At 34.2% G+C, this 1,153,433-nt stretch overlaps 4 protein-coding genes and 1 non-coding gene across 12 annotated transcripts; 1 reads left to right on the top strand and 4 right to left on the bottom strand.

Moving 5' to 3' along the window:
• Nucleotides 1–63,304: 63,304 nt before the first annotated feature.
• SSTR1 (somatostatin receptor 1) lies at nt 63,305–65,764 on the bottom strand. Its single transcript, XM_003759052.3, has one exon. It carries the CDS (start codon nt 65,392–65,394, stop codon nt 64,234–64,236), a length of 1,161 nt encoding a protein of 386 aa, XP_003759100.1. The 5' UTR covers nt 65,395–65,764; the 3' UTR covers nt 63,305–64,233.
• A 4,676-nt stretch (nt 65,765–70,440) lies between these two features.
• TTC6 (tetratricopeptide repeat domain 6) lies at nt 70,441–380,114 on the bottom strand. Of its 4 annotated transcripts, none has more exons than XM_031952943.1 (32): nt 380,041–380,114; nt 325,071–326,111; nt 303,406–303,504; nt 301,715–301,921; nt 294,949–295,073; nt 289,992–290,186; nt 282,867–282,987; nt 279,583–279,687; nt 276,691–276,783; nt 272,938–273,006; nt 242,247–242,632; nt 238,985–239,465; nt 237,865–237,994; nt 232,115–232,287; nt 215,600–215,736; nt 209,410–209,579; nt 197,080–197,200; nt 194,733–194,883; nt 170,236–170,318; nt 149,797–149,873; nt 141,024–141,184; nt 138,812–138,946; nt 136,244–136,393; nt 132,073–132,213; nt 107,735–107,848; nt 102,585–102,704; nt 94,742–94,815; nt 81,290–81,500; nt 79,759–79,911; nt 77,822–77,992; nt 73,510–73,735; nt 70,441–70,989 (listed from the first exon to the last, which is right to left on the bottom strand). In XM_031952943.1, exons 2-32 carry the CDS (start codon nt 326,106–326,108, stop codon nt 70,856–70,858), a joined length of 5,751 nt encoding a protein of 1,916 aa, XP_031808803.1. In that variant the 5' UTR covers nt 326,109–326,111; nt 380,041–380,114; the 3' UTR covers nt 70,441–70,855. The 4 variants fall into 4 exon arrangements, with proteins under 4 accessions (XP_031808803.1, XP_031808806.1, XP_031808805.1 ...); XM_031952945.1 differs by lacking the exon at nt 380,041–380,114 and adding an exon at nt 328,931–329,190 and having other exon boundaries at nt 70,707–70,989; XM_031952946.1 differs by lacking the exon at nt 73,510–73,735.
• Nucleotides 344,128–344,233, bottom strand: LOC111718851. Its single transcript, XR_002769264.1, has one exon. It is a non-coding gene; the product is annotated as a U6 spliceosomal RNA (small nuclear RNA).
• FOXA1 (forkhead box A1) lies at nt 380,115–396,920 on the top strand. 3 transcript variants are annotated; one of them, XM_003756412.4, is made up of 4 exons: nt 380,115–380,420; nt 385,461–385,580; nt 391,370–391,808; nt 394,306–396,920. In XM_003756412.4, exons 3-4 carry the CDS (start codon nt 391,734–391,736, stop codon nt 395,629–395,631), a joined length of 1,401 nt encoding a protein of 466 aa, XP_003756460.3. In that variant the 5' UTR covers nt 380,115–380,420; nt 385,461–385,580; nt 391,370–391,733; the 3' UTR covers nt 395,632–396,920. The 3 variants fall into 3 exon arrangements, with proteins under 3 accessions (XP_003756460.3, XP_031808809.1, XP_031808808.1); XM_031952949.1 differs by lacking the exon at nt 391,370–391,808; XM_031952948.1 differs by lacking the exons at nt 385,461–385,580; nt 391,370–391,808.
• A 114,489-nt stretch (nt 396,921–511,409) lies between these two features.
• Nucleotides 511,410–979,803, bottom strand: MIPOL1 (mirror-image polydactyly 1). Of its 3 annotated transcripts, XM_031952941.1 has the most exons (12): nt 979,667–979,803; nt 975,797–975,923; nt 957,445–957,676; nt 954,364–954,499; nt 952,313–952,418; nt 917,433–917,562; nt 851,546–851,579; nt 851,116–851,286; nt 781,690–781,797; nt 651,774–651,868; nt 564,424–564,654; nt 511,410–511,667 (listed from the first exon to the last, which is right to left on the bottom strand). In XM_031952941.1, exons 2-12 carry the CDS (start codon nt 975,843–975,845, stop codon nt 511,601–511,603), a joined length of 1,359 nt encoding a protein of 452 aa, XP_031808801.1. In that variant the 5' UTR covers nt 975,846–975,923; nt 979,667–979,803; the 3' UTR covers nt 511,410–511,600. The 3 variants fall into 3 exon arrangements, with proteins under 3 accessions (XP_031808801.1, XP_031808800.1, XP_031808802.1); XM_031952940.1 differs by lacking the exon at nt 975,797–975,923 and having other exon boundaries at nt 979,667–979,801; XM_031952942.1 differs by lacking the exons at nt 564,424–564,654; nt 975,797–975,923 and having other exon boundaries at nt 979,667–979,794.
• Between the last annotated feature and the right edge of the window lie 173,630 nt (nt 979,804–1,153,433).

Below are 1,153,433 nucleotides of genomic sequence, written 5' to 3'. Positions count from 1 at the left end.
AACAAACAATGCATTTAGTGTCTCAGTTTTCCCACAACCCCTCCAACATTTATCATCTTTTCCAGTCATTTTAGCTAATCTGAGAGGTGGTACCTCAGAGTTGTTTTAATTTGCATTTCTCTAATCAATAGTGATTTAGAGTGTTTTTTTATATAATTATAAATGTCTTTAATTTCATAAGATAAAAATTGTCTGTTCATATCCTTTCACCATTTATCAATTGGGGAATGATTTGTATTCTTATAAATTTGATACAGTTCTTTATATATTTTAAAAGTGAATCCTTTATCAGAAATACTGGCTGTTGTAAACATTTTTTCTCAGCTTTGTACTTCCCTTTTAATCTTGTTTCTGTTGGTTTTGTTTGTGCAAAACTTTTAAAATTTAATATAATCAAAGTTATCCATTTTGCCTTTCATAATGTTCTCTAGTTCTTCTTTGGTTATAAATTCCTCCCTTCTTCAAAGATCTGATAGGTAAATTATCCCTTGTTCTCCTAATTTGTTTATGGTTTTATTCTTTATATCCAAATCATGTGTCCATTTTGACCTTATTTTGGTATGGGGTATGAGATGTAGGTTTTTGCTGAGTTTCTGACATTATTTTTTCATTTTCCCAAGCAATTTGTGTCAAATAGTGAGTTCTTATTGCAGAAGCTGAAGTTTGGGGGGCTTATCAATTCTAGATACCTGGATTATTGTGTTGTGTGTATCTAATTTATTCCACTGATCGACCATTCTTTCTTAGTACTAGTTTGGTAATGCAGAGCCATTATCCTTTGTATTTTTTTTTCATTAATTCCCTTAATATTCTTTACCTTTTGTTCTTCAGATGAATTTTGTTGTTATTTTTTCTCATTCAACAAAATGATATTTTGGCAGTTTGGTATGGCACTGAACAAGTAGATTAATTTAGGCAAAATTGTCATTTTTATTGTATTAGCTCAACCTAGCCATGAACAATTCCTATTTTTCCAATTATTTAGATCTGATTTTATTTGTGTGAGAAGTATTTTGTAATTGTGTTCATATAATTCTTGGATTTTTCTTGGCAGATGTGACCCCCAAGTATATTTTTTGGTCTACAGTAATTTTAAATGGAATTTCTCCTTTTATCTCTTGCTGATGGGCTTTGTCAGTAATTGATAGAAATGCTCATGATTTGTGTGGGTAAATTTATTTTATATCCTGTAACTTTGCTAAAGCTATGAATTGTTTCCAGTTGATTTTTGGATGGATTTTCTAGGATTCTCTAAGTATATCATTAGATCATCTGCAAAGAGTGATAGTTTTATTTCCTAATTGCCTATTCTAATTTTTAAAATTTCTTTTTCTTTTTTAATTGCTAAAGCCAACATTTCTAGTACAATGTTGAATAATAATGGTGATAATGGGCATCCTTGTTTTACCCTAGGTCTACTATTAATCAAAAGTCTACTACTAATTAATACAAATTAATCAAAATTAATCTGCTACTAATCTAGCAGCGGTATAATAGTTAAAGACAGGCTAGAACCATACAAAGTCAAAGCAGACCTCCCAAAAGTAGCCTACCCTTAACACAAAAGTCCCAACTCAAGAAATAAGACTTGAAGAATGAGTAAACAATAACAACAAAAGAACTATTATGATGACTTGGGTGCCTCCAAAAGGAGAATATTTCCCAAACACAACGCTTCAAAAAAAATAACCCCAATATGAATTAGAATTACTTGAAATTATTATTCAAGAGATTAAAAAATTAATGATATAAATGAAATGGGTGCTAGAGAAAAGAATTGGAAAATAAATGAGAACTATGTGAAAGAGACTTGACAAGAGAATTAATAGCTTAGCACAAAGGGTACACAACTTTATCCAAGTAATAGACTCCCTGAAAATTACATGATTCCATGGGAGAATAAGATATACTGAAACAACTGTTTAGAGGAGTAGGTAGAGTAAGTCAGAAAATTTCAGGTTTTCTAGATTTCTTCCACAAACAGCAACAAAAAAAATTGCTTTTCAGGATGAACATAGAGGTTGAAAACAAAAGTTGGGGTGGAACACTAGTCCTCCTGAGGCAATTGGAGAAGATCTGAAGAAAGATACTAAGGTAGAGTTTTGGCTCCTTTGAAGTTTAAACATCTCCAGGCTAGTTCTGCTGAAACTGCTAGTGGTAGAGGCCTGGGGTTAGCTGGTTGGGAGGTAGCTTCTTGAGTTTTTGGTTTGGGGTTCCAGGCTAGAGGGAAGACTTGAAAGAGCACCTAAGGCCAGAGGCACCATTCCCTATACCTCAGAATTTAGAGATGATTACACAAAATAATCTGCCAAAAGACAAAGGAGAGAGGAGAATAAACTTTAGTCTAAGGGGGGAAATAGTTGAGAGAAGTACCTTTTGAGAATCCTAATGTCAGGGATCCTGAAATGAGTCAAATAAAGGGGAAAAGAGGGCACTATATACACTATGGAAATAAAGAGGGAGAAGGAACTTGTATCTCACATAATAGGAGTATGCAAGCAGAAGTCTATTCAAATGTGAAAGGAATTGGTAGAATGAGATTCTTTTGAAAATAATTTTCATCTGAATTAATCAGAAGAGAATGGTTCTTACACATGTGAAGTGTTTGGTGTTGAAAATGCATTTAACTCAATGGGAAATGGGAACGGGAAGAAGAGAAAGGAGAAAATAAGAGGGCAAATTCAGGGAGGGAGTGGTCATGAATAAAACAACTCCTAAGGTCAAAAGAGGGTTAGAAAGAAAGGTTTAAAAAAAAGAAAGAAAGGTTTAAAAGAGGGTTAGAGTTTGTGATACAAGGGGCACAAAGCAAAGAGGAAAAAGAGGAAGATAGGATGGAAGGAAATCAATGATCATAAAGGAATATGAATTCAGCCATAAAATAGAAAAGGATAAAAATGGATTCAAAAACAGGCTATATCAGTATATTATTTGTAGGAAACATTGCAAACATAGAGGTGCACAGTTAAAAGTTTGAAGCAAAATTCAATTTTTGTATTTGAATTCAGCCTTAATTGGAACAGATTATTGCTCAAATAAGGCAACAGCAAAATAGACTTAATTGCACTGAATTGCAAATTGAATATGATAAATCTTTGATGATTTATGTGAGAGTAGAAAAGTATATATACTATATATACATATTTTATGCATAAATAGAGATACACAATTTCAATTGTGCTTGGTGACTTTATAAGCTTTAGAAAAATCTATCGTGAATTAAAGGCATAAAAACCTTACAAAAGCAAAAAAGTAGTATTGTAAAACACAGTTCTTTATCAAACATTCGACAAAAATTAGTTAATAAAGGGCTCTTGAAATAAATCAACTGATGACATAATTTGAAAATATTGATGACTCAGAGAAATGTTAATTTCATGAAAGATAATGAATGATGAGCAGATAGATGTCTAAATTTTTGAGATGCAGTTAAAGCAGTCATTAGAAATTTGTATCTCTAAATATATTCATTAACTATAACAAAAAAAGAACAAATGAACAAATTGGGCATGCAATTAGCAGAAACCTAAAAAACAAAAGATTTTACAAAATAAAAGTACCAAAAATCAAATAAGAGAATAATAAAATGAAACAAAACTCCCATTTTTCATTATTTTTTATTTAAAATTTTTTCCCATAATTAATGAATAAAAAGTAGAAGCTACTTATTTTTTTTGGGTGGGTGGTAAAACTGTTAACATTTTATTTAAAGGAAAAAAAAGAGGAAACCTGTTATGGGCCAGAACTCTGAACTTGAAATAAAGGATTCTTACAAGGTACTAAGTCAGTGGAATTGATAGAGACAATAATTATCTAATTTAGCCTGGTTCAGTCTGATTGATTTAATCCAACAAGGAGATGTTATGGGCCAGAACTTGAAACAAGGTACTAAGTAGAATTGAGGAGACAATGGTTAAATCTAGTTTAGCATTGGTTTAATCCTACAACAAATAATGGTTTCCTAGTCATGTAATGATTGGTGTGTACTCAGTGTGGGGCATATAAGCAAGAAGCTTTCAGGACCAGACAGACAAGCGCACTAGAAGCTCTTGGAGCCTCAGCCAGGATTCAGTCAGGGAGATTGAGAAGCCAGAGAAGGCAGGCTGGAGCTCAAGCTCTTGGAACGAAGACCAGATGGGAAGGCCTCCAGAAAAACTAGCCAAGCCCCAAGTGAAGGAGACAAGACTTTGAAAGAGACAATAAAGGATTTGAACTTTAACCTCTGGCTGTACTCATGTGGTGATTACTGAACTGAAAGGAAGGCTGCTCTCAGAGATCCCCAAAGAAAAAGAAAGAGAAAACATTACATTTTAGAGAGAGTATTACAGAAAACTAAATTGCCCATATCAAAAATGAAAAAGGAAATTCAAAAAAAAGAAGGGGATATTTGTGGAAACTTTTGCCCAACCACATGCCAATAAAACTGGCACTTGAAATGAAATGAATGAATATTTGCAAAAATTTAGCATCTATAGGAAAACAGAAGAAAAAATATAGGATTTAAACAACCTGATCTCAGGGGGGGAAATGAATAAACCATAAATGAATTCCCAAAGAAAAAACCTCAGGACCAGATAAGTGAATTTTAATCAAAGATTTTAAGAACCATTTACTCCCAACACTGCAAAAAATATAAAAGAAAGAATGCTATCAAATTCCTTCTATGATACAAATTTGATCTTTAAACCTAAACCAAGAAGAGTTTAAATAAAGATATCTATAAACCAATATTGCTAATTAGAATTTCTGAAAATATTTTAAATAAAATGAAAGAGGCTATAGTAACATATTACAAAGATTATACCTTATGATCAGGCTGGACTTACACTAAAGATGCCTATAAATATAATGATAATCTCATGATTATGTTATTAAGTGCAAAAGCATTTGCAATATACACTAGCCATTTCTGTTAAACACACATACATATACATACACAACAATAAATGGACTTGGGGGTGGAGCCAAGATGGCAGAGAGGACACATGCATCTTCCTAAACTCTCCTTTTCCCTCAATCTGTTTTAACGATATTCAGCCACAGAATTGGTGCTTGATTGTCAAAACTTATGAATGTTGGGAGTATTATTACATTATTACTAACAAAAGATAATTTCAAAATTCTCCAGAAAAGGTCTCTTTTTGCTCACGAGCAGGGATAGAACAGGGCTAGGCCAGGCACAGACCTCAGGAAGGCAGTGAGAGCTTGGGAAACAGTTCACGCTGAGCAGACCCAAGGGGGGACAGGGTGTGGTCTCCGCTGGTGGAAAATCTGTGGGGAGAACGTTACCACAGTGTGAGCTACTTTGCCCTGACAGCAAGCCAGTAGATCATAAGAGAAGCTATAAACACAGGGGGTAAAGACTATAACCCCCAAAGCTAGAATCTCTTAGGACCTAGTCACTCCTACCCAGCACCCAGAGTGACTTAGTGTGATCAGGTGCAGCCGCAATAATTGTTCCCAGGGCAGCCCTAGTAGCTGCCTTTCTGCTGCCACTGATTTCAGGACCTGATTTCAGATCCCACTGCAGCCATGAGTGCTGTCCCACTGCCACTTCCTGTTGTCTATAGAGGCAGCTTGGAAATAACCCACTGCCCCTGATAAGTCATAGGCTTTTGTTGGTTTTTTATTTCAAAATGAGCAAAAAAGCAAAGTGTGCTCTAACTATTGATAGCTTCTATATGGTAAGAGAGCAGACTTCAAACCCTGAGAAGACTAAAAACAGTTTGTCTCTAGATCCAAAGATGGATATGATCCGGTCCCCATCACACAAGGTTCTCATTTAAGAAATTAAAAATTTTAAGATCCTTTAAAAGAGAGCTAGATGAAAAATGGAGAAAGGAAAGGAAAGCTTTGCAAGAGGGTCAGGATAATCATTAAAAGATAGAGTGGATAAAGAAAACTCCCTGAAAAACAGAATTTGCAAATTGGAAAAGATAACTCCCAGGAAAACAGAATTTGTGAATTGGAAAAGGTAAACGATTCCAAGGAAAACAATTTGTGTATTGGAAAAAGAAAATAATTCTTTAAAAAAAATTGGTGAAATGGAAAAAAATCCCATGGAACAAAATAACTCATTTAAAAACTCAATTGGACAAATACAAAAAGAAAATTTAAAAAGTAAATTAAGAAAATCATTAAAAATCATACTTGAACAAATGGAAATGAATGACTCAAGGAGACACCAAGAATCAGTCAAGCAAAACCAAAAAAAATGAAAAAAATAGGGAAAAAATGTTAAATACCTATTTGGGAAAACAATAGACCTGGAAAATAGATCTTGGAGAGATAATTTAAGGATTATTGGATTTTGAAAATCATGATGAAAAAAAAAGCCTAGACACTATTTTTCAGAAAATTTAAAGAGAACTGCCCAGATGTTATAGAAACAGACAGTACAATTGACATTGAAAGAATTCATCGATCACCTACTGAAAGAGATCCCAAAATCAAAATTCCAAGAAATATTGTGGTTAAATTCCAGAACTATCAGACCAAGGAAAAATTACTACAAGCAGCCAGAAAAAAACAACTCAAAATACCGAGGAGCTACAATAAGGATTATGCAGGATCTAGTAGCATCCACATTAAAGGATCAAAGGGCCTGGAATTTGATATTCTGAAAGGCAAAAGAACTTGGTATGCAGCCAAGAATAACTTACCCAGCCAAACTGAGCATTTTTTTTCCAGGGAAGAAGATGAACATTCAATGAAATAGGTGAATTCCCTTTATTCCTGATGAAAAAACCAGAGCTAAGCAAAAAGTTTAACCTTCAAATATAGAACTCAAGAGAAGCATAAAAAGTTAAAAAGAACTCTTGAGAATTGTATTTCTGTTATGGGTATACATAAAGAGTACATATATAATTTGATTTTACTGTTTTAAAAAAGGTGGAAAGGAAATTGAAGCAGAAAAAGGAAAAAGTGGAGGTAAAAAGAGGGAAAGTACATGTCACAAAGAGGCAAAGGAAACTTATTATATCTGAGGAAATGAAGGGAGGGGGATGAACATAGTGTGAATCTTAATTCTCATTAGATTTGGCTCAAAGAGAAAATATTAGACATATTTGGTTTATACAGAAACTTTTCCCACATTGAAAAGTAGGAGGCAAAAAGTGAAAAGGGAAGGATTAGGGCAAATAAAAGGGAATACAGAAATAGTAAGGAAAAAGTTTAAGAAAAAGGGAAGGACTTCAAGAGTGAGGGAGGGATTTTAAAGAGGGAGGGTTGTGTGAGGCAAGTGGAGCTCATAAGTCTAATACTGGGGAAGAAGGGAAAGGGGAAAGGAAAGAGAAAAGCATAATTTGGGGATAATAAAATGGCAAAAAATACAAAATTAGTAGTTTTAACCATAAATGTGAATGGAGTAAACTCCCCCATAAAGCGGAAGTGGAGAGCAGACTGGATTAAAAGCCAGAATCCTACAATATGTTGTTTATAGAAAACACTCGAAGCAGGGTACAGAATAAAGGTAAAAGGCTGGAGCAGAATCTGTTATGCTTCAGGTGAAGCTAAAAAAGCAAGGCTAACTATCCTGATCTCAGATCAAGCAAAAGCAAAAACTGATCTAATTAAAGTGATAAGGAAGGGCACTATATCTTGTTAAAGGGCAGCATAGATAATGAAGCAATATCAATATTAAACATATGCACCAAATGGTATAGCATCTAAATTCCTAAAGGAGAAGTTAAGAGAGCTTCAAGAAGAAATAGACAGCAAATCTATAATAGTAGGAAATCTCAACCTTGCCCTCTCAGGACTAGATGAATCAAACTACAAAATAAATAAGTTAAAGAGATAAATAGAACACTAGAAAAGTTAGATATGATAAATCTTTGGAGAAAACTGAATGGAGTCAGAAAGTATACTTTCTTCTTGACAGTTCATGGAACTTATACAAAAATTGACTATATATTAGGACATAAAGACCTCAAATTCGAATGAAGAAAGGCAGAAATTGTAAATGCATCCTTCTCAACATCACGATGCAATAAAAATTACATTCAATAAGAAGCCAGGAGAAAATAGACCAAAAAGTGATGGGAAGCTAAATAATCTCATCCTAAAGAATGATTGGATCAAACAGCAAATCATAGACACAATAATTTCACCCAGGAGAATGACAATAATGAGATGTCATGCCGAAATGTGTAGGATGCAGCTAAGGCAATAATAAGAGGAAATTTTATATCTCTAGAGACTTATTTGCATAAAACAGAGAAAATCAATTAATTAGGCTTACAACTAAAAAAGCTAGAAAAAGCAAATTAAAACCCCCAATCAAATACTAAACTTGAAATTCTAAAAATAAAAGGAGAGGTCAATAAAATTGAAAGTAAAAAACTATTGAATTAATAAATAAAACTAAGTTGTTTTATAAAAATAGATAAACCCTTGGTAAATTTAATTAGAAAACAGAAAGAGGAAAATCAAATTCTTAGTCTTAAAAATGAAAAGGAAGAAATTTCTACTAATGAAGAGGAAGTGAGAGCAATTATTAGGAATTACTTTGCCCAACTTTATGCCAATAAATTTGATAACTTAAATGAAATGGATGAATACCTTCAAAAACATAGGTTGCCAGACATGGTAGGACAAAAACAGAGAAAGAAAATTATAGACCAATCTCCCTAATGAACATTGATGCAAAAATCTTAAATAAAATCTTAGCAAAAAGATTACAGAAAATCATCTCCAAGATAATACACCATGAGCAAGTAGATTTATACCAGAAATGCAGGGTTGGTTCAATATTAGGAAAACTATCAGCATAATTGACTACATCAATCACCAAATTAACAAAAATCATATGATCATTTCAATAGATGCAGAAAAAGCATTTGATAAAATCCAACACCCATTTAGAGTAAATTTGTGCTCCACCATTTCTTCATTAATGTGCTTCTTTCACAACAGCTGCTCCAACATTTGTCATTTTCTTTTTCTATCAACTTTTCCAAATTGATTAGTGTGTGATGTAAAACCCCAAAGTTGTTTTAATTTTCTTTTTTCTTTCTTTCTTTCTTTCTTAACTAATGACTTGAAGCATTTTCATATGAAAATAGATTAAATTTAGACTTCCTCAGTTGGGAGCTGCTTGTCCAAATCCTTTGATGTTTTATCAATTGGGGTATGGATTTTCTCTTTATAAATATGAATAAATAAGAGAAAATATTGGAAAGGTGTTTCCTTTAGTTGTTTTTACAGACAGGTTCTGTAATATTGTAATAAATTGTTCTTTAGAATTTATTTGTAAATTCATCTGGTCTTGGACTGAATTTTTTTGGTGAGGAGTTCCTTTCTAGCTGGTTTAGTTTCCTTTTTTGATATTTACATATTTATTCCTTTTGTTAATCAAGGTATTTCACATTTCTGTAAGTATTCATATAGTTTTCTATAAATGATTAGTTTTATTAGCATATAAATTATTTTTCTGATTTATTTTCTAATTTTATTTTCAAATATTTTGAATTCTCCCTATTTATTTTTGATATGAATTATTTTATTTTCCTCTTTATAAAAAAGTCAGATTAGTAAAATCAATAAAATCAGTTTTTATTGGTTTCTTTTTTTTTCATTTATACTGCAAGAAATTTTATTTACGTGACATTTTTTTATCAATGTGCTTAGGCCAACCAAACTCATTTCTTTCCTGACTCAGCTCCTGACTCCAAAATTTTCTGTCTTAGCTGAAGGCTCTGCTTTATTAGTTGACTGGAGATGCCTCTGCAGCTACACATTCTTCAGTCCCTAGATTGGTGAGTTCCTCCATGGAACCTTTATTTGAGGATGGGTCCCCAGCCAGCTATGATGAATTATTTAGGCAGCTAGGTCATCATACAAGGTCTGAAGTCAGCAAGACTTTGGCCTTGGACAGTCCTCAACTGTTAACTTGGGAAACATAATAGAAGCTATCTCATAGGACTGTGGTGAAGATCAAGTGAATTTATATTTATAATGCCCTTAATACAATGCATGGCATATAGCAGGTATTTAATAAATGATTGTTCCCTTCTTGCCCCATATACTTCTCTTCTGATTCCATTTCTAACTCTTCAGACTTTCCTACCTTGCCTCTGGTGTTTCTGCTCTCCCTTCTATCCAGCCCCCTCTCTTTTCTTTACCCTTATCTCCTTCTACTTCTTTATAGGGTAAGACAAATTTATATACCCAAATGAGTGATGATATTATTCCCTTTTTAAACCAAAACTGATGAGATTAAGCTTCAGACAGTGCTCACCCCCCTCCCTTCTTTCCCTCTATTGCAATAGGTCTTTTGTACCTCTTCATGTGATCTAATTTGTAAGTTGGCTATTTTTCCAATGAGGTATTTTATAGTTCTTCCATTTTTCATTCTTTTTAGTTTATTTGACTGATTCTTGATGTCTCATAGACAAGCTTTCATTTGTCCCACTATAGTTTTTAATGTGTGATTTTCTTCTGTTAGCTTTTTAATTTGATCTTTCAAGATTTTTTTTTTTAGTGGATTTTTAATTTTTAAATTTTTTTTTTTTTTTGCATTTGGCCTATTGTGGTTTTAAAGAATTGATTTTTTTCAGTGTTTTTGTTTTGTTTTTATATTTGGTCAATTGTATTTTTTTAAGGGATTATTTTCTTCATTTTTTTCCTTCTTTTTCTAAACTGTTAACTCTCTTTTGCATAACTCTTGTTTGTTTTCTTAATTTTTTTTTTATTTTTTATTCTACCTCTCTTATTTCCCTTTTAAAATCTTTTATGAGCATTTCCAAAAAGCCCCTTTGGGCTTGAGACCAATTCATATTACTTTTTGAGATTTCTTTTGTGGACATTTTGTCCTTGTCTAAGTTGGTGTTTTAGTTTTTCCTGTCATCATAGTAGCTTTCTTTGGTTAATGTTCTTTTCTGTTTTTTTCTCACTTTCTTTCCTTCTCTGTTTTTTTTTTTTATTTCCTCTTTTGTGCCTTTTTTTGGTCAAGTTCTGCTTCTGGGGTAAAAGGGATGCTTTCCCAAGCTTCCTGTGAAGCTCTGGACCTTGGCTTTGAGCACAAGGGCCCTTTGTGTTTGTTGTCTTGCTCACAAGGAATAGCCATACTTGCTCTTTCCAGGAAACATCCTGGTTTCTCAGGCTAGCAATTTGCTTTCTGAGCTGGGACTGGAGACTTCCCTACTAGGAACCATCTGCATAAAAATGATCATTGAAATTATGGGAGCTGATGAGATCACCAAGTAAGATAATATAAAAGAAGAGAAGAAAGCCCAGGACAGTCTTGGGAAATATTCTTGGTTCATAGTCATGATTTGAATGAAGACCCAGTAAAGGAGACTGAGAAGTAAAGATTAGACAGGAAAGAGAAGAACCAGAACAGAGAGATATCACAAAAACCTAGAGAAGGAAGTATTATCCATTATTCTATCTCATTCTTCATCAATGGCTAACTCTGAACATAGCCTATTTTTAAATTTAGACATGACAGGGAGCTTGAACAACTGTAGACTAGTATGTGTTCGGTCTTCAGAATGTCCACAGGCTTTGGGATGTTATGCCACAGTTCTCTTTTATTGTCCTGACTCAGTTTCCCTAATTATCCTGCCTCAGTTCTGCCTCAGTTTCTCTGCTTCTCAGTTCTGCAAAACCTCCCCTCCCTCTTTATCAGAATACTTGATAAGGATAAAAGATCTTATGTTTTAGAATATCAGAATGCCTCTTCCCATCCCAAGCTATTGGAACGTCAGATACCGTCTTATCAAGATGCCCCATGTCTGGGTGTCTCCCCCTGATTATGTCATCTCCCTCTGAGGTTCACCCCACCCTGTCAGAATCCCATTCCCCCTCTCAGTATCCTGATTCCACCCCTCCGTCAGTCTATCCCCTGCATCTGAGCCACGTGTGTATATATGTCATTAAGAACTCTGATTGCTGGATTCTTGGAGATGAGAGTCTCATTCAGCCCTGGGACCAAACCATGGAACTATTGGTTCCAGTATATCTCTCCATTTAATAAACTATTAAATACTCTCTAATCTCTATCTTGCTCAGTTTCTCTGGCATTAAAGGGATATCAAATTGTGCCGTCCTAAATTGCCTGATAGAGCTCATTGGTGTTTTCCTTTGGTTTTGTTCACAGGAACTATATGAATATATAAAATGTTCTTTACACAAATAAAAACAAATCTAAATAATTGGGAAAATATCAATTACTCATGAATAGGCCAAAATAGCATAAAAATGATAATACCTAAATAAATTTATTTATTCAGTGCCAAACTAATTAAACTATCAAAGAATTACTTTATAATGCAAGGAAATCATAATAATAAAATTAATCTGGAGGAACAAAAGATCAAGAACATCAATAAAAATAAAATGGAAGGGGAAAAATAAAATGGAATAAAATGGAATGGGTTGCTTAGCAGTACGTGATCTCAAACTGTTCTACAGAGCAGCAATTGTCAAAACTATTTGGTGGTAGTAAGAAATAGAGAGGTTAATCAGTGGGATAGATTAGGTACACAATATACAGGGGAGAGGGATGAGAATAAGCATTTTTATAAACAACACCTATTATATTCCAGTACTATGCTAAGAACTAAATAACTTGCCTGGGGTCACATAGCTAGTAAGTGTCTGAGTCTGGATTTGAACTCTCCTGATTCCATTTCAGTTTTCTATACATTGCATTACCTAGTTGTCTACAACATCATCATCATAGTAACCTAGTATTTGATAAAGATCCCAGATAATGGGATAAGAACTCACTTTTCAAGAAAAACTGTTGGGAAAAATTTAAAAAAGAAATCATGTCCAAATAAAAGTTGGAGAAATTCACAGGAGACAAAAATGGAAATTTTTGATTACACAAAATTAAAAAGTTTTTAAACAAAAACTGCAGCTAAAAATGTAAGAATAGAGCTAATTGTTATTGGCTGAGGGCAGAAATAAAAGCAGTCTTTAATGAATCGTTTTTAATTTTACATTTCCAAATTGGCTTCCAAAGGTATATTCAAGAATCTAATTTCCCCATCTCCTTGAAGAGATTGAAGCTCTGTGTAGATGACAGTGAACTCAGCAATGCAAGATATGACATGACCATTAAATCAATGAAGCAGAACCTGATGATGAACTTAGAGCAATGCTCCTTTCTCTACTCAGACCATAATTTTATCTTATTTCATTCCTTTGACTTCTGCATTAGTCACTCATTTTACTAGTAAGTAGAAAATATTTCCAGAGTGGATTTAACCTTTGGCAGAACATTTTCTGTTTTTGTCTGTCTAATAATGTAATGTCTTTGTGCTTATCCTGAGAAGAAATAGGAGAAAAAAATATCTTTGCACTATTCAGAAAGTGCCTGTGTATGTTTGACATTTTATGTTTACAAAGCACTTTGTAACCATTATCTCTGTAGCTGGAGTTTGGACTGCCCCTTCCCTGAGAATGGTTGCCATGGTGACTTGATGGGCTGGTGGTAGCAGACACATATGCAGACTTCCTCATATACCCATGTGGTTTTTGACCTTGAAAGAACTTCTTTCTGGGGAGAAGTCAAGTGGAGAGATGGAGAAGGAGGATATGTGAATATATTTCGTTCTGTGCTTTTCTTGCCAAGCTTAGCAGCAAATTTGGGATGGGTTCACTCTGTTGCTGCAGGCAAAGAATCCAGACAGGTGATTAATCTGGGAGCAGAAAGTAAACTGCTAAGCAGACCAAGGTGAGAGCTGAGAACAAATGCTTTGTGGCTGAGTGGGATCAGTGGGACACAGAAGCAGACAGCAATTAGGACCAGAACAACAGATCTGTGGTTGAGGAGGCCAACAAGTATTTAAGTGTCTACAAATGTTCCAATCATTGTGCTAAGCATTGGAGATACAAAGAAAGGCTCCCCTTTCCCCCCAAAATAATAAAAAAACAAAAAATAAAATTCCCAAAACAAATAGTCCTTGCTCTAAAGGAGTTCCCAGTCCAAAGGGAAGAGATATTATGCAAATAATTATTTGCAATAGAATAATATACAGGATAAATTGGAAATAATCAGTAAAGGAAGACACTAACAATAAAGGAGACAGGGAAAGGCTTCTTGTAGAAGATGGGATTTTATTTAGAATAGTCACTCCAATCAATCCCCTTTTCTTCTTTGGAGCACTATCCTGGGAAACTCCCTTTTTCTTACCTGTCAGACCATAGGTTTTTATTATTATTATTATTATTTCTCCTGACCATTGAGGAAAGAAGAAAGGTCAGTATTAAAAAAGTATACATGCAAACCTTGTTTACAAACCATATTGTAGTGTGCCATACCTTGTTTTATTAACTTTCTTAAAAGTTTTTTAAACTTATGAATTTACTAAATATCAGTAAGCATGAACATTTCTGTATACAAAGGAAAACAAAAAAAGGTATTGCATAGGAAATAGAGTGCTTCTGTTTGTGTTATTTTTTGTTTATTCTATTCAGCTTGGTATTTTTTTTGTTGTTGTTGTTACCTCCTAGAGAGGTTCTTTCCTATACTTTGATTTGATTTGATTTTTTTATTTTTATTTTTTTATAGCTTTTTATTTACAAGTTATATACATGGGTAATTTTACAGCATTGACAACTGCCAAACCTTTTGTTCCACTTTTCCCATCGTTCCCCCTATTCCCTCCTCCCATGGCAGGTTGACCAATACATGTTAAATATGTTAAAGTATAAATTAAATACAATATAAGTATACATGTCTTAACAGTTATTTTGCTGTACAGCAAAGAATCAGACTTTGAAATAGTGTACTATTAGTCTGTGAAGGAAATAAAAAATGCAGGTGGACAAAAATATAGGGATTGGGAATTCTATGTAATGGTTCATAGTCATCTCCTTCTTTCGCTGGGTGTAGCTGGTTCAGTTAATTACTGCTCTATTGCAACTGATTTGGTTCATCTCATTGTTGAAGATGGCTAGGTCCATCAGAATTGATCATCATATAGTATTGTTGAAGTATATATAAGTATATATATATATGTATATATATATATATATATAGTATATATAGTGGTATATATATAGTTATATATAGTATATATAATGGTCTCCTGGTCCTGCTCATTTTACTCAGCATCAGTTCATATAAGTCTATCCAGGCCTTTCTGAAATCATCCTGTTGATCATTTCTTACGGAACAATAATATTCCATAATATTTATATTTGGTATGTCATTTTGCTTGCCCCCTTATATAAAGAGGATTAAATGTTGCCCTTAACTTGAGAAAGTAATAAAACTTTTTGAAAGATGGCCTCCACTTGTAATATAAATATTGGTGATGGGTGTGAGTCCAGAAGGAGGCCCATAAAATATCCTTACTCACCCATAAGTTGAGTGAAGTTGGGGAAAAGGGAAACACCAGCAAAGAATTCAAAAAAGAAGTATTTTCTTCCTTCCCTTCTCTCAAGTTTGCTCACCTATGCCTAGCTAGGGGATTTAAAATTTTACTTTAACTTATTAATTCTCTCTTTACAATCCCTCCAGTAAATCAACTTTGAGTTCACTATTGAATATGATAGCAGAGTGACCATAAAGTTTTGTGATCTTCCTGGGAGAAATGATTACCCTATCAATTCCCTATCTGCCTTTGCCTAGTTATTGTCTGCTTTTCCCAGACCAGTTTTCCCAACTTCTGCCCATGCACTAACATTGCTTAAGAAACAAGAATCATTGCCAACTTTTCTTATATAAAGACAACATGATAGGAGAGAGTATAAAAAAGTGAGTGGCAGTAGCTAGTGGCAAGCATTTAGGACAGCAGAAACAAGAAGTGGATTTTTTCCCCCTTAGATTCTTTCTTTTATCACGAGGAGAATGGAGAGACAAACCAAACTTTGGCAAAAAGAACTGTTCTGGCATCTTTCCCTGACTCAGGCAGGGAGAAGGTGCTGGGGTTTGCTTATTAATCTTTGTTCCCATCTGTGCAGCAAAATACTCATGAGCTTTAGGAGTACATCAGCTTGGTGCCTGTAATCTCTGAAAAGAGAGTTGAGGAGGCAGAACTCCTTGGTGTCTAGGTGCTGGGGGAAAGCAGGTTTGATAGGTAAGAACTGGACACTAGACTGGATCAAGCAGCATCATGGGACTGATTGGTCTAAGAGCATCCTCCAGGATTGATATTTTATAGGGAAAGATAGGGCTAGAATGGAGATGAGGGTAGTCTTTTTGGATTCTTTGCTGGTGCTTCCCTTTTTTCCCCTTCCCTCAGTTTATGGGTGGGTAAGGATATTCATGGGCCTCCTTCTAGACTCACACCCATCACCGATATTTACATTACAAGTGGAGGCCATCTTCCAAAAAGTTTTATTACTTTCTCATATTAATCTTTTTGCTGCTTGGTTAAATGTTCTTCAGGGAGATATTTATTTTTTAAATTTAAAAAACAAAACAAAGGGTAGAATCATGTAGTGGGACCCATGCTTCCCGGCATCCTATCTGTTAGGACCCAAGTTCCTTGAATCTGGATATGTGGTTAACTGTTGGAATCTTTACAAAGTGTTAAGCCATTGGAGTTGATAGAGACAATAATTATCTAATTTGGCATGGTTCAATATGATTGATTTGATCTTAGAAGGAGATATTTTGGGCCAGAACTTGAAACAAGGTACTAAGTACAACCGATAGAAACGATGTTTGTGTTCACACCTTTAGAGAGCTCATAAGTATCTAAGTACTCAATGGAGTTCACACGTTTGGGAGATTTCAGGGCTTAGTATGACTTAGTATGAGATATCCGAATTCACACCTCCCTTAGGGCCAGAGAGCACTCTGGGAGATAACCCAGAATCCCTCTCTCTCCAGAAGGAGGAGTTAACCTTTGGGAGAGCATATATATACAGGAAGCTCTTAGAGCTCGAGACAGTTACTTGGGAACATTCCCAGGAGTCGGAGAGGAACACTCTGGAAGAAAGCCCACAAGCCCTATCTTTGAGGCAAGAAAGATTCATCATATCTTCTACCTTGGTGCTGGCTGGAGTCGGAAGGACAAACCTTTAGATTTGGAGACATTCGGGCGGATCTCTTGGAACCAAGCAAAGAGATAGGCCTGAGCTAACTGGGCTATATTGAAGGACACAATAAAAGATCTGAACTCTTTTATCACCTGCCTGTGTTTTGGAAAAAGAACACCAACAGTTAACCATGTCCTGTTTATCACAACCTAAGCTCCCTGCACCTGTCCTAGTGGGCAACTACAATTTGTTTTTCTTCCCCTGCCCTTCACTACAAACAGAGGCCCTGCTGAGGCCCATTCCATACATGGAATCAAGGTGGAGGGAACATTATGCAAATTTCAAATCTACTTACTTTCTGGTATCTTTCATATTTTTTTCTTATTAAACTTCCCAGCCGTCTCATTCAAATATCACTGACTAATAGATATGTTGTATATCTATATAACTGATTAGCATGTCAGACAGGTTATATTTATAAAGTTACAATACTGCCTTGCTTATCTTCACTTTATGCTCTTCATTTTGCTCTCTTCAGTTTATTTATTTTAATTGATTTAATTTACACACATTTATTATCTCTCCCTCCTATTGCCCACCATTGAATAACATAAATAAATAAACACTTTTGAACAACTATGCATAGCTTACTTAGCAACACAAATTCCTATACTGACTATGTAAAAATGAATTTCAAGTTCTGATTCAGAATTTAAGTCCATCATCTGTCTGGCAGGAGATGAGTAGCATGTTTCATCTTTACTCCTCCAACACTGTTATTTATCATTGCATTGATAAAGTAATAAAGCTTTTAAAAATTGGTTTTCTTGATAATAATCTTGTTATTATAGAAATTTTTTCTTAGTTCTGCTCATTTCATTCATTATTAGACATCTTTTCAGCTTCCCTTGAAACTGTACAGTTCATTATTTCTTTTGGCACAAAAATATGTATTGCAAAATATATATTACATTCTTTTTTTCAAAATGATTATTAATTTTCATTTCTCTTTTCTCCCTTTTTTACCTTATTCTTTCTCTCCTTTCCCTTTTCCCCCCAAAAAGAAAAAGCCTAACTTTGTATAATATAAATAAGCAAAATAAAATTTTCTACAGAAGCACTAGCTTCTTTGTGGCACCAGTGCTATGTAGAAACTAGTCTAAGTCCTTTCTCCTTGGCTTCTGAGGTGGAATACGTATGTGTCCCTGAGGTGCTTGGTGTGGGAGGGACAAGGTGGATGTTTAATTTTTATTCTTACATATTTCTTCTGTTTTGTTTTATATTCAATTAGTGTTTTATGAAGGGATGTTTATTTCAAATTCATATCCAATACAAAAGTCTTAGAAGAGAAAACAGATGCAGCCCAGAATCCAAATCCCTGAACTAATTAAAAAAATAATTTTTATTTATTTTTCTAAGTATTTCCCAATTACAAGTAATATTTAAAAAGCAATTGTTTTAGAATTTTGAGTTCCAAATTTTCTCTGTCCCTCCTTCTCTTCCCCTCTCCTTGCAAGACAAGCAATTTGATATCAGTTATACCTGTGAAGTCATACAAAACACATTTTCATATTAGCCATGTTGCAAAAAGACAGCAAAAACAAAATAAAAATAAAGTTAAAAAAGTTTTCTTTAATTTCCATTGAGAGTTCATCAGTTACTTCTCTGGAGATGGGTAATATTTTTTATCATAGGCCTTTTGCAATTGTCTTATGTTGGAATCTTTATGAATTGTTAAGCCATTAGAGTTTTGTTTTTTTTTTTTTTTAATAAATATTAAATCGAATTTATTTATTTATTTATTTTTATTATAGTAACTTTTTATTGACAGAATCCATGCCTGGGTAATTTTTTTTTTTTTTTTTTTTACATTATCCCTTGCACTCACTTCTGTTCTGGCCATTAGAGTTGATAGAGACAATAATTATCTAATTTAGCATGGTTCAATATGATTGATTTGATCTTAGAAGGAGATATTTTGGACCAGAACTTGAAACAAGGTACTAAGTACAACTGATGGAAACAATGCTTGTGTTCACACCTTTAGAGAGCTCATAGAAGCAAGAAATATTTAAGTACTCTTTGGAGTTTACATGTTTGGGAGATTTCAGGGTTTAGAAAGAGATATCTGAATTCACACCTCCCTTAATCCCTGCCTTCAGAAGGCGGAATCAGCCTTATACACTCAGCATAAATACAGCTCCAGTGAGCCACTCGAGAGAGTAACTTGAGAACATTCCCAGGGGTCGGAGAGAAGTACTCTGGGAGAAAGCCTACAAGCCCTCTCTCGAAGGCAAGAGAGATTCATTGCATCTTCCACCTTGGTGCTGGCTGGAGTCTGAAGAAAGCAGAGGCAGAAGCCAAGGACAAAGCTGCAAGAGCTCTTGGAACCAAGCAGAGAGATATGACACAATAAAAGATCTGAACTTTTATCAGCTGGCTGCGATTTTGGGTGATTATTTACTTGTAACTGAAACTAAGCTGCCTCCAGAAAACCTCCCCAAGAAACCCTCTCTCCCAGAGAGAACGATCTTATACTTTAGAAGAAAAAACACCACAGTCTTAGATCATTGTATTGATCAAAATAGCTGTTTTTCATTGTTGATTATCCTAACAATATTGCTGTGACTGTGTACAGTATCCTTCTGGTTCTGCTCACTTCACTTTGTATCAGTTCATACAAATCTTCCTAAGTTTTTCTGAAACCATTTAACTCATCATTTCTTATGGCACAATAGTATTTCATCATAATCATATACCACAACTTATTCAGCCATTTCCCAGGTCGCCTTCAGTTTCCAATTCTTTGCCACCACAAGCAGAGCTGCTATGATTATATTTGCATAAATAAATCTTTTTTTTCTTTTCTTTGATCTTTTTTGGATACAGGCCTAATAGTAGTATTGCTGGGTCAAAGACTATGCAGAGTTTGCTGATTGGTTAGACCCTCTCCAGGAAGATGTTTATTTTTTAAATTTTGAGAAAAACAAAGAGTAGAAACCCAAACTTCTTGGCATCCTGTCTACTAGGACCCAGGTTCCTTGCACCTGGGTATGTGGTCAATTATGTCTTGTTTACCACACCAAGCTCTCTGCACCTGTCTTGGTAGACAACAACAACTTGTTTTTCTTCCTTTGCCCTTACTTATAAACAGAGGCCCTGCTGGGACCCATTCCACATATGGAATCAGAGTGGAGGGAATCTTACACTAATTTCAAATCTACTTTCTTTCTGATAGTTTTAAATTGTTCTCCACAGTGGTTGGAGTAGTTCACAACTTCACCAATAAGGCATATTTCTCAATTTTTCCACATCTCTTCCAGCATTTGTCATTTTCCTTTTCTATCATGTCAGTTCAATCTCGTAGTGTGAGGTAGTATCTCAGAGTTGTTTTAAACTACACACACACACACATATATATATGCATACATATTTTGTATACATATATGTGTATATATACACACATATTTCAAATATGTGTATATGTGCATATATATTTGTATTTATATATGAATTTGAAAAATGAAGCCTTTATCAAAGAAATTTGCTCCCAGTTTTCTGCTTGCTTTTTAATTTTGACTACATTAGTTTTATTTGTGCAAAAGCTTTTTAATGTCATGTAATCAAAATTATCTCTATTTTATTTCCTATAATTCTCTCTATGTCTTGCTGATCATAACCTTTTACCTTGTCCATAGATCTCATAGGTTCATTTTTCCATGTTTCCCTAAATTATTTAGAATAATCAATTTTTATGTCTAAATTATTTATCCATTTTGACCTTTTCTTGGTATACAGTGTGAGATATTGGCATATGCCCAGTTTTTGGCAACTGCTTTTCAGTTTTTTCAGAAGTTTTTTTTTTTTTTATCAGTTATTGAGTTCTTACTCCCAAAAGATTAGATCTTTGGGTTTATCAAATACTAGATTGCTATGTTTGATACAGATTATTATGATCTATACAAGATTTATCACTATACCAAATTCCACTGATCCACCACTCTATTTTTTAATTGGTACCAAATTGTTTTGATGATTATCACTTTGTAATATAGTTTAAAATCTGTAACTACATAGCTGTCTTCCTTTGCATTTTTTCCCATTGGTTCCCTTGATGAATTTTCAAATTTTCAAAATTCCAGATGAATTTTGTTATTATTTTTTCTAGCTCTGTAAAATAATTTTTCATGGTTTGGGAGTTCTTTTATGACACTCAGAAAGTAAATTAACAGTCAAAATTGTTATTTTTATTATATTGGCTCAGCCTACCCATAAGCAATTAATATTTTTCCAGTTGTCTAGATTTATTTGTGCAAAAAGGGTTTTGTGATCATGCTCATGTAATTCATGGGTTTCTCTAGGCAGGTAAATGCGCAAGTATTTTATATTGTTTGCTGTTATTTTAAATAAAATTTCTCTTTATCTTCCTGCTGGGTTTTCTTGGTAGTTATATAGAAGTGCTGATAATTTATGTGGGTTTATTTTATATCCTGAAATTCTATTGAAATTGGTGATTGTTTCAACCAATTATTTTAGTTGATTCTCTAAGTTTCTACAAATAAACTTATTATTTCATCAGCAAAGAATGCTAGTTTTGCTTCTTTATTGTCTTTTTATTTTGTTTTTTTTTAATCTTATTGCTATAGTTAGCATTTCTTGTGCAATATTGAATAATAATGGTGATATTGGACATTCTTGTTTCACTTCTGGTCTTAGTGGGAAAGCTTCAAATTTATTCTCACTAACAAATAATGCTTGCTCTTGGTTTTATGTATTATCATTTTAAGAAAAGCTTTATTTGTTCCTATGCTTTCTAGTATTTTAAATAGGAATGAGTGCTGTATTTTGATACTGTTTTTGCATCTATTGATATGATTGTTGTTTTTGTTATTGATATGGTCAATTGTGCTGACAGTTTTCCTACTGTTGCATTCCTGTATTCCTGGTATAAATCCCACCTGATTATAGTGTATAATTTTTGTGATGTGTTGTTATGTTTCCTTGTTAGTATTTTATTTAAAATTTTTGCATTTCATTCTCTATTTTTGTTCTTTTGTTGATTCTACTGGGAGGGGAATGTTGGAAGAGCTCATCTTAATACTTTCTCAATTTTGCCATGTTGGCTCTGCCAAGTAAACAAAATGAATAAACACAAATATAGATGAAGTAGTTAAATATCTCAAGTGGTATGTTTTTCTAATTTCTGTTTTACTATCAAATTAGATAAATGGATTTCTTGGCTATTTCCTATGTGTGATCATTGTAGAATTGATATTAGATAGGTAGGGAGCCAAGATTTGGATGGTAATAACTGATTTTGTCAATATGGCAATTGGCAAATTGGCAAAATCATACTATTAAGAGGTAGAATGATTTGACTCTGGACTTTTGATCTTAATTCTATCCACACACATTTCCTTATCAGTTAACAAGTATTTATTGGGTACTTAATATGTCAGGGATTAGCAGCCCTTTATGAAACAGTTCCTGCAGAGGAGCAGTTTACCAGCTATTCAAGCAAATAATGGACTAAGCTGAGATTAGAAATATAAGCAAAAAGAAAGACAGTCCTTTCTCTCAAGAAGTTTAAATTCTTTTTAAAATAACTTTTTATTTTTTCCAAATGCAAGCAAATATATAGTTTTCAACATTCACTTTTGCAAAACCTTATATTCCAAATTTTTCTCCCTCCCTCCTCCCCATCCTCTCCCATAGACAGCAAGCAATCCAATATAAGTCAAATGAGCAATATTTTAAACATATTTCCATATTTGTCATGCTGTGCAAGAAAAATAAGATGAAAAGGGAAAAAAATAAGAAAGAAAAAAAACACAAGCAAACAAACAAACAATAACAACAAAGGTGAAAATACTATATTTTTTCTCTCTGGATGTGGATGGTTGTTTCCATCACAAAACTATTAGAATTGTCTTGAATCACCTTATTTTTGAAAAGAGCCAAGTCCATTGCAGTTGATCATCACATAATCTTGTTACTGCTGTAAACAGTGAAGTTTATATTCTAATGGGTGAAGACCAAACCTAAAAAGTTTCCCTAATGGGAAAGTGGAGAAAAGAAGGCATCTATATGGGGACATAATAGAAAAAGAAGTTTGGAAACTTGGGCATATAGAGAGTCTAGAAAGGAATGAAATGATGATGGTTGACCTGGGTACTTTCCTCAAAATGTAGATTTTGGAAGGAATTGACCAATAAGAAGAAGTGCAGAGTAGAATGCTCTTCCAGGGTGAGAAGGCTGCTGAGTTATGATGGAGAAAGGAATCTGGAAAATCATTGTGAAGAACTGGGAGCAGAGTCTAGTCTTGGATGTTGAAGGGATAAATTCAGAAACCAGACAGGTGATAAAGATTCTCCAACATTTAGCAGCAATACTCTCCACCTGGATGATTATGAAATAAGTGTTATTTTTGCACTGCTAAGAAGTGAAAGCACAGTTCAACACATAACTTATGTATTCAAAAAAGAGTTTATGGGCAGAACCACGATGGCAGAGAGAAACCCAGAAGTTGCCTGAATGTTCCCCCTTTTCTCTCATATATAACATCAAATAAAACATCTAAACGAATTCTGGAGCCACAGAAACCATTAAAAGACAAAATAAAACAATTTTCCAACTTAAGATAATTTAGGACTTAAGTAAACATCTTGCTAACTTGGGTAAAAGGGGAGTGGAGTCCAGCACTGACTGTGTCTGGGCAAGTCAGTGGGAGGCTCCTAGTCACAACACTGAAAAGCAGTTCTGCCTCTGTGCCAGTGGCAAAGTGAGTCAGCTCAGCCCCAGTGCAGAAGGTGAATTTCCAGTTCAGGAATCCTGGCATAAGAGCCATAACCAGGCCAGATCACTCCAGCTCAGTGGGCATGTCACTAGCATGTATGATATGGAAAGCCAGTTATCAAGCCCCTAGTCCCTAGTATGAGAAGTTTGGGAAAGTACCCCTTGTGCCACAGGAACAGAACTTAACTTAAACGTCATGAAATAGGCTAAAAAAGTAAGAAAAAAAGATCTGGAAAGCATAATATGGGGAATAGCCCAAATTAGAAGAGAAAAGAATGGAAAAATGCAAAAATTCAAAGAATATGAATTGGTCTCAAATCTAAAAAGTTTTTTTTTGTAAGAGCTCAAAAAAGATTTTAAAAAACAAAAGAGATAGAAGAAAAATTGGGAAAAGAAATGAGAGCTATATAGGAGAATTATGAAAAAAGATCAAAAGCTTGGAAAAGGGAGAACAAAAACTGACTGAAGAAAACAGAATTTTTTTATTTAATTTTTATTTTTTTATTATTATAGTAACTTTTTATTGACAGAATCCATGACAGGGTAATTTTTTTTTTTAAATTATCGACTACTTCTATTCCATTTTCCTCCCACCTCCACCCCTCCCCTAGATGGCAAGCATCCCATATATTTGAATTTCCTAGGTTTATTTAGATAAATTTGTGCAGATCCAAACAGTTTTCTTGTTGCGGGGAGAATTGGATTCAGAAGGTAAAAAACCCGGGAAGAAAAACAAAATGCAAAAGTTTAATTCATTTCCCAGTTTTTTCTTTGGGTGTAGTGTTTCTTCATCATTGATAATTGAAATAATTATTTTTGTCAAAGAAACCACTTCCATCAGATTATATTTCATACAGTATCGTTTTTGACATAAAAATTTTTGGTTCTTATTTCTTAGCATCACAAATTTCTCCAAGCCTTCTTATTCATCCTTGGGCATTTCTTAAGAAAAATAATAAATTCTATCCACAATTTATAACATTCTCCAATTGTGGGCATCCACTCGTTTCCAGCTTTAATAAAACAAGGTGCCCAAACATTTTTACCTTCCCTTTTTCCTTCTTTATATCCCTTGGGGGGTTATGAAAACTGTGGATAAAGGGTTGCAATTTAAACTTTTTGGGCAAATTTCCAGATTTTCAGAATGGTTGGATTCGTTCACTCCCCAACAATGTATCATGTCCCAGTTTTCAATCCCCTAACAATCATTATTTTTCCTGTCATCTTAGCCAATTGACGGTGGTAGGGTATCTCAGGTTGTCGTAATTTGCATTTTTGATTAATAATGATTTGGGAACACTTTTCCTTATGGGGTAAATTTCAATTTCACATCTGAAAATTGTCTGTTCTATCCTTTGACCATTTATCAACTGGAGAATGGCTTGGTTTCATAAATTAGAGCGCTCTATATATTTTGTAAATGGGCCTTTATGAACCTTTAAGGAAGATGTTTTTCCCAGTTTTTCTTCCCTTTTAATCTTGTTTGCATTAGTTTTGTTTGTCAGAAGCTTTTTAATTTGATATAATCAAAATTTTCAGGATCAATAATGGTCTCTAGTTTGTCTTTAGTCCAAATTTCTTCTTCTTCCACGGTCTGAGATAAACTTCCATGTTCCTCCAATTTTTTATAATCTGTTCTTTATTTAAATCCCTGGTATTTTGATCTTACTTTGGTATTGGTGTTAAGTGGGGTCCATGCTAATTCCCATACTAATTTCCATTTCCCACGTTTTGTCCAAATAATGAATTCTTATCCCCAAAAAGTTAGGATCTTTGGGTTTGTCAAAACTAAATTGTATAAACTATTACAAGACTATTCTGTCTTGTAAACCTAATTTCCACTGATCAACTTCATTTTTGCCAATACCAAATGGTTTAGTGACTGCTTTTATAATATAGTTTTAAATCAGGTACACTAGGCCATTCATTTTGATTTTTTTTTTTCATTAATTCTTTTAGATTTTGACCTTTTATTATTCCATAGAATTTTGTTTTTTCAGATCTAAAATATTTTCTTGAAGTCATTGGTATAGACTAAATAAATAGATTAGTTTGGGGGATTGTCCCTTTTATATTTTCTCGACCTATCAGGAATGATATTTTTCCAATTGTTTAAGTCTGACTTTATTTGTGTGGAAAGTTTTTTGTAATTTATCATATAATTCCTGCTTTCCTTTGGGTAGATGGATTCCCAAATTTTTATTGTCGAAGTTATTCTGAATGGAATTTCTCTTTTATCTCTTGCTGTTGGTTTTGTTGGTGATTATAAAATGCTGGGGGTTTATGGGGTTTATTTTATAACCTCAACTTTGCAAAAGTTATGGATTATTTCTAATAGCTTTTTCGTGAATCTCTAGGGTTCTCTAAATACCATCATATCATCTGCAAAAGAGTGATAGTTTTGTTTCCTATTGCCTATTCGTTCCTTTAACTTTTCTCGACTCTTATTGCTGGGTAGTGTTTCTAATACAATATTGAATAATAATGGTGAGTGGAAATTTTCCTCCAACCTTATTGGAAAGATTCCAGTTTTTCCCATTGCATATGATGCTTACTGATAGTTTTAAATATATCCCTGACTATTTTAAAGAAAAAGTCCATTTATTCCTATACTCTGTGTTTTTATTAGGGAATGATGTTGGATTTTATAAAAATGCTTTTTCTGCATCTATTGAGATGATCATATGGTTTTGTTAGTTTGTTATTGATAAGTCCTATGCTATGTGTTCTAATATTGAACCACCCTGATTCCTGGATAAATCCTACGTCATAGTGTATTATCCTGGGGATGATTTTCTGTAATCTTTTGCTTATTTTATTCAAGATTTTTAGCATCGATATTCATTAGAGATTGGTCTTAAATTTTCTTTCTCTGTTTCAGCCTACCTGGTTTAATTCAGTCCATGCCTGTGTGTAAAAGGGTTTGGTAGGACTCCTTCATTCCCCATTTTTCAAATATTTTATATAGCATTGGGGTTAATTGTTTTTAAATGTTTGGTAGAATTCCATGTAAATCCATCTGGTCTGGGGTTTTTCTTGGGAGGTTGGTTAATAGCTTGTTTTTTTCTTTTCTAAGATGGGACTGTTTGGATTTACTTTTCCTCTGTTAATCTGGGCAATATATTTTTGAGGTATTTTCCTTTCATTTAAGTTGTCAATTTTTATAAAGTTGGGCAAAGTAATTCCCTAATTATTTCTAATTTTCTTCATTAGTGGCGAGTTCTCCTTTTTCATTTTTAAGACAACATTTGATTTTCCTCTTTCTTTTTTTAATCAGATTTTAAGGTTTGTTCATTTTGTTGGTTTTTCTAGAACCAATTCTTAGTTTTATTAATTAATTCAATGTTTTTTTCCAATTTTATCAATCTCTCTTTATTTTTAAATTTCAAGTTTATGTTTGACTGGGGGTTTTTTAATTTGCTCCTTTTTAGCATTTTATTCAGCCCAATTCTTGACCTTTCTTTCTCTACTTTATGCAAGTGTCTAGAGTATAAATTTCCCCTTATTACCCTTTTGTTTACATCCCCACATTTTGATATTTGTCTCATTATTGTCATTTTCTTGGGTGGTTTTAATTATGTCTATGATTTGCTGTTTCCCAATCATTCTTTAAATTAGTTATTTAGTTTCCAATTATTTTTTTTCTACTTTCCTGGCTTTTGTTGAGTGTAATTTTATTGCATCTTCTGAAAAGGATGCATTCCTATTTCTGCCTTACTGCATTTGAGATTGGGGTTTTATATCCTAAATATGGTCTATTTTGTTAGGTTCCATGAACTGGAAAAAAATTTCCCTTTCTGTTCCATTTCGTTTTCTCAGGGTCTATCATATCTAACTTTTCAGTATTTTTTTATCTTTTGACTTCTTTTTCTTATTTATTTTTGTGATTTGATTTATCTAATTCTGAGGTAAGTGAGATCTCCCTTTTATAGTTTTGCTATTTCTTCTTGCAGCTCTCAATTTCTCTTTTAAGAATTTAGATCTTAACCATTGGTATATATGTTTTAATGATATTGTTTTATTTATCTCCTTAAAGATTGTGCCTTCTTATCTCTTTTAATTAGATCAATTTTTTGTTTTTGTTGATCAGATCGGATGGTACCCTCCTTTTTGGCTTACCCAACATAGCTCCACCTTTTACCTTTATTCTGATGTATCTCCCTCTTAGGTGTGTTTCCTTAAAAAATATTTGGATTCTGGCTTTTAATCCATTCTTCTAATGCTTCCTCTTTTGGGTTACCCGTTCATTTTGGTTAAATTACCAATTCTGTATTATTCCATCTTGTTAACCCCTATTTTCTTTTCTCTTCTTTCCCCCCCTTCCCAGTATTAAACTTGTGGCCCTTCTTCTAAGCCCTCCCTTTTTTAGTATCCCCTCCCCCCTTGGTTCCTCCCTATCTTACTCCTTTCCCTCACAGTTTCATTCCCTTTCTTGCTTTTCCTTCCTTTTCTTTTCCTCCTTTTCAATGAGATGGGAAAGTTTCCCATATTGAAATGTCTAAAATTTTTCTCTTAAAAGTCAATTCTTATGGATAAATACCCACTTATTCATCCCCCCTTCTTTTCTCCAGATATAATAGGTTTCCTTTGCCTCTTTTGGGTATAGGCCCCCACTTTACCTTTTTCTGATAAATGTCCTTTCCACCTCTAATTTCTAGAAAATATATTGTATTTTTTATACATTTTAAAAGAAATATAGTTCTCAAGATTTTTTTTACCTTTTTAGGTTTTCTTGGGTTCTATATTTGCAGATCAAACTTCTTGTTAAGTTCTGTTTTTTCACCAAAAATAGGTGAAATTCCTTTTTGTTGAATGACCATCTTCTTCCTGGAAAAAGATCTCATTCTGTGGGGTTATTTTTGGTTATACTGAGGTCCTTGCCTTTCAATTCATATTCTAAGCTCTTGATCTTTTAATTGGATGCGTAGATCTTGGTGATCTTTATTGTGGCTCTCTTTTTAATTGGGTTTTTCTAGTCGCGGAATATTTTTTTCCTTTGTTTGGAGTTCTGGCATTTGGCCACTATATTTTTGGTGTTTTGATTTGGATCCCTTTCATGGGTGATCAATGAATTTTCAATGTCTATTTTGCCCTGTTTCTATGACCTGGGCAGTTCTCTTTGATAATTTCATGGAAAATAGTGTCCAGGCTCTTTTTTCATCTATTTTTCTGGGGTCCAATGATTTGATTTTCTCCTAGACCTGTTTTAGGTCGTTGTTTTCCCCAGAAGGTTTTTCCATTTTTCTCCATTGTTTGGTTTTTGGTTTTTGCTTGACTGATTTTTCTTGTTCCTCAGGTCTTTAATTCCATTTGTTCTATTTGATTTTCAATAAAGTGTTTCTTCCTACTTTTTTTTATTTTTTCTAATTGTCCAATTTGTTCTATGGAATGTTTTTCCATTTTAATTTTATTCTTTAGAACTATTTTCTGTTTCCATTTCATAATCCTATTTTTTCAAGGTTTGTTTTTTTTATCCCTTGTCTTTAAATGGTGGAATGACTTCTCCCAGTCTTCTTCCAAGCCTCCCTTCCTTTTCCCATTTTCTTTTGGCTCTCTTGTGAGGCCTTTTAATTCTTCTTGGAATTGGCTGAGGAAAAGATTCTCCTTGGGGGGATTCACCGAAAGAAATCTTTTTAGTTTCCCTCAGGGTTTGGAGTCTGTTTCTGTCTGTATAAAAGCTGTCAATTTAAAGTCCTTTTAACTTTTGCTCATTTTGTCAGAGAAAATGAGCAAACTACAAAAAAAAAGGAAAAACCCAAATGGAATCTGCTTTTTTGGGGAGGGCTGGGTGGCGTTACAGACTTCTTCTACAGACGGGGGGCAGGCGAGGGATAGCAGGACTGTGTTGGGCCTGTGCTCTGGCTCTGAGGCATGCTGAGACGCTGGGGGAGGGGTGGCCGGTCCCCGGGGTACTGTTTGGGGTGTATTCTTCCCCCCGGTGTTTTAGCTTCTCTCTGGGCTCTGACTTGCTGCCAGGGCAAAGTATTCCTGTAGTGAAAGCTCTCCCCACAAGATGGTGAGATCCACCCCAACCCCTCTGGTCTGTTTGGCTGTGGCTGCCTGTGACTCTTTGCGCCGCCTGCCCTCAGCCTGTGCCCATCTCCATCCGCCCTCAAGCAAAAACAATTTTCCGAATCTAAGGATGTTTTCTTCAACTATTTGTGGGTTTTTTTTTTTCATAGGCATTAATTCAGAGGCTTGTAATGAGATGGATTCTGGGAAAATGGGACTTAACAGCTTGTGCCTCCCACCGCCATCTTGGGCCCGGGGTCCAGAAAAATATAGAATTAGCCAAATGGAAAAAAATACACTGAAGAAAACCATTCTTCTAAAAGTAGAATTGGCTAAATAAAAAAGGAGGTACAAAAACTCACTGAAGAAAATATTTCCTTAAAAATTAGAATTGGTCAAGGAGAAACTAATAACTATATGAGACATCAATCAAGCAAAATCAAAAGAATAAAAAAAAACAGGAGAAAGGGTAAAATATCTCATTGGAAAAACAGCTTACCTGGAAAATAGATGCAGGAAAGATAATTTAAAAATGATTGGACTACCTGAAGGCCAAAAAAGAACCTGTCTCACCTTTTAAGAAATCATCAAAGAAAAGTGTTCTGATATCCTACAATAGGAGAGTAAAATAATCATTGAAAGAATTCACCCATCACCTGAAAGAGATTCCAAAATGAAAACTTCAAGGAATATTGTACCCAAATTCCAGAATTATCAGGTCAAGGAGAAAATACTGCAAGCAGCCAAAAAAGAGAGAATTCAAATATCAAGGACCCACAGTCAGGATTCACAGTCAGGATTACACAGGACTCAGCATCTGATGTAGATCAGAAGGCTTGGAATATGCAATACAAAGGAGCTTGGATTAACAACCAAGAATGAAATACCCAGGAAAATCAGCATAATCTTTCTAGGGGTAGCTATTCAAGCAAATAGGAGACTTTCAAATTTTCCTGATGAAAAGACCAGAACTGAACAAAAGAAAAAATGGACTCAAAAGAAGCATAAAAAGGTAACAGGAAAAAATGGTATTCAATAATATTAAACTATTTACATCTCTGCATGGGAAGATGATCCTTTTAACTCTAGAGAAATGTATCTTTTTTAGGGCAATTAGAAGGAGTACACATAGACAGAAGGTGTGGGGATAAAATGACTTTGTTGTAATAATATTTAAAAAATGGGATGAAAAAAGGATTTTGCTGGGAGAGGAGGAAAAAGTGAGGCAGAATAGGCTAAATTACATCATATAAAGAGGTACAAAATATCTATTATAATGGAAGGAGTATTGTTTGAACCTTACTCTCATTTGATTTGGCTTAAAGAGGAAATAACATATGCATTCAGTTGGATATAAAAATTTATCCTACCCTACAGGAAAGTAAGAGGGGAAAGGGAAAACAAAAAAAGAAAAAAGGGATGTTAGTAGGAAGGGTAGATTGAGGGAGGTGGTAGTTAAAAATAAAACATTGGTGAGAAAGGATAGGGTGAAAGGTAAAAGAAAAGTATAAATAGGGAGAAAAATAGGATGGAAGGAAATATACAGTTAGCAATCATAACTAAGAGTGTGAATAGATCGAACTTTTCCATAAAATAAAAACAGATAGCAGAAGAGATTAAAAACAGAATTCTATAATATGTTGTTCACAAGAAACACATTTGAAGTAGAGAGATATGCACAGAGTAAAGGTAAAAGCATTTTCCTAACATAAAATAATAAATAAGATGTTTGCACATGAAACTGTAAATTTACTATGTATAATCAGCTATTCCTTTAAAAATATATCAAATATAGTTAACATGTAAATTTTTTTCTTTTTTTCCCCTCCCCATCCCGCCCTAGAGATGATTACTATCAGGTACAAATAGGCATGCGTGCGTGTACACACACACACACACATTCTATACATATTTTTATTTATCAGTTTTCTCTGGATATCAATAATGCCTTTCTTTATATGTTCTTTATAAATAATTTGGGTATTTATAATAATCAAAATAGCATTCATTCAAAATCTTTTTAAAAACAATATTGCTATTATAATGTTTTCTTGGATTTTGCTCATTTCACCCTTCATTATTTCATGAAAGCCTTTCCAAATTTTTCTGAGATCATTGAGCTTCTCAGTTCTTATGGCATAGTAGTGTTCCATCATAATCATGTGCTACAACTTGATTAACCATTTCCCATTTGATGGGCTTCTCTGCAATTTCCAGTTCTTTAGTACCACAAATAAAGTTGATACAAATATCTTAGAACATAAAATTTCCTTTCCTTTTCCCCTAATTATCTTTGGAAACAGACCTAGTATTGGTATTTCTGGGTCAAATGGTATAGGTGGTTTAATAACTCTTTCCAGATTGTTCTTCAAAATGGTTGGATCACTTCACAATTCTACCAACAATGAATTAGTGTTCCAGTTATGTCCCTCCAACATTTGTCACATTCCCCTTCCCAGGGGAAATGTAAAATTTTAAAATGTAAAAAAAAATGTTATTTTTTATTATAGCTTTTTATATACAAAAGCACAGGTAATTTTTCAACATTGACCCTTTCAAAAACGTCTGTTCCAACTTTTCCCAGCCTTCCCCCCACCCCCTCCCCTAGATGGCAGGCAGTCCCATACATGTTAAATATGTTAAAGTATATGTTAAATACAATATATGCATACATATTTATACAGTTATTGCACAGGAAAGATTGGATTTAGAATGAAGGTAAAAATAACCTGAGAAGAAAAAAACAAAAATGCAAGCAAACAGTAACAGAAAGAGTAGAAATGTTATGTTGTGATCCATACTCATTTCCCAGTGTGCTTTCTCTGGGTGTAGTTGGTTTTGTTCATTACAGATCAATTGGAACTGATTTGGATCCTCTCATTGTTGAAAAGAGCCATGTCCATCAGAATTAATCATCATGTAGTATTGTTGTTGAAGTGTATAATGATCTCCTGGTTCTGCTCATTTCACTTAGCATCAGTTCATGTAAGTCTCTCCAAGCCTCTCTGTATTCATCCTGCTGGTTATTTCTATATATATATTTTTCTTATATATTCCATATATATATGGAATATTATTATATTCCATAACATTCATATACCACAATTTATTCAGTCATTCTCCAATTGATGGGCATTCCTTCAATTTCCAGTTTCTGGACACTAGAGAGAGGGCTGTCACAAACATTTTTGGACATTCAGGTCCCTTTTCCTTCTTTAATATCTCTTTGGGATATAAGCCTAGTGCTGGATCAAAGGGGGTATGCACACTTTGATAACTTTTTGAGTATAGTTCCAAATTTCTCTTCAGAATGGTTGGATCCGTTCACAACTCCACCAATAATGCATCAGTGTCTGAGTTTTCCCACATCCCCTCCAACATTTGTCATTATCTTTTCCTGTCATTTTAGCCAATCTGACAGGTGTGTACTGATATCTCAGAGTTGTCTTAATTTACATTTCTCTGATCAACAATGATTTGGAACACTTTTTCATAAGACTAGAAATAGTTTCAATTTCATCATCTGAAAACTGTCTATTCATATCCTTTGACCATTCATCAACTGGAGAATGGCTTGATTTCTTATAAATTAGAGTCAATTCGCTATATATTTTGGAGATGACACCTTTATCATAACCTTTAGCTGTAAAAATGTTTTCCCAGTTTATTGCTTCCTTTCTAATCCTGTCTGCATTAGTTTTATTCATACAAAAGCTTTTTAACTTAATATAATAGAAATTTTCTATTTTGTGATCAATAATGACCTCTAGTTCTTCTTTAGTCACAAATTCCTTCCTCCTCTACGGGTCTGAGAGGTAAACAATCCTATGTTCTTCTAATTTATTTATAACCTCATTCTTTATCTACATGATCTACAGATCATGAATCCATTTTGATCTTATCTTGGTGTATAGTGTTAAATATGGATCAATGCCTAGTTTCTGCCATATTAATTTCCAATTTTCCCAGCAATGTTTATCAAATAATGAATTCTTATCCCAAAAGTTGGGGTCTTTGGGTTTGTCAAACACTAGATTGCTATAGTTATTGACTTTTTTGTCCTGTGAACTTAACCTATTCCACTGATCAACTAGTCTATTTCTTAGCCAATACCAAATGATTTTGGTGACTGCTGCTTTATAATATAGTTTTAGATCAGGTACAGCTAGGCCACCTTCATTTGATTTTTTTTCCCTTAGTTCCCTTGAAATTCTTGACCTTTTTTTCTTCAAGATGAATTTTGTTATTTTTTTTAGGTCATTAAAATAGTTTCTTGGGGGTCTGATTGGTATAGTACTAAATAAATTGATTAGTTTAGGTAGTGTTGTCATCTTTATGATATTTGCTCGACCTATCCCAGGAACACTTAATATTTTTCCAGTTGTTTAGATCTGACTTTATTTGTGTGGAAAGTGTTTTGTAGTTTTGCTCCTGACTTTCCCTTGGCAAATAGATTCCCAAATATTTTATACTATCACAGTAGTTACTTTAAATGGAATTTCTTTGTATCTCTTGCAGTTGGATTTTGTTAGTGATATAGAAAAATGCTGATGATTTATGTGGATTTATTTTGTATCCTGCAACTTTTCTAATGTTGTGGATTATTTCTAATAGCTTTTTAGTAGAATCTCTGGGGTTTTCTAAGTATACCATCATATCATCTACAAAGAGTGATAATTTGGTTTCCTCATTACCTACTCTAATTCCTTTAATCTCTTTTTCATCTCTTATTGCTGAAGCTAGCATTTCTAATACAATATTGAATAATAATGGTGAAAGTTGGTAACCTTGTTTCACTTCTGATTTTACTGGGGATGGTTCCAGTTTATCACCATTATGTATGATGCTTACTGATGTTTTTAAATAGATGCTACTGACTATTTTAAGGAAAAGTCCATTTATTCCTATACTCTCTAGTGTTTTATTTTTTTATTAAATAACTTTTTATTGACAGAACCCATGCCAGGGTAATTTTTTACAACATTATCCCTTGCACTCACTTCTGTTCTGATTTTTCCCCTCCCTCCCTCCCCTCTCCCCAGAAATGGCAAGCAGTCCTATACATGTCAAATAGATTACAATAGATCTTGGATACAATATTGTGTTAAGAACCGAACAGTTTTCTTGTTGCTCAGGGGTTGGATTTAGAATATAAATAACCTGGGAAGAAGAACAAAATGCAAAACAATTTACATTCATTTCCTAGTGTTCTTTCTTTGGGTTGTCTTCTGTCCATCTGATCAATTGAAACTAAGTTGATCTTTCTTTTTGAAGAAATCCACTTCCATCGAATACATCCCTCATACAGTATCGCTGTTGATATAATAATTTCCTGGTTCCTCATTTGCTCACATCAGTTCTAAAGTTCCGCCAATCCTCTTGTATTCTCCTGCTGGTCATTTTACAGCAATAATATTCCAAAACATTCTATCCACAATTTACTCAACCATTCTTTTGATTTTTTTTGGGATGGGTGACAAAATTTCATTTTTCCCTTTTTTCCAAAGCCCTTCTTGGGGGGGCCCCACTAAAACAAGGTTTTGAAAACAATTTGCAATAGTTTCCCTTTTCCCTTTTTATAAATTCCTTTGGTTGGCATATTTTAAGATGTTTTTCTGTAATCGCCAAGTTTTTTTAAGATTTTTTTCAATTGTTTTGGGGTTTCTATAATTTTCTTTCTGTTTCTCCTACCTGGTTTGGTACAGTCCATGTCTTGTATAAAAGGATTTGGTATCTTATTTATTTTTTTTTTTCTAGTTTTAATACATTGGGTTATTGTTCTTTAAAGGGTGGGTCATTAAATTTTCTGTTTAGGGACTTTTTTTTTGATTAATTAAATTTTCTGTTCTTTTTTAAAAGGGATATTTAACAATTTATTTTTCCCGTTAATTTTTCCTTTCTTTAAATATGATAACCTATTTTTTGAAGGTATTATCCATTTCAGTTAAGTTATCAAATTTATTGGCAAAAAGTTGGAAAGCTCCTAATTTTGCTCTGATTTCCTCTTCATTAGTGGAAATTTCTCCCTTTTCTTTTAAGATAATGTTTTGATTTTCCTCTTTCCTTTTTCTAATCAAATTTATCAAAGGTTTATTATTTTGTTGGTTTTTCATAAAACCAACTCTTAGTTTTTATTAATTCAATGTTTTTTTCTTTCCATTTCATTGATTCTCCTTTTATTTTAAATTTCAGTTTAATTTTGATTGGGTTTTTAATTTCTCTTTTCTAGCTTTTTTTGTAATCCTTTATTGTTTTTTCTTTCTCTATTTTATCAAACAACCCTCTAGGATATAAAATTTCCCTTATTACCTTGGCTGCATCCCACACATTTGGTATGATGTCTCATTATTGTCATTTTGTTGGTGGGGTTATTAATTGTCTATGATTTGCTTTTCACCCAATCATTCTTTAGAATGAGATTATTTAGTTTCAATTACTTTTGGTCCTTTCCCCCCCTTTTTATTGAATGTAATTTTTTGCATCATGATCTGGAAGGATCATTTCTTTTCCCTTTCTGCTTGAATTTGGGGTCTTTTGTCCTAATACATGGTCAGTTTTGTATAGGTTCCAAACTTCGGAAGAAAGTATTCCCTTTCTCTCCATTCAGTTTTCTCCAAAATCTATCTCCCTCTTTTCTTATTCTATTTATCTCTTTATCTTTTTTATTTATTCTGTGGTTTGTTTATCTAATTCTAGGTGCAAGGTTGAATCTCCTACTAAATAGTTTTGCTGTCTGTTTCTTTTGCAGTTCTCTTAACTTCTCTTTGGAATTTAGTGCTATACCACTTGGTGCATACATTTGCTTTTTATCTTTGCCCCTTGAGATATAGTCCCTCCCTTTTCTCTTTTAATTAGTCAGTTTTTGCCTTGTTTGATCTGAATCAGGATGGCACCCTGCTTTTTTCTTCACCTGGCCAAAGATTCTGCTCCAGCCTTTTATGTTTATTCTGTATGTATCACCTTGCTTCAAGTGTGTTTCCTGTGAACAACATATTGTAGGATTTTGGTTTTTAATCTAGTATGCTCTCTGCCTCTGCTTTATGGGGGAGTTTACCCCATTCACATTTATAGTTAAAACTACTAATTCTGTATTTTCTGCCATCTTATTATCCCCAAATTATGCTTTTCTCTTTCCTTTTCCACTTACTCCCTCCCCAGTATTAGATGTATGAGCACTACTTGCCTCATGCAGCCCTCCCTCTTTCGAATCCCTCCCTCCCCCTTGAAGTCCCTCCCCTTTTTTACACCTTTTCCTTACTATTTCTGTATTCCATTCTATTTATTCTAACCCTTTCCTTTTTGCTTTTCCCCTCCCACTTTTCAATGAGCTGGGAGAAGTTTCTGTGTAAACCAAATATGTCTAATATTTTCTCTTTGAGCCAAATTTAATGAGAGTAAGATTCACACTATGTTCCTCCCCCTCCCTTCATTCCCTCAGATAAAATAGGCTTCCTTTGCCTCTTAGTGAGATGTAGTTTCCCTCTTTTTACCTCCACTTTTCCCTTTTTTTGGTACAATTTCTTTCCACCACTAGTTTCTTTTAACAGTAAAACCAAATTATACATGTAGTCATTATGTATACCCATAACAGAAATACAGTTCTCAAGAGTTCTTTTTACCTTTTTATGCTTCTCTTGAGTCCTATATTTGCAGGTCAAACTTTTTGTTTAGCTCTGGCTTTTTCATCAGGAATAAATGGAATTCACCTATTTCATTGAATGTCCATCTTCTTCCTTGGAAGAAAATGCTCAGTTTGGCTGGGTAAGTTATTTTTGGCTGCATAACAAGTACTTTTGCCTTTCAGAATATCAGATTCCAGGCCCTTTGATCCTCTAATGTGGATGCTGTTAGATCCTGAGTAATCCTTATTGTGGCTCCTTGGAATTTGAATTTTTTTTCTGGCTACTTGTAGTGTTTGTAGTGTCTGATAGTTCTGGAATTTAGCCACAATATTTCTTATTGTTTTGATTTTGGCATCTCTTTTGGCATCTCTTTCAATAGGTGATTGATGAATTCTTTCAATGTTTATTTTGCCTTCTGTTTCTATAACATCTGGGCGGTTCTCTTTGATGATTTCCTGAAAAATAGTGTCTAGGCTTTATTTTTTTTTTGTCATGATTTTCAGGGAGTCCAATAATCCTTAGATTATCTCTCCTATATCTACTTTCCAGGTTTGTTGTTTTCCCAAGTATGTATTTAACATTTTTTTCTATCTTTTTTTTTTTTTTTTTTTTTTTTGATTTTGCTTGACTGATTCTTGGTGCTTCCTCAAGTTCATTTCCATTTGTTCAAGTCTGATTTTAATGAATTATTTTCTTCATTTACTTTTTAAATTTCTTTTGTATTTGTCCAATTGAGTTTTTAAATGAGTTGTTTTGTTCTATGGAATTTTTCTCAATTTACCAATTTTTTAAAGAGTCATTTTCTTTTTCCAATTCAGAAATTCTGTTTTCCTTGGAATTGTTTACCTTTTCCAATTTACAAATTCTGTTTTCCTGGGAGTTGTTTATCTTTTCCAGTTTGCAAATTATGTTTTTCAGGGAGTTGATTTCTTTATCCACTCTATCTTTTAATCACTTATCCTGACCCTCTTGCAAAAGATCCTGTTTAATTTCTCTTATGAGAGCCTTGTGTTATGGGGACCAGATCATATCCACCTTTGGATCCAGAGACAAACTGTTTTAGAAACTTTAGGATTTGAAGTCTGCTCTCTTTCTGTACAGAAGCTATCAATAGTTAGGGCCTGCTTTGGTTTTTTGCTCATTTTGAAAAACAAAAAACAAACAAACAAAAATACTAAGGTCTGCTTATGGGGGACAGTGGAGTATTTCCAAGCTGCCTCTACAGGCAACAGAAAGTGGCAGTGAAGGGGCAGTGGGACCACACCCACTGGCTGTGCTGGGATTAGCAGTTGTGCTGAAATCAGCAGCAGCAGAAAGGTTGCTAGTAGGCCTGCTCTGGGACCAACAAATACCACTGTGCTTGGATCATGCTGAGTCATTCCAGATGTTGAGTGGGTGTGGCCAGTTCTTGAGACAATCTAGAGTTTTGGGGTTATAGTCTTTATAGCTTATATATTTCATATATATATATATTGTTGCTATTGTTGTTGTTTATGGCTTCTCTGCTGATCTACTGGCTTGCTGCCAGGGCAAAGTAGCTCACACTGTGCTAAAGTTCTCTCAGCAGATTTTCTGCCAGCAGAGACCACACCCCTCAGCATGAGCTGTTTCCAGTGCTCTCACTGCCAATTTGCCTGATGCTGTGCCTGGCCTAGCTGTCCCCGCCCACAAGCAAAAACAGAGCTTCTCTGGTGAATTTCGAGATTATCTTTGGTTGGTAATATGTCGTACTCCAAGTATTTGTGCTTTCTGACAGTCAAGCACTAATTCCAAGGCTGAATTTCATTAAAATAGATTGAGGGAAAAGGAGAATTTAGGAAGATGCGTGTGTCATCTCCACCATCTTGGCTCCGCCCCAGCCAATGCTTTTATTTACCTCCCAATTGGGTCTCCCTTTTGTATTATCATGTATGTTCCTCATGACCAGTATGTGACTCTATACATGGACATCACCAGATGTTCAATATAGAAATCAGACTGTTTCTATACTTTTCAGCCAAAGGTGGAAAAGTTCTAATTATAGTTACTTAAAACAAAAGCTAGAGCTGATCATGAACTTCTTATTCCAAAATTCGGACTGAAATTGAAGAAAGTAGGGGAAACCATTATACTATATAGGTGTGTAATAAATAACATTTTTTATGAATATGAAGCAGAAATGAAGAATAGATTGAAAGGATTAAATCTGGTAGAGTGCCTGTAGAACTATGGACAGAGGTTTGCAATATTGTGCAAGAGGCAGAAATGACATCAACAACAAAACCAAAACAAAAAAAGGATCCAAAGAAAAAGAAAATCAAGAAAGCAATATAGCTGTCTGAGGAAAGAAGGAAAGCAAAAGATAAAAGAGAAAGGGAAAGATATACTCAGAATTTCAGAGAATACCAAGGAGAGTTATGGTTTTCTTAAATGAGCAGTGCAAAGAAATATAAGAAATTAATAGAATAGTAAAGTCAAGAGATCTCTTCAAGAAAATCAGAGATTTTCTCTCAGGAAAATGCAAGGAATTTGTTGTATGCAAACAAAGGAATGTTGTATGCAAAAATGGGGATGATAAAAAAGCAATACAAAACAAAATGAAAACAAAAAAGAACATTGTCATGTGCCCAGCAGAACATGAGGGAGGATTCAAAATATATAACAATAAATACTAATTTAAGAAAGTATATATAATTAGTAGAAGACTGTCCATCATGAGTGTCCATCTTTTCTTTACTTCCTTATAAATTGTTCTTTTGTTCTCTGCTGTATATCTTTTTTACTTTATTCTTTTTTTCCCCTTTTATCCCCCCCTCCCAAGTAGGCTATAGTTAAGAAAGGATATATTTATATATACATATGTAGATATATACATACACATATATACACACATACCTCCCTTTCATCCTCCTCACCCCAAACAAGCTACAGTTAAGAAAAGATATATTTATGTATACATATGTAGATATAAGCTTACACACATACTCCACATACACACGTCTTTCCTATCCCTGCTGATTCTTCCATTAAATTTTGCTCCATAACTTGGCTCACTTTACTTAACTTCTCCTCACCCCGAGATCCCTCCCTTATCTTCTTAACTCTTTGCTTCCCTATCCATCTATCCCTTCCCCCTTATTTCTTTATAGATTTTGGAGGATGCTATACCCTTCATGATATGTATGTAGTGTTGCCTATTGAACCCATTCCTGTTGTGACTAGATTTTCAGAACTACAAGCCCTCCTACTCGCCCCTAATGTCTCTGTGCTTATTCTTCCTCTGCACCTAGTTTGTATTACATGATTACTATTTTTACCTTTACTCTGCCAATCTTTCTTTTGAGCTTATCCTATTGTTGACGTAAATTTTAAAGTATACATTTCCATGTAAAAAAAGCATAAACAATTTGTCCCCCCACCCCGATTTTGCTACTTTTAATAAGATGAGAGATATTATTTCTGATCCAAAGATTATGAATCTAAAGACATAAGAGGAGGGGTTGACACTGATCTCTTTTGGATTTTGCATATACAAGAGAATCAGTCATTATAATCATGCCCCTAAGTAAACATGAGTTTCCCATAAACGTCAGTGTACATAGACACCATAATTTGTCTTTAGGCTGAGAATTTTTAATATTTTGATTTCCTTTTATTCCTCCTACAACTTTTGGTTAAATGAAACCTGAATTCACTTCAAATCAACCTCACCTGCCTAAAACCTGTCTTGTGGGATGTGAAATCTTATTTAAAGCCATAGACATTCTTTAGGTAAGTCAGAGGAAGAATCTCAACTGCCCCTGACTCCTTGGCTCCCTCCTTTATTCTTAAATATTCATCCTCTATTAACCTATTTGTGAACTCTTTAAATGTAGTTTAATTTGTAACTTGACTTAGTTTACCTAAAGAGTTTGGAGAGATTTATTTCCTCAGGGATATATGATTATGACTCTAACTATGTTTCTTCAACTTTTATAGCATTGAAGGAAGTGTGGTATTATAGGCCGATCGTTTCTTTAACTTATGATTTAAGAAGAATATACAATATTGAAATGTATAAAAGAACTATTTCTCTATTGCTCTGATCTTCCTTCCTTCCTTTCTGCCTTCCTTTCTATTCTTCCCTTCTTCCTTCATTTATTCCTTCCTTTCCTCCATCCTTTTTTCCGTTTCTTTCCCTCTCTCCCTCCTTTTTTCCTCCTTCCTTCCCTTTTTTCTTTTTTCTTCCATCCATCTTTCCCTTCCTTCCTTCTCTCCTTCCCTTCTTCCCTTTTTCTTCCCTCCTTCTTTTCCTTCTTCCTTCTCTCATTTTCTACTTCCTTCCTTTCCTCTTTCCTTCCTTCCTATTTTCCTTCCCTCCATCCCCTCCTTCCTTTCTTAGCTGCTTCTTTTTTTCTCTCCTCCCTCCTTTCCTTCTTCCCTCCTTCCTTCCTTCCTCTCTTACTTCCTTCACTCCCTTCTTCCCTCCTTACTTCCCTCTGTCCTTCCTGAACTCTTTCTTTCACTCTTTCTTTCCTTTTTCCATTTGTCTGTCCTTCTCTCCCTTATATCTTCCCTTCTTCCTTCCCTTCCTTTTTTCCCTCCTTCCTTCCTTCTTTTCCTCTCTCCCTTTTTCCTTCCTTCCAAACCTCTTTCCTTCCTTTACTTCCTCCTTCCTTCTTTCCTTCCTTCATTCTCTCTTTCCTTTCTTCCTTCCTTTTCTCCCTCCTTTTCCCCTCTTTCCTTCCTTCCCTCCCTTCCCTCCCTCTTTTCTTCTTTCCTTCTTTCCTTCCATACTTCTCTCCTTCCTTTCTTCTGTTTTTCCTTCCTTCCTTCCCTCTTTCCTTTGCTTATTTTTTCCTTTTCTCCCTCCTTTCCCCTCTTTCCTTTCTCCTTCCCTCCCCCCTTTCCTTCCTTTTTTTCCCTTCCTTCTCTCCTTCCTTCCTTTTTTCCTGCTCTCCCTCGCTATTTCCTTTCCTCCCCTGTAGTGTTCTCTTCTTTAAAATATAATGATTCTCTCTGTGAGCAAGTTTCTCGGGGAGGTTTTCTGGAGACAGCCTTAGTTTCAGTTCAAAGTAATAATGATATATTTGGCACAATCTTATAGACAGGACAGAAAACTAAGCTCATAAAAACAGCACTTCAAGTGCAAGAGAACATTCAAAAGGTCCTTTGGAAGGACAAGGAAGGACACTGGCAAGGTCCATCCTTAGTGCTTTGGAGAGGGTCAGGATATTTATGTCTTGCAGATCCTGTTGAGGAAGGCCACTGGATTCCAGAAAGAAGAACAAAGAAAGTTTTCCCTATTAAAACAGGGGCTGAAAAAGAAGAGAAGGAGATGACCCAAGAAACACCCGTAATGATACCATAGCAGAGATATGATTATCTTTGCTGGACCGGCTTAGTATTTGGATCCAATATAATTCCTTTCCCTTCCCCTTCTATTGTATCCCATGGGCTCTATGTAGCTACTTTTGAATTGTTGCTTCCTTTGCTTTTGCCTACTTTGCTAGCATGCTTTATACATATTCTTAAAAAATTCTATAGAGGTGCTTAAGGAAGAGCTTTTTATTCATCAACTTGAGAATACTCGGTCTTTTTAATAAAAGAGGGGAGATGTAAGGGTTAAAAAGCCTCTAGAAGCAAGAAATGCAGTTCAAGCCATGTGGGAGGAACTGAGGGATGAGAAGTACTGAGGTATAGGCAAGTTCTATGTGGAGCATAGCTCCAAGAGGCAGTGTCTGACCCCAGATACCTGGTTAACCTCCTTAGTTCTCTCACAGACTAGCATGCCTCCCTTCCTCTTCTTGGGCCAATCCTATTATGACAGGTTCCTACAGGACCTCCCCTTCCCCAAGATCCTCAGGAGGGTATAAATATGTGCTATTTAAAAATAAAGTTCTCTTCTGCTTCACCCCTACCTCCTGGTGTTCTGTCTCTGTGGGATCTGGGTTGGTGCCCAAAGACGGGTAAGTGTGGTCTAGCTGTGCCATCGATGGATGGGCATTAAGAATAACTCTAGAGGGAGCTACAAAGTTAGGGTAGTGTTAAGAGACGCTACAACTGAGGTCCTACAGTTCCAGAGACAAAAAAATATATTAAGACAGGGTTTCCAGCTGTGTGAGATTGAGCTAGTTTTTGTTGTTGTTGTTGTTGTTTTTTATTTATTTGTTTGTTTGTTTTTATTAAAGGACTTTCCTTAAGTTTTGCTTGTTTAAAGGGATTGGCAGTTGAGTCAATGGGACTTCTGGTCACCTAAGTACAAAAGGAGCTGGAGGTGTAAGACGCTTTAGCTTTTCCTTTAAGCTTTTGGCTGTGGACTATTCCTTCAACACAGAAGCAGGGAAATTGTACTGAACAAAATCCAAGTTGTGTCCTTGTTGAGTATTCTTTTCATGCTTTGAAAGTTCTTCTCTATGGCTAAATCAAATTCCTTTTGTTAATTATTAAAAAGGTATGAATATTTCATTTTATACCAATCTCAAACTTCCTGAAACTCTTCATATTGGCTTATCCAGTCAAGATACCATATTCTAGGAGAAAGAAGCCTTACTGAGAAGTTAATTCCTTAGAAATACTGCAAAGATCCAGTCCTCAGAAAAACCAACCTAGCTGAATAGCAGAATGACTTGTGGAGAGCTTTGCAAGAATTCTCGAGAGAGAGAAAGGGCATTAAGACTGCAGTACTGGAACGGTGACTCCCTTGGCTACATGTGTTACTCGCTTATAATTGCATTTTTTGAAATGAACTCTAGTGGGATAATTTGTAACTAGTCTTCTTGCTGGGCCATTCAATTAAATGCCCTTATTATAAGAGATATTTGAATCCATTGTCTGAATTTTAATGGAAAGCAAATGGATGGGGGCTTTGATCTATAATTAATGAAAGTAGGAACCTATAAAGTTTAGATCTAGAGCCCAAGGTTGCATAGCCTCTTTGGGGATCCAATCCTAGGATGAAAGCACCAGAGGTGGTGCTACACTGTTCTACCCCACCCTCCATACAAAGTATTTCTTATATCTTTGAAATAACTTCTGAGAACTTAGATTTGTGTGAGCCCTGATAAATTAAATCAATTGCTGTTTTGTCATGGCTATTGTGCTATGTGCCAGTTACCATTTTTCATATTGACTTTAATTCAAAACATTAGGATTGTTTCTTCCAAAGTGTGAGCACTTTGCAATTGCAAATTTTAATGACCATTGTTGGAGCACCATATACATTTCTAAATAGCTGTCAAGTACTGATGCACATTTCTCCTTTCAAACTGTTGATAATATGAACTTAATCAAATTGAAGCAATGAATAGTAAATGTACTGTTCCCAGAAGGAAACTTTCTAGTGGATGAAGCAGGACATGGAAATCCTTGTTTTTCCTTTATAGACTACAAATAAAGCTTGTATGTAATAATACTATTATATTGATTTGGGGATCATGGTCTATAATGAAGATACAATTCCAAAGCAAGAAAACAATGATCTACATAGCCACCACACACATTTACAGCATATTTGTTTTTGTTTTTGTTATAAAGAAATTAATACATTCATAGTGTAATGACCCAGCAGGCTGATACGCTTCAAGATTCTTTGAGATGACTATCACAATATTTTTTGAACCAGCATTCTTTATACACTAAGAAGCTCCTATAATTCTTCAATCAAGAGTAAAGCAAGTGGACCCTAAAATATATAATGAAAAAACTAAATATACAAGCATAGCACTGAATTTCCCTCGAGTAACTCAATTTATAATATTTATTCCCAAATTCTTGGCTAAATTAAACTTAACAGTTTCATAATCATATTTTAAAGGCTAGACTAAATTTGCCATTTTAATAGGTATATTTAAAAAATATAACCAAAATATTATTTTCTATCTTTATAATGATATCCCTATAGTATTCTTGGCCTGATAATATCTTAATTCTAACCCTATATGGTCTGCAAAGCAAATAGTCACAGCGGCTCTAAGCCCCAGGGGGTGAGACTTAATTCCAAACCTTCCTTAATTATAGTCATTTCTGGTTCCTCTCATACTGGTGAGTTCAATGTTCCAGCTGAAATTCTGCCATCTCTAACACATACTCTCCATCATACCCTTGGATTTATAATAAAGTAATATTCTCTTCTCCTAATATTCTTGCTAAGGCTTAACCACTGTGACAAATTGATGCTTTATTTATGTTATAAGCATTTATAAATTAGCCATGGACTTTTCCCCTTGCATGATTTCCTCTCCTCACTTCATTCCTATATCTTCATTTAGTCTTATCCCATTCAGATGTCTTTCATGTCAGTATTATAAAGGTCTAGGTTCAGAAGCTCTTCACCATTGTCATTATTAAGTTTATATTATAATGCTTTTCTGCTTTCAAATGTTAGTGACAAGATTCTAATTGAATAATTTTTGTCACAGAAGCAGAAAGATAAGGGCAAAATTTCATGTTTTGATCACTTAGAACATGACAAATCACAAAGTTAGAAAGATCTCAAGATGTCAGCTGGTTTGGCTACCAGTCAATCACTTCAAGATCTATAGGGAGAAACTATATCACTGTTTTATTAAAGAATGAGTTCTTACTTATATTGAACTATAATCTCTTTCATGCTTTAAATTAAATCCATTTTCTCTAATTAAATTTTCCACAGACTTAGAGAACAGATGGTTGGCAATTCCATCATTAAAAAACCTTCATATACCAGAAGACTGTAGTCAACTCATCATTGGATGATTTTGATTTTGATCTGATTTTCTCTAGGCTCACCAGTCTCAATCATATAATTCTTCCCCATAGGAAATATTTTCCACCCTTTTATTCATCTTTGATATATTTTATTATATTATATATATTAATTCCCCATCATCAAATGCCATTTTTGGAGTGAATTATATAACATAGAAAAAAGCAAACTTCTCTGCTGGTTTTATAAGATAGAAGACTATAAGCAAATTTTTTGTCTATATCTAGACACAATGCTAAGTGCTTTACAAATAATCATCAATCCTAAGAGCCTTGCCTCACTCCCTACCCCAAATCAGCATAGTTTTGATTTGCTTTCATCTTGTGGTTAACTATAATGGCAAAAAATTTTTTACATATGTACCTATATCCAACCAATGATCATCCATCCTGGATTTGGATTATTAAATTGCTGTGACTAACTGTTCTACTTTATATGTGTCTCTACATCATTTTTTTCTGTTGTAGGACGTTTTCTAAATGGAGAAGGTAATTTTAAATTTAATTTCCCTTTTCCAAGGTATAGAATCTCTACCTAATTTATTATTTGCAGTATGTCAAGTGAAGTTATTTTGAGAAATAGAAGTTATTTTTATTTACAAATAAACATTTGTCTTTATTGAGCTAGTAGTTTACTTGACAATTCATATGATTGCTATTCTCACTCTCTCCTTTTGTCTTTCCCTCTCTCTTCCTCTATTCCCCTTTCCTCTCTCCCTTCATCTCTTTCTCTTTTCTATGCCTCTGTTTCTGCCTCTCTCTTCCATACCATTTCTTTCCCTCCTAGCTTCATCTTTCTCTCTCTCTTCTCCTTCTTCCCTCCCTCTCTGTCTACTTACCCTTTCCCTCCACTCAAAATATTTGGTCTATTTTAATTGAGCTAGAACCCATCCAAAGCAATCTATGGTCACAGGAGAGAAAATAAAAAGGGAGAATCAGTCTATGACCAAAGCAACATTCTTAAAAACCGAATTTGTAAGCATATCCTTAGAATATGCACCAAGTATTCCAGGCCAGAGGAATAGGGATAGTTCTTTCATATACCAAGAAAGTAATTAAAGACATCAATCAGTGTCATGGTACAGAAGGGAAAGATAATTAGAATCAGAGGATCTAGGTTCGAATCTTAACTCTGCTACATTTATCACCTTCATGACCTGAGGCAAGGCTCTCCTCCTTTGAGGTCCTCAGTATTATCCTTATCTGTAAAACAAGAGGGTTAGTTTAGATGAGCTGAATTTTCCTTTCCATCCTCAGGTCCTAACATCCTAGATTTATACTTTTTTGTTTCTCTTTCTTGAATAACCTAGGCTGCACATGAATACTATTCAATCTAATCTCAAATGTTATTGTAATATCATAACTGTGTCCTAAGCTCATGTTAGTTATCTCAGATCCTCAATTTGTTTATATGCATTTAAGGAAGACATGGTGTTGTGAGCAGGCCTAATGCAGGCTCGTGCCCTTTAGGCTAAAAATTAGATTGAAATGTGGCACCTGTAATTTGTCTAACAGTTAATAAAAGGAAGTTGACTTAGCTATAGCAGGAAAAAGGCATCCATAAAGGGGAGGGAAGTTCATCAGGATTCATTCTTGATTTGGCTGAGCACAGATCTCTTGTGTTCTTATTGATCATTCTCCTTAAACTTCTCTCAGAGGCTTGAGAGCAGATCTCCACTTCCCCTACTTTCCCATCTTCCTGGCAATCTTTGTACTCAAGTGAACAGTAAATTACATCAGTTTCTTAGACCTTAGTCCCCTGAGCCAGTTACATCTTTCTTTCTTTCTTTCTTTCTTTTTTTTTTTTTTTTGATTAAAGCTTTTTATTTTTCAAAACATGCATGGATAATTCTGCAACATTAGCCCTTGAAAACCTTGTGTTCCAGTTTCCCCCCACTTCTTCCACTTAATATATGTTAAAATATGTTAAAAATAAATATGCATACATATTTATACAATTATCTTGCTGTACAAGAAAAATCAAATCAAACAAGAAAAAAATGATGAAGAAAATAAAATGCAAGCAAACAACAAAAAGAGTGACGATGCTATGTTGTGAACCACATTCAGTTCTCACAGTCCTCTGGGTGTTCATGGCGCTTTTGATCACAAGACCATTGGAACTGGTCTGAATCATCTCATTGTTGAAAAGAGCCATGTCCATCAGAATTGATCATCATATAATATTGTTGCTGTGTACAATAATCTCCTACTTCTGCTCATTTTACATAGCATCAGTTCATGCAGGTCTCTCCAGGCTTCTCTGAAATCATCCTGCTTATCGTTTCCTCTAGAACAATAATATTCCATAATATTCATATACTATAACAGATTCAGCCATTCTCTAATTGATAGGCATCCACTCAGTTTCCAGTTTCTTGCCACTACAAAAAGGACTGCCACAAACATTTTTGCATATGTGCGTCCCTTTCCCTCCTTTAAGATTTCTTTGGGATATAAGTCCAGTAAAAACATTGCTGGATCAACGGGTATGGACAATTTGATAACTCTGGGCATAGTTACAAATTGCTCTCCAGAATGATTGGATCCATTCACAATTCCAGAGTCAATTACATCTTAAGAACAGTTTTACTGTCTTTTAAGGAAAAGCTAATCTAAATTGGGGGTAAATGGTAGGAAGAATGGTTCATAAAGTAGATGAGTGAAAAATTCTAGCCATACCAGGCTCTCTACCTCCACTTCCACCTCCCATACTGCAAGAAATATGTAGAAAAATAAGTTTATTCAAAGTAATCCCCTCATTCAAACAACAATGACAATAACAATTAGAATGCTGTGATATCTGATCCATAATTTACCCATCTAACATCCCCCACCTAAGTCTTTTGCTGGAGAAGGTCCCTGTTCTATAGCCCTAGTCTAGTCAATGATATAAGATGAAATATTACAACAGAGCCAAAAGAAAGAAAATTTAGAACATGTGAGACTTCTCTCAAAATAATTGACTTGGAAAACAGGAAGTGAAGAGATAATGTACTCATAAATTTAGAGCTGGATGGGACTTTTGAGACTGTGGTAGGAGCAATATTTACTTTAGTAGGCAAGACTACTTCCTTAAAAAGGTAATGAGGGGCAGCTAGTTGGATAGAGCACTAGTCTTGGAGACAGGATGACCCGAGTTCAAATCAGGGATCAGAGGCCTAATACTTCCTAGCTCTTTGACCCTGAGCAAGTCATTTAATCCTGATTGTCCACAAAAGAAAAAAAAAAAAAGAACAAATGAGAGTAGAAAGTTTTCAAAAAGGCAATGAAAATTAATTGATCCATATGACTAAGGCTCAAACCATTGACTTAGCTTCCTGGCAGAATAAGGCTTAAAAAACAGCACAGGAAGAGAAGGGGCTCCTCAGTCTTGAAAAGGAAGAGTTCCACCACAATGTGAGTTCACACTGTCCCCTGAGAATTGGTCTGAATGATAAATAAATTTCTTGTGTTATATACTATTTAGTCCATATATGTTTCATTTCATCCCATTCCTAAACCTGAACCACCAGACTAATCTGAATCATACCTCAATCATCTCAAATGAAGTATTTCTCTCTTTAATTGTGCATCTAAAATGATAAAATGGCTTTCCTAAGAATGTATTGTTAGGTATCTAATTCAGTTCCCTTAGTGAGACTTCTGAATAAATACTCCCTATTTGGTTTTTATCTGCATTATCCAAGAAATTCAAAACCATGGAGAGTTGTGAAGGTACCAGTCTCTAGGACTCCCTCTTGGCACAGCTTTAGTCAATCAGCTTAAAGGTAATTCTCTACAAATATCTTCTTATATTTCTCCAAAATGCAAAATGTATGCTATTAAAGAAATCTTTCTCCAGAAGACTGGTGCCTAATTCTCAAATTCAGCAGCTTCATTTCCCAGTGTTCTTTCTTTGGGTGTAGCTGCCTCTGTCCATCATTGATCAATTGAAATTGAGTTAGATCTCTTTGTTGAAGAAATCCACTTCCATCAGAATACATCCTCACACAGTATATTGTTGTTGAAGTATATAATGATCTCCTGGTTCTGGTCATTTCACTTAGCATCAGTTCATGTAAATCTCTCCAAGCCTTTCTGTATTCATCCTGTTGGTCATTTCTTACAGAACAATAATATTCCATAATATTCATATAACACAATTTACCCAACCATTCTCCAATTGATGGGCATCCATTTTCCAGTTTCCAGCCATTACAAACGGGGGTGCCACAAACATTTTGGCACATACAGGTCTCTTTCCCTTCTTTAGTATCGCTTTGGGGTATAAGCCCAGTAGAAACAATGCTGGATCAAAGAATATGCACAGTTTGATAACTTTTTGAGCATAGTTCCAAATTGCTTTCCCGAATGGCTGGATGTATTCACAATTCCATCAACAATATATCAGTGTCCCTGTTTTCCCACATCCCCTCCAATATTCCGCATTATTTTTCCCTGTCATTTTAGCCAGTCTAACAGGTGTGTAGTGGTATCTCAGAGTTAAATGTCTTAATTTGCATTTCTCTGATTAATAATGACTTGGAGCATCTTTTCATATGGCTAGAAATAGTTTCAATTTCTTCATCTGAGAACTGTCTGTTAATATCCTTTGGCCATTTATCAATTGGAAAATGGCTTGATTTCTTATAAATTAGAGTTAATTCTCTATATATTTTGGAAATGAGGCCTTTATCAGAACCTTTAACAGTAAAAATGTTTTTCCAGTTTATTGCTTCCCTTCTAATCTTGTCTGTATTAGTTTTGTTTGTACAAAAACTTTTCAGTTTGATATAATCAAAATTTTCTATTTTGTAATCAATAATGATCTCTAGTTCTTCTTTGGTCATAAATTCCTTCCTCTTCCACAGGGGTGAGAGGTAAACTATCCTATGCTCTTCTAATTTATTTATAATCTCATTATTTATGCCTAGGTCATGAACCCATTCTGACCTTATCTTGGTGTATGGTGTTAAGTATGGGTCAATGCCTAGTTTCTGTCATACTAATTTCTAATTTTCCCAGCAATTTTGTCAAGTAGTGAGTTCTTATCCCAAAAACTGGGGTCTTTGGTTTGTTAAACACTAGTTATTAAAATTTTGGCTGTTTTATCCTTTGACCTAACCTTTCCATTGGTCCTAGTCTTTTCTTAGCCAATCAAATGGCTTTTACTACTTTATAATATAATTTTAGATCTGGTACAGTTAAGCCACTTTAATTTATTTTTCATTAATTCCCTTAAATTTTGACCTTTTTTTTCCATATAACTTTGTTGTTATTTTTTTTTCAGGTTATTACAATTGTTTTTAAGTCTGATTGGTATAGCACTAAATAAATGATTAGTTTAGGTAGTATTTCATCTTTATTTTTCTTGCCTATCCAAGAGCATTTAATATTTTTCAATTGGTTAGATCAGACCAATTTTCAATAATTTTTTAAAGGTTTTGGTTTTCTCATAAAGTTTCTGATTTTCCTTTGGGGTAGATTCCTAAATATTTTTCTATCAGTATTCTTTAAATGGAATTTCTCTTTCGAACTCTGGCTTTGGATTTTTTAGTATATATAAAATATGACTACTTATGTGGGTTTATTTTGTATCCTGCAACTTTCTAAAGGTGTGGATTATTTATAATTTTTTAGTAGAATCTGGAGGTTCTCTAAGTATTTATATCATCAAAAAGGTGACAATTTGGTTTCTTCATTGCCTATTAATTCCTTTAATCTCTTTCTCAACTTTAGGAAAATAGCATTTTTATTACAATTTAATATAATGGTGATAGTGGGCCACCTTGTTTCCTCTGATCTTTTGGGAATGGTTGCAGTTTGTCCCCATTACATATGATGCTTAGTGGTTTAAATTGATGCTACATTATTTTAAGGAAAAGTCCATTTATTCCTATATTAAGCGTTTTTAATAGGAATGGATGTTGGTTTTATAGTGCTTTTCAGCATCTATTGAGATGATCATATGGTTTTTTAATTTGGTTAAAATATGGCCAATTATATGATAATTTTCTAATATTAACCATTTCCCTGAGTATAAATCCTACTTGGTCATGGTTATTATTCTGGGGATGATTTTCTGTAGTCTTTTTGCTAATATTTTATATAAGATTTTAGCATCAATATTCATTAGGGAGATTGGTCTATAATTTTCTTTCTCTATTTTCCACCTACCTGGTTTATCAGTACCATATCTGTGTCATAAAAGGAGTTTGGTAGAACTTCATTCCCTATTTTTTCAAATAGTTTATATAGCATTGGAGCTAATTGTTCTTTGAATTTGGTAGAATTCACATGTAAATCCATCTGGTCCTGGGGATTTTTTTTAGGGAGTTGATTAATAACTTGTTCTATTTCTTTTTTTCTGAAATGGGACTAAACAATTCTTCCTCTTTTTAAAATCTGAACCTATATTTTTGGAGTATCCATTTCTAGGTTATCAAATTTTTGGCATAAAGTTGGAAAATAAATATTATTTTTAATTTCCTCTTCATTGGTGGAAAGTTCCCCTTTTCATTTTAAGATTATAATTTGTTTTCCTCTCCTTTTCTAATCGTTTCAAAGGTTTATCAATTTTATTGTTTTTTTAAAACCAACTCAGTTTTATTTATTATTCAATAGTTTTTTTTTTTACTTTCAATATTATTAATTTCTCCTTTTTTTTTTAGAATTCAAGTTTAAATTGATTAGGTTTTTTTTAATTTGGTCTTTTCTGGCTTTTTTTTCAAATTATCGTTTTCCTTAAAAAAATTGGAAAAATTTTTCCTTTCCTTTCCTTTTTTAAATTTTTTTAAACATTTTTTTGGCCCTGTTTTTAAATTTCCCACAAATTTTGGTAGGATTCTCATTTGTCATTATCTTGGTAAAATTTTGTCTATAATTTGCTGTTTCACTCAATCATTCTTTAAGATGAGATTATTGAGTTTCAATTACCTTTTTCTAACCCCTAACTTTTTTTAATTATCTTTTATTGCATCATGTCTGAAAAGGTAGCATTTACTATTTTGTTTCTTCTTTAATTTGAGATCTTATTCTAATATTGGTCAATTTTTGTATAGGTTCCATGAACTGCTGGGGAAGAAAGTACCTCCTTTCTTCACCATTCATTTTTCAAAGATCTATTAAACCTAATTTTTCAATATTCTTTTCCTCTTTAATTTTTTCTTTTTGTTTTATGGTTTGTTTTATCTAATTCTGAGGTCAATTTGGATTTCCCATTATTATGGTTTTGCTGTCTTTTCTTCTTGTAATTTCTTTTTCTCCTTTAGGAAGTTAGATGCTATACCACTTGTTTAATATGTTTAAATTGATATTACTTCATTTCTATAGTACCATTTGAAGTTGTTTCCTTCCTTATCTCTTTTAATTATAGATAATTTTGCTTTTTGTTGATCTGAGATAGGATAGCTACCCCTGTTTTTTGACTTCTAAAACATAATAGATTCTGCTCCAGCCTTTTACCTTTACTCTGTATGATCTCCTTGTTTTAAATTGTTTTCCTGTAAACAACATATTGTAGGGTTCTGACTTTTATCAGTCTGTTATCCACCTCTGCTTTATGGGAGAGTTCATCCCATTCACATTTATGGTTAAAATTACTAATTCTGTATTTCCTGCCATCCTAATATCCCCAGATTATGCTTGTCTTTTTCTTGCTCCCCCTTACCCCTTTCCCTAGTATTAAACTTATGAGTCCCACTTGTGTCATGCAGCTCTCCCTTTTTAGTATCCTTCCTTCCTCCCTTTTTAATCCCTTCCTCTTTTTTGTGCCCTTCCCTTATTACTCTTTTTCCTTTTCCCTTTTCCTTTTCCACTTATTAATGAGGTGAGAGAAGATTCTCTGTAAAACAAATATGTCAATTATTTCCTCTTTGAGCCAACTCTGATGAGTGTAAGATTCACACAATGTTCCTCCCCCTCTCTAAGTTCCCTCAGATATGATAGGTTTCCTTTGCCTCATCGTCGCATGTAGTTTCCCTCTTTTTATCTTCCCTTTTCCTTTTTCTGACACTATCCCCTTTCCATTTCTACTTGCCTTTTTTATGTTATATCAGTAAAATCAAATTATACATGTGGTTTTTATGTATACCCACATCAGAAATACATTTCTCAAGAGTTCCTTTTACCTTTTTCTACTTCTCTTGAGTCCTATGGTTGGAAATCAAATTTTTTGTTTAAATCTGTTTTTTTCCTTAGAAACAAATGGAATTAATTCCTGTTTCATTAAATGCCATCTTCTTCCATGGGAAAAAATGCTCAGCTTACCTGAGTAGTTTATTCTTGGCTGCATTCCAAGTTCTTTTGTCTTTCGGAATATCAGATTCCAGGCTCTTTGATCCTTTAATGTTGAGGCAGCAAGATCTTGAGTGACCCTTATTGTAGCACCTCAGTATTTGAATTGTTTTTTCCTGGATGCTTGTAATATTTTTTCTTTAGTCTGAAAATTCTGAAATTTGGTCACAATATTCCTTGGAGTTTTTATTTTAGGGTCTTTTTCAGAAGGTGTTCAATGAATTCTTTCAATGCCTATTTTACCTTCTGGTTCTATTACTTCTGGGCAGTTTTCTTTGATGATTTCCTGTAAAATAGTATCTAGGCTCTTTTTTTCATCATAATTTTTGGGTAGTCCAATGCTTCTCAGGTTATCTCTCCTAGATCTATTTTCCAGGTCTGTTGTTTTTCCAAGTAAATATTTGACATTTTTTACCAATGTTTTATTTTTTTGGTTTTGCTTGACTGATTCTTGATGTCTCAATGAATCAGTAATTTCTAGTTGTTCAGTTCTGATTTTTAGTGAGTTATTTTTTTCATTAGCTTTTTTTACTTCTTTTTGTATATGTCCAATTGAGTTTTTAAGTGAGTTGTTTTGCTCTATGGGTTTTTTTCCATTTCACTAATTTTTTTTTTATACTGAGTTATTTTTACTTCTTAGGAGTTTTTTTACCTTTTCCAATTCACATTTCAGGAAGTTGTTGCTCTCTTGCATAGGTTCTCTTTCCTTTCCCCATTTTTCTTCTAGTTTTCTTTTAAGGTTTTTAATAGTCTCTTCTAGGAGAGTCTTTTGTGTTGGGGACCAACAATTGTCTGGAGACTGTCTTCTATTAGTCTCCTTGGGGTTGAAAAGCTGCTCTCTTTCTGTATAGAAGCTATTGATTATCCTTTTGATTCTTTTACTCATGTTTTAAAGCCTGTGGGGTCTGCCTTCAGGGCCAGGAGGTTACCAACTTCCTCTGCAGAGCAGTGATAGGTGTATGGACGGGTACCTGTCCTGCCAACCGGCTACAAAGAGCAATGAGGTACTGGAAAGAGCCCTGCTGTGCAGGTTAACGACTGCCCTATGCCTAGATGCTGAGCAGTGAAAGTTTCACTACCCCAAGCCAAATCCCACACTGGGGTTGTGGGTATTAGCGGTTGAGCAGTGAATAGCCCTGTAGGAATCAGAAGTGTTTCTGCCCTTCCAAGCACAGTCTGCTGAGGAAGTTCTATTGCCCCAGACTGAGCCCCACACTGTGCAGATTCCAGCCTGTCCTGGGCTGTCCCCCCCTGCTGTGCAGATTTGTACCTGCCCCCCGCAAAAGCCCTGCACTGCAGGATGTGGCTGCGGGTCTGCCTGAGTCACTTCTGGGTTTGGGTGGTTAAAGCCAGATCTTGTTAGGCTCTGGCATTTTTTAGAGTACCCTCTGTTTTAGGCTTTAATTTCTCTGCCAGTTTACTGCTTTGTAATCAAGGCAGAGCAGTTAGCCTATAGCAGAGTCATCCCTATAAATTCCCTAGCCACAGAGATCACCCCCACCCCTGGTCTGCTCAGGACACTAGTCTCTCCCTGCCTGTGCTGGTCTGTTCCTGGCCCCTCAGGACAAACCTTTCCTGGCGATCTTCCAGATTATCTTTGGCTGATAAATTGTGTGCTTCTAATATTCATGAATTTTAGCAGTCAAGCGCTATTTTTGAGACTGAATTTAATAGTTGGTTGTGAGGGGATGAGAGGAGCTTAGAAAGTTGCATGTGCCTTTTTGTAGTGGCTAGAAACTGGAAACTGAATGGATGTCCATCAGTTGGAGAATGGCTGAATAAATTGTGGTATATGAATATTATGGAATATTACTGTTCTGTAAGAAATGACCAACAGGATGATTTCAGAAAGGCCTGGAGAGACTTACACGAACTGATGCTGAGTGAAATGAGCAGGACCAGGAGATCATTATATACTTCAACAACAATAGTATATGATGACCAGTTCTGATGGACCTGGCCATCCTCAGCAACGAGATCAACCAAATCATTTCCAGTGGAGCAGTAATGAACTGAACCAGCTACGCCCAGAGAAAGAACTCTGGGAGATGACTAAAACCATTACATTGAATTCCCAATCCCTATATTTATGCCCACCTGCATTTTTGATTTCCTTCACAAGCTAATTGTACAATATTTCAGAGTCTGATTCTTTTTGTACAACAAAATAACGTTTTGGTCATGTATACTTATTGTGTATCTAGTTTATATTTTAATGTATTTAACATCTACTGGTCATCCTGCCATCTAGGGGAGGGGGGGGGTAAGAGGTGAAAAATTGGAACAAGAGGTTTGGCAATTGTTAATGCGGTAAAGTTACCCATGCATATAACCTGTAAATAAAAGGCTATTAAATAAATACATAAATAAATAAATAAAAGAAAAAAAAAAAAGAAAGTTGCATGTGACTTCTCCGCCATCTTGGCTACCACTTTCTGTCAAGATAGCTTGAGTGACTGCTCTTTGCTAGAAACCTTTCTGTTTCTCCTCTTTCCCCCTTCTCAAGCAATCATGTATGTACTTATCTCATTTCATGTTGTATCCTCCCACTAAAATGCAAGTACTTTGAAGGATTTTTATCCTCAGCACCCAATGCAGTACTTTGCATATTGTAAATTTTTAGTAAAGAACTTGGTATTTTGGATTGTAAACTCTCAGATCTATTTGTAAGATTGAGCTCCTTGTACTCCCTATTTTGTACTAGTGTCCTGGGATCTCTCTCAACTCTAACTCCTTGCCAACTAAGGTTATCTTTCCTGACCTTTGGTCCAAGTGCAAAAAAATTTCCTAGTTGTAATTTTGATATTTATTTAGCTTCAACCTCACACATAATTAGAGCCCTCTGCTAATATAGCCACTGTGCCAGCACAGTAGATAGAGTGCTGGACCTGCAGTCAGGAGGACTTATCTTCTTGAGTTCATATTTGGCCTAAGATATTATTAGCTGTGGGACCCTGAGCAATTCACTTAATACTGTTTTTCTCAGTTTCCTTATTTGTAAAATGAGCTGGAGGAGGAATTGGCAAACCACTGCAATATCTTTGCCTCCAAATGAGGTCATGAAAAGTCAAACCAAGTAACAACATGCAGAAATAGTAGATATTAATCTTGCTTTTATTATAGAAATTAAAATATATAAGGAAAATTTACACATACAGCTTCATATTTTTGACTGACATTTTAAAGTGTAAAGTATTTGAGACTTATTGAACAGTCATCCCTATAACATTTTTCAATTGATAATGAGAATTAATGATTGCTCTATTCTAGATAGCAAGACCAAACTACTTTTCTAGATCAGTTTAACTAACTTCTTGTTTAAGATGTTTTTTATTAGGTTACTATGTGTTACTTTGTCTAGGGCTTTCTCTCTTTGATTATAAAGTATAAACTCAATGCAATTGACAAACAATACTCTGTTAACTGATACCAACTTAGTTTTCTCTTTCACATGCTGAATTGATATTGTATGGTTCTGTGACAAACGTTCTTGTGGATGCTGTCAGTATTTATTACTAGAGAGTAATTTTGGGACAAAGACAAAACATGGGAAAGATTGGGAGACAGGGTGAGATCTTGAGGAAAGGTGAAGGGAACATGATTTTTCTTCCTTTTGGTTGTTCATGAGTCTGACTTAAAGAGAGACTGCTATTCACCATTGTATTTATTCAATGAAGTGGAGAAGAGAGAAGGGAGAAGAGAGTTCTGGTTGGCACAGTAAATCAATTGTATCTTGCAGCAGCAGAGGAATTGAATGGAGAAAGTAAAGATGGGACAGATACCTAAGGATGTCCAAATCAGAAAACTTGGGCTGAAGATAGAAACAAAGTATTATGGGGATGAGATAAACCAGCAACTAGAAGTAGAGATGGAACAGAACCAGAATGATCTTTGTTCACTGACTCACCACTAGTGAGGTTAGACTATGAGACCCAGTGACCCTTTTCCTTTCCCATATGCTGCCAGAAGGAAAGAGATTTGGTTGGAGATGATCAGACTTGACAGTTCCTTTATCATTTTTAACCTGATTGTGTTTTAATAACCTGTGTGAACACTAAGAACACTATGAGTCATATGAATGAAGTTAATCAACAGACAAAAATTTCTTAGATAATTATGGTGGTAGGATGAGGCAGATGGAAATTTCCATAATTACTATACTTAAGTTTCCTTTTTTTTTTTAACATTTAATCTTGTGGTGATAGAAAGTCAAGAAGCTTGAAGATGAGCATCTTTTGGGGAGCAAAAAGCTTACTAAAACTTTGGGGAAGTCAGCACATGCACAATAGATAAACTCTGAAACAACTGCTTGGTAAGTGCAACTGCCTGGTAGTCAAATTATATAATACACTTTGTGTAGTTAATTTACTAACTCAATGGTTAATTCATTAATTAATTGACTGATTTATTAAAGTGAGTGTGTTTTTTTTTGTAGACTTCGAGAAGGTAGGATACAAATTAGTAGTAGGTTGCTATTGTTAATGTATCACCTCAAGTTTCATCTCGAACAGCCACCTAGTCCATAATTAGCATACATGGGGTTTGTCATTTGAAATATTTGGATGTTTTTTCCTCTTTCTTGTAGCTGTTTTTAATAGTATTTGTCTTAGTGACATGAGTCATGATTGAAAAAGTTCACCCTGGGATTTCTTTATGATTCTGAATTTTGAGCACAATTTCATTATATACATGTTTTACAGTAAGGGTTAAAAAGCCTCTAGGAGCAAGGAATGCAGTTCAAGGCATATGGGAAGACCTGAGGGATGAGAGATATTGAGGCACAGGCAAGTTCTACATGGAGGTGGGGCATAGCCCCAAGAGGCGGTGTCTGACCCTAGGTACCATGTCTCCCTCCTTAGCGCTCTCAAAACCTAGAACATCTTTCTCCCTCTTCTCAGGCCAATCCCATTATGCCAGGTTCCTAGAGGACCTCCCCTTCCCCCGGATCCTCAGGGGGATATAAATATGTGGTATCTAAGAATAAAGTTCTCTTATCGCATAACCCCTACCTCCTGGTTGTCTGTCTCTGTGGGATCTGGGTTGGTGCCCAAAGACAGGTATACCTAAAAGCCATTATCTAGCTGCTTCCTAGGGAAAACTTGTTGGATCAAAGGGTGCCATTGTTGGAAGATGGCTTACTTTATGTCTAGAAGAAGGAATTTCTGTGATTATGCTAGAAGCAATATCCTAAGGTACTACACTGGGTTTGACAGTTTTTCCTTAAAGGTATAGAAATCATTCTCAAGATATAATTGGCTTAGGGAACTAAGGCTCCAGCTATTGATGTATCTTCCTAGTGGGCTAGGCACAGAAAAAGCCAAGATGGTAGAAGTCAGCAGCTCCTCACTCAGGCTTTAAACCAGAAGACAAAAGCAAGGAATTATGCCCAAGTGAATCAATGCTATGTTGTTGTTGACTATCCTTTTTCCCTCTGAACACCCTTTTCCTTCTATGGCTAAATAAACCTTTTGATGACTATTAGATGGATTATGACTGTCTCATCCTGTTTCAGTATGAAATGTGAATTTCCAAATTGGTTTGAGTCAGAGTTGGTCCATTACAAAAACCATACATCTTGGGATGACTATAAGAAAAAAAAATTGGTTCTTTGTTGGGGGGGCTTGGTTGATTTTTGACAAAACTCTAAATCAGAGGAGTTAGTCATGGATCCCTGTGGGCTGTTGTATTGACTTGAAATACCACAAATTAACATTCTCTTGTATTGTATTATATTTTTTGTTTATTTTGATAAATATTTTTCAATTACATTTTTTTTAGTTATTACTTGATCTAGATGTCTGCTTAGATTCTTTTCAAATTTTAATTTATGCAATTTGCATGATTTTTGAGGGATTACATCTGAATGTGTGCTCTATATAGCTTACTTCAAAGCCAGATAGACTAGAATTTGAGGTAGCTAGTGGTGCTATGGAAAGTATGCTGAGCTTGTATTCAGAAAGACCTAAGTTTAAATCCTGCCTTATACACTTACTAGCTATATGTGATATAACCTCTTTCAAACTCAGTAGGGGTGTAATGAAGATCAAATGACATAATATGTGTAAAATCCTTTAGACACCTTAAAGTACTATGTAAATGCTAATTATTAATACAGAACAAGATACTCATATAAATAAGAATAAAAGTTGTCTCTAACTACAAAAGTGTCCAGTTTAGTGGGAGTCCAAATAATAATCTATAATACTATAGGCATATGTATATTTTAAAGACCCATGATCAAACTGAAATCCATAGCAGCTTTGTTCTAATTCAAATCAGATTCCTTAGATTTTTTTTTTTTTTGGGGGGGGGGAGAAGTTATTCATCAAGATTCTAGGCAATGAGTTTCATGATTTATCAGCTTCATCAACTTCACCATCCTGTAAAAAAGGTATTATATGAAAGATTGAACAAAATAAAATTAACATTGCTAATATTCATTATTTAAAAAGCATTTGGCGTTTCCTCCAATATCTTCAGCAATAGACTAGGAGAATCTGGTCTTTCTTAGATTATAACTATCCAATAAGCAAGTTATGATATTCTCATCTCAGAATGGGTAGGATGATGAGATGAGACCATAGAAATCTTTCAGCTAAATAGGGGAATTCAAGGATAAGACTAGGAAATATTTTGATCCTCAAGGGTACTTTTAAAAGGAAATTTTAGAAATGAGGAAAAATAGGGCTACTTATACTCCACTTATCCTGAAATAATTTTCTAAAGCAGTAGTTGGTCACTTTTCTCTCACAACTTTTCTCTCTCCCTTTTACGTGTATATGTGAATCAGCTATTATTTGTTTTTCACAGTAAGTTTTAGCACCAGAAGCTTTATCTCTTATATAATTTGTAAGGCAAATCCAAGGGCTGAGGGCTAGGTCCCTAATTAGTTTGATAACAACATTAGAGATTATGAATAACATCAATAAAAAATAAATATTTCATATGAATAAACAGTCAATAATTTTGGAAAACCTTAAAAAATTCTTTTTCTAATGGTAAAATAATGGAGTATACTTCTGGTGGTAATCCAAACTCATATGATTTAAAATCTAAACTAATTTCCAAAGCCTATGAGGTACATGCTTCCAAATTAATTTCAACAATAAACTTTATATTGTAAAATTACACATATCCAATCTAATCTATCAAACATTTATTAAATATCTACTATATACAAGGCATTATGCTAGGCATTAGGGATGTAAAAACTAAAATAGTTCTTGCCCTCGAGAAGCTTACATTTATTAGGGGTATACATCTAAACAGATTAGTATACAATAATATGCCTTTTATTAAGCTAATATCACATCATCTATTGACTAAAATGACAGAATAAGAAGACCAAATTGGTACCTACAGTCATGATCAGAATTTTTTTTAATATGTAAACTTCACTATTCTTAGCAATTCAATTCTATTTAACAAATAAAAAAATTTGGGACAAAACTTTATTTTGATTACAACCAAAACCAACAGTTTTTTTTTTTAAAGGAATCTTTTTTTTTTCCCCCCAAGTTAGTTAGCTACTGTCTTAAAGGCAAAACTTTTGCTAAGGAAAGCTAACTATTCTTGAAGCACTATTATTATTTCTTACATAGTGGCTGGAATTTCTGTTTTACTTCATTAATTGTCAATTGAAGAACATGAGGGTTTGTTTTCTGTATTTCTTCATTTTTTTCTTTATACTTGCCTACTTTCAAAAATGATGTAGTACTTATTGTTGTATATGTTTCTGAGCTTTTAGCTTGAATTTTTTTGAGTGGTATACTCCAGAAAGTGATTCATTAACTAGTTTTCTTGTTAGCTGTATATGGCATTGTTTCATTGACACAGAAACACATACACAATATACATATACATACATGTGTTGCATGTACATATATATATTATATGTATACATATACATATGTATTTAAATCTGTTCAAATGTGGCACAGTATCATGCTTGAAGTAAGAAGAACAAGGACCTATTGTACATTGCAGGGTACTGATTTTTGTTCATATAACTTATATTACAAATGGGAGACTATAATAAGAAATATATAATATAAAAAAAATCTAAAAAGTTTACTAGGCACATACCAAAAATTGAAAAGAGAAAAAAAAAAAAAAAAAGAAAAGTGAGAAGAAAGAAGAAAAAAGAAGATCCCCAAAAGGTGAAGGATATAAAAAGAAACCTTCTAAATTAGATCATCTTCTTTTTACCAAATACTTTTGAATGCAATTCAGAGAACTTGTATTTAGACTGAGGAGGATAGGGAAGATGATTTTCAAATACAGCCACTGAGTGAATGAATGAATGAATGAATGTACACACATGCACATGCAGCTAAGATAAGAGGATTCATTAGGAATACAATTATAAAAACAACAACCCTTAAAAATTAAATTGCAGGGATCCTGATGGGTGGGATAAGACAGGCATGGAAGAGGATAAGTAGGCAACCCTAGCCATTAGAGTTTTATGAAAATCTTTTATTTAGTAGCAATTTAGTAACCCACAGATGGACTGGCCTTAATTAACTCATTGCACCTCATGGTTGGATGTTAGAAGTAAAGACTGGGAGGTAAAGTGGAAGAGTTGATGGAGATTATCAAGGGGCTAACACCTATAAAATCAGATCTGATTTTACCCTGGGAATTGCCTAAATTTTCCTAAATTTTATCTACCTATGGTATTAGCTGAATGGAATGATAGCAAAAAGGAATTTTAGAAATGAGTACTGGGCAGCTAGGTGGCGCAGTGGATGGAGCACCAACCTTGAATTCAGAAGGACCTGATTTCAAATATGATCTCAGACACTTAACACTTCCTAGCTGTATGATCCTGGGCAAGACACTTAATTCCAATTGTCTTAACAAAGAAAGAGAGAGAGAGAGAGAGAGAGAGAGAGAGAGAGAGAGAGAGAGAGAGAGAGAGAGGGAGGGAGAGAGGGAGAGAGAGAAAAGAAACGAGTCCTATGGATGTGATAAGTAGAAAAAAAAGGAGGGAATTACCACAACCATGGGATTTTAGGTTCCAGATGACTAAAGTAATGTTAGTACTGTATGTCCTAAGTAGATTCCCATTATTCTAAGCACCTAGCTCTCTTTGGGTGAGGAAGAAGATAAATGCAAAACTGAGAGTGGGACAATTTCTCCCAATATTCTCCCAGGAAAGTTTTCTTCTTTTGTTTAGGATTTTTATTTATAATTTTGGTAAGATCCCCTACTATTCCAGTATCTTTCTATGGAGTTCCTATATAAAATAAAAGGAGGAATAGAAGAGTGTCTCTTCTCCAATTTAAGAAACTAGTGTTTGGGATCTGGCAGCAGAGGATGAGAGTCCCAGGCCCAGCTACCTGTTCCTGTCCAGGTGAGTCTGGAATTTGGAGGAGGGCAGGATCATGAGATGAAGGAAAAATACAAAGAGAAACTGATGATATTAAAATGGAATTTGCCAGCTCCTCTTCTTTGAACAAAAAAAAGTGGAGTAACTGAAAGGAGAGATCACAAATCCACTCTGAGGTTGAATAAGGTAACAACAACAAATCACCAGCTAGAAGCTGACAGAACCAGCTGGACAGAAATTTTGAGAGGAGATAAAAAGGTGGGGAGAAGGATGGTAGGGATAGGGACACTCTTGAAAGGAAAAAGATTGAGGAAAGCAAAGCATGCAATCCTGATCATCAATTTGGTTTCATTGCCCCTGCTCTTTTCTGCTCCATATTTTGCTTCCCTTGAATAGCTTTCTGGTATATCCCACCTCCCCTCCAATTCAACCTGCATTCCACAATATCATTCATTAAATTACCCTAGTTTTGTGGTATCCCCTTCTGACCATTTGAACAGCACTTCCCTCACCCCTGCACTCAATTCCCCTCGCTCCCCCAACAGTCCTTCAAAGGGTGCTAATCCTGGAGGTGCAAGTTCCGTTGCCATAAACGCCTCTGGACTCCACATTATCTAGTTGGTAGTCCTCCAAGCTGTAACCCCGACTTTTGAGATCGGTGGCATAGTAGTCAAGTGGTTCTTCTGTGTTTTCCATCCAGCTAAGGCAGAGAATGCGCTGGAAGGAGCGTTTGAAGTTGTCTGAGAGGAAGCCGTAGAGGATAGGGTTGGCACAGCTGTTAGCATAGCCCAGGATGACTGAGAGCTGGCTCACAGTGGCATCGTCCTGTTCAGCAAAGACATTAACAAGTTGCACCACATAGAAGGGCATCCAGCAGATGACAAAGACCATCACCACCATCATCACCATTAAGGTTATTTTGCGCTCTGAGCGCTTGCGTTGTTGCCAGCCGGCTTTTAGTGCTACCATGCGTATCTTAGCTATGATGAGCACATAACACAGACAGATGGCGCCAACTGGGAGGAGAAAGCCCATGAGAAAAGTATACAGGACGAAACCTACAAGCCAGCTCTGAGCTGGCTCTGGCATAAGCACATTGCAGGCCACCGTCCCGTCGTTATTGGCAGCAGTTCGCGAGAAAACAATGATAGGTAGGATGATCACTAACGAGAGGACCCACACTCCCAGGTTCACCACCTTGGCCACGGTGGGACGACGGTAGCGAGCCGCCTTGATGGGGTGCACCACCGCCACATAGCGATCCACACTGAGCACAGTTAAACAGTAAATACTAGTGAACATGTTGACTGCGTCCACACTGAGCACCAGTCGGCAGAGCAGCGCTCCAAAGGGCCAATGGTGCAGCAGCGTGGATGTGACTAGGAAGGGGACGCTCAACATAAGCATCTCGTCTGCGATGGCCAGGTTAAGGATGTAGATGTTGGTGGCCGTCTTCATTTTGGCATAGCGCAGGATCACGTAAATAACCATAGAGTTGCCGCAGAGCCCTACGAGACAAACCACGGAATAGATAAAGGATATGAGGATGGCGCTCCCTTGCCCCTGGCTCAAGGTTCCATTCTGATTAACGTTGCGCCCTGGCTCCTCTGTGCCCTCAGGAACTATGGACCCTGGGCCGGGGACGCGGCTAATGCTGGGGCTGCTGCTAGAGGAAGAGGAAGGAAACGAGGCAGTATCATTGGGAAACATTTCGGCTTGGGCAGCAGGGGCGGCCTGAGAAGCTCTCTTCCTAATCCCTAATGGTCCTCCCCTAATGCCCCAGCAGTCGGTCCCGTTGCTTTTGGGAGCTTCCACTTTCCAGATTGTTTCTTCACCTCCTTCAGGTTACCGTTGTAACTCAAGGTGAGAGAGACTGGAGCTCGAAATGCAGTTTAGCCTCGGGCTGGCGGCGGGGCTCATTGCCGAGGTCTTGTTCGCGCGTTGCAGTCTGATTTTCTGGGATTCTAGGCAGCAGAATAGGTTGAGGAGAGGAAAGAAGGCTGCCTGAAGAACCAAACTACAGAAGATTAATTGGAGAGGCTCTGGTGCTGGTGAATGATTAATAGACTCTAGCACGTCAGCAACTACTAAAAGGAAAGGGATAAAAAAGGGGGTGGCGGTCGATATAGTTATATTCCGTTTCTACTCCAGTTTCTCTGCTTTTTGCCCTTTTATTTTTTTCTTCCTAGCTCCAGAAACAGATCTATATGAAGTGAGACCTTGTTTCTATCACTGTCCCACAGAGGTAGGCGCCTTGCTAAACCAAACCCAACTCTATCTTCACTTCACTTTTCTCAATCTCTAATCGAAACTGGGAAGTTGCCTCACATAATTGGAGGGCTACCGATGGCTCAGTAAAGAAGCACTGCAGATCTTATACCTAGCTCTTCTGTCATGGATGCTTGTGACAGCCAAAGTTTACAGAGACAGATCTCTAAAGCCCCACCCAATCTATCCTATCTTTTCCCTCAGATTTTGCCTTGTAAACTCAGATGGGACCTCGGATATATTCACTGCCCTGTGTTTAGTGATAGTTCTTAGTCTGCCCCTTCTCACTGCCTGCTCTCTACGGCTTATTTTTCTCTCTGAACCTCACCTGAAATAGCATACTGAGAGCAACAACTCAATATTCCTTACCTCTTTAAGCCGCTGCTGGGATACAAACATCAGGTGATCAATTCAAAAGACACGTGCTGCCTTATAAGCTTTTTTCAGATTCACAATGCTATAGAACCTAAAACGATCCTTTTTTCCTCACCTCCTCCTCTCTCCCTTCAGTACTTATGCAGTTTGGCAGGCTGGTACTGCTGCAAATATAGACACACAGATATACAGACACACAAACACACCCTCAACCACAAAATTTGTATAAGATCCAGCGTTATGTAAAGCCAAAATAATTTATTTTTTAAAAGAAGAAAATGTTTCAATAATAGGAATCAGGCCACATGTTTAGGAATAGGAAGAAATCATGGCAAATAAAATAAAACAAACCAAAAACCTGTTTTCAAAGTCTTGAAGACACACAATTAGGTTGAAATGGGACGTCGGGCTCCCTCTGGAGTGTTCTGGGTGCTACTGGAAATCCATCCTGATTTTCAGTGAAAATTTAGAGGGTCATATGGCTGTGCTCTGACTATACTTTGTAGCACAATAAAGACTTCGGACTTCAGTTCAGGAAATATTAATTTCATACTCTGGATTTGATTTTGTGCATGTATACTGTAAACCAAAACAATTTCTGTTCTGAAGAACATTCTACTAGAGAGATACAAAATGTGCACAAGCATAAGACAAGGCAATTTGAAGGTCTGGAGAGCTTCTATGGAGTTGCACTCTATGCTTCTATGGAGTTACTATGGAGAGCACATAGGAAGTGGTTCCTGAATTGAATGTGAGTGGGGTGATGAGTATAAAGACATATAAGGAAAAAAAATTTCCTATAGAGCAGAGAGAAGATGACAAGATGGATAGTTGGGAAAAGAATAGTTTTTCATGCAACATTTTATGAATCTATTTTATGAATACATTTCAAGAATGCATATCATGAAACTCTCTGGAATCTGTGCCTTCCATGTTTTGGGGGAAGGAAGAGTTAGCTCCTTTTTAATGCTCTACTACTACTGCTAATAATGATAGTGACATTCTGATCATATGCTTTGCATACATTGTTACATAAAATATCACATTTGATGAAGACACAGGATGTTTCACTGAAGTTTCTGGATTTGTATTCAGGTGGCTCTTTGTGCAAATAAAGATTATATAGCTGAAGCAGTATGGTGTATTAAAAAGTATAAAGACCTTTGGAGTGCTGAACTTGGATTCAAGTGAGATACGAATTCAAATTCCAACTCAAACATTTAATGCCTATGTGATCTTGGGCAAGTCACTTAATTAACATTTATGATCCTTAGGTTCTTCATTGGTAAAATGAGGGGTCTGGGCTATGTTACTAATAAGTTTTCTTTCTGACTCTATAGTGTCTCAAAAGTTTTGAGACACCCTTCACATGGTGCTGCAATTCTATGAGCAAACTAAATGAATAAAAAGTGACTCCTGTATGTTTCTAACTTCATTTGTCTCAAATTTACCTAGTTTTCTTCCAAAGGGAAGTGGGAAAAGAAGGTCCAAACTCTTCCAGCTCTTTTGTTTCTTATAAATTTTAACTTTGACAATATATCAAGGTCTTTACCACAAAGACTTTCCATACAGACAGACTCTGCTAAGTCTTTTTCCTTGATTTTTCCTTCTCTCCTTTTGGCAGCCATTGAAACTTACCTCTCTCAGACTCTTTTTTTTTTTTTTTTCAGTTTCTTGTGTAAATCCTATATATTTTATTTTATGGTTCTTAAAACATTATTATAAGAAAGGGACAATAGGCTACACTGATGGGCCAGAGGAATCCACAACACACACAAAAATGTTAAGAACCTTTGGTCTAAAAGTATGAAAATGATGATACAAGGACTGCTTGCCATCTGGGAAAGGGTGGAGGGAGGGAAGGGAAAAGTCAGAACAGAAGTGAGTGCAAGGGATAATGTTGTAAAAAATTACCCAGGCATGTGTTCTGTCAATAAAAAGTTATAATTATTTTTAAAAAAAATAAATAAAAAGAAAATGATCATACATACACATATATGTTCTATTTATGAGAAACTTGCATTTCCTTCAGGGAGATGTTCACAGTAATCTCTCTCAATTTTGGAAAATACAAACATGATGTAGAGTCAACCTTGTTTTGTGTCTCTCTTTAGTTGATAGAGACAAAATGTCTTTTTCTTCAAAGAAGTCACAACCCCATTCCCAATTCTCTATTTGTACTATCATTAATTGCATGATCAATAAATCAATATATTAATTAAGTTTCTATATTAATCTAAGCATTTTATTAGGCTCTCCAGATACAAGTACAAAGAATGAAACCCATTCTTATTGTCAAAGAGGTTATATTTTTAACAGAAATAGAAGCCAAAAAAAAAAAAAAAAAGAAGAAGAAGAAATAGGAGTCCATTGGAATTTTTAGAAAAAATCAGATATGGACAGATAATATTGAGAAGATTCCTTCAGGAGGCCAACAATGTGAATAAACACTACATCTTAGCAATAGGATGCTCAAGCCTCTGTCTCTCCTGTCTCATTTTCCTTAAGTGGGCACAGAACAAGTGTCCCATTTTCCAAAATTCTACTAGAGTTGTGAAGGAAGGAAGGCAGGGCCAGTATCTAGAGGTCAAAATTAACTCTGTTCATATCATCTTCTACCTACTGGCATGCAAGATGTCAGATTTCTTCTGGCTTCCCATTCCCTACAATTTCAAAGCCAAGTTTCAATACATTAATACACTGATGAACTCTAGGACGACTGTTTCTGGAGATTGATATCTTTTGTGATAACAACACTTTAGATTGATTTTATGGAAAACTTAAATCAGCGTCCAGTTATGAAAAACTAGTCCAAGTTTAATATGGCCCATTTCTGAGTATTATGAGTATACCAGCTACCTACTGTATATTATATATATATATATATATATAGAACCAATGAGAAGCTGAATACTTGACATTACAAGAGAGATTCAGAATCAAAGTCTCATGGATGCACTTCACTTCTGCCAAGAATCCAAAAAACCCAGACACACTTAGCTAGCATCTCAATAAATAGATGACAAATTTGAAACCACTTAGGGAGTTATTAAAGTAAATGTTAAAGGTCACAGGGAATGGATATGATCTGCTGGCTATACCTGTGACATTAGATATCTTTTTCCTAACGAAGCCATGATTTGATACTTTCTTATAGCTTTAATACTCTTATAACAAAAATTGAATCATAATCATTATCTTTTAGCAGTTAAAGCAAAAGTTATATAATTTTTAAATAACAATTGCTTGTCTTTATGTAATGCCTTGCCAACTCTTGGAAATTAGTAGTTATGTAATGGAATTGATTCACTCCTACTTGCAAGAAATTGAAAACCTGTTTTGAATAGATACATTATTGGTTTGATAAGAATACTAAGAAAAGAAATTTAAACAAGTATCTCCACAAAGAAAAAAAATAAAAATTTATTTTCTCATGCTGCCACTATGATGTTGTGATTGACTAACTAGCATGGGAGGTGGATGAACATAATTTACTTTAAGAATGTTGATCAGGCACTTAAAGTAGGGAGAATATAAGCCCATAGAAATAAAAATAGGAAGTAGAAAAGGAATTTTAACATTTGTCTCATCTACTCATTCCTTGAGAGTTAAAGTAAACTCACTACAATAGTAGCAAATTTGTCATCACCAATAAGATAAAAGGAAGTTCCTAGAAGACTTTGGGAAACCTCTTAGGCATTCATTTCAGAAAAGAAATTCTAAGTAAAAGAAACAGATAACTCTTAGGAAGTGCTTGTTTTGATGCAAATATATATGTATATATACACACACAATATGGGTGTATGGATGAATATTTAAGGCAGGAAGATAGAGTACTGATGTTGACTACATTTATATGATGTATCTTATGGCACTAGGTTGTCTGAAAGAAATAAGGTATGTGAACCCTTAAGAAACATAAGTTCATCAGAAGAATGTTTCCATAAATTAATATGTTCAAGGAAAATTTTGTTTACAACAGTACATTTGGAGAATACATATGCCATTGAAAAGATGTATGTAATGTACATTATTATGGACAATAAGGAAAAAAAAAAGTAATTTCCCCAAACTCAAAGTTCTTTTTTTTTTAAGTCAAGAAGTTCATTTTTATTTAAAGAGAAATTAAACTCTTGTGAAAATATTACTATTTGGCTCCTTTAAGATATGATACTTTTTTTTCTTACAGACATATGACTGGTTAAGTATAATAGGTTAAATTTCTGCTTTAAAAATAAATTCCTAATTCTTCAATAATTTAGTGTTCTTAAGACAGAGCAGTAATTAAATGCCATCAAGAATTCAGTTATTTGGGCTTGACAAACATATGTAACTGATAATCTAGTAATTTAAAAATCAAAGGATGGAATAAATATTAAGCTGCAAATTATTTTGATAATTATATGAAAATTTAAAAATCACTCAATAGTGATACAAATTCATATTTTTCAAAAACAGATTTTAGATTAGAGAAGAAAGGCTGGTGTTTCTCTGTGGTATTTTGCATCGCCAAATCAAACTGCCTAATCTAAACTTTAGCAAATTCTTGAAGGTCGAGTGATTGGTTGTAATCCTTCAAAGCTTCTTCCATCATACCCATTTTTCCATGAACGTCTGCTCTAAGTTTATATGCCAGATGATCATTAGGTTGTAATGATAAAGCTGCAAAAGACAATAATATGTTTCAAAATTTATTTTATTCCATTAATTTAAAAATTGTCATTTTTTGGACTTTATAAATTACTTTAAAATTTAAATATCACTACTACTGAAATAACATTTCAACAAATTTTCTATGGGTGTTGAATTTATTTTGCTATGGTATATATCTGCATTTTATTCTAACATTTAATTGGCAAAATTAGAGTTTACAATCTTTTAAAACCTAACATTTTATTTAGAATGCAGATACTTGATTCTTGAGCAAATATATAAACTTTAAGAAGATGTTTTTTGAGGGATCAAAAATATGGAGAGGTTTTTAAAAAAAAGTTTAAGGATAAAGCAATCTTATCTCTGAATTCAAGTCTTATATTTATGTAAATAAAAGATATATTTTCAAAAAAAATTAAACTTATATAAAACCTAAGCACTCTGTATTAGTGTTATTTCTTAGTGAATACCTATATATTTAGTGTTTTTTCTCAATGAATATCTACACATCATTTTACTTTCAAAAAGATATTATTTTTTAGGGAAATGGCCTAATACTAGGTTTAAAATGGACCCATGCTATGAAATCTGCTAATGATCTAAAAATCATTTATATATGCTTTTAATTTTGATCTACTTAATTTGAATAATAGTATGTCTAATATTTTAGAAATTTGCAATAATTCAAAATAAATAATAAAAACTATTGTGAGGGTCCCTCCCCATGTATGGTTTCTGTGACTGTTAAGTTAGTATAAAAAGCTACCTCGGGGGAACACCAGACTTTTTTTTTTTTTTAATTCCACAATTCTCTTCATCATAACTTTCTTCAAAATTTCTTTTTTTAAAAATCCATAAAAAGTATCAACCTAAATAGAATCATTCTTTGAGTCTGCTGAGTTAGGTCTTCCTATAGATAATTATTAATTATGACTTAAAATGTCTAAGGCCTAGAAAAACTGTATGTGGAAATAAGTGGCAGTCATAATGTCAACAGAAAGTGTTAAATAGGCCAAAGGCATTGACATCAATATATTCTTAGGGAAAAAAAAGAAATTCTTCATATCATTCATATCTTCATATCTCTATCTCCTCATTCTCTGCAACATAAATGCTGATGCATAAGCTACCATTATGTTGGTGTATAACTGTCACTTCCATGACAATATTCTTACAAACTGTTTATAATGAACAATATAAGACTGTGAATTATATAAAATAAGGTTTCTTGATGTTTTGTAATATAGTTAAATCAATTCCTTTATTTGCTTGTTAGAAAGAATCTCTGATACCTCTTTCTATTTAACTACTATTTTGTTTATTTTCTGGTTTCACTCAATAGTGTAATCTCAAAATTTTTAAGTTGCTATATTTGGTCTTTGGTTAATGGACAAAAATCTAATATTTATTTAGTTCTTACTGATAGTTTTAAGAAAGAGATTATCACAATTTGTCCTTCTTTCTGCCACTTTGACATAACTAATGCAGAAAGAAAAGAGGAACACAAAAAGTCTGAGTGCACTTTTTTATTTTCACTAGATTGTCATTACCATAAAATTCCATATTAGAGATGAATGTTTGCACATTTAGTGATGCTAGTCTTTGGGAAACATATTTAGGGCTGTATTAAAATTTTTTTATTATGTGGCAGGACCAACCAGAGTTTGGGCTTTGTTGGCACACTTTGAGAACCCAGAGTTTACCTCAACACCATGATGAAATATCAAAACAAGAATTTATAGAGGCTTGATTATTAAAAGTACTATAAATGTTTCATCATGCTGATTCTCTGAATTAGGATGTTAACATGGAAAAAATATATTTGATGGGGGTGTGAAACTGTGTTCCCTTTTGATCTGTAAAATTAACACTGAAATTATGTCCCCTTTGATTCCTGACTTCCCCATCCCCAGACTCCAGAGAGTCTATGAGAGTATATGCTCCTGGCTGGGCCTTTTCTAAGGCAAATCATCCTATTGATGCAGAAATTCCAGAAGCCTTCAAAAAGTGATTTCCATTCAACTGGAGATCTAGGTCTGGCGACTTTGGCTTTCTTTTCAACCTGAAACCTGAGCCTCACATTTTCTTATTAAAGGATATTTCTAAACTTCTAATCCTTGCAGAAGTCTGGAGTAGGGCATAGCTGCCTGCCAGCACTCCTGTTCACTGAGAAGACATTCTCTTCTCGGTGCCAGCCTCCATTTCCCTAATAGGATTTTGTCAATGAAGAAGTCAGTTTTTCTAGCAAAGCTGACTTCTCCTCCAACAATAAACTTCCATTTTTGCCACTTAAAACTCTTTGGTTTCTTGAATTCTTTCATGAAGGACCTGCACTGACCAAAGGGGGATTTCCACAACTCTCTTGACTGCCACTAGACCTCATCCTATTGATGCAATTATGGAACTAATACTATTTATAATTTATTTTATTTTCACGTCTTTAGGTAATTAATTCTTCTTGTTTTTAATATAATTTCAATCATATCAATCATCTCAATTTTACTAGGAAATAAAAAAATCTACATATACCTTTACTAAGATCCTCTTCAGCTGTCTCATATTGTTGTAAACAGTAGTATAAGTGTGCCTTATTATAATACACTGCAGCCCAAAAAGGACAGAGATGTATTGCCTTTATAAAATCTTGTTTTGCTTCTTCAAATTTCTGTAGTATTATATTTGTGATAGCTCGGTTCAAAACTGCAGAATCATTTAGTGGGTCAAATTGCAATGCCTTGGAGTAGAAATCACTGGCCTACAAAATATACAAATAATAAAGGCTATGTAGCATTTTAGCATTTCCTCTAAAGGAGGGAAAATCTCTAAAAAGTAAGGGGGGAAAATTCTTTTGCATATGAATACAATTCCTAAGTAAGAGAAAGAAAATTCCAAATCAGGTTCTAAACCACATGACTAGATATGACTTAGCTGTGCTTTACAATGACAAATGCATGTAAAAAAAAAGAATAAAAAATGCTGAGGAATTTCACATCTCTATAACATTTAGAATCATAGAACTTTAGAATTGCAAAGAATCTTGGAAAGTTTTTCCATATAAATATAATAGGGAGATAATTAGGGGACCCTGGATCAATTGAGTTCCCTCAAGCATTTTTTTATAGGATGAAAAGGGAACAAGAAACAGAAACAATTAACTGTTAAATTTTTTGTCCATTTCAGGTGTTAAGTGGTTGCATTCACAGCTTACTGTGCGAAACTGATGTTATTGCATTGCATTGAATTTACTAGAATTGCAAAGTCATAAAGAGAATAAGCATTTTTATTAAGTGCTTTGCAAATATTATCAAATGAGATATCTTTGAATCTTTGAATATAAGTGCTATTCTGATCCCCATTTTATAACTGAGAATGATGAAGGGGATTGAAATGTTTTGCCCAAAGATATGCAGCTAATAAATGTCTCAGACTGGATTTGAACTCAGATCATTCTAACTTCAGATACAGAATTTATTCCACTGGACCACTTATCTGGAGGAATCCAATGCTTCTTAATAAATTGAAATTTTTCTTCAGTGAACAAAAAAATCTTTTTTTTCTTTATCCCATCTCCTCCCCGCTTTGGAAAAAGAAAAAAGAAAAACCCATGTTAACAAATACATAACTTTATTGCCTATGCTTATTCCTTCAATTTCTTTTCTTTTTTTGTTTTTGTTTTTGTTTTATTGCTCTAGCCAGAATTTCTAACATGATACTGAACATTAATGGTGATAAAGGACTCTTAATTTTATTGATAAGCCCTATGCTTTGAATCCATTATAGATAATGCTAGCAGTTGATTTTAGATAAATAGTATTATCATTTTAAGGCAAAATTTATTTTCAGCTTGCTATTTTTTAAATTGGAATATTCGTTGTGTTTTGTCAAATACTGTTTTGTGCATCTATTGAAATGTGATTTTTGTTTTTGTTTTCAATTTGATTTGATTAATACCCTTATAGTTTTTCTTATATTGAATCAAATCTGCAGTCTTGGCATGAACCAATCTGTTAATAGCATATGATCTTTATTATATATTGCTGTAATCTCTTTGCTAGTATTTATTAATTATTCTTTAAATGTTTGATAAGAGTTGATTTGTAACTCCAGGTAGTCCTGTTATCCCTAACCCCCTCTGGGAGTTAATTTATTTTTTCTATTTATTTTTCACAGATAGAGTTAAGTATAATATTTTCTCTTCCAGATTAAATATTCATTGTTTTCATATATGTTGTCAGTTTTATTGGTATGTAGTTAAGTAAAATTGCCCCTAATAATTTCTTCTTCATTCATTTCTATTATAGTATTTAATTGTTGTTAATTATTGTGGTGTTATTTGTTGACTTTCTAGTCTTTTTTTAATTACACACCCAATTCAATGATATGTTCTTTTTCTCTTTTATTGATGTATGTATTTAGAGATACATATTTCTCTCTCAATGCTTCTAGGTTAGTATCCCAGAAATTTTGGTATGTTATCTCATTGATGTCCCCATCTTTAATGAAATGATTAACTTATTTCTATGATTTGTACTTTGACCAACCCATTCTTTAGGATAAGCTTGTTTAGTTTACAAATTTTTTTGTATACCCTTTTATTTTTAAATGTGTTATGGTCAGAAAAAAGATGCACTTATTATTTTTGCTTTCCTGTTTTTGTGCAGTTTTTATATTTTAATACATGGTCAATTTTTGTAAAGGTGCTGAGAAATAATATACTTCTTTATTTTTCATCAATATTCTCCATTTATCTGTCTGTCTATCTATCTATCTATCAGGTCAACCATGTCTAACTTTTCTAAAATTCTGTTCATCTTCTTAACATCTTTCTTGTTTATTTTGTATACATGCACAACCTATATAAAATTATTTGCCTTCTTGATGAGGTGGAAGAAGAGAAAGAGAAAGAATTTGAACTTCAACATTTAAAAAATGTTAAAAAATTAATTTTACTTGTAATTTTTTTCAAAAAGAAAATAGTTGTCAATAAAAAGTTATAATTATATATATAAAAAGAAAGAAAATAGTTCAGAAGCACTGAAGACAGAGGAAAAACTAGAGAATGAGATTGGTAAAATTCTCAGCTGACTTCCAGAAACACTAGCACACTCTAATACCAAAATATATTGTTATGCCATAGTACTCTTTTATTGTCCTGACTCATTTTCCCTAATTATCCTGACTCAGTTCTGCCTCGGTTTCCCTCCTCAGTTCTACAAAACCTCCCCTCCCTCTTTATCAGAATACTTGATAAGAATAAAAAATCTTATGTTTTAGAATATCAGAATGCCTTTTCCCATCCCAAGCTGTCAGATGCCTCTCCCTATTTCCAGTGCATCCCCCTGATTATGTCATCTCATCTCCAGTGACTCACTCCACCCTGTCAGAGTCCACACCCTGACTCTGCCCCCACCTCAGTCTACCCCCTGTGTCTGAGCCATATGTATATATGTCTTTGAGAACTCCCATTGTTTGCTGGATTCTTGGAGATGATAGTCTCATTGAGCCCTGGGCCCAAATCATGATCCATTGGTCCCAGTATATCTCTCCATTTAATAAACTATTAAATACTCTCTAATCTCTATCTTGCTTAGTTTCTCCAGCATTACAATATCTAAATAAACTCCAGATAAAAAACATCCATATTGCTAAGATCCAGAATAAAATTGAAATTTAACCAATTGGAAAAGTGTTTCTTTGTTAGTGTTGGACTATGTCAATATAAAAAACAATGATGGTAGTACCCAAATAAATTTACAGTAGATTCCATGTTTTTCTGTATGTATGACATTGTTTGAACACCTCAGAAATGGTTTTCTAGGAAAGATGAAATGATTTTAGACTGAACAATCAGCTCTGGAGCTATTTGCTTTCCCTTAGAGGGAATATGTCTAGCTTTAGGATAGAGGTCAGTATTAACAAAATGCAGTGAAAATAGATATATAATGCATATAATTAATAGGACATATTTATCACAGGATAATATCCAGGAAACCTAATTTATGCTTCATTTTTGTTTCTACCTAGCTTCTTCTTGCCCTTGTTCCTTGCAAATTATCTTTTTGTAATTGCAAGATTATGTCAATAATATTTCCTTCTCTCTTTTTATGAAGCTCTCTGAAGAACTTCATCCTAATTAATTTCAGGTCCTAGACCAAGGTTACATCTCTTCCTCTGATAAGAAGAAGACCAGATGAAGAAGATCTAAGCCAAGACAAAAAACAAAGTGTTTCCCAGGAAATTCTTTCTTATGGGTTTACAGGATGCTTTCTTCTGGCTTGCCACTTGGTTGGACTTCCTGTTTCCAGCTAACTTGATGCTTTCACACTGGACTCAGAGAACATGATAATCCCTCAGAGTTCCTCTCTGGCATCATTTCATTTCATTCATTGACTTGCAAAGACTTTGCATATGTGCATTGCATATGTTTATGAGATTGAACATTTTATCACATATTTTAAATGAGGTGGGTTGAGTAAATCAATCAACCTTCCTAACATTTGAATATTTAAGATAATATAGATAATACAGGCCAGAGAGGAAACAATGACTAGGCTAACAAAATGATTAATATAGAATTGTTATCATTAACAAATATAGAAGTCAGTATTTGGACAAAATAGAAAATCTATTCTGATCAAATAGATTCTCATCTTTGTCTGCTTATAACAATTTCCTGGTTTTATTTCAGGGAAAAAAAGTTGAAAAAAATTAAGTTATAGCCAGATTGTGAAAGTGACATATATGGCTAAGGAATGAATACATCTTTGATAAGGAAATAGTTGTTGGGGTGTTTTTTTGGGGGGGGTGGGAAGAGGGTTTGGTAGATTAATGACTATCTTACCTGGGAAAATTGCCTGTGGTGCAAATAGATATTTCCTGCATTAAAATAAGCCAGAGAATATTCAGGGCTTATAGAAAGTGCAGCCTGATAGTCCTTCATAGCAATATGCCGTTCACCCATAAATTCATGAATCACACCACGATTTGTTAAAAATTCTGCAGAAATAGTGATCTGAAAGACAACAACAGGAATATTTCACATTTAAAGATAACATTTTCCTCCTTTCCCTCTTTCCTTTCATAAGAAATCCTGGAAGAGATTTTTTAAAAATGACAAGGCATTGTCATTTTTAGAACAAGTATTTCAATTCAAAGTTCTAAGAACTCTAGTGAGAGGGAAAGTGATGACCACTTAAGCTAGTTAATTCCCCTTTTGATGAGCTCTGTTAACTTTTTTTCTTACATTAAGCTTAAATTTGCCTTCACAATTTCCACTCATTTCTCTTGGTCTACTTTTGGGGCAAGTCAAATGTTTCTTTTACATATCTTTGAAGACAACTATTATTCCCTTCCCCCCCCAAATCTTTCTTTTCTGGGCCAACAATACCTTCATATTGTTCTAGTTCATCTTGAAAATGAAGATTAGAACAGAATCTTCAGATCTGATCTAACTAGGGCAGAACACAATGGGATTATTATTTCCTATTTCTGAAAGCTGTCTCTTTTATTGAAATATAACTTTATATCCAATCTGATAAATATTTATTAAATACCTACTATGTGCCAGGCATTGTGCTAATAACAATTAATAAACTGATACAATTAATAAAAAAGGAAATCTGTCTTCAATGAGCTTACAATCTTAAAAGGGGAGACAACACAGAAAAAGAGGCAAGGTAGGGTGGGGAGGGTTATGAGCTACCAATGGGTAATCAACACAGGGGTGTCTTGTTCCATTGACAGGACAGCAGATATAGAGTGGACTGAAAATTCAGTTTCTGCCCTCTGTAAAGGAAGGTATTGGGAGGAGTTATTATTTTGTCCTCCAGCCCTCTAATCAGACAGAAGAGGAGGCTGAGGAAAGTGGTGTCTATCTAGGCTTGAGTTAGTGGCATACTGGTGAAGTTAGGAGGGGTAACCTTATCCTGGAGGAGCATCTTGTTTTCTGGAGTTGAAACAAGGCAACATTGATGTGAGCTCAAGGGACTGGGAAGATAGTGTTATCTTTATGATATATGCCAGTTATCAGCAAGTACCAAGAGAATAATCCAAACACCTTGTGAAGGTCCTTATGCTTTTTAAACTTGATATTTTCATGTGAAATGCTAAACCAGATTCTGTAGGGGTGAGTGAATAAATTTCCAACCCACAACGTCTACTAATGAGGAGTTATTTTTACATACATATGTATATGTATATATGTACATATATATATATATATATATATATATATATATATGCGTGTGTGTGTGTATGTGTGTGTGTGTGTGTGAGTGTATGTATGTATTTGTTGGTCTTGGCACAAAATTATGAATAGTTTATACACAGATATGGGGTGGGTAAAGAAATGTGATATGGAAATAGCAAACAGGTTAGTTTGACTGGAATATAGCATGAATGAAATGAAATAAGTCTGAAAATAGCTTGATTGTGAAGGATTTTAGGTACTCAATTGAAGTAACTATCTTTTAGAGGCACTAGATATCTAGATCCTATTCTTGAGCATAGAAATGACATGGTAATATAGGTCTGCTTTAGGAAGATTATTTTCAGCTTTGAGGAGGATGGATTGCAGAGGGGAAGAGACTGGAAATGAGAATAATTAGAAAACTATTATAGTAATCCAGATGAAAAGGTGAAGGACCTGAATTAAGGTGGTGACTGTGAGAATAGAAATGTGAAGATTCTTCGGCTTAACTGACCCTCCTCTCCACTGTTTCTGTCACCCACCCTTGTCCCTCCAATTTTATACTAAGGCATTTTATGTTCTTATTTTACCTTTAGAGCAGAATTTATATCTTGAATAGCAGCAAAATTATCGCCCATCTGAAGACAGACTATTCCTCTTCCTTCATATGCCAGGCAGTTTCCTGGATCAATATCCATACAAATGGTAAAGTGATTCCAAGCTTTTTGAAATTTTCCTTGAGCCTGGAATATGTCATATACATATGCTGAGAAATAGTTCTTAATAAGAATATAAACCAAATATTTTAGTATAATTGCTTAGAAGTCTATCTCAAAAAAATTTTAATAAAAAGATACACAAAAAGATTTGGCATTTTACTCAACTTTTTAAATAAGAAACTCAACAATTTGAAGAATAAACGAATTAAACTGACTTGCATCTGACAATATATTGAAATTTAAATCAATTAAAAGAAATTTTGCATGAATTTCCATTTACACATGTCTTTGGATAATATTTTAAAATCCCAGACATTAAGCGGGGGGAAAACCTCCAATATTATTACTGGGACAATAATATACTGTTTCAAATGTACACTTTGAAAGAAAAAAAATTCAAATAAAAGAATAAATACATTGATAAAATCATGCATCTATATTTAGCTTTCCTTCCCCAAACTATCGATTAATTTTATATGTATTCTGCTTATAATTTCATGTATGTTATCCATTATACTGTAAGCTTCTTGAGGGCAGAAATGGTTTCATTTTTGTAACTGTAATTGTCAGCTCTTAACAAAGTACCTTTCATATAATAAGAACTTACTAAACGCTTTTTGATTGCTTGAATAATTTTTTTGGTTGCCATGTCAGAATGTTAATAAGGAAACTCCATATGAGCTCTGAGAGATTTTTTAGGTAATTTCTCCAGCCTTGACTCTTCTATTGAGAGAGCTGATTTTTTTCTCCAATGAAACAATCCCTATTAATTTTATTTTTACTAAATAGTCCTAGACTTTCAAGTTGTTTTTTTTTATTCTGATTTTATGATGTAAAATGTTAAATATATATCCAAGCTTTTTAAAAATTGAAAATTTAATAAGTATGCCAATCATCTCTTTATCCTATCATTGATGTTTAAAATTAAAAACAAACAAACAATTCTAAGCTAAAAACAAATTCCTGGATCATCCTATTAGAGACCTTTCCAGTTGATATTAAACTATTAAAATTCTAAACTGTAGATGCAAAGACTTGGAAAATGAAAATTAACAAGCTTCTTTTATATTACATGAATATGCTTTGTAGGGATGGAAGGACTGACAAAAAAAACTAAAAGAAAAACCCCACAATAACAACAGTTACAACAACAACAACAACAACAACAGAAAAAGCTGAGTAAAGAAAATTCAGATTCATGAAAACCAAATTAGAATTTAGGGCAACTGGTTCTTAACTGCCATAAAAATACTAAGCCACTGATTTGAGATCCTATACTATATATAAAGAAGTTAAGGAAATGGAAATTTTTCCTAAGCAAAGAAAGAACATTTCTTATACCTCATTTATAGTCATATCCAATGAAAAAGTTTAATAATGAAGTGTCTCTTTGTGCAATTACCTGTAAATTATATCCAAGGCTAATTCTGGTTTTTGAATATGCTGGATTGAAATGTAAGGCTTTTATAAAGTCCTTTTGTGCTTGTTTATCAGCTACTTCATGACCATATTCCATGTAAGAATTTCCCCGACCAACATATGCGTCCACAAAAAAAGGATTGAGTTCAATGACACGAGTGAATGAACATACAGCTTCTTCAAACTCTCCCATTCTGAAAATAAATTTTTAGCATGGATATTTTATTTTTCAATTTTCCTCCCTCTCTTCCTCTCTTCCTTCAGATAACATTTTGATACTGATTTTTGTTGGCCTTTTAAAATACTCATTAAAAAACTTGATATAAATCTTAGGATTAATATAATAGGAACAATATTAGGAGTAATATTAATATTATCATATTAATATTAATATAATTACTATTCCATACCAATTTTTTTTTGACAGACAAGGTCTCACAATTCCCTTTCAATTTCCTAGGTAGTTTGATAAATTTCAGTGTAACTAATCCTGAAATTACCATTATCTCTGCCACATTCCTCAAATTATTATCTTATAAAGTCTGTGGCAGAGGAGCAGTGGATGTTGGTACTTCACATTATGGCATTTTCGTTTCATCTACTGACACAATGTATATTTATGCATGAAGTACAGATTCTTATGACTATCACCACATTCCCCATTTCCCCCCATTGATCATGTTGGATGAAAGACAATTTTGAGAGATGTCTAAATGATAAATATGGCAGTCCTTGATATGAAAACTCTTGGCCAATTCCAATTAGAGGGTTAAATGTATTGCAAAAAAAGTTGGTCACATAGGAAGTCAATTGTAAGTCACAGTTAATATATGTCCCTTGAGTTTTTAGATTAGTAGCATATAACATACATATCAGACAGTGGACAACTTTTAAATTTTGGTTGTGGGCAACAAAGAACACATATGACCAGTGTTCTCAAGGAGTTTAAAATCCTGCTTACCTTCCTTACATTTGGCATTATTTGAGAAACAATAGTCTTATACATCTTATAATTTTATTTTTTTATTATTGCAGAAAAAAATCTCAATTTGATTCAATTTGAAGAATTTTAATAAAACATACTTGCTATGTTTCCCATTTGGAAATGAGCTTATGTGCAATTTTTACTTTTTATTTACTGTTATTAGTTCTATCAATAACTAAAAGAATTGCTAACTATGATCTTGTTTTCTGTATGACAGAGAAAAATGGAAATTTGAAGCACTGTTACTATTAAACTATTTTCTAGATGTGCTAGTATTTATTAAGCATCTATTACCTGAAGAATAAATTGAATAAATCTTCACTTAAAGAAATTTAGTACTAGACAAAATCTTGAGAGCATTTATCATGATATCTTTATTTTGTAGATGAAATAAATTGAATCTAGAGAAGACAACTATGCTAATTAGTGGCATAATCAGAACTAAAAGATTTCATGGTCACTAGTCAAGTATTCCTTCTTTTGTAGCACAATATTTTTTAATAATAAAAATTAGAAGTAAACGGAGTGTGTGTAAAAAGGGACAGGGATACAAATCCTGATACTAGCAATTTTCAAATATTTCTTCTTGTAAAATGTTCTTGTCTTAAAATACATAAAACTAGCAAAAATGGACTTTCAGCTGAATTTCAGTCCATCATTCAATTAGCATTTACAAAACATCCATTATGCACACTCTACTAAATTTAGGAACTTGGAATACCTTATTTTTAATGATAGAGAATCTAGACTAATATTACAAAGCAACTACAATTCAGTAAGAAGAGAATCTGATCAGATCCACAAAAATTTCCAGATCAAAACAGCTGCTAAATATGAAAATGAGTTAGTAAAAGAGGAATCATAAGGTCTTTTCCCTTTGAGAACTGTGAATCACTTTAGTCACTCTAGCCTTCTTCAGTAGATAGAACCCATACCGAATTCTGTGTTCATTATTGCAGCTGTATTTAACAATGCTCAATTTTGAGCTTTTAGAATGTTAAAGATTATACAAAGATGATTAAAAAGCAATATATCTGGGGAACAGCTATAGAAGGGAGGTAGAATGAACTCATTTCACATGGGACAGAAGAACCCAGCAGTGACAATCACTGATCATCAAGTTGAATTCATCCCTCAATCCCAAATTATTTCTGGATGGATTAACATGCAAACCAGTGATGGTGTGACCTTGGGCAAATGAAACTTCTCTGGGCCTCAGTCTTCTTTATCAGGGAATTAGATGAGATATCTTTTAAATTCCCTTCCAGTTCTAAATCTACTATCCCTATGACTTTTGAAGCATTTATTTTGACATATTTAAATGTGTGCTTTCCCCCAATATTTCATGCTCAAATGTTATAAAGCCACTTATTTACATAAAACAACACAACTTAAATGTTATATATTAGCATATGACCAAAATGAGTAAGGAACTATATAAAAAATGTTATGCTTCTGTTTTTTAAAGGCCATTGGTCTGCTTCCTGGAATCAGGAAAACCTAAGTAAAAATTCTACCACAGACACTTACTTACTAGCTATGGGACCTTTGGGCAAGTCATTTAACTTCTGTCTATTTTAGTATCCTCCATATAACAATTGTGCCTTCCTCACAAAATTGTGATAAGAACCAAATGTTTATAAAACACTTAGCATAGTGCCCAGCACATAATATGAATAAAGTAAATTCTCATTTCTTTTTTTCATAGTTAAAGGAATTAAATGTTTTCTGAGGTGCCTTTCAGAAATACATGTTTGCAGATTCTAATAATATGTATAATCAAGATAGAAGACTGTTATGGGCCAGAACTCTGAACTTGAAACAAGGTTTTTAACAAGGTATTAAGTCAGCGGAATTGATAAAGTCAATGTTATCTAGTTTAGCATAGTGCTTATAGAGTTCTCTAGTTCGGTACATGTATTTAGTACTTAATATAGTTCTACAAGATTCACACTTATGATAATGTAATTATAAGAAACCATATAAGCTCAAACAAACTCAGCCATAATTAGAACTAGAGAAGAAAAGCAGACTGGAGGTGGTAGCTCAAACCCTTGGACTCAAGAGAGATTCATTTCCATCTTCATCAACCCCGTGGTGGCTGGCCTGTCCTCCTACTCCCCATTCTGAGACCAAGGCCTGTCAGAGCCAGAGACTGACTCAGAAGGGCTCGGAGAGAGACTCAAAAGAGCCAGACACAGACTTAGAAGGGACCTTGAGATACATTCATTCCATCTTCAATCAGGCTTTTGATGGCTCTCCTGGGGGACTGAGAAGCTAGGAGACAGAGCCAGAGAAGCAAGTGAACTGGAGGCAGGAGCTCAAGTTCTCAGAGCCAAGGGTAGACAAGATTCATTCACTTCATTTCACACTACCATGGGAGCTTATGGTATTATTTTCTTTTGTAAAATGTAATGGTTCTCTCTGGGAGCAGGTTTCTCAGGGGAAGTTGTCTGGAGGCAGCCTTAGTTTCAGTTCCAAGTAATAATCACTTCAAATGCAGCCAGGAGTTCAAATCCAGTCCCTTATTGTGTCCTTCAAAGTCTTGAGCTTCAGCCCCTAGCTCCCTCCGAATGTCTCCAGCCAGCACAAAGGTGGAATATGGAATGAATCTGTATCTGCCTCTGAGAGTAGGCTTCTGTCTCTGGCCCTGATAGCTTCTTGCTTATATGCTGTACACTGAATACACACCAATCATTATATCAGTGGGAAACCATTATTTGTTGTAGGATTAAATCAATTCTAAACTAGATTTAAACATTGTCTCCTCAATTCCACTTAGCACTTTGTTTCAAGTTCTGTCCCATAATGTCTCCTTGTAGGATCAGATCAATCATACTGAACCATGCTAAATTAGATAGTTATTGTCTCTATCAATTCTAATGACTTAACACTTTGTAAAGATTCCACCATCTCCTGCTTTCTTTTGATTTAGAACATAAGGTGGTCATGATCTCCTTGACTTTTCAAGGAAGTGAGAACCCCAAAAAGAAGGTGATCATGCCTTCCCTGACTGCTCAAAAAAGAAGTGAAAACACCATAAAAAGAAGATGGTCACACCCTCCCTGACATCTCAGGAAGGGAGATGAAAACACCAAAGGAAATGGGAAATAAAATCAGATTAGCTGGTTTCTAAAGGGACTAACTTAAAACAGGTATACATAAATCCATCAATATGGGAGGCATTACACATAATTACATAAGCACATAGCAATATAACACAGACTAGTAGTAATGTAACAAATAACATGAATCAACATGAGAATTTACACATGTTCATAAGTCCTAGAAATAGTCCAAAAGGAAATCATTGTCCATTAGTTCATGTGCCAGGAATCCAATAATTCCTGCAAGCTTTGAAGTACTGCAATAGTCTCATCAACAATTTTTCATCTCAAGGAATGCAATGATTCCTGCTGGTTTTCAAGTCCTTGAAATAGTCTCATTTGTGTTAGGGAATCCAATGATTCCTGAAAAATTTAAACTTCTTTTAACAGTCTCATTGTCAGCCATGCTCTTTCAGTGTCAGATGTTTCTTAAATCTTCTTTGTTTTGAGGTTTTTCTCTTTTTCTGTTTCTCTCTGATGGACAAGGTGGAATACGGCTCGTTGGCACCCATCTGATTCCTTCTCCATCTGTAGAAATACAAGCAAACCCTTTTCCCCAAGCAGTTAACCTATCTGGTCCCTTCCATTGATCACTTTCTGGCTCTCTCCACATCACCTGGTGATTATCTAGAGATAGTGGAGCTGCTCGCACTGGACACTGCTCTTCTGGTGAGTTATAAAACCTGTCTGCTGGAACCAGTGCATCTTTATCAAAAATTTAAAAATTAATGGTATAGAGAACTAAATTTAGAAATTCTCTAGGGTTACCCATGGCTCCCCCTTTCTTTTGTTTTTGGAGAAGTGTCTTAATGTCTTTGTTTCTTCTTTCTATGATTGCCTGACCTTGAGGATTAATTCTAGCCACAAGCACTGGGTAAGAAGTAAGGCTTTGTTCTGGTTGTGCCGGGAGGTTCACCCACTCTGTCTCTTTGACGAAGGACTGCTGTGAGTGTCTCTTGTGTAGCAAAAACCGATATTAAGATTTCATAACACAAATTATCTAGTAACATCTTCACATAAGATGATGTAGCCCCATAAAGAGTGCATCCCTTTTTCAAATCCTTAATTTTTTCCAAATTAAAAGGAGTGTATCTTTTCCCTTTTTGACCTGAAGAGTCAAGCTCTTTGATCACAGGGTATGCATTTATAAAATCACATATATCTTCTCCTTCATTTTTTGCCTTAATCAATGCCTTTTCTAATCCTGTCATATTCCGCTTCACAGGAGATGCTGATTGTGTTTCTACCTCTCCCCCTCCTCCTTCTTCCTCCATCCATGAAGGGTTAATTGAGGGGAGAGGGTCATGAGATGTGGAATGATCTAATTTCTCCTGCTGTGAAGTATCACACTCAAAATTGTATTTAACTCCATTCTTATCTGATTCTTCCTCCTTTTCCTTTTAGTTTAGTTGACACCTCCCTTTCCTCTCTTTCTTCTTTTTCCTCATTCTAACACTTATATAATTTCCCAAAGCCAGTTGTATTAAATTATACATGTATATAATTTAATACAATATGTATTAAGTGTGTCTTTGGAAATTGAGTCAGGTCCATTTTTATTGTAGAATTGACAAAGATCTTGTCCTACTAATTTCCACTCATTTAGATCCAATTCTTTTTCTATAGAGAACGAAGGAAATGTGTACTTTTTAGTTTCTAAAAGTTCAGTGATCTGCTCCAAAATTATACTCAAATCTTGTTTTTCCATAACCTTAATAATGCTCTCTAAACATTTTCCTTTAATTGGAAAAGCAGGCTGTTTTCTAAACATCTGTACCATTTTAATTGAAATACTATTTTAGCTCTTAAACAAAATTTCTTTTGTACTCGCCCTAATTTCTGGGTCAAGAAGATTTTTCCACTGGATCAGGATCAGAGGCTTTTCCACTGGAATCAGGATCCTGTCCCCCGTTTGGACTCCAAAATGTGGTGTTCTCTTCGTTTGTAAAATATAACGGTTCTCTCTGGGAGCAGGTTTCTCAGGGGAGGTTCTCTGGAGGCAGCCTTAGTTTCAGTTCCAAGTAATAATCACTTCAAATGCAGCCAGGAATTCAAATCCAGTCCTTTATTATGTCCTTCAAAGTCTTGAGCTTCAGCCCCTAACTCCCTCCGAATGTCTCCAGCCAGCACAAAGATGGAATACGGAATGAATCTGTCTCTGCCTCTGAGAGTAAGCTTCTGTCTCTGGCCCTGAGAGCTTCTTGCTTATATTCTGTACACTGAGTACACACCAATTATTTTATCAGTGGGAAACCATTATTTGTTGTAGGATTAAATCAATTCTAAACTAGATTTAAACATTGTCTCCTCAATTCCACTTAGCACTTTGTTTCAAGTTCTGTCCCATAATGTCTCCTTGTAGGATCAGATCAATCATACTGAACCATGCTAAATTAGATAGTTATTGTCTCTATCAATTCTAATGACTTAATACTTTGTAAGGATTCCAACAGGGGCTGGCCTTCTGCACTTCCCCCACTGAAACCAAGGCCTGTCTGAAAGGCTGTCCAGAAAGCTGGCCCAGGCCCTAGGCAAGGAAACTAGATTGGCAAGGAGACAAAGAATATGGGCTTTGGACTTTAACACCTGGCTACTCTTGTGATTAATCAGAAATAGAAATGTATTCCCAGCCTTAGCTGGGATGCCCTAGAAATGTCCTCTTTTTCATCTCATTGTGTCTAGATTTGTGTTTTTGTGCTCTCCTATCCCCGCCTTCCCCAGAAAATACTATGTATGAGACTCATTTAACTGTGCAATTTAACTTTTAATTGAATTTTCTGTGGAAACAATCCTAGTTTGTCTCTTATACACTTCGCTTGTGTGTCATGGCATCCCCTCCCTCATGTCATGGTTGTCTTCAAGAATGAATAACAAATAATAACAACAGAAAAATTTTAAAACTTTGTAATCATTAGTCTAACTGAAATTTGGAAATATAAACTTGACATATGTCCATTCTTTAAATAAAACAAAAATTCTTTAAATAAAACAAGAACTCTAAATTTTGTAAAATAAACATTTGTTTTACTTTTGAAATTTAAAAAAATATTAAGACACCACAAATTTGAAAAGATGGTGAAATTAGAAAGCTTTCAGCTCTTTAAATTTCTTCTTTGCCCCACCTCCAACAACAACAAAAAGAACAGAAATAAATACAGGTTAAAACAGTTTTTCTCCTAAGATAATTTGAGAAGACCCCAAGAAAGACCTGATCTCTGAACACAGATTCTGCCCGAGTGAACTGCAAGCACTTTTAGGGAGTCTCTGCAGAATCAACAAACAACTAGCCTTAGGAGCAATTGAGGTGAGAGGCTGCCTCAGCCATAGAAACTTTCATTTTTAATTGTCTAACTGAAAAAAGCTGAGAAAAAGAATGAAGGACCTTCCAGTGCCAAGGGATGCCAAGCACAGTTGTGCTGACCAGACGTGTCCCAGGCTGTGACTGCGGGGAGAAAGAGCTGGCACATACAAAGTGAATGCAGTAGCTTGCAGGGACTCTATTAGCTGTAGACATTTGCAGGAGAACAGCTGGTTTCACTTCCAGGGTAGGGAAGACAGCTGTCATTTACGATCACCTAATGGACCACAGGGAACAAGATCATTTGCCCGCCAGAGTGGATAGGGTCCCTATTCATGGTCTAGGAGTGGAGAAGTAAGCCCAAGATGGGGTCCTGAGACAGATTTCAGAAAACAACATTAAGAAGGACCTGAAACTTAGAGCATCATTCTCCGTAATTCAGAATTACAACTTATACTAATATTAGCTAAAAACAAAAGAGAAAATAAATAAAAATGAGTAAGCAAAAGAGAAGAAACTCAACCAAATAGTTATTATGGGGATAGAAAAGATCTGGATTCATATTCAGAGAAAGAAAAATTTAAGTATCATGGAGGTATAATAAGGATTATACAAGACCTAGCAACTACTACATTAAAGGATTGTAGGTCTTAGAATATTATATACTGTAAAACATAAGAGCTGGGGTTATAACCAAGGGTTCACTCAGCAAAATTAAGCATAATCCTGAAAGAAAAAAAAAATGGCTATGTAATGAATTGAAAGATTTTCAAGTTTTTCTGCTAAAAATCACAGAACTTAAGGGAAAATTAGAAATCTAACATCCAGGTTAAATCATTTAAAATACCTAGATAGTATAAAATATCTGAATGCATACCTGCCACAACAGACACAGGAACTAAATGAACATAAACATAAGCAACTTTATATATAAACTCAGATTTAAATAAATGAAGTAATATTTATTGCTCATGGATCAGTAAAACCAATATAATTTTAAAATAGCAATTTTACCTAAGTACTATTTATTCAATGTCACCCTAATTAAGTTTCTAAAAATTACTGGGTTAGAAAAAGTAATAAAGTTTATTTGGAGGAGCAAAAGATCTGGAATGTCAAAGAAACCAGGATAGAAATAAAGGAAGTAGGTTAAGCATTATCAGAATTTAAACCATATTATAGGGGAGGTTGTTAAAATATAAAAAAATTTTTTTTGATTATTATAAATTAAAATCATTTGTATAAATAAAACCTTTGTAGCCAAGAATAGAAGGAATACAGAAAACTGAGTAAAACCTTTTCTAGACAAATTTTCAGATAGGATATGATTGGGTTGGAATACTTTATGGTGTAGGTGAATAAGAAATACCTTCTTATTAGTAAGTTCATTTCTAACCATTTCAAGAACATGACTCTCTCCATGGGAACTTAGCCTTTTTTTAACCCTATGAGACCGGGAACATGCCACATGTGTTTGGCTTCACCTCTACAATGCCTATGTGGAAGGAACATGAATGGAAGATAAGAGATAAGGAAGTCTGGGGCAAGAAATTGTGGTTACAAATATGGGATTGGTGTCAGAATACTAATGTGTCTGTGTTTCATGTAGATGCTCATGTAAAGACGGATTCTGTGGAAAGTGAGTATAATGCACAAGCAGATGAACTATCCAAAATACAAGGAAAGGCACTGTAAGTGATTCCCACAAAGGATGATGACCTAATGTTAGGAAAATGGATCCACACTGCTACAGCACATCTTGGTGTACTTACTTCTTACATGTGGGCATTAGATAAGGGAATCAATATTCCTCTTGACTTATTTAAATATCTCAAGAGTGTTCCCAGTGTCAGCTCTTTAGTCAGTGCCCTTTACCCAGGAGGGTGACTGGGGAACTGGCTTGGGGTATACTGCCTGCTCAAATATGGCAAATTGATTATATAGGCCCATTGCCTATGAATCAAGGGTGTCAATATGCCTATACTTGTATGGATACCTACTCTGGGATACTTATTGCTTGTCCATATAAGAAAACTACACAAAAGAACACTTGTAAAACTTTAGACATTGTTTCATTATATTATGGCACCCCCATGCAAATCCAGAGTGATAATGGCACTCATTTTAAAGGAAAAGAAATTGAACTATATTGTAATTATAATAATATTGAATGGATTTATCATATTCCTTATTATCCTCAAGCAGCAGGACTTATAGAAAGAATGAATGGATTATTGAAGGAAAAATTAAAGAAATTAAGTGATAATAATGATTTGAGAAAATGGAAAGAAAATTTATTTGGAGCTCTAAAACAACTGAATAATAGACCTCTAGCTCATGGAGAAAGTACTCCTCTCTCTAGGATGATGACTCCTAATTTACAAATAAGAAAGGTATCATCTCTTCCCACTATTCAATGGTGGACTCTAAATAAGAAAGCTAGGCAATCTTGGCGAGCTTCATTAGGATCAGCAGGATATGATTTATATGTAAATATTTCTTCTCAAGGCCAACAATTGTGTCATATTGGTATTGGTATTAAATTACCCTCTGGATATTATGGACAATTATTTTCTAGATCTAGCCTAGTTTTATTAAAGCATCAAGTACATGTTTTAGGTGGTGTTATTGATAATGATTACAGGGGAGAAATTAAGGTATGTTTATATAATTCACATATCAGTGAAACTTATTCTTGTAAAACAGGAGAAAAAATATGTCAGTTAGTAATATTGCCTTATTTGAAAAGTCAATGGACTCAAATGAATCAATCCCCTGATGTTACAGACAGAGGGGAGCAAGGATTTGGCAGTTCCAATGACATTTATTGGATCCCTGAAAAAATAATACCAGGAACTAAAGTGTGGGTGAAAAAATACCCAAGTGATAAACCTAGACAAGCTGAATTAATTGACCAAGGGAATACAAATACTGCTATTGTTGTTTATCCAGGAGATGACAATTAACCCAGATGTTCCTTCGAAATTAAGTATCTCTTAGTGATATCCTGTTGTTACTCTGTGGGACAAACCTGGACTTCAGGATCCTCCACTCGCGAAGTGTTATCTACGGATGGCGCTGCCTATGGGGAACTCATCATTTGGTTAACTAATGCCACCATGCCAAGAGAACAGAAAACTTCTCGAGGACTGTTCTACTGTCCTGCTAACCAGTGTTGTCCTTATATGACCTGGAACTATAGCAGTGATATGTCGTATGGACTGCACCTGTGCCTGTTCTTCATGTATTGAAGTTGAAAGACTCTTACACTAATATAACCATGATCCCATACATTAATGTTACTTTAAATTGTGGGATAAAGCCCATTAATTACTCTACTCCTTCTACCTATAGAGAAGCTCGGAAAGTACTAATTGGACTGAAGTCATTAACAAAACTATTTTCTTCCTCAATATGTCAAGACATGATGGTTTATTTTTGATCTGCTTTAATTCTACTCCTATAACTGATGATTTCTATGTCTTGTGGTACCACCTGTTGAAGTGGAATAAAAAACCCACAAGGCATCCCCCATCCATTGTAAGAGTTCCTAAAACTTGTCCCAATACTTCTATTTCACAACACAAAATAGTATTACACTATAATGTTACTTTTCCTCCCTTGTCCTTATGCAACAGAAGGAAAAGAGCTTAGTATGATACCTTACTTGGTGCGGCAGGAACTGGTTTGGGTATAGTTAATTTCATAGATCTTGAGACTCTGACCAGCAGACTGCACAGTGCTGGACAGGATGTATCTCAAGCCTTAATTGTTAATGCACAATGGCTACCCACGACAATCCTACCACACCAAAAATACTTTAAATTACCAAGGCCAATTTCTACATGTATTCGATGATAGTACTATAGGCAATTTACGCTTTGATAACAATGTTACCAAATTGTTCAGTTGGACTAAATGTTGTCTCCAAAATATGTATACCTTGATCCAAAAGGAGAATGCTCAGCGTCTCCTACGAGGAGACACACATATATGGGATCGAATATTCCCTCACCATGCTGACATGTGGAGAAAGCTTAAACTTGAAAATGCACAGTGCACCCCTTATTGGTGCACTGGAATATATGTTTGTACTGTTATATGTCAATTTCATGTTATTCCTTTTGTACTACACGGATATTTTGCACTGCCTCACATACAAAGTAATTATATAGATCATAATAATGTAACTCACACCTTAGCTGACTGTGTACTAACTAATAAGGGTAGAATATGTGGGATGATGACCCGGCAGATGGAGCCCTGCTTTCTCCCACATTCTTCTAATCTTTGTGATCTAACTCTATATTCTTTAAATAACTTTTCTATGCTACATGAAGTTTTTGCCCAACACATGTTTTGTGTCTAATAATGATACTGATCTAGCCTCTGTTTCTCAGATTCCTCCTTATTTTGGCTGTTTAACTAATGTTTCCTTCTTACACTAGCAGGGTGATGATTTCTATTTTCCCCCTGACATTGATGTGATAGAGAATTTGAATTGGGTACCCAAATAGTTGCCTCTTCCCCATACCTCTTTGTCTTTACAACCTTTAATTAATATTCTGAATCAATCTCATGTCCTGACGCAATTATTACAGTCTAATCAGCGTACCTTGAATGAACATTGAATTCAGACTCATATAGTGGCAGGACAGCTACTCGAGGCCTCACATTTAGTTACTTCTGATACTAATCATCATTGGTATGATTTTTTATTTAAATCTAAAAGTGCTACCTCATATTTTAATAGTTTAGCTATTCCCATATTATTATTATTTATATTTTTATTATCTTTATGCTTATGTAACTGTTACATGTATTCTAAAATGAAAAGTATTTATTCTAATTTCACCCCCCTACTCACGTCCTCTTATGCTTCTCATGAACTTAAGGCCAAATGAATAAGAAATACCTTCTTATTAGTAAGTTCATTTCTAAACATTTCAAGAACTTGACTCTCTCCATGGGAACTTAGCCTTTCTTTAACCCTATGAGACCGGGAACATGCCACATGTGTTTGGCTTCACCTCTACAATCCCAGGAACTAGCCACTCCTTGGGATACAATGGATGCCAGGGAGGGTTGGCCCCATCCCTGACATCTACATTTATCAAGTCATATCTTGGAAGCCCATCTGGCATTTCCTTCTCCTATACCTAACTTTCTATATGTAAGCAAGTTAGCTCTGTGCCTTCTTTGTTTTCAAGCCCTATAAATTCAGTCCCGTTTTAATCCTCATTGGGCTTCACCCACGGAGATACTATTCTGCCTGGGATAACACTTTTCCCGATCAAGTCTGAACTGCAACGGGGCCCCAAACTACTTTCCAGTAGATCGGTGATGTATTTTGCCTCTCTCTCTCTCTTATTTTAATCGTAGTTTTCCTTATTCTTTGTCTTTTATGTATTGGTTGTTACTGTAGGCAATACAATGTATTGTGTAATTAAATTTTACTTTCACTTTAATTGAGTTAAAAAGTGTCATTTATAGGAGCGAATTCGAACCTATCCTTAATTAACAGAACAGTAGGAAATGATGACCTCATTGACTTAGAAAAACATGGGAGGACTTGGATCCATAAAGGAAGATACCATTCACTTCAGAAAAATAGAGAAATAAGCATAGTATGATCTTACATATATGTGTATTAGTGATATGTGTATATGTGTGTGTATTTATAGGTATTTATGTATATGTATGTGTGTGTACTAGCCCAAGTACATTAACTATTATTTTCAATCAGTTAAAGCATCTCCACTATTAACTCAATAACAGGCAATAATTACATGTTAGTCACTAAGATAGATAAAGCAAGAGAATCCAGAATTTGCTTCATTAAGGCTTTGAACCACAGGCAGTAGAGATATTTTTTTTCTTGGAATTTTTGGACATTGCTTTGTAACTTTTTCTTTTGTATTCTGCCACTTTCAATCCATTTTATCCTTTTTTATATTTCCCAACTTATATACAAATAGAACTGCAATATCATTAGGTATATTAGCTAACTTCACTTTCTGTTTCAACACAAATCACTTTGATTACCTGTGATGGCAAATTCCAGCAGCTTGAAACAGGTTAGCATCATCTTTATTTATCTGCACTGCTTCCTTAAAATCCTGGAAAGATTTTACATGTTTTCATTATTTTTGCAACATTACTTTGATTAACTTCATATACAATTCATATATACTTTTTTTATGGAATCACAATTTTTAAATTCCTGATTCACACTCTAAAATATTTAATATATTTGAATTTAAGTTTTAAAAAAATTGAATAAATTTAAAAATTTTAGCATTTCTAAATTTTCTTTATTGAAACCTATCCATGTCTTATCATTCTGTTCAATTATTGTCCATGTTCTACAGAAGATCTCTCGTGCTAATGATTTTCTTTTCAATCTTTTGACCTTTTGTGCGTACCAAGGAAGTCCTTGTGCTGATTACATCTATTGAGTCATATTAATTAGTGCATCTTCTTTTCTGATCATGCATTTCTTTGATGTTGTCCTTTATACCACTTTTAAGCATAGATCATCATTGGAAATTTGTGAGTTAGTTTTCCATTGTCTATAGGTGAACTTAGAGCAGAACTTCTTAGCCTTTATTGTGTTGGGGACTCCTTTGGCATTTTGATAGAGCCAGTGACTCCTGAGAATGTTTTTTTTTTTTTTAATCAGTAATTGAAATAAATGGTAGATTTTGTTAGAGGCTGGTTGGTTAGTTAGTTGTACTTTTTCCCATCCAAGTTTTACAACCATATAGCTTTGACATGGGGACTATGGGGGGGGCGGTCTTTTAACTGGAGGATAGATTGGAATCACTAAAAACATTGAAAAACTTCTTTAATACAATGAAGCCTACTCTATTCCTCTTCTACAATTCTGGAACTAACTCACTGTCCATATGCAGAGCCTCTCCCAACTATACATATCATTTTACCTGTTCATTGGACTGGCCATTCAAATCTCATAGTTGAGGTATTAGGAATTTTTCATTTATATTATTTTGCATGCATGGATTTTTAGGCCAATATATTTTGAATAGTTATGGTCCTCTCATTGAGGAGATCTTGTCATTTTCTGGAGGTTGATAGAATACTATACAAACAGGAACATATGGAGGGTCTCACTATCTCTAGAGAATCTCTAGAGATGTGATCAAACATCTTTTTTATGCAACACAATATTATAAAGAGAGTCATTAAGTAGTAATTTCTGGGGTTGTATTTATTAGAAGTCTTATATCAGTAATATATGCATAGGATTCCTTAAAAGAAGAACATGAGGGTATACTTTGTTCTATTGAATCAAATATGTAATTGACAGACATAAATATAAGAGATCTTGCTTTTTTGCACCTACCAGGTTAAAGATAAAACTTTCTAGAGAATATTTTAGCGTAAATTTTTATTGCTGACTTGCTATTACATTACTTACATTTTGGGGGGGTTGTATCCCTATCCTATCCCCCTTAGAGAGCCATAACTTAAAAAATAAGAGGGGGAAAACAGATCCCACAAAACCCATAATTAAAAAGTCTGACACTATTTGCAATTTTCTATTTCCATATTACTCCAATTATGCAAAGAAGATATGTTTTTCATATTTCTTTTGGGTCAGCTTAATTATTTGAGGTCTAAAAATGCTATATAGTTTGAAGTCTGAAAATGCTATTTTATCTTCATTCCTCCTTTTTTCATTATTTCTCTTGATATTCTATATTTTTCATTTCTTCAGATAAATTTTTCTGTCCCTTTTCCTGAGATAATTTTTGCTTTATCTCTAATAAATTCTTCCCTTTCTGCATATTCTGGAATTTATTTTCTCATTTGTAATTTTTTAAAACAAATTTATTCCTTTAAACTTTTTATTCTTCATGAAATTAAACTTTCTGAAGTATCTGGTTTGAGCACCCTCTTCTAACCAATTTCTATGTTATTTCCTTTATATGTCTTCTTTCCTATTGTCCTCCCCTTTCCCTCTTTGAAATAATTAATTATAAATGAAGAAAAAATATGAATAGAAGCAGTGAGCCATGGCAGAAATTAGCTTATATTCCATATCATGTGGGCCATTTCTATTATCTATTGTCCCATGACTGTTCTCTTTTCCATTAGCTTTGTCATCTGATCCCTGGATCCATACTTCTTCCTCTATTTTCTGGGTCACAACTTTCTCTACAATTTCACATTTCTTTTTTTCTAAGGGAATGCTATTGAATATGAAGGCACAATATTATCTCAGATGATGGTCTTTCAACTCTCAGGTTAAATCCATTAATGTCCCTCTCACTGGAGTTACCTCTTCTTCTGTGGTTCCCATCCAATTTGATGTCCAAAATTTCAAACCCTTTCTTCTGTCACTTCTGATATTCTCTTGTCCTTCCTCTTGTTAGAAGACTATAAATAGAATTGCCTACTCTTTATTTCTTCATTCAAGGACTTGATAAAGTTACCTCACCTCTATTAATGTATATGTGCTTCCAATATGCTCTTTTGCTTTCACTTATAGTTCTTTATGTTCTACTTCTTTATCTCCCCACTTATCTCTTGATATTTGCATTTTTCTCATTAAGTAGGTAGGTCTTTTTCTTTAAAGAGGATTTAGGGAAATCCTCTAAACAGGACTATAATGATATAATTTCTTATTCTTTACTTGATAATTATGCTTATTTTACCTTTTCTCTATTTTTGTTATGTGGTCTTTTTTGTAGATATAATATTTTGTTTTTTTTCTTGTCTTTTTTTTCTTTCAAAAATTCCTTAAATGCCTTTTATTGAACATCCATCTTTTTTCATTGATTATTAGATTCTTCTTTTCAGGTTATGTCATTTAGGTTTCTTTGTTTTTCAGGATATTCTATCCCATTTCTTTCTTTGATTTCTAATGAGTCTAACTATTCAAATGACCTTTTCTTTATATTTGAAAGTACTAGCTGCTTGTAAAATCTGTTCTCAGCAGAATTATGATTTGATCACTATATATCTTGACATTTGAAGCTCAGTTTTTTTTTTTTCTTTTTCTTTTTCTCCCTGATGATCTCAGGATTCTCTTATTTTATGGTCCTTTGTTTCCTATATTTAGATCAATTTTCTTTTGTTATTTCTTGCTTTATGATGTACAATTGTTCTTGCTTTTGTTTTTAATTTTATTTCTCATGCTCTTTCTGGGAAACCTTTGATTTTTAAACTGTCTTTTAGCATCCTATCTTCAAGATAGTAGCTTTGCCTTATATAAAAATCATATATCTTTTAACATTAACTTGGTTCTTTTCTGCCAAAATTTCCTTGAGAACTTTTTTTCAGATAAGCTATTCTCTGCTTTTTACCTTCAAAGCTTTCCATCATGGATATAATTTTTAAAAATCTAATTCAATTTTAAAAAACACAAATCTATTTTGATAATGGTAAATTATGGCATTTTTTTTCTTTTCTTGTCTTCTGTTGGTCCTGTTGGGGGACATATATGGAATGAAGTGACCAGTGGTCTTCATATCAGGAAGCAATCTCAAGCATAATAAATCCATGGGTAAGATTGAGATATTTCCTATATCTCTACTAAAGGAATACAAAGAAATACCCCAATAAGAGTATAAAATCAGTGCTTTGTGGATTTTTGTTCTCTGGTGTTAATTTATGAAGATTTTATTTTGTCAGGAATTTTTCTCTTTTTATTTTGTTGATGTAGATTTTTGAGACAATGAAATGTTATTTTGCCACCCAATCACATGACTTGGACATCTAGAATATTGTCCACACATTCCTGTTTGTTTCCTGCTTGATTTTCATCAGGGATATCAGAATACATTTGGACAATTTTTATACAGGTTCTATAAAGATGAGAATGAATGGCTTATGGATCTATAACTGCTGATATTTCTTGAATATTTTGTGTGTCAAAATTATTTTCAGGTTTTCTCTTTTTTTGGTTTCTTTCCTTGCAATATCTTGTAAAAGCAACCCCTAAATGTTTCCAAATTTCCAATAATTTCTAGTAAATATTTCCTCAGTATATAATATATAAGCAGTATATATCTATCTGGTTCATACAATCTTCTGAACTCCATCTTCTTGAGGGCATTTTAACTTTTTCATTTTTCTATTACCAATGATGAATATGGAGTATTACAGAAACACTGAAGAATGTTCCATTTTGTACTTTTTTGTTGTCCTGCTATCTAAAAATCTATTAATTCTTTTGGGATGATGTAGCTCATGTGGGTGGATCTTTCTGTACAGTTGTTTTTGCTCTACTGTTTTCACTTTTTAAGAGGTGAGGATATTTTGAATATTCTATTATCTTGCCCTGTAGTGTTTTACAAATAAGTTTATTTTCTAAACTAGAATTCTCTGTATAAAGATGGGACAACTAAGAGCAGTGGGATAAATCATATAAAAAATGCTTTATTATTTGCCAAGGAATTGGATGTATGGTATAGTTTATATAACTTATAAGTTGTCTTGGTAAGATGATAGTTTGGAAATAAATATATTTCAAGCAAATTAGACAAAGCATTTTTCTTTATTTAAAAATCATGCTTCAACCCTTTACAAATAAATAATTATTCAGGAGTGGAATAAAGAATGTTACATGAGAATTTTATAAAGAGATAAAAATTGCTGGGAAAATTGGAAACTAATATGGCAGAAACTAGGCATTGATCCACACTTAACACCGTACACCAAGATAAGGTCAAAATGGGTTCATGACCTAGGCATAAAGAATGAAACTATTAATAAATTAGAGGAACATAGGATAGTTTACCTCTCAGACCTGTGGAAGGGGAAGGTCTTTATGACCAAAGCAGAACTAGAGATCATTACTGATCACAAAATAGAAAATTTCGATTATACCAAACTGAAAAGTTTTGTACAAACAAAACTAATGCAGACAAGATTAGAAGGAAGCAATAAACTGGGAAAATATTTTTACAGTCAAAGGTTCTGATAAAGGCCTCATTTCCAAAATATATAGAGAATTAACTCTAATTTATAAAAAATCAAGCCATTCTCAATTGAAAAATGGTCAAAGGATATGAACAGACAATTCTCAGATGAAGAAATTGAAACTATTTCTAGTCATATGAAAAGATGCTCCAAGTCATTATTAATCAGAGAAATGCAAATTAAGACAACTCTAAGATACCACTACACACCTGTCAGATTGGCTAAGATGACAGGAAAAATAATGATGATTGTTGGAGGGATGTGGGAAAACTGGGACATTGATTCATTGTTGGTGGAGTTGTGAACAATCCAACCATTTTGGAGAGTAGTTTGGATCTATGCTCAAAAAGTTATCAAACTGTGCATACCCTTTGATCCAGCAGTGTTACTACTGGGATTATATCCCAAAGAGATTATAAAGAAGGAAAGGGACCTGTATGTGCACGAATGTTTGTGGCAGCCCTTTTGTAGTGGCTAGAAACTGGAAACTGAATGGATGTCCATCAGTTGGAGAATGGCTGAATAAATTGTGGTATATGAAAATTATGGAATATTACTGTTCTGTAAGAAATGACCAACAGGATGATTTCAGAAAGGCCTGGAGAGACTTACACGAACTGATGCTGAGTGAAATGAGCAGGACCAGGAGATCATTATATACTTCTACAACAATACTAGATGATGACCAGTTCTGATGGATCAGGCCATCCTCAGCAACGAGATCAACCAAATCATTTCTAATGGAGCAGTAATGAACTGAACTAGCTATACCCAGAAAAAGAACTCTGGGAGATGACTAAAAACCATTACATTGAATTCCCAATCCCTATATTTATGCACACCTGCATTTTTGATTTCCTTCATAAGCTAATTGTATAATAATTCAGAGTATGATTCTTTTTGTACAGCAAAATAATGTTTTGGTCATGTATACTTATTGTGTATCTAAGTTATATTTTAATATATTTAACATCTACTGGTCATCCTGCCATTTAGGGAGGGTGGGGGTAAGAGGTGAAAAATTGGAACAAGAGGTTTGGCAATTGTTAATGCTGTAAAGTTACCCATGTATATATCCTGTAAATAAAAGGCTATTAAATAAAAAAAAAAAAAATTTAAAAAAAAAAAAAAAAAAAGAAAAATGGTCAAAGGATATGAACAGACAATTCTCAGATGAAAAAATTGAAACTATTTCTAGTCATATGAAAAGATGCTCCAAGTCATTATTAATCAGAGAAATGCAAATTAAGACAACTCTAAGATACCACTACACACCTGTCAGATTGGCTAAGATGACAGGAAAAAATAATGATGATTGTTGGAGGGGATGCGGGAAAACTGGGACATTGATGCATTGTTGGTGGAGTTGTGAACAAATCCAACCATTCTGGAGAGTAGTTTGGAACTATGCTCAAAAAGTTATCAAACTGTGCATACTCTTTGATATGATATGATGTGATAATACAGCAGTGTTACTACTGGGATTATATCCCAAAGAGATTATAAAGAAGGGAAAGGGACCTGTATGTGCACGAATGTTTGTGGCAGCCCTTTTTGTAGTGGCTAGAAACTGGAAACTGAATGGATGTCCATCAGTTGGAGAATGGCTGAATAAATTGTGGTATATGAATATTATGGAATATTACTGTTCTGTAAGAAATGACCAACAGGATGATTTCAGAAAGGCCTGGAGAGACTTACACGAACTGATGCTGAGTGAAATGAGCAGGACCAGGAGATCATTATATACTTCAACAACAATACTATATGATGACCAATTCTGATGGACCTGGCCATCCTCAGTAACGAGATCAACCAAATCATTTCCAATGGAGCCGTAATGAACTGAACCAGCTATACCCAGAGAAAGAACTCTGGGAGATGACTAAAAACCATTACATTGAATTCCCAATCCCTATATTTATGCCCACCTGCATTTTGATTTCCTTCACAAGCTAATTGTACAATATTTCAGAGTCTGATTCTTTTGTACAGCAAAATAACGTTTTGGTCATGTATACTTATTGTGTATCTAATTTATATTTTAATGTACTTAACATCTACTGGTCATCCTGCCATCTGGGGGAGGGGGTGGGGGGGTAAGAGATGAAAAATTGGAACAAGAGGTTTGGCAATTGTTAATGCTGTAAAGTTACCCATGCATATATCCTGTAAATAAACGGCTATTAAATTAAAAAAAAATAGAGAATTTTATAAAGAGAAAAAGCAGATGAATGATGAAAACAAAAACCAATAGATAGTATGCATGCTCCATTGATATCTATCAGATATTAAGTAGGTTCTTAACACATAGAGCAGATCTCCTGTGGTGAATTTATGAGAGTACAAAGATATGTGTCACATAAGATGGGCAGACAAGGATGAGTTGAGATGTCTATCACTGAAAGAACATTCATCGATGAACTCAAAAATCCATTGATGTATTGGAATATTAAATATCTAGAGCATATTTTTATTAAATAAAACAATAGAGAATTAATTTGGTGTCTTTGTTATTAGTTTCACAATCTAAAAGACGTCACATATTTGGGTATTATCTGCCTGTCTTAAAATACACTTCATTTGAAAATAGATATTTTAGCAAATAGATAGAACAAAAAGCTCTTACTTTAAATGTAGTGTGAAATTGAGATCTTGAAGATGGTCTAATGTCATTTAATTTGTACCTTAACATTGCTCCCCAATATATCCAAATTAATTCTAAGAGAAAAGATCCTTTCAAACTAAGCGGTATATACCAATCAATTTTGAAATTTCAATGGATATTTTTCTTAAATGAATAGAAACATTTTAATTTTTATTGTAGTCATTAGAATATCAAATATTATATTACAATCTTTTTAATTTAAAATTGTGCATTGGTCTTCAGAAGTAAATATACTTTATCAAATAGACAAATTTCACAAGATCCATTTACCTCTAATGCATTAGCAATCATTTTCAGTTCTGTGTAGATTAAGCCACGATTAATTAAAGTTTTTGCCTTTATGTCATCTCCCACGTTGAGAAGAAGAACAATTCCATAATCCTTTAAAGCCTGTAAAATGTAAACAATCATTTTAAATCCCAGTTTAATTTTACAAGAACTTAAAATTTAGTTGCATGCTATTAAATGTGTTGTTCAAGATTATATCTAAATCAGATTCATTTATTGTGTTTAGAATTTATTGTTCAAATTAATCATTTGTTTATTTCAAATTTATTTGGTCTTGGGAAATCTTGGGAAATTTATTTTCAATTATTGCTACTTATCCATAAAGGTTAGGATAATTGAATTTCAAGTGTTTGTGAATTATATACTTCATATTCTTTAGTTCCTGAAACTTTTGATCATCTTTCATGAGTCAATAAATCACTTTTGTATGTATAGAAAACTAAATGCCTGTTTGAAACACTAATGGGAAAAAAAAATAGTCTGGTATTCAATGCCCTCAACTGACCTCAATTTTATTTCCTATTATTTTCCTTTATTGATCCTCTCTTTTAGATAGTAGTCTACTTAATTTCCTGGGAAATCACTTTGCCATCTCTTCACTGCTCCCATTAACCCATGTACTTCCCTGAACTTACTCAAACTGTTTACTATTAGTCAGATCTCAACTTTTCTGTGAAGGCTTACCAGACCATCAACCATCCCACACTATAATGATCACTTCCCTTTTTGAACTTCCTTAGTAAACTAATTCTTTACCAATTGACTTGTGTGATATTTATCATATACTATTTTGTGTCAGTCAACTTTTTGTGTATTTACCTTACCAGAATGTAAGTTTTCTGAAGGTAACAATCATGTCAAATATTATAGCTGTTCCTTACAACATTGGCAAAGTAAGTTTCTAGCCCTAGTCAATCTCAAACCTGATTCATTCCCTTGGAAAAAATAATCTATTTTCTTCAAACAGCTTCCATTTTAGCAACAGCCACACCAAAGCACTCTCTGGGTCTTCCACTTACTTGTTGTGTGACCTTTTGCTTTAGTTTCCTCATCTATAAAATGAGATAGGTCAGACTAGTTGATCCCTTTGGGCCTTTTTAACTCTAAATCTTATGCTCTTTTGTATGAGTCTTTCTTAACAAGAGCCTGACTTATTTATTAAGGTGAGTTAGGTAATTAATTTAAGTAATGACAGCTGTTCTAAAATGGTATTATTTAAGTTTTAAATAAAAGCCTTTCAAGAAAGAACTTAAAAACAGGATCTTAATAAATGCTAACACTTGTTTCCTGTATAAAGACATTAACCAAAGTTGTTTTAGACAGAATGAATAAAATGCTGAATCAATGGCAAAAAAAGTTTGCAGATTTAGTTTGGTGTCAAGAAAATCTTCCTAATAAATTAGAACTGTAATGACATCCCAAGAGGTTATGAGTTCCCCCTCCTTGAAAGTATTAAATAGTGTTAGGATTACCACTTGTCAGATATGTTAAGAGAGTTCTTTGATGACTAGATAGATGGCCATTAAGGTCTTCTCTGACTCAAAGACTAAGTTTTGACTCAAAGACTAAGTTTTGACTCAAAGTCAGGTGTGTGACCTAGCAGAATTCTCCATTTTCTTATCCTATATTTCACACTACCATAACACAGATTGGATCCATGTGTTTAGTTAAGATGAAGTAATCTCTCTTCCCCATGGGGTTCTGCAAAGAAAAGAATATAGCTCCAAATGCTTTTATAATGTTAAAATACAAAAATGATATAGAAGCTGTGATAACATTGTTTGAGAACAAGATATTATAATCTTTAAAAGCTATTTACAAAAAACATGCAAAGAAAATTCTTGCAGCTATAGCTAGGATGCCAGTGAAAATTATCAGGGTATACAAAAATTGGAAGAGCCGATTAAAATCAGGTAATAAACATTAAAAAAATCAAGTGGTAGGGCTGGAAACACATTTAGCTTTATCTTTCATAGTGAAGAAGGGATCCTGAAACTCTAAAACTCCTTGAAAGAGAGATTCTCCTTGAATCCTGTGTCTGTGGGGACCCCGCCTGAGGACAAACAGCTTCATTCTGTAACTCAGGTGGGGCTGGTTGAGTCCTGAGCTAAGGAATTCCATCCCTATTGAATTAAAGAGACTCATTCAATTCTATTCAAATTCCAGCTCAAGCTGGAATCCAGCTTGTAGATAAAAAATCTTGGAACTCCACCCACTAGCCCAGTCCCCATGGAGCAAGCTTGGCTTGTAGCCAAAGACTTCTATTATAAAAAGAGCCAACTTGGGGGGCTCAATCCTTGCAGAGGACCTAAGATGCCAAGGAATCTCTCTTTCTGACATAGCAAGCCTCTGTCCACTGGAATAATATTCTCTTCCAGCACTACCCTCTCTTTATCCTCACCTATTTCCTTAATGAGACTTTTTACCTCTGTCAGGATTTCTCTATAACTCTCTGTCAGGATTTCTTTACTAGAAACTTTAATTCCCCTTACTGTGGTTTTTAATATATTTCTTTCTTGGTGGTAAAAGTCCACATATATTTTGGGTAAGAAATAAGTTTTGATATCCTAATAGTATGGGACAGATATAGGATGAGAATAGAGACACAATTTCACAAGAAAACATCAAGCAATCTAATTTTTTGAGGTAAAATGTTTTTAAAGGAATTACCCAGGCTATATTAATTTGGGGGATGGGGATAGGGCAAGGGAACAACCCAAACCCCCACTATAAGTACAGTAAGTTGAACTAAGTGGTCTTTAAAGTTTTATCAATTCTACAAGTCTATCTAGTCGTACTAGAAGGGAATCTCATTTTAACTATTTTCCCACTGAAGGTCATTTGCTCACACAAATAAGGCAATTATCTTAAATATCATATCACTAATAATAATGATAATATTCATATTTATATCACAATTCAATGTTCTGAAAAACATGTTAGCTACATTCTTTGATTCTAACAACTATCCTGTGATGAAAAATGGAGATAACCCCATTTTACATTTGAGGACTGAGCTTTGGAGGCTTGCCCATTGTCACACAGATAGAAAGTTTTAGAAATGGTATTCAAACCCAAATATTTTTGACTAAAAGTTCAGAGCTCTATGAAGCTCTCCTTTCAGTGCTCTTGTTTACAATTTCTAATCAGCCTAGAAAAGCAAAGCTGTCTTTAAAAAACAAAAAATCTGTTGAACAGTTACAAACATCAAATATTCTAATCAATATTTAGATGCTAAAAGAAAGGAATTTCAATTTTTCATTAGGTCAATAATATTTATTAACAAGAGAAGACTATCATGAATCCCAATTAAAATTTGATTAATATTTTTTAACACTGATGAAAAAGATTAAGAAAGTTATCCTTTTAAACAAATAAGTTTAATGTAATAAGTGTAAAGGACAGGTCATGGAAAAAGACAGAAAATAAAACCATAGGAGGGGAGGAGAGAGGCAGAGTTGTGGAGAAGAAAGTAAGGGCAAAAATAACTTTTTTTTTGTGGAGGGAATCCAGAAACTGAAGACTGTTTTACATCTCTGACAAGGAATTCTGATTCTGAAAGGTCTGTTTTAAAAGGGGAAATTCAAAGTTTAGCAGGGAATCAAAACATTTGGGTAAAAACAACCCAAAGAAACAGGAAGTCACAGGGACAGCTTAAGTGGCACAGTGGTTAGCGTGTTAGACTTGGAGTCAGGAAGTTCAAATCTAGTCTCAAACTCTTAGTAGCCATGTGACCCTGGGAAAATAAGACTTTTTAACTCCAATGGCCTCAAAAACAAAAAAGTCACTTATTTCATTGGGTGTTTCAGGCCTTGTTATCATCAGGGAGCCTCTAACATGAGAAAACAGGTAAAAAAAGGCATCATAGCTTTAGAGCTGGAAGGGTTCTTAGAGATCTATTCAATTAACTCTCATTATACAGATGAACTACTGCTACTACTACTATGACAACGACGATGACTACTACTGCTACTACTATTACTACTACTACTACTATTACTTGATACTTAGAGAGTGCTTTAAAAGTTCTAAAATGTTTTATACATAATATCTCCCTCCAATTTCACAACATGCCTAAGAGACAGGTACCACAAGTATTATTGATCCCATTTTATAGATGAGATGCCAGAAGCACTGAAAGTCTCTAGTCATATCAATAAAATTAATAAGAATAGTAGTTATCATTTATTCATATTAAGATTTACGAGGTGCTTTACAAATATCTCATTTGACCCTCACAACTCATCTGGGAGGTAGCTGTTATAATTATCCCCATTTTAAAGAAGAGGAAATAGAGACACAGATTGAGTAAATTGCCTAGGGTCACCCACCTAAAAAATGGCCAAGGATGGATTTAAATTAGGTCCTCGTGAAGCTATCCATGTTTATTGCTCCACTTGGTTGATTTTTAAATATCAGATGCAGGATTTGAACGAAAGTCCAGGGTTCTACCCAACATTGCTTCACCAGACCCAGAGAGGGTAGGTGATGGCTCCAATTTGCATTGCTAGAACTGGATCTTGAACTCAGGGCTTCTGTTCATAAAATCCAAAGTTCATTTTATTTTATTATAGGGGATTGCAGGGAGTTCAGTCTCCACAAAATAGAAATAAGAACAAAAAACTTAAGAGAAATGAGTTTTAATAACATTTAGGTGTTTGTACTGAACTGGTCTGTCCCATCCCATTAAATGAGAAAGAGACATGGAATACAAAAAGATTTCCAGGATTTCAGGTAGAGTTCTAGCTCTGATTCTTTGACTTAAGAACTCTTGCCCCTTTCTCTCTCTGTGGTGCTTACTTTTCCCAGTCTGTCTCAATAAATATCTTTATAGACTTCTTTTGAGCCCATGGTTTTATTAAATTCTTGAAGTAATGGCAGAACCAATTTGTTTGTTTAAATATTCGAGTCTCACAGATTCAATAAAAACTCCTAATGAAACTGGAAATTGCATACTGAATTTTAATTTATGTATGCTTTTAAATGAGAATGTAAAGATCATGGCATTGACTTTCCTTTTAAACTCTTATAGGAGTAGTGTTCAAAGTAAAGGTGAGCTTGAGCTTCAGTAGTTCAATAAGAAGGGGTTCATTAATATTTTATTATCTATAAGTTGTTTTTTTTTGTCTTACCAAATGAAATTCCTTTATTTTGTTGTAGCATATTGCTCTGTTATAAAATGCCAGAAAACAGGCTTTGTTCATGGCGATAGCTATATTTAAATCTTTAATTGCAAGCTTGTAAGTCTGCAAAGAAGAAACAATAGTGGCAAGTATTAAAAACTAGTCATTAAGTCTTGGATTTCTGAAAGATGTTGGACAACAACAATAACAGCATTTACATAGTACTTCAAGATTGTGAAGCACTTCATAATAATCAGGCGCTATTATAATTTCCATTTTACAGATGAGTAAACTGAGGCAGACAGAGGGTAAGTGATTTTTCTGAAGGACACACATCTAGTAAGCATTTGAATTCTGGTCTTTCTGCAAACTCCATTCGCTGTGCCATTTAGTTGACTATTGTGTATTTCAATTTTATCATGTATAAAATGAAGACTATCACAATACTGATATAGTTGTTGAAAGGAATTCCCAGTAGAAATTATTGTAACTTTTTATTCTATTGCAAGTATCTATGAAACAGTAAAAAGAGAGCTAGTTTCAGAGACAAAGACTTAGGTTCAATTTGCCTCTTATAAAAAAATGATTCTTTGACTTTAGACAAATTATAAAACCTCTCAATTTCCCCAAGCAACTCTCTTACTGGGAAGCAGTTACTATTTTCTTTGGCAAAGGGAATTTCCTCACTGGAAATTCCTATCTCCTAGGAAATCACAAGTCCAACAAAAAGCAAAAACAAACAAATAAAAAACTCAGAAACTGTCTGGATTAGCAGGAAATTTTACAACCCAAATTCTGAAGAAATAATCAAAAAGAACCCAGGCTCAACTTCACAACAAAAAAATAATAAATGAATAGTAAGTTATTATAATAGTTAACATTTATATTATGTTTTAAGGTTAACAAAATGCTTCACATATATTATCTCATTTGGTACAAATTGTGGGGTTGTTTTAGGAACTATGGACATCATTCACTCTTTTTTTAAGAGAAAGAAAAAATTCAGAGAGTTCAATGGTGATTGTGGAACCTTACCTAATTCCAAGTTTAACATGTTTTCCATTATATTGAGGTAATGAAGTTGGATTTTAATGAAGGATTATTTAAATTACATATAGTTTCAAGCAAAATTAAAATACAAGAGAGTGATCGCATTTTTCAAAAATACTTCACAATAATGGGAAATTAGAAGAATGAATTCTACTTTTCATTGAATAAAAGAGGACTTCAAAGAAGTTTTAGCAAGACAGCTGAAATTAAAATTTGTCCATGAACTCAGTTGCTTTTCATAGCCTCAACAAATCAATTTCTTTCATCCCCAAATTAGAAAACTGTAAGAAATCTATATAAGCAGACAAGCACCTAAAACACTCATAGAAATCCTAAAAGAATTGAAGAAGCAGAGAAATATCACTAATACATTTTCAGACATGGCAATGTATAGACTTGATTTGGTTGGATTATTAAGAGTTAAAGAGAGGACAATTAAGATTTGATGTAATCAATCCCATTTTGTGCTAATGTGCTGTTTTTAATATGTGATCTCAGCATTAATTTTACAACAGCTATTTTCCTTCAGTGTCATCTTTCTATTTTTAATTGCTGCCAGACACTTTCTGCTCTTCTTCACATAAGAAATATGAGGAAATACCTCATGTAAAGTTTTAACAAGTATACATTCTTTTACGTCCCTCCTCTATAAGCATATCTTTCTTTTTTTTTTTTAATATAACCTGCTGCTTTGTACATAAGTTTGTAACATACCTACACACACACACACACACACACACACACACACACACACACACACATACACACACACACACACACATATGCCTAGCTAAATTGTAATTGACATACTTTTCCATCCATTCAAAAAACATGTAACACAATACTTATTTGTAACAAGGGAAAGTTTTTTTGGAGACAGTAGAGGATCAAAATTGAGAGAAGAGTGGATAGGTAGTGATAATGACTTAATTCAAAAAACAGAATAAGAAAAAAAGAAAAACAAAAGGAATACAAAACAAAATAAAGCAAAACAAAAGAAAACATTGTCATGTGTCCAGCAGAAAATCAGGGAGGATTCAAATATAAAGCAATGAATTATCAGATCAAGAAAGTATACCTAGTGACATATATTAGTAGAAAAATTATATTCATAAATGTTCATTTTTCTTTACTTCTTTGTAAATTGTTCTTTTGTTCTCTGCATGCACATTATTTTATTTTCTCCCCTTTCACCCATCCACTGCTCCCAAGCAAGCAGATATATTTAAGATATATTTATGTATACATTTGTAGATACATACATATACAAATACACACAAAGACACACCTCCATACACACACACATCTTTCCTATCCTTGCTAACTCTTTGCTTTAATTCTGCTCCTTAACTTGCCTTGCTATTATTTAACCTCCCTCCACCCAAGGTCCTTCCTTTGTCTTCTTTCCTCACCCTTTGCTTTCCCATCCGACCATTCTTCCTCTCTTATTTCTTTATAGATTTTGAAGAGTGCTATACCCTTTGTGGTATATATGCAGTGTTGCCTTTTAATCCATTCCTGATGTGAGTAGATTTTTAGAACTATGAGCTTTCCTCCCCCCTCTAATGCCTCTATACCTATTCTTCCTCTGCAATTATTTTTACCTTAACTCTGTCCATCTTTCTTTTGAACTACCCTGTTGTTGATATGAATCTTAAACATATAATATATTTATATACTATATAAAACATGGTATATCATTATGTTATTTAGTATATTATAAACATATATTATATTTCCCATGTAAAAAAACCAATTTGTCCACATTTAGTTCTTTGATATTGCTCTTTGATATTGGTTCTTATATGTTAAATTTTCTGTTAAGTCCAGGTTTCTTGACAGAAAGTCCTGAAAATTTTCAAGTTCATTGAATATCCATCTTTTTTCTCATTCAGTTTAGATAATTTTGCTGGATATAGTATTTTTGCCGCAAGTCTAGTTCTTTTGATTGTTGGTAGATAAGATTCCAGGATATGTAGTCTTTTATTGTAGCTGCTGCTAAGTTGTGTACAATTCTAATTATATCTTCAGCATATCTGAACTGCTTTTTTCTTGTTTCTTGCAAAATTTATTCTTTGATCTAGGGGTTTGGAAATTTGGCAATAATATTCCTATGTGTTTTCCACACAGGATCTCTTTTGAGATGGTGATCAGTGGATTTTTTTCTATTTCTACTTTCCCCTCATGTTCTGTCACTCTAGGTCAATTTTCTAGGATTATTTCCTGCCTTATGATGTCAAGATTCTTTTTTTTGGTCACAACTTTTAGACAGTTTAACTATTCTTATATTTTCTCTTGATCTGTTCTCCAGATTTGTAACTTTTTTATGTTTCACACTATTCTATTTTCTTATTCTTTATAATTTGTTTTGTTATCACTGGCTTCTGCTTGCTAGATTCTAATTTTCAAAGAATTATTTTCATCTTTGAGACTATCTCCTTTTCTAGTTAATTTTTTTTTCGTAATAGTTTTTGGATGGTTTTTATTTCTTAATTTTTCTTCAATGTCTCTCATTTGATTTTTAAATTCTTTTTTAAGGAGTTCTATAAATTCTCTCTGGGCAGGGAGTCATTTCACATTACTCTTTGGGTAGCAGCTTTTTTTTTTAAGTCAGTTCATCCTTTGAAGATGAACCCCCAGTCTTCCCTGTTTCCATAATAAGTTTCTGTTGTGGGGTTCTTTCTTTGCTGGTTCTTTTTTTTTTTTTTTTTTTTTAATAAGAGGCATCTGTGTAAGCACCTTTAATTGTGAGATGGAGGAATGGTGCCTCAAGCTTCCCTTCAGCTCTCCCCTCTGACCAGGAACCCCAAACCAAGTGCTCCATCCTCTTGCAAGTACCCACAGTAAGCAGCATCCCTGCCTCTCTGCTTCTGCATTTACCGGGTGCTGGCTGCTTCTTGCCCAGGGTCATGTCTCAGCAGCACAACTGGGCCTGGTGTTCCTAAGCAGCCAAGGTTCACTCATACTTCCCAGATTCAAACTCTTCTCCACTAACAATCTGGGAAATGAAAGTTTCTGTAGTTCTTGTGGAGAATCTAGACACATCTAGCTAGCTCAAGGGATCCCTACTTGGTGTTTCTGTGAAGCTAACCTGGAGGTGTTTGCACTTCACAAGGATTAATTCTAGCCTGGGGTCTTTCTTCAGATCTTATTGGTTTGTACCAGGAGGGAAGCCCTTGGTTCTGCTCCAAATCTTGATTTTCCATCAGTTTATGTTCACTATTAGAAGTGATTTTGTTTTACTTTGGGGGGGAATCTGGAGAGCTTGAAACTTACCAACTTACTTGGCCAATCTTTCCAGAATCTTCCCCAATAATGACTTTATTTTTAAAAAAAACCTAAAAAAATAGAATGTCAAAGAAAATTTTAAAACAGGAGGGCAGAATTTATGAAAGGATATAAATAATTAGGGCAATTTTAAAAATGTTTATATTTGATGTAACACATACTTTAAATATAAATTGTTTTATATACATTTCTCTTGCATTTTGCATTTTTTGTTCATTATAAATTGAAATTTTCATGTTTGTTGATATTTAACATATATGAAAAACTAATTTTCAAAGGTACAGCAAAAGAAAGTTACTAAAAATAAGAAATTGAAGAATAGATAGGAATGAAGATTCTAAAATACTTACTTCACTGGAAGAGGAAAGGGAAGGGCCAATAGACTGGAAGAACTAAATAACTAAATAAATGGGATGGCGGGGAAAGGCATTAATAATGCCTCCCTAAAAGGCTAAACCACTCATAGTTTGCTATAACTCATAGGTTAGGTCCCCAGAGAGGACTGATACTCTCAACTTCTAAGATCTATACTCCTTAAACTCATATCCCTCTGTTGACATGCTTCCTGTTAAGTCACCTTATAGACAAAATTATCTCAAAGCAAAAGCATTCATTAAGATATTACAGTAAAAAGAGTAGCTACAAAACACTGCCTTCCTCCCCATAAATCTGTAGTACACTCTGCTAAAATATGGCCATTAGAGCAGAATGGGCAATAAACCTAGAATATAAAGTATACATGCAGCCAAAGTGACTCATTGCTTCCATTACCACTGGGTCTTGAAATTCTTTTTCATCTGTATAATACTCATGAAGTCTTCCTGCCCCCTCCCCAATGCTGGCATTATATTTCCTCTGAGTAGGTTAATCTGTTGGATTTCTAGGATCTGCTTTTCACATGATCTAACAACTTTCATGAGTCCATAGCTGACTCTTTTCTTTGTTGCCAGATGTCATGATTATTGAAGCTGCTTTCTTCATTGAGTTACTGTCTCCCTCTCTTTTCCTATGTGTCCCTTTCTCCATTCAAACAACCACCCATTCTAGTTCAGACACTAATCATTTCTTGTCTAGACTATTTTTTTGGGGGGGTGGGGTGGGCAAAACAATTGTGGTTAAGTGACTTGTCCAGGGTCAGACAGCTTATATTAAGTGTCTGAGGGCAAATTTGAACTCAGGTTCTCTTGACTCCAGATCTAGTGCTCTTCTATCAAGCCACCTCCCAACTGATCTCCTTGCGTCTAATCTTTCCCCTTTCCAAACCAGCATTTCTACGTATCATTATCATCATCAAGACATTTTAATGGCTTCCTATAACTTTGAGATAAAAATAGAAACATTTCTTTTGGGGCATTTAAAGTCCTTCACAATTTTATATTAATTTATCTTTCTGGGCTTATTGCATGTTAATCACCTTCATTTTTAGGTTTCTGACAAATCAGCCTACTTGCTATTTCTTTCTAGATATAGCTCTAGACCTCTAGAGGTATAAGGCAGTCCCTATGCTCACCATATACTGATTCACTTCCTCTACCTCTTAGAACTCCCTTGTTTCCATCAAAGCCTCAGCTCAAATCCTATCACTCACATGGCACCTTTCCTGATTTCCCGTTTGCTATTGTTTTTTCCTACCTGCTCCAGTAAATTGCTCTGTATTTAATTTTGTATATGTAAGTATGTATATAGAAAGAGAAAAAGTTTATTTTTCTGTGTACATTTATTGTTCCTTCCCAAAATAACAGAAATGGGCTGTTTTCCCCTCCTTGTAACTCTAGCACCCCACAAAAGATAGTAGATAGTGAAGAGATTTATATTGAATAAATGAAGATATTAAGAAAGTTCAATTTAAAAACAATGAATTACATATTTAGGAATATACCAAAACACACATAGAAGCCTGATAGAAATAAATTGCAAAACAATTTCTATGTTAATAAATAGTATGTTAATAATTGGAGGGATATTATTCAATACTCATGGATGAACTGACCAATATTTATGATACACCAATATACAATCAACTTTTGCCCCTTTTAGACTTCATTCAATGATTTTATTAACTTTATTTTCACTTTCACATTGGCAAATGCAAACTTTCACTACTATGTACCACAGAGTTAAAAATGAGGAGTGTAATGCTAACAAGTTTATGTACTGGCATCCTATTTTGTCCTTCACTGATCTTGTTTCACCCTATCATTAAAGTTTCCTGTGCATTTGTTTGTCTTTAAAAACTCTTTTTAAAGTTTTTTTTTTTTTAATTGCATTTAAGTACACTGTTTAGAGTACTTAAGAGTCCTTTGGACTATAGACCCAAGTATGCAAAGTCAGTGATGCAGCTTGGTAAAAAAATAAAGGTGCTTGAAAAATTTTGTGACAGAATGTCTGAAGCCACTATTGGACATAAGTTTGGTGTGACAATTCATTAAATCTGCAAAAAGGATTAAAGTATTTATAAGAGTGTTTATGAATCTGCTCCAGAAAATGCTAAAGTAATCCTCAAGTATGCAATGAGGGAATTGAAAAAATAGAGAAGCAGCTAAGTTTGTGATATATAAGATGATAGAATGAAAAAGTATGGTTGATAGAGCAACTAGTCTCTTGATGGCTAACAAATTTCTAAGCATGTAATGAAGGCTAAGAAAATCTGAAGTCTTTTATAGCTAGCAAAAAGTGTTTTATGGGATTAAAAAAAATGTTGAATCCAGCCATTCTGAAGAGCAATTTGGAACTATGCCCAAAAAGTTATCAAACTATGCATACCCTTTGATCCAGCAGTGTCTCTACTGGGCTTATACCCCAAAGAGATACTAAAAAAGGGAAAGGGACCTGTATGTGCCAAAATGTTTGTGGCAGCCCTGTTTGTAGTGGCCAGAAGCTGGAAAATGAATGGATGCCCATCAACTGGAGAATGGTTGAGTAAGTTGTGGTATGTGAATGTTATGGAATATTATTGTTCTGTAAGAAATGACCAACAGGACAAATACAGAGAGGATTGGTGAGACCTACATGAACTGATGCTGAGCGAAATGAGCAGAACCAGGAAATCATTATATACCTCAACAACGATACTGTATGAGGATGTATTCTGATGATAGTGAATTTCTTTGACAAAGAGATCTAACTCAGTTTCAATTGATCAAGGATGGACAGAAGCAGCTACACCCAAAGAAAGAACACTAGGAAATGAATGTAAACTGCTTGCATTTTTGTTCTTCCTCCCAAGTTATTTATACCTTCTAAATCCAATTCTCCCTGAGCAATAAGAAAACTGTTCGGTTCTGCACACATATATTGTATCCAAGATCTACTGTAATCTATTCAACATGTATAGGACTGCTTGCCATCTTGGGGAGAGGGTGGAGGGAGGGAGGGGAAAAATCGGAACAGAAGTGAGTGCAAGGGATAATGTTGCAAAAAATTACCCTGGCATGGGTTCTGTCAATAAAAAGTTATTTAATAAAAAAAAAAAAAAAAAACCAATAAAAAAATGTTGAACTTCCTGGTAAACCTGGTTCTGCTGCTGCTGTTGAAGTTGCCACAAAATTTCAGAATTTATTGAACATGCTGACAAAAAGTTACAAACCAGAATAAGTGTCTATGCTGAGGAGATTGGTGTGTTTGTGAAACATATAGAAAAGAACATATACATAATAAAAGTCATCACCAAAGCCCCTGGATTCAATGCCTTTCAGGATTGTTTGACCTTATAATTGTGTGCCAATGCCAGTGGAAACTTCAAGGATAAGCCTTTGATAATCTACCATTCCCCAAATTAAGGTTTTTAAAAGGAAAAAAGGCCAGAATGCCAGTGCATTGGTGCTAGAATAGAAAGGCATGGATGGATTGCTTAGATCAGGGACTGGATCAACAACTTTTTCATTCCAGAAGCCATTTTAATTTCTTTCTTTTTCTTTTTTAAGTTAATACTTGACAATGTTCAGGTTGATGTTCAAGAGCAGATGGAAAATGCTCATCAAAATGTAGAAGTAGTTTTTATGTCACCCAGTAGCACATCATTGACTTAGCCTATGAATCAGGGAATCGTAAAAGCCTACAAGTCCTATTTTACCAGGGAAATCTATTGCCACGCCTGTGACTACTTGGAAGTGAACCTGGAAACCACCATGGTGGATTTCTGGAGATCTGTCACTATACTTCAAGTCATAGCCTGGAGAAATGATTCACAGGCTATCTTGAACAACTGTAGGTTAAAAAATGTGGTCTGCTTGTATCTGGGGTTTTGAAGGCTTTAATGTCAAACCATTGAAGGCTGAATGTTGAAGCAATCACTGGAAGTAAAAGATTAAAGGATATGGGAGGAATTCTCTTCAACATTCTGCAAAAGCAACTCCAGGAGATGGTGAATAAAAAATGATATGAGATGGCTCAGGAGGATCTGAAGATCCTATACTGAAAGTATAGTGAAAATATATATGATGAACAAGCTCCCAAGATTATGCCACCCACAGTTTCCAAGCTTGAAAGGCGACATGTATAAAATTAAATGTATTTGTAAAAACAAAATCAATGTAGCTAAAATTAGAAGAAAACATACTGATTGAGAAAATCTTTAAATAATTGAAAATAGTCTGAATCCTATAGTCTGGTTTTTAGAAAATTGACACAAATATAAGATTAAAAGTCAATTTCTGATAGTCAAAAGATATGAATAATTTTTATGAAAAATATGAACTATCTATAAAGTGAAAAACATTAAATAGCAAAATAAACTCCTTTTTACCTACTAAGCTAGCAAAGATGATAATAGATGGTAAAAGTCCCTTTTGTAGGGACTGTGAGCTATAAATTGGTTTAAACATTCAGGAAAACAATTCCTAACTGTGCAAGAAGATTTATTAATTTGTTGACACCTTTTAATCCAAATCTTCTAATACTGATATTTTTCAAGGAAGTCATTGACAGGAAGAAAAAAAAATTTGTATATTAGAAGCATTATTTGAGTTGAGAAAAAAGCTATTGAACTATATGCATGAAAATTGAGAAATGGATGTATAAATTATAATCATAAAGTTGATATAGAAAAGAAAACACTTTATCTAGTCAGTTACACTGTTCAATCCTAGTACAATATTTTCAAAATTGAAGGACACTTTCCTTCTTTCTATTAACAATGAACTGTTTTCTTCTTCAATCTTTGCAGCTAGCAACTCAATCAGATCTTCATTCTATGGTGGTTCTCCATGAGACTCAATCAACTCTTCCAAAAAAGATCTCATCCTCTTCTAGCTCCAATTCTTGTGTTCATTTAAAAATCTTGTTACTCACTTCTTTGACTATTTCATTTTTGCCAAATCCATGAAAACTAGAAACTATAGGCACAATTTTTTTGTCCCAAACTTTCTTCATACATTTTCCTGTTATATCTTACTATGCCTTAGCAATATTCCAGATTGAATGTTAAATATTAGAGGACTTTCAGAAACCTCTCAATGTCAGGACCATATTTGCCTTCAAATCTGCAATTGCTTAAGCAAATGTAATGTTTAATAGCAGGTTTTAATTTGGAAGTCCCAGATGCATTCCGTTTAAGCAGAGAGTAACTTTTAAAAAACTTCATGCCCTACCATAGTTTTTTCCTCCACTGTGTTATATGTTAAAGATGGCATTCTTTGTATTTTTTACAAAGATTTGCTTCATTAAACATGTGTTTTACCAAGTAGGGCCCTTCATCTATTACTTTTTAAAATGAATTCTGGAAATTTTTTTAATGTTTCAAAGTTTGTGTACATTATGAAATACTGCACAGTTTTTAAAATTATGCAAACCAAACCCTATTTGCTGTAAACATTTATGTTATCTTCAGGATATTTTACCTTTAAATTTTCAATAAGGCTTTGGATCTTGGCTTGAATTGTCATTAAGCTTAAAGGAGATTTTTCTGAGTCTGGTCTTCTATCCACATAATTAACAGGTTCTCTGTCTCTAGAATAAACCTTCTTTCCCTCCTTCTCTCCTCCTCTCTCTCCCTGCCTCCCTCTCTTTCTTTCTCTTTCTCTCCTCCCCACTTTGGACAGAAAATCCACTACCTTTTACATGCTCCTTTGTAAGGGCAGCATCCTTTAGTATAGTGTTCATAGTAGATATACCAGAAGACTAAGTATATGTGCTGTTGACAGTTTTTGTTCTCCATGTTTTCTAATTATTTTCATTTTCATTTCCAAGTCTATGGCTTACATTTATGAGATGATTTACTTTTCCCCTTCAAAGCATATTTGTTGTTAGCCATGGTGAAAATATAATGACTACTAATGAATACAGAGAGAGGCACAGTGCCATTCATTGCTTGAAAACACATTGGAACTAATTTAGAAATGCTTTTCAGCTATCCCACTGTTTATGCTGCCCAAATTGTATACAATCTTATCATATAGTGTCTGCTTTATGTAAGGAATTTTCAAAATTTTTGGAATGCAGATTCCTTTCAAAATTCTTTATGTAAAATTGAATTTCCATAATGTGAATTTACATAAAGGGAGAACTGATTGTACCCCAAATATTTATGCCAGCATTTTTTTTAAGTAGCAAAGAATGGGAAACAAAGTGGATTCCCATTCATTGGCAAATAACTAAATAAATTGTGGAACATGAACATAATATTCATGAACAAAATATTACTATAAGAAACAATGAATATGATGAATACAAAAAATCACAGGAAGACATATGAACTGATGTAAAGTGAAGTAAGGAGAACCAAAAAAAAATATACACACAACTGAAATAATATAAATAAAAGAAGCAAGAGAACAAGACAAGCAAAACCAAATACTGCAAATAATGACCAAGACAGGTGGAATATTGCATATAATGCCAGACATTCTGATATGCTGGAAAAAATTCCTTTTTTTCATCCTTCTTATTCTTTGTCATACAAAATGCCTCTTTGGGAGAGTAATAGGAAATGAAAGTAATATAAAACCAAAAGAAACAGGTTGGTGAGGTAAAACAATATAGTAAGCTATATTAATATGAAGAAGAGAGCATCTGAAGGAAGCACAATAAAGGAGTTTGATTGATTGGACAGGACTCTATTCAAAGTGTCCAGTGGTGAATATGAGTTAGACCAAGAATATTGAGAGTGGGAACAGCAATCTGTTCTGACAGCATAGTGGGAGACATTGGACATTCTGATAGGAGCCAAGAAATCTGAACTCCCCCTTATCTTGAGTCTCACATTAACAATTTATAATCTTAGAGCAAGTAGCCCTCATTCTTAATGAACCAGAGGGGGGTTTTGCAACTAAGGGGATTGAGGCAGAACAGTTAAGGAAACTGAGGCAGAACAATTTAGGGAAACTGAGGCAGAACCAATTAGGGAAACTGAGTCAGGACAATTAAAGAGGACTGTGGCACAACATTCCACACTCTCTCTCTTCTGAATCCTACGTGAAGCAAATAAACCAAAATAAAACTAGAAAAGAAAAAAATGCAAGGACAAGTCTCTCTCTGATAACCCCAGAGTTAACAGCAGTACAAAGGCTCCCTGTTGCAAGCATGTCAGGTCCTCTGCAGTTGGGGCATCATCTCAGCCAGAGAATACAGTTTGAGATAGATAGTTCACTGTGAGTTAGCTGGTCTGCAGTCATTGGGCACTTAACTCAGTTTCTACTTACAAAGCAGCAGGGCTCAAAGGCTCAAGGCCCTTTCAGAGGGGCAACCCTCTCCATGGGAGAAGGGTGAGGCTTGGAGTAGCTTCACCTGTCCCTGCCCAGAGGAACAGACAGGGCTGCAGAAAGGATCAGATTGCAGAGCACATTATGCAAAGTTAGACCATCATCAAGGCAGGTAAACCCCAAACTGTTAGATGCCTGATATCAAACTACAAGGAACTTTGAGATTGCTGAAATACTAATTAATGAACTGGGGTTACAGGACTGGAAAAACAGATCAGAGAGATTGCCAGTCCCAAGACAGGTGTCTGATTTCTGGTTGTTTAAAAAAATAATAATCCCAAGAACTGACTCCACCAGGGCAATTCTGACAGAATAAGGGGTTCCTATTCGTTCAGGCATTTTTAGAAAAATATGCCAGTTTCCCCAATGTTCTATCTCTCTCTCTCTCTCTTTTTTCTCATGGAAAGAAATTATCAAATGACCATTCCATATGTAAATCCCAAGAGTGCATCAAAATCCCTATACATAACAGACTAGTACAGTAGCATTTCCTAAAAATTCCTCAAACATAACAATAATAGTTACACAGTTTTAACAAATCCCATCCCAAATCTTAAACACATAGTAACAGAAGGCCCAGGCTAGGTTTAACAGTCATTCATCAACCATTCCCAAAGTCCTCCATATCAGTCCAAAGTTCACTAGAAGCAAGGTCCATGGTTTCATGTAAATACTGCTGTAGGCTGAGAAATGGTCAGAGGCTCTTATTCCATGCAGAGTGTGTGCTGTGCTGACAATCAAAACTGGTCAAAGTCTCAGAAGCAAGTCAATATTCATGATTTGACACAAATCCAATAAATAAAGTTAGAACAGTCTGAGCTAAAAAGACTGGTCCACAAGACTGCTGCAAAATGTGAAGAGCCAGTAGCTTTCTATGTGAAGAGATGACTGCTTTACAGGACATGCACCAGCTATAGTCTCAAGTTTTAACAGCAGTTAGGTCTCACAGACCACTGTTAATTGTCCTCTTATCATTTAGAAACTTTAAAGAACACACACACAAATACCCAATAATAGACAGATGACCAGGCTAAATACTTATTTGCCTAAGCATGTAGGATACAATGATTACATATAATCAGACTGAAAACAGCAAGGTATGACATAACTGAATTGCATTAGCAATTCTATTGACCATTACTCTGACCATAGAAATCAGTTATGGGAGGAAAAATTGCAAGAACTTAACTATAGCATAACATAAGCAGTCAAAACTCAACCTTCAGCACATACAGGATAACATAGCTTTAACCCAGTTTTATTCCAATAAATTGTCCCACTAACTGTCAGAGAGTGGAGCTTTAAAACTCCCATAAAGCATTAATTAATTAACTATAAACCCAAGAAATTTTATCTCCAATCACAGGTTCCATTAATCAAATTTAAGAAATATTTACCATAACCTTATAGTGATAACAGTAAGAAATTTTTCCCAATAAGTTCACAACTTAAACAATTATCCAAGTAGATGTTTCATAAGTGAATACATACAAATTAGTTTGCTTTTAAAATACCCAATACATAGAAAAAATCCCAAATTGCATATTGTCCATAACAGAAACATTTTCAAAAGGACAAAGAAAAACTCTTATTTTCAGAGACCCTTTAAATAACCTCAGGATGACCCACTACAATCAATTTAAAACTTAAACAGAATGTCCAAATACCACATAAGAGAATCTGAAAGATTCTTTAAACTTTTAGAAATAATCCTACCAGTATGGATCACATTTATGACCATATTCCTCAAACAAGAAAACCATTATGTATCAAGAAACAAATATTCAGTCAATTAACCTAAAAGTAAGCCTGTCCCTTTAAATCAGTTTGCTGCACTGGCAGTAATTTGATTAAAAAAAAAATGGCTGGAACATACTTAATGGGGTGAGGGAAGGAGAGCATTCCATGTGGACACTCTTCCCCCACTCCTGCACTCCTGGACAAAAATTTCCTCAGGTTCCCTACTCAATTTCTTACATGGAAATCCTTCTCACGATGTAGCCCATCAGTTTCTTCCCAAGTCTACCAGATTCCCAACTTTCTCCTTCTTTCATGCTACATAGTTAAACAATCTCCAACAACTTTCCTAACTAGACTCTCCACTGCTAAAATAGCAGGAAGCTGTGTGTGTGTGTGTGTGTGTGTGTGTGTGTGTGTGTGTGTGGTGGGGGGAGGGGGTGAGTTGAATCTTTATCTTTGAAGACAAAGGACTCTCTTCCTGTTTCTCTCTCCCCCACTTCTTCTTCCTGTTGCCAAAAACCTTTCTCTTCCTAAAATCATGCAAACTTTTAATTGTTCCTCCAAACCAATCTTTCATAAATCACCTGCATTCTTCTTTCCAGTTCTCTTCAAAACTTTTAAGATTCACAATATAGTGAATAGCTAGATAACTCCATAAAATATAACTTACAATGTTAACATTTAAACTGAGTCAAATCAAACTTTTTACAGGTTTTTGTTTTTTTTTTCTTTCTTCCTGAGTGTTTGTCTGACCACAATTAGCATCTCTCTTACCTGTCCAGGGAGAGCTTGAATTGTATTGCTCTTTAACTAAATCAGGCTGCTTTTTTTTTTCTTTTTTCTTTAGTAATAAAGATATCAATATTTAAACAAATTCCAAGATCTTATCCTCCAAATAAACAGATCTAGCATGCAAAGGCAATAGCAAAATTATTTCTCACAATTTTCAGAATCATCCCAAGTTCCTAATCAATTTTTTTCTTCCTGAGTTTCAATCAGATAAAGTTTTATTGTCCTCTACTCTAGCAGGCTCTGAAAACTGCTTTAAGGGAAAAACTTTCCTGTCAGTTTAAAATGGCCAATTTCCATTTACTTACAAATTAGTACAATAGGTTAAAAAGTTTAAAATCACAAGCAAATTTTCAAATAACCAATTCCCAAATTTTTTAATCATTGTTCTCAAAACTTAACAGAGCTCTTAAATTAACAAAACAGACAGACAAATCACACAGAACACATACAACTAGAAGAGTGCCCCCAAAAGGCGCTCAGAATCAGATCAGACCAGATGTTTCCAGATTTAGACACCCAGGACCATCACATGGTGTCCTGTGGAGGTTGGCAAGGGGGCTTTAGCGCTGCGTCCCTCTTACCCCACTTGCTACAGATATAGGAGTACTCACCAGACTATATAGGTGGCTGCAGGATAGTTAGACAGCTGCAGGTCCCCCTCAATATCTTATCAACCAGAACTGGCTTTTAGGATGCTCTGTGCCAATTTTGCACCAAATTCAAAAATTTGGGTCTCACTCTCCTGGTCCGCAGAAAGAGATTTCTGGAAATTGGGGCTGAGGAACATCTCTCAGTGGCCACCCCCTAGGATACATAACCTCTTTCCCCCTCCAAAGGAATGGGACTGGCCATCAGACTGAACCAAAGGCTTATCTCGGTGGGAATGAAATAATAGCCCAGGCAATAAAATTCAAGACAGCCAAGGTGTTTGTAATTTAGAAATTATTTATTACGGGCCAGGACAGACTCTCAGTAGAGATCCAACTTGAACCCAATAGAGATAAGCTTATAAGCAATTCTTGTTCTGAGGTTACAACAGTGACTGGACTTCTCACTCAAGAAGGGGGATGCTGGGGAGCTTATAGGATGTCTGACATTGTTAGGCAAGCATTCTGTCTGAACATAACACTTCCCTTAATTTAGTTTAAGCAACATTTTCCTATAAGCCTGAGGCTCCTTGACCCAGGGATAAGGGGGCCAGTCTTTTATCCATTTCACTGAGGAATTGGAGATATCTTCCTAATACTGTCGAGTTAGCCTCAGTCCTGTTGTTTTCTTCCCAATATCAGTAGTTGTCATAAATTAGTCAGACAGATTAATTGGCATTTAGAAAGGGGTAATTTACTATAGTGGCATAAATTGGTATCAATGTTACAAAATAATTCTTCTCAAAGTTTGTGACACGCTCTCTAATCAGACTATACATAGAATATAATTTTCAATTTTGGGTACCATATTTGAAGAAAGACAAGAGGACCAGAATAGAGAGGGAATAGAAACCATAACAAAAAAGGATGACTTAAAGAAACTGGGGTTTAGTCTGGGTGTGTTGGAGTGTGTGTGTTCATATATTGCATGGCTTGCAAGCTCATGTTTAGCTCAATCCTGTGATATGGCTTCCAAAAAATGTGATCTTGGGGTATATGGGTATAGATTTCAGAAATGAGGAGATAACAGTCCCACTGTACTCTACTCTGAGTAGACACATCTGGAATTCTGGGCAACATATTTTGATAAAGACATTGATGAGCTATAGAATGATTGGAGTTGGGCAACTAGGTAAGACTAAAGAGAGTTCATGCCATATGAAGTTCAATTGAAGGAATTGGGGATGTTTAATCTGGAGAACAGAAGAACATAAAGACTTCAAATATATGAAGGCCTACCTTAAAGAAAAGAGATTAGGCTTTTTTTGCTTGGTCACAGTGCAAAAATAGGAACAATGAGTGGAGGTTACAAGAAGCAAATTCAGGTTTCACAGAATCATTGAGTTTTGGAATTGGAATGAACCATTGACATTTAATGCAAGCCATTTCCTCCCTTAAAAATCCAAACTACAATATACCCCACAAGTGATGCCAATGATCAAATTTTTCTCTCAGAGTTAAAATCTTCAATTCCCTTTGCTTGTTATCTAAGCATTTGTCATTTAACAAACATTTAATAAGTGCCAGGCACTATGTAAAGAGCTGAGAGTACAAAAAAGAAATTTCGCTAGTCCATGAGCTCAAGAATCTTACAATTTAATGGAGGAACACAACACACAAAAGTAGTGGTGGAGAGAATAGGTATAGAGTTGAGGGAAGAAAGGTAACTAGTATAGGCTCATGGTGGAGGAGTCAAAGGAGTTCAGCTGTGTGGGAAATGGAGAGATAACTGGCCTCTTTAATTGGAGTTTTTAATGTATATGGAGGACATTTGTGATTATAGAGTTTTAAAATATATTACAAAATAACACTTTTTTGGATGCTTTTTTGTGTTTCTTTGAGTATCTGACTATCCCAATAGCAATTTTTTCTACATTGAAATTCCTTCTAGAGTCTGTAATTTGGTGGAAATAATCTTAGGCAGTTTTCTTCCTTCTTCATCTTAAGTTTTAAAAAAAATAGATTTGTAAGATAATAGGGAAATAACAAACCTCATTCCATTCTATTCCTGTCCAGAAGCCTGCCATTTCTATATTTTAAGCTGTGGTCTAGGATCTCATCTCATTTTTAGACAGCAGTTTTAAAATTCACCTCTCTCATTAAATTTATGTGCACTTGTACTTTGACTTCAATTATCATTGAGGAAAACACCACTCATATATTTATGGACTTTCTACCATGTATGAATCAGCACTAAAGGGTTTATGGTTTGAAATGTCAAGATCTTCTATTTATTGGCCACTGAGTGGGAGGAATGATTATTAAAAAGGAGAAACTACCTTCTTCCCTTCTGACTTCAGATCCTGTTTAGATGGTTTTGTGTTGCTTTTTTTTGAGGGGCCTCTACCCCATCCACGAGTCATTCATGTGCTCTTAATATCTAATGCACTTGATCTGGACAAGTAAACCTGAGCATGGATTTTGGGCTTTCTTATATGAATGAACATTTCTAGATATGTCTGGGGAGGGAGTCTGAGAAGAATTGAGTTCAGCATGTGAAACTTATTTTCAGCAAGAGATGTTCATTGGAAAAAATGACCACTTGCAGAAAAAACTGATCAGGAATTGCTTGCACAGTGTAGAGTAATGGTGAAATGTGGAATGTCTGTTTAATAGTTCTACATATTGCTTTATATTCTGATGAGATTTAAGTATTAGCTTTTGGAAAGATGGTAATAATAGTTATGTTATTTGTCAGTGGTACTTATGGTTTTGTGTTGAGCATTTCTTTTATATATAGTAAACAAAAATCTCTCCCATGTTTAATTAACATTGTACAATAAGTACTTTTTTATCTTTCTTCCCCCATCCCACTTTGGAGGGTTTTAAGATATGAGCCTTAAAACTTTTTTTTTTTCCCCCAGATTACCACAATTTAGGCCCAACAAACTAAAAATCACGTTCCCTCACTCCTTCTCATTAGAGGCCAGTTATTCCAGAGAATGAACCCATTATGGTCTATGTTTCTGAGTCCTCAGAAGAGGGTTGCCTTATATGTCCCAGAAGTTCAGCAGTCATTTCTTAATGTTAAAATTGAAAACCTGAAATTCTGAGAGTCTTTTCACCTTCTTTTCTAAGAGGAAGATGAGCTTGCGTTTTGTGCAAATGTCCTAGGAGGACATAGGAGAAACATAAACATTAAATATTCAATTAAAATTTTCCCATTCCTTATAGTCATTTATGTTCTTTTGTTATGCCAAAATTTCCTTGAACTGTTCTATCTCAATTTCCCTGCATTAGTTACCCTGAATTATATCTCCATTGTGCTGAATTAGTATGCAACTCCCACTTTTTCCTGTTCATTAGGACTGTACTCTAACCCCTTTAAACATTCCAAAAGATAAGACTATCTCAGATACCTAATTGACATCTTCTGTTTGTTCAGACATCCTGACTCTGGCTTCCTAGTAAGAATTTATAGTTTTTGCCCCATCCTGATAGAACCAAATTTATGGTCCTGAAACTTACCACTCTTTGCTTCTTGCCTCTGTTTCTCTTCTTATTAGAGTCCTATAAAAAAAACAAAACCTGGGATTCTCACATACCACTGGATACTTTGAGATGAGAGTCCTGTCTAGTCAATCAATTAAGCTCTCCAAAACTCTCTAATCTCTATCTTGCCTCAGTTTCTCTGACATTACACTTTATCTAATTTTTTTGTTACTTTGTTCGATTCCTGTATAGGTCTATTTTCTTTTATTCTCTTTCTAGGTTTACTTTCATTTATTCCTTTTTACTCTATTTACTTTTTTATTTACTCTATTCCCTTTAATGACAACTGGTTAGCCACAGCCAACATCTTTTCCTTCTCTTATTAGATTCTGACTCTCAACCTTAAACACTATCCTAACCCTTACTTAATCTTATCTTATTCATAATGAAGTGGGAGGTCCCTTTAAGAAACTATTTCTTATTGATTTGTGATTCCTTTCTGATTCCCAGCCCCTCCTGGCTGGCATTATCAATCCAGGATGCCAGGAGCTTTCATTCACAAGCCCTGGTCAAAAGCATCCCTTTGAATTCCAATAGGAGATCTGGGCTTGTCCCAGCCCCCTTCGGATCTGAGCCAACTTGAGCTTTCCCAGCCCCCACTGGTTCTGATCTCCTTGAGTTTCCCAACCCCCACCAAGACAAGCAATATAATGAGTTTCCATCAACTAAGGTCTTTGCAGATGGACCTTGGCAGTTTCCTTTACTACCAGGTCTTTCTGCCCACTGAGAACTGCATTCTCAATGCAAAACTCCACTTTCCATAGATCTGCCCACTGGAATAATATTCTTTTCCAGTGCCATCTTCTCTTTATCCTCACCTATTTCCCTAACCAGATTTTATTCTTCCAATCCCCATAATAAATCTCTTTTATCAAGCTAGGTTTACGAGTCTGTAAATTCCTTTACAGGGAACTTCTGTGCTGCCAGAAGGAGTCTACCCTTGCGCCAAATCCTAAGGAGTTGCAGGGGAGCTCCATTTGATTCCCTGAACCCCGAACCTGCCATTAGACCTCATTTACTTCCCTGACCACCAGAAACCCTAATTTCATTTGGGCTCCCTAAAACTAAACCTCATCAATTTGTTTTATTTTCTTTCCCTTATCAAAAACCTCTTTCTCCTCAAGTTCTTTATCATTGGGTTTTTTTTCCCTTAAGTCTTTTCATCTTTAAGTTGAGTTTTCTCCTCCAACTTGTGTAAATCTCTCCATTTTCCCTCAATTTTTTTCTTTGAATTAAGAAAGTATTTTCTAGTAGTTGGAGCTATTCAGTGATGGATAAGTAGCATTCAAGAAGTATCTAGCCAGCTACTTGTTAAATTTGCATAAAAATTAAGTTAATATGCTAATATTATGATTTAGAGGTACAATTGAGGAATGATAGAGGTGGGGTAGTTCCCATCATTGAGTTCTACAGCTTAGGGACCAACAGAATCAGACTGAATTACTCCTATTGGCCAGCATTATTTTGTGCCACTCCTAAGGTCGGCTAGTCTTAAGGTTTCTCAAGCCTTACCACTTTCTCACATCTTATCATATACTATATGTATGAGGGCAGAGAAGTTAAAGAAGCCTATAACTACATGGTTTTTAGTATAAATATTGCTTTACTATCTGTAATAAACAATATAATAAAGATATGAAAGATAATAAAGATTAAGAAAATAAATAATAATGTTGCAAACATTCATATTTTTTAAAAAAAAATTAAACATGACTTTGATGGGGGTGAACCCTGAAACTGTCCAAACTCTCCTCTGGAAGAGGCCTAAGAGGGGATGACATAAAATGAGATCTTTTGGGGAGACTCTCAAATCCTAGAAAACCATACCTTTCCCAGACAAGCAATTCCTTCCAGAACAGGACCTTATGTTGTTATGCCACAGTTCTCTTATTATTTTGACTCAGTTTCCCTAATTATCCTGACTCAGTTTCCCTAATTGTTCTGCCTCAGTTTATAATTGTTCTGCTCAATCCTGCAAAACCACCCCTCCCTCTTAATCAGAATATTTGATAAGGATAAAAGATCTTATATTTTAGAATATCAGAATGCCTCTCCCTATCCTAAGCTATCAGCTATTCAGATACCGTCTTATCAAGATGCCTCTCCCCATCTCTGGGGTGCCTCCCCCCATTATGTTATCCCTCTCTCTGGTGGCTTACCCCACTCTGTCAGAGTCCCGTTCCTGCTCTCAACACCCTGACTCTGCCCCTGCCTCAGTCTACCCCCTGTGTCTGAGCCACATGTATATATGTCATTGAGAACTCACATTGTTTGCTGGATTCTTGGAGAGATAATCTCATTCAGCCCTGGGATCAAACCATGGATCCATTTGGTCTCAGTAAATCTCTCCCTTTCAAATAAAATATTAAATACTCTCTAATATCTATCTTGCCTCAGTTTCTCTGGCATTACAATGTCTGCCAAAATCTCTTTAACTCTATCTCCCTCACCTGAACTAGATCCTGAGATTCCCAGCTTTTTTTCTCCTCCTTAGGATACTGATTTTAACCTCTGCCCTCTGAGAGAAGCAGCAGACTCTCTTCTACATTAGGGAAAAACCTGGCCATTATTCTGAAGACCCTACTCAACCTTTTGAGGGGTCTAAGGCCAATGCCCTCCTTGATCTTTCCTGGGGAGATGTTAATATTAAATAATCTGCCCCAGATATATGGAGGAAGCTGCAGAAGCCAATTCTGGGCCCTCAAGTTTCTCCTACCCTGATGTTAAAAACAGCTGTTGGGAATCTTTAATGATAGAGATCAAACTGCAGCTGAGGATAGAGGCTGCAGAATAAAAGCAAGATTAGGAGAAAAATCTCTATCTTGGCTGCTGACATTTCTGGGAAGCACAGATGTTTGTGCTTTAGGTATCATAGAAACTCTCCAGTCCTTGTCCTGAGTTGGAGCAGGAGGAGCACTGGAGGATGCCTATAGGGGATGAACTGTCCCCTCCCATCCCCTGCCCTCTGGCAGGAGTTTGGGGCTTGGTCAAATTAACCCTCACTCTACCACAACATCAATATCCGAACCCTGGCTATCCCCAGATGTAGCGGTAGGACCATTGAATTTCTTTTTACTATAGGGAGACTTCTCCTTTATTCTCACTCTGGCACTCTGGTTTCACCTGCCCTTCCTCCCATAGAATGGAGATTGCAGGGAAACTTAAAAACTGTTTTGAGACTTTTCCTCTGCCTTTCCAGCTTGATGATTTGTCATTTAAACACTTGTTTGTTATTATTCCCTCCTACCCTACCCCTTTATTGGGGTGTGATTTAATGGTGAAATTGGGGACCCAAATTTCTCTTCTCAGACCTCCAGATGATCTTTTTGTACTGCTCCCAAAGCTCTCCCATATTTCCTTTGAAATCTGGGAGAAGATAGATTTCTCTGCTCCAGCTAAAGCCAGGATTGAGAAATTTCTTAAGCACAAACTTTTAATTAAAGAGTTAAGAGATTTGGAGCCGTTTAATTGCAGTTTTATCTTGATCTACAGTCCCGAAAGGCATGGCCATGCCCTGGGCCATCCCAGACTGGTTGCTTACTTCTCACAGAGCAAATGCCCCTTTGCAGGAGGTTTCAAACTGCTTTTAGGTTTGTTAACACCTTTACTAATTGGGTAGAAGTTTTCCCCCACAGGACTGAGAAGGCTTAGAAGGTATCAAGGCACTTGCTAAGCCTGCCTGTCTCCTTGCAGAGAGACAAATAATCCAGTTTTTACTTCTCAGGTATTTCAAAGAACTCCTGTAAGCACTCTGGAGAAAGAAGGGTTAATTTGTCTGGTTCTTCTTTCTCTCACTCTCTTCCACCTAACTTTTTCTCACTCCAAGAATGAGAACTTTTGCTCCTAGCATTTTCTCTCCTACTTTTCTTGATTGTCATTCTATGACCCCTGCCAGCAATTAACTCCTTAGCATTTTATGGCCCTGGCCAGTAGTTAACTCCTTCTCAGCCTTTCAGCTAGGGACTCCATTGGCAGTGGGGATGGTCAGGATTGTTGGGTGGGCCATCAGCATCCTTAAGGCAGCCCAAAGATGGGACCTGATGCATTTTTTGCAAAAAGCCCTATTCCCAAATGTCACCATCTCCACGCTGGATGACACCCCACTTTTAAACTGCTCATGAGATTTGTTTCCTCTAGGTTTCAAGCTACGAATTTTCAATTGCTCCTTCAGCTTGGAGATCATGGAGTGACTGACTGGGACATTCAACACCCCTTAGATACCGCTGCTATAATCTTCAGTTCTCACATTTCCCCTCCTGGTAGGGCACCCTAAATCCCCAGTGAATTTAGGGACATCTCTACCTCCCCTTGTCAGCTTGAAGCAGCTACTGATGAAACCTTTGCCCCTTTACCCCGAATGAATTTGGGGATTGGACTTGGTAGTGAAGCTTGGACTGCTTCACTATCACTAACCCCATCAGCTTTAAATATAAAAATATTAAGAACCCATGAAAACAGTTTTAAAATGCAAATAAATAATGTAATGAAAAAAAATTTTTTGTTATTAAAATGGTAATTGTAATTATTAGAGACCTTCTTGAAGCCCTGATTTATCCACCAGCTATTAATCTAATGCATATTATATTTTATATCTCAATAAATCTGTGACAATGTTAATATGTTCCTTCCACTGTCACATATCAAAATCAATACATGTCTGTTTTGTCCTACTCCAAAGCCTTAGTATGGCATGAAGGAGATTCTGAGTTTTTGAATGATATGCCAGTAGAATGCTGAAAAGAATTCTTAGCAGCAGATTGTAGCTGTTTTTTTGAGGATCATGGAAGGGTTTATCACTCATATATCAGCTACACGTTGATGATTCTTTGGTCATGGAAATTTAGTAAAATTCATAGCATATAAAAATAGCATTTCAATTGCCACAAATTGACAGAATTTCAAAATGTCTCAAATATTCTTCAATTTATTAATAATATAAATATCTTTTAGAATTTTAATTTACCAAATACATTTTCTGAACTTGCCCCAGTGATTGGCAGGACCATATGATAAATCCAGTACATGTGACAAAAATATTTTAAGATTCATTCCTGTTCATATAGTCTTATATGCCAAATAAAAAATTAATTACTTCTTATGTTATTAAAAAATCTAACATGTTATTTCTTTATGGTGATAAGAAATAGGTGAAGTAATTATATGTATATATATATATATATATATATATATATATATATATATATATATACATTAATCAACACTAAGTGCTCTTAAATGCTTCACTTAATTGCTCAGTGAGTGAAACTAATAATGGAAAGATAAAATGATTTGGAATCTCCTATTTTATCTTTATCAATTTATAAAAGTTACCTACATTTCTTCATGCCATTTCGGGGGCCATTTCTAGAATTATATCAAATTTTTATAGAGTATTACCAATGAAAGGCTTTGGAGTTGTTGTTGTTATTTTTGTTTTCATTTAAATATTATTAAATTATTTATCCTATACCCAAGAAGGTACTCCAAAGACTAAAAGTAAAGGATTCTCCTCTGTTATACCACTCATTATTTCCTTGAGATAGATTTATACTTAATTTAAAGAGAAAACAAAATAAAATAATTCAGCATCTCAAGTATCCTTCTGCTTATTTTATCTCTCTTAGTCAAAAGACAATCTCACCTTGTTGTAGAATTTCAAAACTCCTCTATATAGAAAGGCTCTCACGCTGTTAGGAAAAATTCTGATTGCTTCATTACAGTTCAAAATTGCTTTGGAATATCTCCCTTTCAGTCCATAGAAAGCTGCACGACTTATATATGCCTTTTCAGAAAAGGAAAGATACATGCTATAATAACACTGATTCTTTTTTTTTTTTTTAACTGAGGCAATTGTGGTTAAGTGACTTGCCCAGGGTTACTGAGTTGGTGCTCTATCCACTGGACAACCTAGCTGCCCTAACACTGATTCTTTAAAAAAAAAAAAAATCGTGATTCTGTATTTTAGATCCGAGAGATGTCAAATTTATTATCTGCAGGCAGCAAACTCCCACAAAATTCCCTAGTGTGGCCCAAAACAGATTAAAAAGTAATTGAGAAATGTTTACAAAATAAATAAAAATACAATACCACCAGTTTTACTTTCTCATGCAACTCACAGTGATCTACTTTTGAGTTTGAATCCATTGCTAGATTAAGATCTAAGAGTCAAAATATGCTAGTTTGAAAATACATAGCACTTTTAAAAAGTAGGCATCACTATAATAATAATTAAAACAACAACAAAATGAGTTTGGAACTCCTAGAGCTAAGCTTTAGATATGAAGCACCATCTAAAGAAAAGAGAAATAACTGGACAGTGTGATGTTAAATAATCTTAGAAAAAAGAATATGAGGCATAAGACTTCCAAAAATTGATTTAATTTGCAAAGATAGTATTTGCATATGAAACCAGGTTATCTGATTCCTTAGAGACAAAGGAGTGATTTACAAAGCTCATTTTTATAATAGAAAAGGGGAATTTAAAATTATAGCAGTTTTAGGAAACTTGTTTTGAACATAATTCAGTTGGACAATGCAGATTGCACCTCCCAAATTCATACTGTTGCTAACATTTAGTGTATTGACATGTCAGAGGGCACAATGGGGAATTTCTAGGGTGGGACAACCAGTAAATTTGATATTCTATTGGATTAGAGCCTATGTCCAATAGTGATTTCCTTTTTAGCTGAATTCCTTGAGAAAGGTACTTACAATCAATGACTCTGCTTCTCCTCTTCCCTTTCTTTTCTAAAACCTTCTCAATCTGACTTTACCCCTCAAAATTTGATTGAAACTGCCCTCTGCAGAATTAGCATTGAAACCTAATGTCCTTTTCTCAGTCCTCATTCTTTTGACTTTTTTGCAATCTCTGACATAATCAAAGTCTCTAAATACTATCTCCTCTTTAGATTTTCATGATTCAGGTTCTTTTTTTTTTTTTTTTTTTTTTTTTTTTTTTTTTAACCATGTGCAGACCTCTCCTAATATCCTTTGCTGGAAGCCCTTGCTTATACCTACTAACCATAATTTTTCTCCCAGGTTGTCTAGGACCCTCTTCTTCTTTTTTTCTTCTATACTATCTTACATGTTGATTTCATCATAAATTCAATGAAATTTCTGTGTAGACGATTCCTAGACCTGTATATCCAGCCCCAACCTCCTCCTGAGTCCTCTCACCAGTTGAACTGGATGTCTCCATAGGCATTTCAGCTTCAACATTTCCAAGAAAGAATCCATCACCTTTCTCCCCCAAATTCATCTCCTTTTCTTATCTTCTTTAGAGGCCACCACCATCTTTGCAGTCATTCAGGCTTGCAACTTTGACATCATCTTCAACTCCTCAGACTCATGTTAGCCATACATTCAAATCTGTTCTACCTTTCTTTGCTTTTTTACATCTCTCATGTAAGCCTCCTCCTCTGCACTCATATAGCCATCATTCTGGTATAGGTCCCTATCATCTCTCATTTGACAATTTCTGGTTGATCTCTTTGTCTTACAACTCTCTCCATTCCAGTCCATGCTCTACTCAGTTGCCAAAAAAATTTTTATAAATTTAGCATAGTCTATGTCATCACCCCTCTCCTTCATTCAGTAAGTAAACTCTAGTGGTTTCCTTAAGGATCAAATATAAAAGCCTTTGGCATTTATTATTGTTCACAATCTGGTCCCTTCTTACTTTTCCAATTTTTTTCCGAGTCTTTTCCAAAACTTTACTCATGTATACAATGCTTTGGTTTTTCTTTGAACCCCTAGTTCTTAGCATAGTGACTAAAATAAGTGCTTAATTCTCAATGGATTTTATTATTCATGGTAGCTATTGCCCCATATGTCTCCTACTTTTCTTAGAATGAGTATCATTTTTTCCTCTCTTCTCATTCTCTTCTAAATCTGATACAAATTGTGTCTCCTCTAATCTGTAGGAGAAGGGTGATTTAGGGTCTCAAACCCTCCTGATCTCAAGAAGGGGCACACCCTCCTGTCCATAAGGGAAACTCCCAAGATAAGTAATCTCATTTAATTTTGAATTGAATTGAATTGAAAATCAGTCTCTCAGATTTTTCCCAAGATTGGCCCCGGTTTGGGGCCAAAGATCAAAGAAACCCCAATATATCTAGTGTTGTATGCCCAGACATTTCGCAAAAAAAATCCTAACAGGATTTTACTGTTGAAAGTAACTTTCTCATTTCCTCAGTCACTTAAACTTCCAATTTCTGCTTACTCTTAATCAGTTCACATATCCAATCCAATGTCAAATCTTGTCATTTCTCTCTCTACTTATACATCAATCCCTATGATTCAGTCCCTAATTGTTTCTTTAACCTCATATAATAATCATTCATTTGTCTCCTTACTTTCTTTTTCCACTTTCCATCCTCTGTGAGTTGCCAAAGTGATTTTCCTAAAGTGCAGGGAGAGCTGATCATATCAATTTGTATATCTTTAGGACTGAACATAAAACCCTATGATTGATATTTAAAGATCTGTTTTTCTTTCCTCCAAATACTCTACAATTCAGCTACTCTGACCCTTCTTTTCCCCTTCTATATGTTGACCCTTCTATATATATGACCCTTCATCTCCCATTCTATATGTTTGAACTCTCCATCTTCTCTCTCCATATCTCTTACTTCTTCCCTTTAGTTTCTCTGGCTTCAAGTCACAGCTTAAATTTCACTCTTTTCAAGAGATCTTTCCCAGGATGTTGTCCTTGCCTTGTCCCAGCTGTTATTGACTTATCTTTTGAAATTACACCCAATCTACTTTGTATATATCTTTGATGTATCTAGATATCTTCCTATTTGAAATTCTTGAGAGCCAGTACTATGTTTTTGTCCTTTTTGGGGAGAGAGTGGGGTAATCCTCAATGCTTTAACACAGTGTGGGCCTTAATAAGTATTTCATAAATGCTTTCTAAAAATTGACAGACTGACTTCAGGGAACCACATTTGAGGAAGGATGATGGCAATTTGGAACATGTCCAAAGGAAGGTCATCAGCATTATATAGAAGGCCTTATCTTCATGCACATGACAATTAATTTGGTGGCCAAATGAGAATCAATTGAAGGATGGTTAGCCTAGAGAAGAGGTGATGTTGGTGTGACATGATAAGCACATTTAAATAACTGAAGGGTTTTCAACTAAAAAGGGAATTAAATTTTTCCCACTTAGATTTATAAGAACAACATTGGAATTATGGGTAGAAGGAAACTACAAAGAACTAGGTTTAGCCTTGATGTAAAAAGGGGAAAAAAACCTTTCATAAAATTTGTACTGTCTAAAAACTAGTATATGCAATTTTAGGAGCTAGTGGTTTTTTTCTCACATCAAGTAAAGCTGGATGAATAACCATTTGCAGTCCAAGATAAAGAGATTATTATTCAGGTGTGAGATGGTTTAGAAACCTATGGACCAACTCTCAGAATATATTTTTAAGTGCATAAAATAAAATATATAGTATTACAAAGGATATATTTTGAAATTTAATTATCCAAATTTTAAAAAATTTACAGAATCCAAGTTAAGAACCCCTGAACCAGATGGTTTTTGAGGCTACCACCTTGAGTATTTTGATTTAGTGAGCAAAAAATAATCTATAAGCAACAATAAAGTGGGAAAGGCCAAATCTGTCTCCTTTTAAAAAACAACTTAATAAGGAAGTATGTAAATTGTGGTTGTTGATCATATTGGCAAATATGGCAAATAAAGGATCAAAGGACTTAGAGCTAGAAAGTCTTAAGATTTCAATGACCTTTTATCTATTTAGCAATATTATATACATTTAAATCACAAGCAGTGAAAATTCAAATACCTGATAATGCTTTGGATCAATGGTAATTGCTCGATTGAAATCCAGCACACTTTTATCCTTCTGAAGTTTTACTTTACAAAGGCCTCGTTGATAAAAGGCCTCAGCATATTCAGGATATGCTTTCACTGCTTTGTTAAAAGAGTCAAAGGCCTAGAAAGGTCACATAATAAAAAAGAAGCAACTTGAATCAATAAACCATATACCATCAATTTTGAAAGACCAGTGAAATAGTATGTGAATTTTAAAAGAATAACTTTTGTCCTATGGATATTTTTATTGCTCTTTTAAAAAGCATTATGTAAAGCAATACAAATAAAAATTAAAAACAAGTAACATTTTATAATTATTGACATCTATTTACTAAGTTTCTTTGCAAACGTTTGCAATCGAATTAATTAATGCTAAACAATGATTACCATGTTAAGAAAAATAATTGCTCCTCGTAGTAAATTGTGTAGATGATAATAAATGATGCTGGATTATTATTAATTTCTATTTACAGTTACAAAAATATTTCCTACAATTATTATTTTATATCATACTTTAAATAATCCAGTGAAGGAAACAGAACAGATATTAGTAACTATTTTTTACAGATTTTGAAAGCCAATCAACTAAATTATATGGCTTGCTCATATTGACATAATTTACTAATTGGCAAAGCTGTAACTTGTATCCACAACTTTACCAGCTTTTTATCATATCATAGTTTATTGTATATCATATATTTAAATTTTTGCCCACAGTAAAAAAAGAATGCTTATCAATTAAGAGTCAGGAATGAAATTTCAATTATTATGCTTCAAAAGTATTTATCATCCCAACATATGTAAGGTTTTTCAAGGAGAGCAAGAGTTATATTTCATCTTTGTATCCCCAGTGCCTCACACAGTGCCTAATAGGCAATGAGTATTTAAGAAATTTGTCTGTATGTCTGTATATAAATTAAAATTGAACTCTGACCATATAGAAGAAAGAAAGAAAGAAACAAACAAAAGGTAGGACAGCAAGGAATAAACCTTAAATTCTCTGAATTTCTTGCTGACACAACTAACACATGGCCTTTAGGCCAAATATACAAAAGTCTGAGCAAGAGTATGGCAAAATGTGACACATAACATAAAGAACACCCACAGATCCTTTTATTAAACTTAGAGTACTGATCAACTTCGTAGACAGTGGGTCATGATATTCTGAATGTGCCTAAGTATCTATTTAGGGATGAAGGAGTCATCCATTGCATTAACCATATACTATTGCACAGTATTTTTATTTTATTTTATTTTTTGATTTTTTTTTGCTAAGGCAATTGGGGTTGTGACTTGCCTAGGGTCACAGAGCTAGGAAGTGTTAAGTGTCTGAGACCAGATTTGAACTCAGGTCTTTCTAACTTAGGGCTGGTTCTCTAACCACTGAGCAGTATTTTTGTTTTTAATATATAAAATAATGGTCACAATATTGAAGTGTAAATTTTAATGTGTAAAGCTCAAGGTTGTCTATATAGTGTTCCAGAAATCTTGTTATTGTTTTAAGCTATTAATACTTTTTATTATTAATAAAAGAACATCAAGTATTAGCTGTAAAATCACATGATTGTTTTCAAACTGTTGATATTAATGACTTTGTTCTGCACAATTTGATCAGCCCCTATTATTGCCATTACAGACCAGCTAATTGGTTACTTTCTTAGTCTGATGTTTTTCACTACACTGAGATTTGTGCTTCAGAAAAAAATTGCTTCACAAAATATAGTTGGATTATTTTATGAAATATTTTCTAGAATTAGACTTACTGAATATATTTTAAATATTTTATTCAAGATACCAGTCATGAAATAAATATTAAAAATCATGATAATAAATCATTTCAATGAATATGTTGTGCCACGGTTCCCTTTTGATGTCCTCACCTAGTTTCCCTAATTGCCCTATTTGGTTACTCTGCCTCAGATTATAACCTTTCCCTCTTAATGTTTGATGAGATAAAGGTCTACCTGAGTTGCTCTGCCCCAAAACCCCAGGCTATAATCATTCCCTCTTAAATGGTTGATGAGATAAAGGTTTTATATCTTTAGATTATAATCATTCCTTCTTAATGTTTGACAGGATAAAGGTTTATCCATTTTAGATGTCATTAGAATATCAGTAACCTCTCTATACCTCCCTCCATTGTGTCATTGTTCTTGTTATCCTATAAAAAAGCTTGCTCTCTGATACTTAGGGCTGGTCCCAGTATATCTCTACATTTAATAAACTATCAAATTGGTCTCTAACCTCTGTCTTGCTAAGTTTCTATGGCATTACAAATAACATCAAGACTCATTACTGACAAAAAAAAAAAAAGACTCATTACTGAATAATAGATATGGTAAAAAAGTTGTGTGACTTATTATAGTAGTTGTAACAATGTTGATATTATATATTGGCAGATCACAGAAGTAGTCTTAGTCCCTTGGGGGAGATATAACCTTCATAAATGGGGTTCTTAGTGGACAATCAAAAGATGCCATGTTCCTTAACAGTTTCTAAAAATAACAAATACATATATTTCAAAAATCTCAGTAAATACCATTTGGAAAAAATCTTCTTCCATGTAACAAAGACCTAAGTGATAGTGACATTCTGCTTGTAGAAATGATCCCTTTGGTGTCTTATCTGTAGGAGATATTGCATCCAAAGCTCTTTTAAAAGTTATCACAGCATTCTAGAATAACAAAAAAAGTGAAAAATTTCCATTACTTGTTTAGAATCTGTGATTTTAAATTCTGTAATTTTAGAATTGAAAGGAATTTTAAAGGTTATCCAGCCTAACTTTCTTATTTTAAAAAAAGATTCAGAGAAGTTAAATAACATGTATATGCCAGACCAAGAATGAAAAACTAAGTTTCTGACCCTCCATCTAATATTCTTTCCATAACAACATCCATAACTATTGCATGTAGTATGCTTATAGTAAACATATTGAGTCAATTTTCTTAGAAAATTAAAATGTAGAAGTATTAGCTTAAAGAGTTCCTGAAGATATTAAAGAATTATTTCCTTAAAGTTCAAGTAAGATATTCATTCTATTTCAAAATACATTCCCTAATAATTTGGGGAAGCAAAATATTATACTTAATATTTTAATATCTACTTAATAGCAAAGAAGTGCTCACAAAAAATCTGATATAATTTTAATCAATTTTTATTTTGCTTTTAAATTTTTTTAAAGTAGATTACTGTTTGAAATTAAGCTACTAACAAATTATGCTTTTTAGCTATTAAATACATTACCAGCTTGAACAGTGATGAAAAAGTCCATTTCTTAAATTCCTAAAACCAATTCCATAATAAATGAAAATGAATTTTATGTGAATATGAATATATTTAAATTTATCGGGATCTTTTTTAAAAGAGTTCTTAACTTTGCCTATATTTTTACTGTTTTAGAAGCCAGAACAGTTGAAGGAAAGTTTAGTTTTTGTGAAGTACAACTTTGAAAACTGGTTTACTTTGGACTACAAATATAATTAGTCCAGAATTCTTTCTGTTTACTACTTCCACTCCAGCAGGACATTTTCGATTTGCTATATTCCTTCTACTCAGCCATCAATATATACCCAAACAAATACCCAGTGCTATGTTTTTTCATTAAGCTTCAATTATACTTACTGTTCAAATTAGTCCAGATAAACTGAATATCTGGTTGGTCTATATCCATTGTATTTGATTTTGAACATACAAATATAACCAAGTAGAAATTATCTTCTCCCCCAAACCCACCTCACCACCACTGTCATTCTTGATTCTTCTTTACCCCCACCCCCAGTCTTCAGTTCAATCAGTGGCAAAATCTTGTTAAGTCCACTAACACAACATCTTTTGTATCCATCTCCTATAGGAGCCTCCAAATTAACCTTCATACTTCTAGTCTGTCTTCTCTCCAAACTGTGGAATCCTTGAAACTGCTATCAACTAGTGCCAGGAAATCATGACCCAAGGGCTAAATCCATCCCACTGCCTGTTTTTATAGAATGTGCAAGTTAAGAATTACTGTAAAAATCATTATCCAGCAGACCAGCTTTGCCTTGTGGGGCATAGTTTGCTTATTCTTGAACTAGACTAGTTATCATTACCTCTCATTGTAATAAACCAAGTAAACAAGAACTATTAAAATTATTCATGCTTCAAGACTTCAAGAATTGCTTATTTGGGGCAGCATTTCTTTCACAAGATCAGATCAGATTCTTTCCACATCTTAAGGTAAATAATCATTACAATTTCTGGGAAGAGAAATAAATTCTCCTAAAACCATTGTACTAATGAAGAATCTGTGATTTAGTTGGAGTAGTCTTCAGATGGTTCATTGTTCTGTCCTTGGGCTTGTATTCAGAGCCCTTTTGATTTGGTAAGAGCTAAAACATCTTGTACTCTACCTCCAATAGTTCAAAGTCACCTCATGCCATCATGAATCATTCCTAGTAAAATTTCCTATGACCATTTTCCAAGTTCCACAAAATAAAGCATTATAGGAAAAGAATAAACATGACTATAATTTGTTTTTGTTTTTGTTTTTGCTAAGGCAATTGGGGTTAAGTGACTTGCCCAGGGTAACACAGCTAGGATATGTTAAAGTGCTTGAGGCCATATTTGAATTCAGGTGCTCCTGACTTCAGGGCTGATGCTCTATCCACTGTGCCATCTAGCTGCCCCTCTACTATAAATTTAAACAGCAATGTTATATACAGCATATTAATTCCATCAACACATTTAGTAAAAATTACTAAATTAAATTTTCTCACCTGTATTTTTTTAGCCTTCATTTGGGCTTTTCCTAATAGCATATAAATGGCAGGCTCTGGCCTACACAATGTGACTGAAAATAAGATTTTTAGAGCTTCTTTGTGTTGATTACAAAAGGAAAAAACCAATGATTGTTGAATAGGAGACAACTCAAAGGAACCTAAAAGTGAAGGAAATTTTTTTGTGTTTAATGTCACCTTCATCTAATTCACATAATATCAAAATGGTTAAGTACTTAGTGTTTAGAAATTGTTTTGAGAAAATCTTGTAATTCAAGAAATGTATATTACAATCATATCAAGTAATCCAGAAATATTATATTGACATCTTTAAGCAACTAGTAAACACTGTCAGCTATACTAACAAAAAAAGGAATTTCTATTCTCTATACTTGATGCAGATTGGGGCTACTTATAAGCACCAGCCATCAATTTTGCTGATTTCTAATTCCATGTACTGAGAGATTTGAGCATCCTCTTTTCACTCAAGAACAGTACTGATTGATCAACCCTTAGAGGGAGAATGGATCTCATATTGAGTACCAGCATAAGAACAGTTCTGTGGGTATAAATCCATTCTAAATTAGAGAGCCCCTCACCAATACTTTTACTATTTAGACAAAGAAGAAAATCAACCAACTAAACCCTCAATCAAAAAAAAAAATTGGTTTAATGACCTAGAAAAAATAACAACAAAATTCATATGGAAGAACAGAAGGTCAAGAATTTCAAGGGAATTAATGGAAAAAAAATCAAATGAAGGTGGCCTAGCTGTACCTGATCTAAAACTATATTATAAAGCAGCAGTCACCAAAACCATTTGGTATTGGCTAAGAAATAGATTAGCTGTTCAGTGCAATAGGTTAGGTTCAAAGGACAAAATAGTCAATAATTATAGCAATCTAGTGTTTGAGAAACCCAAAGATCCCAACTTTTGGAATAAGAATTCATTATTTGACAAAAACTGCTGGGAAAACTGGAAATTAGTATGGCAGAAATTAGGCATGGACCCACACTTAACACCATATACCAAGATAAGATCAAAATGGGTCCATGATTTAGGCATAAAGAACAAGATCATAAATAAATTAGAGGAATATAAAATAGTTTACCTTTTAGACTTGTGAAAGAGGATCAGAAAATAGAAACTTTTGATTACATCAAATTAAAAAGCCTTTGTACAAACAAAACTAATGCAAACAAGAATGGGAAGAAGGGAAGCAACAAACTGGGAAAACATTTTTACAGTTAAAGGTTCTGATAAAGGCCTCGTTACTAAAAATATATAGAGAATTGGCTCTAATTTATAAGAAATCAAGCCATTCTCCAATTGATCTAGTAATTACCCATGCATATGTACTGTCAACAAAAAGTTATAATTAAAAAAAAAATATTGGATTTGGAGTCAATAAGAATTGAACTTTAATCTTGCCTCAGATAGTTACTCACTACATGACACAATCTCACTCAGTCTCAGTTTCTTCATCATAAAATATGGGTAGTAATAATACTTTGTTGTAAGGATTGGGGTGAGGATCAAAGAGAAACCATAACTACTCTGTAAATCTTAAAGCACTATATAGATGCTAGTAATGAGTTATTTACTACATATGAGAGACCAGTGATACAAAGACAGAAAAAAATCCCCAAGTAGTCCTTGTCCTCAGGAAGCTTGTATACAAATTTTTGGGGAAACAGTAAGTAGAAAGATGAGTAAATATAAAATATAGTAATTTGGGGGGACATTATTAATAGGACATCAGGAAAAGTCTCATATAGGAGATGGCACTTCTACAAAGCTTTGAAAGAAGTCAGAAGTTCTGATCAAAGGTCTGGAGCAAGTACATTGCAACCATGAGCTATAGCTTATGGAAAATCATACTGATGGGCAATAGAATATCAATATATAAGTAACAATAAACAGGTCAATTTGACTAGAACATAAAAGTGCATGAAAGCAAGAAATACACAATAAGATAGTGGCCAGGAGCCAAAGTGTAAAAACTTTAAATCTCCAACTAATGAGTTCAGATTTTTATTCAAGAGACAACCAGGGGTCCTGGGATTTGCTGAACAGGAGAATGATGTCATCTGAACTATGTTTTCAGAATATCACCTTTGCAGTGGTGGAGGGCATAGTTTGGAAAGGGAAGCAATTTGTAGTCAGGAATTTAATTAGTATACTCTTGAGATGGGCCAGGCAAGAAATAATAAAAGTTGAATCATGTTGTTTATGGTGGTATTATGGAAAGAAAGGGATGATGTGGAGATAAGACCAAGAATCTTGTCAAATGATTAGAGAAAGAGGAGTGACAGTGAAGCATAAAGGATAATATTTAATTTGCATAGCTGGGAGAAGAGTGGCAGAAGAGTGATAATCTCAATAGAAATAGAAGAGAGAGAGGTAAGCTTGGGGAGAGAAGATATGAGTTTTCTCTCATGATGCTTAATTTAAGATGCATTTAGTTTTTGAACTTTTGTTTTGGCAAAAGAATAGTAAAAATTTACCATGAACATTTCCTCCATCGAAATGACTCTTACTGTCTTGCAAATATACCCATTATCAATGGGAATAATAGAATTCCTTAGCAGGAAGGGCAGGACACACATTTGGAAGTCACACATAACATTTTATTGGTGAAAACACCACATAGACAAATAAGAAAGTAGAAATTTTATAAAAAATAAATACAAAGTGTTTGGGAGATACTCAGTTTGGGGGAAAAATTAGGAAATATCTCATGTAGGAGGTGGCAACTGTTGCCTCTTTGTGACCAATACTTAATTGTTAAAGATCACAGATAAAGGTCATATGCATGACCAGGATATATGCATGCAACAGCAGTTCATACTTCTCATACTGCAAAAAGCCTAATGCTGTTTCTTTTGGACCTGCACCCTGTTACTCTCCTACAGATAGTTAAGGTCAGTAATTTGATCTTGTGGCTGTATTTTATCACTTATCTCATAATTTTTCTCTGCTGAGTTTCTCTTTGTAGATAGAGTTTTGAATTTGACTTCTTCAGGGTACCTGCTGGCCACTTTGGTCCCCAACTACTAGGCTACTGGGATTTCCTTGTTAAGGACAATGATACCTTTTTAGTGATAATGGAGCTGTGAACCTCCACAACTAGATGCAAATCAATACATTACCTAGTATTGGAGAACCTGGAGTCATATCTTAGCCCTAGACTATCAGAACAGAAATAGTGTTGTGCCACAGTTCCCTTTTGATGTCCTGACCAAGTTTCCCCATTGTCCTATTTAGTTACTTTGCCTCAGGTTATAACATTTCCTTCTTAAATGGTTGATGAGATAAAAGTTTTATGTCTTTAGATTATAGTCATTCCTTCTTAATGTTTGACAGGATAAAGGTTTATCCATTTTAGATGTCATTAGAATATCAATAACTTCCCTCCATTGTGTCATCTTAGGTGCCTCCCCCCATTAGGTTATCCTTATCCAGGTACCTCCCCCATTATGTCATTATTCTTGTTATCCTATAAAAAAACCTGCCCTCTGATACTTAGTGCTGGATTCTTTGAGATTATAGTATTGTCCAGTCCTGGGACCAAGATCCATTTGGTCCCAGTATATCTCTCCAATTAATAAACTATTAAATTGGTCTCTAATCTCTGTCTTGCTCAGTTTCTACGGCATTACAGAGGTTACTTGGGTCACATAGGCTACTCGGAGAATCATTTCCTGGTACTTGTAGTTATAGCAGGAGATCTATGTCTGGGTATCTGTGCCAGGGGGCTGTCTAGAAGGTCTGAGAACACCATAAACTGTAACATCCCTGTCAGAACCATAACAGGAATGGAATAATTAAAAAAAAAAAAAAAAGAAAGAAACGGTAGATTTGGGATAAAACTAAATCTGACAAAAATTACTGGGAAAATTTGAAAATAGTATGGGAGAAACTAGGCAATGACCAATGTCTAACACCATATACCAAAATAAGATCAAAAATCGGTTCATGATTTAGATATAAAGGATGCTATTATAAGAAAATTAGGAGAGTAGGGGATAGTCTTTTTTTTTTAGATCTGTGTAGAAGGTAGGAATTTATAGCCAAAGAAGAACTAGAGAACATTCTGAAATGCAAAATGGACAATTTTTATTACATTAAATTAAAAAGGTTTTGCACAAACAAAAACAATGCAGTCAAGATTTGAAGGAAGCTGAAAGCTGAAAAAAAAATTAAAGTTAGTGCTTCTGATAAACCCAAATTGGTTTAAATGTATAAGAATACAAATCATTCCCCACTTGATAAATAGTCAAAGGATATGAGCAGACAATTTTCAAATGAAGAAATTAAAATCATTTCTAGTCATATGAAAAAATGCTCTAAATCACTACTGATTAAAGAAACGCAAATTAAGCCAACTGTGAGGTATTACTTCACATCTCTCAGATTGACTAAAATGACAAGAAAAGATAATGGTAAATATTGAAGGGCATGTGGGAAAGCTGGGACACTAATGCATTGTTGGTGTGATTGTGAAATGATCCAACCATTTTGGAGAGAAATTTGGAACTATGTTTGAAGGGCTATACAATTGTGAATATATTTTAATCTAGCAATGTCTCTCCTGAGTCTATATCCCAAGGAAATAATAAAAGAAAGGAAAGGACCCACATGTGCAAAAATGTTTGTAGCAGTTTTTTTTGTAGTGGCAAGAAACTGGACATTTAGTGAATACCCATCAGTTGGGGAATGGTTGAATAAGTTATGGTATATGAATGTAACGGAATATTACTGTTCTATAAAAAATGATGAGCAGGCTAATTTTAGAAATGCCTGAAAAGACATAAATTGATTCTAAGTGAAGTGATTAGAACCAAGAAAACATTGTACACAGTAACAAGATTATGTCATAATCAATTATAATGAATTTGACCCTTTTCAACAATAGGTGACTCAAGACCATTCCAATGGATTTGTGAAGATGTGCCATCTGCATTCAGAGAGAGAACTAAGAAGACTGAATGTGGATCAAAGCATACTATTTTTCACCTTTTTGTTGTAAATGGTTTTATCTTCTCTCATGTTTTTTCCCTTTTGATTTGATTTTTCTTGTTCAGCATTATGAATATGATATTATGTTTAGAATTATTCATGTTTAATCTATATTGGATTGCTTGCTGTCTTGTGGAGGGGGAAGGGAGGGAAAGAGGGAGAAAAATTTGGAATATAATGTTTTACAAAGGTGAATGCTGAAAACTATCTTTGCCTGTACAAAAAATACTATTAAAAAAGAAGAAAAAGAAAGCAAAGACCCTTCAGAATCAGAGCCCACAGTGGCTTATAACAAGGCAGAGACAGAAAGCAAGGATTGAGGAAAAGGATGGGGCTTAATACCAGTCACTCCATGTAGAAAGCAACAATAGTCATGTTGAAAATACGGAGGGGGTAGAGCTAAACAAATCCTATCTAATCATTCCAGAATATTGAGAAAAGTGACCCAATATAAAATCCTCATCCAAGAAGTGAGGCTGAAAATATGAGTAAACAGTTGTTGTTCAATCATTTTAGTTACACCTGAGTCTTCATGACCCTATTATAGAATTTTTTTTGGCAAAGATACTGAAAAGGTTTGCCATTTCCTTCTCTAGTTCATTTTATAGATGAGGAAATGCAGGCAAATAGAGTTAAATGCCTTGCCAAAGGTCACACAGCTAGCAAATTCCTGAGGCCAGATTTGAACTCAGGAAGATAAGTCTCCCTTACTTCAGGCCTAACACTCTTATCCACTGTGCCACTCAAGTTTCTTCATGATCCCATGAACTAGTCCAAGCAAGTATTTGTTGGCAAAGATACCGAAGTGCTTTGCCATTTCCTTCTCTAGTGTATTCCCATTTTACAGATAAAGAATTGAAGCAAATGAAAATTAAGTGATTTTTCCAGGGTCATACAGGTAGTAAGAAGTGGTAGAAAACATTAAGTATGATTAAGAAGTAGTTTGGTTTAAGAGTATCAAGGAAAGCCTGCGACAAAGTATGTCAAGATACTTATTGGTATTTAGTTATCAAAGCAAATCAATTAATATCTATGTAATACCAATCTTAATATATATCTTTAGATCTATAAAATGGACCAACAAATTATTCCAACAAATACCTGTACAATGTTAATGAAACACAGGGACTATAACTTTCCAGGCAGCTATAGAAACCTTAACATTTCTTTGCTAAAACAGAGGAAGAGGACTGACAGACATTCTTAGGGAATATAATCAATAGATCAAAAACTTAAGAACTTTGGGGAGAACTTTCTTCAGAGAGGAATAGTAATGTCAATATCAATTCAATTAGCAATAGTTAGGGTCAATAAAAATTCACATCATTAGATTTGTAGAATATTAAATGAGAATTGTCTGCTTCTGGATGGAGTTTATGAAATTGCTAAGATTCAAGAATAGAATTAAACAGCCCTTTATGGGGCATATCCATATAAACTTGACTAACAATATGATTACCAGAAGAATAGAACCAATGCCTGAGTCACTTGGACTTATATTTGTGGAAATGGGTTTATGATGATGATTCAGGACATTATTGTCATTAGAAATTGTAGAAAGGTTGCCCATAAAAAGCCTAGACTTCAGTGATTGATGTAGATTATTCAAAGAAATGATAGAAACAATGCAGTACATCATTTGTAGAATAGTGAATACTTATCAATTTATTATTGAATGGCTAAACTTAAACATCAGAAGCTCATAGTCTTTCATGAACTAACAGACAACAAATTTCCATATTACAAATTTAGACCTCAAAATATCTTGGAGAATTCAATCAATAACTAGCACTGGAACTAGACTACTAGCCAAACTACTGCCTCAAATTACTTGAATGTTATATTAAAGAGTGTTTTTAATAGGTGTTGCTATTCCAAATGCTCTTAATTGACAAATTATATGTAATGAAAAGTTTTCAAATATATAGAGACAGCAGAGGAGATAAAAATCTTGTGGAAACAAGATGACGTGTATCTCATATTTTCTTATCTAGTTATGATTTGTGCTGATGATGCTTTTAAAGGATTAAATGAAATAATATTTTTATTCAACATAAGAAGTTGTTTTATCTATTTGTGCAATAATTTTTAGAACATCACTAGCAGGTTAGTGACTTATTACAGGATTATTTCTAGTTGTGTACATCACTGACAAAGAAAAGAATAAAATGATGAAATTGTATCACAATGAAAGTGCAAATGGATCAAATACCAAATAGAAAGCTCATGTTTTACTAATACAAACAATAGAATGATTAACTTGAAGGGTATGACTGAAATCACTTTTTTTTTCTTCCAAAACTGGAACATGGTCAGGTCAGAGAAGATTAATTAATTATTGGATAAAACAATTCTTGGTGGTATATTAATTACCTTAAATCCATTATCAATCAGTCTTAAATAGAACTGAATATGACTTTTAAGTGAGAGTCATACCAAAGCATCATACTAATTTGTTGATGAATGGATAGCATTAAATTAGAAGACTTTATTGGAAAAAGAACTTAAATTATTATTTTATGACAAGGAAATTTTTCCCAGTGACATCAAAATGTCATATGGACTAGATAATTTTATAATTGTTAAATTGTTCCAAATAAAAAGAGATCAAAATTTGTGAGCTTGAATCTAGAGATCAAAACAAACCAATAGGTAAAACCAGTATTTATAAATCTTTCAATGAGAGGGCACAGGAAGGAGGAGGAGAAAGAATCTAGAATGCAAAAAATTTTTAAATGAATGTTAAAAGTTGATTTTACAAATAACTGAAGAAAAATAAAATACTAAATTTTTTTTCAAATAATTAAAAATTTTCCTGTTTATTTCTAAAAAATACAAGTTGAACATAAAGTTATCAAAAAAAAAGTAGAGAATGTACATGTTTAAGAGTCTGACAGATATCCTGAAGCTTAATGGGAAGAATACATTTAGATAAGTTAACAGCTATTGACAATGCTGTTGTTAATGGTATACTTTTGGTATGATAAAATGAACAGTAGATTTGGATGTCCAAAAAAATCCTACAAAAACCCTCCTTGTTATATTAATGAATCACATAGCATATAGTGCCTACAAAAGACCAACATTTTCTGGTCAAAAAAGAAGGGACAAGATTGCTAGATGTTTTCAGAACACACCAAGCAGGTTAAAAAATTTACAGAAATATTCTTGGAACAAACAGATTTTACTTCACTAAACAATAATAAAGAGTGATAACAGTTATATGTCACTAAATTTTTAAAATGTCAACAAAAGATCTACCTCTAGAAAAAGTCTCTGAAATGACTAAAGTCCAAAAGCAGAATCAAAAGGGGTTTTAAGCGTGACATCCATATAAATTCATGCAAAATAATATGTTGACAAAGAAACATCAAAGAGATTGAATCAAATGGATTTGTTTACAGAAATAGAGGAGTTTATGATAATAATCTAAGGTCAGGTTATTGACACTAGAAATTATAGAAAGGTTAACCTTAGGAAATACAAAATTATTGGCTGAATAATATTATACATCAAAATGGTATAGAAATCAAGCAGCATTGTAGGATGTAAATTTTTAGCATATGTCAGCTATCTAGAAAACCATAATCCTATAGCTAGAATGATTCTCAAAAAATTTGCTGTTCTTTATATACTAACAGCTGCAAATTTCCATTCTTTTCAAAGATATACTTTAAAATATTTCCTCATGCATTAGTTGTTTAAAAAACACATTGTAGTTACATAGCTATAGTTATAAGTAAAATCTACCTTTGTTCATTCGTGCTACTTGGAAAATAGTGGACTTTGCAAGATCATACCGCTTCATCTCAAGTAGATAGCGTCCTCTGTAAGGAACAAAAGTAGTTTTTCAGACTAAATGAGAAAAAAGTCAACTTTAAGGAATAACTTAAGGGATAACCATTGTAATGAGTAAATGCATAAATATGTTATATATGTTCATAAGAGGACTATGTATTTGTACATGATTTGATTAGTCAGTGCAATTTACCAAGGTGAAATATTTATGAAGAGTACTTTTGAAGAGAGGATGTCAAAGTTTTAAATCCAAGTAAATATTAAACATAATTTTCCACATTCTGTTTCATTTATAACCAAAAAAAAAAGCAAAAAATTCAATTTTCCTACTCATAAAGAAGGGCGAATCATAAGAGAGAAGCAGCTTTGATATGTTGATAGAATTGCTTCAGTTATAACATACTGGTAAAGAGATTTTCCCCACATAGAAAATAACACACTTTGTTAAATGTTCTACAAAGTAATGAGAACTGAATAAAATAGAACTATTTAAGAAAAACAACTAATTCTACTTTTGTATCCACTCCCTTTTGTCCATTCTCAAGGCCACTTTCCTAGTTTAGGCCCTGATAGTCTTTCTTCAGGTCCATTATAAATTGGCCTCTCTGTCTCATCTTTTTGCACTTCAATCAATATTCTGTACACATGCAAAAAAGATATAATTCCATCACTTCCCTGGCTCAGAAGCTCCAGGGTCTTTTTGTTGACTCTACAACAAAATACTCTTCTGTTTTGTTATTCAATGCCCTTTCAAATCTGGCTACAATGTAGTTTCTGGCCTTATTATCCATTTTTTCTCTTCACAGTCAATGGTTTAGCCAAACCAACCAAACATTTCCTTTCACAGGAACTCTACTTTGGTAGAGGGAAGTGTGCTTCAGATTCAGAAGAAAGGAAATTTTGAGGGGGCGGAGCCAAGATGGCAGAGAGGACACACATGTCTTTCTGTGCCCTCCTCTGCCCTCAAACTATTTTACAAAACTCAACCTTTGAATTAGTGCATGACTGTTAGAACCTACAAATATTGGGAGTACAACACATGACCAACAGAATATAATCTCAAAATTCACCAGAAAAGATCTGTTTTTGCTCACGCGGGGACAGAACGGGGCTAGGCCAGGTGCAGACTCAGGCAGATAGGCAGTGAGAGCATGGAGAACAGCATGCTGAGCAGACCAGAGGGAGGCAGGGCATAGTCTCTGCTGATGGAAAATCTGTGGGGAGAACTCCACCACCATGTTGGCTACTCTGCCCTGGCAGCAAGCCAGTAGATCAGCAAAGAAGCTATGAACATAGAAGGGAATGACTATAACCCCAAAACACTAGAGTCTCTTGGGACCTGGTCACACCTACCCAGCACTGGGAGAGGGACTCAGCACAGCTGTGCAACTGCCAATCCCAGCACAACCACTGCTGCTTTACTGCCACTTCCTGTTGTCTGTTGAGGGAGCTTAAAAATACCCCACTACCACAGCCTTTTGGGGGGGGAAAGGGGAAATAAATAAGTAAAAAGGCTACTGAGCTCTAACTATAGATAGCTTCTATACTGAAAGAGAACAGATTTCAAACCCTGAGGAGATTGGGTGTTTGTCTCTAGATGAAAACCCAAAGTTGGATATGATCTGGTCCCCACCACATAAGGCTTCTCATAGAAGAAATATAAAATGATCTTAAAAGAAAGATAGAAGAAAAATGGGGAAAGGAAAGGAAAGCTTTACAAGAGGGTCTGGATAAGGCTTATATAACTCAATAAAAGATTGTGTGGAAAAAGAAAACAGAATTTGTGAAGTGAAAAAAAAATAACTCCTAAAAAAATAAAATTGGCAAAAAGAAAAAAAAGAACATGGAAGAAAACAACTCATTTAAAAACTCAATTTCACAAATACAAAAAGAAATTTAAAAAGTAAATGAAGAAAATTATTTATTAAAAATCAGAATTGAACAAATGGAAATGAATGACTGGAAGAGATACCAAGAATCAGTCAAGCAAAACTAAAAAAAAAAAAAAAAAAAAAAAAAAAAAAAAAAAAAAAAAAAAATAGAAAAAAAAGTTAAATACATACTTGGGAAAACAACAGACCTGGAAAATAGATCTAGGAGAGATAATCTAAAGATTATTGTACTCCCTGAAAATCATGATGAAAAAAAGGAGCCTAGACACTATTGTTCAGGAAATCATCAAAGAGACCTGCCCAGATGTCAATAGAATCAGAAGATAAAATAGCCATTGAAAGATTCGTTGATCACCTACTGAAAGAGATCCCAAAATTAAAACAAGAAATATTGTGGCTAAATTCCAGAACTATTTATCAGACCAAGTGAAAAAAATACTACAAGCATACAGAAAAAAAACAATTCAAACACCGAGAAACCACAATAAGGATTACTCAGGATCTAGCAGCATCCCACATTAAAAGATCAAAGGGCAGGGAATCTGATATTCCAAAAGGCAAAGGAACTTGGAATGCAGACAAAAATAAATTACCCAGCTAAACTGAGCATTTTCTTCCAGGGAAGAAGATGGATATTCAATGAAATAGGTGAATTCCACTTATTTTTGATGAAAAAGCCAGAGCTAAACAAAATAGTTGACCTCCAAATATAGGACTCAAGAGAAGCATAAAAAGGTTAAAAAGAACTCTTGAGAACTGTATTTCTGTTATGGGCATACATAGAGAGTGCATGTATAGTTTGATGTTATAATATTAAATTGATGATGTTATTGATGATGTTATAATATTAAAAAAGGAATTAGAAATGGAAAGAGGATTGTACCAGAAAAAGGGAAAAGTGGAGGTAAAAAGAGGGAAATTACATCTCACAAAGAGGCAAAGGAAACCTATTGTATTTGAGGGAAAGAAGGGAGGGGGATCAACATAGTGTGACCCTTACTCTCATCAGAACTGGCTCAAAGAGAAAATATTAAACATATTTGGTTTACAAAGAAATTTCTCCCACCTCATTGAAAAGTGGGAGGGGAAAAGTGAAAAGGAAAGGGGTAGGCTAAATAGAAGGGAATATATCAATAATAAGGGAAAGGTTTAAGAAAGGGGGAGGGACTAAGAAGGAGGGAGGAATTTTAAAGAGGGAGGACTGTGTAAGGCAAGTGGTGCTCATAAGTTTAATACTGGGGATGGGGGGTAAGGGAGAAAGGAAAGAGGAAAGCATAATCTGGGGGTAACAAGATGGCAGGAAATACAGAATTAGTAGTTTTAACTGTAAAAATGTGAATGGGGTAAACTTCCCATAAAGCAGAGGCAGATAGCAAACTGGATCAAAAGCCAGAATCTTACAATATGTTGTTTACAGGAAACACACTTAAAGCAGAGTGATACATACAGAGTAAATTTAAAAGGCTGGAACAGAATCTACTATGCTTCAGGTGAAGTAAAAAAAAGCAGGGTTAGCAATCCTGATCTCAGATCAAGCAAAAGCAAAAATTGATCTAATTAAAAGAGATAAGGAAGGAAACTATATCTTGCTAAAGGGTAGCATAAATAATGAAGCATTATCAATATTAACATATATGTACCAAGTTTATACCATCTAAATTACTAAAGAAGTTAAGAGAACTGCAAGAAGAAATAGACAGCAAAACAATAGTGGAAGATCTCAACCTTGCACTCTCAGAATTAGATAAATCAAACACAAAATAAGAAAGAATTTAAAAAGGTAAATAGAACACTAGAAAAGTTAGATATGATACATGCTTGGAGAAAACTAAATGGAGACAGAAAGGAATATACTTTCTTTTTGGTAGTTCATGAAACCTATACAAAAATTGACCATATATTAGGACATAAAGACCTCAGGATCAAATGCAGAAAGGCAGAAATAGTAATTGCATACTTTTCAGATCATGGTGCAATAAAAATTACATTCAATAAAAGCCAGGGGAAAACAGACCAAAAAGTAATTGGAAACTAAAGAATGAATGGGTGAAACAGCAAATCATAGACCCAATTAATAATTTCACCCAAGAGAATGACAATAATGAGACAACATACTAAAATGTGTGGGATACAGCCAAAATGCCAATAAGGGGAAATTTTATATTTCTAGAGGCTTACTTGCATAAAATAGAGAAAGAGAAAATCAATGAATTAGGTTTACAACTAAAAAAGCTAGAAAAAGAGCAAATTAACCCCCCCCCCCCACACACACACTAAACTTGAAATTCTAAAAATAAAAAGAGATTAATAAAATTGAAAGTAACAAAAACTATTGAATTGGTTCTATGAAAAAACCAACAAAATAGATAAACTCTTGGTAAATTTGATTCGAAAAAGGAAAGAGAAAAATCAAATTGTTAGTTTTAAAAATGAAAAGGGGGAACTTTGCACTAATGAAGAGGAAATTAGAGCAATAATTAGGAGTTACTTTGTCCAATTTTATGCCAATAAATTTGATAACTTAAATGAAATGGAAGAATACCTTCAAAAATATAGCTTGCCCAGATTAACAGAGGAAGAAGTAAATTGGTTAAACAGTCCCATCTTAGAAAAATAAATATAACAAGCTATTAATCAACTCCCTAAGAAAAAATCACGAGGACCAGATGGATTTACATGTGAATTTTGCCAAACATTTAAAGAACAATTAACTCCAATATTATATAAACATTTGAAAAAATAGGGATTGAAGGAGTCCTAACAAATTCCTTTTATGGCACAGACATGGGTACTGATTCCTAGACCAGGTAGACTGAAAACAGAGAAAATAAATTATAGACCAATTTCCCTAATGAACATTGATGCAGAAATCTTCACTAAAATATTAGCAAAAAGATTACAGAAAATAACCCCCAGAATAATACACTATGACCAAGTAGGATTTATACCAAGAATACAGAGCTGATTGAATATTAGGAAAACTACTAGTATAATTGACTATATCAATAACCAAATTAACAAAAACCTTATGATCATCTCAATAGATGCAGAAAAAGATAAAATCTAATACCCATTTCTATTAAAAATACTAGAGAGTATAGGAATAAATGGACTTTTCCTTAAAATAGTCAGTAGCATGTATGTAAAACCATCAGTAAGCATCACATGTAATGGTAATAAACTGAGTGAAACAGGGTTGTCTACTATCACCATTCTTATTCAATATTGTAATAGAAATGCTAGCTTCAGCAATAAGAAATTAAAAGAATTAGAGTAAGTAATGAGGAAACCAAATTATCACTCTTTGCAGATGATATGATGGTATACTTAGAGAACCCCAGAGATTCTACTAAAAAGCTATTAGAAATAATCCACAACTTTAGCAAAGTTGCAGGATACAAAATAAATCCACATAAATCATTAGCATTTTTATACATCACTAACAAAATCCAACATCAAGAAATACAAAGAGAAATCCCATTTAAAATAATTGTCGATAGTATAAAACATTTGGGAATCTATCTGCCAAGGGAAAGTCAGGAACTATATAAGCAAAAGTACAAAACACTTTCTATACAAATAAAGTCAGATCTAAGCAACTAGAAAAATATTAAGTGCTCTTGGATAGGTCAAGCAAATGTAATAAAGATGACAATACTACCTAAACTAATCTATTTATTTATACTATACCAATCAGACTCCCAAGAAACTATTTTAATGACCTAGAAAAAATAAAAACAAAATTCATCTGGAAGAACAAAAGGTCAAGAATTTCAAGGGAACTAATGGGAAAAAAAATCAAATGAAGGTGGCCTAGCTGTACCTGATCTAAAATTATATTAAAAAGCAGGGGTCACCAAAACCATTTGGTATTGGCTAAGAAATAGACTAGTTTATCAGTGGAATAGGTTAGGTTCACAGGACAAAATATTCAATAACTATAGCAATCTAGTGTTTGACAAACCCAAAGACCCCAACTTTTGGGATAAGAATTCACTATTTGACAAAAACTGCTGGGAAAAGTTGAAATTAGTATGGCAGAAACTAGGCATTGACCCACATTTAACACCATATACCAAGATAAGATCAAAATGGGTTCATGATCTAGGCATAAAGAATGAGATTATAAATAAATTAGAAGAATATAGAATAGTTTACCTCTCAGACCTGAGGAGGAGGAAGGAATTTGTGACCAAAGAAGGAGTAGAGATCATTTTTGATTATATCAAGTTAAAAAGCTTTTGTACAAATAAAACTAATACAGACAAGATTAGAAGGGAAACATTAAACTGGGACAACATTTTTACAGTTAAAGGTTCTGATAAAGGCTTAATTTCCAAAATATATAGGGAATTGACTCTAATTTATTAGAAATCAAGCCATTCTCTGGTTGGTAAGTGGTCAAAAGATGTGAATAGACAATTTTCAGATGAAGAAACTGAAACTATTTCTAGTCATATGAAAAGGTGTTTCAAATCATTATTGATCAGAGAAATGCAAATTAAGATAACTCTGAGATATCACTACACTTCCAGAGAAGTGTACACTTCCAGTAAGATGACAGGAAACAATAATGAAGAATATTGGAGGGGATATGGGAAAAATGAATTACTGATTCATTGTTGGCGTAGTTCTGATTGGATCCAAACATTCTGAAGAGCAATTTGGAACTATACTCAAAAAGTTATCAAACTGTGTATATCCTTTGATTCAGCAGTGTTACTACTGGTCTTATATCCCAAAGAGATCTTAAAGGAGGAAAATGTCCCCCATATGTGCAAAAATGTTTGTGGTAGCCCTTTTTGTAATGGCAAGAAACTGGAAATTGAGTGTGTGTGTGAATAAGTTATGGTATATAAATGTTATGGAATATTATTGTTGTGTAAGAAATGACAGCAGGATGAATACAGAGAGGCTTGGAGAGACTTACATGAACTGATGCTAAGTGAAATGAGCAGAACCAGGAGATCATTATACACTTCAACAACAATACTATATGAGAATCAATTCTGATAGACATGGCCATCTCCAGCTACACCCAGCAAAAGAACACTGGGAAATAACTATAGATCACAACATAGCATTTCCACTCTTTCTGTAATCGCTTGCTTGCATTTTTGTTTTTCTTCTTAGGTTATTTTTAGCTTCTTTCTAAATCAGATTTTCTTGTGCAGCAAGATAACTGTATAAATATGTATATATATATATATATATATATATATATTGTATTTAACATATACTTTATCATATTTAACATATATGGGATTACCTGTCATCTAAGGGAGAGATGGAGGGATGGAGGGGAAAAGTTGCAACAGAAGTTTTTGCAAGGGTTAATATTGAAAAATTACCCATGCATATGTTTTGTCAATAAAAAATTCTATATTCATAATAAAAAAAGAAAGGAAATTTTTTTGTGTTTTGATTATTGCTATATGTTGTTGGGAACTATCCTTTTACATATAACCTAATTGATACTAATAGTTACAAGCACTCTAATCATTTAAAATCTCAATTATATCAGTGACACTCCCTGTAACTGGTAATTGATATTGAAAGGAAGCCAACAGAATAGAGGCATTAGAAGAAACACAAATTCTCAAATATCCATAGAAAGGATAGCTTGAGGGGAAAATGTAGCTATTAATTGTGGATCCAATTTGCCAGTGCAAATAAGAGTTCAGATAAAGCACTCCAGAGCTTACAAAAAGTTACATAGGCTTATGCCATTTGTCAAAATAATTAAATTACTATCAGTATAGTATCAGAAAGGACATTTGTACTTGCAAGAAGATATTCTTATCCCAGTTCTTCCATTAATTTGCCATTTAATTTCTCTGAGTTTCAGTTTCTTTACCAATAAAATGAGAAAAAACTTGGTTGTTGTCCTTTATATTTGAAAAGGACCAAAAAAAAAAAAAAATCACTATATTGTGGGCAGTGTTCACTGTGTCTCCTTGTGGCTGATCAAACAAATAGAAGTTTGGAGTTTTCTACTTTCAGTGGGTAAGGCATGAAGATGTCTTTATGAACACCCGGAATGGAGATTTTTAAAAATTTATGGATCTCACGTTTCTTTTGAGCTACTGCAATTCTGCTTTGCTTCACAGAGCAAATAACAAAATCACTTTTTTGATTGTGGGCATGTCATGCTAGAAAATCCTTTGCCAATGTTGTCCATGTTTCAGAATTCTTCCAGAGTTCTTCAGAAAGGTCTTGAGACTGTTCTTGTATTGCTATTTCTGACCTTTGTGTGAGTGCTTGACTTGTGTGAGATCTCTGTATTTAAGCAAATAAAAATTTGCACTTGAATAATATGGCCCTCCTATTGAAGTTGTGTTCTCTGGAATAGAATTTGAATGCTTCACAGTTCAGCTCAAGAAAGTACCTTAGCAACTGATACCTTATTTTGTAAGGTGATCTTCAGAATCTTTCTAAGACAATTCAAATACAAGCAATTCAGTTTCCTGGTATTGTATACTATCCAGATTTCACAGGCATACAACAATGAGGACAGCATAACAGCTCTATAGAGTTTAAGTTTAGTAGGTAGCTTAATACCTCTTCTCTCTCATACTTTCCTTTGGAGCTTCTCAAACATTGAACTAATCCTGGTAATGTGTGCAGTAACCTTATTATCAGTACGTATATCCCTGGAAAGTATACTACCAAGGTCAAAGCAAACTTAATCACAGCATTTAGGATTTTCCCATGTATTGTAACTGATGTTTCCACTTATATCAATAAGTGTAATACTGACTAATGGAGAACTTCTTTTCTTGGTTGTGACCATTGGTGTGTGAAAATTAATGACAAGAGTTTCAATCTCTATCTTTTTGCATTGCAGACTCAGGGGCAACACTGACTAAATAATCATCTGAGTAAGAAAAGTCATATACCAACTCTCCCTCCATTTTAATCTTGGCTTATAGCCTCTTCAAGTTTAATAATTTATTGTCAGTGCAATCAGTAACTCTCATGCCATTTTTGTCCTTGTTGAAGACATTGGTCTTGGACAACATCACTAAAAACATCATGCTAAAAAGTATGGCAGCAAGTATATAGCCTTACTTCATTCCTCTGATAATTTAAAAAGTATAAGAGTCTTGTCCAAAAGTGATTTTGTTATTTGCTTTGTGAAGCAAAGCAGAATTGCAGTAGCTCAAAAGAAACATGAGATCCATAAATTTTAAAAAAATCTCCATTCCAGGTGTTCATAAAGACATCTTTATGCCTTATCCACTGGAAGTAGAAAACTCCAAACTTCTCTTTGTTTGATCAGCCACAATGGAAGACTATGCAAGTCTTCCATTTGGAACTAACATACGATGCAATACAATACAGATTTTGTCATGATCTTCCACAAATACTCTTGACTGACAGTATGATCAGATTGATGGATGTTTTGTAAAGATTTCTGTTTTGTTCCTGGCATTTTTCTCAGACTTGTCAGGCAGTTATGTAAGCCATTCTTTGGCCCTTTCTGAAGCCATATTAGCTCTTGAGTAGATGACATCTTTACAGGTGAAAGATCAACTTATTTTAGAGAACTTTGGCAAGAATCTTGCCAGTGAAGGAGGATTCTGGGGAGATGGCCAAGTAGGTTGGTAAATTTCAGCCTCTCCTGATTTCCCCCACTAATAGAACAAATTTTGCACATCAGGGCAAACATATATTGGTGAAAAACCAAGACGACTTGGAGCAGACCAGGGGTGGTCCTTCTCAGACAACCTAACAAGATCTAAAGAAATTCCCCAGGAGCAGGTTGGGATTAACCTGTTTGAAGTGCACAAAAAAACTTCTAGGCTATCTCCCTAGAAACATAAAGTGGGGATTAAGTGGTTGTGTTTGGAACCTCAGCAGGAATCACAGAAACTTTCACCTCCCAGACTGTTTGTCCAGTGGGGATTTGAGTCCTGGAAATTAGAGTGAACCTCAATGCATTGGAAACACCAGGACCAGCTGTGCTGTTGAGATGGAGCATTGGTAAACAGCAGGATAGGGGTACTTCTGATTGTGGACACTTGTAGGAGGGTGGAGCTCTTAGTTTAGGGTTCCTAGTCAAAGTGGAGAGCTGAAGGGAAGCTTGAGGCACCATCCCCCCACCCCATGATTAGAGATGCTTACCAAAATGCTTCTTATAAAAAAAAAAAAAAAAAACAGCAAAGAAAAAAGAACCCCACCATTGAAACATATTATGAAGACCAGGATTCATCTTCAGAGGACACTTTAGCTTTTATCCCAAAGAGTAATATGAAATGACTCCCTGCCCAGAGAGAATTTGCAGAAGAACTCAAAAAAAGAATTCACAAATCAAATGAGACATTGAGGAAAAACTAAAGAAAAAATTAAAACCACCCAAGAAAAACAAGATGAGTATGAAAAAAAAAAGTTAATGAATTAGAAAAGAGAGTCTCAATGATGAAAATAATTCTTTGAAAATTAGAAATCGGGCATGGGGAAACCAGTGAAGCTATGAGAGACTAAGAAATAACAAAACAGATTATTAAGAAGGAGAAAATAGAACAAGATGTGAAATCTCTCATAAGAAAGACAAAAGATCTGGAGAACAGATCAAGAAGAGAAAATATAATAATTGGACTACCAGAAAGTTGTGATAAAAAAGAGAACCTTGACACAGTAATGCAGGAAATAATCCTAGAAAATTGTCCTGGAGTGAAAGAACATGAAAGGAAAGTAGAAACAGAAAAAAATTTACCAATCACCACCTCAAAGAGACCCTTTGGGGAAAACACATAGGAATATTATTTCCAAATTTCAAAACCCCTGGAACAAAGAGAAAATTTTGTAAGAAACAAGAAAAAAAATTCAAATACACTGGATCTACAATTAGAATTGTACAAGACTTAACAGTAGCTACAATAAAAGACCACAGGTCTTGGAATCATATCTACAAATGAGCAGAAGAACTAGGCCTGCAGCCCAAAAAATCATATCTAGCAAAATTATCTATAATTTTGAATGAGATAACAATGGACATTCAATGAACTTAGAGATTTTCATGACTTTCTATCAAGCAAACCCGAACTTAATAAAAGGAACATAAACTGTTTAAACATGGACAATTTGTTAATGTTTTTTTTTTTTTAACATTGGAAATGTACTCTTTATGTTTAAGATTTACATCAACAATAGGATAAGCTCAAGAGAAAGATTGGCAGAGTAAAGGTAAAAATAGTAATCATGTTATAAAAATGAAATGCAGAATTGACACAGAGACATTAGAAGGGAGAAGAAGGCTTATAGTTCTGAAAACCTACTCACATTGGGAATGGGTTCAATAGGTAATACTAAATATGTATCATGAAGGGTATAACATCCTCCAAAATCTATAAAGAAATAAGGAGGGAGGAATAGGTGGATGGAGAAACAAAGGGTAAAGAAAGAAGACAAGGGAGGGATTCCTTGGGTGGGAGAAGGCTAAGTAATAGTAAGCCAAGCAGAATTTAATGAGTCAGCAGAGATAGGAAAGATGTATGAATGTGGTATATGTGTGTGTCAGTGTGTGTATGTATGTATATATTTACATATGTATACATAAATATATCTTTTTTTAACTGTAACTTGCTTGGGAGTAGTAAAGGGATGAAAGGGGAAAAAATAAAGTGAAAAAGATGTGCAGTAGTGCTAGGGTATGAGATTTTGCTGAGAGGGAGTACAGAGGCCATTTCAACCTTTGGTGCACAATAAGTTTTCTGCCATGGTGCAGAAACACCTGTAGAGGGCTGAAACTCTTGAGTTCATGCACTGAGGTCTGGACAACTGAGCACTTAAGGCTAATTACTGATTGAACAATATTCTATAAGCATATGCTTGGAAAATGGCCCTTCCCACTATCCTGTGCTCACTCGATAATTAGTATATACAGAAAATTGTAGGAGGGACCAGGGGGTGGAATAAGACTAGCCAGGGTCACTTTGGAGGTAGACGAGGAAGAAGGAGGCCGTGGAGATTCTGCATCCATCCAATTCAATCCTACCTCTAAAGACTAATAATAAAGACCAAGGACTTTTGCTTATCCTGACTCCGGCTGATATCCAGGCTAAGGTATCCAGGGTGCTAATGCGGTCATCATAAACACCCTTGTTGAGTGAGGAACAGTGATACACAGCATGAGAACAGGTTCAGCCTGAGAGTTACAGTGTAGTTGCTTGTAAGTAGGGATTCCTTGACAGGGCCTCTTGCCTGTGAGCAGGTTGCTAACTTGCTAGATTGGCTCTCCTCCCATTGGCAAATACCATGCATACACAAAGCCCATGAGCTGCTTCTCTGAATGGTGATTGGGGATTGCCTACTGTTCATGCACTGATCATGCTTGTAAAAATGTATATCAACAAGGCTGTACGGCGTAATAAACTGGAGCTCTTTTCATATTCTATGAGCCTTCCCCCTCATTTATCTCGCCTCTGAGATCAAAGGACTCACAGGCTTTGAGCTCTTAAAATGGAGGCAACACAGTAGAGAATAAAAGAATAATTTATAAGGAAGTAAGGAAAAGACAAACACTTATGAATATAATTTCTTCTAATATATATTACTTTCTTAAATTGGTAGTTGTTTGTATATGTTTTGAATTCTACCTGATGTTCTGTTGGGCACATGATAATGTTTTCTTTTGTTTCATTTTGTTTATATTACTTTTCTGTTTTTCTTATTCTGTTTCTTCAAATTAAATAAATTTTGGGGAAAAAAGAATCTTGCCAGCAATGAGAGAAAGATTACCCCTATGATTGTTGCAAGTGAACCTTTTCCCCTTCCTTTATAGAAATGGACAATGGAAGCATCTTTAAACTCCTGGGGAGTAATCTCTGCTTGCCATATGACCTGGAAAATTTGTCAGCTTTTATATAAGCAGTGGACTCCCTGCCTTATAAATCTCAACTGGAATAGAATCAGCACTGGATACTGCCACATAAGAGAACTTAATGTCATTCAAAACCTATTCTTCACTTCAAAGTTTGGCTAGAGGGTAATTGATTTCAACCAGAGGCTTGCTGAATCCTACTGCTTCAGTCCAGTGAAAAGATGACTCTATGGCCTGGGCTACCTGTGTATACAGGCTTGTGACTACACTCCCAGTGTATCTGTACCTACTGCTTGTCCATTGCCACAGGACTTCAAGGTATGGTAAGTGTGATGTCTTTTGACTTGTATATAAATTGGATTTAAGTGAGGCAGAGTTTTGTGAAATTGTTGATCTCTTCTCTCCCAGAGTTCAAACGGCAAGACAAAAATCAAGATGACTGGTAATGGCTTGGGATATAGTAATTAATCTTGGTATCTTCAATGTCAAATAAAGCTCAAAGCACTCCACAATGCCTGCTTTACCTGCCTCCATGGCCATTGAAATAAATTGTTCTCATTCACCCATTTCTCCAGAGGAAATCTTTTGTTTGGGTAGACATTCTGCTAACTCACTGATGGGATTGAGGCTCATCAGTTACCCTTAACCTGCTTTAGCTTGTCTCTCAAAATGGTTTACCAGAGTGTGGTTGCTCTGCATTCCACAGCTTCTTAGAGGCACAGTTGAGAACTGAATGATTAGTTGGATATCAAAGATAGAAAATAGCCTTCAAAGAGCTTTTCAGCCCTTATGGTTGAGGTATGAGTTTTCTCTGAATACACTGAGAAAAACCTAGAACAAAGGAATGCTACCTGAGAAGATAAATGTTTTGTTGGACCACTGAAGGAAAGAGTCAAAATATAAATGATTGAAGTAATAGTTTTTACTTATAGGGAAAGTAGATATTTTCCTTGTGGTAGTATAAATGATTTGTTTTATAGGTGTCTCAAACTTTATCTTTACCCCAAAATTCATCTCTTTTATAAACTTTCCTATTTCTGCTAAAGCACCACCATTCTTCTGGCAATCCAAATTTGCATTATCATTCTTCCTCACTGTACACATCATACCAGTTGCAAATTTTGTCCATTTTTACCTTCATGATGTCACTCATATCTATTCCTTTCTCTCACACAGTTACCACCTTAGTTCATGCCCTTATCACATCACTTCTGGACTATTCTAATCTCCTCTAAATTGGTCTCCTTATTTCAAGTATCTTTTCTTTTTCAATCTATCTTCCATCGTGTTGCTAAAGTGATTTCCCTAATGTACCACTCAGTGAACTCTAATGGCTCCCTGTTACCTCTATGATTAAATAGAAACTTCTCTATTTGGCATTTAAAACTTTCAGGACCTGGCCCCAACTTATGTTCCAACTTATTTATGCCCCAACCTATGTTCCAATTTACTTATACATTTGATCTAGCTGGACTGACCTTGCTGTTCCTCACATCTGACACTCCATTTTCTGTTTCCATGTCTGTCTTATATTCACTCTTGTCATTATCTCCCCCAGTTGGAAACCCTTGTTTCCTTCAAAACTCAGATCTACTGCTACTTCCTATGTGAAACCTTTCCTGATCCCAACTTCCCTGCCAAAATAACTTTTATTGATTTTGTGCACACACATATACACATACACAGAAATGTACTGTCTCCCTGCTAGAACATAATCTCAAAGGTTTTAAACTGTCTTTGAATTTATCCAGTTACTAGACCAATGCCTAGTATATAGAAGGAGCTTAATAAATACTTGTTGGATGATTCATTATTTAATAAAGAGAAAAAGAGGGTGGAATATTTGAAATGAATAATTTTTGCAGGAATGTTTCACAGAAAGCTTAGTAATGACCTCACAAGGTCATTATGAGGATTCAGAGATATGAAAATATTTTGAAAACTACTAAGTCTTATTACAAAGGTAATGAGTGATTGTTGTTATTATTGTTAATATAACTCATTGCTTCAGGTAATCTGTGATCTCATTGATATGTAGAATTTTCTCCAATGGTAAAAATCCAAATTGTCACATATTCTTGTGCTATTTCATTGTCATCCATTTCCTCCATATGTTCTTCCTAGCAGATTTGTCTCTTAACTTTTAAACATTGTTACCTATCTAATCATACATTTCCTTTGTATAATACATTTCCTTTTAAGTCACTTTTTGTTGTCTAGATCATTGTTGGTAAGATGCTGCAGCCTACTTATGCTTATCATCCATTCAATCCAAAAAAATCTAGTCCAAGGGGCAGCTAGGTAGCACAGAGCACCAGCCCTGAAGTCAGGAGGACCTGATTTCAAGTCTGGTCTAAGACACTTAACACTTCCTAACTGTGTGACTGTGGGCAAGTCACTTCGCCCCAATTGCCTCAGCAAAAAAAAATATCTAGTCCAATACATTAAGCACCTATGATAACTGGGAATGTTATTAGTAAAAAGACAGTCTCTTCTCTTAATGAGCTTACAATCTAAGGAGGGAGACAATATACAAAAGGAGCTAAGAAAGTGGGGTGGAGGGATGGGACACAAAGTGTAGGAGTATCATGTTCCAGAGAATTGAACCCAGTCAGGACAGCAGATGCAGAGTAGAATGATGAGAATACAATTTCTGCCCTCTCTAAAGGAAAGTGTTGGGAGGAGTTTGTTACTCTCCCTCTAGCCCTTCAATCAGAAAATAGAGAAGGCTGAGGGAGCTGGTATTAAGGCTTGAATTAGAAGCATGATGATTTAGAAGTGAGGAGTTTCCAGTATATTCTGGAAGGGGCATCTTGTTTAGATGAATTCTTACTGCTGCTAGGCAATTCTTTTAAAACTTCCCTAATTAACTCACTATTTCACTTACTACAGAGGCTCTTTCAAACATTCCTTTTTAAACCTCTCAAGGCTTTCCCCCTCACCATAACTAAGATACCTGCGCCCTAAAACCAAGAAGAGCAGCAGATACAAAGTGGCATGCCATTTTCATATCTTTCTCCATTGTCCTTTGGGCCATCAACAATTCTGATTTTTTTAGAGATAGTAATCTTCCATAGTTCAGGTAATGCATTATCAGAAAATTATTCAGGTTAAAAAGGTAGGAGTGATGTGAAATAAAGTAGTATTTTGGAAATCACTGAAAATACTTTGTAATTCTCCAAATGCAATAAAATCCACTCTCTTTATCCTACTCAATTCTGAGTCAAGATAATTGTTCTTCTGTATCCACAAATCTAAAATATGTACATGTTGATGCAGCCCATATGGCAAATGAAATCCAGAAAAAAGGATTTTCTTCATCAATTTGATTTTTCCTCTATATGCTGTTAGTTGGCTCACTTTCTTTTGAGTGATTGTGATTTCATTGAAGAGGTATTCTGGGACTGATACAATACATATTATGTTATCCATAAATAGGGACATCTTGGAGGACTTCACTGTCTGCAAAGCCTTACTCTTTTTTTTGGAATGTGCAAAGGATATCTTCCATGACAGTAAGAAATACTGTGAGTTAGTAAATACATCTCCATTTTAAACTGTGTGATTCTAAATACCTTCTTGTTTTCTTTTCTATGACTCTGCCACTGTAGAAACAGAAGAGAGCTTCTTAGGACTGAAGGCCAATTTGAGTTTTTGTGTCATTATTAACAACAATAAAACAATATTCATCCACATGGTAATTAAGTAATTACTGCACTGAAATTGCTTTTGTCTTCTGTCCTAAGACAACTTCCCAGTCAATTTTTCTAGTGTTGGTTGCATTTTCACTCATTTCCTGTGACAAATTGAGGAAAGGGAATTGGAATATTCTTTGCTCCTCATTTCCACTTCTAGTTTTTCCTCTACCACCATCATTCCTCCTTTGAGGTTCACACACTGCATATCTACCTCTTAATCAAAATTCTAGTAACTATTGTTTACAGACTTCAAAGATATTCCCATTCCTTTTTCAATGAATTCAGTATCCAGCTTACAATCTTTTTCTCCTTCTCAACCTCTGCCCTCATACTAGTCATATGACTATTCTAGTCATAGCTCAAATACCCTCTCAATCCATCAATTTACTCATTTCCTATAATATTCTTCTACTTTATCTTAGCCACACAAAACTATGGCCATAGCCTTCATCCGAGTATCACATGCTAATGCTTTACTTCCATGTTCATGAACACTGAAATTCCCTTATTGAGTTATTGACTTTTCCCCCTTTTCCTTTCCCCTTTATCATATTGCTTATTATGTTCTGCCAATGCTCAGCCTAGCATGGATCATTTCCATCATTTATTGCTTCCATTTTTATACATGTGCTACTGAATGAAGGTGGAGAAACCATTCTAAAAAGGACCACCACAAATTTAGGGTACATAAATGCAACTGAATTCTTACTGCTGCTAGGCAATTCTTTTAAACTTCCCTAATTAACTCACTATTTCACTTACTACAGAGGCTCTTTCAAACATTCCTTTTTAAACCTCTCAAGGCTCTCCCCCTCGCCATAACTAAGACAACCTGCATCATATTTTACTAAAAAAATTGAGGTCATTCACCAAGAGCTTCCTGTCTCTCCTCTTACTCATCTCATATTATTCACTTGTCTTCTATCACTATCTCCTCTTTCACCCATTTCACAAGAAGAAATGGTTTTTCTCTTTGCCAAAGCAAACTCTTCTACCTGCACAAGTGATATTATTTCATTTCATATTTAGCAGATTGCCTCTATCAAACTCATTGTTTCTCATTTATCTTCAATCTCTCCCTTTTTACTGGTTGCTTACCTATTGCCTACAAATATGTTCACAAATTCCTCAAAAAAGCCCTCACTTTGATCCATTCACCCCCATAGTTATTGATCCACATTTCATCTGCTTTTTATGGCTAAATACCTTGAGAAGGCCATCTGTTGATTGTTGGAGGGGATGCGGGAAAACTGGGACATTGATGCATTGTTGGTGGAGTTGTGAACGAATCCAACCATTCTGGAGAGTAGTTTGGAACTATGCTCAAAAAGTTATCACTGTGCATATCCTTTGATCCAGCAGTGTTACTACGGGGCTTATATCCCAAAGAGATTATAAAGAAGGGAAAGGGACCTGTATGTGCACGAATGTTTGTGGCAGCCCTCTTTGTAGTGGCTAGAAACTGGAAACTGAATGGATGCCCATAAGTTGGAGAATGGCTGAATAAATTGTGGTATATGAATATTATGGAATATTATTGTTCTGTAAGAAATGACCAACAGGATGATTTCAGAAAGGCCTGGGGAGACTTACACGAACTGAGGCTGAGTGAAATGAGCAGGACCAGGAGATCCTTATATACTTCAACAACAATATTATATGATGACCAGTTCTGAAGGACCTGGCCATCCTCAGCAATGAGATCAACCAAATCATTTCCAATGGAGCAGTAATGAACTGAACCAGCTATGCCCAGAGAAAGAACTCTGGGTGATGACTAAAAACCATTACACTGAACTCCCAATCCCTATATTTATGCCCACCTGCATTTTTGATTTCCTTCACAAGCTAATTGTACAATATTTCAGAGTCTGATTCTTTTTGTACAGCAAAATAACAGTTTGGTCATGTATAGTTATTGTGTATCTAATTTATATTTTAATGTACTTAACATCTACTGGTCATCCTGCCATCTGGGGGAGGGGGTCTGGGGTAAGAGGTGAAAAATTGGAACAAGAGATTTGGCAATTGTTAATGCTGTAAAGTTACCCATGCATATAACCTGTAAATAAAAGGCTATTAAATAAATTTAAAAAAAGAGAGAGAAGGCCATCTGTAAGAAGTACCTCTATTTCCTTTCCTCTCACTTTCTTTTTAATTCTTTGTAGTCTGCTTTCTGGCTTCATCATACAACTGAAACTATTTTTCCAGAGATACTAAAAATTTCTTAGTTCCCAAATTCAATAGTCTTTTCTCAATCATCCTCTATCTTAGCCTCTCTGTGGCTTTTGACATTGTTGATAACCCTCTTTTTAATCTCTTCTCTTCAGGTTTTTGAGACTCTCTTCTAGTTTTCCTCCTATTTATATGATCACTCCTCATTCTCCTTTTCTGAATCTTCATCCAGATCAGGCCCACTAATTGTGGTTATCTCACAGTGTTTTTCTCTTCCTCCTGTATACTGTTTCACTTGAAGATTTCATTAACTCCCATGGATTTAATGATCTCTATTCTGATGCTTCTTAAATCTACTTGTCCAGCCCCAATCTTTCTGTTGATTTTTGGTCTCATATTTCCAATATCTTGGGCTAGATTTAAATGTCAGTCTCATAGCTAGAGCCACAAGCATCCAGTAAAACTCCCAAATACACCCAGAACTAGATTAAAACATAATTGGGTAATAATTAACAAAACAAATAAGAATAGAATACAACATAGATAACATTAATTTGTAGTTTTCCACATCAATATGTGGCCTGTTGGGATAAGTTTCTATATGAGTTTGACACTACTGCTAAGCCATCTTAAGACATCTTAAACTCAACATATCCAAAATAATCACTATCCTAAACCCTTGCACCTTCAAAACTTCTCTATTGCTATTAAGGTGCCACTAACCTCACAATCTAAGTATAATTTTAATTCATTACAATCTCTTACCTTTTCCCACACCCATATTCAATTTATCACGAGGGCCTGTCAATTTTATCTTTGTAGCTTCTCTCATGTATGTCCCCTTCTTTCCTGTGACACTGACACCAATCTCATACAGGCCCTCAGCTTTTCATTCCTCTATTACACTAGCTTGCTGATGAGTCTGCCTGCTATAAGTCATTACAGTTTAGTCTCCACTCAGCTGCAAAGTGATTTTTCTAAAGCACAGGTCCAATTGAGTCATCTCCCTACTCAGTAAACTCCACTGGCTTCCTCCAGTTTCAAATACAAAATGCACTACCCTCTGGAGTTTTCTTACACCCTTATGCATCCCATGTACTCTTAGGTCCAGTGGCATTGGCCTTGTTTCTAAAACAAGTTGCTACATCCTTCAGTTCTAGTCAATTTCTCTAGTTGACCCCCATGCCTCAAATACTTTCATTGTTCATCTCCACCTCTAAATTCTGTGGTTTCTTTTAGGTCTCAACTAAAATTCTATTCTCTACAGGAAGCTTTTCCAAATCCTTTTTAATTCTAGTGCTTTCTCTCTGGTGATTATTTCTTATTTATCCCATATAGACCTTATTTTTATATAGTCGTTTGTGTGTTTCCCCCATTAGATTTTGTGAGCTCCTTCAAAGCAGGAACTGCCCCTCTTTGTATCTTTTACATTTAGGAGAGTACTTGGCACATATGACTTCTTAATAAATGATTACTGATTGATGGAAGTAATGGCCAAGATGAATCTAAAAATCTTACCATCATGTTAGGTAATGTAATTTGTAATTTTCCGAAAATAAATAATATAAAATGCTTATCTTTGTGTGTATATACATTGTATATAATATATATAGTAATACATATATGTACATGCTATATATTAGTACATATGTAAACATATGTGGTATATATATATGACTATGCCTATTATGTAATCATCATATATGCATGCCAATCATATATGCATGTCAATGTATATGTGCCACTTTGGTCCTTATCTTGATGCAATGAGAGTAGGACAAAGTTATTTTTCTGTACTTACCTCATTATATACAACTGGATTCCATCTGGTTGGAGGTGGATAGCTCGAGACATATCTCTCACTGCTTGTGGTAATTTATGTATCTGTTGAATTATGAATGAGAGCTTAGTGTTCAATATTAATAACTTCCTTTATATAATTTATGCAGTTCTTAAAAATAAATATTTTGGGACTATCTTAGGAAATTTTGCTTCTTGGGTTCTATAAGATATTAAGATATAGAAACATAAGAAAATAGATAAATTTAAAAAATTTAAATTTTTCTTTTCTCTTCAGTCAAAAGATTGAAACGCAGATGGATCTCAGAGATATTATCATTAATATCTTGAAACAATATTCAACTCTTCCAAGTCCATCTATTCCCTGAAGTAATTCAGTCAATCTCTCCAAGACTGTAATCCTATTATTTGACTGGAGATCCAGTCTGCTCCAGGACACATGGAACTGTGTTTCCTTTTGAAAATGTCAAGGACCTTCATGATTTTTCTGTTTCAACTTGATTATACCTTGTTGGTGAGAGAAAAGTGAAATTATATATGTATAAAAACAGTAATTTTAAAGGGGTGATTGTGTGGAACACAAGCTTCCTACCAGTCAAGTGAGCAAGGAAGACATATCATTTGTAGATCAAATGTAGTTCTTTGTGTTACCATGCAGAAGGAACCATGGAAGACATACAAAATTCATTAGTCAAATGGAGAAAAAAGAGGACATTAGACTTTTAGGTACCATGAAGAATGGAGAAATTCATTGAAGAGATAATAAATAATCAATTAGGGGAGTAAAAAAGGATAAGAGGATAGAGTTTATTTCTATGGAAAAATGACAAATAGTCGAAATGTTTGTGTTCTTACTGACCACAAATTAACTGGCTTGATTAGGAAAAAAATAATCTCAAACACAAATGAATATAATTAACATTATTATCACATAAATGTCTCACTAGTACAAAAGATGATCCTTCTGTTTTATCTAACATTTTATTCATTGTCCCACAAAAATTGTTTGCACATTCTTTTCCCTATATGTGCTTAAACAGTTTCTTCACAGATCTCTAGAATGCCCTTTCTTTTACCCTCAACTTCTCCACATCTCACATCTTTTCCATCTGAAATCTTACCTCTTCCTCAAATATTGATGGTCAAACTTGATAGGTGATTTCTAAAAGTTTTTCCTCTATTAATTTTGTTTAGTTACTGCAGTATCTTTTCTTCTCTCAAGCTAAATATGTCCCTCTCTAGCCCACCTCTTGCTTCCATAATTTCAATTATCTAGAAATACACCCTATTATTCTTCTCTCCAGACCCTGCTTATCCTTCTACTAGTCATTTCCATTACATAAGTTCTCAGCTTCATAGATTCTTGATAGTTTTCCTCTTGAATTTTCTTCATAAATTCTATTTATTTGAAATCTGTTTTTTCTCTTGATGACACACATCTGGTAAATCTAATTATGGACATTATCAGCATTACCTAGGGATACCTGTTTTCCTAAAATCACAATAGAAAAAGGAGTTATATTAAGTACTTCTTATATTGCTTGTTCTGGACCATCACTTATCATCTTCCCATCCTTGTTACTGTCATTTATGGATCTCCAAATTACTGTCATATCAACTTCCTCAACAACTTTGGCACTTGAATTACATTATCCCTTCCTACTTCTACATTTTCTTAAATTCAGTATCCAGATTGATGACTAAGACCTTGATCTAATTCTCACCTTCACCAAGGCAGAAATATTTTAGTTCTTATCAATATTTAAAATTTCTTTACTTGCAAACCTTAAAATAACCTCTTATGATCATAATTTCTCCCTTTTCAATTATATCATATTCTCATGTCTATTAATTCTGTTCTATACATCATGATGCCTTTGGTTTCTCAATCTTTATTCTCCCATTCTATCATACTTAGTTCTGCCATCATTCTCAATTTTCATACAATAGTTCTCAATTTTCAAGAAACATTTGCTTTCATCTTTGAATATCTTTTCCTCTTAACATTTTGATCACAATATCCTATTAACTTGTAGCCTTAGATAACCTCTACCACTTACCTTTTTAACAAAAGAAAGTCACAAAGTGGTATTGACTTGATAGAAACTGATACTGTCTGACATCTTACTGTGGCTTAGCAATCTTTCTATTTATGTCTAACTAATCCACTATGACACTCCATACACAATCTGTTCCAAAGTTTTCCTATTCTGCTCACTTTTAGCTTATTATCTGAACAAGTAAGTAGTTAATAAATGTTTATCTTTTGAGATTGAGATCATCCAGCGTCAGTCCTCTTCTCTTCTCTTCTTCTATCTATTAAAATCACTCTAGACTAGAGAAAGAAATCAAGTCAAAGATAGTTCTTTGCTTCTTTTTGTCTTCTGATTTAGGTGAAGAAGTAGAACCTTGGGGGCGAAGCCAAGATGGCAGAGAAGACACATGCTTCTTTCTGAGGTCTCCTACTACTGTCACTACTAATTACAAAATTCAGCCTCTGAAATAGTGCTTGACTGGTAGAATCCATGAATATTGGGAGTACAGTAAATTAACAGCAGAAGATAATTTCAAAGATTGCCAGAAAAGATCTATCTTGATCGGGTATGGGAGGAAGCCAGCACAGGGAGGGAGGCAGAGCGCAGAGGCCAGCACACAGAGCAGACAGGGGAGGGGTGTGGTCTCCACAGGCAGAGAATCTGCCGGGAGGGACTCTAACATGGTGTTGGCTACTCTGCTCTGGTTGCAAGCCAGTAGATCAGCAGAGAAGTTATAAAACTTTCAACACAAATGCAAAGGGTTAAGAGTTAAGACCCCAAAGTGCCAGAGTCTCACGGGGCCTGGCCAACCCACCCAGCACCAGGAGTGACTCAGAACAATCTCAGTGCAGCTGCTGTCCCTAGTGCAACCACTGTCCCCAGCTTAGGTTCTGTCCCTTCCTGATCCAGAGGAAGCTTGGAACCTCCTTGCCCTAAAGGCAGATCCCAACATTTAAAAAAAAATTAAGTGAAAAAGCAAAACGGGCTCTAATTATAGACAGCTTCTATAATGAAAGAAAACAGATTTCCAACCCTGAGGAGACTAATAGCAAATTGTCTCCAAATGAAGCCCCAAAGGGTGATATATCCTGATCCCCACCACCCAAGGCTCTCCTAGAAGAAATTAAAAAGGATCTTAAAAGAGAGGTTCAAGAAGAATGGGGAAAGAAAAGGAAAACTCTGCAAGAGAATTTGGAAAAATTGAAGGTTACTTTATTGAGGAAGGTGACGGGCGGTGTGTATGCACCCTATTGCCTATTTCAACTAAGCTCTCTATTCTTAATTTACTACTAAATCCTCCTTCATGTCTTTATTTCAGTAGATAATCCGTTGTGTTCTAATATAGAAAATGTAGCCCATTGCTTCCCCCTTCGTATGCTACATCTTGACCTAACGTTTTTATGGTTTCATGATTTTGCTCATTTTGGGACACTATTGGGGTGAGCTGACAATGGCGGTATATAGACTGATAAGTGAGAAGGGGTGAGGTGTATCGGAGTTTATCAATTATAGAACAGGCTCCTCTAGGAGGGTCTAGGGCACCTCCAAGTCCTTTGAGTTTTAAGCAGTGGCTAGTAGTTCTCTGGTGAGTAATTTTGTTATTTAATTACCTTGGTTTACGGCTAAGCATAGTGGGGTCTCTAATCCCAGTTTGTGCCTTAGCTTTAGTGTCTTCAGCTTTGGTAAAGTCATGTAAGTTGCATATTTTAATATCAACTAGGGTGTATTACAGCGCAGTCTAATTAAAAGAAAGATTTGATAAAGTGGAAAAACAGTTTCTTGAAATGTTAAATGGAAAAGGTAAAGAACTCTCAGGGAAACAGAATTTGTGAATTGGAAAAGGTAAAGAACTCCCAGGAAAATAGAATTTGTGAATTCTCCTTAAATAACTACTTAAAAAATTGTGAAATGGAAGAAAATTCCATAGAACAAAACAACTCATTTAAAATTCAATTGGACATATTCAAAAAGAAGTAAAAAAAAGTAAACGAAGAAAATAACTCATTAAAAATCAGAACTGAACAAATGGAAATGAATGACTCAATAAGACATCAAGAATCCATCGAGCAAAACCAAAAAAATGAAAAAATGGAAAAAATTGTTAAATATCAACTTGGGAAAATAACAGTCCTGGAAAATAGATCTAGGAGAAATAATCTAAGGATTATTGGACTCCCTGAAAATCATGATAAAAAAAGAACTTAGACACCATTTTTCAGGAAATCATCAAAGAGACCTGCCCAGATGTCATAGAATCAGAAAGTAAAAATAGATATTGAAAGAATACATTAAACACCTCCTGAAAGAGACCCCAAAATTAAAACTCCAAGAAATATTGTGGCTAAATTTCAGAACTATTGGACTAAGGAAAAAAATATTACAAGCAGACAGTTAAAAAAAAATTCAGATACTGAGGAGCCATAATAAGGATCACTCAGGATCTAGCAGCGTCCACCTTAATGGATTGAAGAGCCTGGAATCTGATATTCCAAAAGGCAAAGGAACTTGGAATGCAGCCAAAAATAAACTACCCCAACTAAACTGAGCATTTTCTTCGAGGGAAGAAGATGGGCATTCAATGAAACAGGTAAATCCACTTATTTCTGATGAAAAAACCAGAGCTAAACAAAATATTTGACCTCCAAATATAGAACTCAAGAGAAGCATAAAAAGGTAAAAAGAACTCTTGAGAACTGTATTTCTGTTATGGGCATACATATAGTCTGATTTTACTGTTATAATATTAAAAAAGGAATTAGAAATGGAAAGAGGATTGTACCAGAAAAAGAGAAAAATGGAGGTAAAAAGAGGGAAATTAATCTCACAAAGGGGCAAAGGAAACCTATTGTATTTGAGGGAAAGAAGGGAGGGGGAATGAACATTGTACGAATCTTACTCTCATCAGATTGGGCTCAAATAAAAATATATTAGACATATTTGGTTTACAGAGAAACTTCTCTTACCTCATTGAAAAATGGGAGGGAAAAAGCGAAAAGGGAAGGGGTAGGCTAAATAGAAAGGAATACAGAAACGGTAGGGGAAAGATATAAGAAAGGGGAAAGGATTCTAATGGGGAGGGATTCCAAGGGGGAGGGCTGCTTGAGGCAAGTGGTGCCCCTAAGTTAAATACTGGGGAGGGAAGTAAAGGGGAAGGGAAAGAGAAAAGTATAATCAATGGCTAATAAGATGGCAGAAAATACAGAATTAGTAGTTTTAACTGTAAATGTGAATGGGATGAACTCTCCCATAAAGCAGAGGCGGATAGCAGACTGGATTCAAAGTCAGAATCCTACAATATCTTGTTTATAGGAAACACATTTAAAGCAGGGTGATACAAACAGAGTAAAAGTAAAAGGCTGGAACAAAATTTACTATGCTTCAGGTGAAATCAAAAAAGCAGGGATAGCCATCCAGTTTCAGATCAAGCAAAAACAAAAATTGATTTAATTAAAAGATATAAGAAAGAAAACTTTATCTTGCTAAAAGGTACCATAGATAATATTAAACATTATATGCACCAATTGGTATAGCATCTAAATTCCTAAAGGAGAAGTTAAGAGAGCTGCAAGGAGAAACAGAGAGCAAAATTTTAATAGTGGGAGATCTCAACCTTGTACTCTCAGAATTAGATATATCAAATCACAAAATAAATAAAAAAGAAGTTAAAGAGGTGAATAGAATACTAGAAAAGATAGATATGATTTTTGGAGAAAACTGAATGGAGATAGAAAGGAGTACTTTCTTCTCAGCAGTTCATGGAACCTATACAAAAAATGACCATATATTAGGACACAAGGATCTCAAAATCAAATGCAGAAAGGCAGAAATAGTAAATGCATTCTTTTCAGATCATGATGCAATAAAAACTACATGCAATAAGAAGCCAGGGCAAAATAGACTAAAAAGTAATTGGAAACTAAATAATCTTATCTGAAAGAATGAATGGGTCAAAGGTTCTAATAAAGGCCTCATTTCCAAAATATATAGAAAATTGACTCTAATTTATAAGAAATCAAGCCATTCTCCAATTGATAAATGGTCAAAAGATATGAACAGACAATTCTCAGATGAAGAAATTGAAACTATTTCTAGTCATATGAAAAGATGCTCCAAATCATTATTAATCAGAGAAATGCAAATTAAGACAACTCTGAGATACCACTACACACCTGTCATATTGGTTAGAATGACAGGGAAAGATAATGCGGAATGTTGGAGGGGATGTGAGAAAACAGGGACACTAATACATTGTTAGTGGAATTGTGAATATATCCAGCCATTCTGGAGAGCAATTTAGAACTATGCTCAAAAAGTTATCAAGCTGTGCATACCCTTTGATCCAGCAGTGTTATTACTGGGCTTATATCCCAAAGAGATTTTAAAGAAGGGAAAGGGATCTGTATGTGCAAGAATGTTTGTGGCAGCCCTCTTTGTAGTGGCCAGAAACTGGAAACTGAGTGGATGCCTATCAATTGGAGAATGATTGAATAAATTATGTTATATGAATATTATGGAATATTATTGTTCTGTAAGAAATAACAAACAGGATGATTTCAGAAAGGCCTGGAGAGACTTACATGAACTGATGCCGAGTGAAATGAGCAGGACCGATCATTATATACTTCAACAACAATACTATATGATGATCAATTCTGATGGACGTGGCCATCTCCAGCAATGAGATGAACCAAATCAGTTCCAATAGAGCAGTAATGAATTGAACCAACTCTACCCAATGAAAGAACTCTGGGAGTTGACTATGAACCATTGCATAGAATTCCCAATCCCTATATTTTTGTCTGCCTACATTTTTGATTTCCTTCACAGGCTAATAGTACACTATTTCAAAGTCCGATTGTTTTTGTACAGCAAAATAACTGTTTGGACATGAATACTTACATTGTTTTTAATTTATACTTTCAATATTTATTTATACTATAAATTTATACTATAAATATAAACATATTTAACATGTATTGGTCAACCTGCCATCTGGGGGAGGGGAGGGAGGAAAGAAGGGGAAAAATTGGAAGAAAAGGTTTGGCAATTGTCAATGCTATAAAATTACCCATGCATATAACTTGTAAATAAAAAGCTATAATTAAAAAACAAAAATGAATGGGTGAAACAGCAAATCATAGACACAATTAATAATTTCATCCAACAGAATGAGACAGCATACCAAAAATTCTGGGATGCAGCCAAAGTGGTAATAAGGGAAATTTTATATCTCTAGAGGCTTACTTGCAAAAAATAGAGAAAGAGAAGATCAATGAATTGGGCTTGCAACTTAAAAAGCTAGAAAAAGAGCAATTTAAAACCCTCAATCAAATACTAAACTTGAAATTCTAAAAATAAAAGGAGAGATTAATAAAATTGAATATAAAAACTATTGAATTAATAAATAAAACTAAGAATTGGTTCTATGAAAAAAACCAACAAAATAGATAAATCTTTGGTAAATCTGATTAGAAAAAGGAAAGAGGAAAATCAAATTGTTAGTCTTAAAAGTGAAAAGGGAGAATTTTCCACTAATAAAGAGGAAATTAGAGGAATAATTCAGAGTTACTCTGCCCAACTTTAAAGTAGATCTTTTCCTTGTCAAAAGCATCCCATTTACCTATTTCCTTTGCCTTGCTTCATAAATTTTTTTCTTTCTTCCTGCAGTATCATTAATCTCTCCTTTATGAATCCTCTTCTCTAAGAATTTCCTCTACTTTGTTATCACCCTTTCATTCTCATTTTCTTTGTCATAATTTTAGGGTAGTTTACATTCATTCAATCTATTGCCTCATTATTTACTCATTCTTTGCTCTTGCACTCTGGTTGCTAATGAAATTATTCTTGGAAAATTGTTTTCTTCATCAATAATTGTGGGATTCTTTTTCCAAAACACAGCCAGGTGATAAAAGTTCAGATCTTTTATTGTGTCCTTCAATATAGCCCGGTTAGCTCAGAGACCTATCTTTCCTCTTGGTTCTAAGAGCTCCACCCAAATGTCTCCAAATCCAAAGGTTTGTCCTTCCAACTCCAGTCAGCACCAAGGTAGAAGATACAATGAATCTTTCTTGCCTCGAAGATAGGGCTTGTAGGTTTCCTCCCAGAGTGCTCCTCTCCAACCCCAGTCAATGTTCCCTAGTAACTCTCTGGAGTGGCTCACTGGAGCTGTATTTATGCTACTTCTCTGAGAGTGGGATTGTGGGATATCTCCCAGCATGCTCTCTGGCCCTAAGAGCTTCAATGGGGGTATGAATTCAGATATCTCTTTCTAAGCCCTGAAATCTCCCAAACATGTGAACTCCAATGAGTACTTAAATATTTCTTGCTTCTATGAGCTCTCTAAAGGTGTGAACACAAGCATTGTTTCCATTAGTTGTACTTAGTACCTTGTTTCAAGTTCTGGCCCAAAATATCTCCTTCTAAGATCAAATCAATCATATTGAACCATGCTAAATTAGATAATTATTGTCTCTATCAACTCTAATGGCTTAACACTTTGTAAAGATTCCAACATCTCCCCTTTTCTTTTGATTTAGAACATAGGTGATCATAACCTCCTTGACTTCTTAAGGAGGTGAGAACTCCAAAAAGGTGATCACGCCTTCTCTGACATCTCAGGAAGGGAGATGAGAATACCAAAGGAAATAGAAAATTAAATCAGATTGGGGGTTTCTAAAAGGGCTCACTTGAAACAGGTATGAAACTGTATACTTATTGTGTATCTAATTTATATTTTAATATATTTAACATCTACTGGTCATCCTGCCATCTGGGGGAGGGGGTGGGGGGTAAGAGGTGAAAAATTGGAACAAGAGGTTTGGCAATTGTTAATGCTGTAAAGTTAACCATGCATATAACCTTAAATAAAAGGCTATTAAATAAAAAAAAAAAGAAAGAAAGAAACAGGTATGAAACAAGGTGTACATAAATCCATCAATATGGGAGGCATTACACATAGTTACAGAAGCACATAGCAATATAACACAGACTAGTAGTAATGTTAACAAATAACATGAATCAACATGAAGAATTTACACATATCCATAAGTCTTAGAAATAGTCCAAAAGGAACCCATTGCCCATTAATTCATATGCCAGGAATTCAATAATTCCTGTAAACTTTGAAGTAAACAGCTTTTCATAACATGAATCAACATACAGAATTGTGGAAAAGAAGGCAAGCTGTACAGCTTTTTACTATATCCCTAGCTTCCTCTTTTGTTATCTCAAATTGTAAATGTAAAGCTCAAGCAGCCTGATGGTGTTTAGAATGGGATTCCTGGGCCTCCTGAAACAAAGGAGTACTACCTAAACCTTCCTTAGAGAAGGTTTTAAGTGTCCTTGGTTAAGTTGCTCTTGCACTATATCTACTAAGGCCTGAATTTTATCTCTTGTTAAGGGCCACTGTTCTACCCACACTGGTCTATCAGTTTTCCACTGAATAGGGACAGGTGAGAGTGCTGGCAGGCCTTCAACAGCAGCCCTGCCTAAAAAGCCAAAGTACTTAATTGTAATCCTATCTGCTGTAAAATGTCTCTTCCCCACAGATTGATGGGAATTTTTTCAACCACAAAAGGAGTAAAAACTCCTGTTTCATTTTCAAATGTCTATCTCATAGGGGCAGCAATAACTTCAGCTGCTATTGATCCTCCTACACCAGACATGTAGGTGTCTGACTTAATCTTTGGCCAGTGACTGGGCCAGCTGGCACCTCTAATGACAGTACGATCTGCACCCATGTCTACTAATCCTTTTAACGGTATTCCATTCACATAAATAGTGAGCATAGGTCAGTCATCTGTCTCAGCTGCAGTCCAAAATATTCCTAGACTCTGCTGCTTGAAGTCAGAATGTGGGCAACTATCATCAGATTGTCTAGTAGGGGTATGTAACAGTAAGCCTGATGCTACTACTTCCCCTGGTTGATAAATCACAGGTTGTCTACCTGTGTTAGTGACTGGGATATTAGCTACAGATTCCCCAGTTTCGCACATCAGTGTGTGGATGGCCACTGTTTTGTAAGCACTCTCCAGAGGTGAAATGGTCAAGCTGGACAGGAACAGATTTCACTTCTCCAGGGGATATCTCAGTAGTCTCTATTGCACACAGCTCTGTTTTTCCTAATTGCAATCCCCTTTTACCCTCCGATTGCCTTTTTGCCGATTGATTGTGTAATCTCCTTCTTCCATCCAATTGCCTTTTGGCTAATTGATCATATCTCACTATCGAATTTCTAAAGACTCTCTGGGTGTAACCTCGGCTGCCATCTTGCCCCACCTGGGGCCCTGAAGCTGGGCCTCGTCTCTCATTTCCCTGAGTCAATCTACATTCAGAAGCCCAGTGAAAGCCTCGGTTACATTTTGGGCATGGGGTTTTGGGTTTTATTCTCTCACTCTGTCTTTTCATTCTATCTCCATATCTGCATTGGGCCCTCAACTGTCCAACTTTTCTATACTGAAAACATCTACGAGTTTCTCTAGAAGTTCCTTGCCAAGAGGGACTCTGTCTTTCCATGTTCATCATAGTTTGGATATAATAAGCATTTGTGCCCACTGTGGCATAGCGTCTTATGATCTCCTCTAAAGGAGCATCTTTGTTTAGTCCCCATATAATTTTTTTTTTTTTTGCAAACTTCATTGGCATTTTCCTTAGCCAGATGCCTGGTCATTATTTCTGTTGCAGGATTATCTTCAATGGTTCTTATTACAGCTGTTTGCAAATGTCCCACAAAATCTGCAAAAGGTTCATTGGGACCTTGCTCTATTTTTGTAAAAGCTTTACTTCCATCTTTCTGTCCAGGAAGAGAATTCCAAGCTTTTATTGCAGCCTTAGAAATTTGCTCATAGACTGTTATAGGATAATAAATCTGTTCTGAATTCTCTGCATACTGACCTTCACCAGCTAGTTGATCAAAAGTGATTTGTCCAATAGTTCCTGTTTGTCTATTGCATTGGGCTTGAATCCTACATAATTGATGAAACTCCAAAAGCCACAACAAATTTTGTCCCAGTTCTAAGCATGTTCTCGCTATGGATTTTCAATCACTGGGGGTTAAGATTTCATAAGACAAATTATCTAGTAACATCTTCACATAAGAGGATGAAGCCCCATAAAGAGTGCAACCCTTTCTCAAATCTTTAATTTTTTCCAAATTAAAAGGAGTGTATTTTCTCTCTTTTTGACCTGAAGGATCAAGCTTTTCAATCACAGGATATACATTTATAAAATCAGATATATCTTCTCCTTCATTTTTTGCCTTAATTAATGCCTCTTTTAATCTTGTCATATTCTGCTTCACAGGAGAAGCTGACTATGTTTCTGCCTCTCTCCCTCCCCCTTCTTGCTCCACCCATGAAGGGGGAAGGTTATGAGATAAGGAATGATCTGATTCCTCCTGCTGTGGAGTATCACACTCAAAATTGTACTTAACTCCATTCTTATCTGAAATTTCTTACTTATCACCTAGTTTAGTTGGCACTTCTCCCTGCTGCACTTTCTTTTTCTTCATTCCAACACTTAAATAACTTCTTATAGCCAGTTGTATTAAATTATATGCATTAAGTATGTCTTTGAAAATTGCATTTTTATTGCAAAATTGACAACGATTCTCTTCTTTTAATTTCCACTCCACTGAATTTTGAATTTGAATTCACCCAGTTTTTCTCCTATTAATTTCCACTCGTCTAAATCCAATTCTTTTTCCAGAGAGAAACAAGGATATATGTTCTTAACAGTTTCTAAAAGTTCAGTAATCTGCTCCAAAATTATAATCAAACCTTGGCTTTCCATAACTTTAACAATGCTCTCTAAGCATTTTCCTTGAACAGAAACAGAAGGCTGTTTTCCAAACATCTGTCCCATCTTAGCTAAAATCCTACTTTAACTCTTTTAACAAAATTTCTTTGATGTACTCACCCTAATTTTTGGGTTGAGGAGACTTGTCCACTGGATCAGGGTCATAGGCTTTTCCACTGAAATCAGGATCAGAGGCTTTTCCACTGAAATCAGGATTTTGCCCCACATTGGGCACCAAAATGTGGTGTTCTTTTTCCAAAACACAGCCAGGTGATAAAAGTTCAGATCTTTTATTGTGTCCTTCAATATAGCCCGGTTAGCTCAGAGACCTATCTCTCCTCTTGGCTCTAAGAGCTCCACCCAAATGTCTCCAAATACAAAGGTTTGTCCTTCTGACTCCAGCCAGCACCAAGGTAGAAGATACAATGAATCTTTCTTGCCTTGAAGATAGGGCTTGTGGGTTTCTTCCCAGAGTGCTCCTCTCTGACCCCAGTCAATGTTCCCAAGTAACTCTCTGGAGTGGCTCACTGGAGCTGTATTTATGCTACTTCTCTGAGAGTGGGATTGTGGGATAACTCCCAGCATGCTCTCTGGCCCTAAGAGCTTCAATGGGAGGTGTGAATTCAGATATCTCTTTCTAATCCCTGAAATCTCCCAAACATGTGAACTCCAATGAGTACTTAAATATTTCTTGCTTCTATGAGCTCTCTAAAGGTGTGAACACAAGCATTGTTTCCATCAGTTGTACTTAGTACCTTGTTTCAAGTTCTGGCCCAAAATATCTCCTTCTAAGATCAAATCAATCATATTGAACCATGCTAAATTACATAATTATTGTCCCTATCAACTCTAATGGCTTAACACTTTGTAAAGATTCCAACAAATAATCTTTTGATCACCAAAAACGCAAGAGTTTTCATAATTCTCCTCCTCAATTACTTCTGTGAAACATTTGATACTTTTAACCACTCCTTTTCCTTGCCATTTTTCCACTCCTGCTTCTGTGTATTTTCTGTGTAGTCTTCCTCTTAACTCATTCTACTTTCCCTGTTCTCTTCCTTTAAATGTCATATTCCCCAAAGCTTTGTCTTTGGACTCTTAGACTACACAAACTTAGTTGCCTATGTTATCTATTCCTGTGGCTTCAATTTATTACTTACTGGAGATGATCCCCCAAACTATATCTCTAGCCCAGAAATTGTCTTCCTATAGCTTAACACCTTGCATTTCTAGCTACCTGCTAAATACCTCCACTTGAATACTAAACTGGCCTATCATCTGTCCACAATGTATTAAATTTAACATATTTCTCCCATAGTGCATTCATTCTGCTAACTTCTACATTATATTTAATGGAAATGCCTCTCAAGCCTAGGAATCCTAAAGCAGAAACCTATCACACCTCAAAAGCTCCAACGACTTCCTATTATATCTAATATGAACTTCTGCCTTTAGTATTTAAAGTTCTTCACAGTTGATCTTCAGCCACCCTTTTTAAGCTTTATTACATATTATTTCTCTTCATACACTGTATGATTCAGATTGTTTTACACACACACACACACACCATTACATGTCTTTGTCCTTGTACCATATTATTCCGTAGGCTGGAATGTACTCCCTCCTCCCTGCTGCCTTTTAGATTCCCAGGTTTCCTTCCTTCAAATTCAGCTCAGATTTCCCCTCCTATATCAAGACATTCTCTGCTCCCTTATCTGCTACATACCACCTCAAAAATTACCTTGTATTTACTTTTACTTTGATTTACTTATATATGAACCCATTATTTTTCTCCATAGAATGTAAACTTCTTCAGGGCCATGATTTTCATTTTTGCTTTTGTAATTCTTCAGGCCCTTAGAAAGTGCTTAACATATATAATGGGCACTTTAATTAATGCCTAATGATGATTATCAAGCTTCAAAATCATAGAGACATTTTTGATTCTTCTTTTCCCTTTAACCCTCACATGCAATGACCAAGTTCCCATTTCTTCTATTACACTATTATTAACATCTTTATGATCCTTCTAGCCTGACATATACAGCATGGACCCTTCTATTGATTTCTGTGTAATATTCATTTTTAATAGCAAGGCTAGCAGGTTAATGGTTTTGAAAAATATGAATCTTTGTTTCCAAAAGAAACTTGGGATTATTAAAAGAACTCTGTAGCTTCCTGAAGGGAATCCAGCCTATTCTTCTTATCTAGTTTAATTCTGTGTCAACTTGCTGTTCATTTGTATTGTCTTTCCCAACTATATGTACTGTTGGACAAGATTAATGCCATGTCAAAATCTAGGTAACAAATGTTATTTATTTACTTGGCTTTTCCTATGCAAATGTTTATGCCAAAATCTTTTGAATAGTCATGGATCTTGTCCAGGACACTCCCATAATCCAGGGCTTCATACAACTAAGTATATTGTTATTTGAAAACAAAAATATTTTGGAGTATACCATCCAAAGGGAATCCAATTTCAACTGATTCTGATCAAAGATATCCTCTAGTAATGTAGCAGCACTTCTGTTGTACCTTTATCTTGCTGTTTTATGCTTTATCTAATGTTTCTGAATAAAGGATACTTGAATATGATTTTTTTTTGTTGGTACAGAGGATAGAGGAGTGGTTCTGGAGTCAGGAAGATGTAAGGTCAAGTCTGGCTTCAGATACTAGCAGTGTGATCTTGGGTAAGTGCCATAGCCTATGCCTTGACTCAGTTCTCTTATCTGTAAAATAGAGATGATAATAGTATCTACCTCACAGAGTTGTTGTGAAGAGAAAAAGATATTTTAAATAATTTTTTAATAATTATTTTTTGCCTTACAGACCTTTAAATGCTATATAAATGTTACCTTTCTGAATTAATCTTGAATGATTTTGATGAATAGCTTTTATTTTTTAACAAAGCCACTTGAAGAAAGGCATTTTGCTTTATTGATTCAATGATTTTTCATATTCAATTTATTATAAGTACAGAAGAATTGTGTATTATTTATATTTTTCAGTAAATTAAAAGATGAAGATGAAACACATAAAATATTGTTTATGAAAACCTGACTGTTCCCCACAAATATTCTCACTAAATATTTCCTCAATGTATATGTTGATGAGTTTCTGGAGTTGGGGGAAGAGGGAGGGGAAAAAAAATTCATTAGCTGACATATGGAGAGAGACATATATTTTATTTATCTAGTTAATTGAATAACTTAATCTCTTTGTTGCCTCCATCCCATAATGACTGGTATTTGGAAAGAGAACAAGTCAGTATCACTTTAGAATCCTGTAAGGTAGAAGCCCTAGTCAACTTATACTATCCAGTCTTGTGGTCAGTGTTAATTAAGTACATTAATTAACAGACATTGATTAAGTACATATTGAAGTACAATGCTGAACTCTATGGCTAAAAAGAACAAAGGACAAGTAACAACAGTCCCCCACCCTCAAGGAGTTCACATTCTAATTGAGGAAATGGCATATAAATAACTTGGTACCTCCCCCTTCCCTTATTCATTCAAAGACAGACATCTCTTATAGTACCTACTTCATTCTATTTTCCACTTTCTGTCCTAATCTTATTTTCTTGTAGACTATAATTTCTGATATATGATATCTTAGGAAGGAAAGAAGGAAGGAAGAGGAGGAGGGAAAGAAAGGAGGAAGAGAAAGAAGGAGATAGGGAGGGAAAAATGGAGGAAAGGAGGAAGAAAGAAAGGAAAGGAAGGAAGGAAAGAAGAGGAGGAAAGAAAGGAGGGAGGGGAAAAGGAAGGAAGGGAGGGGAAAGAGAAGGATGAGGGAAGGAAAGAAGAAGTCTTCCAACTGACCAATTCCAGGCCAGCTTGACTCATAGAGGTTGTTTGTCCTTCATTCTCAAAGAGGACCATGACATCAAGGAGGTGATGCCATGATTCCTTCCTTCCCTCCCTCCTTTCTTCCCTTCTTTCTTCCTTCTATCCACAGAGGGTATCACACCCTTACCTGCAGATGCTTATAAAAGCATTTTTCCCCCTCTTTTGTACCTCTGAACTGTTGTGCCACAGTTCCCTTTTATTGTCCTGACCAGTTTCCCTAATTGTCCTGCCTTGGTTTCCCTAAATTTTTTTTCCCTCAGTTCCTAATTGTAATGCTTAATCCTGCACCATCACCCTTCCCTCTTAATCATCAGAATGTTTGGATAAAGATCTTAGATCTTAGACATCATTAGAATAACAGGTGTCTCTCCCCATCTCCAGTACCTCCTTCCATTATGTCATCCCCATCCCAGGTGCCTCTCCCCCATTATATCATTCTTGTTATCCTATAAAAGAATCTTTGTATCTGACATTCGTTGCTGGATTCTTGGAGATGATAGTTACATTCAGCCCTGGGACCAAACCATGGATCCATTTGGTCTCAGTAAAGCTCTCCCTTTCAAATAAAACATTAAAAACTTTCTAATCTCTATCTTGCCTTAATTTCTCCGGCATTACAGAATTTTCCCAAGATATCTTGGTGTTTGCTGGCTAGACTTCTTTCTCAAGGACCAGGCCTTAAACCAAAACCAATCTGATTCTAATTGGACACCAACAGGTCTTAGGAAAAACCTCATTTGATCATTGTTTGGGTCTAGATTGACTCAGATTGATTGTAAATAGCAATCATTTCTGCTTTGGCCAGAAATATTGAAGGTCTTTCCCTCCCGGATTTATTTATTTATTTTGGACTAGGTAAAAAAGGAGATTCTTTGCCTCAATTGCTATATAGCTTTAATCACTGAATGGGTGTGGTCTCAGTCAAACGGAGAACTGTTGACAACTTTGGTTAAAAGGGCCAAGGTCTCTCATCCAGGACCATCTCCAATCATCCTGATCTATATCTGAAGGGAAAAGTGAGGCAGGTGACCTTGCACAGCTCTCCCTCACTTAAATCCAATTCACCTGCATGTCATAGCAAAGAAGGATATGAAATACTCTCAAGTTCAAAAAACTCTAAAAAACAATTTTAAAAATCAAGTAAAAAATATAGAAGAACAATGTATTAGAAATGCGAGCTTTGGCGATAAGAGAAGAAAAAGAGATTAAAGGAATTAGAGTAAATAATGAGGAAACCAAATTATCACTCTTTGCAGATTATATGATGGTATGCTAAATCAACTATTAGAAATAACCCATAACTTTAGCAAAGATGTAGGATACAAAATAAATCCACATAAATCATCAGCATTTTTATATAACACTAACAAAATTCAAAAGCAAGACATACAAAGAGAAAATCCATTTAAAATAATTGTCGATAGTATAAAATATTTGAGAATCTATCTGCCAAGGGGAAGTCAGGAACTATATGAGCAAAACTACAAAACTACTTTCCACATAAATAAAGTCAGACCTAAACAATTGGAAAAATATCAAGTGCTCTGGGATAGGTTGAGCAAATACAATGAAGATGACAATACTATAAAAACTAATTTATTTATTTAGTGCCATACTGTAGAGGGTCACAGTCAGTGGGGAAATGCTGGGTAAGGTATAAGACCCTTCAGCCTAGAGGGAACCTGCTAACAATGTCTGGTTCAGCTCCTCATCTCCCCTAAGGGCTCTCGGCCTTTCTGAGAAGTCAGGGGGCAGTGACAACCTGTGTTGAGATTGAAGCAGAGTGATACCAGATGGAAGAGTGATACTATATTTTCCCACTATTCTCAGGAGTGCCTCATCACTTCTCCACTAGGAAGGTATATTTTAATCACCCCAGTGTGGGAGCTCTTAGAAAGCAATGGTATGTTTTATCACCCCAACTTGGGGCTCTATAAAGACGATATTTTAATCACATCCATGTGGACTCTCTAGAAAGCCAAGGTATGTTTTGTCACCCCACCTTGGGAGCTCTAAAAAGCAGGACACAACACTATATCAATCAAGCTCCCAAGAAACTATTTTGCTGCCTAGAAAAAATAACAAATTCATCTGGAAGAACAAAAGGTCAAGAATTTCAAGGGAATTAATGAAAAAAAAAAAAAAAAAAGCAAATGAAGGTGACCTAGCTGAACCAGATTTAAAACTAATAAATAAAAATAAATAAAAAAGCAGTGGTCATCAAAACCATTTGGTACTGGCTAAGAAATAGAGCAGTTGATCAGTGAAATAGTTAGGTTCACAGAACAAAATAATCAATGACTATAGCAATCTAGTGTTTGACAAACCCAAAGACTTTTTTGGGATAAGAATTCACTATTTGATAAAAACTACTGGGAAAACTAGAAACTAGTGTGGCAGAAACTAGGCTTGACCCACAATTAGCTCCATATACCAAGATAAGGTCAAAATGGGTTCATGATCTAGACATAAAGAATGATATTATAAACAAAATAGAAGAACATAGGATAGTTTACCTCTCAGATCTGTGGAGGAGGAAGGAATTTGTGACCAAAGAAAAACTACAAATCATTATTGATCACAAAATAGATAATTTTGATTATATTAAGTCAAAAAAGTTTTTGTACAAACAAAACGAATGCAGACAAGATTAGAAGGGAAGCAATAAACTGGGAAAATATTTTTACATTCAAAGGTTCGGATAAAAAAAAAGCCTCAGTTCTAAAATATATAAAGAATTGACTCAAATTTTTAAGAATTCAAGACATTCTCCAATTGATAAATGGTCAAAGGATATAAACAGATATTTTTTAGATGAAGAAATTGAAACTATTTGTAGCCACAATGCAAATCACAATACAAAGTCACAAATATGAAGTGCTCCAAGTCATTAATCAGAGAAATGCAAATTAAGACAACTGTGAGATACCACCACACCTATCAGATTGGCTAAGATAACAGGAAAAGATAATGACAAATGTTAGCGGGGATGTGAGGAAATTGAGAGACTAATGCATTGTTAGCGGAACTGTGATTGGATCCAACCATTCTGGAGAGCAATTTGGACTATGCTCAAAAAGTTATCAAACTGTGTATACCCAGAAGTGTTTCTACTGGGCCTATATCCCAAAGAGATCTTAAAGGAGGGAAAGGGACCCACATGTGCAAAAATGTTTGTGGCAGTGCTCTTTGTAGTAGCAAGAAACTGGAAACTGAATGGATGCCTATCAGTTGGAGAATGGCTGAATAAATTGTGGCATAAGAATATTATGGAATATTATTGTTCTATAAGAAACGACCAGTAGGATGATTTCAGAGAGGTCTGGAGAGACTTATCTGAACTGATACTAAGTGAAATTAGTAGAACCAGGAGATCATTATACACAGTAACAATAAGACTATCCGATGATCAATTCTGATGGATATGCTCTCTTCAACAATGAGATGATTCAAACCAATTCCAGTTGTTCAATGATGAAGAGAGCCATCTACACCCAGAAAGAGGGCTGTGGGAACTGAGTGTGGGCCATAACATAGCATTCTTACTCTTTCTATTGTTGTTTGCTTGCATTTTGTTTTCTTTCTCAGTTTTTTTCCCTTCTTGATCAGATTTTTCTTGTGTAGCAAGATAACTGTATAAATATGTATACATATAATGGATTTAACATATATTTTAACATGTATTGGACTACCTCCCAGGCAGGGGAGAGGGTGGGGGAAAGAAGGGGAAAATTTGGAACAGAAGACTTTGCAAAGGGTCAATGTTAAAAAAATTATTCATGGAAAGAACTGTTTTGTTTTGTTTTGTTTTTCCTTTTATCTTGGTACCTAGTAGTTATGGGCACATTTTAGACACTTAATAAACACTTATTATTTGATTAATCAGTTTCTCTGTTATGCTCCTTCCTTTCTCAGAGAGTTCTTACTTCTATCCTCAGGGATTTCCTTATCTATTTCAATGCAGAATTGTATTTGAGTGGGGTTGGAGGAGATGGTGGTGTTACTTCTTCTCTGCAAAGGTTAGATTGCAACTCCTATGCCTTGAGCATTATGGACTTCTAGTCCATGCTGTTACTATAGAGGCTGCAAAGTAAGGCACTCATGACAGAAGGCAATGGAGTAGATTCCTGGACTCATAAAATAAAGTGGGGTTGAGATGGGGACAGAGAATAAGAGATCCTCTTCCCATGTTTGGCATCTTCAGCTATATTGCCTTGTGTATAAGATGATGTTATAGCCACCATCTCCACTGGACTTTTCTTTGCTCTCTTACCATCACCACCGTCATCTGAAAATCATTTTTGCCTTAGAATTTCTGGATAGACTTCCCCATTGTTGCTCACTTTTTGAGATGCCATTTGATGTTTTTTTGGCAAAGATAGTGGAATGATTTGCCCTTTCCTTCTCCAGCTCCTGGCAAAGATTATAAAATCTTTAGCTCATTTACTGTTATGATTCTTATAAGGTGCTAAGTCACTGGAATTGATAGGAAGCTCCAGGAGATTCAGAGCCAGGATTCAATGTCAGTGGCTTGTTTATAGAGAGAAGGGTATGGATGTGAGAGATGTGAAGGGAAAATTGGCAAGAATTGACAATCAATTGGATATGTATAATAAGGGAGAGGAAAGGATTAAGGATGACTGAGAAACTAAAAGGTTAGTATTGCCCTCAACAGACTTTGGGCAGTTTAAAGTAAGCATGGATTTCAAGAGAAAGTCACTACTTTTTTGTACATGTTGAGCTTGAAATAACAATGGTGGATCCATGTTGAAATGTTCAAAAGACAGTTTGAGATATTAAGAAAAAAGAAGGAAACAAGTTCCTACTATGTACCAGGTACTGTGCTAAGTGCTTAGATATGTGATTTGGAAAGAGATGATAACCAAATCTGTTGGAATCTTTACAAACTGTTAAGCCATTGGAGTTGATAGAGACAATAATTATCTAATTTGGCATGGTTCAATATGATTGATTTGATCTTAGAAAGAGATATTTTGGGCCAGAACTTGAAACAAGGTACTAAGTACAACTGATGGAAACAATGCTTGTGTTCACACCTTTAGAGAGCTCATAAGTATCTAAGTACTCAATGGAGTTCACACGTTTGAGAGATTTCAGGGCTTAGTATGGCTTAGTATGAGATATCCGAATTCATACCTCCCTTAGGGCCAGAGAGCACTCTGGGAGATAACCCAGAATCCCTCTCTCTCCAGAAGGAGGAGTTAACCTTTGGGAGATGGTATATATACAGGAAGCTCTTAGAGCTTGAGAGAGTTATTTGGGAACATTCCCAGGGGTTGGAGAGGAGCACTTGGGAGGAAGCCCTATCTTCGAGGCAAGAGAGATTGCATTGCAGCTTCTACCTTGGTGCTGGCTGGAGTCGGAAGGTTTGTCCTTTAGATTTGGAGACATTCAGGCAGATCTCTTGGAACCAAGCAGAGAGATAGGCCTGAGCTAACCAGGTTATATTGAAAGACACAATAAAAGTTCAGATACTTTTATCACCTGGCTGTGTTTTGGAAAAAGAACACCACACAAATCCAATAGGATCTCACACTGAATCAAGGGCTAATATTCCTCACTTTAAACAATTAGGGTGTTAGATGTTCTTTAAAGTCTCCTCTAGTTTTAAAACTGTAATCCTTTGATATCCAAAAATGGATTCCTAAAGCCTCTATGATCCTCCTGACTACAGGGTCAGTGCTCTATCCATTGTACTACCTAGCTGCTCCTTGTGTTATTTTTGTAAATACCACTTTTAAAAAACTAAGTCTTTTTGTCTAAATGATTCTCAGAAAATAGTCATGGTAGGGAAATACATCAGTTAAGATTGATGAGCTATATATCACTAAAGAGATAACCTCTCAGAGCTATTCCTAAAGTCTTGAGAGAATGTAGCTCTCTGTTCTCTGAAAGTCTGATTTATCAGTGAGTGTTAGGATTGGGAGTGTAACCACACAATATATTTTAATTCCTACTATTAAAGCTTTGGGCTTTAGTGGTGAAGGGGATAGAGTGCCAGGCCTAAAGTCAGAAAGACTCAGCTTCTTGAGTTCAAATTTGGCTTCAGACACTAACTAGATGCATGAGCCTAAGCAAATCACTTAACTCCATTTTCCTGAGGTTCCTTATCTGTAAAAAAAAAGCTGGAGAAGGAAATGGCAAATTGCTCCAGTATCTTTGCCAAAACCTCAAATAGTGTCACAAAGAGTTGGATATGATTGAAATGACTGAACAACAATACATCCACCATTCTGGAGAGCAATTTGGGACTATGCTCAAAAAGTTATCAAACTGCATACCCTTTGATCCAGCAGTGTTTCTACGAGGCTTATATCTCAAAGAGATACTAAAGAAGGGAATGGGACCTGTATGTGCCAAAATGTTTGTGGCAGACTATTTTGTAGTGGCCAGAAACTGGAAACTGAGTGGATGCCCATCAATTGGAGAATGGCTGAATAAATTGTGGATATTACTGTTCTGTAAGAAATGACCAACAGGATGATTTTAGAAAGGCCTAGAGAGACTTACATGAAGTGATGCTGAGTGAAATGAGCAGGACCAGAAGATCATTATATACTTCAACAACAGTAGTATATGACCACCAATTCTGATGGACGTGGCCCTCTTCAACAATGAGATGAACCAAATCAGTTCCAATAGAGCAGTAATGAACTGAACCAGCTACACCCAGCAAAAGAACTCTGGGAGATGACTATGAACCATTACATAGAATTCCCAATCCCTCTATTTTTGTCCGCCTGTATTTTTGATTTCCTTCACAGGCTAATAGCACAGTATTTCAAACTCAGATTCTTTTTGTATAGCAAAATAACTGTTAGGACATGTATGCTTATATTGTATTGAATTTATACTTTAACATTTTTAACATGTATTGGTCAGCCTGCCATCAGGGCCAGGGGATGGGGGGAAGGAGGGGAAAAATTGGAACAAATTGTCAATGCTGTAAAGTTACCCATACATATAACTTGTAAATAAAAGGCTATAATAAAAAAAAAATAAATTAAAAAAAAGAAATGACTGAACAACAATATTAAAGGCATTATATTCTAACCAATCCTTTCCAAATTGTGCTCTCTTTAGCCTCAAATTGCCTTTTATTTATTTATCTGTGTACAAGTTGTATACCCAATGTAAATTCCTTTAGGGTAGGGATTATTTCTTTTTTTTGTCATTATATTCCCCAATACCTAGCAAAGTACTTTCCATATAGCATGGCATTTCATAATTTCTTTATAGGATTAGGTTTCTATTTATCACTTCACCTACCATCTGGCAAAATGATTTCTTAATAGCTTTCCAATAGCCCTCAAGATGGTAAAAGTAGGTGTTTAGTATTGCTATCCCTGATATTATGACATGACTTTTCTTGGAATGAAAACAATCTCCTAAAAAGCAACAGAGTTCACTGATACTATTAATAATTAGGTCACATAATCAAGTAGATCATTTAACTTTTCTAAGTTTCAATATCCCCCTCTGTACAATGGGCCATTTTATAAGATGATTTCTAACATATTCTAGCTCTAAGTCTATGATTTTCTGTTACAGTTCAGGAAAAAAAATGTTCTGGGAATCTTTGTGGTAAATAGTATATGGTATACTACCATTTGAATCTAAGGTTTAGATTCAAAACATTGTTATAACACTTATTACTTGTGTGATCTTGGGCAAGTCATTCTTTCTTGTCCTTATTTTCTCATCTTCACAATGAAGAGATTAGGTTAGATATCCTCCGAGGACTTTTTCTAAGTTGAAAGCAATAATTCTGAAAAATGTAGGAGAGTCTGTATCTGTTTTAGATGAACTTTGCTCATATTTGAAAGCAACAAAAAATGAGCATTAAAAAGATTCATGTGCATACAGAAGTTGAAATACATAACTAATTCAATGGGGAAATAATTGAGGAAGGGTAGAACAATTTAAGAATTAGGTTAACCCAAAGAAGGAATAATTGAAGAAAACAACCAAAACATCAATAACAAGAAAACCCAACTAAGTCCTGATATAAAAAAAGAAGATTATGAATAGTGGGTACCTGGAGGAAAATATTAAAATCTAAGAACAGTCATCAACTGGAGAGCCACTGAACTAAGAGGGAAATTAATTTAATATGATATTCTTGTGCCAAATTTCTGAGGAAATAAATGATTTCAAAAATCCTGGAGGATATTCAATACCATCAAATAAAATTAGAGTGACCAGGAGAAATTAATACCAGTGCAAAGAAAGATAAAGTATAAGGCCTAATTCTAATTAATTCTAATCCAGTGAATCTATGATGAAACATATTAAGCAATACCTGAAATAGGGCTAAAAGACTCAAGGTGCAGAAAGGGAGAGAGACCAAGGAGAAATAATTTGGTATCTAGGAAAGCCTAGAGAAAACAATGTCACATTAGACAGAGAAGATAGTATTCAGAAGGAATAGTTAGTAATATCATGTGTTGCAGAAAGATCTAGAAAGATTAGAAAGAGAAAAAGTCAACGGATTTAGCAATAAAAGATCACAGATGACATGGGAAAGAATAATCAGTCTGTGGAGTAAAAAGTGACATTTCAAAAAGGTGAGGTTTGAGGAGCAAGTGATTTAGGAAGGGATTAAGATATAACTTCATAAAGAGAAATTATAGTCTAAAAAGTTTTTAACATTTGTAATGATTAGTTAAAGGAAATGTGATCAATATATCATGTTGTTTTTTAATAACATCAGGGGAAAAAGTTTGATATATTAAAAATAAATTCATAGTAGTTCAACAAAATTTTAACTGTTTTAAGTACCAAACTCTTAATACCTTATGATAAGTTTCTGCCCGACAAAGATAGCTTTGAATACATAAAGGATCAACTTGAATAGCCTCTGTAAACTTCTGAATTGCTTCAAAGTACTTGTCCATATGCAACAGGTATATGATGCCAATATTTATATAAGCAAAAATTATGCTTCTAAAAAAAAGGAATACAAAAATTTATCAATTTGATTATTAATGGTATGTTATGCCAACTTGTCTACATAATCCTATATGCAATTTTTTTCATATTTAATAACAAAATATTGTTTTAAATGTTTTAAAGTTTTGAAAAGTACATTAACATGATAAAATTCTATTTCAGTCAAAGGAATGAAAGAGCCCTTTCTAATATCACTAAGACTCTATTTTAATAATTGCTATTTTTAATGTGAAGGTTAAGAAACTGCCACAAAAGAACAGTTCATGTACCCTAGTAGGAGCTCAAAATCCTCCTTTCCTTAAATTACTGTCATGTGAGAAAACCAATGGGAAATCAGAAACAGAAACAAGAAGAAATGTGTCAAGATTTATACATAAAGGAAAAATTTAGGACCATAAAAAATATAAGGAAAATTATAAAATGTAAAATAGATAATTTTGATTACATAAAAATAAAGATTCCACACAAACAAAACCAATGCAACTAACATTATAAAGAAAACAGAAAACTAGGAGGAAATTTTTGTAACAAGCATTCCTGATAAAGGTGTCTCATTTTTCAAAAAAAAAAAATACATACATATATATATATATATATATATATATATATATATATAGAGAGAGAGAGAGAGAGAGAGAGAGAGAAACTAATGATGAAGCATACTATCCAGAGAAAGAACTGATATTGTTTGAATACAGACTAAATCATGCTATTTCTTTCTTTTTTTTTTAATTTGAGTCTTGTACAAAATGACTAATATGGAAATGTTTTGTATAATTGCATATGTATTTTTTTAATTGTCTGAGTGAGGGAGAGGAAAAAAAGGAGGAATAGAATTTTGAACTAAAAACTTTAAATTGAAATATTTAAAAATTGGTGGTGGGGGATGGGGAAAGAAATGTATCAAAATAGTGACAAATTGGAAGTATTCCAAATTCTCATAGTCAGCTCTGAACTTTTATTGTTATTGATTTCCAATCAGTGTTATTACTAGGAAATCTTTGCTTCTGTAGAGATATCTTATTCTTACAATGAACTTCCAAAGCTTTCTTGGAAATCAATATGTATTTTCTTTTAACTGTAACTAATATAAAATAGTAAAAATTAAATACCGTATAAGAACATGGATATATAACATATACTACGAGTTAAAAAAAAAAGACTGCTTCAATTATTATCCATCACTACTTAATTTAGTCTTGTGTTGCAAACATAATGCCTTTCCTTTCATATGGCAAGAGAAAAACTTATGGGATTGGAGACTGTGCATTAAAAATAACTTTTAAAATAGACTTTAACTTGCTTTTTTACCCTTATCAATATGAGTTATTACTTTCATTTCAGGTATTAGATATTACCTAGTTCAAAAATTTTATTTTAAAAATAAAGGGCTCTTTAACTCTGTTAGTAAACCCTAGAATCCCAAAACTATTATTGTAGCTTTTTTTTTCTTTTGTCCTCTATAGAATCTCTCAACAAAAATCATGATGGCACTTGACAATGAACCATGAGATTCTACTCCTCAGAATCAAAATTTATCTTAATTATCCTTCACAATCACTCTTCTGATACCATTACTAGCACAACCTATAACACACTCTAAAATCCTTCTTTCTAATGAATATTTTATAAGAATTGAAATGATTTATTTTACTAAATTAGGCATTTCTGCAATCTGATTCCTTACTATTTCATTTTAACTCAACTTTAAAACTTCCAATGTGCATATCCCTGAATTTTTATAGAGACTGTCCTCCTCTTTCCCCCTTTTCTTTTCTGAACCTTTTTTCACTGTAACAGAAGAGATACTTTAAAACACAATGACAAAGTAGTTTCATCACATAATTGGGGTTCATCCAACCTAGTATTTTTTTCTTTGACACTAACACCAAGGGGTATTTTGTGATAAAACATGGTAATTATTTTTCAACTGTAGTCAAACTCAAAAATATTATAATCTGAAAATCTTTCTTAATAACATTTACAACCCATGCAACCTTCAAAATATATTAAATTTAAAATGTGAAAGTTAAGGGTATCTTATTTTTACAGATATGATCATAATCTAGTAATTTTATAACTGCCTCTTTTCTTTTCCTAGTGTTTAATTATCTTTGGTAAATATAAAACAAAACAGTCATACTTATTTATTCCATTTTCACTTAATTTTACATAAAAAGGGGAAAAGACCTGTCTAGATCAAGTACACTTTCAAAATCAGCAACTGCCAGTCCCCAACGACTCATTTCTGCATATAAGATGCCACGATGTAGAAAAGCAGGAAGATTGTCAATAGTATCATTGATGAGTACTGAAAAAGAAAAACATGTATTTTGCTTATTTAAATTCTAAGTAATCAGGTCAACTAGATGGTGCAGTTAATAGCCCTGAAGTCAAAAGGACCTGATTTCATTAGTACTAGCTATGACACCCTGGGCAAGTCATTTTACCCCTATTACCTCTCAAAAAAAAAAAGCAAAAAAAAAATTCTAAATAATCTTATTTGAATGACATTTTGCTTTAAGCATTTTTATAATCTTTTAACACATCCCAATTTATACTATCCAAAATAACTTTAAAGAATTTATTTAGCAAGAAAGAAAATAAAGATAACTGTTGTACCACAGTTCCCTTTTAATATCCTGACCCAGTTTCCCTAATTGTCCTACCTCAGTTACTCTGCCTCAGGCTATAATTCTTCCTCTTAACCATTAGAATGTTTGATAGGATAAAGGTCTTATATCTTAGATATCACTAGAATATCGGGAGCCTCTCCCCATCTCCAGTACCTCTCTTCATTATGTCCTCCCCATCCTAGGTGCCTTCCCCCATTAGGTCATCCCCATCCTAAGTGCCTCCTCCATTATGTCATCACTCTTGTTACCCTATAAAAGAATCTTTGAATCCAACATTTGTGTCTGGATTCTTGGAGACGATAGTCTTGTTCAGCCCTGGGACCAAAACATGGATCCATTTGGTCCCAATAAGTCTCTCCCTTTCAAGTAAAATATTATAACTCTCTAATCTCTATCTTGCCTCTGGCAATTACAGTAACAACTAGAAATATCGAGAAAGGGCTGAGCCTGTAATTTCACAATTATAAGGAATTCCCAGCACTGAAATACCTTCTACTAATGCAAATTAGCAACAGTGCTAGAAATAATGTGTCAAGGGCAAGATTTGAGCTCAGGGTATCTTGATTCTAAGGCTGGCCCTCTAGGACAAGTATATAGCTATCAATGAATTATTTCTAGCTTTTATATAATCATTGAGTTAAATGCCCTTTTTTACGGATGAAAAAATATTGTTGTTCACGGCTGAACATGTCCCAACATTTTAAAGTCAGGGTAATACCCAGCATCTCCTCATCCATGGGCCATGAGAAATTTATTTGAAGTTTTCTGTGAATTGGGTAACTCTAAGTAATTTTTCATAAGCTCTCCCCAGTATATTTACTTTGACCAGCCAGAGACATACTGAGTTCAAAGTAAAGGCATTTTATAAAACAGAATAGTAATAAAAATCACAACAAAATATTCTCTGCATTAATCCTAAGCTTGTTATTTCCTAAATACATACATCATCAATAGGAATATGCATGTGGGAAACAATATAACAAAGGTAGCCATGTAGAAAATATTTGTACCCAAGGTACACATATGAGGAGAGCCTGAAACTGAAGAGGGGGCCCCTGGAATTCTTTGAAACTCCTTCAAGTAGAAAGTCTTCTTGAATTCTTGCCTCTGTAAAAAAGATCCTGCCCTAGGGAAAAGATAAGCAGCTTCCTTCTGTTATCATTCTGTTATCCTGAGAGACTGTCACCATCTCCATTGATAGCACTCATTATTGATTATTTCCCATTAAATTGAAAAATTTTCTATGTCAAATCTAAGATTCTGCCAGATTTCAATTGTCCCTAGCTCTAGGATCTGTACCATCTAATAAACCTCTTCACAAAACTTCCTGATTGAATTAGGGGCTTTTGTCCACTAAGAGAATCCTTTCCTTAATGAAATAAGGAATAAACTTTCCTATTCTTTGCCACAGATAACTTGGGTTCATGAATTTTTGTCAGGTGGATTCAACCCTCTTTTTTGGTCTCTTGGTCTCTCTTTCTTTTCCTCTTTGTCGAAGCTCAGATTTACACCTCATCAAAGGTATCTCATGACTCTAACGCTGCAAACTGTGGTGAGAACTTTTCTTTTTAATACTCATTGGATCTATTTGTATAAACTTAAGCAAGAATGGAATAAATATTAAGATGACTTCATAATATGTCTAAATTAAATATAGTTAGTGTTGCAAGAAGGTTATGTCTTCAGAGTTTTGTGCCTGTATGGACAATATCTTGCCTCAGAAGAAAAGAAATTAGAACTCCTCATATCTCCTTTTTTCTGTTAAAAATTTTTTTTGGTAATTTTGCAACATTTATTTCAATTGACTTGTAGTGGTTGATCCTTGATACTTGACTGCTTGTTTCTAGATGGTTTGTAACATTTTTTCTTTAATGTGGGATTTCAGGATTTTAGCTAGGACATTCCTAGATCTCTTCCTTTTGCTTTTCTTTTCAGGAAGTAATTTGTGGATTCTTTCCTTACTTTGCCCTCTGATTCTAATAAATCTGAACGAGATGAGGTTAGATCTTTCAAGACAGTTGAGAAAATCGAGTCAAGTTCAATTTCTTGGGTAGTTCCTGTGTTTAGAATGTAAGATCCTCAGCCAATGAGAATGATAGTCAGTGATGGGAAAGGTATTTGCGTTCGGGACTATTAAAAGCATCTAACCTGTCCTAAAAAGGTGCCTCCTTTCCTCCTCCTGTCCTAAAAAGGTGTCTGCTCCATGGGAGGGATGCCTGATTCTCAAGAGAACATACAATAAACTTTTGCTTTGCTCCTAGAAATTTCTCCAAGCTTTTTATTAAATGGTGACCAGTCACCCTCCTGAGCCACACAGATCTGAGCAATTTTCATTTGTAATATGTTGACATATAATGTTCAGGCATAAAAAATATTTTCATGGAATCTAATAAACACAAAGATTATATTTTCAATGGAAAGAACAACGAGCACAAGTCAATTGAAATGAATGCTGCAAATATATATATATATATATATAAACAACCCAGCTTTATCAGAAAGATATAGAAGACAATTCCCTCCATTTCTTTGCCAAAAAGGGGATATCCAAAAGTGAGAAGCATTGCATATATTGTCAGATTTTTTTCAAGGTATAAATTTTGCTAATTTTCTGTTACTTTTTTCTTAAGGGTTTTTTCTTTGTGATTATAAAGTATGTCTCTCTAAAGAGACCATGGGGTCAAATACACAGAGACATTTAGAAAACATAAAATCAAAAGATATCAGTAAAAATCTATTTTAAAAAATCATATGGGGGCAGCTAGGTGGCACAGTGGATAGAACACCAGCCCTGAACTCAAGAGTACCTGACTTCAAATTTGGCCTCAGACATTTAACACCTCTTAGTTGTGTGACCCTGGGCAAGTCACTTAACCCCAATTGCCTCAGCAGCAAAAATTAAAAATTAAAAAAAATCATATGAACTCTACTTGAAGACATGATGCACAAATTTTAAATTAAAACAAACCCTGAATGATATAATGCAGAAAATGATACAAAACAGTCCAGAATTCTGAAACAGAAACAATAAAGCATTGACTTAAATCTCCCTTGTTAATAGATTGCTTTTAAAAACAAGTGGGATCAATGTTGAAAAATTATCTGTGTATATGTTTTGAAAATAAAAAGCTTTTTAAAAAACCACAAATAAGTGAGAAAGCTTGTTCTATATACTAAAAGAAAGTACATGGGGAACATCAAATGACTAAAAGAATCCAAGAGTTAAAAAAATTAAGGAAAGCAGAAAGAATTAAAAGAATTCAAAGTGCATAGAATACTTGAAATACTCTATGAAGTAAATTTCCCTCCTATCCTCCCCCTTGAAGTAAATCCTATCTTTTGGGGGAAGTAGTAAAGGAGTGGTAAGTTTCACAAATTGGACAAAGAAAAGAAGGTAATACACTTCTGCCAAATCCACATACAAACCATAAAGAGACAATAATTCCTTTAACTTCTGAACATAATGGGATGATACAAAGAACAGGATAGTTGTTAGAATCCTAGTGTTAACTTAACTTGAAATAAGGTGATAAACTCAAGGGAGATATTAGAATCCTAGTGTTAACTCAATGGAATTGATATAATGCTTATTGGTTCACACCTTAGAGTGAATCCTAACAAAGTGATAAGTCAGTTGCCTAATTTTAGCATGGTACTCAGCAAATCCTCTAGCTCACTAATGTATTTAAGTATTCATTGGAGTTCACACTTTTGGGAGATTCACCAGTCAGAAACCCATAATCCCACTCTCTCGGAGGAGGAGTCAACCTTTTACACCCAGAATAAATAGAGCTTCAGTGAGACAGTCAAGGCAGTTCAGGAGAAGCCTCTCTCAGAGACTCAACCAGATTCACTTCATCTCACACCACTGTGGTGGCTGGGCTCCTGCACTTCCCCCACTGAGACCAAGGCTGGTCTGAAAGGCTCTCCAGAAAGCTGCCCAGTCCCAAGCAAGGAGATAAGAGATTCATTCCGTTTTCCATCTTTATGCTGGTTGGAGGCTGAAAGACAAACCTTTGGAATTGGAGACATTCGGAGCTCTTGGAACCAAGCAGAGAGAATCATTTATGTTATTAAAAAGAAGAAAAACACCACAGATAGTAGTAATGGAAAAGAAGAATAAGCCGTATGGGAAGGGTAACGATTCCTGTTAAACCTCAGATTGTAAAAAGGAAAATGAAACCTAGGGCTCATAATAGAGCTGGGGATCATTTAATATTTCCTCCGTGTAGTGTAGCCAGTCAACTAAACACTTTAACACCTGTAGGGATTGCAATAATTATTGTAGCCGATGTGAAATATGCTCGTGTATCAACACATCTAGTCCAACAGTAAGTATGTGGTGCGCTCATACAATGAAGCCTAGGAAACCAATGGACATCATTACTCACAGTATTCCCATGTAGCCGATAGGTTCTTTTTTACTTGTGTAGTATGTAACAATATGAGAAATTAATTCCAAAACCTGGTAGAATTAAAATATATACTTTAGGGTGACCAAAGAATCAGAATAAGTGTTGGTACAGAATTGGATTGCCTCCACCAGCAGGGTCAAAAAATGTTGTATTGAGGTTATGGTCTGTTAAGAGTATTGTGATGCCGGCTGCTAATATGGGTAGTGACAGAAGAAGTAGCACTGCTGTGATTATTATGGATCAGACAAACAATGGTGTTTGATATTGGGATATTGCAGGGGGTTTTATGTTGATAATTGTTGTGATAAAGTTTATAGTCCCCAAGATAGATGAGATCCCTGCCAGGTGAAGTGAGAAAATAGCTAGATGTACAGATGCTCCTGCGTGGGGGAGATTACCTGCTAAAGGAAGGTAAACTGTTCATCCCGTCCCAGCACCTGCCTCAACTGTTGAAGATGCCAAAAGGAGAAGGAATGATGACGGTAGCAGTCAGAAACTCATATTATTTATTTGGGGGAATGCTATATCAGGGGCTCCAATTATTAATGGGACTAATCAGTTACTGAAGCTCCCAATCATAATAGGTATTACTATAAAGAAAATTATTATGAAGGCATGGGCTGTGACGATAATATTATAAATTTGATCATCACAGATCAGAGTGCCAGGTTGGCCAAGTTCTGCTCCGATAAGGAGACTTAGAGCTGTACCAATTATGCCTGCTCAGGCACCGAATAGTAGATAAAGAGTTCTGATGTCTTTATGATTTGTAGAGAAAAGTCATAGAGTAATGAACATAGGTAAAATGGCTGAGGATAAGCATTGAATTGTAAATTCAAAGACAGAGACTAGATATCTCTTTTTACCAGCGTTGTAAACTGAAGCCAAATGTTGAGGCGCTTAGCTCTTAATTAAGAATTAGGGGGATAAATACCCTCCAATTTAGAGGTAAAGGCAGTTTATTGAGACTGCCGAGGGACGGGGAGTCTCTGGATGTCTACAAAGGCTAGGTGATTTAACACCTGCTTAAGGCTTTGAAGGCCTTTGGTCTAGTTTGAACCTAAGCCTTTAAATGGGCTCTGAAGTATATATTAAGTTGAATTGCACATTCCAAGAAGTAGCTTAAGTGCTGCTGGGGCTTGTTTGGAGAACTTAGCTTAATTAAAGTGTTAGATTTGCATTCGAGTGATGCAAGGTAAAGTCTTGTAGTTCTTAATTATGAGAGTGTGATGAATAGGGGGGTTAGGGGAAGTAGCAGGGCTGAGATAACTGTAGCTGTTGGAATTAGTGTGGTAGTTTGTATTGAGTTACTATATCATTGTATTTTGGAGTTGTTGGTAGATGGGAATATTGTAAGGCTGGATGCATAAATGATTTGTATGTAGAAAAATAGGTTTAGTAGAGCTGAAAGAGCTATTGTTGTGGCTATTATGATATTGCCATTGGCAATTAGTTCTTGTAAGATCAGTCATTTGGGTATAAAGCCGGTGAGAAGTGTTAGGCTTCCTAGGGATAGGAGTGTGAGGAGGATGATAATGGTTGTTGGGGCTGACTTATTTCATAGGGAATTTGATTTTGGTGGTATTTGATAGGTTGAGAGTTAGAAATGTGGTTAGAGTGGCTATGACATAAATAGTAAGGTTTAGGATAGTTAGAGTGGGGCAAATTTGTACGATAATTGCCATTCAGCCTATGTTGGTAATGGATGAGTAGGCTAGAATCTTTTGTAGGTGGGTTTGGTTGAGACCTCCTCAGCCACCTACGAGGGCAGACAAGATTGTGAGAGTAATCAGAACTTTTATATTTAGGCAGGGGGCAATTTGGAAAAGGATAGCTGTGGGGGCAATTTTTTGTCATGTTAGAAGAATTATTCCGGTTAGGAGTGGGATTCTTTGTGTTACTTCTGGCACTCAGAAGTGGAAGGGAGCAAGGCCTAATTTGATAGCCAGAGCTAAAGTTATTGAAAGGGAGGCTCAATGGTCGGCGAGTTGAAACAGGGCTCATTGGTTCGTTGATCATGCGTTGTAGATGATGGCAAATATTATTATTATGGAGGTGGTAGCCTGTGTAAGGAAATACTTTCTGGCTGCTTCGGTGGCTCGTGGGTTATTTGGGGCAGTTATTATAGGATAATAGCTAGTGTATTGATTTCTAGTCCTATTCAGGCTATGAATCAGTGGTTACTAAAAAGGGTTAGGCAGGTTCCGATAAAGAGACTTAGTGTTAAAATAATGAGTACATAGGTGTTGGAATCTTTACAGAGTGTTAAGCCATTGGAGTTGATTTGATTTTAGATAGAGAATTTCTCCGGAACATCGACGGGGTCAGAGGCAGAGACTGGAAGAAAGCCTACCAGCCCCATCTTCAAGGCAAGAGAGATTCATTGCATCTTCCAACTTGGTGCTGACTGGAAGCTGAAGAAAGCAGAGGCAGAAGCCAAAGACAAAGCTGCAAGATCTCTTGGAGCCAGGCAGAGAGATAGGCCTCAACTAACTGGGCTAATTTGGAAGGAGAAATAAACGTTTGCATTTTTACCAGCTGGCTGCACTTTGGAGTAATTATTTATTTCAACTGAGACTAAGGCTGCCTCCAGAAAACTTCACATGTAGGGGGACATTAGTATGGGAAGGGTACTCAGGAAGTATAAAGGAAAAGGAGACCAAAAAAATTCTTATAGGAGAGGAGGTATATATCTACATTATGAGACAGCAACATTATATAATGGGTTTTATAGGAGAAGAAGTGAAGGATTTGAATATTAGGAGACCACTTTTATTGTAGCTCTATAAACAATATATCATTTCAGAAAAGAGTACGTATGAATTCCTAAGGACTTCCAGCACCTATCTTGACAGGGGGACATAGAACAGGAGAGAATAGCATGACTTTAGGAATAGATATAAACATAGCCAAAGAAGGTGATAGGAACAGACTTCACAACATGAGACATAGATTGACCCCTATTAATACAACATAATTTATGCTTGAAGCAATCATAAGAATGAGCCCAATAAAGTTATTTCGTATACACACGAAATAGTATAACACTCCAATTAACAAAGGAAAATTTAAGTGAATTGCAAAAAAGACATAGATAATAATGCAATAATTTTTAGAAATATGTTCTGAATGGGAACCTTAAAGAATGTGTGTGTATGTATGTGTGTGTGTGGGGGAAATGGACCATTTGGAGACAAATTTTGAAAAAGGAGAAATGCTAAATACATAATTTGCAAATGTTAACTTAATAAAAATAATTACCACAAATACAAGCAAAAAATATATATCTAAATAATGGCATCTTGAATAATGTTTTGGTCAAAGAGAAAATCATGGAAACAATAACTATGTGGAAGCGAATGAGAAAACATAACAAAATTTCGGTGATACAGAATAATTCTTAAGAGGAAAAAGCATGTCTCTAAAGCCAGATAAAAATAGGAAAAATGAGGATTACTTAACAATATAAAAGGTCTAAAAATCAGAAAATCAATAAACCCAAAATAAGTATAAAAAAGAATAACTTGAAATTAGAGAACTGGATATGACAATAAGCAAAAGACTAAATTAATAAAGAAAACAAAACCCTCCAAAGTTGGTTCTATAAACTAGTAAAATAAAATCGACATTTAGCTTTATATGATCAAAGTACAGAGAAGAAAATAAACTCACTCAAATAAGAAATGAAGAGAGCAAAAATCACAATAGTAATGTAATAACAACAAAAGAATTATTGCTACACAATAATATGACAAAAAGCCCTAGCCCAGGCCTTCAATATCTTTTTCTTCCCTGGAAAAAATTGTGACTGCTTGTTAGGTATATGTTGACTGGAGCACACATACTGGGGACTGTGTTCAGACTCCAGCAGCCAAAGTTTGTATTCTTTCTGGACTTATCAAGGGATGAGGATGGATAGAACAGAAACAGTGCCTGTGGCAGTGTATAGGCTTCAAGAGATAGGATATTATACTCAGGCTCTACCTAGACAAATCAGCAAACATCTTTTAAGGAATCCCTCCACTCCAAACAGCCAATGCTCTCAAGAAAGGCACAGTCTTATGGGAGAGATACAAACAACCAACTACACACAGAAGGCATCAGTAGGCCCTGGCAAAGTGGGCAGCCCAAATGGCACAAGAATGAATGGATTTTGGGTTATGCCCCAGTAGTAGCTCACAGCAGAAAGTATTTCAGTATAACCCTCAGTGGCAGAAAAGTGGGCAGCATAAAAAGTCCACTACAGCAGAATAAGGAATGTATACTTTCCAAATCTTGAAGTGCTACATAAATGTGGATTATTAGTGGTGTTATTCCCCAGACTTAGCAATCACTTCGGTTGAATTTTTCCTCATTTGTGAAATGAGCTTTATATGCTATATTTATTTATCCTTGGACATCTCTTCATTAGATTTATGCCATCACAAGAATTATGTCTCATCTTTCTATCCCCAGACCCAGCATAGTAACTCGTACATGGTAAATACTTAAGACAACTAAATAACATAGTGGATTGAATACTGTGTCTGGAATCAGAAAATCCTGAGTTCAAATCTGGCCTTAGACATTTACTAACAGGTTACTTAATCCTGTTTGCCCCAGTTGACTCATCTATGAAGTAAGTTAGAGAAGAAAATGGCAAACTACTCCAGTACCTTTGCCAAGAAGACCCTAAGTGGGGTCACAAAGAGTCAGATGCTACTGGAAAATGACTAAACAACTACTAAGATAGTTAATAAATTACTGAATTTGCTGAATTAAATTATTATTGTTGTCAAATATAGTTCTTTGACTATAATAGGTGCTTAAAGTTACTTAAGACAAAAACAAAAACCTTTAAAACTACACTAAAATTTTGGGATTCCCCGTTTTTCAAATACACTTTTTTTTTGGGGGGGGGATGTCCTACTTAGAGTCAAAGTCCCTAGATTCAAATTCTAGATTTTATTTGCTTGCTGTGACTTAGTCAGTCCCTTCAACTTCAAGTTTCAATATCCTTATCTGTAAAAAGTGAGGGAGTTAGCTAGATAATCTTTTAAGTCTTTTCTAGATCTAAATGTATTTCTAAAATGATCCTATGGATGAAATCTGAGATTTTTTTCCAATCAAAAATTTCTTCCATTATGAAATTTGAATTGAATTTCTAGTTTTTCTTTACCAAAAATGAGCCTTTGGTTCTATAATAGTTTCAAATTTAATTTTGAGTTATTTACTTTTCTATTTCCTCCCCCTAAATATTGTTGATCTAGGGAATATGATAAAGTTTCATCTAATTTCTGATCACTTTGTCATTTTGGGAAAAGGGGAGAAGCTCTATATCCAAGACTTGACTCCTTTCCCACCTAATACCAGTTCCACAATTAACACACAAAGAATAGTAAAGAAAATAATTTATCAAAATTGTAGTAAACAGAAGTCAGAGAAAATACACACATAATATATGACAAGTAATGCAGAATAAAGCAGCTCTCCCATTGGAACTTAGGTAACTCAGTTCATGCAAGAGAGAAGGTCCTAGATCTCACTTGAGGGGAAAATTTCCCAAAGACTAGATTTAAAGTAGCAAGGTGGATATAGAGACATGATGGGAGAATGCTGATTCCTCTCATGTATTCCCAGAGTCTTTTTCTTCACTAATGGACATGAGATTGGTGTCTTCCATTTTTTTCTCTGAAAGCCAGAAGCCAAGAGCATCTGAATGATGAGTCTTTCAAAAGAGGATTGGATGAGAACTAAAGCTCTTCATCTTTGTCTACCCTTTTCTTCCCCTTAGGTAGGCAAGAAATGTCTCTTCATTAATACCTTCAGAAAGTCCCATGTCACTGGGCTTTAGAACAAAGGTTGCATTGAAGTAAATTTGCATTAAGGAAGACCCATTTCATAATCATTCTTTGGTTTACATGGGATAGAAGGTATTGTTTTTTAACTTACTAATATAATATGTATTTGCACTTAGTCTGGGCAGGGCCATGAAGGACAATCCTGATTTGTGTAAGGCAGCTGGCTGTAAAAGGCCTATTAAATCATTTGCATAATCAACTGCAGATGGTGATGAATTTTAACTCTAGCTTTATACAAGTTCCTACCTGCTTGAGTTCTATAAATTGATAATCTTGTTTGGCCCCCAAATGGCCCCTAGCAGAAAAAAGGTTCCCCACCTTGGTGTAAGGGGATTAACCTTCTGATTGGTTGAGAGCACATTCATTCGGGACACTGTATACCTGCATAAAGGAGAATGGAATACATTTTAAGATGGCTAATGGGAGCTCCTAGGACAGCAAATATGTGGGAAACCAGACCTAATACTTTCCTTGAATTTCAGTGCTTATAATTTTAAAGACTACTCAAGAACAGATGAAATTTCACTCAATGAGACTATTTTCTCTTTCAGTTTGAGCTGAGGTCTTATATATTCTTATGTATTTTAATCTGTATAACTTCCCCAGTATTTATTTATTTGTTGTTTAAATTGTTACTTTGATAAAGATTGTAGAGGGCCAGAACTCTGGAAAAGTATACTTGAAACAAGGATACTTTACAAGAGGGTGTTAACTCAGTGTGAGTAGTGAGATATGGGGTTCTCTAGTTCTCATATATTTAATATTTAGTATGGTGATGTAATGGTTCTCTAGTTCACACATACTTAGTGTGCTGTAATGCTGTAATCATACTGAGGTATTTAAGGACTGATAGGACTGGAAATAGAGACATCGCATCATTGACCATGCTCCTGGTGGCTCTCCTGCCTCCTGCTCTCCTCCACTAAGATCAAGGCTGGTCCTGAGATCCTCCAGAGAGCTAGCCCCAACATTACAAAAAATGTGAACTAGCTATTAATGAGATGGTTGTCCCTTAGCTGAAGGGAACTAAGCTGCTCTTTGAGAGTGATCATGGAAAGTGATATTAATATCCTGACCTAAAATATTATACTCCTAAACTCTAATATTTGAAGTGTGGAGGAGAGATCATTTTAGCCTAATATCTCTCACCTACTTTCAGGTAGAAGCAAGGGCTTATCCACAAGAATCCTCTTTCTTCCAATAAAAGTAGAAATCACAATCCCCTTGGAAAGGGGTGGACTAGATCCCAAATTAAATAAATCATTTCTGATACACTTGAGCTGAGCTCTCTTTATTGTTTGTTATAGTTGCTGTAGATAGCAACTGCAAATATCTAGGCTGTGCAATACAGAAAATTATTTTGTGAATAACCATCTAACTGACTTACTGAAGACAGAAAATTGCAAAATAATTCACAATACCACATAGTTTAAAGTTTGTGCCTTCAACTTTTAGAACAATAGGAATTTTTTAAAAATGGAATTATGCTGAAATGAATTGTCTGGACCATTTTAAGTTAGTGTGTCCCTAAATGAAAATAAAGAGTTAAACAACAACAAGAAAAATTTATTTTATTTTTCTCAAATAAATTTCATATTTACTATGCAAGTAAAAGTGATGAAATAGTACCTGACACGCTGAAATCCTGAAGAGATCGATTTTGGTTACTCTTTCTCAATATGCAGGCTCTATAATAGAATGCTAACCAATTATTAGGATCTAAATGAATTGCAGCCGAAAGATCTTCAGTTGCTTCTCTATACTGGCCTTTTTTAAAAAAAGCTCTGCCACGAAATGTCCTAGAATTGTGGAATAAAAGTTTTATTTTAATAAACATACGTATTTATGTACATAATCTCCTTTTCACAAGATTATGATTACTTTTGCATGTAGAATTTTGTTGTTGTTCCTGAATTTTTCTCGTGATCTTTTAAAAATTTTGTTATCTTTTGTTTTCACATTGCAATTATTTCTGGATTTACTATTCCCCAAACTCATCCTCCCAGCCATAAAACCAGTTAAGCAAAACCAACACAGTGATTATTTGTGATTAGGTATACAATATTCTGCACTGATAATCCACACCTGCTCACTTTCTCCTATACAAAGACAGACACATATACACATCTGTCTCTATTTATGAAAGGAGGGGAATGGAGGATTGAAATGGAAGGGTAAGAGAAAGGTCTTTTCCTAGAATGGAAAATCAGTCAATAAACATTGATTAAACACTTTTTATAGGTCAGGCACTGTGCCTAAATTATGGGGATTAAAAAAAAAGAGTCAAAAGATAGTTGTTGCCCTTCAAGAGCTCACAATTTAAAGGGGAAAAAAACAAACACACACATATGTATAGACAAGCTGTTTACAGGATAAGTAGGAAGTAAATAAGAGGGAACGGCATTAGAATTAATAAGAGTTGAGGGAAACTTCTTGTAAAATATTGAATTTTAATTAAAATTTAAAGGAAACCATGTAAATTAGTAGATAGAGAAATATCCCAGGGATGGAAGATAACTGGAGAAAATACTAGAACCAAAAAAATGGAATGTTTTGTTTGGTCAGTGGCAAATTATTTATATTGTATGTTATATTTATTTCTTTTGTTAAACACTTTTTAAATCTGGTTTTGGCTGCATTAAGGACCTAGAGTACTAAAAGCTTAAAGTTAAGATAGCCAATATGTTTCAGAGGTGAAATATGAATCCAGGTTTTCATGAATTTGAGGCTAGCTCTCTGTCTCTACTATATCATGCTGTACAGTTGGTATAAAATATGTGCTCCAAAATCCTGGGATATATCCTCCCCAAATGCATCATAGGAAGAGTGGGCTCAAACTTAAAAGTACAATGTAATGAGGTACATATGTAGGTAACATTGTGGCAAAGGGATAATTCACTCTGCTTGGTATTAGAAATTCCTTCTTTTATAATCATTCTGCCCTCTTCTGAATGAACCACTCAATGGTGCTCTTTGAAATAGCTTCCTTCTTTGGGCAATCATCTATCCACATCCATTTGTCCCCTATTTATATCTCCTTTCTAATGACTAGATATATTGTTGATGATTGGATGTAGTCTCTTCAATGACATGATCAGAGGCAGTGGAGGAGTGTAACCCCCTCAAATTCACTCTTCCCTTCTTCCATTCCTTTCCTTTATTCCTCTTTCTCTCTCCATTGCTACCTTCTGGTATAGGCAAAAGAATCTGGTTTCACAATTCAAGAAATGAGCTCAACTCCCTAATTGATGGGGATTTTTATATATAGGTTCAGGGACATGTCTGATTTTATTAAGACAACCAAATGTTATTTTATTTATAGTGTGAACTTTTGCTATCTTTTTACTTTCTATTATAGCCAACTCCTCAGCACCCTATTTGGATTTTCTTGGCAAAGATCCTGGAATGGTTTGCTATTTCTTTCTCCAGGTCATTTTATAGTTGAGGAAACTGATGTAAACAGAGTGAAGTGATTTGCCCCAGGTCAAATAGCTAGTATATAAGGCCAGATTTGAACTAAGGACAATGAATCTTCCCTAATGCCAGGCCTACCACTCTATCCACTGTCCCACTTGACATCCTATAGTATTATCTATCTATCCTCAAATGTCCATAGCCCTATAATCCTCTAGACTAATTAAAGGCTTATTTATAAATTATAAAGTTGAGAAAATTTTTTTAAAAAATGTATTACTTAGTAATTAGAATTCTCATTGGGTAAAGGAATCAGGGCATAAAGAAATTGTATTTATGTGTTAAAATCTAATTATGCCAATTGATCCATTCATTCACTTTGTGATGACATTTTTTGAGCTGTTTGGATCTTTTGTGCTTACATTAATTAATATGAAGAGTAGAACTAATGCCTGACCTTAAAATATATATGAAACTGAATATTCTGTTATTTGCTTTATATATTTTTTCACTATGTACAGGGTTTTTTTTTTATATTTCAGATTATAGTGTTTTCAACAGTACTCTGCTTGTCTATGTCCTTTTCTAAATTTCTTTCTGCTCTCATGCATATTTTCATGATTCATTAGTGCCTTTTTCTTCTTTTCCCCATCTTTTTAAAGTATCACTAATACCTCCATTACCTCTGACTCTGTCCTTCAAAAAGGAAAAGAAAAAAATCCTTGTCACAAATAAGGATAATCATGTGAAATAAATTGGAAGAGACATCAACTACAGCTGAAAATGAATCCCATTATGCACATCTAGACTATAATAAAATTAAGAAACCATGATTCAATATCAATCTTCTGGAATCATAATTGGTCATTATGTTGGTCATAATTCTTAAGCCTTTCAAAGTTGTTTTTCTTTACATTGTAAGTGTTATTGTTTCACTGTGTATGTTTACTTTACCTTGTATCCATTCATGCAAATCTTTTCATGTTTTTCTGTATTTATCCCTTTCAATATTTCTTATTGAACAAACATTTCATTACCTTTATATACTATAACTTGTACAGTCATTACTCAGTGAATGAATGCCTACTTTGTTTTCAGCTCTTTGATACAACAAAAAGTCCTGCTACAAATGTCTTTATAAATATGCTTTTTTCTCCTCTTTCTCTGATAATTTTGGGAGAAAGACTAATAGAAGCATTGCTGAGTACTTTTTGAATGTAGTTCCAAATTATTGTCCTAACTGGTTGGACAAATTTCCAGGACTACCAACAGTATATTAGCATGCTTATCTTCTGACAGCTTCTCCAGCAATTTGCATTTTTCTTTTTTAGTATCTTTGCCAGTCTCACAAACTTAAGAAAGTACTTTTAATTTAGTTTGGTGTGAATTATTTTTATTTTTGATATTTAGAATCTGACAAACCTTTCTATCAATTAGCTAGCAGTTTATTTATTTGATGACTTTTTTCAGTTCAATTTTTTTCTCTATTATTTTCAATTTTGATTACATTTTCTTTGATTTCTAAAATTGGCAATTTTTTTTATTTTATTGGGTATAAGACTTTGTAGCATTTCTATGATTTAGTTGCTTGCCTAATTGATTTGTGCTCTTTTAGTAATGTGTTTAGAGATATTACTTTTCTCTAAGAATTGCTTACACTCCAACAGAAGGCTTTATGTTATTCATTGCCATTTTTAAAAATGAAATTATCATGTCTATGATTTCCTCTCTGATCCACCAATTCTTTAGAATTAAATTGCTTATCTATTCAACTAAGAAATTGATTTTTAATCCTTTCTATTTTTTTCTCTTCTTCTATTCTATATACTTTTCTCTTCTTATTCATTATTCACTAGAGAGCTATCACTTCAAACCTTCCTAAAATTCTATTCAGATTTCTAAATTTTTATATGTGTGTGTGTGTGTGTGTGTACATTCTTTCCATTTATATTGTTATATATATATATATATTATAGTTATATAACTTTATACATAACATATATGTAATTATATCATTTTCTTGGATCTTCTTATGTTATTCTCCATCAGTTCAAGTACATCTTTCCATATTTTTCTGCATTTACCACATATATTTTTACAGCACACTAATATTCCATAATATCCATAAATAATTTCTTTAGCCATTTACCAATCATGGAAATCTGTTTTGTTTCCAATTCTTTATTATTGCAAAAAATGCTTCTGTAAACATTTTGGAGACAGTTTTCACATAATGCGTTAGTATTTCTTTACTTCATTTGTACTCAAGAAGTCAATGAAAAACTATAGTTAATCTCAACAGAGACAGATCCTATTTTAAAATAATTTCTTAATAATTTAAATCCAAATTCCATATTATTTTTTTTCTTATTCTGCATTGAAAACTTTTATTGAAAGTTCATATTTTCTTCTTTCAATTTGATATTTCCTTTGAATAATCTTCACATTGCTCTTGTTTTTCTGATACATTATCTCTGCAGAATCCACACAATTTTTCTTTTTTTGATCAGGTAGTTTGATCAGGTAGTTTCTCTATTCAAATGTAAAATGTAAAGTTTTCATAATGCTTTGGCTTCTCTTCATATTTTAACTCCTCTATGAATTTCTGTTGTTTTATTTCTTTAACACTTTTTAATCAAGGGTGTGTATGCTTCTAGCATAGAAGGTAGCTAGGTGATTCAGTGGATACAGTGATACAGTGCTGGGTCTGAAATCAGAATGACCTGAGTTAAAATATGGCCTTAGATACTAATTAGCTGTGTGACCCTGGGCAAATCACTTAACCTACAAAAGCCTTAATCCACTGGAAAAGAAACTGGCAAAACATTCCAATATCTTTTCTGAGAAAACCTAATGGACATTACTAGCATGCTTCTAGTGTGTGGGTTGATTAGTAGAGCTAGTTAGATTGGTCTTTATCCTTATGTGGGTGGCCTCGTTTCCACTTCTTGTTTCCACAACTTCTCCTATCATGCTTGACTTTTTAGTTATTGTTCTCACCACCCTTTTCTGCACCCATTCCTTGCCAAGGACTTCCTTTATAAGAAAGGGCTAAAAGAACAATGAAGTGCTGAAGAAACTGATCTCAGAAAAGTTAACTTCAATCCCTTACTTCACAGCATACAGGCTCAGCTGTGTCTGTGTTTTCTTCAATCCTTATTCACTTGATTTTTTTTTTTTTTTTTTTACTTTCGTGAAATTCTAAATATACGAATCAGTAAAATCTCCTTTTTGTCTGACTCTGAGTCACTGTCTTGGGAATGTTCCCATAGTTCTAAATCTCCTGAACGCTCTTTGTCCTATTCTTGTCATTTCTATCTCAGTCTCTTTTCTGTTTGTCTCTTTGTCTGTCTGTTTCCTTCTGACACTAGAAGGGTTTATAAGTCTTCTTTCCTATGAGAAGTTCTTTCTTTTCTAGCCTGTGATTATGGGCTACACTCTTCACTGCTTTGATTTTCTATCCTTATTTCTAATTCTTCTCCCTTTTCTTTCTGTGTCTGGGTAAAATCATTATCTTCTGTATCTTATGGGACAGGGTGATAGTCAGATTGAGTCCCTACCTTGGTAGGTGAGGAGTCCAATAATCAAAACTTGAAATACAAACTGTAGATATTGCTTAAACCTACTCCACTCAAGTGTTTTTTGAATAGATAGGGGGGTTGGGATGTTGAGTGGGAACTGCCATGTATTTAAATTGTTTCAAGAGATTTTTATATTGTGTGATATTTCTGTTTTATCTTATAGATTATTCAGATTTAGATATTCTATATACATAATCTTTTTTTAAAGAAAAGGTTGGGGGTCAAGAGAGATTTGAAAAAAAACTTCTATTTTGCCAGTTATGAACCCATATGAACTCCTGTAATAAGTTACAAGCAAGTTTGTACTGATTCATAAATAATGTCCTTTGGACAGGAAAGATGTTATTACTAGGATAAGAATTTTTTATCTTATCTTTTGTTGTTTTGTTTTTTTAGTAATGGTGACAGAATTTTACTGCTCTCTCTGTTTGCTTTTCATTTGACTTAATTCTCATTGTCACTCAACAAATTTTCAAGAGCGCTAGATTTAGTATTAGTAAAATATTCTAAGGTTAACTGAGTGAGACAACTAATCTACCTAAGGACAACTGACTGTGTAATCTTGATTTCATTAGCTGTATGATTTAACCATCTGAGCAATTTGGTCACAATCAACTTTTTATTTTTATGCTTTTTCTTTATTCATCAAAATTTTCACTGTAATTCTTCAAAGAGGAAGAAATGTCATATTTATATGTTATGTCCCTTGTTTTAAAACTACTCATTTTGGTGGTGTTATATGGCAATCACTAAAAAAACTACTGTATAATTATGACTGTTATGTTTAGTTTCTTAGTCTAGAAAACTATTACATTAGCTTTTACCTTGCATGAACATTTTTGTAGTCAAATTTCAACAAAGTGGAAAAATCTTGAATAGCTGCAGCCCAATTGGAACTTTCAAAATTATATAGGCCACGTTTTAATAAAGCATCTGTTCTTTCAGGATTAAAATAAATACACTATGTGGAAAAGGAAGAAGAAAGGACATAAAACACACATGAATGACCCCCCTTTAAAAATAAAAGATATTTTAAAATAATTCTCTTTTTGAGAATTTTTTGAGAAAATTTTTTAAAGCAAAAATCATTTAAAAATATTTTCCCTCAGACTTATTTATTAAGTTATATCTAAATAAATAAATATTTTGGCAGCATTTAAAGCATATGGGCTATGAAATCTCAAACATCCTGTTCAAATTTCAATATCGAATCTGTAAAAACACTATTCTTTGGGGGGAATTCTAGAAAAGAAAGGATTTTTAGATGGGGAAAATTAATTTGTAATTATAATAGCAGAGCCCTTCACCTCTTATTGTAGCTGTAAAACAGAAGCCATTAATTTTTGGCTTTCATATCCTCTTAGCTCATTGCCTAATTCTCTCTTCCTTTGTTCCAGTCTCTGAAAAGGCATTGTCTTTGGCTATTCTCACAATGGGTGCCCTTAATCTCAACTCATCCGATCTTCTCCAGTAGTTTGCCCCTATTTCAAGGGGCAAATTATCCCCTTCTCTAATCTTTAATGTTTCTTTATCTACATCCTTTTCTGCTGCCTCAAAACTTGCCCAGGTCTTCCTAATCTCTTCACTTGACCATACCATCAGACTATTATCTCATTTCTCTCCTCCCTTTCACTCTACTGAAACTGATCTCTCTAGAATAACTCTTACCTGCTGACCTAAAAGACATGACATGAAGGAGGATTTAGTAGTAAATTAAGAATAGAGAGCTTAATTGAAATAGGCAATAGGGTGCATAAACACTGCCTGTCACCCTCCTCAATAAAGTAACTTCAAATACCTAATAAGAATTTGCCAAAAAGAGGAGAAAAGTCGTAACATGGTAAGTGTACTGGAAAGTACACTTGGACAATCAAAATGTAGCTTAAATAAAGCATTTAGCTTAAACAACCTTAAGTATTTAATGACATATCAATCACATAGCATCATGATCTTTAATTTCTCAACTAGGTGGTGCAATGGATAGAGCTAGGCCTGAAGTCAGGAAGATCTAAGGTTAATAGCTATTTGGCCTCATATATTTACTCACTAGCTATGTGAGTGACTGTAGGCAAATCAGTTGATCCTGTTTGGCTCAGTTCCTCATCAGTAAAATGAGCCAGAGAAGGAAATGGCAAACTATTCCAGTATTTTTGCCAAGAAACTTCAAGGAGTCAAACACTATTAGAATGACTGAACAACAGGAAAGAATAATGGGTTCAAGTCTAAAGTAGTGGGTACAAAATATTTCCTCCAACTCCTCGTGCTCCTTTCATACTGATTCAAGAATTGTTCAGTCCTAGTTTACACTTCTAACTGATTGATTCACTGAGAAGTCTCAGGGTGGGGTGAGGGGAATTATACCCATGTTTATACTAATTACTCTGATCTATGGACTCTTTTACTAATTTCCTAGTTAAATTAGTTGGTAGGGTGAGGCTGATCAAGGTTGAACTTTTTGAGCTTTCTATTGTTCACAAAGAACGTGGATATATATATATTGGCAATTGTTGAACTCCCAAAAGACATCTCCTGGTAGGTTCTAAGTTAATGGGGTTGAGCCTAGGATAAATTAGTTGGCTTGGAACAAATGAATCATAGGTAAATTATCCCCTTTTATTTGGCCCATAGAATTAAGTCAGAAGACTACTTTTGGCCCTTTGTGTAGAGGGCCAGAACTGTGGAGTGTTATACTTATACTTGAAACTTATACTTACAACAAGGTGTTAATTCAGTGGAATTGATGAGAAGGTGGCTCTCTAGTTCACACTAAGTACTGAGGTACTTAGTATGGTGATGTAATGGTTCTCTAGTTCACACATATTCAGTATGCTGTAATGATGTAATTGTACTGAAGGTATATAAGGGCTGAGAGGACTGGAAATGAGACATTCTAGCTTTGACCATCCTGCTGGTGGCTATCTTGCCTCCATACTCCTCTACCAAGATCAAGAGTGAGTCAGTCAGAATCAGACAGATTGTGGAGGAGAGACTGAGTGAAGCAAAGTGTGAGAGTGAGTGTGCTTTAGCTTGATCTCCAGACTCAAGATTCAAGAATAAAGACTTTAAACTTTATTCCTGACTATCCTCATGGTGACTATCCTGCTAAGACCTTCAGACAGGAGAACATTACACCCTTTGCCTTTTTATTCTTTTATCCAGAGGGATTCTGAGAATGCAGCAGGGATGGTGGTAAGAAGAAAGATTGCAAATGCCTGTCTTGTAGCAGAAATAGGCATTTGGTCTAACTGGAGAGTTTTTAGACAATGTGGTTTCAAGATAATATCATTAATCCAAGATTAATGTCTTTTAATGACAGGTGGAATGATTCCCCAAACACTAGTGATTTCTCTGGAAACCTTCAGCTTCAGGAATTACTTCATGTTAAGTCCCTAGAATTATGGGATGTGACTTTATATTAAGCGAAAGAGAATTTCCTAATGCAGAATGACTCTTGGCACAGAAAGAGCTCATATACTTGGTCCCTCATGCTGAAAAGATCTACAGTGAGGAGCTAATGTCAAGTTATGGAAGAACAAATGAAGAAATGAATGAAAAAACATTTAATCAGCATTCACTATCATTACGCACTATGAAAAGTGTTGGGAATTAAAAAAATACAAAGCTTACATTCTAGTGAAGGATAACAACATATAAAGAGTAATTTATCAGATAGTAGAGGATAGGGATCAAGGGTATTCATGGTTGGAAATTTTGTAAATGGCCATGAAGTAAGCTAAAGGCCTGTTTTGGGATAAGATGAGTTTAAAAAACACCACCACCTCATCTTTCAGAGTTCAGGGTCAGAAGCCAGGTCCTGATTTTAGGAAGATGAAAAAGATGGCCAGGATTCATGGAGTATGGTTTAGAGATAGTTTAAAAGTGATAAAAAGATTGAGGTTTTATATGCCACTTGTACAAGAGTGGCACAGGTCAACAGGAATGAGCCACAGGTATATTTTGCTTTGGGGGAATCCAAGGTCTTAAGAGGAATAGCATAAAGTACAAAGTCTGTATCAATGAATCTCTGTGCTGGTTGAGAGAGACTCACTAGTTGTCTATATCAATCCTGAATTCAGTTTCCTTCTAAGAAGAATCTAAATCTAATCCATGGAATGGCATTGCTTCCAAATATCCTGTGGAGAAATGGATCAATAGAAGAGAGGGAAGAGGATCTATGGGCATTAAGCTCTCTAAATATTTAAATTTATTTTATACTAATTTAATTTTGTGAATTTTGGACAATACATTCATAATTTTAATTTTGGTAAAACAAAGCATCCTTTATCATGCATTTTGTGTGGGACGGTTTCTAAATGACACTTGCAGACTGGTGGATCAGAAGAGGTCCTTTTGCTCTTTCACTTCAGTTATTCTATCTTCATCAAATTTTTTTTCTTGTGGGGGCATATTAAAGCTGTCATGTATGCATCAAAACTTCATTCTTTGGATAATCATAAGAGTAGTATTACAAATTTCAGTCACTCAGCAGCAGCTGATGAAATACAAAGATTAAAAACTGACTAGAGTGACATATAGCATGAAAAGGGGATTATGTTGATATTTAGTTAAAGCATATAAATATTTTAAAAGTTTAAATAATTAACCTTTCCAATATTTTTGGAAATTTGTATCATTTATATTTCTGAAATTATTGAAGCTTAGAATTTATTAAAACTTTTCTGTAGAATTCAGACTGAAAAGAAATTTGGAATCTGAGCAACCATCAAAAGTGTAAAAGACTGACTAGACAGCATGATTTCCTAAAGAAAAAGGGGATGAAGAATTAGAATCCCCTTGTTACTTATAGATGTGTTGGAACACAGAATAAGGCAATAAGACCTAAGTCAGCATTCCAGCATGATTACTTCAATTTGCCTAATATTTCAGACAATGGTTGACAATGATAAATGAAAGAACTTCATTTCAATGAATAATTCTTTCTAGCCCAGAATTTCAATAACCTCATTTCCTTAAACAGGTGGAATAATAATACAGAAATTCTGTGGTCCCCACCTACCCATAATAACCAGTAATATGCAGGTTCCATTCAAGCACCAGTTCTTGTTTATAGCACAATAGGTCCTGCCTATTTGGATGGAGTAGCAGAAGCAAATTATGATTGATATTTGTATGGACAGATTTTAAATACTTGTAAAAATAAATTTAAAAAGAAATTAAGCCATAGAAACCTTTAATATATGAATTATTGCTAATGCCTTTACTGTGCCTATATGTCACTTATAATAAGGAAAATAATATGAGGGAAAAGGGGATTTTACAACATAGAAGGATTTGTCAATCCTTTGATTTTTGAGCTCACTACAGCATTTGACCATCTTCTTCTCTTGGATACCCTCTCCTTATATGATTTTTTATAGCATTGTTCCCTTTTAGTCTTTCTCATGCTCTTTAATCAGACTACTTTTTCTCAATCTTCTCTCTAAATTGTCATACATATCCCACCACCCACATAACTCTGTGGGTATATTTCAAAACAGTCTATACTTTCTCTTATTTCTCTAGGCCTCTTGGAGACCTCATTAAATCCCAAGCATTTAATTATTTATTATTACTATGCAAATGACTACCAAATCTATCTACAGCTCTACCCTATTTCCCAAACATTAACTACCTGTTTCTAATGACTATTTCAAATTAGATGTCACATAGCCATCTCAAAATCAATAGGTTCAAAACTGAATTCACTTTTTTCCTCCCAAATTCATCCCACTTCTGAAATTCCCTTTTTCTGTGAAAGGCAGCACCATTCTTTCAGTCATCTAGGTTTGCAATCAATAGTATATATTCAAGTCCTCATTTTTTTTCATCTCAAACAGTTGCCAAATCTTGTTCATTTTATATCTACAATATCTTTAGCATCTTTCTCTTTCTCACATAGTGACAGCTTAAGCCAGCATTATCTCTTTCCTAAACTATTGTAAAAGTTTTAACTGGTCTTCCTTAAGCATCCCCCTGTTCCAATCTATCTTCCATAATTCTGGCAAATAATTTTCCTAATGTGCAGGTTTAAAAATTTCTGTCCCCTTTTTAGTAAATTAAATCCCAATGGCTCCTTCCTACTTTAGGATCAAATATAAACTCCTCTATTTGGCATTTACAATCCTTTTACAGGTCTTTAAAACTTGACCCAAACCATCTTTCCCACATTATTCTCCATCCCATATTTTGTGTCCTAGTTATACAGATCTTTTTTCTGTTCTCACATAAAAAATTCTCTCTCTCATAACAATGACATTGTATAGTTGATCTTCCACAAATAGCATGCATTTTCTCCTCCTCACCCCCATTTCTTAGAATCCTATGATTCCTTAAAAACTCAAATCAATGCCACTTTTTGCATGAAACCTTTTCTGATTTTCCCCCTGCTGTGAATGCCCTACCTTTTAATTAACTGTGTTCATATTTTATTCATATTTTTGGTATACTGAGATCTACAAGTTCTGTCAAAAATTTTTTTCATAGATTTATTCAAACAACTTCCTCCCCTCAAGAAAATTCAAATTCCTTAAGATTAGGGACTAATTCACTTTTGTATTAATATCCATACTGCCTAGCACATACTTAACATTTAGTAAGTATGTTTGAATAACTCCTTATATTAAAATAGATGTACTGGTCCCCTGGTGAGAATGAAAAACAACAGATAGACAATAGTATAAGGATCCACTACTATTCTCATAGTTTCAGAAAAAAAAATGAAGAAGACCCCCAGCATCTCAAAGGAATCTTGTGAAAAACTTATGAGAGAATATTAACGAGTCACATTAGATGAACAAGTTGATTGGGTTTCACTCTCTAAAAAAGCAGAATAACTTCTTGATTTGCCTTCATGATAATTTTAATCCTTATTCAGTAAGAAGTCAAGAGAATGGAAAGCTCTAAAGAATGAAATTTTTAAGTCAGAAAGAGAAACAATTACGAATGAAACAAAAATCAAGAGCTGTCTAAAGATATTAATGTGAGTGCAGATGGAATAAATTCAAGCAATTTAAATTTTCAAAAGATATATAAAGATTAGTCATTTGTATGAAAAATATCAAAAGTTTATGAATCTACATTGTGATATAACAGTTAATCAAAGTTAATATGCTCTTAGACTGCATTAAAAACATACATAAATTGATCAACTCTGATGATGGCTCTTTTCAACAATGAGGTAATTCAGGTCAATTCCAATAGACTTAATGGAGAGAGCCATCTACATCCATAGTATATTTACCTTTTTTGTTGTTTGCTTTTTTTCTCATTTTTTCCTTTTTAATTTGATTTTTTTTTTGTGCAGCATGATAAATGTGGAAGTAGGTATAGTAGAACTGCACATATCTAACATATTAATAAGGAGGTTCATAGTCTGGCTTAGTCAGATCACATTGCTCAGTGGTGCAGTAGTGCTGAGGATTAGTTTAGCAATAACTTGGATAAGTTAGAGAGCATCCAGAGGAAGGTAAGCAAGGATCATGAAGAATCTTGAATTCCTGTCATAAAAGCATCATCATCATCATCATCAAATATTTATTTGTTCAGTTGTTTCATACATGTCCAACTCTTTGTGACCCCATTTGGATTTTTTTTTGGCAAAGAAACTAGAGTGGTTTGATAGTTCCTTTTTCTGCTCATATTACAGATGAAGAAACTGAGACAGACAGGGTGAAGTGACATGCTTAGGTTCATACAATGAGTAAGTGTCTGAGGCCAGATTTGAATTCAGGGATATAAGTCTTTCTGACTTCAGCCTTGATACTCTATACAGCTTCCCAGCATTTATATAACAATATATGCCAAGCATTGTCCTAAGCACTTTAAAGTTAATATCTCATTTAAGCCTAATAACAACCCTGGAAAGTAGATACTATTATTAAGCCCATTTTACAGATAAGGCGTTGGGCGCCAAATGTGAAGATCGTGTATTTTAAGATCAGCACGAGACAGGAATTCAGGTTAGGGGAAAATCGTCGATGCACTGAGGTCCCAAGTACATGAGGCTAGATAGTAATTGGGCTATACTCTATTAATATACATGATTGGATAAAGAATGGTCCCTGCCCACTCTCCTTGCAAGTCCTGATGTGTTGTATAGGAAATGACGATTCTGGTGGGTGGAGAGCAGAGAGAGAGGGAGGAAAGACAAGCTGGGAGAGATTGGGCTGGGTTTGAGACTCGAGCTGCTGGTTGTGTGGCTGCTGGTCAGGCTAGCTTCTTGACTCAGCTGCACACATTGCTATCGTCGATTCTCTTCCACTCCGATCCTTCTTCACTGAAATAAAGACGCAATTTTCCCTAACCTAATTCCTGTCTCGTCTGATCTTAAAATACACGATCTTACATTTGGCAGGTGGAACCAAGGACTGAAGAAGTCTCGGTGACCAGGAACTTGGGTGAGTATTGTTAATAGACAAATAAGGAACTTATTTTCTTAAAAACTAAACCAGTAATCTTTTTTTTTTTTTTTTTTGGCTAAAATGGGACAAATACTAGCTAAAGACTCTTCATCCCCCCAACCCCACCCAAGAGTGGTGCTATGGAAAGCATGATTAAGCTGACAGAAATACATGGGTTACTTATAACTTGGGAACAGATAGCGAGATTTGTGGGTATATTAAACTGCATCTCCTTGGATCGTAGAGGAGGAGCAGATCTCTTGAGATAACTGGGCCCGGGTTGGACAAAGAGATTTCATACATTTCAGAGAATATGGTCCTCATTCAATTTCCATGGAGCATTTTATTTATACAATGTATTTCAGTTAGCACTAAGAATCCCTAGAAGAAAGAAAAACTCTTGGCTCTTCCACTCCTCCTCAAATTAGCCATGATATTGGGAGGAAGACAATGAAGAGATTAATGACCATATCCCCACAGGGCTGGAGACTTAAGTGAGCAAGGGTGTGGTGACCTTTCCCTCAGGAGGGCTTCAGCCCACCCCAGGAGCAAGTGATTGACTCTCCTCCACCAACTCCACCCCTCGGGGATGGAGGGAGGAAGGGCAGTGGGGGGCAGTGGGGGACCAACCTTGGCAGGCTTCAAGAGGGCTTAATGAAGGCCAAAGAAAGGGTGGACATCCGGGAGCTTCAACCACTTATGTTTCCTGTAATTTCCCAGTCTAATGCCTCAGGTCAACAAAGTCGAAGATACGCCCTTTAACGTAGAAATCATTAAAGATCTTAAAAAGCTGCACTAATTATGGGCTACATCAGCTTATGTTAAGATCTATTACAGAATTTGGCTTTCAAGTCTTGACTCCTGATGACTGAAATCTATAGCAAGGTATGCCTAGAACCTGGACAAAATTACATGTGGCTTTCTGAATATAGTGAGCTCTGTAGGATACAAAGCCCAACAAAATAGTCAAAATACTGTTCATGCTGCGATCACCTATGACCTACTACAAGGTATAGGTCCATATGCGAACTCACAGCACAGGAATTATTCAGTAGCACATATGAGCAAATTGTCTAATGCTATCAAAAGTGGCTTCGATTCACAATAAAAAATGATAAGGTAGGGGCCTTCACAAAATAATGCAAAGGCCAGATGAGCCCTTTGTTGACTTTGGACGTTGCAGAACTACTATCACAAGAACTAATGGAAAATCCAACAACAGATGTTTTAATAAGGCAACTTGCTAAGGAAAATGCTAATGAAGTGTGCAGAAGGATTATACTAGGACTGCCCAAGGATGCTCCTTTAAGAGGAGTTCATAAGACGCTGTGCCACAGTGGCACAAATCCTTTTATAGCCAGACTATGATGCAGACTTCCCAAAGATCCCAACATGGTAACAGGGTCCCTTCTGGCCAGGGACTTCTAGAGAGCACGTCAATGCTTTCTAGTGTGGTAAAGTAGGGCATCTGAAAGCTCAATGTTGTATAGAGGCAGAGTGAAAAGCAGGTGGGAGAACAAGACCCAGTATCCCATGTCCAAAAATGCAAAAGGCTCCATTGGGCCCTCAGAATTGACAGTTCAGGGAAACGGGATGAGGGCCCAACCCAGGGCCCCAGGCAAAAACACTTGGGGCATGATGGCAGCCAATGGTGCACCCAGAGAGTGCCTAGACGGCCAATACCCCAATATGACCAATCAGCCAGGAAGCCATATGATGGCAGAAAGGGATTACACAATCAATCAGCCAATCAGCCAGGAAGCAACCTGATGGAAGAAAGGATTACAATTAGGGAGAATAGAGGTTGTATGCAGCTGAGACAACTGAGATACCCCCTGGAGAGGTGAAATCTGTTCCTCTCCAGCCTACGATCCCTTGCCTCCAGGCACAGTAGGCTTGACCATTTTACCTCCTGAGAGTACGTACAAACAGTGTCCATCCACATATTGATGTGGAAACTGGGAATGTGTAGATAATATCCAGTCACCAATACAGGCAGACAATTGTGACTTATCACCCAGGAGAAATGTAGCATCAGGTTTACTCATACAGAATCTAATAAGCAGCCTGGTGATAGTCACCCAGATTCTGATTCCAGATCACAAATCAGCAGTTTACTGGACAGCAGCTGTAACAACTGACCGACTTATTCACAATCTATATAAATGGCCTTCCATTGGAAGGATTGGTAGAACTGGTGCAGATCGGACGGTCATTAGAGTGCCACTGGCAGTCACTGGCCAAAAAGATTAAAGCAGACACTTACATGTCTGGCGTGGGAGGATCAATAGCAGCTGAAGTTAGTGCTGCCCCTATGAGATGGACTTTTGAAGGCAAAACAGGAGTTTTACTCCTTTTATAGTTGAAAAAATCCCCATCAATCTGTGGGGAAGAGGACGTTTTACAGCAATTAGGGTTAAAAATAGTACTTCGGTTTTTAAGCAGGGCTGCTGTTGAAGGCCTGCCAACACTTTCACCTGTTCCTATCCAATGGAAAACTGATACACCAGTGTGGATAGAGCAGTGGCCCTTAATAAAGATAAAATTCAGGCCTTATTAGATATAGTACAGGAACAGCTTGACCAAGGACACTTAAAACCTTCTCCAAGTCCTTGGAATTCCCAGTGTTTGTTGTGAAAAGAAATCTGGAAAATGGAGGATGTTAACGGATTTAAGAAAAGTGAATGAACAGATGGAAACTATGGGAACTCTTCAGCCTGGACTTCATCTCCTACTCAGTTGCCTAGAGAATGGCCTCTTTGGGTCATAGATATTAAGGATTGTTTCTATTCTATCCCTCTGGATAAGGAGGAGTAGAAAAGATTTGCCTTTTCAGTGCCCAGCAATTAGAAGCTGAGCCTTATAAAGATATGAATGGACAGTTTTGCCACAGGGAATGAAAAACAGCCCCTATGTGTCAAATGTATGTTGCTGCTGCTCTTTGCTCCAATAAGAAAAGCATTCCCAAAAGTTATGCTATTCATTACATGGATGACATTTTGGGATGTCACCTGAGGAACAAATGTTAGAGGCATGTCTACAAAAGACCATAGAAACACTAAGGAATTACAAATTATACATAGCACCAGAAAAATTCAAAGACATGCTCCTTTTCAATATTTAGGATATGAAGTATACCCTAAGGTCTTACAGTTCAAAAACTCTCCTTAAGAACAGAAAAGCTAAACACATTGAATGATTTTCCAGAAATTGATAGGAGATATCCAATGGATGCGACCAGTGTTAGGTTTGACTACCATCATTACAACCGTTATATGACATTTTAAGGGAGACAGTGCTTTAAATTCACCACGCCAGCTTACAAAAGAAGCTCAAGAGGCTTTGAGAGATTGAACTGGCTTTATCAATGTTGGTTGAAAGAGTCACTCAAAAACCCTTGGAGATATCAGTTTTGCCACACAAGAGGCACCCACAGCAGTCCTTCATCAAAGGACACGTGTGATAGAGTGGGTGAACCTCCGCACAACCAGATCAAAGCCTTATACCCTACCAGTGCTTGTGGCTGAATTTTATTAAAGGCCACTAAATGAGCAGTACAATTATCTGGACAAGACCTGATAAGATATACACCTTTTATACCAATACACAAATTAATGTGTGTTGTGGAACCATCCCAGAATGGCAAATTTTATTATCCATGGCTCCAAATTTTTACATGGGTCTCCATTAAAGATAACTAGACTATTACATAATTGGCGATGGACTCTTGAAGAAAAAAGTTTCTAAAGTTCCTCTTCAAGGATCAACAATCTTCACGGATGCATCCAAACATAATATTTGTGCTGTGTACTCTCATGATCTAACTATAAAGAGGTAGTCAGAACTCCTTTCAGTCCACTCCAGCAGAATGAATGCGATCATTCTAGCTCTTACTTATTATCCAGGAGACATAAATATAATATCTGATTCGGCCTATTCAGTAGGTGTGGTACAAAAGAATTGCCACAGCCAAATAAAATTTGCAGCCTCTAATATATATCAGCTCTTTAAAAACTTCAAGAGCAAGTGAGAAAGCATCCAGGTAAGATCTATATATTACATGTCCATTCTCATAGTGGACTTCCAGGTCCATTTTGATGCAATTCAAAGGCAGATAGCCTTCTAACTATGTTGGTCAATACTCCTTTGTTCCAAGAAGCTCAGGCATCTCATTCTAAATATCATCAGGCTGCTGGAGCTTTACGTTTACAATTTGGAATAACAAAAGAGGAAGCTAGGAGCATAGTAAAGCCTGTCGCTTGCCTTCCTTTCCACGCTCCTACACCTCCAGGGAAGAACCCTCGTGGTTTGAGACCCAATGAAATCTGGCAAATGGATGTGACCCATTATAAATCTTTTGGTCGTCTGTCTTTCATCCATGTCGTGGTGACACCTTTCAGGATTCCTTTTTGCAATGCCAGCAGCAAAAGAGACAGCCAGTGGTCTAATTCCTCATACAAGCATTTCATTATGGTTGCCACAAGCAATAAAAACAGAAATGGTCCTGCTTATACTTCAAAACATTTTGCACACTTTTGTGCACAGTATAAGAATTTTTACAACCAGGCATGCACCTTTAATCCTCAAGGACAGGCAATAGTGGAAGGAGAAACAGAGGATATTAAGACACTACTCCAAAAACAAAAGAAAGGGGAGCCACAGGTAACCCTAGAGAACTTCTAAATCTAGCTCTTTATACTATTAACTTTGATTTTTGACAAAGATAACTGGCTCCGCTGACAGGTTTTTATAACCCACCGGAAGGTCAGTGTCCAATGCGAGCAACTCCACTATCTTTAGATAATCGCCAGGTGATTGGAGAGACCCAGAAAGTGGTGAATGGAAAGGACCAGATAGGCTAACTGCTTTGGGAGAGGGTTTGCTTGTATCTCTACAGGTGGAGAAGGAATCCAGATGGGTGCCAACGACCATATTCGCCTTGTCCATCGGGAAGATGAGCAGACCTTTGAAACAAAGGAAGAAGACCAAGAAATATCAGGTGGTCTGTTGCTGATTGTCTCACCATTGAAAAGAGCGTGGCAGTTATGGCGTTTGACTCATGGACATCAAAAGATTGTTGGACTTAAAACCCTCAGGAATCATTGGATTCTCTGGAGACATAGGACTTGAAAACTCTCAGGAATCATTGGATTCTCTGAGAAATGATAAGCCGTTACAACACTTCAAAATCTGCTGGAATCATTGGATTCCCTAACACATAAAAAAGACTTTTCAGGACTTCAAAACTCAGGGGATCATTGGATTCCCTGACATGATGAAACAATGGACAATAGATTGGTTTTGGACTATCTCTTGGCTGCTGAAGAAGGTGTATTGTGACTGTTGTTTACATACCCACCTTCTAAGGACTTCTGGTGATCTTTAACACCATGTTGATTTATATTGTTTGCTATTCCGCTACTTGTGTGTACAATTCATGTTTGTTACACCACATCGAGCCTGCACTGACTGAGGGGAGGGTCATCCCTAATAACCTCTGGTTATTGCTATGTGCTTGTATAATACCTCCCATGCTGATGGGTTTGTGCATAATAAGACCCTTCAGCCCAGAAACCCCTTCAACCCCATTTCCCTTTGGTGCTTTCATCTCCTTCCTGAGGATGTCAGGTAGGGCGTGATCATCTCCTTTTTAGTGCTTTCACCGCCTTTTCTGAGAAGTCAGGAGGCTGTGATCACCTCCTTTTCGGTGCTTTCACCTCCTTCCCTGAGAAGTTAGGGAGGCTGGATCACCTCCTTGGGGACTCTGACCTCCTGAGAGTCAGGGATGGCATGACCACCGGTGTTCTAAAATAAAAAAAGCGAAATGTAATGGGTTTGAGCTGATGCACTGAGGTCCCAAGTACATGAGGCTAGATAGTAATTGGGCTATACTCTATTAATATACATGATTGGATAAAGAATGGTCCCTGCCCACTCTCCTTGCAAGTCCTGATGTGTTGTAGAGGAAATGACGATTCTGGTGGGTGGAGGCAGAGAGAGAGGGAGGAAGACAAGCTGGGAGAGATTGGGCTGGGTTCGAGACTCCGAGCTGCTGGTTGTGTGGCTGCTGGTCGAGCTAGCTTCTTGACTCAGCTGACACATTGCTATCGTCGATTCTCTTCCACCTCCGATCCTTCTTCACTGAGAATAAAGACTGACGATTTTCCCCTAACCTGAATTCCTGTCTCGTGCTGATCTTAAAATACACGATCTTCACAATAAGGAAACTGAGGCAAATGAAGATTAAAAAGATTTGCTCTAGATCCTACAGTTAATGTGTCTGATGTCAGATTTGAACTTAGATCTTCCTGCCTTTAGGGATAGCATGTAAAAGTTCAGAAGAAAGAATATTTAATTAAGAGTTGTCATGTGAAAAAGGATTCAAGATTTGTTAAAGAGGATTTCTTCATTTTAGGCCTAGAGGGTAAAACCTAAAGCAGAGGATAATCTGATTTAACTCTGATGACAAGAAAATCTTCCTAAAAAACTATTCAAGCTATTCAAATATAATATTGATTGACTAGGAATGTAGCAAGTTTCATCACTGGAGTTTTTCAACTAGAAGTCAATTTATCTATGTCTCTGTAATACATTTAATGTATTAATAATAATATATGTAAAATACTCTCATACATAACACACTCACAGACTCTTTGTCTCTCTCTGTCTCTCTCTGTCATACACACACACACACACACACACACACACACACACACTCACACTCACTCATGCAAGCATGCATATGAATTTATAAAGTATAGTAGCATAATAAGTAGAAAGCTGGCCTCTGAGTCAAGAAGACTGGGATTCAAGTCCCAATTTGGGTACATACAGTCTGAATGATCATGGGCAAATTGGTTAACCTCTGAGTGTTCTCAGGCATCTCTTTACGATGAATTGATTAACCTCTGAGTGTTCTCAAGCATCTTCTTTACAACTCTAAATTGCACAAGCAAGGACATCACAACAGTAGAGATAGTTTTCTTATTGAGTTTCCTATAGCAATAGAATCATGAATCTGATTCAAAATATATGATTTGCTCCCAAGTCTTGCAAGAGGTCTCTCATCCTAATGGATAACTACCTGAATGCTATTAAGCAAGCTTCCCTCTCTGTGCTATATATGAGAAGTTTATGAAGGCACCCCTAAGCTGAAGCACCCTTTCCATTAATTATAATGCACTAAGAACCAAAGGTATATATAGATGTTAGAGCAAGATGAGGAAGATAATTCATTAGAGGAAGAACTTCCTTTATGCCCAAAGAATTATGAAATTGTGCATACCCTTTGATACAGCAGTGTCACTACTGGATTTGCATCCCAAAGAGATAATTAAAGATAGGAAATGTCCCACATGTGCAAAAATGTTTGCAGCAGCTCTTTTTTGTAGTGGGAAGGAATTGGAAATTGAGTGGATGCCCATCAGTTGAGGAATGGCTAAATAAGTTATGATATATGAATGAAATGTAATATTATTGTTCTGTAAGAAATGATGAGCAGATTGATTTCAGAAAAGCTTGGAAAGATTTACATAAACTGATGATGAGTAAACTGAATAGAACTCTTGTGCATAGTAACAGAAATATTATGTGATGATCTGTTATGATAGACTTAGCACTTAGCAATGCTGTGATCCAAGACAATTCCAGTAGACTTGGGATGGGCAATGTCATCTGCATCCAGAGGGAAAATTTTAGAGACTGATGCAAATTGAAGTATACTAGTTTCACCTTTTGTTTGCTTTTTCTTTTTCATGTTTTTTTTTTCCTTTTTGGTCTGATTTTTTCTTGAATAATATGATAAATATGAAAATATGTTTAGAAGGATTGTACATGTTTAAACTATATTGGATTACTTGCTGTTTTGGGGGGAGAGGCTGAAAGGATGAAAAAAATAGAACACAAAATTTTACAAAAATTAACTTGAAAACTGTTACATACGTTTAGAATAAAATATTATTGTGGGAAAAAAAGAAAACAGACTTCAATAACTGTGATATACAAAATATAGATTTTAAAAGGTAAAAAAACCAATATTTTTAAAAAAACTACACCTTCTAAGATATAAAAACACAATAGTGAAGCCATTTTGTGTACCATTTTTACCTATAGGTGTTTATGCTTTGTAATACCATGGAGTTTCATAACCCTGGAGAATGTATGTCCTGTTAAAAAAACTCAGAGGAAAGCCTTATTCTAAATGAGAATCTAATCACTTTGGGAGTGTACACTGATGTGCTGTTGAACTAAAGTGAACTTAAAATACTTAAATCTTTGTGAATAGCATTATTTATATGCTAGAGAAGAACCAAGCATTTTTCACTGAAGCTTAGAATTCAGAATTGGAAAGAGATTGATGACGACGTTCTCCTCTCCCACCTCTTTATCTGTCAAAGACTAAGAATAATGCCTGCTAGTTTGTGAGTGGAATTTTTTTTCATCATCCCAATAGTGGCAGAAAGCAGAAAGGATGCGGGCTTAGAGAGGGTGGACAGAAGCAGGGAGATGAAGATGATTTACTGTAGTTACAATACATGTATGGACCTCAACTAGATCTCACAAGTATATGAAACTACCGACTACATGGGAGAGAATGAGGATTAGAGTATGACAATTAAGATTCTTTTACAATTGTCCTATAATTCTAAGGGAAATGAGAAAAGGAGCTAAAATTCTTTAAAACAGTGTTTAGTTATTCAGGCACCAATCTCTACACAATAATTCACCATCAATATGCTGAAAGGATAAATCATAAAAAAATGATTATCAAGTCATTAAATGGGTTTAATGATAAAAAGCCCCAAATCCCAGACTTTCCAACCTACAAAACATCTATTCATACAAAGACTTTCAGGAAGCTCTTATCATGACAATACTATATCTATATAAAGATATAAAATAAAAAAAATACTAACATGATATGAAGGTAAACTTACTCACTTTGGAATAATCACCCATGGCCAGTAATTTGTTTTCTATACCAAGCATCTCAGCTCTCTTGAAATAGATGTCATCATCTGTAGGCCTACACTTAATTGCTTGGGTATAATTTAGCAGTGTCAATGTAAAATTACCTTTTTTCCTGAAAATTTCAGCCTTTGATAAATAGACATCTAAAGACAATAAAGATTATAATTTAGTGTTTCAATATTTTATTCATCAAGAAAAGAGATTTATTTAAAGCATTGAAAAATGCCCAATTTTCCCCGTGTTTAATAAACTACTAACACAATTTAAAAGTTTGTTTAATTTGTTTGTTATATATTTCAAAGAACTATCCGATTTTGAAGTCATGAATTTAGCCTTATGATGACATATAATTATCATGTTGGTTAGACATGATGTTGATAAACTAACCCCAATATCATGAGTTTGATTCCTAAGATGGGGTGTTCTAGAACTGTCTTCAAACCTCTCTAAGCTATAGTTTCTTAATCACAAGATGGGATGGTCCATTAATTTCAAATTGTGACATCATCATTATACTCAGGAAAACATTTATACTAAGAGTTGGGAAGAGGAAAGGAATAGTTATTTTTATGTGAAGGACAGAGTATAATTCAAAATAAAACTAATATATAAGCAAAAGCTCAGATTGTCTCAGAGTCCTATAGAAAAAATTATTTATATTGGTTGAAAAAAATTATTATACTGTTTAAACCTAACCTTATGGGATAAAAAGTTATTTGCAAACAGATTGTGTCCTGAACCCAGTAACTCTCTGGGAATGCTGAAGATGGCAACAAAGTATTTTGGGTTCCCTCAGGTCCTAGTTTCACCCAAAGCAATCTTTGGGTTTTCATACCCAGGACTTGTTTGAGGTCTCCCCAAGCTTGTGTTTTGAGCTCCCTTCACATAGATGATTATGATCAATAAATTTATCTCATGATTCAAGTGTGACTCCTCTGCAGAAATTTTTTCTCTAAATCCTATATAATGTGAACCTTTCAAGTGCCTGGATAGAGGGAAATACACCTCCTTTCTGTTTCATTCTCCTTTACCTAGTGACCTAATAAACTTCTTTCTAAAACTATTTTCAGGACTTAAAATGGTGAAATCCAGTGGAACCCAGTTGAACTCTTCTAGGATTCTATTCCAAATAATTTTAATTTTAAGATAATGCCTCAAATCAACTTTTAGAGCTACAGAGCCAACAAAATCTCAGAGGGAGACATATTTCCATCCAAAGACAACTTAGGGAGTATACAGGAGAGGGGCAGCTAGGTGGCATAGTGGATAGAGTACCTCAGTTCAAATTTGGCCTCAGACCACTTAACACTTCCTGGCTGTGTGAACCCAGGCAAGTCACTTAACCCCAATTGCCTCAGCAAAAAAAAAAAAAAAGAAAAAAAAAAAAAAGAAAATTAGAAAAAGAGAAAGTATATAAGGAGATATCTGAGGTATATGCAGGCCTAGAGTGTAGCAGGAATACTGGGTCTTGAAGGTGGCAGGAACAGCAGGAACAGCAGCAGCTTCTGGAGCTCTCAGCCGAGAAATAGTAAGATGATTGGATAACTGGTCAGAAAGAAAATACAGTGGACCCTTTGCTGGCACTGGGTACAGCTAGTAGTAATCCACAAATTAATTGAGGAAGAATGCTTGTGATTGGTCACATTGCTTCCAGGGCCAAGAGGACAGATAGAACTTGTGGCTTTAGTACCTAGTTCACAGTTCCAAGGCTAAGAGGAGTTCTAGCATTTGCAGTTGCAGAGGAACAGAAGCCCTTTCTGGGTAAAGACCCATAGAACAGGAGAATAATGACCATGTCATCTTCAGGATAACACCATCTTGGAAGCAGACCCCCAGTCTAGTCCTGAAAACAGTAGCACAAAAATTCATAAAGCTTGGAAGCAGACTCCCAGTATAGCCCTGAAAATAGTAGCACAAAAATGCATAAATCTTAGGGCAATGCCTCCCCATCCTCTAGTAAGCAGAGCCCAAATTTAACATTAAATTTCAGAGTAAAAAAATAAGCTAAAAAACGAACATATCACAACCAAAAGAGAACTTGACCATAAAAGGCTACTATGATAGTAGGAAAGACTAAGACAATCTTAGATTGTCTTGACAATATTTTTCAATTATAAGCAAAGTTTCACAGTAAAATGTTAGTTGAATGAATCCAAGGCAAGCAAGAATTCCTGGAAGAATTAAAGAAAGACTGAACAAGTTGTGATATATTAATGTGATGCAATACTATCATTCTATAAAAAATGATGAGCAGGAAAATTTCAGAAAAACCTGGAAATACTTACATGACCTGATGTTGAGTAAAGTGAACAGAACCAGGAGAACATTATACACAGTAACAGAAATATTATGTAATGATCAAGTATGATAGACAATGCAGTGATCCAAGACAATTCTAATAGAATTGTGATAGGAAATGCCATCCATATCCAGAAAAAGAACTATCAAGACTGAATGTGGATTGAAGCATAGCATTTTGACTTTTTCTTTTTTGTTGTTTTTCCTTTGTGTTATGATTTTTCTCTCATAATATGACTAATATGGAAATATTCTAACATGATTGTACATGTACATCAGATTGCTTGATGTCTTGTAGAAGGGTTAAAGGAAGACAGGGAGAAAAATTTGGAACTCAAAATCTTACAAAAATGAACGTTGAAAATTACATTTACATGTAAGTGGAAAAAATACAATACTATTAAATAAAAGAAATTAAATTAAAAATGAATTATTGAGAAAAAATTGGGGAAAGAAATGAGAGTGATACAAGGAAATTTTGAAAAGAAAATTAACAGCTTGGTAAAAGAGGAGAATAGAATTGTCCTAATAGTAAAAGAGAAACAAAAACTCACTAAAAAAAAAAAAACTTTTTAAAAAGCAGAAGAAACCAAATGGAAAAAGAAAATTCATTAAATAAAAGAACTCATACTGGGAATTGTGGGAAAATAGCAGAGTAAGGCAGAAAATTACCTGGTTCTTCCAAATTCCCTTCCAAGTAACTTAATGCCTCAAAATAAAATTTAAAGTAGCAGAAATAATTAAAAGTTGGGATAAAATAGCTGTTCAGCCTAAGGAAGCTTGGGAGTATATTAGGAAAAATCTGACCAACGTCTAGCCAGAGTAAAGGTTGGATACTAGAACATTAACAAACAGTAAGCTCTGGGGACAGCTATGTTGAGACAGCAGCTTTGGCTTCAGAAATTTTTGTTCTGCTGATAGTGTTGGGATCAGGTAGCTGTTTAGGGTAAGACAGTGAGACTTTCTACTAGCACTAGACAAGCACATAGTTCCAGACTGTGGCTTTAGGGTGAGTAAGTTGTGGAGGGGTGGGGACCCTGATAGTTGTGGTCACTCACAGAAGAGCAGGGTCTCTGGTTTTGGATCCATGGCAAAGGGGCAAACTGATACTTATGACTGAGAAGGCCTGTGATGTACTTTGGATTGCAAGGAGTGAGAGTATTTGTACTGACAGTGGTGGAGAGGAGCCGCTCAGAGGTGGAGAGAAGTACTTGATGTCACTCAGATACCAAAATGTGAGCCAGAGGAGCAGTGATGACAACTGGGCCTTGTAAAAAACAAAACAAAACAAAAAAACCTTGAAAAACCAAGAAGTCAAACCTCCCCCACTACCCTCAAAAGAGCTCTGAAAACAATACAAAAAAACCCTGAAACCAAGACAATGACAAACTCTGGGAAAAGAGCTTGACCTTAAAATAAATTTAAGAGCCAAGAAATAAGCAGTTTTATTATTTTTTTAAATGAGTAAACAACAAAAAGAATTTAACCATAGATAATCACTACAGTGATAGAAAAGATCAGGGTTCAAGGTTAGAAAAAGACAATTAAGTCAAAACAGCCATTTGTAAAACTTCAAAGAAAAATATAAAATGGTCACAAGCCCAAAGAGAGTTATTGGAAGAACTTTAAAAGAAGTTCAAAAATCAAACAAGAGATGCAGATTAAAAATTGGGAAAATAAGAACAATGCAAGAATATTAAGAAAATTATGAAAAGAAAGTCAACCAATTGGAAAAAGCAATTCAAAAACTTACTGAAGAAAATAACTCTAAAAATGAGAAGTAGACAAAAGGAAGTTGATGACTTTATAAGACATCCAAGAAATAATATCAAAAAATCAAAAAAGAGAAAATATGAAACATCTCATTAGATAAACAAATTACTGATAAAATAGATTGAGAGAGATAATTTAAGCATTGTTGAATATCTATAAGCTATGACTTATAAAAAAGTATAGTTAATGAAATTATTAAGGAATGTTATCCTTAAGTTTTAGAATTAGAGGGTAAAATAGACATTGAAAAAAAATTTACTAATCACTACCTGAAAGAGATCCCAAAATGAAAACTCACAGGAACATTATAGGTAAATTTCAAAGCTAAGTCAAAGAGAAAAATATTACTAACAATTAGAAAGAAACAATTCAAATGATAAGGGGCTATAGTCAGGATAACACAAGATTTAGCAGCTTCTACATTAAAAGACCAAAGAGTATGGAATATGATATTCTAAAGAGCAAAGGAGTTGGGATTACAACAAAATATAACCATAAGAAAGCAAGCATGAGGAGCAGCTAGGTGGTGCAGGGCATAGAGCACCAGGCCTGAAGTCAGGATCAAATCTGTCCTCAGACACTTAACACTTTCTAGCTGTGTGACCTTAGGCAAGTCACTTTACCCCAATTGCCTTAGGAAAAAAAGAAAGAAGGTAAGCATTAAAGACTAAAAATAAGGGATTTAACAAGGTTAAATTGTTTATATCTTATATGGGAAAATGATATGTGTAACTTTTAAGAATGTTATCATTATGAGGGACCAAAAATATTATACAAAAAAGACTTGGAGCTGAGTTGATTATGATGGGATTATCCCCCCAAAATTAAAATTGGGTAGAAAAAAGTAAAATGAAGGAAATTTCCTCATACAAAGGAGATGTGAATGGAAAAACATGCAGAGGTAAAGTGGATAGGGTAGGGGACCAATAACACAGGAATTTTATTCTCATCAGAACTAGATTAAAGAGGGAATGACATAAATACATTTAGTTGGATATAAAAGTCTCTCTCAAAAAGGATAATATAAAAATATTTTGTATGATTTCATATGTATAATTGATATATTGTTTGTATCTCAGTGGATTGGGGAGAGAGTTGTTGGGAAAGAGAAAATAAGGAATTCAAAATTAAAAAGAAAAAAAAAGAAAAATGGCTAGCAAATAAATAAATAAATTTAAAGAGAAAAATCTTTCAGATTTTGAGGTCTGTACTGGCAGACAACAACCTTGATATTGGAAATGTAGCTAGATAGAAAAATATATAACCCATAGCCATTTACCTTAACATTTAAAAATAGTAGTAAAAATAATAATAATAAATAGCACTTAAATAGCACCCACTATGTGTGAGGGCCCACACTAAGCACTTTACAAATATCTTATTTGATCCTCACAATTACACTAGAAGGTAGCTGCTATCCTCATGTGATAGTTGAGGAAACTGAAGCAGACACAAGTTAAGTGACTTGCCCAATGTTAAACAGGCAGTATGGGAAGCAGAATCTAAATCCATGTCTTTCTGATTTCAGGCTTAGCACTTGTGTGCCCACCTAACTTACTCCCAAAACATGATTTTTACAGTGACTATAAGAGGAAAAGGCAGAATTTAAGGTAAAAAACACACATTTACTATCTTTATAGAAAACCTACCTGCGTTATTTTTATTATATTTAGTTATATAATTTAAGTCATCTAAAGCATCAGCAGTTCTGTCTAGGAAAAGGTATATGAAATGTCGGTGCCAGTAAGCATTAAGTAACAGAGGTTCTAAGAATATAGCCTAAGAGAAAAAAAAAATATTAAATTCAATTTTACTTGGTAAGTGTTCAAATAAAACTTCCAAAGTACTGTCTTATGAAATAACTTCTAATTGTAATATTAATAAACTTTGAGGATAAATTATAGGATCCAGAACTAGAAGGGGAATCAAGTACATATAGTGAAAAGGAACATATCTGACCAAGAATTCCCTTTACAAAGCACTGACAAGTAATCATCCAGTTTCCATTCAAAATGCTCCAGTGAGGGGAAAGCTACTTCCCCAGACCTTGAGGGTGAAAACATTATGCCCCAATGGAATACAATATTCTAGATGTGATCTGCCCATACTAGAATAAAATAATCACTTCCCAAATTATGGGAAGAATCCTGCTGTAAACAACACTTTTACACTAGTAAAAAATTGAGGGTTTTTTTTTTAAATGAATAAAGTTAGGCTCAAGTTCAGAATTATAGCAGATTTGAAGCTACCATCTTTGACTAAAAATCTGATATACTTTCTATAGTAAACTATCTCTCAAGTATAGTCTTAAATATTGGTCTTCATTTAAAAAGATGAAAAATTATATTTCCCTTCATTCATTTCAGTAGAATGTCAATTCAGTTATTGGACAAGAATCATATAGTTGTAGCACTAATAGTGTTTTGGGCATTTATGTTCCTCCCCTCCCTTTGTTTTTTAGTCTGTCCATCACTGTTTAGCAGTAGATGTGGAACGGTCTAAAGGTCATGTCCTAAATTTTTTAGGCTATTACAGCCACAGAACTCATTACTGAATTCATAACCAGTCTACTCATATTTAAATAGGTTGGTCCTTGGACAAGTTAGACCTTGCAGCCAAGGTCTGCAAGACCTACGTTCAAATATATCTTCATTTTAAATATTAAAATATACATTCTATGTTACAAATATATTCATTTCCCAAAGTGACAAACTGCCAAAATGATAAAAATCAAGCATATATGATGTGTTTCATTTGGATGAAATTTACCTCTTGTAGATCATTCAAGGCCTTCTTTAATTTGCCTAACTTCCTATAAATAGCTCCACGTCGGCAATATAGCAAAGCAGCCATTTTCTTTTTCTCTTTTATTTCTTCAGTCAGGTTCTCTATTTCACACTCTAAATGCTTTTTATCCTCCTCAGAGAGTCCTGGATTTGAGAAATCATCTAATTCTATTTTTAGAATTTTTTTTTCTTCTGGAGGTTTGACTGGCTCAATGGGAATTTGAATGATTTCCTTCTCAACATGTTCTGATTCTTTAGTTGGAAGTGTGTCTTGTAATTCTTGAACCCAGAAGTCCAAAACCCATTGCTGAGGGTCTTTGTTTTTTGGAATTCCACCATGCTTCTGGACAAATTCATTAAAATTTAACACAGCAGGCAGACTAGGGCAGCGACTTCGACGAAAATATATAGGCACATGGAGAAAAAATTTCTTCTGTTCCCGAAGAATGACAAGAGATTTTGATCTAAATTTTTTAAAAATAATAATTTTACTCAAAAAATTCATTTTTCTATAGGTAGTAAATTAATTTAATTAAACTGTATGTCAATTTTTCTTAGTTATTATTTATCAAAGCCAAATTATATGACTATCATTTATGTAACTCATAACAATTCATCATTTCCATTAAGTAAAAGGAAATTTTTATATATATGTAAACATGTGAAACAGATTCTATGAATATAGATATGCTGTGAACATATTATATATATATATTAAGAATATTAAATACTGAAGTAGTGAAATCAGTATTTCTTTCAAGTCTGATTTCCAGTATTCCCAAAAGACATTTCATTTTGGCAAAGTTAAAATTAGAAATGAGAAGATTACTAACTGTAGGCCACAGAATTATGAAAAAGTGCATGCCTTCTGAAGAGTTGGAAGAAAAAATAATAAAAAATAATAATAAGTAAAATAAAAGTAATAATAAGCAAAAGGATGAGAACGAGAATTTGAGGTTCTATTCACAGAGAGGAGAAGAGCAACTTTCATATCTTACATCAAATTAGATTGCCAGTAAGATTCATTTAGATTTTAGATCTTACTATTTTTCTCCAATCTTCATCCTTCTCCATACAACAAAACATTTCCTGGGAAGAGTGGGAAGAATTTTTGGTTGCTTTCTAAGCAAAGTCTATTTCTTCACCCCAAAGAAGACCCTATGTTAGAAACATTTTTCAATGAAATATTATATATAGGTAAGTGTATTTTTCTTAATATTTTGGTAAGGTTATATTTGCAATTGGAAAGGGTTTATAAAAGGTTTTTTTTTTTTTTTTTTTTTTTTTAAAGAAAGTAATATGTATCATACTATACTTTTTTGTAGGCCCTCTATGTTACCATTATCAAATGAGTGATTCTATCTTAGAACTGTGGAAACGCCATTCCATGCAAAGTAAGAAGACATGTTTATCTTTGTATCAATTCTCTTAATCTCTTCCCATTTCTGAGCTTGCTTCTAAGTAATAATAATATCGGTTAATAATCCTACTTTTGGCTGCAATGCAAAATAGTCCATCTACAAAGCTAATACTATTTGGAAGGAGGCTGCTTTCTCAAATGTGTTTGTAACTTGAAAAATTAAGTTTCTACTGGTTTGCTTCAGCTGTGGTCTTTTTACTCCACAATAATTTATTGCGAATCAAGGTCACTAAAAATCAAATGAAAAATTTTCATATGAAAAATGACAAAGAGAACTTGCAGGGGGACTCAAACACTTTAGAACATAAAGACACTTGAAAATATAATTTGTATATTTTCCCCTATATTTAATAATTTTAGCAAATTACTGGGCATATCCACTAATATTGTTCTTCCTATGTTATACCTACTGCTCTCTATGGTCTTAATGTTATCTTCTTTGTGAGAGCTTTGTTGACAGGGTCCCTCCCTCTAAGATTTGTTAAGAGATGATGGTAAAAAGGTTGTACCATTCAGGGTACATGAGTATAGACAACTGATTCCTGACAATGATTCTTATAACCAATAACTTAAGTAAAATGTATAATGGAATAGGTATGTTAATGGATATAGAAAGAAGTCCAAAGTTGTTGTACATACCTCAACCTTTGATTTGAACATATACCAAACATTTGTTCATAATAATTGCAAGATTTGTCATGAGGTAAATATATAGTTCTATGGATCTGGGGTAGAAGAAGAGGACTATGAGTGGAAACTCAAAGTATCTTGGAGAAACTTGGACACAAAATATGATAGAGACATCCATTTAATATGGTGACACAAAAGGCATAAGGACACTCATCTCTTCCACACAAACTCCTAAAAAACAATCTGGAAAGAATATTATAAATACAAATGATAAAGGAGAAAAAAACTTTCTTCATCTAATTCAGAAGTGCAGAACCATTCTGGAAATCAATCTGGAGTTAAAAATACTTCAAAAAGTCACTAACTTGAGCATACTCATCAAGCCACAGATATTACTACTAAGATCATACCCTAACTAAATCAAAGAAAGAGAAAAAAGATTCATATAGAAGCACTATTTGCTATAGCAAAAAATTAGAAACAAAGTAGTTGTCTATCATCGCAGGGGTCCTCAAAACTTTTTAAATAGGGGGCCAGTTCACTGTCCCTCAGACTGTTGGAGGGCCAGACTATAGTAAAAAAAAAACAACAAACTTTGTTTTGTGTGCCTTTAAATAAAGAAACTTCATAGCCCTGGGTGAGAGGCATAATTGTCCTCAGCTGCTGCATCTGGCCCACTGGCGGTAGTTTGAGGACCCTTAAAAAGAATGGCTGAATAAATTATATATGTGAATCTAATGAAATATTATTGTACCTTAAGAAATAATGAGACAGATTCAGAGAAACCTAAAAAAAAATTATGAATGGATGCAAAGTGAAGCAAGTAGAACTAGAAGAACAGTGTATATAATAATGTTGTAAAGGAATATTATTATGAAAGATTTAAGAACTATGAATCATGGAATCACATCTCTGGAAGATTGATAATCAATCATGTTTCCCATCTCTTGGAAAGGAAATAATGAACTAGAGGTTCATAGAACAAAATATATATTTTCAGACAAGGTTAATGTGTATATTACTTGTTGGAAAGGATGCTTGCAAAGTGTTTCATATACCATTTTATGATCATGTATACATACACACATAAATAAGTATATAGCACTGACATTTTAAAAATGTGGAATTCAAAGATTTAAAGACAAGTTTAAGTGCATTCTTTAAAAAAAATAATGATCATTAAAAACAAACAAACCTTTCAAGAGTCTTTGGAGGCTTTGATAATTCTTTAAGCACTGAATTTATTTTTTCAATATTCAGCTTTTTCCTTAATTTCCTCCTTTTTCTCTTAGGAAAAAGAATGTAACTAGTTCTTGTTTTTCGAGCTGGTTCTAGTTGAATAGTTTCCTTTTGTTCACTGGGCTGGATTAACTCATTTTGTAAATGTGAAGGTTCAGTCACATTCAAATTTTCATCAGCAGTAATGTCTTTGTTTGTTTCATAAGCCATAGTGTTTAAAACGTGCTCTTGCAGAATCCTTATTTCATTCATGTTACTTTGCAGATCATCTGGTATCATTGGTAATATTGAATCTCTTTGCATAGTAAAATTAAATGCAGATGTTGATCTCTTAGGACTTTTCTAAAATGATAAAAAAAGAAACCTGATTTAATTTTTCATGTCCAGTACAGGGAACTATGAGTTTTATTAGTTTCTAGAAATTCATTTAATTTAATTTAAAATATGCAAAGTATATTATAAGGATATTATTTTTTTAAATGGTGAGCAGTATTAACTACCCAGCAATTAAATTACTAAAATTAGTTGATGAAAGAATATGTTTTAGGCAATTGTGACCTAGTATTATTATTAGAGAAGACTAATATTGGAAAAAATGTGCTACAGTCATCACCACAAAAGCATAAAAATACTTAAGAGAAAACAAAACCCATTTTTTAAAATCCCAATATTTCAAGGAAGAATCATCTATTATTGTAGTTATGGAAACCCCCCAGTAGCTTAAGTCACTTCTCCAAAAATAAAGATCAGATGAGCAAAGAAGTTGTCACTTAGCCAGAAGGTAAGCAAATAAAGAAAGAATAGAAAACTGGAAAAGAAGAAGGCTGCTTTCAACCAAGATTTACTTGCTTAGTATTGCGGAATGCAAAGCCAAAAGAATGAATTGTCTGTTCCTCCTAGGATCCAGGGCCAGAGAGAGCAAAAGAGAGTAGAAGTCTGCTGTAACTTTTTCCTCTGGGACCAATTAAAATAACTATGTAGCAAGTGGCTAATCTTACTTCAGATACTAGTTATGTGATCCTGGGCAAATCAATTTACCCTCTTCAGCCTCAATTATAACCCTAACATACTTCACAGGATTGTTGTAAGAACGAATTCAGATAACATGTGTATAACTTGTAACCAGCCTTAAAATGCTAGATTAAAATTAGCTACTAGCCAATAGTTACAGAAGAATTACTAGGGAGAGGGAAAAATTCTGAGAAGATGGCAGAGTAGGTCAGAAAATTCCAATCTCAGATTTCCTTCACAAACAAAACTTGCTCCTCTGGATGAACATAGACTGATTAAAAAAAAAAAAGAGGCAAAAACAAACAATTAAAACTTTGAGCACATCAGGGGTCCTTCTGGGACAATCCAAGAAAACTGAAAGATTAACCCCAGGACTGAAGTTTGGTCAGTGAGTATTGTTAACACCTCTAGGCTCCAGAGAAATAGCCAATGGGGAGCCTTGAGGATTTTGGATTTGAAGTAACTTCAGTCCAAACCACACGAACTTTTCCAGATATTTGGGGGAAGTGGATGGTCTGAGTCTGGGAAGATTGAGGGAACCTTGGCTGATAAGGGATGCAAGTCCAGTTGTGCTGCAGAGACTCTGTCCTGGATGAGAAGGAACCAAAATCCCTAGTAAGTACAGAAGCAATGAAGCAGGCATGCTGCTGGCTGTGAGAATTTGTAGGAGGGTGGAACTTTTGGATTGGGGTTCCAGGTCAGAAGAGAGAGCTGAATTGAAGCTAGAGGTACCATCTCCCAAACCCAGGATTAGAGGTCCTTACACTAATAGTTCTCATTAAAAAATAATGGACTGGGAAAGAAAGAATCCAATTATGAAAACTTATGATGGGAATAGAAAGACTGAGGTTCATCTTCAGAGTAGGACAGTAAAATAAAATAAAATGCTTCTTCTACTCCAAAAAGTAACATTAAAATGGTTACCTGTGTTGTGCCACAGTTCTCTTTTATTGTCCTGCACCAGTTTCCCTAATTGCCTCAGTTTCCCTAGATGTTCTGCTTCAGTTTCCCTAATTGTTCTGCCTCAGTTTCCTCAAATTGTTCTCCCTCAATCCCCTTGGTTTGACACCCCCTTTTTCTGCTCATTAGAACTGAGATAATTAGGGCTGTGGAGAGCTGACATTCCAGAAGATGAAACTCCAGATGTTCTACCTCAGATACCTAATTGGTATCTCTAAGTTTCAGACTTCCTGTCTCTAGCTGGACATCTCCTTAATTCCCAGTTTTTAAGAATTTATGGTCCTACCCCCTAACCTATCAGAACTGGATTGATGGTCCCTGCCTAGAGATTTCCGCTCACCAGAGTTTGAACTCCATCCCCTTTTCCTCCTCCTCCTCCTCATCTTCCTTTAGCTACCCTAGCTACTCTGCAATATAGAGCTATACATACATTTTATATATATATATGTCATTGAGAACTCATATTCACTGCTGGATGCTTTTGAGAAATCAGTCCTGGGGACAACATGCCCTCAGCACAATTTCTCCCTCTTAGAAATACAAATAAAAGGAAAAACTAAAAGAAAAAATAAGAAACATCCAAGAAAAAAAAAGATTATGAAAAAAAGTTAACCAACTAAGAAAGGAGGTACAGATTCTTGAAGAAGAAAATAATTCTTTGAAAATTGGAATTGCTAAAGGAAAGCCAATGAAGATATGAGAGACTAAGAAATAACAAAATAATCTAAAAAATGAAAAAAAAAAAAGAACAGAACGTGAAACATAAGAAAAACAACAGATCTGGTAAACAAATCAAGAAGAGAAAATATAAGAATAATTAAATTACCTGAAAGTTGTAACCAGAAAAAGAATTTTAACACAATAATATAAGAAATTATCAAAGAAAACTGTCTTGGAATGATAAAACACAAGCATAAAATAGAAAAAAATCTACCACCCCAAAGACATCCTTTGTGGAAAACACATAGGAATATTATAGCCAAAGTTTGAAACCCTCAAATCAAAGAGAAAATTTTGCAAGAAACAAGAAAAAACAATTCAAATATGCTGGAGCTACAATTAGAATTGTATAGAATTGTATACCAGTAGCCATAATAAAAGACCACAGGTCCTGGAATAATATAATATAGGCCTATGGTCAAAAACATATCCAGCAAAATTATTCATAATATTAAACAAACAAAAACTTGCAGATTTTTAAGACTTTTCCCCAACCAAACCTTAAACTAATAGAAAATTTAATATATTAGAGACAATATCAAAGATTAATTTCAAGGAGCTCAACATGGAAAGATCATTTATGTTTTTTATGTGGAAATATATACCATATGTTTAACATAAACATAAGATAACATATGTAATTAGGTAGCTCAGAAGACTGGGACAGAGTTGACTATGACCTGATTCTAAAAAGCAAAACTGTCTAAGAAAAGGCAAAAATAATAATTATGTTAAACAAATAAGGTGCAGAGGAAGAACTGACACAGAAGCATTACACTGGGAGGAGAGCTCATCATTCTGAAAACTTGCTCACATCGGGAATGGGTTAAATAGAGAACACTAATGAAAGAATATAGTATCCTTCAAAATCTATAAAGAAATAAGGGAGAAGGAAACAGGATTAAGGTGAGATATAAAACGATGTGTATAGATTTATGATAGTGGGACATTAATGGGGGCAAGAGATAAGGGATAAAAATAGTACGATGTGAAGAGTTAAGGTAGTGGGATGAGATGTATAGATTAATGGAAAAGGGATAAATAAGAGAAGAAAGGGTGGCATAGGATAAGGTAGGGTACAAAAGAATATTTAGATTAAGGAGTGGGATAATGGGAATAGGATAAAGAGAGAAGGAAAGAGTGAGAGGAGAACATAAGGAAGGAATCTACAGATGGGGAGAGGCTAAGTAACAGCAAGGCAAATTAAGTAGAAGAATTAGCAGGGATAGGAAATAAACACAAACACAATAAGGATTGGGAGTAGAATTAGAAAAAGAAAAGCAGGGCTAGTAATCACTGATCTTAGACCAAGTCAAACTTAAAGATTCACTCGAGAGAAATCTATATTATATGTCAGGCATATTAATACTGTTTTAGATGCATGCTGACAAATAAATAAATGCATATGTATATTTATGTGTATGCATGTAGAGATATGTGTGTATATAGAGATATGTGGGTGTGTATAAGTATATAAATATATATGTATATATGTATACACACATATACATATACCAAATGGATCCATTTGGTCCCAGTAAATCTCTCCTTTTAAATAAATTATTAAATTGTTCTCTAATTTCTATCTTGCTCAGTTTCTCTGGCATTACAGGACAAAAAAAGGTATGATTTGATCTGCATTCAGACTCCATCAATTCTTTCTATGAAAATGTATATAGCATTTTTTATCATGAATCCTCACAGGTGATCATTTTCCAATATTGCTGTTACCATGCACAATGTTCTCCTGGTTCTATTCATTTCACTTTGTATCAGTTCATATCCTTATATGATAATATAAAAAACGATCAAAGAAAATTGTCCTGAAGAGGAAAAGTAAAATAGAAAAAATCCAATGATCACCACAACAAAGAGATCCTACAAATAAAACAAATAGGAACATCAATGTTAAATTTTATGCTGGTGTTACAATTAGAATTGTATAGGATTTATCAGCAGCTATAATAAAAGGCTGCAGGTCCTGAAAATATTATATCCAGCAAAATTCAATATCATATTGAACAACAACAACAAAAAAGGACATTCAGTGAACTCTCAGATTTTCACTGTCTATGGTACCTTTAAACAAAAAAGTGTCCTTGCTTATCTTTTTAAATTAAGTACATTTTTGCTTTTGCTTTTTCTGAGATCATGGCTGCTACCCATGTTGCTATTTATCTATTTTTTATTTATTTATATGTCAGTTTCTAACATCATACATTGTGTTCTAACTTCGTATTTTTACTTTGTATATCTCTGTTTCAAGTGTTTCTAATAAATAGCATAATTGTTGGAATTTGGTTTCTCTGCTATCTGCAAAGAAATATCTGAAGAAACAACTTAGTTGTTGAAATAGAAAAAGATAACAACTCCTTAAAAATAAAATAGGTGAAATGGGAAAAAAATCCACTGAAAAAAACTCCTTTAAAAGTACATTTGGCTAAATGCAAAAGGAGGTAAAAAAGCTAACTGAAGAAAATAATTCACTAAAAATTAGAATTGGACAAATGGGAGTGAATGTCTCAATGAGATATCAAGACTCAGTCAAATAAAACAAAAAGAAATTAAAAAAAGAAGAAAATGTAAAATACCTTGAAATTAAAAAAAGAAGAAAATGTAAAATACCTTATTGGAAAAGTAACTGACCTGGAAAATATAGAGCCTAGATATCTTTCAAGAAATTATTAAACAAAACTACTCTGATATCTTAGAACCACAGGGTAAAATAGTCATTGAAAAAAATCTATTGATCAGATTCTCCTGAAAGAGACCCAGAAATATAAAGTCCAAGGAATATTGTAACTAAATTCCAGAATTATCAGATCAAGGAGAAAATACTGCAAGTAGCCAGAAAAAAAAAAAAAAAAAACCCACAATCGGGATTAGGCAGGACCTAGCAGCTTCTATATTAAAAGATTAGAGGGCATGGAATATGATATTCTGGAAAGAAAAGAAGCTTGGACTACAATCAAGAATCAACTATCCAGCAAAATTAAGCATTATCTTTCAGAGAAAAAGATGGATATTCAATGAAATAGAGGACTTTTGATCATTTCTGGTGAAAAGACCAGAGCTAAAAAAAAAAGTGTTCTGCAAATACAAAACTCAAAAGAAGCATAAAAAAGGTAAATGGAAAAAAATGTTTTTAAAGGTTAAAATGTTTATACCCCTATATGGAAAGATGATAGATGTAACTCTTGAGAATTGTATCTTTATCAAGGAAGTCAGAAGGGATATACTTAGAGGATATAGGTATAAGTTGACTTTAATGTAGTGATATAAAAAAGAAATTAAGAGTGGAAAAAGTATTGTTCTGGGGGAAGAAAAAAGGGGAGGCAAAATAGAGTAAATTACATCACAAGCACAAAACCTATTTCAATTGAGGGGGGAAAAGATATGGAGATGAGCATTGTTTGAACCTTAATCTCATTGAATTTGGCTCAAAGAGGGAATAATATACATGGTTTGGTTTATAAATTTGTCTCAGCCTATAGTGAAGTAGGAAGGGAAAGAAGAAAGTGGAAGGCTAATACATGGGAGGACAGAAGTAGGAAAAGGGATGAGAAAGAAGGACTGGAAAAAAGGAGGACAGATTGAGGGAGGTGGTGGTCAGAAGCAAAAAGTTGATAAGGAGGGGGAAATGAGAGAGAAAAGTGTAACCTAGGGAAAATAGAATGGCAGGAAATACAGTCAGTAATTTTAACTGTGAGTGTAAATGGGATGAAATCTCCCATAAAATGGAAGCAGATGGCAGAGTGGATTAAAAGCCAGAATTCTATAATATGTTGTTTACAAGACACACTGTTGAAGCAGAAAGATAAGATAAAAAGCTGGGGTAGAACTTTAGCTGAAGTTAAAAAAAAAAAAAAAGCAAGAGTAATGATCCTGATTTCATTCCAAAAAAAAAGTGTTATTTAAAAGAGATAACAAAGGGGGTAGCTAGGTGGGGCAGTGGTTAGAGCAGCAGCCCTGAAGTCAGGAGGATCTGAGTTCAAATCTGCCTTCAGATACTTAACACTTCCTATAGCTGTGTGACCCTGGGCAAGTCACTTAAACCCAATTGCCTCAAAAAAAAAAAAGAGAGAGATAAGAATGGAAACCACATCTATTAATTCCCACATCTTAATCAATTTCCACATCTAATAATTTAGTTTATTAATTAACCACATCTATTAATGAAGTAATATCAATATTAAACATATATATCCACCAAATGGTATAGCATTCAAATTCTTAAGAGGAGAAATTAAGTGAGTTGCAAAAAGGAATAAACAGAAAAACTATACTACTAAGGGATCCTCCATCAAAGCTAGAAAAATGAAACCACAAATTAAACTAGAAAGAAGTTAAGGAGGTGGATACAATTTTAGAAAAGTTAGGTATAATAGACGCTTGGAGAAAACTGAATGTAGATAAAAAAGGAATACACTTTTTTCTGGATGGTACATGATACCTACACAAAAATTGACAATGTATTAGGGCATAAACTTCACAGTCAAATGCAGAAAAACAGAAATAGTAAATGCATTCTTTTCAGATTATGATGCAATAAAAATTACATGTAATAAATGGCCATGGAAGAAATAGACCAAAAATTCATAGGAAACTAACTAATCTAATCCTAAACAAAGAGCAGGTGAAACAACAAACCATAGAAACAATCAATAGTCTCATCCAAGAGAATGACGGTATTATAAAACAATATACCAAAGTTTATGGGATTGCAACCAAAGCAGTTCTTAGGGGAAATTTTATATCTCTAGATACTTACTTGAATAAAATAAAGAGAATATCAATGAATTGGGATGCAACTAAAAAAATCTAGAAAAAACAACAAATTAACTCTCCTCCCCAATTAAATACTAAATTAGAAATCCTAAAAATCAAAGCAGAGATTATTAAAATTGAAAGTAAGAAAACTATTGAACTAATTAAAAAAAAAAACTAAGAGTTGATTTTGTGGGGAAAAAAAAACGGCAAAATTGAAAAACTTGTTGTTAATTTGATTAGAAAGAGGAAAAAAGAAAAATGACCAGAATCAAAAATGAAAAGGATGAGTTTACCACCAAAGAAGAGGAAATTGAAGCAATAATTAGGAGCCATTTTGCTTAACTGTAATCCAATAAATCTGATAAACTAAGTGAAATGGATGAATACTTACAAAAATAAACATTGCCCAGACTAACAGATGAGTAAATTTTTAGAAAAAGAAATTGAACAAGCCATTAATTGTGGTGTTTTTCTTCTTTTTCTATAATATAATGGTTCTTTCTGGGAGCAGGTTTCTTGGGAGAGGTTTTCTGGAGGCATCCTTAGTTTCAGTTCAGAGTAATAATCACTCCAAATACACCCAGCTGATAAAATCCAAATGTCTATTTTCTCCTGTTTCTGAATCTTCTTCCTGGGCCCCAGTTAGCTTTCTTAGAGGCCTATCTCTCCTTGGTTCCAAGAGAACCACATCTCTCCTTGCCCCTAATCTTTTGCCTCTGCCAGCTTCGGCTTCTCTTCTTCCAAATGTCTCCAGCCAGCACCAAGGTCAAAGTTGGACTTTCATAAATTGGTCATAAGTTGGAAAGATGACTCCACCTCCGAGAGTGGGCTTGTGGGCTTCCTCCCAGAGTGCTCTGTGTCTGTCCCAGAGTGCTCTCTGGCCCTAAGAGTTTTTTGCTCATATGAGCTCTCTAAAGGTGTAAACACAAGCATTGTTTCCATCAGTTCCACTTAGTACCTTGTTTCAAGTTCTGGCCCATAACATCTCCTTGTAAGATCAGATCAATCATACTGAACCATGCTAAATTAGATAATTATTTTCTTTATCAATTCTAATGACTTAAAACAGTTTGTAAGGATTCTAACATCTCCCGCTTTCTTTTGTTTTGGAACATAAGGTGGTCATGACCTCCCTGACTTCTCAAGGAGGCGAGAACCCCAAAAAGGTGATCACAGCTTCCCTGACTGCTCAAAAAAGAAGTGAAAACATCATAAAAAGAAGGTGGTCACGCCCTCCCTGACATCTCAGGAAGGGAAATGAAAACACCAAAAGAAATAGGAAATCAAATCAGATTAGCGGGTTTCTAAAGGGGCTCACTTGAAACAGTGAGAGGCATCTATCAATATGGGAGGCATTACACATAATTACATAAGATACATAAACTCATAGCAATATAACACAGACTGTAACAAATAACATGAATCAACATGAGAATTTATACATGTCCATAAGTCCTAGAAACAGTCCTAAAGGAATCCATTGTCCATTAGTTCATGTACCAGGAATCCAATAATTCCTGTAAGCTCTGAAGTACTGCAGTAGTCTCATCAACAATTTTTCATCAAGAAATCCAATGATTCCTGCTAGTTTTCAAGAACTGAAAGCTGAAGATTTTAAAGTTCTTTTAACAGTCTTATTGTCAGCCATGCTCTTTCAGTGTCAGATGTTTCTTAAATCTTCTCCTTTGTTTTGAAGTTTTTCTGCTTTTCTGTTTCTCTGATGGACAAGGCGACTACGGCTTGTTGGCACCCATCTAATTCCTTCTCCATCTGTAGAGATACAAGCAAACCCTCTTCCCCAAGCAGTTAACCTAATTCCCTTCTATTGCACTTTTGGGATTTCTCATCATCATCTGGTAATTACATTGGAACTGTTTGCACTGGACACTGCCTTGTTGGGTTATTAAAAGGCCTGTATTCTCCCCAACTGTAATCTCTTCCTGCCATGTGATTATTTTTAGGCTGATTGATCACATCAGAGTCCTGACCTTCTAAAGACTCTCTGGGTGTAACCTCAGCTGCTATCATGCTCCACCTGTCTTTTGATTGATATCTTGGAACTGGGCTCCACCTCTCCTTTCTCTGGGTCAGTCTACATGCAGAGGCTCAGTGAAAGCTTCGGGTTGAATTTTGGACACGGGGTTTTGGGTTTTCTCTCACCCTGTCTTCTCACTCTATCTCTATATCTGCACTGAGCTCTCAGATGTCCTATCTTTCCAACTTCCATGGCCTAGTTTCCAAGAGAAACTAGAGATGAGTTTCTCTAGAAGTCCCTTACCAAGAGGGACCCCGTCTTTCCATATTCATCACAGTTTGGGCATAATAAGCATTTGTGCCCACTGTAGCACAGTACCTTATGATTTCCTCTAAAGGAGCATCTTTGTCTAGTCCCCATATAATTCTTTTGCAAACCTCATTGGCATTTTTCTTAGCCAGATGTCTGGTCATTATTTCTGTAACTGCATTATCTCCAATGGTTCTTATTACAGCTGTTTGCAAATGTCCCACAAAATCTGCAAAAGGTTCATTGGGACCTTGCTCTATTTTTGTGAAGGCTTCCCCTTGATCTTTTTGTCCTGGGAGGGAACCCCAAGCTTTTATTGCAGCCTTAGAAATTTTCTCATACACTGGTATGGGATAATAAATCTGTTCTGAATTCTCTGCATACTGACCTTCATTAGCTAGTTGGTCAAAAGCTATTTGTACATTGGTTCCCGTTTGCCTACTGCATTGGGCTTGAATCCTACATAATTCATGAAACTCCGAAAGCCACAACAAATTTTGTCCAGGTTTTAAACATCTTTGCTATGAATTTCCAATTATTTAGGGTTAAGATTTCATAAGACAAATTATCTAGTAACATCTTAACAGAAGAGGATGTAGCCCCATAAAGAGTGCAACCCTTTTTCAAATCTTTAATTTTTTCCAAATTAAAAGGAATGTATTTTCTCTCTTTTTGACCTGAAGAGTCAAGCTTTTCAATCACAGGATATGCATTTATAAAATCAGATATATCTTCTCCTTCATTTTTTGCATTAATGACTTCTAATCTTGTCATATTCTATTTCACAGGAGATGCTGATTGTGTTTTTGCCTCTCTCCCTCCCCCTTCTTCCTCCACCCATGAAGGGTTAATTGAGGGGGGAGGGTCATGAGATGTGGAATGATCTAATTTCTACTGCTGTGAAGTATCACACTCAGAATTGTACTTAATTCCATTCTTATCTGATTCTTCCTGCTTTTCATCTAGTTTAGTTGGCACTTCCCCTTCTTGCTCTTTCTTCTTTTTCCTTATTTTAACACTTATAAAATTTCCTAAAGCCAGTTGTATTAAATTATATGTATATGTATATAAATTATATATTATATATACATATGTATATGTATGCCTTTGGAAATTGAGTCAGGTCCATTTTTATTACAGAATTGGCAAAGATCCTCTCCTACTAATTTCCATTCCTCTAGATCCAACTTTTTTTCCATAGAGAAACAAGGACATATGTGCTTTACTGTTTCTAAAAGTTCAGTGATCTGCTGCAAAATTATAATCAAACCTTGGCTTAACTTTGACAATGCTCTCTAAACATTTTCCTTGAACAGAAACAGAAGGCTGTTTTCTAAACATCTGTCTCATCTTAGCTGAAATTCTACTTTAACTCTTTTAACAAAATTTCTTTGTTGTACTTACCCTAATTTCTGGGTTGAGGAGACTTTTCCACTGGATCAGGATCAGAGGCTTTTCCACTGAAATCAGTCCCATGTTCAGGGCTCCAAAATGTGGTGTTTTTCTAATTTTTCTATAATATAATGGTTCTCTCTGGGAGCAGGTTTCTTGGGGAGGTTTTATGGAGGCAGCTTTAGTTTCAGTTCAGAGTAATAATCACTCCAAATACACCCAGCTGATAAAATCCAAACGTTTATTTTCTCCTGTTTCTGAATCTTCTTCCTGGGGCCCGGTGAGCTTTCTTAGAGGCCTATCTCTCCTTGGTTCCAAGAGCTCTTGCCCCTAATCTTTTGCCTCTGCCAGTTTCGGCTTCTCTTCTTCCAAATGTCTCCAGCCAGCACCAAGGTGAAAGTTGGAATGACTCTGACTCTACCTCTGAGAATGGGCTTGTGGATTTTCTCCTAGAGTGCTCTATGTCTGTCCCAGAGTGCCTCTGTGTCTGTTCCAGAGTGCTCTCTGGCCCTACGAGCTTCTTGCTTATATGAACTCTCTAAAGGTGGGAACACAAGCATTGTTTCTAATAGTTCCACTTAGTACCTTGTTTCAGGTTCTGGTCCATAACATCTCCTTGTAAGGTCAGACCAATCATACTGAACCATGCTAAATTAGATAATTATTGTCTCTATCTATTCTAATGACTTGACAGCTTGTAAGGATTCTAACAATTAATGATCTCCCTAAGAAAAAATTTCCAGGGCCAAATGGATTTACAAGTGAATTCTATCAAACATTTAAGGAACAGTTAATTTCAATGCTATTAAAACTATTTGGAAAAATAAGGGAAACAGTCCTACCACATTCTTTTTATGATATAATAAATCTATATGACTATAAATAAGGTGCTGATACTTAAACCTGTAATGGACAAAAAAGAGAAAAAAAATTATAGTCCAATTTCTCTAATGGATATTGGCAAAAATCTTAAATAAAATATTAGCTAAGAAATTGCAGGAACTGATCATCAGAACATGCACTGATCAAGTGACATTTATTCCAGGAATGCAGGGCTCATTCAGTATCAGGAAAACTTATCAGCATAATTGACCATGTCAATAGTCAAGCTAGCAGAAATTATATGATTATCTCAGTAGATGCATAAAAAGTATGACAAAATACAGCACCCATTCCTATTAAAAATATGAGATAACATTGACCAAACTAACGGAAATTATATGATTGGGCACATTCAGTTATCAGGAAAACTATCAGCATAATTGACCATGTCAATAGTCAAGCTAGCAGAAATTATATGATTATCTCAGTAGATGCATAAAAAGTATGACAAAATACAGCACCCATTCCTATTAAAAATATGAGATAACATAGGAATAAATGGAATTTTCTTTAAAATTATAAGTAGCATCTATCTAAACCCACAAGCAAGCATTACATTTAATGGAGATAAACCAAAAGCATTCAAAATAAGATCAGGTTGAAATAAGGTTGCCCATTATTGCCATTATTATTCAAAACTGTATTAGAGATTTTAGCTGTAGAAATAAATGAAACTGAAGGAATTAGAGTAGATGATGAGGAAACAAAACTAACACTCTTTGCAGAGAATGCTAGAGAATCAACTAAAAAACTATAAGAAACAATGAACACATGTTACCAATAAAGCTCAATGAAAGAGACAGAAAGATTAATCCCATTTACTATATAGATAATATAAATTATCTGGAAGTCTGCCTACTAGGAGAAAGCCAGGAATTATACAAATGATTACAACACAGTTTTTACATAAATAAAATTAGATCTGAACAATGAATATCAAGTGCTCATGGTTGGTCAAGCTAATATAAAAAAAATGACAATTCTATCTACATTAATCTTCTTAATTCGGTGCCATACCAATCAGATTACCAAAAATTATAAAGCTAGCAAAAATAACAAAATTCATCTGGAAGAACAAAAGGTCAAGAATTTTATGGGAATTAATTAAAAAAAAAATGTAAAGGAAGGTGGATTAGCAGTACTAGACCTAAAACTATTTTATAAAATGGTGGTCAACAAAACCATTTGGTACTAACTAAAAAATAAGAGTAGTGGATCAGTGGAATAGGTTGGGTTCACAAATGACTATATTCATCTAATGTTTGATAAACCCAAAGATTCTAGCTTTTGGGATAAGAATTCACTATTTGACAAATATTTCTGGGAAAATTGGAAAACACCATGACAGAAACTATGCATTATCCAATATCTTACACCCTATATCAAGATGAGGTCAAAAATTAATTAAAATGACATGATTTAGATGTAAAAGGTGATATTTTATAAGCAAATAGGAAAGCAAAGGAGAGGTTATCTCTCAGACCTGTGGAGAAGGGAGGAATTTATGATGAAAGAAGCATGGAAAATATTATAAAATACAAAATGGAAAATTTTCATATATTAAATTTAAAAGGTTTGCACAAACAAAATTAATATGGTCATGATAAAGGTCTCATTTCTAAAATATATAGAGAATTGATTCAAATTTACAAGAAAACAAGTTGTTCCCCAATTGATAAATGGTCAAAAGAACAATTTTCAGATGAAGAAATTAAAGTCATTTGTAGTCATGAAAAAATGCTCTAGTTTGGCAATTGTTAATGCTGTAAACCATGCATATAACCTGTAAATAAAAGGCTATTAAATAAAAAAAAAAGAAAAAGAAAAAAAATGCTCTAAATCACTTGATTAGAGAAAGTCAAATTAGAAAACTCGAGTTATCACTTCCTCTCAGATTGGTTAAAATGACAGGAAAAGATCATGATAAATGTTGGGTGGGGATGTGAGAAAATTGGGACACTAATGCATTACTGTTGGTGGAGTTATGAAATGATCCAACCAGAGAGAGAGCTATTTAGAACTATGTCCAAAGGACTATCAAATTGTTCATATCCTTTTTATTCTCTCCCCCTTCCCTACACCCCAACCTCTTATTTCTTTCTGAATTTAGTATGTGTATATATATATATATATATATATATATATAATAAATATATATTTATTTTTCACCCATTCTGAATGAGCAGGGTTTTAAAATTACCAGACCTCCTGCAGTAAGGTTCTGGTTAGCTTTCTGGAGGTTTTGGGACCAGCCTTCCTTTCAGCAGAGTAATCACCATGAGAATAGCCAGGGATAAAGTCCAAAAGTCTTTATTGTCTCCTTCACAGTCTGTCTCCTTCACCTGGGGCTTGGCTAGCTTTCTGGAGGTCCTCCGGAATGGGTCTTGGTTTCAGTGGAGGAAGCAGGAGAGCCACCATGACAATCTCTGTCTTGAAGTCTATCTCTGGCTAAGTTTGTCCCCAGCTTATATACTCTATATTACATCATTACAGTATACTGAGTATAAACCAATCATTATATCACTAGGGAACCATTATTTGTTGTAAGATTAAATCAATCATACTGAACTAGAGTACTCATATGATAAACTAGATATCAATTCCACTGAGTTAACACCTTATTGTAGGATTAAATTAATCATACTAAACCTTAAGTATTTTTCTCCAAAGTTTCTGCCCTTTACATCCTCCCTCATCAAATTCCTCTGTCAGTTCTTCCTCTTGCACTTCCTTTGTATAATTTTTATATTTTCCTATACAGTTTTGCTTTTTAGAATCAAATCATACTCATTTCTATCCCCAATCTTTCTTCTGAACTACTCAATTATTTTTTTTTTAATTTAATAGCCTTTTATTTACAGGATATATACATGGGTAACTTTACAGCATTAACAATTGCCAAACCTCTTGTTCCAATTTTTCACCTCTTACCCCCCCACCCCCTCCCCTAGATGGCAGGATGACCAGTAGATGTTAAATATATTAAAATATAAATTAGATACACAATAAGTATACATGACCAAAACGTTATTTTGCTGTACAAAAAGAATCAGACTCTGAAATATTGTACAATTAGCTTGTGAAGGAAATCAAAAATGCAGATGTGCATAAATATAGGGATTGGGAATTCAATGTAATGGTTTTTAGTCATCTCCCAGAGTTCTTTTTCTGGGCATAGCTATGAACTACTCAATTATTAAGGACAATTTTAGATATACAGTATACATTTCCATGTACAAAAAGTAAACAGTTTGTCTTGAATCCTTTATAATTGGCATTTTATATTTATCTTATAAATATAAAATAAATATAAAAGACCTTTCAGGTCTTTTTGCAACAAAACCCTGAAAACTCTGGCAATTCATTGAATATGCTTTTTATTATTATTGTTCGGCTTAACTTTGCTCAGTATAATATTTTTGGCCACAACCTCAAGTTATTTTGCTTTTTGATATATAGTGTTCTACAATATGCAGTCTTTTAGGTAGGTCTTGTGTGGTTCTAATTGTGGCTCTGCTATATTTTGAATTAATTTTTTCTTATTGTTCATAAGATTTTCTACTTGAAATTTGGTTTTGGAATTTGGAGGTTTTCCTTGTAGGATCTCTTTCCGATGGCAATTGGTAGGTTTTTACTATTTGTATTTTGCCCTTTTGTTTTAACATCTCAAGACAATTTAATTCTGATACTAAGGTTCATTTCCTTCCTCTCCCCAACTTCTCTTCCAATATAAAAGCTTTTTCTTACCTTTTTTTTCCCCTTTGGCTGAGGCAATTGGGGTAAAGTGAGTTGCCCAAGATTACACAGCTAGGAAGCGTTAAGTGTCTAAGACCAGATTTGAACTCGGGTGCTCCTGACTTCAGGACTGGTGCTCTATTCATTGTGCTACCTAGTTGCCCCTCTTGCCTCTTTTATGGCAGATAATTTATATCCCTTTCCCTTTCTTCCAGAACATTCTTTTAAGTATTAATCATTTATATTCAACTCACAGCTATGCCTTCTTTCTATATATACTCCTTGTGCTATAATAATGAGAAAGTTATAATGAATTGCCATCCTCCCATGTAGGAATGTAAACAGATAAACCTTATTAAGTCCCTTATGATATCAAGATAATATCCAGATTACCTCCTTATCCTTCTCTTGAGTTCTGTTTTTGAAAATCAAATTTTCTATTCATCTTTGGCCTTTTCATCATTAATGCTTGAAAATCCTTTATTTCTGCTGATGATATGATGATATACTTAAGAACCCCAGAGATTCTACTAAAAAGTTATTAGAAATAATCCACAATTTTAGCAAAGGTACTGGTTATAAAATAAACCCACTTAAGTCATCAGCATTCTTATATATCACTAACAAAATCCAACAGTCAGTGTTACAAAGAGAAATTCCATTTAAAGTAACTACTGATACTATAAAATATTTAGGAATCTATCTGCCAAGGGAAAATCAGAAACTTTATGAGAAAAACGACAAAACACTTTCCACACAAATTAAGTCTGATCTAACCAACTGGAAAAATATTAAATGCTCTTGGATTGGGCAAGCAAATATAATAAAGATGACAATACTATCTAAACTAATCTATTTAGTGCTATCCCAATCAGACTCCCCAAAAACTATTTTGATGACCTAGAAAAAATAACAAAGTTCACATGGAAAAACAAAAGGTCAAGAATTTCAAGGGAATTAATGAAAAAAAAAAATCAAATGAAGGTGGCCTAGCTGTACCAGATCTAAAATATATTATAAAGCAGCGGTTACTAAAACCATCTGGTATTAGCGAAGAAATAGACTAGTTGATCCATGGAATAGGTTAGGTTCAAAGGACAAAACAGCCAATAACTTTAATTATCTAGTGTCTGACAAACCCAAAGACCTCAGTTTTTGGGATAAGAATGCATTATTTGACAAAAATTGCTGGGAAAATTGGAAATTAGTATGGCAGAAACTAGGCATTGACCCAAACTTAATACCATACACCAAGATAAGGTCAAAATGGGTTCATGATCTAGGCATAAAGAATGAGATTATAAATAAATTGGAAGAGCATAGGATAGTTTACTCTCAGACCTGTGGAAGAGGAAGGAATTTATGACCAAAGAAGAACTAGAGATCACTATTGACTACAAAATAGAACATTTTGATTATCAAATTGAAAAGTTTTTGTACAAACAAAACTAATGCAGGCAAGATTAGAAGGGAAACAATAAACTGGGAAAACATTTTCATAGTCAAAGGTTGGGCCTCATTTCCAAAATATATAGAGAACTGACTAATTTATAAGAAATCAAGCCATTCTCCAACTGATAAATGGTCAAAGGATATAAACAGACAATTTTCAGATAATGAAATTGAAACTATTACCACTCATATGAAAGAGTGTTCCAAACCACTATTGATCAGAGAAATGCAAATTAAGACAATTCTGAGATACCACTACAGACCTGTCGAATGACAGGGAAAGATAACGCGGAATGTTGGAGGGATGTGGGAAAACAGGGACACTGATATATTGTTGGTGGAATTGTGAACACATCCAGCCATTCTGGAGAGCAATTTGGAACTATGCTCAAAAAGTTATCAAACTGTGCATACCCTTTGATTCAGCAGTGTTTCTACTGGGCTTATATCCCAAAGAGATACTAAAGAAGGGAAAGGGACCTATATGTGCCAAAATATTTGTGGCAGCCCAGTTTGGCTAGAAACTGGAAAATGAATGGATGCCCATCAATTGGAGAATGGTTGTTAAATTGTGGTATATGAATGTTATGGAATATTATTGTTCCATAAGAAATGACCAGCAGGATGAATACAGAGAGGATTGGTGAGACTTACATGAACTGATGCTGAGTGAAATGAGCAGAACCAGGAGATCATTATATACCTCAACAACAATACTGTATGAGGATGTATTCTGATGGAAGTGGATTTCTTCAACAAAGAGAAGATCTAACTCAGTTTCAATTGATCAAGGATGGACAGAAGCAGCTACATCCAAAGAAAGAACACTGGGAAATGAATATAAACTGCTTGCATTATTGTTCTTCTTCCAGGGTTATTTATACCTTCTAAATCCAATTCTCCCTGAGCAACAAGAGAACTGTTTGGTTCTGCACACATTTATTGTATCTAAGATCTACTGTAACCTATTTAACATGTATAGAACTGCTTGCCATCTGGGGGAGGGGGTAGAGGAAGAGAGGGGGAAAATCAGAAGAGAAGTGAGTGCAAGGGATAATGTTGTAAAAAATTACCCTGGCATGGGTTCTGTCAATAAAAAGTTATTTAAAATAAATAAATAAATAAAATTAAAAAAAAAAAAAAAGAAAATCCTTTATTTCACTTAGTTTTCACCTTTCCCCTGAAGAATTATACCCATTTTTGTGAAGTAAGGGTTCTTGGTTGCAATCCTAGCTATATTGCTTGGTGGAACATCATATTTAAAACTCTCCAGTCCTTTAATGTAGAAGTTGCTCAATTTTTTTTCCCATTCTGAATGTGGCTCCACTACACTTGAATTGTTTCTTTCTGGATGCTTGCAATATTTTCTCCTTGACCTAGGAGTTCCAGATTTGGGGAGTTTTTATGTGGGATTTCTTCCAGGAGGTGATTAGTGGATTCTTTCAATTTCTATTTTACCCTCTGGTTGTAGAATATCAGGACAGTTTACCTTGATAATTTCTTGAAAGAAGATGTCCAGGCTCTTTTCTTGATCATGACTTTCAGGTAGCTCAATAATTTTAAAATAATCTCTCCTGGATCTACTTTCCACCTATTTTTCCTATGAGATATTTCACATTGTTTTCTATTTTTTCATTCTTTTGGTTCTGCTTTATTGTATTTTGATTTCTCATAAACTCATTAGCTTCCATTTGCTCAATTCTAATTTTTAAGGAATTATTTTTCTCAAGTGAGCTTTTGTACCTTCTTTCCCATTTGGCCAATTTTGCTTTTTAAGGAATTTTTCTCTTCATTATAATTTTTATGTCCTTTTGAATCATTTCCAATTTTCCTCCTAATTTTTCCTTTATCTCTCTTACTTGATTTTCAAAATCTCTTTTGAGCTCTTCCATAGCCTGAGGTCAATTCTTATTTTTCTTGGAGGCTTTGATTTTGTCATTTTTTTGGTAAGTGTGCATTTTGATCTTTCTTGTCACCATAGTAACTTTCTATGGTAAGAAACTTTTTCTCATTCGCTCATTTTCCTAGCTTATTATTCGGCTTCCAACTCTTTACTAAAATAGGGCTCTTGTTTCCAGGGTGGAGGATGCACTGTCTCAAGCATCAGGGATTTTGTGCAGCTATTTTCAGAGATCCTTCTAGGGACCTGACCACGTGTTAGGTGGGTGCCCTCTTTCCTGTAATTATAAGATCTAGTGTGCTAAAAGCAACAGAATCCTTCCCCACTGATAATAAAGAGACCTCCTGGGAGCTGAGACCTTTGGAAGCTGCCACATCCACAACTACCCACATTCAGCTTTAATTCTTAAAGAGTTCCCTCATCATCTCTCTCATGAGAGACACAAAATGTATAGGATTTTGCTGGCATTCATCTTGGGACACTCACTCTTATAGAGTGACACACTCCCATGACACATACTCACCTTGTAGCCCCAAGTAAGTAACCACATAGGAAAGCAGAGGACTGAAAATGTGGATAGTTGAGTAAAACTTAGTCCTCATTTATAGACCACCCACAGCTTCACAGATTGTCAGAAAACACCTTCTCTCTCCTCTACCCTATCTCCTACCACTTTTCAGAAACAGGCAGGCATTGATTTAACTACCCACAAGGAGGAAAGTGGGAGTGGCAAAGGACGAAGTGGGGTAAAGGGTTAGCATATATGGCCCATGATGACTTAAAGAAAGGATAAATGAAACCCAGATGGGGCCAATTCTTCCCTCTCGCAACTTAGAATTGTAGGTTAGAGAATAACCCAATCTGGAGAGGCTGAGACAGCTTTGCAATTCAGTGTCCAAGTTGCACAAACCAGAAAAGATGGGAATACTTAAAACATAATAGGGAAACATAAAAAGTCTGAAGATTTCTAAGAGGCTAAGCCTTCAGTAAAAATCTAGAGCACAAGCATTAATTTGTTGTTTATTCCTTTGCCAATCATCTATGATTCTTTATGACTTTTATTTGGGGTTTTCTTGGCAAAGATAGTTAAGTTTAGTTTATCATTTCCTTCTTCAGTAAATTTTACAGATGAGGAAACTGAGGCAAATAGAGTTAAGTAACTTTCTCAAGGTCACATAACTAGTAAGTATCTGAGGCCAGATAAGAACTTTAGAAGATGAGTCTTTATGACTCTAGGCCTGGCACTCTGTACCATCTAACTGCCCAGTAATTCAATAACTGCCCATGTAAAACAAAAATATCAGTAAAAAAGATAAGTACTAAATCTTCAAAAAGATCATAAAACTAATAAATATTACAAATGCAAATGAAACGATGTCTGATGGAATGCAGATTCTGATGAATTCCCAAGAGATCATGGAACAAAGAAAAAGAATCCAAAAAAAAAAAGAGAAACAAGAATGACTTATTTACAAAATATTTACTATGTGCCAGGAAATATGTTTTTTTTGATCCTCACAACAAATTTGAGAGGTAAGTGTTCATATTATACCCATTTCATAAATGAGGAACCTGAGGTAGATAAAGGTTAAGAAATTTGTATAGAGTCACACAGCTAGTTTGCATATGAGGTCACATTTGAACTCAGGTCTTCATGATTCCAGGCCAAGCCTCTCTCCCCTGTGTCACATAGCTAGTCAACACTTGACTGCTAAGTAATTTGAAAACTCAACATACAAAAAACTGATGCAGAATGAAGTTATAAGAATAATTTGTACAATAATAACATTGTGAAGACAAACAATTTTGAAAGAGTTAGGTATGATAAAGCATGTGCCCACCTTCCACTTAAGATGCAGAATAACATACTTATTTTCAGAAATTGGTAATTCAGGGATTTGTTTTGCTTAGTTGCATATTTTTGTTACAATTCATTTTTCTTATTTTTTTCTTCAAAAAATTTAGGGAGAGAAAGGTGTGAGAGAAATTGAAATTAGGGATAGAGTTGTCATAGGAAGAAAATGGAAAAGAATAGAGTCAATAAAGCATTTTTAAACAAGAATTGTAGTAATTATAGACAAATAGAAGCACATATGCCCCAGAAGTACATGACATAAAAAATATGAAAAATAAAACAGGAAATTTAAAAAAATAGATTAGAATGTCACAATGTAGAAAACATAGCATCAATTGACAGAATTTATAAGTTGTCTTCATGAAAAACCAAAACCCAAACCTGCTCTTCAAACTCTTAAGATGCTTAGTGGTCAAATTTTACATTTTAAATAGTAACAAACTCTGAAAATGTTTAGGAAAAAGACATTTAAATAACTATAAAAGAAAAAAAAAAAACAAATACAAAATAAAATAGTTCCACAGCAAGAAGAAATCACAAGGAGTGAAATAGTAAAGTCTGACATACCAAATGTCATAGTGTCAAGTGACATAGTATGTAATTTGGAATAAGTTGAATGTAAAGACCGTGTATTTTTAAATCAGCAGGAGTCAGAAATTCGGGTTAAGGGAAAATCGTCAGTCTTTACTCTCAGTGAAGAAGGATCGGAGGTGGAAGAGAATCGGCAATAGCAATGTGTGCAGCTGAGTCAAGAAGCTAGCTAGATCACCAGCCACACGACCAGCAGCCAGGAGAGAGGAACCAGGCCCCATCTCTCCCAGCTTCTCTTCCTGTTCCTCTCTCTGCCTCCACCCACCAAAATCGTCATTTCCTCTACAACACATCAGGACTTGCAAGGAGAGTGGGCAGGGACCATTCTTTATCCAATCATGTATATTAATAGAGTATAGCCCAATTACTATTTAGCCTCACATACTTGAGACCTCAGTGCATCAACTCAAACTTCAGCCCATTACATCTCCCGCTTTCTTTTATTTTAGAACACAAGTGGTCATGCCATCCCTGACTCCTCAGGGAGGTCAGAGCCCCCAAGGGGAGGTGATCACAGCCTCCCTAACTTCTCAGGGAAGGAGGTGAAAGCACCGAAAAGGAGGTGATCACAGCCTCCCTGACTTCTCAGGAAAGGCAGTGAAAGCACTAAAAAGGAGATGATCACGCCCTCCCTGACAGTTGAACACCTGAAATAGCAAAGGTGTTCAACTTATTCCAAATTACATCCTATACAAATTTGAGCTTAATAATGAAAAAGAAAAAGGACATTTAACAAGAAACATTTGAGACACTCCTGCAACAATGACATTCTTGTTTTTCCTCCCATGTGATTTTTCATCTCCAGTCAATTGCATCATTGCACTATTTGTATCCCATGCCTGGAATGCTCTCCCTCTTCATTTCTACTCTTTGGCTTCCCTGGTTTTCTTCAAGATTCAGCTCACATCTTTATGTCTTTACAAGTTTTTTCCCTACGATCCCCATCACCACACACACACACCTAATTCTTTTCCTGTGAAACTCTTAGATTATCTTCCAATTTATCCTGCATATATTTTGTTTGTACATAGTTTGCATTAGAACATAATCTGAAAGGCAACATATATCTCTAGCATTTAGCATAGTATCTGGCACATAATAAATAATAAATGCTTGTTGATTTATTGATTTACAGGAACAAATTAGATTTATAAAATGTCATCAACAATAGGAGGCAGTAGCTTAATAAGGAAATTAGAAATGTATTTTCAGTTTCAGCTTCTCAAAGGATGAACAGAAAAAAAGAAAAGGAAAATGCTGATTGCTTTCCCAGATTTGCAGGGAGCGATCATTCAGTTCATTCAGGACCAATATCTCTTTCGATTCATTTGTTCTGTTTTCTTGTCTGTTCACTAGGCACTGGGAATGTGAAATATTTCTGAATTGCTTCTTTCTATCCACCTCATAATGCTGCTGTTGCTACTAGTGAGGGAAAGCATGACAGTTGCCCCTTCTCTTTTTCTCTCTCAAGCCCACCTTTCTCAGACTTTGTGTGCCATCTTGAATAATACAAAAATATGCAATATTTCCTTAGCCAGGAAGATAAGCCCAAACTTTAAACCCTGTAATTCTAATGGAGAAAATAGAATTTATCCTTGAAAGAACTGATTGCAACAGAATCAAAGACTCCTATTATTCTGTGAAATAATGATCAGAGAATAACATTTCAAAATACACTGTGAAAAAAAAAGAAACTATCAAAGCAAAGGATAACTTTTAAGAAAGAGATGTGGTATTGATCCACACTTAACACCGTACACCAAGATAAGGTCAAAATGGGTTCATGACCTAGGCATAAAGAATGAGATTATAAATAAATTAGAGGAACACAGCATAGTTTACCTCTCAGACCTATGGAGAAGGAAGGAATTTATGACCAAAGAAGAACTAGAGATCATTACAGATCACAAAATAGAAAATTTCAACTATACCAAATTGAAAAGTTTTTGACAAACAAAACTAATGCAGACAAGATTAGAAGGGAAGCAATAAACTGGGAAAATATTTTTACAGTCAAAGGTTCTGATAAAGGCCCCATTTCCAAAATATATAGAGAATTGACTAATTTATAAAAAATCAAGCCTTCTCCAATTGATAAATGGTCAAAGGATATGAACAGCAATTCTCAGATGAAGAAATTGAAACTATTTCTAGCCATATGAAAAGATGGTCCAAGTCCTTATTAATCAGAGAAAATGCAAATTAAGACAACTCTGAGATACCACTATACACCTGTCAGACTGGCTAGAATGACAGGGAAAGGTAATGCGGAATATTGGAAGGGATGTAGGAAAACAGGGACACTAATACATTGTTGATGGAACTGTGAATACATCCAACCATCCTGGAGAGCAATTTGGAACTATGCTCAAAAAGTTATCAAACTGTGCATACCCTTTGATCCAGTAGTGTTACTACTGGGCTTATATCTCAAAGAGATCATAAAGAAGGGAAAGGGACCTGTATGTGCACGAATGTTTGTGGCAGCCCTCTTTGTAGTGGCTAGAAACTGAAATTGAGTGGATGCCACCAATTGGAGAATGGCTGAATAAATTGTGGTATATGAATATTATGGAATATTATTGTTCTGTAAGAAATGACCAGCAGGATAATTTCAGAAAGGCCTGGAGAGACTTACACGAACTGATGCTGAGTAAAACGAGCAGGGCCAAGAGATCATTATGTACTTCAACAATAATACTATATGATGACCAATCCTGATGGACTTGGCCATCCTCAGCAATGAGATCAACCAAATCATTTCCAATGGAACAGTAATGAACTGAACCAGCTACGCCCAGCGAAAGAACTCTGGGAGATGACTAAAACCATTACATTGAATTCTCAATCCCTATATTTTTGCCCACCTGCATTTTGGATTTCCTTCACAGGCTAATTGTGCAATATTTCAGAGTCTGATTCTTTTTGTACAGCAAAATAATGGTTTGGTCATGTATACTTATTGTGTATCTAATTTATATTTTAATATATTTAACATCTACTGGTCTTCCTGCCATCTGGGGGAGAGGGTGGGGGGAAAGAGGGGAAAAATTGGAACAAGAGGTTTGGCAATTTTCAATGCTGTAAAGTTACCCATACATATAACCTGTAAATAAAAGGCTATTAAATAAAAAAAAATAAATAAATAAATAAAAGAAGGAGATGTGGTAAAAAAAAAAAAAAAAAAAAGATAAATGAAAGAAATTTCAAGGACAGAAATGAGAGAAAATTTAGGAAGAATAATTGAGAAGTGGCAGGAAAGGAAGGAAGGAAAGGAGGGAAAGAGTAAGGACAATTAGTAATTTTAAGTATATCTCAAAACTAGAGCAAGAGTCAACAAATAGGAACTAAGGTAGGTGGAAAGAAAGAGAGCCTGTAGAGATGAGTTACATTAAAAAAGTGTAAGTAAAACTTCTTATTATTTATTCTTTGTTCTTGAAGGAGGCCAAAGCATTGACTTAAGAGGAAGAGAATTTTTTAGATTGGAAAAAATACCAAGGAAATAAATGGAAGAAAATAAAAGCTTAACTATCATTTCTTTAACTGTGAATGGACTTGTTGATCTTGGGATACAATTACTAGACCTACACCTAAAGAGATCAAGAAAGAAAAAAGAATCAATTTATATATATATATATATATATATATATATATATATATATATATAAAACTTCCCTTAATTTAGTTTAAGCAACATTTTTCTATAAGCCTGAGGGCCCTTGACCCAGGGATGAGGGGGCCACTCTTTTGTCCATTCCACCCTGTCCTTCCTCCCTCCCTCCCTTTAATGTTCATAGTTGTGACTCACCTGAGGCCAAGGGGAAATAAGTCATATGCAGGAAGCTATGAGGAGGAGGAGAAGGAACAAGAGGACTGGACCTGCAATTAGAGTGACTGATACCAGGACATTGAAGTGTTACAACTGGCCTCTCGGTCATTCCACCACTTACGCAAGGAGGTGAGCAATTCCCTAATGATTCCCAACTGCCTTGATAACCTCCACTAGGAAGTCCACCGATTTTGTAAATCGGTGATGAGACTAGAGTCTGCATCAACCTGAGAACTAAGAAGGCAAATGTAGAGATCAGAGAGCTCCAAACATCCTATTAATTGGAGAGTTTGATTGATTGGACAGGACTCTATTCAAAGTGTCCAGTGGTGAATATGAGTTAGACCAAGAATATTGAGAGTGGGAATAGCAATCTGTTCTGACAGCGTAGTGGGAGACATTGGAGATTCTGATAGGAGCCAGGAAGTCTGAACTCCCCCTTATCTTGAGTCTCACATTAACAATTTATAATCTTAGAGCAAGTAGCCCTCATTCTTAATGAGCCAGAGGGGGGGTTTGCAACTAAGGGGATTGAGGCAGAACAGTTAAGGAAACTGAGGCAGAACAATTTAGGGAAACTGAGGCAGAACCAATTAGGGAAACTGAGTCAGGACAATTAAAGAGGACTGTGGCACAACATTCCACACTCTCTCTCTTCTGAATCCTATGTGAAGCAAATAAACCAAAATAAAACTAGAAAAGAAAAAAATGCAAGGACAAGTCTCTCTCTGATAACCCCAGAGTTAACAGCAGTACAAAGGCTCCTGTTGCAAACATGTCAGGTCCTCTGCAGTTGGGGCACCATCTCAGCCAGAGAATACAGTTTGAGATGGATAGTTCACTGTGAGTTAGGTGGTCTGCAGTCATTGGGCACTTAACTCAGTCTCTACTTACAAAGCAGCAGGGCTCAAAGGCTCAAGGCCCTTTCAGAGGGGCAACCCTCTCCATGGGAGAAGGGTGAGGCTTGGAGTAGCTTCACCTGTCCCTGCCCAGAGGAACAGACAGGGCTGCAGAAAGGATCAGATTGCAGAGCACATTATGCAAAGTTAGACCATCATCAAGGCAGGTAAACCCCAAACTGTTAGATGCCTGATATCAAACTACAAGGAACTTTGAGATTGCTGAAATACTAATTAATGAACTGGGGTTACAGGACTGGAAAAACAGATCAGAGAGATTGCCAGTCCCAAGACAGGTGTCTGATTTCTGGTTGTTTAAAAAAATAATAATTCCAAGAACTGAGTCCACAAGGGCAATTCCGACAGAATAAGGGGTTCCTATTCGTTCAGGCATTTTTAGAAAAATATGCCAGTTTCCCCAATGTTCTATCCCTTTCTCTCTTTTTTTTTCTCATGGAAAGAAATTATCAAATGACCATTCCATATGGAAATCCCAAAAGTGAATCAAAATCCCTATACATAACAGACTAGTACAGTAGCATTTCCTAAAAATTAATCAAACATAACATTAATAGTTACACAGTTTTAACAAATCCCATCCCAAATCTTAAACACATAGTAACAGATAGCCCAGGCTAGGTTTAACAGTCATTCATCAACCATTCCCAAAGTCCTCTATATCAGTCCAAAGTTCACTAGAAGCAAGGTCCATGGTTTCATGTAAAAACTGCTGCAGGCTGAGAAATGGTCAGAGGCTCTTATTCCATGCAGAGTGTGTGCTGTGCTGACAATCAAAGCTGGTCAAAGTCTCAGAAGCAAGTCAATATTCATGATTTGGCACAAATCCAATAAATAAAGTTAGAACAGTCTGAGCTAAAGAGACTAGTCCACAAGACTGCTGCAAAATGTGAAGAGCTAGCAGCTTTCTATGTGAAGAGATGACTGCTTTACAGGACATGCACCAGCTATAGTCTCAAGTTTTAACAGCAGTTAGTCTCACAGACCACTGTTAATTGTCCTCTTATCATTTAGAAACTTTAAAGAACAGACAGATGACCAAGCTAAATACTTATTTGCCTAAGCATGTAGGATACAATGATTACATATAATCAGACTGAAAACAGCAAGGTATGACATAACTGAATTGCATTAGCAATTCTATTGACCATTGCTCTGACCATAGAAATCAGTTATGGGAGGAAAAATTGCAAGAACTTAACTATAGCATAACATAAGCAGTCAAAACTCAACCTTCAGCACATACAGGATAACATAGCTTTAACCCATATTTATTCCAATAAATTGTCCCATTAACTGTCAGAGAGTGGAGCTTTAAAACTCCCATAAAGCATTAATTAATTAATTATAAACCCAAGAAATTTTATCTCCAATCACAGGTTCCATTAATCAAATTTCTGGTAAATCCTAAAGAAATATTTACCATAACCTTATAGTGATAACAGTAAGAAATTTTTCCCAATAAGTTCACAACTTAAACAATTATCCAAGTAGATATTTCATAAGTGAACATTATACATACAAATTAGTTTGCTTTTAAAATACCCAATACATAGAAAAATATCCCAAATTGCATATTGTCCATAACAGAAACATTTTCAAAAGGACAAAGAAAAACTCTTATTTTCAGAGACCCTTTAAATAACCTCAGGATGACCCACTACAATCAATTTAAAACTTAAACAGAATGTCCAAATACCACATAAGAGAATCTGAAAGATTCTTTAAACTTTTAGAAATAATCCTACCAAAGTATGGATCACATTTATGACCATATTCCTCAAACAAGAAAACCATTATGTATCAAGAAACAAATATTCAGTCAATTAACCTAAAAGTAAGCCTGTCCCTTTAAATCAGTTTGCTGCACTGGCAGTAATTTGATTAAAAAAAAATGGCTGGAACATACTTAGTGGGGTGAGGGGAGGAGAGCATTCTATGTGGCAATCCTTCCCCCACTCCTGCACTCCTGGACAAAAATTTCCTCAGGTTCCCTGCTCAATTTCTTACATGGAAATCCTTCTCACGATGTAGCCCATCAGTTTCTTCCCAAGTCTACCAGATTCCCAACTTTCTCCTTTCATGCTACATACTTAAACAATCTCCAACAACTTTCCTAACTAGACTCTCCACTGCTAAAATAGCAGGAAGCTGTGTGTGTGTGGGAGTGGGGTGGGTGAGTTGAATCTTTATCTTTGAAGAAAAAAGATCTTCTTCCCATTTCTCTCTCCCCCACCTCTTCTTCATGCTGCCAAAAACCTTTCTCTAACTTCCTAAAATCATGCAAACCTTTATTTGTTCCTACAAACCAATCCTTCATAAATCACCTGCATTCTTCTTTCCAGTTCTCTTTCAAAACTTTTAAGATTCACAATATATTGAATAGCTAGATAACTCCATAAACCATAATTTACAATGTTAATATTTAAACTGAGTCAAATCAAACTTTTTCCAGGTTTTTTTTTTCCTGCCTGAGTGTTTGTCTGACTACAATTAGCATCTCTCTTATCTGTTCAGACAGAGCTTGAATTGTATTGCTCTTTAGCTAAATCAGGCTGCTTTTTTTTTCTTTTTTAGTAATAAAAGTATCAATATTTAAACAAATTCCAAGATCTTATCCTCAGAATAAACAGATCTAGCATGCAAAGGCAATAGCAAAATTATTTCTCACAATTTTCAGAATCATCCCAAAGTTCCTAATCAATTTTTTTTCTTCCTGAGTTTCAATCAGATAAAGTTTTATTGTCCTCTACTCTAGCAGGCTCTGAAAAGTGCTTTAAGGGAAAAACTTTCCTGTCAGTTTAAAATGGCCAAGTTCTATTTACTTACAAATTAGTACAACAGGTTAAAAAGTTTAAAATCACAAGCAAATTTTCAAATAACCAATTCCCAAATTTTTTAATCATTGTTCTCAAAACTTAACAGAGCTCTTAAATTAACAAAAACAGACAGACAAATAACACACAGAACACATACAACTAGAAGAGTTCCTCAAAAAGGCACTCAGAATCAGATCAGACCAGATGTTTCCAGATTTAGACACCCAGAACCATCACATGGAGTCCTGTGGAGGTTGGCAAAGGGGCTTTAGCGCTGCGTCCCTCTTACCCCACTTGCTACAGATATAGGAGTACTCACCAGACTAGATAGGTGGCTGCAGGATAGTTAGGGAGCTGCAGGGCCCCCTCAATATCTTATCAATCAGAACTGGCTTTTAGGATGCTCTGTGCCAATTTTGCACCAAATTCAAAAATTTGCGTCTCACTCTCCTGGTCCGCAGAAAGAGATTTCTGGAAACTGGGGCTGAGGAATATCTCTCAGTGGCCACTCCCTAGGATACATAACCTCTTTCCCCCTCCAAAGGAGTGGGACTGGCCATCAGACTGAGCCAAAGGCTTATCTTGGTGGGAATCTCCAAATGAAATAATAGCCCAGGCAATAAAATTCAAGATAGCCAAGGTGTTTGTAATTTAGAAATCATTTATTACGGGCCAGGACAGACTCTCAGTAGAGATCCAACTTGAACCCAAATAGAGATAAGCTTATAAGCAATTCTTGTTCTGAGGTTACAACAGTGACTCGATTTCTCACTCAAGAAGGGGATGCTGGGGAGCTTATAGCATGTCTGACATTGTTAGGCAAGCATTCTGTTTGAACATAACACTTCCCTTAATTTAGTTTAAGCAACATTTTCCTATAAGCCTGAGGCCCCTTGACCCAGGGATGAGGGGGCCAGTCTTTTGTCCATTTCACTATATACATACTTATAAAGCTGTTTCTGAGATGGTTAAGAATTAGAAACTTAAAGTTTTGATTAAATTGAAGGTTTGCTTAAAAAATTACAGTATATAATTGTGTTAAAATATTATTGTACTTTAAGAAATGATGAAAGGGAAGATTTGAGAAAAACCTATAAGGATTTAAATAAACTGCTGAAGCGTATAATAAATGAGCGTAATTAGGAGAAGAATTTATACAGAAACATCATTGTAAAGACAAACAACTTGGAAAAACTTAATTCTTATCAACAGAAGGACCAAATACAATTTCAGAAGAAAGATGATAAAGAATCTCTCTTGAGAGATGTGGCTAATTCAAGGTAAAGACTGAAGCATATAATTTTTGGATATGGTCAGGGCAAGAATGTGTTTTACTTTAGTCTTGACAAAAGTTACAAGGATTTTTCTTTTCCTTCTCCTTTTCTTTCATTCTTTCTTTTACTGGAGATGAGAGTATTGGAAGGGAGAAGAAGAGAAATGAGACAAAATCAGTTTTTGTCGATTGTAAAAAAAAATTAAACTTAAAAACACATGGAAATATTATGAAATCTTTAATAAAAAGTACAGTACCTCAGCTTCTCCTTCAGTAATCTTCTGGAAATTTGAGAAAGATTTACTTTTTCTGACTCTCATCTTTGGCTATCAAAATATAAAATGAAAAATATAACTGACTCATAAATGTGAAATCTCATATATAATGATACTTAACAAGAACTGGACCTGTGATTTCATTGATATGAGGAAAATCCTGGTGAGGAAATTCCCTTAACATCTTCTCTGTAACTTAAAGTCTTGGAAAGTTGACTAGAATACTGAGAGATTTAATGACTTGCCTAGGATGGTCACATAGCCAAAATATGTTTGAGACAAACTTGAATCCAGTTTTTCTTGAATCCAAGGCCAGGTCTGTATTTTTTTATACCATAGATGGCTCTTATCTACTTAATATATAAATTCTAAATACAAATGGAATATTTAATAATAATAATAATTAACATTTATATAGGACCTACTATGTTCCAGGCACTATGTTATGCAAATATCTCATGTAATATTTTCCACAATATACTTCTTGTGGATGATCTCAAATGGCATTATAAAAATATTTAAACTTTAAAAATTGTTTTAGTCTATTCAAAAAAAAAAACTTGTTAAAAGGAACAACATGTTTCACTTACGGAATAATTTAATTAATTTAATCAGTTGATTTCTAGGTTCTATAGAGGAAAAAATGCTTCATAGTATAAAAGTAATAGACCAACAAGAGCAACATATTACCAATACAACCTCCCAAATTTCTTTGAAGAATTCAACAAACTGTGGCAGAAATAAAAATCATCATAAGAGAAACTGTTTCTTGCAACTCTCTTAATATAATATCACAAAAGAATTAATTTTTGTTTTGCTTTGTTTTTATATGTTGTAAGTTTGTTGTTGTTTTGGTCAAACTTGTGATTTTAATAGAGAATTGCTTCAAGCACTGAGCGATCCAGTGGTCCCACAGATTGTGTGTGTGTATGTTTGGGGGGTAGGACTTGAAACAAACCTATTTTTTCTGAACTGATAATAAATTCTGAACTGATAATATCTTATCTGAACTGATGATAAATTTCCATACTAACGTATACCCATTTAATTTCCTTGAGAATTTAACGAATTGTAGCACAAGTAGAGCATCATTATAGAAGGAATTGTTTCAAGTAGATGCTAGTATTACCCCAGTTTTACAAATGAGAAAAATGAGATTGAAAAATTAAGTAATTTGCCCAAGCTAGTAATTATCTGAGGCAGGACTGGAGTTCAGGCAGAATTGGAATTCAGGCCTTCTTAATTCCATATTCAGTATGCTATCCATAAGCCACAAAGTTCTTAAGTTCATGAGAGTTATTTTTCTTTACAGTTTTGTAGTCAATGTATATAAATCCTCCTGATTCTGCCTAACTCCATATAATATGTAAATTGGGTTTCAAGCCATTCTATGAGAATTTTGTAGGCTACATGTGCATTAGTCCAGATTGGTGGACAGAATGTTAAGTGATAGATATTATGTGTATGTGGTTGAGTTGGTATTAGAACTTTAGAAAGAATATTCTTCATTCTTTTTTTGAGAAACAGATTTGTGATTCCTGCCTCTCTCAGAAATTACATCCAGTCATGTAGAGGGGAAAGACACAGACTGCAATGACAGACATATAAGGGAAGTGAGCTCTTTAACATGCTTTTTATTTCTCTCTTCCTAGAGACTCAAGGAATTTATTTGGTAAGATCAAGGCCTTTCTTGGTTGAGCTTATATTTCATGTCTTTCTGAGTTAAAGAGATAATTCTCACTCTTTTTATATATATTCTAATTTTTAAAACCTCTTATTTTTGTTATTTGCTTGGATAAATGAATTTACTCACTATTCATGATTTATTATGGTTCTTTGTATAATTACATTTGGTGGAAAGGAACATAGAAGTACAAGTATAAGATTGCGGTCATCCATTCCCTTTAGATTGATCAGACTTTTGGCTATGAACCAGTAATACTCTGGTCCACAAGTATCTAGTAGGAGCAAATAGATATAATTCCAGTTTGGTGGTACTCTCAAGAGACTGGAGAACAGAGTGGCCCACATAAAGGTTTTTTCCCACCTCTCCCATTCCCCTCAACTAAGAAATCATACTATTTAGAGACAATGTTTTCCATGAGATGCATTTAAATGTGACCATATGTGGATATATATGAATAACCTGAAGAGTCAGCACAGACTTTACAAGTGTATTATTAGTATGCTTATCCTCCCTTCATTTTTTGGTCATTTTTGCCAATTCTATAAGTGTGTTATGGAATCTAATCTTTGCTGGCTTCTGGTCACTTTATCCATGGTCAGAAATATCTTGTAGCTTGCAAAACTCCCCAAACTTCCCAGTGTGGTCTGGACCAGATTAAAATACAACTGGGAAATATTTAATAAAATAATGAAAATAATATAACATAGATCATGTTAATTTGTTGTTTTGTTAATGTGGGCCTGTTTGAATTTGACACTCCTGCCCTAGATCATGCTGGCTTTCCTAACATTTACCCAAATTATTTTATTTACCCAAATTCTCACTAGTTTCACTAATGTATTCTGCCTCTAGTGCCTTCCATCTTCTTTTATAATTCTGGAAGGAACAGAAGAATTTGCTTCTGTTTCTTTTCTTTTTCTTTTTTTTTAAAATCAAGTGTCTTTTACAGATATTTCATGGAGTTTCTATGAGGAATCTGCACTGTTTTATATATATATATATATATATATATATGTATATATATATATATATATATATACATATATATAACATTATCATATCAACTGGAAGACAAAGAACAATGCTTTTGATAAATGTTGCCACAATAAAAAACTACAAGGAATAAAAAGCTTTCAAAATATAGAAAATTACTAGAAGCAATTAAAACTATGTTGAAACAGAATGAGGTAATCACTGTGATCTTCTCTGTTGTTAAAGATGTCCTGAAAATGACTTGAGTAAATTTACTGAAGATAAACCTACGTGCTTGTAATCATCCAATTCTTTAATACATTTACATAATAATCCATAAAGTATTAAATGTAAAAGACTAATAACAGGATAGTAACTCACCTTTCTTTCTGAACTCCATCAAAAAGGGTGCAAAGAATGAGAAAATGCTAATAATAGCTGTTATGGGCCAGAACTTGAAACAAGGTGTTAAGTCACTAGAGTTGACAGAAATAATGCTTATGTACTTGGTTCACACCTTTGGAGTTCATACTTTTGGGAGAGTTTACACATTGGTTCACACATTAGAGTTCACACCTTTAAGAGATCACATATAAGGAACTCCCACAAGCCAACTAGAAACTTCAGGAGATTCACAAGTCAGGATTCAGTGGAGGAGATTCACAAGTCACAGCTCCCACAAGCCCACTCTCTTGGAGGAAGAGTCAGATCCATTTGACATTCCACCATTGTGCTGGGTTGAGACATTGGGAGTGAGAGCCGGAAGCTGGCAGAGGCAGAGGCAAAGGACTAGCGGCAAGAGCTCTTGGAACCAAGGAGAGAAATAGGCCTCTAAGAAAGCCCCCCAAGAAACCTGCTCTCAGAGAACGATTATATTTTTAGAGAAGAGAACATTACAAATAGCAATATTAATAATAGCAATAATAATAATAATTAACAACACAAACAACTAAAGAATTAACATGACCAAGTAGTAGTTTCTAGAAAATGTAGACTATTTTGAATAACCAATTAAATTTTATGTGAAATATTTCTACAAATTATTTTCATAATTTTCTCCCATAAATTATACATACCAGTTCAATCTTTTTATGTCTTTTCTTTGACAAAAAACTCTCTTGACTCTCAGAAAACTGCTTTTCCACCACATATTTAAATGTACAACTACTCTGTGAAAAAGAGAAAAAGTTCGATGAGCTTATTTTATGGTTTACTATACTTTTCTAATAGGGATCACTTTATTAACCGAGTTGATTATTTCTTCATTTTTATAACACAAAATTGTCAGGAAAAATGTGGCTTCTAGTTTAGTGAGATGAAATCATGATCAAAAATCAAGGAACAGGAAGAATATAAATGAATGAGCTGAAATGGTAAATTTTTATGAGCTTGCGAGGAAGAAATGGAATAGGGTAAAAAATAATGTGTTTTTTTGTGTAAATAATTAACCAAATGACATTTTCTAAATGGAAAAACTATCTTAGAATAAATTTTTTCATAGAAAGGGAAAAATTCTCTATGAAAGAAGTTTTATTTACAGTATAGGAACACCTATTGAGTGGAGAGAAGTCTTGAATTTGCCTACTATTCTATTTGCCCTATTCTTCCATGATATATAATTTCCTGCCTATAACTTCCCATTTAAAATAATTTTGAATTCAGTTGTCTTTCAAATTCTAAACTTTTTAAAATGGTTCTTTATAACTATATTTAAGCTTTAATATTAATATTCCCTTTGACTTTTCATCATAGGCTTCAATTTCCTGTTTTCAAAGTTTAAATTTCTACATGCTTCCCTTCTCCTGTTAGAAAGAAGACAAGCTATATAAGCATGAAAGAAAAATAATTAAGAGGAGATAAAAGCTATAAGTCCAATCTTTAGATTTTCTCCCCTTTTTATATTTCTGTACTTTCTTAATAGCTTAGCTGTGGGAACCAAATAAAACTCCAAATCTGAGTCTTCCCCAGTCTCTCCCTGTCATAGCCTATAAGCCAGAAGATGTGGCCTATATTTCTCTTTAATCCCCAGTAATATTTTGTGAATAAATGTTTGCTGAATTAATGAATCTGTGAGGTATGAATATCTTTTTTATGACTTTCTAAAATACAATATCAAATACCTTTTTAAGGCAAGTTAATAAAGACCTGATATGTATAACCAATCTAAACATTTTAATTTAAAATTTTTATTTTATAATCTTTCTTACAAGTTGTTTTTTTTAATAATTTTATCTATTAGATAACCATAATATACTTACTACAAAGTAATTTCCTAAGCAGAAATAATTGTGAAGATTATAATTATTCAGCCAAGGATACTTTTAATAGCATCTTTTTCAATTCACTACTTAAAAATTTTCAGATATATTTTCTGATTATATACTTAATTTTTAATAAAGTACTTGCTTAATGGATTTGAAGCCATTAGTTAAAACATTGTTGGATATAACATAAGAAATCTAAATTTAAAACTGATTTTAAAAATCCAGTGTGGGTATTAGAATCTAGGCCTAATTTATTTTCCTTTTTTCTTTTAGACAATTTGACATTAATTCAAAGACAGGCTAGCTATCACTAACCTAACGAAATTATAGGGAAATATGTTTCCATGGAAAAGTATGTCATCTCTATGTAGATCAATGAAAAAACCTTCTCAATTCTCAGTACTTTCCCCCCAAATGTTCTAATTACAACTCATACTTTACCCAACTATAGTTTACACTTTTATATTTTCCCAGCATTTATATTTCCCAGCATTTGAACTATTCTCCATTTATCTTTCAATTCCGTACCACCTTCAAAACTTATCCTTTGTCTTCTCAATCCAGCATACTTTAATAAGCCATCATAAGAGAAAATACTCAGCCTTGGAGATAACTTGTTTTACAAATTTATGACTCTTTTCTTCCAGTGTCCAAGTAATAAAAAGGTCAGAAGTGCATAGTATTAAATTAATTATTCAAAAATGACTATTATAATTTCTGCTACATATAAATGTCAGTTGAATTCATATTGAAAATTACTTATCATTTGAATGCTGTGATCATATTGCAGTAATCTATCAATTAAGTTTTAAGTATGAATGGGCTGGCCAGATGATATCTACTCATTTATATGCAATATAATAATGTGAAATAGCCCAAAATAAATTATCTTAGGTCACAAAGAAATTGCACATCAGTTATAAATTAGATATTATGTCAGTTTCATTGGTATCCCTTGTTTTCCTATATTGACATGTTTTAGGATCAAAATATTACTACATAAGAAGAATGAGTATGTAGTTTTCTCATGAGGCCTCTCTAAATCTTTTAAACTTTTAACCTTGAAAACATAGATTATCAGAAATTGAAATCATCTTTAAATAGCATTTAAAGGCAAAATAAATCTTCTCATAATTGATTAGGGACTTCAATTTGGATAGCTAGAACAAAATTTTACTTTCTTTTCTATAGTAGTCATTTTAAATTTATTACAATACCAAATGGTAGCTAAAAGGTAACTTTTAATAAGTTCTCTTTTGAATGCAATTCATAGGTTGTCTCCTCAGTACATACAAATATAAAAATAAAGTTTATGTATTTTATGAGGACCATCTTAGGATAGCTTAGGAAAGCCACCCCAAATGGTTGAATATTTTTGAACTACCTGCCCCCAAAAAGTATTCTGTTCATAAAACCCTAACATTTTGATCCTGTTCTTTAGATAAGGAGAAAATAGATAAAATATCAACACTCAAGAGATACATTTAAAAAAATTAATTTTCACAGAGTTCTGTAGCTTATACTTCTTGTGATAAGATTGTTGTTTCTTATTTGTTGATTTACAATAAAACCACCCAGAAACAATATAAAGTATTCAATTTTGGTGTTTTAACATATATGGAGAGAAAATGCTTTTCATTATATTCATTCACATGGGATATGGTTTCCAAAGCAGTAAGAGAATTTATTTAGTATATTAATTACCTCATACTGTGGGTATAAGGTTTGCCTTATAAGAGAGACTGGAGCAGAAAACTTTGGGGGAGCTGGAACCCAAAACATTTTCACAGATCCTGGATACATGGATACCTTTGAAATAAAACAAAATATATTACAATCAAATTTTTTGTCACTATTTCTCCAAGTCACAAAACAGAGGGAAAACTAGATTCATTATGATTCCATGACCTGTGAAAGGCCTTTATAAGAACTCAAATTCATGATCTCTGTGAGAACAAGTATCAGTTCGTTTATTTCTGATAGGCTGCAAAGGCCTTAAATTTAACAATTCTAAGGACCCAGGTATGAAGATGTAGGTGGTTTTATATCATAGGCAGGCTCCCTGTCTGATGTAAAGCCAGAGTATTCTCCAGTTTGCTTCCACAAGTAAACAAGCCAAATGGCCATGTGTTTCAAATGCCATGGGAAAAAAATCCCAAGAAGCTAAAATTCACTCACAAGAACCAAGAAGAATAGAATCTCAAGACCATTTATAGTTACAAGAATTTCCATCAAGCTGTCCCAAAAGCACTGAGTTCAGCTAGAATAATTCTTCTGACTTTCCTAGAACTAAGCATGATAAAATAATATTCATTAATCATTTTTGTCAAGGAAGACATTGTTATAAATAATATTAGACATTTCTGATATTAAACAAATCTAGCCCATCTCCCTGAAATGTTTTCTCTGCTAAAAATTAATTTAGCAATTTTTCAGAGCAGAGCATCATTTTAGTTCTACATATATTATTCTTATGTTAACAAATGACTACTAATAGTGGCATTGCCTGGTGTGCTACTTATACAGAATTCCAGGTAAAAGCAAAAAATATACAAATTATAAATTGGGACATAATCTAAAAAACTTTATTCAGACTATCTCTGTGTTTCTGAGTAAAAGTTTATCTAAATTATCCTATACAGATACTATCTATCTCATCCCTCCCAATTTTCCCATAGATCATGTTAAGATATTAGGAAACTTCCTTATGTTCTGCTGGGCACATGACAATGTTCTCTTTTGTTTTGCTTTATTTTGTTTTGTCTTCTTTTTCTGTTTTTCTTTTTTCTTTACTTTGTTTTTTTCAAAAAAATAAATTTTTAAAAAATGGAAAAAAAAGATATTAGGGGACACTCTGTTTTTCAGAGCTAAGGTCCTGCAAGCAAGCTGCACCTGAGGCTGACATAACAACAAACCTTTGAATGATCTCAACTACAGCAAAATCCCAGAATTGTTTTGGTCATGAAGTTCAATTTGTTACACTGATCAAATTTATTAACATTGTTGCTTTGTCAGGGCTCTCTGCTAGCCATTAGTATAAATATTAAGACTTCTCATATTAAAGAGTATTCCCCTTACTAGAAGTGGGGCTCTGGAAAATGTGTCCTTGCTTGCAAGCTATTTTCCTCACTTTGAATTTAAACTTCTGTTTGATTCTTAACTCTCCTATCTCGAGCCTGTTTTCTTTGGCTCTGGCCATCCACAGGTTAGAGGCCAGTTCCCTCTGTTTGATAATCACACTACCTTAATAACTTAATAACTACCTTAATAAGATCAAGAAATAGGCACAGGTTTTACACTGCTTGATTAGCAACTTTGATTAAATTCGTTAGATAAGTACCAAATTTCTTTTCTACTTTGTGTCATACAATCTAGTCAATGAATTATTTTTTGGAAGAAATGTTCTAAATCAATTTATAGTTTTTCCATAGATGAAAATCTTCAAGACTGTGATGATTTAAGATTATATGACATATAAATTAGACAGAAAGTCTATTGTTGTTGTTTATCCTTTGGTCTTAAAGAGGACCATAACAACAGGGAGGTGATACCATGATTTGCAAAATGGATTGGATTTAAGTGAGGGGGAATAGTAAAAAGTCACCAGCCTCACTTTCTTCTTCACAGCCATTTGGGCCCAGTGAAGATGATTCTGGATGCAATGGGAGAACTTGATCTTATTTTTAAGCTTAAGTCTTTCCCAACTTTTTATTTGATTCAAGCAATGCCCATTCTGTGATTAGAAAGTCTAAAAGCTATCTGGGAGAGATGTGGGAGTTTTAGAGAATTTACAATCAGAACACTGTGTCATTTGGCAACATAGAAATATAATGCACTCTTAGGCTATAAAAAGAGGTGTAGCTCCCCAGAACAAGAATACTGCTGTATGTCTTCTGCCTTATATAGTACATTTACTTCTGGCAATCACCTTTCCAGAAGGATATCAGTTAACTAGGATCCATAGAAAAGAGGGTAAGCAGAGTGATTGCAGGCTTCTTATTCTTTGGGTGCTGACTGAAGGAAATGAGGTACAATGATAGATTATTCCTATATACTATTAAAATTGGAAAATTTGAAGGAAATATTTTATCTGTCTGTTGGTATTTAAAGAGATGTCCCATTGAAAAGGGCTTAGATTTACTCTATTTGACTCCAGAATACAAATGTATTTTAGTGGGTGGAAGAGCAAGTTGAAAAAGTTTTTTAATTAGAATTATCCAAATGTGGAATCAGCTTCAGAAAGTAAAGAGTTCCCTTTCTTTGGCAGTGTTTCATATAAAGTATTTTATACTTGTTAAATATGATGCAGAAAAATTCATTTTTCAGGTATTGTTGGACTAGATGGATAATTAAGGTCTTTTCCAGCTTTGAAATAGTGAATCTATAATTCTGAAGCCTAATTAACCATACAAGAAAAAACAAATGAATGGAAAACATGTAATATCCAAACTACAACATATGATTAAAGGGTCAGTCCATTGAATTGCTACATAAGTCCATATATTTAGGATAAGATTCTAGCTGAGCTCAGAACTTGCATTTAAGAAAATGCAGAGAAATTTTAAAGATACTAAAATGCTTCCAAAAATAAAATCCCATCTTTTAAAATATCTATGTTCTTCTAATTTTTCTGTATAGCTCCAAATCATATACAATCACATTAGGTAAAGGATCTAATTTGCATGTGGCCCAATGGGAAATGGTAACACACAATGGATGTAAGTAGGCTGACATGTAATTCTGATGATGGCCTATTAAACAGGAAATGTATAACTAGAAAAGGAGGTGAGCTGGCTGTAGTAGTAGTAATAATAACTAATATTTGTACAGATCTTTAATCCCAGTAATGGGATCCACACAATTAAAAACAAATCAACCTCCAGCATAGTAATAGAAGAAGTATGAGCGAAGGCACAAATTACATAGACTAAGAAGGCATGGATAGATTAAATACAGCATTACATAAAGTTAACAAAAGCAGTTCTTACTTCTTCTCCAGAGAGATGAAGAGATGGTTTTTCATCAGTTTTTTTCCATTTAACTAAATTTGTTGATGTTTCTGGACAAATATTATCCTCAGGTTCTGTAGTAGAAATTCCATAGAGTATTCTGTAATGAATTTTCAAAAATTAAGCTAGTTTAAAAAATAATAGTTAATATAACAATATGAACAAATTCATTACTATTTGAAATTTATACAAAATTAGATGCAATCAAACTTTTAAATGCAGTGAAGAGATTATTTTAATAGTTATATCTGAGTATCTCTAAGAATATCTCAAACTAAAGAACCTAGAGGTTCTATCAAATACCTCAAGCAAAATAATAAGGCCAGCCAAATCAATTAAGCAAAATAAGCAATAAAATACTATTCACTCAAGGAAAGAATTACATGAAAAATGTATATTTCCCAGATTATTATGATAGTAGGTAATCAACTGAGTTAGTCCACACTTTAAAGAAACAGATAAAACAAAGAACCAAGCTCATAATTAAATAAAAATAATTAGAATGTATTTGGGAGAGTTAAAGTGTTTTTGGTGATTCCAAAGTGTTAATAGACACAAAAAGCCCATCTTAACATGAGATATTTTCCCAGTTATGGCAGTGATTCATAAAATGAATGAAAAAAAAATTAAGTACTTATCAAAACACTATCTTATGACTGCAAGTATATAATTAACATCAAACTGCTTATCTTCTCAATGGGGGGGGGAGGGCATAGAGGGAGAAAATTTAGAACTCAAAAGTTTTAAAAATGAATATTAATTTTTTTATATGTAATTGGAAAAAATAAATTATTTTTTGGGAAAAAAATCACTATGATAAACACTGGCAGATATATAAAAAAAAGAAAACAGTATCTTTCTTTGAGGAACCCATATTCTAATGAGGAGTTGCTGCTTATCCATGGAACACTTATGATCTCAAAAGAATCACCCCAGCTTTTAGTACATTTGCCCTCTTGAAATTATTTCATTTTGCATTTGTGTTTTATCACTTTGCCTGTGTGCCTAATAGTTCCTTGAAGTCAGGGGATTGTTTAATTTTTTTTTCATTTTCTTTGCATTCTTTGTGCCTAAAACAATGCCTGGTACATAGTAAGCACTTAATAAATACTTATTGACTGATTATGTAAATATCAGAATGTCTTTTTTTATTGTGTGTGTGTATGTGTGTAGTAGTAGTAGTAGAAGTAGTAGTAGTAGTAGTAGTCGTCGTCGTCATCATCATCAGGATCCAAAGATAATGACTGGGAAGCAAATAAAAAGATAAAGAAGACTTACTCTTTTTTCATCCCAACTAGTAGATAGTTCTTTTTGCAAATCCCAGTGGTTGCAAGGGAATGCCTTTCTGTGTTAATCAAAGATAATTTGTGGGAAAGAAAATGAAAAGCATTAAAAAAAAAAAAAAGGCAACATAGAATAAACAAACAGGTACCAGTAATTCCCAGCTGAAGTAGGACAAAGACCTGATGAATAAAGACCATCAATTCCTTCCACATTCCCCAGAACATGGATGCTTTTACCAGAACTCCATCCACAAGGGTAAGTAGCCAAGATAAGTTTTATACTTTACTACTTGCCCTCCTTAGGCTTCCATTTGAAGAGACTGCTTCTCATGCACTATCTTTGATCCTATCCCTTTCTCACTCTTTCTATGTATATTCTATTTTTGTTACCCCAGCTTCTGAGGAAGGGAACCACCTACCTATGTTTCCCTCTCAGGTATCTTACTGTTTTCCATGGGCTCCTTTAGGCTCCATCTCTATCATCAAAACTATGATTTTCTTTCACTTAGGAGAGAAGCAAAAACTCAAAAGTTCAGAAAACTATATGGGTACAGGTCATTCTCCCCTTCTGTGATTAGAATTTCCACTCCAAATTTTCAAAAAGGTTGTTACCATTGAATGATTGAACCAAAACTGTGTGTGATCTTAGCCAAAAGGTGTATTGTGGTTCAAAGTAGGTTAAAGCACATTGCCCAAAATAGCATGTACAAAAAGTGTCATAAAAACATCAGCAATGACACAAATGACCAGAAAAGCCAATATGGTGATTGTGAACTAATAGTAAAAGAAAACAGTTGAACACATCAAAAATTGAGTGTTGTTTTTGCTATTATTGTTGTTTTGGTTGAACCTTCAACTTTTTTAGATTAAGTACTCCTGATGTGGGAATTCCCCTTTCTGATGTGGAAATTCCCCTTTCTGATGTAGATCAGCAGCTCATCAAATAACAAACATTTATTTAGGGTACTGTCTTCTATGTGTCAGGTCCTTTGAATTAGGGATAGGAAAGGGAAGAATGGCGACTTTGGTGCATAGGACATTGCTGAGAAAGAAAAGCTTTAATTAGTTAGAAGACAGCAAAAGAATATTAGATGCCTGAACAGGGAAGGGTTATCGGGGGTTTAAGGACATCACATATAAAATCATCTACAATGTCATTTTTCCAGAACCACTCTATTGCTTCTTCCAGAGACTTAAAAAAGAAAGAAAGCCATTGTCAAATGAACCTGATGGAATTTCTCAACCACCAATGTAGGTAGATTTTAATTTTGACAAAAAGAAACCCACTCACCTATCCCACCTAAAGACCCAATTAGTTGTGGGAGAAGAGTAATCAAGTTCTTTATTCCCAACATACAAGCCTTTAGCCTTCTGCATGCAAAGGCATCTCTTCTCCATGGGACTGGACTGAGATCTTACCCCCAAAAAACTTCTGTGTGACAACTGATGAAAATATCTTTTCCATTATTCTCTAGTCAATCTGTCTACTTGTCTGTCCTTATCTATTCAAACATATTTTAGGCAGTGTGTTTAACTTAAAAGGAATACAGCATGAGATTATAGTGTCAGAAATTATTTTAAAAGGTTATATTACCTCAAAGTAGAGACTTGACTAATTATGTAGTAGAGCTATTCAATGAGAGTGTAAAAATGAGCGGATTTTTTTTTTTTTTTTTTTTTTTATAATTTTAAACAAAATTGATGATAAGGACTTAAAAAGAACAGAATATTAACACCATTACCAAATGCTCACAGTGACATCTGGTGGCCCTATATTGTCTTACTTTTAAAAAATTCTTGCAGAGCTCAAATATTTGTTTTTCCTTTAACGCACATTCGATTTTAATTGTATTTTAATTTAGTTTCCTTTAAAAATAAGAGATGATAGTGAACCAAAATGGGTACAAAATATAAGACAAAGATAATGAAAATTGTGATTAAATAAAATTTATTACATTAGAAAAGAGAATAGTATAGACAGGGGATATAAGGAAAAATAAGGCATGCCTCTGCCTGAGGTTCACATTCTACTCAATGCATGGCATCTCCACATAACCCAATATGTGGATGCTGAAGCAGTCAGTTTTTGTCAACTGTCTATACATCATGGATGTCAGATCTTTCTCAGAAATATCTAATATAAAGAATTTTCCCCAGTTGAATATTTCCCTTCTTATTCTAGTTGGTTTGTTAATGCCAACATGTTTCAATTTTATAACATTGGAATTTTCTATTTTATCTTTTGTAATCACCTCTATTCCTTTTTGGTTAAGAATTCACCTCTTCCTTATCAGTAGCTACAAAAAGGATATAATCACTCCTCTTTGAATTTCTTTGAATGTTGTGACCTTAATATTCAAGCTCCATGTCAATTTTGAATTTATTGTGGAATATAAGGTGTTGGTTTAAATTTAATATCTGTCAGACTGTTTTCCTTTTTACACAGTAATTTTTTGTCAGCTAAGGAGTTCTTTCCTAGATAATTGATTTTTGTGGTGTATTTATTGGACATTGGGTTTTTATGTTCAATTATATCTGATTTTCACTTAATCTGTTCCAGAGATGTACTTTTTAAATTTTTACACCAATATAAAGTAAATGGATGATTATTGCTTTATGATATAATTTGTTTTCTGGGAGTGCTATACCTCTTTCATTTGTTACCCATAAGTACTTTCTCAGATAATCTATCATTTCAAATGATTTGTGTTATTATGAAGAGCCCTATAAAATAGGCCTTTGGTAGTTTTAGCACCAAATCTGTAAATTAACTTAAGAAGTATTTTAATTTTTCTTATATTAGCATGATTCATCTATAAATTGGGTTAAGCAGAGCATTTGTGCTAAGAAGCATTTTAATAATTGTGCCTATTATAGTTATGTTAGGTATATAACTATATATTAGATATAATATATAATAACTATAGCTATCTATTGAGAATGATTTGATAAATTGACTTCCATTTTGTGCATTTGGAGGTCAAGATAGAATAGACTTCCTTTTTTCTTATTTCCTCCTGGATTTTGTTATTGCTATATAGAAATGTCATTTGGGTTTTTTTTTTTTATGAATTTATTTTTTAGTCAAAATCTTTACTCAAGCTATTATCTTAGTTTCTTTTTTGATGCCTAGGAATTTTAAAATAAAAAATCATTATTATCATGAATTAATGGATCAAGTGCTGAGATGGACATCAGGAAGACCTGAGTTCTAATCTATTCTCAAACATTTATTATCTTTGTTACTCAAGTCAAATCTTTTAATTTCTGTTTGTCTCAGTTTTTTCAATTGTGAAATTGGGAAATAAGTGTCTCCCCTCATAGGGTTGTTGTGAGGATTAAATGAAATTATATTTATAAAAATACTTTGCACAATGCCTGTCAACGTAGCAATTGCTATATAAATGCTTGTTCATTTTCTTTCCTTTCCACCCACACCCTTTAGCAAATACTGATAGTTTTATCTCCTCTTTGTCTTCAGGTAACACTAGATGCAGCGTTTACTTGAATTGTAGTGCTGGTAAGGACAATTAACTACAGTTAATTAACTACAGTGGTAATGATACTAACAATAAATAATCATTGCTGTGCTTTCTTCTCTGGGTCCTTTGTTTCTGGACATTTAATCAGCCATACTCCCTCACAACATCAGCTCAAATTCTAGCCTAAGGACAATATAACGGTCCCTACTCTGGTTCATAATTCTTTACTCTATTGCTTTAGGGAGTTTTTATTAAATGGACTCAGAATAATTTCTAACACTTAGGCAGAAATTTGATTCTCTGCCTTAATTTAAATTTATTTTTATGTCTACCTATACCCAGGCTCTTTATGATTGCAGTAAAATTAAAGTTAACAGAAATTTTTAAGGAAAGTGCTACTCTTTCTTTCTTCTTTTTCCTATTATCTCTGTATTAGCTCAGTTGCTTAAATCCTAGGTGGGTCTTGGAGGAGAAAGGAGAAAATCTTAAAATATGAAAGGAGAAATAAATTGGAAATCCTAGAAACTATACAATTGATAAAAAAAAAAGTTAGTCTTCTGAAAAGACTAAGTAAATTGATTAAATGTGTAGCCAATAAATTGGGAAGAAAATTTTAAAAAGTGGATCGTTGCAATGTTAGTTTGTTTTAATTTTTTTAAGTTATTGGCTGATTTTTCCTCTGAGGACTACTACTTTAGTAACATCTTGGAAATTTTGATCTGTTGTTTCATCTTTATTGTGTTCTTTCATATTGTTATTAATTGAATAGAATATTATTATGCTAAAAGAAAAGTATGATTAAGAGAAATTTTGAGATTTGTATAAATTAATAAAAATGGAAATAATCAGAATAGAGAGAATAATATACATATCGATCATAGTAATGTAAAGGAAAACAACTCTAAAACCATTAGAATTTGGATCAATTTAATGGACAATCATGATTCCAGAGGTCTGATGATGAAGTATGCTTCTCTCCCCTTGGAAGAGAGGTGGTAGCCTACACATAGAAAATAAGATATATGCTGTCAGATGTAAACAATGTGGCAGTTTATTCCCTTAATAGTACTTTTGCGACAATGATGGGTTTTCCTGAGAAAGCAGAATTGGTAAATGGCAGCAATATTTTTTAAAATATCAATGAAATATTTGAAATAAAAATAAATATGAAAATGTTTATTGAATTAAAAACAAAGGGGCACTAGAATGTTTGGAAATAATTTTCCATAATTAATTAAGCTGAGAAATAATAACAATCAGAATTGTTTTGGGAGTATTTAGTCTAAATGGTCAGAAATGAAATATGCAAAGTCAAAGAACTTGTATAGCTACAAAGTCATTTATACAACAATTTATACAATATTATACTAAAACACTGCATCAATTTTAACATGAAGGAAAGTTGTTGGATATTTTGGATGATACAGCAATTCTGAAATATTCAAAGTCCTTCCCATAAGAATGTTTTCAATATTTAGCTAAGACAAATTCCTTTAAATAATGATTTGCTAATAACCATTACAAATATTTCCCCCAAAAACGTTCATCAATGATGTGAATTCTGAATTTTAAAACAATTGTGAATCAGGAAACTGAAATTTCCATTAGATGTAGATTATCTCCTTTTAAAAATCCATTGAGCTACTTTTTCTCTTTTTGGTTGTTTTCAAAGCTGTAATTTACCATTATTTCTGCTCCCATAGATATATCCCCCCAAATACCAGCTGATCCTTAGGAAGCTAGGTGCCACAATGGACAGAAGGCAAGCCTCGAGGCAGGAAATCCTGAGCTCATTTCCAACTTGGGACACTTATTAGCTGTGTGATCATGGCCAAATCACTTAATCTCTGCAATGTCCTCAAATGCAAAATAAGAATGACTACAATACTTGTTCTCTGGGTTGTAGTGTGGATCAAATGAGAGTAAAATGTGCTTAGTATAGTGCGTGGCACACAGTAGTTACTTAACAAATATTTCCTCCTATGCTCTTTTTTCCATGGTCCATCGAACCTTTAAACGAACTTCAGGGTACCAAAAGAATGCTGGGCAAAAAAATCAATTGATACTGATTTTTCTATGGTATCATAGATTTTGATGATATGCTTTACACCAGCCCATAGTTTCTCCCCCAGATTTCTACACAATTATCTATAGTGGTGGGGAATAGGCAAAGCAATCATCATGAATCTTATAGGTAAGACAAAATATGGAGCACAAAAATGAGTCTCTCTGAGAAGCTAGTACCAAACCAGTCCCATTCAATCCAACTTTCAAAGAAGACTTGATTCATATTAACAATATTTTTAAACATAGTGCATTACAATATGAGAAATACATACCTGTTTTTTTCTTTTTCATTCCTAATAGAATCATCTGCAGAGTCTCTTTTATCCCTTCTAAGAAAAGTATCGTGGCCTGCTTTGTCTTTAGTGTGATATATCTTAGAAGCCAGTTGTAAATCAGTAGGTAACACAAATTCTGGGGCAGCAATACATAGTTTATGAAGAGTATGAATAGACTGCTTATGTGGAATCCTAAAAATGAAAAAAATGTGTCAGTCTATTTTGGCATCTTATGATCTACAAAAACAAAACACTAATTTATATTAATAATATAGTCTGATAAAGACATCAGATTTTAAATATTTTTTTTATCAAAGAAAATTATAAGATCAAATACCATGCCCTCTGGGATATGGCCAAAGCAGTTCTTGAGGGGAAATTCTTATCATTAAACACCTTCACCAACAAATGTGAACTGGATATGCAATTTTTAAAAGTTAGAAATGCAACAAGTCAAAATACACAACAACAGAAATTCTGAAAATCAAAGAAGAGATCAAGTAAAAAAAGTTATTTTATTTATTGATCAATTAAACTAGGAGCTATTAAAAAAAACAAATATCTAATAAAATAGAAAAACTACTAGTTAACCTGAGTTTTTAAAATAATTTTTTTTAAAAAGAAGAACATTAAATTGCCAGTATCAAAAAGGAAAAAGGAAAATTCATTTGGTTATGAATTCTAGAACCTAGATTTAGCAGGTAATTGTCATTATCATCACCACTTTTATTTGACTGCTGATGAATAATGTTTACAGTGTCTGGCACAGCAATTGATGTAGGCAAACTGGTGTATGCAGAATCACTGTTGGGTGATGTGAGTTTTCTGTGTTTATTGGTTAACCAGAGGAAAAAGCTCACATTATTGTCTTTTGGGCCTTGTCTTTGGTGTAATGGTATGGCTAGTCACTCATTGTGGAATAAATATGGCCAGCGAGCAAGAATCACACTGTTCATGAGTTCCAAGTCATGAACATTCTTCTCATCATTAAATGAGATTACATCATTACTTCATTAAGAATAATGGCACCACCTTCACTTTCATATTTTATTCACAAGGTGTTCATCACATTCTTATTCTATTCCCTAGAGAGCTCATGGCTGTTCAGGTAAGAAAGGATGAAACTGAAAATGAGTTCTACAGAATCTTATTGTAAGAACTACAATATGATTACAGCTATGGTTGAAAATTTGCACAAAGTTGCTCAAGAATTCTTTGCAGGTAATATTATGGCTGTTGTCATGGTTACCCATTCTGTGGTAGAGTAGCTGTGACACTTTTATATCCATGCCATGATTCAGAAATCTATCTCTACTAGAAGTAAAGAGAAGCATACACTCTGGAGCAACTCTTCCAATCCTCATTCATACTGACAGGCTGGATCCCCAGAGCATGTTTGTTATAGATCCCCACAGAATCTAGCAGTCTAGGAATAGTTCTAAGGAGTTGGGGGTGTCTTTCTAATAATATATCCCATTAAGTTCCAACTTATTCACACCATGAATATCAGTTGATATTAATAAGTCAGATTTAATTAGCTTTCAGAAAAGAGTATTTACTTAATGTGGTATAATAAGAGCAATTGATATAAAACATCTCAAAATTATGTGACACATTTATCCATGAGGACATACAAAGTCCAGGGGAAAGTGGACTCATGCTTAAAGATCATAGGTGGTGAAGATGTAACTCACACCTCCTGGTTTCTAGAAAATCTTTTGTTTCTCCTTTATGGAATACTTATGAAATTTTTCTTGGGTGTGTTTTAGCTTTTCTGATGAGCTCCTTGGGGAGTTTGAAAGTTGTCTTTCCTTGATACATTTAGTTTGTCTTTGGCTTCAAAGCCAAAGACATTGTTAAGGTAATAATTTAAAAATAGATATCTGGTCTTTCTAAAGTTTATTAGGTCTTTTTTTCTGACAAGGGGTGGAGAAAGTAGGATAATGCACTCTTCCAACATGCAAGAAATTCTCTCTCTTGAGATTTGGCTAGACTTCTACCACTAGGCTGCCAGATTCTCAAAAGCCAAACTAGCTTCCTGGGTTTATATACAAGCCCCACTGGGCCCAACTAAGGCCCTCAACCAAATAAAATGGACTTCCTATCTCACCTAGTTGAAACACATGTAATTGATGATTCAACAGTAGTGCCTACACTATTAGACTTCTGATTGATTCAGTGAAGATAATGTTCTTGCCTGAAAAAATATCAGGAATAAATGAGGTAAAGTGAATGATTAACTCACTTTTCACCTTACAAAAGGAAGATACCTACTGTTTTAAACCATCATTCTAGTAATTCCATATCCTTCAAAGAAAGTTCTATGAGCTTTTAAAATAGTGAGTTTTCCCTGAGCCAATAGGAACTGTATGTACTTTTGCTACTATAACACTATATGAACATTTTCTACAAATCTTCTTCTTGAAAGACATGTAGAAAATAAACATAAATATTCACTAATAAGTTAAAAAATTTAAAGATATACGGAATGTTTGTGTTTAAATTGATATAAAGATTCAAATTCCCATAGACAGAGAAGACCTATACTCTCTGGGTAAGCTCTCATTTTAGTCTACTGGCTTTCTCAGGTTCTGTGAAGCCCTAGTAAAAATCCCACCTTCTACAAAAAGTTTTTCCCAATCCCCCTAAATGATAGTTCCTTCCTTCTTTCAGTCATCTCAAATTTACACACTCACACACACACACACACACACACACACACATACACACATTCATACATTATATACAGTTGTTTGCATGTTACCTCTTCCATTTTCTTGCCTTTCTTCATATTCCCAATACCTAACATTGTACCTGGAGCATAGTAGGAGTAAAATAAATGCTTAATGATTTGACACTGAGGATATACGTTGAAGTGTGAGTTCTGGGCAGAAGCTTCCAAATAAAAGTTCTCCAGGGGTGGAAAGTACTTGCAATATGTAAATTCAAGAGTTGGAGTGATGCTCCAGAATAAAGAGTTGGGTCAAGATAGAAAACAAAATGAAGATAAAGACAAAAAGATAACCACTTTCATCTGTTCAGCTTGATCTTAATCTAAGAGATCACAGAGGCATCTATCACTTTCTAGAAATTGAGGGGAAAAGTAGTTGTAGTTGTGAATATTTTGATATAATTTCAAAAAAAAAAAAAAGGAAGCAGAAAGATGTTTCAACTCAACATTATAAAGATGTTGAATTGGCTAAGGGAAAGTGGTCTAAAACTCTCCAAAGTCTGGACCTGATTATAGGCATAAATCTCCTGCTATATTTTCTGTATATTATTCTATGATAAAACCTCCTTTCTTTTCTGATCATACTGATAATTTTTATGGCAGCAAAGTATTCTTCCTCCATCAATAATTTTATTATTAGTGTTAATTATAGACAACAATTTTGTGTGTCAGAATAAAGTCACTGATAAGAGAGGTTGAACATAAATTTGGTAAAAGAAAAAATGAAAATAGTTGTTTGGAATACAATAAAACAAGAAAGAAATTAAGTCTTTATTTTTACAAATCTTATTCTTGTTCCTGCATAGATAAAATTTGATTCATTTGAAAAATGAAAAAAGAGCTGCACATCAATAAGCTCTACAAATATTTTTGGCATGCTCCAAGAAATGCTATATGTTTTTACAGCATAGTCTCTTTAAATAGACTATTTATCATTCCTGAAAAACTAAGACAAACGAGCACACATACACACACACACACACACACACACACACACACAAACAGTTCTGTGTGTGGTCACACTACTTAATTCACTAAGTGCAGGTGTGTGGTTTTATTTTTTTATCAAGTTTCTGCACCATTGATAATCTGACAGTATATTTATTGAAGGCAAAATACTCTTTGTCTAGTGTCACTATTTGTTTTAATATATAATCTTGTTAACTGAATGCAGATAAACATTGGTATGTACAGAGTCACTTAGATGCCAATTTGTTTCATAAACTTTGGAATTCTTTTACCATGAGTGCACTCTTAGCTTGTTAATTGTGAGCAATATCCGTTTACAAACTTTAGGGTCTACCATAAAAAGGCTCTCTCCCAGGTTCAGTACACCTTTCAGGGCCCTCAGGAACAACAAAAGCTAATAATTAAAGCTTTTTTAGAATCCTCATAAAGAATGAAATGAAGAATCCAAAATAAACACTGTCATAAAAAGCACACTGACAAAACCAAATAAATCAGAGCTTCTACAAAATGACTGGCAGAAGAAAAAGCCTATATTTGTAAATATATACTTCTCACATTATTATTAATTGTCTTTAGTTTACAGTACACTGAGATGACATTTTGAGACACTAAGGTCTCAACAATACAAATTTACTAAACAGTGCAATATGGCCAACTTCTTTTTTCTACCATAACAACAACCAAGTTTCTAAAAACAAGCAAACAAAAAACCCAAACCAAAAAACCTAAAACAAAATCACTTCACAAAGACTGATGACATAGAATTAAACACTGTTCTATGACTATTTCTTTAGTCCCTAAGATAATTTTGTGGACTTTTATATTGCAAAACAAAACTGGTGGATAAAACAGCAATGGGTCTGTGAGATAAGAACTCAAAGATTGGAGAGAAGAACTACTTGTCACCAAAGCCACCAATAGCCATTTTCTATAAGAATTTTTTTTTTTTTTGGCTGAGGCAGTTGAGGCTAAGTGACTTGCCCTGGGTCACACAGCTAGGAAGTGTTAAGCAAATGAGATAACATTTGAGCTCAGGTCCTCCTGAATTCAGGGTTGATGCTCTATCCACTGCGCCACCTAGCTGTCCCATAAGAAATCTTTGAAATGAGCTTTGCATCATTGCCAATTTATGTGTACATAGTTTCTAAATCACTTGCTTTATTTTTCTATAAGATAGCTCCCTATGTTTCATTTCCTATTGATTAAAAAAACTTTTCTTGAGACTTTTTAAAATAAGTTTAAAATTTAAGTTACTTTGAAGTTGCTTTGGAAATCTGTGAGACCTCTGCAGGGAATCTTCTTATTTGACTTTTTGGTTTGGCTCTTGGGGATGCCATAGCTGTCTTTCCTGTTATTTTCAAAGATTCTAAATGAGAAACCTAAAAAAAAAGGTTCTTTTATGAAAATTAATTTTTTAAAAGGCAAAAACAGTGCACAATCTTTAATTTTATTTTCATTTCCTTTAAGGGGACTAAATTTTTTTTATTAGAGAATATTTAGCTTCAAATCCACTTAATTAGCCTTTCTTTTGTTTTTTTGGGGGGGCTTTTCTATTGTAGGGGGATTATATATTCAGAAAACAATAATTTTTCTCTCTGGATATAGATAGCATTTTTCATCTTAAGTCCTTCAGAGTAGTCTTGGATTACTCTATTGCTGAGAATAGCAAAAATCATCCATAGCTGATCATCCTACAATATTACTGTTGCTTTGTAATTTCACTTTACATGAGCTCATGGAGGGCTTTCTTGGTTTTTCTGAGCGCATCTTGCCCACCATTTCCCACAGAACAATATTATTCCATCACACTAATATTCAGCCATTCCTCAATTAATGAGAATCCCCTCAATTTCCAATTCTTTATCCTGAGAAAAGTACATATAGGTCCTTTTTCTTTTTAAAAAAATTTCTTTTGGAATACAGCCTAGTAGTGGTATTGTTAGGTCAAAGGGCATGCATGATTTTATTACTCCTAGACTTTTAAATATTATGAAATCATGAATTGAGAATATAACAATGGTCATACAGAGTCACACTATTGGTATACAGAGCATATGATGTTAGAGCCAATGCCAGAATTAAGGACTCCTATCTTTAAATCTAGGCTTTTTTCTCATGAAATATAGCAGACTATCATAACTACAGCTTTTACAAAATAAAAGCATTAATACCATATTTACTTACTTTTACCCTGGAAAGGACTGGCCTTTACATCCGGAGACCCAGTGTTAAAATCTTGTCCCTTTCATGATCCAAGGTCCTGAATAAGACAATGCCCCTAGCAACTCTCAAAAACTATAAGTTGCAAAGTAGTTGCTAATTTGCATAGAGAAAATTCCTCACCTAAATCCTCAAAATCATAGGTATAATAAAAATATTTTGAGGAGGAAAAATGTAATTTAAAAAAATAGGTAAGTTGCTTTAAATTTTCAAATTTCAAATTGTTTTGAATCTCTGAAAACTGATAAAATTATTGATTTAATTTCAGAGCACAATTTTTAGCACCTTAATGTAAAGTCAAGTAACATTTACAAATTTATATGACCTATGGAATTATCACTTACCAGGAGATAAAGTACTCTGCCTGACAAGACTTTCATTAGTAAAATGACATTTTTTTTTCACAGTCATAGGTTTATGTTATGGATTAATGCAAATGAAGTTTATTTTGGAGATATTTTTCTGTTTCTCATCATTTTGGTGACCAGAGCATAGCAAAAGGATAAGTGAATGGTATCCTTGAAGTAGCAAAAATAATTAATAACTCACACTTATATAGTACCTTTTAGATTTACAAAGTACTTTCCCTTTACAATAACTGTGTGAGAAAGATAATTAATCAACAAGCATTTATTAAGCAGTTAGTTTGTGCGAAGTATTGTGCTAAGATAGGCATAAAACCTGGTCCTCATCCTCAAGAAGTTTACATCCTAATAGGGGGAGATAACATTAAAATCACCACGTGTATATGGATATATAAAGCAAGCAGAGAGAGGAAAGGCCTCTTACAGAAGCTAAGATTTTAGCTGAGTCTTGAGGGAAATCAGAAAAATTATTAGTTAGGATTGAAGAAAGAGAACATTCCTAGCATGAAGACAGTTGTACAAAGTTGTACACATACTAGGGGCTTAATAAATTTTCCCTGGATAACTACCTGAAGTTGTGAGATCGAGTGTCTTGTTGATGAACTGCAAGTAAGCCAATACAGTGGGACTCAAAAGAGTATGTGAAGGGAAGATTAAAACATAAAACTACAAAGATAAGAAGGGCAAGATTATGAAGACTTTCAAAGGCCTGAGAGGAGCTCCGTGAGTCAGAGATCTGATATGGTCAGACCTGAGCACTAGACAAATCACTGGCAGATGAGCTGCAGGTTAAATTGGAGTAAAGAGAGATTTGAGGTGGGAGAACAAGTAGAAGACTATTGCTATGGGTCAGAGGTGACAAGAGGTTGGAGGAGTGTGTTGGCTGAATAAGTATGTTGTAAAGGGAATATGACTAGATTTGATCATAGATTGTCTATGTAGGGCAAGTGAGTGAGGAATCAAGGATGATGTAGAGGTTGTGAATCTGAGAGAGAGAGAAAACAGGTGTACTCTCTGTATTAACAGAAATAGTGGGAAGAGAGAAAAACTGGGGAGGAAAAAGGATGTTCTACTTTGGACATGTTGAATTTGAGATGCTACTGGAGCATCCAATTTAAGATGGCCAAAAGGTATATAAGACTGAACATAGATCTGAGAACAGAAAATGTAACTGAATCCATGGGACCTGATGAGATTTCCAAGTGAGATAACTGTGAGGGAGAAGAGGACAGAGTCTTGGGGAATATATCCAGTTAACAAGTATGATCTGGATGAAAATTCAGCATTGAAGACTGAGGAACAATAGTCTGACAGGGAAAGGGAGAAAAAGGAAAGGATGATATTATGAAAACCTAGAGGGACAAAAGTATCCAGGAAATCAATGGTGCTAAGGGCTGCAGAGTAGTCACAAGGAAGAGTATTGAGAAATGGCCATCAGATTTAACAATTAAGAGATTACAATGTGGAATAATGGAATATAGTTAGTAGATTTGGGTTCTAATTCCGGTTCCATTAATGATTCAATTCAGCAAGTATTTGAGAGTCCAGGGTTATTAAAAAAAAAAAAAAACAAAAAAAAAAACAACTGAAAACCATTCTTGCCAAGTGTTTATATTGAGTCAATCATCTAGTCAAATCAGCTGACATTTATTAAGTGTCTATTATGTACCAACCACTCTGCTAAGCACTGGGGATACAAGGAAAGGCAAAAGTCAGTTCCTGTTCTGAAAAAGCTCATAGGCTTAGAGGGAATAAAGGTGGGAAGACATTGTACAACAGAATATGTACAGAGCAAAATGGCAATCATCTCAGGGAAGGCACTAAAATTCAGAAGGATTGGTGAATAAAAGGAAGGGAAATTCAACATGTCCCAGGTAAAGGTAAATATGAGATAATTTGATAAGGATTAGCAACTAAAAAGATCCAGAAAGACTAGAAAGTGAAAATAAAGTGCTAAAAGTGAAACTTCAGCTGAATTTTGGGGAAAACCAAGGATTCTAAGAAATGAAGGTGAAGACAGAGGAAGTGTATTTCATCATGGAAGATATAGCCTATGCAATATAGGCATGAAGGAGGAAGATGCAAAGCCAAGTTCTAGGAATGTCAAATAAGCCAATTTGGAAAAAACACATGGAAAGTAGTAATATGAAACAAGGAAGGAAAAAGTAGGTTAATGCAAAATTGTGAAAGACTTTATATGCCCAACTGAAGTGGCAGCAATAACCTGCCTTAGAAACAGTAAGTTATGTAGTAGAATGCTTTAGGAAGAATGTTTTGACAACTGTATAGAGGACATTTTGGAGAGGGGAGAAGTCTAGAAGCAGAAATAATAGAGAAGAGGCTGTTGCAACCAGAGGGGTGACATTATAAAAGCCTGAATTAAGGTAGTGATTGTATGAGTGGACAGATTTGAGAGGGGTAATGGATGTAAAAGTGACAAGAGGACAACTAATTAGATTTGGCAGGAGGAGAGAATGAGGAAGGGGAAAAGATAATTACTCCAAGGTTACAGATCTGAGTGATTAAATTTAGGGAGTTTTATTTTATATATGTTGAATTTGAGATGCAGAACATTTATAAGGACAAATTTAGTAGGCAGATAGGTAATTAATTTTTCCCACCTTTCTTTGTATTCCCTGTGCTGTTTATTAGGTGCTTAATAAATATTTGTTGATATAAGAAAAATATGAAGGAGCAAAATATAAAGGAATAAAGCTCATGAATATGATATTACAGAAAATCTAACAATAAAACAATCCAGAAATATTAAAAATTAAGGGCAAAGTTCAGAGAAAAGCTACAGAATGCCATGAAAGAGGAGCAGAAAATTTCCAGATTATTAAAAGTTAAAGTTTCGGTACCAGAATCAAATCACCTATCAAAAAAAGAAAAACAAAAAACTCATAATAATTCAAATCACAATGTGAAGTCATAGAAGAAGATTGTAGCATAATGAAATCAACTGATTCACAAACATTTATTAAGGGCCTGGCACTGGAACAACAAATGAAACAATTGCTACAGAAATAAGAAAATCAGCTCTAACTGTTAAATCACCTCTCCTACAAAACTGAGTACAGTTTTTTTTTTCATGGGGGGGGGGGGGAAGGGGACGATTTCCGTTCCTTTCTAGAGAAAAAAAAAAAAAAAACTAAGAAAAAACTAGGGGCTTAATAAATGTTCCCTGGCTAACTACCTGAAGTTGTGAGATCAAGTGTCTTGTTTGAAGAACTGCAAGTAAGCCAGTATAGTGGGACCTAAAAGAGAATGTGAAGGGGAGAATAAAACATAAAACTGCAAAGGTAGGAAGGGCCAGATTATGAAGACTTTCAAATGAGGAGCTCCGTGAGTCAGAGATCTGATATGGTCAGACCTGAGCACTGGACAAGTGTTCATAAAACACTTTGACAAGATGAGTCTTCCTGACTTCAGGCCTAGTGCTTTCGATCCCCTGGGCCACCTAGCTGCCTCCCCAAGAGAACCTTGACTTTGTGCCATATGAGGATTAATATAAGGAATTGAGGATGGATTAGTTTAGTAAAGAGGGCTATGGGAAGGGTTATTTATTTCAAGAGATGTCACAGTGAACAAACAACATAGGAAAAGTGATATTTCAGAACTGTTTTAGTGTTCATTTCTCTGATCCTTAGTGATTTTGAATTATTTTCAAATGGATTTAATAGATTGTTTCTTCTGATTTTTCATATCATTTAACCATTAATCTATTTAGGAATGGTCCTTTACCTGGCAGATTTGTGTCAATTCCTCCCCAACCCTATTTTTTTTATTGCATCTGTGATATCATTTGTAATTAACTGCTTGTCTTTTTTTTTCCCTCTAATATCTTATTGATTTTAATCTTTGCTCTAACAAACTGATGACTTGATCATGTTCACATAGCTGATTTTGAAAAGATGTCTATTCTATCACTTCTTTTTTATTAAAATACAGGGAATTTCATTTTTATAAATTGGGTGATTACATCCAGACTCCCTTCTTGGAAAAAGTATTCATGATATTTCCTCTCTCAGGTTTAGGTTATCAAAGACTAGTTCAGTGTTTAGCAAATTCTGTAGTAGGGTTAACTTATTTGTGTCTGTCTTTGAAGGACCAATCTTACTAAGTATAGATAGGTTCATTACCAGTAGTAATACATTCTTCCTCTCTAGTAATCTAAAAAAAAAAAAAAAAAAAAGAAAAATACAAAACAACCTTCCTTCTTGTGTTTCCACAGAAATGGTTGCAGAATAACTAATAAAACAATAACAACAAAAGTTGCATCTGCTACAGCCATTTCTTTATGCTGTTTTACCTAAATATTTTCAGAGATTATTCAAGGCCTATCCTTGATTTGTATTTTTGTTTTAAGTTTATCAAAATAAAAATAATCAATTTTTTAAAAGGGGGAAAAGAGTAATCTAAGAGGCTTTTTGAAGGCAGAATCATCAGATGACTAATAGTATATGTTGGGGGGAGAAAATTTTGACTTTCTTTGATAAGAAAAAAAAGCAGAAGTCTTAAGTTGATAGAACTTCATCAGTGGAAGAATTCTCAGAAGCTTCTTCTAGTCCAACTTGGAGCTAATCAAGAATTCTCACTATAAAATGACCAAAAAATGACTTCTAGCCTAGACAGGAAGAACCCCAGGGAGGGAGACCACAAAATTTCTAAAGTGGAAAAAAGATTGTGGTGCATTAAGCCATTGTCGGGCAAGAAAGGGGAAGTGACAAGTTTGAGTTTTATATATGGTAAATATGAGATTATAATGGCATACACAGAGAAGTTAGGATTAGAAAAAGAGAAAAATAAGCAGTTGGACATTAGGGACTGGATCTTGGTCCAGTTATGACTGGACTTAAAAATTCTGCTAACAGAAATGAAGATTATTTTAATAGTACCATTTAGTTTGCAATAGAAGAACAAAACTCATAGTTTAATAAAATTATGATGTAGTGATTTAGACACAGTAAACAAAATTCTATGTCCTGTAGACTGGAATGCACAGATGAGGCACTATATACCCAATATAATTACTGGAAAGTAAGAGGGGATGAAACTAAAACTTCAGATTATCTACCTTTCAGATGTTCCCTGAGGAAGAAAATGTCAGAAATATGTGAATATGGGTTAAAAAGTTCCAGTTTTTTTTAAAAAAGAGAAGTTTGATGGTAATTGTAGGAAACTAAGTTTGAATAAATAGACTATACTTTTTAAATGTATGTGTATCATGCATTTTTGTCTCAAAGGAGGAAAAATGTTTAATATCCTGGGTTGTTTTTTTTTGTCATTAAGGATGTTGGGAATAAATGGAGAATTTATTATTTCAGCTTCTTTCTCAAGGTAAATTTCACCCCCAGAAGAAAATAATTTAGCTGTTTGACATTTATCTGCAGCTTACATCTTTTGTTTCAGTAAGAAAATACTGATTTTTTTACCTGGAAAGGACCAGGTATCCATTTTGGTAATTTATTCTGTGTAGTATCCAATAGTGTAGGTAGTTCACTCAGAATCTTGGTATCTAAAACAGTCTGAAGAAGTTCCACATGTTCTCGCTCAGCTTTTGGCTCTTCTACATCAAGTTCGTAGTCAGTTTGTAGAGAACTTAGCTCATCTTCAGCCATTCTTTCAATTTTCTCTGGCGGCTAGAGGGGAAAATATATACATAAAACACAGACATAGACACAGACACAGACACAGACACATACACACACACACACACACACACACACACAAACACACACACACACACACACACACACACACACACACACACACACGCTTGGCTTCTTTGCCTATCCAGCATTGTAAATCATGCAACTTCTTAATTCTTCATAACAAAATCACCACTGAATTATAATGTCTTGAAACTGAACTAAGAAAGTTAAACTTCGTAAAAAGTTAGGAAGAGTCAAAAGTGGCTTAAGAAAAATAAGGGCATGCAAATGAACTTTGCAATCTTAATTGTAGCATTTGTTCTTGCTCAAGTTATTACATCTAGAGTCTAATGAATTCAGCTTAATACTGACCTCCCCCGCATAACAAGCATTCGACAACCTTTGGGTGTTGTAAAAGTGTTATATCTCAAAAAGAGTGCTGGATTTGGATTCAAATCCTGACCCTATTACTTGCTATCTATGTGATACTAGGCAAATCACAATGTTGCTCTCTCTGCCATAGTTTCTTTATTTCTTTTTATTTTTTTTCCTGAGGCATTTTGGGGTTAAGTGACTTGCCCAGGGTTACACAGCTAGGAAGTGTTAAGTGTCTAAGGCCAAATCTGAACTCAGGTCCTCCTGACTTAAGGGCTGGTGATCTATCCACTGAGCTACCTACCTATCCCTTAGCCATAGTTTCTTCATCTGTAGAACAAGGAGATTGAGCTACTTCACTTTTGGGCTACATAATCACTATTGTCAACATACACATTAATTGATTTGATTCCTAATTTATTACCTGAACAATTAGTTCCCAACTAAAGATAGCTCTGAGGCAGAGAAGATAGAGTAGAAGCTGGTCTTTGGAGATTAATAGGGGTAAGAGCATTATGGTAGTTTATATGGCACTTTCAATGTCTTCTACAACATTAGAGGAAGATAATACCAGACAGGACAATTAAACATTGCTCCTATTATTCATTGTTCTCCTTTTTCTCTATTCTCAGATTCAGCCAAACCACTCTCTCTTCCTCACATAGGCTACTCTACTCAACATCCTTATACCTGAAATGCCCAACCTCTTCATTTCTGCTTCATAAGATCCCTCACTTCCTTCAAGATGACCATGGTAGATCCTCCAGCTTTTAGTGGCCTTCTTTCCTATCTTATTTTTTATAAGTATAAATTGTTTCCCATGATGAATAAAATTTTCTTGAGTTGAGGAATTATTTGATTTTTTGGATCCCTACAGGTTAACACATTGTAGGAACTCAATGTTTGTTGATTGATCATTTTTTACATCCCTTTCACATCATGAATTTTGCACATGATTTGTAATTGTGTTGTTCAGTGCTACTGCCTAAAGTACAAAAATATTTAAATCTGATTTCACAAATATGAAATGTTACAATTGCTTGAATCTAGTACAAGAATGCTTCTAGAAAAGGAAAAAAAAAGATCACAAATTTTACCACTAGAACTTCTGCAGTACTTTCTTTGTCTTCTGACTCTTCTGTTGCTGCTGCTGCTTCTTTATCCTTTTCTTGATACTTCGTAATTAAAGATACCTCCTTCAAGGAACAAAATGAAAGATATTTAAAACATTAAGGGGAATTCTGTGGAACAAAGAATCAATCAATTTGTACTATAATGGAAAATACAGCACATACAAGTAAAATATTATTTATAGATTTCAAATTTATAGTATTTAAGATTGTTTATGAATTATAAGGATAAACTGATTACCTAAAAGAAATTTCATCACCATATAGAAAAACTCTGGTTTGGACACTCTACACCTTCTCAACTCACCCTTAGCTGCCTCTCCTCTCTGGAGGGCTGAAGGGGAGAGCACTAAACTCCTACCAAAACCTTTTTTTATAGGGAGTTCACAAATTTCTTGCTAGCTCTTCACCTTCTTTTGGGGTATCATCTTTCCTCATTGGATTGTAAACTCTGTAAGAGCAGAAATTCTTACTTGTATCCCCAGCACTTAGCACAGTGCTTGGCACATATTAAGTGCTTAATAAATTGAATTAAATTATTGAATTAAAATACTGAAAATTGTATGTTAAAATATGCAAATATTAATTCATAACATTTATAAAATGATTGCATGAAGAAGACTAAATAGAAACCAGGATGAATTTAGGCTATATACAAGTAAGAATTTTAATAAACTTGAAGCAATGACTCATTAACAGGCACTATAGCTTTTCAGGTTACTAATAATGCCCAGTGTCACTATATGTACTCTTATTTAATTCATTAATAAGAAAACTTTATTATCTATAATAATAATGGATATAAAGACAATTTATTGGAACATGCATGGGGTAACCTCTGACTCCTTGCTTGTGTGTGTGTGTGTGTGTGTGCGTGTGTGTGTGTGTATGTCCACTAGATTCTAGTTGTTTTCTTGGTAGCTATGGTAGGAAAAGGCAAGGGTCTTCTAAAGAAGAGACTTAACTAGGAAGATTTGCCCATTAAGACTATAAAAGGAAGTACAGAATCTTCATCTCTATCTCTCCCCCTCCTCTTCTTCTTGTCCCTCCTTCCTCTATCTCTGCCTTTGTTTTCTTCCCTCTTTCCCTCTCTTCCTATCTTCTTTCTGTCCTATTCTGTCCCATTCTTCATTCATTCATTCACAACATAGCTATGTTATTCATAGACTGGTTTTTTTCTTCACTGAATAAAAATTTCAAAAATTGAAAAGGAATCTTAAGAGGCCATATAGACTCATACCTAAATAAGGATCCCCACCACATCATGTGTATCTCTCTCACACACACATCTTTATCTCTGTCTTATAGATAAGACTCTGTATGTTTCCCTATCTCTGACACTGTCTCTGTTGATCTATCTTTTCCTCCTTTTTCAGTGTGTCAGTGGGGACTATGCCAATTCTTTCTTCTATTTCTTGATAAGGAGAGGAGATTCTCTCCATTCTCTCTCCCTTCTTCAGATATGGTGGCTACAAGCACATGACAATAAGAATATGTCCTTGCCGAGGCTGCTTCTTATGTTTTGTTTTTTCTGCTAAGCATAGGTTGATAGAATAAGTTTTTGATGTTTTTAGCAAAGCTGTGAAAGGATAACCTGAATTTTATTTTCTGAGACCTTGTATCACTAACAGTATGCATAATGCAAACTTCAGAAGGTGATAGTATAGGATTTCAATGGCATAATAACCTTAAATCCAAAACAATCTAAGACATTTCAATTATCAGTACTAATATTATGGATGATTAAGAATTTTCTCAAATATTTAAAAAATTATTGAAATCCTAAGGCACCTTTCAGTTTTAAATCCTTTGATCCTTTATTTGCCATTCTAATCATAATTCATGTACTTTTTTGCCAATTATGTTTTAATAAGTTCAACATATTTTCCCATTCTTCATTAGCTATATTTTTCATAGATTGTTTTTTTCTTCAATGAATAAAAATCTCACAATGAAAAAGAATCTTAGATGCCATATAGACTAACTCATATCTAAATAAGAATCCTTACCACATCATGTCTAACAAATGGACGTTCATTCAGTTTGACTTGAAGCTAGTTAGTGGAAAATCAATTGCTTCTAAGACACTCCAGTCTATTTCTGACTGGGATGAGGAGCAAAGAGAGGGTAGGGGCTAGAATGGTAAAGGTTTTTTCATACATCAAACCAAAATATTTTTCTTTATAGTTTAAATCCATTGTTATAGATCATTCTCATGAGGTGAAAGAAACGATTATTGAATAATTATTTGTCAATATCAGGGAGATTCAGAATTTATCCCTCTCTGAAGCCTTATTGTCTACTAGGCCTAGACAACATCTTGCTGATGATGAATTCACTTTCTTCTCAATCTTGTTCAGAAGCCATCTTGATTGAAAAGTTCATTGTATTCCACTCAGATTTGAATGGGGAAAAATTCTTTGTTTTGATTGCCCAAGACTGGGGGTTATTTAGAAGTCAATGACTAGATCAAAGTCAAGAGGTCCCATAGGACCTCATTAGAATACTTTCATTTCTCATTATAATAATAATTATTTAATAACAACAAATATAATAATATTCATTTTCTTTCTCATTACCTGTTAACCAACCAAGAGTGGATTTCTACCACTCGGATACTTACTCTTCCAAAGGCATATAAGCCTTGAGTGGGTTACATGATGGGTCTTTGTCATATAAGAATGTCACTGATTTTTTCTTTTTACTACTTATATGCTAGCATGATTAATAAAATGATTAATAACTCACAAACTCTGTCTTCTGAACTTTTTATACATCACAGGAGCTAGATAAGACACATATAATTTCCCTCTCTCTGCTTTTAAATAAAAATCTCTCAGAAGAGGGGACAAATCAGCTGGGAAAAAAATAATATATGCATATTATATGTTAAAAGTTTTTTTTAAAGTTGTAAAAAGTAGTAAGATTGTCAATATATTTGATTATTTTTTCCCACTGTTTCTCTTTTAAAGTCATATACAACTTGACTCCAACCTATCTTTTCAGGTTCATGGGGCTTTGATTTTCCTGCTTCCACTTGGTAATTTAACTAAACTGACCTTGTCTTTCTTCTTCTTATACATCCTGTTTTCTGGCTCCACCTTTTTTGCCTTGGCCATCTTTCTTTCCTAAAATAAATTTCCTTTTCACCTCTAGTAAGGAATAGAGTAATTCTCTAGACTCTCTAAATGAAAACTCTTTAATGAAAATATGAAAAGACAAAAGAAAAGGGAAGGGAAAAGAAGGGGAGAGCCACTGAAGAGGGGACCTCCAAAACTCTAAAAATCCTTGAAGGAGAAAATCTCCTTCAACCCTGCCTCAGTGAGAGACCACCCCAGGGAATCATTTATCTATGTGGGGCTGTTTTTTTTTTCTTTTTCTTTTTTAACCTTCATCCAAAAAGCAGCACACAATAGTAGCATCTAGCACAGCATTTATTTAGGAAAAAAAACTCACCTAGGCCAACCCCCTCATTTTCAGGTGAAGAAACTAAGGCCCGGGTAGAAGTGACTTGGCTATGGTGATATGGGTAATAAGTAGCACAATTGATAATAGCTGGGACTCAAACCTAGGTCCTCTGATTCCATATTTCCATGACATCAAATCATATCATAGTTAGTACCAGAAAGAAAATTAGAGGTCAATTAGGTTAACCTCTTCATTTTTTCAAGTGAGATAATTAAGGACAAGAATTTGAGTGGTCAATTGTACTGAATATTAGTCCCTGCTTTCAAACTTAAAGTTTTTTAAAAGTCTTATTTTAAGAATAGCATTGCTGTTTTTTTGGTAAAAAACTTTTGTTAATATTTTGTTAACTAGGGAGGATCCTCTAGTTTTAAGGGAGTATTAGTTACCACATATGGTCATAGTTGCAAAACGTAGCACTTCAGACATTTAGTCTTTCTTTATATCAATAATATTTGTGTCAGTATATACTACCCCTTAACGTCTAATTGATAATGAAGTTAATATTTGAATAAGAAGGCAAAGATGAGTTATTTTATAGGTTCTAAACAAGTAATTGTTTTTACAAATGATTTTCTTGAGAAACCCCATGATTTGCATCGTTCCGGCAGGTAAACCCTAAAGGCAATCACCTGTAGAAGTCAGTTTGCAAAAAAAATGCATATATCTATTTTACATACTTTCTTGCTATACTTGTATAGCACCTGTATTGCTATATGCTGTTATGGATGTGAATTCCATTTGGGTGTGGAAAGGGTTAGAAGTTAAGGAGAGACCCTTTTCCCTAGCTGAGAAGAGATAAAACATGCCTGTTATCTTTCAGAGCTGCCAGAAACAGCCTTCCTCCAAACTCTTGACTCTAAGAAAGTCCTTCATCCTTCAAGTAGATGCTGTCCTGTGGGGTAAGAAGCTGTTTGTACCAGGAAAGTTATGCTCACTAGAACCAAGTGTATTTTTTTAGCATTTGCCAAAGTAATAGCAAAACTACCATTGAAAAGTTCAAAGTATATATAAAAGCAAAATTCCAGGTGTAGACCAACAACAATCACAAACATATTTTGAATAATGCTAAGTTAAACATTATATTCCAGAGATAGGGAGCAGCACTAGCCAACTGTGAACAAAATCAGAGTATATTATAAAATAGGAAAGATCAATGAATATTTGTCCCAAAGGCTTCTAGACAACAAAGCTGTAATAATACTGTTATGCCACAGTTCTCAGTTTCCATAATTATCCTGACCCAGTCTGACTCAGTTCCCCTGCTTCCCAAAAGCTCAGTCCTGCAAAACCTCCCTTCCCTCTTTATTAGAATATTTGATAAGGATAAAAGATCTTATGTTTTAGAATATCAGAATGCCTCTTCTCATTCCAAGCTACCTTAATGTCAGATACCATCTTATCAAGATGCTTCTCCCTATCTCCGGGATTCCTCCCCCATACCTCCCCTCATCCTGTCAGAACCAGATTGTCAGAGCCCTGTTCTGGCTCTCAGCACCTTGACTCTGCCCCTACCTCAGTCTACCCCGAGTCTGAGCCATGGGTATATATGGCATTGAGAACTTTCATTGTTTGCTGGATTCTTGGAGACCGTAGTCTCATTCAGCCCTGGGACCATGAATCCATTTGGTCCCAGTAAATCTCTCCCATTTAATAAATTATTAAATATTCTCTAATCTCTATCTTGCTTAGTTTCTCCGGCATTACAATACCAAAGAAGATATGAAAGCTATTATGTAATGCTCAGATAGCTGAATTGTAATCAAATGGAAATATAGCCAAGTGCTAAGGAAGCATTATAATAGTGTATATGAATGTTGTTTCATTTGAATCAATATTCTTTCACTTATCTATAGATTACTGACAGAGCAGATGACAGATGAATGACAGAAGCAAAAAAAAAATAATTATATGACAAGTTCTGGTATCTTGAAGGGACTTTGTTGAGACAATGACAAAGGTTGGAGCTATGCAATGTATATAAGACAAATGACTAATATGCTTCTCTCTTCCTGGCAGCAATTTAAGTCTCTCTTAGAGAAGGATTGCAGGAAAAAAGGCTTGAGATGTCTATTCTGTCTCCCTTTAAGGTACACAATAGTACTGTCACACATATATATATTCACTATATCATCATTGACTCCTCATTCTCATTCATCTGTCATATCTAATTTGTTGTAAAATTTGTCATTTCTACTTTTCTATCTCTCATAAATGTCATATTCTCTTCACTCACAGAGATACAACCTTTTTTTGAACCATCACCTCTCTCTATACTTGGAACACTTTGCTGCCTAAACAACCTACACAGAAACCAGTTAAATCCTACAAGCAAGAACTGACAGTTGTTGGTCCTCAGTCTCAGGCATGTCCTTATGCCTGAGAGACTGAGGCTAGTGCAGGTCTTTTAAACTTACAATTGGCTATGCTAATTTGATGCCTACACTAAATAATTTAGCATCAGTGTGGTAAGCCCCCAGGAAGTACAGGTTTTCACTGGGTGACCTAGGTTAGAAACAGTAGGTGAAAGCTTCTATGACCACCAGTAATGGAATCTGGACTGCAATTCCACTGTACCTCTAATCTAGATCAGATGGAGAGACCCAGTCTTTAAAAATAAAAATAACAGCAGCAACAAGTCTTTTATTCTTGATTAGAATTAAATGCTTTTAATGCCTTTCCTGGGATACAAAATGGGATAAAAGTCGCTTCTGAAATAAAATAAGTTGAATGGAAATATATTTTGAATGACTGGCATGTCAATTCAAACTGCAAACAAGTTACTGTGACTTTGCATATCCAAACGTGAATGGCATCTTGACAATATATATTCCAAGTGCTGTACAAATAAAAAATGTCCTGCTGCTCAGTCCTTTTTCAGGAAACAATTTCACTATGAATAAGCTATTTATATAATAATTGTTCTTCTGTCAATACTTCCATTTTGTAATCATTAGAAGGCACCTCCTGGAGAGCTCACAAAACTATGTTGTGCTTTTAGATAAAACTAATGAAGCGTTAGTAAAGGGTTTGTTCAAACCAAGTCATCTACAATGCTAAAAGTAAATACCATTATCATAACATTAAGTCTAATCACACACAGGTGATATAATAATACCATGATCAATTCAGAATATTAAGCATTTTATGGACATTAAGCATTTTTACTAAAGAAGATATAATACAAACCCAAATCTTTTTTCAGTAACATATACATTTCAGATGTTTCATACATATTATAAGTTACTGTGCCGAATATAATATTCTTTATTAATCTAAAAGTTTGGTTCATTCTTTAGACTATTTTCTTATAGTGTTCTTGAAGCGGGAAAGATTCCAATCTTTGATTCCCAACCCCTCCAGTTAATGTAAATTACCCTTTGACTCACAAATCCTGGTCCCTTTGAATTCCAATAGAAAATCTGGACCTGTCCCAGCCCCACCCGGATCTGAGCCAACTTTGGGGCTACACCCCAAAGCCCCTCGAGCTAAGTCTCCGACTTAAAAGGGCCACGCTGGGAACCCCTCTTTGCAGAGATTCCAAACATGCCAGCCATGTGAGGACCTTCTGTCCACTGGACCCTCTGTCTAGTGCCCTCCTTATCTCTACCTTCACCTATCTCCTACTTCTAAACTCAGTAATAAACCTCTTTTATCAGTCTAGCTCTCCGGGCCAATAAATGCTTTTATTGGGAATTCCGCGCTGCTACTAGACCTCATATACCGCCGTATCCTTGTGCTGAATCCAAGGGGCTTGCAGGGGAACTCTGTTTGACTTCCTGTACCCCAAACCTGCCACTAGACCTTAACTAAACCCTAATTTCATTTAGGTACCCCAAATCTAGACCTCAACATTCTTTTAGGAGAAGCTAAGACAAGATTCTGCTCCCAAGATTGTTCAAGTCTAGTTATAGAAAACAAGATTAACAACCAAATAATTAGCAAACAATACAAAGTATTATTGTAAGGAAGTAATAAGTAATATGGTGTAGATTATAAATACAGTAAGAGATTCGTCCAGAAAGACTAAGGACAGAAGACAGGCATTTAGAAATACAACACTCCAAATTTGCCAAAGAAAACTATTATTTAAGGGTACATAAAAGGCTTAGGTAAAGATAGTTTTTCTTAATCTATATCTGGAAATGACACATCTGAAGACAAATGTATGAACATTTAATCTGAAAACTCCTCAGATTATATAGCCAAAACTGAATTCTCTTACTATCCTGGTCTTAACTTACTTTTTTTTCAATATCAAAACTAAAAAAACATATATTTCAGAATTTTTACCATCTCTCAAACAGACCAGAACCAAATTCTAGCTATTGTAATGACAAAAATAAACTGAGGAAAAGAAGCATAGGGAAAGAAGAAAAGAGGTCATTTTGATGAAATCTTAATTGCTGCCCCAGGAGTATTTTTATTACTACAAGCAGCAGTATTATTGCTATAATAAATCAGAGTTATGGAAACTGTCCCCCTGATCTCTGGGGAGAAGGGTCGAAAAGGCCCTGATGTAAACTGTTTCCCCTTTAATCTTTGGGAGATGGATAGTCCTGAGTCTCAAAACCCTCCCGGCCTCTAGGAGGGGTCCCACCCTCCTATTCATAGGGAAAATTCCCAGATAGTACTCTCCTATTCAATTGGAGATCATGTCAGGGGCATGGTCACCTCTTCATTGAAAGGTTCCCCAGTTCCCGGCCAAAATAAACCCAATATAACCAAAGACCTATCAACCCATTTCTGCTAATTCCTAATTAGGAATGCCTGTTGTGAATTTGCCTTTCAGTGTAAACCCACTTTTGCAAAAGTTCTAACAGGAACTGCCTGCTAAGAAAATTGTTTTCTTAGTGTAATAAAGACATTCTTGCCACAAACCTTGCGCCTTTATTCACTGGGATTTGTGAATTTTTTCACAAAGTCTGCGGACTGGCCAGGGGATCCCATGGCTGTTAGGGGATCACTCAACCCTCATTTCTCACACCTCAACAAGAGGCATCTTAATTAGGTGTCATCAGTGACTTTTACTTATTAAATCACACAGAATCTTAGAGTTTTAAGGAATCTCAAAGTTCATTCAAATTCAATCCATACTTGAATAAGCATCTTCCAGCTATCCTACAAATAACCTACAAATAGAAAAGAGCTACTTACTGCCTCTCAAAGCATTCTGTGGTGTTATGAGCCAGAACTTGAAACCAGGTGATAACTCAAGGGAGGTGTTAGAATCCTAGTGTTAACTCAATGGAATTGATACAATGCTTATTGGTTCACACCTTAGAGCTAATCCTTACAAAGTGATGTCAGTTGCCTAATTTAGCATGGTACTTAGCAAATTCTCTAACTCCCTAATGTATTTAAGTACTCATTGGAGTTCACAAGTATGGGAGTTAACTTTGTGAATTCACACCTCCCTTAATCCCTCCCTTAGAGGAGGAGTCAACCTTTGGGAGATCATATATAAAGAAGCTCTTAGAGCTTCAGATTAGTTAGTTCAGTTGAAAAGATTGAGAGGGGAGCACTCTGGGAGGAAGTCCACAAGCCCACTTTCGGAGGTGGAGTTAGATTCATTCCAACTTTCACCTTGGAGATATCTGGAAGAAGAGAAGTCGAAGTTGGCAGAGGCAAAAGATTAGCAGCAAGAGCTCTTGGAACCAAAGAGGGAGAGAGGCCTCAAAGAAAACTAACCAGGCTATATTGAAGGACACAATTAAAGATTTGAACTTTTGGCACCAGGCTGCATTTGAGGTGATTATTGATCTGAAGTGATACTAAGGCTGCCTCCAGAAAACCTCCCCAAGAAAACTGCTCACAGAAAACCATTATATTTTAAAGAAGAGAACACCACACTGTGGTACTTTTAGATTGTTTTCATTGTTGAGAAATTTATCCTAACACCAATTTAAATTGACCTTTTTTTAGTAACTGCTACCCATTATTTCTAGTTCTGTTCTCTGGGTCCAAATAAATTAAGTATAATCCTTCCCTTAAAATACTTGAAAACAACTATTATGCTTCTCTACCTCTCCCATCCTTTTAAGGCTGAACATTGTTATGACACAGTTTCCTTTAATTGTTCTGTTTCAGTTTCCCTAAATTATTCTACTTCAGGTTACCTGAATTGTTCTACCTCAACCTCCCTGGTTGCAAACCCCCAGACCTTACTGATTGTTAGGACTGATATAACTTAGGGCTGGCTACTCTAAGATCATAAACTGTAAATATTTAATTTCAGATAAGGGGGAGATCATCTATTTCAGATATCCTAGCTCTTAGGTCATCCTAAGTTATCAAGAATTTATGGTCCTCACTATGCTCAAAAAGTTATCAAACTGTGCATACCCTTTGATCCAGCAGTGTTACTACTGGGATTATATCCCAAAGAGATTATAAAGAAGGGAAAGGGACCTGTATGTGCACGAATGTTTGTGGCAGCCCTTTTGTAGTGGCTAGAAACTGGAAACTGAATGGATGTCCATCAGTTGGAGAATAGGCTGAATAAATTGTGGTATATGAAAATTATGGAATATTACTGTTCTGTAAGAAATGACCAACAGGATGATTTCAGAAAGGCCTGGAGAGACTTACACGAACTGATGCTGAGTGAAATGAGCAGGACCAGGAGATCATTATATACTTCAACAACAATACTAGATGATGACCAGTTCTGATGGATCAGGCCATCCTCAGCAACAAGATCAACCAAATCATTTCTAATGGAGCAGTAATGAACTGAACTAGCTATACCCAGAAAAAGAACTCTGGGAGATGACTAAAAACCATTACATTGAATTCCCAATCCCTATATTTATGCACACCTGCATTTTTGATTTCCTTCACAAGCTAATTGTACAATAATTCAGAGTCTGATTCTTTTTGTACAGCAAAATAATGTTTTGGTCATGTATACTTATTGTGTATCTAAGTTATATTTTAATATATTTAACATCTACTGGTCATCCTGCCATTTAGGGAGGGGTGGGGGTAAGAGGTGAAAAATTGGAACAAGAGGTTTGGCAATTGTTAATGCTGTAAAGTTACCCATGTATATATCCTGTAAATAAAAGGCTATTAAAAAAAAAAAATGAATGTGAAAGAAATCAAAGGAAAAAAAAAAAAAAACACAGCAAGCAAAAAAAAAAAAAAAAAAAAAAGAATTTATGGTCCTCCACCCCTAATCTGTCAGAACCAAATTTATGGTCTGCTCTGCCTTTCTCTTTCCTGATCGCTGGAGCCCTATAAAGAATCCCTGGAATTCTTCACTCGTTACCAAATGCTTTTTGACTCGAGTCGAATTCAGTCTGTTAGGATCAACATGGATCCTGTTTTGGCACACTCCTTTGTCTGGGTGCAAATGGTTCTTTTCATCACAAGATCATTGGAACTGGCCTGAATCATCTCATTGTTGAAGAGAGCTATGTCCATCAGAATTAATCATTGTATAATGCTGCTGCTGCCATGTAAAATGATCTGGTTCTGCTCATTTCACTTAACATCAGTTCATATAAGTCTCTCCAGGCATCTGTGAAATCATCCTGTTGGTTATATCTTACAGAACAATAACATTCATATACCATAATTTATTCAGTCATTCTCCAACTGATATGCATCCACTCAGTTTCCAATTTCTTTCCACTACAAAAAAAAGGCTGTCTCAAACATTTTTTGCACATGTAGGTTCCTTTATTATCTTTTTGAGATACAAGCCCAGTAGAAACTTACTGCTGGATCAAAGGATATGCACAGTTTGAGAGCTCTTTGGGCATAGTTCCAAAATACTCTTTAGGATGGTTGCATCAGTTCATAACTCCACCAACAATCGTTATCTTTTCCTGTCAGATTGGTACCTCAGAGTTGTCTTAATTTGCATTTCTCTGATCAATAATGCATCTTTTCATGTGACTAGAAATGATTTTAATTTCTTCATCTGAAAATTGTCTTCATATTCTTTGACCATATATCAATTAAGAGAATGGTTTGAATTCTTGTAAATTTGAGTCAATTCTCTATATATTTTAGAAATGAGGCCTTTACCAGAATCCTTGAATGTAAAATTTTTTTCCCCAGTTTATTACTTCCCTTCTAATCTTGTCTGCATTGCTTTCATTTGTAGAAGAAAATTTTAACTTCTATAAGCAAAATTATCCATTTTGTATTCAATAATGTACTCCATTTCTTTGGCCACGAAGTTCTTCCTTTTCCACAGATCTGACAGGTAAATTATCCTTTGTTGTTCTAATTTGTTTATAATAACACTATGTCTCATTTTGACCTTATTTTGGTATGGGTTGCTAGGTGTTGGTAAATGCCAAGTTTCTGCATACTAATTTTGAATTTTCCCAGCAGTTTTTGTCAAAATGAGTTTTTAATCCCCAAACCTGGAATTTTGGGGTTTGTCAAACACTAGATTACTGTAGTCAAAATATTTTGTCCTGAACAACTACCTATTCCACTGATTGACTATTCTATTTCTTAACCATTACCAAATGGTTTTGATGATCACTACTTTATAATATAGTTTTAGATCTGGTACCACTAAGTCACCTTCATTTGCATTTTTAAAAAATTCTCTTTAAAATCTTGACCTTTTGTTCTTCTAGATGAACTTTGTTATTATCTTTTCTAGCTCTGTAAAGTAATTTCTTGGGAGTTTGATTGACATTGTACTGAATAAGTAGATTAATTTAGGTAGTACTGTCCTTTTTATTATATTAGCTTGGCCTACCCATGAGCACTTGATATTTTCCCAATTGATTAGATTTGTGTGGAAAGTGTTTTGTAATTGTGTTCATATAGTCCCTGACTTTGCCTTGACAGGTAAATTTCCAAATATTTTATATCATATACAGTTATTTTAGGTGGAATTTCTCTTTGTATCTGGACTAGCTGTTGGACTTTGTGGGATAATATATAAAAATGCTGATGATTTCTGTGGATTTATTTTGTTTCCTGCAACTTTGCTAAAGTTGTGGATTGTTTCTAATAGTTTTTTAGTTGATTAAGTATATCATAATATCATATGCAAAGAGTGATAATTTGGTTTCCTCATTACTTACTCTAATTTCTTTAATCTCTTTTTCTTCTCTTATTACTAAAGCTAATATTTATAATACAATATTGAACAGTAAGGTGATAATGGGCAACCTTGTTTCACCCTTGATCTTACTGGGAATGATTCATCCCCATTCCATATGATGCTTGCTGATGGTTTTAAATAGATGCTCCTGATCATTTTAAGGAAAACCCCATTTGGTTCTAAACTCTCTAGTGTTTTTTAATAGGAATGAGTGCTGGATTTTGTCAAACGCATCTATTGAGATGATTATATGATTTTTGTTAGTATAGTTATTGATATAGTCAATTATGCTAATAGTTTTCCTAATATTGAACCAGTCCTGAATTCTTAGTATAAATCATACTTGGTCATGGTGTATTATCCTGAGGATAATTTGCTGTAATATTTTTGCTAATATTTTATTTAAGATTATTGCATCAATATTCATTAGAGAAATTGGTCTATAATTTTCTTTCTGTTTTGACCCTAACTGGATCAGCACCATATCTGTGTTATAAAAGGAATTTGATAAGACTCCTTTCCCTATTTTCCCAAATATTTTGCATAGTATTGGAATTAATTCTTTAAATGTTTAGTAGAATTCACATGTAAATGCATCTGGCTCTGGAGATTTTTTTTAGGGCGTTGATTAATAGCTTGTTCTATTTCTTTTTCTAAAATGGGGCTATTTCAGTCATTTATTTCCTCTTCTGTTAATCTGGAAATCTATATGTTTTTTGTAAATATTCCTCCATTTCACTTAGATTATCAGATTTATTGACATATATTTGGACAAAATAACTTCTAATTATTGCTCTAATTTCCTTTTCATTGGTAGAAAGTTCTCACTTTTTATTTTTGAGAATAGCAATTTGATAAAAGTTTCTCTGTGAAGCTAAAAATGTCTGATATTCTCTCTGAGCCAAATCTGATGAGATTAAGAGTCACACAGTGCTCATCCCTTTCCCCCTTCCTTCTTTCCCTTAATTTAATAGGTCTTTTTCACCTCTCCATGAGATGTAATTACCCCACTTTCCTTTTCTTCCAGTAGAATTCCCTTTCCTCTTCTAGTTTTTTTAAAATATCATCACAATAAAATCAAATTATACCTGCACCCTCTAAGTATTCCCATAACAGAGATACAGAACTCTAAGCATATCGTCTTTCTCTATAGGGGTATAAGCTTTTTAACTTTTAGAATAAAGTTATTTTTTCTTTCCTTTTTACCTTCTTTATACTTCTCTTGAGTCCTGTATTTGAAGATCAAATTTTCTGTTCATCTCTAGTTTTTTCATCAGAAATGAATGAAATTCACCTGTTTCATTGAATGTCTATCTTTCCCCCTGAAAGATAACACTTAATTTTGCTGGATAGTTGATTCTTGGTTGCAATCCAAATTCCTTTGCCTTTTAGAGCATCAGATTATTCCAGATCTTTCAATACTTTAAAATGGAAGCTGCTAGGTCCTGGATAATACTGATTGTGGTTCCTCAATATTTGAATTGTTTCTTTGTGACTGCTTGCAATATTTTCTCCTTGATCTGATAATTTTGAAATGTAGCTTTGATGTTCCTTGGAGTTTTCATTTGGTCTCTTTTAGGAGGTGATTGATGAATTCTTTCAATGGCTACTTTATCCTCTGATTCTTGATCTTCAGTGTAGAGGGCCAGGATTGAATGGGTCCATGAGGGCAAAGCGATTCAAATTTTTGGCTCACCATCTTTCTAATACTTGTACAGACATATATGGTAAAAATCAAGATAATTTTGATGGAGAATACATGCAATAGAAACAAGGTTTTTTAAGTATACAATTTACTTTTCAACAATGAATTAAATACATACTTAAGGTAAATGCATTAGTATGATAATTTCTGCTATTTACTACTCTGTTTCAACAAGTAGCTTGGTATTGATAAAACATTGCAGCTATTTACAATTCTATTGATGTTGATGGGCCTTAAAAGTAGGCTATTTACAATTCTGTGTTGATAAGTAGCTTGATATTGATGGTTGGGGTGGATACTGAAATCTCAAAGTATGAAATGTGCATTAAACCTAGAGGGATAATGATGTTAACTGAAGGTAACTAATGTTGCAATGGTTATATTTAAGATGGGCATTTCAGATTAATAAATGAAGACTACAAAAACACAATTTCCACCTGGCCTCACCTATCCACACTTTTGCTTTTCATTGGAGCTGAACTCCAACACATCAACTTAATTTTCCTTGATAAATTTCCTGAAAGATGATGTCTAGGCTCTTTTTTACAGCATGGTTTTCAGGAAGTACAATAATTCTTAGATTGTCTTCCTAGATCTATTTTCTAGATCAATTGTTTTTCCAATGAAATAGTTTATATTTTCTTTTTTCTTTTTTTTTTTTTTTTCATCTTTTTGGTTTTGTATGACTGATTCTTGAAGTCTCATTGAGTCATTCACTTCCATTTGTTTTATTCTAATTTTGGATGAATAATTTTCTTCAGTTAGCTTTTTTAATCTCCTTTTGCATTTGGCCAATTGAACTTTTAAATGGAGTGTTTTGTTCATTGGATTTTTTTTTCCATTTCACAAATTCTATTTTTCAATAAATTGTTTTCTTTTTCAAATCTATTTTATAAGGAATTTTATGCTTTTTTCATTTCATCAAATCTATTTTAAGGAGTTATATGATTTTTCCATTTCACTAAATCTATTTTTAAGGTGTTTTCTTCAGATAATTTCTGTGTTTTCTTTTCCAAACTCTCTTGCAAAGTTTTCATTTCCTTTCCCTATTTTTCTTCTCTCTTTTAAGATCCTTATTGAATTCTTCCAAGAAAGCCTTGTGAGAGGGGGACCAACTTATATCACCCTTTGGGGCTTCATCTGGAGATGAATTGCCTTTAGGATTGTCATGTTTTGAGATTCAAAAATAAAAAAGCTATCTATAGTCAGAGTACTTTTTGCTTTTTTGCTCATTTTTTAAATAGGTTGAATCTCAACCTTAGGGCAAAGGGGAGATTGTCCTAAGTTTCCTCTAAAGGCAACAATGGCTTTAGGCTGCTTTGGGCCAGTGCTGCTGATTTCCTGTGCTAGGTGAATGTGGCCAAATTCCGGATTATTTTGGAGTTCAGAGGCTCAATATTTGCATTGGATGTTTTACAGCTAATCTGCCAATTGTAACTGGCATGTAACCAGGAAAGAGTAACTAATGCTGCTGTATTTTGGCTAAGAGCCTCCTGGTAGATTCCCTGGTGCTTGGATACATGACTCTGGGTCTCGGTGCTGTGCCTGTGCTCAGCTGCCTCCCAGGGCCTGATTGAAACAGACATTTTCTGAAGTTCTTCCAAAATTTCTGTTGGAAATTTGTTACACTCCAAATATTTATAGGTTCTGTCACTCCAAAAGCAATTCAGAGGCATGATCTGAGGGACACCAGAAGGTGCTCAGATAAAGATATCTCTGCTCTTTGACATCTTGGCTCTGTCCTTCTCCCCCCCCCCCCCCCAAAAAAAAAAAAAAAGATTTTTTTTAAAGGCCCCAAAGTAAAACTTTATATTTACCTCTATTCTCACTCAGTTTCATCTTATTAGATTTGGTCAAGTAGACTTGAAAAGGACCCATACATAGACCATGGAAGTTCAAAGTTATGGTAACATATACAGAAGCAGGGCAGATAATTTGTGACACTTAAGAGAACCCAGGCTTCTATTACATAAAAATGCAGTTAAGAATCTAGGACTTATACTGGAGAATATACCACTAATGACTATGGACTTTATTAAATTGAATGAATTCTCTTTAGCTGTCTTTAGGTGACTAGTTATAGGAATAACATAAAAGGTATACAAAATAATAAAACTCAAAGATTTTAACTCTCAAAGAACTTCATTCCCAAGATAGTATTCTGTTATTAGAAAATAAATTATAGAAATTGGAATCATACAAAACAGTGTTGTGCCAGACTCTTAACAGTGCATGATACATATGCATGATACAAAGAAACATTTGGTTCTGACCCAAACATATAATTTCTGAACATATAGTTTTCCTGAAGGCATAACATGAAGACTTGAATTACTTGAAAGCAGAGAAAATGTTAGAATGGACACAAAACAGATTTAGTGCCCCAAAATTTATTCAAAGATCAATATTACCAATTGAGATTACATTCTCAGAAAGTATAAGCAGTAAGTCTTTCAAACTTCTGTTGGTCCTAAATGATATGAAAAATAAATCTCTATCGTAGTCTTATGAACTACTGTTCAAATAGTTATGATTGTGTAAAACATGGGCATTGGTTCCAGCCCAGTGAAAATATGTAGTTGGAATTTGAATAAAATGACGACAGGATTTAATATTTTCACTAATCTGGACACAGCTGTGTAAAAATTTTTTTTTTAAATCTGGACAGATGGGAAGAATATGAACAATATTCCAGTGATGTCAGCCCACTTCATACAGTATGCCCATATATACCCACACCAGAAGCCATAGAGCTTCTATGATTGACAAAGTACTCTGTAATAATTATTCATCTATATATAGTTTTCCCACTAAGATCCCTCTTTCCAGGGTAGAAATTTTGAGAACAAATTACTTAAAGAAATACAACCTTGGTCAGAATCCAGAAGTCTAGGATTTTATATATTGCCACCATCAGGATAACTTGAGAGCATTAACTCAATACTGCTGGATATGTTCAGTTTTGGTAAGGTAGAGTCATATATATATGTATAGTCTTTTAGTCTACTAAACAGCCATAAATTTCTAAGTAAACTAGTCAAAAGTGGTGACATATGCTTGTAGCCCCAATGCTATGGAGATTATGGCTAATCAACAACTTATGCTTTGGAATTCTGAATTATACTGGACAGCACAGGACATCAGAGGGTCTGCTTTCAACCCCAAATAAAGGTACCTTAGTCCAATCTGCACACTTCTCATAGCCTGAGTTTTGGCCTCCAGGGTGATAGGAAAAAGAGAAAAGGAATACTTTTCTCTTTAAAACTTACAAGCCCTCTTCTGATCATTGATTATAATAGAAAAATAAATCCCATTACTTCCAGAAGAATTTTATCCCAGCCAGAAATTTTTCCATGTCAGAAAACTATCAAAGGTTATATTTGGAACATCTATTGGGTAAATGACCATTTTAACAATCTTGAATTCATTCATAAGATAATTATTTCTTCAAATATTATAGGAAAAACCCAAAGTTTACTTAGGCTCATGAGATAAAAGACATCACAAGTTTTATTGAAGCCATATATAACTGATTCATTCTTATCATTATCATCACTACAAAGAATTCAGGGTCACCCTAACTAAAAACAAAAAGAGCAAGTATAACAATTCATGTTAAATATTCACTAATCTGGGAAAAGCAAGGACATTGCAAATCATCTAAATCTAAGATATGAATGAAGATAAAAAGAAATTTCACTTTGTACTGGGATAAGAAAATTTGGTCAAGTATAAAGAAATATTCAAAAATCAAAGTCATATACCTTACTCAACTAAATATTATACATTACATTTCATGCATACATTATTTTTATTTGGTAGGAAACTTAATAGACAGAATTTTAATTTTCTGGTTTTCAAAATCTGGCTTTACCACTAAAGGAGTTATCCCCCAATCCTTGTTGTTGTTGAGTCATGGCAGAGTTGACTCCATTGTGGCCCCATTTGGGGTTCTCTCGGCAAAAACATTGGAGTGCTTTGCCATGTCCTCCAAGTTATTTTACAGATGAGGAACTGAGGAAAGTAATGTTATGTGGCTTACCAAGAGTTACATCGTTATTAAGTTTTGAGGCTGGATTTGAATTCAGCAAGATGAATCTGCTTGACTCCAGGCCTCTGTCCACTGTTCCATCTAGCTGTCCTTGCCAATCCTTAGAATCATATTTATTGTTAACATCCAAGACTAATCATTATCCGGCTTTAGGCTGTTTATGGCCATGTGCCACACATACAAACAAAACCAAAATAAAAAAAAATACCTTTTCACAATTAAAATGAATTCTACATCTGTTTATGACAAACCAATATTTAATCTGGTTATCATGTTTGACTAATGAATTGAATGTCACAAGAAGGAAATAATCATACTCCTCACTACTCAAATTCAAGTTACATAATATTTATTTTAAAATTCATAAATGAATCCTTACTTCTGAGATCATACAAAGAAAATAAATACTTGATGATGTAACCAAGATTACCTATAATATGAGACTACACTAATTGGCAATAATTTGGTCAATTTATGCTAAGTAGATCATTACTTCTATTTAATAATGACTAAAAGTGAGAAGCGATGTAAGCTTAGTGGAAAAAGGGCTAACCATGGAGTCATTATGTTATGAATTATAAGTTCAAAGTTATGAGTAAAAAAAAAAGTCACCAAATGACTTCCATGAAGAACTGGAGTTATATGGTCTTTTTGAATGCTTCAGCCTCCTCTTTAGTTAGTATATGGTTAGACAATTGAAACCATGTCCATCCATGCTTCATAGTCTCTTCTAAAGCATTTTCATTCCACATTATCACAACTCTCCTGGAGGCAAGCTCCTTATCTATGTGAAGACACAAAATTTCTCCAACACAATTTAGAGAGAACTTTGTTAAAATTAAAGTTTTCTTTAATAATTGCTCAGAATACAGTGAAAAACTGTTTATTCTTCTGAGGAGATGAAACTCATGTTAAAAGTACAAAGAGCAAGTATATAAGATTTATCAGTAAATAACAATAGCTCATCAGCGAAATGTCAAGGAGGAAATAGGGGATAACTTCATTAGTCAAAGTTAGAAAAGCAAGAAATTCTGCCCTGCCTTTCTCTCCTTAGAAGCCAACTTCTCATGTTTATATTTAGTACAGGATAGCAGAGTCTTTCACTTACAATTGGTTGACTGCTGCTGGTGGAATGCATGCACATCTCCATCCTAGTGCTTCCTTCCTTTCTACTGAGGTCCTAAATTTCCAGGAATTTAGGCTCCCTGCCTCCATACTCCTAACTAGCTTCTGATTCTCATCATTCTTTAGTCTTTTCCAATAAGGAGTTATACTAAAGGAAGCACAGTTTTGATTCTACAGGATCATCTATATACTACTACTGATAATAGCTAGCATTTATATACAGCTATTAAGTAACTTTTTAAAATAATTTTTTTGCAAGGCAGAAGACTTGCCCAGGATCACACAATTAGTAAAATAAGTGTTAAGTGTCTGAATTCAAATTTGAACTCAGGTCCTCCTGACTTCAGGGCTGCTATTCTTATTCAATGCTCCATCCAACTACTCCCTATCTATAAAGTATTTAAGGCTAGAATTAAACTCAGGTTTTCCTCATTCCAGACCCAGTGTTCTATCCACTTTGTGGCCTGTAAATTATATCTTCTTGAATATGACTGTATTTACTTTTTGCAAAACACATTGTAGTGGAATTTCATGGTTGTGAATATGAGCCCTTATTCTTCTCTGACATCAGGGCCCCAGTAAACTCGATTAAAAACTATAAAGTACCTATCTATCTCTACTGATGAAGTGAATTCTTTACTGGGTAAAGGGAGGGCCCAGTGAGAAACTCTCCCCCACAAACTGAGATAGATAAATATGATTTTAGATAGTACATACATACATAATACACACAGAGAACTTTATTCCAATATGAAAGGAAAAAACCTTTCATTAAAAAAAATCCACTTAGTTTTATCATAATTATTTCTTATGGAAGAAATAAAGTAAACTTTTAATCAGATTTAATACTTCATCTAAATTACTAAACTGACGCTTGCTATGCTCTAAGACTTAGATTCTAACAACCACCATAATATCAATAACAATTAACTAAATTTATTACGGTCTTTTGTAGTTGACAAAGCCCTCCATTCACAACAATCCTGTGCGGGAGTTAAGTATTTTCTCCATTTTACAAATGAAAAAATTCAATGTCAAAGATATTAAATACCTTGCCCAAAGTCATATAGCTTGTAAGGTAGCCCTTACAAGCCCAACAGGGATTCCAATTCACATGTCCTTCCCTCCTAACCATTACAATTTCCACTCTACTTTCCCCACCCCCCTATTTCAAAGTAAATCCAATGAACAATGGTTAACAAGGGCATAGGACAATGAAATCAGTTCCTAAATTGCTTAAATGATGGCAACTGCCCTTTGTACTTTTTAGGTGGCTAGGGAGTTGTGAATTTCTGTTGCAGCTAGTTTCTAATGGAGATATGCAATGAAGAGGGTAAAATTCCTATAAGAGGACAGTTTGGTAGCCTCTATCTGTGCCTTGCCTCCAAATCCTGTCCAGCTGGTGTCCTATCCATCAGTCCCAACTCATTGTGCACTACAGAACTCATAGATTTAACATATCAAAACAATGTTAATCAGCTAATTTGTGAGCTAGGCAGTATAGTGGATAGGTGTGTTCAAGCTTGGAGTCAAGAAGACTCATTTTCCTAAATTCAAATCTGACCTCAGACACTTCCCAGCCATGTGACATTAGGTAACTCAGTTAATGCTCTTTGCCTCAGTTTCCTCATCTGTAAAATGAGCTGGAAAAGGAAATGGCAACCATTCCAGTATCTTTGTCAAGAAAATCCCAAATGAGATAACAGAGGACATGACTGAAATGATTGAGCAACAATAAAATTAGGTAATGTCCTCTTAATTTCAAAATACTTTCTCAAAGATTTTGTAAGATTGCCACTGTGTATATGTGTATGGTATTCCCTTTAATCACTAAGATTAAAACTAAATTTTAGCTACATTCTAGGGATTTGCAAGAGGCACAGGAGGAAAATAAGTGACAAATTCAAACTGCCTTACCTTAAACTGCAGAATTCCCAATAAAACCATACACCCTTTCAAAAAGTGAAGGGGTTGGTGAGAAGGCTATAAATGGCATTATATTATTTGGGTTCAGATACCAAACTTCTAAAAATTATTTCGCTTTGGAAAAACTATGAATGCACCCTGAGACTTAAGAGTTATGTGTGACTCTTTGGTATCTAGCCCAACTTCAGTATTATTACACTGTTGGCTCTGAAAAGAAAAATGCAGTTTGCCCTGTGGTAATATTTATCCAATAGAAACTATAACTCTTCTGATTCACTTACTTCCATTTTAATGTTGTAGTTTTGGCCAAGGACACTCTCTATGAGATCTTTGATCATCTTGTCCACTGCCGACTGGCGTTCAGATTGAAGGGAGTCAATTATTTCCTCAATAGACCTTGGGATGTCTTTCATTGACAAAGGCTTTGAGGGTATTTTTTTTTCGGGCTCCTCTTCTTGGGGTTCCTCCTTTTCTATTGTTGGAACTTCTGTCTCTGGCAACTCCTGCATTTGGACGTCTACTACAGCGCTAGAGATGAGACTTTTTTTCCTTTTCTTCTCAGTCAGAAAACTGTAAGAAATACCTTCTTTACGAGGTCCCACCCATCTTCTTTTTCTCAGAGATATCTTTTCAGCCTCTTGCTCACTTGTCATAGGTTCCTTACTTATGATTTCTTCAGTACGATATGATTCTGGAAGAGAAGGTGGTTCACTTTTTCTGACGCTTTTTCTCGAAGCACAAGGGAACTCAAAGATTGGCGACTTTCTCCGAAAAATAACTCGTCGGTATCTAGACTTGCGAGGAGGGGCTGGCTGCTTAAATAAAATTGCTTGTTTAGAAGTGCCGGCTAATGAGGCAATCACTGGTTTTTCCTTTGAACGCTGATAAATGTTAACAGTATTTTTCAAATAAAATTCTTTGAGGCATAACGGCTGGTGTCCAGGTCTATCAGCAAGTGATGTCATCTTTCTGCTTTTTTTGAAGGGTAGTTTACTTCCTTGAATCTTCCTTCTGAGATCATGACTTTGTTTTTCTTTGTCTTGAGGTACAGAAGAGTACAGTTCAGGTGGAACAAACTTATCTTTAGCGATTGTTTGGTATGAACTATCTGAACTCTGGGAAGAGTAATTATTAAAACCTCTTGGTAGAGCTGAAAAGGGTAGCAGACTCCGCTTTGATTTCGATTTCTGCACCAGCTTGAATTTAAGGAAATCTTCCCTAGTTTGTTTTCGAACCTTCTCAAGTTCCTTCAGCATCTTCAATTCTTCATCATAGCTTAGTCCAAAATGCCTCGGCACCCTAGACATTTTGTTATACATGGCCTGTAAAATAAGCAAAACCAAAAAAAAAAAAAAAACCAAAAAACAAAACATTTTTATGTATGTAAAACATATTAAGGTAGAATTTCTAATTTTCTTTGAAGCACATATTTGTATTCTGTTAAATGTATAGTGTTTTCATCATATAATTATGTAAGAACCTCAATATTAAACCTTTCACAAGGACTTTGGCAGACTCTGGAAGCAGTATTAATTCAGTGGGTGTTCCTTGCCCAATGATAAAAATCATTCCTTATGTTTCTTTTGATATACACTAAAATTCAAGGACCCCAAAATTTCATTTTGCAGTTGAATCATAAATGACTTCCCAACAGAGAACATCTCCCTCACCTCTTCTTTATTTGTCCAAGATTATTAGAATAAATAAATCTATAATAAGGAATAAATGAATTAATTTTCAGGAAGGGTAATGCTGAAGCACTTCTGCAAGATTTCTTAAAATCTCTCTCCACTAAACTAATAAGATTCAATTTAAGAATGAAAAGAAAAAAATTTATCTTCTAAACATGTTCATATTACTTTTCACTTTTAAATATTTCCTTTTCTTCTTCAAAAACATATTAATATAGCATATATTTATGGCAGGCATTCTCCTAAACATTTTACATCTTCACAACAATCTTGGGATATAGGTGTTTTTATTATTGTTTTACAGATGTGGATACTGAGGCAGATTAAATGACTTGACCAAAGTCACATAAGCTAGGCAAGAATCTAAGGCTGGATTTAAATTCAGATCTTACTGACTCCAGGCCTAGTGCTCTATCCACTGTGGTACCTCAGTGTAAGTAGCATAGGAAGACTTAGAATGAGTGAATTCACATGTAACATATAATGAGGCTAGAAAAATAGTTTGGAGCGAAGTTATAAATTGTTTTAAAAGCCAAGCAGAGTAGTTTATATTTGATCATAGAAACAATTGGGAGGCAATAAGCAATAGAGTAACATGATCAGATCATCTTCACTGAAAAAAAAAATACGTGGGTCAGCTCTAGGGAGGATGATATAAATGACTTGCCAACTATGGGGTGAGGGAGCATAACAAGGTGGGGACAATGCCAAATATATGAACCTGGGAGATTAGAAGAATAATGTTACCTTTAGACATAAATAAGGAAATTTGAGGAAAGAATGGCTTGGTAGTAAGAATGGCTTGGTAGTAAAGAAAATATTTAGGACATTTTGAGATTAAAATGTTTCTGGGACTCCCAGTTTGAAATATTCATTAGGTACTTAGTGATGTGACTGAAATTCAGGATAGATATTGCACCTGATTCTGTAGATATATAACTTGTTTGCACAGATATATGAATAAGAACTACTAACATTTTCCTGACACTAGAGCTGACTGAATTGCTTTCTCCTCCTGTGGAGCAAATAGTCATCCTAAATGTAACCTTCAGGCAATGCTGGAAGATGTTATCCTATGCTTTTAAAAGTGGGACAATTTTTAAAACCTTAAGGGGGTTTTATACAATATTTTCCAAACTGCCTTATGCCTCTAAGGTTACAAACAAAAAAAATTTTAAACTATGCCATTCCTTTATTATTCCCCAGCAAAACATTTAGTATTTTGTGGGAAAATAAATTTTTATTTTGAAAATAAAACATGATAGTTTAAGATAAAAACAGACAGGCTAGCTGCCAACATTTGATAAAGTGTGGTTCAGCAGAACAACCTTGGATTTTGAATCAGAGGAAATGAATTCAAATCTCAACTCTGCCACTTAATACCCATGAATTTTGGGAAAATAACTTGACTCTCTACATCTGCAATTTAAAGAGTTCTTCATCTGTTTCTTCATTGCAAATTAAAGGGTTGACCTAAATGATTAACTACAACCAAGGTCTCTTGTTTGTTCCAAAGAGGAGTTATGAAGCATGTCAAAAATATTAATTATTATTATTAATTATTCCTTAATTCATCATTCAAATCTAAAGATGCAATAAAAGCAGCAACCAGAGACCTCATCTTCCCTGTCCTCTCCATCGCTCTCCATTTTTCTTTGTCTCAACCCCAACTTACATTTATTTTTTAACTGAAAAGAGATGCATGATTTAAAAGCCAAAGAAAGCCACAGAGAAAGGAAGATTTGGGTGCAAGTCTTTTCTCTGACACATACCAGTTATTTGACCATGGGTCAGGCAAGTTACTTGTATTATTATGCATCTAAGACAAGTTCTCCATCATTTTAGATGGGTAAAGGTTCCATAATGGGAAATCTTTAGACCAATGAAATCATAGTTCTGCCTGTTTTCATCACATTTAACAGACATATTGATATGTTCCCTATTTTTAATTTCAGATGAGTTGCACATTACATATTTCTTTCCTGGAGAAAAAAAAAACTCAGTTGAATTGCTTTCTGTGTCTGTTATCTATTTTCCCTTTTAGGCCAAAATGGGGACTCAAAAAAAAAAAAAAAGAAAAAAAAAGGATATTCATCCCATCCCCACTTTCTACAATCACTGGTTGGCTATCAAGTCCTAAATTGGGTGCTTTATACTGGGCTGCTAGAGTAGGTTTTAGTGTTTGTACAAATCCATATATTTGTGGATTAATGTAGAGGGAAAAGAAATTTAAAATCTCACAGTGCGTTCTTCCACGACTTTTGGCCCGGTCCCACAATACCGTTTTCCTCAATTCTTCCACTAAAATTCTGACTCTTTCCCAGTTCACTCCACCCCGCCCCTACCTTGGTTCCCTTCCTTTTCCCAGATGCATTTCTGTTCCCCTCTGCCTGAATGGGAGAGACAGCCTGATATCTCTGTTCCCCTCCCGGAATCTTTTCATCCCTCACCCCTCTTGGATGCCTTCTTTCTTCTTGGGGTCTTGTACTAACAACTCGATTAGGGCTTCCCGGCCTCTTTCGCCTTTCAAATTGAAAAATGAGTTTGTTTTGAAGAGCTCGAGCTCCGTCACCTAGCAACCAGGTACCATCACCGGGCGTCCAGATATGTTGCTAGCCTTCGTCTTCTCTCAGTTAGAAGACTACGTTTCCCCTTTCCTCTTTTTCTGACTCGTCGATTGTAAACAACTTGGGTCGCTTCTGCAGTTAAACTCGTGTGCTCCAGAGGCAAAGTAGGCACACTCAAAGAAAGCACTCCCAGCAGTGGCGAAGTAGGAAGAGAAGAGAAGTTCTTTGATTTAATCTTTGCTGTATAGAATAAGAGCTGGTTATATTCTGAATTGAAGACAAGGTAAAAACTAAAGCTATCTGAAGTCAGGAGGACCTGAGTTCAAATGTGGTCTCAGACACTGAAGACTTCTTAGCTGTGTGACCCTGGACAAGTCACTTAACCCCAATTGCTTCAGAGGGGGGAAAACCCAAAAACAAACCTAAAGATATCAATAAAAGATTTTTCTTATTGAAATGTGGGGAGAATAAAAACTTTTGAGATATTTTTAGATAATATTACACTCTTCTATATATTATTACCTCATTTGATCCTCATGAAACCCTGAGAATTAGGAATTCCCTTTTGTCGGCAGAAATTGGCTCACAGAAATTAAGTCACTACATCCTTATCAAAGGAGTTATTCTAACCCAATCTGAGTACAGAGAAAAAAACAGTAAGAATCAAGAAAGTTGGAGACTGATTGTTGTCTATTGTTTACTTCTGTTTTTTTTTTTTTTTTCTTTTAATATGAGTCAGGAGATTTTGGTTCAAATCCTACTTTTGGTGCCTTTTAACTATGTAACTTTGGGTATAGTTATTTAACTTTCTGTGAGCTTCACTTTCCTCATTATTAAAGGAGGGTGTCTACATCTAAAATCTATGGTCTTATGATCTTCTTTTTCCTCATCTCTTTTGTTTTAAAAAACCAACCTAAAGTATAGTTCCAATTAAATTTTTGTCAATTTGTAGAAAGTATCAATGTAATGCTTAATTGATCTGTCTTTGTACTATTTCATATTTTTATTAGATGGAAGGCATGGAAAGCATGTTTATTAAATGAGAACTAAAACATCCTGATAAAATCAGGATAAAAAATCTTAAAAGACTAGAAAATTGAGCAGAATCTTGCAAAATGAAATTTAATGTAATGTATATTTGAATAGGGGAGGGGAAATGTATTCCTCCTACACATAGCATTGAGCTATGGCCACTGGTAATGAAGTGTTGATGCGCTAACAAAGTATTTAAACCCAAGGATCCATTTACAAAATAGGAATTTTTCTCTCAGCCAAAAGGCTCTAGCAATTCTTGGGTTGAATGAGCCTACTCCCAGCAGTTCCAGAACTCAAAAGTACAGATCAGTTGAGTCAGGAGTCAGGAGACATTGGAAGAACCCAATTGTTCACCTCTTGATGGGGAAAGTGATCTCTCCTCCCCACCCCCCATGACCTTAATGGCCATAGTCTATTGCAACTAGAAGGAAATACTTCAATATTCAATAAACATCATCTGTTATTATTTTCAACTCAATTGAGTTTTTCTTGGCAAAGCTGTGGAATAGTTTTCCATTTCCTTCTCCAGCTCATTTTACCGAGGAGGAAACTGAGGTAAACAAGATCAAGTAACTTGCCCAGGATCATACAGCAAGGAGCAAGGAAGTATCTGAGATCAGATTTGGATTTAAGAAGATGAACGTGCCTAATTCCAGGTCCAGTTCTCTATCCAACGCAACATCTACCTGCCCTCCTATGGAAAATGCTGGAGCTGTCAGTTCCAGAGAACTCTGACCTAATTGAAACATAGAGACTCACTCTGATACAGAGAAGAAAAAATGTACCAAAGGCCTTAAGGAGCTGCAAGAACATCTGACAGTAAAGAAAAGTCAGCTATGAACTCAAGGGGTTTTAGCCATGAAGAATTGGACTTTAAAGAGAAACAGACTCTGGAAGTTCAACTTAACAATCTACCCAGCAGAATTGCAGTGTCCAGGGGCTAGTTTGCATGGATTTCACTGGGATAGAAAAGATATTGAGTTGGAGTGCCACCTGGTGATCAAAAAATAAACTACATCCACTTTTCCTCCTCTCTCCCCCCAGTAAATGACAAATCATATTAGTCTTTTCCATTTCTTTCACTTTACTGGAACAGTTCATGAGAATGAGCCAGGAAGTGTTACAATATGTGTTTATTGTATCTTTCTGAGTCTAGCACGACTGTCACAATATCAACCAAGAAACTAGAAATGATTAGGTTCAAGAAATCTCAGGGGGTATATATTATCTGACTTCTGGTATTTGAAAAGGGGATTATATTGTCTTGTGAAAGGGGGATTATCAGAATTGTTCTGTTTTACCAAGGCATGTAGAATTGGGAACAATGAATCAGTTCCAAAGAAGCAGATTTCAATTTCATGTAAAAAAAAAATCATCAGAACTGTCCAAAAGTGAAATAAATCAAGCAAGCATTTACTAAGGTGCTTCCAGGCACTGTGCTAAACACTGGAGATACAGAGACAAAAGAGAAGCAACCCCTGCCCACAAGAAACTTAACATTTTATTTGAGAAGACAAGTCTATAGAGAGGAAAGGGAAAGATCAATCAGGATACCAGTAGCTAGGAGGTGGCAATAGAACAGATTCTTAAAAAAAAAAAAAAAAAAAAAAGTATTGCTTTATTTTTTTCTAGTTATACATATATATTAACTTTTTAATGTACATTTCTCTATGAATTATTTTGGGAGAGAAAAATAAGAAAAGAAGGGAAAAACAATGAAGAGAGAGAAAAAAAACAGAAAAAAGAAGTAAACATAGTATGTTTTTGTAGAGGACCCACTACATGTGTTGATTTACATTCAATCTCCATAGTTCTCTTTCTGGATACAGATGGCATTTTCTATCCAGAGTGTATTAGGATTGCCTTGGATCACTAAACCACGAGAAGAAAGGTCTTTCATAGTTGATCATTACACAATCTTACTGTTACTGTGTACAATGTATTCTTGTTTCTGATTGTTTTGCTCAGAATCAGTTCATGTAAATCTTTCCAGGCCTTTCTAAAATCAACTTGTTGTTCATTTTTTATAGAATAATAATATTCCATTACCTTCATATAAAAACAACTTATTCAGCCATTGATGGGCAGCTACTTATTTTAATGGAGTTGATTCTTTTTTTTTTTTTTTTTTTTTTTTTTTGAGTTGATTCTTTAAAGAAACCAGAGATTTCAGGAGGTTGAGGTGAGGGTGTATGAGGAGTATGGAAGGAAGGGAATCCAATGCAAAGGCACAGAAATAGAACATCTATATAAGAAATAGTTGTTGTTGTTGTTGTTGTTTTAAGCCAGAATGGCTGGAGCATCGAAGGTATGAAATATGTATTATATGACTAAGTTGGGGCCATGACAGGACTGAGAGACTAATGAGAAAGCTATTGAAATAATAAAATAGGATGGGTATCTGAACTAGGGTGGTGACCATTTGAGTAAAGAGAATGGGAAGAATGTGAAAATTGCTTTGTAGGTAGAAATAACAAGCTTTGGTGACTGATTCTATATATGGGGTGAGTATGAGTAAAGAATTGAACTTGATAGCAAATTTGAGATCTAGTTAGTTGGAAAGATGTAATAAAGACATTTGGAAATTTAGGTAATATAGGATTATGTAGACAAAATATCCAAAAAACAGTTGATGATGTGGGACTGAAACTCAGAAAAAAGATCGGGGATAGATACATAGATCTTGGAGAGTTACTCTATATAGAGATGATAATTAAACTCTTGGGAGCTGATAAGTGTAAAAGAAGGATAAAGCATTTATTAAACACTTATTGTGTTGTGTTTTATAAATATTATTTTATTTGATTTTCACAAAAACCTTAAAAGATAGGTACTATTATTTCCATTTTATAATTAAGGAAACTGAGGTAGGCAGAGGTTAAGTTGCTAATTTAGAGTCACACAGCTAGTAAATATATTAGGCCAGATTTAAACTAAGGTTTCTTTACTCTAGACCCCAGACACTAATTAATGAACCATGTATCTGCATCTAAGATGAAGACATAGATTAGAACGAGGAAAATTCACAGATAAACATGTGACATGGATGATGATCTCATAAAGAAGAATGAGAATGAATAGTCAGAAGCGAGAGAAAGTATGTCATGAAAACCCAGAGAAGAAAGATTAAGAGTATAGTAGCTCAACAATATTAAAATATTAAATGGAATAATATGTTCCAAAGAACAATGAAGCTCAGGATCCAGCTGAGGCATTTGAAAAAATTTTCCCACATTCTCTCCAACATTTGTCATTTTCCTTTTCTGTTCTATTACACAATCTAATTTGTATGATAGAACCTCAGGATTATTTTAATTTGCATTTTTCCAATCAATAGTGAATTAAGAGTATTTTAAAATTATGGCTATAATTTGCTTGGTTATTTCATCTGAAAACCGTTCATATCTTTTGATCATTTATCAATTGGGAAATGGCTCTTATGTATTTATTTTATAAATTTGATTCAGTTCCCTATATATTTGAGAAATGAGACTGTTACCAGAGAATCCTTTTCACAATCACTATTGCTAACTTCTTCCCTACCACTACCACCACTTATTCTATTCTCTCTCTCCTTTCATACTGTCTCTCCTCAAAAGTATTTTGCTTCTGGCTACCCCCTTCCTCAATGTGCCCTTCAAATTATCATCCTTTTCCCTTCTTGGAACTTCTTTCCTTCTTACTTTCTTCGGGGTAAGATAGATTTCCAAACCCATACTGAGTGTATATATTATTTCTTCTTTGAATCAGTTTTGATGAGAATAAAGTTCACTGACTTCCCGTTTCCCTTTTACTGTAAAATGTTTTTCTTGCCTCTTTTATGACAGATAATTTATACCATTACCTCTCTCCCTTTCCCTTTTTTCTATAGTACATTTCTCTCTCACTACTTAATTTAATTTTTAAAAATATTATCCCTTCATATTCAACTCACACCTTTGTCCTTTGTCTATATATACTCCTGGTCTAATGTGGGGAGCTGGCACTAATCTACAGGCGATAAGGCCATACAAATGATAAGGCCACATTCCTAAGACTGCCTTAACCTTGAATAGACAGATATCTAGGCATCTCCTAATCACATCCTGGAGCTTCCTACGTGACCAAAGACATCCTTGGGCAAGAGACCAATCCTTTGTCTAGGACCCCCACCCTGTACTAAGTTTGTGCAACCCTGCTTCCTTTCCTATTGCTATATATACCTGTACTATTGCCCTCATTAAAACGAGGCTTGATGAGATTATTTTGTCTTGCCTCCCTTCTGCCTGTCCCCTTTCTCTTGCTCTTTGTCCCTTTTCTTCCAGGGTCCACACACTCTGCCTCACAGGCTGAGGCAGTCTAAGTGCCCTAATAATGAGAAAGTTCTTGTGAGTTACAAGTATCATCTTCCTATGTAGGAATGTAAACAGATTAACCTTATTAAGCCCCTTAGATTTCCCTTTCCTGATTGTCTCCTTATGCTCATTTGAAATATTCTTAGAGGGGTAGTTAGATCTGCAGTGGATGAAGTCGGGAGGATCTGAGTTCAAATCCGGACTCAGACACTTAACACTTACTAGTCTGTGTGACCCTAGGCAAATCATTTAACCCCACTTAACTTTGCAACCCCCCAAATTCCTCCCCCAAAAGTAACAATATTATAAAGAAAAATGATAACTGAAGAGATTATTTGCTTCTTGAATACTCAAGATACAAATATAGTAGTCAAGGACAACAGCAATAGAGTGAAAGCAGTAATAAACTTAAAGAGACAGGTGTAAAGATGGAAGTTAAGTAGTGGTAACAGTGAAGAGGTGAGCCTGAAGTATTATGACAGAACCTGTTGAAACCTTGCCTACAGGTGAATCAATGTTTTATTGTGGAACTACATTGTCAAATGGAAGGGTGAATGAAAGGGGAAGAAAGAAACAAGGGAACAGAGGGGAATCTGTGATGTGCATGGCCAAATGAAGGGTTACCAATGAGGGGTTGATGACCCTGTGGTTTCAAGAAAAGAACTTTCAGGTGAGTGGAAAAAAAAGGTGAGAGAGAAGGACTAAAAATAGGGGGGGAAAGAAAAGCCTTGCTTTGGTGATTAGAAAGGAATATGTCACAGATGAAAGTTCCTATGGCTGAAGAGAAATGTTTTGAGAGGGAGATAGGGATCTTAAGTTAGGTAACTAGACTTGGTAACTAGAACAAGTATCCAATATCTCAGGAAGAAGAGAGTTGGATTTCTTGACATCTGGGAGAGCAAGAGGCATGGATCCAGGAAGATTTTGAGAAAAATAGAGAAAAAGATTACCAAGGAGAGGGTACAGATCAATGGTGGGGGCTACAAAATCAGGGATGGAATGGGATATCCTACCATAGGCCAATGTCTTCTGTCACCTGAAGGAAGGAATGTTCTGAGACTGAGGCATAAAGGAAAAGGGGAAATCCATGAGGACAAACTGCAGTGGCAGAAATAGTCAAGGGGGGAGCACAGAAGGAGGGAGTATGTTAGACGTTTAATTCCATTAAGAATACAAAGAGACTACATAATTATAGGGGTTAGAAACCAGAGAATGAGAATGAGAATGGAGAGAGTGAGAAAACCTACTCTGGAAATAGATGCAAAAATTAAAATTAAAAAAATTAATGAACAATAATAGTTGAAGGGGATGTGAAGAAAGGGATTTACACTATTTGGCTGAAAGAGAAAGAAGAAAAGATGAATTAAATAACCAGAAAAAAAGCAGAAAAGCAAGAACTAATAATCATAACCCCAAAGGAAAAGTGATATCTAACAGGAGAAGGGGTTCAAAGAGAAAGGGAAGAGCACCAATGACAATAGGGTCACCTTAAATAAAAAGAATAGCTAAAGAAACTTTAAGAATGTGATAATGTGTTTACATCAAAATAATATTTGAGACAAATGGAGAAAAATATATACATAACTCATAATTCTAGTTGTAAGTGAATTCAAATTTAGCCTCAAACACTTAACACTTCCTAGCTGTGTGACCACATTGCCTCAGCAAAAAAAAAAAGTATATATATATATATATATATATATATATATAAACACACACACACACACATACATATTTTTGTGCTACATGAAACTTTTTTTTTTTTAATTGCCATATACTAGGCAATAGAAATGTTTCAAAGAAACAGCCTTTGGCTTAAAGATCATAAACAAAAAACAGAATCAAGTGAAGATTCGATAATGAAATCCTAAATAATGAGTGAGTCAAAGAACAAATCATAGAAATAATATGAAAAATGAAAATTATAATATATAAAATTTTTTAGATGCAGCTAAAGTAGTCTTCAAATGAAAAATCACATCTTTACAAACATACAGGGAAAATAGAAAACAGGATTAGTGAACAGAATATGCATTTTAAAAAATTCAAAAAGCCAACAGATAAATCTTTAAAAAGCACAAAAGAGAAAATGTTAAAAATTAGAGGAGAAATATAGGTTAGAAACAAAAACATAGAAATGCTAAGTGAAACTAAAAGCTGGTTCTCTGAAAAAGGCTAATAAAATTGATAAACTTATCTAATTTGATTAAAAAGAAGAGGGCAGAAAAATCAATGAAATAGCAAATAAAGTCAAATCACAACAAAACCAGAAGTAAAAATAATTTGAACACATTAGGTATAGTTATATATTAACAACACTGAAAACACGAAAGAAATATAAGAAAATTTTCAAAAATATAAAATACCAAAACTATCAAAAGGCCAAATAAAGATCTTAAATAACTCAATTTTAGAAAAGGAGTTAGAACTGGTTATAAAGGAATTAGTAATAGAAATTGTTATCCTTTGTATTCAAAGAGGACTAAAATGACACTATAATGTCAGGGTCAAAGTATAGTGTGCCCATCTGTAACTGACCAGACCAATGGAAGCTGGAAAGCTCTATCACAAGTTGGGTACTATGATGACACGTATTTTAAAATCAGCTGGAGTCAGGAATTCAGGTGAGGGGAAAATCTTCAATCTTTATTCTCAATAGAGATGAAGAAAGTTCGGAGGTAGAAGGGAATCGGCAATAGCAATGTGTGCAGCTGAGTCAAGAAGCTAGCCAGACCAGAAGCCGTGAGACTAGTAGCCACCAAAACAGAACCCAACCAGCCTTCTCTTCCTCTCTCTTCCTGCCCCTCTGCCTCCACCCACCAAAATCGTCATTTCCTATACAACACATCAGGACTTTCACAGAGAGTGGGCGGGGGCCATTCTTTCTCCAAGCATATATATTAATAGAGTATAGTCCAATTACTATTTAGCCTCACGTGCTTGAGACCTCAGTGCATCAACTCAAGCCTCAGCCCATTACAGGGTACAATTTGTCTGTCTGAATACTTAAGGAGAGGTCTTTAAATTTGTTCATCTCATGTTTATTTTGATCTACTGTAATTCTGCTGTGCTTATAGAGCACAAAACCTCCTTTGATGTGGATACACTATGCTAAATGGTCCTGTGCCACTATCTCCCATGTCTCACAACTGATAACAAAATTCTTCAAAGTGAACTTGTATTGATTTCTTCTTCTAAGCTCCATATGAACACGGACCTTGTGTGAGTTCTCCATAAAATAGTATTTTAGGCAAACATATTTTTGGCATCAAAAAATTGTGTTTCTGTTTTCTACAGCACAATTTGAATTCTTGGCAGTTCAGTTCAAGGGAGGACGTCAGTGTCTAGTACCTCATCTTTTCAGATGATCTTCAGAATCTTTCTAAGAAAATTCAAATGGAAATAGTTCAGTTTTTTGGCGTAGGGTTGATAGATTATCTAAGTTACACAGGTATTAAAAAAAATGAAGTTAGCAAAATAGTTTTGTAGGCCTTTAATTTGGCAGGCATCCTCTTCTCCCCCACACTTTTAAAACCTCCCAAAGGTAGAGCTAGCTCTGGCAATGCATGCATGAACTTCATCATCTATGTGTACATCACTAAAAAGAAAAATGCCAAGATAAAAGTTAACTTATCCATAACATTTAAAATTTTTCCATTTGCTTTTACATTGGGATGGTGTGGTACTGGCTGGTGAAGAACCATTCATTTTCTTGGTGTTTCTTTTTGTTAGGCCTAAACACAAATGGCAGAGGTTCGGTCCTTACTCTGTTAAATCTCAGCTTTAGAGGCTGCACTGAGTGCACAATTACATGTGAACAAAAAGTTAAGCACCAATTCTGTCCACTTAAGCTTTTGCTTGTACTCTTTTCAAATTTAACACTTTAACATCAGTATGATAGTTGACCTTGATGCTCTTTTCATCCTTGTTGAAGGTGTCAGATCACACCGTGGAAGACACAATGCCAAAAAACATCAGAGCAAGCACAGTCAGACACAACTGAATCACTTAATAAAACAACATGGTTATAAAACCTAAAGCAGGGAAAAATAAAGCACAGAAGGAAAACTATAGGCCAATACTATTAATTATTATCCCCAAAATTAAAAAAAAACAGACTATATCAATTTATCTAAGAAGTAATTCATTATTACCAAGTATAAGTGATGCAAGGACAGTGCAACATCAGGAAATCAACATGATTAATCATATTAAAAATAAAAATATACAAAACTACTTGATTATCTTGGTAGATGCAAAAAAAAATCCTTTGACAAAGTGAAATATTCTTTTATGCTTAAAAACCTTACAGAAAGACCTTTTTAAAAAATATCATAAAAAGGATTTTTCTAAAATCCACCAATCACTTCCTGAAAGAGATCCTAAAATGAAAATTTCCAAGAATAATAAAACCAAATTCTGTAATTCCCAGATCAAGGAGAAAATTTTGCATGTATACAATAGAGCCATAGTCAGAATAATGCAAGATTTAGCAGCTTTTACATTAAAGGACCTGAGAGCTTGAAATATGATATTGTGGAGATTAATGAAGCTAACATTACAACCAAGAATCACTTACCCAGCAAAACTGAGTATAAATTCTTCAGAGGGAAAAGTGGATATTCAATGAAATAGAAGACTTTCAAGCATTCATGATGAAAAGATCAGAGCCGAATAGAAAATCTGATTTTCAAATACAGGTTTCAGGAGAAGCAAAAGGAGGTACTCAAAAAAAGAAAATCATAAAGGAATGAATAAGGTTTATCTATTTACATTCCTATATGGGTAAATCATAAGAACTTTCTCCTTATTATGGCAGTTAGAAAGAATATATATAGACAGAGAACACAGGTGTGACTTGAATATGAAGGGATAATATCTAAAAAAATAAAAGAGAGGAATATACTGGGTGAAAGGGAAAGGGAAAGGCAGAATGGTGTAAATTATCTTTCATAAAAGATGAAAAAAAACTTTTATAGTGGAGGAAAAAGGGGGTTGAGGGAAGGGGAGTGAGTAAATGGCTCAAAGATGAAATAACATACATACTCAATATAGGTATAGAATTTTATCTTATCCTGCAGAAAAGTAGGAGGGGAAGGGGATTTGAGAAGAGAGGAGGAAAAATGGAGTATCCTCAAGAAGAGAGGGCACATTGGGAGGGGGATAATCAGAAGCAAATCACTTTTAAGGAGGGACACAGTGAAAGGAAAGAAATAATAGGAATAAACAAGGAGAAATACAATTAGTAATAGTAATTATAATAAGAGTTTTGAAGCAAGTTTCTCTGATGAAGGCCTCATTTCTCAAATTCTTAAAGGGAACTGAATCAAATATACATATATATATATGAAGATCCATTCCTCAATTGATAAATGATCAAAAGACATGAACTATATCCAAAGGCCTATAAAGTCATGCATACAAAAAGAATGGTATATATTCAATTACAAAGTGCCTTTTAAAGAAATAAAGAACAACTTAATCACCTGGAGCAATATTTAATGTTCTTGGCTGGGTCATGCCAACATACTAAGAATAACAATGTACTCCCAAAATTGTTTTGTGCTTTTAATGCTATGACAGCCAAATTACTAAGGAGATACTTTGTAGAATTTGACAAAATTATTAGTAATTAATTTAACAAATGCTAATGGACAGCAGAGATACAAGTTTTATTGGTTTAGAAAGTGATTTTTTATGAGTATAAGTTGGATTCTTGGGAACCTATTTTTATTCCTTCATGGCCTTAATAACATTGATTAGGTATTTTGAAAATAAAATCATCATCAACAAACATTGTTGGCCAGCTGTGCTCAGTATAGTGCTTCAATTGTATCTAACAACCAGAAAATAATGAATAGGAGAATCATAGTCATTAAATGCTTATTATTATCAGAGAATGGTTAGCATCCTTTGCACTGAACTAAACACCTAAAATATTGATTTCTAAGTATTTAATTTTCTTTTCTTTTTTCTTAGTTTTTAAAAACATCTCAGTTGGTTAACTAAGAGCCATAAGATTGATTCACTGTTTCTAAGGCAGGTGATGGTGAAATGGTTGGAAGAGTAAATAAATACTTCTTAATTAGCAACTAGATGGAATACTGAAATATCTCTTTAAATAAAAGTAAAAAACCATGACTTGAATCAGTAAGTTAATAAGCGTTTAATTAATATTAATATTAATATTAGGGAATTAATATTCCCTAAGTGCCAATGATTGTGCTAAGCACTGGGGATACAGAGAAACAAAAAACAATTTCTGTCCTTGAGAAAACAAATTACGTACAAGATAAATAAGAAATATCAGAGAGAAGACACTGGAATTAAGAGGGGCTGGAAAAGGCTTCCTGTAGAAGATAGGATTTTAAAAGAAACTTGAAGAAAACTAGGGAACCCTAGACTAGCCAGACATCAGTTATGGGGAGAACATTCTAAGCATGGGGGATAACCAAAGAAATGCCTAGAGTTGAGAGATGGAGTGTCATGTTTGAGAAATAGCCAAGAGGCCAATGCCACTGGAACTTTACTTCTATCCCTTTTGAATCATCCAATATATGGCTTAACCCTGAACATAGTGATTATTTTAAAGTTATAGCAGCAGCTGTGAAACTACAGCTTTATAGTATACACATACATGTCTAGGAGATGTTAAGTTCAAGGCACAGCTCTAGGAGGTTAGTTGCCAGAAGAAAACAACAGAAAAAATGTATAATTCAAGATCTAAAAGAATTAGAAAATCCTTCTCTCCTAGAGTGAGAGAGCTGTGTTACTCATCTGCAATAATTCATTTCAAATAGTTAGCTCTATGAAGAATATATTAATAACTAGCATTTTTATAACTCTAGAGTCTCACAGGATCTCTGACTTTACTGACTCCAGAACGAGCATCATTCTCTATTATTCCATCCTTCCTTCCTTCCTTCTTTACTCCCTCCCTTTCCTTCCTTCCTTCCTTCTTTTCTTTTCTTTTTTTTTCTTTCTTCCTTTTATTTTTCTTTCTTCCTTCCTTCCTTCTTCCTTCTTTCCTTTCTTCCTTCCTTTCTTTCTTCCTTTCCTCCTTCCTTTCCTCCTTCTTTCCTTCCTTTCCTCCTTCCTTCCTTTCCTCTTCTCTCCTTCCCTTCCTTCCTTCCTTTCTTTCTTCCTTCCTTTCCTTCTTTCTTTCTTTCCTTCTTCCCTCCTTCCTTTCCTCCTTCCTTCCTTCCTTTCCTCCTTCCTTTCTTCCTTTCCTCCTTCCTTCATTTTTCTTTCTTTCTTTCTTTCTCTTTCTTTTCTTCTTCCTTTCTCTTTCTTTCCTTCCAATTGAATCCATCAAGATAAAAAAACAACTTAAATACTAGTTACATTAGGTTTTCCCACAATGGCTTCCAGGAAAAATAAGCAATTAAAAAAAATCTACCTTCATAAAAGTCTAAGGAGGCTAAAATGTAGTGAAATGAAATAATAATATGCTGAAGGCTTCCCCCTTGACCCAGACTTACTGGAGTCAAATGTATGAGGAGGGACCAAAAGAATAGCAATCCAGAACTCAGATTGTAGTAAAAAGAGAATTTTCTTGTCTAATACTTTCCCATGTTAGTATAACATATGCTTCTTTGAGAAGGGGATGCAAAAAATTTTAGATGTTGAGTTTAATTTGGACACATTTCATTCAGTTTACAACTTTAAAATTACAATATGCAATAACTGGCCCAAATCTTCCCCTTTAAGCTTTAAAAAGGATTCTAACCCATATTTTAGAATTCTCTGATTACCCAGGCTCAGTGTGGAATGTTTTGAGTAATCATATTTATGCAAATGCAGCTCAAGGCCCCATTCAGTACACCAGTCTGCCAATAGACCAGGCAGGAACTTCTGTTGCTCCTGAGGCATATGGTGATGGTAGTAAACTGGCTAGAGGAAGAGTAAATAAATGCTTCTTAATTAGAAACTGGATGACAACAAGGTGTGGAGCTCTGAACCTGGAGTCAGGAAAACTTAAGTTCAAATCCCATTTCAAAATTTTACTAGCTATGTGACTCTGGGAAAGTCATTTTACCTTTATCTATTTATCTGAGAATAATAGGAATAGCACCAACTAGGGTTATTGTAACAATAAAATGAGGTAGTATTTATAAACTGCATTACAAACCACAAAGCACTATAAAACTGCTAATTGCCATTATTTTATTATTTGAAATTCACTCTATTAAAATTTTTCTTTAGCCAGACAGACACCTATAGATTGAGATCACAGGGACTGGTGACTTTCACCATTTTTCATGGTCTTCCCTAAGTTCATTACTTTGGGATTGTCTCTTTCCTTAATAACAGAGCTAGGCTCTAAAATCAAAAGGCCAGAAGTCTCTTCATGCCTGAAATGTATTCCCTTCTTACCTTTACTTCAAAATTCCCTTACTTCCTTCAACCATTGCTTATCTCTTAACTAGTTACCTGGTATGAATTTTGTATTTATTCTGTATATGTCTATTTAATAGGGGGATTGGCTTAAATGCAGAGTAATACTGATATAATTCCCCTTAGCAGAAGACACTTTAGAGGCAGCTTCTGGGGAAATTGACATGATGTATAATGAAAGTTCTTTGGAGAGACATTGGAATATGTAAAAATATTCTGTAACTGGCTCTGGTCAACTAACCACCTGGTATACAACAATCTTTTTGATTAGCTTAGAGCTGAGAAGTAGGATGGCTTGACCTTTATTTTAGTTAAATCTATAATCTTGGTTTGACCTCTCTTTGATTAGGTTCTTCCTGCTAGATGGCATCAATTAAGAGTAATGTAAAAGAGGAGATCTGTTTTTCTCATTTGAGGTCAACAAGTGGCCCCATGAAAATAGTCCTTTGATCTTTGTCTGCTTCTATATTTGTGTGCCAAGATTGGTGTGTCAAGAAGTGAGAACTGACCTGAGATTAGGGACATGGGTAAATGAGGTAGGTAAGTACTCATTTGGCAGACATTCTGTATTTCAATGTGAAATTTGTGAACTCAATACTAAGTCTGAACCCACTCTTTCCAAGAAACTGAGGTGTAATAAAGAGCCTTTATGGTATTAGAGGAGTGCCTTTATGGTATTAGAGGAGAAATCTTTATGCTTTAGTTTTTGCTATATCTTTGACATAAATATCACTTTGTAAAAATGCTAATAATTGCTAAATGACTAAATGAAAGTTTCTGACTAACACTAGGAGGAACACATCTGAAATATGCCCTTGAGTGTATTAGAGAATTAGAGAGTATTAGAGAAGTACTTTAACCCTACTGGAATGTCCTTAAAATCCTTGTAGTGACCTAAAGGTAGACTTGCTTTAGGAAAGTGAGACCAGAAAAACTGATAAAATGTGTCTTGAGGGAAGGGATCATTTTATTTTTTTCTATTTGTCTGTTCAGCATGTAGCACAACTCCTGGTGCATTAATAAGCATTTAATATATTTTTGTTGATTTATTGAACCATAACTCAAATAACAACACACTTATAATTAGGACAGAATAGGGAAGTAAATAATAAGAGAAAATTAAATATAGTACAATCATTCTCAGCCCCATGTACAAAGAGGTAACTCTCCCATTAGATTCCCACACTAGTGGGGAAGGTAGCACTATCAGAAAAATGCATGTTTTTAAGTAAAGAAGGATTGCATTGGTTCTAGAACAACTCTTGGGTGTTCTAGAACCTCCTGTGTGTCTCTGGTTCTTTAAAAAAAAAATTAAACAATATCGAACTCTTCACAAATTTGTTTGTCATCCTTGTACAAGAGTCATGCTAATCTTCTCTATATCCTTCCAATTTTAATATGTGTGCTGCCAAATCAGTACTCTCATTGCGACTTCATTCCAACACAGTTCTCTCCATCCCTTAAAACTCTTCTTGACATTTCTATTCCATTTTGCCTGTACAGGGAAAATTCCACTTAGTTTCCACCATATGTCATTACTGTGTTTCCATGGCTGCCATTCATTGCTACTCTGCTAAGCTGTGATAGCCATCTGGTGTGTTATCATATACTCTAGTAGCTTCTTCTTCTCTTGAGATTGAGGGAAGGTTTTGTATATACCTTATAATAATTTCCTGATATATACTTTCCCAATGTTACCTCTGATAATAAAGAAAAAGTTTTGTTTAATGGTTAACTGACAAAATGATAATGCTTGACAGTGTATACAACTTTCTGTCCTTTTTGTAGCTTACTTCTCTATTCATAGGAAATAACTGACTTCAGTCACTTATCGTTATTCCTTTCGTTTACATTATCATGATCATTGTGAACCCTGTTGTGATTTTGCTTCAAAGCATTTTATATCCCATGTTTCTCTGAATTTTCCAAGTTTATTATTTCTGATGTGACAATAATATTGTATTACATTCATGAACTTTCCCAAATACCTACTATCACAGATATCTACTTTGTTACCTATATTTTGGCACCACAAAACTAATAATACATACTTTGACAAAAATACTTACCTTCTTTGTTGTCATTATTTAGTTCTAGTAGTGGGATCACTAGGTCAAAGATATTTATGGTTGAATGAGTTTTCTCTCATATGTCCAAATTGTTTTCAAGAATGATTAGATCATTTCACAACTTAAAGAATTGTGTTTGTTTTCATTTGTTTTTAACTTTATCATCTTTGGCAATTCAATATATAAATAAAACCTCAGTTATTTTAATTTGCATTTTTCTTAATATTAGGGATTATGTTTACTGAGAATTTATAATTCTTCTTTTGAAATGATTATTTAGAACTTTTGATCATGTATCATGTATTTAGAAAATAGCTCTCATATATATTCCCATGGATTTCTATATATCTTGGGTAGCAAATATTTATCAGATATATTTTATGCAAAGAATTTTTTCCTAACGTACATCACTTTCTATTCTATCAAAACTAATTTCGTTTCTGTAAGAGCTATTCAATTTTATGTAAATGAAATTCTTGATGACAGTCTATGTTCTATATTTGTAAAAAGCATTCCCTCCTAGCTATAAATCTGAAAGTTACTTCCTTCCATTCTTTTCTATTTTATTTTATGATATGTAATATGGAGATTTGTGGTAGTATAGCTCAATTGGAATATAGCGAGATAGTTATCTGCTCTGAAATTTGGCTCACTCTCCTTTGCAGAGAAACTAATTTTGTGTAATGGAGAGAAGGAAGAGGAAGAAGGCAGGCAAGATCTAGGACAATTTCTTCCTTATTCTCCAAGATTGATATTTGGGCTAGAATTATATTTATTTACCACACATCAAATGTTGATAGTTCAGGGAATGAGTAGGATGCTCTCTTTAAATGATTCAAAATAATAAGTTCTTTATTCAACATCTGAGTTTTTTGGGTTTTATCAAAGCTACTGTGCTAATTTGTTTCTACATATTGTTCATCTAATCTATTCCATTATCCAACCACTCTTTTTCTTATCTAATAGCAAATTGTTTTGATGATTATCACTTAGTAATATATTTTGAGATCTGATACTTGGCTATCTTCCTTCACATTTTTTCATTGATTCCTTTGCCAGTCTTGACTTTTTATTCTTCTAAATGAATTTTGTTATTATTTTATCTAGCTTTATAAAATAATCCTTTGGCAGTTTGATTAATATAACACTGGATAAATAAATTAATGTAGGCAATATTACTATTTTTATTATAGTGATTCTGTCTTTCCATGAACAATTAATATTTATCCAATTATTTAGATGTCTTTATTTGTTTGGAGTTTTAAAATTATTCATGTAATTCCTTTATGTGACTTGAAAAATGGAATCTCAAGTATTTTACATCATCTGCAATGATTTTTCATTAAATTTTTATCTTTCCTGCTAGATTTTGTTGGTATTATATAGAAATATTGATGATTTGTGTGAGTTTATTTTATATCCTACCTCTTTGCTAAAGTTGTTAATTATTTCAACTTGTTTTTTAAATTTACTCTCTAAGGTTCTTATATTATTAAAGTGATACTTTTGTCCCATTTTCTATCATTATTCCTTCAATTTCATTTTCTTCTTTTATTGCTATAGTCAGCATTTCCAGAACAATATGGACATATTAGCAATAACGATATTTTTGCTTCATCTCTGATTATTGAAAAGGCTTGTAGTATATTCACATTACAAATAATGCTTGCTCTCTCTGTTTTACATAGATTTTACTTATTTTAAGAAAAACTTCTTTTATTCCTTAGTAATGGGTATTATATTTTGTCAAAAGTTTTTTCTTAATCTATTGAAATAATCATAAGGCTTTTATGTTAATATAGGTCAATTTTGCTTATAGACTTACAAGTATTGAACTTGTCTTGTGTTTCTGATATAATCCATCCTGATTATAGTTTATGATTTTTTGGTGACACATTACTATAATCTCCTTGTTAGTATTTTATTTAAAATTTTTTTTTGCATCAACATTTAGTAAGGAAATTGGTCTATAGTTTTTTTTCCTGTTTTTTTCCTTCCCTGGTTTATGTTTTAAAAATCATATTTGTCATAGAAGAAATTCAGTAAGACTCCCAAATTAATTCTTCTTTAAATATTTGATAAGATTCATTTATAAATCCACCTTATCCTGATTTGTTTTGTTTTGTTTTTTTGTGTGTGTTGTTGTTGTTTTTTAATTAGAGAGTTCATTTATGGTTTATTTAGTTTATTTATTTTTGTATGAGATAATTACTCCTTTTTATCTCCCCCACAGTTCTGCTTTTTTTTTTTTAATAATCACTCCATCATACTCAGCTCATTCTAGCCCTTCTTTCAATTACCCAGATAATGATGAGTTTTCCTAATATTTTCTCATACAAGTAGTAAACAATTTTATCTTACTGAAACCCTCATAATTGATCTTTAACATTTACCTTATATTTCTCTTAGATGTTATATATCAACTTTTCCCTTAATTTTTTAGGGGTTTATCACAAAAATCTGAAAGTCTTTCAGTATTCTATTTTCTAATTTTGTTAATCTGGGCTATTTTTATTTTTGTAAGTATTCATCCATTTAATTTAAATTGGCATTATATTTGGGCAAAATAGTACCAAATAATTGCTTTAATTTCTCTCTTTTTAAAAAAAAATCCCAAAAAATTAAAAAATTGAGTTTATCTGTTTTACTTTTTTTTTTTTTCACAAAGCCAGATTCTAGTTTTATTTATTAGTTCAATGGGTTAAAACCTATTGTAATAAATATTATGTTAATTTAGATATGACTTTATTTATAAAAAGTGTTTTATATTCACATTCATATAGTTTCTATGTTCTTTGGCAGGTACACACCCAAGTATTTTATACTGTGTTAAGTATTTTAAAAGACTAAACCAATACTGAATGATATTGCTGAAACATAGTATACTTTTTCTATTTTTCTCTTTTGATTAAATCTATTTTAATTTTAACTTTGTCTGAGATTGTGATTACCATATTTTTTTACAAAATAAATTCTACTCCTGCCCTTTATATTATCTTTTTGTGTATCTCTCATTTTGATAGTGTTTCCTGAAAGCAACATATTTTTTTAATTCAGTTTTTAAATCTGCCATCCATTTCTATTTTATGGGCAAATCCATGCATTCATATTCTAAGTTACAATTGTTGTTGTGTATTTTCCTCTTATTTTTCTCACTATCCTTCTCACCCTATTTATCCTATCTCTCCTCACTCTCTGCTTTTTTTTACTCGGTACCTCTCCCTCCTATCCCTTAACTTAGCCATCCCACCAATAGTCTCTTCCCTATCCTCTTCTCCTTACCCTAATCCCCTGGCCTCTTTTTTCTTTCTGAATTGAAAAGATTTTTATTCTCTTCTAGATATTTGTTGTTCCCTCTTTAATCCATTCAGGATAAGAGTAAGATTTCAGCACTACCTGCCCTCCCTCCTACTAGCTTCTTTTGTATCACTTTTTCCTTTTATGACTTATTTTGTATGATAATTACTCCTTTTTATCTCCCTTACAATTCTGTTTTTTTTTCTTAAATAATCACTCCATCATACCTAGCTCATCCCACCCAGATAATGATGAGAATTATAAGAGTTCTCCTATTTTCACATATAAGTAGTAAACAATTTGATCTTACTGAATCCCTTATAATTGGTCTTTAACATTTACCTTATATTTCTCCTAGATGTTATATGTCAACTTTGCCCTTAATTTTTGAGGGGCTTATCACAAAAATCTGAAAGTCTTTCAGTTCATTAAATATCTTTTTTTTTTTTCATTCAAGATTATACTTAACTTTGCTGGGTAAGTTACTTTGGGTCATAACCTCAGTTCTTTTGCTCTACAGAATATAGTTTTCTAAGATCTACAACCTTCAATATAGTAGTTGTTAGGTGTTTTGTAATCCTTATTGCAACAAATTCATAATTTTTAATTTTTTTTTGTTGTTGCTTTCACTATTTTCTCCTTAACCTGGGAGCCTTGAAACTTGACTATAATATTCCTCTAAATTTTCCTTCCGTGATATCTCTTTTTGGTGATGATAAGTAGCTTTTTTTTTTTTTTCTATTTCTGCTTTGCCTTCTTTTTCTAGAATTAAAGAGCAATTTTCTTTAATTTCTTGGAAAGGGCAGAGCCAAGATGTAGGAGAGGACACACATTTCTTTCTGACCTTCTCCTACAACACTCACACTAATTATGAAATTCAGCCTCTGAATTAACTCTGGACTGAAAGAATCCATGAATACTGGGAGTGTAACAAATTAACAGCAAAAGACAATTTCAAAGATCACCAGAAAAGGTCTGTTTCAATTGGGCGCAGAGGGAGGTGGGCCAAGTGCAAGCAAGTTGAGCACAGACACCAAGCATAGCGCAGAGTCTCAGGGTGGTGAGAGTTCTTTGCAGGAAGAATCTATGGGAGGATACAGCAGTATTGGCTACTCTGCCCTGGCTGCTAGCCAGTAGATCAGCAGAGAAGTTATAAAACACCCAACACAAACACAAAAGGAAAAAATGAACCCAGAAAGTCATGAACCTGGCCATGCCTACCCAACACCAGGAGTAAGTCTGCATGGACTCAATGTAGCCACTGCCGCTTGTAGAGGAAGCTTGGACAACCTCCATTGCCCTAAAAACACATCTCAACTTAAAAAAAATGAATTAAAAAGCAAAAAGAATTCTGACCATAGACAGTTTTTATGGTGAAAGAACAGATTTCAAACATTGAGGAGACTAAAAGCAGATCATTTTCAGATAAAGCCCCAAAGGGTGATATAAATTAGTCCTCATCATACAAGGCTCTCCTAGAAGAAATTATAAAACATCTTAAAAGAGAGCTAGAAGAAAAATGAGGAAAGGAAATGAGAACTTTACAAGAGAGTTTGGAAAAGGCAGCACAGAAATTATCTGAAGAAAATTCACTACAAAATAGTGAAATGGAATTCCTTTAAAAAATAGATATGATAAAATGGAAAAAGAAAACAACTCCTTGAAAAACAGAATTTGTGAAATGTAAAAAGAAAACAACCCCCTGAAAAACAGAATCTGTGAAATGGAAAAAGAAAACAACCCCCTGAAAAACAGAATCTGTGAAATGGAAAAAGAAAATAACTCCTTAAAAAACTGAATTTGTGAAATGGAAAAATAATTCATAGAACAAAACAACAAAAGAATCAGTTAAACCATGGCTCTCTTCAACATTGGGATGATTTGGACTGATTCCAGTTGAACAATGATGAAAAGAATCATCTCTCTCTCTGTTATTATTTGCTTGCATTTTGTTTCTTTTTCTCAGTTTTTCTTTTTCTTCCTTCTTGATCTGATTTTTCTTGTGCAACCAGATGGCTGTGTGAATATGTATATACATATTTGATCTGGCATGTATTTCAGGATGTTTGGCATGTATTGGACTGCCTGTTGGGTGAGGGAGGGGATGGGGGAAGAAGGGGGAAATTTGCAGCAGGGGATTATGCAGGGGTCAATGTTGGAAAAATTACCCATGCATATGTTTTGTGAATAAAAAACTTTAATTTAAAAAAAAAGAAAAGGTCAAAAAATGCAAGGACAAGAAAAAAAAAAATCAGTCAAGCAAAACCAAAAAAAAAAGAAAAAATAGGAAAACAAAGTAAAATATTTACTTGGGAAAACACTGACCTGGAAAATAGATTTAGGAGAGACAATCTAAGGATTATTGGATTTCTGGAAAACTATCATGAAAAAAAGAGCCTAGACACTATTTTCCAGGAAATCATCAAAGAGAACTACCTGGATGACATAGAATTAAAGGGTAAAATAGCCATTGAAAGAATTCACCAAACACCTACTGAAAGAAACCCCAAAATTAAAACTCCAAGGAGTATTGTGGCTAAATTTCAGAACTATTGGACCAAGGAAAAATATTTCAATCAGTCAGAAAAAAACAATTCAAATACCAAGGAACCACAAAGGATTATCCAGGACCTAGAAGCTTCCACTGTAAAGGACCGAAGGGCCTGAAATCTGATATTCCAAAAGGTAGAGGAACTTGGAATGCAGCCAAGTATAAACTACCCCGCTAAACTGAGCATTTTCTTTCAGGGAAGGAGATGGACATTCAATGAAACAGGAGAATTCTATTCATTTCTGATGAAAATACCAGAGTTAAACAAAAAATTTGACCTCCAAATATAGAAGTCAAGAGAAGCATATCAAAAGATTAAAAAGAAAAGAACTCTTGAAAACTGTATCTCTGTTATGAGTGTGGGAGCCATTTGCCAGTGGCTGCTGGAAGTCTAACTCAGAACTATAGAATGGATCTCTTCATGTGAGAGGATGATGATGATGCAAGGAGACTGAGAGGCAGTTGCTGTTCCCTGACCTCTCTTCTGAGAGACAGTTGCATTGTTAGACCTCTCTCCACTTCCCTCTTGCCTCCAATTTATTTCATTCCCAATCCACAAGGAACATCTGTGTTAATAAAGGCTATTTTGCAACTCCTTCAACTGTTATGATTCATAGCTGTGGAGGCTTTTGAAGAATTGACCTGCCCTTTCACTTAGGCATGGTTCTTAACATAGAGGGTGCTTGTATAATTTGGTTTTACTGTTATAATATTTTTTTAAAAAACTAGAGGTGGAAAGGGGATTGCACTGGAAAAAGAGGAAAGTGGAGGTAAAATGAGGGAAATTACATCTCATGAAGAGGGAAAAAAAACATTATAATTGAGGGAAAGAAGGGAAGATAAAGAATATTGTGTAAATCTTACTCTCATCAGATTTGGCTCAAAGAGAAAATATTAGAGATATTTGTTTCATATAGAAACTTCTCTCACATCTTATAGAAAAGTGAGAGGGGAAAGGAGAAAAGGGAAGGGGTAAGTTAAATAGAAGAGAAAACAGAAATAATAGGGGAAAGATATAAGAAAGGGGGAGGGATTCTAAAGGGGGAAGGCTGTTTGAGGCAAGTGGAGATCATAAGTAAAATATTGAGAGGAGGGAAAGGGGAAAAGAGAAAAATATAATTTGGGGTTCACAAGATGGCAGGAAATACAGAAATAGTAGTTTTAACCATAAATGTGAATGGGGTAAACTCTCCCATAAAGTGGAAGAGGATAGCAGAATAGATTAAAAGCCAGAATCCTACAATATGTTGTTTATAAGAAACACATTTAAAGCATAGTGATACATAGAGAGTAAAGGTAAAAGGCTGGAGCAGAATCTATTAAGCTTTAAATGGAGTAAAAAAGCAGGATTAGGCATCCTGATTTAAGATCAAGCAAAAGGAAATAAAAAAATTAATTAAAAAAGATAAGGAAGGAAATTATATGTTGCTAAAGGGCACCATAGATAATGAAGCAATATCAGTACTAAACATATATGCATCAAATGCTGTAGCATCTAAATTCCTAAATAAGATAAGAGAACTGCAAGAAGAAATAGACGGCAAAACTATAATAGTGGGAGATTTCAACCCTGTTCTCTCAGAACTAGATAAATCAAACCCCAAAATAAATAAGAAAAAAGTTAAAGAGGTAAATAGATGACTAGAAAAGTTAGGTATGATCTTTGGAGAAAATTGAATGGAGACAGAAAGGAGTATACTTTTGTCTTGGCAGTTCATGGAACGTGTACAAAAATTAAGCATATATTAGGACATAAATACCTCAAAATCAAATGCAGAAAGGCAGAAATAGTAAACGCATTTTTTCAGAACATGATACAGTAAAAATTACATTCATTAAAAGGCCAGGGGGAAATAGACCAAAAAGTAATTGGAAACTAAATAATCTCATCCTAAAGAATGAATGGGTAAAAACAGCAAATCATATAAGAAATGACGAGCAGGATGAATACAAAGAGGCTTGGAAAGACTGAACTGATGATGCTGAGTGAAATGAGCACAACCAGGAGATCATTATACACTTCAACAACAATACTGTATGAAGATGTATTCTGATTGAAATGGATATCTTTGACAAAGAGAAGATCTAATTCAGTTCCAATTAATTAATGATGGACAGAATCAGCTACACCCAGAAAAGGAACACTGGGAAATGAGTGTGAACTGTTTGCATTTTTGTTTTTCTTCCCAGATTATTCTTACCGTCTGAATCCAATTCTTCTTATGCAACAAGAGAACTGTATGGTTCTACACACATATATTGTATCTAGGATATACTATAACACAGTTAACATATATAAGACTTCCTGCCATCTAGAGGAGGGGGAGGAAGGAGAGAAGGGAAAAGTCGGAACAGAAGTGATTGCAAGGGATAATGTTGTAAAAAATTACCCATGAATATGTTCTGTCAATTAAAAGTTATAATAATATAAAAAACAGCAAATCATAGATACAATTAATAATTTCAACCAGGAGAATGACAATAATGAGACAACATAACAAAATTTGTGGGATGCAGCAAAAGTGGAAATAAGGGGAAATTTTATATCTTTAGCTGCTTAGTTGCATAAAATAGAGAAAGAGAAGATCAATGAATTGGGCTTGCAACTAAAAAGCAAGAAAAGGAGCAAATTAAAAACAAATACCAAATTTGAAATCTTAAAAGTAAAAGGAAAATAATAAAATTGAAAGTAAAAAAACTACTGAATTAATAAAACTAAAAATTAGTTTTATGAAAAAACCAGCAAAATAGATAAACCTTTAATTAATTTGATTAGAAAAAGGAAATAAGAAAATCAAATTGTCAGTCTCAAAAATGAAAAGGAAGAACCTTTCACCAATGAAGAGGAAATTAGAGCAATAATTAGGAGTTACTTTGCCCAACTTTATGCCAATAAATTTGATGATCTAAGTGAAATGCAGGAATACCTACAAAAATATAGATTGCTCAGATTAACAGAAGAGGAAATAAATTACTTAAATAGTCCCATTTTAGAAAAAGAAGTAGAATAAGCTATTAATCAACTCCCGAATTAAAAAATCTTCAGGGCAGATGGATTTATGTGTGAATTCTACCAAACATTTAAAGAACAATTAATTCCCAGGGAAACAGAATTTGTGAATTGGAAAAAGAAAATAACTCACTAAAAAAAAAATTAGTGAAATGGAAAAAAATTCCATAGAGCAAAACAACTCATTTAAAAACTCAATTGGACATATACAAAAAGAAGTAAAAAAAGCTAATGAAGAAAATAACTCACTAAGAATCAGAACTGAACAAATAGAAATGACTGATTCATTGAGACAGGAAGAACCACTCAAGCAAAACCAAAAAAAATGAAAGACTGGAAAAAATGTCAAATATTTACTTGGAAAAACAATAGACCTGGAAAATAGATCTAGGAGAGATCATTGGACTACCCGAAAATTATGATGAAAAAAAGCCTAGATACTATTTTACAGGAAATCATCAAAGAGAACTGCCCAGAAGTAATAGAACTGGAAGGTAAAATAGGCATTGAAAGAATCCATCAAAAACCTTCTGAAAAAGACCCTAAAATAAAGACTCTGAGGAATATTGTGGCCAAACTTCAGAATTTTCACACTAAAAAAAATTTTTACAAGCAACCAGGAAAAAAACAGTTCAAATACCAAGGTGCCACAATAAGGGTCACACAAGATCTGGCTGCCTCAACATTAAAGGATCGAATGGCCTGGAATTTGATATTCTGAAAGGCAAAAGAACTTGGAATGCAGCCAAGAATAAAGTACCCAGATAAGCTGAGCATTTTTTCCCATGGAAGAAGATGGACATTTAATGAAACAGAGGAATTACTTCTGTTTCTAAGGAAAAAACTAGACTTAAATAAAAAATTTGATCTCCAACAATAGGACTCAAGAGAAGTAGAAAAAGGTAAAAGGAACTCTTGAGAACTATATTTCTGTTGTGGATATACATAAAAACCACATGTATAATTTGATTTTACTGATATAACATAAAAAAGTGAAGTAGAAATGAAAAAGGGATAGTGTCAGAAAAAGGGAAAAGGGAGATAAAAAGAGAGAAACTACATGCGATGATGAGGCAAAGGAAATCTATCATATCTGAGGGAACTTAGAGAGGGGGAGGAACATTATGTGAATCTTACTCTCATCAGAGTTGGCTCAAAGAGGAAATAATTGACATATTTGTTTTACAGAGAATCTTCTCTCACCTCATTAAAAAGTTCGAGAGGAAAAGGGAAAAGGAAAAAGAGTAATAAGGGAAGAGTACAAGAAAGGGGAAGGGATTCAAAGGGAGGAGGAAGGGATACTAAAGAGGGAGAGCTGGGTGACACAAGTGGGACCAATAAGTTTAATACTAGGGAAGGGGGGAAGGAGGACAAGAAAAAGAAAAGCATAATCTGGCAGGAAATGGATGGCAGGAAATACAGAATTAGTAATTTTATCTGTAAATGTGAATGGGATGAACTCTCCCATAAAGAGGAGGCGGATAGCAGACTGGATCAAAAGTCTACAATATGTTGTTTACAGGAAACATATTTAAAACAGGGAGATAAATACAGAGTAAAGGTAAAAGGCTGGAGCAGAATCTATTATGCTTCAGGTGAAGTAAAAAAAAACAGGGAAATAAAGAACAATTAATTCCAATACTATATGAACTATTTGAAAAACTAGGGAACAAAGGACTCCTACCAAATTCCTTTTATGACGCAGGCATGGTACTGATAGCTAAACCAGGTAGAATCAAAACAGAGATAGAAAATTACAGACCAATCTCCCTAATGAATATTGATGCAAAAATCTTAAATAAGGGGCACCTAAGTGGCACAGTGGATAGAGCACCAGTCCTGAAGTCAGGAGAACCTGAATTCAAATTTGGCCTCAGACACTTAACACTTCCTAGCTTGTGACCCTGGGCAAGTCACTTAATCCCAATTGCCTCAGGGGCAAAAAAAACTTAAATAAAATATTAGCAAAGAGATTACAGAAAGTTATCCCCAGGATAACACACAATGACCAAGTAAGATTTATACCAAAAATTCAGGGCTAGTTCAATATTAGGAAAACTATTAGCATATATCAATAACAAAAACTAACAAAAATCTTATGGTTATCTCAATAGATGCAGAAAAAGCATTTGATAAAATCCAACATTCATTCCTATTAAAAACACTAGTGAGTATAAGAATAAATGGACTTTTCCTTAAAATAGACAGTAGCATCCATTTAAAACCATCAGTAAGCATCATATGTAATGGTGATAAACTGGAACCATTCCCAATAAGATCAGGGGTGAAACAAAGTTGCCCACTATCATATTGTATTCAATATTGTATTCAATATTATATTAGAAATGCTAGAGTTGGCAATTAAGAGTTGAGAAAGAGATTAAAAGAATTAGAGTAAGTAATGAGGAAATCAAATTATCACTCTTTGCAGATGATATGATGGTATACTTAGAGAACCCCAGAGATTCTACTAAAAAGCTATTAGAAATAATCCACAACTTTAGCAAAGTTGCAGGATACAAAATAAACCCACATAAATCCTCAGCATTTTTATACATCACCAACAAAATCCAACAGCAAGAGATACAAAGAGAAATTCCATTTAAAATAACTATCGATAGCATAAAATATTTGGGAATCTATCTGCCAAAGGAAAGTCAGGAACTACATGAGTAAAACTACAAAACACTTTGCACACAAATGAAGTCAGATCTAACCAAATGGAAAAACATTAAGTGCTCTTGGATAGGTAAAGCAAATATAATAAAGATGACAATACCATGTAAACTAATCTATTTATTTAGTGCTATACCAATCAGACTCCCAAAAAAATATTTTAATGACCTAGAAAAAATAACAACAAAATTCATCTGGAAAAACAAAAGCTCAAATCTTTCAAGGGAACTAATGAAAAAAAAATCAAATGAAGGTGGCCTAGCTGTACCTGATCTAAACCTATAAAAAGCAGCAGTCACCAAAACCATTTAGTATTGGCTAAGAAATAGATTGATTGATCAGTGGAATAGGTTAGGTTCACAGGACAAAATAGCCAATAACTTTAATAATCTAGTGTTTCAAAAACCCAAAGACCCCAGCTGTTGCGATAAGAATTCACTGGAGTTTTTCTTGTTGTTATTTTTTGTTTTTTGTTTTTTTTGTTTTTAGTTTGAAGGATTTTTTATTTGAGTTTTTCATTTTTCTTTCTTTTTTTCATAGCTTTTTATTTACAAGTTATATGCATGGGTAATTTTACAGCATTGACAATTGCCAAACCTTTTGTTCCAATTTTTCCCCTCCTTTCCCCAAACCCTCCCCCAGATGGCAGGTTGACCAATACATGTTAAATATGCTAAAGTATAAATTAAATACAATATAAGTATACCTGTCCAAAGAGTTATTTTGCTGTACAAAAAGAATTGGACTTTGAAATAGTGTACTATTAGCCTGTGAAGGAAATCAAAAATGCAGGCAGACAAAAATAGAGGGATTGGGAATTCTATGTAGTAGTTCATAGTCATCTCCCAGAGTTCTTTCACTGGGTGTAGCTGGTTTAATTCATTACTTCTCTATTGGAACTGATTTGGTTCATCTCATTGTTGAAGATGGCCACATCCATCAGAATTGATCATCATATAGTATTGTTGTTGAAGTATATAATGATCTCCTGGTCCTGCTCATTTCACTTAGCATCAGTTCATGTAAGTCTCTCCAGGCCTTTCTGAAATCATCCTGTTGGTCATTTCTGTAATGGGCTGAGGCTTGAGTTGATACACTGAGGTCCCAAGTACATGAGGCTAAATAGTAATTGGACTATACTCTATTAATATACATGATTGGATAAAGAATGGTCCCTACCCACTCTCTGTGCAAGTCCTGATGTGTTGTACAGGAAATGATGATTTTGGTGGGTGGAGGCAGAGAGAGGAACAGGAAGACATTTCTTACTGAACAATAATTTTCCATAATATTCATATACGACAATTTATTCAGCCATTCTCCAGTTGATGGGCATCCACTCAGTTTCCAGTTTCTGGTCACTACAAAGAGGGCTGCCACAAATATTCTTGCACATACAGGTCTCTTGCCCTTCTTCTTTAAAATCTTTTTGGGATATAAGCCCAGTAGTAACACTGCTGGATCAAGGGGTATGCACAGTTTGATAACTTTTTGAGCATAGTTCCAAATCGCTCTCCAGAATAGGTGGGCATATTCACAATTCCATCAACAATGTATCCGTGTCCCTGTTTTCCCACATCCCCTCCAACAAAGAATTCACTGTTTGACAAAAACTGCTGGGAAAATTGGAAATTAGTATGGCAGAAACTAGGCATTGACCCACACTTAACACTGTGCACCAAGATAAAATCAAAACAGGCTCATGACCTAGGCATAAAGAATGAGATTATAAATAAATTAGAAGAACATAGGATAGTTTACCTCTTAGACCTGTAGAGGAGGAAAGAATTTGTGACCAAAGAAGAACTAGAGATCATTATTGATCACAAAATAGATAACTTTGCTTATATTAAGTTAAAAAGATTTTGTAGAAATAAAATTAATGCAGACAAGATTAGAAGGGAAGCAATAAACTGAGAAAATATTTTTAAAGTCAAAGCTTCTGATAAAGGCTTCATTTCCAAAATATGTAGAGAATTGACTCTATAAGAATTCAAGCCATTCTCCAATTGATAAACGGTCAAAAGATATGAACAGACAATTCTCAGATGAAGAAATTGAAATTATTTCTAGGCATATGAAAAGATGCTCCAAGTCATTATTAATCAGAGAAATGCAAATTAAGACAACTCTGAGATACCACTACATACTTGTCAGATTGGCTAAGATGACAGGAAAAGATAATGATTAATGTTGAAGGGAATCTGGGAAAACTGGGGCACTGATGCATTGTTGGTGGAGTTGTGAACGGATCAAACCATTCTGTAGTGCAATTTGGAACTATACTCAAAAAGGTATCAAACTGTGCATACTCTTTGATTCAGCAGTGTTACTACTGGGCTTATATCCCAAAGAGATATTAAAGAAGGGAAAGGGACCCATATGTGCAAAAATGTTTGTGGCAGCCCTTTTTGTAGTGACTAGAAACTAGAAGTTGAATGGATCCCCATTAATGTTGGAATCTTTACAAAGTGTCAAGCCATTGGAGTTAATAGAGTCAATAATTATCTAATTTGGCATGGTTCAATATGATTCATTTGATCTTGGAAGGAGATGTTTTGGGCTGGAACTTGAAACAAGGTACTAAGTCCAACTGATAGATAATAATGCTTGTGTTCACACCTTCCTTGAAGTTCTTAGGGCCATAGAGCACTTTGGGAGATAACCCAGAATCCCATTCTCTCCAGAAGGAGGAGTTAACCTTTGGGAGATCATATATATGGAGGAATCTCTTAGAGTGAAGAAGAATTTCTCTGGAACATTGACTGGGGTCGGAGAGAAGCACTCTGGGAGGAAGCCCACAAGCCCTATCTTCGAGGCAAAAGATTCGTTGCATCTTCCAACTTGGTGCTGGCTGGAGGCTGAAGAAAGCAGAGGCAGAAGCCAAGGACAAAGCTGCAAGAGCTCTTGGAACCAAGCAGAGAGATAGGCCTGAGCTAATTGGGCTATATTGAAGGACACAATAAAAGATCTGAACTTTTATCAGCTGGCTGCGATTTTGGAGTAATTATTTACTTGTAACTGAAATTAAGGCTGCCTCCAGAAAACCTCCTCGAGAAACTCTCTCCCCCAGAGAGAACTATTATTATTATTTTAAAAAAGAAAAAACACCAATTTGAGAATGGCTGAATAAATTATGGTATATAAATATTATGGAATATTATTGTTCTGAAAGAAATGACTAACAGGATGATTTCAGAAAGGTCTGGAGTGACTTACATTCTATATCCCATAATATCTGTCAATGGTTGAGTTCTTTTTCCTTTGCTTGCTCATTTTAATTCATTCATTTTGTTTTTAGCAGATATTAGAGTAACCAGGTTCTAGTCCAGAAGTATGGAGACTCCCCAAGACTCAAATTCTTTTTACTGTTGTTTTCTGTTTATGTGTACTCAGATGAGAAGTTCATGTTTTCCATATTCCTCATCCTCATTTTCCTCTCCATTGTAAAAATAGTTCCTTTTACACCTCTTTTTTTGTGAGAATATTTTACACAATCTTCCCCTCTCTTCTCCTTTCTACTAGTGCACAACTCTTTCTCAACTTTTCTGTTTTTCTTTTGAGACTGCACAAAAATATGTTTAACCTAAGTTCACACCCATGCCTCTAAGTGGACTCTAATGGTGATAAAGTTCTAAACTTAAAAATAAAATTGAAATTTAAAAAAAGATAAAATTCTAAATAATGCATCTTTCCACAAAGGGATGTAAACAATTTAATCTTATTAAGCTTCTGATGGCTTTTCTTTCTTTCCTAGTATCTTTTTCTTTCTTCTCTTTCTCTTTCTTTTCTTCTTTCCTTCTTTCTTTCCTTCTATCCTTCGTTCCTTCCTCCCTTTTTTCCTTCTACCTTTCCTTCCTTCCTTCCTTCCTTCCTTCCTTCCTTCCTTCCTTCCTTCCTTCCTTCCTTCCTTCCTCCCTCCTTCCCTTCCTTCCTTCCTTCCTTCCTTCCTTCCTTCCTTCCTTCCTTCCTTCCTTCCTTCCTTTCCTTCCTTCCTTCCTTGTGAGAAAAGTGCTAAATACCCTTTTCCAAATTAACTAATCAGAGACATCTTCAAGTACAAAGAGAAAGCATTTATTTAATCCCTGCAGGGAGAGACCCAGACACACGTAGCAGCCATCCTAACTCCCGCCATGTGATCCTGAACCTGACCAGCAGGAAGTAGAACACCTGGTTAAATAGGAAAAGACCCAAACCTTTTCATTGGATAGACTAAAAGGATGTAACCATCCTTGACCAATGGTCACCAATGTTGTCTGCCTCTACAGGTTATGTCATTTCCTGTAACTTTCTATCACCTCTTGCAACCCAGGGGTTCAAGGTCTGGGAATAGGGATCATGTGACCCAGGCCCAGTGTCAATCTTGAGAAATTCTTTATCCAATCAGTCCCATTCATTTCCTTCCTCCCTTCCTCTTTTCTTCCCTTCCTTCTTTCCCCTTCCTTCATTCCTTCCTTCTTTTTTAAGCTTCTCTGTAATCCTGTATTTGTCACATTTTCTACTTAGCTTTGGGTTTTTTTCATCAGCAATATTTGAAAGTCTTCTACTTCATTTTTTTTTTCCTCCAAAGAATTATACTAAGTTTTACTACATAGGCTATTCTTTATTGTAATCCTAGTTCCTTTCACTTCTAGAATATTGTATTCCATGTCCTTCACTCTTTTCCAGTAGTAGCTACTAAATCTGTTGTGATGTTGACTATGACTTCATGATATCTGAATTGTTTCTATTGTAATATTTTCTTCTTGAAGTGGGAGTGTTAAAATTTGGTTATAATATTCCTTGGAGGTTTCATTCTAGAATCTCTTTTAGGAATTGAATAGAGGCACTCTAATTCTAAGATAGCTAAACAACTTTCTTATAGCTTCTTGAAATATGATATCTAGGCTCTTTTTTTGATCATAGCTTTCAGATTATCCAATAATTCTTAAGTTATCTCTCCTTATTTATTTAACATGACAATTGTTTTCCTATGAGAAGTTTATAGTTGTTAGCTATCTCTTTCTAGTCCTTTACAACATTTTTCTTTTGGCTTAAGGGCTCTAGATCTTGACAGTAACATTTCTGGGTATTTTAAACCTAGGGTTCTTTTGTTTGTTTGTTTGTTTTTACTTCTGAATTATATGAATTTGCACTTTGGATTCTGGTTCTAATTTTTTAGCCAATTTTATTTTGTGGGGTTTTTTATTATGGCTTTTTATTTACAAGATATATGCATGGGTAATTTTTCAGCACTGACCCTTGCAAAACCTTCTGTTCCAATTTTTCCCCTCCTTTCACCCACCCCTTCCCGTAGATGGCAGGTAGACCAATACATGTTAAATATGTTAAAGTATATGTTAAATACAATATATGTATACATATACATAGTTATTTTGCTGCACAAGAAGAGTCAGACTTGGAAATAATGTAAAATTAACCTGAAAAGCAAATAAAGCAAGTGGACAAAAACAGAGGAATTGGAAATGCTATGTAGTGGCTCACACTCATTTCCCAGAGTTCTTTTGTTGGGTGTAGCCAGTTCTATTCATTATTGAACAAATGGAACTGATTTGGTTCATCTCATTGTTAAAGAGAGCCATGTCCATCAAAATTGATTATCATATAGCATTGTTGTTGAAGTATATAATGATCTCCTGGTTTTGCTCATTTCACTCAGTATCAGTTCATGTAAGTCTCTCCAGGCCTTTCTAAAATTCTCCTGCTGGTCATTTCTTTCTTTTTTTTTTTAAGTGACTGAGAATTTATTAATTAAATAAAGATAAATGGATCTAGATTTCCATCTTTACAAAACCTTTATGAAAATAATGTGCACATACATAATTGTTGAATGTATGAAAAGAGAACAGGTAGATTTTGAGAATGATATTTTTGTAATAACTTAAAGTAACAGTTAATTGAAAAACCTAAGGAATATGAGATCCCTCCATGACTATTGTGCATTAATAATAATGATGATAATTTAAAAAATATTGGCCTTGTTAGAACAGAGTACTTTAAAATCTCTCCATCAATGAGGATTCTACAAAGCACTGTCCTCTATTTCCATTCAAGTGCATTTGTAAATCTAAACCTATTTCTTTATTGCCCTTATTTCTCTTTGCTTATTTGTTTTGAAGTTGTATAATAACTTTAGTGTGCCACCTAGGTCATCTATAAGGCAAAATGATCTTATGGGAGAGTTACTCTACATTATTAGTCCTACTCTTACCATTATAATAAACACTTAACTTCCTTTGAGTCTATACCTCATTTATAATGCTTATGTTGGCTATTTCTAGGAGACATAAAGGAGTCAACAATTTATATTTTAATGGTATTAAATCCTGGGAAGTACAAACTTTATTCAAAAATGACATTCTCTGAACTACCTATCTTCTCCATATAAGAGAAATCTATTATGAGATTCTTCTCTTCCTAATTCCCTTAGAAAATTGGCTTCAATGGAACTTTGCAATCATTAGTCTAGAGTGAAAGTTCCCTATCATTTATTTTTACCTTGGTTCTTCTCTATTTTCATACATTACCCCTATGCTTGTCCCCAAAATAAAAAAAAAATATCATTCCTTCTCTGATCATATATGGACCAGGTGGGAGTTTATTTCCATATCCCTTTTGTTCTTCATCTCTTCTTTTCTACTAAAATGCTTTCTTTTTTTAAAAAATAATTATAACTTTTTTTATTGACAGTACATATGCACTCACTTCTGTTCCGATTTTTCCCTTCCCTTCCTCCATCCCCTCCCCTAGATGGCAAGCAGTCTTATAAATGTTAAATATGTTATAGTATATCCTAGATACAATATATGTATGCAGAACTGAACAGTTCTCTTGTTGCACAGAAAGAAAAACAAAAATGCAAACAGTTTACACTCATTTCCCAGTGTTCCTTCTCTGAGTTGTAGCTAATTCTGTCCGTCATTGATCAATTGGAACTGAATTAGATCTTCTCTTTGTCAAAGATATCCATTTCCATCAGAATACATCCTCATACGGTATTATTGTTGAAGTGTATAATGATCTCCTGGTTCTGCTCATTTCATTCAGCGTCAGTTCATGTAAGTCTTTCCAAGCCTCTCTGTATTCATTCTGCTGGTCATTTCTTACAGAACAATAATATTCCATAACATTCATATACCACAGTTTACCCATTCTCCAATTGATGGGCCATCTATTCATTTTCCAGTTTCTAGCCACTACAAAAAGGGCTGCCACATTTTGACACATACAGGTCCCTTTCTCTTCTTTAGTATTTCTTTGGGATATAAGCTCAGTAGTAGCACTGATGGATCAAATGGTATAATCCCAGATCTGCTGGTCATTTCTTACAGAATGATAATATTCCATAACATTCATATATCACAATTTATTCAGCCATTCTCCAATTGATGGACATCCATCCAATTTTCAGTTTCTAGCCACTACAAAGAGAGCTGCCATAAACATTTTTGTACATGCAGGTCCCTTTCCCTTCTTTAAGATCACTTTGGATTATAAACTCAGTAGTAACACTGCTGGATCAAAGGGTATGCACAGTGTGAAAACTTTTTGAGCATAGTTCCAAATTGCTCTCCAGAATGGCTGGATTATTCATAATTTCACCAACAATGTATTAGTGTCCCAGTTTTCCCACATCCCCTCCAACATTCAGCATTATCTTTTCCTGTCATCATTTTCCTGTCATCAATCTGAGAGGTGTGTAGTGGTATCTCAGAGTTGTCTTAATTTGCATTTCTCTGATTAATAATGACTTGGAGCATCTTTTCATATGGAAAGAAATAGTTTCAATTTCTTCATCTGAAAATTGTCTGTTCATATCCTTTGACCATTTATTAGTTGGAGAATGGCTTGATTTCTTATAAATTAGTCAATTCTCTATATATTTTGGAAATGAGGCCTTTATCAGAACCTTTGACTGCAAAAATGTTTTCCCAATTTATTGTTTCCCTTCTAATCTTGTTGGCATTAGTTTTGTTTGTACAAAAGCTTTTCAAAGTTCTTCTAATTTATTTAAAATCTCATTCTTTATGACTAGATCATGAACCCATTTTTTTTAATTATAGCTTTTTATTTACAAGTTATATGCATGCGTAATTTTATAGCATTGACAATTGCCAAACCTTTTGTTCCAATTTTTTCCCCTTCTTCCCCCCATCCCCTCCCCCAGATAGCAGGTTGACCAATACATGTTAAATATGTTAAAGTATAAATTAAATACAATATAAATATACATGTCCAAACTGTTATTTTTGCTGTACAAAAAGAATCAGACTTTGAAATGGTGTACTATTAGCCTGTGAAGGAAATCAAAAATGCAGGCAGACAAAAATATAGGGATTGGGAATTCTATGTAATGGTTCATAGTCATCTCCTAGAGTTCTTTTGCTGGGTGTAGCTGGTTCAATTCATTATTGCTCTATTGGAACTGATTTGGTTCATCTCACTACTGGAGATGGTCACATCCATCAGAATTGATCATCATATAATATTGTTGTTGAAGTATATAATGATCTCCTGGTCCTGCTCATTTCACTTAGCATCAGTTCATGTAAGTCTCTCTAGGCCTTTCTAAAATCATCCTGTTGGTCATTTCTTACCAAACAATAATATTCCATAATATTCATATACGACAATTTATTCAGTCATTCTCCAATTGATGGGCATCCATTCAGTTTCTAGTTTTTGCCCACTACAAAGAGGGCTGCTACAAACATTCTTGCACATACAGGTCCCTTTCCCTTCTTTTTAAAATCTCCTTGGGATATAAGCCCAATAGTAACACTGCTGGATCAAAAGTTATGCATAGTTTGATAACTTTTTGATCATAGTTCTAAATTGCTCTCCAGAATGGCTGGATGTATTCACAATTCCACCAACAATGTATTAGTGTCCCTGTTTTTCCATATCCTCTCCAACATTGCGCATTATCTTTATCTGTCATTCTAGCCAATCTGACAGGTGTGTAGTGGTATTTCAGAGTTGTCTTAAATTGCATTTCTCTGATTAATAATAACTTGGAGTATCTTTTCATATGGCTAGAAATAATTTCAATGTCTTCATCTGAGAATTGTCTCTTCATATCCTTTGACTATCAGTTGGAGAATGGCTTGATTTCTTATAAATTAGAGTCAACTCTCTATATATTTTGGAAATGAGGCTTTTATCAGAACCTTTGGCTATAAAAATGTTTTCCCAGTTTATTGCTTCCCTTTCTAATCTTGTCTGCATTAGTTTTGTTTGTACAAAATCTTTTCAATTTGATATAATCAAATTTTTCTATTTTGTGATCAATAATGATCTTCTTTGGTCATAAATTCCTTCCTCTTCCACAGGTCTGAGAGGTAAACTATACTATGCTCTTCCAATTTATTTATAATCTCATTCTTTATGCCTAGGTCATGAACCCATTTTGACCTTATCTTGGTGTATGGTGTTAAGTGTGGGGCAATACCTAGTTTCTGCCATACTAATTTCCAATTTTCCCAGCAATTTGTCAAATAGTGAGTTCTTATCCCCAAAATTGGGCTCTTTGGGTTTGTCAAACACTAGATTTTTAAAGTTATTGGCTGTTTTGTCCTTTGAATCTAAACTATTCCACTGATCAACTAGTCTATTTCTTAGCCAATACCAAATGGTTTTGTTAACCACTGCTTTATAATATAATTTTAGATATGGTACAACTAGGCCACCTTCATTTGATTTTTTTTCATTAATTCCCTTGAAATTTTTGACCTTTTGTTTCTCCATATGAACTTTTTTGTTAATTTTTCTAGGTCATTAAAATAGTTTTTTGGGAGTCTAATTGGTATAGCACTAAATAAATAGATTAGTTTAGGTAATATTGTCATCTTTATTATATTTGCTCTCCCTATCAAAGAGCATTTAATATTTTTTTAGTTGATTAGATCAGATTTAATTTGTGTGGAAAGTGTTTTTAGTTTTGCTCATAAAGTTTCTGATTTTCCATTGGCAGATATATTCCTAAATATTTTATACTATCTGTGGTTACTTTAAATGGAATTTCTCTTTGCAATTCTAACTTGGATTTTGTTAGTGATATATAAGAATGCTGATGACTTATGTGGGTTTATTTTGTATCCTGCAACTTTGCTAAAAATGTGGATTATTTCTAATAACTTTTTATTAGAATCTCTGGGGTTCTCTAAGTATACCATCATATCATCAGCAAAGAGTGATAATTTGGTTTCCTTATTGCCTATTCTAATTCCTTTAATCTCTTTCTCAACTCTTATTGCCAAAGCTAGCATTTTATTGAATAGTAACAGTGATAGTGCGCAACCTTGTTTTACCTCTGACTTACTGGGAATGGTTGCAGTTTGTCCCCATTACATATGATGTCTACTGATGGTTTGAAATAGATGCTACTAATAATTTTAAGGAAAAGTCCATTTATTCCTATACTCTCAAGTGTTTTTAATAGGAATGGATGTTGGATTTTATCAGATGCTTTTTCAGCATCTGTTGAGATGATCATATGGTTTTTGTTAGTTTGGTTATTAATATGGGCAATTATACTGATAATTTTCCTAATATTGAACCAGCCCTGCATTCCTGGTATAAATCCTACTTGATCATGGTGTATTATGCTGGGGATGATTTTCTGTAGTCTTTTTGCTAATATCTTATGTAAGATTTAGCATCAATATTCATTAGGGAGATTAGTCTATAATTTTCTTTCTCTCTTGTCAACTTACCTGGTTTAGGTATCAGTACCATGTCTGTGTCATAAAAGGAATTTGGTAGGACTCCTTCATTCCCTATTTTTTCAAATAGGGCTAATTGTTCTTTAAATGTTTAGTAGAATTCACATATAAATCAATCCTTCTCCTGGGGATTTTTCCTTAGGAAGTTAATTAATAGCTTGTTCTGTTTCTTTTTCTGAAATAGGACTATTTAAACAATTTACTTCCTCCTCTGTTAATCTGGGAAGCCTATATTTTTGAAGGTAGTCATCTATTTCACTTAGGTTATCAAATTTATTGGCATAAAGTTGGGCAAAGTAGTCCCTAATTGTTGCTCTAATTTCCTCTTCATTGGTGGAAAGTTCTCCCTTTTCATTTGTAAGACTAACAATTTGATTTTCCTCTTTTCTTTTTCTAATCATATTTGCCAAAGGTTTTTTATTTTATTTTATTGTTGTTTTCATAAAACCAACTCTTAGTTTTATTAATTCAATAAGTGTTTTTTACTTTCAATTTTATTAATTTCTCTTTTTATTTTTAGAATTTCAAGTTTAGTATTTGATTGGGGGTTTTTAATTTGGTCTTTTTCTAGCTTTTTGAATTGTAAGCCCAATTCATTGATCTTCTTTCTCTTTCTCTATTTTATTCAAGTAAACCTCTAAAGATATAAAATTTCCCCTTATTACCACTTTGGCTGCATCTCACAAATTTTGGTATGTTGTCTCATTGTTGTTATTATCTTGAGTGAAATTATTAATTGTGTCTATAATTTGCTGTTTCATCCAATCATTCTTTAAGATTAGATTATTTAGTTTCCAATTGCTTTTTGGTCTATTTATCCCTAACTTTTTGATGAATGTAGCTTTTATTGCATCATGATCTGAAAAGAAGGCATTTACTATTTCTGCCTTCCTGCATTTAATTTTGAGGTCTTTATTCCTAATATACGGTCAGTTTTTGTATAGATTCCATGAACTGCTGAGAAGAAAGTATACTTCTTTCTGTCACCATTCAGTTTTCTCCAAAGATCTATCATACCTAATTTTTCTAATATTCTATTTATCTCTTTAATTTCTTTCTTTCTTTCTTTTTTTTTTTTTTTGTGGTTTGATTTATCTAATTCTGAGAGTGCAAGGGTGAGATCTCCCTCTATTATAGTTTTGCTGTCTATTTCTTGTTGCAACTCTCAACTTCTTCTTTAGGAAGTTAGATGCTATACCACTTGGTGCATATATGTTTTAGAATTGATATTGCTCCATTGTCTTTGCTACCCTTTAGCAAGATATAGTTTCCTTCCTTATCTCTTTTAATTAGGTCAATTTTTGCTTTTGCTTGATCTGAGATAAGGAAGGCTACCCCTGCCTGTTTTGACTTCACCTGAAGCATAATAGATTCTGCTCCAGTCTTTTACCTTTACTCTGTAAATATCTCCCTGCTTTAAATGTGTTTCCTGTAAACAACATATTGTAGGGTTCTGACTTTTGATCCAGTCTGCTAGTCTGCTATCTGCCTCTGCTTATTGGGAGTGTTCATCCCATTCACATTTATGGTTACAATTCCTAATTCTGTATTTCCTGCCATCTCACTATCCCCAGATTATACTTTTCTTTTTCTTGTCCCCGCCCCCCCCCCAACCCTCTTTCCCACTATTAAACTTATGGATTCCACTTGTGTCATGCTGCTCGCCCTCTTTGGGATTCCTCCTTCTCCCCTTTGAATTGCTTCCCCTTTCTTGTACCCTTCTCTTACTACTCTTAACTTTTTCTCTTTTCCTTTCCCCCTTTTTAATGAGGTGAGAGAAAATTCTCTGTAAAACAAATATGTCAATTATTTTCTCTTTGAGCCAACTCTGATGAAAGTAAGATTCATACAATGTTCCTCCCCCTCTCTAAATTCCCTCAGATATGATAGATTTCCTTTGCCTCATTGTCACATGTAGTTTCCTTTTTTTATCTCTCCTTTCCCCTTTTTCTGACACTATCCCCTTCCCATTTCTACTTCCCTTTTTTATGTTATATCAGTGACATCAAATTATACACATAGTCTTTATGTATATAAAATCCACAACAGAAAAACAGTTCTCCAGAGTTCCTTTTACCTTTTTTCTACTTCTCTTGTGTTCTATGGTTGGAGATCAGATTTTTTGTTTAGATCTGGTTTTTTTCTTAGAAACAATTAGAATTCATTTGTTTCATTAAATGTCCATCTTCTTCTGTGGGAAAAAATGTTCAGCTTAGCTGGGTAGTTTAATTCTTGGCTGCATTACAAATTCTTTTGCCTTTTGGAATATCAGATTCCAGGGCCTTTTATCCTTTAATGTGGAGGCAGCCAGATCTTGAATGATGCTTATTGTGGCACCTCAGTATTTGAATTGTTTCTTTTTCTGGCTACCTGTAATATTTTTTTCCTTAATCTGATAGTTCTGAAATTTGGCCACAATATTCCTTGGAGTTTTTATTTTAGGGTCTTTTTCAGAACGTGTTCAATGAATTCTTTCAATGCCTATTTTACCTTCTGATTCTATTACATCTGGGCAGTTCTCTTTGATGATTTCCTGTAAAATAGTGTCTAGGCTCTTTTTTTCATCATAATTTTCAGGAAATCCAATAATCCTCAAATTATCTCTCCTAGTTCTATTTTCCAAGTCGGTTGTTTTTCCAAGTAGATATTTAACATTTTTTTCTTTTTGTTTTGTTTGACTGATTCTTGATGTCTCAATGAATCATTGGTTTCTATTTGTTCAGTTCTGATTTTTAATGAGTTATTTTCTTCATTAGCTTTTTTTAACTTCTTTTTGTAAATGTACAATTGAGTTTTTAAGTGATTTGTCTTGCTCTATGGAATTTTTTCCCATTTTACTATTTTTTTTTACTGAGTTATTTTCTTTTTCCAATTCATAAATCCTATTTTCCTGGGATTTCTTTATCTTTTCCAATTCACAGTTTCTGTTTCCTTGAGATTCTTTACCTTTTCCAATTCACATTTCAGGAAGTTGTTTCTTTTTCTACTTTATGAAATATATCCCTTTTCTGTACTATCTTGTAGAGCTTCTCTTTCCTTTCCCAATTTTTCTTCTAGCTCTCTTTTAAGATCTTTTATAATTTATTCTAGGAGAGCCTTGTGTGATGCGGACCATCCCCCTTTGGGGTTTTATCTGGAGACTGTCTGCTATTAGTCTTTTCGGAGTTGAAAACCTGCTCTTTTTCTGTATAGAAGCTATCAATAGTTAAGAGTTTGTTTGGCTTTTTAACTCATTTTTTAAAAAGCCCTTAGGGTCTGCCTTCAGGGCAACGAGGTTACCAGCTTCCTCTACAGAACAGGGATAGATATATGGACAGTAGCTGTCCTGCAAACAGACTGCAAAGGGTGGCCAAGCTGTGGAAGTGACCTGGGAAGACCCCTGCAGCAGAAGTGTCTTTGCCCTGACAAGTGTTGCTGCACTGCGGAAGTTCTGCTCCAGGCAGAGCCCCCCATGTGTGCAGAAGTATGGCTGCCCTGGGCAAAAGCCCCATGTTGCAGAATGCAGCTGCACAGCTGTGTTGTGGTCCATGACGAGTCACTTCCAGTGCTGGGTGGCTATAGCCAGGCCCTGTTAACTTCTGGCGTTTTTTTCGAGTATGCTCTACCTTTGGCATTTGTGTAACTTCTCTGCTGATCTATTGCTTTGCAACCAAAGCAGAGCACCCAACCTGTGGTAGAGTCCTCCCTGCAAATTCTCCACCCTCGGAGATTTCCTCCCCACCCCACTCCCCCATCCTCTCAGTGTGCTATCCTCTTTGTTTTGCCTCCCTGCCTGGCTGGCCTGCTCCCACCAATCAGGACAAACCTTTTCTCTGAGATCTTACAGATTATCTTCAGTTGGTAATTTGTTGTACTCCCACTATTCGTGGATTTTACCAATCAAGCACTATTTCTGAGGCTGAATTTGGTAATTAGTAGTGAGGGTAGAAAGGGAGCTTAGATTGACGCTTGTGTCTTCTCCGCCCTCCTGAATTTTTTTTTTTTGAAATGTGGTATTCAGGATTTTAACTATCTTCTTTTGAAAGACTGAGCATTCTTAATTTTTCTCTAAACAGTTCTTGCATTCTGTTTTTTTTTTTAACAAAAGAAATCTCTTGCTTTTCCAATTTTATTTGCCTTTTGATTTTGCTCTAAAATTTCTTGCTATATTACTGAATTTTTGCTCTGTTTTCTATATTCTTTGCAATTCTAGTTGTAGTTATCACAGAATTATTCTTTTCTGGAATTTTGTTTTGGAATGCAGCTCTAAATTTGATATACTCTGATTATTTTAATTGTTATTTCTTCATTGTAATGAGTTTTTCTTCATTTGATCCTTTCTTCAGTTTCTATGTTCTTCCATTCTTAAATCCTAAATTTCTCCTTGATAAGAAATAGAGAACTCTTATTTTATCCCTTTTAAAGGTCAAGTCCCAATTGCCTCATACACACAAATCCATTAGGAATAGTTGGTGATAACTATGCCCAGAGAAAGAACTTTGGGAGATAACTAAAAACCATTACATTGAATTCCCAATCCCTATATTTATTCCCACATGCATTTTTGATTTCCTTCACAAGCTAATTGTATAATATTTCAGAGTCTGATTCTTTTTATACAGCAAAATAATGTTTTGGTCATGTATACTTATTATGTATCTAATTTATATTTTAATGTATTTAACATCTACTGGTCATCCTGCCATCTAGGGGAGGGGGTTGGGGGTAAGAGGTGAAAAATTGGAACAAGAGGTTTGGCAATTGTTAACGCTGTAAAGTTATCCATGCATATAACCTGTAAATAAAAGGCTATTTAAAAAAAAAAAAAAAAGGAATAGTTGGTGATGGGGCAGCTAGGTAGTACAGTAGATAGAGTACCACCCCTGAATTCAGGAGGACCTGAGTTCAAATCTGATCTCAGATACTTAACACTTCCTAGCTATGTGAGTTTGGGAAAGTCACTTAAACCCAATTGCCTCAGTCAAAAGAAAAAAAATGGAAATAAGAAAGGAGTAGCTGGTGAAAACCTTTGTTGATTGACTCACCTACAGTTAAATTCAAATTTTGACTCAGAAGAATTAAATTAGAGTACTACTACTCTAAGGATTCCTTTTCAGGAAGAAAGCAAAATGTGGAGCTGACACATTTCAATATATATATTTTTTCTTTCAGATTATCTTTTATAGTTTTTTATTCTTCTTTTGATTGTTATTACTTCCATTTTTAATGGAATTCAAGTAAGTATCAAGAGCTGAATTCATCCAGAATTTTTACTGCAAGATCTCACTGAAAATTTTTTTGTTTTATTAGTCTATCTTGGGTCAATAAGTGTTGGCTGCTAATCAAAACATTATCTCTTGTTTTAAAGGCTCATACCACATCTCTATAAATAGCTCACATTTTTATGACACTTGAAGCTTATAACATTTTACATTTTACAGATAAGGAAATTGAGTCTAAGGGAAATTAAATGACTTTCCTATGATCAATCAACCAACAGAAATTTATGATCTATATACTATACTCTAGTACCTACTGAGATAACATATGTAAAGTGATTTGCAAACCTTAAAGCACAGTATAGGCACTCACTATATAAATAATATTACTGTTGCTGCTGCTTTCACCACAACTGCTGCTACTACATGCCAGGTATTGGGGATCCAAGTAGATATTGCTTTTCATGAATTTACATTCTATCAGTGAGATAATATGTATATAAATAAGTATATGCACAGGGGGCATAGGAAGGTATCTTATTTATAGCTTACTCTTCAATATGCCATTTGATCCATTCCTTATCATTCCTCAAATCTTAGAATGTTCTAGGGACATATTTATATATTTCCTCTTCAATTAACAAAATTTCACTGTAAATCTCATTTAGTTACTGTTAAAAGAATTTTACTTCCTTGATCTCTAAACTATGAATAGCTGGAGCCACACAGGTTTTAGAGATCAAGTAGCAGTTTAATTATTCACTTCCAGGGTAAGGAATACAGTTTGTAAACTGAAAGTTCTCCTGGGTAGGAGACTTACCTTCTGTTTCAAAAAAAAGATGGGAATTTTATACACAAATGGGAAGGGAGAGGGGAAAGTGTTTTATAGTACAATCATTTTCAGGGCTTTAGTGGTTTCCCATGACAAGTCCACAAATGTAGGACACTTGTTCAGGTGCCAAAATGTGGTGTTCTCTTCTTTTTTATGATATATGATCATTCTCTGTGGGAGCAGGTTTCTTGGGGAGGTTTTCTGGAGGCAGCCTTAGTTTCAGTTCAGAGTAATAATCACTCCAAATACAGCCAGCTGATAAAATCCAAACGTTTATTTTTTATCTTTCCTTGGCCCTGGTTAGCTTTCTTACAGGCCTATCTCTCTGCTTAGTTCCAAGAGCACCTTGCTGCTTGTCCTTTGCCTCTGCTTTCTTCAGCCTCCAGCCAGCACAAAGGGGGAAGATGGAATGAATCTGACTTCGCCTCTGAGAGTGGGCTTGTGGGCTTCTGTATCTCCCAGAGTGCTCTGTGTCTAGCCCCGAGAGCTTCTTGCTTATATGCTGTTCACTGAGTACACACTAATCATTATATCACTGGGAAACCATTATTTGTTGTATGATTAAATCAATGCTAAACTAGATGTAAACATTGTCTCCTCAATTCCACTTAGTACCTTGTTTCAAGTTCTGGCCCATAACATCTCCTGGTAGGATCAGATCAATCATACTGAACCATGCTAAATTAGATAATTATTGTCTATCAATTCTAATGACTTAACAGTTAGTAAGGATTTCAACTGACAATAAAGGTGTTCTCCAGTCTTGTGGGAACAGGTGATTGTTTCAAATTATGGGCCTTGTTACTTGGGAGACATTATGAGAGACAAGCCTAGAATTCTGTGATAGGAACAGTTCTATAATAGTCTTTGATTCATTTCACTTAACATACACAGAGAGCATTGTCAAGAATTGCTTGATCATTTCAAGCTCTTCTTTCCTTGGCTATGTTTAGACTGAGGAGAATAAACTGCTATGGTCCTACAGGTAAGAGAAGACCTGAGACCCCCCCCCCCCTCCCAGAGTCCCAAAATAGCCAGTTTATACATGGCCTCCCAGGCAAGCCTGTGTCAAGGCCAGAGCAAATGCTCTATAACAATTACTTTTAAGTTTGATCCCACTTTATCCAGGGAACAAGGTAGCAAAGGACGAAGTTTACCCTTGATATTAGGGGAAATATTTTCTGCTAGGGGAAATATACTGTTCTTACTATATCTTCCTAGTAAATATCTCTTTGTAAAAGCTAATACCAATAAAAATCATATCGAGGCATTAATTATTGGGTTAATCAGTAATATAGGCAAGATACTAATTGTAAGTTAGTGTTTGATATTAACACCCAGGAATGAGTCTCAAACTGATAGCATTAGGAAACATCCAAACTGGGACTTTATCCTTCAGTATCCATGGGAATTGGGATGAAGGTTCCCAGAGCCTACATTTACAACATCTTAGTTTTAAGAGCACTACTAGCCAGAGTCACCTTGTGGTAGAAGCATTATCCTTCTCCTTTCTCCCCTCCCATGAGGCTAATTTTTTCTTAAAGAAATTCTTTGATTCTTAAGGTCACTTATTGATGAAGGCTTTCTGAAGGCTAATACATTATGATGATGCTCAGCTGAATAAACTCAAGAGTGTTCTTAATGTCACATCTTTCTTTTTCTTAATTTTTGAAGGACTTCATTTTGTTCCAACATTGAGCCTAAATTACCAGGGAATTGGCCTGAGTAAGACACAGCCCAAAACACACCTCTTAGCATCTCTGTAATTACAAGTGACTTCTCCTTACTTCTTAAAGCAAAGATCACTCAGTTCACTCAAGATATTAAACCCAGTCTCTTCTAAATATTTCTCTACTCTTTTCCAAATAGAGATTATGAAAGATTCAAAAAGACAGACAATATCTTGAAATTCATTCTCTCTTCTCTCGCAGTCTTTATCTAGGCATGACAGATTTGACAAATAATCAGATTTTCTCAAGTCCTTATTATAACCTCTCCAGATTTAGCTCTCATGGTATTTCTTTTTCACAAAATTTCCATAGATTCTCAAAGAATAAAATTGAATTTACAGTCTCCCTAAGTTCTTAGAGAAAAGCACTTCAACAAAGTGAAAATTGTAACTTTTAGCACTTGTTTTTAAAGAGACAGTAACAGTTCCTATAACTTTGGTTAAAAAAAAAACAACGAGGCTTTTCAAACAAATATTGCACATACAAGATGAGTACAAGGCAAATTTTATTTTGGGGATAGAAAACAGTAACAACTGGGAAAAACCAAGAAAGATGGTTAAACTTGAGCAATTTTTTGAAGGAAACAAAGAATTCTAATATGAGAAGGATTACACAGGTCTTCCTAACTCCAAGTCCAACATTAATTATAAACTGGGTACAGTTGACAGAGAGGGACTGGAGTATTTATGGAATTGCTCCGTGGGGCAAGCAGAGAAGGGCACTTTAGGGGATCAGTTTAGCTTCTTAGTCCTACCCTCTATTTAGGTTGTGGACAGCCCTGCCTTGCTATGTCTTATCAGAAATCCAAATTATGTCACCTAATTTATAGAGGTTATATTTCCTCTATAAGTCTGTCCATGGCTCACTCCAACTTTGCTGAAACCCTTTTGGATCAGTCTGCCATGGCATTCTGTGTCTCATAGTGTTTTTCTCCTTCCCCCTTCCCCATGTCGTGTGGTGTCTCTCCTCTCATCCCCGCCATGCTTCTATTCTTTTCTCCTTTTCATAGCTAACTCTTTTAGAGTGCTAAATTCTTTAAAACCTTTTTCCTTGCTAACTATATTCTCTCCCAGCTCTATTTTATACTTGTCATTCCTGGTGTCTATTGTATCTCTTCTTTTTATCTATAAATAATATCTTAAATAATAAATAATATATATATATATAATTATAATATATAAATAATATCTTAAATAAAAGGTAAGTTTATTAAATAAATAAAATGTATACATAATATAATATTTATTATATTAAATATATATATAATAAAATAGTATTAAGTAAGTAAAATAAATGAATGAATGAATAAATAAATAAATGAAATTTACCTTTTGCCAAAGAGAATGGCCATTGTGGATTCTTCACATGACTACATCCCAACATTTGATACCTATATGTCAATCTTAACATTTGGCATTGAACTCCAAACACATCATTTGGAACCAGGAATTGTTCTCCTAAATCAAATCAATGTCATTCCTGTATTTCATCTGTATTATATATAAAATAACTGCCGAGGAAACTATAAATATTTTCTTCCTCACTAAAAAAACAACAACAACAACAAAAAAGTCCTTACTTCTGATTGGGTCACAATAAGTATATTACATTTACTTTTTCCTTATACCAAACCCTAAGCTATGTGGCCCTGCCCCTCCTCCAATCCAGTTCAAAATGTTTAAAATTCTGTCCTGCTTTTTATTTATCCTTTCTGTCATACCTAGGCATCTAGCTTCCAAGCCAGGCAAATTGTCTTTAAGTTTTCGTATTGTAAAGAGGCATTTAGTAATGCTGGAGGCGGGGTGGGGGGAAGCCAGCCAATCTTTTCCAAGTTCAGGAAAAAAGTCTCTAAAATTGAGACAACTCTGAGGCACTACTACATACTTCTCAGATTGTTTCAGATGACAGGAAAAGATAATGAGTAATGTTGGAGAGGACGTGGGAAAACTGGGATATCAATACATTATTGGTGAAGTTGTGAACTAATCGAACCATTCTGAAGATCAATTTCAAAGGAAAATCAAACTGTGTGTACCTTTTGATCCAGCAGTGTCTCTACTGGTCCTGTATCCCAAGAGATGGTAAAGGAGGAAAAGGGACCCATATATGTTAAATGTTTGTGACAACTCTTTTTGTAGTGGCCAGAAACTGGAAACTGAGTGAATGCCCATCAGTTGGAGAATGGTTGAATAAGTTATGGTATATGAATGTTATTGAACATTATTGTTCTATAAGAAACAATCAGCAGGATGCTTTCAGAGAGGCCTGGAGAGAATTACATGAACTGATGCAAAGTGAAATGAGCAGAATCAGGAAATCATTGTACATAGCAACAACAAAATTATACCATGATCAATTCTGATGGACATGGCTTTTTCCACAATAAGATGATTCAGGCCAGTTCCAATGGTCTTTATGATGAAGAGAGTCATCTGCAATCACAGAGAAGACTGTGGGGACTGAGTGTGGATCAAAACATAGTATTTTCACTCTTTGTTCTTGTTTGTTTATATTTTGTTTTCTTTCTCATTTTTTTCCTTTTTGATCTGCTTTTTCTTGTGCAATATGATAATTGTAGAAATATGTATAGAAGAATTGCACATGTTTACCATATTACTTGCTGTCTTTGGGAGGAGATGGGGTGAAGGGAGGGAAAAAATTTGGAACACAAGGTTTTGCAAGGGTGAATGTTGAAAATTATTTCTACATATATTTTGAAAGCAAAAAGCTTTAAAAAAAGAAAGAAAGAAAGAAAGAAAGAAAGAAAGAAAGAAAGAAAGAAAGAAAGAAAGAAAGAAAGATCTCTGGATCCATTCATAAGACTTACAGAAAGGAATGAGAAAAGGATAAAGGAAGCAAAATCCCTCCACCCCCAAGAAAAGTAAGGAAACGAACTAAATCAGTCATAAGGCCTAGAATTAAAATTTTGCCTGGAGTTAGTAACTAGTATTTAGCATTCCAATCACACTTAGCAATTGAAAAGGATTTTATTTAAGTTTTTTTTTTTTTTAAACTATGGGTAAAGCATTGAAGGTTTTAGTTATTCCAAGGACAGAACAATTTCTTTTCTAAAGATAATTATGTATGAAAGTTGCCTGGACTTTGTAGCCCAAACATTGGGCTTAGAGTACCAAGGCCCTGTTTACTCTTAGCCAAACTAAAGGTTATCCCTAAGTATACTGTAAAATCTGAGCTTGCATTAAGTGATGATAACTGCCTGCATATATAGACTTCTTAGATCTGACCCCACTAATATAAATCCCTACACATGCAAGAAAAATTAATAAGCTCCCCAAACTCCTTCCGTCCTAGGAAATAAAAATAATTATATTCTAGCTATTTAAAAGTTGATTATTATTTAAAGCAGAATTTCCAAAATTAGCACATCATTTTGGAGCTTTCGTTAATCAGAATTTTTTTTTTTAACAAGCTACTTAGTTGCATTGCCTTCTAATGTCAGCATGTTTATTTGAGTAAACAAATTTTAATCAGTTGATACAGTGATCTTCAGCAGATGCATCTATATCTAACAAAAAGCCTTACATGATTTAATCACTTACTACTCTTTATTATTATTTTAGGTTTCAAGATCAGCAGAGTTTTCTTGTATACCTATGGTAACATCCAACTTTTTTTTTTTTTTTTAATATTCTGAAATGTAAAAAAACCTCCCAAGAATTAAAGCAATGTCCTAATGGTGTTTAAGTCCAACTAGAGTTGGGTTCCCAAAAAGAAATATTCTTAGGAAATTTAATATTTCCATTTCAAAAGGTAACAGCTCACTTTTTTCTTTGATTTTAATTAAAAAAAAATTTTTTTTTTAAATTTTTGAGTGGCTGCTCATAGTTCTCCCAGAAAGAGTTAGGGGACAAAGGAACTCATTTTTACTTTTAGCTTTTTGAATAAACGGGGAAGGGAATGGATTGTTTATTGAGCTAAAGAGGACTTTGAAAATCATCTGATGATCCCTTTCATTTTACAGAAGAGACCTTGTCTCACTAGAGAAGACAGTAGCTAGAGTTGTGATTAAAACTCGGAACTCGACATCACCACCAATTTAATATTTTCCTCTACACCATATTGCCTTCCACTAAGGTGAAACAGAGATCCTGAGTAAGTTATAAATTATCGCTTCTAAATTTTTTCTCAGTATTCCTTTGGTTTGCACATCTTCATATTCCTATTTCCCCTTCCTCGTTTTTTTCAGGTATTCCTTAGACTGGATAATGGCATCTAGGATCCGACAGGATAGCATATGATTCTGTTTAGTTCTTGCATTGAATCATTTTTGGTGTTTTAAAGGAAAGACGGTGGAGGGACCTGCAAGTACTGGTACGGCGCAGGCATTTTCGTTTCTTGCCTTCTGACTATTTCCTCTCTCCCTTCTTCCACAGCTTTCGAGCAGAGAACTGATTGTGAGCCACTGGGGTAAGCTATGATGGAGCAGTGCTAAACATTGTTCTCCTAAGTAAGCCAAAGCTCAAAACGGCAGAGATATTTAAAAAACGGGAATGAAGTGGATTCCATCTCTACCTTGTACCCTTCAGAAGAACACTTCAAAAGTCGCAATCAATGACTCAGCCACTAGGGGCCAGCGCAGAGCAGTTCAAACAGTGGTTGCGTTGTGGGATGCAGTTTAGAGGGCTGGCTATCCAGCGTGCAGGCAAGATCAGGGAATTCTGAACCTAGGGTCTGCGAATACTTTGAAATTTATTACGGTCCCTTTATAATATTAAATATTTTATTTATTTAAAATTCCTATTTTGCAAACGAAGTCCGGAAACTTCAATATACAGTCAGAGGGGATCTATGACACACAGAAAGGTTAACACCCATTTAGAAACTCATGGTTCAAAATCCCACGAGATGCTAAATAAAAGCTGTTGCTAAAGTTACAATCGAATTGACAAATACTGCAACGTGAGAGAAAGAGAGCTCTAACAGGAAATGAACTTCCCTTTTTGTCCCTCTTCAGCTTTTATAGGTCAAAATAGCTCGAATTTGTTGAATATGTGGGTACATCGGAGCCCTTTAAATACCTTTCATAGATACCTTTAAAGGTATTCCTTTCCCCTATCAAGAAAAAAATGTGTTAGATAAAACTCGAGTATTCTATAATTGGCGAACAAGATCAGCTTACTTTTTAAGACAGTGTAGTTTAGAGGAAAGTGTTGTAGACTCATTGTCAAAGCTGGGTTTCCATGTTTGCTCTTGCTGTCACTATGAGCAAAGATATTTAAACTCTTTTGACCTATCTCTGGTTTCCTCATGGGAAAAATGAAGATAATAATGCTTTCACTATCACCTCACAAAGTTGTGAGGAAAGCATTTTAAAGACTTTAAAGCAACATCTAAACATTTATTTACAATGGTTGTAGCAAGTTTTTCTTTTTAAAAATAATAAAATGTGCTTACACTAAAAGTAGATAAATGTTTTACCTCTGACAAAAATGGAGCCTTGTCAGAAAATGAGGTCAAAGAATTCCATAAAAGATGATGTCACGACTGACACAATTTAAGGTAAAAGGACTAAGGGGGCTGGGGAAGGAAGGGTCTTTGGTGAGTAAATGCCCTTACTAAAAGCAATACAACAGAGCTGGGGAAATCAGTGCTGCTCAATATCATCGGGGATGTGGAAAGAGCTACTGTCACATGGTAGATTATGTGACTAAGAAAGTATATTAACTTCTAAGTACTGTGGGCAAAACTCTGAGACTTTAAGTTGCAGAGAATGTACTGACTTTCATTATCAAGGAGTTTTTAAAAGTTCAAGAAAACAAGATTCAGTTTTTTTTTCCTAGAAAAGTATTAATATTTTGGTCTTGCTTCCTTTTCCCAGTTGAAGTACAGAACGGAGAAATATTTGAAAAGATGTTATGATTCTCTTGGTACAGATTTTGACATATAGCTGAAGGTGGTGGTGTAAGGAAGATTTTGATTTCAATACTACTTCTCATTACTGTCTGTGCATTCATTGGCATCATTTAAGTTCTTTGAATTTCAATTTTCTTATCTGTAAAATGGGAATTCTACCTATATCACTAACTAGAGTACTGTGAAAGCTCTAAACTTATCTAAAATGTTTTAAATCCTTAAATCTCCATATAAATACCATACTAAAAGTAGTTTAGAAGAAGAAAACTAATGATTCAATTAAAACTAAAAATCCATTCCTATGATTTATTCTACAGATGTTTTCTGGAAAGGCTTTCTCACTGAAGAAGTGTGTTATTTCTATTTCACTCTTATTCTCACATCCCTCCTTGTTAAAAATGGATATTCTAATAATTCTTCCTACTTCATTTCCCCTCTCTGGTGAATCTCTCTCTCTTTTTTGGTGACCAAAATCACCTTGGTACTTTGAATTAGTTGTAAGGATTCTGCCAGTGTTACTCTATAGGTCCAAAAGGTCTTTTGTAAAAAAAAAAAAAAAACAAAAAAAACAAAAAAAAACTTTTTAAAAATATTAATCTACATCCATGATATTTATATGACCAAGAATATGCCTTCCATTCCTGCTCCCTTTGGTTCTGACACCAGGGTCTGGAATGTTTTAGGAATATGAAATATTTTTCCAGTTTCACAGTAAGCACCTGCTTAAGGGCATTCTGGATATAGCATTTTGACCTAAAAGCTGGAAGATTACAATGATGATGATTCTAGGTCCAAATCTCCTCTTGAATTGTTAGTTAGAAAACCTTAGCTATTAACCCTATTTGCTCCAATCTTGATAGCAAGAACTATGCAGGGAGATACAAGGTCTTAATTGAAGGATTCTGGTTTAGTCACTCAAACTCTTGGTACTTTAGGCAACTCTCTTAAGACTCTATGTTACAGAGAAAAAGTGATGACTGGCATTGATAGAGGGAGTTTATCTCACCAAGATAGTCTGCTAACTCAATTAAATCAAGGTTCTAGTCCCTATTCCTGTCCCTAATTGATATATTTTAGTTTTTACAGCTTTTCTGTCTGTGATACTTTTTCCACAGATGGTTTTAGTCTATGATATTTAGAATGCAAGCAACCACAGCTAGAAATGACAGATTTGCTTTTGTCTTCTAGTGAAAGTTTTTTTTTCCTTCATATTTTTCTTTAAATTTTTTTTAATTTGTAAAGCTTTTTATTTTCAAAACATATGCATAGATACTTTTCAATATTTATCCTTGCAAATTTACTGAATTTTCTAAAACTATTTTCATGACAAATAAACTCTTCAGGAAGAAAGGTTGACACTTTGGGCTCCGATTAATACCTCACAACAACACAGTAGATTCTGGCAGGGACTTGATAGTGCCCTGAAATGATTAAATTACACAGAGACAGGCTGTAAAATCAGTGTTGGAATCCTAAAAGTCTGAGTAATATTTAATTTAAATGATCTAATTTAAGGAACCCAGCTAGTTATTCTCATAGAGCTCAACTGCTCAGCAAACTGTCAATGTCAGTAACCAGGGCATCATATCTGTGACCCTTAGCAAATATACACACATTGGCCTCCCCTAAGCTCCATGTGTATGAACTCTGCATGGCTGTTTGCAGGATGTCTGTGCTTGCCAATCTTATACCAACAGAAATAATTTTGTAGTTACAAGTCTTTTCCTTCTAAATTTATAAGCTCTGCTTTATTTGTTTGCCAATTTAAACACAAGGATTTCCTTTACTACAAATGTTTAGCACTTAGGTTGATGGAAAGTTAGTTGATGGGTTTATTTAGCTTTTAATGAATATTTATTGAAAAGCCAAGGGATCATCTTTTTATTTGTGGAATAAAGTGAACAAATGGGCAATGTGAAGAATGTGATTACCCCCAAGAAGTTAAGGAAAAGAAAATCTCACTTCTTTTGGAATTTTATGTCACAGCAACAGTAGTTGTATCTGATGTGATAAAGTTATATAACTCACTTTCTGGAGCTAAAATTCATACAAAAAATCATCAAAGCAATAAGTATTAAAAAGGATAATTTAGTGATGTAAGTAGAATGTTGTATCTCTCTGTGTGTATATAGTTTTATAGGTACAACTATTTTGGTCTTCCCTTTTGTTTTCTTTTTGAACTTCATCTCCCAAATTAGACTACATGAAATTGAATGCCCTTGATTCCCTGTTTTATGACTGGACAACAAGAAGTAAATAGAGTTTACAATCTGAATTAAGTTAGCAGCCTTTCTACTTACTAGCTATGTGGATGACCTGAGCAAATCACTTAACCTCCAAGTTTCTAAAGCAACTATAATTCATTGATTGGTTGAGATTGCAGTGAATTCCTCATGAACCACAGATGTTCCCAGTGTATTTAAGTAGCCAACATGCTGGAATTTGTTGTAATCACAATCATTATTCATAAAAGTCACTGTGTGGCCAAATAGGCTGCTTAATATCATTGTTTCAGATGTAAATTTAGTTGCAGTCTAAGACTATGTCCATGTTTTTATATATATATATATATATATATATATATATATATATATATATACTGTACTAAATATGTAACAAACCACTTGCACTTTTATTTGTAAAACTTGCCCTTCCCTCCCAAATTGCCTTCAAAATTGCTGCACAAATTTAGCAAAAAAGAAAAAGTGATTAAAAAGAACTTTGTTATTGAAAAAGGAATGCCTCAACTTTTTAGTGACCTATTAATGGGTTAATGGTTCTTATATGGAAAAAATTAACATAAGGATAGAAACTCATTTTCATTAGTTTAGAGAGCTCCAGCTTTAGGAAAGTTCCTCTGCAAAGGCAGGTTAATACTTTCTTTGCAATTTAGACACTGAGAAATTATGTGACTTGTCGAAGGTCACATATCCAGTATTTATGAAAGGTCTTCCTGATTCCAAGGTTGCTCTCTACCTATTATGCTGCTTTTAAAAATTATAATTACTGACATAAAGTTAATGAATTGTTTCTGGTTGTGCTGTAACTTTAAAAGTTTCTAAATTAAATATTTTTCAAGAATAGTACATAATTCGTAGCTGTCAAAATATCCAACTTTCTATAAATGTTCTATTATCTAATATTCTATTTTTATCCCAATAATCTAAAAGATAGTAGGATTAATGAGGATAATAGGGTTATTAAATTTTTGAGTTCCTTTCTTATGGTCTGGATCAGTTTAAGGAAACAATAAACACATACTCTTATCTTTCTGGAACATTTAAGATCCCTTCTGACTTGAAAAAGGATTGAATGACTTCTGGTAGACTTTTCCTGAATTTTATTCAAGTATTTTTATAAAAGCTCTCTCCAATTATAAGTGGGTATCAAAGAAGTGGACATCTTACAGAACTTGATAGGAAAATAGTGTATGGAAAGAGACATGAATATGTTCTCAAAGAACCTGGGTTAAAATTCTCTCTCTGATCCTTACTATTTGTGTAGGATAAGTTGAATAGTTATATTTTCTTCACTTGTAAATTGGGGTGGGAGGGTGATCTAGATGTTAAGGTTACTTTCAGCCAGAGATCTCTCATCAAAACTTACCTGTTCAAGACTAAGTTAATACTTTCAGGAAAGGGGATATAATTTCCAGGTTTAGATCTTGGAATTTAACTAGTTTAATTTATATCAAAAGAAGAAATAAGAACCTGGAAAACTTGTGATTTATCCATAATAAGGGCAGAACTGAAGACGTGAACCCAAGACTTTAACTTTTATACTAATAATCTTTCCATGCACCACAATACCTCCCACTTAAAAGTTTACAAACTGCTTTCCCCAAACAAGCAATATTGCCTTCAAGAACATAAGCATTTTACATATGAAGAAGCCCAAATACAAAACAATTTAGTTACTTTCCCCAGAGCTTGAGGCAAGACAACTCTGGCCTCTCTGAAAAATCATGAGTTCTAACTAACCACAAAATTGAAGAATTTAATATTTTTATTCAATTCCAAAAATAGCCATAGAATCCCCACTTTTTCCTATTTTGTGGACAATGGGAAGAATCACAAAGAAAAATAAGGTGTGTGTGCAAGGGGAGAGGGGAAATTGTCATAATAGTGAGGGTCAGTCTTGACCCTTCACAAGGATTTAAATTGTCAGAAAGGAAATTTGGTTCAGAATGAGGAGAGTTTGATTTTTTTTTTTTTTGTTTGAAGGAGGGTATGTGTTTTCCTATATTTTCTATATATTTGATAACTGCTTCCTCTCTAACAGAGCTGATAATTACAGGTAAAGCTGCAGAGAAATGAACACCCGTAAACTTAAGGGAATTTAACTCCTGAACTATTTTAAGTTCCAGCACGTGCTCACAGCTCAAGCAGTTCACCAGAATTCGACTTTTGGTGGCAATGATTTCCACTCTGATCCAGACTCTCTTAAAGAAGTTTCTTATAATATTTGTTTGGCAGTTACCAAGATAGAAAGTCACCGTTTAAAAACTAGTTTGTTTGAAGAGGTCAAAATATGGGCTGACTAACGAACCTCGGCAGTTACCTGCAAAAAGGGTTTTGTAGCTTACGGCTAAAGGGAGGAGGGGGAGCAGGTCCGGGTTTGACTTCCTGCTCCTTGTACTGAATAAATTCCCTGGGTATAAAATGCTTATGATTTTTTTTTTTAAAGATTTGGAGGAAGGTTGGCAAGATTGATGAGTGAGGGGCTGAAGGTGGTGCAAGAATGTAGAGGGGAAGGGCCAGTGAGAAAGGAAAGAAGGAGAAAGGCGGGGTGGAAGAAACTTGCCAGGTGAGTGAAAGGGAGAAGGATAGAGAGGAAGGGAGGAGGGACAGGAAGAACTTCGAAGTGGGGGAGGGAATCGGGTCTAGATGCGGGGGTGGGAAATAAAGGGGGAAGGGAGCAGAGGGAGGAGATCTCCAGCAGGTTCTACCTGTATTTTTTATCATCAACTTTGTACAAATGGGTACAGCTGAGATAATGCTTTTCAAGCAAAGTAGGTGAAATAGGAGAAGAAAGGAAAGCCCCAGAAATACTACAGAAAAATAAATGCTTTTTCTATCCCCTAAAGGCATCTTACAAGGAGTGCTTAGTGCCCAGTCCCAGAACTTTTCTCCTATGATACAACTGCCTTTGTGAATATATTTGTTAGCCAAGTCTTTTCAGCAACTGGCTGATAGGGAACTCTATTGACCTAAAAAGGGCCAGATGTAGTTGTCCCACATCCCACAAGCCAATCAAATCTAGCCTTTGACTAGCCTGAAGAGGTAGAAGAAACCACTGTGTACTTAAAAGTTTCTGGCCTTCACTTTCAGTAACATGTTGGCGATATGAGAATAGTGAAGACCAAGCACCATACGCTAGATTTAAAAAATGCAGTTTTTTGTAGATCCTAACAACACTGAGGACACTAGGAAGAAGGCATTTTACCACATCAAGAGGTAAACCTCAGATTTCATTAAGACAACTGAGTTCTTACCTTGCTACTAGGGAGACTTAAGCTTCTTATCTAAGGAATGGAGATAGGCACCAGACCATACAACTTGGGTTTCCAAAGAAAAAAACTAACTGGCAAATCCCTCTGGGGATCCACCGAGTAAACATTGTATTTAGTTGGCTGGAAAATCCTGTCTGATAAACAAGTAAATCTAATGAACAGAACATATCAGCAAATAACTGGGGGAAGAGGGAGGAAACAACTCCCTGGAGCAGTCAGGTTCCATCTCATTGGAGTCAATCTAGAGGCTCCCTTACCTTCTGTGGTGAACAGTCCCAGTTTGACATTCCAAATTTCTAGGTTTCTGTACTGGCAATGTTTACTAATCTCTGGTAAGTAGAAGCAAGGATAATCAAAGGAGCACGACAAAAATCCTCATCTAAAAAGGCAGGATGTTAGATAGCAGAAGGACCATGTGTATATGTTAAACCTGCAGTTGACATTTATTAGATGGCCATGGGCGAATTATTTAACCTCTCTGAGTCTCAGTTTCCTGATTTGTAAAGCAGAGCTGGGTGTTAATGATACTTGTAACTGCCTACCCTTAGTAAACCATAAATTATTCTTTTCTATCTCTTGCTTTTCCTTGACTGTGAAAGTTCTCAGAGTAGTTCTGAATGGAATAACATTAAGAAAGGAAAATAGATATTGAAGGAAGTTTATAGTACTTGAATTGCTTAAAGTAAAGTAGCCTACAGAATGAAAGAATGTTGGCGCTGAAGGAAAGATGCAGCAATTTCATTTTAGGAAGCTCTCTAAAATAGGGGGAGGTGTTTATCTAATCTCTTCTGCCCTAAATTTTTGACATACACCAAGATTAGTTTTTTCTCTTTACACCTTTGGTATTGAGTAGTTAATTAAGACCTTTCTTCTTTGGTCTTTCACTTATTGGTTTATTAGATTTCAAAAAGATGGAATCATAGAGAATTTCACAGTTGGAAGAGACCTCAATTACCATCTAGTCTAATCTACACATGAAAGGAAAACACACCATAATTGTGATCACCCAGACTCTACTTGAAGACTTCCAAGAAGGAATAACTCACCATCTAAGGAAGAAATCTATTTCATTTTTGGACAGTTCTGTTAGGAAGGTTTTCCAGATAACCAGCTTAAATTTGCCTATTTGCAACTAATTTAATCTTTCTTCTCTTTACAACACCCCTTCAAATACTTGCAGATTGAGTAAATTCCTCTAGTCTTTTCCAAGCTATGTCCAATTCCTTCAACTGAAGCTCATGTCAAAGACTCAAGACCATTTACTTCTTCCCTTCCTCTGGACCCCTTGAAGCTTATCAATGTCCTTGTTAAACTTTGGTGCCTAGAGCTGAAAATACTCTAGTTGAGGTCTGACAATGGTGGATCCTAGTGAAACCATCACCTCTTTATTCCTGGAGACTATGCCTTCTTTAATATATCCCAAGATAAGTTTTTTTTTTTTAAGCTGCTATTTCGCTGATGACTCCTGTTGAGCTTTAAATTCACTAAAACCCCTATTTCCTTTTCAGAATAATTACTGTTCAATCCTACCACACTGCTTATTCCCAGAAAAGTAGCATACACTCTCATACTGTTCTTGACTTCATACTTATTCCCAATTAAACCATTGTGTTGACTATTTTAACTCAGCTAGCCTAGGTCTAAGTTTTTTTTCAGATCCCAGGTCCTGATCTTACATTTAAGAAACAACATTTTGAGACTTAAATATATGTGTCCAGAATCACATAATTTTAGCTTAAGTATTAGGACTAAGAAATAATTTTTCTTTTCAGTAAAATTTTTAGAAATTCTAATTCATTAAAAAATAAAAAATAGGAAGAAAAAGATTTGAAAGGGGACATTGAAGGTATTCAAAAGGGTTGATTTGACAGGAGGATTTAGTAAACTTTTCCAGAACACGTTCTGGGTATACAGAAGCAAACTGAAGATTATTAATACAGAGGAGGTGCATTCCATAATATAGGAAACTAACTTTCTTAGTATTACTGTGCTTAGCATAGTAATGCTTGCTGACTACCAATATTTAGGGGGAAAATTTTAAGTCCCAAAAACAATAAAGGAATATAAATTGTGATAACTCATTTGCACGACCCTGGAAATTTTATTTGATTGATAATTAGGATAGAATATACCTTAGGCTATATTATGCTCAATGATCCTGAAAACCATTTTTTAAGAATAACTTGATATGAAGCTAATTGTACTTCTAGTGATTTCATATTTATGAGATCAATTTGGGGCCTTAGGTATCTATATTTAGAAACTTCAGTTAATGAGAAAGTCCTTCCAAACAGGAAATATGTTACTGTTTAAATGCAAGATTCCTATACCACCACTGTATAACTGGCACACTGATGAGAATCTATATTGCACAATAGAGAAACAACAGGAGACACTATGACTTTATTGTAATCTGAAGTTTTGAAAACAAAAGACAGGGTATATAATTTAGCAGTCAAAATAATTTGTTTTAGTTCCTAAAGATACTTTAAGGAAATTTCTTTGAATTGCTGTTTGTGTTTTGAAGGAAATTAAGGACTGCTTCTCCCTTTCTATTTTCCTCATTCTCTCCCTCCCACCCTCCCTTCCTTCCCTCCTTCCTTCCTTCCTTTCTTCCTTCCTTCTCCCCTTCCCTCCTTCCTTCCCTCCTTCCCTCCTTCCTTTCCTTCTTCCCTCCTTCCCTCCTTTTAAACAATTAGTACTCCAGGAAGTAGTGAGTTCTCTCTCACTGGAGGTCTTTAAGCTAATTAATCACATGTTGGGTGTTTTGCAGGATATTTATTTTTCACTTATGAGTCTGACTAGATAATTCTACAATTCTCTCAAAAGAATTTTGTTGGACAATTCAAGTCTAGAGTTTTAAAAAGTAAACTGGGAATCCCCCTCCAAAAAAAATCTGCTGTTTGGCATTTTATCTTGAAATTGGTTTTCTTTACAAACATCCTATCTCAAATCTTCCACTTTCAATAGAATATCTTTGAAAAATACTCAAATCATTAAAAATAAATTTGATAGTCAAAAAGAGTAACAAAGTCACTTACAGTACTTGAAAAGAATAAGGAAAATGATCTTTAATAACAGTATCCCAATACTTTTCAAGTTTAATTAAAATCATAATGCTGACAGAAAATCACACAAGAATATTGATTTAATAAATTTGCTTGTTTCAAACATTAATGTAGGAATTTTGCCATACTTTAAAGAAAAAAGAATTTAAAAAATAAAGAGCAGGAATAATCATTATTTGCTATTCATAATACTTGTTTAGAATTTTTTAAATTTCTTAATATTAACAAGATAAAAACCTATAAAAATTCAAGATTATTTTATTAAGAATTATTTTTGCCTGAAACTCAAACATAGAATACTAGAACAACAAAGAAAAACTTCAGAGACCTAAAAGATCACCTTGTCCAATCTTCTTATTTTATAGGTGATGAAACTTGAGGAATAAAGATGTTACTTTGCCTGAGATCACATTAGCCAGGAAGTAGCAAAGCTACCATTTGAACTCAGGTTTTTTGATTACAGGACCAGTGCTTTCCACTATGAGAGAAGAGCTACATTCCATGTCAAAAAACCTTGGATTCTAATCACTTTTTAGACGCTTTTAGAACACATGCATACACATAACACATACATCCTCTTCTATTATCATATATGGAGTTGGTTCTACCTTAATCCCAAGCAAAAAGAAAGAAAGAAAAAAAAAAACTTTCCCTTATTACATAAGTCCCATCAGGACCATTATTTTATGAAGGCCACGAGATTTTTTTAATATAAGTTTTCTCACTTCTAATCTATAGCAATTATAGTAGATAGTAAGACAGGAGGCTTTGATTGAGTCTTATCACTTATAGTTCAAATAAGTCATAGATGAAAATGAGGCTAGGGTGGGGAGAGCAGTTAAGGGAACAGTACTTTTTTCAATTCAGAAATTCTCTTTTTTTCAAATGATTTAGAAACTTCAGTCGACTCCCCTTGCCCTCCTCCCCCCAAATTCCTAACTCTGACTTTTTTCTCTTAGGGAAAACTATATGTATGCCTCATTCCCCTTTTCAAGGGGGATAGGAGAAGGAAGGGAAGAAGAAGGTGAGGAAGCAAAAAATAGATGCTTCCTACTGCCTGCCTTCACATATAGATATCTGCCCTCACTTTCTTTTTTCCTTTTATAATCATTGCTTCAAATGACAAGGGAAGTGAACAATGTAACCAAGAAAAAAAGTCATAAAGATATAAAATTATTACAATGACTCACCTGCTGTAGCCGCAGGTACGGGTTACATTTCAGTGCATCCCGGTCTGCTGTAAGTCTTGGTGTTCTGGGGTTGGCTTTAACGTCACTTTGGGGTGACTCAGATGACTGGATTTCCAGTGACAAAGCAAAAACTATTATTTTTGTAATGAGGCGGAAGCTGGGGCGGGAAAAAAAAAAGAAAGCCTTGGATTTGGAGCACGTCAGCATCCTAGACCCTCCTGACTATAGAATATCTCAGGGTTGAACTTTGAGAAGTTGAACAAGGAAAAGGAAGGAAAAGAGATTTGAGAGAAGACGATGTAGAATTGGGACGGGGGGAGGGAGTGAGAATAATGGGCATAAAAGACTCTAAGCTGACATTACTAGGCTCAGTGATGGCAGCCGTTCCCAAGCAGCCATCTGGAAAACAGTAGGGTGCCCAAATAAGGGGAACCTCGATTACAGTTTAGTGAACATAGTCTTCTAATCTCCAGGCTTTGACGCCGGCTGTCCTTTAACTTTCAACTCAAACAGAGTCTTCCCCGCCACTAGCGCCTCAGCCACAGCATTCATTTTCAGTGATCTGAGATCCCGAGGCCGACAACACTTTTTTTTTCTTTCCAAAGGAGAGTATTTCCCTTTTTGTTTTCTTCCCACTTGTCTCTTTCCTCTTTCTCCAATCTTAAACCAATTACATTGCTCTGCAAATAAAGTGACGCCTTAGTTTGGGGGAGGGGGCGGTACGAGTAGGAAAGAAGGAGTTGGGGTGACCGAGAGGGAGACGGGTGGGAGGTATTGCGAGTGGCTGGTGCCCGTTTGTTAGCAGGTGCATCTTTGGCTTTGTAGGTGCAAGCGTCTTTGTGCAGCGGACAAATGGGGAGAAGAGAAGGAGGTGGGCACTTGGGCGACGTAAGATCCACATCAGCTCAACTCCACTCGCATCCCAGCCGGCACTTCCTCACTTTCTCAAGTGTCTCTCACCCACGCCGCTCTACGCCCTCCTTTCCCTTTCCCCAACCCTCCTCCCACCAGCTGCAATAAAGAGTACACCGGGAATTGGCTTCCTCCTACGTGGGGTGCTAGTTTGGTTGGTGACTGGGTTTTTTTGTAGTGTTGTTATTGTTGCTGGTTGTTTCCCCCCTTTCTCCCTTCTTTGCTGCCCGCGGTTTTTTGCAAAGGGCTGGATGATTATACCGGGCACGTTGGCTCCATGATGTTAGGTACGGTGAAAATGGAAGGGCACGAAACTAGCGACTGGAACAGCTACTACGCGGAATCTCAGGAGGTAAGAGAAGTTGGGAAATCCTCTTGAAGAGAAGGAAAATAGAACGGGGGTACAAAGAATCAGAGGAGGACAAACTAATTCGTGGGACTGGAGAGATTTTAGATTTTACAGTTGCCAACCATACCTAGTCCTAAACGAACGAAAACAAACCATAATCTAAGGACTGAGATTTGGGGTCAGATGAATCTTACAGGGAGAACTTAGACGTTTGAAGAAGCAGATTTTGTAGGTTTTCTCCTTTGGTGAAGCACTTGAAGCGGAAAACTGGAGCACAAACTCTGCCATAATGTAGGCAGAAAGGGACATGGGCAAGTTGAAATGAAGCCCTTGGAGGGAAAAAAAAAGCTTCGTTGCAAGATTGATGCTTCCCTTCTCCGCCCCCCTTCCCACATTTTTCTCATTTCTAAATATCCCTCTGACCAGAGTAGCTGAGTAACTTAATGGAGCCAAAGGAATCAGTCGTTCATTCAAAAACAAAACAAAAACAAATTTTTAGAAAAATCTTTGAGGAAAAGGAGAACGCTCCTAGATAGAACCACTGGGTGGCGATGGTGAGAGATGCATCGGCCCATTGCAAAGGGAGAGAACCTGTTTTCTTCATTGTAGTTTCCCTATCCCCCTCCCCCTCATTCCCTGTGAGTGTTTGGGTGTCTTTTATTTTACAGTAAGTACAAAAGAATATTGAGAAAGAGTAGATAGACCTACCACCTACTAAAACCCATTTTCTCATGTGATTACTCAGAAGATTTATTACACATTGGCACTTCCTGATCACATTTTTTCAATCCGCGTTTGCTGAGAATTGTGTGTCCCAGTGTAAAAAGTAGTATCTAAATTCCATAGACAGTATAGCAACAATAATTATTTTCACAGATAACATAGTTGCATTCACTTAACAAACATTTTTATTTGTATACAATATTCACATGTGCATAGTAAATATTTAAACATGAGTAAACTAGTTCGTTTTACCTTTTAATGTTTTACCTTTTTTACCTTTTACCTTTTAATGTTCTTTAATTTTCTAATGTAGAAAAAAGACAAAACATAACTTTGTGACAATTGTTTATAAGAATCAAATATTTTCCTAAGTAAAAATCATCAATTCCTTGCTTAATCTTTTGAAAAATTTTATGATTTTCATTCAGGACACATTTTCAAAATTCTGCTGTGAAGTGCTTTAATTTTTAGGATAATTTTTTAAAAGAATGTAAATTTTTTCAGCTGTTTGTTTACTGAAATATTTATTTCTGGTCACAAAGCTCCTACTGTAGGTTTAGGCTGTGAATATAAATCAATAAAATAATGCCTATATTAAGTGGAACTTTTAATGACTAGAATTATATTTAAGAAATTTAAAATGGCTGAAATTGTTCATTTTCCAGCTTCTTTGACATAGAAGGTTGTAGCTAACTGATAAAGTTCTCTGCTTTGAGGTCATGCTTTACAAAGATCAAAGTGTTCATTTCAGTATATCAATAAATGCTACAATTTAGACGTACTATATTACCATAGTCTGGAATTATTGAGGATATTAGAGAATGAAGAGAAATTATTATAAGTATCTGGGAACATTTTCAAAAATGCGCTATGTACTTACAGTAAACTTAAATGTATACATTGGGATCTCCTTTATGCCCCTCCAAATTTATTTTAAATGTTAACTTGCACAACCTTAATTTAAATTTTATGGTGATCTTACAAAGCTACGTGGAAATTGAAAAAAAACACAAAAAAGTACTATTTGCTTAAGATTTCTAAAAGTCAATTATACTCTGCATTAGGAGAATGGCTCTTTCCTTCATGATTTTAGATACTTTCTGGTAAGGAGTAGTATACAAATAATACACTGAAAGAGAACGTGTTGGTTAAAAGTCTGTTGCAACCCAGCTTCAGGTCTTACAAATTCCATTTAAGTAACAAAAGGAATGTGTTCTCTTATGTCTGTTTTTCTTTGAGATCTTTCTGAAAGTTGTGAAAGTATATTTAGTGAATATAATATAAAGAAATATGGTTTTTTTTTTTTTTTTTTTTTTTTTTTGGTAGGCAACAAGGGATAAGAAAGGCCTTTGGTTTCCAAAGGTGGGTTTTTTTTTTTTTTGTTTTTTTTTTTTTTTGAGGGGAGGTTGTGTACATTTATTTAAAGAAAGCAGAATTTAGGGTTACAAAATTAAGGAAGATACAAGAATAGATAGAAAGTGGGCTTTCATTAACTTCTGGTATTATCTCTCTTCTGGGCTATGTTTATGTAAGTATTTTTTCTATGTTGTTGGAAATTTGAATGTTTTTCCTTTTTTTCCCCTCCTTGTTTCTCTTGGCCCCATTCTTTGCTGAGTATGAGAGCAATCTATAGATTATTTGTACGGTATTGAGCGGTTCTTTGGATTAAAGGGGAATGCAGGTGACTTTAGGTCAACCCATTACCCACACCCATCTCTCATCTCCCTCTGCATTAATCCACCCCTCTTTATCTTCTTTTACTCTCTCCTTAATGCAGGCCTACTCCTCAGCACCGGTTAGCAACATGAATTCGGGTCTAGGCTCAATGAACACCATGAATACCTACATGACTATGAACACCATGACCACTAGTGGCAACATGACGCCAGCTTCTTTCAACATGTCCTATGCCAACCCAGGCCTAGGGGCCGGACTAAGTCCCGGGACTGTGGCTGGAATGCCAGGAGGTTCATCCAGTGCCATGAATAGCATGACCGCAGCAGGGGTGACTGCCATGGGAGCGGCCCTGAGTCCTGGGGGCATGAATACCATGGGAGCTCAACAGGCTGCCTCCATGAATGGCTTGGGTCCTTACACTGGGTCAATGAACCCTTGCATGAGCCCTATGGCATATGCCCCTTCCAACCTGAGCCGCAGCAGAGGGGACGCCAAAACCTTCAAGCGGAGCTATCCTCATGCCAAACCCCCCTACTCCTATATCTCTCTCATTACCATGGCCATCCAACAAGCTCCCAGCAAGATGCTGACCCTGAGCGAAATCTACCAATGGATTATGGATTTATTTCCCTACTACAGGCAGAATCAACAACGCTGGCAGAATTCCATTCGCCATTCATTGTCGTTCAATGACTGCTTTGTCAAAGTGGCTCGCTCTCCCGACAAACCTGGCAAGGGCTCTTACTGGACCCTGCACCCAGACTCTGGCAACATGTTTGAGAACGGCTGCTACCTGCGTCGTCAGAAGCGCTTCAAATGCGAGAAGCAAGCTGGAGCGGGAGGCGGCGGCGGCGGTAGCGGTGTAGGCAAAGGAGGTCCAGACAACAGGAAGGAGACCCCGGGAGGCTCCAGCACAAGCTCCAACTCCCCCTTACATCGCGGGATGCACGGCAAATCCTCCCAATTAGAAGGCGCCCAGGCGTCGGGTTCTGCGGCCAGCCCCCAGCCTCTGGACCACAATGGAGCTGGGGCGACAGGGGGCGCCCAGGAGCTAAAGACTCCGGCCTCTTCTTCTGCCCCACCAATCACCACCGGGCCCGTGGCATTAGCCTCGGTGCCCCCCTCCCACCCAGCACACGTCTTGACACCCCACGAGTCCCAGTTGCACCTGAAAGGGGACCCCCACTACTCCTTCAATCACCCCTTCTCTATCAACAATCTTATGTCCTCCTCCGAGCAGCAACACAAGTTGGACTTCAAGGCCTATGAGCAGGCTCTGCAGTACTCACCCTATGGTGCAGGGCTGCCAGGGAGCCTGCCCCTGAGCAGTGCCTCCATGGCCGGAAGGAGCACAATTGAGCCTTCAGCTCTGGAGCCTTCTTACTATCAAGGTGTGTATTCCAGACCCGTCCTAAATACTTCTTAGCTCCTGTGACTGGTTCTTTTTCTGGGATGACTATTCTGGTAACAGAAGAAATTAAAAAAACAAACAAACATTCATGAAACCCTAATAAACTTTTTATTTTACGGTTTTGCACAATCATTTCCCCCTCCAGTGCAAAGGATTGTTACTATATTATTATGTTCAAAAGGCATTGTGTATGTTATTATAAAGCATTTCAAATAACCGAACTAAAATCCTTCCTGCAAAGTTTAGTGATCCAAAATTGTATATATAAAGATATTTCTTCTTGTGCTTCCTTTCCTCCTTCTAGTCCTCTCTCTTTTCCTGTGTATTTAAAAAGAAAGAGGTGGTCAAACTTGTAAAATAATTGTATTTTTTCCACTCTCTTTACTGTCCAACTTGCCAAAAGTTTACAGGTATGTGGCAATGTTCTTAATGTTAAGAACCCAGAAAAATAAATGAGTAGATTTGGGGTCCCTTTAAAAACTATTGAAGGATCTTAATGCAGCAAAACACAAGCAAAATACAAGAATCAGAAGTACTGTTTTTTTAGATCATCTTTCAGATAACTTGATTTAGAAGGATATATGTATATTATGTATAATTTTTCAACACATGTACACATATATGTATATTCTCTCTTCTTGCCTAGGTATATGTAATTTTACATATACCTAGGTAATAAACATATTACATCTTCAAAAGTTGCCTGGGAAAGTGATGTTACATGGACTACTGCTCATTTGATATTCCAAACTCTTTCTTTCTTACTACTTGTATAGATTTGATAAAAATTGATTTAAAAATTTTTTGCCCACATGTAGCTCTCTACTGTTTGATTTACTGACTATTAGTCATTCAAGGAGCATTAACTATGTGTTGGAACAATTCAATAAAAAGACAAAAATAAAAGAAATATGGTCATCTAACTATAGGGACACTTAAAACATATAAACAAACCTGTGTATTATGCCATTATACAAGGGTTATTTTTCCAGAAAAAAAAAAGAGTTCTTAAAACATTAGGAGATTAAAGCAAGATGTAAGTTGCTTAATTTTGAAATCTGGTCCAAGGTCCCAAAATTATTTTTACTCTGCCACTTATTACCATTGTTCACTTATTTCATCCAATGTTAATGCACCTTCCACAGTCTAATGTGGTGTTAGCATAGCCAGATGGATTTTTATTATTATTCCTGTTTGCTTTCTCAGTGTTCTTAATTTATTGCATGGCTTATATTTCTTTCTTTTACAGATGATATTGCTTTATGTGATGGTTAAAATAACAAATTAAAAAGTTAATTTTTATAAGTGTGATTGTAATGGGAAATGTTTTCATTTAATTTTAGCAAAGAAGATAATTGAAATTTAAAACTGTGGAGTATGTTTTGATCACTTGCAGTTAAGGACTTTAAATAAAAGGAATGTTAAATAAGGATTTTTGCTTTCTTATTATTTCATGCTTATAAAATATAAGACAAATATTTTCAAAACAAGGAGTTAAATATAAAAGGAAAAGAAGAAAACTTATCAGCAATGAAAACTGGTGTATTTATTCAATAAGAATTTCTCTAACATAAGTAAACTTGATTTTCTCAAAGAAAAATGACTGCAGGCAGAATTGGCATATGAAAGCCAATAAGAAATTTAGTAGAGGAATTCTAGGAAACAAGATTGTAAAGATTATTTTATTCTGAGAAGTGTTGATATCCATTTTAAGAAAGAGAGTTATACCATGAGGTATATTTTATACAGCAAAAGCTAATACTGTATATTTAAATCATGCCCTCTTCTGGCCCCCAACTCCGATTTTTCCTCTTTATTTGACATGTATCATAATCAAATTCAATTGGACTTAGTTGAAATTAAAATTAGAATGACAAAATTAACAGATATTGTTAATACTGGTATTTAAAAACAAACAAACCTGAAACAGACAATAGTTCTAGCTACAGTGGACTCCAAGTGGAGGAAACAAATTAGAGCGTTAAATGTCTTGGTTGTCTAGGGTATTTTGTGATTCTGCATGTAGTGTAGTATAATTATAGTGATTTAATGACATTGTTTCTAAAATAATAATAGTAGCCAGGACTCCAAACTGGTGATTTCTATTGAATTCTAAGAAGCTTAAAAGCAATTTCACAGCAATAATTACCAGTGATCAAAAAATCATTCCTCTCCTTTGATAGCAGGCTCACTTTCCACTTCACCTATTTCTTTGTCAGTCTTGTGCAGATTGACATCAACAATAACAACATCAGTCCAAGAAAAAGCTGATCTCCGGAGAGGGGCCTGTGTTTGTGAACTCAGTCATTTTAGAAGGTTTGAACTTGAACAACTCTAACTTTAATTATTCTCATTCCACAAAGGAAAACAAGACAAGAAAAACTGTATAATTCTCTTAATTATAATATAATTGATTTTCTAGGTGAAAGAACAGAAAGTTACTTTCCTATTTAAATATCTAGCGCTCCCAATTATCCTTCTTCAAATTATTGTCCTTCAGATGGGACGAAAAAGACTGTTACATGAATAACTAAACAACGTATATAATGATAATTGAGGTGTAGAAGGAATGCTTGAAGATCTATTTAAGGAAATGGGGAGAAATTTGTAAATCACAACAATTCTCCACATTTGTAGCAGTGAAATCCTAATTCCAAGTACTATACAATCGCGCTGCAAGGAAGTCAGCAGGCTCTTACAAGGCAAGACATTTCACTTTGCAGCAAGTCTCTGGTTTTTTGTTTGTTTGTTTATTTATTTTTTATTTATTTTTTTTTTTTTTTGCTTTGCTGTCTGTCTCCTCTCAACATATCATTAAATTAATTTAATTATTTTCCATTTCTGATCTGCAGCAACTGAACCTGGCTTCCATAAGTTTTGTCATTCTATTTTGTTAAGCGCTTTAATTTGAAGATGGGGAGACCTCCCTTCGTGGTGTGCTATGTGGAGGCAGAGGATTTTAGAGTGTTGTGTTAACTTCTCTAGGAATCGGGGTTTGGAAATGGAAAGTTGGTCTGTGATAAGTTGAATGAAGAGCCTTGTCTTCCTGTATTCTCTACTAAAAGGTTATAAAGAGGCAAAAAAACAAAGTGGAACCTGCGAAACATTCACGCAGAGCAGGGCACTAGAGGCCTAACATTTCAGCATTTTACATTTTTTCGTACTCTAGGAGCTACTATACAGTGGGGGAGGAGGGTCTTTAGGACAGCTGGGCAGTTCAGTGGTTGTAAGGCGAAATTGTTTGTACCTCTAAGGAAGAAGTGCAGTTATTCATTGTTCGCCGCCCCACCCCCAGCGAATAAAGCTTTTGTTTGACCCAAGACCTAAAAGTCAACAACAACAGAGAGAGAGAGAGAGAGAGAGAGAGAGAGAGAGAGAGAGAGAGAGAGAGAGAGAGAGAGAGAGTCGCCTATTTACTGCTCCTGTACGCGCAACTATGCCTATTTGCTGCGGAGACTTTAGCCATTAATCCTCTCCTTGGAAGCCTGCAACAACAGGAAAAACAAAACAAAACAAAACAAAACATAAAAACCCCAAAACGCAAACCTGGTCTTCTGCCTTAGGGAACTTGGTACAAAGCACCAAGCTCTAGCTGAAGCAGTTGTGTTCAGAGAAGCAGGGAGAATATTTGTGGATTTGATGAGTTAGTTTCAAAGAATACCGCTTTCCTGACACCCTATTTTCTGATGCGAAAACATCTACTTTCTGTCACCCAAGACTTAATGGAACTTGAAGTTGCGCGATTAGATTCAGGTTTCTTTTAATCGTGATCGTGAAGGTTCAGTTTCGTTCCTGTACACAGTTTTCTGGATTTTTAACATTTTCTTTCTGGAAATTCTGCCTCCCTTTTTTTTTCTGGGGAAGGGAAGGAACGCACACTTCCCATGTAATAATAACGTAAAAAAAAAAAAAAATAACCTAACCATAAGACTGCTAGGAGTCTAGGAGACAGGGAATTCGAATCATTAGGGAAATTTCCCAAATTTTCATCTTGCATCAGTAATGATGTGGTGGAGACATGGGCACTTGAAACCTTTTAGCTCCCTTAGTTAGGTAAGGGATTTCCTTTTCACCTGTGTATCTCTAGTGCCTAGCACATAAGAGCGCTTAAAAAACGTTTGTTGAATTTAACTGAAAGAAAACTGGACAACTTGGAATGGAGGGGGAGGAGGAAGGGGAAACAAGAAGAGTTAACACTTGGAGCTAACTCAGGAGCGCTCTTAGGCAGAAGCGAGCTCACTTGCAACATAATATTTAGTATAAGATTATAAACCAAATAGAAACCTTAATTCATTCCTCGAGATTCTTTGTTTTACTCTATAGGAGAACGAACCTGTAATAATCATCGAAAGAAACAGAGATATAAAACAACCCACTCCCCCATTCCAAAACTTAATTTCCAGTATCAATTTTTTTCTGATTGATTCGTAATCAAGACAAATTTATTTGAAAAGAAAATTAGAAATTACAAGATTAAAATATTATATGCCTTCTTATATTATTTTCTATTAGAACCAAGTACAAGAACAGAGATTATATATTTAGAAAATCATGTTGAAAAATTACTCATGCATATGTTTTGTAAATAAGCTACAATAATAAAAAAGAAAATAAAATAAAAAAAGAAAATCATACTTTAACATTCTGTACATCGGCCCCCATATCTGTGTAATTAAAATAACTTAAGTGAGCAAAACTTTAGATGCAGCCTGAAGCAAGTGAACTATGCTCAAATTTAACTAACGTTTTCTAAAAAAAAAAAAAAAAAAAAAAAAATCACTTTTCTTTTGATTTAACCATAATATAGACTAATACCATATTGCAATGGTATGTACATACAGCTACATAGCATTTTCATCAGTGATATCGTTTGTGATAGTGAATTAGTGATTCACTAGTGATTCACAGAATGTGAAACCAAGAAAAAGATATAAAGTTGCTTAGAAATTGTGTAATTAGCATTTAATAAAATTGTATTTTTATTTGCTCTCATAAATTTAATTGAAAACCATTTAAATATTAATTCATGCTGAATAATACATATTTTTGACTAAAACAGTGAAGGAACAAAGGCATCGTAATACACTGAATTACAAAAATATTGGTTCGTGCACATCTCTATGTGGTTAGGGCTTGCCTAGAAATTAGCATTTATATTATGGAAAAAAGACAATATTATCTAACTCAATACTGGAAATTATGGAATAATTTAAACTTTAGTTTTCCCTTAATGAGAAGAATTCAGGATACATAATCATGCAAATAAATATAAGAAAAATGATACGGAATTGAAAGTTGCTATTAAAAATCAAGTTTAAAAATGTGAGATTAAAAATGGTTCACTGAGTGTTTTTATGTTTTATTTCCAATCGATTGAAGAAAGCATTTAACATTATACCAACATTTAACAATAGATTAGTGGAGATCGTCCTCCGTTTTGTTCCAAATAAATGCCCTTCGAGACTAAAGGAGTTGTTTGTATTTCTCTTCTTAGTCTCCGACTGAGACTCGCTGGGATTTTAGATCTCTGAACTTTGGACAGCTCAACTGCGTCCCTCACCTTTGTTTTCAGCTACCACCCGAGCAAACAGTTTTGGACCCTCCAAAAAGTCCGTGTGGCCTCATTTTAAGACGTCAAATGTATTTATTTCTTCTACTAAAAGATCGTTCTTTTAAACTGGGCAAGAAAGGGGTGGATTAGGGTCTCTTAAAACTCTTGTTGCCTCAATTTCAAGTTTTAAGGTATTGGCTTTTTTCCTATGAGGAAAGAAGCTCTGAGTTTATCAGAAAGTAACTTTTCATAAATGAGAAAATACAAACCCATGCCAGACCCTTCAATCAAGCGAATATCTCCTCTGCCCATTCCATCTATTTCTCCAAAATAGTTTTGAGGCTCTTTGTGTACGTTTCTTAGCTATGACTAGACATGTATTTTCTGCTGTGTAATCTGGAAAATGGATGGTTTTGGAGTGGAAGAGGCATTCCAAACCTGGAAAATACAGATGGAATATCAATTATGTCACCAAGATAAACTCAGAAGTCAAACTACTGAATTCGAATACTAGAGTTTTAACCATATATAACCACTATTATGCATGTTACATTGACTTAAGATTACTCGCGTTGTTGCCTAATTCATTTTTTCCCGTTCAGTTTCAGTCCTTTCTATTTAAAAATATTTGTGGAAAGTTTCGAATTTCTGAAATTAGGAAGTATTAAATGGAAAACCTTTTAGAATACCTTGCTTGGAAACGGATTGCACATTCAAGTATAAATCTCACCAATGTTGGTTGGCTTCCTCCCCTTGGGTTTTTAGCTACATATCTGCTTGCAAGATCATGTTCTGGATCAGCTATTTCACAGCAAAGAGACAATGTATAATTAGTTATTTTAAAATACAAACTTTAATAAGAAAAGTGTACAGGACTTTCTTTTTGTTGCTGTTTTAAACCATCGTACATATTACATGTCGCCCAAATAGGAGTCTATCTGTTTAAGTCTATTGACACTGGAGATTTGCTGCTCTTGAAGGTGATTCAGGTTGCTGGGAATGGTTTTAGAAAGTTCCCACTGCTCTTTCTTGCTTTTGAGTCTGCGTAATTCATTACTTCAGCCTAAGCCGAGGGAAAAAAAAAATTGGTACAGCCCAGTAACAACAGAGCAACCCAAGCGGCTCAGACTCGACCCCGGAACACCAGTTCTCTACGCTTCCCCCTGCTGGTATATTCCCCTTGGAGGCCTCCGATTTATTAGCAAAAATTGAAATGAATTGTGCTGAATTTCAAATACTTCTTCCTGATTTCTTCTTTTCTCCCGGAAATAAAAGTGTCTTCATCTTATCATGACTTAGAAAAATCTGTTAATAGGATCTTTAAACGTATGTGAAAGGGAAAGTGGGTTAGTAGGGTAAGGGACCTTCAGAGGAAACCTTAACCTCAAAAGTAGCGAAGCCTTTTGGTAAAAGAACATAGAAATTAAGGGCTGGGAAATGGAAGAAGATAGACTAATTTCATGTTGGGAGAGCAGAAGGTAAATTTGAACATATTTAACAATTTTCCAGATAATAGGACTTGATGTTAAGGAGAAATTCCCAATTTAGTTCTGTGGCATACATTTTAAGAAGTTCTCAATAAATTGATATTGATGAAGATAATGACCTCATTTTAAAGTATCTAACTTTTTTTTTTTTTTTTTTTTAAAGCAGGCTCCAGCCTGGTGCATAATCTTTGACCTGTCTTTATTGCATCCTTGAATTCAAATGAATAATTATGATTTTTTATTTTATATTCCAGGAAAATCCAAAAGCAATAGTAATTTTCATATTAGACACCTTAAAGTACTGCTATATGATGTTATGACTAAAGTCTGAACGCATAGTTCTCAGTTTCTGCAACAATTTTGTTGTTTCTGAAATAAACAATTTTGAAGATTTGAATAAATGTATGTTTGCTTTTATGTTTGAATGATCACCCTCTTCTTTGCATAAACTGTTATGGGTACCTTATGCATCCATAACTAGGCTAGTCATTTAAGATATATGGAGCACATTAATGGTGAAATTATTAAAAAATGAATTTTTCATTCCTAATCGAGTTCCAATAAATTACCTTAAATCCATCCGAAAAACAAAAACAAAAACAAAAAACCCCCACAAAACTGTATCTGAGGTCCCAACAGGTTCTAAACACCAATCAGAAACCGGAAACCCCAGTACACACCTTGAGATAAATGTTCCGGTAAGCATAGTGGAAGCAGTCTTTGTGATTTCAGGTAACCCTTTCGGGGATCCCCAGGCTCATCTTTAAAGCTAAGATCAGCTCCTATTGGACACTTCGGAACCCTTTAAGGCTTTTTCATCACGGGCCAGTATCCTCTCTCTCCTCTACATTACTTTTTGCTGGCTATCATCATGCCTTCGGCTTCCATACCTAGTCCCTACCTTCTCCTTTCCCGTCCAATTGTTCTCCCACCCTCCCAATTAATGCGGGACATATGTTATCCACAGGCATCAGGGCAGTTGGAGAGGCTCAGCCAGCTCGACTTGTTGCTCAATTGCATCGCCTCATCAAAAGCTGCCGTGTTTTTTTCAGTCTTATGGGCCGCGATGTGAACAACAATGCCCTATCCCTCTCACTTCAAAAGAGGCGATCAGGGGATAGGCTACCCCCGAGAATTTTTTTCTCCTTAGCTTTTCATTCTCGATTTACACTCCCTCCCCCCCTCTTCTTGTCCTGGGCCGGGGGGAGGAGGGGGGAGGGAGAGGAGAGAAGGAAAAAGAAAAAAAAAAAAGTAGCCACTACAGAGCTCGGGCAAGCCTAATGCCCTTTGATGGGGATTGAATTCATTATCTCCAACAACACAATTGTGCTTGGCCAACGAAAAGAGCAAAGTAATGCTCCCTAGTCCGGGCCTGAGAGCGAGAGGAAGAGACCAGGAGGCCTGAATACAGGGGTGATGATGGGGATTTCTTAAGGAAGGCTGGGGGAGGATGAAGCACACACCTCCCGCTTGTTTGAGCAGGGACCTGGAAGCTCTATCCAGAGTCTTAGCACAGCATCAGAAACAGGGGTGTGTCTCTGGTCAATACGAAAAGGTGGCCCTTCTTATTCTCTTCCCCAGAGTTGTCGAGCTGGTTGGGCTTTTACCATTAGCCAGACAGAAGAGAAGACTAAGGAAGAAAGGTTTAATTAATGCATTATTTTAATTTTATATTTTGTCTCCACTCCCACCCCCATTTCCTCTCCTTTTTGCAAACTGTGTAACCAAACAAGGCAACGAGGGTGTTTACTCTATCTCCTTGTCTCCAACTACTGAATAGTTCCCACGTCTCTTGGTACCAGCCTCCAAGAGGGCTCTGATGACAAATCCTGTCCTCTGCAGAAGCTTGCAACTGTATGTTGGGGCCCTATCCCCTGTGCTACAGCTGAATTATCTTCTTCGCCACTTGACCTGGCATTATTAACACCTATTAATATGTCCTCCAACTATTCTAGCCCTCTTCTCTCTCCCCTCACTCAAAACCTCCCCCAACTTCAGTTAACCATCACTCTCTCCCTCCCAGGTAAAAATAGAGGAATTGTCTCCTACTGATCTAATTATATCAAACACCTAAGAGCTCGCTCTTGGGTAAGGTGAATGAAGAGTTGACTAAGTCGAATTTGATGCCAAATATTATCTCAGAAACTCTGCTTCGTTTTCAATCTCTTCCCCTTACCCCGAACCCAGCACCTTTGGACTCCCGAATAGAAATGAAAAAATTAGAGCATTAATCTGGATATACTTAGGTCTTGTATCCTCCCTCTTTCAGTTATGATCAAAGAAGGGTCCTTCACTATGCTTCTCCATGGCATTTTATTACTCATTTTATGTTTCACTCCTATAACTCTATTTTCTACTTATCCAATACTTGTGTCAAAAAGCAAAAAAAAAAAGTCTTTTATCTAAAAGCTTCAAACATCCTTCAGTTTCATAGAAAATTATCAGAGAAGCAAAGTTAGGAGAAATAAAGTTAGAAACAAAAAGGATGATTACTTATATGAGTTATAATACTTATGAAATGCTATATGATATATAACCTATCGAACTACCCATTTCTATAGATTGATAATAGTCTTTCTAATCTTAAGTAGACATACTATTCGTTTTCTTTATAGAAAGGTTTAAAGAAATTTAATAGCTTACCAAAAATGTGAAGGGGTATGTTGAATAGATTTCACCAAAGCAAAAACAAGCAAACAAATAAATAACTGATCTGATATTGCTTAAGCCAAGAGGAGCTTTTCAAATCTAGGAGTTTTTAACTACGTTCATCAGGCCATGTGGAGGTGCTTAATTCTCTTCAATATTAAAGGGAATTATTTTTGCAGATTCTGTCCATGGAAATGTAACGATATCCTTCAATTTTTAGGCTTAAGCATTTGTGAAAAGAAAAAAAAAAATCACAATAGTAGGTAAGAGCAAAGAAAATGAGCAAACCTTTTCTTTTTATATAGGGTGAATGTAATTTATCACTTGAAATTCCTTATCAAAATGTATTGAATGATCCTTATTTTTAACATTTTCCTTTGAAATATATTTTAAGAAATATTTTACTAGAAATACCCTGAGTCTTTTATTAACATTTTGGTAGGGTGGAAAAAGTTCTTTAGACTCGTCACAAACCCATTTGGAGAACATATTACTTTCCTCCTCCCCTTTTTTTCCCTTCCTTTTCTTCCTCACTCTTCCATTTTCTTTTTTCTTGTTAAATAGTAGAAGTAGATAGATCCTGATGTTCCAAATCAAGTCCCTTTTGTAGACAGTTCTGCTTTAATTAAATCAATTGATAGCACCAAATGGATTTTAAATTCCTGACCAAATTATGGTACTAGTTCACAAGTTTTCTACCTTTGGTAACTTGCTGTACACCCATTGCATGTTATTTCATACAGAAATACTTGGGAAGGATAACAATAATATTCAATGGCATAAAACAAAAGTTCTCTATATGATTTACCTGGGTAGATTATCTACACAAGTGTAATTAAATTTCAGCATCACAACTATGATGAAATACATTTATCTAATGACTTAGTCTTTTGCGTGATGTTAATTCTCTAATAAACACAATTCTTTTTTTTGTCATGTCATGGATACTTAGGGGAGAAAAAACCCACTACCATAAGTTTTAGTTTCAATATGTAAGTTTTTAAATTGCATTAAATTGACATTTATCCACTAGACAAATAGGCTATTTTGGCAATATGCTCTTTTATCACATAAAATAATTTGCATTGTGTGATAGTAAAAATATAAAAATTTGACTTCAGATCAGGATTTTACACAGGATGGATAAATTCCCAATCAATAAGGATTATGTTTTCCTATAGGAGTCTTTGTATGTAAAATGGCCAAAAATATTTTTAAAAAAGAGAAAATATTAAACCTGAGCTAAATTGAGGATCAGTGTCTTTTAAAATTGCTACCCCAAAGTAAAGCAAATTTAAATAGCATTAAAGTCCCCTGAATAATAGAACCATAGAAAACAGAAATGGAAAAGACCTATTATGTTTTCTAGTCCATCCACCTGCAGGATTAGTGCAGGATTATTCTCTACAGAATATTTTTTAGCCTTGTCCAGTCTAGATTTAAATGTCTATCTCTTCAGAGAGACTAATGGACCTATGTTATATAACCCTATCTATTTCTCTATCATCTATCTATATGCTAAGGACAATTTATAATTACAATAAAGTAGAATTTGTCAAATGAATATTTTCCTAAATATTAAGCCTAACATTTTCTTTCATTTTGTGATACTCTGAAACCATTTACCACTTGTGTTTACCTATTTTGAACATCTAAATTCATGTTTCTTTTACTTTACATCTATGGTCATCAAAATACATTTTCATTTAAATGATTAATTTTGATTAATGTTTGGTATGACAAAATGAACAACTTCAGAAATTTTAGGCACAGATATACAGTTAATTGAATACTAACATGGGAGCAGAGGAAGGAAAAAAGAAAAGGGGAAACAGAGTATAGGGCAAAAGTGAGGTGGTTTTAAAGTTGAGTAAAGTTTGTTATTTTTCTTTAACATTAACAATAGATTTTCTCTAAGGTCATAATTATCAGAGACAAGATTTATCCCAGGACTGTGCAGTCTGTTTGATACTTAAACTGATTTTTAAGAACTCTTATGTAATCATAAGAATTTATCTTTATAACTCCTTATCATTATTATCATTATTATCATTATCCTTAACATAGAAGAAAGAAGATACATTGACTTTCTATTTGGTATATTTCAGTGTATTTATTACACATATAATAGATGATGAGGATGCTAGGTTTTCATAGACTATTGTACAAATATATTTAAGGAGTTATCCATACTGTATTTTAGTTATATACTTGCATTATAATTATTTCAGCAAATCTTTATTTAAGTCCCTCAAATGTCCTTATTTATTATAAAGTTGATGCAAGAAAATTACACTAAGGTTTAAAATCAAGGTTGGAACTAAAATTGAGTCCTCAGACTTACAGGTCTTCATCTTAACTGCTAAATCATGATGCATGAATTTTAGTGAATTGTAGATCTACAGGATTGTGCCACTTTATAAGTTAAGCTAATCAGACAATTGATATCTATTAACTTATATCTCTATCTGGAAGCAGACAAATGGGAAACAAACACTTATTTAATCTACTCAACAATCCATACTTTGGCTATGGATATAACAGATCAACAGATTTGATCTGTCAGGGTACCAAATTATATCTCATGAAGATGAGAAATAGCAGGAACAGATGATATACAATTATGGGGGGGGTTCTATTATTTAAAGTATCTCTATCTTATGAAATAGGAAGAAAATTTAAAAAACTGAAGGATGATAAAACTGAAATTATTATCAAAACGAGTTTTTCAAAGGTATAGTTTCTTTGAAATAGTAGCACAAGTAATAAAATTAATGAATTTTTTTATGTGATTATATGCAATATAATTTCATATAATGTCATTTTATGGGCACTTGTTTTTCATATGTGCCATATCTGAGTCTCTTTTAAATGAAAAGATCAATCGAGTCTGTATCTAATTCAGATGACCTGTGAGGTGACAGTAGATTCTATTTGTGTACGTGTATTAGGAAAATGGGATTTAAAATTTAGGAACTTTTGAAGTCATTTAGTCTATTCCCATGTTATACAGAAGAAAAATCAGTATGGCACTGGCCAAGTGACTTGGTCACATAAGTTTTGAATGACAGAACTGACTTTTAAACCAAGGTCATCTGATACTAAACCGGTGATATTTCTATCTACAAACACACAAAAAACAAAACAAAACAAAAAAATTTTGTAAATGTAGTATCTCAAAATTTCCCTAACCAAAAAAAGATATTTATTCCTCAACTAGCCTTAACTAGATATATTTTAATTAAGCTTACTTCATTTAAACTTCTTACTGCAAAATTATTTCTGCTCATGAAAAGAACTGAAATTTTGAGGGAACATATTAAATATAAGGATTCTTTATTCCTGATAGCAATTTGAAGCTTCTTTAAGTGAAGTGTTATTCCTTTCTTTATCTGCATTTGCTTTAGCAGACACGAATTAAAAAGAAGGGCAGAATGCTCAGTTTGGAAACCTAAAAAGGAGAATACAGGGAACTGTTTTAGGACTATAGGAAAGATCTATGGGATAAAAATGTTTTAGGATTAAGGGAAGGACAAGACAAAATGGAAGCCATATTAAGACAAAATGACAACATTCCCCCTCCCCCCCCCAGAATTCAGAAGAACAAACCTGTTCAGAAGAAGAAAGGCTTTATCAGGGAGAAACTGGGGAAAATAACTTAAAATCATTAAATAGGAGAATGAAGAAAGAAATGGAAAGAGGGAAAAGTACAACAGCAGTAGCAGCAGCAGGTGTTGGATAATGTGTAGACACATGGACAGAGGGATTGAAGGATTGAGAGATGGGGCACAGTCAAATTAATGGCTGGAGAGATCTAGTCAGAATGTACGGAAGAAAGACAAGGAGTGAAAAGATTTGGTGTCGTCATAGCAACGGACTCAGCCTTGCTCCCCCTGAAGCTCATTCATCTTTGAGCTGCCGGAACACGTTTTTAATTAAAGCGTATAAAAAGTTGTTTTGTAAGGACTTCTCATCCGATTGGTTTCAAAATGGTTAATCAGGCTTCATCTTCTTTTGATGCTCAGAAGAGCATGGGATGCAGCATGTACAGAAACTGCTGCTATGGCTGTGGGAGTTATCTCTCAATCATACCTTATACCAGGAGAGGGAATGCATCTAGTTAGTTAGTATACATAAACACTAGAGTTAGAACTAAGATGGGGGGTTGGAAAGTAGATTTTCTGGCTTTGGCAGAACTCATGCCTGAACTCATCCTGTTAGAAGCATCTCTTATAACTGGCTCACAAAATTAACTTTTAAATTTGACTTCAGAAACATCAGGAATTTTCCTTGGAAGATATTATACCTAACTTAAGAACTAAGGCCCCAGTTATTTTGATCAAATACTATTCAACCTAAGTATGCCTATTGTAAGAAAAGATTTGCTGTGCTGTATACTTAACATATAACATAATTTTTCTTGGGAAGATGAAAGAATTCTCCCTCCAAATCCTCCACAATTTTGTCATATGTATATTAATTTTTCTACGCACACACACACACACACGCGCACATGCGCGCACACGCGCACACACACACACACACACACACACATATATACACACACACCTATCACCAGAATTTTGTCTCAAGTGAAATGAATGGAGGAAAAGGAAGGGAAAAGATCATCTTTTATTAATTCCATACATATTTCTGAGAAGAAACATATTGAATTTTTTTTTCCATGGTCTCTGAATCTTCCCTCTTGAGTTTGGAAAAACAAATTTAATCTCTGTTCTACCTGGAGAATTCAGACCATTATTTGTCAGTTACTTGAGTATATCTCTATGTCTACTGCAATCTGCTTTTCCTTTTAGAACTTTTAAGAATCCAGGGAGAGAGTGGGAGGAAGGAGACTTCAGAAAGAACCCATTGATGGGTGGAACATTCCTGAGGGAGGGAGTAGGGGAGGGTAAGGAATAAGGAATAGGCCAGGTTAAGAAAGAACTCATTTGGGGTTTGGGAAGACCTTGAAGGAAGGGAATCCAGAGGAAAAAGAACAAAGAATAAGAATTTACTAACAATCCTGAGATAGGTACTATTATGATTACCACTTCAGATGAGCAACATAGAGAGCCAGAATCTTAGAGGCAGAAGCAATAAAAGGTATGTTATATCTGAGGACACAGAGACTGGGAATGAGTGCTTGTTTTACCCACAGTGTGTCTTCTGAATGTGCTTTATCCCTTCATCTCAAGTTTTTTCTTGGAGTAAGACTATGAATCTATGAATTTAACCCCTAGGGATCCAGTCACCACCCTTATCATCTGACTTGGTATTTGAATTCTTAGTTCATAGGGTTTTAAGTGGAAAATAACTTGTAAGTCAACTAGTCGAATCCCATCATTTTATAAAGAAGAAAAATGAGGCTAAAAGTGACATTGTTAACTATTTAGACTTCTTCACTTGGATCAGCATTTCAAATTCAACCTTTTTAAAATTGAATTTATAAAATGAAGAAGAATTGACTTATGAGTTCATTGATAAAGGATAAAGAAATCTTTAACTTATTGTCTTAGAACTAGAATCAAAATTCTTCCCCCCCCCCCCCCCCCACTGAGGTTAAGTGACTTGCTCAGGGTCACATAGCTACTAAATACCTGAGGCTGGATTTGAATTCAGGTCCTCCTGATTCTAGAATCAACAATATTCTTAACCAGATGTTCATGGATAAATTTCAAGGGTTCACCGAATTTGAATGGGAGACTAAATTACATCTTATTTTCACTAACTTCTAATGGAATATAGCATTTCTTTCAATTATTAATATAGTCCACAAACTATATTTTGAGATCTTGAGTTTACACAAGATTGCCAAACAAAAGTTAAAGATCTATGTGAGAGATCACTTGAACAATTAACCTAAAAGATTAATTGATTCCTAGAGTTAAACAGATGATATTTGTCAGAATGGGGCCAAGATATTCCTGGTTGTGAGATCAGTTATTTCGCACCATGCCATATTGCCTTTCAATTAATTAATTTTATTTCACCCCAAACTCCTCTTTCAAACGTTTATAATTCTTTAGAAAGCACCACCATACTTCTTGTCACTGTGCTTCACAGCCTCAGAGGAGTTCTCAACTCTTCAGTTTCCTTGACCTATTCATATCCAACCACATCACCATATTTTTCAAATCCATGTACTTTTTTTCATTCGTATTTTCTCAATCCTAATTCAAGTGCTTATTACCTTCCACCTTAATTGAAATTTAATAAAAATCTTCCTAACTAGCCATCAAAAGTCTAATTTCTCCCTTTTGCAATTCACCTTCTCCATGTTGCCAAGTTAATATTCCTATAATACAAGTTTGACTAATGTCATACTCAGGGGATCCCCATTGCCTTGAAGACAAAATATTGCCTCAGACTAGGATTTTAGGTCACTCACTTTCTGTTTTCCATCTATCTTTCCAGATTTGTTTTCTATTATTTTTTTTCATGTGTTCTAAGTTTCAATCCAATTAGCCTGGAAGCTGTACTTTGCCGTTTCCTTCTTTGTGCTTTTGTGAAATTTCCCCAATGCTTGGAATTCACTGTTTTTTCACCTCTTGTTTTAGAATCTATATTTTCTTTCAAGATTTGGCTCAGGAGTAACAATTTACAGGCAGCCTTTCCTGTTCACCAGTTATTATTACTCTATCCCTGCTAAAATTATTTTCCATCCAATTATCATCAAGTAGAATATAAGCTCTTCAGGGAAAGAACTGTTTCATTTTTCTCTTTCTCTTCTCAGCACCTATCACAATCCCTTGCATACAGCTGTTATTTATGAATTAATTGATTTATTTCCATTATTTTCAATCTTTATCAACAATCTTTCCTTGTCTCTTTGTAATATAGTCTTTCTACTGCAGTCAAAAAGGAACTTTTCATCACTTGGAACTTTTCATCACTTCATAGAATCACAGATTTTGAGAGTGATCAGAAACCTTGGTGGCCATCTAGTTTAACCTATAAATGAAAGAAATTCTTATTATAATATGACAGACAAATGGTCCTCTAACCTGCCTTTGAAAGACTTCCAAGAGGGAAAACCACTACTTCCTAAGCAATCTTTTCTGCATTGTTTGTGGAATTGTTGGGAAGGTTTTCTGATGATTCTAGTTTGGTAAGCAATTATGGGTCTCAGTTCCACTATGGAAGGGAACACTTGCAATTGGTCACAAAGGAATAGAGACCCTAATCATGCTTTCAAGTTAAAGAAGAGCACTGGCAATTGTGGCTGTAGGAGAGCACAATTCAAAGGCCAAGAGAAGTGTTAGCACTTGTGACTGTATACAAGGGAAAAGGGGCTCTTCATGGGTAAAGATCAAAGTATAGAACAACAGAACAGTGACCACACCTCTTCCTGGATCCACCATCTTGAAAATGCCCAAAACTTGAAAAACTCTAAAACTAGCTCTGAAAACAGCAACATGAAAAATCTAAAACTTAAAACAGTGCCTCCCCACTTCTACATGAGTAGTGCCCAACTTTAATATAAAGTTGAAACTAAAAAAAAAAATCAGTTGGAAAAAGAGCAAACAACAAGAAAATAACCTTACTATTAAAAACTTCTAAGACAGACATAAACTCAGAAGAAAATAATTTGAAAACAGCTACAAGCAAAGCCACCCAGAAAAATATCAATAAAATACATATAAATAAGCCCAATAAGAATTCTTGGAAGAGTTGAAGAAAAAGATAAGAGTGGTGGAAGAAAATTTGAGGAAAAAAATGAGTGATATAAGAAAATGATGAAAAAAGAACTCAAAGCTTGATAAAAGAAGAAAAAAAATACTGAAAAGAAAACCTTAAAAACCAGAAATCACCTAACAGTAAAAGAAGCACCAAAAAAGAAAAGAATTCTTTAAGAATCAGAATAGATCAAAAGGTAAAGGATGTAGAAAAATTCACTGAAGAAAATAATTCCTTAGACTTGCACAAGAGAAACCAATGACTCCAAAAAACATTAAGAAAAAATAAAATGACATCAAAAGAATGAAAAAATAGAGGAAAATGTGAAATATCTCACAAGAAAATAAATCAAGGAGAAATAATTTAATAACTATTGAACTATCTGAAAGCCATAAGCAAAAATAAAAGCCTAAATATCATACTGCAAGAAATTATGAAGGACAACTGCCCTAATCTCCTAAAAACAAAAGGTAAAGTAAAATTGAAAGAATCCACCAATTATCTTCTGAACGAGATACCAAAATAAAAACTCTCAGGAACATTATAATTAAATTGCAGAGCTCCCAGGTCACAGAGAAAATACTTCAAGCAGTCAGAAAGAAATAATTCAAATATCATGGAACCACAGTCAGGATTACACAAGATTTAGCTATTTCTACATATTAAAGTGATGGAGGACTTGTAATATGATATTCCAAAGGGCAAAAGAGCTAAGAGTACAATTAAGAATAACTTACCCAGAAAAAAAAATCAATCCTTCAGAGGCAGGAAATGGAAATTCAATGAAATAAAGGAATTTCAGACATTCTTGATAAAAAGACCAGAGCTGAAAAAACCTTGACATTGAAACACAAGACTCAAGTGAAGCATAAAAAAAATAAATGTGAAAAAATAATCATAAGAGATTCAATAATGCCAAACTGTTTACTTTCCTACATAGGAAGATGATACATGTAACTCCTAAGACATTATCATTATTAGGGCAGTTAGAAGGAATCTACATAGAGGGTATGACTGTGAGTAGGTTGGGATGATCTCTTCCCTCCAAAAGAAGAAAAGAAAAGAAAGGGTGAGAAAAATGCATTTGGAGAAGGAGAAAGGGGAAGGTACAATAGAGAAATTTTTCTCTCATAAAAGAGGAAAACCTTTTATAGAGGAGAGGAAAATGGTGGGGGTGGGGAGGTGGGCATTGCTTGAACTTCACTCTTATTGAATTGTTTCAAAGGGGAAAGAATATGTGTGTGTGTGTGTACATGCATGAGTGTGTGCATATGCATGCATGTGCACACGCATATATGAACATATATAATGGGCTGAAACTGAGTTGATGCACTGAGGTCCAAGCACTTACGGCTAATTACCAATTGGACAATACTCTATTAGCATTTGCTTGTAAAATAGCCCGCCCCACCACTCTGTACTGGCTTGATCTGTTGGTGTATAGAGAGATTTTTGGAGGAGGGATTAGAGGGTGGAGTTAGGCAGGCCAGTGTGACTCCTGGCGGGATTTCTGTGTCCATTCCTCTGACTTCGACAAAGAATAAAGACCAAGGGCTTTTGCTTATCTTGACTCCAACTGATTTTAAAGTATCCAGGGTGCTGATTCTAAAGTATCCAGGGTGCTAACTCAGTCTTCCCAAACATACACACATACACATACATATATGAAAATACATACATAGAATCCATATTACCTGATAGGGAAAATAGGAGAAGAGTGGAATGTGGAAGGAGAAGAGAAGAATGTGGAAACAATATATATACACAACTATGTATAAACAAAATATATACAGAATAGATTGGTGATAGTCTCAGAGAGAAAGCACCAATATTAAGGAGGCTTGGAAATGGTTTCTTTCAAACAGTGTGACTTTAGATGAAACTTGAAGAAAGCCAGGAAAGTCAGATGATAGAGATGAAGGAAAGCATTTCAGGCATGGGAGACATCCAGTGAAAATTCTGGGAGTTAAGACATGGATTGTCATGTACAAGGAACAAGAAGGAATTCAGTGCTACTGGATTATAAGAGTAAGAAAACTGGAAAGGCAAAATAATCTTTAAATGGCCATATGACTTAGACATAAAGGGAAATATCACAAATAAATTATGATAGCAAGGAAGAATCTTGGAGATTGGCGCCATTAGAATTTATTGAAAAGGGCAGATGATATGGTCAGATATGTACTTTGGGAATATCAGTTTGCTAGAATACAAATGGTATGCCTATGCACTCTCAGTTTCATACCAGTTCTGAGTAAGGAGGGGCCCTTAAGGATCTTTCTCCACAGGGAGGTGCTCAGAGGCTTTTCCTATCAGTATTAGATATAGAAAGCCTGCATATGCTCCAAATTAGGAGATGGGGAACTTTAATCATATATCATATTTTCTTTTCAGAAGTAAGTCTCTTCCACCTGGGGCTTTCCCCCTGGTATACTGCTTTTTAGTTTGGGATCTGCTACTAACTTCCTTTCTTTCATGTTTTCATTATTTCCCTTGAGATTCTTGCCCTTTTGTTCCTTCAGATGAATTTAAAATTATTTTTCTAGCTTCATAATTCAATCTATTGGTAGTTTTGTTATTATGGAACTGAATAAATTATATTTTCGTAGCTCAAATGTGAGCAATTAATATTGTTCCAATTAATTAAGCATTTTTATTTTTAAATGTTTTAAAATGATGTTCTTATACTTCTTGTATGTATCTTGGAAAGTAGACATAAATATATATGTATATATATAAATGAACAGAAAGAGGAAATGTATTCCAAATAACTATTTCATATATATATATATATTCTTTCTGGGTTTTATGGATAATATAGAAAAAGAATTCAGGGATATGCTGCTAAATGTTTAAACAACTGGCTTACTAAAGGAAAAAATATATACTCCACAAATTTTTAAGTTTAATTTACATTAATATATTTTCTCAGTTATTTTCTTAATTCTAGACAATAAACAAAGCAATAAACAAAGCCCTGCTTTGTAGTATGTGCTGACTTCTGAGGTATGTATATTAACACTGAAAATTTAATCCAAGGGCTCTCTGGTTTGAGCTAACTCTTGTATACTCCTGAAAAGGCTGATAATTTTTATATCCTGAAACTATTCCCATAGATTATGCCATATATATATTTATCTTCTGAAACCGGGTCAATTTTCTATACTTTACTTTTAAAAATCTAACTTGGTTGGTGAGTTCTCTGTGCAACTACAGTGACCACCACTCAAATTTTATTTTTCCTCCTCAATGGAATTCTGTTTGTGTCCTCAAAATTTCATGCTTGAGCATCTCTCTTCTCTCATGGAGTTGATTTTTCTTCTAAAATTTTATTCCATGGGATAGTACCTATCTTTCCTTTAAACCATTTAAACCATCTCCAAAAGCAGAAACCATTTCTGCTTTCATAAAATTTTCTGAATTTCCTCTCCTTCCCTAAGACAAACTTTACAAAAAAATATTCTCTTCTTATATTATTCCTTCTATCATTATTACATGATAGAATGATGAATTTTCATAATTTTTATCTGGAAAAGCAGTCCCTTTTTGTTAGTGAGAGTCAGATCAAGAGTAAATTTTTTCCTTGTTGGTTCTTCTACTTTTTGAAGGATGTTATTAAGTCAAGAAATTATTAATTAACCTGTTTTTGGCCAAAAGATAGTTCCAGGTGCCATATTCACTATTGTAGTGAGGAATGTCTATCTGTGCATCATTACTATATTGGCTTACTCCCAGTTCAGATGATAAAATTATAGAAAATAAAGGAAAGAGACAACAGAGTATTAAACTCTCACCCAAAGCTTAATGACACTCACCGGGCAAAACTGATAGAATTAGAGAGTAAGCTAGTCATTGTCTGGCCAATGATGAGTCAGGCCCCCAGTGGCCCTTTAAAAAGCAAGACTCACTCAGTCTACTTGTCAGTAGAGGCAGAATATGGCTCTGAGAAGTGCCACATCTGGCAATAGAGAAAAGTACCCATTACAAAAGAACACAGCTCTTGAGAATAAGTTCTTCCTTGTCTCTTTGGAAAAGGGAACAATAAATACAGAACAGTAGTTTTGGACTCTTTCCGAGTTGCGTCTTACCACAATTCTTTCTTTGCTCATCACCAGTAAAAAAGAGACCTTTATTTGACTAGTTAATGCCTTTTGCATACACTTCAGTTCCATGTTAGAAGCTAATCAAAAGGCTTTTCTTTACCATGAAGTAAGTAGACACGAAAGTGAGATGCAGGGTCTTCCATTTTATGTCATGCCACCTTTCTAGAAGGAACTCACTGCACAACCCTTTATCAACCTCCCATTGCCAGTTGCCAGCAGGCAGAGTCTATTGTACATGTTGCTCAGGCTGGGTCATAATTTGCAAAGATGAGTACTTATGGATGAGGAACAATACAGATAAGGTCAGATTGTTTTGAGAAAACCTCTGAAAATAATAGTTGCTTTTAATGTGGATTGTAATAGGCTTTTAAGAGATCATGGAATTTCCTTATATGCACCTCTTTTGTGCTATTTCTATTGTGTTCATCAAAATGCTTTTTATTGTTGTTGTTTTGTTGCCCAGGACTAGACTCAGGACTGATAGGATGACACTGGGTCAGATCTCATTTTAGGAAACTGCAACAATGCTTTTAATGTTCCTGAATTTGTTCACTGATAAAAGAGCTCCTTCCCACTTTGTAACATTATTCTACTACTAGTCTTGCTTCAAAGGATATAAAAGCATAATCTTGCAAGAATCAAAATTGTAGGTGGTCCAAGAGATGGGGAAAAGAGTTGCAGAATTTGAAAATGAACTCACAGAAAAATATTCCAACTAGTCATCTTACTTAAAGACCTCTAAGAAAGTGGTCTCTATTACATCTTGATGCCATATATTCCATTTTTGGACAAGTCCAGTTGTTAGAGAGTTTTTTCCTGACATCAAGCCTAAAATTGCTTAACTTCTCTCCTTTGTTCCTGAGTCTGCCTCTGGGCCCAGATGGATTCTAATCCATTCTTTATAGGACAATCCTTTTAATACTTAAAAGATATTTACTATGTTCTCCATGGTCTTTTCTTCTTCAAGCTTTTAAACATCCTCAGTTACTTTAACTGATCCTCATATGTCAGAGTTTAAAATTCTTCACCATTTCAATTGTCCCCTTCTGGGTCTTCTGTAAATCACCTTTATAAAGTATGATCCTCAGAACTGAACACAATAGTCTAAGAATTATCTGATGATATAGAGTTTAGTGTAATTATCATAATCTTATTTTTGGGAGGTATCCTTCTCTACACAATCAAAGATTGAATCACCTTTTTTTGGGAGGGTGGAGAGCTGCTACATAATGCTAAAAATTTTAGATCTCACAGGAGTAAAAAAGGAGGACATGGATACTCTACTGGAGGCCTCTTATCATGTTGATATTGAACTACTTTTATGCCTGGCCATCCAATTCTTCTGAAATCATTTGACTGTACCATTATCTAATCCATATACTGCTATGAGATATTTTATGAAAAACTTTACAAAGATGATAGCAAGTTGTTATCTATAATATATCCCTTAATTACCAGATTAATTGTTTTCTTTTTAAAAAGGATAAGCTATTTACTGACAAGAATAACTCATTAGTCATTAAGTGAGTATATAGAATGTCATCAAAATAATGCTTAACTGCAATTTTGTTATGTTTTTCTTTCTTCTTTTTGATGAAGAAGAAAATAAAGAGGAGGGAAGGAGAAAAATAAATTTTTGTTACTCAAAAAAAATAAATTTCAAAAGAATAGCTTTCAAAAAAATTTTAATTTCTTTATATTTATTTTGCATATATTGCATATACACACAAGTGTATATGTTGTCTCTTGTGATAAAAATATAAACTACTTGAGGGCAGGGATTGTTTTAGGCTACCACTGATGAAGGGAATATTTATGTTGATGATATTAATCCATTAAAATATTGAGGGGTTCTTGGTTTAACTATTTCCCAGGAGAAATGAGAACATTAAATTGGTTATAATATAGGCATGATTTACTAAACTAATTTCAATGCCTTAAATTCCACATTTAAAACAAGTGTAAGATAATAAAATAATAGAATAGTATAATCAAAGGATGTCATGAACTCTTCTGTGGAAGTTTTTAACTAATGTGTGGAGTTTAAATGTAATACAGTCCAGTATCAGAGTAAGTGATACTGTTAGATCAGTACAGAACTCATGCTTTGTACTTATTTCAATATACTGTGGCTCAAATTTTGTTTTTCCTTAATGTGACAAAAGCATTAAAAAACCTAATTTGGGTAATTAGTATTTTGATTTTGTATAACTGTATGACATTCCTAGTTATTTTCATTTTAAATAAAACAATTTGCTCATCTTTTTCTTTTTTAAACATGTTACATGGATTTTTTTTTTGCTTTAATTTTCTTTTCATTTTTTTTTTTTAACAGCCCCTGGATTGTTATCATGAGTGGCTCTTGAAGAGAGCTAAGCTATAAGGAATGGAAGTTTTGTATTGTCTTTTAAACAGATCATTGAAACATTTGAATTCTTTAAACAAATAAAAAGACTTATGAACATCTTTCAAATAGAGCTAAGAAAAAAGAGGCTAGGATTTGATTCTATTTATAGTGCATACCCCCACTACTACTTAGGTTGAATTTTTATGACTTCTAATTTTATTTTCAAGAATCTCTAAAAGAATAAGTAGGAATAAAAATTTGCAGATATATCATTGTACTTGAAGCAGTGTTATCTTTTGGTAGATCATCACAGAATTAAATGTCCCAAAGAAGATATCCTTATCATGTTTATAAGTAAAATAACAAGCATCAATAAAAGTATTGAATCTGCCATGGGTTTGTATCTTTAAAGAAGCAGTACTATTGTCCTATCAAGAAAATCATTTATTCTCCTAATGCATAGCACAACAATTAGAAATGACTTTATTATATTTCTTAAATGAAAATTTCAAGCACTGGAGGCAATAGGAACTTGGAATTGCAAGAGTTACAAAGTTAGAAGCAGTGGTGACTTCATTTAGATAAGGGGTGGAGCAAAGGAACAATACAGCAAAGAGTGTTCTTTCATAGGCTTGGTTCAAATTAAGGTTACATTCCAAAGGAGGATGTGTGTTTCCCCATATAGAAACTTAAAGAACCTCGCCTTTGTTTCCATTTTCCCAGAGAAGATATATGTTAATACAAACAAGACACCTCATAATAAATTTAACATTTATAGGATGACTAATACCTTCTATAGAGATAAGGCAGATTCTTAGTTACCTGAGTTGAATCCGGGTTTCAGGAATTATGCCAAGAGAAGGATAAAATTTTGTTCCTATACAGAAGGTGGCAGTAAATTGGTTGGGAGTAGAAAAAAATCTTGGCTTTTAAGGTCTCATTGGAAGGAGTCTTCATTGTATCATTGTGAACATGTTTTGACATTTGTGTACTTTGGAAGGACAAAGAGGTCAGGTAAGCCTGCCAAAATTTGAACCTGTGCTTCTGGACACCTGTCAATAGGGCAACTGATATTTATATAGGAGGTGAAACTGCAAAAGTTTTGTGAGCAACAAGAGCTTGGGAACTAGCCTACAAATAAATCAGTTAAATACTGGAGAAAATCACCAGTTAAATACTGGTGAAGACTTGAAGTCAAGTCATTCTAATGTACATCTGTTAAAAAGACTGCCCAAGTAATCTTCATATTAGGCATGGAGTATAAAATCAATGAGCCCCTCTTTCTTGGGGAAGCTTGGCTTATGCTTAAAAGCAAAAATGAGCCTTTTGGAAATATTCCCTGGGGGATTTATTTAAACTTATTTGTTTAAATTTTGTTTTTTGTTTATTTGTTAAAATTTGTTTAAACATCTGTGCTGAGAAAAATTGAATCCATTCATTAGAACTTCTTGTGAACAAGGCCTGGATACCTTCATGAATCATAGATACTTCAATTAGGTGTGATAGGAAGTCTGCTCTGATTGGGTGAGGGATTGATAGCATCCTATGGAGCCCATATAAAAGCAGAGAGCTAGTTCAGAACCCCAGAGATTCAAATGTCCCACTCATATCCAATTCATAGGCAAGTCAAAATATCCTTGTGATGTCATTGGTCCTGTTTGAGAAGGACAAATAGGTGCTTAGCAGGAAAGAGATAATTCCAGTAAATCCCTAAGAAGAAAATGACAGAACACACAGCAGAGTCCCCAGCCTTGGCCTTTTATCTCAGTCTCCTTACTTCCCTAGCCATAGACAGAGGAGGACATTGTGAACTTTGAACAGTTCAGAAGATGTGGACTGAATCCTAACCAGTATCCTTTTAATGGTTGAGGGTAGAGTCTACAAAAGTGGCCAAGGACAGAATGCACTCAATGAGGACAGTACACTCAGGGCTTTTATGCAGACTCTAGCAAAAGGACTTTTAGGAGCTGTAACCCTTTTGCCAATTCTTTCTAAGCTTGAATCCAATCTTGTATTTGCTAGTAAGAAAGTGTGTCACAGAAATTTTTGTACCAATTGTACCAATTATACTATCCAATTAAATACATTTGTTAAAGTTAATTAAATCTGGCTGACTGATATTTACTGATAACAAGCACACTTGACAAGATTTGTGAACTAGGTGTAGAACACTTTCCTTCACCTTTAAATATACTCATGAATAGGAACAGGAATTAGAAAATAAGACAATTGAACAAAACACCCATTATCTAATTAAATCTGCACTCTTCATTTTTCCATCTTTGAAAAAAAAAGAAACTTCACAATATAAGATACACAAGTTGATGGAGGGCTTGTAACCATTTATATATTCCAGTCCCAATCTCATACTTTTCCTGTTCATTTCATTCTGTTTACTCTGACTGGCAGGAAAGGCCTCTATGTGAACACATGTGAACACTTGGTATCCACAATGTTCCGAACATGTCAGGTACTTCCTCTCGTGCCAAAGGTCCTCCTTTGGGTTGCCCATACTCACATGACCTAGTAACTATTCATATCCTTCACATTCTATGAATCTTCCCCCTTCTACTATTGAAATGCAGTAATTCACTGCAGAATGATGAGATGCCCATTTGCTGCCTGCCCCATATGCTACTAAGAAATCATCTATTCCACCTTTTTATGAAAATGCTTTTATTTGTCTAGTGCAGTGGAGTGTGAATGGAGCTCTCAACTCTTCAAGGTTACTCCTAGAGACCTAAGGGGCCATGGCAGCCTTGCTCTGCGACTTGGGAATGAGTATGGAGACAGCAAGGCCTTATAGACTGCTTGATGGAGACCTGGCTTGAGATAAATATCAGGGTTTACAAATTTTCAGGCATTCACTGAATAAATTTTTTATCTAAGACTCTTGTTATTAGGTAGCTTAGTTTCCAAAACATTTCTTCTCTACATTTTGTTTTAGACTACAATTGCACAGCATTCAAATTTCTGGTATGGTTCCTTAAAAGTAAAACAGTTCTTTTTGAGATAATACAGTTATCAGATAGCAGATAGCAAATGATTAATTTCTAAATATCTGCTTTATATTGATATTGAGCATAATATGAACAACTGACAGAAGCTCTAGTTTTTTTCTTGTCTTATTTAAGGACTAAATATCAGCATAATGAAATTTGCTTTCTACAGTGGAGGAAGACTCATTTTTCCTGAATTCATATCTGGCCTCAGATACTGTGTCACTGTAGGCAAGCCACTTAACCCTGTTTGCCTCCCATTTCCTCATCTATAAAATGAGCTGGAAAAAGAAATGGCAACCCACTTAAGTATCTTTGCCAAGAAAACCCCAAATGGGGTCACAAAGAGTTGGATGCAACTGAAAATGACTAAACAACAACAATCCACTCTACACAGCCCAAGTAATTATTTACTTTTCCTGGGTATTTCATGTTTTTGGGAGGCTTAATCTTATTCATTAGTTTTCAACAGAGCCTCACTGGGTGAATTTGAAGAATATTAGGATTGCACTTTCAGTGACAAGAATTCATTGAATTTCAGGTGTTCTTTAGAAGAGGGATTAATAACAAATTTCATGCTGCACCTACAAGTATCATAGTTCAGAGACACTTAGATATTTCTTTTGGGGGGAGTATCCTGTATATATAAAAACATATAAAACTTCTCTCCCCATCAGGATGATTTGTGCAATAAGAGAATCATAGAAGAATTTTTATATGGGACAGTTAGTTTTTTTTTTAGTTAAGGGAGAGGGAATGAATTCCATTTTCCCAATTTAGGACCCATGTATTATATCCTTACATTAAATGATTCACATTATGAGGAAATCGCAGTAGAGACAGGTTTTCATCTGAAATAGGAAGCTGGTTTTTTCTTTTCTTTTCTTTCCTTTTTTCCCCTTTTCCTTATTGATGTTAAGATAGGAAAGGCTGTTTCAAGAGTGAAGGTAAAGTCACAGGGTCAGAGCCTAGTCCATTCTATCTATCTATCTATCTATCTATCTAACAATCCAAATTCTTCTTTACCTTAGGCTGGAAAGAATGAAACAGGAATAGAAACAACAGCAAAACATTTGGTATAGAACTATATAGTAAGAATAGGTCACCAACACTTTTCACATTTGCCTCTTTAGACAAACAAGCCAAGAAGAAAGGAAAACAAGATAAGTAAGCAGTAATCTTTGATAAAATTTGTAAAATGTTCTTTGTTGAATTACATAACTCTATATTTGGGGACAATTATGATTTTTACCTGTATATTTAGAACAGTAATATTTACTGTTTGAGCCTCTTTTCTGTATGAATTTGGTGGAGAAAGTGACAAATGCTGATGCCTCTTGGCAGAGAATTATTATGAACTGACTGACTACATGAACAATATATTCAATCCACCTCAACCCATTTGAAAGAATAGTAAAATTTTAAACTAAGCATAGAGTGGTACAATGCAATTGGAAATTAACTAAGCGAAGTCCAGCTCTTATGAGCATGTAAAATATACTTGACCTGATTTGATTACTCATGTTGACTTCAGAGCACCTTAAGGTATTCTGTGGAATGGACTTTGGAATATGCACTGATGAATGTTTCTTGTCTGCTTAGCAGGTACTGAGGAAAGGCTTTTTGATTGACTCCTGAATCAGAACTGAAAATTTGTAGAAACCTCCCTTCACCAATAACTTGACCTTATTTGCCTTCCTGCTAGGCTTTGAGTGAGGAGGTAGATGGGGAGAGTGCTAGTGGCCTGTGATCTCCCTGTAGTTCAATGTGAAGCCATGAGCAAATGTCTTTGTTGTTGCTTTATTGTGTTCATTCTTTTCTGCCTTAGGTGAAGGAAGGTTGTGATTATTAGATTTTAGAGACAGGCTTTAAAAAGTTTGGGCAACTCCACAAGTTTTCAAACTATTCTGTATGCCAGAACAGCCATGCCTGGTAAGTAATGAAATCCTAAGAAGTACACTTGACTTAGGTCAGTAGTATATGAACTGCTGAATTCTACAAAGAAGGAAATTATTCATTCATTAACTATGAAGCAGAAGTGAAGTTGGTGGGGATAATGCTTTGTACCAGCTACTTTAAATCTGAGCTCACTCTTCCCCGGACTGAAATTTTTCTTTTTTTTTTTTTTTTTTTTTTTTTTTTATTTAATAGCCTTTAATTTACAGGATATATATACATGGGTAACTGAAATTTTTCTTAAAGGACAGTGTACTTCCACCTGGGGAGAGGGTGCATTTGTACTTTGATAATTTCTATGACTTTTTAGTAAATATCACTCAGTGAAAGCTAATTGATTCTAACTGGTTAAATAATATTCTAGTAATTGAGACTGATACTAAAGACTGTAGATTCAAACATTACAAAAACAACTAAGGGATACCAATCAAATCCTGAAGGGGATATATAGACAGCTTTACATTGGTGGGGGCTACTTAGCATGAATGAGAATAAGCACTCCATAAACTTTATGGGTTATAGAAATGCATATGAAATAAAGTCAAAGTAGTTTAGGGAAATAGAGTGCCAGCAGTAAAAAGTAGTTCTTTAGTTAAGTCTTGAGAGAAGGAAGGAGATCTGGTAGGTGAACATAAGAAGAAAAATATTCTAGATGTGTGGGTCAGCCATTTCAAAGGCATAGAGCATTGTGTATGCTTAACAGCAAGAAAAATAGTTAACTATGAATGAAACTTGCCTCATTGTTACTGCTATCCCTCTTTGCCCCAACCACCCATCATAGTGCTCAGTTCTTTGTTTATAGTCATAACTATACATATCAAGGCTTAGTCTCACTGCCTTGAGGAGACCCCAACACACCTGTATAATTTCCCTCTTCAAACAGAATGAGGAAGGCTTTTTGTTTATAACCTATGTGAATTCTTTGATATTTTGAGAGTTAACAGTTTTGCATAATCTCTGTGGCTCTTTGGTAATTTATTTTCTGGGTTTGACAGTGTCATTGGGGGCATCCAGTTTGAAATGGTTAATAGGTAGTTGGTGATTCAGGAGTAGAGTTCAAAAGAGACTTTGGATATTTAGATTTGGGAATCATCTTATAAAAGATAATAATTGAGTCCATGGGAGTCATTGAGGTTGACAAGTGAGCTAATGTAGATAGACAAGAGAAGAGAATTTAGGTCAAAGCCTTGGCGACACCCACAAAGTGAAGACATGATTTTGTTGAAGAAGTAATTTAAGACCCTTTATTTTCTTTGATTAAGTCAAGGAATTTATCTTACTTGTATATATAAGAAAGGAAAAATTAGATCATGGGTGTGTAAGTAGATTTTTCAGCCATATTCTCCCTTATATTGATTTAAAACTGATTTGAGGAAAAAAAGAATAAATTGGGTGTAATATAGAGTTAAAAAATGAATGAGTGGGGACATTACAATGTTGAGAGAGACAAGCACAGTATGAGAGTGATAACAGCTGAGATCCAATTTTCTCAGAAACAGTATTACAAATTAATCAGAGGCCTAGATGTTAAGGACCATATCTAAATGTGAAGGGGCAAGTGAGTTCTCTGAAAACCCTCACAGTTGTGAATCATGACACACTTGAAGGAATTGCAACTCAGTCTTTACTGATGCAGATGTTGCTTGTGGATTGGGAATGAAATAAATTGGAGGCAAGAGAGAAGAAGATAGAGAGGTCAGAGAATGCCACTGCCTCTCAGTTTCCTTGTGTTGTTCTCTTCTTTTCACTCGCAAGGGATCTATTCTGCTGGCCAGAATTAGATTCTCAGCAGCCATTAGCAGGTGGCTCCTGTAATATCCAGTAGCCACTAGCAATTTGTTCTCCTAACACCTAGGGATATCATTCTTAGCCATGGTAATGCATTTGTCCCTAGATTCTTCATATTAGCAATATTTTGTCTAACTATCTATAATGATGTTAATCTCTATAAAATCACAACTGTTTATACCATGACTGATTAATAGAAGAATGTATGGAATAACTATGTTTAGTATATATTCTTATTTGTTTCTAATTGTAGCCATTTCTTGAGTATGAGGGGAGGGGAAGAAAAAAGAGAAAAGAAAGGAAATTTACATGATAATTTTGTATATTTGAAAGTTATAGCAAATTGGGCATAATAAATTTGTAATTTTGTGTGCAATTATCTTTTTATTGTATTATGTTATGAAACACTATTTCATAAATTAAAAATAAAATAAATTTTAAAAAAGAATCACAACTAATTAGATTGGTCTAAGATCCTGATTTCACACTCTCCACTTTTGTGTCTTTAAAAAACCTTGGAAATCATTTTGGATATGATGATTCTTCAGAATCTATAAAAACAAGGTATTTCACATCCTCAGTTGACAGGTGATCCTTACAGTCATCAAGAACATAAGAAGAACTTACAAATGACATGGAGGAAATAACAGAATTGCTTGGTAGGAAGTAGAAGGAAGTTGTAACAACCAAAAACAAAGATGGACAGAGATAGTGATTTGGGTAAGAAATGTAGGGATATCTTCCAAGGCCCACTATCCAAATTTACCAAGATTTATTCAGTTATCCAACAGACTGGATAGATTGTTTCTTTGTTTTAGGTCATTAAGCATCCTATTAACTATGTTTGTATGCAATTAATATCTAATAACGTGTTAGAGGAGTCAGGTATGTGAGTATAATAATTTTGTTCCATCATGGCACAGACTTTCTTTGATAACAAGGACATAATCTGCCTAATCTTCAGGGTCCTTAGAGTGTATGAAATAAAGTAACACTGGTATTCCTCTCCCAATTCCCAATTCTTATACAAGGTCCCATGTTTACAGAATCAGGTCAGGATTAGGTCTTGGATAATTTAGTAAGAGATAAAGGTGTTTTCAATCCAAAGTCCTCAAGTTCACTTGTATCTTGGAGATGCCTTTCTGAATCTCATTCCCCTGGAGTGACAGCTTTTCTTTACTACTGGTCATTCTGTAAGTGATGGACTTGTCTTTTGTTTCTATTTACTTAAGTTTTCAAAAGGCTTGGAAGTATTGATATTAAGTATCTCATAAGGGGGACAATGGGGAATATCTCATATTCATATGGGAAGTCCTTGTTATTTCATGAAAATGCTAATATTGAGAAGAATCTGGTATTGACAGGATTCTATAGAAGTCTTATACTGAGATATAATAATTTTATACTCATTCTTTTTCACTCCCTATATTTAGGGGATGTCTGTCAAATCTTGCCTCTTCTACCACTACAGTATCTCTGGTATCTATCCTCTTCTCAATATTCACCAAGCCATCACATTAGATCAAGTTTTCTTCATTTCTTTCCTAAACTATAGCACTGACCTCTTAATCATTTGAACCCAATCACCAAGCTAGATGGGACATCAGAGCTTCCCTGGTTCTTTGAGCAAAGGAGCTCCTACCTATACCTGCAAGGCATTAATGAAATGAATACCTTATTACTCATTTAATTTATCAACCAATGGGTAGGTCAGAAAATTGTCTGCCCATTAAAATTTTATTTCAAAGAAATAGTTTCTATGCCCAAAGGGCTGTATATCCTTTGTGCATATCCTTTGATCTAGCAATGTCTCTACTGGGTCTGTATCCCAAAGAGATCATAAAAAAGGGAAAAGGATCCACATGTGCAAAAATATTTGTAGCAGCCCTTTTTGTAGTGGCAAGGAACTGGAAATTGAGGGAATGCCCTTCAGTTGGGGAATGGTTGAATAAGTTATGGTATATAAATGCAATGGAACATTATTGTTTTGTAAAAAATGATGAGCAGGCTAGTTTCAGAAAGTCCTGTCTTGTTTGCTGAGATAAAAGGACAATATTAAGTGAAATTTGCTGTACAATTAATTGAAATCATTTTTTGGAAAGACTATCATGCCTTACCATATGTTCTACCATTTTGTTTTCTCAAATGAGTGTGATCTCCATATTTTAAACAAACCATTGTCAATTTCTTATTCTTAAACTCTTTTCCTTTAAATATATATTTCATGTTTCTGAATTTTGTGGTTGATTTTCTTTTTCCTATCGTTGCTTTCTGTTTTCTACATAGCATCATCTCAACATGAGGGATTAACTAGTTCTTTCATTTTTTCCTCTAAGTGCTATGTACAACCAGATCTAGGCAAAATTCCTTCGGTTAGACAAACAATTTAATTAAACCAAATTATTATTATTATTTTTATTATAGCTTTTATTTACAAGTTATATGCATGGGTAATTTTACAGCATTGGCAATTGCCAAACCTTTTATTCCATTTTTTCCCCTCTTTCCCCCCATCCCCTCCCCCTGATGGCAGGTTGACCAATACATTAAACCAAATTATTTATTCAAATTGGTTTCTGTGGGCAAATGAAATTTCTCCCAAGGGAAATCATTCAGTAATAGTAGCTACTAGGAGAGAAGGTTTAAATCAGAGTTCTTTTAGTAATGAATGAAGTCACTACAAAGGATCTTCTATATTCAGTATGTCTCCCTAAGAGAGAGATTAAAGAAATGAAGTTGGTTGTGAATATTTAAATTTCTCCAGTTCAAATTTAATGATCTGTAATAAATTCATAGTGAAATATTTCACTATGAAATTTGGTTTGAACTCAGTTTTGTTCAAATTATAATTTGCATGATCTCTCCCCATTCCCTGATTGGCTAGATCAGGGGAAAAGAAAGTTACTTCTCAAACTTGGAAAATTCTGATTTTCTTTCTAAATTAACACCATTTAAAAAATTCCCTTCTCCCTTAAGGGCTAATCATATTATGTTTGAAAGAGAGAAAAAATCCCCCAACTCCTGTCAGCATTATATAACAGATATTCAGCCTTTTCTGGTATCCATTCCAATTATAGTTTCAACAGACTTAACTTTTTTCTTTGCTCTAGAGAATTAACTTTTCTTTTTAAATTTTCTTCCCATTTCCTAATAGGGATAAACCTTTCTGAGTAATTTTCTAGTTTTATAACTGATTTAAGGAAACTCCTTAACACTACCTAGAGGAAAGAGTTAACATGGTATTCATTCAATTGCTAGGAACACTTTCTAGTTACAAATCACTTTAAATACACTTTCTACTGTAAGAATATACAAGCTAAGAAAACAGTCCTTTCACATATAAGTCCTTCTTCACAGACAAGAAGCAAAGTTGGGATAGGTGCCTATGACAAAGACAATCTATATATAACAACAAAAAATACTTTTGAAATTACTGAGAATCAAAGGAAAAGTAAAACAGAAGTAGATATGACAACAGTAACCAGACACATAGAAAAATCTAACTACCAAGATCAGAAAGGAAAAAAAAAGAAAGCTCTTAGAAGAAATTATCAGAAACCTCCCCCCTATCACTTAGGGCTTCTTACTGAGAAAGTTCTCCAATAAATATCAGAACTTTCCTTACAGTCATGGAATTATTAAAAAAAAACCCACCTAATACCTGCCTTCTACTCTCCAACCAATAGCTGGAAGATTATTAAAAAGAAGAGTAGCTACCAAGAAGATTAGATTGAGTAGTTTGGTATAGATAAGGAAAAAACTCACTTACTGTAATCTCTTTCAAAAGAATATGCTGGAAAAAACATCCCTTTGCTTCCTCCCTTCATTATCCAATAAAGATACTCTAAGAAAGAAGCCAATCTTCACCAAGTCTATATTTAGAGATTTCAATAGGTCATTATACTTAAGGGATGCCAGGAGTCTGAAGGCAGACTTCCTTGTCAGATATACTGAAGTCAGTAAGTAGTATCTTTTCAGGGGCATAGTACCAGAATTGCCCAGAGTAGTTTGCATTTTCCTGACTGAGCCAAGGAATTTTTTCTTACTGTGTACATAAAGAGAGACTCAAATCATGGACACAGAAACTGGTCCAACAGCTACATTCTCCCCTTCAGACTTGCTAATTAAATAATCATTAGTAATTTTAGACAGAGCAATTTCAGTTGAGTGATGAAGGCAGAAACCAGATTACAAAAGGCTGAGAAATAAATGAGAGAAGAGGAAGTAGAGGTAATAAACATTGATAACTTTTTCAAAGAACTTGGCTAAGAAAGGTAGGAGAAAATACAGGGTGATCGCTTGAGGGGATGGCAAAATCTAGTCAAAGTTTTTTTAAGGATAGTGAAAAGAAAAGGAAAAAAAGAAGCTTTTATTTTCTCAGAATTAGGAATTGTACTGTCCCAACTAAAAATATTGGCAGAAAAAGGGGACTAGGGTATGAGTTTTGGGGAGAGAAAAAAATATTGACATCAGTCACTGTGGGAATCAACCTGGGAGGAGTAAAAAGATTTCCTTGTGAACTGAAGGTCCAGAACAGATTAGAAAGCAAAAAAAAAAAAAAAAAAAAAAAAAAAAAAAAAAAAAAAAAAAAAAAAAAAAAAAAAAAAAATTGCATCCAGTCAGCTCAGATAGGAGACTTATTTCAGTTCTATTCAGCAGTCTGTGCAGGGGCAGAGGAGATCAAATGGTGGGTGGGGGTGATGTAGGATTGGGATTCATCAAAACTTGAAAAGGAACTCAACAAACTTCTTGATCACTCCACCAATGGGAGAAAAGAACTTCCAGTAATACCTAGGTGATACTCCTTTGCCATGTGGGCATTCTAAGTTTGAATCCACTTTCCATTGGACTCTTTGGGTATTTGTGTAAAAATATGTTGCAGAGTTTGGGAGGGCAATGTTTTGTTTCATTAAAGTATGGAATGATGGCAAGCAAGGGCAATGCCTCATTTTATAGGATAACTCCATAGTTAAATGTCCAAATTATATGCAGAACAGAGTATATATATATTTATAAGTAGAAAACAAAATAAAGCAAGCTAGCTATAATAATATCAATAGGTCTAGGAAGAACAAATAAAACCAACTGCTAGCATATATATGTATATATGCATATAGTATGACTAAAAGAATAGACTTTACAATACTAAAACACAACATATATACAAGCAAGGAAACATAATGGAATTGAAGCACAATTCAAAATGTAGTAATTTAATGTGCAGCAATAAATCCAATTACATGTGTAAACAAGTAGGCTCTGGACTCATTCTACCATGGTCTGTCTGATTACAGCTGTCCCTCAGTGTGCTGGCGTAACCAGAGGGAAAAAGAGTTTCTATTTTCAAATACCATTGAATTGAGCCCACATTGGCTTTGTTTTCCTACATTCCACATAATTCCAGCTTGTGTACAATGGTTGGGGGTCAGCATTTGTCTAGTAGAACTCCAACCAGATGCAAACCTGCTCAGAAATTGCTTTGAAAATACTAATCTAGTGTTGCTAGTTTTGGGAGCCTTCAAAGTTCAGGTTAGGAGGGCAATGATCAGATTACTTAGGGCATGCTGAAAGTTTGCAGTTCCTTGGTGGAGTCACTCTTGAGATCCTTAAATAAACCAGTATTTAATACTTAGAGAAAGTAGTGACAGGGCAACATATAATACATATCAGAATTGAACAATGCTTCTACATTCCTCACAGAAGTTCATAAAATTCGTTTCAAAATATAAATTATATGTCTAAGTTCCAATTCATGGAGGAATATTAGAAGAATGAAGGAAGGAAAGGAAATTTATGATACGAGTTATTAGGAAGCCATACCTGCCCAAGACAAAAAACTGAAAAGAGAATAACATCAAAAGCAAAGCTTTTTTTCTTTTTTTTACATTTGTATAAATTTTATTCATTCTTTTTACATATTTTTATATATTCTGTATATGTTTATATACATATATATGTTCTGTTTTTTTCTTTTTTATTATAGCTTTTTTTTATAAGATATATGCATAGGTAATTCCAACTTTTCCTCTCCTTCTCCCTACCTCCTCCCCCAGATGGCAGGCTGACCAATACATGTTAAATATGTTAAAATATAAGTTAAATACAATATATGTATACATGTCCATACAGTTATTTTGCTATACAAAAAGAATCGGACTTTGAAATATTGTACAATTAGCCTGTAAAGGAAATAAAAAATGCAAGTGGACAAAAATAGAGGGATTGGGAAGTCTATGTAGTGGTACATAGTCAAGAGCAAAGTCTTAAAGGAAAACAGTTTCATAAGGAAATAAAGAAAACAAAAATTTTATTATTATATTATATATATTATTATAGTATTATCAATGAGATAACGTAAAAGAAAGAAAACTAGAACAGAGAAGAGAACTCTAGAGGAAAAAATCTTGTAATAAGCTGTTAAACTTAGTACAAGAAGTGTAAAACCATATCTAATTAAGAGACTCCTTGAAAATTAGGATGGCTCAAAAATAAGTTAATGATCATATGAGCAAGATATATTAAATACAAAGACAGAAGATTGAACAATGGAAGAAAATATATCTCCTATCAGAAATATCTGGCTTGGAAAACAGGACAAAGAGAAAAAAAAACCAAACAAATCTAAGAATCATTGGATTGTCTGAAAGTGGTGATGAAAAAAAAAAAGGAGCCTGTATACTACATTTAATGAAATCATGAAATGAAAACTATTCTGACCTATCCTAACTAAAGGTCAAAGTAAAAATAAAAGTGGTCAGTCAATTACCTACTGAAAGAATCTCTCAAATGAAAACTCCCTGGGATTCCATAGCCAAAAGCCAGAGCTATAGTCAATGAAAAAAATAATGCAAACATTTAAAAATAAAGAGTTCAAGTACTGAAGAGCCAGCCAAAATCAAATGAGATTTGGTGCCAACCCTAATAAAGAAAAAGAGAGGATGGAATAAGATATTTCCAAAGTCAAGATATAGGCTTATTATCAAGAATAATTTACCATAAGAAAGCAGTGAATAGATTTTTTAATGAAATAGAATACTTCTAAGCATTCATGATGAAAAGACCAAGGCTGAGTAGAAACTTTGAAATGTAAATGAAGGAATCAAAAGAGAGATAAAAAGGTAAATATGTTTGAGTCTTTGGAAGGAACAATCCAAGGATTAAATATTTACTTTCTAAGAACAAGAGAAGAAACTAGTGGTCCTTCAGAACTTTAATGTCATCAAAGGTCATAGAGGAAGTTAAATAAGACAGAAAAGTTGGATTTTTTTATTATACTTTGATAACCTTAAAAGAGTGAAGAAAGGGGAGGAGGAAAATAATATACCAGAGGTAAAAGAACAAAAAAAAGGGGAAGAATTTATTATTTCACATAATTGGAAGTAGAAGACTGTTGTAAACAAAGAGAAAGACTGGGAGAAAGGAAATATCAAGTTGAACTTCATTTTCATCTGGACCAGCAAACAAGTGGTAGAACATACACATACACAAACATATACATCCTTCCTCCCCTCCTCTCCCACACCTATGCATATACATCAAGAACTGTATAACAATGAATTTAACACAGCTGAAAAACAGGATGATATTGGGGTAAGATAAATAAAATCCTTTCACAGACTATAGCAATTAGTCCAAGAAATAAATGTATTCACATCAGATTTATACTATGCATGCAGAAATCGTTCAATATTAGAAAAACAATAAAAAAATTTTAGCCCAATTTAAAATAAAACATCTAAAACTCAATGGTTATCTCAATGGTTACAGGAAAAACTTCAGAAAAAGAAAACATTACTTTGTTAAAAAAAAAAAAGACACAAGATAATTTAATAAGTGTGTCAGAGAAGGATTTTTAGGATCATAAAAATATCTCTCTAAAACCAAGCAAACATAATATGCAATGGTAATATCCTAGAAACCTTCTTGGTGAATATGAATAATGTGAAGATACCTACTCTTCTTTATGTTATTTGCTATTTTTCTAGAAATGCTATCAATAGCAATAATACAAGTGAAAGAAATTAAATATTTAAAGATAAGAAAAAGGAATCTTTAGTCACTGTTGACAGGAAGATCTAGTTAGAAAATCCTAAAAAATCAGGAAAAATAGTAATTGGGATGATTAATACCTTCATCAAAAGTTGAAGACTATAAAAGAAAGGCACAAAACCAATAGCATTTCTATATTATAATAATAATGAGATCCAACAGGTAATAATAGAAAGGGAAATCACAGTAAAAATAACTACAGAATGAATAGAATATTTGGGAATCAACCAATAGTAGCAAAGTGCTCCTTAAAGAAATAAAGAATATTTTAAAGAGTTAGAAGGATTTTCATTGCTTATGCCTTGGTTGTGCCAATACAATAACAATATTATCAAAGTTAACTTGGAATCTTATTGTCATACCTTGGATCATGTAGGTGTAAAATATTCTAAGGCATAAACAATTAAAAAGCATTTATTAAATATTTACTATGTGTCAGACACTGTGCTAAGTTATAAGGATATTAAGATAGGCAAAAACAATAACAACAATATCAAAAAAAGCAATCTAAATTGCAGTTTTTGAGAATGGAACACAAAAAATCCCTATTTGGAGACAAAATTTAAAAAAAAAAGAAAAAAGATTTATGAAAAATAAGATTGATATCCCAATAGCCAATAGAGTAAGCGAGTAATAAAGAAAAGAAAAACACACTTTCAAAACTCAATTCCAGGAGGCAGAGCCAAGATGGTGAAAGAAAAGCAGGAACTTGCCTAACCTCTCCCCCAAACCACTCTAAATTTCTTTAAATAATCACTGTAAACAAATTTTAAAGCATCAGAATACCCCAAAAGATGGAGTAGAATATTTTTCAACTGAAGGCAACTTAGAAGCTCAGCAGAAAAGGTCTGTGACATCAGGGTGGGAGTCCAACATGCAATCCTGGTGCAGGCTGTGCCAATGAAGCCCTGATTCTGACCTGAACCCAACTCTGGCCCTAGCCCCAACAGTACTAGTGGCTTTTAGACCTCTCATCCCAGAGACACCAAAGAGGACTTGGAAGGTCAGCAGAAAAAGTCTGTGGAACCAGGGTAGGAGCTCAGCAAATATTGGCCAGTTCTGGCCCTGGCCCTGGCCCTTCCACCCCAGCCCCAGTCACACCCCAGCATGAGCTAGCTGAGACCTCTAAATCAGCAACAGTGCTGGAGACTTCTGGACTTCTGGCTGGAGACATCAGGAAGGACTCTAGAAGTCAATGAAGAGGATCTGTGGTAATGGGTAGGAGTATAGTGTGCAGTCCCAGGGCAGGCTATGCGAGTATAGCCCCAGCCCCAACCTTGGAGGTGTTTTAGAACACTAGATCTTATAGTTACATTGGGGTGGAGACACTCATAATACCTCCAAGACAGAAAAGAAAGAATGCTTATGGTCAGGTCCTTAGAAGGATCTCTGAAAACAGCTGCAAAAACCTCTGAAGTTTGGGACAATGCACCCTACATCCTGGAAACAGAGCCCTACTTGAACAAAGAGTTAAAAGCTGAGTAATAGATGAGCAAAATGAACAGAAAATAACAAAAGTTTCTGACCATTGAAAGTTATGATGACAAGGAAGATCAAAACACACACTTATAAGATGATAAAGTCAAAGCTCCTACATCCAAAGCCTCCCAGAAAAATAAAAATTGGTCTCAGGTCATGGAAGAGCTCAAAATGTGCTCTAAAAACAAGTAAGAGAAATAGAGAAAAAAATTAGGGAAAGAATTGAAAAAAAGAAATACAAAAAGCTAATGAGGAGAAGAATGTCTTAAAAAGCAAAAATAGCCGATTGGGAAAGAAAGTACAAAAAGTCACTGAGGAAAATCCTTAAAAAACAGAATTGAGCAAATGACTTTATAAGAAATTAAGACAAATAAAACAAAGCCCCCCAAAATAAAAAAAACATTAGGGAAAATGTGAGCTATCTCCCTGGAAAAACAAATGATCTGGAAAATAGATCCAGGAGATAAATTTAAAAATTATTGGTCTACCTGAAAGTCATAAAAAAAGAGCCTGTAGAATCAGAGGGTAAAATAGAAATTGAAAGAACATCCAATCCACCCAAGAATCCACCCAAAGAGATTCAAAAATGAAGACTCCCAGGAATATTATAGCCAAATTCCAGAATTCCCAGGTAAAGGAGAAAATAAAAAGATTGCAAGCATCCAGAAAGAAACAATTTAAGTGTAGTGGACCCATAGTCAGGATGGCACAAGATTGAGCAACTTCTACATTAAGGGATCAAAAGGCTTGGAATATGATATTCTGGAGAGCTAGAATTGCAACCAAGAACCACCTACCCAGCAAATCCTTCAGGGGAAAAGTTGATATTCAGTGAAATAGCAGACTTTCACCCATTCATGATGCAAAGGCGAGAGATGAATAGAAAATTTGATTTTCAAAAACAGGACTCAAGGGAAGCATAAAGAGGTAATCAGGAAGTATATCATAAAAGACTTAAGATTTATCTGTTTACATTCCAACATGGGAGGATGGTATTAGTAAGTCATTAGAATTTTCTTATTATGGAAGTTAGAAAGAGTACATATAGACAGAGGGGACAGATGTGAATTGAATAGGAAAGGATAGTATCTTTTTATAAAATGATTAAGGAGTGAGAGAGAAATGTACTAGGAGAAAGGGAAAGGGAGAAGTGGAATGGTGCAAATTATCTGCCTTAATAAAAAGAAGCAAGAAAAAGCTTTTTACAATGGAGGGGAACAAGATGAGGAGAAGATGAGTGAATCTTACTTTCATCACAATTGGCTCAAATAGGAAATAAAATATACAAATTTATTTTTCTCTGCAGGAAAATAGGAGGGGAATGCGATTTCTCAAAAAAAAAAAAAAAATCAATTCCTAAAGATAGAACTTCAAAAGTGTTTGTGATTTTCATTGTTTAAGAAGAAACAAGAAGGTAGAAGAAAAAAAATGTGGCAATAAGTTTGTATCAGGATAGATCAGATAAAACTACTTGCAGAGACAAAGTACTGGTTTAAAAGAAAAAGTAGAACAAAAATATCCTAATATAATAAAAGCAAAGTGTGATTTTAATGATTCCCATTTTTAATGGGATTTTAATGGGAATCACTATCCTATCTTTTTTTTTTTACTATCCTATCTTTTAATGGGAACCAATATTCTACCTCCTTATTGCTCATACTTGGCAGGATTTTATTTTGCTTCATATTACTAACATTAATAAGAGTGAATGGATTCTACTTTATTTTACTGGAACAGTGATAGGGATTACTATTGTTATTTCAGTCATTCAATCATGTTTAACTCTTTGTGACCAAGTCTTTCTCTCCTCTACAATCTTTTAGAGTCTGTCCAAATTCATGCTTATTGTTTCCATGATACTATTCATTCATCTCATCCTCTGCCATTTCTTTTATCTTTAATCTTTCTCAACCTTAAAGTTTTTTCAATGAATCCTATCTGCTTATTATGTGGTCAGAATAATTAAATTTCAGTTCTAGTATCTGACCTTCCGGTGAAGAATCTGAATTAATTTGAATATTAGTTGATTTGATCTCATTTGTCCAAGGAACTCTCAAAAGTTTTCTCAAGCACCATAATTTGAAAGTGCTTGTAGTCCATCTCTCACAGTTATATTATTACTGGGAAAAAAACAATATAGCTTTGACATTATGGATCTATGTCAGCAAGGTGATGTCTCTGCTATCTAGATTTGCACAGCTTTCATTCCAAGGAGCAAGCATCTTTTAATTTCATGACTACAGTCACTGTCTGCATTCCTCATCAAGCCCAAGAATATACAATCTGAGACTGCTTCCATTTCTTTTCCCTCAATTTGCCAGGAAGTGATGAGTGAGTTACAAAGAGGTTGGGCCTATGATTTTGTTGGAATAGTCGACTCCCAAATGAATAAACTTCCTCCACGAAAATAGGTTGACTCCTTCCCTTCATCTTACAATGTTCAAGTTGTTTAGAACATTTAGAAATTAAGTGATTTTCCTAGAGACAGAAGTGGGATTTGAACTCAGGTTTTCTTGGATCTAAGGTAAACTTTTCAACCACTACATCGTATAGTCTTTTCTTTATAGAAAGAAGAAATAATGATAACTATGAACCGACAGAGCAAAAAGATTCAATTTATGAATGTATAGCACCAACAAAAGCACTACTGGATGTAAGAGACACCAAATTGTTCTGTTTTACACTCATTCTTCTTATAGAGAAGTGGACAAGGTAGGAATGTTGGAGAAGTAAGGGGAGACAATTAATAGAAGATACTCCTGTAGGAGTAGGGTTAAGATAGTGGAGTATCAGGAAGTTAAAAAAAAACAAACAAACCTTAATTTTCCCCTAAATTCCCACCAAACAAATCCAGAAAAAATATATTAGACCAAATCCTGATGGGGAAACAAGGAAAAAGTCACAAGAAGTCATTTGTCCAGTTCAAGATGTTATTGGAAAACAGATAGAAAGTACATGAACAACAAGGATGAGATCTGGTCAGGAGCATGTCACACCCAGAGCACTCCAGCCCTAGAAGAAAGGTTGCACAATGGGAGCAAGAAGAGGTTTTAGAGTTGTATTGGAACATTCTCTTCTACACATTTTATGATTCAGTCATTCTGAACTACCTTCTGTTTTTCACATACATACTCTTATATCTCTTCTGTCTCTTGGAGTTGCTGATTTCCTTTAAAATTCAGTTTATAAGTCACCTTCTACTCTTCATAGTTTATTATAGCATAGTAATATTAACACTTAGCACAGTTCTAGCATACTTAATAAATGTTGTTTGAAGAAAAGAAAAAAGATACCAAAAGAGAAGAAAAGAAGAAAAAATAGTAGTAGTAGTAGTAGGAAGAGGAGGAGGAAGAAGAGGAGGAGGAGGGGAAAGAGCAGGAGAAGGAGGAGGAAGAGGAGGAAAAAAAGAGGAAGAAGAGGGAGAAGAAGAAGAAGAAGAAGAAGAAGAAGAAGGAAAAGAAGGAGGAAGAGGAGGAGGAGGAGAAAAAAAGAAGAACAATCATTCTAATTTATGGTAATTATTGATCATTAATCACCAAATAGCTCTGGAAATAAAGATTTTTCAAATTCTATAGTTTTTAGGTAGGTTTCTACAAATGTTTATATTGGGGAAAAGGTAATGGGACAATCTATGCTCTAAGGATAAGTTCATTGTTACAACTGTCCTTTTCATATTCTAATGAAATATTCAAAACGTCACTTACTTTCCAATGAGTGTTGCTGTTGCTTAGTCCTTTTGTCAGGTGCTTGGAAGTTACAACGCTCTGACTCTCTGCTCCAGTTTCTTGCCCCGGTCTCCCTATGCTCTGGTCTGGGTTCAGCAGACTGTCCCCCTGCCCGATTGAAACAGACCTGTTCTGAAATTCTTCCATGGTATCTTCTTCTAAAAATGTGTTGTACTTAAAATATTTGTGGATTCTTTGACTTCAAAACAAGTTTAGAGGCTTAATCTGCTGTTGGTTTGAGAGGTTAGAGGAGGTTACAGAGACTTGTGCCTGCTCTCTGCCATCTTGGTTCTGCCCCAACCCTGCCTTTTTTGAAAAGTAAAATTGAAGCAAATGTTCTCAAACTTGCATATTTATTGAATTTTTTTTTTTGAAAAATTCAATACTCAAAGTAATTCAGTGCAAGGATCTCAAATGTACATTGGTTCAAAAAGACAAAATAATTATATTTGTGAAGAAATAAGAGCTATGGATAATAAATATACATTTATGTATATGTATATCTGTTATATATGTATTATAAAGAATAAATTTATCAAATTTTTTTCTATTTCTCAATTTATAACAAATATCTACCCTGAAAAGCACATAGCCCCCCAAAATCTTATTAATCATTTGAATGGTTTACAAAACATTTTAAGTTTTGTTTTAAATATCTAAACATTTCAAAACATGAATAAGTAATCCATTTGCTTTGGAAAAAAATTGGTACATTTCTTCTTATCTGCATGAGAATGAGAATGAGAATGGTCAATGACACTTGTATTTTGAAATAAGCTTACACCTGAAAATCTTTTAAATTTTTGGATATTCCCTCCATTCTGGAAAGCAATTTGAAACAATGTCTAAAAGGTTTTAAAAATGTATACCCGAAGATGGCAGAGAAGGCACATGTGACTTTCTAAGTTCCTCTCATAACCTCACCACCAATTATTAAATTCAGCTTCAAAAATAGCACTTGACTGGTAAAACCCATGAGGATTAAAAGTACAACAACTCACCAGCCAAAGATAATCTGGAAGATTGCCAAGAAAGGTTTGTCCTGAGGGGAGGGAACAGACCAGTACAGGCAGGGAAGTAGGAAAGGCTAGTAAACAGAGCTAACAGGGGATAGCCTCTGGTTAGAAAATTCCAGAGGCGATTCTGGCATAGGCTGATTGCTTTGCATGGTTGCAAAACAGCAGTTCAGCAGAGAAATTAAAGCCAAAGGCAGAAAGTACCCTAAAAAATGCCAGAACCTAACAGGATCTGGTTACACCCATCCAAAACTGGAAATGAGGGACTCAGCGCAGATCACATTCCGCTCAGCAGCCACATTCCGAAATATGGGGCTTGCTCAGGGCAGTTACAAATCTGCACAGCAGGTGGGCACAGCCTGGGGCAGTCTGTAACCTGCACAGTGCGGGGGCTCGGCCTGGGGTAATAGAACTTCTGCAGTGGATTGTGCTTCCCTGGTCAGAGACACTTCTGGGCTCTGCTGGACTACTCGCTGGTCAGCTGCTAATAACCACAGTTCCCCAGTGGGCTTTGCCCTGGGGTACTGACATTTTAACTGATCAGCATCTAGCCTCAGGGCAGTTGCTAATCCGCACAGCAGGGGTTCTTCATTGGGTACCTACAGCTTGGGCCAGTGCTAACCAGGTCTGAATCACTTGGGGGGGGGGTGACCTTTTTCCCAGAGCACTCCCATACCTTGCTGCTCTTTGCAACCCCTTTATATCCCTGCTTTGCAGAAGAAGCTGTAACCTCCTTGCCCTGAAGGCAGAACTTAATGGCTTTAAAAAACGAGTAAAAAAATCTAAAGGATGATCCATAGCTTCTATATAGAAAGAGAGCAGGTTTGCAACCCTGAGGATACTAATAGCAAACAGTCTCCAGACAATACCCCAAAGGGGAATGTTACCTGGCCCCCATCACATAACTCTCTCCTAGAAGAGACTATTAAAAGTCTTAAAAGAGAGTTAGAAGAAAAATGGGGAAAGGAAAGAGAAGCTATTTAAGAAAGTAACAACTTCCTGAAATGTGAATTGGAAAAGGTAAAGAATTCCCAGGAAGTGCAGGAAAACAGAATTTGTGAATTGGAAAAGGTTAAAAAAAAGCCCAGGAAAGTAGGATTTGTGAATTGGAAAAGATAAAAAATTCCCAACAAAATAGGATTTGTGAATTGGAAAAAGAAAATAACTCACTAAAAAAAAAATTAGTGAAATGGAAAAAAATCCCATAGAACAAAACAACTCATTTAAAAATTCAATTGGACATATACAAAAAGAAGTAAAAAAAAGCTAATGAAGAAAATAACTCATTAAAAATCAGAACTGAACAAATAGAAACCAATGATTCATTGAGACAGCAAGAATCAGTCAAGCAAAACCAAAAAAATGATAAATTAGAAAAAAGCATCAAATATCTACTTGGAAAAATGACAGACCTGGAAAATAGATCTAGGAGAGATAATCTGAAGATTACTGGACTTCCCGAAAATTATGATGAAAAAAAGAGCCTAGATACTATTTTACAAGAAATCATCAAAGAGAACTGTCCAGATGTAATAGGATCAGAAGGTAAAATAGGCATTGAAAGAATTCATCGAACACCTTCTGAAAAAGATCCTAAAATAAAAACTCCAAGGAATATTGTGGCCAAATTCAGAACTATCAGATTAAGGAAAAAATATTACAAGCAGCCAGGAAAAAACAATTCAAATACCGAGTTGTCACAATAAGGATCACCCGAGATCTGTCTGCTTCCACATTAAAAGATCAAAGGGCCTGGCATCTGATATTTCAAAAGGCAAAAGAACTTGGAATTCAGTAAAGAAGAAACTACCCAGCCAAGTTGAGGATTTTCTTCCATGGAAGAAGATGGACATTTAATGAAACAGATGAATTCCAATTGTTTCTAAGGAAAAAAGCAGATCTAAGCAAAAAATATGATCTCCAACCATAGGACTCAAGAGAAGCAGAAAAAGTTAAAGGAACTCTTGACAACTGTATTTCTGTTGTGGATATACATAAAGACTACTTGTATAATTTGATTTTACTGATATAACATAAAAAAGGGAACTAGAAATGCAAAGGGGATAGTGTCAGAAAAAGGGGAAAGGGGGGATAAAAAGAGGGAAACTACATCCCACGAAAAGGCAAAGAAAACATCATATCTGAGGGAATTTAGAGGGGGGGGGGAACATTGTGTGAATCTTACTCTCATCAGAGTTGGCTCAAAGAGAAAATAATTGACATTTGTTTTACAGAGAATCTTCTCTCACCTCATTAAAAAGGGGGAGAGATAAAAGGAAAAGGAAAAGAGTAATAAGGGAAGGGTAAAGAAAGGGGAAGAGATCCAAAGGGGGGAAAGAGGGATCCTAAAGAGGGTGACTGGCATAAGACAAGTGGGGCCCATAAGCTTAAAACTGGAAAAGAGGGTTGAGGGGGGCAAGAAAAAGAAAAGGATAATCTGGGGATAATAAGATGGCAGAAAATACAGAATTAGTAATTTTAACCGTAAATTTGAACCTCTCCCATTAAGCAGAGGTGGATAGCAGACTGGATCAAAAGTCAGAATCCTACAATATGTTATTTACAAGAAACACATTTAAAGCAGGGAGATACATACAGAGTAAAGGTAAAAGGCTGGATGAGAAATATAATAATATTTCAGGTGAAGGCAAAAAAACCATCTTTATCTCAGATCAAGCAAAAGCAAAAATTGATCTAGTTAAAAGAGATAAGGAACGAAACTATATCTTTCTAAAGGGTACTATAGACAATGAAGCAGTATCAATATTAAACATATATGCACTAAGTGGTATAGGATCAATTTCCTAAAGGAGAGGTTAAGAGAGTTGCGAGAAGAAATAGACAACAAAACTATAATTGTGGGAGATCTCAACCTTGAATTCTCAGAATTAGATAAATCAAACCACAAAACAAACAAGAAAGAAATTAAAGAGGTAAATAGAATATTAGAAAAATTAGGTATGATAGATCTTTGGAGAAAACTGAATGGAGACAGAAAGGAATGTACTTTCTTCTCAGCAGTTCATGGAACCTATACAAAAATTGACCATATATTAGGACATAAAGACCTCAAAATTAAATGCAGGAAGGCAGAAATAGTAAATGCTTTCTTTTCAGATCATGAGTTTTCAGAACTACCTTCAACAAAAACTTAGGGGTAAATAGACCAAAAAGTAATTGGAAACTAAATAATCTAATCTTAAAGAATGATTGGATGAAACAGCAAATTATAGACACAACTAATAATTTTACTCAAGATAATGACAACAACGAGACATTATAATAAAATTCGTGGGGTGCAGCCAAAGTGGTAATAAGGGGAACTTTCATATCCTTAAAGGCTTACTTGAATAAAATAGAGAAAGAGAAGATCAATGAATTGGGCTTGCAACTTAAAAAGCTAGAAAAAGACCAAATTAAAAACCCTCAATCAATTACTAAACTTGAAATTCTAAAATTAAAAGGAGAAATTAATAATTGAAAGTAAAAAAATACTATTGAACTAATAAATAAAACTAAGAGTTGGTTTTATAAAAAAAAATAAAGTTGATAAACCTTTGGTAAATCTGATTAGAAAAAGGAGAGAGGAAAATCAAATTAGTAGTCTTGAAAATGAAAAGGGAGAACTTTCTACCAATGAAGAAGAAATTAAAGAAATAATGAATTACTTTGCCCAATTTTATGGCAATAAATTTGATAATCTAAGTGAAATGGATGATTACCTCCAAAAATATAGGCTTCCCAGATTAACAGAGGAGGAAGTAAATTGCTTAAATAATCCCATTTCAGAAAAAGAAATAGAACAATTTATTAATCAACTCCCTAAGAAAAAATCCCCAGGACCAGATGATTTACATGTGAATTCTACCAAACATTCAAAGAAAAATGAGCCCAATGCTTTATAAACTATTTGAAAAAATAGGGAATGAAGGAGTCCTACCAAATTCCTTTTATGATACAGACATGGTACTGATACCTAAACCAGGTAGGTTGAAAACAGAGAAAGAAAATTATAGACCAATCTCCCTAATGAATATTGATGCTAAAATCTTACATAAGATATTAAGAAAAAGACTACAGAAAATCATCCCCAGGATAATACACCATGATCAAGTAGGATTTATACCAGGAATGCAGGGTTGGTTCAATATAGGAAAACTATCAGTATAATTGGCCATATTAATAACCCAATTAACAAAAACCCATATGATAATCTCAATAGAAGTAGAAAAAGCATTTGATAAAATCCAACATCCATTCCTATTAAAAACACTTGAGAGTATAGGAATAAATGGACTTTTCCTTAAAATAATCAGCAGCATCTATTTAAAACCATCAGTAAGCATCATATGTAATGGGGACAAATTGCAACCATTCCCAGTAAGATCAGGAGTGAAATAAAGTGGCTCACTATCACCATTACTATTCAATATTGTATTAGAAATGCTAGCTTTGGCAATAAGAGTCGAGAAAGAGATTAAAGGAATTAGAGTAGGCAATGAGGAAACCAAATTATCACTCTTAGCTGATGATATAATGGTATACTTAGAGAACTCCAGAGATTCTACTAAAAAGTTATGAGAAATAATCTACACCTTTAGCAAAGTTGCAGGATAAAAAATAAACTCACGTAAGTCATCACCAGAAAACCTAACAGTAAACATTACATTTTGGCGCCTAAATGTGAGACTAAGAACCTACATCTGTGACCCAGAAATTAGGGACAAGAAGGAAACTTTGTTAAGGACTAAAATAGTATTCCACCTAAAATGGGACAAATGTTTAGAAAGGAACCTTCTTTTCAACTTCAAGGAAAATGTGTAGAGAGCATGGTTTAAATTCATTAAAAGCCAAGGTTTGATTGTAACTTGGGAGCAGATCATTGAACTTTTAGAAACATTACAATACACATCTCCTTGGTTGTCAAAGGAAAAAAATTAGATCCAAATGAGTGGAAATTAGTAGGGGAGCAACTGTGAATACTACAATGATAATGGTACTGATTCGATTTCTAAAGAAACATTTTATACATATAACTTTATACAACTGGCTTTACGAAATTATATAAATATTAGAATAAGGAAAAAGAAGAAAGTGCAGGAGGGGGAGGAAATTGACAAACTAGGTAAAAAGGATGAAAAATTAAACAAGAATGGCATTAAGTACACTTCTGATAAAATTAAGGAGTGTGGTGCTTCACAGCAGGAGTCATTAGGACATTCCCCAACCCCTGACCTACACCCCTCAATTAACCCTTCATGGGTGGAGGGAGAGGGAGGAGGGCAGGGATAGTGACACAATCAACACCATTTATGAAGCAGCCTATGACACAATTCATTACAAAAGGCACTAGTTAAAGCTCAAAAAGAAGAACAGTGTATATCTGATTGGATAAATGCATACCCTATTATTGAAGAGTTTGACTCTTCAGATCAAAGAAGGAGAAAATACACTCCTTTCGATCTGGAAAACATCAAGGAATTGAAAAAGGGTTGCACTCTTTATGGGGCTTATGTTAAGATATTACTAGAGAATGTGGCTTATGAAATTTTAACCCCTAGTGATTGGAAATAGCTAGGACATGTTTAGAACCTGGACAAAACTTGTTGTGGCTTTTGGAGTATAGTGAACTATATAGGATACAGGCCCAGTGAAATATAATGGGGCATGATGGCAGCCAAGGTTACACCCAGAGAGTCTTTAGAAATTCAATATTAATACATGATCAATAAGCCAAATAGGTGGAAGAAAGGGATTATATGACCTATCAACCAAGAAGTAATCAGATGGGAAAAGGGATTGCAATTGGGAAAATAGAGTTGTATTCAACAGAGACTACTGAGATATCCCCTGGAGAGGTGAAATGTGTTCCTGTCCAGCTTATGGATCCCTTAACTCAAGGCACAGTAGGCTTGGCCATTCCCCCTCCTCACTTCCCTCCCCCCCGCCCCCCGGGGGAACAAAACAGTGTTCATCCATACACTGATGTGGGAAATTGGAGAGTGTGTAGCTAATACCCCAGTCACTAATACAGGTAGATAATATGTGACTTATCAACCAGGAGAAGCAGTAGCATCAGGTTTACTGTTACATACTCTTGATAGGCAATCTGATGATAGTTGCCCAGATTCTGACTCTAAGCAGCAGAATCCAGGAATATTCTAGACTGCAGCAGTTACAGCTGACTAACCTATGCTCACTATTTATGTAAATGGCATACCATTAGTAGACATGGGTGCAGATCGTACAGTTATTAGAGGTTCTAGTTGGCCCAGTCATTGACCAAAGATTAAGGCAGACACCCATATGTCTGGCGTAGGAGGATTAGTAGCAGTTTAAGTTAGTGCTGCCCCTCTGAGATGGACATTTGAAAATGAAACAGGAGTTTTTACTCCTTCTGTAGTTGAAAAAAATCCCCATTAATCTGTGGGGAAGAAACATTTTACAGCAGTGAATATTACAAATGCATACTTTGGCTTTTTAGGTAGGGCTGCTATTGAAGGCCTGCTAACACTCTCAGCTGTTCCTATTCAATGGAAAACTGATACACCAGTGTAGGTAGAACCTTTAGGCCCTTAACAAGTGATAAAAGTCAGGCCTTAGTAGATATAGTGCAAGAGCAACTTGACCAAGGACACTTACAACCTTCTCTAAGTCCTTGGAATTCCCCTGTATTTGTTGTAAAAAAGAAGTCTGGAAAATGGAGTATATTGACTGATTTACAAAAAGTAAATGAACAGATGGAAACTATGGGAGCTCTTCAGCCTGTACTTCCATCTCCTACTCAATTGCCTAGAGAATGGCTCCTTTGGGTTATAAATATTAAGGATTGTTTCTATTATGTTCTTCTAGATAAGGAGAATATGAAAAGATTTGCCTTTTCAGTGCCCAGAGTTAACTGAGCTGAACCTTAGAAAATATATGAATGGACAGTTTTGCCACAGGGAATGAAAAACAGCTCTACTTTGTGTCAAATGTATGTTGTTGCTGCTCTTATTCCGGTAAGAAAAACATTTCCAAAAATAATGTTATTACATTACATGGATGATATATTGGTATGTGCACCTGAGGAGCAAATGTTAGAAGCATGTCTACAAAAGACCATAGAAACACTAAGGAACTATAAATTGCATATAGCTCCAGAAAAAATTCAAACACATGCTCCTTTTCAATACTTAGGATATGAAGTATACCCTAAGGTGATTACAGTACAAAAACTTTCCTTAAGAACAGAGAAGCTGAACACCTTAAATGACTTTCAAATATTAATAGGAGATATCCAATGGATGCATCCAGTGTTAGATTTAACTACCAATCAGTTGCAACCTTTATATGACATATTAAGGGGAGACACTCACCATGCCAGCTTACAAAAGAAGTTCACCCAAAAACCCTTGGAAATATCAGTCTTTGCTATATCAATCTTTGCTACAAAAGAGGCACCCACAGCAGTCCTTCATCAAGGAGATAGTATGATAGAGTGGGTGAACCTCTCAGCACAACTAGAACAAAACCTTCCTCCTTACCCATTGCTTGTGGTTAGAATTTTATTAAAGGCCATTAAGTGAGCAATACAATTATCTGGGATAAGACCTGACAAAATATACACATTTTATATCAATGCACAAATTAATGTGTGCTGTGAAACCATCCCAGAGTGGCAAATTTTGTTGGCCACAGCTCCAAATTTTACACATGGATCTCCATTAAAGATAACCTGACTATTACATAATTGGCAATGGATTTTTGAAGACAAGGTTTCTAAGGTTCCTCTTAAAGGACCAACTATCTTTACAGATGCATCCAAAGATAACATTTGTGTTGTATACTCTCATGACTTAACTATAAAGAGAGTAGTCAGAACTCCTTTTCAGTTCACTCAGCAGAATGAATTGTATGCACTCATGCTACCTCTTACTTATTATCCAGGAGATTTAAATATAATATCTGATTTGGCCTATTAGGTGTGGTACAAAAAACTGTCACAGCCCAAATAAAATTTGTAGCTTCTAATATAAATCAGCTCTTTAAGGAACTTCAAGAGCAAGTGAGAAAGCATTCAGGTAAGAATTATATCTTGCATGTCTACTCTCATAGTGGACTTCCAGCTCCTATTTTTGATGGCAATTCAAAGGCAGATAGCCTTCTAACTATGTTGATCAATACTCCTTTATTCCAAGAAGCCCAGGCATTTCATTCTAAATATCATCAGGCTGCTCAAGCTTTACATTTACAATTTGTGATAACAAAAGAGGAAGCTAGGAGCATACTAAAAAGCTGTACAGTTTGCCTTCCTTCCCATGCTCCTACGCTCCTTCCAGGGAAGAATCCTTGTGGTTTGATACCCAGTGAAAGTTGGCAAATGGATGTGACCCATTATAAATCTTTTGGCCATCTGTCTTTTATGCATGTTGTAGTAGACACCTTTTTAGGATTTACTTTTGCAATACCAGCAGCAAAAGAGACTGCCTGGGTGGTCACTGAATTCCTTATACAAGTTTTTGCAATTATGGGTGTATCACAAGCAATAAAAACAGATAATGGACCTGCATATACTTCGTTTTACACACTTTTGTGCATGCTGATAATAAGACTGTTACAGAACTTCAAAACCCATAGGAACCATTGGATTCCCTGAGATGAAAAAATTTTGATAACATTGTTGTAGAACTTCAAAATCAGCAGGAATCACTGGATTCCCTGATACATGATGAGACTATTGCAGGACTTCAAAACTTGAAGGAATTATTGAATTCTCTGACACATGAAATAATGGACAATAGATTGGTTTTGGACTACTTCTAGGATTTATGGACATGTATAATTCCTCATGTTAATTCATGTTGTTTTGTCTGTAATACTTCCCATATTGATGGATTTATGTATACCTGTTTCATGTGAGACCCTTCAGAAACCCTTTAATCTGGTTTGATTCCCTATTTTCATTTGATTTTCATCTCCCTTCCTGAGATGTCAAGGAGGGCATGATCATCTCCTTTCTTAGTGTTTTTGCCCCTTTTTTGAGGAGTCAGGGAAGGTATGATCACCTCCTTTTTGGGGTCTCACATACTTGAGAAGTCAGGGAGAGTGTGACTACTTATGTTCTAAAACAAAAGAAAGCAGGAAATGTTATGGGCCAGAACTCTGAACTTGAAACAAGGATTTTTACAAAGTACTAATTCAGGGGAATTGATGAGACAATGGTTATCTAGTTTAGCATGGTGATTAATAGTTCTCCAAGTTCAGTATGATTGATTTAATCTTACAACAAATAATGCTTTCCTAGTGATATAATGATTGGTTTATACTCAGTGTAGAGCATATAAGCTGGGAGCTCAAACTCTTGGAAGAAGGAGAGAGAGATTCATTTCCATCTTCATCAGTCTTGTGGTGGCTGGCCTGGCCTCTTTAACTTCTATATTTAAACCAAGACTTCTGAAGGATCTCAAGAAAGTGAGCTGGGCCCTAGGCAAGGAGACAAGATTTTGAAGGAGACAATAAAGGATTTGGACTTTAACACCTGGCTATTTTCATGGTGATTACTGAACTAAAATGAAGGCTGCTTCCAAGACCTCCAGAAAACTTAAGAGAGAACATTACAACAAACCTATTGATTACATCAATATTATTATGGTTATTTCAGAAATTATAAATATAAAAATTATTAAAGATTTTATCAATTATTAGCTATATGCCATATTTTTATTATTTGCTTAAAATTTGATGTTGTTATAATATATAATAAATCTGAATTTTATTTGAATAAAATACAACCTAAACTTTTTTTGTAGGTTGTTTTATCAAAAGTACTTGGGGTATATGTTGTTGTTTGTTTGTTGTTACAACAAGAAAAAGTTGTTATTGCCTAAGAGGTTGAAATAGCTTAACAGAGGAAGAAAAAAAAAAGAAACTAAAAAAATTAGCTTAATAGGTCTTTCTGTCATTATCTTTTCCCAACTCCAATATGTGCTGAATATATCTATCAAAATAATCTTATGGTAATATGATAATATGGTAACATGAACTATATGTAGTCCATGTTAATCCTCAGGTCCAAAATCTTCAGTGGCTTCCTGAACGTTTTACAATCTGATGTCATTTTACTTTTCCAGCCTTACCTCTTATTACTCTCCTCAATGTGCTTTTCAAAACTGTGTTCTAGTTCCACCGGATTCTTTTCTGTCTCCAAATAGATAAGATACTTTTATATCTCTGTACCTTTTCTCCCTGTATTTGGTATGTCCTTCTTTCACTCTCTCTGATGAATTCCTATCCATCCCTCAAAGCTTACTTAAAATGTTGCTTTTGCCAAGGAGCCTTTCATAATCTCCCAAGCTAGTAATAACTCTTTTTCCTTCTTATATTATATAAGAATTTCTCTTCCAAGGATTTCTAAAAGTAAAAAGAGGTAAGGGGTGGGGCCCAGTAGCTACTCAGGCCATGTAATCTCTGTGGACACCACCAGGTGGTGCTCTGAACTCAATCAAGCAGGCTGCCATCCTTTGTGTAAACAAGTTCCCTATGTAGGACCCTGCCTGAGTCCAATAACTCTTGCAGATGTGTAGACACACTTGCCTGGGTTCCACAACAGTTAGTTTCACACTCTGGATTTTTAACACACCTAATTTGGGGTGGATATCAAGAACAATTTATAAATTAATCAAAATGGCTCATGCCATTTTTCCAGGAATGTGTCATTTTATTCTCAACTTTGCAAGAACTACATACTGGCATTATATTGTACTTTTACTGAACAGAATCAAAAGTAAAAAAATTCAATATTAAAACTCCTGAGTGATTAAGTTTCTAAAAAGATTTCATTTTTCAACTTCTCCCAGTCTTCAAAAAGAAAAGGCCACCTTAAATAGTTTCAAGAAGAAAGGCCAGAGCTCTTCTCACTTATATCCAATGTCCTTAGCCCACATGACAGTTGGTGGAAGTCCATTGCTCCTAATGACTTAGTAGGGTGGTCACCAGAGTTTTTGTTTTTGGATCTTCAAGATGCTTGTGTTGCTTTCCCATTAATTCACACTTCTGGCTCAACATTCATATTGTTGTTCTCCAGCTTGTTTAAAGTAAAAAACTTCCATGTGTACTCATCTGGCATGGTTTTTTCCCCCTCCATATTTTCAAATGTCCTCCTATGTTGTGACATTGAAAGATTTTTTTCTTTTTTGATGTCACCATTTAGATTAACTTCAGGAGACTACTCAGATCTCATCCTGGTGCCTTTACAGATGGGAACAATGTAAAGAAATGCTAAAAGAAAGAGAAGTACCTAGCCAAGCAGGCGTTATGCCCATAAAGCACTTTGAAACTCTCAAATGCACTTATCTGATATGTTGTATATATTTATCAATCATTTTGCTGATATTTTCCTAAAAACTATCAACTCCCTGAGGACAGCTTGTTTGTTTTGTAGTCTCTTCACATACAAGTTCCCTCTCCTCACATCCTCATCATTGTGCTCTGTACACAATAGGAACTTAATTTTGTAATTAACTCTGGTAACTTATAGAGAAAGACAGTGAATTGTACAAATAGCATTCCAGTTTCATAGTTATATGGCTAGTTCTCTTCAAGTTTTTACAAAATGTAAAATAGTCATCTCTGATACTTAGTGAGAGTGAATGTTTACTGGAATAGAATTATAGATTAGAGTTAGAAACTGAGCTGTAATCAGAGCAAGGCAATCCAAGCTTTGCCCCAGGGTGCCAAATTTAGTGGATTATGTGGCTGCCATTATGCAGAAGTCTCCAATAGAGAGACAGATAAAAGTCAATGAACTTTTTCATTCCTTAACTATAATCTGGACATTCACTGCTAGCAGTAGTAGTAACTAAGATAAATTCAAGAAAGGATTTTCCATTTGGGAAAGATATCAGAAAGTATGGGATGAAAGTATGATTGAAAAGCATTCTGAAGGACTGTAGGAACAAGCCATTTCCTATTCATTTTTTAAAAAATCACTTCCTGAGATCTTCCATGTTTATTTCACAAGTCAAGCAAAGAAAAGGTGCCTTATTTTTGTTGAAAAGAGTACACTAAGGATATTTTTTATTATAAATATGACCAGCTATGTTTTTTACAATACATCTTTCCTAGAAGTTACTATGTGTTGTCCTCAGTGATTTTCTTTTCTTTTTTTTTTTTTTTTTTTTGATTTTTTTTTTAGTATAGCTTTTTATTTATAAAACATATGCAAGGGTAATTTTTCAACATTGACCCTTGCAAAACCTTCTATTCCAACTTTTACTCTCCTTCCCCCACCACCTCCCCTAGATGGCAGGTAACCCAATACATGTTAAATATGTTAAAGTATATGTTAAATACAATATATGTATACATATTTATACAGTTATCTTGCTGCACAAGAAAAATCAGATCTAGAAAGAAAGTAAAAAAAAAACCTGAGAGGGAAAACAAAAATGCAAACAAACAACAGAAAGAGTAGAAATGCTATGTTGTGGTCCACACTCATTTCCCAGAGTTCTCTCTTCATTACTGAACAGTTGGAGCTGGTTTGAATCATCTCATTGTTGATGAAAGCTTTGTCCATCAGAATTGATCAGCATATATTATTGTTGTTGAAATGTATAATGATCTCCTGGTTCTGCTCATTTCACTTAACATCAGTTCATGTAAGTCTCTCCAGGCCTCTTTGAAATCATCCTGCTGGTCATTTCTTACAAAACAATAATATTCTATAACATTCATGTATCACAATTTGTTCAGCCATTATCCAATTGATGGGCATCCATTCAACTTCCAGTTTCTAGCCTCAAAAAAGACGGCTACAAACATTTTTGCACATGAGGGTCCCTTTCCCTTGTTTGAGATCTCTTTGGAATATAAGCCCAGTAATAACACTGCTGGGTCAAAGGGTATGTACAGTTTGATAACTTTTTGAGCATAGTTCCAAATTGCTCTCCAGAACGGTTGAATCTATTCATAACTTTGCCAACAATGTATCAGTGTCCCAGTTTTCCCACATCCTCTCCAACATTCATCATTATCTTTTCCTGTCACCTTAGCCAATCTGAGAGATGTAATTTGCATTTCTCTGCTCAATAATGATTTGGAGCACCTTTTCATATGACTAGAAATAGTTTCAATTTCTTCGTCTAAAAATTGTCTGTTCATATCCTTTGACCGTTTATCAATTAGAGAATGGCTTGATTTTTTATAAATTTGAGTCAATTATCTATAATTTTGGAAATGAGGCCTTTATCAGAACCTTTGACTGTAAAAATGTTTTCCCAGTTTATTGCTTCCCTTCTAATTTTGTCTTCATTAGTTTTGTTTGTACAAAAACTTTTTAACTTAATATAATCAAAGTTTTCTATTTTCTGATCAATAATGATCTCTAGTTCTTCTTTGGTCACAAATTCCTTCTGCCTCCACAGATCTGAGAGGTAAACTATCCTATGTTCTTCTAATTTATTTATGATCTCATTCTTTATGTCTAGATCATGAACCCATTTTGACCTTGTCTTGGTGTATGGTATTAAGTGTGGGTCAATGCCTAGTTTTTGCCATATTAGTTTCCAATTTTCCCAGCAATTTTTGTCAAATAGAGAATTCTTATCCCAAAAGCTGGGGTCTTTGGGTTTGTCAAACACTAGATTACTATAATTATTGACTATTTAGTCCTGTGAATCTAACCTATTCCACTGATCAATTAGTCTTATTTCTTAGCCAATACCAAATGATTTTGATGACTGCTGCTTTACAATATAGTTTTAGATCTGGAACATCTAGACCACCTACATTTGATTTTTTCCCCCTTAGTTCCCTTGAAATTCTTGACCTTTTGTTCTTCTAGACTCAGTGATTTTCTATAGTAATATAAAGGTCTAAAATAGGGTTGCAGTCCTATGTTCACAATTGGTTTATTTTAGTTATATATTCTTTTAGCCAGAAACAGTAAAATCTGCTATCTGCTATAAAGCTAAATTTTGGCTCAAAACAAATTTGTAACATTAAATAGAAACATTATAGAAACTGACACAACATTTATCACAATGATAATGACATTAGAAATTTTTAGCACCCTTTGTTCTCTTCTGGTATCCCTGGTCAATCAAAGAACTTGAACTACACATTTGCAGAGGTGGAAAAGATTTATTTTTCCTTTGTATTTTACTTTACATTTGAGATACACATTGGCAAATCAAATAACCTGAGATACACATTTTCTTACAGAGAATAAATCTCTTCCACTTCTGTAAATATGTTATAATTTTAAAAATTACTTCTTTGTTTCATTTTATCCAATAGTGGATCAAGAGTCAAGAAGACATTTCCTCAAGACCTATCTCTGGTATATATTGGCTGTATGACTGTAGGTCAGTTACTTAACCTCTCAATGCCTTTGGCAAATTTCTAAGACTATGATTTTCTAATTTCTCACCAAATGTTCCCTACACCAATGAATCAGAAGCAAGGTTAAAGAAATGAAATTCCTATAGACAGTTGGATGCTGTTTTAAATTATTGACTTTACAGTGATTTGAGATCCTAGATTGAAGGTGCAAAAAGTATTAGACAGTGTTTAAGAGAATAGCTAAGAATCTGAGGCATTTTCTTGTCTTTTGGTATGTATTTTTAGAAGAATTATGTCTAACACAGGTAGGTTCTTAATCTTTGTGTTACTTCTCAAGAATGATGAATCATTTGGCCATGGACCAACATTACTTAATTAAAAAGAACTTTACTTTTTAAAATATAATATGCAGTGCTAGCAGTTTTTATTGCTATTCCTTTTATTATCTAAGCACATGTATTCCCTGGAAAACCACAAACAAAATACTATTAATGAAAGTGAAGGACTCTGGTAGTACTAAATTATAGCCAAACCAGCTTAACAATAAATGTGAACAACATATTAGAAACAATTTCAAAGAAGAATATGTTGCACTGAAAAGCGTAATTTGATTAGTCACAGCTGGGATAGATTTATGAGAAGGAAGTCTTATTTAAGTAACTTGGAGCTTTTAAAAGATATAACTCTCATGGTCACACAAGGAATATGCAGAGGATATTAAAATTCCTGAAAGCTTCAAAAAGCTTTTGATACAGATGACCTGTTTAATCAAAGAACAAGATAATTAGTATACTTTGGAGACTTACCTAATTTTTAAGATTGGATTCTGTCATCAGGTATAAAATTCAACAGTCAAATGAAGTTTGGAGATGCACAAATCAAAGCAGAATATAAGCAAAACTTTGGTGATCAAGCCAATGTATATATAATCCAATATGGACTTGAGAAACGTATTTACTGCTATACCAATAAGGAGCAACAAATGTTGACACAGAAGAAAATGACCACAGTGAATAAAACATACTATTTTTCTTTTCTTTTTAAATCTTTACTTACCACAAGTTTTGTAAACTTTCAGTTCTTCTATAATCTTATTCAACATTCTTAAAGTTTTTAATGACATGGTTTTATATGTTGTTGTTCAGTCATATCAGTCTTAAGTGACATCTTATGATCCCATTTGCTTTTTTTTAATCTTTAAACATTTTTATTTAAAGTTGTGAATTCCAAATTCTATCTCTCTCAATTTTCTCTCCTTGAGGTGGTAAGCTATTCAGATATAGTTTATACATATATGTTTAGGAAACATTTCTAGTCATTATTACAAGAAGACTTGATAGAAGAAAAAACAGAAAAAAGAAAGTGAAAAAATATGCTTCAGCTTGTTTTCAGCCAATATCAGTTATTTCTCTGGAGGTTAATAATATGCTTCATCAGCAGTCCAATAGGTTTGTCTTGAATCATTGTATTGTTGAGAATAGCTAAGTTATTTGCAGTTTTTCATTGAACAATATTGCTACTACTGTGTGCGATGTTCTCCTGGTTTTGTTTACTTCATTACACATCAGGCTCATGTATGTCTTTCCAGGTTTTTCTGAAATCATCCTGCTTATGATTTCTCAGAATAGTATTTCATTACAATCATATGCCACAATTTGTTTAGTTATTCCCTAATTGATGGACATCATTTTTATTTTCAGTTCTTAACCAACACAAAAAGAATTACTACAAATATTTTTTGTACAAATAAATCCTTTTGGATGTCTTTGGGATATAGAACTATCAATAATATTGCTGGATCAAAGATATACACAATTTTATAGCCTTTTGGGCATAGTTTCAAATTTTGTTTTCCAGAAGGTTTGGATCAATTCACAACTCCAGCAACAATGCATTAGTGGCCATTTGAATTTTCTTGGCAAAAATACTGGCATGGCTTGTCATTTCCTTCTTCAGCTTATTTTTTCAGATGAAGAAACCAAGGCAAACAGGGTTAAGTGACTTGCCTAGGGTCACACAGTCATTAGGGATTTGTTAGTAAGAGTTTGAACTCAAATCTTCCTGATTCCAAGCTCTGTCCTCTATCTATTACACCATCTAGCTACCCTTTATTTTATTTAATAGGAACTAAATAAACTGGGATGTCTGCAGTCCAGGTTAAGATGTTATTAAGCATCCTTAGATTGATTTTTGACTTGTCTAACATTATATATTCTGCTTTTGTTGTAGATATAGGCAAGAGAATCTCACATGTATGAAGAAAAGCAAACCATTTGATTTTAATTACAAAGTTGCAGGTTTTGCCTCCCACATCTTTCTTAACATAAGATGAGTTAAAAGTTTGTTAACTAGAGCTTAACCACATAATGACTGAGAGGTGGGAATTCCTGCTTAAGTGTTTAAATTCCATGCCAGAGTCCCTACCTACAATCTAGCAGAAAGTTCAAACAACAAAAACAGTTACTAGGTCTGGACTTGTATGTCACAGATACCACTGACTTCCTTATCATGAAGCAATTTTCATTTAGTACAGAAAGGCCTTCCTAAGGAGCATGGCCAGTTGAATGATTCTTAAGCTTTTGGTTGCAAATAAAGTAAATCTGACATGTGTTATAATTCATATTCATTCTAGATTACTGTAAGTCTTCTTATCTGTGCTATTTTGTTAAGTACAATAATTTCACCAAATGCTATCAGTTTTACAGAGAAATTTATCATTTACCACTTATTTTAAAGATATAATTCTTAATTGTGTTATATTAATATCTTTTGTGGTTTTAAAATGATTAGAAGATGCAATTTCCTTTTATCATTTTAGTAAAATTAGGAGAAAATTCTACAAATCTCTCATCTTTCTTGGTAGACTGACTAAGCTAGCAAGTTCAATGGATAATTTTTTTTTGCACTTTATACTGGCAGGTTATAAGAACTGAGACACTAATTTTAATAATTCCCAATGCTAGTTCAAATTCTACTTGGGATACTCTTACTACCTTATTTTCAAGATTTTCTTTTAAAAATTAAAATTATATTGATTCTTTTTTGTTTTTATACTTAGTCATTTATCGATATATATCAATTTCTTCCCAAGCCACTTTACTATAACAAAGAAAAAGTTAAGCAAAGTTAACGAATAAAAAGCATGTAATATTCCACATCCATCATCTTCTACCTCTCTATTGAGAATAGGGATGGTCAGTGTTTAAAATGTTCCCTCATGCATATAAATACATATTACATTTCATTGATTAGTGTCTGGGAAGATAAGTTAAGTCAGTCTCAATTAAGGTGTCTTTTGGTATTGTGTGTGTGTGTGTGAGAGAGAGAGAGAGAGAGGGAGAGAAAAAAAAAGAAAGAGAGAGAGTCAGACAGACAAACAGAGAGAGAGACAGCTAGAGAGACAGATAGAGAGAGAAAGAGGGAAGGAGAGGGAGGGAGAAAAGGAGAGAGGGATGGAAATGGAGGGGGACAGGGATAGAGAGAGAGGGAGGAAGGGAGAGAGAATTTGCACTTTGTTCTTCTGGTTCTGCTTGTGTTATTCTGCTTTAGTTAGTAGTATTAATTCATGTTTCTTTGAATTCATCATTTTATCCTTTCTTTGGCAAAATAGGCTACCATTATCTTTTCAGAGTCTGCTTTTAACCTGCTCAGCCATTCTAGAGTGTTAGAATCCTTACAAAGTGATAAGCCAGTTGCCTAATTTAGCAGGGTACCTAGCAAATTCTCTAGCTCACTAATGTATTTAAGTACTCATTGGAGTTCACACTTTTGGGAGATTCACAAATCAGTATTCAGTATGAGATTCACATGTCAGAAACCCACAATCCCACTCTCTCAGAGGAGGAGTCAACCTTTGAGTTCACACCTCTAAAAGAGCATAAAAGGAGTTTAGTTAGTGAAGTGAGTCAGTTCAGAAGAAGCCCATTCTTGGAGGCGGAGCCAAATTCATTCATCCCATCTCACACCACCTTGGTGGCAGGCTCTCCTCCTTCACTTCTCCACTGAAAGATAGTCCTCTAAGAAAGCTACCCAGGCCCAAGGAAAGAGACAAGACTTGGAAGGAGAAAATAAATGTTTGGATTTTATTAGCTGGCTGTATTTGAAGTGATTATTACTCTGAACTGAAACTAAGGCTGCCTCCAGAGAACCTCCCCTGGAAACCTGCCCAGAGAGAACCATTATATTATAGAAAAGAAGAAGAACACCACACTAGAGGACCCCTTTTACTTAAACTTGGGACACACTAAATTTGATACTGAGGCAAATTTAGTCAAAAGCTCCACTCTATTGATTTTCTTACCTCTTTTCTTTCTTCCTTTGTTAGGAAAGTTCACATGACTTTATGATTGGTCAGGTTGATCCCACCAAACAAAAATAAGATGGAGTGATATGATCTCAAAATTGCAAAGGAGCTCAGAGTCCTAGATCAGCCCCTCAGAAATCCCTCTGAAAAATCCCTGACACATTGACACATTCTATCATCCAAAAGAAAACTGTCAGTGCTAAGGAACCCACCACCAAGTGGAATGGTTCAATGAGTTTTGAATTCATTGAGCTTTTGTATAACTCTAATTTTCATTTTTTTGTTGAGGACAATAGACGATGGAACTCCCTGATATTCAGTGTGATAGGACCTACATGATTAAGATCCAAGTTATTTATCACTTGGTCCAACTTTCTGGTGCCTTCTGACCAGAGTGGTTGGTTTCTATGCCTAATGGCATAAAAAGGCCCATATTGGAGAGTCAAAGCCCTTCATACTTGTTTGAAGTGTCTCAGAAGTCAGTCAGTCTGGGCAGAGCCATCACAAAATTGTATCAAGTGATGAATGACCTGGATGTTAATGACATAGTTAATTACATGAAATTCTAGGAACAACTTTGTTATTTATAAGGGAGAAAACTAGTCTAACCCATATGACAGAAGAAACCTTGGTAGATAGAATCATATCACATTGGATGTCTGAGACTGCACTCTTCTATCTACCAATATTTCCTTTATTTATAGTAATGAAGGTAGAAAACCTTTCCACAAAACTTTAAATAATGTCTCAGAAAAAAATTGGAGAAGTGGAACACAAAAAAGAACAAAGTAAGAAAATTTTCTAGCCTACAATTTTATAGGGTCAGCAGGAAAGGTCTGTTGCATTGGAGTGAAATTGGAGCTCAATCCAATGCAGGCCAGGCCAGCACAGACTGAGTCTCAGCAAACCAGGGGCAGCTTTTGGGAGCAAATGAATTAACAGAGCAGTGACTATTTCTTGGGTTCTCAGTCCATAGAGGGTCAGGGGGTTGATCAGAAGGGGGTTACAATAGTCTCTTTGCTGACACTAGGGACAGGACTCTTGCTTTGTCCATACTTGGGACAGTGTATCAGTGTAGCAATCCTGAATAAGGAACACCACTAGCACACCAGAATTTGCTGCCACAATTCCAGTTTAGAAAAGAAACTTTTTGGGAAGAGAAATGAAAGTAATGCAAGAAAATCATGGGAGAAAGAGTCAACAGCTTAATAAAGGAGGGACACACACAAAAAGAAAAAAATAACATTAAAACAGAATTGGACAAATCTAGTGAGGAGAAGAATGTCTTGAAATGCAGAATTGGTCAAATGAGAAAAGATATACAAATGATCTCTGAAGAGAAAAACTCTTAAAAAAAAGCAGAATTGGCTAAATGGAAAAGAAGCACAAAAATTCACTGAAAAAAAGAAGTTGCTAAAAAATAGAATTGACCAAATGGAAAAGGAGGTACAAAAACTCACTGAAAAAATAATTCCTTAAAAATTAAAATTCAATTATTGTTCTGTAAGAAATGACCAGCAAAATGAATACACAGAGGCTTGGAAAGACTTACATGAACTGATGCTGAGTGAAATAAGCAGAATCAGGAGATCATTATATACTTCAACAACAATACTGTATGAGGATGTATTCTGATGGAAGTGGATAGCTTCGACAAAGAGAAGAATTCAGTTCCAATTGATCAATGATGGACAGAATCAGCTACACCCAGAGAAGGAACACTGGGAAATAAATGTAAACCATTTGCATTTTGTGTTTTTCTTCCCAGGTTATTTTTACCTTCTGAATCCAATTCTTCTTGTGCAACAAGAGAACTGTACGGTTCTGCACACATACATTGCATCTAGGATACACTATAATATATTTAACATGTATAAAACTGCCTGCCATCTAGGAGAGGAGGTGGAGGGAGGGAAGGGAAAAGTCGGAACAGAAGTGAGTACAAAAGATAATGTAAAAAATTACCCATGCATATGTTCTGTCAATAAAAAGTTATAATAATAAAAAATAAATGTTTATTTAAAAAATTAGAATTCAACAGTGGAAGTTAATGATTCCATGAGACATCAAGAAACATTCAAACAAAACTAAAACAATAAAAACAGAAGACAATGTGAAATATCTTGGGGAAAAAATAACTGACCTGGAAAATAGATCCAGGAGAGATAATTGAAAAATTATTGGACTACTTGAAAGTCATAGTCAAAAACACAGTGTAGACATCATTTTTCAAGAAATTATCAAAGAAAATTATCAAGAAATTATCAAGGAAAAGTTCCTGATATTCTGGAACCAGAGGGTAAAACAGTAATTGAAAGAGTCCACTAATATCCTTACAAAAGAGATCCTAGAATGAAAACTTCCAGGAATATTATAGCCAAATTCCAGAGCACTCAGGTCAAGAAAAAAATAAGGCAAGCAGCCAGAAAGAAACATTCAAATATGGGGCCACAGTCAGGATAGCACAAGATCAAAGCATTTGGATATGACATTCTGGAGGGCAAAAGAGCTGGGTAGATGATTCATTATAACTATGAATCATTTACCCAGAAAAACTAAGTTCCTTCAGGGGGAAAATGGATATTCAATGCAATAGAGGATTTTAAACATTCCTCATGAAGAGACCAGAGCTGAATAGAAAATTTGATTTGGTATTTGTTAAGTTTAGAATTATATGTATTTTAATGAATTTATTTTAAAACAAATGCAAGATAAGAAAAAAAATAGAAAAGAAAGGGAAAAAAAAGAAAAAAATTGTTATGTGCCCAGCAGAACACAAAGGATAATTCAAAATATGTAATAATAGATTTTCATTTCAAGAAAGCATATATAAATAATAGACATTGTATTCATAATTATCCATCTTTTCTTTGCTTCCTTGTAGGTTTTCTTTTGTTTGCTGCAGTATACTTTTTTACCTTATTCTTTTTTCTCCTCTTTCCTCCCCCCATATCCTTCAAGTTGACTACAGTTAAGTACAAATCTCTTTCTGTCTCTGTCTCTGTCTGTCTCTCTCTCCCCCATTAACTTACCTTCCTATTACTTAACCTCCCTGCTGCTGCTCACCTCTCCATGATTCCTCCCTTATCTTTCTCCTTTCCCTCCCTCTCTTTCCCTTTCCCATTAATTTACATACTTATCCCACTTTAGGTGATCTATATATCTTTCTATACTTTGCCTTATCCTATTTCCTCCCACTTTATTTCTTTACAGAGTAAGGAGGATTTATTTTATATTTTGCAGCTTTGCTCATGTTGTTAATTATTTCAAGTAATTTTTAAATCGCTTCTCTAGGATTCTCTAACTATACCATTTTATTACCTCAAAAGAGTGATAGTTTTTTTTTTTTTAATTTGTTGCCTATTCTAATTCCTTTTATTTCTTTTTCTTCTCTTATTGTCATGGCTAACATTTTTAAAGAATGGATACTATATTTTGTCAAAAACTTGTTAGCATATAAAATTTCAGTATTTATTGATCATGTGATTTCTGCTGGTTTTTTTACTGATATGGTTAATTATGTTGATAGCTTTCCTAATATTGAACCAATCCTTCATTCCTAATATAAATCTTACCTGGTTATAGTGTATAATTCATGTGATATATTGATGTAATCACCTTGCTACTATTTTGTCCAAAATTTTTGCATTAATATTCATTGGGCACCTTGATTTGTAATTTTATTTCTCTGTTTTAGCTCTTCCTGGTTTAGGTATCATCCTCATATTTCTGTCATTTTCTTCCTTATCTTTTAAAATCTTTTAAAATGAGAGTCAATTTCTTTTTCTGAGATGGGGTAATTTAGAGTTTATATTTCCTGATCTGTTAATCTAGGTAACTTACATTTTCATAAATATTCATCAGTTTCACTCAAACTGAAAGATTTATTGGCCCATAATTGTGCAAAATATTTCCTAATGTATTGCTTTAATTTCTTCAATGGTAGTGATCTCATCCTTTTTATTTTTGATACTGAATATTTGGTTTTCTTCCTTATAAATTAAGCAATGGCTTGTTTCCCTTATTGGTTTTTTCACTCATTAGTTTTTTCCCTCTTCTTTTGTTTTTTTAATTTCAATATTGCTAATCTCATCACAAATTTTTAGGATTTTCAATTTGGTACACAATTGAGGATTGCTAAATTATTTCTTTTTTAAGTTTTGTTTTACTTGCATGCCCAATTCATTGATCTGTTCTTTTTCCATTTTGTTGATGTAAAAATTTAGAGAAATAAAATTTCCCCTAAGGACTGTTTTGGCTATATCCCATAAATTTTGATCTACTGTTTCATTGTTTTCATTATCTTTAATAAAATCATTGATTGCTTTTATGATTTTTTCTTTGACCCAATTATTATTTAGGATTAGATTATTTAGTTTCCAATTAATTTTTAATCTCTCTTTCTATTGACCCTTGCTGAATGTAACTTTTATTACCTTATGATCTGAAAAGAATACATTTAATATTTCTGTCTATTAAATTTTGATTGTTACATAGTCAATTTTTGTGTAGGTGTCATGTGCTACTGAGAAAAAATATGTTCTTTTCTGTTCTTACTCACTTACTCACTTACTCACAGTCTGTCATAGCCAACTTATAAAACATTCTCCTTAGTTTCTTTTTTGTTTAGTTTTTGGTTAGATTCATCAAATTCTGAAACAGTTGAGGCTCCCACTAGTGTTGTTTTGCTGCCTATTTATTCCTGTAACTCACTTAACTTCTTTAAGAATTTGGATGCCATACCATTTGATGCATATAGATTAAATGTTGATATTGCTTCATTGTTTAAAGTATCTTTTAGCAAGGTGTAGTGTTCTTCCTTATCTTTTAAAATTAAGATCTATTTTTGCTTTTACTTTTTCTCAGATCAGTATTGCTATCCTTGATTTTTTTTTTTTTTACTTCAACTGAGGCATAATAGATTCTGTTCCAGTCCCTTACCTTTCTTTGTGTGTGCCTCTCTCTTTCAACTGTGTTTCTTGTAAACAACATATTACAGGATTCTATTTTTTATTTCACCCTATGATTCACTTCCTTTTTATGAGTGAGTTCATCCCATTCCCATTCAGTTATAATTATTACCTCCATCCTATTTCTCCTGTTTCATCTTTCACCCTTTCCTTCCTCATCAGGCTTTTGCTTCTGCCTATCACTTCATTTGATTTGTCTTCCCTTTTGTCACTTCACCCACTCCCTCCTCATTCCTAATTTCCTCTGCTGTTTCCCTATGGGGTAATGCAGATTTCTATTTTCAGCTATTGTGTATGTTATTCCCTCTTTGAGCTAATATGGATGAGAATAAGGTTCAAAAGATGCTCATTGCCCACCTTTCAATCTTTTCCAATTGTAATAATAGATAGCCTCTTTAACTGTACTGTAACAGATAGCCTCTTTAATACCTCTTCATTTGAAATAATTTATACTATTCTATCTCTTCTTTCTTTCTAGACCTAGTGTACTCTTTCTTATTCTTAATTTTTTATGTCATTCACTAAAATTTACTTTACACCTATATGTCTATGTCTATTCCTTCTAGCTATACTACTAGTGATATGATTTTTAAGAATTACATGTGTCATCTAGCAGGTATGTAAATAGTTTACCTCTATTAAATCCCTTATGTTTTCTTTCCCATATTAGAGGTCAAATTTTTGTTCAGTTTTGGTCTTAGGAAAGCTTAAAAACCTTCTATTTCCTTGAATGACCATTTTTTCCCCCTCATGATGTATTTTGCTTAATTTTGTTAGGTAGGTGATTCTTGGTTGTAGTCCTAGATCCTTTGCCTTTCAGAATATTATGTTCCTTGACCTCAGATCCTTCAATGTTGCAGCTGCCAAGTCAAGTGTAATCTTGATTGTGATTCCTAATATTTGAATTGTTTCTGGCCACTCACAGCGTTTTTTTCTTGACCTGATAGTTCTGAAATTAATGTTTCTTGGAATTTTTATTTTGGTATATCTTTCCTGAGGTGATCAGTGGATTCTTTCAATGCCTATTTTGCTCTCTGGTTCCAGGACATCAAGGCAGTTTTCCTTAATAATTTCTTGAAAGATTCTGTATAGATTCTTTTATTATCACTGCAGTGAAGTGCTATTGATTTCATAGATCTATTTTTGTGGCCTGTAACTTTATTAAAGCTATTAGTTTCCCTGAGGATTTCCTATGATTTTCTAATTAAGCCATTAAATTGTCAGTAAGTAGGGATAATATAGCTCTTATTATTTATCTTTAGCCTTTAATTTATTTCTTTTATCTTACTGTTATTGGTAACCTTTCTAGAACTTTATCCAACAATAATAGAGAAAGAGAGTAACTTGCTTTACTTCTGCACATACTACAAAAATTTCTACTGTTTTACATTATATATGATTCTTGCTTTTGACTTTATAATATTAAATAAAGATTCCTGATGCCTATACTTTATAGGATATTTTTTTTGGTAGCATTAATTAATCTTTTACTTGGTCAAATACTTTTCCTTTATTTGTTGTGACAATTATATGATTTGGGACATTTTTGTTTTTAATCTGAGTAATTAAGATTACTACTTTCCTTATTGTATTCCATCCTAAAACCTGATATAAATCTAACTTGGTTAAAATGAATGATTTAAAAATGGCTAAAGTATTCCCTCTTACCACAGTATTTTATTTAAAATTTAAAAAATTATATTTACTAATGATATTGGTCTCTAGTTTCTTTCTTTGTTTCATCCTTTCCTGATTTAGGTATAAGGGATATATTTGTTTCATAAAAAGAAGTTTGGTAGATTCTTAACTTTTGAGAATTATTTATATAAAATAGATATTGCTTGTTCCATATAATTTTGATAGGCCACAGAGACTTTTTGTTTCTTTGTTGGTAGTTTCTTTACAGCTAAGTATTATTTTCTATTCCAAGATTAGATTATATAAGATCTGCATTTGGAGAGTTTGGTTACTTTATATTTTTATTCTTTCAGTTTTGTCAGAATATAACTATGCATAGTTAGTTCTGACAATTTTTTCTCCTAGATTTTGTTGTTGTTGTTGAAATTTCACTGTGTTCATCTTTATAAATCGCAGTCATTCTCTGGTCTCTACCATCTGAAAACAAAATGTGATGCACTTTGACTTTCTCCCCCAGCTTCTCTTGTATCCTGAGGGAGTTGGAGGGTTTCTTGCTTCAGTCACTATTATTTCTTATAGTTCCACCCAATTGTGTTTTTATCACTTTGGGGGGGGGTCTAAGCATCACAGTTTCATTTAACTACTTATATTAGAGTAGCTTTCATAAAGGAATATTTGCTTCAACGGTAGGATGAGAGTAAACATACTAACATTCTCCCCTTATACACACATACTTCAGGTATATCATCTTCTCTTACATACTACCTCAGTCTTTGGCAAGAGGAAAGAGATCAGGCTCACAATTTAATAAGTTCCAACATTACATTAATCCAGAAAGTTCTAGGCCCAATGTCCCTATGAATCAAGTGCATAGATTTGGGACTCTATTTCTAGTACCTATAAATGACAATGAAACAGAAAAAAAAAATTCCAAGCTATTTTCTCAAGACCATATAGATGAAAAAGTAGGGCAAGATAGTCCTTTCTTACCCACTTTACTAGATGATCATCTCTGGATGAAGAAAAAGAATGATTATGTCTGTCAGCTATATTTTTTTATTCTGGCTATGCAATAAATGGAAAGATACTGCTTCTGTTCCTACCAATACTATAGGCCTACCTACATAAAATGTTTTCTTAGAGCAGGTTTCTGATGTTCTCCACATATTATTAACGCTAAGGTTTGCACAGTGCTTTACATCTATTATCCCATTTTAGCCCCACAATACATTTTTTGATTTAAAAGGAATATGAAAGATTTCTCGAAGGTGGGATTTTAGCCAAGAAATGAAGATGAGAAGTGAGAGAATTCCAGACACAGAGGACAATTAATGAAAAATGTAGATTTAGTTGATAGAATGAGGAGCAGTAAAGAGGTCAATACCACTGGATCATGGGATATAAAGTATATGGTACAAGAAGACTGAAAAAATAAAAAGGTTATGAAGGGTTTTTTTTCAAAGCCAAATAGATTTTTCTTTGTTTGACATTAAAGATTAAATAAATTTTCCAACATTTCCAATCTTCTTATATTTTATCACTCTATATGTATTCTGTGATCCAGTGGCACTGGATTCCTTGCGTTCCTTGCACATGACTTTTCTCCTGATTTTTCATTTTTATTGACTATCCTTCAGCCATGTCTAGAATTCTTTTCTTCCTTATAACCTATTCCTTAATTTCCTGTTTCCTTTAAGTTTCAGAATGTCCAACTTTCTGCAAGAAATCTTTCTTAGTTCTTAATCTTAGTGCCTTCTCTCTGAGACTATCTGAAATGTATTGTGTGTTACTTGCATGTTGTCTTCTTCGTTAGACTAACTTTCTTAAGAGCAAATTTTGAGTTTTGTCTTTCTTAGTATACTAAGTACTTGGAATAGTGTCTAACAAATAGTAAATGCTTAGTAAATGCTAATTAACTGACTGATGTCTTCCATTCTTATCTCTGACCCCCAACTTGACTAGATAGATTCAAGGTCTGCTTCTTGTTATAAAAATGGGGAGGGCATGTAGAGGATAGAACACACTACCAGAGTATTTATAGCAGGAGGTGATTCCCTCTGTGAATTACAAAGCAAAAGCTAGTGAGTTGTTTTATGCAAAAGACTGAAGAATGGAGGCTACTAGGATACTATGTGAACACATCAATAATTGTTATTTTTCAGTATTAATTAATAAGACTTTATCTTGTTGGGCTTCTTGCTTTCTTAACCTATAGATTTAGGTAAAATTATTTTGATACTATGTATAATCCTTCTTTTGGAAGGTTTTAAGAATTTGTGGGGACTAGAGAAAATTTCTGTTCATCTTACTGATTACATCTTTTAACTTGAAAGAAGAAAAAGATTTTGATATAAGGTATATTCGAGCAACTAATGCATTCTAGTCATAGAGGAATATATGGGGGTAGGAGATGAACTGGTGAATTCAGAATGATAGGATAAGTAGACTTTGAACAGGCAGAAGTGAGGATAGAAGGTATTTTAGGCAAGAGGTAAGGGAATATGATAGTTTTAGCACAAATATAATAAAGCTGTGACTTCTTATAAGGTCAATTAGTCCAACCCCCTTATTTCATAGAAGAAACAGGTTCAACAGATTTCAGTCAGGTTGTCTTCTAACTGTATGTCATTGTCTGATCTCTTGCAGGCAGATTACTTCATTCTGTGCAGCAATGGGCTGCCATGGCTCATAGACTTTTCCAGGAAGAATGACTCCTCTAATGAAAAGTAGTTCAAAAGCACTCTGACTCAAAGGCTCAGACCTTACAATATATCTTCCTTCACTAGGCAGGGAATGCTATCTCCACAGACTGCAACTATCAGAATTCCCAGTTAGGGTTTCAATATTCTTATCCTGTCTGTAAGGAAAGCAGTACAAATGCTCTGTTATGTTAATCAGTATATATTTGATTTTGCAGGTTTAAAATATTTACGTTCATATTTTCATTTTTTTTCTTTTTAAATTCTTATTTTTTCCTGGTAAGAATCTTATTTTTTACAATTACTGAACTTAACAAATATTATGAAACACCAACATTTCCATGTACATAGAAAAATAGAAAAAAAAAGAATTTCACATGAATCTACAAACATTACTAGGTTTGATGTATTTGAGATACAACACCAAATAATGAGATTTAGGAGAGTAATTGACATCAAAGGTTTGGATTTAGCACTAAATATTGGTGTTTAGTCATGTGATTAATTTACAATGGCCATTTTCTTTGGCAAAAGATAGATTTATTTATGAGAAGAGGTTACAGACAAAATGAAGAGATAGAATAGACACCAGGAATGGTAAATATGAAATAAAAATGGGATAGCATATAGTTAGATACCATGAGATATGGGAGGGAGGGAATAGGGTAAGGAGAAAGACACCATGAAGCATAGGGGATGGATGAAGAGAAAGACACCTTGAGGCAAAACACCATGGTGGAGTAACCCAAAAGAAATTCAGGAAAGATGTGGGCCATGGACAGATTTATAGGGGACATTTAACTTTGGGGTTTGGCATAACTTAGATTTCTGACTGGACACAGCATGGTGGGGCTGTCAAAGACGTCCACAGAGAGTAGGGCATTAAGATTGAACAGATTCTCATTAGTACCCTTCCCTGGTTGCCAAATCCATCTAGTTACTCAGGATCTCATCAGGTTTGGTTTGTATTTTTAAAGTGTCAAAATTGTTCTCTTTGTCGATGTCTCTTTCTGCATCTCATGTTCTCTTTGATACATTAACAATGAAAACAAAAGCTATAGTGATTCTTTTTGTCCCCTCTTCCTCCCTTCTTCCATCCTTTCTGAATTTCTTTCATCCCTCCCTCCCTCCCTTCCCTTATGTTCTACTCCCTCCCACCCTGTCTTCCTCCTTTCGATTCTCCCTTCCTCCCCCCATTTCCTTTCCTACTTTCCCCCTCCCTCTCTTCTTCCCACCTTTTTCCCTTTTTTCTCCCTCCCTCCTTCCTTTCCTTCCTTCTTTCATTCTTTCCTCCCTTCCTCCCTTCCTTCCTCCCTCCCTCCCTCCCTTTCTACCTACCTTCTTTCCTTTCTTCCTCCTTCTTTCCCTTCATTCCACCCTCCCTCCCTTGCTTCCTCCCTCCCTCCTTCCCTTCCTTCCTCCCTCTTTCCCTCCATCCCACCCTTCTTCCTTTGCTTCCTACCTCCCTTCTTTCCTTCCTTCCTCCCTCTTTCTTTCCATTCCACCCTCCCTCCCTCCTTTCTTTCCTTCTTCACTTCCTTCCTTCATTCTTCCCTTTCTTTCCCCTTCCTTCCTTCCTCCCTTTCTAATATCCTTCCTCCTTTCTCACTTCTTTCTTTTCTTTTCTCCCTTCCTCCTTTCTTTCATATTTCCTTTTCCCCTTCCTTTCTCCCTCTTCCTTTCTCCCTTCTTTCCTTCCTTCCTTTTTTCCTTCTCTCCTACTCACCTCTTCTTCCAATTCTCCCTCCCTTCTTTCTTTCCTTCCTTCCTCCGTCTTTCCCTGCCTGCCTTCTTCCTATTCTCCCTCCCTCATTTCTTTCCTTCTTTTCTCCCTCCCTCCCTGCCTTCCTTCCTTCCTTCCTTCCTTCCTTCCCTCCTTCCTTCTTTTTTCCCCTCACTCACTGCCTTCCTCATTTGCATTCTTTCCCTCACTTCCTTCCTTTCTCCCTTCTCCATCACTTCCTTCCTTCCTTCCTTCCTTCCTTCCTTCCTTCCTTCCTTCCTTCCTTCCTCCCTCCCTTCCCTCCTTCTTTCCTTCCTCCCTCCCTCCCTCCCTTCCTTCATATCTTCCTTTTATTTCCTTTTTTCCATTTCCCTTCCTCTTTCCCTTCTTTCCTTTCTTCTTTTCTTCTTTCCTTCCTTCCTACTCACCTCCCTCCCTCCTTGCCTCCTTTCTTCTGATTCTCTATCCCTTTTCTTTCTTTTTTCCTCTCTCCCTCCCTTCTTTCTTTCCTTATTTCCTTTATTCTTTTCTAGTCTAATCTCTCTTCCCTCGTTCCCTACCTCCATCCTTCCAGTTTTCATACCCTCCTTCCTTACTCCTGACCTCACAACTTCCTTCTTTCCCTCCCTCCCTCTTTTCTTCCCTTCCTTTTTCTTTCATTTTTTCTTCCTTTCTTGTTTCCTTCCTTCCTCTCTTTTCTTCCTTCCTTCTTTCTTTCTTTCTTTCTTTCTTTCTTTCTTTCTTTCTTTCTTTCTTTCTTTCTTTCTTTCTTTCTTTCTTCCTTCCTTCCTTCCTTTTTACTTCTTTCCTCCCTTTCTTCATTTGTTTCATTTCTCCTATCACTTCTTTTTTCCTCCCTTCCTTCCTATCTTTTTTTACTTCCTTCTATCCATTTTTCTTCCTTCCTTCCTTCCTTCTTTCCTTTTTACTTCTTTCCTCTCTTTCTTCATTTCTTTAATTTCCTCTATCACTTCTTTTTTCCTCCCTTCCTTCCTATCTTTTTTTCTTCCTTCTATCCATTTCTTCCTTCCTTCCTTCCTTCCTTCCTTCCTTCCTTCCTTTCTTTTCCCTATCACTTCTTTTCACCTCCCTTCCTTCCTATTTCCTTTTTTGACTTCCTTCTTTGATTTTCCTTTCCTCCCTTCCTTCTTTGCTTCCTTCCTTCCTTTCTTCTTTCCTTCCATCCTACTCATCTCCCTCCTTTCTTATCTCCCTCCTTCTGATTCTACCTCCCTCATTTCCTTCCTTCCTCCTTCCTTACCTCCCTCCTTCCTTCCTTTTTGTCTCATTCCCTTCCTTCATTTCTTCCTTCCTTTCTTCCTTCCTCACTCACTTCCTTCCTTGCTCCTTTGCTTCCTCTTTCCCTAACTTCCTTCCTTCCTTCCTTCACATCTTCCTTTTTTATTTCCTTTTTTCCATTTTCCCTTCCTCTTTCCCTTCTTTCCTTTCTTCTTTTCTTCTTCCCTTCCTTCCTACTCACCTCCCTCTCTCCCTGCCTCCTTTCTTCTGATTTTCTCTCCCTTTTCTTTCCTTTATTCCTCCCTCCCCTCTTTTTTCCCCTTCATTCATTCTTTCCTACCCTCATACTTTTCTCCCTTCATTTCTGCCTTCCTCCTTCTGATGCTCTCTCCTTCCCTTCTTCTGATACTTCCTCACTCCCTCCCTTCTTTCTCTCCCTCCCTCCTTCCTTCCTTCCTTCTTTCCTTCCTTCCTTCCTTCCTTCCCCCTTCCTTCCTCCCTCCCTCCTTTATTCTTTCACTTCTTTCATTCCATCCTCCCTCCTTCTCTCCATACTTTTATTCCTTTATTACTCCTTTCCTTCATTCCTTTTTTCCTTTTTCCTTTTTTCCTCCCTCCCTTTCTTCATTCTTTTCTTCCTTTCTCTCTCCCTCCCTTCTTTCCTTTATCCTTTTCTACTCTCATACTCTCCTCCCTCGCTCCCTATCTCCATATTTCCAGGTCTCATACTCTCGTTCCTTACTCCTAGCCTCACACCTTTCCTCTTTCCCTCCCTCTTTTTTCTTCCTTCCTCTTTCCTTTTCTTCCTTCCTTCCTTCCTTCCTTCCTTCCTTCCTTCCTTCCTTCCTTCCTTCCTTCCTTCCTTCTTCTTTCCTCTCTTCCTCTCTTCCTTCCTTTCTTGTCTCCTTCCTTCCTTCCTCTCTTCCTTCCTTCCTTCCTTCCTTCCTTCCTTCCTTCCTTCCTTCCTCTCTTCCTTCCTCCCTTCCTCCCTCTCTTCTTCTCTTCCTCCCTCCCTTCCTCCCTCCTTTCCTCCCTCCCTTTTCTCTCCCTTCCTTCCTCCCTTCCTTCTTTCCTCTCTTCCTTCCTTTCTTGTTTCCTTCCTTCCTTTCTTGTTTCCTTCCTTCCTTCCTCTCTTCCTTCCTCCCTTCCTCCTCTTTCTCTCTTCCTCTCTTCCTCCCTTCCTCCCTCCCTTCCTCCCTTCCTCCCTTCCTCCCTTCCTCCCTTTCTTCCTTCCTTGGTGTTTTTTTCTCTTCTTTAAAATAATAATAATAGTTCTCTCTGGGAGAAAGCAGGTTTCTCGGGAGGTTTTCTGGAGGCAGCCTTAGTTTCAGTTACAAGTAAATAATTACTCCAAAATCGCAGCCAGCTGATAAAAGTTCAGATCTTTTATTGTGTCTTTCAATATAGCCCAGTTAGCTCAGAGGCCTATCTCTCTGCTTGGTTCCAAGAGCTCCCTCTGAATGTCTCCAAATCCAAAATTTGTCCTTTAGACTCCAGCCAGCACCATGGTGGAAGATGCAATGAATCTCTCTTGCCTCAAAGATAGGACTTGTGGGCTTCCTCCCAGAGTGCTCTTCTCCACCCCAGTCAATGTTCCCAAGTAACTCCTTCAAGCTCTAAGAGGTTCCTCTGTATATATGATCTCCCAAAGGTTAACTCCTCCTTCTGGAGAGAATGGGATTCTGGGTTATCTTCCAGAGCGCTCTCTGTTCCTAGAACTTCAAGGGAGGTGTGAATTCCATTATCTCTTTCTAAATCCTGAAATCTCCCAAACATGTGAACTCCAATGAGTACTTAAATATTTCTTGCTTCTATGAGCTCTCTAAAGGTGTGAACACAAGCATCATTTCTATCAGTATTAGCAACCCATCACCCTGCAAGGATTTGCTCTAAGGTGTGAACCAACAAGCACTGTATCAATCCTATTGAGTTAACACCAGTACCCTGACATCACCCTTGAGTTTTCATCTTGTTTCAAGTTGAGTTGACACTAGGATTCCAACATCTCTCTCTCTCTCTTTCTTTCTTTCTTTCTTTCTTTCATCTTCCTTCCTTCTTTCCTTCCTCCTTTCCTTCCTTTTACTTCTTTCCTCCCTTTCTTCCTTTCTTTCTTTTCTCTTATCACTTCTTTTTTCCTTGTTCCTATCTTCCTTTTTTACTTCTTTCTTTCCATTTTCCCTTCCTCCCTTCTTTCTTTCCGTCTTTCCTTCCTTTTTACCTCTTTTCTCCCTTTCTTCCTTTCTTTCTTTTCCCTTATTACTTCTTTTTTCTTTCCTATCTTCCTTTTTTACTTCCTTCTTTCCAATTTCCCTTCCTCCTTCCCTCCCTCCCTCCCTTCCTTCCTTCCTTCTTTCCTTCCCTCCTACTCACCTCCCTCCCTATCTCCCTCCTTCTGATTCTACCTCCCTCATTTCCTTCCTTCCTCTCTCCCTCCCTTGTTCCCTTCCTTCCTCCCTCCCTCCCTCATTCCTTCTTCCCTCTCTCCCTTCCTCCTTCCTTCTTTCCTTCTTCCTTCCATTCCTTTCTTTCTTGATTCCTTTATTCCTTCCTTCCTTCTTATCTTCCTTTTTTCTTTCCTTTATCTTTATCTCTCTCCCTCCCTTCTTTTGTTCCTTCATTGCTTTCTTCTTTTTTACTCTCATACTCTCCTTCCTCCCTGCCTTGCCTTTTTTTTCTGATTCTCCCTCCTTTTCTTCCTCCCTTCTCTGTCTCATTCTCCCTTCCTTCATTCCTTGTTTCCTTCCCCCTCCTTTTTTCCTTCCATCCCTTCCTTCTTCCTTCTTCCTCCTTCCATTCCTTCCCTTCCTTCCCTTCCTTCCTTCCTTCCTTCCTTCCTTCCTTCCTTCCTTCCTTCCTTCCTCACTCACTTTCTTACTCGCTCCTTTGCTTCCTCTTTCCTTAACTTCGTTTCTTCCTTCCTTTTTTCCTCCCTCCATCCCCTTTTCCTTCCTTCCTCCCTCCTTTCCTTCCTCCTTTCCTTTTTTCCTTCCTCTCTTTTCTCTTACTTTCTCATTTTGTCTTTTCCTTCTTCTCTTTCTTTCCTTTTCCCCTCCTTCCTTCCTTCTTTCCTCTCTCATTTCCTTCTTCCTTTGCATTCTCTTTTCCTCACTTTCTTCCATTCTCCCATTCTCTCTCTTTCTTTCTTTCTTTCTTCTATTCTCCTCCCTCCCTTCCTCCTTTCCTTCCTTCCTCCCTCCCTTCCTTCCTTTCTTCCTTTCTTTCTTTCTTTCTTTCTTTCTTTCTTTCTTTCTTTCTTTCTTTCTTTCTTTCTTTCTTTCCTTCTTTCTTTCTTTTCCTTCTTTCCTTCTTATCTTCCTTTCTCCCTATCTCCCTCCATCTTTTCTTTTGTTTCTTCCTTCCTTTCTCCTTTTTTACTCTCATACGCTCCTCCCTCCCTCCCTGCCTTTTTTTCTGATTCTCCCTCATTTCCTTCCTCCCTGCAATTCTCCCTTCCTTCATTCATTGCTTTCTCCCTCCTTTCTTTCTTACTTCCATCCCTTCCTTCCTTCTTCCTTTTTTCCTTCTTCACTCCTTCCATTTCTTCTTTCCTTCCTCACTCCCTTCCTTCCTTGCTCCTTTGCTTCCTCTTTCCCTAACTTGCTTTCTTCCTTTCTTCCTTCCTTCTTTCCTCCTTCTCTCCCTCCCTCCCTTTTTTCTTTCCTCCCTCCCTCCTTTCCTTCCTTTCTTCCACCTTTCCTTTTTTCCTTCCTCCCTTTTCTCTTACTTTCTTGTTTTATCTTCCTTCATTTCTTTCTTTCTTTCTTTCTTTCTTTCTTTCTTTCTTTCTTTCTTTCTTTCTTTCTTTCTTTCTTTCTTTCCTTCCTTCATTCTTTTCTACCCTCATACTCTCCTCTTTCTTTCCAGTCTGCCTCCTTCTGATTCTCCATCCTTTTCTCCCTCCCTCCCTTCTTCTGATTCTCTTTTCTTTCCTCCATCTCTTCCTCTCTCCCTCTCGTTCTTCCTCCCTCTCTTTTTTCTTATTTCCTCTTTTTCTCCCTCCCTCCCTCCCTTTCTTATTTGCTCTCTTTCTCCCTCCCTCCTCTCTCCCTGCCTCCCTCCTTTCCTTCCTTTCTTCTTTCCTTACTTCCATCCTCCCTCCCTACCTTTCCTCCTTCCTTCCTTTTTTCTTCCTTCCTTTTCCCCTTCCTTCTTTTTTCCTTCTTTCCTCCATCCCTCCTTTCCTTATTTTCTTCTTTTCCTTCCTTCCTTTCTACCTTCATTCCCTGCTTCCTTCCTCTCTGCTTCCCTATTTTTTCTTCTGTTCTTTTCCTCTGTTCCTTCCTTCTATTCTGCCCTCATACTATCTCTCTCCCTGCTTTCATCTTTTCAGTTCTCACACCCTTTTTTACTTCCACCCACCCTCCCTTCATTCCTTCCTTCCTTTCTTCCTTCCTCCCTTTATTCCTCCCTTCCTCTCTTCCTCCCTTCCTCTCCCTTCCCTTCTTTCCTTCCTTCCTTCTTTCCTTCTCTCATACTCTCTGGCCTGGCTCCTTCCTCTCTCCTTCTGATTCTCTTTCCCTTCCTTCTTTCCTCCCTCCCTCCTTCCCTTATTTCCTTCCTTCCTTTCTTCCTTCCCCTTTTCCTTCCTTCCCCATTTCCTTCCTCTCTTCCTTTACTTTCCTTCTTCCCTTCCCTTCCTCTCTTCCTTCCTTCTTTTCTACCCTCATACTCTTTCTCTCCCTCCTTCCATCGGATATTCTCTTCCTTCTTTCCTTCCTTCCTTTCTCTTTCTCTCCCTTTTTGCCTCCCTCCCTCTCTTCCTTCCTTCTTTTTTCTTTCATTCCTTCCTCCCTCTCTCTTTTCCTTCCTCCCTCCCTTTCTCTCTTTCTCCTTTTTTCCCTTTCTTCTTAATTTTTTTATACCATTGCTAGAAGTAGCATTTCTTAAATTATATCAAATAGTAGTCCTATTAGAAAGGCCTGTAGCATTTTTTTCTCCATTATTGATAAAGCTGCATTTTTCTTTGAAATAAAAAACTATGTCGAAGCAAATCAATTTATTCCTATGGTTTTTCAAACGTTTTTAAAAATAGGAATAGGTACTATATTTTGTTAAACATGTTTTGATTTACTTATGTGATCATTATTTTTATTTTATTATTAATATGGGTTTTTAGAATTTTCTCCATGTTGAACCAGTCTCTAAATTTCTATAAATCTAATTTGCTTATAGAGTATATTATTTTTCAATAGTCTTTATGCTCTTTGTTGACATTTTATTTAATATTTTTGAATCAATATTCATTAGGGATATTAGTCCACAATTTTCATTCTCTTCTCTGTCCTTGAATTATATATCAGAAATGATTATGTATAAATGCAAGCATATGTATATAAATATATATTCACACACATTCACATATACATGTATGTGAGAAAGGGAGCTCAGGACTTCTCAAGATGGTAACCTGAGGTAGTTCAGATCTTAGGCCTAAGTTTCTGTTAAATTATCTGACTTTAGGAAAAAGAGCAAATCTTGCTCAACTTGCAGAAATATTTGAGACAACCCAGATTCTCCTGCTTAATGGTCTAGAAATATTTGAAATACTTTTAACCCAGTTCTCCTTACTAATTGCTTGAATATCTGAAACAAATCAAATTCCCCTGTTTAATTGCTTAATAGCTTAGAAATATTTGAAATACTTTTAATCCAACCCCTTTTGCTTAATTGTTTAGCCACAGACATATTTGACACAGCCCAGATCCTCTTGTTTGATGGCTTACCCGGCAGAAATATTTGAAACATTTATTGCTTAACCAAGACCCCCATTTCCATATAGAGACCCACCTGCATCCTGGTTGCTCAACAGATTAGAGACAAATAAGGGAATAAGAACAGAGATAGCCAATAATTTTAAAGGTTAACAGAAGGTGGGTGGGTTGGGGGGGGTGTGTGTGTTGTGGTTTTAGGCTATATAAGTCTGCTTCTGCTTCTGTCCATTGGCATCCCTTACTCCAGATCTTTTGGTGAAGGGACCAGGTCTCTTCTCAGTAGAATCGAAATAAAGAAACTTTTTGTTTGCACCTAGAGATGCCTCTGAGTAGTTAATTCGAGTTTTGGTCTTTGTGTCCCATACAGTTTCTGGGAGCTCCTCTGGGTTTATTCCTTTGTGAGGAGATAGCTGGCACACTGACTGAGAGGCAGGCGCCTGTTGAGAGGTTTACTCTAATAGCTCTGAAGATCATGTGCAAGGCCTCCTTCTCCAAAAAGAAAATAACAGGAAGTGGAGGAACTTGGTGAAACAGAAAGAAAAAAGGTTCTGAAATTTGGAAAATAATGGAAGTCTGGCCTTTGGCATCAGGAGAAGATTGTGATTTATAGTCAGGCAACTTGTGTATAACCTAGAAGTAAGCACTGGAAGGACTGGGGGTCAGTTTCGGGAGTCTTAGACTCTGGGAGACCAGCAATAGCTCCCATCTAAATTAGGAGGAAGTACAGACCCCAAAGGAAAGGACTCTCTGAGACTGCTACCGTGTGACTGCTACTAGGTGGGCAACCCCAGTAGGGTTTAGGGTTAGGGTATTAGGGGTCAAGGGAGAAAATTTCCCTGTTCCTCTAACTAAAGTATTAGAACTAGAATAGCAGGGAGTAAGAGTCCTAGGACAGCTACTCCTGGTGCCTGAAGTAGGGGTAAATTTGTTGGGGAGATCTAGCAAGAGGCTGGAAAAATTCGTTGAGTTTTATACTCGGAGGTACTTGGTGATAGCCCTCGTGAAAATGGGGAAAGAGCAGTTCATACCCAAAATACACAGAAGGAACCCAAATATACCAGTAGATAGTGCTCTAGGTAACCGGTTACAGAATTGGGAATTGCCAAAATACAAGGGAAAGGGTAAGAAGATGATTAAGTACTGTTGTGTAAGGGTTGGGTCTCATTCAGTGCAACAGGAAGTAAACAAGCAATTAATGCTTGAGACCTCCCTGGAAGTGATTTGTTGAGGTCTAGATTTGGGGTACTAAATGAAATTAGGGTTTAGTTGAGGTCTAGTGGTAAGTTTGGGGTATAGGAAGTCAAGCAAAACTCCCCGCAACCCCCTTGGATTTGGCGCAAGGATATGGCGGTAAATGAGGTCTAGTAGCTGCGCAAGTTCCCAATAAAAGCATTTATTAGCCAGAAAGCTAGATTGATAAAAGAGGTTTATTATTGAGTTTGAAAGTAAGGAGATAGATGAAGATAGAGATAAGGAGGGCACCGGACAGAGGGTCCAGTGGACAGAGGGTCCTCACATGGCTAGCATGTTTGGAATCTCTGCAAAGAGGGGGTCCCAGCGTGGCCCTTTTATAATAGGAGACTTAGCTCGAGGGGCTTTTGGGTGTAGCCCCAAAGTTGGCTCAGATCCGGATGCGGCTGGGACAGGCCGGATCTTCTATTGGAATTCAAAGGGACCAAGATTTGAGAGTCAAAGGGTAATTACATTCACTAGAGGGGTTTGGGAATCAAAGATAGGAATCTTTCCCACATCAATTGCTGTGAACAAACAGGGACCACCTTGTGAGTGGGAACTCTGGCCACATTGAGATTGCATCATTAAGGAGAAGTGTCTCCTTCTTTGACTGGCCATGCGTGGACCTCATAGACCCTACTGAAGCAATGGGACAAGGAAGTAGGCCCTCTTTGGCCTGGTGTTCATTTTGAAGTCAGCAGGAGGTCAGGGGCAGGATGTGAACACGGGAATAAAAGACCTTGAGCTTGCACATGGCTGTTCTCTAGTGTGCTACCATGCATTGTTCTTATGAAGCAATGGCCAGAAATCTTTAAGTACCTCAGAGAGAGGTAAACTTGGTAAAATTGGTTTAAACACTGCAAAAGATAGTGACCAGAAATTTCTCTGAGGGCCTGGAAATTGCGAGAGACTGGCAATAGTAAATGCAGAGTGGTACAAGGATATTTGCAAATGTAGTGAAATGTAGATGCCAACCTTTATACTGTTGTTTTTTATGGGGTGACAAAAACATTTGTTTTTGTGAGAAGAGATGATGAGAAGCAGAAACAGAAGGGTAAAATATTTGTTCAGGCAGTTCTGAAAGCTATGGAGTCCACTAAAAAACAGATTGGGGGTCCACAGGGAAGAGATCAAGGGCAGACTCCTGGGAACCTAAGATACAGAGATCAAGGAATAGATCAGATTACTCACTGGAGAAATGGAAAAGCTGAGCACAGAGGGCTCCTCATTTGCTGGACTTGCAGGGGAAAGGGGGGCACTTGTCAAGAAACTGCCCTCAACGTAGAGAGGAACAAAGGGTTTGTTCCTTCATGGAACTTGAGGATTAGGGCTATCAGGGTTTCTCAGAGAAATCCCACCAGAGCCCTTGGTAAATTTAAGGGTGGGACCCTAAGGGGAGAAAATGGTATTTTTAGTTGACTCAGGAGCAGCCTGACTTTCAGTAACTCAATTGCTTCAGGGAATTGATTTGTCATCAAGAACTTTGATCAGGGATCAAGGGAGAAAATTTCCCTGTCCCTCTAACTAAAGTATTAGAACTAGAATAGCAGGGAGTAAGAGTCCTAGAACAGCTACTCCTGGTCCCTGAAGCAGGGGTAAATTTGTTGGGGAGGGACCTCATAACCAAATTATCCATCAGTCTGGTACCTCGAGGCACCTTAATAATACCAATCTGGACTTATGTAATGAAAGAAATTGAAAAGGAACAGATTGCTCCTCAAGTCTGGGCTGGTCCAAATAACCCAGGCAGACTAAAAATTTCCCCAATAAGGATCAAAATAAGGGATCCAAGGATAACAGTCAGGATTAGGCAATATCCAGTCCCATTGGAAAGAAGAAAGGGCTTAAAGCCAGTAATGGAGGGATTATTGACAACAGGGCCCATAGAGGCCTGCCTCTCACTTTTCAACACCCCCATCCTTCTGGTTAGGAAGAAGAACAGGACATAAAAGATGGTTCAGGATTTGAGAGAAATAAATAATATAGTACTGCCCTCTCACCCGATGGTTCCTGACCCATACATCATACTAGGATGGATACTAGAGGATAGTGCATGGTTTAGTGTAGTGGACTTGAAGGATACATTCTGGAGTTGTCCCTTGGATGAGACAAGTAGGGACATTTTTGCATTCAAATGGGAAGATCTGGACACAGGGAGGAAACAACAGTATAGATGATGTGTGCTGCCACAGGGATATACAGAGTCCCTCAGTTTATTTGGACAAGTTTTAGAAGGAATACTGGAGGATTTTGATCCACCCAGGGGGACCAAATGCCTTCAATATGCAGATGACCTACTCATCATAGGTCAAAAGCAAGAGATAGTCCGCCAAGTGACTCCTGAATTACTTGGGAACAAGGGGCTGAGAGTTTCACAGAGTACATTGCAATTCATAGAAAGAGAAGTGAAATACATGGGATATCTGATAAATGAGGGGAAAAAGAGATTGGATCCATAACAAGTAGAGAGGATAACTCAAATGGCCAGGCCTGAGAAGAAGAGGGAACTCTGGAAATTCTTAGGTCTGGTAGGTTACTGTAGAAATTGGATTGATGCATACGCTGTCCTGATCAAACCATTATATAATCAATTACTAGAGGACAAGCCAGAATGAGTTCAATGGAACTCAGAGAGTGAACAGAATTTTGAACAGTTAAAAAGGGTTCTGATTTCAGCCCCTGTGCTCATGTTGCCCTCATTGGAAAAATTGTTCTGATACAAATGAGGCAGAACACCCAGTGGCCTTCCAATCAAAAATCTTGGATCCCGTGGCCAAGGGGTGGCCTACTTTTATACAGGCTGTGGCAACCACAGCCCTCCTCGTAGAGGAAAGCAGAAAAATCACTTTTGGGAGCTGCTTAATTGTGCGTGTTCCCCATCAGGTCTGGACAATCTTGAACCAGAAAGCAGGGAGATAGCTAATTGACTCAAGGATCTTAAAATATGAGGCCATAATGTTGGAGAAGGATAATTTGCTCTTATCTCAAGACCATAATCTTAACCTAGCCAATTTCTTGTCTACTTCCCTGGAGGAGACTTTGAATCTAGAGTATTGCTATGTAGGTATATCTATATTATCAGACCAAGATAAGGGAGGATTTGCAGGAATCCCCATTATCAGAAGGAGTAAATTGGTTTATAATAGTTCCTTCATAGTAGTGGAAGGAAAGAAGCTAAATAGGTATGCTATAATAAATGGGGACAACAATTCTCTGGTTCAAGCTAGTTCTACCCAGGAGATAATTCACTCAAACCTGTAAACTATATGCTCTTAACCAGGCATTAAAGCTACTAGCCGGTAAAGGATCCATATACACAGACTCAAAATATGCTTGGGGGTTGGCACATATATTTGGAAAAAGATGGGAAGAAAGGAAGGGGGATGGTAAATAGTAAAGGAAAAGGGCTGGCTCACACCACCCTGACAACTGAAGTATTGGCTAATCTGTTGTTACCAAAAACAATTGCAATTGTGCATGTAAAAGGTCACCAAATGGAGAACATTTTTGAGGGCAGGGGCAATCACCTTGCTGCTGAGGAAGCAAAGAAAGCAGGAGAAGGAGAATTTGAGCAGTCAGAGAAAATGCTAGTTTTAATTCCTGGCCTACCTCCTACTCTAGCCCCACCATCTTTTACTCCAGAAGAAAAGTTGAAAGTTTAGAACCTCAGTGTTAAGAGTATGACTGATAGGCATTGGCTTCTCCCAGATTGTCAAGAGGTACTGACCAAAGCAAGTATGAAACATATCTTTCAACATCTACGTCAGGGTAGTCATCGGGATGTCCAAAATCTGTGTGATGTGGTGCTGACTAAATTCATCTCACCAGGATTATATATTCTGGTGCAGCAGTTGGTGGAGTGTTGCCTCATTTGTCGAAGGACAAATAAGACTGCCCAATTCCAAGCTCCGCAAGGAGGAAGGATAAGGCCATTCCAAAGCATCCAGGTAGACTTCACCAAGTTACTGCTGGTGTGTCATCTCAAATACTTATTGGTTGTAGTGGACCACTTAACCTCATGGGTAGATGTTGGAATACACAGGAAAGCTATTGGAATACTTGGGAGTCACCTGACAGTGGCTGCTGGAGATCCACACAGAATGGATCTCCTCTTGTGAGAGGATGATACAAGGAGACTGAGAGGCAGTTGCTGTTGTCTGACCTCTCTGACTGAGAGGCTATTGTGTTGTCTGACCTCTCTCCTCTTCCCTCTGCCTCTAATTTATCTCATTCCCAGTCTGCAACATCTGTGTCAGCAAAGGCTACCTTGCAACTCCTTCAGATGCTATGGTCCACAGCTTTGGAGGCTCTCAGAGAATTGACCTGCCCCTTAACAAGTCCCTGTTTTTTGTTTTTGCTGTTATTTTCCCCCATAGCATGGTCTGCACACTGAGGAATGCAAGCAGCACTATCACTTCTGGATGGTTGTAGCAGGTATTGATTGAGGCAAACTTTCAAATGGAGAAGAGGAGTGTTGTCAGAACAGGCATTTAAGTCTCATATCACTCTCCTGAATTGGCTCTTTGATGTGTTGGCCCATTTAATTACCCCAACTGAAAAAGTCTTATCGAGGCTCTTCTTCCTTAACTCTGGAAGGACCCTTCTCACAAACAGCTCTGGTTCTTGTAATTCTTACCCCACGTTCAGGCGCCATATTTTGGAATACATGGGAGCTGTTGGAATACATGGGAGCCACCTGACAGTGGCTGCTGGAGATCCAACCCAGAATGGATCTCCTTTTGTGAGAGGATGATACAAGGAGACTGAGAAGTAGTTGCTGTTCTCTGACTTCTCTGACTCTCATTCCCAGTCTGCAACACCTGTGTCAGGAAAGACTGCCTTCAGATGTTATGATCCACAGCTATGGAGGCTTTCAGAGAATTGACAGGGTAGAGGCTTTCCCTTTGTCACAAGCTACTGCATCACTGGTTAGCAAAATGCTCCTGGAGCACATAATTCCAAGATATGGGATGGTGCAGTGCATAGACTTGGATCAGGGTACACACTTCACTGCTAGGATTCTCCAGTCTCTAGCCAAAGACTTAGAAATCTCCTGGGAGTTCCATACTCCCTAGCATCTGCCCTCTTCAGGCAAGGTTGAAAGAATGAATAAGGAGATTAAGAGACAGCTCACTAAATTAACTTCAGAGACTCAGTTACCCTGGACAAAGTGTCTTCCCCTGGACCTTTTAAGAATTAGAACAAAGCCTTGTAGAGAGATTGGTCAGTCCCCGTATGAATTGTTATATGGGCATCCATATCCAGGAAACTATAAAGGGGAGTTACTGGATACAATAATGGAAACTAAAGATCTGTTCATAAGGTGTTATGTATCCATTTTACTGAAAAACTTAACACGAATTGCAACTTAAAGGACTTATTGCTCAGATCATTCCCCTAAGATTTCAAGGACTATATATTTAATAAAAAATTCCATTTTGCTTAAAAACATTGTGTATGTATGTAAAACAATGTATGTATGCATGTAGACGCAAATATATTCATGCTTAATTATAGTCTGTTTGGTAAAGGAGGAGGAAGAAAGGAGGAAAAAAGAATAAAATAAAAAGCAAAACCTACAAGAAAATAAAAGAATAGATGGACAGTTTTGCATACATGTTTTATTATTACACATGCTTTCTTGAAATGGAAATTTATTGTTATCTATTTTGAGTCCTTTTCTTTTTTCTTTAAGTTTTAAATTAAAAAAATAACAATTAGCAATGAGTGAATAAATTCCCCCCTTCCTCCATTTATCAGTATACTGCCACATATATATTAACAGTGTGGCACAATAGATAGAATGCTGGCTTTGGAGTAGGAATGACCTGGGTTCTATGCTTACTTCTGACATATACTGCTTAAATAATCTTGGGCTTTGAACCCGAGGCAGCTTTCTAAAATAAAAGGAAATGTTGCTGATCTACATTGTGGAGGAAGTTTCAGTACTTGGAGTTCTCTTTACCATTGAAATTTCAGGTCCAGAAAAAAATTAAAATGTTCATATCATATGGTATTTAGTTGCTTGTAGAATTTTGAATAGGGAGCCAGTCTCAGAGTTGGGAGGAACTGAGTTCAAGAAGTACCTTTCATATAAATGGATTCCATGACAATGAACAAATTAATTCATCTCTCAGTACTTCAATTACCTTGACAAGTAGGTTTGAAGCAAAAATATTAAAATCTGCCAATTTGTCAACAATTTGTTTTACCAACAGCCAACCAGATAATTTAAATTATATAATAATGTATAATTAAATTCTATAATTTAAAATTTTAAAAAAGAGTAGATTCCTGATTACTCATATCTCAAACTTGGAAGTCATGGAATTAAAAATAAAGTAGAAATTTATTTGGAGGAATTTTAGCAATGTTTTGTCTTATTATTAAAGAAGAAAACCAAACTTAGTAACATTGATTATCCAAATGAAATTCATAAAGCCTTATGTTTAAAGTAATAATTTAAAAAGTAATAACTTTTAAAGTAACAATCTTTCCTCAACTTCTATCACATCATAAAAACAAAATAAACCTTGTAAAAACTATTTTAATGAACATTATAAAAATGAGAAATAAAGGCTAATAAATTGAGACATGATTCTGAAATGTATGCTATTAGTTCAAATGTACAAGCTTGAACTTAACAAATGTTTAAAATATTTGAGTTTTTTAGACAGTGCCAAAACAAACCACATCTTTTACAAAGATGACATATTTAGCTAGACGTTGGCAATGTAAATCTTTCAACCATTCCAAGTATTTATTTAAAGATTTCAGAGAACATGTGCACTCCTAACAAAACAAGAATGAAAAGTTTACACCACTGCAGTCTAACAGTTGAACTATAATCAAGTTTAAACAAGACAAAAACATTTTTGGGGGGAGAGTTACAGATACATTTTAGTTACCATAGTTGGGCAAAAACCTGTATTTTACACAAATCATCTCTTATCTAATGAAATCATGAATAAGGATTTCTTTATCACACTATAACCACATGAGCAATGTTAGCCAGATAATTATGTATACATGGAACGTTTAAATAATTAATTTTGGTTCTTTAAAAAATAGTGTATAAACAAGACTAAACTTTTATTTAGAAGGCTACTGCTTATTCTGAATTAAATCATTTGTGAGCAAATGATTTTATAAAATTTTAAAGGATATTCTGAAGTTAAGTAAATTCAAGAAATTTGAAATGAAAGGAAATGTGATCAAAATCTATCATTTGGGAAAGAAACAAGTAAAAGGCTCCCTGTCACAATATTAAATGACATGATTAAATGTTTTGATGATATGTTTATAAAACAGAACTAAAATGCTTTATACATTAAAGATTAACTTGAAATTTGCTATTAGTCAAATTCATTTAAGTATCTTTTAAATAGATTTATCTGGAGCTATTTTGTCTATGAAAAGATCTGACTAGGCTATGAACTTTTCAACTTTTTATGATGTTTTATAAAACTATATTGTGAGTTATTAGCTTAAGCTGAATTAGCAACAATGCAAAAATGAGTAAAGGTATCTACTTCTTTTCTATTAAAAGAAATCCTATTACTTATTAGTGAAAGCACAAAGTAAGTTCACCAGGAATATAATTATGATGCTAAAGAGCATGAACAATATTTTAATCTAGAAACGTTAAGCTATTTACATATTTTACTGTGGTGTGCAGTTGACAGGGTTGCAACCCACTGAGAGATCTCAAAAGAAAATTCATGGGATCTCTTGGTGAATCTGTAATTTACACATGCAATTACTGGGTTTTAAAGAAATAGTTAAATAACTTTAAAACACAGTAAGTACACTGATTAAAAAATGTTCCTTTTTTTCCTTTGAAATTATGGTTTTCTAGGGAGCAGAAGATCTGGCTTCATCTTTGTTTTACAACTACACTAAATACTTTTTTTGGGCTCTATTTCCTTAGAGATAACAAAGGGAGTAAAGGGAAAAACACTGATTTTTCTTTCACTGTTTTGAATTAGAGAAAATTAAAAAAGAAACCTTATAGAAAACATTCCTACTGCTATTATTTATGTCTTTATAAATAATTCTTTTATCTTATAAGATTGATCTGGAGCAATCTGAAGCAATCACATAATGAAATTTATGAACAATGAAATGTAGATGAACTTGAATAATAATCAAATCTATAATGAACTCAGCTTTGATGAGAGAGGGATATTCATTTGCTGATTGAATATGATGACTATTATAAATATAGTTTCATGGTCAATGCATGGAGTTCATTTATCAAATCCACATGTTTACATGTATGTTCATCTATATGCATATGTCTGAGGTTTGTGTATGTATACAGACATATACATACATCTTGGACAGATACTACAAATGGATAGTGAACTGGGTGCAGGATGAATTGGAGGAAAGAGAGCTAGATTGGGATACTATATAGTTCTTTTAATGATCTGAAGTTTCTTTGCAAAACAAATTCTTTAAACTACTAGTGTTCTTTCAGTGTCATTGTATGGCATTGAATCATGTAATACTGAAGAGTCTAAAGGATTCAAGAGGATTACTCATAAGAACATAGAGAGGTGTGTGGTGTAGAGAGGCAGAACTCTGGAGAAATAATATTTGAAAGAAGTATACGTGAAATAAGGTGTTAACTCAGAGGAATTGATGACACAATGGTTATCTAGTTTACATATATACTTAGTGATGTACTAGTTCTCTAGTTCACACATATTCAGTATGCTGTAATGATGTAATTGTAATAAGAACTGGAGAGTCAGACAGAAGTCAGACTGGCAGGCTGATGAGGGAGATTGGGTCAGACTATGACAGACACAGACTGTGAAGGGGACAATAAAGACTTTGGACTCTATTCTTGTCTATTCTTGTAGTGCCTATCCTGCTGAGACCAGAGCCCTTCCAGAGGACCTGTAGAAAGCTAGCCCGGACATTACAGTGTGGTAGAAATACATAGGTGCAACACATTATAAATATTTATAAGTTAAAGCAGAATACAGGATTTTATCAGAGAAATATATTAATAGGGAAAAAAAAGGCCAGTCACAAAGGAAATGTGAAGGCTAACTAATGGATATTCCATATGCTCCATTGATCTATATAATATAATAATAATGGGAGGTGTATTTACAGGAGATCATGAACAAGACACATATGCATGTGTTCCTTCCATAAACACTCAATTTTCTACAATAATTTTACCTTGTCTGGAGAAGATATCTAAGTGTTCTATAATAAGCATTTAGGAAGGTATTGGTTCTTTCTGTTTAAAAATAATACCTTTTTGTAAGGCCAGATAGAACAAAGAACATTAATGAAAACATCTATGCATCTTGGGTGTGTATATATGTATAAATACTGAAGCATAGAGGCTTTTTTTTTTTTTTATAAGAATAAGAGATTTTCTTTCTTGCTGCTTTTTCCTTGTACCTGAGGCTTAGAGGCTTAGAAAATGTCTTGCTTTTGCAAGATGGATCTGTTGGAATTTTGGGAAAGATTGTTCATTGGTAGTAATACCTAGAGAAGAGATATCTACTGGAGTACAGAAACAATTTCATTTATATTCCAATGGATTCTGACATGCTATAGCATTTTAAAAGTGAAGGAAATTTTTTATTAAACACTTTAAAATTGTATTATAATTACATTGTAAGGCATTTTGTCACTTTAAGGCTCTTTTCATATGAAATAATTTAGTGATAAAACTATAGGAAAACATTTTTGTGTAAATGAAAATACTTTTTGTTAAAGTACATAACACATTTCAATTGTTAAAGAATGACAATAACTAGCATTTATATAGTACATATTATGTGTCAGAAATTATGCTAAATGCTTTACATATATCTCATCCAAGATAATGGAATGTTTGATACATAAAAAAACTAAAAAACCCTGTTTTAAGAAAAACTGCTGATATACGTATGTATGTAAAGAAATGTAGTTTAAAGATTAGATGGATAAGATGAGATGTTAATCTAAACACAGCTCTACTTATGCACAATGTAGAATGATCGCCTTTCATTATTCAGAGGGTAAAACTAAAAAAAAAAAAAAAAAAAAAAAAAAAACAGAACTCCAAAATTTGGAGACTCATATGATTTTTAAAAGGATTATAAGTTTAATAGGGAAAATGTAGAAAAGTTATAATAAACTTTAAGTGAAAAACAAGAAACTGAGAATTAGAAAAGTTCTCACTTAAAATATTGAGATAGATCAAAGCTCAGTATAGGAACCTGAGATGAACTGAAGATATAGTGGAGACATGACTGAAAGCTGCTCATCTGGAATTGTGACAGAAGCAGTCAGCTAACAGAAAGCTTCAGCTAAGTGATTCTTAATTGGTGGGAGAAAGAATTGACTTCCATGGCTAAGAACTTCATTAACAAGCTACTCTCTAATGCTATCCAGAGTTGGACAGAAGCAAAGCTTTTCTCAAGGGCCTGTTGAGAAAGAAAAGCACAGGGGGTTTTGTCATAACTTCAGTATTCTAGTGAGCTTGCTAAGTTTGTTTTCTGTCTGAGGCATGATTTTCTGAAACACCTTGAGTCCTGTTGCTGTGAGCTTCATTCATATTGGGCAAAACTATCCGTGTGAGTGAATGCCTAGCTGATCTGATTTGTAGAGCCTAGGGATGATTTGCTGTGCTCTGCATTTTTCTAGCTTAAATCAATTGCTACTTATATTAAGAGGTAACACTTTCTCAACATCCTTTAGAGTATAATTGTAAATCCAAACTCTTGTTATTTTTGAATAGAGAATAGAAGATTTGCCCAGACAAAGAAGGCTAAGGATCAACAGTCAAGCAGTGAAGGAAACAGTAGTTTTGTGTGGTGGAGACATACCTGATTGAATCAATGACATTAAAGCCAATGCAGAATTGTGAATGGATTTTCTTCCTTCATGTGTTTTCCTGATGGGTTCTTATAAGGGTGTGCCCAATCGTCCCCAGAAAAAATTGAGCATATTTGTGAGATAGTATGATACTTGTTAATATGTGCATTTGCAGAGGGGTGGAGTGGTAGGGTGGTGGGGCTGTTCAGTAGATAGAGCATCAGCTCTGATGTCAGGAGGACATGAGTTCAAATCTGACTTCAGACTTTTGACACTTACTGTTGTGTAACCTTGGGCAAGTCACTTAACTCTGATTGCCTCACCAAAAAAAAAAAAAAAAGTGTATTATGAGGTTTTTTTTCAAATTTATTCTTTCTTTATTTTAATTATTCTTTTTAAATTTTGAATTTTAGATTTTCTTTTTCTCTCCTATCCTTTCCTCTATCCACTGAGAATGCATTCTTTGTCATAAGTTCTTTGGTTGGAATTGTCCTAGATCATTGCATTCATCAGAATAGCCAAATCTTTCACAATTGATCATTTCAACATTGCTATTTCTATTCAAATAACCTCCCAATTCTTTTCATTTCACTTTATATCAGTTAATATAGGTCATACCATAGTCTGAAACATAGGTAATATCATGTTCTGAAAATACCCTCTCATCATTTTGCTAGATAGATTATTCTTGGTTGAAATCCTAGCGCCTTTGCCTTTCAGAACATCATATTTCAAGTCCTCTGCTCCTTTAATATAGAAATTGCTAAATCTTGTGTGATCTTGACTATGGCTGTATATTTGAATTGTTTCTTTGTGACTGCTTGAAATATTTTCTCTCTGACCTGGGAACTCTGGGATTTGGTTATAATGTTCATGGGACTTTGCATTTTGGAATCTTTTTTAGGAGGTGATTTGTGGATTCTTTCCATCTCTATCTTATTCTTTATTTGTAAGATATCAGGGAAGTTTTTCTTGATAACTTCTTGAAATGTGATGTCTAGACTTTTTGTTTGATCATGGCTTTCAGGTAATACAATCAGGTTGTTTTTCTAATGAGATATTTCACATTTTCTTCTACTTTTTAATTTTTGAATTTTGTTTTATCATTTCTTGATGTTTCTTGGAATCATTTTTCTTTTGCTTGTTCAATTCTAATTTTCTTCAGTGAGATTTTGTATGTCTTTTTCTGTTTGGCCAATTCTAACTTTTAAGAGTTCTTTTCTTCAGTGAATTTTAAAAATCTCTTTTTAAAATCAATTTATTATTTCTAGTTCCATAATTTTCTTGCATCACTCTCATTTCCTTTTGCAATTCCCTCCCCCTCCCCCCACCATTTCAATCCCTTTAACTCTTCCAGAAATTCTTGTTGGGATTGGGTCTAATTATTGTCTTTTTTTAAGTTTTGTTTTTTTAAAATAACTTTTCACATCGGTGTTTTCTAAGTTTATGTCTTAGTCTTTCCTGCAACCATTGTATCTTTATATGGAAAAATTCTGTTTTGTTGTTGTTGCTTATTCATTTTTCTAGGCTATTTCTTGACATTGAATTTTATGTTTAAAGTTGGATTCTGATCATCTGTCCCAAGTTTTAGTCATTTTTGTGCTGCTGTTTCCAAAATGCTAGGGATTTTCAGGATTTTGATATTTCCAAGGTAGTATAATGAAAGGAGACATCTGGTCACTTGCTTTTCTGGTATTCAACTGCTCTTTTTCCTGGCTATACATATATATTAACTTTTTAAAATACATATTTCTTTATGAATCATGTTGAGAGAGAAAAATCAGAACAAAAGGGAAAAACCATGAGGAAGGGAAAAAAAAAACACAGAAAAAAGAAGTGAACATAACATGCTCTGATTCACACTCAGTCTCCATAGTTATTTTTCTGAGTGCAAATGGTGTTTCCTGTACAAAGTTTATTGGAATTCTATTGGATCACTGAACCACTAAGAAGAACCAAGTCTTTCATAGTTGATCATCACATAAACTTATTGTTACTGTGTACAATGTATCCCTGATTCTGCTTATTTCTCTCAGCATCAGTTCATGTAAATCTTTGCAGGCCATTTTGTAATCAGCTTAATCATCTTTTTTCTTATAGAGTAATAATATTCCATTATTTTCATATACCACAATTTATTCAGCCATTTCCCAGTTGATAAGTATCTACTAATTTTCCAGTTCTTTAATACCACAAAAAGAGTTGCTACAAATATTTTTGCACATGTGGATCCTTTCCTCTCCTTTATGATTTCCTTGAGATCACAGTTTGATAGCCCCGTGGGCATTGTTCCAGATTGCTTTCCAGAATACTTGAATCACTTTACAACTCCACCAACAATGCATTTGTTGGTGGATGGTCTAGTTTTCCCACATCCTGCCCAACATTTATCATTATCTTTTCCTGTCATCTTAGACAATTTGAGAGGGGTGAGGTGGTATATCAAAGTTGTTTTAATTTGCATTTCTCTAATCAATAGTGATTTAGAATATTTTTTCATATGACTATAGATGACTTTAATTTCTTCTGAAAATTATCTGTTCATATCCTTTAATCATTTATCAACTGGGGAATGACTTGTATTCTTATAAATTTGACACAGTTCTTTATAGATTTTAGAAATGAGACCTTTATCAGAAACACTGGCTTTAAAGATTTTTTCCCTACCTTTCTACTCCCCCTTTAATCTTGTTCTGTTGGTTTTGTTTGTGTAAAGACTTTCTAATTTAATGCAATCAAAGTTGTCCATTTTGCCTTTCATGATGTTCTCTAGTTCTTCTTTGGTCATAAATTCCTCCCTTCCTTAAAGATCTAATAAATTAAATTATCCCTTGTTCTTCTAATATCCTTATGGTATTCCACTTTACACCCAAATCATGAACCCACTGTGATTTTATTTTGGTGAGGGGTGTGAAATGTATAGGTTTATACCAAGTTTCTAATCTATTATTTTTTCTAGGCGTTTTTGTGAAGTAGTGAGTTCTTATTCCAGAAGCTGGAATTTGGGGGTTTATCAAATGTCACATTATTCTAGTCATTGATTATTATGCTGTGTGTATCTTACCTATTTCACTGATCCACCACTCTATTTCTTATCTATTTGGCAATGGTTTTGATTACTGTTGCTTTATAATAGAGTTTTAGGTTTGGTACTAATAGGCCAGAATACTTTATAATTTTTTTCATTAATTCCCTTGCTATTCTTGACCTTTTGTTCTTCCAGATGAATTTGGTTTTTATTTTTTCTAGCTCTATAAAGTAATTTTTAGCAGTTTGATTGTTATGGCACTGAACTAGTAGACCAATCGAGGCGGAATTATCATTTTTATGATATTAGCAATTGATATTTTCCCAATTGTTTAAATTTGATTTTAATTGTGTGAGAAGAATTTTGTAATTGTGTTCATATAGTTCCTGGGTTTGTCTTGGTAGCTTGACACACAAATGTTTTATTTTATCTACAGTAATTTTAAATGGAATTTCTTTTTCTATCTCTTGCTGTTGGACTTTATCAGTAATATATAGAAACACTGATGATTTGTGTGGGTTTATTTTATATCCTGAAACTTTGCTAAAACTGTGAATTGCTTGCAGTAGGTTTTTCCATGATTTTCTAAGATTCTCTAAATATGCCATCGAATCATTTGCAAAGGGTGGTAGTTGTATCTTCTTATTGCCTATTCTAATTCCTTTTTTTTTTTTTTCTATTTTCTTATTTCTAAAGTCAGCATTTCTAGTAAAATATATAATAAGATTGACGATAAGGAGCATCTTTGTTTCATCTTTGATCTTATTTGGAATACTTGCTGTTGGTTTCAGATAGATACTGCTTATTATTTCAAGGAAAACTCCCTTTCCCCCTATGCTCATTAATGTTTTTAAAAGGAATGGATCCTGTATTTTGATAAAAGCTATTTCTATATCTATTGAGATTATCATATGATTTCTGTTGGTTTTGTTATGGATATGATCAGTTATGGTAATAATTTTCCTGATATTGAACCATGAAATTACAAAAACTTCTCATTACATTGTAATATATTACAGCCAAGTGGGAGTTATACCAGGAATTGCAGGACTGGTTCAATATCAGGAAAATTATTACCTTTACTCTTTATGTGTCAGTCTGTGTCAAATGTGTTTCTTGTAAACATATTATAGGATTCTGTTTTTTAATCCACTCTGCTATTCGTCTTTGTTTTATGAGAAAGTTCATCCCATTCACATTCACAATAATGATTAACAGCTCTGTATTTTCCCCAACCTATTTTCTCCTTTGTGTATACTTTTTCCACCCTGTCCTTAGTAGTGTTTTTTTTAACCCACTCCCACCCACTCCCTTATCTTTTATCACCCCTTCCCTTCCTTCTCTTACCTTTCCCCTGGTGTTTCTTACACTCCCTTCTATTGCTTCTCCTTTTTCTTTCCTCTTTCTTTTCTTACTTCTTTATACTGTTAGATAGATTTCTATACTCAGCTTAATGATTAAATTCTTCCCTCCTAGAATAAAAACTGATGATATCAAGCTTCAGACAATGCTTATTACCCTCTTTTTCTTCCCTAGATTGTAATAGATCTTTTGTGCTTCTTCATGTAATCCAATTTGTCCCATTTTACCTGACTTTTCCTCTTTTTCCACCCCTTAATGTCTTTTTCTTTGATATCATCACATCAGAATCCATTCACAACCACACCCTTCTTCCATGTAATGCCTCTCTCTGTCCCTTGAGAGTTGGTCAGTTCTCAAGAGTTACAGATAATTGTTTTCCCATCTAGGGATGTAAACAGTTGAACTTTTAAATAATATGCATATTTTCTCCTGTTTACTTTTCTATACTTCTCTTGAGTACTGTATTTGTAGATTAAATTTTCTGTTTACTTTTATTTTCTCAATGGGAATGATTGAAAGTCTCTTACTTCCTTGAAGATCTATCACCTGCCCTGAAAGATGATGCTGAGTCTCATTGTATAGTTAATTCTTGCTTGTAACCCATAATATGGTACTTCAGGCCCAATGATCCTTTATTATAGAAGCTGCCAGATCCTGGATAATCTTGACTGTTGCTCCTTGATACTTGAATTGTTTTTGTCTGCAATATTTTTTCTTGAGATTGTAGTTCTGGAGTTCTGCAACTACGTTCCCTGTTTTTTTTTTTTTTTTTTTTTTTTTTTTTTTTTTTTTTTTTTTTTTTTTTTTTTTTTTTTGTCGGATCTCTTTCTGAAAATAATCGATGTATTCTTTCAATGAGTATTCCCCCCTTTCTTTCTAGAATATTGGGGGGGGTTTCCTTAGTGATCTCTTGAAGAATGTTATTAAGACTCTTTTTTGGTCATGGCCTTCAGGTAGACCAATAATTTTTAAATTGTCTTTCCTGAATCTATTTTCCAAGTTGCTATTTTTCCAATGAAGTATTTCACATTTTCTTCCATGTTTTCATTCTTTTTAACTATTTTTGACTGATTCTTATTATCTCATAGAGTTATTAACTTCCATTTGTCCTGTTCTAGTTTTTAAATGCATGATTTTCTAAAGTTAGCTTTAGTATTTCTTTTTCCATTTGATTAATTCTACTTTTGAAAGTGTTATTTTCTTAAGTACATTTTTTTTTTTTTTTGCATTTGGTCAATTATATTTTTTAAGGAATTGCCTTCCTTTCCCAGGCTATTGATTCTCTCTTGTATACCTCTTTTTTCTTTTCTCATTTTTCTTCTATCTTTTTTATTTGTTTTTTATAGTCTTTTATGAGCAGTTCCAAGAAACCACTTTGGGCTTGAGACCAAGTCATATCACTCTTTGAGATTTTCTCTCTAGACATTCTGTCCTTGTCTGAGTTGCTATTTTGGTCTGCTCTGTCATCATAGTAGCTTTCTATGGTTAAGGTTCTTTTCTAGTTCTTGCTGATTTTCTTTCCTTTTCTTTTTATATTTCCTTGTTTTTTTAGTTGCTAATATGCTATGTTTAAAATCTCTCACTAGTTTTCCCAGACTCCGTCTGAGCTGGGCTAAACACCCCTTTCAACCTAATGAGACTTACATTTCTTAAAGTCTTTCCAATCTGTCTTGAACAGGAGAGTGGCTTCATTCCATCAGAATGTGTTCAGAGGTTGGTTTTTATGTGGTTTTTGAGGGAAACGGAGAGAGTTCAAGCAGCTTCCTGGCTTCACTCTGCCATCTTGGAGCTGGAATCTGGTCTTTATAAAGAAAGGGCTCCTTGTCTCCTGCACCTCATGATTGTCACTCCTTTCTATTTTGGTACTGTGACTAGGGACCTGCTTCTTTATATCTGACCAACAGCACTTTTCTCTGTCCAGGAACTATGACTCAGAACTGAATATGGGTACAGAACTGTGAATCAGTGCCAGATGTACTGAGTGCCAGCAAAGGGTTCCTTAAAATTTCTTTCTAAGCATTTATTTCTCTGTTCTCACCATCTCTGGGTCTAGCGTTCCTGAAGCTATTTCTGCTATGGTTGCTATTGTTAGTCATGTGTGTTGGCTCCAGATAGACCTCTATCATAATGTTATAGACTTCTGCTGTCTTTTTAAGTTTTCCTAGGTTGGAAAAAAATCTTATTCTGATTTTTATTGTTGTTACTGCTCTAAAATTTGATTTTAGGTATTATTTTCAAGTTATTTGGATGGGGACATTAAGACATTAAGTGGCTGCTTTTCATCTTCTTTCCTGGCTCTATCCTTATGATTGCATTGATTTTAACATATGATGGCAAGTAGGTGATGCAGTTGACAGAGTACTTGGCTTGAAATCAGGAAAACCTGAATTCAGATCCTCTCTCAGAAAATTACTATATGTGTAATCTGTTTGCCTCATTTTCCTTAGCTACAAAATGTGGAAAATAATATAGTTTACTCAACAGGATTGTCCTGAGGATCAAATGATGTATTTGTAAAGTATTTAACACAAGGCTTAGACATAGTAGGTTCTATTTAAAAATGTTTATTTCCTGTTTTCTTTTGTCTTTTTGTTAAGAAAATGGTTGTATATAAAATCTTGAAGAGAAAGTATTATTATTGACTGGTTACATAAATCTCATACATTGCATGACTATATTACATTCTTATTAGATGTTAATGTGGGTAGAAAAAAATATTTAATGAGAACTAAAGGGCTAGAATACCAAACAGAGAAAGTGTATTTCCTCTCAATAGGGTTGTCTCTAATATCCTCAGAAAGTTTCAGTATAACTGTTTAATGAGAGTTTATCTCTGGGAATTTATACCTGTTAGAGTGAAGGCAGGTTGTAGTGACTGAGTTAAATAAAAAATGGAGGAAGTAAACATACTCCATGAAAGAGATTATATAATGTCAGAGTTGTGGGTAGCTATTTTTCATTGTAGTAAGTTTATTTGCTTTTAAAACACATTGCTTTATGAATCATATTAGCAGAGAAAAATCAGAGCAAAGGGTAAAAATCATGGGAGAGAGAAAAAAACAGAAAAAAAGAAGTGACATAGCATGAGTTGATTTATATTCAGCGTCCATAATTATTTTTCTGGATGCAAATGGCATTTCCTGTTCAAAGTCTATTGGGATTGCTTTGGATCACTGAGTTATTAAGAAGCAACAAGTCTTTCACAGATAATTATCACATATTTTTGCTTTATTGTGTACATTGTATTTCTGGTTGTGCGTGTTTTGCTTAGCATCAGTTCATGTAAATCTTTGCAGGCTTTTCTATAATCATCTTGTTCATCATTTTTTATAGAATAATAATATTCCATTACCTTCATATACCAGAACTTGTTCAGCCATTCCCCAATTGATGGGCATCCACTCCTTTTCCAATTCTTTACTACCACAAAAAGAGTTGCTACAAAGATTTTTACACAGGTGGGTCCTTTTCTCTCCTTTATGATTTTCTTGTGATACAGACCCAATAATGGCACTGCAGGGTCAAAGTTTTATAGCCCTTTTGGCATAGTTCCAGATTATTTGTTCTCCAGAATGGTTAGATTATTTCACAACTTCACCAACAATGCATTAGTGTCCCAGTTTCCCCTTCAACAATTATCATTAACTTTTCCTGTCATCTTAGGCAATTTGAGAGGTGTGAGGTGGTACTTCAGAATTGTTTTAATTTGCATTTCTCTAATCAATAGTGATTTAGAGCATTTTTTCGAATAACTATTAATGGTTTTAATTTCGTCATCTGAAATTGTCTATTCATATCCTTTAACCATTTATCAATTGGGCAATGACTTGAATTCTTTTTTTTCTTTGTTTATTTTATTTATTATTATGATCTTTTTAAAAAAATTTTAATAGCCTTTTATTTACAGGTTATATGTATGGTAACTTTACAGCATTGACAATTGCAAAACCTCTTGTTCCAATTTTTCCCTTCCTTCCCCCCACCCCCTTCCCCAGATGGCAGGATGACCAGTAGATGTTAAATATATTAAAATATAAATTAGATACACAATAAGTATACATGACCAAACCATTATTTTGCTGTACAAAAAGAATCGGACTCTGAAATATTGTACAATTGGCCTGTGAAGGAAATCAAAAATGCAGGTGGGCAAAAATATAGGGATTGGGAATTCAATGTAATGGTTTTTAGTCATCTCCCAGAGTTCTTTTGCTGGGTGTAGCTGGTTCAGTTCATTACTGTTCCATTGGAACTGATTTGGTTGATCTCATTGCTGAGGATGGCCAGGTCCATCAGAATTGGTCATCATATAGTATTGTTGTTAAAGTATATAATGATCTCCTGGCCCTGCTCGGTTCACTCAGCATCAGTTCATGCAAGTCTCTCCAGGCCTTTCTGAAATCATCCTGTCAGTCATTTCTTATAGAACAATAATATTCCATAATATTCATATGCCACAATTTATTCAGCCATTCTCCAATTGATGGTCAGCCACTCAGTTTCCAGTTTCTGGCCACTACAAAGAGGGCTGCCACAAACATTTGTGCACATACAGGTTCCTTTCCCTTCTTTATGATCTCTTTGGGATATAAGCCCAGTAGTAACACTGCTGGATCAAAGAGTATGCCCAGTTTGATAACTTTTTGAGCATAGTTTTAAATTGCTCTCTAGAATGGTTGGATGTATTCACAATTCCACCAACAATGTATTAATGTTCCTGTTTTCCCACATCCCCTCCAACATTCCACATTATCTTTCCCTGTCATTATAGCCAGTCTGACAGGTGTGTAGTGGTATCTCAGAGTTGTCTTAATTTGCATTTCTCTGATTAATAATGACTTGGAACATCTTTTCATATGGCTAGAAATAGTTTCAATTTCTTCGTCTGAGAATTGTCTGTTCATATCCTTTGACCATTTATCAATTGGAGAATGGCTTGATTTCTTATAAATTAGAGTCAATTCTCTATATATTTTGGAAATGAGAATGACTTGCATTCTTAAAAAAATTGACACAGTTCTTTATAGATTTTAAAAATGAGACATTTAGCAGAAACACTATCTGTAAAGATGTTTTCCCAGCTTTTAAATCTTGTTTATGTTGGTTTTGTTAGTGCAAAAAGTTTTAATTTAATGTGATCAAAATTATCCATTTTTGCCTTTTGTAATGTTCTTTAGTTCTTTGGTCATAAATTCCTTCCTTCTCCAAAGATCTGATAGGTAAATTATCCCTTGTTCTCCTAATTTGATTATGGTATGAGCCTTTATGCCCAAATCATGTATCCATTTTGACCTTATTTTGGTATGGGATGTGAGATGTAGGTCTATGCTGAGTTTCTGACATATTAATTAATATTAATATTCCAGTTTTCCCAGCAATTTTTGTCAAATAGTGAGTTCTTATTCTAGAAGCTGGAGTTTGGTAGCTTATCAAATACTAGATTGCTTTAGGCCTTGATTATTGTGTCATGTGTATATAATCGATTCTACTGATCCACTACTCTATTACTTAGCCAGTACTAAATGGGATTGATTATTGCTGCTTTATAATACAGTTTTAGGTTTGGTACTGCTAAGTTTCCATCCTTCGTATTTTTTCATTAATGACTGATATTCTTGACCTTTTGTTCTTCCGTATGAATTTTGTTGCTATTTTTCCTAATTCTTCAAAATAATAATGTTTTGTCAGCTTGATTGATATGGCACTGAACAAGTAGACCAATTTTGTCATTTTTATTATATTAGCTAAGTCTAGCCATGAGCAATTGATATTTTTTTCAGTTGTTTAGATCAGATTTTATTTTTGTGAAAAGTTTTTTTGTAACTGTGCTCATATAGTTCTTGGATTTGTCTTGGCAGGTAGACCCCTAAGTATTTTATTTTGTCTACAGTAATTTTAAATGGAATTTCTCTATCTTTTTCTGGTGGGTTTTGTCAGTAATATATAGAAATGCTGATGATTTCTATGAATTAATTTCATGTCCTGAAGTTTTGCTAAAGTTGTGAATTGTTTTGAGAGGGTTTTTGGATAATTTTCTAGATTTTCTAGCTATATCATCATGTCATCTGCATAGAGTGATAGTTTTATTTTTTTCATTGCCTGTTCTAAGTTCTTTAATTTCTTTTTCTTTTCTTGTTTCTGCCATACTAGTTTCCAATTTTCCCAGCAGTTTTTGTCAAATAGTGAGTTCTTATCCCCAAAATTGGGGTCTTTGGGTTTGTCAAACACTGGATTACTATAGTCCTTGACTATTGTGTCTTATGAATCTAACCTATTCTACTGATCAACTAATCTATTTCTTAGCCAATACCAAATGGTTTTGATGACTGCTGCTTTATAATATAGTTTTAGATCTGGTACAGCAAGGCTACCTTCCTTTGAAATTTTTTCTGAGAGAGCAAGGTTGAGATCCACTATTATAGTTTTGCTTTCTATTTTTTTCTTGCAGCTCTCTTAACTTCTTTAGGAATTTGGTGCATATATGCTTAGTATTGATATTACTTCAATATCTATTGTACCATTTAGCAAGATATTATTTCCTTCCTTATCTCTTTTAATTAGATCTGTTTTTGCTTTTGCTTGATCTGAGATCAGGATCACTAGTCCTGCTTTTTAAAAAAATTTTACCTGAAGCCTAATAGATCCTGCTCCAGTCAAAAGACTGTATGTATTTTACTCTATATGTATCACTCTGCTTTAAATGAATTTCTTGTAAATAACATATTAAAGGATTTTGCCTTTTAATCCAGTCTGCTATCCATTTCTATTTTATGGAAGATTTCACCCCATTCACATTCGCATTTAAAATGACTAATTCTGTATTTCCTGCCATCTTATTTAACTCAAATTATGATTTTCTCTTTTCCCCCTTTCCCACCTGCTCAGTGTTTTGCTTCTGACCACCTCTTCCCTCAAGTAGCTCTCCCCCTTCATAAACCTTCCCCCTTTCTTATACCTTTCCCCTACTATTTCTGTTTTCTCTTCTACTTCTTCTCCTTTCTTTTCCCCTTTTCCTTCCACTTCCCTATAAAGTGAGAAAAGTTTCTCTGTGAAACCAAATATATGTAATATTCTCTTTGAGACAAATCTTATCAGAATAAGATTCACACAATGAATCTTATTTCTTTCCCTTAATTATAATAGGTTTTCTTTGACTTTTCATGAGATGTAATTTCCCTCATTTTATCTCAATTTCCCTCCTTTTCTAGTACAATCCTCTTCCCACCTCTAGTTTCTTTTTTATATTGTGACAGTAAAATCAAAGTATACCTACACTCTCTATGTATAGAAATATATTTCTCTATACTTAACAGAGATATATTTCTCCAGAGTTCTTTCCTTTTTATCTTTTTATTCTACTCGAGTTCTATATTTGGAAGTCGAACTTTTTGTTCATCTCTGGCCTTGTTATCAAAAATAAATGGAGTTTTTCTTTATCACTGAAAGTCCATCTTCTTCCCTGAAAGAAAATGCTCAATTTAGCTAGAAATAAGCTTATTTCTGGTTGCATTCCAAGTTCCTTTACCTTTCAGAACATCAAATTCCAGGCCTTTTGATCTTTTATGGTGGAAGCTGCTAGATCCTGGATAATCCTGAGTGTGGCTCCTTGGTATTTGAATAGTTTCTTTCTGGCTGTTTGTTATATTTTTTTCCTTGGGCTGATAGTTCTGAAATTTAGCAACCATATTTCTTGGAATTTTCATTGGGGGTCTTTTTCAGGTGTTTTGTGAATTCTTTCAAACTATTTTAACTTCTGATTCTAGGACATCAGGAAAGTTTTCTTTGATGATTTCCTGAAAGATAATGTCTAGGCTTTTTTTTTTTTTTTTTTGATCATGGTTTTCAGGAAGTCCAATAATCCTTAGATTGTCCCTTCTAATTCTATTTTCCAGGTCAGTTGTTTTTCCAAGTAGGCATTTTATACTTGCTTTTCTTTTTTCTTTTTTTTCTTTTTTCCTTTTTTTTTTTTTTTTTTTTGCTTTTGTTTGACTAATTTTTGATGTCTCATTGAGTCATTTCCATTTGTTGAGTTCTAATGTTTTGTGAATTATTTTATTCAGTTACATTTTTTAGTCCTTTTTGTATTTGGCTAATTGAATTTTTAAATGAGTTGTTTTGTTCTATGGATTTTTTCCCCCTGTTTCACAAATTCTATTTTTCAGGGAGTTTTTTCTTTTTCTATTTTGTCAAGTCTATTTTGTAAGGAATTATATGATTTTCCCATTTCACTAAATCTATTTTGTAAGAAGTTTTCTTTAGATAATTTCTGGGTTTCCTTTTCCAAATCATCTCGAAAAGTTCTCATTTCCTTTCTTCATGTTCCTTCTAGCTCTCTTTTAAGACCCTTTTTAATTTATTCCAAGAAAGCTTTGTGAGTTGGGCTCCAGTTTATATCAACCTTTAGAGCTTCATCTGGAGATGATCTGCTTTTAATGACCTCGGGCTTTGAAATTTGTTCTTCTCTTTCACCATAAAAACTATCTATGGTCAAAGTTCTTTTTACTCTTTTGCTCATTTTTTAAAAAATGAGGTCTGCTTTTAGGGCAAGGGGGAGATTGTCCTAGTTTCCTCTACAAGTGGCAGTGGCTGCACTAGGTCAGTGCTGATTGACTTTGGCTGCTGGGCAAGGCATGGCCAGGTCCTGTGAAATTCTGGCACTTTGATGTTTACTATTTGCCTTTTGTATTTGTGTTGGACATCATAATTAGTCTGCTGATTTACTGGCTTGCAATCAGGGCAGAGTAGTCAACACTGCTGTAGATTCCTCCCAGTAGATTCTCTAGGGCATGGAACCCATACGACCCCAGGACTGTTCTCTGCTTGCACTCGAAGTCTGTGTTCAGTCTGCTTGCACTTGCCCCACCTCCCTCCATGTCTGAATGAAACAGACCTCTTCTGGAGATCTTTGAAATTATCTTTTGCTGTCAATTTGTTACACTCTCAATATTTGTGGATTTTGTCTCTCCAAAACCAATTGAGAGCCTGGATTTGATGTTAGTATGAGGTTTATGAGGAGAGCTCAGAAAAAGATGTGTCTCCTCTTTGCCATCTTGGCTCCACCCTGTGTGCTGTATTTTATCAAAAGTTTTTTTCTGCATCTATTGAGATTATCATATGATTTCTATTGGTTTTGTTATTGATACAGTCAATTATGGTAATAGATTTCCTAATATGGAACCAGCCCTGCATTCCTGCTATAAATCTCACATGATCATAGTGTATTATCCTGTTGATAAATTGCTGTAATCTATTTGCTAATGTTTTATTTAAAATTTTTGCATCAATATTCTTTAAGGAAATTGGTTTATAATTTTCTTTCTGTTTGGGCCCTTCCCAGTTTAGGTATCAGTGCCATATTTGTGTCAGAAAGAATTTGGCAGTACTCCTTTAATATTTTTCCAAATAGTTAACAGATTATTGGAATTAATTTTTCTTTAAATGTTTTATAGATTTCACTTGTGAATTCATCTGGCCCTGGAAAATTTTTCTTAAGGAGTTCATTAATCACTTGGTTTTTTTTTTTTATTTTTCTAAAATGAGACAATTTAAGTAATTTATTTCCTCTTCTGTTAATCTGGGCAATCTATATTTTTGTAAATATTCATCCATTTCAGTTAGATTGTCAGATTTGCTGCCACAGAGTTGGTCAAAATAGCTCAAAATTATTGCTTTAATTTTTTTTCATTGGTTCACCCCTTTCCTTTTTGATGCTGGTGATTTGGTTTTTTCTTTCTTTTTTTGATCAAATTAACCAAAACTTTATCTATTTTGTTTTTTTCATAAAACCAACATTTAGTTTTATTAGTTCAATAATTTTTTAAAATTATATTTTAATTACTCTTTCCTATGGATTTCAAAAATTTTAATTGGGGGTTTTAAATTTGTTCTTTTTCTAGTTTTTTTAGGTACATGCCTAATTCATGATCTCTTCTTTCTCTATTTTACTTATGTAGCTATTTAGAGATATAAAATTTCCCTAAGAACTGTTTTGGCTGCATCCCCTAGGTTTTGGTATATTGTCTCATTATTGTTATTTTCTTGGATGAAATTACAGATTATTTCTGTGATTTGTTTGACCCACTCATTCTTTAGAATTAGATTATTCAATTTCAAATTGGCTTTTAGTCTCTCTTTCCATTGCCCTCTATTGAATATAGTTGTCATTGCATTGTGGGCTAAAATGGAAACATTTACTATTTCTGCTTTCTGCATTTGATTGTGAGGTTTTTATGCCCTAATAATACATGGTCAATTTTTGTGTGTTATGTATTCCCAAGAAAAAAAGGATATTCCTTTTTGTCCCTATTCAGTTTTTTAGAGGTCTATCATATCCAGATTTTCTAGGATCCTATTAACCTTCCTAGTTTCTTTATCATTATTTTGTGGTTAGATTTGTCTGATTCTAAGAGGGGAAAGTTGAGGCCCCCACTAGAATAGTTTTGCTGTTTGTTTCTTTCTGTAACTGGTTTAAAATCTTCTCTAGGAATTTGCCTGCTCTATCACTTGGTGAATGAATACACATTTAGTATGCCTATTGCTAAATTATTTACTGTACCTTTTATTGTAATGTTCTGTCCTCTAAAATATAATAGTTCTGTGGGAGTAGGTTTCTTGGGAGGCTTCTGGAGGCAGCCTCCCTTTCAGTTCCATATAATAATCACCCCAAATGCAGCCAGGAGTTAAAGTCCAGTCCTTTATTGTCTCTTCCAAAATAGCCCAGTTTCTTAGAGGTTTATCTCTCTCCTTGGTTCCAAGAGCTCCTGTTGCTAGTCCTTTGCCTCTTCCAGCTTCAGCCTCTCTTCTTCCGAATCCTGGCTTCTCAATCTCCCAAAAATCTCCAGTTGGCTTGTGGAAGCTCCTTATATATGATCTCTTAAAGGTGTACTCAAAGGTTGATTCCTCCTCTGAAAGTGGGGTTGTGGGAGCTGTGACTTTTGAATCTCCTCCACTGAACTTGTGAATCTCCTGGACTTGTGAATCTCCCAACTGAATCCTGACTTGTGAATCTTCCAGAGTGCCTATCAATTCCAGTGACTTAGCATCTTGTAAGAATCCTAACATTTTATCAAAATGTACTTTCCCTCCTTATCTCTTTTAATAAAATCTATTTTTACTTTTGCAGTATCTGAGATCAGGATTACTTCCCCTGATTTTTTTTAAACTTCAGCTGAAACAGTATAAATTATATTCTAGCCTTTAACCTTTACTCTATATCAAATGTGTTTCTTGTAAACAACATATTGCAGGATACTGTTTTTTTAATCCATTGTGCTATTTGTTTCCATTTTATGGGAGGATTCATTCCATTCAATTAACAGTTATGATTACCAGCTCTGTATTTCTCTCCATCCTATTTTCTCCTCTGTATATATTTTTGGTCTTTTTCCCCACCCTATTCTTAATCATGTGCTTTTTTTACCCACTCTACCCTCTACCTTGTCTCCTATTACTCCTCCCCCCATTCTTGTTTTTTTTTTTTAACTCACTCCATCCATTACTTTAATCTTCTATCAACCCTTCCCCCTTTCTCTTAATTTCCCTCTAGTGTTTTTGCCCTCCTTTCTATCTTGTCCCTCTCTTTTCCTGTTTCTCCTCCTACTTCTTTATAGGGTTAGATAAATTTCTATGCCAGACTAAATGACTAAATTATTCCCTCTTAAAGACAAAAGTGATGACATCAAGCCTCAGACAATGCTCATCCCCTTTCCTTCTTTCCCTTGATTATGATAGATCTTTTCAATTTCTTCATGTGAACTAATTTTTTCATTATACCCCCCTTTCCTTTTTTCAGCACAGATTTTTTCCCCACCCTTTAATGGTTTTTTTTTTTTTTTTTTTTTGATGTCTTCACATCAGGGACTATTCACAACTACATTCTCAGTCTATGTGATACAATTCCTAAGAGCCACAGATACCCATTAATTCTTAGTTGTAACCCCTTTGCCTTCTGGAATATGGTATTCCAGGTCCTCTGATCCTTTATAGTAGAAACTGCTAAATCCTAGGTAATCCTTACTGTTGTTCCTTGATATTTGAATTGTTTTTGTCTGGCAGCTTGCAGTATTTTTTCCTTGAGATTATTGTTTTGGAGTTTTACAACAATGTTTCTTGGGGTTTTCCTTGTGGTATCTCTTTTTGAAGATGATCCATGGATTTTTTGAATGATATTTCCCCCTCTGTTTCCAGTATATTGGGGCAATTTTCCTCAATGATCTCTTGTAGAATATTATCCAGGCTTTTTTTTTTTTTTTTTTTTTTGGACTATGGCCTTTAGGTAGGAAAATACTTTTTTTTTTTTTTATTAAATAACTTTTTATTGACAGAACCTATGCCAGGGTAATTTTTTACAACATTATCCCTTGCACTCACTTCTGTTCCGATTTTTCCCCTCCCTCCCTCCGCCTTCTCCCCAAAGATGGCAAGCAGTCCTATACATGATAAATAGATTACAGTATATCTTGGATACAATATATGTGTGCAGAACCGAAAAGTTTTCTTGTTGCTCAGGGAAAATTGGATTTAGAAGGTATAAGTAACCTGGGAAGAACAAAAATGCAAGCAGTTTACATTCATTTCCTAGTGTTCTTTCTTTGGGTGTAGCTGCTTCTAGGAAAATACTTTTTAAACGGTCTCTTCTGGATCTATTTTCTATGTCAACTATTTTGCCAATGAGGTATTTCACATTTTCTTACGTTTTTTTTCATTTTTTAGTTTGTTTGACTGATTCTTGCTGTCTCACAAAGTCATTAGTTTCCACTTGCCATATTTTTAGTTTTTAATGTGTGATTTTCTTGTTATCTTTTGTCTCTATCTATACCAAATATACCATTTGGTATATTCTACTGTTTAAGGAGTCGTTTTCTTTAGACAATTTTTTTCTTCCTTTTCCAAGCTGTTGACTCTCTCATGCATACCTCTCATTTCTTTTCTCATTTTTTCCTACTTATCTTACCTTTTGAAGTCTTTTATGAGCATTTCCAAGAAGGCTCTCTGAGTTTTAGATCAATTTAACTCACTCTTTGAGAGTTCATCTGTGGACTTTGTCTTCATCTGAGTTTGTGTTTTGGTCTGTTCTGTTACCATAGTAGTTTTCTTTGTTCAAGATACCTTTCTGTTTCTTGCTCATTTTCTTTCCTTTTCTTTTGGTATTTCCTTTTCTTTCTTTTTTTTTTTTTAAACTTTTATGGTGGAGCGCTACTCTTGAGGCAATAGTGGTACTATCCCAAACTTCCTGTGCAACTCTGAGCCTTGGCTTTGAACACAGAGGCCCCTTGTGTTTGTAGGAGATAGCTTAGTCTGCTGTTCACGAAACAGCCTGGTTTCCTAGAGTTTGCCTTCTGAACTGGGACTGAAAGCTGTCCCATTGACTTGCTCCTATACTGAACTCAGACCTAGAGTTTAATTGATGATTTCTTGTGATTACAACCCTCTCACCAGCTTTCCTAGGGCCTATCTTACTTGGACTGAACACCTTTTTCACCCAATGAGAGTGAACTTTGTTGAAGTTTTTTCAGTCTATCTTGAGCTGGAGAGTTGTTTCATTTTGTTAGACTCTGTTCAGATACTTTGATTCATGTAGTTTTTGAGGGAAACTTGGAGAACTCGAGTAGTTTCCTTATTCTCTTCCACCATCTTGGCTGTAACCCCCAAACCTTGAGTAGCCATTTCATGTCATGTCACCATATCATAACGTTGTTACATTTAGGTATATGTATGTATGGATTGTTTATATCTACTCCCCTCATTGATATCTATATGCCTGTATTACAGTACTTACCATTTTATATATCATTCTTTCTACCTCAAAAATCTGCCACTTTAATCTAACTTGGATGTTTATGTGTGAAGAAATTTGCAGGGATTGACAAAAAACTATAAACTATAAAACTAAAAACTATAAAGAGTTTTTTTCTTACATAAATATTCTTAAAATACTTTGCCTAGATATTTTCATTGTTCTTATATCTTACCTAGTATCATGCTTATTTGTGATGTTATTCACCCTAATTAGATTGTAGGTTCTTTGAGGAGACTGGTTTTTCATCTTGTCTCCACAGAGTATCAGGAGACACTTAGGTGGCTCAATATAGAGATCTGAATTCAATTCTGGTCTTAGATACTTTCTAGTTGTGTGATCCAGACAAATCACTTAATCTCTGTTTGCCTTAATCGATTACAGATGGAGGAGCTCCTCCATTCCAGTTCTTTGCCAAGAAAACCCCATCACCAGTCCACTCATGGAGTTGAACACAACTGAATAACTGAAGAACAAATGTACTTAATATATGCTTATTGAACTGAATTTGACTTAAAAGGAAAAAAAAAATTATGGCACTACAAATTCATTTGCTGAAAGCCATAACAAAAGAAGAGAATTATAGTCTTCATTATGAAATTAGTATTAAAAATCTGGCCTACACTGATTGTATTTAATAATAATAAATGTTAACAAAAGATATGTTGGTATCTGTTTTTAGGGAGTTATTTCTCATATCATTGAAAGAATCCACGGATCATCTTCAAAAAGAATAATGAAATGAAATGAAAATGACCTATCATTGAAATGTTTTCCATGCTTTTCTGCAGTTTCTAAAACTCAGAGTAAATGTATCTGAGAAAAAATTTTATGTCCTTTCAGGATAATGATGATGGTGATTTGTGTGAGAATGGGATGGGGGGATTCTTGGGGATTCTACTTTCCTCTGATAAAAAATTGATTTTGTAGAAATCACAAATCCAGGTCATTTTCATTTCATTTCATTACTGTGTTATGAGTGGAAATAAATTATTTGACTCTAAGCAAAACTAGTGTCATGTAGGGATTTATAAAATTTTGTCTGTTTGTAATGTTCTTTTTGGTTTTCTGGAGGTCTTTGGGGTAGCCTTCTTTTCAGCAGATTAATCACCACAAGAATAGCCAGGTGTTAAAGCCTTTATTGTCTCCTTCGTCTGGTACTTAACTACCTTTCTAGTGGCTTTCAGAGGGGGACTTGGTTTCAGTGGAGAAAATGCAGGAGGACAGGACAGCCACCACAAAGCTGATGGAAATTAATCTCTCTCCTTGGCTATGAGAGCTTGAGCTCCCATCTCCAGTATGCTTGTCTTCTCTGGCTCTATCTCCGAGCCTCTCAGTCACCCAGGTGAGCCACCAGGAGCCTGACTGAAGGTAGAGTCAAATTTCTCTCCTTGACTCCAAGATCTTGAGCTCCTGTCTCCAGTCCTTTGTCTTCTTTGGCTCTGAATGTGGCTGAGGCTCCAATCTTATATGCTTTGCACTGAGTATAAACCAATCATTATATCACTAGGAAACCATTATTTGTTGTAAGATTAAATCAATCATACAGAACTTAGAGAACTATTAATCACCATGCTAAACTAGATAACCATTGTCTTTATCAATTCCACTGACTTAACAACTTGTAAGAATCCTTGTTTCAGAGTTCTGGCCCATAACATCTGTTCAGTTTATATTCTTTTTAAAAATAACTTGGAACAAAGTGCTATTGTTCTTCTGTAAAATCAATCTGAATGAATTTGAAACTTAAATCGCTATCGATATTTCTACTTGATACAATGGAGAGAGAAGAATGTTGTTGGGCTAGGAGAAGCTCTATTTCTTTATGACTGAAGATCGGATCTGGTTAGGATTGGCTTTAATAGGTACACTATTAAAGAATCAGGAAACAGTAGTAACTTATTGGTTTACAGTTCCAGGATATGCCCCTAATTACCATTAAAAAAAGAATAAAGATGGAGAAGTAGAGAATTAATTATATATTTTCTCTATTTTTGTATCTTATAGAAACTTTTCTTTTCAGAGAAGTTTAAATGATTTTTCTTCTGTAAGAATAATATGCAAGTCATATTATCTTTAGATATTTTTCCTTTAACAGTTTTTATTTAAATTTTTGAGTTCCAAATTCTATCCTCCCATTCTTTACCACCTCCCTGAAATAGTAATCAATCAAATATAGGTTATATGTGAGCAATTCTGTAAAACATTTCTATAATTGTCATTTTGTAAAAAAAATACTGGAATAAAAGAAAAAACTGAAAAAGAAAGTTAAAAACAATAGCTTGATTCAATATGTATTTCAAATAATATCATTTCTTTCTCAGGAGGTGGATCATATGTTTCATACTTTTGAATTTTCTTGGATCGTTGTGTTGCTGAGAATACCTAAGCGATTCACAGTTCTTCACTGAACAATATTGTTTTTACTATGTACAGTGTTCTTAGTTCTTTTCTGAAAGCATTTTGCTTGTCATTTCTTGTAGCACAAAAATAGTCCATTATAGCCACATATCACAGTTTATTTACTGATTTCTTAACTGACGAGCATCCCTTTGATTTCCAATTCTTAATCATTACAAAAAGAGGTGTTGGTGGAGTTGTGAACCCATCCAAACGTTCTGGAGAACAATCTGGAATTACTGCCCAAAGGGCTATAGAAACTGTGCATACCCTTTGATCCAGCAACATCACTGCTAGGTCTATATGCCAAAGACATCCAAAAAAAGGGAAGGAGGAAGGACCTATTTGTACAAAAAGTATGTATATCAGCTCTTTTTGTGTTGGCAAAGAATTGGAAATCTTTTTTTAAAAATGTAGTTGGCTTAGAAAATTTCTTACATACTCTACTAATTTATGCAAATTGTCTTATTTCTGGCTAGCTATACTCATTCTCATCCCACATGATAAGTATCTATCTAGGCAAAGATAATGCCAACATGTTCATTTGAAATTACATGAAGCTAGTACTGTTCTCTGACAACCATTATCAGTTTTAATAACTGAAAGAGATGATATATGCAAATCAATTTGTATAACATCCAGTACTATATAAATATAAGCTATTATTATTGTTTTGTTCTTCTGTAAGAGAAATAATAGATAATCCTAACTTTGCTAATTCAAATTTCATTTTTAAAAGAGCCTTTTATTTTAAATTATTTTACTAAATATTTCTTATTCTTCCTGACAAATGCAAAAAAAAAACTACTTAAAATTAATAAAAGATTTTCCATTAGATTCCAAGGCTTAGTGTATTTTAGACTCAAGCCAAGCAAATGCATACTAATATACATGAGACAGACCACAAATACAGTAGACAGATTTTTTTCCATATGTATATATGTGTTTATAAGTGTACACATTTACTTTTTTAAAACCAAATTTAGCTCATTATTATCCATTGCAATTCTTTTTTTTTTTTTTTTGGTGAGACAATTGGGGTTAAGTAATTTGCCCAGGGTCACACAGTTAGGAAGCATTAAGTGTCTGAGACCAAATTTGAACTTAGTTCCTCCTGGCTTCAGGACTGGTGTTCTATCCACTGAGCCACCTAGCTGCCCCCATTGCAATTCTTAAAAACAGTAGTGACAATTACAGCCTTATGAAGGCACATTAAAAATAAGACTATCCTCAAACATCTTCTTATGACTCCATACTACACTTATTAGTGTGAGTAAAACACGATTCCTTCATCAATATGACCTTAGTATAGAACTTTTTATAAAGCATCTTTTGTACAACTACTTCTTGATGCATGTAATTCTCTTTAGTGCTATCAAAGGTTATGTGTAAACATTGAGAAAAGAGTATTCTTATGTTTACACAGTAATTATAGCTTCTTTTTAAAAATCATTTTTAAATTTATTCAGAAAGATATTCAATATTAAAATATGCAGGTATTTGAAATCTTGACCTAACACAACGGATTTAGATTTGTACAATATTTACCCTGTTTTGATTCTGAAGCAGGCAATATGAGAAGACATGTCCAGTTCAGCTATACCATGTTTCTATGTAACTTTAAAATAAATTGGGACAAAAGAAATAGCTTCAAAGCATGCTCTAAACTTTAGCCACCTATTGGTAAAGGTCTGTAGTTAATACATTTGGATAAATAATCCAAACTCAGCAACAAAATGGTTAAACATTTGTGATTTGATTTTATCTCAGCTTGGTATGTCGTTGAAGTGTTCCACTTCTAACAACTGTTTGTTAAGTGAAGGCTTTAGTGTTTGCATAGTATTGAATGAAGCAGCCTGGTCACCAGATGTGATTGCTTCCCCAGACTAAAGCTTTCAGTCAGATCACCGTCCTAATGGTCCCTGTTTCAACCTTCTTCCTCAGAACGTCCACCAACCTTTCCAACCTAGAATGGGGGAAAGGGAATGAGGAGAGAAAAAGGGGATTAGTGTTAAGAATGTACTGAATGAAAAGGCTAATGTTTGCACTGGTTCAAACTGGTGGTCATGTCAAGAAACAAAGTATTATTGTAGGAGAAACACAGGGGTACAGAATGCCAACAACTTAAGAAAAACTTTAACTGATTGCTTAGATAAGGAAGAAATAGTTCAATTCTGACTTTATCTCAAGAAATATCAAAGATTTCCTTGATAGCTTGGGGATACATTGTCTATGCATAATTTTTTTTTTTTTTGTTCAGTAATCTCATTTTTTTATTATAGCTTTTTATTTACAAGATATATGCATGGGTAATTTTTCAGCATTAACAGTTGCAAAACCTTTGCTTTCAATTTTTCCCCTTCTTCCCCTTGCCCCCTCCCCCATATGGCAGGAGAACCAATACATGTTAAATACGTTAAAGTATATGTTAAATACAATATATGTATACATGTCCATATAGTTATTTTGCTTCACAAGAAGAATCGAACTTTGAAATAGTGTACCATTAACATGTGAAGGAAATAAAAAATTCAGGCGGACAAAAATAGAGGGATTAAGAATTCTATGTAGTGGTTCACACTCACTTCCCTGAGTTCTTTCGATGGGGGTAGCTGGTTCAATTCATTACTGTTCAATTGGAACTGATTTGTTTCATCTCATTGTTGAAGAGGTATGCATAAATATAATTTACATTCTTTAACAACAATATATTAAACGTTGACAGCTCTATCACTACAGTTTCAAAACTATATAGTCAATTGTAAATACAGTCAACTGTATTACAATACAGCACCTTTTGAGACAAGTATACATTTTATTACTGAGGAAAACTTGCACCTGTTACTTAGTAGTTTATATGATCCTTCATATTTAGCACATTACATAGCATTTTAATTGGTAAAATATACTTAACTTTTCTTTATTTAAAAATAGACATTGATGGCAATGGATCATTTAGTAATCAGAATGAGTTTTCTGGTGTGACAAAGGCAAAGAACCCATTTCTAAAACCTTTAAGTCCTGTCAGCTTGCTTGTATAAAATGATTTGTGAGCAATACAGTTATAATTCCCAAAATCAATAAAACATTTTTATTCCAAAGTACTGTCAAAAAGCTAGAAATCATACACATGCTCTTATACTTCATAGTCAACAACAACAAAACTACTCAGATTATGATACCATTCTTTAGATGTTATTTAGGCAACTCACTGATAAGGTAATCTTGTTTTTCTGTACTCAATGGGAATTTTGCAAGATGACAGAATTAAGCTATTAGTTAGATTTCTTCTTTGGGAGAGGGAGGTTCTTTGCTTAACACAAAAAATTGAAATTCCCATTGATGTTACATAGAGAAATCTTTCTTTAAAAATGCAAAATTTGCCCAGAAGTTTTCATTATACTCATTCAATGAGTGTAATCATTTTCTTTATTTAAAAACATTTTTATATAACTTTTTATTGACAGAACCCATGCCAGGGTAATTTTTAAAAACATTATCCCTTGCACTCACTTCTGTTCCCATTTTTCCCCTCCCTTCCTCCACCCCCTCCCCCAGATGGCAAGCAGTCCTATACATGTTAAATAGGTTATAGTAGATCTTGGATACAATATATGTATGCAGTTCTCTTGTTGCTCAGGGAGAATTGGATTTAGAAGGTATAAATAAGCCGGGAAGAAGAACAAAAATACAAGCAGTTTACATTCATTTCTTAATGTTCTTTCTTTAGGTGTAGCTGCTTCTGTCCATCTTTGATCAATTGAAACTAAGTTAGATCTTCTCTTTGTCGAAGAAATCCACTTCCATCAGAATACATCCTCATACAGTATCATTGTTGAAGTATATAATTATCTCCTGGTTCTGCTCATTTCACTTAGCATCAGTTCATGTAAGTTTCACCAATCCTCTCTGTATTCATCCTGCTGGTCGTTTCTTTCAGAACAATAATATTCCCTAACATTCATATACCACAATTTACTCAACCGTTCCCCAATTGATGGGCATCCATTCATTTTCTAGCTTCTAGCCACCACAAATAGGGCTGCCACAAACATTTTGGCACATATAGGTCCCTTTCCCTTCTTTAGAATCTCTATGGGGTATAAGCCCAGTAGAAACACTGCTGGTTCAAAGGGTATGCACAGTTTGATAAGTTTTTGAGCATAGTTCCAAATTGCTCTCCAGAATGGTTGAATGTATTCACAATTCCACCAACAATGTATTGATGTCCTTGTTTTCCCACATCCCCTCCAACATTCCACATTATCTTTCCCTGTCATTCTAGCCAATCTGAAAGGTGTGTAGTGGTATCTCAGAGTTGTCTTAATTTGCATTTCTCTGATCAATAGTGATTTGGAACACTCTTTCATATGAGTGGTAATAGTTTTAATTTCATCATCTGAAAATTTTCTGTTCATATCCTTTGACCATTTATCAATTGGAGAATGGCTTGATTTCTTATAAATTAGAGTCAATTCTCTCTATATTTTGGAAATGAGTCCTTTATCAGAACCTTTGACTGTAAAAATGTTTTCCCAGTTTATTGTTTCCCTTCTCATCTTGCCTGCATTAGTTCTGTTTGTACAAAAATTTTTCAATTTGATACAATCAAAATGTTCTATTTTGTAGTAATAATGATCTCTAGTTCTTCTTTGGTCATAAATTCCTTCCTCTTCCACAGATCTGAGAGGTAAACTATCCTATGCTCTTCCAATTTATTTATAATCTTATTCTTTATGCCTAGATCATGAACCCATTTTGATCTTATCTTGGTGTACGGTGTTAAGTGTGGGTCAATGCCTAGTTTCTGCCATACTAATTTCCAATTTTCCCAGGAATTTTTGTCAAATAATGCATTCTTATCCCAAAAATTGGGGTCTTTGGGTTTGTCAAACACTAGATAATTAAAGTTATTGGCTATTTTGTCCTTTGAACCTAACCTATTTCATTGATCAATTAGTCTATTTATTAGCCAATACCATATGGTTTTAGTAACTGCTGCTTTATAATATAATTTTAGATCTGGTACAGCTAGGCCACCTTCATTTGATTTTTTTTTTCATTAATTCCCTTGAAATTTTTGACCTTTTGTTTTTCCATATGAACTTTGTTGTTATTTTTTCTAGGTCATTAAAATAGTTTTTGGGAAGTCTGATTGGTATAGCGCTAAATAAATAGATTAGTTTAGGTAGTATTGTCATCTTTATTATATTTGCTTGCCCAATCCAAGAGCATTTAATATTTTTCCAGTTGGTTAGATCAGACTTAATTTGTGTGGAAAGTGTTTTGTCGTTTTGCTCTTAAAGTTTCTGATTTTCCTTTGGCAGATAGATTCCTAAATATTTTATACTATCAGTAGTTACTTTAAATGGAATTTCTCTTTGTAACTCTGACTGTTGGATTTTGTTAGTGAAATATAAGAATGTTGATGACTTATGTGGATTTACTTTATAACCAGCAACTTTGCTAAAGTTGTGGATTATTTCTAATAACTTTTTAGTAGAATCTCTGGGGTTCTCTAAGTATACCATCATATCATCAGCAAAGAGTGATAATTTGGTTTCCTCATTCCTTATTCTTATTCCTTTAATCTCTTTCTCAGCTCTTATTGCCAAAGCTAGCATTTCTAATACATATTAAATAGTAACGGTGATAGTGGGCAATCTTGTTTCACTCCTGATCTTACTGGGAGTGGTTGCAGTTTGTCCCCATTACATATGATGCTTAGTGATGGTTTTAAATAGATGCTGCTGATTATTTTAAGGAAAAGTCCATTTATTCCTATACTCTCAAGTGTTTTTAATAGGAATGGATGTTGGATTTTATCAAATGCTTTTTCTGCATCTATTGAGATGATCATATGGTTTTTGTTAATTTGGTTATTAACATGGCCAATTATATTGATAGTTTTCCTAATATTGAACCAGCCCTGCATTCCTGGTATAAATCCTACTTGATCATAGTGTATTATCTTGGAGATGATTTTCTGTAGTCTTTTTGCTAATATCTTATTTAAGATTTTAGCATCAATATTCATTAGGGAGATTGGTCTATAATTTTCTTTCTCTATTTTCAACCTACCTGGTTTAGGTATCAGTACCATGTCTGTGTCATAAAAGGAATTTGGTAGGACTTCTTCAATCCCTATTTTTTCAAATAGTTTATAAAGCATTGGGACTAATTGTTCTTTGAATGTTTGGTAGAATTCACATGTAAATCCATCTGGTCCTAGGGATTTTTTTTTTTAGGGAGTTAATTAATAGCTTGTTCTATTTCTTTTTCTGAAATGGGAGTATTTAAGCAATTTACTTTCTCCTCTGATAATCTGGGAAGCCTATATTTTTGGAGGTAGTCATCCATTTTGCTTAGGTTATCAAATTTATTGGCATAAAGTTGGGCAAAGTAACCCCTTATTATTTCTTTAATTTCCTCTTCATTGGTGGAAAGTTCTCCCTTTCATTTTTAAGACTACTAATTTGATTTTCCTCTCTCCTTTTTCTAATCAGATTTAACAAAGGTTTATCAATTTTATTGTTTTTTTCATAAAACCAACTCTTAGTTTTATTTATTAGTTCAAGTTTTTTTTTTTTACTTTCAATATTATTAATTTCTCCTTTTAATTTTAGAATTTCAAGTTTAGTAATTGATTGGGGGTTTTTAATTTGGTCTTTTTCTAGCTTTTTCAGTTGCAAGCCCAATTCATTGATCTTCTCTTTCTCTATTTTGTTCAAGTAAGCCTCTAAGGATATAAAGTTTCCCCTTATTACCGCTTTGGCTGCATCCCACACATTTTGGTATGATGTCTCACCATTGTCATTATCTTGAGTGAAGTTATTAACTATATCTATAATTTGCTGTTTCACCTAATCATTCTTTAAGATGAGATTATTTAGTTTCCAATTACTTTTTGATTTATTTACACCTAACTTTTTGTTGAATGTAGTTTTTATTGCATTGTGATCTGAAAAGAAAGCATTTACTATTTCTGCCTTCCTGCATTTAATGTTGAGGTCTTTATGTCCTAATATATGATCAATTTTTGTGTAGGTTCCATGAACTGCTGAGAAGAAAGTATACTCCTTTCTGTCTCCATTTAGTTTTCTCCAGAGATCTATCATAACCTAATTTTTCTAATATTCTATTTACCTCTTTAATTTCTTTCTTATTTGTTTTATGATTTGATTTATCTAAATCTGAGAGTGCAAGACTGAGATCTCCTGCTATTATAGTTTTGCTGTCTATTTCTTCTCATAACTCTCTTAACTTCTCCTTTAGGAGGTTAGATGCTATACCACTTGGTGCATATATGTTTAATACTGATATTGCTGCATTGTCTATAGTACCCTTTAGCAAGATACAGTTTCCTTCCTTATCTCTTTTAATTAGATCAATTTTTGCTTTTGCTTGATCTGAGATAAGGATGGCTATCCCTGCTTTTTTGACTTTACCTGAAGCATAATAGATTCTGCTCCAGCCTTTTACCTTTACTCTGTATATATCTCCCTGTTTTAAATATGTTTCCTGTAAATAACATATTATAGGGTTCTGACTTTTGATCCAGTCTGCTATGTGCCTCCTCTTCATGGGAGAGTTCATCCCATTCATATTTACAGATAAAATTACTAATTCTGTATTTCCTGCCATTCTAATATCACCAGATTATGCTTTTCTTTTTCTTGCCCTCTTTCCCCCCTTCCTTAGTATTAAACTTATTGGTCCCACTTGCGTCACCCAGCTCTCCCTCTTTAGTATCCCGCCCTCCTCCTTTTGAATCCCTTCCCCTTTCTTGTACCCTTCCCTTATTATTCTTTTTCCTTTTCCCTTTTCCTCTCCCACTTTTTAATGAGGTGAGAGAAGATTCTCTGTAAAACAAATGTGTCAATTATTTCCTCTTTTAGCCAACTCTGATGAGAGTACAATTCGCATAATGTTCCTCCCCCTCTCTAAGTTCCCTCAGATATGATAGGTTTCCTTTGCCTTGTCGTTGCATGTAGTTTCTCTCTTTTTATCTCCCCTTTTCCCTTTTTCTGACACTATCCCCTTTCCATTTCTACTTTCCTTTTTTATGCTATATCAGTAAAATCAAATTATACATGTAGTTTTTATGTATATCCACAACAGAAATACAGTTCTCAAGAGTTCCTTTTACCTTTTTCTACTTGTCTTGAGTCCTGTTGTTGGAGATCAAATTTTTTGTTTAAGTCTGATTTTTTTCTTTAGAAACAGATGGAATTCCACTGTTTCATTAAATGTCCATCTTCTTCCCTGGGAAAAAATGCTCAGCTTAGCTGGGTAGTTTATTCTTGGCTGCATTCCAAGTTCTTTTGCCTTTTGGAATATCAAATTCCACACCCTTAGATCCTTTAATGTTGAGGCAGCCAGATCTTGCCTGATCCTTATTGTGGCACCTTGATATTTAAACTGTTTTTTCCTGGCTGCTTGTAAAATTTTTTCTTTCATCTGAAAATTCTGAAGTTTGGCCACAATATTCCTCAGAGTCTTTATTTTAGGGTCTTTTTCAGAAGGTGTTTGGTGGATTCTTTCAATGCCTATTTTACCTTCCAGTTCTATTACTTCTGGGCAGTTCTCTGATGATTTCCTGTATCTAGGGTCCTTTTTCACCATAATTTTTGGGTAACCGATGATCCTCAGGTTATCTCTCCTAGATCTATTTTCCAGGTCTGTTGTTTTTCCAAGTAAATAGTTGACATTTTTTTCCAATCTTTCATTTTTTTGGTTTTGCTTGACTGATTCTTGATGTCTCAATGAACCAGTCATTTCTATTTGTTCAATTCTGATTTTTAGTGAGTTATTTTCTTCATTAGCTTTTTTTTACTTCTTTTTGTATATGTCCAATTGAATTTTTAAATGAATTGTTTTCCTCTTTGGAATTTTTTTCCATTTCACTAATTTTTTTTTTTTTAAGTGAGTTATTTTCTTTTTCCAATTCACAAATTCTGTTTCCCTGCACTTCTTGGAAGTTTTTTTACCTTTTCCAATTCACATTTCAGGAAGTTGTTTTCTTTTTCCACTTTATCAAATTTTTCTTTTAGTGAGTTATATGTCTTTTATGTACTCTCTTGCATAGCTTCTCTTTCCTTTCCTCATTTTTCTTCTAGTTGTCTTTTAAGGTTTTTAATAGTCTCTTCTAGGAGAGCCTTTTGTATTGTGGACCAACAATTGTCTGGAGACTGTCTGCTATTAGTTTCTTCAGGGTTGAAAAGTTCTCTTTCTGAATAGAAACTATCAATTGTCCTTTTGATTTTGTTACTCATTTTGTTAAAACCTGTAGGGTCTGTCTTCAAGGCCAGGAGGTTACCAACTTCCTCTGCAGAGCAGTGAAATGTGTATGGACGGGTAGCTATCCTGCTAGCCAGCTACAAAAAGCAGTGAGGTACTGGAGTGCTCTGGGAAAGAATTCCCCACCTTGAAGCAACTCAAGCCTGCTGGGTAGAGCTGGGAAAATGCCCTGCAAAGAACTCCTGCTGTGTGAGATAATGACTACCCTGGGGTTAGAAGCTGAGCAGTAAGAGTTTCAGTAACCCAAGCCAAATCCAGCCCTGGGGCTGTGGGTATTAGCAGTTGAGCAGTGAATGGATTTGCAGGGACCGGAAGTGTCTTTGCCCTGGAAGCACAGTCCTGTTGGGGAAGTTCTATTGCCCCAGGCCAAGCCCCTCACTGTGCTGATTAGAGGCTGCCCAGGCTGTGCCCCCCCTGCCATGCGGGTTTGTAACTGCCCCCGAAAAAGCTCTAAATTGTAGGATGTGGCTGCAGGGCTGCGTTTCAGTCTGCCTGAGTCACTTCCGGGTTTGAGTAGTTACAGCCAGATCTTGTTAGGTTCTGGAGTTTTTTAGAGTACCCTCTGTTTTAGGCCAGTTTACTGCTTTGTAATCAAGGCAGAGCAGTTAGCCTATAGCAGAGTGGTCTCTATAACTTCTGTTGCCACAGAGATCACCCATGACCCCGGTCTGCTCAGGACGCTAGTCTCTCACTGTCTGTGGTAGTCTGTTCCTGGCCCCTCAGGACAAATCTTTCCTGGTGATCTTCCAGATTGACTTCAGCTGGTAAATTGTATGATCTTTATGAATTTAAGCAGCAAAAAGCTGGACTAAATAGTTGGTTATGAGGGGAATGAGAGGAGTTTAGAAAGTCGCCTGTGCCTTCTCCACCATCTTGGCTCCACCCCCGAGTGTAATCATTTTCACCCTGCAAAATTTTCCTTGCAACACATTCCAGTTTGCTCCCTGGTTTGTCTCCTTTTTATGGGATCCATGCATAGAGATTCTTTCACAAATAAATACATAGCACAAAACTAGACACTGAAGGAAAGAAGGTATTCTATGTGCCATATAGTTGGATTAGATTATGTGGATGTTTTTTGGGGAGTCAATCTAGTAAATTGCTTATCATCCTAAAAATTAACTCAAAGTTAATAAAATATTTATTTTAAAGCTTTTGTTATGCTAAATAAAATGACTAAATTCTAAGCAGCAAAAGTTTTTGGAGAATATAATGATACTAAAGAAAAGCACAATGCCATTTTTTGGTATGCATGATGAGTATCACACAAGTAATCTTAAAACAATCAAAACAGTCTTTAACAAATGGCAAACATAGCAGCAGCAGCCAGGAGAGTCACTAGAAAATTCATTATATTCACAGATTAGGAAGCATTAGTTAGATTTTCTACAGCGATAATTTCAGTGCTTTGCTTCTATATATACTCTGGATATCAGCACCCATATTACTATAAATATCTTACAATAGATAGGTAAGTTTCACTAATTAGGGCTGGTTGAAAAATAAGGTAGAAAGCAATATGAATGAAGTCTGAATATTTAATATTCCTGTTGTGTTATTTTTACTAATTTTCAAACAAATTGCTAATAAAATATTTTCAAATAGAAATCCTACTGGTTGTGCTTATGGCACAAAATAGCATCTTCATATAACATATTAAAATATTTAAAATAGCTTGTTCTTCTAAATAGGTTAAATATATTCCATCATGATATTATGTATATGATTAATTTGTTTCAATGAATCCTTCTATCATAAAGCAAAAGTATTCATTAATTATTACAAAGTCAGAATCAGAAGTTTTAATTAACGAAGTTTGATTAGATTGTGCCTCTTTTGTTACATCTTTCAGACTGGCCCACATTGTCTTGGCTCCTTCTTAATAATTACACTATTTTTCTCTTTAAAATAATCTTGCTGAGATAAGGGATTAGTAAAAAAGCACTTGTGTATCATGTTTTGCAGTGTCTGGTATTTCAACAACTACTAGAACAACAACATTCTCAATTTATCTTGGTTAAATTTTAGTGCCCAAACACTACTTCTACTTTCAGCAGCTTTATAGGCTCCCAACTCCAATTTAAGATCAGGGTAATACAGATGAAGGATGGCATTTAGTCAAAGCTCTAGTAGATACCTGCTAACTGAAATGGAACTATAGGTTTATCTCTGATTTGAACTATGAATAGCTTTTTCTGGTGGGATACCCTCTAGTATCTGCAAGCTTCTAACTGTCTGCCTGTTCTGACTAGGCCTTGAAAAAGGTATCCACTACAGTTTCTCTGTGTATTTCTTGAATGATATTTGGTCCTTTATTCTGACTAAAACTCTTTGTCCTATTGAATCCTGGTCCCTGGTCTCAAGAGATGCAGTGAACAGAAGTCTGAAGTATAATATTTTTTGTGGTTTTATCCATTGCCCCAGTCATAAATTTAAGTAGTATGCCCTTGTTATGGATATTTGTTTAAATAGACGAACTTCTGTAAGAAATGACCAACAGGATGATTTCAGAAAGGCCTGGAGAGACTTACACGAACTGATGCTGAGTGAAATGAGCAGGACCAGGAGATCATTATATACTTCAACAACAATACTATATGATGACCAGTTCTGATGGAACAGGCCATCCTCAGCAATGAGATCAACCAAATCATTTCCAGTGGAGCAGTAATGAACTGAACCAGCTATGCCCAGAAAAAGAACTCTGGGAGATGACTAAAAACCATTACATTGAATTCCCAATCCCTATATTTAGGCACACCTGCATTTTTGATTTCCTTCACAAGCTAATTGTACAATATTTCAGAGTCTGATTCTTTTTGTACAGCAAAATAACGTTTTGGTCATGTATACTTATTGTGTATCTAATTTATATTTTAATATATTTAACATCTAACTGGTCATCCTGCCATCTAGGGGGGGGTGGGGGGGTAAGAGGTGAAAAATTGGAACAAGAGGTTTGGCAATTGTTAATGCTGTAAAGTTACCCATGCATATATCCTGTAAATAAAAGGCTATTAAATAAAAAAAATAAAAAAAATTAAATAGACGAACTTTTTTCTATGAGCAACAAAGCTTTATATTTCTAATAAGAAATTTGACAAGTAATACAAATTTTTGTATGGTCACCTGAGATTTACAAAGCATTCTTATAACTGCTGTTGTAAAAGAATTGGAAGTCTATTGCTGATAAGTCTTTTCATATTTGGCTAGGCTGGTACCTGAAGAACAGATAAATCTATTGCTAGAATTTTCTCGAATGTCTTTCCAATCTGATAAAAGTTGCCAAAACTCAAGAACTTAGGAATACTAAATCTCAGGAACTCAGTAACATCTCAGAACTCAGTAATACCTTGAGGAAGAGATATAACAGTAGAAATTTAAAAACTCATTTTCTAGCTATGGAATAAAATAGTTTTTGAAGAATTATGTTTATAGGTTACCCAAGTGTAAAAGATTTATGTGGCAATATGAACAAAGTCATAATGATGATGGGAAGGCATAGATTGATTACAATCTTTTCCCTTATATTGATGAAATTAGTAACATCAAAAGTATGAAGCAAACCATTTACATAGATTTTATTTTATTTTATTTTATTTAATAGCCTTTTATTTACAGGATATATGCATAGGTAACTTTACAGCATTAACAATTGTCAAACCTCTTGTTCCAATTTTTTACCTCTTCACATAGATTTTATATAAAAATCATCTGAGATAACATTGCCAAAAAAGTAAAATAACAGTTTCAAACTAAAGGCCTTAAACCACAAATGCTGAAGAAGAAAAAAGTTTCAGAATTTGGGATTTCATTAAGTTTACACAAAAGTGACTATTTCAAATACACATATTTCCTGTGCTGGAAAGACCTAGAACAACAGATGAACAGCAAAAAAAGCAGTTCTAACCAAATTCCTTTTATATTTGAATTCCGATTTCTATGATACTGACAATGTAATTTCTTATATTTAATATCCAAGTACTCCACAGCTAATACTTTTCAAGCACTACAGCAGAACTGAAATTAAATTATATATATCTTTCTTTTATGTATTACAGATTTTATATTAAGGATTAATGGGTCCTGTTCTCCCCAGTGGCTAAATCCCTTCATGTTAGTAAGTTAGATGCTTAGGGAAGCTCATTAACTCTTTCAGGGTACTAGAGTATGACAGTGAACAATAGGAGGTAATTCTTCCACTCAAAGAAACCAGTTCATCATTTCCTAAGACCATAGAACATGGCACTGGCTCAACAATATTTGTAGATGTCTGTATTCTAGAGGATCTATAAAAGTTAGCAGCAATGGTAATAAGAATAATATTTTGATTTTAGGTCATGTGATCAACAAGATGACAGACTAGATCTTTTTTCCTGAGTCACTACTAACTCTGACTGAGGCCCCTATAATCTCTCAAAGAGGAGTTATAAGCCTGATACAGGATTAAAGCTGAATACATAGGACAAAAAAATAATAAGCCTTGACTATATAAAAGCCTGCCTGCAACACTGAAAAATATTAATCATTAAGTTGTTCAGTATCTTTTCCCATTAGTTTTCATGACACACCAATCAATAGAAACTGGCCTGTTCCTGGGACTTCAGCTGCAGATTTTGATGGTCTAACATATTTCCCGTCTACTACCAACCCACAAGACATATACATTTCCTAATTCAATTCAATCACATGGTAGGGAATGCATGGTGCCTTATTAATGGTTGGTTAATCCTTAGGCCCTACTTTGTTGCATAGTTTTCATTCTGGAGCACCTTATGTTCCCCTGCCCAGTCCTTAAAAAAAACAATAGATATTGATTGAACCCACCAGAAAAGGAAAGAATAAAGAATAAGGGAAGAACTGGAGCACAGGGTCATTGTTAGTGGCTATGCCATATGTAGAGAAAAAGGATTGAAACCCAGAAACCCAGGGTTAGTTCCATCTCCTGAGAAGATGGTTCTAGTAGGGATTGAGTGTGGCAAAACATGAATCCTCCAAATAGGAGGAGGCTGAGGAAGCTTTGAAGTCCAGCACTGTGTTTATATTCAAGAACAAAAAGGAAGAAGAAAGTGAGTGATAGGGGAACGTAAGAAAAAATATTGTAACAAAAGATTTTGAGAGGAAAAAAATAATGAAAATCTAGATTGTCATGAGCACACATGGGCACACACACATACACACACACACTCACATACATACCCTCTACCAGAAAGGAACTTACAACCAGAAGGTTGTTACAACTCTGAAAGGGATTATAAAGATCTCTTCCAAAATATTATAAAATGAGGGAAAGTGAACCAAATTTCTGATAAAACAGGAATATGGTGACATAGGAGATAGAGTGCTGGAGATGGAATCAAGAAGACCTGAGTTAAAATCTAGTTTCAGACATTTACAAGCTACATGACCCTGGACAAGTCACAACTCTTTTTGCCTCAGTTTTCTCAACTATAAACAGGGGATAATGATAGTAACTACCTTGAAGGATTGTTGTGTACTCAACAAATTCCTGGCACATAGTGTTATTACTGTAGTGTTATTAGTTATTATTTAGTGTTTTTAAGTGTTATTACATAGTGTTATTACTGTTCTATACTGTCATTTCCAATCATGTCTGACTTTTTGTAAGTGTTTTTGGACAAAGATGCTCGAATGGTTTGTCATTCATTTGACAGATGAGGAAAATGAAACAGTGTTAAGTGACTTGCCCAGGGTTATACAGTTAGTAAGTGTCTGAGGTCAGAATTGAACTCAAAAAGATAAACCTTCTGGAAAAGGACCTGTATGTGCAAGAATGTTTGTGGCAGATCTCTTTGTAATGGCCAGAAACTGGAAACTGAGTTCTCCATCAATTCTCCATCAATTGGAGAATGGCTGAATAAATTGTGGTATATGAATATTATGGAATATTATTGTTCTTTAAGAAATGACCAGCAGAATGATTTCAGAAAGGCCTGGAGAGGGGCAGGTAGGTGGTGCAGTGGATAGAGCACCAGCTCTGAAGTCAGGAGGACCTGAGTTCAAATCTGACCTCAGCCACTTTAACACTTCCTAGCTGTGTGACCATGGACAAGTCACTTAACCCCAATTGTCTGAGCAAAAAAAAAAGAAAGGCCTGGAGAGACTTACATGAACTGATGCTGAGTGAAATGAGCAGGAACAGGAGATCATTATATACTTCACCAACAATACTATATGATGAGCAATTCTGATGGACGTGGCCATCTCCAGCAATGAGATAAACCAAATCAGTTCCAATAGAGCAGTAATGAATTGAACCAGCTACACTCAGTGAAAGAACTCTGCGAGATGACTATGAACCATTACACAGAATTCCCAATGACTATATTTTTGTCCACCTGCATTTTTGATTTCTTTCACAGGCGAATAGTACATCATTTCAAAGTCCGATTCTTTTTGTATGGCAAAAATAACAGTTTGGACATGTATATTTATATTGTATTTAATTTATACTTTAACATACTTAACATGTATTGGTCAACCTGCCATCTGGAGGAGAGGGTGGGGGGGGGAGGAGGGGAAAAATTGGAACAAAAGATTTGGCAATGGTCAGTACTGTAAAATTACCCATGCATATAACTTATAAATAAAAAGCTATATATAAAAAAAGATAAACCTTCCTAACTCCACATCTGGCACTCTATCCATTATACTACCTAGCTGTCCCTGGCACATATAAATATTTATTCTCTTCCTTTCACTGTTTCCTCTGTCCTTTTTGTGGAATCTCAAGAAATAATGAAACAAGAACAAAGAATTCCAGAATATTTCAGAAGAGAAATACGATTTATAAAAAAAATGAATAAATGTAAAAATTTATATTTGTCAAAATTTGTATTTATCAAAGCAAAAAAAATGACTTGGCACATTAGAAAAAACATTGAATCCACTGTATCAAGCTTCTTCAAAGAAGCAAAAAAAAAAAAAAAGAATAACGGATTTGGCAAACAAAAATTGACAAATATAAAGGAAGAGACTGTGAAAGTTGAGAGTTGAGTTCTCAAATGTTAAGAGAATACATTCTCTATGCAAGCCAAAATCAATGACCTTAAAGAAAGGTTACACAGAGATAATTTAAGGATAATTGAGTTCCCAGAACTTGACAAATTAAAAAACAAACCTTGAACACTGTAACTTACAAAATAACCTTAGAAAACTGCCCTAAACTGCTGAATAGAAAACAAAACACCAATAAAATAATCCACAGAGATCCCTTACCCCATCTCTTGTCATTATAAAACTAAGAGTAAAATTTCAAGACAAAGGGTGGTTAAATTGAACAATTCCAATAGCAAATAAGATATTTTGCAAGCTGAAGAAAGAATGAACATAAAGAAAAGCAAATTCAAGTAAAAGATTGTTTTGTACCTACTAGAATCTACATAAATATATCCTAAAAAGTAAAGGAACTGAAGATGCAACTCTGAAAACATGAGCATAATCATTAAAATATGGACATTTATTAAAAGAGAAGTATGATGCATTCCTGCAAAAAAAAAAAAGATGTATGAAAAACAATTTTCTTTTTTTTTGACTTTTATTGTTTGTTTGTTCATTTATTCATTCATTTATTTATTATAAAAACTTTTAATTTACAAAGCATATGCATGGGTAATTTTTCCAATATTGACCACTACATAACCTTTTGTTCCATATTTTCCCCTCTTTCCCCCTACTCCCTCTTCTGGCCGGCAGATAGTCTAATACATGTTAAATATGTTGAAATACATGTTAGATCCAATAGATCCAATATGTATACATATATACATATTTATACAGTTATCATGTTGCATAAGAAAAATCAGATTAAGAAAGAAGAAAAAGAAAAACTGAGAAAGAAAGCAAAATGCAAGTAAATAATAGAATGAGTGAGAATGCTATGTTGTGTTCCACACTTTGCTCCCATGGTTCTCTCTGTGGGTGTAGATGGCTCTTTTCATCATTGCACAAGTGGAACTGGTTTGAATCATCTCAATGATGAAGAGAGCAATGTCCATCAGATTTCATCATAGTATAGTCTTATTGATCTCCTGGTTCTGCTCATTTCACTTAGCATCAATTCATGTAGCATCAAGTCATTTAGCAATTCATTTAGCATCAAATCTCTCTGAAATCATCCTGCTGGTCGTTTCTTACAGAACAATAGTATTCTATAGCATTCATATACCATAATTTATTCAGCCATTCTCCAATTAATGGGCATCCACTCAGTTTCCAGTTTCTTGTCACTACAAAGAGGGCTGCCACAAACATTTTTGCACATGTGGGTCCCTTTCCCTCCTTTAAGATCTCTTTGAGATATAAGCCCAGTAGAAACACTGCTGGAACAAAGGGTATGATAACTTGATAACTTTTTGATAACTTTTTGAGCATAGCTCCAAACTGCTGCCCAGAATGGTTGGATCCGTTCACAGTTCCACCAACAAGGTATCTGTCCCATCTCTTCCACATCCCTTCCAACATTCATTATTATCTTTTCCTGTCATCTTAGCCAATCTGAGAGGTGTGTAGTGGTATCTCAGAGTTGTCTTAATTTGCATTTCTCTGATCAATAGTGATTTAGAGCACCTTCTCATATGATTAGAAATGGTTTTAATTTCTTCATCTGAAAATTGTCTGTTTGTACCCTCTGACCATTTATCAATTAGAGAATGACTTAAACTATTATAAATTTGAGTCAATTCTCTATATGTTTTAGAAATTAGGCCTTTATCAGATCCTTTGGATGTAAAAATCAAAACAATCAATTTTCAAACATCCAAAATAGTAAAAGACAAGAAAAATATATTTACCAGTTAATTATATAAGTATATAAATAATATATTATTTAAAAGTATAATTTCCAAGGAAAACTAATAAAATAAATTATCCTGTCTGTATTCAGTGTTTAAAGAAAGAGAAATAAAGAGAATCATTGATCTATAGAGTAAAAAACAAAACAAAGATAGATCATCACTTAAAACACAATGAAAGGAAAAATAAGCATAATTTAAAGAAAAACTAAAAAAAAAAGAATGAAAGAAAAACAAAATACTATGGATTGTCCCATTACCCACTGACAGGTGAATAAATGTTATTCTGTGAGGCAAATTTGCATAATAGAAGAGTGCATAAATGGGGAGAATGGAGATAGAGGATAGTGATGAATAGGAATGTATGCTTATCTAAGTACCATTCAGTAAATGCTCCAGCCTCTCTCTATAAGGTATAAAACTATCAGCTATAGAGCCTGTGGTAGAAATAGTGCTACCAAACATTGATGATGATGATTATTATACTTTGAAATAATAGCTATTGTTTACTCTTTTTTTTTTTGTTTGTTTGTTTCAGGCCATTTGATTTTCTTTAAAACATGGGAGCTACATAGAATGCACTTAATTCAATGGCAAATACTTAGAGCTGCTTCATCCCAAGGTCTGGGTAGAGGTGAAAAAGGATAGGATTAAGGGTGGACTGAAGACCCTCTGTCTCCATATATATAGGTCCAGATTAAGATTGAACTAAGAATAATCAATTTAAAAAAAAAAATAAAACCACTGAGTCATGGTGAGTGGAGAGAAGAATATAGGAAGAGCTATAGCTTGAGACCTGGCTTTCCATAAAGAACTAAGTGAAATCCTCTCCCCCTCTGACTGAAGAGCCTCTCTACAGTAGTGAAGTATATCCACAAATATTATGGGATCATAAAAATGCTAAGACTAAGTGTGTGAATGTATAAATTATTTTCCTTTTGAATAGCCCTTTGATCAATCCTTGGGTTTCTCTTTTTTTGAGGTTCTGATATCTATTAGATTTTAAAATACTAGTTCAGTCACTGATGATGTTTTCCTTAACTCTAGTTTCTTCTTTCTTCAGTTCTACTATCACCTTTACTGGCCTCTGCCTCAGTCTTGATGGGGGAGATACTTGCACTTTGTAACACTTCTCTTTCCTCAGGGAATGTTAACTTTCACATTGTCTCTGTTATGCCACAGTCTCTTTGAACTGTTCTACTGCAGTAGAACTGTTTTTTCCTGCATTAGTTTCACTGAATTATATCTCCACTGTCCTGAGTGCTAGTATGCAACCCCCACCATTTTCCTGTCCATTAGGGTTTGCACTACCTTCTCTAAACATTCCAAAAGATAAGACTATCTCAGATACCTAATTGATATTTTTATTCTGTTTATTCAGACATCCTGATTCTGGCTTCCTAGTAAGAATTTATAGTTTTCCCCTATCCTGCTAGAACAAAATTTATGGTCCTGAGACTTCCCACTCTTTGCTTCCTGCCTTTGTTTTTCTTCTTACTAGAGTTCCATAAAGAAACCTGGGACTCTCACATTCACCACTGGATACTTTGAGATGAGAGTCCTGTCCAGCCAATCAACTAAGCTCTCCAATAAATAAAATATTAAAACTCTCTAATCTCTATCTTGCCTCAGTTTCTCCGGCATTATAGTCTCAGCAAAAAGGGGACACATTTAAATGAAAGAAATGGTAGAAAGAAGAAATTGACATTGGGGAATTCAAAATTAGAGTTCTCAGCTAGTTTTATTCAGAAAAGTCTAAAGAATTAAGAAAAAATTCAGATAATTAATTACTTCAGTGAAGTTTCAGGCTAAAAAACATCCATGAAATCCAGCAGTGCAATAAAATTCAGGAGAAAAAACAAAATAAAACAAAACAGGAATAAAATATCTAGAGCATTAAAAATGAAATAAAATCCTGGAGTAAATAATAGAAAGGGAATTCTCATTTAAAAGAGCTACCAAATGCATAAAATATCCAAATTTCAATTTACTAATAAATACCTGCATTGATAGGCATAGTCTTAAAGTAGAAAAAATGGCAGATCTGATGTCAAGAAGACTCATTTCTCTCAGTTCAAATCTGAGAGTCTTAGACACTATTAGCTGTGTGACCTTAGGTAAGTCACTTAACTCTATGTCTTAGTTTCTCATCTATAAAATAACCTACATTTCTATGTTTAGATGTCCATTAAAGAAATTTATTAGTTTTCTCATTTAGTGCCATAGCATTCAAACTACAAAGAGTATCCTTTACAAAATTAAGACTAAAGTATTACAAAATATTAATCTCAGGATGTTTTAGAGACTTGAAACAACCAATTTTCTACAATTCTTAACTTTTTTTACATGGTTGTTTTAAGTACTTATATCTAGATTCAAAAATATCTATGAACTAAAGGTAGTTCCAATTTTATACAATTTAAATGATTGTCTCAAAAAAAAAAAAAAAAACCAACCATGCTTGCTACTCAGTTGATAGTTCTTTGGAATTGCCTCTCAGTCTCCTTGTATCATCCTCTCACAAGATGAGATCAATTCTGGGTTGAATCTCCAGCAGGCCCTGTTAGGTGGCTCCCATTATTCCAACAGCTCTTCTGTGTATTCCAACACTATACATAAGGAATTTATATTTTGGGCTCATCAAACACCATATTAGTGCTTTCAGTTACTTGTAAATTTTATGTATTATCTTTTCCATTAATTATATTTTTACCAGTACCAAATAGTTTTGATTATGCTGTAGCATAAGTATAGTTTGAGATTTAGTACTGTTAGAATCCTTTCCTTTTCACTTTTTTCATTATTTCCATGGGATTCTTGACCTTTAGCTACTCCAGCTGAATTTTGTTAAAATTTTATCAAGTTCTATAAAGTAATTCTTTGGTGGCTTGATTGGCATGGGACTGAATCTGTAAATTAATTTAGAGAGTTTTTTTAAATTTATTTATTCATTTTTATTATATTAGCTTACTGAAAAAAATTGATGTCTTTCTACCTCTTTTCTCTTCCTCCTCATCTTACATTATCAAACTCTTCAACTTCCACCATTAATTAGATTTTTCTGTTTTCCCCAACAGATTGTCTCCTTTATAATAAAACACTATCTAATCTTCTTGTCTATTGAATCTTTCTTTGTTGCCTGCAATTTACATCTTAGGTCTCTTCCAATCTTAACCTTCCCCCCCCCCCCAAATAACTCGTATTCAATCCTACCACCCATGTTAACTATGGTTATGTTAACTACTCATATATTTTCCCCCCATCTTGGCTAAACTTAAGAAATTATATTCTTTCCTTTCCTTTCCTGTTGATCAGAAGCAGTTATTAAGTACTTACTTTCTGCCAGGCATTGTGTTAAGCACTGCAGAAACAAAGAAATGCAAAAATACTGGTCTCAAGTTGCTAACATTCTACTGAGAGAAATAATACATATACAACTATATACATATATACATATATATATGTATATATAATATACATATGAGATAATCTCAGAAGACAAAAGAACTGGTGCTGATAGAGTGGTGTGGAGGGAAGCAGAAGAACAAAAGGGAAAGATTCTTGAAGACTATGCCTGAATGACAACTTATCTTAATCAATTATTTAATCATTTCGGTGAAAAAAAATTAAAACTTCAAAAGCAAATTAAACATCATCTTGTTCAGTATCCATAAATAAGAAAAACGATTATTTAGGTTCCAAGGTAAAGCATAAAGTCTAAACATTTTTATGAAGGTTATAGTTCAGTATCGAATACCAGTCTAAATAATTATGCCATAAGTAGATATTAAAGGTTTCAGAGCTCATATCTAACTTTTTGCCATTATGCTTCTGACCACACCATTCCAAGGAAATAGCTCTCTTCAAAGCTGCCAATGATCTCTTAATTGCCCAATCTACTGACTTTTTCTTAATCCTCATTCTTTTTGACATGTGCTGCACTTGGCATCATTACCCTCTTCTCTAAGAGTCTTCATCCTTAGGAAAACTTAAACTGCATTCTCTTATTTTCCTCCTACCCTTTTGACAATTTCTCAGTCTTCTTTGCTGGTTTTTCATTAATACATGCCCATTCACTGTGGATTTTCCCAAGGTTCTGTCTATCCATTGGAAATGGATATAAAGTGAAAGGATCTGAACCCTATATGTCTTGAGTTTCATTTAGCCATATATTTACATAAAATAAATGTAATATTGGCTTTCTTTCTTATTGATCAGATTTTTTTTTTAGTAAAAAATCCAGAGCCATTATTGTATCTATTTGACCAATAAAGAAACCATGTTAAAGAAACTCACGTAGAAATGACTGTGGTCTATACCCTACCAAAATTTTTTTTCAAAACATATTCAACAAGATGAAAGAACTATAACTCTCTTAAATAAGACAATATGTCAAAATATAGATTCCTGGACTAAGAATTTAAAGTGTTTAGAAACTTCATTTTATATGAAAGTGGCTATGCTCCTAGTTTACTTGGCAATCATTCATTTCAGGTGCTTTCCTTTACTCTCCCATGCCCAATGAGTCCAAATAATGCTAAACCAAACTCTACATGGTCCAAAACCCTTCACATTATTTTGATTCTGTTTGTTCTCTCTTTGTAGTATATTTGCTTTGGAAAAAGATTAATGATAAAGGAGTTAGGACTAAATATTTTATTTCCTTGTCTAAACCAAGATGAACCAATATCTTATTTAGAAGATGACTGTAATATTAAAAAATAACATAAATAACCATTATGGCAGACTTAAATAGATTTATACCCAAATTCTATCAAAGAATGATTACTAATTATTTCATGACCTCTTTGTCAAAGTAAAGAAGGCAGAAGACATTCCGTCAAACTCTTTTTATGAGATAAATATGATGCTGATGCTTAAACCAAAGAGAGATAAAGAAGACTTATTCTATAAAGAATACTGACAAAATATTGAATAAAATTTTAATAAAGAGGCAAAGTTGGATTATTACCAAGAACTCATAGTTGATATATTATTGGAAAGTTATAAATAAAATAGACTACATTAACAACAAAACAATAAAATCATATTCTATATCAGTAATAATGGCTAACAGCTTAAATTGATTTACATATTTTTTGTTTATATAATAAAAATTGAATCAGAAAAAGCATTTTAATAGAATACAATATCATTAATTGTGAATACATCCAGCCATTCTGGAGAGCAATTTGGAACTATGTCCAAAAAGTTATCAAACTGTGCATACCCTTTGATCCAGCAGTGTCTCTACTGGGCTTATATCCCAAAGAGATACTAAAAAAGGGAAAGGGACCTGTATGTGCCAAAATGTTTGTGGCAGCCCTGTTTGTAGTGGCCAGAAGCTGGAAAATGAATGGATGCCCATCAATTGGAGAATGGTTGAGTAAATTGTGGTATATGAATGTTATGGAATATTATTGTTCTGTAAGAAATGACCAGCAGGACGAATACAGAGAGGATTGGCGAGACTTACATGAACTGATGCTGAGCGAAATGAGCAGAACCAGGAAATCATTATATACCTCAACAACGATACCGTATGAGGATATATTCTGATGGAAGTGGATTTCTTCGACAAAGACAAGATCTAACTTAGTTTCAATTGATCAAGGATGGACAGAAGCAGCTACACCCAAAGAAAGAACACTAGGAAATGAATGTAAACTGCTTGCATTTTTGTTCTTCTTCCCAGGTTATTTATACCTTCTAAATCCAATTCTCCCTGAGCAACAAGAAAACTGTTCGGTTCTGCACACATTTATTGTATCCAAGATCTACTGTAATCTATTTAACATGTATAGAACTGCTTGCCATCTTGGGGAGAGGGTGGAAGGAGGGAGGGGAAAAATCAGAACAGAAGTGAGTGCAAGGGATAATGTTGTAAAAAATTACCCTGGCATGGGTTCTGTCAATAAAAAGTTATTTAATAAAAAAAAAAAAGAATACAATATCATTAAACATTAAAAAGTGTAGCAACATATAGACTGTCCTTTAATATAAATAGCATCAAAAACAAAGAGCTATTATTATTTTAATGGAGAAAATCTGAGAGAATTTTAATAAGACTGAAATTAAAGGATATTCATTGCCAACATTACTATTTTATATATTTCTAGAAATGCTATTATAATCTTGCCTCTTTTATAAGTGTGACTTCATCCTTTTTATGCAACTTCGTTTTCTCATCTGTAAAATGAGGGGGTTAAATTAGTTTATCTTTTAGGTTCCTTACAGTTGTAAATCTATAGTTTGATAAAATAAAGAAATTAAGCCAGCATAATGCATGCCAGTCATTATAGCTACTGAAAGGCTGAGGTAGATCAAACCTTAAAGTGTAGCAGAGCTTATCTGCAAAAGGGCTAAAGTTAACTGGATTTCCTGGCTAAATATAGTATCAGCATGGTGAGCTTTATGTAAAAATTATTTGGCAATAAAAGCTACAAGAGTACTTGAAAGAAATGAGGTAAGATAAAAAATAGAATTATAAATAAAATATGAGTTCTGGAGGAAAAAATTTGAAAGAAAATAGAATTGAATGTGGAAATCATTAAAGAAATGATGGGCTCTGAAAATGAGAATAAACCAAATGGAATTCAATGATTCTATGAGTAAGATGAAAATCTCCAATTATGATAAATTCTTTTTATAAATTCATCCTAATCATTCAAGGTAGTAAATTATAAAGTGGTATAAATAAAACAACAAAACCCCTCACCTTTCATGACTTGTTCTAGGTTTTGAAATATTAATCTTTAATCAAAAAAATCATTCTAATTCCTGATAGGAAAAGGCCATTGATGAATGTCATGATTTTATATTATTATCATCACATACAGTCAATTTCTTATTTGTGATTTGGAGAAAAAAATGTCTTTCAGGGATTATGAAATCTAGTGACGTATGCTGAAAAATCATCATTTTATATCTGTAAAGAAAGAGGCTGGGGGAAAATAATAAGGATAAGATGTTAGGAAATATACAACTGTCATAACTGGGAATGTGAATAGGATGTTCTGACAGAAAAAAGGGAAAATAGTAGAATTGGCTTTAAAGTAAAATTTAATAATATGTTGTTTACAAGAAACACATGAAATCTAAAGATCCACACAGAGTTAAAAAAAAAAAAACTCAAACTATTCTGTTTTAGATGAACTAAAGAAAAAAAAATCAGGACTAGCAATCATGACTTTAGACAAAGAAGAGTGCAAATACAAATGGCTTTAAAAATGGCTAACAATAGCTAAAAAATGTTAAAATATAAAATGTCTAAATTTTGGTAATAGTCACCAAAGACAATAAAATAGTGTCCATATTTAAACTATGTGCCCCAAATAGCATAACATTTAAATACTTTAGGGAAAAATGCATTCTTTTCAGACATAGGAAAATCCAACATAATGTTTAACAAGAAAACAATTTAGGACTTGAATAGAATTTTAGAAAAGTTAGATATTTTAGAATTCAGGCAATTAATGAATGGGAATAGAAAGGAGTATACACACACACACACACACACGTATATATGTAAGCTGCACTTACACAATTTGACCCCAAGCTAGAGCACAACCATCTCATAAAGAAATACAGAAAACCAGATATATTAAATAGATTATTTACTGACTTCCATGAATAAAAATTATATTCGATAAAGGGGCTTTGAATAAAGGATTAAAATTTAACTAAAGACTAAATAATTAAATCTTGAATAATTGGTGAGTCAAAGGACAAGTTATAGAAATAATATATAATCTCATCAAAGAAGGTAATAATAATGATATAACATCTAAAAATTTTGGGATATAGCTAAAGCAATCTCATAAAGAAAAATTTGTATCTCAGGATTTCATCAGCAAAATAGAAAAATAATATATTAATAAATTTGATATGCAGTGAAAAAATCCAGGAAAAGAACTAAATTTTAAAACAACTAAATGCCAAAAAAAGGAATGATGAAAATCAAAGCAGATTCACAAAATAAAAAATAATACTAGTACTTAAAATAGTTAAACCATTAGCCGGTGTTATACAAAACTAAAAAAGTGAAGTCACACAAACACAAAAAAAAATGGATCTTATTGGAGAATATTTTGCCCACATATATCAACAAACTGAACAATTTAAATGAAATAGATAAATATTTGCATCTTTTTTGCAATGTTCCATAATTAGTCTTTTTTTTTTTTTTTTTTTTTTAAGAAATGAAAAACATTTATTAAGCTTTTATTGTACAACATTGCTGTCACTAAGTGCTGAAGATACAAAATGAAACAACTAGCTATTCCCTTCTTTCGGGGATTCCATACTCTAATTGGGGGAGAAAACCCCTAAAACAAAGTTCAGTTAGATAGCAAATAAAAGAGATCACAGTCACATAATTACAAAATCCCCATACTGACAGACCACAGAATGGAGAATTAAAAAAAACCCTAATCTCAGAAAAATGCATGATAAAAATCATGAATGAGTATTCAAAGAAAAAAACAAACAAGAGCAACAACACATTTTGGGATAGATGGATTTTCAAATGAATTCAATCAAATATTTAAAGAATAATTAATTCCACTATTATAAAAACTGTTGGCAAAACTAGGAATGAAAGAGATCTTACCAAATTTCTTCCATGCTAAAAATATAGTTCTGATATGTAAATCAGGGAGAAATAAAGCAAAGAAAGAAAATTATAGACCAGTATTATTAAGGAATATTGACACAATAATGTTAAATAACATGTTAGCAAAGAAGCTTGAGCAACATATTAAAATGATAAAACACTTGATTATATTTATATTAAGAATACAGATTGGCTCAAAATTAGGAAAATTATCATATAAAATCATATTAATATCATAAAAGACCTAATTATAGCATCAGATGCAGAAAAATGCTTTAAACATGCTATGACAAATACTTCTGTTAAAAATAATGCAAATTATAGAAACAAAATTACTATTTATTAATGTAGTAAGGAAATTCTCATTTAAAAATAAGAGCCAGCATTATATGTAATGAGGATCAACTATAAGCCTCTTTAGTAAGGTTAGCATGTCCACTTTAATGACAAGAAGTATCAGGACATAAAAAAAACTAAAAAAGGAATTGTTAACTCTAAAATATTACCCTAAAATATTACACAGCAGGAAGAGATCAAAGGAGAAATTCTGTTGAAAAATTATGGAATATAAAAAATATTTGAATATCCACTGAGGAACACATAGGAAATATATGAATACAACTATAAAATACTCTCTACAGAAATAAAGACCAGCCTTTTATTGGAGGTGGACAATGGCAATATATGAAATATGCCAAGATAATAAATATAATAAAATGACAATATTAACTAAATTAATTTAGTTATCAAGTGCCAAAACTAGAAAAAAATTATTAAAAACTAAAAAATCTTAAGGGATACAATGAAAAAAATTGGAAAGGTAGCAAGCCTAAAAGTACTAGATCTTAAATTACAGTCTAAGCAGTAATCAACAAAAGCTCCCCATGGATGCATAATCTATATATGAAAAGTCACATAAAAAAAGAAATTAGATAAGCAAGGAAAGAGATGCTTTTTGCAATTGTAGTTAAGGGAAGAGTTTATTATCAAGAAATGGCTAGAATGGATCACAGGAGATAAAATGGGTATTTTTGATCACATGACACTAAAAATCAATAGTTAAATAGTTAAAAATAAAAGAGAAAGTTAATTGGGAAAAAATTTTTGCAGTAAGTTATTATTATAAAGGCTTGATATACAAGATACATAACAAACGGATTCACATATATAAAAATGATAGTTTATAGTCAAAGGATATGACCAAGACATTCCCAAAGGAAAAAAAAATCAAGCTCTCAACAGCCATGGGAAATTTAAATCTTCATTAAATAGAATGATTCATATTAAAACAACTTTGAGATTCTATTATATTATATCAGCAAAGATTAATAATGAATAAAGGGAAATTTGTAGTTTTTGGAGGGGTTGTGGGAAGGCAGGCATGCTAATCTATTGTTGGCAGGGTTATGAATTTCCAGACATTCTGGAAAGGAATTAGGAACTATACTCAAAAAATTAGGAAATAGTACCTTTGACCCAATAATAAGATAATAAGAATTAGGAGAAACTTTTGAAAACTTATATGAAGTGACAAAGCAAATTAAGCAGAACCAAAAGAAAAATTATTTAATGTCCCCAATAATGCAATAGGAAACAATACTGAAAGGTTCTGATCAACTGTGATTTCAGATTTTGAAGCAAGTCTCCCATGTGTTGGCAGAGAGATGGACTGCAAATCTATAACATGCAATTTGTTTTTCCTTTTAAATATATAATAAGGTTATCATGTAACATTTTTTTCCTCCCTCTCACCTCCTACCATCTTGCTCTAGTGTCAGTTACTATTAGGCACAAATATACACATACACATACACATACACATATACCTATTTATCTTTATGTATATATGTATGTATGTGAATAAAACTATATTATATATAATTCTATTTATCAATTCTTTCTCTAAATGCAGATAGCTTCTTCCTTCATAGGTTCTTTGTAGTTAATTTGTTGCTCAAAGTTGTTCTTAAAACAATATTGCTGTTACCATTTGATTTTCATTATTTTGTGCAAGTCTTTCTACGTTTTTCTAAAATATGAAGCTCATCATTTTGTATTATCCCCTCAAGGTCACATACCATAACTTCTTTTACTGTTCTCCAATTGTTGTGCATCTCCACAATTTCCAGTTCTTTGCCACCACTAAGACAGCTACTATAAATATTTCAGAACATATAGGTTATTTTCCTAATTATCTTGGGAAACAGACCTAATAGTAGTGTTGCTGGGTCAAATGGACATAGTTTAAAAACTCTTTGGCAGTTTTAAAACTCTTTGGGCATAATTCCAAATTGCTCTCCAAAATGGTTGGATTAGTTCACAGTTCCACCAACAATGAATGTGTCTCAATTTTTCTTTTTGCTTAAATTTTGCAAGGGAAGATTGTGTGTGTGTGTATGATCAATGGGAAATGATAGTGATATTATAAAAAGAACAATAAAATGTTCATCATTTTTATTTTTTAATGAGGAGAAAGGAGAAAGTAAGCATTACCAACTAAGGGGGTTAAGAATGTTGTTCCAGAGAATTTGCATGCTGTTGTTTGCTTGAATGCAAAAAAGAGGTAGGGGTGAGGAAGGAATCCTAGAGGAAGTCTGTGCAAAGGCAGAGAGGCAAAAAATGGAGGACCAGGTTTGGGAACAATCATTAGTCTGTTTGCTTGGAATGTAGGGTGGATGAATGAGAATGTGTAGACTTACAAAGCATTTTAATTGCCAGAAAATATAATGACCGTGCTAGCATCCAGAACATCCCAGAATCATCAGGAGTCAGGATAAGCAAAAGTCCTTAATCTTTATTCTTGGTCTTAGACATAGGATTGAACAGTATGGAAGCAGATTCTCTGTGACCGCCTTCTCCCTCATCTACTGCCGAGAGTGTGTCCCTTGCTAGCTTTACTCCACCTCCTAGTCCCTTCTACAATCCTCTGTATACCAATCATAGAGCCAGTATGGATAGTAGAAAGGACCATTTTCCAAGCATATGCCCATAGAGTATTATCCAATCAGAAGTTAGCCTCAAGTGCTCAGCAGTCCCGAGCTCAGTGCATCAACCCAATAGTTTCAGCCCTCTAAAAGAAAATGCTTAGAGACACTGACATTTCTGAGTAACAGAGTGATGGAGCTGGATTTACACTTGAATATAATTATTTTGGCAGCAGTGTGAAGGATAGATTTGAGAAAGAAAAGACTAGAAGCCAGGAATCCAATTAGAAGTCTTTTGAAACCATCCAAGTAAAAGAAAAAAATGGCTAGAATTCCCAATTTTAATGTTGCAAGCCAGAAGAGAAAACCAAAACATTCAGATGGATTAATAATTCATTACTAAAACATCATTATTTTGGAAAATCTTTTGGTTAGCTCCTACAAAAGAACAGAGAAAAATTTGACAAAATGACATAAGTCATTGTATTAGGATGACTAAAGTAAAAAAGTTTGTTAATGGAGCAGCCTTAGACACCATGGAACTTCTGAATTCTCCATCCCACCCCACATCCAAAGAAATGATTTATTTATATATTTGCCTAATTAACATGCTTCCATTTGTTCTTTCATTAAGGTCTAACTTCAGTATTAGCTGAAATTACAAATTATGTTTTAAAATTTTTGGTCTTCACCATCATTATCACTATTATTCTAATCATTATTATAGTTAAAGATTGTTATGTGCTAGGATGCTAACATGAGGGCAGCATGAAGTTATCACTTCTCCCATGATGAACCACTGAGCGAAGAAGCTGTGAAACAAACAGACTTAGGCAGTTTAAGTTAACTTGGCCTTCAGGTTGATTGACCTGAAACCAAGTTATGTATTCACAGTGAAAAAAGTAAGGCTGAATTTCAATAGATTTGTGATGGAGAGAGCCATCTGCATGCAGAGAGACGATTGTGGGGACAGAATGTGGATCACAGCATAGTATTTTCACCTTTTTTGTTGTTGTTTGATTGCATTTTGTTTTCTTTCTCATTTTTCCCCTTTTTGATCCAATTGTTTTTGTGTGGCATGATAAATGTGGAAATATGTATAGAAGAATTGCAAATGTTTAACATATTGGATTACTTGCTGTCTAGGAGAGGGAGTGGGGAAAGGAAGGGAAAAAAAAATTCAGAATCCAGGGTTTTGCAAGGGTGGATGCTGAGAACTAGATGCATATATTTTGAAAATAAAAAGCTATTATTACATTTGAGGATCTTTTATAGCTCTTAAAGAGCAATGAGATATTTATGTGATGAAAAAAAACACTACCAATTTTATCAGAATATAGTGATATATATATGGATGATAATGTCTTCCTATAGGATCAAAGAGTTCAAGAGATACTTAGAAGTCATTATTTATTCCAGTATAATGAGGAGAGACTTTCTAAAATACTTTGCTGTCATGGGATCATGGAATCATGGGAATTACATTAAGCTCTTGTCTGGTCTTCTCATTCAGCCCAGTAATGGGAGTTATCTATCAAAAGTTACATTAAGAAAACCATATATACACTGGGGACATTTTAGGATAATTATATATTTCTAATTATACCTCAAGATATTTTAAAAAAGAGTTATTATTATATTTTATTCTCTTTTATGTAATCTGAAGAATCCTTTGTTATATGCAGAGGGATATCTTGGCAGTCTGATTTATAAAATTTACTAAATTATACCTTGGGACTCTTACTATAAAAATTATAGAGTAATTGAGTGAAGTTTCCCTCTTCTCTTCTTTCCTTTCTCCATTTGCTTTTTAATAAAACAAATCTAGTATGAAAGAAGAATAAAAATCTAAAAATGATATATTTTTATTCAGCAACCCACTGTAACTCTGGCAAATTCCTCTCAACCCAGCTGAAATGATTTATGCTTAGAAAAAATTAACTGAGTTTAGATATGGTATAGGGGAAATTGAGGTAGCCAATTTTGAGTTCTGGAGTTTTGAACTGCAGTGGGCTATGTTGTAATATCTGTTCAGATATTACTTATGATATAGCTCATTGCAACTCCTTTAAAACATATTCTTAAGATTCACATAATGCCTTTTATAATTATTTTAATATTTTCTAGCTTTATAATTCAAGAAAGTTAATTTATACTATAACTGACTTGCACTACATAGGGAAGAAAAAAATGAAGAAAGGAAGAATGGATAGAAAGAAGAGAAAGGAAAGCAAGAGGAATGACAAGAAACAGAAAAAAAGAAAAAGTAATCTAGGAACCACAAAAACATTTTCTAGGAGTTAAATAGTACTCTTATAAAAACAGTCTATCAGAAAGAAATGTCAATATTAAGTATATTAATGGAGGTGTACTATCATTAGACAGTATTTAGGCAAGCAATGCAGTTAGTTTTCTCAAATCTGGACTACATTGACGAAGTTTGTTTACTGTATAGCTGTTTTAAATTAGGACAGATGCCATAATTCTAAAATAATATTTGGATTAGTGTACTATTTGTATTACTTAGCACACTTATCCAATTCAAAGTATACTCTATAATAACGAGACTACTAAAATAATGTAGATATATTATTTTGCGAAGTTTGTGTTTCAATGTTGGTATCCATCATAAAATAAATTGCAATTTATGGAAGCAAAACATGTAAAATGAGTACATTTAATTGGGAGCTATGCCTTTTGAAACTGAACTATAGTAGGAAAAATGAGATTCATTTTTTTCTACTTAGATATTTCTTATGATATAGCTCATTATAATTCCCTTAAAATGCATTTCTAGGATTCAAATATGCTTTTAATAATTATTTTAACATTCACTAGTATCACAATTCAAGTGAGTGTGGTTAATACTACAACCAACTTGCACTGCAAAATAAAAGATGTATTCTATGAAAGTCAAATGTTTTCAGAGTCAACATACTCACAACATTCTATTTTTTGACCCATGTGTTCATTTACAGTTTGTTTATAACTGCTTCACAGACATGGAAGTTTGTACATTACAACATAGTTTTATTGATTTATCCGTAACAAAATATATTAAACATACTCAGTAAACTAGAAAAGCTAGCTCTGAAGCTAGGATTGTAAGACAGCAGCTTGTTGTAGGAATACTTCAGAATAAAATCAGCATGTTGGCATAGGAAAGATAAATGGTGTAAATCAGACTACCAAAGGCTAATATTTATTAAGTCCAACAACACAAATAAATTAGGTTTTAGAGTTGTACACTTCATCCACAACTAAGAAACATATTTACATAGTATTTTTTTTTAATTTTTTTTCATAGCTTTTTATTTACAAGTTATATGTATGGGTAATTTTACAGTATTGACAATTACCAAACCTTTTGTTCCAATTTTTCCCTTCCTTCCTCCCACCCCCTCCCCTAGATGGCAGGATGACCAGTAGATGTTAAATATATTAAATTTACATAGTATTTTAAAGCACTAAATCAACTATTCTATAACAAACTATCAAATTACCATTTTTGAAAATGTTTTGTTGTTTGCAAAAATGTAAGGAAAACACTAAAATGTATTTTATAAATTGTAAGACATATTTCTCCTTGCAAATGATCCCTGCTTTGGCAAATTACACCTAAATGTAAAAATATATAAATAATTTATAATTTTAATACATGCTTATTTAATTAGTTCATAAGCAAAAGGGGCAATATTAAGAAACATGACAGTATAAAATATTACATAATGTAAATATGTTTCTAAATATTCAAAAGAATGGAAAGAATAAATGCAAACCACACAATGAAATGTTCTTAAACATTGCTGAACTTTTAAAACAACTTACAATTGGAAATGTATAAATAATTAATGAGAGAACTAAGTTTCTGATTTGCTTTATAGAGTTCAAATGAAATATACAGCCAGCAGAGAAAAACTAAGGCATTTTTTCTTAAGATGCTTTATTAAGATAATTCAGCATTTTCAGAGGATTTCAATTGAATACTAAATACTAATACTAAAATGCAGATTTCTCATCTTCCTTCATTAAATGCCTATATATTTTACAGTTAACATTGTCAATAGCAATATTCTAAATGTAACACTTCCTATTATATCTACTTGAAATGCCTTTGATTGATTTATTGATTCAATGAAAATAGATAAAATATCTATCCTCACATCTCTGATTGAGTCATTCTCATCTGATAAAAATTTCAGATACAAGTATCTTGTTAAATAGCAGTAGTACTGAGTCTATTAATAAGTCAAAGGAACAATCATTTTTTCCAGGTAGTTTATCAGGGTTCAAAAGGGCCATAATAGGTGCTGAAAGAGTTATAAAAATAAGTAAGATATTAAGATTACCTAGAAAGCCCTGAGGTGCATTTTGGACACCAATATTGTAATTATAAACCATTGCACTGGACTCTACTTTTATAAATGATTATGGAAGTATGTTAGTCAACAAACATTTATTAAGTACCTACTATATGTCAGGTGCTGGGCTGAGCATTAGGGTAGAGAGAAAGGCTAAGAGACAGAAAGCTCATAGTTTAATGGGGGAGGTAATATAAAAATTAAATACAAAAAAGGCATGAATTTGAAATAATCAACAGAGATAAGGCATTAGAATTAATACAGATCAAGAAAGGCTTCTTTTAAAAAGTGAAACTTTAGCTGGGAAATGAAGGAAGCCAAGGGAGCCAGAAAGCAGAGATGAAGAAGGAGAGCCTTCTAAACTTGGGGGTAAAGTCAGTAAAAATGCCCAGAGTAAAGAAATGGAATGTCTTGAATGAGGAACAAGAAGCATGATGTCACTGGATTGCAGAGTACATGGTGGTGAGTAAAGTGTAAGAAGACTGGAAAGGTAACATGATCAAGTTGTTGGTTGTGAATGTCAAAGAGGTGATTTTATATTTGATTTTGAAGGTGCTAGGGAGTCACTTCAAGTTGGTGATTAAGGGAGATGGGGTGAAATAATGAGAATTGTACTTCAGGAAGATTAATTTGACAGCTGAGTGGAAGATGAACTTGAGGCTAGGAGGCCAATCAAAAGGTTACTACAATGCAGTGTAAAGTGTTGAGGGCCTGCATAAGAATTATGAGACAAGGTTCCTATCAGAGGAGAGAAAGGAAGCTATATGAAAGTTCTTATGAAGGTAGGATCGACAGAACTTGGTAACATTTTGGATATGGAAGGTGAGAGAGAATGAGGAGTCAAAAATGACATTTAAGTTTAGTTGAGTGGGTGACTGGTAGGATGTTGGCACTCTATTGTAATAGGGTAGAAGTTAGGAAGAAGGGATGGTTTGGGGGGGGAAGATAGAGAATTTCGTTGATGTCTATATTACTTAATTTGAGATATTCGATAGACAAATGGAGACGAGAATTTAAGACTAGGAAAAAGGCTAAGGCAGGATAAGTGGACCTTAGAATCTTCAACATCAAGATGACAATTAAATACATGGAAATTGGCAACATTGGGGATCTCTTTTGATTGAATGATAAGATCAGAATCAAAATTATAGAGTTAAAAAGAAAGTGAGAGGGGAAAAAGTGGAAGCATTGATTATTGTCAAGTTCAAAGAAACTAGGAGACTGTATACACATTGGACACATGAGACATTATAACATCATGAAGAAATATATCCTCACACAAAGGAGCACAGTAACCTGAGAGGAACCAAAGACAGACTAACCTGAAATATTCACAATCCTTTATTTTCTAATCTAATTAAGTAGTGGGTGGCTTTCTTTGTACAGAGATGCTTCATGGCTCATTAGGTAAGAATAACCACAAACAGACCTTCAAAAAACGTCAACAATTAATAAACACCATTTCCACTTGTACAACAACTAATATTATAAGGATAGTATTTAAATGAATATAAGTCATCATTCTATATAAATTAAATTATAGATAATAGCCTAATGCTCTTCAACATGAGTATATGTCTCTTCTTTCACAAGATATGTCATCTATATTTGATATTAATATTTTATAACAACACTACACTGTCATTTTCATAACCACAGAAAATTTGAGTTTGGTGAATTTCTAGAAAAAAAATTTAACAATACATTATCAAGAAGACTGTCATTCTGAAGCATTGCAGTATTCAAGTCTACTCTTGTCTATAAGCCTCAAATTCTTAGGAATGCTAAGAAGGTTTTCCAGAGTATCTAGGTAGTTAAGGTAATTCCATAGCCAAAATTGCTTCTTCTAATCCCATCTAAATGGAAATGGGCTTCAGCCATTAAATTACTGATTGAAGAAGAAATGGTTAGCATAGCATGAATAGAAAAAATTGATATATGATAACAAATCATTGTATTTTCTTTATGTGGCTTTTTAAACTTTTTAACTTTAAAAAAGAATATAAGGCAGCATTGTATTTCTTGATTTACACATATTATTCACTTTGTGGCCAAGAAAAGTAGCTTGCTTAGTATTGGTGGGTTAGGCTTCAATTATCTCTACTGTTGTGACTATGTTGGTTCAATGATTAGCTAAGTCATTATCCCCTAAAGGTCCATCCTTAAATGAGGCAGATAGATTGGGAGCACATTTGGAATTTACTGAAACAAAAGAACCATTGGTTTGGGCAAGTATTTGCTGTTCTGAAATGTGGATGCATTGTGACAAGTTAAAAATTAAAAAACATTATATCATTTATTTATTATTATTAACATGATGGTTCAATACTTTTTGTAAATAAGCAGACTGAAAAAAATCTTATTAATCTTACCAGAAATTCTGAATTCTATGAGATTACAAATAAATTAGAGGAACATAGATAGTTTACCTCTCAGACCTGTGGAAGAGGAAGGAATTTATGACCAAAGAAAAACTAGAGATCATTACTGATCACAAAATAGAAAATTTTGATTATATCAAATTGAAAAGTTTTTGTACAAACAAAACTAATGCAGACAAGAGTAGAGGGGAAGCAATAAAGTGGGAAAACATTTTTACAGTGAAAGGTTCTGATAAAGGCATCATTTCCAAAATATATAGAGAAATGACTCTAGTTTATAAGAAATCAAGCCATTCTCCAATTGATAAATGGTCAAAGGATATGAACAGACAATTCTCAGATGAAGAAATTGAAACTATTTCTAGCCCTATGAAAAGATGCTCCAAGTCATTATTAATCAGAGAAATGCAAATTAAGACAACTCTGAGATACCACTACACACCTGTCAGATTGGCTAGAATGACAGGGGAAGATAATGTGGAATGTTGGAGGGGATGTGGAAAAACAGGGACACCAATACATTGTTAGTGGAATTGTGAATACATCTAGCCATTCCGGAAAACAATTTGGAACTATATTCAAAAAGTTATCAAACTGGGCATACCCTTTGATCCAGCAGTGATACTACTGGGCTTATATCCTAAAGAGATATTAAAGAAGGGAAAGGGTCCTGTATGTGCAAGAATGTTTGTAGCAGCTCTCTTTGTAGTGGCCAGAAACTGGAAACTGAGTGGATGCTCATCAATTGGAGAATGGCTGAATAAATTGTGGTATATGAATATTATAGAATATTATTGTTGGGTAAGAAATGACCAACAGGATGATTTCAGAAAGGCCTGGAGAGACTTACTTGAACTGATGAAATGAGCAGGACCAGGAGATCATTATATACTTCAGCAACAATACTATATGATGATCAATTCTGATGGACCTGGCCATCTTCAGCAATGAGATAAACTAAATCAGTTCCAATGGAACAGGAATGAATTGAACCAGCTACACTCAGCAAAAAAACTCTGGGAGATGACTAAGAACCATTACATAGAATTCCCAATCCTATTTTTGTCTGCCTGCATTTTTGATTTCCTTCACAGGCTAATTGTATTATTTCAGAGTCCAGTGCTTTTTGTATAGCAAAATAACTGTTTGGACATGTATACTTATTTTGTATTTAATTTATACTTTGACATATTTAACATGTATTGGTCAACCTGCCATCTGGGGGAGGGAGTGGGGGGAAGGAGAGGAAAAATTGGAACAAAAGGTTTGGCAATTGTCACTGCTATAAAATTACCCATGCATATAACTTCTAAATAAAAAGTTATAATAATAATAATAATAAAGAAATTCTGAATTCTATAAAAAAGGGGAAAAGCACTCTTGATTTAACATTGTTTTGAAATAATGACCATTACAATTTTAAAAACACACATATATGTATACATAACAATTCCTAACAGAGAGCAAAAAAGAAAAATTGAAAGGCGAGAATATGAATATTTGAACCTGTGTGAAGTTCCAAATAGACTTTTCTCCAAAAGGGCAATGAATAGTAAATAGAATGATTGACTTGATGTTGGGAAGATTTGTAATCAAAATTTGTCTCCAATATTTACAAATTGTGCACTTAATTATGGGCACTTAAGTTGTGTGACTTAACTCCTATCAACTGTAGGAGTTTCTTCAACTGTAAAATGGGACCAAAAATAACTATAGTATTTAACAAACCAGCATTGTTGTGAGGGTCAAATGAAAAAAATCTATCTAAAGTGCTTTGTGAGGTTTGAAACAGAGCTAAATTATTATTTTTAAAGAAAGAATGAAGAACAAGGCATGAAAAAACACAATTTCTAGATGTTTCATTGAGTAAATTATCAAGAGTCTTCCATTTATCCATCTATTTATATTTACTTCATTATAAGAGGACTGTGATACATTTTTTTTCAGGGAAATATACGCAAAAAAGCATAGTCTTTGATTTCAAGGAATTTATTTCCATTTATCTTTTATTTTTTGCATCTTCCAGTACAGTTCTACTGTAACTTCCTGTTGTTGTACAGAGATGTTGTTAGACCTTCAAATGATGGACAGAAAACTGAAATCTCTGGAAGATTCTGCCAAAATGAAAATGATTTTGAGTATAGACTTGTCAACTGACAATTTTTAAAAGGGTTTATTAGGGAATCTGTTTTTCAGCTACAGTAGACCCTGCCTCCTAAAGTATAGAGGGAGGGACTTGTGACTACCAGAGTAATAATTAAAATGATGATATCATGGACTGTGATGTTTTTCTTCTTTAAAATATAATGGTTCTCTCTGGGAGCAGGTTTCTTGGGGAGGTTTTCTGGAGGCAGCCTTAGTTTCAGTTAAGAATAATAATCACCCAAGTGCAGCCAGGTGCTAAAAGTTCAGATCTTTTATTGTGTCCTTTAATATAGCCTGGTTAGCTTTCTTAGAGTCCTCTTTCTCTCCTTGGTTCTAAGAGTTCTTGCAACTTGTCCTTTGCTTCTGCTTTCTTCTGCCTCCAGCCAGCACAAAGGTGGAAGATGGAATGGATCTCTTGTCTCCTTCACTTGGGGATTGGCTAGTTTTCTGGAGAGCCTTTCAGACCACCTTGGTCTCAGTGGGGGAAGTGCAAGAGCCCAGCCACCACAGTGGTGTGAGATGAAGTGAATCTGGTTGTGCCTCCAAGAGAGGGCTTTTCCTGAACTGACTTGATGCTCCCCTCTCAATCTTTTCAGCTGAACTCCCGACTGAGTCCGCTTCTTATGTATCATCTCCCAAAGGTTTACTCTTCCCCTCCGAGGGAGGGATTAAGGGAGGTGTGAATTTGAATATCTCATACTAAGCCCTGAAATCTCCTAAACGTGTGAATTCCAATGAGTACTTAAATACTTGTGGCTTTTTTGAGCTCTCTAAAGGTGTGAACACAAGCATTGTATCAATTCCATTGAGTTAACACTAGGATTCTAATATCTCCCTTGAGTTATTACCTTGTTTCAAGTTGAGTTAACACTAGGATTCCAAAAATGGACTGCTCAAATATTATAGTATTATATATTAGGGTTGATGTATATAGTCAAAATACAGTTAATAATAACTATACAATGGGTCAATTTTTTTCTTTCAAAAACTGCATTACTGTCAGGTTTCTGAGACAAAAGGATTTTTGCCTGGTACCAAAGATGTCATTATATAAACATAAGATACAAAAGATAGCCTAAGAGGCTAATATGACTAAAAACAAACTCCATCAAGGCAGAGATCAAGCTTTTTTTCCCTGAAAACCTAGCACAGTCCTTAATGTTTGCTGTATGAATGGATGGATGGATAAAAAGAGGGACTTTGTATTGTCATGTTAACTTCCCTCTTTACCTAATGACACACCTAGAAACTGTACTGAGTCACAAAACTTTTTCATCCTTCAAAAGAATTACTAATTTCCACTTTGAAATCTGCATTATAGAAAATTAGAATTGGAAGAGACATTGGAGTCCATCTAGTATAAAAAAATATTCAAATAAAAGTCTGTTTCATCATATCTTACAAATGGTCATCTAGCCTTTGCTTAAAGACCTTCATTCAGAGGAAGCCCTCCCTAAAGAATTCATTCTACCTCTTTGCAACTGTTCTTGGTTCTGTCTTCTAGAGTCAAAAAGAATAAATCTAATCTCAAATTCAAATGACAGCCTCCAAACATTTGAAAACAATTACTTCCTCTTCTCCCCTATCTTGAACACACTCAATTCCTTAAGAGTTCTTAGATTCTCATGTCTAAAGAATGTGAGATTCTCTATCATTCTGGTTGTATTCTTCTAGATGCTTTCCAGTTTATCAATGTCCTTTCTAATTTGTGATACAAAGAAATTAATACCATACTTCATATGTGACCTAATGAGGTCAGCACAAAGTGATTCTATCAATTTGTTTCTGGGAGCTATGCCTTCAAATTTTACATTAACCTTTTTTTAGGTTGCCATATTATAGTATTAATTCATATTGAGTAAACAGTCCCCTCAACACACCATATCTTTTTTAAATATATGGAATTTTAGCCACTCTATCCTTTTGAAATATTTTTTAACCCAAGAGTAAGACTTTATATTTGTATCTCTTTAAATTAATCTTATAGATTCAGGTCAATTTCTAGATTTCTCAAGATTTTTATGAAACCATACTTTGTAATACACTGTGTTAACTTTCCTTCCCAGCTTTGTGTGATCTGAAAATTTGATAAGTACACTATGTACAGTTTTATCTAAGTCATTAATAAAAATGTTAAGCATAATAGGGTCAAATATAGATCTCTGGTTCATACTACCTTCCAAAATGACTTCAAATAATTAATTCAAATAAATAAATAAGTAGTTACAAATCCATCTAGTTGCTGTATTTTTCTACAAGAATGGCAGAAAAATTTATTGAAAGCTTTGTCAAATTTAGGTAAACTATATTTATTGTATTCCTCTCATCAACTACCTTAGTAACTGTAGAAAAGGAAATGACCTTGATGAAGCCATGCTGGCTCTTTTAAATTTATATTCTTAATAGCATTATTTGAGAAAACAGTTTATAAAAATGCTTTGAATTTACATAGAATTTTATTCTTTTAATTCCCTCAGCTGTCAGTGCCCTCTTTCCCAAAATATCCTGGGAGATAGTTTAACTACCTTTTAGCTATTTTTTAAAATAGAATAACTATGTTTATATTTAGTTATTTTAAAAGGCCAGTAGATTTGCATTTATTCACTTTTTATTTATGCCATGCACTTATTATGTGTATATGTGTATAATTTAATAATTGTTATTTTATTAATAATTCTAGCTAACATTTATATCGTGCTTAACATATGTCAGACACTGTTGATATTTATCACATTTGATTGTCACAACAACCTGAGATATTTTACAGATGAGGAAACAGGCAGAGGTTAAATGACTTACCCAGGGTCATACCTAATATTTCTTCCTGACCTCAGGCCTAGTGCTCCATCTACTTCACCACCTAGCTGCCTATAAGTATTGGTCTCCTCTGTTATGTATAATTTTAGTTATTAGGAATTATTTCATTCTTTGTAAGCATGCAACCAGCACTTAATAATTGCTTGTTGATTGATTAATTTTTTCCAAAGTATTCACATGTTAATTTGGCTTAATTTTTGAAAATAATAAAAACCTTGTTTTACAGGTGAGAAAAAATAGAGGTGAAGAAAGAAGAGGTGATAAAAAAATAGAAGTGATAAATGATTTTAAAGAGATAGACCTAGTGTTTTTTAATCATAGTTCAGTGTTCTTTTTATACTTTATTTCCTTCTATTTAACTTCTAATCCAAAATAGTTCCTTTAAAAAATAGGAAATGGTTATAAGTTGCCTGTTAAAAGTCAGAATAATTGATTTATACTACAACTTAAATTATAGCTATTTGAAGTAAGATAGATATGGTCATCTGCTAGAATCCAGTAGAAAAAAATTCTTAAATTAAAATAAACACTTCATTTGTTTAGAGAATCAGGAAAGATTCAGATCAAAACAGTATTCAGTATCTATAATTCCTTTGTTTTATTTAAAATATTGACATAAACATATTAAGTCTGATGCAAACTTAGTCCTTCTTAAAATGATCAAGTTATTATAGCCTCCTAAGAGTTTTGAAGCTGCCTGGCATGAAATAGCCCATGTTTAAAATTTGAAAAAAACTTTAAATTTAAGTCCCAAATTTTATTACATTTCTCTGCTCTTCAAAGAGACAAATGCTACTAAAAAGTATTTCTTCTGCTGGTATTTTTAATTCATATTTATGTCTTTATCTTTAATTAGTTTGGCTCATTCTTTAGAAGGGCAGCAAACATGTAGTTTATGTTAACCTTAAGAAAATATTAAGGGATCTAAATAATATACTATGAATTTAGAGACATTATGAAGAAAAGATAAGTCTATCAGAATAAGTTTGAATTCTTATTTTGGTCTCCTTTTCATACACTAAATAGTTCTCTACAGAATTCAATCTGCACACGACAGCTCTCACTTTGGTTGTTGAAAATATCAAAAAGATTTTAGACCTACATATAAAAGACACTTATTTTATCCTTTTGTGACTCACTGACATGTATAATCATTTAAAAAGAAATACCACATTTTTATGTTATTAAACTTTTTTTTTGATCTATTAGTATTCACCAAAATGCCATTTTATAAAACCCCACACTGAATAGGCAAGGCTGGAGGTGACCATCTGCAGCTTTGGAGTCTGCATTTGAATTGATGAAAAGAGCTTTGTTGTTTTCATTGCCAAGTTTGATTCTTCTAGTCATTAGGCATTCCCCTCAGATTGCATCAATGAAGTGGATGGTCTTACACCAATGTGTTAAATTTTCTTCTCCTCATGGTTTCCTTTGCTAGATATACTCAAGAATCATTATTGGGTCTAAGTCACATTTTTCTCAGAGCTATGTTAAAAAAAAGTGGGGAAAAGCATCAGAGCATCTAACTAAAACCCATATGTGTATCTGGTCAGTCTCCTAGCTGAGGGGTCACCTCACATTATAGTGTGATTATACAGAGATTCATTATTCTTGAACTGTGCTGCTCTGACCATTCTGGGTAAAATTAGACCCTCTAGTCAGTAACAGAGAATGTCTTGGGATACTGAAGTGAAATGCATACAACTGAGCCAGGGGAACAAATTAGTTTGGTCTGGGGAAGAATTTTAAATATTGTATACGCTTATATTTTCCCTGTATAGCTCTGAAATGTATTCTATATTACATGGCAGAATAAAGAGGATTCTATTTTTTCATCTGCCCTTAAATTATTATGTCCTATTAATTTAATTAAAGTAAAAGCATTCTATATTAGATATTTAACTAGGACACAGAATTTCTTGAGGAAAAATGTACACACTGCCAGTTTGGATAACTGTCATTTTACCACTGCTACATTAACATATGTACATATTAGGTAGAACCCATGAGAATGAAAATAAGGAAAAAGAAATAACACTCATTAATGGCTTTTAGGTTCCGATTTACATGAAAATCACTTTTGTCTTTGGCTCTTAAGAAAATGTTTCTTTGTCTCAGAAAAAAAAAAAAAAAACTTGATACCCAACAGGAATCATGTTACAACATTGTTTCTTCACAAGAGCACCTATCAGAGTTTTGCACATGGTAGGTATTCAATAAACATATATTGGGAAAAAAGGGATGAGATGAGAGATAAGAAAGGGGAAAAAAGAAAGGGAGAGTATAGAACAGGGGAGGGAGAGGATAGACAGACAGAGACACAAAGAGAGACAGAGAGACACACACAGAGATCATGCCAAGATCAGCTAATATTGAATTGTTTCTCCCTTGTCTGTCCATGTACCTGCCTGGCATTCTGTTCTATAAGGTTATTATTATTATCTTTATTTTTCTTTCCCCCAAATCCCAGTCTTTTGAAATTGACAAGAGGCTGAGATCTGATCTATTTCATAGCCTCAGATGCATACAGAATACAAACAAAATTTGTCTTCTACTGCCTAAAGCTGATATCAAATTCTGTCTTTTTTTATCTTCTTAAATTCTTTCTCTTTTACTCCCATTAATTAAAGAGTTTGCAAACTATATGATTGTGTAGGAATGTGAACTAATCCAACTCTAGCTCATCCATTGACAGTTTTTATAAACAAACATGGTGGCAAGAGAGTCTAGAATCCAAGCAGCTATGCTGCACCTCTCCTTCCCTGCTTCCATGCAGTTTGAAGGTCATGTCACAATATTATCCGAAACTTTCAAGAGGAAAACACATTCTCCTTTCTCTTTTGAGTTTCTAGCTGCAGTTTTCATTGGAATATTTTATTCTGTGCCCTATTTCCCATACTCAATTTCTGGCTTAGAAATTGAGGTAATAACTCTATATTAATCCTTGTTTAAAGTTAGAGAACTGAAACTGTTTCATATGTAAAAGCAGAACATTTCCAGTAGGTCACTATGTCAGCCCAAATACTTTGCTTTTAAAAAAGTAAATGAGCACAGTAATTATTTGTCTTCAAAGCTTGGCAGGTATCTCTGTGTACAATATAGACTGCTGTTAAAGAAATATACTTTATGTACCTATTAGAGGAGAGTGGTGATCCACTGTGCAAATATGCACAGATATTGATAAATTTTATAAAATACATACTTACTTGACAGAGTTGAAAAAGACCTGGATTTCACAAACTAAAGTACATGCTGCAATTCACAGGCCACAGGACTAGATTTGTTTGATCTATTGTTGAAATCTATATTTATACACCTTTGTAAAAAAAGTATATCATATGTCCAAGAAAGCAAATCTAATAATATATTAAGATAATATTTTAATGATGGCTACATAGAACGTATTCAAGCCCATCTTCAAACCACATAACGATCCACAAATAGTACACAGGCATGATTACAAATTTTACAAAATTAAACTAAATAGCAAGGTAGATTTTTAAACTAATTTTATTTTGAAAAATTTGCACATTCATCTTTGCAATCCATATGGTCTACTATATCTAGAGCAGTTTACCTCCTCACCCTTCCCTCTGAAGTCATAATCAAATAAGCTAATGTTACTGGAAAAGGATGTGTCAGTCTCCTACAATTACATTTGCCATTCCTATAACTTTACTCCTTGGACCTAATACCCTTATGTGTTTGGACTCTTTGCTATCAGGATATAGGGTTCTTGAGGAAAAGGATTAATTTGTATTTTTAGCTACAGTGGTTTGCACATAGTGCTTATTCTTTTTATTCATTCCTTTTTTACTGCAAACAAAAAGACAATTTGACTACTGGTCAACATAAATTCCCTATTTCACATACTTCTAAATATTATAAGCATACAAGACATACTAAAGGAGCTTCAAGAAATATTTTGATTCATCCTCTCTCCTTTTATTTCCAAATAATGTAAGAAAGCACAGCAAAAATTTTTGAATTTTTAAAATTTTGGTAGAAAGTCTTGTGTTTAGATTGGAATTAATTTTACTCTTCAGTTACTCATCTATGAATCAAATATCTGTTGAATGCCTCCTGCATGAAAGCTCTTAGATGAAAGAAAAGTAAAGTCTGAATGTGAAAATATAGACATAGGAATTGGAACTGAAACATGGAAAGAAACAATTATTTTGATAGATTTATATAATTAACCTTTCATATGTATATCTTTATATATATCTATATATATGATTATAACAATTTCATTGAATTTGTTACAATTGGAAAATAAATTTTAATAAATTAAGTTTAGTTATAGCTAACATCAAGACTATGTGCCAGGAACAAAATTAAATAGTTGGGTAAAGTCTTTGATGGCAACAATATACTCTTTTTTTTTATCAAGAAAGTGTGAAAATGCTTTGTATGCCTTCCCAGAATTCAAAGTCATCCATCTCTTATCTTATAATTCAACCTGCAAACAGAATAAGCAGTTGAGTTTGTGTTTGCTCTAAGCTCTAAGCTCTAAGCTGAGGTGAGTCACACCTTGTGTGACAGTATGGTGACTCTCCTGACACTTCTAAGGGAAATATGTATGCAGCTCTTACTCATGAGCAGGGAAACCAACCTAAGAATTCACAATTTCTTTGTAACCTCAAGTATTTCATACAAATCATTATTCAGCTGTGAGGCAGGAAATAGATTGTTAGTTTTCTCCTGCTTTCTTTTGTTTTAGAACATAGGTGGTCATGCCCTCCCTGACTTTTCAGGGAGGTGAGACCCCCAAAAAGGAGGTGATCATGCCTTATCTGACTTCTCAGAAAAAACAGCCTCCCTGACATCTCAGGAAGGGAGATGAAAACCAAAGGAAAATGGGGAATCAAACCAGATTAGCGGGTTTCTGAAGGGTCTCTCTTAAAACAGTAATACATAAATCCATCAACATGGGTGGTATTACAAACAACATGAATCAACATGAGGAATTATACATGTCTATAAGTCCTAGAAATAGTCCAAAACCAATCTGTTGTCCATTATTTCATGTGTCAAGGAATCCAATGATTCCTGTAGATTTTGTAGTCCTGTATCAGTCTTATCATGTCTCAGGGAATCCAATGATTCCTGCTGGTTTTGAAGTTCTACAACAGTCTAATCAACAATTTTTCATCTCAGGGAATCCAATGATTCCTTCAGGTTTTGAAGTTCTGTACAGTCTTATTATCAGCTATGCTCTTTCAGTGTCAGATGTTTTTTAGGTCTTCTTTGTTTTTAGCTTTTTCTCTTTTTCTGATGGAAGAGGTGAATATGGCTTGTTGGCACACATTTGATTTCTTCTTCATCTGTTAGAGATACAAGCAAACCCTTTCCCCCAAGCAGTTAACCTATCTGGTCCCTTCCATTCACCACTTTCTGGATCTCTTCACATCACATGGCAATTATATTAAAGCTGCTTGCACTGGATACTGCCCTTCTGTCAGGTTAAAAAAACCTATATTCTCCCCAATTGTAATCCCATCTGATTGCTTCTCTGCTGATTGATCATGCAATCCCTTTCTCCCATCTGATTGCTTTTCAGTTGATTGATCATATCTGTCCTAAAGTTTTAAAGATTCTCTGGGTGCAACCTCGGCTTCCATCATGCCTCACCTGTTTTTTTGTTTGAGGTCTTGGAGCTGGGCCCCACCTCTCGTTTCCCTGGGTCAATCTACATTCAGAGTCCCAGTGGAAACCTCTGTTGCATTTTGGACATAGGGTTTTGGGTCTTGTTCTCCCATCCTGTCTCCTCACTCTATCTCTATACCTACACTGAGCTTTCAGATGCCCTACTTTACAACATAGAAAGCATTGATGAGTCCCTTGCCAAAGGGGACCCTGTCTTCCCATGTGCTGCATCATAGCCTGAGTACAAAAGGCATTTGTGTCCACCATGGCACAGCGTCTTATGATCTCCTCTAAAGGAGCATCCTTGTGTAGTCCCTAAATAATTCTTCTACAAACTTCATTAGCATTTTATTTAGTGAGTTATTTTATAATTCCTGTAGCTGCGTTTTCACCAATTGTTTGTATGACAGCTATTTGCAGATGTCCCACAAAATCAGCAAAGGGTTCATTTGGACCTTTCTCTATTTTTGTGAAGGCTTCCCCTCGATCTTGTCCTAGGAGGTGCCCCATGCTTTGATAGCAGCAGCAGCAATTTGTTCATATGCTACCAAAGGGTAATTAATCTGTGCTAAATCGTCTGCATACTGACCTTTACCTGCTAGTTGGTCAAAGATGATTTGTATATTAACTCCAGTTTGCCTGTTTCATTGGGCTTGTATCCTACATAGTTCACTATACTCCAAAAGCTACAAGTTTTGTCCAGGTTCTAAACAAGTCCTTGCTATAAATTTCAATCACTAGGGGTTAAAATTTCATAAGCCAAATTCTCTAGTGCCATCTTGACATAAGATGATGTAGCCCCATAAAAAGTGCAACCCTTTTTAAAATTTTTGATAATTTCCAGATCAAAAGGAGTGTATCTTCTCCTGGCTTAACCTGAAGAATCAAATTCTTCAATCACAGGATATGCTTCTATTAAATCAGATATATCCTGTCCTTCTTTTTTAGCTTTAATTAGTGTTTTGTAATTTTGTTATAGACTGCTTTATGGATGATGCTGATGATGTCACTGCCCCTGCCCCTCTCCCTTCTTTTCCTCCCTCCACCTATGAAGGGTTAATTGAGGGGGGGAAGAGGTCAGGGGATGGGGAATGCCCTAATGGCTCCTGCTGTGAAGCACCACACTCCTTAATTTCATCAGCATTGCACCTAATTGTCTTTCTTGTCTAATTCTTCATCCTTTTCACCTAATTTGTCAGTATCTTTTCCTTCCTGTTCTTTCTTCTTTTTTCTTATTCCAATACTTATATGATTCCTTAAAGCCAATTGTATTAATATACACTATACATAATAGTGTTTTTCTTTAGGAATTGAAGCAGGATCATTGTCATTGTAATATTCACTTAGTTGCTCTCCTACTAATTTCCACGTCTGGTTCTATTCCTTCTTCCTTTGAGAACCAAGATGATGAGTACTGTACTGTTTCAAAAAGTCCAATGATTTGCTCCCAAGTTACAATCAAACTTTGGTTTTTTTTTTAAATCAGTCTAACCATGCTTTTTACACACTTTCCTTGTGGTGAAGAAGTCTTCTTTCTAAACATTTGTCCCATTTCAGCTGAAACACTAGTTTAGCCTTTTACAAAGTTTCCTTCTTGTCTATTTTTGTACTTACCCTAAATTTCTGAGTCATAAAGATTTTTTCACTGAACTCAGGATCAGAGACTTTTTCAGTGAAATTAGGATTGGAGGCTTTTCCACTGAACTCAGGATCGTGTCAGTCTGGACTGCTGATTGTAAATCCTTAGTTCCATGTTCAGATGCCAAAATGTAGTGTTCTGGTTGGTTTTCTGGAGATCTCTGGAGCAGCCTTCCTTTCAGCAGATTAAATCCCATAAGAATAACCAGGTGTTAAAATCCAAAGTCCAAATTCTCTACTGTCTCTTTGCCTGGGGCTTGATTAGCTTTCTTGAGGCCCTTCAGATGGGCCTTGGTCTCAGTGCGGGGATGCAGGAGGCCAGCCACCACTGTGGTGTGAGATGAAGTGAATTTGTCTCTGAGTTTCCCTAAGTCTGAACCAGTCTTTCTTCTGAATCTCCCTGAGTCTGAACCAGTCTCTCCCAAAGTGCAGGAAGTAGGAGAGCCACGTGGAGCCTGATCAAAGATGGAATCTCTCTCCTTGGCTCGGAGAGCTTGAGCTCCTGTCTCCAATTCTCTTGTCTTCTCTGAGTCTGATTCTGGCTGAATTTGTCCCAGCTTACATGCTCTATTTTAATTACATTATCATAGGTGTGAATCTTGTGGAACTATATTAAGTACTAAGTACATGTACTAAACTAGAGAACTATTAATCATTATGCTAAACTAGATAACCATTGTCTTATCACTTCCACTGTGTTAGTACCTTGTAAGAATCCTTGTTTCAAGTACAGAGTTCTGACTCATAACAGTTTTCCTTTTAGTTATTTATTTTTAAAGATGTAGAATGGCCTATATTTCTTAAAGCAACTAATTATTTTGAAAACTATCCATTGAAAGAATTTGTACTCGTCTTTGACAATTTTTTTTGTATTCCTGAAGGTAGTATTTGGAGTTTTAAATTTTAAAAATGTTAAAAACAAATATAGATTTTAAGCAACTTTTCCTCAAAATGGAGCAAAAAATTTTACCAGATATAAAAAAATACCAGAAATAAAAAAATAAAAATCTTGTACACTATGTTTGGACCACTTCATTTGAAATGTATCTATGCTTTTAAAAAACACAAATAAAAAAGAAAACAGATCTTTATTTACATAGTTTGATTCTGATGGTTCATACTAAAGAAATTCCATCACAACAGTGACTTCACTCCAAAAAAGATTTAGTGAAGTAACAAAAGACTTAATTAAAACTAGGATGTATGTGGAAGATTAAAAAACTTTGGAATTGTTTAGTTTAAAAGAGAAGAATAAAAAATATCTCTACATATGAATCAATATTGCATGAACAATAGAGGCAAACATTTCCATATGCATTGAGATCATATAAAGAGGAAATATAATTAAGTTGCAGAATTTAGTAAATATGAGATTTACAGTTAGGAGATTTGTTAATTTTCATTCTAGGAGATTTTTTTAAAACACAATTAGATATGTCTCTGTCTATGTTGGTTTAAGTGCCATATTAACAACAAAGAAAGAGACAGACAACATATGACCCTTAAAGTCCTTCATTATCTTAGAATTCTATTTGTTACTGTATATTAACTTAACTATGTTAACCTAGCTATGTGGTGTGCCCTATGAATTTCAATACTTAAAATAGGAGGGAAAATACAAATAGATTGACATATAAAGCTCATTTAGAACATTTCAGGTCATAAGAAGATATATACAGAGGTCATATTCCTTGCCAATTAGGGAATATAATTGGCGAGATCTGGGTTTGTATCCCTATATGTTCCCCTACCTTTCCGCATCACTAATATAAGGATTATTCTAGGTAAAATTTTGAACATGTTTCTCTTACAGTTTCTTTATGTTTCTTTTACCTTTCAATTTTCATTCTTTCCTCTTATTGAACACCTAAAATAGAGAGGGGAATGATGAAGAGAAAAACTAAGAATACTGTATTTTATGATTAAATGTGCTACTCTAGCAATGATATGTATCTTAAGATAAGATTATTTGCAATTTTAATCCAAGTTTACTTCAGAAATTCTTTTTAGCACCCTTCTTATGATACTACATCAGTTGAATAGATGATTATTCTATCTATCAATAAGACTGAGGCTGATGTGAATAGTTACAATTGTGTGGAATTTTTCTTTCCAGGTATATTGCAAAGAAAAAATGAGAACATATGCATCTGTATATACATATATGTTTTATGTGTGTATATATATATATATATAATGTTTTGAGTTCTCTAAGGGAGAAATTATGTAAATTCAAAATTTTATGATTATTAAAGACAAGAGATTTGTTTGTAGTCACAAAAGTTTTCACATTTTCCACATGTAATTAGATTAGAACTGATAAAGAAAGGTGACAGATTAGAAAAGAAAAGCTAATGAATGCTGAATGGGCAGGAGTCAAAGAAGAGTCAAATGAAAGAGTTTGGACAATAGTGGAGAGAAAAGAAATGGATGGGGATGAGGCAGATCTAGTTAAAATGTCATAGTTTCCTATGAAGATACTACATTGTTTTTTGAGAACTATCAAGTACTAAATAAGAATTGAATCCAATTTGAATATTTTCTGTATATTCTTTCATGTTATTCCTGAAAATAATTTAAATTCAGGTGTGCTGTCTTTCAAGTTGAAGCTTACCTTTTGGAGTTAGCATACATAATAAGAGAGGTTACAAGGAAGCATGCACTAGCCTAACTTTCTAAGAAAGAATTTAAATTGTTTAAAGGCAAACTAAGAATAAGTTTTCAACATACACTTTTGCAAAAAATATATCTCTGCATGCATTTAGAAAAATAAATTACTATTAAAGAAAAAAAGGGAAACAAGCATTTAAAGAAAGTTCATATCATTAACATACTTCCAGAATAACCATCCTATTAAAATTGGTGAAGCAACATACCAACTTATCTGGGGAAGCAGACATTAGGCAGCTAGATAGTACAGCAGATAGAAACATAAGCCTGGAATCAGGAAGATTCAGCTTAAATCTGGCCTTAGACACTATCTGTGTAATGCTAGAAATGTCATTTAACCTTGTTTGCCTCAGTGTCCTCATCTGTCAAATGATCTAGAGAAGGAAATGACACTCCACTCAAGTATTTTTGCCAAAAAAACCCAAATAGGGTCACAAAGTATCAGATACATTTGAAAAATGGCTAAACAACAACACATATTAACAACAAATCCAAAGCTTGCTCTGGCTGCATATGGCAATCAGAATTGAATAACTGACTATTGTTCAGAAAACCATGTAGTTATTTAAGCTAAATTAGACAGTAAGTAATCAGAAATTTAAAAAAAATATTTCGTCTAAACTAATTATGATGAGCAAAATATAATTTGGGAGTCATATACATTTATTTAAGAAAAATTTTAAAACCCTGAACATTAAATGAAATACACTATTGTCTGAATATATTTAATAGCTTACATTTATGTGGAACTTTAAGGTATATAAAATACTCTCCTTATAACTACTGGTAGTGAGGTGGTATATAGTTATATCCATTTTATAGATGAGGAATGTGAAGATCAAAAAAATTGAAGTGATTTCCAGCCTCACACAGCTTCTTTCTGTTGGAGTCAAAATTCAAATGTAGGTTTCCTGACTCTAGGTCTAGTCTTCTCTTTTTTGCACTGTATCATAGAGTTTGTCAAATCCCTTTAATTTGTTCTTTTCTATTAATTTTATTTAATTTCTATTTAACCTTCAAACTACATTTAACAGAGATTTGATAAAGTCTTATCCATTTCCTTTGTTAACAAAAACTTTGTTAATACAAATATTCTTTCTTTAAATTGCATATGTATGTATGTATATATATATATATATATATATATCTTCCTTTGTAAATTTTGCTGTTTTATGATGCTTATTTATTTGCAATAATTGAACATCTAAGCTAAATATTGTATAAATTGTAGAACGATAGCCAATTTTCATCTTGGACTAAGAAAAATAAAATCCTAGCAATATTTACATTGACTTCTCAACACACTTATGTATTTGTAAATTATTTATTTTTGATCAACTCACTAATATTATATTATTGGAAATCTGGGACATATCTTTCACAGTTATATCTCTTAATGAATGAACCACAAGACTTTCTGGCCCTGTGGTTTATGAACTTAACCTTTAAATTTGGTAAAAAACAAACAAAAAACTAACACTTAAATATAAATCAGATAGTTCAAGACAACCTAATGGAAGAGATTTAGAAAGAACATAGTGCTTAAGCCTGCTTTACATGTTTAGAGAAAAAGCTTGCTTGGATCTAAGGCCATAATAAAAATATGAATTATGGGGAAGCATGATCAGCTTAGATACAAATGGATAATTTAGACTCATGGATGGTTTAAACTCTAATAAATAAGAAAGCAAAAACCTTACAGTTAATTTGCATTACTCATTAATTATGTAATACTGAAGAAATTATCCAGAAAACCAAGTATTCCTTGGGAGTTAAAGAGATTTGTCCTTGTACAGTTTGTTAATGTGATGATATTGGCCATATATAAAGAAGATTATTTAAGTTTCCTTATCTTTCAGCTTCTGAAAAAAAAAACTGTTTTTAAAGAGATATCATTTAGAAATCATGTTTTCAGTTAGTTTTAATAAAGATCAAAGTTCTATGCAATTTTTTTGTTAAAAATGTAAATATAAAGAAAATTATCTCAAGTAAACAAATGCAATTTTTTTTGTGTAAAAAGATATATAAAGTATTTGAAAGGAAGTGAGTTTCATATCTTAAGAGTACACAATTTTAATTAGTCTGTCTACTTGCTTTCAATGTTTTAATATAACATTGCAAAATCATGTCAATCTAGTTCCATCAAATTCACTCCTAAGCCAAGAAAGTAAAGAAAAACAGCAAATAAACAAACAACAACAACCAAAAAAACCTAAAAAAACTAAACACTTTTCTTAACTGTTGGCTTTTCTTTTATAAACTGGGGTGGGAAAGAATTAAATAATCCAATAAGGTGTTTCTAGGGTGACTGATGAAATTAAGTTGCTTTTCTACCAAGGTGGTAGAGTGGATAGTGCTTGACATATAGCTAGGATGTCCTGAGTACAAATTCAAACTCAAACACTTAATACTAGCTATTTGATCCTGGGCAAGTAATTTTTCTATTCATCAGTTTCATCACCTATAATATGAGAACAATAATAGCACCTGATTCCTAAGGCAATCTTTGTAATGAATTTTGCAAACCTTAAAGTACTATATAAATGCTAGTTAGTATTATTAACATGAATAATAATATTACAAGATGCCTTGTTCTAAATAGCAGTGATTTCCCAAAGGATTCCTAAGAAAACATTTTAAAACTAAGAATGGACTACATATCTATATATCTATATATATAGATATAGATGCATACTAATATAAACTAGGAAATCTGATTATTTGGCCCAATCAATTTTTTTTAAATAAGGCAAAAAGCATAAAGACAGCCAAATGACAGTATTTTCAGAGAAGCTTGGAGAGAATTACATGAACTGATGCTAAGTGAAATGAGCAGAACCAAGAGATCATTATATACGTCAACAACAATACTGTATGAAGATGTAATCTGATGGAAGTGGATTTCTTTGACAAAGAGACCTAATTCAGTTTCAATTGATCAATGATGGACAGAAGCAGCTACACCCAAAGAAAAAAACACTGGGAAATGAATGTAAACTGTTTGCATTTTTGTTTTTCTTCCCGGGTTATTTCTACCTTCTGAATCCAATTCTCCCTGTGCAACAAGAAAACTGTTTGGATCTGCACACATACATTGTATCTAGGATATACTAGGACATATTCAACATATATAGGACTGCTTGCCATCTAGGGGAAGGGGTGGAGGGTGGGAGGGAAAAATCGGAACAGAAGTGAGTTCAAGGGATAATGTTGTAAAAAAAATTACCCTGGCATGGATTCTGTCAATAAAAAGTTACTATAATAAAAAAAAATGATGATAGAGAATCTAAAAAAAAAAAAAGAAAAAAGAAAATGAACTCTGCATATGTTTTGAAAATAAAAAGCTTTAATAAAAAATAAAAAAAAAACAAATGACAGTATTTTTTAAAAAGCGAAATCATTTTACTTACTTTTGGACTTTTTCACTGGCCTCTTGGGAGGCCTCTAAAGCTTGCTGAAGCTTTAATTCCATGTTTGTTCTCTCTGTCAGGGCTTGCTGCAGATGGATGGCCAGTTCCTCATTTTGTTGATGAGTGATGGAAACAATATCCTCTCTGTTTTTTAAAGCATCCTCATAGGTACTAAGAGTACAATTAAATTGATCCTTTAGACTTTCTTCTTGGGATAAAGATTTGTGTAAACTATGAAAACAAGGAGGGGCAATAATTAGTTCTAATTGAAACTTTGTTTAAAGGTAAATTATGAATAGCCTATTTAAATTATTATTTTCCTGAACATTATCTCACTTGAATATATAAATATTATCATGTGTTTATGCATTTCAAAAGAGAAAATTATCATTAAATCATAATATTAGAATAAATCTTCAGGTAATATCTGTTTTATTTCTTATTCCTTCTTGCAGAATGTTGCTTAAGGCACACCAGCCAAATGATTTTCTACCTTGATAACCCAAATATATTAAAAAAATACTACCATATGTCAGCTTAGCAAGATCACTATAAAGTTCACACCTGATTTTCTTTAAAAAGGAATAGCAAAGAACTAGAAAACAAAGTATTTCTATATAAGTTTTAAAAAAAGAAAGAAAATGATAACTTTCTAAATGCAAGAGAGTGAGAAGTGAAAGACTGAACTTCAGACTAGAATTTAGTAGAACTACTGTCTATTTTACTAATACTTAATGAGTATGAACCAGGACTATGCAAACATGGATGAGCCATATAAAGCATTTTCTCATTTTCAGACCTGACATGCAAGCAGTTTTTAACTAAAAGAAACTCTACTGGGGAGAATAATAAGTACCTATAGATATTTTCTTTGTGTTAATAAATGTTGTGCCAAAAGTCATATTCTCATTAAGTCACATTGCATAAAGGCATACAAATTAAGATTAAATGAAGACAGAAGAAATTTATAGATGAATAGAACTTTAAAATGCTAAAGGTCAGATCTTTCATAAGTCATTACACCTACCAGCTGAGGTTATTTTGAAATGGCACCAAGAACCTCACTCAATTAAATAAAGACATTTGAAAAACATAAATATTTAATAACAGAAATTCAAAATCCACAAAGGACATGTACCTTTTTATTAAATAAAATCATTTCAGTATTTGCATACAAAAGAAATGTCAATTGGAGACTTGCTGTAAAGTGGCTTATCTGCAAATATTGGATTGAAAATGTGAAAGATGAATATAATTCTTAAATATGGAAAAAAACTCTTTAAAGTTAGCTTCATAACTTTAGAATGTTTCTGGATGGAAAATAATATGTAAAGATTTGCTAAGTATTTAAAACTGAAATAGTAACCCATTTTGAAGACATTGGCATGTAGTATCAAGATTGAAGTAGATATAAGAACAGATAATGTTTGATTACCCAATTAGTAAAATGTAGCATCTTTCCTAAACCTTTGTATAAGTGGCTATTGCATATAAAACAGGGATGAATACTTCTAAGTCTGTAATGTATGATTTAAAAAAGAGACATGCTTTTTTATCTTATTTCTCTTATCCTTCTCTTCCTCTTCTCTCTTATCTCATCTCATTTTCAATTGTCTCCATCTTCTATATACATTCTTACTGTTTTATTTCTCTGATTGTTTTTTAGAATTTTCATTTCTCTATTTTTGAATCTTCTGTGAAGAAGATTATAGCCTCACTTATAGATCACATTTTAGCTTTTTGTTTGAATTATTCCTCTATTTAATTTTTCCTGAGTACCAGTATAATCTTTATATCTCTATCTCTCTATCTATGTGTGTGTGTATATTTCCTCATTAATTAGTACAATTTCAATATATCTTTGATTCCATTTCACCAAAAGAATGGGGAAACCTCCTAGAAATGGTTGTTCATATCTCTTTGTAATTCTTTCTACAAGCTTCTAGTGGGAGAGAAGAGGAGGTTAGACAAGAAAATGCTAACAGACCTTGGACCCTGAGACAGAGAAAATGAGAAGAAAAGTAGGAGATATAGCCAGGGAACTGGAAAGAAGGCAGAGATTTTCCACTAAGATAGAAAGCAACCAATTTCTTCCTGAGGCAGCAGACTTTATTAGTCATAGGAGGCCAATACTATGTGATTAGTGATTAGCAAGCCAATTGGAGGAAGGGCCAAAAACTGCCCAATGACATCTCCTATCATCTTCATACTTATCAATGATGATAAAAAAAATCATCATTTAAACTTGATTCTCTTTTTATTAAATGAGTTAGTTTCCATTGTCTGTGGGTATAAAAGAAATGTAGATCTGGATGGCAGGGTGGCAAAAAGAAGAAATAACCCTGGGATCTAAATTATATTTATGGTGGCACCAACTAGCAAGAGAAACAAAAGATATATAGAGGGCTGAAACTCTAAATAAGCCAAGAGAGCACTTAAGGCTACCCATTCAATGTGAGATAATAGCTCTATTAGAATATATTTAGATGATGGCTCTTCTCACCATTGGTGCTTGTTGAATGTTTGTTGGTGAGATAATTGTAGGCAAGGATTGGAGGGTGGGGGGGGGGGGAGAGAAGTCAGAGTCAGTTGGTGGCAGGACAAGGAGGAGAGAGGCTGGAGACTCCAGACTCCAGAATCCAGGATACATCTTTGGCAAGTATGGCAGCTTGTCTGTGTCCTTCACTTCTCCCCCTGAAGACCAAGGACTTTGATTTATCCTGACTCTGGCTGATTCCGAGGCCCTCCAGGGAGCTAGTCCAGACCTTATATTTGGCACCCAATGTGGACTGAGGACCCTAATTTCAGTGAAGAAGTCCCTGTGACCAGGAAATAGGGAGAGTATTAAAATAGACAAACAGGGAACTTTGTTAAGAGCTAAGCTAGTAAAATTCGTTTTCCAGCTGAAATGGGGCAGATATTAGGAAGAGATTCACCCACACCCACACCCCAAGGGAGCACTATAGAAAGCATACTTAGACTAATAAAGAGGCAAGGTTTGCTTGTAACTTGGGAGCAGATTGGTGGACTCTTGGAAACATTAGAATGCACATCCCTTTGGTTCTTCAAGGAAGAAGAAATAGAGGTAGATAATTGGAAATGAGCAGGAGATCAACTATGTGAATATTATAATGATAAAGATCCTGATTCAATTTCTAAGGAAACATTCTTTATATACAACATAATACAATTGGTCCTAAAGAATCCCGCAAGTTGTAGAAAAAAGAAAAGCTCTAAGGAGAACAGTCAAACAAGGAAGCCCGATAAAAAAGAAGAGAAGGAAGAGGATAATGAAAATATCGATGAAAGGCATGGAGAGTTAAATGAACTTAAAGGGTGTGGTAATTTTCACTTTCACAACCCAGCTTCAACTCCGCCTACACCCAAGCAGGCTCTTAACCCTCCCCTATCAACTTCACCTTCCTGGGTAGAGGGAGGAGGAAGAGTGGGAGGGGCAATGACATCACCAGCACCTCCCCCCTAGCAAAAACCTCCTCCCCAACTTGATTGCCAAAGGTACTACTTAAAGCCAAAGAGGAAGGGCAAAATAAAACTGATTTGAGAATAGAAATTTATCCTGTGGTTGAACAGCTTAATTCTTCAGGTCAAGAAAGGAGAAGATACACTCCTTTTAATCTAGAAATTATCAAAGACCTGAAAAAGGCTGGTACTCTTTACGGGTCTATATCATCTTATGTTAAAATATTATTACACAATTTGATTTATGAAATTTTAACCCATAGTGATTGGAAATCTGTAGCAAGGACATGCTTAGAACCTGGACAAAACTTGTTGTGGCTTTCTGAATATAGTGAACTTTGTAGGATACAAGCCCAAAGAAAGAGGCAGTCTAGAGTAAATACACCAATCACCTGTAACCAACTAACAGGTGTAGGTTCTTATGCAGACACTTTAGCACAGATTAATTACCCCATAGCAGCATATGAGCAAATTGCTTCTGCTGCTATCAAAGCAGGGGCTTTCTCCCAGATAAACATGATTGAGGAGAAGCCTTCATGAAAATAGAGCAAGGTCCAGATGAACATTTTGCTGATTTTTGTGGGACATCTGCAGACAGGTGTCATATAAACTATTGGTGAAAATGCAGCAACAGAAATTATGGTAAGACAAAGAAAATGCTATTGAAATTTGTAGAAGAATTATACTAGGACTATACAAGGATGTTCCTTTAGAGGAGAGCATAAGACGCTATGCCACAGTGGGCACAAATAACTTTTATACCCAGGCAAATGTCCCAAGATGTGAACATGGGAAGACAGGGTCCCTTTTGACAAGGGACCTTCAGAGATTCTCTTCAATGCTTTCAATGTGGTAAAGTAGGGCATCTGAAAGCTCAATGTTGGCATAGAGACAGAGTGAGAAAACAGGATAGGAGAACAAGACCCAAAAACCCATGTCCAAAATGCAACAGAGGCTTCCATTGGGCGTCAAAATGTAGATTAATTCAGAGAAATGGGATGGGGGGCCCAGCCCTAGGGCTCAAAGCAAAAAATACTTGGGGCATGATGGCAGCTGATGCTACACCCAGAGAGTCTTTAGAAGTTCAATACTCAGACATGACCAATCAGCCAAGAAGCAATCTGATGGGAGAAAGGGATTACAATTGGGGAGAATAGAGTTGTGTGCAGCTTGGACTACTGAGATATCCCCTGGAGAGGTGAAATCTCTTCCTCTCCAGCCTATGGATCCCTTACCTCCAGGCACAGTAAGCTTGACTACTTTACCTCCTGAGATTACTTACAAAACAGTGTTCATCCATATACTGATGTGGGAAACTGGGGAATGTATAGATAATATCCCAGTCACTAATACAGGTAGACAATGTGTGACTTATCAACCAGGAGAAGTAATTGCATCAGGCTTACTGATATAGACTCCTAATAAGCAATCTAGTGATAGTTGCCCAGATTCATACTCCAAGCAACAGAATCCAGGAATATTCTGGACAGCAGCTGTGACAGCTGACCATCCTATGCTCACTATCTATATAAATGGCATACCATTAGAAGGATTGGTAGACACAGGTGCAGATCATACAGTCATCAGAGGTGCCAACTTGACCAGTCACTGGCCAAAGATTAAGGCAGATACCTATATGTCTGGTTTAGAAGAATCAATAGCAGCTGAAGTTAGTGCTACCCCTTTGAGATGGATATTTGAAGGTAAAACAGGTGTTTTTACTCCTTTTATAGTTGAAAAATGCCCATCAATCTGTAGGGAAGAGACATTTTACAACAGTTAGGATTACAAATGAGTACTTCAGCTTTTTAGGCAGAGCTGCTGTTGAAGGCCTGCCAAAACTCTCACCTGTTCCTATTCAATGGAAAACTGATACACCAGTGTGAACAGAACAGTGGCCCTTAGCTAGAGATAAAATTCAGGCCTTATTAGATATAGTACAGGAGCAACTTGACCAAGGAGACTTACAACCTTCTCTAAGTCCTTGGAATTCCCCTGCATTTGTTGTAAGAAAGAAATCTGGAAAATGGTGGATGGTGACTGATTTAAGAAAGGTAAATGAACAGATGAAAACTATGGGAACTCTTCAGCCTGGACTTCCATCTCCTACTCAATTGCCTAGAGAATGGCCCCTTTGGGTTATAAATATTAAGGATTGTTTCTATTCTATTCCTCTAGATAAGGAGAATATGAAAAGATTTGCCTTTTCAGTGCTCAGAGTTAACTGAGCTGAGCCTTAGAAAATATAAGAATAGACAGTTTTGCCACAGGGAATGAAAAACAGCCCTACTATGTGTCAAATGTATGTTGCTGCTGCTCTTACTCCAGTAAGAAAAACATTTCCAAAAATAATGTTCTTACATTACATGGGGGATGTGCACCTGAGGAGCAAATGTTAGAAGCATGTCTACAAAAGACCATAGAAACACTAAGGAACTACAAATTGCATATAGCTCCAGGAAAAATTCAAAGACATGTTCCTTTTCAATATTTAGGATATGAAGTATACCTTAAGGTGCTTACAGTACAAAAACTTTCCTTAAGAACAGAGAAGCTGAACACCTTAAATGACTTTCAAAAGTTAATAGGAGATATCCAATGGATGCATCCAGTGTTAGACTTGACTACCTATCAATTACAACCATTATATGACATTTTAAGGGGAGACAGTGCTTTAAACTCACCATGCCAACTTACAAAAGAAGCTCAAGAGGCTTTGAGAGAGGTTGAACTGGCTTTATCCAATGTGATTGAAAGAGTCACTCAAAAACCCTTGGAAATATCAGTCTTTACTACAAAAGAGGCACCCACAGCAGTTCTTCATCAAGGAGACAGTGTGATAGAGTGGGTGAACCTCCTTACCCAGTGCTTGTGGCTAGAATTTTATTAAAAGCCATTAAGTGAGCAGGAGAATTATCTGGGATAAGCCCTGACAAGATATATAACTTTTATACCAATGCACAAATTAATGTGTGCTGTGAAACCATCCCAGAGTGGCAAATTTATTGGCCACAGCTCCAAATTTTACACACGGGTCTCCATTAAAAATAACCCAACTATTACATAATTGGCAATGGATTCTTGAAGGAAACGTTTCTAAAGTTCCCCTTAAAGGAGTGACTATCTTTACAGATGCATCCACACATAATGTTTGTGCTGTATACTCTTGTTCTTAACTATAAAGAGAATAGTCAGAACTCCTTTTCAATCCACTCAGCAGAATGAATTGTATGCAATCATGCTAGCTCTTGCTTATTATTCAGGAGATATAAATACAATATCTGATTTGGCCTATTCAGTAGGTGTGGTACAAAGAATTTCCACAGTCCAAATAAAGTTTGTAGCTTCTAATATATATCAGCTTTTTAAGGAACTTCAAGAGCAAGTGAGAAAGCATCCAGATGAGATTTATATCTTGCATGCTCACTCACATAGTGGACTTCCAGGTGCTATTTTTGATGGTAATTCAAAGGCAGATAGTCTTCTAACCATGTTGACCAATACTCCTTTATTTCAGGCATCCCAAGAATCTCATTCTAAATATCAGGCAGCTTGAGCTTTACGTTTACAATTTGGAATAATAAGAGAGGAAGCTAGGAGCATAGTAAAACCCTGTACAGCTTGCCTTCCTTCCATGCTCCTACACTCCCTCCAGGGAAGAACCCTCATGTTTTGAGACCCAATGAAATTTGGCAAATGGATGTAATGCATTATACATCTTTTGGTCATCTGTCTTTTATCCATGTTGTAGTAGACACCTTTCCAGGATTTACTTTTGCAATACCAGCAGCAAAAGAGACTGCCCCAGTGGTCACTGAATTCCTTATACAAGCATTTGCAATTATGGGTGTGCCACAAGCAATCAAAACAGATAATGGACCTGCATATACTTCTAAACATTTTTCACACTTGTGCACAGTATAAGATTTTACACACCACTGGCATACCCTTTAATTCTCAAGGTTAGGCAATAGTAGCGAGGAGAAACAGAGACATCAAGACACTCCTCCAAAAACAAAAGAAAGGGGAGGCACAGGTTACATAACCCTAGAGAACCTCTAAATTTAGCTCTTCATACAATTAACTTCTTGATTTTTTTATAAAGATGCACTGGCTCTGGCAGACAGGTTTTATAACCCACTGGAAAGGTAATATCCAGTGTGAGCGGCTCTACTGTCTTTCAATAATTGCCAGGTGATGTGGAGAGATCCAGAAAATGGTGAATGGATGGGACCAGATAGGTTAACTGCTTGGGGGAGAGGGTTTGCTTGTATCTCTACAGATGGAGAAGGAATCAGATGAGTACCGAGCCATATTCACCTTATCCATTGGAGAGAGATGGAGCAGACCCTTGAAATGAAGGAGAAGACCCAAGAAACATTGGGTGGTTCCATCGCTGATTGTGTCCACCATTGAAAGAGCATGGTACTTATGGCAAGTGACTCATGGACATCAAAAATTGTTAATGGGACTGATGCAGGACTTCAAAATCCTCAGGAATCATTGGAATCCCCGAGACATGATAAGACTTGCAAGATTTCAAAATCTGCAGGAATCATTGGATTCCCTAACACATAAAAAGACTTTTGCAAGACTTTAAAAACTTGCAGAGATTCCCTGACCTGTGATGTAATAAACAATAGATTGGTTTTGGACTATCTCTTGGTTGCCAAAGGAGGTGTATGTGTGATTGTTATTTACATACTCTCCTTCTAGAACTTCTGGAAATCTTTTACAATATCATGTTGATTCACATTGTTTGTTATATCACTTACTTGTACAATTCATGTTTGTTATACCACATTGAGACTGTGCCAACTGTGGGGAGAGTCATCACTACTAGCCTGTGCTATATTGCTATGTGCTTGTGTAATACCTCCCATACTAATGGATTTGTGTATACTTGTTTCTAGTAAAACCCTTCAGCCCAGAAACCCATTAACAATATCTGGCTTGACTCCCTACTTCCCTTTGGTGTTTTCCATTTCTCTTCCTGAGAAGTCAGGGAGGGCATAATCATCTCCTTTTTAACTTTTTTCACCTCCTTTCCTGAGAAGTTGGGGGTGGGGGCATAACACCTCCTTTTTGGTGTTTTTACCCTCTTTCCTGAGAAGTCAGGGAAGGTGAGATCACCTCCCTTTTGGGGTTCTCACCTCCCTGACAAGTCAGGGAGGGCATAAACACCTGTGTTCTAAAACAAAAGAAAGCAGGAGATGTAGAGGGCTTAAATTCTGAATCAGACAAGAGAGCACTTAAGGCTACCTATTTGATGTGAGATAATAGCTCTATTAGCATATATTTAGATGATGGCTCTCCTCACCATTGGTGCTTGCTGAATGTTTGTTGGTGAGATAATCATAGGCAAGGATTGAAAGGGGGGGGATAGAAGTCAGAGTCACTTGGTGGCAGAAAGAGGAGGAGAGAGGCTGGAGACTCCAGACTCCAGAATGCAGGATACATCTTTGGCAAGGGGCATGGCAGCTTGCCTGTCTCCTTCATTTCTCCCCCTAAAGACCAAGGACTTTGATTTATCCTGACTCTGGCTGATCCTGAGGCCCTCCAGGGACCTAGTCTGGACATTATCAAGATGTCCAAATCTCAATTTAGATTTATCAATGATTCTATAATTCTTCCACATACAACCCTGTAACTTGAATTTGAACTTCACTTAAATTTCCTGCAGAAAAATAAGAGGATTAGAAACCACATACAGTGGAATATAGATGCTAGGTGCTAAACTATACTCTTTACTTAAAAGGAAGGGAAAAATAGAAGAGCCTAGCAGAAAAATCTAGCCTCTGACTCAGTCAAGTAGGTAGGATGGCCTGTGAGAATTTCAACTTAGTATTTTTTAGCTAGGAGGAGAATGTGAGAATACAGAACTTTTACAGTGACATTTAATGTTACAAATCCCTATATAAAATCCCTAAGTCTTTTGTAATGTAATCCTGAGAAGGGAACTTCATTTTGCTTAGCTGATGTAACAGAGAACTCTAGAGAGTCTGCTTCCTCTAGGATAATTGTGATGATATTTAAGGGAAGTGCTTTGGAGAGAATGTGGAGTCACGCATACATTCTGTAACTAACAACAGTGAACCATGTGATTCTTTGTTGTTGTTGTTGTTTTGGAGGGGGAGGAAGGAGCATTTAAAAAGGCTTGACAGCATCAACCAAGTACAAGTTTCTCATATAGAAATTACTTTATCATCATTTATCACAGTGTGACCTGAGAATCACCAGGTGACCTTGAAATCCTTTCAGTAGGTCTATGAGGTCAAAAATATTTTCTTTTCCCCCTTTTTCTAAATTAAGTTTGATTATATTTTCAGTTCCAAATTCTCCCTTTCCCCTATTTACTTTATAACCATTGACAAGGCTCTTTAATTTAAAAGCCATTACAAATATAAAGTCATGAAAAAAATTTCTCTCAAATTAGCTATGTTCCAAAATAAAGGCAAGAAAAAGAAAGACAAAAATGCTATAATTTTTATTCTGAGTCCATTGGTTCTGTATCTGCAAGTGAACAATTCTTTTCATCATGAGTTCTTTGGAACTGTGGCGGGTCATTGTGTTGATAAGTTACTAAGTCTTTCAGAGTTGATTATATCTAGAATATTGCTGTTCTGTATAAATTATTTTCCTGGGTCTGCTCATTTCACTTTGCATAAGTTCACATAAGTCTTCAAAGGTTTTTCTAAAACCACCTCCCCTTCATCATTTCTTATACACAATTGTGTTCATGTTCATTCATATATCTTATTTAGCCATTCTCCAATTGATGGTTATCCTTTTAGTTTTCAATTTTTTGTTACCACAAAAAAAGCTGCTATAATTTTTTGAAGGGGGCATGGATGAGTCTTTTTCTTCTCTCTTTGATTTTCTTGGGATCTAAAGACCTAGTAGTGGTATTGATGGGACAAGGGACATGAAAATTTTAATTGTAACTCCAAAATTGCATTCCAGAATGATTGTACTACCTCACAGCTATTCCAATGGTGCAGTCATATACCCATTTTCCAACATTCCCTCTAGTAGACACCACTTTCCTTTTTTGTCATCTTACCCAATCTGATGGGTGTGAGGTTGTATTTCAGAGTTGTTTTAATTTGCATTTCCCTATTAGCTTTAGAGCATTTTTTTATATATATGACTTTTGATTGCTTGAATTTTTTTCCCCCTCCAATACTTTGTTTCTTTTTCTTATAAATTTGGTTCACTTCCTTATAGATTTTTAGAAATAAGAACTTTATCAGAAAAAAACTTTCTGCAAAGATTTCCCACAAGTTTTCTGTATTTTATCCTAATTTTAGCTGTCTTGGTTTATTTGTACAAAAAGGTCAATATATGTAACCAAAATGATGCTTTTTACTGTGTGTAAACTTCTCTTGTTTATCATGAACTCTGATCTGATAGGTAATTTTCTTTCATGCTCCCCTAATTTGCTTTTGCTATCATTCTTTATGTCTAAATCATGTGCCAATTTTGAACTTATGCTGAATATAATGCGAGATGCTGTTCTATGCTTAATTTCTGTTAAACTATTTCTTGTTTTTCCCAATTGGTAAGTGAGTTCTTGCCCCAGTAGTTGAGATCTTTGAGCTTATCAAACACTAGGCTACTGTGCTCATTTGCTTTTAGATAGTATGTATCTAATTTCTTTCATCTATCAATCATTAACTCATTCTTATCCAGTACTAATTTTTTTGATGATTATTTCTTTGTAGTATAATTTAAGATATGGCACTGCTAAACTCCCTTTATTCACTTTTTTTTCATTTATCTCCTTGTTCAGTTTTGCTTATAATTTTCTTAATATTCAACTAGTCTTCCATTCCTGGTAATCCTTATTCTAGGATTTTATTAAAATTTTATTAATTTTTTTTTGCATCAACATTCATCAGGAGAATTGGTCTATAGTTTTCTTTCTCCATTTTGACTATTGCTGGTTTAGGTATAAACATATTTGAGTTACAGAAGGATTTTGTTAGGATTCTTCCTTGATCTATTTTTCAAAAACAGTGAAATAATTTTTAAAATTAAATGTGCTTAAAAGATTTGGTATAATTTGCTTGTAAACCTATCTATTCCACAGGTTTGTTTTTTATTGCTTATTCAAAAAAAATTTTTTTTAAAACAGGGTTATTTAAGTATTCTTTTTTCTTGTTCTTTTTATCTGGGCAATTTTATATACTTGCAGATATTTAATTTGGATTGTCAGTTATATTAAAAACACTTTCTAATTATTGTTATTTTATCTTTATTGTTTGTGAATTACTCCTTTACATTTTTAGGTTCTGATAATGTTTTTCTTCTTTATTCTGATCAAATTAACCAATGATTTATCAGTTTTCTTGTTTTTAACATTTTCCTAGTTTTACTTATTAGTTTAATGACCTTTTTAATTTCAATTTTATTAAATAAAAAATTTATCTCTCCTTTGATTTTTCAGGGATTCTATTTTGCTGTTTAAGTGGAGTTAATTTTTTCTTTCTTTTTTAGATGCATGAACATTTCATTGATTTCTCTCTTTTTATCTTCCTCCTTCTTTCCATCTTTTTCTCCCTCCCTCTCTCTTTCCTTCCCTCCCTTATTCTTTTCTTTCCTTCCCTCTGTTTCTTTCTGACATAAGCATTTAGAAAACATGAATTTTTCATAAGTACTGCTTTGACTTCCTCTCATACATACTTTAAGTTATGTCACTGTTGTCATTAACTTTATTATTTTTTCTCAATAGTATTTTGTTTTTCCAAGTACACATAAAGTTTTTAATATTCATTCTTGTAAGATTTATGTCTCGGATTTTTTTTCTCCCTCCTTCCCTTACCTCTCTCGTCCCCAAGATGTAAGCAATCTGATATAGGTTATACATGTACAATCATTTTAAACATTTCCATATTAGTAAAGTTGTGAATGAAAATATCAGAATAAAAGGGAAAAAACATGAGAAAGAAAAAGCAAAGTGAAAACCGTATACTTCAATTTGCACTCATTCTCCATGGTTCTCCTTCTGGATGCAGATGGCATTTTCCATCTCAAGCCTATTGGAATTGTCTTGGTTCACTACAATGCTGAGAAGAGTCTCATAGAAGACTATGAGAAGTCTAGCATAACTGATCATCACATAATCTTGTTGTTATTGTATACAATGTTCTTTTTCTGCTCACTTCACTCAGTTCAGACAAATCTTTCCAGATTTTTCTGAAAATCTGCCTGCTCATCATTTCTCATAGAAAAATAATATTGCATTACATTTATATACCATAACTTATTTGGCCATTACCCAGTTGATGAGCACCCAGTCAATTTCCAATTCTTTGCCACCACAAAAAGAGCTGCTATTTTTGTACATGGACCCAGAGGTCCTTTTCCTTCTTTTATGATCTCTTTGGGATACAGATCCAGTAGTGATACTGCTGAGTGCACAGTTTGATAGCCCTTTGGGCATAATTCCAAATTGCTCTCCAGAATGGCAGGATCAGTTTATTGTCATTATCTTAAAAGAAATTATTGATTATTAATATGATTTATTCCTTTCCCAATCCATTCTTTAGGATTAAGTTATTTAGTTCCAATTAATTTTTAATCAATTATTTTAAGGTATCTTTTTTTCTTTGCTGAGGCAATTGGGGTTAAATGATTTGCCTTGAGTCACATAGCTAGGAAATATTAAGTGTCTGAGGGCAGACTTGAACTAAGGTCCTCTTGACTTCAGGGCTGGTGCTCTATCCACTGCATCACCTAGCTGCCCCTAAGGTAATTTATTGTATACAATTTTTATTGCATCAAGATCAGGAAAAGATACATTTAATTTTTCTTCTTTTTTACATTTGTTGGTGAGTTTTTATGCCCTAAAATAGTTACTTTTGAGCTATGCTATGATGTATACCTGAGAAATATGTATATACCTTTGTATTTTCATTCAAAATTCTCTGCACATTAAAATTTTCTAAAATTCTATTCATCTCTAACTTTTTTCTTGTTTAATTTTTTTGGTTAAATTTATCTAGGTCTGAAAAATTGAGCCTTGCCCCACTATTACATTTTTGCTTTTATATCTGCCTGAAACTTATTGAACTTTTGCTTTAAGAACTGGGATTTTGTGCAAAAATTTGGTACATATATGCTCATTATTGATATATAAATTCATTGTCTAGAGTACCTTTCAGTAAATTGTATTTTCCCTGTTTATCTCTTTTAATTAGGTCTATTCTGACTTTTATTTATTCTGAGATTATTTATCTCCCTTTTTATGTCATATGAAATATAATAGATTTGGTTCTTGCTCCTAATTTTAATTTTATGTATATCCTTCTGTTTCAAATATGTTTCTTGTAAACAACATATTGGATTTTGGTTTGTAACCCACTGTTTGTTACCCACTTCCATTTTGTTAGTAAGTTCATATTCACATTGGGCATAGTTTTGATTGCTAACTATGTATTTCCCTCTATCATACTCTTCTAATTATCCTTCTCTTTTTTTCTAGATTAATGATTTTTCTTGTATCTCACACATTTTATTTTCCTTCAGTCTTTTATTTTATTGTTTATTGATATTTAATGTAGTCATCAGAATCTACTTGGCTAATTCAAATTTTTAAGGAATTATTTTATTCAATATTTTTGTGCTTCTTTTACAAACCTGTTAATTTTCTATTTGTAATTATATAACTCTTGTTTCTTTCCCCAATTTTCCTCTACCACTTTTAGTTGATTTTTGTTGGAATCTTTACAAACTGTTAAGTCATTAGAGTTGATAGAGACAATAATTATCTAATTTAGCATGGTTCAGTATGATTGATCTGATGTTACGAGGAGATGTTATGGGCCAGAACTTGAAACAAGGTACTAAGTACAACTGATAGAAACAATGCTTGTGTTCACACCTTTAGAGAGCTCATATGAGCAAGAAGTATTTAAGTACTCATTGGAGTTCACACGATTGGGAGATTTCAGGGTTTATTAATATGAGATATCCAAATTCACACCTCTCTTAAAGCTCTCAGGGTCAGAGAGCACTCTGGGAGAAACCCATAATCACATTCTCTCAGAGGAGGAGTTAACCTTTGGGAGATCCTATATAAGAAGTGGATAGAGGCTTGGTTGAGAGTTTAGTTCAGAGTAGAGGAGCGTCAGTCAGTTCAGCAGAAGCCCATTCTCGGAGGCGCAACCAGATTCACTTCATCTCACACAGCTGTGGTGGCTGGGCTCCTGCACTTCCCCCACTGAGACCAACAATGGTCTGAAAGGCTCTCCAGAAAGTTGCTCAGCCCCAGGCAAGGAGGTGCTGGCTGGAGGCTGAAGAAAGCAGAGGCAGAAGCAAGGGACAAGCCGCAAGAGCTCTTAGAACCAAGGAGAGAGGTCTCTAAGAAAACTAACCGGGCTATATTGGGGACAATAAAAGATCTGAACTTTTAGCACCTGGCTGCATTTGGGTGGTTATTTACTTGTAACTGAAACTAAGGCTCCCTCCAGAAAACTTCCCCAAGAAACCCTCTCCCAGAGAGAACAATTATTATTATTTTAAAGAAGAAAAACACTACAGATTTTCTTTTTGCTTTTTAAAAACTTATTTTTTAATTTTCCTAGGAATCTTGTTGAGCTTGTGTTCAATTTTTATTTTTTCCCTTGAAGCTCTGCTTAAATTTTCCTGACTGTCTTCTATTTATGACTGGAACTTCTTGCTCACCATGGCTGATTTTTATGATAGGTTTTTGTTTGTTTGTTTGTTTGTTTGCTCATTTTTCCAAACTATTCCTTGGCTATGAATTCTGTTCACTTCCAAAGAAAGGGAGGAGATAGCTAATCTGAGCTTTTTTTTAATGTCCTTTTTCTATTTTCATAGCTCAGTCTGAGGGGTCTTAGGTACTTCCCAAGTAATGTGAACTGGGGAGAGAGGTCTGTTCATTGCCTTCTAGATCTGTTGTGCTTTGCAAGTTCTTGGCATAGGTATAGTTATGTTGATTTGTATATTGTTGAGTTTCTGTAGACTACTGCTAGATTAAGTTATTGTTTTACTTCATGGGAAGATTCTGCAGCTTCAGAGTGACTCAGCTGCTGGCTCCCTCTTGGTTTTGGTTGTCCTGCCCTGGTTTATTTCACTGCAGTCTCATTATATGGTACATGTTAGAACTGACTTTTCATTGCTCTTGATCTCAGAGTCACATATTTCTGAAACTTGTTCCTTGATCCTTAAAACAGGTAGTACCACTTTTCCTTTGTGACTTTTCCTCTCTGCCCTGTAACTGTGACCTGGCATTGTGTAGTAGGTAACAAAACTGCCAGCTACTAACTGTTCGAGTTCTCTAGTGCAGGGATCCTCTGAAATATCTTTTTGTCTAGGTTCTTCCTGCCCTGGTACTTATGAGTCCTTGGTGCTAGAATTCTCCTGCTACAGCTACCACTTGCCTACAACTTTTCATGAAAATACTAAAATATTATATTATCTCTTCTCTTTCAACTATATTCTTTGGAAAGTGCCTAGTGTTTTTGCATTGTAAAAATGTTAGCTTTTATTTAAATAAGTATGTGATTTTGTCAATTTTATTTATATGATCAGTTATATGATCATGTTTTCCTAGCATTGAACCATTCTTGATTGTTTTTTATATGATTCATGTCTCTTTTAAATATTTGAAGACAACTATTATATACCCTTTAAGTTTACTCTACACATTTCTTTCAAATAAAATTCATGTGACATGATCTCAAAAGACCTTCACTACCCTGGATACTTTTCTCTTCATTCTCTTGATGATCTTTTCCAAAATATGGTACCTGGAACTGAATAATATTCCATATATGGTCTAATCAGGGCATTGTTATATCATCTGTCTTTTACTGGATAATATACTTTATTAATGCAATCTAAGATTATGTTAGCTTTATTAGCTGCCATATAACACTATTAACTCATATTGAACTTATTTTAGTTCATTATCTAGCTATGCCTCTCACATGTTATACCTATGATTTTTTAAAATTCAAGTTTAAGATTTTATGTTTATCTCAGCCTCTAATAAATTCAATTCTCAACCCACTTGCCCTCACAACTTGACCAGCTTAGATTACTCTTAGAAAATCACTAACATTAAGATAAAGGACTAAATGAAGAAGAAATTCCAGATCCTAAGTGGGGAAGAACATTTTGAATGCAAGATTTTGAAGGAGTATTTTAGTTTCTGAATTACAAAGTAGCTCCCTATTTATAATCATTATAAACAAATGAGAACATAAGTAACAATTTATCAATAGACTCTTCTAACTAACAGAAAACTATCCCACTTCTAGCCATCAGCAAGAGTGCAGCCTGTTTTGCATTTGTAGACGAGGTTTTTAGCTAAAAATTGCTAGTTTACGACTGTGGCTCTAACGGAGCTCATATAAGTCTATTTACATTCTGTTTTCTTGTGCTCTTGAGCCCTCTAGCATATCTATTGTAAAGCTGTGACAATCAAGAACCTATTTCAAACACTTTTTGACTGAAAAATTCCAATACAACAAAAGAATTGGAACACTTTCTCAGACTATTGTCAGAGGATTATTTTAGTAAGATTTATCTTATATTTTCAATTAAAAAATGGAATTCAGACAATTCTTAGATTCAGCAGATGATATTCTACTATTTATACATCTGTGAGTTACAGTGCTATAAATATTACTTTAGTAGATCTTAGGCCTAAACATATTTGTTTATTAAAATATGTATGTGCATCACTATAAAAATGGTCACAGTTTGGTTTTAGACAGTTTATTCAGTGTTAGTAGAGAACCAAGAGCACATCCAAATTTATATTGAAGTGCTGTGCTCTAATGGTCATCACAGCATGCAATATTTAAATAAAACTTCTGGGGAAGTTGTCTATAATTGTTGCTTCTACTTTCTCATCTTTTTAACTGTCTATTTCTTTTAAGAACACAATCATTCTTCCAGTCATCCAACATTTTTCTTTCTCATTCCATACATCCAATAAGTTGCTAAATGTTATTTCTATGCCTACAATATCTCTCATACTTCTCCCCTTTCTTCCCATCCATGCAGTCACTACTGCATAACCTACATCATCTCTTGCTTGGACTACTGTTATAATCTCCTATTTGGTCTTGATGCCTCAAATTTTTCCTTATTCTAATATATTCTCCTTGTTGCAAAACTGATGTCTCCTAATGTATATATCTGACCATTTCACCCTACTACTCAATAAACTAGAATGGTTCTTTATTTCCCCTAGGAGAAAATTTATCTTTGATTTATCTTTTAAAGCCCTTTATGATGTAACCAAAACTTTATTTCTTAACATTTTCCCATTATTTTCCCATGTACACTATCTGGTTCATCCAAATGGGCCTTCTGGATGTTGTGCACCACTCCATCTCGTATCTCTACACATTTTCCCTGGCCCTTGCTTTCTTACTTTGCCTTCACTTCTTAGAATGCCTTATTTCCTTCAAAACTATATTCAAGTGATAACTTCTACATGAAATTTTTGCCCCAAAATTTACTCTGTACTCATTGTGTATATATTTTATACAGTAATAATCATGATTATAGCTAGCATTTGTATAATGCTTTAAAGGTTTCCAAAGTATTTTTACATAGCTTAAGTCTTCTGATACATATTAAATTATGTATATATTATCTCTCCCAATAGAATACCATCATTTTTAGTGAAGAGACTATTTGTTTTTGCCAGTATCTGACAAACAGTATGTGCTTAATAAACGCTCACAAATCTCTAAAATGCTAACTAGTGCAGCAAAGGTATGGATTTCAATTTATTCCTCTTAAGAACCATCAGTTAAATTCTGAATTGTCTAGGGAACTGCAGGGGGAAATGAATGGAAACATTTTAGTGTTCTGGAGAACCTACCCTGAATTACTTTCATCAGAGTCTGGGATCAATAACTTTTAAAGTTGTTTCAATCTAGGATAGATTGTGCAAACTCCCATGAACTAAATTAGTACCCTTACTCATCAGGGCAATCTAGAATAGATGTAATACACTTATTTGTATGAATCTAGGTTACCTTTTCCCCCTCTTGTCCTCTGCCCCCTGGATGTTTTATGGAATAATTTGGAATATAATAATATATATACATATATATATAATATATATATATTTTTTATGGAATATAATAGAATTTGAAACAGTCTCTTCTGTTTACCACTTTTGGGATTTCTCCTTTCATCTGGCAATTACATTGGGGCTGTTTGCACTGGACACTGCCCCGTTGGGTTAAAAAAAATCTGTATTCTCTCCAATTGTAATCCTGATTGCTTTTCTGTTGGTTGATGACATCAGAGTCCTGAATTTCTAAAGACTCTCTGGGTGTAACCTCAGCTGCTATCATACCCCACCTGTCCTTTGATTGATACTTAGGAGCTGAGCCTTGCCTTTCACTTCTTAGTCAATCTACATTAAGAGGCCCAGTGAAAGCCTTGATTGAATTTTGGACATGGGGTTTAGGGTTTTCTCTCACCCTGTCTTCTCATTCTATCTCCATATCTGCATTGGGCCCTCAGATGTCCAACTTTTCCACACTGAAAACATCGACGAGTTTCTCTAGAAGTTCGTTGCCAAGAAGGACCCTGTCTTTCCATGTTCATCATAGTTTGGGTATAATAAGCATTTGTGCCCACTGTGGCACAGTGTCTTATGATCTCCTCTAAAGGAGCTTCTTTGTCTAGTCCCCATATAATTCTTTTGCAAATCTCATTGGCATTTTCCTTAGCCAGATGTCTCGTCATTATTTCTGTAGCAGCATTATCCCCAATGGTTCTGATTACAGCTGTTTGCAAACGTCCCACAAAATCTGCAAAAGGTTCATTGGGACCTTGCTCTATTTTTGTGAAAGCTTTATTTCCATCTTTTTGTCCAGGGAGAGAATTCCAAGCTTTTATTGCAGCCTTAGAAATCTGTTCATACACTGTTATAGGATAATAAATCTGTTCTGAATTCTCTGCATACTGACCTTCACCAGCTAGTTGGTCAAAAGTGATTTGTCCAATAGTTCCTGTTTTGCCTATTGCATTGGGTTTGAATCCTACATAATTCATGATACTCTGAAAGCCACAACAAATTTTGTCCCGGTTCTAAGCATGTTGTCGCTATGGATTTCCAATTATTTGGGGTTAAGATTTCATAAGACAAATTATCTAGCAACATCTTCACATATGATGTAGCCCCATAAAGAGTGCAACCCTTTTTCAAATCTTTAATTTTTTCCAAATTAAAAGCAGTGTATTGTCTTTCTTTTTGACCTGAAGAGTCAATCTTTTCCATCACAGGATATACATTTATAAAATCAGATATATCTTCTCCTTTATTTTTTGCTTTAATTAATGCTGCTTCTAATCTTGTCATATTTTGCTTCACAGGAGAAGCTGACTGTATTTCTGCCTCTCTCTCTTCCTCTTCTTCCTGAGATGAAAAATGATCTAATTCCTCCTGCTGTGAAGTATCACACTCAGAATTGTACTTAACTCCATTATCTGAATTTTCCTTCTTATCACCTAGTTTAGTTGGCACTTTCTTCTTTTTCATTTTAACACTTAAATAACTTCTTATAGCCAGTTGTATTAAATTATATGTATTAAATATGTCTTTAGAAATTGAGTTAGGGTCATTTTTATTACAGAATTGACAAAGATTCTCTCCTACTAAGTTCCATTCATCCAGATCCAAATCTTTCTCCAGAGAGAAACAAGGACATATGTTCTTAACAGTTTGTAAAAGTTCAGTGATCTGCTCTATAATTATAATCAAACCTTTGCTTTCCATAACTTTAACAATGCTCTCTAGACATTTTCCTTGAACAGAAACAGAAGGCTGTTTTCTAAATATCTGTCCCATCTTGGCTGAAATTCTACTTTAATTCTTTTAACACGATTTCTTTGTTGTACTCACTCTAATTTCTGGGTTGAAGAGACTTTTCCACTCGGTCAGGATCACAGGCTTTTCCACTTAAGATCAGGATCACAGGCTTTTCCACTGAAATCAGCTGAGGGTCCAGTCAGCCCCACGTTGGGCGCCACCAAAGTGTGGAGGTTTTCCTGAAGGCAGCCTTAGTCTCAGTTGCAATTGAATAATTACTCCAAAATCGCAGCCAGCTGATAAAAGTGCAAACGTTTATTTCTCCTTCCTAATTAGCCTGGTTAGTTGAGGCCTATCTCTCTGCCTGGCTCCAAGAGCTCTTGCAGCTTTGTCCTTGGCTTCTGCCTCTGCTTTCTTCAGCCTCCAGCCAGCACCGACTAGTGGCTTCTCAATCTCCAAATGAGGTGAGTAGGCTTCTGTATCTCCCAGAGTGCTCTGTCTCCAACCCCAGTCGAAGTTTCCCAGAACTCTCTCAAGTGGCTCATAGGAACTGAATTTATGCTACTTCTCTGAGAGTGGGATTGTGGGATATCTCCCAGCATGCTCTCTGAAATCTCCCAAACATGTGAACTCCATTGAGTTCTTAGATACTTATGAGCTCTCTAAAGGTATGAACACAAGCATTGTTTCCATCAGTTGTACTTAGTACCTAGTTCAAGTTCTGGCCCAAAATAACTCTAAGATTAAATTAACTCCAATAGCTTAACACTTTGTAAAGATTCCAACACCATTGCTACTTGATGACTCCAGTTTGTACATCCAAATTCTTACAGAAATGAATTTAACCAAATCAAGTTTACTGTGAATTTAATGGGGAATTTACATTCATTGTGACTACAGCACCATTCTGGATTTAGGCATTTTGAAACAGTAACTTAGAGCCTGTAAAAATCTCTGAACAACTAGGCAAAAGTGGTAGTAGAAGCCCCTTTATGTTTGAGTGAATCTTGGCCAGAGGTGAAATAATGTATCAGTTGGAAAGATATTCTACAAATAAGGAAAGCAAAAAGCTGTAGAAAATTTATCCTATGGAAACCTCTATTTTTCCTAACCTTCAAGCAGATAATCTCATCTATAGTTAATCATAAAGATATTTTCACTTTCAACAAAGCTTAACACTTACTTAATCCTTCATAAATCAGATTTTTTTTTTACCATATTTTGTAATGTATATCTAGAAATGCTACAATCATGAAACTTAAAACACTTTTTTCTATGTTAAACTGAAAAGAAAGTTATAAGAACTAACTTCTCTTTTTAAACTTTATTTTTACTGGTCTTTATAAAGCTGTTAATATAGGCAAGTATTAGTATTTAATTTGAGAAAATCTTACCCAAATTATATACTCTCTTTTAAGTAGAAAATTCCATTTGCCATTTTATTCTTTCTTTACAGTATAAGAAAAATTCATTGTACAGTACACAAAACTAAAGACTTGCACAAAATAAACTTTAGCTTTTTTCATACTGCTTAACTTGATATACTATCAGGATTATAAAAAAAAAGAAAAATAGCAGAAACAATTGTTTCTTGAAAAACTAAAGTGTTTAGAGAAATGTTCATTCAAAAATTTTAAAAGGCATACACACACACACACACACACACACACACATACACACCAAACCAAGTGGATCAAATCTGATAACACTGAAACATGCCTTATATCACAAGGCCTGTGCATCTGAGGAAAAGTTTTAGCTAATGATCAGGATGTATGATATTTACTTTTATTTTGGTCTCCAGGGAATACTGTTTATCTTGCTTTAAAATTTATATGAGTCATTTTGTTATGTGCCTTTTTAATTAGCTTGAAGGAAGCAATGGTATAAAAAGTGGCATCAATTTGGATTCAATATTGATAGCTACTGTGCTGCAAATTTCTAATTAAATGCAAACACTTTGCTAAAGTTAAATGTTCTAAAGTCCAGCAGTAATGATAACAGCGTGCATTTAGAATTACTTAATCACTGTTCAACTGATTTTTTTTTTTTGATCTATCTGCTGCCCTTTCACTCAGAATTGTGCAATACTTGAGGTGAATGCCAGTTGTAACTGATTTTTTTAGGTCATCTTCAGAGAGAAAAAGAATATTGAGTGCTCTGCACTACCTAAAATTACTTATTAACCATATCCTGATAACTAATCAATGACTGATGTGAGGAGTCAAATTTGCTGCACAGAATTTTCTCTTACTTTACCACCTCCCTAAGCAAAGGCTCTGTAAATATCTAATGTCAGTAAAGGTGTTTTGCAAAAGAACATTCTGATATGTTAGAGAGTTTTTAAAAGAAAGTTTATCTGGCTTTTCTCCACGCAAATAGTTTGCTTGCAGGCAAACCATAATTAGTGGGAGACTACAATAAAATTTTAATAAATACTTTAAAAAATTACCAGGGAATAAATGAACTGCTGAAGAAGTTATTTATTTTAACCAGTTAGTGACACAAACAGAAGGAAAAATAAAATGTTTCTTTCATTGGGAAAATGCCAACTTCTTTAATTTTACTAAATATTACACTAGACTTGCTCAAAACCTGTTGTATAGCTGCTGTCATGAAGAACTCATAAAGCTTCTGTTGCTCTAAAGTTGTCAAGAAGATTGTTAGAATTAGAAAAGGTTAGGGTTTTCATTCTGTAGCCACAGCAGAGATTAGGTTTTTAAGTCTTTTTGCCTGTGTTGAGTTTTTAGGCTTCTACCTTTTCTATGATCCAACTTGCCTGTCATGCATACTTTCTTATTGTTTTGTTTTAAAGGATAATACCATCAACTTTTTCGTATATTTTTTCCTGACCTTTTAAAAATCATATTGGCTAAAGATTTACCAGTTTTATTACTCTTTTGTAAGAACCAGTTTTTACTTTCATTGATCATTTCTATAGTTTTATTAGTTTCCAGATCACATATTTCTTTTCTAAATTTTAGTATCTCTCCTTTTGTGCTTCCTTTGTGAGCTTTTTAAATTTTAACATTAATCATCTCTTTTAATTTATGTTTGTAGAGATAGCATTTTGTCCCTGAGGACTCCTTTAATTTCATCATTGAAATTTTGGTATTTTTTTCATCATTAACATTTTCTTTATCAGAATTATTATTTATATGATGTTTTCTGATACATTCATGATTTAGGATTTCATTGTTAAGTCTACATTTAGGTCTGTGGTTTTTGCTTGCATTTCCTGAACTGATAACTGTTTCTATTATAATTTGTTATGATATGTATAATACATGTAATTTGTTATTCATTATACTTTGTAAAGTATGTGCTTACTATTTCTGATTTTTTACACTTGTTTACAATAACTGTGATGTAATATGGGGTCAATTTTTGTAAAAGTTCTATGTGGTACTATATATGTTCTTATTCTTTTGCAGTACAATTTAGTACATACCATCAGTCTATATTTTACTTTTTGTTTATCTTTCTTTTAAATGTAACAAAAACTGACTGAGAGAAGGATGTTGAAAAATCCTGACACTATTGTATAATCACTATTGTATAATCATTTATGTCTTGTTGTTTATACATTCAGATGCTAAAGCATTTAGAGCATCTACACTTAATACTGATATTGTATTGCTATCTATGTTTCCTTTCAGCTGAATGTAATTACTTTGTTTTTTTACTTTTGTGTTTTTTTGCTTTATCTGAAAAGCATAATTCTGACTCCTGCTTTTTTGGATTCATCTGATACATAATAAAATTTTTTTCTCCTGGTACTTGTTTTTATTCTTTTATTTTAATATCTTTTCAAAAATGTATAACAGAATACAGATTATGGGGTTGTGTTTTCTCATCTGTTATATTTTTCAGATTTAAAATTAGTAAGTAGATGGCTATTTTTATCCATTTGTTTTTATTTTTCAAAATTGGGATTTTTAACCACTTTCTTATTAAATACAAAGCTTTATTATTTTGTCTAAATCAATTTAAATGATTTTTGCTTAATTTACTTTAAAGCAACCCTATTCCCACTTGCTCTCTTTTCATTCTCATACTATCTTTTTCCACCCTTTCCCAATTTGTCCTTTTCCCTAGTTTTGCTTAACTTATTAGTTTTTTCCTTTTGTTTTATTTAATCATTCCTCTTTCTTTTCCTCTCATTTAAGTATTTAAATGATATACCACTTACTCCCTTCAACTTGTTTTGTTTATTAATTTTTTAAAAATCATTTTTGTATCTTTTTCTAAAAAAAGATGTCTTTCCCACATTCTCTTGATAATTTATTTTTTCAGCTCTGACTATTCTAAACTTGTTTTTTTAATTCATGGCCTTTATACTTAAGCCCTTCTTTAGCCTTTGTATTTCTCAGGATATGTATGTTGGCATAAAAAGTTTCTATAACAATACTTTATAAAGAATACATTCTCCCCCTTTTGTTTTTCTATTGTAGCTCACTCTTCAAAATACCAATTCCAACAGGTTTTTAAGATTCTTCACACTAGGTTTAGCAATATGTGAACCTAGAATGTTCAGAAGGATGGACTGGTTTTTGAAGAAACTGAGGATATATAGACTAAATTATCAACATTCATTGAATTATGGAGAAAGCTAGAGGGTTCCAGTGAAAAACTAATCTTAAAGCCTTTGTCCATGTGATTCACAACAAAATGTGGAAAGTCCTCAAAAAGATGGGACTATTAGACCATCTTACTTCACTCCTGAGGAACTTATATGAGGGTTGAAAAGCAACAGTTAAAACTGAACATGGAACAATCAACTGATTTAAGATGGGGAAAGAGAATAATAAGGCTATATATTGTCACTTTATTTAACATATATGCAGAGTACATCATGTAAAATGCCAGACTGGATGAATCAAAAGCCAGAGATAAGGCTGCTGGGAGAAATGTCAACATTCTCAGATATGCTGGAAATACCACTCTGATGGCAGAAAGTTAAAAAAGAATTAAGAAGTCTCTAGAAGAGGGTAAAAGAGCATAAAAGTTGGCTTGAAGCTTAACATAAAACAAACCCCTAAGATTTTGACAATGGTCCTAATGAGATCCTGGGTCACTAGGTGGGTTTGACAGAGAAAGCCTGAAGTGTTGATAAGATTATTCACTGAGACAAGCAGGAAAGGGCACTGATAGGGATCAGCTCAACCTTACAGTCCCAATCCCTGTGGAAGTCTTGTGAAACCCCACCTTTTTTATCTAATCAGATGTCAAAAACCCGCTTTTACTGAATCCCTTTTGGGTTAGCCTGCCATAGAATTCTGCCTTATCATGTTTTTTTTTTTCCTCGCTCCCTCTAAACCTTGACTCATGGTGTCTTTCTACTTCCTGTAGCTAACTAACTCTTTTAGGGTACTAAACTCTTCTATGGATTTAGCTGTAGAGGACTGAAACTCTTGAGTTGATGCACTGTCAGGACAGCCGAGCACTTGAGACTAACTACCGATTGGACAATACTCTATGAACATGACTTGGAAAATGGCCCTTCCCATTATCCTGTGCTGGCTTGATGATTGATGTATACAGAGGATTGTAGGAGGGAACTAGGGGGTGGAGTAAGACTAGCCAAACTCACTTTGGCTGTGGATGAGGAAGAAGGAGGTTGCAGAGATCCTTTCACTCTAAGTCTTAAAAGTCTTCTAAAGACCAAGAATAAAGACTAAGGACTTTTGCTTATCCTGACTCTGGCTGATTCTAAGGCATCCTGGGTGCTAGCATGGTCATCGCATTTAGCCTGCCTGTTAATGGCATTCTCCCACCTCATGGTGTATTTCCTTTCTCCTGCTTAATTGTGGGTTCCCCTAGGGAACTTGTCTTTTCTATTGTTAACTGTTAAAACCCTTTTCCTTGCTAACTAGATGCTTTCTCAAATCAGTTTCATATTTTCCACTCCTGGTGTCTACTGTATTTCTTCATTTTGTTTGTAACTTTTTTTCATAAATAAACCTATCTTTTGCCAAAGATAAATGCCATTGTGAATTCTTCACATGTTCTAACCCCCAAATTTGATGCAAGTTGCTTTCCTGAATCCTATCATTTAATGTGTCTACCTTAATCTCATCATTTGGTACTGAATCCCAATCTCATTAGTTCTATCATTTCCTTGCAAATATAAAGAGAAGAAATAGAAGGAGTGTATATAAATAGAAATATAAAATTCTTGGCTGAAAGATCACTTGCAAAGGATCACTTTGTTGTTGTTTAGACATTTTTCAACCATGTTTAACTCTTTTTGGCACTTTTTTTGGGCAAAGATATATAAGAGCAGTTTGTCATTTCCTTCTTCAGTTCATTTTTCAAATAAGGAACTGAGGTAAACAAAGTTAAGTGACTTCCCCAGGGACACGCAGCTAATTAGTATCTAAAGACAAATAAAGGCTCATGAAGATGAGTCTTCCTGATTCCACATCCAGTACTCTATCTACTGTATCCATCTACCTAGTGTAGCCATGAAATTAAGATACTTACTCCTAAGAGCCACATTGATGGAGTGAGCCAAGATGGCAGAAACTAATGACTCCATGAGACATTAAGAAATATAAAACAAAGTCAAAATGAAATTCAAAGAATGAAAACTTCAAAGAAAAAAGAAGTAAAATATTTCATCATAGAAATAACTGATCTGAAGGAAAATTATTGGTTTATTTGAAAGCCATGGCCAGAAAAAAGGTCCAAGCATGCACCACAAGAAATCATGAAGGAAAACTGCCCTTATAGGTTAGAAACCAAAAGGTAAAATAAAAATTAAAAGAATCCATCAGTCACTATTTGAAAGAGATCCTAGAATAAAAACTGCCAGAAACATTACAACCAGATTTCAGCATTCCAAGGTCAATGAGCAAATACTGCAAGCAGCCAGAATGAAACAATTCAAATAACATGGAGCCACAGTCAAGAATCACACAAGATTTTTACATTAAAGGAGCAAAGGGCTTGGAATATGATATTCTGGAGGCAAAAAGCTAGAATTTCAACCAAGAATAACCCATCCAGAAAAAAAAATGAGTATTATACTTCAAGGGAAAAACAAATATTTAATAAAATAGAGGACTTTCAAGAATTCATGGTAAAAAGACTAGAATGGAAAAGGTTCCAGATAGGGCTGGAAAGATACTCAAGATTAGTGGAAATGGCCTGGATGAAAATGAAGCAAAGAAAAACAAGAAAGAATGATTCAACAAGTAGGAGAACCAGGAGAAGGAAAAGAAAACTTAAAGAGGAAAGAGTATATAAGAGAAGAGGATGATAAACAATGTAAAAACATATGGGGAGATCAAGAAGAATGAGGATTCAAAAAGACCTTTACAATTGAAAATTAAGAGATTACTGGTAACTTTGGAGAGAACAGTTTCAGTTCAGTCATTCAAGAGGTTTAGAAATGAATAAGAATTGAAAAGGTGAGGCTACTGAATGTAGAGGCATTTTATCAAGGAATCTAGTCAAAAAGAGAAGAGGATATAAGATAATAATTAGGAAGGATGGTTGGATCAGATGAGGATTTTTTTTTTTTAAGGATGAGAGAGACACAGGTATGTTTGTAAGTATCAGAAACAGCTGAATCTTTTTATTTAATTTCTTTTATCATTACAAACACATTCATATCCTATAATTTATTCAGCCATTCTCTAAATTATAGACTCCCCCTTAGTTTCAAATTGAAATTAATGAAAAATGAAAAATTTTGCTATAAATATTTGCATAGAGAACTTATTACACAAAAGAGTTCCTCTATTTTCTCTCTTTTGGATATGAGACTTTTAAGTTGAGCAACTGTATATAGTTTAGTGATGTCTGGGGAATAGCTTCAAAATACTTCTTAGAATGGCTTCACTTCACAGATCTTACCAACAATGCATTGGTGTGTTAATTCAATTTGCATTTATCTAATTAATGATTTGGAAAATTTTTTAAATGGTTACTGATAGCTGGTTTTCTTCAATTTAGAACTGTCTGCTTATACACCACTTGAATGTTTATCTACAGCTAAATGGGCTTTTTTTCCCTATAAATTTAAATCAATTTCTTAGAAATTTTTTTTTTGTAATTTATCTATTTTTTAATACACATTGCTTTATGAATCATGTTGGGAGAGAGAGAAAAAACAGAAAAAAGTGGAAAACATAGCATATATTGATTTACATTCAATCTCCGTATTTCTTTTTCTGGAGGCAGATGGAATTTTCTATTCAAAGTCTATTGGGATTGCTTTGGATCCCTGAACCACAGAGAGAACCAAGTCATAGTTGATCACCTCTCATTCTTGCTATTATTGTGTACAATATATTCCTGGTTCTGTTTGTTTTATTCAGCATTGGCTCATAAAAATCTTCCCAGGCATTTCTAAAATCAGCTTGTTCATCATTTTTTGGTAGAACAATAATGTTCTGTTACCTTCATATGCCACAATTTATTTGGCCACTTCCCAGTTGATGGGCAATTACTCATTTTCCAATTCTTTGCAACCACAAAAAGAGCTGTGACAAACAATTTTGCACATGTGGGTTGTTTCCCTTCTTTATGATTTCCTTGGGATACAGCCCCAGTAATGGCACTGCTGCATCAAAGGGTATGCTGTTTGATAGCCCATTGAGCAAAGTTCCAAATTGCTCTCCAGAATCATTGAATTACTTCACAACTCCACCAATAATGCATTAGTGTCCCAGTTTTCCCACATCCCTTCCAACATTTATTACTATATTTTCCTGTCATCTTAGCCAGACTGAGAGGTATGAGGTGGTACCTCAGAGTTGTTTTAATTTATATTTCTCTAAACAATGATGATTTAGAGCATTTTTCATACGACTATAGATGACTTTAATTTGTCATCTGAAAATTGTCTGTTAATATCCTTTGAACATTTATCAATTGGGGAATGACTTTTATTCTTATAAATTTGACACAGTTCTTTATATATTTACAAAGAAACCTTTATTAGAAACACTGGATGTAAAACTTTTTTTCCTGGCTTTGTACTTCCCTTTTAATCTTGTTTCTGTTCGTTTTGTTTGTGCAAACTTTTTAATGTAATGTAGTTCTTAGATAGCTTGCATATCAGACCTTCATCATAAAAATTCCATTGCAAAGATTTTTTTTCCTTAGTTGTTTTCCTTCTTTTTCTACCAGTATTTCTTTGGTTTGTGTAAACATTTTTATATTTCATATAATGAAAACTGTCCATTTATTTTCTGTGATCCAATCTAATCCATTTTTAATATTTAACATTATTTATTTGTAAAGCAAAATTTGTACATTTTTTCTTAAAACTTTGAGTTCCAGATTCTCTCTCTTCTCCATTCCCAAGTCTCTTTAAGAAGTCACACAAGAAGTTATGCAAAATATATCCCTATAATTCATGTTACAAAAGAAAAATATAAATCTCTCCCTCACCTTAAAAAAAAAAAACAACCCTCAAGACAAATAAAGTAAAAAATAGAGAGTATGCTTCAATTTCTATTCAGACACAATCATTTCTTTTTCTGGTTATGGTTAGCATTTTTCATCATAAATTCTTCTAAGTGGATTATTGTGTTATTGAAAATAGCAGTCACTCACAGCTGATCCTCCCACAACATTTACTATTCCTTTGTACATGATATACCTATTTATTTTAATGGAGCTCATGGAGGTCTTTCCAGATTTTTCTGAGAATAACCTGCTCATCATTTCCCATATAACAATAATATTCCATTATAATCATATACCACAGTTTATTAAGCCATTCCCCAATTAATGAACATCCCCTCAATTTCCAATACTTTGCCCTTAGAAGAGAGTTGCTATAAATATTTTTGTATGTATAGGTGCTTTTCCTTTTTAAAAAATCTCTTTTGGGATTCTTGCCTAGTAATAGTATTGTTAAGTCAAAGGATATGAATTATTTTATAACCCTGTGAGATATGACCATTTATCAACTGTAAAATGACTCTTTAAAATAAATAAATTTGACTCAATTCTCTACACATTTGGGACATGAGGCCTTCATCAGAAAAACTTGCTTCAAAATTCTTTCTAATCCATTTTTTTTAAAAAAAGAACTCTCTTTCAACTCATCATTGTGAAGTATATATCCTTCTCTACTCTAATTTGTTTATTATATGATTTTTAATGTTTTAATCTTAAAATTCATGAAGTTTTTAGTAGTATATAGAGTGAGATGTAAATCTATACCTATTTTTGCCAGATTGTTTTATAATTTTCTCAGAAGATTGTGTCAAATTTGATTCCATACTAGAGGTGCACTGGAGCGAGCTTGAGCTAATTTTCAAGTTGCCCATTCAAACATTTATGCCTCAGAAGTTAGCAAATAATATAAATCAAGGATTAAATTATTATTTTGTTTAATATCTAGAATTAAGCAAGTGATGAAGACAATATTGATAATATATATTAAATTTAAAAGTGTGTCAAACACATATATTTTTTCTTCAGAATTGGCTGTCTGGTCCATGCTCTGGTGGTTGTAGGTTCTGAATTTATCAAACACTGTTGTTTTGTTTAATTGCTCCACTGACAGAAGTTTTAAATGCTTGATTCAATGTAATGTAATTGCTATGATTACTGATATTCTCCTCCATTTTATAAATGAGTTTATTCCTCTCACATTCATGGTTAGAATTGCAAATTGTGTACTTTTCTACATCATGTAATTTTTCTTTTATTTATATCTATGACCCATTCTTTACAAAAAACAAGATAGCAAAAAGAGTGTGATCAACACTAGTAATCAATTATTGATACTATATTCTTCTACTGTTCAACCCTTGATTTGTACTGTTTGTTGAGTACTCAAGTCTTTCATAGTTGATCATTGTTATGATGTTGTTACTGTGCACAATGATCTCCCATTTCTTCTCACTTCACTGAAGTTCACATAGTTCTTGCCTTGTTTTTTTCCCCCTCTGAAAACACTCTCTCTTCATTCCTTATAGTAGAACTGTACTTCATCACAATCATGTGCCATTTTACAAATAATGGGCATGCCCAACCTCCAAAATAGAGATGCTATAATTTTTGTGTATTTCCCTTTCCCTTTGATCTCTTTAGGATACAGCCACAGTGGTTGTATTGCTGGATAAAGGTTAAGTTTTATAGCACTTTTCAGCATGGTTCTAAAATGTTCTCCAGACTGGTTGGATCAGTTCACTACTTCACTATAACTATTATTTCTTAATCCTCTTTAGCTTTCATCATTTTTGATAGATAAGATGTGGTACTTCAGAGTTATTTTTTATTTTTATTATTTTTATTTATATTTCTCCAATGAGCCATGATTTAGAGCATTTTCATATTACTCTAAATAACTTTGATCTCTTCTTCCTCGTCTTCTTCTTTCTCCTACTTTCTTCCTCTTTCTCTTCCTCCTCCTCCTCCCCCTTCTCCTCCTCTTTCTCTTTCTTCTTCTTCTTCTTCAAAAAAAAACTTGCCTGTTCATTTATCAACTGGGGAAGGCTCTTATTTTTATAAATTTGATTCAGTTCCTACACATTTGAGAAATGAGACCTTTATCACAGAAATTTGTTGTAAAACTTTGATATTACTCTATTGTCTATGGTACCTTTTAGTAAAATGTAGTTTCCCCAATTATCTTTTAATTAGGTCTAATTTGCTTTTGCTTTATCTGAGATCATAATTGCTGTACTGCCTCCCCCCCCCAATAGCTGTAGCATAATACATTTTCCTTTAGCCCTTTCTTTTAACCTTATGTGTGTTTTTTATAAGTAACATATTGTTGGACACTGGTTTCCTAAACATTCTGCTATATCTACTTCTATTTCATGGGTGAAGTTTACATTCACATTCACAGTTATGATTATTGTTTACTTCCCTCCATTCCATTTTCTTTCATTTATCCTTCTCTCTCTCTTTTAAAATAATAATTTCTTTTATTTTCTTTTTTTTTTTTTAATGATTATAACTTTTTATTGACAGAGCCTAAGCCTGGGTAATTTTTTATAACATTATCCCTTGCACTCACTTCTGTTCCGACTTTTCCCCTCCCTCCCTCCACCCCCTCCCCCAGGGGGCAAGCAGTCCTATACATGTTAAATATGTCACAGTATATCCAAGATACAATATATGTGTGCAGAACCGAACAGTTCTCTTGTTGCACAGATAGAACTGGACTCAGAAGGTAAAAATAACCCGGGAAGAAAAAGCAAAATGCAAACAGTTTAAATTCATTTCCCAGTGCTCTTTCTTTGGGTGTAGCTGCTTCTGTCCATCGTTAGTCAATTGAAACTGAGATAGATCTTCTCTTTGTCAAAGAAATCCACTTCCATCAGAATACATCCTCATATAGTATCATTGTTGAGGTATATAATGATCTCCTGGTTCTGCTCATTTCACTTAGCATCAGTTCATGTAAGTCTCTCCAAGCCTCTCTATATTCATCCTGCTGGTAGTTTCTTACAATAAAATAATATTCCATAACATTCATATACCACAATTTACTCAACCATTCTCCAATTGATGGGCATCCATTCATTTTCCAGTTTCTAGCCACTACAAACAGGGCTGCCACAAACATTTTGGCACATACAGGTCCCTTTCCCTTCTTTAGTATCTCTTTGGGGTATAAGCCTAGTCGTAGCAGTGCTGGATCAAAGAGTATGTGCAGTTTGATAACTTTTGGGGCATAATTCCAGATTGCTCTCCAGAATGGTTGGATTTGTTCACAACTCCACCAACAATGCATCAATGTGCCAGTTTTCCCACATCCCCTCCAACATTAGTCATTATTTTTTCCTGTTATCTTAGCCAATCTGATAGGTGTGTAGTGGTATCTCAGAGTTGCCTTAATTTGCATTTCTCTGATTAATAATAACTTGGAGCATCTTTTCATATGGCTAGAAATAGTTTCAATTTCATCATCTGAAAATTGTTTGTTCATATTCTTTGACCATTTATCAATTGGAGAATGGCTTGATTTCTTATAAATTAGGGTCAATTCTCTATATATTTTGGAGAGGAAGCCTTTATCAGAACCTTTATCTGTGAAGATATTTTCCCAGTCTGTTGCTTCCCTTCTAATCTTGTTTACATTAGTTTTGTTTGTACAAAGGTTTTTTAATTTGATGTAATCAAAATTTTCTATTTTGTGATCAGTAATGGTCTCTAGTTCATCTTTGATCACAAATTTCTTCCTCCTCCACAAGTCTGAGAGATAAACTATCCTATGTTCCTCTAATTTATTTATAATCTCATTCTTTATGCCTAAATCATGGATCCATTTTGATCTTATCTTGATATATGGTGTTAAGTGTGGGTCCATGCCTAATTTCTGCCATACTAATTTCCAGTTATCCCAGCAGTTTTTTGTCAAATAATGAATTCTTATCCTAAAAGTTCGGATCTTTGGGTTTGTCAAACACTAGATTTTTATAGCTGATTATTTTGTCTTGTGAACCTAACCTATTCCACTGATCAACGCATCTATTTCTTAGCCACACCAAATGGTTTTGGTGATTGCTGCTTTATAATATAGTTTTAGATCAGGTACAGCTAGACCACCTTCATTTGATTTTTTTTTTCCATTAATTCCCTTAAGATTCTTGATCTTTTATTCTTCCAGATGAATTTTGTTGTTATTTTTTTCTAGATCATTAAAATATTTTCTTGGGAGTCTGATTGGTATAGCACTAAATAAATAGATTAGTTTACGGAGTATTGTCATCTTTATTATATTCGCTTGGCCTATCCAGGAGCACTTAATATTTTTCCAATTATTTAAATCTGAATTTATTTGTGTGGAAAGTTTTTTGTAATTTAGCTCATATAATTCCTGACTTTCCTTTGGTAGATAGATTCCCCAATATTTTTTACTGTTGACAGTTATTTTGAATGGAATTTCTCTTTGTATCTCTTGCTGTTGGATTTTGTTGTGATGTATAAAAATGCTGAGGATTTATGGGGATTTATTTTGTATCCTGAAACTTTGCTAAAATTATGAATTATTTCTAATAGCTTTTTAGTAGAATCTCTGGGATTCTCTAAGTATACCATCATATCATCTGCAAAGAGTGATAGTTTGGTTTCCTCATTACATACTCTAATTCCTTTAATCTCTTTCTCAACCCTTATTGCCAAGATAGCATTTCTAATACAATATTGAATAATAATGGTGACAGTGGGCAACCTTGCTTCACTCCAGATCTTGCTGGGAAAGGTGCCAGTTTTTCCCCATTGCATATGATGTTTACTGACAGTTTTAAATATATGCTCCTGACTATTTTAAGTAAAAGTCCATTTATTCCTATCCCCTCAAGTCTTTTTATTAGGAATGGATGTTGGATTTATCAAATGTTTTTTCTGCATCTATTGAGAGGATCATATGGCTTTTGTTACTTTGGTTATTGATATAGTCAATTATGCTAATAGTTTTCCTAATATTGAACCAGCCCTGCATTCCTGGTATAAATCCTACTTGGTCATAGTAATCATCCTGGGGATGATTTTCTATAATTTTTTTGCTAATATTTTATTTAAGATTTTAACATCAATATTCATTAGGGAGATTGGTCTATAATTTTCTTTGTCTGTTTTCAACCTACTTGGTTTAGGTATCAGTACCATGTCTGTGTCATAAAAGGAATTTGGTAGGACTCTTTCAATCTTTATTTTTTCAAATAATTTATATAGCATTGGAGTTTGTTCTTTAAATGTTTGGTAGAATTCACATGTAAATCCATCTGTTCCTGGGGATTTTTTCTTAGGGAGTTGGTTAGTAGCTTATTCTATTTCTTTTTCTAAAATGGGACTGTTTAGTCTATTTACTTCTTCCTCTGTTAATCTGGGCAAGCTGTATTTTTGAAGGTATTCTTCCATTTCATTTAAGTTGTCAAATTTATTAACATAAAGCTGGGCAAAGTAATTCCTCATTATTGCTCTAATTTCCTCTTCATTAGTGGCGAGTTCTCGCTTTTCATTTTTAAGAATAACAATTTGATTTTCCTCTTTCCTTTTTTTAATCAGATTTACTAAGGGTTTGTCTATTGATTGGTTTTTTCATAGTACCAACTCTTAGTTTTATTAATTAATTCAATAGTTTTTTTACTTTCAATTTTATTGATCTCTCCTTTTATTTTTAGAATTTCAAGTTTAGTGTTTGACTGGGGGGGTTTAATTTGTTCCTTTTCTAGCATTTTTAGTTGCAAGGCCAATTCATTGACTTTCTCTTTCTCTATTTTATGTAAGTAGGCCTCTAGAGAGATGAAATTTCTTCTTATTACCACTTTGGCTGCATCCCACACATCTTGGTATGAAGTCTCATTATTGTCATTTTCTTGGGTGAAGTTATTAATTATGTCTATGATTTGCTGTTTCACCCAATCATTCTTTAGTATGAGATTATTTAGTTTCCAATTATTTTTTGGTCTATTTTCCCCTAGCTTTTTATTGAATATAATTTTCATTGCATCATGGTCTGAAAAGGATGCATTTACTATTTCTGCTTTACTGCATGAGTTTGAGGTTTTTATGTCCTAATATATGGTCAGTTTTTGTATAGGTTCCATGAACTGCTGAGAAAAAAGTGTACTCGTTTCTGTCTCCATTTAATTCGCTCTGAAACTCTGAGAGAATGCTGAGACATTGTGGGGGAGGGGTGGCCAGGTCCTGAGAGACTCCAACTGTTTGGGGTTGTATTCTTCACCCCAGGTGTTTTTAGTTTCTCTGCTTGTCTACTGGCTTGCTGCCGGGGCAAAGTATTCAATACTGTAGCAAAGCTCTTCCCATAGAGACAGCTGAGATCACAGCCCTCCCCCCTCTGGTCTGCTCAACTGTGAGCTGCCTGTGGAGCTCTTGCTGCTGCTGCCTGCCCTCAGCCTGCACCCAATCTAAAACCATCCCGCCCTGGAGCAAAAAAACCAGACCTTTCCTGGCAAATTTCAAGGATGTCTTCTCTTGGTAATTATTTGTGTGTTTTTTTTTTTCAGTCAAGCACTAATTCAGAGGCTTGTCATGAAATGAATTCTGAGAGAAAATGTGGAACTTACCCAGATGTGTGCCTCCTCTCTTCCATCTTGGCCGGAAGTCAATCCTTCTCTTTTTATCATATTGCTCCTCAAAAGCCTTTATGCTTCTTACCACTGTCTCTCTTAATCTGCCCTCCCTTTTTATCCTCCTCTCCTCCTTAATTAGATTCCTCTCATTTCCTTGTTGAGTTCGATTTCTATATACCAACTGAGTGTGTATATATACTTACACACATACACACACACATCTTTAAACCAATTCTGATGAAAGTCAGATTCAAGCATTGCACACCATTCCTGCCTCCATTTCCCCATCCATTATAAAAGCTCTTCTGTGCAAGTCTTTTATCTGAGAAGTTTCCTTATTCTACCTCTCCTGTCCCCTTTCTTCTAGTACATTCTTCTTTCTCTACCCTTCCTTTTTGTGTGTGATAATTCCAATATAATCACCTCATACTCATCCATTCTGTCCATGTAAACCCCTTTTAACTATTCCAGTAATGACAAAGTTCTTAGCATTTATATGTATCCTCTTAAAGTAAACACTTTAAGTATTGGGTAGCTTATGATCATTCATTCTTGTTTACTTTTTTATGCTTCTTTTGAGTCTTTTTTTATATTAAAGCTTTTTATTTACAAAAAAAATGCATGGATAATTTTTCAACATTGACCCTTGCAAAGCCTTCTATTCCAAATTATCCCTTCCTTCCCCCATCCCCTCCCCTAGATGGCAGGTAGTCCAATACCTCTTAAATATGTTAAAATATATGTTAAATCCAATATATGTATACATATTTATACAGTTATCTTGATACACAAGAAAAATCAGATCAAGAAGGAAAAAACAGAGAAAGAAAACAAAACAACAACAGAGTGAGAATGCTATGTTGTGTTCCACATTCAGCTCCCACAGTCTTCTCTCTGGGTATAGATGTTTCTCTTCATCACTGAACAATTGGAACTGGTTTGAATCATCTCATTGTTGAAGAGAACCATGGTCATCAGAACTGATCATCTCATAGTCTTGTTGTTGCAGTGTATAATGATCTCCTGCTTCTGCTCATTTCACTTAGCATCAGTTCATGTAAGTCTCTCCAGGCCTCTCTGAAATCATGTTGCTGGTCGTTTCTTACAAAACAATAAGATTCCATAACATTCATATATCATAACTTATTTAGCCATTCTCCAATTGATGGGCATCCATTCAGTTTCCAGTTTCTTGCCACTTCAAAGAGGACTGCCACAAACATTTTTGCACACGTGGATCTCTTTCCTTTCTTAAAGATCTCTTTGAGATATAGGCCCAGTACAAATACTGCTGGGTCAAAGGGTATGCACACTTTGATAGCTTTTTGAGCATAGTTCCAGATTGCTCTCCAGAAAGGTTTGATCCATTCACAGTTCTACCAACAATGTCTTGTTGCTACTAACAGTTCTACCAACAATCAGTGTCTCAGTTTTCCCACATCCCCTCCAACATTTGTACATTATCTTTTCCTGTCCTCTTAGCCAATCTGAGAGGTTTGTAGTGGTATCTGAGTTGTCTTAATTTGCATATTTCTCTGATCAGTAGTGATTTGGAGCACCTTTTCATATGACCACAAATAGTTTCAGTTTGTTAATCTGAAAATTGTCTGTTCATATCCTTTAACCATTTATCAATTGGAGAATGGCTTAGATTCTTAGAAACTTGAGTCAATTCTCTATATATTTTAGAAATGATAATTTTGAGTCTTGTGTCAAATTTTATTTTTAGCTTTGGTCTTTTCATCAGGAATACAATCAGGAATGTCCTCTATTTCATTAAATATTTATTTTTCTGAAGAAGGCTCATACTCAATTTTCTTAGGTAAGTTATTCTTGGTAGTGATCCTATCTCCTCTGCCTTTCAGAATATCATATTCCAAGCTCTCTAGAACTTTAACATGGAAGCTACTAATTCATGTTTTATCTTTATTTTCACAATTTTTGAATTATTTTTTTTCTGGATGCTTGCAATATTTTTTTCTTGGCAACTTTGGAATTTGCTTATATTATTCCTGGGAGTTTTCATTCTGGAATCATTTTCAAGATTAGCAGATTCTTTCAACTTCTATTTTATCCTCCAAATAAAAGGTACAGGCATAGTTTTCCTTGACAAGTTCTTGACATATGATGTCTAGGATGCTTTTTGATTTAGACTTTCAGGTAGTCTAATAATTCTTCAATTCTCTCTCCTTGATCTATTTTTCAAATCAGTTGTTTTTCTAACACAATTTCACATTTTCTTTTCTTTTTTAAATTTTTGGACCTTGTTTTATTGTTTCTTGATGTCTCATGAAGCAATTAGCTTTCACTTATCCAATTCTACTTTTTTGTTTGTTTTGGAGGCAATGGAAGTTAAGTGATTCATCCACAGTCAAACAGCTAATATGTATCTGTGGCCAGATTTGAACTCCCCAATTTTTGATTTTAATGAATTATTTTCTTTGGTCAGTTTTTGTGCCTCTTTTTTACATTTAAAATAATTCTTTCCTTTAGTGAAGCTGTTAATTCTTTTTTCATAATTTTTTTGCATTACTCTTATTTATTTCCTCTCTACCACTCTTCTCCTTCTGTAATTCTTCTAGTCTTGTTGACTTTGATCCAATTAGTATTTTTCTTAGAGACTATATATGCAATTGTTTTCAAATTGTTCTCTTTTTCTTTGTATCTTTTAATGGTCAAGTTCTTTTTGTCTCACTTTTTAAAAATTTACTTTTTTATTTACAAAATAATTTTTCTAACATTGGTCCTTTCAAATCCTTTTGTCCAAATTTTCCCTTCCTTCCCTCCCACTCCCTTTCCTAGCTGGCAGATAGTCCAATATATGTTAAATATGTTGAAATACATGTTAAATTTGTCTCCCTTTTTTGGTTATTTCCTCATTTCTCAGATTATTTCTTGACTTTGAATTTTATGTTAAATTGTGCTTTTATTCCCCCGGGGGTGAGGAAGTACTTCCCAAACTTCATGCTTTCTTGCCCTGCTGTTTTCAGAGCTAGTTCAAAAGGTATTTGCAAGTTTTCAGAATTTTCAGCATAATGTGATCTGTGGAGAGTTGCAACCACTTTTCTCCCGATCTGCACTCTGTAATTTACTCAGAATGCCCCCTGTTCTCCCTTAGCTACAAATAATAGCACTCTTTGACTTGGAAATGTGACCAAGGCCCCTCCTGCCTTGTGATTTGTCACAACCATACCTCTCTGATCTGGTGTTATGATACAGGAACCACCTACCAGTGGCTGCTGGAGGTCTAACTCAGACCTGTAGAATGAATCTCTTCATGTAAGAGGATGATAGTGATACAAAGAGACTGAGAGGCAGTTGCATTCTCTAACCTCTCTCTTCTTCCCTCTTGTCTCCAATTTATTTCATTCCCAATCCACATCTGTGAAGGCTGCTTTGCAACTCCTTATGATGCACAGCTGTGGAGGCTCTCAGAGAATTGACTTGCCCCTTCACTTAGGCATGGTCCTTAACAATTCCCCATTTTTTGTTTTATGGAAATGTGATTATCCCCAGCATGGTCAGTAAGTTTGTGCATTAGCTGTTATCTAAATCCACATGTTAAGGTATCTGAGTCCACATGCTAGGAAGTGCAAACAGCACTATAGCAGGTGTTGAAGCTTGTCGTGGAGGCAAACTTTTAAACAGAGAAGAGGCATTTTTCATAAGTCTCTCATCAGTCTCCTGACTCAGCTCTTTGATGTGTTGTCTTGGACTAAAAAAGTCTTACTGGGTCTCTTCTCCCTTTCCTTTTCTGAGGGTTACCGAAGGAATTCTGGGAAGATCCTACTCATGAACAGCTTGCAGGCACTGCTGCTTCTTTGTTTCTTATGCCCCACATTCGAGCTCTATATGTTGTGATACAGGAGTCACTTGCCAGTGGCTGCTGGAGATCTAATTCAGACCTGTAGAATGGATCTCTTCATGTGAGAGGATGATGATGATACAAGGAGACTGAGAAGCAGTTACGTTCTCTGACCTCTCTCTTCTTTCCTCTTGCCTCCAATTTATTTCATTCCCAATCCATAAGGAATATCTGCAAAGGCTGCTTTGTGACTCCTTCAAGTTTATGAGTCACAACTGTGGAGGCTCTTGGAGAATTAACCTGTCCCTTCTCTTAGGTATAATCCTTAACAATATGGAATTGTGCATATATAATTGAGCTGCCAATCAGTGACAGCTGCAGCCAGTATGGCTAAATTCCCTTCCCCACTTCCACATCCATTACTCCTTAATCTCTTTTTGACAAGTTGCCCAATCCTTTTTTTTTTAATCTGTGTTGAGAACTCCTGGAACAGCTATTGCCATTTATTGATATGACATACTCTGTGCCCTATGGTGACTTTACCCTGACATCGCTACTTCCCTGGCCAATCTCCTAAATTGTCCTAGGCTGGAAAAAAATCCTCATCTTCACCTTTTATTCCTCTCAAAAGTATGATTTGAAGAGTTATTTTAAAATTCTTTAGAGGGGAATGTTGGAAGAGTTTGACTGGGTTGTTATCTCTACTCTCTCATCTTGATTCCACCTCCCTTGAAGTATCTTTTGATAATTCATAAATCTTCATTGTGTTTGGTTTCTCAGGCTTCATTTCTTAGTATGGAACTTTGTGCCAAGGTCATACACCCTACCCTTCAAGAGGGTAGTCAGGCTCCAGTGGATCCTGATTTTAAATTCCTGGCCCTTAAAACTGGCTTTCACCTAACCTGTTGTGTTCTTTACACAGATTTTAAGTATTTCTGGTAGATCAGAATGCTGTCAGTCTTTGGGCTTTCCTGAAATTTAAGCACTATTTTCATCAGGTCTCTGGAACAGTCTGGTCAGAATACTTTATGCTTCTAATCCTCTAAAAACTTCCTCATCAGAATATTGCTTGCCTCCAGTTAACATAATTTAGGTTTCAGGTGTCCTGGTATACTTTGTCAGAGTACTAACAGGCTTTTTGGATGATTTACCTGAGCTCACAACTGGCTTCTTGGTAGGGTTTCTCTCATAGTTCCACCACACTTCTGCTACATTTTTATTTAGATTTCCTGGTAATTATTGACTTAACATCCTATTTAGAATTTTTTTTTTGCCACAATATAGGTAGGGAAGCTGGGCTCCTCTATGATCTTTCACATCATCATCTTTATTAAAAACTCAATGACTTATTTCTGAATAGAAAGTCATTTCAAGGCTTTTAAATAATTTTTTAAAAGTCTAAGAAATGTCTTAAGGAAGAAAGAAAGAATATTCTTGAATTTGATATTAATCTCATTACATCACAGTAACCAACATTATTATTCCTCAATAGAAAATACTGAAATTAAAAGCCAGGGTTTTAATATTAATGGAACTTGTGAATGTAAACTGTTTGCATTTTTGTTTTTCTTCCCAGGTTATTTTTACCTTCTGAATCCAATTCTTCCTGTGCAACAAAAGAACTGTTTGGTTCTGCACACATATATTGTATCTATTGTGACCTATTTAACATGTATAGGACTGCTTGCCATCTGGGGGGGGGGGTGGAGGGAGGGAGGGGAAAAATCGGAACAGAAGTGAGTGCAAGGGATAATGTTGTAAAAAATTACCCAGGCATGGGTTCTGTCAATAAAATGTTATAATTATTAAAAAAAATATTAATGGCACTTTCACAAGTGAAATACTGTGTGTCAAGTTGATAATATGTCCCCAAGTTACTATTCATGGAGAATGTCAGTGGTCTGTCTAATCAGGATTTAAAGCATGTACAATAATTTCTTATTTTCACAATATTCCTTCTGACAATAAATATAATACTTATAATAAATATAATACTTATGAGAATAATTCTAGCTGGCTAAACCTGATACACTGGTTTTGTTAATAAAAATTTTGTGACAATTAATGAAATGGATATATTAAGGTTGTCCTCCAATGTGGCAGAACTGCTCCACTTATAATTGAACTTCTTATGACCTGTATTATACAGAAAGAATTATAGTAAGTTGTACTAAAAATTGTTATATTATTAAAAGTTCAAAAAAAAAATCAAAGCACTACTCAAAATCTGGTGTGAAGCTTCAAATGAATACATGTTATGATCACATTTAACATCTTTTTCCTTCACCATAAATATGTAGTAAAATGTTACAAGGATTTATGTTTTTCCTCACTAAGTTTGCATAAGTGGAATCTCTCTGTTTTAAAAGTAAATTTGTAAAGCACTAATGACTATTGGCTGAGTTTCAAATTTTCAAAACCTTTTACTTCAATTATACTTACAAGAGGGAATATATATTAATCTATCTCTGTTTATCTTGTTATTACTGGGGAAGGGGTAGAAAAAAGATTTTTTTAAAACCCCTAAGTTTTAATATGGTTTGTGGGCTTTGGCTTTCAAATCTCACTAATAAATGCATTAAAGACTTATTTACATTACTGAAAAGGTTGGTTTCTCTTTCCAAGTCATTATTTTATTTTCAGAATCTATTCTTTGTTAACAACTATAGATTATAGCTCTCCCTGCTCCCTAAACTTCTTTTCTTCAAAAAAGCAAATCTGGAGACTTCTGATTAAGATGGCTAAATGAATGGTTGACTTGCCCATAAACTTCAGCAAAGACTATAGAATAGCACCCAAACAAATAATGAGCAGGGTATCTAAAGACAAACTATATTAAATTGCTTGATTATCCAAAAAAAGGACTAGATACTTAATATGAATCCCACCTAAAAAGTTGGCATGAACATGAGTTAGAAATTTATTAGCATGGACCACAGATTATTCAAACCTCTCTAAATTCTGCAGTACTATATGATTGGGAGAAGGAATATCAGGTGACTTAGATGAAGAAATTTTAGCATTATAGGAAATTTATAGCAGCATGATCTTGGATCTGAACTAAAAGCCAGTATTAGTGTGACCCTAGAAGTCTCAGAAGGAGCTGACAGTACCCACAAAAGGAACATTAAAAGGTATTTGGAAGTCCAGTGCACTCTGACCTGAGTTATTCCAAAGGGACCTGAATATCCAGTATACTGAATTCAGGTCAATAAACTTTTATTGAATGTTCCAAGCATTGTGGCAAACACTGGGAATATAAAAACAAGAAAGATCATTTGACCTGACTGACTTCAGATGCTTCAGAGGGATTTGCCTATTCAGAACTGTGAACCCCAGCTACTTGGACAGAGAAAGCTAGAATCTACTAGCATTTGGAGGAAAGATTCAACTGGAAAATTAAAGTCACAAATTAGAGCCAGGCATGGTGTTTCAGTTCAGGAATTAAGACTGGAGATATAAATATACAGACAAAAATATAGCCATAATAAATAAGGCTAGAGAGAATCCCAAATCCAATTCAGAAGAAGGAAAAATTCCATAATAACTGAAAGCATAGCCTCAGAGGGAAAAAATGGTCTGACCATAAGGATTTCAAGAGTATCTAGAAGAAATGAAACCAGAAAATTTAAAAAAAAGATATGAATGAAGCAAGAACTTTGAAAGAAAGAATTAATAGGAGAAAAAATAGAAAATAGTAAACATGACCAAAGTAATGTACATCTTTAAAAGAAATATTAGATCAAAATAAGAGGATTAAAAAAATAGAAACAAATGTATGATATACTATAAAAAACAAATGACTTAGAAAACATATCAAGGAAAGATAATCTAAGAGCCATCAGTTAACCTAAGCACCATGTCCAGAAAAGAAATAAAAAAGTTCAGATTATCACATTTCAAGGAATCCTAAAGAATACCATGCTAGCTTTCTAAGAGGGGCAGCTATGTGCACAATGGATAATTCCCAGGAATATTCCTCTATCTGAGATGAAATCTGACCCCCAGACACTTATGTGCAACTCTGGGCAAGTCACTTAATCATACTTCAGTTTCCTCATCTGTAAAATGAGCTGGAGAAAGAAATGGCAAAACACTCAATTATCTTTATCACAAAAACCCCAAATGGGGTCATGAAGAGTCAGATGTGATTGAAACACAATAGATATCTTAGAACCAAAGGACTGAGAGAAAACAGAAAGATTCCACTAGTCATCTCCTGAAGGAATGCCTAAAATGAAAGCTCTCATGAATATTACAGCCAAAGGTAGAACTTTCAAGTCAAAGAAAAGATACTGGAGATGAGCTGAAAATAAGAGTTCAAAAAACAACTATCACCATAACACAAGATTTGGTAGCTAATATAAAAAGATTTTAATGTAGGATATCCCAAAAGGTAAAAAATAAAGGCTTACATTCAAAAATGATGTACCCACAAAAGTTTGAGTATAATTCTACAGAAAAAGAAAAAGGCTCTTTAATGGAATACAGGACTTTAAAATAATTCTTGAAATATAAACACAGTAAAAAGGAGAAACCTAAAAAGATAAGCATATCTGAGCAAATAGAAAGGACTCAGCAATGAAATACCAGTATTCTAACAAAGTAGAAATGAGTGCCCCTTAAGAATCTTTTTTTTTTTTATTTAATAGGCTTTTATTTTAAGGAATATAAGGGAAACAGCATTAAAATTCCAAATCCTTGTTCCAATTTTTCACCCCCCCCCCCCTTAGATACAGGATGACCAGTAGATGTTAAATATATTAAAATATAAATTAGATACACAGTAAGTATACATGACCAAAAGTTATTTTTGCTGTACAAAAGGATCAGACTCTGAAATATTGTACAATTATTGTGAAGGAAATCAAAATGCAGGTGTGTAAAATAGGGATTAATTCAATGAATGGTTTTAGTATCCCCAAGTTCTTTTTCTGGGAAGCTAGTTCAGTTCATTACTGCTCCATTAGAAATGATTTGGTTGATCTCGTTGCGAGGATGGCCTGTCCATCAGAACTGGTCATCATATATTACTGTTGGAAGTATTAATGATCTGTGGTCCGCCCTATTTCACTCAGCATCAGTTCGTTAAGTCTCTCCAGGCCTTTCTGAAATTATCCTGTTGGCATTTCCCGAACAGTAAATTTCCATAATATTCATATACCACAATTTATTCACCTTCTCCAACTAATGGACATCCATTCAGTTTCCAGTTTTAGCCACTACAAAAGGGCTGCCAACAAACATTCGTGCACATACAGGTCCCTTTTTCCTTCTTTATAATCTCTTTGGGATTAATCCCAGTAGTAACACTGCTGGACAAAGGGTAGACAGTTTGATAACTTTTTGAGCTGTTCCAAAATTTACCTTCCAGAATGGTTGGATTGTTACAACCCACCAACAATGATCAATGTCCCAGTTTTCCCGCATCCCCCAACAATCATCATTATTTTTCCTGTCATCTTAGCCAACTACGGTGTGTAGTGGATTTGAGTTGTCTTTAATTTGCATTTTTTTGCCCCTTAAGAATCTTAATGTCTTCAAGTATCACAAATAAAACAAACAGAAAATTTAGGTAGAATTTGTCCTGCTTAAATAGTCATAAAGAAGGAAAGAAAAGGAAGGAGACAAGAAATACACTTGGGGAAAAAGGAGCTGGAACTTACCTATTTTTATAATTGGGGACATTACAAGAAGAATATAAGAACAAAGTGGAAGGGATAGACATAGTGAATCTTACTCATCTCAAATGGATAAAAGAGGGGGTGAATACACATATGTTCTTAAACACCCACAGAGTTTGACATTGAAATGTATTAGATTCAACAGAAAATAGTTAGTGACAGGAAGAAAGCATAGAAGTTTAAGAGAGACAGTATGGTGGGAGGGGGGAGGGACAGATAATCATACACACACACACACACACACACACACACACACACCTCTTCAGCTTTAGAGATTGTGTCAAGAAGTAGGGATTAAAAGGGAAAAAAAGAAAGGGTAAGAATTAGTCATCCATGTCTGCTTTTGAGAATGAAGGGATACATGCAGAATAAAGGTAAAAGCATGCAGCAAAATCTACAATGCTTCAGGTGAAGTAAAAAAAGCAGGGGTAGCCATCCTGATCTTAGATCAAAAAAACAAAAAATTGATCTAATTAAAAGAGATAAGGGAAGGGCATTTACCCTAAAGGGGTAATAAATAAGAAGCAATATCAATATTAAAATATATGCACCAAGTGGTGTAGCATCTAAATTCAAAGAAATTAAGAGAGCTGCAAGAAGAAATAGATAAAAACTATAAAGGGGAAATCTTACCTTGACCTTTGAATTAGATAAATCAAATCACAAAATAAATCAAAAAGTCAAAAGAGGTAAAAGAAACTAGAAAAGTTAGATATGATAGATCTCTGGAGAAAAAGAAAATGGAGACAGAAAGAAGTACACTTTCTTTCAGCAGTTCTTGAACCTATAAAAAATAGACCATATTTGGGACATAAAACCTCAAACCAAATGCAGTAAGGCAGAAAATAAATGCATCCTTTTGACCATGATGCAATGAAAATTATATTCAATAAAAAGCTAGGGGAAAATAGACCAAAAATAATTGGAAACTAAATAATCCATACTAAAGAATGATTGGGTGAAACAGCAAATCATAGACATAATTAATAACTTCACCCAAGAAATGACAAAATGAGACATCATATCAAAATGTGGGATGGCCAAAGGGAATAAGGGGAAATTTAATTCTGAGGCAGTAAATAGAAAAAGAAGGTCAACAAATTGGGCTTGCAACAAAAATGCTAGAAAAGGAACAAATTAAAACCCCAACAAACACTAAACTTGAAATTTAAAAAAAAAAGGGAGATCAAAAAATTGAAAAGTAAAAAACTATTAATTAATTAATAAAACTAAGAGTTGGTTCTAGAAAAAACCAGCAAAATAGACAAACCCAGTAAATTGATTAAAAAAAGGAAAGAGGAAAATCAAATTGTTGTCTTAAAATGAAAAGGGAGAACTCCCATAATGAAGAGGAAAATAGAGAAAATTAGGAATTATTTTCAATTTTAGGCAATGAATTCCACAACTTAAATGAAATAGAAGAATACCTTCTAAAATATAGTTGCCCAGATTAAGAGAGGAAGAAGAAATATCCTAAAAGTCCCATCTTAGAAAAGAAATAGAAAAGTTTATTAACCAACTCCCAAGAAAACCCAGGACCAGATGGTTTTACATGTGAATTTACCAAACATTTAAAGAACAATTAACCCAATGCTATATAAACTATTTGAAAAATAGGGAAGAAGGAGTCCTACCAAACCCCCAAACACAGACATGGTACTGATACCAAACCAGGAGGCTGAAAAAAAAAGAAAAATTAAGACCAATTCTAATGAATATCGATCTAAAATCTTAAATAAAGTATTAGCAAAAGATTACAGAAAATCATTCCCAGGAAATACACTATGACCAAGTAGGATTTATACCAGGAATCGGGCTTTAAATTAGGAAAACTATTAGCATAATTGACTATATCAGTAAAAAAACTAAAAACCAATAATCATCTCAATAGATGCAGAAAAGATTTGATAAATCGAACATCCATTCCTAATAAAAACATTGAGGTATAGGAATAAATGGCTTTTCAAAAGTCAGGAATATATTTAAAACCATCGTAAGCATCATATGCAATGGGGGAAAAATAATCTTTCCCAGTAAGACCTGGAGGAAACAAACCCACTTCACCATTATATTCAAATTGTATTAGAATCACTGGCAAAAGATGAAAAGAGATTAAAGGAACGAATAGGGGGAGGAAAACCAAACATATTCAGTGATAGAAAGAAAACTTTTAAAACCCCTGAATTCTAAGAAAACTTAAAAAATCCATAACTTTAGCAAAGGTTTGGTTAAAACAAACCCACAAACCTAAGCATTTTAACTCACCAAAAAATCCAAAAAGAGATACAAAAAAACTTCGAAAAAAGTCCAGCTAAAAATTTTGGAATCATCTCCAAAGGAGCAGAATTATAAAGAGCAAATTCAAAAACTTTACCAAATAAATCAGATTTAAAAATTGAAAAAAATCAATTTTGGATAGGCCAGGAATATAATAAAGATGCAATAACCCCTAAACTAACATTTATTTAGTCATACCAATGATTTCCAAGAAAAATTTTTGATCTAAAAAAAAACAAAATTCTATGGAATTTTAAAAAAGGTCTCAAAAGAATTAATAAAAAAAAGTAAATGAAGGTGGTATGTAGATCTAAAACTTAAAGTAACAAATACCAAAACCATTTTAAACAAGAAAAGATTATACATGGAAAGATTGGTTTACCAGAATGTAAAAGAATTTGTGTTTGACAAACCCCAAGATCCAAAATTTGGATAAGAATCTATTTTGACAAAACTGCTGGGATAACTGGAAATTAGTATGGCAGAAATTAGGCATGGACCCACACTTAACACCGTATACCAAGATAAGATCAAAATGGGTCCATGATTTAGACATAAAGAACGAGATTATAAACAAACTGGAGGAACATGGGATAGTTTATCTCTCAGACTTGTGGAGGAGGAAGAAATTTGTGATTAAAGATGAACTAGAGACCATTATTGATCACAAAATAGAAAATTTTGATTACATCAAATTAAAAAGCTGCTGTACAAACAAAACTAATGTAAACAAGATTAGAAGGGAAGCAACAAACTGGGAAAACATCTTCACAGTTAAAGGTTCTGATAAAGGCCTCATTTCCAAAATATATAGAGAACTGACTCTAATGTATAAGAAACCAAGCCATTCTCCAATTGATAAATGGTCAAAGGATATGAACAGACAATTTTCATATGATGAAATTGAAATTATTACCACTCATATGAAAGTGTGTTCTAAATCTTTATTAATCAGAGAAATGCAAATTAAGACAACTCTGAGATACCACTACACACCTGTCAGATTGGCTAAGATGACAGGAAAAAATAATGATGATTGTTGGAGGGGATGCGGGAAAACTGGGACACTGATACATTGTTGATGGAGCTGTGAACGAATCCAACCATTCTGGAGAGCAATCTGGAAGTATGCCCAAAAAGTTATCAAACTGGGCATACCCTTTGATCCAGCAGTGTTTCTACTGGGCTTATATCCCAAGGAGATACTAAAGAAGGGAAAGGGACCAGTATGTGCCAAAATGTTTGTGGCAGCCCTGTTTGTAGTGGCTAGAAGCTGGAAACTGAGTGGATGCCCATTAGTTGGAGAATGGTTGGGTAAATTGTGGTATATGAATGTTATGGAATATTATTGTTCTGTAAGAAATGACCAGCAGGATGAATACAGAGAGGCTTGGAGAGAATTACATGAATTGATGCTAAGTGAAATGAGCAGAACCAAGAGATCATTATATATGTCAACAAGGATACTGTATGAAGATGTAATCTGATGGAAGTGGATTTCTTTGACAAAGAGACCTAATTCAGTTTGAATTTATCAGTGATGGACAGAAGCAGCTACACCCAAAGAAAAAAAAAACACTGGGAAATGAATGTAAACTGTTTGCATTTACCTTCTGAATCCAATTCTCCCTGTGCAACAAGAAAACTGTTTGGATCTGCACACATACATTGTATCTAGGATATACTAGGACATATTCAACATATATAGGACTGCTTGCCATCTAGGGGAGGGTGAAGGGTGGGAGGGAAAAATCGGAACAGAAGTGAGTGCAAGGGATAATGTTGTAAAAAAATTACCCTGGCATGGATTCTGTCAATAAAAAGTTACTATAATAAAATAAATAAAAACAAAACAAAACAAAACAAAAAGACAAAAATCATGACCAAAAAAAAAAAAAAAAGAATGAAGGGAGAAGCAGGTTGCTTTTATTACAGACTACTAATGTTACATGTACTAATTTTTTTCATCACTTCCTTATTCTTTATTAAGAGGAATCTGAAAGGCAAGAGAAGAAAAAGTATATGATAAAATGGAGTGATATACAAAATTAAAATCATAACTATAAACATGAACGGATTAAATTCATCCATCTATTAGTGGATTGGAAAGTACTTGAATTACATTGATTGATATGAGTTAAAATAAGCGACTGAAACAAAATCTATTATGTCTTAGATGAACATTAAAAATCAGGGGCAATTATCATGATTTCAGAGAAGGCAACAGTAAAAGAGATATGGTTAAAAGAAAACAAATCAGGAAAACTTCAGTATTCTTAAAGGCATCACAGCAAATGAAATCATATCAGTATTATATGCATATAAATGTGAACTGGAAGGCACATCATATAAGTGCCTATAGAAAATATAAATTATAGGGAGGTATAGTCAACAAAAACATGATAGTAGGCACCTTAACATACTCTTTTCAGATGTAGACAAAATTAACAAAAAGGATAAAATGTACAATTAGATACTGTCTTTACTTCCCATTAACTCTTAAAACAATATTAATTAATCAACAACAAAATTCTGTGGCAGAGGAGAGAATTTATAGGTGTTTCTTGACTTATAGAAACCAAGAGGATTAAGAATGAGAGATACTTATAAATCAACAATGGCAAATACTAAACCTGAAGGAGTTCACTTAGTACCTTTTCATCAGCTTCCAAAGTCTACCAGAGTACAAAACCTATAGGCTGTGCTCTAGGATCCAGATGAATTTCCTTTCTACTGCTAGGACATCTTACTCCTGTCTTTACTAAAGCAGTCTGTTGCAATAAGCAGTTCACATTTACTTTGCCCAGACATTTGAGGTGCAAGGGTGGTTTTAGGATGAGAGTACTGAGGATTTGTGCTTCTTGGGGCAACTTCTAATTTAGGAAACCCCAAGTTACCAAAAACTCTTTATTTGGAACTTATATCACCATCATCCAACTCATGAAAAGTAGCAGGCACTGATTTTTATCCAGTTAGAGAACTAAAATTGGAGGGAACTGGGGCAGAGGGTCTTTTTGGCCAAGATCTAAAGGAAAAGTGACTGGAATTCAACTGGAAAAAATTACTGTTTCCCTCAATGCCACAAAATCTTTTTGGGGCATGGAAAAATTAATGCAAAGTATACTCTCCAATGAAAGACCCTGAGACAATTTTGATACTGTGTCACAGGATTAAACTTAAAGTCAAAAGGTAAGAATTCATAAATGTTGGAATCCTTACAACTCATTAGAGTTGATAGAGACAATAATTATCTAATTTAGCATGGTTCAGTATGATTGATCTGATCTTACAAGGAGATGTTATGGGACAGAACTTAAAACAAGGTACTAAGTGGAATTGATAGAAACAATGCTTGTGTTCACAACTTTAGAGAGCTCATATAAGCAAGAAGCTCTTAGGGCCAGAGAGCACTCTGGGACAGACACAGAGGCACTCTGGGACCGACACAGAGGCATTCTGGGAGACTGAAAGCCAGAAGCCCTCTCTCAGAGGCAAGACAGATGCATTTCAATTTTCACCTTGGTGCTGGCTGGAGACATTTGGAGTTGAGCTAGAGGCAAAAGACAAGCAACAAGAGCTCTCAGAACCAAGGAAAGTTGAGGCCTCTAAGAAAGCTACCGGGCCCAAGGAAGGATTTTATCAGCTGGCTGTATTTGGAGTGATTATTACTCTGAGCTGAAACTAAGGCTACCTCCAGAAAATCTCCCCAAGAAACCTGCTTACAGAGAACCATTATATTATATAAAAGAAGAGAACACCACACACAAAGGCAGAAGCAATAGTAGAAAAGGCGAGGGGGAAACTAAAAAATCAAAATATCTCAAGAGGAGGAAAATTCAGTTACAAACAGAATATATATAAATATTTCTATATCTACCTATTCCATATACCCATTACCTATCTAAAGAGAATAATAAAGTTAGAAAAGTACCACAACATTCAGGAGACTATAAATATCTCTACATAAATACTGTAAGAAAAATTATGATGAAATATAGAACTTGGTAGCCATAACAGTATATTCTAGAATGGTTTGAGATAATAAGAATTTTGAGAGAAAACAATAAATGGAACAAATGGCAGAATTTACAGCCTTCCCATCATTAAAAATTAGCATAACAGTCTGATACAGGCACAGAATATCTCCACATGGAGACATTTAGGAACTTACTGAAAGAAGACTATTAATAACATATGGTGAAAAGGCCTTGTAGACACTGTGGCATAGACATTGTGTAACTTATTCCAGTCAGTTAATCAGGTAATTAGGAGAAGCCACTTTCAACTGGCTATATCGATAGAATTGAGGACATTTTCAAAATTTGAAGGCAGATTATTTTTAACATTTGTATTTAATTGTATTTTTTCCAATTATATGTAAAGATCCAAAATTTTCTCTCTCCTCTCCTTCTTTAGATAGCAAGCAATCTGATATAGATTATACATGTATAAACATATTTCCACAATAGTCATATTGTGAAAGAATCTGAAAAAAGGAAAAACTATGAGAAAGAAAAAATGAAAATAATACGTTTTGATCTGCATTCAATTTCCAAACTTTTTTCATTGGATGTGGATGGCATTTTCCATCACAAGTCTAGTGGGATTGTCTAGGATCACCATATTGCTCAGAAGAGTTGTCTATCATAGCTGATCATCACACACAGTGTTGCTGCTACTGTGAACAATGTCTTCCTGTTTCTGCTCACTTCACTCAGCATGAGTTCAGGCTTTTCTGAAATCAGACTGCTCACCATTCCTTTCAGAATAATAATATCCCATTATATTCATATCCCATAACTTATTCAGCCATTCCCCACTTAATGGGCATCCCTTCAATTTCCAATTCTTTGCTACTACAAATGAAATCTGCTAGAAATATTTTTGTACATGTGGGTCCTTTCCCCTTTTTTCAGGCTCTCTTTGGGATGCAGATCCAGTAGTGGTATTGCTGAGTCAAAGGGTAGGCACAGTTTGGTTGTCCTCTGAGCATAGTTTTAAATTTCTGTTCAGAATGGTTGGATCAGTCACAACTCAAATCATAATGCATTACTATTTCAGGGCCAATTTAAAAACGATTGGATAATTTCCTTTAAGAATACTCTATCTGGAGTATTCTTGGCAAAGACACTGAAGTGTTTTACCATTTACTTTCAACAGTGGCAAATGTCAAAGAAAATAATTTGAGGCATAAGGAGGAATGCCAAAGAGTAATAATTCTATCTTCATGGCTTCCCAAGTAAATTGATACTTCTAATAGTTAGGGCAATATGAAGAAAGATGAAGGGAAAAGATTCACATACAAATAACAAAGAAACTACTTAAAAGATGGAACTCAAACATGGTACACTGGAACATTGGTATTTAATTCAAATAAAAATTGGGACCACCAAACCATATATAAGGATTACTGTAGGCTGAAACTTGACTTTAAAAATCACATATTATCACATTGCTTTATTGTATTTTTATTTGTTTTGCTAAATATTTCATAATTACATTTTAATCTGATCAGCAGAGTATTTTGGACCACATATGACCAACAGGTGGCATATTGGACTCTCTCTATTTTTAGAAGACTTATCCACAACAAGGCTTAACAAGAATTAAACAAGTAAACAGATAATTAATCAAAGAATAAAGATTTAAAATAGAAATAGAAGAGAATAAAGAACCCTTAGAGCAAGGTTCAGAAATAACAAATGACATAGGAAGTGATAATGAAGTTTTGAATTAATCACTTAACTGTGAAGGGGAAAAATGGAAAACTAGGAAAGAATTAGATAACCAAACTAGGAGAGGAAAGAAAAAGGAATTAATAAGTTGAGTAAACTTATTTGAGTAAACTCCAAATCCATAAAGTAGATTGATAGAAAATGGGGATGGCAATGAATTGAGGGGAAGACAGCCTTTTAGGAATAAGATTAGCATTAAGGAGAATAAGCAATAATAATCACAGGAATGACTTTTTGACTTAAACGAGAGAGAATTTAAAGATTTTCTAAAAATCTTAATTTGAAAAAATAATACTACTTCTGAGACAAAAGGAGAAAAATATGAACCTATCATAACTTTAAATATAGATGATTATAAAGTTTAATAAGAAAAAAGAGTAACAAATAGAATAAGAAAACAGAATATAATTTGTTACTTGGGAAGAAACACATCTAAAAAGCAAAGACATACACAGAACAAAAATAAAAAATTCAAAAATACCATGTATCAGGTAAATTAAAAAAATCAGGACTTGTAATCATTGTTTCAAACAAAGCGTAAACAAAAAATTCACAGTATAAAAATGGATAAACAAAAAATTAAAGAAAAATTAAATTATAGCTAATATCAATATTGATCATATATTGCAAATAGCATATATCTAAGCTTATTAAGGAAAAATTAATGGAATGACCAAGTATATCAATTGGTACAATTGTTTTTAGCTACTTGAAAATGAAACAGGTTCAAGTATTTATATTCTATACTTTATGCCTTTTTCTATATCTTTGTTACCAAAATTTTGGTAACTTTGCAACTTTGTTGCAAAAATACAATAAGAGGGAGAAAATAAGTTTTTCTTAAAATGATAAACAGCATCTATTAAAACCATTTGGAAGAGTTATATGGAATGGGGAGAAGCTAGAAGTATTTCCAATTAGAACAGGGGCGGGGAAAGGATACCTATTACCCTTATTTTTATTCAATATTCTATTAGAAAAATTAGCATCAGCAAAAATAGAAGAAAAAGAAATAGAAGGAATTAGAATGAGGAAACAAAACTATTATTCTTTGTGGATGATCTGCCACTGTACTTAGAAAATCTTAGAGAATCAACTAAAAACTACTTGAAATAATTAACTTTAGCAAAGTTGCAGGATATAAAATAAACTCACACAAATCATCTTAAAATAACTGTCAATAATATAAAATGGTTGGGAGTCTACTTGTCAAGCTGAATGCTAAAACTTTATGAACACAATTACAAAACTCTTTTCACACAAATAAAGTCAGATCTAAATAACTGGGAAAATATTAATTGCTTATGGGTAGACTGAGTTAATATTTTAAAAAAGACAATTCTGTCTAAATTAGCCTACTTATTCAGTGCCAAACCAATCAAACTATCAACAAAATATTTTATAGAATTATAAAAATAACAAAATTCATTTGGAAGAACAACAGAACAAGAATATCAAGGGAACTGATGAAAAAATTTAAACGATGATGGCTTACATGTACCAGACCTAAAACTGTATTATAAAGCAGCAGTCATCAAAATCATTTGTTATTGCCTAAGAAATACAGTGGTAGATCAATGGAATACTTTAGGTACTCAAGACACAATAATTAAGGACTATAGTAATCTATTGTTTGCTAAACCCAGAGACTATAGTTTCTGAGATATGAACTCACTATTTGACAAAAATTGCTGAGAAATCTGGGAAATAGTGCGTTAGAAATTAGTCATAAACCAACATCTCACACCCTATATATCAAGATAAGTTTGAAATAAGTATATGATCAAGGGATAGTTTATCTATCAGATCTTTAGAGAAGGGAAGAATTTGTCAACAAAGAAAAACTAAATGCAAAATAGACAACTTTGATTATATTAAATTAAAAAGTTTTTGCACAAAGGAAGAGCCTAAATGGAGGAGTAAAGGAAGGAACTTGTCCAATCTCTCCTCTCAAATGCTCCAAATTCCTTTAAAATAATTACTTGAAACAAATTTTACAGCATCAGAATATCCAAAAAACAGAGCAGAACATTTTCCAGCCAAAGGCAACTTAGAAGCTCAGCAGAAAAGGTAGGATACAGCTTGTAACCTCATACTGAGCAACCACTGGGCCCAATCTCTGAATCAGAGGGAGTACTGGTGTCTTCCAGACTTATCAGATTAGATAGGTGTTTCTTTTTGGTGAAACTGGAAAGTCAACAGAAAAGGTGTGGGAACAAGAATGGGAGCCCAGCATGCAATCTCAGCGTGTCCTCGGCCCTAATCCCAGCTCCAGTCCAGATCCCCAGCATCAACAAGTTGGGACCTCTGAATCAGCAGCAGTGCTGGAGGCTTCTGGACCTCAGCATGAAGACACCAGGAAGACTCAGAAGGTAGAGTTATTTAATTAATTTGTTATTGTCTAAGAAATACAGTGGTAGATCAATGGAATACTTTAGGTACCTCTAAAGTAGAGAGGATCTGTGGCAAGGGATGGGGGGCTGGTGTGCTGTCCCAGTGCATCCCTGGTCAGCAGAGCCTCACCCCTTACCAGCACACTAAATCTTACATTTACAGTGGGGCAGGGACATACCTAGCAGCTCCAAGGGAAAAAAGTGCTTAGGGTGAGATTCCCAGGAGAATTTCTGAAAACAGCAGCACAAGACCCTTGAAGCTTGGGATAATGCACCCACCACCCTGGAAACAGAGTCCTACTTTAACAAAGAGCTAAAAGCAGAGTAATAGGCTAGGAAAATGAGCAGAAAAAAACAACAACAACAAAAAAGCAACAAAGTTTTTGACCACTGAAAGTCATTATGGTGAGAAGGAAGATCAAAACACTCTCAGAAGATAACAAAGTTGAAGCTCTTACATCCAAAGTCTCCATTAAAAATAAGAATTGGGCTCAGGCCATGGAGAAGCTCAAAAGGCACTTTGAAAATCAAGTAAGAAAAATAGAGGAAAAATTAGGAAAAGAATTGAGAGATGTTCAAAAGGAGAAGAATGCTTTAAAAAGCAAAATTGGCCAATTGGGAAATGAGGTAAAATAATTCCTTAAAAATAGAATTTGAGCAAATGGAAGCTAATGACTTTATAAGAAATCAAGATACAATAAAACAAAACCAAAAAATAATGAAAAGAAAACAGAAAAAAGATGATGAACATTTTATTGGAAAAACAACTGAGCTGGAAAACAGATCCAGGAAAGAAAATTTAAAAATTATTAATCTATCTGAAAGTCATGATTAAAAAAAAACCTAGACATTATCAAAGAAAACTGTCCTGATATTCTAGAACCAGAGGATAAAACAGAAATTGAAAGCATCCACTGATCATCTCCTGAAAGAGATCCCCAAATACAAACTCCCAGAAATATTTAGCCAAATTCTGGAACTCCCAACTCAGGGAAAAAATATTGCAGGCATTCGGAAAGAAACAATTCAAGTATAGTGGAGCCACAGTCAGATAACACAAGATCTAGCAGCTTCTACATTAAAGGATCAGAGGACTTGGAATAATATTCCAGAGAGCAGTAGGATTACAAGCAAGAATCACCCAGAAAAACTAAGGAAAACAGAGGAAAATGAAGTGGAGGGTTTTCAAGTGTTCATGATGAAAAGAACAGAACTGAATGGGAAATTTGATTTTCAAATACAGGAGTCAGGAGAAGCCTGAGAAAATAATCAGGAAAGTAATGTCCTAAAGGATTTAATAAGGTTTATTTGTTTACATTCCTACATGGGAGGGTGATATTTGTAACTCATTAGAACTTTCTCCTTATTATGGCAGTAAGAAATAGCATATACAGATAGAGGGCACGGATATAAGTTGAATATGAAGGGATGATATCTTTTTTAAAAAATCATGAAATTAAAGGGTGAGAGGAATATATTGGGAGAAAGGGAAAGGAAGAAATGACATGGTGCAAATTATCTGCCATAAAAAAAGGCAAGAAAAAGCTATTAAAGTGGAGGGGAAGAGGGGAAATAGACAGTGAGTGAGGAACTTTACTCAAATCAGAATGGACTCAAATCAGAAATAACATACATACTTAATAGGGGTATAGAAATCTGCCTTACCCTGAAGGAAATGGGATATAGGAAGTGGGGGAGGAGTAATAAAAGAGAGGGTATATTGGAGGAGTGTTCCGTAGCAAAACACTTTTGAAAGGAGAGAGAAAATAAATGGGGGGCAATACAATTAGCAATAGTTAATGTAAAAAAATATCAAAGCAAGTTTCTCAGATGGAATATTATTATTCTCTGGGAAATGATGAACAGAAGGCTCTCAGGGAAAAAAAAAAACTGGAAAATCCTGCCTGAACAAAGCGAAATATACTGTATACAAAGTAAGAGCAATGTTCTGGGATGACCAGCTATAAATTATTTTGCTATTCTCAGTAGTACAATCATCCATCCACAAGTGCTCTGAAGGAGTTGGGATGAAAAATCCTATTCATACCCAGAGAAGGAACTGACCAAGCCTGAACATAGATCAAAGCATTATCTATTTCTTTCTCTAGTTCTTCCTTTGTTTTTTAACTTAATTTTCTTTTTATTTTAATTATAGTGGGAGATCTATGTTTTCTTTCACAACTTGATTTTTATGGAAATGTTTTAGGTAACTCCACATATGTTTTCTTAATTGTGGGTAGGGTTAAGGGAGAGAATCTAGAACTCAAAAATTTTAAAAACAAATGAAAAAAATATTTTGAATGAAACTGGGGAAAATATTTTTAATTTTAAAAAGTTTTTGCATAAACAAAACCAATGCAGCCATGATTAAAAGAGATGCAGGAAGCTGGGAAATAATTTTTATAGTCTGTGTTTCTAATTTCTAAAGGCCTAATTTCTAAAATATATAGTGAACTTACTCAAATTTATAAAAATACAAGTCATTTCCCAATTGATAAGTGGCCAAAGGATATGAACAGACAATTTTCAGATGATGAAATTAAAGCCAGCTATACTCGTATGAAAAAATGCTCTAAATCAATATTAATTAGAGAAATGCAAATTAAAACAACTCTGAGGTACCACCTCACACTTCTCAGATTGGTTAAGATGACAGAAAAGGATAATGATAAATGTTGGAGGGGATGTGAGAAAACTGGGACACTAAAGCATTGTTGGTGGATTATGAAATGAAACACCCATTCTGGAGAGCAATTTGGAATTATGCACAAAGGGCTATAAAATTGTGGATATCCTTCGATCCAGCAATATCACTACTGTGTCCATATCCCAGCAAAATCATAAAGGAAGGAGAAGGACCCACACATGTACAAAAATGTGTATAGCAGCTCTTTTTGTGGTAGCAAAGAATTGGAAAATGAGTAGATGTCCATCAAGTGAGGAATGGCTGAATAATTTATGGTATATGAAAGTAATAGAATATTATTGTTTTATAAAAAATGATGAACAAGCTGATTTTAGAAAAGTCTGGAAAGATTTAAAAGAACTGATGCTGATTTGGTATTGACTAAGAAATAAAGTAGTTGATCAGTGGAATAGGTTAGGATCAGAGGACAAAACAGTCAATAATTATAGCAATTCAGTGTTTGACAAACTCACTATTTAACAAAAACTGCTGGGAAAATTGGACACTAGTATGGAAGAAATTAAGGTTTGACCCATATCTACTACTACATACAAAGATAAGATCTAAATGGGTTCATGATTTAGACATAAAGAGTGATATTATAAGCAAATTAGAAGAGCATAGGATAGTTTACCTCTCAGATCTGTGGAGAAGGAAGGAATTTGTGTCCAAAGAAGAACTGGAACACATAACTGAACACCAAATAGATAATTTTGATTATATTAAATTATAAAGGTTTTGTATAAACAAAACTAATGCAGACAAGATCAGATGGGAAGCAATAAATTGGAAAATCATTTTTACATTTAAGGGTTCTGATAAAGGCCTCATTTCTAAAATATATGAAGAATTGACCCAAATTTATAAGAATTCAAGCCATTCTCCAAGTGATAAATGGTCAAAGGATGTGAATAGACAATTTTCAGATGAAGAAATTAAAATTATTTCTAATAATATAAGAAGGTGCTCTAAATCACTATTGATCAGAGAAATGCAAATTAAGACAACTGAGATACCACTACACACCTATCACATTGGCTAAGATGACAGGAAAAGATAAGGACAAATGTTGGAGGAGATGTGGGAAAACTGGGACATTGTTGGTGGAACTGTGAATGGATCCAGCCCTTCTGAAAAGCAATTTGAAACTATATTCAAAAAGTTATCAAACTGTGCATACCATTTGACCCAGCAGTGTTTCTATTGGGCCTATATCCCAAAGAAATCTTAAAGAAAGGATAGAGACCACATGTGCAAAAAATGTTTGTGGCAGCCCTTTTCTTAGTGGCAAGAAAGTGGAAATTGAGTGGCTGCCCATCAGTTGGATAATGCCTGAATAAGTTATAGTATATGAATGTTATGGAATATTATTGTTCTAAAAGAAATGATCAGGAGGATGATTTTATTATATTATATTATTTTAGAGAGGCCTGGAGAGACTTACATGAACTGATGCTAAGTGAAGTGAGAAGAACCAGGAGATCATTGGACATGGCAACATCAATATTATGACAATTAATTCTGATGTAGTGACTCTTTCCAACAAGGAGATAATTGATGCTAGCTCCAATGGTCTTGTGATGAAGAGAGTTATGTACACCCACAGAGAGGACTGTAACTGAATGTGGATCACAACATAACATTCTCATTCTTTTTGTTGTTGTTTGCTCTTATTTTTTCTTACTCATTTACTTTATTTTTTTTATTTGATTTTTCTTGTGCAGCAAGAGAATTATAGAGACCATCGGTTTTATGAAAAACCTGACAAAATCGACAAACCATTGTTTAATTTGATCAGAAAAAGAAAGGAAAAAACCAAATCACCAGCATCAAAAAGAAAAGGAAAGAACTTACCATCAATGAAAAAGAAATTAAAGAAATAATTAGGAAATATCCTGCCCAACTCTATGGCTGCAAGTCCGACTATCTAACTGAAATGGATGAATATTTACAAAACAATAAACTGTCTAGGTTAACAGAAAAGGAAATAAAATATTTAATCTGCACCACTTTAGAAAAAGAAATTGAACAAAGTCATCATTGAACTCCCTAAGAAAAAATCCTTAGGGCCAGATGGATTCACAAGTGAATTGCATCAAACATTTAAAGAACAATTAATTCCAATACTATGTAAATTATTTGGAAAAACAGTTAAAGGAGTACTGCCAACTTCCATCTATGACACAAATATGGTGCTGATAACCAAATCTGGGAACATGAAAACAGAAAAAGAAAATTACAGACTGATCACTTTATTGAATATTGATGCAAAATTTTAAATAAAATATTATCAAAGATTACAGCAATTTATTAGCAGGGTAATGTACCATGACATAGTGGGATTTATGGCATGAATGCAGGGTTCAATATCAGGAAAACTATTATCATGATTGAACATATCAATAGCAAAACCAATAGAAATCATATGATAATCTCAATACATGCAGAAAAAGCTTTTGACAAAATATAGCACCCATTTCTATTAAAAACACTAGAGAGCATAGAGATAAAAGGAGCTTTCCTTAAAATAATAAGCAATTATCTATCCCAAACATACAGCAAGCATTATTTGTAATGAAGAGAAGCTGGACGCATTCCCAATAAGATCAGGGGTACACAAGGATGCCCATTATCAACACTATTATTCAGCATTGTGCTAGAAATGTTGATTGAACAAGAAAAAAAGAAATTAAAGGAATTTGAGTAGGCAAGGAAGAAATAAAACTATCGCTCTTTGAAGATGGCATGATGATATACTTAGAGAATTCTAGAAAATCATCTAAAAATCTACTGGAAACAATTAACAGCTTTAGCAAAGTTGCAGAATATAAAATAAACCCACACAAATCATCAGCATTTCTATATATTACTGGCAAAGTCCATCAGTAAGAGACAGAAAGATAATTCAATTTAAAATTTTTTAATAGGCAAAATAAAATTTTTGGGGGGTCTACTTGCCAAGACAAATCCAAGAACATTTTTTTAAATACAATGACAAAATACTTCTCACACAAATAAAATCAGATCTAAACATTTGGAAAAAATCAATTGTTCATGGCTAGTCTGAGTTGATATAATAAAAATGACAATTCTATTTGGTTTACTTGTTCCATGCCAATCAAACTGCCAAAACGTTTATAGAACTAGAAAAAAATAATAACAAAATTCATCTGGAAGAACAGACAGATAGTCAAGATTATCAAGGAAATCAATGGAAAAAATGCAAAGGATGCTGGCTTAGCAGTAGCAAATCTAAAACTATATTATAAAGCAAAAGTCATAAAGACCATTTGATACTAAGAAGTAGAGTGGTGGATCAGTGGAATAGATTAGATACATGTGATACAATAAGCAAGGCCTATAGCAAACTAATATTTAATAACCCTCCAAACTCCAGATTCTGGAATAAAAACTCACTATTTCACAAAAATTTCTGAGAAAACTGGAAAACAAAATGTCAGAAACTCAGTATAGACCTACATCTCACACCTCATACCAAAATAAAGTCAAAATGGATACATGATTTGAGCATATAGGATGATACCATAAACAAAGGATAATTTATCTATCAAATCTTTAGAGAAGGGAGGAATTTATGACCAAAGAAGAACTAGAAAATATTATGAAAGGCAAAATGGACAACTTTCATTACACTAAATTAAAAAGTTTTTGCACAACCAAACCAATAGAAACAATTTAAAAAGGGAAGTAATAAGCTGGGAAAAAATCTTTACAGCCAGTGTTTCTGCTAAACATCTCACTTCTAAAATATATAAAGAACTGTCAAATTTATCATACATGTCATTCCCCAATTGACAAATGGTTAAAGGATATGAACAGACAATTTTCAGATGACAAAATTAAAGCCATTTATAGTGATATGAAAAAATGCTCTAAATCATTCTGAATTAGAGAAATGCAAATTAAAACAACTTTGAAGTACCACCTCACACCTCTCAGATTAGCAAAAGATAACGATAAATGTTTGAGAGGATGTGAGAAAACTGTGACACTAATGCATTGTTGGTGGAGTTGTGAAATAATCCAACCATTCTGGAGAGCAAGCCCCAAAGGGCTTTCAAACTGCATACCCTTTGACCAAGCAGTGCCATTATTAAGTCTGTATCTCAAGGAAATCATAAAGAAGAGAAAAGGACCCACATATGCAAAAATGTTTGTAGCAGCTCTTTTTCTACTAGCAAAGAATTGGAAAAGGAATGGATGCCCATCAGTTGAGGAATGACTGAACAGGTGAATAAACTGATTATAGAAAGGCCTGGAAAGATTGACATGAACTGATGCTGAGTGAAACAAGCAGAACCAAGAATACATTATACACAAAAACAGCAAGAAAATGCTATGATCGACTCTGAAAGTCTTGATTCTCCTCAGTAGTTCAGTGATCCAAAAGAATCCCAATAGACTTTGGACAGAAAATATCAAAGAGAGTTTTATCTCTCCCATAGTTTCCTGTATGCTCTGATTTTTCTCTCCCAACATAATTCATAAAATAATGTGTATTAAAAATAAACTAAAATAAATAATAATTTTCATTGCCAGTGACTTAGATTTGCTTTTATTTCTTTATATGCAAAAAAAAAAATTGAGCTGGTCAATGAGTTCCCTGTTATTTTCTGCAGTTTCCCTTGTTGCCAGAATAATTTTTGCTTGTGATTTTAGAATTTAATTTTTGAGGGTGTCCAATCCTCTGAGAGAATAGGTCATTGATACCTTATGTATATTTTCTTTGATTCCTTTAAAAATCTCTGACAAAACCTGTATCTTTTCTAGATTCCTGAATCTTTCAAGAAGCACTTTAGCATAGTACTTACTTAGCACTATAGTGGGCACTTTATAAATATTTGTTTAATTGAATTGACTGTTATTACTTATTTTCTTATTGCTTCTGAACTTATTACCCTGTAAAATGATGAGACAACATGACTAGAACTATTAATGATAATGAGGGGCACAGTAGCATGGATTAAATTACTTTCAAACACAGTATTTCCTTTTTGCAGCCTGATATATGATATTATACTAAAGCTTAGGGGTTCTCAAAACAATTTTTTTTTCAGAAGCAGTGACTCTATTTGTATTTCCAGACACGTCTGGAATTTGTATAGTTTGTATAGTTGTAATTTGTATAGTTTGGTTGAACACAAACACTATTAAACCCCAAAGTAGGTCATATTCTTTTACTGTTTTAACATGTCTCTAACATGGTCTCATTTGTGAAATAAGCATATCAAGTCTATCCAAATCTGGAAAATAATGCTGAAGTACCAGTTTAGCTGCACTTGTATGTCTGAGGTAAAAGGTGAAGATTAACATGTTTGGAGTTGGGGGTGGGGAGGGCAGTCTGATGGATAGAGCAAAGGTCTGAGTTTTAGACAAATTGGGTTATATTCTTGGCTCTATCACTGACCTGAGTGTAACCTTGGGGAAATCAGTTAATCTCCCAGTATTTCACATTCTCTCTTTGTAAAGTGAAGGTAATACCTGTTCCCTAAGGTATTGTGAAGATAAATGAGATAATGTCTGTAAAGAAATCCAAATTAAAAGATGAAAAGGGTCATAAATACAATTGCAAAATTACATTTCTATTATACTTAAGGATTGTTTCGAGATAGCAAATTCATAGCATACTGGCAATGAGTAAGCATGCTGAACTTTGACAAAGTCCTGCTTCCTAGGAAATCCTGTTAAGTAGCAAGGCACTATCTTCTTAACTCTGGCATTTATACACTCTTGGCTTCACCTTTTTTCTCCAACACCTGCAAGGACACACATTGCATAGCTCATAAGCTTACAACTATGAGATATGGTTATATTTGTTCCCAAAATTTACCAGTTCAGTTCCCTAGTGGATACCTCTTCTGTTCTGTATTATACACCAACATGTGTTTGTAGATAGAGGTAGTGCAACCTAAATTGTCCTTTTATGCTTCTCAAGAGCTTATCTCTGTTTTCCACTTCTTATTTGACAGCTTGAGTTTAATTGGTAAGGAAACAGGTAGAATCTCTGCTTTCTCCTTCTTGACCTTTTTCACTTTAACAGTTATTGACTCTTTAATTGTTCCTGGTTTTGCTGTATAGGGTGATTCAATGGAATTTGTTGCATTTGCCACATACAATTTAGTCTTTCTGTTTGGCCTTTTCCAGAGCTTCTTACTTTGGCCACACTTGCAAAATTCATAAATAATGTAAAATAAAGAAAAACTTTACTAATATTTTTTGCCCTAATGACATACAAATACATGCAGACATTTTTACTGAGTTCAGTAATTGATATAAAGTATTTAGAGAGCCTGTTTCCCAAATGACAATTAGTTACATGTTTTCATCAGATACAAACTTCAGTGTTTATATATAAGTGTTTATAGGAATTCTAAATTAGGAGATTTCTTGAAGAAGAAGAGCATCTTAAGAAAATTCCATGATTCTACAGAGTTCTGCTGTCTCTTAAACCATTTCAGTATAAAGACAGTACAGATTTTGAACAAAAAGGTGGAAAAATTATATTTAGAATTTTTGTAATCTATAACAGAAGGACTATTAATGTCATGTTTGAGAAATCCTGATCATTGTATTAGCCTATCTATCATAGCAAATGTAAATATAATTTTGGGCAAATTCTCTGTAAACTGGTAAATCTAAGTAGCTGGGTCAAAGCTGAAAGAAAAAATTAGCTATAGATGCTTCTGGTGACAAAAGAAAAGTCTAATCTTGTAAAGATCAGTATGGCATAGGAGTAAGATCTTTGTATTCTGGAGGTGGCCAAACAGGAGATGGAAAGATAGACATCAACTTCTTGGGTGTGAGTGAACTTAAAAGGATGGGAATGAGTGAATTTAATTCAGAGATCATCAAATATATTACTGTGGACAAGGATCCCTTAGAAGATATTGAATAGTCTCATAATCAATAAAAAAATAAGAAAAGCAGTTATAATCTTAAAAGTGACGATATCTATCTGAATGTAAGGCAAATCTTTCAACAACATAGCTCCAATCATTGCTGCCAAAAAATCCCAAGTTAAACAATTCTACAAAGCCCTGTAACATCTTCTATAAATAACACACACACACACACACACACACACACACACACACACACACACAGAGAGAGATATCACATTCATTTTAGGGATTTGTAATGTTAAATCAAAAGATAATCAGAATAACTGGCAAGTTTTTCCTCAGAGTACAAAATGAAGTTGGGAAGAGACAAATGTAGTTCTATCAAGACATTTCATTCATGGTCATAATAAACATTCTTTTTCAACAACTCAAAAGGTTGGATACATGGATATCACAGGATAGTCAGCATAGAAATCAGATTTATTATGTGCTTTGCAGTCAAAGGTGGATAAATTCTATACAGTCAGTTAAAACAAGAACTGGAGTTTATTCTGGCTCAAATAATAAGTTTCTTATTGCAAAAATTCAGATTTAAATTGAAACAGTAAAGAAAACAATCAGACCACATAGGTATGACCTAAATAACATCCCTTATGAATATAAAGTAGAAGTGATGAATAGATTTAAGGGATTCTATCTGGTAAGTAAAGTGATTGAAGAACTATGGACAATATTGTGGAGGAAACAACAATTAAAAAAACATTCCAAAGAAAAAGAAGATCAAGAAAGCAAAATGGCTGTCTGATGAGGTTTTACAAATAGCTAAGGAAAGAAGAAAATCACAAGGGAAATGAGAAAAGAAATTATACCCAACTACATGCAGAATTCCAGAGAATAACAAGAATAAATAAGGTTTTCTTAAATGGGCAGTGCAAAAGAAAACAATAGAATGGAAAAGGCAAGAAATCTCTTCAAGAAAATTAGAGATGAGATTGTAAACATTAACAATAACTATTATGGTGTGGTTACTGACATAGAGCCAGATATTCTGGAGAATGAAGTCAAGTGGGCATTAGGAAGTATTGCTGATAATAAAGCTTGTGGAGGTCATGGAATTCCAGATGAACTACTTAAAATCCTAAAAGATGATGTTGTTAAAGTGCTGCATATAATATCCCAGAAAATTTGGGAAACTCAACAATGACTACTGGATTAGAAAAGATCAGTTTATGTATCAATCCTAAATAAGACCAATGTCAAAAAATGGTCAAATTATTGAACAACTGTATTCATTTCACATGTCAGCAAGGTCATGACTGAAGATTCTGCAAGCTAGCTTTAGCAACATGTGAACCAAGAATTATTAGAAAAGCAGACTGGATTTTGAAGAGGCAGAAGAAATAGAGTGCCAGCACTTGCTGGGTTATGGAGAAAACAAGAATATTTCAGAAAAAAATCTATTTTTACTTCATTGGCTACATTAAAGCCTTTAACTGTGTGAATCATGACAAATTGTGGCAAGTCCTCCAAAGATGGAAGTACCCAGTCATTAAACTTGTCTCCTGAGGAACCTATAATCACGCCAAGAAGCCACAGTTAGAATCAATCACAGAACAACCAATTGGAAAAGGAGTACAACAAGGCTGCATGTTGTCACTTTATTTACCTAACTTATATACAGAGTACATCACATGAAATGAAAGGCTAGACAAACAAAAGCCAGAATTAAGGTTGATGGGAGAAATATCAACACTCTCAGATATGCAGAAGATATAACTTTGATGGCAGAAAGTAAAGAAGAATTAAGAAGCCTCTTTATAAAAATGAAAGAAGAGAGTATAAAAGCTGGCTTGCAGTCCAACATCAAATAAAACAAAACAAAACAAAAACTAAGATCGTGGCAACTGGTCCCATCACTTCCTGACAAATAAAGAAAGAAGAAATGAAAGTTGTGTCAGATTTTATATTCTTAAACTCAAAGATCACTGCAGGATGGTCACTCCAATGAAAATAAAAGAATTTTGCTCTTTGGAAGGAAAGCTATGGCAAATATGGACAGCATCCTAAAAAGCAAAGATTGATCTCTTTGCTGGCAAATATCCATATAGTCAAAGCTGTACCAGTAGCAATATATGCCTGGGAGAGTTGGACTATCAGGAAAAGTAAGCACCACAAAAATCAATGGTTTCAAATTGTGGCGCTAAGAAATTAATTTAGACTCTTGACTGGAAGGTCAAATACTGAAGCTAAAGCTTAAATACTTTGGCCACATAATGGGAAGAGAGAATTCACTGGAAAAAACCCTGGTGTTGGGAAATACTGAAAGTAAAAGGAGAAGGAGATGGCAGAGGATGAAATGGATAGTGTCATGAAGCAACCAAAATAAACTTGAATAGATTTTGGGAAATAGTACAGAATACAAGAATCTGTGTGTTATGGTGCAAGGGGTCCATGAGTTGGATACAACTGAAAGATTTAACAACAATAACATAACAAACAATGCTGCTATTTCAATTTTAAGTCATAAGAGATTGAGAAATTGATAACTTAATACTGAAGCAGACATCAAAAAAATCTGATTTTTCACCTTTTTTCATTTAATTTGCAAAACAGGACACATACCTTTCATTTGTACTTGTGATTCAGAAAAAATAAATAGTGAGACAGAATTAATTCAAAGCTTATTGTTAAAACTATATTGGAAAAAAGAGAACTCGCCAAGGTTTTAAGACATAGAACCAATAGAAAATGAAATTTAAGACATTAATTCAGAAGTCATATCACACAACTTGGGTTTAGAGCTTCTGAACTGAATGCAAATTCTGTATTTGCTTTTATTTGTAAAAACAAAACAAAACAAAAGAAAAAAATAAAAAAAACCCAAACATGTTTTATTTGGAAATATGGAAAAAGATAAATTAGAGAGTTGGAGATTCAAACATAAATAGCTACGGGGATTGGGATATTTATACATTTAAATGTCCAACCACAGGTCAATATTTATTTTTTAGGGAGAGGTACAGGTGGAAAGGAACTGATAGCAAAGTAACACAATGGTGAGTCCAGGATCTTTGGCTTCACTGCCAGTGTTATCCAGCCTCAGAAATACTGCTGTCACATCATCGGCATGTCAATATTAACTTAGTACTCCAAGCCAACAGCAGTAGAAGAGAGAGTAGTGTAGATAATGAGAAGTCTACAGATACTGGTTTTTATTATATCGTGTTCTGCATCCACATTTTTTCATTTTGGAACACATTGTTTTTTATGCTAAGATTCTACAATCATGGCGATTATTTAAATAGCTTTATCAAACACTTTATATTAATTTTGAGTGTATTAAAAAAGATAAAAATGATCAAATTAAAAGATTAGGATTAAAGTACCCACAACATAAAATAATTACTTCTATCAGCCAGTGTTTCTAAACAATCAATTAAGGGACAAAATAGCAATTAAATGACCTCCTACATTAGCCTTATTCTGACAGTTTCTAATCTGTAACAAAAGGATTTGCAACTCAGTACTTCTAATCTGTTCTTTCCACTTACATGAAATATATGGTATTGTCCTAAAACTAAAATTGTTTAAACAAGGACAAAAGCCTTGAGTTTTCTTGAACAAAAAATGATTTTTCAATTTTTAGGAACATATAACAAATGCGAATGCAGCGTGCATTATGTATCATTTTCTAGAATCATAGAATTTGTTGGAAGGACTTTTAAACTTCTACCCAGTCCAACCCACATCTGAAAGGAATATCCACTATAACCACTAACTGATTTGTAGCCTAGCTTATGTTTGAAGAGTTTTGGAAGCCCAATCTAAATTTTGGACAACTTGTTTAGGAAGTTTTTCCTAGCAGTAATCTTAAATAGACCTCTGTAATTTCCTCCCTGTTGCCTTTAGTTCTCTCCTAATTGAGTAACAGCTTCCATGTCTCTCTTGAGTCATCTTCTCTATAGGGTAAGAATCTCCAATGCTTTTTAATCAATACTCAAAAGAGATGGGATCAAGTCCTTTTACCTTCCTCTGTCTGGATGTTCCCAGGCTTAAGCTATGATTCTTGCTCTCAAAGAAGACTAGAAGGGAATATGGCATCCAAGGGGCCTCTCTTCCCCTGATCTAGAGCTAATCCTCTCTATGCTGTCTGAGACAGCATTATCTATTTCTGGTTGCCATATCACCCAGCTGACTTGTATAAAGCTTACAAACATAACCCACATATCTTTTGGAAGAACTTTCTAACCACACTTTCTTCATTTTGAGAGTGATTTTTTTTTGTCCATGAATACATTGCATCAGTTTTTTTTTTTAATAACTTTTTATTGACAGAACCCATGCCAGGGTAATTTTTTTACAACATTATCCCTTGCACTCACTTCTGTTCCGATTTTTCCCCTCCCTCCCTCCACCCCCTCCCCCAGATGGCAAGCAGTCCTATACATGTTAAATAGGTTACAGTAGATCTTGGATACAATATATGTGTGCAGAACTGAACAGTTCTCTTGTTGCTCTGGGAGAATTGGATTTAGAAGGTATAAATAACCCGGGAAGAAGAACAAAAATGCAAGCAGTTTACATTCATTTCCTAGTGTTCTTTCTTTGGGTATAGCTGCTTCTGTCCATCCTTGATCAATTGAAACTAAGTTAGATCTTCTCTTTGTCGAAGAAATCCACTTCCATCAGAATACATCCTCATACAGTATCATTGTTGAGGTATATAATGATCTCCTGGTTCTGCTCATTTCACTTAGCATCAGCTCATGTAAGTCTTGCCAATCCTCTCTGTATTCATCCTGCTGATCGATTCTTACAGAACAATATTCCATAGCATTCATATACCACAATTTACTCAACCATTCTCCAATTGATGGGCATTCATTCATTTTCCAACTCCTAGCCACTACAAACAGGGCTGACACAAACATTTTGGCACATACATGTCCCTTTCCCTTCTTTAGTATCTCTTTGGGGTATAAGGCCAGTAGAAACACTGCTGGATCAAAGGCAATGCATAGTTTGATAACTTTTTGAGCATAGTTCCAAATTGCTCTCCAGAATGGCTGGATGTGTTCACAACTCCACCAACAATGTATCAGTGTCCCTGTTTTCCCACATCCCCTCCAACATTCTGCGTTATCTTTCCCTATCATTCTAGCCAATCTGACAGGTGTGTAGTGGTATCTCAGAGTTGTCTTAATTTGCATTTTTCTGATCAATAGTGATTTGGAATACTTTTGTATGAGTGGTAATAGTTTCAATTTCATCATTTGAAAATTGTCTGTTCATATCCTTTGACCATTTATCAATGGCTTGATTTCTTATAAATTAAAGTCAATTTTCTATATATTTTGGAAATGAGTCCTTTATCAGAACCTTTGACTGTAAAATGTTTTCCCAGTTTATTGTTTCCCTTCTAATCTTGCCTGCATTAGTTTTGTTTGTACAAAAACTTTTCAATTTGATATAATCAAAATTTTCTATTTTGTAGTCAATAGTGATTTCTAGTTCTTCTTTGGTCATAAATTCCTTCCTCTTCCACAGGTCTAAGAGGTAAACTATCCTATGCTCTTCCAATTTATTTATAATCTCATTCTTTATGCCTAGATCATGAACCCATTTTGACCTTATCTTGGTGTACGGTGTTAAGTGTGGGTCAATGCCTAGTTTCTGCCATACTAATTTCCAATTTTCCCAGCAATTTTTGTCAAATAATGCATTCTTATTCCAAAACTGGGGTCTTTGGGTTTGTCAAACACTAGATAATTAAAGTTATTGGCTGTTTTGTCCTTTGAACCTAACCTATTTCATTGATCAACTAGTCTACTTCTTAGCCAATACCAGATGCTTATAGTAATCGCTGCTTTATAATACAATTTTAGATCTGGTACAGCGAGGCCACCGTCATTTGATTTTTTTTTTTCATTAATTCTTCTAATAACTTTTTAGTAGAATCTCTGGGGTTCTCTAAGTATACCATCATATCATCAGCAAAGAGTGATAATTTGGTTTCCTCATTGCCTATTCTTATTCCTTTAATCTCTTTCTCAGCTTTTATTGCCAAAGCTAGCATTTCTAATACAATATTAAATAGTAACGATGATAGTGGGCAACCTTGTTTCTCTCCTGATCTTATTGGGAATGGTTTCAGTTTGTTCTCATTACATATGATGCTTACTGCTGGTTTTAAATAGATGCTACTGATTATTTTAAGGAAAAATCCATTTATTCCTATACTCTCAAGTGTTTTTAATAGGAATGGATGTTGGATTTTATCAAATGCTTTTTCTGCATCTATTGAGATAATAATATGGTTTTTGTTAATTTGGTTATTAATATGGCCAATTACACTGAAAGTTTTCCTATATTGAAACAGCCCTGCATTCCTGGCATAAATCCTACTTGATAGTGGTATATTATCCTGGGGATGATTTTCTGTAGTCTTTTTGCTAATATTTTATTTAAGATTTTAGCATCAATATTCATTAGGGATACTGGTCTATAATTTTCTTTCTCTGTTTTCAACCTACCTGGCTTAGGTATCAGTACCATGTCTGTGTCATAAAAGGAATTTGGTAGGACTCCTTCATTTCCTATTTTTTCAAATAGTTTATAAAGCATTGGGACTAATTGTTCTTTGAATGTTTGGTAGAATTCACATGTAAATCCATCTGGTTCTGCGGATTTTTTTTTAGGGAGTTGATTAATAGCTTGTTCTATTTCTTTTTTCTGAAATGGGAGTATTTAACCAATATACTTCCTCCTCTGATAATCTGGGAAGCCTATATTTTTGGAGGTAGTCATCCATTTTACTTAGGTTATCAAATTTATTGGCTTAAAGTTGGGCAAAGTAACCCCTTATTATTTATTTAATTTCTTCTTCATTGGTGGAAAGTTCTCCCTTTTTATTTTTAAGACTACTAATTCGATTTTCCTCTCTCCTTTTTCTAATCAGATTTACCAAAGGTTTATCAATTTTATTGTTTTTTCATAAAATCAACTCTTAGTTTTATTTATTAGTTCAATAGTATTTTTACTTTCAATATTATTAATTTCTCCTTTTAATTTTAGAATTTCAAGTTTAGTAATTGATTGGGGGTTTTTAATTTGGTCTTTTTCTAGCTTTTTAACTTGCAAGTCCAATTCATTGACCTTCTCTTTCTCTATTTTATTCAAGTAAGCCTCTAAGGATATAAAATTTCCCCTTATTACTGCTTTGGCTGCATCCCACAAATTTTGGTATTATCTCTCACCATTGTCATTATCTTCAGTGAAATTATTAATTGTGTCTATAATTTGCTGTTTCACCCAATCATTCTTTAAGATGAGATTATTTAGTTTCCAATTACTTTTTGGTTTATTTACACCTAACTTTTTGGAAGTAGTTTTAATGCATTTGATCTGAAAAGATTTATTTTCTCCTTCCCTCATTTAATGTTGGGTCTTTATTTCTAATAATTCAATTTTTGTGTAGGTTCCATGGTGCTGAGAAGAAAGTATACTTTTTTACCATTCAGTTTCTCCAGAATCTATCATACCTAATTTTTCGTATTCTGTTTACCTCTTAAATTTCTTTTTATTTTTTTTTTTTTCTGATTGTTTATCTAAATCTGAGGTGCAAGATTGAGATCTCCCTATTATAGTTTTGCTTTCTTTCTTCTCCCAACTCTCTTCTTTTCCTTTAGGAAGTTGATGCTATATCCTTGGTCATATTTTAATACTGATATTGCTTCATTTCTATAGTACCCTTTGAAGATATAGTTTCCTTCCTTATCTCTTTTAATGGATCAATTTTGTTTTGCTGATCTGAGATAAGGATGGCTCCCTTGACCCCTGAAGCATAATGACTGCTCCAGCCTTTTACCTTTATTCATTTCTCCCTGTTTTTAAATGTGTTTCCTGTAAACAACATATTGAGGGTTCTGACTTTTATCCAGTCTGCTTCTTTTCCTCTTTTAGGAGTTCATCCATTCCACATTTATGTTAAAATTACTAATTCTTATTTCCTGCCATCCTAATTCCCCATTTATTTTCTTTTTCCCCTTCCCCCCCTTTCCTTTTAGTTTTCCACTTTGCTCCCTCCCCCCAGATCCCCCCCTTTACCCTTCCTTTTTCCTTTTCCTTTTCCTCTCCACATTGTCAATTATTTCCTCTTTGGAACTCTAAATATTTCACAATGTTCCTCCCCTCAAGTTACCTCAGATAGGATGGGTTTCCCTTTGCCTCATCGTTGCATGTGGTTTTCCCTCTTTATATCTCCCCTTTTCCCTTTTCTGCCTATCCCTTTCCATTTTAATTCCTTTTTTATCTATTGTAAAATCCATTTTAATTGGTTTTTTATTATCTAAAAAATCAGTTCTCAAGGTTCCTTTTACCTTTTCTCTTCTCTTGGTCCTGTTTTGGAATCAAATTTTTGTTTGTCTGGCTTTTTCCAGAAAAATGAAATTTCTTTTTTAAATTCCATCTTCTTCCATGGAAAACAATGCTCAGCGCTGGGTAGTTTATTCTTGGCTGCATTCCAAACTCTTTTCCTTTTGGAATATCAAATTCCGCCCCGATCCTTTGAAACCAATTTAGTTTTATTAATTAATTCAATATTTTTACTTTAATTTTATTGATCTCTCCTTTTATTTTTCAATTTCAAGTTTAGTGTTTGACTGGGGTTTTTTAATTTGTTCCTTTTCTACATTTTAGTTGCAACCCCAAATCATTGACCTTCTCTTTCTCTATTTTATAAGTAGGACTGGAAGATAGAAATTTCCCTTTTACCCTTTGGCTGCATCCCCTTTGGTATGATGTCTCATTATTTTTTTTTCTTGGTTGAAGTTATTAATCATGTCTTGATGTATTTCACCAATCATTCTTTAAGTAGTTATTTAGTTTCCAATTACTTTTTGATTTATTTACCCCTAACTTTTTGTTGAATGTAGTTTTTATTGCATTGTGGTCTGAAAAGAAAGCATTTACCCTTTCTGCCTTCTTGCATTTAATTTTGAGGTCTTTATCTCCTAATATATGGTCTATTTTGGTATAGGTTCCATGAACTGCTGAGAAGAAAGTATATTCCTTTCTGTCTCCATTCAGTTTTCTCCAAAGTCTTCTTAATTTTTGGGTATTTATTTTCTTGCTTTTTTTTTTTGGTTTGGTTGTCTAATCCTGAGGTGCAAGTTGAGATCTCCCACTATCACAGTTTTTTCTATTTCTTTTGCAACTCTCTTTTCTCCTTTAGGAATTAGATGCTATAACTTGGGGTATATATGTTTAATTACTGAAAAAAATAAATTTTTGCTTTTTGTTGGTGGCACCCTTTTTTTAAAATAATAGTTCTTTTGGCCTTTTATTTACAATGAATTTTTCTTTTGTGCCTGAAAAATAAGGGGCTACTTTTTTGGCTACCATTTTTATAGGTTCTCCTTCCTTTTTACTTAAAATGTAAGTTTTCCTTCCCTTTTTAATTTGTTTTTCTTTTTTAAACAACCCTTTTAATTTTAAACTTTTTTTTGATCTTTTCTAACCCCTCTTTAGGATTCCCACCCCCTTGAATCCTTTTCCTTTCTTGTATTTTTCCCCCTTTTCCCTTTTTTTTTTTTCCCCTTTTAATTAAGGAAATTTTCTTTAATAAATATGTCAATTTTTCTCTTTACCCTCTTTAAGATTCCCTTTCCCCCCCCCCTTGATTTTCCTTTTTCCCTTTTTGTATTTCCTTCTTTTACCCCCTTTCCCCTTTTCCTTTCCTTTTCCATTTTACTTCCCTTTTTTAATACAAAATCAAATTATTTTCTTTTGAACCCAACGAATAAATTTAAGAATTCCCCTTTTCCCTTCTCTTGAGTCCCCTTTAGAAATTTTGTTTTTCATTTTTTCCTTGTGGAATTCTCTTTTTTAAATTCCCTTTTTCCCCTTTTCTGGGAATTTATTCTTTTTCATTCCAAATTCTTTTTTTTGGAATATCGAGTACCCTCATTTTTAATGTGGGAAATCTTTGTTTATTTACACCTTCAATTTAAATTTTTTTTTTTTTTTTTTCTGGCTGCTTGTAATATTTTTTCCTTAATCTGATAGTTCTGAAATTTGGCCACAATATTCCTTGGAATTTTTTTACTCATTTTTAAAGCCTGTAGGGTATGCCTTCAGTGTAAGGGGGTTACCAGCTTCCTCTGCAAAGCAGGGAGAGATGTAAACCGGCTTCAGGCAGTAAGGTATGGGAGTGCTCTGAGTGAAAGTTTCCACCTCCCCCAACTGGAGGTGATTCAGCCCAGCCGAAATACAGAAGTGCCCAGTGGAGAACCCTGCTGTGTGGTTTAGCAGCTGTCCTAAGGCTAGAGACTAAGCGGCGAAAGTGTCACTGCCCCAGGCCAGAGCCCCTTGTGGGGCTATGGGTATTAACAGCTGACCAGCTAATAGCCTGGCTCGGACTTGAAGTCTCTGTCTGGAAGCAAATTGCCCTGTGAAAGTTCTATTGCTCCAGGCCGAGTCCCCACTGTGCAGATTAGAGGCTGCCCAGTGCTGTGCCCCCCTGTTGTGCAGGTTCGCAACTGCCGGAAGGAAAAGCCCCGTACTGTGGGTTGGGGCTGTGAGCTTGTGCTGTGATCTGTGCTCTTACTTCCAGTTTGGGGTTCCACTTGGTCTGCCTCTAGTTTTCTCCCTGCCTGTGCTGATCTTCTTCAGGACCCCAGAGGACAAACCTTTTCTGGCAAGATTCCAGATTATCTTCGGCTGGTGAGTTGTTGTACTTCTAATCTTTATGAATTGTAGCAGTCAAGTGCTATTTTTGAGGCTGAATATAATATTGTTAGTGAGGGTATGAGAGGAGCTTAGAAAGTCGTGGTGCCTTCTTCGCAATCTTGGCTCCGCCCTCCCCAGAATTATTCCAGTTGAGGGCATGAATCAAAGAGAATTGAGAATCCTAAGATTGAACCTGTATCAATATCTTTTAGGCCTCTGGTAACAAGTGATAGTCATTAAATCACAAATATCACCGTAAGTAAGTCAATTAAATCCTGTTCTACGAGCAACAAACAACAGGATCCAGCTATCATGTCAATACTTCAATTTACATTTTCTTTAAGCAAAAGGACAATGTAAGGAAGCACTGCAAATCAGTAAACACTGGGACTTGGACATTTATTTAATTAAAGAAGAAGATGTCATTATTATGTCCCCTGAAGTTTGGAATGCAACACTATCAGTTTATAATAACAGGGGAAAATAATGTACTAAGTATAATTTTTGACCCCTTAGAGTTTCATAATCTTACTTGGTGAAACTGTTTATGACTAGACTAATACACCAATTGGCAATGCATTTAGCTTCCTTAAAAAGATACATCATTTTGAATAGCACCTACCAGTATACATTAAATTCATCTTCAAGAACTTTTTTCCTTATTTCCCCTTGATTTATTTTAAAAACAATAAATAAAAAAGTAAAATTTCAATTCTTTTTTTTCCTGACATATAGAGACAAATTCTTGGTAAATTAAAAAGAAGCAAACAACTTATAGAAACAAAACTCTCTAAAGGATTCTATAATTGCTTAGAACACCATTAACGAGGCAATTCAACAAGTAGTATTATTTTTGAAATAATAATATAACTAACAGACTAAGTTAATTTAAAAATTAAAAGGGTGCAGAAACAGATATTGATAGATATTGACAGAATAAGGTGTGATCGATTCAAATCAACATTTCTATTTGAGTAATTGAAACCACATTCTGGCTGAAATAATGCCCCAAAACATATGTACTTCTTTAGGTTTTCACATGAAAAATAAAGAATATTAAATGATGCTAATGTAATATGTTAGACAAAAAATCTCTTAAAACAAACACCTTGTACTTGATTTACACAAATCGATAAAGCCAGATTTGGCACTAGGATGTTCTTGGTTCTTAAGTCATCTCTGATAGTTATCTGTGTGACCAGATCACTTAGAGTCATTTAGCTTCTCTGAACCAGTTTCTTCATGTATAAAAATGGAAAAAATCATTCATAATGAGGTAATTTTCTTTCTTCTCTTTTACTTCTCAATACACCATAATCCTCATTACTCAAGAAAATTCTTCCCACCAAAGTCCCTTACACTATTCAAATGGTTCAACATCAGAAAATTATGTGGTCAGTTCTAGGATTTTGGGGTTTTGGGGGTGAAGCCAAGATGGCAGAATGAAGCCAGATAACTGCTTGAACTCGTCCAGTTTCCCTTGAAAACTACATGAAACCAAGCCTCTGAACAGAGTCTGAGGGAATGAAACTACCCTCCAGATAAAGATAGATTGGAAGGACTTCAATAAATGATAGTCTCACTGGGGTGAAAGAAGTGTTTGGCCCAGCTCAAACAGTGTCTGAGAAACACAGTAAAAGGATCTTAATTACATCAGATAAGCAACTGAGATACTTTGGCCTGGCTCAGTAGTAGCAGGGCAGATCAGTGGGTCTGCCCAGAAGGCAAATTGCCAGCCTGGGTAATTAGGCTGTTTCTTGGATAGAGCAGATAGGACTATTCCTGGGGTGAGCAAGGCAACAAACACAGGGGGTTATACTCCACGTCAAAGCTCAGAGCTTTACAAAAAGCTTGGGACAGTGCCCCCTTTGCCTCAGAAACAGAGCTCGACTATCAAAGGCACAAAAGGGAAAAAAAGGCAAGGAAAGAAAATGAGCAAGAAACAGAAAAGAACCTTAACTGATAGAAAGCTGGTAATAGGGACAACAAAACACCAACTCAAATGGGAACAAAATGTTCACAGAGGAAATCTCAAAGAATGATGTGAATTGTTCTCAGGGCCAAAAAGGTTTATTGAAAGTACTCATAAAAGATTTGAAAAGGAAAATAAGAAAGTCGAAAAAATTAGAAAAGAATGAGAGGTAAGCAAATGTGAATCAACAGTTTGGAAAAGAAAGGAAAAAAATAGACAAAAACAATTTCTTAAAAATATAATCAATTCCTTAAAAACACAATAGGCCAAATGAAAAAAAAAATCCACTGAAGAAAAAAAGGACCCTGAAAAGTGGAATTAATCAAATGGGAAAAGAGATACAATGGCTAATTGAAGGAAATCACATTAAAAATTAGAAAAGGAGAAATAGAATGTAATGATTCTATGAGACATCAGGAATCAGTCAAACAAACTAAAAAGAATGAAAAAATAGAAGAAAATGTAAAATACATCATTAGAAAAACAGCCAACCTGGAAAATAGATCCAGGTAAGACAATTTAAAAATTATTGGTCTACCTGAAGATCATGACCATAAAAATGGCCTGGATAGCATTCTTCAACAAGGAAAATTGCCTTGATGATATACTAGAACCAGGGTGGGAAATAGTCATTGAAAGAATCCATCAATCAGCTTTGCAAAGAGATCACACAAGAAAAGTCCCAAGGAGCATGTTGCAAAAACTCCAGAACAATAATCTCAAGTTAAAAAATACAGCAAGCTTCCAGACAAAAACAATTCAAACATCAAGGAGCAACAGTCAGGATTACCCAGGATCTGATTGCTTCTACAATTAAGGATGGGAGGGCCTGGAATACTATATTTTGGAAGGCAAAAAGCTTGGGGTTACAACTAAGAATTAGCTACCCAGTGAAACTGAGTACCATCTCTCAGGAAAGAAGATAAATCTTCAATGAAGTAAGAGACTTTCAATTGCTTCTATTGAAAAAAAAAACAGAGTATTTTATCTTCAAAGACAGGAATCAAGAGAAGCATAAATAACGTAAACATATATATTTAAAGTTTAAACTGTTTCCATCCCTAGATGGGAAAATATATGTTACTGGGACAGTTAGAGGAGGCATACATGAGTGGAAGGTGTGATTGTGAATGGATTGCTGGTAATCATAATTATGAATGTGAATGGATTAAATTTTCCCATAAAATAAAAGCAGATAGTAGAGTGGATTAAAAAACAAAATACAATAATATATTGTTTAAAAGAAACACATTTGAAATAGATACAAACAGTAAAGACGGGAGCAGAATTTATTATGCTTTTAGCTGAAGTGAAAACAAGCAGAGGTAGCAATTCTCATCTCAGATAAAGTAAAAGCAAAAATAGATCTAATTAAAAGTAATAAGGAAGGAAACTATAATAGATTATAACACTGTTAAACTCTTAAAGGGTATCATAAACAATGAAGTTGTAGTGATAATAAATGCAACAAGTGGTAGAGCATTGAAATTCTTAGAGAAGTTAAGCCAGTTACAGGAAGAAATAAACAGCAAAACTATTATGAGTGGGGGACCTCACCTTACTCCTTTCAGAATCAAACAAATCTAACCACAAAATAAATGAGAAAGAAACTAGGGAAGTTAATAGAATCCTAGAAAACTTAGATATGATAGATCTCTGGAGAAAATTAAATAGGGACAGAAAGGACAAATCTTTTTCTTGGCAACACATGGCACCTACACTAAAATTGACCATGTTATCAGGGCATAAAAACCTCACAATCAAATTCAGAAAGGAAGAAATACTAAATGCTTTCTTTTCAGACCACAGTGCAATAAAAATTATATTCAATAAAGGGCCAGGAAAAAATAGACTAAAAACCAATTGGAAATTAAATAATCTAATAATTAAAATTGAGGGGGTCAAACAACAAATCATAAAAATAATCAATAATTTTATCCAAGAAAATCATAATAATGAGACAACATATCAAGAGCTGTGGGATGTAGTCACAGCAGTTGTTAGGAGAAATTTTATATCTCTAAATATTTACATGAATAAAATGGAGAAAGAGATCAATGAATTTGACATGCAACTTAAAAAGCTAGAAAAAGAACAAATTAAAACCCCTCAATTAAAAACCAAATTAGAAATTTTGAAATTCAAAGGAGAGATTAATAAAAGTAAAATTAAGAAAACTATTGAAGTAATTAATAAAACTAAGACTGGTTTTATGAGAATTGTTTAATTTGAGAGAAAAGACAGAAAAAAACCAAATTACCTGCATCAAAAATGAACCCACCACCAATGAAAAAGGAATTAAAGTAATATTGAGGAGCTATGGTGCCCAACAGTATGCCATAAAATTTGACAAAATAATCAAAATGGATGAGTAATTTTTTTTAAATTATATAAATTGTCCAAAAGAACAGAAGAAAAATAAATTAAATGGAAAAAGAAATAAATAAGTAATCAATGAACTTCCTAGGAAAAAAAATCTCCAGGCCCAGATGGAGTTACAATTGAATTCTAATAAATACTTAAAGAACAATTAATCCCAATACTATGTAAACTATTTGGAAAAATAGGTAAAGAAGAAAGCCTGCCAAATTCTTTTTATGATACAAAATAGGGTATTGATAGCTAAATCAGGAAGAGCCAAAACAGAGAAAGAAAATTACAGGCCAATCTCCCTAAATAAAATTGATGCAAAAATATTAAATAAAATATTAGCAAAGAGATTACAGGGCCTTATCAACAGGATAATACACTATGACCAAGAGGAATTCATATCTTTTATAAGGCTCAGCTAAATTAACACTGGGTATCTATCATCCAGGAGAAGTAGTAGCATCAGGTTTACTAATACACACTCCTGATAGACAATTTGGTGATATTGATCCTGATTTTGACTCCCAGCAATAGAATCCAGGAGTATTCTGGACTGCAACCATTACAGCTGACCATCTTATGCTCACTATATATGTAAATGGCATACCCTTTCAATTTGGTTGACACGGGTGCAAATCGTACAGTCATTAGAGGTGCCAGTTGGCCCAGTCATTGGCCAAAGATTAAGGCAGACACCTATATGTCTGGCATACGAGGATCAGTAGCAACTGAAATTAATGCTATCCCTTTGAGGTGGATTTTTGAAGGTGAAACAGGAGTTTTGACTCTTTTTGTAGTAAATAAAATCCCCATCAATCTATGGAGAATAGACATCTTACAACAGTTAGGTTTACAACCGAGTACTTCGGCTTTTTAGGCAGAGCTGCTGTTGAAGGCCTGCCAACACTCTCACCTGTTCCCATTCAATGGAAAACTGATACACCCAGTGTGCATGGAACAGTGTCTCTTAACTAGTGAAAAAATTCAGGCCTTATTGGATATCAGGAGCAACTTGATCAAGGACACTTAAAACCTTCTCTAAGTCTTTGGAATTCCCCTGTATTTGTTGTTAAAAAAAAAAAAAGAAATCTGGAAAATGGAGGATGTTGACTGATTTGAGAAAAGTAAATGAACAGATGGAAACTATGGGAACTCTTTAGTCTGGACTTCCATCTTCTACTCAATTGCCTTAGTTCAAAAAGGTGCCTGCTGGGGTGGAGGTGGAGATGAAACTGAACTGTGAAAGTGAGAAGCACCACACTCTTTAAGCTCATCAGCTCATCCTTAAAGTAGTTAACTTCTTGTCTAATTCTTATGCCTTTCAGCTGCTTTGTCAGTACCATGCCTCTCCTGCTCTTTCTCCTCACACTTCCTTGTCTGGCTGTCCACATTAAAATTTTTCCATTTTTTAAAACTTGTGGGCTCCTTTAAAGCCAATTGTATTATATTGTATATAAGGAATGTTTCCTCAGGAATTAAATCAGGACTCATAGCTTCGTAATATTCAATTTGTTGTTTTCCCACTATTTTCTACATATCTGCCTCTAATTTTTCTTCCTTAGAGAGCCAAGGAGATGTGCACTCTAATATATTTAAGAGTTCAGTGATCTGTTTTCAAGTTACCCACAAAACTTGCTTCTTTATTAACCTAACTATGCATGCTATGCACTCCCCTTGGGGTGTGAGAGGCTCTTTTCTTATTTGCCCTATTTCAGCCGAAAAATGAAAGTGACTAGTTTAGCCCTTACCAAAATTTTCCTCATGTCTATTTTTGTACTCACCCTATTTACAGGTCACAGGGACTTCTCCACTGAGCTTACAATCATGTCAGTCAAACTGCTGAGTGTAGATCCTTAACATCCAGAATCTCACGTCTAGGGCCCCATGTTTAGTGCCCCACATTTGAACGCCAAAAATGTAATAACTGGACTAGCTTTCTGAAGGATTCTGGACATGCCTTGGTCTTAGGTGGAGAAGTGATGAAGGCAGGAGAGCCACCATGAAGATGGTCAAGGATGGAGTCTGGAGTCTGGAGTCTGAGATCGAGCTTGAGCTCACACTTTGGTCTCAAGTCCTTTCAGCCCTAAAATACCTTAGTACAATTACATCCGGTACACTGAGCATGTGCCAACTGTAGAACAATTACATCACCATATCACACTAAGTATATGCCAACTAGAGTGATTACATCATTACATCACACTAAGTATATGTGAACTAGAGAATCATTATCTCATCAATCACACTGAGTAAACACCCTGCTGTAAGTATCCCTGCTTCAAGTATACTTTTCCCAGAGTTCCCCAATATTTGTGGTCCTCTACATTTTAGCTGTGTGACCCTGGGCAAGTCACTTAACCCAATTGCCTCAGGGGGGAAAATAATTTCCTTCAAATTAGTGAGAAAGCTATTGTAAAGAATAAAAGAAACTTCAAAAAGGTTAGAAATTTCAGCATCCATTTTTGTGGATGTTTTAGAAAGAATATCTTTTGCTGAACAATTTTCTTCCATTTATTTGCACTAAGATAAAAAGTGTAACTGTGTTTAAGTCGCAAGAAAGATAAAACTAAGATCAAATTATCTTTTCATTATTAGAGCTCTTGCACTGTTTGCCAGTAGAAATAATGGAACCCCTGTCTCTGCTGATCTTTTAGAATGGGATTGTAGGTACAATCCTGAACCTAGACAAATTAAGAATTGGCACCATTACTTAATACAAAGGCCATTCCAGGAAATATCTGCTAACTTTGCACCCAAATCTGTAATCATTATTGTGTTATGATAGAGATTAACCTTTTGTGATCACAGTGTCAAATAGTTTATGAATAAAGGCAGTAAGAATGAAGATATGAAGGAATCAATAAATCAGGAAGCCCTGAAAGACATTCTGCTAAACTCTGGACAGAAGACTCAACACAGTTAGGAGATGTGATGTAGAAAATAAGTCAGAAAATGAGAACCTGAGAAGGAGTAGTTAGATGTGTTTAAGGAAAAGCAAGAGACATCAGTGCCACAAAAACACAGGAGAAGAGAGTATTTAAGAGAAACTTGCAGAGACCACAACAAGGATGAAAATTATACTCATTGCTGTTACATTCAAAAGATCATTAGATTGGTAAATTAAGAGAAAGTTTTAGAGAGTTTCTTTAGTTGATTGACTTTAGAAGTCAAACTTAAAAGAGGTGATAAGTGAATAAAACTTTTTCAAGCAATTTGTGAAAAGAGAGATCTAATGAGACTTTTTCAGAATGCATGAGACTTGATCAAGTTGGCAGTGTGGGGGGAAAACAGTAAGTATGGAGAAACTGAAGATTAGAGAGAGAAAATTATTGTGGGGACAATATGCTGGAGAACATAGGAGGGGGTGGGAGTAAGAATACATGGAGAATAAATGGCCTTGGCAAGAAAAAGGATCACCTCTTGACCAAAGACTGGAATGAAGAGAGAATGAGGAATGATGTTAAAGAAATTTAAGAGGAAGAAATGAGAAGAGGGAGCTCACAATAAACCCTGTGAATTTTGTAATTAAAGTAAGAGGCAATATTTGCAGCTGAAAGAAAAGGGGCAGAAAATGGTATGGGAAAATGAGAGGAAAAAGAGAAGGCCTGGAGTAGAAGTGGGATAGAAAATCAATTAGGAATAATAATAGGATTGTTTTGCTGAGATGATGGGCTAGTTGGGATTTGATAACAAATTTATAATGGACTTTGTTCAATGGTTTCTTTCAGTTCATTCCATTCTGCTCAATAGACATCTATTAAGCATCTACTTTGTGCTAGACATTGTGCACATGTGAGTAAGTACAAAAATGGCAGATATTGGGAGTAGGGGATTCAAGAACAGAGGACAGTATGGAGTAAACTGGTTAACTGTGAGGTCAAGTTTAGGAAGGGAAGAAAGTACAGACAAAGCAGAAGAGATAGCCCAAGAAACTGTTAAATTAATTATGAGATCAGGGATTGATTGGATCAAAGGATGTGTAGCCCAGGTGGAGTCAAGGAGTAAGTAGGTCAGGGGTGTGGAATGTCAATGCGAATGGATTGAGAAAAAGAGAGATTATGATGTTTTGAGGAAATTCCTCATTGAAGTCCTGTTCCAAAGGGATGAACTGGGCTACCATTATCATCAAGGGGGAATAGGCAGTGAACAAACTTAAGAAATGTAGCACCAACAGAAAGTGGAATGGTCAGCCCTGAAAGGTGGTGGTTTTTTGTTTTTTCTTTTTTAAAACTGGCAGTGAGGAGAGGATTCTGGGAAGATGACAGAATAGATTGGTAAATTTTAAGCTCTCCCAATTTCTTCACAAATACAACAAATTTGCATCTCAAGGCGAAGAACATAAGAGTCATGAAAAATCAAGAAGATTTAACAAAGAACTGGGGTCTATCAGTTACAACTTTAGAAGATCTGAAGAAAGATCTGGGGTTGGGATTAATCTGTGTGAAATGCAAACAACTCTGGGTTAGCTTCACACCCCAAGCGAGGACCTCTGGGGCTAGCTGGGTGTGGCTGGAGCCTCAGCAAGAACCACAGAGACTTTCATCAGCTAGTCTGCTTATGAGTGGGGGGTTGAATGAGACTCCTGAAGACTGGGAACACAAGATCCATCTAGGCTAATGAGATGCAGTCCTGGGCAAGAAAGAACCAGCATACCCGTGAGAGAAGATGTAGTGCAGCAGGGATGCTGCTGGCTGTGGGCACTTGCAGGAGGATAGAGCTTCTGGTTTGGGGTTCCTGGTCAGAGTGGAGAGCTGAATGGAAGCTTGAAGCACCACCTCTGCTCCATACTATTCAGGGTCTTTATATGAGTGCCTCTCAATTTAAAAAAATTAACCAGCAAAAAATAAAGAACCCCAACATTGAAACATGTGGAAACAGGAAAGAATAGGGTTCATCTTCAGAGGACTTCGAAGTAAAAAAAAAAAAGAGCTTCTATCCCAAATAGTAATGTGAAATGGTTCTCTGCCTAGAAAGAATGTATAGAACTCAAAAAATAATTTAAAAATCAAATGAGAGACATTGAGAAAAAACTAAAAAGTTTAAGCTAAACTAAAAAACCATCTAAGAAAAACAAAAAGATTATGAAAAAGCTAATCAACTAGGAAAGGAGGTAGAGAGTCTCACAGATGAAAATAATTCTTTGAAAATTAGAATTGGCCAAGGGAAAGCCAGTGAAGTTATGAAAGACCAAGAAATTAAAAAAAAAACCCATGATAAAGAATGAGAAAATAGAACATTTTACAAAATATCTTATAAGAATAACAACAGATTTTGACAACAGATCAAAAAGAGAAAATATAAGAATAATTGGACTGCCAGAAAGTTGTGACCAAAAAGAGAACCTTAACACAATAATACAGAAAATAATCCAAAAAAGAAAAAAAAAACTGTCTTGGAGTGATGGAATCTGAAGGGAAAGTAAAAATTAAAAAAATTCACTGATCATCACCTCAAACAGATCCTTTGTGGAAAACACATAGGAATATTATTGCCAAATTTCAAAACCCCCAGATCAAAGAGAAAAATTTGCAAGAAACAAGAAAAAAAAACAATTGAAATATGATAGAGCTACAATTAGAATTGTACAAGACTTAGCAGCTATAATAAAAGACTGCAGGTCCTGGAATCATGTTTACGGACAATCAATTTGACCTATGGCCAAAATATATTCAGCCAAATTATACACAATTTCAAATATGAAAAAATGGACCTCCAACAAACTTGCAGATTTTCAGGACTTTCTATCAACCAAACCTGAACTTAACAGAAAATGTAAAAAGCCAATATCAATGATCAATTTTAAAGAACTCTACATGGACAAACTATTTAACCATGGACAAATAGTTTATTTTTTACATGAGAAATGTATATTATATGTTTAATATTCGCATCAACAATAGGGCAGCTCAAAAGAAAGATTGGCAGAGTTAAGGTAAAAATAGTAATCATGTTATATAAATGAGATACAGAGGAAGAATAGATGCAGAGGCATTAAGAGGGGAGGAGGAGGACTCATAGTTCTGAAACCTATGCATTCAATAGGCAGCACTATATATATAAGAAAAATATATATATGCACACATATATAGATATACATATATTATTCCATAATCATAAGCACTTAAGAGCATCCCTTAATATACTGTCATGGATCAATAGCTAAGATTATTAATAAAATGAATAATACTTGCTAATATAAGCTCCCTTTAAATGTATCTTAACTTTTATATTTATATATCATCAAATTCAATAGTTAGTGGAACTTTTACTAAACAAATTAGTTATGAATTATGGCATTTCTTTGCAATATTGGTCATAAAAATCTTTTCCTAACTATACTAACAATATTTTATTAATGAAGGGAAAACAAAATTGTACAAGGTTTTATGACACAACACGCACACACACACACATATACATGATAAAAACAGTTTAATTGAACAGAATTTTATTTCATAAGAACACTTCCTTAAGTTGTAAGATCAAGCAGAAAAAGATCCAAGTAAGCTAAAACAGATACAATCTTACCTGTAGTAAATCTGCAGAGTTTCGATTTCTTCTTTTAATTTTTTATATTGTTGAATAACAGTTTCTCTATCTTCTTGCATAGATAACAACTTTGTCTGCAAAGAGATGGTTGAGAACTTATGAAAGGTACTGTTTCCAGTATTTTTAAAAAGATTCACACTTTTATATAATACTACTATGTGAATGTTACAGATACAAGGAATAGCTTTAATTTTATTGGTTATAGAGAACTTTCTTTGAGGTAACTATCTGTGCCAAACAGTACAGGTCAGCCCCTTATGTACAATTTATAATCTTAGAAACTTGCCTAGAGTACTCAGAGATTAAATAACTCCACTGCTAGTATGTATCAAGAGAGGATATTAAACCCAGTTCTTTCTGGCATCAAGAGATAGCTTTGTTATGCCACAATAATGCTCATAAATTATTATAAGGCAATCAATTAGTAAATTGATGTATTTGAAATCTGGAAACAAGTAGCACTATTCCATAGGTTTACCCCCCAAATATCACAATTCTGTATTATTATTATTGTGGTTATTATTATTACTATCCATAAAAGTCAGAAAATTCACATATAAGTTTTATTGCATCATGATCTGAAAAAAAGATGCTACTTACTATTTCTTTTCTTTTTTCTTTTCTATTTTTATTCTTTTCTTTTTCTTTCTCCTTTTCCTTTTTCTTCCTTTTTTTTTTTTTTTTTTTTTTACTATTTCTGCCTTTCTGCATTTGATTTTGAGGTTTTTATGCCCTAATACATGTTTATTTTTTGTGTAAGTTCCATCTACTCCCGAGAAAAAGTACATTCCTGTCTCCATTACATTTTCTCCAAAGAGTTATCATATCTAACTTTTCTAACATTCTGTTTACCTCCTTAACTTCTTTCTTATTTATTTTGTGGTTCAATTTATCTAGTTCTGAGAGAACAAGGTTGAGATCCTCCACTATTATAGTTTTGCTGTCTATTTATTCCTGCAATTCTCTTAACTTCTCTAGAAATCTGGATGCTATATGACTGATGCATATATGTTTAGTATTGACATTACTTCATTATCTATAGTACCCTTCAGCAAGATGCAGTTTCTTTCCTTATTTCTTGCTGAAGCATAATAGATTCTATTCTAGCCTTTACCTTTACTCTGTATGTACCCTCTGCTTCAAATGTGTTTCTTTTACACATCATATTGTAGGATTCTGGCCTTTTATCCTGTTTGCTATCTGCTTCCATTTTGTGGAAAAGTTCATCCCATTCACATTCACAAAGGGGAAATTGTCCCAAGCTTTCTCTACAGGGAGGATAGAGTTTTTACACTGCCCTGGGGTCAGTGCTGCAGACTTCCTTTTCCCATGGGTGGACTTTGTCAAATCCTGCTTATTATGCTCAGGTTGCAGGGCCTCACTTTTCCTTCTGTAGTTGTGCTGGAAGTCTCACAGCTAGTCCATTGAGTTCTGAACCAGGAAAGAGTAGCCAAGACTGCTGTATTTTATCTAATAGCCTCCCACTAGATTCCCTGTGTGCAGAGCCTGTCCATCTTGGACTTCCCTGTGCTGTGCTTGCTTGTGCTGAGTTGCATCCCCCATGCCTGAATGACACAGACCTTTCCTGAAATTCTTCCAAGATATCTTCTGCTGGAAATTTGTTACACTCCAAATATATGTGGGTTCTGCTACTCCAAAATTCATCCAGAGCCTTGATCTCGTATGATTCAGAGGGAAGCCAGTAAGAGGTCAAAAAGACCTATCCACTCTCTGCCATCTTGGCTCTGTCCCCCAAAGTCAGAAAATTATAAGTTTATGGCCCAGCTATTTTCTGGATTCTTCAATACAAAGTTGATCTAATTAACTAGTAATTTATTATTTTAATGTTCTTTTATGACAATCATTTCTTAAAGTGATATTGATTTTGATTTTTAGTAGGCAATTGGGGTTAAATGATCTGCCTAGGGTCATATAGTAAGTGTCTGAGATCATATTTGAAGTTGGGACCTTCTGGCTCTGGGGCCTTCTGGCTCCAGGGCCACTGTTCTATCCAATGTGCCACCTAACAACCTCCCATGACAATTATTTCAAATAAGAGTACTGCAGCATCTCCAGAATCACAAAACTTGACAACTGAAAGGGACCTCAGTGGCTATTTAGTCCAACCTATACATGAAAAGCATGTCTATTTTGACATACCCAAGAAATAGTTCTGGCTGCCAGAGATTAATTTTTTAAAGGAGCATCATAGACCTACCATAGCCATAGCGGTAGAAAATTGATGGACCTGTTCTTTTCTTAAAAAGTTCAAAAGCAATAGTTTAAAATGAATTCATTTTATCACACACAGCAAAAAGTTGAATCCCAATTATGATGAATACTTGAGTGACTTTTGGCAAGTCATTTAATGCTATAAGTCTCAGTAACTTCAGCCTTAAAAATGAAAGCAGGTAAATCTGGGTCCTCATACCTATTCTGGTAAAAATCTAAAAGTCATACAAAGACAAATAATGTTTAAGAAATCTGATGAGAAAAATAGTAAGTGACATCTTCCTCTTCCAAAACAGCACACTAAACTACATTAAGCATAAAAAAGGTAGCTATGAGTAAAGTTAATATAAATTCACATAAATAAGTCAGCAACCTCACAGAATAATCAGAGATGTATCAAATTCAGTTATCACCTATAGATCTTTGTATTTGGAAAGAGAACAGACGTTCTTAAGGAGATATCCTAAGGGATTCAGAAACCCTTGGAATTCACATGAAGTGTAAATGACCAGTGCTGCATCATATTACTCATGATGAGACATTCCTGGGCTCTGGGATCTTTGACACTCTCTGAGACTAAAGAAGGTTCTGAAAAACCAGAACTTTGAATCTCAAAGATACAAGGAACCTAACCCCAGCAGCTTTAAGTCAGTGCAGAAACCTAATGACCAGGAAAGAACCTGTTAGGGTTGACCATCCCTTCCAAGGGTATAGGAGGACATGGAAATGTCTTGCATAAATCCTCAAAGGAAGAACTAAAATTAATAATGTTCTCTTAATTCTACTCATTTCACTTAGCATCAGTTCATATAAGTCTCTCCAGGCCTTTCTAAAATCATCCTGATGATTGTTTCTTATAGGACAAGAATATTCCATTACTTTCATATCTCATAACTTAGTCAGCCATTTCCGAACTAATGGGCATCCACTCAGTTTCCAATTCCTTGGCACCAACAAAAAGGGCTGCTATAAACATTTTTGCACATTTGGATCCCTTTCCCTTTTTTATGATCTCTTTGGGATACAGACTTGATACAAAGATTTTTTTTCTCTCACTTAGTTGTTTCATTTTTAAATTTTAGTTTTATTAGTGTGTTTGTGTAAAACATTTTAAAATGATGTAATCAAAATTATCAATTTTATTTTCTGAGATCCTTGTCTGATCATGAACTTTTACTCTATACATAGTTCTGATGAGTAACTGTTTTCTACATTTCCTTAATCTAAGTTCTACAATAGGCCACATATCCGTTTGAATCTTATCTTGGTACAGTGTTTGAGGTTAGTTCTAAATTGAATTTCTTCTTTGTTGTTCAGTAGCTCAGTCATGTCTGACTCTGTGATGTTGTGGATTGAAGCATGCCAATGTTTGAGGTTTGAGGTTTTTTGGTGGGTTTTTGTTGGCAAGGATATTTGAATGGTATGTCATTTTCTTCTCCAAAGAATTAAATGACTTGCCTAGTTTACAATGGTAGTATGTATCTCGGGGCAGATTTAAACTAAGGTCTTCCTGACTACAGGTCCAGTTCTCTATCCACTGAGCCACTTAGCTGCCTCTGATTTCTTCTTTACTGATCTTTTATTTTTCCCCTAGAACTTTTTTTTATGAAATACTGAGCTTTTATCCTATGGGGGAATTTTTGTGTAGACTAAACATTAGGCTTTTAGAGTCATGAGTTTGTCATGTACCTAATCTGTTCAGCTATTTTAAAGTAGGCAGACTCATGGAGTGGAGATTCATGGTACTAGAAAGACAGTATCTGTAACTCTGGTATGTATAAGAAAACACTATTTTTTTCTTTGGGTTTTTAAGCCTAGAATTAAAAAATTTATTGAAATTATGTGTATCAGTATTCTTAAACAAATTTGATTTTCTTTCTTTGCTTTGTTGGTATTTGGCCAATATTTGTTTCATTAAAGAATTTGGAAGAGTGCTCCTTAAGCTATTTCAGATCACTGAAAAATAGAAAAAAATAATTTTTAAAGTCTAGCAATTACTATTACAAGTAGTTATCTACCCTCTGCTTATAGTAACTCATAGCTGATTCTTCTTATGCACAATTATAATTACTAGCAAGGTTTTCTTAATCTAAGAATGGGACTCCTTTGATTATTCTAACACATTTAAAAGTTATCTTTATTATTTAAGAGTTGCATAGACTGAATCTGTCAATCATAATTAAGTGTCTTTATCTCTTATATCCATGTCTTTGCACAAGTGTTTCTCGTGATTGGAATGAACCCTTCTTATTTTTGCCTGTTCAAATTCCCACCTTTCTTCACTTGCTACATGAGAGCTTTCCTGATTACTCAACTTATTAGCATTCCTTCCCTCACAAAATTACTTTGTATTTACTCACTTGTGTACATATTGTTGGCCATTTCCTATTTTTGATTGTCAATTACTTGTTTAAATAGTTAATGATTAAGTTATTTCAATTTCAATTGCATAACATTTCTTTTCCTCATTATTATTCTTTCTTCCTGATTTTTAACAAATCTGATCTTAACTTGCACAAGTCAGTGGTCTAATTGTATGCACACTATCTGTGTATTTCACAGATAATGCCAATATAAATAACAAATGTATTCTTTTATATTAAAATTTAACCTATTTTTTGTGGTATTATTTGGTACTTGCCATATCCAGCACATACCAATTATTTTCTTGAAGAAAATGTTCATGATAAAAACACATGAATCTTCTGCGTATCTATTTCTACCTCCTCTAATTTCTTTCTTTATGAATTATATGCTTTCTCATATATTTTTATTCCTATTGTCAACTTTTGGATTGAAGTCACCAAGTATCAGAATGTATAATGGTTTAACTTAGATATTATTATTATTATTTTATTTAATAGCCTTTTATTTACAGGTTATATGTATGGGTAACTTTACAGCATTAACAACTGCCAAACCTCTTGTTCCAATTTTTTACCTCTTACCCCCTACCCCCTCCCCTAGATGGTAGGATGACCAGTAGATGTTAAATACATGAGAATATAAATTAGATACACAATAAATATACATGACCAAAACGTTATTTTGCTGTACAAAAAGAATCAGACTCTGAAATATTGTACAATTAGCTTGTGAAGGAAATCAAAAATGCAGGTGGGCATAAATATAGGGATTGGGAATTCAACGTAATGGTTTTTAGTCATCTCCCAGAGTTCTTTCTCTGGGGTTCAGTTCATTACTGCTCCATTGGAAACGATTTGGTTGATCTCATTGCTGAGGATGGCCGGGTCCATCAGAACTGGTCATCATACAGTATTGTTGTTGAAGTATATAATGATCTCCTGGTCCTGCTCATTTCACTCAGCATCAGTTCTGTGAAGTCTCTCCAGGCCTTTCTGAAATCATCCTGTTGGTCATTTCTTACAGAACAGTAATATTCCATAATATTCATATACCATAATTTATTCAGCCATTCTCCAACTGATGGACATCCATTCAGTTTCCAGTTTCTAGCCACTACAAAGAGGGCTGCCACAAACATTCGTGCACATACAGGTCCCTTTCCCTTCTTTATAATCTCTTTGGGATATAAGCCCAGTAGTAATACTGCTGGATCAAAGGGTATGCACAGTTTGATAACTTTTTGAGCATAGTTCCAAACTACTCTCCAAAATGGTTGGATTTGTTCACAACTCCACCAACAATGCATCAATGTCCCAGTTTTCCCACATTCCCTCCAACAATCATCATTATTTTTTCCTGTCATCTTAGCCAATCTGACAGGTGTGTAGTGGTATCTTGGAGTTATCTTAATTTGCATTTCTCTGATTAATAATGACTTGGAGCATCTTTTCATATGACTAGAAATAGTTTCAATTTCTTCATCTGAGAATTGTCTAACTTAGATATTATTACTAAGTTTTCCTGATATTCTCTATTCTTCATTCTCAACAAACATTGTTGGTGCATAAATTACAGTTATTTTCCATGGTAAACTTTTTCTGATTACTTATAACTCTGATGACAATTATGATGGAAGTGTGTGATGATCAAATATTTCATGAAGTAACATTTCTTTTTGTCTTTGAGTGTACAATACTGTCAATTACTTTCTTTGCCATTACAAGTTACACCTGTGAATCATCCTTTAATTTATCTATAACTTAAGTTGTTCCTTTTGGTTGTTTGGTGATTATCCTTCATTCTTGAAGAGGATCAAAATGAAATTGCTTTGTTAGAGCTGAGTTATATAATCAGCCTGACTGTGACTGATCACACTAATATGAACTTGGAATGCTCTGCCACATGTCAGAGAGAAATACCCCAATGAACATTTGGAGTGCCCTCTCTAACTTTCATATTTCATATTTCTTCTGAGCTAATTCAATTCTGCTTTGCTCATAGAACACAGCATTTTCTCTGCTGGGGGCATGCCATGCTGGGTGGTCCTGTGCCAATGTCTCCTGTGTTATATACTCAATTCTAAAGTTTTTAAGAGAGACCTTGAGAGTGTCCTTGTATTGCTTTTTTGACCATCTTGTGAGTACTTGCCCCGTGTAAGTTCTCCATAAAAAATTTATTTGGCAAGTGTATATTTGGTATTTGAACAATGTGGTCAGTTCAATGGAATTGTGCTCTTTGCAGTAGAATTGCAATTCTTGGCAATTTAGTTCGAGAAAGAATCTCAGTGTCGCATATCTTATCCAGTCAGTTGATTCTTCAGAATCTTCCTAATTGTGCCACATTGATTAGTGATAAGAATATGATCCTAGAGAGATGAAATGAACATTTCCATAGTGTACTCAACAGACCATTATCAATTAACGCTGGAGGTACTGACCATTTACTTCAAGTTGAAATTAATCACTTCCTAACTGACGTGGCAACAGAAGAAGAGATTTTAAATGTAATTAGGTTATTTTCATGTGGCAAAGCTCTTGGTGTTGATTCTGTTCCAGCTGAGATTTCCAAGTCTTTATTTTAATTTATAGCAAGAATAGGTAACAGAAATGATAATGAAGGTAATTACAATAATTTTATACAAAAATTTAACTAATACAAATTGATTTCTACAGTAAAATCACCAAAATAGCCCAAAAGGCTCCTGTGCAAGTATCTAATTTACTTGCCAGAGAGAGATGGCTGACAAATTAGGATATAAACAAAGGTTAGGGTATTTGTAAAATCTTACAAAAAAGGTCAATGGACACTTAGGAGCAGTATGAGCTCATAAAGTAGAAATAAATAGTAACAAATAAAACTAGTGTAAAGAAGCTCTGGCAACTCAATCAACTAAGCAAAATCACCCCAAGAACATTGAAGGAAGATAATGGAAGACACTAACCAAAAGAAAAGTAGAGAGTTTAAAAAAAATCACTATAATGAGGTCTAAGCAAAGTGGCAGAGAGTGGACAGGATTTTGCCCAAGCTCTTCTTGGCTTTCCTCATAATCAACACCAGATCAAGCCTCTGAATGGATTTTGCAATTGCAGAAACCACAAATATTTGGAGAGTAATGAATTTCCAGCAGAAATATCTTGGAAAGGACTTCAGGAAAGGTCTGTCTCAATTGGACAGAGGAGGATGCAACCCAGGGTGAAGAGGCTCTCTACATATGGGGAATCTAGTGGGAGGCTCTTAGCCAAAATACAGCAGCACTGACTACTGATGTCAGTGGATCAGCAGATTAGCTGTGAAGACTCCAATGCAGCTACTACAGAAGGCACATAGCAAGCATCTGAATCCCAATATAAGAGGCGGGACTTAGCCAGGCCCACCCAGTGCAAGGAGAAAGCCTGCAGCACCACTGGCTGCGGGGCATTGTAAAATCCCCATCACCCTGTAGAGGAAGCTCCAGACAATCTGTGTCCTAAGAGCAGACTCCAACCTTTAAAAATGAGCAAAAAAGCAAAAAGAGCTCTGACTATATAGATAGCTATTATGGAGATAGGGAAGAACAGTCCTCAAATCCATCATCTCCAGATGACGACCCAAAGGGTGATATGAGTTGGTTTCCGTCTCACAAGGCTGTCTTGGAAGAATTAAAAAAGAATCTTAAAAGACGGGAGAAAAACTGGGAAAGGAAATGAAAACTTTGCAAGAGAGTTTGGAAAAGGAAACAGAAAGTATCTCAAGAAAACTCTTTAAAAATAGATGTAGTAAAATGAAAAAAATCATAACTACTTAAAAAAATAAATTTGATGAAATAGAAAAAGCATATAACTCCTAACAAAATAGATTTGAAAAAGAAACCAACTCAATGAAAAACAGAATTTGTGAAATGTAAAAAAAAATTCAATGAAAAAAACACCTCATTTAAGTTTTCAATTGGCTAAATACAAAAAGATAAAAAAGCTAACTAAAGAAAATAATTCACTAAAAATTAGAATTGGATAAATAGAAGTGAATGACTCAATGATACATAATCAATCAAGCAAAAGTAAAAAAAAAAAAAAGAAATAAATGGAAGAAAATGTAAAACACCTCATTGGAAAAACAACTGACCTGGGAACAGACCTAGGAGAGACAATTTAAGGATTACTGGACTTCTGAAAAATCATGATGAAAAAAAAAAGAGCCTAGACATCATCTTTTAGGAAATCATCAAGGAAAACTCTCCTGATATCCTAGAAATGAGAGTAAGAGGACCACTGAAAGAATTCATTGATCACCTCCTCAAAGGGGCCAAAAATGAAAATTCCAAGGAATAAATTCCAGAATTATCAGATGACAGAGAAAATACTGCAAGCAGCCAGAACGAAACAATTCAAATATGGAGGAACTACAATTAGGATTACCCAGGACCTTGCAGCTTCCACTTTAAAGGATTAAAGGGCCTGGAATATGATATTCTGAAGGCAAAGGAGCTTGGAGTGCAGCCAAGAATAAACTGTGCAGCAAAAGTAATCATTATTGTTCAGAGAAAAAAAAAGATGGCCATTTAATGAAATAGGGTATTTTCAATTATTTTTGATGAAAAGACCAGAGCAGAACAGAATATTTGATCTCCAAAGACAGAACTCAAGAGAAGCATAAGAAGGTAAAAATGGAAGGAAAAAAACTATGTTTTAAAAAATTAAAATGTTTACATCCCTACATGGGAAGATGATAAGTGTAACTTTTGAGAACTGTACCTTTGGTAGGGCTATACTTAGAGGCTGTAGGTATAATTTGACTTTATTTAATGATATAAAAAACCTAGAGATAGAAAAGTGACTGTGCTGGAAGAGGAAAAAGGAGGCAAAGTGGGGTAAATGACATCACATGAAGAGGCAAAAAAAAGACCTATTATAGTTGAGATAAAGAAGGGAAGGGATGAGCATTTTTTGAATCTCAATCTCATCAGATCTGGCACAGAGGGAATATCAGATAAATTTAGTTTAAAGTAGAAACTTGTCTCATCCTATAGGGAATTAGGAAGGGAAAGGGGAAAGGAAAGGGGGGGAGAGGCTGAAAAATAGGAGGGCAGATTGAGGGAGAAAGAGGTCAGAAGAAAAACACTGGTGAGAAGGGAAAGGGGGTAAGGAAAGAGAAAAGTATAATTTGAGAAAAATAGGATGATGGAAAATACAGAATTAGTCATTTTGACAGTGAATGTGAACGGGATGAAGTCTCCCATAAAATGGATAGCAGTATGGATTAAAAGCCAGAATGCTGCAATATTTTATTTACAAGAAAGAAATTTGAAGTAGATAATTACATACAGAGTAAAGGTAAAAGGCTGCAGCAGAATCTATTTTGCTTCAGCTGAAATTTTAAAAACTGTTTAAAAATTTAAAACTGTTTTAAATCACTGTTCCTGATCTAAGATCAAGCAAAAGCAAAAATAGATTTACAAAAGAGGTAAGGAAGGAAACTCTATTTTTCTAAAGGGTACCATAGATAATAAAGTAATGTCAATACTAAACATATATGCACTGAGTAGTACAGCATCCAAATTCCTGGAAGAGAAGTTAAAAGAGTTGCAAGAAGAAATAGAAAGCAAAATTGTACTAGTAGGAGATCTCAACTCCCGCTATCAGAACTAAATAAATCTAGCATCTAAATGAACAATAAAGAAGTAATGAGGTAAACAGAATTTTAGAAAAGTTAGGTATGATACCTTTGGAGAAAACTGAATGGAGACAGAAAAGAATCCACTTTGGACTTCTGGACTTCCAGCCAATTTGGCAGAGAGGAGGCACACATCTACTTAAGTTCTGCCTTTTTTCTCAGAATTTAATTCATGACAAGCCTAGGAATTGGTGCTTGACTGAAAAAAAAACCCACCAAGAGAAGACATCTTGGAAATTCGCCAGAAATGGTCAGTTTTTGCTTGAGGGCAGGGACCGTTTTAGATCAGGTGCAGGCTGAGGGCAGGCAGTGGCAGTGAGAGCACAACAGGCAGCTCACAGCTGAGCAGACCAGAGAAGGGTGGGGTGTGATCTCAACTATCTCTGCGAGGAGAGCTTTCCTACAGTATTGGATACTTTGCCCTGGCAGCAAGCCAGCAGACAAGCAGAGAAGCTAAAAACGCTGGGGGTGAAGATGATAACCCTGAAAAGCTAGGGTCTCTCGGGACCTGGCCACACCCACCCACAGTGTTTCAGATGCTCTCAGAGTCTCAGAGCACAGATGCAGCCAGCCATTGCTGTCCTGCTAGTGCCTCGTTGCTGCCCCTGAAGTTTATAGAGCAAGCTTGGCAACACTATCTAGCCCCCCAAAAAAGCAGAATGCATTTTTTTTGCTAGTTTGTCTTCTTTGATTCTTCTCTGACAAAATGACCAAAAAATTTAAACGGACCTTAACCATTGATTGATAGCTTCCATATGGATAGAGAGCAGGTTTTAAACCCTGAGGAGACTAAAAACAGACTCTCCAAATAACCCTAAAGGAGGATATGATCAAGGCCTCAACACAGATGAAACTCATAGAAGGAATTAAAAAGGCTCTCACAAGAGAGCTAGAAGAAAAATGGGAAAAGGAAAGAGAAGCCTTGGCAAGAGAGTCTGGAGAAGTCATCCCATTCATTTAAAGATAGAGTGGATAAAGAAATCAAATCATTGAAAAATAGAATTAGTGAACTGCAAAAAGAAAATAGCTTTCTAAAAAACAAAACTGGCGAAATGGAAAAAAAATTCCATAGAACAGAACTCAATTGGACAATTAGATATACAAAAAGTGAGTGAAGAAAATACTTTATTGAAAATCAGAATCAAACAAATGGAATTGAATGACTTGAGGAGACACCAAGAATCAGTCAAGCAAAACCAAAAAAAATGAAACAATGGGAAAAAATGTCAAATACCTTCTTGAGAAAACAATAGGCCTAGAAAATAGATCTAGGAGAGACAATCTGAGAATTTTTGGACTCCCTGAAAAATATGATAGACAAAAAGAAACTGGACACTATTTTTCAGGAAATTATCAAAGAGAACTGCCCAGAAGTTATAGAAACAGAGGGTAAAATAGATTGAAAGAATTCATTGATCACCTACTGAAAGGGACCCTAAAATCAAAACACCAAGAAATATAGTGACCAAAGTCCAGGATTATCAGATGAAGGAAAAAATACTGCAAGCTGCTAGAAAAAATCAATTCAAATATAGAGGAGCTACAATAAGGATTACTCAAAACCTAGGAGTGTCCACATTAAAGGATCGAAGGGCCTGGAATATGATATTCCAAAAGGCTAAGGAACTCGGTATGCAACCAGAAATAACTTACCCAGCCAAAATGAGCATCTTTTTCTAGGGAAGAAGATGGACATTCAATGAAATAAGCAAATTCATCTATTTTTGATGAAAAAAACACAACTTAACAAAAAGTTTGATCTACAAATATAGAACACAAGAGAAACCTAAAAAGGTAAAAAGAAATCTTGGGAATTATATTTCTGCTATAAAGATGTATAAAGAATACATGTATACCTTGTTCTAGAAATTAGAGAGGGAAAAGAAATTATACCCAGAAAAGGGTACAATGGGGGTACTACATCTCATGAAGAGGCAAAGAAACCTATTATATCTAAGAGAAAGAATGGAGGGGAATGAACATAGTGTGTATCTTACTGCCATGAGAATTGGCTTAAAGAAAAAAATTTAGACATATTCGATTTGTGGCAAAATGTCTCCCAACTTATTGAAAAGTGGGAGGGTAAAAGTGAAAAGGGAAGGAGTAAGCTACGTGGAAGGGAATATAGAAACTGTGAGGAAAAGGAGTAAGATAGGGGGAGGAACTCTAAGATGGGGGGAGGGATACTAAAAAGGGAGGCTGTGAGAAACAAGTGGTGCTCACAATTTTAATATCGGGGAGGCGGGTAAGGGGGAAGGAAGGGAGAAAAGCATAAACAGGCTTGACAAGATGGTAAGTAATATAGAACTGGTAATTTTAACCATAAATGTGAATGGAGTAAACTCCCTGATAAAGAGGAAGCCCTTAGCAGAATGGATTAAAAGCTAGAATCCTACAATATGTTGTTTACAGGAAACACACCTGAAGCAGGGTGATACATACAGAGTAAAGGTAAAAGGTTGGAGCAGAATATATTATACTTCAGGTGAAGTCAAAAAAGCAGGGGTAGCCACCCTCATCTCAGATCAAGCAAAAACAAAAATTGATCTAATAAAAAGAGATAAGGAAGGGCACTATATCTTGCTAAAAAGTAGCATAGATAATGAAGCAATATCAAAATTATATATGTACCAAGTAGTATAGCATCTAAATTCTTAAAAGAAATTAAGAGAGCTGCAAGAAAAAATACACAGCAAAACTATAATAGTGGGAGCACTTAACCTTGCACTCTCGGAATTAGATAAATCAAACCACAAAATAAACAAGAAAGAAGTCAAAGAGTTAAATAGAATACTAGAAAACTTAGATATGATCGATTTCTGGAGAAAACTAAATGGAGACAGAAAGGAGTACGCTTTTTTTCTCAACCGTTCATGGAACCTATACAAAAACTGACCATATATTAGGACATAAAAACCTCAAACTGAAACGCAGTAAAGCAGAAATAGTAAATGCATCCTTTTTAGATCAAGATGCAATGAAAATTACATTCAATAAAAAACCAGGGGAAAATAGACAAAAAAATTGGAAACTAAATAATCTCATACTAAAGAATGATTGGGTGAAACAGCAAATCATAGACATACTTAATAACTTCACCCAAGAAAATGACAATAATGAGACTTCATACCAAAATGTGTGGGATGCAACCAAAGTGGTAATAAGGGGAAATTTCATATCTCTAGAGTCCTACTTGCATAAAATAGAGAAAGAGAAGGTCAATGAATTGGGCTTGCAACTAAAAATGCCTGAAAAGGAACAAATTAAAACCCCCCAGTTAGTGTTTACTAAACTTGAAATTCTAAAAATAAAAGGAGAGAGCAATAAAATTGAAAGTAAAAAAACTATTGAATTAATTAGTAAAACTAAGAGTTGGTTCTATGAAAAAACCAGCAAAATAGACAAACCCTTAGTAAATCTGATTAAAAAAAGGAAAGAGGAAAATCAAATTGTTAGTCTTAAAAATGAAAAGGGAGAACTCGCCACTAATGAAGAGGAAATTAGAGCAATAATTAGGAGTTACTTTGCCTAACTTAATGCCAATAAATTCGACAACTTAAATGAAATGGAAGAATACCTTCAAAAATATAGCTTGCCCATATTAACAGAAGAAGAAATAAACAGACTAAACAGTCCCATTTTAGAAAAAGAAATAGAACAAGCTATTAACCAACTCCCTAAGAAAAAATCCCCAGGACCAGATGGATTTACATGTGAATTCTACCAAACATTTAAAGAACAATTAACTCCAATGCTATATAAACTATTTGAAAAAGTAGGAATTGAAGGATTCCTATGAAATTCCTTTTATGACACAGACACGGTACTGATACCTAAACCAGGTAGGTTGAAAACAGAGAAAGAAAATTATAGACCAATCTTCCTAATGAATATTGATGCTAAAATCTTAAATAAAATATTAGCAAAAAGATTACAGAAAATCATCCCCAGGATAATACACTATGACCAAGTAGAATTTATACCAGGAATACAGGGCTGGTTCAATATTAGGAAAACTATTAGCATAATTGACTATATCAATAACCAAATTAACAAAAACCATATGATCATCTCAATAGATGCAGAAAAGCATTTGATAAAATCAACATCCATTCCTAATAAAAACACTTGAGAAGATAGGAATAAACAGACTTTTCCTTAAAATAGTCAGGAGCATATATTTAAAATTGTCAGTTAAGCATCATATGCAATAGGGAAAAACTGGAACCTTTCCCAGTAAGATCAGGAGTGAAACAAGGTTGAACACTATCACCATTATTATTCAATATTATGTTAGAAACGCTAGCCTCAGCAATGAGTCGAGAAAGAGATGAAAGGAATTAGAGTAGGCAATGAGGAAACCAAACTATCACTCTTTGCAGATGGTATGATGGTATACTTAGAGAACCCCAGAGATTACACTAAAAAGTTATTAGAAATAATTCATAACTTTAGCAAAGTTGCAGGATACAAAATAAATCCCTATAAATCATCAGCATTTTTATACATCACCAACAAAATCCACTAGCAAGAGATACAATGACAAATTCGATTCAAAATAACTGTCGATAGCACAAAATATTTGGGAATCTATCTACCAAAGGAAAGTCAGGAATTTTATGAGCCAAATTACAAAACACTTTCCACACAAATAAAGTCAGATTTAAATAATTGGAAAAATATTAAGTGCTCTTGGATAGGCCCGAGCGAATATAATAAAGATGACAATACTCCCTAAACTAATGTATTTATTTAGTGCTATACCAACCAGACTCCCAAGAAACTATTTTAATGACCTAGAAAAAATAATAACAAAAATTATCTGGAAGAACAAAAGGTTGAAAATTTCAAGGGAACTAATGAAAAAAAAATTAAATGAAGGTGGCCTAGTTGTACCTGATCTAAAACTATATTATAAAGCAGCAGTCACCCAAACCATTTGGTATTGGCAAAGAAATAGATTGGTTGATCAGTGGAATAGGTTAGGTCACAGGTCAAAATAGTCAATGACTATAGCAATCTAGTGTTTGACAAACCCAAAGATCCTAAGTTTTGGGATAAGAATTCATTATTTGACAAAAAACTGCTGGGAAAACTGGAAATTAGTATGGCAGAAATTAGGCATGGACCCATACTTAACACTGTATACCAAGATAAGATCAAAATGGGTCCATGATTTAGGCATAAAGAACAAGATTATAAATAAATTAGAGAAACATAGGATAGTTTATCTTTCAGACGTGGAGTAGGAAGGAATTTGTGACTAAAGAAGAAGTAGAGATCATTATTGATTACAAAATAGAAAAATTTGATTATATCAAATTAAAAAGCCTTTGTACAAAGAAAACTAATGCAAATAAGATTAGAAGGGAAGAAACAAACTGGGAAAACATTTTCACAGTTAAAGGTTCTGATAAAGGCCTCATTTCCAAATATATAGAGAATTGACTCTAATTTATAAGAAATCAAGCCATTCTCCAATTGATAAATGGTCAAAGGAAATGAACAGACAATTTTCAGATGATGAAATTGAAACTATTTCCACTCTATGAAAGAGTGTTCCCAATCACCATTGATCAGAGAAATGCAAATTACGACAACTCTGAGGTACCACTACACACCTGTCAGATTGGCTAAGATAACAGGAAAAAATAATGATGAATGTTGAAGGGGATGTGGGAAAACTGGAACACTGATACTTGCTGGTGGAGTTGTGAATGAATCCAACCATTCTGGAGAGCAATCTGGAATTATGCCCCCAAAGTTATCAAACTGTGCATAACACAGCATGTTACTTTGATCCAGCATGTTACTACTGGGCTTATATCCTAAAGAGATATGAAAGAAAGGAAAGGGACCTGTATGTGCCAAAATATTTGTGGCAGCCTTGTCTGTAGTGGCTAGAAACTGGAAAATGAATGGATGCCCATCAATTGGAGAATGGTTGGGTAAATTGTGGTATATGAATGTTATGGAATATTATTGTTCTGTAAGAAATGAACAGCAGGATGAATACAGAGAGGCTTGGAGAGACTTACATGAATTGATGCTAAGTGAAATGAGCAGAACCAGGAGATCATTATATACCTCAACAACGATACTGTATTAGGATGTATTCTGATGGAAGTGGGTTTCTTTGACAAAGAGAAGATCTAACTCAATTTCAATTGATCAATGATGGACAGAAGCAGCTACACCCAAAGAAAGGATACTGGAAAATGAATGTAAACTGTTTGAATTTTGGTTTTTCTTCCCGGGTTATTTTTACCTTCTGAATCCAATTTTTCCTGTGCAACAAGAGAACTGTTCAGTTCTGCACACATATATTGTCCTGAGGATATGTTGTGACATATTTAACATGTATAGGACTGTTTGCCATCTGGGGGGAGGGGATGGAGGGAGGGAGGGGAAAAGTTGGAACAGAAGTGAGTGCAAGTGATAATGGTGTAAAAAATTACCCAGGCATGGGTTTTGTCAATTAAAAGGTGTAATTTTTTAAAAAAGAGAGAGAAAAAAAGCTGACTTCTGCAGTGCCAACAATAAACTTCCTTTTTGCCAGTCTAATAAAAAAAGAAAAGAATCCACTTTGTTCTCAGCAGTACATGGAACCTACACAAAAATTAACCATAATTAACCCTAATATGTGTATAACCCCTCAAAATTAAATGTAGAAAGCCAGAAGTACTACATGCATCCTTTTCAGATCATGATGCAACAAAAATTACATGGAATAAAGAGCTGGGGAAAAATAGAGCAAAATTTAATTGGAAATCATTTAATCCTAAAGAATGAATGGGTAAAATATCAAACCATAGAAACAATCAATAATCTCATCAATAAAATGACAATAATGAGACAACATTCCAAAATTTATGGGATGCAGTTAAAACAATTATTAGACGTTTACTTGAATAAAATAGAAAAAGAGAAGATCAATGAATTGGGCATGCAATTGAAAAAGTTAGAAAAATGAGAAATTATAAACTCCCAATTAAATAACAAGTTAGACAATTTTATACTCAAAGGAGAGGGTAATAAAACTGAGAGTAAGAACACTATTGAAGTGGTTAAAAAAAAACCCTAAGAGCTGGTTTTATTAAAAATAACCCAACAAAATAGATAAATCTTAGGTTTATTTTATTAGAAAAAAGAAAGAAGAAAACCAAATAACAGTCTGAAAAATGAAAACTCTGAATTTAACACCAATGAAAAATGAAAATGAAAAAAATTAATAATTAGGAGCTATTTTTCCCAAATGTATGGCAGCAAATCCAACATTCTAACTGAAATGGAGAAATATTTACAAAACTATAGATTATCCAGATCAATAGAAGAGAAAAGATATTACTTAAACAGTCTCATTTCAGAAGAAAAAACTTAAACAAGCTATTAATCAACACTCTAAGCAAAAATGTCCAGGATTAGATGGATTTACAAGTGAATTCTACAAAACATTTATAAAAGAATTGATTCCAGCACTACACAAGTTATGACACAAATATGGTGCTAATACCTAAGCCAGATATGGCCAAAACAGAGAAAGAAAGTTATAGACCAATTTCCCCTAATGCATATTGATGCAAAACTCTTAAATAAAATATTAGCAAAGAGATTACAGAAAGTAATCCCCAGGATAAGACCCTATAACCAAATAGGATTTATAATGGGAATGCAGGACTGATTCAATATTAGGAAAACTATTAGCACAACTGACTACATCAATAGCCAAACTAACAAATCATATGATTATATCGAGATATAGAAAAATATTTTACAAAATCCAATATCCATTCCTATTAAAAACACAAGGGAGCATAAGAATAAATGGAGTTTTCCTTAAAATGATAAGTAGCATCTATCTTCAACCATCAGCAAACATCATATATAATGGGGTAAACTAAAAGTAGTCCTGGTCAGATGAGGGGTAGAAACATGGTTGCCCACTATCACCATTACTATTCAATATCGTGCTAGAAATGTTTGCATTAGCAATAAGCAAAGAAAAAGAAATAGAAAGAATTAAAGTAGGTAATGAAAAAACCAAATTATCACTCTTTGCAGATGATATGATCTGTATGATTCTATAGTCAAAGTAGGCATTTTTCATAAGTCCCTCATCAGTCTCTTGTTTTGGCCCTTAGACGTGTTGGCCCATTTATTTACCCCAACTGAACTTACCCGGTCTCTTCTCCCTTTCCTTCCCTGTGGGTTACCAAAGGAACTGATCTGAGTGAATGCCCATCAGTTGGAGAAAGGCTGCATAAATTGTGGCATATGAATGTTACAGAATATTATTGTTCTATAAGAAATGATCAGCAGAATGATTTCATAAAGATCTGGAAAGACTTATATGAACTGATGCTAAATAAAGTGAGTAGAACCAAGAGAATATTGTACATGGCAATAGCAAGATTATGTAACAATCAATTGCAATGGACTTGGCTTTTTTCAATAATGAGGTGATTCAGGCCAGTTACAATAATAGATTTGTGATGGAGAGAGTAATCTGCATTTTGTTTGCATATAGTTAACTGTTTGTATGTTGCATTAGACTATGAGCTTCTTGAAGTAGGGGCTTTTTTTTTTTTTTTACCTTTTTATCTCTATTGAGTTAGATATATTACTGCTATAAATTATTAATGTATGCATAAAATAAATGACAGAGAGAATAAAAGATACTCATTTCTCTCACCAGCATCTAATCCTCTTCTTCATCCTCCTTCCCTCATCCTCATCCTCCTCGTCCTTGTTCTCCTCCTACTTTTTCCCTATTTACCTTGGTTTTTCAGTAATTGAATTTAAATAATTTTGCTGTCCTATTAAAGGATTACATCCCCCTACAAGGTTACAGTTGAAAAAGAGTTAGATTTGTGGTAATGTTTGATTTTATGAAAAATAATTAAAACAAAAAGTTTGATTTTTTAAAAAAGTTTATTTATTTACTTCATCTCTTGGTTAAGTACCTAAATGAAGAGTTTTTGTCATATCCAGGTTTTAATCCATGTTATGTTTTTATATGGTGTGGTAGAACCTGCTTGATCTTACCCTGACTGCTTATGTTGCCTTTTATGTTTTTTGGGTTGAGTCCAATCTCTATGAAGTACAAGACAATGGATTTTCAGAGACAACTCTGAATTCTTGAAACTTAATTATTTCCTATTTATCCTGTATATATCTGTATTTTAACATATTTGTTTACATGTTCTTTATTAGATAAACTTCTTGATGATAGGGTCTTAGCACAGAGCTTGACACAGTCACATTATTAAATGCTTACTAATTGAAGAAAAAATGTAAGGGAACTCGGAGGGCCTGGACCTGAGACATCTTATTTTCATTTTCAGGGATTTTAAAGTTCCCTTTTTGGGTTTTTCTGACCACTTTGAATATTTCTGAAGGGAGAACTCCTTTCTTGGAGACTCAGAACACAGTGATGCCAACAACACATGTATCTATGCATCTTTTTTTCTCCATGGCTACACTGCAACAGAGTTTGCTGGATAGCCTCATCTCTTATTGCATGTCCATACTCTTCCCATTCTTTTTTGATTCAGATGTGAAATTGAAGAATTCACTGAAATTTCTCATTGTATTTTTTGTTATTTTCAAGTCAGGTGTGTATTTAAGAGTTTTCTTGGTAGAGGAGGAGCCAAGATGGTGAAATAAAGGCAGAAACTTGCCCAACCTCTCCCCCAAACTCCTCTAAATTTCTTTAAATAATAACTCTAAACAAAATTTAGAGCACCAGGCCACCTAAAAACATGGGGTAGAATATTTTCCAGCAAAAGACAACTTAGAAACTCAGCATAAAAGGTCTGTGACACCAGGGTGGAAGTGCCAGTGCAGCCCTAGACTTGAATCAGTGGCAGGCAGTACTAAAGCTTCCAGACCTCACTCCAGAGATACCAAAGAAGACTTGAAAGGTCAGCAGAAAAGGTCTGTGAACCCAGAGTGGGAGCTCAGTGTGCCATCCCAACTCAGACTCGCCTTGGCCCCAGCTCCTACTGGGTCTCAGCATCAGTGAGCAGCAATCTGAATCTGAATCAGCAGCAGTGCTGGAGGCTTCTGGACCTCTCTTAGTCAACAGACACCAAAGAGAACATGGAAGGTCAGTGGAGACGGTCTATGGCAACTGCAACCAGTGCAATCCCAGTGCACCCTGGTCAGCAGAGCTCCAGCCCTTACTAGAACATTAAATATTACATTTACAGTGGGGCAGGGACATACCTAACAGCTCCAGGGCAGAAAAGAGTGCTTGTGGTCAGATTACTAGAAGAATTTCTGAAAATAGCTACACAAAATCCCTGCAGCTTAGGACAGTGCACTCTACACCATAGAAACAGAACCCTACTTTAACAAAGAGTTAAAAGTAGAGTAATAGGCTAGGAAAATGATCAGGAAACAAACAAACAAAAAACAATAAAGTTTTTGACCACTGAAAGCCATTATGATGAGAAGGAGAATCAAAACACACACTCAGAAGATTATGACAAAGTCCAAGCTGCTACATCCAAAGACTCCAATAAAAATAAGAATTGGGTTCAGGGTATGAAAGAGCTCAAAAGGGACTTTAAAAATCAAATAAGAGAGATGGAGAAAAATTAGAGAAAGAATTGAGATACAAAAGGCTAATGAGAGGAAGAAAGCCTTAAAAAGCAAAATTGGTCAATTGGGAAAGGAGGTACAAAAGCTCATTGAGGAAAATAATTCCTTAAAAAAGACAACTGAGTAAATGGAGGCTAATGACTTTATGAGAAATCATGATATAATAAAACAAAACCAAAAAAAAAAAAAAAAGAAAAAAATGTGAAATATTTCATTGGAAAAACAACTGACCTAGAAAATAGATCCAGAAGAGATAATTTTAAAATTATTGGTATACTTGAAAGTTATGATTTTAAAAAAGATATAATCTTTCAAAAAATTATCAAGGAAAACTGTCCTGATATTCTAGAACCAGAGGACAAAATAGAAATTGAAAGAATCCAACTATCACCTTCTGAAAGAGATCTCAAAATGAAAACTCCCAGGATTATAGCCAAATTCTGGAACTCCCAGGTCAAGGAGTAAGTATTGCAAACATCCAGAAAGAAACAATTCAAATATAGTGGAGTCACAGTTAGAATAACAAAATCTAGCGCCTTCCACATTAAAGGTTTGGAATATGATATTTCAGAAAGCAATGGAGCTAGGAATGCTACCAAGAATCACTAACCCAGTAAAACTCAGTATAATTCTTCAAAGGAAAAGTTGGTCTTTCAATGAAATGGAAGATTTTCAAGAATTCATGATGAAAAGACCAGAGTTGAGTGGGAAATTTTATTTTCAAAACAGGACTCTGGAGAACCATAAGGAGATGATCAGGAAAATTATATCATAAATGACTTAATAAGGTTTATCGTTTACATTCTTACATGATGCTTGCAATTCATTAGAACATCCTCAATATTATGGCTGTTAGAAAGAGAATACATAAACAGAGAACACAGGTATGAATTAAATATGAAGGTATGAGATCTTTTTTAAAAAAAAAATGATGAAATTAAGGGGTAAGAGAGGAACGTACTAGAAGAAAGAGAAAGGAAAAAGTGGAATGGTGCAAATTATCTGTCAAAAAAAGAGGCAAGAAAAACCTTTTATAGTTGAGGGGGAAAGGAGAAGGAGAATTGACTCAAATAGGAAATAACATACATAGGGTTATAGAACTCTACCTCCCTCACTGGAAAATAGAAGGTGTAGAAGGTGATAAAAGAGAGAGAGTATTAGGAGAGGAAGTGTTCAGTAGCAAAACACAAGAGGAAGGACAGGAAAGAGAATAAATGGGGGAAGATACAATTAGTAATAGTAAATGTAAAAAAAAAAATTAAAGCAAGTTTCTCTGATAAGACTTCATTGCTCAAATGTAACTGAGTCAAATTTATAAAAAAATTAGTCATGCCCCAAATGATAAATAATTAAAAGATATGATCTGTGCCCAAAGGGCTGCAAATTCATGCATATCCTTTGATTTAACAACATCACTATTAGGCATGAATACAAAAAGATTTTTGAAAAAAAAAACAGAGAAGGAAAAAAAAAAAACAAAAATGACCCATATATACAAAAATATTCATTGCAGCTCTCTTTTCAGAAAAAAAATAGAAATTGAGGGGATGCCCATCAATTGAGGAATAGCTCAATAAACTGTAGTATGTGTTTGTGATAGAATATTATTGATCTCTGGGAAATGATGAGTAGGATACTCTCAGGGAAAAAAAAACCTGGAATGTCCTCCATGAACAAAGTGAAATATACTATATACAAACAGCAATGCTCTAGGAGGACCAGTTGTAAATGACTTTGTTATTTTCAGTAATACAATCATCCATAACTACTCTGAAGGACTTATAATGAAAATTCCTATCTATACCCAGAAAAAGAATTGTGTCTGAATACAGACTGAAGCTTTCTCTACTTCTCTCTCTCTTTTTTTTTTAATTTAATTTTTTCTCGAGGGTGTTTATTTTCATTAGGAAGGGAGATCTATGTTTTCTTTCACACTTTACATTTATGGAAATCTTTTTGCATAACTTCACATGTGGTTTCTTAATTGTGAGTGGGGATAAGGGGGAGAATGTTAAAAAATTGTTTTGTCTGTATCTAGGGAAAAACATTAAATAAATGGATAATTTTTTAAAAAAAGTTTTATTGGATTAAGTGGAGCTATCAAGAGTTCTTTCTCCAGCCATCTTGAAAGGAATCCATTGTTGGAGTTTGCAAAGCTTGAGATGAACTGATACTGACTGAAGAGAACAGAACCAGGAACACATAGTAGCAACAAGATCAATCATATAGACTTAGACCTTCTCAGCAATTCAATGGTGCCTGACAATTCCAATAAACCTTGGATGGAAAACACAATCTGCATCCAGAGAACCATGGATACTGAATGTGGATTTAAATATACCACTTTCACCATCTTTTTTCTTCTGTTTTCTTTTCTTTCTCATGGTTACCTCCTCTCCCACTCTGCCCTTGCTCCAGTCTTTCTCTTCCAACATGACCCACCTGGAAATATGCAAAAAAATGTATGCACAAATATAACCTGACTAGTGAGAGTCCAGTCCTTGTTTGAAAACTTCTATGGAAAGATCCCTATCACCATTTGGAGGAAGGGCACACTAGTTTTCTCCCCTGTGGGGCCAAATGATTATGTCTAATACCCTTCCTAGAAGACATAAAGTATATATTTTCTTTCTTCCTTTCTTTTCTTCTTTCTTTCTTTCTTTCTTTCTTTCTTTCTTTCTTTCTTTCTTTCTTTCTTTCTTTCTTTCTTTCTTCCTTTCTTCCTTTCTTCCTTTCTTCCTTTCTTCCTTTCTTCCTTCCTTCCTTCCTTCCTTCCTTCCTTCCTTCCTTCCTTCCTTCCTTCTTTCCTTTCTTTCTTTCTCTTTCTCTCTTTCTCTCTTTCTTTCTTTCTCTTTCTTTCTTTCTTTCTTTCTTTCTTTCTTTCTTTCTTTCTTTCTTTCCTTCTTTCTTTCTTTCTTTCTTGTTGGAAACTTTACAAAGTGTTAAGACATTGGAGTTGATAGATACAATAGTTATCTGGTTTGGCATGGTTCAGTGGGATTGATTTGATCTTAGAAAGAGATATTTTGGGCCAGAACTTGAAACAAGGTACTAAGTGGAACTGATAGAACAATGCTTGTGTTCACACTTTTAGAGAGCTCTTAAGTATCTAAGTACTCAATAGAGTTCAGAGTTCAGGGTTAGGGTTTTGCACTCTGAGAGATAACCCAGAATCCCTCTCCCTCCAGAAGGCAGAGTTAACCTTTGGGAGATTACATATATAGAGAGAGCTCTTGGAACCCACAAGCCCTATCTTCAAGGCAAGAGATTCATTGCATCTTCTACCTTGGTGCTGGCTGGATGCTGAAGAAAGTAGAGGCAGAAGCCAAGGACAAAGCTGCAGGATCTCTTGGAGCCAGGCAGAGAGTTAGGCCTCAACTAACCAGGCTAATTTGGAAGGAGAAATAAACGTTTGCATTTTTACCAGCTGGCTGCATTTTGGAGTAATTATTTATTTCAACTAAGACTAAGGCTGCCTCCAGAAAACCTTCACACTTCCTTCCTTCCTTCCTTCCTTCCTTCCTTCCTTCCTTCCTTCCTTCCTTCCTTCTTTCCTTCCTTCCTTCCTTCCTTCCTTCCTTCCTTTTTTTCTGAGGCAGTTGGGATTAAGTGACTTGCCCAGGGTCACACAGATAGGAAGTATTAAGTGTCAAATCTGTTTGAACTCAGGTCTTCCTGACTTCAGGGCAGGGCTCTATCCACTGAGCCATCTAGCTGCCCCTATGCATCATTTCTTACAGAATACTAATATTCCATTACATTCATATACCACAATTTGTCCAGGCATTCCCTAATTGATGGGTATCTTCTCAATTTCCAATTCCTGCTACCACAAAGAGAGCAACTATTCTTGTACATGCAGGTCTTTTTCCCTTTTTAATGATCTCTTTGGGTTACAATGCCAGAAGTGGTATTGCTAGATCAAATGATCCTATCTTTCTATACTTTAAAACACCTACACCTACATCATTCACACCATAATCTACATCCCTTTCACCCCTCATTTCTTTCCCAAGCCATCATCCCTGCCATATCATCATTCCATTTTCTAGCTAATCTTCAATCTCTTCAGTCAGAAATATTTGGGTTCAAAACACATACTACTTGTATGACGCCAGGCTTATCCTCTGTTAGCCTTTCATTCTTATAGCTATCAAATGGGACTCACAATAACACCTACCTCCCTGGATTGTTGTGAAAATCAAATGAGATATTATGTGTGTGTGTGTGTGTGTGTGTGTGTATAAAAGTGTATCTTATATATACATCTCTTTAATCAGTCCTAGTATAGGCCCTCATCACTTCACACCCAGAGTACTATAATAGCCTTCATGCCTCATATTTTTCTCTATTCTAGCCCTTCCTCCCTTCAGCTAACAAAGTGGTTTTTCTTCAGTCTTCTACTCAGCAAATTCTAGTGGCTTTTTGTTACCTCCAGAGTCAAATATATAATCCTCTGTCTTTATAATCCTTTATTCACCTGGCCCCTTCTTTCACTTTACTCTCCTTCACACACTCTCAAAAAGATCCAGATATCCTAAAATACTTTCTATTTCTCACACAAAATGCTCCATCTCCTTAGTCTATGCTTTTTCACTGGTTTCACATGGCTCATGATTGCAGTCTTCTCCTTCCTTACCTCTTCTTCCTGGCTTCCTTGACTAAGATTTAGCTCAAATTCCATATTCTGTAGGAGGTCTTCTTACTCTTTCTTCTTGAATGACCTTTCACTTATACTATATATATATATATATATATATATATATATATATATATATATGTTATTGCATATTGTTTTCTATATTAGCATGTGAGATCTTTGAGAATTAGGACTATGTTTTTGCCTTTGCCTTTCTTTGTTTTGACTGACCTGGGCATTTGTAGGAGACACTGAATACTGAATAGCTATTTCTTCTTCCACTTCTTATTCTCCAGATTGCCCCAGGTCTATGATAAGTTACTCCTGGGGGTCCTCTAGGTTGGTGGCTGGTAAGTGAGGATTTCCTTAGTTTTTATTTTGGGTATTATGAAATGAGTCTAACAGGATGAATAGGTATGGGTAGACTCTGATCTGGCTATCACCTCTTATATTTCTTTTCTTCTCAAACTTATTTTTTCTTATGAACTTCTCTATTTCTTTTGAAGGCACCACTACCTTCTTTTCTATTCATTCATTTATTCAGGTTCATAATCTTGTATTATCTTTAATTCCTCACTCTTCTTCACTAAACATATCCAATTCATTACCAAATCCTATTTTTTTTTCTATCACCACAGCATCATTCATATCTGTTAACCCTCCCTCTCCTCACAAATCCATCACTTTAGTTCAGGTCCTCAGCACTTCTTATCTATACATTACTGCAATAACCTTTTGATTTAATACACTGCTTAAATCATCCCATCTTCAATTAATCATCTACATGGTAGTTACCAATGTGAATTTTTAAAGCTCAGGTTTGACTATATTACTTCTTTATTCAAACTACAGTGGCTCTCAACTGATTCTGGAATCAAATATTATTTCATTTTTATCTTTTCAAGATGTTTATTTTTGTGTAAATTTTATGGTGGTCATTGTTACTATAGAAATGTTTGCAAACAATTTATTATATATATATATATATATATATATATATATATATATATATATGTGTGTGTGTGTGTGTGTGTGTGTTTCTGTGTGTAATATATATATATATGTTGGAGTGCACATTAAAATTTTTTTAATAATGAAGTGGCCATCAAAAATGTCTTGATACCACTGTTTTGGATGGTCTCCTTTCTCCAGATTGTCCTGTAACATTTCTGTAACTGCCAATATCCTTCTCCGGTAGCATTTTAACCAACAGTGTTTTGTTTGTTCAATGGATCTTGTAGGCTTTCTGATTGGATCTGTGGTACACCCTCTAATTTGAACACCTGCTGAATAAAACTTGTCTTGCCAGCAAAAATTTTTAGAATTATGCAATCTCCACCCAGTCAACGGCAAGCAGTTGGGTAGAATTTCCTCTATACCTTTCAACATACTTAGGAGACAATTAAAGTACTGACTACAAAGAAATATTTGCCAACTGTAGTGTTGGTGAAGCAAGTTTAATCAAGTGAACTTGACTAACATTTTTATTAAAGAACATCTCAGTTTTTAAGAACTAAAAAGATACTTTAAATACTATTAAGCAGATTAACTTTAGTGATTCTTCAAGGAAAGAATTTTCTTGTATATTTTAATGAAAAGTAGCCTAATTGTATGCTTAATTTATAATCACACTATGTACTTGATTCCTGCCTATCTACACATAGAAAGAAATATTTGATTATTATTCATTGATGTAGGGATCTCTCAGAAGATTAAATTTCTTCTACCAATGCAAATCAGCACTTTCTTTGTCACTTTGTCATTTCTTTAGAGAGTGGCCTCAAGTACAGAGTGCCCTCTTGTACAGAATCACAAAATCAGTATATGTAAAAAAGCAAAACTTGATCTCAGGTCTACCTGACTAAAAGGTTAGGTGTCTATCTTCTACACCATGCTACCCATCTAGATCTACAGGTTATTTTTTAAAAGTCTAAACAGTCACAAAAAATTTGTCACTATTGAATCATGGGTCCAAGGAATTAGGCACTTTCTTCAGATGCCATTAACTTTTATAATCAAAAAGGAATTAAGCCCTAAATGTAGAACAATTATAGTAAAATCCACAGAAAAAAGATGAAACAATCTTGATAAGGCAAAAATGTTAAGCATATTACTAGAGAATATTAATTTTCAAAGTATTCATTAAGTATCTTTCCACAGCTAGCCTCTAGCTTTTGACATATCATCAGGGAATATCAACTGACCCATAAGTTTGAGGCTGAAGTCTATAATAAGACCCTTTGCTGCTAAACAGATTTTTCTGACACACACCAGCACTTGCTCCATTTTCAGCCCATGAAAAGTAGCAGACATTGATTTTGCTTTGTCTAATCACATGGAATAGTGTGAGGTGGTTGAGAACCTGCTATATTTGATATAGGTGTGGCCCTAGGTTAGAGGATTTTCAGTAAAAAAAAAAAAATTATACCTGGAATACTTTCCATATCCTTCCTGTTCTCATTGTAAAAACTAGGAAATTATTAACTAAAGAAATAAAGAGAACTAAAGGGAGAAATTGGGTAAGGAGGCCAGGATGTATTTACAGTATGCAATGCCAGTTCTGTTCCCCTATAAGCTATTCCAGGCAAAACTCTAGACTGATGAATCTGAAATTTGCAACTCAAGAACAGACTGAAATAGCTTCCAGACTAGCCTTGAGGTTAACCAGAAGCCAAAGGGGGGTGGGGGGACAGTCAGAAAGTAAATTATGAGGAAATATTTTAAAAATAATTGAAGCACAAAAGATTCTAGGAAAAAATAGTGAAATAAAATTTCTGAGCATAAGCAGATAAACCAATAGAACAAATTCTAAAATTACAAAGATGAACTAAAGCACTAAATCGTAAGAAAGATTGCAAAGATCTCTTAACAAATACCATATGATAAATTTAAGAAAACCAAATCTTGAGGCAAGGAAGAGTAACAGTAAAATTTAGAATGCTTGAGAAAATGATATACATAAGAGAAGAAACTAACAACAAATGTTGGTTAGAATTTAAAGATCTGGATACAGAAATAAAAAAACAGTAGAATAAAGAAAAACAAACATGAGACTAAAATTTCAAACTCCAAGAAATACAATAATTAAATTGAACAATTTCAATGACAAACAAGTGATAGTTCAACTGGCGAGGATACTTTCAAATAAAAGGAAAAGAAATTAGAGTAACAAAAAAACTCTTTTGCAAATATTAGAAATTGCAGAAGAAGTTCTGGGGGGTGGAGCCAGGATGGCAGAGTAAAGCCAGGAAGCAACATGAACTTTCCTAGTTTTCCTCAAAAACCAAATGTAACCAAGCCTCTGAACAATCTGACAGAATGAAACCACTTTCCAGCTTAAGACAGATTGGAAGGACTTTGAGAAAAGTCAGTTTCACTGGAGTGAAAGAGATTTTTTAGCCAGCTCAGATGGTGTCTGGGAAAGCCAGTGAGAGGATCTTAATCACAGCAGATAAGCAAATGAAACCCTGAGTCCTGACTCACTAGCAAAACAGATCAGTAGGGCAGACCCCAATCTAAGACTATAAGGCAAATTTCTCTCTCATTTATACTGTGATTCAATTCAATCTACTTCTGATAGTGTGAATTTGAGTGAGGTTGAGATCTTCCACTGGTATACTCTTGCTGTCTATTTCTTGAAACTCTCTTAACTTCTCCTCTAGGAATTTGGATACAATACAACTCACTGCATATATGGTTTTTTATGTAAAATTAATACTTTTTATTATAACTTTTTATTCACAGAATCCATGCCTGGGTAATTTTTTACAACAATATTTGCATTCAGTTCTGTTCCGACTTTTCCCCTCCCTCCCTCCATCCTCTCCCTTAGATGGCAAGCAGTCCTATACATGCTAAATATGTCACAGTATATCCCAGATACAATATATGCATGCAGAACTGAACAGTTCTCTTGTTGCACAGGAAGAATTGGACTCAGAAGGCAAAAATAACCTGGGAAGAAAAACAAAAATGCAAACAGTTTACATTCATTTTCCAGTGTTCTTTCTTTGGGTGTAGTTGCTTCTGTCCATCATTGATCAATTGAAACTGAGTTAGATCTTCTCTTTGTCAAAGAAATCCACTTCCATGAGAATACAGTCATCATTATCATACAGTATCATTGTTGAGGTATATAATGATCTCCTGGTTCTGCTCATTTCACTCAGCATCAGTTCATGTAAGTCTCTCCAAGCCTCTCTGTATTCATCCTGCTGGTCATTTCTTACAGAACAATAATATTCCATAACATTCGTATAGCACAATTTACCCAACCATTCTCATTTATGGGCATCCATTCATTTTTCCAGTTTCTAGCCACTACAAACAGGACTGCCACAAACATTTTGGCACATACAGATCCCTTTCCCTTCTTTAGTATCTCTTTGGAGTATTAGCCCAGTAGTAGCACTGTTGGATCAAAGGAGATGCAGAGTTTGATAACTTTTGGGGCATAATTCCAGATTGCTCTCCAGAATTGTTGGATTCGTTCACAACTCCACCAACATGCATATATGTTTAGTATTGATATTACTTCATTATCTATGGTATCCTTTAGCAAGACACAGTTTCCTTCCTTATCTCTTTTAATAAAATCTATTTTTGCCTTTGCTTGATCTGAGATTAGGATCACTATCCCTGCTTTTTTTTTTTCTCTAAAACTTCAGCTGAAGTTATAATAGCTTCTACTCTAGCCTTTTACCATTTTTTTGCTCTTTCTATATCTCCACTTCATATATGTTTCTTATAAATAACATATTATATCATCATGGCTTTTAATCTATTCTGCCACCAGCTTCCATTTTATGGGAGAATTCATTTTATTCACATTCACAGTTAAAATTACGTTATATTTTACTGTTTTCCCCGAGTTATATTTTTCTCTTTCCTTTTCCTACTCACCAGTGTTTTCTTTTTCCACCACCTCCCTCATCTGTCCTTCCATTTTTTGCCTCCTCTCCCCTTTTTTATCTCTTTCCCCTTCTATTTCTGCCCTCCCTCTTATTAGCCTCCCCCTTTCCTTTTCCTTTCCTCTCCTAATTCCGTATAGGGTGAAACAAGTTTCTATATCAAAGATATTTATGCCAAATCCAACGAGACTGAAGTTCAAATAATTCTCAACCCCCACCCTTCTTTTCCTCAACTGTAATAGGTCTTTTTTTTGCCCCTTCATGTGATCGTTTTATGCCACTTTACCTCTCCTTTCCTCTTTTGTAATGTCCGGGCTAGCTCTCTGGAGGGCCTCAGGACCAGCCCAAGTCCTTGGTCTTTAGGTGAAGGAGTGAAGGAGGCAGGAGAGCTACCATGTGGTTGGTCCAAGATGGAATCTGGACTCTAATGTCTTCTCTGTGATTTAGAGCTGCTGCTGAGAGAGAGTCCTCTGTCCCTGGGACTCCCTTAAATACCCCAGCATGACTACATCACCATACCACACTGGGCATGAACAGCTATAGAACATCACATCATCCTAAGTATATGCTAACTAGACTGACCACATCATTATATTACATCAAGTATGTGCTTACAGAACCACCATCTCACACTGAGCAGGTACTTAACTACAAACAACCTTAGATTCAAGTATACCCTTTCAGAGTTCTGTCCCACTACACTCTTCTTCCAATAGAATTCATTTATCACCCTTAATTTATTTTTTTATATTATCACAATAAAATCAAATTATACCTACATCTTCTAAGTATAGCCCTAACAAAGGTACAATCTTCAAGAGTTACATAATCATCTTCCCACGTACAGATATAAACATTTTAACCTTTAAAAACATAGTGGCTTTTTTTCTCTTCCCTTTTTAACCTTCTTATGTTTTCCTTGAGTTCTTTATTTAAGATGAAATTTTTTGTTTTGTCCTGGTCTTTTCATTAAAAATAAATGAAATCTCTCTATTTCACTGATTGTCCACGTTTTCCCCTGAAAGATGATGCTTAGTTTTGCTGGGTAATTTATTCTTGGCTGTAATTCAAGCTCCTTTGCCATGCAAATATATTCTAAGCCCTTCAGTCCTTTAAAGTGGAAGCTTCTAGGTCCAGGGAAATCCTGATTGTGACTCCTCAATACTGGAATTGTTTCTTTGTGGTTGTTTGTGGTATTTTCTCCTTGATCTGACAATTCTGGAATTTAACCACAATATTCCTAGGAGTTGACTTCTGGCCAAGATGGTGAAGAGGACACACACATCTACTTAATCTCCATCTTTTCTCTCAGAATTTATTTCATGACAAGGCCACGGAATTAGTGCTTGAATGGAAAAAACCCACAAATAATTACCAACAGAAGACATGCTTGAAATTCACCAGAAAAGGTCTGTTTTTGCTCATGGGTGGGAACGGTCAGAAATAGGGTAAAGTACATCTCACAAGGAGGAAAAGGAAACCTATTATATCTGAGAGAAAGAAGGGAGGGGGATTAACATAGTGTGTATCATACTCTTGTCAGAATTGGCTTAAAGAGAAAAATGCATATTTGATTTATGGTGAAACTTCTCCCACCTCATTGAAAAGTGGGAGGGGAAAAGTGAAAAGGGAAAGAGTAAGCTAAGCAGAAGGGAATACAGAAACTGTGAGGAAAAGGAGTAAGACAGGGGGAGGAACTCTAAGGTAAGGGGAGGGATCCTAAAAAGGGAGAGCTGTGAGAAGCAAGTGGTACTCACAAGTTTAATACTGGGGAGGGGGGTAAGGAAAAAAGAAAAGCATAAGCAGGAGTTAACAAGAAGGCAAGTAATACAGAATTGGTCATTTTAATCATAAATTTGAATGGAGTAAACTCTCCCCCATAAAAAGGGAATGGTAAGCAGACTGGATTAAAAGACAGAATCCTACAATATGTTGTTTACAGGAAACATACCTGAAGCAGGGAGATACATAAAGAGTAAAGGTAAAAGGTTGGAACAGAATCTACTATGCTTCAGGTGAAGTCAAAAAAGTAGGGGTAGCCATCCTGATCTCAGATCAAGCAAAAGCAAAAGTTGATCTAATTAAAAGAGATAAGGAAGGGCACTATATCTTGCTAAAGAGTAATACAGATAATGAAGTAGTATCAAAATTAAACATATATGCACCAAGTGGTATAGCATCTAAATTCTTAAAAGAGAAATTAAGAGAGCTGCAAGAAGAAATAGACAGCAAAACTATAATAGTGGGAGATCTCAATCTTGTACTCTCAGAATTAGATAAATGAAACCACAAAATAAATAAGAAAGAAGTCAAAGAGATATATACTATTAGAAAAGTTAGATATGATAGATCTATGGAGAAAATTAAATGGAGACAGAAACGAGTACACTTTCTTCTCAGCAGTTCATGGAACCTATACAAAAACTGAACCATATATTAGGATATAAAAACCTCAAACTCAGATGCAGTAAGACAGAAATAGTAAACGCATCCTTTTCATATCAAGATGCAAGGAAAATTATATTCAATAAAAAGTCAGAGGAAAATAGACCAAAAAATAATTGGAAACTAAATAATCTCATACTAAAGAATGATTGGATGAAACAGCAAGTCCTAGACATAATTAATAACTTCACCCAAGAAAATGACAATAAGATGTCATACCAAAATGTGTGGGATGCAGCCAAAGTGGTAATAAGAGGAAATTTTATATCTCTAGAGTCCTACTTACATAAAATAGAGAAAGAGAAGGTCACTGAATTGGGCTTGCAACTAAAAATGCTAGGAAAGAAATAAATTAAAAACTCCCGGTCAAACACTAAGGTTGAAATTCTTTTTTTTAAGATATGTATTTTTTACTTTTTCATAATTTTTTTCTCAGATTTTTCACAGGCTCACCAGCTTCCAATCAGTTTATTTTGCTTTAGCCTTTGTAAGTGTTAACAATAGTATTGATAACAAATAGCATTAATAAATCTCTTTAAAGTTTCTGGAATCTTTCAAATGATACTCAGTCCTATTAACTGTTTTTTTTCTAAGAATTTTATTTTTTTAAATTTTTATTTAATAGCCTTTTATTTACAGGTTATATGCATGGGTAACTTTACAGCATTAATAATTGCCAAACCTCTTGTTCCAATTTTTCACCTCTTACCCCCCACCCCCTCCCCCAGATGGCAGGATAACCAGTAGATGTTAAATATATTAAAATATAAATTAGATACACAATAAGTATACATGACCAAACCGTTATTTTGCTGTACAAAAAGAATCAGACTCTGACATATTGTACAATTAGCTTGTGAAGGAAATCAAAAATGCAGGTGGGCATAAATATAGGGATTGGGAATTCAATGTAATGGTTTTTAGTCATCACCCAGAGTTCTTTCTCTGGGCGTAGCTGGTTCAGTTCATTACTGCTCCATTGGAAATGATTTGGTTGATCTCATTGCTGAGGATGGCCAGGTCCATCAGAACTGGTCATCATATAGTATTGTTGTTGAAGTATATAATGATCTCCTGGTCCTGCTCATTTCACTCAGCATCAGTTCGTGTAAGTCTCTCCAGGCTTTTCTGAAATCATCCTGTTGGTCATTTCTTACAGAACAATAATATTCCATAATATTCATATACCACAATTTATTCAGCCATTCTCCAACTGATGGGCATCCACTCAGTTTCCAGTTTCTAGCCACTACAAAGAGGGCTGCCACAAACATTCGTGCACATACAGGTCCCTTTCCCTTCTTTATAATCTCTTTGGGATATAAGCCCAGTAGTAACACTGCTGGATCAAAGGGTATGCACAGTTTGATAACTTTTTGAGCATAGTTCCAAATTGCTCTCCAGAATGGTCCTGTTAACTGTTGAAAGTACATGGTTATTAATGCCCCCATTTTGCTGGAAAAAAAGCTGAGACTGAAAGACCATAGGAGACTTGCCTATAATGACACAGGAATATAATATCTTAGACAGGGACAGGGTTTGAACTCAGGACTTGCTAAATCATGTCCCTGTGATTTTTGCAGTATTTTACTGGAACATGACTGCTTTCTATAAATGATTACCAGAGGAAGTAGCCATAATAACATGTTTGCTGCCTCTTGGGGAAATATATTTAAATATTAACTTAGAACTTGCCATATGAAGAATCTAGGTCATGCTGTAAGGTAGTGTTAAATAATTTTCCTACTTTTGAAAGATTATCTGTTAGCATAACATTTGCAAGAATTATTTTGCCCCAGTTTCTGTTCTTCAGGAATATACATGACCCATATCTTACAAAGATAATGAAATAAAGTTTAATTTCCTCATCTTTCTTTGCCATAAAGAAACTTTCATTTGATTATATAAATTTGAAATTCTAAAAATAAAAGGAGAGATTAATAAAATTGAAAGTAAAAAAAAAACTATTGAATTAATAAAACTAAGAGTTGATTCTATAAAAAAACTAACAAAATAGACAAACCCTTAGTAAATCTAATTAGAAAAAGGAAAGAGAAAAATCAATTTGTTAGTTTTAAAAATGAAAAGGGAGAACTCGCCATTAAGGAAGATGAATTTGAGAAATAATTAGGAGTTACTTTTCCCAACTTTATGCCAATAAATTCGACAACTTAAATGAAATGGAAGAATACCTTCAAAAATATAACTTGCCCAGATTAATAGAAGAAGAAGTAAACAGACTAAACAGTCCTATTTTAGAAAAAGAAATAGAACAAGCTATTAACCAACTCCCTAAGAAAAAATACCCAGGACCAGATGGATTTACATGTGAATTCTATCAAACATTTAAAGAACAATTAACCCCAATGCTATATAAACTATTTGAAAAAATAGGGATTGAAGGAGTCCTATCAAATTCCTTTTAAGACACAGACATAGTACTGATACCTAAACTAGGTAGGTTGAAAACAGAGAAAGAAAATTATAGACAAATCTCCCTAATGAATATTGATGCTAAAATCTTAAATAAAATATTAGCAAAAAGATTATAGAAAATTACCCCCAGATAATATGCTATGACCAAGTAGGATTTATATCAGGAATGCAGGGCTGGTTCAATATTAGGAAAACTATCAGTATAATTGGCCATATTAATAACCAAATTAGCAAAAACCATACGATCATCTCAATAGATGCAGAAAAAGCATTTGATAAAATCCAACATCCATTCCTAATAAAAACTCTTGAGAGGATAGGAATAAATGGACTTTTACTTAAAATATTCAGGAGCATATATTTAAAACTGTCAGTAAGTATCATGTAATGGGATAAACTGGAACCATTCCCAGTAAGATCAGGAGTGAAACAAGGTTGCCCATTATCACCATTATTATTCAATATTGTATTAGAAATGCTAGCTTTGGCAATAAGAGTTGAGAAAGAGATTAAAGGAATTAGAATAGGTAACAAGGAAACCAAGTTATCACTCTTTGCAGATGATATGATGGTATACTTAGAGAACCCCAGAGATTTGACTAAAAAGCTATTAGAAATAATTCACAACGTTAGCAAAGTTGCAAGATACAAAATAAATCCCCATAAATCCTCAGCATTTTTATACATCACCAACAAAATCCACTAGCAAGAGATACAATGAGAAATTCAATTCAAAATAACTGTTGATAGCATAAAATATTTGGGAATCTATCTACCAAAGGAAAGTCAGGAATTATGTGAGCAAAATTACAAAACGCTTTCCACACAAATAAAGTCAGGTTTAAATAATTGCAAAAATATTAGGTGATATTCTTGGATAGGCTGAGCGAATATAATAAAGATGACAATACTCCCTAAGCTAATTTATTTATTTAGTGCTATACCAATCAGACTCCCAAGAAACTATTTTAATGACCTAGAAAAAAATAACAACAAAATTCATATGGAAGGACAAAAGATAAAGAATTTCAAGGGAATTAATAAAAAAAAAAATCAAATGAAGGTGGCCTAGCTGTACCTGATCTAAAACTATATTATAAAGCAGCAGTCACCTAAACCATTTGGTATTGGCTAAGAAATAGATTAGTTGATCAGTGGAATAGGTTGGGTTCACAAGACAAAATAGTGAACTATACAATCTAGTGTTTGACAAACTCAAAGATCCTAACTTTTGGGATAAAAATTCATTATTTGACAAAAAATTCTGGGACAACTGGAAATTAGTATGGCAGAAATTAGGCATTGACCTACACTTAACACCGTATACCAAGATAAGATCAAAATGGGTCCATGATTTAGGCATAAAAAATGAGATTATAAATAAATTAGAGGAACATATGATAGTATATCTCTCAGACTTGTGGAGGAGGAAGAAATTTGTGACCAAAGATGAACCAGAGACCATTACTGATCATAAAATAGAAAATTTTGATTACATCAAATTTAAAAGCCTTTGTACAAACAAAACTAATGCAAACAAGATTAGAAGGGAAGAAACAAACTGGGAAAACATCTTCACAGTTAAAGGTTCTGATAAAGGCCTCATTTCCAAAATATATAGAGAACTGACTCCAATTTATAAGAAATCAAGCCATTCTCCAATTGATAAATGGTCAAAGGACATGAACAGACAATTTTCAGATGATGAAATTGAAACTATTACCGCTCATATGAAAGAGTTTGGTGGGTGGAGGCAGAGGGGCAGGAAGAGAGGTGGAGAGAGATGGCTGGTGAGGTTCTGCTCTGGTGGCTTCTGGTCTCATGGCTTCTGGTCTGGCTAGCTTCTTGACTCAGCTGCACACATTGCTATCATGAATTCCCCTTTAGCTCTAATTCCCCTTTACCTATGACCCTTCTTCACCTCTACTGAGAACAAAGATTGAAGATTTTCCCTTAACTTGAATTCCCAACTCTGGCTGATTTTAAAATACATGGTCATCACATTTGGCGCAAGTGTGGGAACCAAGGACCCTACTTTCACTGAAGAAGTCTCCAGTGATCAGGAACTTGGGTGAATATTGTTAATAGACAAACAGGGAACTTATTTTCTTTAAAACTAAACTAGTAACATTTTTTTTTTTTGGCTGAAATGGGACAAATGCTAGCTAAAGATTCTCCATCCTCCCCACCCCCTCAACCCCTTCAACCACACCCAGGAGTGGTGTTATAGAAAGCATGCTTAAGCTGATAGAAGACCAAGGGCTACTTATAAGTTGGGAACAAACAGCTAGACTTCTGGGTACATTAAAACACACCTCCCCTTGGTTCTTAGAAGAAAAGCAAATCTCTTGAGATAATTGGACATTAATTGGGCAATAGCTCTCCGCATATTACAACAAAAATGGTCCTCATTCAATTTCCATTGGGGCATTCTATTTATACAATGTAATACAGAGTGCCCTAAAAAACCCTATAATTAATAGAAGAAAGAAAAAACCCTCTAGGAATAGCCAAATGGGGAAGCCTGAGATAAAGGAGAAAGACAATGAAGAGATTAATGACCATATCCCCACAGGGCACTTAAGTGAGGCTCAAGGGTGTGGTGAATCTGAGGCAGCTTCACCTAAGGGCAGGTAATTGACTCTCCTCCATCAACTCCACCCTCCAGGATGGAGGAAGGAGTGGTAGTGGAGGGGGGGGGGCAGTGACAGCACCAGCACGTTCCCCCCAGCATCCAACTACTCCTATGACTAGATTGCAAAAGGGGCTAATTAAGGCCAAAGCAGAAGGGAGAGAAGTAGCAGAAATCCAACACCACATTTTTCCTGTAATACAGCAGTTTAATTCTTCAGGTCAAGAAAGTCGAAGATACGCTCCTTTTGACATAGAAGTCCTCAAAGACCTAAAAAAGGCTTGCATTTTTTATGGGGCTACATCAGCTTATGTTAACATGTTATTACAGAATTTAGCTTTTGAAATTTTGACCCCTAATGACCGGAAATCTATAGCAAGGGTATGCCTAGAACCTGGACAAAACTACTTGTGGCTTACTGAATATAGTGAGCTCTGTAGGATACAAGCCCAACAAAATAGTTAAAAGTGCAGTTCATGCTGCAATCACCTATGACCTACTAACAGGTATAGGTCCCTATGCAGACATTGCAGTACAGATTAATTATTCCATAGCAGCATAATGAGCAAATTGCTGCTAATGCTATCAAAGCATGGGCTTTGCTCCACAATAAAGATGACAAGAGCGAATGAGGCCTTCACAAAAATAACACAAGGGCCAAATGAACCCTTTGCTGCCTTTCTGGGACATCTGCAGATTGCTATCACAAGAACTAATGGTGAAAATGCATCAACAGACATTTTGATAAGGCAACTTGAAGGCAGAATTATGCTAATAATGCAGAAGGCAGAAGAATTATACTAGGACTGTGCAAGGATGCTGCTTTAGGGGAGTTCATAAGATGCTGTTCCACAGTGGGCACAAATGCCTTTTATAGCCAGGCTATGATGCAGACTTCCCAAGATCCCAACATCAGAAGACAGGGTCCCTTCTGGCAAGGGACGTCTAGAGAGACTCGTCAATGCTTTCAGTGTGGTAAAGTAGGGCATCTGAAAGCTCAGTGTTGGTATAGGGAGAGAGTGAGAAAAGGGTGGGAGAACAAGACCCAATACCCCATGTCCAAAATGCATCAGAGGCTTCCATTGGGCCTCAGAAGGCTTCCATTGAGAATCAGAATAGGGCCTCAGACAGGATCAGGGAAATGGGATGAGGGGCCCAGCCCCAGGGCCCCAGGGAAAAAACACTTGGGGCATGATGGCAGACAATGGTGCACCCAGAGAGTGCCTAGAAGTCCAGTACCCAGACATGACCAATCAGCCAGGAAGTCATATGATGGGAGAAAGGGATTACACAATCAATCAGCCAGGAAGCAACCTGATGGGAGAAAGAAATTAAATTGGGGAGAATAGCGTTGTATGTAGCTGGGACAACTGAGATACCCCCTGGAGAGGTGAAATCTGTTCCTCTCCAGCCTATGGATCCCTTGCCTCCAGGCACAGTAGGCTTGACCATTTCACCTCCTGAGAGCACTTACAAAACAGTGTCCATCCACACACTGATGTGGGAAACTGGGGAATGTGTAGATAATATCCCAGTCACTAATGCAGGTAGACAATGTGTGACTTATCACCCAGGAGAAGTAATAGCATCAAGTTTACTCATACAGAATTCTAAGAAGCAACCTGGTGATAGTCACCCAGATTCTGACTCCAGACCACAAAATCCAGGAATATACTGGAGAGTAGCTGTAACAGCTGACCGATCTATGCTCACGATCTATATAAAATGGCCTACCATTAGAAGGATTGGTAGACACAGGTGCAGATCGTAGTCATTAGAGGTGCCAATTGGCCCAGTCACTGGCCAAAGATTAAAGCAGACAGCTACATGTCTGGCGTAGGAGGATCAATAGCAGCTGAAGTCAGTGCTACTTTTGAAGGCAAAACAGGAGTTTTTACTCCTTTTATAGTTGAAAAAATCCCCATCAATCTGTGGGGAAGAGACATTTTTACAGCAATTAGGGTTAAAAATGAGTACTTCGGTTTTTTAAGCAGGGTTGCAGTTGAAGGCCTGCCAACACTGTCACCTGTTCCTATCCAATGGAAAACTGATACACCAATGTAGATAGAACAGTGGCTCTTAGGTAGCGATAAAATTCAGGCCTTATTAGATATAGTACAGGAGCAGCTTGACCAAGGACACTTACAACCTTTTCTAAGTCCTTGGAATTCCCCAGTGTTTGTTGTAAAAAAGAAATCTGGAAAATGGAGGATGTTAACAGATTTAAGAAAGTTTAATGAACAGATGGAAACTATGGGAACTCTTCATCCTGGACTTCCATCTCCTAATAATTTGCCTAGAGAATTGTCTTTTTGGGTGATTAAGGATTGTTTCTATTTTGTCCCTCTGGATAAGGAGGTTATGAAAAGATTTGCCTTTTCAGTGCCCAGCGTTAACTTAGCTGAGCCTTATAAAAGATATGGATGGACAGTTTTGCCACAGGGAATGAAAAATAGCCCTATTATGTGTCAAATATATCTTGCTGCTGCTCTTGCTCCAGTAAGAAAAGCATTTTCAAAAGTTATGCTATTACATTATATGGATGATATATTGGGATGTGCACCTGAGGAACAAATGTTAGAAGCATGTCTACAAAAGACCATAGAAACACTAAGGAATTACAAATTATACATAGTGCCAGAAAAAATTAAAAGACATGCTCCTTTTCAATATTTAGGATATGAAGTATACCATAAGGTGCTTACAGTACAAAAACTGTCCTTAAGAACAGAGAAGCTAAACACATTGAATGATTTTCAGAAATTGATAGGAGATATCCAGTGGATGCGACCAGTGTTAGGCCTGACTACCTCTAATTGCAACCGTTATTTGACATTTTAAGGGGAGACACTGCTTTAAATTCACCACACCAGCTTACAAAAGAAGCTCAAGAGGCTTTGAGAAAAGTTGAACTGGCTGGCTTTATCCAATGTGGTTGAAAGAGTCACTCAAAAACCCTTGGAAATATCAGTTTTTGCCATACAAGAGGCACCCACAGCAGTCCTTCATCAAGGAGACAGTGTGATAGAGTGGGTGAACCTCCCGGCACAACCAGAACAAAGCCTTACTCCCTACCCAGTGCTTGTGGCTAGAATTTTATTAAAGACCATTAAGTGAGCAGTACAATTATCTGGGACAAGACCTGACAAGATATACACCTTTTATACCAATACACAAATTAATGTGTGTTGTGAGACCATCCCAGAGTGGTAAATTTTATTAGTTATGGCTCCACATTTTACACATGGGTCTCCATTAAAGATAACCAGACTATTACATAATTGGCAATGGATTCTTGAAGAAAAAGTTCCTCTTAAAGGACCAACTATCTTTACGGATGCATCCAAACATATTTGTGCTGTATACTCTCATGATCTAATTATAAAGAGAGCAATCAGAACTCCTTTTCAGTCTACTCAGCAGAATGAATTGTACGTGATCATTCTAGCTCTTATTTATTATCCAGGAGACATAAATATAATATCTGATTTGGCCTATTCAGTAGGTGTGGTACAAAGAATTGCCACAGCTCAAATAAAATTTGCAGCCTCTAATATATATCAGCTCTTTAAGAGACTTCAAGAGCAAGTGAGAAAGCATCCAGGTAAGATTTATATCTTGCATATCCACTCTCATAGTGGACTTCCAAGTCCCATTTTTGATGGCAATTCAAAGGCAGATAGCCTTCTAACTATGTTGATCAATACTCCTTTATTCCAAGAAGCCCAGGCATCTCATTCTAAATATCATCAGGCTGCTTGAGCTTTACGTTTACAATTGGGAATAACAAGAGAGGAACCTAGGAGCATAGCAAAACCCTATACAGCTTGCCTTCTTTTCCACGCTCCTACACTGCCTCCAGGGAAGAACCCTTGTGGTTTGAGACCCAATGAAATTGGATAAATGGATGTGACCCTTTATAAGTCCTTTGGTCATCTGTCTTTTATCCATGTTGTGGTAGATACCTTTTCAGGATTCACTTTTGCAGTACCAGCAGCAAAAGAGACAGTCTGAGTCGTCACTGAATTCCTCACACAAGCATTTGCCTTTATGGGTGTGCCACAAGCAATAAAAACAGACAATGGTCCTGCCTATACTTCCAAACATTTTGCACACTTTTGTGCACAGTATAAGATTTTACACACTATTGACATACCTTTTAATCCTCAAGGACAGGCAACAGTAGAAAGGAGAAACAGATATTAAGACACTCCTTCAAAAACAAAAGAAAGGGGGAGCCACAGGTAACCCTAGAGAACTTCTAAATCTAACCCTTTATACTGTTAACTTCTTGATTTTTGACAAAGATGCACTGGTTCCGGCAGACAGGTTTTATAACCCACCAGAAGGTCAGTGTCCAGTGCGAGCAGCTCCACTATGTTTAGATAATCGCCACGTGATGTGGAGAGACCTAGAAAGTGGTAAATAGAAAGGACCAGATAGGCTAACTGCTTTGGGGAGAGGGTTTGCTTGTATCTCTACAGGTGAAGAAGGAATCAGATAGGTGCCAACAAGCCGTATTCACCTTGTCCATCACAGAGACACGGAGCAGACCCTTGAAATGAAGGAGAAGACCCAAGAAATATCGGATGGTTCTGTTGCTGATTGTGCTCACCATTGAAAGAGTGTGGCAGTTATGGCATTTGACTCATGGACATCAAAAATTGTTGGACTTCAAAACCCTCAGGAATCATTGGATTCTCTGAGACATAGAACTTGAAAACCCTCAGGAATCCCTCAGGAATCAATGGATTCTCTGAGACGTAGGACTTGAAAACTCTCGGGCGTCATTGGATTCTCTGAGAAATGATAAGACTGTTACAGGAGTTCAAAATCTACTGGAATCATTAGATTCCCTAACACATAAAAAGACTTTTGCAGGACTTCAAAAACTTAGGGGGATCATTGGATTCCCTGACATGTGAAGCAAGGGACAATAAATTGGTTTTGGATTATCTCTTGGCTGCTGAAGAAGGTGTATGTGTGACTGTTGTTTACATACCCTCCTTCTAGGACTTCTGGTGATCTTTTACAACACCATATTGATTTATATTGTTTGCTATTCTGCTACTTGTGTGTACAATTCATGTTTGTTACACCACATCGAGCCTGCACTGACTGAGGGGAGAGTCATCACTAATAGCCTCTGTGTTATTGCTATGTGCTTGTGTAATACCTCCCATACTGATGGGTTTGTGCATAATAAGACCCTTCAGCCCAGAAACCTGCTAGCAACCCCCACTTCCCTTTGGTGCTTTTCATCTCCCTTCCTGAGATGTCAGGAAGAGCATGATCATCTCCTTTTTAGTGCTTTCACCTCCCTTCCTAAGAAGTCAGGGGGGTCATTATCACATCCTTTTCGGTGCTGTCACCTCCTTTCCTGAGAAATCAGGGAGGGTATGATCACTTTCCCTTGGGGGTTCTGAGCTCCATGAGGAATCAGAGATGGCATGACCACCTGTGTTCTAAAACAAAAGAAAGTGGGAGATGTAATGGGCTGAGGCTTGAGTTGATGCACTGAGGTCCCAAGCGTGTGAGGCTAAATAGTAATTGGACCATACTCTATTAATATATATGCTTGGAGAACGAATGGCACCTGCCCACTCTCTGTTCAAGTCCTGATGTGTTGTATAGGAAATGACGATTTTGGTGGGTGGAGGCAGAGGCACAGGAAGAGAGGTGGAGAGAGACGGCTGGCAAGGTTCTGCTCTGGTGGCTTCTGGTCTCATGGCTTCTGGTCTGGCTAGCTTCTTGACTCAACTGCACACATTGCTATCACGAATTCCCCTTTACCTCTAATTCCCGTTTACCTCCGACCCTTCTTCACCTCTACTGAGAACAAAGATTGAAGATTTTCCCTTAACCTGAATTCCTGACTCCGGCTGATTTTAAAATATGTGGCCATCACAAAAGAGTGTTCCAAATCACTATTGATCAGAGAAATGCAAATTAAGACAACTCTGAGATACTACTATACACCTAAGATGACAGGAAAGAATAATGATGAATGTTGGAGTGGCTGTGGGAAAACTGGGACACTGATGCATTGCTGGTGGAGTTCTGAATGAATTCTGGAGAGCAATCTGGAATTATGCCCAAAAAGTTATCAAACTGTGCATAACCCTTTGATCCAGCAGTGCTACTACTGGGCTTATACTCCAAAGAGATACTAAAGAAGAGAAAGGAACCTATCTGTATGTGCCAAAATGTTTGTGGCAGCCCTGTTTGTAGTAGCTAGAAACTGGAAAATAAATGGATGCCCATCAATTGGAGAATGGTTGAGTAAATTGTGGTATATGAATATTATGGAATGTTATTGTTCTGTAAGAAATGACCAGCAGGATGAATACAGAGAGGCTTGGAGAGACTTACATGAACTGATACTAAGTGAAATGAGCAGAACCAGGAGATCATTACATACTTCAACAACAATACTGTATGAAGATGTATTCTGATGGAAGCGGATTTCTTTGATAAAAAGAAGTAACTCAGTTTCAATTGATCAATGATGGACAGAAGCAGCTACACCCAAAGAAAGAACACTGGGAAATGAATGTAAACTGTTTGCATTTTTGTTTTTCTTCCTGGATTATTTCTACCTTCTGAATCCAATTCTCCCTGTGCAACAAGAGAACTGTTCGGTTCTGCACACATATATTGTATCTAGGATATACTGCGACATATTTAACATATCTAGGACTGCTTGCCATCTAGGGGAGAGGGTGGAGGGAGAGAGGGGAAAAATCGAAACAGAAGTGAATGCAAGGGATAATGTTGTAAAAAATTACCATGGCATGGGTTCTGTCAATAAAAAGTTATCATAATAAAAAAATAATAAAATATAAAAAAATGAAATATATGTGGGTTTTGTCACTCCAAAATCCGTTCAGAGGCTTGATTTGGTGTGAAATATGAGGGAAGTCAAAAAGAGCTCAAAGACTTGTTTATTCTCCACCATTGTGACTCCATCCACCATCAGCAAACAAACTCTTAGAGAAGTTGTCAGTTACAGGAAGAAAAAGACAGCAAAACTATACTAATGAGGGACCTCAACCTCCTCCTCTCAGAATTACATAAATCTAACCACAAAGTAAATAAGAAAGAAACTAGAGAGATTAACAGAATTCTCAAAAAATTGGATATGATAAACCTCTGGATAAAATTGAACAGGGACAGGAAGGCATATACATTTTTCTTAATGGGATCTATACAAATCCTGGCCATGTATTAGGGCATAAAACCCTCACAATCAAATGCAGAAATACAGAAATAGTAAATGCTTCCTTTTCAGATGATAATACAAATAAAACTTGTATTCAATATGGGATGGGAAACAATAGACTAAAAACCACTTGGAAATTAAATATTCTAATTATGAAGAGTGAGTGGATAAAAAAAAACAAATCATAGAAACAATCAGTAATTTCATCCAAGAGAATGACAACAATGAGACAACATACCAAAACCTGTGGAATGCAGCCAAAGCATTCTTAGGGGAAATTTTATATTGCTAAATAGTTACATGAATAAAATAGAGAAAGGGAGGAATTAAAAAATTGAGCACACAACTAAAAAAGCTAGCAAAAGAACAAATTAAAAACCACCAATTTAATAAAGAATTAGAAATTCTACTGTTTAAGACTCAAAGGAGAGATTAATAAAACTGAAACTAAGAAAACTATTGAAATAATTAGTAAAACTAAGAGTTGGCTTTATTGAAAAAATCCCCAACAAAACAGATAAATCTTTGGTTAATTTAATTTAAAAAAAAGAAAGGAAAAACAAATTACTAGCATCAAAAATGAAAAGGGTGAAGTTACCATTAATGAAAAAGAATTTAAAGCAATAATGAAGAGCTGTTATGGCCAACTATATGTCAGCAAGTCTGACAATCCAATTGAAATGGCTTAATATTTTCAAAAATATAATTGCCCAGATTAAAAAAATGAGGAAATAAATAGTTTAAATAGTTCCATTTTAGAAAAAAGTAATTGAGCAAGCCATCAATCAACTCCCTCAGGAAAATTCTCTAAGGCCAGATGGATTCACAAGTGAATTCTATCAAACATTTAAGAAATAATTAATTCCAATTTGGAAAAATAGGTAAAGATACAATGCTACCAAATTCTTTCTATACACCCAAATATGGTATTGATACCCAAATGAGGAAAAGCCAAAACTGAGAAAGAAAATTACAGACCAATATTCCTAATTAATATTGATGCAAAAATGTTAAATAAAATATTAGTAAAGAGATGACAAAAAATTACCACCACAATAATACACTATTATTAAATGGCATTTATACCTGGAATGCAGGGCTGGTTCAATATCAGAAAACTATTGCTAAAATTGAACTATATCAATAATAAAACCAACAAAAATCATATGATAATCTCAATTAGGTGCAGAAAATTTTTTTGACAAAATACATTTCCCATCCCTATTAAAACCACTAGAGAGCACAGGAATAAAGGGAGTTTCCCTAAAAATGATATCTATATAAATTCATCAGCAAATATAATTTGTAATGGAAATCTGCCGGATGTATTCCCATTAAGATCTGTGGTGAAACAAGGATGCCTAGTATCACCACTATTATTCAACATTGTACTAGAAATGTTGGCTTTAGCAATAAGAAGAGAAAAACAAATGAAAGCAGAACAGGTAATTTGGAGATAAAACTATCACTCTTTGCAGATGAAATAATGATATGATGATGAGAATTCTAGAGAATCTTTCAAAAACCTACTTGAAGTAATTAACACCTTTAGCAAAGTTATATAATATAAAATCAATCCACACAAAGCATTTTTATATATGACTTCTAAAGCCCAGCTACAAGAGATAGAAAGACAAATTCCATTTATAGTTACTGTAGACAAAAATAAAATACTTGGATGTCTACCTTCCAAGAATTATAAGAACACATTTACAAAATACTTGTAACACAAATAAAGTCAGATCTAAACAACTGGAAAAAATATCAATTGCTCATGTGTAGGCCAAGGTAATATAATAAAAATGCCAATTCTCCCTAAATTGTTCTACTTGTTCAATGCCATACCAATCAAACTGCCAAGAATTATTTAATAGAACTGAAAAAATAATCACAAAATTCATCTGGAAAAACAAAAGGGCAAGAAGATGAAAGGAATTCATGGAAAAAATATGCAGGATAGTGGCATAGCAGTACTAGACTCTATTATAAAATAGCAGTCATCAAAACTATTTGGTATTGGCCAAGAAATAGAATGGTGGTTCAGTGGAATAGATTAGATACAATCTGACACAATAATCAATGGCTAGCATAATCTAGTATTTGATAAACCCCAAAACTCTAGCTTCTGGAATAAGAACTCAATATTTCACAAAAATTGTTGGGAAAACTGGAAAATGTCAGAAACTTGGCATACATGTGAATCTCTTATTACATATCAAAATAAGGTCCAAATGGTTACATGATTTGGGCATAAAGAGTGACATCATAAACAAATTAGGAGAGCAAGGGATAGTTTATCTATCAAATCTTTGGAAAAGGGTGGAATTTATGACCAAAGAAGAACTAGAGAACATTATGAAATGCAAGATGGACAACTCTGATTACATTAAATTTAAAAGTTTTTACATAAACAAAAACTAAAAGGGAAATACAAAGCTGAGAAAAAAATTTTAACCAATATTTCTGATAATAATAATATAACACACATACACACATATGTAAAGAACTGGGTCAAATTTATAAGAATACAAGCCATTCTCCAACTGATAAATGGTCAAAGAATATGAACATAGCTTTGAGATGATGAAATTAAAACTATTTAAATAGGCATATGAAAAAATACTCCAAATCACTATTAATTAGAGAAATGAAAATTAAAACAACTCTGAAGTACCAACTCACACCTCTGAGATTGTCTAAGATGACAGGAAAATATAATAATAAATGTTGGAGGGGATGTGGGAAAACTAGTACACTAGTGAAGTTGTGAAATAGTCCAACCATTCTAGACAGAAATTTGGAACCATGCCCAAAGAGTTATCAAACTGTGATGTACCAGTGCCATTACTGGGTCTGTATCAAAAGGAAATCCTATAGGAGTGGAAAGGACCCATATGTGCAAAAATGTTTGTAGCTATTCTTTTTGTTTTGGCAGAGAATTGGAAAATGAGTAGATACCTATTATTTGGGGAATGGGTGAATAAATTATGGTATATGAAGCTAATGGAATATTATTGTTCTACAAAAAATGATGAACAAGCTGATTTTAGAAAAGTCTGATGGTGTGGTGTTCTCTTCTTTTATATAATATAAGATGGTTCACTCTGGGAGCAGGTTTCTTGGGGAGGTTTTCTGGAGGCAGCCTTAGTTTCAGTTAAAAGTAGTAATCACTCCAAACACAGCCAGGTGCTAAAAGTTCAGATCTTTAATTGTGTCCTTCAATATAGCCCAGTTAGTTTTCTTGGTGGCCTATCTCTCTGCTTGGTTCGAAGAGCTCCATCTGAATGTCTCCAAATCCAAAGGTTTGTCCTTTAGCCTCTAGCCAGCACAAAGTTGGAAAATGGAATAACTCTGACTCCACCTCCGAGAGTGGGCTTCTTTTGAACTACTCTGACTGGCCCACTGAAGCTCTATTTATGCTGGGTGTAAAAGGTTGACTCCTCCTCTGAGAGTGGGATTGTGGGGTCCGAGAGTGGGATTATGGGTTTCCTCCCAGAGTGGTCTCTGGCCCTAAGAGCTTCTTGCTTATATGAGCTCTCTAAAGGTGTGAACACAAGCATTGTTTCTATCAGTTCCACTTAGTACCTTGTTTCTTCTGGCCCATAACATCTCCTTATAAGATCAGATCAATCATATTGAACCATGCTAAATTAGATCATTATTGTTGCTATCAACTCTAATGAGTTAACACTTTGTAAGGATTCCAACAGTCTGGAAAGATTTACAAGAATTGATGCTGAGCAAAACAAGCAGAACCAGGAATACATTGTATATAATAACAGTAAGATAATGTGATGATCAATTATGAAAGATTTGGTTCTTCTTAAAGGTTAAATGATCCAAGACAATCCCAATAAACTTTGGATAGAAAATGTCATCTGCATCCAAAGAAAGAACTATGGAGGCTGAATGTAAATCAACACATACTATGTTCACTTTTTTTTTTCCTCTCATGGTTTTTCCCTTTTGTTCTGATTTTTCTCTCCCAAAGAGATTTATAAAGAAATGTGTATTAAAAAATGAATGTACGTGTGTAACCAAAAAAAAAAAATAAAACAATTTTAACCTCAATAAAAGAAAAATAAGTTGCACAAGAGAAAAAAAATGTATATTCCAAAAAGCAAAGGAATAAATCCTATAATCCAAAATGATTTATCCTACAAACTTAAGCTTGAATAAAAAACAAAGGACATTCAACAAATAAGAGGTATTTCAGCTATTCAAACAACAACAAAACAAAGGGGAATAATCAGACTATTCATAATGCAAACAACCTAAACAATACTACTATAAGAAAGCTAAATAAGTTCAATCACAAAGAAAAAAAAATAAGTGTTTAGACTTTGAGAGAAACACAGAGATAAGAGACAGAAATTTATCTGTGGAATTTTTTTAAAGGGATCATCAAGTAATAAGAAAACCTACATGAGTATAAAGATATAAGCTGAACTTAAATAAATTGGAGAAATAGATTAAAGAAGCAGCACAATTACTATAGACTAAACAACTGCAGAACCTCACAAAATGAGAATCATGATATAATTTGGGACAAAACTTTAGAATAGGTTGCTTGCATAAATAAAAAGGAGAGGGAAAGAATAACCTAGTCTATGTTAAGCATAATGCTAAATACTTTACAGATATCATCTTATTTGCACCTTGCAACCCTAGGAAATAGCTGCTATTATTATGCCTTCTTTACAATTGAAGAAACTGAGGCAGACAGAGGTTATGACTTGCCTGGGGTCATATAACTAGTAAATATCTGATGCCTGTTTTAAACTCAAGTCTCCATAATTCTATGCCATACCTCTAAGCTAATTGCCTTTAGAGAGAGGAGAAGGTGGTCAAAAGACAATTTTTTATTTATCCTTACTAATAATAGGTGAACAATGAAAAAATCATTATCTTTTCACTCCTATAGGTTATAATGTATAATAAAAAGAGCTTACTAGAATTGAAAAACCAGGAGGAAAAAAAAGATCCCATGCGAGAGAATTAAAGGGAGAGGCTTCAACTCATTTGGGGTTAAGGGAACCAATTAGAGAGCACTCCAAAGGAAAAAGAAATGTATATTTATAGAGGAGATGTTTTAATCCAGGGGCAATTTTTACACTAAGAGATTATCTTTTCTGAGTAAGTATTACAATGTCATAACCAACATCTTGAACCAAGCAAAGTGATGTATAACCTCTTAGGGAAAGATGGCATCCATAGAAAATGGATATAAAAAGCAATGGCCAATGGGAACAAGAAGGATCATGGGGACTCTGGGGGTCGAAAGAGACCACATAATTTGAGGTCGAGGGTAAATGATTCATTTGTTTTATCCCATATTTCTCTAAAAGTGATGCACAGCAGAAAAAGGTGCAAGGAGACAAAGTCTATAAATCTAGTAAAAGTTATTTGTTACAAGATAAGAATTCAAATTAGACACTCCAAAAACTTGAACTTCAAGAGGAACAAAGAGACTAGGAGTTAAAAGTGTATGTAGAGACTATAGATCAAAGAGTAATTGTAAGAATAGGCTGGAAGAGAAAAGAATAAGTGAAGATAACAAAAGGAAAAAAAAAGTTTCAGAAAAGGTATAGGAAAAACCCTACCAAACAACAAAAGTTGGAGAGGAGAGGGAATTTTTTTTAAACAAATAATCTAAATGACATGGCAAGAAAAGGAAAATAAAAGGGAAGGAATAAAGAGAATAACAGAGAGATTCAACATCATTTCAATAAAACAATAACAAAAACCCAGGAGAAAATAATAGAGAAGTAGCATTCAAAATGAGTAAAAATTTCACAAAATATTTGGGAGTCAATATGACAAAATAAATGATGCAGATTCATTTAGAAAATACTGAGTTTTAATAATAGTTTTTATAATTTTCAAAATACATGCAAAGTTCATTTTTAACATTCACCCTGCAAAACCTTGTGTTCCAACTTTTTTCCCTCTTTCCCTCAATTCCCTTCCATAGAAAGCAAGAAATCTAATATAGGTTAAACATATACAATTCTTCTAAACCTATTGTCACATTTCTCATGTTGTATAAGAAAAATAAGATCAAAAAGGAAAAAAAAATGAAAGAAAAAAAAAGTGAACAACAACAAACAGATGAAAATACTATCTTGTGATCTATATTTAGTCCTCATAGTCCTCTCTCTGGGTGCAGATGACTCTCTCCATGACTAGCCTATTGGAATTGGCCTGAATCACCTCATTGTTGAAAAGACCCATGTCTGTCAGAATTGATCATTACATAATGATGTTCTTCCTGTGTACAATATTCTCTAGGTTCTATTCACTTCAGTTAGCATTCATTCATGTAAGTCTCTCCAGGCCTTTCTGAAATCACCCTGCTGATTACTTCTTATAGAAACAATAATATTCTATAACAGGGGTCCTCAAACTACGGCCCGCGGGCCAGATGCAGCAGCTGAGGACGTTTAACCCCCTTACCCAGGGCTATGAAGTTTCTTTATTTAAAGGCCCACAAAACAAAGTTTTTGTTTTTACTATAGTCCAGCCCTCCAACAGTCTGAGGGACAGTGAACTGGCCCCCTATTTAAAAAGTTTGAGGATCCCTGTATAACATTCATATACCGTAACTTATTCAGCTATTCCCCAATTGATGGGCATCCATTCAGTTTCTAGTTCCTTGCCACCACAAAAAGAGTTGCTACAAATGTTTTTGTACATGTGGGTCCCTTTCTCTTTTTTATGGTCTCTTTGGGATAGAGACATAACTGAATCAAAGGTTATGCACAATTTGATAGCCCTTTGGGCATAGTTCCAAATTGCTCTCTAAAATGGGTGGATCAGTTCACAACTCCACCAACAATGGACTAGTATCTCAGTTTTTCCACATTTTCTCCAATATTTATCATTAGGAAGAAAATACTTCTTGAAGAAATAAATAATGGTTTAAAGAAACTGGAAGAATATTTAGAATTTATGACTAGCTTATGTCACTAAGATAAAAATGACCAATATATCTTAGAGATTTAGTGCTATATCAATCAAACTAACAAAAAGTTTTTAATAGAGCTAGAAAAGAATAACTAAATTCATATAGAGGAACAAATGATCAAAAGTATCAAAGGAAATAAAGGGAGGAAATGTAAGAATGAATGAAGAGTAGCATATTAGGACCTCAAACTAAAGAAGCAAATAGAAAAAACCATTCAATTAAAAAAATCAATCAACAGAACTAATTAGAGAAAAAATAATTGAATTCATTAAACCAGTATTTAACCAATAAAAACATAAATTACTTAGGAAAGACCTCTGTATCTGACAATTATTTGAGAAGAATTGCAAGAAAATTAGGAAAGTAATCTGGCAGAAATTAGGTAGAATTTACATCCTTAAGCATATTCTAAATCACATACCACAATAAATTCAAAATAGGTGGGACCTGATACTGCACAAAAAATGAGAATAGAATTAAATCACATACTTTTCACAGATATGATTAGGAATATGAATAAAGGTTATAAGAGAAGACAACTAGATCATTTCAATGTGAATTTGAATTTTCTTTCATTAATGAAATTAGTAACACTAGAATAAGAAGGGAAATAGATATCACAGAAAAAAAATGCTTTTTGTATCGAATTTCTCTGGCAAAAATATGGTATTTCACACACACAGGCAAAAATCAGAAATATCAAAGGTCAAAATAAATTTCTTAATGGGATATCATCAAAGAATATAAACACTATTCTTAAAAAATTATAAATTATTAAAAAGTGCATGAAAAGAAGATCCAGATCACTAATAAAAGAAACAAAAATTAAAACAACACTCAGTTTTTACCTCATACAAGCAAATTAATGAAGAAACTGGCAAAAATATTAAAAAAATGGAAATAATCAATATTGGATCACTTGTAATGGGCTGAAGCTCTTGAGTTGTTGCAGAGGTCCCAAGCACATGACGCTAAATGGCAATTGGACGATAGATACTCTATTAATATATGCTTGGAGAAAGAATGGCCACACCTACTCTCTGTGCAAGATTTGATGTGTTCTATAGAAATGATGTAGAGATGATTTGGTGGGTGGAGTGAGAGAGGAAGAGAAACTGCGGGCTGGATTTGTGTCACAAGTGCTCTCACTTCGTATTGCCATTTCCCCTTCACCTCTGCAAAGAATAAAGATCAAGGATTTTCCCTTAACCTGAATTCCTGACTCTGGCTGATTTAAAAATATGCAGTTATCACATACACTGATGTATTGTTAGTGATGTATAGTTAGTATTGTTAGTTAGCTAAACATCCATTTTGGAATTATACTAAGAAAGTGACTAAAATATCCATATTCTTTGATTCAGAGATTCCAGTGTAGAAACATACTCTAAGGAGGAAAATGACAAAAAGAAAGGCTCTATATATGTCAAAATATTTAAAAGGGAACCTATTGTACAAAGAGAGAAAAACCAGATGCCAGTTAATTAGTATGTAAACATAACAGAATATTACTTTGCTGTAAGAAATGGTGAATATGATGAATACAAAGAAGCATGGAAGGAATTGAATAATGAATTGATGCAAAGTGGCTAAAGAAATGAGAAAAATATTATGTACAACAACTTTTACAATGAAAAGGAAAAAAAAAAACAACAATAAAACAATTAAAACTGAATGTTAAAAAACTATAATGACAAACCTGGTGGGAGATTATGGTTGTAGGAATACTGCATAGGATGTCAGTGGTTAGTTTTGCTCAACTTTTTCTTTTCTTTTTCATTGTAAGGATAGCTTTCCAGGAAGGGGAGCAGAATAAGATACATTAGGAAATGTAGTTGAGACAAAACCAAAAGATATAAAAAAAAATCCCAACAAATATTAGCCATAGTATTTTGAATTAGTACTGAAAAAATAATTTTAATAGCTTTTTATTTTTCCAAAAACATGCAAAGATAGTTTTCAACATTTACTTTTGCAAAACCTTGTGTTCCAAATTTTTTCTCTCCCACTCCATCTTCCCTAAACAATAAGTGACTTCTTATAGGTTAAACATATGTAATGCTTCTAAACATATTTCCATATTTATCATGCTGCACAAAAATATCAGCTCAAAAAGGAAAAAATATGAGAAAGAAAAAAGCAAACAAACAAAAAAGGTGAAAATACTATGCTTTGATCCACATTCAGTCTCTATAGTTCTTTCTCTGGATACAGATGATTCCATCACAAGTCTTGTGGGATTGCCTTGAATTACCTCATTGTTAAAAAGAGCAAGTTCCATCACAGTTGGTCATCACATTATCTTGTTGCATGTACCACCTTCTCTTGGTTCTACTCACTTCACCTAGCATCAGTTCATGTAAGTCTTTCCAAGCTTTTTTGAAATCAGCTGGCTCATCATTTCTTATAGAACAATAGTATTCTATTACATTCATATATCATAACTTATTCATCCATTCCCCAACTGATGAGCATTCATTCAATGAAAAAAGAATTTTTAAGTTGTGTTTAGTGATCATCATCTTGGTGGGTAATTATAATGTATTCATTACAGTGATGCATTAGCAAAAGCTTGTATATTTATGAACACATTACATACAAGTATTAAAAGCTGTTACTTGGTGTCCCAAAAGCCTTAGTATGGCTTTAAGATTTAATACTTCTTAAAGGTATTATGTGACTATTGGTGAAAGTCATACTGGCAACAATCCAATGTAAATATCAACTCAGTGAAAGGTTTCAAATAAAAGTTTTCTAAATGTCAAATTTTTTTTCTCTATGAAACAGCTCTGCTCCAATCTGAGAGTTAAAAGATGCTATCTATCCAGATTTCATAAAAAGCAAACAGCAACATTTTTAGCTGAGTGTATGGTGAATCTTTTAAAAAACATACTAATCACCCTTTAAGAAAAACAAGTGAAAAAGACTTTTTAAAATATAGTAATTTTAAATTTTATACTACTATTGAGTTGTAAAAAAAAACCCTTAAAGTTAATTATGTTGGAACATCAAAATAGATAATTTTTAAAAAAGAGATGACAGCACAAAAAAATTTATGGCATGACAGAGATCAACAAATTGATTTTTCTTTATTTTAACCAAGAAAAGAATAAATGTATTCATTAAAATTCTGCATATAACCAGTCTTTCTGGGGGATTAATGCTTAATGTGGGGGAAGTGCTCAGGTATCTGAAAAACAATAACAAAAAAAGACACCCTCATCTTCATTTGAATACTTCAAAAATTGTTAACATAATTGCTTAGGACACATTGCGGAAGATGTTAACTATTGTATGGAAATACTAAAATGTATTTTAGTAAGGAAATGTTACAATAAGAAACACCAATAAAGATCTGAAAAAGTTAAGCTAGCATATTGTGTTCTCTAGCCATTCAATACTTCATACAGAGACAACAGAGACAGAGCCACAGAGACAGAAATAAACTGCTCACAAATATTCTGCAACATCCCCCTTTCTTTTAAATAGTATGTTTAAAAAAGTTGCAGCAATTATATTTTTGTTAATTACCAGCTGTTGAAACAGATGTGTTGACTATTCGTATTAGCCAACAGCTGGGTGGGGAGAACAATTGATGCTTTCTAAGACCAGCAACCAGCTGCTCTGTAATAATTACATCTAATCAATAATACCATCGGTAATTATAAAAACAACAAAAAAGCTTACAACCTTATTTCTAATAACCAAGGTAGTTTTATTATATATTAATAAGAAATATGCTTCTTAAGAAGGTAAATAATATTAATGTATTACAGGTGATTTAATTCAAAGACCCAGCAGAATTCTTATCAGTTCTTAATTTATCAGCAAGCATCCAGGCAATTTATAGGAATTACAGAAACTTTAAGTAACATACAAATAAATCAAAATAGACAAAGGAAAATAAAACATTGAGTTTTTTTTAACCCTTTTAATACAGTTTCAAATTTGTTTTAAGTTATTTGAAGATAAATCAAATCTGCTATTTTCTATATTTTATTTCTGATGATAATTCAAAACAATAATTTTCAGTTAACTGATAACAATATTTTTCCTTTTGATATGCCTCATTGTCAACTGATTTTTCCTAATAGCTATAATTCCCAAGTAACTGATAATAATATCACATTTTAAACTTCAAAATCTGAATGAAATAAATCAATTTAAAGTGCATTTTAAAATCTGTTTCCAAGTATCTGCAAGGAAAAAAATATTAATAGTCATTTTGTTACATTAAAATTTTCAGGTTTCTACTAGTGGTGGGCATAACTATGAATAAGAAATATCAGAATGGCTTATAATTATGAAAACTGGTACAGTCATATGATTTTTACAATGCTTATTTTACAATGTTATTTGTACAATGCTTTACATTTCAGTATTTTTTACATTAAACTTTCATTTTAAAAAAAGGCAACATAAAATAGAGATTTACACTCTCTACATCACTCAAACTATAGGCAGGTCATCTCAGCCCAATAAAAGATAGGTCAACTAGATCTCTCACGTATATCTAGTCTCCAATTAGTCTTCTCTTAAAGACAGTGCCTTACTGAAAACAAGAATTAGAGTTAGTTGATAGTACTCCTTTGAAGCAGATTCCTTAAATCTCTGTTGAATCATTGTAAGGAGTTGTCCTCCCGGATTTAAGAAGTCTAACAGAATATCAGTTCTTCATTAATCAACAAGCATTGGACAATTTATAAGGAATTGTAGAAACTTTAATAAAAATCCATACAAATAAAAATGGACAAAAGAAATCTAAAGTATCCAGCATTAATATACTTTCCCCCTACTTTGGGAATATCATGAGCTAGACACTCAGGAAATTAAAAATAAAAATTTCTATGGCAAATGTCGGCTTTTCTTGTGATATAAGAGCTCCTAGAAATAGGAACAGTTTAATATATGCATAATTACCAACTAACAGAACAAAAAACACATTATAAGAAAGAAAACTATTTTTTTGTGTTTGAATTAATCCTGCCCCTACCATGTCTCCCACTGAGCTCCTTAAATCTAAAACAATTTAATTTTAAATATCTATATCTCTATTATGTCTTGCTATGTGGAAGCTTAATTAAGTTGTTAACAACTTTCACTTAATTAAATTGTTGAATCAGGGTAAAATCTTATTTTTACAGGTTTGAATTTGTGAGAAATTTTAGATAATGTATTGTCAGTCAATAAGCATTTATTAAGAAGCTATCAAGTGCCAGGCAGAGTACTGTGTGAAGGATACAAAGAAAGGAAAATATATGGTCCCTGACTTCATAGAGCTCACAATAATGGGGGAGATAACATGAAAACAACCATGCACAATCTATTTACAGCATAATCAACAAATGGAAGGCACTAGAATCATTGCATTGTCATCAACAATTGTAAGAGTAAGAAACAAGTTTTGGGTTTCTATCCCTGCTTGGTTTTTTGCTTTTAGCTTTTTTATCCAAGTAGAAATGATGGAGAAGTAATTCATAAGATCATAGTTGATGGAGAAATGCAAATTAAGACAACTCTGAGGTACCATTACATACCTCTCAGATTGGTTAAGATGATAGGAAAAGATAATGACAAATATTGAAGGGGATGTGGGAAAATTGGGAGACTAATACATTGTTAGTGGATTTGTGAACTGATCCAACCATTCTGGAGAGCAATTTGGAACTATGCCCAAAGAGTTATCAAACTGTGCGTATCTTTTGACCTAGCAGTGTTTCTACTGGGCTTATATCCCAAAGAGCTCTTAAAGGAGGGAAAGGATCCACATGTACAAAACTGTTTGTGGCAGCCCTTTTTGTAGTGGCAAGAAACTGGAAACTGAGTAGATGTCCATCAGTTGGAGAATGGTTGAATAAATTATGGTATATGAATGTTATGGAATATTATTGTTCTGTAAGAAACAATCAGCAGGATGATTTCAGAGAGGCCTGGAGAGATTTACAGGAACTGATGCTAAGTGAAATGAGCAGAACTAAGAAATCATTGTACATAGCAACATTATATGATTATATGATGATCAATTCTGATGGATGTGGCTTTCTTCAACAATGATAATTCATACTGGTTCCAATAATTTTGTGATGAAGAGAGCCATTTGAACACAGAGAGAGGACTGTGTGTGGTTCACAGCATAGTATTTTCGCTCTTTTTGTTTGTTTGCATTTTATTTTCTTTTTCATTTTTTTCTGATCTGATTTGATATTTTGGGGATCAAAAGTAATTGTATAAACATGTATACACATATTGGATTTAACATATATTTCTACCATGTTTAACATATATTGAATTACTTGCCATCTAGGGGAGGAGACAAAGATGGGGGGGAGGAAATTGGAACATAAGGTTTTGCAAGGGTTAATGTCACAAAATTATCCATGCACATGTTTTGAAAAATAAAAAGCTTTAATAAAAATTTTAAAAATAAATTTTAAAAAAATGAGATCTTTTTCAGAAAAACTGGTTGTAAAGATTTTTTCCCCAGCTTTATACTTCCCTTTTAATCTTGTTTCTGTTAGGTTTGTTTATGCAAAAACTTTTCAATTTAATGGAATTAAAGTTGTCCATTTTTTACTTTCTCTATTTCTTCCCTGGTCATAAATTTCTTGCTTTTTCAAAGATCTGATAGATAAATTTTCTCTTGCTCTCCCTAATGTGCTTATGATATTATCCTTTATGCCCAAGTCATGTACTAATTTGACCTTATTTTGACATGAGGTGTGAGATATAAGCCTGGGCTAAGTTTCCAATTTATTATTTTCTAGTTTTCCCAGGATTTTTAATGAAATAGTGAGTTCTTATTCTAGAAGCTGGAAAATTTTTTTTGGGGGGGGTTATCAAATACTAGATTACTCTTGTCATTGACTAGTGTGTCATGTATATCTAACCTATTTTGCTGATTTACCAATTTATTTCTTAGCTAGTACCAAATGGTTTTGATGACTGCTGCTTTATAATTTCTCTTTATATAGAGAAAATTTTATTTTCTCATTAATTCCCTTGATATTCTTGACCTTTTGTTCTTCCAGATGAATTTTGTTATTGTTTTTTCTAGTTTTATAAAATAATTTTTTGGCAGGTTGATTGGTATGGCACTGAACAAGTAGACCAAATTAGGCAGAATTGTCATTTTTATGTTAGCCCAGTCTACCTATGAGCAACTAATATTTTTCCAATCATTTACATCTCAATTTATTTGTGTGAGAAGTGTTTTGTAATTGTGTTCATGTAGTTCTTGGGTTTGTCTTTGCAGGTAGAACTCCAAATATTTTATTTTGTCTACATTTATTTTAAACGGGATTTCTCTTTCTATCTGTTGCTGATGGGTTTTGTCAGTGATACATAGAAATGCTGGTGATTTGTGTGAGCTTATTTTATATCCTTGAAATTTGCTAAAGTTGTGGATCATTTCTAATAACTTTTTAGTGAAATCTCTGGTGTTCTCTAAGTATATCATCATATCATCAGCAAAGAGTGATAATTTGGTTTCCTCATTGCCTATTCTTATTCCTTCAATCCCTTTCTCAACTCTTATTGCCAAAGCTAGGATTTCTAATACAATATTAGATAGTGGGCAACCTTGTTTCACTCCTGATCTTATTGGGAATGGTTGCAGTTTGTCCCCATTACATGGGGACTGCTGGTTTTAAATAGATGCTACTGATTATTTTAAGGAAAAGTCCATTTATTCCTATACTCTCAAGTGTTTTTAATAGGAATGGATGTTGGATTTTATCAAACGCTTTTTCTGCATCTACTGAGATGATCATATGGTTTTTGTAACTTTGGTTATTAAAATGGTCAATTATACTGATAGTTTTCCTAATATTGAACCAGCCCTGCATTTCTGGTATAAATCCTACTTGATCATGGTGTATTATCCTGGGGGTGATTTTCTGTAGTCTTTATGCTAATATTTTATTTAAGATTTTAGCATCAATATTCATTAGGGAGATTGGTCTATAATTTTTTTCTCTGTTTTCAACCTACCTGGTTTAGGTATCAGTACCATGTCTGTGTCATAAAAGGAATTCGGTAGGACTCCTTCATTCCCTATTTTGTCAAATAGTTTATAAAGCATTGGGACTAATTTTTTTTTTGAATATTTGGTAGAATTCACATGTAAATCATCTGGTCCTGGGGATTTTTTTTTAGGGAGTGGATTAATAGCTTGTTCTATTTCTTTTTCTGAAATGGGACTATTTAAGCAATTTACTTCCTCCACTGATAATCTAGAAAGCGTATATTTTTGGAGGTAGTGATTCATCTATTTCACTTAGGTTATCAAATTTATTGGCATAAAGTTGGGTAAAATAACCCCTTATTATTTCTTTAATTTCCTCTTCATTGGTGGAAAGTTCTCCCTTTTCATTTTTAAGACTAACAATTTGATTTTCCTCTCTCCTTTTTCTTATCAGATTTACCAAAGGTTTAACAATTTTATTGGTTTTTTTCATAAAACCAACTCTTAGTTTTATTTATTAGTTCAATAGTTTTTTTTTTTACTTTCAATATTTTTAATTTCTCCTTTTAATATTAGAATTTCAAGTTTAGTAATTGATTGGGGGTTTTTAATTTGGTCTTTTTCTAGCTTTTTAAGTTGCAAGGCCAATTCATTGACCTTTTCTTTCTCTATTTTATTCAAGTAAGTCTCTAAGGATATAAAATTTCCCCTTATTACCGCTTTGGCTGCATCCCACAAATTTTGGTATTATCTCTCACCATTGTCATTATCTTGAATGAAATTATTAATTGTGTCTATAATTTGCTGTTTCACCCAATCATTCTTTAACATGAGATTATTTAGTTTCCAATTACTTTTTGGTCTATTTACACCTAACTTTTTGTCGAATGTAGTTTTTATTGCATTGTGATCTGAAAAGAAAGCATTTACTATTTCTGCCTTCCTGCATTTAATGTTGAGGTCTTTATGTCCTAATCTATGGTCAATTTTTGTGTAGGTTCCATGAACTGCTGAGAAGAAAGTGTACTCCTTTCTGTCACCATTCAGTTTTCTCCAGAGATCTATCGTACCTAATTTTTCTAATATTCTATTTCCCTCTTTAATTTCTTTCTTATTTGTTTTGTGATTTGATTTATCTAAATCTGAGAGTGCAAGATTGAGATCTCCCACTATTATAGCTTTGCTGTCTATTTCTTCTCGCAACTCTCTTAACTTCTCCTTTAGGAAGTTAGATGCTATACCACTTGGGGTATATATGTTTAATACTGATACTGCTTCATTGTCTGTAGTACCTTTTAGCAAGATATAGTTTCCTTCCTTATCTGTTTTAATTAGATCAATTTTTACTTTTGCTCGATCTGAGATAAGGATGGCTACTCCTGCTTTTTTGACTTTACCTTAAGCATAATAGATTCTGCTCCAGCCTTTTACCTTTATTCTGTATGTATCTCCCTGTTTTAAATGTATTTCTTGTAAACAACATATTGTAGGGTTCTGACTTTTGATCCAGTCTGCTATGTGCCTCCTCTTTATGGGAGAATTCATTCCATTTACATTTATGGTTAAAATTACTAATTCTGTATTTCCTGCCATCCTAATATCCCCAGATTATGCTTTTCTTTTTCTTGCCCTTCTTCCCCCCTTCCCTAGTATTAAACTTATTGGTCCCACTTGCGTCACCCAGCTCTCCTTCTTTAGTATCTCTCCCTCCTCCATTTGAATCCCTTCCTCTTTCTTGTACCCTTCCCTTATTACTCTTTTTCCTTTTCGCTTTTCCTCTCCCACTTTTTAATGAGGTTAGAGAAGATTCTCTGTAAAACAAATATGTCAATTATTTCCTCTTTGAGCCAACTCTGATGAGAGTAAGATTCGCACAATGTTCCTCTCCCTCTCTAAGTTCCCTCAGATATGGTAGGTTTCCTTTGCCTCATTGTCGCATGTAGTTTCCCTCTTTTTATCTCCCCTTTTCCCTTTTTCTGACACTATCCCCTTTCCATTTCTACTTCACTTTTTTTTAATGCTATATCAGTAAAATCAAATTATACATGTGGTTTTTATGTATATCCACAACAGAAATAAGTTCTCAAGAGTTCCTTTTACCTTTTTCTACTTCTCTTGAGTCCTGTTGTTGGAGATCAATTTTTTTGTTTAAGTCTGGTTTTTTCCTAAGAAACAGATGGAATTCCTCTGTTTCGTTAAATGTCCATCTTCTTCCATGGAAAAAAAATGCTCAGCTTAGCTGGGTAGTTTATTCTTGGCTGCATTTCAAGTTCTTTTGCCTTTCGGAATATCAAATTCCAGGCCTTTTGATCCTTTAATGTTGAGGCAGCCAAATCTTGCATGACCCTTATTGTGGCACCTTGGTATTTGACCCTGTTTTTTCCTGGCTGCTTGTAATTTTTTTTTCTTTCATCTTAAAATTCTGAAGTTTGGCCACAATATTCCTTGGAGTCTTTATTTTAGGGTCTTTTTCAGAAGGTGTTCGATGGATTCTTTCAACGTCTATTTTACCTTCCGGTTCTATTACTTCTGGGCAGTTCTCTTTGATGATTCCCTGTAAAATAGTATCTAGGCTCTTTTTTTCATCATAATTTTCAGGTAGTCTGATGATCCTCAGGTTTTCTCTCCTAGAGCTATTTTCCAGGTTTGTTGTTTTTCCAAGTAAATATTTGACATTTTTTCCAATCTTTCATTTTTTTGGTTTAGCTTGACTGATTCTTCCTGTCTCAATGAATCAGTCATTTCTATTTGTTGAGTTCTGATTTTTAGTGAGTTATTTTCTTCATTAGCTTTTTTTATTTCTTTTTGTATATGTCCAATTGAGTTTTTAAATGAGTTGTTTTGCTCTATGGAATTTTTTTTTTTTAGTGAGTTATTTTCTTTTTCCAATTCACAAATTCTGTTTCCCTGCACTTCTTGGGAGTTTTTTACCTTTTCCAATTCACATTTCAGGAAGTTGTTTTCTTTTTCCACTTTGTCAAATTTTTCTTTTAGTGAATTATATGTCTTTTCTGTACTCTCTTGCATAGCTTCTCTTTCCTTTCCCCATTTTTCTTCTAGTTGTCTTTTAAGGTTTTTATAGTCTCTTCTAGGAGAGCCTTTTGTATTGGGGATCAACAATTGTCTGGAGACTGTCTGTTATTAGTCTCTTCAGGGTTGAAAAGGTGTTCTCTTTCTGAGTTGAAACTATCAATCATCCTTTTAATTTTTTTTACTCATTTTCTTAAAGCCTGTATGGTCTGCCTTCAGGGCCAGGAGGTTACCAGCTTCCTCTGCAGAGCAGTGATAGGTGTATGGATGGGTAGCTGTCCTGCTAGTCGGCTGCAAAAATGCAGTGAGGTACTGGAGTGCTCTGGGAAAGAGTTACCCACCCAGAAGTAACTCAGGTCTGAGGGCAGAGCTGGGAAAGTGCCCTGCAAAAAACCCCCACTGTGTGAGATAATGACTGCCCTAGGGTAGATGCTGAGCAGTGAGAGTTTCACTGTCCCAAGCCAAATCCTGCCCTGGGGCTGTGGGTATTAGCAGTTGAGCAGTAAATGGATTTGCAGAAAGGGGAACTGTCTCTGCCCTGGGAAGCACAGTCCTTCTAAGGAAGTTCTACTGCCCCAGGCTGAGCCCTGCACTGTGCTGATTACAGGCTGGCCAGGCTATGCCTCCCTGCCTTGTGGGTTTGTAACTGCCCCCGAAAAAGCTCTAAACTGCAGGATGTGGCTGCAGGGCTGCGTTACAGTCTGCCTGAGTCACTTCCGGGTTTGAGTAGTTACAGCCAGATCTTGTTAGGTTCTGGCGTTTTTTAGAGTACCCTCAGTTTTAGGCCAGTTTACTGCTTTGTAATCAAGGCAGAGCAGTTAGCCTATAGCAGAGTAGTCTCTATAACTTCTGTTGCCACAGAGATCACCCATGCCCCCCGGTCTGCTCAGGACGCTAGTCTCTCACTGCCTGTGCTAGTCTGTTTCTGGCCCCTCAGGACAAATCTTTCCTGGTGATCTTCCAGATTGACTTTAGCTGGTAAACTGTATGATCTTCATGAATTTAAGCAGCGAAAAGCTATTTCTGAGGCTGGATTAAATAGTTGGTTATGAGGGGAATGAGAGGAGTTTAGAAAGTCACATGTGCCTTCTCTGCCATCTTGGCTCCACCCCTCACTAATGTATTTAAGTACTCATTGGAGTTCACAAGTATGGGAGATTCACAAAGTTACCTTTGTAACTTTGTGAATTCACACATCCCTTAATCCCTCCCTCAGAGGAGGAGTCAACTTTTAAGAGATCATATATAAGAAGATGATAGAGGCTCAGTCAAAGTAAGTCTGGAACATTGCCAGGAGTTGGAGAGGAGCACTCTGGGTGATTGAGACTCAGAGGCTCTCTGGGAACACAAAGCACTCTGGGAGGAAGCTCATAAGCCCACTTTCAGAGGTGGAGTCAGATTCCCTTCATCTCACACCACGGTGATGGCTGGCCTCCTGTACTTCTCCCACTGAGACCAAGGCTAGTCTGAAAGGCTCTCCAGAAAGCTGCCCAGCCCCAGGCAAGGAGATAAGAGATTCATTCATTTTTCACCTTTGTGCTGGCTGGAGGTTGAAGGACAAACCTTTGGATTTGGAGACATTTGGACTGAGCTCTTGGAACCAAGCAGAGAGCTAGGTTGCCAAGAAAACTAACTGGGCTATATTGGAGGAAACAATAAAAGATCTGAACTTTTAACACCTGGCTGTACTTGTGGTGATTATTACTTTTAAATGAAACTAAGGCTCCCCAAGAAACCTGCTCTCAGAGAGAACCATTATATTATAAAGAGAACACCACAATCTCTAGATCTTCTTTGGTCATAAATTCCTTTCTCTTCCATAGGTCTGAGAGGTAAACTATCCTATATTCCTATAATTTGTTTATACTCTTATTCTTTATGCCTAGGTCATGAACCCATTTTGACCTTCAATGCCTAGTTTCTGCCATACTAATTTCCAATTTTCCCAGCAATTTTTGTCCAACAGTGAGTTCTTATCCCCAAAGCTGGAGTCTTTGGGTTTGTCAAACACTAGATTATTAAAGTTATTGACTGTTTTGTCCTTTGAACCTAACCTATTCCACTGGGTGAGGGGGATAATTGTCCTCAGCTGCTACATCTGGCCTGTGGGCCATAGTTTGAGGACTCCTGGACTAGAGGGTGGGGTGAGAGAGGTGAGAGAACTTCACTTTGCAGCAGGACTAGGAGAAGGGAAGTTAGTGGTTAACCTTGTGGAGGTTTGTCTGTCTCCTTTACTTCTGCTAAAACCCAAAGATTTTACTTATCCTGAAGCCAGCTGTTCCTGAGGTCTCCAGGAAGCTAGTTCAGACTTTATATTTTGGTGCCCAAAGTGTGAACCAAGGACCCTAATTTCACTGAAGAAGTCCCTGGTCACCAGGAAATAGGATAAGTATTTTAATAGACAATTAATAATAACTTAGTTTGTTAAAAGCTAAACTAGTAACTCCTGTGTTCTAGCTGAAATGTTAAGATGTTATTACAAAATCTGGCTTGTGAAATTTTAACCTCTAGTGACTGGAAATCTGTAGCAAGGACATGCTTAGAATCTGGACAAAACTTGTTGTGGCTATCAGAGTATAGTGAACTATGTAAGATACAAGCCCAATAAAATAGGCAAATTGGAGTTAATATACAATTCTGATCAACTAACAGGTGTAGGTTCTGATGCAGACACTTCAGCACAGATTAATTATCCCTAGCAGCATATGCGCAAATTGCTTCTGCTGCTATCAAAGCATGGGGTTTTATCCAGGTCAACAGGACAGAGGAGAGGCCTTCACGAAAATAGCACAAAGGCCAAAGGAACCCTTTGCTGATTGTGTGGGATGTCTGTAGACAACTGTCATACAAATTATTGATGAAAATGCAGCAACAGAAATTATAAGGTGACTTGCTAAAGAAAATGCTAATGAGGTTAGTAGAAGAATTATACTAGGACTACACAAGGATGCTCCTTTAGAGGACATCATAAGACACTGTGCCACAGTTGGCACAAATACCTTTTAGAGCCAGGCTATGATGCAGACTTCCCAAGATCCGAACATGGGAAGACAGGATCCCTTTTAGCAAGGGACTTCCAGAGATACTTGTCAATGCTTTCATTGTGGTAAAATAAGACATCTGAAAGCTCAATGTTGGCATAAAGACAGAGTGAGAAAATGATTGGAGAACAAGACCCAAAACCCCATGTCCAAAATGCAAAAGAGGTTTCCATTGGGCATCAGAATGTAGACTGATTCAGGGAAAGGTGATGAGGAGACCAGACCCAGGGCACAAAACAAAAAATACTTGGGGCATGATGGCTACAGATGCTACACCCAGAAAGCCTTTACAAGTTCAATACCCAGACATGAACAATTAGCCAGGAAGCTATCTGATGGGAGAAAGGGATTACATTTGGGGAGAATAGAGTTGTATGTAGCTGGGAATACTGAGATACCCCCTAGAGAGGTGAAATCTGTTGCTCTCCCGCCTATGGATCCCTTGCCTCCAGGCACAGTAGGCTTGACTATTTCACCTCCTGAGAGTACTTAGAAAACAGTGTTCATTAATATACTGATGTGGGAAATCTGAGAATGTGTAGCTAATATCTCAGTCACTAATATAGGTAGACAATGTGTGACTTATCAACCAGGAGAAGTAGTAGCATCAGGTTTACTGATAAAGACTCCTAATAGGCATTCTGGTGATAGTTGCCCAGATTCGGACTCCAAGCAACAGAATCCAGGAATATTCTAGACAGCAGCTATAACAGCTGATCATCCTATGTTCACTATGTATATAAATGGCATACTATTTGAATGATTGGTAGCCACAGGTGCAGTCATTATACATACATACATACAGTCATTAGAGATGTCAACTGGTCCAATCACTGGCCAAAGATTAAGGCAGATACCTATATGTCTGGCTTAGAAGAATCTATTGATTCTTCTTAGCAGCTAAAGGTAGTGCTGCCCCTTTGAGATGGATATTTGAAAGTAAAACAGGAATTTTTACTCCTTTTATAGTTGAAAAAATCCCCATCAATCTGTGGAGAAAAGACATTTTAAAACAATTAGGATTACAAAGGAGTACTTAGGTTTTTTAGGCAAGACTTCTGTTGAAGGCCTGCCAACACTCTGACCTGTTCCTATTCAGTGGAAAAGTGATACACCAGTGTGGACAGAACAGTGTCCCTTAGCCAAAGATAAAATTCAGGCCTTATTAGATATAGTACAGGACCAACTTGACCAAGGACACTTACAACCTTCTCTAAGTCCTTGGAATTCTCCAGTGTTTGTTGTAAAAAAAGAAATCTGTAAAATGGAGGATGTTAACAGATTTAAGAAAGGTTAATGAACAGATGGAAATTATGGGAACTCTTCATCCTGGATTTCCATCTCCTATTCAATTGCCTAGAGAATGGCTTCTTTGGGTCATAGACATTAAGGATTGTTTCTATTCTAGCAAGCCTTATAAAAGATAAGAATGGACAGTTTTGCCACAGGGAATGAAAAATAGCCCTATTATGTGTCAAATGTATGTTGCTGCTACTCTTACTCCAGTAAGAAAAGCATTTCCAAAAGTAATGTTATTATATTACATGTATGATATATTGGGGAACCGGAGGAACAAATGTTAGAAGCATGTCTACAAAAGACCATAGAAAAACTAAGGAACTACAAATTGCATATAGCTCCAGAAAAAATTCAAAGACATGCTCCTTTTCAATATTTAGGATATGAAGTATGCCCTAAAGTGCTTACAGTACAAAAACTTTCTTTAAGAACAGAGAAGCAAAATATGACTTTCAGAAATTGATGGGACATATCCAATGGATGTGTCCAATGTTAGGCTTGACAACCTATCAATTGCAACCATTATATGACATTTTAAGGGAAGACAGTGCTTTTAAACTCACCATGCCAGCTTACAAAATAAACTCAAGAGACTTTGAGAGAAGTTGAACTGGCTTTATCCAATGTGGTTGAAAGAGTCACTCAAAAACCCTTGGAAATATCAGTTTTCGCTACAAAAGAGGCACCCACAGCAGTTCTTCATCAAATAGACAGTGTGATAGAGTGTGTGAATCTCCCAGCACAACCAGACCAAAGCCTTACTCCTTATCCAGTGCTTGTGGTTAGAACTTTTTTAAAGGCCATTAAGTGAGCATTACAATTATCTGGGATAAGACCTTTTATACTAATGCATAAATTAATGTATGCTGTGAAACCATCCCAGAGTGGCAAATTTTACTGGCCACAGCTCCAAATTTTACACATGGGTCACCATTAAAGATAACCAGACTATGACATAACTGGCAATGAATTCTTGAAGAAAAGGTTTCTAAAGTTCCTTTTAAAGGACCAATTATTTTTACAGATGCATCCAAAAATAATTTTTGTGCTGTAAAATCTTATGACTTAATTATAAAGAGAGTAGTTTGAACTCCTTTTTAGTCCATTCAGCAGAATGAATTTTATGCTATCATTCTAGCTCTTAACTTATTATCCAGGAGACATAAATATAATATCTGATTTGATATATTTAGTAGGTGTGGAACAAAGAATTGCCACAGCCCAAATAAAATTTGTAGCTTCCAATATATCAGCTCTTTAAGGAACTTCAAGAGCAAGTGAGAAAGCATCCAGGTAAGATTTATATCTTGTATGTCCACTCTCATAGTTGACTTCCGGGTCCTATTTTTAATGGTAATTCCAAGGTAGATAGCCTTCTAACCATGTTGGCCAATACTCCTTTCTTTCAAGAAGCCCAAGAATCTCATTCTAAATATCATCAACCTGTTCGAGCTTTACATTTATATTGTATTTAATATGTACTTTAAAACATATTTATCATGTATTAGTGTACCTGCCATCTTGGGGAAGGGGTGGGGGGAAGGAGGGGAACAATTGGAACAAAAAGTTTTGCAATTTTCAATGATGAAAAATTACCCTTGCATATATTTTTTAAATAAAAAACTATAATAAAAATATGTATGCCTATATTTGATCTAAATATTTTTTTCTACCATGTTACACACATATTGGAGTACCTGAAGCAGAATGGTTAAATGAAGAGACAGGAGATGAAATCTGCCTCATCATTCAAACTACTGCACCTTATCAACCACTATTTTTCCTGAGACTATGATGGGAACTGATCAGGACTCAGTCCCAAGAACCCTAGGAAAACAATAAACCAGACCACTAGTTTTATTTCTAGCCTACTAATCTAAATGAACTCATTATCAGAAATACCAATTACTGAACAACTGTTACAAATGGACAGATAGCTGAGAGTGCCCCAAGAGTGCATCCTCATCCCTCTACCTAAGCCCCAGTGGCCAGGATCACTGCTTTTCTTTAAAGCCTCTTTGTAATTGTGGCATTCACTGGAAGAAATCCTTGTGGAGATACTAATCTCTTAATTGCCCTTGAAAGTACTGTTTCCTCTTCTGCAACCACATATGTAAAAATTGGATGCCCCTCAGTTGGGGAATGGCTGAATAATTTACAGTATATTGTAATGGGCTGAAGCTCGAGCTGATGTACTGAGGTCCCAAGTACATGAGGCTAAATAGTAATTGGACCATACTCCATTAATATATATGCTTGGAGAAAGAATGGCCCCGCCCACTTTTTGTGCAAGTCCTGATGTGTTGTATAGGAAATGATGATTTTGGTGGGTGGAGGCAGAGGGGCAGAGAGAGGAGCGACAAGAGACTGCTGGCTGGCTTCTTGACGCAGCTGCTCACATTGCTATTGCGATGCCCTCTTCACCTCCAATCCCCCTTCACCTCTGATCCTTCACCTCTACTGAGAATAAAGATTGAAGATTTTCCCTTAACCTGAATTCTTGACTCCGGTTGATTTTAAAATACGTGGTCATCACAGTATATGAATGTAATGTTGTTCTACATGAATGTTACATATGCTATACATGTATGTAAATATTGTTCTATAATAAATGATGATCAGCCTAATTACAGAAAAGCCTGGAAAGATTTAAATGAACCGATGCTAAGTGAAATGAGCAAAACTAAGAGAATATTGTACACACCAACAAGAAAATTATGCAATGATCAACTGTGATGGATTTGGCTCTTTTTAATAACACAGTGTTTCAAGGCTATTCCAATAGACTTGTGATTGAAAAAGCCATTTGCAACAGAGAGAGAACTATGAAGACTGAATGTGGATCAAAGCATATTATTATCACCTTTCTGGTTGTTTGCTTGCTTGTTTTTTTTTCCTTTCTCTTGGCATTTTTCTTTTTTGATCTGATTTATTTATTTGTTCTTTTTGTTCAGGTTGGCAAATATGGAAATATGTTTAGAAAAATTTAACCTAACACATTTAACCTAGATCAGATTGCTTACTGACAAGAAAGAGAGAGGAGGAAGGAGAAAAATCTGGAACACAAAGTTTTGTGAAGATGAATATTGAAAACTATGTTTGCATATATTTGGAAAGATAAAATACCATTAAAAATAAAAAGATAGTCCCATCAATTTCTAAACTTTCTAATGTTTTAAATAATAATAGATGTTTTATGTTGTCTAAGGATATTTTTTCCTACATTTATTGTAACTGCTGACTATTGTTGTTTTTATTATTGTTGCAGTCAATTATGCTTTCAGTGTTCCTAATACTTGCATTTCTGGTATAAAGGCCTCCTTGTCATAGTGTATGCATAGTGTAGCAACCATAGTCATAGTTGCTATAATCTCTTTATTAGTATTTTTTCCCATTATAAAAGGAATTTGGTAGAGCGTTTTCTTTACCTATTTTTCCAAATGGTTTCTATAGCATTAGGATTAATTGTTCTGGTCTTCTGGGGGCAGAGCCAAGATGGTGGAGAGGACACACATTTCTTTCTGACATTCTCTTATAACCCTGAGACTAATTAGCAAATCCAGCCTCTGAATTAGCTCTTGACTGGCAGAATCCACAAATATTCAGAATGCAACAAATTACCAGCAGAAGATAATTTCAAAGATTGCCAGAAAGGCTCTGTCTTAATTGGAAATGGGAGGAAGACAGAAAAGCACAAGTAGGCTGAGCACAAACCCAAGAGTAGACAATGCTGAGTTCTGGGACTGGATGGTGTGGACTCCATACATGTTGGAGAATCTACAGGAAGAAATGTACAGCAATCGTTGCCCACTCTGCCCTGGTTGAAGATCAGCAGAGAAGTTATAAAACATCCAACACAAATACAAATCGTAAATAATAAATCCTGAAATGCCAGAATCATAACAGACTTGGCTACACCCACCCAGCACTAGGAGTGAATCAGCGTAGCCATGGTTGCTTATAGAGGAAGCCACTGCTTATAGAAAAAGCTTGGAAAATCTCCCCTGCCCTAAAAGCAGACCTTAATATTTTTTTAAATGAGTAAAAAAGGAAAGAGAACTCTGACAATAGACAGCTTTTATAGTGAAAGAGAAGAACAGATTTCAAATCCCGAGGAGATTAATGGCAAATTGTCTCCAAATGAAGCCCGAAAAGGTGATATAACCTGGTCCCCATTACACAAGGCTCTACTAGAAGAAATTTTAAAAAATCTTAAAAGAGCGATTAAAAAAATGGGGAAAGGAAATGAAAACTTTTCAAGAGGATTTGGGAAAGGTACATAAGTCATTAAAAGATTTGATAAAATGGAAAAGGAAAACACCACCCAGAAAAACAGAATTTGTGAAACAGAAAAAGAAAATTACTCCTTAAAAAACAGAATTTGTGTAATGGAAAAAGAAAATAATTCCTTTTAAAAACAGATTTTTAAAATGGAAAAAAATTTCATAGAACATAGAACAAAATTACTCATTTAAAAATTCAATTGGACAAATACAAAAAAAAATAAATGAAGAAAATAATTCACTAAAATTCAGAACTGAACAAATGGAAATGAAAGACTCAATGAGACAACAAGAATCAGTCAAGCAAAACCAAAAAAATGAAAAAAAAAACAGAAAAAATATAAAATACCTAATTGGGAAAATTACTGACGTGGAAAAATAGATCGAGGAGAGGCAATCTAAGGATTATTGGACTCCCTGAAATACATGATAAAAAAAAAGCCTAGACACTATTTTTCAGGAAATCATCAAAGAAAACTTCCCGGATGTCATAGATAAAATGACCATTGAAAGAATTCATTGAACACCTCCTGAAAGAGACTCCAAAATTAAAACCCCAAGTAATATCATGGCTAAATTTCAGAAAGGAAAACATTACAATATTATAAGCAGCCAGAAAGAAATCATTCAAATACCAAAGAGCCACAGAAAGGATTACTCAGGACCTAGCAACTTCCATTTTAAAGGATTTAAGGACCTGGAATCTGATATTCTGAAAATCAAAGGAACTTGGAATGCAGCCAAGAATAAATTACCTTGCTAAACTGAGCATTTTTTTTTCAGGTAAGAAGATGGCCATTCAATGAAACTGGTGAATTTCATGTATTTTTGATGAAAAGACCAGAGGTAAACAAAACCATAAAAAGGTAAAAAGAAAAAAAAACTCTTAAGAATTGCATTTCTTTTATGGGTATACATAGAGAGTACATGTATAATCTGATTTTACTGTTACAAAAAAGAAACTAGAAGTGGAAAGGTGATTGTAACAGAAAAAAAGGGGAAAGTGGCAGAAATGAGGGAAATCACATCTCAGGAGGAGGCAAAGAAAATATGTTATAATTGAGGGAAAGAAGGGAGTGTGATGAATATTGTGTGAATATTACTCTCATCAGATTTGGCTTAAAGAAAGAATATTAGATGTATTTTGTTTTCCTGAAAAACCTCTCACCCTATAGAAAAGTGGAAGGAAAAAGAAAGGGTAGGCTAAATAGAAGGGAAAACAGAAATAGAAGAGGAAAGGTATAAGAAAAGGGGGGGTTCTCTAAAGGGAGAGGACTGCTTGAGGCAAGTAGTGCTCATAAGTAAAATACTGGGGAGGAGGGAAAGTGGAAAAGGAAAGATAAAAATATAATTGGGGGGTTAATAAGATGGTAGGAAATACAGAATTAGTAGTTTCAACTATAAATGTGAATAGGGTGAACTTTCACATAAAGCAGAAGTGGATAGCAGACTGGATTAAAAGCCAGAATCCTATAATACGTTGTTTACAAAAAACACATTTAAAGCAGAGAGATACATACAGAGTAAAGGTAAAAGGCTGAAGTGGACTCTATTATGCTTCAGGTGAAGTAAAAAAAGCAGGGGTAGCCATCCTGATCTCAGATCAAGCAAAAGCAAAAACTGATCTAATTAAAAGAGATAAGGAAGGAAAATATATCTTGCTAAAGAGTACCATAGATAATGAAGCAATATCAATATTAAAAATATATGCACTAAGTGTTGTAGCATCTAAATTCCTAAAGGAGAAGTTAAGAGAGTTGCAAGAAGAAATAGACAGCAAAACTATAATAGTGGGAGATCTCAACCATACTCTTTCAGTAGTAGATAAATCAAACCATAAAATAAATAAGAAAGAAGTTCAAAAGAAAAGAGAATAGTAGAAAAGCTAGATATGGTAGATCTTTAGAGAAAAGTGAATGGAGACAAAAAGAGGATACTTTCTTTTCAGCAGTTAATGAAACCTATACAAAAATGGACCATATATTAGGAATAAAGACCTCAAAATCAAATGCAGGAAGGCAGAAATAGTAAAAATAGTAAATGCATCCTTTTCATATCATAATGCAACAAAAATTACATTCAATACAAAGTGGGGGAAAATAGACCAAAAAGTAATTGGAAACTAAATAATCTCATCCTAAAGAATGAATGGGTGAAACAGCAAATCATAGACATAATTAATAATTTCACCCAAGAGAATGACAATAATGAGATGACATACCAAGATGTGTGGGATGCAGCCAAAGCAGTAGTAAAGAGAAAATTTATATCTCTAGATGCTTACTTGCATAAAATAGAGAAAGAGAAAATCAATGAATTTGGCTTACAACTAAAAAACCTAGAAAAAGAACAAATTAAAAACCCCCAATCGAATACCAAACTTGAAATTCTAAAAATAAAGGGAGAGATTAATAAAACTGAAAGTAAAAATGTACTGGATAAGTAAATAAAACTAAGAGTTGGTTTTATGAAAAACAACAAATAGATAAACCTTTAGTTAATTTGATGAGAAAAAGGAAAGCGGAAGATAAAATTGCTAGTTTTAAAAATGAAAAGGGAGAACTTGTTGCTAATGAAGAGGAAATTAGAGCAATAATTAGGACTGACTTTGCCCAACTTTATGCCAATAAGTTTGGCAACCTAAGTAAAATAGAGCAATACCTACAAAAATAAAGATTGCACAGATTAACAGAAGAAGAAATAAGTTATTTAAATAGTCCCATTTTAGAAAAAGAAATGAATCATGCTATTATTCAACTCCCAAAGAATAAAACCCCAGGACCAGATGGATTTACATGTGAATTCTACAAAACATTTAAAGAACAATTAGCCCCAATGCTATATAAATTATTTGATAAAATATGGAATCCCCAGTACACCACGACCAAGTAGGATTTATACCAGAAATGCAGAGCTGGTTCAATATTGGGAAAACTATTAGCATAATTGACTATATCAATAACTAAATTAACAAAAACCATATGATCATCTCAACAGATGCAGAAAAACCATTTGATAAAATAAAAAACTCAGTCCTATTAAAAATACTAGAGAGTATAGGAATAAATGGGCTTTTCCTTAAAACAACCAGTAGCATCTATTTAAAACCATCAGCAAGCATCATATGTAATGGGGATAAACTGGAACCATTCTCAATAAGATTAGGGGTGAAACAAAGTAGCCCACTATCACCATTACTGTTCAATATTGAATTAGAAGTGTTAGCTTTGAAAATAAGTGAAGAAAAAGAAATTAAAGGAATTAGAGTAGGTACTGGCTAAGAAATAGAGAAGTTGTTCAGTGGACTAGGTTAGGAGATACATGGCAACAACAAGAGTATATGATGATAAATTCTGATAGATGTGGCTCTCTTCAACAATGAGAGGCTTCAAACCAGTTATATTTGTTCAGTGATGAAAAGAACCATCTACACCCAGAGAGAGAACCATGGGAACAGAGTGTGGAACACAACACAGCATTATTTACGCTTTCTGTAGTTACTTGCTTGCATTTTTTCATTCTCAGTTTTTCTTTTTTCTTCCTTCTTGATCTGATTTTTCTTGTGCAGAAAGATAACTGTATAAATATGTTTACATGTATTGGATTTAACATGTAAATATGTTTAACATATTTAACATGTTTTGGACTATCTGACAGCTAGGGAAGGTGGTGGGAAGAGGCAAGGGAAAACTTGGAACAAAAGTTTTGTGCGGGTCAATGTTGGAAAAATTACCCATGCATATGTTTTGTAAATGTTCTTTAAATATTTGGTAGAATCACTTGTGAATCAATTTTGGGTCTGGGAATTTTTTCTTAGGGATCTCATTAATGGTTTGTTCAATTTCTTTTTCTAAGATAATTATTTATGAATTTTAACTACTTTTCTGTTAATTTAGGAAATTTAGATTGTCAGTTTTACTTGCATACAACTGAGCAAAGTAATTCCTAATAATTACTTTAATTTCATCTTGACTGGTGGTACATTTTTGAGACAAGTAATTTGTTTATTTTTTTAAAAATTAAATTAACCAATTGTTTGTATTTTTTACTGGCTTTTTTTACTAAAACTTCCTAGTTCAATGTCTTTTATTACTTCCAATTTTATTAATCTCTCCTTTGATTTTTTTTCCCAATGTCCATTTTGGTGTTAAATTGGGGAATTTTAATTTGTTCTTTCTCTACTTTTGTCAGTTACATACCCAATTTGTTGATCTGTTCTTTTTTTCTTTTATTAATATATGTATTTAGAGATATAAAATTTCCCTAAGTACCTCTTGATGCATGCCACAGATTTTGGTATATTGTCTCATTGTTATTCTAATGAGATTATAAATTGTTTTTATGATGTCTTCTTTGACTCACTCATTCTTTAAGATTAGTTTATTTAATTCCCAAATGATTATCAATGTTTAGCATCATTGTCAATGCTTCCCTTAAATATGATTTAGTTTAATATGATCTATTTTGCTTTTGCTTTGTCTGAGCTCATGTTTACTATCTCTGTCTTTTTAACATTACCTGAAGCATGATAGATTCTGCCCCAGGCTCTTTTTTTTTTTTTTTTAACTCTGTATCTATTTCAAGTGTGTTTCTTATAAACAGAATATTGTTGGATTCTGTTTTCTAATTCATTCTACTGTCTGCTTCCTTTTTTATAGGGAGCTGCATTCCATTCACAGTGATTACTGTGTCCTTCCCTTAACTCTATCTTTTTTCTATTTATCCTCCTTTATTTCTTTTTATTCTGTCTCTCCTCTAATATTTGTTCCTTTCTCACTACTACTGCTATCCATCTCAATTTTATTCATCCATTAACCTTCTTATTCCTCCTTTTTTTTTCTCCTTCTCTGTTGGGTAAGATAGATTTCTACATCTAATTGAGTGTGTGTTTGTGTTTGTGTTTGTGTGTGTGTGTGTGTGTGTGTGTGTGTGTGTGTACTTTCCCCTTCTTTGAACCAATTTAGATGAGAATGAGTTTGAAGCACATATTATATTCCAATCCCTCCTACTTATTTAACATAGCTTTGAAATCCTATGTGATCTGATTATGGCTCTATGATTTTTGGATGGTTTCTTTCCACTTGCTTGAAATAATTTCTCCTTGAGAGCTCTGGAATTTGTTTTCAATATGTTTAGAAGTTATCTTGGTTCTCTTGCAGGTGGTGATTAATTGATTTTTTAAAATTTCATTTTCCCTCTCTGATTCTAGGATATTGGGGCAATTTTCTTTTGTAATCTCTTGAAATGTGCTGCCTAGGTTTTTTTGATCTTGGATGTTTTCACATCACTTATTTTATTCTGAGTTTGTGGCTATCTTCCTTGTCACCAAAGTAGGTTTTCATGGATTTTTGTTTGTTTGTTAATTTTCTAGCCTTTTTCTTGGTTAAAGCCTTTTACACTAACTAGTGTTAGATCTGTGAATTGGTCCAATGACTCTGCAAAAGAATTCTCCACTGGATTAAAAGGTTATCAAAGACATGGACTTCCCCCAAAACCTGAAGTTCTCATTGGATTGAATAACAATCAAGATATTCAGTCCTACACAAAAGTCAGACAGAACTCCATCAACAATAATAAGAAAAGAATCTCTTAAGCAAAATGAATACCAGTGACTGGCATTCAGTCTGGATACATGTCGCCTGAAAGGTTTCCTTGAGAAAGCCTCAGGGAAATGGCATCAGGCAGTATGATCAGGAAATTGTTTATCAGTGGTTCCTGTAACAATGGCTGAAGGGCTCTGAAATCCTAACACTTTGTCCAAGATGTCAGAGAAGACCATGAAGCTCAAAGATCTGAGTTTGGGGGAGTACTCAGAGGCGAGAGTCAGAACAAGAACCTAGAGTACCAAGGCCAAGCAGGATAGATAATGCTGCCCAAAAGGGCTTCAGAGAGAAGAATCTGGTCCTGGCATAAAATCACAATATAGAAACTAATGTTGGGAAGCTGAGTAAATCAAAGAAAATACCAATTAGCATAAAATAATTGCAAATCTAACTCTATAACAAGTTCATACAGAGATTCAGTGAGAAAAAGGAGGATTTTCCAGAGATACTGCATAGATGTCTGAAAAGATGCTAAGTACCAAATCCTCTAGAACTCTGAAGATCATGACATCTTCCTCCAATAAAGAGTTGAGATAAAAGCACTCTTCTATCCCTCACATAATTCCTTCTTAAGATTTTGCTTGTAATGTTCTCTTCTTCCTTTGTACTTTTTGGAATCTCTAATACCAACTAGTGTGATGGTTTTATACCTGTCTCAGAGGGCACAATCAATATGAACACATTTCCTGTTTCAATTAGGGTGGTATGCAGGCTTTATTCAAATTTAGTGAACAAGAGAACCATGTTCTGAACTTATAAATATATTAGAACTAAGTGATCCCCTTTAAGGGAAGATTTTTGACTCTACTCATACATTTGACTTCTTAGATCAATTGCCAAATCTTTCTGTTTCTACCTATACAACATCTATTGTAATACTCTCCTAAGTGATTCTCCAAACACGACTCTTTCCCCACTCTAGTCCATTCTTCTTGCTACTGTCAAAAGAATTTTCCTTAAATAGATATCACCCTATATTATAATCTTACTCAATTTATTCCAATGGTTCTATGTTGTTTCTAGGATAAAATACAAATATCATTTTTTAATGTTAGAAGCATTTATTTTCTCTTCTTTTCCCCTCTCCCCACTGCACAATATATAAAAAAGACTTCCCAAATACAAACTGTAAAATACAAATATCATTTTAAAAAAATTAAAGACCTACCCAACTTTGTATCATCCTACATTTCTAGCTTCTAGGATTCAGTGAAACTGACCTTTCTTTTTCTCATTTGATACTTTATCTCTTGGTTTTGTGCCTCTATAATGATTTTCTCTTATGCCTATAATGCACTTTTCCTTGATCTCTGCCTCACCAACTCTCTCTATTCTTTCAAGACAGCTCAAGTCTCACCTTTTACATGAAGTTTTTCCTCATCCACCCAATTGCTAGTGTTCTCCCTCAAAATTGCTTCTGCTTATTGTTCAGTCATCTATCAATTGTTTCTGACTCTTGATACCATTTATGTTTTTCTTGGCAAAGATACTGACTGAAGTGTTTTTGATATTTCCTTATAATTAATTTTATAGTTGAGAAAACTGAGGCAAACAGGGCTGAAAGACTTGCCCAGGTCCATACAGCTAGTAAGTGTCTGAGACCAGATTGAACTTAGGAAAATTATTCTTCCTGACTCCTAGCTTGATTATTTTTTCACTGTGCCTTATGTCTATCTTATATCTAACTATATTTTATTGATTTGCAATTATTCTGCATATACCTATACTTAGTGAAGCATTTTATGCCTTACTTTTGTTATTCAGTCAGTTTCAATCACGTCTGATTCTTCAGGACATCATCTGGGATTTTCTTAGCAGAGATACTGGAGTGATTTGCTATATCCTTTTCTAGCCCATTTTACAGATGAGAAAATAGGGTGAAACAATTTGCCTAGGATCATACTGGTAGTGTCTGAGACCAGATTTGAACTTGGGAAGCTGAGTTTTCCTGATTCTAAGCCCGCCACTTCATCCACTATGTAATGGATTTTATGTTTAACTATCTTTTCTTCATTTATATTTATTCTACATATGCTTATATATGCATACTCATATGACACTGTGAGGTTTTCAAAGAAATTTAAATACTATTTGATCCTTATAACATTCCTTTGAGGCAACTAATATACATATGATTCTCCACATTTTATAGATAAATATAGATAAATAACCTGAGATTGGTTTATACTAGAAAGTATCTCAAGACAGGATTTGAAACCAGTTTTTCTTGACTCCAAGACTGGTGCTTTCCACTCTCAAATTCCCATGCAGTCAGTTCTGAGTGATTATAATCAAAGTTTCATTTTAGTGTAATAAGAAAATTTTTATACTCTGATTGAACAAGAAGAAGCCTTTTTAATTTGCCAAATAGTCTTTCTTATATGCAATTTATTAAAAGTCATCCATTTGATTTTTCTTTTCTTGGTTAAAGATAGGCCCTTTACACTAATATACTTGTGTTGGGCTTCTAGAAGAAAGAAGACATGTGATAAAATATGAAATAAAAAATTAAATAAAAGATTTAAAGAAAATAATTGGAAGGAGAATAATTAGCATAGAGGAGAAAATAGCAAACACTTTCCAAGAAATTAAACTGAAAACTGGAAAGGAACAAACATAAGAAATCAATGACTTTATGAAATAATAAGAAATATTAGAAAAAGAAGAAAATGTAGGATATTTGATATGAAAAAATGACCTGGAAAATCAAAAAAGGAGAGTTAATTTAAAAATCATTAAAGTTACTGATAGTCATGTGGAAAATGAAATTGGACACATTTCAACATATCATAAATAAAAACTGCCCAGATCTCCCAGAATCTGTATACAAATAAAGATAGAAGTCATAGTAATGTAATGTCACAGCTTCCATAATAAAAAAATACTATAAAAATCCAGTAAGAGACAGTTCAAGTATCAAGAACTATAGTCAGAATCACACAGACTTGGCAGCTTCTTTCCAGAGACCTTATAATATAATATTGTAAAGGGCAAAAAAAAATTACTTACAAGTAAGAAAGATGACCTTGCAAAACTGAGTATAGTCTTATAAGATGAAAAATGAAATTTTACTAGAATAAAAGTCTTTCAAATATTTTGGATGAAAAGATAAGAGCTGAGTAGGAACTTAGAAATATAAATGCAAGGGTTCAAAGAAGTCGACAAAGATTAATTTATTTTAGCGATTGGAATTATGTAATTAGTACTAACATTCTAAAAAGGGGAGAAAAAATAAGTATGCATTCCAAAATTTAATGTCTTTTTATAGGCATTGAGAGAGGTAAATACAAAAAATAGTGGTCCTGGGAATAGAGAGGATCTGTTGCAAAACTTTTGAGAAGAAAAATAAGGGAGAGTAAAATAAATATACTAATATATAAAGAAAAAAGAGGAATGAAACTAGCTAATTCTAATATAATTCTAATAATGTTAATTCTAATAGAAGAGGTATACATAGAAATGAAGGAAGGACCAGGAGGACTGGGTAATCCAATAAACTTCATGTAACTGAACCTCATTTTGATCTCATTCCAGTATAATTTCTCTGATTTCATTTTCTGATAAAATGACTCAAAACAAAAGTTCAAAGGAAATGGAGAAAAGGGAGAGGAGAAAATCTTCTACCCTCTAAGAATAAATTCCTCTCAGGATCTTGCTCCAACTTTGAAATCCTCAGTTTTTCAACTGTTAGATTACTCCACTTCTAAACTAGTTACTGTTTTCATGTACAGACCCAAACATATATTTTTTTTCATCTAATCACAAAATATTTCTTTGTGTAGTATCATGTTTCCATACAATATTTAAAATACTATGATCCTTTCAGATTAATAAATGATTTATTCACACATTCTGGTGGGGTTGGAAGGTAACTATAAGGAGTAGGAAGGAAGAGAATAAAAAATTATGTAGCACCAAGAATGTTCTAGGCATTGTACTAAGCAGTTTTGAAAACAGTATTAATGTTTGAGGTGAGAGCTGTTATGATTCCCATTTTACAAGTGTGGAAATGACTCAGACAAAGAATATGTGACCTGTGCAGGGTCACACAGCTAGTAAATGTCTGAGTCCAGATGTGAAGTCAGGTCTTTCTGACTCCAGATCCACCATGACAGCAGTTGACTCCAATTAGGAGTGGAGCTGTAGTGCTTCTGTGTGAGGAACAGAAAAAAGTCTAGTTTTTAGACTATAGAAAGAGAAGGAGAACATGACAAAGCTAGGAAAGTTATTTGGGACCAAGTTACAAAAAAAGCTTTAAATGCTAGACTTTATATTTTATTCTAGAGGGAACTGGGAGTTGTGGGAATTGTTGAACAGAAGAGTGACATGTTCTGATGAAATACATCCTTTCAGTAGAGAAATAAGGACTACAAATGTGTAATATGGTACAAACTATCAAGCATGATCAGATTATGTGTGTGTGTGTTTTTCTTTGTTATGTTATTCATGGCTGTTGGGTGTAGGGGTAGGGAAGAGAATTGACTAGATATAACTATGGAATAAAAACAAAAGGAAACAACAAAATAGAAAAAACCATATGTCCCCCTTTAAAAGTCTTACCTTTTGCCTCTTTTGTTCTTTATATCTTCTATAATTTTTCTATGTTCTTTTTCTTTTGAATTAAAGGTAAAAAAACAAAATCTCTTATTTTGAAAAATAAAAAAGGCTAATGCTTTGATTTAAGATGAATTTTTTTTTAATATTCTCAGACTCCAGTTAAGGAATGGTAAATGTTAACTTTTAACTGCTTAAAAGACAAAATGACAAGTGGAAATTTCCTAAAGACATTTTATACTTTTCTAATGGTAGAAATGACTTAGTCTATAAAACACTGGTTAGAAATACAACTGTACAAGGCTGAGATAATAGCTTAGAGGTAAAGCATTTGACTGCAGATGAAGAAATCAGTACAACCTAATGAGAACTGTCACCAGACACCAAACCTGTTTTCATAATATGTGTTAAGCTATCTGAGCTAGTACTATTGAAAACAAATATCCTTATCACTGGGTTCCCCCTCCTTCCACCTTTTTAAAAACTTCCTTAACATTGGTAATTGGAAATACTGGAAATATATTAAAACTGTTCTGTAATTTCATAGTTTTATCTGACAAGCACATTTTTCCTTTCTAAATGAAACATTTCATTTTGTTATCAATAACTTTCAGTGCTATATTCGATAATTTTTATTTACCTAGCATAAAAGGATGATTTTACTAAAGTTCTTAGTTTAAATTTATAGATTTTTTTATCATTTCTCCTTTTGTACTAGCTGTAAGTTGATTCAGTTATTTTCATCAAAATCTGACTCTTCAAAGAAAAAACATTATTATTTTTTTTCAATTCTTTTAAATGCTGTCAACAGCTGAGAAATCTGCATCAAGGCAGATGCCAACATCAATATTGCATCATTTCAGAAGTTGATTCCTCCCCTCACTTTTTCAGCTTCTGTGGTGAAACATTATCTTAGACACTTTCTGTATGATATAAACACTGACACTTGCCTCTATCTGATAAACTAAGAGGTCTGTAACTTGATTTTTCAAATCCATGGAGAGGCTATTAACACTGGTAAATTGAACCATCATATATGATATGAATTGATCTTTTTTATTATCAGGACCTCCCTAGATTTGTTTTTTGGCACACAAAATCAAATATTGTTACATTATACTTTTATTTTAGAGATTTATTTCATGGAGACTATAGATAATGATATCATAACCTTAAAAGTCAAATAAAATGTAGAGAAAAGCAGTTTGTCCTGAAGGTTTTGAAATGGCAGTGTGGAATACTTTTCCCTATAGAATCAGAGAAGGTATGTGTTTTATTTGTGATCTATGGGGACATATAAAAAAAAACTGAATGGAAGACAGAGAAGGAGAAATGTATATGTAAATTTTCCTTATCAAAACTAATGAAAATTATATTATATAAAAAACCTTTATAAAGAAAATTAGATGTGAGGAGATGGCAATCTGCTTTATTTCCTGAGACCAAATTTAGCTATTCTTTTGAGGAGCAATATGAAGATTTTTGAGAGACATCAATTAGTATTAGAAGGACCTGAATGATGAGACATAGTTTACAAACAAATGAAGAGGAGACACTTAGTATTACATTGAGGGCTGAAGGTGACTGATTATGGATAGTCATAAAATCTAAATATTGTTAATAGTTATATTTATTTGTTCGTTATTAATTTACTTTGTGAATAAATTACACATAACTAAATTATTTTAATATTTATTTATTAGGAATGTGTAATGATTATTGGGAAAAGAGTTTCTCCAATATTCATTAAATATTATAATGTCAAGACTTGTGTGAATTGATGAAGAATAAAGTAAGCAGAAATAAAGAAGAGCATACTTGATAATTTAAACAACAGAAAACATCGACTGAATGACATCTAAATTTTGATTAATTATAATGATCAATTTTACTCCAGAGAAAAGCCAATGAATCTATAAAGCATTTATTAAGTGGATACTATGTGCTAAGCAGTGTGATAAGTGTTGGAGATTTAAAAAAAAAAAACAGTCCTCTCAAGGAGTCTAAATTCTATTTATTTAATTACATTCTATACAATAAGAGGATGGAATTGATTAATTAAAAGATTTGGCCATTTTTTTTAATGAAAAATAAATCATCTCAGCTTACCAATGGATCATTCTAAAGTTTGGGATGTTAAGAAACTAAAAATAAGACCCTGTCAAAGTGTTAAACTGAATGATGACTCATTCAAGTGAAAAGGTGACTCATCTTTAAACTTGCTACATCTTTCAAGTTGTTCAATGGCTATCACAATACAAATGATTCACAAATAATGTTAATGTAATATATTTATTTGGTATATTTTTACATTCTATATCAAGTTTTAAGAATGAATAAAATCCAGAGAAAGAAATGAAATAGTTCTACTGTCAATAAGCAAAATTGATCTATTTTATATTGGCTAAAGTGCAACTTGACTGGTCTCATAGAAATTATTTGTTACTATATAACTATATAAGAGCTTCCTCTATCATGGACTACCCAATATATGTCTTATGTCTATCAAAATATACTACTGGAAGCAATCTCACAATATAAAATTATAAAACTAGTATTAAAGACTGTCATTTTGACAGTAAGTGTAAGTGCTGAAATACTTTTCATTTTAAGAAGAGGGAGCCTAAATACAGAAATGTATAAATATTGCAAATAATCACAAAATTTAAAAGAAACAAAATTGAATTAAAATTAATTTTTATGGTTACTTCATGACTTCAAATCTTTACTAAATATTTAGGATTGAGTATGAGATGTAATTAACTAAATCACAATTAGAGGGAAGGAAATTATTAGACTATTGGAAAATATACATTTACAGAGATAAATAAAATGTTTAAAAATTAATCATTTATATAAAGATAAATATGAGTACAGCAAGAAGGGTACAACGTACTAGAAGCTAAAGAATATACCACACATTATCTCAATAAATATTAGGCTACATTTGATGTCAAATTAGAGCATAAAGTCAGTTCAAATTGTGTTTGTGTGTAACCACAAAAAGCATTCACATATTTATCTATTATCTTTTCAAGTTTGCACTTGTCAGTATGCACTTATACATATGTATATATGTTATATAAATACAAGGTATTAATTAGAATCCTATTAAATACTCAAAAAGAAATGTGTTTGAAACTGAGAACAAAAGTATCGTTAATGATTAGCTATCCAAAAAGGTTTAACTTTCCTTCTCTTTTCTGCATTATAGAAGCCGACCACTATCATGCAGGTCTGTGCCATTCTTAGGCCACTTTCAGGCAGATTGAGAAAAGCTGGAAAGTAAACACAGGTGTTTTAAATCTGAAGCCTGCTGTCATGGACAACCACAAACACCCTTAACTCTCTGATGTGGCAACACCCCTTTCCTGCCTTCTGTTTTTTAAGTAATGCCCCAAAAGAAAATGTCAAATGTTTCACCTTTCAACACCTCAAAATAACTTGGAGTTTAAAGTATTGTTTTGCAAATCTCCAGCAAATAGATAAAATTTTCACCCTTTTCAAATGTAGCCAATTAAACATTACTCATATAAAATAAAATGTAAAACTTTTTTGGGGGCAGGTAAGAGAAGAATTTCCTTTACTGAAAAAAAACTATTTGGTTCCCTTGGGGATTGAATGGATTATTTCTATATAGCCAGGTTTAAATTGCTTGCTTGGTGGTCTAATTTTGCCTAGGAAGTGCCTAAGCTAATTCTTATAGGTTTAACATAAGTAAATCTGAATTAAACAATACCAGGATAAAGAAAGTTATCTGTATACTGCTATTCATTGTATTATATGAAGAAATGCAGATGCTGAGATTAAGAGCTTTTGAAATATGGAACATATTATGCGGTTAAGTATACAAAACTCAGTAAATATTGCATTTAATAGAGGTAGATGCAATCCTAAGTTTTTGAGGAAAATGTTGAAAATATAAAGGAAAACTCTTTACAAAATATAATTTGTTTTTAAGTTCTATCTTATTCATGATAGAAATATAGTATTGAACATATGCTTCTTATGGCCAAAAGCAAAGATCATTTTTTAAAAAAAATCTGCTGTCAACAGTTATCTAGTTTCAAGTGAACACCATCATTCTCATTTTCAAATCTGTACCTATTTATAACTTTGAATATAGGAACATGAAAGTACAAAAACAAAAAAAGTAATGAAAACCGAGTATATCATGTCTATTAGTCATAAAACTTTAGTTTTAGTTTTAGTAAAAAGAGTTATTTACCTTATTCAAGAAATGAGCACTGTTGAGAAGGCAGTCAAGTCTAGATTAATTTCCAAATAACTTATTTTAAAGGCTGCTTTTATGTGGGAGTGGTATCAGTCTCAACTTCAGAATTCCACAAATGTTTTTCTGTTTCATTCAATACTCATACTGAACATTTTTTTAAAAGGAAAAAGCACTATGCCTCAAACTCTGTGTGCCCTGTAACCTAACATATATAAACAAACTTCTGTGCATTTTAGGTCACAAGCAGGGTTGGGTTTTTTGTTGTTTAAATAGGGAGAAAAGTTTGTTTTTTAATATAACATGTTGTTAAGAAAATGAAATCAATACTGGACAATGAAACAATTAACATTAAAATAGAAAAATACGTTCATTTTAATTCATATAATATTTAGAAACATGATAGAGTAAATGTAAGTTAGTGAGCCAGCTTTAGACAGTTTAGTCAGCTTCTAGACAGTTTATTTCTGTCCAGACTACATGAGATGTTAAGAGATCTAATTTGTTGCGTCAGCATAAGTTTATGTATTATAAATGTTCAACTGAATAAAAAAAAGTATTAGATATTACATTATACTTTATGTAATACATAAAGAATTCATGACAAGTTGATTTTTAAGTGCATTTTATTTACTTAACAGAAAAACTATTATTTACATTTTGGGACCTTCAGGAAGATATCTGACTAAAAAGAATGGATTCTGAATAATTAATTTTGAATATTCATGGGTTTTAAATATTATTTCTTGTGTTTATTGAAAATGAGTTGATTGCATGAAAGTTTTTAGATACAAGTACAAGATATATAGATTATATATAAAATCATAATGCCCACATCCTTATGCTAATTAATTAATATTATTTAAAAAAACAAAATTTGCTTCAGGAGGAAACTCTTTTGCTATTCTTAAAACGAAAATAAACTAGAAAAATATTTTAGTTCAAATCAAATTCCTATTTAGGTCTAACAGAAATAATAATAAAAAAAAGGTTCTTAGGAGGTTAAATGATTTTGCATAATCAAGGAAAAAAGTATGAGAAATTAAACCTTTTAGGTCTATTTTTAAAAGCAGATAAAGCAAGGCCAATACAAATCACAGAAATTAAATATGCAAAAATGTTGTTCCTGAGCTTGGTATTCCAAATATCAAAAGATGTTACTGTGGACCTTTGAAAACATAAATTTATAAAAGAAACCTTTCTTTGGTGTGCACAGCTATAATAATAACAAAAGTCTTTCAAATTTTTAAGCAAATATGTGACGTTTGAAACAAACTAGAGCTAAGCATAGCTGTAATGGCTATGAGATTCTGAGATGCATTTTCTAAAAAGGAACTATAAAATGTCAAAATGATCAGGGGTTGCCATTTATCTGAAAGAAAAAAAAACAGACCTAGGCTAATTTTTCAAGATTTTTGAAGACAACATGAGAAAATGTCATAAAAATAAAATATTGGAATCTAATTTTTAGTCTTTTTGTTTTAAATGTAAAATCATAAATCAAGAGAGTTTTTAAATATGTGATTCTACACATCACTAAGAAAGAGTAATTTTTCACTTCCCCCTCCTTTTTTGTCAAAATTAAAATCCATGCTGTCTAATCCTTAGAGTCAACCTGTAATTAAGGGGATTTGATGAGAGACCAGGCACTGAATTAATGATAAATTTTAATATCTGTTTTAATGCATCAATATAATAAAAAAATCCAACCAACACTGAACAACACAATTGATTCTTTGTTTTTCATGTATACAGTATAGAATACGGGATGCCTACTAGGAAGCTAAACTTGAGTATGTATAGCAGGGACTTTTTTCATCATCTTTGTTATTGGTAAGAAATTCAATGTTAGAGGATCTAATATCTGTGCTTCCTAAAACTGTCTTTATTTGAAACCTGACACAGTGCTTAAAAAGACTAAGGGAAAAAAGATTTATTTTGTAGCAAAAGCTACATTATTTTATTTAACCATTTTTATTGAAATTTTTCTATTATCAAGGATTCAAGTGCTTTTTTTTTTTCAACATCCAAGCTAACTGTCTCAGATCTTGAGATTGAAAAATAGTTCAATTTTGGCAGGCAGTGGAAGTCTGATTAACTCCATTTGGGGTTACGATTAATATTTTAATGGTTATTAGTGTAAATATTTTATTCTTTAAAAAAATTCAAAAACTAGTTGTTAAATTTTCATGTTAATTAAGTACATGTACATTGTGCTATATGTTTCAGAGCATTAACTACATGGCACTTTATAAATAATACAGGTATGTGTGCATATATGTACATGTATGTATATATGTATATAAAACTAGTAGTTGGCCTGGATGTGTCATGGACAGATGTGTTCCAGAATACTGATCTACCCCAGTTTCAAAGGAGCCTGTGATTTCCAGTTTTTTGAAGATCAACAAGAGGACCATGCCTTGATCCTTGTTTCTTCACTTATGCTTCTTCAATGGAATTAATGGGCTCAAATTATAACTGTCTACTACACCTAAAATATTAATCGTCTAGGAGTCTAATTTTTTTGGATTCACGATAAATACCACTTTCTCTAGTCACTTTAAAGAGGAGGGTAACATTTTACTCTTACAAGCTTAGCTCTTCACCAAATATACACACATATATGCATGCATTTATTTATGCGTGCACACACATCATACAAAAAAATGAGCAAGAAAACTCATCTATCCAAACAAATACTGAATAGAAATCAGAGAAATTAGCTGAAAAAATACATAAGAGTAGATAAACATTTCATCTAGGAGTTTAATAAATTCTCATCTGGACTAAGAAGGGAAAGATCTCTCTAGTGAAACTTGCTTTCAGCATTGTCTAGGCTTGAAGGCACTGGATGTTAAGAGACAAAATAGGTGCTGAGTTCCCCATATCTCTGTGACTCCAGGGAGGTCCCCCATTAACCACTCAAGAGTTTGCCTTTCTCTTCAGATCTCTTTTGAACTTCACTTATGAAAGTCTCTACAACTTACACAGTCTGAGTACACAGAAGCCTCTCAACTAAACAGGATTCACATCTATCTTCTTTTATTTTCGAAAAAATGTTTAACAAGATACTTCAAATTACATCAAGTTAAAAGTTGGCTTATAATAATGACACAAATATAGAAACTGTTTTAAATAGAAGGAAAAAGAAAATTCTTTTTCTAGATAATGCACATCTATTTAAAAACACTAGTCCAAATTAAAATTTTAATGAAAGAATGGTCGACTCACTATGTGCATGATATTAAAAACATTAAGAATGTTAAGGTCTTAATTTCTGAAAAATGAATATTGAATTTTTGAATCATTGCTAAAATTATAAACCCTTAAAATTTTTATCATCAAAAATATTTACTATACAGTTTCATATTAGCCTTTGTATCATCAGTGTGATAACATGGTCTCTATTTCTAGAAGGACCTTTGGTCAAATCTTGCCTCTAACATGATTTGGCTTTGTGATCCTGGAAAACACATTTATCCTTTTAGTGCTCTAAGAAATTTTCTAAAATTACAAATTACAGAAGAGCTGCAGACTGGCATTGGTAGTGAAAGTTTCCTTACCTGACCTTATCTACACAGGTGAAATCACAAGTCTGGGAAAATTCTGAGTTTGTAGAACAATTCCTGGAACATAATGGGAATTTAATAACTGCATGGCTGAGATACATTATTTTCTAATGTAATATGATGATAATATGATAATGGACATGTTTGTTATAGATGCTAGACCTTGGAATATAATTTTGATGAAGTTTTAACCATCTCAATGGAATTGTGTTGATTTTATATGAAAACTGAGTATTTTATAAAATTAGTTAATGCATCTTCTTGCCATTTTGTTTTAAATTGAATTTGCTTCTTTAATTTTTAAAATAACATTTTTCTTAACTTGAAATAAATTAACTTCGATAATTGGAAAAAGTCTAATCATATTTTATATCTAACATGATAAATTCAATAAAGTTCAATGACTATTTCATTGTTAGCTTTTAAGAGTTCATTTTCATTTGAACAATTTGACAATCGATTTTCACAATTAATTTCTGAAAATCTTGGTTAGATATTGACTATCTCTTACTGCGTGAAATTTGTTAATATTTTTCCTATGAGATATGCTCACATGTATCCTTAAGTATAAGTAGGACTGCAAATTCTTTATTTAGAAAGAGAATAAAAACAGCTAGGATTTTCACTTGCCAGAATGTGTTACCAAATTATAAAGGCTTTATTGCTGACAGATAAATGTAATAAAGACAAGAAAAAAGATTAAGTAGAGAATAATGACTTCTTTCAGTAGAGTGTAAGCTCTTTGAGAACAGGGACTATTTTTGTCTTTTTCTGAATTTTCAGTGCTTTGCAGTGACTGGCCCATAGTAGGCTCAACAAATGCATGTTGACTTGACTTGGTCTCCTAGGCTTACTTTTTTACAATTTAAATTTATTAACCTCCCAAATTAAAGAGAATCTTGAGAATATCTAGCTCTAAAATAGGACTGCAATATTATGACAGATTGGAGATAGAAAGAAAAGACTTAATTTTACCTTTAATTTTTACTTAGAAGCAAGTGCAATGAAAATTCTATGGTGATATCACAGGAAGATGTAGGCAGTCCTGCAGGATGAAAGGCATGAAATACCCTTCTCTATACATGTGTACTGGCTACATGTGTCCAACATGTGTTCTCTGTAAGTATACCCTATGTGTCCCTGCACTTCCCACCAGTGGAGTCTGTGAGAAAGTATCCCCTAGGTTTAAGGAAGAGAATGAGCTCTACTGAAATTTTTCTTGGTATTCATTTTTATCATAACCATTTGATTTTATTTAACTTCATTATTTGCCTAAAGAGAAAAGTAAACAGGAAATTTGAGGCTTGTGAGTTTTGGTTTCCAGCAGATGCAGACCCACAAAGCACTTTCGACCTAGGGTGGATATTATAGAAGCCCTCCATATGAGAGGGAAGTATTCTATACACTACATTGATACTTCATTTTAAAATGAATTTTAAATATACTGAAGCCTTAAAAAAGATATTAATTGTTGCATTTTAATACTCAAAGTAATTTCCCTTGACACATGGAGGGGCATTTAATTTTCCTAACAAATATGTTCCCCAGTTATAATTTGACAGAAGTTAGTTTCTTACTTGTGAATGATAAGAAGGTACTATGAATTTTCAAATTCCTCTTCCTTAATAAGAGCCACCTTCATTTTGAAAAGTATAGTACTCTGTTTTCTGTTATTTTAAAATCTTGCGAGGCTATATAATGTGTGTGAAAATTTTTAATATGTATAAATCTTAAACCTTCAATAAATATAAACATGAACTATTGTTTAAAAAACAGAGAAAGATCATTTGAAAAATGTGAAATTATTCCACTCATAAAATTTTTTTGATGGGTGATCACATGTCCTATTTGAAGGACAAAGAGACAGGTAAAAAGCTTCACACATGGGCTTTTCTAATTTGGAGAATGTCTGAGAATCTTGACATCTACTATAATGATTATAGAAATTTGAAGTTCTTGGTCCCAGGCTAAAAATCATAACTTGAAAAATATTGGGATTATAACATTTAATTTTTTGACATATTGACTGAAGTAAGCATGTAATGAGATTAATTATAAAATTTGCCAAAAACTTTTTTGTTGTTGCTGCTGCCAGTTCCTACATTGCCATTTTACAAATTTCATTAATTCCCAAATCTTGAATAAAATAAATTTGATTAAAGTAGATTCCAAATTGTTAGAAAAGAAAAAAATTGAGAAAACACAGGAACCACTTCCATGTTTTTGGCCAGTTTAAACAGGCCTATGACACAAAGAAAAACAAGGTTTGGTCTCTGTGACTTTGAAAGTGCATTAAGGCTTCTGTGTCTCTGTTACCTCGGCCTCTAGTCTCTTAGAAGGTTCAAAGTAGACTAACAATAGTATATAAAACTTGAATAAACAGGAAAGATTTTTGGGAAGGGGGAGGGAGAACTCATTCTCAAACCATCCCTTAAGTCTCCTCAATGTCTATCCTCAACCTGAAGTTGATTCTATTGGTAATAGATACACTTAGAGCCTTTTTAAGATAAGCAGGTCATGAGTAGGTCAGTTGAGGAATTTTGCTCTTTAAGATCACTGAAACGTATTCATTACTCAAATACTCCATTTTTATTTGCTTTATCGATTTTCTTAAACCATTTTGAATCAATTTAGCAGCAAAAAATAATAATAAAATTAATTGGTGAATCATGAAATTCTTTAATTTGAAGCCAAAATAAAATGAGATGTGTCACAGAAAATGAAAATATGAAAAAAAATTAGGACACACTGTAGATTGAAGCATTAAAAGTGTAAAATGCTAAACTACTTTTACTTTATTTTAAATTGCTTTTCTATCTAACAATATATTGAAATGAAATTATAATTACTTGAAAGTGGTAAACAAAAGTTGAAAATACTAATTAACACAAAAAACCTGTTTTTTTAAAGATCACTTGAAAGAATAAACTTACTACATGAAAGACAAATAGAAATTATAAAAAAAACAAACCAAAATACACTTAATAAAAAACTTGAAGTGAGAATTTTTTTCCTTCTATGGAATTCAGATATTCAGTGAATGCATTGTGACTGCATAACAGAATCAATATACAAAATACTGACAAAATAGTTGATAATCTAAAAATTTTCTTGAGAATATCACTAGTAAATTGACAATGATTTAGAATTGACTCAGCATTTGCAATTGATTGTATAAATTATTTTCATCAAGAAACTATGCAGAAAAAGAAAAAAAAAGAAACTATGCATAAGTTGATTTTGGGGAGTCAAGATGGAGGAATAAGCAGTAAATTCACCTCTAAACACAATAAAATAATGTTTCAAAGCAAATCCTGGAACAATAGAACCAGTTAAAGGATGAGTGAAACAATCTTTTAGCTCAAGAAACTTGGAAGATAGGAAAGAAAAGTATATCTCATTTGAATAAAAGAGTGTAGTCCAGGACACCCAGCCAAGCCAACAGCCAGCAGCAAGCTTTACCTTAGTAAACTTGTGGGAAATCCTGAGCCCCAGTGTGGTGGTGCAGGCAAACAGCAATACCAGGACCTCAGACTCCACCCATATGCCATAGTGAGGGGAACTAGTGTTCTCCAGCTCTGAGAACAGCCACTTGCTTCAGGATAGCCCGGGGCAAACAGTGGCCAAACCATCATATGTTTCAGCACATTTCCAGTCAAACTGGTAGGTACCAACCCTATCAATACTTACCCAAACATATAGACACCAGCACCTCTACTTCAGCACAATCCTAGGCAGAGGCAGCCTCTAGAGGCCAGACCACCACATATTTCAGTATAGCCTCAGGGAATTGCAGAAACACCCCTTCCAGATTTCTATTACTCCAGTTTAAAACTAGGTAAGCTGCCAGACCACTATGGCCTCTAGCAGCACCAGCCACCCTCCAACTCACTACCTCACACAGCATCTTTTTGGGCCTTGGAGGCTTGGAGCAATAACAATGTAGCATCAGGTAAACAAAGTGGGCCTGCAGCACAGAGCACAAGAATAAAACAGTGCTTTTTCCATGCTGGGAGCACAGATCAAATTTAAAAGAAGGAAAAATGAAACAGAAAAAAAAAGGTGATCAAAAAACAACAATAAAAGAATCTCACCATAGAAAATTATTATCGTGATAAGGAAGACAAACACAAATGAAGACAACAAAGTCAAAACAACTATGGGCAAAACCCCAACAAAAATGGGAAGTGTTCTCAAGTTACGCAAAAGAATTATGAAAAACAGAGTCAACAGTTTGGAAAACCAAAACAACTGCTTAAAAAAGTAGAATTGCTCAAATAAGAATGAAGTACAAAAGCTAACTGAAGAAAACAAGTTTAAACAAGTAAGTGGAAGCTACAGACTATAAGAGACATTAAGAATCAATCAAACAAATTCAAATAAATGAAAAAAAAAGCAGAAAAAATAAAATATCTCATGGGGAAAATAACTGACCTGGAAAACAGAACAAGGAGAGATAATGTCAGAATCATTGAACCATAATCAAAGGGAGGACCTATACAATATTTTTCAAGAAATCATCAAAGAAAACTGTCCTGGTATTTCTGGAACTAGAGGACAAAATTTAAAATAGATATTGAAAGAATCTAATCACCTTGGGAGAGAGATCCTAAAACAAAAACCTCAAGGAACATTTATACCCAAGTTACAGAACTATCAGGTAAAGGAAAAAATACTGCATGAAACCAGAAACAAACAGTTCAAATATTGGGGAGTCACAATTAAGATTACACAGGATTTAGCAGCTGCAGCATTAGAGGATCTGAGGTCAAGGAACACAATACTCTGGAAGACAAAGGAGCTAAGACTACAATAAAGAATCTCCTACCAAGCAAAATTAAGCATACTACTTTAAGGGGAAAATGGTTATTCAATAGAAGGATTTCAAGCTTTCATAAGAAAAAGACCAGAACTGAACAAACCCAGAAAAGGGACAAAGGAGGAAAAACCATAAGGGATTCGATGGAATTGAACTGTTTACATCCCTACATGGGAAGATGATACTTGTAATTTTTAAAATTCAAATTTATGTATGAATTCTAATTATCTAAATCCAAGATTTCACTTCCTTTTACTCCAGAATGCTTGAAAATGGAATCTTTAGCACAAGTCAGAGGCCACCACTCCTTTACTAATTCTGCTATATGCATAGCCAAGTCTTCTATTGTCTTCATCAGAGAAATTGAGGATTTTCAGTGAAAATGGATTTATCTGGGTGTATAATATGCCTCCAGTGAAGTATTTCTGTCTTTCAGGGTATCTAGACATAATATGACTTATTGGTGAAGCAATTTTATTTACCATTTTGGAATTAATTATCTTTGAGTTTTCTCTCTAAAGCAACATTGCTATTTGAAATATGAAAATGTAGGTAGTTGGGGAGGCCCATATTTGCCCTAATGAAAATAGACTCAATGGTTTCCTTCAAGCATATTTTTGCCAAGAAATATTTTTCTATAGCATTTTTGTAGATGAAATCCCAACATATTTTCAAACCCAAACCTCAATTATGATTTTTTTTGTCATTTCTATTCATTAATGCAGGAAGCTAATACAATTCCAACTCAAATGAAGTACTGGGGACCAGTTTTGAAATACTATATCTTACCTGATATTTTTCATGTATTATTGAATGCTTGAAAAAGTCTAATAATTAAAAGAACATATTCTTAGGGGCTGCTCTTTACTTCATTCCCATATATATTTTTCTATAGTCTCCAATTCTATTACTCTCAGAGTGAGTTGAAAAAAACCATCATTATTTGATTCCAACATTGCAAATTAGAAGTACTAATGAGCTTCAAAGACATTTATCAGGAGATGGTGGTAATTATAAAACAATTAGTGCTTTTATATATGTATGTGTGTCTGTGTCTGTTTATATATATATAAATCATGTCTTGTATCTGTAAATAGAAAAATATCAGGAAAGGAAAGCTGGGAAAAAGTAGACGTTTAAGGTTAACATTTCAGGAAGAAAGCAGTCAGGTAGCTTGAGTCATTCTCTTTCCTTGGATTTTAATTGAAGTTAATCTAAAATAATTACCTTCCTCAAAATATTTCTACTATTCTTTTTATTCTATGAAATTTCTTCAATGTATTATGAATTCTCTTTTTTTCTCTTTCATTTGTATTATTTTTCTTTGCTGATTTTTCTATAGTGTTTTTTCCTTGTGAGAATGTCTTTTCTTTATAGTTTTTTTTGATGTTCTCCAACTTACCCTACTCTGTTCCCAGTTTTCCTATAATTATTGTAGCCATCTCCATCCTCTCAGTGACCAGGTTTATAATCTCAGTGAAATACAAAATTTCTTACTCTCATTCCTCAGATATTCAATCTGTGACCAAATCTTGTTTCTAATAACAAGACTTCTTTTATATATGTAAAGATGTTTTACAACTTCTTTTATTTATGTCCTGCTCTCTCAATTCAGACAACATCAAGTCTAATTAAGGCCTTCATAACCTTTAACATGTTATTTCAGTAATAGACTTTCGAAGACTCCTTGTCTAAAGCTCTTCCCAAGCTAACACAACACCCACTCAGCTGCCAACATAATTTTTCTAAAGTGAAACTCTAACCTAATATTATACCCACACTTTCAATCTCATGCCTGCTCAATGAACATTACTGTCTTCTTATTACTCCCAAGAACAAATGTAATCATCTTTGGCAATTAAAAAGCTTTAAAACCTGGCCTCTTTCTATATTTCTATTCTTCTTACTAAACATTATTCATTTCCCCACACGTGACTTTTTTTTTAAAAGCAATACAAGTTTGCTGACAATTCCTTGAATGTGACCTTTCATCACTCATCTCTGTGCATTGTACTACTTCACCCATATCCTCTCCCCAGTCTCTTATTTTCTCTGACTTCCTTCAAGATTCAGTTCAAATCCCATATACTCCAGGACCTTCCTTTTTCCCTCTAGTTGTTTTTGCCGTCTTCTTGCATCATACTTTCCATCTCCCCAATCATTTACATGCTGTCTTCTACAATAGAATATAAGCTCCTTGAGAGCAGAGATTGCCTTTTTGTTTTTACTAGTAAACCTAGAATTTAGCAACGACTGACAGTGAATGCTCCTTGATTTGACTTCATTTCCTACAGATAACAAATATTAACTTTGTTTTAAAACTGGTTGGTTCTTGCAAATCCAATGAACGTGTCTAAATATTTTGACTGTGGGTTTGAGATAATAATTTCAATAATTTTCTTTTCATTTATAAAAGTAGCATAAAAACAAAGGTAAAATACAATATGATGGTAATTTCAAAAATAATAATTTTTGTGATAGTTAATGTGATAAATGAAAACAAGATAATAATATGGCATAGGCCATTTGTGTTAGGTTGCTGAATATAGTTCATGAGACCTATCCATAGTGATTGTACTAAAATATTTAAGGAAAAATGCAAAAGTATTCAAAATAAATTATATTCAATTTTCCTTCCATGACAGTCCACTGAATCATGTAAGTAGAATATTGTCTTCCTATAATAAGGATTTTTTAGAAAACTTGTATTTCAAAGATTATAGGTAATTTTCCAGAAATAGTGGGCTAGAAGTATCCTCATAGGAATATTATAATTTTTTCCTTAAACTTAATTTTGACTCCAGACAGTGAAGGTGACTAAGCTTTTCAAAGAACATGATCTCCTAGAAGGAGCTCCTATGTGAGCATAAGAATACTGTTTGACACTAGAATGTACAAGAAAACATTACCTGGCCAACAAAAATTACACTTCGCCAATTATTTAATTTGTGGTTTGAAAGTAGTTTCCTTTGTTTAGCTTAACTAAATGATGGCCTATTTTTCTGCCTATCTGCACAGAATAGATGGGAACAATTATAGTCAAATTGATATACTTTATACATAAACATACCACCTGTAACATTCCTGAAAATCACATGATAGATATCCATTTCTTCAGAGAAACTCAAAAAACAGAGTTTTGCATTTAGACATCTATTACTTAGAAACTACTGATTCATTCTAAGGAATAGAACCTTAGTCTATATTACAGAATTTTATGAAGGTATTGCTATCTTGCATTCCAGATTATATCCATGGATTGCCATTAGCTGAAATAGTCTATATTTCTTGGAATAGTCTGTTTTTTTTGTTGCTTACTGCAGCTAAAATTTGGCAGTCAACTAATTTACAACCTCAAATATTTTGCTATACTAATGGGCTTCAACAATGGTAGTAACCAAAAAAGAAATGAAACATGCTGGGGTAAATGGAAAGGCAGTGGGGCAGAGCCAAGATGACAGAGAATAGTCAGGTAGTTGTTTGAGTTCTTCCTGGCATCCTTCAGTTCAACACCAGATTAAGCCTTTCAGCTGGTTTTGGAGAAAGAAACCACAAATATTTGGAGTATAGCAAATTTCCAGCAGAAGATATTTTAGAAGAACTTCAGAAAAGGTCTGTTTCAGTCAGGCATGGGGAGGTAACCAAGTGCAGGGCAGTGCAGGGACTCAGAGAGGTATGGTGTCTGCATGCTGGGAAGTCTACTGGGAGACTTTTAGCCAAAATACAGCAGCATTGGATACTCCATCCTAGTTCAGATTAGCTATGAGACATCAGAGGCAAATACAAAAGGCAAAAAGAAAGTCTCTGACCCCAGAATAATGCAGGATTTGACCACACCCAAACAGCAATGGAAGGAAGTCAGTAGAACTGGCCTAAGGCAGTGTAAAGCTGCTGTTGTCTGTAGAGAAAGTTTGGGACAATCTCCCCTTTGTCTTTTTTATTTTTTATTAAAGGTTTTTATTTTTCAAAACATATTCATAGATAATTCTGCAACATTAGTCCTTGAAAAACCTGGTTTTCCAAGTTTTTTCCCCCTTCTTCCACCCTCCTTCCCTAGTTGGCAAGTAGTCCAATATATGTTAAACATGGTAGAAATGTATGTTGAATCCAATATAAGCATACACATATATACAATTATCTTGCTATACAAGAAAAAAGCAAATCAAACCAGAAAAAAAAATGATGAAGAAAATAAAATGCAAGCAAACAACAAAAAGAGTGAGAATGATATGTTGTGAACCATACTCAGTTCCCATAGTCCTCTCTCTCTGAGTGTAAATGGCTCTCTTCATCACTGAACAATTGGAACTGGTTAAGCATTGTTGAAGAGAGCCACATCCATCAGAACTGATCATCATATAATATTGCTGTTGCCATGTACAGTGATCTCCTGGTTCTGCTCATTTCATTTAGCATCAGGTCATGTAAGTCTCTCTAGGTCTCTCTGAAATCATCCTGCTGATCATTTCTATTAGAACAATAATATTCCATACCATTTGTATACCATAACTTATTCAGTCATTCTCCAACTGATGGGCATCCACTCAGTTTCCAATTTCTTGCCACTACAGAAAGGGCTGCCACAAATATTTTTACACATGTGGGTCTCTTCACCGCCTTTAAGATCTCTTTGGGATATAAGCCCAGTAGAAACACTTCTGGGTCAAAGGGTATTCACAGTTTGAAAAAATTTTGAGCACAATTTCAAACTGCTGTCCAGAATGGTTGGATCCATTCACAATTCCACCAACAATATATTAGTGTCTCAGTTTTCCCACATCCCCTCCAACATTCATCATTTTCTTTTCCTATCATCTTAGCCAATCTGAGAGGTGTATAGTGGTATCTCAAAGTTATCTAAATTTGCATTTCTCTTATCAATAATGATTAAGAGCACCTTTTCATATGCCTAGATATGATTTCAATTTCTTCAACTGCAAATTATTCATGTCCTTTGACCATTTATCAATTGGAGAATGGCTTGAATTCTTATAAATTTGGATCAATTCTCTATAAATTTTATAAATGAGGACTTTATTAGAACCCTTAAATATAAAAATGTTTTCCCAGTTTATTGCTTCCCTTCTAATCTTGTCTGTATTAGGTTTGTTTGTACAAAACCCTTTTAACAATATAATCAAAATTATCTATTTTGTGATCATTAATGATCTCCAGTTCTTCTTTAGTCAAAAATTTCTTCCTTCTTCACAGATCTGAGAGGTAAATTATCCTTTATTCTTCTGATTTGTTCATGATATCATTTTTTATGTCTAGATCATGAACCCTTTTTGACCTTGTCTTGGTATATGGTGTTAGGTTTGGGTTAATGCCTACTTTTCTGCCATACTAGTTTTCAATTTTCCCAGCAGATTTTGTCAAATAGTGAATTCTTATCCTAAAAGCTGGGGTTTTAGCGTTTGTCAAACATTAGCTTACTATAATTATGAACTATTTTGTCATGTGAAGCTAACCTATTCCACTATCTCTCTTAGCCAATACCAAATGATCATGATGACCACTGCTTAATAATATAGTTTTAGATCTAGTACAGCTAAGCCATCTTTATTTGCATTTTTAAAAATTAATTCCCTTGAAATTCTTGACCATTTTTCCTTCCAGATGAATTTTGTTATTATTTTTTCTAGGTCTGTAAAATAATTTCTTAGGAGTTTGATTGGTATAACAGTAAATAAATAGATTAATTTAAGCAGTATTGTCATTTCATTGTATGTACTCAAACTATCCAAGGGCATTTGATATTTTTCAAATTTTTAGGTCTGACTTTATTTGTGTGGAAAGTATTTTATAGTTGTGTTCATATGGTTCCTGACATTCCCTTGACAGATAGATAGTATTGACAATTATTTTAAATGGAATTTCTGTTTGTATCTCTTGCTGTTGCCATAGGTGATGTATAAAAATGCTGATGATTTATGTGTATTTATTTTGTATTTTGCATCTTGTTAAAGTTGTGAATTGCTTCTAATAGTTTTTTAGTTGATTCTCTAGGGTTCTCTAAGTATACCAACATATCATCTGCAAAGAGTGAAAATTTGATTTCCTCATGACCTACTTTAATTCCTTTAATCTCTTTTTTTCTCTTACTGCCAAAGCTAACATTTCTAATAGAATATTGAATAGCAATGCTGATATTGGGTGACCTTGTTTTCACACCTGATCTTATTGGGAATTGTTCTAGATTATATCCCCAGTATATAAATACATGTTCTTTATTATTTTAAGGAAAAGTCCATTCACTATTTGATAAAAACTGCTGGAAAAATTGGAACTAGGCATTGACCCATACTTAACACATTATACCAATATAAAGTTGAAATGAGTTCATGATTTAGGCATAAAGAATAATATTATAAACAAATCAGAAAAACAAAGGATAGTTTACTTCCCAGATCTGTGGAAAGGGAAGGAATTTGTGGCCAAAGAAGAACTGGAGTGCATTACTGATTGAAAAAGAATAATTTTGATTATATTAAGTTAAAAAGTTTTTATACCAATAAAAGCCTCATTTTGAAAACATATAGAGAACTGATTCCAATTTATAAGAATTCAAGCCATTCTCCAATTGATAAATGGTCAAAGGATATGAACAGATAATTTTCTGATGAAGAAATTAAAAACATTTTTGTCAAATGACTATGGATGACTAAGGATCAGAGAAATGCAAATTAAGACAATTCTGAGGTACCCCTATATACCTTTCAAATTTGCTAAGATCACAGCAAAAGATAATGATGAATGCTGGAGGGAAGGTGGGGAAACTGGGACACTGATACATTGTAAGTAGAGTTGTGAACTGATTTAATCATTCTGTTGAGCAATTTGGAACTATGCTCAAAGGGTTATCAAACTGTGCATAGCTTTTGATCCAACAGAGTCTCACTGGACCTACATCCCAAAGAGATCATAAAGGACAAAATGGACCTACATGTACAAAAATGATTATGGCAGTCCTTTTTGTAGTGGCAAGAAACTGGAAAATGAGTGGATGCCCATCAGTTGGAGAATAGCTTACTAAGTTATAATATATGAATGTTATGAAATATTATTGTTCTGTAAGAAATGATTAGCAGGATGATTTCAGAGAGGCCTGGAAAGACTTACATGAACTGATGCTAAGTGAAGTGAATAGAACCAGATCATTGTACACAGCAACAGCAAGATTATGTGATGATTAATTCTGATGGACATGGTTCTTTTCACCCAATGAGATGATTCAGGAGAGTTACAATGATATTGTGATGAAAAGAACCATTCACACACAGACAGAGGACTGTGGGGCCTGAGAGTGGATCATAAGATACTATTTTCACTCTTTTTGCAGTTGTTTGCTTGCATTTTGTTTTCTTTCTCTTTTTTTCCTTTTTGAGCTTATTTTTCTTGTGCAGCCTAACTGTAGAAATACGTATAGAAGATTTGCACATATTCAACATATATTGGATTACTTTCCTTCTAGGGAAGAAGTGGAGGGAAAATATTTGGAACAAAAGATTTTAGAATGGTGAATGTTGAAAATTATTTATGCATATGTTTTGAAAATAAAAAGATTAGGGGTAGAGCCAAGATGGTGGAAAGGAGACATGTCTTTTTCTGAGCTCTATCCATGTCCTTTAAATTGACAGCAAATCAAACCTCTTTGCAGAACCCAGAAATATTTGGAGTGTAACAATTTCCAACAGAAGATAATTTAGAAGATCTTCAGAAAAGGTCTGTTTCAACTGGGCATGAAGAGAAGCAGGCCAAGAGCAAGCAGCCACATGGGAAACCTGAGTCCAGGCAGTGCAGAGACCCAGAATGGTGTGGGCTCCATATGACAAGGAATCTACCAGGAGGAATCTACAGCAGTGTTGGCTACTCTCTCCTGGTTGCAAGTCAGATAAGTAGGATAGCTGTAAGACATTCAACACAAATACAAAAGGCAAATAGTGAGCCCCTAAACTCTAGAATATCGGAACTTGGTCTTGACTACACAGCACTGAAAGTTAGTCAGTACTGACCCAGTGCAGCCACAATGTCTTTTAGAGAAAGCTTGGCACAATATCCCCTTTGCTCTCAAAGCAGACCTCAACCTTTTATAAAAATGATCAAAAAAGTGAAAAGAATTCTGACCATAGATAGTTTTTATGGAGAAAGAGAACAGATTTCAAACCCTGAGGACACTAAAAGCAGCTCATTATTAGATGAAGCCCCAGATATGAATTCGTCCCCATCTCACAAGGCTCTTTTGGAAGAATTCAAAAAAGATCTTAAAAGAGAGTTAGAAAAGAAATGGGGAAAGGAAAAGAGAATTTTGCAAGAGGGTTTGGAAAAGGAATCACAAAAATCATCTTAAGAAAACTCCTTACAAAATAGAATGGGCAAATTGGAAAAAGAAAACAATTCCTTAAAAAACAGAATTTGGGAAATGAAAAAAAAATCATAGAACAAAACAATTCATTTAAAAATTCAATTGACCAAATGCAAAAGAAGTTAAAAAAGGTAACTGAAGAAAATAATTCACTAAAAATTAGAACTGAACAAATGGAAATGAATGACTCAATGAGACATTAAGAATCAATCAAACAAAACCAAAAAAAAAAAAAAAAAAGATAAAATAAAAGAAAATGTAAACTATTTCAATGGAAAAACAACTAACCTGGAAAATAGAAATAAGAGAGACAATCTAAGGATTATTGGACTTGCTGAAAACCATGATGAAAAAGAGAACCTACACATTATATTTCAGGAAATCATCAAGGAAAACTTCTCTGATGTCCTAGAATCAGAAGGTAAAATAGCAAAGAATTCACTGATCGTCTCGTGAAAGAGACCCCAAAATGAAAACTCAAGGAATATCATAGCTAAATTTTAGAATTATTGGACCAAGAAAAAAATATTGCAAGCAGCCAGAAACAATTAATTCAAATACGAGAGCCACATCTGGTACTACCCAGGATCTAGCAGCTTCCACCTTAAAGGATCCGGAGACTAGAATCTCATATTCAGAAAGGCAAAGGAACGTGGATTGCAGCAACTCTCCAGCTAAAGACATGCAATGATACAGGTAATTTTCTTTTATTTCTGTTGAAAAGACCAGAGCTGAAGAAAAAATTTCATTTCCAAATATAAAACTCAAGAAAAGCATAAAAAGGCAAAAAGGAAAGAACTCTTAAGAATTATATTTTTGTTATGTGTATACTTAGTGCAGATATAATTTGATTTTACTGTGATAAAATAAAAAAAGAAACTAGAGGTAGAAAGGGGATTATATTGGAAAAAGAGTAAAATAGAGGTAAAATGAAAGAAATTACATCTCATGAAGAGGCAAAGCAGACCTATCATAATTGAGGGAAAGAAGGGTGATGACCATTGTGTGAATCTTAGTTTCATCAGATTTGCTCAAAGAGAGAATACTAGACATATTTGGTCACAGAGGAACTTGTCGCACTTTATAGGGGACAAGGAGGAAAAAGGGGAAAGGAAATGGGGAGGTTAATAGAAGGGAAAACAGAAATAGGGGAAAACACAAAGGAAGCAGGGCTGGAAAGGAGAGTTGCTTGAGAGAGGTGGGGATCAGAAGCAAAATACTGGGGAGGAGGTAAAGAGGAAAAAGAAAAAGAAAAGCATAACTTGGGCTTAATAAGATGGCAGGAAATAGAGAATTAGTCATTTGAACTGTGAATAGGAATGGGATGAACTGTCTCATAAAAACAGAAGTGGATAGCCAACTGGATTAAAAGCAAGAATCCTACAATAAGTGGTTCACAAGAAACACATAAAGCAGAGTGATACATACATTGTAAAGGTAAAAGGCTGAAGTATAATCTATTGTGCTGCAGGGGAAATAAAAAAAGTAGGGGCAGCAATCCTGATCTCAGATAAAACAAAAGCAAAAAGAGGTTTAATTAAAAGAGATAAGGAAGGAAACTATATCTTGCTAAAGGGTGCCATAGATAATTAAGTAATATAAATACTAATTATATATGCATCAAATGATATAGCATCAAAATTTCTAGAGAAGTTAAGAGAGCTGCAAGAAGAAACAGACAGCAAAACTATACAAGTGGGAGATCTCAACCTTGCTCTATCAAAACTAGACAAATTGAGCCACAAAATAAATAAGAAAAAAGTTAAGGAGGTAAATAAAATTTTAAAAAAATTAGGTATGACAGAACTTTGGAGAAACTTGAATGGAAGACAGAAAGTATTATACTTTTTCCTAAGCAATTCATGGAGTCTATACAAAAAATTGACCATATATTTAGGGCATAAAGACCTCCAAATCAAATGCAGAAAGGCAGAAATAGTAAATGCATTTTCTTCAGATATGTTCAATAAAAGGCTAGGAGAAAATAGACCAAAAATCAATCAGAAACTAAATAATCTAATTCTAAAGAATGAATGGGTGAAACAACAAATCAAGAATTTCAAGGGAATTAATGGAAAAAAAAAAGTCAGTGAAGGTGGCCTAACTGTGCCAGACCTAAAACGATATAAAGCAGCAGTCATTAAAACCATTTATTATTGGCTAAGAAATAGAGTAGTCAATCATTGCAATAGGTTAGGTTCACAAGTTAAAATAGTCAATGACTATAGTAATTTAGTGTTTGACAAACCCAAAGAGCCCAGCTTTTGGGATAAGAACTCACTATTTGACAAAATCTGGGAAAATTGAAAACTAGTATTGCATAAACTAGGCAATGACACACTCCTAACACCGTATACCAAGATAAAGTCAAATTGGGTTCATGATTTAGATATAAAGAGTGACATTATATAGCAAATTAGAAGAATATAGGATAGCTTACTTCTCAGATATGTAGAGAAGAAAGGAATTTGTGACCAAAGAAGAACTGGAGCTCATTACTGAACACCAAATAGATAATTTTGGTTATATTAAGTTAAAAAGGTTTTGTAGAAACAAAATTGTAGTGGTTTCAATTTCTTCATCTGAAAATTGTCCATTCATATCCTTTGACCATTTATCAACTGGGGAATGGATTGAAGTGTTTCAAATTTGAGTCAATCCTCTATGTATTTTAGAAATAAGACCCTTATCAGAGCCCTTGAATATAAAATGTTTTCCCAATTTATTGCTTCCTTTCTAATCTTGGCTGCATTAATTTTGTTTCTACAAAAACTTTTTAACTATAATATATAATATATATTAACTTTATATACATTTTAACTTTGCAAGGAATCTGTGTTTGCTTGAGGGTGGGGTCGGTTTTAGATTGGGTGCAGGCTGAGGGCAGGCAGCGGCAGCAAGAGCATTGTAGACAGCTCACAGCTGAGCAGACCAGAGGGGGGTGGAGTGTGATCTCAGCTGTCTCTGCGGGGGAGCTTTGCTATAGGATTGGATACTTTGCCCTGGCAACAAGTCAGTAGCCCAGCAGAGAAGCTAAAAACATAAGGGGTAAAGAATACAATCCCAAACAGCTGGAATCTCTCCAGACTTGACCACCCCTCCCGCAAAGTGTCTCAGCACGCTCTCAGAGTCTCATAGCACAGGCTAATAGTGCTAACAGTGCTAATAGTGTCTCGCTGCTGCCACCCCCTCTTCCCTCCCATACTCTGAGTCTATAGAGGAAACTTGGTAAGACCACCCAGCGCCTCTCCCCAAAAAAAGTAGATTCCATTTGGGGTTTTTTTCCTTTTTCTTTGCTAGTTTGTCTCTGATTTTTCTCTGACAAAATGAGCAAAAAAATGGAAAAGGACCTTAACCATTGACAGCTTCTATACGGATAAAGAACAGACTCTAAACCCTGAGGAGAATAAAAAACAGACTGTCTCCAGGTGAAACCCCACAAGAGGAGATCATTTGTTCCTCAGCACAGATGAATCTCATAGAAGAAATTAAAAAGGCTCTCACAAGAGAGCTAGAAGAAAAATGGGAAAAGGAGAGGGAGTCTTGGCAAGAGAGTCTGGAGAAGTCATCCCACTCATTTAAAGACTGAGTGGATAAAGAAATCAAATCCTTAAAAAATAGGATTAGCGAACTGGAAACAGAAAATAGCTCTCTAAAAAATAAAATTGGTGAAATGGAAAAAAATTTCATAGAACAAAACAACTCAATTGGACAATTAGAAAAAGATATAAAAAAAGTGAGTGAAGAAAATACTTCATTGAAAATGAGAATCAGAAGGGAAAGGGACCTGTATGTGCACGAATGTTTGTGGCAGCCCTTTTTGTAGTGGCTAAAAACTGGAAACTGAATGGATGTCCATCAGTTGGAGAATGGTTGAATAAATTGTGGTATATGAAAATTATGGAATATTACTGTTCTGTAAGAAATGACCAACAGGATAATTTCAGAAAGGCCTGGAGAGACTTACACGAACTGATGCTGAGTGAAATGAGCAGGACCAGGAGATCATTATATACTTCAACAACAATACTATATGATGACCAGTTCTGATGGACCAGGCCATCCTCAGCAACGAGATCAACCAAATCATTTCTAATGGAGCAGTAATGAACTGAACTAGCTATGCCCAGAAAAAGAACTCTGGGAGAAGACTAAAAACCATTACATTGAATTCCCAATCCCTATATTTATGCACACCTGCATTTTTGATTTCCTTCACAAGCTAATTGTACAATATTTCAGAGTCTGATGCTTTTTCTACAGCAAAATAACGTTTTGGTCGGGTATACTTATTGTGTATCTAATTTATATTTTAATATATTTAACATCTACTGGTCATCCTGCCATCTAGGGGAGAGGGTGGGGGGGTATAACAGGTGAAAAATTGGAACAAGAGGTTTGGCAATTGTTAATGCTGTAAAGTTACCCATGTTTATATCCTGTAAATAAAAGGCTATTAAATTAAAAAAAAAAAAGAAAATGAGAATCAAACAAATAGAATTGAGTGACTCAAGGAAACAAGAATCAGTCAAGCAAAGCCAAAAAATCAAACAATGGAAAAAATGTGAAATACCTTCTCGGGAAAACAATTGACCTGGAAAATAGATCTAGGAGAGACAATCTGAAAATTATTGGACTCCCAGAAAAATATCATGAAAAGAAGAGCCTGGACACTATTTTCCAGGAAATTATCAAAGAGAACTGCCCAGAAGTTATAGAAACAGAGGGTAAAATAGATTGAAAGAATTCATTGATCACCTACCGAAAGGGACCCTAAAATCAAAACACCAAGAAATATAGTGGCCAAATGCCAGAACCCTCAGAGGAAGGAAAAAATACTGCAAGGGGCTAGAAAAATCCAATTCAAATATAGTGGAGCCACAATAAGGATTACCCAGGATCTAGCAGCATCCACATTAAAAGATCAAAGGGCCTGGAATATGATATTCTGAAAGGCTCAGTAACTCAGTATGCAACCAAAAATAACTTACCCAGCCAGAATGAGCATCTTTTTCTAGGGAAGAAGATGGACATTCAATGAAATAAGTGAATTTCATCTATTTCTGATGAAAAAAGCAGAATTTAACAAAAAGTTTGATCTACAAATATAGAATTCAAGAGAAATCTAAAAAGGTAAAATAAAATCTTGGGAACTATATTTCTGCTATAAAGATGTATAAAGAATACATGTATAACTTGTTCTAGAAACTAGAGGTAGAAAGGACATTGTTCCAGAAAAAGGGTAAAGTGAGGGTACTACATCTCACAAAGAGGCAAAGGAACCCTATTATATCTGAGAGAAAGAAGGGAGGGGGATGAATATAGTGGGTATCTTACTGCCATCAGAATTGGCTTTAAGAGAATAATTTTAGACACATTCAATTTATGGTGAAACTTCTCATTGAAAAATGAGAATGGAAAAGTGAAAAGGGAAGGAATAAGCTAAGCAGAAGGAAATACAGAAACTGTAAGGGAAAGGAGTGAGATAGGGGGAGGAACTCTAAGGTGGGGAGGAGGGATACTAAAAAGGGAGGGCTGTGAGAAGAAAGTGGTGCTCACAAGTTTAATACTAGGAAGGGGGGTAAGCGGGAAAGAAAGTAGAAAAGCATAAACAGGGGTTAACAAGATGGCAAGTAATGAAGAATTGGTAATTTTAACCATAAATGTGAACGGGGTAAACTCCCCCATAAAGAGGAAGCTATTAGCAGAATGTATTAAAAGCCAGAATCTGTTGGAATCTTTACAAACTGTTAAGCTATTAGAGTTGATAGAGACAATAATTATCTAATTTAGCATGGTTCAATATGATTGACTTGATGTTAGAAGGAGATATTTTGGGCCAGAACTTGAAACAAGGTATGAAACAAGGTGTATGTAAATCCACCAATATGGGAGGCATTACACATAATTACATAAGCATATAGCAATATAACACAGGCTAGGAGTAATGTTAACAAATAACATGAATCGACGTGAAGAATTTACACATGTCCAAAGTCTCTTTCTAAACCCTGAAATCTCCCAAACATGTGAACTCCAATGAGTACTTAAATATTTCTTGCTTCTATGAGCTCTCTAAAGGTGTGAACACAAGCATAGTTTCTATCAGTTGTACTTAGTACCTTGTTTCAAGTTCTGGCTCAAAATATCTACTTCTAAGATCAAATCAATCACACTGAAGCATGCTAAATTAGATAATTATTGTCTCTATCAACTCTAATGGCTTAACAGTTTGAAAAGATTCCAACAAGAATCCTACAATATGTTGTTTAGAGGAAACACACGTGAAGCAGGGAGATACATGCAGAGTAAAGGTAAAAGATTGGAGCAAAATCTACTATGCTTCAGGTGAAGTCAAAAGAGCAGGGGTAGCCATTCTGATCTCAGATCAAGCAAAAGCAAAAATTGATCTAATTAAAAGAGACAAAGAAGGGCACTATATCTTGCTAAAGGGAAGCATAGATAATGAAGCAATATCAGTCTTAAACATATATGCAGCAAGTAGTGTAGCATTTAAATTCTTCTTTTTATTATTACTTAGCAAATTTTTTTATTAAAAGTATTTTTGGTAATCTTTTTTTTTAAATAACTTTTTATTGACAGAACCCATGCCAGGGTAATTTTTTAAAACATTATCCCTTGCACTGACTTCTGTTCTGATTTTTCTCTTTCCTCCCTCCAATGCCTCCCCCAGATGGCAAGCAGTCCTATGCATGTTAAATAGTTACAGCAGATCTTAGATACAATATATGTGTGCAATATCTTGTTGCTCAGGGAGAATTGGATTTAGAAGGTATAAAAAACATGGGAAGAAAAACAAAAATGCGAGCAGTTTACATTCATTTCTTAGTATTCTTTCTTTGGGTATAGCTGCTTCTGTCCATCCTTGATCAATTAAAACTGAGTTAGATCTTCTCTTTGTCAAAGAAATCTACTTCCATCAGAATATATCCTCATATGGTATTGTTGTTGAGGTATATAATGATCTCCTGGTTTTGCTCATTTCACTCAGCATCAGTTCACGGAAGTCTCACCAATCCTCTCTGTATTCATCCTGCTGGTCGTTTCTTACAGAACAATAATATTCCATAACATTTATATACCACAATTTACCCAACCATTCTCCAGTTGATGGCATCCATTCTTTTTCCAGCTGCTAGCCACTACAAACAGGGCTGCCACATTTTGGCACATACAGGTCCCTTTCCTTTCTTTAGAATCTCTTTGGGGTATAAGCCTAGTAGAAACACTGCTGGATCAAAGGGTATGCACAGTTTGATAACTTTTTGAGCATAGTTCCAAATTGATCTCCCAAATGGCTGGATGTGTTCATAATTCCACTAAAAATGTATCAGTGTCCCTGTTTTCCCACATCCCCTCCAGCATTCCGCATTATCTTTCCCTATCATTCTAACAATCTGACAGGTGTGTAGTGGTATCTCAGAGTTGTCGTAATTTGCATTTCTCTGATCAATAGTGATTTGGAATACTCTTTCATATGAGTGGTAATAGTTTCAATTTCATCATCTGAAAATTGTCTGTTCATATCCTTTGGCCATTTATTAATTGGAGAATGTTTTGATTTCTTATAAATTAGAATCAATTCTCTCTATATTTTGCAAATGAGGCCTTATCAGAACCTTTGAATGTAAAAATGTTTTCCCAGTTTATTGTTTCCCTTCTAATCTTGCCTGCATTAGTTTTGTTTATACAAAAACTTTTCAATTTGATATAATCAAAATTTTGTATTTTGTAGTCTAGAGTCATCTAGAGGGATGATCTCTAGTTCTTTGGTCATAAATTCCTTCCTCCTCCACAAGTCTTGAGAGGGAAACTATCCTATGCTCTTCCAATTTATTTATAATCTAATTCTTTTTGCATAGGTCATGAATCCATTTTAACCTTATCTTTGTGTATGGTGTTACGTGTGGGTCAATGCCTAGTTTCAGCCATACTAATTTCCAATTTTCCCATCAATTTTTATCAACAATGCATTCTTATCCCAAAAACTGGGGTCTTTGGGTTTCTCAAACACTATATAATTAAAGTTATTGGCTGTTTTGTCCTTTGAACCTAACCTATTCCATTGATCAACTAGTCTATTTTTAGCCAATACCAAATGGTTTTAGTAACACTGCTTTATAATATAATTTTAGATCTGGTTCAGCTAGGCCACCTTCATTTGATTTTTTTTTTCATCAATTCCCTTGAAATTCTTAACATTTTGTTTTTCCATATGAACTTTGTTGGTATTTTTTCTAGGTTATCAAAATAGTTTATTGGGAGTCTGATTGGTATAGCGCTAAATAAATAGATTAGTTTAGGTAGTATTGTCATCTTTATTATATTTGCTCGCCCAATCCAAGAGCATTTAATATTTTTCCAGTTGGTTAGATAAGACTTAATTTGTGTGGAAAGTGTTTTGTAGTTTTGCTCATAAAGTTTGTGATTTTTCCCTTGGCAGATAGATTACTAAATATTTTATACAATCAGTAGTTACTTTAAATGGAATTTCTCTTTGTAACTCTAAATGTTGGGTTTTGTTAGTGGTATATAAGAATGGTAATGACTTATGTGGGTTTACTTTATAACCAGCAACTTTGCTAAAGGTGTGGATTGTGCCTAATAACTTTTTAGTAGACTCTCTGGGGTTCTTTAAGTATACCGTCATTTCTTCAGCAAAGAGTGATAATTTGGTTTCCTCATTGCCTGTTCTTATTCCTTTAATCTCTTTCTCAACTTTTATTGCCAAAGCTAGCATTTCTAATACAATATTAAATAGTAATGGTGATAGTGAGCAACCTTGCTTCACTCCTGATCTTACTGGGAATGGTTGCAGTTTGTCCCCATTACATATGATGCTTACTGCTGGTTTTAAATAGATGGTACTGATTATTTTAAAGAAAAGTCCATTTATTCCTATAGTCTCAAGTGTTTTTAATAGGAATGGATGTTGGATTTCATCAAATGCTTTTTCTGAATCTATTGAGATGATCATATGGTTTTTGTTACTTTGGTTATTAATAAAGTATTTTAATAACTATTTGAAAAAAACTGAGGATCATAGAACTACCCAAAAATTATGATGAATAAAAGAGCCTAGATACTATTTTACAGGAAATCATCAAAGAGAACTGCCCAGAAGTAATAGAACCGGAAGGTAAAATAGGTGTTGAAAGAATCCATGGAACACCTTCTGAAAAAGACCCTAAAATAAAGACTCCAAGGAATATTTTGGCCAAATTTCATAATTTTCAGATTAAAGAGAAAATTTTACAAGCAGTCAGGAAAAAACAGTTCAAATACTGAGGTGCCACAATAAGGGTCACACAAGATCTGGCTGCCTCAACATTAAAGGATTGAAGGGCCTGGAATTTGATATCCTGAAAGGTTAAGAAGTTGGAATGCATCCAGGAATAAACTACCCAGCTAAGCTGAGCATTTTTTTCCATGGAAAAAGATGGACATTTAATGAAACGGAGGAATTCCATCTGTTTCTAAGGAAAAAACCAGACTTGAACAAAAAATTTGATCTCCAACAACAGAACTCAAGAAAAGTAGAAAAAGGTAAAAGGAACTCTTGAGAACTGTATTTCTGTTGTGCATATATATAAAAACCACATGTATAATTTGATTTTACTGATAAAACATAAAAAAGGGAACTAGAAATGTAAAAAGGGATAGTGTCAGAAAAAAGGAAAAGGGGAAATAAAAAGAGGGAAACTACATGTGATGATGAGGCAAAGAAAACCTATCATCTGAGGGAACACAGAGAAGGGGAGGAACATTGTGCGAGTCTTACTCTCATTAGAGTTGGCTCAAAGAGGAAATAATTGACATATTTGTTTTACAGAGAATCTTCTCTCACCTCATTAAAAAGTGGGAGAGGAAAAGGGAAAAGGAAAAAGAGTAATACAGGAAGGGTACAAGAAAGGGGAAGGGATTCAAAGGGAAGAGGGAGGGATAATAAAGAGGAAGAGCTGGGTAATGCAAGTGGGACCAATTAGTTTAATACTAGGAAAGGGGGGAAGTAGGGCAAGCAAAAGAAAAGCATAATATGGGGATATTAGGATGGCAGGAAATACAGAATTAGTAATTTTAACCATAAATGTGAATGGGATGAACTCTCCCATAAAGAGGATGTGGATAATAGAAGTGAGTTCAAGGGATAATGTTTTAAAAAATTACCCTGGCATGGGTTCTGTCATTAAAAAATTATTATAATAAATAAAAAAAAGAAAAAAAGAAAAAGAAAAGTATAATGTGGGGATAATATGATGGCAGAAAATACAGAAGTAGTAATTTTAACCATAAATGTAAATGGGATGAACTCTCCCATAAAGCAGAGGTGGATAGCAGACTGGATCAAAAGTCAGAACCCAACAATATGGTGTTTACAAGAAACACATTTAAAACAGGGAGATACATACAGAGTAAAGGTAAAAGGCTGGAGTAGAATCCATTATGCTTCAAGTGAAGTCAAAAAAGCAGGGTAGCCATCCTTATCTCAGATCAAGCAAAAGCAAAAATTGATCTAATTAAAAGTGATAAGGAAGGAAACTATACCTTGCTCAAAGGTACTATAGACAATGAAGCAATATCAGTATTAAACATATGTGCACCAAGTGATATAGCATCTAACTTCCTAAATGAGAAGTTAAGAGAGTTGCAAGAAGAAATAGACAGCAAAACTAAAATAGCTGGAGATTTCAATCTTCGACTCTCAGGTTTATATAAATCAAATCACAAAACAAATAAGAAAGAAATTAAAGAGGTAAATAGAATATTAGAAAAATTAAGTATGATAGATCTCTAGAGAAAACTGAATGGTGACAGGAAGGAGTATACTTGCTTTTCAGCAGTTCATGGAGCCTACACAAAAATTGACCATATATTAGGACATAAAAACCTCAAAATTAAATGCAGGAAGGCAGAAATAGTAAATGCTTTCTTTTCAGATCACAATGCAATAAAAACTACATTCGACAAAATTTTAGGTGTAAATAGACCAAAAAGTAATTGGAAACTAAATAATCTCATCTTAAAGAATGATTGGGTGAAACAGCAAATTATAGACACAATTAATATTTTCACTCAAGATAATGACAATGGTGAGACAGCATACCAAAATTTGTGGGATGCAGCGAAATTAGTAGTAAGGGGGAATTTTATATCCTTAGAGGCTTACTTGAATAAAATAAAGAAAGAGAAGATCAATGAATTGGGCTTACAACTTAAAAAGCTAGAAAAAGACCAAATTAAAAATCCCCAATCAATTACTAAATTTGAAATTCTAAAATTAAAAGGAGAAATTAATAATATTGAAAGTAAATAAAAACTATTGAACTAATAAATAAACTAAGAGTTGGTTTTAGCATCTAAATTCTTAAAAGAGAAATTAAGAGGGCTGCAAGAAGAGACAGCAAAATTATAATAGTGGGAGATCTCAACTTTGCATTCTAAGAATTAGATAAATCAAACCACAAAATAAATAAGAAAGAAGTCAAAGAGGTAAATAGAATACTAGAAAAGTTAGATATGATAGAACTCTGGAGAAAATGAAATGGAGACAGAAAGGAGTACACTTTCTTTTCAGCACTTCATGGAACCCATACAAAAATTGACCATATATTAGGACATAAAGACCTCAAACTCAAATGCAGTAAGGAAGAAATAGTAAATGCATCCTTTTCAGACCACAATGCAGTGAAAATTACATTCAACAAAAAGCCAGAGGAAAGTAGACCAAAAACTGATTGGAAACTAAATAACCTCATACTAAAGAATGATTGAGTGAAACAGCAAATCATAGACATAATTAATAACTTCACCCAAGAAAACGACAATAATTAGACAGCATACCAAAGAGGCCTATTTGCATAAAATAGAGAAAGAGAAGGTCAATGAATTGGGCACACTAAAAATGTAGAAAAGGAACAAATTACAAACCTAAGTCAAACACTAAACTAGAAATTCTAAAAATAAAAGGAGAAATCAATAAAATTGACAGTAAAACAAACTACTGAATTAATAAAACTAAGAGTTGGTTCTATGAAAAAACCAACAAAATAGACAAACCCTTAGGGAATCTGATTAAAAAAAGGAAAGAGGAAAATCAATTGTTAGTCTTAAAAATGAAAAGGGAGAACTCGCCACTAATGAAGAGGAAATTAGAGCAATAATTAGGAGTTACTTTGCCCAACTTTATGCCAATAAATTCGACAAATTAAATGAAATGGAAGAATACCTTCAAAAATATAGCTTGTCCAGATTAACAGAGGAAGAAGTACATATTCTAAACAGTCCCATCTTAGAAAAAGAAAAAGGACAAACTATTAACCAATTTCCTAAGAAAAATCCCCAGGACCAGATGGAGTTACATGTGAATTCTACCAAACATTTAAAGAATAATTAACTCCAATGCTATATAAACTATTTTAAAAAATAGGATTGAAGGAGTCCTACCAAACTCCTTTTACGACACAGACATGGTACTGATACCTAAACCAGGTAGGCTGAAAACAGAGAAAGAAAATTATAGACCAATCTCACTAATGAATATTGATGGTAAAATCTTACATAAGATGTTAGCAAATAGATTACAGAAAATCATCCCCAGGATAATACACTATAACCAAGTAGGAGTTATACAAGGAATGCAGGGCTGGTTCAATATTAGGAAAACTATTAGCATAATCGACTATATCAATAACAAAACTAACAAAAACCACATGATCATCTCAATAGATGCAGAAAAAGCATTTGATAAAATCCAACATCCATTTCTAATAAAAACACTTGAGACTATAGGAATAAATGAATTTTTTCTTAAAACTGTCAGGAGGATATATTTAAAACTGTCAGTAAGCATCATATGCAATGGGGTAAAACTGGAACCTTTCCCAGTAAGATCTGGAGTGAAGTAAAGTTGCCCATTTTCACCAATATTATTCAATACTGTATTAGAAATTAGAATTAAATTAGAAATAAGAGTCAAGAAAGAGATTAAAGGAATTAGAATAGGCAATGAGGAAAACAAACTATCACTCTTTGAAGATGGTATGATGGTATACCTGGAGAACCTCAGAAATTCTATTAAAAAGCTATGAGAAATCATTTATAACTTTAGCAAAGTTGCAGGATACAAAATAAATCCCCATAAATCCTCAACATTTTTATACATCACCAACAAAATCCAATAGCAAGAGATACAAAGAGAAATTCCATTCAAAACAACTGTCAACAGCATAAAATATTTGGGAATCTATCTACCAAAGGAAAGTCAGGAATTATATGAGCAAAATTACAAAAAACCTTCCACACAAATAAAGTCAGACTTAAATAATTGGAAAAATATTAAGGCCAAGCAAATATAATAAAGATGATAATCCTCCCTAAACTAATCTATTTATTTAGTGCTATACCAATCAAACTTCCACGAAAATATTTTAATGATGTAGAAAAAATAACAACAAAATTTATATGGAATAATAAAAGGTCGAGAATCTCAAGGGAATCAATGAAAAAAAAATGAAATAAAGGTAGCCTAGCTGTACCCGATCTAAAACTATATTATAAAGCAGCAGTCACCAAAACCATCGCTAAGAAATACATGAGTTGATCAGTGGAATAGGTTAGATTCACAAGACAAAATAATCAGCTATAAAAATCTAGTGTTTGACAAACCCAAAGATCGAAGTTTTAGGATAAGAATTCATTATTTGACAAAAACTGCTGGGATAACTGGAAATTAGTATGGCAGAAATTAGGCATGGACCCACACTAAACACCGTATACCAACATAAGATCAAAATGGCTCCATGATTTAGGAATAAAGAACGAGATTATAAATAAATTAGAGGAACATAGGATAGTTTATCTCTCAGACTTGTGGAGGAAGAAGAAATCTGTGACCAAAGATGAATTAGAGACCATTATTGATCACAAAATAGAAAATTTGATTATATCAAATTAAAAAGCTTTTGTACAAACAAAACTAATACAAACAAGATTAGAAGGGAAGCAATGAACTGGGAAAACATCTTCACTGATAAAGGTTCTGATAAAGGCCTCATTTCCAAAATATATAGAGAATTGACTCTAATTTATAAGAAATCAAGCCATTCTCCAATTGATTAATTTTGTCCCCGGGTATGAACAGAAAATTTTCAGATGATGAAATTGAAACTATTACCACTTATATGAAAGAGTGTTCCAAATCACTATTGTACAGAGAAATGCAAATTAAGACAACTCTGAGAATACCATTACACACTTGTCAGATTGGCTAAGATGACAGGAAAAAATAATGATGAATATTGGAGGGGCTGCGGGAAAACTGAAACACTGATGCATTGTTGGTGGAGTTGTGAATGAATCCAATTATTCTGGTGAGCAATCTGGAATTATTCCCAAAAAGTTATCAAACTGTGCATACCCTTTGATCTAGCAGTGCTACCACTGGGCTTATATCCAAAAGAGATACTAAAGAAGGGAAAGGGACCTGTATGTGCCAAAATGTTTGTGGCAGCTCTTTTTGTCGTGGCTAGAAACTGGAAACTGAATGGATGCCCATCAACTGGAGAATGGTTGGGTAAATTGTGGTATATGAATGTTATGGAATATTATTGTTCTATAAGAAATGACCAGCAGGATGAATACAGAGAGGCTTGGAGAGACTTACATGAACTGATGCTAAGTGAAATGAGCACAACCAGGAGATCATTATATACTTCAACAATGATACTATATGAAGATGTATTCTGATGGAAGTGGATTTCTTTGACAAAGAGACCTACCTCAGTTTCAGTTGACCAATGATGTACAGAAGCAGCTACACCCAAAGAAAGAACAGTGGGAAATGAATGTAAACTGTTTGCATTTTTTGTTTTTCTTCCTGGGTTATTTTTACCTTCTGAATCCAATTCTCCCTGGGCAAGAAGAGAACTGTTCAGTTCGCACACATATATTATATATAGGATATACTGTGACACATTTGACATATATAGGACTGCTTGCCATATAGGGGAGGGGGTCGGGGAGAGAGGGGGAAAATCGGAATAGCAGTGTAAGGGATAGTGTTGTAAAAAATTACCCTGGCAAAGGTTCTGTCAATAAAAAGTTATTATAATAATAAAAAAAGAAGAGCAAATTAGAGTAATAATAAGGAGTTACTTTGCCCAACTTTATGCCAATAAATTTGATAACCTAACTGAAATGGATGACTACCTCCAAAAATATACGCATCCCAGATTAACAGAAGAGGAAGTAAATTGGTTAAATAGTCCCATTTCAGAAAAAAAAATAGAACAAGCTATTAATCAATTCCCTAAGAAAAAATCCGCAGTACCAGATGGATTTTCATGTGAATTATACCAAACATTTAAAGAACAATTACCTCCAATGCTATATAAACTATTTGAAAAAATAGCTAATGAAAGAGTCATACCAAATTCCTTTTACGACAGAGACATGGTAGTGAGATGATGAGACTAGGTAAGATGAAAACAAGAAAAGGAAAATTATGAATATTGATGCTAAAATCTTACATAAAATGTTAGCAAAAAGTGTACAGAAAATCATCCCCAGCATAATACACCATGATCAAGCAGGATTTATACCAGGAATGCAGGGCTGGTTCAATTATTGGTTATTGAACCAGTTCAATAATAGAAAAACTATTAGTATAATTGACCATATCAATAACCAAATTAACAAAAAACATATGATCATCTCAATAGATGCAGAAAAAGCATTTGATAAAATCCAACATCCATTCCTATTAAAAATACTTGAGAGTATAGGAATAAATGGGATTTTCCTTAAAATAATCAGTAGCATTTATTTAAAACCATCAGTAAGCATCATATGTAATGGTGATAAACTGGAACCATTCCCAGTAAGATCAGGAGTGAAACAAGGTTGCCCACTATCACCCTTACTATTCAATATTGTATTAGAAATGTTAGCTTTGGCAATAAGAGTTGAGAAAGAGATTAAAGGAATTAGAGTAGGTAATGAGGAAACCAAATTATCGCTCTTTGCTGATGACATGATGACAGAGATCCTACTAAAAAGCTATTAGAAATAATCCACACCTTTAGCAATGTTGCAGGATATAAAATAAATCCACACAAGTCATCAGCATTCTTATATAAAACTAACAAAATCCAACTGTTAGTTACAAAAAGAAATTCCATTTAAAGTAACTACCCATAGTATAAAATATTTGGGAATCTATCTGCCTAGGGAAAATCAGGAAGTATATGAGCAAAACTACAAAACACTTTCCACACAAATAATTTCAGATCTAACCAATTGGAAAAACATTAAATGCTCTCCCATGGGGTGAGCAAATATAATAAAGATGACAATACCACCTAAAATAATCTATTTATTTAGCGCTATACCAATCAGCCTCCCCCAAAAACTATTTTAATGACATAGAAAAATTACAACATAGTTTATATGGAAAAACAAAAGGTCAAGAATTTCAAGGGAACTAATGAAAAAAAATCAAATGAAGGTGGCCTAGCTATACCAGATCTAAATTTACATTATAAAGCAGTGATTACCAAAACCATTTGGTATTGACTAAGAAATAGACTAGTTGATGAGTAGGTTAGGCTCAAAGGACAAAATAGTCAATAACTTTAATAATCTCATGTTTGACAAACTCAAAGACCCCAGCTTCTGGGATAAGAATTCACTGTTTGACAAAAAATGCTGGGAAAATTTGAAATTAGTATGGCAGAAACTAGGCATGGACTCACACTTAACACCATACACCAAGATAAGGTCAAAATGAGTTCATGATCTAGGCATAAAGAATGAGATTATAAATAAATCAGAAGAACATAAGAGAGTCTACCTCTCAGACCTGTGGAAGAGGAAGGAATTTATGACCAAAGAAGAACTAGAGATCATTATTGGCCACAAAATAGAAAATTTTTATTATATCAAATTGAAAAGTTTTTGTACAACCAAAACTAATGCAGACAAGATTAGAAGCGAACCAATAAACTGGGTTCTGATAAATGACTCATTTCCAAAATATATAGAGAATTGACTCTAATTTATAAGAAACCAAGCCATACTCCAATTGATAAATGGTCAAAGCATATGAACAGACAATTTCAGACAAAGAAATTGAAACTCTTTCTAGCCATATGAAGAGATGCTCCAAATCATTATTTGTTATGGGTCAGAACTTGAAACAAGGTGTTAACTCATTAGAGTTGATGAAAACAATGCTTGTGTGCTTAGGATTTACACCTTTGGGAGAATTCACACATTAGAGCTCACACTTTTGAGAGTTCACACATTAGCTCACACATTGGAGTTCACAAGTTTGGGAGATTCACAAGTCAGAAACCCACAATCCCACTCTCTCAGAGGAGGAGTCAACCTTTGGGTTCACACCTTTAAGAGATCATATATAAGAAGCTCTTAGAGCTTCAGTCAGTCAGTCAGTCAGTTTGAGAGATTGACAAATTAGAGATTGCAGTTGGGCAGAACGAAGTCTTCAGAGGAGTAGAACCAAGATTCAGAGGGAGCTGGAGGCGACAAAGGACAAGCTGCAAGAGTTCTTGGAACCAAGCTGAGAGATAGGCCTCTAAGAAAACTAAATGGGCTATTTTGGAAGAGACAATAAAAGACTGTATATAAATCCCTGGCTGCATTTGAGGCTGAACTGAAACAAAGGCTGCCTCCAGAAATCTTCCCAAGAAACCTGCTCTCACAGAGAACCATCATATATTTTAGAAAACGAAGAACACTACAGTTTGGCAAAATTTGGAAAAGCCTCTGATTCTAATTCAGTAGAAAAGTCTCCTCTACCCAGAAATTAGGGTGAATACAACAAAGAAATTTTGTTAAAACTGTTAAAGTAGAATTTCAGCTAATATGGGACAGATGTTTAGAAAACAGCCTTCTGTTTCTCTTCAAGGAAAATGTTTAGAGAGCATTATCAAGGTTATGAAAAGCCAAGGTTTGATTATAATTTTGGAGCAGATCACTGAACTTTTAGAAAGTGTAAAGTACACAACTCCTTGGTTCTTTATGGAAAAAGAATTGGATCTAGACAAGTGGAAATTAGTAGGAGAGCAACTAGGAGAATACTACAATTCCAATCCAAACTCAATTTTCAAAAATATACTTAATACATATAATTTAATACAACTGGCTTTAGGAAATTATATAACTGTTAGAATAAGGAAAAAGAAGAAAGAGCAGGAGGGAGAAGTGCCAACTAAACTAAGTAAAAAGGAGGAAGAATCAGATAATAATGAAGATAAGTACAATTTTGAGTGTGATACCTCACAGCAGGAGAAATTAGCTCATTCCTCATCTCATGACCCTCCCCCCTCAATTAATTCTTCATGGGTGGAGAGAGAAGGAGGAGGGGGAGAGGCAGTAATGCAATCAGAACCATCTATTAAGGAGCCTGTGACAAGATTAGAAAAGGCATTAATTAAGGCAAAAATGAAGGTCAAGATGCATCTGATTTTATAAATGCATATCCTGTGATTGAAGAGCTTGATTCTTCAAGTCAAAAAGGGAGAAGATACACTCCATTTAATTTGGAAAAAAAATTAAGGGTTTAAAAAAGGTTTGCACTCTTTATGGGGCTACATCATCTTATTGTTACTTAGGTGTTACTAGATAGTTTGTCATATGAAATCTTAACCCCAAGTGATTAGAAATCCAGAGCAAGGACATATTTAGAACCTGGACAAAACTTGTTCTGGCTTTCAAAGTATCATGAATTATGTAAGGTTCAAGCCCAAGGCAATAGGCAAACAGGAGCTAATGTACAAATAGCTTTTGACCAATTAGCTGGTGAAGTTCAGTATGGAGAGAATTCAGAACAGATGTATTATCTCATTACAGTGTATGAGCAAATTTCTAAGGCTGCAATAAAAGCTTGGAGTTCTCTCCCCGGACAGAAAGATGGATGTAAAGCCTTCACAAAAATAGAACAAGGCCCCAAAGAACCATTTGCAGATTTTGTGGGACATTTGCAAACAGCTGTCATAAGAACCACTGGAGATAATGCAGTTACAGAAATAATGACCAGACATCTGGCTAAGGAAAATGCCAATGAGATTTGCAAAAGAATTATATGGGAACTAGACAAAGAAGCTCCTTTAGAGGAGATCATAAGACGCTGTGCCACAGTGGGCACAAATGCTTATTATACCCAAACTATGATGAACATGGGAAGACAGAGTCCCTCTTGGCAAGGGACTTCTAGAGAAAGTCATAGATGCTTTCAGTGTGGAAAAGTTGGACATTTGAGAGCTCATTGTAGATATGGAGATAGAGTGAGAAGACAGGGTGAGAGAAAACCTAAAACCCCATGTCCAAAATGCAACTAAGGCTTCCACTGGGCCTCAGAATGCAGACTGACCCAACGAAATGAGAGGCCAGGCCCCACTCCAAGATATACAAAAGACAGATGGAGTATGATGACATCTGAGGTTATACCCAGAGAGTCTTTAGAAGTACAGGACTCTGATGTGATCAACCAACAGAAAAGCAGTCAGGATTACAGTTGGGGAGAACACAGGCTTTTTAACCCAACAGGGCATTGTTCAGTGCAAACAGCTCCAATGTAACTTACAGATGATGAGGAGAAATCCAAAAAGTGGTAAAAAGAAGGGAATTAAATAGGTCAACTGCCTGGGAGAGAGTGTTTGCTTGTGTTCCTACAGATAGAGAAGGAAACAGATGGGTGGCAACGAACACCTGGAGAGAGACAGAAAAGGAGAAAAACCTCAAAACAGAGGAGAAGATTTAAGAAATATCTGACACTGAAAGAGCATGGTTGACAATGAGACTGTTAAAAGACTTTAAAATCTTCAGGAATCATTAGATTCCCTAACATAAGATGAGACTCTTTCAAGGACTTGAAAACGGGTAGGAATCATTGAATTCCTTGAGATGAAAAATTGTTGATGAGGTTATTGCAGTACTTCAAAGCTTGCAAGAATTATTGGATTCCTGGCACATGAACTAATGGACAATGGATTCCTTTTGGACTATTTCTAGGACTTTTGGACATGTATAAATTCTCATGTTGATTCATGTTACTTGTTACATTACTACTAGCCTGTGTTATATTGCTATGTGCTTATGTTATTTATATAATTATGTATAATGCCTCCCATATTGATGGATTTATGTATATGAGCCCCTTTAGAAACCTGCTAATCTGATTTGATTTCCCATTTCCTTTGGTGTTTTCATCTCCCTTCCTGAGAAGTCAGGGAGGGTGTGACCACCTTCTTTTCATGGTGTTGTGACTCCTTTTTTGGAAAGTCAGGGAAGGCATGATCACCTTCTTTTTAGGGGTTCTCACCTCCTTGAGAAGTCAGGGAAGTCATGACCACCTATGTTCTAAATCAAAAGAAAGTGGGAGATGTTATGGGCCAGAACTTGAAACAAGGTGTTAACTCATTAGATTTGATGGAAACAATGCTTGTGTGCTTAGGATTTACACCTTTGGGAGAATTCACACATTAGAGCTCACACTTTTGAGAGTTCACACATTAGCTCACACATTGGAGTTCACAAGTTTGGGAGACTCACAAGTCAGAAACCCACAATCCCACTCTCTCAGAGGAGGAGTTAACCTCTGGGTTCACACCTTTAAGAGATCATATATAAGAAGCTCTTAGAGCTTCAGTCAGTCAGTCAGTTTAAGAGATTGACAAATTAGAGACTGCAGTTGGGCAGAACGAAGTCTTCAGAGGTGTAGAACCAAGATTCAGAGGGAGCTGGCGGCGACAAAGGACAAGCTGCAAGAATTCTTGGAACCAAGCTGAGAGATAGGCCTCTAAGAAAACTAAATGGGCTATTTTGGAAGAGACAATAAAAGACTGTATATAAATCCCTGGCTGCGTTTGAGGTGATTATTACTTGGAACTGAAATAAAGGCTGCCTCCAGAAACCTCCCCAAGAAACCTGCTCCCACAGAGAACTATCATATATTTTAGAAAAAGAAGAAGAACACTACAATTATTAATCAGAGAAATGTAAATGAAGACAACTCTGAAATAGCACTACACACCTATCAGATTGGCTAGAATGACAGGGAAAAATTATGTGGAATGTTGGAGGGGATGTGGGAAAACTAGGACACTGATACATTATTGGTGGAATTGTGAATGCATCCAGCCATTCTGGAGAGTGATTTGGAACTATGCTCAAAAAGTTATCAAATTTTGCATACCCTTTGATCCAGCAGTATTACTACTGGGCTTATATCCCAAAGAGATCTTAAAGAAGGAAAAGGGACCTGTATGTGCAAGAATGTTTGTGGCAGCCATCTTTGTAGTGGCCAGAAACTGGAAACTGAGTGGATGCCCATGAAATGGAGAATGGCTGAATAAATTGTGGTATATGAATGTTATGGAATATTATTGTTCTGTAAGAAATGACTAACAGGATGATTTCAGAAAGGCCTGGAGGACTGAATAAACTGATGCTGAGTAAAATGAGCAGGGCCAGGAGATCGTTATATACTTCAACAACAATACTATATGATGATCAATTCTGAAGGACATGGCCCTCTTCAACAATGAGATGAACCAAATCAGTTCCAATAGAGTAGTAATGAATTGAACCAGCTACAACCAGTGAAAGAACTCTGGGAAATGAGTATGAACATTACATAGAATTCCCAATCCTTCTATTTTTGTCCTCCTGCATTTTTCATTTCCTTCACAGGTTAATTTACGCTATTTCAAAGTCTGATTCTTTTTGTATAGCAAAATAACTGTATGGACATATATACATATATTGTCTTTAATATATACTTTAACATATTTAATATGTATTGGTCAACCTGCCATCTGGGGGAGGTAGTGTGGGGAAGGAGGGAAAAAATTGGAACAAAAGGTTTTGCAATTGTCAATGCTGAAAAATTACACATGCATATATCTTGTAAATAAAATGCTATAATTAAAAAAAGAGACAAGAACAATATTTAGAGAAAAAAGTGTTGCAAATAAATGTCTTCCAAGTATAGGCACGGGAAAAGAGGAGTTAAACAACTTCACTGTCCTTTTGTTTATCTTAAGGAACATCAAACAGCAATTTCCAACAATTTCAATCATTTTTTTTCCCTAATGAGCAGAGTCTCTGACAGATGAAACCAAACCTGCAATATTCAGGAGCTATATATAAGCTCATATTATAATATGCCTGCAGGGATTTCTCTTGGAATAGTATTGTATCACTACCTGTGCATTTAATCAGCTCCAAACCTGGATTCCAACTTTTCTACCTCAGCTATCATACTTGCTTTTGGGATTTCATTCTCAGCTTCTTATTAACTTGATTTGTCCATGAAGAGATTCCTCAGATAATCTCAAATCAGAGAGAATACAAAATCTTTCTGGGACCATAATTCCCAGAATTCATAGTTAGATTTCAAAACTTTGCCCACAGGGAAAGTCAGAGTGTGCAGTTATACTAGAAACAAATGTTCTTTGAAGGCAGGGCCTGTTTGTTTTTTGTCTTTGTATCCTTCAGCACCTAGCACAGTTCCTTTAGGAAAATTTTGTTCCACTGCATTTTCTTTTTGTAATAGTTTGGTTGTTTTTTAACCCCTACCTGTCTCAGTCTAAATTTGTTCAAATTTGAAAACCTTCTTTAATATGTAAAGTGATTTATCTTATTAAATAACGGCTGCTTTATGATTAAATTGTAGAGAAACACACAAGAATAATGTTAAAATGGAGATTTGCAAATATGACCTGAATTAGTTGGAGGAATTTTTGTTTAACAAATTCACATCCAAATTTTATAATGGATCACATGTATTTATCACATGTAATTAATGAAAATACATTTGTACTCAAATAGTATAGCTTTTCTACAACTACCTGTAAAGCAAATTTATTTCTATTTTGTATATACATGTATATTTTGTTAAAGTAATTTCTCTATAAAATTTATTTATAAAAAATTTCACTGACCTTGGGAAAATTCAGAAAAAGAACTGAAATATTTTTCTTCAGCTACCCCCTTTTTATGATCAGGTATGGATTATACAATTCGTTTTCTTAGCTAAATCAGTGCTGTCAATTATGATTTTCATTTGTTTGTTTTCTTTTCAAAATAAAGAAAGCAGCTTAATATCAAAAAGTCCCTATGAAACAAAATGTTTAAATACATTAAGAAAATCTAAGTTACAATTAAAATTAAACAAAATTGCCTGTTCCTTCAAAGAAGATCTGCTTCCTAAGACTTAAAAAAATGTAGACAAAATGTGTTTTCCAGAATGGGACCATAAAATCCTTTAGGGAGACAAAATTAATCATAGCAAACATTTCGGAATCTCAGAAAGATAACATAGAATGACTAAGGCTTTAAAAGAACCAATTATTTCTTTCAGAAATAAGAAACCAGGAATTATTGCTCTGTTCTTGCAAATGAACTCCCACATGCAAGGTGTGTCTGTGTGTGTGTGTGTGTGTGTGTGTGTGTGTGCACATTGCTCATGTAAGTTATGTGTCTCCTCAAAAGTGTGTCTAGGTATGACTTACATAGATGCATGAAATAGCTACAGAGTTTCATTTGCTTGAGTTCTTCAACCATTTTCCACCAAAGAGGAGGGACTTATGCAATGGGTTTGATCTCTCAAATATATTCATAAATAAGGAAAAAACACATATATGCCTTGAATTGGTGGGCTCATGTATTCTTTTTTTAAGTAGTATTCAGTTATTATGCTATTAAGTAAAAAGCAATGAATTTGTACTCAGTGGTCCCAAATCAAATCTCAGCTTTGGTACTTAATTACCTATTTAACCTGGAATAAATCACTTGACATTTCTGGGCCTCTGTATCCTTAGCTATAAAATGAAGAGTTGGATGATACGATTCCTTTCAATTTTAAAGCTATGATTCTATGATATTTCTTGGAATTCTTTGAGTCACAGTTCTTCCTAAATTGAGTCAATTACATCCCAGTAGATGTTTATTCTTGTATCTTGTACCCATTTCAATTCTAAGCAGTTTGAACTGGAATTCATTCTATTTTCAAACATCCTACGGTCTACTAATCATATAACTTTTAAAAGGATGGGCATTTCATCACCATCATATATAGTGGTCAAATTCTCCCACTTAATTTGTCCGTGAATGTCTATTTCTATTCCAAAATCCCCCCCCCCCCCACATACAATCTGCCCCCTCAATATTTTTAGAAAAAAAGAACTTATTAAGTAAAATTCAGTTATCCTCAATTGTCTAAGCTAATGGAAAGAGATCAAATATATAAACAATTCATGCATCAATGAAAAACTTTATTTCAAGCTCATCTCTAAATATTTAAACAAATTTTCTTTTTCTAGTCAGTGACTCTCATTGGTGGAAGTGATAATAAGTAATAGGGTGCGAGGAGCAAACAAGCAATTATGTAATTCCTACTATGTGTCAGGTCCTGTGTTAAGTGTTTTATAAATATTATCTGGCTTTAATATAGATAGTAAATAGAAAAATTCTACAGGCTATTTTCTTCTTAATAAGTTAATTTATATGCCAAAAAAATCATTAAGGAAAGAATGGAAAACTATTTAAAACTGAAAAATAAGCATATGGTTAGTATGCTTTAAAATTTTGGACAATCAAATATCTCATTACATATTTGGGGTTCCCTAATAAATGAGAAATTTTATAGAGTTTAATTACAGTTTAATTTTTAAAAAGAATTTGGATTTATAAATTAAGGCAAATTATACATTATAATCTCCTACTAAACCTCAAGCATAAATCAGTATACCTTTTTTCTCTCTCAAATAAGGAATACTGCCTCAAGTCATTCATACCTCTAATAAAATATTGTTTGATACCTGATATGATTCTTGTGTTTTGAATACTACTCCTTAACATTTCACCTTCAACAGAAAGCTAAACAAAGATACCAAATAATTTTCATGCATATAAAATGGCTAACAGGAAAAAATGAGTGTGTTTATGGAAAATTAAGAAGTCCTTAGGAAAAACATCTGGTTCTAGAGAGAATATTAATCATCCAATGGATGGCAAGGGCCAAAAGCTGTTGAAAATTTAAGTTTTTAAACAAAGCACAAATATCTCTACTTTATCTTTTAAAAAAGAAAAAAAAACAGAACACATATATAAACTTGCTCCTTAAGGAAGGAGCTGTTAGTTCTGAGTAATAGACAGTGATTGGTTCAGCTCAATCTTGAATATGATAATCTCAGCAGTACTTGTTGAACTGAAAAAGAATTCCCGAAAAGATTCTGGTGCTATTGAACCAAAGTATTGATCATAGAAACTGGGCTGGAATGGATCTCCGAGATTTAGTTTAACTGTTCATTTTACAGATAAGGAAATAGCCTTAGCAATTTGTCTGAAGCCACACAGCTAGAGTTGTGAACAGAATTTGTCTTCCATGTATTTTTATTACTAATAGTAATTATACATGTACTCTTTAATATTTATCAGATTAAAATAGTTTTAGGTTTTTATAATTTATCTATTCATTTCCAAAATTTGAGTAATAAATCATTTGATACCATTTAATGAAAATGTTATATGTAGTCATACAGAACTTAAAAAAAACTCATATCCAACTTACTAATATATGCTCAGAATTTGAAACAAAAGAAGGGTAGGGGGAATTAAAGACATGATGTCAGAAAATAATTTCTAATGAAGCATACTATATACTAAAGTTATTTTTATTTATGTTAACGACAAATACTTTATAATCATTTACAATGGCTACAAAATCTCTAAATTATAATTCTATAAAAATGTTTGTTGTACTTAGTTAATTTAATTATATAAATATAGAAATTTAATCACCAGTGACACAAGTTGAAAGTCCAATATAAAGTGCTCATGATATTACTTTGAAAATCTGATTAATGAAATATATGCTTTCAAAAATACTTTTCAAGTAGCAACTTTAATATTAATGATAAGGATAAGTTTCAATGATCATGCTATTGAAGTATCATTCCTAGTTCTAGTTTAGTTATGCCCAGAATTTCAGGTTATCTAAATCATAAACACTTGGGAAGTGAGAACAATATCATTGCATTCAGAATTGGAAGGGTCAAAACTATCAGTTAATGAAATGGTTTACTTCTATTTTTTTCTATAACTAAGCTTCCTTTTCTAGCCATGAAAATAATCATTGTATTCTGGTATTTGCAAGATGTCCTAAGTAAAGTGAGACTGCAATAATATCTATTTTCTCAATGTGCTCATTTTTTTTCAATTAGGAAAAAACCCCAGAAATATACGTACAAAATATCCTATTTGGAGATATATGTTTATGCATATGTATGTATGCATATACAAATATATATATATGTGTGTGTGTGTGTGTCTGTGTTTTATAAACACATATACCAGGAAATAAAGATATATACCTATCTTTAAAATGGAACTGGACTTCTATAATTAATTACAAGTCATAATGACAGAGTTGGGTTTATAAATATGAAATACCAAGTTTGTCTTAACATTTGAAAAAAGTCAAAGTATATTTATTGTTTTTGCTTCTTTTAACCTCTTCTTACCAATTAAACTTTTTTAAGATACTTTTTTTAAAAAAGTATCAATTATATGAATAATTATATGAACAAGTTATGTTATTATTGATCTATGAGATAGTTATAAGTAGAGATCCACATTTAAAGATACATGTTAATTTGATTAATATCACTAAACAACAATAGTACACAAACAGAAAATGAATAAAGTGATAGCAAAAAATTTCCATAAAAATGCCTCAACAATTCTGAGAATATATTATTCTATGTTGTTTTTGTGCATGCACACAAACACACACACACACACACACACACACAAATAAAATAATACCATAACAGAAGGGTTCTGTATCTGTGTTTAAAGAAGGGGTTGTTGGCAAACACCACAGCTCACTTCTGCTGAAATGTACACAACTGATATATGCAGCACAGAAAGCTGGCACCAAGGACTTATAACCTTAATTTGCCTACAAGAAGGAATGGAGATTTACCTTCAGAGCACGTTCTTGATTGTTTTCAGCAGTCAGATGTCTTATGTTGTTTGCCGAAGTCTGGTTCTGCTCTTTCAGATGATGAAGCTCCTGCTCTAGCCGTTTGCACTGCAACGAGAAAAGAATCCCATTAAGTAAAGGAGCTATAGCATATTTTTTTTTTAATAACAAGCCACATGGATTGATGTAAATAACACAATCATTTTTTTTCTAAAAGATAAGGTATCTTAGCAAAAGAAAAGCTTCTGAAAAAGCAATGTTTAATCTAAAGATAAAATAATACTGAAGAAATACATTTTTCTTAATTCCTTTTTAATTCATTAAAATGAACCTTTTTTTATTATATTAAGGTAACTATGTAAAATAGTTTAGATTATTATCTAATTAAATGAATTGTTTACCATTTATTTGACATTTGCTTAAACAAGATCATATTCTTCATTTCTAATAATTTTAGAGAAATTACATCAAAATCCTAATAAAACATTTTATGTTATGATTATCACTTTTTATTAATTTTATTTTCACTTCTAAATATAAAATATATTTACGTGTAATTTACATACTTAGAAACTTTTAAGATTCATTATTATGGAGCAAGTTCAAAATAAATACCTGAGTAAATTATTTTAAAAGCAAAATCTATAAATTCTATAACTGTAGGACTCAGAAACAGGAAAAAACAAATTAAACATGATGTAACCTGGTCCTCACATGCACTTATCTTCACCTCCAAATAGGTAAAAAGCCACCAAACAACTGTTATTTCAGTTTAGATTCTTGATAATTTAAAGAATATAAATAATAAAAAACCCCAGAAAATTAAAAGTCATGATCATTAAAAATGAAATATAGCAATTTCATACATACACATAAAGCTATATGTCTAATTAATGGTGGTAAATTATTTAACTTAGTGTAGTTTTAGAATTTTTCCTGGCATTTACGTTTAGCTTATTTTAGCTTGCAAGAATGAATAAATGAAAACAATTGCAATAACAATACACCTTTATTGGGTGGTTACTATATGCTAAGCAACTGAGATACTGATAGAAAACAGAGACAATCTCTACTCTCAAAGAGCTCATATTCCAATAGCACATAGAGGAGATTTCAACTTCAAATCTGATGGACAGCACAGTGATCCTTCGTATTCCAAGGCAAAGTGGATGGTAATGCCTCTTCCTTACATCATGTCCATTAATAAAACCATATCAGTTTCTGATATTGAACCAACTGACAGCACTTAGGTGTCAAATATATTGTTTGTGAATAGAAAGTAGCTGGTGCTACTGAATGTAAATAACATTATCTTTTTAAAAAATGATAATTTCTCTCTCTCTCTCTCTCATTCTGTTGTACCCTGTTCCACTGTTTATTACTTTTATTATTTAAAATAAGTTTTATTGATGATGCATCTTTTAAATTCTTCCTTCCTCCCAAAAGCTACCAGAAAGCCATCCTATATATTTTAAAACCTTTTAAAGAATATTAAAAGCATGTTTTTAAAGGAAAAAAGAAGAGAAAAAGTCAGCAAAAGGGATCACCAAAAAGAAAAAGACTGAAAACATGTGCAACATAATGCACTTCTGAATCTACTACTTGTGCAGATATCTTATATTTCTTCTTTGGAGTTATACATTAATTCTTTATAATTTTGAAACATATACTTTTAAGTATTTTGTAGCTGTTCTGTCCATTTGAATTATTATAGTTATTGTGTATACTGTTCTTTTGACTCTGCTTACTTCAATTTGCATCAGTTAATGTAGATTTTTTTCTTTTGCTTTTCCAAATTTATTAAATTCCTTATTTCTTATAGCACAATAATATTCCATTACATTCATATATCCCAATTTGACTTTGGTTTACAGACATCTATATTATTACTATTTTGCTATCACTAAAAAATGCTACTAAAGGTAGTGAATTTTATAAATGTTTTGGTGTATACATTTTCCAAGTTAATGCAAAATAAGCTAGTAATCACATTTGCCCATCCTTTTCATAACCTGAAAAGTAGTTAACTTGGGCTTGGTGTCTTGAACTCATCAATGACAGGTAGGAGATCTCTCTTAATACTTCAACTCCCTATTAGCTATTTCTGTTTTGTCTACTCCTAGTCAAAGATGCCACCTTGGCAGAGAAAATGGAAGGCAAGAGAACTGTCCTTTAAGAGAATCCCATTCACATCTGAAGTTCTACTTTTTTTTTCCTGAAGCAATTGGAGTTAAGTGACTTGCCCAGGGTCACAAAGCTAGGAAGTGTTAAGTGTCTGAGAACAGATTTAAACTCAGGTCCTCCTGACTTCAGGACTGGTGCTTTATCTACTGTGCTACCTAGATGCCCCGGTCCTACTTATTCTTTTGCATTTGTGTTTGGTGAAATAAACATAAAGTACTGAGGTGGCACAGAAGATAGAATATTAGACTTGGAGTCAGGAAGGTCTGGGAGAGTTTAAGATAGTCCTTCTTCAGACTATGTGACCCTGGGCAAGTTAAATAACTTCTCAGCCTCAATTTCCTCTTCAATAAAATGAAGATTATTGAGAGGATCAAATAAGATAATATACAATGTGCTACATAAATATCATATTAATTATTATTGGCTGCTCTTTTAGATTTTGTCTCCTGAAAATTTCTTGGTATTTTTCACTGTCTTATTTATTTCTAAAATATAGGTAGAAATGTATATAGCATTTATCTTGGTGTAGGTAGATGTTATGGGCCAGAACTCTGAACTTGACACAAGGATTCTTACAAGGTATTAAGCCAGTGGAATTGATAAAGACAATGGTTATCTAGTTTAGCATGATGCTTACTAGTTCTCTAGCTCAGTACATGTACTTAGTACTTAATATAGTTCTACAAGATTCACACTTATGATAATGTAATTATAAGAGAACATGTAAGCTAGGAGCCTCAGACAGATTCAGAGCCAGAGAACACAGAGGACTGGAGGCGGGAGTTCAAGCTCTTGGAGCCAACGAGAAAGATTGATTCCATCTTCATCAGGCTCCTAGTGGCCTGGCTTCCTGTACTTCCCCCACTGAGACAAAGGCCTGTCAGAGCGAGAGACAGACTCAGAAGGATTCGGAGAGAGACTCAGAAGGGGGCCTGACCTACAGACTCAGAAATGACCTGGAGATACATTCATTCCATCATCCACGTTTGTGGTGGCTGGAGGCTGAAGCACAAATCTTCAGACTCAGAGAGATTCACTTCATCTCACACCACCGTGGGGGCTGGCCTTCTGTACTTCCCCTGGTCTGAAGACTGGTCTGAAAGGCTCTCCAGAAAGCTGGCCTGGGCCTCAGGCAAGGAAACTAGATTGTGAAGGAGATAATAAAGGATTTGGGCTTTAACACCTAGCTATTCTTGTGGTGATTATTTTGCTGGAAGGAAGGCTGGTCCAAGACCTCCAAAAAACCAATTGAGAACCTTACCTTTCTTTGATTAAGCTTATAAGACTACAGGCAAATATTTTAGTACCAGTCTTCATTAGGTGTATCACGTCCTTAAGGAAATAATATGCACATGAATAACTCTAGCATAAAAAGGCCCTTTCACAGAGATATTAGTTACTGTTACTATACCTTTAAGAGATGAGGAACAGATTCTTGGTAAGTGAATTTTTGAGAGAGTCTGAAGACATCTATTGAAAGAAATAAGTTTAATTTTCATTCTTTGAAAAGACATTCTGTGGCAATGATATCAGTGTTCTTGAGAAACCAGAAGCTGCACCATATTGTTGGAATCTTTACAAAGTGTTAAGCCATTGGAGTTGATTTAATCTGGGCCAGAACTTGAACTAGGTACTAAGTACAACTGATGGAAACAATGCTTGTGTTCACACCTTTACAGAGCTCATAAGTATCTAAGCACTCAATGGAGTTCACATGTTTGGGAGATTTCAGAGAGCATGCTGGGAGATATCCCACAATCCCACTCTCAGAGAAGTAGCATAAATACAGTTCCAGTGAGCGACTCAAGAGAATATTCTCCGGAACATCGATGGGGCTCGGAGACAAAACACTCTGGAAGAAAAGCCTACAAGGCCTATCTTCGAGGCAAGAGAGATTCATTGCATCTTCCAACTTCCAGCTGGCTAGAGGCTGAAGAAAGCAGAGGCAGAAGCCAAGGACAAAGCTGCAAGATCTCTTGGAGCCAGGCAGAGAGATAGGCCTCAACTAACCGGGCTAATTTGGAAGGAGAAATAAACGTTTGCATTTTTACCAGCTGGCTGAGATTTTGGAGTAATTATTTATTTCAACTGAGACTAAGTCTGCCTCCAGAAAACCTTCACAGCAAACAGGATTAGAAGGGAAGCAATCAACTGGGAAAACATTTTTATATTCAAAGGTTCTGATAAAGGCCTCATTTCCAAATTATATAGAGAAGGGACTCAAATTTATAAGAAATTCAGCCATTCTCCAACTAATGGACATTCATTCAGTTTCCAGTTTCTAGCCACTATAAAAAGGGCTGCCACAAGCATTTTGCACCATATAAAGATCTTTATCCTAACTCATCCTTCCCTGTCTTTAAATGAACTTGGCTACCTCATTATCATGATCATCATGATCATCATCAATAGCAACAACAGCAGCAACCACCATTTATTAAGTGTTACTATGTTCAAGAACTGGCTACCTCATAATTTTGCTGATTCATGGAGATTAAAGTAAACAGAAACATCTATATTTTTTCAGAACAATTATTTCCAATCATACCTTGCCCATATTTATTTATGAAATTTGTAACAAACAAAATCATAGGGCCAGTGGTTTGGGAGCACTTGCCTTATCCCTCTTTAGGGACTTTTCTTAGCTTTGGATTCAAGGGAGTATGTCATTTGGGTTTAATCCTGGGAGGACTCAGCCCTGAAAAGAAAGGTCTTTCTCTTTTTCTAGATCTGTAGTTTTATACTCCTTAGAACCTTGAGGAAAATTACTTGAAGTATTGGTTAGGCTCATGTTTTCCTCAAAATGGAGATGAGGAATAGAAAGGTATATAAGGTATAGAATATCTATTCATTTCCAATTCCTCCCTGCCCCCAATACAATTTAAACAAATATGCATTGACAGAAAAATCTGAACTATTTTTCTGTAGGAGCGGTTGCTAAGAATAGAATAATTCTCAGAACAGCCAATTCTGGCCACTGAATGCTCTCTGTTGACCTTGGGAGGACCCCTGACAACTGCCATCCCCTTTCCCTAGATAGTCTGGAAGGGAAGCAGCTGCACAAGCAGGAGACCCAGGCTTGGTCTAACAATGAGCTTTGCTTGCCAAAGTAACCACCATCCCTTTGTGACTGTTGTAATATACTATTGCTCTATGGTCAATGACTTCCAATCTCTTATTTCTCCCCTTATCCCTGTGTTAACCAATCACAGACATATAAGAACTATCCCTAGTCCTTATCTCCCTTTCAGTTATTCTACTCCTTCTCAGTCCCATTCTACTTATGTCCTCACTATAATCCCTTCTACCCTTTCCACTGTGCCTTCTAGAATTTCCATTCTCCAGTAAAGAAACTTTTATTCATCCTGGGTTTCTTTCTCTCATACTCCTTGCATCTACCAGCCTAAAATGAAACCTTCATTGAGAAATGTTTCCCTGGTGCTATGGTATTTCAAAGTATTTTTTTCTGGCACTGATTATACTTTCTCTCATCTCCTTGAAAAGGGAGATTTTACAGCTACTTCAGACTTTCCCTATACTATCATCAGTCAAAACCTCCTATTTCGAGTGCACTTAGTCAAAAATTTCCACTCAATCAAAATCTCAGTGACTGTTTCATACCAGTATTTCAGTCATTCTCCCTCCTTTTGCAAGAAGTTCATCATTTGGATCATCTTTTTCTCCTCAACAACTATTTTCCTTATACCAGAATATTTCAAATTCTGCATTGATGATCTTTTCAAAGCCTCAAAGCACTCAATTCCTGAACCCACTTAAATTTTTCATTCAAAAATAGTCCCACATATGGATAATCATGAATCATTTTCACAAAAGTTTTTTTCTTTTTAATTAGAAATCCAGTTATTCCTCTAAGTAACATCCTATCAATCCATGTCTCCCTATACCTCACTCCTCTTTAACTTCACCTTCTCAGACCATGCTTGATTCTTTCTTTTCTTCCCGTTATTTTCTTCCCTTTCTAATTTCAACTCTTATCAATTAGCTATTTTGCTTCTACTATTCTCAGATTGCTCTCATGTCTATCATTGATCATCTCTTCTCAAATCTTAGACCTGGATTACTCTCTTTTTTTTTTTTTAATAGCCTTTTATTTACAGGATATATACATGGGTAACTTTACAGCATTAACAATTGCCAAACCTCTTGTTCCAATTTTTCACCTCTTACCCCCCACCCTCCCTAAATGGCAGGATGACCAGTAGATGTTAAATATATTAAAATATAACTTAGATACACAATAAGTATACATGACCAAAACATTATTTTGCTGTACAAAAGAATCAGATTCTGAATTATTGTACAATTAGCTTGTGAAGGAAATCAAAATGCAGGTGTGCATAAATATAGGGATTGGAATTCAATGTAATGGTTTTAGTCATCTCCCAGAGTTCTTTTTCTGGGTATAGCTAGTTCAGTTCATTACTGCTCCATTAGAAATGATTTGGTTGATCTCGTTGCTGAGGATGGCCTGATCCATCAGAACTGGTCATCATCTAGTATTGTTGTTGAAGTATATAATGATCTCCTGGTCCTGCTCATTTCACTCAGCATCAGTTCGTGTAAGTCTCTCCAGGCCTTTCTGAAATCATCCTGTTGGTCATTTCTTACAGAACAGTAATATTCCATAATTTTCATATACCACAATTTATTCAGCCATTCTCCAACTGATGGACATCCATTCAGTTTCCAGTTTCTAGCCACTACAAAAAGGGCTGCCACAAACATTCGTGCACATACAGGTCCCTTTCCCTTCTTTATAATCTCTTTGGGATATAATCCCAGTAGTAACACTGCTGGATCAAAGGGTATGCACAGTTTGATAACTTTTTGAGCATAGTTCCAAACTACTCTCCAAAATGGTTGGATTCGTTCACAACTCCACCAACCATGAATCAATGTCCCAGTTTTCCCACATCCCCTCCAGCAATCATCATTATTTTTTCCTGTCATCTTAGCCAATCTGACAGGTGTGTAGTGGTATCTCAGAGTTGTCTTAATTTGCATTTCTCTGATTAATAATGACTTGGAGCATCTTTTCATATGACTAGAAATAGTTTCAATTTCTTCATCTAAGAATTGTCTGTTCATATCAGACCTGGATTACTCTCAACATCTTCTCATCATCTTCTGCTTCTTCTGACAAGCTATTGAATGTAGCTGGAGGAAGTTGTATAATCAGGACAATAAGGTACATTATAAATTTATGTCAAGCTCTGTTGTGAACATGGTAGGGAAAAAAAATCAGGGACTCACCTGAGCTCTCCCAAGTTTTCTTCCAAACAATTGAAAAAAATATCTCAAAGTGGGGCAGCTAGATGGTGCAGTAGATGTACCAGCCCTGAAATCAGGAGGACCTGAGTTCAAGTCTGGTCTCAGATACTTAGTACTTCCTAGCTGTGTTAACCTGGGCAAGTCACTTAACCCCAATTGCCTCAGCAAAAAAAAAAAAATACCTCAAAGTAAATTCTAAAGATAATTTAGAAGGTTGGCATGAAAGGTCTATCAGCAGACCTTTGAAATGAATGAATCAATGGCTGCAATGGCAGCTAATGGAAATTTCAGTTCTATAGAAGGTAAAGGAATTGAACAATTCACCAGAACTAAATTAGAGGAGTCCCTTTGTTGACACTAGTTTAAGACTGTTGCATTGCACATACTCAGATATGGATTGTAATCCCAGGGCAAGGAAGAGCAATCACCACACCAGAATTTTGTGATAAGGGAGCAGGGAACATGGTCACAGTTCCAAGGCAGAAAAGAATGCTTGTAGTCACTTACAGACAGAGCACAGGCAAGGAGAGCAGTAAAAACACCTCTGCTTAGATCATACCACATTGGAAAAACAAAAAACCAACAGAATCTTAAAAGAAGCTGCCCCCAAAAACCTGAAGCTTGGGACAGGCCTCTTATACCCTGGGACCAGAGGCCAATTTTAATATGAAGTCATAAGTCAAGTAATAGTCTGGAAAAAAGAATATGTAACAAGAGTTATTTATATGTATATATAAATAGACAAATATATAATATATATATATATATATCCTGATCTTAGTGACAAGGATGATCAAAACAAACTCAGAAGAAAACAATAAAATCAAAACTGTTCTATCTAAAGCTTCAAAGAAAAATGTGAATTGGTCTGAGGCTCCAAAAGAATTCTGGGAAAGGCTCAAAATGGATTTTAAAAATCAAATAAGAGAAATAGAGAAAAAATGGGAAGAGAAATGATAGCAATGCAAGAAAATAATGAAAAAAAGAATTAACAGGTTGATAAAGGAGAAGCAAAACATACTGAAGAAAATAAAACCTTAAAAACCAGAATATATCAAATGATAAAAGAGGCACAGAAATACAATGATGAGAAGAATGGCTTAAAAAACATTGTTGGTACTTTAGCAAAGTTGCTGGTTATAAAATAAACCCACATAAGTCATCAGCATTCTTATATATCACTACAAATCCAACAGTCAGAGTTACAAAGAAATTCCATTTAAAGTAACTACTGATAGTATAAAATATTTAGGAATCTATCTGCCAAGGGAAAATCAGAAACTTTATGAGCAAAACTACAAATTCTTTACCTACAAATTCATTTCTCAGTGTTTTTTCTTTGGGTGTAGCTGATTCTGTCCATCATTGATCAACTGAATTAGGGCTCTATTGTCAATTGAAACTGAATTAGGGCTCTTTGTCAAAGAAATCCACTTCCATCAGATTACATCTTCATACAGTATCGTTGTTGACGTATATAATGATCTCCTGGTTCTGCTCATTTCACTTAGCATCAGTTCATGTAAGTCTTTCCAAGTCTCTCTGTATTCATCCTGCTGGTCATTTCTTACAGAACAATAATATTCCATAACATTCATATACCCTTACCCAACTATTCTCCAACTGATGGGCATTCATTCATTTTCCAGTTTCTAGCCACTATAAACAGGGCTGCCACAAACATTTTGGCACATACAGGTCCCTTTCCCTTCTTTAGTATCTCCTTGGGATATAAGCCCAGTAGTAGCACTGCTGGGTCAAAGGGTATGCACAGTTTGATAACTTTTTGGGCATAATTCCAGATTGCTCTCCAGAATGGTTGGATTCGTTCACAACTCCACCAACAATATATCAGTGTCCCAGTTTTCCTTCATCCCCTCCAACAATCATCATTATTTTTTCCTGTAATCTTAGCCAATCTGACAGGTGTGTAGTGTTATCTCAGAGTTGTCTTAATTTGCATTTCTCTGATTAATAATGAGTTGGAACACTCTTTCATATGAGTGGTAATAGTTTCAATTTCATCATCTGAAAATTGTCTGTTCATATCCTTTCACCATTTGTCAACTGGAGATTGGCTTAGTTTCTTATAAATTAGAGTCAGTTCTCTATATATTTTGGAAATGAGACCTTTATCAGAACCTTTAACTGTAACGATGTTTTCCAAGTTTGTTGCTTCCTTCTAATCTTGTTTGGTTTTGTTTGTAAAAAGCTTTTTAATTATTAAATAAAATTTTCATTTTGATCAATAATGGTCTTTCCTTTTGGTCACAAATTTCTTCCTCTTCCAAGGTTGAGAATAAACATCCTATTTCCTCCAATTTATTTATAATCCATTCTTTATACTAAATCATGGACCCATTTTGATCTTATCTTGGTATTGGTGTTAAGTGTGGGTCCATGCCTAATTTCTTAATACTAATTTCCAGTTATCCCAAGTTTTTCAAATAATGAATTCTTATTCAAAGTTAGGATCTTTGGGTTTGTCAAAATAGATTTATGTTGACTATTCTGTCTTGTAACCTACCCTGTTCCTGATCAACTAATCATTTCTTAGCCAAACCCAAATGGTTTTGGTGACTGCTGCTTTATAATATAGTTTTAGATCAGGTACAGCTAGGCCATTCATTTATTTTTTTTTTCATTAATTCTTTTGAGATTCTAGACCTTTTTTATTCCATATGAATTTTTTGTTATTTTTCTAGATTTAAAATATTTTCTTGAATTGTTGGTATAGCACCAAATATGATTAGTTTAGGGATACTGTCATCTTTTATTATATTCCGGCCTATCCAGGGAATTTAAATTTTTTAATTATTTAAGTCTGACTTTTTTGTAAAGTTTTTATAATTTTGCTTATAATTCCTGACTTTCCTTTGGTGACAGATTCCCAAATATTTTATTTTGTTGAAGTTATTTTGAATAATTTCTCTTTGTATCTCTTGCTGTTGGATTTTGTTGGTGATGTATAAAAATGCTGAGGATTTATGGGGATTTATTTTATAACCTGCAACTTTGCTAAAGTTATGAATTATTTCTAATAGCTTTTTAGTAGAATCTCTGGGGTTCTCTAAGTATACCATCATCTGCAAAGAGTGATAGTTTGATTTCCTCATTGCCTCATTTCCTCATAACCCTTTAATCTCTTTCTCGACTCTTATTGCCGAGGCTAGTGTTTCTAATACAATATTGAATAATAATGGTGATAGTGGGCAACCTTGCTTCACTCCAGATCTTACTGGGAAAGGTTCCAGTTTTTCCCCATTGCATATGATGCTTACTGATGGTTTTAAATATATGCTCCTGACTATTTTAAGAAAAATGCAAGTTGATAAAGTTGTAGTAATATTATAGGTAAATTAGGTCCATTATTTTTAAATCCTTTTAAATAAAATTCTCCATAAAGCATATTTCTAGCAGCATGTAATTGTAATTGCTAGATATTAGCTAGATATTGCTAAATATTAGCTGATATTGCTAGATATTAGCAAAAAACAAAAACCAAGAAACAAACAAACCGAAAAAGCCTTCAGGTGTTATGAAATAGTTTTAAAACTGCAGTCTTCATTTTTATTATGTTATTTTAAAATTATTATAATAGCACACATATAAACATCCTCATTATGTCATTATAAGCATTATAATAAAAGTATTATAATAATATAAAAGTATATTATTTAAAAATAATTTAAAAGTATAATAATTATAACAGTAATATAATAATGTGGGAGGAAGAGCAGAGACTTCACTGTCATATAATCTGAGTTCAAGCCCCATCTCGAATTATTACAATCTTTGTAACTTTGAGCAAGCCATTTATCTCCCAATTTTGCAGTTGCTTTATCTAAAATATGAAGAGACTGGATTAGTTGGTCTCTGAGGTCCTTCTAATCTCTAGAACTATAATCTTATGATTGAATGACCTAGGTTCCAATCTCAGTAGTGCTACTTACTATTTGTGTGCTCTTGAACAAATCATATCATTAGGTGTAACTCTATTTTAACCATACCAGAGGAAGGACATTCACAACAGTGAAAGGGTACTTTGTTTCTTCATCGGTAAAATATGTGCCATGAGTAGGAGGAGAGAATTAGACTAAATAGTCTCTAAATCCCTTCCCAGTCTAAATGTATGATCCTGTTTTCATAGTATTTATTACTTTTTTTTAATTCAGGCAAAACAAACATATAAATATATACTTACACACATGAGGTGGGAGCTCAATCACTTGCTCTGTTTCAAACCACTAATTTATCAAAGAAAAGATCAAAATTTATATAAATCTCTCAGAATAAAAAACAAAAAGCCAACCTCCCTGTTAGAATCCTTACAAAGTGATAAGTCAGTTGCCTAATTCAGCATGGTATTTGGCAAATCTTCTAGCTCACTAATATATTTAAGTATTCATTGGAGTTCACACTTTGGGGAGATTCACAAATCAGAAACCTATAATCCCACTTTCAGATCCCATAATCCCATTCTCTCAGAGGAGGAGTCAACCTTTGGGAGATCATATATAAGAAGCTGACAGAGGCTCAGTGGGAAGTTCAGCTGAAAAGATTGAAAGGGGAGTGTCAGTTCAGTTCAGAAGAAGCCCAAACTCCCAGGGCCAAAGAGCACTCTGGGACACACACAGAGGCACTCTGGGACAGACAGAGGAGCACTCTGGGAGATTGAGAGCCAGAAGCCCTCTCTCAGAGACAAGACAGATTCATTCCAACTTTCATCTTGGTGCTGGCTGGAGACATTCGGAATCCATTTATTCCTATACTCTAAAATGTTTTTATTAGGAATGGATGTTGGATTTTATCAAATGCTTTTTCTGCATCTATTGAGATGATATGATCATATAGTTTTTGTTAGTTTGGTTATTGATATAGTCAATTATGCTAATAGTTTTCCTAATATTGAACTAGCCCTGCATTCCTGGTATAAATCCTGCTTGGTCATAGTGTATTATCCTGGGGATGACTTTCTGTAATCTTTTTGCTAATCTTTTATTTAAGGTTTTAGCATCAATATTAATTAGGGACATTGGTCTATAACACCTGAAGGTTTTTTTTGTTTGTTTGTTTCTTGGTTTTTGTTTTTTGCTAATATCTAGCTCACTTTTCTTTTACAATGTTTTCAACAGAAAAGATACATATCTGAAATTATAAATTTGCTTCCATTATTAATGCAAATTAATCTGAGACTAAATATTTTGATCTTTTGTGTACAAATGTAACCTCGTAATGCTGAATCCTGGAGTAATTGGCTAGGAAAACAGAATTCTGTCAATAAGATCATTGTAATGAATTGCTTCTTAATTAAGCTTCAATAGATTTTCTTAAAATCCACAAATAAACAACATTATAAACTAAATGTCAAGGTGACGATTTTTACAATAAAAACAAACAAAACCAAAAAAGAATAGAAATACATTTTATCCCCTTTAAATGAACACCACATGTGAGCATTCATTGGGTGGCAGTTATCCCTGGAGAGTATTAATCTCTTGTTTAGTTACCATATTCATAGGATCATAGATGATTCCTCCTGGTTTAAATGTTTTATTTACTAATATAAATGTTATAATCTCAATAAAATTGTAAACTACTTAAGTGTTTGTCTTTTATTTTCTTTTGGAACATGTGTTTCCCAAAGATTTTAAAGTACCAATCAAATCACAGTCAAATCTTTAAACAAGAGAAAGAAAACTCAAATTTTATATATGCTCAAAAAAACAGCATATGTTAAAACAATCACTTATTCTCAAAAAAGTACCACAAAACACAGTATATCATTGAATATTTCATAGGAGTTCTATAAAGAGTTATAATAAATATGTGTATTTTTGTGCATAATATGTATGCATAGATGACTTTGGACAGGGAAAAGAATATCAGACAAACATCACTAGAGCCATAACTAGGAAAAGGTAACTAGGTATTTGCTGAAAGGTAAAGTATTTGCCAAAAGATAGAACAGTTTTATCTAAAGTAATACATGAGGTAGCTGATCCAAGAATGTATACACACATATGTATACATACATACATACACATATATAATAATGTTCAAAATACTGTAACAAGAGAACATGATATGCCCTTTAAAATAAGAGATACTTCTTTGGCTTACTGAGAACTAGTTAAATACCACATTCTGTTGGCAAAATAAAGATATGTGACCATCTTTTCTCCTATTTGGATAACCTTCTGGATAAAAGAATGGTTAGTCAAATCTTAAAAGCATACACATAAAACATTCTCATTGTGCCATTGTAATAGTACCCCAAATTTTCATGAAAAGAAATTCTCCAATTAATCATTTTAAGCTTTGAAAAGCTACTATACAAATCAGTCTAGAATTGAGGAATGTATTCCTTCAGAATAAAAGTATAAAGGGAAGTAATAGAATCCATGGCAATTCTCAGAGAGGACAGTTCAAGCCCCAGGGAATGGTAGCAGGCAGCATCCATGGTCCCAGCAGCAGCTGAATGATCAGAGATAAAGGTCCTAGAAAAAAAGGAAGGCCGGATATTTTTTTTCCTTTTCCTTATTGCATTGTTTATTGTGGGGTACTTATACATTATTGCCTGGTGTAAAACCTAGCAATCATTGAAATAAGAAATGCTAGTTTTTATTTATTTATTTATTTTTACTAGGCAATTGTGGACTTGTCCTGGATCACACAACTAAGTGTTAAGTGTCTGAGGTTGGATTTGAAATCAAGTTCTTCCTGACTTTAGGGCTAATGTTCTATGGGATAGTTAATTCTAAAGCCTATTCCATATAAGCTAAGCTAGTTTTTCTTTTAAAAGATATTCAAAGTACCCTCCACTCTTGACTAACTAAAAGGATTAAGGTTCAGACTAGCTTTCTGGTACAGCTGCAGTTCCTCCTGAGCATTTGACCAGAACCAATTGGATGAACAATACCAATACAAAAAAAATTGCTTGGTTCAATCAAGACTATGTCATAGATGAACATCCCTTTCCTGCCCTGAATGTCTGTCTTCTGGTATGGACTTAGACCTAAACTAGAAAGAGACTTGTCTAAGAATGGGTTAGCCCTCAATAAAGTACATAGTCTTCTGGAAAGGATATTTTATTTAAAGTTTGATAAAATGAATATATTTTTACATATACTGTTAAGAATTTTTAAAATCATGGTAAGAGTGAACATGTCATTTCTGTAATTCATACATCTAACTAAAATTTTACAATTACATGCTGCTAGAAATATGCTTTATAAAGAGCTTTATTTAAAAGGATTTCAACCATTAAATTGAATCCCAATCCCTATATTTTTCCTGTCCGCATTTTGGACTTCCTTCACAGGGTAATTGTACAATATTTCAGAGTCCGATTCTTTTTGTACAGCAAAATAACAGTTTGGTCATGTATGCTTAGTTTGAATTTAATTTATACTTTAATATATTTAACATCTACTGGTCGTCCTGCCATCTGGGGAAGGGGGTGGGGGAAAGGAGGGAAAAAATTGGAACAAAAGATTTGGCAATTGTCAATGCTGTAAAATTACCCATGCATATAACTTGTAAAGAAAAAGCTATTATAAAAAAAGGATTTCAAAATAATGGACTTAGTTTACCTATAATATTATTACAACTTTATCAACTTGCATTTATTCAAAATAAATTGAAAATTCCTAAAATTGTCTCAATAAGTACTTTGGGAATTTCTCCCATGAGATTTTGAAACAAGTCCCTAATAAAAAGTACAAATCATTTTCCCTCCTCTTTCAAAGCAATCCAAGGTTTTGAAATCAAATATTTAAATTCTAGATAGTGATTTGAAAATTTGATTAGTGTGAGCCTTGAGCTTAGTTATGACAGATGAATCAATCAGTAATCAGGCTAAATTGTATGCATATGTAGAAGCATTATCACAGAAGATGAAATGCAGCCTTGATGCAGAGAATGTTCATTTTCAAATTTATTGAATCTTTTGGATAGACACCTCTAATGTGGGAACTTTAATAATCCATATTCATATATTTTTTAACTTTTGATGCTTTTTGTTTATATAAGTCGGGGAGATGAATTTATTACTTTAAAAAGTAGCAAACCCCTATGTTTCTAAACTTAAAATTGAGTTTATCAACAGCTCAATAATGAGCATATAAAAGAAAACAGTAATTTTTTAAAAAAATTTGCTTAAACTATTTTGTAAACTCAGTTTGAGGAAATTGGATTAAGGTGATCAATAGAATTAATTTCATATATAAAGACAAGATAAGATTTCTTTCTTATTATAGAGGGATGGTTAAGTTTCTTTCCTGTTCAAAATTATCCATGATCTATTTAGTACCCATATAAATTTTTACCTCTTGTAATTATAAAGTAAATTGTTTTTCAAAATCATGAAACTTATTAATCTACTGTTTTGTAATTCAAATTTAAATTATTTAGACAAAGGGGAAATGAGATAAAAGAGACAAAACACAGTTCCTGTGCTCAGGTATTTAGTAATCATACTTAAATAGTTTCAAAGAACAGAACTGACTTTGTAGAAGAAGAAATCTTCCAATACTTTGATATCAGGGGGAAATGGTAGCATTACAAAGGGCAATAGAGTATTTAAGAAGATGTACCAATTTGCAAGCAAAATAGCTTTGTTTTGTTTTTTTTCCATAGCCTTAAAAGAGGTTACATGTTGAAAGTATGAGTCTACTAAGACCAGATATTTTGTATTGTGTTTTTTTTTAATGCTCTACAAGTTGAAAATATATCTGACAATTTTTTTCTTGTTTTAAGTTTTTCTAATCATTTTAAATTTAGTAACCAACAAGAAAAACAAACATACAAATGAGAGGGTGATCAAATTTCTTGCCTTAGCACTTTCTATCACCCTTATGGCCTGTTCCCTGTGCCAAAAACAATCCCTTTATAATACTTGTATAATTACTACCTCCCTTCAACTAACAGTGAGTTACTAAAGGAGTTTCCATTTTATGAAGGGGCAAACCTACCTTGTCTTCATTAGCTTCCAGACTTTGTTATCGACTTTATGGATTTAAAAATCATTTGTTTACTTTATAAAATCCAACCTCAAGGCTCACTCTCTTCTAACATTGGTCATTACAGCTTCCATTTTGTGAAGCAGATATGATAGTTTTTGTTCATTTTTGTATAGGTTCTGTTTCCAATTTTGTAGACCTCAAGCCAACATGCAAAAGTTTTTCTTAGTTCTACTGCTTTTGGTTCTTTTTTCCTTCTTTCTACTTTTCTTTTTTAAAGTCACAGTATGTACACCTCTCTGGTTCTATTTATTTAATATTTCAGAACATTGTATAGGTTCATTCATAATAATAACAGTAGTAGCATTTAGGTTTCATATTTTATGGTATTATACGATATAATGTGTGGGGCAAGCAATGTGGTTTCTCAGAAACTGTCTGCTAAAGTAAGAGAAGCCTTAGGCCTCAGTTTTGCTTTTTTTTTTTTTATGTGACCTTGAATAAGCGAAACTTTTTGTGTAGTTACCTCTTCCCTAGTCAGCTCATTATTGCCTCACCCACTATATAAGGGAAAAGTAACTGCATGAGTCAATTTAGACTAAAAGTTTTGCATAAGGGGATTTTGGAGAGGGGTTGGGAAGTACTTGCTTATTAACTGAGCTCTCCTGTGAATTTGGCCTCCTTTTTCTGGACTTGCTGCTTCTCACAAGACTATAAGGGTTACGGTCTCTGTACCACACACACTAATATATCATAATCTTTTCAGATGTTCTCCAACTATTTTTTTTATAGCAACACTATATATATATCCTATTAATATTTTATATTATAGAGAGTAATACTGTTCCAAACAGGTTATTTTTATAATATTTTTGAGATAGAATTTTTTAGCAAATTTCTTGTAAGACAGTTTAATCAGTACTGTGATTTGTTGAACATTACTTCAAAATTATCTGTAGCAATTTGTAATTCTTCCAATAATTAATTGTCTATCTTCCACATATTCAACAATACTGAAATATGTATACATTGTTAGCTATTCTGTTAACAATTACACTTTGTCACTGTATTTGGCCATTTCAGCATATCTCTAAATTTATGCTTTTGCTACCTTAGCAGATTAAGTTAGTTTATTTTTTAATTATAAGGGCAAAGTTGAGATTACAAAAATCACCCAATAAACAAGATAGTAGAGGAACTGCCAATGATTCTCTAATACCTCCAGGATCATATGATCCTGTTTGTAAAATTCTGTTTGGCTTTTAAAGCCAAGAGAGACACTTGGTGGCTCAGAAGACAGAATGCTGGTTTGGACTAAGGAATAACAATCCAAACCTGGATTCTGATGCTTACTAACTATGTCATTCTGGGTAAGTTATTCATTCTATTTACCTCAGTTTCTTCAACTGCTAAACAGGAATAATAAGAGCACTTACCTCCTACTTAGTAAAGTTCTTGCCACATAATAATAAAAAAATCACTTTTTTTTAAAGCCTTTTATAAATTTCCCCTTCCTATCTTTCTCATTTTATAACACTTTACTATCTTTTAGATACTTTTCAATCCAGTGACAATGGTATCATATAACATACTCATCTCCAAAAACCAGAATTTTCTTGGCAAGGTTTGTTATTATGCTTTTCTTTGTAGCCCTAAGCATATTGCTTATTAACTGACAGAATTTAAATTTTACAAATTTCTCCAAATCTGAAATCTAAAAAAAAAAAATTGTGCGTGTGTGTGTGTGTCTATATATGCACTAGGTAATAATGAAAAATAGAGAAGATTCTTTAAAAAATGATAGGGTAAGTCAGAAAACTTTCATCTCTCCAAATTTCCTCCACAAAAATTACAACAAAGAAACAGAAATTCACCTCAGGGCAACAGAAATAAATATGGGGCAAAGCAGTTGTCCTGCTAAGACAATTTGGGAAGACTCCAGAAAATACTTTATCTTCCCTGAGCTTTTCTTCACCAAGTGCAAATACCTCCAGGCTCAATCTGAAGAATCAACATACAATAAGCCCTGAAGCAGCTGTGGTGAGAAGCAAGGACTTACATCTTGTGGACAGTTTAGGGTCTGATAGCCAAGTAGAAGATAGAAGGACCTTCCACAGCTGAGGGAAACTAAGCACAGCTGTGCTGAGCAGATATGTCCTAGGCTGTGTGGAGAAAGAAGTTGCAACATACCTGGTGAGTGCTGTAGCAGAGGAGTGAGAGTTCTTTTAGTTCCAGGGCAGAGAAGAGATATAATTTGCAGCCACTAAATACTTAATACAATATTATAATAAATCACCAGGGAAAAATGCCTTGAAATGCTAGGCATTCTCAAAGAAATTGGATACAAAAATTGTTTTCCCATTTACCCATTTCTCTTATTTTAGTTACACTGGGTTTTTCTTGATTTTTTTTTTGGATTGGTCTTTGTCCCCCCAAATCAAGAAAATTATGGAAAGAAAGTCAATCAACTTGAAACAGAGAATCTAAAACTTTTTTGGCTTTCTTTATAATAGCATTTTAATTTTCAAAATACATGCAACGATACTTTTCAACATTCAGCCTTTCAAAATATTGTGGTCCAAATTTTTCTCCCTCCCTTTCTACTTTCCTCTTCTCCTAAACAGCAAGCAATTCAATATAAATTGAACATGTGAAAGAGAATCAAAAACTTGAGGAAGAAAATAATTTCTTGAAAACTAGAATGGGGAAAAGGAAATCTAATGATGTTCTAAGACACCAAGCAATCATAAAACAAAATGAAAAGAATGAAAAAAAAAAGAAGAGAAAGTGAAACATCTCATCAGAAAAATATTTTATACAAAAACTTCTATATATAGAATACATATACAATATATAGAGAATATACACAAAACTTTTATATATAGATGTATAGAAATAAAAAATTTCTATTTTAACTTCTGTGACCCTCTTTATCACCTTATTTTATCACAAATACTTCCACTATCCATAGATTAAAAATGTAATTTATTTTGTGATCCTATAATTTTGTCATCTTTATAAGTTCTTATAATGTTAAATTAGTTCATTTAGTTGGTTGCCTAACAAAATGCCTGGCACATAAGAGTCACTTCATAGATGACTGAATGGGCTATATCTAATTTCTGGCACACTAATTTCCTATTTTGCCAATAATTTTTATCAAATAGAGCTGTTCTCCATACCCAGAATGTTAGTTTCCTTCAAGACTCAGCTCAGTTCCCACATTATTTAAAAGGGCTTTATGGTCTCCCTTTCCCCACTTCTAGTCCCTTTTAATTAGGGGACATTAAGCTGAGACCTGATAGGTAAGTGACATGTTTTTGAGGTCCATTAACTTGAATAGGAAAACATTGCATCTATATTTGCTATAAACCATTAATCAAAATTTAATTTCTCTTTCCATTATGGATAAAAGCAATAAATCACAATAGTATTATAGCCTTTGTGACTTTTTGTAGAGAGCCAGAACTCTGGAGAAGCATACTTGAAACAAAGTGTTATTTCAGTGGAATTGATAAGACAATGGTTATCTAGTATAGCATGTGAGTTCTCTAGTTCAGAATGATTGATTTAATCCTACAACAAGAGGTTAACTCAGTAGAATTGATAATACAATGGTTATCTAGTTTACATATACTTAGTACTTAGCATAGTGATGTAATAGTTTTACAATTGATGTAATTGTAATAGAGTATTTAAACTGAGGACAAAGTCAGCCACAGAGATTCCATCTTTGCTCACCCTCATGGTGGCTCTCCTGTCTCCTGTATTCCTCCACTGAAACTAAGGACCATTTGGAGAACCTCCAGAGAGTTAACCAGAACAATACATTTTGGCGCCTAATATGAGGATAAGTATTTACACTCAGCAGCCAGACTGACACGTTCCTGAGTTTAGTGGAAAGGTCTCTGTGACCTGGAAATTAGGATTAAGCTAATAAAAACCCAAAGTTTGATTGTAACCTGGAAGCAGAACAATGAACATAGTACATGTCTCCTTGGTTCTCCAAAGAAAAAGAATCAGAGCTGAATAAGTGAAAACTAGTAGGAAAGCAACTAATTGAATATTACAATGATAATGGTCCTGATTCAATTCCTAAAGAAAACTATCTATCTATCTATCTATCTATCTATAACCTAATTCAATTGGCTTTAAGGAATTACATAAGTATTAGAATTAGGAAAAAGAAGAAAGAGGAGAAGGCGATAGTACTGATAAAACAGCTGAAAAGCATGAAGAATTAGATAAGAAAGGAGTTAAGTACAATGCTGATTAAATTAAGGAATTCTGATGCTTCCCAGCAGGAGCCATTAGAGCATTCCCCATCCCCTGACCTACCCCCCTCGATTAACCCTTTATGGATAGAAGGAGAAGAAGGGGGAGGGGCAGAGACACAATCAGCACCACCCATGAAGCAACTTTGTCCACTTGTGGGACGTCTGCAGACAGCTGTCATATGAACTACTGGTGAAAATGCAGCAACAGGAATAATGATAAAACAACTTGCTAGAGAAAATGCTAATGAGGTTTGTAGGAGAATTGCACTAGGACTACACAAGGATGCTCCTTTAGATGAGATCATAAGTCACTGTGCCACAGTGGTCACAAATACCTTTTATTCCCAGCCTATGATGCAGAACATGGGAAGACAGGGTGCCTTTTGGCAAGGGACTTCCAGAGAAACTGGAAATGTAGTCAAGTAGGGCATCTGAAAGCTCAATGTTGGCATAGAGATAGAATGAGAAGACAGGGTGAGAGAATAAGACCCAAAATCCTAAGTCCAAAATGCAACAGAGGCTTCCATTGGGCATTAGAAGTAGACTGACTCAGGGAAATGAGAGGTGGGGCCCACCTCCAGGGCCCCAGGCAAAAAAATTAGGTGGGGCATGATGGCAACTGAGGTTATACCCAGAGAGTCTTTAGAACTTCAGTACTCTGATATGATCAATCAGTCAAAAAGCAGCCTGATGGGAAAAAAGGATTACAATTGGGAAGAATACAGGTTTTATAACCCAACAGAAGGGCAGTGTCCAGTGCAAGTAGCTCTAATATAAATGCCAGGTGATGTGGAGAGATCCAGAAAGTGGTGAATGGAATGGATCAGATAGGTTAACTGCTTGGGGGAGAGGGTTTGCTTGTATCTCTGTAGATGGAAAAGGAATCATATGGATGCCAACAAACTGTATTCGCCTTGTCCATTAGAGAGAGACAGAAAAAATGAAAAACCTTAAAACAAAGGAGAAAACTCAAGAAACATCAGGTAGTTCCATCTATGACTACATGTGCCACTCAAAAAGCATGACAGTTAACCCAATGTGTATGGCAATTGACTCATGAACATCAAAATTGTTGATAAGACTGTTAGAGAACTTCAAAACTGGCAGGACTCATTGGATTCCCTGACATATAAAGTAATTGACAACAGACAAATAACTATTTCTAGGACTTATGGACATGTATAATTTCTCATGTTGATCTATGTTGTTTATTATATCACTACTAGCCTGTGTTATATTACTATGTGCCTGTGTAATACTATAATCCATGCTGATGGATTTATGTATATATGTTTCAAGTAAGACCCTTCAGAAACCCACTACAAAATCTGGTTTTATTCCCCATTTCCCTTTGGTGTTTTCACCTCTCTTCCTGAGATGTCAGGGAGCGTGTGATCACCTCCTTTTTTAGTGTTTTTAACCCCCTTTCTGAGAAGTCAGGGAAGGCATGATCACCTATGTTCCAAAACAAAAGAAAGTGGGAAATGTAGAGAGCCAGAATTCTGGAGAAGCATACTTGAAACAAAGCTTTAACTCAGTGGAATTGATAAGACAATGGTTATCTAGTTTAGCATGTCAGTTCTCTAGTTAAGTATGATTGATTTAACCCTACAACAAGGTGTTAACTCAGTAGAATTGATAATACAATGGTTATCTAGTTTATATATACTTAGTACTTAGCATGGTGATGAAATAGTTCTACAATTGATATAATTGTAATAGAGTAGTTAAACTAAGGACAAAGTCAGACACAGAGATTCCATCTTTGATCAGTCTTATGGTGGCTATTTTGACTCCTGAATTCTTCCACTGAAACCACGGCCCATTTGGAGGACCTCCAGAGAGTTAACAAGAACAATACAACTTTGTCCCCTCTTTTAGAAATCACAGATATTTTCATATCACATTAGAGATGTTGTTGCAGATATCTCAAAAAAATCATGCTGATAACTACTTTGTAATTACTGTACTTATTAAACCTAACACTAGATTACTTGAGTGGTACAGTGGTTGGATTCCTACACTGGGAGTCACCGTAGACTGAATTGAGGCTGAAACATATCCAGGATTTATAATGCTGAGTAAGTAATTTAACTTCTTCCTATCTCACTTTCTTCATGTATAAAATGGGGATAATAATATCACTGACCTCTCAGAATTGCTGTGAGAATAAAATAAAATAATATTTGCAAAACAGTACAGTGCCTGGAAAAGGACAGATATTTAATAAATGCTCATTTTTTTTTAAAGTAATGAATTCCTTATTGGAGTCTTCTTGTCTACAGAGACTTGTGCAACATATTTTTGCCTTATAGTCATTCAGCCACTAAACAGTGAAGTCATGAATTCTCATGATGGTGACTCAGATACCTCTGTTGTTCTCCACAAATTTCTATCTCCAATCATTCATCAATTAATAAAGTTTTTCAGTCAGTAAATATTTGGTAAATGCTTACTACGTTCCAGGAATAATGCTAATTATGGGAGAATATAAAAATGAAAAATGAATATAGTCCCTCCTCTCAAGAAGCTTACAATCAAATAGGACAAGGTAACACACAAAAGAAAGCTGAAAGCCAAAGGAAAGAGAAGAGAAGGTACCCATTGAAAGTAGATAAGAGCATTTTAGAAAAAGAAATAAAACAAGCTATTAATTCCCTAAGAAAAAATCCCCAGGACCAGATGGATTTACATGTGAATTCTACCAAACATTTAAAGAACAATTAACTCTAATGCTATAAAACCTATTTGAAAAAACAGGGATCAAAGAGTCCTACCAAATTCCTTTTATGACACAGACATGGTACTGATACCTAAACCAAGTAGGTTGAAAATAGAAAAAGAAAATTATAGACCAATCTCCCTAATGAACATTGATGCAAAAATCTTAAATAAAAAATTAGCAAAAAGATTACAGAAAATCACCCCCAGGATAATATACTATGACCAAGTAAAATTTATACCAGGAATGTAGGTCTGATTCAATATTAGGAAAATTATTAACATAATTGACTATATTGTAGTGTTCTCTTCTTCTTTTCTAAAAATATGATGGTTCTCTGGGAGCAGGTTTCCTGGGGGGCTTCTGGAGGCAGGCTTAGTTTCAGTTCAAAGGAATAATCACCTCAAATGCAGCCAGATGTTAAAGTAGTTCCTTATTGTCTCTTCCTAAATAGCCTGGTAAGCTTTGCTTGGTTCCAACAGCTCTTGTTGCTAATCCTTTGCCTCTGCTTCTGCCAGCTTCAGCCTCTCCTCTCCCGAATCCCCAGTTCTGTCCAACTGCAGTCTCTACCTTCTCAATCTCCTCAGACTCACCCACTGACTCAACTCCTTTTATGCTCTTTTAGAGATGTAAACTCAAAGGTTGACTCCTCCTCTGAGAGTGGGATTGTGGGAGGTGTAACTTTGTAAATCTCCTGGACTTGTGAACTCTAATGTTTGAGCTAATGTGTGAACTCCTAAAGGTGTAAACTTAAGCATTGTTTCTATCAATTCCAGTGAGTTAACACCTTGTTTCAAGTTATGTCTCATAACACTATATTAATAATCAAATTAACAAAAACCACATGACCATCTCAATAGATGCAGAAAAAATTTGATAAAATCCAACACCCATTCTAATAAAAAAAACATTGAGAGTATAGGAATGAACTGATTTTTCCTTAAAACAGTCAGTAGCATCTATTTAAAACCATCAGTAAGCATCATATGTAATGGTGATAAACTGGAACCATTCCCAATAAAATCAGAAGATAAACAAGGTTGTCATCTATCACCATTATTATTAAATATTGTATTAGAAATGCTAGCTTCTAAAATAAGAGATGAAAAAGAGATTAAAGGAATTAGAGTAGATAATGAGGGAACCAAATCATCACTCTTTGCAGATGATATGATGTATACTTAAAGAACCCCACAATTCTACTAAAAAGCTATTAGAAATAATCTACAACTTTAGCAAAGTTGCAGGATACAAAATAAATCCACATAAATCATCAGCATTTTTAAACATCACTAACAAAATATAATAGCAAGAGATACAAAGAGAAATCCCATTTAAAATAACTGTTGATAGTATAAAATATTTGGGAATCTATCTGCCAAGAGAAAGTCAAGAACTATATGAGCAAAACTACAAAACACTTTCCACCCAAATAAAGTGAGACTAAACAATTGGAAAACTATTAAGTGCTCTTGGATAGGTCAAGCAAATATAATAAAGATGACTTTATTACCGAAACTAATCTATTTATTTAGTGCTATACCAATCAGACTCCAGTTTTAAGAACAGCCACATAAGGAAATGTGAGGAGAAAGAGGATGTGAAAGGAGAGATTAATGGAAATATCACCAGAGGGCATGAGGAGTTAAGTGAACTTGAAGGGTGTGGTGATTCTTATTCTCACAGCCCAGCTTCACTTCTGCCCACACTCGGGCAGGCTGTTGACCATCCCCCATCAACTTCACCTTCCTGGGTGAAGGCAGGAGGAGGAGTGGGAGGGGCAGTGACATCATCAGCATCATCTCCCCAGGAGTGATTACTCCCTCCTATGACTAGATTACAAAGAGTACTACTTAAAGCCAAAGAAGAAGGACAGAATACAGCTGATTTGAGAATAGAAATAGAAACAGAAATAGAGCATGACTCTTCAGGTCAAGAAAGAAGAAGATATACTCCTTTTAATCTAGAAATTATCAAAGATCTGAAAAAAGCTTGCAATATTTATGGGGCTACATCATCTTATGTTAAGATGTTATTACAGAATTTAGCTTATGAAATTGTAATCCCTAGTGATTGGAAATCTATAGGAAGGACATGCTTAGAACCTGGACAAAACTTGTTATGGTTTTCAGAATATAATGAACTTTGTAGGATACAAGTCCAACAAAATAGGCAGGCTGGTGTTAATACTCCAATCACCTGTGATCAACTAACAGGTATAGGTTTTTATGAGACACTTCAGCACAGATTAATTACCCCATAGTAGCATATGAGCAAATTGCTTCTGCTGCTATCAAAGCATAGGGTTTTATCCAGGTAAACAGGACAGAGGACAGGCTTTCATGAAAATAGCACAAGGGCCAAATGAACCCTTTGCTGATTTTGTGGGACATCTGCAGACAGCTGTCATACAAACTTTTAGTGAAAATGCATAAATAGAAATTAAGATAAGGCAACTTGCTAAAGAAAATGCTAATGAGGTTTATAAAAGAATTATACTAGGATTACACAAGGATGCTCCTTTAGAGGAGATCATAAGATGCTGTGCCACAGTGGGCCCAAATACCTGTTATATCCAGACTATGATGCAGACTTCCCAAGATCCAAACATGGCAAGACAGAGTCCCTTTTAGCAAGGGACTTCTAAAGAGACTCATCAATTCTGTCAATATGGTAAAGTAGGGCATGTGAAAGCTCAATGTTGGCATAGAGACAGAGTGAGAAAACAGGGTAGGAGAACAAGACCCCAAACCACATGTCCAAAATGCAACATAGGCTTCCATTGGGTATCAGAATGTAGACTGATTCAGGGAAATGTGATGGGAGGCCCAGCCCCAGGACCCAAAACAAAAAATACTTGTGGCATGATGGCAGCCAATGTTACACCCAGAGAGCATTTAGAAGTTCAGTACTCAGACAAGACAGATGAGTCAAGAAGCAATCTGATGGGAGAAAGGGATTACACAATCAATCAGCCAGGAAGCAACCTGATGAGAGAAAAAGATTACAATTGGGGAGAATAGAGTTGTATGCAGATATCCCCTGGAGAGGTGAAATCTGGTGCTTTTGAGCCTATGGATCCCTTGCCTCCAGGCACATTAGGCTTGACCATTTCACCTCCTGAAACTACTTACAAAATCGTGTTCATCCATACACTGATGTGGGAAACTGGAGAATGTGTAGATAATATCCCAGTCACTAATGCAGGTAGACAATGTGTGACTTATCAACTAGGACAAGTAGTATCATCAGGTTTACTGATACAGACTCCTAATAAGCAATCTGGTGATAGTTGCCCAGATTCTAACTCCAACCAACAAAATCCAGGAATATTCTGGACTGCAGCAGTTACAGCTGACCCTCCTGTGCTCAGGGTCATAATGGGAGGGTCATAGGGAGGGTATAAATGGCATATCATTAGAAGGATTGGTAGACACAGGTGCAGATTGTATAGTTAGTAGAGGTGCTCACTGGCCCAGTAACTGGCCAAAGGTTAAGGCAGACAACTACATGTCTGGCGTAGAAGGATCAATAACAGTTGAAGTTAGTGCTACCTCTTTGAGATGGACTTTTGAAGGCAAAACAGGCATTTTTACTTGTTTTATACTTGAAAAACTTCCCATCAACCTGTGGGGAAGAGACATTTTACAACAATTAGGGCTGCTGTTGAAGGGCCTGCCAACACTTTCACTTGTTCCTATTCAATGGAAAACTAATACACCAGTGTGGCCCTTAGCTAGTGATAAAATTCAGGCCTTATTAGATATAATACAGGAGCAACTTGACCAAGGACACTTACAACCTTCCCTAAGTCCTTGGAATTCCCCTGTATTTGTTGTAAGAAAGAAATCTGGAAAATGGAGGACGTTGACTGATTTAAGAAAAGTAAATAAACAGATGGAAGTCTTCAGCCTGGACTTCCATCTCCTACTCAATTGCCTAGAGAATAGTCTTTTTGGGTTACAGACATTAAGGACTGTTTCTATTCTATCCCTCCAGATAAGGAGGATATGAAAAGATTTGCCTTTTCAGTGCCCAGCGTTAACTTAGCTGAGCCTTATAAGAGATAAGAATGGACAGTTTTGTCATAGGGAATGAAAAACAGCCCTACTATGTGTCAAATGTATGTTGTTGCTGCTCTTACTCCAGTAAGAAAAACATTTCCAAAAATAATGTTATTACATTACATGGATGATATATTGGGATGTGCACCAGAGGAGCAAATGTTAAAAGCATGTCTACAAAAGACCATAAAAACACTAAGGAACTACAAATTGCATATAGGTCCAGAAAAAATTCAAAGACATGCTCCTTTTCAATATTTAAGATTTGAAGTATTCCCTAAGGTGCTTACAATGCAAAAACTTTCCTTAAGAACAGAGAAGCTAATCACCTTAAATGACTTTCAGAGATTGATAGGAGATAACCAATGGATGAGTCCAGTGTTAGGCTTGACTACCTATCAATTGCAACCATTGTATGACATTTTAAGAGGCCAGCTTATAAAAAAAGCTCAAGAGGCTTTGGGAGAAGTTGACCTGGCTTTATCCAATGTGGTTGAAAGAGTCACTCAAAAACCCTTGGAAATATCATTTTTTTGCTACACAAGAGGCACCCACAGCAGTCTTTCATCAAGGAGAGAGTGTGACAGAGTGCATGAACCTTCCAAAACAGCCAGAACAAAACCTTACTCCTTACCCAGTGCTTGTGGCAAGCAGTACAATTATCTGGGATAAGACCTGACAAGATATACACCTTTTATACTGATGCACAAATTAATGTATTCTGTGAAACCATCCCAGAGTGGCAAATTTTATTGGCCACAGCTCCAAATTTTACATATGGGTCTCCATTAAAGAAAACCAGACTATTACATAATTGGCGATGGATTCTTGAAGAAAAGGTTTCTAAAGTTCCTCTTAAAGGACCAACTATTTTTACAGATGCACCCAAAAATAATATTTGTGCTATATACTCTCGTGACTTAACTATAAAGAGAGTAGTCAGAACTCCTTTTCAGTCCACTCTGCAGAATGAATTGTATGCAATCATTCTAGCTCTTACTTATTATCCAGAAGATATAAATATAATATCTGATTAGGCCTATTCAGTAGGTGTGATAAAAAGAATTGCCACAGCCTAAATAAAATTTGTAGCTTCTAATATATATCAGCTCTTTAAGGAACTTCAAGAGCAAGTGAGAAAGCATCCAGGTAAGATTTATATCTTGCATTCCACTCTCATAGTGGACTTCCAGGCCCTATTTTTGATGGTAATTCAAAGGCAGATAGGATTCTAACTATGTTGGCCAATACATCTTTATTTCAGGAAGCCTAAGAATCTCATTTTAAGTATCATCAGGCTACTTGAGCTTTACGTTTCCAACTTGGAATAACCAGAGAAAGCTAGGAGCATAGTAAAAGTCTGTACAGCTTGCCTTCCTTCTCACTCTCCTACACTCCCTCCAAGGAAGAACCTTTGTGGTTTGAGATCCAGTGAATTTTGGCAAATGGATGTGACCCATTATAAATCTTTTGACTGTCTCTCTTTTATCCATGTTATTGTAATAGACACCTTTTCAGGATTTACTTTTGCAATACCAGCAGCAAAAGAGACAAGCCTGAGTGGTCACTGAATTCCTTACACAATTATTTGCAATTATGGGTGTGCTACAAGCAATAAAAACAGATAATGAACCTGTATATATTTCTAAACATTTTGCACACCTTTGCACACAGTATAAGATTTTACACAACACTGGCATACCCTTTAATCCTCAAGGACAGGCAATAGTAGAGAGGAGAAAGGGGAAGCCACAGGTAACCCTAGAGAACTTCTAAATTTAGCACTTTATACTATTAATTTCTTGATTTTTGACAAAGATGTACTGGCTCTGGCAGCCAGGTTTTGTAACCCACCAAAAGGGCAGTGTCTAGTGCAAACAGCTCCACTACCTTTAGATAATCACCAGGTGTTGAAAATGTTGAGTGGAAGGGACCAGATAGGTTAACTGCTTGGGGAAGAGGGTTTGCTTGTATCTCTACAGATGGAGAAGGAATCAGATGGATGCCAATGAGCTGTATTCACCTTGTTCATTGGAGAGAGATGGAGTAGACCCTTGAAACAAAGGAGAAGACCCAAGAAACACTGGGTGGTTCCATCGCTGACTGTGCCCACCACTGAAAGAGCATGGCAATTATAGCAATTGATTCATGGACATCAAAAATTGTTAATGAGACTGATCCAGTACTTCAAAACCCTCAGGAATCATTGGAATTCCTGAGACATGTTAAAACTGTTGTAGGACTTGAAAACCCTCAGGAATCATTGGATTTCACTTGGCAAAAGGATGAGGAGGAGAAAGGTGGAGATTCTGGACTCCAGAATCAAAAAGAGATTGGTGCTATCCACTTCCATTTTATGGAAGAGTTCATTCCATTCACATTCACAGTTAAAATGAGTAATTCTGTATTTCCCTACATCTTATTTTTTCCAAATTATACTTTTCTCTTTCCTTTCCCCCTTTCCCTCCTCCCCAGTATTTTGCTTCTGATCCCCCCCTCCCTCAAACAAAGACCTTCCCCTTTTGAGCCTCTCCCTCTTTCTTATATCTTTCCCCTACTACTTCTGTTTTCTCTTCTATTAGCTTCCCCTTTTCCCTTATCCATCTCACTTCCCTATAAGATGAGACAAGTTTCTCTGTGAAACTAAATATATCTAATATTCTCTCCTAACCATTCGGATTTCTTATCCAAATCTGATAAGATTAAGATTCACACACTGTTCATCCCCTGACCTTTCTTCAATTATAATACCTCTATTTTTGTTTCTTTATGAGATATGATTTCCCTCATCTTACCTCCATTTTCCTCTTTTTCCAATACAATACTCTTTCCACTTCTAGTTTCTCTTTTATATTATCACAATAAAATCAAATTATACCTGCTCTTTCTAAGTATACCCATAACAGAAATATAGTTCTCAAGAAACAAATTTCCAGCGTAAGATATTTTGAACTTCTTCCAAAATATCTTGTGCTGGAAATTTGTTACTCTCCAAATATTTGTGGGTTCTGTCACTCTACCACCAGTTCAGAGGCTTGACTTGGTGTTGATTTAAAGCAAAACTCAGATAAAGATGTGTCTCCTCTCTGCCATCTAAACTCCACTGCCACCCATTTTTTATAGATTATTTAATTTGCAATTGGTTTTTAGTCTATCTTTCCCTTTATTGAATATTAAGTTTTTCTTGAGAGGCAAAGAGAGTTAAGTGACTTGCTTAGGGCTATACAGCTGCTAAGTATTACGTTTCTACAGCCAAATTTGAACTCAGGTCCTCCTGACTTCAGGGATGGGTTCTAACCACTGTTCATCAAGCTGCCCCCTTGAATATAATTTTTATTGCAACATGGTCAAAAAAGGGAAGGATTTGCTATTTCTGCCCTTCTACATTTAATTGTGAAGGTTTTATGCCCTAATACATAGTCAGTTTTTGTGTAGGTGCTGAGTAGTACTGAGAAAAAAGCATTCCTTTCTGTCCCTATTCAATTTTCTCTGGAGGTCTATCAGCTCTAATTTTTTTTATTATTATAATGACTTTTTATTGACAGAACCCATGCCAGGATAATTTTTTACATTATCCCTTGCACTCACTTCTGTTCCAATTTTTTCCCCTCTCTCCCTCCACCCCCTCCCCTAGATGGCAAGCAGTCCTATATATGTTGAATATGTCACAGTATATTCTAGATTCAATATATGTGTGCAGAACCAAACAGTTCTCTTGTTGCACAGGGAGAATTGGATTCAGAAGGTAAAAATAACCTGGGAAGAAAAACAAAAATGCAAACAGTTTACATTCATTTCCCAGTGTTCTTTTTTTTGGGGGATGTAGCTACTTCTATCCATCATTGATCAATTGAAACTGTATTAGGTCTCTTTGTCAAAGAAATCCACTTCCATCAGAATACATCTTCATATAGTATCATTGTTGAAGTATATAATGATCTCCTGGTTGTGCTCATTTCACTAAGCATCAGTTCATGTAAGTCTCTCCAAGCCTCTTAGTATTCATCCTGCTGGTCATTTCTTACAGAACAATAATATTCCATAACATTCATATACCGCAATTTACCCAACCATTCTCCAATTGATGGGCATCCATTCATTTTCCAGTTTCCAGTCACTACAAACAGGGCTGCCACAAACATTTTGGCACATACAGGTCCCTTCCCTTCTTTAGTATCTCCTTGGGGTATAAGTCCAGTAGTAGCATGGCTGGGTCAAAGGGTATGCAGTTTCATAAATTTTGGGGCATAATTCCAGATTGCTCTCCAGAATGGATGGATGCATTCACAACTCCACCAACAATGTATCAGTGTCCCAATTTTCCCGCATCCCCTCCAACATTCGTTGTTATTTTTTCTTGTCATCTTAGCCAATCTGACAGGTGTGTAGTGGTATCTCAGAGTTGTCTTAATTTGCATTTCTCTGATTAATAGTGATTTGGAACACTCTTTCATATGAGTGGCAATAGTTTTAATTTCCTCATCTGAAAATTGTCTGTTCACATCCGTGGACAATTTATCAATTGGAGAATGGCTTGGTTTTTTATAAATTAGATTCAATTTTCTATATATTTTGGAAATGAGGCCTTTATCAGAACCGTTAACTGTGAAGATGTTTTCCCAGTTTGTTTCTTCCCTTCTAATCTTGTTTGCATTAGTTTTGTTTGTACAAAAGCTTTTTAATTTGATGTAATCAAAATTTTCTATTTTGTGATCAATAATGGTCTCTAGTTCATCTTTGGTCACAAATTTTTTCCTCTTCCACAGATCTGAGAGATAAACTATTCTATGTTCGTCTAATTAATTTATAATCTTATTCTGTATGCCTAAATCATGGACCCATTTTGATCTTATCTTGATATATGGTGTTAAGTGTGAGTCCATGCCTAATTTCTACCATACTAGTTTCCAGTTAGCCCAGCAGTTTTTGTCAAATAATGAATTCTTATCCCCAAAATTAGGATCTTTGGGTTTGTCAAACACTAGATTGCTATAGTTGACTATTCTGTCTTGTGAACCTAACTTGTTCCACTGATCAACTAATCTATTTCTTAGCCAATACAAATGGTTTTGGTGACTGTTGCTTTATAATATAGTTTTAGATCAGGTACAGCTAGGCCACCTTCATTTGATTTTATTTTTTCATTAATTCCCTTGACATTCTCAACCTTTTATTATTCCATATGAATTTTGTTGTTATTTTTTCTAGATCATTAAAATATTTTCTTGGAAATCTGATAGGTATAGCACTAAATAAATAGATTAGTTTAGGGAGTATTGTCATCTTTATTATATTCGCTCGGCCTATCCAGGAGCACTTAATATTTTCCCAATTATTTAAGTCTGACTTTATTTGTGTGGAAAGTTTTTTTTGTAATTTTGCTCATATAATTCCTGACTTTCCTTTGATAGATAGATTCCCAAATATTTTATGCTGTTGACAGTTATTTGGAATGGAATTTCTCTTTGTATCTCTTGCTGTTGGATTTTGTTGGTGATGTATAAAAATGCTGAGGATTTATGGGGATTTATTTTATACCCTGCAACTTTGCTAAAGTTATGAATTATTTCTAATAGCTTTTTAGTAGAATCTCCAGGGTTCTCTAAGTATACCATCATATCATCTGCAAAGAGTGATAGTTTGATTTCCTCATTGCCTCATTTCCTCATAACCCTTTAATCTTTTTCTCGACTCTTATTGCCAAGGCTAGTGTTTCTAATACAATATTGAATAATAATGGTGATAGTGGGCAACCTTGTTTCACTCCAGATCTTACTGGGAAAGGTTCCAATTTTTCCCCATTGAATATGATGCTTACTGATGGTTTTAAATATATGCTCCTGACTATTTTAAGAAAAAGTCCATTTATTCCTATACTCTCAAGTGTTTTTATTAGGAATGCATATTGGATTTTATCAAATGCTTTTTCTGCATCTATTGAGATGATCATATGGTTTTTGTTAGTTTGTTTATTGATATAGCCAATTATGCTAATGGTTTTCTTAATATTGAACCAGCCCTGCATTCCTGGTATAAATCCTACTTGGTCATAGTGTATTATCCTGGGGATGATTTTCTGTAATCTTTTTGCTAATATTTTATTTAAGATTTTAGAATCAATATTAATTAGGGACATTGGTCTATAATTTTCTTTCTCTATTTTCAGCCTACCTGATTTAGGTATCAGTACCATGTCTGTGTCATAAAAGGAGTTTGGTAGGCCTCCTTCAATCCCTATTTTTTCAAGTAGTTTATATTGCATTGGAATTAATAATTCTTTAAATGTTTGGTAGAATTCACATATAAATCCATCTTGACCTGGCGATTTTTTCTTAGGGAGCTGGTTAATAGCTTGTTCTATTTTTTTTTTTTCTAAGATGGGACTGTTTAGGATATTTACTTCTTCCTCTGTTAATCTGGGCAAGCTATATTTTTGAAGGTATTCTTCCATTTCATTTAGGTTGTTGAATTTATTGCCATAAATTTGGGCAAAGTAATTCCTAATTATTGCTCTAATTTCCTCTTCGTTAGTGGTGAGTTCTCCCCTTTCATTTTTAAGACTAAGAATTTGATTTTCCTCTTTCCTTTTTTTAATCAGATTTACTAAGGGTTTGTCTATTTTGTTGTTTTTTTCATAGAACCAACTCTTAGTTTTATTAATTAATTCAATAGTTTTTTTTACTTTCAATTTTATTGATCTCTCCTTTTATTTTTAGAATTTCAAGTTTAGCGTTTGACTGGGGGTTTTTAATTTGTTCCTTTTCTAGCATTTTTAGTTGTAAGCCCAATTCATTGACCTTCTCTTTCTCTATTTTATGCAAGTAGGTCTCTAGAAATATGAAATTTCACCTTATTACCTGTTTGGCTACGTCCTACACATTTTGATATGATGTCTCATTATTGTTGTTTTCTTGGGTGAAGTTATTAATTATGTCTATGATTTGCTGTTTCACCCAATCATTCTTTAGTATGAGATTATTTAGTTTCCAATTATTCTTTGGTCTACTTTCCCCTGGCTTTTTGTTGAATGTAATTTTTATTGTATAGTGGTCTGAAAAGGATGCCTTTACTATTTTTGCCTTACTGCATTTGAGTTTGAGGTTTTTATGTCCTAATATTTGGTCTATTTTTGTATAGGTTCTATGAACTGCTCAAAAGAAAGTGTATTCCTTTCTGTCTCCATTTCATTTTCTCCAGAGATCTATCATGCTGCTAGATCTTGGGTAATCCTTATTGTGGCTCCTCTATTTTTGAATTGGGTTTTTCTAGTCACTTGCAGTATTTTTTCCTTCATTTGAGGGTTCTGGCATTTGGCCAGTATATTTGAGTATCCCTTTCAGTAGGTGATCAATGAATTCTTTCAGTGTCTATTTTACCCTCTGTTTCTATGACTTCTTGGCCTTTTTAATTTCTTCTATGAGGTTCATCTATGCTGAGGAGTAGCCAATCTCCTCCTTTGGGGATTCACCTGGAGACAGTCTGTTTTTAGTCTCCTCAGGGTTTAGAGTCTGCTCTCTATCCATGTAGAAGCTGTCAATCATTAAGGTCCTTTTCAATTTTTTGCTCATTTTGTCAGAGAAGAATCAGAGACAAACTAGCAAAGAAAAAAAGAAAAAACCCCAAATGGAATCTGCTTTTTTTGGGGGGAGGGGCTGGGTGGTGTTACCGAGCTTCCTCTACAGATTGCAGTGGGGGGAGGGGACAGCAGTGAGGCACTAGCAGGACTGTGCTGCACCTGTGCTCCAAGACTCTGAGAGCGTGCTGAGACACTGTGGGGGAGGGGTGGCCAGGTACTGAGAAACTCCAACTGTTTGGAGTTGTATTCTTCACCCCTGGCGTTTTTAGCTTCTCTGCTGGGCTACTGACTTGCTGCCAGGGCAAAGTATCTGATCCTGTAGCAAAGCTCTCCCCACAGAGACGGCTGAGATCTCACCCCACCCCACTCCCGTCTGCTTGGCTGTGAGCTGCCTGCTGAGCCGCTGCCTGCCCTCAGCCTGTGCCCAATCTAAAACTGTCCCTGCCCTTGAGCAAAAACAGACCTTTCCTGTGGAATCTCAAGGATGTCTTCTCTTGGTAACTATTCATGGGATTTTTTTTCAGTCAAGCATTAATTCAGAGGCTTGTAGTGAGATGGATTCTGAGAGAAAACATGGAGCTTACACAGCTGTGTGCCTCCTTGCCACCATCTTGGCTGGAAGTCCCCTATCATCTCTAATTTTCTAAAATTTTCTTAACCTCCCTAATTTTCTTCTTATTTTATTTTGTGTTTAGATTTATCTAATTTTAAAATGGAGATGTTATTCTTGTAGGTTACTTTACATCTTCTCTAAGATTTGAATGCTTTACCTCTTGGTGCATATACATTTAGTATCATTACTTCATTGTTTATGGTATCCTTTACTAAGATGTAATTTTCTTTCTCAGCTTTTTTAATTAGATCAATTTTTACTTTTGCTTTATCTGAGATTAGAATTGCTATCCCTGCTTTTCTTTTTTATTGCTGTGGCTGAAGCATAATAAAATGTGCTCCAGCTTTTTACTTTTTTTCTCTGTTTTAAATGTGTTTCTTGTAAAAAAAAAAACATATTGTAGGATTCTGTTTTTAATTCATTTTGCTATTTATTTCCATTTTATGAGAGAGTTCATCCCATTCACATTCACAATTATTATTATCATTCTATTGATCAAAGTTCTTTAGACTTTCAAAATCATTCATTTTTACAATTCTGTTATAGTATAAATTTCATTTAAAAATCTTTATTCTGTATCAGTTCTTAAATTTCTTTCATTCTCTTTAGTGATTTCTTATAGTATGAAATTATTCCATTATATTCTTATTTGTTGATTCATCTCACAATTTAAGGAACATCTAGCTCAGTTTTTTGCCTCTACAAAAATAACTGCCAGAAATATGTGTGAATACACACACACACACACACACACACTCACTTACCTTTGGTACCTTTTCCTATTTCTTAGATTTTTTTGGAAATATCTACCTAATGGTGCTATTGCTGAGTTATATCACACTTTAGGGAATTTTGAGGGAATCTTGTTTCAAATTGCTTTCCAGAATGACTGATCAAATTCATACTTAATAGTACATTTATGTGCCTGTTTTCCCAGAGCTGATCTAATATCTGATATTTCTTTTTTTTTTTTGTCAATTTTGCCAACCTGATAGTGTAACAAAGGATTTGCTTCATTGATTGCTAAAGTTGCTTTAATTTGCATTTCTATGAATTAATGATTTCAAGAATTTTTAAACATGCATAATTTACATATGGGTATAACTTAGATTTCTTCTTTTGAGAACTGTTTCTGTTCTTTGGGACATTTATCTATTAGGTAAAGCTTTTTTCCTATTAATTTAAGTTATATCCTTATATATCTCGAGACCTCTATTAGAAAAATTTACCATAAGGATTTTTCCCAAGTTAACTTTTCTTTTTAATGTTCTAATTTTAAATTGATTTTGTGCAAAAGATTTTAAAATTTAATGTATTCACAAGATTATGTGATGATCAATTGTAACAGTCTCTGCTCTTTTCAGCAATGAGATGATTCAGGCCAGTTCCAATAGACCTGTGATGGAGTGAGCCATCTGCATTCAGAGAGGACTATGGGTACTGAATGTGGATTACAACATAAGTTATACACATGGATAATTTTATAGCATTGACAATTGCCAAACGTTTTGTTCCAATTTTTCCCTTCCTTCCCCCCCATCCTCTCCCCCAGATGGCAGGTTGACCAATACATGTTAAATATGTTAAAGTATAAATTAAATACAAAATATGTATACATGTCCAAACAGTTATTTTGCTGTACAAAAAGCATTGGACTCTGAAATAGTGTACAATTAGCCTGTGAAGGAAATGAAAAATGCAGATGGACAAAAATAAAGGGATTGAGAATTCTATGTAATTGTTCTTAATCATCTCCCAGAGTTCTTTCACTGGGTGTAGCTGGTTCAATTCATTCCTGCTCAACATCAGTTCATGTAAGTCTCTCCAGGCCTTTCTGAAATCATCTTCAACAACATAATATTTTCACCTTTTTTTTGGTTGTTGTTTGCTTGCTGCTTTTTTTTTATCTTTCTCATTTTTATCCTTTTTGATCTGATTTTTCTTGTGTATCATGATAATTGGGGAAATTAACCTATATTGGATTACCTGCTGTCTAGGGGAGGGGGCAGGTAGAGTGGGAGGGAGAAAAACTGGGAACATAAAGTGTTACAAGGGTGAATGCTGAAAATTATCTTTGTGTGTATTTTGAAAAATAAAGATATTATAAAATCTAAAAGAATTTTAATGTATTTAAAATTGTCAGTTTGTCTTCTTTTTCTCTTTCTCTTTGAATGAATACTTATTTGATCAAGAATTCTTGTCCCATCATTAGAAAGGTAACATCTTATTTGTCCTTCTATAATCTTTTATGTATTCATTTTTAATTTACCTTGGCATATGTTGATCTAAATGTAATTTCTGCAGAATTATAGTCTAATTTTCCCACCAGTTATTGTCAGTCCTAACCCTGAAATAAAGGTCAGCTGGTATTTGGAGATTTATTGAACACTGGGCTATTGGATTCTTTTGCTTCTCTATTTTGTGGATCCTCTTTGTTTTGCTTACTGATATGACCTCTATATTTTTAATAGTATCAAACTATTTGGTGATTATTATTTTGAAATACTTGTTTGAGATTGGGTAGTGTTAGGCCTCCCTCTTTCCCACTTTTTCCCCATTATTTCCCTTAAGATTCTTAACTTTTTCTTCCTCCAAGTGAATTTTGTTATTATATTTTCTTTGGTAGTTTGATTGATATATTAAATAAGTAAATTAATTTATGTATCACTGAAATTTTTATTGTATTAATTGCTCCTCTCTTGGATAATGAATATTGCTCCAATTTTAAGGTTGCCCTATTTTTCCTGTAAATACAATGTGTCTTTTTTTATGAGTCTACTCTTGATCTCCTTGTGAGATTTTTTTTCTGATCTTTTATTTTTATTTTCTGTGGAATTATTCTCTTTTTTATGTTCCTACTTTTTGAATTTCTCTTAATCCACAGGATTTATTTATTGCATTTGAAGTATTCCTCTGTTTATTCATTTTTCCAGACTCAGTTCCTGGATTGGAACCTTCTGCAAGGGTCAGGATTTAGATCCTTTTAGTAGTATGGGATGAAATAGATGTAGATGTAAATGAAGACAGAAAGAAGTCTGTTTAATCTTCTTACCTCTGTACTCTGTACATAACTGACCTTTCCCTGACACAATTTTTGATGGAATGGCTGGTTCCCTTTCTTGCCCCTTTTTGCATGCCTACCTTAAAAGAAAACTATGTAAATAAGTGGAAATAGGTCAAACCCTGTACCTCCAACCTTGAGATTCTGTAACTGTTTTCTCATAGCCTACTGAAATTGTTTGCTTCAGCATTGTCTCTGTCTCTTGATTACTGTGCATTCTCCCTCTGGTTGCTGATTTATGTTCCTAGTTATAACTCTAGCAGGTGTTTTTAATTTTTTTTTATTGAACTTGTAAGACACATGAGGAACCTGTCTCTTTTCAGATTTCTTACTTGGATCAGTCTCCTAAGGATAGATGATATAAATTAATTGCTTCATAAAAAAATGAGGGGAGGAAGGAAGATATTTCTTCCCAGTATTACTATTATGCCTAAGTAGCAGCTAAGTATGTAAAATTTGATTTATAGGGGAGTAACTTTCCAGAAACTTGTTTTATTCTATTTTACTATTCTTTGTGGCCAAATCCTTTTAGTCTGTTTTAATTCAGTTTTCCTGATTTAAATCACATATTGTGACTACAATACTATGGTATTAGGCACCCAGAAAATGCCAAATGCTTTACCAAACATCATATTAGAAGAAATATATTTCCTCTGAATTAGAGGAAAAAAACTTTATATTCATCTTCAAAAGAAACTTCTTTTCATGAAACAGAATTAAATACATATTTCCATTTATTAATTCGACATGCTAAAAATCAAAGGTTTACAGATATAGGGCTAGAAAGAACTTTAGAAGATTTTTGGATTCAACCTCTTTTTTTTTTTTTTTTTAACAGATGTGGAAATTTTTGCACAAAGAGATTAAAATAACTTGACCAGGGTCACTGCATGCCTGAATCATTGTCTTCTAGACTCTACTGTCAGTGCCCTATCTACCAAATCAGGCATCTTACACTATATACTCACTTTGAGACTATTTGCATGATCACTTTGAAAATCCTGTTGCCAATAATATGACAGAAAACAAAAATGAAAAATGCTGAAAGGGATGTGGGAAAATTAGAAACTGGAATTGTGAACTGATTCAACCATCCATGTCCAAAAGGCTAGAAAACTGTGCACACCATTTGATCTAGAAACACCACTATTAGGACTGTATCAAAACCCTCCCCCTCCCAAAAAAAAAGAAATGAGGGAAAGGACTTATCTGTACAAAAATATTTATACCAGCTCTTTTTTGGAATGGCAAAGAATTTGAAATTGATGATGCATTGTTGGTGGAGTTGTGAACGAATCCAACCATTCTGGAGAGTAGTTTGGAACTATGCTCAAAAAGTTATCAAACTGTGCATACCCTTTGATCCAGCAGTGTTCCTACTGGGCTTATATCCCAAAGAGATTATAAAGAAGGGAAAGGGACCTGTTTATGCACGATTGTTTGTGGCAGCCCTTTTTGTAGTGACTAGAAACTGGAAACTGAATGGATGCCCATCAGTTGGAGAATGGCTGAATAAATTGTGGTATATGAATATTATGGAATATTATTGTTCTGTAAGAAATGACCAACAGGATAATTTCAGAAAGGCCTGGAGAGACTTACACGAACTGATGCTGAGTGAAACGAGCAGGACCAGGTGATCATTATATACTTCAACAACAATACTATATGATGACCAGTTCTGATGGACCTGGCCATCCTCAGCAACGAGATCAACTAAATCATTTCCAATGGAGCAGTAATGAACTGAACCAGCTACGCCCAGAGAAAGAACTCTGGGAGATGACTAAAAACCATTACATTGAATTCCCAATCCCTATATTTATGCCTACCTGCATTTTTGATTTCCTTCTCAAGCTAATTGTACAATATTTCAGAGTCTGATTCTTTTTGTACAGCAAAATAATGGTTTGGTCATGTATACTTATTGTGTATCTAATTTATATTTTAATATATTTAACATCTACTCGTCATCCTGACATCTGGGGGAGGGGGTGGGGGGTACGAGGTGAAAAATTGGAACAAGAGGTTTGGCAATTGTTAATGCTGTAAAGTTACCCATGCATATAACCTGTAAATAAAAGGCTATTAAATAAAAAAAAAAGAATTTGAAATTGAGGGGATGATTATCAACTGGAGTATATAATTGCAAAAAATATTATAATGCTATAAGAAATGACTAGGAAGATGATTTCAGAAAAACCTGGAAGGACTTACATTAACTGATGTGAAGTGAGAACACTATACATAATATGAGCAATGTATGATGAATAACTGCTTTTCTCAGTAATACAAAGATCCTCATCAATTTCAAAGGACTCATGAAAAAATGCCATCCACATCCACAGAAAAATTTGATGGAGTCTGAAGGCAGATTAAAGCATGCTATTTTTCACTTTCTTCATTTTTGCTTTTCTTTTTTTGTCTTTGTCTTGCTGTTTTGCATGATTTCATGTTTATAACATCTGAGACTGATTACTGTCTCAGAAAGAAGGTGGGGCGAGGAAGAGAATTAAAAACTCAAAAATTTTAAAAACGAATATTAAAAATTGTCTTTACATGTAATTGGAAAAAATTATTTAAAAATTTTTTAAAGAGATTTCTCTTGCTAAACAAGGCATGTAGAATGTACTTCAGACGATTAACTGGAAAAATGCCAACCTTATACAGGGATAGTCATAAGCATGTTCTTGCATAGCAGGATGTGATCAAATCATTAAAACCTGTACAAGCAGGTGTGCTTGCCAATTGTGTTAGTATTATAGCAAAGTGTATTAAAGAGACAACAATGTGCCAGTCATAAAATTATTGCTTTTCTTACACAAGGAGCCCAATCTTTACAAACCTGCAGTTTGATTTCAAAATATCTTTTCATGACAAGTTATAACTGAAAACATAGTAAACATTTGATCTTCATTTATCTGTACTATTGTTTCAAAAGGAAGAATTAGACCTGAAATTACCTTTATGATATTTCCTCAATTTGAAGACTAGTAAACATTGCCTCCCCACCCCATAAGAATATTCCTGCAGCAGCTTTCCAACTTCTTCACTTTTCAGTGGCAGTTCTATTATCAAATATGATTTTGTAAAATACTGTAAGAATATAACAATTAGTTGCTAACTAAAGGAACTATATAATACATTGCCAACTAGTAAATTTGGAAATAGATTACTAGGTAAAAATAGATTAATCAATTTTAAAAATAGACAAAATATGTCAGTTTATTTTTATTTAAAAATTTTCCTTTGAAAAAACATTTTTCTCCTTTTTGGGTTAAAAAAGACATATTAGAATGGTCAATAAGGAAAATTCAATTGTGATATATATATATATATATATATATATATATATATACACACACACACACACACACATATACACACTCATATTTTCTTTTTAGGCATCAATAAAAGCTGGAAAATACTTGAAGTTGAAATCTAAATATTATGATGTGATAATTAAAGCTTTTTATTTACAAAGCATATACATGGGTAATTTTTCCAATGTTGACCTTTCGTTCCAAATTTTCCCCTCCTTCTCCCCACCCCTTTCCCTAGCTGGCAGGTAGTCCACTACATGTTAAATATGTTGAAATACATGTTAGATCTTATATATGTATACATATTTATACAGTTATCTTGTACAAGAAAAATCAGATCAAGAAGGAAGAAAAAGAAAAACTGAAAAAGAAAAGATAATGCAAGCAAATAACAGAAAGAGTGAGAATGCTATGTTGTGTTTCACACTCTGTTCCCACAATTCTCTCTATGGGTGTAGATGGCTCTCTTCATCTCTGAACAAAAATATAAATCAATCAATCAATAAAAGCCCAGAGTAGCTTAGTCAATGAAATCACAAGGCCTTTCATTAACTAAGGTTGTATCACCTATTTCAAGTAACCTAAATTTAACAGAATCAATTATATTTCCTTTTTTGGGGCAATTATTTCCCTATTATGTATTTTAAAAAATATCTTTCATGCTGAAAAGGTGACTTCTTGGCAGACAAAATAGAAGTAAAAGAATAACAGTATAATTTCTTATCTATAATCAGTGGGATAGATATTGTTGATACAAATCCGATTTACTCCTAAAGAGGACCAGAAAATTCCAATGTCCTTGGAATATAAAAGATGAAATTCTATGTCCAACACTAATAGATGCTATAGAGCAGGTTATAGCAGTCCTAGTAAGATTTAGAACTGAAATAAAAGTAAGACCTTAAGAAAACTCATTAATTCTCTCTCTTCCTTCACACTAATTTTTTAAACTTAGTAGGTAAAAGAAAAAGCACTACTGTTTTAATTTCATTCTTTCTGTTTCATTCTTTGGGTTAGAAATGGAGAAAATGTAAAAACAAAATTATGGACTCAACTAGATCCAAAAAGTATCCCCTTAGTAACTGGGTTATTATGGAATTAAAAGTATAAATTGAATTGGGGACACTTCTTTTTTAATATATTGGAACAGTTCCAACTATTTAAATTGTCCTTTATTTCTTTAAGGAACACTCTGTACAGTCTACACAAGTCTTTTGTGTGCTTTGGTAGGTACTTTCCAATATATTTTAGGCATTTTATAGTTTATATATCTATATCTATTTATATCTATATCTGTATCTGTATGTTTCCTCTTTTACTTTTGCTTCATGGATTTTGTGATTATCCTACAGAAAGGAAATTGATTATTGAAGGTTTACTTTGTAGTCTAAAACTTTTGATTAGCATATTTGCTAATTCCTGGAATTTTCAAAGGTTGTCATTATATCAACAGCATATAGGGTTAAGTTTTTTATCTTCTCTTTCTATCTTTAATATATTTGTATTGTCTTCTTGATATGTTTAATATTTCCACAATGATATCAAATAATAATTTAGAAATTGAACCTTCTCGATTTCCTCCTATATTTATTGGAGAAGGTTCTAGTGGATCCCCATTGCATAAGATTCTCAGTTTAGATTTTGGATGGATGGATTCTTTGAAATTTTTAAAAAGATACTCTTTTGCCTATAATTTGTAGTATTGGGTTGTTTTTGTTTGTTTGTTTTTAATTTGACATAGACATTTTCTGCATATATAAAGATAATCATTTAGTTTGGGATACTGAAAGTTTTCCTAATGATGAACCATCACTGATTCTCATTTGCATCCCACTAGATCACAATGAATGATGTTTGAATAAATTTATGATTCTTACTTTTATAAATTTGATTCATTTCCCTTCATAATTGGGAAATTAGGCTTCCATCAGACAAAATTATTGAAAAAACTTTCCCCCAATTTCCTGTTTTCCTTCTAAATTGAGCTATATTTTGTTTCTCCAAAAGCCTTTTCATTACATTTAATCAAATAAAAATTAATGGATAGATCTTTCAGAAATAAAGGTGGGGGAGTAAGCAGTATATAGCAGTAACTTCCCCACATTCAATTCTAAATAACCATAATATAACACTCCAAAATGAATCCTGGAACAGTATAACCAACAAAAAGATAGAAATCATTTTGTAGCCCAAGAAATATGCAAAATCATCACAAAAGTCTGTTTCCCTTGGGCAAAAAGAGAAAACATTCCAGGATAAGAAGCATTTCAGCAAACCAGTAGTAAATCCTAAGCCCCTGTGTGGTAGAGGGCAAACATCAATACAAGAACCTCCCCCCAAAAAAATTACTCAGCACAGCCAGCAAAACGGGCAAACTCCAATCTAAGAATCCAATTCTACAGGTGCCAACAGTGCCAGATACGAGGGTCTATTGTGGGCCTTAGTAACATCAGTGAAGCATCAGATAATAGGCAAAGCATGTAGCTTAGCATAAGAAACCTGAGACTGTGCCCCTTATGTTCTGGAAAACAGAAAGAAGAACACTAACACCAACAAGAATCTGACTACAAAAAAAGATATGGTGATAGGAAGATCAAAACACCTATGGACAAAACTTCAAAGAAAAACAGAAAGTGTTCTCAAGTCCAGAAAGAATTGATGAAAGAATTCAAAAATAGTTCAAAAGTCATATAAGAGAGATAGAACAAAATTGGGGAAAGAAATAAGAATAATACAAAAAAAAAACTATGAAGAAAAAGTCAAAAGCTTGGAAAATTGCTTAAAAAGTGGAATTGCTCAAATGGAAAAAGAAATTTAAAAAGTTACTGATAAAAACAACTCCTTAAAAGTTAGAATTGGGCAAATGGAAGCTAATGACTCCATCAGACATCATGAATCAAACAAACAAGTTCAAAAGAATGAAGAAATAAAAGAAAATGTAAAATATATCATGGGGGGGAAAAAGAACACTGATCTAGAAAATGGATCCAGGAGAGACAATGTTACAACTATTGGACTATCTGAAAGCTGTAATAAAAAAGAGGACCTGAACAGCATTTTTCAAGAAATTATTGGGGGGAGGATTTTGAGAAGATGGCAGAGTAGGTTGGTAAATTTAAAACTCTCCCAATTTCCTCCACAAATAGAATAAATTTGCACTAGACTGGTGAAAAACCTGGAAGACTTGGGTCAGAACAGGGGTCCTCCTAATATAACTCAACAAGATCTGAAGAAAGATGCCAACCCCTAATTAACTTATCTGAAGTGGAAACACCTCCAGGCTAACTCCACAGAAACATAAAATGGGGATCCCTTATGCTATCTTCTTGTGATGGAGCCTCAGAAGGAGCCATAGAGACTTTTACCTCTCAGACTATTTATCAAGTGTGGGTTTGAGTCCTGGAAAACAGAGTAAATCTTGGCTGATTGGGACCATCAGGCCCAGTTGTGCTGCTGAGATGTAATCCTGGGTGAGAAGGAACCAGCACTTGGTGAGTGCAGAAGCAGCAGGGCATGGCCACTACTTTCTATGGGCACTTGTAGGAGGGTGGAACTCTTGGTTTGGGGTTCCTAGTCAGAGGGGAGAGCTGAACAGAAGCTTGAGGCACCATTTCCCCACACCCGATGATTAGAGGTGCTTACACTAATACCTCTTATTAAAAAAAATGAACTGGCAAAGAAGAAAACACCCCACCATTGAACCATATTATGGGACCAGGGAAGACTGGACTTCATCTTCAGAGGAAGCCACTGATAATATAAATAATAATAATAATAAACAAACAAACTACCCCAAAGTATAACATGATATGGCTCCCCACTAGAGAGAATTTATGGAAGAACTCAAAAGAGAATTCGGAAATGAAATGAGAGACATTGAGGAAAAACTAAAGAAAAAAAAATAAAACCATTCAAGAAAAACTTAGAAAAATATGAAAAAAGTTAACCACTTAGAAAAGGAGATACAGAGTCTCATAGATGAAAATAATTCTTTGAAAAGTAGAATCTGGCAAGGGGATGTCAGTAAATTATGAGAGATCAAGAAATAACAAAACAGATTATAAAGAATGAGAAAATAAAAGAGAGTGTAAAACATTTCATTAAAAAAAACTCAACAGATCTGGAGAAACAGATTAAGAAGAGAAAATATGGACTGCCAGAAAGTTGTGACCAAAAAGAGAACTTTAACACAATAATGCAGGAAATAAAAAAATTTACCAATCACATCTCAAAGAGAATTTTTGTGGAAATTACATAGGAATATTATTGCCAAATTTTAAAACCCCCCAAGATCAAAGAGAAAATTTCGCAAGAAACATGGAAAAAAACTCAAATATGTTGAAGCTACAATTAGAATTGTACAAGACTTATCAGTAGCTACAATAAAAGTCCACAGGTCTTGGAATCATATCTAATAGCAAGCAAAAGTAAAAAAATTTTGGCCTGAGGCCAAAAATATCATATCCAGCAAAATTATCTATAACTTTGAGTGAGAAAAAAATCAACATTCAACGAACTTGCACAGTTTTAGTACATTTTATCAACTAAATCCAAACTTAATGGGAAATGTAACATATAGGAGCCAATATCAAAGGGCAATTTTAAAGAATTCAATATGGACAAACTGTTCAAAAATGGACAAATTGTTTATGATTTTTTTAACATGGAAAATATAGGGGCAGCTAGGTGATGCAGTGGATAGAGCACCAGCTGTGAAGTCAGGAGGACCTGAGTTCAAATCTGGCCTCAGACACTTAAAACTTCCTAGCTGTGTGACCCTGGGCAAGTCACTTAATCCCAACTGCCTTAGCCAAAAAAGAAAGAAAGAAAGAAAGAAAATATACACTTTATGTTTAAGATTTACATCAACAATAGGATAAGCTTGAAAGAAAGATTGGCAGAGTAAAGGTAAAAATAGCAATCATGTAATATAAATGAGGTGCAGAGAAAGAATAGACACAAAGGTGTTAAAGTGGGGAGGAGGGCTTGTAGTTCTAAAAATTTATTCGCATTGGAAATTGGTTCAATGGATAGTGTTACATATATACCATAAAGGGTATAGTACCTCAAAAATCAATGAAGAAATAAGGTAGGAGGCATAAATGGATGGGAAAGCAAAGGGTGAGGGAGAGACAAGGAAGGGGGAGGTTAAGTAACAGTGAGCCAAGTTATGTAGCAGAATTTAATAAAAGAGTTAGCAGGGATAGGAAAGACATGTGGGGTATGTGTGTGTGTGTAAATGTATATGTATGTATGCATATTATCTATATATGTGTATATATAAATATCTTTTTTTAACTATAGCCTGCTTGGGGGTAGTAGGAGGGATGAAAAGGGGGGAAAGAGTAAAGTAAATAAAGTGCACAGCAGAGAACAAAAGAACAATTTACAAAGAAGTAAAGAAAAGACAGTACTCATGAGTAGAACAGCTCTGCAGCTGCATTCTACAGCATGAGGCTTTTGCCCAGAGGAGTTACACTTCTGATCACCAGGGGGGCTCTGCCCTGGGCAGCCACAAATCTGCATAGCAAGAGGGCTCTGCCAGGGGAATAGAACTTGCACAGCACTACTGTGCTTCCCAGGTGCTGACTGGCACACAGCAGGATTTTTGCTGCTCAGCCACTAGCCCTAGGGCAGCCACTGATTTGCACAGCCAGACTATTCCCAGGGGAGAGACACTTCCATTGTGTGGAGCTATTCCCAGACCACTTCTGCAGCTCAGCCTCTCTTAGCAGCCTGTTTTCAGGACAGCTACAATCTATATAGCTATCCTTGCTTTGCAGAGGAGGCTGGTAATCTCCTTGTCCTGAAGGCAGACCTTAAGGGCTTTTAAAAAATGAGTAAAAGACCAAGTGTATATTAATGATTGATAGCTTCTATACAGAAAGTCTCCAGATAAAATTCCAAAGGGAGATGTAACCTGGTTCCCAGGCTCTCCTAGAAGAAATTATAAAAGATCTTAAAAGAGAAGTAGAAGAAAAATGGAGAAAGGAAAGAGAAGCTCTGCAAGAGAGCATGGAAAATGCATATTATTTACTTAAAGAAAAATTTGATAAAGTGTAAAAAGAAAACAACTTCCCGAAATGTGTATTGGAAAAGGTAAAGAACTCCCAGGGAAACAGGTTTTGTGAACTGGAAAAGAAAAAGAACTCCCAGAAAAGTAGGATTTGTTAATTGGAAAAGATAAAGAACTCCGAGGAAAGTAGAATTTGTGAATTGGAAAAAGAAAATAACTCATTAAAAAAATTAGTGAAATGGAAAAAAATTCCATAGACCAAAACAACTCATTTGGACATATACAAAAAGAAATAAAAAAAGCTAATGAAGAAAATAACTCATTAAAAATTAGAACTGAACAAATAGAAATGATGATTCATTGAATCATCAAGACTCAATCAACCAAAACCAAAAAAATGAAAAAATAAAAAAATGTTAAATATTTCCAGACATGGAAAATATATCTAGGAAAGATAATCTAAGGATTATTGGACTTCCTGAAAAATATGATAAAAAAGGAGCCTAGACACTGTTTTACAAGAAATCATCAAAGAGAACTGCCCAGATGTAGTAGAATCAGAAGGTAAAATAAGCATTGAAAGAGTTCATCAAACACCTTCTGAAAAATCCTAAAATAAAAACCCCAAGGAATATATACTAAATTTTAGAACTACTATTCCAAAAGGTAAAAGAATGCAACTTGAAATGCAACTAAGAATAAACTACCCAGCTAAGCTGAGCATTTTCTTCCAGGGAAGAAGATGAACATTTAATGAAACAGGTGAATTCCACTTGTTACTAATGAAAAATGCAAAACTAAACAAAAAACTGACCTCCAACTATAAGACTCAAAGAGAAGCAGAAAAAAGTAAAAAGAACTCTCAAGAACCATTTTTTTCCATTATGAACATACATAAAGAGTGAATGTATAATTTGATTTTACTGATATAATATAAAAAAGGGGAAATAGAAATGGAAAGGGGATAGTATCAGAAAAAGGGAAAAGAGGAGATAAAAAGAGGGAAACTACACCCCACAAAGAGACAAAGGAAATCTATCATATCTGAGGGAATTTAGGGAGGGGGAGGAACACAGTGTGAATTTACTCTCATCAGATTTGGCTCAAAGAGAAAACAACTGACATATCTGGTTTACAGAGAAATTTCTCTCACCATTAAAAAGCGGGAGAGGAAAAGGGAAAAGGAAAAGATAATAAGGGAAAGGTATAAGAAAGGGGAAGAGATTCAAAGGAGGTGGGAGGGACTATAAAGAGGGAGAGTTGCCTGAGGTAAATGGTGCCCATAAGTTTAATACTGGGGAGGGGAGTAAGGGAGATAAGAAAAAGAAAAGCATAATCTGGGGATATTTAGATGACAGGAAATACAGAACTAGTAATTTTAACTGTAAATGTGAATGGGATGAACTTTCCCATAAAGTGGACTGTATAAAAAGCCAGAATCCTGCAGAATCCTGTTGTTTGCAGGAAACACATTTAAAGCAGGGAGATACATACACAGTAAAGGTAAAAGGTTGGAGCAGTATTTATTATGCTTCAGGTGAAGTCAAAAAAGCAGGGGTAGCCATCCTTATCTCAGATCAAGCAAAAGCAAAAATCAATCTAATTAAAAGAGATAAGGAAGGAAATTATATCTTGCTAAAGGGTAGCATAGACAATGAAGCAATATCAATACTAAACATATATGCACCAAGTGGTATAGCACCAAACTTCCTAAAGGAGAAGTTAAGAGAGTTGCAAAAAGAAATAGACAGCAAAACTATAATAGTGGGAGATCTCAATCTTGCACTCTCAGAATTAGATAAATCAAACCACAAAACAAATAAGAAAAATGAGAGGTAAAAGGAATATTAGAAAAGTTAGGTATGATAGATCTTTGGAGAAAACTGAATGGAGACAGAAAGGAATACACTTTCTTCTCAACAGTTCATGGAACCTATATAAAAACTGACCATATATTAAGACATAAAGACCTCAAAATTAAATGCAGAAAGGCAGAAATAGTAAATGCATTCTTTTCAGATCATGATGCAATAAAAACTACATTCAACAAAAAGCTAGGGGTAAATAGACCAAAAAGTAATTGGAAACAAAGTAATCTCATCCTAAAGATTGATTGGGTGAAACAGCAAATCATAAACACAATTAATAATTTCACCCAAGAGAATGACAACAATGAGACAACATACCAAAATTTGTAGGATGCAGCCAAAGTGGTAACAAAGAGAAATTTTATATCTTTAGAGGCTTACTTGAATAAAATAGAGAAAGAGGTCAATGAATTGGGCTTGCCACTTAAAAAGCTAGAAAAACAACCAAATTAAAACCCCCAATCAAATATTAAACTTCAAATTCTGAAATTAAAAAGAGAAATTAATAAAATTGAAAGCAAAAGCACTATTGAATTAATAAATAAAACTAAGAGTTGGCTTTATGAAAAAAAAAACACAAAATAGATAAACCTTTGGTAAATCTGATTAGAAAAAGGAAATAGGAAAATCAAATTGTTAGTCTTAAAAATGAAAAGGGAGAACTTTCTACCAATGAAGAGGAAATTAGAGCAATAATTAGAGTTACTTTGCTCAACTTTATGCCAATAAATTTGATAACTTAAGTGAAATGGATGACTACCTTCAAAAATGTAGGCATCCCAGATTAACAGAGGAGGAAGTAAATTGCTTAAACAGTCCCATTTTAGAAAAAGAAATAGAACAAGCTATTAACAAACTCCCTAAGAAAAAAATCACCAGGACCAGATGATTTTAGATGTGAATTCTACCAAACATTTAAAGAACAATTAACTTCAATGTTATATAAACTATTTGAAAAAATAGGGAATAAAGGAGTCCTACAAAATTCCTTTTATGACACAAACATGGTACTGATACCGAAACCAGGTAGGTTGAAAACAGAGAAAGAAAATTATAGACCAATCTCCCTAATGAATATTAATACTAAAATCTTAAATAAAATATTAGCAAAAAGATTACAGAAAATCATCCCCAGGATAATATACTATGATCAAGTAGGATTTATACTGGGAATGCAGGGCTGGTTCAATATTAGGAAAACTATTAGCATAATTGACTATATCAATAACCAAAATAACAAAAACCATATGATCATCTCAATAGATGCAGAAATAGGATTTGATAAAATCCAACATCCATTCCTAATAAAAACACTTGAGAGTATAGGAATAAATGGACTTTTCCTTAAAATAATCAGTAGCATCTATTTAATACCATCAGTACCCAGCATATGTAATGGGGATAAACTGGAATCATTCCCAATAAGATCAAGAGTGAAACAAGGTTGCCCACTATCACTATTACTATTTAATATTGTAATTAGAAATGCTAGCTTTGGCAATAAGTACTGAGAAAGAAATTAAAGGAAGTAGAGTAGGTAATGAAGAAACCAACTTTTCAGTCTTGCTGATGATATGATGATATACTTAGAGAACACCAGAGATTCTACTAAAAAGCTATTACAAATAATCCACACCTTTAGCAAAGTTGCAGGATACAAAATAAACTCACATAAGTCATTAGCATTCTTATATATCACTAACAAAATCCAACAGTTAGAGTTACAAAGAGTAATTCCATTTAAAGTAACTGCTGATAGTATAAAATATTTGGGAATCTATCTGCCAAGGGAAAGTCAGGAATTATATGAACAAAACTACAAAACACTTTTGCACACAAATAAAATCAGATCTAACCAATTGGAAAAATATTAAATGATCTTGGATAGGTCAAGCAAATATCATAAAGATAACAATACTACCCAAACTAATCTATTTATTTAGTGCTATACCAATCAGACTTCCAAAAAAAAACTATTTTAATGACCTAGAAAAAATAACAACAAAATTCATCTGGAAGAACAAAAGGTCAAAACTTTCAAGGGAACTAATGAAAAAACAACCAAATGCAGGTGGTCTAGCTGTACAGATCTAAAACTATATTATACAGAAGCAGTCACCAAAACCATTTGGTATTGGCTAAGAAATAGACTGGTTGATCAGTGGAATAGTTTAGGTTCAAAGGACAAAATAGTCAATAACCTTAATAATCTAGTGTTTGACAAATCCAAAGACCCTAGCTTTTGGGATAAGAATTCACTGTTTGATGAAAACTGTTGGGAAAATTGGAAATTAGTGTGGCAGAAACTAGGCATGGACCCATACTTAACACCATACACCAAGATAAGGTCAAAATGGGTTCATTTTCTAGGCATAAAGAATGAGATTATAAATACATTAGAAGAACATTGGATTGTTTACCTCTCAGACCTATGGAGGAGGAAGGAATTTGTGACCAAAGCAGAACTAGAGATCATTATTGATCACAAAATATAAAATTTTGATTATATCAAATTGAAAAGCTTTTGTACAAACAAAAGTAATGCACACAAGATTAGAAGGAAGCAATAAACTGGGGAAAGATTTTTACAGCCAAAGGTTCTGATAAAGGCCTTATTTCCAAAATATATAGAGATATAATAAATAGATTTATAAGAAATCAAGACATTCTCCAATTGACAAAGGATGAAAGAATATGAACTGACAATTTTCAGATGAAGAAATTGAAACTATTTCTAGCCATATGAATAGATGCTCTGGGTCATTATTAATCAGAGAAATGCAAATTAAGACAACTCTGAGATACCACTACATACCTGTCAGATTGTTTAGGATGACAGGAAAAGATAATGCTGAATGTTGGAGGGGATATGGGAAAACTTGAATACTGATACATTACCCTCCTCAGTCTTGGTTTAAAAAGTGAATAATATACACAATGATTTGAATATAAAAATCTGTCTTACCTGAGAGGAAAACAGAAGGGGAAGAGATTGTGTAAAGGTTGGGAGAGTGGTGACTGACAGGAGAGACAGTATACAGAAGCAAAACATTGATAGAGAAAGAAAAGATAAAAGGGAAGAGAGAAAAAACAGGAGGAAAAATAGGATGAAAGGAAATACATAGTTGGTAATCATACTATGAATGTGATTGGGATGAACTCTCTCTTAAAATAGAAGCAGATAGCAGAGAGGATAAAAACCCAGATTGTTATACTATATATTGTTTACAAGAAATACACTTTAAGCCAAGGGACACACACAGAGGAAAAGTAAGAGGCTGGAGCAGAATCTATTGTGCTTCAGCTGAAGTAAAAAAGTAGGGGTAGCAATCCTGATCTTAGCCAAACAAAAAAAATAAATAAATAAACCTAATTAAAAGAGATAAGGAAGGAAGCTAAATTTTGCTAAGAGATACATACCATAGACTGTGAAGTGTTTGATATTAAATATATATGTGTTAAGTGGTATAAAATCCAAATTGTTAAGAATTTAATTTTCTCTTTTAAAGGAGAAATTAAGTAAGTTACAGGTTATGACAAAGAGCATTGTAAAATGCAAAATATATACCTTTGATTATATTAAATTAAAAAGCTTTTGCATGAACAAAACCAGTGTAGCCAAGAAAAGGAGAAAGCTAAGAAACAATCTTTATAGAAAATATCCTGATTCAAGACTCATTTCCCAAATATATAAAAAATTAAATCAAATCTATAAGAATACTTGCAATTCCCCAAATGATAAATGGCCAAAGAATATGAAAAAGCAGTTTTCATAAAGAAATCAAAATTATAAGCATATGAAGAAGTGCTCTAAATTATTTTTGTTAGAGAAACACAAATTAAAACAATTCTGTGGTACTACCTCACACCTCAAAGATTGACTAATATGACAAAAAAAGGAAAATGGTAAATTTTAGAGAGAATGTGGGAAAACTTGGATACTAATGAACTGTTCTGGAATTGTGAACTGATCCAACCATTCTGGAGAGCAATTTGGAATTATGCCCAAAGGCAACTAAACTGTGCAAATCATCTGATCCAGTAATGTCATTAACAGGCTTGTAACCCAAAGAGATAGCAGTGAAAGAGGAAAGGAACTACATGTGCAAAATTAAACCCTTTTAGCAACTCTTTTCTTGGTGCAATATAGTAGAAACTGAGTAGAAGCACATCAATTAGGGAATGATTGAACAAGCTGTGGAATATGAATGCAATAGAATCCTGTTGTGCAATAATAAATTATGAACAGGCAGATTTCAGAAAAAACTCGAAAGACTTGTACAAACTGATGCAAAGAGAAATGAGCAGAAGCAGGAAAACATTGTATGATGATTAGCAACATAATGAGCCAAAACAAGCACAAATGACTAAAAAAAGGAAAATGCTATCTACTTCCAGAAAAAGAACTGTTGAATTCTGAATACAGATCAAAACATACTTTTTCCACTTATTTTATTTTTGCTCATGTTTATTTTTCTTTTGATCTGTTTCTTCTTTCACAACTGTGGCTAATAAAGAAATATGTTTTATATGAAAACATGTGTACAACCTGTATTAAGTTGCCTAACATTTTAGGAGGAAGAGAGGGAGGCAGTGAGAAAAATTTGGAACTTAAAGTCTTGTAAAAGTGAATGGGAAAAATTGTCTTGACATGTAATGGGAAGAAATACTACTTAAAAAATTAACAAGCAGCAAGGTAGAATTGCAGAAAGAATTTTAAGCATTGTCAAGAAGATGCATTTTCCTGAATTCAAATCTAGCCTGACAATACTAGTTGTGTGACCTTAGAAATTTATTTGACTGTGTTTTCCTCAGTTTTTTCTTCTGCAAAATGACTTGGAGAAAGAAATGGCAAACTAGTATAGTATCTTTGGCAAGAATCCACACGTGCTGTCACAAAAAGTCAGGCACAAGTTAAAATGACTGAACAAAATTCTACATTACCTTATTTTACTTCCCCTAATTTCCTTTATCTCTTGTTTAATTATAAACTCTTAAGAGTATTTTGGAAAGATAGCAGAGTAGGTCAGAAAATTCCAAGCTCTTCAGATTTCCCCCACAGAGAAAACAAAATTGTAACTCAAAGTGAATGTAGGCAAGCAAAAAACAAATTAGACTTGGGGCAGAACAGGGGTTCTCCTAGGATAACTGAAAAAGACCCCAAGAACCTAAGAAAGACCCCAGAACATGGAGCTTTGGCCACTGTGAAATGTGACCATCCCCAGGCTAGCTCTAGCTGAATTTGAAAATAGCCTGAGTTCTAACTACATGAACTTTTACCTGAGAAATAGTCACTCCAGAAAGAGTGAGAGAACCTTGGCTGATAAATACTGGGCCCAGCTGGGTTTCTAAGATGCCACCCTGGATAAGAGGGAATCACTCCCTATATCAGTTATACCCTGAATGCAGAAGTAGTGGAACAAGGAAGCTGATGGCTGAAGACACCTATACAAGAGTGGGATTCTTGGTTTTGGAAAGAAATCAAAAAGCACCATCCTTCCCTACCACAAGATTAAAGGTAATTACACTAACAAGTTCTTAAATAAGAATAAATAAATAAAATAAACAAAGGAGAAAGAACTCAACTACAGAAAATTACTATGGAAATAGGGAAGAGTGGGGTTCATCTTCAGAGAGTATATTGATTTAAAAAAGTCTCTCCTACTTCAAAAAGTAATGTTAAATGGTTATCATCCCAAAAAGAATTCAAAAAAGAAATTTTAAAAGATTTTTAAAGTAAAGTAAGAAAGATTGAAAAAAAAATCTAAAAACAATCCCCCCCAAAATCCCTGAACAATCCAAGAAAAACAAGATTATGAAAAGAAAGTCTACCAATTAAAAAAGGGGATCCAAAGTCTAAAGAAGAAAAGGACTCTGAAAATTAGAATTGGCCAAGGGGAAGCCAGTAAAGATATAATATAATATAATATAATATAATATAATATAATATAATATAATATGATATGATATGATATGATATGATATGATATGATATAATATGATATGATATAAAGAATATATAAAACAGAAGCGCACATAAGACATCTCATAAAAAAAAAGAACATCTGAAGAATAATCAAAAAGAGAAAATGTAAGAATAATTGGATTATCTGAAAGCTATCACCAAAAAAAGAACCCTGATATACAAAAAATATACAATATATATAAATATATAAGAAATAATCAAAGAAAATTTTCCTACAAGAGGGAAAACAGAAATAAAAAAAAATCCACCAGTCATTACCTAAAAGAGATCCTTTTACAAGGAAAACATACAAGAATTGTTAAATTTTGAAACTCCCAGATTAAAAAGAAAATTTGACAAGCAGCAACCACAAAAAATTCAAATTTGCTGGAGTTACAATTAGAGTTACGCAAGACCTATTGGTGGTTATAATAAAAAAAATAGGTCCAGGAATATTATATATTGACAATCAAAAGAACTAGGATTACTGCCAAAAATATTATATCCAGCAAAATTAAGTATAATATTGAATAAAAAAATAAAAATTCAATGAAGTGCCAGATTTTCAGGATTTTGTTGTAAACAAACGTGAACTGAATAGAAAATTTAATCTTTGAGCATCAATGTCAAATACTAATTTCAAAGAACTAAATAAATAAGGACAATTTTTTTATGGTTTTTTATGTAGAAATGTAAACTATTTGTAAGGTTGTCACTAGTATTTGGGTATCCTAAAAGAAAGAATAGGGTAGAGTTGAGTATAATGTAATTATTAAAAGCAAAACCATGTAGGAAATGGTAAGAACAGTAATTATGTTATAAAAATGAAGTGTGAGAGCAAGAACTGATACAGAGGAATTAGAAGAGCAGGGAGGACTGGTAATTCTGAAATCCTTGTCATATCAAGAGTGATTTAGAGAAGGAACCATATATATCAAGAAGGGCATTTTATACACACACAGACATAATATTCAGGTTAGTTTTCTGGAGGTCCTCCAGACAAGTCTTGGTCTCAGCAGGATAGACACGATGAGAATGGTCAGGAATAGAGTCTAGAGTCTTTATTGTCTACTTCACAGTCTGTATCCTTTACAATCTATATCTCTCACAGTCTGACCCAGTCTTGATCTTAGTGGAGGAGTGCAGGAGGCAGGAGAGCCACCAGAAGGATGGTCAAAGATGGAATATCTCATTTTCATTCGTCTCAGCCCTTATATACCTTAGTACAATTACATCATTACAGCATATTGAATATGTGTGAACTAGAGAACCATTATATCACCATACCTTAGTATATATACTATGTATACTTAGTATATAACTATACTAAATATATATATGTAAAGTAGAGAACCATCATCTCATCATTTCTACTGAATTAACACCTTGTTGTAAGTATCCTTGTTTCAAGTATACTTCTCCAGAGTTCTGGCCCTCTACACACACACACACACACACACACACACACACACACACACACATACACACACAGAAGGGTATATAACATCCTTCAAAATCTATAAAGAAATAAGAGGGAGAGGGAATAAGATAATGTGAACTGTAAAAGGGTTGAGTAGATTAATGGGTATAAGGTACATAGATTACTGAGAAAGGGATAAAGAAGAAGAAAAAAAATGAAGGGAGAGGATTCTAGAGGGATTCTTGGGGTGGGATCAAATAAAAGCGAGACAAGTTAGTGAGGAGAAGTAAAGTAAAAAGTTACCAGGAATAGGAAAGGAGAGAATGTGAATATATGTACACATGCATGTATATGTGTCTATATATCTATTTATATAGACAGAAATATATCTGTGTTTAATTGTAGCCTACTTAGGAAGGGAAAGGGGAAGAAAGGGTGAAAAGAATAAAATAAAAAATACACAGCAGAAAGCAAAAGAAAACCTACAAGCAAGCAAAGATGGACAATTTTAAATGCAATGGGTTTTATTATTATATAAGCTATCTTGAAATTGAATTTTGTTACATATTTTGAATCCTCTTTTATGTTCTGCTTTATGACAATTTTTCCTTTATTTCCTTTTTTCTATTTTCTATTTAAGTTTTAAATAAAAGTGAATAAATAAATTAAAAATAAACTCCCTTATCCATAGATCTGACAGATATATATTTTTTCATGTTCTAGTTTATTTATAGTACTACCTTTTTTGTCTAAATCATTCATTCATTTTTACCTCTGGTCAAAGACTATTTTCTACCAAATCTGCTTGTCAGAAAGTGTTATGAAATTGTATACATATACACATGTATATCTATATATGCATATGAAAATGATATATAATCAATGCATTTTTCTTCATAAGCAGACTCCTAAACAGTTTATATTGTGTGAAGTCATTTTAAATGGAATTTATCTTCCCATTTCTTCTTGCTGGGTTTTGTTGACAGTATATAAAAATGCTGAGAATTTAAGTGGGTTTATTTTATACCCTGTAATATTGCTCAAGTTGTGGTTTCAATTTGGGTTTTTTTTTGATTCTCTGAGTATACTATTATATATGCAAAAGGTGATTTTTTGCTTCCTCATTACTTGTTTAATTCTAACCCTAAATTTCTTTTTCTAGTCTTGTTGCTGTAATTAGTAGTGATAAGCTTTAGTCCTAATCTTATTAGAAAGGTTTCAAATTTATGTCCATTACAAAGAGTGCTTGGTTTTTGGTTTCAGATAGATACTTAAGATTTTAAGTTACACTGATTCTTATAGTTTCTAGTATTTTTTAATAAGGATAAGTTTTGTATTTTGTCAAAAAGCCTTTTCTGTATCTACTAATATTGAACCAGTCCTGCAATACTGGTATAAAATCCAACATGGTTAGAGTAAATGATTTTGGTGATATACTGCTACAATCTCCTTACAAGTATTAAAAAAATTTTTGAATCAATATTCAATTAGGGAAATTGGTCTTAGTTTGCTTTCTTTTTTGGGGGGCTTTTCCTGGCTTAGATGTCAGCATGATATTTATGTCACAAAAAGAATCTTTTAGGACTTCTATGTCTATTTTTCAAAATAGTTTACAAAGAATTGGGATAAATTGTTCTTTAAATGTTTCATAGAATTCATATGTAAATCCATCTGGTTCTGAGAAATTTTTTCTTAAAGAGTTTACTGATGTTTCATTCAATTTTGTTTTCAGAGATAAGGTTAGTTATGTATTCTATTTTCTCTTCTATTAATCTGAAAATTTTGTATTTTGTAGTCATTTAGTTCACTTAGATTGTGACTTTTATTGGCATAACGGGCAATAACAGCTTTCATTTATCTTCATTAAGGTACATTTTCGTTTTTGATCCTAGTAATTTGGTTTTCTTTCTTTTTCTAAGATATCAAATTAACCAATGATTTATCTATTTTGTTGGGGTTTTTTGTTTGTTTACATTGGTCTGTCTGATGACAATTTAAAATGAAAAATTTCAATTCTTTGCTACCACAAAGTGAGCTGCTGTAAATATTTTTGTACACATTGGTACTTTTCTTTTTAAATATTTATCTTTCATGATCTCTTTGGGATACAGAACTAACTAGATGAAAAAATATACAGTTTTCTGTCCTTTTTAAAGATTTTCTTTTCTTTTTTTACAATATTTTCCCAAATACATGCAAAGATAATTTTCAACATTTACCTTTGCAAAACCTTGTGTTCCAAATTTTTCTCCCTCTTCCCATTTCCCCACTTCTCCTAGACAACAAGCAATCCAACACAGGTTAAACATATGCAGTTCCATAAACATTTCCATATTTGTCATGTGGTACAAAAAAAAAAAAAAGATCAAGAGAGAAAAAAAAAACCAAGCAAGCAAACAAACAACAACAAAAGGTGAAAATATTATGCTTTGGGTCATATTTGGTGGATACAGATGGCTCGTTCCATCACAAGACTATTGGAATTGCCTTGAATCACCTACCTCACTGTTAAAAAAAGCCAAGCCCATCACAGTTAATCACCACATAATCTTGTTGTGGTATACAAGGTTTATACAATGTTCTCTTGTTCTATTCACTTCACTTAGCATCAGTTCATTTAAGTCTTTCCAGGCTTTTCTGAAATCAACCATATGCTTGTCATTTCTTATAGAAAAATAATATTCTATTACATTCATATATTAAGGTTTTATTTTCTTTAGTTTTTTTTGATCTCTTCCAGGAATTCTTGAACTTCACATTTTTTGAGGTTTAAGCCTGTGACTATTTTGACTTTATTGTCTTCTTTTGTTTCCTTATCTTCCCTGTTACCATGGTATCTTTTCTTTGTGAGAGTCTGTTTTTATTATTTGTGCATTTTTCCACCCTATTTTATGTTAATGCTGGGCTCTATTTCATGGGGGTGGAGAGGCTCTTTTATACTGCTGCTTTCAGAGCCAGTTCTGGGGGTTTAGAAATTTGCAGTGCTTTTACTATGATATATTCTGGGGAGAGGTATGTATGGTCATTGTTCTTTTGGTATTTACTCTGTTCCTTTCCCAGAAAGGAGCTCTAATCTTTGGGATTGCATAATCAATACTGTTCTTCAGGGTCCATCCTCCCTTACGATTGGAAACAATACTCTTTCTCAGAGACACCTGGAGAGACCTACATGAACTGAAGCTAAGTGAAATGAGCAACCAAGAGATACACAGCAAAAAGATTATAGGATGATCAATTCTGATAGATGTGGCTCTCTTCAACAATGAGATGATTCAAACTAGTTCCAATTATTCAGTGATGAAGAGAGCCCAGAGAAAGGACTGTGGGAACTGAATGTGGTTCACAACAAAGCATTTTCACTCTTTTTGTTGTTGCTTGCTTGCATTTTATTTTGGTTATTTTTTTTTTTTTTACTAATTTGATTTGATTTTTCTTGTGCTGCAAATAATTGTATAAATAAATAAAAATTGTATTAGTATTCATGTTTAACATATATTGGACTACTTGCCATCTAAGGAAGGGTGTAGAGGAAGGGAGGGAAAATTGAAACACAAGGTTTTTCAAGGACTAATATTGAAGAATTGTCCACACATGTTTTGAAAAATAAAAAGCTTTAATAAAAAAAAAAAAAGAAATTGCTCCTCTCTGCCCTTGAACCATGACTCTGAAGTGGTTATAGGCAATGGAGTTGCCAAACAATTGCTCCTCAAGACTCCCACTCTCTCTTGACCAAAAGTACTCCTTTCTATCCTTGAACTGTAACCCAGAAGAGGTTATAAGCAATGGAATTGCCAAATAACATATGGTCCTACATTCAGGACAAGCACACCCTGTAATGTAATATTTTTGACCATTTGTCCAGTTTTTCTTACCATCTCTGACTTGAGAACTCCCAAAGTTGCTATTTCTGTTTTTACTATCTAATCCCACTACTGGTGTTTTTCCCACATGTACGCCAGACTAGCCTCCCAAAATAACCCTATTCTACCAATTTTTTCACACATCTGTCATTCTAATCTCCCATGCTGTCTTGAAGAGGAATACAGTCTCATATTCTTTTGTTGGATCTTCCATTCCAAAATTCAACCTGAAACATTATTTTAAAGATTATTGGAGAGAAATATTTAGGAGAGTTTGAGTGGTTGTTATTCTACTTCACCATCTTGGTTTTGCCTGCAGAAGTGTCTCCTTTAATTTTAAATATCTTCACTTATGCTTACATGGATTTATTTTTTAGTAGCTTGCTAATTTTATTTTTTTTTCAGATGGGTGCCTTTACTTGTTTTTTATTATTATCATTATTAAAGTTTTTTATTTTCAAAACATATGCATGGATAATTTTTCAACATTGACTTTTGCAAAACTTTGTATTCCAAATCTTCCTCTCCTTCTCCCATCCCCTCCCCTAGATGACAAATAACCTATATGTGTGTATATATATATATACACACACACATTATATACATATATACATATATACATATATACACACACATATATATACACACATATATATTTATACACTTATTTTGCTGCACAAGAAAAATCAGATCAAAAAGGAAAAAAACATGAGAAAGAAAACAAAATGGCCTGCTAATTTAAAAATGAATATTCAGTTCATTAAGTGTATTTTTTCTATTTTGTTAATATGTTTATAGAAAAATGAATTTTTTTCTTTGACTGCTGTTTTACCTGCATTCTAAAATTTAGGTATAGTCTTTCATTCTTATCATTTTCTTTCATATAACTTGATTGTTTCTTTGGTTTGTTCTTTGATCCACTTATTATTTAGTATTTTGCTGCTAAGTCTGTCAAAGTCCTTTGTTTCTGTCCCTAAATCAAGACTATTTTTGTTGCATTAATTATTATTTGTTTTTTTTTGCAATTCCATGTATTATCTTTGTGCTCAGAAATACTAATATGATTTTTCAATCTGTTTAAAAGGATGCCTTCTTTCTCTCCTCCCCTTCAATTAATCCTATTCATTCCTTTTTTTTAAATTCCATTTTTGCGCCCCTTTTCAGAGAAGATTTCTCTCATTCTATTCATTCTCTCTTTGCCTTCAATTGCCCATAGATTTCTCCTTTTTTGTGCCTCATTTTCAGAAAAATACCATTTCTTACAGATACCAGAGAAGACACTATCCTACAGCAAAGTCTTACCCTGATTTCCCTGATTATGTTACCTACTTCTGACCTACACTTTCTACCTGGTCAACTTTCTTCCCCATTTGCCTCAAAATCTCCCAAGGTATATGCTCTCCTACTACCCCGGACACCAGTTACCCACAGGAATTCCAACTTACTCACTATCACCACCCAAACATGATGAGTGGACTTTTCAAGTACCAAACCTTCTCAGGCAACGAGAAGCACATAGTCCCCATATTCTTTCACGAAACATCTCTCTTCACACAAAAAATCATTTGTCAGTGAAATCTCCAACACAAACACAAGGTCACCTCATTTTATCTTCCTCTTTCAGTTCTTAATCTTCTTCCTCATTCATTTTCCTTTTCTTCCTGAAATATCATGGAAATCACTTTCCCCTTATTATGAGCCCTCAATTTAACTTAGATATATCACATACCCTCTCTATGACCTCTCCAATTTACCATTTTATAAAGTAGTTTTACAATGCAATGGATTCATTTCTAGGTGGAGTGCTATGTGGCTCTACTTATAATGCCCCATGCCTGCTTCTCCACCATCCCTTCCACCTGACTCCTGCCTTCATCCCTGTCACTTTTTAATATGTTGTTGCACAATTTTTATTTTACCTAATATTTCTATGTTAATATTCTTTAGATATATTAGTCTAAACTTTCTTTTTCTGGTTGGTCTCTCTAATTTAGATATGAAGACCTACCTATATCATAGAATAATTCTGGAAAGCTCTTTTTATCCTATTTTTGCAAAAATTTTATGTAATTTTAGAATTAATTGCTACTTGAATATCTGAGAGAATTCACTTGTAAGTTTATTTTTTCTAAAGTTTTAGTTTTCTTTAGAGTTTATTTATGACTTGTTCAATTTCTTCTTTCTAATAAGTATTATTAAAATAATCTATTTCTTCTTCCTTTATTCTGGATAATTTATATTTTTAAGTATTCATTTCATCTAAGTTATAAATTTAGGGGGCATATATAATTAGGCAAAGTAGTTTGTGATATTTTTCCTTCTTTCAACTATTGTGAATATTCATTTTTTATTTTTTAAAATGAATTTGATTTTCATCTATATTTTAAAAATCAAATTGAATTACTGTTTATCTGTTTCATTGCTTTTTTTTCAAAACAAAGAGCTCCTGGTTTTATTTTTCAATTTGATATGCTTTATTTTTACTTTTAATTTTATTAACCTTTCCTATGGTTTTCAAAACTTCTATTTTGCTATTCAGTTGTGGGATATTTGTTGCTTGTCTATTTTTTTAGCTGCATATGAAATTTTTTGATTCATTTTAAATTTTTTTTATTTTGTTTATTAATGAAAGTGTAGAGAAAAAGTTCTTACTGTGAGATCCACGAACTTTTTTGGAAAAAAAATTGAGGAAAATATTTCAACATCATTAGTTTCTTTTGCAATCAAATTTAATTTCATTTTGTGCAATTAACAACATTATTCTGAGCAGATATCCATAGACTTCACCAGACTGGGAAAGGTGTCTAAGGGAAAAAAGGTGAATAACTTTTCATTTGAGGACATGAATTTTCTCCTCAAGACTGCTTTAACTGAATCCCATAAATTATGGTATATCATTTCATTGTTGTCATTTACTTTGATAAAATTTTCCCTTTTTAATGAGTTGTTTTTTAACCCACCAATTCTTTTTTTTTTTTAATTATAGTAACTTTTTATTGACAGAATCCATGCCAGGGTAATTTTTTTACAACATTATCCCTTGCACTCACTTCTGTTCCAATTTTTCCTTCCCACCCTCCACCCCCTCCCCTAGATGGCAAGCAGTCCTATATATGTTGAATATGTCCTAGTATATCCTAGATACAATGTATGTGTACAGATCCAAAAAGTTTTCTTGTTGCACAGGGAGAATTGGATTCAGAAGGTAAAAATAACCCAGGAAGCAAAACAAAATTGCAAACAGTTTACATTCATTTCCCAGTGTTCTTTCTTTGGGTGTAGTTGCTTCTGTCCATCATTGATCAATTGAAACTGAATTAGGTCTCTTTTTCAAAGAAATCCACTTCCATCAGATTACATCTTCATACAGTATCGTTGTTGACATATATAATGATCTCTTGGTTCTGCTCATTTCACTTAGCATCAGTTCATGTAATTCTCTCCAAGCCTCTCTGTATTCATCCTGCTGGTCATTTCTTACAGAACAATAATATTCCATAACATTCATATACCACAATTTACCCAACCATTCTCCAATTGATGGGCATCTACTCAGTTTCCAGCTTCTAGCCACTACAAACAGGGCTGCCATAAACATTTTGGCACATATTGGTCCCTTTCCCTTCTTTAGTATCTCCTTGGGGTATAAGCCCAGTAGAGACACTGCTGGATCAAAGGGTATGCACAGTTTGATAACTTTTTGGGCATAATTCCAGATTCCTCTCCAGAATGGTTGGATTCGTTCACAGCTCCACCAACAATGTATCAGTGTCCCAGTTTTCCTGCATCCCCTCCAACAATCATCATTATTTTTTCCTGTCATTTTAGCCAATCTGACAGGTGTGTAGTGGTATCTCAGAGTTGTCTTAATTTGCATTTTTCTGATTAATAATGATTTTGAACACTCTTTCATATGAGTGGTAATAATTTCAATTTCATCGTCTGAAAATTGTCTGTTCATATCCTTTGACCATTTATCAATTGGAGAATGGCTTGGTTTCTTATAAATTAGAGTCAATTCTCTATATATTTTGGAAATGAGGCCTTTATCAGAACCTTTAACTGTGAAGATGTTCTCCCAGTTTGTTGCTTCCCTTCTAATCTTGTTTACATTAGTTTTGTTTGTACAGAAGCTTTTTAATTTGATGTAATCAAAATTTTCTATTTTGTGATCAATAATGGTCTCTAGTTTGTCTTTAGTCACAAATTTCTTCCGCCTCCACAAGTCTGAGAGATAAACTATCCTATGTTCCTCCAATTTGTTTATAATCTCGCTCTTTATGGCTAAGTCATGGACCTATTTTGATCTTATATTGGTATATGGTGTTAAGTGTGGGTCCATGCCTAATTTCTGCAATACTAATTTCCAGTTATCCCAGCAGTTTTTGTCAAATAATGAATTCTTATCCCAAAAGTTAGGATCTTTGGATTTGTCAAACACTAAATTGCTATAATTGACTATTCTGTCTTGTGATCCTAACCTGTTCCACTGATCAACTAATCTATTTCTTAGCCAATACCAAATGGTTTTGGTGACTGCTACTTTATGATATAGTTTTAGATCAGGTACAGCTAGGCCACCTTCATTTGATTTTTTTTTTTCATTAATTCTTTTGAGATTCTTGACCTTTTATTATTCCATATGAATTTTGTTGTTATTTTTTCTAGATCATTAAAATATTTTCTTGGAAGTCTGATTGGTATAGCACTAAATAAATAATTAGTTTAGGGAGTATTGTCATCTTTATTATATTCGCTTGACCTATCCAGGAGCACTTAATATTTTTCCAATTGTGTAAGTCTGACTTTATTTGTGTGGAAAGTTTTTTGTAATTTTGCTCATATAATTCCTGACTTTCCTTTGGTAGATAGATTCCCAAATATTTTATGCTGTCGACAGTTATTCTGAATGGAATTTCTCTTTGTATTGCTTGCTGTTGGAGTTTGTTGGTGATGTATAAAAATGCTGAGGATTTATGGGGATTTATTTTATAACCTGCAACTTTGCTAAAGTTATGGATTATTTCTAATAGCTTTTTCGTAGAATCTCTAGGGTTCTCTAGGTATACCATCATATCATCTGCAAAGCGTGATAGCTTGGTTTCCTTACTGCCTATTCTGATTCCTTTAATCTCTTTCTCGACTCTTATTGCCGAGGCTAGTGTTTCTAGTACAATATTGAATAATAATGGTGACAGTGGGCAACCTTGCTTCACTCCATATCTTACCAGGAAAGATTCCAGTTTTTCCCCATTGCATATGATGCTTACTGATTAACCCACCAATTCTTTAGGATTAAATTAGTCTCTAGTGATTTTCTTAATCCAAGTGTCTTTATTGACTATAAATTTTACTGTATTACACAAAAGACAATTTTTATTTTTACACATTTGTATATAAGGGTTTTCTGTCCCAATTTTTGTAAAAGTGTCATGCAGAGGTAATAAAATATGAACTCCTTTCTATTTATCATCAATAATCATCAAAAGAAACATCATTTCTAATTTGAAATGTAACAGTATATGAATGACTGCTCTTCCCAAAATACCGATTTTTTGTTGTTACTTAATAACCTATAATGGTTCTCCAACACCTCCATCATCAACTTTGTAATTTTTTTTGTAATCTGACCCAACTGCATCATATAAGCATATATCCAAAACCATTAAAGTATACCTTGCAACATGCAATCTGGTCAAGTTAATCTCTTAACTATCTCCCAAATGTGTTCTGTTTATTTCTACCTCCTTGCATTTGATTTTTCTTTTCCTTTTTGTAATTCTGTCTCTCCTGCATTGTTTCATGATCACAAATAATTAATAATGATGATGATCATCATCATATAAATGAAGATGATAGTTATTAGAACTTATAAGGCACTTTAAGATACAAATTACTTCACATATATCATTTCATTTGATTATAACATCCCAAAACATATTCTCAAAAATATAACACTAATTAAATCATAAGGGATAAGGACTTAATCTGTGGTTTCATTGATATAAGAAACTCCAACTTAAAATTTCTTCTGAAAATGATAAACCCAGAACAGAAGGGAACATATTCCATGTATGGCCTGACCAGGGCAGAGTTCTCAAAAGGATTTTCACTTGTCACTTTCCTACATCAGAATACTATGCCATCTTAATGAAGGTTAAAAGAATATTAGCTTTTCTACTGTCACAAAACACTAAAGCCAGGTTTCAGTGTCCTTGAATAGGAAAAAAATTACATCTTTATTTGGACATAATTTGTTTCCTTTATAATGCTTGTTGTTATTTTATGTAATTAGAAACCTTATTCTAAGCAGGAGTCCATAAGTTTCATCAGATTGAGAAAGGGTCCATGACCACACATACATATACACACACACTAAGATCTCCAGCTCTAGATTTTTTTTATCAGATAAGTTTCCAACCACTTCATCTTGTACTTGAGGTGATTATTTGAATCCAAGTCCATTTAACCCTATTAAGTTTTAAAATACTTGGTTTAACATCCCAGCCTATCAAGATCTATTTGGATTCCAATATTTGGCTATCAGTTTTATTTTTGTATCATTTTCAAATCATGTATGTTTTTATGGAAAGCATTATGAAAAATATCACAACTGTATAGGAGCAAACATTATTGGGATACTCTATAAGAGAACTTCTAAATTGGCCTGAAATCAGTAATTATTGCACTTTGGGTCCAACTATTCAACTAGTTTAAAATCAGTTTGACTCAAAAATCAAGGCCACATTTCACCATCTTATCCACAAAAAAACAGCATAATTAAGTTTTATTAAATGCTTTGCTAAAAACTAACTAGATTCTATATTGGACTTTTCCAGACCTATTGAACTATTAACACTAACAAAAAAATTATTTTCCCGTTTTAACAAAATTACGAATAAGATTACAGCTTTGTGATTACTACTTCTCCAGATGTTCTCTAAACCCCAGCTTCTTAAATTATGGGGGATTGTAAAAGTATGATCAGTAAATTCATACTGATAATATATCATACTTTTACAATCCCCCATATTCGATTATGAGACCTCATATAGAATTGTGACCCATAATTTAAACTTTACAAAGGGGTTGTGAGAAGAAAAAGTTTAAAAATCTTACTCTAAACAACCCTTTAATAATATCTTCAACAATTTCACAAAAACTCAAAATTAAATTCAGTATCCTATAGCCTCCAATAAATTTGTTCTATGAAAATTAGGAAATTCTCCCTTTTCTACTACTCTATTATTACTCATGTTTTCTTTCATCTTTCAGAGATCACTGATCTATTCGAACAATGGATTTGCTTATTATAGCTGATTCTTACCTACTATGGAAACACTTAAAAGATATCTAAGATCTCATTATGTCCTAGTCAACTGGAGGTCTTGTATTTAATAGAAAGAAATAGAATTATTTCCTTAATTTTTTTTCATTTTGAACTATTAAATCAAACCTACTTTCTCCACAAATAGAGTGAATTAGCCAATCAAAAGAACAGAGATCTAGAACCAAGAGGGGCCTTTGAGGCCATGTAATCCATTCCCATTCTCACTGCCCCCCCAACCACCAGTCACCCTATAGAAAAGAAATTAGATCAAGAAAGTTTATAAGTGATTTATTTAGGGTCACAGAGATAATAAGTGCTTTCAGTAAGATTTAAATTCATCTCAGGTCAGGTTTTCCTGACTCTAAGTTCAGCTTGTATTTATTATATCATGCTTCCAATAGATAGGTAGGTGGATAGAAAAGTGTAAAGATAGAAGATAAGGAAGTGGATAAATGATACACACATAAATATATATAGATATAGATATGTTTAAAACATATATTTTTAAGATTAGACATAAAATATCTGGGTTTTGTTTTCTTATTAGGAGCCATTTATATGGTTTGTCTTCTAAAAGTACTTATTGACCACATTCTTAAACTAAATCAACTATGCACAAGTAGCTGAACATTAATTTGATGACTAAATAAGTAGTGATATTTTTAAGTATAAATACTGCTTATAAACTAGTATATCCACTTAGCATAGAAAATATATTTTAAAAGGGGAGATATAATATGTAAACATAAATATACCAGGCCTATTGCATAAAAAAGTTATTTGAAAATCAAAGTTGTTCAAAACAAAGCTGATTTGATATCCAACTGATTTTTTTTTCTGTTAAAGAGGGAGAAAATTATTATGAACTTTTTCCAGATAAACAGAAACTCACCTTAGACAAAGCAGCATCACGTTCCTCAATCACTGCCTTCATTTTCTCAGTAGTTATTTTCTCTTTACATTCCTTGATCTTGTATATTCGATCCATAATTACAGCTCCATTACTCTGGATAGCACTCCCTGTGTCTGCATTGTTTATTCTGTTCAGTAATTCCTGTAATGTCTACCAACAGCATTATATGTTAGTCCTACATAAAGTTTTAATATATTTTATTTAATATAGGTTTTAATTAATAGGCATATGTGAATGGTAAATTGATGGAATGAAGTTATTGAATTTTTATATTGAAGCAAAGATGTACATTATTAGTGTGTCAATTTTTCTTTTTCCCACTTCTTAGTCCTTGAAACCCACTCAATTGAACTTAAGCCTCTAAGATATATGACTGACATCAAAAAAATCTCCTCAGAGAATGGCTTACCATGTCATTTTCTTCAGGGTTAATATTTTCTAGCCTAAAAAAAAAAGGAACACAGAAAGCCTGATCAGTAGCATTTCCTTAGTGCAGCAAAATGAGTTCGCTTTTTAAATCTTTAGAACCTCAAGTAATTTCATTCGACTAGTCTTTAGAGTCAACCATAACACTGAACATATTAAAGTGCCACCTGCTCGACTTCATCTTTCAATAATACTCCATATCTTCAGCACTGACTTCAGACTGTTAAGTTATTAATGTTTACTACTATATATGACTACAAGGATCAATTGTTCATATGTGCTTAGATGAAGAAAGTTCCCCAGCGATAGAAGTACTGGAACTCATTATATTTATTCCTAGACTGGCTTTTTTTTTTCCTTAAGGAAACTGTATTCATTTCCTCTTTTTTTTGAGTATCTCAAATAAAATAAGGTAGTGTTTTTAATGTTAAGTTTAATTATATTACCCTGATACCTTTAGCTGAAAAGCTCCTTGTCTTTGTTAAAAAAAAAATGTAAAAGTTAAAGGGTGGCTGAAAGATCTTGACCATTACAGATAACTAAGACTTTCTTTCTCCCTTCCCATTTCATAACACTGAAATAGAAAGCAAACATTTCCTATATACATCAGTTTTCCTTTGAAATAATCATCCTGACCAATGAATTTAGTTAAAAAAAAAGCCACTCAAGTACAAAAAGGGGAAAATACAACTAGACATTACTTTTTGAAAAGGAAATCTATAAACTAAGATTTTAGAGGACAAATTAGATTAAAGGGGAATGGATATTCTCAAGGACAGAATTCTTATAACAAACACAAAGGATTCAAGTGAGGAAGAAAACAATGAATTGAATAAAACAGTAGTTTCCAAAGTCAATGTCTCCTTTCTTACAAAAAAAATTGTTATACTTTTCTATACTTTTTATTTAAAAATTTATGCCAATCATTCCTTTTAACTGATTTTTTTAAATTGAGAATTTATTTTAAAGTGTATAGGAAATCTCAAATCATAGTAAATAAAATTCACAATTTGTTTCAAAATACTGGGAAAAAACTTGCAAATAGCAATATAAATTCATGCCCCAAAAACAAGTTCATGTATTACAATATGACAAGTTATAAATGTGAAAATTTATAAAATTTTATCAATGAATGCTTTTTTTCCAGTATTTTGTCATAGCAACAGACAGATCATATAGACCATTATTGATCAAAAAACAGAAAATTTTGATCACATCAAATTAAAAAGCCTTTGTACAAACAAAACTAATGCAATAAGATTAGAAGGGAAGCAACAAACTGGGAAAACATCTTCACAGTTAAAGGTTCTGATAAAGGCCTCATTTCCAAAATATATAGAGAATTGACTCTAATTTATAAGAAATCAAGCCATTCTCCAATTGATAAATGGTCAAAGAAAATGAATAGACAATTTTCAGATGATGAAATTGAAACTATTACCACTCATATGAAAGTGTTCCAAATCACTATTGATCAGATAAATGCAAATTAAGAAAACTCTGAGATACCACTATACACCTGTCAGATTGGCTAAGATGACAGGAAAAAGTAACGACGAATGTTGGAGGGGATGTGGGAAAACAGGGACACTGATGCATTGTTGGTGGAGCTGTGAACGAATCCAACCATTCTGGAGAGCAATCTGGAATTATGCCCAAAAAGTTATCAAATTGTGCATACCCTTTGACCCAGCAGTGCTACTACTGGGCTTATATCCCAAGGAGATACTAAAGAAGGGAAAGGGACCTGTATGTGTCAAAATATTTGTAGCAGCCCTGTTTGTAGTGGCTAGAAACTGGAAAATGAATGGATGACCTTCAATTGGAGAATGGTTGGGTAAATTGTGGCATATGAATATATGGAATATTATTGTTCTGTAAGAAATGACCAGCAGGATGAATACAGAGAGGCTTGGAGAGACTTCCATGAACTGATGCTAAGTGAAATGAGCAGAACCAGGAGATCATTATATACTTCAACAATGATACTGTATGAAGATATATTCTGATGGAAGTGGATTTCTTTGACAAAGAGACCTAATTCAGTTTCAATTGATCAATGATGGACAGAAGCAGCTACACCCAAAGAAAAAACACTGGGAAATGAATGTAAACTGTTTGCATTTTTGTCTTTCTTCTCAGGTTATTTTTATCTTCTGAATCCAATTCTTTTTGTGCAACAAGAGAACTGTTTGGTTCTGCACACATATATTGTATCTAGGATATACTGAGACATATTCAATTATATAGGACTGCTTGCCATCTAGGGAAGGGGGTGGTGGGAGAGAGGGGAAAATTGGAACAGAAGTGAGTGCAAGATATAATGTTGTAAAAACTTATCCTGGCATGGGTACTGTCAATAAAAAGTTATTATAATAAAAAAAGAAATAAATATTAAAAAAAAGAAGATGGTGTGGAGAGTTAGAGAATTGTAGGTTCCACACACCTGGGAATCTTCTGTGAGCCTTTTTGGGCACTCTGTCTTGGTTACAAGCAGGTGACTTGGCAATTGTAAACCACTAAGACCCAGAAGAATGCCAGACTTAGCTGCCATTATCCAGCACTGAAAATCAATCAGTAGAATTAATAAAGGATCTTAAAAGAGAGTTAGAAGAAAAATGGGGAAATTAAATGAAATCATTGCAAGAAGGAATGGAAAAAAATGGAAAAAGAATGCAATGAACAAAAAAATTTAATTGGTCAATTGCAAAAGGAGGTAAAAAAGGTAACTGAAGAAAATAATACACTAAAAATTAGAATTAAAGAAATGGAAGTGAATAACTCAATAAGACATAAAGAATCAAACAAACAAAAACAAAAACAAAAAAATAGAAGAAAATATGAACTATCTCCTAGGAAAAACAACTGACCTAGAAAATAGATGTAAGAGAGACAATCTAAGGATTATTGGGCTTCCTGAAAATCATGATTTTAAAAAAAAGAAGCTAGGTGCTATCTTACAGGGAATCATAAAAGAAAACTGCCTGATATTGTAGAATCAGAAGGTAAAATAGCCATTGAAAGAATCCACTGATGACCTCCTGAAACAGACCCAAAAATTAAATCCCCAAGGAATATCATAGCTAAATTTAAGAACTATCATACCAAGGAAAAGATACTGCAAGCAGCCAGCAAGAAACAATTTAAATAAGGAGCCATAATTTTGATTATTCAGGACCAAGCAGCTTCTACCTTAAAGGTTTGAAGGGCTTGGAATCTGATATTCTGAAAAAGCAAAGCAACTGGGATTAGATCCAAGAATAAGTTATCTAGCTAAAATGAGCATTATCTTTCAGGGAAGAAGATGGACATTCAATGATATAGGCGAATTTCACCTATTTCTAATGAAAAGAACAGGACTGAACAAAAAAATTTATCTCCAAAGACAGAATTCAAGAGAAGTATAAAAAGGCAAAAAGGAAAGAACTCTTGAGAACTATATTTCTGTTATGGGTATACTTAGAGAATGTGGGTATAATTTGATTTTATTATGATAATATGAAAAAGAAACTAGAGGTGGAAAGGGAATCATATTGGAAGAAGAGGAAAAAGGAGGTAAAATAAGGGAAATTACATATCAAGAAGAGGCAAAGAAAACCTATTATAATTGAGGGAAAGAAAGGAGGAGGATGAGCATTGCATGAATCCTACTCTCATCAGATTTGGCTCTAAGAGAGAATATAAGACATATTTGGTATCAAACAGAAACTTGGCTCACCTTATAGAGAAGTAGGAGGGAAAGGGGGAAAAGAAAGGGAAAGACTAATAGAAGAGAAAACAGAAGAATTAGGGGAAGGTGTAAAAAGGGGGGAGGGGCTCAAAAGGGGAAAGACTGTTTGAGGGAGGTGGTCATCAAAAGCAAAATACTGGGAGAAAGAAAGAGGGATAGCAAAGAGAAAAGCATAACTTAGGGTAAATAACATGGAAAATGTTAATACAGAATTACAGAAATACAGAATTAGTTATTTTAACTCTGAATGTGAATGGGATGAATTTCCCCATAAAACTGAAGCAAGCAGACTGGATTAAAAGCCAGATCCTATAATATGTTATTTACAAGAAACACATTTAAAGCATAGTGATACATACAGAGTGAAGGTAAAGGGCTGGAACAGAATATATTATGCTTCAGATGAAGGGACAAAAAGCAGGGGTAGCAATCCTGATCTCAGATCAAATAAAAGCAAAGATAGATCTAATTAAAAGAGATAAGGAAGGAAAACTATATCTTACTAAAGGGTACCATAGATAATAAAGCAATATCAATACTAAACATATATGTAGCAAGTGGTATAGCATGGGAATTCCTAGAGGAGAAGTTAAGAGAGATGCAAGAAGAAACAAACATAAAACTATACTAGTGAGGGTTCTCAACCTTGCTCTCTCAGAACTAGATAAATTGAATGACAAAATAAATAAGAAATGAATTAAGGAGGTAAAAAAATGTTAGAAAGGTTAGGTATGATAGATCTTTGGAGAAAATTAAATGGAGACAGAAAGAAATTTACTTTTTCTCAGCAGTTTATGGAATTTATACAAAAACTGACCATGTATTAGGGCACAAAACCCTCAAAATCAAATGCAAAAAGGCAAAAAGAATAAATGCATTTTTTCAGCTCATGATGCAATAAAAATACAAATAAGACCTGGAGAAAATAGACCAAAACGTAATTAGAAATTAAATAATCTCATCCTAAAGAATGAATGGGTGAAACAGAAAACTACAGAGATACTATTAATAATTTCATCCAAGAAAATGACAATAACGAGACAACATACCAAAATTTGTGGGATTTTTTACAACATTATACCTTGCATTCACTTCTGTTCCAATTTTTCCCCTCTCTCCCACCACCCCCTCACCTAAATGGCAAGCAGTCCTATATATGTTGAATATGTCTCAGTATATCCTAGATACAATATATGTGTGCAGAACCAAAGTGGTAATAAGGGGAAATTTTTATATCTGTAGATGCTTACTTGCATAAAATAGAGAAAGAGAAAATAAATTGTGCTTGCAACTAAAAAACCTAGAAAAAGAACAAATTAAAAACCTTGAAATAACAAATTTAATTCTAAAAATAAAAGGAGAGATTAATAAAAATTGAAAGAAAAACAACTATTAAATTACTAAATAAAACTAGAAGTTGATTTTATGAAAAAAAAAACAATAAAATAGACAAACCTTTAGTTAATTTGATTAGAAAAAGGAAAGAGGAAAATCAAATTGTTAGTCTCAATAATGAAAAGGGAGAACTGTGCACCATGAAGAGGAAATTAGAACAAAAATTAGGAGTTATTTTGCGCACCTTTATGCCAATGAAATTATTAACCTAAGTGAAATGGAAGAATAGCTACAAAAATACAGATTGCTCAGATTAACAGAAGAGGAAATAAAATACCTAAATAGTACCATTTTAGAAAAAGAAATAGAACAAGCTATTCATCAACTCCCTAAGAAAAAATCCCCAGGAACAGATGGATTTAAATGTGAACTCTACCAAACATTTAAAGAACAATTAACTCTAATACTCTATAAAGTATATGAAAAAATAGGGAATGAAGGAGTCCTACCAAATTCCATTTATGACACAGACATGATACTGATACCTAAACCCTGTAGGACGAAAACATAGAAAGAAAATTATAGACCAATCCCCCTAATTAATATTGATGCAAAAATCTGGAATAAAATATAAGCAAAAAGATTAAAGAAAATCATCCCCAGGATAATACACTGTGACCAAGTACGATTTACATCAGGAATGCTGGACTGGAAAACTATTAGGAAAACTATTGGCATAATTGGCTATATCAATACCAAATTAACAAAAAAACATAATTATTGGGAGTTAGAGCCAAGATGGCAGAGATGACACACATTTCTCTCTGACCTTCTTTACAACCCTCACAATAATTAAGAAATCTAGCCTCTGAATTAGGTCTGGATGGGTGGAACCCACAAATATTGGGAGTGCAACAAATTATCAGCAGAAGATAATTTCAAAGATCGCCAAAAAAGATCTCTTTCAATTGGAAATGGGAGGGAGGTAGCCAGTACAGATAACTCAGTGTCCTGGGGCAGAGAATCTAAAGGGAGAAAACAGAGCAGGAAAGATCTGTTTCAATCAGAAATGGGAGAGAGGAAGCAAAGCACAAACAGCTGACCACAAACACCAGTGTAGACCGAGCAGAGCCCCAGGACAGAAGAGTCTCAGTGTGGCCGGGAGACTTCCATGGGGCAGAGAGTTTGTGGGAGGAAGCTGAGCAGAGAAGCTCTCCTTCAATTGGAAGCAGACACAGGCAGCTGACCACAAATGCCATCTCAGGAAACTCAGAATCTGGGAGCAGTGCAGTCTTAAGGTGCCTGAGCAGACTTGGACCACAAACACCAAGCAACAGGCACAGAGCCTCAGGGCATTGCTAATAACTTCAAGTGGCAGAACCAGCACCAGGAGTGAATTAGCACTGACCCAAAAAAGCTGCCCTCGCTTGGAAAACCTCTCCCACCCTAAAGGCAAACCTTACATTAACTTTTTAAAAATGAGTAAAAAAGTAAAGAGGACTCTAACAATTGACAGCTTTTATGGCAAAAGAGAACAGATTTCAAATCCTGAGGAGACTACAAGCAGATTGTTTCCAGATGAAGCTCCCAGGAATGAAATAATCTGGTCGCCATCACATAAGGCTTTCCTAGAGGAAATTAGAAAAGATCTTAAAAGAGAGCTAGAGGAAAAATGGAGAAAGGTAATGAAAGCCTTGCAAGAGAGTCTGGAAAAGGCAACACAAAATAGACATAGTAATATGGAAAAAGCATATAACTCATTAAAAGATAGATTTGATGAACTAGAAAAAGAAAACAGCTCCCAGAAAAAGAAAATTTGTGAAACAGAAAAAGAAAATAACTTCTTAAAAAACAAAATTTGTGAAATGGAAAAGGAAAATAACTCCATTAAAAATGGAATTTACGAAATGGAAAAAAAATTCATAGAACAAAACAACTCATTCAAAACTTCAATAGGACAAATACAAAAAGAAGTAAAAAAAAGTAAATTAAGAAAATAACTCACTAAAATTCAGAATTGAACAAATGAAAATGAATGATTCAATGAGACAAGAAGAATCAGTCAAGCAAAACAAAAAATAAAAAATAAAAAAATAGAAAAAATGCAAAATACCTAATGGGGAAAACAACTGACCTGGAAAATAGATCTACGAGAGACAATTTAACCATTATTGGACTCCCTGAAATACATGATGAAAAAAAGAGCCTAGATACTATTTTTCAGGAAATCATCAAAGAGAACTGCCCAGATGCCATAGAAAGAGAAGGTAAAATAGACATTGAAAAAAATTCATTGATCACCTACAGAAAGAAATCTCAAAATTAAAACTCCAAGAAATATTGTGGCTAAATTACAGAACAATCAGACCAAGGGAAACATACTACAAGCTGTCAGGGAAAAAAAAAAAAAAAACAATTCAAATACTGAGGCGCCACAATAAGGATCACTCAGGATCTAGCAGCTTCCACATTAAAGGATTGAAGGGCCTGGAATATGATATTTTGAAAGGCAAAGGAAATTGGTATGCAGCCAAGAATAAACTACCCTGCTAACTGAGCATTTTCTTCCAGGGAAGATGGACATTCATTGAAATAGGTGAATTCCAAATATTTCTGATGAAAAAAAAAAACAGAGCTAAACAAAAAGTTTGACTTCCAAATACAAGACTCAAGAGAAGCATAAAAAGAACTCTTGAGAACTGTATTTCTGTTATGGGTATACATAAAGAGTACATGTATAATTTGGTTTACTGTCATAATATAAAAAAGGATCTAGAGGTGGAAAGGAAATTGTACCAGAAAAAGAGAAAAGTGGAGGTAAAAAGAGGGAAACTACATCTCTGTGAGGCATTTGAGGCAAAGGAAACCTATTATATCTGAGGGAAAAAAAGGAGGGGGATGATCATAGAGTGAATCATACTATCATCACAATTGGCTCAAAGAGAAATTATGAGACATATTCAGTTTACTGAGAAACTTCTCCCACCTCATTGAAAAGTAGGAGGGGAAAAGGGAAAAAGGAAAAGGGAATAGGTAGGATAAATAGAAGGGAATACAGAAATTGAAAGGGAGAGGTTTAAGAAAACAGGAGGGACTCTAAAGGGAAAGGGGGGATCCTAAAGAGGGAGGGCTGTGTGAGGCAAGTGGAGCTCATAAGTTTAATACTGTGGAGGGAGGTAAGGGGAAAAGGAAAGAGAAAAGCATAATCTGGGGTTAATAAGATGGCAGGAAATACAGAATTAGTAATTTTAACCATAAATGTGAATGGGGTAAACTCACCCATAAAGCAGAGGCAGATAGCAGACTGGATTAAAAGTTAGAATCCTACAATATGTTGTCTACAGGAAATACACTTTAAGCAGGGCAATACATACAGAATAAAAGTAAAAGCCTAGAGCAGAATCTATTATGCTTCAGGTGAAATAAAAAAAAAAAAAGCAAAGGTAGCTAGCCATCCTGATCTAAGATCAAGTAAAAGCAAAACTGATCTAATTAAAAGAGATATGGAAGGGCACTAAATCTTACTACAGGGCAACATAGATAATGAAGCAATATCAATACTAAACATATATGCACCAAGTAGTATAGTGTCTAAATTCCTAAAGGAAAAGTTAAGAGAGTTGCAAGAAGAAATAGACAGCAAAACTATATAATAGTGGGAGATCTCAACCTTGCACTCTCAGAACTAGATAAATCAAACCACAAAATAAATAAGAAAGAAGTTAAAGAGGTAAATAGAATACTAGAAAAGTTAGGTATGGTAAATCTTTGGAGAAAGCTAAATGGAGACAGAAAGGAGTACACTTTCTTCCCGGCAGTCCATGGCAGCTATACAAAATTGACCATATATTAGGCTATAAAGACCACAAATTCAAATTCAAAAAGGCAGAAATAGTAAATGCATTCTTTTCAGATCATGACTCAATAAAAATTATGTTCAATAAAAAGCCAGGGGAAAACAGACTAAAAATTAATTGGAAACTAAATAATCTCATCCTAGAATCATAGACACAATTAATAATTTCACCCAAGAGAATGACATTAATGAGAAGACATATCAAAATGTGTGAAATGCAGCCAAAGTGGTAATAAGGGAAAATTTTATATCTCTAGAGGCCTACTTGCATAAAATAGAAAAAGAGAAAGTCAATGAATTAGGCTTGCAACTAAAAAAGTTAGACAAAGGACAAATTAAAAAACCCCAATCAAAAACTAAACTTGAAATTCTAAAAATAAAAGGACAGATTAATAAAATTGAAAGTAAAAAAACTATTGAATTAATAAATAAAACTAAGAGTTGTTACTATGAACAAACTAATAAAATAGATAAAGCCCTGGTAAATTTGATTAGAAAAAGGAAAGAAGAAAATCAAATTATTAGTCTTAAAAATGAAATGGGAGAACTTTCCACTAATGAAGAGTAAATTAGAGTGATAACTAGGAGTTAGTTTGCCCAACTTTGTGCCAATAAATTTGATAACTTTAATGAAATGGAAGAATACCTTCAAAAAATATAGCTTGCCCAGTTTAACAGAGAAAGAAATAAATTAGTTAAATAGTCCAAGCTATTAACTCCCTAAGAAAAAACCCCCAGGATCAGATGGATTTACATGTGAATTCTGCCAAACATTTAAAGAACAATTAACTCAAATGCTATATAAACTATCTGAAAAAATAGGGAATAAAGAAGTCCTACCAAATTCCTTTTATGACACAGACATGGTACTGATACCTAAACCAGGTAGAATGAAATCAGAAAAAGAAAATTATAGACTAATCTCCCTAATGCATATTGATGTAAAAATCTTAAATAATGTATTAGCAAAAAGATTACAGAAAATCATCCCCAGGGCTGGTTCAATATAGGAAAGCTATTAACATATCAACAATCAAATTAACAAAAACCATATGATCATCTCAATAGATGCTGAAAAAGTATTTGATAAAATCCAGTACCCATTCTTATTAAAAAAAAAAAAACACTAGAGAGTATAGGAATAAATCGATTTTTCCTTAAAGTAGTCTGTAGCACCTATTTAAAACCATCAGTATCATCTGTAAACCAGTAAGCATCATATGTAATGGTGATAAACTGAAACCATTCCCAATAAAATCAGGAGTGAAACAGAGTTGCTCACTATCACCATTACTCTTCAATATTGCGTTAGAGATGCTAGCTTTAGCAATAAGAGATGAAAAAGAAATTAAGGGAATTAGAATAGGTAATGAGGAAACCACATTATCACTCTTTGCAGATGATATGATGGTATACTTAGAGAACCCCAGATATTCTACTAAAAAGCTATTAGAAATAATCTACAACTTTAGCAAAGTTGCAGAATACAAAATAAATCCACATAAATCATCAGCATTTTTATACATCACTAACAAAATCCAATAGCAAGAGATACGAAGAGTAATTCCATTTAAAATTACTGTCAATAAGTACAAAATATTTGGGAATCTATCTGCCAAGGGAAAGTTAGGATCTATATGAGCAAAACTACAAAACACTTTCTACAAAAATAAAGTCAGATCTAAACAACTGGAAAAATATCAAGTGCTCCTGGACAGGTCGAGTGAATATAATAAAGATGACAATACTACCTAAACTAATCTTATTTATTTAGTGCTATATCAATCAGACTCCCAAGAAACTATTTTAATGACCTAGAAAAAATAAAAACAAAATTCATCTAGAAGAACAAAAGGTCAAGAATTTCAAGGGAATTAATGAAAAAAAATCAAATGAAGATTGCCTAGCTGTACCTAATCTAAAACTATATTATAAAGCAGCAGTCACCAAAACTAGTTGGTATTGGCTACGAAATAGACTAGTTGATCAGTGGAATAAATTAGGTTCACAGGACAAATTAGTCAATAATTATAGCAATCTAGTGTTTGATTAGTTTGAATCTAGTTTCTAGTGAAATTATCCCAACTTTTAGGATAAGAACGTACTATTTGACAAAAACTACTTGGAAAACTGGAAATTAATATGACAGAAACCAGGGCATTGACCTATACTTACCACCATACATTAAGATAAGATCAAAATGGGTTCATGATCTAGGCATAAAGAATGACATTATAAATTAATTAGAAGAACATAGGATAGTTTACCTCTCAGACCTGTGGAGGAGGAAGGAATTTGTGACCAAAGAAGAACTAGAAATCATTATTTATCACAAAATAGAAAATTTTGATTATAAGTTTAAAAGCTTTTGTACAAACAAAACTAATGCAGACAAGATTAGAAGGGAAGCAATAAACTAGGAAAACATCTTTACAGTTAAAGGTTCTGATAAAGGCCTAATTTCCAAAATATAGAGAGAATTGACTCAAATTTATAAGAAATCAAGCTATTCTCCAATTGATAAATGGTCAAAGGATATGAATAGACAATTTTCAGATGATGAAATTGAAACTATTTCTACACATATGAAAAGGTGTTCCAAATCATTATTGATCAGAGAAATGCAAATTAAGACAACTCTGAGATACCACTACACACCTATTAGATTGGCTAAGATGACAGGAAAATGTTGCAGGGAATCTGGGGAAACTGCATTGTTGGTGGAGTTGTGAATGGATCCAACCATTCTGGAGAGCAATTTGGAACTATGCTTAAAAAGTTATCAAAGTGTGCGTACCCTTTGATCTAGCAGTGTTACTACTAGGCTTATTTCTCAAAGAGATATTAAAGAAGGGAAAGGGACCTGTATGTGCAAAAATGTTTGTACCAGCCCTTTTTGTAGTACCTACAAACTGGATATTGAATGGATGCCCATCAATTGGAGAATGGCTGGATAAATTGTGGTATATGAATGCTATGGAATATTGTTCTGTAAGAAATGACCAGTAGGATGAATACAGACAGGCTTGGAGAGACTTACATGAACTGATGCTAAGTGAAATGAACAGGACCAGGAGAGCATTGTATACTTCAACAACAATATTATATGAGGATCAATTCTGATGGAAGTGGATATCTTCAACAATGAGAGGATCCAAATCAGTTTCAATTGATGAGTAATGAACAGAACCAGCTACACCCAGAAAAAGATCACTGGGAAATGAGTGTGAACCACAACAAAGCATTTATACTCTTTCTGGTATTGTTTGCTTGCATTTGTTTTTTCTTCCCAGGCTACTTTTAACCTTCTTTCTAAATCTGATTTTTCTTGTATAGCAAGACAATGGTATAAATATGTATACATATATTGTATTTAACATATATTTTAACATATTTAACATGTGTGGGACTACCTGCCATCTATGGGAGGGGTTGGGGGAAAAGAGGGGAAAAGTTGGAACAGACGTTTTTGCAAGGATCAGTGTTGAAAAATTACCCATGCATATGTTTTTTCAATAAAAACAAGTAATTAAAAAGTATAATTATCTCAATAGATGCAGAAAAAAAATTTGATGAAATCCAATGCCCATTCCTATTAAAAACACTAGAGAGTATAGGAATAAATGGACTTTTCCTTAAAATAGTCTGTAGCATCTATTTAAAACCATCAGCAAGCATCTTATATAATGGTAATAAACTGGAACCATTCGCAATAAGATCGGGGTGAAGCAAGGCTGCCCACTATCACCATTATCATTCCATATTTTATTAGACATGCTAGCTTTGCAATAAGAGAAAAAAAAGAGATTAAAGGAATTAGAATTGGTAATGAAGAAACCAAATTATCACTCTTTGCAGATGATATGATATACTTAAAGAACTCAAGAAAATTAACTAAAAAATTATTAGAAACAATTGATAACTTTAGCAAAGTTGTAGGATAGAAACTAAATCCACATAAATCATCAGCATGTTTATACATCACTAACAAAATCCAACAGCAAGAGATACATGTGCAAAAATATTTTTAACGCAACCCTCTTTGTAGTGGCAAGAAATTGGTATCTGAGTGGATGCCCATCAATTGGAGAATGGCTGAATAAATTATGGTATATGAATGCTATGGAATATTATTGTTCTGTAAGAAACGACCAGCAAGATGATTTCAGAGAGTCCTGGAGAGACTAACATGAACTAACACTAAGTGAAATGAGCACAACCAGGTGTTCATTATACATGACAAGACTATATGATGATCAATTCTGATAGACATGACTCTCTTCAACAATGAGATGATTCAAACCAGTTCCAATTGTTCAGTGATGAAGAAAACCATATACACACAGAGAATGACTGTGAGAACTGAGTATGAACCACAACATAGCATTTTCACACTTTTTTTTGATGTTTGCTTGCAATTTGTTTTATTTCTCGTTTTTTTTTTTCTTTCTAGATCTGATTTTTCTTGTATAGCAAGATAACTGTATAAAGATGTATACATATTTATATATTTATGTATACATATTTTGGATTTAACATATATTTTAACATATTTAACATGTATTGGACTACCTGCCATCTAGGGGAGAGGGAAAAATTTTGAACAGAAAGGGTTTTTGCAAGGGTCAATGTTGAAAAATTAATCATGCATGTTTTGTAAATAAAAAGCTTTAATAAAAAATAAAATAATAAAATATTTTAAAAATAAAATAATAAAAAAGCTTTTATTAAAAAAAGAGAAAAAAAGAAAAAAAAACAGAACAAAATTGAAAATTTGATCTTCAAACACAGAACTTAAGAGAAACATAGAAAGGTAGACAGTGAAAAAGGTATTATTTAAAGGTTAAACTGTTTATATTACTAAATGGAACAATGATATCTATAACTCTTTAAGAACTGCATCTGTTATTGGGTTAGTTAGAAAGGGCATACATGGACAGAGGGTGTTGTGAATGAATTACAGAGGGTGATCAATTCTGATGGACATGGCACTTTTTAACAATGAAATGATTCAGACCAGTTCCAATGATCTTGTGATGAAGAGAGCCATCTGTATCCAGAGAGAAGACTGTAGGAACTCAGTGTAGATCACAACATAGCATCTTCACTTTCTTTATTGGTTTGTTTGGATTTTATTTTCTTTCTCGTTTTTCCCCTTTTTGATTTGATTTTTCTCGTGCAGCAAGATAATTGTATAAATATGTATGCATATATTGGATTTAACATATATTTTTACCATGTTTATCATATATTAGATTAGTGGATATCTAGGGGAGAGGGTGGGGGAAGGTGGGAAAAAATTGGAACACAAGATTTTGCAAGGGTTATTGTTAAAGAATTATCCATAAGTAGCTTTCAAAAATTAAAAATCTTTAATAGAAATAAATAATTTTTAAAGGGGTAAGGAAGGAAATTACATCTTGTTAAAGAGTAACATAGACATAGACAATGAAGTAACATCAATATTAAATGTATATGCATCTAAATTCTCAAAGAAATTAAGTCAGTTACAGGAAGAAATAGAAAGGAAAACTATATTAGTGGGGGACCTCAACCATTCCCTCTCAAAATTATACAAATCCAACCACAAAATAAACAAGAAAGAAAATAGGGAAGTAAATAGAATCCTAGAAAACTTAAATCTGGTAGAATTCTGAAGAATATTGAATGGGACAAAAAGGAATACACCTTTTTCTCAGCAATTCATAACACCAACACAAAAACTGACTATATTAGGGCATAAAAACCTCACAATCAAAGATAGATGGGCAGAAATAATAAATGCTTCCTTTTCAGATCATAAGGCAATGATATTATATTCAACAAAGACCATGGAAAGATGCATTAAAAACCAATTGGAACTTAAAAAATCTAATTTTAAAGAATGAATTGGTTAAACAACAAATCATAAAAACAATATTTCATCTAAGAGAATGACAGTAATGAGACAACATACCAAAACCTATGGGATGATGCCAAAGCAGTTCTTAGGGAAAATTTTATATCTCTAAATAGTTATCTTAATAAATTAGAGAAAGAGAAGATCAATGAATTGGGCATGTGCCTTAAAAAGCTAGAAAAAGAACAAAGTAAAAATCTCTAATTAAATACCAAAAGAGTAATTTTGTAACTTAAAGATTAATAAAATTGAAACTAAGAAAACTATTGAATAATTAATAAAACTAAAAGTAGGCTTTCTGAAAAAACAACAACAAAATAGATAAAGCTTTGGTTAATTTGATTAGAAAAAAGAAAAAAAAACAACAACAAATTACCAGTATCAAAAATAAAAAGAATGAACTTACCACAAATGAAAAAGAAATTAAAGGAATAATGAGGAGCTATTTTGCCCAACTACATGTTAGCAAACCTAACATTCTAACTGAAATGGATATTTGCTAATATATAAAATGCCTAGATTAAAAGAAGAGGAAGTAAAATACTTAAGTAGCCCCATTTAAGAAAAATATTAAAATGAATAAGCCATCAATGAACTCCCTAAGAAAAAATTGTCCAGAGTCAAATAGATCTACAAGTGAATTTTACCAAACATTTAAGGAATAATTAATTCCAATACTATGTAAACTATTTGGAAAACTAGAGAAAGAAGTACGGCCAATGATCTTCTATGATACAAATACGGTACTGATACCTAAACCAGGAAGAGCCAAAATAGAGAAAGAAAATTACAGATCAATCTTTCTTAATGAATATTGTTGAAAAAATGTTAAATAAAACATTTCCAAAAACATTACAACTTATCAGAAAGATATTACACTATGAACAAGTGGGATTTACACTAGGAATGCAGGGCTGGTTCAATATAAGGAAAATTATCAATATCAAAACTAACAAAAATAATATCATAATCTCAATAGATGTAGAAAAAGCTTTTTTTTTTTTTTTTTTTTTTTTAACAAAATACACCATCTATTCCTATTAGAAGCACTAGAGACCACAGGGATAAAGGAAGTTTTCCTTAAAATGATAAGCAGCAACTATCTAAAACTATCAGCAAACATAATTTGTAATAGAAAGAAGCTGGAGGCATTCCCAATAAGATCTGGGTGAAACAAAGATGCCTATTTTGACCATTATTATTAAATATTGTACTATAAATGTTGGCCTTAGCAATAAGAAAAGAAAAAGAAATTAAGGAATTAAAATAGGAAATGAGGAGATAAAACTATCACTCTTTTTAGATGATATGAAATACTTAGAAAATCCTAGAGAATCATCCAAAAACCTATTTGAAGCAATTAATAGTTTTAGCAAAGTTATGGGAGATAAAATAAACTCACACAAATCATCAGCATTTCTACATATTACTGACAAAGCCTAGCAGGAAGAGTTAGAAAGAAAAAATCCATTTAAAATAAATGTAGACAAAATGCACCTTGGCAGGCATCTACCTGCTAAGAACAGGAACTTTTTATGAGCACAATTACAAAACACTACTCATACAAATAAAGTCTGATCTAAACAATTGTAAAAATATCAATTGCTCAAGGCTAGGCCAAGCTAATACAATAAAAATTACAATTCTGCTTAAATTGTCCACTTATTCAGTACCATACCAATCAAACTGCCAAAAGATCATTTTATAGAGCTAGAAAAAAAATAATAAAATTCATCTGGAAGAACAAAAGGTCAAGAATATCAAGGGAATTAATGAAAAAAAAATTGCAAAGGATGGTGGCCTAGTAATACTAGACCTAAAAGTATTATAAAGCAGCAGTCATCAAAACCATTTGGTGCTGGTTAAGAAATAAAGTGGTTCATCAGTGGAATAGGTTAGCAACACATGATACAATAATCAATGACAATAGTAATCTAGTAAGTATTTGATAAATCCCAAAACTTCAGCTTTTGAGATAAAAACTCACTACTACATAAAAATTTCTGGGAAAACTGGAAATTAATGTCAGAATCTTAGCATAGATATATATCACACAACCTGTACCAAAATAAGGTCAAAATGAATACATGATTTGGCTGTAAAGGGTGATACCATAAGTACATTAGGAGAGCAAGAGATAGTTTACCTATCAGATCTTTGGAGAAGGGAGGAATTTATGACCAAAGAAGAACTAGAGAATATTATGAAATGCAAAATGTATAATTTTGATTACATTACATTTTAAAGGTTTTGCATAAACAAATCAAAAGCAACCAAGATTAGAAGGTTAAGAGAAAGCTCGGAAAAAATTTTATAGCCAATGTTTCTGATAAAGATCTCATTTCTAAAATATTAAAAAGAACTATGTCAAATTTATAAATATACAAGTTATTTCCCAATTGATAATTGGTCAAAAGGGTATGAACAGACAATTTTCAGATAATAAATTTAAAGATATTTATAGTCATATGAAAAGATGCTTTAAATAACTATTGATTAGACAAATGCAAATTAAAACAACTCTGAAGTACTATCTCATACCTTTCACATTGGCTAAGAGGACAGGAAAAGATAACAGTAAACATTGGAAGAGATGGGAGAAAATTAGGACACTAGCATTGTTGGTGGAGTTGTGAAATGATCAAGTTATTCTGGAGAGAAATTTGGAACTATACCCAAAGGGCCATCAAACTGTGCATACTGCTTGATCCAGCAGTGCTACTACTAGATCAGTATTTCAAGGAAATCATAAAGGAGGGAAAAGAACCCACACATGCAAAAAATGCTTGTAATATTCTTTTTGTGGTGGCAAAGAATTGAAAAGTGAGTAGATGCCCATCAGTTGGAGAATGCCTGAATAAGTAATGGTATATGAAAGTAATGGAATATTATTGTTCTATAAAAAAATGATGAACAAACTGATTTTAGAAAGGCCTGGAAAGATTTACACAAACAGATGCTGAGTGAAGCAATTAGAACCAGTAACAAAAATGTACAATTTAACAGCAAGATTGTGTAGTGATCAATTAAGAAAGACTTGGTTCTTATCAGTGGTTCAGTGATCTAAGGCAATTCCAATAAACTTTGGATAGAAATCATCATCTGCATCCAGAGAGAGAACTATGGAGAATGAATGTAAATCAACACATGTTATGTTTACTTTTTTTTTCTTTTTCTTCCGTTTTTTTTTCCTTTTGTTCTGATTTTTCTCTTCCAACATAATTCATAAAGAAATATGTATTTTTTTTTAAAAAAACTAACTTACTTGTATAACCAGAAAAATAAAGAAAACAATAAAAGTAAAAAACAAAATAAACAACACACACAAAAATAATGAAATGAGATAATTCATAAATTTAGCACTTAATAAAAAGATGTTTATTTAGCCACAGCATGAAAAGGAGAGTCAATAGAGATATAAGCATTAGAACAGGGGATATATAGTTCCCATCATCATAGAAAAATGTGTCTGATCAGCACAGAAATGGAACATCCATCAAATCTTAAGGGCTCCTTATTCCTTAGTTTCTAAAATGCCCTTAGGTAATGAGGAATCCTTGTTAAGGGCTACTTGCTTTGTTTTAGCCTCCTGGGCCAATAAAGTCTCAGGTAAAACTTCCTTTCCTTTTATGGAAATAACAGTGATATGTATATCAAGAAACTCTTTTAGAGACGCTTTTTTAGCACCTCATCCCTTAGTGGCAAGGTGCTAACAATATTCTAGAAGGCCTTCTACCATTCATGTTACTTTGGGGACATTACTGGAAAACTCTAATCTTGTGTACTCAAGAAGCCCAGAAGAAGCAGAAATAGGAGAAAAAACAAACTCAAAAAGTAAACCAGGAATATAACAAAAAGCCAAAGAAAACAAAAAGGGAAATAATTTAACATACAATCCCTTGAAAAAGCAAGGAAGAAAATGAAGACTACAAGTCTCAGACTTCACCTCTCTCCTTTGGAAACAATGAATCCAGATTTCAACAATGACTTATTTTGTTTGTGATAGTAAATCTTTACAGCTGATAGTGGGTAGTTATAATGTAAAGTACTGATAATGAATAGGAGCAGTACCAGAGATAAGAGCCATAATAACAGGCTTCAAATGATAGAACTTCTGGCAAGGTCACCAATTCTCACCACTTACATACAATCAGTCCTAGTGCCAGCATGACATGGAGACTCAGTGATTACTGATCTAAGAAACAAGAAGTTCTTCTACCTGGAGGGAGGGAGAGGAAGCAATGCAAAATTATGCTTCTTTAAAGGTTTCTATTGAGGGTTTCATCTTTCTTTCATGGGGGCTGCTAAGGAATTACTCTCATCTTCATCTAACAATTTAGAATTACGACTAAATATGTTATAGGACTTCATTTCTACTTTCCCTATGCCATTAAAAAGCAATACTACCTTTTAATTCTCCCAGTTCTTTCTAGGAAGAAGATGCTGAACCATTCTGATAAAGAGGATAAAGCCATTTCTTCAAGATATTTGGAGCCCTCTAAAGGAGGAAAAATCTTGAAGCTCAGGTAATTGTCAGGAAAAGACTGTCTAAAGGCAACTTTTCCTAAATTATAAGTCTCCGAAGGAAGCGGCCTTAATCTGAGAAATCATTGAATTGGAGAGACCTTTTCCTTTTGAGGCTGGTATTGATTTGTTTTGGATCTGGATCTCAGAAATGTTACACTGTATCCTGATAATTAGATGATTATGAAGATGTTGATTAGCAAGGGTATATCTCTTACCCTGAAAGAGGAAAGAGTGTCAATCTGTCAATTGGTTCTGCATTGCTTCTGGCCTCACAGAGCAAGTCTGTGTGTTCACTAAACCACAAACCACTCAACCAGGATTATGGACACTGCTGAGGAATTGGTATATACGAATATCTTATTTGATTCATTCTTCAAATTTCTTTCATTAATATGACATTTGACTTTATAGTTCAACCTACTGTGTTTGACAGCACCCCATCCAACAATTACTATATTATTAGTGACAGAAATTCAGTGGTTTTCTTGCTGTAACAGCAGGCAATAGTCATTGGTGAATCAGGCAGAATAGCACTGATTAAACTAGTGGAATATTCAGGGACTCAAGGCCTCAACTCATAACAGAATTACACTGGTTGCTATATGAATGAATTGCCCTTGCTACCCATGACTATCCAAGAGAATTCCTTTTCTCTTCTACACATATACTGAGAGATGCCATCTTACATTATTCAACTCAGAACAAAGAGGGCTTTTGTCATACGTTTAGTTGTGTCATCTATTTAGTGTAACTGCTTTTCAAAGGTGGCAAATTGTTAGCCTAATAGTTATTTATTACAGCCAACTCTAAGCTGTTGCCAAAGGTTCTATATATCCTGATCTATAAGAACAAAGAATTCCAAAAATACATAGTCCACAGTGTCTTATGGATCCATGAGGAGAAAACACTGGACAGCCCATTTAGATCTTACAGAGTCTCTTCAGGGCCTGATTTGAAAAAAGTAGACTTGTGAGTAAAATGGATCTATCACAATTACTCAGAATAAGGAATATATAGGTTCTCCCAGACTCGAAAGTATTAACATACCTTTAGGTATGTTAATAATTTAGAAGAACTGCAGATAAGATCTGCTCATTTAGATTAAAGGAGAGTGCAGACTAGTGCTGAGAGTGTCCTGCAAATCAGTGGAAGGTTACTAGTCCTTGAACAAAACTGCAACCATATTTCTATGGTCCTGGCTCAACTGCCCAATAGCACAGCTGGGACAGTTAAAGAGCTTGCAGCCCCAGAGCAACAGGCAAGCTATCAGCCCTGGATCACCTCACACAACAGCTGCATCATCAGCCCGGGAGGCCCTGGTGCAACAAGCCCATAACCAGGCATTTGGCTCCCAGTGCAAAAAGGTGTGTGTCTCCTATATCCCAGGATTGAGTTCAACTTTAAAAGTCAGAAAATAGCCTGGAAAATGAGCAAAAAAAATAATAAAAAACCCTACTATAGAAAGCCAAGAAGTGCAGAAATAGTGGGGCAGAGAAGTTCTGGCTGTTAGCACTTTCAGGAGGATGGAGTTCTTGGTTTAGGGTTCCAGATCAAAGGGGAGAACTGACGTGAAGCTAAAGGCACCAGCTCCTTATCTCACAATTAGAAGAACTTGCGGTAATAGTTCTCATCAAAAAAAAAAAAAAAAAAAAAAAGAAAAAAAAAAGAAAGAAAGAAAGAAAAAGGGCAAAGAAGAAAGAACCCAATCATAGAAACTTTCTATAGAAATAGGAAAGGCTGAGGTTTATCTTCAGAGGACACTGAAATAAAAAAAAAAGTTTCTTCTACCCCCAGAATGATGTTAAACAGATCTCATTCTAGAGAGAATTAATGAACTCAAAAAAGAATTTAAAAATCAAATGACAGACATTGAAGACAAACTAAAACTAAAAACCATCCAAGAAAAACAAGATTATGAAAAAAAAAACTAACCAAGTAGAAAAAGAGATACAGTATCAAAGACAAAAATAATTGAAAATTAGAATTGGGTATAGGCAGCTAGATGGCACAATAAGTAGATAAAGTACCAGCCCTGAAGTCAGGAGGACCTGAGTTCAAATCTTGCCTCAGATACTTAATGCTTCCTCACTATATGACCCTAGGCCAATCAACTTTTAGGCTTCACATATAGGCATTTAAATTTTTTTAAAACCAGAATTAGAAAAAGAAAAACAGAAAAGGAATGCAAAACAAAACGGGAGAACATCAGGGAGGGTTCAAAATATATAACAATAAATTACCAGTTCCAGAAAATATATAATGGTGGAAGAAATTATATTCATGAGTGTCAATCTTTTCTTTACTTCCTTGTACTTTTGTTCTCTGCTCTGCACCTTTTTTATATTCCCTTACTCAGTTCTAATTTTTTTTCACAATCTTCTTGTTTTTCTTGAATGGTTTTTAGTTTTAGTTTTTTCTCAATGTCATTTGATTTTTAAAATCTTTTTTGAGTTTTTGTTGTTGTTTTTGTTGTTGCTGAGACAATTGGGGTCAAGTAACTTGCCTAAAAAGAAGCCTAAAAGAGAAATATGAATTGGTCTCATGCCCCAAAAATCTTCTAGAAAGATTTTCAACATGATTTTTTAAAAATTCTATATTTTGTTTTCCCCCACTTACTCATTTTAAAAAGTTGAGTTGCAAATTCTCTCCCTCTTTTCTTCCTCCCATCATTGAGAAGCTAAGTAATTCCATATTAGTCATGTTGTTAAAAAAAAAATAGTACACCAAAGGAAAAAAAAAAGTAAAGAAAGTAAAAGAAAAAGTATGCTGGAATCTGTATTCAGACTCCATCAGTTCGTTCTCTGGAGATGGATATCATTTTTCATCATCAGTCATTCAGAGTTGTCTTGTGTCACTTCACTGCCAAGAACGGCTAAGTTATTTGCAATGATTTTCATAAAATATTGCTGGTACTGTACACAAGATTCTCATGGTTTGGCTCCTTTCATTTTGCATTAGTTGATGTAAGTCTTTCCAGGTTTTTCTGAGAGATTTGGAATATAACATATATATTATATAATATAAAGAACTGATGGAATATGAATACAGATTCCAGCTTACTTTTTCTTTTACTTTCTTTTTTTAGTCTCTATTTTTTTTTACAACATGACTAATATGGAATGGTGGGAGAACAAAACTTAATATATAAATAACATCATATTATATATAACATATTATATATATTTGAAATATAATATAACAATAATATAAGTAATAACTTTATTCGATCATTCCTCAATTGGTTACCATCCTCTCAATTTCCAATTCTCGTAAAGGACATTAAAATCAAATAAGAAATGAGAAGAAAAATTAGGAAAAGATAATAATTATACAAGAGAATCATGAAAAATGAGTTAAGAATCTGGTAACAGATGCACACAAAATGGGAAAATGTACAAAAATGAAGAAAACAACTCTTAAAAAGTAAAATTAGCAAATGGAAAAGGAGATTTAAAAATCCAATGAAGAAAATAACTTAAAAAGTATAATCGGTTAAAAAAATCTATTTGAGAAAAACAACACCTTAAAAGTTAGAATGGGGCAAGAAAAATCAAAAATCAAACAAATGCAAAAGAATGAAAAAAATAGAAGAACATGTAAAAATACCTCTTGGAAAAAAAAAAAAAAACTGACCTTGAAATCAGATCCAATAGAGAAAAGTAGTCAACTGAAAGCTCTAATCAAAAGGAGGACCTAGATGGCATCTTTCAAGAAATTATCTAGGACCAAAAAGTAAAATATTAATTGAAACCACTCTTGAAAAAGATTTAAAAATGAAAAATCCCAGAAATAATATAACAAATTTCTAGAACTCTCAGGTCAAGGAGAAAATACTGCAAGTAGCCAGAAAGAAACAATCCAAATATCAAGGAGAACATTTAGAAGCTTCTACATTAAATTTTCAGAAGGCTTAGAATATGATATTCTAGAAGTTAAAGGAGCTTGTATTATAACCAAAAAATCAACTACTCAGCAAAACTGGACATAATCTTTCAGGTGGAAAAATGATCATTCAAAGAAATAGGAGACTTCAAAATACTCCTGTTGAAAAGGTCAAAATTGAATGGAAAATTTGATTCTTTTTAATGTTAAACATGTGTAATTTTCTATACATATTTCCACAATTATCATGCTGCACAAGAAAAATCAGATCGACTTCTGGCCAAGATGGTGGAGAGGAGGCACACAGCTGTGTAAGCTTCCTGTTTTCTCTCAGAATTCATTTCATGACAAACCTTTGAATTAATGCTTGACTGAAAAAAAAAAACCCACAAATAGTTACCAAGAGAAGACATCCTTGAAATTCGCCAGGAAAGGTCTGTTTTTGCCCGAGGGCAGGACAGTTTTAGATTGGGCACAGGCTGAGGGCTGGCAGCAGCAGTGAGAGCTCGGCAGGCAGTTCACAGCCGAGCAGACCAAAGGGGAGTGGGGAGTGATCTCAGCCGTTTCTGTGGGGAGAGCTTTGCTACAGGATTGGATACTTTGCCCTGGCAGCAAGTCAGTAGCCCAGCAGAGAAGCTAAAAACACCGGGGGTGGAAGAATACAACCCCAAACAGCTGGAGTCTCTTGGGACCTGGCCACCCCTCCCCCACAGTGTCTCAGCACCCTCTCAGAGTCTCGAAGCACAGGCATAGCACAGTCCTGCTAGTGCCTTGCTGCTGCCCCCTGCAGTCTGTAGAGGAAGCTTGGTAGCACCACCAGCCCCTCCCCCCAAAAAGGCAGATTCCATTGGGGGTTTTTTTCTTTTTTTCTTTACTACTTTATCTCTGATTCTTCTCTGACAAAATGAGCAAAAAATTGAAAAGGACCTTAACGACTGACAGCTTTTATACGGACAGAGAGCAGACTCTAAACCCTAAGGAGACTAAAAGCTGACTGTCTCCAGGTGAATCCCCACAGGAGGAGATCATCTGTTCCTCAGCACAGATGAATCTCATAGAAGAAATTAAAAAAGTCTCTCACAAGAGAGCTAGAAGAAAGATTGGAAAAGGAGGGGAGGCTTGGCAAGAGAGTCTGGAGAAATCATCCCACTCATTTAAAGACAGAGTGGATAAAGAAATCAAATCCTTGAAAAATAGGATTAGTGAACTGGAAACAGAAAATAGCTCTCTAAAAAGTAAAATTGGTGAAATGGAAAAAAATTCCATAGAACAAAACAACTCAATTGGACAATTAGAAAAAGATATTTAAAAAGTGAGTGGAGAAAATACTTCATTGAAAATGAAAATCAAACAAATGGAATTGAATGACTCAAGGAGACAAGAATCAGTCAAGCAAAGCCAAAAAAATGAAATATTGGAAAAAATGTCAAATATTTACTTGGAAAAACAACAGACATGGAAAATAGATCTAGGAGAGATAACCTAAGGATCATCGGACTACCCAAAAATTATGATGAAAAAAAGAGCCTAGATATTATTTTACAGGAAATCATTAAAGAGAACTGACCAGAAGTAATAGAACCAAAAGGTAAAATAGGCACTGAAAGAATACATCGAACACCTTCTGAAAAAGACCCTAAAATAAAGACTCTGAGGAATATTGTGGCCAAACTTCAGAATTTTCAGACTAAAGAAAAAATTCTACAAGCAGCCAGAAAAAAACAGTTCAAATACCAAGGTGCCACAATAAGAGTCACACAAGATCTGACTGCCTCAACATTAAAGGATCGAAGGGCCTGTAATTTGATATTCCAAAGGGCAAAAGAACTTGGAATGCAGCCAAGAATAAACTACCCAGCTAAGCTGAGCATTGTTTTCCATGGAAGATGAACATTTAATGAAACAGAGGAATTCCATCTGTTTCTAAAGAAAAAACCAGACTTAAACAAAAAATTTGATCTCCAACAACAGAACTCAAGACAAGTAAAAAAAGGTAAAAGGAACTCTTGAAAACTGTATTTCTGTTGTGGATATACATAAAAACAACATGTATAATTTGATTTTACTGATATAGCATAAAAAAGGGAAGTAGAAATGGAAAGGGGATAATGTCAGAAAAAGGGAAAAGGGGAGATGAAAAGAGGGAAACTACATCCCACAACGAGGCAAAGGAAATCTATCATATCTGAGGGAACTTAGAGAGGGGGAGGAACATTGTGCGAATCTTACTCTCATCAGAGTTGGCTCAAAGAGGAAATAATTGACATATTTGTTTTACAGAGAATCTTCTCTCACCTCATTAAAAAGTGGGAGAGGAAAAGGGAAAAGGAAAAGAGCAATAAGGGAAGGGTACAAGAAAGGGAAAGGGATTCAAAGGGAAGAGGGAGGGATAATAAAGAGGGAGAACTGGGTGATGCAAGTGGGACCAATAAGTTTAATACTAAGGAAGGGGGGAAGGAGGACAAGAAAAAGGAAAGCATAATCTGGGGATATTAGGATGGCAGGAAATATAGAATTAGTAATTTTAGCCGTAAATGTGAATGGGATGAACTTCCCCATAAAGAGGGGGGATGCAATTGGATAAAAGTCAGAAAAATATTTGTTTGGAAAATTTAAAAAGGGAGATAATTTAAAGTAAAGGTAAAAGGGGGCAGAATTATTATGCTTGGTGGTAAAAAAAGGGTGCATCCTTTTGATGTAAAAAAAAAATTTTAATTGGATAAGGAAGGAAAATATATTTGCTAAAAGGTATATAGACAATGAAGGAATATAGTATTAAAATATAGACCGTGGTATAGAGTTAATTTCTAAAGGAAGTTAAGAGAGTTTTGAGAAAAATACAAAAAACTATAATAGGGGGAATCTAATTTGAATTTTCAGATTTAGATAAATAAATAAAAACAAAAAGAAAATAATAAATAGAATATTAGAAAAATTAGGTATGATAGATTTGGAGAAATAATGGTGACAGAAAGAAGTATTTTTTCTGGTTTGGAACCTTAAAAAAATGACCATATATAGGAATAAAGACCCTTTAAAATTAATTGAGGAAGGGAAAATAATGTTTTTTTTTAGATAAAATGCAAAAAAAATTCAACAAAAAGTTAGGTGTAAATAGAAAAAGTATTGGAAAAAAATTTATTTAAAAGAATGATTGGGTGAAAAAAAATTATAGACAAATTAATAATTTACTAACGGAGAATTCCAAAATTTGGGGATAGAAAGCAGAATAAAAAATTTTAACCTAGAGGTTTCGAAAAAATAAGAAAGAGGGGGTAATGAATTGGGCTTGAATTAAAAAGAAAAAAATTTAGATTTTTTCTTGAATTCTAATTAGGTATTGAAGGTTATTTTTTAGGGGGGATTGTGTGCATTTTGAATTTAATAAATTTATTTTAATTTATTCAAATCCTTTTCTGGAGAAATCCATTATGTTCTAATTGAAAATGTAGCCATTGTTCCTTTCATATGCTAAATTTTTTTAAGTTTTATGGTTTGATTTTTTTTTAAATTTTGGGGTGAGTGATGATGGTTATAGATGATAAGGAGAAGGGGTGGGGTATGGGGTTTATTGATTATAGAAAGGTTCTAGGGCACCCCAAGTCCCTTTTGAGTTTTAAGAGTGGTTGATTCTTCGGTAATTTTTTATTTAATTACCTGGGTTTCCTTTAACATAGTGGGGTCTTCTAATCCCAGTTTGTGTTAGTTTTTGTGTTTCAGATGGGTAAAGTATTAAGTTGTGTATTTTAATATCAACTGTATTACAGCAGTGAGTTTTTAACTTTTTTGGTAGGTTGTATGTTAAATACCCTTTACGCGTCTTCGTTAATTTGGGTTAATGATGACTGTGGTGGCTGGAAGATTTACCAACCCTTATTTATTATGATTTAGCAAACTTTCGTTTTGGTCAATGTTAGTCACCTGTAACCTGGGGGGGAAACAAGGTGTTGGGTGATGGCAAAGTTTGATACCAGCTCCTTTAGACTCTATGGAAGTTAAAAGGGCATATCAAGGGTTCCATCATTTGGAACATCATAGCCTAATAGAAGGTAAAGTAAAAAATAATTAATTTTAATACCATTCTTTGGATATTTACAATCATCGCTAAATACTATAAGCCCCTTTACTATCTCTGATGGATTTACGGGTCAACATTCTTTGGGAATGGTTTTCATGGTTTACACTAAATTGGTTTTGTTCTAATCGTTGCCTCCTTCGACAACCTTCTACCATTTAATCACAAACTTATTTGAAGCTGCAGCCTGATATTGACACTTTGTAGATGTCCTATGACTATTTCTATGTTCCATCTACTGATGAGGCTATTTTCTAGTATAATTAGTACAGTTTTAATCATTAAGTTCTTAAAAAGAAAAAATTAACCTAATATTAACTTCCTAATCAACTCTTCTGGCAAACCATGTGCCTTATTTTCTGATTACCACAACTTTTTGTACCTAGAAAAAATTAGCCCTTATGAATTGGATTTGATCCCTGCCCCCATCTTCCTTTTCAAAAAATTTTCCTAGTTGTATTAATTCCTATTATTTGATAGACCTTTCCTACCCTGCCCTAGTATCCAATACCTATACCAATTTCCCTTTTTAGAATCCATCATATCCTGTACAGGAGGTCCTAAACCAGGGTTTCAAAAGGCCTTGAATGAACCGAATGGTTTTTTAATCTAAAATTAAGATAATTGATTTTGACTAATAAATCATGGTTCTACCCCCTGAATATCTTATGCTCCCTATTAACCTAAACCTAATTGTTTTTATTAGCCCTCAAGGGTTTTAATTCCGATAACTTAATATCAACCCTTTAGTCTAGAAGGAATAATATTGTCCTTTATTCATAAACTTAATTACCCACTTATATATTTCAATATCTATAAAATTAATTTTAATTTTATTGGAAGAGGAGAGTTTATTTATTATAAAAAATTAAAACCCATGGTAATGATACTCAAAATTTAAATAAAATTTAAAAATTTTTACATCAACATTTATACTTATTCCCCTAATATGATGTCCAAAAAATTTTATGAATTAAACCATTACACAAGTTTATTATTGGCATTTAGTAACCTATTCTATCACAATTGACTTGGGTTTAAATTAAATAGTTTTCTCCCTTTGGATTTTATGGCCCACTATTTTCTAATTGGGATTTTCCATTAATATTATAAAACCATCTAAAAGTTTGTTTAAAAAAATTTATTAATTAACTTATTATCCTCCAATTTCCCTAATATATTTTTCCCTATCAATAAATTTATTTTTTCTTATTCAAATACATAATCCCCAACTTATTATTTAACACATGAGGTAGCCAAAACAACGACTAATGCGGTCTATATTTTTTTCAACTAGTAGGCCCTTTTCCTTCTAGTAGCTTACTTTTACCTAATAAACAATCTAGGCTCCCTTCACATACTTACTATAAACAGTATCCCTACGCTGACACTTCTATATCGACTTCCATATGATATGCCTGCAAATAGATTTATAGTAAAATACCACTATGGCCTCCATCTTTGACTGCCTAAACTTTTGGAAGCCCCCCGGGTTATGTTTAGCCTATTCTCTAAAGCTGGTGGTTTATTACAATACAGCCTTCACAGAACCAACTACATCAACTTTATGTTACCCATTTATAATCCTATCTCTCTGAGGCATAATTATAACAAGCTCTATTTGCTTATGACAAACAGATCTTAAATCACTCATCGCATATTCCTCCGTCAGCCATATAGGTTTAGTAATCATTGCAGCCCTTATACAATCTCCTATAGGCTTCATGGGTGCCACTGTGCTAATAATCACCCACGGTCTCACCTCCTCAATACTTTTCTGTCTAGCCAACCCAAACTACGAACACATCCACAGCCGAACCCTTATCCTAACTCGAGGACTCCAAGTAATTCTTCCACTAATATATGCCTGATGATTGTTAGCAAGTCTAGCCAACCTAGCTCAACCTCCTTCCATCAACCTTCTAGGAGGGCTCTTAGTAATTATAACTTCATTCTCCTGATCTAACTTTTCGCTCATCCTATTAGGTATCAACACAGTCATCACAGCCCTCTACTTATTACATATACTAATTACTTCCCAACGAGGTAAATTTACAGACCATATACACCTTATCAAACCAACCTTTACCCAAATTAAAAATCCCCAATCAATTACTAAAACTTGAAATTCTAAAATTAAAAGGAGAAATTAATAATATTGAAAGTAAAAAAACTATTGAACTAATAAATAAAACTAAGAGTTGGTTTTATGAAAAAAACCAATAAAATTGATAAACCTTTGGTAAATCTGATTAGAAAAAGGAGAGAAGAAAATCAAATTAGTAGTCTTAAAAATGAAAAAGGAGAACTTTCCACCAATGAAGAGGAAATTAAAGAAATAATAAGGGGTTACTTAGAAAATTATAGACCAATCTCCCTAATGAATATTGATGCTAAAATCTTAAATAAAAATTTAGCAAAAAGACTACAGAAAATCATCCCCAGGATAATATATCACGATCAAGTAGGATTTATACCAGGAATGCAGGGCTGGTTCAATATTAGGAAAAATATGAGTATAATTGGCCATATTAATAACCAAATTAACAAAAACATATGATCATCTCAATAGATGCAGAAAAAGCATTTGATAAAATCCAACATCCATTCCTATTAAAAACACTTGAGAGTATAGGAATAAATGGACTTTTCCTTAAAATAATCAGTAGTATCTATTTAAAACCAGCAGTAAGCATCATATGTAATGGGGAAAAACTGCAACCATTCCCAATGAGATCAGGAGTGAAACAAGGTTGCCCACTATCACCGTTACTATTTAATATTGTATTAGAAATGCTACCTTTGGCAATCAGAGCTGAGAAAGAGATTAAAGGAACAAGAATAGGCAATGAGGAAACCAAATTATCACTCTTTGCTGATGATATGATGGTATACTTAGAGAACCCCAGAGATTCTACTAAAAAGTTATTAGAAATAATCTACAGCTTTAGCAAAGTTGCTGGTTATAAAATAAACCCACATAACTCATCATCATTCTTATATATCACTAACAAAATCCAACAGTCAAAGTTACAAAGAGAAATTCCATTTAAAGTAACTACTGTTAGTATAAAATATTTAGGAATCCATGTGCCAAGGGAAAATCAGAAACTTTATGAGCAAAACTACAAAACACTTTCCACAAAAATTAAGTCTGATCTAACCAACTAGAAAAGAATTAAATGCTCTTGGATTGGGTGAGCAAATATAATTAAGATGACAATACTACCTAAACTAATCTATTTATTTAGCGCTATACCAATCAGACTTCCCAAAAACTATTTTGATGACCTAGAAAAAATAACAACAAAGTTCATGTGGAAAAACAAAAGGTCAAGAATTTCAAGGGAATTAATGAAAAAAAAAAATCAAATGAAGGTGGCCTACCTGTAACGGATCTAAAATTATATTATAAAGCAGGGGTTACTAAAACCATCTGGTATCGGCTAAGAAATAGACTAGTTGATCAATGGAATAGGTTAGGTTCAAAGGACAAAACAGCCAATAACTTTAATTATCTAGTGTTTGATAAACCCAAAGACCCCAGTTTTGAGATAAGAATGCATTATTTGACAAAAATTGCTGGTAAAATTGGAAATTAGTATGGTAGAAACTAGGCATTGACCCACACTTAACACACCGTACACCAAGATAAGGTCAAAATGGGTTCATGATCTAGTGATAAAGAATGAGATTATAAATAAATTAGTAGAGCATAGGATAGTTTACCTCTCAAACCTGTGGAAGAGGAAGGAATTTATGACCAAAGAAGAACTAGAGATCACTATTGACTACAAAATAGAAAATTTTGATTATATCAAATTAAAAAGTTTTTGTACAAACAACACTAATGCAGAAAAGATTAGAAGGGAAACAATAAGCTGGGAAAACATTTTTTACATCAAAGGTTCTGATAAAGGCCTCATTTCCAAAATATATAGAGAATTGACTCTAATTTAAAAGAAATCAAGCCATTCTCCAATTGATAAATGGTCAAAGGATATGAACAGACAATTCTCAGACAAAGAAATTGAAACTATTTCTAGCCATATGAAAAGATGCTCCAAATCATTATTAATCAGAGAAATGCAAATTAAGACGACTCTGAGATACCACTACACACTTGTCAGATTGGCTAGAATGACAGGGAAAGATAATGCAGAACGTTGGAGGGGATCTGGCAAAACAGGGACACTGATACATTGTTGGTGGAACTGTGAACACATTCAGCCATTCTGGAGAGCAATTTGGAACTATGCTCAAAAAGTTATCAAACTGTGTATACCCTTTGATCCAGCAGTGTTTCTACTGGGCTTATATCCCAAAGAGATATTAAAGAAGGGAAAGTGACCTGTATGTGCCAAAATGTTTGTGGCAGCTCTGTTTGTAGTGGCTAGAAGCTGGAAAATGAATGGATGCCCATCAACTAGAGAATGGTTGAGTAAACTGTGGTATATGAATATTATGGAATATTATTGTTCTGTAAGAACAGGATGAATACAGAGAGCATTGGTGAGTCTTAGATGAACTGATGCTAAGTGAAACGAGCAGAACCAGGAGATCATTATATACTTCAACAATGATACTATATGAGGATATATTCTGATGGAAGTGGATTTCTTCGACAAAGAGATGTAACTCAGTTTCACTTGATCAATGAAGGACAGAAGCAGCTACACCCAAAGAAAGAACACTGGGAAATGAATGTAAACTGCTTGCATTTTGGTCTTTCTTCCCGGGTTATTTTTACCTTCTGAATCCAATACTTCCTGTGCAACAAGAGAACTGTTCAGTTCTTCACACATATATTGTATCTCGTATACACTGTAACATATTTAACTTGTATAGAACTGCTTGCCATTTGGGGGAGGCGGTCTAAGGAGGGAAGGGAAAAGTCAGAACAGAAGTGAGTGCAAGCGATAATGTTGTAAAAAAAAAAAATTACCCAGGCATGGGCTCTGTTAATAAAAAGTTATTCAAAAAATAAAAAGGTAAAATTGTTTTTACATATAATTGGAGAAAATTAAATACTATGAAAAACAGTTACAATGACAGTTGAAACAACTTTATTTCATTCTTTTAATCTACTGTAGGATGCCAGACACCATTTATGGCATCAATGGCCAAATGGCATTGTTATTTGGCAGTTAGCTATTATGGATAGAGTGATAGATAGATTGAAGATGACTTTAATTCAAATCCAAATTTAGACACTTATGATCTATGTAAACTTGGAAATCACTTGATATTTATCTATCTAATCTTTAAGTGGATATAATAACAAGTGCTTTAGAAACATTAAAGCTCTACATGAATATCAGCTATGTTATTATCATTACCACTATACAACATATTTTTAAAGAGAACTTAGCATAGCTGACATATTCTATCTTCTCTCATCTCCATAACCAAGGAGAAAATAGCTTTCACTTCTCAAAGGATATGATAGTTTAGTAAGCAGTGTCTTGGGATAGCTTCAAATGTTTCAGTTTTTCTCTATTCAAAGACTAACAAACTCAAAAAAAAAAAAAATCTAAGGATCCTACACAGGTAACCTAATCCCCAGGAGCCATTATTCCTCTTTATTCAGTGTCTCTTCTAATCATCCTCCTAACTATCTGTGGAATGTGGAGTGTCTTGATGAGTCTACTGGAACCATAACAATCCCACATGTCCAATTTGGATTGTATTTTACAGGATGTAAAGCTAAAGCTAAAATCAAACAGGAAGAGAAACATCCAGAATAGGGGATCTAATTGCCCTGAAAGCAGACTTATCACAAGATATGGCAAGTTCTTGTCCTTTTCCCTTCTTCCATTAGATCCAATCTATCAAACCCATCTTTTAAAATGTTATCCCCTTTCTTGTAGACTCTCATCTTAATGATCTAAACATGGACAAAGGACATTGTTGTTGTTGATGTTGTAACTAGCTTTGCCAAAACAAGTCTTCCTTAATATGCCTGAACTTTTAAAACTCTGATACAGAAAGGAATTCTGAATCAACTCCATTTAGCCACATGCTCATTAACTATTCTCCTAATGACTCATTAGGTTGCTACTTAGACCTGTAACTTCTCCAGATCCTAGATAATGAAAAGTCATCCACCTTCTGTCCCTCGCCCCTTATCACCTAGTCAGTGTAGTAATATGGCAAATCAGACTGACTGATTTTTACTTTTCATCTTTATTTCCATTTATCCATGCTATCATACATTTTCCAGTAAAAAAAAAAAAAAATTGGTCTGCCTGTTACCTGCTGGTGTTCTTTGACATCATTAGCATCACCTTTTTCATCTGTACTATTATCAGGTCCACTAGCTGCCCTGTTATCTTCATTACATAATCTTTATTAAAAACAAAGAGCTCTCTCTTTAGTTGCTGAGTGTGTTAAGCCAGTTTACTTTCATTGCGTTCATACTATCAAGCTTCTCATGAAATATTAAAAATAAGCAGGGAATATTTGATTCAATATCATCTTTATCCACATATGCATAATCCTTCTTTCACTTTGACAATGATGTGAGCCACAATAACAGTGTGATCCAATTCTGCCTCAATTATTACCACAAGCAGTAGGACAAGACTGACAAAGGCCAGTGTTGTACTGCAGATTAGACCGTGGATGAAATGACGCACTCAAAAAACAGTAGTACTTAAAGGAGAATCAACAACCTCATACAACTTTCCTTAGGTACACATGGCATCCTTCATCTCCATATAGAAACATATCTGGTTACCATGGTAGGATGTGGTAACTTGAACCACAAAAGCACATTAAGTAAAAGTATAAAAGTCTGAAGGGAACTGAATACATTTATTCTGGCCTCATTTGTTCCTTAGATAACTAGGAAGCTATGTTATCAGGAACAACACATGGATCTTGGCGTCTTGGGCCAATCAAGATTAAATGACTGCTTACTTTTTAGAGAAAGAACCCGCCTAGCTTTTTTGATGGAGGACCCAAGTAGATGTTGTTCTTACCTACTGTTCAAAGTATCATCTTATTCTTTATTAAGTCAAAATCACAGAGGAAAAAAATGCTCATTTCAATCCTTACAACCACTTACTTCTGTGTCAACAGTTGTCAACCAACATACTGATTCTGACCTCAATAACTTACCAAAAATATCTCTTCAAAATTACTAAAAATTTCCATTCCTTAACTACAACATCGAGGCAGCAACATCTGGATAACTAGTGATATGGGCATGGATTTGAATAGTGATAGTAGGGCTGGTTATATACTTTTGGAAGTCAATTCCATAGAAATGAGCATTACATGGATTCACTGGAGTTGATAAGAAAATTAAGAGAATTTAGAAAGAGTGGAAGGCCCAGGATATATCCTTTGAGAGAATAGAGCTAGGTGATAAGAGGAGACAAAAAGAAGAGTAGTTATAAAGTCTAGATAATATCCAGAACAAGCAATATCATGGATGGCAATGGAGGAGTGATATGCTGGAAGATGAGGTAGTTATTCACGTTAAGAGCAGCAGAGATTTGACTGCTAAAATATAATTAAGAAGACAAATAACTAAGAAAAGTGCACACGGTTGCCTAAACGATTTTCTTAAAATTAAAGTTTTTTCAATGTTACTACCCTGCTTAAAAAATGTGAGGGTTTTCTTACTGCCTCTGGGATAAAATAAAAATTCCCTATTTAGTCTCTCTCACACAACCATCTAGAATTCACAGACTTGGCATGCCACCTAATTTGGACACTGATAAATAGACTGGATATTCCATGAATTCAATGTCACCTCCTGTCTTCATATTTTCACAATGTATTACCTGCCTCTCAGATGTTGTCTTCCTTAATTAAGTTCAGGTGCCAACTCTTAATAGAATCCTTCTCTGATTCACTCATAAATCAGATGTTCTCTCCTTCCTTAAAATACCTTGTATTTACTTATTCATGATATATGTTGACTCCCTCTCCCCCCAAACGAATATAAATTCCTTCAGGAGCAACTATTTGTTTTTGTTTTTACATCCATAGCACTTGGCAGAGGGCCCAGTACATAATGTTCAATTAACAAATATTTGAAGTGTCAGAGATTATATTCAAAACCAGTTTCCTAAGTCTTATTTTTCCATTTCACTTCACTCCACTGCCTCTAATTTGTTTCAGGAAAGAAGGCTTTATAGGTGAAATTATTATCTCAAATTATGAAGCATTTTTGAGAAATGAAAAAGTCTCAGATTTTATATTCTATGATGAGCATAAAATTCTATATACTGTGATATATTTTTTGAGTTAGCATTCTTAACGTATAATGGAAACTAGAAATCTATATTAAAAGTGAATTTAAAGATTGATGAATTAGGTCCATTGTGTATATTTCTTATAATAATTATATAGTAAGAGCAATAAACTGAAATAAATGTTTGTAAGAATTTAAAAACATTTAAATGAAAAAAATTGTAGTATTCAGATTTACTTTTTAATTCAACATATTTAATGGTAGTTTTGGGAAATATTGCAAAGATTTTAAATCTTTAAATACTAGCTACTCTATGTAAGGTAGTGATAAATCCGTAAATTATTACATATTAATATAAATTAACCGCATGCAACCTTGACAATTTTGAATTATTCTGCATTATTTTCAACTCTACATATTCATGACAATTAGTAAGAATTTTGCTGAAGTAAATGTCTGTGGGCTCAAGTTTCAATTGATTTCCAATACAGTGCAAATTCTGCCTGACAACCTTACACTCTAAGTCAAGAGATCCATGCATGAAATGTCACATTTCTCATTTTATCACTAAATCAGTCAATGCCTGCCTTTTTTCTGAACCCACAGTCATTCACCTTATACAGTGTGTGGACAGCAGTTCTGACCTCAAATAATGAAATGAACTAGTGACCCTTAACCAGAAAAACCCAGAATACTTGCTGTTATTCTCTAAGTATTATCTTTACTGGTATTATATGTTAAAAATAAAATTTTAAAGAACATTCAAAAAAAACTTTAGTTTGTAAGCATGTGTGTTGTAAATTATTTTTAATTTGTATCCTAATTTGTTCTGTAGATCAAGAGAAGGATAAACATATAATGGACTAATAATAGAAAAATTGGAAAACCTTACAGAAGGAGGGGAGCTAGATCACAGATAACAGCAAATAAGAAAAAGAAAAGAAAGAAATTGGGGGGAAAGATGAGGAAGGGAATCATACAACTTGGTTAAAAAATTTACTTCTTCCTCATAATGAGTTGATTTTTTTTTTATATCAAGACTTCCCATTAAAACGTACACCTCCAGCTACAAAGCCAAGGATTGTAGAGAGCTAAAAGGGAAGAAAATCTATGAAGCTTTATGAAATCTGGTAATCTTTTTCCCTGGTAATTTGAACTCCCATAGCACTTACAATGTGCACATACAAGTTGTGACTATGAATTTTATTATCTTAACATATGCATGTGAGCTTCCTTGGTGGAAGAGAGCCTTTAAAACTTAATTTTGTTCTATTAAGCCAAATACTTTTTTAAAAAATAATCAACAAACAGTAAACACAGTGCTGTTCTGTATACCTCTGAACTTTTTAAGATACAAAGATGTGATCTAGTTTGGAAAATTGTTTAAAAATCTCCTGGTCATATTTTCATCAAGCATTCCCTTGATAGATGTAGTTTATTCTCAATAACATTTTTATACATGTGATAAATAAAGTAGGCATGTGGTACAGTAATTACTGATGTCCTCTTTATAACATTTTTAGTAAATAATTCCATTTGTGATTTTTTTCTAGTCATTTATTATCATTGTATTTTAGCTATCTAAGAAGGGATCTCTTGAAATCTCAAATTTTTATTGTCTTAAATATGAATTTCTTTTCATAGATTTGATCTGATGCATCCATTTATCTATCTTTGTCTTCTTTCATATCTTTTTCACTTTCTTATATAGCTCACTAGGAACTGAGGTGTTACCTATTATCACTGATGGGGAAAATATTTTAGTCTAACATCTGTTCCTTATTCTTTTTGTTTCTTCCCAGCCAATCCTGTTATGAGAGCAAAGGATAGAATCGAGTGTTTGTGTCTCTTTTAATACTGAGTAAATGCTGATATATATATATATATATATATATATATATATATATATATATATATATATATATATATCAATGAAATTTCAGTAAATGAAACAATGAACTCAAAGTGTTAAATGAATGATAACCTGTTTACTGCATGTTTAGATTCTAACAAATGGAAAAGGAAAGTTAGTAGTTAAATGAGGAAATCAGGCAATAAATAAACTTTGGCATCTTTATTCTTTGTATGAGTTTATGACCTTATGAACAAGATTGTTTCTTGGGAGTCTAACCAAGACCAGGAAAAAAACAAACTGAAATAACAACCTCATATCTCTATCAGAACAACTTCAAAGTCAGCCGTAGCTCAATTAGACTCTTCCTTATTTCCCCATTCCCTCCTTCCATCAACCAATTACAAAGCTCAAAACATCTACAAATATATATTGTAAAAATATGCTTTGTTGGTACCTATACAAAAATTGACCAATATTTTTAAAATCTCACAATCAAAAGCTGAAAGGCAGAAATAGTAAATGTATCCTTTTCAGATCATGACCAAAAATTATTTTGAAACTAAATAATCTAATCTTAAAACAAACGTGGGCAAAACAAATAGAAAAAATCAATAATTTCATCCAAGATAATGATGAGATGACATTCCAAACCTTATGGGATGCAGCCAAAGCAGTTGTTAGGGGAAATTTTATATTGCAATATTCTTACATGAAAAAAACAGAAGAAGAAAAGATCAATGAATTTGGCATACTACTAGAAAAAAATAAATACAAATAAGAATTAATGAAGAATGAGGAATTATGAAACTCAAAGGAGAAATTAATAAAATTGAAAGTAAGAAAGCTAAGAGTTGGTTTTGTTAAAAAAAATAGATAACTTTTTGGATAATTTGATTAGAAAAATGAAAGAAAACCAAATTACCAATATCAAAAATGAAAAGATTGAACTTGCCACCAATGAAAAGGAAATTAAGGAAATAATTTGGAGTTATTTTATCCAATTGTATGTCAATATATCTGACAATCAAAATGGATGAATATGCACAAAAATTTAGATTGCCCAGCTTAAGATATGGAAATTTAGAAAAAGAAATTGAACAAGCAATTAATGAACTCCCTACAAAAAAATTTCCAGGGCCAGATAAATTTACAAATGATTCTACCAAATATTTAAATAATTAATTCCAATACTATATAAACTATTTGGAAAAATAAGAAAAAAAGGAGTCTACCATTTTTTATGACACAGATATGCTGCTGATACCTAAATCAGGAAGGGCCAAAATAGAGAAAAAAATATAAACTAATTGTCCTAATGAATATTGATGCAAAAATCTTAAATAAAATATAAGCAAAGAGATTACAATTTATCACCAGAATAATACTCTATGATAAAATGTTATGACTATGTATGGAGGACTGATTCAATATCCGGAAAACCATCTGCATAATTGACTATCAATAACCAAATTAACAGAAATCATATAATTATCTCAATAGAAGGAGAAAAAGCATTTGACAAAATGCAACACCCATTCCTAATTAAAAATACTAGAGAGCATAGAAATGAATGGAGTTTTTTTAAAAATGATAAATAGCATCTATCTAAAAGCATTAGCAAGTATTATTTGTAATTGGGATAAGATGGAAGTATTCCCAATAAGATCAGAGGTGAAATAAAGTTGCCACTATCACCACTATTATTCAATACTGTATTAGAAATGTTAGGTTGAGCAATAAAAGAAAAAGAATTTGAAAAAATGAGAGTAGGTAATGAACAAACAAAACTATCACTCGGCAAATAAGATGGCATATTTAAAGAATCCTAGAGAACCAACAAAACTATTAGAAAAAATTGAACAATTTTAGCAAAACCGCAGGATATAAAATAAACCCACATAAATCATTGGTCATTTCTTGTGTTATCAACAAGCCCAGCAGCAAGAGAAAAAAAGAGAAACCCTACTGAAAATAATTATAGTAATATAAAATATTTGACAGTTTACCTGCCAAGACAAAGCCAGGAACTCTATGAACACAATGACAAAACAATTCACACAAATAAAGTTAGATCTATGGCTAAGATGACAGGAAAAGATAATGACGAATGTTGGAAGGGATGTGGGAAAACTGGGACACTGATACATTGTTGGTGGAACTGTGAATGAATCCAACCATTCTGGAGAGCAATTTGGAAATATGCTCAAAAAGTTATCAAACTGTACATACCCTTTGACTACTGGGTTTATATCCCAAAAAGAGCTTAAAGAAAAGAAAGGGACCCACGTGTGCAAAAATGTTTGTAGCAGCCTTTTCATAATGTCTAGAAACTGGAAATTGAATAGATTCCCATCAATTGGAGAATGGCTGAATAAATTATGGTATATGAATGTTATGGAATATTATTATTCTGTAAGAAATGACCAACAGGATGATTACAGAGAGGCCTGGAGAGATTTACATGAACTGATGCTAAGTGAAATGAGCAGAACCAGGAGGTCATTATACCTGGCAACAAGAAGACTATGTGATGATCAATTCTGATGGATGTGGCTCTCTTCAAGAATGAGTTGATTCAAACCAGTTCCAATGATCTTGTGATGAAGAGAGCCATCTACACCCAGAGAGAGGACTATGGGAACTGAGTGTGGACCACAACATAATATTTTCACTCTTTCTGTTATTGTTTGCTTGCATTTTTGTTTTCCTTCTCAGATTTTTATTTTCTTTCTAGATCCGATTTTTTTTTGTGCAGCAAGATAACTGTATAAACATATATTGTATTTAACATGTAATTTAACATACTTAACAAATATTAGACTACCTGCCATCTAGGGGAAGAAGTGGAGGGAAGGAGGGGAAAATTTGGAACAGCAGGTTTTGCAAGGGTCAATGTTGAAAAAATTACCTATGCATATATTTTGTAAATAAAAAGTTTTGTAAAAAAAGATATAATAATAAAAAATAAAGTTAGATGTAAACAACTGGAAAATATCAAGTGTTCATGGGTAAGCCAAGATAATACAATAAAATTGACAATTTCTACCTAAATAAATCAAACTGTCAAGAAAGTATAGACTTAGAAAAAAATTAGAAAAATTCATCTGGAAGAACAAAAGGTCAAAAATTCAAGGGAATTAATGAAAAAAAAAAATGCAAAGAAAAATGGCCTAGCAGTACAAGACTTAAAACTGTATTATAAAGTGGCAGTGATCAAAACCATTTAGTACTAGCTAAGAAATAGAATAGTGGAGACAGCTAGATGGTACAGTGGATACAACACCAGCCCTGAAGTTATGAGAACCTAAGTTCAAATGCAGCCTCAAACACTTAACACTGCCCAACTGTATGACCCTGAGCAAGTCACTTAAACCCTACTGCTTCAGCAAAAAAAATAATAATAATAATAAAAAATTAAATTTAAAAAAAATAGAGTAGTCAAACAGTGATTCAAATAGGTTAAGAAACAATAATCAAAGAGTATAGTAATCTAGTATTTGAAAATCCCAAAGACTTCTGGAAGAAGAATTATTTGACAAAAATGCTGAGAAAATTGGAAAATAGTATGGCACGCACTGGGCACTGACCAACAACAAACACCCTACCCAAGATAAGGTCAAAATAGATTCATGATTTAGACATAAAGAGTGATATTATAAACAAATTAAGAGAACAAGGAATAGTCTCAGATCTGTAGAGAAGGGACATATTTATGGCCAAAGAAGAAATAAAGAACATTATGAAATGTCAAATGGATAACTTTGAGTGCATTAAATTAAAAGTGGTTTTGCACAAACAAAAGCAATGCAGTAAAGATTAGAAGGAAAGGAGTAATCTGGGGAAGAAAATTTACAGTTAGACTTGAAAAAGGTCTCATTTCTAAATGATATAGAGAGCTGATTCAAATTTGTAAGAATATAAGCCATTCCTTGGAGAGACTTACATGAACTGATGCTAAGTGAAATGAGCAGAACCAGGAGATCATCATATACTTCAACAATGATACTGTATGAGGATGTATTCTGATGGAAGTGGATTTCTTTGACAAAGACAAGATCTAACTCAGTTTCAATTGATCAATGATGAACAGAAGCAGCTACACCCAAAGAAAGAACACTGGGAAATGAATGTAAACTGTTTGCATTTTTGTTTTTCTTCCCGGGTTATTTTTATCTTCTGAATCCAATTCTTCCTGTGCAACAAGAGACCTGTTTGGTTCTGCACACATATATTGTATCTAGGATATACTGTGACATATTTAACATGTATAGGACTACTTACCATCTGGGGGAGGGGGAGGAGGGAAGGAGGGGAAAAGTTGAAACAGAAATGAGTGCAAGGGATAATGTTGTAAAAACCTACCCAGGCATGGGTTCTGTCAATAAAAAGTTATAATTATTAAAAACAATACAAATCATTATCCAATTGATAAATGGTCAAAGGATATGAATAGACAATTTTCAGATGAAGAAATTAATTTCTAGTGATATGAAAAAATGCTCTAAAACACTACTGATAAGAGAAATACAAATTAAGGCAACTTTGAAGTACCATTACACACCTTTCAGATTGGTTTTAATATTGTCAACTTAAAACGAAAGCAAAAGATAATGATAAATGTTGGAGGGGATGTGGGAAAACAGGGATACTTAATACACTGTTGATGGAATTGGGAACTGATCCAGCAATTCTAGAGATCAATTTGGAACTATGCCCAAAGAACTATCAAACTGTGATACTCTTTGATCCAGCAATGTTTCTACTGTAATCCAAAGAGATCACAAAAGAAGGAAAATGACTCACATGCACAATAATGTTTGTAGCAGCCCCTTTTGTAGTGTCAAAGAACTGGAAAATGAGTGGATGCACATCATTTGGGAAATGGATGAACAAATTATGTCATATGAATATTAATGTTCTCTAACAAATGGTTAACAGACTGATTTAAAAAAAAAAAAGCCTGGAAAGACATACATGAACTGATGCTGACTGAAGTAAGCAGAACCAAGAGAATATCGTACACAGTAACAAAATTATGTAATGAACAACTGTGATAGACTTGGCTCTTTTCAACAATGAGGTGATCCAAGGCAATACCAATAGATTCATGATGGAAAGAACCAATCGCTTCATAAAGAGAACTTTAGAGACTGAATGTGGATCAAAGAACAGTATTTTTATTTTTATGTTGTTGTTGCTTGCTTGTTTTTTTGTCTTTCTCATGACTTTTTCCTTTTTTGATCTGATTTTTCTTGTGCAGCATGATAAATATGGAAATATGTTTAAATGAATTGCATATGTTTAACCTATACTGAATTGCTTGCTGTCTTCATGAAGGGAGGGAAAAAATTGGAATGCAAAGTTTTGCAAAGGTGAATGGTGAAAACTATCTTTACATGTATTTGGAAAACGAAAATTTTATTAAAAAATATATAATGTCTTGCTTCCCCAGGAATAACTACACTGTAGTCCCAATAACAAGTGGTATAACATATAAGACTTAGAACTTTTCCTGTACAATAAGGCAAAAATGGAATGTTTATAGTCATACTTTTACAGCTTCCACACCATCATCCTAAGCTGAACTCAGATTTGGAGATTCACAATATCCTTCCTGTGTATAGACTTCTTGAGGTTCTAGTCAACTATATTCATTATTATTTAATGTATTTAGTTTGGACAGAAATTGTTGTCCATGGAATGTTCTTCTTCTCCCTTTACTAGGATGCTGACTTACTACTTAATCAGTTCTGTAAAGAGGCTTTTGTCACCACCTACGTAGTAAGTAAAATTCATAGGAGAAATTGACCACATCTCCTCATTTTAAAATTTCTAGAACTCAAAAAATGAGTTCTCATTGAAATTAATACAGTAAGTAGCCCCAATTCAAGTAAATAACCCCATTGCTGTTAGGGTAAGACAATACAGTAAAAAGATAAAAAAGAAGGCCAAAAGTATCTTGTCAGGATTCTTGATGGAGAATTCACAGAAGAAATTAACAAGAATCATATAGAATTAGAAAGGTTATAGTCTATACTACTAAAAAGTAAATTTGTAATTCAAAGTAAAAACAAAAACAAAAAATATTAAAAATCATTTCCATGTGTATTAGGAAAAATATATTGTTGGAGGGGATGCGGGAAAACTGGGACACTGATACATTGTTGGTGGAGTTGTGAACGAATCCAACCATTCTGGAGAGCAGTTTGGAACTATGCTCAAAAAGTTATCAAACTCTGCATATCCTTTGATCTAGCAGTGTTACTACTGGGCTTATATCCCAAAGAGATCATAAAGAAGGGAAAGGGACCTGTATGTGCACGAATGTTTGTGGCAGCCCTCTTTGTAGTGGCTAGAAACTAGAAACTGAGTGGATGTCCATCAGTTGGAGAATGACTGAATAAATTGTGGTATATGAATATTATGGAATATTATTGTTCTGTAAGAAATGACCAACAGGATGATTTCAGAAAGGCCTGGAGAGACTTACACGAACTGATGCTGAGTGAAATGAGCAGGACCAGGAGATCATTATATACTTCAACAACAATACTATATGATGACCAATTCTGATGGATCTGGCCATCTTCAGCAATGAGATCAACCAAATCATTTCCAATGGAGCAGTAATGAACTGAACCAGCTACGCCCAGAGAAAGAACTCTGGGAGATGACTAAAAACCATTACACTGAATTCCCAATCCCTATATTTTTGCCCACCTGCATTTTTGATTTCCTTCACAAGCTAATTGTACAATATTTCAGAGTCTGATTCTTTTTGTACAGCAAAATAACAATTTGGTCATGTATTAAAAAAAAAAAAGGAAAAATATCTTAAAAATTAAATAAAACAAAACAAAACAAAACAAAATTAAGTGTCACAATAAAGGAATGGAACTGGTTCCCCTATATGTCTTGTAAATTGACTCTAAATGCAATTCCAAAACAATTTCTCCATCAATGAAATACATTCCTTCCTAAAATGAGGTAATATTCATTTGAATAAAAATAATTCATTTCAAACAATGAGATTACTTCTCTTCATTCTCTACCATACTCCCAAAAGGCATCATGTCTAATCATAAGTAATTTATAATTTAATCAGAACATGGATTGTACACAATTAACTAAAATAAGTGACATAAAATTATTAATTGCATAAATTAATCAATATCCTGAAAATTTCAAGAAAGGAAGAATGACTTACCAAGAGGATCAGAGAACTTCTTGAAGGAAATGGCAATTTAGAAAGCTCACAAAAGAGAGGAGACAATCAAAAAGTAGATATAAACATCAGACTGAGTGCTAAGAATACAAATGCAATAGCAAAGCCCTCAAAGTATTAATATTCTAGCACAGGGAAGCAACAAATAAGGGGAGGTGGCCAGGGAAGGAAAGGGAAGAGTGACATGGGATGTTAAGCCTTGTGGTAAATCTAGGACTGTTAACAGTGTAGGAGTCCATGAATGACTACCAAGCAGAATTATATGGTGAATAGTCCAGCCAGAATGGCCGAAGTATTGAGTATGTGGGCAGATGGGAATATTTGAAATAAAACTGTAAAGGAAGATTGGAGTCAAATTATATAGGATCTAGAAACATGCTAAGGAATTACTTATTTGGCAGTGCATATTCCCAAAGAAGAGTGACATGATCAGACTTTGTGCTGTGGAATGATTTCTTAGGAAGAAAAAAAAAAGAACAAGTAATCAAAGTGAGAAGAGACAATAATAGAGGTAATAGAAATAAAAAGGACTGGATGGTGCCAGTTCTTTTTTGGGGATAAAATCAATAAAATTTATCAGTCAGTTGATTAATTTGGAGGCTAAAATAAAGGGGTGTCAAGAAAGAATAACTCAGTTGATTAGAAGAATGGCAAATCATCTTCACTGAAGTGATGATTAAAACTATGGAAGAATATGAGACAGCTAACATAGAAAATGTAATGGAGAAAATAATAAGCTACAAAGATGTTCACATTTAGAGGAAAAGGGGGGGAAAGATCAAATAGTGAAGCAGAAGAAACAGTACAGAGCAATATAACAGAATCCAAGGAAAGAAAAGATCAAGGAGCAGGACAAAATCCTCAAATGCTGCAAAAAGGAAGAGGAAGATGAAGACTACAGGTGGATAAAGGTCACTGGATGTAGCAATAAGGATGTCAAGAGCAACCTTGGAGACAGCAGTTTCAGTAGCCAGACTGAAAAGAGTGAAGTATGAATGACTTGGTTGTTTTCCTTCTTTCTTTCTACTTTGTTTAATAGCTTTTTTATTTTTCCAAATACAAAGATAGTTTTCAACATTCATTTTTGCAAAACTTTGTGTTCTGAATTTTTCCTCCCTCTCAACACTTTCATAGACAGTAAGCAAAATAATATAGGTTAAATGTGCAATTTTTAAAAACATATTTCCATATTTGTCAGGCTATGCAAGAAAAATCACGTTAAAAGAGGGGAAAACATGAGAAAAAAACAACAAGAAAACAAACAATAACAACAAAAAAGGGTTAAATTACTATGCCTTGATCCACATACAATCTCCATAGTTTTCTCTCTGGATGTGGAAAGCTCTTTCCATCACAAGTTTATTGGAATTACCTTGAATCAATCACCTCATTGTTGAAAAGAGCCAAATCCATCACAGATCATCATTACATAATCTTGTTGCTATGTTCTCTTGATTCTACTCATTTCACTTAGTATCAGTTCTTGTAAGTTTTTCCAGATTTTTCTGAAATCAGTCTGCTCATCATTTCTTATAGTACAATAATATTCCATTACATTCATATACCATAATTTATTCAACCATTTCCCAACTGATGGCCATCCACACAATTTCCAGTTCCTTGCCACTACAAAAAGGGTTGCTACAAACTTTTTTGTACATTGTGGGTCCTTTTTCCTTTTCTATGATCTCTTTGGGATACAAACTCATAGAAACACTGCTGAATTAAAGGGTATAAGTTTTATAGCCCTTTTTTGTCCCTTTTTACTTAAAGAGGATTGAAATGACATCACTATATTATAATCATGACATCAACATAAAGCTCTGAAGGGATTCTACCACATGTTGAGCACAAATATTTTACATGAACATTTGGAGTGGAGATGTCTTTACATCTGTACATTTGACATTTCTTTTGAGCTACTGCAATTTTGGTTTACTCATAGAACACAGCAACTTCTTTGATGTAGGCATACCAAACTCTATGATCCTTTGCCAATGTCTCCCATGTCATGAAATTAATTGCAGAGCTTTTCAGAGAGACCTTGAGAGTGTCTTTGTATTACTTTTGACATTCAATTACCTCGTGTGAGTCTGTACAACACATTTTTAGGCAAATATTGAAAATTCAAAAAATGTGGTCAGTCAGCCCATGGTGTTGGCTCTCTGCAACAGAATTTGAATACTTAATAATTTGGCTCATGAAGGGACTTTAATGTACCTTATCTTGTCACGTGGCCTTCAGAATTCAATTCAGACAATTCAAATGAAGCAATTCTGTTTTCTAGCATGCTGCTGATATACTATCCAAGTTTCAAACTCACATAAGAATGAGATCATTACAATGGCTCTGTAGATATTCAGTTTGGTAGGCAGTCTAATACTTCTATTCCATATTTTTTAAAGCCTCCCAAAGAATGAACTAGCTCTGACAATATGTGTATCACCCTCATCATTTATGTGTACATCCTTGGAAAGTATACTGCTAAGATCAGTGAACTTATCCACAGCATTCAAAATTTCTTCTTTTACTATAGCTGATAGTATGATTGGTGTGACGCCAGCTGGAGAACCTGTGTTTATTTCGTATTAACTACTAGACCAAAATTAGAACAAATAGAAGAGAACTGATACATAATTTGTTTCATCTCAACTTTAAAGGCTGCACTGACTGCACAATAATCTTAAACAAAAAATATAAACACACACATATATATCTGTATGTTAATATTTATGTCATGTATCAACTCTTCCTTTACTCTTGGCCTGTATCTTTTCTGTTGGAATCTTTACAAACTGTTAAGCCATTAGAGTTGATAGAAACAATAATTATCTAATTTAGCATGGTTCAATATGATTGATTTGATCTTAGAAGGAGATATTTTGGGTCAGAACTTGAAACAAGGTACTAAGTACAACTGATGGAAACAATGCTTGTGTTCATACCTTTAGAGAGCTCATAAGTATCTAAGTACTCAATGGAGTTCACACGTTTGGGAGATTTCAGGCTTAGTATGAGATATCCGAATTCACACCTCCCTTAGGGCTAGAGAGCACTTTGGGAGATAACCCAGAATCCCTCTCGCTCCAGAAGGAGGAGTTAACCTTTGGGAGATCATATATATACAGGAAGCTCTTAGAGCTTGAGAGAGTTTTCTTGCGAACATTGACTGGGGTCAGAGAGGAGCACTCTGGGAGGAAGCCCACAAGCCCTATCTTTGAGGCAAGAGATTCATTGCATCTTCCAACTTGGTGCTGGCTGGAGGCTGAAGAAAGCAGAGGCAAAAGCCAAGGACAAAGCTTCAAGAGCTCTTGGAACCAAGCAGAGGGATAGGCTCTGAGCTAACCGGGTTATATTGAAAGACACAATAAAAGATCTGAACATTTATCACCTGGCTGTGTTTTGGAAAAAGAACACCACACTTTTCAAGTTAAATAATTTATCATCAGCATGGTAGCTGATCTCAATGCCCTTTTTACCCTCATTAAAGGCATTTGACAATATTGCTAAAAAAAAAAAAATCATGCCAAAAAGCATGGGAGAAGGAAAAAAATCTTGCTTCACTCATTGGTGCTTGGGAAAATGCAAAAGTCTGTATAAGTAAGCTATCACGAAAATGACATACAATACTGAAAGCTTTTTCCAGGTTACCAAATTTTGCCAAAATTTCCTACAAGTTTTCACAACTGAAAATATCACAGTCCTTGGTAAGACTGATGAATACTATGTACAGACATCTGTTCTAATCCTGCCATTTCTCTATGAGCTGTCGAGCAGCAAATATCACATCAACCATTCCTCACCTCTTTCTAAAGCTACACTGACTCTCAAATAGATGACCATCTTCTGAGTAAAGGATGACTATTTTCTGGATAAAGGACTCTGGCAACAATCTTGCTGATGATAACTAAGAAAGAGCCTTCCTGTGATTGTCACAAGACAAGGTATTTCCTTTGCCTTTATAGAAATGAACAATGGAAGCATCCTTGAATTCCTGCAGGATGATCTATGTAACCTGGAAAATTTCAGTGAGCTTTTTTATATGAACAGCAGTCCACCTGCCCTGTAAATCTTAGCTGGAGTAGAATCAGCACTAGGATTCTTATTATCAATGTAATATATTATCAAGGTAAAACTGAATTCCATCTGCTTTCTTACTAAGCCAAGAATCCTGTATCTCTCTAAACTTTATTTGCACTTTACTTTTGAAAAAGTTAAATGCTTCTTTCTTAGAGGTGGATGAACTATCTTGATTGTAAATCCTGTGGAGTTCTCATTTTTCATTTGTCAGTTTCTGAATTTCCTCATCATTTTCAACTAACCACTCTTGATGTTTTGTTGTTGTTGTTGTTGTTGTTTTATAAGGTAAAGCTTTATTTGCCAGAATTTTTTCTTGGGGATGGAAAGTGAAATTCAGTCCTCTTGCTTATCCACTGACACATTTTTTTTTTTAGATTTCAAAAATGATGAATGTATAATTTTTTTTCTTATTGCCCACTCTTTTTTATTTTTAATTTACTTTTTTAATTTTTATAATAACGTTTTATTGACAGAACCCATGACAGGGCAATTTTTTTTTACAACATTATCCCTTGCACTCACTTCTATTCGGATTTTTCCCCTCTCTCCCTCCACCCCCTCCCCTAGATGGCAAGCAGTCCTATATATGTTAAATATGTCTCAGTATATCCTAGATACAATATATGTGTCCAGAACTGAACAGTTCTCTTTTTGCACAGGGAGAATTGGATTCAGAAGGTAGAAATAACCCAGAAAGAAAAACAAAAATGCAAATAGTTTACATTCATTTCCCAGTGTTCTTTCTTTGGGTGTAGCTGCTTCTGTCCATCATTGGTCAACTGAAACTGAGTTAGGTCTCTTTGTCGAAGAAATCCACTTCCATCAGAATACATCTTCATACAGTATCATTGTTGAAGTATATAATGATCTCCTGGTTCTGCTTATTTCACTTAGCATCAGTTCATGTAACTCTCTCCAAGCCTCTCTGTATTCATCCTGCTGGTCATTTCATACAGAACAATAATATTCCATAACCTTCATATACCACAGTTTACTCAACCATTCTCCAACTGATGGGCATCCATTCATTTTCCAGTTTCTAGCCATTACAAACAGGGCTGCCACAAATATTTTAGCACATACAGGACCCTTTCCCTTCTCTAGTATCTCTTTGGGGTATAAGCCCAGTAGTAGCACTGCTGGATCAAAGGGTATGCACAGTTTGATAACTTTTGCGCACAGTTCCAAATTGCTCTCCAGAATGGTTGGATTTGTTCACAACTCCACCAGCAATATATCAGTATCCCAGTTTTCCCTCCTTCCCTCCAACAATCATCATTATTTTTTCCTGTCATCTTAGCCAATCTGACAGGTGTGTAGTGGTATCTCAGAGTTGTTTTAATTTGCATATCTCTGATCAATAGTGATTTGGAACATTCTTTCATATGAGTGGTAATAGTTTCAACTTCATCATCTGAAAATTGTCTGTTCATATCCTTTGACCATTTATCAATTGGAGAATGGTTTGATTTCTTGTAAATTAGAGTCAATTCTCTATATATTTTGGAAATGAGGCCTTTATCAGAACCTTTAACTGTGAAGATGTTTTCCCAGTTTGTTGCTTCCCTTCTGATCTTGTTTGCATTAGTTTTGTTTGTACAAAGGCTTTTTAATTTGATGTAATCAAAATTTTCTATTTTGTGATCAATAGTGGTCTCTAGTTCGTCTTTGGTCACCAATTCCTGCTTCCTCCACAGGTCTGAGAGATAAACTATCTTATGTTCCTCTAATTTATTTATAATCTTGTTCTTTATGCCTAAACCATGGACCTATTTTGATCTTATCTTGATATATGGTGTTAAGTGTGGGTCCATGCCTAATTTCTGCCATACTAATTTCCAGTTATCCCAGCAGTTTTTCTCAAATAATGAATTCTTATCCCCAAAGTTAGGATCTTTGGGTTTGTCAAACATTAGATTGCTATAATTGACTATTCTGATTTGTGAATCTAACCTGTTCTACTGATCAACTAATCTATTTCTTAGCCAATACTAAATGGTTTTGGTGACAGCTGCTTTATAATATAGTTTTAGATAAGGTATAGCTAGGTCACCTTCATTTGATTTTTTTTTCATTAATTCCCTTGATATTTTCGACCTTTTATTGCTCCATATGAATTTTGTTCTTATTTTTTCTAGATCATTAAACTATTTTCTTGGAAGTCTGTTGGTATAGCACTAAATAAATAGATTAGTTTAGGGAGTCTTGTCATCTTTATTATATTCGCTCGCCCTATCCAAGAGCACTTAATATTTTTCCAATTATTTAAGTCTGACTTTATTTATGTGGAATGTTTTTTTGTAATTTTGCTCATATAATTCCTGACTTTCCTTTGATAGATAGATTCCCAAATATTTTATGCTATCAACAGTTATTTCGAATGGAATTTCTCTTCGTATCTCTTGCTGTTGGAGTTTATTGGTGATATATAAAAATGCTGAGGATTTATGGGGATTTATTTTATATGCTGCAACTTTGCTAAAGTTATCAATTATTTCTAATAGCTTTTTAGTAGAATCTCTGGGGTTCTCTAAGTATACCATCATATCATCTGCAAAGAGTGATAGTTTGGTTTCCTCATTGCCTACTCTAATTCCTTTAATCTCTTTCTCGACTCTTATTGCCGAGGCTAGTGTTTCTAATAAAATATTGAATAATAATGGTGATAATGGGCAACCTTGCTTTACTCCAGATCTTACTGGGAAAGGTTCCAGTTTTTCCCCATTGCATATGAGGCTTACTGACCGTTTTAAATATGTTCTCCTGACAATTTTAAGAAAAAGTCTATTTATTCCTATACTCTCAAGTGTTTTTATTAAGAATGGATGTTGGATTTTATCAAATGCTTTTTCTGCATCTATTAAGATGATCATGTGGTTTTTGTTAGTTTGGTTATTGATATAGATGATTATACTAATAGTTTTCCTAATATTGAACCTGCCCTGCATTCCTTGTATAAATCCTACTTGGTCATAGTGTATTATCCTGGGGATGATTTTCTGTAATCTTTTTGCTAATATTTTATTTAAGATTTTAGCATCAATATTCATTAGGGAGATTGGTCTATAATTTTCTTTCTCTGTTTTCAGCCTACCTGGTTTAGGTATCAGTACCATGTCTGTGTCGTAAAAGGAGTTTGGTAGGACTCCTTCATTCCCTATTTTGCAAATAGTTTTATATAGCATTGGAGTTAATTGTTCTTTAAATGTTTGGTAGAATTCACATGTAAATCCAGCTATGACACAAGTAAAGTGGCCTTCATTTGCCAGCCTTGTTTTACTCAGAATTGCTATTGACTTTGATACCTGTTGACTTCTTTCACAATGACAACTGTTTGTCTTTCAGGTTTACTGGATATAGAAATGATGAATCTTCACAAAAGATTTTGTACATTATCTTGTCTTTCTACCACAGAGTAAGATTTCCTCCTGGCACTATAAATTGAATGAAACAGTCAATCTTTAGAGTACTTTTTCTAGCCCTTTCATCACTCTAGAAAGCAAATAGTGGCTTTAAAATGGCTACTCAGCTACTCAGGAGACTGCCAAATCCCAAGTTGTTTCAGTCCAGTGAGGAGATGACCTTATGGCCATCAGTGTGCAGGATTGGGACTACAGTTCCCAGGCATCACTTGCCTGTCACCAAATGACTTTGACACAGGTAAAAATAGCCTTTTAATTTGAACATGAACTGGACTTAAGTGAGACAGAGTTTCACAAAGCTGTCTTCCTCACTCTCACTTCTAGAGCCATCAAAGTCTTTTGTCAAGACAAAAGTTAAGTATTGGCAACGAAAAATGTTAGTATTTGCAGTGTCAGTTTCAGCCACCTTCATAGCTGCCACAACAAATTTTTCTCATCTTCCTATTCTGCTGGAGGATGTTTTCACATCCTTGGGGCAGGTACCTTTTTAACTAACTGAAAGATGTGAGACCTTTCAGTTACCCTCAACCTGGTTTGGTGCATCTGCTTAAATGATTTACCAAGTGGTTACTGTACATGATCGAGATTTGGGTGAATCACTGGACATCAAAGGTAGAAAGCAACCCTGCAAAGAGCTTGGCAGCCCTCACACCAGAGGTGATAGTCTTCCTTGAACATACTCTACATTCTGGATGAAGGTTAATGGAGAAAGGAAAAAAGAACATATAGATTATTCTTCCAAAGGGATTTTAATGCTACAGAAACTTATTAATATGATGAACTGCTATATATTTCTTTTAAGTTAGATCAATTGACAAATTGAACTGTTTCAGCAAAATATAAGCCATTTTTTTAGTTTTATGTGTGTTTATTTTGTCTACCCAAGCAAATTTTAAGTTCTTTGAAGGTAAAGGGATCACTTATAAGATCAATGCACTTAAAATGGAAGAGAATTTTGGGATAATATAGTAAAATTATATTTATATATTAGGAAACCAGGGCCTTTTTTGGTTCACCCAGATGGCAAAGAAGAAAACAGAAATCTGAATCCAATTTCCACAATTGGAAACAGTTTCTCGCTAGCCTCGACAATAAGAGTTGAGAAAGAGATTAAAGGAATTAGAGTAGGTAATGAGGAAACCAAATTATCACCCTTTGCAGGTGATATGATAGTATACTTAGGGAACCCCAGAGATTCTACTAAAAAGCTAAAAAAGAAATAATTCACAATTTTAGCAAAAGTGCAGGATACAAAATAAACCCACATAAATCCTCAGCATTTTTATACACCACCAACAAAATCCAACAGCAAGAGATACAAAGAGAAATTCCATTCAAAATAACTGTTGATAGCATAAATTATTTGGGAATCTATCTACTAAAGGAAAGTCAAGAATTAGATGAGCAAAATTACAAAACACTTTCCACACACAGTCAGATTTAAATAACTGGAAAAATATTAAGTGCTCTTGGATAGGCCAAGTGAATAAAATAAAGATGACAATACTCCCTAAACTAATCTATTTATTTAGTGCTATACCAATCAGACTCCCAAGAAATTATTTTAATGACCTAGAAAAAATAACAAAATTCATATGGAAGAACAAAAGGTGGAGAATCTCAAGGGAATTAATGAAAAAAAAAATCAAATGAAGTTGGCTTAGCTGTACCAGATCTAAAATTATAGTGTAGAGCAGCAGTTACCAAAACCATTTGGTATTGGTTAAAGAATAGATTAGTTGATCAGTGGAATAGGTTAAGTTCACAGGACAAAATAGTCAATAACTATAGCAATCTAGTGATTGACAAATCCAAAGATCTCAACTTTTGGAATAAGAATTCATTATTTGACAAAAACTGTTGGGAAAACTGGAAATTAGTATGGCAGAAATTAGTCATGAACCCACGCTTAACATTGTACACCACGTTAAGATCAAAATGGGTCCATGATTTAGGCATAAAAAACAAGATTATAGAGGAAACCAAATTATCACTGTTTGCTAATGATATGATGGTATACGTAGAGAACCCTAGAGATTCTACTAAAAAGCTATTAGAAATAATCTACACCTTTAGCAAAGGTGCAGGATACAAAATAAACGCACATAAGTCATCAGCATTATTATATATCACTAACAAAATCCAACAGTTAGAGTTACAAAGAGAAATTCCATTTAAAGTAACTACCAATAGAATAAAATATTTAGGAATCTATCTGCCAAGGAAAAATCAGAAACTAAGTCTGACATAACTAATTGGAAAAATATTAAATGCTCTTGGATAGGGTAAGCAAATATAATAAAGATGACAATACTACCTAAACTAATCTATTTATTTAGAGCTATATCAATCAGACGCCCAAAAAAACTATTTTAATGACCTAGAAAAAATAACAATAAAGTTCATATGGAAAAACAAAAGGTCAAGAATTTCAAGGGAATTAATGAAAAAAAATCAAATGAAGGTGGCCTACCTGTATCTGATCTAAAATTATATTATAAAGCAGCAGTTACCAAAACCATTTGGTATTGACTAAGAAATAGACTAGTTGATCAGTGGAATAGGTTAGGTATAGAGGACAAAACAGTCAATAACATTAATGATCTAGTATTTGACAAATCCAAAGACCCCAGCTTTGGGGATAAGAACTCACTGTTTGACAAAAATTGCAAGGAAAATTGGAATTCAGTGTGGCAGAAACTAGGCATTGACCCACACTTAACACTGTACACGAAAATAAGGTCAAAATGGGTTCATGACCTAGGCATAAAGAATGAGATCATAAACAAATTAGAGGAACATAGGATAGTTTACCTCTCAGACCTGTGGAAGAAGAAGAAATTTATGACCAGAGAAGAACCAGAGATCACTACTGACTACAAAATAGAAAATTTTGATTATATCAAATTGAAAAGTTTTTGTACAAACAAAACTAATGCAGACAAGATTAGAAGGGAAACAATAAACTGGGAAAACATTTTTACAGGTAAAGGTTCTGATAAAGGCCTCATTTCCAAAACATATAGAATTGACTCTAATTTATAAGAAATCAAGCCATTCTTTGATTGATAAATGGTCAAAGTATATGAACAGACACTTGTCAGATGATAAAATTGAAATTATTTCTAGTATATGAAAAGGTACTTCAAATCACTATTGATCAAAGAAATGCAAATTAAACAACTCTGACACACCACTACATACCTGTCAGATTGGCTAAGATGACAGGAAAAGATAATGATGAATGTTGGAAAGGATGTGGAAAAACTGGAACACTGATATACTGTTGGTGGAACTGTGAATGGATCCAGCCATTGTGGAGAGCAATTTGGAACTATGCTCAAAAAGCTATCAAACTGTGCATACCCTTTGATCCAGCAGTGTTACTACTGGGCTTATATCCCAAAGAGATTTTAAAGAAAGGAAAGGGACCTGTATGTGTAAGAATGTTTGTAGCAGCCCTCTTTGTAATAGCCAGAAACTGGAAACTGAGTGGATGCCCATCAATTGGAGAATGTTTGATAAATTGTGGTACATGAATATTATGAAATATTATTATTCTGAAAGAAATGACCAAGAGAATGATTTCAGAAAGATCTGGAGAGACTTACATGAACTGATGCTGAGTGAAATGAGCAGGATCAGGAGATCATTATATACTTCAACAACAATACTATATGATGAGCAATTCTGATGGACATGGCTCTCTTCAACAATGAGATGAATCAAATCAGTTCCAATAGAGCACTAATGAATTGAACCAGCTACACCCAGCAAAAGAACTCTGGGAGATGACTATGAACCACTACATAGAATTCTGAATCCCTCTATTTTTGTCCACCTGCATTTTTTATTTCTTTCACAGGCTAATTGTACATTATTTCAAAGTCTGATTCTTTTTGTACAGCAAAATAACTGTTTGAACATGTATACTAATATTGTGTTTAATTTATACTTTAACATATTTAACATGTATTGGTCAACCTGCTATCTGGGGAGAGGGTGAGGGGAAGGAGGGGAAAAATTGGTACAAAAGTTTTGGCAATTGTCAATGCTGTAAAATTACCCATGCATATAATGTGTAAATAAAAAGGTATAATAAAAAAAGAATGAGATTATAAATAAATTAGAGGAACATAGGATAGTTCACCTCTCAGACTTACGGAGGAGGAAGGAATTGGTGATTAAAGAACTAGAGATCATCATTGATCACAAAATAGAAAATTTTTATTATATTAAATTAAAAAGCCTTTGTACAAACAAAACTAATGCAAACAAAATTAGAAGGGAAATAACAAACTGGGAAAACATTTTTACAGTTAATGATTCTGATAAAGGCCTCATTTCCAAAATATATAGAGAATTGACTCTAATTTATAAGAAATCAAGCCATTCTTCAATTAATAAATGGTCAAAGGATATGAACAGACAATTGTCAGATGAGGAAATTGAAATTATTTCTACCCATATGAAAGGGTGTTCTAAATCACTATTGATCAAAGAAATACAAATTAAGACAACTCTGAGATACCACTACACACCTGTCAGATTGGCTAAGATGCCAAGAAAAAATAATGATGAATGTTGGAGGGGATGTGAAAAAACTGGGACACTGATGCATTGCTGTTGGAGTTGTGAATGAATCCAAGAATTCTGGAAAGCAATCGGGAATTATGTCCAAAAAGTTATCAAACTGTGCATACCCTTTGATCCAGCAGTGTTACTATTGGGTTTATATCCTAAAGAGATACTAAAGAAGGGAAAGGCATCTGTATGGGCCAAAATGTTTGTGGCAGCCCTTTGTGTAGTGGCTAGACACTGGAAAATGGAATTATGCCTATCAATTGGAGAATGGTTGGGCAAATGGTGGTATATGAATGTTATGGAACATTATTGTTCTGTAAACAATGACCAGCAGGATGAATACAGAGAGGCTTGGAAAGACTTATATGAACTGACACTGAGTGAAATGAGCAGAACCAGGAGATCATTGTACATTTCAACAACAATAGTGTATGAGGATGTATTCTGATGGAAGTGGATATCTTCGACAAAGAGAAGATCCAATTCAGTTCCTGTAATGGGCTAAGGCTTGAGTTGATGCACTGAGATCCCAAGCACATCAGGCTAAATAGTAATTGGACTATATTCTATTAATATATATGCTTGGAGAAAGAATGGCCCCCGCCCACTCTCTGTGCAAGTCCTGATGTGTTGTATAGGAAATGACGATTTTGGTGGGTGGAGGCAGAGGGGCAGGAAGAGAGGCAGAGAGAGACTGCTGGTGGGTTCTGCTCTGGTGGCTTCTGGTCTCGTGGCTTCTGGTCTAGCTGGCTTCTTGACACAGCTGCTGACATTGCTAATCTCCCTTTACCTCCAATCCTTCTTCACCTCTACTAAGAATAAAGATTGAAGATTTGCCCTTAACCTGAATTCCTGACTCAGGCTGATTTTAAAATACGTGGTTATCACAAGTTCCAATTGATCAATGATGGACAGAATCAGGTACACCCAGAGAAGGAACACTGGGAAATGAGTGTGAACTGTGTGCATTTTTTGTTTTTTTTCCCAGGTTATTTTTACCTTCTGAATAGGAAATCTCCATATTATTAGTAAGTTCATTTCAAATCATTGTAAGAACGTGACTTTCCCCATGTAAACCTAATCTCCATCTGAACCATGTGAACCCAATCTCCATGTGAATGACTTTCGCCATGTAAACCTAATCCCCATGTGAACCATGTGAACCTAATCAAGGTATGATGTGACTTCTGTGAGAACTTGACCATTCTCTCACCCATAAGAGCATATGTTTTTGCTCTTTCTCCTGTGGGAACTTGACCATTCCCTAACCCATAAGACCAGGTGTTTTAGCTCCTTCTCCCATGAGAACGTGACCATTTTTTAACCTATAAGCTGGGAACGTACCACATGTGTTTTAGCTCCAAATACATGATTCCAGGAACTCCCCACTCCTTGGAACAGTTGCTGTCGATAAGGACTCCTTGTCGATATAACACTTGACTACAACCACCTGGAGCCCTTGCTGGTAATTCCCTGTCTTATATGATGCCTTTACTTGGCTCAAAGCCTTCTTTGTTCTGATTCCTATAAAAGGCAGGTAAAACATTCTCTATTTGAAATCTCACCTATGGAGATGACGATCTGCCTAGGATTTTCCTGTTTGGGACTCAAAGGCTGAATTACCGGGGTTTCCCAGCCAATATAAGTCAATTAGAGTTGGAGCTCCCCCGATTGGTGAAGTATTCTCTCTATCTGCTATCCTAATCATAATTCTCATTATTCTTTGTCTTTTATGTATTATTTGCTGTATTAGTTGTTATTGTAAGCATTCTATTCCATGTATTGTGTAATTAATATTGTAAACACTCTACTCCATGTACTGTGTAATTAAATTTTACTTTCACTTTGACTGAGTCCGAGAGCGTCATTTGTAGAAGCAAATCCGAACTTTTCCCTAAAATCACACAACACCTTCTGAATCCAATTCTTCTTGTGCAACAAGAGAACCGTATAGTTCTGCACACATATATTGTATCTAGGATATACTATAACATATTTAACATGTATAAGACTTCCTGCCATCCAGGGGAGTGGGTGGAGGGAGGAAAGGGAAAAGTCGGAACATAAGTGAGTGCAAGAGATAATGTTGTAAAAAATTACCCATGCATATGTTCTGTCAATAAAAAGTTATAATAATAAAAAAGCATAGTTTCTTTTCTATTATATCCTGCTAATTCTGTCAGTAATAAATAGAGTGAGAGTTCCTTACTTCAAGTCTATGACTTTGTTTTTAAAATATTTAACAAATGAACTTCAATATAATTTTTAAAAGGTTGCATAGATTGCCAAAAGAGTCTAGGACATCAAAAAGTTTAAAGAAATCCTGAAGTGAATCCTGAGTAGTGAAAACTAAGACTGTTCTTCTCTCATGACACCTTACATGGAACTAGAAAGAGTATAGGAAATGAAAAATGCCTTTTGGTTAATTATAGAACATTGGACTAATACAATTTATTTTTGTAGAAATACTATTTTAGAAAATATTAAAACTTTCGGGGACAAAGACAAGATGGCAGAATAGAGAAAGCATTCACCTGAGCTCTCCTAACATTCCACTCCAAACAATTTTAAAATAATACCTCAAGTCAATTCTAGAGTGACAAAAGGGCAAAGAGAGACATTTTTCCAGATCAAGACAGCATAGGAAAATAGAGAGAATGGTTACACATGGATGAAGCCTGGCTCAGAACTCATGTGGATGAAACTGAGAGGCAGGAACCAGGTGATGGTGAAAGAAGGAGCAGCAACATTTTTGAGAGTTCTCAACCCAGAATTCATAAGAGGCCCTGAAAACTGATCAAAAAGAGACTACAGGAGACCTCTGTCCTAGAATTAAAAGCAGAACTAGACACTGTTTGGCAAATCCAATTCTTATACTCTCTTCTAGGTCATAGTTCAAACATGGAGAGAAACACTATTAGTCAAGAGAGAATGGAAGCCCTGAGGAACACAGTACTGATTTTGGTCAACAGGGATCAAGAATGAGGGACATCATCACTTTTGTTCTAAGAGATCAGAGATTTTGAAGAAAAATATCATTTGGGGGAACCAAAGAAGCAGGAGGTCTAGGGAGCAATATTGACTGCAGTCTCAAAGAATCTCAAAGGATTCTTCCTGAGTAAAGACATGTCTTCTTAGATCATAACATGTTAGTAGCATCAAAAACTTGCAAACCCCCAGAACTAGTCTGAAAAGAGAAATACAAAAAAGCCTAAAGTTTGGGACATTGTTCTCCCAACCCTTCACCCTCCCCACAAATGAGAGGAAAAGAGTCTATTATTAACATAAAGTTCCAAATCAAGAACAGTGTGAAATAATGTATATCCAACAATAACAAAAGAAGAAACTAGCCATAAAAAGCTATTATGATGACAGATAAAATCAAGAAAGAAACTCAGAAGAAGCCATTGAAGTCAAAACAGCTAAAATCAAAAATGGCTCAAAGGGGAAAAAAATGTAAATTGGAAACAAACCCTAGGAGAAATTTTTTAAAAATTCAAATTCAAATAAGAATGGTAGATGTAAAATTAGATAAAGAAATGAAAGCAGAGAATTATGAAAAAAATTAATTTGTTGGTAAAAGAGGCACAAAAATACTGAAGAAAATAATACCCTGAAAGGCAGAGTTGCTCAAATACAAATGGAGGTACAAAATCTCACTAAAGAAAATAATTCTTAAAAAAAATAGAAAACAGAAATAGTATTTAGAAAGTTGAAGCTAATGATTACATGAGAAATCATGAAACAATAAAACAAAATTAGAAAAAAAATTTTTAAATAAAAGAAAATATATATCTTTGGAAAAATAAAGAACTGACCTGGAAAATACATAGAGAACTGATAATTTAAGAATTATTGAAACCCAAGGTAAAAAAAAAAAAAGAGTATACACACACACACACACACACACACACATATATATATATATATATATATATATATATATATAAAATCATCTAGGGTAGATTGGTGGTGGAACAAAGTATATACTTTATATATATAATTTATTTGTATTTTGCAAATAAAAGACTCAAGAATTTGGAATAAGAATTCATTGTTTTATAAAAATTGATGGGAAAATTGAAAAGCAATATGGCATAAATTAATCATTAAACCAATATTTTACACCTTTTACCAAGATAAGGTCAAAATGGATACATGATCTAAATATAAAAAGAGATATTACAAGAAAATAGAACATAATATTTTTAGACTTATGGCTAGATAAATGATTTATGAATAAATAAGAGATAGCATTTTGAGGGTAATATGAATAATTCCAAATATGTTAAGCATTTGAACAAATAAAACAAAATTCAAAGATCAGAAGAAAAGCAGAAAATTGAAGGGAAACACTATAGGCCATTTCTCACATAAAAGTCCCCTCTATTAAATATATAAGGAACTTTGTCAAATCTATGAGTCATTCACATTTAAGATATATAGGACTGATTGCCATTTGGGGGAGGGGGTGGAGGGAAGGAGAAGAAAAGTCGAACAGAAGTGAGTGCAAGGATAATGTTGTAAAAAATTACCCAGGCATGGGTTCTGTCAATAAAAAAGTTATAATTATTAAAAAAAAATTTATGAGTCATTTTCCAATTGTTAAGTGATTAAAAGACATGAACAGGTAATCAAAACAATTTATGCTCATATAAAAATGCTCTGAATAACTACTGATTAAAGAAATGCAAATTAAAGCAACCCTGAAATACCATCTTATATCATCAGATTGGCTAAAAATGATTGAAGACAAAAGTGACAAATGTTGGAGGAGATATGGAAAAATTGGAACAGTAATCCATTGTTGGTTGACCTGTGAACTGATCCAATCATTTTGGAGAGCAATGTGGAATTATGTCCAAAGTGTTATTAAACTGCCTATTCTCTTTGACTCAGCAATACTACTGCTAGGTCTGTTTGCCAAGATGATCAGGAAAAAGGAAAATTTTATATATATATATATATATATGTATGTATGTATGTATGTATTCCAAAATGTATAAAACAGATTTCTTTGTTGTGGCAAAGAACTGGAAGTTTCAGGGATGTCCAGCAATCGAAGAATGGATGAACAAGTTTTAGTATCTGATTATGATAAAATATTACTGTGCTACAATAAATGATAAGCTTGACGACCTTAGGAAAACACAGACTTGCACAAAATAATGAAAAGGGAAATGAATAACAACAAGAGAATGACGTATAAAATAACAGCAACAACTTTGAATGAATAATCATTTTGACTATTATAAATGCCCAAATTAACTATAAAGGTATTATGAAGGAAGATGCTATCTATATAGAATTATTTTAATACATCCATACAGATATATATATATATGTGTGTACATATATATTCACATATATATATACATATTTGTGTCTAATGGTAGCCATTTCTAAGTTGAGGAGGAAGGAAGATAAAAGAGAAAATTTTGCATGACTTTATTATATATTTAAAAGAAATAGCAAGTTGTACCCAATAGATATGCAGTTTTGTGTAATCATATTTTTATTATATAATGTTATGTAAATGCTTGTTTTATTACACAAATTAAAAATTAAATAAATCAAAACAATTTTTAAAAGAATGAAAGATTATTTCTTCATCAAGGAAACTGCAAACCAGAGGGTAAAATAGAAATTTAAAGCATTCACCAATCACTACCAGCAAGACATCTCAAAATGCAAATTCCCAGGAATATTACAGCCAAAATTCAGAAATCTCAAGTAAAAAGAGAAAATACTTCAAGCAGCCAGAAAGAAAACTAAAGATGCAAATGTTTGAAATAAGAACTCAACATCTGACAAAAATTTATGGGAAAAGTAGAAAGAAGATCAGCAAAATGCAGGCATAGACCAAGATCTTACAACATATACCAAAGGGATAAAAATGGGTAAGTAAAACTGAATAAAAGATTTAGCCTTAAAAGGTAATATCATAAGTAAATTGGAGGAACATAGAAAAGGTATCTGTCAGATCATGGATAAAAGAAAAATGTATGACCAAACAAATAAGAGAGAGAGGATCACAATAAATAAAAAAGATTACATGAAATTTAAAAATTTTAACAGACACAAAATTAATACAGCTGAAATTAGAAGGAAACCAGGAAAATGGAGGAAAAACATAAAGCATTTCTCTAATAAAAATATAGTTTCTCAAATATATAGGAAATTGAGCCAAATTAATAAAAATAAAAATCATTCCCCAGCTGATAAATGATAAAAGGATATGAACTAGTACTTTTAAGAAGAAGAAATCAAAACTATCAATGGTTTCATGGAAAAATGCTCTAAATCACTTCTAATTAAAGAAATGCAAATTAAAACAACTCAGTGATACTGTCTCACACCTATCAGACTGGGTAACATGTTGTTGGTCCTTCATTCTTGAAGAGGACCATGACATCAGAGAGGTGATGCCATGACATGCAAGTGAATTGTATTTAAGTAAAGGAGGGTTGTGCAAGATCATCTGCCACAGTTTCCTCTCCAGAGCTAGGGTCCAGTGGCCAGATATAGATTTGAGTGACTGGAAATGGTCCTGGATGAAACGGGAGACTTTCATCTTTTTAAGCTAAGGTCTTCAACAGGTCTGTTTTACCTATTCAGTGATTAAAGTTGCAATAGAAGCAAAGAATCTCCTCTTTTACCTACTCCAAAAAAAAAAAATCTAAATAATTAGTTAAATGAATCTGGAAGGGGTAGACCTAAAGAATTTCTAGTCAAAACATGACATAACATATGAAAAGATGCTCCAAGTCATTATTAATCAGAGAAATGCAAATTAAGACAACTCTAAGATACCACTACACACCTGTCAGATTGGCTAAGATGACAGGAAAAAATAATGATGATTGTTGGAGGGGATGTGGGAAAACTGGGACATTGATGCATTGTTGGTGGAGTTGTGAACAAATCCAACCATTTTGGAGAATAGTTTGGAATTATGCTCAAAAAGTTATCAAACTGTGCATACCCTTTGATCCAGCAGTGTTACTACTGGGCTTATATCCCAAAGAGATTATAAAGAAGGGAAAGGGACCTGTATGTGCACGAATGTTTGTGGCAGCCCTTTTTGTAGTGGCTAGAAACTGGAAACTGAATGGATGTCCATCAGCTGGAGAATGGGCTGAATAAATTGTGGTATATGAAAATTATGGAATATTACTGTTCTGTAAGAAATGACCAACAGGATGATTTCAGAAAGGCCTGGAGAGACTTACACGAACTGATGCTGAGTGAAATGAGCAGGACCAGGAGATCATTATATACTTCAACAACAATACTATATGATGACCAGTTCTGATGGACCAGGCCATCCTCAGCAACGAGATCAACCAAATCATTTCTAATGGAGCAGTAATGAACTGAACTAGCTATGCCCAGAAAAAGAACTCTGGGAGATGACTAAAAACCATTACATTGAATTCCCAATCCCTATATTTATGCCCACCTGCATTTTTGATTTCCTTCACAAGCTAATTGTACAATATTTCAGAGTCTGATTCTTTTTATACAGCAAAATAATGTTTTGGTCATGTATACTTATTGTGTATCTAATTTATATTTTAATGTATTTAACATCTACTGGTCATCCCGCCATCTAGGGGAGGGGGTGGGGGGTAAGAGGTGAAAAACTGGAACAAGAGGTTTGGCAATTGTTAACGCTGTACAGTTACCCATGCATATAACCTGTAAATAAAAGGCTATTAAATTAAAAAAAAAAACATGACATAAAAGGAAAATGACAAATGTTAGAGATGTGAAAGAAGTAGAACACTAAAATACTGTTGGTATAATTATGAACTGCAATAACCATTTTGCTCAATTTGAAACTACACCTAAAGTGCTATAAAACTTTGTACACATTTACAGCAATATTATACAGATAATCAATGGTGAAAGATTTAGCTACTTTGATGAAAACAATGATGCAAGACAATTCCAAAAAGACCCATTTTGAAAAATGTTATCTACCTACAGAGAGAAAACTGATGAACTCTAAATGGAGATGAAAGCATATTTTTTTTATTTTGTGTTTTTTTTTCAAATATGGTTAATATGGAAATATGGTTTGCATGACATCATATGTAAAACTGCTTGCCTTCTCAAGGACTGAGGAAGGGCAGGAATAAAAAAATAATTTGAAACTAAAAAAATTTCAAGTAATTCTTAAAAAATTAACTATGAAAGACATATGAAGAAGGTTGCTTATCTATATCTAAAAAAAGAAGTGATAAACAGAAGTATAGAATAATTTTACATATGTATATCTAGTTATGTTTAGTAGAAGCCAATTTGCAGGGACAAGGAGTAAGGAAAAATAATTAAGAAATTTACATGGTGACTTTATTATATATTTAAAAGGAATAGTATGCTGTACATGGTAGATTTGTGGTTTCATACTAGGTCACCTTTTTTGTTGTGTGATGTGCTTGTTTTGTTTCAAGAATTGAGAATAAAATGATTTTTGAAAAATGTTTTTAAATGCAATCTGGAAATAGTAAATGCAATAAATTAAAAAATTTCAAAAATAAAAATAATGAAATATGAGTGTCTGAGTAAGATACATGAAAATCTAGGAGAAAATAATTAAGTGCAGAGGAGCAATCATACTATTAAGCAGGGAACAGGGAAAGTAGGAGTACAGGGCTAAATAGAAATTAAGTTGAGAATTAAGAAATTGTTATTATTAGAGTTAATGGACAAAGAGGTGTCCAAGAAGAAAATAATGTAAGATAAATAATGTTAAATCGAGGAAGAAGAGAGAAACTCAAATGTGCCAAACAAAGTAAAGAGCTGTTGTCTAATTTGTTTATTAAGGCGGTTAAGAATGCTGGGCCTGAAATAAGCAAAACATCTTCTGGAGTTTAAATTGAGCCTATACTGTATCACCCTGCATAAGTCACTTAACTCTCTTTGTCTCAGTTTCTCAATTGTAAAAATGATCTGGAGAAGGAAAAACAAATCACTCAAGTATCTTTCTCCAGAAAACTTCAAAAACTATCATGAAAAGTTGGACATGAGTGAAAAATGACATGTCAACAATCATCTTTCAGGCAAGGAATCAATAATATTGGAAAATAATTAGATAAGTACAAGACTTCATTTAACACTATGTGATCACCATATGATGTCTAGACAAGATTTCTTATAATTTATATTATTTACAAATGCATACATACTCTTTCAGATATTTCTCAAGTTCCCTGGCTCGTGAAATGGCTTCATCTTTCTCCTCATTGGCTAATTGGAGTCTAGACATGATAGCTTCATCACGTTCCCTCTGTGCAAAATAGATTTCTTCAACCAGAGCTGTAAAAATAAATAATTCATACTTAAAAACACTGAAAGAGAGATAGAAAATCAATGTAAAGGAAACAGTAAACTCTGTTTTAATAAATACATGTATATTCAATTGAATTGATCTAAAAGTAATGTAATTCCTATAGAAATCATCACTATAAATAACTACTGCAAGAGTTTTAGAAATGAGGCACTGAAACAATAAGCTAAATCTATATTTTGCATATGCATTCAATTCGGAAAAACTAACTGAAAACATAAAATACATTCTTGAAGAGTCTTTTAAATTGTAAAACTTCAGATTTCTCCTAGGACATTATTTGGAAAGACATTTTAATTTCTTAAAGATAGCCTTGTATAAAGTATATATACATATACATATACATTTACATATATACATATACTATATATTTATACTATATATATATAGTATAAAGATAACAAAAGATAGCCTACCTGTCAAATCTGTGGAGAAGAAAGATGATCAAAGATGAACTAAAGAACATTATGAAATGCAAAATGGATAATTCTGATTAAAGTAAATTGAAAGGTTTTTGTACAAACAAAATCGATGTAGCAAAGAGTAGATTATAAGCAGAAAACTTAAGAAAAAATTTTATAACCAGGGTTCTGATAAAGGCCTCATTTCTAAAATATAGAGAATTGATTCAAATTTATAAAAACACAAGCCATTCTCCAATTGATTATTAGTCAAAGAATATGAACAATTTCCAGATGAAGAAAATAAAGTCATGTGGAAAAAAATTCTTTAATATTTGATCCAGCAATGTTTCTACTGTGTCTGTATCCCAAAGAGATCATAAAAAAGGAAAGAGGACCCACATATGCAAATATGTTTGTAGTAGCCCTTTTTGTGATGGCAAGAAACTGGAAATTGCATGGATGCCCATAAGTTGGGGAATGGCTGAATAAGTTATGGTATATGAATGTAATAGAACATTATTGTTCTACAAGAAATGATAAGCAGGCTGATTTCAGAAGAGCCTGGAAAAACTTACATAAACTGATGCTGAGTGAAGTGAGCAGAATCAAGAGAACATTTTTCACAGTAGCAAGATTATGTGATGATCAACTATGATGGACTTAGCTCTTTTCAACAATGACACGATTTAAGACAATTTCAATAAGACTTGGGATGGAAAATGCCATCTACATTAAGAGAGAGAACTACAGAGATTATCAGGGTGAGGCCTTAATCCCTCTAATGGCTTTGTTTAAATATTGAAGTTTTCAAGATTGGTGGTTAAGTATGCAAAAACCAAACAAAATACTTTTCACACAAATAAATCAGATTTAAACATTTAGAAAAATATAAATTATTCATGGCTAGTCGGGACTAATACCATAAAAATGTATTGCCTAAATTGTTGTACTTGTTCAATGCCATATCAATCAATGAGCCAAAACATTATTTTATAGAACTAGAAAAAATAGTAAAATTCATCTAGAAGAACAAAAGGTCAAGAATATCAAGGAAATTAATGAAAAAAAAATGCAAAGATGCTGTCTTAGCAGTACCAAATCTAAAACTATATTATAAAGCAACAGTCATCAGAAGCATTTGGTACTGACTAAGAAATAGATCAGATAATCAATGAAATAGATACAAATGACACAATAAGCAAGGCCTACAGTAATCCATTACTTGATAAACTCCCAAACTTCAGCATATGGAATAACAACTCACTATTTGACAAAATTTTCTGGGAAAACTGGAAAATAATATGTTAGAAACTTAGTATAGACCTACATCTCACACCCTATATCAAAATCAGGTGATTTGGACAAAAAGGGTAATACCACAAACAAATTAGAACAAGGGAAAATTAACCTATCAGATCATTGCAGAATGTAGGAATTTATGGCCAAAGAAGAACTACAGAACAATATGAAAGGCAAAGTGGACAACTTGGATTACATTAAATTAAAAAGTTTTTGCACGAACAAAACCAGCACAAACAAAATTAAAAGGGAAGTACAAAGCTGAGAAAAAAATTTTACAACTAATATTTCTGATAAAGGTCTCAATTCTTTTATTTATTATTATTATAGCTTTTTATTTACAAAACATATGCATGGGTAATTTTTCAACATTGACCCTTGCAAAACCTTCTATTCCAACTTTCCCCCTCCTTCCCCCCACCACCTCCCCTTAGATGTCAGGTAGTTCAATATATGTTAAATATGTTAACATATATGTTAAATCCAATATATGTATACATATTTATACAGTGCTGCATGAGGAAAATGGGAATCTAGAAAGAAAGAAAAAACTTAAGAAGGAAAACAAAAATGCAAGCAAACAATAGCAGAAAGAGTAGAAATGCTATGTTGTGATCCACACTCATTTCCCATAGTTCTCTCCTGGGTGTAGCTGATTCTCTTCTTTACTGAACAATTGGAATTGGTTTGAATCATCTCATTGTTGAAGAGAACCACATCCATCAGAGCTGATTATCATATAAACTTGTTGTTGCTGTGTATAATGATCTCCTGGTTCTGCTTATTTCACTTATCATCAATTCGTATAAGTCTCTCCAGCCCTCCCTGAACTCATCCTGCTGGTCATTTCTTACAGAACAATAATATTCTATAACATTCATATACCACAATTTATTCAGCCTTTCTTCAATTGATGGGCATCCATTCAATTTCCAGTTTCTAGCCACTACAAAAAGGGCTGCCACAAACATTTTTGCACATGTGGGACCCTTTCCCTTCTTTAAGATCTCTTTTGGATATAAGCCTAGCAGTAACACTGCTGTATCAAAGGGTATGCACAATTTGATAATTTTTGAGCATAGTTCCTAACTGCTCTCCAGAATGGTTGCATCTGTTCACAATTCCACCAACAATGTATCAGTGTCCTAGTTTTCCAACATCCCCTCTAACATTCGTCATAATCTTTTCCTGTTATCTTAGCCAATCTGAGAGATGTACAGAGGTATCTCAGAGTTGTCTTAATTTGTATTTTTCTGATCAATAATTGTAGAGGGCCACAGATAGTCTCGTTTGGCTCCCCATTTTCCTTTGGTGCCCACCTCCCTTCCTGAGAAGTCAGATACTGTGCTGGGGTGATGTAATGCTATCAGAGTTAGCACTTGTGCAACATGCTGTGGTGATGTAATAGTTCTACAGTTGGCACATGCTTAGTGTGCTGTAGTGATGTAATCCCACTAAGATATTTAAGGGCTGAGAGAACTTGAAATAAACAGACTCCATCTTTATATCATCCTTGTGAGTCTCCTGCCTTCATCACTCCTCCACTAAGATCAAGGACTCAGGCTGGTCCCAAGGTCCTCCAGAGAGCTAGTCCAGATGGTATATTTGAGGTTTGAGCTGATGCACTGAGGTCCCAAGTACATGAGGCTAGATAGTAATTGGGCTATACTCTATTAATATACATGATTGGATTAAGAATGGTCCCTGCCCATTCTCCTTGCAAGTCCTGATGTGTTGTATAGGAAATGACGATTTTGGTGGGTGGAGGCAGAGAGAAAGGGAAGAAGGCCAAGGGGAAGAAGGTGGCTCCGGCCCCTGCTGTAGTAAAGAAACAAGAGGCACCCACAGCAGTCCTTCATCAAGGACACAGTGTGATAGAGTGGGTGAACCTCCCAGCACAACCAGATCAAAGCCTTACACCCCTACCCAGTGCTTGTGGCTAGAATTTTATTAAAGGCCACTAAGCCAGCAGTACAATTATCTGGGACAAGACCTGATAAGATATACACCTTTTATACCAATACACAAATTAATGTGTGTTGTGAGACCATCCCAGAGTGGCAAATTTTATTAGCCATGGCTCCAAATTTTTACATGGGTCTCCATTAAAGATAACTAGACTATTACATAATTGGCGATGGACTCTTGAAGAAAAAGTTTCTAAAGTTCCTCTTCAAGGACCAACAATCTTCACGGATGCATCCAAACATAATATTTGTGCTGTGTACTCTCATGATCTAACTATAAAGAGAGTAGTCAGAACTCCTTTTCAGTCCACTCAGCAGAATGAATTGTATGCGATCATTCTAGCTCTTACTTATTATCCAGGAGACATAAATATAATATCTGATTCGGCCTATTCAGTAGGTGTGGTACAAAGAATTGCCACAGCCCAAATAAAATTTGCAGCCTCTAATATATATCAGCTCTTTAAGAAACTTCAAGAGCAAGTGAGAAAACATCCAGGTAAGATCTATATATTACAAGTCCATTCTCATAGTGGACTTCCAGGTCCCATATTTGATGGCAATTCAAAGGCAGATAGCCTTCTAACTATGTTGGTCAATACCCCTTTGTTCCAAGAAGCTCAGGCATCTCATTCTAAATATCATCAGGCTGCTGAGCTTTACGTTTCACAATTTGGAATAACAAAGAGGAAGCTAGGAGCATAGTAAAAGCCTGTCGGCTTGCCTTCCTTTCCACGCTCCTACACTGCCTCAGGGAAGAACCCTCGTAGTTTGAGACCCAATGAAATCTGGCAAATGGATGTGACCCATTATAAATCTTTTGGTCGTCTGTCTTTCATCCATGTTGTGGTAGACACCTTTTCAGGATTCACTTTTGCAATGCCAGCAGCAAAAGAGACAGCCCTGTGGTCACTGAATTCCTCATACAAGCATTTGCCATTATGGGTGTGCCACAAGCAATAAAACAGACAATGGTCCTGCTTATACTTCGAAACATTTTGCACACTTTTGTCACAGTATAAGATTTTACACACCACAGGCATCCTTTTAATCCTCAAGGACAGAACAATAGTGGAGAGGAGAAACAGAGATATTAAGACGCTCCTCCAAAAACAAAAGAAAGGAGCCACAGGTAACCCTAGAGAACTTCTAAATCTAGCTCTTTATACTATTAACTTCTTGATTTTGACAAAGATGCACTGGCTCCGGCTGACAGGTTTTATAACCCACCGGAAGGTCAGTGTTCAGTCGAAACAGCTCCACTATCTTTAGATAATCGCCAGGTGATGTGGAGAGACCCAGAAAGTGGTGAATGGAAAGGACCAGATAGGCTAACTGCTTTGGGAGAGGGTTTGCTTTAGTCTCTACAGGTGGAGAAGGAATCAGATGGGTGCCAACGAGCCAAATTCGCCTTGTCCATCGCAGAGAGATCGAGCAGACCTTTGAAACAAAGAGAAGACCCAAGAAATATCAGGTGTCTGTTGCTGATTGTGCTCACCATTGAAAGAGCGTGGCAGTTATGGCGTTTGACTCATGGACATCAAAGATTGTGGGACTTCAAAACCCTCAGGAATCATTGGATTCTCTGAGCCATAGGACTCAAAACCCTCAGGAATCATTGGATTCTCTGAGCCATAGGACTTAAAACTCTCAGGAATCATTGGATTCTCTGAGACATAGGACTTGAAAACCCTCAGGAATCATTGGATTCTCTGAGCCATAGGACTTGAAAACTCTCAGGAATCATTGGATTCTCTGAGACATAGGACTTGAAAACCCTCAGGAATCATTGGATTCTCTGAGACATAGGATTGAAAACTCTCAGGAATCATTGGATTCTCTGAGAAATGATAAGACTGTTACAACACTTCAAAATCTGCTGGAATCATTGGATTCCCTAACACATAAAAGACTTTTCAGGACTTCAAAAACTCAGGGGGATCATTGGATTCCTTGACATGTGAAACAATGGACAATAGATTGGTTTTGGACTATCTCTTGGCTGCTAAAAGGTTATGTGTGACTGTTGTTTACATACCCTCCTCCTAGCACTTCTGGTGATCTTTTCCAACACCATGTTGATTTATATTGTTTGCTATTCTGCTACTTGTGTGTACAATTCATGTTTGTTACACCACATCGAGCCTGCACTGACTGAGGGAGGGTCATCCCTAATACCTCTGCGTTATTGCTATGTGCTTGTGTAATACCTCCCATGCTGATGGGTTTGTGCATAATAAGACCCTTCAGCCCAGAAAGCCGCTAGCAACCTCCATTTCCCTCTGGTGCTTTTCATCTCCCTTCCTGAGATGTCAGGAAGGGCGTGATCATCTCCTTTTAGTGCTTTCACCGCCTTTCCTGAGAAGTCAGGAGGCTGTGATCACCTCCTTTCGGTGCTTTCACCTCCTTCCCTGAGAAGTTAGGGAGGCTCTGATCACCTCCCTTGGGGCTCTGACCTCCCTGAGGAATCAGGGATGGCATGACCACCGTGTTCTAAAATAAAAGAGCAGGAAATGTAATGGGCTGAGGTTTGAGCTGATGCACTGAGGTCCCAAGTACATGAGGCTAGATAGTAATTGGGCTATACTCTATTAATATACATGATTGGATTAAGAATGGTCCCTGCCCATTCTCCTTGCAAGTCCTGATGTGTTGTATAGGAAATGACGATTTTGGTGGGTGGAGGCAGAGAGAGAGGGAGGAAGACAAGTGGGGAGAGATTGGGCTGAGTTCGAGACTCCGAGCTGCTGGTTGTGTGGCTGCTAGTGGAGCTATCTTCTTGACTCAGCTGCACACATTGCTATCGCCGATTCTCTTCCACCTCCGATCCTTCTTCACTGAGAATAAAGACTGACGATTTTCCCTAACCTGAATTCCTGTCTCGTGCTGATCTTAAAATATACGATCTTAACAGTCTCGTTTGGCTCCCCATTTTCCTTTGGTGCCCACCTCCCTTCCTGAGAAGTCAGATACTGTGCTGGGGTGATGTAATGCTATCAGAGTTAGCACTTGTGCAACATGCTGTGGTGATGTAATAGTTCTACAGTTGGCACATGCTTAGTGTGCTGTAGTGATGTAATCCCACTAAGATATTTAAGGGCTGAGAGAACTTGAAATAAACAGACTCCATCTTTATATCATCCTTGTGAGTCTCCTGCCTTCATCACTCCTCCACTAAGATCAAGGACTCAGGCTGGTCCCAAGGTCCTCCAGAGAGCTAGTCCAGATGGTATATTTTGGTACCCCAACGTGGGGGCTCTAGAAAGCAACAGTATATTTTATCACCCCAACTTGGGGACTCTAGAAAGTACATTATGGTTGGCACCCAACGTGGGGCCCTTAGAAACACAGGGCCTTGCAAAGAAGGGCACAAATCAGCTGGAATGACGGGATCAGCCAAGTTCAGTGGAGAAGTCCCTATGACCCAGAAATAGGATTAGTATAAAAATAACCAAGCAGCAAGATTAGGTAATGGCAATTTTATGTTTCAGTCAAAATGAAGCAGATAAGAAGAAATAAGCCTCCCTTCCTAGGGAGGTATGAAGTATGTTTAGTTAGGTTAACAGAGAAGAAAAGTTTATTGGTAACTCAGAAGCAGATCAATGAGTTCTCAGGTTCTCAGAAGGGTATGTTTCATTGGTTCTTTAAGGGAGTGAGATTAGAGTTAGAGAAGTGAAAGTTAGTGGGAGAACTTGTGAAGACCGTGTATTTTTAAAATCAGCAGGAGTCCGGAGTTCAGGTTAGGGGAAAATCGTCAGTCTTTATTCTCAGTGAAGAAGGATTGGAGGTGGAAGAGAATCGGCGATAGCAATGTGTGCAGCTGAGTCAAGAAGCTAGCTAGACCCGCAGCCACACGACCAGCAGCCAGGAGAATGGAACCCAGGCCCAATCTCTCCCAGCTTCTTCCTGTTCTCTCTGCCTCACCCACAAAATCGTCATTTCCTGTACAACACATCAGGACTTGCACAGAGAGTGGGCAGGGACCATTCTTTATCCAATCATGTATATTAATAGAGTCTAGTCCAATTACTATTTAGCCTCATGTACTTGGGACCTCAGTGCATCAACTCAAGCTTCAGCCCATTACATCTCCTGCTTTCTTTTATTTTAGAACACAGGTGGTCATGCCATCCCCGACTCCTCAGGGAGGTCAGAGCCCCCAAGGGGAGGTGATCAGAGCCTCCCTAACTTCTCAGGGAAGGAGGTGAAAGCACCGAAAAGGAGGTGATCACAGCCTCCCTGACTTCTCAGGAAAGGCAGTGAAAGCACTAAAAAGGAGATGATCACACCCTCCCTGACATCTCAGGAAGGGAGATGAAAAGCACCAAAGGGAAATGGGGGTTGCTAGCAGGTTTCTGGGCTGAAGGGTCTTATTATGCGCAAACCCATCAGCATGGGAGGTATTACACAAGCACATAGCAATAACGCAGAGGCTATTAGGGATGACTCTCCGCACAGTCAATGCAGGCTCAATGTGGTGTAACAAACATGAATTGTACATGCAAGTAGCGGAATAGCAAACAATATAAATCAACATGGTGTTGGAAAAGATCACCAGAAGTCCTAGAAGGAGGGTATGTATACAACAGTCACACATACACCTTCTTCAGCAGCCAAGAGATAGTCCAAAACCAATCTATTGTCCATTGTTTCACATGTCAGGGAATCCAATGATCCCCCTGAGTTTTTGAAGTCCTGCAAAAGTCTTTTTATGTGTTAGGGAATCCAATGATTCCAGCAGATTTTGAAGTCCTGTAACAGTCTTATCATTTCTCAGAGAACCCAATGATTCCTGAGAGTTTTCAAGTCCTATGTCTCAGAGAATCCAATGATTCCTGAGGGTTTTCAAGTCCTATGGCTCAGAGAATCCAATGATTCCTGAGGGTTTTCGAGTCCTATGTCTCAGAGAATCCAATGATTCCTGAGGGTTTTGAAGTCCCACAATCTTTGATGTCCATGAGTCAAACGCCATAACTGCCACGCTCTTTCAATGGTGAGCACAATCAGCAACAGAACCACCTGATATTTCTTGGGTCGTCTCCTTTGTTTCAAGGGTCTGCTCAGTCTCTCTGTGATGGACAAGGCAAATATGGCTCGTTGGCACCCATCTGATTCCTTCTCCACCTGTAGAGATACAAGCAAACCTCTCCCCAAAGCAGTTAGCCTTTCCATTCACCACTTTCTGGGTCTCTCCACATCACCTGGCAATTATCTAAAGATAGTGGAGCTGCTCGCACTGAACACTGCCCTTCTGGTCGGTTATAAAACCTATCTGCCGGAGCCAGTGCATCTTTGTCAAAAATCAAGAAGTTAATAGTATAAAGGGCTAGATTTAGAAGTTCTCTAGGGTTACCTGTGGCTCCTCCTTTCTTTTGTTTTTGGAGGAGCATCTTAATATCTCTGTTTCTCCTCTCCACTATTGCCTGTCCTTGAGGATTGAAAGGTATGCCCGTGGTGTGTAAAATCTTATACTGTGCACAAAAGTGTGCAAAATGTTTCGAAGTATAAGCAGGACCATTGTCTGTTTTTATTGCTTGTGGCACACCCATAATGGCAAATGCTTGTATGAGGAATTCAGTGACTACTGGAGCTGTCTCTTTTGCTGCTGGCATTGCAAAAGTGAATCCTGAAAAGGTGTCTACCACAACGTGGATGAAAGACAGACGATCAAAAGATTCATAATGGGTCACATCCATTTGCCAGATTTCATTGGGTCTCAAACCATGAGGGTTCTTCCCTGGAGGCAGTGTAGGAGCGTGGAAAGGAAGGCAAGCCATACAGGCTTTTACTATGCTCCTAGCTTCCTCTCTTGTTATTCCAAATTGTAAACGTAAAGCTCGAGCAGTCTGATGATATTTAGAATGAGATGCCTGGGCTTCGTGGAACAAAGGGGTATTGACCAACATAGTTAGAAGGCTGTCTGCCTTTGAATTGCCATCAAATATGGGACCTGGAAGTCCACTATGAGAGTGGATATTACAAGAACTAAAAGAATACCAGGGGTTAAAACCAATTTTAAGGAATCCTAAAAGTTTTAAAACCTGGAAAGATTTTTAACTGGGGCAGCCAGACAAGGAAGTCTGAGGAGAAAAACAGAGTTGGTGCCTGAAGCCTCAAAGAGTACAGCACCTGGAGCAGAGCTAAGGAAGTCTTTTTTTTTTTTTTCTTAGCAATTTGCTGATTTATTTTGGTGTTACTACTTTAGGAGATCTGCAGGGCATTGCTAATTGGGTGGGGAAAAAGAGTTAAGTATTTTAAATACCATGGCAAGTTGGGCAGAAAAGGAATTAAGTACATTAAGTACCTTGCTAATGAGAAGGGATGTGGTGCTTTTCACATTCAAAGCTGAGTTTCAATTCTGCCTATAGCCCAGCATATGCCCTTAGGGTATTCCCCATCTCCTGACCCTCCTCCCTCAATTCTGCCTTCCTGGGTGGGAGGAGGAGGAGTGGGAGGGGCAATGACACTATTAGCACCACCATTGGAGCAGTTTTGCCCACCCCCTATGTACTCATTATGAGAGGCAGGGCTAGGCTCCAGGGACCCAGGCAAAAAACACTTGGGGAATGATGGCAGTCACTGTTACACCTGAGAGTCTTAAAAGTTCAGTACTCCAACATGATCAGTCAGCCAAGAAGCAACTTGATGAGGGAAAGGGATTACAATTAAGGGGAATAGAGCTGTATGCCACTGGAACTACTGAGATATCCCCTGGAGAGCTGAAAACTGTCTCTGTCCATATAGATCCCTTGCCTCCACACACAGTAGGCTTGACCATTTCACCTCCTGAGAGTGCTTACAAAACATTGTTCATCCATACAATGATTTGGGAAACTGGGGAATGTGTAGCTAATATCTCAGTCACTAATACAGGTAGACAATGTGTGACTTATCACCCAGGAGAAGTAGTACCATACTCCTGATAGGAAACTTTTGGGATATTTACCTAGATTTTGACTCCCAACAACACAATCCAGGAATATTCTGGACTGCATCTGTTAAAACTGACATCCTATGCTCACTATCTATATAAAAGGCATACCATTGAAAGAGTTGGTAGACATGGATGCAGATAGTACAGTCATAAGAGGTGCCATTTGGCCCAGTCATTGGCCAAACATTAAGGCAGACAGCCATATGTCTGGCATAGAAGGATCAATAGTAGCTGAAATTAGTGCTACCCCTTTGAGATGGATATTTGAAGGTAAAACAGAAGTTTTTACTTCTTTTGTAGTAAATAAAATCCCCATCAATCTATGGGGAAGAAACCTCTTAGAATAGTTAGGATTACAATTGCATACTTCGGCTTTTTAGGCAAGGCTGCTATTGAAGGCCTACTTGCACTCTCACTTGTTTCCATTCAATGGAAAACTGATAAGACTAGCGCGGATGAAAAAGTGGCCCCTAACAAGTGAAAAAATTCAGGCCTTATTGAATATAGTACAAGAACAACTTTACCAAGGACATTTACACCATCTCTATGTCCTTGGAATCTCTTGTATTTGCTTTAAAAAAAGAAAGAAATCTGGAAAATGGAGGATGTTGACTGATTTCAGAAAAGTGAATGAACAGATGGAAATTATGGGAACTCTTCAGCCTAGGCTTCCATCTCCTACTCAATTGCCTAGGGAATGGCCTTTTTGGGTTATAGACAGTAAGGACTCTTTCTATTTTATCCCTCTGGATAAAGAAGATATGAAAAGATTTGCCCTTGCAGTGCCCAGCATTAATTTAGCTGAGCCTTATAAAAGATTTGAATGAACAGTTTTGCAACAGGGAATGAAAAAATAGCATTACTGTGTGTCAAAGGTATGTGGCTGCTGCTCTTACTGCAGTTAAAAAAAGCATTTCCAAAAGTTATGTTGTTACATTACATGGATGATCTCTTGGGGTGTGTACCTAAGGAGCAAATGTTAGAAGCATGTATACAAAAGACCATAGAAACATTAAGGAATTACAAATTGTATACAGCCCCAGGAAAAATTCAAAGGCACACTCCATTTCAATATTTAGGATATGAAGTATATCATAAGATGCTATATACAAAAACTTTCTTTAAGAACAGAAAAACTGAACATCTTAAATTACTTTCAGAAATTGATAGGAGATATCCACTGGATGTGTCCAGTGTTAGACTTAACTACTTATCAATTACAACCATTATATGGCATCTTAAGGGGAGACACTGTTTTAGACTCACTATGCCAGCTTATAAAAGAAGCTCAAGAGGCTTTGAGAGAAGTTGAACTGGCTTTATCCAATGTGGTTGAAAGAGTCACTCAAAAAGCCTTGGAAATATCAGTTTTTGCTATAAAAGAAGCACCCACACCAGCCCTTCATCAAGGAGACAGCATGATAGAATGGGTTAACCTCCCAGCACAACCAGAACAAAGCCTTACTCCTTACTCAGTGCTTGTGGCTAGAATTTTATTAAAGGCCATTAAACGAGCAGTACAATTATCTGGGATAAGACCTGACAAGATATACACCTTTTATACTAAAGCACAAATTAATGTACATTGTGAAACCATCCCAGAGTGGCAAGTTTTATTGGCCACAGCTCCAAATTTCATACATGGGTCTCCATTAAAGATAAGCTGGCTATTACATAATTGGTGATGGATTTTTAAAGAAAATATTTCTAAGGTTCCTCTTAAAGGACCAACTATCTTTACAGATGCATCCAAACATAATATTTGTGTGTATGCTCTCATAACTTAGCTATAAAGAGAATTTCCTTTCAGTCCACTCAGCAGAATGAATTGTATGCAGTTATGCTAGCTCTTACTTATTATCCAGGAGATGTAAATATAATATCTGATGTGGCTTATTCAGTTGGTGTAGTACCAAGAACTGCCCCAGTTCAAATAAAATGTGTAGCCTCTAATATATATCAGCTCTTTAAGGAAATTCAAGAGCAAGTAAGAAAGAATCTAGGAAAGATTTATATCTTGGATGTCCACTTTCATAGTGGACTTCCAGGACCTACTTTTTTAATGGAAATTCAAAGGCAGATAGCCTTCTAACCATGTTAGCCAATACTTCTTTATTTCAGGTAGCCTAAGAATCTTATTCTAAATATCATCAGGGTGCTTGAGCTTTAAGTTTGCAATTTGAGTTAAGAAAAGAGGAAGCTACGAGCATAATAAAAGCCTATACAGCTTTCCTTCCTTTCTACATTCCACTGCTCCTTCCAATGGAAGGACCCTCATGGTTTGAGACCCAGTGAAAATTGGCAAGTGGATGTGATCCATTATAAATCTGTTGGTCGTCTGTCTTTTATTCATGTTGTAGTGGACACCTTTTCTGGATTTGCTTTTGCAATACAGCAGCAAAATAGATAGCCCAAGTGGTCACTGAATTCCTTATACAAGCTTTTGCAATTATGGGTGTGCCACAAGCAATAAAAACAGATAATGAACCTGCATATACTTCTAAACATTTTGCACACTTTTGTGCACGGTATCAGATTTTACACACCACTGCCATACATTTTAATCCTCAAGGACAGGCAATAGTAGAGAGGAGAAACAGAGACATCAAGATGGGTCCTCCAGAAACAAAAGGGGGAGTGGGGAGTCCCAGGTAAACCTAGAGAACTTCTAAACTTAGCCCTTTATACTATTTTTTTTTTATTTTTGATGGAGATGCACATGCTCCTGCAAACAGGTTTCATAACCCACCAGAAGGACAGTGTCCAGTGTGAGCAGCTCCACTATCTTTAGATAATTGCCAGATGATGTGGAGAGATGCAGAAAGTGGTGAATGAAAGAGACCAGATAGGTTCACTGCTTGGGGAAGAGAGTTTGCTTGTATCTCTACAGATGGAGAAGGAATCAGATAGTGCCAGCGAGCTGTATCCACCTTGTCCATCAGAGACAGACACAAAAAGAGAAGATGCTCAAAATGAAGAAGACCCAAGAAACACTGGGTAGTTCCATCTCTGACTCCATGTGCCACTGAAAGAATTTGGCAATTAACCCTGTGTATAGCAATTGATTCATGAACGTCAAAAATTGTTAATGAGACTATCGAAGGACTTCAAAACCTTCAGGAGTCCTGGGATTCCCCGACACATGATGAGATTGATGCAGGACTTCAAAACTTGCAAGAATCATTGGATTCCCTGACACGTGAAATGATGGACAATAGTTTGGTTTTGGACTACTTCTTGGCTGCTGAAGGAGGTGTATGTGTGGTTATTTATATACCCTGCTTTTAAGAGTCTTGGAAATCTGATATAATACCTTGTTGATTCATATTGTTTGTGACATCAATACTTTCATGTGTGATTCCTCATGCTGATTCATATTATTTGTTATATCACTACTTGCATTGTGATTCCTCATGTTGATTCATGTTGTTGTTACATCACTACTGGCCTGTGTTATATTACTACATGCTTCTGTAATACCTCCCATGCTGATGGATTTATGTATACCTATTTCAACTAAAATAAAAGAAAGTGGGAGATGTAGAGGGCTGCAGATACTGGGGAAACTCTGGGTAAAGTATACCCTTCAGTCTAGAGGGAACCTGCTGACAATATCTGATTTGGCTACCCATTTCCCTTTGGTGCCCACCTCCCTTCCTGAAAAGTCACAATTTCCCTTTGGTTCCTTTCACCTTTCCTGAGAAATCAGGGAGGGCATAACTACCTGTGTTCTACTTGAAGCAAGAGACACTTATTTAAGAGGAATTTACATATCAATAGCAAGGTGTTATATAGTTATCACATGTGCAGTGTGCTGTGGTGATGTGATGCTACCTTAGCACTTGCACAGTGTGTTGTGGTGCTATAATAGTTCTATAGTTAGCGCATACTCATTGTGCTGTAGGGATGTAATCCTATTAAGGTATTTAAGGAATGAAAGCACTTGAAATAAATGGACTCTATCTTTGACCATCCTCTTGAGTTTCCTGACTTCATCCCTCCTCCACTACGACCAAGGACTCGGGCTGGTCCCGATGTCCTCCAGAGAGCTAGTCCGTACAGTATGTTTTGGTACCCCAGTGTGGGGGATCTAGAAAGCACACTACAAATATGATTTGGAGCATTTTTTCATATGACTAGAAAGTTTCAATTTCTTTATCTGAAAATTCTGTTCACATGCTTTGACCATTTACCAATTGGAGAATGGCTTGTCTCTATATATTTTGGACATGAGGCCTTTATCAGAACCTTTAACTGTGAAGATGTTTTCCCAGTTTATTGTTTCCCTTCTAATCTTGTCTGTATTAGTTTTGTTTGTACAAAACCTTTTTAACTTAATATGATAGAAATTTTCTATTTTGTGGTCAATAATGATCTCCAGTTCTTCTTTGGTCACAAATCCCTCCCTCCTCCACAGGCCTGACAGGTTAAACTATCTTATATTTTTCTAATTTATTTATAATCTCATTCTTCATGCCTAGATCATGAACCCATTTTGTCTTTATCTTGGCATACGGTATTAAGTGTGGATCAGTGCCTAGTTTCTGCCATGCTAATATCCAATTTTCCCAGCAATTGTTGTCAAATAGTGAATTCTTATCCCAAAAGCTGGGGTCCTTGGTTTTGTCAAACACAAGATTGCTATAGTTATTGACTATTTTGTCCTGTGAACCTAACCTATTCCACTGATCAAATACTCTGTTTCTTAGCCAGTACCAAATGGTTTTGATGACTGCTTCTTTATAATATAATTTTAGATCTGGTACAGGTAGGCCACCTTCATTTGATTTTTTTTTTTTCATCAGTTCCCTTGAAATTTTTGGCGTTTTGTTCTTCCAAATGAATTTTGATGTTATTTTTTCTAGGTCAGTAAGATAGTTTCTTGGGAGTTTGATTGGCATAGGACTAAATAAATAGATTAGTTTAGGTAGCGTTGTCATCATTATTATATTTGCTTGACCTATCCAAGAGGATATTAAAATGTTCCCAATTGTTCAGATCTAACTTTATTTGTGTGGAAAGTGTTTTGTAGTTTTGCTCATATAATTACTGACTTTCCCTTGGCAGAGAGATTCCCAAATATTTTATATTATTGACAGTTATTTTAAATGGAATTTCTCTTTATATCTCTTGCTGTTGGATTTTGTTAGTGATATACAAAAATGTTGATGATTTATGTGGGTTTATTTTGTATCCTGCAACTTTGCTAAAGGTGTTGATTATTTGTAATAGCTTTTTAGTAGAATCTCTGGGGTTCTCTAAGTATACCATCATATCATCTGCAAAGAGTGATAATTTGATTTCCTCATTACCTACTTTAATTCTTTTAATCTCTTTTTCTTCTTTTATTGCCAAAGCTAGCATTTCTAATACAATATTGAAGAATAAAGGTGATAGTGGGCAACCTTGTTTCATTCCTGATCTTATTGGGAATGGTTCCAGTTTATCTCCATTTTATATGATGCTTACTTATGGTTTTGAATAGATACTACTGACTATTTTAAAGAAAAGTCCATTTATTCCTATACTCTAGTGTTTTTTTCATAGGAATGGCTATTGGATTTCATCAAATGCTTTTTCTGCATCTATTGAGATGATCATATGGTTTGGTTATTAATATAGTCAATTATGCTAATAGTTTTCCTACTATTGAACCATCCCTGCATTTCTGGTATAAATCCTACTTGGTCATGGTGTATTATCCTGGGGATGATTTTCTGTAATCTCTTTGCTAATATTTTATTTAAATTTTTGTATCAATATTCATTAGGGAGATTGGTCTATAATTTTCTTTCTCTGTTTTCATCCTAACTGCCTTGGGTTATCAGTACCATATGTGTGTCATAAAAGGAATTTGGTAGGACTCCCTCATTTCCTATTTTTTCAAATAATTTATACAGTATATTAATTATTCTTTAAATATTTGGTAGAATTCACATATATCCTGGGGATTTTTTCCTAGGGAGTTGATTAATAGCTTGTTTTGTTTCTTTTTTTTCTAAGATGGGACTATTTAAGCAATTTCCTTCCCCCTCTGTTAATGTGGGCAATTTATATTTTTGTAGGTGTTCTTCCACTTCACTTAGATTATTGAATTTATTGGCATATAGTTGGGCAAAGTAACTCCTAATTATTGCTCTAATTTCATCTTCTTTAGTTGAGAGTTCTCCCTTTTTTTAAGAGTAACAGTTTGATTTTCCTCTTTCCTTTTTTTAATCAAATTTACCAAAGGTTTATCTATTTTTTTTCATAAAATCAACTCTTAGTTTTATTTAATTCAATAGTTTTTTTTTTTACTTTCAAATTTATTAATCTCTCCTTTTACTTTTAGAATTTCAAATTTAGTATTTGTTTGGGGGAGGGGTTAATTTGCTCTTTTTCTAGCTTTTTTTAGTTGTAAGTTCAATTTACTGATCTTCTCTTTCTCTATTTTATGCAAGTAAGCCTCTAGAGATACTATTATTACCACTTTCACTGCATCTCACAAATTTTGATACGTTGTCTCATTATTATCATTTTCTTGGATGAAATTATTGCATTGTGACCTGAAAAGAATGCATTTACTATTTCTGCCTTTTTGCATTTGATTTTGAGGTCCTTATATCCTAATATATGGTCAATTTTTGTATAGATTCCATGAACTCCCGAGAAGAAAGTGTACTCTTTTCTCTTTTCATTCAGTTTTCTCCAAAGATCTAACTTTTCTAGTATTCTATTTGCTTCTTTTACTTCTTTCTTATTTATTTTGTGCTTTGATTTATCTAGTTCTGAGAGTGCCAGGTTGAGATCTCCTACTATTATAGTTTTGCTGTCTATTTCTTCTTGTAGCTCTCTTAACTTCTCCTTTAGGAATTTAGATATACTCTACCACTTGGTGTATATATATTTAATATTGATATTGCTTCATTATCTATGGTACCCTTTAGGAAGATATAGTTTCCTTCCTTATCTCTTTTAATTAGATCAATTTTTGCTTTTGCTTGATCTGAGATCAGGATGGCTACCCCTGCTTTTTTTTTTTACCTTCCCTGAAGCATAATAGATTATGCACAAGCCTTTTACCTTTACTCTTTATGCTTTAAATGTGTTTCCTGTAAACATATTGTAGGATTCTGGCTTTTAATCGGCCTCTGCTTCATGGGAGAATTCACCCCATTCACATTTACAGTTAAAACTACTAATTCTGTATTTCCTGCCATTTTATTATTCCCAGATTATACTTTTCTCTATACTTTCCCCCTTAACCTCCTCCCCAGTATTAAACTTATGGGCACTACTTGCCTCAAGCAGCCCTCTCCCTTTAGAATCCCTCCCCATTTGAGTCTCTCCCCCTTCCCCATGCTTTTCCCCTATTTCTCTATTTTCTTCTATTTAGCCCACTCCTTCCCTTTTCATTTTTCCCCTCCCACTTTTCAATGAGGTGAGAGAAGTTTCTCTGTAAACCAAATATGTCTAATATTAATTTTCTCTTTGAGCCAAATCTGATGAGAGTAAGAGTCACACAATGTTCATCCCCCTGTCTTCTTTCCATCAGGTACAACAGGTTTCCTTTGCCTTTTTGTGAGATGTAATTTCCTTCTTTTTACCTCCACTTTTTCCTTTTTATGGTACAATCTCCTTCTCATTTCTAGTTCCTTTTTTATATTATAATGGTAAAATCAAATTATACACACACTGTCTATGTATGCCCATAACAGAAATACAGCTCTCAAGATTCTTTTTACCTTTTCATGCTTCTCACGAGTCCTACATTTGGAGGTCAAATTTTTTGTATAGCTCTGTTTTTTTCTATTAGAAATAAGTGGAATTCACCTATTTCATTGAATGCCCATCTTCTTCCCTGGAAGAAAATGCTTTGATCCTTTAATGTTGAAACTGCTAGATCCTAAGTGATCCTTATTGTGGCTCCTTTGGTATTTGAATTGTTTTTTTCTGGTTGCTTGGAATATTTTTCCTTGGTATGATAGTTCTGAAATTTAGTCACAATATTCCTTGGAATTTTAATTGTGGGGTCTCTTTCAGTAGGTGTTCGATCAATTCTTTCAATGGCTATTTTACCTTCAGATTCTATGACATCTGGGCAGTTCTCTTTGATGATTTTCAGAAAAATAGTGTCTAGGTTCTTTTTATATCATGATTTTCAGGGAGTCCAATAATCCTTAGATTCCCTCTCCTAGATCTATTTTCCAAGTCTGTTCTTTTCCCAGGCAGGTATTTAACTTTTTTTTTCTATTTTTTCATTGTTTGGTTTTGCCTGACTGATTCTTGATATCTCAAGACATTCATTTCCATTGGTTCAATTCTGATTTTTAATGAATTATTTTCTTCATTTACTTTTTTTAACTTCCTTTTTTAAATTTTCCAATTGAGTTTTTAAATGAGTTGTTTTGTTCTATGGCATTTTTTTTCCATTTCACAATTTTTTAAGGAGTTATTTTCCTTTTCCAATTCACAAATTCTGTTTTCCTGGGAATTCTTTACCTTTCCCATTTCCCATTTCAGGGAGTTGTTTTCTTTTTCCACTTTATCAAATCTTTCTTTTAATAAGTTATATGCCTTTTCCAGACTCTTTTACAGAGTTTTCCTTTCCTTACCCCATTTTTCTTTTAGCTCTCTTTTATGAACCTTTTAAGTTTTTTCTAGGAGAACCTTGTGTGGCAGGGACCAAGTTATATCACTCTTTGGTGCTTCATCTGGAGACAAACTGCTTTTAGTCTCCTCAGGGTTTGAAATCTATTCTCTTTCACTATAGAAGCTGACTATAGTTAGAGCTCACTTTGCCTTTTTACTCATTTAAAAAAAAATTGGGATCTGCTTTTAGGGAAGGAGGTTCCAAGATTCCTCTATAGAACAGGAAGCTATAGCACTTGTGTTGGGATCATGCTGAGTCACTCCCAGTGCTGGGTAGGTATGACCAGTTCTGGTGAGACTCTAGCACTTTGGGATACACTCTTTACCTTTTATGTTTGTGTTAGATATTTTATAACTTCTCTGATAATCTAGTGGCTTGCAAACAGGGCAGAGTATCCAACACTGTGATAGAGTCCTCCCTGTAGATTCTCTATCCCACAGAGACTGTACCCAACTCCTGTCTGCTCAGTGTGCAGTGGCCTTTGTATCTTTGCCTGGCCTTCTCCCATTCCCATGCCTGATCAAAACAGACCTTTTCTGATGATTTTCAAAATTATCTTTTGCTGCTAATTTGCTGCACTCCCAATATTTGTGAATTCCATCAGTCTATCACTATTTCAGAAGCTGAATTGTACATTTAGTATTTAGAGGGTTGAAGCAGAGCTCAGAAAGAAGTGTGTGTCCTCTCCACCATCTTGGATCTGCCCCCCCCCCAAAGGTCTCAATTCTAAAATATATAAAGAACTGTGTCAAATTTATAAGAATACATGTCATTCCTCAATTGATAAATGGTCAAAGGAGGATGTGAACAGGTAACTTTCAGATGATGAAATTAAAGTCAGCTATACTCATGAAAAAAATGCTCTAAATCACTATTGATTAGAGAAATTCAAATTAAAACAAATCTGAGGTACCACTTCGTATGTCTAAGATTGGCTAAGATGATAGGAAAGGATCATGTTAAATGTTGAAGAGCGTATGGGAAAACTGGGATACCAATACATTGTTGGTGGAGTTGTGAAATGATCTAACCATTCTGGAGAGCAATCTGGAAGTATGCCCAAAGGGCTTTCAAATTCTGCATATCCTTTGACACAGCAGTGCCATTACTGGGTCTATATCCCAAGGAAATCATAAAAGAGGGAAAAGTTCTCACATATGCAAACATATTTATAGCAGCTCTTTTTGTGGTAGCAAAGAATTGAAAAAAGAGTGGATGTCCATCCATTGGGAAAGGGCTGAAGAAATTGTACATGGGGTACATGTAGGTAATGCAATATTATTCTATAAAAAGTGATGAACAAGTTGATTATAGAAAAGCCTGTTAAGATTTACATGAACTGATGCAGAGTGAACAACAGAACCAGGAACACTTTGTTTACAATAACAGCAAGAATGTGTGATGATCAACTATGAAAGGCTTGATTCTTCTCAGTGATCCAAAGGAATCCCAATAGACTTTGGGCAAAAAATGCCATCTGCAACCACAGAAAGAACTAAGGAGACTGAATGTAAATCAGCTATTTTTGCTTCTTTTTTTTTCTCTTTCCCATGGTTTTTTCTTATTTGGTCTGATTTTTCTCTCCCAACATGAATCATAAAGCAATGTGTATTAAAAATAAACAAAAATATTTTTAAAAAGAAATGATTAGAACCATGAAAATCTTATACACAGTATATAAAAGATATTGAGGATACAGAATCGTGTGATAATTAACAAGGACTGATTCAGCTCTTTGCAGCAAAACAATGACTCAAGAGAAGTACAAAGGACTCATGGAGAAAAATGTTATTGAATATCGGATAAAGAATTGAAGGACTGAATACAGATCAAAGCATGATTTTTTCACTTACCATATTCTTTCTCACATTTTTGTTTTGATCTGTTTCTTATTTCAAAATTATGACTAACAGGGAAATATTTTTTTACATGATAGTATATGTACAAACCAAATCAAACTGCCTACCATCTTCAGAAGAGGGGAGGAAAGGAGGAAGAAAAATTTGAAATTCAGTATCTTGTAAAAAATGAATGCTAAAAATTTTCTTGATGTATAATTTGGGAAAAATACAATTTGAAAAAAAATAAATAAAAGGTAAGACAGACAATGAAGCAATATTAATGCTACACATATGCACCAAGTTATATAGCATTGAAATTTTTAAAGAAATTAAATGAGTTATGAAAAAACTAGATAGCAAAACTGCACTAAGAAGACTTCAATTGTCTCAGAACTTGATAAATGTAAACAAAAAATAAGTAAGAAATGAAGTTAGGAGATAATGAGAATTTTAGAAAAGATATGACAGACTTTAGGAGAAAACTGAATGGAACCAGAAAGAAATATACTTTTTTTTTCTCAACAGCACAAGCCACCTACACAAAAATTGGGCTTGTACCACAGAAGATTCTGGGAAGATAGAAGAATAGGTCAGAAAATTCCAAGCTCTCTAGATTTCCCCTACAAGTAAAACAAAATTGTACCTCAGGCAAAAACAGGTAAGGATTGGGGCAGAACAGTGATCCTCCCAGGTTAATTGGAGAAAGACAATAGGATTGAGATTTGGCCCCTGTGAAATGAAAACATATCCAGGCTACTTCTACTGAAACAGGAATCATTGAATCCTAGAGCTAGCCCTGGATCTCGCTGGATTAGGGACAAGAATTGGCTCCAGCTACTCCAGCTAGAATTTTCCTCTGCTAGAAAGTATGAAGAGACTGCTCCATCTGAATCAGGGAAGATTAAGGGAACCTCTTATGATAAGGACTGTCAGACCAGTTGTGTTACTGAGACACTGCCTTGGGCAGTGAGGAATCAGCATACACATCTGGAAAGTGCAGAAGGAGTGGAATCATGAGCAGAATTCTTGGTCTTGTGTTCCAGGCCAGGGGGGAGAAGAAAAGGAAGACCTGAGGCCAGAAGACCTATTCCCCACATCCCAAGACTAGAGGGAATTACATCAACAATCTGCTTAAAAAAAAAAAAAAAAACAGGCAAAGAAGAAAGACCCCAACCATATAAAGTTACTGTGGGAATATGGAAAACTAGGGTTCATTTACAAAGGAATATACTGAAGAAAAAGAAATGGCTCTTCTATGCCAAAAAGTAATGTCAAATGGTCACCTGTCCAAAGAGAATTCACAGAAAAACTCAAGAACTTTAAAAATCAACTGAGAGAGATTGAGGGAAAAAAATAAGAATAATCCTCCCCAAAAAACCCAAGAAGATTATGAAAAGAAAGTCAAATAAATAGAAAAGGAGATCCGTAGTCTAACAGAAGAAAATAACTCCGTAAAAACTAGAATTGCACAAGGGGAAGCCAGCAAAATTACATATATACATATATATATATATATATATATATATGTATATATATATATATGTATATGAGCTAAAGAAATAATAGAGCAAAATATAAAGAATGAAAAATACACAATATGAGATATTTCATAAGAAAAAACAACAGATCTGGAAAATCAATGAAGAGAAAACATAAGACCACCTGAAATATACATATATGTGTATTATGTGCACATATGCATATATATATATATATATATATAATGTACACAAATATATCCACATGTAATTATAGTCTTTTTGCAGGGGAAAGATGGGGAAGAAAGAGCAAAAAAAAAAATAATAAAGGAAAAAGTGTTCAGCAGAGAACTGAAAAAAATCTACAAAGAAGCTAAGAAAAGATGGACAGCTCTGAACACAATATGTAGTATTTATTATAGAGACCTTCTTGAAATAGAAATTTATTGTCTCATTTGCAACCTTCTTATACTCTGCTGTGCACACAGTAATATGTTTCTTTTTATATTTTGTATTTGAGTTTTAAATAAAAAATATCTATGGCATATTATTAGAAATTGAAGGAATGCCCACCAATTGGAGATTGCTGAACAATCTGTGGTATATGAATGTTATATAATACTGTCATGCAATCAATGAAAAGGTAACCTTGGAAAAAACTATATGAAATTGATGCAGGATGAAATGAACAGAAACATGAAAACATTTTACACAGCATCAACAATATTGTGTGATACTAGCAATGACTCAGCTCTTCTCAATAGCACAATGATCCAAGACAAGCACAAAGAAATCATCAAAGAAAATGTTATCCACATTCCAGATAAAAAACGAATAAACCCTGAATGCATTTTGAAGCACATTTCTTTCACTTATTTTATTCTTTTTCAAGTTTGTTCCCCTTTTTATCTGTTTTTCCTTTCACAACTTGACTGATTGAGAAATATGTTTTACATAACATTTACAAACTATATCAAACTGTCTACTATCTTCAGAGAAGTGGAAGGGAAAGAGAAGAAGAGAGAGAAAAAAAATTGGAACTCAAAACTTTATAAAAATGAATGCTAAATATTATTTTCATGTAATTGGGAAGAAAATAAAGTACAAAAAAAACCCAAAGACAAATAGAAAGTAAAAAAAAAGAATTCTCATTTTTTTATATCCTCAACATTTAGCTCAGTGGTTTGAAAAGTCATTGATAAATGTTTTATTTAGCCACTCTTTCATTTACAATAACTATAATCATGTAAATGAAAAGAATAACAAAATGAAACAACACAATATAAGTCCTCTTCCCTTTCTTCAATGCAAATGATGGGCATAGACTATTGCATAAACCCTCAGATTTGGTAAATATGTTGATTGATTTTTACCAAATGCATTTTTATTCCTATCAGAATTTTTATTATAAAAGAAGGGCCAATGAGTTTGGGAGGGGTGTGTGTGTGGGGGGCGGTGTTTGTATGTACAATATATATGACACATGTATAGACATAGATATATTTTTAAAGCAATAACATACTATCATCTATTGTTATAATATGCTATTATATAATATATAATATATATGAATTGGTCATTACAGCCTGAACAAGAATTCCCACCATAATTTGAACCTCAGTCTCCTTATTGGAGACTCATCTTTTTCTACAGGATGCTTCCAAAACAACCTTCTTCTAAATCCAAGAAAGAAAAGCAAGATTTTTTTAAATTGCAAAAAATTAAAGATGAGAAATTTTAAACTCATCATATAATCTTCAATAATTACATGATTTGGGAAAAGTATAATTAATTTGTATTTTGGAAACACAGTTCCTGAATAAAAAAAAATTAAAAATTTCACTTACTAAAAAGCATGAATGTTATGAGTTTAAAACTGTAAAATTATAGAAATGCATTTATATCTTGGGTGCAGCTCTAGCAGTAAAAATTTTGGAATCAACAAGTTAAAGTTATTATTAATAATTTCCTAATTTTTATTGGAAATGAAGGTCATCAAAAACTTTTTTTGTCAGTGCGCAGTACTTTTAAGGAGATCAATATGTAACTCTCAAACATTTTTTGTTTTTAGTAAAGAAAATTTAATTGTAAACAGTGAGTTTTTTGAAGGTAGATGACTATTACAAAGTTCACTAGAAAATCAATATAGCATTTTAGTTGAAATTTGCTCATTAAACACTCACAGCTCTAATGCAAATTATGATGGAATGAATAAAGCAAATACGCATGCTTCTTTCTTTTTATTAAATGTAAAATCTACTGTTAATTACATCTGGTATGTCATACAAACTTTTCTCCTTAACTATTAAATAGGAGCTTTAACAAAAGTCATTAGAGATTCTCTTTCTTTGACTTGTATAAATTTCAATATTTGTTCAGTAAAGGTTCACAGCAGTTAAATTACATTAACAAATATTATTAGCTACTATGTAAGCCAACCAAGTAAAATACTTATATTGTGGGTAAAACAAACCATTAGGTGTTTACAATAATATTTGGATATCTCCATTTTTAAACATGCTTATCAAATATCCTATAATGCTTAATCAAATGAAAGAGACTCAAGGTAGATTTTTTCCCCAAATACTCAAATTTATTTAGTAAGCTAATTGTTTTCTAATGTAGACAAAAGTAAATATGAAAAAACTGAACTATAATGAGCATAAGTTTAGTGAATCAAAGCAGAGCACATATTTTCTTAGTAAAACTCAATTTTTAAAAAATTTTTTGGCAAACTCATGTAACACTTTTAAAACTACCTTTAAAATATAGTACCAAAGAAACATGTTGAAAATTATTCTAGTTTAAACATTGGTTTATGATTCTCCAGACAATGCAACTTTGAGGGAAGGAGGGGCTAGGAATAAGAATCTGTTTGCTGACAACCTAAATGTTGCTTGAGTAAATAGAAATAAAGCCAAATGGAAGAGAAAAGGAAAGAAATAATTAGGATTTGAAATATCTACTTCATCACATCAAATATCTACCCCCAAACACCCAGTACACTACAATATTCAAAACAAATACAAATATTAATAAAGGATTTCCCCCCAAAATAAACAGAACTGTGATAGTTCATAGAACCAATTCTGCATTTGCTAATTCTCCAAAATGTTTTTCAACAAAAATGAACAAATGAGACAAAAATCTTTTCCAAATTTATAAATCTTTCATAAAATCGAATATTTTTCCTATAAACACAAAATAATGCATTTCCCCCCCCAAATTTCCAGTAAAGTCCTAAGTATATACCAAAAAATGTAAAGTTTCTATAAATTTTTTAAAGCAATTATTTCAATTCTTTGTTGAAATTCATTATTGTATCTTCATGTCAATAATAGGAGCATTCTTTTCATGAATGTTTAAATTTTAAGACCAGTGATTTTTCAACCTCTTATGATGTAAGATTTCTCCCAATATAAATGATAAGTTCACTATAATGCTTTAACAATGCAGCCTAGGTCAGCAGGTTTTTGGCTGGTGTTTTTTTGGGGGGAGGGGTTGTTTCTTTTTTCAATTTGATCCATATAATGATAAAAAAAAAAAGAAAAGATAAAGATAAAAGGTTCAAATTAGAAGATAAAAATGTATTCTTAGCTAAAAATACATTCCAGAAATAAAAATAGATATAATATTTACATATAATGTAAGATTTCTATAATATGCATATAATTTCTGTCTTTTTTGGAAACCTAAAAAAAATGTAATTTAAAATTGTCTTTCAATCAACAAAATTGTTGTTCAAACAACAAAATTGTACTTCACTCAAATAACACATCAATATATTGAGTACTTTTTTTGTATTTCATTTTGGATTTCTTATAATAGTTTTTCCAAGGAAAGACCCAGAAGCAGAAATCTGATGAAACTAATCAGGTAACAGGGTTTTTTCTCCTGTTAAAAAAAAAAAAAAGTAAATATACCTATTAAGTAATTTTCCTATTCATTCATATCTTTTTCCCCCCTTTTTCAGAAGATCAGCAACAAAACAGATATGAACCAAAATGCTTTACAGAAAGGGATATTATCATTGTATGTTACTTTTAAAAAATGCAAAACATGCCGTTTTCCAGAAAGCCAAATTCTTCTTTTTCAATAATTAGGATCACTAATGAAAAAAATCACTAAGAAAAACTGGATGATACCATTTAAGAAACTACATAAAAAGAGTAGTTTTCACAATTTAAAATGAAAAAAATTAAGAATCATTCAGCTGATATTAATTTGTGGCCATTACAGATTAATGTAAGACAGCAGATTTTACATAATTTGTAATATAGGCATTTAATTCTCTAATTCTGTTTTTAAAACAATGATATGAATTTTAGAAGTAAAACAGATGAATTATACTATCCTGGAAATTTCAAAACAGCATCAGAAAAAAAAATCTGTTTCAAAAATACACATTTTTTAGATGTTATAGAGATTATTTGAATCACATTTTACTTGAAAAAATAAGGATATTTAAAACAACATAGAAGTACACTTAAACTTTATATCTCTACTAAGATTTTAAGTTCCAGGTTCTTGAAAAATGTATTCAAATGATTTAATTATTTTTTGTGAAACATTTAGTTGGTAGTATATCTTTGAAACTTCAAATATAGTACTTACCTAAATTACTTATGACCATTTCATATCAGCCTAAATTCAAAAGCAAAACTGCTTAGATCCTAAAATTTGAATGTAGTTGTCCATAATGAATTCATTGAATATTCAAGTTTTTATCCAGGAAAAAAAAATTTCTCCCTTTTTGTTGAAGAATGGCCTAGTCTCCCTTCATTATTTGACACGGCACTGCTATAATTAATCCAAAATCATGTTCACAAATTTCAAGAACTGAGATAGAAATATATTAACAACATTCTAAATATATCTAAATATACTGAATTTCAAACATGATTTTCTTCATCTTCTTTTAGCTTCATCAAATGTGCAGATTTTTTTTAATTCAAAAATTGCTGTACTTAATTGACTAAAAATATATATATGATAGGTTTAAGCTTATCATTTTGGCTTAATAAATTAATTCAACTGATTATAAAATGATACAGTCCAGTGTGTATTTTTTTCAAAACCTGTATTGCATTTAGGAGGTGCTTATGTTTTGATAAACATTATCTAAAATAGAGTGAAAAATACACATTAACATTTTGCTAGAAGAAAAGTGCAACTTTCATTATAAAACTTTTAATTTGTCTAATATTTACATTCTAAATAATCTTGATGTGGAATATAAGCTATATGCCTGATCTTTTAACATTAACTTAAATTGAAATATATAAATTTAGGCTACATATCTGAGGAAGATTTTCCCTTGCTGTTTATCTTTTCATACCAATCATCTACAAATTAATAACTGCTTTAAGATTTGAAATTTTTTAGAAATAATATTAAATATCAAGGGTTTAAAATTGGACCTGTGAAAAAAATTAAGAAATAATGGACTTCACAATGAATAAATACAATAAAAATATTAATTAGTGAATACATAACAATGAAAACTACTTAAAATTTAAGTAGAAATAGACATACTGTATATCAGATTTCTGAATACATACTAATTAAATGTTTATTCATTCATATAATATATATATGTGTGGGCATATAGTTTATAAACCATGTAATATAACATGGTTTATAAATTATATATATGTATATATATATATATATTTTAATAAACAAGAATTGGGAACTATGAAGTTATTTTGGCTAAAGCCCAATACTGGCTGTATTTGAGTTTAATTGGAAGAGGATCTCAAATTCATTCTTTCCATGAGATATTAGGAACCTGGATTTCTCTTTGTACCAAAGGTTAATAAGAAATGTGTCTGCAAAAGTCAAACAGCATTAAATACCAAAAACTGATTATTATTCCACAGGAGTTGTTCTGTCATTCATAATCTCTTCATGCTTCAACCTTCCTCAGCTAATCTTTAATGGATGACATGGAAGAAGGAAAAATAACTAATATCTAGAGCAGGGACTCTGAAGTGAGCTTTTCAGGAAATAGAAAAGTGACTTTAAAAAAATCTGAAATACAGCTTATAACTACATTAAGATGTAAACAAGATTCTTTAATCATGAATCAATAAATATTCTTATATAAAAATCTAAAAAGTACCTGGATTATAGGGGACATAGAGGGAAGAGAACTAGGGAATGGAATAGACTAATACAGTACCTACTATGTGTCAGGCATTATGTTACTTTCACATGACAAAATAATTAAGATGAAATACCCTGAAAATGAATTGTAATTTATGGAACTAAGGCTGTTCACAAAAATGAAATAATTAAATGAACATTCATATTCATGTGTAATGTGCATGCATAGACATAAACAACCCCAATTAATTGTCAGAGGTGAAGGGATACAACTAAAGTATTTTGTAAATCTTAAAGCATTACTTAAATTTGTTGTTATGATGATGGAGATAAAATTTAGCTTAACAAGATGAAAGCAAGTAATATCTGAATACCTAAAATCTTAAAGGTTTCCACTATGTATGTATGTATATATGTGAGTGTATACACACACATATATACATATTTAAAAGTACAGTGTTTTGAAACTAAATTAACACATATAAAATTTTACAATAATGTGACACTATTCTTATATTAGTAGAATTAGATAATTAACAACATTTTAGAGTTGCAAGTGACCACAGAGATTATCCTATTTAATTACAAAGAAATACAGACATGTTTATGCTTCACCCATATTGTTCATGTCTATAATTTAGGAGTTCATGCATAACTAATACCTTCTGAACTGACAAATTCAGTCATACCTCAGGCCTGTTTTAGACACTAGGAGGTACCAAGGTATTTTTAAAGACTCCATTAACTCTTTTTAGAACACTATTTTAGTATATTTTAGTATAGGGAAGTAGTAATCTATCAAATAATAAGTCTGAAAACACAAAAGCAATTGTAAAATAATTTAAATCTTGTTAGAATCTTACCTAAACTGACATTTTTTTTCTTTCAATAACACCTCAAAGAGCCTTATTTTAATTTACTATTTCATTATATTGTGATATTGGAAAAAAATGAGGATCACAATGAAATATTCATGATGCATTTTCCCCTTGAAGTATTTGTTTACAATTTGATATTTAGATAGTCTGTTCAGACTACAATAATTAGCACATATTTTGAGCCAGGCAAATGCTATATATTTCATATCTTCAGGATGCTATTGTCTCTTTGCTCTCCAAAATTTTAATGAAAATTACATTATGATTTTGTAAATTCACATTATTTAACTATACATTTATGGGCTCAAATTATTTTCCAATTAGAATAAATCTTAATCATGTTGATGAGTCTTTCATGTGATGTATTTTCAGTTATATTTTCTCTAAAAGTTAGCTTTGCAATCATTAACAGTGTAATGGCACTTCCATTCAACTTTTTTAACTTGTAAATAAAAACTGTATATTCTGCCACTTATTCTGATGACATAAATGGTGACATTACAATGATTTTAAAGTTAGAAACTAAAAGATAAAAAAGTTAAAGAACCTAACAATTTAAAGAAATTTCAAGCTTTCCTTACATGAAGAGAATTTTTTTTAATCAAATGAAAGAATGGCATAAAGACATGCTATGATTATATTAATCAAAGATTAGTAATGTTTGAAATGTGGGGAAAATAGCAAGAAATTACACACACACACACACACACACACACACACACACACTTCACATTCCTGACATATATACATAGTGGTTTTCTACATAAACCAGGGGTGATTTTTTTTTTTCCTGCTAAGGCATTTGGGGTTAAGTGACTTGTGCAGGATGACACACCCTGGAAGTGTTAAGTGTCTGAGGCCAGATTTGACCTCAGGTCCTCCTGACTTCAGGGCTGATGCTCTATCAACTACACCAGCTCAAAATCTGACGTTGGGGGAAAAAAAACACATATTGCAACAGTAGAGGAAGATTTATAGTAGAAAGAATACTGGGAAAGAAGTAAAGACACTTGTTTCAAATCTGAGTATTAATTAGCACTGGTATTACTTGTGTAAACCTTGTGTGAGTTTACCTCTCTAGTTGGGAGAAAAAAGAGGAGAGGGAGAGAAGAAGAAAGAAGGTAGAGGGAGGGAAGAGGAAACAGGAGGCGAAAGAGAAAGGAAGAACTAGAAAAGGAAGAGGAGGAGGAAGAGAAGAAGGAGAAGAAAAGAAAAGAAAGAAGAATCATGTTCACTGACAAATTAACATATCAAACATTATTTTGATCACACTAAATTTTTAGAAAGTAAAAGGGAATGTCTATAGTTCTATTATAATACTATAATAGCTTATGAGCAAAGAAGGGCATTAGGAAGTAATTTGGGGATAAAAATCAATAGGAGTAACTGAAATTAGGATTGAAAAATAATCTACCTCAGCCAGGATTAAAATGCAAAAATGTTAGCACATATAATAAACCTGTTCAGTTTCTCTGCTCTGGCAGAGAGATACTTGATACTTTGTATTATCATTATTTGTATACATGTTTGTTTTTTTTTTAATTCCCCTACAATTTTCACTGAGAATTCTGATCACTCTACTTTTCCTCACTCTGCCATCCCAGGCCATTATAGCAAGTCTGTTTTTTCTTTCAATCCTTCATTATCTGCTGATATGATGAAGTCCTCATTGATAAATGGTAATCCTGTTATTTTTCCCCAATTCATCCTTTATCATCATTCCAACCTCCCTCTCATCTTCTTCTCCTCTCATTTTACTAAAAAAATAAATAAATAAACCATTTGTTCTGAGCTTCCATTTTCCCCTGCTCCACAGCTCTATTCCCTTCCTCTAGTTTCAGAAAAAGAGTTGTCCATTTTCTTTGCTCAATCAACCTTCAGATACAGCAATTGATTCCAAGCGAACTCGCTCACACACTCTCTCTCTCTCTCTCTTTTTCTTTCTCTCTCTCTCTCTCTTCTCCCCTCTTTCCTCCCTTGTCCCCTCTCTTTTATTTATATCTTGTTATATCTCACAAGATTGTTCACATATCCTCCCCTTCACTCACATGACTGCTCATGTCAAGAGCACTGAAATAAACTTCTAATTGTTCTCCTTCTAATCTTTCCTTTCTGGAATGTATCTTCAAAAAACAAAGCAAAACAAACAAAAAAACTATCCGAAACCATAGGTCTAATTATGTCATTCCCTAATTCAAAAACTTCAACGGCTCCTTATTCCCTCTAGTATGAAAATCTAGTACTTAAAATCTTTTCTGTGTCACCATCCTATGTCTACACTTCAATGGAAGAGCTCCTAAATAGTAAAAAAAAAAAAAAAAAAAAAAAAAAAAAGGCAAATGTATAATCCAGTGGAATATAACTCCTTGAGGGCAAGAAGTGTTATTTCAGTTTAGGTTTCTGTCTTTGTATTCCCAACATACAACAGAGTTCCTTACACATAAGAGATGCTTAATAAATTCTATTGAATTTTAATAAAATTTTATTAAGTAATACCCTATGATGCAAATAAATACAAAGATAACATAAAGAGGGTTTGATCTGAGAACTCTTGCACAGGAAAATAAGATTTACAATGTCAACATTACAAATTCTATAATTTTGACATTTCTTCTCCTGATATATAAAAGGTTATTATAGGGCTAAGTTGCCTTAAGACCAAAACAGGTCAAATAAACCCCTAAATAACTATTTCATATTTTCACCAATATTTATTTTTTTAACAATTAAGATATCTGCAAATCCTTAAGAATGAATCACCAAAGAAACCTCAGTCTTACAATTCTTGCCCTTTCTTGCAATCTGAGATTTTATTTTAACCTGCTTTTCTTTCCTACTGAGGTTGTGCTCCCAAAATATACACTAACATTTTTATTTTATAAATGTCTATACATATATTTATGATGTGCTTTTCTGAAGCTATTTTCTTACTTTGGCAGAAAAAAACCTAAGCAATAATAATATAAACATTTCATTCATTTTCTATCTCATATGTACTAGTAAGATAAAATATTAGTTATAATTCAAACATCATCTTACAGCGGTTTTTTTTCCTTGCAAAATACTGACATAACAAAAAATGCAATAGTTTTGCACACAAATGACAGAGCTAGTATAAAGTAGTTTGTAATTGGACAATATGTAAAGGTTCAAAAGTTCATTTGAGGATCAGTTTTATTGAACTTCTTGAGCCACTGAAGAAAGCCTCAAGGCTTTCTTGAGGATTTTATTACTCTCTACTTCTAGTAGACTATATAACATTCTCTCATTTTAAGTAGATCATTTTTATTTCTGTCAGACTGAGAGACACTATGTGCATGAAAATAAATATATATGTATATATACTTAAAAAATAGTGGTTTTCATGTTTAAAAAGCTGTTTTGCATATTAAGATGTATACTTTAAAAGATTATTTTATTTATACAAAATCAATTGATAATCATATACTTATGAAATAAATATTTTAAATTAAGTTTTATTAATATAAATTAATATTTAATTTTGGTATTATTTAAGATAATTGAGTTAAATCATATATTAACTAAAAAACAAATCTAAATATTTCAGCATTTTACAACAAAATCATGTTTAGCCTTTAGCTTATCTCTCAGATAATAATCACCTGTTGAGTTTTTGCTTTATATGTGAAATAATTGTAGGAACAGTAATTTTTCATAATTTTCAAGGAGAATGGGATAATAGAATACTAATTTTGGAGGCAGAAACCCAGTTCTATATTAATTATGTAGATCATGGCAAATTATGTAATCTCCATGGGACTTAATTTCTTCATCTGTCAAAAAGGGAGATAATGAGGATTGTTGTAAGGAAAGCATTTTGTAATACTATATAAATGTGACTTGTTACTGTTTCTTCTATAACACAGAGATAACATCTCAAAATAAACATATGGCTTGGAATAAAATCAAAATTATTTGCACAAATGATCAGAGGCCAGAGTGACAAGAAATTAGTTTGTAGCCATATTTTTAAATTCCTCTTTTTCACCATAACATTTTTATATGTGTAATTCCCATATTCCCATCATAAGATGAAAAATCAAATACATGGGAGTTTGACATTAAGGGAAAAGCCAATCCATCTGGTATTCATCTGGGGAATGTACTTATAGTATTCTTTGTTTTATTTTCCTAGTGATATTTCCTTTCTAGCAAAATTTTATAGGCGAGATATTCTTCTTACCTATAAAATGATATTAAGTGCTGCAGTCCCACATTATGTGTCCAAATTAAATTAAAGATTAGTGAGAATTTCCTACTATAGAAAAACCTTTATTCTTGTGTTTTTTTCTAGTTACTTTTATAGACATTCTAATTAAAAAATAATTAATTAACATAATAACATTAAATAATATAATTAACATAAACTTAATTAATATTGAAAATGTTAAGCTAAGTAATATCTTCATGAACCAGTTCTCAAAGTCTCTCTACTTATGTGTTTGTATGAAAAAGCCTTATAACTTTGTAGGATTATTTAATATTATAGTAAGTTAAAAAAATCAACTTAAATTACATTTATATATCTTTAAAAAATATCTCCTTGTGTTGAAGTTACGTATCAAATCCTTTAAAGCAATAATTTCCAATCATGGCCTTTCACTTTTAAAATCACATTTTAATCTTCTTTTAGAAAAGCATTATCTCCTTCCTTATCACACACTTCATCAGATAAAAATTCAATAACTACAGAAAACACATTTTTGAGTAACTAAATGTCTCATTTTTGCAATGAATGTGACTATCTCCATACAAAGGAGAAATACTTCTCTGAACAAGCTAAAACAATAAATGGTATGTGAACTGCTGGTTGAAAGGTAGAGGCACTGGTAATCATTATTTCACCTTGTTTGTTCAGGCCTTTCCAACAAAACAAACAACCTTTTTGTGATTGGATTGACATGGTGTTAACAATGCATTTAATGCCCAAATCAGTATGAATACAGGTAAAGCTCTCACTAATACCAGTACCAGGATGTTAAAGCCACCTATTTTCTAAGCAACTCTAAACAGCAGCCCCCCCCCCCAATGAAAATTTGTGCTTCATCGACAAATCCCTCCTCCTTTAGCAAACAAGCTAACACTCACTGAGCCACGTCATATAACATTCTCAAGTATCATCCATATGACCATCTGTCAAATACTTATCGACTATACCTGCTGTCTTTTCAGCAATTTTGGCTTCTGTTGCTCTCTCTAGGAGTTCCAGTTCAAGCTTTAGTGTCTTCAATTCTTTACTTTCTTGAGCCAGTTTTTCTTGAAGCTGAAAACATGTTGAAATGAAATTTCTTATCTGATTGGCTTACAGAACATAGATAATCAACTCCAAAGAAAAATTTTATATTTTCTCTCAAATGTATTATTTAATTTCGCATGTTATTTCTAAATATTATAAGATTATAATATTTGATACTAATTAAGAGTTGTTTATAGAAATTCTGAACAAAACCAGAAATTTTTTTGTCAAAGCAAAAAATAACATTAAAATGAATAAAGTACTACTAAGAATCATGTTTGCTGAAGAAACAAAAAGAATCATTAACATAATAGGTATTAACTGAATATACCTCAGGAACTAATTAAAGTCATTTTTTTACTTTTATAAAACTATTCACTAACTATGGTACTAACTATACTTTAAAAAAATGAGAAAGTGACTCTTTTACAGACTCTCTTATTAGTTGAATCCAAAATCTCATAACTCTTAAAGTTAGAAAGTTAATCCTGAAGTCTAATCTAAATCTTTATTGCTGCTATTCAAGGGTCTTCTTGTCCTATACCAAATGGAAATACTAGCACAATGCCTGCTACACAGCAGACATACAATAAATATTTGTAGATTGACTCAAAGAATGAGCTGCTTTTCTTTCTCTCCCTCATATGAAATTGCTCAATATATTTCAAGACTCTTATTAAGTTCTCCCTTAGTGTTTTTCTTTTTTTTTAATTTTCTAGACTTTCATCAGTGCTATTGTTCTCTTTTAACAGGGATTAAATATTTTTCTATCATGAATCCCTCTGCAGTCTACTGAAGCCTATGAATCCTCTTCTCAGAATAATTTTTTAAATGCATAAAATACAATACATAGGATTACAAAGGAAACAAATTATGTTAAAATATAGTCTTCAAAATAGTAACAAAATAAGGCTGATATGGTTCATAGTAATCTATTAATATATATGAGGTTATGAAAACTATTCCTTATAGAAAGTCTCAAATTTCTCCACAATGAGCCTCAGTTACAAAAACATAAAGAGAATATAGTATTCTAAAACATGCATAACTAATTCTAAGCAGACTGAGAGGCAACATGGTGTAGTGAATAAGGAGCTGTCATCAGAGTAAGTAAGATCAAAGTTGAAATCCCACCTCTGACACATAACAGCCTTGTCACTGTGGGCAAGTCATTTGGCTATGGAAGGGCCCTAAAGAATTTTCAAAAACTCTTAAGTTTCAGAGTAATTGCAGGTCTGCATTGGTAGAAAGGATTCCTCACTAGGAACTTTCTATATCAATGAAATCATAGGTCCATTTTTTAAAAATTATACTAGATATAAGTAAATACATAAATTAAAACTTTTGCTTGCCATTTTATGTGGGCTCTCTGCAAGGAGAGTAATACAGTTCCAGTTATCAGAAATGCCATTATCTTGATAAAGATATGAATGATACAAGAAAGTAAAAATGATTAAGTACAACAGACAGAAATATTAGAATAGAAAGAATGTAAAGGAACAGTAAATAAAATAAAAAAGGTCTATTAAAGGAATAAGACTGGTATAAGATTCAAAGAAAGTAGTGAAAAAACACGATAATTTTCTTTAATTCAATAAGAATGAAATCACCTAAGAAAAACAAAGAAAAGGGAACATTTTTACCAAATTTCAATACATGAAAAGTCAATTACAAATACTAGAAAGGTAAAACATAAAACAAAAATTAAAATACTTTTAAAAAAAAATTTAAAACTAGTTTTTGTTCTTATATGGTTCTAAAAGAAACAAAGCAAGAAATCAACAAATTTTTTGCTAGTTACATGTTTAAAGTATTTTATACATATACATATCTAACAGACCAAAAAGTAAAGCTATAGAGCTATTGCTAAAGTGTAAAAATAAAACAAATAATAAAGCTAAGTTATAAAGGATTAAAAGACAGACAGTAAATTATAGAATGTCATACAATTTTCAGACTACCTGTAATGTACCTTTTTATTGGTTGTCCTGAGAATATTCAATTCTTTTAGAAGGAGTGATATCATCTTGTCTTTATCTATATTTTCTGTAATGTGAAAAGGTGCCATAAGATCACAGAGTAGATCACTGCTTTTCTGTTCTATAATACTGCAAAAATAAAGAAAACAAAAAAAGTCAAAAGATGCATGGTTATCATTATCATAAACTGAATCATTATAATTAAATATATCATTATACTAAAATGTTTTAACTTTTCTAACAAGGAAGACGTGATGAAAAATTATAAAGCTATAAAGGTTTCTTATAAATATAAGAGAAATTCAAAATATAAATTTGGCTTAATTCAGGAGGTTCAAAGTTTTATTATTGTTATTATTTAAAATGTACTAGGCTCTGGTAAACCATAAAAAATCAAATTAAAATAACTTTAATAATTGTAATTTAAAATGCATAATACAAGAAGAAAAAGCACCTAAAATATAAATGTCCTTCATTAGTCACTAAGTTAGAAAATGAAGGAAGTTTTCTATAAGCAGTTCTATCTTAGAAAAAATATTTATAACAATTGACCACTAAACCCAGATAAATCCTTTTATAATTCAAACCATCTGGCTTTTCTGCTAAGTGTGACTAAATCAAGAGGTAGGACAGAATTTGGCCTGTGGACACAATAGAAGATGCAATAGTCATAAAAGTTTGTCCAAGCTTCCACTACATCCCATCTCTTGGTGACAAGCTCCCAAAAATTTTCTGGAGGACTTTTCAAAATAATTTCAAAATAGCCCTAAAAAAGCACTTTAAAAACAAATAAAATATATAACAGTGTAAATAATCATTTTTAAATGGTTGGACAATAATTTCCTGAGAAAGAGTTAAAAAAAATAATTATAATTTCTAACCCAACACTTTGCTTTAATTCTGCTCCTACTTTGCCTTGCTATTAACTTAATCTCCCTCACCTCCCCACTCTACCCCCAGCCCCTGGATCCCTCCTTTGGTTTCTTTCCTCACTCTTGGCTTCTTTGTCCACCCAATTCCTCTCCCCTTATTACTTTATAGTTTTGGAAGGTGCTATATCCTTCATAGCATATATATATAGTGCCTGTTGAACTCATTCCCAATGGGAGTAGATTTTCAGAATTATGAGCCCTCCTTCATCCTTTAATGCCTCTGTTGTCTATTTTTCCTTTGCATTTCATTTGTATAACAAAATTATTATTTTTACCTTAAGTCTACCCTAATCTTTCTTTTGAGCTATCATATTATTGATGTCAATCTTAAACATATACTATAAATTTCCCATGTAAAAACAAACAAACAATTTGTCCATGTTGAGTTTCTTGAACTTAATTTTTGATATTGGCTCTTATATGTTAAATTTTCTATTAAGTCTGCCTTTGGTTGATGGAAAGTCCTGAAAATCAACAAGCTCAATGAATATTCTTTTTTTCTCATTCAATATTATGCATAAATTTGCTGGATATAATATTTTTGGCCACAAATCTAATTCTTTTGATTGTCAGTCTTTTATTGTGGCTGCTGATAAATCCTGTATAATTCTAATTGTAACTCCAGTATTTTTTAATTTTTGTTCTTGTTTCTTGAAAAATTTTCTCTTTGATCTGGGGGTTTCAAATTTTGGCAATAATATTCCTATGTGTTTTTCACAAAGTATCTCATTGAGGTGGTGATCAGTGGATTTTTTCTATTTCTACTTTCCCCTCATTTTTTATCATTTCGGGACAATTTTCTTGGATTATTTCCTGTATTATTGTATCAAGATTTTCTTTCTGGTCACAGTTTTTAGGCAGTCCAATTATTCTTCTGTTTTCTCTTCTTGATCTGTTCTCCATATCTATTGTTTTTCTTATGTTTCACTTTCTGTTCTATTTTTTCATTCTTTATAATCTATTTTGTTATTTCTTGGTTTCTCATAGCTTCACTGGCTTTCCCTTAACCAATTCTATTTTTAAAGAGTTATTTTCATCTTTAAGACTCTCCATCTCCTTTTCTAGTTAGTTAACTTTTCCCCCCATAATATTCTTATTTTTATTGGATGATTTATATTTTTATTTTTATTACTTTTACCTTTTCCTCAATGTCTTTCTTTTGATTTTTTACATTCTTTTTTGAGTTTTTTTAAAATAAATTTTCTCTGGGCAGGGAATCATTTCACATTACTCTTTGGGGCAGAAGCTTCTTTTACTTCAATGTCCTCCTCTGAAGATGAACCTTGTTCTTCCTTGTTCCCACAGTATGCTTCTATGTGGGCTTCTTTCTCGTTTGCTGGTTATTTTTTTTTAAATAAAAGGTATTAAGCACCTCCAATCTGAGATAGGGGAAAAGGTGCCTTAAGCTTATCTTCAGCTCTCCCTCAGACCAGGAATCCCAAACTGATAGCTCCACCCTCCAGCAAGTGCCTACAGCCAGCATCTCTGCCAGCTGCTTATGCAATCACAGATGTGAATCTTCCTTCTTCCCCCAGGGCCTCCAAAACAACTGGACCTGGCACTCCTAATTAGCCAAGGTTCTTTCAATCTTCCTGGACTCAGACTCAGATTTTACAAACAGTTTGGGAGGTAAAAGTTTCTGAGGTTCCTATTGAGGCTCCAGCCACACTCAGCTAGCCCCAGGGTTCCCCACTAGCTGTTTCTACAGAGCTAGCCCAAAGATGTTTGCACTTCACATGGGTTAATCCCAGCCCCAGGTCTTTCTTCATATCTTCTCCAGCTGTCTCAGGAGGACACCAGGTCTATTCCAAGTCTTCTTGATTTTTCATGAGTCTATGTTTGCCCTGAGGTGCAAATTTGTTCTATTTGTGGGGAAATTGGGAGAGCTTAAAATTTGCCAACCTATTCCACCAGCTTCCCAGAATCCTCCCAAAAAATGTTTCTGGAATAAGATAACTGCAAATTCCAGGAGTATTATTACCAAGAACATCAGGTTCACTGATTAGATCATAATATATCCAAAGAAATGATGGAATACAATGCCAGAAACCTCAAATTCAAAAATGCAAATAAAAACTGCAATAGTAGAAACACAACCCAAACTGAACAGATTACACATTTTCCCCTATTTAAAATACTCACTTCAATTTTTCAGTGTTAGAGTATGCTGCATCATCCTCTGGGTGGAAGTCAATGGCCTGAAAGTTCCTCTGGTTATCCATCAGAAATTTTGTCTTCTCAAACAAAGTCTGTTTTGCTAGTTTATTATGTTCATGGTACATGCATCCAGCAGAATTGGCAACAAGTTGGTCATCTGGCTGTGAATTTTTCTTTTTCAATATAGTCTCTTGTTCCTGGCAACTTTGGACAATATCTGTATAACAAAAATATTGAAATTAAAAATGCAATTTGATTCAAATTAAAAGTTGAAAATATGAATACATCTGATTTTTAGAGAAGCTCTTTTAGTTTTGTATATAATGCTTGTTTATGATGATAATGCTATTAAGTAGGCAAGTCTATTATGTAATAGTTTCAGCTAATATTCAATTCCATGAGTAAATGATTAGAGAGAACATTTTTAGAGCATTTCTACTTTCCCAGTTTTCCTTTTGTTGGTCAGAGGAACAGAATAAAAGTACCACAATCACTCTTTGTATTCACATAAAGAAGGACTAAAAAACACTGGATTATATGCCAGGAAGTGTAAAATTTATTCCTTGCTTTATATTAATGAAGGTGACTTACTATATACATACATACTTACATATACATACAGACACACACATATGCATTCGCATGTATTTTGCCTACTCACCTAGAAGTTACATAATACATATTTTCTTTTTTTCTTTTTTTTTTTACATGACCAAACTGTTATTTTGCTGTACAAAAAGATAATACATATTTTCTAAGGATTTAATGTTAAAGTTTTAGAAGTTCACTATCTATATAATATTCAAAAAGTCAACACATGAGTAAATCAAATAAACATATATAAGTGCTGACCACAGTGATAACTTCTGTGATTCTAATACAAATGATTCTTGGTTTTCAAATGGTGACTAAAACTCTCCTAATTCTTATGGTAGCAGAGCTCTGGGATAAAAAAAGAGTTTGAGGAGAACTGGATAGGATACTAGTCTTCTATGCAAAGAATATTATTTCTCATGGGGAATCGCCCAATAAGAACATGCTAAAATAAATATAAGCCATCATAATTTTCATGTGTTCAATATCATTCCAATAACATTTTAAACACTATATGCAACTAAAGATAACACAAAGATAATTGACGTTGCCTTCAAGAAGCTTATTAAAAATCTTGTAGGAGAGATATAAATATAAAAATAACAATAAAAACCACATTTATGAGCATTATAAGAAAAAATTTTCCATAGTAAAGAAACTTTCTGTATAAAGAGGATTAAACAAAGCTAGTCTAGGATAGTGTATTTGTAATCCCCTTATGATGCATTATGGTCTTGAAATATGTTTCAGCTGTAAATAAAAAGTTAAAAGACAAACATTTTTACAACTACTTTTGATTTCAGAGTAATTCAGTAGAAGAGAAATAGAATTTCATCATCATAATTAAATGTTATGATATATCTATATAAAAATCTGATACATACTGCAATTCAAGAAATCATAATCTGAAAACTCTGTTTTGGTCTATTACAACAGTATTAACTCTTCCATACTTACAAGATTTTCATATTTTTCCATTTCCCCCACAAGTTTTATAATTAGAGTTTATTCCACTAGAATATCTTTTATCTGAAGTTTACTATATTCTTAACAAAGCAAAAAAAAAAATCATTGAAATGTAGCTCTATATTGATTTATATAAAAGCAACTACAAAACTACAAAATACAATTATAAACACTATCTATAAAATATGCTTACTTAACGAAGTTATATAAATAAAAATGGCTTATTTTCAAGGAGCTATTTATGTAAAAAACTTCATAGGCTAGTCATAAAACTTAAGAGTGAGAAGGGATCTTGAAGATTAAAGTGTACAGTCATTTTACAAATGAGGAAAATGAGACCTGATAGATCAAGAAATCGCCTTTATTGATCATCCTGTCTGAGGCCTTTTCCCTCTGTACCAACTTTTTTAATACCTCATCAGCTCTCATGACTATCTGTATGCAAATAACTGACAAATTTATATATCTAACACCAGTCTTACTAGGGAATCTTTCTGTATCAATATATATTTGTTGAATTTTTCAAATCAGATGTCCTGAAGACATCTGAAAATCAACATGAGCAAAACAAATTCATTTCCCTACAGCTCCTCCCCTTTTTCAAACTTCCCTATTTTTGTCAATGATGCCCTATTCTTCCAATCTCTCAAGTTCATAATCTTAGCAGTATCTTTAATAACATAGTCCATTTTTTACTCCATTTTTCAACATTTGCCAAATACTGCATTTTCTTTATCTGTATCTTTTCACCTTTTCTCTACTTGCATAACAACAATTATAACTAAAGTTATGATGATCCCTCAGCCAAACCATTCCAATGACCTTTTAACTGATATCTTGGTATCCAACCTCAAATCCTCCACACACTTGTCAAATTATTTCCTTCAAGTTCAGATCTGACTATCACACTCCTATTCAGCATTAAACTTCAATGGTTCCCTGTTATCGCTGGGATAAAATATAAACTCCTGTGTTCGATTTTAATGTCTTTCCAAACTTTGTCCCTATCTTTCTAGACTTAATGTACATCATTCCTTTTCCCATACTCAAAAGTTTCACTCACTCATGGCATTCTATTTTATAAAGAATGTTTACAAAACAGCAAAGTTCTGCAAAATATAATGGCAGATTTGAAATTCAAATATATGGATTGAGAAAATCTGACATAATTGAAGCAAAAGAAAATAATACTAGTAAATCAAATTATGAATATCATATAAAATAGACTGATTTTATACATGAGTTGCTGAAATAGAAAAGATTTCCCAGGGAAAATATGAATGAAAAACTCTTAATATTATATTTCTGGAATAATAAAAAATGCTTGGAATTACTTGAAACTGAAGGCAAAGACTGATATAATCTTTAGATTGCTGAAGAGAAATCCTAGTTTTAAATATCTAAGAAAATTTGTGGTTAAATTTCCAAATTTCATTAATAAAACATATGAAAGACTGCCAGTATCAAAGTCACACTACATGCATTGTTACAAGTAGAATGCTATCAAACTAGTCAACATTTATAAGAAACAAAAATACTAGAACTTTACATTCTAAAAATCAGAGACTGCATTATACTTCCAAATTTGTGTAATCATGAATGATAAAAGATAAAGTAGAATTTACATGAATGATAAAAGATAAAGTAAATAGAATTTAAGTCATTCAAGCAAAAAATAAAAACAAAAATAAAATATAACAACCATCCCAAACAAGAGAAGTGAATTTAAAACAAAATTAAAAAGAAAAACTAAGCAGTGAAATCAATGTTGTTGCTTTTTGTGCTAATTGACACTGAGGTCCAAAAAGAGAATATCTAGAGACAAAAAGGAACCAAGAAGTTAAAGATTTAGCAGACTTAAAAGAGATGGGAAAATGAAGAAGTGAATTTATATTCCACATAATAAAAATGCTCATAAGTAAATCATTCTTTGTGGTTATAGTTATTGTTGTGGTTGCAGCTGAGGGAACAATAGAAAAGGGGAAAATACAGATAAAAACAGACAAAAAAAAAAAAGACAAAAACACAAGTTAGAATTATATTCTAGGCCCGAATTCAAGAGTAAAGGAGGAAATTATTTTTCTGGTTTCTGGTTCTGCCTGGGGATCTGTGTTAAAAAAAACAAAAATAAGGATGGGATGAATGAAGAAAAAGAATTTGTATCAAAGCACTGGGAATTGGACAGATGTCATTCTAGGATGGTAAGTAAGAGAAGTACAGAAAAATTCGGGAATGATGGAGGTCTGCAACAAGCTTTATTTCAGGAAGTGGGCATTTCAACAAAGCAAGGATTATTCTTCCCAGAACTACATTACACTTCAGGGAATCAAGATTATGTACTATCCCAGCAAATCTGAGAGGTATGCCATATCAAAGGTAGTAGGAAGGAGGAAATACCATTTTAGAAATAGGATAAAATGAACTGAGAATGGATGGATATAAAATATAAGGGAAGGTATAGATCAGGGCCAGTTCTGTGAAATGGGAGTGACACTGCCTTGCTTATAATTTAATATTTCTCAAAACAGTGCTCCTCAATAAAAGGCCTTTCAGCTCATTTTTAAAATATAGAATTTACTCAAATTTATAAAAATACAATTCATTCTCCAATTAATAAATGTCAAAGGATATGTACAATTTTCAGTTGAAGAAATTAAACCCATTTCTAGTCATACTTATAACTTTGCCATCCAATTCTTTCCTTTAGAGCTCTCCTTTTTGCAAATTGATTTTGTGGATCAATATTTTATTTTGAGGTTTTGCTTTTAGATAATTTGGAGTTCTCTTTTTCTGGGTTTGTTTTGGTAGTCCCCTGGCACCATAATGGCCCTTTATATTTGGGGTAATTTTTTTCTATTTATTTGTTAATAAAGAGACTTTTTATTTACTTTCCAATCTCTCTTCCAATTGGCACTTACTGAATTAAAATTCAGTACTGAATTCCAGTATTTACTGGGACTTACTGAAGTCCCAGTTACTTACTGAACTAAAATTTTATGTTGAGGGTCAAGGCTCTGAGAATTAAGAAACAGAATTTTGAAGCCTTATTTGATTCTCATTTGTATTCTATATATATATATATATATATATATATATATATACATATATATATGTATATACTATGTATATGTATGTATATGTCTAATCTAATATATATCAGAAAGACTACATACAAACATATATATACACATCTTGTCTAATATATATATCTGAAAGTCTAATACATATATATGTGAGTGTGTATATACACACATACATACAACTATAAGCTAGCTGAAAGAATGTATGAATTTAGAATGACAGAACTTTATGTTTGTTCTTGATCTGAACAACTTCCCCTGAGGCTACTCAGCTTTAGACTGAGAGAGGACTGAGGATGAATCTATGATCTTCCTCCAGGGTCTCCTCAGAGACAATAAAGGTGCTACTTATTTCTGTACCTGATCCCAGCTTCAGGCCAAGTCTAAACTGGACCCAAGATTATTCCTTGCCCTAGCACACACCACCTCAGACTATAAAGAACCTAGATGCAGGAACTCTCTTCAGCTCAAAGTAGTATCTTCAAATAATTTCAAGGGTCAGAGATAAATAACTGCTATTTTTGGCTTTCATTTCTGCCAATGGGTCAGCATTAGGTCCTTGTCTCAGTTGGATTTATAATCTCTCTTTATCCTAATACACAGAAGCAGGACTCCTCCAAAATTTATAATCTATCAATGGTCCTAAGCCTGTCTTCCTATTGTAACCTATATCAAAAAATTCTTCTCCTTAGATTTTCCAATTAACAATTAACTTGATTCTTTTACTAGAGAATTCTCTTACTCTTGCAGGATAAATTATAGAGGAAATCATGGCTGTTCTTACTTTTTTTTTTTTTTTTTACTTTCCTTGCTTATTTTTTTTTAATTTCACTTATTCTAGTGACTCTATTAGTGCCCACTGTTAAAATATTTTTTCCCTGATGACCTATTTGCATTTGATATAGTTAGTTACCGTTTAGGCTTCTGTCAGTGTAAAGTATTACTTTATTTACCTAAGTTTTTGTTTGTCTCCAGTCTCACTTTCTACATTAGGGGCTTATGCTTGAGTGAAGCTTAATTCCTCATAGATCTGAAAGGTATCAATAGGCCTGAATTTATTAGGTAAGTCTTGGTCTCAACTTTTGTAAAAACTATATACCTTGCTTCTCTTGTGCTTCGTGCCCAGATTGTCTTGATGCTGCATAGGGAAGAGGCTTCTTGCTTGATAAATTGAACACAGGGTGTCAAGAAGCTGGTCTATCGCCATTTTTTTCCCATGAAGTGCCCAAATTCATCCTCACTACTCTTGAGAGCTGCATTCCAAAAATTTCATTATTATATAGTTATCCCTTTCTTTTATGGATTTATCAAATAAATACATCTGATTTGTTCTTTGACACACCAATTCCTTAGAAAAGCTTTTTAGTTGACAATTAATTTAATGCATTCTTCAGTTATCCTATATTGAATATAATTTTATTAGGCTATGATAAGAAAAGGCTGGATTAAAATTTTGTTTTTCTGAATTTGTGAGTTTTTTATGCTCTTATAAATGGCCAATTTCTGTAAAGCTTCCATCCATGGTTAAGAAAGATGTATTTTGGTTCTGGAATAGACAGACTGAAATCTATCCCATCTAAAATTTATCAGATTTTAATCAGGCGTTAAATTCTTTCATGTGTGTGTACGTGGGACTCGGGAGGGAGGGAGAGAGAGAAAGAGAGAGAGAGAGAGAGAGAGAGAGAGAGAGAGAGAGAGAGAGAGAGAGAGAGAGAGAGAACACGAGAACGAACTGGTCAGGACATCACCTGGGATCTTTTTGCTAGCACTGAGACAGGACTCTGTTGCTTTGCCCATACTTGGATGTTGGTTGCAGTCCTGAGTGGCAGTCTCAGAGTGAGGAGGTCTTTGCAGCCATAGTAGAGCAAGGACCCTCCTCAAAGGGCAGAAGACAAGCCCTTATGGTCACTCACAAACCAAAGCATAGGCCAGGAGAATCGTTAACACCTCTCCTTAGATCATACCACTTTGGAAGAACTACAAATTTACAGATCCCTAAAAGTATCTCTGAAAAAAGCTACACAAAACCCCTGAAGCTTAGAACCTTACACCTTGTAAGCAGAGCCCTATTTTAACAAGGAGGTTAAAATCTAGTAATAGGATGGGGAAATGAACAAACAACAGAAAAAAAAAATCTGACCATTTAAAAGGGGCACATTGAGATTCCCAATTAGGGCTTTAATTTTTTTGTTTTACTTGTATAGATTTAATGCAAGTGCACAGACACATGTATATAAGCCATACATAAACTATATAAAGACATTTATTTATTTACATCTATGATGCCTTTAAGCATAATGATGTTTGCCAATTTATCTTTTTTTATTAAGTCCATTTTTCATGTTTTCTTGTCTGGGGTATGATTATATTCTCTTCTTATGCATTTAATTGAAAAATTGAAAAAATTAATTGAAAATTAATTTCAATTGAAAAATTGAAAAAAAATTACTTATCTTATTTTAAATTTCATGACAATTTGTATTTCAAATGTGTTTTTTCTAAACAATTCACTGTTGCATTCTGCTTTCTAATCCACTCTACAACTTTCCATTTTATAGGTGTCAATCCCATTTCTAATGGTAGCTGTTTACTTTCCTCCATTCTATTCGGGAATAATTTCTCCTCTTTTCTACTTTGCCTCCTCTATCCAAAGAGAATGTTGAGAGAAGTATGCTCAGGATAAATGATATAGCTTCATGCAATCTATTTCCACTCTACTCCACTTCTCATCTTCGGTGCTCCGGGAATAAATTTCCATTTTAGATACATCCTCAGAGCCTGGAATTTGCTTTACTTACAACTAATTCTTCCTTTACTCTGTCCTTCTTATATCCCCCTCTCCCTATTTCCTCTTATTTGCTTGTTTAAGTGAATGCATTTTTACATCTAGATCTTCATGACTTTGTGACCAGGTTCAGATGAAAGTGAAATTCAAGAGTTGCTCATTTCCTCCTTGCATGCAGTTGTTTTCTTACATGCCCCAATTAAATAAGTTACTAAATCCTACCTCATTGTCTTCTTACCCTAATAGACTACTTTTTCCCTTTTCTTTTTCTTTGAGATAATTTTTTTAAAATATTGCAGTGTTATATTTAACACTTTGGCATCATCCATTATTTTTAGACTACAGATGTTCTAGAAATCTTCCAGATTCAATAACTTCTTCATTTATTTTATTTTGCTTTAGCTGTTTCTCTTTTAGTTTTTATCTCATACCATTGTTTTAATGGTATGAAAGTTCTTGTATGAGACTTCTTGAACACAGAGTTCAATATTGACCATGAACCTTAAAGTTATTTCAGTAATAAAAGATTCCCTAGAAAACCTTAAGGACCTCACCCCCAAGAAATAGAATGTATTAATAACAGCAGTGCCCTAATCCTTCCACTTCACTCAATTCCCTTCCCTCACAGGCAGTTTTCATTCATAATTTATTTGAACAAGACATCCAGACTTTTAGCATAGTTTTCAGATACTTAAATTACTTTGTTTTGAAATTTTCCAGGTCATATATTTTTAAAAACCTTATGCTTTTTTTGCAGCTTTTTGACTTAATATTTTTTTTTAGTCTCATGGGGAATACATTTTTGTTTGGTCCATTCTAATTTTCATGGAATTTTTTACTCAGGCTAGACTTTGCACTTCTTGTACTAAGCTACTGATTCTTCTAAATCTTTCCTCTGGAACTCTCATTTAAATATTATTTTAAAACTATTGTCTGATTTCTTCTAGGAATCCAATTGATCTTGAAGTCAATCTATTTTCTTAGAGACTTTATTTGTAGATGTTATAGAGCTTTTCTGTTTTTCTGAGGCTATCTTGAAGCTCCCTTGCTCCACAATAGTTTTTGAGGAGGATGTGGATGAATTTTTTGTAAAATGAGTAAATTTTTTTCCAGGATTCCTTCATAAATTGGGACTCTGTGCTAGGCCTAGGCAAAGTAAATTTAGAGGAAAGAATTTTGGAGGCTTGTTGAAACCTGATTTGTAGTCTCCAATGTCCTTTCTCCAAGTATTAAGTGTTTATTCTTCAAGAATGTCAAGGGCAACTCTGGACAGGGAGTACAAATTTTCCATACATCCTAAGACATTTGTCTAGGATGATGTCTGATTTATGCCTTAAGGATCAGTTTTACAAGCTACTGACCCTGGTGGGTTTGGGCTTATAAGCTTACTCCTGGCTGAAGCTCAGTTCTGCGGACAGCACAGCACAGGTATTGTCCCCAGCTTTTCAGCTAATTGTAAGGCTTTATATTTTCAAAGTAATAAAACTACAGTTTTATTAGAGTGAACTTCCTGTTTTGATTATTCAGGTACAGGATGTAGCTTAGGTCTATGGGTTGAATCAGAGAACTTCCTCTGGAATACAGTTGCTACCTATAATTTCTGGCAATGGCAATTTTGGATCCCTGACCTTCATTACATTGATAAAAAGCCACAGAATCTGACCGCAGTCCATATTGGATCTGGGACTCCACTCCAGACTCAAAATGACACAGTTGCCAGAGTGCTTCTTTCCTAGTATGAAGCTCAGGCCTCAAATCTGCAACTACTCTTTACCTGGTACACAAAAAGGGACCAGCCTATCAATATGGTTCCCACCTTCTAATTTATCAGAAGAAAAAAATAATAATAAATCCTGACACAAATAATCAGAATCAAGCAAAATATATTTCTGTATCCAAAAATAATTGTCTCAATAGGTACTCTGATTCTATCACCTCTCTAGACAGAGGCCTCATGGAGAAGATATTACTTAAGAACAACATTGAAGGAAACCAAAGATTAAGGCAGAGGTGAGAAAGAATGAAAAATAGTTTATGCAAAGCTATAGAGACAGAAACAAAGTGTATGAAGAATAACACGGCCAATTTAGATGAATTGTTAAAAGTACATGGAAAGGAATCATGTTGAATTGAGGTAGAAAGGCATAATTACTCTAGTTGGTGAAAGCTCCATTTTCCAGAGAAGTTTGTATTAGATCCTAGATACAATAGGAAGCTACTGAAAATTACTGAGTAATACGTTTAGATATGAACTCTGGGATTTGATGGCCATTTGGATGATCTGACATATTCACAGCATAATCAGTTTCAAATATTAAACAGTGATAGGAGGGCTGGAACTTGGGAAAAGATGATGGCTGGACATTATAGATCTAGGGGTCATCTGTATATAATTAAATCTATGGGAGTTTATGGGAGTCATAAAGGAAATATAGAAAGAAGAGAAGACTAGTACAAAGCCTTTGGGTATATTCGCAATTAGCTGGGGTGCAATTTGAATACCGTAATAATGGTCAAGCAAGAACTGGAAATTCATCTCTTTCTTCTGACTTTCTCCTCATAAAGCTCAAATTTCATGCTTATGAATATCTTGACATTTGCATCTTGGCAAATAAATTCTTCCTATCAATACATATACCCAAGTGCAATATATATTTCTTGAGAGTTGCCTGGAATCCTGATAGATTGACTTTTCCATGTCACAAATCCAATAAATGAAAGAGGCAAGGCTTGAATTCAGGTCCTCATGACACTATATTCAGCCTATTTATTCTTAGATTCTCACTTCCTTAGATGTCCTTTCTTTGTAACTCTTATCACTATAAGAATATCTTTGAGAAAACATCTTTATCTCGATCCAGAATCACAATGGTTTCTTATTTAGGCTTTTCATATTTACTTACCATTTTTGTATTTGGTTTGCAGTGCTTGCATGCTGATCCAGAATGTACCTGGAGGAATGTTTTGAATTTTTGTCCCCCTCCCCACCCACTTCCAAGATGGTTAAAGTTCCTTTTATTTTAAAAATTCAGCTTTGAACACCACATTATTTTGAGGGTAGATCATGCTCAGCCTGGCTTTTTAGATCATATTGTAATAATCTTTGTTTTTGTTTTTGTTTCTTTTTCATAATAGGGCTGGGCAATTGAAATTTATTTTCAATGAGAATTAAAAGTGTTTCTCTTGACTATTAGAAATATTTGTTGTTTGACCTTAAACTCTGAATTTTTTCCATTTGATTCCATATTTGGCACCACTTCCTAGGTTAAGCCATTAACTTATGGACTAATATCTGATAACATATAGATCAACATCATTCTGTTTCCAATTCTAGACCTTTTAAAAAATTTTCCATAGGACAATATGCATATTTTTCTGGGAATTTTGTGATAATTATGTTATTTTGGCACATTCTTTTCTCAAACTCAGTCTCTTTGATTTGATAAGAACTTGTATAATTCGATTGCTTTGGTTCTTTTGGCTCTGGTTTGTCAATTTTCCTTTCAAATCTGATTTTTGAGCTTCCTATTTTCTTTTTGAGTTTTTACTATCTTGGAAAAATGGTTATTATTCTAAATTGGCTATTCTTTTGCATGCTAAGTTCTTTGAAGGTTTCAATTTCCATTCTAATTTCAGATTTAATTTCCATCCTCTTTTCTTCTTTATCTTTTTCTAATTCTCTTGAAGCATTCTAAAGTTTTTTGTTTTGTTTTGCTGTTGATTCATTATCTCTCTTCATTTTTCCCCTGGGGACTTTTAATTCATTTGCACCAGACTAACGCAATTCATAACTCTGTGAACTAGTTTCAAATTAGATGCCATCAGCCTTCTCATCTTTAAGATATCTCCATTTTTGTAGCCTCATCTTTTTAACTAGTGAGTTCCTTTTCAGAAACTCCACTGAGGAAACATCTATACTATCCAGGCTCACATCTACTTTGAATCAGCTTTTAATTCTTAGGACTGCTTTCTGCTCTTGGGATGTCACACTAGCTCACTGAAATGAAAGAATCCCCACATAAAGCTGATAGGGAGGCCAGTGAGGGCACTCTGTTTTGGGTAGGATCTGACTCAGGCCAATCCCTTAATAGCTTATGTTCAGTGCTATGACAAAATGGGATATGGGGTCATTCAACAGCTGACAAAGGATTTACTTATCTCTTGCAAAGAAAGGCTATGAAGAACAACTTAAATTGATTCAGCTGAGCAAGGTGCTCCCACCTTAGTGTTGCCCATCATGGTCTGCCAGCCAAGCATCAGAGAAAACATGGAGTCCTCATTATTTTGTACTAAGGCAAATAAGTGATATCACCAGCCTAAGTCATTAATCATCAAAATCAATTAAGTTGATATCAATACCTTTTAAGGGAAAACTAGCCAAACTTGAATAGGAATGGGGTATTAGGCCATTATTTCCACTTCACAAGTAAAGTATGACATAGAACGAGTAGCAGAAGAAATATAAATCCATAACTCAGCCCAATACTGCTTCTTCAAATTAGAAACTTTTTTATCAAACTGTGCATACCCTTTGATCCAGCAGTGTTACTACTGGGCTTATATCCCAAAGAGATCATAAAGAAGGGAAAGGGACCTGTATGTGCACGAATGTTTGTGGCAGCCCTTTTTGTAGTGGCTAGAAACTGGAAACTGAATGGATGTCCATCAGTTGGAGAATGGCTGAATAAATTGTGATATATGAATATTATGGAATATTACTGTTCTGTAAGAAATGACCAATAGGATGATTTCAGAAAGGCCTGGAGAGACTTACACGAACTGATGCTGAGTGAAATGAGTAGGACCAGGAGATCATTATATACTTCAACAACAATACTATATGATGACCAGTTCTGATGGACCTGGCCATCCTCAGCAATGAGATCAACCAAATCATTTCCAATGGAGCAGTAATGAACTGAACCAGCTACGCCCAGAGAAAGAACTCTGGGAGATGACTAAAACCATTACATTGAATTCCCAATCCCTATATTTATGCCCACCTGCATTTTTGATTTCCTTCACAAGCTAATTGTACAATATTTCAGAGTCTGATTCTTTTTATACAGCAAAATAATGTTTTGGTCATGTATACTTATTGTATATCTAATTTATATTTTAATGTATTTAACATCTACTGGTCATGCTGCCATCTAGGGGAGGGGGTGGGGGGTAAGAGGTGAAAAATTGGAACAAGAGGTTTGGCAATTGTTAATGCTGTAAAGTTAACCATGCATATAACCTGTAAATAAAAGGCTATTAAATAAAAAATAAATAAATAAAAAAAGCAAAAAAAAAAAAAAAAACAAATTAGAAACTTTTTGCATTTAGGAGAAGTAGTTCCTATCATCTTTTTTTTTTCTGAACTTTTAAGAATATGCAGTCTACTTTCTTAGTCTTCCATATTTGAGTTTGTTTTTTTTTTTAATTTTGATTCTCCTTGACCTATATGTACTTGCATACTTACTAACCTCCTTTAAAAGAAGATATTGATTTTTAAGCTTGATTAATTTAGAAACTAAGAGTTCTTGATTGTTTTGGGGCTCTTCTCATAATAATTATTTTTAAATGCATAAATAAAATATATACAATTACAAAGGGCATCGTTAAAAACAAGTTTGTGGATCAAAATGACTTAATTTTTAAAGTTACTTTAAATTTTTTAAGTTATTAGTTTTCACCTTGATTTGATTAGGAAGTCTAAAAGGAATCATGTGGCATGTTTTATTTTATTCATGGATTCTTTCATACTACTTATACTATTCTTTTAAGTGGTATTTTATTTTCCCAAATATATGTATAGTTTTCAATTTTTAATTTTTGTAAAACTTTATGTTCCAAATTTTTCTTCCTCTCTCACCTCCCCAAGATAACAAGTAACCTGATATAACTTAAAAAAGTGCAATTCTTTTAAACATATTTCCATGTCATGCTGTACAAGAAAAAAATCAGATCAAAAGAGAAAAACCTCCAAGAAAGGAAAAAAAAAAACAAGAAAACAAACTCTGCTCTGATCCATTTTCAATCTCAATATTTCTCTCTCTAGATGAGGATGGCATTTTCCATCCCAAGTTTATAATCATTCTATATTATAATAGAATTACTATATTATAGTAGTTACCTGCTAATTTATGAGTGAGCAAAATATACTCTTTTGCAGTTATTTATATGGGACACCTTCTTCAAGATGCTTTCCAAACTAACATTTGCATTTGAATTTGTAGACTGAATCCCTAGAGGAGATACCCAGTGAGTGGCTTCCTAGATCCTACTTTTGTGTTAACCATTAGCAAAGGCATTTAATATAATGCTAATGACAATCAGTATAAAACATTTCCCCAAAAGTCTTAGTGTATTTTCCCAAAAAATACAAACAATATCCATGGAAAGCACAAGTATTTTATATATATATATATATATATATATATATATATATATATATATATATAATGTTTATATATGAATGACAATAGGTAAAACTCTATATCTGAAACTACTAGGATTCAGAGGCTTTTGAAAATATATTTATTTTAATCAATGTATACAGGCAGTTCTTGCTTTACTTAAGTGGATCATTCCATAGACTTCTACATAAAGTGATTTTTGCAGCAATGTGAATTTGTCCTGATGGTAGGCAAGGAAAGAAAGGAGAGGCAGTACATGATTCAATCATGTTAGGCTGAGGACAGATATATATATATATATATATATATATATATATATATATATATATATGTATATAGTAGACTGATAAAAGACAAATGGGGACTAACACATAGTTGGATGAAAAGATAGGAGGACAGGATGGGTAGAAGAAGTTGGTCTTTCTCTTGAAGTACTTTTTTTAAGGGTTTAGGTTTTTTTGTCTTTTGTAGGAGGGCAGGAGGTCCCAGAATGAGAAGCTGAAGAGTAGAGAGAGAGAGAGCATAGTAGTGTAGATGAAGTTAATATAGGTATTCTTTTGAAATATGGATTTCTCTCATTATTCTTTATCTAAAGTCAAATTTGCATAATACAAATTTATATAAACTGTTTGCAGTTGGGTTCTTTTGTAATGGTATGCATTTAAAAATATGCTGAAAAGGAATCTTATTAACACTGTAACAGTAGGTGCTATAATTATCCTTAATTTACAGTTGTCCTCAATTTCCTAATTGAGGCAGGAAGAGGTTAAGTGACTTTCTCAGTATTACACAACTAATAAGTGTTTAAGGTCATTTTTGAACTCAGGTTTCCTAAACTCCAGTACATGCCCTGTATCCCCACTGCAGCTGCTTGCCTAAGAACTCCTGCTTCAGTGAATCCTCAAAAAGCTCTCCTGTAATAGATCATCTCTAATGGGCAAAAAGCTGACTAGGTCTCTCAGGGTCAGCTTCTTTCTTTAGTAAGGACTTCTCTTTTTAAAGCTGCCTCCTCACATGGGCGATAGTCTCTTCATATCCTTATTGGTCTTAGAAAATATGTCTCTGCTCCTATCAAAACACAAAGAAAATGCCCTTCCCCTCACCAACACTGTTGCCTTCTTGTGCAGATATGGAATTTGCCTCCACAAAGCAAAGACTGGACTTCTCTTATCTGAAAGGTTTGTTTCTTTTATAAAGAGGTCAATCATATCATATTTCTGGAATAGTGTCTGTTGCCTTCACTCACAGCCAAGGCCATATAATCCTCTCAATTTCATTAAAGATTATGGTGGTAGGATAATTAGTGAAGTAAGTTGTCTAAGGAAAAGTGAACTAGTCTAAGATGGAAAAAACAGAATGGATTAAAGCTCCTATTATTATCAGGCCCACACTTTGCTGTTTCACTTCAATCCATTGATTGATATACATATGCATACATACATATTCGAGGATAAGTTGTAATATAACTATTAGACTAAGAGATAAGAAAAGGCATGTCTCAGAATCAAACCATCACCAACACTGGACCATTTCCTCCATTCCTATTCTCATAAAGACTGCCCAGTACCACTGAACCCAATAGGCCTGGGAATAGCTGTGCCCTCAATCTAAGACTATCAGTCCTAATTCCAGCTCAGTCCTCCAAATTAATAGTGATGGAACAGAAAAAAATTGAGTTTTTAAATATTTCCTGCAGGTAAACTCAGTAGCTTTGGGAACAGTAGTGCTCCTTATATCACTGACATTATGTCCATCCCACCCCAAAAATGATAAGGAAACAAACCTTATGAAATGAAGTGGTCATCAGAAACACCAATTGCTGACTAATTGCCACCCAGGGCACAAAAGCCAGTCTCATTGAAGTAGCAAAAGATGCTGAAGGAGAGCAAAAATTGGCATTGGCCAGGCAAGTCAAATCACCCTAACATCTTGAGATGTACCTCTATTCAGACTGAGTCTAAGAGCCCTTGGAACAGCAGTATCCTGTAGACTACCTGCACTGAAAATAGACCAGTATTTTCATCCATTATTCATGGAATTAAGTCTTATAGAAATATAACCTGCCAACTTCTGGCAACTGTTTTTGCATGTAGTGAATACTTTGATGCTCACCAACCAGACCTCCCCAACTGCCACTTCACAAACACCACCTTCTCAGCAGCCTAAGCTACTAATAGCTCAGAAATAAAGCTGTTGGAATTATCAAATGATTCAATATCAGAAATAATATGGTTTTATCAAGAGAAATAATGCTAAAGAAAACACATCTGGAGGTGAATAAGCAATTTTCAGAAGACATCAAAACTAAATCTGATTAGAAAAATGCAAATTAAGACAACCCTAATAAAAACTGATTAATTTTTTTTAAACAAATTCTTAAGAGAAGTACTAATGTTAATCATGTTTGTAAGTAACTCACTTTTTGTGCATGTGAACATATATACTTTTTCTGGTATTAAAAAGCAACTCCACAATTCATTATTACAAAGACTATCACCATCAAGTTAGCTAGAGAAAATCTCCATTCTTCTTTATACATGTCTCTCTCGGTTTAAAAGCATCTTTAGATTCTGAACACATCAAAATAAAAGAATCACTAGTCAGATGCTAAGTGGGATTCACTGAAACACAATGTTAGTTCTAATGGGTGGATGATTGTGTTTGGTCTTTTGAAACTTTGAAGTATAGGTAAGTCTTGATCACACAAATTAATAAATCCTAAAGCTGGAGTTAACAATAACCATTACACCCAAATTCTGCAGCTTAGCCCAGCCAATTTTTCAAAAGGTCAGGTTGTGAACTGGAGAAGATCAGGGAGGTCCACAGCATAGCTTTGTTGCCAGGCATCTCTCGTCTGGATTGTTGCAGGCATTTATTAGTATTCGTCAGCAGACTCAACAAAGCAAACAAGAAATTCAAGCACGAATAATAAAATGAAATGCTGCTATATAACCCTTTGTCATTCAGCAAATATGGGACTTTTTAGCTACATTGTTCCTAAACCTGGGTTACTACTTTAATTTTTCTCCACAGTGTTGCTGAATAAGTATGCATGTGTGTTAAATGCAGAACTCCCCTAACAACTGCAGGACTGCCATTTAATCTGTTGGTGGATGGACCATTTCCTGTGGGAACCCTAGCTATGATTTCAAGACCCACCAAATAAACCTCAGATTAAGTTTCCAAATGAAACCTGCCTTTGGAAGATAAAAAATATCAAGATGGCTATAGACAGTAAAATTATACATTATCTAGGTGTTGCATGATGACTCAGATGTCCTCTTTTTTTGTTTACATATTCCCAGTTATCACAACTACACAAAGTATTCCTCAAATGTCACACTTTCGTAATATTAGAGGCATCATTAAAACTGTTTGGCCAAGGACCTTAAAGTGTTTAAGCAACAGCTTAAAAGTGTATTTGTGCAAAGTCAAAGAATAAATTTACATTATCAGCAGCAGCTCATAAGGGATAGGTAAATATTCTGTTTATTATTCATAATTAAGGTTAGTTTAAATAACAGGTTTTATGCTATTAACACAGTCTATGTATAATTATCAAATCATTTTAAAATTGAAAAATTGTTGTTTTTTATTCAAATTTATCTTCTCCAAAAAACAAATGAATAAAAAGGTAAATCCCCTTTCACTAGTTAGGCTCTTAGTAAAATGTTGCACACTGTGACAAATATACTGTTATGTCTAAAATTTTAAGATGTAAAAGTGCCCCAAATTTTGGCAGAATAATCTTAGAAATTGTTCGTTTTGTATGGCCACTCTTGGTAAAAATTAAAAAAAAAAAGAAAAAAGAAAAAAGTTGCTCTTGGTAATATGGGGCCAATAAAAAACTGACACAGAATAAATGGTCTATTAAAGATGCAAGTGAATCCTCTGATGATACTCTATGCAGTGGTTCTCAAAATATGGTCTAGAGAATCCTGGGGATCTCTAAAACCCTTTTAGATGGTCTACAAATTCAAAAATAGTTTTTATTTCCAATATGGTAAATGTCTATAAATATAACCCAGATCAATAAAAACGCTTTGGAGAGATCCTCAATAATTTTTAATAGGATAAAGATACTGAAAACAAGTTTGAGAACCACTGGATTGCATTCCCTAGAGATCAAGGACTAGTTTTTTAATAAATTTTTGGTATGTATTTGCTCATCTTACCTGTCCTAATCTATACTAGTTGATAATAAAATACAGCTCATGGTTTCTGGACACAAACAATCATATTTGCTATAGTGTAAATATTGTTCAATATGATTATTTTGAAAATGACAGAGAAAGGAAGACTATGACCATTATTTGTTCTATTATGTCACTAACATGTTATAAAAGGAAAGAATTTCAAATTGTACAAATTCTTCACAAAATTTTACTTAGTAATATACTCTATAATATACTTAATACTAGGTAGATCTACATATAGATCTATGTTCATACAATGTATGCAGAATGAAACATTTGTGCACACAAAAGGAATAAGCTTTGGAATAATACCTTTGGATAGGAAGTGTTTGCTTGGTTTTTCCACTCTTACAGAGTCCATGTATTTTGGTTAGTTCAGCAAAACTAATAATTAATGAGATTTCATTATCCTGAAAAGGCTGAACTTGATATTTCTGAACTTTTGAGAGAAGAAAAGAATATATTTAAAGAAAAAAATTTTTGATATAACATGTATTTTACATTATCATGTTATAAAGTTGTTCACATAAACTTAATTCTTAGGATGCTATATAAGATACTACACTACCTACCTGCCTATCAATTTATCCTTAAAATAGCTATGTTAGCTATTTAATAAACAATAAATATAATAGTGAAATAAGTTTAATTTAATATTGTTCATTGTTTAAAATTAACAGATTCCCCAAAACAAAGCTGATCACTAAAAACCCAATATTAATATGAAAAATACAATATACATTTTAACTTTGGGGGCTTTTCAAATATTATAATATCATTTACAAAGAAGTAAAAAATTCCTCCAAACTGCAGATCAGAATAATGAAATACAAAATAACTTTTATCATCAAAATGTCAAGATACAGGTTCATCTGCTTTAAATTTTACATTTATTTTCCTTTTGCAAATTTTAAAACAAAGCAAAATGACAGTATGGATTCATTAAGTGCTTTAAAAAGTACTGGTACAATATTACAAGTTCTATAAATTTTTTTCAACTTTGATATTTTACAAAAATAATTAAGCATAATTAATAGGCAAACCTTAAGATAAAAATCTAGTGCTCTAATTTTGTTAGAAGTAGTAACATGAGTACAGGGATTCTCCAAATAACTCTCCCAATGGTCCATGAACTTGGAAATTGGGGGAGGGGAGAGAAAGAATACTGTATCTTTTTAAAAATAGAATTGTTTTTCTTTCTAATCCTATATATTTCATTTAGTGCACTTAAAAACATAATTCTTAAAGAGAATTCAGATTGCCAAAAGGATTCATGACACAAAATGGTTAAAAATCACTACACTAATAAAATGTCATGTAGTAGAAGCATGGACTAAAATCCTTAATAAACTTAAAAATGTGAATCAATCTTTGCCGATTCAAAGTTCTGAAATCAAAACAATCCTATGAGATTCCAAGAGAAAAATTTCTAAACCATCTATTATACTATTTAATATCACATTTTAATAAAAATTTCCTACTAATTAACACAAATTATTAATAACAAATTATTATTTATATGTTAAAATTTTGATCTTCTTTGAAATGCAGATTTATGTTCTGTTTTGTTTTGATCAGTTTTTATATTTAAACCTAAGGTAATATCATAGTTATAGGAGGTAGAAAAATCAGATATCCCAGAAGCCAAATTGATTTAATAAATGTATTTAAAGGAATGGATTTCTTTTCCATAATGGACTATATCCTCAATCGTTTTTCAATTGGAGCTTGCACATTTCCTCTGGAAATGAATCACTCTTTTTTGGCCAGCTGCCAATGGTCCTGAACCACTCTCAAGTATTCTTAGATGATAATACATGAGAAGCCACTATCACTCTATTAAACTAGGTCCTGTGGAGATAAACAGTAAATTTAATCAGTCCGAAGACATGTCTTTTTTAACCTCTCCTAAGGCACATGGATAATGAAATATAATCAAATTCATATTTGCTATAAAATGCATCTAGGGTACCATTAGTGTTAAGATTTTGAATTGAAATAAAAAATTTAATACAAGTAAAAGTTTGCTTTACTGTAAACGAATGCCATTAGTTCTACATGCTATCACCTAAAATAATAAAGTAATAAATGTAAATAAAAATATCAAGTACTTATAAATTTTAAAAGCATCCCTATTTCAAGTATATGATCATATATAATAGAATTTAAATAAATTTTAAATATTTCTCTTTAATAATAGTAACACATTTAAGTCATTTTGAGATAGATACATATTATTTCACTTAGCACATTTACTCTTATTCTTATGTAATATTTTCCAGGAATTTCAAATAAGAGATTTATCATGAAAGACCACATTTTGAAGAATTAAAATTGTAACACTATCAATGAAAAATTATCCATAAATGCCATAAGATATATCATTAAAGAGGTATATTGAAAAAAAAGGAGATGGAACATTCACAAAGTCAAGAGTGAAGAATAATGGGCCCATAAGCCACGTATTGCAGTATATTAAGTGAAGTTCTTTCAGAAAATTTGTAAGAAAATGTGTGCATGAGTCACACGGGATAAAAGGAATATATATAGAGTTCCACATTTAGATGGAATAGCCACAAATGAGAAGATCACAAATCCACTGAAATAAAGTTTATAAAACACAAAGTTTTGGGTTCTTTTAATTGCTTACTTAGTGAGAGATGGTGCTGTTACTATGTTCAATGAAAACAAAATAGTAATTTCAATTTTTACTTTAAGGTAATCCACTCAGCAGATGCAAGTTAGCCTAACTATTGTTTTCAATGTCATCCCATGTCAGTAATTTATTTCCTGAAATAATTTTATCTCATGTAATTAGTGCTAATTTTTTTTTCTTGAGTCTGGAAACCTAAAACATTTTCAATGTTCTTTTTCCTATTTTCTTCCAGTCTGACTTAAAAATAATATAGCAACAATTTATTTTTCTGAAAAGTATACTACATGTATACCACCCATTCTTTAAGTCATCCCAAACCATAACAATTGAAAAGTGATTACTAGCAGAAAAAGATTCAAGAGGGAGATAGTGTAGAAAAGTGATATAAAGACAAAAAGACACAATTAAACATATTTTAAATAAAATTTAATACAACAAAGCAACACAGCTTTATTATCACATACTAAAAACCAGAAATTGTCTTAAAGAAATTCAGGAAATTAAAATGTATTATCTAAGCTTTCAAAAACCTTACTATCTTTACCATTTTGTGACAGATGAAAAATATTTAATATATAGCAGACTTTTTGGTTAGTCAATATAGCATAGTTAACCTTTTTAACCTTTCTTAGTATATACTGACCCCTAAAGGTTTTAAATTTTAATAAACAGCATAATTTTAAAATCCCTTAAAATAAGAACAACTAATAAGTTGTTAACCCCTATCAATTGAAATACAAAGCTATTCATTATCAGATATCTATTCAAAAATTGTATTAACAATTTCCATCAGACTATAGAATAATTTTAAAACATGTAGTTAAAAAAGCAGAACTTTTTTCCTACTATTGTGCTTTAAAAAAAAAATCTTTGAAATTCAGAAAAAGCCAGGAATTTCAATACTGATCCATGATGACTTGATCCCCTTCCCTCAATGAGAACACATATTATTTATTACAAAATAATAAAAGCTATAGCTTATAATCATTTTAACCCAAAGATATTTCTCTCATGTCCTATGTAGACTGAACTTTTGAAGTGATAGTCATCTTTTATTTATAATACATTTTATAAGATATGTATATGTTATATTCATATATGTCAAGTTTTTGGTCACCTTAATTTTTTGGAAAAGAGTTAGCAGAAACTGAGTGAACATTCATTAGAAAATTTTTTAAAAATACACTAGTATATGTGAGGAAAAGTTATCTGACCACTGCGAGATCAACTTGCTGGAAGGGAGAACTAGATAAAAGTTTCAGTAGTATAATAGAAAGCATCACTTAAAAGAAAATTAAGGAGATACTTTTTGGCCTTAATATATATTCTAAAATTTCTATTTATTAATTGTTGTTACCCTCTCACCTGTTTTTACATGTCACCAGGTAAAATGAATATCCCCCTAATCACACATGCACACACACACACACAGAATCTTTAATATATTTGCAAGAACAAATATATTCTGCAATCCTTGCACAAGTACAACACCTGGGGTTATATATTAATACCTTAAAAGTTCTTACCTTTTGACCAGTTCTCCATTTGTACTTCTGAACTTGTTTGATCTGGCATGGTCATTGATTGTTGCTCCAAGATTTTAAAGCTAAAGTAAAGTCAACTCTAGATAAGTAAACTTAAAATAATATATCAGAACAAGCCTATTCCTTAGCTTTATTTAAAACAGAATTTATAAGACAAATGGTTTTCTAAAATGTTTTATTAGGATAGTAAATTGGTTATTTTTATATTTGATGCTAAATAGTTTTTCTCAGGAAAGAGGTTATTTTCTTTAGTTACATTTATTCAATAGTAATTGCTCAATTTTTTAAAAATGAACTCATTACTTTAGTTGGAATGTTTTAATTTGCCCAATGATTTAATGGATTTTTAAAATTTCAATTTGTGAAAAATTCCCCTTTTAAACCTTTAACTTATGGCTCAGATTTGTTTTAAAATTTTTGAAAAATAAAGAAATTCCATACATTAAATATTTTCACATACCTTTAGAACTTCAAAGCTTTTTAAACTTTTTACATGATTATAATATAGAATGGAAATTTAAAATGTATATAAATAAAACAAAGCAATGTATCTAGTATGACACATTAATTTTTTAAAATTTTATACAAACTTAAAAATACAATTTGGTACCTATTATAATTTTCCAAGAAAACTGTATCATATATGTCCAAAAGTTGAGTGTATTAATAGATTAAAACATTAATTCTCCTACAAAATTTTAAATAGTGTTAAAAGTTTGCATTTCAATCCATGCTTACATTTGAAACATATCATTGCAAGATGGCAAAAAAGAATCAATTATTAATGTGGTCTTTTATAATTCTAAGAGTGGAAACAATCTACTCACCCATTTTCCTTTTGCAAGGACTGAACAATCTTATTTCTAAAGTTCTAATTTAAAAAAAATCATGTAGATTATGGGTAAGATTTCTTTAGGCCATCTTTTATTATAAAAATGTAGGAAATATCTTTTACATTAAAAAAATTATATACATGAACAAAAACTATTTTTAAAATGTTTTAGTTTTCTAACAGTGAAAAAAATTGCAGTTATCTCTATATATAGTACACAGAGTTCTTTACAAAAGTCCTCAAATGAAATCCTCAAATGAAGCTGTAAGCTTTTCCTTTTCTAATTCTCTATAACTGTGTTGATTTGAAGTTGGCAATCTTTTTTAAGTTCTACATTTGCTTTTGGATTAGTTGAAAATATATAAGGTTATTAATATCAAAGAAATGTTTCAGTCAGTGAAACCATTTCCCTACATATTGCCCAAAAGGTTAATAATAATTGGACTCTTTTAATAATAGATTCATATAACAAGACAAGAAGAAAATACAGTATTTAATAAGCTCTGGAGTATTTAAAACCATGTCTTTAGGGCCTTAATGTGCTAGTAATATACTATTTTAAAATATAATTTTATCCTTCTACAATATACAGTCATTAGTACTTGCCATTTACCCAGCTAATGAATGCCAGCAATTAGTAAAATGTAATCCCATTGCACAATCATTTTAATGCTTTTAGCACTCAGAAAAGTAAACACAAAATTAATACTGCTCAAGCCATATCAGATCCTAGTTGGAAGCAAGCAATTATAGTTCAGCTCCTCAGGTGTAATTAAATGATTGCAATGATTTAGTTCCATAAATGCAAGTTAATTCATAAGCAAGCAACAAATATACTGGGAGTAATTACAAGAAACATTGACAAGTGTAAGGAGGGCATGTTCTTTTACAGTATGTACCTGGTATAGGAAAATGCTGCCCTCTCCTGGACATTATAGTGAATGTCACTGAACCATTAAAAACTACTTGTGGAGCCATCATCCTCACTATGAAGGTATGAGTATATATTGTATATGTGTGTGTGTGTGTATTATGAGTAGTAATATAACATGCTTAATATACCAATTGCATATATTTTTTATAAAATCATGTAAAACTTGCTGATGTTCAGCAAAAATATCTATTTAACATTGAACATAAAATTATTAAAATATTTTACAATTTTTCTATATATCAGTTTAACAACTGAAAAGTGAAAATTTTAAGTGAAAAATTTAATTTACTGGGGATTCTAATTCACACTCAAGTAGTTGTATAGAAGCTAATAAAGTTTTAAAGTTAAATTTTATGTTCTTTCATAAGCCAGATTCAAATAATAAAACAGTAAATTTTAATTTTAATGAGAAAAAAATACAATAAAAATCATCTCCAGGAAAATATAGTCTGCAAACTGAAGTTAACTCAGTTCAAAATAATTTCTTATACATTAAATACAAATATAGTATACAACTGGGTAATATTAAAGCACAATTTGGAGATCTGGAAAGAAAGAAGAAATTATATGTAATATATTTTTGACCCTCAGAAGAAAGATATTTGATAGAAATAATTAGAGTATTACAAAATTATCTGGACAGGAAAGAAGAGTTTATATTGTAAACAGTAAAACAATGATATTTGTAAAATAATAACTAAATAAGTAAAATAAAATAAAAACTAAATAAGTAAAATAATGACTATTGATTTATAAAAAACTGGAAAAAGACAATGAAGTTACATTGAAATTTATTATATTTAGCATTAGGAGAAATCACAATCTTACCTCTGACTTGCTTCAAAAGAAAAGATGCTATCTAATAACATACATTCTAAAAAAAGTGTGGCAAATGTTCAGAGCTCCTCCAGAACTGCTGCCACAAATGTTTAGCTTTACTAAGATTTGGTGGGCACCAAGTATTCTTATCTAATTATTTTTCTTATGCATAAACATAAATAAGCTTGATAACAAGTACAGTACAAACTGTAAAAATCAAATAGGTCAAATTACTTTGAAGTCCTGTTACTAAGTTTAAAGCGCTTTTGATGTCAAAGGCTTATTTTCCTATTAAAATCTTGTACACTGTAAGTTAATTGCTTTTGGAAACTACTTATTATTCATGTAAAAATTAATGTGCCAATGTATTTAAATCCTCTTAAATGCCCATTCATGCATCTTCCTACTTTTACTATCAATGAAATATGTCAAATGGTATCAATGCAAAATGGTCTTTAAAGAAAATTTATAAAGACATTTTTCCTGCTAACTAGATTTTCATATTTAACAAATTTACTTAAATTCCCTTAATTTTTTAAGCCGCTTTTAATAAATTCACCAAGTAAAAAATTAGACTCCATGGTCTGCCATTTGTATTCCAGCTGACTTGATGAATATTAATAACAGTGTTACCCTGATTAAATAGGCTTCATAAGAAATCCCTGTGAATCCTATAGCTCAGACATCTCATTTTTCCAACTCTTTATGAATTTGGATTTAGACATTAAACTAGAAAAACTCTTTCAAAAAGATTTAATGGGACATTTGCATATTCTTTAAAATACTTCTAATCACTCAAATAATTAAAATGTATATGTATTATGTTAATGCCATTTTATTGTTCCAAGCCTTGAGTAAACAAGTAAACATTAAAATATATTTATTTTAAACATCAACTATTTCAAGAACATAGGAATTAAAATCCATCATAAAATATTATCTGCCTTTATGTTAACCTTAAGTAATAGATGACAAAAGCTTAAATATATAGTATTTTTAAATGTGTTTCAAAATTAAAATAAGACCTATCATTTTTATCTTATTCTTCTCAAATAAAAAATATTTGTCTACTTTAACATTAATATGATTTACCAATATTTATTCAATCATATGAACATTTTTTTTAAAAAAACCTCTTTAAAATCTCTATGTATATAACAAATATCAAACTTGGTGGGGTTTTCTACCACAAGAAAAACAAAACTTGTTTTAAAAAAATTCATTTCTGTACTTTATTTTAAAATTTTCAAATATGAATATAAATTATTCCATAAAATTAGTATATATTGGGATTGACTTCTTTCATTTCTTTTATTTGTCAAGTTAGTCTTAATTTGCAAACAAAATACTTGTTCATATAGAAAAAAATTAATCGTAACTATTTCTCACTATGAAATGAAGTTAAATTCAGTCAACAAAAATTATTCTGAACATTTATACACACACAAACACAGACTCACACATACACATACATACATACACCCCCCACACACCCCAGGAATTATGAACATTAAAAAATGAGTTGCTTTTGGAGTACTAAAAAGTTTTTAATTAATTTAATTAAAAAGTAAAAAGTTTCCCATTGATTCAAAATTTCCTAAGTCTTTCCATTAGTCTTTTGCTAATCAACAATATATTCCTAAGGGGAAAAATAACTAATGTCTATTTTCAAGAGACATTTAGTTTAGCATTTTAAGCTCTTCTCATAATGTAAAAAAGCTATTTATTTAAAAAAAAATTTTTTTTTTGAGAGGAAATACCTTTTGCACCTTTCCTCTGTGAATTGTGCATCTTGGCAAATGATCTTGGCTAACAAGGTTGGATAGCATGTTCTCCCAGCTTTCTTTTTAGTTTAATTATGTGAGTTGGCTCTTGAGTATAAAACTAGGAAAAAAGTCTGGGTCTGTTACAGTACTGTATCTGTAATAAAGGTGTCTATAATAAAAATAATTTGTATCTGAATGTGCAAGTGACTCTAAAATTAAATGAAATTTTGACATTCCCTATAGCCTGAGAAATGTTAATAATTTTCCCACTAAAAATTCTTTATTAAAGCTATTTAAAAAAAAAAACTTAAAACCTGTATTTTATATAATGAAAAATTTCATTTTATGACATTCCATTTCTGGATGGAACTGTGTAATCTACATTAGATTAGTGATTGTTGGACACTTCAAAAAGACTAATAATGGATAATATATAAAATTCCACTTAATAAAAGAAAGTTAGAAAAAATAAAAAATATATACTTCAATTGGCACATACACCTTTCAGCAAGCATAAGGTCTGGCTTGGAAAGTAGAGAGTAGAGTACAGAAGAATGCTTTTTGACCATCACTCCTCAGGAGACCTATCTCTTTTATCAGAGGAACAGGATGCTTTCCTGGATAGCTCTATTACTTTTTGCAATTTTCTTTTAGTATTATTTTGAGAAACAATGCATTAATTTGTTCTTGTTTGAATAAACTTCTGTGACTGTATCTTTATTTTACATACCATACTACAAATGCTTAAGCTTTATTTTTAATAATACTTAAATAAAATGATGAAAAAATTATCTCTATTTCAAAATAGAAGCATAAGCAACTTAACATTAAAAATATTTGGTGAAGACTGAAACAGCTTTAAAATGTCTAATAAGAATTTTAAATTTGAGTCCATATGTGATTAACTGTTCCCTTGTTTAGTAAGCAAATAATATTCAATATTTTATCTACATGTGACTTGGCAATGTTCAAGACAAAAGTCTCTATTTTCCAGGAATTTGTAATCTGAAAAAAACCTTTTTAGGAATCAATTTGTTTTCCTTGACAATTAGGGTATACCTATCACCCAATTGTGTTAAATCTATTATTCACTAAAAATAGTTTTAACATTCACCCTATAAATACATATATTTTGGGGGCTGGGAAGAGAGAAAGGAAAGGTTTATACAATCTACTGATAAGGAAGAAAAGCTTGAAAACTAAAGTATTTTCTGAGAGTAAATATGATACCAGGATCTACTAAAATATTCTGAAACGTTTTGCCCCAGGCCAAGCTAACCTAAATCACTTAATCTAGGAGGATACAGTACATAAAAACAAAATTAGCTTTTAGAATAGTTTCCTCAGGGAACAAACAGCTTGTTTTCTTAAGATTCAATGTGGATGCCAAGTTCTGATGCAAGGGCACACTTCTTCAAACAAAGATTTACATTTCCACACATCCAATAAAAAACTGTTGGCAAATCAAAAACCCACAACTGTTCAAAGCAAGTCGAATCTATCCATAAGGCCAATTGGTATGAACACTACTTTCAATTAAAAAACAATTACCACCCAAAAATTTTTTCCCAAAATACTTCTTCTAATGAAGCATCATTATAATAATAGTTCTAACTCACACTGCTTTAAGTTTCCCTTGGAGCAAAAAAGTCATTTAATGATTTTTTCCCATACTCTATTACAAATACTCATATAAAAAAATTTAGATGAAAGAGAATAGTTCTGTACTTTTTAAATGGACTAGTTATTAATGGTAGTAAAATGTCATGTTTCAAAAACCCAAGTGCAGTGTTAAAGTACTTTGTGTTCTGTTCATTTTTACCATTCACAAAAGAGTGTATATAACAAAAGAATAACTATAAAAATTTCATCGAAATGTTTTCCAGATAAAATAATTAAATAAGGATTTAATGTTAATACCATTAGAAATATTTATGACTAATTAACCTTCCTCAGAGTGTGGGGTAATGATCAATACCAATTTAGGTGGTAATCTTTAATGAAATGTTTCATGATTCTATCCTTGACTCAGTCAAGAGCAATTCTATCAGTGATTAAGAAATGTTTATTAACACATAGAAAATGAAAAATTGGAAGCTGATAATTTTTAAAGGATATTTTCAATTACTTATCAGATTGATAAAAAGGATCAAAGTACCTGGGCTAAATAGAGGAGGAAAGCAATTTACAGGTAAAGATATTAATGGATAAACTAAACACAAAATGAAGAAATATTAATGATATGTCTAAGGATGTCATGTCTGAAATAAAAATTTACAATATTAATGTGCAAGACAAATCATCCATTAACTTCAAAAGGAAGAACCAAATAGGCTGGGAAAATGAGGAAATAAAAATAGAACTTGACAACAAAAAGCTACAATGACAGGGAAGCACAAGATACAAACGCAGAAGACAACGACCTGGAAACAACTACAAGCAAAACTCAAAGAAAAAATGCAGACCAGACACAAAATGAGGAAGAATTCAAAAAAGAAAGGCAAAAAAAGAGGGTGGTACAAACGTTAGAACGCCAGCCCTGGAGTCAGAAGGATCTGAGTTCTAAAACCATCTCAGTCACTTGCCACTTACTAGCTGTGTGATGCAGATATTGCCTCCCCCTAAAAAGAGCTGTGTAGGGGGGCAAATGCTTCAAAACAATAAAAATGGATTAATGAAATAGAGGACCTTAAAATATTCCTGAGAAATAATCAGAATTGAATAGAAAATTTGACATTTAAATTATAATCCTTAAAAGGAAAGCATAAAAAAGATACACATGAGATAGAAATCTTAAGGAAATAAAGAATGTCTTTATATGGGACAATGACAGTAAGCCTCCGGCATTTTATCGTCACTAGGACTGTTGAAAGGAGTATATTTGGACAGAAGGCCTGGATATGATTCTATTATATTAGGATGAGAGAAGAAGGAAGACGAAAAATGGAAAGGCAGTGTGATTTATGGGGAGGGGGTAACAAAAAACAAAACAAAAACAATAATGAACCTTGTAGTTAAGTCACTAATTTCTTGTCCCAAATCCATCATTGTATTAAGAAGCAAGTCTTAATTTTTCTGATCTTTGTTTGCCTTATCTAAAAAATGAGGAGTTTGGACTAAGTTCTTTCTTTAAGGCTACTGTTATGAGAAGCAGCAATCTCTTTGATCTGACTTCAAGATTTGCCATTGACATACTAGCTGTGTGACTCAAAGAAAATTATTTATCTTCTTAGAGCACAGATAATTCTGAAACTACAGAGAAAGAGTTGGGCTCATTGGAAGATGTTTTCCTAATCTAGAACTTTCTACATTGATAAAGAAAATGAAACACTTCAGATGCTTTAATTAACTTGTAAAGATCCATATTTTGTACTGGTATATATTTTGTTTTCTCTGATAAAATATAAGTTCCTTGAGAGAATGCTTCTTTTTTTTTTCTATCTCCAGCACTTAGCACAGTGTCTGATAGTAGATTCTTAATGAATGCTTATTGATTAACTACTTATATAAAAACAAGGAAAATTAAAATGAAGTTCTAGATTTTACTTTGGAATTTTCAAAAAACTTCAACAGTGCAAAGTGATTAGAAAGTAGAGGGAAAGAAAAACATAAAAGTTCATAAATTCTTTGAAGAATGGCTAATTTTTAAATGTAAGAATTACAGAGGAAATATTTTCTTCTTTCTAACATTTAAAAATGTTAAATATTGTACCATGTCTACTTTTGGGTTTAAGAATTATATAACTCCTGTTAATCATTTAGAACCCAAATTTATAGTCAATAAGCAAGCAGCTAAATGTCAGACTAGATAAAGTGCTAGCATGGAGTCAGGAAGACCTGAGTTCAAATTTGAATTCCAATATATGTGTTATTTAACCCTTAACTTCTTTCAGTTCAGTTTCCTCAACTGGTAATAATACCTCCCAGGACTGTTGCGAGGAAAAAGTGAGATAATTTGTAAAGTGTTTAGCAAACTTTAAAGCACCACGTAAATGCTTACTATGATTATTTATAATATCATTATCTTATTATTATTCTATAACTTCTCATTCCCATGCAATTTGGAGTAGTTTTTGTTTTGTTTTGTTTTGTTTTTTAAGATACTAAAAACAGCTTGAATCAACTCATGGTGTTCTCCAAGAATATCCTTGTTGAATATCCTTCCCCTGCTACAGCTAAGTAAATCAGCTTTTGTTAATTGTTGAATGACCAACAAATATCTCATTTCATCCCTACATCAGGCTTAAATCACCAAGATATTGGCCTGAATAAAACCCAGAACACATGGGAGAGAAATTATGTTTCCCACAGCAAATATCTTTACTACATTATTCCAGATACCAACTGGCACAGCCTGAGGCAGCAGCCTTCCTTTTTTACTTAGGACATTAATAAACCAGGCAGGAAATTTAAACTCATAGGATGGACAGAATACTCTTAGGATCTTTTTAATTTCATTACTGGGAAATGCTTTTTGCACGTAGAGAAATCAATCCTTTTTTTGCAGGTATGTAATACACTTTTGAAAATTGTCTAAATTTATTTTAAGTCACAAGCAAAAAATCAAATCAAATCAAAAAGTAGAGCAATAGCTAGGTGGGTATTATAACAGATTAAGAGTTGAATGAATCAATCCAGATGAAGAAGCATTAGCATCTCTATTCTAATATGCTAAAAGTACTGTAGAGCAGTAGTGTCAAACTCAAATAGAAATAGATCTCTAAAGAAAACCACTAATTAAAATGTTTTACTGTATTTTGTTTGTTTTATAAAAAACATTTCTTAATTATAATTGTTAAAATTATATTTTATAAAAACATTTATTAATTATATATTATATCTCATTCAGACAACCTGGAGTCTTGAGAGCTGCATGCTGTTACTGGGGCAAGAGTTTGACACCCTTATTATAAAGAATAAAGTGGATGTATTAAGATAACAAAACACTTTCTGTCATCATATACTTACATGGTTTGGACACAAATATTTTGGCCCAAATTATTCAGATAATTGGATTGTATTAAAGAAGCAACATGTCACAGGGAAAAGAATAAAGGATTTTGAATTAGGTAATGAATTTGAATCCATGATCTACTACTTATTTGTTTGACCCTTGACAATCTCTAAGCCTGCTTGTTCTGTAAAATAAGAAAATTCTTTTTTTTTTTTTTTTTTTTTTTAGCTGAGGCAGCTGGGGGTCACTAAGTGTCTGAGGTAAAATTTGAACTTGGGTCCCTTCAGGACTACATTATTGATAAGATTTTTTAAAACTCTAAAATCTGTGGTCTTATTTCCAACAGAAAACTAAATTTTACAATGAATATTTTAATTTGATTTTTGTTTCTGATATCACAGAAAGTGCTAGAAAAGATAGAGGCAAATTAGTTCAACAAACATTTATTAAGCATTTCTGATAGGCCCTGTAAGCAAAAAAAAAAAAAAAAAAACTGGGGGAAACAATCCCTTATCTTCATAATATTATAATCTCCTGAAGAAATTAACCAAATACAAATTAATTTGAGAAGAGAAAGAACAATAATAACAAAGAAAACCAGGAAAGGAATTTTACATGAAGTTGTAACTTGAAGGTAATTAAAAATTTTAAGATAGGAATTTTAAAGGGGACAATCTGCAAAATGCTGGAGATGAAATGCCAAGTGGAAGGAAGAGGCATGAGTCCAAGTTGTCTTAAAAAAAAATGACTGTAGGGGAATGAGACAGGATGGAGATAAACAGTGAATGGATCTTTTAAATTCAAAACTAAAGGTTTTATATTTTGTTCTTAAACTGATAAGAAATGACTGAAGCTTTCTCAATAGTAACAAGGTAAGATCTCTACTACAGAAATATCAACTTGCCAGTTATATGAAAGCTGGATAAAAATGGAAAGAGACTGGAGATCACTTAGAAGGTTATCAAACAATCTATGCAAAAAGATATCAGGGAGGCTCTGAAGGTTGATGGCTATATAAGCATGAACAGGGAGAAAGACACAAGGGACATTATGTAGGTTAAATGGACATTACTTGACATATGATTAGATATTGAGAGAGAATGAAAAACCAAGAATAACCCTGAGTTATAATACATAGTACACTATTTATAGTATTTTCATTCTGTAAAACTAGGACCCTAAACATAAAGAAGAATGAAAAAGGATTGGGTTGTGGGGGAGATTAATAAACTTTACTATTAGGATGTAGGATATTTTGAACTGAGATGTCTATGGAATATCCAAATGAAGAGGTCAAGAAAGTGCTCAGTGATTGTGTGTACACTTGAACCTCACAAGAGAGACTACAGCTAGGCATAAAGATACTTGAACATGGGAGTTGTGATATCACCAAGAAAGAAGAGGGTATAAAGAAGAACTTTGATGCATGAAAGATGATCCAGCATTGAACACTAGTATAAAATAGGCATATAAGTAAGAAAAGAACCAGGAGAAAGAAATGTCATGAAAGCTGAGAAAAAAGACAATATCCAAGAGAAGAAATATATAGTTTCAAATGCTACATATTGACAAGAATAAAAATTGATTAAAAGCCATTGGATTTAAAAATTTAAGAGATTATTGGTACCTCTGAACAGGGTAGTTATAGTCCAGTATGAGGTCATTAAAACAGATGTCAAAATGAAGATAACCTTTTCTACAAGTTGTCCTGAAATGGGCAAGAGATAAGCAGTGATGACTTGAGTGGGGTGTGAGAGTAAGATGAAAGACTCCTTGTTTGCTCTTAAACAAGGAAATACAGCAATCTATTTGTAAATTACAAGGAGATAAAGAGAAAATAAAGAGATATTTGGATATTTACACTCCTGAAGGAGATTAGAAGGAATTAGGTAGAAAACAAAAGTTGAGGAAGCGGCTGGCTTTGGCAAGGAAAAAATACAAATCCGTTTTATACAATAAAACAAAGATATGGGGAATGATGGATTTTTAAGGTATAGAATATGGGAACAGAGCTCTCACTCTATTTTCTTAGTAAAGTAGATAATTTCCTCTTACAATGAAAGCTAGTACTTAGGAGGCTAGAGAATGAATAGCTACGGTGGTGCATACTATATAGAAAAACAGAATAACATGTAGACTAAAAAGATTGCTGAGAAGCACTGTGAGCCAAACTCATATTAGAAACTGAGTTTCATTTTCCTCATCTGCAAAATGGAGCTGATAATACCTTTAGTACCTAACTAACAAGACTGTTCTAAGACCTAATTCAGATAATATACAATTTTAAAACTTTAAAACATATATAAACATTGATTGTTATTATATATTTCTCATCTTTTTCATTGGAGTTCAATTAGAAAGAGACCTGTAACAAATCACCTTCATGGTATTATTCTTTTAAACTAAATGTGTTCTGTGAACTACAGCATAGGTAGATTGTATTATGTAATTGAATAAAAATACTAGAAGGTAAGCTTAACTTCTATAGGCCCACTTAAAATATCTTCAGGATTAAATTAAATAGAAGATAGGACAAGAGGGATAATCTGCTTTAACTTCTCTAAAATTCAGAGATTATGAATATCTGGTATGAGACAGCTATAAAAGTTGTTTTTTCATTTTTAGATTCAAGCTATACTGAGATGATTGTAGGTAAAAGTTTTCTCTGTAATAAATGTTTTAGTGCAGTGGGGCAGAGAGGGGCAGAAAGAAGACAGGTCTTACTTAGACTGAGCTCTTCTTGGCTTCCCTCAGATCAATCAAAAACTCTGAATTGGTTTTGGAGCAACAGAATCCACAAATATTTGGAGAGTAACAAAATACACAGCAGAAGATATTTTGGAAGAACTACAGAGAAAGTCTATTTCAATCAACCATAGCGGGGAGGGCAGGAGAGCAAATGAGCAAAAAGAGAAGCACCACCTAGCTTCTGAAGTCAGGAGGACCTGAGTTCAAATCTGGCCTCAGACACTTAATACTTCCTAGTTGTATGACCCTGGGCAAGTCATTTAATTTCAATTGCCTCCAAAATAAATAAATGAAAGTTCAATTGGCTAAATCCAAAAAGTGATAAAAGAATTGAAAAAAGTAATTAATTAGAAATTAGAATTAAACAAATACAAGTGAATGATTCAATGAGACCTCAAGAATCAAACAAAACCAAAAAAAATGAAAAAATAGAAGACAATATAAAATACCTGAAAAACAAGTTGGAAAAACAACAGACCTGGAAAATAGATCCAGAAAAGACTATTACTGGACGTCCTGAAAGCCATGATGAAAAAACAACAACAACAAAAAACCCTAGACAATATCTTTCAGGAAATCATCAAGGAAAACTGTGCTGATATCCTAGAACCAGAGGGTAAAATAGCCATTGAAAGAATACACAGATCATTTCCTGAAAGGGAGCCCAAAAAGAAAACTCCAAGGAATATCATGCCAAAGGTAGAGTATACTCCAAAAACTGCCAGAATCTAACAGGATCTGGCTATACCTACCCAAAACTGGAAGTGAGTGACTGAGCACAGAACTCAGAACAGCTTTGCAGCCCCACTCTGTAGCACGGAGCTTTTGCTTGGGGCAGTCACAAATCTGCAGGCAAGGGGGGCTCAGCCCTAGGCAACCTCCATTCTGCAAAGGGGAGAGGGAAAAAAAGGGGAAGGGGGCACTGCCTGGGGCAATAGAACTTCTAGCAGCACAACTGAACTGCAGAGGAAGCTAGTACCTCCTTGCCCTGAAGACAGATCCTAAGGGCTTTTTTAAAAAATGAGTAAAAAAGCCAAAGGGACCATCAATAGCTTCTATACAGAAAAAGAGCAGGTTTTAAACCCCAAGAGACTAATAGTAGACAGTCTCCAGATAAAAGCCCAAAGTGGGGATATAACCTGGTACCCATCACAAAAGGCTCTCTTAGAAGAAATTATTAAAAAATCTTAAAAGAGAGTTAGAAGAAAAATGGGGAAAGGGAAGAGAAGCTATGCAAGAGAGTATAGAAAAGGCTTATAACTCACTTAAAGAAATTTTTCTAGAAATATGAAAAAATGGAAAAAGAAAACAACTTTGTGAAATGTGAATTGGAAAAGGTAAAGAACTCCCCAAAAAGTAGGATTTGTGAATTAGAAAAGATAAAGAACTCCCAAGGAAGTAGGATTTGTAAACTGGAAAAAGAAAATAACTCAGTAAAAAAAAATTAGTGAAATGGGAAAAAATTCCATAGAGCAAAACAATATATTTAAAACTCAATTGGACATATACAAAAAGTAAAAAAAAAAAAAAAAAAAAAAAAAAAAAAAGAAAAAGAAAAAAAAAAAAAAAAACAAAAAAAAAAAAAAAAAAAAAAAAAAAAAAAAAAAAAAAAAAAAAAAAAAAAAAAAAAAAAAAAAAAAAAAAAAAAAACCCAAAAAACTAATGAAGAAAATAACTCATTAAAAATCAGAACTGAACAAATAGAAATGAATCATTCATTGAGACATCAAGAATCAGTCAAGCAAAACCAAAAAAAAAAAAAAATGAAAAAATAGAAAAATTGTTCAATGTCTACTTGGAAAAAAATCAGACCCGGAAAATAGATCTAGGAGGGAGAATCTGAGGATTATTGGATTTACTGAAAATTATGATGAAAAAAAGGGCCTAATTACTATTTTACAAGAAATCACCAAAGAGAACTGTCCAGATGTAATAGAATCAGAAGGTAAAACAGGCATTGAAAGAATCCACCGAACATCTTCTGAAAAAGATCCTAAAATAAAAACTACAAGGAATATTGTGGCTAAATTTCAGTACTATTAGACTAAGGAAAAAATATTAGAAGCAGCCAGAAAAAAACAATTCAAATCCCCAGGATCACTCAAGATCTAGCTGCTTCCACTAAAAGATCAAAGGGCATGGAATCTGATATTCCAAAACGCAAAAGAACTTGGAATGCAGCCATGAATAAACTACCCAGCTAAGCTGAGCAATTTCTTCCAGGGAAAAAGATGGACATTTAATGAAACAGATGAATTCCATTTGTTTCTAAGGAAAAAAACAAAACTAAACAAAAAAATTCACCTCCAACTATAAGACTCAAGAGAAGCAGAAAAAGGTAAAAAGAACTCTTGAGAACTGCATTTGTGTTATGGATATACATAAAGAGTTCATGTATAATTTGATTTTGCTGATATATATAACATAAAAAAGGACGTTGAAATGGAAAGGGGATAGTTTCAGAAAAAGGGAAAAGGGGAGATAAAAAGAGGGAAAATACATCCCACGAAGAGGCAAAGGAAATATTATTTCTGAGGAAATTTAGAGAGGGGGAGGAACATTGTGTGAATCTTTCTCTCATCAGAGCTGGCTCAAAGAGAAAGTAATTGACATATTTATTTTACAGAGAAACTTCTCTTACCTCATTAAAAAGTGGGAAAGGAAAAGGGAAAAGGAAAAGAGTAATAAGGGAAAGGTACAAGAAAGGGGGAAGGGATTCAAAGGGGGTGGGATGGATTCTAAAGAGGGAGAGCTGCATGAGGCAAGTGGTACCCATAAGTTTAATACTCAGGAAGGGGGTAAGGGAAGGTAAAAAAAAAAAAAAAAAAAAAAAGGAAAGCATAATCTGGGGATAATAAAATGGCAGGAAATACAGAAGTAGTAATTTTAACCATAAATTTGAATGGGATGAACTCTCCCATAAAATGGAGGTCAATAGCAGACTGGATCAAAAGCCAGAACTCTACAATATGTTGTTTACAGGAAACACATTTAAAGCAGGGAGATACATACAGAGTAAAGGTAAAAGGCTGGAGTAGAATCTATTATGCTTCAGGTGAGTCAAAAAAGCAGGAGTAGCCATATTATCTCAGATCAAGCAAAAGCAAAAATTGATCTAATTAAAATAGATAAGGATACTATATTTTGCTAAAGGATAGCATAGACAATGAAGCAATATCAATACTAAACATATATGCACCAAGTGATATAGCATCTAACTTCTAAAAGGAGAAGTTAAGAGAGTTGCAAAAAGAAATAGAGAGCAAAACTATAATAGTGGGAGATCTCACCCTTGCACTCTCAGAATTAGATAAATCAAACCACAAAACAAATAAGAAATTACAGCAGTATATTAGAAAAATATACTATATATTTATATACATATATGTATGTATATAAATATACAGTATATTCGAAAAATTAGGTATGATAGATCTTTGGAGAAAACTGAATGGAGACAGAAAGGAGAATACTTTCTTTTCAGCAGTCCATGGAACCTATACAAAAATTGACAATATATTAGGACATAAAGACCTCAAAATTAAATGCAGGAAGGCAGAAATAGTAAATGCATTCTTTTCAGATCACGATGCAATAAAAATTACATTCAACAAAAAACTAGAGATAAATATTTTATGGGCCATAACTTGAAACAAGGTGGAATTGGAATCAGTGGAATTGATAGAGAGAGTAGTTATTTAGCATGGTGCTTAACAGTTCTCTAGTTCAGTACATGTACTTAATACTTACTATATTATTATACTTACTATATAACTATAGTTCCACAAGATTCACACCTATGATGAGAAAGGATATAAGCTCAGACAAACTCAGCCAGAAGGAGAACGAGGGAAGACCAGTAGGGCAGGCCGTCCTCCTTAGCTTCTCCACTGAAACCAAGATCCAGAAGGTCTCCAGAAAAACTAGCGGAGTCCAGAGTGAACTCTGAAGGAGAAAATAACTCCAGAAGGCCTTTAAGAAAGCTATTCATGCCCCAAATGAAAGAGATAAGACTTGGAAAGAGATAATAAAGGATTTGGACTTTAATCCCTGGCTACATTTGTGGTAAACTGAAAGGAAGGCTGCCTTCAGAGACCCTAAGAAAACCTCAACAAGAGAAAATAACATTTTAGACAGAATATTGCATTTTGGCACCCAACATGAGGCAGACACAATCCTAATTTCAATGGAAAAGTCTCTGATCCTGATTTTAGTGGAAAATTCTCCTCAACCCAGAACTTAGGGTGAATACAAAAATATACAAAGAATCATCCCACACATTTAAAGACAGAGTGGATAAAGAAATCAAATCATTGAAAAACAGAATTAGCAAACTAGAAACAAAAAATAGCTCTCTAAAAAATAAAATTGGTGAAATGGAAAAAAATTCCATAGAACAAAACAACTCACTTAAAAACTCAATTGGAGAATTAGAAAAAGATATTTGAAAAGTGAGTGAAGAAAATACTTCACTGAAAACCAGAAATCGAACAAATGGAATTGAATGACTCAAGGAGACAACAAGAATTAGTCAAGCAAAACCCAAAAAATGAAACAATGGAAAAAATGTGAAATACTTCTTGGGAAAACAACCGACCTGGAAAATAGATCTAGGAGAGACAATCTCAGAATTATTGGAATCCCTCAAAAATATGATGAAAAAAACAGCCTGGACACTATTTTCCAGGAAATTATCAAAGAGAACTGCCCAGAAGTCATAGAAACAGAGGATAAATTGAAAAAATTCATCGATCACCTACTGAAAGGGATCTTAAAATCAAAACACCAAGAAATATAGTGGCCAAATGCAAGAATCCTCAGATGAAGGAAAAAATACTGCAAGCGGCTAGAAAAACTCAATTCAAATATACAGAAGCCACAATAAGGATTACCCAGGAACTAGCAGTGTCCACATTAAAAGATTGAAGGGCCTGGAATATGATATTCTGAAAAACTAAAGAACTCGGTATGCAACCAAAAATAATTTACCCAGCCAGAATGAGCATCTTTTTTCCAGGGAAGAAGATGGTCATTCAACGAAATAAGTGAATTTCAGCTATTTTTGATGAAAAAACCAGAACTTAACAAAAAGTATGATCTACAAACATAGAACTCAAGAGAAACCTAAAAAGGTAAAAAGAAATGTTGGGAACTATATTTCTGCTATAAAGATATATAAAGAATACTTGTATACCTTGTTCTAGAAACTAGAGGTGGAAAGGACATTATACCAGAAAAAGGGTAAAGTGGGGATACTACATCTCACAAAGAGGCAAAGGAAACCTATTATATCTGAGAGAAAGAATGGAGGGGGATGAATATACTGGGTATCTTACTGCCATCAGAATTGGCTTAAAGAGAAAAATTTTAGACATATTCTATTTATGGTGAGACTTCTCCCACCTCATTGAAAAGTGGGAAGGGAAAAGTGAAAAGAGAGGAATAAGCTAAGCAGAAGGGAATACGGAAACTGTGAGGAAAAGGAATATGATAGGGGGAGGAACTCTAAGGTGGGTGGGGGAGGGATACTAAAAAGGGAGGGCTGTAAGAAGAAAGTGGTGCTCACAAGTTTAATACTGGAGAAAGGAGTAAGAGGGAAAGAAGGGAGAAAAGCATAAACAGGGGTTAACAAGATAGTAAGTAATACAGAATTAGTCATTTTAACCATAAATGTGAATGGGGTAAACTCCCCCATAAAGAGGAAGCAGTTAGCAGAATGGATTAAAAGCCAGAATCCTACAATATGTTGTTTACAGGAAACACACCTGAAGCAGGGAGATACACACAGAGTAAAGGTAAAAGGTTGGAGCAGAATCTACTATGCTTCAGGTGAAGTGAAAAAAGCAGGTGTATCCATCCTGATCTCAGATCAAGGAAAAGCAAAAATTAATCTAATTAAAAGAGATAAGGAAGGGCATTATATCTTGCTAAAGGGTAGCATAGATAATGAAGGAATATCAATATTAAACATATATGCACCAAGTGGTGTAGCATCTAAATTCTTAAAAGAGAAATTAAGAGAGCTGCAAGAAGAAATAGACAACAAAACTATAATAGTGGGAGATCTCAACCTTGCAATCTCAGATTTAGATAAATCAAATCACAAAATAAATAAGAAAGAAGTCAAAAAGGTAAACAGACTACTAGAAAAGTTAGATATGATAGATCTCTGGAGAAAACAAAATGGAGACAGAAAGGAGTACACTTTCTTTTCAGCAGTTCATGGAACCTATATAAAAACTGGCCATATATTAGGACATAGAAACCTCAAACTCAAATGCAGTAAGGCAGAAATAGTAAATGCATCCTTTTCAGACCAAAATGCAATGAAAATTACATTCAACAAAAAGCCAAGGGAAAATAGACTAAAAAATAATTGAAAACTAAATAATCTCATACTAAAGAATGATTGGCTGAAATAGCAAATCATACACATAATTAATGACTTCACCCAAGAAAATGACAATAATGAAATGTCATACCAAAATGTGTGGGATGCAGCCAAAGCGGTAATAACGGGAAATTTCATATCTCTAGAGGCCTACTTGCATAAAATAGAGAAAGAGAAGGTCAACGAATTGGGCTTGCAACTAAAAATGCTAGAAAAGGAACAAATTTAAAACCCCCATTCAAACACTAAACTTGAAATTCTAAAAGTAAAAGGAGAGATCAATAAAGTTGAAAGTAAAAAAAAAAACTATTGAATTAATTAATAAAACTAAGAGTTGGTTCTATGAAAACACCAACAAAATAGACAAACCTTTAGTAAATTTGATTATAAAAAGGAAAGAGGAAAATCTAATTGTTAGTCTTAAAAATGAAAAGGGAGAACTGACCACTAACGAAGAGGAAATTAGAGCAATAATTAGGAGTTACTTTGCCCAACTTTATGCCAATAAATTTGACAACTTAAATGAAATGGAAGAATACCTTCAAAAATACAGCTTGCCCAGATTAACAGAGTAAGAAGTAAATATCCTAAATAATAGCATTTTAGAAAAAGAAATAGAACAAGCTATTAATCAACTCCCTAAGAAATAATCCCCAGGACCAGATGGATTTACAGGTGAATTCTACCAAACATTTAAAGAACAATTAACTCCAATGCTATATAAACTATCTGAAAAAATAGGGACTGAAGGTGTCCTACCAAACTCCTTTTAGGACACAGACATGGTACTGATACCTAAACCAGGTAGTCTGAAAACAGAGAAAGAAAATTATAGACCAATCTCTCTAATGAATATTGATGCTAAAATCTTAAATAAAATATTAGCAAAAAGATTACAGAAAATCATCCCCAGGATAATACATTATGACCAAGTAGGATTTAGAGCAGGAATGCAAGGCTTGTTCAGTATTAGGAAAACTATTAGCATAATTGACTATATCAATAAGCAAACTAACAAAAACCATATGATCATCTCAATAGATGCAGAAAAAGCATTTGATAAAATCCAACCTCCATTCCTAATAAAAAACACTTGAGAGTAGAAGAATAAATGAACTTTTCCTTAAAATTGTCAGGAGCATATATTTAAAACCGTCAGTAAGCATCATAAGCAATGGGGAAAAACTGGAACCTTTCCCAGTAAGATCTGGAGTGAAGCAAGGTTGCCCACTATCCCCATTATTATTCAATATTGTATTAGAAACGCTAGCCTCCACAATAAGAGCCGAGAAAGAGATTAAAGTAATTAGAGTAGGCAATGAGGAAACAAAACCATTACTCTTTGCAGGTGATATGATGGTATACTTAGAGAACCCCAGAGATTCTACTAAAAAGCTAGATAAGAATTATTTCTAATAGAAATAATTCATAACTTCAGCAAAGTTGCAGGATATAAAATAAATCCCCATAAATCCTCAGCATTTTTATACATCACCAACAAACTCCAACAGCAAGAGATACAAAGAGAAATTCCATTCAAAATAACTGTCGACAGCATAAAATATTTGGGAATCTATCTACCAAAGGAAAGTCAGGAATTATATGAGCAAAATTACAAAAAACTTTCCACACAAATGAAGTCAGACTTAAATAATTGGAAAAATATTAAGTGCTCTTGGATAGGCCAAGTAAATATAATAAAGATGACAATACTCCCTAAACTAATCTATTTATTTAGTGCTATACCAATTAAGAGTTCCAAGAAAATATTTTAATGATCTAGAAAAAATAACAACAAAATTCATATGGAAGAACAAAAGATGGAGAATCTGAAGGGAATTAATGAAAAAAAAAAATCAAATGAAGCTGGCCTAGTTATACCTGATCTAAACCTATATTATACAGCAGCAGTCACCAAAACCATTTGTATTGGCTAAGAAATAGATTAGTTGATCAGTGGAAAAGGTTAGGTTCACAAGACAAAATAGTTAACTATAGCAATTTTTGGGGATAAGAATTCATTATTTGACAAAAACTGCTGGGATAACTGGAAATTAGTATGGCAGAAATTAGGCACGGACCCACACTTAACACTGTATACCAAGATAAGATCAAAATGGGTCCATGATTTAGGCATAAAGAAAGAGATTATAAATAAATTAAAGGAACATAGGATAGTTATACCTCTCAGACTTGTTGAGGAGGAAGAAATTTGTGACCAAAGATGAACTGGAGACCATTATTGATCACAAAATAAAAAACTTTGATTACATCAAATTAAAAAACCTTTGTACAAACAAAACTAATATAAACAAGATTAGAAGGAAAGCAACAAACTGGGAAAACAACTTCACAGTTAAAGGTTCTGATAAAGGCCTCATTTCCAAAATATACAGAGAATTGACTCTATAAGAAATCAAGCCATTCTTCAATTGATAAATAGTCAAAAGATATGAACAGACAATTTTCAAATGATGAAATTGAAACTATTTCCACTCATATGAAAAGAATGTTCCAAATCACTATTGATCAGAGAAATGCAAATGAAGACAACTTTGAGATACCATACACACCTGTCAGATTGGCTAAGATGACAGAAAAAAATAACGATGAATGTTGGAGAGGATGCGGGAAAACTGGGACACTGATGCATTGTTGGTGGAGTTGTGAACGAATCCAACCATTCTGGAGAGCAATCTAGAATTATGCCCAAAAAGTTATCAAACTGTGCATACCCTTTGATCCAGCAGGGCTACTACTGGGCTTATACCCCAAAAAGATACTAAAACAGGGAAAGGGACCTATATGTGCCAAAATGTTTGTGGCAGGAAAATAAATGGATGCCCATCAATTGGAGAATGGTTGGGTAAATTGTGGTGTACGAATGTTATGGAATATTATTGTTCTGTAAGAAATGAACAGCAGGATGAATACAGAGAGGCTTGGAGAAATTTACATGAACTGATGCTAAGTGAAATGAGCCAAACCAGGAGATCATTATATACTTCAACAAAGATACTGTATGAGGATATATTCTGATGGAAGTGGATTTCTTTGACAAAGAGATCTAACTCAGTTTCAATTGATCAATGATGGACTGAAGCAGCTACACCCAAAGAAAGAACACTGAGAAATGAATGTAAAGTGTTGGCATTTTTGTTTTTCTTCCCAGGTTATATCTACCTTCTGAATCCAATTCTCCTTGTGCAACAAGAGAACTGTTCGGTTCTACACACATAAATTGTATCTAGGATATACTGTGATACATTTAACATGTATAGGGCTGCTTGCCATCTGGGGGAGGGGGTGGAAGGAGGGAGGGAAAAAATCGGAACAGAAGTGAGTACAAGGGATAATGTTGTAAAAAATTACCCTGGTATGGGTTCTGTCAATAAAAAGTTATTTAAAAAATAAAAAAAAAAATACCAGGAAACTTTGTTAAAGGGCTAAAGTAGTATTTCAGCTAAAATGGGACAGTTGTTTAAAAAACAGCCTTCTTTTCCAATTCAAGGAAAATATGTAGAGAGAATTTTGAGATTATGAAAAGCCAAGGTTTGATTATAATTTGGGAGCAGATCACTGAACTTTTAGAAACTGTACAGTAGACATCTTGGTTCTCTATGGAAAAAGAATTTGATCTAGAAGAATAGAAATTAGTAGGAAAGCAACTATGTCAAAACAAAAAATGAACAAGATTCAATTTCCAAAGATACACTTAATACATACAATTTAATACAATTGGCTTTAGGAAATTATATGTTATAGAATAAGGAAAAAGAAGAAAGAGCAGGAGGGGGAGGATCCAAATAAACTAGGTGAAAAGGGTGAAGAATCAGATAAGAATGGAGTCATTAGCGCATTCCCTATATCCGTGATCTCCTTCCCTCAATAATCCTTCCTAGGTGGAGGGAGAAGGAAGAGGGGGAGAGGAAGTAACAAAATCAACACCACCTATGAAGCAGCCTATGACAAGATTACAAAAAGCAGTGGTTAAGGCAAAAAAAAAAAAAAAAAATGAAGGACAGGATGTATCTGACTTAATAAATGCATACCCTGTGATTGAAGAGTTTGACTCTTCAGCTCAAAGAAGGAGAAGATACACTCCTTTTGATTTGGAAAAAATCAAGGATTTGAAAAAAGGTTGCACTCTTTATAGGGCTACATTATCTTATGTTAAGATGTTACTAGATAATTTGGCTTATGAAATCTTAATCCCTAGTGATTAGAAATCCATAGCAACAACATGTTTAGAACCAGGACAAAACTTGTTGTGGCTTTCAGAGTATCATGAATTATGTAGGATTCAAGCCCAATACAATAACCAAACTGGAGTTAATGTACAAATCACCTTTGACCAACTAGCAGGTGCAGAGAATTCAGCACAGATTAATTACCCCATCAGAGCGAATGAACAAATTGCTACTGCTGCTATAAAAGCTTGAGTACCCTCCCAGGGAAAGATTGAAGGGAAGCCTTCACAAAAATAGAGCAAGGTCCTAATGAACCCTTTGCAGATTTTGTGGGATGTTTGCAAACTGCTGTCACAAGAACCATTGGAGAAAATACAGGTACAAAAATAATGATAAAATAACTGGCTAAGGAAAATGCCAATGAGGTTTGCAAAAGAATTATATGGGGACTACACAAAGATGCTTCTTTAGAAGAGATCATAAGACGCTGTGCCACAGTGGGCACAAATGCTTATTATACCCAGACTAGGATGAACGTGGGAAGACAGAGTCCCTCTTGGTGAGGGACTTTTAGAGAAAATCGTCAATGTTTTCAGTGTGGAAAAATAGGACATCTGAGAGCCCGATGTAGGTATAGAGATAGAGTATAAAATGCAAACAAGATTTCCACCGGGCCTCAAAATTGTAGATTGACCCAGAGAAATGAGAGGTGGGGCCTAGCTCCAAGACCTCAATCAAAAAACAGGTGAGGCATGATGGCAGCTGAGTTTACACCCAAAGAGTCTTTAAAAGTTGAGGACTCTAATGTGATCAATAAGCCAAAAAGCAATCACATAGCAGAAAGGGATTACATGATCTACAGGCAAAAAGCAATCAGAAGGGAGAAAAGGATTACAATTGGAGAGAATATAGGCTTTTTTTAATCCATCAGAAGGACAGTGTCCAGTGTAAGCAGCTTCAGTATAATTATACTAGGTGATGAGAAGAGATTTAGAAAGTGGTAAATAGAGGGGACTAGATAGGTTAACTGCTTGGGAGAAAGGGTTTCCTTGTATCTTTACAGATGGAGAAGGAATCAGATGGGTGCCAATGAGCACCTGGGGAGAGAGAGAAAAAGAGAAAAACCTGAAAACAAAGCAGACCTAAAAAACATCTGACACTGAAAAAGCATGGCTGATAATGAGACTGTTGCAGAACTTGAAAACCATCAGAAATCATTGGATTCCCTAACACATAATAAGGCTATTGCAAGACTTCAAAACTTTCAGGAATTATTGGATTCCTAGAACATGAACTAATGGACAACAGATTCCTTTTGGACTATTTCTAGGACTTATGGACATGTATAATTCCTCATGTTGATTCATGTTATTTGTTATATCACTACTAGTCTGTGTTATGTTACTATGTGCTTATGTAATTTATGTAATTATATGTAATACCTCCCATATTGATGGATTTATGTGTACCTATTTTTAAGAGTGAGCCCCTTCAGAAATCCGCTAATCTGATTTGATTTCTCATTTCCTTTGATATTTTCATCTCCCTTCCTGAGATGTCAGGGAAGGCGTGATCACCTCCTTTTATGGTGTTTTCATTCCTTTTTTGAGCAGTCAGGGAAGGCGTGATGACCCTGTTTTGGGGATGAGATTTAGTTTGGGGTTAGACCAAAAAGTAATTGGAAACTAAATAAATTTGTGGGATGCAGTCAAAGTGGTAATAAGAGAAAATTTTATATCTTTAGATGCTTACTTGAATAAAATAGAGAAAGAGAAGATCAGTGAATTGGGCTTGAAACTTAAAAAGCTAAAAAAAGACCAAATTAAAAACCCCCAATCAAATACTAAACTTGAAATTCTAAAATTAAAAGGATAAATTAATAATATTGAAAGTAAAAAAAAACTATTGAATTAATAAATACAACTAAGAATTAGTTTTACAAAAAACCAATAAAATAGATAAACCTTTGGTAAATCTGATTAGAAAAAGGAATCTGAAAATCAAACTGTTTAGTCTTAAAAATGAAAAGGGAGAAGTTTCTACCAGTGAAGAGGAAATTAGAGCAATAATAAGGAGCTACTTTGCCCAACTTTATGCCAATAAATTTAATAAATTTGAAATGGATGACTACCTTCAAAAATATAGGCTTCCCAGATTAACAGAGGAGGAAATAAATCCCCAGAACCAGACGGATTTACATGTGAATTCTACCAAACATTTAAAGAACAATTAACTCTAATACTATATAAACTATTTGGAAAAAAAATAGGGAATGAAGGAGTCCTACCAAATTCCTTTTATGACATAGACATGGTACTGATACCTAAACCAGGTAGGTTGAAAACAGAGAAAGAAAATTATAGACTAATCTCCTTAATGAATATTGATGCTAAAATCTTAAATAAAATAATAGCAAAAAGACTACAGAAAATCATCCCCAGGATAATATACCATGACCAAGTAGGATTTATACCAGGAATCCAGGGCTAGTTCAATATTAGGGAAACTATTGTATAATTGACCATATCGATAACCAAATTAACAAAAACCATACAATCATCTCAATAGATGCAGAAAAAGCATGTGATAAAATCCAACATCTATTCCTATTAAAAAATACTTGAATGCATAAATGGACTCTTCCTTAAAATAATCAGTAGCATCCATTTAAAACCATCAGTAAGCATCATAAGTAATGGGGATAAAAATGGGGATAAAAATTGGGGGAAAATTCCCATTAAGATCAGAAGTAGAAAAAGGAATCGGAAGTAAGATCAAAGGTTGCCCACTATCACCATTACTATTCAATATTGTATTAGAAATGGTAGCTTTGGCAATAAGAGTTGAGAAAGAGATTAAAGGAATTGGATTAAGGAATTGGATCAGGTAATAAGGAAACCAAATTATCACTCTTTGCTGATATGATGGTATACTTAGAAAACCCCAAAGATTCTACTAAAAAGCTACTAGAAATAATCCACACCTTTAGCAAAGTTGCAGGATACAAAATAAACCTATATAAGTCATCAGCATTCTTACATATCAATAACAAAATCCAACAGTTAGAGTTACAAGGAGAAAGTCCATTTAAAGTAACTACCTATAGTATAAAATATTTGGGAATCTATCTGCCAAGGAAAAATCAGGAACTATATAAGCAAAACTACAAAACACTTTCCACAAAAATAAAGTCAGATCTCACCAATTGGAAAAATATTAAATGCTCTTGGATAGGATGAGCAAATATAATAAAGATGACAATACTACCTGAAATAATCTATTTAGCGCTATACAAATCAGACTCCCCAAAAAACTATTTTAATGACCTAGAAAAAATAACAGAGTTCACATGGAAAAACAAAAGGTCAAGAATTTCAAAGGAATTAATGGAAAAAAAAATCAAATGAAGGTAGCCTAGCTGTACCAGATCTAAAATTACATTATAAAGCAGAGGTTACCCAAACCATTTGGTATTGGCTAAGAAACAGACTAGTTGATCAGTGGAATAGGTTAGGTTCAAAAGACAAAACAGTCCATAGCTTTAATAATCTAGTGTTTGACAAACCCAAAGACCCCAGCTTTTGGAATAAGAACTTACTGTTTGACAAAAATTGTTGGGAAAATTGGAAATTAGTATGGCAGAAACTAGGTATTAACACTGTACACCAAGATAAGGTCAAAATGGGTTCATGACCTAGGCATAAAGAATGAGATTATAAGTAAATTAGAAGAACATAATTTACCTCTTTCTGACCAAAGAAGAACTAGAGATCATTACTGATCACAAAATAGAAAATTTTGATTATATCAAACTGAAAAGGTTTTGTACAAACAAAACTAATGCAGACAAGATTAGAGGGGAAGCAATAAACTGGGAAAACATCTTTACAGTCAAAGGTTCTGATAAAGGCCTCATTTCCAAAATAGGTAATTGACTCTAATGTGTAAGAAATCAAGCCATTCTCCAACTGATAAATGGTCAAACGATATGAACAGACAATTCTCAGATGAAGAAATTGAAACTATTTCTAGCCATATGAAAAGATGCTCAAAGTCATTATTAATCAGAGAAATGCAAATTAAGACAACTCTGAGATATCATTACACACCTGTCAGATTGGCTAGAATGACAGGGAAAGATAATGTGGAATGTTGGAAAGGATGTGGGAAAACTGGGACACTGATACATTGTTGGTGGAATTGCAAATACATCCAGCCATTCTGGAGAGCAATTTGGAACTATGCTCAAAAAGTTATCAAACTGTGCATACCTTTTCATTCAGCAGTGTTACTACTGGGCTTATAGCTCAAAGAGATTTTAAAGAAGGGAAAGGGACCTATATGTGCAAGAATGTTTGTGGCAGCCCTCTTTGTAGTGGCCAGAAACTGGAAACTGAGTGGATGCCCATCAATTGGAGAATGGCTGAATAAATTGTGGTATATGAATGTTATGGAATATTATTGTTCTGGAAGAAATGACCAGCAGGATGATTTTAGAAAGGCCTGAAGAGACTTACATCAACAGATGCTGAGTGAAATGAGCAGGACCAGGAGATCATTATACACCTCAACAACAATACTATATGATGATCAAATTCTGGTGGACATGGCTATCTTCAATAGAGATTCATGAGATGAAGGAAATCAGCTTCAACAGAGAAGTAATGAATTGAAGCAGTTACACCCAGTAAAAGAACTCTGGGAAATGAGTGTGAACCACCACCACATAGAATTCCCAATCCCTCTATTTTTATCCACCTGCATTTTTGATTTCCTTCACAGCTTAATTGTACATTATTTCAAAGTCCAATTTTTCTTGTGCAGCAAAATAACTGTATGGACATGTATACATATATTGTATTTAACATATACTTTAACATATTTAACATGTATTGGTCTACCTGCCATCTGGGGGAGAGGGTGAGGGAAGAAGGAGAAAAATTGGAACAAAAGGTTTTGTTCGCGCTGAAAAATTGCATATATCTTGTAAATAAAAATAATTACATATATCTTGTAAATAAAAAGCTATAAATAAAAAAAAACAATGAGGTAATTCAAAGTAATTTCAACAGACTTATGATGGATGGGAATTATGACTGATATCCAGGAAGAGAATATGAAGACTGAATGTGGATCAAAGCATAATATTTTCACCTTTTATGTTGTTGTTTGTTTTTCCTTTCTCGTGTTTGTTCCCCCCCTTGTCATTTGATTTTTTTTTTTGCTCAGCATGATGAATATGGAAATATGAGAATTGCATACATTTAACCCTTATCAGATTGACTGCCTTCTTGGGGAGGGAGGAAGAGAAGAAAAATTTGTAACACAAGGTTTTGCAAAGGTAAATGTTGAAAACTATCTTTGCATGTAATTTAAAAAATAAAATACCATTAAAAACATATATTTTTATTGCTTTATGGTCTATAAAAATGTTTAAAAGTTTTAATGTCTTCCACTGCTAATTTTTGTATACATCATGGTCTGTTTCTATAAAAGCACAAGATGGAGAAAAATATGGAGGTTCTTTAACAATGCAATTGGCACATCTATCAAATTTAACTTCAGCCACTTGCCCATTTGTGTACAATTCCATTTTCCTCTCATTTTTCTGTCTGAAAGATTAACTGGCTCTAAGAAAGTAAAATTCAAGTGTCCTACAATTTCTGTGTTACAATGTCTTTTTGCATTTCAACTCTTTTTTCCTTTATAAATGTAGATGCTATGCTATTTGGTACACAGGCATTTATGATATTGTTTCACTATCTGTTACCTTTAAGTCAAGTATAGTTATCTTACTTATCTCTCATATTATAAATGTTTTAGTTTTTTTTTTTGATAGCATGATTCCCAGTTCTACTTTTTGAGAATACTTGACATATAGTAAATTTTTTCCAGCCTGTCACTTTCATTTGATTTTTCTAATTTTTTACACATTTTTATTATTTATAAAAAAGATTGTATTTTGTTTTCTTAATCATTCTACCATTCATTTTTGTTGCTGTTGTTTTATTGCTTTTTAAAATTTATTCACATTTGATGTTAGGATTAGGGTAGTATTTACTTGTGTTTCTTTTATATAGTTTTTATTTCTTTCCTCTTTGAAATCAGTCCAATATCCCCGCAATAGACCTAGTGTCAAATTAGTCTAAGTAAAACTGTTTCCACAGACTTCCTATATTCCCCCATACCTCTACCCCCCATCTGCCTTATTTTAAGTACCCTAAATTTACTTACACTGTTAATTTCCTTTCTGTTTTATTTATTGATATATCTTCCACCTTCCTTAATTTTCTACTTTCTTCACTCATATGACTTACCTTACCCTATAACTCAATTAACTGTGCTCTCAGAAACTGCTTTGATATTATTTACCTCATCACTTTCTATTTTCTGTATACAGTTGTTCCCTCCCTTCTTCCCCATAGAAAAGTTCCCTGGGGGTAGAAACAATTTTGTTTTTGTCTTCGTACCTTCAGTACCCAGTAGAGTTCCAGGGACACATAACAGGTTCTTATTAAATATTTGTTGAATTGAATTGAAATTGTCCAAAATCCTTTCTTTCCCCCAATACTCTCCAAGCTTAAGTAACATTCTATTTTACCACCACTTTCCAAGAAGTTTTAACTTATTTCTTATCTCCTAACCTATTCTGAATTATTCTCCCATTTAATCTTACAAGTTTCTTCTTTATTTCCTTTCAATCCATCTGGAAAGAAAGAACTTCAGAAGTAACAAATTTGAACCATATCCTTTATACTATATACTATTTCTACCTTAACACATTTACAGATGTCACCCAATCTTCTTTTCCCTCTATGAACTTATTAATAGGGAAAGGCTGTTATGGCTTACTTATAGAAGTAGCAATTCATATAGTAACAATGTAAAGTAGAAATCCATTTATCTTGAATGATGCCCAGGACCTTCCCTTTAAAATAACTACACACTACTCTTAAGAATGGCATATTATATCTTTGAATATATGCTCATCTGGTAATCCTTAAGTCCCTTTCCTTGGCAGTGGGATGAAATCTGAAAAAAATTTGTAGTTGGTCTACCACTACAAACATACATTCCAAACTAATGATCTTTCTAATGGAAACTTGCAAAATGTATATGTGTCATATGTGTGTGAGGGTGAGAGCATTTGTGTTTTCAGAAGGTATGGAACAGTGAAACAGATGATAAAATAGAATCCTTAGAGTCTCAAACCTCGGATTTTATAATTTTGTGGTAATTTGCATTTGGCGATCTTACTAGGGAGTCTTCTTCACTTACTTCTACAGTATAGTATTTATCTATTTAATTTATTCTGCTTTTATGGAAATCTAAGTTATCTCTGTTCATTCATTTTCCAAGTCGGAGAGGGTGACTTCTAGAGATTCATTCATCCTTTAAGTTGTTGCCTTTGCTTCTCTTTGGCCAAGATGTCTCATTCACACCTTTATTTTTTACCTCCATATCTACTGTTCTCTTTCCATTATGGTTCTTCAAATGCTGATGGAGGAAATTCTAAGGCAAATATATTTTTAGTTAAAATTCAATGTTGCACAAATGAGATACACATAAATCATTGAACAGTTTAAAAAAAAAGTTGTTCAATTTATGCAAACATGGCAATGGTATGTAAACAAAAATGGAATGACATTAGCTTCTCTGGTCATAAACTTCTTTGTCTCCATGTGGAAAAGCACATGTCATCAGGGTAAGATATACCAAAGGACATGATGACTCACATGATATTCAGAAATCTACCAAGTTGGAGAGGCCTTGATTATACCTGAGTGGGACCTTGTGGAGAAGAGAAAGCTACAAAAGAAGCAGGGGTCTTTGTTGCTTTATTGCTAATCCCTAATGCAAGAAACAAGGGACAAGATCTTAAGTATCCTCAGAGGACTTTCCACCATTTAACTGCTTTTAGAGATTTTATTGGACAATCCTCCCATGTATAGGCAATCCTTGCTGTTATTCAGTTGTTTCAGTCACGTCTAATTTTTTGTGACCCCATTTGGAGTTTTCTTGGGAAAGATACTTAAGATACTTAAGTGATTTGCCATTTCTTTCTCCAGTTCATTTTAGAGATGAGTCACTAACACTAATAGAGTTAAGAGACTTGCCCAGGGGCACATAGCTAGTGTATATCTGAAGCAAGATTTGAACTCAAAAAGATAAGTCTTTGTAATGCTAGGGCCAGTATTCTATACATTGAGCCATCTAACTGTTTCCAGATAGGCACTATAGAAGGGAAAAGAGAAGGAAAAAAAAAAAAAAAGAAAACAATAATACTCATGGAGACACACACAAACACATATTATATTCTCTACCATTACTATACCACCACTACTACCGCGAAAAATCACTATAATCAGGAGAAAAGAAGAAAAATGTGGAGAACAAAAACCAGAAATTCCAGGTTTTTGGTACCCTCTTTGGAAGGGCCAAGTCTCAAGTAACAATAATCTCATTATGGTGGATGATACCAAAGCTATGCAATTCATAATAGTTGTCTAAAGTAAACCAATACAAGGCCAGGAATATAAAGTCACAGAACAGATAACATTTCTTACACTGTCACAGATTTCCTGTTCTAACCTACATGCGGGAGCAGCTCCTGACATCAGGGCTATAGCACAGACGTATCTGGCACAGACAATAATTCTTCATCCTACATCATGGCTCTCTGGAATAAAATGACTAAGAAGCAATAAGCTTTTTTTTTTTTTTTTTTCTTAAGGATGATTTTTATTTTTTATTTTTTATTTTTTTTTTTAATTTAATAGCCTTTTATTTACAGGATATATACATGGGTAACTTTACAGCATTAACAATTGCCAAACCTCTTGTTCCAATTTTTCACCTCTTACCCCCACCCCTCCCTAAATGGCAGGATGACCAGTAGATGTTAAATATATTAAAATATAACTTAGATACATAATAAGTATACATGACCAAAACATTATTTTGCTGTACAAAAAGAATCAGACTCTGAATTATTGTACAATTAAGCTTGTGAAGAAATCAAAAATGCAGGTGTGCATAAATATAGGGATTAGAATTCAATGTAATGGTTTTAGTCATCCCCCAGAGTTCTTTTCTGGGTATAGCTGGTTCAGTTCATTACTGCTCCATTAGAAATGATTTGGTTGATCTTGTTGCTGAGGATGGCCTGATCCATCAGAACTGGTCATCATCTAGTATTGTTGTTGAGTATATAATGATCTCCTGGTCCTGCTCATTTCACTCAGCATCAGTTGTGTAAGTCTCTCCAGGCCTTTCTGGAAATCATCCTGTTGGTCATTTCTTACAGAACAGTAATATTCCATAATTTTCATATACCACAATTTATTCAGCCATTCTCCAACTGATGGACATCCATTCAGTTTCAGTTTCTAGCCACTACAAAAGGGCTGCCACAAACATTCGTGCACATACAGGTCCCTTTCCTTCTTTATAATCTCTTTGGGATATAATCCCAGTAGTAACACTGCTGGATCAAAGGGTATGCACGGTTTGATAACTTTTTGAGCATAGTTCCAAACTACTCTCAAAATGGTTGGATTCGTTCACAACTCCACCAACAATGAATCAATGTCCCAGTTTTCCCACATCCCTCCAACAATCATCATTATTTTTTCCTGTCATTTTAGCCAATCTGACAGGTGTGTAAGTGGTATCTTAGAGTTGTCTTAATTTGCATTTCTCAGATTAATAATGACTTGGAGCATCTTTTCATATGACTAGAAATAGTTTCAATTTCTTCATCTGAGAATTGTCTGTTCATATCAACTTGACCATTTTCAATTGGAGAAATGGCTGATTTTTTATAAATTAGAGTTAATTCTCTATATATTTTGGAAATGAGGCCTTATCAGAACCTTTGACTGTAAAAATATTTTTCCCAGTTTATTAGCTTCCCTTCTAATCTTGTCTGCATTAGATTTGTTTGTACAAAAACTTTTCAGTTTGGTATAATCAAATTTTCTATTTTGTGGTCAGTAATGATCTCTAGTTCTGCTTTGGTCATAAAGACCTTCCCCTTCCACAGGTCTGAGATGTAAACTATCCTATGTTCCTCTAATTTATTAATGATTTCATTCTTTATCCTAGGTCATAACCCATTTTGACCTTATCTTGGTGTACGGCGTTAAGTATGGATCAATGCCTAGTTTCTGCCATATTAGTTTCCAATTTTCCCAGCAATTTTTATCAAACAGTAAGTTCTTATCCCAAAGCTGGGATCTTTGGGTTTATCAAAGACTAGGTTGCTATATTTGTTGACTGTTTTATCCCTGACCTACTCTATTCCACTGATCAACTAATCTATTCCTATAGCCAATACAAATAGTTTTGGTAACTGCTGCTCTATAATATAATTTTAGATCTGGTACAGCTAAGCCACCATCATTTGATTTTTTCATTAATTCCTTGAAATTCTTGACCTTTTGTTTTCCATATGAACTTTGTTGTTATTTTTCTAGGTCATTAAAATAGTTTTTAGGAGTCTGATTGGTATAGCGCTAAATAAATAGATTAGTTTAAGGTAATATTGTCATCTTTATATATTTCTGCCCTATCCAAGAGCATTTAATATTTTCAATTGGTTAGATCAGACTTAATTTGTGTGAAAAGTGGTCTGTAATTTTGCTCATAAAGTTTCTGATTTTCCCTTAGCAGATAGATTCCTAAATATTTTATATTATCAGTAGTTACTTTAAATGGAATTTCTCTTTGTAACTATGACTGTTGGATTTTATTAGTGACATATAAGAATGCTGATGACTTATGTGGGTTTATTTTATAACCAACAACTTTGCTAAAGTTGTGGATTATTTCTAATAACTTTTTAGCAGAATCTCTAGGGTTCTCTAAGTATACCATCATGTCATCGCAAGAGGTGATAATTTGGCTTCCTCATTGCCTATTCTTATTCCTTTAATCTCTTTCTCAGCTCTTATTGCTATAGCTAGCGTTTCTAATACAATATTAAATAAGTACAGTGATAGTGGGCAGCAACTTGTTTCACTCCAGATCTTATTAGGAATGGTTGCAGTTTGTCTCCAGTTACATATGATGCTTACTGATGGTTTTAAATAGAGTGCTGATTATTTTAAGGAAAAGTCCATTTATTCCTATACTCTAAGTGTTTTTAATAGGAATGGATGTTGGATTTTATCAAATGCTTTTTCTGCATCTATTGAGATGATCATATGGTTTTGTTAATTTGTTTATAACATGGCCAATTATATTGATAGTTTTCCTAATATTAGAACCAGCCCATGCATTCCTGGTATAAATCCTACTTGATCATAGTGTATTATCTTGGAGATGATTTTCTGTAGTCTTTTGCTAATATCTTATTTAAGATTTTAGCATCAATATTCATTAGGGAGATTGGTCTATAATTTTCTTTCTCTGTTTTCAGCCTACCTGGTTTAGGTATCAATTACCATGTCTGTGTCATAGAAGGAATTTGGTAGGACTCCTTCATTCCCTATTTTATCAAATAATTTATATATAGCATTGGGGCCAATTGTTCTTTAAATGTTTGGTAAAATTCACATTAAATCCATCTGGTCCTAGGGATTTTTTCTTAGGGAGTTGTTTAATTGCCTGTTCTATTTCTTTTCTGAAATGGGACTATTCAAGCAATTTACTTCCTCCTCATTTAGTCTGGGAAGTCTATATTTTTTGGGTAGTCATCCATTTCATTTAGGTTATCAAATTTATTGGCATAAAGTTGAGCAAAATAACTCCTTATTATTTCTCTAATTTCCTCTTCCTTGGTGGAAAGTTCTCCCTTTTCATTTTTAAGACTACTAATTTCATTTTCCTCCCTCCTTTTTCTAATCAGATTTACCAAAAGCATCTATTTTATTGGCTTTTCATAGAACCAACTCTTAGTTTTATTAATTAGTTCAATAGATTTTTTACTTTCAATATTTTAATTTCTCCTTTTAATTTTAGAATTTCAATTTATGTATTTGATTAGGGTTTTAATTTGGTCTTTTAGTTTTTTAGTTGCAAGCCCAATTCATTAATCTTTTCTTTCTCTGTTTTATTCAAGTAAGCCTCTAAGGATATAAAATTCCCTCTTATTACCGCTTTGGCTGCATCCCACAAATTTTGGTATGATGTCTCATCATTATCATTATCTTGAGTGAAATTATTAATTGTATCTATAATTTGCTGCTTCACCCAATCATTCTTTAAGAGGAGATTGTTTAGTTTCAATTACTTTTTGGTCTATTTCCCCTAATTTTTTTGTTGAATGAGTTTTTATTGCATCATGATCTGAAAAGAAAGCATTTACTATTTCTGCTTTCTTGCATTTAATTTGAGGTCTTTATGTCCTAATATATGGTCAATTTTGAATAGGTTCCATGAACTGCTGAGAAGAAAGTATATTCCTTCTATCTCCATTCAATTTTCTCCAAAGATCCAACATACCTAATTTTTCTAATATTCTGTTTACTTCTTTAATTTCTTTCTTATTTGTTTTGTGGTTTGGTTGTCTAATTCTAGGATTGCAAGGTTGAGATCTCCTACTATTACAGTTTTGTTGTCTATTTCTTCTTGCAACTCTCTTAACTTCTCCTTTAGGAAGCTGAGGTGCCATACCACTTGGTGCATATATGTTTAATATTGATATTGCTTCGTTGTTTATGCTACCCTTTGCAGGATGTAGTTTCCTTCCTTATCTCTTTTAATTAGATCAGATTTTTACTTTTGCTTGATCTGAGATAGGATGCTACCCTATTTTGACTTCACCTGAAGCATAATAGATTTTGCTCCAGCCTTTTACCTTTACTCTATGTATCCCCTGCTTTAAATGTGTTTCTTGTAAACAACATATTGTGAGGTTCTGACTTTTGATCCAGTCTGCTATCTGCCTCCTCTTTATGGGGAGTTCATCCCATTCACATTTGCAGTTAGAATTACTAAATCTGTATTTCTGCCATCCTAATAACCCCAGATTGTGCTTTACTTATTCTTGCCTCCCCCAACCCTCTTTCCCCTTTAAGCTTATGTACCCCTCTTGTATCACGATGCTTATCCTCTTTATAATCCCTCCCTCCCCCCTTTGAGGTCTTTCCCCCTTCCTTCCCTTATTACTCTTTTCTTTTCCCTTTTCCTCTCCCCACGTTTTTAATGAGGGAGGAGAATTTTCTCTAAAACAAATGTCAATTATTTTTCCTTTGAGCCAACTCTGATGAGGTAAAGATTCACACAATGTTCCTCCCCTCTCTAAATTCCCTCAGATATGATAAGTTTCCTTAGCCTCTTTGTGGGATGTGGTTTCCCTCTTTTTATCCCTCCTTCCCACCTTATTCTGCCATCATCCCTTTTCCATATCTACTTCCCTTTTTATGTTATATCAGTACTATCAAATTTTACATGTATTTTTTGTATATCCACAACAGAAATACAATTCTCAAAGAGTTATTTTACCTTTTTCTGCATCTCTTGAGTTCTATTCTTGGAGATCAAATTTTTGTTTTAATTCTGGTTTTCTTCAGAAACAAATGGAATTCATTTGTTTCATTAAATGTCCATCTTCTTCCCTGGAAGAAAATGCTCAGCTTAGCTGGTAGTTTATTCTTGGCTGCATCCCAAGTTCTTGTGCCTTTCAGATATCATATTCCAGGCCCTTCTTTCCTTTAATGTAGAGGCAGCCAGATCCTGGGTGATCCTTATTGTGGCACCTCGTATTTAAATGGTTTTTGGCTGCTTGTAAAATTTTTCCTTTATCTGATAGTTCTGAAATTTTGCCACAATATTCCTTGGTGTTTTTATTTTAGGGTTTCTTTCAGAAGGTGTTAGATGAATTCTTTCAATGCCTATTTTACCTTCTGATTCTATTACATCTGGGCAGTTCTCTTTGATGATTTCTTGTAAAATAGTATCTAGGCTCTTATTTTCATCATAGTTTTCGGAAAGTCCAATAATCCTCAGATTATCTCTCCTAGATCTATTTTTCCAAGTCTGTCATTTTAGCAAGTAGATAATTCATGGTTTTCAGTTTGTCATTTTTTTGGTTTTGTGACTGATTCTTGCTGTCTCAATGCATCATTAGTTTCAATTTGTTCAGTTCTAATTTTTTAAAGAATTATTTTCTTCATTAGCTTTTTTACTTCTTTCTGTATTGTCCAATTGAGTTTTGAATGTATTGTTTTGGTCTGTGGAATTTTTTCCATTTCACTAATTTTTTTTTAGTGAATTATTTTCTTTTCAATTCACGATCCTACTTTCTTGCGTGTTCTTTGTCTTTTCAATTCACGGATCCTACTTTCTAGTGAATTCTTTATTTTTCAATTCACAATTCTTACTTTCCTGTGATTTTTTTATTTTTTCCAATTCACCAATTTGCACTTCCTGGGAATTTTAACTTTTCAATTCGTATTTCAGGGAAGTTGTTGCTCTCTTGTAAGGCTTCTCTTTCCTTTCCCCATTTATCTTCTAACTCTCTTTTGAGACTTTTAATGGTCTCTTCTTAGGAGCATTATGTAAAGGAGGACAGTCTGATGCATTTTGCTGTTTGAGGTCTCTTCAGGTTTGCTGACCTGCTCTTTTTCTGCATAGAAGCTGTCGATTGTTCTTTTCATCTTTTATTCATGTTTTAAAGCCTTTAGGGTAGGTCTCCTAGGCAGGGGTTACCAGCTTCCTCTGCAGAGCAGGGAAAGATTACAGCGATTTCCGCTCCAGGGTATGGGAGTGCTCTGGGTGAGTTTTCCCTTCCCCCAACAGGAAGTGGATTCAGCACTAGCCGGAGCTATCAAAGCGGCTAAGTAGGGCTGAGTGGATTATCGATTGCCCTAGGCTAGAGACTAAGTGGTGAAAGTGTCACTGCCCCGGCGGAGCCTCTTGTGGGACTGTGAGTATTAGCAGCTGGGCGCAGACCGCGAACCGCCGGAACTCTGTCCCAGTGTCTCTGCCCAATCAAATCGGCCCTGGAAAAGCTCTATGGCCCCAAGCCGAGCTCCCACTGTGCAGATTGGAGGCTAACCGGGCTCGTCCTCCTGCCGTGCAGGATCACAACTACCCAAGGAAGAAGCCCTTACTGCGGGGTTGGGGCTCGGCGCGAATGCTGAGATCTGTGCTTTCACCCTCGGTTTGAGACTCTCCTCGGAACCCTAATTTCTCTCCCGTCTGCGCGATCTCCCCCTGGCCCCGTAACCAACCTTTTTGGCGAGACTGCAGATTTTCTTTGGCAGGTGGAGTTGTTCTACTTCTTATCTTTCCAGATTGTAGCAGTCAGAGACTATTTTTGAGGCTCGATATAATATTGGTAACGAGGGTAAGAGAAGAGCTTAGAAAGTCGCGTGTGTCTTCTCCGCCATCTTGGCTCCGCCCCCAGCAATAAGCTTCTTACATGCAACCTATCCTGAGACTTAAGATACTGAGGCTTTTCTGCCTTTCCAATTACTCAGAATTCCCTCAGTAGCTCATCTTCCTTGAGAATCACATGAGGGGAATGATATTAATTTATTCAAAGTGAAGTAATCATAACTAATAAAATGCAGGTGATGACTACATTAAGGTAAATGAATACTAAAATGAAGCCAAACAGTATAAGACAAATGATCAATCTTGGCTTTGAAGACAGATTAAAAAAAATTTATTTCTCTCCTTTCCTTGAAAAGGAGAATAACTATAGAGATAGGATATCACATATATTATCTGATGCAGTCACTTTCCATTGGTTTTGCTGAACTTAATTATATCCATATATAATTCTTTTAAAAAATAGGAAGCATAAGTACAGCATTAGTTAAAAAAAAGAATAATGTTGGGTAAGATGTGGGCATTAATATGAAGTTGTAAAGAAAGTATTTACACAGATTAAATCATAGGTCTTCCAAAATATCAAAATAAATCTTAGTTATTGGGGCATGATGCCAAAAGATTTTGATCATGGGTTTTTTCTTCATAAGTACCACTAAATTTTGTTCAGTCAATCCCATGGCCTCAAATTCTACTTCCAATTCTAACTACATGTTTTGAAAATGCATATGACTTCTCACAAAAAGAACTAAGTAAGAAAGTGAAAAGATCTCTGCAAAATCATAATTTTCATCATTAAGATCCATATCCTAATAAGGGGGAGTCAATAGTACAATTACTGTATTCAAAGAACAACAAATTAGTTAGTTTGAATTGTAGTTTAATTTAATACAAGATTGATAATTATAAATGTAAAAGTTTTTTTAATTGTATTTTTGATTTATATGTAGTATCAGTATTTTGATATCAATTACAGTATAATAGTAATTATGAGCCTATAGATTAAATCTCATTTGCATGCAACTCCATCTAGTGGCTAAACATACAGTCACAATAAATTTGGTGGCAAAAAAAAAGCAATGAAAAATAAAGCAATTTTATATTCATAATATATAACCATCTACATTGCCTTAATCCATATGCCTACTAAATTATTTAAATTTTCACTGATATTATCACTACTGTTTATAAGAATTTGAAAAATCAAAGTACTTTCATAGAAATATTTTGATTAACATGATTTGGTTTTGCTTTGCTTTTTGCTTATTTACATGAAAAAATTAAAGACAAAAAACTAAATGTCTTACCAAGTTACTGAAATCAAATTACAGAAAACATTGAGATGACCAAGAATCTCATTAAGTCATTTTTCAAAATGAATAATACAAATTAGTGTATTATATAGAGGTCTAAATACTGAATGAATTCATTTAATCATTTTATTTCTATAATAAAATTTTAAGGCATATAAATCAACTTAAAATATCAATCATGCTTCTTAAAAAACCCTTTTCCTCAATTTTATGAGAAAATTTTGGATTATATTTTCTTTTCTGTGAAAAGTAGAAATGTTACCAAATGAAACTCTATTTAAAAAAAAAAGAGTACCATAAATGTCATTCATTTAGTCATGATTAGCTGGATGTCCTTATTTGACATCAATTGACTCATCTCTTATTAACCTCACCCTGATTACTGAATAAAGTGTTTTCTAGCATAAGCCTCTTAAGCCTCCAACACTTAATGCTTTAGGCAGTGATCTATCTGCTGTTCTCTATACAAGATATTTCATTCATTCTTTCTATTCCTTTTACATATGTTGCTCTCAGAGTTTAAAATATCTTCTCTCAGGATTTCATAAAATAAAAGAGAAAACTTTTAAAGGATATAATAGGTATCTTTAAATATATGAAAGGCTATCATTTTAGGAAAGGGACTAGGATAATTGTTCAGAAAGGAAAGAAACTAGAGCCTACTATGGACAAGAACTGAGCTAAGTGTTTTATATTATCTTAGTTGATTCTCACAATTCTAAGAGGTAAGTGCTGTTATTCTCATTTTAGTTTACAAACCAAGTCAAATACAGGTTATGTGACATACCCAGGGTCACATATCTATGTAGCATCAGCCACATTTGAACTTATTTTTCTGATACTAGATCCAACACTCTATCCACTGAGCCAGTTCTGCGAAAGGACATCTATTTTAGAGCTAAAATGGAACTTTGGCTCCCGACTTATTTTATTTTACTAAACAGTTTTTTCAATTATCAATTACTTAGTTTTTCTCCCTCTTCTCCAATTCATTCCCTTAGATTCCAATTCTTTTTCTACTAAAAAAAAATCTATTATAAACATTCTCTCTTTCTTCATCTCTGTCTCCTGGTTTCATGACTTCTTTAATTTCTAGGCTAAAATCCCAGCTTCTACTCCCTGAATGTTAGTGTCTTCCCTTTGTTGGTTATCTTCATTTTATCTTGTGTTTATCATCTTTGTATATAGTTGTTTACATGCTGCCTTCCTCATCACTCCTTGAAAAGCAAACTATTTTTGCTTTTCTTTGAATTCCCAGTACATGGAACTGAACTGGAAGAGGGGGAGAAGAGGAGGGGAAGGAAAGGGAACAGTCAATGATATAGTATTTACTATGTTCCAAACAATGTGCAAAGAACTTTATAAGTATCTCATTTGATCCTCACCACAACCCTGCAACACAGATGCTATTATTATACCCATTTTTATAACTGAGCAAACTGGAGCAAACAGAGGTCTTAACCTCATTTGTTCAGGGTTGCAACTGGGGCCAAAAGTGAAGCTTCCTAATCAAAGACACTCTATCCACTGTGTTACCCAGCTGCCCAGCATTCAATAAATGCATGTTGACTCCATTTGTTCATATAGATCATTTTCTTTGCTCTCTTTAAGGTATCTTTAGTAACAGAATCACTAAGCCAAACAAAACAGGACAGTTAATGACTTTTGGGCCCAGTTCCAAATTGTTTTCCACAATGGTTGGACAAATTCAAAGTTTCACTAACAGTTTCCATTAAAATGATTACACCCTAGAGTGTCTCTGACATATATTATTTTTTTTAAACAACTTTTCCAATACAATGAATAGCAGGCTGATGAGAATAGTCATGATTTTTATTTCTCAAATTATTAATTTGAAGCATTTTTCATGTTTATTGATATAGTTATAAAAGCGATAACTTCGATTTCTTTCTCTAAAAACTTAACTGTTCATATGCTTTGACCATTTATCAATTGGGGAAACGTAATCATATAAATTTTTTTGTTTTGTTTTGTTTGAGGAAATCGGGGTTAAGTGACTTGCTCAGCTAAGAAGTATTAAGTGTCTGAGGCCAAATTTAAACTCAAGTCCTCCTGAATTCAGGGCCAGTGCTCTATCCAATGAGTATCTAGTTGCCCCTTTATATAAATTTGAATCAGTTCTTTATATATCATAGAAATAAAATCCATATATTATTGTTCTACAAGAAAAGATCAACAGAATGATTTCAGAAAGGCCTGGAAAGATTTACATGAACTGATACTAAGTGAAGTGAGTAGAACTAGGAGATCGTTATACACAGCAACAAGATTATGCGATGATCAATTCTGATGGACGTGGCTCTTTCAACAATGAGGTGATACAGGCCAATTCCAATGGAATTGTGATGGAGAGAGCCATCTGCATCCAGAAAGAGAGTTGTGGGGACTGAATGTGGAACACAACGTAATTATTTTCACCTTTTTTGTTGTTGTTTGCCTGCTCTTCGTTTTCTTTCTCTTTTTTTTCCCTTTTTGATCTGACTTTTCTTGTACAGTATGACAATTACGGGAATATGTGTAGAACAATTGCACATGTTTAACATACATTGGATTACTAGGGGAAAAGTGGGCAGAGGGAGAAAAAATTTGGAACACAAGCTTTCGCAAAGGTGAATGTTGAAAACTATGTATATATTTTGAAAATAAAAAAGCCAAAAAAAAAAAAAAAAGAAAAGAAAAAAAGAAAATCCAAATCAAGGAAATTTAACTGGAAGAAAATTTTCCTCTTCATTTTAGCTATGTTGGCTTTGGAGGGGAAAAATTTTAATTTTACATCAACAAAATGTCAATTTGATCTTCTGCTATAACTCTTGTTTGATCATGATCATGAAAGGTAATTGTTCTCTTGCTCTTCTGTATATGATATCACTCTTTATATTCTTTAAATTCTATCTTTGACCAGCCTTGTGGTGACTATCCTGCCTCCTGCATTCCTGCACTAAGATCAAGGCTGGTCCCCAAGTCCTCTAGAGAGTTAGCCTGAAGACTACATTCTGACATCTGTCTGTCTTTAAAGCCTTTCTATCATGGTAGAACCTGTCAACGCTTACATTCCAGTGCATAACCTTTAAAAACTTGAGGTCATCTCTATGCCAAAATGAGGCATCAGAGTAAGATTCTATAGATGGATTTTAGTAATGAAAAAAAGTTAATCCTCTGTTTACTCAGCTAACATTCAATCATAATAGCATATATTAAATAGATTATGAAATAAGCAGAATTATGTCCATTTTGACATTCAAAAAACTCAGAAAATCAAGTAATAGTCAACACATAATTCTATGAAGAAAATCTTTGATAATTTCAGAAACAAAATGAATGAGTCTTGCTTTTAGACATTGTTTAACTGTAGCAGATCTTAATAAAGGATACATGATTTTATGTTTTTTTTCAAAATTTTTCTCCATCATTAAAAGTGGCTTCCTCTTGTATTCCTCTGTATATACATGTAATGGGCTGAGGTTTGAGTTGATGCTCTGAGGTCCCAAGTACGTGAGGCTAAATAGTAATTGGGCTATACTCTATTAATATACATGATTGGATAAAGAATGGTCCCTGCCCACTCTCCGTGCAAGTCCTGATGTGTTGTATAGGAAATGATGATTTTGGTGGGTGGAGGCAGAGAGAGAGACAGGAAGAGAAGCTGGGAGAGATTGGGCCTGGGTTCCATTCTCCTAGCTGCTGGTCGTGTGGCTGCTGATCTAGCTAGCTTCTTGACTCAGCTGCACACATTGCTATTGCCGATTATCTTCCACCTCTGATCCTTCTTCACTGAGAATAAAGACTGACAATTTTCCCCTAACCTGAATTCTTGACTCCTGCTGATTTTAAAATACGCGATCTTCACATATACACATACAGTATATATATATATATATATATATATATATATATATATATATATATATACACACACACATATATATGTATGTATGTATATGTATATAAATATATATATATATAGTATATGTGTGCATCTGTGTGTGTCTGTGATTATATGATTTAGAAGCACTATTTTGACAAGGTGTCCAAAGAATTAACCTGACTGCCATGAAGCCCATTACAAAAAAAGCCCATTACAAAAAAAGGTGAAGAAAGTTGGTTCTATTCCACTATATATTATTGAGTTTCAGATATTCAAAGAGTAACAAGTAGAAAGCAGGAAAAAATAAAAAGAAAGGAAAAAAAACCTGGGTGAAATGATTTATGATCTTAGAAAAAAAAAAGGAGGCTATACTTTTGAAGATTTGTGTTCAAAATAAGAATCATTTTTGAAAACCAATGTATGTATTAGTTATAAGATTTTTTATACACTATATTTGACAACAAAAAAATTATTTGACAGCAATTAAAATTGGTGCTTTTTTCAGAAAAATTAATTTAAATTAACTATGAAAGAAAGTTCTTCACATACCATGAAAAAGCAATTGAGGATTATTATATATACATTCTAGACAAATAATATGCAATATAAATCAATCAATTTTTATACAATACAAAAAGTAGCAAAGACAATTAGTAATACTATGGCTAGGACCTCTTACAAGTAAAGAATTATAAAGAATTAATAACACTGAGTTTTTATGAATAAAACCCCTTAAGCAGTTTCTTACTTATCAAAGTAAATTAAAGTAATCTTACCCACACTGTGCCAGCTCATGATATTGAATAAAACGTATTACTTTGGAAAATATGCAGCATCCAGAATGGCAATCGATTAAACACAAATTATAGTCACTGCATAAATTTCTATTGAACTAGTAAACAATTTATATTCCTTATTTCAATACTTCAAAAATCATTACATTACTAATTAATTTCAAGATTTACAGAGAATTGCAGAGGGAAGGAGGCAATTAATACTTAAAAACTACTTTAGAGAAACTACACAATACAAAAGGATTCTAAATACCTTTAGATTATAATACATACAGACCACTGGATCTAAATAACCATGAAAATTAATGCAGAAACATGAATTGTCATTCAGATGACATTCAAGAAAACAAGTTCTTTCCACAATTGTTAAAATATTGTTATATTACATGTTCCTTTAAAGACAAAAAATGCAATCTTACCTGGACATTGTGTTACTAAAAATATTTTCAGTACTCACTTGAAAGGGCGTTATTTCCTAAAAAATAAAAACCCGCTTTGAATTTTCTAGCATAAAAACATTATATCTATAATTCGTGCATCTAATCTGTATACACACACACACACCATCTACAAATTACTCTCATAACCCAAAACTTTCCATTAGAGTAAAATAGCCTGCTAAAATAGAAAAAGTTTCAAATTGTATAAGTTGTTGATTATATGATATCCCCTATATTTGTCAGGATCAGGATTTCTGGGATCTCTTCATAGGAAGTCTAAAGAGCCTACAAAATAATTGTACAATTTTACTCAGGAAAGAAATTTCAAAGGTAACTAACAACATATAAATTACATGCTTAATTCAGTATGAAACCAACCAATCTTATATAAGATGAACTACCAAACACATGGATTATCAATTTACCAACCTATCAAAAATGAATCCTATACAATAAAAATAGAATCCTGAATAATATCCCAAAGCACATAAGATGTATATTATTGATAGATCAATAGATTTCCTCAGTTGAATGGAGTCTACCTGGACCATAATAATAAGAAGCCAAGAGATAATATAAGGAATTGGAAGAAAAATGCAACTTTTTTTAAAAAGCTAATTATCATACATCAAATTTATTTTCAAATTTATTCAAGACAACTGTCTTCAAATGTCAGAAGTAAAGATGAAACAAAGGCAGGGGTGAGGAGGGAGGACTGTAGGACAGAAGGTTTAATTCACCACAAAATATGTCAAAACTACAATGCTAAATAACATACACTGAATTGTGACTAGCATTCAGAATCAGTAATTATCCATCACAGGTTTTGTCAGTTATAAATCTGATAAGGATACCATTTGACCTTCTATTCAATGTTTTTGTTTGTTTTTTGCTCACAAATTATCCTTTCATTGATGAAGGCTAATATGTCAGCAGAAATTAATCCACAGTTAACAACTCAAATGTTTAATAATCCACAGTTTGAAAGATATAACTACTTGCTTTGAAAATTTTTTATTAAAGCATTTTATTTTCAAAACATATGCATAGGTAATTTTCAACATTCAAAATCTTATATTCCAAAGTTTTTTCCCCTCTCTTCCCCTCACCACCTTCCCTAGACAGAAAGTAATCCAACAGAAGTTAAAACATGTGCAATTCTTCTACACATATTTCGACAATATCATGCTGCACAAGAAAAATCAGATCAAAAAGAAAAAAAATGAGAACAAAAACAAAATGCAAGCAAACAACAATAAAAAAGTGAAAATACTATGTTGTGATCCACACTCAATCCCCACAGTCCTCTCTCTGCGTGCAGAGACCATTACCACAAGACCAGTGGAACCAGTCTAAATCACTTCCTAATTGAAAAAAGCCACATCTGTCAGAATTGATCATCAAATAATCTTGCTATTATTGTGTACAAGGTACTGTGTACAAGCACTTCACTTAGCATCAGTTCATGTAAGTCTCTCCAGATCTCTCTGAAATCCTCCTACTGACTGTTTCTTATGGAACAATAATATTCCATAACATTTATATATCATTCTCCAACTGATGGGAATCCATTCAGTTTCCAGATTCTTGTCACAACTAAAAAGGCTGCCACAAACATTTTGCATAGGTCCTTTTTTCCTTTTTTATGATCTCTTTGGAAAACAGACCCAGCAGAGATACTGCTAGATCAAAGGGTATGCACAATTTAATAGCCATATGGGCATAGTTCCAAACTGGATTCCAGAATGGTTGGATCAGTTCACAACTCCACTAATAATGTATTAGTGTCTCAATTTTCCCACATCCCCTCCAACATTCATCATTATCTTTTCTTGCCATCTTAACTCAGAGTGGTCTTAATTTGCATTTCTTTGATCAATAATGATTTAGTGCATTTTTTCATGTAACTAGAAATGATTTTAATTTCTTCATCTGAAAACTGTCTGTTCATATCCTTTGACAATTTGTCAACTGGAGAATGGCTTGAACTATTATAAATTTGAGTCAATTCTCTATACATTTTAGAAATGAGGACTTTTATCAGAACCCCAATTCTGATTCCTCCCTCCCCAGTTTTTTGCTTCCTTTCTAATCTTGCCTGCATTGGTTTTGTGTGTACAAAAACTTTTTGACTTAATATAATCAAACTTATCTATTTTGCATGTCATAATGTACTCTAGTTCTTCTTTGGCCACAAATTCTTTTCTTTTCCGTAGATCTCAGAGGCAGACTATCTTTTGTTCTCCTAATTTGCTTATAATATCACTCTTATTCTCTAAATCATGATCCCATTTTGACCTTATCTTCATATAGGATGTTAGGTATAAGCCTATGTTTAGTTTCTGTATACTAATTTCTAATTTTCTGAGCAATTTTTGTCAAATAGTGAGTTATCGTAGAAGCTGAAGTCTTTGGATTAATCAAACAGTAGATTATCATAATGATTGACTATTTCTCTTGTGAACCTAACCTATTCCGCTGATCAACTATTCTTTCTAACCCAGAATAAAATGATTTTGATAACCATTGCTTTATAATATATTTTTAAGTCTGGTTTAGGGAAGTCACCTTCATTTGCATTTTTTCATTTAATTCCCTTAAAATTCTTGACATTTTGTTCTTTCAGTTGAACTTTTATCATTTTTGCTACCTTTGTAAAATAAATTTTTGGCAGTTTGATTAGTATGGCACTGAATCACTAGATTAATTTAGGTCGTGCTGTCATTTTTATTAAATTGGCTCAGTACATCCATGAGAACTAGGTATTTTTCCTATTGATTAGATCTGACTTTATTTGTGCGCAAGGTGTTTTGTACTTGTGTTCATATAGTTCCTAACTCTGCCTTGGGAGGTAGATTCCCAAATAATTTATAGTATCTACAGTTATTTTAAAGGGAATTTCTCTTTTTATTAATTACTGCTGGACTTTGTTGGTAACACATAAAAATACTGATAATTTATGTGGATTTGTGTTGCATTGCAACTCTGCTAAAGTTGTGAATTGCTTCTAGTAGTTTTTTTTAGTTGATTCTCTAAGTATACCATCATATCATCTGCAAAGAATGTTAATTTGCATCCCTCATTACCTACTCTAAGTCCTTTATTTTTCTTCTCTTATTGCCATAGCTAACATTTCTAATACAATATTGAATTATAAGGATGATAGTAAGCAACCCTGTTTCATCCTTGATCTTATTGGGAATGCTTTTATTTTATCCCCATTACATATGATGCTTGCTCATGGTTTTAAATAGATTCTACTGATCATTTTAAGGAAAACTCCATTTATTCCTATACTCTCTAGTGTTTTTAATAGGAATAAGTGTTGGATTTTGTCAAATGCTTTTTTCTGCATCTATGGAGATAATCATTAGTTTGGTTATTGATATAGTCAATTATACTAATAGGTTTCTTAATATTGAATCAGTTCTGCATTTCTGGCATAAATCCTAATTGGTTATGCTGTATTATCTTAGAGAGAACTTGCTGTATGTAATCTCTTTGCTAATTTTTTATTTAAGATTTTTGCATCAATATTCATTAGAGAAATTGGTCCAAGTTTCTGTTTTAACACAGCTTGGTTAGGTATCAGCACCATATCTGTGTCATAAAAAGAATTTGGTTAAACTTCTTTTTCCCCAATTTTTTTCAAATACATTGTATAATGTGGAAAAAATTGTTTGTTGAATGCTTCATAGAATTCACATGTAAATCCATCTGGCTTTTTTTTTTTTCTTAGAGGGTTGATTAATAGCTTGTTCACTTTCTTTTGCTAAAATGGAACTATTTAAGTATTATTTTCTCCTCTGTTAATCTGGACAATCTATATTTTTGTAAGTATTCATCTATTTCATTTTAGATCAGATTTATTGGCATACACTTGGGCAAAATAGCTCCTAATTATTGCTCTTCAGTGGTGGAAAGTTCACCCTTTTAATTTTTGATACTAACAATCTGATTTTCTTCTTTCCTTTTTCTAGTCAATTTAAATAAAATTTAATCTATTTTGTTGGATTTTTCATAAAACCAACTCTTAGTTTTGTTTATGAGTTCAATAGTTTTCTTACTTTCAATTTTATTTTCCGAATTTATTTTCTTCTCTTATTGCCATAGATAACATTTCTAATACAATATTGAATAATAAGGGTGATAGTGAGCAACCCTGTTTTATTTTCCAAATTTCAAATTTGGTATTTAGTTGGGAAGTTTTAATTTGTTCTTTTTTTAGCTTTTTTAGTTGCATATCCAATTCATTGATTTTCTCTTTCTCTAGTTTATGCAAGTAAGCATCTAGAGATATAAACTCTCTGGCTGCTTTTGGCTGCATCCTGTAATGTTCTCTTCTCTAAAATATAATCATTCTCTGGGAGCAGGTTTCTTGGGGGGCTTCTGGAGGCAGCCTTAGTTTCAGTTCAGTGTAATAATCACCTCAAATGCAGCCAGGAGTTAAAGTCCAATCCTTTATTGTCCATTTCCAAAATAGCCCAGTCTTTTCTTAGAGGCCTATCTCTCTCCTTGGTTCCAAGAGCTCTTGCCGCTAGTCTTTTGCCTCTGCCAGCTTCACCCTCTCGCTTTCTCTGAATTCAAAACCTCCAGTCAGCACAAAGGTGATATATGGAATGAATTGACTCCTCCTCCGAGAATGGGATTGTGGATTCCTGATTTGTGAATCTCCTGGACTTGTGAATCTGCTCGACTGAATCCTGACTTGTGAATCTCCCAAAGTCAATTCTAGTTGAGGCTCCTAGCTTATATATGCTCTCCAAAGGTGTGAACTCCAATGTATGAACTCTCTTAAAGGTGTGAACTCTAAAGGTGTGAGAGGTGTGAACTCTGTGTGAGCTGATGTGTGAACTCTCCCAAAGGTGTGAACTCCAAAGGTGAGAACCAAGTACATAAGCATTGTTTCTATCAATTCCAGTGACCTAGCACTCTGTTTCAAGTTCTGGCCCATAATTACCATCTCATAAATTTTACTTACTTGTTACTTAGTCATTCTCTTGGATGAAATTATTAATTGGGTCTATTATTTGTTTGTTTCACCCACTCATTCTTTAGGATTAGATTGCTTATAGTTTCCAATTAATTTTTGGTCTATTATTCCCTGGCATTTTATTATATGTAATTTTTATTTTATCATCATCTGGCAAAGGTGAATTTAATAGTTTTACTTTTGTGCATTTGATTTTGAGGTTTTTATGCCCTAATTCATGGTCAATTTTTGTGTAGGTTGCATGTACTGCCAAAAAAAAAAAAAAAAAAACCACAACCCTATATACCTTTCTGTCTCCATTCAATTTTCTCATAACTAACTTTTCTAAAATTCTATTTACCTCCTTAACTTCTTTCATATTTATTTTGTGGTTCGATTGAACTAATTCTGAGAGAGTGAGAGTGAGATCGCCCACTTCTTGCAGCTCTCTTAACTTCTCTAAGAATTTCAGTGCTGTACCACTTGGGTTTAGTTTAGTACTGATATTACTTTAGTATCTATTTTAGCAAAATGTAGTTTCCCTCCTTATCTCTTTTAATTGGATCTATTTTTGCTTTTGCTTTATCTGAGATCAGGATTACTACCACTGCTTTTTTTTTTTTTTTTTTTTTTTTTTACTTCAGCTTCAGCATAATAGATTCTGCTCCAACCTTTTACCTTTGTTCTGCACATATCATTCCGCTTGAAATGTATTTCTTGTAAGCAACATATTGTAGGATTCTGACTTTTAATCCAGTCTGCTATTTGCTTCTGTTTCATGAGAATTCATCCCATTCACATTCATAGTTAAATTTACTATGTATTTCCCACCATCTTATTTCCCCCAAGTTATATTTTTCTCTTTCCTTTTCCTATTTCACTTCTGAGCATCACCCTAACCTTTTACAGTCCTTCCCTCTTTCTTATGCCTTTCCCTTACTACTTCTGTTTTCCCTTCTATTAGTCTCCCTTCCTTGCTTTCCCCTTTCATCTCCTACTTCCTTATAAAGTGAGACAAGTTTTTCTGAGCTAAATATGACTAATATTCTCTCTTTGACCCAAATCCAATGAGAGCAAGGTTTACACAGTGCTCATCCCCCTCTCTTCTTTCCCTCAATTTTAAGTTTTGTTTTTTTTTTTTTTGGCTTCTTCATGAGATGTAATTTACCCTATTTTACCTCCCTTTTCCTCTTCTTCCAGTACAATCCTCTTTCCACTTCCAATTTCTTTCTTCTATCACCACAAAAAAATCAAATCATACTTACACCTTCTACATATACCCCTATCAGAAATACAGTTCTCAATATTAAATATACCATATTCCCATATACAGATGTAAGTTTTATAACTTTTAAAATAAAGTTATTTTTTCTTTCCTTTTTACCTTTTTATGCTTCTCTTATGTTCTGTTTTTGAAGATCAAATTTTCTGTTCAGCTCTGGTCTCATTAGAAATAAAAGAAATTCATCAGTTTCATTGAATGTCTATCTTTTTCCCTAAAAAATAATGCTTAATTTTGCTGGATAGTTGATTCTTAGCTGCAATCCAAGTTCCTTTGCCTTTAATAAATATCATATTTCAGATTCTTCAAACCTTTAAAGTAGAAACTGCTGGGTCTGAGATAATTTTGATTGTAGTTCCTCAATATTTGAATTGTTTCTTTCTGGCTACTTGCAACATTTTCTTGTTGATCTGATAATTCTGAAATTTAGCTATGAAATTCTTTGGAATTTTCATTTTGGGGTCTCTTTCAGGAGGTGATTGGTGAGTTTTTTCAATGGCCATTTAGTCCTCTAGTTCTAGGATATCAAGGCAGGTTTGCCTTGATGATTTCCTGAAAGATGTTGTCTACTCCTTTTCTTTTCATCATGGTTTTCAGGAAGCCCAATAATTTTTAGATTTTATCTCCTGGATTTATTTCTGGGTCAGTTGTTTTTCCACTATGGAATTTTACATTTTCTTCTATTTTTTTGGTTTTGTTTGACTGAGTCTTTATGTCTCATTAAATCACTCACTTCCATTTATTGAATTCTAATTTTTAATAAATTATTTTCTTCAGTTAGGTTTTTTAAAATCTCTTTTTTCATTTGGTCAATTGAACTTTTAAATGTTTTGTTCATTGGGTTTTTTTCCATTTCACAAATTCTGTTTTTCAATGAGTTTTATTAGGAATTATATGATTTTTCCATTTCATCAACTTTATTCTGTAAGGAGTTATATGCTTTTTCCATTTCTCTAAATCTATTTTTAAAGGAGTTTTTTCAGATAATTTGTTTCCTTTTCCAAACTCTCCAACAAAGTTCTCATTTCCTTTTCTCATTTTTCTTCTCTTTTTTAAGATGCTTCCTGAATTCTTCCAAAAGAGCCTTGTGAGATGGAGACCAACTCATATCACCCTTTGAGGGTTTATCTGGAGATGATTTACCTTTAGTATCCTCAGGGTTTGAGATCAGTTTTCTGTCTCTATAAAAGCTATCTATGTTCAGCACTCGGATTTTGCTCATTTTTAAAAGTTGAGGTCTGCTCTTAGGGCAAAAGGAAGATTGTTTTAAGCTTCCTCTACAGGAGACAACAGCTTCATGCTGCCCTGGGACTGGTGTAACTGACTTCCTGTGTGGGCATGGATAAATCCTGTGCTATTCTGGGGAATGTGGTACCCAGTATTGGGGTATAAGCAAGAAAACTACCAGTTGGCACTTATTTCTGAACACTTGTTCATTAATTTCATTAAAGGAGCATCAAGCTCCTTTTATCTAGTACCTCTTCTTGTCCTCGAATACAGTTCTAGATATCAGTTGAGAGCCCTTAGAAGACTCAGCAAGTTGCCCTCCTGGCTAGATCCTATTCCTCCACTGTCTCAACACATCTGTTTTCCTATGTCAGGCTGAAAAAAAATGACTTACTATGGGTTTATACTTGGATTGTCCTCTCAAATGGAATCTACCCAAGTCATCAGCATTTCTATATGTTACCAACAAAGTCCATCAGCAAGAGATATAAAGAAATTACATTTAAAATAACGATAGATAATATAAAATATTTGGGAGTCTACTTCCTAAGGCAAAGTCAGGACTATATGAACACAACGACAAAACACTTTCCATACAAATAAAGTCAGATCTAATCAACTGGAAAAATATCAAATGCTCATGGATAGGTTGAGCTAATATGAGCTAAAAATGACAATATTACCTAAATTAATCTACTTATTCAGTGCCATACCAATCAAACTCCCAAGAAATTACTTTACAGAGCTAGAAAAAATAACAAAGTTCATCTACAAGAACAAAAGGTCAAGAATTTCGAGGAAATTAATGAAAAAATGCAAATGAAGGTGACCTAGCTGTATCAGACCTAAAGCTATATTATAAAGCAGTGGTCATCAAAACTATTTGGTACTGACTAAGCAACAAGAGTAGTCAATCAGTGGAATAGGTTATAATCTATTGCTCAACAAAGCCAAAGACACCAGCTTTTAGGATAAGTACTCACTATTTGACAAAAACCGCTGGGAAAATTGAAAATTTGTATGGCAGAAACTAAGCCTTGATTCACATCTACTTCCATGTCCCAAGATAAGTCAAAATAGCTTCATGTTAGACATTAAGAGTTAGACATAAGCAAATCAGGAGAACAAAGGATAGTATACTTCTCAGATCTGTGAAGAAAGAAGGAATTTGTGGCCAAAGAAGAACTGGAGTACATTATTGAATACAAAATGGATAATTTTTATTATAATAAGTTAAAAAGTTTTTGTACAAACAAAACCAATGTAAATAAGATTAGAAGGGAAGGAAAAACCTGGGAAAATTTTTTTTACATTCAAGGGTTCTGATTAAGATCTCATTTCTAAAATAAATTTTTAAGAATTTAAGCCATTCTCCAATTGATATATGGTCAAAGGATATGAATAGACAATTTTCAGATGAAAAAATTGAAATCGTTTCTAGTCACATAAAAAGGTTCTCTATATTACTATTGATCAGAGATATGCAAATTAAGACAACTCTGAATTGGCTCTCTCAAATTGGCTAAAATGACAACAAAAGGTGATGATGAATGTTGGAGGAGATGTGAGAAAACTGGGATACTAATACATTGTAGATAGAGTTGTGAATTGATACAATCATTCTGGAAATCAATTTGGAACAATGCCCAAAGGACTGTGCATATTCTTTGAACCAGCTGTGTTTCTACTAGGCTTATATCCCAAGCAGACCATAAAGGAGGGAAAGGGACACACATGCGCAAAAATATTTGTGGCAGCCTTTTTCTTAGTGGCAAGAAACTGAAATTGAGTGGATACCCATCAATTGGAGAATGGCTGAATAAGTTATAGCATATGAATGTTATGGAATAGAATTGTTATATAAGAAGCAATCAACAGGATGACTTCAGAGAAACCTGGAGAGACTTAAATGAACTGATGCTAAGTGAAGTGAGCACAACCAGATCACTGTACATGGAAACCACAAGATTAAATGAAGATCAATTATGATGGACATGGCTCTTTTCAACAGTGAGATGACTAAGGTCAGTTCCAATGATCTTGTGATGAAGAGAGCCATCTACACCCAAAGAGAGAACTGACGGAACTGAGTATGGAACATTACATAACGTTTTCACTCTTTTTGTTGCAAAACTCCTCCAAAATTCCCATTTAATTTCTTATACTGACTAATGATACATCAAAATTGCAATGGGAAAAGTTGAAATGTGGAAGGGATAACTGTATATACAAAGGAAGAAAGGGTAGAAAGAACATGTGACACGAATTTTACTTTTATCTGAAACAGTCAAAAAGGAAAAGAAGAGTCTCTCTTTCTCATGCTCTCTCTTTCACACACACACACACACACACATAAAATGGTTGGATGAAGAAATGCATTTCATTCAATATGAAAATAAAAAAGGTGTAAAGGGCTGAAACTCTGAATAGGTACACTTGACTCAGACAGTTGAGCACTTAAGGCTAATTACCTATTCGACAATGACTATTAGCATATGTTTGGAATTCCTCTTCTCACCTTTAATGCTGGCTCAATGTTTGGGGTTAAGAGAATTGTAGGTAAGGATTAGGGGGTGGAGTAAGAGAGGCAAGAGAACTGCACTTGACCATAGGACAAGGAGGAGAAAAGTGTGGAGATTCTGGATTCTAGAATCAAGGAGAGATCCTTGGCAAAACTCCTGGAAGTTTTGTCCATCTCCTTCACTTCTCCCCTTTAAAAGACCAAGAACTTTTGCTTATCCTTACTCTGGCTGATCCTGAGGCCTCCAGGGAGCTAGCTTGGACTTTACAAAAAGGAACCATTTCGGTTCCCAATGTGTGAACCAAGGACCCTAATTTCACTGAAGTACCAGGTGAGCAGGAAATAGGGTGAGTATTTTAATAGACGAATGGGGAACTTACTTTGTTAGGAGTTAAACTAGCAACTCTCATTTTCTAGCTGAAATGGGGCAGATATTAGGAAAAGATTCCCCCCCCCCCAACCTTCCCCCTAAGGAAGATCTATAGGAAGCATACTCAGACTGATAAAGAGACAGAGTTTGATTGTAACTTGGGAGCAGGCTGATGGGCTCATGGATATATTAGAATGTACATTCCCTTGGTTCTTCAAGGAAGAAGAAATAGAGGTGGGTAATTGGAAACGTGTAGGAGATCAACTATGTGAATACTACAATGATAATGTCCTGATTCAATTTCCAAGGAAATATTCTATATGTACAACTTAATACAAATGGCCTTAAAGAATCCCGCAAGTTGTAGAAAAAAGAAAAGTTTTAAGAACCGTCAGATGAGGAAGTGTGAGGAAAAAGAGGAAGACAAAGGACGGATTAATGGCAATATTGCCAGAGAGCATGAGGACTCAAGTGAACTTGAAGGGCATGGTGCTCACTCTCATAGCCCAGCTTCAACTCCACATAATACCAAAGCAGACTCTTGATCCCCCCTACCCCAATCAACTTCACCTTCCTGGGTGGAGGGAGGAAGAGGAGTGGGAGGGGCAGTGATATCACCAGCACCTCCTCCCACCCCCAGCAATTACTCTCTCCTATTACTAGATTGCAAAAGGCACTACTTAAAGCCACAGAGGAAAACCAGAATACAGCTGATTTGAGAATAAAAATGTATTCTTCAGGTCGAGAAAGTAGCAGACACACTCCTTTTGATCTAGACCTGAAAAGGGTTTGCACTCTTTATGGGGATATATCAGCTTATGTTAAGATGTTATTATAGAATTTGGCTTATGAAATTTTAACCCCTAGTGACTGGAAATCTATAGCAAGAACATACTTAGAACCTGGACAAAACTTGTTATGGCTTTCTGAATATAGTAAGCTCTGTAGGATACAAGCCCAACGAAATAGTCAAAGTGGAGTTAATACTCCCATCACCTATGACCAACTGAAAGGTGTAGGTTCTTATGCAGACCCTTCAATACAGATTAATTACCCCATAGCAGCATATAAGCAAATTGCTTCTACTGCTATCAAAGCATGGGGTTTTTATCTAGGACAAAAGAGAAGCCTTCATGAAAATAGCACAAGGGCCAAATGAACCCTTTGCTGATTTTGTGGGATGTTTGCAAACAGCTGTCATATGAACTATTGGTGAAAATGTAGCAACAGAAATTATAATAAGGTAACTTGCTAAAGAAAATGCTAATGAGGTTTGTAAAAGAATTATACTAGGACTACACAAGGATGCTCCTTTAGAGGAGATCATAGATGCTGTGCCACAGTGGGCACAAATACCTTTTATAGCCAGGCTATGATGCAGACTTCCCAAGATCCGAACATGGGAAGGCAGGGTGTCTTTTGGCAAGGGACTTCCAGAGATATTAGAATTGGGGAAAATGGAGTTGTATGCAGCTGGGACAACTGAGATATCCCCTGGAGAGATGAAATCTGTTCCTAAATCAGTGGAATTAATAGAGACAATGGTTGTTTAGCAGGGTGCTTAACAATTCTCTAGATGTACTTAGTACTTACTACAGTTCCACAAGATTCACACCTTTAAGGGAGCATATATAAGCTAGGAGCCTCCACCAGGATTGACTCCGGGAGATTCACAAGCCAGAGACGGCAGTCAGGCAGAACAAAGGAAGACAGAGAAGTGGTGACAGGCTATCCTGTGGAGAACACTGAACCTGAGATCCAGAAGGCTTCCAGAAAACTAGCTGAACCCCAAGTGAAGGAGATAAGATTTGGATAGAAATAATAAAGCATTTGAACTTTAATCCCTGGCTGCATTTCAGGTGATCACTCTGAACTGAAATGAAGGCTGCCTCCAGACGCCCTCCAAGAAACCTGCTCCTCAAGAACTTTATATTTTACAGAAGAACATTACACAGAGAGACTTGTTAATGCTTTCAAAGTGGCAAAGTAGGGCATCTGACAGCTCAATGTTGGCATAGAGACAGAGTGAGAAAACAGGGTGGGAGAACAAGACCCAAAACCCGTGTCCAAAATGCATTGGGCATCAGAATGTAGACTGATTCAGGGAAACAGTATGAGGGGCCCAGCCCCAGGGCCCAAAGCAAAAAAAAAAAAAAAACACCTGGGGCATGATGGCAGCCAATGCTATACCCAGAGAGCCTTTAGAAGTTCAATACCCAAATTATGCCCAAAAAGTTATCAAACTGTGCATACCCTTTGACCCAGCAGTGCTACTACTGGGCTTATACCCCAAAGAGATACTAAAGAAGGGAAAGAGACCTGTATGTGCCAAAATGTTTGTGGCAGCCCTGTTTGTAGTGGCTAGAAACTGGAAAATGAATGGATGCCCATCAATCGGAGAATGGTTGGGTAAATTGTAGTATGTGAATGTTATGGAATGTTATTGTTCTGTAAGAAATGACCAGCAGGATGAATACAGAGAGGTTTGTAGAGATTTACATGAACTGATGTTAAGTGAAATGAGCAGAATCAGGAGATCATTATATACTTCAACAACAATACTGTATGAAGATGTATTCTGATGGAAGTGGATTTCTTTGACAAAGAGACCTAATTTAGTTCCAATTGATCAATGATCAACAGAAGCAGCTACACCCAAAGAAAGAACACTGGGAAATGAATGTAAACTGTTTGCATTTTTGTTTTTCTTCCCAGGTTATTTTTACCTTCTGAATCCAACTCATCCTGTGCAACAAGAAAGTTTGGTTTGGTTCTGCATACATATATTGTATCTAGGATATACTGCAACATATTTAACATATATAGGACTGCTTGCCATCTAGGGGAGGAGGTGGAGGGAGAGAGGGGAAAAATCGGAACAGAAGTGAGTGCAAGGGATAATGTTGTAAAAAATTACCCTGGCATGGATTCTGTCAATAAAAAGTTATTATAATAAATAAAAAATTAATTAATTAAAAAAAAAAAGAAGTTCAATACCCAGACATGACCAATTAGCCAGGAAGCAATCTGATGGCTGAAAAGGATTACACTATCAATCAGCCAGGAAGCAATCTGATGGGAGAAAGGGATTACAATTGTGGACAATGGAGTTGTATGCAGCTGGGACAACTGAGATACCCCCTGGAGAGGTGAAATCTGTTCCTATCCAGCCTATGGATCCTTTGCCTCCAGGCTTGACCATTTCATTTCCTGAAAGTACTTACAAAACAGAGTTCATCCATACATTGATGTGGGAAACTGGGGAATGTGTAGATAAATATTCTAGTCACTAATACAGGTAGACAATGTGTGATTTATCAATCAGGAGAAGTAGTAGCATCAGGTTTACTGATACAGACTCCTAACAGGCAATCTGGTAATAGTTGCCCAGATTCTGACTCTAAGCAACAGAATCCAGTAATATTCTGGACAGCAGCATAGGACCATCCTATGCTCACTATCTACATAAATGGCATACCATTAGAAGGATTGGTAGACACAGGTGCAGATTGTACAGGCATTAGAGGTGCCAAATGGCCCAGTCTCTGGCCAAAGATTAAGGCAGACACCTATATGTCTGGCTTAGGAGGATCAACAGCAGCTGAAGTTAGTGCTACCCCTTTGAGATGAACTTTTGAAGGTGAAACAGGAATTTTTATTCTTTTTATAATTGAAAAAAACCCATCAGTCTGTGAGAGGAGACATTTTACAACAATTAGGATTACAAATGAGTACTTCGGTTTTTTAGGCAGGGCTGCTGTTGAAGGCCTATCGACACTCTCACCTGTTCCTATTCAGTGGAAAACTGATACACCAGTGTGGACAGAACAGTGGCCCTTAGCCAAAGCTAAAATTCAGGCCTTATTAGATATAGTACTGGAGCAACTTGACCAAGGACACTTACAACCTTCTCTAAGTCCTTGGAATTCCCTGTTATTTGTTGTAAGACAAAAATCTACAAAACGGAGAATATTGACTGATTTAAGAAAAGTAAATGAACAGATGGAAACTATAGGAACTCTTCAGCCTGGACTTCCATCTCCTACTCAACTGACTAGAGAATGGCCTCTTTGGGTTATAGACATTAAGATTTGCCTTTTCAGTGCCCAGCATTAACTTAGCTGAACCTTATAAAAGCTATGAATAGACAGTTTTGCCACAGAGAATGAAAAATAGCCCTACTATGTGTCAAATGTATGTTGCTGCTTCTCTTACTCCAGTAAGAAAAGCATTTCCAAAAGTAATGTTATTACATTACATCCATGATATATTGGGATGGGCACATGAGGAACAAACATTAGAAGCATGTCTACAAAAGACCATAGAAATGCTAAGGAACTACAAATTGTATATAGCTCCAGAAAAAATTCAAAGACGTGCTCCTTTTCAATAGTTAGGATATGAAGTATACCCTAAGGTGCTTACAGTACAAAAACTTTCCTCAAGAACAGAGAAGCGAAACACCTTAAATGACTTTCAGAAATTGATAGGAGATAGCCAATGGATGCGTCCAATGTTAGATTTTACTACCTATCAATTGCAAAAACTATATGACATTTTAAGGGGAAACAGTGCTTTAAACTTACCATGTCAACTTACAAAAGAAGCTCAAGAAGCTTTGAGAGAAGGTGAACTGGCTTTATCCAATGTGGTTGAAAGAATCACTCAAAAACTCTTGGAAATATCAGTTTTTGCTACAGAAGAGGCACCCACAGCAGTCCTTCATCAAGGAGACAGTGTGATAGAGTGGGTGAACCTCCTAGCACAACCAGAGCAAAGCCTTACTCCTTATACTGTGCTTGTGGCTAGAATTTTATTAAAGGCCATTAAGCGAGCAGTACAGTTATCTGAGATAAGACCTGACAAGGTCTTTTATACTAATGCACAAATTAATGTATGCTGTGAAACCATCCCAGAGTGGCAAATTTTATTAGCCATGGCTCCAAATTTTACACACAGGTCTCCATTAAAGATAACCCAGCTATTACATAATTGGCAATGGATTCTTGAAGAAAAGGTTTCTAACATTCCTCTTAAAGGACCAACTATCTTTACAGATGCATCCAAACATAGTATTTGTTCTGTATGCTCTCATGATTTAACAATAAAGAGAGTAGTCAGAACTCCTTTTCAATCAACTCAGAAGAATGAATGGTATGCAATCATGCTAGCTCTTACTTATTATTCAGGAGATATAACTATAATACCTGATGCGGCCCATTCATTAGGTATGGTACAAAGAATTGCCACAGCCCAAATAAAATTTGTAGCTTCTAATATATATCAGCTCTTTAAGGAACTTCAAAAGCAGATGAGAAAGCATCCAGGTAAGATTTATATCTTGCATGTCCATTTACATAGTGGACTTTCAGGTGCTATTTTTGATGGTAATTCAAAGGCAGATAGCCTTCTAACCATGTTGGCCAATACTCCTTTATTTCAAGAAGCCCAAGAATCTCATTCTAAATATCATCAGGCTGCTCTAGCTTTACATTTGCAATTTGAAATAACAAAAGAGAAAGCTAGGAGCATAGCAAATGTCTGTATAGCTTGCCTTCCTTTCCATGCTCCTACAGCTCCCTCCAGGGAAGAACCCTCATGGTTTGAGACCCAATGAAATTTGGCAATCAATGTGACCCATATTAAATCTTTTGGTCATCTGTTTTTTATCTATGTTGTGGTAGACACCTTTTCAGGATTCACTTTTGCAATACCAGCAGCAAAAGAGACAGCCCGAGTGGTCACTAAGTTCCTTATACAAGAATTTGCAATTATAGTTGCCACAAACAATAAAAACAGATAATGGATCTGAATATACTTCTAAACATTTTGCACACTTTTGTGCACAGTGTAAGATTTTACCCACCACTGGCATACCCTTTAGTCGTCAAGGATAGGCAATAGTAGAGAGGAGAAACAGAGACATTAAAACGCTCCTCCAAAAACAAAAGAGGGGAGAGCCACAGGTAACACTAGAGAACTTCTAAATTTAGCTCTTTATACTATTAACTTCTTGATTTTTGACAAAGTGCACTGGCTGAGGCAGACAGGTTTTATAACCCAACTGAAAGGCAGTGTCCAGTGCAAGCGGTTCCACTATCTTTAGATAATCATCAGGTGATGTGGAGAGATCCAGAAAGTGGTGATGGAAGGGACAAGATAAGTTAACTGCTTGGGGCAGAGGGTTTGCTTGTATCTCTACAGATGGAAAAGGAATCAGATGGGTGCCAACGAGCCGTATTTGCCTTGTCCATCAGAGAGAGATGGAGGAGACCCTCCAAGAAACATTGGGTGGTTCTGTCGCTGACTGTGCCCACCACTGAAAGAGCGTGGCAGTTATGGCGATTGACTAATGGACATCAAAAACTGTTGAACTTCAAAACCCTCAGGAATCATTGGAATCCCTGAGATATGAAAAGATTATTGTAGGACTGGAAAACCCTCAAGAATCATTGGATTCTCTAAGACATGATAAGACTGCTGTAGGACTTGAAAACCCTCAGGAATCATTGGATTCTCTGAGAAATGATAAAACTGTTGCAGGACTTCAAAATCTGCAGGAATCATTGGATTCTCTAACACATAAAAAGACTGTGACAGGACTTCAAAAACTTACAGGTATTATTGGATTCCCTGACACATGAAGTAATGAACAATAGATTGGTTTTGGACTATCTCTTGGCTGCTGAAGGAGGCGTATGTGTGATTGTTATTTACATACCCTCTTTTTAGGACTTCTGGAAATCTTTTACAATACCATGTTAATTCATATTGTTTGTTATATCACTACTTGCATGAATTGTAATTCATGTTTGTTTCACCACATTGAGCCTGCACCAGCTGTGGGGAGAGCCATCACTAATAGTCTGTGCTTTATTGCTATGTGCTTGTGTAATACCTCCCATGCTGATGGATTTGTGCATATCTGTTTCTAGTAAGACCCTTCAGCCAGAAAACCCACTAACAATATCTGGCTTGACTCCCCACTTCCTTTTGGTGTTTTTTATCTCCTTCTCTGAGAAGTCAGGGGGGAATTGAGCACTTCCTTTTTGGGATTCTCACCTCCCTGAGAAGCCAAGGATGGTGTGACCAACTGTGTTCTAAAACAAAAGAAAGCAGGAGATGTAAAGGGCTGAAACTCTGAATAGGTGCACTTGAATCAGACAACTGAGTACTTAAGGCTAATTACCTATTCGCCAATGACAGCATATGTTTGGAATTGCTCTTCTCACAGTTAATGCCAGCTTAATGTTTGGGGTTAAGAGAATTGTAGGTAAGGATTAGGTGGTGGGGTAAGAGAGGCAAGAGAACTGCACTTGGCCACAGGACGAGGAGTAGAAAAGTGTGGAGATTCTGGTCTCTAGAATCAAGGAGGCATCCTTGGCAAAACTGCTGGAAGTTTTGTCCATCTCCTTCACTTCTCCCCCTAAAGACCAAGAACTTTTGCTTATCCTGACTCTGGCTGATCCTGAGGCCTCCAGGGAGCTAGCTTGGACTTTACAAAAAGGAACCAGTTTAAGAAGGAAAGTAGATTCAAGGGCAGATTAGCCAAAAGCAAAGTAAATTTTAATCAGTGATGGATTGCAAAGAAGAATTTAAAAGGAAAGAAAGAAAGGGGAGCAGTGAATGAGAAAGCAGAGATAGAAAGTATTATCAACTTAAGGCCTCATTTCTAAAACATATAGAAGATTGACTCAAATTTATAAGAATACAAGCCATTACCCAGCTGATAAATGGTCAAATATAGACAGTGTACAGATGAAGAAATTTAAACCATTTCTAGTCATATGAAAAAATTCTAATTCATTATCAATTAGAGAAATGCAAATTAAGACAATTCTCAGGTACCACTTCACACTCTTCAAATTGTTTAAGATGACAATAGATAATAATAGATATTGGAGGTGATATGGGAAAACTGGGACACTAAATGACCCAACCATTTTGGAGAGCAATTTAGAATGATTCCCAAATCACTATTGTACGCACAGTATGATAGTGATTTGGGAATCATTCTAAATTACTCTCCAAATTTTTACTATGTATACTCTTTGACACAGCAGATACAGATACAGATACTGTACCGAGTCTGTACCCCAAAGATATGATAAAAGAGGAAAAAGAACTCATATATAGAAAACTGTTTGTTGCAGGCCTCTTTTTGGTGGCAAGGAACTGAAAACTGAGTGGATGTTCATCTGTTGGTGAATGGTTGACTAAGTTATGGTATATGAATGTGATGAAATGCTTTATTAAAATATGATGAGCTGGCTGATTTCAGAAAAGTCTAGGAAGACTGATATGAGGGAAATGAGCAAAACCAAGAGAATACTGCACACAATAACAAGAAGAGTATGTAATGATTAATTCTAATGGATTTGGCTCTTTTCAACATTGAGATGGCTCAAGGCATTTCCAATACACTTGTAATAAAAAGTGGTATCCACATCCAGAGAGAGAATTATGGAGACTGAAAGTAGATCAAAGCATAGTATTTCCACCTTTTGTTGTTGTTTAGTTGATTTTTTTTCTTTCTCATTTTTTTTTTCTTTTTGATCTGATTTTTCTTGTGCAATCTGATGAATATGGAAATATGCTTAGAAGAATTGCATATGTTTAATCTATATTGGATTGCTAATAGGAAGGGAAGGGAAAAAATTTGGAACACAGTTTTGCAAAAGCGAAAACTATCTTTGTATGTATTTGGAAAAAGAAAACACTTAAAGTATTACCAACTTTTTAAGGATTTTAGCAGATAAAGGAAAGAGAGATACAAGACAACAATTTGAAGGGCTGGAAGGATATTACGAATTTTTTTTTTTTTTTCAGACAGGTCAGGGTAATTCAAACATGTTACAAATTCACAATGGCCACTCTCTTTGCCAAAAGGGGAAATTTATTGAGAAGAGGTTATCGACAAAATGAAGAAGTAAAATAGGCATTAAGGGTGGTAAATATGAAATAGAGTTGAGAGAACAATAGGATTACCAAGGAAAGGAGTTTGGAAGAATCCATTAAAGGAATATGCCATAAAGTATGAGTAGGCCACTAAACTGGTAGGCTAAATCCAGAGAGCAGACTAAAAGGAGAAAGATGTCATTAAAGAGAAGAACTATGAGGAGAGAGTACCTAAAATCATGTTTACTCCTGAAAAAGTCTTAGCAAAGATCTTCATCATGAGCACATTTTTTTTTATTAGGAGAAATATGTTTGGGGGTTTCTCAAAGGAGGAGGGGAAGTAGCAAAGGAAGAATTTGGAAGCTCAGAGGGATGATGAAGGCCCAGCAGACCAGGTTTCAAATCTGTGAAAAGCTATGCTAATCAATATTTCAAAGTATGTTTAAAAATGCCCAGAGGTTGAAGGGATAGATAACAGAGGCTGATAAAGAATTCCATCCTTAAAGTCACTCTATACAAACAGGATAGTGTGGGAGTTGGTTATGCCAGATAGTAGTTAGATGGGTTTCTCCTGATATGGGAAGAGAATAAGTTCAAAGTCCACATCACAAGGGAGACTTTGGCATGTTTGATGTCAGTTAACTGGAAGAGGCTAAAGATTCAAGAGAGAAGGAATAAGATTAAAGATATAATTCAATAGAGAAGAAAGAAAGGGAAAAGTTAATATACAAGAGGTCACACAGGCAAAAAGAAGGACCATATAGTTGCCAAATACCACAGAAAAGGAAGAAAGACTGGGATTTTTTTTCAGTTAAGAAAGGCAAGCTCCTAAATTGGAAGTAGGGAATCACTGCAACAGGAGGGCTTGTGGAGGGAAGAGGTTTGGAATTATTTCTGTGGGGACTAAGTAAATCAGTTTTTCAGTCATTTTTCAATCATATATAACTCTTTGTGAGACCATTTTGAAGGTTTCTTGGCAAAGATCCTAGAATGATTTGCCATTCCTTCTCCAACTTATTGCATGGAAGAGGAATTGAAGCAGACAGTGTCTAAGGCCAGATTTGAATTCAAGAAGATCAATCTTTCTGATTCCAGGGCTGACATTCAATCCACTGAGACACCAAACTGCCCAAATAAAATAATTAGGGAAGAATAAACTTTTTAAAATTGTCTTGCAGTGACAATAGAACCTTAAAGATGGATAAAATATTGTAACTGGCCTTGTTTACCCTGTGGGGCCTAAGGGAACAATTCTACTCCCCTCTAGAAGCAAGCAGCAAGACAATATGGAGTCCTGAGTCTGAAGTCAGGAAGATGAGTTCCAAACCAACTTCAGACACTTAGGAGCTATATGAGCCTTAGGACAAATCACTTAACCAGTTTCCTTTACTGGAGAGTATGCTTAATGCTAGCTAAATGATTAATTCAAGTCTTTGATAAAAATGTTCAACAGCACAGGATCCCATCCAGTAATAGTAGAATCCCTTCTAAATTGATATCAAACCATTAATGACTACTGTTTAGGTATACTATTCAACTAATTACATATCCAACTGAAGGTATCTAAATGAAGCATCTGACCACCATATATATACATTAACTAACTTTTTTGGCAGTTTCTCTATTATTCTTGTCATACACAAAAATATGTCATCCTAAGAATTGTTGAGGACAGGTTACCAAAAAATAATAATAATCTAGCATTATTTTTAGAGCCGAGTATCTAATTATATACCTAGAATAGATTCCCACGTAATTGCAAAGAAAGGTGTCAGAACCATTGACCAGAATTTCAATCCATGAGCTTGTTTAAAATAATAGCCCACTCTGGTTACCATTCCGTAGTTTAAATAATAACCATTCTCCCTTTCCCCACCAAAAAAATAAGGGGGTAAATTTCCGTAAACTATAAAGTTGCACCGTATTATTTTTACTGCAATGTTGCTACGCTAATCTATATTTCAAAACATTTTTAAAGATGCCCAGAGGTTGGAGAGATAAAGTCACTCTATACAAACAGGATCGTCTGGGAGTTGGTTGTGCCAGCTAATAGCTGGATGGACACCGTATTGCTTTACTGCAATGCTGCAAGCCCACGTCTTTCTGTTTAGCTTAGTCGATTTGTGGGTCAGATAGGAAATTCACCAACGGAACAAGGTACCATTACTTCAAAGATGAACTTAGGATGATGATGTTCAAAAGTGACTACCATTCATTCACATGGATTCAGTTCCTGGAGTCCATCGCCTTAACAAGTTGCAGACAGTTCCCTAAAGCTCAGGGAGAGAGTCAATCATCTGCTCGAGAATACACTAAGTGTCTGCCTGAAGTACTCCAACTTTTTAAATTCTGGGTTGCTTCCCCTTTGCCAAATGCTACTCAACAGGGAATTAAGGCGGAGAGGAAAGAGGGGAAGACTGAAAAACATCTAATGTCTCTTTTCATAAAACCGCCACACGAGGAGGGGCTCCCTGCCCACCGCCTCCCCCATTCCCCCTCCTCCCATCTCTCTCTCCTCATCATCACCGAAGCCCGGCGGCAAACGAGAACTACTCGCACCCATTAAGTGCCCGAGGACGTGGCCGCCAATAGCCATCCTCGGCTACTCCTCCAAAGAGTATATCCCTCCATAGGTCGGCCGGAGGCCGGAAACCTGCCTCCTCCCCGTGGCCCCACGGTCCGCGCCCAGTCCCTAGGGATAACCCTTTACCTGCGCTCCGCCCGGCACCTCCCCCAGCCCCGGTGAGTTGCGCGCAGAGTTTTCTATGCCGACGCCTCCCAATTGACCAATCGCGGCTCGAGAAAGGGCCAGACCCGCCTCCTTCTCCCTCCTCCCCAGTTCTTCTTCCTCTCCCAGCCGGAAAAAAAAAAATGCTAAGTCGGACAGATGGTGGCGCGTGCGCACTCCGGAAAACGAAGAGGCGAAGGAATTTTGCCGGAGCATGCGCCGGGGCCTGAAGTGGAGGGGTGTAGAGGCGGCGATAGAGAGACGAGTTAATCCGAAGGAGCATGCGCGAATCGGGGGAGGGCGGTCCTGAGGCGTAAATGGAAGCTGGGCGCCTTGGATTGCTTCCGTTTGGTCTGATACTGGAGCGGCTTAAAAAAGAGGGGAAGTCTATAATGGAGAACCCATCCTGAGGGTTTGCTAAGGAGTACTTGTCTTTGGTATAGCTTGCTGATAAGAGGTTTCAGAAAAGAGATCCATGGAGCAGCGGGGCCCCTCATAAGTGGCACGTTTTTAATTCCCTCCTGAGTACTTCTATTGAATGGGAATTGGTTGTAAAATAATAATAATAATAATAATTAATTAAAAGATAAGCTGAAGGACAAGATCTTGACTGGTTACACTGTAAGAATGGGGTTTTGGACCAGTCTCTGCTTTGCCATATGGCTTCCCTCGTCCATCTAGGCCTTTCTCTTATTGTATACCGGGATAGGGAGGGCTTAGCTGCAACTTCTGGCCCTGACTATGAAACAGTCACTTGCTCTGCTTGCCCATGGAATATCCCCTCAGGGCTCTTTAGGCCCTTGTTGAACTTTTATGGTTTCTCTTCAAAACTTTCTCTTAGAATCCTGAACCAGCTGAGCTCTCCTGTGGCTAGACAACAATTCTGTTTAACCACTTAACATAAATTAGTTTTGTACAAAGAAATATTAACTCATAGATAGTAGCAGGAACCAAAATATAAATATTTCCCCCTAAAAAACTTAGGAGCGTACTCTGAGCCCTTACCACTAAATACCACTAAATGATTTAGGGAATATGGACTGAAAACTTTGCTCAGTGTTGACATAGTATTGGCCCCATCAAGTTCATGTCAAATGTGGCATGATTACCTTTTGAGTCCTCAGTTTCTGTTGGCCCAGGTCCTTAGAAGAGGGGAGCTGTATTTCACTTCTAGAGGCAACAAGGCTTTGGCTCTAAAACCCAGCCTAAACTCAAACTTCACAATTACTAATCTTTCAAAGCTAATCTCTTGCCTTTGTAGTTGTTCAGTCCTTCAGTCCACTTTGTGACTCCAAGAACTATGGACCTCCATGACCTCCACATTCTCTCAAAGTTTTTCTAAGTTTATGTTCCATATTCCTGCGACATTATATGTATGACCCTAGGCAAGTCACAGCCTGTTAACAGCCTCAGTTTACTCATCTGTGAAATGAGCTGAAGAAGGAATTGCAAACCCTCCAATATCTCTGTCAAGAAAACCCCAAATGGAGTCACAAAAACTCAGACTGAAAAATCTTTCACCTACACTAGCTTTTAAGCTAGCATTTATATAGCACTTTAAAGCTCCATGCTTTACAAGTATAAAATAATATATCCTCAAAATAACCTTAAAAGTAGATGCTAATGATGCAGTTAGTGGCAGTGTAGAGAGTTGTGAGATTGGGGTGGGAATCCCCTTGGCACTCAGATCCAACTTGAAAGAATTCATGAACCCAGAAAGTCTGAATGGCAAAAGGGAAGTTTATTGGCACTGAGAAGCCAGCTATGCCAGGAAGACAGATTCCTTAGTGGCAAGAGGTCCTGGCAGAGAAATAACAAAAGGTTATCACTAAGAAGAAGGTCTCTTCAAAGCAGGCAGGAGTCCTGGCAGGCAGCTTTGCCAAGAAGAGAGCTCCATTGGCAAAGCATAATTCCTATTTCAGACTTCTGCAAAAAACTGGAGTTCAGAATAGTCCTTTATAGCAGTCTGAAACTAGAGCTTCCATTCAAAATTGAAGGAGAATCCCTCAATGTTGCCAATGCCACCAGGCCTAGATTTCCTGTTGAAAAGAGACTACTTATGTTGGAGTTTCAAGCTACTCAATAGGAATAATCAGGCCCAGATCTCCTACTGAATGAGATCACTTAAGGAGGTGTTATAGCTACTGGTTATGGTCCCAGGCTAATCTTTCAATAGAATGAAACCACTTAACTGCCCTGAAGGGTGGGTCTCTGTCAGAGGAGAGATTCAGAGTTCACCTCCAAAAGTCAAGGGGGACACAATTTACATCAATACCTTCCCAAGCCCAGCATTCTGCCACCTACCTGCCTACTAGAACAGAAAAGAGCAAATCCAAAAGGCAAAGGACTAGACAGTTAGGTAGCACAATAGATAAAATACAAGCATGGAGTCAGGAAACTCTCTGTTTCCCGATCTGTAAAAATGAGCTTTACTATAGTACCCTAAGGATCTGATTTGTAGCTGAAAAATTAAATAATTGTTTCACAATTCTCTGTGCTGTCTACTTAAAGTAGGGAGGACATAAATAAGAAAAGCCTCCTTTCTTTTTTGTAAAATTTGTTATTTGTTTTATTAAATATTTCCCAATTAAATGTGAAAACCTTTTAAACATTAATTTTAAAAAAGTTCCAAACTCTCTCTTTCATGTCCCTGCCCACTCCTTGAAAAGGCAAGCAGCATGATATTATAATGTGAAATCATACTGTTGTGCCACAGTTCCCTTTTATTGTCCTGATTCAATTACCCTAAATTGTCCTGCTTCAGTTTCCCTGGTTGCAACCTCCCTTTCCTGTTTCTTTTATTTACAAATTATACAACAAGTTAAAAAGTTTAAAATCACAAGCAAATTTTTATACTAAACACAATTGCAACATTGAAATAATCAATTCTTAATCATTGTTCTTAAAACTTTAATAGAGCTTTTAAATCAACAAAACAGACACACAGAAAACAGAACATAAATCACACAGACATAGACTGCACAATTACAACATTAAACAAAACATTTAACATATACAGACTAGGGTTTTCCCCCAGGAATAGCTCCAAGAGAAGTTTGTTTCAGCTTGAGATTCTTCCCTGCCAAAATCCAAATGGAGTTTTTCTAAGCTTCCACGTCCCATGTGGGGCATTTCTCTGCCTTCACAGAGAATGCCCAGATATAACCAGATAGTGCCCAAAGGCACTCACAACCAAAGTTGTGCCACTGGCACACAGAACCAGATAGTGTTCAGAAACATTCAGATTTTATCATCAAAAGACATTCAAATTAAATGTCTTAGAAGACACCCAAAACATCCAGCGTCCTGTTGATACCATTCTTAGAATTTAATGCCCATCGGCATTTTATTATTCTGAGAATCCAGATGCTAACACAGACAGACAGAACAGGTAAACAGATGTTCCTTGGAGTTTTGATTTTGGGATCTCTTCTGAGGTGATTAGATTTTTTTCAATGTCTATTTTACCTCTCCAAGATACTAAAACATAATTGGTATTTTTTTGAAAAAATACTTTACAGGTTTCCTCTTTTGATTATGGCTTTCAGGTAGTTTGATGATTCTGATATTGCCTCCTTGTTCTATTTTCCAGATCGATTGTTTTTCCATGAGGTATTGGTTTTTTCCCTTTTTTTTTTTTTTTTTTTTTTTTTTTTTTTTTTTTTTTTTTTTTTTTTTTTTTTTTTTTTTTTTTAATTTGAACTCTGTTTTTAGTGTAGAAGGAACACACTTTCAAATTTCTTGTACCAGGGGCTACAGGCCCTACTTATTTATCTGGTGCTGTACTGATGTTTCTCTGAGGCCCCTGGGGACCCTTATGTTTGATGCTGTGCTAAGGGGATTGAGTGGATGATGGATAGTGCTGTTGGAGGCCACAGGAGTCTAGCAGCTTGCTCATTACTAGTTTCTGTCATGTGCAGAAGCTGGTAGGATGTTTTGCATTTCCCTAGTGTTACACTGAAGTATGTGAAATTCTTAAATCTGGAGTCTGCCTCTTCTGACTATGTTAAATCACATGGAGGGAGTAGGGGAGGGATGGGTGTTGATGTTTTGCTGTTCCATTCCACTGGGGCTTAAGACCTCCTGCTCTTTTGCTGAAGCAAAGCTTGCTGCTAGCTTGCTGTCCTGGATTGCATTCTTCTTTTACCTGAGAAAGACTGATCTTTTCTTCCTGATCTTCCAAATTTCTTGGACTAAAGTATTGTTTCACCTGATTTAAAAAAAAAATTACTAGTATTTTTATTATATGCAGACAGTTTTTAATATTCACCTTTGCAAAACTTTCTGTTCTAAATTTTTCTCTTTCCTTCCCTTTTTCCATTCCTCAAAACAGCAAGCAATATTCATTCACAAGAAAGAAAAAAATCAAGCAAACAACTACAACAAAGAGATGAAAAGGCTATGCTTTGATTCACATTCAGTCTTCATAGTTTTTTGCCTAGCTATGGATGGCACTTTTCATCACAAGATTATTGGAATTGCCTTGAATAATTTCATTATTGAAAAGACCCAAGTCCAACACAGCTTATCATCACATGATCTTGTTGTTACTATGCACAATGTTCTCTTGGTTCAGCTCATTTCTCAAATATGTAAATAATTGAGTCAAATTTTAAAAATTTAAGTCATTTCCCAATTGATAAATGGTTGGAGGATATTAAGAGGCAGTTTTCAGACAAAGAAATCAAAGTTATCTATAATCATATGAAAAAAATGCTCTAATTCACTACTGATTAGAGAAATGCATATTAAAACAACTCTGAGTTACCACTTCACATCTATTAGATTTTCCAGTATGACAAAAAAAAAAAAAAAAAGAAAGAAAATGATAGATATTTGAAGGAATGTGAGAAAACAGGGAAACCAATTTACTCTTGGTGGAGTTGTAAACTGATGAAACCATTCTGGAGAGCAATTTAGTCTATAAAATTGTGCATATCCTTTTATTCAGCAATACCACTGCTAGGGCTATGTTTATAAAGGTAAATTTTTTTAAAAAGACATTAAAAAACTTATTTGTACAAAATATTTATACTAGTCCTTGTGGTGCTTAAGAATTAGAAATAAAAGAGATGCCCATCAATTGGAAAATACCTAAACAAGCTGGGATATATGATTGTGGTGAATTGTTATTGTGTTAAAGGGTATGACAAGCAGGATGCTTTCAGACCCCATGAACCATAGCTCACCAGACTCTTTATTTTCCATGAACTTCTTTTTACTTATTTATTTTTATTTAATCAATTCATTTTTAATACACATCACTTTATGAATCATGTTGGGGGAGAAAAATCAGAGCAAAAGGGAAAACCATGGGAGAGGGGAAAAAACAGAGAAATAAGTGAATATAGCATGTATTGATTTACATTCAATCCCCATAGTTATTTTTCTGTATGTAGATGGCATTTTCTGTCCAAAGTCTATTGGGATTGCCTTGGATCACTGAACTATTGGGAAGAACCAAGCCTTTCACAATTGATCATCGCACATTCTTGCTGTTATTGTGTACAATGTATTCCTGGTTCTACTTGCTTTGCTCAACATCAATTCATGTAAATCTTTCCAGGCCTTTCTAAATCATAGTGTTCATTATTTTTTATAGAACAATAATATTACATTACCTTCATCTGGCTCTGGAGATTTTTTCTTAGGGAGTTCAATTTCTTTTTTCTAAATTGGCACTATTTGAGTAATTTATTTCCACTTCTGTTAATCTGGGCAATTTATATTTTTGTAAATATTCATGCATTTAGATTAGATTATAAGATATACTGCCATACAGTTGGGCAAAATTCACCCTTTTCTTTTTTGATGTTGATGATTTGGATTTTTTCTTTCTGTTTTCTATTCAAATTAACCAAAGGTTTATCTATTTTATTGTTTTTTTTTCCTCCCATAAAACCAACTCTTAGTTTATTAATTAATTCACTAGGTTGTTTTTTTAGTTTCAATTTTATTAATCTCTCCTTTGAGTTTCAAATTTGGTATTTTATTGAGGTTTTTTTAATTTGTTTCTTTTCTAGCTTTTTTAGGTGCATGTCCAATTCATTGATCTCCTCTTTCTCCATTTTATTCATTATTTAGAGATATAAAATTTCCCTTAAGAACTGCTTTGTCTGAGTCCCATAGGTTTTGGTATGTTGTTTCATTATTGTCATTCTCCTGGATGAAATTATGCATTGTTTCTGTGTTTTGATGCTTGTCCTACTCATTCTTTAGAATTAGATTATTTAATTTTCCATTGGTTTTTATTCTATCTTTCCCTGGTCTTTATTTAATATAATTTTTATTGAATTGTGATCTGAAAAGGAAAAATTTACTATTTCTGCCTTTTTGCATTTGATTGTGAGGTTTTATGCCCTAATACGTAGACAATTTTTGTGTAGGTGCCATATATCACTGAGAAAAATGTGTATTCCTTTCTGTCTCTATTCATTTTCTCCAAAGGTCTGTCATAGCTAGATTTTCTAGAATGCTATTAAACTCTGATTTCTTTCTTGTTTATTTTGTGGTTAGAGTTGTCTCATTCTGAGAAGGGAAGGTAAAAGCCCTTCACCAATATGATTTTGCTATTTCTTCCTGTAATTGGCTTAATGTCTTCTCTACGAATCTGTATGTTCTACCACTTGGTGCATATACATTTAGTATTATTACTACTTCATTGTTTAGGGTACCCTTAAATAAGATATAATTTCTTCTTTAGATCTCTTAATTAGATCTATTTTTACTTTTGCTTTATCTGAAGACAGAATTGCTACCCTGTTGTTTTTTTTTCTTTTTTGCTTCGGCCGAAACATAATAAATTTGGCTCCAGCCTTTTACCTTTATTCTATATGTGTCTCTCTGTGACAAATGTGTTTCTTGTAAATAACATATTGTAAAATTCTGTTTTTTAATCCATTCTGCTATTTGCTTCCATTTTATGGGAAAGTTCATCCCATTCACATTCACAGTTATGATTACCAGCTCTGTATTTCCTTCTAAACTATTTTCTCCCTTGTATATACTTTTTTGTGTGTGAAAAAACTACTATAAATATACATGTATAAATATGTGCATATATATGCATACATATATGTATATATGTGTATATGAGTTGTGTGTGTATGTGTGTCAGACATGGGTTCTTCCCCCCCCCCTTTTTTTTTAATCTCTTTGAGGTTATAGACCTAATAATCAGCTTACAGTTTAGAGATTATTTCCCCTTGACTTTTTTTTTTCATAATTGTAACTTTTTATTGACAGAACCCATAACAGGGTAATTTTTTACATACAGGTGCTCTGTTGTGCTTTAACTGCATCCATATAAGATAGCAGCCAGATGATTTCTGAAGGCCTCAGGAAAAGGTAAGCTTGATATTAATATTTACCAGAGATTTCTCTGACACCCTGGGAATTAGGCGAGACTGGCAATAGCAAATGCAATTATAGCATGTTGCAGGTGATCACCATAAATTATGATAGAATATTTTACCAAAGGAGCCCAGCTCTGGATTAGGAAAAATTATTGAAGAAGCTACTTTTATCCCCTGCTTGGTAATTGACAAACCTGAAGAAACTTAACTGGTAAGCTTGTTGTCAATGCTAGCCTAAATCCTAGCCTCCTCTCTACATTTTTTGAGAGAGCACAGTAGAATTCAAAAAGCATTATAATACTTTTTGATAGAGCATAGTAATACTTAGCTAACACTCAGGGTAGAGGTGGCAGATAAAACAGCTGCCCATTGAAAAGAAAGTAGTGTTTGCAAATTCTTTCTCAAAACCTACCACCAGCTAAAAGGGATCCCATTGCTGCTAAGGGATCTCTTACCCTCAATTCTCACACCTCATCAAAACCATCCATCAGAACTGCCATATTCTATGAAAAATAATCTCAGATAGAACAAGCGAGCCTAAATAGAAATGACTTGTTCACTGATGCTTCACCCTTCACCATAGTGAAATTTGTGACAATTCTCTATAGACCAAAAGGATGTCAAGTTCATCCAAAATTGTGAATTGTCTTGACCTTATGTATTTCCTACTTTCTTTATAATGATTTTCCCTGCCTAACCCCTCCTAAGCGCCTGACTCTTTGTGTCTTTGTAGGTGAATATACTTCAGGTTTTAGAGAGAAATGTTTTCTAACTATTGTTCTTGCTATCTATATGATTCATATGGATTATTTGTACCCAATCCACAGTAAAACATTCTAAAATTGTATTGGTTGATCAACTATATAACATTGTAACTTGACTTTAATGTTGTGATATCATTTTAGTCCTTTTCCAGAACAATTTGAAAAATTCTTTTTCTTTTTTTTTCCTTTCCCTTTTTCTTTTATCTTTCTTTCCTTTTTTTTCTCTCCTTAAGAAAAAAACAACAACCTATTTTTGACTAGGAGGTACCAAATCAGGCTCCCACTATATACTGTTGTCATGTATGAGGAGATCAGTATGTTGATTTAGAAGGCCTTAAGCTTTGCTAAGAAAAGAGCCAGGCCAAATTGGAAGAGTATTCAGCCATCCAGTGACCAGAAACTTTGTGAATTAGTGGCAGCTTCAGCAGATTGTAGTCTTCAAAAGAGATAGGCTTCATCGTTGAAGGCTTTGCCAACCCTGGTTCTAGGTTAGCTTTCTAGTTTTGGGCCTAGCAGGTTCTAAAATGACTGGAGAGGTTCTTTACAGTCAAATGGGTGATGCAGTAGATGGAACATGAGCCTAGAATCAAAAAGGTTTAAGTCCAAATTTGGATTTAAAAAAAACTTACTAGCTATGTGTAAGTCACTGAACTTCTTTCTATCTCAGTTTCTTCAACTATAAAACAGGGATGATAATATCATCTACCATCTATCATTATAAAAACCCAGGATTGTTGTGAAGATTACATGAGATGATATTAATAAAGTGCTTGGGACAGTGCCTGGACTCTTAGTAGGTAGATAATAAATTATTTGTTCTTTTCTTCTTTCATTCCTTTTATAGATTGATTCTTTCTTCCATGCTTATCACAGATAATTTGGAATAGTGCTGCTCTGGTATAAGGTGATTTTTATTGGTGAACTTGAGGATCTGAACAGAGGGGTATCTATCATAAAGGGAAACTGAAATTTTCTATTTTGTGATCAGTAATGATCTCTAGTTCTTCTTTGATTAGAAATTCCTTCCTCTTCCACAGATCTGAGAGGTAAACTATCCTGTGTTCCTCTAATTTATTTATAATCTCTGTAGCATATTTCAAAGAAATGGGAAGTTGTACATATTAGATTTTCAATTTCACATGCAATCATTTTTTTTTATTGTATTACATTGGGAAATGCTTGTTTTATTCCATAAATTAAAAACAAAGTTTAATAATAATATTAAAAAGAGTTTAGATGAACTCAGTTGTATTAACAGCTGACTTATTTTGCTGTGGCAAAGTAAAAAAGTTTTCCTTCAATATGTGGTTAAATTTTTGCTTTCTTATTTGAAGTTTTGTTAAAAGCTTAAAGTACACAATAAACTTTAAGGTCCTTTTTTATTTTGTAATTCTGTTTGTATAATATTGTCTAAGTGCCTCAAAACTTTTTCTAGATTTAGGAGATGCTATTCTATCTGTAAAAGAGATTCTTTAATTTGGAGAATATAAATCTTCTTCCCTTTCTTCTGTAAGAAATTATTCTGTCTCCAATAGAGTTTCTTCTTTCTTTATCAGAGACTGCTCTATCAAAACAGAAAAACTTTTGTCTAGTTTACAAAATCTCCCATTCAGGTACTTAGATTGATTCAGATCAATTTTGGATCAAGGCTTAGGGAAGAAATTTAATCTTAGGGTCAGTCTTATTGGAGATCTCTAAGAGACTACCTTAGTGGAAGTGACCCCAGCAAGCCTGGGTCCCACACTCAATTCACCAATTGTGGTGATAAGAATCTGCAACAAAGAGAAAATGAGGCAATCAGTTTATTAGCAATGCTAGCAACTGCCAATAAAATGAGGTCTCAAGCTCCACACTAGTCAGAAATATATCTGACAAAGAAGCTTTTTATTCCTTTGGTTACATAAGGCTTAGTAATATAAACTAGACAAAAGCAGGAAAGTGTGCTTACATTTGGTCACCCATGGTAATAAGAAAAATGTAAAATTGATCAACATCCTCTGGAAAGTTCTATGTCAGGCACCACCTAACACTAAAGAGACCTGGTGCTAGGCAAACATCTCATGACCAGGTTGACTTATCTTTACTTTCCTTTTCCCTCATTTCTGTAAATCTTTGTAGTTTAAGCTATACCCTGCAGAATGGAGAAATTAAACTCTTTCAAAGTTAGCCAGTGAAGCCTATAAAGTCAAATCTAAATCTGATCCATAAGTATTGATTCCAGTGTTTAATTATAGTTCTTAATCATTAATCAATCAATAATCAATAATGTAAATTTCACAGAGGTACCTAGCCTTGAAGTTTCCACGCATCCAATGTCTGATTATTGAATCCTCTTTCCAGGTCTGATCATAGTTAACCAGCAGCATTTGAATGGCTTCATATCATCATTAGAGAGATGTGTATATGCTTTTACAGGGAGACATTTTGACTAGTGGGACACTAAGAACCTGAATGTTTTCTCTAAGAACTAGTTGAGCCTTCTGGGTATCTGTTAACAAGAAGCATATTGATAAGATCTTGTGAGTTAAAGTATTACTTTCAAAACTTTTGATAGTAATTACCACACTGAGGACTAATGGGCCAATATAAGTGTGATTTGAGGGAGTAAACCCAAAGCACATGTTATATCTCCACTGGCTATATACTCCCAAAGCAGGCAGGCAACAAGCAGTTATAATTAAGCATTTACAATATTCCAAGCATTGTGGTAGGGTTACAAATATAAGCAAAGAGATGATTTTCCTCTCACATAAGGAGGAAAGACTTTGGAATTTCCTTGTTCTTCCTCTGAAGTCACATGTTTCTAAGAAATCAGCTCAAGTCTTGCATCTTTTTTCATTCATTCTTTTCCATTCTAGGTTCTTGGAGTTGGACATTCAATCCCAGGGATACAGTAGTCTGCAAATTCAAGACCAGATATTACAGTTAGCCTAGCAGCAAGTCCTGAGAAACAAAGACTAGTTAGTAATAATGCTGGCTTTGGACATCAACTTGGTGGAACCAGTACTATGTAGAAACTATATTGTGTGTCAAACCCTGTCCAACCATCCTTTTCCCCATTGAGGTAATATAGGGAGGATTACACCCCTGAGGTTTCAGGGGAAATGAAAGAAAGTAAATACCAACCCCTTCGATTTACCTGAGAACCCTGAGAGGGGTAAAAGGTAAAATGTAACAAGCCTGGTTGAGAAAAGACAGGGGTGCCTAGAATTAACTATGTTATATCAGGGAAAAAAACCCAGTAGTTTGCATTAGTCTTAGAATTAGGGTGATATTCTATTTCATTATTGTTGAAGAATAGTATCTGTAGAGGACTGGAACTCTGAAAAGGTATACTTGAATCAAGGACAGCAGGGTGCTTATAATTAAGCACCTACTCAATATGAAAAAAATGGTTCTCTAAACATATATTTAATGTGATATGGTGATGTAATGGCTCTCCTAACAGTTGACACATGCTAAGTATGCTGTAGTGATGTAACTGTACTGAGGTATTTAAGGTAGTTTTAGACTCAGAAGACTTACTCAGTCACAGACACAGAGAAGACTTGAGACTCCAGATTCCAGACTCCGGCCTCATGGTAGCCCTCCTGCCTTCATCACTTCTCCACCTAAAGACCAAGGCCCGTCCAGAGATCTTCCAGATAGCTAGCCCAGACATTACATTTTTGCATCCAAATGTGGGGCCCTAGAAATGCAAAGCAAGGCACATATCAATTTGACTGACATGATCATACGCTCAGTGGAGAAATCCTTGTGACACAGAAATAGTTTGGTTTGGTAAGGGCTAAACTAATCACTTTCCTTTTTCAACTGAAATGGGGCAAATACTAAGAAAAAAGTCTCCCCCATTCCAAGAGAAGTGTGTAGAATGCACTGTTAGGTTAATAAAGAAGCAAGATTTGTTGGCAATTTGGAAGCAGATCACTGGACTCTTAAATATATTAGAGTGCACATCTCCTTGGATCTCTAAGGAAGAAAAATTAGAGCCAGATATGTGGGAACTACTGGGAGAGCAGCTAATTGAATATTATAAAGCCATGGGTCCTGATTCAATTCCTGAGGAAACATTCCTTATGTACAATATAATACAATTGGTTTTAAAGAATACCACAAGTTCTAAAAAAAAAAAAAAAAAAAAAGGAAAAATTCAGACCTATTAGATATAGTACAGTAGCAACTTGACAAAGGACACATAACCTTCTCTAAGTCCTTGGAATTCCCATGTATTTGTTGTTAAAAAGAAATCTAGAAAATAGAGGATGTTGACTAATTTAATAAAAGTAAATGAACAGATGGAAACTATGGGAATTCTTCAGTCTGGACTTCCATCTCCTACTCAGTTGCCTAGATAATGGTCTCTTTGAGTTATAGACATTAAATATTGTTTCTATTCTATCCCTCTAGATAAGAAGGATATGAAAAGATTTGCCTTTTCAGTACCCAGTGTTAATAGCTGAGCCTTATAAAAGATATGAATGGACAGTTTTGCCACAGGGAATGAAAAATAGCCCTACTATATGTCAAATATATGTGGCTGCTGCTCTTACTCCAGAAAGAAAAACATTTCCAAAAGTTATGTTGTTACATTACATGAATGATATTTTAGGGTGTGCATCTGAAGGAGCAAATGTTAGAAACATGTCTGCAAAAGACCATAGAAACACTAAGGAATTACAAATTACACATAGCTCCAGAAAAAATTCAAAGGCACACTCCTTTTCAATATTTAGGATATGAAATATATCCTAGGGTGCTAACTTTCTTTAAGAACAGAGAAGTTGAACTTTTTAAATGACTTTCAGAAACTGATAGGAGATATCCAATGCATGTGTCCCATGTTAGGCTTAACTAACTATCAATTACAACCATTATATGACATTTTAAGGGGAGACACTGCTTTAAACTCACCATACCAGCTTACAAAAGAAGCTTATGAGGCTTTGTGAGAGGTTGAACTGACTTTATCCAATGTGGTTGAAAGAGTTACTTCAAAAACCCTTGGAAATATCAGCGTTTGCTACAAAAGAGGCATCCACAGCAGTCCTTCATCAAGGACACAGTATGATCAAGTGCGTGACCCTCCATGTACAGCCAGAGCAAAACCTTACTGCTTACCCAGTGCTTGTGGCTAGGATTTTATTAAAGGCCATTAAGTGTACATTAAAGTACAATTATCTGGGAGAAGATGTGACAAGATATACACCTTTATACAAATACACATATTAATGTATGCTGTGAAAACATCCCAGAGAGGCAAATTTTACTGGCCACAGCTCCAAATTTTACACACAGGTCTCCATTAAAGATAACCCAACTATTACATAATTGGCAATGGATTTTTGACATAAAAGTTTCTAAGGCTTCTCTTAAAGGACCAAGTATCTTTATAGATGCATTGAAACAACATTTGTGCTGTATATTGTCATGAAAGAGAGTAGTCGGAACTCCTTTTCAGTCCACTCATCAGAATGAATTGTATGCAATCATGCTAGCTCTTATTTATTATCCAGGAGATGTAAACATAGTATCTGATTCGGCCTGTTTAGTAGGTGTGGTACAAAGAATTGCCACAGCCCAAATAAAATTTGTAGCTTCTAATATATATCAGCTCTTTAAGGAACTTCAAGAACAAGTGAGAAAGCATCCAGGTAAGATTTATATCTTGCATGTCCACTCTCATAGTGGATTTCCAGGTTTTATATTTTATGGAAATTCAAAGACAGATAGCCTTCTAACCATGTTGGCCAATATTCCTTTATTTCAGATGGCCCAAGAATCTCATTCTAAGTATTTTCAGGCTGCTGGAACTTTATGTTTGCAATTTGAGATAACAAAAGAGGAAGCTAGAAGCATAGTAAAAGCCTGTACAGTTTGCCTTCCTTTCCATGTTCCTACACTCCCTCCAGGGAAGAACCGTCATGGTTTGAGACCCAATGAAATTTGGCAAATGAATGGTGACCCATTATAAATCTTTTGGTCCTCTGTCTTTTATCCATGTTGTAGTAGACACCTTTTCAGGATTCATTTTTGCAATACCAGCAGCAAAAGAGACAGCTCCAGTAGTCACTGAATTCCTTATACAAACATTTGCAATTATGGGTGTGCCATAAGCAATAAAAACAGATAAGAGACCTGCACATACTTTTAAACATTTTGCATACTTTTGTGCACAGTATCAGTGTCACACCCTTATGAACTATTCTAAACTGGTAGCTCCCCTTTGAGCTACTCTTAATACCTGTTCCTCAATGGCTCAGCTAGGCCACACTTATCCGTCTTCGGGCACCAACCTGGATCCCATAGAGAAAGACCATCAGGAGGTAGGGGTGAAGCAACAGAGAACTTTATTCTTAGATAGCACATATTTACACCCCCCTGAGGTTCTGGGGGAAGGGGATGTCCTCTAGGAACCTGGCATAATGGGATTTGTTGGTGTTTTTTTCTTTTTTAAAATATAAGATCGTTCTCTCTGGGAGAAAGCAGGTTTCTTGGGGAGATTTTCTGGAGGCAGCTTTAGTTTCAGTTACAAGTAAATAATCATCCAAAATCGCAGTCAGCTGGCAAAAATGCAAACGTTTATTTTCTCCTTCCAAAATAGCCTGGTTAGTTGAGGCCTATCTCTTTTCTTGGTTCCAAGAGCTCTTGCAGCTTTGTTCTTTGCTCCTGCCTCTGCTTTCTTCAGCCTCCAGCCAACACCAAGGTGGAAGATGCAATGAATCTCTCTTGCCTCGAAGAGAGGGCTTGTGGGTTTCCTCCCAGAGTGCTCTTCTCTGACCCCATTCAATGTTCCGGAGAAATTCTTACGAGTGGATCACTGGAGCTGTATTTATGCTGCTTCTCTGAGAGTGGGATTGTGGGATATCTCCCAGTATGCTCTCTGACCTTAAGAGCTTCAAGGGAGGTGTGAATTCAGATATCTCTTTCTAAACCCTGAAATCTCCCAAACATGTGAACTCCAATGAGTACTTAAATATTCCTTGCTTCTATGAGCTCTTTAAGGTGTGAACACAAGCATTGTTTCTATCAGTTGTACTTAGTACCTTGTTTCAAGTTCTGGCCCAAAATATGTCCTTCTAAGATCAAATCAATCATATTGAACCATGCTAAATTAGATAATTATTGTCTCTATCAACTCTAATGGCTTAACACTTTGTAAAGATTCCAACAGGGATTGGCCCAAGAAGAAGGAAGGAGGCATGCTAGGCTTTGAGGTCACTAAGAAAGGAGGTGTAGTACCTGGGGTCAGACAGCACCTCCTCAGGCTATGCCCCACCTCCACGTAGGACTTGCCTGCACCTCAGTACCTCTCATCCTTCAGGTCCTTCCACATGCCTTGAACCGCATTCCTTGCTTCTAGAGGCTTTTTAACCCTTACATATGAGATTTTACGCACCCCTGTCATACCTTTTAATCCTCAAGGACAAGCAATAATAGAGAGGAGAAAGAGACATCAAGATGCTCCTTCAAAAACAAAAGAAAGGGGGAGGCACAGGTAACCCTAGAGAACTTCTAAATTTAGCTCTCTATACTATTAACTTTTTGATTTTTGATAAAGATGCACTGGTTCCAGCAGATAGGTTTTATAACCTGCTGGAAGGGCAGTGTCCAACGTCAGCAGCTCCACTCTTTAGATAATAGCCAGGTGATGTGGAGACATCTAGAAAGTGGTGAATAGAAGGGACCAGATAGGTTAACTGCTTGGGAGAGAGGGTTTGCTTGTATCTCTACAGATGGAGAAGGAATCAGATGAGTTCTTGTCCATCATCTTCTCCGTCTTGTCCATCAAAGAGAGACTCTTGAAACAAAAGAGAAGAACCAAGAAACATCTGATGGTTCCATCGCTGACTCTGCCAACCACTGAAAGAGCATGTTAGTTATGACAATTGATTCATGGACATCAAAAATTGTTGATAAGACTGTTGCAGGATTTCAAAATCCACAGGAATCATTGGATTCCCTGACACATGATGAGACTGTTGTAGGACTTCAAAACTTGTAGGAATCATTGGATTCCTTGACACATGAAGTAATGGACAATACATTAGTTTTGAACTATGTCTTGGCTGCTGAAGGAGGTGTATGTTATATACCTTCCTTTTCGGACTTATGGACATGTATATTCATATTGTTGATTCATGTACTACTAGCCTGAGTTACATTACTATGTGCTTGTGTAATACCTCCCATGCTGATGGATTTATGTGTACCTGTTTCAATTTCAGCCCAGAGGAAACCTACTAACAATATCTGGTTCGGTGTTTTCATGTTCCTGAGAAATCAGGGAGGATGTGATCATCTCTTTTTTGGTGTTTTCGCCTTCCTTTCTGAGAAGTCAGGGAGGGCATGACCACCTGTGTTCTAAAACAAAAGAAAGCAGGAGATGTAGAGGGCTAGAACTCTGAAAAGATGTACTGGAATCAAGTACAGCAGGGTGCTTATAGTTAAGCACTTACTCAGTGTGAGATAATGGTTCTCTAAACATAGACTTAATGTGATATGGATACTTAATGAGATAATGTGTAATGGCTCTCCTAAGTCAGGACATTACATTTATCTAGTCCATAACAGGAACTGTGTTTTATTGATTTGTGCAAGAAAAAGATAGAAAAAGAACTTTTAAAATACCAAATGAACATGAATATAAAATTCCTATTTTTCTATGAAATGAAGGACAGTTTCCAAAATGAAGTCATTCATGAAAAGGAAGACTAGAGGAAGTTAGATGGCCCTCCTCTTACTTTGCCTCCTCAATTTCCCTTTCGAAGCTACTTCAACTCCAAAGATATTCCTGCCTAATAGTTCTTTAAATGCAGAGCCAGCAATCAATATATTCCAAGCAAAAGTACCCAGAGGGGACACTGGTCACAAACTTAGAAATCTGAAGGGAAAGGGGGAGACACCAAAGTGCAAAGTGTATGGGAATTAACTCAGATGTTTTTAGGACCTGGAATAATCTGATGAGTCAGGAAAGCTGGAAAGCAGGTTATAGTTTGAGTCGTTTATTGTCACTTTATATTTGACGTCCAAGTCATTTTCTTGATTTTGCTTATCTTGTATCAGATAATGCAAAGATTTCTAAATTTTCCTGTATTTCTGATGTTCATAATTTCTTAACGTTTTATTCAATTCCCCCAATTTATAGCCAATTGGGAGAAGTCAGGAAAGATTGATAGGCTGAAAAAAGGATCATGAGAGCAAAATGGAAAACTTAACATTTAAACTCATAACGTAATCTTAAAATAGGTAGACTATTGCTTCTTCTTGGTGATATTGATGTGGGATTGTACCTACCATACAGAAAAGATTCTTTTTCTTCTTTTTTTAAAACTATAGTTCATAAGATTCCCTGGCAAGTACTTGGCATTAAAAAAAGATGCTGAGAGTCAGATGAGGTACAGAGAATTGTTTTGTTGGGCCATACAGGAGAGTGAGTCAAGAGAAGCCACAACAGCTGCTGGAAAGGGCTGGTAAGCCACTTTTTTTCCTTATTTCCTCTCATTTCCTTATTTCCCATTCTCTGTCTCTGGTGAGGGAATATCCCTCTGAGATTTGTCCAAATTATTTAGTTCTTGTTTCACCCCCTTTTGGGATAGGAGATGAGCAAAGGAGAAAGAAGCTTATGGTTTCCTATTCATGGAAACCCTGAGGTATCAGTTATAAACTATTACCAATATGATTTCATTAGGTCTTAATACAATTTATGTATTTTACTAATCTGGAACACAAAGATCAAATGAAATGATTGGCTATGAAATCGAAGCCAGTGCTATTGTAAGCTGAATGTAATAGAGTTGTGGAGTATAGGAGCTAGAGCAAGGAACCTTGGTTTTCAGAAAACATTCAGAATATAAATTCTTCCTCTTACACTTAACTGTGTGACATTTGCTTAGATATCCAAAGTCTAAATTTTACTAATTTGTAAAATGAACTGTTTTACGTGATACTTCTGAGGCTCAAAAGAGGTGATATGTGAAAATTAAAATCTCATATAAATGTCAAATATCGCAAAGCATTTAACATAAAAGAAATCTAGAATAAATGGACTGCTAAAGGAATCTAAAATAAGAAGTAAAAAGAAAATTATATTTCTGTGTTTTATTCAAATATCAAACTTCCATGAAATGGCAAGGCTAATCTTTAACCATTACAAGAATTCAAAAAAGTTCTTTTTAAGGTTATTGATTTATTTGTAAAATAATTGCAAACCAAGTGGACAAATGTCAAAACTAAGATCTTCAGTTTGATTTCTAAGCCAGGGATATTTTTCATTAATGTTATACAAACCAAACCAGCCTTTCCAACTTTACATGACACTTTAGGAGAGATCAGATAGAGAAACATTCTATGGCCCAAGCTAGAGGGACTAGCTAGATCTGCAGCATCAAATCACGTTATTCAGACTTGGAGGGAGTGCAATGGTCAAGTGGGATTAAGAATTGTTGCTGCTTTTGGTTTCTGCAGCAACACTAAAATCTCCAAACGTTTCTTCCAGCCTTCAAGGTTAGCAAGTTTCCTCCCTCAAATTCCTTAAAGAAACTGCTCCCCACCCCTGCTGTTTTTTGATTTTTGAGAGGTTCCTAAGCCTCCTTTTTGAAAGTGAGGATGTCTGCAAAGGCTGGCGGAGCAGGAGGAGGCTTTGGGAGGGAAGCTCAGCAGATCCTGATTGGAGGCTCAGCAGGTAAGGTAGACCTGGAAACTCCCTGAGAAGTGTTTTAGAGATTCCCACTTACAATTTTCTTAGTAAAGCTTCGTTTCTGACTGCTTTCCAGGGGTTCTGCATAGGCTCATTTGCTAATGCCCATAGCCGAAGTTTTTCTGGTTTGGGGGATGGCTAGCTCTTAGTGAATTGAATAAAGCCCAATATTTCGCTTTGGCTTCAGGTGCTGGCTTTATCTGTTTTTAGTGAGTGAAGAAAAAAAATAAATGTGTCAGAAACCGTGCATTTATAATGCTGATTCTTGTTTACTGTAGATTTTTTAACTTTGATTTATCCAGGCAGCAAATGACTCTTCCTTTCACAAAGTATAATTGAAACTGATTCCTCTAGCAGAAACATTACAGGATTTTATGTGAATATTGTCATAGGATCTGCTTAGAGAAACCGCAATAACTGGCATAAACCAAAACATAAATTTAATGTAATGCACACACATACACCCACATACTTCATGAAAAACTTTGAACACTATCCTCAAAACATTTAGGACTTTTTTTATTGGTAATGATTTACTTAAATTGTGGCTTGTAGATTATTACTGACATGGGAAATTGTAATATAATGTATAGGATGATGAAAACTTTATGTTGGATTGTATGTGACATTTTAAATAAAAATATTTACAGTAGCATTAATAATTACAATTTAGGTAGCTGCTGGGCTTGGCGTCAGGAAAATTGATCTTCCTGAGCTCAAAGTTGGCCTGTGACACTAAATGGGTGACCTTGGGCAAGTCACTTTAGTTTCCTCATCTGTAAAATGAGCTGGGAAGGAAATGGTAAATTGTTCCAGTATCTTTGCCAAGCAAATCTCAAATGGGGTCATGAAGAGCTGGGCATGACTGAACAAGAACAACAAAAATAATGACACCATCTCTCAGTATATTTAGCTCATTGCTGTATGAACATTTTTTTATATAGATATCCACTAGTCATCTGAACTAGAATATATACATACACACACATATATATTGAATCCTATATGTTTTACACACATATAGTTTGAATTAATAAAAGGCCATTATATTATATTACATATATAATTAGTATATAATATAAAATGTTAATTGCATTGCTCTAGTATAAATACATGTTTAGTCAGTAAACAGTTATTAAGCATCTACTTTCTACCAGGCAGCACTGTGTTAATTTGATTTAATTTTTTTTTTGGCTCTGTGTTAAAAATCTGGGGGGAAAAGAAAGGTAAGACAGTTTTTGCCCATCTAATTCAGTTCCAGTTGATCAATAATGGACAGAAGCATGTTCTCTCTGAACAGCAATTACATGATTGATAGCATCCATATCTTTTGCCTCTCTTATTCCCTCACCTGAATCATATTGCTTTGGTTCCTTAGCATCTTTAGGAAAATTCTTTGTTGAGGAAACTCTTCATTTTCCAAAGATGATTATATTTGAGATTTCACTTTAAGAGACCAATACCTACTTTTGAAACTCCGGAACTTTTTATCTCTAAGGGACTATCAAATTTAGGATTATCCCCAAGGATTATCCTCAAAGTATAGACATAATTGGTCTCTGAACTATGCTTATAGAAAGAGACAGAAAGGCAGAAGAGAGCCACCAGCTTTAGAAACTTCTACAAGATGATGTTATCTGCTTCTGTGGAGAAGGTAAATTGGAAAAGATGGCTCTTTTAGCAACACCCTATTCTCTGATTCAGTTAATAATTATCTTAGATGAAGATCAAGGCACTACTGCCTAATTAGTAATGTAACTTAGAGGGAATACTCAATCATTTTCATTTCTGTATTTCAACCATTGTAAATCATTCCTGGTGGTAGACTGATCATCATTTAGAAATTTATCTTTATTTGTTAGTTGCTTTAGTTTTTCAAAATATTAAAAAAGATTTTTCTAATATTGCAGTAAAATAATCTATTTGTTTAGAAAAATTCTTAAGTAGTTGTCAAATTTGATAGAATTTTCTAGTGAGAAGAATAAGAATTACAATATTTTAAATTTACATGGTTCATTCTATCTTCCAAGTAAGAGATAATTATGTAATTATATTTCCTGATTTTTCCAAACTTCTAATAGAGATCACTAGAGCTAATTCCTTACAGCTTGTAAACTTTTTACTTTAATACACATTAAATGATAAAAAAAAATGACTCCTTAGTCAGCAGTATTTACATAAATTTCCCTTTTGACTTTAAATTGCACTGCTTAGTAAATTGGCTCGTTCCTTAAGGAATGAGAAATTCCTTAGTAAGGAATGAAGGAAAATTTCTGTTTTGTTGCAAAGGACCACATGTGTTTTGGATAACTAATATTTTTAGATGTTTGTGGTTTAGAGAATTGCCATTTGTTTGCTAACAAAAAGAAGATTGTAGGGGCAGTTAGGTGGCACAGTGGATAGAGCACCAGCCCTGAAGTCAGGAGGGTATCTGAGTTCAAATTGGGTCTCAGACACTTAACATTTCCTAGCTTGTGACCCTGGGCAAGTTACTTAACCCGGATTGCCTCAGCCAAAAAAAAAATGGTAGTGAAACAGGTGAATATATCTTTCCTAACAAAATCCATCAAAAGGATACAGAAACTCATTTCCCAGTGTTAAGGAGAAAAAATAAATGTCCATTTAATGCCCATTTTAGCAGAAGAAACAGCTTTGTTCAGATTTATAAAATGCCTACCTGGAATAGTTGTTCCAATTAAAATATTGTCATGCTTTAAGATAATTTGGATTTAAAAAAGATACAAAAGAGAAATATATGATGTGTGTTGCAATTTTACAAAAACATTTGCCACAGAGCTTCTTTAAGTCAACAAATATAGGGAAAAGAATTTTGAACTCATGAGACTCAGTTTAAAATCTTACCTCATGACAGTCATAATATGTTCTGGGATTAGACACTTTAATACCTGATATTTATTTGATAATAGGACTTGAATTAAATGCCTTAAAAGAGTATTGTGAAGAAAATTATATATATGTATATGCATGTATATATTTAAATCATACACACATATATTTATATATATACACACATGCATACACTCAAATACACATGCATATATATATATATATATACATATATAATATTTACATATATATAGTGTGTTCCAAAGTGTGTCCCAAAAGTTTCAGTGCACTTAAAGTTATTAAAACTTACACATTTCTCTGGACACAGGTAGATAGCACAGTAGAATGCTGGATCTGAAATAAGGAAGACTTCTTCCTGAGTTTAAATCTGGCCTCAGATACTTATTAGCTTTGTGGCCCTGGACAAGTCACTTAAGCCAGTTTGTTTCAGTTTCCTCATCTGTAAAATGAACCAGAGAAAGAAATGGCAAACCATTCCAATATCTTTTTTCTTAAACCCCAAATGGGATCAAGAAGAGAGTATATTAACTAAAAAAATAACTGAACAATAAAATAAGCAAAGATATACTTTTATATAGTATATACTTGTTTATCTATCCATCATTCTTGATCATACAGGAAAAAAAATCAATTTTTTAAAAAAAGAATTGAGGTTAAGGATCATCTAAAAAAGCAGGGAAATGGTGGATATAAATATTTTAATTACAAAAATAAAGGTGTGGACTTATGTCCTATGCACTTTAAGGGTTTCTTGGCTTCAGAAACAGTATACATTCCTGAGAACCAAATAGAAACACAGCCTTTTTCTAGAAATACCTCTTATTGCAAGTTGGAACATCATGTGATCCAAGATAGCTCTTGATACACAGGTTTTGTTTTTGTTTTTGAACTGGGTTTCTTATTTCATGTTGTATAAATTCTAATTCTAATTCTTTCTAATTCTTTTATAAAATAAATATATCTGCATACACTGTAACATTTCTTGAAATATGTCATATTGTATGCATACTGTCTGTATGAATGCATTAAAGAAATGAGATAAAAACTTAGATTTCACTGTAGCATATTATAGCAGCCCATTTATAGGTTAAATGTTACTATTCAGAATTTTTTATTATAATACATTTTGTTTAAAATTGCCAATTATTTAATATGTAATTAGCTTATTTTAGTAATGGCTGAAAACAGTAATCATCATACATTGCTTCTGGTTATACTATGATACGAAATGGCTTTTGCTTCTTATTCCAATTTTGAAATTTAATTACTTAAAACCCTCCCCCATCTAGAATTCTACATTATTATCTCTGATACTTGGAATTGTTGGAGCAGTTTTATAGGAAAAGAAGAGATAGCACTTAGATTTTTTAGTCATCAAGTGAAAAGTTTCTGGGAATGGGAAAGAGCTGTACTGCATTTTTAGGGAAGCTCTTATTTACAGACTGTACAACATCATAAAACCTTTCAAAGCTGTAATTGACAAGAAGCCAATGAATTTGGCTTCTTTGGAAGATCCTTGTGACCAAATATAAAACCTTATTTCAGTAGAGGTTTCAATATTTCAATAACAAATTTTTTTGAAGACTTATTATGTACTGTGCTAGGTGCTGAAGATACTAAGACAAAATGAAAGAATCATTTCTCTCATGGATGTTATATTCTACTAGAAGATAAAATGTGCATGAAATACATACAAAGCAACTTTGAGGGAGAGAGATAGGTGAAATCAGGCAAGGACAGAAGTTCAGCTTTTTTTTTTTTTTTTTGAGTAAATTTGAATGTAGAAAGGATATAGTACTATTAAAGTCATGAGTTTAATTAAGGATTAGTAAATAGAATATATTTAACTGAGAGATGGTATAAAGTTGTGGAAAGATCATGAATCAGGAGTCTGGAGACTTAAAGTCTAATTCTGACTCGGGCACTAAGTTTCTAACCTCAGGCAAGTAACTTAAATTTTCCATACTTTTATCTTAATCCTGTGATTCTATAATATGTTTTCATGTCCTTCAGTGGTTTTATCATATAGCATTAATTAAGTTGATAGTTCCCCCTGGAACTTAGGAAGTTCCAGCCATTAATTAAAGCAGGTTTCATGAATCAATCAACAAGTATTTATTAAACACAATATTCCAGACACTGATGCAAAAATAAAAGGTAATAATCCCTGCATCCTATCAGAGTGAGATAGCTTGCATGTATACAAATATATACAGAAAAAATGTAAAATAAATAAAATGTAATTTTCAAAGAGACAGCACTAACAACTTGAGGGATTCATATGGATGAATGCTTAAAACTCATCTTCAAATTATTTTACCTGTCCTCCCTGGTTATATAAAACATGCCTTGGCTTTAATCAAATATGTGGAAGTTTGAGGAATCAGTTTTTGCCATGTGTGTTTAAGAAGCTTGTATGATGTAATGATGAAAATTCTTCCAATTGGTGGCAGAATTTGAAGAACTGAGCACACAAGGTTTGTTGAGTTGTTAATGAATGGGCATGGAAATGAAACAATTTGCACACACATTGCCCTTTTACATTTGCTGAATCATTCAGCAGGAAAATATGAATTTCTTACCAGGCTTTTTAAGGAGGCAGGACTACTTTGAACTGCCACACTGAGAGAGGGAAAAAAGGTATCCTGTTTTTAACCTGGTAGTTGTGATAGTAAATATGACTGACTATCTCTGTCTTTTTGTTGCTGTTCTTTCCTGATTTTAGGCTAATGAGTATTTTTAGATAGAAATGTAGGTAACCTTGTGCATTTTTGAAATTACCATGCTTCCATCAGATATTCCATCCATAGTTGGAGTTGAGTAGCAATAATAGCAGTGCCTCAAATAAGCAGTACTGCCTGACAGCATGGAAAGTCCTACAAGGCATGTTGAAGACAAACAAGAATCATGATTCTTGATTCATCATGAGTCAAGAAATATGATCTCCCATGTTTGAGAGGAGTACTAGCTATGGTTTTTAGAAAGGCACAAGTTCTGGGATCCTAGCTTAGTGGCCTGTCCAGAAAAAAGAGCTATACATAGAGGAACTACATGAAGACTATAGGAAGGAAAAAAAAGAACTGTTAGTGAAGAAGTTGTAACCTCCTTTACCACAAATATTCTCTATAAATGTGCTTCATTATCATTATACTTTTCAAATTTGTGTCTCCTTTTCCTATCTATGATTAGTATTTGTGGGAGAATATGCCTTTGGTTTTAAGGGGATTGTTTTGTACCATTTGCTTTTATTAGAACCATTTTAGTGAATACTGTTTTCTAAATACCATTTTGTTTAGTTCTCTGATTGCTGATGGTGATTTCACCAATGGGGACTTTTGCATGAAAATACTAGAAATCCAACTTATAAAGCCTTTAAAACCTTTAGAATTCAGAGAGAATAGTAATTAGCTACCTTCTGGTGACCCCAAACTGTAAATTGAAAAGTGGCTACAGAAAGGGTGCTACAATAGTAGGGTATTCTCTGAAGTAGTGAGGAAGAGAGAATATATTCTAGACATTGGGGACAGCCAGTGTTTCAAAGGTACAGAGACAGGAAATCATGTGTGAGGAATGGCAATAAAGTCAGTTTATTTTCATCATAATGATTGGGAAGTAATTCTAATGAAGTTGGGATAGGTAGTTTGGGATGAGGTTGTAAAGGGCTTTAAATAATAAACAGAGGACTTTGAATTTGATCCTAGAGGCAATAGGAAGCCAATGGAGTTTACTGAATAAGGGAATGACAAGGTCAGAGTTGCGCTTCAAGAAAATTACTTTGCTATTTATAAAGATCAATTTGATCAGGGAGACTTCAGAAGGGAGACAGTGAGGAGATCACAACAATAGTACAGGTAAGAAGATAGCTAAGTAATGTGGTCATCATGTAAATAATGAAAATTGGACATTCATGAGAGATTTACAGATAGAAATAACAGGATTTGTCAATAGTTAAAGATGAAAGAAAGTGAAGTGTTCCAAGTGTAGAACTTGGGATACTGGAATAAAGTTTCTACTCTTAACAGAAATAGGAAAATATAGGAACAATTTTGAGGGGAAAGATACATTTTTTCGAGTGGAAATGTTACATTTGTGATGTCTCTGTAACATCTAATTTTAAATATTCAATAGGCAATATAGAAGTTGTAGAACTAAAACTCAGTTGAGGGATTGACTGGGGCTGTATATACAGATGTCCCCAAAGTCTTTGTGCAATTTTAAGGTTAAAACTTCACAAAGCCCTTTGGGATATATTATGTATATATTTGAGAGTCATCTGCATAGAGATAGATAACAAGTAAACCCATGAGAGCTAACAGTGTCACCAATTGAGAAAGTATATATAGGAAAAAAAAAATCAGGGCCCAGGAGAAAGCCTGGAGGATACTCAGAATAAGATAGTATCATCCGATTGATAAGTCAGCAAAGGAGACTGAGGAGTGGTAAGACAGGTAAGATGAGAAACAGGAGAGATTAATATCAGAAGAACCCAAAGAAGAGAATGTTTAGGAGGAAAGTGTGGACAACAGACAAAGTGGTCTAAGTCAAAAACTTCAGAGAATTCAAAATAATGGTGATTGAAAAAAGACTATCAGATTTGATGATTAAGAGAACATAGGTAATTTTAGAGTAAGCAGTTTTCTGATTTCAAAATGAATCATTATGATTCACCTTTCTTGCTCTAATGTTTGGATGTTAAAATAATTTTCAGGTTGGTAAATGGAGGAAAGTTATCTACTATATATATAATCATTCTGTCTGTCTTGTATTTTGTGTTTTTGTCTGGTTGATTTAGGTTAGACAAAAAACTATGCTAGGATTAGACAACTGAGGAAAAATTTAAATTTTTCTTTTATATTGAAAAAACCCTTCTAAATCTATTCCTGATTTAAATTAGATCCAAAGTAAGACAAATAAATAGCAATAATAGTAACAATTATGATATTTATAAAACTCAGGGTTCTGGTCTTTTTTCAAATTCTACCAATGCTTTGCTCACCAAATGTACCAATCTATAAAGTAATGACAAATGATGAAAGCAGTAGTTAAACTTTTTATTTGTTGATGAATGTCTAAATAGGTTAAGAAAAACTAGAGAACAAATGGTATAGTTACATTTTGAATGATAATAGTCTAAATCATTTCAGTGTTTTTTTCTAGGCCTCAGTGACTGCTTTGCTCGCTGACATCAGTTAAGCTCTTGTTTTGATCCATAGATGGTGCTGTCTTCCTATATTTTGTTATGTTGTTAGGAAGGAACTGTCTCTGAAAATAATCATTCTGAAAAGTGGATGTATTTCTGCCTAGATTCCTATGATTGCAAGAGTATGTTGTAGTGTTATTCAAAAATAGAAATGGTCGGGGGTAGACTGTGAATTTGGAAATTGTTAGGGATGAAAAACTTGCCTGCATCAGACAGATGAGATGAAAGACATGGAATGTCCAGTACTATTAGTTGTGCCTAACTCTCTCCCACTCGCTCCCTCTTTCTTTCTCTTTTTCTCCCACCAGGATTACACAGCTACTCAGTGTCTGAGTATGTCTCAGGTCATCCTGATTCAAGAGCTAGTGCCCTGTACTTCTTCTTAATCCTAGGATACTGGGATAGACTTAAACCAAGTGGGGAATATGTCTTACTGTAGAAAGTTTGTCCATACTTTTGCCTATCACAGAACCTCTTTCTATACAACAGATGATGAATACAGGTTAAATTAGTTAAATTGATGTGAAAAATGATTTTTCTATTTAGTAACCTTTCAAGTAGAAAATTTTGTTTTAAAATATACCAAATGAGCAAATTTATACTTTTTTGTTTTTGTGTTATTAAAGAATTAAATGAAAAGAGCAAATGGTACATTGGAAAGAACTCACACTCTAGAGCCAAAGGAATGGGGTTCAAATTCTGCAAGGAGGACCTTGGACCCCCAGATCTCATTTTCCTTATCTTCACTATAAAGAAGTCCCAGACGGCTTCTGGAGTTCCTATAAGCTCTAGGTCTATTGTCTCGAGAGTACAAATCTTATCCACAAGATGGCAGGATGACTTTTTTTGTTTCTTTTAAAACAGATTTTAGTCATTGTGATGACTAAAATTTTTCAAACTATATTTTAAATCAAGTTAATCAAATTGTTAAGCATCTTTAAAAGAAAATAAAATGGCAGGTGATAATTTAATTATATTTGCATGTCAATTCATACATCAAGATCCTTAAACATTTAACAAAAATGCTTCCTGTTTATCAGTAGAATCAATACTTATTTTTTTTTTTTTTTACCATAGGTGTTATGGGCTAGAACTCTGAACTTGAAACAAAGGATTCTTACAAGGTGCTAAGTCAATGGAATTGATAAATACAATGGTTATCTAATTTAGCATGGTTCAGTATGATAGATTTAATCTTACAACAAATAATGGTTTCCTAATGATATAATGATTAATTTATACTCAGTGTAGAGCATATAAAACTAGGAGTCTCAACTAGGATTCATTCAGAGAGATTCACAGAGCCAAAGAAGACAAGTGGACAGAAGGCTGCAGGATGGAGCACAAGCCCTTGGACCCACATTCATCTCATCTCACACCACCTTGGTGGCACGCTCTCCTCCTTAGCTTTTTCACTGAACCCAAGACTCCAGAAGGCCTCTAAGAAAGCAACCGGGCCCCAGGAAAGGAGACAAGACTTTGAAAGAGATAATAAAGAATTTGGACTTTAACCCCTGGCTACTCTTGTTGTGATTACTGAGCTGAAACAAAGCCTGCTTCCTGAGACCCCAAGAAAACCAAAACAGAGAACATTACACATAAATGTATTGTGGGCTATTCTTGTGCTTCTATCAGTGGATCATACACTGGGCTATGTGATGCAACTAAGTTTTGCTCCCCAGATTAGCCCTAGATTAATTTTTGAAGTACTTGAACTATGTCATTAAACTTCTTTTCCTACTTTTTGGTATTCCTATATTCTAAGCCTATATTCAAAGCCATTATTCAGTGCTGTTCTCTTGATCTTTGGGAAATTTTTCCACAGCCTCACTTTTTCACCATGATCCAGTCCTTTTCTGATCTTATATCTTTACTTCCCCAGTAAAAGCAAACAAACAAAGTATACCATATGGTATAATAAGCACAAATTAATGTATGCTGTGAAACCATCCCAGAGTGGCAAATTTTATTGACGACAACTCCAAATTTTACACACGGGTCTCTATTAAAGATAACCCAACTATTACATAATTGGCAATGGATTCTTGAAGAAAAGATTTCTAAAGTTCCTCTTAAAGGATCAACTATTTTTACAGATGCATCCAAACGTAACATTTGTGCTGTATACTCTCATGACTGAAGTATAAAGAGAGTAGTCAGAACTCCTTTTCAGTCCACTCAGCAGAAAGAATTGTATACAATCATTCTAGCTCTTACTTATTATCCAGGAGATATAAATATAATATTTGATTTGGCTTATTCAGTAGGTGTGGTACAAAGAATTTCCACAGTCCAAATAAAATTTGTAGCTTCTAATATATATCAGCTTTTTAAAGAACTTCAAGAGCAAATGAGAAAGCATCCAGCTAAGATTTATATCTTGCATGTCCATTCACATAGTGGACTTTCAGGTCCTATTTTTGATGGTAATTCAAAGGCAGATAGTCTTCTAACCATGTTGGCCAATACTCCTTTATTTTAGGTGGCCCAAGAATCTCATTCTAAATATCATCAGGCTGCTGGAGCTTTACATTTGCAATTTGAGATAACAAAAGAGGAAGCTAGGTGCACAGTAAAAGCCTGTCCAGCTTGCCTTCCTTTCCATGCTCTTACACTCCCTCCAGGGAAGAACCTTCATGATTTGAAATTTGTCAATGAAATTTGGCAAATGGACCCATTATAAATCTTTTGCTCTTCTGTCTTTTATCCATGTTGTAGTAGACACCTTTCCAGGATTCACTTTTGTAATACCAGCAGCAAAAGAGACAGCTTGAGTGGTCACTAAATTACTTGTACAAGCATTTGCAATTATGGGTGTGCCACAAGCAATAAAAACAGATAATGGACCGTCATATACTTCTAAACATTTTGCATACTTTTGTGCACAGTATCAGATTTTACACACCATTGGCATACCTTTTAATCCTCAAGGACAAGCAATAGTAGAGAGGAGAAACAAAGACATCAAGATGCTCCTCCAAAAACAAAAGTAAGGGGGAGGCCCAGGTAACCCTAGAGAACTTCTAAATCTAGCTCTTTATACTATTAACTTCTTGATTTTTGATAAAGATGCACTGGCTCCAGCAGACAGGTTTTATAACCCACCGGAAGGGCAGGGTCTAGTGCAAGTAGCTCCACTATATTTAGATAATTGCCAGGTGATGTGGAGAGATCCAGAAAGTGTTGAATGGAAGAGACCAGATAGGTTAACTGCTTGGGGGAGAGGGTTTGCTTGTATCTCTACAGATGGAGAAGGAATCAGATGGGTGCTAATGAGAAGTATTATCCTTGTCCATCAGAGAGAGATAGAGTAGACCCTTGAAATGAAGGAGAAGACCCAAGAGACATCGGATGGTTCCATCACTGATTGTGCCCCCCACTGAAAGAGCATGGCAGTTATGGCAATTGACTCATGGACATCAAAAATTGTTAATGAGACTGATACAGGACTTCTTTGAAGTCTCCCAAGGACTTTTAACCCCAGGAATCATTGGAATCCCTGAGACGTGATGGGAACTTCAAAATCTGCAGGAATCATTGGATTCCCTGATACATAATAAGACTGTTGCAGGATTTCAAAAAGTTGCAGGGATCATTGGATTCCCTGACACATAAAATAATGGACAATAGATTGTATTTGAACTATCTCTTGGCCGCTGAAGGAGGTGTATGTATGATTATTATCTACGTTCCCTCCTTCTAGGACTTCTGGAAATCTTTTACAATACCATGTTGATTCATATTGTTTGTTATATCACTACTTGAGTGTACAATTCATATTTGTCACACCACATTGAGCTTGTGCCAATTGTGGGGAGAGTCATTACTACTAGCCTGTGCTTTATTGCTATGTTTGTGTAATACATCCCACGCTGATGGGTTTGTGCATATTTGTTTCTAGTAAGACTCTTCAGCCCAGAAACCCATTACCAATATCTGGCTTGACTTCCCACTTCCCTTTGGTGTTTTTCATCTCCTTTCCTGAAAAGTCAGGGAGGGTGTGATCATCTCTTTTTTAGTGCTTTCACCTCCCTTCCTAAGAAGTCAGGGGTGGGGGGGAGGGTGATCATCTCTTTTCTGATGTTTTCACCTCCTTCCCTGAGAAGTTGGGGGGGGGAATGATCACATCCTTTTTGGGGGTTCTCACTTCCCTGACAATTCAGGGAGAGCATGAGCATCTGTGTTCCAAAAGAAAAAAAAGTGGGAGATGTAGAGGGCTGAAACTCTGAAAAAGGTGTGCTTGAATCAGATAAGAGAGCACTTAAGGACAATTACCTATTCAATTTAAGATAATGGCTCTATTGGTACATATTTAGATGATGGTTCTCCTCATGATCTGTGCCTGCTGAATGGGTAGTAATGAGATAATTGTAGGAAGGATTGGAGGGATGTAGGGAGAGAAATCAAGGACACTTGGCGGCAGGACAAGGAGGCGAGGGGCTGGCAGCTCCAGACTCTAGAATCCAGGATACATCTTTGGCAAGCCAACTGGTAGCTTGCCTGCCTCCTTCTTCCCCTAGAAACCAAGGACTTTGATTTATTCTGACTGGCTGATCCTGAGGCCCTCCAGGGAACTAGTCTGGACATTATAGGGATGGGTATGGTGTGGTATGCTGACAACCAAAGGTGATCTAGGTTCAAGAAGCAAGTCAATATCTGTAATTTGACCAAAATCTAGAACCAGAAAAATATAACAAATAAAGGTTAGTCTGAGATAGAAAGACTTGGTTCACAAAACTGCTGCAAAATGTGAAGAGCCAACAGCTTCCTATGTGAAGAAATGAGTTTGTTTCACAGGACAAGTAAATGCTTGTAGTCCCAATAAAAAACAGGAGTTAGATTTCACAGACCACTGTTAATTGTCCTTTAAAAATACTTCAATATCACAGACACAATATCCAGTAACAGATAGATGATCAGCCTAAATACTTATTTGCCCAAGTATTTAGGATATAATGATTACATAATAACCCAATTGGAAACAGCAAGGTATGACATAATTGAACTGAATTAACAGTTTCTTATTAACCATTGCTCTGATCATAGAAATCAGTCATAGCAGAAAAAAATGCAGGGACATAACTATAACATAACATAAGCAGTTAAAACTCAACCTTCAGCATATCAGAAGGTGGAGCTTTAAAATTTCCAAATAGCATTAATTATAAGTGCAAGAAATTTTACCTCCAATGACAAATTCTATTAACCAAAGTTTCAGATAAATCCCAAGGAGATATTTACTATGACCTTATCAATGACTGTTATCAATATAACAGTAAAAAATTTGTCCCAGTAAGTTCACATTTTAGAACAATTATCTTTCATATCCAAGTAGATGTTTCACAAATGAACATTATACACAAATATTAGTTTCCTTTTAAAATACCCAATACATAGACAAATATTCCAAATTGCATATTGTCCATAACAGAAACATTTTCAAAGGGTCAAAGAAAAACTATTATTTTCAGAGGCCCTTTAAATAACCTCAGGATGACCCAATACAATCAATTAAAATTTATACAGAATATCCTAATACCACATAAGGGAATCTGAAAGATTCTTAAAATTATCAATTAAAATTTTAGAAATAATCCTACCAAATTATAGATCACATTTATGACCATATTCCTTAACCAAGGAAATCATTATGTATCTAAAGAAACAATATTCAAATATGGAATATTATTGTTTAGTAAGAGACGACCAAGAGGATGATTTCAGAAAGGCCTGGAGAGACTTACATGAATTGATGCAGAGTGAAATGAGCAGGACCAGAAGCTCATTATATACTTCAACAATAATACTATATGATGATCAACTCTGATGGACCTGGCCATCTCCAACAATGAGATGAACCAAATCGGTTCCAATGGAGCAGTAATGAACTGAACCAGCTACACCCAGCAAAAAAACTCTGGGAGATGACTAAGAACCATTACATCGAATTCCCAATCCCTATATTTTTGCCCACCTGCATTTTTGATTTCCTTCACAGGCTAACTGTACAATATTTTGGAGTCCGATTCTTTTTGTACAGCAAAATAATGGTTTGGAGATGTATACTTATTTTGTTTTTAATTTATACTCTAATATATTTAACATGTATTGGTCATCCTGCCATCTAGGGGAGGGGGTGGGGGGAAGAAGGGGAAAAATTGGAACAAAAGGTTTGGCAATTGTCAATGCTGTAAAATTACCCATGCATATAACTTGTAAATAAAAAGCTATTAAAAAAAAAAAAAGGAAAAGAAACAATATTCAGTCAATTAACTTAAAAGTGGGCCTATCTTGGAAAATCACTTGTTGGGGAAGCAAAGGGGAAGGATTCCACTTGGCCACCCTTCATAATCAGGCTTAATTGGGAGAAGGGGATTTCACATGGTCTCCTTTCCACCCTTCCCCTATTCCATGTGGCATTTCTCCTAACTCGTGACCCCTACTCAACATTTCTCCATCCTTCTGTAGCCAAAATGGAAGTGTCCACCATCCGGCATGGTTGTGGTTGAAAACTGCTCTCTTTCCTGGAGATTCTAGAGAAATTCAGAGGGCCAGACTCTCCAGGCCAAGAACCCAGATTCTCTCTCTCTTTTTTAAAATTTATTTATTTAATAGCCTTTTATTTATAGGTTATATGTATGGGTAACTTTACAGCATTGACAATTGCCAAACCTCTTGTTCCAATTGTTCCCCTCCTTCCACCCACCCCCTCCCCCAGATGGCAGGATGGCCAGTAGATGTTAAATATATTAAAATATAAATTAGATACACAATAAGTATACATGATCAAACCGTTATTTTGCTGTACAAAAAGAATCAGACTCTGAAATATTGTAGCTTGTGAAGGAAATCAAAAATGCAGGTGGGCAAAAATATAGGAATTGGGAATTCAATGTAATGATTTTTAGTCATCTCCCAGAGTTCTTTCGCTGGGCGTAGCTGGTTCAGTTCATTACTGATCCATTGGAAATGATTTGGTTGATCTCATTGCTGAGGATGGCCAGGTCCATCAGAACTGGTCATCATATAGTATTGTTGTTGAAGTATATAATGATCTCTTGGCCCTGCTCATTTCACTCAGCATCAGTTCGTGTAAGTCTCTCCAGGCCTTTCTGAAATCATCCTGTTGGTCATTTCTTACAGAACAATAATATTCCATAATATTCATATATCACAATTTATTCAGCCATTCTCCAATTGATGGGCATCCACTCAGTTTCCAGTTTCTAGCCACTACAAAGAGGGCTGCCACAAACATTCGTGCATATACAGGTCCCTCTTTCCATTCTTTATGATCTCTTTGGGATATAAGCCCAGTAGTAACACTACTGGATCAAAGGGTATGCACAGTTTGATAACTTTTTGAGCATAGTTCCAAATTGCTGTCCAGAATGGCTGAATGTATTCACAGTTCCACCAACAATTGTATTAGTGTCCCTGTTTTCCCACATCCCTTTCAACATTCCGCATTATCTTTCCCTGTCATTCTAGCCAGTCTGACAGGTGTGAAGTGGTATCTCAGAGTTGTCTTAATTTGCATTTCTCTGATTAATAGTGACTTGGAGCATCTTTTCATATGACTAGAAATAGTTTCAATTTCTTCATCTGAGAATTGTCTGTTCATATCCTTTGATCATTTATCAATTAGAGAATGGCTTAATTTTTTATAAATTAGAGTCAATTCTCTATATATTTTGGAAATGAGGCCTTTATCAGAACTTTTGACTATAAAAATATTTTCAGTTTATTACTTCCCTTCTTATCTTGTCTGCATTAGTTTTGTTGTACAAAAACTTTTCAGTTTGATATAGTCAAAAGTTTCTATTTTGTGATCAGTAATGATCTCTAGTTCTTCTTTGGTCATAAATTCCTTCCTCTTCCTCAGGTCTGAGAGGTAAACTATCCTGTAAGACCCCAGATTCTCAACCACCCTGAGGTCCAAGGTGGAGACCCAAAGGTCTCTAATCTCTAATCCTGCTCTCATTTTCTATATCTTGGTGGGAAGCCTCCAAAATGTAATGCCGGAGAAACTGAGGCAAGATAAAGATTAGAGAATTTTTAATATTTTATTTGAAAGGGAGAGATTGTACTGGGGGCATACTGCCCCCAGGGCTGATGTCCAAAGCATCCAGCAATCAATGTGATTTCTCAATGACATATATATTCAGGTGGCTCAGCTACAGAAGTAGACCCAGGCAGGGGTGGAGTTACAGCGCTGAGAGCAGGAACAGACTATCAATCTGGTTCTGACAGGATGGGGGGAGGCATGGGATATTCTGATAAGTTGGGATGGGGAAAGGCACCCAACATTCTGATGATTTCTAAGATAGAAGGTCTTTCTTTTTATCTGGAGTATCATGATTTAGGAGGGAAGGATGGTGCTGCAGGATTGAGCAGAAAAATTAGGAACTGAAACAGAACAATTCAAGGAACCCAAGGCAGGACAATTTAAGGAAAGTGAGTCAGGACAATTGGGGAAACTGAGTCAGGACAATAAAAGGGAGTTGTGGCACAATGTTATATTATTTCTATATCTTTTTTCCTTCACTTATTCATTCTTTAAGTTTGATTAATTTGTTTTTCATTTAACTCTGTATTGTTTCTCCAAGTTTCCCTTATCAAAAATTTTATTATGTTGTAGACACTTAATAATTAGTTATTTGTTCTTTAGAACAGGATCAGATTTTGTAACTATACAGTACAAAGTTGAAAAATATGTATAAACCTTACAATTCACAATGACTGATGTCAAAAATTATTAGATTATTTTTCTAATTTTTTAAACTTTCTACTCAGATTATTAACTTTTTTCTTCTTATCCTTCTGTTGAGGGATGAGACACGTTAACAGTGTTTGGGGGTCCCTAGGCCAGTGTCACAGGTTTTTTGAAAGAATTTGCAGTCTCAGTCTCCAAGTTATGGTTGGCAAAAGATGGTTTATTGACACTGAGAGGCTCTCAGTAGGCTAAGATTTTAATTAGGAAATTAGCAGAGAATTGAGAGACAAAGTTTAATTTTATTTATCTTCTGGGCTACAGAAGAGTTAGCCCAGAGTTAGGGATCAGTCTCTGGCTGAATTATGGATTGAAAATGATGGTCTAGAGAGTACTTTCCAGATGAATTAAGGGTAGAGGGTGGTGACCTGAAAGAGTAATCTCCTGGTGAATTAAGGGTGGTAATTATCTCAGAAGTTTTCAGGGGATAGAAACTAAAGAGTGATGTTCAGGTGAATTAAGGATGTGTGTGTTGGGGGGGAGGTAAACCAGAATGAGAAGATACAGTGTTTTCTGACCTAGGTCCCCCACAAAGATCAGGGGACCAAAGAGTCTTAGTACATCATTTCTAGTAACTTCTAGGCTGAAGGAGAATTTTGACCTCAGCAATTACTGTTTTACTTTCTATTTTTCTGAATAGTTTGAATAGTTTTGCCTTCCAGTATTTAGTGGTTATTTCATTTAATATATCTTTATTTAATATTGTAATGCCAGAGAAACTGAGCATGACAGAGATTAGAGAACACACAATTTAATAGTTTATTAAATGGAGAGATTTACTGGGACCAAATGATCCATGTTTGGGCTGAACGAGACTATCGTCTTAAAGAATCCAACCCTGAATATCAGACAGCAGGCCTCTTTTACAGGATAACAAAAACAATGACATAATAGGGGAGGTACCTGGATGGGGATAACCTAATGGGGGGAGGCACTTAGGATGACATAATGGAGGGAGGTATTGGAGAGGTTACTGATATTCTAATGATGTCTAAAATGGATAGACCTTTATCCTGTCAAACACTAAGAAGGAATAATTATAACCTAAAGATATAAAACCTTTATCTCATCAAACATTAAGAGGGAATGCTTATAATCTGAGGCAGAGTAACTAAATATGACAATTAGAGAAACTGTATCAGGACATTAAAAGGGAACTATGGTACAACAATATTAGTAGTATTTAATTATCTGGTATCCTGAAGCAAATTAGTACTATTATTACTTGTTTCTCTTAATTATGTCTATGTTTGTTATTTCCTGTTTAAAACCATGATTATCTAATAGTCATGCTTTTTTTTTTATTCAGTGAAGATTTAATAGATTTTATTCCAGTCTTTCATCTTAACTGTGTGAGAATATATATGCAGAAGGCCAGTGGGTCCATGATCATACTAGGTCACCTGTTAGATTTAGAGTGACAGTAGGTCCATGCCCAAGTTGGCTTACTATTTCCCTAATAATTGTAAAGACATAGTGGGTAAAAATCAGGATAATCTTGATGGAGAATGCATGCAATAGAAACAAGGCATTTTAAGTATACTATTTATCCCTTAACAAGAAATTATTGAGGTAAATATATTAGAATGATAATTTCTTCTATTTACTACTATTTCGACAAGTACCTCAGCATTGATAAAACATTGCAGCTATTTACAATTCTGTTGATGTTGATGAGCATCACAATTAGATTATCTACAATTCTGTGTTGGTAAGTATTTTGGTATTGATGGTTGGGGAGGATACTGAAATGTCAAAGTATGGAATGTACATTAACCCTGGCTAGTAATGTTGTTACACTAGCCTAAAAGATATATTAAGCTGGCATTCAGATTAATAAAATGAAGACTGCAAAGCACATCTTCTGCCTGGCCTTGGATATCCACACTCTCAGTTTTCATTGGAGCTGGACTCCAACATATATATGTTTCAAATGTGTTTCTTATAATAAAATATTATTAATTTTTGCTTTCTTATGCCTTCTGTTACTCTTTTCCATTTTAAGGATGAGTTCAATGTCATGAATATCCATGATTATGATTGTTAGTTTTTTCCTTCATCTATTATAATGTTTCTTCTCTTTGCTGTACATCTAAATTCCCTGTTTAAATGGAAAAAAGAAAGGAAAGGAAGTCAGCATTAGAAATCTGTATATGGAAATGTATAACACTAATCTTTTTTTTTTTCCCTTCTCTTCACTGATTCAATGAATTCTCTCTCTCTCTCTCTTTTTCTCTCCCTCCTTCCCTCCCTCTCTCCCTCCCTCCCTCCCTCTCTCTTTCTTTCTCTCTCTCTTTCTTTCTCTCTCTTCTCTCTCTCTCTTTCTCTCTATTCTCTCTCTCTCTCTCTCTCTTCTTTCTTTCTCTCTCTCTCTCTTTTATGTACACTAATACCCACATAGACACATCCACACTCATATCCATGCAAAACTGAAGTTTTTTTTAAACTGATATTGCCTTATGCAGCTTACATTCTCTCTTAATGCCACCCTTTTTCTTTCTTGTAATACTGGAGAAACTGAGACAAGATAGAGATTAGAGAGTTATTAGCATTTTATTTGAAATGGAGAACTTTACTGGGACCAAATGGATCCATCATTTGGTCCCAGGGCTGAATGAGACTATCATCTCCAAGAATCCAGCAACAATGTAAGTTCTCAATCTCACACACACACACACACACACACACACACACACACACTCTCACACACACAGCTCAGACACCATGTAGACCAAGGCAGGGGTGGAGTCAGGGTGCTGAGAGGGGGAACAGGACTCTGACAAGGTGAGGGGAGCCACCAGAGATGGGGATGACATAATGGGGGGAGGCACCCCAGAGATGGGGAGAGGCATCTTGATAAGACAATATCTAATATTCTGATACTTGGGATGGGGAGAGGCATTTTGATATTCTAAAATATAAGATCTTTTATCCTTATCAAATATTCTGATGATTAAGAGATTTTACAAGATTGAGCAGAACAATTAGTAACTGAGGCAGGACAATTTAGGGAAACTGAGTTAGGATAATTAGGGAAACTGAGTCAGGATAATAAAAGAGAACTGTGGTACAATATTCTCTTTTCTTGTTCTGTTCCTTGATTTTACTTTATTGTATTTTTATGCTAGACTCTTTATCACTCCCTCTCCACTTGCCTGGCTTCAATAAAATTGAAGCTCATAATATGCTTACTTAACTTATCCTTAATCTTGAGCTTATCCCATCATACCTAGTTTCTAGAAATAGTAAGTTTCTCTTTCTGGCTCAATCTTTTCCTTATCAATTCCCTTTTTAAAAAATCTCCATTTATTTTAATACACACAGCCCTTGGATTTATCTTCCTTTATTCCTTCTTTGACATTTGAAGATGGTACATTTCTGAAAGGATGATTGCTTAGAATGTAAGCAATAGATCATCATTTAACCTTTCAAGTTGCTCAGATTTATTTACTTTTACAAGTTTCTCATGTCATTTAAAGATTGTATTCAACTGAGATTTTTTTTTAAAGGAATGTTTGGAAACCATTAGTACCATTAGGACTACATGTTTTTTCTTTTAAAATTATTCTAAGTTTTGAAGGATAAGATGAAGATCCTTGTTTTGCTTTTATTATATCATATTTTAATTTTTTCTTTCCTTTGTTGAAACAGAATTTGAAGAATAAGCTCTGATATATAAGTAAAATATGTCTCAAGGAATTTGTACACTTTGTTGTAGTTTACTCCTCTGCCTGCTACTCTATTCATTTCTATAGTCATTCTCATAATTTCAAGTTCTAAGGAAATCATGTTTGCGTATCTATAATTATTTTTTTTTGGCATTTGAATTTAGCTTGTTTTTTATTATTATACCTTTTTATTTACAAGATCTATGCATAGGTAATTTTTCAGCATTGATAGTTGCAAATCCTTTTGTTCCAACTTTTTCCCTCCTTCCTCCTTTCCCCACTTCCCCCAGATGGCAGGTTGACCAACACATGTTAAATATGTTAAAGTATAAGTTAAATACAATATATGTATGTGTGTCCAAACACTTAATTTGCTGTATAAAAAAAGAGTCGGACTTTGAAATAGTGTACAATAAGCCTGTGAAAGAAATGAAAAATGCAGGCAGACAAAAATAGAGGGATTGGAAATTCTATGTAGTGGTTCATAGTCATCTCCCAGAATTCTTTCCCTGAATGTAGCTGGTTCAGTTCATTACTGCTCTATTGGAACTGATTTGGTTCATCTTCATTGTTGAAGGGGGCCTTGTCCATCAGAATTGATCATCATATAGTATTGTTGTTGAAGTATATAATGATTTTCTGGTCCTGTTCATTTCACTCAGCATCAGTTCATGTAAGTCTCTTCAGGCCTTTCTGAAATCAACCTGCTGGTCATTTCTTATGGAACAATAATATTCCATAATATTCATATACCACAATTTATTCAGCCATTCTCCAATTGATGGGCATCCACTCAGTTTCCAGTTTCTGGCCACGACAAAGAGGGCTGATACAAACAGTCTTGCACATACAGGCCTTTTGCCTTCTTTAAAATCTTTTTGGGATATAAGCCAGTAGTAACATTGCTGAGTCAAAGGGTATGCACAGTTTGATAGACTTTTAAGCATAATTCCAAATTGCTCTTCAGAACAGCTAGATGTATTCAAAATTCCACCAACAATGTATCACTGTCCCAGTTTTCCCACATCCCCTCCAGCATTCTGCATTATCTTTCCCTGTCGTTCTAGCCAATCTGACAGGTATGTAGTGATATCTTAGAGTTGTCTTAATTTGCATTTCTCTGATTAATAATGACTTGGAGCATCTTTTCATATGGCTAGAAATAGTTTCAATTTCTTCGTCTGAGAATTGTCTGTTCATATCCTTTGACCATTTATCAATTGAAGAATGGCTTGATTTCTTATAAAGTAGAGTCAATTCTCTATATATTTTGGAAATGAGGTCTTTGTCAGAACCTTTGACTGTAAAAATGTTTTCCCAGTTTATTGCTTCCCTTTTAATCTTGTTTGCATAAGTTTTGTTTGTACAAAACCTTTTCAATTTGATATAATCAATTTTTTCTATTTTGTGATCAATAATGATCTCTAGTTCTTCTTTGGTCATATTCCTTCCTCTTCCACAGGTCTGAGAGGTAAACTAACGTATGCTTTTTCAATTTATTTATAATCTCATTCTTTATGCCTAGGTCATGAACCCATTTTGACCTTATCTTGGTGTACACAGTGTTAAGTGTGGGTCAATGCCTAGTTTCTGCCATACTAATTTCCAATTTTCCCAGCAATTTTTGTCAAACAGTGAGTTCTTATCCCAAAAGCTGGGGTCTTTGGGTTTGTCAAACACTAGGTTGCTATAATTATTGACTGTTTTGTCCTTTGAACATAACCTATTCCACTGATCAACTAGTCTATTTCTTATTCAATACCAAATGGTTTTGGTAACCTCTGCTTTATAATATAATTTTAGATCTGGTACAGCTAGGCCACCTTCATTTGATTTTCTTTTCATTAATTCCCTTGAAATTCTTGACCTTTTTTTTTTGCATATGAACTTTGTTGTTATTTTTTCTAGGTCATTAAAATAGTTTTTTGGGAGTCTGATTGGTATAACACTAAATAAATAGATTAGTTTAGGTAGTATTTTCATCTTTATGATATTTGCTCGCCCTATCCAAGAGCATTTAATATTTTCCCAATTGGTTAGATCTGACTTTATTTGTGTGAGAAGGGTTTTGTAGTTTTGCTCATATAGTTTCTGATTTTCCCTTGGCAGATAGATTCTTAAATATTTTAAACTCTCAATAGTTACTTTAAATGGAACTTTGTAACTCTAACTGTTGGATTTTATTAGTGATATATAAGAATACTGATGACTTATGTGTGTTTATTTTGTATTCTGCAACTTTGATAAAGGTGTGTAATATTTCTAATAGCTTTTTAGTAGAATTTCTGGGCTTCCCTAAGTATACCATCATACCATCAGTAAAGAATGATAATTTGGTTTGCTCATTACCTACTCTACTTCCTTTAATTTCTTTCTCAGCTCTTATTGCCAAAGTTGGCATTTCTAATACAATATTGAATAGTAACAGTGATAGTGGGCAAACTTGTTTCACTCCTGATCTTATTGGGAATGGTTGCAGTTTTTCCCCATTACATATGATGCTTACTCATGATTTTAAATAGATGCTATTATTTATTTTAAGGAAAAGACCGTTTATTCCTATACTCTCATGTGTTGTTAATAGGAATGGATGTTGGATTTTATCAAGTGCTTTTTCTGCATCTATTGAGAAGATCATATGGTTTTTGTTAATTTGGTTATTGATATGGTCAATCATGTTAATAGTTTTCCTAATATTGTACCAGCCTTTGCATTCCTGGTATAAATGCTACTTGATCATGGTGTATTATTCTGGGGATTCTGGGGATGATTTTCTGTAGTCATTTTGCTAATATTTTATTTAACATTTTAGCATCGATATTCATTAGGGAGATTGGTCTATAATTTTCTTTCTCTGTTTTCAGCCTACCTGGTTTAGGTATCAGTACCATGTCTGTGTCATAAAAAGGAATTTGGTAGTACTTCTTCATTCCCTTTTTTTTTTTCAAATAGTTTATATAGCATTGGGGCTAATTGTTCTTCAAATGTTTGGTAGAATTCACATGTAAATCCATCTGGTCCTGGGGATTTTTTCTTAGGGAGTTGATTAATAGCTTGTTCTATTTCTTTTTCTGAGATGGAACTATTTAAGCAATTTACTTTCTCCTCTGTTAATCTGGGAAGCCTATATTTTTGGAGGTAGTCATCCATTTCACTTAAGTTATCAAATCTATTGGCAGAAAGTTGGGCAAAGTAACTTCATATTATTGTTCTAATTTCCTCTTCATTAGTTGAAAGTTCCCCCTTTTTATTGTTAAGACTAACAATTTCATTTTCCTCTTTCCTTTCTCTAATCAGATTTACCAAAAGTTTATCTATTTTATTTGTTTTTTTATAAAACCAACTCTTAGTTTTATTTATTAATTCAATAGTTTTTTTTTTACTTTTGATATTATTAATTTCTCCTTTTAATTTCAGAATTTCAAGTTTAGTATTTGATTGGGGTTTTTTAATTTGGTATTTTTCTAGCTTTTTAAAGTTGGAAGCCCAGTTCATTGATCTTTTCTTTCTCTATTTTATTCAAGTAAGCCTCTAAAGATATAAAATTTCCCCCTATTACTGCTTTGGCTGCATCCACAAATTTTGGCATGATGTCTCATCATTGTCATTATCTTGAGTGAAATTATTAATTGTGTCTATAATTTGCTGTTTCATCCAATCATTCTTTAACATGAGATTATTTAGTTTCCAATTACTTTTTGGTGTATTTACCCATAATTTTTTGTTGAATGTAGTTTTTATTGCATTGTAATCTGAAAAGAAAGCATTTACTATTTCTGCCTTCCTGCATTTAATTTTGAGCTTTTTATATCCTAATATATAGTTAATTTTTGTATTGGTTCCATGAACTGCTGAAAAGAAAGTGTACTTCTTTCTGTCACCATTCAATTTTCTCCAAAGATCTATCATATTTAATTTTTCTATTATTCTATTTACCTCTTTAATTTTTTCTTATTTGTTTTGTGGTTTGATTTATCCAATTCTGAGAGTGGAAGATTGAGCTTTCCCACTATTATAGTTTTGCTGTCTATTTCTTCTTGCAACTCTCTTAACTTCTCCTTTAGGAAGTTAGATGCTATACTACTTGGTGCATATATGTTTAGTATTGATATTGCTTCATTTTCTATAGTACCCTTTAGCAAGGTATAGTGCCCTTCCTTATCTCTTTTAATTAAATCAATTTTTGTTTTTGCTTGATCTGAGATAAGGATGGCTACTCCTGCTTTTTTGACTTCACCTGAAACATAGTATATTTTGCTCCAACCTTTTACCTTTACTCTGCATGTATCTCCCTGCTTCACATGTGTTTCCTGTAAACAACATATTGTAGGATTCTGGCTTTTAATCCATTCTGCTAACTGCTTCCTCTTTATGGGGGAGTTTACCCCGTTCATATTTATGGTTAAAATTACCAATTCTGTATTACTTGCCATCTTGTTAACCCCTGTTTATGCTTTTCTTCCTTCTTACCCCCTTCCCCCCTTCCCAGTATTAAACTTGAGAGCACCACTTGCTTCTCACAGCCCTCCCTTTTTAGTATCCCTCCCCTTTGCTCCCCCTCCCCCGCCTTAGAGTTCCTCCCCCTATCTTACTCCTTTCCCTCATAGTTTCTGTATTTCCTTCTGCTTAGCTTAGTCTTTCCCTTTTCATTTTTCCCTTCTCACTTTTCAATGAGGTAGGAGAAGTTTCACCATAAATTGAATATGTCTACAATTTTTCTCTTAAAGCCAATTCTGATGGCAGTAAAATACCCAGTATATTCATCCCCGTCCATTCTTTCTCTCAGATATAATAGGTTTCCTTTGCCTCTTTTTGAGATGCAGTACCCCCACTTTACACTTTTTCTGGTACAATGTCCTTTCCACCTCTAGGTTCTAGAACAAGGTATACATGTATTCTTTATTCATCTTTATAGCAGAAATATAGTTCCCAAGATTCCTTTTTACCTTTTTAGGTTTCTCTTGAGTTCTATATTTGTAGATCAAACTTCTTGTTAAGTTCTGGTTTTTTCATCAAAAATAGGTGAAAGTCACTTATTTCGTTGAATGACCATCTTCTTCCCTGGAAAAAGATGCTCATTCTGGCTGGGTAAGTTATTTTTGGTTGCATACCGAGTTCCTTAGCCTTTTGGAATATAATAGTCCAGGTTCTTTGATCTTTTAATGTGGATGCTGTGAGATCCTGGGTGAACCTTATTGTGGCTCCTCCATATTTGAATTGGGTTTTTCTAGCCGCTTGGAGTATTTTTTCCTTTGTTTGAGGGTTCTGGCATTTGGCCACTATATTTCTTGGTGTTTTGATTTTAGGATCCCTTTAAGTAAGTGCTCCATGAATCCTTTCAACATCTATTTTACCCTCTGTTTCTATGACTTCTGGGCAGTTCTCTTTGATAATTTCCTGGAAAATAGTGTCCAGGCTCCTTTTTTCATCATATTTTTCTGGGAGTCCAATAATTCTCAGATTGTCTCTGCTAGACCTATTTTCCAGGTCTGTTGTTTTCCCAAGAAGGTATTTCATATTTTTCTCCATTGTTTGATTTTTTTGGTTTTGCTTAATTGATTCTTCTTGTTTCCTCGAGTCATTCAATTCCACTTGTTCTATTCTGATTTTCACTGAAGTGTTTTCTTCACTCACTTTTTTTTATATGTTTTTCTAATTGTCCAATTTTGTTGTTTTGCTGTATTGAATTTTTTTCCATTTCACCAATTTTATTTTTTTGAGAGCTATTTTCTGTTTCCAGTTCACTAATTCTATTTTTCAAGGATTTGATTTCTTTATCAATACTCTCTTTAAATGAGTGGGATGACTTCTCTAGACTCTCTTGCCAAGCCTCCCTCTCCTTTTCCCATTTTTCTTCTAGCTCTCTTGTGAGACCTTTTTAAATTTTCTCTATGAGATTCATGTGTGCTGAGGAACAGATGATCTTCTCCTGTGGGGATTCACCTGGAGACAGTCTGTTTTTAGTCTCCTCAAGGTTTAGAGTCTGCTTTCTGTCCATATAAAAGCTGTCAATTGTTAGGTCCTTTTCATTTTTTTTGCTCATTTTGTCAGAAAACAATCAGAGACAAACTAGCAAAGAAAAAAAGAAAAAAAAAAACCCAAATGGAATCTGCTTTTTGGTGGGGAGGGACTGGGTAGTGTTACCAAGCTTCCTCTACAGACTGTGAGGGCAGCAGCGAGTTACTAGCAGGACTGTACTGTGTCTGCAAGAGCATGCTGAGATGCTGTGGGGGAGGGGTGGCCAGGTCCGGAGAAACTCCAGCTGTTTGGCATTGTATTCTTCACCCCTCGTTTTTTTTAGCTTCTCTGTTGGGCTACTGACTTGCTGCCAGGGCAAAGTATCCAAACCTGTAGCAATGCTCTACCTGAAGAGATGCTGAGATCCCACCCCACCCCTCTCCTGTCTGCTTGGCTGTTAGCTGCCTGCCGAGCTCCCGCTGCCACTGCCCTCAGCCTGCGCCAATCTAAAACTGTCCTTGCCCTCAAGCAAAAACAGACCTTTCTTTTCAAATCTCAAAGATGTCTTCTCTTGGTAACTATTTGTAAGGTTTTTTTTTTTTTTTCAGTCAAGCATTAATTCAAAGGCTTGTAATGAGATGGATTCTGAGAGAAAACGTGGAGCTTACACAGCTGTGTGCCTCCTCGCTGTCATCTTGGCCAGAAGTCATCTTTGATGATTTGTTGTAAAACAGTATCCAGGCTCCTTTTTTTCATCATAATTTTTGGGATGTCCAATAATCCTTAGATTATCTCTCTTAGCTCTATATTTGAGGTCTGTTATTTTTCCAAGTAGATTTTTTAACTTTTTTTCTAATATTTCATATTTTTTTTATTTTGCTTGACTGATTCTTGATGTCTCAACCAATCATTCATTTCTATTTGTTCAGTTCTGATTTTTAATGAGTTATTTTCTTCACTAGCTTTTTAAAAACTTTTTTGTATTTATCCAATTGAGTTTTTAAATGAGTTGTTTTGTTGTATGTAATTTTTTTCCATTTCACTAATTTTTTTAGTGAGTTATTTTCTTTTTCCAATTCAAAAATCCTACTTTTTTTGGGAATTTGTAACCTTTTCCAGTTCATAAATTCTGTTTCCCTGCTCTTCTTGGGAGTTTTTTACTTTTTCCAACTCACATTTTAGAAATTTGTTGCTCTCTTGCATAGCTTCTCTTTCCTTTCCCCATTTTTTCTTCTAGTTCTCTTTTAAGGTTTTTAATAGTCTCTTCTAGGAGAACCTTTTGTGTTGGGGACCAACAATTGTCTGGAGACTGTCTGCTATTAGTTTCCTTGGGGTTGAAAACCTGTTCTCTTTCTGTATAGAAGCTATCCTTCGTCCTTTTGATTTTTTAACTCTTTTTAAAAAAAATCCTGTAGGGTCTGCCTTCAGGACAGGAGCTTACCAGCTTCCTCTGCAGAACAGAGATAGGTGTATGGATGGATAGGTGTCCTGCCAACCGGCTACAAAGAGCAGCAAGGTATGGGAGTGGTCTGGGAAAGAGTTCCCCACCTGAAGTAACTCAGGCTCAAGTGCCCTGCAATGAACCCTGCTGTGCAGGTTAATGACTGCCCTGGGGTTAGAAGCTGAGCAGTGAAAGTGTCACTACTCCAGGCCAAATTGTGGGGCTGTAGGTATTAGTGGCTGATCAGCGAATAGTCCTGCAGGAACCAGAAGTGTCCCTGCCCAGGGAAGCATGTTTGAGCTGTGAAAATTCTATTGCCTCAGGCCAAGACCCCCACTGTTCAGATTAGAGACTGCCCCGGGCTGTGCCCCCCTGCCATGCAGATTTGTAACTGCCCCTGCTAAAGCCCCATACTGCAGAATGTGGCTACAGGACTGTGTTATGGTCTATGCTGAGTCACTTCTGGTTTTGGGTGGTTATAGCCAGATCTTATTAGGTTCTGGTGTTTTTTAGAGAGTACCCTCTGTCTTTGGCTGTAATTTCTCTGCTAGTTTACTGCTTTATAATTAAGACAGAACAGTTAGCCTATGGGAGAGTCGTCTGTAGTCACAAAAGTAACCCCTGCCCCTTGTCTGCTCCTGATGCTAGTCTCTCTTTCCCTGTGCTGGTCTGTTCCTGGCCTCTAAGGACAAACCTTTCCTGGTGATCTTCCAGATTGTCTTTGGCTGGTAAGTTGTTGTGCTTCTAAACTTCATGGGTTTTACAAGTCAAGTGCTATTTTTGAGGCTGAATTTAATAGTTGGTCGTGAGGGCATGAGAGAAGCTTAGAAAGTCTTGTGTGCCTTCTCTGCTATTTTGGCTTTGCCCTCTGTATCTATAATTATTTATGATATTGTAGCTATGAGAAAGATAATTGCCAGAGATACTTTATCTTTGTTACAGATCACTGTTAACTACAGATTACTTTTTCTGGAAACAAAGTTCCACCATTTATTTTACTTCTGCTATTAAGTAGTCTTTCACAAATCTTCTTTTTATTCTTTAAATTTAAGAGTGAAGTGCAATCCTCTGATGAAATATGCTTTTAATCTTTTTTTCTTTTCTTCAATAAGCATAGTTTCTTCAGAAAACTTTGTTAATTCTCAGTGCATCACAGATCCATCATAAAATACAAATATATATATATGTGTATATGTATACATGTACATATATATGTATATATCTTTTTCATTTGACTCCGACAAGAAGGAGCAAAGAATTCAAATGGATTACTTGGGACACACTATTGTCACCATATATACACTAGAGAAAAATGTTTTGTAAAAGATACATGTAGATACATGATAACCATGCACACAAATTCATATAACAGCTGAATGTTGACTTCTGCTACAACAAAGAATACAATCTTAATCTCTATTCCCTCAAATTTTTATCTATTACTTTTTTTATTTCATCAGATTCTCAGTAGGAAGCATTCATTTCTATTCTGATGGCTACATTCAGATTTTATTTTATTTTAAAGTTAATTCATGTTTAATACTTAATTTTTGAGGCAACCTCAGCTTTGTTGAGTTTTTGTTGTTGTTATTGTTTACTTTTTGCTGGGGTAATTGGGATTAAGTGCCTTGCCCAGGGTCACACAGCTAGGAAGCGTTAAGTGTCTGAGACCAGATTTAAACTTGGGTCCTCCTGACCTCAGGGCTGGTGCTCTATCCATTGTATCATCCAGCTGCCCCTAGGTGTCTTTTTTTGTTTTTTTTTTTTGTTTTTTTTAATTTGGATAGTACAAGCATAAGGCACAGATGACTTTTAATAGATGTTATAAATTTGACATTATTAGTAGTAAATCCTGATTTTAGATACATATTATTTCCTCCCTACCAAAAATATTGGTCTGACGATTGTTATGTTAAATATCTTTTATAATTAACTTGTTCTATTTTTTATTAAGAGGAACTGAAGTAAAATGTCTTTCTTGTCTGTGATTCACAGTTATTTTAGAGGAAGTCAAGTTCAAAAAGAATTATTTATTAAACACTTTATGGGTCTTTCAATCACTGAGTGGTAAAACATTAATAATGGTTTGAAAGTTGTTTTTGGCCTCACACTTAAAAATTTAGAGGAAAGAAGGAATAAGTATGCAGAATATAAGCAGGCTATAAAGCAAAATATAGTTCTTTTTCTTTGTATGAAACTATTTTAACTTAATGTCAATAGAGGTTAAATTAGTACAAACTTTTCTTATTAAAATAAATGTTTCCTTTTAAAATGCTTGATAATCATAATCAAGACAAAATTTGTTCTGTTATTTATTTTCAAAATGATTGTATGTGTTTAGCAGACTTTTGATTTAAATCCCTAGAGATATATTGGAGACAGATGTTTAGATGACTTCATGTTTAAAGTAATGTTATATTTGGACACAAGATTAAATTCTCCTTTAAATCTCTCATTATGTTAGGTTGTGTATTAGGATGCAGAAACTAATCAATGAAATGCACTGGATTAATGCAATTTCTATTTTTTTCAAATATAATGTTCTTTTTTATGGAATTCTATAGACTACAATAGGGCTGATTATGATACAGCTGTTTACAAATGAAATTATTATTTTTGGGGACAACTAAATGAGAAACAGATTTGAAAATTTCCATGAATTTGAATACAAATTTACCTTATCATTTACACCATCCCGTAAAAGTTTGGTAAAATCTTTAATGAGGTTGATTACACAAGTTTAGTTGTGAAAACTTTTTAAAATAATTATTTTCCTACTTTTTTTTCTTGATTAAAATCAACATCATGACCAAAAAGCATGATTGTTTCTAGTCCACTGAACAATCTCCTAAGAGTAGCACTCTTATTTATTTCATGAGGAGTGATTAGGGGTAGCTAGATGGTGCAGAGACCTTAAAACTTTCTAGCTGTGTAACCTTGGGCAAGACACTTAACTCCAGTTGCCTCACCACTCTCCCAAAATAAGTAGTGATTAGCAAAAATATCCAGTTGAAAACACATTGAGAAATTCCAAATTTCTCAAATTACACTTGAGAAAAGTAAAGAAATACTGAAAAGTCTTCTTGAAAAATAAAACAGGCTGATTTTTCTTTTTTAAACTGGTACATTAGTTGGGCCTAGGGTCTGACTTTAGCTACTTATTAGCTGTGTTATCCTGAGCAAGCCACTTATTCTCTGTTTGTCTTGATTTCCTGATCTGTAAAATGGTGATAATAATGGTACCTACCTCCCAGGTTATTGTAAGCATCAGATGAGGTGATAATTTAGCACAGTATGTAGCACTATTTTTATGTTGCTATGATGATGATGATGTAAATTTTTAAAAAGTACTAAAGGCAGTTATTTTTAAAATGGTACTCTGATATAACACCTGTTACTTAATTTCAATTTTAGTTGCTAAAGAAAATGTTTAAGATTTCTTTTATCTACAGAAAAAATTAAAGTTAAATCATGTCCTTGTGAGCCTATTATACTTATTTTAATATAGGTTTTAGCAAAAATTCAGAACAAACCACTTTTTTAGGATATTGTAGCATACCTAATAATGGTAGATCCTTCTACTTATGATCTAAGTTCCTTTTTCTTTTTAAACCTACTTTTATTGTCTTTTTCTGCCGGTCTTTTCAACAGTTGAATTATATTTCCTCCGTAGCTTTAAAAAAAAAATCATCGGAGATTAAATTTCTTTTCAGTAGGATATCTGGCTTTAGAGCTACTAGAAATGGATTGTAATAATTCAAATAAAAGAAAAGCAGATAAAACCTGCAAATATAGAAGAAAAATGAAGGTATAGAAATGCAAAAATACTACATAAGCAGAATAGCCAATAAATCAAATACTAATATTCTCTTGAGGTCAATGGAAGTGTTTGCAGTGAATCATTAAACTTTAAAAATGCCTGCAATATTTTTGTCTAGATTTATTTATTGACATAAACCTTACACACACACACATACACACACACACACACACACACACACACACACAAGCAGATTATAAATTTAAGATAAAACTAATGTTTTGGGTGTAAGTCCTGACTGACATTTATCAAGCATGAGACTATTTTTTAGCAACTTGACTTTTGTTTTTGAGGCTATTTATATTATTTCATGCTTTAGACATACCACAAGTAACACTTAAAATTAGCTTATGATTGTGATTGCTTTTATCCCATATTCAAATATTTTATGTCTTACTTGTTTACTTGTTTGCAAAAAATGAAACAAACAGTGCAAATGAGCATGGATTTGATAGGTACTTAAAGAGATTTGTTTATATAATTTCTTTCAGAATAGTAACCAGCAATTTTTGTACCCGGGGCAAACTTCAGAGATAATAACAGACATTAGAAGAGGATTTCTGACCATTTGGGCAGGAAGTATACCACTAGGTGGTGCTGCTTGTGCCCTTAAAATTCTGGCCTAAAGAAACTGGAGACTGAGTGGATGCCCATCAGTTGGAGAATGGCTAAATAAGTTATGGTATATGAATGTTATGGAATATTATTGTTCTATAAGAAATGATCAGCAGGATGATTTCAGAGAAGCCTGAAGATACTTACATGAACTGATGCTAAGTGAAATGAACAGAACCAGGAGATCACTGTATATGGCAGCAACAAGATTATATGATGATCCATTCTAATAGATGTGTCTTTTTTTCACAATGAGATGATTCAGACAAGTTCCATGGTGTTGTGATGAAAAGAGCCATCTACATCTAGAGAGAAGTCTGTGGGAACTGAGTGTAGACCATAACTTAATGTTTTTACTTTTTGTTGTTGTTTGCTTGCATTTTGTTATCTTTCTCATTTTTTCCTTTTTGGTCTGATTTTCCTTGTGTAGCAGGATAATTGTAGAAATATGTATAGAAGAATTACGTGTTTAACATATACTGGATTACTTGCCATCTATGGGAGGGAGTGGGAAGGAGGAGGGAAATTTGGAACACAATGTTTGACAAGGGTCAATGTTGAAAAATTATCCATGCATATGTTTTAAAAATAAAAAGTTTTAATTAAAAAAAGAAAAAAAAACTTCCTGCTTGGTAGCAAAAATCTGATATCCTCATTCTACTTATGTCTCTTCTTAAACTATCCTGCTGACTCAGTCATAAACACCTTATAAACGAATGCTACTTAAATTGTATTTTGTGGAAACTTGATGATATATTTTTTATGATAATTAGGGTTCTATGAGAATATCAAAATGCTGGTAATATTTTCTCTTTAAAATATAAAATCATGTTACAATCTTAGTTACTGCCACTTAGTGTGGCAGTTTTTTATAAATACTAATATAATATTTATAAGCTCATTAATATAAATTATGTTATTATAAATATAAGCTCAGTCACCACAAACTGTATCAAAATTTCCTCATCCCCTTAATTCTAGATATATTCCTTGCCCTTAGATAATTTACTACTAACTATTTTGGAGTTCTATCAGAACATTTCAAGCTCAAAAGTATTCCAGGATTCAAAGTACTTTACTCACTTGCAAATAGAAATATCATTCTAAATTATTTGTAAATGAGGTATGGATAGAGGATCAAAAACTTTTATGCTCAGAAAAAACTGTTAATATCTTTTCTGTGATGATTTAATCTGGCAAATTTCTAAATTTGTTTGCAGAGTTCTGGGCAGTGGAGTTTGACTATACTTCTTCCTACCATTCTGATAACATGCTCCTTATCCAATTCCTACCAAATGCATAGTTTTTAATTAATTTCCAAGTTAGTAGGACCAATTCCTAGATCTATCATAGTCTCCCCGCTCCCCTTTTCCTTTTCTTTCTTGAGTTCTATATTTGAAGATCAGTTTTTCTGTTCAGTTCTTGTCTTTTCACAAAACATAAATGAAAATCCCCTATTTCATTGAATATTCATCTTTCCCCCTGAAAGATAATGCTTAATTTTGCTGGATGGTTGATTCTTGGCTGCAGTCCAAGCTCCTTTGCAACATTTATGCAGAATGTCATATTCCAGGCCCTTTGATCCTTTAAAGTGGAAACTGCTAGGTCCTGGGTAAACCTCAATATTTGAATTGTTTCTAGCTGCTTGCGGTATTTTCTCTGTGATCTGATAATTCTGAAATTTAGCTATGATATTCCTTGGAGTTATCATTTTGGGATTATCATTTTGGGGTCTTCTTGGAGTTTTCATTTTGGGGTTTCTTTCAGAAGGTGATTGGTAAATTCTTTCAGTGGCCATTTACCCACTGGTTCTAAGATATATGCGTAGGTTTCCTTGATTTCCTGAAAGATGTTGTCTACTCTTTTTCATCATCATAGTTTTCAGAAAGTCCAGTAATTTTTAGATTGTATCTCCTGGATCTATTTTCCAGATCAGTTGTTTTTCCAATGTAGTATTTTATATTTTCTTCTATTTTTAAAACATTTTTTTGTTTGATCCTTTATATCTCATTGAGTCATTCATTTCCATTTTTTCAGTTCTAATTTTTGGTGAGTTATTTTTTTCATCTACCTTTTTTACCTCCTTTTGCATTTGGCCAATTAAACTTTTAAATGAGTTGGTTTTGTACGTTGGATTTTTTTTCCATTTCAGAAATTCTATTTTTCAAGGCCTTGTTTTCTTTTTCCATTTCACAAAAACTATTCTTTAAGCTGATTTTCTGCAGACAATTTTTGCGTTTCCTTTTGCAGAGCTCTCATTTGCTTTCCCCATTTTTCTTCCAACTCTCTTTTAAGATCTTTTCTGAATTTTTCCAAGAAAGACTTGTGACTTAAAGACCAATTTGTATCTCTCTTTGAGGCTTCATCTGGAGATGTTTTGCCCTTAGTGTCCTCAGGATTTGAAGTCTGTACTTTTGTGTTTCCATAAAAGCTATCTATGGTCAGCAGTCTATTTGCTTTTTTTGCTCATTTTTAAAGATTGGTCTGCTCTTAGGGCAAGTGGGAGATTGTTCCAAGCTTCCTCTACAGGTGACAGCAGCTTCACGTTGTCCTAGGGCTAGGGCTGCCAATTTCCTTCCCATGCTGAGTGGGCATGGTCAAGTCCTGCTTGTTATGCTGGCATTCAGGGGCTCACTATTTGTCTTCTGTAGTTATGTTGGAGGTCTCACAGATGGTCTGCTGATTCACTGGCTTCTGAACTAGGACAAAGTAGCAAACTCTGCTGTATTTCTGCTATGAATCTCCCAGTAGATTCCCCCAGCACAGGAAAGCCCTTCTGCCTTGAGTCTCTCTGCACTACACTCCATTATCCTTGTGCTGGCCAGCAAACCCCTCCCTCCCCACAACTGCCTGATGGAAACAGACCTTTCCTGAATTCTTCCAAAATATCTTCTGCTGGAATTTTATTATGCTTCAAATATTTGTGGATTCTGTCAATCTAAAACCAATTTAGAGGCTTCATCTGGTATTGATCTGAGGGAAGCCAGGAAGAGCTCAAAGACCTGTCTATTCTTTGCCAATTTGGCTCTGCTCTCCTCCCCCCAATTCCTAGATTTATCAACAGTGCATTAGTATGCCTATTCTCATACAGTCAAGAAAAAAGTATAAAAAAGGAAGATGCAATGTCATATGTAAGAAACAAAATGTATGCAAGTGTATATATGTAAGGAAGAGGAATAAGAAAACTGGAAAAGTGTAGAGGCAAAGTGATGAAGGACATTAAAAGACAGAGGATTTAATATTTGATCCTTGAGGGGGATAGTGAATCACTATTTTTTTGAGTAGAAGAGTGATATGTTTGGACTTGTACTTTAGGAAACTCACTTTGGCATATTAACTTATAAACCAGTATGAAAACAATACATGAAAAAAAATTTACTGGCAACCATGTTCAACAATAAAGAATGTTTTAGTCATTAAATAAATTTCATGAAATCAATAGCATGTCATTTATATATGAATTAAATCAATTATGTCATTCATTTACCAAACCTTTACAGAATTATTAAATTGACAAAAATGTTACTCAGACAGAAAAGATCTTTGAAATACACACATACACTACACTTGAAGCATGCCTAGAACTGTTGTCATCATCAAAGTTTTTGTTGCTTTTCAATTTTTATTGAAAAAGATATAAAGACATATGAATGTAAGTTAATATGATGTAGAAGTTTAATAAATAAATATTAGATCTTGCTAAGTTTCAGGGGGGAGAGAAAACAAGTATATTATGTATCTAGGAAGTTAATGTTTATATGTAAAATAAAGAGGAGAGTGCTCAATATTTTGAAACTATGTGATAATGAGGTTAAAATTTTAGCATACTCTTCCTCTTTCCTAATGGTCTTTCTGGTATCTCTGATGCTGTCAGTATTAATGTATTTTTAGTGCTAATAAAGAAAATAAATTCTCTTGATGTTTTGTTCAGTCAGATGTTGATCATCAGACTCACTTAGGCACTGTTTTCAATACTAGGCAGCATCGTTACTTTGTAGACTTCAGGGGATCCTTTGACAGAGGTGCCTCCGTTAGACCTGTGCTTCTTTATGATATATAAAGAGCCACCTCTTTTAGCCAGCTTCCTCACAATATAACCCAGTGGAAAAGTTGCCAAAGAGTCTGGGACATTTGGTCTTAGAGAAAATATTCTTGACTGAGTGATCAGGCTAGATATAATAACCAGAGAGTTGATACGATACTGGCTTCTGGCCATCCCACATCTGGATCAGGATACTGTTTTGAATAGAGTCATCACTTTTTCCCTCTTATTCTGGCAAGAGCAATTGTTATCAGGTGTGCCCATAGAAGGCCATAGCAACAGAGTAGTTTTGCCTATCTTCATTCTTTTAGATAAGAAATTTGTGCAAGGGAAGGACAATATAAAAACATATTTTTTTTCTTTAAAAAACAAAGCTGAAAAAAACTATATTATATTATGTTGATAATAATTCCACACCTTTTTCTCAGCTACTTCACTAAACAGGAGAAATTCTTAACCTGACACATAATATCTAAAGGTTCCAGAATTTGGTTGGGATAAAAAAAATTACATCCCTCCCACTAACTGAAATTTAGCACTGCTTTTAACTATGAATATAGGCAGCAAACTATGATAGTATTAACAGTAATAATAATAATAATAATGGCTAAAATGTATATAGTGCTTTAAGATTTGCAATGTGCTTTACAAATATCATCTCATTTGATCTTTACAACAACCCTGCACAATAGAAATTAAAGATATTTTCATATAATATTTTATTTGTTGCAGATGCCCTAAAAGGTCATTTACCTTCACCACAGCTTCAAAATAACTATAATCATTTGTGCTGCTCACTAGATCTCACGTGATTGTCTACAGACGATATTTCAGTATAGTTTCCTTTGCAATCTTGTATTTTTTATTTTATTCCTTTAAAATTATTATTCCGAGAAAATGTGTATAGGTGTTTATCTGCCATTCAACCACTAAAGTGATTATCCTAAAGCATAGATTTGAACATGTTACAGCCAGATTCAGTTAACTCAAGTGTTTTCCTATTATTTCCAGGATCAAATTTAAAATCCTGTGTTGGACATTCAAAGTCATTACCTCCATCTTCCCCACATCTTTTCATTGTTCTTATACTTTTCAACCCTCCATCCATCCCTCCTTTCCCCCACATAAGTCTTTGGTCTAGTTGCATTGTAAAACGTTGCATTTCTCAGCTCTGGGCATCCGCTTTCATCCTGGCCTTCTGGTTTCTTTCAAGTTCCAATTAAAATCCTACCTTCCACTTGGAGCTTTTCCTTTATTTAATATATACCTTGTTTTTCATATGTCTCCCTGATTTCTCACCTGTTAGAGCATGAGCTTTTCTTGTCTTTCTTGTATCTTCTGGGCTTAGCACTATATTTGAAAAATGTATGTGCAAATATAGTAACTGTTTAATATAAGCTTCTTTCCGAGCAGATCACTTTTCAAAAAGATAAGGAAACGAGATAAGGCTTCCACTGCTTCTGCTTTTGGTCAGTATATTTGTAGTTATTCACTTATGACTGGTTGCCGCTGGAGTTCCATTCTCTTTCTTTATTCCACCTAAATCTAAGATTACTTCAACCCCTTTTTAGGCTGGAAAAACCATACTTTCCAGCAGCTCATGTGGCTTAGTTGTATGAATAAATTAGTCATAGATAGATTGCTTTCTTTCCTTTTTTTTTTTTTTTTTTTTTTTTTTTTTTTTTTATAACCACTAGGTGGAAGTGTCTGGCAGTATTTGGTTTTATATGAGAAATGGAAATAAAAAGTACTAATTCTTTGGCTCCTACCTTAGGAATTTTATGGTACTACTGGCTAGATATAGCTACATTTTTATCTTCTTCTGCCATGTGTTTCCTACTCCCTATTTAACACCTTTACTGCAGAGAGAACAGAGAACAGGAAAAAGAAGTAAATAAGGACACATAATCCAATAGCCCTAGCCTTTTTCTGAGTAATAATAATAATAATAATAATAATAACAGTAATAAAGGCCCTAACCAGTTTTAGTCTAGTGAAAAAGGGGAAAAAGCCTCAGACCCAATTTAGTTCTGCTTTTCAGATAGCTTATCAAAAAATCACTGAGATTCTCATTACTTTGCTCAGACATCTTGGCTAAAGAAAACTAATATTTTGGACCAAAGTTTACAATTCTGTATGTTTTAGTTCTGAGTATTTCCAGCTATTCACTAGTTTCCTCCACAATAATCCTTTGTACATATATATATATATATATATATATAGAAAAAAACAGTTAAAATTGGTCAATTTTAAAAATAGGTCACAGATTTTAAAACTACTACTCAGAATAGAAAATAAATTACTTTTAAGGACTAAAAATTGTTTTATACACCCATCCAGAAAGGAAACATGGAAGGAAGAAAAAAAATATCTTCACAACCTACTTTTCTTAACCAAGATCAACTAGTGATCAACTGACCAATCAATTAATAAACATTTATTAAGCACCTACTCTTGTTAGAGATAAAGATTAGACACAATAGATAGAATAGTTTTCTTGTCTATTTTTGTAGACCAACCCAGTCTACAGAAGAAACAAGCACAGGTCCTCTTTATACATCACATGGAAAGGCACTGCTTACTGTTACTAAAACTTCAGTTCAAAATTTCTTAACACAACATCAGTTCATTCTACTGCTTATGCCTGCACTTGCCCATAATCCTCCTCTGCAGGAGGATTCCTTTGTACTACAATTCCCTCAATTCCTTGCAGGCAAAGAAGTCTAGTTACTCTCAGAATTTCAAAACAAGATTTAATATAGCTTGAACTTGTTACTAGAATATTCATCCTATTTTTATCTAAAGATACTTTATACCTTTTTTTTTCAATTTACAAACATTCAAAAGGAATGCAAATTTTGGTATCATTTTAAATATACACATATGCAATTACATATCTATTTTGTTTTCACATTTCATTATTGTAAAAAATAGAGAACAATTAGGTATGAATTTACATCTAAATAAGGTGTCTGGATATGTTAAGAAATTTTTATTGCATTATGGCGTTCATACTTCCCCCCTCCCCCATTTAACTCTTAGTTCCCCATATTCTAGAGACATTTTAAAACATTTTTAATGTGTCTCAAATAAGATGCTTTAAAACATCATACCAGTTATTATGTTTACATTTATAAGGCAAATTTGTTATGTGCCTTCTCTGTTTTCTTCCCGTAGTTTTCATCCTGTATTTAACCCTTTGTCTGGGAATTCTTCAAGGATATATTCTGACCCTATCTTTTATCTGCAGTCTTTCCCTTTGCAATTTCAATCAATCCCATGCCTTCAACTACCATTTCTATGCAGATGAATTCCAAATCTTTATGTCTAATGCTGACAGTTCTTCTGAGTTTTAGACCTACATCTTAAATTGTCTATAGGATATCTTCAAGTAGATCTCAAGGGGAAATTAGGTGGCACAGTGGATAGAGTGCCAGGTCTCGAGTCAAGAAGAGTTATCTTCTTGGGTTCAATTTTGGCCTCAGACACTTACTACTTGTGTGATCCTGGACAAGTGCCTTAATCCTATTTGCCTCAGTTTCCTCATCTATATAATGAGCTGGAGAAGGAAATAGCAAATCACTCCAGTATCTCTTTCAAGAAAATCCCAAATAGGATCATGAGGAGTTAGATATAATAGAAAATGACTCAACAAGAACAAAATCAACACTTCAGACTAAATAAATAGAAAACTTATTTACTTTCCCCCTTGATACAGTCCTCCTAATTTGGTTCTCTCTATTTGTAGCGTGAACAGTAAAAGTGATTATAGTGTATAACATTCATAATCTTGGAGTAACCTCTTCCAAATTTTTCACCAGTCATATCCAATCAAATAACCTCAACATTTTATTATGTTCTTTGGCAGTTAGACCTACTTAAATATTCTCCTTTTCTAATATTAATCTATTGTTTGCCAACTCAACTCCATCTTATTCTCTCCACTGAAAACCTTCATTTTCTTTTCTTATTAACTCTTATTCCTTGTAAACTATAGCTATCATCTGAAGACTCTACTCCTACTCATAGGAATAGAGCTACTGAACAGAGTTGGAAGAATAGTATGATTGAATTGTATGTTTTCATTAGTTTGATTTCCTATTATGTAACTTAAATTGCATTATCATTGCATCAAAGCAATATTTTTATTCTTCCCTAATTGATCCTTATCAGACCCTCTTTGCTTCTGGACTATATTATTGCAATTAATCTTCCTACTGCAGTTTTCTCACTACTTCAATCTTTCACACACAATGCTGCCAAAGTAATTTTCCTTAAGTGCAGATCTGAGCATATGGCTCTTTTTTACAATCAATTTCTGTGGCTTCTTAATTGGCAGTAGGATAACATATACACTCCTTTAAAACCCAATAGAATCTGGCCTCATTAACATTAATTTCCCTTCTGAAATCATGATCTGGCAAAATTGTTTTCCTCTCTGTATCTTATATATAACATTCTTACTTCCATTTCTGTGCCTTTGTACATACTATCTTCTGTGCTTGGAATGTACTATCTTGCAGAAGTCCACACATCCTTTATTAAGTAGCTCAATTGCCATCCTCTGCATGAAATTTTTCATCAATCTCCCAAACACAGTTGCTTTCCCTTTCAAACTACTTTACATTTACTATCTTTGTTTAATTGACTTCTTATTTATGGCTACATGTGTTATTTATTTATGCTCTATATTACTTCTTATCTCTCTATCCTTTGAATTTAAGGTCTTTGCAAGTAAGAATTGTTTTATTCTTTCTACTTATATCATTAGCACTTAGCTCAATACCTAGCACATAGTAGATATATTAAGAGGATTGTATCTTTAGCAATAGTTCCTCTCATGAGTTTCAGTCCTACATTACCAGTTGCCTGATGAATACTCAAAGACATTTCAAACTCAATATATCCAAAATAAGAATTCATTGTCTTTCCTTCTCCTTGCCAAACTAGCTTTCTTCCAAACTTCCTTTCTTGTTTTTTTTAAATTATACTTTATTATTGTTACTTTCCAATTACATATAAAGATAATTTTCAACATTCCTTTTTGTAAGATTTTGAGTTTCAATTTTTTTTCTCTCTCTCTTTTACTTCTCCCTTCCCCAAGCTAGTAAGCAGTCTGACATAAGCTATATATATACATTCATGTTTAACATATTTTCATATGAATAATGTTGGGAAAGAAAAATCAGAACAAAAGGGAAAAACCACAAACAAGAAAAAGACAAAACAAGATGAAAATAGAATGCTTCAATCTGTTTCAATAGGTCTTTCTCTGGTAGCAGATGACATTTTCCATTCAAAGTTTATTGGAATCCCCTTGGCTAACCATCATACAATTTTGCTCATACCATGTATAGTGTCTTCCTGGTTCTTCCTACTTCACTTAGCATCAGTTCATATAAGTCTTTCTAGGCTTTTCTGAAATTTATCTTGGCTGCCTTGGTTTTGTTTCTGTGAAATCCTTTTAATTTAAGGTAATCAAAATTATTCATTTTGTATTTTATGATGTTCTCTATTTCTTGAGTGGTGATAAATTCTTCTCTTCTCCAAAAATCTGAAAGGTAAACTATCCCTTGCTCTCCTAATTTACCTGTAGTGTTACCCTTTATGTCTAAATCATGTACCCATTTCACACCTTTAGTATATAGGGTGTGAGATGTTGGTCTATGCCTATTTTCTATCATATAATTTTTCTAATTTTCCTAGCAATTTTTGTCAAATAATGAATTCTTATCCCAGAAGCTGAAGTCTTTGATTTTATCAAACAATAAATTACTTATAGTCATTGACTATTGTGTTTGTGTACCTGACATATTTCACAGATTCACCACTCTATTTCTTGGCCAGTATCAAATGGTTTTAATGACTGACAATTTATAATACAGTTTTAGATCTAGTATGACTAGGCCATTCTCCTTTGCATTTTTCTTTCATTAACTCCCTTGGTATTCTTAGCCTTTTGTTTTGTCATTTTGTTCATATAGTTTCTGAGTTTGTCTTGGTAGGTAAACTCCCAAATTTTTAATATTAATGATAAAATAATACAGTTATTTAAATGAAATTTCTCTATCTCTTGCTGCTGGATTTTGGTGGTAACATGTAGAAATGCTAATGATTTATGTAATTTAATTTTATATCCTGCAACTTTACTAAAGTTGTTAATTATTTCAAGTAGTTTTTAGTTGATTCTCTAGGATTCTCCAACTATACCAACATATTATCTGCAGAGTGATAGTTTTGTTTCCTCATTGCTTACTCTAATTCCTTCCACTTCTGTTTTTCCCTCTTATTTCTAAAGCTACTATTTCTAATATAATATTGAAGAATAGTGGTAATAATGGGCATCCTTGTTTCACACCTGATCTAAAAGAAAATGCTTCTATCTTCTACCCATTACATATAATGCTTGCTGGTGATTTTAAATAGATGCTGCTTATCATTTTAGCAAAACTTGATTCATTCCTATACCCTCTCATCTTTGTGATAGGAATGGGTGTTGTTTCTGCATCTATTGAGATAATCATATGATTTGTTAGTTTTTTATTAATATGGTCAGTTATATTGATAGTTTTCCTGCTATTCAACCAATTTTTTCAATGCATTCTTGGCATAAATCCCAATTGGTAATAGCGTATTATCCTGGTGATGAATTGCTGCAAATCTCTTTACTATAATTTTATTTAATTTTTTCCAGCAATATTCATTAGGGAGATTGATCTATAATTTTCTTTCTCTGTTTTCATTCTTTCTGGTTTAGGTATCAGAACCACATTTGTATTATAAGAGGAATTTGGCAGAGTTCCTTCTTTGTCTATTTCCTTAAACAGTTTATTTAGTATTGGAATCAATTATTCTTTAAATGTTTGGTGGAATTCACTCACAAATTCATCTGGCCCCAGATATTTTTTCTTAGGGAGTTCATTGATAACTTGTTCAATTTCTTTTTTTTTTAGAATGGAGTTACTTGAGTATTTTATTTCTTCTTCTGTTAATGTGGCCAATTTATTTTTGGTTAATATTCATCCATTTAAATTACATCTAGTTGGGCAAGATAGCACCTAATTATTATTTAATTTTGTCTTCCTTGATGGTAAGTTCAACTTTTTCATTTTGGGTACTGGCAATTTGGCTTTCTTTTTTCCTTTTTCTAATCAAATTAATTAAAGGCTAATCTATTTTATTGTTTTTTCATAAAACCAATTCTTAGTTTTATTAATTAGTTCAATAATTTTCTTACTTTCAATTTTATTAATCTTTCCTTTGATTTTTAGAATTTCTAATTTGGTATTTAATTGGAGGGCTTTTAATATGTTGTTTTCCTCGCTTTTTAAGTTGTATGCTGCTCCTTTGATTTCCTCTTTCTCTTTTTTATTCATGTAAACATTTACAGATATAAAATTTCCCCTAAGAGCTACTTTGGCAGCATTCCATAAATTTGGGTATCTTGTCTCATAATTGTCATTCTCTTGGATGAAATTATTAATTGTTTTTATGATTTTGATGTTTGACCCACTCATTCTTTAGAATTAAATTGTTTAATTTTCCAATTAGTTTTTAGTTTTCTTTCTTAAACCCTTTACTGTATGTAATTTTTATTGTATTATGATATAAAAATGTTGTATTTAATATTTCTGCATTTGATTGTGAGATTTCTATGTAAGTGTCAAGTCCCATTAAAAAAAGGTATATTCCTTTTTATCCCTATTAATTTTCTCCAGAGGTCTTTCATATCTAAAAAAAATTTTTTTACCTCAAATTCTATTCACCTACTTAATTTCTTCCTTGTTTATTTTATGATTAGAGGAGGTTGAGATCCCCCACTATTATAGTTTTGTTATAACTGACTTAACTTCTCCCTAAGAATATGGATGCTTTACCACTTGGCATATTATATATGTTTAGTATTGATATTATGTCATTGTCTATGGGACCTTTTGGCAACATGTAGTTTCCTTTCTTATCTTTTTAAATTAAATCTATTTTTGTTTTTGCTTTGTCTGAGATTTACCCTACTTTTTAAAAAATTTCAGCTGAAGTATATACAATATATTCTGCTCTAACCTTTTACCTTTAGTCTTTGGGTATCTTTATGTTTCAAATGTATTTCTTGTAAACAACATTTTGTATGATTCTAGTTTTTAATCCATTCTGTTATCTGCTTCCATTTTATGGGAGAAGTCATCCCATTCACATTTACAGTTATGATTACTAGCTGTCTATTTCCCTTCATCCTATTTTCTATTGTGTTTATGCTTTTTTCTCTTCACACAGTCTCTACTCTTCAGTGTCTTGTTTCTGATCACCTCCTCCCTCAATTTGCCCTTCATTCTGTCATTCTTCCTTTTTCTTACCCATTTCTCCTACTGTTTTTGCTCTCCCTTCTATTCTATTTCTCCTCCTATAGGGTAAGATAAATTTCTGTACATAACTGAGCGTGTATATTATTTTTTTTTGTGCCAAATCTAATGAAAGTAAGCTTTAGATGATGTTCATGCTCCTCCCTTCTTTTCCTCTACTATAATAGGTTTTTTTGTGCCTCTTCAAGTGATTTAATTTATCCCGTTTTATCTCCCCTTCCTTTTCTCCCAATACAATCCCTTTTCTATCTCTTAATGTCTTTTAAAAATATCATTACCTCATAATCACCTTATATCCACACCTTCTGTCTGTATACCTCTTTTAAATGCTCTAATAAAAGACAATTCTCAAAAATTACATTTCCATTTGGAGACATAAACAGCTTAACTTTTAATAACATTTTTCTTATTTATCTTTTATTTTTGGTTTTCTTGAGTTTTATATTTGAAGATTAAAATTTGTTTCCTTTGATCTTTTCATCAAAAATGATTGAAACTCCTCTACTTCTCTGAAGATCCATCTCCTTCCCTAAAAGATGAAGCTCAGTGTTGCTAGGTAGTTGATTCTTGATTGTAATCCAAGCTATTTTGGCCTCAAAAATATTGTGTTTCAGGCCCTCTAATTCTTTGTTGTAGAAGCTGCTAACACCTGGGTAACCCTGACTGTAGCTCTTGGATATTTAAATTATTTCTTTCTGGCAGCTTGTGGTGTTTTTCTCCTTGACTTTGTAGTTCTGGAATTTTCCTACAAGAATAGCAAAATAGAGGTTTTTTTTTTTTTTAAATGGGATCTCTTTCAGGAGGTGATCAATAGATTCTTTCAATGATCACTTTGCCATCTGCTTCTAATGTATCACAGCAGTTTTCTTTGATGATTTTTTGAAAGAGGCTGTTCAGGTTCTTTTTTGGATCATGGCTTTCAGGTAGTCCAATAATTTAAAAATTGTCTCTTCTAGGTCTACTTCCAGGTCGATTGTTTTTCCCATGAGATATTTTACATTTTCTCCCTATTTTTTTCATTTTTTTAAGTTTGTTTGACTGATTCTTGATCTCATCGAGTCATTAGCTTCCTTTGCCTAATTATAGTTTTTAATGTACTTTTTCTTTAGTTAGCTTTCCCATTTGGTTAATTCTTTTAAAAATACTGCTTTCTTCAGTCAACTTTTATCTTTCCTTTTCTGAATTACTGTCTCTTGCACACTTCTCATTTCTTTTTTCAATTTTTCATCTATTTCTCTTATTTGACTTTCAAAGTCCTTTATGAGCTCTCCCAAGAAGGCTCTTTGCACTCGCGACCAATCTATAATCTCTTTTAAGGTTTCACATGTAGTCATTTTGTCTTCTGAGTTGATATTTTGGTTTCCCCTGTAGCTTTTTATGGTTAAGGTTCTTTTTTGTTTATTTGTTTCTTGTTTATTTTCTTTTTCTCTCCTCACCCTATTTTGTGACTTTTAAAGTTGAGCTCTACTTCTGCATCATAGGGGATACTGTCCACAGCTTTTTGTACAACTTTTGAGCTTTGGCTTTGAGCATAGGGGCCTCTGGGTATTTGATGATTTGCTCACAGTGCTGGAGATAGCCTGACCAAGACACTCCAGTTGTTGCCTCGTTTCTCAGGCTGCAATTTGCTTTTTGTGTTGGGACTGGAGGTTCCAACACTGGTGTTCTGTGATATTCCTCTGTAGTAAGAATAGAGGGATTTCCAATGCTGATTTCAGAAATCAGCATGGCTATGGCTATGGGTGGTTTTCCCTGACTGTATTCTCCTTTCATTCTAATGAGACTGACCTTTCCTGAAGTACTTCCAAGCTATCATGAGTTAGAATTGTTTCATTAAGTTTTTTGGTAGATTTTGTCATTTCAGAATCTTTCAGAGGCTTGGGTTATGTTGTTTCTGAGGGAGACTGGGAACATCTTGACTCTAAACATCCTTTTGTGATGGAACAACTATTCTTTAAGTCTCCAAGGTTTACAAATTTAGAGTTACCCTGTACTCCTTATTATCCTTCACCCTCCCTCTCCAATTAGCTACAAAATCTTGTCATTGCCCTCTTTTAATGACATTTTATTTTTCCAAATATATGCAAAGATAGTTTTAAACATCCCCTTTTGCAAAATCTTGTGTTCCAATTTTTTCTCTCTTTTTCTCCCTTCTTCCCTCCCTGAGGCAGCAATCTGATATAGACTAAATATGGGCAATTCTTCCAAATATATTTCCATAATTCATCATGCTGCACAAGAAAAATCAGATCAAAAGGGAAAATACACGAGAAAGAAAAAAAAAACAAGCAAGCCATACAACACAACAATGAAAAGTGAAAATGTATGTTTTATCCAACCATTCTGGAGAACAATTTGGAACTATGCTCAAAAGGTTATCAAACTGTGCATACCCTTTGATCCAGCAGTGTTACTATTGGATTTATATCCCAAAGAGATCTTAAAGAAGGAAAAGGGACCTGTATGTGCAAGAATGTTTGTGGCAGCCCTCTTTGTAGTGGCCAAAAACTGGAAACTGAGTAGATGCCTATCAATTGGAGAATGGCTGAATAAATGGTGGTATATGAATATTATGGAATATTATTGTTCGGTAAGAAATGACCAACAGAATGATTTCAGAAAGGCCTGGAGAGACTTACATGAACTGATGCTGAGTGAAATGAGCAGGGCCAAGGAGATCATTCTATACTTCAACAACATATACTATATGAAGATCAATTCTAATGGACCTGGCCATCTTCATCAATGAGATGAACCAAATCAGTTCTAATGGAGCAGTAATGAACTGAATCAGCTACACCCAGGGAAATAACTCTGGGAGATGACTAAGAACCATTACATTGAATTCCCAATCCCTATATTTTTACCCACTTGCATTTTTTGATTTCCTTCACAAGCTAATTGTACAATATTTCAAAGTCCAATTCTTTTTGTTCAGCAAAATAACAGTTTGGACATGTCTACTTATTTTGTATTTAATTTATACTTTAAAATATTTCACATGTATTCATCATCCTGCCATCTGGGGGGGACAGGGAGAAGGAGGAGAAAAATTGGAAGAAAAGGTTGGCAATTGTCAATGCTGTAAAATTACCCATGCATATAACTTGTAAATAAAAAGCTATTAAAAATTAAAAAAAAATAAAATGTATGTTTTGATCCTTATAGTTTACATAGTCACACAATTCATAGTTTTCTCCCTGAATGTGGATGGTACTTTCCATCCTAAGTCTATTGGGATTGCTTTGAATCATTTCATTATTGAAAAGAACCAATCCCATCACAATTGATCATCACATAATCTTGTCACTGTGTACAATGTTCTCTTTGTTCTACTCACTTCACTTAGCATCAGTTTGTGTTAGTCTTTCCAGGGTTTTCTGAAATCAGTCCGCTCATCATTTCTTATAGAACAATAATATTCCATTACATTAATATACACAATTTATTGTCATTTTCTAATTGATTGGTAGCCATTAAATTTCCAGTTTTTTGTCAGTACAAAAAGGCCTGCTACAAACATTTTTGCACATGGGATCCTTGTTCTATGATCTCTTTGAGATACAGACTCAGTAGAGACATTGCTGGATCAAAAAGAATTTACAGTTTGATAGCTTTGTGGACATAGTTTCAAATTGTTCTCAGGATGCCAGTGCCGCTTTTCTTCTTACACAGCCATCACCTAAGTTTGGGTACTTATCAGTTTTTCCCAGTGTAACTCCAGTTCCAATGTTCATTGGTATATATATATGTTCTATGTATACTTTCTCTGATTTGATTTTTGAATGGATTTTCTTTAAGAATTTAATAACTGCTATGTGTTTTTTATTGTGGAACAGATATTTGGAAGGAAAAGGATAAAGCCTCTAATTATACAGCTCAGCATCCTTCTTCTCTTGATATTAAAACAATGATCCAAAGTTAGCTAGAACCTGAAATTCATATACCTTAGACTAATAATATTTAAAGGAACAAACAAATATAATTCAATTCAGTATCTCCTATCTCTGAGGAGAACAGAATGGCCAAGTCTCTGTCCTCCACTTCCTTGTCCTTTTCCAGTTAGTAATTAAAGTTTTTCTTGTAGAAAGCTAGTTAGAGAAGAGTCTAAGGATATCTATTCTGAGTTTCTTCAAGCCATACAATAACAGCCCCCATGACATATGGGGCTGGAAATACCAGATTATTCCAGTAGCCTCTCAGTTGAAACTGAACTACCTACTTGAAGTATCTTGCCAATCTACTCCATTCTACCAGTGATATTTTAAAAAAGTGAACTATGTTTCTCTACTCACTAAAGTTCAGTGACTATTTATTATCTCCTTTTAAATTTAAGTCTAAAATAAGAAAAGAATAACAAAAAATTGGCATGTACACAACAGAAGATAAGAGAGGATTCAATATAAAGTAATAAATTTCCATTTCAAGAAAATCTATATAAATGAATACAATACATTGTTTTCAAAGATGACTAGTTTTTTTTTTCCTTGTAAGTTTTCTTTTGTTTAGCTGTGTAATTTTTATATTTCCCCCTCTTCCTATCCCTGTCCCCCAAGGCTATAATTAACTGTGGATACAAATATATATATATATATGCAAATATATACTATACATCTATAAACATACAAATATACACTCATGCACATATAGGTAAAATTGTGCTATGCTTATTTCTGAAAATGAATAGCATCTTGCTTCTTAAATCCAAGCTTTTCTATGTGTTTCCAAATTAATAGCCTCATTTCCACAGCAGTATTCCAGCCCAATCATATTCTATCTGACAGATAGTTCATGCAAGTTTCCCCCCCAGTTTTCGACATTTTTTTTCTATTCTTAGCTACATAGGCTTAATTTATACAAGAAAATTTCAATTTAAAATAATAAAAATTATCAATTTTCTTAAACAACAACAACAAACTATAGTAGATTCACTGATATCCAAATACTCAATGGCATTCCCACTTTCACATCTTTGCTTATTTGAAAGTGATCATAAGACAGAATTTTTCTCTGGAGGGATATGAAACCATTACATTGAATTGATATTTTCAAGTACAACCTTCATAAAAATGCATCCATTCTTTTTTCAATAAAAAGACCAAATCAGAGTCAATAAAAGTGGGATTAATATATTGAATACATTCCAACTGATAGTGATTGCAAAGTATCAGTTATTCAATACAGTATACACAAACAAGGTAAAATTTGAGTTGGCATATGTTTTTTTTTAATTTTTTTATTATTGACAGAACATATGCATGGATAATTTTTCAACATTGTCCCTTCCAATCATTTCTGTTACAACTTTTTTCTTACTTCCCTCCACCTCCTCCCCTAGATGGCAGGCAGTCTCATACACGGTTAACATATTAAAGTATATCTTAAATACAATATATGTGTACATATTTATACAGTTCTCTTGTTGCACAAGAAAAATTGGATTTAGAAAGGTAAAAATAAACTGGAAAGAAAAACAAAAATGCAAGTAGCCCACATTCATTTTCCATATTCTTTCTCTGGGTGTAGCTGATTCTGTTCATCACTGATCAACTGGAACTGAATTGCATCTTCTCATTGCCAAAGATATCCACTTCCATCAGAATTATCTCCTGGTTCTGCTCATTTCACTTAGTATCAGTTCATGTAAGTCTCTCCCAGCCTCTCTGTATTCATCCTGCTGGTCATTTCTTACAGAATAATAATATTCCATAATATTCATATACCACAATTTACCCAGTCATTCTCCAATTTGTAGAGGGCTGAAACTATTGAATCAGTGGACTGAGGTCAGGACTGCTGAGCGCTTGAGGCTAACTACTGATTGGACAATACTCTATGGGTATATGCTTGGAAAATGTTCATTTCCACTATTCGTACTGGCTCAATGATTTGGTGTATAGAGGATTGTAGGAGGGACTAGGGGGGTGGAGTAAAGCTAGCCAAGGTCACACTCTTGGTGGTAGACGAGGGAGAAGATGGTCGTGGAGATTCTGCTTCCATCCTGTTCAATCCTGTGTCTAAGACCAAGAATAAAGAACAAGGCCTTTTGCTTATCCTGACTCCAGCTCGTTCTGGGGTGTCCTGGGTGCTAGTGTAGTCATTACACCAATTGATGGGCATCCATTCAATTTCCAGTTTCTAGCCACTACAAAAAGAGCTGCCACAAACATTTTTGCACATGCAAGTCCCTTTCCCTTCTCTTTGGATATAAGCCCAGTAGTAACACTGCTTGATTAAAGGGTATGCACAGTTTGATAACTTTTTGAGCATAGTTCCAAATTGCTCTCCAGAATGGTTGGATCTGTTCACAACTCCACCAACAATGCATCAATATCCCAGTTTTCTTTCATCCCCTCCAAAATTTGTCATTATCTTTTCCTGTTATCTTAACCAATCTGACAGGTGAGTAGTGGTAACTCAGAGTTGTCTTAATTTGCATTTCTCTGATCAATAGTGATTTGGAACACCCTTTCATATGTGTAGAAATATTTTCAATTTTTACATCTGAAAATTGTTTCTTCATATACCTTGACCATTTATCAATTGAAGAATGGCTTGATTTCTTATAAATTAGAGTCAATTCTCTATATATTTTGGAAATGAGGCCTTTATCAGAACCTTTGACTGTAAAAATGTTTTCCCAGTTTATTGCTTCCCTTCTATTCTTATCCGCATTAGTTTTGTTTGTACAAAGGCTTTTCAATTTGATATAATCAAAATTTTCTATTTTGTGATCAGTAATGATCTCAAGTTCTTCCTTGGTCATAAATCCCTTCTTCTTCCACAGGTCTGAGAGGTAAACTATCCTATGTTCTTCTAATTTATTTATAATCTCATTCTTTATGCCTAAGTCATGAATCCATTTTGACCTTATCTTGGTGTACAGTGTTAAGCGCCTAGTTTCTGCCATAGTAATTTCCAATTTTCCCAGCAGTTTTTGTCAAACAGTGAGTTCTTATCCCAAAAGCTGGGGTCTTTGGGTTTGTCAAACACTAGATTGCATAGTTGATTATTTTCCCTTGTGAACCTAACCTGGTCCACTGATCAACTAATCTATTTCTTAGCCAATACCAAATGGTTTGGGTGACTGCTGCTTTATAATATAGTTTTAGATCAGGTATAGCTAGGCCACCTTCATTTGATTTTTTTTTTTCATTGTATTCCCTTTAGTAAGATATAGTTTCCTTCCTTATCTCTTTTAATTAGGTCAATTTTTACTTTTGCTTTATCTGAGATAAGGATGGCTTTTTTGACTTCACCTGAAGCATAACAGATTCTGCTTCAGCCTTTACCTTTACTCTGCATGTATCTCCCTGCTTTAAATGTGTTTCATGTAAACTACATATTGTAGCGTTCTGACATTTGATCCAGTCTGCTATCTGCTTCTGCTTTATGGGAGAGTTCATCCCATTCACATTTACAGTTAAAATTACTAATTCTATGTTTCCTGCCATCTTATTACCCTCAGATTATGCTTTTCTTTTTCTTGCTCTCCCTTTCCCTCTTCCCTAGTATTAAACTTATGGGCCCCACTTGCATCATGCAGCTCTCCCTCTTTAGGATCCCTCCTCCCCTCCCTTTGAATCCCTTCCCCTTTCTTGAACCCTTCCCTTATTACTCTTTTCCTTTTCCCTTTTCCTCCTCTACTTTTTAATGAGGTGAAAGAAGATTCTCTGTAAAACAAATATGTCAATTATTTTCTCTTTGAGCCAGCTCTGATGAGAGTAAGAATCACACAATGTTCCTCCCCCTCTCTAAGTTCCCTCACATATGATCAATTTCCTTTGCCTCTTCGTGGGATGTAGTTTTCCTCTTTTTATGTGCCCTTTTCCCTTTTTCTGACACTATCCCCTTTCCATTTCTCCTTCCCTTTTTTATGTTATATCAGTAAAATCAAATTATACATATGGTATTTATGTATACTCACAACAGAAATACAGTTCTGAAGAGTTCCTTTTACCTTTTTCTTCTTCTCTTGAGTCCTATGGTTAGAGATCAAATTTTTTGTTTAGATCTGCTTTTTTTCCTTAGAAACAAATGGAATTCAACTGTTTCATTAAATGTCCATCTTCTTCCATGGAAGAAAATGCTCAGCTTACCTGGATAGTTTATTCTTGGCTGCATTCCAAGTTCTTTTGCCTTTCAGAATATCAGATTCCAGGCCCTTTGATCCTTTAATGTGGAAGCAGCCAAATCTTGAGTAATACTTATTGTGTTACCTTGGTATTTGAATTGTTTTTTTTTTCCTGGCTGCTTGTAATATTGTTTCCTTAGTCTGATAGTTCTGAAATTTGGCCACAATATTCCTTGGACTTTTTATTTTAGAGTCTTTTTCAGAAGATGTTCAATGAATTCTTTCAATGCCTCTTTTACCTTCTGATTCTATTACATCTGGGCAGTTCTCTTTGATAATTTCTTGTAAAATTGTATCTAGGCTCTTTTTTTTCATCATAATTTATGGGAAGTCCATTAATCCTCAGCTTATCTCTCCTACATCTATTTTCCAGCTCTGTTGTTTTTCCAAGTAGAGATTTAACGTTTTTCCTAATTTTTCATTTTTTTGATTTTGCTTGACTGATTCTTGATGTTTCAATGAATCATTCATTTCTATTTGTTCAGTTCTGATTTTTAATGAGTTATTTTCTTCATTAGCCTTTTTTTCACTTCTTCTTGTATATGTCCAATTGAGTTTTTAAATGAGTTGTTTTGCTGTATGGAATTTTTTTTCCATTTCACTAATTTTTTTTTAGTGAGTTATTTTATTTTTCAATTCACAAATCCTACTTTCCTGAAAATTTTTTTAACCTTTTCCAAGCACAAATTCTGTTTCCTTGCACTTCCTGGGAATTCTTTACCATTTCCAATTCACATTTCAGGAAGTTGTTACTCTTTTGTATAGCTTCTCTTTCCTTTCCCCATTTTTCTTTTAGCTCTCTTGTAAAATTTTTAATAAGTCTCTTCTAGGAGAGATTTGTGTGATGGGAACCAAGTTATATCCCCCTTTGTGGTTTTGTCTGGAGACTGTTTGGTATTAGTCTTCTCAGCGTTTAAAACCTTTTTTACTCATTTTTTAAAAAGCCTGTAGGGTCTGCCTTCATCACAAGGAGGTTACCAGCTTCCTCTGCAGAGCAGGGATAGGTGTATGGACAGTCGCTGTCCTGCAAATGGGGTGCAAAGAGCAGTGAGGTATGGGAGTGCCCTGGGAAAAATTTTTCCACCAGAAGTGACTCAGACCTAGGTAGCATAGGACCAAGTTGCAGAGCTGCCCATTGAAGAACCCCACTCTTTCAGATTAGTGACTCCCCTGAGGCTAGAGGCTGAGCAGTGAAAGTACCATTACCCCAAGCCAAAGCCTGCTGTGGATATTAGTAGTTGACTAGCAAATAGCCTGACATTGACCAGAAGTATCTCTGCCCAGGGAAGAACAGTCCCGATAAGGAAGTTCTATTGCCCCAGGCTAAGCCCCACGCTGTGCAGATTATCAGATTATAGGCTGCCTCGGCCTGTGTCCCCTTGCCGTGCAGATTTGTAACTGCCCCAGCCTGTGCTGCAGAATGCAACTGCACAGCTGTGCTGTGGTCTGTGCTAAGTCACTTCTGGTTTTGTGTGGGTATAGCCAGATCTTGTTAGGTTCTGGTGTTTTTTAGAGTATCCTATACTTTATATATTTTATTATATATATATATATATATATACTTTAATTTCTCTGCTGGTCTGCTTTGTAATCAAGGCAGAGCAGTCAGCCTATGGCAGAATCGTCTCTATAACTTTTCTAACCACAGAGGCCATCTCTGCTCCTGGTCTGCTTCGGACCTTAGCCTTTGATTCTATCCCTGCTTGTGCTGACCTGCTCCAGCTGCTCAGGACAAACATTTTCTGGTGATCTTTCAGATGATCTTCAGTTGGTAAGTTGTTGTATTTCTAATCTTTGTGAATTTTACCAGTCAGGTACTATTTTTGAGGCTGAATTTAATAATTGGTCGTGAGGATATGAGAGGAGCTTAGAAAGTCGCATGTGCTTTCTTTGCCATCTTGGCTCCATCCCACTTCTAATAGCTTTTTAGTAGACTCTCTGGGGTTCTCTAAGTATACCATCATATCATCTGCAAAGAGTGATAATTTGGTTTCCTTGTTACCTACTCTAATTCCTTGAATCTCTTTCTCAACTCTTACTGCTGAAGCAAGCATTTCTAATACAATATTGAATAGTAATGGTGATAGTGGGCAACTTTGTTTCACTACTGATTTCATTGGGAATGGTTCCAGTTTATCCCCATTACATATGATGTTTACTGACAGTTTTAAATAGATGTTATTCCTCTCTAGTGTTATTAATAGGAATGGATATTGGATTTTATCAAATGCTTTTTCTGCATCTATTGAGATGATCATTTTTTTTTGTTAATTTAGTTATTGATATAGTCAACCATGCTAATAGTATTCCTAATATTGAACCAGCCTTTGCATTCCTGGTATAAATGCTACTTGATTATGGTGTATTATCCTGGGGATGATTTTCTGTAATCTTTTTGCTAATATTTTATTTAAGATTTTTGCATCAATATCCATTAGGGAGATTGAACTATAACTTTTTTTCTCTATTTTCAACATACCTGGTTTAGATATCAGTACCATGTTTGTCTCATAAAAGGAATTTGGTAGGAGTCCTTCAATTCCTATTTTTTCAAATAATTTGTATAATATTGGTGTTAATTGTTCTTTAAATGTTTGGTAGAATTCATATGTAAATCCATCTGAAGCTGGGGATTTTTTCTTAGGGAGTTGATTAATAGCTTGTTCTTTTTCTTTTTCTAAAATGGGACCATTTAACCAATTTACTTTTTTCTCTGTTAACCTGGGCAAGCTATTTTTGAAGGTAGTCATGCATTTCATTTAAGTTATTGAATTTATTCGCATACAGTTAGGCAAAGTAACCTTTAATCATTGCTCTAAATTCCTCTTCATTAATGGAGAGTTTTTTTCTTTTTAGACTAACAATTTAATTTTCTTCTTTCCTTTCTCTAATCCAAGGGTTTATCTATTTTGTTAATTTTTTCATAGAATCAACTCTTAGTTTTATTTATTAATTCAATAGTTTTTTTTTTACTTTCAATTTTATTAATCTCTCCTTATATTTTTAGAATTTCAAGTTTAGTGTTTGACTGGGGGTTTTTAATTTGCTCTTTTTCTAGCTTTTTTCTTTGCAAGCCTAATTCATTGATTTTCTCTTTTTCTATTTTATGTAAGTAGGACTCTAGAGATATAAAATTTCCCCTTATTATCACTTTGCCTGCATCCCACACATTTTGCTATTACATCTCATTATTTTCATTCTCTTGGGTGAAATTATTAATTGTGCCTATGATTTGCCATTTCACCCAGTCATTTTTTAGGATGAGATTATTTAGTTTCCAATTATTTTTTGTTCTATTTTCCGCTGGCTTTTTATTGAATGTAATTTTTATTGCATTGTGATCTGAAAAGAATGCATTTACTATTCCTGCCTTTTTTCATTTGAATTTGAGGTCTTTATGTCCTAATATATGGTCAGTTTTTTTTATATGTTCCATGAACTGCCAAAAAGAAAGTGTATTCCTTTCTGCCTCCATTTAGTTTTCTTCAAAGATTTATCATACTTAACTTTTCTAGTATTCTATTTACCTGTTTAACTTTTTTCTTATTCATTTTGTAGTTTGATTTATCTAGTTCTGAGAGTGCAAGGTTGAGTTCTGCCACTATTATAGTTTTGCTGTCTATTTCTTCTTGCAGCTCTCTTAACTTCTCCTTTAAGAATTTAGATGGTACACAACTTGATGCATATATGTTTAATATTGATATATCTTCATTATCTGTGTTACCCTTTAGCAAGATATAGTGCCCTTTCTTATCTCTTTTTGTAGAGTATGCGCTAGCTCCCTGGTGAGTCTCAGGGTCAGCCAGAGTCAGGACAAATTAAAGTCCTTGGTCTTTAGGAGGAGAAGTGAAGGAGGAAAGTAAACAGAATCCTGGATGCTGGAGTCCAGAGTCACCAACCTTCCTCTCCTTGTCTTGCAGCTAAGTCATTCTGCCCTCTCTCCCCCTGTCCACTAATCCTTGTCTATGATTATCTTAAGACCAAACATTCAGCACGCACCAATAGTGAGAAGAGCTATTATCCAAATATATGCTAATAGAGTCATTATTTCACATCAAATGGGTAATTAGCCTTTAGTGCTTGGTTGTCTGATTCAAGCATGCCTTTTTTGGAGTTTCAGCCCTCTACATCTGCCACTTTCCTTTGTTTTCGAACACAGGTGATCATGCCTTCCCTGAATTCTCAGGGAGGTGAGAACCTCCAAAAGGAGGTGACCACACCCTCCCTGACTTCTCAGGAAAGTGGGTAAAAATACCAAAAAGGAGGTGATCACTTCTTAGGAAGTGAGGTGAAAGCATTAAACAGGAGAAGATCATACCCTCCCTGACTTCTCAGGAAGAGAGATGAAAAAACACCAAAGGGAAGTGGGGAGTCAAGCCAGATAGTGTTAGCAGGTATCTGGGCTGAAGGATCTTACTAGAAACAGATATAAACAAACACATCAGCATGGGAAGTATTACACATAGCAATAAAGCACAGGCTAGCAGTGATGACTCTCCCCACAGCCGGTGCAGGCTCAATATGCTGTAACATCTTTAAATTAGATCAATTTTTGCTTTTGCTTGATCTGAGATCAGGATGGCTACAGCTGCCTTTTTGACTTCACCTGAAGCATAGTAGATTCTGCTCCAGTCTTTTACTTTTACTCTGTATGTACTGCCCTTCTTCAAATGTGTTTCCTGTAAACAACATATTGTAAGATTCTGACTTTTAATCCAGTCTACCACCTCTGCTTTATGGAGGTGTTTATTGCCTTCACATTTTTGGTTAAAATTACTCATTCTGTATTTCCTGCCATCTTTTTAACCCCAGATTATGCTTTTCTCTTTTCTTTCCCTTTTACCCCCACCCCAGTATTAAAGTTGTGAGCACCACTTGCCTTAATCAGCCCTCCCTCTTTAGAATCCCTCCCCCTACCTTAGGTTCCCCTCCCCTTTTCTTAAACCTTTTTTTTTTTCTTTACAATTTCTGTATTCCCTTCTGTTTACCTTACTCCTTTCCTTTTTACTTTTTCCCTCCCACTTTTCAATGAGATGGGAGAAGTTTCTCTCTAAATTGAACATGTCTAATATTTTTCTCTTTAAGCCAATTCTGATGAGAGTAAGATACACACTATGTTCATACCCTTCCCTTTTTTCCCTCAGATATAATACATTTCCTTTTCCTCTTCATGAGATGTAGTAACTCCACTTTTCCCTTTTTCTGATACTACTTCCTTTCCACCGCTAACTTCTTTGTACTGTTTATGTATACTCATAACAGAAATACAGTCCCCAAGATTTCTTTTTACCTTTTTATCTTTCTCTTCAATCCTATATTTGGAAGTCAAACTTTTTGTTTAGTTCTGGTTTTATTTCCAGTTAAAGATTCCTTCAATTTTTTATTCATTTTAACAACAACAACAACAAAAAAAAAAAACCATGACAAGAAGAAGAACAAAACAAAACCTGCAGTCTGCTTTTAGGACAGTGTGGTGTTACTTAGCTTCCTCTACAAACAACAGGAAGTAGCAGGGAAGCAACAGTTGGCAGCAATGGCTGCACTGGAATCAGCGGTTATTGCACTCTGAGATCATGCTGCGTCACTCTGGGTGTTGGGTGGGTGTGGCTGGGTCCCTAGAGACTAGCATTTTGGGATCACAGTCTTTACCCTTTGTGTTTATAGCTTCTCTGCTATCTACTGGCTTCCTGCCAGAGCAACAAACTGTGGTAAAGTTCTCCTCCTAAATTTCGGCTGGCTGAGACCACACCCTGACCCACTCTGGTCTGCTCAACATGATCTGCCTTCCGTGCTCTCACTGCCTGCTTCCCTGACCCTGCACCTGGCCTAACCATCCCCCAGAGCAAAAACAGACCTTTTCTGATGAATTTCAAGAATATGTGTTGTACTCCCAATATTCATGGGTTTTGACAGTCAAGCACCAATTCCAAGGCCTTTCATAAAAGAAGTAGTCCAAGGGCAAGGAAGAGCGTATATAGACAGGTGTGTCTTCTCTGCCATTTTGGCTCTACCCTTCTAAAAATTATCCATTTTATAGTTTAGCAATACTTTCACTTTATAATATGATTTAAGGTCAGAATCTACTGCTTGCTTAATTTTTCATTTATTTATTTATTTTTTTAGCAGCTATTAAAGTGATCAAGTTCTAGTCCCAAGCAGAGAGAATAACGACTCAACTCTTATATCTCTCTTACTGTTTTTTTCTGAGATCTGTCGTAAGACTCAGTCTTGATCTCTTCTCCATTTCTAAGCCAAAGATACAGCCCTGAGTCCTGCTGTCCTGTATATGATCTCACTCCCTGAATTCCTTCAGGTAGTTGCAAACTACAGGTGTTCTTTCTTCTCTGGAACTAAAACCAGGGATTCTGCTCTTCTATTGGTACCTACAGGCATCAGGGTCCCTGCTCCTCTGCTAATTGCATTCAACCTGGTGTATGGTAGTTCCCTCTCCCTGAAAGCTCAGGACACATCAACACACATTCCCCCAATAAAGGAAAGTCTTTCAATATTCTCCTACTCATACATCAGACCTCCATGCTGTCCATCAGACCCCCACACTGTCTGACATGAAAGTTTCTTAGACTAAGGCTGCCTTTCAACCCCATCTGCCTCCCACGCCGATTCTGCAGAATTGACTTGAAGGTGTTTGCACTTAACTCAGTTAGAACCTATGGCCTGGAGGTCAAGTCTTTTCTTCGGTCTTTTTAAGTTGTCTTAGGAGAATAGCTGCTATACCATGACTTTTATTTACTTCTGCTGCTCTACATTCCTTCTAAGGAAAGGTGCAGAACTGAAAGTTTTCTGTCTTATTCCACCATCTTCCCAGAATCCTCTCTCCCTATTACCTCTCCCCCTATTTATTATTCTTTTTCTTTGGGGGGAGGGTAGGAGGAGATTTTAAAATTTTCAGTATCCTCATCTAAAGATGAGCTCTAGTCTTTCCTATTCCCATGGTAACCTTCTGTGGTTGGGTTCTATCCTTTGCTTTTATTTTATTTTATTTTTTTAATTAAGAGCTTGATAGTGTTATTACCTCTACTTCTGGGAGGAGGGGGAGAACAGGGATGTAGGCAGGGAGATGGTGCCTGTGCCTTATATTTTTCTTTACTTCTCCCCTATGCCCTGGAACTAAGACCTTCTCCCTCCTATAAGTTCTAACAGACCAGCAGTCTCTGCCCCATTGTTTCTGCACTCACCAGTCATGTGCTAGTTTCTTCCTTTCCTTTCCAGCAGAGGTTCCCTTAAATTTTTCTGACTCAGATGCCACTCCCCATACTATTTGGGAAGTGAAAATTTCTGTGACTGTTTGAGGGTTTAGGGTGTTGGGTCCCAAAAATATATTGGGGTTTCAGGTGTTGCAAGGTGTCTCAAAAGAATTTGAAGGCTTAATTAAGCCTACTTCAAATCAAGAGGCAAATATTTTATTACACTGCTGACAGCAGACTAATTTCCAAAAGGAATTTTTAGCAAGGAAATGAGGTACAGGTAGTTTTTTTTTTAATAGGAGAAAAATAAACTTGGTGGTTAATATTATAATTTGGCCTTCTGAATAGATATAGTAACTTTGGGATCATGATGATTTTGTCAGTATAAGAAACTGGGCTAGGAATTCCACAGACAGACTGCAATAAAATTCCACTTAAAGATAATAAAAAACCTAATTAAGAATAAAAGGTCCACTTAAGGGTGAGATAATTTTCTCAGTGCGCCTCTCTATTTGCCTCACAGAGTAGCTTGGACTGAAAACTCAGACTCCTACCAAGGACCTGGGGTCTTTATTCACACCCATCAGTTGGGGCCAAAGCTACAACCCAGCTAGCAGGACTTGCTGATTGCTGTTTCAGTAGAACTGGTCGCCGAACTTCATTTTCTATTTCCAATACCTCAAATCAATTATATAATGGGCATTTTGAGGAATATGTAAAATATTGGGGGTGTCATGGTCACTTTTGCTTTATCTTTGATTTTTTTAAGGAAGTGTTGTGCCACAGTTCCCTTTTGATGTCCTGACCTAGTTTCCCCATTGTCCTATTTAGTTACTCTGCTTCAGTTATAACCTTTCTCTTTTAATGTTTGATGAGATAAAGGTCTACCTCAGTTGCTCTGCCCCAAAACTCCAGGCTATAATCATTCCCTCTTAAATGGTTGATGAGATAAAGGTTTTATAGCTTTAGGTTATAGACATTCCTTCTTAATGTTGACAGGATAAAGGTTTATCCATTTTAGATGTCATTAGAATATCAATAACCTCTCTCCATTGTGTCATCCTGGGGTCTCCCCCCCCATTAGGTTACCCCCATTCAGGTACCTCCCCCATTATGTCATTGTTCTTGTTATCATATAAAAAGCTTGCTCTCTGGGGACTTCTGGCCAAGATGGCGGTGAGGAGGCACACAGTTGTGTAAGCTCCCCATTTTCTCTCAGAATCCATCTCATTACAAGCCTCTGAATTAATGCTTGACTGAAAAAAAACCCACAAATAGTTACCAAGAGAAGACATCCTTGAGATTTGACAGGAAAGGTCTGTTTTTGCTTGAGGGTGAGATGGTTTTAGATTGGGCACAGGTTGAGGGCTGGCAGAAGCAGTGAGAGCTCGGCAGGCAGCTCACAGTCGAGCAGACCCCAGGGGATTGGGGTGTGATCTCAGCCATCTCTGTGGGGAGAGATCTGCTACAGGATTGGATACTTTGCCCTGGGGCCAAGTCAGTAGCCCAACACAGAAGTTAAAAACACCGGGGCTGAAGAATACAACCCCAAACAGCTGGAGTTTCTCAGGACCTGGCCACCCTTCCCCCACAGCTTCTCAGCACACTCTCAGAGTCTCAGAGCACAGGCGCAGCACAGTCCTGCTAGTGCCTCGCTGCTGCTCCCCCCCCCCCCCCCCAACGCACAGTCTGTAGAGGAAGCTTGGTAACACCAACCAGCCCCTATCCCGAAAAAGCAGATTCCATTTGGGTTTTTTTTCTTTTTTTCTTTGCTAGTTTGTCTCTCATTCTTCTCTGACAAAATGAGCAAAAAATTGAAAAGGACCTTAACGAATGACAGCTTTTATATGGACAGAGAGCAGACTCTAAACCATGAGGAGATGAAAAGCAGACTATCTCCAGGTGAATCCCCACAGGAGGAGATCATCTGTTCCTGAGCACAGATGAATCTCATAGAAGAAATTAAAAAGGCTCTCACAAGAGAGCTAAAAGAAAGATTGGAAAACGAGAGGGAGGCTTGGCAAGAAAGTCTGGAGAAGTCATGCCACTCATTTAAAGACAGAGTGGATAAAGAAATCAAATCCTTGAAAAATAGGATTAGTGAACTGGAAACAGAAAATGGCTCTCTAAAAAACAAAATTGGTGAAATGGAAAAACATTCCATAGAACAAAACAACACAATTAGACAATTAAAAAAAGATATATAAAAAGTGAATGAAGAAAATACTTCATTGAAAATCAGAATCGAGCAAATGGAATTGCATGACTCAAGGAGACAAGAAGAATCAGTCAAGCAAAACCAAAAAAATCAAACAATGGATAAAAATGTTAAATACCTTCTTGGGGAAACAACAGACCTGGAAAATAAGTCTAGGAGAGACAATCTGAGAATTATTGGACTCCCAGAAAAATATGATGAAAAAAAGAGCCTGGACACTATTTTCCAGGAAATTATCAAAGAGAACTGCCCAGAAGTCATAGAAACAGAGGGTAAAATAGACATTGAAAGGACTCATCAATCACCTACTGAAAGGGATCTTAAAATCAAAACACCAAGAAATATAGTGGCCAAATGCCAGAACCCTCAAACAAAGGAAAAAATACTCCAAGTGGCTAGAAAAACCCAATTCAAATATAAAGGAGGCACAATAAGGATCACCCAGGATCTAGCAGCCTCCACATTAAAAGACTGAAGGGCCTGGAATATGATATTCCAAAAAGCTAAGGAACTTGATATGGAACCAAAAATAACTTGCCCAGCCAGAATGAGCATCTTTTTCCAGAGAAGAAGATGGTCATTCAACGAAATAAGCGAATTTAACCTATTTTTGATGAAAAAAAAAAAAAAAAAAAAAAACTTAACAAGAAGTTTGATCTACAAATATAGAACTCAAGAGAAACCTAAAAAGGTAAAAAGAAATCTTGGGAACTATATTTCTGCTGTAAAGATGTATAAAGAATACATGTATACCTTGTTCTAGAAATTAGAGGTGGAAAGGACATTGTACCAGAAAAAGGGTAAAGTGGGGGTACTACATCTCATGAAGAGGCAAAGGAAACCTATTATATCTGAGAGAAAGAATGGAGGGGGATGAATATAGTGTGTATCTTACTGCCATGAGAATTGGCTTTAAGAGAAAAAAATTTAGACATGTTCAATTTATGGTGAAACTTCTCCCATCTCATTGAAAAGTGAGAAGGGAAAAGTGAAAAGGGAAGGAATAAGCTAAGCAGAAGGGAATACGGAAACTGTGAGGGAAAGGAGTAAGATAGGGGGAGGAACTTTGAGGTGGGGAAGAGGGATACTAAAAAGGGAGAGCTGTGAGAGAAGCAAGTGGTGTTCACAAGTTTAATACTGGGAAGGGGGGGAGGGGGAAAGAAGGGAGAAAAGCATGAACAAGGGGTTAACAAGATGGCAAGTAATACAGAATTGGTAATTTTAACCATAAATGTGAACGGGGTAAACTCCCCCATAAAGAGGAAGCGGTTAGCAGAATGGATTAAAAGCCAGAATCCTACAATATGTTGTTTACAGGAAACACACCTGAAGCAGGGAGATACATCAGAGTAAAGGTAAAAGGTTGGAGCAAAATCTACTATGCTTCAGGTGAAGTCAAAAAAGCAGGGGTAGCCATCCTGATCTCAGATCAAGCAAAAACAAAAATTGATCTAATTAAAAGAGATAAGGAAGGGCACTATATCTTGCTAAAGGATTGCATAGATAATGAAGCATTATCAATATTAAACATATATGCACTAAGTGGTGTAGCATCTAAATTCTTAAAAGAGAAATTAAGAGAGTTGCAAGAAGAAATAGACAGCAAAACTATAATAGTGGGAGATCTCAACCTTGCACTCTCAGAATTAGATAAATCAAACCACAAAATAAATAAGAAAGAAGTCAAAGTGGTAAATAGAATACTAGAAAAGTTAGATATGATAGATCTCTGGAAAAAATGAAATGGAGACAGAAAGGAGTACACTTTCTTTTCAGCAGTTCATGGAACCTATACAAACATAGACCATATATTAGGAAATAAAAACCTCAAACTCAAATGCATTAAGGCAGAAATAGTAAATGCATCCTTTTCAGACCACGATGCAATAAAAATTACACTCAAAGAAAAAGCCAGGGGAAAGTAGACTAAAAAATAATTGGAAACTAAATAATCTCATACTAAAGAATGATTGGATGAAACAGCAAATCATAGATATAATTAATAACTTCACCCAAGAAAACAACAATAATGAGACATTATATCAAAATGTGTAGGATGCAGCCAAAGAGGTAATAAGGGGAAATTTCATATCTCTAGAGGCCTACTTGCATAAAATAGAGAAAGAGAAGGTCAACTAATTGGGCTTGCTAGAAAAATGCTAGAAAAGGAACAAATTAAAAACCCCCAGTCAAACACTAATCTTGAATTTCTAAAAATAAAAGGAGAGATCAATAAAATTGAAAGTAAAAAAAACTATTGAATTAATTAATAAAACTAAGAGTTGGTTCTATGAAAAAAACCAACAAAATAGACAAACCCTTAGTAAATCTGATTTAAAAAAGGAAAGAGGAAAATCAAATTGTTAGTCTTAAAAATGAAAAGGTAGAACTTGCCACTAATGAAGAGGAAATTAGAGCAATAATTAGGGACTACTTTGCCCAACTTTATAGCAATAAATTCGACAATTTAAATGAAATGGAAGAATACCTTCAAAAATATAGCTTGCCCAGATTAACGGAGGAAGAAGTAAATATCCTAAACAGTCCCCTCTTAGAAAAAGAAATAGAACAAGTTATTAACCAACTCCCTAAGAAAAAAATCCCCAAGACCAGATGGATTTACATGTGAATTCTACCAAACATTTAAAGAACAATTAACTCCAATGCTATATAAGCTATTTGAAAAAATAGGGATTGAAGGAGTCCTACCAAACTCCTTTTATGACACAGACATGGTACTGATACCTAAACCAGATAGGCTGAAAACAGAGAAAGAAAATTATAGACCAATCTCCCTAATGAATATCGATGCTAAAATGTTAAATAAAATATTAACAAAAAGATTACAGAAAATCATCCCCAGGATAATACACTATGACCAAGTAGGATTTATACCAGGAATGCAGGGCTGGTTCAATATTAGGAAAACTATTAGCATAATTGACTATATCAATAACCAAACTAACAAAAAAACATATGACCATCTCAATAGATGCAGGAAAAAGCATTTGATAAAATCCAACATCCATTCCTAATAAAAACACTTGAGAGTCTAGGAATAAATGGACTTTTTCTTAAAATAGTCAAGGAGCATATATTTAAAACCATCAGTAAACATCATATGCAATGGGCAAAATCTGGAACCTTTCCCAGTAAGATCTGGAGTGAAGCAAGGTTGCCCACTATCACCATTATTATTCAATATTTTATTAGAAACACTAGCCTCGGCAATAAGAGTCAAGAAAGAGATTAAAGGAAACAGAATAGGTAATGAGGAAACCAAGCTATCACTCTTTGCAGATGATATGATGGTATACTTAGAGAACCCCAGAGATTCTACTAAAAAGCTATTAGAAATAATTCATAACTTTAGCAAAGTTTCAGGTTATAAAATAAATCCCCATAAATCCTCAGCATTTTTATACATCACCAACAAAATCCAATAGCAAGAGATACAAAGAGAAATTCCCTTCAAAATAACTGTCGACAGCATAAAATATTTGGGAATCTATCTACCAAAGGAAAGTCAGGAATTATATGAGCTAAATTACAAAAAACTTTCCACACAAATAAAGTCAGACTTAAATAATTGAAAAAATATTAAGTGCTCTTGGATAGGCCGAGTGAATATAATAAACATGACAATATTCCTTAAACTAATCTATTTATTTAGTGCTTTGCCAATCAGAGTTTCAAGAAAATATTTTAATGATCTAGAAAAATAACAACAAAATTCATATGGAATAATAAAAGGTTGAGAATCTCAAAAGATTTAATTAAAAAAAATCAAATAAAGGTGGCCTAGCTGTACCTGATCTAAAACTGTATTGTAAAGCAGCAGTCACCAAAACCATTTGGTATTGGCTAAGAAATAGATTAGTTGATCAGTGGAACAGGTTAGGTTCACAAGACAGAATTGTCAACTATAGAATCTGGTGTTTGACAAACCCAAAGATCCTAACTTTTGGGATAAGAATTCATTATTTGACAAAAACTGCTGGCATAACTGGAAATTATTATGGCAGATATTAGGCATGGACCCACACTTAACACCGTATTTCAAGATAAGATCAAAATGGGTCCATGATTTAGGCATAAAGAATGAGATTATAAATAAATTAGAGGAACATAGGATAGTTATATCTCTCAGACTTGTGGAGGAGGAAGAAATTTGTGACCAAAGATGAACTAGAGATCATTATTGATCACAAAATAGAAAATTTTGATTATACCAAATTAAAAAGCCTTTGTATAAACAAAACTAATGTAAACAAGATTAGAAAGGAAACAACAAACTGGGAAAGCATTTTCGTAGTTAAAGGTTCTGATAAAGGCCTCATTTCCAAAATATATGGAGAATTGACTCTAATTTATAAGAAATCAAGCCATTCTCCAATTGATAAATGGTCAAAGGATATGCACAGACAATTTTCAGATGATGAAAGTGAAACTATTTCCACTCATATAAGTGTTCCAAATCACTATCAATCAGAGAAATGCAAATTAAGACAACTCTGAGATACCACTACACACCTGTCAGATTGACTAAGATGACAGAAAAAAAATAATGATGAATGTTGGAGAGGATGTGGGAAAACTGGGACACTGATGCATTGTTGGTGGAGTTGTGAACGAATCCAACCATTCTGGAGAGCAATCTGGAATTATGCCCAAAAAGTTATCAAACTGTGCATATCCTTTGATCCAGCAGTACTACTACTGAGCTTATGCCCAAAGAGATAATAAAGACGGGAAAGGGATCTGTATGTGCCAAAATGTTTGTGGCAGCCCTCTTTGTAGTGACTAGAAACTGGAAAGTGAATGGATGCCTACCAATTGGAGAATGGTTGGGTAAATTGTGGTATATGAATGTTATGGAATATTATTGTTCTATAAGAAATGACCAGCAGGATGAATACAGAGAGGCTTGGAGACACTTACATGAAATGATGCTAAGTGAAATGAGCAGAACCAGGAGATCATTATATATTTAAACAACGGTACTGTATGAGGATGTATTCTGACAGAAGTGGATTTCTTCCACAAAGAGAAGATCTAACTCAGTTTCAATTGATCAATGATGGACAGAAGCAGCTACACCCAAAGAAAGAACACTGGGAAATGAATGTAAACTGTTTGCATTTTTGTTTTTCTTTCCGGGTTATTTTTACCTTCTGAATCCAATTCTTCCTGTGCAACAAGAGAACTGTTCAGTTCTGCACACATATATTGTATCTAGGATATATTGTGACATATTTAATATGTATAGGACTGCTTGCCATCTGGGAGAGGGGGTGAAGGGAGGGAGGGAAAAAGTCGGAACAGAAGTGAGTGCAAGTGATAATGTAAACAAATTTTTTTCAAAATAAAAAAAAAATTAAAAAACAAAAAACAAACAAACAAAAAAATCAAATCAAGAGCTCCACTCTCCATAGCTACCAGCACCTCTGCCCTATTGCTTCTGCACTAACCAGGGGCTAATTCCTTCTTCCCCAGGGCCATGTTTTAGCAGCTGGGCCTGGGCATTCCCAATCAACTTAGTCTTTCTGAATTCCAACCCCCATTCAACAAAGAGTCTGACTGGTAAAAGTCTCTGTAGGTCCTTCTGAAGCTCCAGCCATAACCAAATAGCCCAAAGGATCCCACTTGAAGTTTCTGTGAAGCTAGCTGGAGGTGTTTGCACTTCATACAGGCTAATCTCGAAACAGAGTCTTTCTTCTTAGGTTGGCACCTGTTCTGCCTCAAGTCTTCTTGAACTAGTCTATTTCTCTCTGAGGAGCATATTTCTTCTATTTGTGGAGGAAATTATGAGAGCTTGAAATTTATCAACCTATTCCTTCATCTTCCCAGAATGCTTCCCAGTTTTTGGTTTTAAATGTATGCTTTAATTATATTAAAATCAGTTATTTTCTATACTTTTGAAAACATTTTTAAGCACAGATTAGGATTGTATGTTATGGTAGATTTTTCTGTATATTGATGTATTATGTTGCTTTTGTTGTTTTTGTTGTTAATATTATTAGTTTTTTATATGGAACCATGTTTGCATTTCTGGTTTAAATAACAATTTGTCATTTCATTAAAAATATATTGTAGAAACATCTTTGTTAAAATTTTACTTATTTTACAAATTTTTACAATGATTTACAACATTATAAAATTTTCTAACATTTACAAAAATTTTGCTTTTGCACTAATATTCATTATTTATTAGTGACATTCATAAAAAATTTGCATTTCTTTGTTCTATGATTTTGGAAAGTAGTCTAATAGAAGGCTTATATTTGTCTCATTGAAGGAATTTTCCAAGATAATGTTTTCTCTATAAAAAAGGATTTCTAGATCATGGAGAACTTATATTATTTAATTATTTCATACAATTCACTTGTTAATCTGTCTAAATTGGGAAGTATTTTAACTGAGAATTTTTTATGGCTTACTCAATTACTCTTTCTGAGATTGAGTTGCCTTTATGTTATATTTTCTGTTTTGTTACTTTGGGTTTTTTGTTTTTCATGGCTATTTATCAATTTCATTTAAGTATTCAGTTTTGATAGGGTATGCTTGGTGGTAATAATTTGTTATAATTTTATTTCTGAATTTTTATTCCTGAATAGAGATTCATTATGAATTCCTCCATCTCATTGTTTATCTTTTAAATTAGGTTTCCTTCTCTCTTGTTTAAAAATTACCTTATGGTTTATATATTTTGTTGGGGTTTAGTAAATAGTTGTTTCATTTATGTTTCATTTATCAATTCAATAGTTTTTTTTATTTTAAACTTTGCTTATTTTTCCTCAATTATAAAAATATACATTTTATATTTGTTTAAGGATTTATTAATTTCTTGATTTTTTATTTCATTTTCAGTTTATACACACACACATGGATATAAATTATCCTCTAAAGACTCCTCTATCTGTATGCTACAAACTTTGTTTTGTTTAAATTATTACTATTTAAAATTATTGATATTATTCTATTATTTTCTTTGAAACTCACTTTTAAAGATATAGTTATTGAGTTATAGGTTATAATTAATAATTTTGTTTTTCCATCTATAATACCCTGATGTATTTATTATATTCCCTTAGTTATTTATAACTTGTATTACTTAAAATTATCTCCTTTTTCTTTCTTAGTTTGGACCAAGATGCTAAATTTTATCTTTTTTACCCAAATGGTCCTATTCATATGTCCTTTAACTTTCTTGAATCAATATGATACTCATCTTTACTCAAAGATTTAGGTATCTTCTCTATCCTTCCTCATAAATTGCTTAGCCCATTTCAGATTTTCTCATTTTTACTGATATATTTTCCCATAATTCCCTTGTTAAGCCCAGATATATGAATGGTTCATGAGTCTCCCTCTTGCTTCTACCTTGTGACTTTAATGACCTTTACCTATGGTATCTCAATTTTAAGAAAAAATAAATCATTGTGTTAATCTGGACCCTTCATCTAGGACTTGAAACTTTTATTGCCCTACTCCTTGTTTTCGGTCACAGCTTTTAGAAAGAGGTGGCATTTTGGGGTAAGGAACATTGAGAACCATAGCCTATGTAACAAGAAGCAGCAGTTTGACATAGACCTCAGGAAAAGACCCTACTGATCTCAGTTACATCTTCTCACCCAATCCGAAGATAATAGAGAAATAATTAGGGCAAAAAACCCAGACCAAAGGAAAGTCTGCAAGTCTGTCCCTCTGAATCAGCAAAACTTACCTATTGACTGATAAAAGACAGTCTAATAGCATTCTTCTCTTGCTTAGACCTAACCCCAGGACAATTAGAGAAATGGCAGATTGAGAGAGGGATTAGTTCTAAGCAAAACAAATTCCAACTAAGAATGTGTAAATATATTTTTATCTTTTTAAATTGTCAAAGAATGAAAATCTGACACATAAACATATAGTGTGTAAATAAATCTATGTGTGTGTATAGAAAATGATGGAGTTTTCTCCACGTGTATGTGTGTAAAAATTTTTAGCATGTTATATGGGGCATCTCCTATATATGCTACATTATAAAGAAGAATTATCTTTGGGTTGGAAAGGATAGAACAAAAATACTCAAGAAAAATAAGGTGATAGTGGAAAAGAATCTGATGAATTCAAGTGACATGACAACCATCTCTTCAGGTACTGAGAGTACTGGCAGATTTTCACCATGAATAAGTAGATTATTCTTTTGGGTTTCAGTCTCCTTAGTAGTTCTCTTTTAGCTCTAAAAATGTGAACTTTTGTTGTTTTTACTGAGTTATTGCCAGTTATTTTAAAATAAAATTTATTTATTTATTTAAAACTTAAATACAAAACAGAAAGCTAGTTATTTTTAAGTCACAGGGAATGGGGAAGATTCTACATAACTTGAGAGCAAATACTGTCTGCAGAGAGGGCATCCCTGATGGTGTAGTATGGATGGAAGGGGATTCTGTCTGAGTTTGGGTTGATACCTGAAGTGTTGTTGGAGTCTGTTTCATGAAGGAAAAGGAGGTGGACAAGGGCTAGTAGATTTGTACATTATAGATCAGTGATCTTAACTTTTGACTCCTGACAATATTTTCAGAGACTTTATTAAATATACTGCTAATGGGCTATTGTGAAGACCGTGTATTTTTAAATCAGCAGGAGTCAGGAATTCAGGCTAGGGGAAAATGGTCAGTCTTTATTCTTAGTGAAGAAGGATCAGAGGTGGAAGATAATCAGCGATAGCAATGTGTGCAGCTGAGTCAAGAAACTAGCTAGATCAGCAGCCACACGACCAGCAGCTAGGAGTATGGAACCCAGGCCCAATCTCTCCCAGCTTCTCTTCCTGTCTCCCTCTCTGCCTCCACCCACCAAAATCGTCATTTCCTATACAACACATCAGGACTTGCACGGAGAGTGGGCAGGGACCATTCTTTATCTAATCATGTATATTAATAGAGTATAGCCCAATTATTATTTAGCCTCACGTACTTGGGACCTCAGTGCATCCATTCAAACCTCAGCCCATTACAGGCTATCTAGAAAATAAGGTAATATAAACAAAGAGCCAGATATCGTTTTAAAAATTAAATTATTTTTATTTCACTAAATATTTCCCAATGATGTAATTTTTTTAAACAATCATTAAAGACATTTTTTAAAGTTCCAAATTCTGGAACTATGCCCAAAAAGTTATCAAACTGTGCATACCCTTTGATCCAGCAGTGTCTCTACTGGGCTTATACCCCAAAGAGATACTAAAAAAGGGAAAGGGACCTGTATATGCCAAAATGTTTGTGGCAGCCCTGTTTGTAGTGGCCAGAAGCTGGAAAATGAATGGATGCCCATCAATTGGAGAATGGTTGAGTAAATTGTGGTATATGAATGTTATGGAATATTATTGTTCTGTAAGAAATGACCAGCAGGATGAATACAGAGAGGATTGGCGAGACCTACATGAACTGATGCTGAGCAAAATGAGCAGAACCAGGAAATCATTATATACCTCAACAACGATACTGTATGAGGATGTATTCTGATGGAAGTGGATTTCTTCAGCAAAGACAAGATCTAACTTAGTTTCAATTGATCAAGGATGGACAGACACAGCTACACCCAAACAAAGAACACTGGGAAATGAATGTAAACTGCTTGCATTTTTGTTCTTCTTCCCAGGTTATTTATACCTTCTAAATCCAATTCTCCCTGAGCAACAAGAAACTGTTCGGTTCTGCACACATATATTATATCCAAGATCTACTGTAATCTATTTAACATGTATAGGACTGCTTGCCATCTTGGGGAGAGGGTGGAGGGAGGGAGAGGAAAAAATTGGAACAGAAGTGAGTGCAAGGGATAATGTTGTAAAAAATTACCCTGGCATGGGTTCTGTCAATAAAAAGTTATTTAATAAAAAATAAATAAATAAATATTTAAAAAAATTAAAAAAAATAAAGTTCCAAATTCCTCCTGCCTCTTTTCCTTCCTTTCTTGTGAGGGGAAGTAATTTGATTTTTATTATACATGTGAAGTCATGTGTTGGAATCTTTACAAAGTGTTAAGACATTTCTTTACAAAGTGTTAAGACATTGGAGTTGATTTGATCTTAGAAGAAGTTATTTTGGGTCAGAACTTGAACTAGGTACTAAGTACAACTGATGGAAACAATGCTTGTGTTCACACCTTTAGAGAGCTCATAAGTATCTAAGTACTCAATGGAGTTCACACGTGTAGAGCTTAGTCCGAATTCACACCTCCCTTGAAGTTCTTAGGGCCAGAGAGCACTCTGGAAGATAACCCAGAATCCCTCTCCCTCCAGAAGGTGGAGTTAACCTTTGGGAGATCACATAAATATAGGGAGCTTTTGAACCTTGGCTTTAGTTCTTCTTGTGGGATTGACTGGAGTTAGTTACTTGAGGAGTTACTAGAAACTCTGGGAGCTCGAGAGAGATTTACTTGGAGTCAGAGAGAGCTCTTGGAACCTACAAGCCCTATCTTCGAGGCAAGAGAGATTCATTGCATCTTCCAACTTGGTGCTGACTGGAGGCTGAAGAAAGCAGAGGCAGAAGCCAAGGACAAAAGCTGCAAGATCTCTTGGAGCCAGACAGAGAGATAGGCCTCAACTAACCGGGCTAATTTGGAAGGAGAAATAAATGTTTGCGTTTTTACCAGCTGGCTGCGATAATGGAGTAATTATTTATTTCAATAAGGCTGCCTCCAGAAAACCTTTACAGTCATGCAAGACATATTTCCATGTTAGTCATGTTAGAAAAGGAAACACAAGCAAAACAAAATAATAAAAATAAAGTAAAAAAAAACTATTTGCTTTGATCTGCATTCAGACTCTGTCAGTTCTTTCTGAAGATGTATAGCATTTTTCATCATGATTTCTTTGTTTTGATTAGAATAGCTGAATAGCTGTGTTTCATAGTTGATCATCCTTACAATACTGTTGTTACTTGTGCAATGTTTTCCTGGTTCTGTTCACTTAATTTTGCATGAGTTCATATAGATCTTCCCAAGTTTTCTGAAAACATCTTACTCTCATTTCTTCTAACACAATAGTATTCTATCACAGTCGTATATCATAACTTGTTCAACCATTGATTGGCCTACCTTCAATTTCCAAAAAGTGATGCTATAAATATTTTAATACAAAATTATTTGCCCTTTTCTTTGGTATGGATGGATCAAAGGTTATGCATGATTTTATAGCCTTTTGAATGTATTTCCAAATTGTTCTAAGAATGATTGTACCACTTCACAACTCCACCAACAATGCATTAGAGATTCAGTTTTTCTACATTCCCTCCAGCATTTGTAATTCTCTTTTTCTGTCATGTTAGCCAATCTTATAGGTATGAGGTAGTACTATAGAGTACTATTAATTTGAATTTTTCAGAAGATATTTAGATAATTTTTTAATGCGACTATGGACAGATTTGATATATTTTCCTGAAAACTACTTGTTCATATTCTTTGGCCCTTTATCAGTCGTGGAATGAGCCAAAATGCCTTTATCAAGAACAGGTCATATCAGATTAATTTAATTTCTTTTTTGGGGGGGAGCAAACTTACTACTTTTACAAAATTCTCTAATGGTGTTATAGCAGTCCCAGTTGTTGTATATTCTAGTTATGGCACTTTTGATCTATGTCTGAACAAAAATTTCCTCTAAAACATAATTGATAAGTAATCATTCTGCCTTTGTTTTGTAGAATTCCAATGAACTCACTTTCTCCTGGGTTCCACTTTTGAATGACTCTAGTTAATAGGTAGTTTTTCATTACTCTGAGTTCTGCCTTGTGGAGCTAAGAAGATCACATCTATTCCCTCTTTCACATAACAGCCCTTCAAATAGTTGGAGACAGCTATTGTGTCTTCTCTTAGACTTCTCATTTCCAGGCAAAACATATGCAGTTTCTTCAAATGATTCTGTCAAATTGATATAGCATGATCTTTAAATCTTTCAATTTCCTGTTTGTCTTCCTATAGACACTCTGCAGCTTATCAATGTTCTTCCTAAAATGCGCCATCTAGAATAGAAAAAAAATGTAATCCACATGTTTCCCAACCAAGGTGGAGTACAATTGGATTCTCACTTTCCTAGTTCTGGACTATATGTTTGTCTTCTTAATATAATTCAAATGTATTATTTTTTTGGTCTGCTTCCAGTTGTTTCATACAAACTGTTATCTAGCCATTCTTCCCCTGTTTCATTCTCTAGCCTGCTAGGATTTTATTAGAAACTTGATACTTCATTCACTATTTTATTTTATCATATTGTGCCATCTTCAAATCCAAATCATTGATGAAAATGTTAAGCAGTACAGGACCATGCACTAATCCCAATCATAATCCACTGGAGAACTCCCAAGTCAACAGGAAACCATTAATTCTTATTCTTTGTTCCTATCCCATCAATCAATTCTACATCCATCCACTTGCATCAACTAGCCCACATCTTTTAACTATCATTAGTAACTTCATTTAGGAGCAAGGCCAACTGAGCCATCAATTATCCTCTTGGTTCTAAGCCAGAGGACCAGTGTCAAGATGTCCAGGGAGTTTGCTCATTCTCACATTGCATAGGTACAGCTTCCTTACTAATTTATTCTCCCTTTCTTTTTGGAGTTGTGGTTTCTATTTCAAGCCCAGTTTGCCAAAATGGCACTACCAAATTCACTCCTGTGTTTGCCTTAATTTAACTAGGAGTACCTTGGTCTCAAATTCATTTTCAGGAATGCAAAATATTACTTAAGCACACAAAGTATACTACAGGCCTACCAATTTTGTTCCCAGTCATTCTCAATTAGTTCCAAGTCCAGATCAGACAAGCAATCTGTTTCTCTGAAAAGAAGACTTTATCCTACTTCCCTTCATCTCTTATCTGTACTTATAAGCATTAAATAAAACACCAGCTTAGAATTTCTGTTGGCCAATAGGGTTTTCATATATATAAAAACTAAGCATAATAGTAAACATTTAAGAAAACACAACATACCCATATTTTTAGCTGCCCTTTTAAAAAAGGCTATAGAGGGGAAGAGGCAAGATTCATAATGAAAAAATAAACAGTAAGTTAACTGCAAATAATCCAGAGGGGGAGTTAGCTTTACTAGAAAAGAGAAGGTGTCTCTATTATCTGGTTGTGGCACAAGATCAGTCCTTATTCCCTGAAAGGCTGCCATTACAGTGGGGCTTTAGATTCCTGCCTCTGCTATTTCTTTTGGTGGCTGGTCACCATATTGCATAGATCAGTTTTGACCCTCCAATGTGCATCCATTGCTTATCTTTCAGCAGCTGTTTCCACTCAGATTTCTTAGGTGTATTTCCACTGCAATGGTTTTCTCTTTCATTTTGCTTGCCTGTTTTTTTTTCTTCTATACATAAGCTCCTCCTCATAGCAAATTTATGGAACAATGTGGGATATTGCCTGCTACTAGATAGCTCCTTGGCACTTTCTGTTCCATGCCAAATCCTTTATGAGCAGAGTCTAGAAGGTGGATTAAAATTCTCCCCAGGTCTGGAACATTTTGTAGTCCCTTAAAAAATCAGTCATGGTATACTTGAAATTTGCATGTATATACTATAAACATCAGAAAAAATATAAACACTTAAAAGAAAAACAATGATTATTCCAAGTAATTCCAAGTAAGGTACCACTTACACCACATATAAATCTATAGTACACATAACAGAGAACAATGTAAAGCATTGCTTGTTAGACTACTTCAGTAACTAAACTTCCAAATTATCTACATATAGTATAACAATACATGGGTATCCATAGTACATAAGTAAATGAGTATAGCAGCAAATGATGCAAATCCTATAAAATAAGAGAATATCATCAAGCATTAACATGTACCCAAATAGAGTCAGCATTACAATATATAATTAACAGAAAAATATAACTATAATATATAGAAAATACATGATCAAATTAAGATAAAAAAAATAATAAAATAATAATATGTCAGCACATACATATCAATCCATAAGCATGTGTAATTTTTCATTGTTAAACTCATTCTTGTGAGCATGGCTCTAATGCCAACACCCTCTTAGTTCTGGTTCATTGTTGGGATGAAGTAAGGTTCTCATGAATCATTGAACATTTAACAAAGGAAGTTTATTTGGCTCTAACACAGCTAGATTATGCAACAAAAATACAATGGCATTTAGCTTTTCTGGACATGCCCCTCATCTCCATCTGGAAATGAGACTGATCAATAAGTCATGGCTACTTCTAACAGTAATGCTTCATCTTGTGCTAAAGTAGCTAAAAAGTCATAAACTTCTTATATGCAATCTATCCCAGGATTTAAGTTGAAACTGAGGTTCTTCCTGAATTATCACTCACTCAGCTTTCCATGACCTACCTGCAAAAATGCCCCCTCACTGAAAGCAACATTAGTAGACATGGTTTCTTGGAAGTTAGACATGGGCAGTTGATAATACAGCTATTCATCAGAAGGGACAAAACTCTTGTTCTAAAGTAGGAGAGTGTCATTTTTTCCACTAGAGGACAAATTAAAAACCACTTGTATTAGAAATAATTGCCTTTTTTCTTAGTGTGTGTGTGTGTGTGCATGTGTGTGAATGAGAAAGATGGGGTTCAGTAGGATTCAGAAGGAAGCTATGTTAGACAAGTGAGAGCAAGAAAGGTAACTGCTATTGAGGATCAGGAATAAGGAAAGCACAGACAGCCATGTATCACATCAACATTTAGGAGATACATACACATGAACTTCACTTCTCCCTTAGCCTGAGGGATGGGTGCTTATGTCTATGAATACATGTGTAAGTATGTGTTGGGGATGGAGCTAAGGTCAGTAATTCAATAAACTTTTTTTATACTAGTCGAGTTGAGTCAAGAAAGTTAGTTATACTCAGACCATTTAGAAATGAGTAATATTCAAGAAGAACATGCACATTTCAATTAGGAGTCATCATCATTAGTCTCCAGACTCCCAGGAAACTAGAATATATAGATGGACAGCATTTTTGAAACCCTTAATATTGGAAGAAGTACTTCCCCTACAAACCATATTATGATAGTGAAGTCAGTTTTATGATGAATTTGATTTCATTGTTATAAATATTTGGGCACAAAACACAAGACCTTAGGAATTCCACTTCAGTATTAGATTTTGTGAAATTTCAAGTAACATGAATCAGCAAAGTCATAAACTTCAAAGAAATAACTGTATTTCTTAAAGAGGAATACAATGTATCCAAACCTTGTGGATAAGCACTTAAGGTTTGGCCAATCAGTGGAAACAGGCTACTACAGAAACCTAATATTTCTAGTCATATCATGTTTTTACAAAAATAAGTGTCTCTATCTTGGTGTTAAGATCTCCTGTCTTGACTATATCATATGATTATAGATTTAGAATTAGATATTGGTTGCAAACACAGAAAAAATAATCTAAGGATCCAAGATGGAATAAGGTAAATCAAGGCAAAAGAACATTTCTGAGAATTGGCAAGATGAGAAAATGTCCTTTGCTAATAGGATTAATTAGCTCCTGACTGCAGCATTTTATCTGTTTGTGTTACTTGGCTACATATGAACCAAGTGAAGGGAGAGAATTTTATGCTAGGTTCATTTACAGTGTTGAGACTTTTTTCAAGTATTTTAAAATGTTCTGAAGAAAATAAATGTCCCTATCACTTCCCTTTTTAGAAAAAAAATTAACTAGATCTCTTTCTGTCTCTGTTTCTTTTTCTCTTCTCTCTCTCTCTCTCTCTCTCTCTCTCTCTCTGTTTCTGTCTTTCTGTTTCTTTTCCCTTTCTCTCTTTCTCTTTTCTGTTTTTCTCTATCTTTCTGTCTGTCTGCCTGTCTTCCTCTCTCCTTTCTATTACCTCTGAAGAGGAAACTTTAATAAAGACACATTTTCTTCTGCCTAGTACCTTTCAAATGCTACTCCTTTCTCTTTTGGATCAAAATTGATGGGGTATGGTAGTTTTAGGACTCCTAATAATCTAGTTGGAAAGTAAAATCAACTTCTAACTTGTAGGAAAAATGCCATATGGAATCTATAGCTCCTTCACATGTTACTTTTCTCTTGCTCCTTTATATACTCTAATGTACAAAAGACAAAATGTTGAGTTGAATTGTAACAAGTTAGGCATTTGAATTCCTGAAGTCATTATGGTTGAGAGCTACTAATTAAACATTGATCAGTTCTCTGAGAAAGGAACTCTTTGCTTTCAGGACTTTAGTTGCATCATTTCATTTGACTTTTGTTTCATTTGAAATTGGGGCTACATTGCCAGCAGCAAATATGTTGACTGAAAACTGTCACAACAATGAACAGAGATCATTACAATCTGGGAGTTAAGTCTGACTGCAACATATGTCTTCAATTTTAATAGCTCAGCTTCCCAGATGCCCTAGAGGAGAATATTGCCTGAGAAGGAGCTTTTCATGTAAGAATAATTTGTGTTAAGTAGCTCAGTGATCTGTTTGTTAGGTTAGAGCTGACAGTTTGTTTATATTTCTAAAGGGATATGATGAATGGGGGAGAAGTTGATGCTAATTAACCTAAATTGTTCCTAAGAATGCAGCAGGCTTTGCCAGTTTCATTGTTTCTGTTTCTTTGCACATTTTAAATAATTGAATAGAGCTCAGACCATTTATCATAATTACAGACAAGATGGAAATAAATGAATTTATCAGGGTCCACTATGTGCAAATGGTGATGTCACTTTAGGGAGCAATTGGGTTAAGACATCAGTGTGGAAATAATGCAGACTTTTCTAATCCATTTGTATAAAAATATCAAACATGTACATTTTCATTTATGGCATTAATTATCTCTGTCATCACAGCAGGAGACTGTGGTTACTACTAGGAAGCTCACTACCATTAATAAAATGGTACTTTGTTATTAAATTTGGAATTTGACTGATTTCTGGGCTAAAGACCTATGAAACACTGCTTAAGAAAATTTGCTCTTTTTTACATAAAAAAGACATTAAATAGCAAACCTGTTCTGGTATGAACCTAGATTCTGGTCAGGTGGACAGTATAAAAAAGGAACCCACTGAAAATTTCAGCCATATAAAGACAAATTTTATATACAATGAGTTAATATTCAAGTTAAAATATTTTGGGTCAAGTTTTCCTTTTATTTCATTTATAATGTTTTGAATAGCAATATATTTTTCTCCCTGAAGTTTTGGATATTTTTATTTCCTATATAGAACCTCCACTCAACTTCTAGGTAATGTGCTTAATATGAATGGATAATTTCATGATAGTATATAAAAATATGTATACTTGTGTGATTTTACATTTTTAGTTTTTCAAATAAACAAAGTGAAACTAAATTTTTAAAAAATCTATGATTTTAACCTATTATTTCTTATTGTAGACCATTATTTTTCATTTATGCATATAACATTCCACAGGAAGAGATGGTATAAATTTGTGGACTGTGGAGAATGAGTGAACATTTTTGAATCAGGATCTTTAAAAGGGGTGAAATTTGAGTATGATTAAGTTAGGAAAAAGCCTCGCTAACGGCGGAAGTCAGATACTCTGTATACATTATGGGCATGTCACGGCTTTTAAAAAGTTATGTTAGACTTCTATACAAATTGTGAAGGAATTTGTATAACCTCAAACAAAATTCTGTGTGGTTCTGAACTTTTTAAAGGGGAGAGAGAAAGAGAGAAAGAAAAAGAGAGACAGAGACAGAGAGAGAGGCAGAGGGAGAAACAGAGACACAGACAGACAGACAGAAACAGAGACACAGACACAGACATAGACAGAGAAAAAATGAAAATGCTAGTTAGCATTCTGGTCAGGAGTGAGGGAATGAACCTTGCTGTAGGGCAGTCTGATGGTTTACACTACATGTGTGTTTTCTTGGTCACTAATTTTCTCAGAAGGAAATGATCCCATGGCTTATTCTATCCATGTTTGTGCATATTTGCCCCATAATTGTCATTTATTAAGGAGACTTGGGATTTGATGGATGACTGTCAGAGAATAGCTTCTTACTTTATAGGTAATTGCTATTGCTTGTGTTTTGTTACATTAACTCAGAACTCTGCTCTACTTCAATTGGCCCATTGTTTACTTTTTTAATAATTAAGAATTTTGAACAATAGATTTTCAAAGACTTAGCAAAGATCCTTTTTCAACTCTGAGAATTTGTCTGATAAAAAAGTATGAAAAAAAACCCAAATACCTAAGTATCAATATTATGAACTATGAGTTTTAAAATAAAGGCATTTTTGGTCTTCATTACATTCTTATATAATAATTGTTTTCCCTTGAAATAACAGTTATTAATGATCATTATAGCATTAACTTTCTGATTTCAAAACTTTTAAAATGTTAATTCCTTAAAATGTCAAATATATTTTTGAAGGAGGCTTGCAAATATCTGAATTTGGATGTATTACACACATTAGCAACAAATTGAAATGTAACCTCTTATAATAGAAGAATGAAAAATGTGAGGGAGATAAATTTTAAAAGGAAAAATATTTAATATTCTTTTTTTAAATTTTAAAGCTTTTAATTATCTTTTTTATTTTTTTTAATTATAGATTTTTATTTACAAGATTTATGCATGGGTAATTTTTCAGCATTGACCCTTGCAAAACCTTCTGTTTCAACTTTTCTCCTCTTTCCCCCCCCCTCCTAGATGGCAGGTAGGCCAATACATGTTAAATATGTTAAAGTATATGTTAAATCCAATATATGTATACATATCCATACAATTATTTTGCTGAACAAGAAAAATTGTACTTAGAAATAAGGTAAAAATAACCTGAGAAAGAAATAACAAAAACAGAGGGAGTAGAAATGCTATGTTGTGGTTCACGCTCATTTCCCATAGTTCTTTCACTGGGTGTAGCTGGTTCTCTTCATTATTGAACAAATGGAACTGATTTGGTTCATCTCATTGTTGAAGACAGCCATGTTTATCATAATTGATCATTAATACTACATAGCTGTTGAAGCATATAATGATCTCCTGGTCCCACTCATTTCACTCAGCATCAGTTCATGTGAGTCTCTCCAGGCCTTTCTGAAATCATCCTGCTGATCATTTTTTACAGAACAATAATATTCTGTAACATTCATATACCACAACTTATTCAGCTATTCTCCAATTGATGGGCATCCACTGAAAAACTTTTTATTTCCAAAACATATGCATGGATAATTTTTCAACATTGACCCTTGCAATAGCCTTCTGTTTCAGATTTTTCCCCTCCTTTTCCCCACCCCTTCCCCTACATGGCAAGCAATTCAATATATGTTAAATCCAATAAGTATAAACATTTATATAATTTCTTGTTGCATAAGAAAAATCAGATCAAAAAGGAAAGAAAATGAGTAAGAAAACAAAATGCAAGCAAACAACATCAAAAAGAGTGAGAATGTTATGTTGTGATCCACAATCAGTTCCCAGAGTCCTCTCTCTGGGTGTAGATGCCTCTCTTCATCACAAGATTATTGGAATTGGCCTCAATCATCTCATTTTTGGAGAGAGTCACGTTCATTAGAATTAAGCATTGTATAATATTGATATTGCTGAAAACACTTAATATTCAAACACTCATTCACTAAAATATTCATTTTAATGGTTAGAAACCATTGTACAAATTCTCAAGGCTCAAATAAATCATTTAATTCAAGCACTGGTGTGTCATTGTGTCTTTTTTTATATAGAACTATCTATTACATACAGCTTAATTTTTAAAACGTATCTATTAAATTTAGCATAGAAGTACTGATAATATTCTGTTTGTCACCTACCAATTTCACTTCTCCTTTATTCTGTGCATTTTAAGATTTGCATTTACATCTTCCAGTTATCTTTTATTTTATTTTTTCTTCTTTTTTGCATGATTATATCTCTCCTCTTGCCCTCCCTTATGCCCTAAGCATAGTAAAGAAAAACATAAGAATGGATATTACATTTTACATCTTTAGTTCATCTTTCTGTCAAGAGGTGGTTGGCCATTATATTGATCATATTCTTATTTTAAAATTTATATTTGTTAATTTTAAATGTATTTATTGACTAAAAACACACATAAACATATATAATATATGTAACATAATTACATATATTATATATATAACAATGGTAGATACTGATGAGGGAAGCAATTTGTTTTTTCTACTTTTTTCCTATTCTGAAAATGGCAGAGCTGACTTTCATTTAGGTCTCTTCTGTTTTCAGGAAACTCTCTTTCCTTTTTCTCATCAGAAGGTGATAATTTAGCTATTGCATCCAATGAGAATAGCTCATTTACTTTTGTTCAAGGAGCAAAATAATGGCCTTCAGGTCCACATGACTACTTTCTCTACTGTCTTATGGAATTATAACTGTCTTATAGCAAACAGAAAGATATTAGCATAATCATGATAGCTCAGAGCCCCCATCTTAGAAAATTTCTAACATTTAGACAGAGGTTAGCTTTCTGTTGCAATTTAAAGTTTTGTTTATCTCTGATTCATCTCTAGTTTCTGTGTTTGAGGCATCATGATACAGGAAGGCAAAAGAAGTCAGTGGAGTGTATTATAGCACTTTTTTACTGAACAAACTTTGGGAGGGGAAATCAGTGAAAGAATAGACCTTTTGTGGGAAAATCCCTTAATCCTTAAACTGATGAGTTTCAGCCTCAGTTCTCTGTTCTGAGATGCTTTTAGGACCTATTGGCCCACTTCAATCTTTATCTTCTATGCTGCATCTCAGCTCTACTTTTTGTTTATTTATTTTAGTTAGTTCTTGCTATCCTCACTTTTGTTTATTAAGTTGTATTTCAAAGGTTGTGTGTATCCCTTTAAAAACACATTGATCAACTTTTCTACTTTGTACCTAATTCCAAAACTTGTGATGATTAGCTCTACCTTCTTAGAGGTATTATCTGAGTTCATGACTGGGAATATCTAATCCATTAAATTCTGTATTCCCTGATACTGTGACTCCTCATCTTCAACTTATTTTTTGCCTAGTGCTCTTTCTCCTGCTCCAAGTTTCTGCTCTTAACATGGTACTTGTAGCAAAGCAAGTGCTTAATACATTAATATGTTTCATTCATTTAAAAGACATTTTCATTATTTTTTTGCATTTCTATCACCTAGATTTCTTTCTATATATTATATCTCACCTCCACACAATGTCGTCTTTTTTTTTTAACAAAGATTTTTTAATGATAAAAAGAAATAGAGGAAGAATAGGAAAAAATTCAGTAAAAACCAATGAACACATTGAAAAAAAATTCTGACATCATATGCAGTTTTCTATACCTAAGGAAGTCTGGTATTACTAGTTCCTCCCTTTCTACTTTTAAAATTATTTTACCTGATTTTCTTGGTATTTTCTTACTTTGGATGAATTTCATTATTCTTCATTTCTAATCTATATGATATAGTGCTGTGATGGTTTGATTAATGTAGAACAAAATCTTCAAATAAATTTAAGTAATATTGTCATTTTTATGATGTTAATATGATTCATTTCTGAATAATGAATCTTTCTAATTGTTAATTATTCCTTTATTTCTGGACATAGTACCTTTTATTTATAGTCATATAATTCCTCTATGTGTCTTGGTATGTGAACTCCCAGATGTTTTATATATTCTGTAATTATTTTGAATCTCTTACTCTTGTTACTGAGTCATTTTGGTAACATACACAAAACCTTCTAATTCTTGTTGGTTTATTTTAATAAACCAAATGTCCAAATACATTACTAATAGTATTCATTGTTTCAATTAATTTTTTGTTGAATCTCTAGGGTTTTCTAAGTAAACCATGATATCATCTATAAAAGTGATAATTTTGTTTCTTTTTTGCTTAAATTTATTTTAAATAAATTTCCCTAAATTTTTTTTGTCTTATTGTTCACAGCATATCAAACAAGAGTAGTGATGATAGACATTCTTGATTTGTCCCTTAATTTTCCTGGAAAGACACTGTATTTTATCAAAAGGTTTTATTGAATCTATTGTTGTAATCATGGGAATTTTCCATTTCTTAAAAAAAAGATCTATTTTTTTTGTAATTAGAACCAATGTTTCATTTCAGCCTAAGCATAGTAGTCTTTTTATTATGTTAATACAGCATCTTTACTAATATTTGTTAATATTTTACTCATTTTTTTTGGTTTGGCAAAGCTAAAGAAAATGCACATAAATAGTTAATTGATAACTAGAATTTTTAGGTTACATAAATTCATGATAATTAGTATCATCTTATTGGCCTTTTTTTTTTCGGTCTACATCTAGCAACAACACAATTGTTGAATTCAAGGACTTTATATCCTAATGGGAAAGAAATAATGAAAATAATTATGTACATACAAGGGATATATAGTGTTAATGGAAGGTGATTTCAGAAAGAATTAAGATAGAAAGATGGGAAAGGCTCTTTATAATGTTTTTAGTGAAGCTGAGTCTTGAAGGATGACAGGGAAACTAGAAAGTAAAGAAGAGTAGAGCATAACAGGCACAGATAACAACTAGTAAAAAAAAAAAAATCATTGTAATTATGTGCTTCAGTGGGTAGAAATTTGAACTTGGAAGAGAAGTTCAAATTCTACCTCGGGGGATTCTTAGAAACTGTATGTAGTGGACAAGTCATTAAACCTCACTCAGACTCAGTTTCCTCATCTGAAAGCTGAGGATAATAGCAGAGCCTATATTACAGAACTGTTTTGTGGTTTAAATAAAATAATAATTGTAGGTATGGTGATATTTGATGAAGACCTCAACTGGAATGATGGCTTGTATGAATAATGAGGAAGTGAATTTTAAAGATGTTATCAAATTTGTAATGACTAATCTGAGAGACCGGAAAGATGATGCCTTAAATAAAGAAGATTATGAGTTCTACTTCAGACATGCTAAATTTAAGATGTCTTTGGGACATATAATTTGAAAACAACAGTATTGTAAGCATATTATAAATCTCAAATCATTACATAAATACTGGTAATTATTATTATCATTGTTTGTCCATGTTCTGGCTTGTTCTAAATTAATAAGAAGTTATCTATAAGACATTCTGGCCAAATATGAAGAGTGTTATTGAAAGCACTTCCTAAAGAATAGGAATTATCACTATATATTTTCTCAAAATCTAGAAAGTAAAGAATCAAGGAGCAGAAACAAAACAAGCCTTGGAGTAGTGAATGTGAAGGACAGCAAAAAGATCGATATGAGTAGATCATAGAGGAATAATGTATAAAAAGTAAATTGAAGCCATGTTATAAAGGGCCTTAAATATGAGACAAATTTGAGGGAAGGCACTAGAATTCAGGGGCAGCCATTGTAATTTATTGAACGAGGAAATCACATGATTAGAATTATTGCTTAAGAACTACAGATAAGTGGAGAATGGATTTGAATAGAGAGAAATGGAGGCAATGAATCTAAATAATAAAATAATAAATTAATATGATTTTATTAAGTGCCTAATATGCTGTGCTAGGTGAAACAAATAAAAATATAAAAAATAAAATCATTCCTACTTTAAAGGAATTTTCATTCTGTTGGAGGGAGACAACTTGTACAAATATAAATACATGCACAATGTGTGTATATCATGTGTATTGTAGATATATCTATATACGTATATATGTAAAAATATGTCTCGTATATATATATATGCTTATACATACATATATTTATATTAAAATAAAAGTAGATCTAATGGGAAATGACACATGTACAAGGCACTTACGGTGTTACTCTACATGGGATAAGAATAAGACAGCCAGGGAGGGAGGGAGGGCACTAATAGTTGGAGTAATCAGGAAAAGGCTTTATGTAGTACTTGAGATGTGTCTGGAAGGAAGATTCTCTTAGGTAAAAGTGAAAAAATTACATTCCAGGTTTGTGGAATGGCCAAAGTAAAAGTATGAATACAGGATATTAGTTGCCATGTGAGTAACAGGAGGGCTAATAGAGCAGAATTGCAAAATAAGGAAAAGGAGAATAATGAACAATGAGATTAGGAAGAGGATTAGGGGCTGCTTTGTGAAGAGTTTTATAAATTGATCAGAAGAATTTGTATTTTATACTAGAGGCAATAGAGAAGCATAGGAGTTTATAATAAGGCCCATGACATAGTTGGATCTTCGTTTAAAGAAAATAATTTTTGTAGGATCATGTGAGATGGATGAAAGACAGCCTGAAGGGAGGAGAGATTTGAGGCAAGAAGACCTCAATTATTCAGCTATTGAAATAATTTGGGTGAGGTGAAGTAAGGTGTCAGCTTTGTGAATAGAGAGATGGGGGAGGATGTGAGAGATGTTGTTCAAGGAGAAGTGATAAAATTTGGCAATTGATAGTATATACAGGATAAGATTGAATGAAGACTTAGAGGGTAATGGCAAAGTTGTAAGAGACTGAAGAATAATGTTGCCTCAGATGAAAATAGGAAAGTTTAAAAGAGAAGTGGATTGCAGGAAAAAGATAATGAATTCTGCATACAGTGTGGGCTGTCTCTGGGACATCTTATTGGAAACTGAGAAACAGTGATCAGCTAAGTATAGGGAGAACTAAAAAAGAGTAGTGTCGCTTAAATTAGAGAAGAAAGTATGAGGTAGAAGAGTTTGGTTGATCTAGAGCAATATCTACCAAGATCTCTGCCATGTAAGCTAGGCCTGTTTTTCCTTTTGAAACTGTACTTGAGACTTAATTATCTCAAGAGAATAAATCTTGAAGCATTCATTGATATAGCTTCCTAGTGGCACAAGTACCAAAAGTCAGTGTGTGAAGGCTCAGGAGCTCTATACCTTGGCCTACCACCATGGCAAATATAATGGGCAAGGCGTCTATGCACAACTAAATCAATGTTGCATTCTTGTTGGATATTTTTTCCATGACATTGCTAAGTAAAATTTGTCTTGCCAGCTGTTAAATATGTATAAACATTTCTTTGCAGTCTGCACCCAAATCCCTGTACTAACCCAAATCAAGCCTGGTCTAAAATATTCGGCAATAGTTGGCAGGTTTGGATAAGAATGTTCTTGTGGTTGAAAGGGGACGGAGGGTAATACAGAGAAATTGAAGCTTGAAGTATTCATATGGCCTTATACAAAATTTTAGCACTCTGCATACAGACTGTGAGCCCTTAATGAAACCATAAGGGGGTCTCTGTTGTTTTGAAGGGATTAGCCTGGTGATTTCCAACTTAGGTTTAGAGGCTAAAGATAACATAGAGATAACATTCCTTCCTTACTATCAATAGTTTTAAATAAACTGGATTACCTGCATAAGGAAAATAAAAATAAATCCTGCTTGTGAATTTAAGAAATAGAAATAGAATTCTTGATATTTTGGGACCAGGAAGGAAATGAAGAAGCAAATGAAAAGGTGCTACTGATTGAAAAATCCCGCTTCCTGAAGGTCAGATATAATTTCATCCCTCCTCAAGGGATCTCTTGGTACTCTTGGCGGGGAGGAGTCAGGGGATATCTATGTTCTTTGAGAATGGCTCCAGCTTCCATTGGATATTATTCCCCAAGTGTAGGGGGTGGATCTCCTGTAGAGCACAGTCCCAAGTTCCAGGTCCAACCTTTCTCCACCTTAGATTTTAGTTCTAGGGACCCTAGCTTTTCAGTATTTCTGTTAGGCTAGTTGTCTGACTGCAATTGCCTACTTGAAATCCTGCCTCCACAGTCACTATGACTTACACTCCCAGGTTCAGTGTAGACTAGTCAGCATCTGAAACTGAGAAGTATGAATCAAACAGAACAGAAACAAAACGACTCTCAAGTCAGAAGGCATAAAAAGAGAAAATGTATCCCCCTTTCTAGTTGAGTACATAGTGTCCTTACTGTAAGTGAACTATGTGTGATTTTCATCCTTTGGAATAAGCAAGAAAAAAATACTCAGAAAAAGAGTCTGGAAGTATTTTTTAAAAATGTAACCTGTTGTGACTGCAGCCCAATTGAAGGAGATTTTTCCTACCCACATAGTAGGGGAATGCAGAGAAACAAGCCATGTTAGGGGATCTGGGTATGCTCAAAGATCCTAAGGCTTTGGCTCCTTATATTGGAAAATGGTGCATGAATAAGAATGAGAAGTGTCTGAATAGATTGAAGCATTCTCTCTCTCTTTCTCTGTCTCTCTTTTTAATTCTTATTTTTCTTGAGGCTTTTTTTGATTAGAATGGGAAATCTATGTTTTCTTTTACCACATGACCTAAGGAAATGTTTTGCATAATTTCATATGTGGTTTGTTAATGGGGACTGGAAGTGGAAATAAGAGAGAGAATCTGGAACTCAAAAGTTTTAGAAACAAATCTTAAAATAGTTTTAAAT

Source organism: Sarcophilus harrisii, chromosome 2 (genome assembly GCF_902635505.1).
Source record: "Sarcophilus harrisii chromosome 2, mSarHar1.11, whole genome shotgun sequence".
Taxonomy (NCBI): Eukaryota; Metazoa; Chordata; class Mammalia; order Dasyuromorphia; family Dasyuridae; genus Sarcophilus; species Sarcophilus harrisii.
Note: the sequence above shows the minus strand (reverse complement) of the source record. Positions and strands in the feature narration are given on the sequence as shown.

Bases quoted from the DNA above. Each gene is read 5' to 3' on its own strand.
- TTC6 (XM_031952943.1), bottom strand. From the start codon at position 326,108: ATGTATAACAAAATGTCTAGGGTGCCGAGGCATTTTGGACTAAGCTAT. The intron at 301,922-303,405 runs GTAAAATTTGTG...TTTCCCCTCTAG, and splicing joins GTACTGCAGAAGTTCTAGTG to CCGCCAGAGAAAATTGAAAG. The intron at 94,816-102,584 runs GTAAATGGATCT...AAATCTTTCCAG, and splicing joins TGATTGCTAATGCATTAGAG to GATTTTAAGGAAGCAGTGCA.
- MIPOL1 (XM_031952940.1), bottom strand. From the start codon at position 979,721: ATGACCATGCCAGATCAAACAAGTTCAGAAGTACAAATGGAGAACTGG. The intron at 917,563-952,312 runs GTATAGTCGATA...TTATTTTTACAG, and splicing joins AATTGCTGAAAAGACAGCAG to CTCTGGTTGAAGAAATCTAT. The intron at 511,668-564,423 runs GTAAGTAAAATG...CCCCCATTCTAG, and splicing joins GCCAGTGAAAAAGTCCAAAA to GTTGGAAAGGTTGGTGGACG.
- SSTR1 (XM_003759052.3), bottom strand. From the start codon at position 65,394: ATGTTTCCCAATGATACTGCCTCGTTTCCTTCCTCTTCCTCTAGCAGC.
- FOXA1 (XM_003756412.4), top strand. From the start codon at position 391,734: ATGATGTTAGGTACGGTGAAAATGGAAGGGCACGAAACTAGCGACTGG. The intron at 391,809-394,305 runs GTAAGAGAAGTT...TCCTTAATGCAG, and splicing joins ACTACGCGGAATCTCAGGAG to GCCTACTCCTCAGCACCGGT.